The 1,153,433-nt window shown below is 39.0% G+C and overlaps 12 protein-coding genes, 1 long non-coding RNA gene, 1 other non-coding gene and 5 pseudogenes across 25 annotated transcripts; 14 read left to right on the forward strand and 5 right to left on the reverse strand.

Annotated features, from left to right (window-relative positions):
* Window positions 1-809: 809 nt before the first annotated feature.
* Window positions 810-56,450, forward strand: LOC123930511 (Golgi reassembly-stacking protein 2-like). Its single transcript, XM_045986739.1, is given in 3 exon segments — window positions 810-917; window positions 51,559-51,735; window positions 55,761-56,450. Coding segments are annotated over 3 exon segments (975 nt in total).
* A 92,864-nt stretch (window positions 56,451-149,314) lies between these two features.
* PHKB (phosphorylase kinase regulatory subunit beta) lies at window positions 149,315-399,126 on the reverse strand. 3 transcript variants are annotated; one of them, XM_045988940.1, is made up of 32 exons: window positions 399,006-399,126; window positions 396,485-396,597; window positions 359,572-359,661; window positions 357,308-357,446; window positions 339,787-339,886; window positions 333,131-333,238; window positions 329,365-329,445; window positions 289,290-289,405; window positions 275,677-275,740; window positions 268,393-268,488; window positions 266,877-267,074; window positions 263,359-263,416; window positions 262,311-262,388; window positions 252,807-252,965; window positions 239,158-239,252; window positions 200,561-200,616; window positions 199,951-200,044; window positions 193,202-193,285; window positions 192,669-192,773; window positions 191,125-191,207; window positions 190,831-190,921; window positions 183,989-184,050; window positions 183,741-183,903; window positions 182,457-182,538; window positions 180,389-180,446; window positions 177,944-178,034; window positions 174,918-175,120; window positions 163,325-163,459; window positions 155,957-156,086; window positions 152,912-153,019; window positions 150,828-150,968; window positions 149,315-150,185 (listed from the first exon to the last, which is right to left on the reverse strand). In XM_045988940.1, the coding sequence occupies exons 2-32, from the start codon at window positions 396,537-396,539 to the stop codon at window positions 150,048-150,050; spliced, it is 3,261 nt and encodes a 1,086-aa protein (XP_045844896.1). In that variant the 5' UTR covers window positions 396,540-396,597; window positions 399,006-399,126; the 3' UTR covers window positions 149,315-150,047. The 3 variants fall into 3 exon arrangements, with proteins under 3 accessions (XP_045844896.1, XP_045844897.1, XP_045844898.1); XM_045988941.1 differs by lacking the exon at window positions 396,485-396,597 and having other exon boundaries at window positions 399,006-399,085; XM_045988942.1 differs by lacking the exons at window positions 174,918-175,120; window positions 177,944-178,034.
* A 63-nt stretch (window positions 399,127-399,189) lies between these two features.
* Window positions 399,190-685,935, forward strand: ITFG1 (integrin alpha FG-GAP repeat containing 1). Its single transcript, XM_045989066.1, has 18 exons — window positions 399,190-399,600; window positions 401,287-401,359; window positions 406,457-406,602; window positions 407,788-407,845; window positions 409,290-409,364; window positions 439,317-439,411; window positions 498,679-498,740; window positions 510,260-510,341; window positions 542,399-542,493; window positions 544,899-545,071; window positions 590,991-591,141; window positions 594,029-594,137; window positions 618,201-618,244; window positions 644,444-644,522; window positions 677,639-677,763; window positions 678,404-678,486; window positions 681,887-682,004; window positions 684,536-685,935. The coding sequence occupies exons 1-18, from the start codon at window positions 399,393-399,395 to the stop codon at window positions 684,593-684,595; spliced, it is 1,836 nt and encodes a 611-aa protein (XP_045845022.1). The 5' UTR covers window positions 399,190-399,392; the 3' UTR covers window positions 684,596-685,935.
* On the forward strand, window positions 624,025-624,131 carry LOC123931931. Its single transcript, XR_006816352.1, has one exon. It is a non-coding gene; the product is annotated as a U6 spliceosomal RNA (small nuclear RNA).
* Window positions 629,998-630,130, forward strand: LOC123931980 (annotated as a pseudogene).
* Window positions 671,973-672,088, forward strand: LOC123931963 (annotated as a pseudogene).
* Window positions 685,936-696,422: 10,487 nt separating the features above from the next.
* NETO2 (neuropilin and tolloid like 2) lies at window positions 696,423-759,828 on the forward strand. Of its 4 annotated transcripts, XR_006816291.1 has the most exons (10): window positions 696,425-696,779; window positions 708,412-708,468; window positions 711,376-711,516; window positions 712,173-712,421; window positions 716,402-716,446; window positions 716,529-716,656; window positions 735,184-735,412; window positions 753,785-753,898; window positions 755,243-756,064; window positions 758,041-759,828. XR_006816291.1 is itself a non-coding variant. In XM_045989187.1 (9 exons), exons 1-9 carry the CDS (start codon window positions 696,746-696,748, stop codon window positions 755,821-755,823), a joined length of 1,557 nt encoding a protein of 518 aa, XP_045845143.1. In that variant the 5' UTR covers window positions 696,423-696,745; the 3' UTR covers window positions 755,824-759,828. The 4 variants fall into 4 exon arrangements, 3 of the variants coding, with proteins under 3 accessions (XP_045845143.1, XP_045845144.1, XP_045845142.1); XM_045989187.1 differs by having other exon boundaries at window positions 696,423-696,779; window positions 716,402-716,425; window positions 755,243-759,828; XM_045989186.1 differs by having other exon boundaries at window positions 755,243-759,828.
* On the reverse strand, window positions 752,482-799,756 carry LOC123931717. 2 transcript variants are annotated; one of them, XR_006816292.1, is made up of 3 exons: window positions 799,672-799,756; window positions 773,721-773,793; window positions 752,482-752,738 (listed from the first exon to the last, which is right to left on the reverse strand). It is a non-coding gene; the product is annotated as an uncharacterized LOC123931717 (long non-coding RNA). The 2 variants fall into 2 exon arrangements; XR_006816293.1 differs by lacking the exon at window positions 799,672-799,756 and adding an exon at window positions 775,479-775,615.
* A 21,867-nt stretch (window positions 799,757-821,623) lies between these two features.
* DNAJA2 (DnaJ heat shock protein family (Hsp40) member A2) lies at window positions 821,624-837,947 on the forward strand. The gene is made up of 9 exons (XM_045989011.1): window positions 821,624-821,816; window positions 823,265-823,324; window positions 823,632-823,855; window positions 826,983-827,063; window positions 827,310-827,443; window positions 829,738-829,934; window positions 834,914-835,058; window positions 835,257-835,384; window positions 836,150-837,947. The coding sequence occupies exons 1-9, from the start codon at window positions 821,739-821,741 to the stop codon at window positions 836,339-836,341; spliced, it is 1,239 nt and encodes a 412-aa protein (XP_045844967.1). The 5' UTR covers window positions 821,624-821,738; the 3' UTR covers window positions 836,342-837,947.
* Window positions 837,948-858,983: 21,036 nt separating this feature from the next.
* Window positions 858,984-892,356, reverse strand: GPT2 (glutamic--pyruvic transaminase 2). 3 transcript variants are annotated; one of them, XR_006816225.1, is made up of 13 exons: window positions 892,142-892,340; window positions 891,770-892,040; window positions 884,265-884,354; window positions 881,972-882,080; window positions 877,022-877,155; window positions 874,789-875,032; window positions 870,626-870,705; window positions 868,682-868,818; window positions 865,556-865,730; window positions 863,947-864,102; window positions 862,568-862,680; window positions 860,511-861,318; window positions 858,984-860,480 (listed from the first exon to the last, which is right to left on the reverse strand). XR_006816225.1 is itself a non-coding variant. In XM_045987918.1 (12 exons), exons 2-12 carry the CDS (start codon window positions 892,010-892,012, stop codon window positions 861,228-861,230), a joined length of 1,572 nt encoding a protein of 523 aa, XP_045843874.1. In that variant the 5' UTR covers window positions 892,013-892,040; window positions 892,254-892,356; the 3' UTR covers window positions 858,984-861,227. The 3 variants fall into 3 exon arrangements, 2 of the variants coding, with proteins under 2 accessions (XP_045843874.1, XP_045843873.1); XM_045987918.1 differs by having other exon boundaries at window positions 858,984-861,318; window positions 892,254-892,356; XM_045987917.1 differs by having other exon boundaries at window positions 858,984-861,318.
* A 4,333-nt stretch (window positions 892,357-896,689) lies between these two features.
* LOC123930512 lies at window positions 896,690-918,352 on the forward strand (annotated as a pseudogene).
* A 132-nt stretch (window positions 918,353-918,484) lies between these two features.
* C19H16orf87 (chromosome 19 C16orf87 homolog) lies at window positions 918,485-973,213 on the forward strand. Its single transcript, XM_045986740.1, has 6 exons — window positions 918,485-918,569; window positions 941,707-942,242; window positions 957,634-957,730; window positions 966,274-966,345; window positions 972,052-972,407; window positions 972,946-973,213. The coding sequence occupies exons 1-6, from the start codon at window positions 918,485-918,487 to the stop codon at window positions 972,967-972,969; spliced, it is 1,170 nt and encodes a 389-aa protein (XP_045842696.1). The 3' UTR covers window positions 972,970-973,213.
* On the forward strand, window positions 967,462-969,281 carry LOC123931170 (annotated as a pseudogene).
* Window positions 973,214-981,027: 7,814 nt separating the features above from the next.
* Window positions 981,028-1,013,030, forward strand: LOC123930681 (UPF0547 protein C16orf87). Of its 2 annotated transcripts, XM_045986879.1 has the most exons (4): window positions 981,028-981,393; window positions 988,206-988,302; window positions 1,005,316-1,005,498; window positions 1,012,004-1,013,030. In XM_045986879.1, the coding sequence occupies exons 1-4, from the start codon at window positions 981,328-981,330 to the stop codon at window positions 1,012,120-1,012,122; spliced, it is 465 nt and encodes a 154-aa protein (XP_045842835.1). In that variant the 5' UTR covers window positions 981,028-981,327; the 3' UTR covers window positions 1,012,123-1,013,030. The 2 variants fall into 2 exon arrangements, with proteins under 2 accessions (XP_045842835.1, XP_045842836.1); XM_045986880.1 differs by lacking the exon at window positions 1,005,316-1,005,498.
* A 9,650-nt stretch (window positions 1,013,031-1,022,680) lies between these two features.
* Window positions 1,022,681-1,024,650, reverse strand: LOC123931673 (annotated as a pseudogene).
* A 32,031-nt stretch (window positions 1,024,651-1,056,681) lies between these two features.
* MYLK3 (myosin light chain kinase 3) lies at window positions 1,056,682-1,092,114 on the forward strand. Its single transcript, XM_045988301.1, has 13 exons — window positions 1,056,682-1,057,158; window positions 1,063,572-1,063,662; window positions 1,064,476-1,064,878; window positions 1,070,087-1,070,538; window positions 1,073,508-1,073,613; window positions 1,074,104-1,074,197; window positions 1,074,616-1,074,725; window positions 1,075,633-1,075,774; window positions 1,078,966-1,079,036; window positions 1,087,708-1,087,836; window positions 1,088,771-1,088,923; window positions 1,090,075-1,090,207; window positions 1,091,132-1,092,114. Exons 1-13 carry the CDS (start codon window positions 1,056,682-1,056,684, stop codon window positions 1,091,189-1,091,191), a joined length of 2,421 nt encoding a protein of 806 aa, XP_045844257.1. The 3' UTR covers window positions 1,091,192-1,092,114.
* Window positions 1,092,115-1,098,257: 6,143 nt separating this feature from the next.
* Window positions 1,098,258-1,105,526, reverse strand: ORC6 (origin recognition complex subunit 6). 3 transcript variants are annotated; one of them, XM_045986916.1, is made up of 7 exons: window positions 1,105,341-1,105,526; window positions 1,103,465-1,103,594; window positions 1,102,095-1,102,258; window positions 1,101,789-1,101,878; window positions 1,099,977-1,100,089; window positions 1,099,414-1,099,482; window positions 1,098,258-1,098,813 (listed from the first exon to the last, which is right to left on the reverse strand). In XM_045986916.1, the coding sequence occupies exons 2-7, from the start codon at window positions 1,103,510-1,103,512 to the stop codon at window positions 1,098,686-1,098,688; spliced, it is 612 nt and encodes a 203-aa protein (XP_045842872.1). In that variant the 5' UTR covers window positions 1,103,513-1,103,594; window positions 1,105,341-1,105,526; the 3' UTR covers window positions 1,098,258-1,098,685. The 3 variants fall into 3 exon arrangements, with proteins under 3 accessions (XP_045842872.1, XP_045842870.1, XP_045842871.1); XM_045986914.1 differs by having other exon boundaries at window positions 1,105,104-1,105,526; XM_045986915.1 differs by lacking the exon at window positions 1,101,789-1,101,878 and having other exon boundaries at window positions 1,105,104-1,105,526.
* A 136-nt stretch (window positions 1,105,527-1,105,662) lies between these two features.
* VPS35 (VPS35 retromer complex component) lies at window positions 1,105,663-1,135,320 on the forward strand. The gene is made up of 17 exons (XM_045988483.1): window positions 1,105,663-1,105,737; window positions 1,111,845-1,111,943; window positions 1,113,262-1,113,358; window positions 1,114,385-1,114,508; window positions 1,115,076-1,115,258; window positions 1,117,137-1,117,350; window positions 1,118,590-1,118,673; window positions 1,119,300-1,119,409; window positions 1,123,039-1,123,135; window positions 1,123,242-1,123,390; window positions 1,125,185-1,125,392; window positions 1,126,952-1,127,107; window positions 1,128,996-1,129,118; window positions 1,131,217-1,131,396; window positions 1,131,909-1,132,148; window positions 1,132,603-1,132,746; window positions 1,133,310-1,135,320. The coding sequence occupies exons 1-17, from the start codon at window positions 1,105,735-1,105,737 to the stop codon at window positions 1,133,487-1,133,489; spliced, it is 2,391 nt and encodes a 796-aa protein (XP_045844439.1). The 5' UTR covers window positions 1,105,663-1,105,734; the 3' UTR covers window positions 1,133,490-1,135,320.
* A 7,519-nt stretch (window positions 1,135,321-1,142,839) lies between these two features.
* LOC123930514 (non-histone chromosomal protein HMG-17-like) lies at window positions 1,142,840-1,144,295 on the forward strand. Its single transcript, XM_045986741.1, has 2 exons — window positions 1,142,840-1,142,922; window positions 1,143,661-1,144,295. The coding sequence occupies exons 1-2, from the start codon at window positions 1,142,840-1,142,842 to the stop codon at window positions 1,144,031-1,144,033; spliced, it is 456 nt and encodes a 151-aa protein (XP_045842697.1). The 3' UTR covers window positions 1,144,034-1,144,295.
* Window positions 1,144,296-1,153,433: the final 9,138 nt, after the last annotated feature.

Consider the following 1,153,433-nt stretch of genomic DNA (forward strand, 5'->3'; position numbering starts at 1 on the left):
CTCCCCCCTCCCTTTTCTCTCCTCTCCCTACCTCCTTAATCTCTGTCTTCTTCTCTTTCACCTTTCTTCTGTCACTAATGTTTTATAGGATACACTCCATGTGGTTGGCATTCCCCCACCCCAGGGAATTGACGTGCAATCTTTTGTTCTTCCAAGAGACAAAATACCTACTTTGTGTCATGTTCTCTTGTGTGTGACTAATGATAACAGAACAGTTATGAGCTATATATTTGTATTCCTAGAGAGCTTCAATTAGTGCCATTTTTAATATAACAATTATATTAACATAAATTGTTTGCCTCTAAAACAAAACATTTGAAAGCAAGTTAAATGATTTGAATTATAGATGTCCATTGACTACTAAAGCATTTGAAAATAAATGCTAGTAATTCTCAATCCAAACTGTGTCACTGTTTCTGTTAACTACATGTTTATAAGATGACTTCCTATGCCTTCTAAAACCAAAAGAATATCTGGATGGGAAGAAAGAGCAGATGCTATCAAGGCAAATCATGTGCACCTGTTCTCATTTCTGGTATTTACTCTCTGTGTTGATTCTCTCTCTTGACATTTTTGATATAGCAATTAATATTAGTCATAGGCTTTTAAAACTTAAGTTCTTGCCATGATTGAACTAATTTTTAATAAACATTACTGAGTGGATGAATGAATGGATGGATGATGTTTGGGTAGATGAATGGTGGGTGGGCAGATGGATGTATGTTGAGTAGATGGCTGGCTGTCTAGGTAGTAGATGGATGGATGAGGATGGTTAGGTGGATGGATGGAGTGGATGGATGGATAGACGGATGGATGGTGGATGTAAGCTGACTCTTCTCATCAAATCAGATCGTTTGAGGAATGTTACCATTGTTCATTGTCAGTCAAATGAGTCCTTGCCTTATGCAAGACATAAGGTGGGTGGATGTTTTGAAAAAATATGTAGGAGATATGGTCTCAGCCCTCAAAAAAAGTTGCAATCTAAATCAGAAAGAAGACAATATATAAATTACAATGCACTTTTAATTAAATGCAAAATTATGTAGTACAAACTGTTCAGAGAAAACTCAAGTGGAAAAGCAAAAAAGAATTCCAAGTAGAGAATGGAGTATTCAGGGAAAGCCCTACAGAAGTGACCTAATCTGAGCAAGAGTTTATAGGACAGATTAGGTTTGGAGAAGTGGGGAAGAAGGGCCACTGCAAGGAAGGAACAAATGAAATTTGGTGACACCAAGTCATTTCTCTTTTACTGATTGTTTTCTTCTGTTCAAGGGCTTTCAGTAGGAGGCATGGTAACTTTGTTTTTTCTTTAATTATATACTCAGTCCCTAGCATAGTATCTTGCATAGTTTAGGATCTCAACTGATATGCAGTGAATGGACATTGAATGAAATTAATGAAGAGCTATACCGAAAGCCCCTATCCAGGCTCTGATCTCTTCTTGGGATTCTTGGCGTAAAGTTAAGTCCAGCTACACCCTGGCTAGTATGGATTACATTTGATTAAACTCTTCCTGTATTAAAGAGCTCTGATAGCAAGTTTATAATATGGATTGATGATAGATTGATTAAATAAAATTTGTTCTTTAGCAATAATGGAAACAAAACCTTTAATATTTTTCCAGAAGGAACTCTTTCATATGTGAAATGAATAGAAAAAGGCCAAAGGGAAAAATAGAGCCATGCTTTGACACAATCTTAATTAAATAACGTAACTCTCAGCTTTTTAGAAAAATCAAATCTAGTAATATTTTGCCCATGGATTGTTCTTCAAGAGGATAATAACAAATCATTCCACTGGCTTTAGCCTTGCAACCAGCAACGTGCAGTAATTTAATTACCTGATGTGCTGTATCAGCAATTTAGAGACTGCAATTGACTACTCAGAACTAGACAGAAAACTTAACTGAGAAGTGGTAATTGCTTTTAAAGGTCCCGGGTAGGAAGTAACATAGGGAGTTTGTTAAAGACTTTAAGTATTCTTACGTAGCTGAGCCCTAAATTCCCTAAAGTCCATCTTTTCTTGAAGTCCCTTTGGGAAACTTAAGCTCCAAGACTGGAGAGAAAAAAAAATGGAGAAAAAGGAAGGAATATTATAGCCTCCAAGAAGATCCTGCCTGACTCAGGGCCTTTGCATTGACCATTTCTTCTGTTTAGAGGGTTCTGCTCACAGAAGCCCAGCCTTCCCTCACTTCTTCACTTCCCTCAGGCCTCTGTTCAAATGTCAACAGAAAGACTTTCCCAGGTCATCCTACCTATTCTGACATTCCCCTCTCCTTCCTTTTCCCTCCTGACCTCCTTTACTCTCCATACCCCTAGACTGCCTTATTATTTTTTCATAGTGCTTATTCACATGATATCAATATTTGTTTGCTTGTTGTGAGTTACCTCACATGAGAATAGATGGGATAAAAGCCCTATCACTTGACAGTCATATTCAGTACTTAACCTTCACTCAAGGCTAGAAGGTGTCCGCCACACAGAAGGCACTAATAACTGTTAAGGGAATGAATTTATTGTATTTTTGCCTTACATAGTTAATCCCTTTAAAGAGCTAAGAAAGGAGGGTTTTAATAGGAGTTGTATAACATTTCTTGAATACCTACTGTATGTGAGGCCCTGGGTTAGTCCCCATGTATTCATTGGCCCATCCAATCTTCACAACAACTTTTTTTAAAATTTTTTATTTATTTCTTATTTTTTAATAAACATATAATGTATTTTTATCCCCAGGGGTACAGGTCTGTGAATCACCAGGTTTACACACTTCACAGCACTCACCATAGCACATACCCTCCCCAATGTCCATAACACCCCTCCTCCTATCCCAACCCCACCTACCCCCAGCAACCCCCAGTTTGTTTTGTGAGATTAAGAGTCACTTATGGTTTGTCTCCCTCCCAATCCCATCTGGTTTCGTTTATTCTTCTCCTATCCCCCTAACCCTCCATAACAACTTTTTAAAAATTTATTTATTTATTTATTATTTTTTTATAAACATATAATGTATTTTTATCCCCAGGGGTACAGGTCTGTGAATCCCAGGTTTACACACTTCACAGCACTCACTATAGCACATACCCTCCCCAATGTCCATAACCCCACTCCCTCTCTCCCAACTCCCCCTCCCCCCGCAACCCTCAGTTTGTTTTGTGAGATTAAGAGTCACTTATGGTTTGTCTCCCTCCCAATCCCATCTTCACAACAACTTTTAAGTAGATTCTATTATACCTCTATTACAGGGTAGTGAGCTGCCTGCCACACAGAAGAATTATATTTAGGATCATCCCCTTAATAACCCATGTGTATTGAAAATAAAGAAACTACTTGAACGAGTGATGATAAGCTGACACATAAAATACTCACTATGTGTGGAGCACTTTCCTGAACATACTATACTACATTGCACATCATTAATTCATTTAATCATCCCACAGCCATGTGAAGTGACTCCTGATGTCACTTCAAATCAGGAAAATGAGCCAGAGAGAAGAATTTGGTCAAGGTCACGCATTCAAGCTAAATGTCAGAGTCTGGTTCCAGGGTCATGTAGAAATGACATTAAAACAACAAAAAATAGAGCCCCAAAGAAGAGAGGTGCTTGGGACTGGAATCTGAATCAGATCCACAGATCCACAAGGACTCAGCAGCTATTATCAGGGGAGAGTTACAAAGACCCAGAGAAGAGAGCATTGTTTTTCCCCCCGAATAAGCTTATGCAATATTTACAGAAACCGCTCGTTGAAAAGAACATTAGAGGTGGAATCTCTTACCAAAGGGGATTTTTATACCTAATAATCACTAGATAAGTGAAAAAATTCATGCTCCGTGGAGCTAAAAACTCTTTCCCAAGGGGAATGGAAGAAGCAGTCCCCAAAATAAATTTTTTAAAAAGACATGTAGGATAATCGTTATGCTAAATAATGTACATGACAAAAAAAAAACAAAAAAACAAAAACAAAAAAATCACCCAGTCCCTTGCATTTAGCTGAAGAATTTTTTAATGAGGTTCTTTTACTTGCATCTAGAGATTTTTTTTTTCTGCTTGAACTACTGCAAAAAGAGCAAGTCAAAAAGAAAAGTTATTGGGAATGGAATTCAATAATATTTAGGGAGAAGTTAAATTAAATATTATTTGATGTCTCAGTTCCTGGTTGGCCTCATATAAGTTCCTGGCAGGGAGCTTACTTAGCTAAACCTCAGGAAGCATGTTCAATGGGTTGTAATTCCACACACACATACATACACACAGACCTATATACAGGACAAGGGTGGGGAAATAGAAGGGAAAAAAAGAAAAAGTCTGAATTCTCCAGTAGCACCCAGCATGCAACTCAGAGACTGTAGTTCAGACTTTGTGTCTGTATTCATGTCACTTTTTTTCAGCCAACTAGTATCTTAATAACTTGAATATTTATAATTATTTGTTGAGCACATTCAATGAGCTCAGAACTATGCTAAGTGCTTTCTGATTATTATATCATTTACATTCTCACAATCCCATGAAAGAGATGAAGAAATCAGGACCCAGAAAGGTGACTAAGATTAACTCCACCTCACAGCTGGTAACAGCTACAGCTGAAAGGTGCTCTGTGGCAGGTCCCACTCAAGATTCTGAGTTGTCAGAAACTTTTTTTTAAGATTTTATTTATTTATTTGACAGACAGAGATCACAAGTGGGCAGAGAGGCAGGCAGAGAAAGAGAGGAGGAAGCAGGCTCCTTGCTGAGCAGAGAGCCTGATGCGGGACTTGATCCCAGGACCCTGGGATCATGACCCAGGTCCTGACCCACTGAGCACCCAGGCGCCCCTCTGAGTTGTCAGAATCTCGTCAACCATGCCATAGTAGTGGTCAAGAACCCTTTGGGAGTAGCTTTAGTTCACTTCAGATCCCATTCCCAAACCTCACAGAATGAGGTCTGATGAGAAATGGCTCCTCAAAATGAATTTCTGGGCTCGTGTACCAGAATAGGCAATGCTGAGAGAAGTGACAGACCCATTCCAGTAGCTGTCATTTACACCTGTCATGGATCTGTTTAGTAGGTGATGGGCCCTGAAATGACTGAAGAACAGCCAAAGGATACCATCCAGATGGGATGACCTACTGATAGTCCTAGGCATGGGGGATCCATCTTTAAGGCACGACAACCTTAAAGACAAGCCCCAAGCTGCTCAGTGATGCCCAAGGCCACTTCTGCACTGGGAGAAATGGTTTGTCACCTGACTTTTTGAGAATCACCAGGGTTGTGATCTCAGAGGACACTGGAATAGGAAACATCAGGCAGGTCAGGATCAACTACAGGGCCCTCTTTCCATTTTTCCCTTTGGGATAAATTCAAGCATATTGTCTCAGGTGGGGATTCCCCAGAAACAAATCCTGAGGTGATTAGTTAAGTACAAGTTGCTTATTTGGGACGTGACCTCAAGAAAACCAGGAGGAAAAGGAAGAAAAGGGAGCCAACGCAGAGTGTTTACAAGTAGGTCCCATTGGGCTTCGATCCTGCTGAGGGCCTGAGGGATCACTTAGATTGTGCCTCAGATTCAGAGTATTTATCTGCCAACTCCCTTCCATCATTTCTGAAGAGCAGCTCCCAGGGGAAGCTCGCTGACATTTCTGGCCTACCCTGGGTATACTGCAAATATTCAGGTGGCCAAAGAAAGCCCCAAAGGAAAGAAGGACAGGTCAGAGCAATCCATAGCTGTCTGGCTGGGGAGTGTGGGGATGAAGGAAGTGGGCTGGGTGTCAACAATGCCTGCCACATGGACAGACTTCTAGTTCTCTACTGTGGGGAAGGCAACAGCCTGCATGTCAACAAGAAACTGTAGCAGCTACTTAGCTCCAAACAATTGTTAGCCATGCAAGATGTGGACCCAGTGTTCCAGAGAAACCACAAATCTAAGGTTTATTTGAAATCTCTTGATTTTCAAATGTGTTGCTAATTAATTCAGAAATTTAAAAACACCACACAGGCTAAACAAAGCTCATCTGCTGGTCCCAGCTTATAGTTCCTGATACAATAGGTACCTGTCACCTCACAAGGTCTTTCTCACATGCCAGGGAAAAGCCCAGCTTCAGAGAGGTTCCGGCATAGAGCACATTGCAGAGTTGTCTGATCTGTTGATATAAAGTTCTCTCAGCTTTGGCTGTCTCTTCCCCCAAGCCAACCGTTTTGTGACTCTACACATCCTGCAAATGAGTCCTCATCAGGGGTGGCAGTCTTAGATCAGGAGCTTCTGATGGATTGAAGTTTTCCTATTCACTTTTCACCTACCACACAAAGATGGGAATTCTCAAGGCCAGCGGCACATCACTTGGTACCTCATCTGGCTTGCACGCCAGGAAATCTGCTTTCATACCCTTTCGACACCATTCTAAAAAGAAGGGCCCAACAGTCACCCCAGACAGTGGTGATATTTCCCAGATACCCACACACCATTATGCACCTCTTTAAACTTCCAGAGAGGCCATGGTCAGAGAATGAGAGCCAGACTTATTTACTCATTCAACAGATGATTACCAATGCCCACTGCGTGCCAGCACTGTTCCAGGTACAAGGCTGAGCAAGATGGACAAGCTCTCTTCTCTCCCGGCACTTACATCCTATTCAGGGAAACACACTCACATTGGAGAAGTTGGGAAAGCATCCCCATTAACTACCTGTAGGATCTCCTTGACCAGAGGCGGGTAATACCACCTGGCCTGCCCACCCTCCATATCTATGTCCAGGTCCGGGGAAGCCATGGGTGTGGAAGGAGTTGGGAAACTGAGGACAGTGGAAGCATGTTCAGCACTCACCTGGTCCATCCCCCCAGGCTCTGCCAGGTTGAGAAGAGCTATACCTTCCAGTCACACAGGAAGAAGTAGTTACTAACACTTCTTTTGTTTAGGTAACATCTCTAGTGTTTACTCAGAAGTTATACCTGGATTGGACAACTGCTGTTCAATGTTTAGAATTCACAAGAAAATAGACTCACATCCATAAAGATTCACTATTTCACAGCAAATTAAGGTATTTTACCCTAAAAATTCGTTTTGGGGAATCTACACCAAGTCTGTAGCCTTGTGCTTGGATGTTTCTTATAAAAGTAGGTTTAGTGAATATAAATGGTATTCAAAGATAGGGGAGTCTGGAAGTGTCATCTTGGCCACTCTCCATTTCATAGCTTGGAAAATTGCGGTCTCGAGGGAGGACCTAACTTGTCAGAGGATGTCCAGCTGGTTAGAGCAGAGCTGAACAGGACCAGGACTTAGTCCAAAGCCTTCTCCACAATAAATCACAAAAATGGCCTTCCGTATGAATCTCTCTGACTCATTCAGTACATTCTTACTGAGCACCTTTCAAAATAGGGTCCTCGGGTAAGCACTTGGGACAAGAATTTTCTTAAAATAAGTGTCCCAGGTGCTTTTGCAGAAATTCTGATTCAGGAACTCCAAAGAGGACACCTGTATTTATAACAAGTGCCCCAAGTTATTCTGAGAGCCAGACAAGTGGCAATAGCAGCCTGACTGGCTTGGGGCATTATTCTTATCCAAGCTGAGCATGACCATCTTAGAGCACACATCCCTGGGATCTGCTCCAGGGACAATTCATAATCGTTTAATATTCTTTCAAAAGCTTTCCTGGGTAAGCCTGATGCACACCATGTGCCTGGGAACTCCTGGCATCATAGGTAAGACCACTGCTACAGACGCCACACGCAAGGATTTAAATCCTAGCTCCCTAGTCTCTGGCTGTGTCACCTGGGGTGAATACACTTCTCTGCAGCAAACCACAAGGAGAATGGCAATGGAATCTATCTCTGAGTGCTCTTATGGAGATCGAATTAGATGGTTCATGTTGAGTCCTTAGCATAGTGTCCAGCACATGGGTACACAAGGAATGTTAGCTGTTGTTTAATTTTATGTAGCCTGGCCAATCTACACTTACCCGATAGCCTAAAACTCCCTGTGAAGCTACAGTTCCATGGTGTAATGAAGATAAGTGATGTTGGAAGAGAACGTGTAACCAAACATTTTGTACTAAGAAAACAAATGCTAAGAGCTGTATACATACAGACTTTCAATACCGAACAAAGAGAATGCATTCCACACTGGAAAAACTGTCCCTCCTTTCTCCACATCTATCCGCAGCCTTCTTGTGTCCCCTTAACTTAGAGACGTTACCTAGCATAAGCATTCCAGCTTGTCCTTGGTAAGGACAGCCTTCTTATGTATTCCCCCAAATTAGGGATGTTATCTAGCACAAGCATTCCAGGAAAGGAAGCATTTGGAGTTAGCTTTACACACATACGGACATCTCAGAAAATCCTCGAATCTTTCAAGGTTACCCAAGAGCACTGTTGAACTGACAGAGATGCTCAGAATCAGGCCACTTTTTTAGCAACTTACCTGATTAGGGGTTACTGAGAGCCATCCATTTTGGTGTTCTGCAAAGAGATTATCCCATTCCAGGGAATAAGACTATTTCAAAGGAGCTAAGAAAATAAACACACTTTTCCTGTTTTAAAGCCTCTGCCTTCTTTGAACTTCTCATTTTTAGAATATCTCCACTGATAAGGACAAATGCAATTTTCACCATCAGTGAATCTGAACAGACAATTACATTAAGGCAAATAAGACAGGGTGAGGCCAATGATGTAAATCACATTGTGTGCATCTAATGTGCAAACAAACGCTCAGATAAAAATGAACCCTCAAAAAGCAGTCAACAATTATTACTCTTTTTTTTTTTCATCTAATCAGAATGTAACTTGCATAAACATTCCTCTATCTACAACCTCCACAAAATCATTTGCTGGCATTGGAAGTCTGGGGAGAAGGTAGAATTCAGCCAATTTGCAAAAGATTTTTCCTTAGGAAACCACTCAACGTCCTGGGGAAGGGCTTACAGGGGGGCTAACAGAAAGAATGTCCTCCCTATTCCAGCATTTCAGGCCCACAAGTTTCTCTCATACCCAGTTCCCATTCAGTCCTCCCCACAAACCAGTGAGCCTGACAAGAGAAATCCTCTCTTATCTTTATAATGGAGATAAACCCAAGGTTAGGAGTGGTCTCACAGTAAGTGTCAGGACCAGAATTGGAGTCTTACTTTATCCTGGACCAGGCTAGGGTTGTCTCTAAAGTCTTTGCCCAGGTGATGAGTATTAGCCCCTACAGTAGATTCTCCCAGGCCTGATGCTGCTCTGACGCCTCAGTACAGAATTGGACAATGCTATAGAGCAAAGCAAGGAAGTTGGAAAAGCGCAGTAAAAACTGCACACAGCATAGCTCAGATTTACATTTTTTTGCAAGTGGCGTTTGAGCCAGCTAAGCGGGGGAAGCAAAAGGTCAAGCTCACAGAATAAACTCGTGTTGAGCTTTTGTGTTGCTGGAGGAAGGGAAAGAAATGATATTCAGGAAAAGAGTGTCAGGGAAACCACGGGGAGGGTAAGATAGAGAAAGGCATGAATGCACAGGCAGAGAAAGGCAGCAGCCTGCTCTTTAAAAACCTCCCCAGTGCTTGGCATCTGAGAACAGAGACCAGGGCTGATATGCTTCTGAGAGGAAGCTGGCAGCTCATGGGGTATTATCTGCAGGCCTCGAAGGCATGGCAGTCCATGTTTGATGAAGACCTGCCTGAGGTGCCAGCCAATGTTGGGGTGCCAAAAGAATGTAGGCTCCCCACAGCCCACCCCACTGCTTGGCCTTCGATGTGCTTCTGCATCCCCCTGGCTGCTGACAGGACTGGTGGAGGACAGTTTTACTGCTTCTCTGTGGAAGAGGCACGCAATAGGCAAGCATGGGACGGGGGAGGAAGGGATCAGGGAAGAGGACTCCAGTCTCTGGGGAGACTTGGCTTCCCCAGAAAAACAAAGGAGAATCCATGAAAGGGTTCAGCCAGAGCAGCCTTGCTTTCCAGCTAAGGAAATGAAGGGTACGGGGATGACAAACAACTTGCAAACCACTGCCTATATACTTACTAAGGCTCTTTCCAGATCTGAGGTTCTCAATTCCAGCAAAAATGGGTCCGCTTCCTTCTTTAACCCAGTGTTTTTCTGAATTGGGAATTAATGCACTACCAGGGGTTTTGCATGGTATTTGGAAAGCATTGTTTAACAACTATGCATTTATTTTAAAGTGGTATCTCATGTTTATAGCAAATGACACTGGGCTTGCATTTATGAAAATGATACGAAATGTCCTTTTAAAGTCGATTTATTTACACTTTTAAAAAGTGAGTCACTTTCGTTGTTCAGCAACTGTTAAGTAATAGCATGTGTTTGTTGGACGTGGAGATGGCAAAAAGCATGCAGTCTGATTCCCGGCAGCTGGGGACTTGTTGTGCTGATTCTATTGGTGGAATCAGCTCAGCATGGGCAGGGAAGCTAGGGGAATGTCCATCAGGCACACAAACCCACTCAGAGTCCTAGACCGGGTCAGTGTGAAGTAGTGGCCACCCTGTGAGAATTCATAACTGGCCATTGCACACCTCCCATTGCAGGGGCAAGGACAAGCTAAAGACTCAAGTCACACAATAAGATAGGAAATTCAAAGTTCCTGCCCACAAAGGGTGAAGTAGGGGTACAGAGTAAGGAAAAGGATGGACACCGACTTTTTGTGCACTTGTGTCCAACACAAACTCTTCCCTCTAGTCAGACTAGTCCAGGACTGCTCCATAATTGTGCTATTTACTTTCATCTCCTTTTTGTTTTCCTGCCAGAAATGATCTCTGTTTTCCTCTCTGTCTTTCAGAGCTTGTGTTCTACCTTTTCCCTGAAGCCTTCTTTGATCATTCCAGTATTATAAATATTCTGTTGCCTCCCTTTACCCTTTTCCACGCACTTACCTCTATTGCTTCAACCCAACCTGCTTTCCCCCTAGTGGGAAATGCACACCATTGATGAGGTATGGGATGATTTAAGGGTAAACTGACTCACCCTTAAAAATAACATTAAATCACAGAGTGAGGAAGTCACTTTTTCTTTGCTTATGATTAAGTCAAAAAGAAAGTCTCGGTTTGGTGCTAATATGTCTTTAACAATATTTGCTAACCTCCCTGTTTAACAGAGAGGGAGTTCTGGATGAGAACCTTCATCATGCATTAATATCCACCTAGAATTTAATGACATGATTTTGTTTTTCTTATACCAGTTTTTAATTAAAGCAAAGTTATTCTGTTTTTTTGCTTGGCATTCTGATTTTTTAAATTGATGTATTTAAACAAAAATCTAATCGATTTAAAGAATATATTATGTGGTAGCACATAACAATGCACTTATACATTATGTATAATAATAAATAATAATAATAAATAAATAATAAATGCCCTCTGCCTTGTGAATATGTGCTGTGGGTTCTCCCTCCCCCTCTGACTTTGGGCTTGGCCACGTGGCTTGGTTTGGCCAATGGAGTGTGAGCAGACGTGAGGGTGTAGAGGCATTAAACGTGCTCACACTTCTTGGCTTGTCTTCTTGCACTTCTGCTGCCTACAGTGATAAAGAGCATGTCCTAGAATAAGAGGCGTGAGGAATAGAACTTGCCAACTGCAGCCTGTAGCAAAACTGCCCCAGGTAACACCTCTACTCATGAGCAAGGAAATTAAATATTATTGTGAGCTACTGAGATTTGGCAGTTTGTCACACAACCTTGTAAAAGAAAACTGGCTCTCTGTGAAATCACTGACCGAGTGGGAACAGTCCCCTTAAACCTGCTCTTACTGTGCTTCTGATCTCAGCAATAACCACCCCTGCCAGGGTTCCAGGTCAGAAGGCTTAACCTCATCTCAGATACTAACCTCTCATCCAACTCACACCCAATAGAGGATCGAGTTCTGTTAAGCATACCTCTTTACCTCCCAAATTTGCTCCTGACTTTCCATACCTCTTTCCACTGCAAATCATCATAGCATTGTTGGGCATTTTTACCGTGTTTCTAATTGTTAGAGGTTTCTGATGGCTACATTTTGTCAAATTGAGTAATTTTCTTTCTATTCCTGGCTTACTACAAGTTTTTTTTTAAGAAGACATGGGTGTTGATTTTATAATTATTTTTTCTGAATTGATTATTCTTCTTATTCTTTAATCAATTACTGAAGTAGATGTCCTGAGGCACTCATCAAACATACTTGGTCATGATATAACGTTCCTTTAACTTGAAGCTTAATTTCAAGGAAGGGTGGGTTCTACTACATTCCCACATTGATTTCTCCTAGCCAACGTCTCCAACTCAGGCTTTTTGCATCTATGGTCATGACTGATATCGACATATGTCATTCATCCTTTGTAAGATTATATAATATTACATGAAATATTTTAATAATACTATGATAATATCAGAAAATAGGTTAGAACCCTTTACATTATTTTCTATAATACTGAAAATGTATGTATAAGGATAATGATCACTATATGCATAAAAATGGATTGGAAATTATACATTCCTTAATGATTTAGTAGAATTCACTTATAAAATTAATTAGATCTAATATATTTCTAGGGTTATAACTCTCATTGCATTCCAATTTCTTGCATGACTATTGGTCTTCTCAGGCATTTTTTAAAAATCTCTACTCAATTTGATTTTATTAAAGTTTAGTTATTTTCTATCTCATTAATAGAAATTAATTTTTACCAATTTTATTTAGGCTTTTGGCTTTATTGGTTTATTTGTTATTTTTTCTAGCTTCCTATGTTAAAAATTATTTCATTAAATTTCAATACGTCTCAGCTTCCAATGTATGCTATATACATTTTCCTGTAAGTACCATACTGACCATCTCTCATTGGTTTTGATTTGTAGTCGTTTTATTGTCATTCATTAGAAATGGCTTGTAAACAATCTGGCTATCTTCTATGACAAACCATTTCTCATTGGTTTTTGGCTACTTTTGAATATGCAACAGACAAGACATTTTAAGTTTCCTGTTGTAATTTTAATTAGGATTTTATAATTGAGAATTTTAAGTTTAATTAAGAAGAATTCATATTAGATTTTCTAGGAACATGGTATGTATCTCCATTTGTCTAGATCTTCTTTTATGTCCATCAGTGAACTTTAGCATTTCTCTTATAGAAGTCTTGGGCATCTTTGGTATGTGTGTGCGTTGGGCTATCTTTGTGTATCTTTGCTAGTGTGAAGGGGATCCTTTCCCCTTTATGGTTTTTAATTGGTTACTAATGATACAAGGATAACTAATAATTTATTGTTATTAATGATACAAGGATAACTAACAATGCTTGTATTTGCCCATACTACTAAACATTTTTGAGAATTAGTAGTTATTTGGGTTATCCTCTTGCATTTTCTGCCAGAGAAAAGGCAAAGTACCTGCAAACTATTCCTCAATAAATATTTGTTGAATGAATATTTGTTGACTTTCTGAGCTTATCTTCCAGGAAGTATAGTCAATCTTACACAGTTTGGATGCCCTTTAAGAACCTTGCCCTATAGGAATCTTTCAACTTTTCTAAATACACTCTGAATTTTCTTCACAAATTCTTTGTACCTCTGTGATTTATTTTACCACATCACATAAGCTATTCTCTGGTCTTAAATAATTTAGAAGAATCAGAATGTAAAGAATTCATAGAGCAGTCTCACAAATACTAGGGCCTCAGTGATGAATGCTCTCATATTTCTGAAAGACCTTCTATATCATATCCAAGCATCAAAAGTGGGAGTATCTCTATTCTTCCTCATTGCAAAAGGATATTATGGGGAAATGTCCTGTCTCCTCTCAGAAAGCTCAGACCGACCTTTTGTCTTACATGTTCTTTCACACACAGATTCTCTCCACAGAGTAGGAGCAGAAAAAAGAAATGCTGAAACCTGTCTTTGTGGCAACACCAATCCAGGAAGACTTGAAAGAATTGAGAAATACAAACTGTCCTCCAAGAAACAAATTTGCTTTTTCTATATTTGATTTAAGAAATCCAAACTTAAAAAAAAATCAATGAGGGCTAAGGAGGAGAAAGGAGTCAGGAAAATGAGCCCTTTGAAAATTCCTCTGGAGAGCCAACTGAAGCCTATTAATATTAACACAAAGCACCTCTACCCTTGGATACATTTGGAGATTCATGGGCTGGCTCTTGGGAACCCTGCTGTGCATGGTTCTTTTTGAATGTTGGGAATAAAACCCATGCTTCTGAGTGAGGCAGAAAAATGTCCATTTTCCTTTGTGTACACACTTTCATAGGAAACTGCCTGCGGCATAGAAAAGAAGGAAAACAATGAGAATTTTTAACCACGGGTTGTTTCTTGGCAAGGAAAACCCTTATTTAAGAATCTTACAAGGTGAAGAATGAATAGGAGACAATGAAATAATGCTCAAATTCATCTCAGGAAATTATTTCTTCCTGAGATGGACTCAATTCCTGATCCTGCTTGGTGACTTACAACCATTTGTATCCAAAGCAGTGCAGTGAAAGCAGCATGGAACGTTGGGCTATAGACAGAAAATGGCTGGAGGGAAGGAAGACTCAAAAATTTGGAAGAAAGAGAAGTAAGTGCTTCGGCCATTCCTTAGATACATATGGTTGCTTGGTGGGAATCCAGACTTGACTTAGAACACAAACAGATTCTTACCACTAGGCATCCAGACGCTTGGCCACACTAGTCTATCTTTTTCTCTGTACAAGCTCACTTATGTGCCTATCTGCCATTGCCTCATCACCTACCAAGTCTTACCAATCTTTGAGGTCAGCTAATGTCACTTGCTCCAAGAATTCATCCCTAATATTCCAGATCTCATGACTACTTCTATTGTAACACCTATTACACATGGTTATAATTACCCACTTAGTCATCTCTCTTTTCCCCACAGACTCTATGTCCATGCCATTGAATATTGCTCACCTGACACAGAGCCTGGTCCATGCTAAGAGCTCAATAAATATTTTTTGAATGAATGGAAAAGGTGTAGACCAGCACAGCATTTCTGAAAGCCATAAGTCACCCTCGCACCCTAGGGCTGCATTTCTGTTAGAAATGAAAGCATTTTCAAGGTTGGATATATTCCTGGAGTCACATTTAATTGGCCAGCATCCCAAACACTAAATCATTTAGTTCCAGGAGGAAGATTTTTTTTTTCTCCCTCAGCAAACATTTCCTAAAGAAAAGCAGATGAGGTGACTGTTGGAAGAAAATGAAACATTACCATGGAGTGTGCAAAGACGTCCAAATACTGCCAAAGATGTCCCACGAGTTTGCCCACTCAGGGAATATCTATAAATATTTTCCTCAGTTAGGCTATTAAGACAAAATCATCTTGAAAACATCTTCTAAATGTTAAGTCACAATTTTTTTCTAATAGTTCATTTCCCTACTTTCCTCTCCTTTCAGCATAATTGGATGTCCTTCATTTCTGGCTACATGGGAAATCTTTGGCCTGCCTTACCATTTTTTTGTGAGAAAAGGGAAACTTAAACAGTCAAGCTTTAGAGTTTGGTCAAAATAATCTTGACCCCTTAAATGAGGAATATTATTTTGCTAGGGCTGCTGTAACAAAGGGTCACAGACTGGGTGGCTTAAACAGAATAAATATATTTCCTTACAATCGTGGATGCTAGAACTCTGAGACCAAGATGTCAGCAGGCTGGTTTCTTCTGAAGCATGGACTCATTTCTTCAAGAATGAAAAGGGAAATGGAACCTGTCCACTCAACATATGATCTCTAGTGGGAAGTCCCAAGGTGGGAAAAAGCAGTGATTTGATGCTTCCATGGTTTAAATATACCCCTCCCCATCAGAGTAGGAATAAGATAACTCAGACTTTGTTGAACTTCTATTTTGGATTCCCCTTTCCCTTCCATTTCCAAAGTACAGGAGGCTGAGGACAGAGGGTAAAGATGTCAGGGATGGGTGAGGGGTGACTCCTTCTAGTCTGTTCCACATGACAGAGGTCTTTGATATCAGTGCACTTTCCTCCAGGATTCAGGGTGAGAGTGAGGGGTTGTTTCTCTCTAAAGGAGAGAAAGCAGAATGAAAAGTGACTTTTGGAGGTTGCAAATCACATCTTCCCTGACTTTGATTAAACACACTGCTGACTGTTTTTAGGAGATAAACAGTGTTTAATAAGATAGCCTAAACATGCCATCACTCTTCACCTAGACATGGAGATTTTTCTGAGCAGATGGGAAAGCAGGCTGTCAAGAACATCACTTAGCCTCATTTGACAAAAGCAGAAGACTTGGAAAGAAATGTCAACAATGCCCAGAACATGGCCCTGCAGTGGAGGCCTCTGAGTGTTCCTTGTGCCCTGTCTCATGTCCACCTTACATGTTCAGAACACCCTGATTTTCCTTTGGGGAAAATCCCCAGTGTTCCTGCTCCTGAGAAATTGCCATAGTTCTTGTCTTTTCCAAATCTTTTTTTATAATTACCGTAGGTTCTGTGAGCCATTTACATCTCCCACCCAGACTTCTCTCTCAAACTCCATTCATATATCCAACACCTGCACACAAATAGTTAGCAGGCACCCTAAACTCCAATCTAACTCCTGATCTTCCTCCTAAATTTGCTTTAGCCACAGCCTTCCTCATTTCATTGGATAGCAACATCATTCTTCCAGTTACCCAGCCTTCCTCATCTCATTGGATAGCAACATCATTCCTCCAGTTACCCAGGCCAGCAACCTTGGAGCCATCTCGGACTCCTTCCTTTCTCTCAAGTTTCACATACAATGTAAGAGGACATCTTTTTTTTAATTATTCGTTTATTTGTTTATTTACAGCATAACAGTGTTCATTGTTTTGGCATCACACCCAGTGCTCCATGCAGTACGTGCCCTCCCTATTACCCACCACCTGGTTCCTCAACCTCCCCCCCCCCCCCGCCCCTTCAAAACCCTCTGGTTGTTTTTCAGAGTCCATAGTCTCTCATGGTTCATCTCCCTTTCCAGTTTCCCTCAACTCCCTCTCCTCTCCATCTCCCCATGTCCTCCATGTTCTTTGTTATGCTCCACAAATAAGTGAGACCATATGATACTTGACTCTCTCTGCTTGACTTATTTCGCTCAGCATAATTTCTTCCAGTCCCGTCCATGTTGCTACAAAAGTTGGGTATTCATCCTTTCTGATGGAGGCATAATACTCCATTGTGTATATGGACCACATCTTCCTTATCCATTCATCCGTTGAAGGGCATCTTGGTTCTTTCCACAGTTTGGCGACCGTAGCCATTGCTGCAATAAACATTGGGGTACAGATGCCCTTCTTTTCACTACATCTGTATCTTTGGGGTAAATACCCAGCAGTGCAATTGCAGGGTCATAGGGAAGCTCTATTCTTAATTTCTTCAGGAGTCTCCACACTGTTCTCCAAAGTGGCTGCACTAACTTACATTCCCACCAACAGTGTAAGAGGGTTCCCCTTTCTCCACATCCTCTCCAACACACGTTGTTTCCTCTCTTGCTAATTTTGGCTATTCTAACTGGTGTCAGGTGGTATCTCAATGTTGTTTTAATTTGAATCTCCCTGATGGCTAGTGATGATGAACATTTTTTCATGTGTCTGATAGCCATTTGTATGTCTTCGTTGGAGAAGTGTCTGTTCATAGTAAGAGGACATCTTGAAGTATAGTCAATGTATTTTCAGAATCCAGCTCCTCATCACCACTTGGCCACCATCATGTCTTGGAAAATTCAGTGCAACTGCCCCATAATTGCCTTCCTGCTTCTACAGTCTATTCCACCAACGTATACCTTCCAAAATGAAATTCAGAGTATGTCACTCCTTCCTGCAGACCCTCCAGGCCCACCATTTAACTCAGAGTAAAATCCAAAGTCCCTGCCACGTCCAATAAGAGCCCACATGATTGGAGGCCCCTTTTTATCTCTTTAATTTGCTCTAGTACCACTCTCCTCCAACTCGTTCTTCTAGCACATGGCCCTGTTTGCAGCTCTTGGAACACACGAGGCGTGTGTCTGCCTTTGAGATCTCTGACTGGCATGGCTGACCCCTCACCAGCTTCAAGCTCCCCCTTCTCAATGTGGCCCGCCTTAATCACCCTGTTAAGAGTGCCACCTCTGGCCTTGCTCGACTTCTATCTGTTTTATATAACTCACTGCTTCTCATATATCCTGTAACTTACTTATTCTTCTTCATTGTTTACTGTCTGTCTGCCCAGCAGCCCTTTCCCTTTCCCAACAAGAGACTAAGCTCTACAAGGTCAGGGATCTTTGTCTGTTTTTCTTCTCTTAAAAATCCCAACCCCTAGAATAATACCTGGCACATATTAGGTGCTTATAGTTTTTCAACGACTAATAATAAAGCACATATCCTTCCAATGAACCCCTGTTAGTTCAATCTAGCCCAAGTCTGTTACTGTTGCTTACAAGCAAAGTAGCACAGCGGAGAGAATGTCCTGCTCTGAGCACCATGGCCCCAAAAGAAAACCTGTTATATTTTTCTGTGTCTAAGAAAAAGGATCCAAACCAGAAAGAAACAGAAAAGATACATAGTCTTCTGCTTGTCTCTATATTGAATTCAACTCTGACCTGAGCAATTGGTCCTATCTGCCTTCCATGTTAGTAAAAAATCAGTGGAAAAGTCACTGGACTTGGAGCTAGGAAACTTAGCAGGGTGCATTGACCCTGCTGTTTATGAATGATGCAATCTTGGGCATCATTCAACCTCCTTGGACCTGTTTTGTTTTGTTTTTCCTATATGGCAGAGTTAATAATCCCTATGCCTTGGGGTTGTTGCAAAGATTAAATTAGATAATGAATGAGACTCACTCAGCCCAGGTGCTGGGACTGGGAGGAGGGGATCCCCCCCCCCGCCCCCCGCCGTCCTGCTCCTTACAGTCAGAGCATCTCAGTATTGTGAATAAGAGCGCGAGCTCTGGGCCAAAACAAAACAACAACAACAACAACAACAACAAAAAAACCAGTTCAAATCCCACCTCTACCACTTACTCCAATGAACCCTGGGCACATCACCTGGCCTCTCTGAGCCTGCATTGCCTCACCCTTAAAATGGGATGATAAAAGTAGCCTGCCTCAGAGGATAAGCACAGGAGTCACTGATTCACGGCCATCAAGTGTTGAGCACAGCCCCTGACACATGCCAAACACTCAATAAATATTTGTTGTTGTTACTGCTGGGGCTCGATAAAGGTTCATTTTCCCTCCTGTGATGAGAGCTTCAGCACATGAGCCAGACCATTCATTTCTTTTTTCTCCTTTGACGACAATGATGAGACAAAACTTGCCCTCAACAACCTGGCTCCTCTGGAATATTTTGATGGGATAACAAAAAAAAAAAAAAAAAAAAAAAAAAAAAATGTGTTTGTCATGCTTTCTACAGCTACAGACCTATGACTTCCGGCCTGGAACTGTCAAAATAACCCTAAAACGCAGGCTTTGTGCCAAGTCCTCTTTGAGAGGGAGAGAGTTAGCATTCAATCCTTCCTTTCTCGCTGCACTGCCCCCACCGCCACCCAACCCAATTCTTCTGCTGCAGCACACTGTGCCAGTCGTGCTTGAGAGGGCTGGTAAAACAAGGGTTTATTTTAGCTGGTTGGCAGAGCACAGGGTAGTGCGTGGAGAAGGCGCATGGATAGAGGCAGGAGACAATAGTTAAGAAACGCCTGTGAGATGCCATTTGGCTGCAGCAGGGCTCTGGAGCTAAAGGTTATGGGTGCTGTGCCCTTGAGGCTGACTTGGAGTCACAGCTTATGAAACTCTGCACGTTAATGCGGGATCAGAGCAGCGGAGGACAGACAAGGATCCCTGTCCACCTTGGAGTAGGTCTTCCAGGGTGATAAGAGCTGCCAGGGGCAGCACTCACTGCCAAACCTTATTGTCACATCATCATAGCTTCTTTGTCACTTCAGATTGTGACATGAGTCTTATAAAAACAGACACCCTCCTGCTACCTAAGGTTTCAGAGTCAAGAATCTACAAAACTGACTTCACCTCAAGCTCATATGAACACACCATTTCCATGGCCTCTAACCCCCCCCCCCCCCCCCGCCGTTCTGACCAGGAAAGCTAGACGATCATAGGTTCACCTTCCACATGAACAAATTGGATCTCTCTAAAAATCCACTGTATTCGATCCATAAATTATCAGATACACCAATGCAGACCTGTGGTGGACACAGAAATCTCTCATTCAAATCTCCAACAAGCACGTATGTTTAGAAATAACTCATTGTTGAAGGGTATGTGCTATGGTGAGTGCTGTGAATTGGGTAAGACTGATGAATCACAGACCTGTACCCCTGAAACAAATAATACATTATATCTTAATTTTTAAAAAAATTATTTTTTAAAAAGAGAAAGAATGCATTGTCTTCCTGACATCCCCTTTCTCACTTGCACAGGTTTATATTGGTCAGGATTCTTGGATGCTGATTACAGAAACCCAACTGAAGTTGGGTGAAGCAAGGAAGGGGACATAGTAGTCCCTGTAACTGAGAAGCTTAGTGGTATTCCAGCTTGATCAAAACGTCCCAAAACCACTCCCAGACATTGGTTTCTCTATTTTTTCCATGTTGAAAGGATGGATCCCAGAAGCTACCCTCCCAGGTTTGCATCTTATTGGTAGAGCCTCCCCAAGAGAGAGATGTTTTCTTTGCTAATATTTCCAGCAAAAGTCCCAGCAGGGGATGGCCATGGCTCTGCTCGACCCTACTTGGGTGACATAATATTCTCACACAAACTCCATTTTAATAGCTGCTATTAATTGTCTACTGTGTGTCAGGACTTGAACCACATTATCTCTTTATCAGTCTACTTTCAGATGATGGAACATAATTAAGGAGTTAAATAACTTGCCCAACATCACATTCTGAAAATTGAGAAAACAAAATTTGGCCCAGTTCTTCTGAACTCCTTAGAGCACCAATCTCTTTGCTGCTATGGAACAAGTGAACTTGTTCATTGAATATGCATCCATTCTACAAGCAATTACTAGGCACCTGGTGTGTGCCAGGCACTGAGGTAAGATACCAGTTATGACTAGAAGATCATAAGGGCATTTCAGCACTCCACATACTCCTTTAACCTTTCATGGCCCCTTTCTGGGAAGTCACCTGGTAGTGCTAGGAAGAGACAAAGCTTATCAGGTACTCCTCAGTAGTACAACTTCCCCAAAGAAGACTAAGTTGCAGTTTGCAACTACTGCTTTACCTGTTTGAGTCACCCTCAAGGAACTCACCATCTTAGGGAAGATAGAAGTGAAAAAAGGGTCAAACAAACTGTTTGGCCCCAGATATATTTTTCTCAACCTACATGGTATTATTTCTAAATTGGTTCCTTGCCAGTATTAAGACAGACATCCTATGCTCAATGCCACATTTCTAGCTTCTAAACATATTAGATGTGGCGATAATGTGCCCACACTCTCACATGGTGACATTCAGTGAGAACTGACCAGAGCACTGAGTAATGCTTTTGGGTGGGGCATGTGCTCCCAGTTTGCCTTAGTTCCCTTCACTCCCAGGCTGCTTTACTCATTTCCCTGGTAAGTGAGCAGAATGAGTACAAACAAGAGGCATGCAGAGAAAGAAGCTATGGATTCCCCTGGGTGGAGAAGTAGAAATCAAAAAGAATTTCCAGGAGGAGTCAAGTTCCATCCAGCCTTAAATGATGGTAGTATTTTAAATATAAAAATCTTCTCATACGTAAGACAGGTTGTTATCATAAGAGTGGAATGATGTGGTGGTGTGGGAGAGGGGTTAGCAGAGGTGAGTGAAGGGCATGGGAAAGGTATAAGCAGAATGCCCAACTGAGATCTGGGGAAGCCCTGTCTGCACAAACAGTATTTTAGGAGGTCAAACCATGGAGCACAAGTAAGGTGGAGACCAACTGGACTGAATTCTGCAGCATAACTACCCGGACTCTCAGGAGCATCAGTAGAGCTGTGGGAGGAGATCCCTGGGTGGCTCAGTCAGTTAAGCATTCAGCTCTTTCTTTTGGCTTAGGTCATGATCTCAAGGTTGTGAGATTGAGCCCCACATTGAGCTCTGTGCTGGACATGAAGCCTGATTAAGATTCTCTCTCTACCTCTGTCCCTCCTCCCACTTTGCCCTCCACTTCTCTATTTGCACACTCTATCTCCCTCTCTCTCTCTAAAAAAAAAAAAAAAAAAACAAGACAAAACAAAGAAAAAAAATAGTTTCTCATGAGTTCAGAGATACAACTGAGTCCAGCTGGCCAACCCACCCTGTAGACCAGAGTAGGGAGCCATGCTCCAAACTCAGCATCATCCCACTGATGTCTATAAATGTGACTGTTTCTTCAGCAGTCCTGATGAGTGTCTTGACCCTCATCTTGCTAGGATCAGGACCTCTTGCTGCTTCTCCCAACTTCTTTTCTGGCTGTTCTGGCTGCTTCTGAACCCATAAGGCTCAGACACCTCAGCCCTAGCACAGCCTCCTCTCAGAAAAGAAAGAAGTACCCCAGCTGAATATGGGCCCCCAGGGTTCTGCATTGTTGGATGGGGAACCAGGAACCCATGAGGTAGCTGAAGGGAAGGCAAGGCAACAGGTGACAAGGTGCCCAGCCAGCTGGGTGCTTTCTTCCAGTGCCTTTGGAGGATTGTTAGGATTATCCCAAGTTTACAAAGGAGGAAACTGGAGCTTGGAATGGTTAATGACTCTGACCCTAGGCAAAGCCTCCAACTTCCCATTTCATCCTCCAGATAATGAGGATAATTTGCAAATCTAGGTTTTGTGTTGTTGTTGTTTGGTGTGTGAAATTTAGAAATAGTATGTAAAGTGCTGGCCTGATGCATTCATTTGTTTCAAATAATTAGGAAATATCTTATACCCAGGCATTATGCTGGGCACAGAATTACACACTCAGTAAGATAAACACAGTTCCTGCCTATAGGGAGTTATAGTCAGTACGTGTGTGTGTGTGTGTGTGTGTGAATGTGTTGGGGTAGGGAGAGTGAATGACAACCTCCAATACAGTGCATAAATGACCACTGAGGGGAATGTTCAAAGATCATAATTTTAGGTTTGGGGAGTTCAGGGAGAACGTGCCATTTCAACATCAGGTTTACAAAACAGAGAAAATCAGTGTGACTGAGCAAAAATGTGCCTGGGAGAGAGGGAAGACCAGAGAATGTGAGGAGCATGGACCAAGGGAAGGTCAGGTGAGGCAGGACCTTAGACGTTGTGTTCAGGGAGTCGTACTTTATTCTAGGGGCCCTAGGGTGTTGTTTTAAGTGTGATGAAGGAGGAATGAGGAAATGTGAAGTTTCCATGAAACAACCTTCCAACTGCTCCTTTGGCCGACTGCAGTTCATCTCAACTCCACAGGCAAAGCAGTCCTATGAAAACGTCAGTCAGGTCATATCATGACTCTGCTTGCTACCCTTCAGTGACCCCCCATTTTCCTCTGCATAAAAGCCAAAGTCCTCACAAGGCCCCGCACGACCTGGGCTTTTACCTCCTTTCTCACTTCCCTGTAGGGTTTTCTCTCTGACTATTGCCTCCACCTGGGATGCCCTCTCTCTTCTCCTCATCACCTTCACCTCTCTCCACAAATTTCACCTCTCCAGTGAAGCTCACCATGACCACCTGTTTAATACTGAAGTTTGCCTCCAGGATCCCTCTAATATAGCCCCTTTATACCTTGCTTTGTTTTCTCTATAGCGCTTCCCTCTTGTCAGTACCTTCTGGCCAAAGACCAGGAGGTTGCTGTGGGACATGCTCCGTTTATTACTGTTGCAGTGACAGACATGCTATACCAGGAGAACCATGGGGAATCTCCTTCAGAGCAAAGAGCAATAAACTGAACGTGCTCAACTACACCTTGGTTCCCAGTGGCCTTTGTCTGGAGGATGTTGACAATACTGTAGGAATTACTTGATTGTTATATATTTTTTGTCTCCTAGTTTCACGAAGGTAAGGATGTTCTGACTGTTCTGCTAACAGATCTGTCCAAGAGTCTAGAACGGTGTGTCATGTGCAGTAGAAGCCACAATCATACTTGTTGAAGGAATTAACTAAGTAATCCAAGCACCGACAGGACTTGGTGACTGGTTGGGAAAGGAGGCAAAGAAGAGGTACAGATGGCACCAGACTACTGGCTATCGTAGTGGGGTGGGTGAAAGTGTCTTTCACCACAATGGAGAAGACTGGAAGACAGGCGGGTTTTGTGGGTGGGTGTGGAGGCGGGGAGGAACTGACAAGCTGGAGCTATTTTCAGTCACAGAATCATTAGCTCATCTTCCTGTGTCAGCCTCACCCACCTGCTGGCTGGGTTGCAATCACAGCCTCCACTCTCACCCTACGTTACTCCCAGGCGTGCCTCAGTCCTCACTGAACTTCCCCAGCAGCATGAATAATAACACCATCATAACATATGCCAGGCACTGCTCTAAACACTGGACACAGATCAATTATTTCACCTAGTCAACATCTTTATGGTGTTAACGATAAGCAAATCGAGGCACAGGGAGGGTAGGTAAATTGGGATCGGCCAAGCTGAGATTTGAACAACGTTGCTGCGACTTGAGGCTAAAACACTGTGGGACATTCAGAAACCCTGAATTCAGATGCCAGGAAACAAGATAGGGCACCAAGGAAAAGTTGACTTTGGAGTGTAGCAAAGGAGCTCATTTTCTCGTCTGTTAGGAGGGGGCAGTTTGCAACAAACACTGCTCTGTGTCCCACAGGGAACCCCAAAGGCTGCCCAGCCCCCTCACAGCTGCCAGGTTTCATTCAGGCCTATCCCGCCCAACTGACTGAGTCAGCCCTGCTGGTTATGTAACAGGAAGGGACCGGTGCCTCTGACATGACGCACCAACAGGGAAATTCATAAAAATTTTAAAAGGGGCCAAGCGTGGTCCTTCTCTCCCCACCAGAGGAGAGCAGCTGAGATCTGAAAAACAGGGTTATTAACTCCACCAGGCACCCGAGTTGCCATGGAAACCACCAGCCCAGCATGAGCTTCTGCCCCTTGGTCCTGAAACTGCTTTGTGCTTCAGCCTTGACTCATGCTGGCAGAAAGAGGATTTTTCTCCCCTCCTTCCCCAAAACTGATCCCAAAAGTGTAAGAGGGATTTGACGGCTCAGAGCCGGAAGAGCTCATTCTATTCCATCATCTTTCTAACCACCGACTTCCTTCAAACTCTGACGTGCGTGATGCTCATTGCAGTCACATTAATATGAACTTGCGTATGTGACTACAACTGCACTCTTAGACAGTATGTACCTATGTATTTCTACTGTCGTTGAGCATTAAATGTCTTGGAGGTCTGAAGAGAGGGAACGAAGAAGCAAATTAACACGGTCGAATGTCTGTGTTTGTGCCTATTACAAAGATGGTCATTGGTGAACCTGAGGCTAAATTAAAATTAGAGATATGAACACAACACAGTAAAATGAAGCCTAAATTTGTCCTGATGGTGAAGCCTCCAAGTCCCTCCAACACAGGGGCAGTGATTGATCTTTGTGTCCCCCAAGACCTCACACAAAACTACGCCTATCACTAACATTCTCAATAAACACTTATCAAATAAGCACATTTGACTGATTTTAACTTTCCCAAAATTCTTTATCTCAACGGAGCCTCACAACTACATGAAGTCAGCATGAAGCATTATTGTCCAACCCAGGCCAAAATCAGTAATATAAATGATAATCATCTAAAATGCCAGAATAGAAGTTTACTCGAAATATGCCAGTCCTAAGTGGCTGGCTGGATGGACTGAGGAATGTCAGAGAGAGATGTGAACAAGCAAATACAGCAGAATATCAATGGTAAAATGCCTGGACTGAACAAATCTCAAAGCTCCTTTTGTTTCCCCAATTCGGTTTTTATATTGATTTCCTAAGCACCCATCAGATACATAGTATAAAATGAAGATAAACTGATGTTTGCCCGATAAGATCCACTTAAGATTAAGCTTTCCAGCTACTCAGAATAGAGCCCGAGTGTATCAGTCAGGGGCTGGCTTTTGCGGTGTTAGAGAACGGCCCCGAAATCTCGGGGCTTAAAACTACAAAGGTTTATCTCTTGCTCATGCTATGTGCTCGCAGCAGGCTAGCTGGGGGCTTTGCTCCAGCATTATCATCCACATTGTCATCCTTGTTGCTTTCACTCAGGACCCAGTGGACAGAGCAGCTCTGTACTTGCCCGAGGGAAAGAATAAAGGCGAGCAAAGCAACCGTGCCTCTTAGGCTTCTTCACAGGTCATCAGCTAAAGCAAGTTGCCCAGAGCCACGTGACTGGGGAGGGGAGCTGGTCTGCCACACTGTCACACGGTCCTTTCCCTTTCGGCAGAGTGATACACATGCTTTTTGTCCCTCCTCTCCTTTTGGATTGTAAGCCCCTTGAAGTCAGTCTCCATTGGGTTTTTTCCCCTAATGATGCAAACTATGTCTAAAAAATTTCCACCTCGCTGACAGACCCAGTGCACATTTGCCATCATCTGAGACTGAATTTCTAATAGGTTTACCCCCTAAGAAAAAAGCTCTTCTTTATGTGTGATATCCTTATTTTGCCAGCTCCAGGATGAAATCCTATGGACAGTGATCAAGGTGGGTCTTAGAACCTGCGAAAAAAGGCCTTGTGTGGCTTTCTTTGCCTGGCTGAGATGAGAGACTCAGCAGCAGGACTGTCTCTCTTTCTGGAAGCTCTCAACCTCACACTCTGCTATTGTGTCAGTGCAGCAGGGAGCAGGGAAAGAGGGAATCATTTCAGGACCCCAGGGGCTCATGTGGAATTTCCACAAGACAGAAGTGATAATAAAAACTCAGTGGAGTGGGACAATTGCAAGGGAGAATACGATTAGCAGTCTGAGCGGGAGGGGGAGAAGGGATTAAAAGGAACCCCGAGGTTTGTTTCCAAGGCAAAGATCTCATCTCCCCACTTGTGCGGCTCCCTTACCCCCAGTGCCCTTTCCGTCTACTGATGTCTTTGAGTCTACTCATTGCAGTGCTGTCCAAGGCCAGGCCCCTCCCCAGAGGCTATCAAGCCAGATGATTCATGCTGTACAACCCAGTACGTTCTGACACAGGCTTCTGTGAAAGCCAGCTTGGCTCTAAAGTGGTAAAGTACAAAGCCCTTCACAGCAAAAGCCAAACAGGTACAAAAATGAATCAATACTCAATGCGCTCAGCACATTCACACATATTTACTACAGAAACATGCTGGCCCAGGCCCAGTACCTAGGCCCCTAACTGTGCTAGTCAATATCACTCGTCAATTAAAAACTAAAGGAGTTTCATCCCTCCCCCTCTGACACCCCAGACTCCTGGCTCATAAAATGGATTTCAAGTCAGTGTAAATAGCTTACTTGCCCAGCAGCTGTGTTCCTGAAAAGTTTCTTGTAAATCAAATCCTCTTTTAAAATGCATGAAACTTTCTGTTTAAAAGGAACCCTGTGATTAATCCTTTTGTAAGGCAAAAAAATCTTTCTGTAATGTAAAACACCACTACCACCTGCCCCCATCTCGCTCTTTCTCCCCCTGCCATTCTACCCCTCCTGTGGCCACCTGCCCCCATCCATTCCATTCTGTAAGGTCAGCTTTAGGCATAAATAACATTTTTAAAAGAGGACTTATGTCTTTGTGACTTGGAAGCAAACCAAAGACCCATCTTTTTAACATGTATCTTACAAGCATCCTGATAGAGAGGCCTGCAGAATATATATCACTTGTTTGCAGATACCACAATGCACAATCACCAGAAATGCTGATGAGCTTGGCTATGAAAGGAACTAGCTGATGTTCTCTGCAAGAATGCCTCATCATTCCTCACTGGGGACGAAACTGAAGACAGCATTGAGGAAGACAGGTGGAGACACGGTGAAGACACCCTTATGTCCCCATCCCCGTTCCCCTCGTACCTTCTATGAAGACTGAAAAATACAATGACTCATGCAACATGCCATGCTCTGAATTTTGTTGGGAGCATCAGTCTATAATTTTGCCTAAGTGTGAGCCTGGGGTTTCTCAATCCTTAGCTATTTAGCTAAAATACTGGATATTTTAGTTAAATGACTCACTTCTTTTTACTTGACCCCGTGGGAAGCAATGAGATTCATGAACGCACAGGTTTAAGATGGAATTATATTTTTTGGACACATTAAAAAAATGTATAACTATTTTTAAAAAGTGTCTCTCCAAGCTTCACCAAAAAGTCATCTTGTGGATCACTATTGATATATCTACCATGCTTTGCCAAGACTGGACTGGGTGGCCTCACCAAGTCTGATTGAATCATGATAGTCTCAATGCCCTTACCATGGTTCGCATACCTGTGCCCATATTCGTGCAATAGGCATTACAGAGTATCTACCGGACATGGACTCTGAGCTAGGAACAGGTGACAAGAGGAAGAGCCATGTGCCTTTGGAAGCTTACAATTAGTGGAAGGAGCAGGCTGAAAAAGGTCATAATGTAGTGTGTTGTACAAAGAACTGGAGGAGCACAAATAAAAGGAGAAATGAACTCTCCCTGAGGAGCAGGAGCCTTGAAGACAACATTTTGAGTAGGCTTGGAACAATGGATGAGACTCCCTCTGATGGGAGAAGTGAAGGAAAAATATTCTAGGAGAGAGGAGGGACGTGTGCAAAGGCATGTGACAGGATGGTATATGGTTAGGAGGGGTGAGTGTTCCAGGTGCAGGAGAGGAGCCATGTTCTAAGATCAAATAAATCATAGAGGTCTTCTGTGTAGAATATTAAATGATAATGTCCTCAAGGCTCACCCATGTGGTAGCACGTGCCAGGATTTCCTTTCTTTTTAAGGTTGCATAATATTTCCTTGCGGGTTGTTATGAATCGAATTGGGTCTCCCCCAGATTTTTATGTGGAAGCTCTAACTACCATGTGACTATATTTAGATATAGGGCTTTAAAAGTAGTTAATGTTAAATGAGATCATGAGGGTGGAGCTCTGATCCAAAGGGACTGGTGTCCTTAAAAAAGAAGAAGAGACACGAGGGAGGCATCAGCACAGAGAAAAAGTGTTGTGAGGACACAGCAAGCCTGCAGACGTCTGCAAGTCAGAGAACACTCAAGAGAAGCCAACCTTGCTGGCACCTTCATCTGTGACTTCCAGCCCCCAGAACTGTGTGTGTCTGTTGTTGAAGCCACCCTGATTTGTGGTATTTTGTTATGGCAGCCCAAGCAAATTAAAACATATGTATGTACCACACTTTGTTTATTCATTCATTCATCAGTGGACATTTGGAATGTTTCCACCTTTTGGCTATCAGAAATAATGCTACTATGAACAATGCCGTACAAATATCTCTTCAAGAGCTTGCTTTCAGTTCTATCAGATATGACCAAAAAGTGGAATTATTGAAACATTATGGTGATTCTATTTTTAATTTTTTGAGAAACCGCCATACTGTTTTCCATTGTGGCTGCACCATCTTATATTCCCACCAATAGTGTGCAAGTTTCTAATGTTCTCACCAATACTTGTTATTTTCTGTTTTGTTTTGTAGCCATACTAATGAATGTGAAGTGATCTCTCATTGTTTTTTTTTGCATTTTATTTATTTTTTCAGCGTAACAGTATTCATTGTTTTTGCACAACACCCAGTGCTCCATGCAAAACGTGCCCTCCCCATTACCCACCACCTGTTCCCCCAACCTCCCACCCCTGACCCTTCAAAACCCTCAGGTTGTTTTTCAGAGTCCATGATCTCTCACTGTTTTATGCTCCATTTCTCTAATGATCACTGGTGTTAAAAATCATGTTTTCATGTTTATTGACCATTTGTACATCAACTTTGGAGAAATGTCTATTCAAATCCTTGGCTTATTTTTAATCAGGTTACTTGTTTGTTATTGTTGAATTGTAGCAATTCTTTATTCTGGATATTAACCTCTTATCAGATATATGATTTGCAAATATTTTTCCCCATTCTGTATGTTGCCATTTCTCTGTTGATTGTGTCCTTTGATACAGATAAGTTTTTAAGTTTGATATAGTTCCATTTGTCCACTTTTCGTTTCTTTCACCTATGCTTTTGATGTCATATCAAAAAAAATCATTGCTGGGGCACCTGGGTGGCTCAGTGGGTTAAGCCTCTGCCTTCGGCTCAGGTCATGATCTCAGGGTCCTGGGATCGAGCCCCACATCGGGCTCTCTGCTCAGCAGGGAGCCTGCTTCCTCCTCTCTCTCTGCCTGCCTCTCTGCCTACTTGTGACCTCTGTCTGTCGAATGAATAAAATAAAATCTTAAAAAAAAAAAAAAATCATTGCTAAATTCAATGTTATGAAGATTTTCCTCTATGTTTTCTTCTGGGAATGTTATAGTTTGGGGTCTATAGTTAGGTCTTCAATCCATATGAATTAATTATTTTATATGGTGTAAGGTAAGAATCTAATTTCATCCCATTGTATGTGCATATCAGGTTTTTCTAACATCATTGGTCCTTTCCTTATCGAGTAGTCTTGGCACTTTTGTCAAAAATCATTTGAACTGTATACATAAAAGTGTACTTATGGGCTTTCTATTCTATTCCATTGGTCTATATGTCTGTCTTTTTTTTTTTTTTTATTTGACAGAGATCACAAGTAGGCACAGAGGAAGACAGAGAGGAGGAAGCAGGCTCCCCACAGAGCAGAGAGCACCATGTGGGGCTTGATCCCAGGACTCTGGGCTCATGACCTGAGCCGAAGGCAGAGGCTTTAACACACTGGGCCACCCAGGTGCCCCTATGTCTGTCTTTTTAAAAAGATTTTATTTATTTATTTGAGAGAGAGTATGTGTGTGTGAGAGAGAGAGCATGAGCAGGGGGAAGGACAAAAGGAGAGAGAGAAACAAACTCCCTACTGAGCAGGGAGCCTGACACAGGGCTCAATCCCAGTTCCCTGGAATAATGACCTGAACTGAAGGCAGATGCTTAACTGACTGAACCACCCCCAAGTGCCCCTGTATGTGTGTCTTTATCCTAGTACTACATTGTTTTGGTTCCTGTAGCTTTGTAGCATGCTTAGAAATCAGGAAACATGAGACTTCCAAATTTATCCTTCTTTCTCAAGACTGTCCTGGCTATTTGGGATCCCTCAATATTCCATATGAATTTTAGCATAGATTTTTCTATTTCTGTAGAAAATGCCATTGAGATTTTATAGGCATTGCATTGAATCTGTAGGTTGCTTTGGGAAGTATTAATATCTTTAAAAATATGAAATTTCCAGGCCACAAACAAAAGAAATATTTCCATTTATTTGTGGTTTTTTGCATTACTTTCAGCAATGTTTTGTAATTTTTAGTGTATAAGTCTATTATCTCCTTTGTTAAGTTCGGGCATTTTCTTCTTTTTCATGCTATTGTAAACAGAATTCATTTCTTAATTTCCTTTTCTGATTGTTCACTGTTAATGTGTAGATGCACAACTGATTTTTATGGGTTGATTTTGTATCCTCCAACTTTGCTGAATTTATTTATTAGTTCTAACAAATTTTTGTGTGAAATCTTGAGAGTTTTCTGCATATAATATCATGTCATCTTCAAACAGACAATTTTATTTCTTCTTTTCCATTTTGGAAACCATTTATTTATTTATTTATTTATTTATTTACTTATTTTTGTCAATTGCTGTAGCTAACAATTCTACTTATTTAACTTTGTTGAATAAATATAACTTTGTAGAATAAAAGTGGTGAGAGTAGGCACCCTTCTCTTATTCCTGATCTTAGAGGAAAATCTTTTCATCTTTCACCATTGAGGCTCATATTAGCTAATAGCTTTTCATATGTAGCCTTTATTACACTGGAGTTGTTTTGCTTTATTCCTAATTTGTTGAGTATTTTTATCATTAAGGGATGTCAAATTTTGCTATTTTTTTGCACCAATTGAAATGATCATATAGCTTTTTCCTCTTCATTCTGTTAATGAGGTATATTAAATGGATTGATATTTTTGTTGCTGAACCATCCTTGAATTCCAGGAATAAATCCCACTTGGTCATTTTAATATGGTGTTGATTAAAGCTTGTTAATATTTTGTTGAGGATTTTTACATCAATATTCATCAAAGATATTTTTTGTAAGCTTTTTGGGTGTTTAGGAAAGTTTTCTATTTGTTTTGTTTGCTTTTTTAAAATTTGTTTGTTTTTTCTTATAGTATCTTTGTCCAGCTTTGGCAGGAGGTTAATGCTAGCCCCACAGAATGAGTTTGGAAGATGCCCTTCTCTTCAATTTTTGTAAGAGCTTAAGGACAATTAGTGCTAGTTCTTTAAATATTTGATAGAATTCTCTAGTGAAGTCATGTGATTTTTGAATTTCTTTTTTGGGAGGTCTTTGATTACTGCTTTAATCTCACCAATTATCGTTGTGCACTGATTTTCTATTTCTTTCTGATTCAGTCTTGATAGGTTATATTTTTCCAGTAATTTATCCATTTCTCCTAGATTGCCCAATTGGTTGCATTTAATTTTTCATATTAGTCTCTTTTAATTTATTTTTGGGGTATCTCTTGTAATGTCCTTTCTGTTATTACTGATTTTATTTATTTGTGTCTTCTCTCTCTTGTATTAGTTAAACTACCTAAGGGTTTGTTGATTTGTTGATTGTCTCAAAAAAAATTCTTAGCTTCCTTGATTTTTTTTGTATTGTTTTTCTAGTCTTTATTTATCCCTGTCCTAATCTTTAATAATTTCTCTCTTCCACTAGATTTGGGTTTGGTTTGTTCTTCTTTTTTTAATTCTTTGAAGTATAAGTTTAAGTTATTGATTTGAGATCCATTCCTCATTTTTAATGTAAGCATTTATAGCTACAAACTTCCCTTTCAAAATTGCTTTCACAGAATCCATATTTTGTTATATTGTGCTTTCATTTTCATTTGTCTTGAAATTTTCTAACCTCCCCGTCATTTCTTCTTTGACTCATTCGTTGTTTAAGAGTGTGTTATTTAGTTTCCACATATTTGTGAGTTTTCCAGCTTCCCTTCTGCTACTGATTTCTAATTTCATTCCATTGTGATTGGAAAAGACACTCTGCATGGTTTCAGTTGTTTTAAAGAATTTAAGATATTACAATATTAATTAAAATGTTACAAGTTGTAGGGCACCTGGGTGGTTCAGGTTAAGTGCCTGACTCTTGATTTCAGCTCAGGTCATGAGCTCATGGTCATGAGATTGAGCCCCAGGTTGGGCTCCTCACTGGGTATGGAGCCTGCTTGGGATTCTCTCTCTCTCTGTCCCTCTCTGCCACCCCACTACCTCCCTATCCCTGCTCACATGTGTATGAACACTCTTCCCCTAAAAAAAATTTTTTTTTCAAGAGTTATTTTATGGCCTAACAGATTTTTAATCTGGAGAATGTTCCATGCCCACTTGAGAAGAATGTGTATTCTGCTCATTTGGGGGAGTGTTCTGTATATCTGTTAGGTCTAATTGGTCCATAATGTTGTTCAAGCCCTCTGTTTCTTCATTTATCTTCTGTCAGTTTGTTCTATTATTGAAAGTTTCTTATTATTATTGTAGAAATGTCTATTTCTCACTTCAGTTGTGCCAAGTTTGCTTCATACCTTTAGGAGTTCTGACGTTTGGTGCATATAGATTTATAATTGTTGTATCTTCCTGGTAAATTGACCCTTTTGCATTATTATATAACACCTTACTTGTCTCTTGTAACAGTTTTTGACTTAAAGTCTGATATTGGGAGAGCTACTCCTGCTCTCTTTTGGTTAATATTTGCAGAGAATATTTTCTATCCTTTCACATTCTGCTTCCTAGATTGCCCAATTGGTTGCATTTAACGCAACCAATTGCCCAATTGGTGGCGTTCAGTTGGAGCCTGTTTTTCTATCAATTCAGTCTATTTATGTCTTTTGATTAGGAAATTTAATCCACATATGCTTAAAGTAATCACTGATAAAGAAGGACTTCTATTGCCATTTTAATTGTTTTCTGTTTATCTCCTAGATTTCCTGTCCTTGTGTCTGCATTGGGTAGGGAAAGGGCTAAAGTGTGCAAAATATCACAAAATTTCCTAATATTTTCCGTCATTTTTTTCTTGGCTACATGTTCTACTGGGTTCCTCAGCTACCCAACTGATTTCTGGAATACTCATAATAACATTTGGGCCAATACATTGCTTTAATTTGGCGTCTCTGGTGAGGGGTGGGGAGCGTGTGAAGAATGATGGCCAGAAGCTTCTTATTCTACCATCTTGCTGATGTCATCCTCAACTACTGTTTTTTCCCAAAGGTAAAAAGACAGTTCTATTGGAGAAATAGTAGTCTTTTCATCAAATGGTTTGGGTTAATTGGATATATATATGTGACGAAATGAATCTTAACCCATTCTTCACACTGCATACATAAATTTACAAATTGAATTGTGGGCAAAATTGTAAAACTTGTAACTGTAAAATTTCTAGACAAAAGGAGAAAATCTTTGTGACCTTGGGTTAGACAAAGGTTTTTGATATGATACAAAAATCATGATCCATAAAGAAAAATCTGATAAATTGAACTTCATCAGAATTTAAAACTTCTGCTCTTCAAAAGATTCTGTTAATAAGTAAAGACATTTCAGATGGTGGGTTTTATGTAAATTAGAATGAGTAAATGAAACTGGTGTGAACTTAAGGTTTTAAATATATATAAATAAATACAGAAATAAATATAGATGTAAATGTGTAAATATAAATTCCCTAACTCATCACTCTGAAGGCCTTGGAGCAGTGACACCCCAGTATCAATAGTCACACTAGATCTGAGTTTTTAAATACCTTTCTTCTATTCATTCATTCAGGGATCCTTGAAAAAATTATTTATTTTAGGGCTGGGGTAGGATGAGAATAATATAAGTCTAGGTGTTCAAATTGATGGGGACATGCCAAAGGGACACAGAAGTCATCTTAAAGGGGCTTCTGTATTCAAATCTAAGATAATTTGTGCAACAAAATGAGTGATACTAACAGGCTATTGCTAATTTGCTAAATAAGGAATTGATTAATGCATATCAATGGACATAATAAATTGAAAGTTTGGAGAAATAAAATATCAACATAGTCTCAAAGCATCCCCCTCCCAAGAAAAACTTGTAAGTTACACAAGGAAGAAGAATAACTTTATAAATCCTAATAGATAGCACTTTAGTAAATGATCAAAGTTAACATCACCAGTAATGAGTAGTGAGACAAGTCATTGTGTGCCATCTAATAAGATACAAAAAGAAGCACATTTTATCACTTCTGTCATATTCCTGCCAAAGATGTTTAACCTGTCTAATCATGAGGAAACATCAAACAAGTCAAAATCAAGGGATGTTTTACAAAATAAGTGGTCTATAATCTTCAAAAATGTCAAAGTCCTCAAAATCAGGGAAAGACAGGCACTTTTACAATGTAGGAAGACTTAAATAGACAAAACAACTAAATACATGTAATCCTGAACTGCAACCTTTTACTGAAAAGGACATTAAAACAACTCGGAAAACTTGGAGAGTCTGAATGACATTGCAATAATGTATCAATTTTAATTTTCCAAATTTGACGGTTGTATTATGGTTTTCACAGTTACCAAAATATTCAAGGATAATGGAGCATCATATTAGCAATGTATTCTTAGATGGTTTATATTGTTTTTACAACTTCCTATAAATTTGAGTTTGTTTCAAAAATGAAGACTAACTGTAATAGTTGTTCAACTAAGCCTCAATGAAAATATGAGCATAGAGTCATCAGAGCCCTTACCAGAGAGAGGATAAGACAAGGAGGGTGAAACTGGCAAGACCCAAAGACTGATGAGATGAGGGGCAGCAATAGCAGGTGGAGACTAAGATGACTGTCATTTTGTAGGCCTGGAAGACTGAGAAGATATTGGTGCCCCATTAAAAAAAGTAAAAATGAGTAAGTCAGGCAGAAGAGTAGGGTTGAGTGAGGACAAGAATGAGTTTGCGTTTTGGATATTTTGGACATGTTTGAATTGAAGGAGTAGTTCACAGCATGCTCAGACTCCAGGTTCCTCTGAGGATATGGATAAGAGCAGATGCTAAACACAATATGTGTGTGTTGGAGCAGGGCAGATCAATGCTGGACTTGGCTTGTTCCGGGTCCACCTCCAATAACTGTCTGAATGTGCTGCATTCCTACATAAGTTATCCTCTTTCCCAGGACCCTGATTGTCCACACCTGTTAGGAATGAGCCTAAATATATAACTGATTATTCTTGGAAGTTTGCCAAGAGTAAAAGCTAAAGCCAGAAACTCTCCAAGCTGTCTCCAGAGCATAAAGTATTTTCAGCTCACACAAATCCCCTGTTGCCAAATGATCTGTCAATGGCCTGGATAGTTAAAGGGATGGAATGCATTTCAGATGCACAAATGTGTCCTTTGATAACCTTGTTATTTAGTTTCCTATATAAAGGCAATTTGTGGCCCCACTACTTTATCTTGGCATCTGAGACTCTCTCTAAATATAATTCTGTAGCCCCATTTTTTTTGTTTTTTTTTTTTTGTTTTGTTTTGTTTTGTTTGTTTGTCTTGCTTTTTCCCACTTTTGAGACTTCACTCATCTTGTGGGTTGAAACTCAACTCATCGTGTCTGTAGAAAGCATTGTGCTAGACACTCTAGAGGCACTTATTTGATTAAACCATGACCTTTGTCCTCAAGGAATTTGCAGTCACAATAGAAGTATATAAGGGAGCAGGGGATCTTTATGAAGGCCGATGTGGGAAAGGAGTGGGCATGTGGACTCAAGACTGGACAGATTCTTACTTTTACAATTATGATATGAAGACATCAAACAACCTGTCCCCCAAATCTCCCATTTACAACTGGCTGCTCCCACTACCTGGAGAGTGCATATTAGGTATACCATCTTCACCATCCCTCATTCTTCATGCCTCAAATAAAAATAAGCACTTCCCTCAGAGTGGCTTTTCCTGATCCACCCCTGCCACCAACTACAGTACAATAAATGAGAAATCTATATGCACGCTTTTCTTTTTTCATCAGGGAAAATGGCCGGGGTGTTATAAAGAATTGGAAGTAAGAGATCAGGAAGTCTCAGAACCTCAAAGCTGGAATGGAGTTTAGCCTGCCCAGCTCCTTGCGTGGCAGATGAAGAAACTGAGGTCCAGACAGGGAAAATAACTTACCAAATACCACACAGCAGTTCAGATGACTTCGACTGGAAGAAATACAAATCTCAATCCAAACTGGCCTACACAAGAAGAGAAGTTATTGGTGCATATAATTGAATATTCCCAAGGTATATATCTAACTTTAAATAAGACTTGATCTGGGATCAAGTGATGAGATGGGATGAGAGACTGGTGATGAGACTGGGATTGGGATTAAGGTCTCTTTCTCTCTCCCTCCCTCCCTTTCTCTTCTCCTCTCCCTCCATCCCTCTCTCTATGGCTTCCTATTGTGGCACCAAAACAGGCCCTAAGACACCCAGAACTACAACTACATATTTTTCCACTGGACACCATTTCCCCAATAATCCAACCGATGCTCCAGAAGTTGGTTTTGTTGGCCTTAGCTTGGCCCTCACATGGCTTGGTGTGCCTCTGAACTCATCATTGTGGTCACTGCAATAGGATATGCAGACTTGTTTGAAGCAAACAGAGCTAGCCTGAGAGCTGGAAGTCAGATCAGTTCACCTAAACCTCGTGGCTGAGAAATGTTGGATGCTATTTTGAAGAGGAGAGAAAATAGATACTGGGGATACAATCCATTATTGTCCACCACAGAAAATTACTGGCAAAGTCAGAGCTACCAGCCAAGTCTCCCAGATCTGTTTAATGGTGTCATTACATTCTGGAAAAGCCAGCTAATTTTCTGTGGCACCAAGACTTAGCCACATGGCTGGTGGCGCTTTGCATTCAAACAATTCTGTACTGACTCTGAAGTGGCAAAGCTAAATTCATCATTCCTCAGGCAAAGAGAAAGTAACCTCAGGACCTGAGTCCAGACAGAGATGAGGTACAAGAAGAAGAGAGGTGATCAAAATAAGCTACATACCTAAATCAGGAATAAGAAGTAGAGAACCTGGTAATAACTGTCCCACGTGTGCTGCCAGTGGAATTGAATCAGCATAATTGATTTGATCTACACAAAGTGAGACAGGTCTCCTGGAAAACTGCCCATGAGTAGATCAGCAAGACCCATAATAGGCATATCAAATGAAAATAAAGTGAGACTAAAGGTGGAGTTCTTCCGACCTGAAATACCCAGGGCAAACAGAGACTGGCTGGTTGGAAGAGAGCAGGGAGAAGGATGGCAGGTGTGATTTATTCCAAGGGGGCCATGGCTCAGAGCTGGCTACATTAGGAATCTTTATTTGTGTATTATATTAAAAATGAAGTACAACCAGAATACATTTTATTCACAGTAACATACAATTTAAAAAGTGTTTACTTCTTGGTTTAATCACAAAAATATTGTATCTGCTAATCCCCAAGAGGGATTTCCAGTCCCATAATGATAACTCCTTTTGGCACATAATTCTATCAACAAATAAATAGGAATGACTCAAGTCCTTTGATAATATTCGTCTCCATCATTCCTAAATGTTCTCTTAGAGAGAAGGGCTAGGGAGTTATAGGATGATGCTACCTTATGAAGACCCTTTTCTGGCATATACTCAGTAAAAAGAAAACTTCCAATTCTTTTGCAAGGCTATCCCTAGTCCTGGCCCACCTTTCAAATTCAATCTCGCAGTTCTCCTCTTTATTCTCTATTGCAACAAGCCCAAAGCAGTTTTTCTATACAATTTCTATGCTTAGCCAATGTGGTTTCATGCAGGTTATCTTTTACCTTTCCCACATCTATGAGCTAGATTCAGATGTTGGTCTCTAGTTTGTGATCTCTAGATTAAAGTCCCACCTTTTTGGTGACTTCTTCTTTGGTTCCCAACAAGAAGACATGACCCCTATCTCCTTTAGGCACCTCATCATTTTGCTTCTCTTTCTCTTAGATTACTTGTTACGTGTCTTGCTTTGCGTTATTGTGATTCATGCAGCCATCTTATCTTTCATTTTGATCTCTTGATTTCCAAGGCAGAAGTGACAAATGATTCATCCTGTATCCCATGATGCCTAGCCTGGATGGGTTTTTTGAAGATATTTTACAGGGCAGAAACTGTGTGCATTTTATTAACTATAGTACCTTGAGCAAGTACAGTCGGATACCACAGGAAGGTAGATAAATGTGTAAATAAATGGAGACCGACCCTGGGTTCATTCTCCAATGACACTCCCTAAAACCTTATTTTCATTGCCCCAGCTCTGAGCCTTTCACTGTGAAAGCTATTTGTCATCCTCAACCCAGAAGAACCTTCACTTATTAAATTACCATGACCCTGGACAGTTACTAATCTGTGAGGCAATTTCAGGCCAACATTCTTGGTGGCACTAATCATCTGGAAAAGTTATTGTGAAGTGACATCCAGCTGGTAACAGGCCTTGGAGTAGGATGTTCCAAGAAAGTTGTCCAGATTTAAAAAATAGACTCTGAAGTCACCAGTTACAGAAATAGATTCTGGTACAAGAGACCTTTTGGGGGGTTTTGTTTTGTTTTCACCTGTGCTCCTGCTGCCAACTCACCCATGGACTCCAGCTACCCAAACTGCCCTACCCGCCAAGGCGACAGTGAATCTCCCAGGAGTAAATGGCATGTGGGAAGATATGAAGACAAAAGACTCTTAGCTTCAGGCAAAACTAATCAACAACCCATATGTGTCATTAAAATTAAAGTGGAATTCAGTGTTATATTAACCACTAAAAATATGTATTCTAGAATTAAGGTTTAAGGTTTGGAACTAGCTCCCTTAGTTGAGGGACCTTGCGAAATTTATCTGACCTCTCTGAGCCTCAGTAAACTTATCTGTAAACTGATGACAGCAATAGGATCTACCACATAGAATTGTTTTAAAAATTAAGTGAGATCATGCAAGGAAAGTCATTAGCAGCGTACCTGGCACATAATGGCATCGAAAATGTTAGCTATTATTTACCTCCTTTATCATCATTATTACTAAAGTTCTTTGTGCTAAAATTCCTGGTTGATAGTTAAGAAGAGCCATAGGACAGGTTCTAACCCATCACCTTTCCTGAAACTGAAATACTTATGGGCCATCAGGACCCTTCTTTTACCTGCAAGAATGCCTGTTTTCACACGTCTTTGAAAGAACGTCCCTCATCTTTTTGTCTGGTCCCTTGGATCTTTCATTTATAGATTCTAAGGAACAGAGCTAGAAACATAAGTTGGAAAAATATGCTGGGACTAGTTTCATCTCAATAAAGGGAAGAATTTTCTTACAAATAGGACTGTCTAAATATGAGACAGATGGCCTCTGGAGGTAGTAAATTCCCCATCACAGGAACTATTCAGGCAAAAAAAGCGTGGTGAACTTACTGGAAATACTGTGAAATAATTCTGATATCATACACAGAATTGAACTAGAAGACCTATGAGAACTTGACTAATCCTAGGATTCAGTTCTCTTTTTTTCACTCTTAACACTTCCTTACAGAAAAATAATTTGATAACATTGAAAAGCATCTGAAACACATTCCAGCTAGGGACCTGCTTTGTGAAACAGAGCATTTTGCAAAGCAAAGATTCCCAAACTGTCATCTTTGGCTAATAGAAAAGAATTTCTAGTAAACACACTACCAACACCTACAAAACTCAAACTTGAGAGTCAAAGAAAATTCTGTTTACTAAAAAGCTTTTGCTGAATTGCTTAGCTATATGAACCTTAAGTTAAATTAAATCCAGGAGCAAAATATATTTTTTAGAAATGCTTTCTTTCTGTCTTTTAATATAGCATGCTTTCTGCCTTTGGAACGTGTCTTTTATCTTCTGGGGAGGATAGAATCTCTCAACCTCATCAAAGAGTACTTATTAGATGCTGTGGTATAAAAAAGAATTTGTGTGCTCTGTGTCCCAGGTTCCAGGCAGGGAGCTTCCAAAATCCTTGGAATTTCTTAAGTGACAGAAGTATCTTTGTAATGAAAATAAGGTGACTAATTGTACTTAAATAACTTTAGGGGGGAACTTAGCCATGATAAAGACCAACCAGGTGATTAAAGGGTAGTGACTCTTGGGCCAGACCAATTTCTGTGGAGAAGCTGGGGGCTAGATCTTGAATTCAATTACATGGCCAAGAATATAATCAATCATGCCTATATAATGGAACACAATAAAAACTTTGGGTATCAAAGCTCAATGGAGCTTCCTGATTTGTGAATATATTGATGTTCTAGGAGGGTGACATGGCCTAACTCCATAGGAAGAGGGCATGGAAAGTCTTATTTAAGATGCTGCCAGATCTCACCCTATACGTATCCTTTATAATAAGTTGTAAATGTAAGTAGAGCATTTCCCTGAGTTCTACGAGTCATTTTAGGGAATCATCCAAACTGAGAGGGTCAGGGAAGCCCCTAAACTTATAATCATTTGGCCCTTAAACCCTTAACCAGTTGGTTATAAGTACAGCCTGGGGACATTTGAAGTGGCTGGAACCTCAAGTTCTGCTTTCCAAATTTTGTAGTGTTATTCAGATGCATTCTGTATGTGCTACTCAGGGGTAGCTGGGGACCTGGACGGTCGTCCATCACCAAAGTTCATTTCTCAAAGTAGTCTGTATGCTGTTTAAAACCAAATCCACACATGTGCAGCTTGGAGCCTGAGATCCAGAGTTCACCCACAACAACTTCATGGGATCCCTTTGTCAAGCTTCCTCTTCTCTGCAACTTCCACACTCTCTCCCAGGACCCCTTTCTATCTGGCTAGAAATCCAGTGTTTTTGTCTCCCTAGAGGGCTGTTCATTTCTCACCATTGAGTTTGCTGCCAGGGACAAATGGTGGAGGATAGAGAGAAAGAGAGAGGGAGAAGCAATGGGAACCTCCCCTACTCCTCAGAAAATAGGATTGAGAGAAGGCTTCGTCTTCCTCAGAATTTTAGATGCCTGCCTAGCTACTGATGCCACAATGCTTTCTATCCACATTACATGAGCTATTCTAGGATTCTGGTGCCTTGAAACTAAAGGCAAGAAAATCACCAACACATCAGTCTTTTTTTTTTTTTTTTTAGCTTTGTAATATATATATTTTTATTAACATAAAATGTATTAATTGTTTCAGGGGTACAGGTCTGTGATTCATCAGTCTCACACTATTCACAGCACTCACCATAGCACATACCACCCACAGTGTCCATCACCCAGCCACCCCCTTCCTCCTACCCCTCTCCCTTCAGCAAACCTCAGTTTGTTTCTGAGATTAAGAGTCTCTTATAGTTTGTCTCCCTTTCTGGTTTCATCTTGTTTCATTTTTCCCTCCCTTCCTCTATGATCCTCTGTCTTATTTCTCAAATTCCTCATATCAGTGAGATCATATAATTGTCTTTCTCTGATTGACTTACTTCGCTTAGCATAATGCCCTCTAGTTCTATCCACGTCATTGCAAATGGCAAGATTTTGTGGGGGGCTTTGATGGCTGCGTAGTATCATATATATATATATATATGCATGTATATATGTATATATATACATACACACATACATACACATGCATACATATATATCACATCATCTTTATCCATTCATCTATGGATGGACACCTAGTTTCTTTCCACAGTTTGGCAATTGTGGACATTGTTGCTATAAACATTCAGGTGCACATGCCCCTTTGGATCACTACATTTGTATCTTTAGGGTAAATACCCAGTAACGAACACATCAATCTTACTTTAAGTTCACATTTTCTTCCTCAGTCAGCCTGATATCATTTACTCTTTGGAGTCCTCAGATAGTCATTCCATTCATATTCTGTCCAGGGCTTTTAGTTATATTCAGTGAGAGAAACAGGATGGAACATGTTTATACCATCATAACTGGAAATATTTTGTGTATTTCTAAATTTTTGTATAAATAGTCTCGGACTGTATCATTCACTTAACTTAATATTTTATTTAGTTTTATATTACCATATTATCTTATACACACATGTGTCTTACTGCTATATGTAGTTCCTTACTAATACATGTTTAGCTTGTTTCTAACTTTTTACGATGATAAACGATGTTATAATGAACATCCTTAAAACATGTTTTAGCAAGACAGGAAACAATGTGTGTTGGAGAGGATGTGGAGAAAAGGGGAACCCTCTTACACTGTTGGTGAGTCTGCCTGCCTCTCTGCCTACTTGTGATATCTTTCTGTCAAGTAAATAAATAAAATCTTTAAAAAAAAAAAGAAATTAAAAATAGAGCTTCCCTATGACCCTGCAATTGCATTACTGGGTATTTACCCCAAAGATGCAGATGTAGTGAAAATAAGGGCCATCTGTACCCCAATGTTTATAGCACCAATGACCACGGTTGCCAAACTGTGGAAAGAACCAAGATGCCCTTCAATGGATGAATGGATAAGGAAGATGTGGTCCATATACACTATGGAGTATTATGCCTCCATCAGAAAGGATGAATACCCAACTTTTATAGCAACATGGACGGGACTGGAAGAGATTATGCTGAGTGAAATAAGTCAAGCAGAGAGAGTCAATTATCATATGGTTTCACTTATTTGTGGAGCATAAGGAATAACACGGAGGACATGAGGAGATGGAGAGGAGAAGGGAGTTGAGGGAAATTGGAAGGGGAGATGAACCATGAGAGACTATGGACTCTGAAAAACAACCTGAGGGTTTTGAAGGGGCGGGGGGTGGAAGGTTGGGGAGCCAAGTGGGGGGTATTTTGGAGGGCATGCATTGCATGGAGCACTGGGTGTGGTGCATAAACAATGAATTCTGTTACACTGAAAAGAAATTAAATTAAAAAACATGTTTTCTTGTGTCTGTTGTAAGAGTTTTTCTAGAACATATGCCTAGAAGTGTCACTGCTGAGTAAAAAGATATATCCTGTGTATTATAAAATGCTCTCTACAGTGGTTGTACCAATAAAAATTCCTACTGGCAATGGATAGACATTCTCTACTCCTCCGCATACCCTTGCAAACAAATTGTGTTGTTATATTTTTAAAATATTTTCCAGCCTGATGGGTGCAAAATGGTATCTTGTGATTATTTTAGTTTGTAGCTCTCATTTGTAGCTCTCTTTTAAATCATTTTATGACTGCAAAAACGTATATATATATGCTATAAAAGTAGTATAGCTAACACAGAAATATAGAAAACTTGACAGAAAATAGAAAAGTATAAAGAACTTTTTAAAAAAATCCAATACACCAAATAATACAAGTGATTATCCCACAGAGGGAGGACAGGTAGTTAAGACTGTGCACCGTGGTCAAAGGGGATTTAGCTTTGTTTTTTTTTTTTAAATAAAAAAATATATTCATGCATGTCTTATAATCAAAAATTAATTTACTATGTGTGGTGATAGACGTTAACTAGATTTTGTATCAATCATTTAGTAATATATACAAATAACAAATCATTATGTTGTATATCCAAAATGAATATAGCATTATATGTGAACTATATCTCAATTTTTTAAATTAATTTAAAAATAAATTGTGATAATTTTGTTTGGCTATCTTTCCATTTGACATGTTATTATAGGTTTATATGTTATTACATAGATACAAATAAACTATATTTGCAACTTAAATTTGGGTTTTGGTAATCATGCCATAATAATTTATTTTTAAAAACTTTGTAAATGTTTTTAAAACTCTGCCCATAGAGGCTTTATTTTTATGTTGAGACATAGTTGACATATAATACTGTGTGAGTTTAAAGTATGCAATGTTTTGATTTGCTACATTTATATATTGCTGTATGACTGCTACCTTTGTTAGCTAAACTTCAATCACATCACATAATCATCATTTCTTTTTTGTGGTGAGAACATTTAAGTCTACTTTTAGTAGCTTTAAAGAACACAATATACTGTGGTTAACTGTAATCACAATGCTGTGCAGTAGATCTCCAGAATTTACTCATCTTCTAACCCTTCTAACATCTCCCCAATTCTTCACCTCCATTCTTTGTTTCTATGACTCCCATGTAAGTGAAATCATACAGAATTTGTCTTTCTCTGCCTGACTTACCTCACCCAGCATAATGCCCTCAAGATCCATCTACGTTGTCCCAAATGGCAGAATTTTCTCCTGTCTTTTTTTTTTTTTAAGGATTTATTTATTTTTGAGAAAGAGAGAGAGAGCACAAGTGGGGGGGGGGGTGGACAGGGGTAGAGGGAGAAGCAGGCTCCTGGCTGAGCAGGGAGTCCGATGTTGAACTCCATCCCAGGACCATCATGACCTGAGCCGAAGGCAGGTACTTAAGCAACTGAGCCACCCAGACATCTGAATTTCTCTCTTTCTCATGGTTGACTGCTATTCCCTGTGTCTGTGCCTGTGAGACATCTTCTTTATCTGCTCACCCATTGACAGACACTTAGGTTGTTTCCATATCTTGTCAAATGTGAATAACGATAAAATAACCAAGGAAGTTCAGATACCTCTTTGAAATACTGAATTCATTTCCTTTGGATACATACTCAGAAGCTAGATGACATGGCAGTTCTATTTTAAATTTTTTGAGGAATCTCCAGACTGCTTTCCTTAATGGCTGTAGCAACTTATATTCCCACCAAAAATGCACAAAGTTTCCTTGCTCTCCCATCTTCACCAACTCTTATCTCCTGCTTTTTTGGTGATAAGGATCCTAACAAGTATGAGGTGATATCTCATTGTGGTTTTGACTGACATTTTTCCTGATGATTAGTGGTGTTCAACATTTTCTCATGAATCTTTTCATATATCTGTAACTTCTTTGGAAATATGTCTATTCGTTTTCTCTGCTCATTTTTGAATTGGATTGTTTGGGGCTTTTTATTGTTGTTATTGCATTGTACACATTTTTTATATATTTTGATTTTAACCTTTTATCCAGTATATAATTTCCAAGTATTTACTACCATTCCATAGCTTGTTTTTTCATATTGTTGTTTCTTTTGCTGTATAAAATCTTTTTAGTATGATGTAGTCCCAGTTATTTATTTCTGCTTCTTTTTTTTTTTTTTTCTTGTACTTCTGGACTCATATCCAAAAAATTGTTGCCAAAACCTGATGTTTTCTTCTAGAAGTTTTATGATTTTGGATCTTATGTTCAAATCTTTAGTCCATTTTGTGTATAAGATTGGGGTCCACTTTCATTCTTCTGCGTGTTGTCATTCAGTTTTCCCAACATCATTCATTGAAGAGACTATCCTTTCCCTATTGAATATTCTTTGCTCCTTGTCAAATAATAAAAGTGTTTAATTCTGGGCTATATAGAAGTGTTTAATTCTGGGCTCTCTATTCTGTTCATTGGTCTATGTTTCTATTTCTATGCTAACACCATACTGTTTTAATTATTAAAGTTTTGAAATATAGTTTGAAATCCAAAATTATGGTACTTCTGGCTTTGTTCTTCTTTCTCAGGATTGGTATGGCTATGCAGTCTTTCAAGGTTCCATACAAATTGTAGAATTTTATTTTCTGCTTCTAGAAAAATGTCATTGGAATTTTGATAAGGATTACAATGAATTTATATTTATTTTTTTTATTTGACAGAGAGAGCGATCACAAGTAGGCAGAAAGGCAGGCAGAGAGAGAGGGAGGAAGCAGGCTTCCCGCTGAGCAGAGAGCCTGATGCAGGGCTCGATCCCAGGACCCTGAGACCATGACCTAAGCCGAAGGCAGAGGCTTAACCCACTGAGCCACCCAGGCACCCCTACAATGAATTTATACATGGCTTTAGGCAGTATAAACATTTTAACATTATTAATTCTTCTGACTCATGAAAACAGGACATTTTTCCATTTGTTTGTGTCTTCTTCAATTTCTTTCATCAGTCTTGTAGTTTTCATTGTATAGGTCTTTTGCTTCCTTGGTTAAATTTATTCCTAAGTATTTTATTGTTTTTGTAAACATCTTTAATGTTTGCACAAAGGCTCATTTGTATATGTGTATTATGATTTACTAACCATTCACCCCTGAAGGATGTTGGAGTTAGTTTCAGTTTTTCCTCCTTGGAGGAAAAAATAACAATTCAAAGGACATCTTTGCCAACATTCTGGATAATTTCCTTAAGTTAAATTCCTGGGAGAGGAATTAATGTATTGAAGTGTATAAACATTGCTAAGGCTCTTAATATATTCTGCCTTACTATTTTCAGAAAGATTGGGTCACTTCAACCAGCAGTACAGTAGAGCAGCTTGCCAGGATTCCAAAGTTTTACTTTTTAATAATTCTCTATTTTTTTTTTAGTTTCTCATAAAAGAAATCCATAAATCAGTTCTTCAATTTATCTAAGATATAGCTTCATTATAGAAAGAAGAAGGATGTGTATGAGAGAAAGAGACAGAGACAGAGACAGAGACAAGAGAAATAGCTCTTCTCCCAGCTAAAATAGAGTAACGGCAGTGGGCAAACACTGACCGAATCAGCTCCCAGGAAGGGCAAATAGAACCAAATTAACTTTCTTCTTGGTAGAAAGCTTTGTTTTTCAACTACGTATTACTTCAACTGTCATGCTACTTCTCTTAAATCTAAGACTACCCTCTAAGCCCCAGGCATAGGCGGGCAAGACAACAAACGTCATTCGTAATAGCATCTGAACAAAGTCCACTTGCTCAATCCCGCAGGAGAGTGGAAGAAACTGGAACTTCAGTCCTGTATAGAAGAACTAACCTTTACCCCAAATAACACAGAATGCTCATTTTATTTTACACCAAGACATTTTAAACTCCTTAGAAGTGCTTTTATCAAGTCGTTGAATTCAAAACATCGTTCCCTATTATATAAACAAAAAAATAGTTTTTTGCACCCAAGAAACACACTCACAGTTGGTTTTTTTGTTGTTGTTGTCGTTGTTTGCACCTTGTTTTTTTCACGTAATAATATAAGTTAGCAATTACTCTATAACAGTACAAAGAGGGAGTTCTCGTTGTCTTATTTAGAAACAAATTTTTATATTGAGGTAAAACATAACATAAAATTAACCACCTTAACCATATTAAATGTGTAGTGCAGTAGTGTTAACTATATATACATGGTTATACAATCAATCTCTAGAATTTATTTATCCTGAAAAACTGTATGCACTGAACAACTTCCCCTCTCCCATCCCCTAGCCGCTAGCAACCACCATTCTTTTTCCCTGTAGGTTCTTTTTGGAACATTTGAAATATATGAAAATCAAACTTACATAAAATGTGTCACATAAAACAATTCATAATTCTAGAAGCTAGTATAAAACACTGAACATAGACCCACTTTGCAAAGATGAAAATAATCTGTGAGTTCACTACTGAAAATCCTGTTCACAATAACACTTCCAGTTTTTCACTATGCTTATTTTTTAGTTATTGGGATAATAACATTTAGACAATTTTTATCTTTCTTTTTTACTTAACTTTTTAATGTAAGCATTTTACCTGCTATTCATCACTCACCAAAGCACTGATTTTTAATACCTGCCCTATACATTATAATACACATTATAATATACATTATAATTTGCTATTTGCCTTTAGTTATCTAGAGAGTTCCTATGAGGCAGGTTCCATGATCATCTCTATTTTACAGATAAGACTGCTGCACAGAGTTTGGTATCCTACATCAGGCATGAAAAAAAAAATCTAAATAGTGATCCTTAACTGCTAACTGTGATTTCCATAGAAACTGAGAGCCCAAATAATCACTGTTTTAAAACCTCAGTTACCTTCTTTTAGTTGAGCTGGTGTCCATTTCCATGGAAACAGAAGTGATAGCAGCAAAGGAGTGAGAACTGGCTTTGGTGAGCATCAGAAACAATTGTTGCCTGAGAGCAGGACTCTCGGTTCCTAAATTGCACCTGCCCAGCCCCCGGCATAAACCACGCAGCTGGAGATTGTAGATTATTGATTTTGGAAAGTAAAAAGAAGAGTTCTGCCATATTTGACACCCAACTCCCCAGCTGAGCCTTGCAAGTCAGTCTAAATTATTTAGACAAAATTAAATTTGTTTTTAACCCAAAGTTTGCAGAGAGACTATGTAGTTAGCATCAACATTTTTGAGATAATAATATCCTACTTCATTCATAGAAAAAAAGCTTACTTTCATCAAAATGTGATTATGATTAAGTGACCTGTGTTCTGTGCATAGCAACAGAGGGTAAGAATTTTATAACTATGGTTTCATACCTTAAGAAATTGTCATCTCTAACTTCAGGCACATATATCTTAATGTTTTACTATGGAAAATTTAAAACGTCCATTAAACTAGACAGAATAAACCATGGAAAAGCAAATTTTACCCTATAGGCCAAAGCTGGACTGCTTCCTGTTTTTGTAAAGTCTTACTGGAACACAACCGCATTCATTCATTGACACATTGTCTGTGATTGCCTCCATGCTACAACCTCACCACTGGGTAGTTGCAACCAAGAGTATATAGCCTGAAAGTCTGAAATATTTTACGATCTGACCCCTTAAAAAAAAAGTGTACAGGCCCCGATCTCATGAACCCCGTCTATCTATCACTCAGCTTCAGCCAAGTATCAGCACATGAGATGCATACGCAAGCAGGTAAGCTTCATTGTTCTAAGTCTCCTTTTGTGCCACTTAAAAACATTCAGTGATTTATACAACATCAATATCAAGAGTCAAAAATAGCTGCAACTCCAGACATGATAACTAAATCAGCAAATGTTTGGATAGCAACGTGGTCTTGCTATCATTCCTCCTGCCTTTCTTGACTGATGTCCCTCTGGACTTAGCACCGAGGAAAAGAGTGTGGGGCAGGTGGCGTGGAGAGAACCCAGGGCTGAGAAGATGTAAAGGTGCTTTAGAAGGGTGGGTGGCAGCTTGAAAGGGAAGGAAGAACCGAAAGCTGACTAGGAAGTCTTCAGAATCTTCTCCCCATCACTGCAAGCCCTAGGAGTCTGCCTGCCCAAGACACACTGTTTTCAAGATTTCCTTATACCCACATTAGTGTAGGCATGAGACTAGGGGTATGTGGATAGAACACATAGCCAGCGAGGAGGGTTCTGCTCTGATGCTAGCGTGCTGTGCCATGCTGGGCATGTCATTCATCCGTTCTGGGCAAATCAGTCCATGGGAGACTTGGTTTGCCCGAAATAAAAGGGCATCATCCCCGCTCTCAAAATTTGGAGGATCTGATGGGAAAGATATGCATAAATGTGTTTTTTAGAGACCTGTCTTTCGCCTACATGGTAGATATGACAGATGACTTGTTGAGACCATCTAAAAGATTCTCAAGAATTTGGAATGAAATAAACTAACAACAAGACAAAGGGAGAAAAGCCCTTCCTTTGTTTTCCCCCATGTCTTTGAACTTTTCTCAATGTGCTTTAGTTTTATCCATTTATTTTACCCTCAGAACCTGCCTTTAAGGCATGTAGGCAATTTATCTAAACCCACATTTTATAGATGAGAAATAGGAGGCACTGAGGAGTAAACGCCATTTCTCAAGGCCACTTGAAGGCATGATCTTGTTCACAGCACAGACGGAGGGAGCTTGCCAATCAGACCCAGATTTCTGGCTCTAACACATGCCATCTCTGTTTCCTGGAACAAATTCTTAACCCCTTATTTACCACTTTTCTCTCCTTCAAGAAATGTTGCTAACAGGTACTTAACAAAATTTTTTCCCCCAAATTGTGTATCCTGGGGACAAAACACTCAACATGATTTTTGTTTATGCGTTTGGGGCTTTTTCTAGGAGAGGTGTGTGGTGGTGCCTTGAAAGCAGAGTCCGGTCCTAACTCTGCAGGTATATAAACTTAAACCACCACTTTGAATGACAGAGAAATATTCAGACTTTTAGAGAATGCTTTTTGTTCTGTTCTTTTCAAAACAGGAGTTCTAAATGATTAGACTACTTAACCTGAGCTACGAGCCTTGATTTTAGAAACGTAATCTTCACCCAGAACTGGAGCCTGATGACTTTTGGGTTGGCTGAGTAAGGTGACAACTCCACCCAAAAGTTGCTGAGACATTAGGAATTCAAGGATATTCATGCTAACAGGTATAGAGAACGGCACCTTCCTAGACAAAACCCTCCTTTTGGGAAGCAGATATTCTACGGGTTCTATTACGAAGACACCCAAGGCAAACAGAGGCCAAGGTAGACCCATAACTGCTATACCACAAAACTAACAAGACTGCAGGCTGGCACATAAATGGCCAAGCACACACACCACCAAAATCTTTCTCATCAGTCTTCTGAGTCACATCTCTGCATTCTGTTTGCAATGGTGAGATTTTCCCCTCTTCAGCCTATTATCCTAGCATTCATCTGTCCTGTCAACACATCATAAATTGTTTATAATGCATCGCACCAGAACAGCCCTGAAGTAATGAGAATAAATAGATCCTGATAGACATATTGCTACCCACCAAAATTGAACCGTTAAACAGCTCATGAATATTTAGAAAGCTTTGACTTGCTTCTCACCTCATAAGGCATTTGGGAAATTTTGCCACGAATGGGAATCTGCTGTTAGAGAGTCACAGAAAAGCAGTGAATAGAAAGAGTTGGGAGTGGGGCATGTTCTACGCTCTGTCACTGACTGGAGCAACTGGCTTTGAGTTTATTTAGCAAGTCCCTTAAACTCTGTATTTTAATTAGTCAGAAAAGTATCCCTAAGGTTTCTTCTAGGTTTGAAATTCTGATTCTAGGGAAATAAAGGCTTCTCCTCTGGGCCTCGTGTTCCACAGTGCCTTGAGCCACTTGTTACCCTCGCCAATCAACACTGTGATGACCAGCTCAGCTGGATTCTGCCTCAGCCTCACATGGATGTAGCCACAGGCCCATCAACAGCCTCTTGTCCTGGAACTTCCCCACTGGGCACTGAGGTAAGGACACCCATGCCAAAAATCTGAGGTCATTCAAAGCCCTGTTGGTCAAACATTGGACTGATGGGAGATGGGATCTGGCAAAAATTCTCCCTTACTCAACCAGATGGATTATCTTAAGAAGGATTTTTTTTTTTTTTTTTTTTTTTTTTTGTAATTTGGCATTGTAGAAGATGGTTCCATGAGATAGAACAATGAGTTACATTTAGCAAGTGGTAGCCAGTTTATTAAAATCCCCTCATACTGCCTTTCCCTCCTTCTCTGCCTCATCCCCTTTGTTCCTCATGTCTGCCTCCTGGGATTTTACTCTCTAATAAAGAGGTAACCCAGGAGTTTGCCTCAGGCTTTGCTCATGGAAACTGAGCTAAGATACTGGATTCATGGATCAAATTAGACAATGTGACATTTATGGTCCAATAGAAACACCCAATGTTCTCTACTTGACCTGTGACTATTTTAGAAAGTAGAGTATCATTGGGCAATTTTTTTTGTTGTTTACTTACCCAGAAAAAGAGAAAAATTTCCTTTCAGAAATTTTCTTTAAGTGAAGCAAGAAAAGGTAAGACATGAACTTCACCATAACTGAGACTTCGATCTGAGTAGGGGAAAATAATCAATATTCTTTCTTTCACTGCTGCCTTGCTTGGCTTGAACCCAGTAAAACAATAACTCCTACCTCTGGCTCCCTGAGGCCTTGCCTGTTCTCACCATCACCATTCACTGCTATCATATCTAGGGTTTTGTTGTTAGCTCTGTTCTGAAAATAATTCTCCCTGAAATTCTTACGCATACCTATGTGGCCTCACTAGGGTCCAGGTCCTAAGTACAAGGTCCATTAGATAACTGAATTCTAGGGGTGCCTGGGTGGCTCGGTGGGTTAAAGCCTCTGCCTTCGGCTCAGGTCATGATCCCAGGGTCCTGGGATCGAGCCCTGCATCGGGCTCTCTGCTCGGCAGGGAGCCTGCTTCCCGCTCTCTCTCTACCTGCCTCTCTCCTAGTTGTGATTTTTCTCTGTCAAATAAATAAAATATTTAAAAAAAAAGAAAAGAAAACTGAATTCTAAGATTGTATACAAAATGACTTCACTTCATTATATTTTGGGTTATTACCTTGGACCCTGAAGATGCTCTCCTACTTTGCACAAATGCATATTTGGGTACTGTGGTGCTATTGTTGTATCTCCCTACCGTGCTTTTTTCCTGCCCAGCCCCCACGTTCTGGATATAAGCCTTGCTTCCTACACAGGGTTGGGTATATGACCCAGACTGGGCCAGTCTTAGTGCCTTAACCTACTCCTCAAGCCAGAAACTGGTCCAGGGAGAGATACTTGACCAATCTGTGTCAACCAGAGTACTTCACTCCAGTTTTTCCTTAACAGGAGTAATGTGAAAGACTCCCTTTTTCCCTGGATAAAAGTTTCAGAAATGTGATCCCAGAGTTTCCAGTAGCATGACCACTGCCAAAAGAGAAAACGTTTCTGACATGCAAAAAAAGGAAGCCAAGACAGAGAGAAAAACAGAGAGATGGATAGAGGAAGACAAAGTTTTGGTACCAAGTCCTCAGTTTCGGTCTGAGTGTCATGTATTCCTGTAGTGCGTTATTCTCTGAGGTGCTCCATATCACATTACTAAATCCCTTCTTTGCGTAAGCTGGCTGCAATTGGGTTTCTGCCACTTGCAATCAAAAGAATACTGGGTAATATAGCTGTGTACAAAAAGCGAAGCCCTTTCTCTAGTTTAATATGCCTTGCTATTCTTTTCTTCTCTGTGCAAAAAAAAAAAAAATGAATTTGATGTAGAGATAGCAGGACATTTTCAGCTACCCTGTGTATTAGTTACTTAAGTTGGATCTATGGATCATCTTCGGAATTTGATCTATCATTCCTTTTTTCAGTGCCATAGAGAAGTTTTATTTAGGTGTCTACACAAACCAGTATAGGGGACCATAACTTAAGATGACAAAGAAAAGTCAACCAAGTCAGTTCTCTCTGTTTAGCAGTCCAAAATTTTGTTCATGAGTATAGCAGATGGAGGAAAAGTCAAATGTTTTAATTTTATTTTTTCTGATTCTGACACATTGTCAGGTAGGTAGAAAGTCCAGTCTTATTCTTTGGATGGAGGCTTTTCACTATGGACTTTCATGATCATTTATTTTCATATCTTTCAGAGACAGAGAGCTGAGTAATTATGCAGCATGGAATATCTAATTGTATTCAATAATTACATGGGAAGCTACAGTGTGGAAAATAAAGAGTTACCAAAATAACACACTGTTTCTAACAAAATGAGAGGAAAGTATAGTTCTGACTCCAGCAGGAACAGCTGCCTGTCATGAGGCTGGTCTCCTTTCTGCTCATCTGGGCAGCTCTGCCACCCATGCGCAAGGATGTGAAACCACCCAAGACACGCTAAGAGCTGACTCCTGTGCTGGGAAATGTCTTTCTCTGAAACAAATTATGTGGGCTCCTTTCATACTTGAAAGTCTGTGTTTCAAAAAATTGATTCTCAGGCATCTGTCATTCTAGCTTCTGAAATGTTTTCTTCAAAGATATAAGCACTTCAGTATGGGGTCTCACAGCTACATATCCTGATGTCTTAGTTATCTAGCTCTGGTGGACCTACTAACCACGTACTTTGGATCCCTCTGTGAGCCCCTTTGCTTGATAAACAGCAGAAAATCAAAATCCTTTGCATTTGCATAACATTGTCTTCTTCTCAAACTTCTTCCATTTTAAATGTAATTTCCCTTCTTTGGTTTATAAGGCAGGGGTTATCACCACCATTTGAGGGAGAAGAAATCTGTGGACCATGAAAAGTTCCAGGATGAATTCGGATGGATCTTAGCTCATATAGAAAGTATGACCTCCCTGTTGCTACACATATATACACATACACAAACACACACACATCAGTGGGAGGTATCAATTAGTAGTAATTATCTGCTGCCTGATCATTTTCCCCTGGAGATATCAGATCCTTCCCAGCCCTTCTTTATCTTGACCATGGTTAACCCACCGCTGAATAAAAAATTTAACTGCATTAATCAAAGTATAAATCTGTGATCTCCTTCCTGTAATAACCAGCCAGTTTAGAGTTGACTATAAATTTTGTCAATCTTCATATCTTTCTAAGAAGAAAAAAATTCATAATGCTATGCTCTACCAGTCTACTGTGAGGATTTCTAGCATTTATGTGTTAATTCCACAACTTAAAATACCAACAAAAATCTTTAGAAAATTTGTCTAAGATGGTATAGAGATAAGCAAAGAAAATATAGACAAGGCAGTAGATGTTCACTGAAAAAAACCTTCTCTTCAATTATTAAAAGAATACCAGCAAACTATTACCAAAAATTTTACAAAAAATATTACTCAAAGATATTGCAAAGCCCCTTTTCACAAGATGCTTAAAGTCATTATGGTAAAGTCTACCAAGGAGAAAACAAAGACAGAGATGGCAGTGCAAGGCCAGGATCCAAAGCGAGGGAGGAAAAGACTCCTGAGAGATCTTGATATACATTTGTGGTTTGTGCAATGTGAAATGTCACAATAAAAGTACTAGAGAGGTAGTGTTCGGAGACATCCCCCCCCACCATCCTTCACCATGATGAAGCATGGTGTCCGCTAAGGGCCCGTGGTGGGTCTACCACTTAATGTCAGTGCGCTAAGGAAGATGTGACTAACCAAAACCTGAATTCATCAGACAGTGGGTCAGCAGAGAGGAGCTGTCCCTGCTGCTCAGTGTTCTATGACTTTCTAGTTGACTGGTTATTGTTCTTCTGGGTGCTTAGAGACCATTTCTGAGAGGCACTTTGTAGCTCGCTAGCTTCAGAAGAAAAGGATAAGAGGCTCTGAGTAATGCTGTTAAGAAAATGGAAAAAATAGTTTCCTGCTCAAAGAGGACAGTTTTAAAATGAGGGAACAGAGAGGGAGGGAGTGGAAAAGAGAGAAAGAAGGAGATGGAGAGAGGGAGAGAGAAGCAGTTTCTATTTTCTTTATGTTTGGTTATTGTACTGTATATATTCAGATTGTTATTGTTGGTGTCTCAAGTCAACCCACATTGAGACAGAAGAGCTGGAACCAAGCAGATACAGTCATGAATGAGTCTGAAGATCTCTTCAGCCTTATTGAAACACATGAAGCAAAACCATTGAAACTTTATGTGTATAATACAGACACTGATAACTGTCGAGAAGTGATTATTACACCGAATTCTGCATGGGGTGGAGAAGGCAGCCTAGGATGCGGCATGGGATACAGTTATTTACATCGAATACCAACACGCCCATTTGAAGAAGGGAAGAAAATTTCTCTTCCCGGACAGATGACTGGTACACCTATTACTCCTCTTAAAGATGGGTTTACAGAGGTCCAGCTGTCCTCAGTTAATCCCCCATCTTTGTCGCCACCGGGAACTACAGAAATTGAACAGGGTCTGTCTGGACTTTCTGTTAGCTCAACTCCACCAGCTGTCAGTAATGTTCTCAGTACAGGTGTCCCAACAGTACCATTATTGCCACCACAAGTAAACCAGTCCCTTACTTCTGTGCCACCAATGAACCCAGCTACTACATAACCAGGTCTGATGCCTTTACCCACAGGACTACCTAACCTGCCTGCCCTCCCCAACCTCAACCTCCCCACACCACACGTCATGCCGGGCGTCAGCTTACCGGAACTCATGAACCCGGGTATATTGCCCATCCTGCCTTCCTAGGACTCTGGCTAATAAAAAGCTTTTATCCAGGAAAAAAAAAAAAAATAGGTGGATCTGCATAGTGTGACTTAAGGGTGGGCAAGATCCAGACCTGAAATAGTTCTTCCCCAGGCTTGACAGGGCACATTGAGTAGTGATTGCTTTGGGTTCCTCTCTATTTAAATGCAAATAAGTCTGGAAAAGATAGTATGTATCATGACGGTCATTAAGCATTAGTGTGATTAGCTTATCAGATCACTTCTCCACTTGATTCCTAAGAGATCCTAGTTGAAGATTCATCCTGACTTACATATGAGTTTGTGATCTTGGATAAGTCTGCTAGCCTCAATGTGCCTTGGTTTCATCATGGTTCTAGACACCATTGTTTGCCACATCTGCCTCTCAGGACACTTGTCAGAATTGAATGAAATAAAGGCGCCTGGGTGGCTCAGTCAGTTAAGCATCTGCCTTCGGCTCAGATTATGATCCCAGGGCCCTGGGACTGAGCTCCATGTTGGGCTCTCTGCTCAGTGGGGAGCCTGCTTCTCTCTCTGCCCCTCTCCTCTGCTCATGCTCTCTCTCTTAAAAATAAATAAATAAAATCTTTTAAAAGAAAAAAGAATTGACTGAGATAATGTATAAGTAATAAATCAATATAGACACTAGTGAGTCATCACACATGGAATTGGAACAGCACAAAGGGAGAAGGGCCTAAAGGGCAAGAACCATTTTACGCCCAAAGGACAAGTGCTAGACACATATATATTTTCTTAACTATCTACCTTTAGTTCAAAGAAAGAGCATTGAATTTAGAACCAGAAGACCTAGATTTAAAAACTCTCGAGCAGGAAAGTAGGCAAAGATTATGAGAAGGAAGTTAAGGAAAGAAAGATCCAAATGGCCAAAAATATTTTTAAAATATCTAATCTCACCAGTAATAGTAGAAAGACAAATTAGAATAACAAGGTGGCAATTCCACCCATAAATTAAGAAATGTATCTTTTTAAATAGCATACTCAGGGTGTACGAGTGTTGAGGAAAATGAGGTGCCAATGGTTGTACAAATTGGACTATTGGATCAAAAGACCTTAAAGTGTGTGACCCAGAAATTTCAATTTCAGAAGTTTTCTTGATGAAACAAATAAGAATATACATAAGCATTTAGCTATAAGAGTTCTTATTATAATATTGCTTGTCATCACAAAGATTATAGAAATTATCTAAATGCATCAATTGGTTATAAATTGGTTATAGGGGCACCTGGGTGGCTCAGTGGGTTAAAGCCTCTGCCTTTCGCTCAGGTCATGATCCCAGGGTCCTGGGATCGAGCCCCATGTTGGGCGATCTGCTTGGCAGGGAGCCTGCTTCCTCCTCTCTCTCTCTCTGCCTGCCTCTCTCCCTACTTGTGATCTCTATCTGTCAAATAAATAAACAAAATCTTTAAAAAAAAATAAAAAATAAAAAATAAATTGGTTATAGGGGCGCCTGGGTGGCTCAGTGGGTTAAGCCTCTGCCTTCAGCTCAGGTCATGGTCTCAGGGTCCTGGGATCGAGCCCCGCATCGGGCTCTCTGCTTCACAGGAAGTCTGCTTCCTTCCCTCTCTCTCTGCCTGACTCCCTGCCTACTTGTGCTCTCTCTCTCTGTCAAATAAATAAGTAAAATCTTTAAAAATAAATAAATAAATAAATTGGTTATAAACTATGGTACAAACCCACAATTATATACTATTCACCTATTTGAAAAGCTTTGGAAATACATTTACTAACATAAAAAAACTATCTAATAACTCTCTAAGTGAAAAATATGGTTGCAAAATAGTATACCCAATATTAGATCATGTGTCCTTTCCCTTTATTTATATATCTTTATCAAGGAATATTTATAAAAATGTTGACAGGAGTTCTCTCCGGGTGTGGGACCATAAGTATTTTCATGTTTTTCTTTGTTTACCTTTCTGAAATTTCCACAATTAACTTTTTTCTTACATCTGTAAAAAAATATTTGTTTTAAGAGACATCTGTCAAATGGGAGAAATTCTAATAAAAGTAGAGCTCTTTTTTTTTTTTTCTAAAGTAAAGCTTTTTAGATTTGAGCCAAGGATTCCCAGTCTATAAAATGTGGAAAGAGAGAACCACCTTCCTTACAAAGTTTACAAAACTCTTAGGAAGAAAACTAAGATATGTGTGAAAAGAGTTTCAAAACTCATAAATCTCTCTGTAGCATCAGAATGGAAGATGGCAGAAACATTATTTCTTCTCAGTCGCCTGCTATAAGAAAAATTGTTTCAGAACCACAAACAGTGAAACTACTCAGTTACGTTGAAAAACTAGCCATACCAAAGCAAGTAAAGGACATTTTAAACCAGCTTTTAAATGCAGTTGTGTGTCATTTAATGCAAGTACTTATTTCATTAAAGTGGTTGCAGAGTGATTAGATTCAATCACTAAAATAACCCCTCTCTCCATAAGCAGATGCTTATAGCATAAGCAGATGCTACTCCTACCTCTAGTGTGAATAGGTAACAGCTGGCAAGAAATCCTATTATGCAGGGCCTCTTGGAAAGCCTCACAAAACGAGAGGACAGGACACTCAAAAACAATTTGTTTCCTCAACAGCAACAACAATTACACTTCCTGCTTTTTCAAACTTCACCTCTTTGACAAAATTTAGTTCATTGTTTCATATGAACACAATGGGTCTAGGGTAAAATGCTGTTGCTGGTGTTATACACCACCACCCACCAAGAAGCTCCCAAACACCTTCAGGGAATAGCCATTTATCAGCTCTCGGATTCCAGCCACAGCTCCAGGTCAGCAAGGGATCTAGCTAGCACCAGAGCTAAGAAAGGGTCTGCACTTCAATAGATGAGAGAGAGAAGCTGCCTTCAGAGATGTCCTCTGACTGCCAAATTCCTCCTCCCCTTTCCTGTTTCTACAAAGATCTGGACTTCACTTTTGAATACATTCATTCATTCATTCATTTTACAGATACATAGTGAGCACTTACTATGGCAGGCAGTGTTGTGGGCATGGGAATTACCAGCAGTAAATAGGGAAGATCAGGTCCCTGTAGAGTTTTATATCCTGGTGGGAGTGACAGGCAGCACACAAATCAACAAGATAATGATAAGTGTCATGAATAAATGAAAAGAAGATCAGGGAATAGAGAATGACTGGGAATGGGAAGCAGCTTTGGATTAGGTAAAAAGGAAGGCTTCCCAAAGGAGACCTGAAAAGTAGGAAGGAGGCAGCCCTGGAAAATATTTGAGGGAAAAACCATTCCAGGCAGAGGGAATGGTGCATGTGAGGCTCTGAGTTGTGCATAAGTCCAGTGTGTTCAGGGAATCAAAGAGTTTAGTAATCAAGAAGACAGTGAAATGAGATGGAGTCAGGGAGGCTGGCAGAGACCAGATCATGTAAACCCTTGTAGGCCATGGTGGAGAAGCAGAATTGTATTCCCTTTCCCTATTCCCATTGCAGTCCTGGAAGGGTGAAAGCACTGGATGTCTGAGGTTCTGAATTCAGGGAGGATTGTTTCAAAAGGCAAAAACACACATGCACCTGAGACCAGACAAAAGGGCCAACCTTGAAAACAGATCCTCTAGCATGGTGAGAGAGGAAGACATTGTAAACTTGGGAATCAAACAGTATTAAATTCAAAATCCAGTTCCTCAGTCCCCCTACCTGCTAACCTGGGACAAATTCCATCCTTAGAAAGTTGATTACGGAAGCACATAGAATGAGCATCACTAGGTGTTACAAACTGAATGTTTGTGTGTTCCTCTCAAAATTTATATATTGAAAATCCCACCCTCAATGAGATGGTGTAACAAGTGGGGCCTTTGGGAAGTAATCAGGATTAGATGACATCATGCGGGTGAGGCCCTCATGATGGGATTGGTGCCCTTATAAGAGTCATCAAGGAGCTTGCTTCCCCTCTCTGTTGTCTATCCCATGATGATACAGTGAGAAGTTAGCAGCCTGCAACCCAGAAGAGAGCACTCACCAGTACCTGCCTGGGCTGGCACCCTGAGCTGGGACTTTCAGCCTCCATAGTGATAAGAAATACATTTTTGTTGTTTATAAGCCAACCAGTCTATGGTATTCTGTTATAGCAGCCTAAATTGATGAACACTTGGAAAGGTACTGGAATTTATCTCGGTTATCCCTGTGAAATCCTGAATTGGCTATTGCGCTAGAGGAGCATTCTATGATTTAATTCAATATCATAACAACTGAGTGTTTACAAAATGCCCAGAACTATGCTAGGTGATGGGGTTTCAAAAATGAATGAAACAGCAATAATAGCCACATGCTTCCATGCACACTATTTTTCTCAGAAAGCGATGAAATTTTGGAAGCAGACTTTGGCAAAGAAATCTTCTTAAGCTAAAAATAGCAAGGTGGATATTCCAAGCATTTTTAAATGTCTGTGTTACTCTCTACCAGTATGAAAAGAGTACTGCTTTTGGGGATATCTTCTTGTTCTGAATTAATTAGCAAGGTAAGTTGGAATCCACATCTAATTCTTAGGGCATTTGGCAAGATGGCAGGAGTTCTGCAGTGTAAATTGTTTACAACTGATGCTAATGCCTGCTCATTTGATTTAATGCATGGTGTGCTATTCAGTTGCTCCCGGGGAGGTGGGAAGGGGGAGGATGTCTCCTAATAGTCAATCTTGTTCATAATTGCAATGTCTGCCTGCCAAATGAATTCACAAATATTAAAAAACAATCCTATGAAACAATGAATAGAGGAATTTGAAGAAAATTTGCCACAACATGAACAGAAATGTAGATGAAGAGACAGAAGCTATATGAGAAAGGACCCTGCTGGAGTTGAGGGTCAAAAGTGAGAACCAGGTCCCAGGAAGGATTAGAGACACAGGAAGTCATGTCAATTCTAAAGAAAAAATGAAGGGAAGGAAGAAGGGAAGGTCTGTCCTTCTAAAAAGAACTCTCCCACACACTCTACCTGCCTTCCAATGCCTCCCACCCCCTATTCCCACCCCTTAGCCCTCCACAACCTCAAAGCAAGGGAAATGCATTGTTGGGCTAGAACATTCAAGTGCAAACACCAAAATGGTTGGATGTCTGACTAACTCCTCCTTTGCTATTTCATACAAACAGTTCGCATCCTGGTCCACGTATTAAAAATTTCAAACATTCCATGTATTAAACATTTCAAACATAGTTTGACCCCCTTTCCCAAACCACAGCCTTATCCTCAGTGTCTTTCACTGATCTGGAGTAAACAGACTCTCATCTCTCTACTCAGCTAACTAGAACAAAAATAGGTCTGGCCATAACCATCTTTCCTTTAAAGGAATAAAGACTTTAAGTTTTCCTTTAAAAGTTAGCTAATAGGGACAAAAATGTTAATGTTCTCTGTCTGCTCCTAGGTTATCACTAAATCTACTTTAATTTCAGAATTTTACATGACAAAATAAAATATGACTCCAATACCAAAAAAAAAAAATCAATCAGGTTGTAGGTGAAGGAGTGTGACCATTTGGCAGTGGCCTTAGGCCAGTAGTGGAATTCCAAAAATGACAAAAGAAACTTCAAGAATCTGTGGAGTTGATCTTGGCAACTGTGTCCAAGAAAGTATCTTCTAAACTAGTGAAAACACTGTGATGGAAATGTTAAGCGTGGGAAGATTTGTCTTAGATCATTTCCCTGGGAAACAGACTCTGAGATGGAGATTTGCATGCTGGCAATGTATTTATTAGGTGACTTGGGAATTGATACCTGTTTGGGAGTGAAGGAAGTGGGAAAGAGTAAGAGAAGAAGCTGAATTCTGTTGTGAATACCAAAAAAGCCCTCAGCTGGCCCCATGTGGAGATCTGGTGCAGGGAGGGCCCTTTAGTATTGTCCAGTCTCAAAGTAAGTGGGCTGGACATTTATACTCCTTCATTGAACAGTCATTGGATGGGGGATGCCCTTCGGAAGGGGCATGAACTTGGAAGATGGCTTTCTTTGGCTGGGAGCAATTCCCGGAGAGTGACTCAACTGAGAGCCAATAGCTATCATACTCCCAAGAGCTGGGGGAATGAATATCTCAGTCCTAAAGTGCAAATATGGTCTGTAAGCCATGGTATTCATTATATTACTAAGGGCCAGTGGCATGTCTGATTAGTCCAGACTGGGAGCCTGTCCTCACAGATTGCCCTCAAACATTTGATTTCCACCCTGCCTTCTTTCCTTGGATGAGATTATCTTCCAACAGTAGTCTCTAATTACTGACTCTGTGTGTTATCCAAACTGCATTTCTTACAAACACTTCTGTCCTCACTTTCTCAAGTTTCCTTTGTAGGGGAAAAGTCTCATGATCCAGTGCATGTTGGCTTTCTTATCCTCATTCTTCCATTTTAACAGCACTGGAAGGGGTCCTGATGTTCTTGGCACTGCAGTCAGGGACTTACAAAGATGAAAAGGGTACCAGCCTTCTTCCTGAGGAGCCTGTGGTCTGTTAGAAGAAACAGTGAAAAAAAAGATTTCAGAACAACGTGGTAAGAGCAGTGATAAATGTCATGAAGAAAATTTTTTGAGAAGGAATGACCAACTTCTACTTAGAGAACATTTAGAGGAAGCTTTCCTCTGGAACGGATGTTGGATCTTGGCTTTGAAATCTGAGTTGATCTACCAGATGGGGAGATGGAGGTAGACAAGCAAGGCAGGGCATGTGCAGAGGTATGAGTAGGTTCTAGAGTCATTTGGGTTAGGGTTTGGGGACCTATAAAGTTCAGCATGGCTTGGGCATAGGGTGTGGAGGGCCCATTGTGTCAAGCTAATAAATCCATATTTTATTCTGTAAGCAATGGGAAATTAATGTAATGGAGGTTTTCAAGTAGAGAATGACAAAATTAGACTTTCTTATTCCTAAAATATTTAGTGGAATTGTGAAGGAAGGATATGAATGTAGGGGAACTTCCAGAAAAGAGATGAGACAAGAGACTTGAAAAAATTTTATTAAATATTCAAGATACAGAGAAAAACAGAGAATGTAATGAACATCTTGTCCATATCAGAGTCAATAAAACTTAACCTTTGGGGATATTTGTTTCGGGTCTTCTAATAAATAAGAAAAAACTCAGACACACTGTTGGAGCCTCGCTCTTATCTCTCTCCTCAATATGGCCCTTCCCTCTTACTCAACATCCCCCCAGGTGAATGGCCTATGCTAGGAGACTGATAACAATTCAGAATGAAAATATAAGGGGTGGTTTAAAGCAATGGCAACTAGAAAGAAGTTGAGAGAAATGGATTCAAACAGCTTCTATATTGTATACCTGAAACTAATAAACACTGTATGTTAACTATACTGGAATTAAAATAAAATAGAATGATAAAAAAAAGTAAAGAAGCTTCCTGCTGTATAATTGACAAAATTTGAGGTAAATAGCTTAAATGAAGGCGAGGAGAGTTGTGTTAGCCCTTTCAAGCTCCTATAACAGAATACTGCAGACTAGTGGCTTATAAATAACAGAATTTCTTTCTTACAGTTCCAGAGACTGGAAGCCCAGGATGGCTGTGTCACCAGATTTGGTGCTTGGTAAGGGCCCACTTTCTGGTTCATAAAAAAAGCCTTCTCACCGTGTCCTAACATAGTGGAGAGGGCTAGGGATCTCTGCGGGGTCTCGTTCATAAGGCCCTAATCCCATTCATGAGGCCTCCACCCTTATGGTTTAAAAACTTTCCAAAAGCCTTACCTCCTAATACCATTTGTGGGAGTTAGGATTTCAACATATGAATTTGGGGACGTGGGGGACACACATATTTAGACTGTGGCAAGGAGGAAAGGGTAATTTCCAAGTTTTTAGCTTGGATTACAATTTAGCCTGTGATACCATTAATGAAAGATGAAAACAGATGTGACAAATCAGATTTGGAGAAAACAATAAAGAGTTCAACTCGGGGTAGTTCTGGAACCCCAAAAAGAAGTATGGGCCAGATCAATGTTTTTGGGGTCCACATGGAAATGATGTTCTGAACTTTGGTCATCTGTACCCTCTGCCTTCTTGTTTCCAATTTTTTTTCTTTATTGCCAACAATATATAAATGCAGCTTCAGAGAGAATTGATTGCCAGAACTGGAATTACGGAATTAGAAGGTAAGGAAAAGGAGCATTTGGCATCCAGGATTTGAATGTACTTATGTGCAGGAATTCCTCTTATAGCTCATTCTTGCCAGAATCAGCTATTATCATTTTGACAAACATTTACTAATCTGATAGGCAAAGAACGGTTCTCTTACTGTTGTTTAAATTTGCATGTCTTTGATTATACTGGAAGTTGCACATTTTTCCATATGTTTGTTTACTGCTTTGCATTTCTTATTTTGTGAATCATCTGTTCATGTCCTTAGCCCATTTATCTAGTTCAGTTTAAGTGTTTTCATAATCAGTTTTAGGAGTTCTTTATATAACAAAGCTATTAACCCAATGTCGTATGGCTTGCATATATTTTTTCTCAGTGTGTTTGCCTTTTCATTTGAGTTGTGGGTTTCATTTTTGTTTTATATACATCTATTCTTTCATACTTATTCTTTTGTTTAAGATCTTTCTGCACTCAACTTCTGAGCATGATATGTAAGACCCTTAGGCATTTAGCTCCTTCCACTTGTCCCTTGATAATTCATCCCACAAAAATGCAAAGGTAGATGACTTCAATGACGTCTCCCTGTGTAAATGCAAAAAATCTCTCTCATACGTCTAGGAGTTAACACATATGACCAGAATACCCTTCTCATCCTTCAGAAGCTAGCTCCAACATCACCTCTAAGGCAGTGTCATGAGGGGCTTGGTGCATGGACTCTGGAATGAGAAGTCCTGTGTGGGATTCCTAGCTCTACAACCTCCTTACCTGTTAAGTGAGAATAAAAGTAGTGGTTCCTCAAAGTATTAAACATGGAGTTACTGTATGACCCAGAAATTCCACTCCTAGGCATAAATCCAAGAGAATTAAAAACACACTTTAAAAAAAAACTTGTACATGAACATTCATAGCAGCATTATTCGCAATAGCCAAAAAGTGGAAATAACACTGATGCCCATCAGCCAATAAATGGATAACCAAAATGTGGTATATCAACAAAATGGAATATTATTCATGCATAAAAAGAAATAAAGTACAGATATATGCTACAACATGGATGATCCTTAAAAACATTATGCTCAGTGAAAGAAGTCAGACATTAAAAGCCACATATTATATGACTGCACTTATATGAAATGTCAAAATATGCAATTTCATAGAGAGAGGAAGCAGAGATTACTGTTTGCCAAGGGATGGTGGTAGGTGGACAAACAGAGTTTGTTTTGGGACCATAAAAATGTTTAGAACTTGATAGTGGTGGTTGTTGTACATTAAGTTTGGAAACTTCCTTTATGTCTATCCCCCAAGACATATGTTGGCAGTCATCCCCAAAACATGTGTCCCATTAATATTCATCTAAAGGATCTCATGCCTAAGATTTTATTAGGCAGTAATAAATGACATTTTCCCAACAATAGCTAGTCCCTTGAGGTCCTAGAAACCTTGCTTCCAAATTCCTTAGAGACTTACGCTATCCCTAACCCTCTCCCAACTTGAAAATATATAATGAGACACCCCTTATGATCACAATGCGGCTCTTTCTGCCCATAGGTCCTGTCCCTGTGCTTTAATAAAAATCACCTCTTTGCACCAAAAAAAAAATGCTTAAATAGTGAATTTCATATTATACAAAATTCAATTCCATTAAAAAAAAAAAAGAGTACCTATACCATAGTGAGAACTACGCATATCTGGAGCACTGGGTATGGTTGGTCTTCTGCCAAGCTGACAAGGCACTGGCACAGGGACTGGCATGAAGTGAGGCTACCTCCGCCTCACTAAGGGGCTGTTCCCCTTGAAAGACACTTTACTTTCCTCTAACCCAGCACCTATATGTATAGCAACCCTTGCTTTACTTATGTGTGGTTCCTTATGAGAGTGGCTGGGTTAGGGTCAACTACATGTGTCTGGTGCCCAAAATAAGGTCTGGAGTATACATGTATTACTGTGTAAGCTTAGAGTACAACTGGGAGTGAAGCTGGGTCTAAACACTAGGAATATATGTGTCTAGTGAGTATGAGTCCAAAGCATCAGCTTGAATGTCAGAATTATCACTTTGTAATTTCACCTTTTATTATAGGAAGAAACCAAGACCTGAAAGGTTGTATAATATACTCACGCAGGCCACATGGGGAATGAAAAGAGAGGATGGATTCAAGCCACCTTTCTAAGGACTAACACACACTCCCCAAACACACACACACACACACACACACACAAACACTCAGCATCTATGGGACCATGACTACTACAATGGATTGAATGGTGTCTCTGCAAAATTTATAGGTTGAAGCCCTAACCCATAATGTAACTGTATTTGGAGAGAGGGCCTTTAAAGAGGTCATTAAGGTTAAATAAGGTCATAGATGGGCCTTAATCCAATATAATTCATATCTTTATAAGAAGAGGAAGAGACACCAAATGTTGCTCACAGAGAATAGGCCAAGTGAGGACACGGTGAGAAGATGGCCAACTGCAAGCCATGGAAGAGGCCTCAGGAGAAATCCACCTGCTAACACCCTGATCTTGGACTTACAGCCTCCAGGATTGTGAGAAATAAAATGTGTGATGTTTAAGCCACCCAGTCTGTAGCATTTGTTATGGCTGTCCAAGCAGGCAAATATGGTCACCCAGAAGCTGTTGGATGACTGTTCAGAAGTATGAATCATTGAACACTGCATCAGAAACTAATGAAGTGATTGGATAGGAGGGGCAAGATGGCAGAGAAGTAGGAGACCCTGTTTCAACTGGTCCCCTAAAGTGAGATAATTATCTACCAGAACACTCTGAACACCCATGAAATCAGCCTGAGATGTACGATTATACACTTCTAGATCCTTACCCACTGGAGAGGTAAAGCAGAGTAGGAATGATTGGACAGATATCAGAGGATAAACAGAACAAGGAGGGAGCCCCCAGAAGTGACCCATTGGAAAGTAATACCCCAATACCCCAAAAGTGCCCTTTTGTTGGGGATGAGCATTAACTTAGAGTCTGGTAGAAAGCACTCAAAAAGACCAAAAGATCTTAAGGGGCAACTGGTGGAGTCAGGTAGTCATGGGCACGGGCCTAAGCCCGTGGTCCTAGGATGGCCACCGCAGGTGACAACCTGTGCCAGAGAGAGTACGGTGGAGCCCCCAGGGTTGCACAGCTTTCATCACGGCTTGGCTGGGCAAACTCCTGCCCCCACATGAGGGAGTCTGGTGACGGCGCCAGCCTGTGCTCCCTAGAACTTTTATGCACTGCGCGACAGGGGTCTTACCCACTCCCTGTCCATGCCTGAGAAAACTCCATCCTGGCGCTAGCCAGTGGTCTCTAGGACTAGCGGGGGGTCTGGACTTTCCCATACCGGGCCTGAAGGAATTCACCATGATCTCTGGTCACGATCCCGCGGTGACAACCTGAGGTCTGGACCTCAGACAGCAGTCCCAGCAAAGATGGCCACCAAAAATAAGCTCCCTGGACCAATATCACTTGTGGTTTTAGTGGCACCAGGGTGCAGAGACAAGTGGGAACTTTGCGCATCCCTGAGACAGTGGCTGGGGATGTGCTCTGCCTGTGGGAGATTGCACACTCAGCAGAGTTTGCAGAGGGGGAGTCTGTGTGTTCTGGACCACCCAGAGGGGAGCAGACTGAGGCTTCTCTCTGAGATGGAGGTTTGGGTGCAGTTTGAAACAAAACCCTGAAAAAACGGTTTTGACAGAGCCCAGCCGCTTAATAGGGGACAGGAGGACTCAACCCAAGCAAGACTGCCTGAAAGACAACATAGCAGGCCCCTCCCCCAGAAGGCAAACCAAAAGAACAGGGGACAATAACCACAGGGCCCCCATAAAACTGTAAAACCCCTACATCAGGGGAAAACAATATATTAAGCTCCTGGTATTACCCTAAAACCTATATATTTCATAGATACAACTTTTTTAAATTTGTTCTCATGATTCTTATTCTTTTTATTTTTTTAACCTACTTACCATTACAATTAGAGGTTTAGTACAACATATTCCAAAATAACCTTTTAACTTGAACTTCTTTCATACATGTACCTATATTTTTTTCTTTTCTATTTTTTTAGTATACATATAGATATAAGCTTCAAGGTAATCCTCTTTCCCTAATCAACACTACCCCTGTTTATAAACCAGTTTTAATGTCCCTTTATCTCTGGAAAGTTGAGTCTGTTAACAAAGATATCAAGATACACCCAGAAAGAATCAAAATAACCTTCCTGGCCCACATCGAGGATTCATAACCACCCTCCCATCTTTCTCTTCTGTCAGTGTTTCTGTGTATTTGTTTTTGTTCTGGTATTATTTAAATCTTATCCTTGAGGTTCATGTTGGCAGGATTCTCTTCTTTTTTTTCTCTTGTCATTTACTTTTGTCGGTGTTTTTGTTTGTATACCTTATAAATCTTACTTTGGGGGCTTATTCTGACTGAGTCTTCTCTTTTCTCTCTCTCTCTCTTTTCATCTTTTTTCTTTCTTTTTGATGGTGACTTCTGATTGTTCCAAAGTGTTCCAGGGTGCACCTTGCCTGGATCGTGTTTGATATATTCAGCTATACATCCCCTCAAACACCTCTCACCAAAATGACTAGAAGGAGGAACACCCAACAGAGGAAAAGTTCAGAGACTGTGCCTTCTACAACAGAGCTATTGGATATGGACATAAAAAGTATGTTGGAAAGGGAATTCAGAGTATTAATTATCCACGCAATGGCTAGGTTGGAGAAAAACATTAGTGACAACATGGAATTGCCAAGAGCAGAAGTGAAAGCTGCCCAGGAAGGAGTTTAAAATGCTATCAATGAGATCCAATCTAATCTAAATGCCCTAACAGCTAGGGTAACTGAGGCAGAAGACAGAATTACTGATCTAGAGGACAAACTGATAGAAAAGAAGAACCAGGAGAAGGCATGGAAGAAACAGCTTAGAAGCCATGAAAACAGAATTAGGGAAATAAATGACACCATGAAACGTTCCAGCATCAGAATTATTGGAATCCCAGAGGAGGAGGAGAAAGAAAGAAGACTAGAAGATATAGTTGAACAAATTCTCCATGAAAATTTTCACAGTTGGGTGATTAGACCCAGTGTTTGTGTCATAGAGGTAGAAAGAACAAGATCAATGAGGCACTTGATTGTGAGACTGATGAATCATAATTTGAGACAAGAGCTTTTGAGGGCAACTAGGGGGAAGAGATTCCCTATGTATAGAGGAAGGTCCATCAGAATAACATCAGACCTGTTCACAGAAACCTGACAAGCCAGAAAAGTCTGGCAAGACATATTCAGGGCACTAAATGAGAAGAACACGCAGACAAGAATACTTTATCCAGCTAGGCTGACATTAAAAATGGATGGAGAAATAAAGAGCTTCCAAGACCAGCAAGGTTTAAAAGAGTATGTGACCACCAAGCCAACACTACAAGAAATATTAAGGGGGTTCTATAAAAGAAGAAAGAACCCAAGAGTGACATAGAACAGAAATTTACAGAGACAATCTGTTAAGCATCTGCCTTCAGCTCAGGTCATGATCCCTGGGTCCTGGGATTGAGCCCTGAATCGGGCTCTCTGCTCAGCAGGGAGCCTGCTTCTGCCCTCCCTCTCTCTGCCCACCTCTCTGCCCACATGTGCTCTCTCTCTCTCTCTGTCAAATAAATAATCTTTAAAAACAAAAGGGGGGGGTGCCTGGGTGTCTCAGTGGGTTAAGAAATTTACAGAGACAATCTATAGAAACGAGGACTTCACAGGCAACATGATGTCAATAAAAATGTATCTTTCAATAATCACTCTCAATATGAATGGCCCAATTGCTCCCATAGAATGGCATAGTGTTGCAGATTGGATAAAACGACAGGACCTGTCCATATGTTGTCTACAAGAGACCCATTTGGAACCTAATGATACATACAGACTGAAAGTGAAGGGATGGAGAAGCATCCTTCATGCCAATGGGCCTCAAAAGAAAGCTAGTGTAATGATTCTCATATGAGGTAAATTAGATTTTAAACTAAAGACTATAGTCAGAAATACAGAAGGACACTACATCATTCTTAAAGAGTTTACCCACCAAGAAGATCTAACAATTGTAAATATTTATGCCCCCAATATGGGAGCAGCCAACTACATAAGCCAAGTGTTAATCAAGATAAAGAGTCATATTGATATGAATACATTAATAGTAGGGGATCTTAACACAGTACTCTCAGTAATAGATCATCCAAGCAGAAAATCAATAAAGAAACAAGAACATTGAATGACATATTGGACCAGATGGACTCCATAGATATATATAGAACATTCCACCCTAAAACAACAGAATATTCTTCTCGAGCATACATGGAACTTCCTCCCGAGTAGATCACATACTGGGTCACAAATCAGGGCTCAACCGATTCCAAAAGATTGAGAATATTCCCTTCATATTCTCGGACCGCAATGCTTTGAAACTGGAACTCAACCACAAGAAAAAGTTTGGAAGGAATTCAAACCCTTGGAAGCTAAAGACTAACTGCTTAAGAATGTTTGGATCAACCAGGAAATCAAAGAACTTAAGCAATTCATGGAAACCAATTAGAATGAAGACACTTGGGCGCCTGGGTGGCTCAGTGGGTTAAGCCGCTGCCTTCGGCTCAGGTCATGATCTCAGGGTCCTGGGATCCAGTCCCGCATCCGGCTCTCTGCTCAGCAGAGAGCCTGCTTCCCTCTCTCTCTCTCTCTGCCTGCCTCTCTGTCTACTTGTGATCTCTCTCTGTCAAATAAATAAATAAAATCTTAAAAAAAAAAAAAAAAAAAGAATGAAGACACTTTGGTCCAAAACCAGAGATAGGGCAAAGGTGGTCCTAAGGGGGAAATACATAGCCATCCAAGCCTCCCTAAAACAACTGAAAAATCCAGAATACACCATCTCTCTTTACACCTTGAAGAACTGGAGAATCAACAACTAATTAAGCCAGCCCCACACACAAGAAGGGAAATAATCAAGATTAGAGCAGAGATCAATGAGATAGAAACTAGAGATACAGTAGAACACATTAATGAAACTAGAAGGTGTTTTTTTTTTGTTTTTTTGTTTTTTTGTTTTTTTTATTTGACAGAGAGAGAGATCACAAGTAGGCAGAAAGGTAGGCAGAGAGAGGAGGAAGCAGGCTCCCTGCGGAGCAGAGAGCCCAACGCGGGGCTCGATCCCAGGACTCTGAGATCATGACCTGAGCCGAAGGCAGCGGCTTAATCCACTGAGCCACCCAGGCGCCCCAGAAGGTGGTTTTTTGAAAGAATCAATAAGATTGATAAACCACTGCCCAAACTAACCAAAAAGAAAAGAAAGAGGACCCAAATTAATAAAATTATGAATGAAAGGGAAGAGATCACAACTAACACCAAGGAAATAGAAACAATCATCAGAAATTATTATCAACAGTTTTATGCCAATAAGTTAAGCAATTTAGAAGAAATGGAGGCATTTCTGGAAACCTATAAACTTCCAAAACTGAATCAGGAAGAAACTGAACAGACTAATATCTGGTAAAAGACTGAAGCAGTGATCAAAAACCTCCCAAAAAACAAGAGCCCAGGACCTGACAGATTCCCTGGGGAATTCTACCAAACATTCAAAGAAGAAATAATACCTATTCTCCTGAAGCTGTTTCAAAAAATAGAAACAGAAGGAAAACTTCCAGACTCTTTCAATGAAGCCAGCATTACCCCGATTCCCAAACCAGGCAAAGACCCCACCAATAAGAAGAATTTCAGACCAATATCCCTGATGAATATGGATGCCAAGATTCTCAACAAGATCCTAGCTAATAGGATCCAATTGAAAAGTACATTGAAAAGATTATCCACCATGACCAAGTGGGATTCATCCCTGGGATGCAAGGGTGGTTCAACATTCACAAATTAATCAGTGTGATAGAACAAATCAGTAAGAGAAGAGAGAACCACATGGTTCTCTCTATTGATGCAAAAAAAGCATTTGAAAGATACAGCATCCATTCCTATTAAAATGATTCAAAGTATAGGGATAGAGGGAACATTCCTCAACTTCATAAAATCTAGCTAAAACCTACCTATGAAAAATCCACAGCAAATTATCATTCTTAATGGGGAAAAGCTGACAGCCTTTCCTTTGAGATCAGGAACCCACCAAGGATGCCCACTCTCACCACTGCTGTTCAACATAGCATTAGAAGTCCTAGCAACAGCAATCAGATGACAAAGAGAAATAAGATATTCAAGTTGGCAATGAAGAAGTCAAACTCTCTCTCGTCACAGAAGACATGATACTTTATATGGAAAACCCAAAAGACTCCACCCCCAAACTACTAGAGCTCATACAGCAATTCAATAATGTGGAAGGATACAAAATCAGTGTACAGAAATCAGTTGCTTTCTTATATACTAACAATGAAAATACAGAAAGGGAAATTAGAGAATCGATTCCATTTACTATAGCACCAAGAACCACAAGATACCTGGGAATAAACTAACCAAAGAGGTAAAGGATCTGTACTCGAGGACCTACAGAGCACTCATGAAAGAAACTAAAGAAGACACAGAAAGATGGAAGACCATTCCATGCTCATGGATCAGAAGAATAAACATTGTTAAAGTGTCTATACTGCCTAGAGCAATCTATACTTTCAACACCATCCTGATCAAAATTCCACTGGCATTTTTCAAAGTGCTGGAACAAACAATCCTAAAATTTGTATGGAACCAGAAGAGACCCTGAATTGCTAGGGAAATGTTGAAAAAGAAAAACAAAACTGGGGGCATCACATTGCCTGATTTCAAGCTTTACTACAAACCTGTGATCACCAAGACAGCATGGTACTGGCACAAAAACAGACACATAGACCAGTGGAACAAAGTAGAGAGCCTGGATATGGACCCACAATTGTATGGTCAAATAATCTCTGACAAAGCAGGAAAAAATATACAGTGGGAAAAAAAGACAGTCTCTTTGATAAATGGTGCTAGGAAAATTAGACAGCTATGTGTAGAAGAATGAAACTCAGCCATTCTCTTTTACCATACAGAAAGATAAACTCAAAATGGACAAAAGGCCTCAATGTGAGGAAGGAATCTATCAAAATCCTAGAGGAGAACATAGGCAGTAACCTCTTCAACATTGGCCAAAGCAACTTCTTTCAAGATACGTCTCCAAAGGCAAAGGAAACAAAAGCAAAAATGAACTTTTGGGACTTCATCAAGATCAAAAGCTTTTGCACAGCAAAGGAAACAGTCAACAAAATATAGAGGCAACCCACGGAATGGGAAAAGATATTCACAAATGACAATACAGATAAAGGGCTGATATCCAGGATCTATAAAGAACTCCTCAAACTCAACATCCACAAAACAGATAATCATGCCAAAAAATGGGCAGAGGACATGAATAGACACTTTTCCAAAGAAGACATACAAATGGCTAACAAACACATGAAAAAATGTTCATCATCATTAGCCATGAGGGAGATTCAAATCAAAACCACATGAGATAGCACCCTTACCCCAATTAGAATGGTCAAAATTAACAAGCCAGTAAACAACATGTGTTGGAGAGGATGTGGAGAAAGGGGAACCCTCTTACACTGTTGGTGGGAATGCAAGTTGGTGCAGCCACTTTGGAAAACAGTGTGGAGATTCTTTAAGAAATTCAAAATAGAGCTCCTCTATGACCCTGCAATTGCACTGCTGGATATTTACCCCAAAGATACAGATGTAGTGAAAAGAAGGGCCATCTGTTCTCTAATGTTTATAGCAGCAATGGCTATGGTCGCCAAACTGTGGAAAGAACCAAGATGCCCTTCAATGGACAAATGAATAAAGATATGGTCCATATATACAATGGGGGTATTATGTCTCCATCAGAAAGGATGAATACCCAATTTTTGTGTCAACATGGATGGGACTGGAAGAGATTGTGCTGAGTGAAACAAGTCAAGCAGAGAGAGTTAACTGTCATATGGTTTCACTTACTTATAGAGCATAAGGAATAACATGGAGTACATTGGGAGATGGAGAAGAGAAGTGAGTTGGGGGAAATCGGAGGGGGAGACAAACCATGAGAGACTGTGGACTCTGAGAAACAAACTGAGGGGTTTTGAGGGGAGAGGGTTCGGGGGTTTGAGCCTGGTGGTGGGTATTATGGAGGGCATGTGTTGCATGGAGCACTGGGTGTGGTGCATAAACAATGAATTTTGGAACACTGAAAAAAATTAAATTAAATTTAAAAAAAAACTAATGATATGATATGATATGATATGATAATATAACATTAAAAAAAAAAAAAAAAGGAAGTGTCCTACTCCAAGAAGGAAGAAGCCCTAAATGATGAATCAAGGTGAAAGTGAATACAAAGGAAGTGGAATCTCCAGATGTTCCTGTTCTCTTCCTTTCCTCTCACCTCCTGTCTTTGCCCACATCTGTGGCCTCTCTAGCTGCAGGAATATTTCTCTAGCATTTCTTAACAAAAAGACAGCTGGCTCTATGAAGGGCCAGGGAGGAGTAAGATGGGACATATCTGAAGGCCACAACCAATGTTCCGGTTTGCAATTCAGAGCAGCATCCTCCTCCCATCCCTAGGGTGACCTTCTCCCTGTGAATGGTTAATTAATCCTATGAATGGTTTAAGATACAGAGCACTAAATTAAACAGATCATTTTCTATTGCGAATTCTCCTACTGTCTTAGTTACTTTTTATGCCTGAAATTAGTTTATTTTTAGTTAACACATTTTTTTAAAAACGGAATTAAATGAAAATCCTTACAGAGCTTGTCCGACTCCTGTAATGCTTAACTACATAAAATTTCAATGTATTATTTATATCCAGATATGCTGCAGCTGAATTTTACATGTAAATGTTCAGAATTCCAAGTTCCTTAACTGGGAAAAAAAAAAAAAAAAAAAAGAACGTCTTCACTGCCATTTGCTTGTCTCATCTTTTATTAAAGAGTCTGTTAACACTTTAAATGTGGCCCTTATACACACCAGAGACTCCAAACCAAGTTAACATCTTGCTTTAACTCACAAAAGAATGAAAATCTAACATCTGAAAAATGTTCAACCTGTATATAAACGTTCTAAGTGGAGAAAAATCAGCAAGAGATGTCCTGAGTCCTGAATAAGTACTCGCTTGCATTTAGGGAGACAAGAAAAGCTTGACTTCTTTAATAGCATCTATAAATTGTGAATCTGTACCCTTTAAATCAATTATTTAAGTCCTGAGCTTGTGGTGAGACTGAGAGAGAAATCAAACAGATAGACTGAGGTTCAAAATTTTGGGGTCAATTATAATCATGGAAGCAGTGATGCCAATGGGAGGAGAACCTGCCTCATAAAGAAACACCAGGATGCTGGGAATGGCACACACCATGCTGCAAGGAGAGGGCTGAGTCAGGTTTTAGCAGCCAGTGAGCAGGGCTTGGTTGTGGGAGAGGAAGTCAAGAAATATTTCCCTCTCCTATCCACCACACCCATAATCTCTTCTAGGTTCCCTCCATCATCCTGTTAATGATCCAATTGCATATTACATATGGAAGAGACTGACCCTTGCTCTCACACAAAGAAAGAGGATGAAAGCCACACTGGTTTTGGAGAATGGGGTTGCTTGGGGAGAGAACGACTCTTCTAGCAATGCTTCTGACCAAGAGAAGCAAGACCCAATTCTAGGTCCCCTTTTGGCTCCAGCCATGTGACCTCATGATAGCCACATGATCTCAACCATAATATGAGTCTGTCTTTAGTGAAGTAGGTGATTCTTTAATGCTCCTTGAAATTCTGAGTTCTAGGAGTCTATGAATTTGCATTAGAATCCTATAGCACTACAGTAGAAAGTTGCCCAGAAGCTTCCTCCCTCTCCTCCTGACAGGTGGAGTAGGCTGCATCTCTGGGAAGAATCATCACTGTGCTGTCAGCTACTCAGAGAACATTTCCTGGAGGAGGTGGGTTGTAGGAGCAAGTACCTAGAGAAATTTAAGGGTGAATGAAAAAACCAAGAAGTCACAGAGAAGTCTCTCAAGCTCCCAGGGGCTAAAGGGGTGGGACTTTCTCCACAGAAGTAGAGAGGCTAAGAGAACAGCTGTAGAGGGCAGCCCCTGCACCCAGTGCAGGGTACTCAGAGGCACATGGGTTCACACACGGAGGGTATGTGTGTGTGTTCATTTGGGTGCACAGAGATGACACTCAGTGCAAGGGTGGGAGATTATTTCCAAAGGACAGGCGAAGACTTGAATGTTTTACTACAAAAAGTGCAGGAAGAAGGGCCAAAGGGATCTTCCTGAATCATCAAAGTTCATGAGTGTGCGGGAATGAAAAGACCCTATAACTACAAACACTAATCTAATAATAATAACAATCAGACGTTCATATTGGAGCACTTATATATAAGGAAATATATTAAGCATCTTGTGTTTATTATCTCATTTGACAGCCACAAAATTCCTGAGGTATAGGTATTATTATTGTGCATTTCCAATGGGAACATGGGGGCATGGATGATTTAGTAACTTGCCCACAGCAACACAGTTGGGAAATTCCCAGACAGGGGTTTGATCCCACAGGATCAAAGAGAACTTGAGTTTTAATCCTTATAAAGATTACTTAAGCTTATTATCATTGTTACCACCTGCTGAGTTCCTCCTAATAATACAAATGTGTGGGTGTCTGTCTTAAGAAACCATAAGGTAGGAGTTAGGGAAGTACTGCCTTCTGGGGAAAGGGGCAGGAGAAATGGCTGCACTGTCTAGAAGCTGTGTTCATAGCCTCTTTTCCTCAGAATAAACCTTCAGTAAAATGGCAGTGAAACTGTTTACTACTTAACTAATTTGGGGGTTGGATCAGTCTTGGTCTTCTTTGAACTGAATGTTTATGTCCCTCCAAAATTCTTATGGTGAAACCCTAACTTACTCCACTGTATGATGGCATTAGGAGGTGTGGTCTTTGGAGATAATTAGGTTTAGATTAGATCATGAGAATGGAGCCCCCAGGATGGGGCTAGCACCCTTAGAAGAAGAGAAAGAGACAAGAGAGTTCTTTTTCTCCACATGCACATAAAGAAAAGATCATGGGAGCACACAAGTAGACAGCAATCTGCAAGCCAGGAAGAGAGCTCTCACCAAGAACTGAATCTGCCAGTGCCTTGACCTTGGACTTCCCAGCCTCCAGAACTGTGAGAAATAAATGTCTGTTGTTTAAGCCACCCTGTCTGTGGTATTTTGTTATGGCAGCCCAAGTTGACCAAGACAGGGTTCTTGGCTGTGAGCAACAAAAACAGAGGGAATCTGCTGAGGATTTCAGGACACTTGTAGAATCTGTGAAACAGTAGACTTAGGAAGGGCAGGAAACAAGAGGGTTACACAATGTTAAGAGATGGGCATCAGGAAGCACAGAATTTTCTCACATCTGAACTACCTGCGTGGGACACCAGTCATCCTTTCTGTGTGTCATCTGCTCTGAGTCTTAGGACTCCCAAGATGTCATGTTCCATTGGCCAAGCCCAGCAAACCATGGTGGGGAGAGAAAGGCTCTGTCATCTGGAACAGACCTCCCCCTAAGGCAACAAATGTTGGAGAGAAGAAACTCCTCAGAGGAATCTGGATGCTGCTGGGCAGAGAGACAAATTCTAGGCAGGCAGAAGTAAGAACATATACCTAGATGTGAAATATGAATGAACCTGAGCTAGGAAAGTCTGTGGTGAAGGCGAGCACAATCCTCCCTTGTCCATCCCACCAGGGAAGTACTGCCCTCCCACTTCCAGATCCCAGAGACTCTGAGTCCACAGGAAATCCCACCATCTAGGGACACCATTGTCTGTCGAGGGGGCAGAAGTCTGGAGGGAATGGAAATGAGGGCTAGGGAGACTAGTCTAAAGGAAGCAGCAAGTGGGAGAGAAGAAACACTAAGGAAATTTAACCAAGATGGAGTGAATAAACCTATTCCAGGGAAACAGGGAGGTAAAAACAAATCACAAAATTATCCATTAAAGCAAGTCCTTTTAGCTGAATCGGGCATTGGGCCAGGAACCCAATGGCATCAATAAAGAGAAGCAAGCAGCCCTCACCCCTCCCTCCTGAAGAGCCTCAGGAAGAGAAAATCCCATCTGCCTCTCTTTACATACCACTTTACCCTGCCGGTGTAAGCGACTGATGTTTTTCTAAAGCCTGTTACATTTGTTTTCACTTCCACTTGACCTCCCTTTGCATATTTTTTCTTTTTCTTTCTCTCCCCAAGCTATTGAATTTAGAAGGCAGGATGGGAAGTTGATACACAGAGACCAAGGATAACTGAAGTTGGATAGGGACAGAGGGCATGGATAGTGGGTATGATAAAGGAACTGCAAGTCTACAGACCTGGCCTCTCTTCCCAGCAATGCCACTGACCTATCTCCCCATCCTGGGCACGAGGCTGCATCTAGACTTACATTGCCTAAAAAACAGAAAAAGGTGCCACTTCTCCCAGGTACCTGCAGCCATGGACAGCTTGGCTCTCTGGCATAGGTTATATTTCAGCTCTATTTACCCCTCTGCTAAGTTCCTCATACAGTGAAAAACCTGCACAATTGGATGTAGCAACCCTGTTCATTCAAATCATGTAACTTCTGTACCTCTGTTTCCCTACCTGCAAAAAGGGAAGAATACCAGCTGCCCTGCTTGAATTGTAGATATGTATTCTCTTACCTGTGTGTGTGTGTGAAATGTAACATACAAACTGAAACGTGGATGAAATAAATATGCAATGCCCCAGGCTCATTTCAGGAGAAAATGAAATAATGCCAGGGAAGAGATTTGGAGAGTTAAAGGTGCTAATTTAACTGTTTATTGAGTCAGAGCCAAGGATTTTCACACCTTCAGAGGGGGAGTCTAGATTGAGTGCGTGCTTCCCATTCTTAATCAAGTTCCTTCTGAGCTCTCCTAGGGGACTCCTGTGACTACTGAGTTAGGCCTCAGTGGAGGTTCAGGGCTGATGAGATCAAGAAGGGTTGTCAAGGGGGAAGATTAGTAGTGGCAAGGGGACTGCCCCTTCCCCCTCTCAGCCTCAGTTGCTGTTTTGTGGTGCTGGGTTTCTGAGGAGATGTTGCAGGCGTTGGGTGGCATCATAGCCGCCTCTCCTCCTCCCTCCACAACCACGTATGACTCACTGTGGGATGGAGAGCCTGAGTCACTTGCCCACTCACATACCCAGCAACTCTCAGCATCACAGATAAGAACTCAGAGGACAGGGGTGCCTGGGTGACTCAGTTGGTTGAAGAATCTGCCTTCAGCTCAGGTCATGATTCCAGGGTCCTGAGATGGAGACCTGCATCAGGCTCCCTGTTCAGCCAGGAGCCTGCTTCTCCCTCTCCCTCTGCCTGCTGCTCCCCCTGCTTGTGCTTTCTCTCTCTGTCAAATAAATCAATAAAATTAAAGAAAAAAAAAAAGAACTCACAGGACAGAGTCAGACTAGCCTGACCCATCGCCACTGAGCTGTGTGGCCAAATCACCTTACCTCTCTGAGCTTCAGTGCCCATATTTATAAAGAAGGAATCATAAGACCTATCTCATAGGCTTATGACTATTTTGCATCAGATAAGCAGTAGACAGATGCCAGTCATCACTGTGATTGTAGAGAACTAGGACAACTTGCTTCTCTTCTTGACTCCATGTTGCTCATCATCCACCCTCACTGGAAGGTGGGGGCTGTTTCAGTAAAAGCTAGCTCTTCACCTTGCCCCTGGAAGGGAACCACCAAAAGAATTTCTTCCTCTGGTCACAACGGTGATTTCTAATGAAAATAATCAACAGCTTGTAGGGGTAAGCAGCCATATGCTGATTCTGGCCTCTTGGAGAACCCTCTTCCCCTTCTGACACTGAATGTGGTTGAAAAGAGGCTTGTCCCTTGGGAAATGTCTTTTTTCTTTACAAGCACAGGAAACAGTTCAATAGCAATGCCTGCGTTCGGTGTTTATCCAGGATCCCGCAGAAGTCAAGCCTTTCCTGAGTCTCTGGAAGAAGTACCAGGACCTCAATCCAGCTCCCCTTATGCTTGTTCTGCATGGGCTGTGACATCACAATAACCACCTGGGTAGTTGTCTGCGGACAACTGTGACTGAGTGTGTTGCACCCCAGAGAAGAATCTCCCAACCCCAGGCCACTAAGGGGCCTCTGAGATCATTTAAATGAAGGGGCTCATCCATGGATGGATCCAAAATGTTTCCTAAGTACCATGAAATTATATACAAAATTTTATCTATGTGAAATATGTGAGTCATGTTAGGAGAATAGTTTTCACTGATTCTCAAGAGGATCCACAGCCCTCCAAATATCAAGAATGAAGGACAAAAAAATCAAGATTCAAAAGTATATACCCATAAGGACCACAAAGACAGTATAAATGCAGAAGCAGGTCAGGTGGAGATATGAAAAGGATACAGTGGGCTGGAAAGTGTATATCTATATCTATCTATCTATCTATATATATATATAGACAGAGAGAGAGAAAGCACTTTTTAGGACAAAAAGAATTATCTTGAGCCAGATCTGCTCCATTGGTCCACTCTGCAGTCCCCACCAATCAACAAGAGAAAGGATTTATCTAAAGTCCCAGAACATCTGGGCCTACACCACACCTGGACCCACCCACACCCAGGAGGGGGTCTTTCTACAACACTGCTTCCACAGCATCACTCTCGTGTTCAAAGAAGAGGAACAACAAAAGACTGGGCTTGGATGCACGCTGTCACTAGAAAAGAGTAGGAATTAAGATACCCAAGGAAGCCTGTCATCAAAATCGAGGCTGCAGCTAGCTTTTGAAGGATGGAGAAACACTATGTTTGGCCAAGAAAATACAACTGAAACAAAAACCTGCAAGGAATTTGGCTGAAAGAGCTAAGAGCAAAGGTAAAAATTTCCATCAAAACCTTTCACTGAAACCTGTTGTTGCCTAATTAACACAGAATGTTTTTAAGGAGACAGAGGCTTTTCAGGACATTAGTGGTCTCAAGGGCATTAAATAGAAGGTTTTCAGGCACATTTGGTTTGGAAAATCATTCCACCCAATGATGCCAATGTCTGACTCACACCCTGTGCCAGACAGCATCCCAGCCAGAGTGTTAGTCCCTTTGGTCTGAGTCAGGAAAATGAAGGTAGATTTTATCAATCTTACTAGCTGCTTATATCCCACAGAGAATGAGAGGCCAGTTACATACTCTGTTAAACAGGGAAATATGACATTTCTGTGCCCCTCCAGGTGACTGGACTGGCTTGGGACAGAGGGAGGGATGACCAAGGAGCAGGTAGTAGGTAGCAAAGAAATGTCATTGAAAAGATAATATTCTACTTAACCCAACCTTCAGGCAAGGGCAGGGATAGTGCACCTGATTCATGAATGCAAGGAGTAGGTCACAGGCCACTTTAGGTTTAGGAAAGCTTCCACCGCTTTTCTGCAGAAGTGATGGGACAGGAAGATAACAGGAAGCTGCTCTATCAAACTACCAAATTGGAGGAAGGGATTGTGGGATCCATGCCATCCATGACTACTCTTTACACAGTGCCCACAAGTAACGTTCTCCTTTCCTCTCCCCAGTCTCTATGGACTAGATACTCTCCTTTGTCCCCTCAGGTCTCATCTCCACACTGTGCTCTATGCTAGAGGCTGATCTGTATACCTTGAGAACTGGACTTGCAATATTTGGGAGGAGTTAGTTGACTTTGGATGTTCTAAACCCCTAAGCCATACTGATACCCCTTTTGCAGCAGAAACAGCCATTCTAACCCACCTGAAGGTTGTGATGTCTCAGTTGAAAAGCCCATAAAGACCTCGTCTGAGGTGGTTACATTACAAGGGGATCTTAATTCTCCTCAAATCCCACACCCAGCACTTCCCATTGTATTTAGGCTGAACCCCAGACCTATCAGATCGAACTCAAAGTCAAATCCATGAGAAGGCCAAAACACTACAAATTATTGCAGGATTTGCAAATTTATCAGCAAAAACCTGGAGGAAATGTACTAAGTAGATTCTGAATGTGTTAAGCACAGAAGGCAGAACAAGTTTTAGTTCAGGCTGTATATATGGATGTTCTTACCAGACTCTGGATTCAGTGTGTTAGCTACAGCTAATTGTGGTTGTTAAGTGATGCTTACTTGTTGAGTCAAACTGCATTAAATGGTGGGGTTTTTTTTCTTTTAACACTTTAAATATCTCACCCCACTCTCTTCTTGCTTGCACAGCTTCTAAAGAGAAGTTCAATGTAATTCTTATTCCTGTGTCTCTATAGGTTAAGTATTTTTGTCTCCTAGTCTCTTTCAAGATTTTATTTTTGCCTTCATTTTTCTGTAGTTTCTATATGATACACCTGGATGTATTTTTTTGGTATTTATCCTGCCTGAGCTTCCTGGATCTGTGGTTTAACATCTGTCATTAATTTTGGAAAATTCTCAATTGGAAAATTCTTATTGTTTCAAATATTTCTTCTGTTCCTTCTTTCCGTCCCTTCTAGTATTCACAATACATATATGTTATATCATTTGTAAATGTCCCACAGTTCTTGAATAGTCTGCTCCATTTTACTTCTTTTTTTCTCTTTAATCTCAGTTTTGGAATGTCTATTAACATATCTTTATGGTTTTTTAATTTTTATTTAAATTCAATTTAGGTAACATATACTATATTATTAGTTTCAGGAGTAGAGTCTAGTGACTCATCAGTTGCATATAACACCCAGTACTCATTACATCAAGCGCTCTCCTTAATGCCCATCACATAATTACCCCATGCCAGCATCCACCTCTCCCCAGCAACCCTCAGTTTGTTTCCCACAGTTCAGAGTCTCTTATGGTTTGTCTCCCTCTCTATTTTGTTTTTTTTTAAGATTTTATTTATTTGACATACAGAGATCACAAGTAGGCAGAGGCAGTGAGAGAGAGAAGGGGAAGCAGGCTCCCTGCTGAGCAGAGGGCCTGAGGTGGGGCTTGATCCCAGGACCCTGGGATCATGACTGGAGCTGAAGGCAGGGGCTTTCACCCACTGGGCCACACAGGCGACCCCCTCTCTGTTTTCATCTTATTTTATTTTTATTTTATTTTTCCTTCCCTTCTCCTATGTTCATCTATTTTGTTTCTTAAATTCCACATATGAATGAAATCATATGGTATTTGTTATTGACATATTTTTAATTTGTCCTCCCTTCTGCCTGATTTGTGTTTATTTTTCTATTTTCTTGTCTAGGCCCTTAAAGTGGGAGCTTAGATTATTGGTTAGAGACTTTTCCTATTTTCTTTTTTTTTTTTTTTAAATATTTTATTTATTTGACAGAGAGAAATCACAACTAGTCAGAGAGGCAGGCAGAGAGAGAGGAGGAAGCAGGCTCCCTGTGGAGCAGAGAGCCGGACATGGGGCTCGATCCCAGGACCCTGGGATCATGACCTGAGCCTAAGGCAGAGGCTTTAACCCACTGAGCCACCCAGGCGCCCCCTATTTTCTAATGTATATATACACTGCTATAAATTTCCACTTCTGCAAGTGTGTTTTAGCGGTGTCATATAAATTTTGATATATTTTCATCTTCATTCAGTTCAAGGTATTTTTTGATCTGCTTAAGAGCTTCCTTCTAACAATAACCATTTGATGGCTTGGCAAATTGATTATTTAGAAGTACATTGTTTAGTTGCCAAATATCTGGAGATTTTCCTGTTTGTTTTTTTTAATTGATTTCTAATTTTATTCTTTTGTGGTTATACTCATACTTCAATTTTTTAAAAATTTGTTGGAGTTTGTTTTATGGCTCAGGTTTGATCTGTCTTGGTATATATTCCACAAGTACTTTAAAAGAATGTGAATTCTGATGTTGTGGGTAGAACCTTCTATAAATACTTATTTGTTCCTGATGGTTGATGATGCTGTTCATCTATATGCTGACATATCATCAGTCTAGTTGAGCTGTTCTAACACTTCTTGAGGAAACTGTATTAAATCTCTGACTATAACTGTGGATTTCTCCTTTCGGTTCTATTAGTTTTTGCTTCACATACTTTGAAACCCTGTTGTTTGGTTCATACATGGGATTGCTATGCTCTCTCAGTAAATTGACCCTTGTTTCACTATATAATATCCCTCTTTATCTTTGGTAATTTTCTTTGCCCTGAAATCTACTTTATCTGGTATTAATATAACTACTTCAGCTTTCTTTTGATTAATTTTTACATTACATATCTTCCTTTCTTTTAAAAGATTTTATTTATTTTTTTTGACAGACTGAGAGGCAGGCAGAAAGACAGAGGGAGGGAAGCAGGCTCCCTGCTGAGCAGAGAGCCCAATGTGGGGCTCAATCCTCAGACCCTGAGGCTTAACCCACTGAGTCACCCAGGCACCCCACATTATATATCTTTCTTTAGCTTTTTTCCTTCAACCTATCTGTATCATTTTATTAGAAGTGAGTTTCTAAAGGGAACCCACAAACACTGTGGTATTGTGGAATGTAAATTGGTGCAGCCACTGTGAAAAACAGTATGGAAGTGCCTCAGAAAGTTCTATTAAAAATAGAACTCTCATATGATCCAGCAATTGCACTTCTAGTGTATATCTGAAGGAAACAAAAACACTAACCTGCAAAGTTATCTGCACCCCCATGTTCATTGCAGCATCATTAACCAAGATATAGAAACAAACTAAGTGGCCATCGATAGACAGATTTAAAAATATGGCCTATACCCATAAATATATATAAAAGAATATATATATAAAAGAAAGGAACGTCTGGGTGGCTCAGTGGGTTGGGGCCTCTGCCTTCAGCTCGGGTCATAATCCCAGGATCCTGGGATCGTGCCCCACATCGGGCTCTCTGCTTGGCAGGGAGCCTGCTTCCTCCTCTCTCTCTGTCTGCCTCTCTGCCTGCTTATGATCTCTGTCTGTCAAATAAATAAATAAAATCTTTAAAAAAAAAAAAGGAATTCTGCCATTTGCAACAACATAGGTGGACCTTGAGGACCTTATGCTGAATGGATGAAGTCAAACAAAGACAAATGCCATAGGATTTCACTTATATGTGCCATCTTAAAGAACAAAAAACAAAAATAAATAAATAAACAAAAAAAACCTGAATCCATAGATACAGAGAAAGATTAGTGGTTAACAGAAGGGTGAGGGGTAGAGGGAATGAATTGGATGAAAGTGGTCAAAAGGTATAAACTTCCAGCTATGAAATAAATAAGTTCTGGGATGTAATGTACAGCATAGTGACTATAGTTAACATTGGTATATGCTATATTTGAAAGTTGCTGGGAGAATAAAATCTGACAGTTATCATCACAAGGAAAAAACATTTTTTGCAACTATATAAGGTCATGCATGTTAACATATTATGATGATCATTTTGCAGTGTACATACATGTCAAGTCACTGTGCTGCACCCCTTAAAATTATACAGTGTTGAATGTCAATCATATCTCAATAAAAATGGGGAAAATTTTTAAAAAGAAGTGAGTTTCTAGTAAGCGTCATATGGTTAGGTCATGTTTTTTATCTAGTCTGCCAATCTCTTTTTATTGGATTATTCAGAATATTTATATTTAATGTAATCATGGATGTGTTAGAATTTAAGGTTTTTTTTGTTTTGTTTTCTGTTCTTTACATTTTTTGTTTCTCTGGTTTCTTTTCTCTGTCATCCCATAAGTTACTTCATTTTTTTAAGAAATCTGCTTTGATTGATCTATAGTGATTTAAGCTTAAAAGTGTATTAAATTCTGAGTGTACCTTCTTTAGTGGTTGCTCTAGATATTACATTTTATATACATAATTTGTTGTAGTCTACTGACGTTATCATTTTACCAGTTTGAATGACATATGGACACCTCACCTCCTTTTACTTCCTTTAACCCTCCCTATTTGTCATATAATTGTCTTACATATTTGTCATATGTGCATGTACAGCCACACCACAGAGTGTTATAATTCTGCTTCAAAAGGTAAATATTTTGAAAACTCAGGAGGATAGGAAATTCTGTTTTTTCTACCCATATTTTTTCTTTCTGAAGTTCCTAGATTCCTGCTTTTATCATTGCCTTTATATTTAAAGAATTTCCTTTAGTTGCCTTTATATTTAAAGAATTTCCTTTAGTTGTTCTCTTAGGGTAAGTCTGTAGGCAACAAATTCTCTGAGATACTTTATCTGAGAATATATTGATTTCCCCTTCATTCTTGAAAATATTTTCGTGGACTATAGAATTCTGGATTCATATTTCTTTCAGTTCTTGGAAAATTTTGTGCCACTTTCTTCTGACCCTCATTATTTCTTTTAGAAATCTGCTGTCATTCTAATTTTTTTTTCCATTATGGTTAAGGTGTCATATTTTTCTCTGACTTTCAAGACTTTGTCTTTGTCTTTAGTTTTCAGTTAATTCTGGTGTGTCTTGGCACAGATTTCTTTGAGATTATCCCATCTGGAATTTGTTCAGCTTGTTGAATCTGTAGGTTTACATCTCTTGCCAAATTTGGGGAGTTCTAGTTGTTATTTCTTTAGGCACTTTTTCAGTCATGCTCTCTTTCTCCCTCCTTCAGAGACTCTGATGACACAAATGTTAGATCTTTTGTTACAGTCCCATAGATCCCTGAAGCTCTGTTCAATTGTTTTCATTCTATTTTTCCCCAAAATAGAGATAGATATAAATCTGTTGTTTAGATTGTGTACTCTTCACTTATTCTTTCCTTTGTTCTCTTCATTCTGCTGTTGATCTTATCCACTGATATTTCTTTCAATTATTGCATTTTTCAGTTCTAAAATGTGCATTTAGTTTTATGGGTTTTTTTTTTCTATTTTCCATTTCTTTTCTGGTGCTTTCTATTTTTTCCCTTATTACAAACATGTTCATAATTACTCATTGAAGCATTTTTATCATGACTGCTTTCAAATCTTTGTCAGTCAATTTTAATATTTCTGTCATTTTGGTGTTGACATGTACTAATGGATTCCATTTGAAATCTTTCTATTCTTCCTGGTATGATTGAGTGATTTTTTTCATTGAAAATTTGACATTTTCATATTGTGTTATGAAACAGGATATCATTTTAGATGTTTTTTGGTGGGCTTTTTTTGACATTGCTCTGGCAGGTGAAACAGATGCACTGCCTTGTTACTACCAGATGGGAGTAGAAGTCTAAGGTTCCCACACAGGCTCCATGACACCTGTACATTGAGGGCTCCTCAGTAGTACTAAATAGCAGTGGGAGTTCCAGTTTCCCAACTCCACTGACACTGTGGCAGGGACAGCATCATTACCACTGCACCAGAGTGAAAGTTCTAGCTCTCCAACTAGTTTGCTTTGACAACAATGGGTACCTTATAACTGCTGGGTGGAGTGGATATGCAGGAGGTCTACTGATACCACAGGGGTTAGGCACCACTAGCTGCCAGCAGGTATGAAGTCCCACATTCCTACTTGGTCTTCCCTGACACCAGCTCATTGGGGATGGTGGCGGGGGAGGGGTGCCTCTTTATAGATTCATGAGAGTGAAAGTCTAAGCTCCGCACCAGGCTCTCACAGGATTTGATGGGATGGGTGGGGATAAGAGCCATAATTTTTGCTATGGTATTTGGCTGGAATAGAGCCATATGCTTTCTATCTTGCTAGACTGCCCATTTCCTGGACCTTTGTTGAGACTTTTTAAGATTTGCATCCCTTATTACTTCCAAATTGCTAACTTCTTCAGCTCCAAGTCTGAGAAACCTGAGGTCACAAGAAAATTCAGGGAACTCATCATCATATTGTTCATTGGGTAATGAGGTCTGCTTTCCTCTCTCCATGTCTGAGTCTTTTGTTTGCTTTATGTATTACCATTGATTTAGTTGTACTTTGAAAGGAGATAGAGAAAAGTACATCCATTCTATCTTCTCAGAAGTGAAAGAACCACTTCTGTTTTTAAAAATTGGTTTTGCAGTTAACAAAACCAAAAGACAACTGACAGAATGGGAGAAGATATTTGCAAACAACATATCAGATAAAGGGCTAGTATCCAAGATCTATAAAGAGCTTAGCAAACTCAACACCCAAAGAACAAATAATCCAATCAAGAAATGGGCAGAGGACATGAACAGACATTTCTGCAAAGAAGACATCCAGATGGCCAACAGACACATGAAAAAGTGCTCCACTTCACTCAGCATCAGGGAAATACAAATCAAAACCACAGTGAGATACACCTCACACCAGTCAGAATGGCTAAAATTAACAAGTCAGGAAATGACAGATGCTGGTGAGGATGTGGAGAAAGGGGAACCATCCTACATTGTTGGTGGGAATGCAAGCTAGTGCAACCACTCTGGAAAACAGCATGGAGGTTCCTCAAAAAATTTGAAAATAGAGCTATGTTACAACCCAGGAATTGCACTACTGGGTATTTACCCTAAAGATACAAATGTAGTGATCCAAAGGGGCATGTGCACCCTAATGTTTATAGCAGCAACGTCCACAATAGCCAAACTATGGAAAGAACCTCGATGTCCATCAACAGATGAATGGATAAAGAAGAGGTGGTATATATACACAATGGAATACTATGCAGCCATCAAAAGAAATGAAATCTTGCTATTTGCGACAATGTGGGTGGAACTAGAGGGTATTATGCTTAGCGAAATAAGTATGAAAGACAACTATCATATGATCTCCCTGATATGATGAAGTGGAGATAAATGTGGGGGATTTGGGGGGTAGGAAAAGAATAAATGAAACAAGATGGGCTCAGGAGGGAGACAAACCATAAGAGACTCTTAATGTCACAAAGCAAACTGAGGGTGGCCGGAGGAGGGGGGTGGGGAGAAGGTGGTGGGGTTATGGACATTGGGGAGGGTATGTGCTATGGTGAGTGCTGTGAAGTATGTAAACCTGGCGATTCACAGACCTGTACCCCTGGGGCTAATAATACATTATATGTTTATAAAAATAAATAAATAAATAAATCTTTTAAAAAATCAAAATTAGTTTTGTCTTCTTATTGAATTGTAAGAGTTCCTTATATTTTCTGGATAAACACCCTCTTTTCATATTTTTTTAAAAAACTTGTTTATTTATTTGACAGACAGAGATCACAAGTAGGCAGAGAGGCAGGCAGAGAGAGAGAGAGGAAAGCAAGCTCCCTGCTGAGCAGAGACCCCCAATGCAGGGCTTGATCCCAGGACACTGAGATCATGACCTGAGCCGAAGGCAGAGGCTTGACCCACTGAGCCACCCGGGTGCCCCTCTTTTCATATTTTTTCTTGAAATTTTTTTCCTTTCAGTCTGTGACTTACCTTCTAAAGAGTTTTCTGAACAGTATCTTTTGAAAACCAATTTATGACTTAGAGTGCTTTTTGTGTCATATTTAAGAAATTTTCCCAAGTACAGAGTAACTAAGATTTTTTAATGCTTTCTTCAAGACATTTTATCATTGTAGGTTTTATATTTAGGTCTAAACTCTATTTTTTCTTATTATCTATATTTGTGTATTTATATGTGATATGAGGTAAAGGTCAAGTGTTTCCTCTGCCCTGTGAGATTATCTAATTCTTCCAGCACCATTTGTGAGAAGTTGAATGGTCATATATATGTGGGTCTATTTCTGGACTCAATTCTGTTCCACTATTCTATGTATCTGTCTTTAGATCACTACCACACCATTTTGATTCCTGAAACTTCATAGTAAATCTGGAAATCAGGTAATGAAGTCCTTTCTTTTTGTTCTTTTTCTTCAAAATAATTTTGGTTATTTCAGGTTCTTTGCATTTTACTGTAAAATTTTAGATAAGCTTGTCCATTTCTATAGACAATGCCTATAGGTTTTGATTGTGATTGAATTGAATCTAGAAATCAGTTTAGGAAAACTGATATCTTAGTAAATTGAGTCTTCCAATGTGTGAGCATGGTATATCATTCTATTAATTTCTGTCTACAGTGTTTTGTAGTTTTTGGTGCACATATCTTACATATATTTTGTCAATTTTTTCCTAAGACAGTTCATATATTTTGCTATTGTATGTGGTATCATTTTTTAAATTTCTAATTTGATTTTTATCATAAATATATAGAAATACAATTGATTTTTCTATATTGATCTTGTATCCTGCAATTTAACTAAACTTTTTTGTTCTAATAGATTCATGGGACTATTTGCATGGATTATTATGCAATCTGTCAATAAAGACAGTTTACCTTTTCTTTTTCAATCCAGATGCCTTTTATTTCTTTTTCTTGCCTTCTTGTTTTGGCTAAGACCTCCAACAAAATATTCATAAAATTGATGAGATTTTAGCAAGAAAGTATTTGGTTTTTCACCATTAAATATGACATTTATTATATGGGGGTTTTTGTAGCTGCCTTCTCTCAGGTTAAGAAAATACCCTTTTTTACAAGTTTGCTGAAAGACTTTTCTTTCTTTCTTTTTCATCATAACTAGATGATAGATTTTGTCAAATACTTTTTTATACATTAAAATTTTTTTTTGTTTTTTAGTCTGTTAATAAATCATATATTGTTTACTTTCAAATGTTCAATGAGTTTTGCATTTCTGGCACAGGAATATATTTACTTTTGAAAAGGATATAGAAGCTATCTTTTGCAGGCAGTAGACTAAGATGGGAAAGGCCACACTTCGAAGGAGACACTCTTTCCAGGAAGATGATGCTATCCGGCAGTGAGAGAACAGAGTCAGCAGCAGTTAAATGTCATTGTTAGCTGAACATGGTAACAGGCAGCAGAGCCCAAGTAGTGATCGAAATATATGAAATAGTATTTGATGGAGGACAATTTACCACTGGAGTCTCTAGGACAAAAACAGATGAAGAGCTCTATGGTCTTACTTGTCCAAGGCAAGCAAGACTTACTTGAGTCACTATGAAAAGAATTGCAGCCTATTACTTAATTCCAAGGCCCAGATCAATTTATAGATCTAAAGCACCCGGAACAAAGAGGAAACCAGGAAACACTGAATAAAAATATTGATATAGCACAGTTGTGTTCTGGAACCCTCCCTCCTTGCCATAGCCAATGAAACTAGAGATCAGGGTAACTGATCAATAAAGAAATGAAATCCTGGGATCATTCAGAATTTGCTGGACTCCAGCTGTGGGCCAGTACTACTTCTTGACGACCCAGAAGGTATTATGATTCATTGTGCAGACTTATAACATTTTCTTCCCATCTCTGTAACTTTAGACTCGGTTAAAGTTAGAGCTTTTCGAATCTAAGAGAAGAAGTCTTCTGCCTGGAGACTGCAATAATGCTTACATTAATCTGAAAGTTGAAAATTTCACATGATTATTTTGAACTCCTCGCAACACCAGAAAAACAATGTAAAAGCAGTTGTATTGGTTGGGATCATTGATCCTAACTGTCAAGAGGTAATAGTAGTGCTCTACACAATGGGAACAAGAAGGAAAATTTCTAGAACCAAGGGATCGACTCTGAGCAGTCTTGGTGGACATAAAATCCAGGTATACAAAGAGGTTCCATGAGCCTTCCTCTTGCTTCCCCAGTAGCTATCAATGGGTACACTGTACACATGATCTAAGGCTAACTTATCAAAAATTTCTATCTATCTCATTTCTTAGTGAAAAGATATTTGAATAAAAGAAGGAAGTTCCTCGAGCTCAGTTTTTCCAACTGGTGCATCCCTACAGAGGAAACCAGTAGCTGTCCATTGATATCTATATGATCACCTCCCATAGTAATGGAGTTGAATATGAGATATAGCAACCCAGCTAGGAACCAAATTTCCCAGTTCCCATGGTGCCAAGTGACTAAGTTCTCATAAATAGAATGAGAAGAACAATTCCAGCCTTATATATTGAAAAAAAGTCCCCAACCCTGAACTATTCTCTCTTCCCTCCTGAGACTGAAATGGCAGTAGGCAGAGGGACCTTACAAGCCATATGTTGAAAACAGAAGCATTATAATAAACCCGAACATTGTATAGAGCACAGAACAAAGCTTCACCAACATTGTACCACACATCTTAGACTGTTAGGGAAAAAAGAAATTTACTTGTTTTTATGGCTACTGAATTATAGGGCCTCTGTTTTAATCCTAATACATCTCTAATAGTCAATTAATAAGCCTTGATCTTGGGTCTGATGTTCAGTCCTTTTGTCAATTCTGGGATCTCTGTAATAATCTAGTAATTACCATTTTAAATATCCTCAGGAAAATAAATACCATAATCAATCTCCAACCATTGCATTAGGGAAAAAGAAATTATTTGACAGCCTCGTGAAAACAACCCTCTGTTGAAGGGAATGTAAAATCTGGCAGAAAACACTAGTAACTGCCAGTATGTGTTCTCCTCTTTTCCCCTAATAGTTCACAGACTTTTAGCTGGTCACATAGGTGTAGAACTATAGATATAACTGTAGGACTAAGTTCTTGTCAATAAAATGAAAACAGAAGTGATATGTACAGCTTTCAGATTGTGCTCTCAGGGTCCTGGGATCGAGCCCCGCATCGGGCTCTCTGCTCGGCGGGGAGCCTGCTTCCCTTTCTCTCTCTCTGCCTGCCTCTCTGCCTGCTTGTGATCTCTCTCTCTGTCGAATGAATAAATAAAATCTTTAAAAAAAAAAAAAAAAAAAAAATGTGAGGGATTTCTCTCTCCTTCTGTCTGAAATGCAGAGCTGGTGTGTAATATGCTATGCTAACAGATATAGGTCAACTAGTAGAGAGAGCAGAAAGATGACATAGAAACAGCCAGGGTCCCTGTCTCTGACACCTGGGACTGAGTCTCTAACACCTCCTTTGAGAAAGAGAAAAACTTCTATCCTGTTTAAAACTTTTATGTGAGAGGGAATCTCATGAGAGTGGCCAAAGCAATGTTGTAATTGGTGTATAAATTATGTACTCAAAGAGAAACTGAGACAGTTAAAGGGAAACTAAACTGTGTAGATTGGAAATCAGGAGAAGGGCTCTAGCTTCAACAGGTCTGATAACAAGCAAGTCAGTTCCCTTCTCTGAGCCTCAACTTCTCCATCTGAAAATGCAACCTCTGCCAAGATGAACAGCCAATGAATAAGCTGAGAACATGCTGTGCTAAGCACAATAATGAAAAAGAAATAGGCAAAATTGAGTCCTGCCAGAGGTGAACAAATCCTTGGAAAACATCAAAAGCAAAAAACAAGCCATGCATATTATAGGGGCAAATCCAGGTCCACCCCCACATTTTTTTTTTTTTTTTGCCTTGATGTTATTCTCTAAGACATTTGTGTTTTTAAATAAATCTTACAGATTCAGTGCCAAAATTCCATCTGCCTCCTCCTGCTGAGAAGTCATAATGCCATGTTTATGACACCAGGCTCTGTTTCCATGGGGATGATTGTGTCAGTGTAATTCTAGCATTATGACTTCTGGGTATGTTTGAGAAGATGGTTGAAGGCAATGAAAAATCTTCGAATATACACGTTTGTTGTTACTCTGATAACTCACAGCTACATGAATGATGATGCTGAAAATAGAGAGTAGGAACTAGTTAGATGCCCACTGAAGGCTGAGATCATTTTTCTGACTGCTGAAAAAGTCGCTTAACCCCTCACCCCTTCCTTCTTGAAATTTTTGGTCTGCTAATTTTTAATTTTTTTGTTAAGTTCTTAACACAATATAATTTGCATGAGGCAACTGTCAGGCTTTTATGTGCTCCATTTCATTGCCTGAATCTTTCAGCTGGGTGGGAACTGCATTAAGCTCAACCTGAATAATGGCTTCTATTATTTAAATCTATTATTTAAATTCAATTTTGCCAAGAAGCTATCACTCCTACTCTATCTGCAAATATGGAAACTTAAATGTAGAGGTTCCTCCTGAAATTTTCCACAGGGAAAAAAAGTCATCCTTCTAAGTGCATGCTTTGAGCACATTTTGCAAATTCTGTGAGCAAACAATTTTAAACAACCTGTTTCTTTTTCATATCAAAATTGGGATTTTAAAAATTAAAAATTTTGCTGATTATAAAAGTAATTTTGCTTACTATAAAAAAATGAAGAATCTAAAATAGCAGTGTCTACTCAAAATTGCTACCCCCCAGAGAAACACTGTTTTGTCTTTATGTTTTTTCTGTTTTTAAATATAAAGAACATCCATATTTACATATATTGAATCATATGATACTGTTGCAGACTGTATTTTCTAAAGACAGCTACAATATCCCCATCCTGTATGCTTTACTGCAAGTGTTCTTGCTGCTCTGTCATCAAGAAATGCTATTTCTCCACCCCCTGGAATCTAAGCAGGCCTTTGGACTATTGCCATCAATTGAATAAGACTACCATATGATGCCAGTTCTGTACATAGCCCTTAACTGGACTGGCAAATTCCACTTTCGACTCCTTGGAAGCTGGTTACTGTGTAAGAGTTAAGACTATCCTGAGACCACCACCCTGCAAGTCCAAGGTGGCCTGGAAGATGAGTTTCCATGTTGAGAGGTCAAGAAACCAATGTTCACTAAGGAACCAGACATGTAGATTAAGAAGCTGATTTGCGGGGTACCTGGGTGTCTCAGATGGTTAAATGTCTGCCTTGGGCTCAGGTCATGATCCCTGGATCCTGGGATGGAGCCCTGCTCAGAGGGGAGTCTGCTTCTCCCTCTCCCTCTGCCCCTCCCACCCACTTGTGCGATCTCTCTCAAATTAATAAAATCTTTAAAAAGAAAGGAAGGAAGAAAGGGAGAAAGAGAAGAGAAAGAAGGAAAAAAGAGAAAGAAAGAAAGAAAGAAAGAAACTGTCTTGAAAGTGGAAACTTCCATCCCAGAGGATATAGCTGAATACATATAGCAAACCAACCTGTTAAGCCCTTCTTGATTCCAGGTACAAAATCATAAACAGAGTAAAATCATTGTTTTAAACCTGAAGTTTCAGGTTTAAAATTAGATATTAGATAATTTTATTAGATAGATTTTATTAGATCTAATTAAAATTAGATATTAGATAATTAGATAACCAATTAGAGAACCAAAACATATTCTTTGAATATTATGTTAAAAAAATTAAATCCACCTTGTCTCTTTTAGTGGCTCTCACAGTATTTAATTATATGCATTTACCATATGTTAACACCCTAATAAATGTACTTTTAGACTGTTTTCCCTTTGGTTAATCATAAATAATGCTTCAGTGAACATTTCTTTACTGATGCACCCATCTGATTGTTTTCGAGGGTAAATTTTCGTAAGTTATATTAAAGATAATTCAAAGATTACATTTTGATATCCAGCCTGATGATATTTCAGAAATGTATAAAATTATTTTCACACCAGGAACATATGAGAACCTTTTTCCCACACTGTCATCATCACTGGGCCTTATCATTATAATCTTAACTAATCTGCTAAAATATGTGTAATTTCATTTTTGTTGACCATTTTTTATATTTTATAAATTGCTTGTTTATAAAGTTATTTCAAAGACATCTTAAAACTTAAGTTCCTTAATACTGTATAAACAATAATTTCATAAGTGTATATATAGTAGATATTTCTGCTCACTAATATTTCCAATTCTCCCCTTCCAAAGGAGCACAGGAGTACTAGATTTTCTTAGCTCCATGAATTCATGTATGGCTATGTGCCTTGGCTTGGAAAAAAAAAAAAAAAAAAAAAAGGAGGAGGAGGAGGAGAAAGAGAAGAAGAGAGGGGAAGGAGGAGGGGGAAACAACAGGCATCAAATGCAGGCAAAAACCTTTAATTACCAGTGCACAATACTCCATGTTTTTTCTTTCCCAGCTGCAGCAATAACAAAAACACAGGTTGATAGGAAGATTCCATAAAATCTAAAAGGCCTGGAGGTCTAAGCCAACCTGTTGAGAAAATTGCTCTGGAGAGTCGCCCAGACCCTCAGACTTGGTGTGAGCAAGAATTAAATGTTTTTTTTTTTTATATTAACGCACTGAACTGTTAGTCTATTTACCACTGAAGAATAACCTAACCTATTCTGGCTAATACAATACATGTCTGGTTATATAAAATGCTTTCCAAATGCAGACTTTGTTGTTTGGCTTCCTTGCTTGTTGCTTGGCCCTACATGTACCTTCATATATATCAGCACACACAGCATAGGTCACCTTAGTAGAAGGATTTAAAAATCTGGTATATGTCCTTCCATTGTTTTCCTTCATGCTCACAATACTATACAAATACACAAATATGCAAACTTGGGAATGTATGTATGTAAAGTGAGATTTTAGTCTTTGTTTTACAGAAAAAGAAAGTAGGGGCGCCTGGGTGGCTCAGTGGGTTAAAGCCTCTGTCTTCAGCTCAGGTCATGATCCCAGGGTCCTTCCCCCCAGCTCTGCCTGCCTCTCTGCCTACTCGTGATCTCTGTCAAATAAATAAATTCTTAAAAAAAAAAAAAAAAGAAAGTGGTCTGTATCTTGTATTTCTTACTCAACAAAAAGCGGTGAAATAAAGTCACCTACTATAGTTCTAATTCACTCATTTTACTGATTGTTCGATAGAATGTAGTACACATGTACCAGAATTTATTCAACCAGTCCCTTTTTGACTGGCGTCCACTTTAATCTAGTATCGTGCCGTTAGAAACAATGCTGCAATAAACACTTTAGTGCCCATGTCCCTTAATACATCTGCTTTTATTTCTATTGGCATTCTTGGGAGAAGCCTAGTAAGGTTAAATGATATATGTGTTTTTATTTTTAATAAATGCTGCTATTTGCTTCTGCCAAAGGCTATAACACTGCACATTTCCACCAGGAATATGAGAGTATTATTTTCTTTCAATCGCCAGGAGTATTAAGTGTGTAGTTCTTTCTAATGAATGTAAACTGCTATCTCGTTGCTCTTTAAATTTGCGTTCTCCTGGTTACCAGGGAATTTAAGCATCTTTTCCTATATCTGTGACCATTTACATTTGCTCTTCTATGACTTTTCCTTAGTCAATTATTTAACAGTGCTGTATTTTTCTTCTCATTTTGTATAAACGCTTTGAATAATATGGACAGTTTATACCTTGTTTGCATTTACATTACACTATTTTTTCCTGATCTATTTATTCATTGAATTTAATTGCTTCTTTAGCCCCACAAGGTTATTATCATCCCTTTTACAACATCCAAGTTTCTGCTCTTAGTTAAGATGTTCTCTCTGATCCTTACATTGCAAGATTTTCTTGTAAGAGTTCCTTTTTTTTTTTTTTTTGGCTTTTTACACTTAGATGTTAAAATCATGAGGAACCCATTTTTCCTTTTTTGATTTTTAAAAGTTAAGGTCTAATTTATATAAGATAAAATGCATTTATTTTAAGTGTATAATTTGATGAATTGTGGTTAATTGTATGAGATAAAGTAGTCACAATCAAGATAAAGGCAGTTTCATCACCATAAAAGGTTTTCTTAGGCCCCTCTATTTCCCCACCCCAGTCCCAGGCAATCACTGGTGTTTTCTGTTTTGCCTTCTTCTAAAATCATGTATAAATGGAATCATCCAGTATAGACTTCTTGTTTGACGTCTCTCACTTACCATAATGTTTCTGAGATTCAATGATGATGTTGAATACATTTTGTTCCTTTTTATTGCAGTGCAGAATTTCATAGTACAGATAAGTCACAATTTATTTATCCATGCCCCAGTTTTTGTCTAATATAGATTGTCCTGTTATAAAGTTTGAATACATGTCTCTGTGTATGTAAATTTTTCTTTCCCTTGGGTAAATATCTAGAAGTAGAACATCTGGGTCATATGATAAATGCATGTCATACAGTTAAGGATACTACCAGGCTGTTTTTCCCATCCAAGTACTAACCAGGCCCGACCCTGCTTAGCTTCCGAGATCAGACGAGATCGGGCGCGTTCAGGGTTGTATGGCCGTAGACCTACCAGGCTGTTTTTCAAAGTGACTCTGCCATTTTATTCAACCAGCAATGAGTAAGACTTGCAATTTTTCCATATCTTCACCAACATTTGCTCTTGTCTGTATTTTTCAGTTCAGCCATTCTGGTATGCATGTCATTGTGGTTTTTAATTGACATTTTTGTGATAACTAGTGATGTGGAGAATTTTTTCATATGCCTATGGCTATTCATATATCTTCACTTATAAAATCTCTGTTCACAAATTTGGTCCTTGTTTTAGAAGTACCTTTTTTTAAATTGGGATATTTGACTTCTTATGTTTGAGTTGTTAGAGTTCCTTTTGTATTCTAGATAGAAGTCCTCTTCTGATGCATGTTTTGCAAAAAGACTTTCCCAGTCTTTGGTTTGCACTTTTATTTTCCTTAACTGTGTCTCTTAGAATCCAAAAGCTTTTCATCTGAATGAAGTCCATTTTATCAAATTTTCATTTGTATTTTATGCTTTTTGTATACTGTTTAAGAAACCTTAGTGTAACCAAAGTTCACAAAGATTTCTCCTATATTTTCTTCCAGAAGTTTTATAGATTTAATTCTTACAATTAGGTCTATAATCCACTGAAAATTAATTTTTTGGTTTGTTAGGCAAGGGTATAACTTCATTTTTTCTGTACATGAATACACAATTATTCCAGTATGTTTGTTAAAAAGACTATCCTATGTCAATTGATTTGCCTTGGTACTCAAATGACCATATAATTGTGGATCTAGTTCTGGGCTTTGTTCTGTTTCGCTGGTCTATATGACTATCTCCATGCCAATCTGGATTCCTATAGATTTATAGTAAGTTTTGAAATCAGGTAGAGGTTAAGTCTTCCAAATTGATTCTTATTTTATGTCCACTGTCTTTCCATATAAAGTTTTAAAACTGCTTGTCAATTTCTTTAAAAAAACCTATTGATTTTCATCTTCTCAGATACTGGAGCATCCCAGATGTAGAGTCCAGAACTGGGAGGACGTGACTACTAAGGGGGCCCACAGTAGGTGGAGTAACAAGAAACTGATTTGCTTTTATGCCTGAAACAACTAACAAATTGGACAAAATATATGAAAGAAGTTTTCTCGAGACATTGAACATCAAGTAAAGGACACAGATCCCTGAAAGATGAGAAGCAAATGAGAGAGTTGCTACAATTGCTCTAGCTATAGCCCAGAGAGAATTTCCAGGCAGCAACACAGGAAGGGACAACTCACATGGAGCACAACTATCTTCCTAAGTTGAAAAGGAGTGGGGATCCAGAGAAGCTAAAGAAGCTAGAATTAGCAGGGCAGAGTCTTGAAGATGAGAGAGCTACAAGGAAAGAGAATTCTAGAGATCTATGAGAGTCCCAATATTCTTCATACATGCATGTGAGAAAAGTACCAAAAGGATTGGGGGTGGGAGGAGGGGGGTCCCTGAGGATTACCAAGGCCAGAATAGTTCCTGTTCAGACAATCTGGAGGGGAAAATCCTTATATTTTAGGATTGGTAGAATGAATGCTGGAGAGTTTTATCTCAGTGGTGGAGAAAATTTTACCCTAGGCTAAACATTGCTCTAGTCCTTCTTAACAAAGTTTAAAGTCAGACCGAAAAGGATCAAACTGTTTCTAAGTAACTTAACTGCATCCCAAAATGAAGCTCAAGTATATTCATAGGAATATAATAATGTACAGCATCCAACAAGGAAAATATCACAAAGTCTGGCATACATTCAAAAATTATGAAGCATGCAAAGAAGTGGAAAAAATGTAACTCATGAAGAGAAATGTCAATCAATCAAGCTGACTGGAAGTGACAAAGATGATAGATTTAAGAGACAAGGATGTTGAAATAGTCATTATAACTGCATTCTGTATGTTCAAAAAGCTAGAGAGAGATTGAACATGGTAGGTAGAGACATGAAAGGTATTTCAAAATAACAACACATCAAACTGGTTTTTCTTCTCAATCATCTTTCTGTTCCTTTCCTTGTATAATATTTATCACTTTATTTTCAAAGTCATCATTTCCCTCTGTCATATCCATTTGGATTTTAAGTCCATCCAGTAAATTTTTAACTTCAGAAATTGCATTTTTCATTTCTAGAATTTCTATTTGCTTACTTTTTACTGTTTTTTTAAAAGATTTTATTTATTTATTTATTTGACAGAGAGAGACACAGTGAGAGAGGGAACACAAGCAGAGGGAGTGGGAGAGGGAGAAACAGGCTCCCTGCTGAGCAAGGAGCCCAATGTGGGGCTCGATTCCAGGACCCTGAGATCATGACCTGAACCAAAGGTAGACACTTAACGACTGAGCCACCCAGGCACCCCTTATGGTTTCTTTTTGCTCTGCTGAGATTTCCTTTTCTGTGTTAAAATTTTCATTGTTTGAAAATGTGTTTTACTTTACTTTATTAAGGACAGTAATAATAGTCACTTAAATTACCTTGTCTGTTAGTTGCAACATCTTTTTCATCTTGAGTGTCATACTTGATTTTTTGCTCTTGAGACTATGTTCCATTTTTTAAATTATGTTAGATAATTTGGGATTATATCCTAGACTTAATGAATGTTAAATTGTAAAAACTCCGGATTCTGTTATTTTCTTCTTGTGTTTTTAGCAGACGATATTCTTGCTTAGTTCTTAAGCTTCAAACTCTGTTTCCTGAGAAGTGGCTGTATTCTTAATTCAGATCTTTTGTCTTCAACTGAGCTGCTTTGAGTCTTATGCATATATGTAGTTTGAGAGTCAGAGAGTGGGTACATCACCACTCCCAACTCTCTTCAGTTTTCCCATGATTCCAGCTTCAATCTTCTCGTTGAAAGAAAGCAAGTTTTCCCACGTGTACCCCCACAGTTGCTGTGTGCACCGTTGTGTGAAGCCACAGAGAAGACCATAGGGAGCTTCACATTTTCCCCACTCCAAGTAAGCACATACTTCCCACTAGAATCTGTCAGCTTCTCTTCATCCTCCCATACTTTCAAGTAATTACTTTTTGTATTAATTCCATATTTCTTAATTGTTTTCTGGAATGGAGTGTGGGCAGGTTACCCAGTATGGCCTTATCCCTGATAACTGGAACCCTGGCAGAGTCTATGACAAACTCATCTTTGGGTATGGTATCAGGTAAGAGTCAATTTAGCTAGATGGCTAACTTGAATAACCTCTCTTCCTGTAGAAGTTACCATTTTTGTCATATGTTAAATTCTTAAGCATCAGTATTTATTTCCCTTGGTCTGAAATACGTAAATAATATTGGAATAATCTATTCTCCAAAGGTTAAATTTACCTTGATTGGTGCCCTTACCAGTGACAGAATGTGAATAAAAGTCTAGCTTTTCCTATGGTCATTATTTTATTCAAGTTCTCCAATTTCTGAGGAAAGTTTAATGATATCTACCTTGCTAGGAATGATCTATTTTTTAGGTCTTAAATTTGAATATCATAGAGTTGCAGGCAATATTCTTCCATAACTTTTAAATGGTTATAGTCCCCTCTCTCATTCCAAAGCTTGGATATTTTTGCTCTCTGTCTCATCTTATTGAAGTTTGCAAATGTTTGTTTTTCCTTTTTTTTCCAAAGGAAACATTTTCTGTATTTATTTCTCTTTTCTTTTTTCTGTTCCATTTTTTTCGACCTTTATCCTTATAATTCCCTCTTCTTAGTTACTTAGTTTGTTTTTCATAACTTTATATGATAAGTATTTTGTTCCCTTAAAAAATTGTCTTTCTTCAACTATCATATGATCTCCCTGATATGAGGACGTGGAGATGCAACATGGGGGGTTACGGGGATAGAAGAATAAATGAAACAAGACGGGATTGGGAGGGAGACAAACCATAAGTGACTCTCAATCTCACAAAACAAACTGAGGGTTGCTGGGGGGGAGGGAGGGTTCGGAGAGGGGGAGGGGGGTTATGGACATTGGGGAGGGTATGTGCTATGGAGAGGGCTGTGAAGTGTGTAAACCTGGCGATTCACAGACCTGTACCCCTGGGGATAAAAATACATTATACGTTTATAAAAAAATAAGAAATAAATTAAAAAATTTTTAAAAATTGTCTTTCTTTTTTTTAAATTGAGACATTTAAAGCTCTAGAGAATTCCGTTATAGTGGGTCACTTTATTTTACTAGCAATTTTTAAATTTTTTTCTCTAATTCAGGTGTTTTATCGAGTCCCGCGTCGGGCTCTCTGCTCGGCGGGGAGCCTGCTTCCCTCTCACTCTCTCTGCCTGCCTCTCTGCCTACTTGTGATCTCTCTCTGTCAAATAAATAAATAAGAAATCTTAAAAAAAATTTTTAAAAATGTGTTTCTTAATTTGTAAGTAATTAAGATTTTTAAAAATCACTATTTTATTATTTATTTCCATATCTATTGTGTTATAATCAGAGAATATGAACAGAAAAATTTAAGGTTTTCTTCATGGCCAAGTCCATTTTTTAAACATATGCATGAATATAGAAAAACTCCATTTTGTATTTGAAGGATGTAAAGTTCTATCTATAGTTATCGAATCAAGTCTGGGTGTGATCAAATTCCACCTTATGATTTCTTTAAAAAATCTTTCTCAAAAAACAAAATCTTTCTCAAAGGGGGACTGGGGTCAACTGAAATTATCTACTAGCCAAAGCTAGAAGAAATTTGAACAACAAAATACATAATGAGAAATTATAACCCACGGAATAAAATAAATTTTAATGATTCATACAGATATAAATAAGTGATTGAATATATAGCAATTGGGGAAAGAATAGACAAATCTTCCATGCAGAACCCCAAATATTTATGTAACAACTCTACTCTCAAGAACATGGAGAATAGCTCCCTCTTCTTAAGTGTGGGCTATGCATGATGACTTTCTTCCACAGAGCACAATCTGGAAAGTAACCTTACCATAAAGAAACATTTATCCAGGTAACCAGTGTTGATATCTGCATGCTATTCACTCGGACAACATGTTCCCTGAACATGACCTAATAGGAAACAGCATTTTGCCTCTGATATTTCTCCAAAAAAATCATAACTCCAGTCTAATCATGAGAAAAAATCAGGCAAATCCCACTTAAAAGACAGTCTACAAAATATCTGACTGGTACTCAAAACTGTCAAGATTGAGAGATCAAAAAAAAAAAAAAAAAGCAGAATAAGGACCTACATAAAAACAATGGGGGGAAATGGCAAAAATAGTCAGAATCAACTTTCTTAAAACTCTGGAAACTAAATGAGTACTTGGTGTAAATTCGAGAGCATTTAGCCAAAAAAAGAAAAGAAAGAAAGAAAGAAACACAATCTCAGCAAGAGTAGGAAGTTTGTGACATTTTAACTTCCCATTTCCCACTCTTCAGCACTGTTAAGGCCTTGAAATATAATAACCTGTATTTCTAGTACAAGAGGGAGCAAAATGGAGCTTGAGCTCTTCCTCAAAGCCTCATGACAAAGGAGAAGTCATTATTTGATCAACCTAGCGGTTCCCTGAAAAAGTTGTCTCTATTTGATGTCACTGAAATTAGCTCAGTGTTAACAGCTTCTCCATGAAAGACATTTGTCAGACATCTTAAAATGTTGGCTTCCTGGGGCAATGAATCGTATATGAGGCAAACTATAGACTAATCAAAAAGCCTGAAAGGAAAAGCTGAGGAATAAGATGTTCATAGGGGAAGAAAGGTCATGCACATGGGTAGGGGGCTGTATGCATGTTCAGGAAACACCAGAAACTTAAGTGTGGTGTGTTCTCACCACAGATTGACTTTGAAAATATGGGTAAGCAGCAAAAGAGACAAAGTTGTAACTCACCTGGTTGAGTGTTGAAGATATTCCCAAACAGGCACACAGAACTCCTTAGCAAATATCCATAGATTATAGGTTCTAGGCATTTAAGGAATCAGGAAAACAGTGTGTCATCAAGTAGAAAATACCAATAAAAAGATAGAAATTATAGAAAGGAACCAAATAGAAAACCCGGATCAAAGAATATTAACCGAACTTAAAAATTCACTAGATGAGCACAATATAAGATGTAATGCAAATATAAGCAGGAAAAAAAATCAGCAATCATGAGCTTGGATCAATTGAGTTTATTCAGTCTGAAAAAAATTTAAATTAAGGAAAATAAACAGAATATCAAGGACCTCTAAGGGTCTTTGTTGACACCATTAGACATACCATCACAGGAATAATGAAAATCCCAGAAAGAGAGAAGAGCGATTGAGGAAAAAAGGGTGGAAAGAATGTTAAAAGAAATAATGGGTGGAAACGTACCAAATATTGGTGAAAGAAATGAATCTACACATCTAAGAGTCTCAATAAATTCCAAGTAAAATAAATTCAAAGAGATCCTCTTAATCTTAAACATCAAAATTAATGGTCAAAAGCTAAAGACAAAAAGAATATGTGAAACAACAAGTTACTGTTCATAAAAAGTGATTCTCAATAAGAATATTAATGGATTTATCATCAGAAATCCTGGAGGCCAGGGACACCTGGATGGCTCAGTTGGTAGAACGTGCAACTTTTAATCTCAGGGTTGTAACGTTGAGTCCTATGTTGTGTGTAGAGATTACTTAAAAGTAAAATATTTTTAAAAAAAAAGAAAAGAAGAGAAACCTTGAAGGCCAGAAAGCAATAGCATAACATACTAAAAGTGAAAAAAAAAAAAAAATCCTGTCAACCAAGAATCCAGCAAAATTATTCTTCAAAAACTGAAAGGGAGGGCGCCTGGGTGGCTCAGTGGTTTAAGCCGCTGCCTTCGGCTCAGGTCATGATCTCAGGGTCCTGGGATCGAGTCCCACATCGGGCTCTCTTCTCGGCAGGGAGCCAGCTTCCCTCTCACCCTCTCTGCCTGCCTCTCTGCCTACTTATGATCTCTCTCTGTCAAATAAATACATAAAAAAAAAAAAAAACTGAAAGGGAATTTTAGACATTCCCAGATAAGCAAAAATGGTAAGTTTATCACTTGCAAAATTTCTTTACAAGAAATACTGAAGAGGGTGTCTCTGGTTAGAATGAACAGACACTAGAGAGTAACTCGAGTCCATATGAAGAAATAAAGAGCACCAATAAAGTTAATGACATAGTTAAATATAAATGGTGTTACAAGTATATTTTTTGTTTGTAATTTCTTTTTTTTCTTGTATGATTTAAAAAAAAACAACTACATAAAACAAGAATTATGAATCTAGGTTGTGGGCAAATAATGTGCAAAGACGTACTTTGTGACAATAACAGCATAAAGGAGTGGGGGAACAGAACTTATAGAGAAGCCATGTTTTATATACTATTTAAATTAAGTTGATCTTGATCAAAGTTAGATCATTATAAATTAAGACTATAAATGATAATTTTCAGGTAAAATACTAAGAAAATAACTCAAAAATATATAATGGGGTGCCTGAGTGGAGGAACTCATTAGGCATCTGACTCTTGGTTTAAGCTCAGATTGTGATTTCAGGGTCATGAAATTAAGACCCAAGTTGGGCTCTGTGATGGACAGGGAGCTTTTTTGGATTCTCCCCACCCCCACCCCCTGACCTCCCAATCTCTCTTTTTCTAAAAAAGTAAATAAATAAAACTTTAAAAAAATATATAGTTAAGGAAATAAGGAAAGTTAAATGATACACTAAAAATCTATTTAACACAAAAGAAGACAATAATAAAGAAAACAAAGAACAGGGGTGCCTAGGAGGCTCAGTCAGTTAAGTGTCTGCCTTAGGCTCAGATCATTATCCCAGGGTCCTTAAATTGAGTCCCACATAAGGCTCTCTGCTCAGCCTCTGCAGGGAGTCTGGTTCTCCCTCTCCTCCCTGCTTGTATTCTCTCTCATTCTTTCTCTATTTCTCTCTCTCTCTCTCAAATAAATAAAATCGATTTAAAAAAAAAGAAAACAAAGAACAAAATAAACATGACAAAGAGAACACAAAAAGCAAAATGCTAGACATAAATTTAGTAATTACATTAAATGTAAATGAATCAAACTCTCCAATTAAAGGTAGAAAATGGCAGAATGGAATTAAAAATATGATCCAACTTTATGTTGCTTACAAGAGACTCACTTTAGAAGCAAACAGGTCAAGAGTAAAGCACAGCTAAAGAAACAAATAGGTCAAAAATAAATCGTGGCAAAAAAAAAAACAAAACCCTGGAAACAATAACAAAGAGAGTGACTATACATATATGAGATAAAATAGACTTTAGGACAAAAATTGCTACTGGGGACAAATAAGGATATTTTATAATGATAAAAAGATCAATCCACTTAGAAGATACAACAATTATAAACATGTAGTCAGAAAAATAAAGATGGTAGAGGAGTAGGAGACCTTGGTTTTGTCTGTTCCCAAGAATTCAGCCAGATAGCTATCAAATCATTCTGAACACCTGTGAACTCAAACAGAGATCTAGAAAGGAATTGTTGCAATTCTACAAATAGAAAACTGACCATTTTCTGCAAGAATGACAAGACAGAAAAACCCACCTCAAAAAAGAGAAAAAGAGGCAGCACTAACTGACAGGGACCTAATCAGTATGCATATCATTAAAGTGTCAGAAATACAGTTCAGAATAATGATTTTAAAGATACTAGCTGGGCTTGAAAAAAACATAGAAGACACTAGAGAATCGCTTTCTGGGAAAATAAAAGAGCTAAAATCTAATCAAGTCAAAATCAAAAAGGTTATTGATGAGCTGCTATAAAAATGGAGGTTCTAACTGCTAGGATAAATGAGACAGAAGAGAGAATTAGTGATACAGAAGACCAAATGATGGAGACTGAAGAAGCTGAGAAAAAGATAGATAAACAACTACTGGATCATGAAGGCAAAATTCAAGAGATTAAATGATATCATAAAGAGAAAAAAATATTAGAATAACTGAGATCCCAGAAGAAGAAAGAGAGAGAAGGGCAGAACTGATATTGGAGCAAATTATAGCTGAGAAATTCCCTAATCTGGACAGGGAAATGGGCATTCAAGTCCAAGAGGTAGAGAAAATCTCCCTCAAAAACAAAAAAATATATATCAACACTGTGACATATAATAGTGAAGCTTGCAAATTTCAGAGATAAACAGAAAGTCCTAAACGCAGCTTGGGACAAGAACTCCATGACCTACAAGGGTAGAAATATTAGATTGGCAGCATACCAATCCATAGAGACCTGGCAGGCCAGAAAGGACTGGCATGATATATTTAGGTGTTAAATGAGAAAAATATACAGCCAAGAATACTTTACCTGGAAAAGCTGTGACTCAGAATAGGAGAGAGAAAAAGATCCCAGGACAAACAGAAACTAAAAGAATTTGTGACCACTAAACCAGCTCTGCAGGAAGGAGATTCTGTAAGTAAAGAGAGAGCCTAAAGAGTAACATAGAGCAGAAAGGAACAGAGACAATATACAGAAATAGTGACTTTACAGGTAATACAACGACACTAAATTCATATCCTTCAATAGTTACTCTGAACATAAATGGGCTAAATGACACAATTGAAAGACACAGGATATCATATTGGATAAAAAAAAAAAACCCAGACCCATCAATATCCTATCTATAAGATACTCATTTTAGACACAATGACACCTCTATATTTAAACTGATGGTGTGGAAAACCACTTATAAGGCTAATGGAATTCAAAAGAAAGCTGGGGTAGCAATCCTTATATCAGACAAATTAGGTTTTAAAACAAAGACTATAATAAGTTACGAGGAAGAACACTATATCATAATTAAAGGGTCTGTCCAACAAGAAGATCTAACAATTGTAAATATTTATACCCCTAACATGGGGCAGCTAATTATGTAAACCAATTAATAACAAAATTAAAGAAACACATTGATAATAATACAGCAATAGTAGGGGACTTTAACACCCCACTCACTACAATGGATAGATCATTTACACAGAAGATCAATAAGGAAACAAAGTCTTTGAATGACACACTGGACCAAATGGACTTCACAGACATATTCAGAGCATTCCATCCTAAAGCAACAGAATACACACTCTTCTCCAGTGCACATAGAACATTCTCCAGAATAGATCACATACTAGGTCACAAATCAGGACTCAACCAAAGGATTGGGATGATTCCTTGCATATTTTCTGACCATAATGCTTTGAAACTTGAACACAATCACAAGAGGAAATTTGGAAAGAACTCAGATACGTGGAGGTTAAAGAGCTTCCTATAAAAGAATAAATGGACCAACCAGAAAATTAAAGAAGAATTTTAAAAATTCATGGACACCACTGAAAATGAAAACACAACTTTTCAAAACCTTTGGGATGCAGCAAAGTAGGCCTAAAAGAGAAGTATATAGCAATACAAGCTTTTCTCAAGAAACAAGATAGGTCTCAAGTATATAAACTAACCTTACACTTAAATGAGCTGGAGAAAGAACAGCAAATGAAGCCTAAAGCCAGCAGAAGAAGAGAAATAATAAATATCAGAGCAGAAATTAATGAAGTAGAAACCAGTAGAACAATAGAACAGTAGAACAGATCAATGAAACTAGGAGCTGGTTTTTTGAAAGAATTAATAAGTTTGATAAACCCCTGGCCAGACTTACCAAAAAGAAAAGAGAAAGGACCCAAATTAATAGAGTCATGAATGAAAGGGGAGAGATCACAATAAACACTGAAGAAATACAAACAATTATAAAAACATAATATGAGCAATTATATGCTAATAAATTAAGCAATCTGGAAGAAATGGATGCATTCTTAGAGAGTATAAAAACTGAACCTGGAAGAAATAGAAAACCTGAACAGACCCATAGACAGTAAGGAAATTGAAGTAGTAATCAAAAATCTTCCAATAAACAAGAGTCTAGAGCCTGATGGCTTCCCAGAGGAATTCTACCAACCATTTAAAAAACAATTAATACCTATTCTTCTGAAGCTGTTTCAAAAAGTAGAAATAGAGGGAAAACTTCCAAACTCATCTTATGAGGCCAACATTACCTTGATCGCAAAATCAGACAAAGACTCCACCAAAAAGGAGAATCACAGGCCAATATCCTTGATGAACATAGATGGCAGAATTCTCACCAAGATACTAGCCAATAGGATCCAACAGTACATTAAAAAGATTATTCCCCATGACCAAGTGGGATTTATTCCTGGGCTTCAAGGTTGTTTAAACATCTGCAAATCAATGTGATATACTAATTAATAAAAGAAAGGACAAGAACAATATGATACTCTCAATAGATGCTGAAAAATCATTTGACAAAATACAGCATACTTTCTTGATCAAAACTCTTCACAGTGTAGGGATAGAGAGTACATACCTCAATATCATAACAGCCATCTATGAAAAACCCACAGTGAATATCATTCTCAATGGGGAAAAACTGAGAGCTTTCCTCCAAAGGTCAGGAACATGGCAGAGGGGTCCACTCTCACCACTTTTGGTCGACATAGTACTAGGAGTCCTAACTCAGCAATCAGACAACAAAAAGAAATAAAAGTCATCAAAATCAGCAAAGAATATGTCAAATTCTCACTCTGCAAATGATAAGATATTTTAAACAGAAAACCCAAAAAACTCTACTCCAAAACTGCTAGAACTCACACAGGAATTCAGCAGTTTCAGGATATAAAATCAATGCACAGAAATCAGTTGCATTTCTACAGACCAACAACAAGACAGAAGAAAAAGAAATGAAGTCCATCCCATTTATAATTGCATCCCAAACCGTAAGATAAATCTAACCAAAGAGGCAAAGAATCTGTACTCAGAAAACTACAGAGTACTCATGAAAGAAATGGAGGAAAACTCAAAGAATTGGAAAAACGGATGCCTGGTTAGCTCAGATGGTTTAGTGCCTGCCTTCGGCTCAGGTCATGACCCAGGAATCCTGGTATCGAATCCTGCATTGGGCTTTCTGCTCAGTGGGGAGCCTGATTCTCCCTCTGTGTCTCTCTTTCTGTCTCTCATGAATAAATAAATAAAATATTTTTAAAAAGAAAGAAAGAAATGGAGAAATATTTCATGGTCATGAATTAGAAGAACAAATATTGTGAAATGTCTATGCTACCTAGAGCAATCTACACATTCAATGCAATCCCTATCAAAATACCACCAACTTTTTTCAAAGAAATGGAACAAATAACCCTAAAATTTGTATGGAACCAGAAAAGACACCAAATAGCCAGAGAAATTTTGATAAAGAAAGCCAAACCTGGAGGCATCACAATTCCAGACTTTAAGCTCTATTACAAAGCTGTCACCATCAAGACAGCATGGTACTGGCACAAAAACAGACACATAGATCAATTAAACAGAATAGAGAACCCAGAAATGGACCCTCAACTCTATGGTCAATTAATCTTCGACAAAGCAGGAAAGAATGTCCAATGGAAAAAAGACAGTCTCTTCAACCAATGGTGTTGGGAAAATTGGACAGCCACGTGCAGAAGAATGAAACTGCACCATTTCCTTACACCACACACAAAAACAGACTCAAAAATGGATGAAAGACTAAATGTAAGACAGGAATCCATTAAAACACTTGAGGGGAACACAGGCAGCAACCCCTTTGACCTCTGCTGCAGCAACTTCTTCCTAGAAAGATCGCCAAAGGCGAAGGAAGCAAGGGCAAAAATGAACTATTGGGACTTTTTCAAGATACAAAGCTCATGACTTGAGCAGAAGGCAGTTGCTTACCCAGGTGCCTAGGGGTGGTTTCTATTTTATGATGATTATGAATACTACTAATTTCCTTCAATTTCATATAGTTTCCTGTGTACAAGTCTTACATATCTTTTGTTAACTTATTTCTAAGTATCTTATTTTTTGTGCTATTGTAAATAGATTTGTTTCTTAATTTTATGTTCAGATTGTTCATTGAAAATACAGCTGGCCTTTGAATAGTATGGGAGTTAGGTATGCTAAGCTTGTCGCCCACCCAAAAATCTATGTATAAATTGGACTCCCCCAAAACTTAACTACTGATAGCTTACTGTTGACAGGAAGTGCTACCAATGACATAAAGTCAATTAGCTCAGGGTCCTGGGATGGAGTCCCATGTTGGTCTCCCTGCTCAATGGAGAGTTTGCTTCTCCCTCTCCCTGTGCCCCTTCTCCCTGCTCATGTGTGCTCTCGCTCTCTCTCTCTGAAATAAATAAACTAAAATCTTAAAAAAAAAAGATAGAAACTACCTCAACATCCATCAACTGATGACTGAATAAACAAACAGTGGTATATACATGCAATGGATTGTTATTTGGCCATAAAAAGGAATGAAGTGCTGATATATGCTACAACATAAATGAATCTTGAAAACACTTTGCTAAGTAAAAATAACTAGCAACAAAGGCCATATATTATATTCCATCTATGTGAACTGTTCAGATAAGGCAAATCCATAGAAACAGAATGTAGATTAATGGTTGCATGGGCTGAAGGGATAGAAAGTTTGGGGGGGGCAGTGAAAAAAAGAATAGAGTTTCTTTTTGGGGTGATAAATGTGATGATTGATTATAGCAGTGGTTACACAACTTTGTGGACATCTTAAAAAATACTGAGTTGTACACTTCAAATGGTATATAAATTGTATGGTATATAAATTATATATCAGTAAGTCTGTTACCAAAATAAAACAAGTAAATGAACAATGGTCTAAGTTATCAAAAACAAGGAAATTCTGAGGAATTATTACAGTTAAGAGGAGCCTGAAGATACATGATGACTAAATATAATATGGTATTCTGGATAGGATCTAGGTGTTGACTTTAAAGCAAGGTATTTGACTTTAAAGCAAAAACTAATAAAAGACAAAGAAGGCCATTACATAATGATAAAGAGATCAATCCAGCAAGAAGACATAACATTTATAAATATATAAGCACCAACAGAAGAGCAACAAAATATATAATGTAGATATTTAAAGACCTAAAGGGAGAAATTGACAGCGATACAATAATAGTAAGGGACTTTAATACCCACTCACATCAATGGATAGATTATCTAGACAGAAAGTCAATAAGGAAATATCCACCTTAAACAACACATTAGGGGGTGCCTGGGTGGCTATATCAGTTAAGCATCTGCCTTGGGCTTAGGTCATGATTCCAGGGTTTTGGGATCAAGCCCCACATCAAGCTTCCTGCTCAGCGGGGAGCCTGCTTCTCCCTCTCCCTCTGCCCTTCCCCCTGCTTGTGCACTCTCTGTCAGGTAAATAAATAAAATCTTTTTTAAAAAGACACATTAAACCAGATGGACATAATTGAACTATACTAAACATTCCAACCCAAAACAGTAAAATACACACTCTTCTCAAGCGCGTATGCAGCATTCTCCAAGATAGACCCCATGTTAGACTGTAATACAAGTCTCAATTAATTCAAGAAGACTGAAATTATACATAAAAAAATTTTGCTACAATGATATGAAACCAGATATTAATTATAAGGAACCTGGAAAAACATTAAAAAGTGGAGATTAAGGGACGTATTTCATTTTACCATTATGTAATATCCTTTTTTTTAATCGTGTTTAGTGCTTTCAGCCTAAATCTCACTTTAATTTTAACTGAGCCACTGCAGCAGCCCCATGGCACACGTGGTTTCTACATGACCACAATAAAGTGGGATCTTTGCTTTTACTTCTCACCATAATCTATTTCCTAGACATCCTTGCTTTAAGGCCTCTAGAACTTTTTACTTCACCTTTGTCTCTGTCTCCCAGCTCATAAATTTACTGAGCATTTATTAGAATACCTCGTCTACCATACCCGTACTCTTCACTCTTACCACACAACATCAATCCATCCATATCTATTTATAGATATTCTGTTGTTCACCTAATTTTCTGGTTTTCCTCTATTCTTTTTATGTGGTTAGTCATTTCCTTGTTCTTTTCTTTAGATGAAGCATAAAAAGAAATATTTTTAGATCCATTTTTGAAAGCTTTCAGTACTTCAGAAGTCACAAGGATCCTGAGTTTATGGACAATTTAAGAAATAATTATTAAAGAGAGTGATTCAAACTGTCTCTCCATCCATTGATTTCTTCGGAAGGGTGCAAAGACCTACTTCCTGCCAGGGAAAGGTGGAAATTTTCTCTTCCATGAGAGACTCTTGAAAATCACCACATGTAAAGACAGAAGCTGGAGACTGCTGGGATTTACCTACTTGGAATAGCCGGAAAGTATTTGGAGCAAATGTTAGTGTAATCAGCATAAATGAAAGGGCAGTTTGGCCTTTTGGAGAGAGAGTGTTTAAGCCAAATAGGGCAGAGTCCTATGCACTGGCTAAGGGAAGAGAGCTAGCAAAGTCAGCCCAGATAATAAGAGGTAGGTAGTTCTTTTCCTGCTTTCATTTTGGAGACCTTACCAAGCAGGATTTGGCTGTCTGAATATGCTTCCTTGTAGAAAGAAGCCATGCCTCAATGAAAATAAATTCTTGTTCTGATACCACTCAGGTTTATTTTAATGCCTTGTTATGGGGTCTAATTCTAAGTAAAGAAAGGGAAGGAAGGGGAGAAAAAAAAAAGGAGACAAGAGAAGTTTCCATGTCTGTCTCCATGTGAATCCACTAGGCCTTTGTAGGGATTAAACTTAAATTGAGATTATTTGGGAGAAGGTACCACTTTTAGTTTTCCAGAGAGAATGGCCAGTACCTATAAATTTAATACAGCCAAACACAATCAGATAGGCTTGAGGACCCCTGACAAGCTTAACTGAAGATTTTACCCTGGGACAAAAGGGATTTCATTTTTTTTCTCCCTACATATTGAAGTGCATTTTCTCAGCCTTGTAAGGCAACAGTCTGGGACCACTGGTCTGGGCCCAATGACTCATTATAATTATTAGTACAATCACACTTTTTCAGATCCCAAGAAAGAGCCTTAGGATATATTTTTACTTATATGGTAGACTCAGCACTTGGTCTTATGTATTATGAAACATCTTGATCAAAGTCAGACAGGTGAGTCTTAAGGCCAGGTGGAAGTATTCATATAGTCTTATATTAGGCACTTTATTCCTCTATCCTCAAATCTGCTCTCACCTACTATTTGAAAATACAACATCTGTGCTGTTGTTCTCAACTGCACTCTCTGGTGGGAAGCTGTACGACTTGATCTCTTACACAGTACAGGTGTTTCATTAGAATTATCAACTGAAATAAGGAAAAATGGCACACTCCAGGGTGCCACATATTAAACATTTTATCTCTTCTCTTTAAAACAATCAGAGTTAAATGTTTTTACAGATAATCCCAGATCTCATTATAGGAGAGCAAACGCACCCTCTTATGAGCCACTTTTCAGGTTCCTCAATAACCTGGCTTATTAACATTTTCCTTCTCTCTTCCCTTTTCACATTTCACCTCGTTTCCTCTCCTTCTGAAATTCAGCAGGAGCACCTCCACCCTGTGTACTTCGGACAGGGTTCCCCTGGTTTCATTTCTGGAGATGATTTCTGTGAGTTATCTACTTAATGCCACCCACGCTGTCACACTCATAACAAAAGGTGGCCGGTAGTGGGCTGTAAGGAGTTAATAACAGCCTTATGTCAGTTTCTTGCTTTGCAATATGTTCTAGGGAGGGGAGAAATCAGTGGAGCTAGCTAAGTGCTGCCCTTACTTCCCCCTTAAACATTATTGTTATCATTATAGTTGAGTCTGCAATGGGGTTTCTTTTGTAAAGGACAAGATACCTCATGAGTGAAGGAGTCCATAGACCTTCATGTCTATCCCCACGCCTCTGTCCCCCAGGACAGGTTGGGGTCACACTAGACTTCCAGAGCATTAGTTCTCCCTCTCTGCGTTGGGAGGGTTCAACTTCCTGTTCAAATGCAGTAAGTTTCCTTAGGGAAGCAGAAGACTCTCTGGTGATCCTCCATGCTGAGCCAGTCATAATCCCTTCCTTGGGAATATGGGTTGGGACTCATAGCAAGATCCCCAGCATGTCAACCCAGTTATTGCTGGTGGCCATGTCTTATACCAGATGAACCATAGAACTGATAGAATGAGAAAGTTGTGAAGAGGGGAGCCAAGATGAGGGCAAAAAGTTCTGCCTTGGTGATATCCATGTCTTTAGGTTTATTCTTTTCATATATATTTTTAAAGATTTTATTTATTTATCTGACACAGAGAGAGAGATTCCAAATAGGCAGGCAGAGAGAAAGGGGAAAGCAGGCCCCCTGCTGAGCAGAGAGCCCAATGAGAGGTTCAATCTCAGGACCCTGAGATCATGACATGAGCGGAAGGCAGAGGCTTAACCCACTGAGCCACCCGGGCGCCCCTATTCTTTTCTGAAACCCAGCTGCATCATGGATCCGTGAGCTGTCCTTATATAATAAATTACCCCCTCCCTTATTTCCAACTGTAAACAGCTCCAAGTTGGCTTCTGAGGCAACACATAGTGCCCTTACTAACAAACGTTTCTAAGTCTTAAGGAATTATTCCTTTTCTCCTCTCCTTTCACCATTTCCCATTTAATTGCTTGGTTTTGCCTTCATGGAGCATATACATGTGCACTTGTGTGTTGTAGATAGATCTGCCGATCTATACGGGAAAAGACACTTTTATCCTGTTCATAAACAAGCACAGAGAAAAGTACTTCAAAGCCTCCCTTGGAGAATCCCTTGCAGAAGGAGTTGCTCTTCAGCATTAGTCTGTGGAAACGCAGAGCTTATGTTGTAAGATCTTACACTTTTTTCATGATAAATCAGAAATAAGAATTTTTATGAGAAATCTCTCATTTGACTCAATTTGTGTTTAAATATGCAATAGATGAACCAAAAACAAAAAACTCCACAAAACTATCTGTGGGCTATTTGTGATCTTGACTTTAGATCTTCTTTGTTATTCATAGCATTGTCTGAAAACCAATGGGCATTGGCATCACCTAGTAACTCACTAAAAATGCAGAATTTCAGTCCCACCCTAGACCTGATGAATCTGAATTTGAATCTGAATCTGAATTTCCCCGTCATTTGTCCACATACCAAAGACTGAGACATCCTGGATTAATTCATTTGTTCATAAACAGGGTTACACATTGAAATTACCGGAGGAGCTTTAAAATATACTGGTATCTGTTTCCTACTCTCAGAGATTCTATTTTAATGAGTCTGGAATGTAGCCTGGGCACTTTTTTTCAAAGCTCCCCAGGTGATTTTACCATGAGGCAAATGTCAGGAACTGCTGGTCTGTCGTAGGATTCCCCCACTCACTCTTGCCTCTGAGATAACACACCCAGGATTTCACTCAGACTGTATCTGCCTTGGCCTGTGAGTTGGCAACCCCTGGCCTGCAGTCTCAAGGCATGTGATGTGGATGGACCTAGAGAGTATAATGCCGAGTGAAATAAGTCAGCCAGAGAAAGACAAATACCATATGACTTCACTCATATGTAAAATTTAAGAAACAAAACAAAGGACTGAAGGGAAAAAGAGACAGAGAGAGAGACAAACTAAGAAACAGACTCTTAACTATAGAGAACGAACAGTGGTTACCAGAGGGGAGGTGGGTATGGGGGAAATAGGTAATGGGGATTAAGAATGAGAACGGGGTGTTGTATGGAAGTGTTGAATGACTGTACTGTACACTGAAACTAATATTACACTGCATCTTTACTGGAATTTAAATTAAATTAAATCAAATCAAATCAAAAAGACTTTCATAGAAGTTGCATATTGAAGGTTCACAAATATTGCCAGATTTTTCTTTTCACCCAGAACAATGTTTCAAAAACATTTTTAATTTGTTGATACTAAATAAGAAGACAGGACCTTGTTAAATGGTGTAAAGAAATATTGAGTATAAACATCTTAGAAAAATAAACTATTATAGCCAAAAGTAATCAATTACACAGTACAAAGATTCTAAATACATATTTAAGACCTGCATCTTCAATGATCTCAGGCATCAGAAAAAACCTGGTCCTTTGAAAATGTAGTCAAATGAGAAAAGAGAGCAACAACAACAAAATAACCAAGGTCAAATCCTGAGAAAATGGACACCTAAAATTAGAGTACAGGAAAAACATCTTCTTAAATTCTGACACCTAATTTTGTACTCTGATCACTGCCCCTACATTTCAGTAGCTAAAATAAGCTTTTTTGTTTGTATCTGTGTATGTATAAAATTCTCCCAATGTGATAAACTGCAAGTGAAAGTCAAACTGACAATTCATTATCCTCCCTGTATCCATGCTCTTTACAATGTGACTTGTGGCTCCTCCTTCCAGAATTAGAGTCTAATACATCACCCTTCGAATCTGAGCTGGCCTGGTGAATCCCTTTGCCCAAATGGGATGGGCAGAAGTGATGCTGTGCCAGTCTGAACCTAAGCATCAAGAGGCCTTGTGCCCAGCTTCTCTGTCTTTGGATCCCTGTTACTGCAGTGGGAGCAAGCTGGATTATCTGAACTGGCAGACGACCCAAAGCCTTTTTAAACTAGCTGGCATCCAGCTGACTCCCAACACTTTCAAAGTCCCAGCCAGTATCTGCAGTCAACTCTCTGTCCCATAGTTGACCAAAGGAGCCAAAGGTATATGAGCAAGCCCAGACCAGACTAAAGGAACTACCCAACCAACCCACAGAATCATGAGTTACATAAATGATTAATTTGTTTGGGAGTGATTTATTGCAAAGCAATATCTACCTGACATACCTAGCCCAGGGAATTTCAGCATCGATACTAAATTTCTAAAGAAATTGAGTCTAGGGGCGCCTGGGTGGCTCAGTGGTTTAAGCCGCTGCCTTCGGCTCAGGTCATGATCTCAGGGTCCTGGGATCGAGTCCCACGTCGGGCTCTCTGCTCTGAAGGGAGCCTGCTTCCCTCTCACTGTCTCTGCCTGCCTCTCTGCCTACTTGTGATCTCTCTCTGTCAAATAAATAAAATATTAAAAAAAAAAATTTTTACAAAAAAAAAAAAAAGAAATTGAGTCTATAGAAATTAGAAAATGGTTAAGCTAAACTGGAAAGACTTTGTTCCTCCATTGGGCCATATTGGTGATGTTGAATTACTTAGCTATGTCAAGAAGCGGAGCAGAAACAGAGCCAGCTCTTTGGAGGTGGTGCATTTTCAGAGGCCGCCCCTAGTGATCAGCATCTGATACTGACTCCTATCTACTTCCTAATTGTATCACCACCACTTCTCCTTTTATATTTCCATCCCCATGTTATTGAACATATTAATTTGGAAACTAAATTTAAATGTGAACAATGGCTCATGTTCTGAATAACACTAATATACTGATTAAGACTTAGATAACTTCTGGGACGCGTGGGTGGCTCAGTTGGTTAAGCATCTGCCTTGGGCTCAAGTCATGATTCCTGGGTCCTGAGATTGAGGCTGGCATAGGGCTTCCTGCTCAACGGAGAGCCTGTTTCTCCCTCTCCCTCTGCCTGTTGTGCTATCTCTCTGTCAAATAAGTAAATAAAATCTTTAAAAAAAGATTTAGATAACTTCTATGGCTTAGTAAGAATTACCATCTGAACCATAACCCTTGGCAGTGCTGATCTATACATCATTGTTCTCAGGTATGTCCATCTTGTAAAATTAGTATGATTTCCCAAATAATAGTAGCATTACATACCTTAAGGTTTTCTGCAAGCTTCCTAAGAAAGCTGAACTGTTTTCTTTCTTTCAGAAAAAAAAAAGAAAAAGTGAATTGTTTTCTTTCTTTCAGAGAAGAACTACTTTCAATATTCTTTCAATATTCTTGCTAGTTCTGAAAATCAGTTTAAAATTGAGCTCAAATGGCAAAAGAACAGAAAGAGAGTCAGCATTTAAAAGATTAAAAGATACCACATGCACAACAGACTTGGTCCTCCCCCTCCTCTAACAAATTATGAGTGGTGTTCAATCATTTAACAGCAGACAGCTTTGTAGAAAAGAAAATTATCTGCATGTAGCTCCCTGTCATACAGGATGAAAACCAGATTTCTGCAAACTCCTCCTAGCCTTCATAGCTAACTTGAATTTGTTAGGGAATAAAACCAGCCACATAATCTCAATTTAAGGCCATCGTGGCTTTGAAGGAAGGTTGGGGGCTGCTTATAAGAAGAAGCAGCCCAAAGATGAGCAAGATTCATATGAAGAACCAGATCTACATCAGCCGTACTTAGTAAGGTAAATAGAAGACAAAGGAAGTTGCTTTCTTTTCCCTTCTAATAATGAGGCCAGCAAGCTAAATACATGACATATGTATGAATCTTTGTCCTAGGTATTATGAGAGGTTGAGAAGCCATTTCCTATGTAGTTACTGCTGTCAAGGAGCTAATAGGCTACCTAGGGAGACAAGATGGACATACTTGAGAAGAGTAGTGTGTAAATCTGAGGCTGAGAAGGCGTGGTTCAGAAGGAGAATGGTAACAGTTACCAGAGTTAGGGGACAGCAGAGCTATTGTGAACTGGGAAGGCAGGGAAGGCCATGGGAGAAATCAAGTAGACCTCAAAGGACCCTGTTTGTTTATAACAGCAGGACTGAGATATAATTAATAATAATACTGTATCTGTTTAAAATGTATAACTTGATGTTTTGATATATACTCTGAATCTTATGAAATGATCAACACAATCAAAATCAACATCTGTTACCACATAGTTACCTTTTCTTTTGTGTGTGTGGAAAGAACACTTAAGTCTTCTCTCACAGCAGATTTCAAGTATACAATGCATTATTGTTAACTATAGTCACCATGCAGTACATTAGATCTCCAGGTCTTATTCATCCTGCACCACTGAAAATCTGTACCCTGTGGTCAGCCTCTCCCCATTTCTTCCTCCCCCCAGACTCCTGGCAACCACCATTCTACTCTTAGATTCTGTGAGTCTATTTTAGACTCCAAATATAAGTGCGAGCATGAGGATTCTGTCTTTCTGGGTCTGGCTTATTTCACTTAGCATCATGTTCTCCAGGTTCATCCATCATATCATTCACTGACATGTGGAAAGTAAGAAAATAAATGAACAAAGAGAAAAAGAGACCCCAAAAAATCAAATTCTTAAATATAAAGAACAAACTTGTGGTTTCCAGAAGGGATGGGTGAAATAGGTGAAGGGGAACTGAATAACATATAGAATCATTGAATCATTATATTATACACCTGAAACTAATACAACACTGTATGTTAATCCTACTTGAATTTAAAAAAAGCAAACAAACAAAAAACAGACTCTAAGATTTATTTATATGAGAGTGAGCAAGGATGCACAAATGCACAAGCAGAGGGAGGGGCAAAGAGAGAGGAAGAAGCAGAGTCTCTGTTGAACGTGGAGCCCAATGCTCCACACTGGGTTCCATTCGGGGCTCCAGGCAGGGCTCAGTATCAGGTCCCTGAGATCATGACCTGAGCCAAAGTCAGACACTTAACTGACTGAACCACCAAGTGGCCCCCCAAAAAACAGACTCTTAACAGAAAACATCTGGTAGTTGCTGGAGGCAAGGGGGTGATGGGAGAGAGCAGGATGTACAAAATAGATTAAGGGGATTAAGAGGTATAAACTTGCTGTTATAAATAAATCACAGAGGGGTGCCTGGGTGGCTCAGTCCGTTAAGTGTTTGCCTCCCGCTCAGGTCATGATCTCAGGATCCTGGAATCAAGCCCCACATCGGGCTCCTTGCTCAGTAGGGAGTCTGCTTCTACCCTCCCCCCCCATGTACTCTCTCTCTGTGTCAAATAAATAAATAAAATCTTTTAAAAAATAAGTCACAGAAATGAAAAGTACAGCATAGGGAATATAGTCACTAATACTGTAATAACATTGTATGGTGACTATACTTATGGCGACCATTGAGGTAATCTATAGGATCATTGAATCGTTGTGTTGGTAATTCTAGGCTGTTGTTGTTGTTTCCAGAACCTCCATATTGTTTTCCACTGGACTGTACCAATATATATTCCCACTGACAATGTACAAGGGCTCTCTTTTTCTCTACATCCTCACCAACACTTGCTACCTTTTGTCTTTTTGATAAGAGGCATCCAAACATGTGTGATATTTCATTATGTTGAACATCTTTTCATGTATCTGTTGGCCACTGGTATGCAGGGCCTAGTTTATTAAATACGCCTTTAGAGGTATGTCTTCAAAACCTGTCTCTCTAGTTTCTCTCTCTCACACACACACACACACACACACAGGGACAATGCTGTATTTCTCTCAAGGAATCATCCCTGTCTCCTGAGAGATAGCTTGTAGTAGGTCACTGTTGTCATTTCTTTACATTATTCTGAGCTGACACAATCTGGGACAGGTGAGCTCCCAGAGAAAGAAATAGTCCCAAGTGTTACCAACAAGACAAGAGCAACCCAGACAAGTGAATCAGGAATACACAACAAAAGCATCCTTGATAAGTTCCCGTGAATAGCAATTCTTAGAAAGCTTTCTGTGGGATGCCATCTGGATGCATAAGTATCACAGTGATAAAATAGCACTTGCTTCCAGTCTAGCCATGCACATATCTTATAATTATCTATACTCCCAAGTTTTCTGAGTCTTTATTTTTAAGATTAAGGGAAACTTTATCTTTGCACATTTGGTTTTCAATACAATTGTAGCACATTTTCCAAAATGCCAAGTAATCTAAAAGTAATTTACATCTGAGCTAGGAATATGTTGAATTTTAAGGATACTTTCCTTCTTAACTTCCTGAATTTTGCTCTTACTAATCTAGTGGTAAAATTAGTTAAATATTCAACTAGGCACAAACTACATGATTAGAGAGGGTAGCTATGAGGGATGGAAGGAAACCAGACTGCTTTAAAATTTATCAGGAGATCATTTAATTCCATGCAATGAGCATTTCCCAACTACCAGGAAACCAGTCATCATTATTCATTAAGACATGACCCACATGGGGCTAGATTAAGGGGTGATCGTTCAGAGGTCTCACTACTTTTTACATACAAATGTAACCCCATAGTTTTAACAGCACAGACCAACCTCCAGATGGCAATTTCACCTTGCGGGCTATTAAAATAAGCCTCTCCAAGCTTTATCTAGCAGACAACCACCTAGCCTTACTGAAATCAACCTGAAATGTGCCGTACGTTGCATCTCGCTGCCTTAATTAAAGTACACCAATCATCCAATTACACTGCATGATTTCTCAAGCCTCTCTTGAAACAAGCCCTGGGAAAACCAGGAGGAAAAATAAACTGAAGAAGGAAGCCCCAGGACTTGAACAGGCTCTAACCACAAAGGGTTCAATTTGCTCCTAGGTATATGAGGGGTAAGAGTGAAACAAGACTTCTCCCACAGGGTCTTCACAAGCAGAGGATGTGGCTTGGCCCAAGAAGGTAAATATGAAGATGTTCATGAATGCCTCATTGTGAAGTTACACGTGGCCTCTCATTGTTTCTCACCCTCTAGGCTGAACAAGCTGGGTGCGCTTGCCTTGGCTACTAAAACATAAATCTTTGAGAGGAAACAGCTTACCTCTTTGGCTATATCATTCACCAGCCAGACCGTTCTTTACATTTGATAAAGTAACTTTCAAAAGAGATCTTTCACAGTATGTGTACATCCAAGTGTCTCTTTATAAATAAAAACCAATTATCCATGTAGACTCCTCTTAAGAATGTAACTAGCGTTTTCTGAATCTCTGCTCTGTGGCTGACACAATGTTGAGAAAGTGCTCAGTGCCTGTGATACCTTTACTCTTAACCATCCATATGGGGACCTGACCTTGGAGTTCAGAGTGGGCGAATCATTTGCTTATAGAAAGGCAAGAGAGAAGATGCAGAATAAGAAGATGTCATTGTACAATTTGAGAATACAAGTCTTGGGTTCAGCTCTTCCCAGAGAACTGAGACATGGTTAGGAGCATGGATTCTGGAAGCAAACCAATTTGGGCTTGAATTCTGATGTTACCACTTTATAGCTGTATGATCTTGACAAAGTTGTTGAACCCCACTGAGACTTGGTTTCTTCATCACTAAGATGGCGATACTCCCCTCTACCTTATAAAGTTGCAATGAGGATAAATTAAGTAATAATTCATGCAAAATACTTAGCACATTACTTGACATACAGCATATTCAGTCAGTGCTGGCTATTATTATTTATTACATTATCTTCCTTGGTTTAATCTCCTTTCAGTCCTTTATTGGAGAAGCTAAAGATGGGAGCTTTAGCTAAACCAACTTCCAAGAGATGGATGTGAGAAGCAACTGGAGATCATTTGCCATGATGGTGATAAAGCAGTAATTAACTGGGAATTACCACCCAAACTCAACCAGGCAGGAGGGATTGGGTAGGAAATCTGGTCTAATGGTTTCTGCCTTTTGTTGTTGCTGTTGTTGTTGTTGTTGTTTTCTCAGAGGCAGAGCTGTGCTCACAGTGAGGCTGGGGCTGGAGGCAGAGGAATGTGGAGCTGGAGGAAATGGAAGCCCTCATCACCTACGGCTTTCACTTTGATTAAGATTCCATTCTTTGTACTGTACCCTTGAACAAGATGAACCTTGAACACAGGGTGTGCTGCAAGAGACTCAGTTTGGATCCGCTGGCTCCCAGGGCCAGCCATCTGCCACATCTGATTGGGGAGCAGAGATGAAATTAAATTGCTGCGGCATTACTCCCCACTCCCCAAGAAACCCACTGAAGGATGGCAGGCTGGCCACTGAGGCCATTCATTGGGCAGAGCATTCTGTGTTAACCGAGCAGAAAGAAGCAGGACAGCAAAACTGGGAGAGATGCATTTTCTGATTTTTCACGGAGAGACCTCGAGGAAAGACAACATCCTGCAGCAAAGTGAGCAAAAGAAATCAGAATCATGTTAGGATGGTGACATCTCTATCAGTTTAAGTTTTCCCAGACCAGAGGAGCACGGAAAACTTTGAAAAGAGTTACAAGAATAGCTGGAAATAAGAAAAAGGACTTACGCGTGAGACCACCACCCAGAAGTAAAAAGCACCGCAGTTCACCCACAGTGCAGAGATGGAAGGGTCAGGGTGGGACACAGTGTCCATCCTGTAAAGCATATCTGGGCTAGGAGCAAAGGATCCTTCATTCTAGTCCTACTCAGAAGCGTGAGGGCTGACGTGCTCACAAAGTGGCACTTTCTCCATGGCTTTTTTGTCCACATTCTGTGTTCACGTAGATGAAAGACACGGGGCCTTTCTAGGTGTGAGAGCAAGACTGCAAGACGCCCAGAGAAAACAATCCAAAGGTGGGGGTGCTTGCTGCAGCTCCTCCCCCCAGGCAAGGGTGCCAGGCCAGCTCCAGGGCTGCTGCCTGCTTACCGCCGGGGCACTCCGACTGCCGCCCAACTACGAGTTGAGATACTCATCTTCAGCCACCGGCTGGGGGGGTGCGGCTGCTCCTCCTGCGCCCGCAATGTCATGAAGCAGGTTCAGTTTTACATTCCGTGAGAGAACAGTGCGCTGTTTGTCTCTGATGAGGCACAGACAAGGGGATGAAAAAACCCAGGCTTGGGAAATGGAGATTGGGGAGCATTTCAACCCCTTCCTGCATCCTTTTATAAGTGAGCCAACCACGGCATGGGAAGGCTGATTTCTGTAAGTTTACACACCGAGGTCAGAGGCGGAACTAGGGCGAGTGTGACAGCGTGTTTGAGGAAGAAACTCCTTTCTGTTAGGACGTTGAAACTGAAGCCTGCGTGGATGACTGCGAATCTTTTTCCTGAAGGCATGGAAAACGGGGCTGATTTTCTTAAGGTCTCAACAGCTCACAGAATCAAGTTTCTTCCCATGCTTAAGAGTCCACAAGCACGTTCCTGCTCAGTGCGGAGTCTGCTTCTCCTCTCGCTCTGCCCCTTCCCACCACTCATTCTCTCTCTCTTTGGGGCGCCTGCGTGGCTCAGTGGGTTCAGCCTCTGCCTTCAGCTCAGGTCATGATCTCAGGGTCCTTGGGATGGAGCCCCGCAGGGCTCTGTGCTTCCCCCAACCACCCTCCTCCCCCGTCTGCCTCTCTGCCTCTTTGCGATCTCTGTCTGTCAAATAAATAAATAAAATCTGTAAAAAGAGAGAGAGAGAGTCCACAAGCACAAAAAACAAAATGAAAAAACAATGAAGGACAGAGACAGCCAGGTGTGCAGAACAAGACAGACCCCGGGCAGCTGAGCCAATATGGCTGTACGACTGGAAGAAAGCTGGATGTGTTGCCGGAGAAGACGGATCAGGGTTGATATTTGACTGCAATTTGACCTCATGCAGAGAGCTAAGAATTTCCAATATGTGATGCACCCTTCTAGGCACTGTTGAGCTTACAGAGCTGTAAGAGGGGGTGGGGAGGGAAATAAAATGAAGTGTTGGGACCAGATACGACAGAGTTGTCACTTTCATGTTATGAGCCACTGAGCTAAGTATTGTTTTGCCTATTTCACAGACGGGAGCTTCCAACAGTGGCAGAAAACAACTCAGCGTACTGTGTTTGTGCATTCTCTCCCGACATCCCTTCAGAATTTAACTGGAAATGGGTAAACACATAGAGAAGCCCAGATGTGTTCGTGAAATTGACATTTCAACAAATCTAAAGACTGGAACATGGAAAAAGGAGATAAACATTCTCTGGCGACCGCACCCATAGCCATAGGCACAGGGATGGGTGTCGTCTTGACAACCCATTCACCCTGCTTCTGAACCAAATGGGATGCATGACTCTCCCTTTAGCAGAGAGCTAGCCAGTTGCAGAGTACAGCTTTGGGGTTTTTCCCAATACACAGTTTCAGAAGTCTTAACCCTACTCTGTAAACAGTGGGGATTCAAGAAATGTTTCTGAACAAGAGGGGAACTGGTTGGATATGATGCTTGCAGGCGAGCTGGGCCTGAAGGACAAAACTCGGGCGTGCAAAGCTGGTGGGAAAAGGTACGTGGAGGAGCGGAGAGCAGAGGTTACAAAGAGGAGATGAGAATGAAAGAGCAAATGGGTGGAAATTATCTCCCGGCCCTGCTGCCAGGCAGCCTGTGTGATGAATCCACGTTGGTGCAGGTAACTGATGTGCTCCCACGAGCCTAGAGCATGCATTTAGCAAGAATCTCCTGGAGAGGATGGCTTTCTACTAAAGGGCTACTTGAAGTGGAAAAGGAACCCAAGGGGGCAGCTGGATGAGAAAGTCCCTCTGGAAAGGGGCAGGGAAGGCTCCTAAACTAGAGCATCTCTTGCTTTCCTTAGCTGGGAAAGGCTGCCTCCAGCAAGCACCTTTTCCATCCTCATCAAGCAAAGACTCCTGGGATATGCAGAGAGAGATGTTTTTTGCTGTTCTATCATCCGACTCCTTGTCCTTTCCTCTTGTGTCCATCTTCCAATGCAGTGATGGAGTTTACCCACCCAACCCTCCTTGCTGGTTCTCTGAAATGGAAATGAAAAATAGGCAGAATCATGTCTTGCTTCTGAGGGACTATTATGAAAACAATTTGATGACTAACTTTTTTTAATGCGCGGAATAGATTTTTAAATTGTCAGACCTATTACCAGGCCCTGTCCCTGGGCTTCACTCAAAGCTAACCACGTGCCCTCTTCTCTCCATCTATCACAGACATAAAAGCTGGTTAAAGATCCATTTCCTCCTCCGACCCCCATTATTATTACCTTAGTTCTAACTGTCAGGAGACCTTGCTAAAGAAAAGAATGCTATAATTCAGTATTAGCGTACCAGAAAACACTAGTGGGAGTTGAAATCACAAGTAGGCAGAGAATAAAGTGGGACCAAAATTCATCACAAAGTCATTTTCACCTCCCACACTCCACTCTGACCCAGACACTACCCTTATTTGCGAAGAACGTAAAGATTTGTTCCTGCATATCATAGGAAAACATCATGATGGTTGGTTGCTGCTATTTTTCAAGTGTCAAGATTTTTATTCCTCCCCTGGAAAAGAGCAATATATTTTAAAATGCTCCTATCTCTTATCTACAATCAGCAAAAAAATTATAAGTTAGTTCACTTTGAGGAAATGATGTTTGAACTGGATTCCAAAAGCAGACTATGTGGCTAATTGACAATTCTCTGCCTCTAAGAATCGTGACAAATGTCACAGAAGGGCCTTGTCCTGCACTTCAACAAGAGGTCCCTCGAAGCCCTTAGGTGCCTCCTTGATAGGGAGGCACAAGGAAAAGCCGCTTTCAGAGGTGGATGGCTGGCTTCAGGCATCCAGCAATTTGGAGGCAGCAGTTTCGAAGGTAGAATGTTAACTCTGTAAATGCGGCCCAGTCATCTTAATTAAGGCCAGACCCTCTTCATTAAAAAGAAATAGCACTTGAGTTCCGGAATCCAATATAAGTTGCCACAACAAATTGGAAAGGATGGAGGGCACTGATTAAATATACAGCTAAAGGCACATTTGATTTTTAGTTGCCTTGTCTTAAAGCTAGTCTCAACTTATAGGCTAAGTGGCTAACCAGGGCCGGGGGAGGGGGGGTAGTCTCTGTCTCTTCGCTTAGGTGCTGCACAATATCAACAGAGCTTGGCCTTACTGGAGGCTATTCCTGTGTCTGATCCACCAATGAGTTCCCCAGATTCTTCTTCTTTCCTCCAAGGCGTTCGTGTCACCCCCAACATTCACTGCTTAAAACCCTCCAATGTCTTCCCACTGCACTTAGAAAACCGATCCCCTAGCCAAAGCCTGCAGGGTGTACAACATTCAGCTCCAGCCCTGCCTCAACCTCACATCTTCCTATTCCCCTTTGTTCATTCCAGTCCAGCAACCTGGACTTCTTTCTGTTCTCTGTATGCAACTAACTCTCTTCTGCCCCAGGACATTGGCATTCACAGTTCCCTCCTCCCGAATTGCTCTTTTCTCTAATCTCCACCTGGCTGAGTCCTTCCCATCATTTGGTTCAAATGCTACCTGCTCCTAGAAGACTTTCTGATATTCCCTAAAATATCCTTGCTCCCTCCAGAACTCTCTAATCACTGTCCTGGTTTTGTTTCTTTTTATCATCAATCTCTGACCCTGCTATATTTCTTGCTTATTTTTCTGTTTCCCCACACTAGAATATAAGCTCCTTGAGGACAGAGACCTCAATTTTCTTGTTTGCCACTAGACCTCTAGTGCCTATAATGTGCTCAACCAACATTTTTGGATGAATGAATGGATAAATTTGTTAGGAGACTCAAAGATCTCAGCATCCAGGCAAGTACATGTGGAAATACACCAACCTGGCAAAGCTTTAGAGAGAATTCTGCACACATCTTTCTAAGAGTCACTACTGTGGCTCCCACCACTGCTGTGCTCCTGGCTGGCATCTGATAGAAGACAGAAGTAGTTTGTAGGAAGTTGCTTTATAGTAAAAACCAGAGGTTCTAGTTTTCACCCCCCAGAACTATTATGTTCATGGGTGGGAATTTTTACCCAGAAATGCATCCTGCAGTCAACCCCATTAATATCTTACATAAACAAGCCACAAAGGGCTTCAGCTGGAAAGACTTTAAAATAGTGTCTCAAGCAGTCTGGGCAGAGACCGTAATTTCAAAGTTGGAGTGATGCAGTGCTTGGGAAGTAGCCTGTGATGAAAAGAAAAATCGCGGTTGGAATCTCCTTCTGAAGTACATTTACCTACTTACTCTTCTGACACATCTCTTTGGATGTTGTCCCAAGCTGCCACACGCACACCGGGGGAAGTCAAAAAAGGCAGGTTTCCCAGTTATGATGCAGACCGTGAGCATGCTCCCTGGAGCATTTTTTGCTTCATCTTGAGTGGGTGATCCAGATGGAAAGTAGAAAGAGATGGAACCAAATGGGGTCCAACTCACTGATTGTGTTTGGTTTCCTTTAGAGTAATTAAAAAATAAATACAGATTAATACTTCGTAGGAAGAAGGGTATACAGTCGATCTGAATTCTCTCCCATGGTTCCCTCCATGACCAACTGATTTTTATAAGTCATAGGATTTCTTCAGCGCGGACGTGAATGTGTGTGGTACCTCCGTGGAGCCGTGCCAAACAACAAAGAAACTATTCAGGAGATGTAAAACCATAATGATAATGGCAATAATAATTCAGCTGTATTTACCTGGGAATGGTAGGTAAGAACACTGTGGAGGACTGAGACCCTTGCCATCCACCCGGCTGTGACTGCAGGTGGAGAGCTGGCCTGGTGCTGCCAGAGGCAGACTTTCAGAGGAGAAACACAGAAACTCCACGTTCTGATGGGCTTCGAACTTAGAAGCTCAGGGTCACTTCTTCCCCTTGTGGCATGACAGAGGTCTGAGGGCATTTGCATAAAAAGGATTAAAACAATCAGGCTGGAATAGACCAAAGCCAACTTTTCTTTCCCAAATCCAAAGAAAGAACAAAATATTTAGCAGTCCAGCCTGACTCAGGAGAGCAGCCCTGTTATGTACTCACACTCTTCACGCCAATTCAAGGCACAATGAAAAACAAGAGAGAAGTTCCCTGCTCCCTCTAGAGCTTCTATTCTCATATAAGGCTTTTCTTTTTTAAAATAAGACACCTTTATTGAGATATAATTCATATACTGTACAGTTCTTCCATTTCAGGTGTACAATTTAATGGCTTTTCATATATTCATAGAGTTCTTTAACCATCACCATGATTTATTTTTTTTTTAAGGTAGTGTAAAGTGTTAAGGAGTTAATCCCTTCATCAATTACAGGGTTGCAATTGTGATCATTGTTTCTACCTCTTTGAAAGAATGAAGCATGAAACAACAGGAACTTTCTGGTCTTGGGGCTCCAAAAAGGCTTCCCACAAAGTGACAACTGAATTGCAGGCTGATGGATGACTAGAAGAGAGCCTGGCTAAAGGAGCGAAGTGAGAAGGCAGCCAAAGAAACAGGAGCAAAGGTTTTGTGATGAATCTGAGAAATGGAAACATGAGTTCTTAATTTTATCTTAGAACGATTTTTTTTTTATTTTTTGAAGAGTTCAAGTCTCTCTGCTCTCCCCCTCAACACCAAAGCCCCCTGTAAGATTTTCATTCCAAAAGTACTTTGCCCAGAGTGCTTAGGTGGCTCAGTCATAAAGCGTCTGCCTTCAGTTCAGGTCATGATCTCAGAGCCCTGGGATGGAGCCCCATGATGGGCTGTTTCTCCCTTTCACACCACGACTGCTTGTGTTCCTTTCTCTCTTTGTCAAATATATAAATAAAATCTTTAAAAATAAAAAAATAAGACAACAACAACAAAAACCCACAAAAGGAGAAGTAGCAGGCTGAGACTACATCAGGTAGCAGGAGATCAGCTCGTAGCTTATCTAAACATTGCAAACACCTACAAATCCAATGGGAGATTAAAGAGAAGAAGAACAGCAATTCTAGAAACAGAAAATCAACCACTTTCTGAAAGGTAGGACCGGCGGAGAAGTGAATCCAAAACGACAGGAAGATAGACCGCGGGGGAAGGGGCCGGCTCCCGGCAAGCAATGGAGCAACGGAGCACAAAATCAGGACTTTTAAAAGTCTGCTCCACGGAGGGACATTGCTCCAGAGGCTAAACCGGAGTGAAGCCCATGCGGGGTTAGCATGGCCCCAGGTCCCACAGGGTCACTGAAGGATCGGGGGTGTCAGAGTGTCGCAGAGCTTGCAGGAATTAGAACAGGGAAGCTGGCTACAGAGACAGAGCGAGACCTGAGCTCTCAGCTTGGGGTTACCTTGAACAGGTCGCAGGCTGGGTGAACTCGGAGCGCGGCTGGAGGCCAGGGATACGGGAGTGATTGGGCCCTGTTCTCTGGGGGCGCACTGAGGAGTGTGGCCCCAGGCTCTCGGCTCCTCCAGGCAGGAGACCAGGAGGCCACCATTTTCATTCCCATCCTCCGGAACTCTACGGAAAGCGTTCAGGGAACAGAAGCTCCCAAAAGCGAACCCGAGAGGATTACTTAGTCTGGCCCCCGGTAAGGGCGGTGCAATTCCCGCCTCAGGCAAAGACACTTGAGAGTCACTACAACAGGCCCCTCCCCCAGAAGATCAACAAAAAAATCCAGCCAGGACGAAGTTCATCTACCAGGAAAGCAGGTTCAATACCTAGGCCAGCAGCAGAATTCCAGAGGAGGAGAAAGCAAAGCACGGAACTCATGGCTTTCTCCCCATGATTCTTTAGTCTTGTGGTTAATTTAATTTTTTTTTCCTTTTCAAATTTTTTTCTTCCTTTTTTCTGCCTCTGCTAAATTTTTTTAAACTTCTACCCTTTTATTTTTTAACGTTTTTAAACTAGTTTATCTTATATATATTTTTTCTTTCTTTTTATATTTTTTATTTGTTTTCTTTTTTAATTTTTTTTCTTTTTTTTCTGAACCTCTCATTATCCCCTTTCTCCCCCCCACGATTTGGGGTCTCTTCTGATTTGGTTAAAGCGCATTTTTCTGGGGTCTTTTCCACCCTTTTAGTATTTTACTTGCTCCTTCATATACTCTTATGTGGACAAAATGACAAGGGGGGATAAATCACCACAAAAAAAAGAACAAGAGGCAGTACCGAAGGCTAGGGACCTAATCAATATAGACATTGGTAATATGTCAGATCTAGAGTTCAGAATGACAATTCTGAAGCATTTAGCCGGGCTTGAAAAAGGCATGGAAGATATTAGAGAAACCCTCTCTGGATAGATAAAAGCCCTTTCTGGAGAAATAAAAGAACTAAAATCTAACAAAGTTGAAATCAAAAAAGCTATTAATGAGGTGCAATCAAAAATGGAGGCTCTCACTGCTAGGATCAATGAGGCAGAAGAAAGAATTAGTGATATAGAAGACCAAATAACAGAGAATAAAGAAGCTGAGAAAAAGAGAGACAAACAGCTACTGGACCATGAGGGGGGAATTCGAGAGATAAGTGACACCATCAGATGTAACAACATTAGGGTAATTGGGATTCCAGAAGAAGAAGAAAGAGAGAGGGGAGTAGAAGGTCTTTTGGAGAGAATTATTGTAGAGAATTTCCCTAATACGGCAAAGGGAACAAGCATCAAAATCCAGGAGGTGCAGAGAACCACCCCTCAAAATCAACAAGAATAAGTCCACACCCCGTCACCTAATAGTAAAATTTTCAACTCTTAGTGACAAAGAGAAAATCCTGAAAGCAGCCCAAGAAAAGAAGTCTGTAACATACAATGGTAAAAATATTAGATTGGCAGCAGACTAATCCACAGAGACCTGGCAGGCCAGAAAGAGCTGGCATGATATATTCAGAGCACTAAATATGCAGCCAAGAATACTCTATCCAGCTAGGCTATCATTGAAAATTGAAGGAGAGATAAAAAGCTTCCAGGACAAACAAAAACTGAAAGAATTTGCAAACACCAAACCAGCTCTACAGGAAATATTGAAAGGGGTCCTCTAAGCAAAAAGAGACCCTAAAAGTAGTAGATCAGAAACGAACAGAAACAATATACAGTAACAGTCACATTACAGGCCATACAATGGCACTAAATTCATATCTCTCAATAGTTACCCTGAATGTTAATGGGCTAAATGCCCCAATCAAAAGACACAGGGTATCGGAATGGATAAAAAAATAAAACCCATCTATATGTTGCCTACCAGAAACTCATCTTAGATGCGAAGACACCTCCAGATTTAAAGTGAGGGGGTGGAAAACAATTTACCATGCTAATGGGCATCAGAAGAAAGCTGGGGTGGCAATCCTTATATCAGACCAATTAGATTTTAAGCCAAAGACTATAATAAGAGATGAGGAAGGACACTATATCCTACTCAAAGGGTCTGTCCAACAAGAAGATCTAACAATTTTAAATATCTATGCCCCTAACGTGGGAGCAGCCAACTATATCAACCAATTAATAACAAAATCAAAGAAACACATCAATAATAATACAATAATAGTAGGGGACTTTAACACTCCCCTCACTGAAATGGACAGATCATCCAAGCAAAAGATCAACAAGGAAATCAAGGCCTTAAATGACACACTGGACCAGATGGACATCACAGATATATTCAGAACATTTCATCCCAAAGCAACAGAATAAACATTCTTCTCAAGGGCACATGGAACCTTCTCCAGAATAGATCACATCCTGGGTCCCAAATCAGGTTTCAACCTGTATCAAAAGATTAGGATCATTCCCTGCATATTTTCAGACCACAATGCTCTGAAGCTAGAACTCAATCACAAGAGGAAATTTGGAAAGAACCCAAATACATGGAGAAAAAACAGCATCCTTCTAAAGAATGAATGGGTCAACCAGGAAATTAAAGAAGAATTGAAAAAATTCACGGAAACAAATGATAATGAAAACACAACAGTTCAAAATCTGTGGGACACAGCAAAGGCAGTCGTGAGAGGAAAATATATAGCAGTACAAGCCTTTCTCAAGAAACAAGAAAGGTCTCAAGTACACAGCCTAACCCTACACGTAAAGGAGCTGGAGAAAGAACAAGAAAGAAAGCCTAAACCCAGCAGGAGAAGAGAAATCGTAAAGATCAGAGCAGAAATCAATGAAATAGAAACCAAAAAAAAAAAAAAAAAAAAAAAGAAAAAATCAATGAAACTAGGAGCTGGTTCTTTGAAAGAATCAATAAGATTGATAAACCCCTGGCCAGACTCATCAAAAAGAAAAGAGAAAGGACCCAAATCAATAAAATCATGAATGAAAGAGGAGAGATCACAACTAACACCAAAGAAATACAGACAATAATAAGAACATACTATGAGCAACTCTACGCCAACAAATTGGACAATCTGGAAGAAATGGATGCATTCCTAGAGACATATAGACTACCACAACTGAACCAGGAAGAAATAGAAAACCTGAACAGGCCCATAACCAGTAAGGAGATTGAAACAGTCATCAAAAATCTCCAAACAAACAAAAGCCCAGGGCCAGACGGCTTCGCAGGGGAATTCTACCAAATATTTAAAGAACTAACTCTTATTCTCCTGAAACTGTTCCAAAAAATAGAAATGGAAGGAAAACTTACAAACTCATTTTATGAGGCCAGCATCACCTTCATTCCAAAACCAGACAAGGATCCCACCAAAAAAGAGAACTACAGACCAATATCCTTGATGAACACAGTTGCAAAAATTCTCACCAAAATACTAGCCAATAGGATTCAACAGTACATTGAAAGGATTATTCACCATGATCAAGTGGGATTTATTCCAGGGCTGCAGGGTTGGTTCAACATCTGCAAATCAATCAATGTGATACAACACATTAATAAAAGAAAGAACAAAAACCATATGATACTCTCGATAGATGCTGAAAAAGCATTTGACAAAGTACAGCATCCCTTCCTGATCAAAACTCTTCAAAGTGTAGGGATAGAGGGCACATACCTCAATATTATCAAAACCATCTATGAAAAACACATGACAAATATCATTCTCAATGGAGAAAAACTGAAAGCTTTTCCATTAAGGTCAGGAACACGGCAGGTATGTCCATTATCACCACTGCTATTCAACATAGTACTAGAAATCCTAGCCTCAGCAATCAGACAACAAAAAGAAATTAAAGGCATCCAAATCGGCAAAGAAGATGTCAAACTATCACTCTTCGCAGATGATATGATACTATATGTGGAAAACCCAAAAGACTCCACTCCAAAACTGCTAGAACTTGTACAGGAATTCAGTAAAGTGTCAGGATATAAAATCAATGCACAGAAATCAGTTGCATTTCTCTACACCAACAACAAGACAGAAGAAAGAAAAATTAAGAAGTCAATCCCATTTACAATTGCACCCAAAACTATAAGATACCTAGGAATAAACCTAACCAAAGAGGCTAAGAATCTATATGCCGAAAATTATAAAGTACTCATGAAAGAAATTGAGGAAGACACAAAGAAATGGAAAAATGTTCCATGCTCCTGGATTGGAAGAATAAATATTGTGAAAATGTCTATGCTACCTAAAGCAATCTACACATTTAATGCAATCCCTATAAAAATACCATCCATTCCTGACCCTTCAAAACCCTCAGGTTGCCCCAACCTCCCACCCCTGACCCGGGGGAACAGGTGGTGGGTAATGGGGAGGGCACGTTTTGCATGGAGCACTGGGTGTTGTGCAAAAAGAATGAATACTGTTACGCTGAAAAAATAAATAAAATGGGAAAAAAAAAAGGTTATTGTGGCCATCCCCAAAAAAAAAAAAAATACCATCCATTTTTTTTCAAAGAAATGGAACAATAGAAATTTATTTATATCCTCAAATTTATATGGAACCAGAAAAGACCTCGAATAGCGAAAGGAATATTGAAAAAGAAAGCCAAAGTTGGTGGCATCACAATTCCGGACTTCAAGCTCTATTACAAAGCTGTCATCCCCAAGACAGCATGGTACTGGCACAAAAACAGACACATAGATCAATGGAACAGAATAGAGAGCCCAGAAATAGACCCTCAACTCTATGGTCAACTAACCTTCGACAAAGTAGGAAAGAATGTCCAATGGAAAAAAGACAGCCTGTTCAATAAATGGTGCTAGGAAAATTGGACAGCCACATGCAGAAAAATGAAATTGGACCACTTCCTTACACCACACACGAAAATAGACTCCAAATGGATGAAGGACCTCAATGTGAGAAAGGAATCCATCAAAATCCTTGAGGAGAACACAGGCAGCAACCTCTTCGACCTCAGCCACAGCAACATCTTCCTAGGAACATCGGCAAAGGCAAGGGAAGCAAGGGCAAAAATGAACTATTGGGATTTCATCAAGATCAAAAGCTTTTGCACAGCAAAGGAAACAGTTAACAAAACCAAAAGACAACTGACAGAATGGGAGAAGATATTTGCAAACGACATATCAGATAAAGGGCTAGTGTCCAAAATCTGTAAGGAACTTAGCAAACTCAACACCCAAAGACCAAACAATCCAATCAAGAAATGGGCAGAGGACATGAACAGACATTTCTGCAAAGAAGTCATCTAGATGGCCAACAGACACATGAAAAAGTTCTCTACATCGCTTGGCATCAGGGAAATACAAATCAAAACCACAATGAGATATCACCTCACACCAGTCAGAATGGCTAAAATTAACAAGTCAGGAAATGACAGATGCTGGCGAGGATGCGGAGAAAGGGGAACCCTCCTCCACTGTTGGTGGGAATGCAAGCTGGTGCAACCACTCTGGAAAACAGCATGGAGTTTCCTCAAAATGTTGAAAATAGATCTACCCTACGACCCAGCAATTGCACTACTGGGTATTTATGCTAAAGACACAAACGTAGTGATCCAAAGGGGCACGTGCACCCGAATGTTTATAGCAGCAATGTCTACAATAGCCAAACTATGGAAGGAACCTAGATGTCCTTCAACAGATGAATGGATAAAGAAGAGGTGGTATATATACACAATGGAATACTATGCAGCCATCAAAAGAAATGAAATCTTGCCATTTGCAATGACGTGGATGGAACTAGAGGGTATCATGCTTAGTGAAATAAGGCAATTGGAGAATGACAACTATCATATGATCTCCCTGATATGAGGACGTGGAGATGCAACATGGGGGGTTAGGGCGATAGGAAAAGAATAAATGAAACAAGATGGGATTGGGAGGGAGATAAACCATAAGTGACTCTTAATCTCACAAAACAAATTGAGGGTTGCTGGGGGGAGGGGGGTTTGGGAGAGGGAGAGGGGGGTTATGGACATTGGGGAGGCTATGTGCTATGGAGAGTGCTGTGAAGTGTGTAAACCTAGAGATTCACAGACCTGTACCCCTGGGGATAAAAATACATTGTATGTTTATAAAAAAATAAGAAATTAAAAATTTAAAAACAAAACCTCACAAAAGTACTTTGCCTAGTAATGACTGAAGAATAGACTGGAGGTAAGCAAGACACAAATCAGGAAGACTAGTTAGGAGTCCATCTCAGAAGTTCAGCTCTGAGAGTGAGAGCCGTGAGTTAACTCAAGGTCTGTTAGGAACTGAATTGAAAGACCTTAGTAATTGACTAACTGTGGTAGTGATAAACCCCAAATATGATGCCTCCATGCCTGGGTATATGGATTATGGAAGGACAATTGGAAGAAAAACAGGATTTCAGGAGTTGGGAGAGAGATCATTATAGGTTCAATATTGGATATACTGACAATGAAGTGTCTGTCCATAGACTGTGCTGTCAACTAGGTAGTTGAATATGGGTCTGAGGTCAGAGGTTTAAAGATAGAAACACAGAAGTCCCTGTTGTATAGTAGGCAGTTGATCAATGACGTCCCTACCCAAGGAGAGAGAGTGGACTAGAGAAGGGGGTCTTGGGTGAAGCCAAGGGGGATGCCAACATTTTAGTGGTGGGTAGAAGAGGATACTCTGGGTAAAGCAGTTGAGAGCTTCCAGGGAGGAAGAGATAAACCAGGAGAATGCAGTGGCCTGGAAACCAAGGGAAGATGGTGATTTAAGGTGGGAGAGGTTGTTTAAACACTGCTAAAGAGATGAAGCCTAAAGAAAATGTCCTTTGGACTTGGTGACATGAAAATTATTGATGACCTTACTAAGAGTCATTTCTGAGACAGACAGGAAAGTGAAAAAATAGAACATGTGCAGACTGTTTTGAGAAATTTGTCTGAGGATGGGCAAAGAAGAGGAGAAAGTTGGTCTGGATGAAGGGCCATGGGGAGTGAGGGAGGAAGGTTATTTTAGGATGGGAGAGATGAAAGCATATGTTAATGCTAAAAAGAAGGATTCAGTGAACAGTGGAAGAGAGAGGAGAGGGTTGAGGGGCAAAGTGCCCGAGAAGCCCAGAGAGGGTGAGATCCCAGCACAGCTGCAGGGGTTGGTCCTAGTTGGAAGAGAAATCTGCTTCTGTCCTGAGAAGCCCGAGGCAAACCCTAGTTTCTGCCATGGCCAGGGATGGAGCCATGTCACATTGGCAGCAAGCACAAAATTCTAAAAGAGCCTATTTGGGTATCAGTTATTCTTCACCAGGCACTGGGCTTGGGATGAGAGTTTGTCTCCTTGCCTTCCTGGCCAACACACACACACACACACACACACACACACACACACACACACACACACGTATGTGCACTCATTAAACATGTGTTTTGGAAACAGGAACCTCATAGAAACCCCTACTCCTACTGCCTGCCCAAAGGCTTTCTCCTTGTACTCCTGAGACCTCAGTATATACTTCACACAACAAAACACCCTTTTACCATTCCTCCACCTCTCAGAGGTGTCCACCTTCCACCTTCTCAGGATGATAACAATTGGCAAAGTCCCACGGACAGACCCACTGAGACATAATAAACAGCAAAAGTAAGGTCAGGAGTATAATATCACTCCAGAGAGGTGGTGTTTGGGTCACTGCAAGACATCATGTTCCCAAAGGCAACAACATAGTCACTAAACGGACTGGTAGCAACAGAGGAGACCAGCTGCTACCTGACTCTCTGCCCCTCATGTCTATAAAATTCACAAAGCCTCAGGCTTGAACTATGAGAGAAACAGCTGTTCTCTTTCTCTAGTCACAGAGTTCAGGGGGATTGGCCTTTGGCGTAGCTCCAGCATGGTCGTGTCAGGGGGACGACGGGGCTGTATGTGCGCCATCTCTTTTAGAGGAGGGGAACCACCCCAGAGGGGAGGCCCAGTGACTCTGAGAGTGAAAGGGGATAATGGCTGGGAAAGGGCCTTGAAGAGGCGGCTGATGTTGTCATGAATCATTAATGCTGGAAGGATTTGGTAAAATTCATGTGGATCCCTGGCCTGCATGGGAGCTTTGGGCCAAAGGCCTGTGTGGTCACTATTCTAGTACCGAATGGGCACATTAAAGTCAATCTCCCATATGTACCACAATACAATGCCTGTACATAGTTGAGGCTTCATTTTATAAATTATGCAATAGAATATAACTACCAGGCAGACCTGTTGTTTTATACCAAGCAAACTTCAATAATGATGTGCTATATACTATAGTGTTACCTTTTGGGGGCACTTTCTTATTGATCACCCCACCTTTTCTTCACAATGACCCTCTGAGGTTTCCCTCACGCATCTGATGAAAAGTGAGGAGCCAAGAGAGACCCACGGATGAGCATGCGTTTCCTCCATTTAATGGTAAAGCAAGGTGATCCAAGGCAAGTGTTTTCTCCAGTTACTACTATGTGTTGCTGTCTTGGGTCTCTTCTTAAAGAACCTAAGGAAAAAATCACTGGCATAATGTATTTTAACCAAACCATTGCCAATAAACTCTTGTCAAGGATACGGGGCACTGGGCCAAAAGTAGAAGGAATTGTGTTGGGATCATCCTCCACTCCACAACAGAGAAAATTAATGGCACTGCCCTTGATGCATTTGAGAGAACCACTTAACTAACTGCTGACTCTGCTAGTTCTAGTTATTTACTTCCCTGCTCAATAGAAGTTGAAAAATCACTTGTATTATTAATTTGCGTAAAATCTTCCCGTTTCAGAATGTGACTCCAAAGCTATTTTTATAAAGCAAAGTTGGAATTCTCAGCTTTTTGCTTTCAGATGACTATAGCCATTCATCAGCAGTTCTCAGAAATATGGAGCTTACAGTTTTTTTACCTTTCCTTTTCCAGATGAGATAAACATGTACAGGTTAACTGAATTTCTCTCTCACTGCACAACCATATCTAAAACTACAAAAATAGTCCTTAGTCTCTATTTTCAGACAACCAGACAGTAACATTCCCCTTTGGAAAAAATCCCATCTATAATAAATTTTTATTACCCACTCTCTTTTTCTGTCACTCAACAAGCATTTACTCAGCTTCTGCTACATGTTTAGCCCTGAGGTTGGTAGTGGATGGAGGCACCCAATTTATTTAGTCTTTATTGAGTGCTAGGCCGCAGAAGGCTTATATTTCACCTAAGGAAAACACCGGCCTCATGAAGTAATAAGTGCACCCGTGGAGAGTCTATATTCCATAACTGTGTGGAGTCCGTGGCATCCTTGGGCATGCTGAGACAGAGACTACTAGGAGGAGGAGGGGTCATGAGGACAGAAGAAGTCAATAAGAGAGAAGGACGGAAATACGTTTTAGACAAGGAGACCACATTTGTGTCTGTTTTGAAGACCATAAGTAGCCTGGACTGACTCAGAAAGTCCGACAATAGGGAGTCATTGAAGGTTTATTTACAAGATGAACAAAATGTTTACATTCAGTTTTGGAACGGCTAGAAAGGAATGGTAATTAGACTTGAGACCTCAAACTGGGTGAGTGGAGGATATAGTCAATTTGGCAGTGGTGTAGTTGCAGGGAAAGAAAATTGGGTTAAATGAGACAAACCATGCAAAGAAGGCTTGATGAAAAAATGGTAGGACAGATAAGTGGAAATTTCCAGTGGGCAAATGGAGATAAAATTTATTTATTTATACACATACACGTGTGTCTATGTATATGTTTATGTATATATATGTATATGTGTACATATATGAGAGAGAGTTATGAGGATTGAGGTGATATTTGAGGCAAGAGAATAGGGTGCTCTTTGAAAAACAGCACCTAGCAACACAGGAGTGAGGCTTCCGTTTAAAGGAAGAGGGATGCATGCAGTTCCATAAATGGATGATGATTTGATAAAATGGTAGAGTTGAAGGGATTTTGCAAAAATCTAGCCCAACTCAGTCACTTTAAGGATAAAGAAACTGAGGTTCAGAGAACATCAGTGATCAGCCAAGTGGTCCACAGCGTTCAGAAAATGAAAGATCTGGGGCGCCTGGGTGGCTCAGTGGGTTAAAGCCTCTGCCTTCGGCTCAGGTCATGGTCCCGGGGTCCTGGGATCGAGCCCCGCATTGGGCTCTCTGCTTGGCGGGGAGCCTGCTTACTCCTCTCTCTCTCTCTGCCTGCCTCTCTGCCTACTTGTAATCTCTATCTGTCAAAAAAATAATAAATCTTTAAAAAAAAAAAAAAAGAAAGAAAATGAAAGATCTGTGGCTGGAGACCAAGTTCTCAGATTCCCAGTTTTTGTTCTTTCTCACAGTTGGAGACCAGGAAATGGCTGTGTGCAAGGTGAATGCTAATTAATATTGACCAACAGGATGAAATTGGCAATCGTGAGCTTCTAAATTGGGGTAAAATAAACATGAGTCAAGGAATTTTCACTACTACACCATTCTTTGTCCTCTAACATAGGTCAATAAGAACCACCAATAAAAGCAGAACCATGGGGGGGAAAAAAGCTTTAAATGAAACAATCCTTTAAATGAGGGCAGATTAATGATTTCAAAGGCTGGAAAATCATTCCTCCCCCCCCCCCCTTTATTTTTCAGTATAAGGAGGTAGTAGAAAAAATCAGATTCAAACACTCCATTTCTGATGGATTCATCCTGCTCCTTCTCAGTGCAGACTGGCACGTGAAGTGGACCAGAAGAAAAATTTGATTGCGCCGCCCAACTCCTGGGTCGTGAGCTGTGCTTCCGTAATTTGCAATATCTCCATCAAAAAACAATTGAATCTGAAGAGCTAGAAACGCGTGCTGCATGAAAGACTTCTGATTACAGCACCCACTCCCAGGCTCAGAAAACAAACACTTCTCTAAATGATCCAAACCCCTTATGAACTTATCATCTCTACTGGTGCCTCGGCCGGTATTCGAACTGAAATTGCCACTTAAACCTGCCCCCGTAGTTCACCGTACTGAGCGCACCGGATGGGAGAATTAATTACCCACTCGAGCCATATTTCTCTACCAAACACGGGAACATGGCGGGGTGGGCACTTGATGGTGAGTGACTGATAGTATTGAGTTTCTTCGTTCTCATTGTATTCCTGGCTCAAAAAGGAAGTGAAATACACACGGTGTTGGGAACTTTGTCCTTATTTAGATCCCTTCAGTGCTTTCAGCAAGATGGAACTGGGACCTGCCTTTTCTGTCAGGTGGATATGCCTCTGATGGTCTCTCTGCGAGGAAGGAGGGTCAAGCCAGATTCCAGAGTAAATGTGTTTCTCTCAAGAGCTGCAGGGCTTCCAGAAGTTCAGGGAAACTGCTTTCCTGTGTCCCCACATCACAGAGGCACCAATGCTGTTGTAAGATGGGCAGGGGCTAGGGGACAAAAATAGATGAGCTCGGTTCTTAATAAAGCATCTTTGAAGGAGTCATGTTACAAATTTGAGAATTTTCTAATGACTGTCTGTATCCTTAAAATTTTTCGAATTCCTCTGCATTTGAGAAATAATTATCTAAGTTCTAATTTTGTGATCTGGAATCTCACTATCCAGTCACCTACTATTTGTGGGACCTTGGATAAGAGGCTTAAACTCTATTCCTCAGTTTCCTCATATGTAAAATGAGGATCCTAATAGCTTCTACTCCACACTATATGTACGGCACTATGTGCCATATATACATAGAGCACTTCGATATGAAGAACTAAGCCCAATGCCTAGTATATTAAATGCTCAGTAAATGCAACCTATTATTAGCCCCTGTTCTTACTTGATTAGGCTAACTGGTGGTATAGCGATCTAATGGTTTCTTTAAAAACAAAGAAACAGGGGTGCCTGGGTGGCTCCGTGGGTTAAAGCCTCTGCTTTCAGCTCAGGTCATGATCCTAGGGTCCTGGGATCGAGCCCCACATTGAGCCCCACATCGGGCTCTCTGCTCAGCAAGGAGCCTGCTTCCTCCTCTCTCTCTCTGCCTGCCTCTCTACCTACTTGTGATCTCTATCTGTCAAATAAATAAGTAAAATCTTTAAAAAGAAATTAAAACAAACAAAAAAACCAGCTTTTTTTTTCTGTTTTGGAATAGTTTCACCTGATTATTTTCTTTCTTTTTTTTTTAAGATTTTATTTATTTATTTGATAGACAGAGATTACAAGTAGTCAGAGAGAGGGGAGGAAGCAGGCTCCCCACTGAGTGGAGAGCCTGATGTGGGGCTCGATCCCAGGACCCTGAGACCATGACCTGAGCCGAAGGCAGAGGCTTTAACTCACTGAGCCACCCAGGCGCCCCTGATTATTTTCTTTCTTGCAATGAGTATTTAATTTCCATTTGATCTTGTTTGGTACTATGTTTAGAACTATAATTTTTGTCTGAATATGGTCATAGTCATCTTTTATGTAGTAATTTGATCACAGTTTAGATATTCTGAAATTTCAGTTTTGGTTTCAATAAAGAATTTCAAAATTTATGAGAGGTTGGCTTTTTTTCTTTTCTATTTTGGTTATTAAACTGAAGCCTTTTCTGTTCTTTAACTGGACATAAGAGAATGCAGTCTTCACTTTTATTGGGCATGGAGCCCAATGTGGGGTCTGAACTCACAACCCTGAGATCAGACTCTGAGTCAAGATCAAGAGTCGGATGCTAACGGACTGAGCCACCCAGGCACCCCTCCATTATTTCTAATTTTGAAATGCATGAAATTTCTAATTTTGAAATTCTCTCTGGTACCCAAAATAAGGTCAGCTTCAAAATGTTTCAGGGGAACTAGAAGATATAATCTCTGTAGTTTGGATATAGAATTAAATATTTATGTATTAGTGATTATTCTCATGGGGTCATTATTTGTTTGCAGATTTCATTCGTCACAGGCAAGTTAGTGACTATGTTTTGTTTCTCTTTGCATTTTCAGACACTTGTTTTATGTATCTTGCTGCTGGCTAGAGGGAACTGCTCACATACACTCACTTTCAGTTTCATACTTTATATATGGTTAAATAATTCTTTACATTACATTCTTTCTGTCTAAATAACTGGGAGTTTCTGTATCCCGGCAGAATCCTAGCTCAGAGGTTAATGACAGGTGATGCAGCAAGCAGAGTGGGGCATGGAGGGGGTACAGACCGCCTGCCTCACCATTGGTCAGGGACTGACACTGAGGCAGTTCAGCCATTGTCCACAAATGGCTACCACATTCACCTTGCTCATTGTCATCTCAGCCCACAGGAGTAGGGGGAGTGCACAGGGCAGGCAAGCACGGTTTATGGACCAGGTCTACAGGTACCATTCACTCTTCTGTTCACATCCCATTGGAGAGCATTCCACTGAAGTCACAAACCCATACTCTGTGAGAGATAATAGAATGTGTGGTACATCTGATTAGCCATATATGCCCAGCTATAATTCTGTTACTATGGAAGTGGAGAATGGATTTTGATGGACATCTAGCAATTTCTGCCATCACAGTGCTTCGTTCTGTATATAGATTTAGGCCATTTGTATTCTAGTTACAGATTTAATGCTTTTTTTTTTTTACTTTTATTTTTTTATTATTTTCTTTTATTCGTTTATTTGTTTATTTACAGCATAACAGTGTTCATTGTTTTGGCATCACACCCAGTGCTCCATGCAGTACATGCCCTCCCTATTACCCACCACCTGGTTCCTCAACCTCTCAACCACCCCCCCCTTCAAAACCCTCTGGTTGTTTTTCAGAGTCCATAGTCTCTCATGGTTCATCTCCCCTTCCAGTTTCCCTCAACTCCCTCTCCTCTCCATCTCCCCATGTCCTCCATGTTCTTTGTTATGCTCCACAAATTTTTTTTTACTTTTAATTAAATGTTGTCTGACAGTAAAGTGGAGAGCTACAGTTATAAGGGATCTTGGACTGTCATTTTGTTTTCTGTCCTATGCTTTATGGTCAGTTTTCTGAACATCACCTCTCCTACCTGGCACCTTGTGGTAATTTAAAATTACTTGCATTTCAAATCGTAAACTTAAAAAAAAAAACCCTCAATTTATTGATTTATTAACTTTAAAAAATGAAGTGAATAATACTCCTTGCTGTGGAAAACAAGGAAATTAGCTCACTTGTACTTCCTTCTCAGCCACTACTGAGTTCTGTCAGCCAGCTCTAGGCTTTTTGTCCCAGCCCATAATTACATCATTTTAAATGGCTAAGTTTTTCTTTCAAGTCACCTTTACATTCTTCTCTGTGACTGTAAATTGTATTGTTGGTACTATTGATACTTTTTTTTCTTAAAGATTTTACTTATTTGACAGACAGAGATCACAAGTAGGTAGAGAGGCAGGCGGGGGGGCAGGCTCCCTGCTGAGCAAAGAAACCCATGCAGGGCTCCATCCCAGTACTTTGGGATCATGACCTGAGCCAAAGGCAGAGGCTTTAACCCACTGAGCCACCCAGGCACCCCAGTTGTTACTACTGATACTTTAATGAATTAATCATTTGTGAGTAGTTCTTACGTATTTATTATGTTCTCTCCATTACTGTACTATTCACGTTGATTCACGTTGGCTGGATTCAGTCAAGTATTATTTTCAAGAAAGATTCACGGTGTATGATTCCCGAGTTACTGTGTATTGAAGAATTCTTTGCCTTTACAACTGGCCAGGAAAAAAAGTCTTAGATCACATTTATTGAGTTGAGCCCTAGAAGATGATGGGTTTTGGGGGCTTAACTTCTCCAAGATGCTTCAGTGTTGCTCATTTTGTGTCAAAATTTTCTGGAACATGATGTGTTCTCTTTACCTGCAGATTTAGTTCTTCTTTATTTAGGGAAAACTTTATATCATTGAATTTTTTTTCTTCTGTGCCAATGTGGCCTTCTGTACTGATGGATACCAATTTTATTTATTTTGGATCAACCTTGTCCACCCCCATCTCTATCCTTTTCCATCAGCATTTACTCTGATTATCTCCCCTATGAAATACCACATCAGAGACGTCTCCATAATCACAGGAAAACTAATGATGTTTGTCACTCTTTCCCTCCCCCTCCTGTCTCATTTTTCTTCACAGCATTTATTATTCTTTGTCACTCGTGTTCCCAACACCAACTAGACCATAAACTCCATGAGAGGAAATTTGTCTTTTTTCCCCCCATTACCATGCCAGAACAGTGTCCAGCGTATAGTTGATGTTCAGCATTTGACTGAATTATCTCGTTTTCCTTGTCAGTCAGCAATTCAGTTTTCAGCTATGTATATTTTGTTCTTTGCTGTTTCTAATTTGTGAAACTTGTTGTCTCAACTCTATTTTTCTTTCTTACTGTATTGTCTTGTCTTTGCTTTCTTCTTTCAGCAATTCCTTTTCTCTTTATTTTTGAGTATAGGGCATTTGTTGTGGAGGGAGTATATTCAGAATGAGTTCTGTATCTATTCTTTTTCTCCTGTAGTATTTTTACATAGTTTACAAGCAGCTTCTTTCCATCTTTCTTGTGATTGGCACAGTAACTTTGTGGGTAACCAGATACAGTGTCAGTGGTCTTCCGAACTTCTTCCCAATCTGAACACTTTCCTTTTGTTCTCTTCTAGCTGTTTCCAGCTGAGTCCCTCTTTCTCTGGCAATATTAAGTAAGCTCCAAAGTTTGCCCTGTTTGGAGGAACAGTCTCATATTATAAGCCACTGCCCTTGGAAACAGGATGTCCTTGATTAGGAAGAGCGAATTCAGGTCTCATAGTGTTAAAAGAAGACTTCAGAGAAAAAAAGATAGTCGTCAAATCCAATCACCACTGCCCATAAGCTCCCTCTCAGGCAACAGGACAAGGTCTGCAGTACCTATTCTCAGACCATCTATTGTTGTAGATAATTGGTTCTAGGGGATTGTGGTCACCCTTGCTCCTCATCTACCCCACCCCACATGAAAAATCAAAACAGCTGCTCTCAATAGCACTCTCCTTCCTTGGAGAGCACGACTGTGGCAGTGCCCAGTTAAGGTACCCAGTTAAGAGGGCAACTGGGGGCTGAAATCCAGCTTATACTTGGCTCTCTGAGCTATGTGTCCTGCTATGGGGTTGTATGTGTTCAGCAAAAGGACATTTTTCTTAGCACAAAGGTGCCTAACCCTGTGCCCACAGGGCTGAGTGTGCCCAGAAAGGTTGCCTTTTTCTAACTCACCCAGATGTCATGTGGGCTGGCAGCAGCCCTGCTGGAGAATAGTGCCAATGGTGGAAGGAATTCTATGCTAGAAGGACACTGTCTTTTTCCCCTAAATGCTGACTCAGCACTCATCTGATTCCCTCAAAAGGCATTAGGTTTTTCATAATTTATCTACTGCCTTGTCCTCGCCCTGTACAGCTTCTGGGAGGCCAGAGTACAGGATCCAAATATGAATCCAATGAGTCTTTTGTCTTCCTGTTGCTTTATAGAGTTTTTGGTAGGGGGTTGTATTGCTTCATCTGAATACTGCTGGTTTTGTTTTGTTGATCCTTCCTCCCTCGTTTTTCATTCATGTTTTTAGTTTCTGAAATAGAGTAGTTTTATGATCTGGCTGCATACTACCATGCTACTTCCAGCCTCTCCTTGATTTAAACATGGTCTCTCTGTGCTGCTATAACTGGGTAGTCATACCGTGTTGGCTTTTCTGCTTTTATCCGCCATCTATTTAATATGCATGCTCATGAAGGGCAACAAGCACGTCTGAACCTACTCTTTATAGAGTTGTGGCAAAAAGCTAAATTTATTCCGGTGTCCTACAAACGTTATTTCATGTCCATAAGGCACCATAAGTTTATCACATATTGAAGATGACATCAAGATGATACCACACTCTGATTTTTTAAAATTGAAATATGAATTTTTCAGACTTAAATAAAATACAAGGAAATCTGGAAAACACCATGTTTCTTAAAATGATAGCTCTGGAAATGTAGTTGAATTTGATATTCAGTCAGGAGTTTCCAACAGACGTTGCTTGTACAATAAACTTACACAGTGAATCTGCCATTGTGATAGAGGAAGTTTTAAATCAGATTTAAATCTTGTCATGCCTGGATAAATGTGCTAATATTTTCAGTCAGTCCCTAGTACAGCTGTTAAAATATTTTAGCTCTGTAGGCCAAATGGGATTTTTAAAATTCATATGAGTTCTGTGTTCTAATTCTTATTATGTTCTGCTTTCCTAGTTAGAAAACAGCCATTGGCTTCTGTAGAGATGTACATCAAGGTTTACCAATCCCAACACATCTTTCAGTACAATAAATTTTGAATTTCATCAAAACACAAAGTTGGTACATATGTCACAGATCCTGAATGCCTTCAGCAGCATGGGAAAACCAGAATCCTGCATATGCAGCATTTAGGCAGCAAACTAAAACTCATGCAGGAAATATATTTGCATTTGATGTTTGATTTCAATAAAGGCAGTGACAGGTTTCTGGCAATTTTACCTAGCTTATCAGACTTTTAAAAAATTCCTAAAAATACAAAAGAGTTTACTTTTCTCTAGATTTCAGCAAATATTAAATATTCCAAAGGCCTTTTTTCTCTCTATTTCCAGTTTCTCCAGCTATGAAGCATCGGTCTTTAATTCTCCATGGGCTTCAAGTTTAAGTTTTTTTAATGCTTGTTTTGGAAACTAGGTTCATTATCATGTTTTCATAAACTCTCTTAATTCATCAAGTAATTGTCTTCTTTGTCATATCCCTCTCCTTAAGATGTTCTATAAGGTCAGATTTTTACCTCATTCTTCCCATTTTTGCCAACCAGTGCATATATGATTTCTTTTTCTTTTTTTTTTTTTTTTAAGATTTTTATTTATTTATTTGACAGACAGAGATCACAAGTAGGCAGAGAGGCAGGCAGAGAGAGAGAGAGGAAGGGAAGCAGGCTCTCTGCTGAGCAGAGAGCCCGATGCGGGGCTCGATCCCAGGACCCTGGGATCATGACCTGAGCCGAAGGCAGAGGCTTTAACCCACTGATCCACCCAGGCGCCCCCATATATGATTTCTTATGTAAGATCCAGGCAGTATACCTCAGAGTTATGAGAAATGGGCTTCACTCTGCAGATTTTTCCATGCGCTCATACAACCATGTATTTGATATCAATATGACTTGTTACTAAAGCCACTTGTCCTATGTTTCTTAGATCCTTTCAAGACTATGGAATGGGCTGCCTCCTTTATGTAACAAGTTTGACTTCTTAGGTGGAAACTCCATAATAAGTGGATATCTCCATATTATGATGATACTCTATAATAAGACTGGTCAGAAAAATGACTCTCCTTTGGTCCATGGCTCAAACTAATGGGCTGTACTGTAACACTCAGTAAGGATTCATAAAACCTAAACATTTAATCCATTTTCTATTTTTATTAAAGTCTGCTTAAGTAAATTTGGTAACAAAATATGTGTAATGGTAGATACCACAGATTTTCTTCCACTCTATCTCCAGATCAATTAAACTGAAAATATTCAGGAGTAATAGACTTAATATTGTGAACAGGAGAATAAAAAGTGTGTCCAGATATACTCATTAATTCAGGAAAAAATGTAATGATTTTTAATTTTGTTTTTATTAGTACAAACTAGGTTAACAGTCCATACTTCTGAACAATCTTACACATGCCACATTTTTAGTAAGAGCTCAAAGAGAATGTTTGATCGGGTATAGATTACACTGTATTTTAGCCCAACCCCTAAGGTCAGCACAAATACAAAACCACAGTCATGTTTACAAGGTAAAAATTGTACAACAGCTCTGTATACTAAAATATTACCAGCAACACAGTATCTGAAAATCAAAACATTAGCTGGCAGATTTGTTTTTATGATTTTAATATTTTTTTCTAGTATGATAATGCCACTAAGTTAAGTTCACCATTCTTTCTCTATCTTTTCATTTCCTGTATGCATTTCTAGCTGGCAAATTCATTTTAATGGCAGTAAGTTGGGAATTTATTCCAAAGAACAAAGATTCATTTCGATGAGTTATTTGATTATAAAACATGCAATGGTGAACTTTTAATTCATTAGCCATTTCTATCATTCAGTAAAAATTATTATAGTTGGCATAATAATCATGAGAAATTTTTTCCACCTAGTTAAAGCATTTCTTACCATTAGATTGACTAAGGCATGCAAGAGGTCCAGTAACTGCCAAGGGTATGCCAACCACCTCAGCAACAAAATCAGTCCATACATTAATGGCAGCCTGAACTAAGCTTCAACACAAAACTTAACACACTGCTAGAAAATGTGTCTCAGTTGAGCCTCTCACACCTTCCTCACTAGCTAACCAGACATGGGTCATCATTGCTTGGTTTGACCTCTCCTTCTAGCAGCAAATTCATCACAACCTTTGTCAAATAGCTGCATGTTCCTCTTTTTCCCAGTGGGGGAGTGTTATAAAAGGAAGTCATGTCATCCTACAAAGGAAAACAGTAAGCGAGTCATTTGATTTTTGTTGGTAAAAGTTGACAGGTAAAATCAGTGTCAGCCTAGGGGGAAAAATAAATTCGCAGAAAGATTTCCTCATGGAAAATAGAAACTTCCTGAGGTTTTCTTTCATTTTCCTAAGGCATCTTCTCAGCATATAAAACAAAGACAGACATTTTGAGTATTCTCCTCTTTGCTGATAATTTTTATTTACTTAGGGAACCTTTTTACAGATGAGCATAAAATATTAAACAGGGAGCCTGGAAGGGACTATATTAATAGTATACCCAGCACCAATGTAGCCTGTTACGTATTCCCATCCTCCTCAGAATTTAATTTTATAGCCTTCTGGAATCTATGGCTCCTCTCTAGTAAAACACATTTTAACTGCTAACTATATAAAGGAAATTTATTTCTTCCCAAGTTTTCTTTTTAGCCAGAGTTTCATAGCTGAACTGACTAGTAATTAACTAAAAAGCACCACTAATTTCTTGAGTAAGTCAGACTTCTCCCTGCCCCTCAAGTACTCCATTTTTGTACCCTATAAATCAGTTTTGTAAGTTAAACAGTAAAAGATTAGGGATATTTTGAAGAGTTGAGACAATAAAATAAAAAGCTTTTTCTCTACTTACTTGTTTTTCAACTTCCTTTAATCGACTCTCATCTTTTTGAAATTCATGAAATGCTTCTTTTACCAGTTTGTCTAGATCTACTTTGTCTTGAAATTCTAGCTCAGGGTTTCTTTCCAGTACAATGGATACAACCATTAGTAACTAGAAGAGACAGACGTTGAAAGCCAATTATATGAACCATAAAAGCAACACAGTCTGGACATGTTTTCATTCTTTACTCAGATTGATGGATGACCCTTGAATTCCACAGTAATCATTGTGAATGGAATCTTTCTAATCTTGCAAATTAGTAGCACAAGTTCTGTTTGGAAACTGCACATTTTTTTCATTGTGTATATCTTTGTAGCTGTGCAGAAATGTTTTTAGGTCACTTAAATGAAACAAGAAAAATGGTTTCCCAGTCCTGCCAACAGTACATTGTGCTCTATTTGCCCAAGGTGTCTAAACTTTCTGGCCTTTGGGCATTAATCCTTGTTGGCAAGACACCAAAACCAGTGTCCAGTGGAGCACAGGCTGCCCTACAAGAGGTGGCAGGCAACAAAGCTAAAGAAGGCAGGTGAGTTCAGTGGTGACTCCGGATCTAGGCTCATGATCAAATGACTTAGAACCCAGGACTCCAAAATGAGTATAATTCTGTGAAATTATAGTGTTTCTCAGGTAATGGTTATGTTTAAAAATAATACACCTAACTCTGATCTCTTTATGGTCTGAGTACTACTTGGTCTGCATATCTTAGTTTAATGCATCAACCTATTGTTTGGCTATCTCATACATTCGACCTAAGTAGTAACTTCCACTTTAGATGACAAACCGCTAGACACAAAGATTGTGTCTGAGTATATAATGCTTGGTAAAGATTTACTGACGATAATTATGACTCCTTCTTTGCACATGAAACAGGAAAAAAGACTTCATAATTCCCAGTTTGGGAATCTTCCTGACTGTACTCTCTCTAAATGCTTCCAAAACAGAACGTGAAAAAAACAAAGGAAACACTTTCAGAAAAAAATCCAGGTGTCACAACGTGGGAGACCTTGGAGATGGCTTTAGCCAGGAGAATTGAAGTTTTGCTCTAGTTCTAAAGAAAAATTTTTTCTGCAAGGGGATCCTCACTTGCTCAACAAGAAGGACCTCCATGTCCATTGTATGTCCTAAATGCTGGGCACTAGACACTGAATGGCTAACAGCTAAGAAAGGCATTCACCCTTCCAATAATCCCATCTCTTCCTGACCCCAGGCTGCCTCATTCCCACATGCTATGCAACTGGCTGATATTGTCTCTAAATCCTGGCACAGCTGAGGTACGACTGAATCTCACTCAACTCTGACTGGATTTCAGGTGCCAGATCCAGCACTTACTGAGAGCTTCTGCCTCACCCAAACATAATACCCACCCACAAGAAGCACAGTCTGATGGAGTCATCCCCAAGGAAAGAGACAAAGTGAAGACTTACTACATGTTAAATCCATTCATTATGGGGATTCTCTCCATATTTGGCATAATGTTTTAAAATGGCAAAAGAGCACATGTATACACCATGCATGTGTGTATATATTTCAGCATTTAACTTTATATAAAATGATACAGCACAAAATTACATGTCTTCTCTAGAAGTTCAGAGAGGTGTTCGGAATGAGGTCCCTCAAAATATCAACACTGATGATCTATTGCTAGTGGGTATGGAGAAATTTTTCTGCTTTCTTTTCTATAATTTTCTAAACTATTAAAACTTTCGACAACAGTCATGCGTTATTTCTATAAATAGAAAAAAATGAAATTAAAGCAAATAGGAAAAAGCCACTTCCTCTGTTTTTTAGGTTAATGCCTGTTCATGCACTTGCCATTGAGGGGTGACTGAAAAAGCTGGGCAGTCCTTCCACACTGAAGGATTTAAGATGTTTGAATTATTTATGTACCTTGGCTTGGGTCAAGGATTGCTATATTGTCTAAGACTCAACTAGAGGAGATCCAGGTTAGGTAAAGAGTGGAATCCCTGGTCTCTCTTGAGCAATGTCCTTTATGTTAGCGTTCAGAGAACAGACAGAAAGCACTTTTTAAGCAATCTGCATTTCTAGATACAAACCTCCACCACAATCTGTCTGTACTTTGGCTGGTCAATATTTCCCAACATGTCTTCAACAAGGAGAGAGAAATTCATCTCATACATGGTCATATCTGACAGGGTTGGTTGCTGAAAAAAATAACCCAATATTAACATGCTGCATTGTTATACTGTGGTTCCCACTTAATAGAGGAATTTCATTTTCTAATCAATAACCTTTTTCAGGTTTTATAAAACCTTAGGGAGCATTTTCAGCTATATGACTGGATTTTATATATGTCAAACTACTGAAGCCAACCAGCTGACTATTGTGATATATTAAACCTCCTGTTTTTAGTAGTTATCTTCACTATACAAATGTTAAGGGAAAGAGACTATATTGGAAATCCACTCAACACACAAAAGGAACAGAGAAAAATTGAGACAACAAATAGAGTACATATTGCTTTCAGAATTAACACAAGAAGTTATGCTTGCTGTCAGACTTTAGCATGTAAGTCACTTGATATTGAATTTACATCATTTCTGTGGCAGCTCCTTTCTGAGCTGGCAGCATAAAAATGCATACAAATAAGCAAAAAACAACATCGCATGTAGAAATGGCAAGAAAATGCAGGAAAAAAAGCAAAACTAAAATAATTTACTCTACCTTTTCTACTTCATTTAAGACAAGGGTACTGCATAGTCTTTTCACAAACATTTTCACAAACCAAATGAAAGCAGCAAATAAACTCAAATTCAAATGCAAATCCAAATCTGGGCATGATGGCTAGCTAACCCTCAAAGGATTGAAGAGAAGACTCTAAATCTTAGGTTTGGATGGTGGAAAGCAGATGGAGTCACCAGACTTATTACCAGAGATGCAGAAATGATGAGTCATATTTATTTGCTTCCACCTCAATGATGATTTACAGTGAACTTCATCATAGCCTTAGAACAATGTGTATCTACTTACTATTCTTAATGGGACTCAGCAGGAATGTCCCCTTGAAATCAAATGACAGCAAACTTGTTCGACCTCTATAATTTGATATGGTCCATCTATTGTATTCTATATTCAGTATAATCTAACATATTATTAATGTTTACAGGCAGTACCTAGTTTGGGGAAAGTGAGCCCAGTTGCTAAACACAGTAATTATAATTCTTTAGATGTCTAGCAATGGGATTAGTAAGGCTACAGAAAGAAAGAAAAATCCTGTCATGGTTTCAAATATATTTCCTTCTAACAGATCTTATTTGAAAAGTCAATCTGGCTATTATGCAACTATGGTAAACCTAGAGAAGGGACATCAAGCTTGTTCTACTTCCCACTCTATGGAAGAATGTGGTGGGGTAGGCAATATAGTAGAGAAGTTAAGACAAAAGGCTAAGTCAAATTACCAGGGATAGGGGAGGGGATATGTGTCACGCTCAGGGTCAACTACTTCCTAGATGTATGACCTTGGGAAAACCACTTAGCTATGCCTCAGTTTCCTCATCTGTCAAGTGGGAATAATAAAGTACCCACCTCAAAAGAACATTTTGTGAGAATTAAAGGAGCACTTAGAAAAGTGCCTGGCATGTAAAAATACTTAACATGCATCTACTGTTATTTTTGTTAGCAAAGAGAGGATACAAAATGTAAGTGGCCTGGGCAATCACACAATTAAATGAAAATCTGGTAGCTATTAGCAGGGCCTGGGGAAGAAGCTAACAAAAGGTTGCCATAGTCCACTGTGTGTAGACATGAGGTCTAGCATAAGCAGAGTAGAATAATGGAGGCCTGTTCTATGCTCACAGGAGATAGTGCTGCCTCATATGAGGGTCACAGAGCATGTGGGAGAGGGACGGAGCCCCTATATTGATAATCAAATACAACCACTCAACAGTTTGTGACTAGTATAAAGAATAATTTTAACAGTTCTTATTCATTTTTAAAAATAAGTAATAGATTTACCTAGTTCAAATTTGAACGGCTAAAATAGGTTTTCAGTGAAAAGCCCACCCTATGCCCTCAAACCACAGTTCTCTTCCCCAAGGCAAAGAAAAGAAAGCTACCAGTGTCTTGTGGGTCCTTCCAGAAATACTGTGTACATATAAACAAAATAGGTGGGGGTATTTGTACTTAAGAATACTATATTTGAATAAGTAACTTTATCAAAAGTAATTTGGTTGACATTTCAACACAAAAAACAAATACAGTATTCCATTTCCAAAAGGCCTGGTTATTCTTGTTTGTGTGTAAGCAGAATGAGTTAGATGTCAGTATTAAATAAAATAACCAAATCAAGGAAGCAAGCCAGTTTATATAACTTGGGAAGCCATCTGAAGGAGGGAGCCCTAATTCATTTGGATCAAAGCTAAGTTTATATCGAGTAAATTAAGTGATTTTCTATGATCTAAAAAGTTATTACAATTTTTACATTCACCAAAATTCAGTCATTTCCCTTTCCACAGCATTACTAAGTCACTTTGTTTTTTTAGTCTGATTCTGTTCTGTCTTATGAATGTATGTTTTATTCTTTGTGAGGTTCTCTAGCACTGGCTCACTATCACTTGGTGGTAAAGGAACACCAACATTCATAGCTATGCCAACATAAGAAAGCCTAACTTTCACTAATAAATAAACAAAAGAAGGACAGCTACTTGGCAAAAGGTTTAGACATATGGTTCTTTTAAACACAGAGCTTCCCTGAAACATATGAAATATAATAACACAAAAAAATATTTTTAAATTTTTTATTATGTTAGTCACCAGACAGTACGTCATCAGTTTTTTTATTAAATACAACTTTTAACAAAATATCCATTTTGCTTAATGGAAATGGAAAAAGCAGGGCTTTTGTATAGAGGGGCACTAAAATTAAAAAATTAAAGTAATTCAGACTAGGGGAAAAAATTTCTAGCCCAATTGATTAGGTATCTTATTTTTTAGTAGGTCTTCCCTTCAGGTATCTTGATACCCTTCCTTTAAATAATCTTAGAAAATGGAATAAGGAGAAAGATTATTGGCAATGCAGAGGGGGAAAGAATTCCCTACTCCCTTAGGTATCCTTAAATGACACAAATACAGTGGGGCTATACCTGTGGCAAATGCTTCCCAGCTACAATGATACCATTGGGCGTGCGCTCCAGGATCTGCCATACTCGGTCATAGAACCCAGCAGGAGTTCTATTCAAAGACCCATCAATCTGACGTCTGTTCAGCCAACATCTGTAGACCAAAAGAAAATGCCTCAGAGCTGAAAAGCAAGGTTGTTCTCATAGAGAGCAGAACTTTCAATACAGATTAGTTGTTTCAATAGGGTGATCAACAAAAACGAAAATCCATCAATGATGCATACCTACCATGTGTTACAGGGGTTACTAAATATTTCATAGTGAAAACAGAGCTTGCAAGAAAGGAGAAAATCCCCAAGATTTTAAAAATTTAAATAGACAAAACAATATTCTCCGGTAAGTTATAAGGTTGCTCACTATGTAATCAAAGGACTTCCTAATATGCGAAGAAGCTCCATTTAAAAACACAGAAGTAGCCAATTTCAAAATAATTTCATGTGGTCTTTACATACAATAAAATATAAACTTCATGAAAGCATGGATATTGCAAGGTTTGATCATTCCTATACACTCTTCCAGAAAGATGCTTAATAAAAATTTGGTAAGTAATGAAGGCTCAAAAAGGTATTATTTCATTACCTAATGAAATGACCTTGTTTTAAACCTTATACCTAAAACCTTCGATTTATTTTTCTATTTAAATATGGCCAAAGTACTAGTGCAGAAAAATCATCTACATGATCTTACATGTTATAATTCATACCATAGTAAGAAGTCAAAATTCTAGATCTTTTATTTTCATGGATTAAGTATTACATCTTAAAGATACAATACTCCTTCACAAACTGCTAAAGATGCAGAATTTGCATAATTTGAAAAGAATACGCAAACAGCATAGCAGTATATTCTTCCAAAAGCTATAAGTAGGAACAAATATGTATTTTTTATACTTGATATTGAAACAAGTACTGAATGAAATGTGCCATCAACCACAAGGTAAGCATGTGACCAACAATATTTCTAGGTAGGAAAATAGCTATGCAGGAGACCATATAATGAAAAAGACATTTTTGTTCCAATAAAAGAGGACCAATTAAGTTTTAAAACTGCATAAATGATTTGGATGCCGGGTTTTAATTTTTTGGGGTTTTGTTTTTTTGTTTTGTTTTTTTGGTTGTTGTTGTTGGTTTTGTTTGTTTTGGTTTTGTTGTTGTTGTTGTCGTTTTTGGTAGACCCAGTCTTGTGTGGCTGGGTTCAGTGCTACACCAAAGAGAAGATGGCCAAAGGGGTAGGGGTTTCTCAGTGATGTTTTACTTCGGATAATGAGGGTGCAAAACTGAATACCCAGTACTCTACCTTTGATTTTTTTCCTATTCCCTTTGTTTGGCAATAAGAAAAAAAAGATGTTTTCAGAGTTCTATAAAGTCATGGTTAGTATTATAAAAGGGAAAAGTTTGCTTAGAACAACAAAGAAAGTAGAAATACATGAAAGCTCACAATGGAGATGCATTATTTTTGAGGACCTATATTTTTTGGTTTTTTACTTTAAAAAATTTTAGACTTAGAAGTCAAAACAGTAATTCATGAAGCTCCTATATACTCAGCTTCTCCTACTTCTGTTATCTTACATAAAAATACTCGAAACCAGAAAATGAATGCTGACACAATATTATTAGTTATGGACCTTATTCACATTATGTCATTTTACCACTAACATCCTTGTTTTGGTTGTGGGTCCAATCCAGGACCCCACACTGCATCTGGTTCCAAGACTCCTTAGGTAGGCTCTTCCAATCTGTGACAGTTCCTCAATCTTCTTTCATCTCCCATTTCCCATTTTGGAAATGTCAGTTAATTTGCAGAATGCACCTCAGTTTGGGTTTATCTGATGTTTTCTCATGATTAGACTTGGATTATGCATTTTTGGCAAGAATACCCAGAAGTCATTGTGCTTTTTGATATATCATATTAGGGAGTACATGATACTGATGTGTCTTATTCCTGGGACGCTAACCTTGATCATTTGATTAAGGTGGAGTTTACTGGGTTCCCTCACTATAAAGTTACTGTTTTTCCTTTTGCAATTAAAAAGTACCTTGAGTGAAATACTTTGAATTAAGCAAATTTTTCATTTCTCATCATATTTCCATCCACTAAATTTAGCATCTATGATGGTTCTTGCCTGCAACAATTGTTACTACTGTATTTCTCTAATGGTGACTTTCCTTTTCAATCATTCCATCTACACTTGCTAATTGGAATTAATAGTGTCTGTTTCCCTACAGCCCCAGCAAATGTTTGTCATACTGTCTAACTTTTGCCAGTCTGTCTGATAGATGAGAAATGGTATCCCAACATGTTTTAATTTACATTTCTCTAATTATGAGTTAGTTTAAGCATCTTTTCAATCTAAGGTCTGTTTTTTCATGTTTTAAGTGAATAGATGAGTCATATTTTCCCACATTTTTCTCTTGGGTTTTTGATTCTTTGTCTCTGAGTTTTTAAGAATTCTTGGATAGTAGCCCTTTATAGTCTATGTTTTGTTCCAGTTTCTCAGCTGTCTTCTGAGACTATTTTCTGCCATGCAAAATGATGTTTTAAATTTTTATATAGTCTTATTAATCTTTTAATACCCCTAGAGTTAAGCCCTAGTTAGAAAGCCTTTGTCATACAGAGGTTAAAGTGGTATGTCTTCTTTTACTGCTGGTGTGGTTTCATTTTTTACATTTAGATAGCAATTCTATTTGTGAAGTTTATTCTTATGTACAGTATAAAGTATGGATTTGACTTTATCTTTTCCTAAATGGCTATCCAGTTGTCCCACCACTATTTATAAATAATCTTCACCCTTAACCCAGTGACATGAGATGTCACCTCTATCACACATTAACTTCCCATATGGGTTGAAGGTCTATTTCTGGACTTTCCATTCTGTTCAGCTGGCCTATTTATGTGTTCATGTGCCCGCATCACACTTTTTATCATAGAGGCTCTATAGTACATTTCACTCTCTGTTAGGGCAAGTCCTTCTTTTATGTTGTTCTGGTTATTCTTGCATGTTTGCTTCTCCATATGAAGTTTGGAATTAACTTGTCTAACTCCTAAAAAGCTTGTTGGAAATTTTTTTGGTACTGTATTACATTTAAAACTGGTATCATTTTTTAAATTAGCATATAATGTATTATTTGTTTCAGGGATACAGGTCTGTGATTCATCGGTCTTACACAATTCATGGCACTCACCATAGTACATACCCTCCCCAATGTCCATCACCCAGTCACCCCAACCCTCCCTTCCCCTCCCCTCCAGCAACCCTCAGTTTGTTTACTGAGATTAAGGGTCTTTTACAGTTTGTCTCATTCTCTGCCTTTGTCTTGTTTCATTTTTCCCTCCCTTCCCCTATGACACTCTGTCTTGCTTTTAAAATTCCTCATATCAATGAGATCATATGATAATTGTCTTTCTCTGCTGGACTTACTTCACTTAGTATAACACCTTCTAGTTCTATCCACATTGTTGCAAAGGGCAAGATTTCATTTTTTGATGGCTGTATATTATTCCAGTGTGTGTGTGCATCACATAATCTTCATCCATTCATCTGTTGATGGACATCTAGGCTTTTTCCATAGTTTGGCTATTGTAAACATTGCTGCTATAAACGTTGGGGTGCATGTGCCCCTTTGGATCACTGTATTTGTATCTTCGGGGTAAATACCCAGTAGTGCAATTGCTGAGTCATAGGGTAGCACTATTTTCAACTTTTTGAGAAACCTCCATACAGCTTTCCAGAGGGGCTGTACCAGCTTGCATTCCCACTGTGTAAGAGCGTTCCCCTTTCTCCGCATCTTGCCAACATCTGTCATATCCTGACTTGTTAATTTTAGCCATTCTGACTGGTGTGAGGTGGTATCTCATTGTGCTTTTGATTTGTATTTCCCTGATGCCAAGAAATGTTGAGCACTTTTTCATGTGTCTGTTGGCCATTTGGATGTCTTCTTTGCGGAAATGTCTGTTCATGTCTTCTGCCCATTTCGAGTCTGGATTATTTATTCTTTGGGTGTTAAACAAATTCTTTTTAGATTCTGGATACTAGCCCTTTATCTCATATGTCCTTTGCAAATATCTTTAGATATTTTTTGTCAGTTATCTTTCGGTTTTGTTGACTGTTTCCTTTGCTGTGCAAAAGCTTTTTCTTTTATCTTGATGAAGTCCCAGTAGTTCTTTTTTTGCCTTTGCTTCCCTTGCTTTCGGTGATATTTCTAGGAAGAAGTTGTTGCAACTGAGGTCAAAGAGGTTGCTGCCTGTGTTCTCCTCAAGGATGTGGACGGATTCCTGTCTCACATTGAGGTCTTTCATCCATTTTGAGTCTATTTTTGTGTGTGGTGTAAGGAAGTGGTCCAGTTCATTCTTCCGCATGTGGCTGTCCAATTTTTCCAACACCATTTGTTGAAGAGACTGTCTTTTTTCCATTGGACACTCTTTCTTGCTTTGTCGAAGATTAATTGACCATAGAGTTGAGGGTCTATTTCTGGTCTCTCTATTCTTTTCCATTGCTCTGTGTGTCTGTTTTTGTGCCATATTTGATGACTACAGCTTTGTAATAGAGCTTAAAGTCTGGAACTGTGATGCCACTAACTTTGGCTTTCTTTTTCAACACTCCTCTAGCTATTTGGGGTCTTTTCTGGTTCCAAATAAATTTTAGGATTATTTGTTCCATTTCTTTGAAAAAAACTCTTGGTATTTTGATAGAGATTGAATTAAATGTGTAGACTGCTTTAGGTAGCATAGACATTTGCGCAATATTTGTCCTTCCAATCCATGAGCATAGAACGTTTTTCCATTTCTTTGTATCTTCCTCAATTTCTTTCATGAGTACTTTATAGTTTTCTAAGTACAGATTCTTTGCCTCTTTGGTTAGGTTTATTCTGAGGTATCTTATGGTTTTGGGCACAATTGTAAATGGGATTGACTCTTTAATTACTCTTTCTTCTGTCACGCTGTTGGTGTATAGAAATGCAACTGATTTCTGTGCATTGATTTTATATCCTGACACTTTACTGAATTCTTGTATGAGTTCTAGCATTTTTGGAGTGGAGTCATTTGGGTTTTCCACGTAAAGTATCATATCATCTGCAAAGAATGAGAGCTTAACTTCTTCTTTGCCAATTCAGATGCCTTTAATTTCTGTCCTATGTTGAATAGGAGTGGTGATAGTGGACATCCCTGCTGTGTTCCTGACCTTAGGGGAAAAACTCTCTGTTTTTCCCCATTGAGAATGATATTCGCTGTGGGTTTTTCATAGATGGCTTTGATGATATTGAGGTATGTATCCTCTATCCCTCCACTTTGAAGAGTTTTGATCAAGAAAGGATGCTGTGGGGCGCCTGGGTGGCTCAGTGGATTAGGCCGCTGCCTTCAGCTCAGGTCATGATCTCAGGGTCCTGGGATCGAGTCCCACATCGGGCTCCCTGCTCAGCAGAGAGCCTGCTTCCCTTCCTCTCTCTCTGCCTGCCTCTCTTGTGATTTTTCTCTGTCAAATAAATAAATAAAATCTTAAAAAAAAAAAAAAAAAAAAAAAAAGAAAGGATGCTGTACTTTTTCAAATGCTTTTTCAGCATCTATTGAGAGTATCATATGGTTCTTGTTCTTTTACTAATGTATGTATCATATTGATTGATTTGCAGATGTTGAACCAACCTTGCAGCCCAGGAATAAATACCACTTGGTCATGGTGAATAATCCTTTTAATGTATGGTTGGGTCCTACTGGCTAGTATTTTGACAAGAATTTTTTTATCTGTGTTCATCAAGGATATTGGTCTGTAATTCTCCTTTTAGTTGGGGTCTTTGTCTAGTTTTGGGATCAAGGTAATGCTGGCCTCATAAAATGAGTTTGGATGTTTTCCTTCCATTTCTATTTTTTGGAACAGTTTCAGGAGAACAGGTAGGTATTAATTCTTCTTCAAATGCTTGGTAGAATTCCCCTGAGAAGCCATCGGGCCCTGAGCTCTTGTTTGTTGGGAGATTTTTGATGACTGCTTCAATTTCCTTACTGGTTATGGGTCTGTTCAGGTTTTCTATTTCTTCCTTGTTCAGTTTTGGTAGTTTTGCATCTCTGTAATGCATTCATTTCTTCCAGATTGTCTAATTGCTAACATATAGTTGCTCATAATGTGTTTTTATAATTGTTTGCATTTCTTTGGTGTTGGTTGTGATCTCTCCTCTTTCATTCATGACTTTATTAATTTGGGTCCTTTCTCTTTCGTTTTCAGTAAGTCTTGCCAGGGGTTTATTAATCTTACTAATTCTTTCAAAGAACCAGCTCCTAGTTGTGTTGATCTGTTTTTCTGTTCTTTTGGTTTCTATTTCATTGATTCTGCTCTGATCTTTATTATTTCTCTTCTCCTGATGGGTTTAGGATTTATTTGCTGCTCTTTTTCCAGCTCCTTTAGGTGTAGGGTTTATAACGGATATCTTTATAATGTTGTGTGTTCCTCTTTAAGAACAAAGATATCTTCCCATTTGCTCAGATCTATTTTTGTTGAAGACTTCTTTTCTAAGGATATAAATACGACCTTAGAAAATATCAGGCAGGGCGCCTGGGTGGCTCAGTGGTTTAAGCCGCTGCCTTCGGCTCAGGTCATGATCTCAAGGTCCTGGGATCGAGTCCCGCATCAGGCTCTCTGCTCGGCGGGGAGCCTGCTTCCCTCTCACTCTCTCTGCCTGCCTCTCTGCCTACTTGTGATCTCTCTCTGTCAAATAAATAAATAAAATCTTTTAAAAAAAAAAGAAAAAAAAATATCAGGTACACAAATAGTGCTAATAAATGCTTTCCTAAATAATTTTATTAAATCTCTTTCTATAATAAAATGTTCTTCAGTTTGATGTATTTGACAAGTATTTGTTTTGCTCTTATTCTAAGCTTAGCACAAGTTATGTCTATGAAATGGTTTAGCCCTGAATAAGTTTATAGTTTACTTAGGGAGACAGTCACATGTAACTTATTCAAATAACATTACCAAACTCATATCTTTATCCCAAAATGTTGGGAGGAGATGGTAACTACTACAGAGATTCAGAAAGGGAACTATCAACACAGTATGAAGTTTTGCATTCTATACAAAATAATAAAAATTAAGAAACACTGATAAACTATACCTGAAAAGAGTAAAAAATTAAAATCAACACAAAATCACAAGTGAAGATAGACATTTTGGTTAGTATCTTTGTATGCACTATCTACCTCATAGGGTGACCTCTGATACTCTGCTGCATTTTATTTATTACCGTCTTATTAATTTCATATATATATCAAAGTATAATGTTACTATAAATCGAGAGTATACTATAAATGTTACTATAAATCCTAGAGGTAACAACAAGTCTTCATTACCCTCCATTCTGTTGAGGCTGGAGAATATCCAACAGAAGTTGTTTAACTTCACTAGGTGACAGCTGATACAAGTCTCTGGCTGGCTTGTCTCCACCACGGATCTGTAATTCATACTCCATAGCATGGATGATCCACCTAAAACAAAACAGGAAAAAGCATGAATCAATAACTCTTGAAATAAAATCACCTTGTGCTTCTTACAGCAATACCCTTAACAGCACTGACCCATTGAAAGGTGAATGAAGAAAAAGCCATCTGAATTTTCTGAACCATTGATATAATTACTTCCATCAAGATTATATGACATGATCAGATTCTTTAAAAAGACCCCTGCTCTTGCACTTGCAGTTAGGTAGTAAACATGAAAACAGGTAAGGGCTTAGGTTCTTCTTAAAGGAGATTCTACCAATTTGGTACAAAAGTATACAGTATATAATAGCTACTACACTATTATTTTCATATTACTAGATATATGCAAAAAATAAGCAGGATAGAAACAATTCATTGGAATTGGAAATGGGCTGAGATATGCTATTACATAAATGTTCCTTTCCCAGGAAGGGTAAGCACTTACACCTATTTCTTTTACTTTGTAGTCATTCCCTTGTGATTGGAGGGGACAGAGGAGTATCTTCTTTTGAGATACAAGAACACAGTTAGTTATAACTCAATCATATGAGTATATTAGAGAATGTACTTTAACCAATAGATTTCAAAAGAATCTCCTTTACAGATATAATTTTTAAAGATTTTATTTATGTATGTATATATTTGAGAGAGAAAGAGAGAGAGAGTGAGCACAAGCAGAGGGAGCAGCAGGCAGAGGGAAAGGGAGAAGCAGACTCCCCGCTGAGCAGGGAGTCCAATGCAGGACTCTATCCCAGGACCCTGGGATTGTGATTCTGAGCCAAAGGCACACCCTTAACAACTAAGCCACCTAGGCATCCCTCCTTTACAGATATTTAAATGCTGTTCATGTACCTATTCTTAAAGAATCTATTCTTTATTCTAGATAAATGCTTCATAAAATAATTACTTTTATTGCAGAAGAAGCCTTAATGTCATTACTTAGGCAACTGGAGTACTACTTGTGTGTCTTGTATTTTCCAAGGTAAAATATGTAATTATTTTATACGTAAATTACTTCGCTTTTTGATTTAAGAAGTTTTCAGTAAGTATTTTTATACTTTCATCTCATTTTTTTCATTTACTGTATTCTGAGGAAAGAACTCAGATAAACCAGTTATGCAAACCAAAGAAAACCATGGAAATAATACTGTGCCTCAGGGGACCAGAACTCTACACACCATTAGGAAAAGCTAGGGAATTAGTTTTACACAGCAGATTCCCAAGCTTTATCCTTAAATCCTTCGGTGAACACTGAATAACAAACAGAGACGGTGCAGCTCAGCAACTAGAAAGAATGTGCCTTCATTCACCCATGCTACTGTGTCTCCCAAAGGGAAGCTGTGTAGCCAACCACTGGAAGGAACATCTAGTTACAGCAGTGAAGATTTAAAGTGCCTAAGTGACTGCACTCAAATATGTCATTATCTTTGTCCTGATACACTTCGAAAGACAGCCCACAAAGCTACTGCAGGTACAGAGGATGAAAAAGTTGGGTGGAAATAATCAAAAGATTAAAGTCCTTTCTGCCAAGGCTGCTTTGCAAAACAACACTGATGCATCCTCACAGGATAGCTTTAATGTCTCTCAGAGGAAAAGAATAAGAAACTGTGAAGCATTCCCAGTTGAGCTCGGGTGATATCAGCCTGGCATATGTCCCAGCCTGCTGGGCCAGCCCACAGGCCACAAGGCAAATGCCCCTATTCTTTGACTGCTCTAATCTCACTGCCATCTGCTGAGGCAACTCAGTTCTTTTTCCTATCCTCTCACGTATTCTTTGTTGTTGTCATTTCTGGAAGATAGGAATTTAACTGAGATGCATGAGAGATTTACAAGGACAGAACATAATAATCTAAAATATATATTCTTACTACTATTTCTGTTCATAGTGCATAATAAATATTTAATAGTAGCTCACTGGTAAGAACAATAAAAATGACAAAGCATTTGCAAACAAAAAAATAAAACAACAGAACATGTGACTGAATTAAGATTTACCATTTTTATTTCTCTAATAGGTTGAAAAGAAAAGCTGGACTAAAACTATGTTATCTTCATCCTCATTATTATGAATTGTATTTAGTCAAAATGTTATATCAGCTTAAAAGCCACAAGAATATAGTTACTTTGGATGCTGTGATGTTAAAGTTGCTTATGAAATTACCTGTTAAAATGACATTTCAGTTATAATAAACTGCTCCATGGACCTCTCTTTAAATAAAAAACTTCTTAATTTTACAGGTTATAATAGTCTTCTATTATTTTTTTTCTTTAATATTTCACATTTACATTTGAGGCAACTTTGTAAATGAAAGAACATCAAATTAAAAACCTTTTGGTCTCAACAAGTCAATGGCATGAAAAGAAAAGTCTGGGTTTAAGGGGTCCTATTCTAGATTAAAAGTGATTGAAGAGGCATAACAACAAATGCCATGTGTGGGCCTTGTTTGGAATCCCAATTTTTTTTTAAGTTATTTTGAGGACAACCACAAAAATGTGTATAAGAACTGGGTATTAGGTGATATTAAGGAATTATTGCTGATTTTGTTGGATGTGATAATGGTATTGTGATTATTGAGAAAATGTCCTTTTTAAGATATATATACTTATTAAATATTGAGGAGTAAAAGCAAAAATGTCTGGAATTTACTTTATAATCTACAGCAAAAAAAAAAAAAAAAGAAGCAGCAGCAGCAAGGCAAATGTAAATTGCTAACAATTGCCTATACCCACTTAAATTATGGACATGTGGGGATTTACCAAATTATTCTATTATTAAACATTTAGTCTATTTATGATGAAAAGAAAAAATAATAAAGATACGCTTACATATCAATTCTGTCACTCATCAACTGTGTCCCTCTGGCAAATTATTTTTCAAATGGGAATATTACTTGTTCAGCTCATTTTATGGAATTATTTTGAGGAATAAATAAGACAATGTATGTTAAAAAGCTTTTGAAATTATAGAGTCATGAAAAATGTTAGCAAACTCCTTTTATTTGACCTCTGATATTCAGGTTGGAGAAAGGTAATGCAATTTTTACACTGAAGTCTTGGAGTTACTTAAGCAAGGGCCATATCCACTTAAGTTCAGGACGTATCCCCTTCTAAAATAAATAACTTTAAAATTTTAAAAACACTAACTTTCTAAAGTCCTCTAAAACTTGAATTATTAAAACTGAACATTATTTATCATATTTACCTTTTCAAATCTTTAGTACCATAAAGAAAGATAGTTGGAGATCTAAAAACTTCCCCTAGGGTTTTTTCCTTCTGTTCACAAAATCTCAGCAGTTCTGTGAGCCAAATTATAGAAAACATTATACTCAACAGTCACCAAAGAAAGAAGGTGACTGTTTTTCATTCACTCTAGCACAAATTAATATAACTAATCAGCCAAATTATTAAAATACATTTATTCGTTCAAAAATATTGGCCAAACTAATCTATTTAGCTTGAAATTCTTCAAAGGACTAAACAACAGCAAAAGTCTTAAACATAAACTACTATACAACAGTCAGAGACAGAGAATGTAAATTACCAAGTGAGAAACACAGTTAAAAAATTCAAAGACATTTAATCCATTTTTAGAACTACTAATATAAAAGGGCATTAATTCCTTTGCATGAGAACATCTCACTTCTTACCCTCATTCCCGCTGACAAAGTCATCAAATCTGATTTGACATTACAATGTAGAAGCAGTTAATGCAAAATGGGGAAAGAAAAAGCAAGCAAGCAAATGTGGAAGGTCAAAAGAATGAAGGTTATCGTCGGACCACATCTGTATAGATTCAGTCTGTCTAAAGAACCAAGGACATGCTCTACTTGCCAATAAGCAAATGAGAGAGTGGCATATACACACAACTGACCAGAACAACCTTCATGTGTGCCAAGATTTGACTTGAGGACAATGAATTCTTCAGCTCTACTGGAGAAGTATGAAAAGGTATATAGTATCCCTATATAGTCCTAGGGATAACATTATCCTTCTAAAAACTCTCTTCTTGTGTTAGTAAACATATTGTGTATATATTGGTATTTTTCTTTCTAACATGTCCCAATCAAGGAGTGAAATATACTACAAAGTACATGGAAATCTGACATCACTGGTAAATGAGGACAGCTGACATTTTCTGAAAACATGCCTCTGATTCATAGCAAGACACAACTTTAAAAATAATCATTTTGAGCCAATTTGAAGATACTAAGAAATGTCTGCCAAGTTTGCTGTTAAACAAGTGAATGTATAACTCTCTGCAAGCATTTACTAAGCCATATAAGAGGAGATGGGAAAATTGCGCAGGAAGGCACTTAATTGATATTAATACAGAGAGGGTGATAATTTGATAAGGCAAACTGAGCTTACTGTCTGGTAACTGGAGAACAATGACTCATTCACTCTACCCCTGAAATCATCAGAACAGGGGTAGGAGAGTTCCATCATCTCACTTCCTCACTTCATATAAATATAAAATGTCAAAAACAGAGACCTCTGAATGAGTATCAAACCATGCTAATGAACTCAGACCTCTAATTATCTCCTCTTTCCTTTACTGCATAAGCCATGTTACAGTCTAGTAGCTATAACATCAGTGGCCTTCTCTAAGCATCAGATGTGTGATCCACAGACCCAGTTGTGGGCATCAGAAGACAAGACATGTCTGAAGCATAATTGCTTACAGAGGATGTCCTGGCAGTATGAAAAGCGGAGATGAAAAAGGCTTGATAACATATATCCTCAGGGGTTATCTCCCACTAAAGCCTGACTGACAGACCTAGAGCAGAAAGCAGTTGATTGGAGGTCTTTACAGTAATGGGCCTGTCAGGAACTTGATCTATTTCAACATGAAAGCTGGAGCACAAATCAATAATGAGACAGCAAATCAAATCATTATCAGACTAGAATACCATTCCTGTGAGCAGGTTAATTTTGTTCACAGGAGTACCTGATAGCAGTAATGTTGAGAAACTGCACTGGCAGAATTAACCTTGGAAAAAAGAGAAAAGAAACATGGTAGCATTGATTTAAAGCAATGAGGCAGTGGGTGATATAAATAAATAAATTTTAAAAACCCAAAAACCTCAGCGAGAAAGGTTAAAACAGAGAGATAAAAGTACACGTAGTGCAGAGGAATTCTGGATAAATGTACCATGACTAAAATAAATGTTCCTATTTCTTATGGGCATGCAGCCTAGTGAATGTTGGCATTTCAGACAGAAGATGGTGTTAAAAGCTGACTGAACTATCAATCTCTTTATTCATAATCAGCAAGAGAAACAATAGTAAAGTTAGATATGAATGAGTCTGAAATGCTTTAACCTTTGAGGAAGTAAAAAAAGTTGTATTTTCCATAACATTCCCCGTTTTTAAAATCATGCTGGAATCACTATAATACAGAAAGAGGTGACTTAGAAGAGCAACAAGTTTAACAGTTTATAAGAAATTTGACATTCAAGGACCCCATGAATGAATAATTTGCTCATCATGAAACAAACTAAAACCTTCTAGGGACTAACTCAAGGTAAATTGTTGTAAAGAAACATACAAGCATGTTTCTGCGGCCGGCAGTAAACTAACATGCAAAGAAGCCATTGACTTAGGGAGCTGAGGTTTGAATAAAATTGATTTAAGGATAAAGTACAATAAAAACATATTAAAAAGATACAAAACTATCTTTTTCCTTTTCAGAAGAACACTATCACAAGCCCCATAGACACGATAATAGTACTTCTCTAAAGTTGTCTGATATCCCTAGAATAGAAACAAGGTTCCAAAACTTTGTTAATGTGGCTGAAGAGCACTATGGGCACAGGTATAGGGTCTCCCAAGTATTTCATGAGGGATGATCAAGTGATGGTGGCATGAGACCAAGTCACATGGCAACAAAGTATATCCAAAAGGGATTCTGAGTTAAGGTTTTTGTAATGAAATGCTTGGGGATCACTGCATTGGGTTCTCAAGGAGAAACAACCATGGAAGAAAGGGATACCTCTATGGTGAACATATCTTATGGGAGCAGAGAATCTTTGTAAGCCTAGGACTGGAATAGAGAGAGAGAGAGGGAAAGAGCGGAGGAGAGAAAGGGAGAGAGAGAGAGAATGGGTGTTGGATGGGAGAGATTCCTCCTTGGGATTTCTGGCATGTAAAAGATATCCCTAGATATACTTGTACTCCAAAAGCCACATGATAGAGGACCTCAAATTACTGAATGTCATGGCAATACTGTTGAAGTTTTACAAAACATCTTCACGTTCCTTATCCAGAATCTGCACAATCCGATGAGGAAGCCCAAGAAAGGATAGCTTCCCTATTTTATAGACAAATAAGCTGGAATAGGGGCTGAGGAAACATGAACACTGGAGACATTCACTCTAGGTTCAAATCCTCGTTTGTGGTCTTATGACCTTGGGAGAGTTATTTTGCTAAACTTTTACAGTATTTTATACATTTCTTGCAGTGAACGAGGAGCTAATTTAGAATCAGTTCCACATCATCTCCATTGGTTTAGTCTTGTGATGAATAAAGGGGCAAAATCTCATTTCTTATGTTAACTTCTAACTATTTAGGCTTCTTGGTGTGCCCTGCACTGTATGTTTAACAGTACAGATGCCAGATTAGAGGAGTGATAAACAAAAGACAAAAACTATCTGGGGCCGATGTTTATCACAGTTGCTACATGAATACTTGAATACAAAATGGATCATAAGTTGAAATCATGTAGAAGAGACCATAAAGGTCATAAGGTTTTAGGAAAACAGCAATGTCTGTTTCCCTGAGAAAACAGCAACAGTTTATGTAAGTGAAAACATTAGTACTTAGGATCAAAGAACAAGAATTTTGTAGTTAGGCAGATCTGGGTATGAATCCCACTTTGACAAACTGGTTTGAGTAAGGTCATTTAAGCTTTCTGAATCTCAGTTTGTTGATTTTAAAATGGAGGTACTAGTGCCTACCTCAAAGTTGTTGACTCAATTAAATCAGATAATATATGTGAAGTATTTTAGCATATTGCATGGTATATAGGCAATCAATAAATAATATTTGTTATGTTGGAAGAAGAGGAGGAAATAGTTTATCATAGTGAAGTTCTGAGTACAATAACCACTTTATTCACATACATATGCCCTTAAATCCTTACTAGGAATGCTATTTAGGGAGGTACTTTGCTATTTAGGTAAGGCAACTTGAACCATACTGATGTGATTAACTATGCCACTCCATTAATAAAAGAAGGGAGAAAAGTGCTATAGCCTTCTACCTTCTACATGTGTAAGTGGATTTTCATATAAACAAGACCCTGTTTAACTTGGTAATTTCCTGAAGTACATGGCTTGTACAAATTAAGTACATTTATCAAAAGTAAAGAGTCCTTAATCATAGGAAACAAATGGAGGGTTGCTGTTGGGGGGTGGTGGTAGAATGCGGTAACCCGTTGATGGACATTAAGGAGGGCACGTGATGTAATGAGCGCTGGGTGTTATGTGCAACTGATGAAGCACTAAACTCTACCTCTGAAACTAATAATACACTATATGTTAGGTAGTTTAATTTAAATTAAAAAATAGAAAAAAAACTTAAAGGACATAATTTAAAAAGAAAGTAAGAGTGCTTTATTTCTTTATCTAATGACCACAGAAACATGCTATCTTTTGTGTTTCCTAGATTCCCCCCACTGGCTCAAGCAAGCTATCTGAACCTGCTTATAACCTATATATTATATAATCCGTCAAATTTTATTGACAGCTCTTGTGAGCTAGACCCTGACACAGACAGGAAGATAAGACGCAGTCCCTATCCTTAGCAGAAGTAAATTTTTCAAATAAATTATACCTTATTAAGAGAAAATAGACTTCTCTCCAACTGAAAATGTACCAGTATTTAGAGCTAAACCTGTGAGTCCCACGTGAGAGGGAAATACACATCAATGAATTGGGCAAGGACATTGTTAATACACACAGTGGAAATATAATGCCCTGATTAATTCCAGGATGAGTTTCAGGGCAATGAATAATTAAAGTTGCATGGCAAATCTTCATTAGGAGGTTTTCTGCTATCGTTAAATACTAAGTCACATGCTGCGGTCCTGACATTTTTATTTTGGGTGGCACAGTTTAAGGAAAAAAGAGTATATTGTTTCTCATGGAAGGCACTGAACATACAGAGTAGCAGATACAAAAACATGAAAAAAACTATTTTTAGAATAAATTAAACATATTTCATTTCTGTGAAGAGAAATTTCAGGTCAGTTTGAATTCAAAAAAGAAAATTCCAATGGGTTTTTAGAAGAACATAAATTAGCCTAAAATGCTGAATAAGCAGTAAGGGAAAAACTACTAACAGGCTGAAAAACACAATATTGGAAGCAAAATCCTGGGAAACTGTTAACTTTTACTCTTAGACTTTGCTTGAACCTCTGCAAGGATGACTACCACTTAAAGAGGCTCTCCTGTATAGAACATTTATTACAAAGAATGTGCTTTGGAAGTTATAACCTTTGCTTCTCAGTCAGATTCAGAGAAATGCCTGAGCCTGGGACAATAGAGTACTTTTAATACCTGGTGTGGATACAGAGAATCACATTTCCTTTCATTTAGAGACAACTTATATGAAAGACCCATTTCTGTATCCTTATAGGTAGTCAAGAGGTTGGAGTTAAAAATATTAGAGCAAATAGACTGAACAAATCAGGGTATGATTCCAAGTTCTTATAACTGATTTGGAATACCTCTAAATCTTTGAAAGGAACAATTTTAAGGGATAAAAATTAAGGTCAAGTTCTATGCTGAGTGAATTCATTTCTTGATCAAAAGAAAGGTGAGATAAAGATTGGGAAATTCACCTGAAATAAGCTATAATTGAAATCAGGCCAACAGTTTAAAAATAATAACCTCAAATGAAAAAACTTTGGCTCGGTGGTTTAAGCCGCTGCCTTCGGCTCAGGTCATGATCTCGGGGTCCTGGGATCGAGTCCCGCATCGGGCTCTCTGCTCGGCAGGGGGCCTGCTTCCCTCTCACTCTCTCTGCCTGCCTCTCTGCCTACTTGTATCTCTCTCTGTCAAATAAATAAATAAAATCTTAAAAAAAAAAAAAAAAAAAAAAAATAAAACTGAAAAATATAACTTAAAAGTAGAAATCTCCTAGAGAAAATAACGGACACCAATTTTATGTTTATTTTTCAGAGATTTCCCCATATATGCATTATACACATAATGTATAGTATTATTATTGCTCTTTTATTAAAAAACAGAATAATACATTTGCAACTTAGTTATTTTTTCACTTAATTTATCTTGGACATTTATAAATGTCAGTAAAGACTTTCTCTTGTTACTTGTAACGGCTGAACAGCATTTTACTCTCTGGCTATAATAATTTAAACTATTTCCTACTGATGGATATCTAGGCTGTTCCCAAGGTTTCACTATTTCAAACACTACTGAAATGAAGACTGCTATAAAATATGTCTAAATTCCTAGAATGAGAACTGTTGAAACATGAGGTATGCAGATACTGCCAAATAAGCACCTAGTTTTTTATATGTAATTTTTGAAGGAAAAACTGTGCAATCATTTTTTATAAAGTGCTTCATACTCATGTGCAAAATTAAAACTAAGAAATGAAAGGGAAATCAATCCAACACAAAGAAGTAAGGAAAAAATAAAAAGAAAGCGCAGTAAACAGAAAACAAAAATGACAGGAATTCATAAGTCAAAATAGAAAAGAAATGACACAAATATGAAATACATATTTCTATGAAAAGATGTCAGATTGAATTAAAAATAAATACAGCATAGATGATGAATAAATAGATATATCTATACTAAATGAAAAAAGAACATTAAAGGTAAAGAGAAGACAGTATATTAAGCTAATAATGACAGAAGAAGAAAGCAGGCATGGGAATAATATCAGAGAGAAAATAATTTGTTATATTTTATGCATTGTAATGGTATCATGGTTATGTTTTTAAAAAGTCCTTATCTCTTAGAGATACACACTCAAGTATTTACAGATGAGATGAAATGATGGATTTGCTTTAAACTTGGATGGGGTTTGGGTGGGGTGATAAATTGGGAGGTATGAGTGAAATAAGATTGGCCACATGATGATATTGTTGAAGCTGAGTGAAAGTATGAGCACAGAGGCTTTATTGTATTAGTCTCTATAATTTTGTAGATATTTGAAATCAAAAAAAATTTTTTAAAGAATTCAAGTAGAAAATAAATGGCACAAAGGAAGATATATTGTTAAAATTATAAAGTAATATGGACAAAAATATTTAAATATACAAAATAAAACTGAAAAAAAATGCAAGGAGGAATGAATCCATAATTAAAATGAGCAATTTTTAAGATTTTTTTTACCAAAAATTGAGAATCAAGCAGAACAGAAATAGTAAAGATACTAATAATCTAATTATATTGCCAGCAAGCTATACACTTATTCTTACTCACACATTCACAGATATTTGTGCCTGACAAACTCTAAATTCTTTTTGAACACTAGAGGAACACCCTCACCCCAAAATTGGCCACATATTAGATTACTCTACATGCTTCAGTATTGTTTGATTCTGACAATTAGGAGATAATCATGTATGTGATTTAAAAAATTAAAGAGAAGAAACATTTATACTTTATATAATATTTTAAATATTTTTTTAAAAATATTTTTAAAATATTATTTATAATAATATAAATATTTTTATTTTTTAAAATATATTTTTTAAAATATTTTCTCTCATTCCGTCTCACATAAAACAATAAGCCTGGTATGAAAGTGAGGCTGGAGAGGCTCAATCATTTATCCCAGGTCACTAAATAGGTAAGTGGCAACCAGGACTTGCACTCAGTTCTGTTGAATGCCAGAGCTTGGTCAGCCTGCCTGACCACACTGCCTCACAAAAATCTTGATTAAGAAGATTCAAGTTCACCAGACCCTTACTTTTAATTTCTCCTCCAAACAGAACACTTAAGATCTTAATAATTAAAAATCAGATTCTGGTAGAAAATGGATCAGTAGAATATTCTGAAAAGGACAAAAATTTTTACTCCAGTGTATCTTCCTGACACCCAGTTTTACTGAAAATCATTCTTCTCTTAAGTTTTAACCATTTTACTTACAGGAATTTTTATAAGTGTTACGCTTAGTGGTGGTTTTTTGTGTTTTTTTTTTGTTTTTTTGTTTGTTTGTTTTTTAAGCATGATGCAGTTGTTTAAATCCCTGGAGTTTGATTTTACCAGAGAACAGTGTTACTTCATTATGTTTAACATGGAAATAAAAAAAAATAGGAAGATTCTTTCAGGCCACAGGTATTTATTTCTTCATACCACCAGATGTTGCCTCTATTACTCGGGAAAGATGTGCTTTCCTAGAGACTGATCAGGCCTGGGGCAGGCCACGTCTGTTGGAAGACAACTTGAACAATTCTCTTTAGGCAAATGCAAAGCACTTTACTCACCCAATTCGAATTTTCAGCATGCCGCTGAATAACTCAGGGTTATTGGAGATGATCCAGCCAATATGGATGACCAGTTCTTGCTGAATGACCGCCTCCCTCTCATCATGGGTATTACACTTGTAATAGATGATGTTCTTAATCACTCTCGGAGACAAAGGATTAGAGATAACCTCTTCTTCATGCCCAAAGGCACCCAGAGTTACCTATAAGTGGCAGATTTTTATTGCAAAAATTTCCTAGCTACTAAAAGATAAAAGAAAAAAAATTCAAGGCTCAGGATGACTGGCAGGCTGAAATTACTCTACGTGAACTAGGGAATTAGGTAGAATAACTGTTCCTGCTATTTATTAAAATGGCTTTCAAAGCGTGACTCCCACTGGAGTTCATGATGGTTCACAGTCTGGTCTAAAATATAAGGGCAGGTAAGGGTCCCAGTTAGGGGAGTGAAGGTGAGCGGATAAAAGCAGGGAAGGAATATAAATAACTATTAAGAGAAAATTATTCTGAATGACTTTAGTACTAGAAACTCCCCAGAGAAACCAAAATACATTGGATAGTTTTACTTTACTGCACAGTCTACACAATTTAGCAGTTGAGAGTATATTTTTCACTTCTTTTATAGTTTCTCATGTGGAACTTTTGCACTTTAACAACACTATAACCTTTTGAAAGGCAGATGCAAGGTCATATAGTTCTAGCCCCAACTTATCTCAGCATTGTGTTAGGCACCTGGTGAGTATTAAAAAACTTGTTGATCTATCTCTCACCTGTGGAGAGGAATAAACGAGGCTGCCCACAGGCCTAGGAAATGAGAAAGCACAGAGGGAAATGACAACACAAACTCAAAGCAGAGAGTGCTGCTGAAGCTTGCAAGAGGAATACTCTGTGTCTCTCTCCTCCATCCTTGGCATCTTGCCCCCCAGAAGAGTCTGCAGCCCCTCCTTCCTCCTGATTACCCCTCTCCCTCTCTCTTCCATGGACAGTGCACAATTATGAAAGGCAGGAAAATGAAAAGCCTATCAAAGGGCGCTTGTGTTTTCTGAGATGAGGGGAGAGAGCAGAACACGGGGTCTTTTGCCCCAACTTTATGAGAAAGTGAAAACTGAGAACTGCTGGTTTATTATATCACAAGTGGTACTAACCAGTTAGTCCAAGTGTGACTACTTTTATTAAAATGTCAGTGTGTAAAGAAGAAAACAGAGAAGGCACATCACTGCCTCTGGAAGCAGTGATGGCTAAACCACTGTTTCATTCCAGAGAGCTTGAGGTGATTTGGAAGCACTTTGTAGGAACAGTGTTAACTTCAGTTCTCAGGGCAGTATTTCATAAGTGAGCGAATGCAAACTTTGAATGCTCTATCCTCATTTCTTTTTTGTAAAGTAGTAAGATGCAGTCAGTAAAGGGACTTCATGCACCTGAAATGGGGCTGTCAGGCTTCCAGGCTTACTCGGCTCTATAAATGTTTCCATGAGAGATGTGCTGGTCTGGCAGGCAGTGGTCCAGCCATAGCATCACGACAAGCCCTCTAGGATATGGGAGGCAGAGTCTCAGGATCACAGGCTACAAGTCTCTTCCATATAATGCACAGAATGGACATGACTAACCCTAACCCACCCCTCTCCAAATGTCAGATGCCGTGACCTTAAAGATCTCCAAAATCTTCTCATATACTCATATGTAGTAGAATTAACTATATTTTCAGATATACTACGGAGACCTAAAATCCAAGGAAAAATAGTTCCCAAAGCCCATTTACTTTCTCTCAGAGGTAACTCAGTCCAGGGCAGCAATATGAGACTGTGGCTGGATATAAGGACTGTGGAGAGTTAGAGCAATGGATAAGGTACTTCCTGTACCTTGGTCTATGTAGCTGATGAATGAGGACGAAAATTCAATTAATTCTACTATTAATTTGGAGAAAACAGAGAAAATAACATATGTGAGAAATGATTTAACTTTTTCTCAGGAGTTTTTAATTAGTACAATCACTTTTTCATTGTTAATAAATATTACAAGATAAAAGAATTTACTATTCTAACATTTTAAGCTGGATGTCAAGATGAAATAATTTCAGTTTTAATGAATTAAGAGCCCTGAAATATGAGCAATGGGCTGATTCTATTAAGGAGGGTTAAAGTATTTCATATTATTAAAGCTTATTATATCCCTAGGCCAACTGTCAGGAAAGCATGATAAAGCACACATATTCCCAGAGAAGAGAAAGAAAGCAAACCGGTTTCACTCCAACCAGTGATGATTCAGCCAGGTAATTAGAGCTAATGGTAAACAAAACAAAAACGAGCAGCCACATCCCACTCTGCATTCCCACATGCACAGGCTCAATTCAAGCCACATTTATCAAGCCAGACCTCATGCTGGAACAGGTCCTGGACGAGACCTGGGCCCTGACTTCCAGGTGTGCATAGCCTACCCTAGACACTTGGAAATGAATTGGGATACAGGACAGATTGTGAGAAGTGTCACAGGTCTGTCATGAGAAGCCAGTGGAGAAAGGGACCACTGCTAACTGGAGACGGCTCTGTGAGGAGGAGCTAACAAGAGCTGGCCCCTGTGGGAGGGGAGGAGCTATAGGAAGAGGTGGCCTAAAGGGGTGAAGATCTGGGGAGTCAAAGCATTTCTCAGAGTGAGAAGAATCTCATGTGGAGTAGAAGGAAAAAAGTGCCCTTGGCTATTCCCCTGTCTTTGCCCTGCCTATCCAAAACCTGTCTGGAGTACTTTAGTTGGCATTATTGCATTTTCTGGGTCAGCAGCCTCACTGATCTCAACACAGGAGTCGAAAACCACATCTCTAACATACAGCAGGAAAAAGGGGTGGTCTACTTAGTAAACGTGCATCTTTAAGACTAGGTTTTGCTTCTGCAGGAGCCTTCTGTAGAAATGCCTGAGCCATTGTTAATGTGGCTGAGAGGCCTAGGATATTGAGGCTTGCCAGATTTAAAAGCAAGAGTCTTATCCAGAAGCTTCTGGGATGTGATTGAGTGAGAGTCTGAAAATCAGATACTTACCTGTTTGCCCTGCACTAAAACATTAGTAATGGATGGGGCCAGGCTGTCCACTACTTTACTTAAAAGACTTGCTGCACAGCGCACAACCGACCTGGGGGCAAAGAAGAGAGCACGCCAGAGGTTGACAAATCTAAAAAATGGTGAATGAATGGGGGCCCTGGTGTGGGAGATTGAAAATGTGCACAATTAAGTCCTTAAATAATAATTTGGAGGAAATACTGAGCCCAAGACACTGGACCTCATACCTGAAGTCTCCCCAACTGTAGGACCATCCAGAATTAGGGAGGGAACCCCTCATCCTTATCTCTGCTACCAGCATGATTCATGCCATTATCAATTTAAAAAGAAAGAAAAGGAGCCTAACCATGCCTTTGAAGGGGAGTAGGGTTAGGAGGAGGAATTAAGTGACTATTCTGATTTTGCATTTAAAAATTCATTACTGGGCACCTGGGTGGCTCAGTGAGTTAAGCCTCTGCCTTCGGCTCAGGTCATGATCTCAGGGTTCTGGGATTGAGCCCTGCATTGGGCTCTCTGCTCAGCAGGGAGCGTGCTTCACCCCTCTCTCTCTGCCTGCTGCTCTGCCTACTTGTGATCTCTCTCTGTCAAATAAATAAATAAAATCTTTAATTAAAAAAAATTCATTATTAAGTCTGTCACTGTTAAATGTCTTCTATTCCTATAACCACTTTAAATCATGTTTCTTTTGGTGCCTAGATAACCAAATTTCTGGATTTGGGGACTTGCTAAGTAGTCAATCTCAGGAAGTGATACAATGAAATACCAGCATTTTTTTTTTCTTGATAGAGCCAGAATGTTGGAGGAAGGAACACACATTGCTATTTTTACATTTCCGAAAAAGTCTCAGATTCTAGAGAGAACAGATTTTTTTAAAGCATGGCACATGCAATACATAAGACATTTTTCCCTCAAAAGTAAAATTCATGTGGAACTTTTAGAGGAAGAAAATAAAATGAAAATGTAGGTTTCAAACATCTTCCTATATTTCAGGATATCCATGGAAGCTGACTTATAAAAAGTATCTATATTCCTTAATCCCAACATAGACAGACTAGTAGAAAATTAAGTCAATAACTGGTAAAGTTAGTGAAACAAATGCTTCTTACTTTTAGAGAAGCTTTCACCCACACATTTTAAGACCAAAAGACATACTTAACCCTCAGAATGCAAATAAGCCCACACATTTCAAGCAGCTTGAGTTTTTCCACATTCTGTGTATGTTACCTGTTTTCCATGTACCAGAAAAGTAGTAATGTGTGGGGCTATAGAGGAAGAAAATTTCTGGGTAAAGGCAGCCCCGTAGCGTACCGCCAACCTAAGTGTGTCAGTGGAAAGCCATAAAAGGGAAAATACAGTAAATAAACTTCCAGGAGTTTGTTCTTTTAAACATAAGAGTCAGCACTCTAAATATCTGCTAGTTAATGCTTTATCTAAAATCCAAGAATAATAACATAAAGTAAAAACAAGTTCACTTAGCAAAAAATTAGACTAGAGACCACATTTGAAATATACTGGCTGAAAAGCAAGATCTATTGGCTTGTATGTCTTACTGTGCTGAGAATTTACAGAGCAAATTTGAGATTTAGCCAGAGGATTATTATAGTATTTCTTTTGGGTTGGAATGGTATATTTGCTATAAATCACAGAGTTGATATACTGCTAAGAGATGGTCTTGTTAAATCCTCTTAGAGATTAGAAATCTGAGGCTCGTTGAGGTTAAGAGAATTTCTTATGACATAGCTTGAGTTTTTTTTTCAAAATGATATAATAATGGGTCATTTAAAAAATACATGTATTCTTACTTTCAAAATATTAGATTCTGCTAGTAAATGGCTAGAATTGCTTCAAAATACAGAGGGCTATGCATTTAGGGATACCTACTCCTTGTGAACTGAAACAATTTTATCTCATCTTGCCCTAGTTTTTTTTCCATTCCCTGGGAGACTACTTCTGCAGAACATATTACTTATTTTACATGAAGCAACTATAATCACTGGGATTCATTCAACTTAAGTAGTGAGAGAACTGCCTTCTATTATTTTTGCTTATGATTAAATGAACCATTGGTCTCTTTTCATGGCCTTCTATGAAATACAAAGTAGAACCTAAAGCACCTTGCTGGGACAGAGGAGACGCAATGTAGGAAAAGAGTCATTAGCATATCATTCCAGTGAATACTCTCTCCAGGTTCTGTTCCTGTGGAGGTCCTTATTCCCAGACATTATTTTTAATAACTTGAGAGAGCCACAATACAATGGAATGTAGGCAGGCCCTTAGAAAGTAGACAGAATCACAGCCGTAACCTTGGAGTTTAAAAGTAAAAATTAGAATATATAACCATCTTTAAGATTGCCCATTATCTTTATGCTCTTAAATACAACAACACACACACAAAAAAAACATAATGACAAAGACACTAATACGAACCAAAGCTTTTTGCTGCCAGCTCTTCTATAGACTCTCTCAATGTGATCAGAAATGGTACCTAGACATTGGATAATAGAGTCTTTGTTGAAAAAAAAATCCTTTTAATTAAATACATAACATTTATTCTCTTTCAAAAAAACACTCTTGAATTTCATTTTGTTCCACTAGAGTTAATCCTACATCCATTAGTCTTCTGACATATTTAAACATGTAACCCAATATATAATGTGAATGTCCCAGCCACAATTAATATTTAGTTTGAGTATATGATTTTGGTGGGTACTTTATTTCTTGAAATTTTTTACTTTCTTAATTATTATGCAATCTAAGTTTTTAACAAATAAAAATAAGTTATTTTAAGTAGTGCAGAAAATAAACAGAATACAGAAAGTTGAACAAGTACTGCAGATTCTGAATATACATGATCATTCATTTATTTGTCCCATGAAAGTTTATGGAGACTTTCTTCTGTGCATGATCATTCCAATACATACTAATCCTCAGAAGACACAGCTGGGTTTCATTCTTTGACCACAATTTACATGTGATCTGGCTTCATGACTAGCTTGTCAACAAATTAATGATGGTGACAGGACAGAGTAGCAAAAAGGAAACATGAGAGGAGAACGAGATCTTTATCATTTTACCATGAATTTATTTTTATAGCTTTATAACAACTTAGGTAAAATTATATTCAGATTCTGTAGATGCTTACAATTTTCAACATATCATTAGATTTTATGGATTTAAAAACTTAGTCTTTTAACTATCTAAGCAAAAGATGAGTATTATTCCTATTTATAAAAATATTCTTTCAGCATTTTCACTATAAACTATTTTTTATAAACTTTGTTTTATTTTAAAGCACTACTAAAATAACCATTCCACATTCTAGGTTCCTAAAAAAATGTTTGCTTTTTAAAACTCCCATTGTTTTAGTTAAAGTATAAATTTCAATGAATGTTCTCAATATAATTGGGATTCTGCTTATAGTTTCAAGACTACTTAGAAACATGAGGGATTCTGTTTGAAGTTTGCTTAAAGTTTTTCTGCCATTAATCAGTTAAGAAAATTAAGACTACTCAGTTGACGTATAAAATATTCAAGAAGTTTATCTCTTTGCTACAATAATGTAAAAACTAGCTATACCTTATATGAAGAAACAATTATATTTAGTTCACTCCTAAAACTATAAATCTTATTAATTACATTGCTGTTTAGAATCCCAACTCAATCTCTAATCCTAAACAAATCAACATGCCCCTCTAACAGAGGACTTTCAGATGAGCCAAAAACTTTGAGTATCTTGAAATGTATTCTATATTATTCTATGTAATAAAATGCTAGAAGCAGACCATGATGGAGAATTCAAGAATTCCTTAGAGTGCCTCAACATACAAGTGTGGATTTCAGGGGTAATAGGGTCACATCCTTAATGCAGAGAGGACATGATTAGAAATGATTTATTTTTGTTGGGGCGCCTGGGTTAAGCCCCTGTCTTCAGCTCAGGTCATGATCTCAGGGTCCTGGGATTGAGCCCCACATTGGGCTCTCTGTTCAGCGGGGAGCCTGCCTTCCCCTCTCTCTCTTCTTGCCTGTCTACCTACTTGTGATCTCTCTCTGTCAAATAAATAAATAAAATCTTAAAAAAAAGAGAGAAATGATTAATTTTTGTTAACAATGTTTAGAGTACAATTCTATTAAATGCCATATTCTATTGGCTGCTGAAGACCATGAGGGAGCAAATTTTTGTAGCTATAATGATTTACTACTGTTCTTAAAAACATTCAAGAAATAAAACTGGAAACAGAAACTGTCAATAAAGAACTATGAAAGAGTCATCAGAGGTTAACAGTTATAGGCAGAATCAGGCTCTACCACCATTCAGACAATCAGAGAAACAATCAAGCATCACTGCATGAAAGCAATTTAGGAGTTCATACATCAGTCTATACCACTCTAGGGGGTATGAATAAACATTTTCCATTTAAAGGTTAAAAAATGGTTTAATGGAGAATAAAATAAGGTCTCATTATTTAAAAATGTTCTCTTAAACATGTATATTTACCTTCCCTGGTGATGAAGTTGGGGCCTTCTCTTTTGAGCAGTATACCCAGCAGGATGGCTTGGCTAGCTAGACAACTGCAGTCCTAAAAATACAAATCACAGTGAGTAACTGGAATAAAATGGATACAAAAGTACCATAGGGAGTAACTAATCAGGCACCCACGTGATGCAGAGAGGAAATCTGCTATTATTAAAGAATTAACGAAAAATATTAAAGAAAAAAATTTAAAAAAATAAAGAAAAATAAAATGTTGCTGATATACTACCAAGCACTAGATGACATTAAACAACTATTTATCTTAGGTATCTTGGAGACAGAAAGTAGACAGGTTGATTTCCTGATGTAGTAGTATTTAATAATCAAATTTTCCAGAAAACAAGATAAGCAATGGATAGAAAATATATGTCTCCAAGTGTTAATATTTGATTAACACTTGATTTTGCCACTCTCTGATCTGGCCAAGTCATTCAACCTCATTCCTTTTGTTTATTCATAAATGAGAGACCATGTTGCTATCAACCTGTTATGAGATGGATAAAAGGAGGGGACATACATAGAATGCTTTTTATGTATTAGGGCACCCAGCTATGTGCTTTATGCTTAACATATCATTCTCATGTTTATGGAAATCTATAGATAATGTTAATCAATAACAAGAACAAAAGATGTCTAGTAGGACATATAGTTAACCTACATGCTCAAATTTGTGGTATAGCCCAGTAAGATGTCACAGTGTTGTAGTTCTATCATTAGAATTTCATTTCCTTGGATAAGTACTATAACCCACTCTCACCCCACCTCTTTTAAAATGCAAATACTCTTAGGGAAGGTAAAGTATTAGGTTGTTCACATAATATTCCTATGAATATGGTCATAGGATTGCTTTCCTCAATGATTGGAGAGACTTACAGCAAGCATTAAGACCTAAACACAGGGATAAGAGAGAAGATCCAAGTTGGGAAAAGGATGGGAGAGTGCCAAATGAGAAGTCTGGAGATCCCAAAGGCAACTATTCTGACATAACTTCTTTAATGGCTCATATAATACCTTCATAGCCAAGGCAACTCAAATCATCCACACTCCTTAAGCATCTTTAAGACATCGATGCTAATGTTAGACCATGAAAACAACCTCTCATTACTGCCTCTACCATAGAGAGGCCATCTACCTCCAGGCACTTGGCATCTACCTTCTTCGAGAGGATGAAAGAAATACGGCTTGGCCCTGAGAATTCCTGCTCTGGCAACCTCACTCAGAGCCAGGTGGGAATTACATCTTCCTTACATTGAGTTTTTGAAGAATTTCGTGGGTGGGCTTGTTCTTCCATTCAGTAATGGCAATATCTGGTTGTTGTTCTAGGTCAGGAGCACTAGGGGTACTGCTTTGTCGTTTGACTTTTGAATGTTTGGGAAGTTCTAGTTCCTCAAAACTCTTAAATTCTGGAAGCCTAGAAATAAAAAAAAAAGTTTCAGATTTCTTACATTTCTAATTCTAGTTTCCTGCTTTTCTAATAATAACCCAAAGGGACTTACTCTTCTGTGTCACTGATGCGTAGGAAGTCAAGTTGTTCTACTACGGCTCCAGATATTAGTGTCTGAAATGTGATTGAGAAAAAATTCACAACTCTTAAATTCATGAAGCCATACCCTTATGATCTGCGCATATACAATTCTGTAAGTATATAATACTCAAAAAAGGTTTACTTTAAAAAGTACACGCAATTCTTCTCCTATCCCCCTAACCCCCCATGTTGCTTCTCCATGTCCTCATATCAGGGAGATCATATGATAGTTGTCTTTCTCCGATTGACTTATTTCACTAAGCATGATATGCTCTAGTTCCATCCACGTTGTCGCAAATGGCAAGATTTCATTTCTTTTGATGGCTGCATAGTATTCCGTTGTGTATATATACCACATCTTCTTTATCCATTCATCTGTTGATGGACATCTAGGTTCTTTCCATAGTTTGGCTATTGTAGACATTGCTGCTATAAACATTCGGGTACACGTGCCCCTTCGGATCACTATGTTTGTATCTTTAGGGTAAATACCCAGTAGTGCAATTGCTGGGTCATAGGGTAGTTCTATTTTCAACATTTTGAGGAACCTCCATGCTGTTTTCCAGAGTGGTTGGACCAGCTTGCATTCCCACCAACAGTGGAGGAGGGTTCCCCTTTCTCCGCATCCTCTCCAGCATCTGTCATTTCCTGACTTGTTAATTTTAGCCATTCTGACTGGTGTGAGGTGATATCTCATTGTGGTTTTGATTTGTATTTCCCTGATGCCGAGTGACGTGGAGCACTTTTTCATGTGTCTGTTGGCCATCTGGATGTCTTCTTTGCAGAAATGTCTGTTCATGTCCTCTGCCCATTTCTTGATGGGACTGTTTGTTCTTTGGGTGGGATTGCGAGGGAGACAAACCATAAAGGACTCTTAATCTCACAAAACAAATTGGGGGTTGCTGGGGGGAGGTGGGATTGGGAGAGGGGGAGGGGGCTATGGACTATGGACATCGGGGAGGGTATGTGCTATCGTGAGTGCTGTGAAGTGTGTAAACCTGGCGATTCACAGACCTGTACCCCTGGGGATAAAAATACATTATATGTTTATTAAAAAAAAAAAATTTTGGAAGGGGAGGCGAACCATAAGAGACTATGGACTCTGAAAAACAACCTGAGGGTTTTGAAGGGTCAGGGGTGGGAGGTTGGGGGAACAGGTGGTGGGTAATGGGGAGGGCACGTTTTGCATGGAGCACTGGGTGTTGTGCAAAAACAATGAATACTGTTACGCTGAAAAAATAAATAAAATGGAAAAAAAAGTACACGCAATTCTTAATTTCTTAAATGAGCATTCTAAATCAGAGAGGTTTTCATATACAACAAAATCCTCTTAAAAAGAACAAATAAATCATGCTACAAGTTCATGTGTCATAGTAAACAGGAAAGTCAACATGAGTCTCTCTGTTCTGAGAATTATATGCATTTATTTTTTTATTTTATTTTTTTTAAAGATTTTATTTATTCATTTGACAGAGAGAGAGATCACAAGCCGGCAGAGAGGCAGGCAGAGAGAGAGGAGGAAGCAGGCTCCCCGCGGAGCAGAGAGCCTGATGCGGGGCTCGATCCCAGGACCCTGAGACCAAGACCCGAGCCGAAGGCAGCGGCCCAATCCACTGAGCCACCCAGGCGCCCCTATATGCATTTATTTTTAAGCTAGAGTTAAAATTCAGTATCTACTGACATGCTAAAAATAGTTTGAAATTAAAAAAACAAATACTAAAATTGTTTTGAGAAAAGATGATAGGAAATTACACTTTGGATTCTGTTACCGTATATATTTCAGGGCTATCTAATGATAGGATACCGCCAAGTCTCCATTTTTCAGCATCAGGAAGTTGCTGATTATTGAGGCCAATCCTTCTCTACATTCTGGCAACCCATATTTGGTCATTTTATTTTTCATTAGTTCCTGATTATAGGTTAGCAAACTAAATAAGGCCAAACTCAAACAGTTTTTATTTGTCAGTGGTTCATGTGAAGAGCGTAAATGAATGAAAACCCACAATGGTTTTTTAGCAATATGTGTCACTTCTAATTATCTGATGAATTGTCAGATGAAATTGAGAAATGTTCTGCATAAAAAACAAGCCATAAATTATTATTTTAAAAATAAGTCAATTCTTCAATCAAAACTGTCTTACATGTATTACTTTCTCAATTTTCTCACTGTTCTTTTCAAATATGAAGCAACATGACACAGGAAATCTTGCACTTGTTGGCTAACCACCCAGAGCTGTACTGCCTTTTCCTCTAGAGGAAACTCATAAACAAAGCAGATCATCAACAAATAACCTATTATAAATGTCAGGACATATTACTAGCAATCACACTAAAGCCTTCTTTCAGATTTTGAGTGAGGAAGGCCAGACATGGAACCAATCTGCACATTTTCATGTGGCAGCAATAATCAGGGTCTAAGAGCAGTCTGTGCCTAGATAAAGAGCAGTGTTGAGCATAATAAAAGTCCGTTGAGTGATATTTCCTAAGATTCAGGCTCAGATCTACACATCTTTCTCTCTGGTTGACTAATTTGTTAGACAAATATTTATTGAACACCTACCATATTCCAGGCACTCTGCTAGTTATTAAGGATACAGCACGAATAAAATACACAAAATCCTTGCCCTTTTGAAATTGATCTTAGCTGTGTAGGAAGAAGACAACATAAACAAAAATCTAAATATGCTATGTCAGATGATGTTAAGTACAAAGTAGAAATAAGAAAGGTAGGGGATAAGAAGTGTTGGGGTAGGGTAGTAGGAGGAGGCAGGTTTGCCATTTGATACAGGTGATCAGAAAAGACTTCCTCTCATAGAGTGACATATACGTGGAAACTGAAGGAAGTCAACAATATAGATCTTAAGGAAGAGTGTGCAGGGCTGAGTTCCTGAAGTGCAAAGTTCTTGAAGCAGAAGCATGCCTGGTGTGTTTTAGGATCAATAAGGAGAAGAATGGATATGGAGCACAGTAGACAGGACAGAGTGGTAGGAGATGAGGTCAGAAAAAAAGGTTCAGATCATGGATAGTACAAAGGCCATTGGAAGGACTTTGCTTTGTTTTCACTTTGTATGAGAAAGAAAGTCAGTAAAGCCTTATGATATGCCATATAATCTAACTGCCGTATGAGCAGGTAGAGGATAACTGTCTTACGGCCAGTAGGAATTAAGACTACTGTAAAAATCTAGGCGAGGCATGATGGTAACCTGAGCTGTGATGTTAGTGTGAGAAGTGATGGAAAGTAGTTAGATTCGGGATATAATCTGAGGGTAAAGAAAACCAGAATTGATAATGGGTTGTAATAATGTGGGATATGAATGAAGGAGAAGAGTCAAGAATTATTTGATGCTCAAATCTAATAGCTAATACTGAAAACATAAGAAAAATAATTTTGATTTAATATTTTCTGTTATTAGCCTACCCACTCTATATACTGATTAAGCCCATAAGGTAAATGTTAATAGGCAAATGCTAAATTCCACTAATAGTCTCTATAGAGCTTTTGATAAAAAAAAAAAATCAGTTGGTTAATAAATGCTCCTAAATTAGTTTTATAAAAAAAATTACACTTATAATTAATTTACTAGGCATTAATACTTTACTTCTGATGGTAATCAAATGACTTAACATTGTTATATATATATCAAATGAAATATAATATTCAAAAAGGTATCCTGCTCTGTGATACTTAATTATAACCCACCAAGGTCCTTTCCAGCTGAACATCCTACCTAAGATTGCACTGCATCCTATCATCCTGCATTGCTCCCTGGCTTTGTTTCTGGTTTGGCTCCCCCACTAGAATAAGTCCCATGAGATCAGGGACCTTGTATATTTTTTTCACCATTTTATCCCCAGTGCCTAGAGAGGGAGCTCAATCAATATATGTTGAACCAATGAACCAATATTTGTATCTTTCCTAAAAGAGAATAGTGGTGAGCAGAGCACTCTGGGAATACAGAGATGACTCAGGCTTGGCCTGAAAAAGTTTTCAATGCACAGAGAGAAGCATACACAAGAAACTAGCTACACTTAAATTAAGAGCTATAGCAAAGGTTCAAGCAAAATGCCACAAAAACACACAGGAATGTGAAATTAATTCCAACCTTGGAGACTTCACTAAAGAGGTGACATTGACCCAAATTATAAAATTAAAATGTTTAGAAGGAAAAAAAGAAAAAGGCAAGGATAGAAGAGAATAACAACATGAGTAGGAAAAAAATTCCAATTATATTAAGGTGAAAGTACCCAGTATACTTAGGAATGGAAAGCAGGGCTGGGGATGAGCTGCATGGAAAGATCCTGGGGGATGAGGCAGGGAGGGAGGTTGAGGTCCAGTGATGAGAGAGACTGTGGAACATGGGCTAACGAGATCTGAAAAGGCTTGAAATAAAAAGAGAAGCATATAGGTGTCATTTTCATTTACTATATTAAAGAGAAGACAAAGACTAGGGTGGGGGTATGAGGGGTTGTTGTTTAATAAGTACAAAGTTTCAGTTTTGCAAGATGAAAAGAAGTTTAATCTCTGGTGAAAGACTCTCTACTCAAGGGAGGGACAGGGCACAGCAGAGAACAGAAAACACAGCAGGACGCCCTGGCTCCTTCCACAGCCCTGTACTCAGGATATGAAAGCAAAATGTATGTTCTTGGGCACAAGGTTAGATGTTTATTTTGGAAACTGAAGGACCTAGGAGAAAAAAACTCCAGATATTGGCACCTGGGATTTCCCCCAACAAAAAGAGCCCTTGCTATCAGACTATCTGATAAATGACATCATTGTGACAAAAATCTTGTTCCCAAACAAAGAGCTTCCAATAAACTTATTCTTTCACTCTTAAAAATGAATGGATAGCTAAAGATTACCATACATCTCACAAATGCCTCCAACATGAAAGACTGAGCACAAAAAAACAAGGATTTTTTTTTTTTTTTAAAGAAAGAGATCAGGCAGAGATCAGGCAGAGAAGAAAATTTCAAAAGTTCTATCGTGAGTGCTGTGAAGTGTGTAAACCTGGCGATTCACAGACCTGTACCCCTGGGGATAAAAATACATTATATGTTTATTAAAAAAAAAAAAATTTGGAAGGGGAGGCGAACCATAAGAGACTATGGACTCTGAAAAACAACCTGAGGGTTTTGAAGGGTCAGGGGTGGGAGGTTGGGGGAACAGGTGGTGGGTAATGGGGAGGGCACGTTTTGCATGGAGCACTGGGTGTTGTGCAAAAACAATGAATACTGTTACGTTGAAAAAATAAATAAAATGGAAAAAAAAAAAAGAAATAGCTTTAAAATTGTAACATTCCAAAGAGATTATAAAACTTAACACTGACATAAAAAGGGATAATTTTTCCTTTCATTTCATTTTAATATTTAATATTTAACAGAATGTTTTAAGGATATGTACATTTTCCCCACAATTAAAAAATAATTCTTAATAACTAAAAAAAAAAGTTCTCTAGTAAATAATCTCAGAAAGATAAAATATAATATCCAGAAAATATGAACATGATATTATGAAAAGGGAGAATTAAAAACATGATAGCCAGAATATAAAACTTAACAAAGAAGCTGCATGATAAATACAAAAGAAATTTTTACAGAAAGCATGACAAAAAGACAATAGCAACAGGAAGTGATAGAAAATAAGGGGGAAAAAAAAAGAAAATAAGGGGAAAAAGATAAAAAATTTTGGTAAAAAGCAATAAAGATACAACACACAAGCACTAGAGGAATGAGTATGTAAACATGCCACTTGTAGGTCCCTCTATAAATTTTCCTCTTTCTTACTCAATATTGAGAACCTACTACATGAAAGACTCTTTGAGATAATCACATTTTGTGTGTGCGTGTGTGTGTGTGTGTGTGTGTGTGTAGAAAATAAGGCATTCAAGTCCAAAACAGACTACAATCTGACTAGTTCATGTTTAAGGTCATAAAAGGATCTCCAGAAGAGTACTGTTATGTCTGACGTAGGTGATTTTGCAGAACTGGTCTTCAAGTTTGGTAAGATTTTAAAGTGCAGACATCTTGAAAGAATGAAGGATATTCCACATAGAGGAAATGGCATGAGCAGAGGGGCAGAACCTCACAAAGTCAGAACAGAGTAATCAACTTGAATTGGCAGAAGCACAGAGTGTTTAGTAGACGTGGGCAGGGAGGCTGTTCTGGCTAATAGGGAATCACAAGGGGATTTTCTCATTTAGGAATTATGAAGATAATGCTGTGAGGTCCTGAATAGAACGAGGATCCTCTCCAGGCTGGACGTTACTGTGAAGCACGGAAAAGCATACTGGACCAGGGAGTTAGGTAACTTGGACTAGGGTATAAGGCTCTAGGTCACTTCACCACTCTGGATCCCAGCTTCCTCAACTGCAAAACAGATGTTGGAGATGAGCTATTAAAGTCTAAAATTCTGGTTGGGAAACCACTGCAATTGTTCAAGCACAAGACTGGACAGAGAAAATAAACAGGATGGTTACAACAGGAATAGGAAGGAAGGCACAGAATAACCTTAAGACAAAAACCTTAAACAGAACATATTAAGAAATACGGCTCTAGGGGGTGCCTGGGTGGCTCAGTGGGTTAAAGCCTCTGCCTTCGGCTCGGGTCATGATCCCGGGGTCCTGGGATCAAGCCCCGCATCGGGCTCTCTGCTCAGCAGGGAGTCTGTTTCCTCCTCTCTCTCTGCCTGCCTTTCTGCCTACTTGTGATTTCTGTCAAATAAATAAATAAAATCTTTAAAATAATAAAAGAAATATGGCTCTATCTGTGTATTAATTGTCCTGAACAGAAACACACTGAAATTTAGAAGATTACCTGTAGACGATCGACATGAACTTTGACTCCTCCAACTATTCCCTTTTTAAAGGCTGCCAACATATCTAATATGGGGTTGAATCGACTACCTCTAAAAAATATAAACAAACAAAAAGTACACTATTATTAACAGAATGAGAAATAAAAAATCTAATACTAAGTATCCTTCACATATGCAAGTCTCTCTCCCACATGCTGACAGAGACATAAAAATAGTAGGAGGGTCTGCTTCTAAAGGGTTTACAGTGTTAAAGCAGGTGAGATGGGTACACCTCACTTCTTTCGTCAACCTACCGTATGTTGTCTTCCCGGATGAGAACAAGGAAAATTGGACGTCCATGCATTTTCCAATATTGCTTAATGAACTGTAGTGCATTCTATCAAAACACAAGAATGAGGTAGCATGTAATAGCATCATATCTGAGCTGATCAGGATGTCTAACCATTTGTGGAAAATAGCCAACAAAACTCTGATATATCAAGATAATTCACAGTCAATCCCTGGATAATATAAACTACTAGGGGTAGAAATGTTCTGATACAAACATGTATACAAGTATGAATATATACAAATTTAAGTCTGAAACTTCATTGAATTTAAACTTTGTTCTTAAAAGTAATCAGATTACATATATTTTAAGACTACTTCCATTTTGGTGGCCTAACAGAATGGTCCCTGGAGGGGAAAAAAAATAAAAGAGAGAGAGAGAAAGAGAAGTCAAGAAACATTAACTATAAAAAACAAACTGATGGTTACCAGAGGAGTGGTGGGTGGGAGGATGAAATGGGGGATGGACATTAAGGAAGGCACTTGTGGTGAAGAACACAGGGTGATGTATGGAACCGCTGAATCACTATATTGTACATATGAATCTAATATAACACTGTATGTTAACTAACTGGAATTAAAACAAATACTTGAAAAAGAAGAACAAAACAGAATGGTCCCAGGGAGGAAAAGTCAATCCAGGGTTGTCATCCAGAAGATGAATCCTCATTACTTATCATTACTTATCAATACTTATCATTACTGTGCATTTATTACAGCAGATAGAAGAAACGAGACTGAATCATAAATATGGAGAGTTATTTTTTGACTCAATTTCTACTGTTGTTATCATCATTGTCATCATCATATCAAAGACTTACATAACACTTCACCATATGTCAGGCACTATTCTGAGCACTTTATATACATTAACTCATTTAATTCTCAGAATATCCCTATTATTATTCAGTTATACAGATGAGAAAAGAGAGACACAGAGAAGTCAAGTAACTAGCCCAAGATCACACAGCTGGTAAATAAACAGTAGAGCCAAGATTCTAACAAATGTAATCTGGGTCCAGACTTCATGCTCTAAAACATGACTCTAAGCTTCTCTACTCTGCAAATGGAAAAGGGATTGGAGGAGATTTTAACTGATGAGATGTTATGAGTTGGTTGAGGTTTTACTTGACGTTCTTCATAATATAAATAAAATTACTTTCCTAACTCAACTTTTGTTCAAAAAGAGATAAATTACTGCGGTCATATGAACATGGTTTCCAAATGGTTTCCCCTTTGCTTTATAAACTGTATCTTTTCATTCCATTTGTAGAATGGTCTATCAAGCAATGTCACACAACTTTATATAAGACATACTCCATCTATTATTCTAATGCTGCAAGCAATTTAACTCTTTCTCTAAAGCCATGCAAACATTGTTTTACTTTCATATTTTACAGCGTGTTAACCCAGTGTCACAGACACCCAGAAGCACTCAATTTAATAACATATGATAAAATCAGTAGAAACACAGTCATCCAATTTCAATAAAAATGGGTTTTGAAGCTACCTTTATGTCATCTATCAGCAGTAAAACATCTTGAGACATGTAGAAATCACTTAGGTCAAAGATGATAGGGTAACAAACCACAGTCTTCCCTAGAATGCGATAAATCTGTAAGAGATAATTTTAAAAAGTACAAAACAGGACCAAAGGCAAAGATACAGTAGCGTAAGTCCTAATAAAAATTAAAAGTGATTAAGAAATTTCAAAGTTTCTTGATTAGATCAGTAAGATCAGTATACTAAAGTGTAGTCCACCTCTACTGTGATAGAAAAAACCTCTCAATAAATACTGTCAAAATCAGGTAACTTACAATGTTCATAAATAATATAGCAGTGAGATGCTTATTCTTTCCTAGAAGACTTCTGTGATATCAAAAACAAAACAAACAGTAAGATTTACTTATAGAAAATAATAATTCAGACACTCAGCCCAAGTATATAATGAAATGTGAGAATGGATACATAGCAGGTCAAACATCATTTAATTCTGTGCTATTATAATCTGAACACTGCTCCACAAGGAAATTTTATGAGCACCTTTGATGTACCAAGGCAGCCAATGGGCCTATCTGGCCTTCCGGAGAGTCCCAATTTTTCATTGATACCCAGGTGAAAATAAGCCTGTAAGACATAAATTTGTAAATCAGTCAGGCAAGAAGAATCAGTGCTTTCCTTTTTGGCCCCTTTATTGCCCCTGACTAAAACCCTGCTAATTTCTGATCTTTCCAGAGGAAATGTGGCCAGGGAAACCTTACTCAACAGTCCCATAGGAAAACAATGAAGACAATGAATTGGCTAGAAAAACTAGCCAATGATGACTTAGATTTGGGGGCACTGAGAGATTTGAGAGTAAATCTTTGGAGATCTGCTTAGCAACACTGCAAAATTTGACATTGTTCTTGTGTTGTCAAATGTAAACTTGCATGCTCTTTCCAATTCATAAAAGAACACATAGAGACAAATGCTTGCTGTGTGATATTAAAAAAAACAACAACAACAAACTGGCTGAAGTTGTAAAATTCAGGATCTCACATCTCCTACTAGATTCCCACCTTCAAGTATTTCTCATCAAAATGAAAATGTTGGGAACACATCAAAATAAAAAGCCTCTGCAAAGCAATGGAATCAATCAACAAAACTAAAATGCAACCTACTGAATGGGAGGAAATATTTGTAAATTATATATTCAATAAAGGGTTAGTATTCAAAATATATAAAGAATTTATTTAAGTGAACACCAAAACTTACAAATAATCCAATTAAAAAATGAGCAGAAACGTGAACAGTCATTTATTCAAAGACATACAAATAGATTCCAACAGACGTATCAAAGGTTGTTCAATATCACTAATCATCAGAGAAATGAAAATCAAAACCACAAGGATATATCACCTCACACTTGTCAGAATGGCTAAAATCAAAGCACAATAAAAACAAGTGTTGGTGAGGATGTGGAGTAAAAGGAATGCTCTTGGACTGTTATTGAAAATGCACATGACTTTTTTAAAGATTCATTTATTTATTTTAGAGAGACAGAGAGAGCATGAGCCAAGGGAGGGGAAAAGGGAGATGGAGAGAGAAAGAAGCCACAAGCAGAAGCAGAGTGGAGCCCCATGAGAGGCTTAATCCCAGGACCTTGAGATCATGACCTGAGCCCAAACCAAGAGTTGGCTGCTTAACCGACTAAGCCATCCAGGTGCCCTAAAAGTGACTCTTAACTATAGCGGGTTACTAGAAGGTGATGGGTGGGGGATATGGCTCAAATAGATGACAGGGATTAAGAATACACTTATCTTGATGACCACTGAGTAATATATGGAATTGTTGATTAATGATATAGACTAATATAACACTATGTTAACTATAATGGAATTAAAATTTAAAAATGTAAAAAAATAGAAATGTCTTTATTGATTTTTCTGATTACATAAATTTTATGAAAAATTTAAACCATGTGCTCCAAGTGAATGGTCCTATTTATTCTCATTATCCAACTCTTGCACTTTGGTATATATCGAAGGATGTATAATTTATTGTGTAAGCCCTAAAAAAACACCTAAAGTATAGGGTTACAGATTTTTTAAAAGTATATACATAAATATATACCCATATTACATACATATATCAATATGTGCATATATTTATATAAACAAGTTCATAAACTGTATCTATATATCTATATATATCTGTATCTGTTTGGCGTCTTACTTGTTAAAACTTAGTACTGTTGTGTTCCAGTTTCAAGATGGTAAACTGAGTCTATGCATGTACTCTACATTTCTTTTTTTTGTTTTGTTTTTTTTTCCATTTTATTTATTTTTTCAGCGTAACAGTATTCATTCTTTTTGCACAACACCCAGTGCTCCATGCAAAACGTGCCCTCCCCATTACCCACCACCTGTTCCCCCAACCTCCCACCCCTGACCCTTCAAAACCCTCAGGTTGTTTTTCAGAGTCCATAGTCTCTTATGGTTCGCCTCCCCTCCCCAATGTCCATAGCCCGCTCCCCCTCTCCCAATCCCACCTCCCCCCAGCAACCCCCAGTTTGTTTTGTGAGATTAAGAGTCATTTATGGTTTGTCTCCCTCCCAATCCCATCTTGTTTCATTTATTCTTCTCCTATCCCCCTACCCCCCCATGTTGCTTCTCCATGTCCTCATATCAGGGAGATCATATGATAGTTGTCTTTCTCCGATTGACTTATTTCACTAAGCATGATACGCTCTAGTTCCATCCACGTCGTCGCAAATGGCAAGATTTCATTTCTTTTGATGGCTGCATAGTATTCCATTGTTCTACATTTCAATATTTAAATGACCAAAGAAATATAAAGATCCCTAAAAATGTCTGTAGCACTCACTATTGGAAAACATAAAAAGGTGCCACAGTGGAACAGAAACTTCTAGAATTTCTACAAAGTAAAAACAGATAGATTTGGAATGAATTAGAAGGTAACCACTGCCAAAGCTGAGCACTTAACCCAGTAAGATGCCTTCTTACCCTATTTAATACCTATCACTTGATGAAGGTCGTTCCCAACTTTTTTTTTTTTCAAAATCAATTCAATAAACATCTTTGGACAGTGTACAATTATTTCAGCAGAATAATTTCCTAGACTTGCTGGATCAAAGAGAATATGTTTTCTTTGAAACATAAAGCCAGGTTAGTCACCCTGCAGAAATAGTGGACCAAATTACTACCATTAATAGTGCCTAGGCCTTTTTAGTTACCCCCTTGAGTCAGAAAGATAGTTCATCTTAAACTACTGTATTCAAATATTTTATGGTTGAACACTTTCCCATATATTTCATGGCTACTTGTATGTTCTATAAATTTTTCCACTTGTTCCCTTTTCTATTGGGTATTTTTCATTCTTTTTGATTTGTAAGAGATCTTCGTATATTAAGAATATTACCCTTTGTATACATATTTTACCCAGTTTGCTCATCTTCAATGTTGTTACAAAATGTGAGAATGACTGCATAGTAGGTCAAACATCATTGCAGCGTGCAGTATTTCAACCTAAACATTTTCCTACTAAGAAATTTCACAAGCACCTCCAATGTGCCAGGTTGTTATCCCATCTTCAGTCCTATTTAATTAAATCTGTGAATCATTTCCTTAAAGACTTTTTTAGTGCTGGCATTATTCTAAGAATGGACTTTCACTCCAGTTGTAAACTGTTCTGTTTTTTTCTTCTAAAGATTTTGTTTATATCATTTTAAAAAATTTAAATCTTAAATCCGTCTGGAATTTATTTTTCTATTTGATGAGAGGTGGATATCTAACCTGTTTTCCTCTGAACTGCTTCAAGTATGAACCTCACTGTACCTAAAATTAATGTCATCACCAGAAGTCTCTGGTCATTAAGCTAGTGTGTACACTCCCATGTCAGAGTTAGCTCGGTGTCTCCTTCTCCTTCTGCACTGCTATGTTCCTAGAGAACAGCTTCCTTTCAGCTGGTTGGCACTGTGCCTGGCACATAGCTGGTGCTCAGGAAATACCTGATAGACGAATGAGGGAGCAACTGAATGTCCTCCTGAGCCACCCGGACTGTGAATACTGCCTCTGGAATAATGACTCTCATTTTAGACAAAATCAACTGGCCAGGAAAAGTACCCTATAAGCATTAGGCTACATAGCTGCCCTGAAACTACAGCATACTACGCTAGATGGAGCCCCCTTTCTCTCAAATATTTTCCAAGTTTTCAGAACTAAATGTATGTCTAAACTATTTTAGATTTCTTCTTTTGGACAAGTGATTAATTAACCATGTTCAAGTTAAAATGTACTGACCTAGATTTCCTTTAAATACTACTGTGTTACAGTGACAGGGTTTTCCTTAATTTTCTGAACCACGGTATAGTAGGTCTCTGACAATTGTGTAGACAGACCTGGAATGCTTCCCACATTCCAGGGTGTGAATAAAACTGTCCCCACATTGTACACATCCACACCATTTAATCCACTGAAATAGTATACTGTAATGGCTAAACAACAGAACTTCATTCTAGATCACACTATATTCATCTCCCCATGAAGTGAATCACACCACAGTCACCACATCATGAAACATTAACTACACACAGTATAAGTCCTGCTCTCAGCTGTCTGCTCTCATATCTCTTGAGTGAGCTGAAGGAGGGTACAGCTCCTCAGAACAGAAAGATTAGCCACTGGCATAAGAATATGTATATTAACTGAGACTGGAGGGCACACTTTTATTTCTAAAAGGTGGGCTTAGGGTGCCTGGGTAGTTCAGTTGGTTAAGCGACTGCCTTTGGCTCAGGTCATGATCCTGGAGTCCTGGGATTGAGTACCGCTTTGGGCTCCCAGCAACTTGGGGAGTCTGCTTCTCCTTCTGACCTTCTCCCCTCTCATGCTTTCTCTCACTCTCTCTCCTCCTCTCTCTCTCTCAAATAAATAAATAAAATCTTTAAAAAAAATAAAAGGTGGGCTTATCACTGAGTAATATATGGGACCATTGTATACCTGAAACTAATATAATATTATATGTTACTACACAGGAATTAACTTTTTTAAAGATAAGCTTATAAGAAGCAATATACTAGGCAGTTTATCTCAGAGGATGAATCCCAAAGAGCAGCTAGCTTGGATCACAAAGACTGTAGCCACAGAGAATTTTCTATCTTGACACATGATTAGGGAAGTTGGACTCTTGGCCCCAAGTCTTGTTTTACCCAAACCACATACCCATTTGTTCACACCATCTTTAAAACAACAAAACATAAAATAAGTCAGGTCCTTTTAGAACTCTTCACCTTACTCTTTCAATTTATTTATTTTTTATTTTTATTTATTTTTATTTTTTGAGAGAGAGCACATGCGTGCGCACTAGTTGAGGGAAGGGGCAGATGGACAGGGAAAGAGACAGAGAGAGAGAGATTCTTAAGCAGGCTCCACGCCCAGTGCAGAGCCTGACTCGGGGCTCAATCCATGACCCTGAGATCATGACCTGAGCTGAAACAAAGAGCTGGACACTTAACAGACTGAGCCAGCCAGGTGCCCCAAGTCTTCACCTTAGTCTAAATGGAATGCTTCCTATCACCTCCACAGCACCTTGTTAAACATCTATTATAGCACTAATCTAGGTGGATTGTAATTAACTATTTTTCCTGTTATACCAGTAGACTCAGAGTTTACTGAGAACAGGGACAGAGCACAGAGCCATTTTATCTGAGTGCCCCACACAAAATTCTGAACATAGCAGGTGTTCACTAATCAATGAATGCATAAAATGCCACATTTAAGTCATTTGAAGCTGTATTTATCTTTAAAATATTGACTGCATGCTGTCTAGTGGTGTACAGATTCATCTAAGATTTAAAAAAAAAGTTGTAATACAAATTAGGCTTGAAAAAAGTGGAGTCAAGTTTATTTGCTTTGAGTACATGTTTATCAAAGAGTAATAATCTTTGTTACTATTCTCTGGAGTTTTCAGTGAAGAACCCTAAAAAGCAAATATAGCCAGTAATAATAGAGTGTAAGAGACTTAGATTTTCCCCACTTCATGCTGCCTCCTCTCCTTGCCTTCTGGTCCCTCTCCTCTTCTACCACAAAGCCCATTTACATGTTGGCATGATTTCAAAGTGTTACCTACTCTAGGGATCCTTGAATTTTCAGCCTTATCTCTTTAATCAGAGGGGATAAGGCTCTAAATTTGTTAGAAGAAGTTTAAGAGCCCTCAAAGAGCAAGTACTCAGGGTGATATGACACCCAGGTTCTGGTTTTGTTGCCAATGGACGAAGTCCTGTCCAATCAGCAGTGATGCTCTAAGGCCCTGCCTTCTCCTATGCAAAGTACACTTCTCTTCTCTAAGCTTGAATTCCCTGTTGTAGCATTAAGGCTTTGACCACAAATGCTTATATCAACCTAACTGAGCTAATCTTGATTATTTGAGAGAGAAAATTCTAAACACTTACATCAAACACTTCAGAGTTTGTTCCTGTATTGTTTTTAATAATTACTATGTAGAAGTGGTGCCTTATAAATAACTAGTGGAATTGGGCTCCCTGCTCAGTGGGGAGTCTGCTTCTCCTTCCCTCTCTACCCCTCCCCCCTGCTCATGCACACACACTCTCTCTCTCCAGCTCTCTCTCAAATAAATAAAATCTTTGAAAATAAATAAGTAAATAAATAAATAACTGATGGAAGTCAACAATTTCCTGCCCCTAATGGGCAGGAATATTCCTAAACAGGCATTTCTGAATTCATCTGCAGAGTATTACATGCAAAAGGCTCCCAAAGTCACCCTTTAATCCAATCTAAATAGGTACATAACAACATTAAGAATGAACTCAGCTGTTACTTTGAGACTGAGCAAAAGGGTGAGAATTACTTCAGACCCCAAATAGTAAGGCAAAAGAAAAATGGAAGTAGTTATTACCAATAAATATTCCAATGAGAATTTTTCTTTAATAGCTAATGTAAGGGAAAATTACCAAATCCAGTGTAAATGTTAATTTTAAACACAAGGCACTAAAATTCAGATTAACTTGTTATTTAAATGCTCAGTCTAGTTCAGTAATAGATTTTAGAAGTAAGAATCAGTAGACCTATGAATATAAAGTATACACACACAATGCAAGGGTTTTTTAGTAACAATGTCTGATAAGGTAGGTTTCTCAATGGAATGAGAAAGACTTCTGGATTAATGACTCTATCTCAGAATCAGATTTTAACTATGCTAACTGACTGTAAACTAAGTCTAATCTTCATGCTCTAGTACCTCTACAAAGTTGACAGTAAAGAAGTAGAATCACTTACTTTCACCAGCTCCTGCTGAGCCCAAATCTGAATAGGTTCCACCTGTTGAGGAGTTTGAGTCTGAATCCCATACGTGTTGAGGAAAACTTGAAGGCTAAAGAACACAGGGAAAAAGGGAAGAGACATTTTTAGGCAATGCACGTGGAGTGTGGAGAACGGTGGAGGAGGAGGTGGGGAGGAAGGAGACTATGCTAGCTTGGAGAACATTTTAATTTATTAATGTGAGCAATAATGCCATCTGTGCTGGGATCCAGAGGCCCTCTGGTGTTCCTTACTAGGCATCAGGTGGGAGCTCTGGGGGCTGGCAGAAAGAGCAAGCACTGATTTTGGGAATTCCTGTTATCTGTGGCACTGACTCCTCCAAACTACACCCCAGGCAACACTGGCACAGGTCACACAGTCTTTAATATTCACATCAACTAAAACAAAATTATTTTAAACATGAAAGCAATGTTGTTCTGGCACTTAAAGTGACATTAATGACATCCTTGAAACCCTGTCAAGGGGTCTGTGAAATTAATCTCTACCACACACTCAATATTGTAACATAAAGCAATAAGCCCCCCCTCCTTCCTCCCAAAGGAACACACCACCCATCTGGATTTCATACCGTTGGCTTTCTGCTATGAGTGCTACATGAACTACCAAATCATTTTCCAGTGGGCCCTGTAATATAGAATAAGGGAGGGGGGAGAAAAATTTTAAAAGATCTGGCCATCATCAGCTACAATGAGAATCAAGGACAGTATTAACCATCTCTAATCAGTTCATTAAAATGATGGACACCTACTGGCTCCATGCAGTCACCTCTCTTTCCTTGCTCTCCACTGCCTACTAATCAATTTGATGGTGTAGACAGAGTAACAGAACACCAAGGAACAGAAAGCTATAAATCTCACCCTTACCAGAGGGGCTAGCCTGTCAGACCTATTTTAAATGATGCATAAGAGTAGTTTTGGGACTGAGAGTTATTTTCCATCATTTAACTCTGAAGGGAAGAGAAGGAACTAAAAATAAAAACCCAACTTATGCATTCTCTGTAAAATGACTGTGAGTTAAAATTGTTCATTTGACATCTTAACCACATATAAGGCTATTCTCTTTCTTGTTAGCCAATTTTCCTTTGGCACCATATATATCAAAATAGCTTTATTCTAATATATAGTTCCTATAGTAGAGAATGAACTATCCAGTTGATTATGTAATTAACACTGTGTTCATTAAATACAAGCTGTTGGGCTTAATAGTTCTAACCAAAGATACTGTTGGATATTTGTTACTCTTTTTGTGCATGTGTGGAAACAATTCACTATAGCATATATTACACATTGTTAAAATGAACCCAATTTTGAGCCTGTATTAATTAACAGAGGACATTAAGAAGCATCAATAAATTACAGTATTAAGAAGCTCTGAAAATACTGATCAAATGTAATTTCTTCATAGTAATGAATCCAACATTCCCAATAGTATGTTGTAAAATGTCTGATTTACCATCAGTCAGTTCCCCTCTATGGTATTCAATATGTCACTAGAATTTATGTATGATGGAAAGCAAGAAACACCAGAATACATATATCAGCAGTAAATATCATACATTCAAAAGGATGGTTCCCAGAATCATCGTGAAAATGCCATTTTGGCAAGACTTCCATGTGATTTAAATGAATATATAAGAGAAAATACGATATAACAACCCAACAAAAATAAATACACATTAAAAATGCCATAAATTCTATTTTTATTTGATAAAGACCTTAAAAGTTAATGTTACTCATGAGGAAGAGAAAAAAAATTAATTATTCACAGTCTCATCAAGATCTCTAACACCAAATGAATACATTAAGCCTATTTCTCTCAGACGAAATCTAGTATTTACTTCATCAAAAGAAGTAACCTTAGAGTGGGCAAATTACCCATAATCTTCAGGACAATTAGGGATTCTTAAATAAAAAGCAAGTGAATACATATACAAGAATGCAGATAACATTTCAATAACAATAGATAAGGAATTTTATAGATTAGGATTGGCAAATTGGTATCTTTTTTTTTAATCACAGACCTTTTAGGATAATATTGTTTCCACTGGTATGACAGAGTACTCAGATCTAAAATGCCCACTACACATGTTGAATTATAATAAATATTATAGTTAGGGGACTATTAGATGGCTGAAGAATTTTTTTCATTGTAAAAACTCAGCATTTCAGCCATAGCCCAACTGGGACACTGCACCCCACTTCTACCCCAGAAGGAATTCAGCATGGGGGGTCTCACCCATATAATCGTAACAACTGTCCTTATCTCGGAGAATTGCTGAGGATTTAGGGAGGGAACAAAGTGCTAGGCACAGTATTGACACCTAACAAAAATAAAGACACTAATACTTACTGCAGTTGTATTTACTATTTTTACACCTATCCTAGAACACCTGCTCCTCTCTTCCTTGTTGAGGTTTGCTTTAATACCTAGCTCACCCTAGGCTTCTACCATTCTAAGACATGAAGACCGTCTATTACTCCATTTTTATATGGCTAGGTCTTCCTCCAAAGAATTCCAAACGTCTTTTAAAAGAAATCCTCAGGTAAGTTACCACTTTCTAATTTTCTCTCCTTCTATTCTCAAACACAGACTATAGCTATCTTTTTACCTTTCTTGCCTCTATAATTCTGCATTCTGCCATCTAACCTACTTTGCCTTTAGAGATTGAAAACCTCATACTTAAGTCCTTGGTTTCTACTCATTGAATTTCTTTCTCTTTCTTTGTCTCTCTCACCAAACTCAATTACTCGGGGAGTTAAAATTATGACCTCTAAGCCGATCATTTCATATTTATATTTCTAGTCCTGAGCTTTCTCTTGAGTTCTAGTGCCCATATTTTTAACTTCCTGGACATTTTCTCCTGGCTATTTCCAAAGTTAAAAGTTCCAGAACTCAACACCTCACCAACCCTACCTCCATCCTAAACAGGCTCCTCTAGCTCAGAATGTCAGAATCACCTTTCACTCCTGTTTTTTATCCTCCATATCCAGTTTGTCACCAAAATCCTGTTAATCTTTCCCTCATAAAGTACGAATCTTCTTTTCTTGAATCTTCTTTTCATTTCTGTAGCAGTATTCAGGATTGGAAAGTACTAACCACAGCAACAAACACTTCACGAAATAATCAACAGTCTATGTGCAAGGCACTGTTCTAACAAACCATTATTTCCATTTTCCAGATTAAAAAAACTGAGGCAAAGAAAGCTTAAGTAACTTATCCAAGGATATGGAGCTAGCTAACAGCAAAGCTAGAATTCAGACACAGGCAACTTGATGGCAGCATCTTTGCTCATACTCACTCAGTTATTCTGCCTCTCAGAGATGGAAAAGGGGCAGATGCTAAAATGGAAAGATCCACATACAAATCCAATCTTATCACTTGATCCTGCATGATCCAGGTCATCTAATAGATGCCTTCAACTTGCCATGAACAAGACTGAACCACTGAATTCCATCCCTAAAACCACTCATCATCAAAGTATTTATTTCTTTAAGGTCTCACACTATGTGCTCATTTGATCTGGCCAAACACGTGTAAATCATTCTTGACTACTTTTTCCTTCAAACCTCCTGACAACAACAACAACAAAAAGATAAGTTATTAAGCACCATGTAACCATCATCATAACACCCATACTAGGTAGGTAACTATTATTCTTATTTACTAATGAGACAACTGAGGCATGGAGTTGTTAAAATAAATTGAGCTAACATCAACAGATAACAAGTGGCAAAGGGGGAATCCAAATCTGGGCAGTCTCATCTATCTCTTAAACATTATAGTATCTGCCTCTCTAAGGTGCTACTAATTCACCAGTCATATTGGTCCTACCTCTAAAGCATGTCTCAAACACACCACCTCTCTCCACCTTCACTGCTGCGACCACCCTACTCAAAGTTGCCATATCTTTCACTTGGTCAATAAAACAGTTGTAACTACCTCAGTCTTACCCCACCATTCACAGCAGTCCATTCTGCAAACAGCAATGAGGATTTTTTTTTCAAAAAGTGTAAATCATACCATTTCACCACCACCTCATTCCATCCTACTCCCATGCAAACATACATACATACTCTGTTATAACTCTCCAGTGGTTTCCTTTTGCCCACAGAATATGAACCAAACTGCTTACTATGGCCTACCATGGCTTGCATGATCTAGCTCTAGCCTACCTCTTCTTTCTCATTCTCCCTCCCTTCCTTTACCATGTTTTAGCCCCAATGGATTCTGTTTGTCCCTTGAACAAGCCAGCTGTGTTTCTATCACAGGGCCTTTGCACTTGCAGAACTTCTGTTTGGAATGTTTTTCCTTTCCAATTATTTTGTGAATGCCTTCTTGTTATGCAGGTCTCAACCATTATTCCTTCCTCAGAAAGGTCTTCTCTCTCTACCACAGCCAGCCTCTCTCTATCATTTTATCTTATTTTGTCTACTTCTTAGTATTTATCAGCTCCAGAAATTATATTGCATTATTTACTTAAATGTTCAATGTTATTCATTCCCATCAGAAAGTAACTCCCTGAGGACAGGAACCTTAATCTATTGTCTCCACTGCTATGTCCCCATTGCCTAAAACAGTACCTAAGCACATAGCTGGTGCCTACTATTTGATGAATGACTGCTCAAGAAAGTTTCTCAATTATGTGTTTATCTGTAAAGTGGGAATAATGATATGTAAGCTGCCTAAAATGGAGGGGAAAAATCAAACAAAAGAGGGCATGTAATACATTTACAAACTGATCTGCTAAACACATGATATCTATACTATTTATTCTGCCATTCTCTGTCAGTATTCCTTGCTAAGCCTCCCTTTCTTCACTGGTAAAATGGAATAATAAAAGTATCTATTTCATAGGATTATGAGGATAATACAGAGCACATAGAAGCATTTAACACAGTGTCTGACATATCCTCTTAAGTGTTCAAAAAACATTAGCCTTCTCATCAACCCCAGAAATAGAACCATAATTCTGACTGATTGTAATATGCTTCCTCAAATTCCTGCTTCATACCTGCATCTCCCCATCTTCTGTATTTTATAGTCAGGTTAATTTTCTTATGTCAGTGATTTACATAACAGAAGCGGTCAAAAAATACTTGTTGAATGAATGAAGACAAGGGAGGAAAGAGGGTGAGTAAACATATATTTATGTAATGTTTAGGATATCACTTCTTACTCTAAAACCAGTGTTTCCCAAATAAAGGTCCAACTTCCAAACGACCTTTACAATGTAACCACTACCTATGGTTCCCTGTTTACCTCCCATCTGTTTGCCTAAGAGCACGCCACTAAAAACAGTTCACGCCTGTCCATCTCAAGTTTCTATTGTCCTTCTATACGTCAACATTTTAACTGCTCCTTTGTTCCTGTCTATCCAGATCCTGACCCACTCTTTCAACATAGTCTCCTCCATAAACTCACCAAACATCAGGGTGTCCAGATATCTTCTGTCCCCTATCAGCAAAAGCAGGTAATGTCTGTATGAGTTACTTGACAATACTCATATTGTCTCACTGAAAGGCTTTTTGCACGCTTATACGTGGCCTGTACAGAATGAACTACAGAGTGCACCCCTTGAGGGGCCCCTCACTTTTCTTACCTCGCTTGTATACAATACCTTATATTAAAATAAAGACAGTTGGTGCTCATTTGGTGGTCTGAAAGAAAAATCTTGTTTTTAAAGTACTGTTGTTTATATTTATTAACAATATATAAACTATCCCTTGAATATACAAAACAGATGTTTGCAAATACAAACAGTATATTTTTAACAAAGGAAAATAATCATAATTTAGTGTACACATATTTATATAAACAATCAAAGGATGTACACAGGTCATCTTAATCACATGACTGAGGATCAACAACCTATGGTTAGAAATATTCTGATTTAAAACTTCCGTTTTTACAAATGAATCAAGTCAGGTTTTAAAAAAATTTTTTACTCTGGGGGCGCCTGGGTGGCTCAGTGGGTTAATGCCTCTGCCTTCGGCTCAGGTCATGATCCCAGGGTTCTGGGATCGAGCCCCACATCGGGCTCTCTGCTCGGCAGGGAGCCTGCTTCCTCCTCTCTCTCTGCCTGCCTCTCTGCCTACTTGTGATCTCTGTCTGTCAAATAAATAAATAAATCTTTTAAAAAAATTTTTTTTTACTCTGATAAAAACCACGTAACACAAAATTTAGCATCTTCACCATGTTTAAGTGTACAGTAGTAGAAGAGGAATTTTTATAGCATAAGTTGCCCATAAGATAGGCACTACCTGTATTAACACTGTAACTCATCTTGCTAAAAATTTAAAACTACGGTAATTAAAACACTGCAGGTACATCTGTCTAGATTCTAGTTTTTAAATTACCCAAATCAGGTCAAAGCAGCAAAGCTAGGAGATTTGCAGCTGGGAACTATAAATAAAACAGTGTAATACAACTTTCAAAGGTTATACAGAGAAACTTTAATGTGAATGTGCCTTGATGGTTTCCTTCCCCTTTTCTTCTTTCAATTTAATTTTTTAAATAGATAATTCATATGGTTCAAAATTTCAAAATTATTCAAGTTTTCAATGAAGTGTCTCTCCTTCCTACCTGTGGCCCCAGCATCCAGCCAATTCCCCACTGTCTACCAACAACGTAACTGCTAGGATTATTTAATGCCCCTTGCCAGAGTTTACCTAGAAAAGCAAACATTTACATTCTTATCTTCTCATACTTTTAGATGAAAAGCAGCATACTATCAGCTACTTTCCCACTCAGTAATTACAGATCGTGATGCACTTTTTATATATTAGTATATAGAACACAACCTCATTTTTTGTTATAACTCCTTGGTATTCCCTTTTATAAATGTACCTTCTTATTCATGTCATCTTTACACATCTTTTATCATTTAAGGCTAGTCAACGTTTGCAACAAATCTCTGGACAGGGTTATGGTGGATTCTACATAGTGGAATCATTAATTATCAGGTTTCAATTTTGCTTATAAGAGCAGAACAGGCACTTAACCTAAATCATTCATAGGCATTCCTATCACTGGATTATTTGGGTCACTAGAAGACACTTATCAGAAAAAATCAGTAGGATTCAATTTTGAGAGGGGTCAGTAAAAAGTTTGAATATTTTCTAGGAGAAAGCACAGAAAGATGCACAGATGTCCTTTTATAGGCATATCTCATTTTATTGCAGTTCCCTTTACTGCATTTTGCAGATGATTAAGTTTTTTACGAATTGAAGGTTTGTGGCAACCCTACATTGGGTAAGACTATTGGCATCATTTTTCCAACAGTATTTGCTTACTCATGTCTCTGTGTCACATTTTGATAATTCTCACAATATTTTAAACTTTTTCATTTTTATTATACTTGTTATGCTGATCTGTGATCAGTGATCTTTAATGTTATGATTAAAATTGTTTTAGGGTGCCATAAACCTACCCATAAAAGCTAGCTAACTTAACTGACAAATGTTGTGTGCGTTCTCATTTACACCGACTGGCCCATTCTCTCTCTCTCTCCTCAGGCTTCCCTATTTCCCAAGACACAACAACGTTGAAATTCAGCCAATTAATAACCCTATAATGGCCTCTAAGTGTGCAAGTGAAAAGAAGTCTCATGCTTCTCATTTTAAATCAAAAGCTAGAAATGATTAAGTTCTGTGAGGAAGGCATATCAAAAACCAGGACAGGCTGAGAACTAGGCTCCAGTTAGTCAAGTTGTGGAGGCAAAGGAAAAGTTCTTGAGGGCAATAAAAAGTGCTATGCCAGTGAACATACACATGATCTGAAAGTGAAACACCCTTATTGGTGATATGGAGAAAGTTTCCGTGGTTTAGATAGATTGAACCAGTCATAGCATTCCCTACGCCAAAACTTAATTCAGAGCAAGGCCCTAACTCTCATCAATTCTATGAAGGCAGAGAAAGGTGAAGAAGCTGCAGGAGACGTTTGAAGCTAGCCGAGATTGGTTTATGAGGTTTAAGGAAAGAAGCCATCTTTATTACATCAAAGTGCAAAGTGAACAGCAAGTGCTGATGTAGAAGCTGCAGTGAGTTTTCTGGAGGATCTAGCTAAGATAATTAGTAAAGATGGCTACAACAAACAACAGATTTTCAACGTAGATAAAACAGCCTTCTATTGGAGGAAAATGCCATCTAGAACTTTCAAACCTGGAGAGAAGCCATTGCTTGGCTTCAAATGACAGGCTGACTCTTGTTAGAAGCTAATGCAACTGATGACTTTAAACTGAAGCCAATGTTCATTTACCATTCTGAAAATCTTGGGGTCCTTAAGAATTATGCTAAATCTACTCTGCCTGTGCTCTATAAATGGAACAACAAAAGCTCGATGACAGCCCATCTATTTACAACATTGTTTATTGAATATTTTAAGCTCATTGTTGAGATCCACAGCACAGAAGAAAAGATTCCTTTCAAAATGTAACTGCTCATTGACTGTGTACCTGGTCATCCAAGATCTCTGATGAAGATGTACAATGAAATTAAAGTTTTCATGTCTGCTAACACAACATCCATTCTGCAGCCCATCAAAGAGTAATTTCGACCTTCAAGTCTTACTTAAGAATACATTTGTTAAGATTATAGAGGCCACAAATAGGGATTCTCTGAGGGGTCTGGGCAAAGTAGATTGAAAACCTTCTGGAAAAGATCCACCACACTAGTTGCCATCAAGAGCATTTATGATTCATGGTAAGAGGTCAAAATATCAACATCAACGGGAGTTTGGAAGAAGCTAATTCCAATTCTCAAAGATAACTTGGAGGGGTTCAAGACCTCAGTGGAGGAAGTATCAGCAGATGTGGTGGAAAGAGCAAGAGAAGTAGAATTAGAAGTGGAGCCTGGAGGTGTGACTGAATTGCTGTAATCTCAAGACAAAACTTTAATGGATGAGGAGTTGCTTCTTATGGATAAAAAAGAAAGTGGTTTTTTGAAATGAAATCTACTCCTGGTGAAGATACTATGAAGACTATTAAAATGACAACAAAGAATTTAGAATGTTACATAAACTTAATTGATAAAGCATCAGCAGGGTTTGAGAGGACTGATCCCAATTCTGAAAGAAGTTCTATTGTGGGTAAAATTCTACCAAATACATTACATAGAAATAATTTATGAAAGAGACACTCAATGTGGCAAACCTCATTATTGTCTCAGTTTAAGAAATAGCTATATCACCCCAACCTTCAGCAACTACCACTTTAATTAGGCAGCAGCCATCAAGATCAAGGCAAGACCTTCCATCAATAAGAAGATTATGACTCGCTAAAAAGTTCAAATGCTGGTCATCATTTTTTTTTAGCAATAAAGTATTTTTTTTAATTGAGCCATGTTCATTGTTTTAGACATAATGCTATTATACTATTAACAGACTATAGTATAGTATAAACGTAACTTTTATATGCACTGGGAAACCAAAACTTAATTTGACTTGCTTTATTGAGATATTTGGTTTATTGCAATAGTCTGAAGTCAAAACCATAGTATTTCCAAGGTACAACTACATAAGTAATTAATGGAAATAACACAAGAATTTATTAGTAAGATTTATATTATCATGTTATTGATTATATTTATTTTGCAGTGTAGTTTAGAATGTCAAAATTTAAAATATCTTGATAAATAAATAAAATAAATAAAATAAAATATCTTGAAATAACCTGCTGTTAAAGATGCATTATTTAGATGGCTGCATAGTATTCCATTGTGTATATATACCACATCTTCTTTATCCATTCATCTGTTGATGGACATCTAGGTTCTTTCCATAGTCTGGCTATTGTAGACAAAAGAAATGAAATCTTGCCATTTGCGACGACGTGGATGGAACTAGAGCGTATCATGCTTAGTGAAATAAGTCAATCGGAGAAAGACAACTATCATATGATCTCCCTGATATGAGGACATGGAGAAGCAACATGGGGGGGTAGGGGGATAGGAGAAGAATAAATGAAACAAGATGGGATTGGGAGGGAGACAAACCATAAATGACTCTTAATCTCACAAAACAAACTGGGGGTTGCTGGGGGGAGGTGGGATTGGGAGAGGGGGAGCGGGCTATGGACATTGGGGAGGGGAGGCAAACCATAAGAGACTATGGACTCTGAAAAACAACCTGAGGGTTTTGAAGGGTCAGGGGTGGGAGGTTGGGGGAACAGGTGGTGGGTAATGGGGAGGGCACGTTTTGCATGGAGCACTGGGTGTTGTGCAAAAAGAATGAATACTGTTACGCTGAAAAAAATAAATAAAATGGAAAAAAAAAAAAGACATTAAATTCATAATTTAAAAACTTAAAAAAAAAAAAAGATGCATTATTTAAGCTCTATGTTATATAGCGTCACAAGAATTCCCATATTGTAAGATCAGGAAACCAATAAGGAAATAGGTGAAATAATTTGTCAAAAGTCATTATGTATAGCCCGTGATAGAGCTTAAACCTGACTGCAGGTATGTCTAAGTCCAAAGTCACAAAGTCAGCATGGCACATGTCACAGCATGTAAACTGCTGTTGTGGTTTATATTAGGACTCTCCAGAGAAGGAGAACTGATAGGGTGTATATGTGTGAATTAAGGGCAGAAAAAGATTTACTATAAAGAATTGGTTCAGGCAATTACAGTGTCTGCTAAGTTCCCAGACCCACAGGTTGAATCAGCAGGTAGAAGACCAAGGAGAGTTGATGGTATAGTTCATCTGAAGGCCAGGAGGCTCAATACCCATTTCAAACCCAGAAGCAGGAAAAAAGTTGATGTCCCAGTTCAAGGCCATCAGGCAGGGAAAATCCTCTCTTACTCAGGGAAGAGTCACCTCTCTGTTCTATTCAGGCTTTCATAGATAAAGCCCACCCAGATGAGGGAAAGCAATCTGACTTGCACAGTCTACTGATTTAAATGTTAGTCTTCTCCCTAAATACCCTCACCCTCATCCAGAACATTTGATCAAATATTGGGATGCTGTGTGTCCCAATACAGTTGACACAAAAAATAAAATCATGGGGGGCAGAGTGGCAAGCAAAAACCTTGCGACCCAACAGTCCACTCTTCATCCACTTTAGATCAGGTTTTTAAAAAAACTCAACTCTAGGTTTGTCTACAAAACCCATTTTCTTATCTGCTTTTTGATAAAATATAATTCTGAAGTTCTTGGCAATTAAATTAAAAAATTATCTCTTCTAATAAATAATGTATACAAGTATATAGAATTCATAATTCTTCCTTTTGGAACATCATATTGAACCCCAGTGCAGTAGTTTTATTTTTTAAATGCCCTATGTTGCTTAAAATAATCTATTGTGGCTGGCTTGAATGCGTCTTTTACTGAAAAAAGGGCAAGGGAGAAGAGAAAGAAGAAAAGAAAAAAGCAGCCAACAAATAAATGGGTCGTACCTCATCCAAGGCTAGTCTTGCCTCAAGGGTAGTACATTTGAAACATTCCATGCCTCTGTTTTTGGGGCCTTACAGAAACTCATTTATGCTCATTAGCCTTCATCAGTAGGTCCTGCCAACAGCCAGCATTTTTTCATTACACTCATTTTTCAGCAAAACCTCATTAGCTGAAGAAACCAAGCAGATGCTTTATACATCTCAATTCCAACTGGAGACACTGCACCCGCAGTATTTTTCCTATAGGAGCCAAGTAACAGGATACAGCAGTTTGAACACAGGCACATCCTGACTGGAACACATTGGCATCTTGTTCTGACATTTCCAACCAAGCCAAAGCAGCAACATGGAGAAAATTAATAGGGAAGCAGAGAAAAGGTAAGTAGAAATACCAGAGGAATAACAATATCAAGCATGGTTAAAGAGCTAAACTCAGCTCAAGAGGAGAGCTGGCCAGGGAAGAAACGGCCCTGTAGGATCCTGTATTTATACGCCCCATTAATGATAATATAAGCTTTCTACTTAAGAGGAAAACAAATGAATTTTTAAAAAGTATTCCCAGATCTCAGACACATAGGTTCAAATGCCGGAATGAATAAATCAGGCAATGTCTTTTGACAGCAGGCCTTTCAATGACTGCAATTATCTTGGAAGAGAATACTGATCATCACTTTGTCACAATGAATTGATTTGTAAAACTGTTTTCCCTCCTTTCTAAGCACTTGCTGTAACTGGATGTTTCTATATTTTTATCTTAAAGACATGACAGTGCCAAAGATCTTGCTACTTCTTGGAAACAATGCTAAAATGCTACATGGGCCCAGATGGAGAAAGCCTGACTCATGGTGTCCACACAGCTTTAATCACAACTAGGGGGAGGAACAAATTATGGGAAACTTATAGCAACACATCAGGAATGACTGATAAAATGAAATGAGACAGGGGAGGCAAAGGCAAAAGAGGAAAAGCAGAGTTTCCAAAACTCTGGTCATTTCCCTCTCAGAGTTTTTGTCATTTCAAAGGGCTTCAGTTCCTGGATTACCACCAATGAAAGGCCTCTAAAAGGTAGATGAAAGGAAACCATCTTTTTAGAATCATGGGGGCAGGGAGGGGGTGTGGAGGAAGCAAGCAGAGCAAGCCAACTTGCTTTGGTCTTCCCTTTTAGGTGCTTGTACTGAGTAGAGTACCCTGATGTCTGAGCTGAAAAGGTCAGAGATGGAAGGGGCTGTTTTTATCACCTGGAACTTGGGGAAAAGGGTAATGAAAAAGGTGTGAGAGTGTCTATGGGAGAGACTGGGTGGCAAGACTTCACTTAAGCCAGAGCAGCGTAACTTTGTTGTATTTGTTGTTGCTGCTCTAGTTTTTTATTTTAATTCCAGGATAGTTAACATACAGCAGCAAAAGTCTGAACTATTGTATATGCTGAGATTCTGCCAAAGATTTTGTGTGAAAAATAGGTTTCCTTGATAAAAAATCAGTAATCCACTTGATGGGTAAGAAGACTCGGGCCCAGCCAGAGGAAATAGTCCAAATCCAGGACTCGGGACTGATTTGGTCCAGAGTTCTCTCTAATATGTCAGACTGCTTCATCTTACTGGTTATATAGGCAACGTGTCAGTACACTAGAGAAATGGTAAGCACGTGACTCTACTTATAAGTGGAAATGGACAGGCCACATATGCAGTCATTCCAACGTGACAGCCACCTAAGAAGGGTGGTCTTAAAGGAAGAGGAGTACAAAAACCTGTGCTACTTTCTCTTTCAGTATTTTATGCATACCCCAAGGACAAGAAGCTTGGACTAGTAAGACAGTGCAAGGGAAAAACTGTGGCAAGATTTATGGCTGCTGGCTTAGAGATCAAACAGCTACAGAGTATCCAGGAAGCTCTAGAATCCAGCAAGCCTTTAACCATATATAGCTATCTTCACTGGTTGAGGCCAAACTGTTTCTAGTGTGGATTCTCAGAAAGGACCTGACACAGGGGAGACACCAGACCATCACTCTAAGCAGAGTAAACCTAAATGCCTTCCATACCCTTGAGAGCACAATTCAACAATGTTGTATACTAGAAATGCTCCCACCTTAGACGGTTTGCTTATTCATTCATTAGTCCAGACATCATGGCAGTTACTAGGAATGGCAGAAAGACAGATGAAACATTACCCCTATTCTTCATGAACTCCGCATTTCACAGAGAAGGCAAACTATTCTTGTAGTTCAGTAGGATACTAAATACAATGCTCTTAATGGTTGCTCTGAAGACAAAAGAGGAAGCATCTAATTTAGACTCAGAAAGTTAAGGAGAACTTTATAGAAAAGGTATCTGAGCTGTTGGTTCTTAAAGGATAAAAACTTGCTATTCGTGAATTTATTTAGTAAATATTTCTCTTCAGTTATGTGTCAGACAAATAAGACAAAATCCTTCTCTCATGAAACTTACATTTCCGTCTGGGAGAGATAGACAATTAATAAATAAAATGTATAGGTAACTAAATAATGAAAAACAACAATAAATTGGATAAATGTAAAGGGTAATATAACAGAGTGACTGAAGATAGGAGCTAATTTAGATTGATGGCCAAAAAATAATTCTTTTCAGGGAGTCATTAAATTTGAGACTGAATTCAAAAACAAATGAGCATGTCAGGCAGAAGGAATACCATGTGCAAAGGCCCTGAGATTGAAACCCTTGAAGGATTTGAGGAACTGAGAGGAGAGTGTCTGGAACATAACAGGCAAGCAAAAGAATGATAAGAGATGGGGGTGGAATTAAGGCCTAGCAGTGCTTACTAAGGCAACGAGGCATTTGGTTTTCAACCAAGTGAAATGAAAGCTACTAAAAGGGTTTCAGGGGAGCCTGGTGGCTCAGTGGGTTAAAGCCTCCGCCTTCGGCTTAGGTCATGATCCCAGGATCCTGGGATCGAGCCCCACATCGGGCTCTCTGCTCAGCGGGGAGCCTGCTTCCTCCTCTCTCTCTGCCTGCCTCTCTGCCTACTTGTGATCTCTGTCTGTCAAAAAAAAAAAAAAAAAAAAAGGGTTTCAAACATGAAAAAGACAATGTAATTTACATTTCTTAGAATACATATATTCTATTTATTACATATATGTATATGTAATAAATACATATATTGAGCATACTATATAGGCCAGGCTCCGCCCAAGAATTATATTATGATGACTACTATATACACATGGGTTGCAGAGGGCAGAGTGGACACAAGGTGATGTAGGTTATAGCAGTGAGAATGAAGGAGCAAGTGGAAAGATTTCAAGAATATTTAGGAAATAGAATTGGCAGGACTGGATTTGGAAGGGGAAAAGTAGTGACACAAGAAGAGAGAAAAGAAAGATTACTTTTATACTTTAACAGAGTTTAAAAGGAAGAGGGAATGTTCAATGGTGCTGAATATCTTGGAGGCCAAACAGACTTGAATCTGAAAAGAGATCACTGGATCTATCAATTAGAAAATCATTAGAAACCTCACTTATTTGTGGAGCATAACAAATAACATGGAGGACATAGGGAGATGGAGAGGAGAAGGAAGTTGAGGGAAATTGGAAGGGGAGGCAAACCATTAGAGACTATGGACTCTGAAAAACAACCTGAGGGTTTTGAAGGGGTGGGGGGTGGGAGGTTGGGGGAACCAGGTGGTGGGTAGTAGGGAGGGCACGTATTGCATGGAGCACTGGGTGTTGTGCAAAAACAATGAATACTGTTACGCTGAAAAAATAAATAAATATTAAAAAAAATGAAAATCATTAGAAACCTTTTGCAAGTGGTTTTGGTGGAGTGATGACAGAAGCATCTAAACTGTGTAAGTAAGCAGTGACTGGAAGTTGAGGAAATGGGAGATAGTGGCAAGTACTTTTCTACAATGTCTGAAAGAGAAGGAGACAATGGAAGTTAAGATAAGTCCTTAAGAGAGACGCAGTCAAGGAAATAGTTTTTTTTAGTTTTTTTGGTCAGGAGACAAACATGTTTATAGATTCAGGAGAAAAAATAAGTAGAGAGAAAAAGGCTGAAATATAGAAGAAAGAATGGATATCAATATAGAACATGTAAAAGGTTGAGGGGAAAAGTTGAGCTTTTCCTCAGGTAGGTTACTGCCTACCATGGGGGCTTTCCTTAGACTTCTGGGATTCAGAAGAAAAGACAAGGATGAGGCAAGGATGTCAATATGTTCTAGAATCCATTAATTTAGCTTTAATCTTTATGTTTCTGGACCCTTCTGAGACCTTAAAACTCTATCTTCCAGGTTTAACAATTTTGCCCTTGTACAGCATGAAAAGGCTCACGCTCTGCTACAGAGTATTATTCATTGTTCATTACCACATTGAACTCACATATTCTTGGGCTGATTTTATTAGTTTCTTCAGTCTGTAAATAATACTATTAGAAGAGTCACAATCAATGTCCATTTATCTGACCATGACACAGTGTCCCTTAAAATTTATCTCCATCACCCAGGGGCTCCTGGGTGGCTCAGTTGGCTACGCATCTGCCTTTGGCTCAGGTCATGATCCTGCAGTTCCAGGATCAAGTCCCGCATCAGGCTCCCTGATCAGTGGGGAGTCTGCTTCTCCCTCTGCCTCTCCCCCTCTCATGTTCTCTCTCTCTCTCATTCTTTATTTCTCAAATAAATAAAATGGTTATTAAAAATAAATAATATGAAAATTATATGCATTAATGGAATATGGTCTTCTACTAGCTTCTGAAAGTAATTTTTGAAAGATATATTTCTTAGGCCTTATAGTCTGACATTTTTAATTCAATATTATTCTTTTTTTTTTAAATTTCTTTTCAGCATAACAGTGTTCATTGTTTTTGCACCACACCCAGTGCTCCATGCAACACGTGCCCTCACTAATACCCACCACCTTGTTTCCCCAACCTCTCACCCCCCACCCCTTCTAGACCCTCAGGTTGTTTTTCAGAGTCCATAGTCTCTCATAGTTCACCTCCCCTTCCAATTTCCCACACCTCCCTTCTCCTCTCCATCTCCCCATGTCCTCCATGTTCTTTGTTATGCTCCACAAATAAGTGAAACCATATGATACTTGGCTCTCTCTGCTTGACTTATTTCACTCAGCATAATCTCTTCCAGTCCCGTCCATGTTGCTACAAAAGTTGGGTATTCATCCTTTCTGATGGAGGCATAATACTCCATCGTGTATATGGACCACATCTTCCTTATCTATTCGTCCATTGAAGGGCATCTTGGTTCTTTCCACAGTTTGGCGACCATGGCCATTGCTGCTATAAACATTGGTACAGATGGCCCTTCTTTTCATTACATCTGTATCTTTGGGGTAAATACCCAGCAGTGCAATTGCAGGGTCATAGGGAAGCTCTATTTTTAATTTCTTCAGGAATCTCCACACTGTTCTCCAAAGCGGCTGCACCAACTTGCATTCCCACCAACAGGGTAAGAGGGTTCCCCTTTCTCCACATCCTCTCCAACACATGTTGTTTCCTGTCTTGCTAATTTTGGCCATTCTAACTGGTGTCAGGTGGTATCTCAATGTGGTTTTAATTTGAATCTCCCTGATGGCTAGTGATGATGAACATTTTTTCATGTGTCTGATAGCCATTTGTATGTCTTCATTGGAAAAGTATCTGTTCATATCTTCTATCCAATTTTTTGATATTTTGATATTTTGTTTTGTGTGTGTTGAGTTTGAGGAGTTCTTTATAGATTCTGGATATCAACCTTTTGTCTGTACTGTCATTTGCAAATATCTTCTCCCATTCCATGGGTTGCTTCTTTGTTTTGTTGACTGTTTCCTTTGCTGTGCAGAAGCTTTTGAAATGGTGCTGGGAAAACTGGACAGCTATATGTAGAAGAATGAAACTCGACCATTCTCTTACACCGTACACAAAGATAAATTCAATATTATTCTTAAGAAATATGGTATACAACAGGATAATGCAATCTGAATAAAGGCAATGGACAATAAAGTTGTAACTATTCCAAATTAAAGTTCAATATATGGCTAATTTTCAAAATGGAACTATATTCCAAATTTAAAAAAAGAAACTGTCTAAATTAAAACACTGGTTTGCATGTGTACAGGGACAGGCTTAATCAGAGACATACACAGAGATAAAAGGAATTTAACACATCAAATATTCAAATTAAGTTCTTCTATGCTGAATATAATTTTAAAAATACATTTAAATGGCTCCTTAATGAGGCCAATGCTTCCTTTACATCATTCCCAATTCTTCACAAATTCAAATCTTATCTTCTGCAAAGTAGTCCAACTATAATGTTTAATCAATAGAAATTATAGAAGTTTATACAAGAAGTATTTTATACAAACTCTTTGACTACTCAAAAAGCAAAAATAAATGAAAAATGTTCCAACTTAGGAGAAAGCAAAGTCATGGCAGAAACTACATAGTGGTTTCACATTCCTACTGGTAGGTAATTGGCTGATAAATGAATATTTATTTGTTGGCCTAGCTATATGCTAGTTGTTGGTGTGGGAGAGATGCAATAATGTAAGTCATGCTGCTTCCAACTAATCTAAGTCATAATTAAGTAATGATGAGAATATAAAAAATGGCATTAGTAATAAAAGCCCTATTAACAATGATTCTTTGCTTGATCAAACTTTAGTCAGGCTCCTGAAACTTCTCTTAGGCTCAGCTGTATGCTTTGTAAAATTCAGTTTTAGCAAGAATGCTGCTAATGATATCTGATTATCCTTGATTTCTCATCAGGCTCCTCATCTTCCACCATCCCTCAGCTGATGATACCTGATAACACTGGCCTATCTTCAACAAAGAACCCTGTTAGGTTGGTTTAGCCAGAATCCTCCTTCCCTGTGACATTTCCTCTTGGTAATTTTCCATCCACTGACTCCTACCCTGATCCTTAGCTATAAATTCCCTACTTGCCCAAGCTGTATTTAGAATGATCCAAGTCTCTCTTCTGTTATTGTAAAATCCTATTGCAATGGTCCCTATACCTCCTATGGTGGTCCTGAATAAAGTCTGCTTTATCATCTTTAATAAGTGTTACTGAAGTAGTTTTATTCTTTAATCTCATGCAGTAAGTGTACATTTTTCACCACACTGTACCCACCATGTATACCACCATATAACTATGTGCACCATCATGTAGCTATGGTATACATGGCTCACCTGGCCACACTTCAGTACCCCTGGGTTCCAGCTTCAGATCTGTACCTGTGCGTCCTTAGACATACCACTTCTCTTTGAAACATTTCCTGCTCTACAAAATGACGGAGTTAAAGAAAACACTCTTAACAATCTTAATATTCTCTTAATACTTCTCTCTTAATATTCTATCATGTATGTAAGGTACAGGATAAATATAAGTATACATATAATACATAAAACCATAGATTTTTAACTTTATCAGTGAAATAAGAAGAAATCAACTCCTCTCTGTTACAATTATGGGTAGTTTTATGGCTTATACAGACACATTCAATTAATAAGTAAGACTCCCAAATCTGGGCAAAGGTCTAAAACAATATGTTTGGGTCAAGTATATCTTAGGGAAGGAAAAATTGGGGGATGTGATTTTCATTTTTATGATTTTTATTTAATTGTAAACTTAAATTGTTTTATCTTATAATCCCTTGTCTTATTTTCATTAGCTAATGAACACTATGGAATATAAAATATTTCATGTAGTAACAGAAAAGCATTAACTAGAGACCTTTTAATGAAATAGCAATTTAGCCATACCAGTAGTCTTAAAAATGTTATAATGATGTATTAAATATCAAATCCCTTTTTTTAAAAAGATTTTATTTATTTATTTATTTGAGAGGAAAAAAGCAAGCACAAGTGGGGCGAGGGGGTGTGCAGGGAGGCGGTGGGCAGAAGGAAAAGGAGAAGCAGGCTCCTTGCTGAGCAGGGAACCAGAGGTGGGGTTCTATCCCAGGACCCTGAGATCATGACCTAAGTCAAAGGCAGACATTAAACCAACTGAGGGGCGCCTGGGTGGCTCAGTGGATTAAGCCGCTGCCTTCGGCTCAGGTCATGATCTCAGGGTCCTGGGATCGAGCCCCGCGTCGGGCTTTCTGCTCCGCAGGAGCCTGCTTCCTCCTCTCTCTCTGCCTGCCTCTCTGCCTACTTGTGATCTCTCTGTCAAATAAATAAAATAAAATCTTAAAAAAAAAAAAAAAAAACCAACTGAGCCACCCAGGTGCCCCTAATCCTCAAATCTTAATCATCTCTTATTAGGATAAACTTCTAGAATATAAATGATTAGGTGTTTAGTAAAGGAAATCTTGATATAGCCAAATGAAAAAATAATATATAGATATTTAAGATAATATTTTATAGAAATAGTGTGAAAAATAACTGATAGTATAAATAAGTGTTAGTGACTGCAGAAGTGAATATCCAACAAGGCTGCAAACACATAATAAGGGAGCCTATGCATAGTAATAAGCCAAAGTGTTGAAAATATAATGTTTTTCTCCAGACTTTATAGAATTTTTCCCATTCTCTTTAAAGTATATTACTTATAAAATAAACTATTTGGGATAAATATATTTTTCTTTTATTGCTATTTTTCAATAATATTTATTTAGCTCTTATGTGTCAGACATTTTTAGAGCTTTACATATGTTATCATTTTATCATATATGACCACTGTGAGTTAGAAATGATTATCACTATTTAATAGATGAGGAAAGTGAGGCTTAGAAAGATTAATTAAATTGTCCAAGGTCACACAGTTAGTCAGCAGGTGAGACTGGTTTAATAGCTGGTCCTGTATCATATAAAGCCACTATACTATATCACCTTCATAAAAATAAAAATATATCACATATATATGTGGTATTCTTTAAACTTCTGGAAAATAATTTGTGCAAAATTTTATATACCTGTATTTTCAGAAAACAAAATATGAGCCCTTTTCTTCATTAATTTGAAAAATGAGAGGCCAACAAGTGTACATGTTTGTAACTGAGATCTGTATAAACATGTACATGATTTAGGAAGTAAGCACTGACTTTCATCCTATATTTAGAACTTCTGCAGCTTAGAAAATAAGCTCTTATTATGACTAAAAAGCATTCCTTTCACATTGGCCTTTTCTCCAAAGACTGTCAAAGTAGATCAATCCATTTTAATTGGCATATTAAATGTGCTAGTCTGCTTCTCAGATTCAAAGCTTGGGTGTCACGGAAAATGATAAAAGTGAGGATGAATTTTCTCAAGGGTGCTTCAACACACATGATCTGGTCTATCATGATAATTATGACATAAATGTAAAATATTGCTTCAAGTAGCTATCAAAAATGCTCATATTTTATTCACCAGTACAATAGCAAAAATATCTGGAACTCTCTAAGGACCTCATGAGAGAACATCACTCCTTGGGGAGGTAGGGGCTCCTAAACCCCATTCCTCTGATTTAGAAGAGGGCATCTCCTTGTAAAATGGCTCATTAAATAAGAGGGGGTTAGAATAGGACTAAATGTTAAGGTTTTCTTCAAAAATCAACAGATATTTAAAACCTGTGAGTGGAGGGGCGCCTGGGTGGCTCAGTTGTTAAGTGTCTGCCTTCCGCCAGGTCATGACCCCAGGGTCCTGGGATCAAGCCGCACATCAGGCTCTCTGCTTGGCAGGAAGCCTGCTTCTCCCTCTACCACTCTCTCTGCTTGTGTTCCCTCTCTTGCTGTGTCTCTGTCAAATAAATAAAATCTTTAAAAAATAAAATAAAAAAATAAAAACTGTGAGTAGATTCAAAATTAGGAAAAAAGGGGGAAATAGGCAAGTCACAGGTGAGTTCATAAAAATATGATCTTTTTCTCAGAGCAAAATGCCAGGAATATAAGTAGGCCCAAGGGGTTGGATCAGAGCAGAGGCATAAACTGAGACCTGCAGTAGGTTCATTAAAATAATATTGGATCATAATATTCCTATACACCTTTATTTTGTACTAAAAGCCTTGCTTTTTTACTCAGATCTATTTTTCTTCTTTTATATTTCAGCCATAGCTAAAAGAAGTCTTCATCTTGTTGATGAAATATTTCATATCTCGTGTCTATTATTGGAATTTTAATTTTAATAAGTTCAGTGGGTTAATTAGAATGATAATATTAAATGTGTTCAAGTTCAGTTTTTATTTCCAATTTAACATTTTTCACAGTTCTGGATATTTTTGATTAAGGCATTAAATTTTCATTGCCTATGGTATAAATACTAGTTGATAGGAAACTCTCATTTCCCTTAAAGACTACAAACAGTATTACCTGAATAGAACCTCTGTGTAGCTATAGCATATGCAGGCTAGGCTTTCAGAAGCATTTTTGATGCCTTGACTATTTTATTCTGTTTTATTATGATAATCACAAGAACTTCTGTTGAGTATTCAAATTTATTCCCATGCTTGTAGATAAATTTGGCTTTTTAGTCCCACACAAACACTTTCTTTCCTTGCCAACCTAATGAAGTGGAGCTTTTTTAATCCTTTAAGTAGAAATTATGTCTTAAACTGACTAAACTATTTGGGAGCATTAGAATGAACTGAACCAAATAAAACTGAGCCTCATGCAAAATTTCCTTAAATCACTGAAGATTAATAAACCTTTAAAAACTGTGAACAGATTTGAAACAAGAATAGAAAAGGGAAGCAGGTATAAGTCCATATTGTTGGAGTACTATATAATGAATCTACTAAATTAGGAGAAGCTTATAACCTTTCTTGGATTGGAGCAAACTCAGCTCCTGAACAGATGGTCTTCTACCATTTAATCACTCTTTAACTCCCTACAATCTGGCTTCTGGGCACACTATTCACTAAAATCACTCAAAGATTACCAATAACCTAGGATCATGGACTCCAGCAACAGAAGTGCTAGAAGGAATTTTATGAATCAAACCCAGCCAAATAGTTTTATAGATTAGAGAATTGTAACTGTATTAGAGATACACTAGGAGACCTTCCCCAGATTTCCCCTCAGGTGAACCATGCAAGGTCTGAAGACTCATACCTGGAATTCTGCCAGTGCTGTGCTATTCCTCCAAGCCAACTAGGTAGTTTGCCTTCTTGAACCATTGTCTCAAAGTCAAAATCCTCCATACTTTCTCACTCAGTGATGCTGTTTTACCCTCTTGTTAGATGCCTTTGTTCTGTCCTTCTTTTGCACATCCCTTTATTTCAACATCTGCCCTCCCCATACCCTGGCAAAGAACTAAGCCTCAGGCCTGGCCTCCAAAAATTGTCTGCTCTCATAGTTTCAGTTTCCACCATGAACCATGTTAATAACAACACAAGCTTGTACCTTTTCTTTTGATTAACTACTGGGCACCTTGATTAACTACTACGTCTGAAGTGGAACTGTCAACATGCAAATAAAAATAACTAACATTTGGGGTACCTGGGTAGCTCAGTCATTAAGTATCTGCCTTTGGCTCAGGTCATGATTCTAGGATCCTGACATCGAGCCCCTCATTTGGCTCCCTGCTCAGTGGGAAGCCTGCTTCTCCCTTCCCCAATCCCCTGCATGTATTCCTTCTCTTGCTATCTCTGTCAAGTAAATAAATAAATAAAATATTTTTTAAAAAGAGCTAACATTTGTTGAGTACTTAACTATAAACCAGGAACTATTCTAAGCTCTTAAGCTGTATTAACTCTTTGAGAGGCGCCTGGGTGGCTCAGTGGGTTAAGGCCTCTGCCTTTGGCTCAGGTCATGATCCCAGGGTCCTGGGATTGAGCCCCACATCGGGCTCTCTGCTCAGCATGGAGCCTGCTTCCTCCTCTCTCTCTGCCTACCTCTCTACCTACTTGTGATCTCTGTCAAATAAATAAGTAAATAGATATTATAAAAAATAAATAAATAAACTGTATTAACTCTTTGAGATAATATTCTGATTTTTACATGTAAGGAACCTAAGTTACACAGAGGTTAATCAACTTGCCCAAGCTTGGACTCAAACCCATGGACTGTGTTTCCAGAAGCTGTACTCTTAATTGTTTTGCAAGGCAGAATGTCCAGTCATAAAAATCTCCTATTTGTACTCTTGAATATTAAAATAACATTTTAATATCAGAGTACTTTTTTGTCTATGACTCTTCATTTGATATTGGAATGGCTTATTTATGTAAAAATTCTATTGCATTCAACATCTATGTCATGAAACAAGTTCAATTGTTCTCAAATTGTTTTAAAAATAAAGAAAAAAAATTCCTGGCTGGTTTTATGCTATAACCTATTAAATATGTTAGTTTCAGATAGAATCTGCAAATTCTGCCATAAAGAATTAAGTGTGTTTTCCTATTTAACCAGAAATCCTCTGTGTTCTCATTAGTATAGCACACATTTTAAAATAAAGTCAATTTGCTACACAACCCCAGAAGCCCACCACCCAATTGCTATAAACAGATGTCCTCTACAGAGTTACCTTATTCCCAGTGGACAACTGTAGTGCAGAATACAATGAACCAGTGAAATATACACGGTCAGCTGCTTAGTTCTTGCAGTAATTAGACCTCTTCCAAATATGAAGGAGCAGCAAAGGCTGGAAACAAACACCACCTTCAAGCAACCATTATCTCATATTAAAATAGCAGAGGCGCTAAAGTGTGAACAATGAAAATTTCATTCACAGATAATCAGTAGGTTGCCAGCACCAGAATTAACTAGGCAACAGAAAATGATGGACCCCCAGTAGGAAACAAATTTGGGAGAAAGGAGAGGGGACTAACCACTCAAAAAAGAAGCTTGCTAACCTCTTGAAAGTACTTTCCTTTGGATAAGAAGAGGGAAATCCCTAGTTAAATTACTAATGGTTAGACTTGTGTACTTGGTCTCATCCTAATGCTAACAAGGAAGAAGAAATTAACAATTAGACCCTCTTACTATGATAAATGTTATATATCATAATGTATAACAGTCTACATTTTTTTGTACTAATGTAACATCTTTGCACTTGATTTTCAGATCATTTCCACAGGCCTCTCATCTGTTCTAAAGGCACAGATGCAACTATTTTTCTGTGATGTGATACTAAGGCAGGCTGCTGAGGAAACAAGCTACTTCCTCTGTTAACTCCTTCACACCATTATGAAAATCACTGCTTCCAAATGCTGACATCTCTTCCTTCTTTCCTTCTTCAGTTAACACCTTAATATTGGTTCTGTTACTTGACAAAAGTGTGACGTTGGAAAAATACTAAACCTCTCTGAGAGGTTTATCTGAGAGGTAAACTTAGTATAATAATATTTATTTCAGAAGACTGTTGAAATCACACACAATACTATAAAATACTTTGAACACTACCTATAAACAGGAGCACAATGAACACTGGCTATTTTCATCTCTCTCACTTTCCTTTTCTTGCCCTAGAAGACAAGAATATGATGTATTCTCTGGCTGAAGACCACTGCCCCAGAGGCAGGCTTATTAACTAACAGCAACAGTAGTGTGGCAAGTGCTGTAACATAGAGTATGAAGAAGACTATAAGAAGGCAGGCCTAATGGCGTAGTTTCCAAACCCACAAGACTTGCTTTCGGGGAGTAATCTATGGGATGATTGGATAATATGGTCTTTTGTATAATTTATCTTTTCCAAATCAAATGTGACAGCAGAAAGCAGGCAAAGTGAAGCAGACACTATTACCCTATTTATAAGAACAAAGGACAGACTAACAGTTTGGGGTAAATTATTCTCTTTTAAATGTTTCTATATCAGGCAATTTGAATAATTTTCACAATTTACTTGTTTTGCATCTACTTGTGGCCATAACAACTGCTTAATGAACACCTACTCTGCTCAAATCAACCAATATCTGACGCAGCACAGAGTGTTGATGGAGAAAAGATACTTAACAACAATGAGGTAAGACTCAAGCATAGGAAATGAGGCCTAGGCTTCTGGTTCCAGACAGCAAAGTGAGTGCATATACTCAATTCTTATCTCTCTTTAGCCTTACAGAAATGACCACAAAGATATTTAGAATAAACACAGAAGACTAAAGCCATAGCAATGAATAGAAAGAGGGCCATCAAAGAAGTACATCAGTACATTTCCAGTACAAAAGATGGTAAATGGAAGTGCATTAATGAATAAAGCACAGTACCAGAAGGTTATATAACCCAAACTATACCAACATACCAGAGTGTCACCAAAATGCTGCCACAGGTGTAGGAGGTGACCCACCAAAAAGAGGGGCTCCACAGGGGCACTTAGTTTGCAGTTAGTTACAATGGAGGGCAGATAGGAGAATTGGAGCATAACATGTAACTGATTAAAGGCCATAGGAGCCAGCTCCATGCCCCACATAGGGAACTACAGTGATCAATAAAACAGGGTTCTCTCTTAATATATTGAACAAATTGGCTGTGGTAAGTTAATGCTTCTAGTGTAGGCAATAGCTTCCTCAAGTAAAGCCCTTCACATTTTGGCATTTGGTAAAGGTGGTGAGGGTCTAGTTTGCTTCCCACCAGATCCCTGAGAGACAAAGCTTCCAATCATATCCTCCTCACCTCTTGTTGAGGTGGAGGGTGGAGGAGACTACTACTTAATATATTGAGAATAACCAGAATGTCTATCATAGTAATGCATAATTAGATAAATAAGGAATTACCAGATATATGACAAAATAACCAGAAGGGTGAAAGAGAACCACCACATTAATGAAACATAAAAATTATCTTGGACGTTATGCTTAGTGAAATAAGCAAAAACATAAAGGCAAATATTCCATGACTTCACTTATTTGAGGTACCAAGAATAGGTAAATTCATAGAGACAAAAAGTAGAATAGAGGTTATGAGGGGCTAGAGGGAGTGGAGAAGGGGAACTCATTGTTTAATGGGTAAAGAGTTTTGTTGGGGATAATGAAAAAGTTTTGAGTACAGATAGCAGTGATGGTTATACAACACTGTAAATGTATTTAATGCCAGCAAACTGTACACTTATGAATGGTAAAATGAGAAATATTAGGTAATGTATATTGCACCACAGTAATGAAAAAAGACAAAAATCACTTTGGAAACTCAACAAATGGTGCTGTGACAACTGAATAGCCACATGCAAAGAATGAAACTGAATGCCTACCTCACACCATATACAAAATTAACTCAAAACGGGTCAGAGACCTAAGTGTAAGAACTAAACCTCTAAAATTCTTAGAAGAAGAAAACAGGCATAAATCTTCATGACCCTTGATTAGGCAATGGTTTCTTAGATATGATACCAAAAACACAAGAAATGAAAGAAAAAACAAATTAGACTTCATCAAAATGAAAAACTTCTGTGCTTCAAACAACACAATCAAGAAACTAGACTGGTAGTCCACTGAATAGGAGAAAGTATTTGCAAATCATATAAGGGACTGATATCTAGGACATATATATAAAGAACACTTACAACACAATAATAAAAAGACAAGTGACCCAATTTAAAAATGACCATGGTACCTTAATAGGCATCTTTCAAAAGAACATATATATACAAATTGCCAATAAACACATGAAAAGATCCTCAACAACATTAGTAACTAGGGAAATGCAAATCAAAACTACAATGATATACTACTTCTCATCCACTAAAATGACTATAATCAAAAAGATAATAACAAATGTTGACAAGAGTATAGAGAAATTGGGAAGTTCATACATTGCTGGTAGGAGTGCAAAATAGTGCAGTCATCACTTTGAAAAACAGCCCGAGCAGTTCCTCCAAATAGTAAACACAGAGTTAGCATATGACTTAGCAATTCCATGATATCCAAGAAAAATGAAAACATGCCACATGAAAACTTGTACAAATTTCACAGTACCATTACTCAGAATAGCCAAAAAGTGGAAACAATCCAAATGTCCACCACCAGAAGAATGGATAAATAAGATGTGGTATATACATACAATGGAATGCTATTCAACCATAACAAGGAATGGCATACAAACACATGTTACAACATTGAAGGACTTTGAAAATATTATGTGAAGTGAAAAAGCCAGTCACAAAATACCACGTATTATATGAAACCTCTTATGTGATATCTCCAGAATAGAGAAAATCCATACAGAGAGAAAGTAGATTAGTAGTTGTCTAAGGCTGAGGTGAGGAGAAAGAGAAAAGTAGAGGAAAGTGGAGAGTGACTGTTAAAGGCCACAACGTTTCTCTTGGGGGTGATGAAAATGTTCTAAAATTAACTGTGATGAATATTCTAAGAACTGCTGATTTATGCACTTTAAATTAGTGAACTGGGTAGGATTAATTATATCTCAATAAAGCTTTAATTAAGGAGAAAAAGATGATTCAAGAAACAAAAGAAATCTTAACTCTAATTTCTACTCACAGAAAGACATATGATGATAAACTATCTAAAGAAAGGGAGGTGGAAACATGATGGCCTAGACTCAGTTTTCCCTACTGTTCTTAATACAATTATTCACCCTGAAAATAATTCAATGGATAATGATGACTCTGGGATCTGCAAAGAAGAAGGCAGGCTGGACCAGCTAAGAATGTCAGGACTTGACGCAATGTGGTCAGATTTCTGAGATCCACATATGGGCAGAACACCAGAGAGGCCTGTGGCCTAACACAATCAACAGGCATAAACTGAAAAAGAAAAACAATTAAAGTCTATTCTCTCTGGCTAAAGGACTAGAAAACAGGAAGCACAACAGAGACTGAGTTGGGGGATCCAACCGTAGCGCCTCCGTGAGCTCCCAACCAATTAGTTGGCCAATGTGCCTTCAGCAGAAATTTCAAAGCTGGAGTGGACCCACCAACCTCTGCTTCACACAGGCCACTAGTGGGCCAAAAGGACCATAGCATCAGTTAAGAAGCCCCAGTGAACTGTCCTGATGTCTGCTCTGTACATCGGGCTTTAGCGGGCAGTCCAATTCACATACAATAGCAGCAGCAAAGCTCTGAGGGCCATCTCGACCCCCACTCCACAACCAGTGCACCAGCAGTCAGGCTAATCTGCCTTCAGCAGAGCTTCACAGCAGTGACAAGTCTACCCAACCCCTGTTCCACACCTGGGGAACCAGTGAGTGGGCTGATCCACCCACATCAGCTGAGCTTGGTGCCTCCTAGCCTTCTACTCAGTGGAGATGCTGGCCAGACAGAAATGGCGTATTACCTATAAAACACAAATTTGAACTGACAAAGGATTTATCATCTGAAACTAGGAGGCCAGAGAAAGTAGCATAATAATTCTCAGTGCTAAAAGAAAACAACTGTCAATCAAAAAATTCTGTGACTAACAAAAGTACCTTTAGGAATGAAAGGGAAATAAAGACATTATCAGACAGAGGAAAACTAAGAATTATGTTCAGCAGACCTACTCACAAATAAAGTCTTTAAAAAAAGCATTAAACAGAAAGAAAATGATAACAGAAAAAGGCTGGGATATTCAGAAAGAAAAGAACAAGGGGATGGTAAAAGTTGAGATAAGCACAATAGACTTTTACCTCGTGAATGCCTTCAATAAAATTTTACGGTGGAAGCAAAACTTTTCACACAATCTGATGTGCTACTCAATAAATGCAGAGGAAATACTTTTAAAAATATATTTAAAAAGTAAAAAAGGAACAAAAACTAAATGGAAGTAAGGTTTCTACACTTCACTCAAAGAAAAATACTGACACCAGTGGGACTTTAGATAGTTATGTATATGGTAATTCCTGGAGGAATCACTAAGAAAATTTAAAAAATCAATATACTAAATAACATTTTAAGCAAATCAAAATAGAATTCTAAAAAAATTTAAGTAATCCACAAGATGTCCTTCAACAGATGAAAGGTTAAACAATGGTATGGTCATACTATGAAAAACTACTCAGCAATACAGAGGAACAAACTTGTTACATGCAGTAACTTGGACCTATCTCTTTGGAGTTAGGCTGAGGGAAGAAAGCCAATTCAAAAGGTTATATACCATACAGTTCCATTTATATAACATTTGTGAGATGACAAAATTATAAAATGGAAAACAGATTAGTGGTTACCTGGGGTTAAGGAGAGCAGTGAGGGAGGAGTGGCTATAAAAGGGTAACACAAGGAAGTCTTAGGATAATATGGTGATGGTACACTGTAGTATACTGACTGTGGTGGTAGTTACACAAAGTTACACATGTGATCAAAATGGACAGAACTATACACACAGAAACACAAATGAGTATATGTATAACTGATAAAATGTGAATAAGCTCTATGAATTTTATCAACATCAGTTTTCTGTTTTTCAGGTTGTACTATAGTTACATAAGATGTTAACATTGTAGAATGCTAGTGAAAAATTCAAAAGCTCTCTCTGGGTATTTCTTTGCAATTTCTTGTGGACTTAAACTTATTCAAAATTAAAAGTTAAAAAATTTGAGGGGTGCCTAGGTGGTTCAGTCATTTAAGCATCTGCCTTAGGCTCAGGTCATGATCCCAGAGTCCTGGGATCCAGCCCCACATCTGGGTCCTTGCTCTGTAGGGAACCTGCTTTTCTCTCTCCGTCTGCCACTCCCCCTGCTTGTGTTCTCTTTCTCTCCCTCTTTCGCTCTCTCTGTCAAATAAATAAATAAAATCATTTTTTAAAAGTTAAAATTTTTTTAAATTCATTTTTTTTACTATGTTATGTTAGTCACCATACTTTATTAGTTGTTGATATAGTGTTCCATGATTCATTGTTGGCATATAACATCCAATGCTCCATGCAATATGTACCCTCCTTAATACTCATCACTGGGCTAACCCATCCCCCCACCCATCTCCCCTATAAAACCCTCAATTTGTTTCCTGGAGTCCACGGTCTCCCATGGTTTGTCTCCCACTCTGATTTCCCCCACTTCATTTTTCCTTCCTTCTCTTAATGTCCCCCATGCTATTCCTTATGTTCCACAAATAAGTGAAACCATATGATAATTGACTTCCTCTACTTGACTTATTTCACTCAGCAAAATCTCCTCCTCCTTCTGTCCATGTTGATGCAAAAGTTGAGTATTCATCCTTTTTGATGGCTGAGTAATATTCTATTGTAAATATGCACCATATCGTCTATCCATTTATCCGTTGAAGGGCATCTTGGCTCTTTCCACAGTTTGGCTATGTGCACATTGCTGCTATGAGAGTTAGGGTGCATGTGGCCCTTCTTTTCACTACATCTGTATCTTTGGGGTAAATACCTAGTAGTGCAATTGCTGGGTCATAGGGCTGCTCTTAATTTTTAACTTTTTGAGGAATCTCCAGTTTTCCAAAGTGGCTGCATCAATTTGCATTCCCACCAACAGTGTAAGAGGGTTCCCCTTTCTCTACAATCTCTCCAACATTTATGGTTTTTTGCCTTGTCAATTTTTGCCATTCAAACTGGTGTTAAGGTGGTATCTCAATGTGGTTTTGATTTGAATTTCCCCAATGGCTAATGATGATGAACATTTTTTCATGTGTCTGTTAGCCATTGGTATGTCTTTTTTTTTTTTTTTAAGATTTTATTTATTTATTTGACAGAGAGAGATCACAAGTAGGCAGAGAGGCAGGCAGAGAGAGTGAGAGGGAAGCAGGCTCCCTGCCGAGCAGAAAGCCCGATGCAGGACTCGATCCCAGGACCCTGAGATCATGACCTGAGCCGAAGGCAGCGGCTTAACCCACTGAGTCACCCAGGCGCCCCTGGTATGTCTTCTTTGAAGAAGTGTCTATTCATGTCTTCTGCCCATTTCTTGACTGGATTATTTGTTCTTTGGGTGTTGAGTTTGAGTTCTTTCTAGATCTTGGATATCAGCCCTTTGTCTGTAGTGTCATTTGTGAAGATCTTTTCCTATTCCATGAGTTGCCTCTTTGTTTTGTTGACTGTTTCTTTTGCTGTACAGAAGATTTTTATCTTGTTGAAGTTCCAAAAGTTCATTTTTGCTTTTGTTTCCCTTGCCTTTGGAGATGTGTCTTGAAAGAAGTTGCTGTAGCTGATGTCAAAGAGGTTACTGCCTATGTTCTCCTCTAGGGCTTTGATGGATTCCTGTCTCACATTGAGGTCTTTCATCCTTTTAGAGTTTATCTTTGTATATGATGTAAGTGAATGGTCAAGTTTCATTCTTCTGTATATAGCTGTCCAATTTTCCCAGCACCATTTATTGAAGACACTGTCTTTATTCCATTGGATATTTTTTCCTCCTTTATCGAAGATTAGTTGACCATACAGTTCAGGGTTCATATCTGGGCTCCTTATTCTGTTCCATTGATCTATGTGTCTATTTTTGTGCCAATACCATGCTATCTTGGTGATCAACCTTTGTAATGTAACTTGAAATCAGACAACGTGACGACCCCGACTTTTTCTTTTTCAACATTTCCTTGACGATTCAGGGTCTTTTCTGGTTCCATACAAATTTTAGGATTGTTTGTTCCAGCATTTTGAAAAATGCCATTGTTATTTTGATTGGGATGGCACTGAAAGTATAGGTTGCTCTGGGCAGCATAGACATTTTAACAATGTTTATTTTTCCAACGCATGAGCATGAAATGTTTTTCCGCCTTTTTTTGTCTTCTTCATTTTCTTTCATAAGTGTTCTGTAGTTTCTAGAGTATAGATCCTTCACCTCTTTGGTTAGATTTATTCCCAGGTATCATAAGGTATTGGGTGCTATTATAAGTGGAATTGATTCCCTAATTTCTCTTTCTACAGTTACATTGTTAGTGATTAGGAAAGCAACTGATTTCTGTGCATTGATCTGTATTCTGCCACATTACTGAGTTGCTGTATGAGTTCTAGTAATTTAGGGGTGGAGTCTTTGGGTTTTCTATGTAAAGTATCATGTCATTTGCGAAGAGAGAGAGTTTGACTTCTTCTTTGCCAATCTACCTTTTTCTTTCTTTTTGTTGTCTGATTGCTGTTGCTAGGACTTGTAGTACTGTGTTGAACAACCATGGTGAGATTAAAATTTTTATTAAATTGACACCTCAAGATTTTTTGATTGTGCAAATTTGTTAACAATTGTGATAATAATTTTAAATAAAAAGTCAGGAAGCTACAAAAGGAATAATTAGAGAACAAAGATGAGCTATTAGAAATTAAAAATATAACTTTGCCATAAGAGACTATGGACTCTGAAAAACAACCTGAGGGTTTTGAAGGGTCAGGGGTGGGAGGTTGGGGGAACAGGTGGTGGGTGATGGGGAGGGCACGTTTTGCATGGAGCACTGGGTGTTGTGCAAAAAGAATGAATACTGTTACGCTGAAAAAATTAATAAAAAGGGAAAAAAATATATAACTTTGAAAAAAATTCAGCAGAAGAGCTGGAACAAAAAGTTAAGGAGGAGTCTCTGAATACAGAAAAAAAAAATCCAAAAAGCAAACCAAGCAAACAAACAAACAAACAAATAAAACAAACAAACAAAACCATCTGAAAAAAAAAGAAAAAAGGGAAGAGACTCAGGGGATCATTCCTGTAGGACTAGGATCTGACTAATAAAGGAATCCTAAAAGAAAGAATAGAAAAAGGAAAGTAATAATTTAAGAAAACTTCCCATCGCTGAAGAAAGTCACAAACTGAAAGTGCCCAAGTGCTAACCAGAGAAAAGGCAAACAAGACCCACATAAAAATAGAAATTGTAGGACACCAAAAATAAAGACAAGTTCCCAAAAGGATATGATCCCAAAAATATAGTTTCATTACAATGTATAGGTAGCAAAAGTGATAAATAGAAGAATTAAAAATTACTACTCCATATTAGGAGATTAAGATGGATGGGCGGTTGAGGTGTACCCCTTAAAAACAACAGAAACTCTACAAAAGTAAAATATCAAGCAAAAAGTGTTACATCTACATTATTCAGAAATTTGGAGACATAGGTGAAAACAGGTATGGTTTAAAAAGAAAAAAAAACCTTTCTGGAGATCAGGAAATGGTGGAATGGCCAATACTCCCAAAGTAATGTAATGCAATTGCACTGTAATCTCAGCTGCAGTATTTCACTTCTTACAGAATGCATTTATACAATCTTTATAAGTATTCAAAAAGAGAGGCAGTGTCTGGGGCTTGGATTTTAAGGATTCTGACTGAAAAGAGGCCAGGCTTTGGGATGAAGGTTGCACTGAGTGTAGAGTCCCAGGAGTGGGTGAGGGCAGTTGTTTTATTAGCTCAGCGTATCTGCTGAGACTGTAGTACAGGAGGACTGGGAGAAAATGGGAGAAACTGCAAAACAAGAAACTGAGGTGCTCTGTAGGGCCTTAAATGTCAGGATATGCAGTTTAGAATCTATCCTGAGGAGAGTAAGGAGTCAAGGAATAAGGAATAGGGCATTTTGTTTTTGTTTTTTAAGATTTATTTATTCATTTGAGAGAGAGTGCATGCAAATGGGAGAACACTCAGGGAGAGGGAGAGAGAATCTGAAGGAAAGTGCACACGCAGTCCACAGCCCAACATAGGGCTGTATCTCACAACCCTGAGATCATGACCTGAGAAGAAACCAAGAGTCGGATGCTTGCCTGATTACACAACCCAGGTGCCCCGTCATGGAAGCTTTTAAGCAGGAAATTCCACTAATGGACCAAACTTTATAAGATCATGTATTCCTAAGCACAGAGAATAAACAGAGAAGCTGGAGTCAGAGAGAGAGTATTAAAACCATGCCACTGAGTTGTAATGAAGTCTAAGTGGTACGTGGCAGTGGGGCTAAATATGGAGAGACAAATATGAATGCTACTGTGAAGGCAGAGCCAATATGAGACCCATCTGAACAAAAGAGCTACTGGCACGAGAAGGGACCACTTCTTGTCCTTATCCAAGACAAGCACTATGGGAAGAAGGGAAGATGTGAAGAAAGAAGATAACACATTTGGTATTAGAAAGGTTTTTTTGCTCATCAGGGACAGGCAAATCAAAACTACAATGAGATATCACCTCACACCTGTCAGAATGGATAAAATCAAAAACACAATAAACAACAGGTGTTAGTGATGATGTGGAGAGAAAGGAACACTCGTGCACTGTTGGTGGGAATACAAACTGGTGTAGCCACTCTGGAAAACAGTGTGGAGTTTCCTTAAAAAGTTAAAAACAGAACTACCTTATGATTCAGCAGTTGCACTGCTGGGTATTTACCCAAGGAATACAAAAACACTAATTCAAAGGGATACATGTCCTCCTACGCATATAGCACCATTATTTACAGCAGCCAAATTATGAGAGTAGCCCATGTGTCCATTGACCGATGAATGGAAAAATAGGATGTGGTATATATACACAAGGAATACTATTCAGCCATAAAAAAGAATGAAACCTTGCCGTTTGCAATGACATGGATGGAGCTGGACAATAAAATGCTAAGTGAAATAAGAGAAAGACAAATACCATATGATTTCACCCATATGTAAAATTTAAGAAATAAAACACACAAGCAAAGGAAAAAAAAAATGAGAGCAAAAAAGAGAGAGTCAAAGCAAGAAAAAAATTTTTTTTTTTTAAACAGACTTTTAATTATAGACAACAATCTGATGGTTACCAGAGTGGAGAGTGGGGGATGGGTTAAATTGGTGATGAAAATTAAGGAGGGCACCTGCTGTGATGAGCACCAGGTGATCTACAGAAATGCTGAATTACCATATTGCACAACTGAAACTAATATAACACAGTATATTAACTAATTAGAGTTAAAATAAAATTTTTTTAAAATGTGGAATTCATTAAAAAGAATATGTTTTATTTTCCAACAGCTTTATGAGATATGATTGACATTCAAAACCTGTACATATTTAATATCTACAACTAGATGAGCTGGAGATAAGTATATACTCGGAAATGTTGGATTTTATTTTTTTTTTAATTTTTTTAAAATATTTTATTTATTCGACAGAGAGAAATCACAACTAGGCAGAGAGGCAGGCAGAGAGAGAGGAGGAAGCAGGCTCTCCACGGAGCAGAGAGCCCGACGTGGGGCTCGATCCCAGGACACTGGGATCATGACCTGAGCCGAAAGCAGAGGCTTTAACCCACTGAGCCACCCAGGTGCCCCAATGTTGGATTTTAAATACTAGATCTGTGGAGAGATGATCACCAAGTAGTTGGAAATTCAAGTTTAAATATTAGGAAAGATGTTAGGATTACAGATGTAAATTTAGAGACATTTGTATGAGAAGTCCACTGATTCCCCATGACATTCCTTCCTCCCACACATACCTTCAAGTACACTCAAACATTCAAGTTAAACACTGACTACCTCATATCTAATAGGTGTTATGATACTATCACAGGTACTAAAGCTACAAAAATAAATGAAACATGTTCTCTGGTCCCTAGGAACTTACACTCAAAGATCTCCAAAAGGTGGGTTTTGGGGGTTTTTCTGGGGGTAGGGTCAAAATCTCACAATACTATAAAGTATATCTGCTATTGTTTACAATACTTTTCTTTCTACTCCTCTAAACTGACTTATGAAAGGGGATTTGTTTTATTCTTTAAGTAACATCAAAAGAAAACAGCAATTTCTGACTAGTGATAGAGTAGTGAGGAAGGTCATCCCAGATGACACCACACTTTGTCAATAGCCTTATGTATACTTGAAGGAGTGGACAATTCTACAGTTATGGCACACTCCTTGCTTTCTGGATTCTAGAAACTTCCTTCTGTCATACCTTTCTGTGGAGGAATACATTGATTCAGCATACCTGGGCTGTTCAAACTCTGAACATTCCCAAGAAAGCGATATTTGCAGGATGGGCCCTTGGCTGGCTTCTTGGAAGGATCTGTCAGATAAGAGTGTTTTTGCATGCTTAATTAAGGCCATGGACCATACAGTACCAGTTTGTCCAGAAGGTTTATTACTAACAATGTGATTTATGGTGAATATCTGTTTTAGTTTTTTTACCTCCAGGGAGCTAGAGCTTGAATAACCATCAATTACGCAGGTGCTACATGCCTACATGACTAACTGTCAATAAAAACCTTGGACACTCAAGCTTGAGCAAGTATTGGTTGGCAACACTTTGCATGTGTTTTCACACATCGTCACTGGTAATTGTGTCTCACATGACTCCACTGGGAATGGACATTAGGAAGCTTATGCCTGGTTTCCCAAGACTTGCCCTGAGTGCCTTTGCTGATTTTATTTTGCATCCTTTCCCTGTAATAAACCATAACTGTAAGTATCAGAGCTTCTAAATCCTTTGAGTTCATCTAGTGAATCACTGAGGCAAAGGATAAACAGGACCTCTGACATATGTTCCTTCAAAGTTAGGGACTTTTCTCACTTCCAGAAATTATCTGAACTTTACTACTCTTCTCTATTTTTCCCACTGTTTAGTAGGGTTTAAAGCACAGATCAATACCCACAGATAAGTTAATTGCAAAGTCTGACCTGGTTAATAATGACCAAGAGAAGGGTTTCTGGGTGGCTCAGTTGGTTAAGTGTCTGCTTTTGGCTCAGGTCAGGATCCCAGGGTTCTGGGATCAAGCCCCATGTCGGGTTCCCTACTCACCAGGGATCCTGCTTCTCCCTCTCCCCTGCTATCTCTCTCTCTCAAATAAATAAAATCTTAAATAATAATAACAGTAATAATAATAATAATGACCAAGAGGTCTCTGACATCAACATTTTAAGGAGAGGTCTATGTCTGACTTTCGTATTTCATCAGTCAATGCCACCCAGTCCCAGCAACAGACAAGGTCATGTCTGGTCTTGGCTACTGCTTAAATGGCCAAGAAAGTGGCAAAGGCACCTCACCACTTTATATATTACTACAACCAAGCTGGGTGGGGCATGATGGCTCCCAGCAGTTTTCTGCTGCCAATCCTCCCATTATCTCTTTCTCAGAAACTGTACACAACTCTGCACAGATGTAATCCTCATGAAGCTGAATGAGAGAAGCCCTTGTCCTTATCCTATAGTAAGTGTCTGATGTAGGATGTGGCGTCACCTGGGGAGCAGGGCATAGATAATTTAATAGCAGCATTAGAAAATGATTTCAATATAAAAAATAAACCTATAAAATTCACTCTCACTCACTTGTACTCTAATAAGCTTTCTTGAATGGGATAGAAAGAGTTGGAAGCATTCTGCCTGTCAAAAATTACACAGAGCCAGAGCCTTCCTTATATAACTGTTTAAATTGTTGATTTTGTTAGTTATGTGCTTTGATGCTCTCTGGCTCCTATCCCCACAACTCAAATCTGTAATCTATTACTTTATTTTCTAAGAAAAGTCTTTGTGATTTCATTACCCTACAGAAGTGGGTAACACATGTGAAATGCTATGTAAATGATACACACACTAGTCTAAAAATGGCTCAGAGTCACAGCACTGGGTAATAGAAAGTTAAATGTATTCCTTATTTTACCATTTCTTCAAGTAAAATGCGTATCTCAGATTTGTACAGAATGTATCCTTGTACTGCACTGACACTAGTAGTAACTAAGATAAAGGCCAAATCCTCACCTTATACAGGAGTCAACAGGCCAGTGAAAAATTTCTAACACATATTAACATAGGGATTTCACATTCTTGAGAAAATCTTAACCTTTATTTATAAGTCTCCCAAATAACTCCTCAATAACTTCTCATCTATAAACCACTCAGAGTAATTACAGGTTTTATTGAAGACCAGCAAAAGAAACAGAGAGAAATAGTGTGACAGAATCCAAAGGACCTAGTTGGCTCTCCTTTACTCTCATTAAAACAAGAATTTATTTGTGTGTGTGTGTATTTTATATATATGTGTGTGTGTATACATATACACACACACATATATATATATATTTTTTTTTTAATAAAAGGAGCATTTTGGGTTTTGTTTTGTTTTGTTTTTTAAGTAGGCTCCATGACCAGCATGGAGCCCACTGCAGGGCTCAAACTCACGACCATACTAAAGACTGAGCTGAGATCAAGAACTGGAAACTTAACCAAATGAACCACCCAGGCACCCCAAAAGAAGCATTTTGATTTTATATGCATATCTTCTGGAAGTGCTGTGATTCTTATTAAATCAATGTAAACTCTGAAAAACAACCTGAGGGTTTTGAAGGGTCAGGGGTGGGAGGTTGGGGCAACCTGAGGGTTTTGAAGGGTCAGGGGTGGGAGGTTGGGGGAACAGGTGGTGGGTAATGGGGAGGGCACGTTTTGCATGGAGCACTGGGTGTTGTGCAAAAAGAATGAATACTGTTACACTGAAAAAATAAATAAAATGAAAAAAAAAATCAATGTAAACTGCTTGGAATCCCAGGCACACACTCAGGTTCATTCCCTTTCTCCTCAGGCAGTTTCCAGAATCCACAACATTCTCATTTTAACAGTCCTCATTACTGGTATCATTTAATACTTGAGGGTTTGCTCAAATCAACATCAATCTTGCTGATTCTGCAAACACTTATTTTGTTGACACAACACAGTCTGAATCCATAGCTACTAAGTGTAAAAATTTTAAATTATTCCTTCACCCAACATGTCACCAAATACTAAGGACACTCTGTCAGTCCCTCAGTCCTGTCACAGAGACATAGAAATGGACAGACATTAAGCACAGGGCCTTTCATGGGACCCCACTTCCCCCACATATATCCTCTTGCCCACACATACATACTGTATCCTCCTGAAGGCATTTAACACCTTTAACTCAACCACTGTGAAGATGAAAATGTTTGCCTCGAAGACATCCTGTTGGCACATCTGACTCATACTTCTTCATTAACAAGTAATCTTTTACCACAAGTAAATCTTAACTAACCAAAAAAGAGAAAAGCCTTGCCCTCAGAAAAAGAAATAAAAACCCATTCAGAATAAAATTTCTTTTAAAATTAATCTTTAAATGTCTCTAGATGAGTCTAAATTAAGAAAAAAAAAAGCCTTACTTGATTGGAAAACCTCATGCTCACGTTACGCTGATTCTGTAGTGGGACATAGCGCTGGACAGGATCAATGTCTTTAGGGCTGACTAATTCATCAGCTGAAAAAAAAAAAAAAAGAAGGGAAATGACATTGTCAAAAATGCATCTTTGCAACACTATAAACCAACTTGACCTAACAGCAACAGAATACTTCATCCAACAAGAGCACAATATATATCCTCCTCAATGTACACAGAATATCTTCCATATACTATGCCATAGAACAATACTCAATAAATTTAAAGAGTTAAAATTATACAAAGTATGATTCTGACCACAATAGAATAAAATTAGAAATCAGTCAATAGGAAGAAATTTTAGAAATTCACAAATGGGTGGAAATTAACACACTCCTAAATAACCAATGGGTCAAAGAAGAAAACAAATGGGAAATTAGAAAAGAGTTTCTAATACATGTTCTGATGAGATGACTGAAAATGAAGACACAATATACCAAAACTTGTGGATGTAGCTAAATCAATGCTCAGAGGAAAATCTGGAGCTGTAAATGCCTATATTAAACAGAAGAAAAATTTCAAATCAGTAACTTATCTTTACATCTTAAGACAGCAGATGAAAAGAGAAAACTAAATCAAAAGCAAGCAGAAGGAAGGAAATAGTAAAGATTAGAGTGGAAATTAATGAAATAAAATAGAGAAAAGCAAGAGGAAATATAAGTGAAACTAAAAGTAGATTCTTGAAAAGGTCAGAAGTGGACAAAAAGGTTGCTGGGGGTTGGGAGGAGGGATAGGGTGGATGGGTTATGGACATTGGGGAGTGCTATAAATTGTGTTAAGACTGATAATTCACAGACCTGTACCCCTGAAGCAAATAATACATTATATGTTAATTTTAAACAGATTACTCTTTTTTTTTTAAGATTTCTTTTTTTAATTTATTTGACAGACGGAGATCACCAGTAGGCAGAGAGGCAGGCAGAGAGAGAGAGGGAAGCGGACTCTCTCGCTCAGTAGAGAGCCCAATGCAGGGCTTGATCCCAGTACCCTGGGATCATGACCTGTGCCAAAGGCAGAGGCTTTAACCCACTGAGCCACCTAGGCACCCCATATGTTAATTTTTAAAAAGTGGACAAAACTTTAGCTAGACTGAACAATAAAAAAAGAAGACTCAGATTATTAAATCAGGAATGGAAGTTATGAATATTATCACTGACCTTTAGGAGTATATGATAATTCAATGAACAAATGTATGCCAATAATTTAGATAACCTATATAAACTGATATTTATTTATTTATTTATTTTTAAAGATTTTAAGTACGTATTTGAGAGAGAGCACACAGAGGGAGAGTGAGAGGGAGAAGCAGACTCCCCACTGAGCAGAGAGACACAGGGCTCAATTCCAGGACCCTGAGATCATGACCTGAGCCAAAGGCAGATGTTTAACCAACTGAGCCACCCAGGCACCCCTATAAACAGATTTATAACAAGTGACTGAGATCCTGGAAAAACAAACAAAATATAAAAGCCCAGAACATGATGGCTTCGTTGGGGAATTCTACCAAACAGTTAAAGAAGAAGTAAAATCAATCTTTCGCACACTTTTCCAAAACAGTAGGGAAAACACTTTCAAACACATTCAAGGAGGCCAAAACTATAAAATGAAAATATAAGTAACAAAGAAGAGATGAGATAAATTGAACTTTGTCAAATTATAACCTTGTGGACCTCAAAGGACACAATGAAAAGAGTAAAATAACAACCCACAGAATGGGAGAAAATATCTACAAATCATGTATCTTGTAAAGGACTTCTGTCTTGAATATATATAAAAAATCTTGTGACTCAATAAAAAAAGACAACACAATTTAAAAATGGCCACAGTACCCGAACTGACACTTCCCCCCCAAAATACACAAATTACCAGTAAGCTCATGAAAAGATGCTCAACAACATTGTCATTTGAGAAATGCTTATCAAAATCACAATGAGATACCACTTCATATTCATTAGGATGCTTATTATCAAAAAGCAGACAAGAACAATGGTTGGAGAGGATGCAGAGAGACTGGAATCCTCATACATTGTTAGATAGAATGCATTACGGTATAGTTACTTTAGAAAACAGTCTGGAATTACTCAAAATGTTAAACACAGAGTTACCAAATGACTCAGCAATTCTACCCCTAGGTATATACCCAGGAGAAATGAAAACAAATGTCAAGCAATAACTTGTACATGAAAGTTCACAGCAGCATTATTCATAAAAGCAAAATAATGGAAACAATCCCAATGTCCATCACCAGATAAATAGAAAAATCAAATGTGGTATATACATACAATGCAATGTTTTTTGACTATAAAAGGAATTATGATACATCAGTGAACCTTGACAACAGGGTGCAAAGGCCAGGTATTATATCATTCAAGGTATATGAAATGTCCAGAATAGGCAAATCTACAGGGATAGAAAGTAGATTAATGAGTATCCAGTTTGGGGGAAAGGCTAAAGTGATTAGGGGTGGTTGGGGAGTAACTGCGCATGAGGTTTTTGAAGGGTGATGAAAATATTCTAAAATTGATTGTGGTGATGGTTATCCAACTCTGAATAAATAGAAACCACTGCATTTAAACTTTGAATATGTTAAGATATAGTATGTAAATTATGTTCAGTAAAGCTTGTCTCAAAATAGTGTATTTGCATTCTCTCAAGAAAGGAAACCAATTCATGAAGGGGAGACAAAGTGTTTCCTGATACTAAATTCTGATAGATTTCTGAGACAGGGCATTTTTCATGGGGCGCTAACCAGCATGAAAGCAATGGCTTCAACTGCTCATATACTGTTGTACTGGAATCCCCTTCCACCTCCTGGTAGCTCCTTGTGGCAACTATGGATAAAATCCAAGGGCATAATAATGAAGGTAATTTAGAGTTTGGAAGGAGAGGGTGAGGAGAAGGTATTAAGTCAGTGGTTCTCTGCTGTCTTCAGCTGTAACACCCCTCAGAGAGAGTCAGAACCTAAGCCACAACAGGGATTCTCCATGGACATGGAGAGGACTATGCTAGCACGGGGTAATGAAAAGAAAACTTCGAAGTGTAATTCTACATGACCTTGTTGGAGTGCAAGTTGGCAGTATCTATGCAAATTTACCACAGGCATACACTGTCCCAGCAACTGAACATGTATAATGTTATCTTAGTTATACTGAGACATGTAAAGGTAACTGAATAACAACATAAAAGAAAAAAAAGAATCTAACTTCTCCCAAAGTGAATCAGCACAATTTTTGCTGCACTAAGGCTATGAAAAGTCTTCATTTCATATTTGATCTTCCGTTCTTTACTGATTACATAAAAATGACACCATGCTGAATGTCATATAAATTTACCTGTGTATAATATTTAGTACAAACAAACAAACAAACAAAAAAACCCAACAACCTCATTTTCCATAGTTTTTTAGGTACTTCTTTAAGTCAGTGAATAATTCTGAAAAACAGAGCAGAAAGTCAAGCACAGAAACGCTTGTAAATTTCTTTGCAGCTGGGATAATGTTTCTCCTTACACAGGTATTTCTATTCTAGGGTTAACTTCAGGGCACGTATGCAATGTTATCCAAAAGACAGAATCACCAAAGGTGTTTTCAGTAACTCTTGAAAGATGTTTTTAATAATAGTAAAAGTGATATTAATGATAGCATGACAAGAGAAAGGAGGAACAGTGCAGCCACTGTTGCCTCTGTCACAGGAACCACAGAAACACTCACCAGGTGTTCACTCTGTTCCTAGCCTCATTTGAGCAGTTCATTTATACTAATTCATTAATCCTCACCACAATCTTGTCATTTTACGGATGACAAAATGGCACGGAGGGGCTCAGCAACTTGCACACAGAAAGTAAATGACAGAGCTTAGATTCAAACGCAGTCCCTCTCTCGAGTCTGTACTCATAGCCTAGACTAATTTTACCCTTTAAGAACACTGACACTGCAGTGGGTTAAAGCCTCTGCCTTCGGCTCAGGTCATGATCCCAGGGTCCTGGGATCGAGCCCTGCATCAGGCTCTCTGCTCAGCCGGGAGCCTGCTTCCCTTCCTCTCTCTCTGCCTGCCTCTCTACCTACTTGTGATCTCTCTGTCACACAAATAAATAAATAAAATCTTAAAAAAAAAAAAAAAGAACACTGACACTATACAACACAGATGGAAAATATACCAATAGGAGAAAACATTAAACAAATAACTTAGACCTTGATATGTTATATTTTTCCTATTCAAATCACAGAATATTCTTCTACCTCTGAGAAAAAAATACACTTTTGCAAAATTTAAACCAAATCAATGTAGGCTTAATTATGGCAAATACTGCCATATAATTTCTATTTATTAATATCAGTTGAGCTCATGATGCAGGGTTGATTAGTACAATGATATTCTAAATAGCACCAAATTATTTCCCTATCTCATTTGTCTGATCATTGGATGTGAAAAAATTTCCACTACCAACAAGCATTTTACATAATTAATGTTTCACTGTCTTTCTACAGAAAGGAAATTCCATCTTTATTATTATGTCATTTATAAATGACAGAAAAATTAGGAAATCTTATATCCTTGGAAAGCATAAATGCTAATCTAGTAAAATTGATATGGATCAGTTAACCAAGTCTCTTGAAAAAGCTTATTTCTTTGCATTTCCTTCTGATTTCTCTATTTGTACTGCACTTATATATCCAGCTTGACATCCGAACTTACACCATGTGCTCATCTATAACCCCACAGGCTGTATGCTTCTCATTCATGGCTATTCCCCACTTTCTAGAATAGCATCTGCCATATAGTAGGTGCTCAAGAGACTAATTAAACAAAATAATAAACTTCTGGGTTAACAAATTTGGAAACGTCAATTGCTGTAATCATTGCTTTAATTTTCATAATGGTAAAAGTGACTAATGCCTCAAAAAGATCATGTTATAAATGTATTTTTTTGAACTGCATTGATTTTTGACATTCAGGAGGCAAAACAGGGTTCCTCACTGTGCCAGTTCCATGGTACTGGCTTTCTGGTGAAGAGTGAAAGCCTGAAGGAACGTGTGCCCAACCAACTACAGAATATTTAAAATGAAAATAACGGAACAAGGATATAAGACCAATGGCTTTCTACATTTCATAGAATGGTACCAAACTTCACAGATAAGCGTTTCTATAAATTGGGACAGCTGTCTTTAAATCTTTAGACAACAGATTAGGTTCATTAATATGTGTATTTTTTGTGTGTAGATATTTTATGAAAAATACACCAAGTTTACTTCAATCATTGTTGAGGGTAAGAAGAAAATATCAAGAAGAATTTTCTTCTTTAATAAAATAACAATTCAAAGGAAATTTAACAGAGCAAGTAATTTTTTTTATCATGACACCAAAATTATATAGGACATACTAAAATAGGCTCAGCAGATAATTTATAGGGTAAAATTATGTGCTTCTAAGCCTAACTGATTCTCAGCTGTAGTGCCACATATTAGTAACACATTTATTAAGAAATAAGCTACAGAGAAAAAGAAAATGTAGATCCTCAACCTCAGATACCATACCAAAAAATAATTCAAATTTATAAATGCTTTTAACTCAATTGACTAACAGGGATGGATTTCTTAGAATTAAATATTAAATTCCATGGCCAGAATTAAATTGAAAAATAATGATAGATCTAATTATATAAAGATTTTAAATTTTGTTCATCAAAAAGCAATGTAAAAAAATTCATAGGCAAACAAACTAGGAAAATACCAAAGAGGTCAATACACCTAATACATATGCAGACTGATAAGAAAACCCATAAAAATCAAAGTTAAATGGGCAAAGAAAACTAGACAATTCATAGAGGACAAAAAATGACTAAGAAATAAGTTTTTTAAAAATAAGCATGTAAATGAAAACAGGATACAAATTAGTATCTTTTATTGTTAGCAAGGTTTTTATTTTATTTTTTTTCCCATTTTATTTATTTTTTTCAGCGTAACAGTATTCATTGTTTTTGCACAACACCCAGTGCTCCATGCAAAACGTGCCCTCCCCATTACCCACCACCTGTTCCCCCAACCTCCCACCCCTGACCCTTCAAAACCCTCAGGTTGTTTTCCAGAGTTCATAGTCTCTTATGGTTCGCCTCCCCTTCCAAATTTTTTTTTTTTTTAATAAACATATAATGTATTTTTATCCCCAGGGGTACAGGTCTGTGAATCGCCAGGTTTACACACTTCACAGCACTCACGATAGCACATACCCTCCCCAATGTCCATAGCCCCCTCCCCCTCTTCCAATCCCACCTCCCCCCAGCAACCGATGGGATTGGGAGGGAGACAAACCATAAATGACTCTTAATCTCACAAAACAAAAGGTTTTTATTTTTAATGAGCATATTTATTGCCAGAAAGGTTAGAGGTGATACAATCACCCTGCAGATTCCTGAATAAATCAGTAAATCAGTCACGGGCTATGTAACCTTGGATGAGTTGCTAAATTCTTCTGAGCCTCAGTTATGACATATGGCATCCATATGTCATATGAAGCTAGGAGGATTACCTAGGTTAAAACTCACAAAGGACAGAGCACAGAATCGGATACATTTTAAGGCAGGTATTATTAGTATTTCTGGGAAACAGTCTGATGTATGTGGTCTTCTCAGACTCTAGGCATCACTGCTTTTATATTCAATTTTACTAATATATTTAAGGGTGGCATCATAAATTTTTATACAAGTTTCCTAGCCTTAGTAGCAATTTAACTAAAAATTTTAGTTTTAAGAAAGCCAGAAATTTATATAATAAGCTAAAGGAAGAAAATCTTCTTAGGTGAAGCTTTTATAGTCATACTGTATTACATGTGCTCACAAGGTGTTTATAATGCCTACTGCCCAGAAATCCCACTTCAGGGCACTAGCAATCACACAGATACCATGAAAAAGATAACAAAAGTGCTTAGAAATTGATGTCTTTCTGCTTGAAGTTTCCTGAAGTGTAACAGCTGGGAAATCTCTTAGCAACCACAATGTAGAAATGTATCTGTATACTCTTATCTGTTCGTTTTATATTTAACTGATCAGTACCAAAACCTTGTGCTAAGTCAACTTAGTAAGTAAGGAGTCAACTGCTTTTGAAGTCAAGAGACAAATGAAAATCAAGACCAGGGTGCCAAGGGTGGCTCAGTCGTAAAGCAGCCGCCTTTTGCTCAGGTCATGATCCCAGGATCCTGGGATGGAGCCCTGCACTGGACTCCCTGCTCAGCTGGAAGCCTGCTTCTCCCTCTCCCACTTCCCCTGCTTGTGTTCCCTACCTTGCTGTGTCTCTCTCTGTCACATAAATAAATAAAAAATTAAAAAAAAAGAAAAGAAAAGAAAATCAAGACCAGTTTCTTTTGTCCTCGGGCACACTAGGGGGCACTTTATCACTAAATTTAACTTTACAAAGCATTAGGTTTCCAGGCTTAATCAGTAGCTTTTATATCTGACGTCAATTGGGCAAAAAATACCATGAACGAAATCAAATGCAAATGAATTTACCTTAGCTACAAATATTAGAATTAGGAAGTAGTATATATTTCCTAGGTTGTCATTTTCTTGCTGTAGAGCTATTGGATATCAGTGACTAACATACAATAGGCCTCTACAAATAGCAGCTAAATCGTGGAGAAGACAAAAGATTTTTAAGTAGCAACTAGGGAAGCATTTTATTCTTGTGATGTTTTGTGACTATGGGGGTACCTACAAGGAGGGCCCATGAGCATCCTAAGTTGTCTGGTTAATGAGAACTATGAAATACATTTTAATAAATACTATCTCTTAAATGGTGGCTGAGAGACGGAGGGCAGAAGGAAGTACAGGAAATAGAGCCATTTAAGTATATATCTGTGCCAAAGTAAATGTTTTATGTATATTTCTTCATTAGTTAAGAAAATTCCTCAAGTCATGTAAGTGATAAGTAGCAGAAACTTCACTGAAATCCTGAACTGTCCAGTTCCTTAAGTTTATGACTCTAAAACTCTTAGTCTTTCCATCACAGTCCAAGAAAAACATGAAAAGAAAAATAGGAAGAGAAACTAGCAGAGAAGGAAGTGATCAAAAAGATGATTATACCAGAGAAATAATCTATATCAAATGGTTGGTTACAAGTGTGCTGGTTGTCAATAATCTTTTAAAATACAGTTTCTACTGGAAAATAAATTGGATTCCAAATAATGACTTACCAAAGAATATTAGACACCCAAAAAATTAAGTTGGGAACTTTATATGTATATAACATTTTGCATACTTTAATATACCTCTATATTTATTTTATCACTTTAGACATCTTTTATTAACACTCCTAGGAAATTCAATAACACCTCCCTCAAAAAGAAAAAAAATCCTTTGTGAAATTCAAGAGAATTTTCTTCACCTGAATATTCTGGGAGTTTATGTGTGTTGGAGAGAAAGTTGTAGTTAATTAAAATTGCTCAATATTTTAGGGCATATGGTTGGCACAGCTGGTCTAGCATCTTAACTCTTGGTTTAGGCTTGGGTCATGATCTCATGGATCATGAGATCAAGCCCCACATTGGGCTCTTTGCTCAGTGGGGAGTCTGCTTGAAGATTCTCTCCCTCTTCCCTCCCCCCACTCATGCATTTTCTGTCTCTAAAACAAATTAAATCTTTTAAAAAATTGCTCAATATTTTCAAATTTAATCAGAGAACATCCCTCATTTTAACTCTTGATATTTATTGTTTTCAAAGTGTCCAACCTAAAAAAATTCTCTATCCACCTATCTTAAGTTATACTCTAATCTTTATATATATAATACTCTAATCTTTAATGATTTAGCATCTTATAATGGTGCCTAAATGAAGGTCATGATCATGAATATCTGATGTACAGGATATAAGGGAAGTTAACTAAAAATATATTGAAAAGAAAAGCTAAAGTCTAGAAGTCAGATTTTTTTTTTCAAAGATTTTATTTATTTGACAGACAGAGATCACAAGTAGGCAGAGAGGCAGGCAGAGAGAGAGAGGAGGAAGCAGGCTGTCCGCAGAGCAGACAGCCCGATGCAGGGCTCGATCCCAGAACCCTGGGATCATGACCTGAGCCAAAGGCAGAGGCTTTAACCCACTGAGCCACCCAGGCGCCCCTAGAAGTCAGATTTTTTTAAAGCTAAACTCAATATGCTGTTTCCTGACCTAAGACCAGGAAACATGGTCTCTTAGTTTTTCTTTTTAAAAACACTGTATAAGAAAATATATTAAAGTTAAGTAATGACTTTGGGGAAGTATTAGAGTTAGTTACCATTAACCTCATGTTACATTTCTCTTGTTTTCTTAACCTCAAAAAAAAAAAAAAAAATCCAATCCAAAGATCATGGTTTTTCAAGTGACTTTTATATGATAAATACTTTCGAAGTTATTTTTGCAAAACACTTAAAGAGGTACACCCCAAAGATACAAATGTAGTGATCTGAAGGGCATTTGTACCCCAGTGTTTACAGAAGCAATGTCTAAAACAGCCAAACTATGGAAAGAGCCCAAACCTCCATCAACAGATGAATGGATAAAGAAGATGCAGCATGTGTGTGTGTGTGTACACATGCACACACACACATATATATGGAATATTATGCAGCCATCAAAATAAATGAAATCTTGGGGCGCCTGGGTGGCTCAGTGGGTTAAGCCTCTGCCTTCGGCTCAGGTCGTGATCCCAGGGTCCTGGGATCAAACCCCGCATTGGGCTCTCTGCTCAGCAGGAGCCTGCTTCCTCCTCTCTCTCTGCCTGCCTCTCTGCCTACTTGTGATCTCTGTCTGTCAAATAAATAAATAAAATCTTTAAAAAAAAATGAAATCTTGCCACTTGCAATGATGTGGATGGAACTAGAGGGTATTATGCTAAGCGAAATAAGTCAATCACAGAAACACAATTATCATATGATCTCACTGATATGTGGAATTTAAGAAACAAAACAAAAGATCATAGAGGAAGAGAGGAAAAAATAGAACAAGACTAAACCAGAGAGGGAGACAAACTATAAGAGCCTCTTAATCACAGGAAACAAACTGAGGGTTGGAGGAAGGATATTAAGGTGATGGACATTAAGGAGGGCATGTAATACAATGAACAGTGGGTATTATATAATTATATATATTATATTCATATTATATATGAATCACGGGCCTGTACCTCTGAAACCAATAATATATGTTAATTAACTAAATTTAAAAATGTGGGGAAAAAAGATACGCTGTGTTCTAGAGGCTGATCATCTCTTCTATGGTAGGTTTCTAAACTTCCAAATTTAAATAATGATTAAAGGTATAGCGAATGATCATTTTATTCTAAGACAAGTCAAATGTTATATCTTAAAATATGTCTCATCTGGTTTAAAATAAGCATGTTTATCATGGAACACTACATCAAAAACTAACATGTAATTCAAAAAAGTTATATTAAAAAAAAGAACAAGGGATAGACAGCAAATACTAACAATCATTATGTTTTGCCCAAAGATCAGATGTAAACTTGATTTTATTTTTAATTATTTCTAATATTTTCTACAATGTAATACTGTAAGAAAATATTAGAATATAGTATTCCAGTAATAGCAATTCTATGTTAGATATAAACAAATAAATAAATAAATAAAATTAACATTTATAATTTTTGACATTTTATAGCAACTACTGATTTTCTTAAAATCTGAATTTTCTAAAGAAAAAAATACTCTAATAATTATTTTCTAAGAATATACTAGGTAGTTCAGGTCTTAGGCCAGGAAACAGCATATTGAGTCTTTTTGCTCTAACAATGGGATGAAACATAGTTTTGTTGCATAATTATTCATTAGGGTGAGATATACCATATATATATATATATGGTTTGCATATATATATATACATATATGCAAAATATTCTTACTAGATTTCACTGGATACAAACTGGCCTGAATTAGTATATCATATGATATAGAATTAGAATTCTATATCATAGAATAGTTTCAAAGATTTACTATTCTTTTATTTTCAGTTAATTCCAATTAAATGGACCCACAAAATGCTGTCAAGCAGATATCCAACCAAGCCCCTTTAATGAATAAATAAGACTTTGTTAGTAAATGTGGCATCTGGAATCTCAATAACATCCATAGAGGTTTAATGTTCTTGGGGGCAAGTATATAATAGTTAAGAGCAACTAAATGATTCAGTCTTCTGAGAGCTTATTCATCTTAACCAGTGAGCTTGTTAACCAGATGACACACAGCTAGGTCAGAATGCCAATGAATATGTAGCATCTCTTTTTTCAGCAGCAGAGAAAGTATGTGGTTTCATAGTTTGCAACACACCTTCTGTATGCTCTCAACTGCCTTTTTAGGAGCTCAGCAGGGAAAAGAGAAATTGACTCTTTCTTTGAAGTTTTTCTTCTTTTTGGTCATGAAACAGAGATGAGAAGGTCCGGCCTGGACTATTTCTGTTCACATTCATCTTTTTTTTTTTTTTTTTTAAAGATTTTACTTATTTGTTTGACAGACAGAGATCACAAGTAGGCAGGGAGGCAGGCAGAGAGAGAGTGGGGGAAGCAGGCTCCCTGCTGAGCAGAGAGCCCGATGCGGGGCTCGATCCCAGGACCCTGGGATCATGACCCGGGCCCAAGGCAGAGGCTTTAACCCACTGAGTCACCCAGGCGCCCCTCTGTTCACATTCATCTTAACATAAGGAAATGCTATCTACACTCAAAATGTCTACATTCAATACATTTATTTTAGAGTATGGAAGGTCCAATGCTTTTTTACTGATACTATTTTCAATTTCTTCATTTTTAAAAGCCCAAGTTGCTTATGTATAGTACAGTCAATTCTGCATTCCAAATTCATTAGCCTCAATTTTATCCACAGACTTTGCTCAAATAGCACTCTTCCTAGCACTTGATCACAGACTAGATGTAGAGCAAAAAGCAGGATGATAAAGGTTCAGATCTCAAACTCAGTATCCCAAGCTCTAGTTTTCAACCTCAGAATCAGAAAAATTTCATCAAGCTCAATTATAATTTCCAAGCTCCAATATATAGAAATTTAGGATTCAGATGTTACAATTCTTATCCTTAGATCAGTTAACTATTTCTTTACTACAACATGTTTTATTTAACGGTATCACCAGAAGGCTTCTTTGTATTCATGCTAGTGAGATGGAAAATAACATTCTAACCAGAGATAACCTTGCCAACTTGGCTTGATTCTAAGAAAACTACTTCAGGTATATATATATTTTTTTCTTTTGGAAAATCTAAAAGCAAACCCTGTATAAATAATATTAACTCCTTATCAAAAAGCTATCCCCTTAAAAGAAGAAAATTTTTCTACAGGTTCTTAAATTAGCATTAAGTGTATATGGAGACCCAGAAAATGCAGTTAGGAAACAAGCAAATTAAAAACAGCATTAGCCCCCTCCTGGACATTGGGGAGGGGAGGCGAACCATAAGAGACTATGGACTCTGAAAAACAACCTGAGGGTTTTGAAGGGTCAGGGGTGGGAGGTTGGGGGAACAGGTGGTGGGTGATGGGGAGGGCACGTTTTGCATGGAGCACTGGGTGTTGTGCAAAAAGAATGAATACTGTTACGCTGAAAAAAAAAAAATAAATAAACAGTTATGTTTCCTGTTAAAAAAAAAAAAAAATCTTTTAAAAATAAATAAATAAAATAAAATAAAAACAGCATTAACTTAATTTTCTATTCTTTGATTAGCTTCTGTGTGCTCTTATATGTCATTTGTGTAAAGCTTGAATTGGAAATCTGAAATATTCTTCCTTAATGGAATGTAAAAAAGAAAGAAAGAAACCAAAGATGATTATTCTTACAACACAAAAAGATTTAGCATTTATGCAGTAATACTGGGAACAGCAAAGATAATAACATACTTCACACGGTAAGCAGTTCTTTTAGTGCAGGTACATACAGTATTTACAATCAGCCTGTTTCATAATTTGTTTGCCATTAAGGAATTCTGACTCTAATTTGATAGCCTTTTTGATGGGAATGCTAATAATATTTGAAATTTAAGCAAGCAATGATGCAGAAAGATGCATAATAATGCTTTTGTGTGTGTGTTCCTTAAATTAGCCTTCATCTCAATGTGTCCAAAGAGTACTCATATTTGGCAGAAGTTTTGGGATAAGCTGAAAAATCCTCAAAAAATTATGAATAATGGTCCCGTTAAGCCTCTAAGCTGAGTATATTACCAATGCATATTTATGGGAAAGAAGAGAACTTTGAGATAACTAATTCCTTTTGACAAGTGGTTTACTAACGCTATGACCAAGCATAAAATCAGAATTTTTGTTATGTTATATAAAAGTAACTCAAAGTTTCCACAGCCTCCTGCTAGAAACCTATCCACCAAGCTGAATGGAGCCCCTAAATGATTTAATGGTACACCTATTTGACATTCTTCCCAGAAACTGTCCATCATTATTCAGTGAAACAGATATATTAATATAGCTTTACATACTAAGAAACTCGCCCAAGACCTCTTAACAGTAGGAAACACCACCCAAATCCAAGAAAGATGAGAGCAAAAATATACTTATTTCTAACAGCTTGGTATCAAGGGAAAAAAAGTTCCCAAACTTCTCCACTTACCCAGGAGTTTTGCAATGATATAAAGGGCTTGTCCCCAAAGAAAGAGTTTTCCATCACTGCCACAGTTGCTAGGAAATCGCTTTTGACTACCAGGGTTTCTTTTCTCGTATTCTACAAAATCAGCTGGCACATAATAGTACTTTGGTATGACAGGATAACCTATGGAGTTTAAAAATACACATTTAAAATACAAAAATCAGTGTGCTCCCCAAGTTTTCCCCTCAAGAAACTGAAATATTAGAAAACAGAGATAGGTTGTAAAGGAAGTAAGATATTCAATCAGCTACAGGAAATTGGATATAATGGCTTCAGAAATTGCCAGTGAAAAACATGGAAAAAGTTCCTTGATTTTAACACTAATTTGACAGCATATGCTATGTGTTAGCCAATAATATGTACATAATCTCCTTTAACAACATTTAATTTTAACACCTTTAAATGAATCAATAAAAATACAGTATGCAAACATTTAGAGCCATACAAGTTTTCTTTAATAGGATTAGTCTGTAGAAGCATTACAAATGAGATATCATGTAATCTCAAATGAAGAATTGTAACCCTGAACTATTGCTTAAAGCAAAGGAATCCTCATTTTAAACATCAAATCCAATATCTACCATTTAATATCATTGAAAAAAAAATCCATCCTCCTCTGTGAGCAACTTGTTTAAAACATTCCTTGAAGGGTACGTGTAGTAATGAGCATGGGGTGTTATATGCAAGTAATAAATTACTAAATCTTTCTCCTGAAATCAATAATACTCTATATGTTAACTGAATTGAATTTAAATAAAATCTTGGAAATATATAAATAAATACATTCCTTGATAGAAACTAAAATTTATCATTTAAAGCCTAAAATCTTTGTGGGTAACATAAAGAAAAAAACAACACTATTGTAGAATGCTAAAGAAGACTTTTTGTACTATCAACCCTTGGTAAACTTATTTTTCCTAATAAAATGGCATAGATTTCCCCAAAATTTTCTTCCTTCATACATCTATCTATTGAGATATTTGGTTTGTTTGTTTCCTTATTTATTTATTTTAAATTCAATTATTCAACATATAGTACAAAACATTGGTTTCTTTTTTTTTTTTTTTTTTTTTAAAGATTTTATTTATTTATTTGACAGAGAGAGATCACAAGTAGGCAGAGAGGCAGAGAGAGAGAGAGAGGAGGAAGCAGGCTCCCTGCTGAGCAGAGAGCCCGATGTGGGACTCGATCCCAGGACCCTGAGATCATGACCTGAGCCGAAGGCAGCAGCTTAAACCACTGAGCCACCCAGGCGCCCCCCAAAACATTGGTTTCTGATATAATGTTCAGGGATTCACTAGTTGCATACACTATCCAGTGCTCATCACCTCATGTGCCCTCCTTAATGCTCATCACCCATTGACCCCATCTAATCACCCACCTCCCCTACTGCAACTCTCAGTTGATTTCCCAGAGTCAAGAGTTTTATATGGTTTGTCTCTGTCTCTGATCTCTTCCCATTCAGTTTCCCTCCCTTCCCCTACTGCCTCTACACTATTCCTTATGTTCCACATATGAATGAAACCATATGATAATTGTCTTTCTCCAACTGACTTATTTCACTTAGCATAATCCCCTTCAGTTTCATCCATGTGAATGTAAATCCTCCTTTCTGATGGTTGAGTAATATTCCATTGTATATATGAACCACATCTTCTTTATCCATTCATCTGCTGAAGGATGTCTGGGCTCCTTCCACAGTTTGGCTATTACGGACACTGATGCTATGAACATCGGGGTGCATGTGTCCCTTTCTTTCACTACATCTGTATCTTTGTGGTAAATACCTAGTAGTGTAATTGCTGAGTTGTAATGTAGCTACATTTTTAGTGTCTTGAGGAACCTCCATACTGTTTTCCAGAGTGGCTGTACTAGCTTGCACTCCCACCAACAGTGTAAGAGGGTTCCCTTGTCTCCACATCTTCATCACCATTTGTTGTTTCAAGTCTTGTAATTTTTGCTGACCTAACTGGTGTAAGGTGGTATCTCATTGTGGTTTTGATTTGTATTCTCCTGATGGCAAGTGACATGGAACATTTTTTCATGTGTTTGTTAGCCATTGGTATGTCTTCCTTGGAGAAGTGTCTGTTCATGACTTCCGCCCTTTTCTTGATGGGATTATTTGCTTTTTGGGGAGTTCAGCTCGAGTTCTTTATAGATCCTGGATACTCGCCCTTTATCTATAATAACATGTGCAAATATCTTCTTCCATTCCATACGTTTCCTTTTAGTTTAATTGGTTGTTTCCTTTGCTGTGAAGAAGCTTTCTATCTTGATGAAGTCCCAATAGTTCATTTTTGCTTTTGTTTCCCTTTCAAGACATGTTTTGAAAGAATTTGCTGTGTCCAAGGTAGAATAGGTTGCTGTCTGTGTTCTCCTCAAAGATTTTGATGGATTCCTGTCCCACACTGTGGTCTTTCATCCATTTTGAGTTTATCTTTGTGTATGGTGTAAGAAAATGGTCCACTTTCATTCTTCTTCATGTGGCTGTCTAATTTTTCCCAACACCATTTATTGAAGAGACTGTCTTTTTTCCATCAGATATTCTTTCCTGCTTTCCCAAAGAGTAGTTAACCATTAGTTGAGGGTCCATTTCTGGACTCTCTAGTCCATTCCACTGATCTGTTTTTGTGCAGTACTGTGCTGTCTTGATGAGCATGGCTTTGTAATATAGCTTGAAGTCAGGCATTGTGATGCCCCCACTTTGGCTTTCTTTTTCAACATTCCCCTGGTGATGCAGGATCTTTTCTGGTTCCATTAAAATTTTAGGATTGTTTGTTCCAGCTCTATGAAAAATGTCAGTGGTCTTTTGATAGGGATTCCATTGAAAGTGTAGATGGTTCTGGGCAGCATAGACATTTCCACAATGCTTATCCTTCCAATCTATGAGCACAGAATGTTTTTCCATCTCTTTGTATCTTCCCCAATTTCTTTCATAAGTGTTTAGTAGTTTCTAGAGTGTAGATCCTTTAACTCTTTGGTTAGTTTTATTCCTAGGTATCTTGGCTTTTGGTGAAGTTGTAAGTGGAACTTATTTCTTAATTTCTCTTTCTTCAGTCACATTGTTAGTGTACAGAAAAGCAACTGACTTCTGTGCGTTGATTTTGTATCCTGCCACATTGCTGATTTGCTTTATGCGTTCTAGTGATTTGGAGGTGGAGTCTTTTGGGTTTCCACATAAAGTATCATGTCATCTATGAAGAGTGAGGGTTTGACTTCTTTGCCAATTTGAACGCCTTTTATTTCTTTTTGTTGTCTGATTTCTGAGGCTAGGACTTCTACTACTATGTTGAACAATAGTGGTGATAGTGCGCATCCCTGTCCTGTTCCTGACATTAAGGGAAAAGCTCTCAGTTTTTTCCCAGTGAGAATGCTATTTGCTGTGTGTTTTTCATAGATGGCTCTTATGAGATTGAGGTATGTTCCCTCTAACCCTCCACTGTGAAGAGTTTTAATCAAGAAAGGATGCTGTACTTTCTCAAATGCTTTTTCTGCATCAATTGAGAGGATCATATGGTTCTTGTCTCCTTTTTGTTGATGTGATCTATCATGTTGATTGATCTGTGAATGTTAAACCGCCCTTGCATGCCAGGAATAAATCCCACCTGGTGGTAGTGAATAATCCTTTTTTTTTTAAGATTTTAATTATATATTTGACAGATAGAGATCACAAGTAGGCAGAGAGGCAGGCAGAGAGAGTGGAGGAAGCAGGCTTCCCGCTAAGCAGTGAGCCCCATGCGGGGCTTGATCCCAGGACCCTGGGATCAGGACCTGAGCCGAAGGCAGAGGCTTTAACCCACTGAGCCACCCAGGCACCCCGTGAATAATCCTTTTAATGTACTGTTGGATCCTATTGACTAGGATCTTGGTGAGTATTTTGGCATCCATGTTCATCAGGGATTTTTGTCTGCAATTCTCCTTTTTGTTGGGGTCTTTGCCTGGTTTGGGGATCAGGGTAATGCTGGCCTCATAGAAAGAGTTTGGAAGTTTTCTTCCATTTCTATTTTTTGAAACACCTTCAGTAGAATAGGAACTATCTCTTCTTTAAATGTTTGGTAGAATTACCCTGGGAAGCCATCTGGCCCTGGACTTTTGTTTTTTTGAGGAGGTTTTTGATAACTGTTTCAATTTCCTTGCTTGTTACTGGTCTATTCCAATTGTCTATTTTTTCCTGTTTCGGTCCTGATAGATTATAAGTTTCCAGGAATGCATCCATTTCTTCCAAATTACCTAGTTTGTTGGCATATAACTGTTGATAAGAAGTGCTAATAACTGTCTCTGTTTTCTTGGTATTGGTCGTGATTTCTCCCCTTTTGTTCCTGATTTTATTGATTTGGGTCCTTTCTCTTTTCTTTTGGATAAGTCTGGCCAGAGGTTTACAGACCTTATTAATTCTTTCAAAGAACTAGCTTCTAGTTTTGTTGATCTGTTCTACTGTTTTCCTGGTTTCTATTTCATTGATTTCTGCTCTAATCTTTATTATTTCTCTTCTGCTTGGTTTAGGTTTTATTTACTGCTCTCTGTATAGCTACTTTAGCTCTAAAGTTAGCTTGTGCATTTGGTACCTTTCTGCTTTCTTGAGAGCGGTTCTGATGGCTTTGTACTTCCTTCTAAGGACCGCTTTTGCAATATCCCATAGTTTTTGAACGGATGTGTTTTCATATTCTTTGGTTTGCCTGAGTTGTTTAAGTTCTATAATTTGCTGACTGACCCATTCATTCTTTAGCAGGATGCTTTTTAACCTCCAAGTACTCGAGTTCCTTTCACTTTTTTTTTTTTTTTTTTTTTTGTCATTGAGTTCTAGTTTCAAAGCATTTTGGTCTGAAAATATTCAGGGAATAATTCCAATCTTTTGATATCAGTTGACACCTGATTTGTGACCCACTATATGATCTATTCTGGAAAAAGTTCCATGTGCACTCAGAAAGAATGAGTATTCAGTTGTTTTAGGATGGAATATTCTGTATATATCTACGAAGTCCATCTAGTCCAATGTGTCATTCATAGCTCTTGTTTCTTTGTTGATCTTTGGCTTAAATGATCTGTCCATTGCTGTGAGTGCAGTGTTGAGGTCTCCTACTATTAATATATTCTTATTTATATGGTTCTTTATTGTGTTTATTAATAGGTTTATATAATTGGCTGGTCCCATGTTGGAGGCATAGATATTTACAATTGTTAGATCTTCTTGTTGGACACACCCTTTAAGTATGATATAGTGTCCTCTACATCTCTTATGAATCTTTGTTTAAAATCTAGTTTGGCTGATATGAGGATTGCTACCCCACCTTTTTTTTGTGGTCTGTTAGAGTGGTAAATTATTCTCCATCCCCTCACTTGCAATATGGAGGTGTCTTTAGGTTCAAAATGAGTCTCCTGTAGACAGCATATGGATGGGTCCTGCTTTTTTATCCAATCTAAAACTCTGTGTCTTTTGATGGGACCATCTGCCCATTTACATTGAGTAACTATTGAAAGATATGAACTTAGTGCCATTGTATTGCCTGTGAAGCCCCAGTTTCTGTAAACTGTCTCTGTTATTTTTTGGTCTACATTACTCTTGGGGTCTCCTTTCAATGACACAATCCCCCTTAATATTTCTTGGTGGTAACATATTCTTTCCATCTGTCCTGGGAACACTTTCTCTCTCCTTCCATTCTCAATGACAGCCTTGCTGGATAAAGTGTTCTTGGCTGCATGTTCTTTGCATTTAATACCCTGAATGTATCTTGCTGGACTTTCATGCCCGCCAGGATTCTGTGGATAGGTTTCATGTTCTTCTGATGTTCTTCCTCCATAGTATGGAGTCTACTTTCCCTAGCTGCTCTCAGGATAGCTTCTTTGGCTCAAAGATTTGCAAGCTTTACTGTTACGTGTCAGGGTGTTGGTGTATTTTTATTGATTTTGTGAGGAGTCTTCTCTGCCTCTTGGACATGAATGCTTGTTTCATTCCCCAGATTAGGGAAGTTCTCAGCCATGATTTGCTCAAACATACTTTCTAGCCCTCTCTCTCTCTGTCCACCCCTTGGATCCCAATGATTCTGACATTGGTTCTTTTCAAGGCATCATTAAATTTTCTAAACCTTTCTTCATGGGCTATAATTTGTTTCTCTGTCTTTTCTTCAGCTTCCTTCCTTTCCATCCAGCCTGTCCTCTAGATCACTTAATCCCTCTTCAGAGTCACTGTCCCTAACTCTTAGAGCATCCAATTTAGACTGCATCCTATCAATAGCATTTTTAAGTTTGGTGTGATTAGATCTCATTTCCACCCTTAGAGATTTTGTATTGTCATCTATGCTTTTTTCAAGCCGAACTATTAATTTTATAATTGCTCTCCTGAATTCTATCTCTGACATCTTGCTTATATCCATATAGATTAGCTCTGTGGCAGAGAACATTGCCTCTGGTTCCTTTCTTTGTTGTGAGTTCTAGTCATTCTGCCCAAGAAGGATGGATCAGCAAATGAATAGGGTCCAAAATATCAACCATGATATTTGGTTGATATTGCACCAAAATCCACCATAGGAAAAAATCTAAAATGATCTGCAGCTACCACAGAAATGCGAACAAAGCCAAAATGAACAAAACAATAAAAATGGGGGTGGGGGGGTGTGGTGGGTTGGTGGAGAAAGACTATAATCTCTCAGGGTGGACAAGCAGGGTGATCTACTTATTCCTGACTGAATTTAGGTTCGTGTGTTAGAAGACACTACATCAAATATGCAAAGAAAACATATAAGTTCATATGTTCATATATATATATATGAACTTATATGTTTTCTTTGCATATTTGATGTAGTGTCTTCTAACACACGAACACATATTTGGATATTTGTTTTCTTTGCATATTCTTTGCATATTTGCATATATATTTATATATGTGTGTGTGTGTATATATATATATATATATGTATATATATATAAACTTAAGGCGCCTGGGTGGCTCAGTTGTTAAATGTCTGCCTTTGGCTCAGGTCATGATCCCAGGGTCCTGCGACTGAGTCCCACATTGGGCTCCCCACTCTGCAGGAAGCCCACTTTTCCCTCTCTCACTGCTCCTGCTTGTGTTCCCTCTCTTGCTGTATCTCTCTCTGTCAAATAAATAAAGTCTTTTTAAAAAATATTTTTAAATAAATAAAATAAAATTTAATAGAGTGAAAAAAGGACTAGAATGAGGCATAAATCTATAAAATGTTGATGTGAAAAAAAGATTAAAAAGCAACTTAAAACATACATTGGTAAAATAAGGATCTAGTTATAATGGGAAAAATGTAAAAAAAAAATGTAAAATTTTAGACTGAAGGAAAAACAAGTTGTGAGGAAACACCTGGAGTTCAATATATTATTTTACTATAGTGTTGGACTTCTACAGTCCCGTGACATCTATTAGCTTGTCATTCATCTGTTCTTCCAGTCTGTCTTCTGGGGGAGGTACCTCCTATTCTGCTTCTCAGGTTTCTTTGCCTGGGTGGAGTTGCACCATCCCTTGTCAGGAGGATGGCCTCAAGGTGAGCTGGTCCTCTGTGTGGTTTTTGTTCCTTGGTGGCTTTTCATGCCTCTTCAGAGGGTCAGAGCAAAAATGGCCTTGACTGGATCCTTGGCCCAGAGCCACAAGATCACAGACCCCTTCTTTAGTAAACTTTCTGAGTGAAACTGTCTTCACTTCTGTGTGCACCAAACTCTACAGAAACCCCTGGGTGACAGGGACTGCAATTCTCCTGGGAACATTCCTAGAGACCCACGAGCATTTCTGCACTTTGTGTCTTTGGGACTGTATCTGTGGGCTTGCACACGTACACCCTCCTCCATTACTCCCAGGTGCCAGCTGGGTTCTGCTTTATTGTCCTTTCCAGAGCTGCTGCCACCCTGAGAGCTGTTGCCTGGTCATGGTGCAGCCCTTTGGACCCTCCCAGGGGTTGGTAACGTGGCCCACATGTCCCAGTCTTTTTCTGGTGTGCAGGCAAAGAGTGGTCTCGCTACTGGCCTTGCTCATAGTTTATGGTGACCTGAGCTGAGAGTCCCTCTTGGGCTCGCTGACTATAACCATTTTCCCCACTCCACTGCTTGGACACCCTATTGGTTCAGGCACCCTGGTTGTTTCTGTGTCTCCTGGGATCCTGAGACCATAGTGACCGACCTAGAATTCTGCCTTTTCCATTCCTTGAGCTCCTTTCAGAAAGGCAATCAATAGTGATATTTGTATCTAAAACCAGTAAAAAGATCTTTGATATACAAAGAAGAGTTTGAACATCACTGTCTGAACATGACAAAGACTAAACTGTTGTACACTAAACTACCCCCTCAATGCATCAATGATCTACCACTGAATACTAACAGATCTGATTCAAGGGATTGGATTTCAAACATTATATTCATTACAGCATGAATTACATTATTTGTCACATTGGATAAATTACTATTTGGAGCATAAAGATATAAATAACTGGTTTCAAAAATTAATATTTATTTGGAATTCAAGGTTTATCCAATATTTTGCTACCTTAACATTACAAGTATTTTAAAGGGTGAGCACACACTGTGAAGTTTTTATTTGAAAATACTTGTGGAAAACTGTAAAAAATATCACAAACTTCTCCTGAGGGAGGAGTGAGGCCCAGTGTTGTAATTCCAAGTTTGTGGAAAGGGTCCATAGGACCACCCATTTTTTAGCCATACATCGTGATTTTTCACTTTCAGATAAAGGTTTTCAAAGTTATTTACTTAAGAGAATATGTTCTTATTTTACTAATACTAATCTCCAAAGAATCTAGAGCTCCAAAGAATCTAGAGAATCTAGAGCTTCTTCTTTGGAACTATTAGTTTTCTAGTCATCCTGAAAATCAGTTATATTCTTTTATGGGCCCTGCTGGTGTTTAACTAAAACCAATATACTACTTGTAAGAGTCTTTTAGCCACTTCTAAAGTATTAAACCCATCCTCAAAGGACGAATCATTAGCACTAGGCTGACATTCAAAATAATATGCTAAAGGTCCAAGAAGTAACTCCAAAGATGAGGCCAATCTGTTCCCAGCAGTAGTAGTACCTTTAGGCTATGGCAGAACCTCTTAAGGTAGCCCTCTGGAGGGGGCAGCATTCACCTGAACATAGCATCTCTGATGATTGGGAGAGAAAACAGCTACTCTATATTACTGTCATAATTCACAGAGTGAAGGAGTTTCATAGTAGGTAGCAGAGCAAGAAACTTTGCCCACCTGGAAAAGTATTTTGTAATTACTACACCATAATAACCTAAATTTATTCTTCAACCTTGTCTTGCCCAATGAACTCCTTTTATAAAAACACACTTATAATAATAAGAAATTAATAGATTATTCCTTACAATTCATTCAAGGCTCCATTTTTTATAATTTAATATAAATTATATTTAAAAAGGAATAACTTATACATTTCAAAGTAACATTTAGGAAATATTAGGAAGAATTTCTTGAAAAACAATCCAACTATACCTTCTGTGGTCTGATGAAGTACTGGAGTCAGAAGATCCTGATACTCCTTTACTTGTTTGGGATTGCCTCTAAAAACTCCTAAAATTTAAAATATAAAAACCAATAGCATATGAGCTCAATAAGTACCACAGAAATTTTGCCTTAGAAAACTTGATTAGTCCATGGGGCAGCTGGATAGCTAAGTTGTTTAAGCGTTCAACTCTTGATTGAGGTTCAGGTCATGATCTCAGGGTTGTGAGATCAAGCCCCATGCTGGGCTCCGTGCTGGGTATGGAGCCTAGTTAAGATCTCCCTTCTCGGGAGGCGAACCATAAGAGACTATGGACTCTGAAAAACAACCTGAGGGTTTTGAAGGGGCGGGGGTGGGAGGTTGGGGGAACCAGGTGGTGGGTAATAGGGAGGGCATGTATTGCATGGAGCACTGGGTGTTGTGCAAAAGCAATGAATACTGTTACGCTGAAAAAATAAATAAATAAATAAATAAATAAGAATAGAAACCCCCCCCCAAAAAAACTCCCTTCTCCCTCTGCCCCTCCCCCTCCACTCGCTCTCTCTAAAAAAAAAAAAAAGAAAGGAAAAAATCTACTAGCCCAGTTATAATTATTTTGTTAATTTTGCATATAAATGATAAAAATAAAATTGGAAAAAAGTAATGCAAATATGTATATTATTCCATGAAATTGTTTTTAGGTCATGTTTACATTTAGAACTGATTATTGAATTTTAATTGAAATTTCTCTACTCTTAAATGTAAATGTTATAGATATTCACAATGTCAAAGGTTACAATATCCATTATTACTATTGATAAAAATTTCTCTTTGCAAATATGAAAATATATTTGTATTTCTTAAATACTTCAAAGTATTTTTGAACTCTTTAAATGATTTAATATTCACCCAGAAAGCAGAAGAGTAGCATATAAAAATGCAGAGCAGTTAACATCACTGAAGGATAGTCTATTTCGCTAGCTGAAAGCATCATATTTCATCTGCTTTTCTTTAAACCACTTATATCCCGTAGTTTAAATTTTAGAAAAGCTCACTTACCATCAATCATCATGTAAAGGAAAAATATGGGAAATTCACATTCAATGCCATCAAATAGCTAAAACATAAAATAAAATATTAAAAATTTCACTGAAGTTAATTATATTAGTTAGAACAATTATATTAATTAGAATAAATATATTAATTATATATAGAATGATTGTTAGAACAAAGATATATAGAAGTATATAGATTATACTGTATAGTATAATCAATTATAGCATATAGGATATACATAGAAATATATAGTAATAACAAAATTAGACTGATATAAGTAGTTTAACTGCTTTTAAAAAAATTCTTAGAACTCTTGTTACTCAAAATCTCAGTCATTTAATCCATCACACAGTAATCATTCATTCAATAAATATTTACTAAGTACTTAGTAATGCCTGGCACCAATTAGACAGAGGGCTATGAAGGCAAATAAATAGAGAACCTGCCCTCAAGCGCTCCTAGCCTAGTGGGGAGTCAGGCATGTAAATAAACTACTATAGTATTATATGAAATGTTTATACATGGTACATCAGGAATACAGGAAAGGAAACACCTGAGTCTGCCCAAGGGTTGGGAAGGGATAATAGTAAAGGAGATGTTTCAATTAAGACTTGATGGATTTCTTTGGGGAACTCTGTGCAGAGAAAGCAATAGTACAAATTACAGATGCATGGAAGGACAAAGTTTGCTAAAGAAATAACCAGCAATTCAGTATTTTTGGAACAAGCAAGCAAGAAATCGAGGAAATTAATGCCCAAGAGATGGCCCGGCCCAGGCCAGCCAGATCAGGAAGGACCTGGGAATCATGCTAAAAGACTGAGACTTTGATCTGGAAGTGACAGGAAAGCACTGATGAATACTGAGCAGAATCAGATTTACTCATCAGATTTACTTACTAGTTGGAAAGCTGGCAGTACTGAAGAGAGTTTTGGGGCAAGAAAAAGGAGACCAGCTGGAAGGCTACTTGGAAGCAATCCAAAGAGAAAATATGATAGCCTAAACTGAGGTTTCTCAATTTCAGCACTACTGACATTTTGGGCCAAATAATTCTTTGTTGTAGAGGCTGTTCTATGCAGCGCAGAATCTTTACTAGCATCTTTGGCCTCTACCTTCCAGATGCCAGTAGCACCCACTAAGTTGTGACAATGAAAAGTGTCTACTGATATTGTCAAATGTCTCCTGCGGCGCAAAATCCTTTGCTTATGACTCACTAGCCTAAACCAAGGAGTTAATAGAGAGGAAGGGACAGACATTAAGATTTAAAGGAAGTTAAATCCGCTAGGCCTGGGGAGTGACAAAGAGAGCTAAATGAGACAGAAAAGCCTAGAATGACTCTCAGGTTTGGGGCTTGGGCAAAAGAGTGGGACTTGAGCCGAAGCAGACTAAAGGACATTCAAGTAAGGATGTCCAAAAGGCAGCTGGATACACACAGTACACCCAAGGGGAGAAGGAGATCTGGGGTTAAGAGTGATAGGTGAAGCTATGATTGCATGGATAGCATGAAAAAAGAATAGGACTAAGGATGAAACTTGGGAGAAGAGCAATGTTTAGGAGGTAGAAGAAGAAGAACCTGAAAAGACAATGACAGAAGAGGATTAGGAAGAATGCAATCACAGAAAATGGAGAATATTCCAAGAAAGAAGACTCAATGAAAACATACAAATGCCAAGGAGATATTCAGTGACAGAAGGTCAGAAAATCCTCCACTACCCAGTGACCTAAACTGACTGAAGCCATCAGGGCTACTGGAAAGTATTAAAGACAAAGCGGAGTATAACATGAAGCAGTGAGTAGGAGGCAAACAAGGAGACACACTGAGAACAGACTATGCTTTTCAGAAGTGTGGCTATAAGGAGAGGGAGAGGACTGGAGGAAGAGAGAAGTAAAGGTTTTGGTTTGGGTTTTAAATGAACACCACTGTGCTTATGCTGAGGGAAAAAAGCTGACTGGAGTTGGGGAGAGCAAGACAGAAGGAAGGGAGAACTGAGGAAGATGAGGAGGAAAAATAGAGATAGAGACAGACATCCTTCTATCAGAGAAGAAAGAAAACAAATGAGAGAGTAAGAAACCCAAGAAGTAAAAGAGAAGAGGATGGGGTGTACATATGGAGGGTTAGCTCAAGGATGAAGAACAGAAAGCACCTTCTGTGAGATAGAGATGGAGGCAGGAATGGATGAAGGCGAGGTGCAGTGGAGGAGGACAAATAGAAATGAAAGGCTATGCAGTAAGAAGGAAAGTCTGGGAACTTGAATACAAATAGGGAAAAAGCTGGAAAAGCTTGTAAGGGAGTTCCTGGCAGAGTCACACAGCAGTACTGACAAGCGGTGAAATCAACAGTGAGGACTGAACCAAGATGGGTGTTCTGAAGCTGGGGTGGCATCTGAGTATAGCTGTGGCTTTCCACGCTGGTGCTCACCAGCAGGTACACGGACACAGAACCTCTACTGGACTGATCCAAAGATGAAAATTTGCAGGGTGGTAGTTACAGCAGGTCCAATTCCAATGTAAGTGCTACAAATCAGCTCAGGAAATGTATTAAGTAGAGAAGAAATATCTGAAGGTGTTTAAGAAATAAATGGATCTTTTGACTCAACCTAACAGACTGCTGTAAAGTTTCAAATATGTACACAACAACATGGCTCCTAATGCTTCTAGATGATAGTCAGTTGTTAAATTAAATAAGATGATAAATAGTTTCTCTAATTATCCAGCAAAACTAAGTGTGTACTAAATAATAAAAGAGTGGTATTTAACTGCCTAACAAATTATAAGGTACAATCTTGCCTAAACATTTTATTCTATAAAATGAGAGATTCATAAGTCCCTATCTATCTTTAAAGTTATGACCATGCTAACAAAAATAATTGTCAATCTATACCACTAAAGGAAAACCTTCAGCAATGTGGATGGATGTTTACCCTTTTTTTGAATGTTACAGTTTTCTGAACAGCTTAAAAATTCCTACAATAAACCTAGGTAAAATGGTATGTATGTGCATTTGAAATAAATGTTTTAAAACTGAAAATTTAGAGGACTATATTTCAAAGGGAAATGTCTAAGTGAAATAGAAACAAAAGAGCATTTACTTAAGAGATTGAAAGTTGAATCACAAATTGGTATTTTCTATTATATAAGGCATACAGTATGGAGCAGATAGGCAAAGTACTGAAAGTTCAGTCGAAAAATTATTCATCCAATGAATCACCCCAGCCCAATATGAGCAAATGGGCCTCACTGCCAGTAAGGCTAATGCTTATCACTTACTCTGTGTCAAGAACCATTTGAAGCACTTTTAGACATATGTTAACTCATTTAATCCTCATAAGAACCTCAGTAACAGGACAAATAATAGTAGTGATTATTATTTTACCAATGAAAAATATTAAACACACAGAGGTTTATTAACTTGCCCAAGGCCAAATAGCTAGTAACTGGCAGAGCCAGAGTTCAAACCCAAGAAGTCTGTTTCCTAAATCGGTGCTTTTGACTACTCTGTTATGATATGAAATATTTTTTGATACCTTAATTTCAGCTGGTTTGTAGTAGCGTCTGTTGGGATCTTCCAATGATGTTCTATATCCGTCTCTCAAGAAACGCTTAAATCCATATTTACCTTTTAATTTTCTAACCACTTTATCAAGTGTCTGGCTAAACAAAGCTTCATCATCCAGGGCAAATGCAGGATAACTGATGCAGGGTAGTAGGGCAGCATCTGTGTTCTGGAGGCATAAGAAAAAGAAGGGAATGTAAATGCCTGCAGTGATATGATCAACATAGCCGAAGGAGAATCAGGGAGATGAAAAGTCAATAAGGTTATCTAACTGACAGTGAGATTGCTGTGCTCCAAGGGACAGACAGACATTTATATGACATGGTTTGGTGAACCAATAAAACTTTATCCATTAATAAGGGGTATTTTCAAGATTCAACACTGGATGCAAAGATATTAATTAAGGCAGTGTGTGAAAATATAACACTGATAATTACTAATTATGACTTGGTCTGTCATAACATTGGTTTATAATGGTAAAAAACAGAAAATAAACTGAATGTCCAACAATTAGCTGAGTAAATTAGCAGCCATTAAAATTTATATTGTAGAAATGTTTATAAATAGGGAAATATGTCCATTCATAGAACGAGGTTACCAAGCATTATAAATAATAGTCTTCCAGTTTTATAAAATAAGAATAATACTACATATATACATAAAAATGTATGGAAACATATAAACTCAAATGCTATCATCCTAAAACTATAATTGAGTGGTGAAATAATGAGTGGATATTATATTATTACTGGCTTATTTTTGAGTTCTGTTTGATTATAACCTCATGTTATTTCTATGAAATTGTACTTCTTATTTTTTTTTTAATTTTTAAAGATTTTATTTATTTATTTGACAAACAGAGATTACAAGTCGGCAGAGAGGCAGGCAAAGAGAGAATGGGGGAAGCAGGCTCCCTGCCAAACAGAGAGCCCGATGCAGGGCTCGATTACAGGACCCTGAGATCATGACATGAGCTGAGGGCAAAGATTTAACCCACTGAGCCCCCAAATTGTACTTTTTAAATAATTATTTTATTTGGGGTGTTTTCTAAGAATAGGGCTACAAATAGCCCCTAGAAAAATCTGTAATCAGGTATTATAGGCATACAAAAGTTTAAAGATGAATCACATGAGAGAAAAGAAACAAAGCAGGTAATTTTGATATTCAAAAGAAATATAAATCATGAAAAACATTTTTCTAATATTCTATGACCAAAAAATTCATTTTGGTATAATGTTGCTACTCTCTACACCCCCCCCCTCAAAAAATAGGTCTAGTTTTCTATAGTTCTACAGAAGAGCCACGGACGAAGTAGGTTTGCCCACAGCTTTCCCCACTTCCTGAATGAAACCTCCACAAGACAGTGGACTGAAGGGCAACATTTCTCGCTCCTCATCTCTTCTGGCAACCTATAACATTTTAAGAACTTTCTTGAGGAAGCAATCATAAATAGTAGTTCATATTCGTTTATTATAAAAATATCTCACATGAGATCTTGATTCTCTGGGTAACAGTGAACACAAAGTTTGCCTATTACGATTGTGAGCATCGAGATCCACAAATATAACCGACCAAGAGCAGCCCTGGAACGAGAGAAAAAAGACAAAACAAAACATTTCCTAAATCAAGAAAAAAGAACATGTAGAATGCTGTACATTTTGGCTGTAAGAAATCTCACAAACATATTAACATTGGTTGCATTTGAGAGTGTCATTACAGAAGATTTTAATTTTCTTTTTTATATTTTCAGTAATCCTCAAATTTCTTACAATAAACATTAATTTTATAATCATAAAATATAAATGTTATTCTTACATTTTCCCTATTTCTTCTTAGTCTTTTATAATTCAAAATGTAGTGATTACAAGACAACTAATCAATTAAGGATATTTGTTTCAATAAAGATAAAAATAGGTTAACTAGCATTTTTAGCAAGGAATAAAGGAAGAATTAATTAGGATGCACGAAATCTGAATTATAAGTCTTAAAAAGAACACTGATTGTATGATCAATCTATACAAACTTAGATACAATCTGGAATTAAAGCTACTGTAAAAACCATTTGATTAAAATATGAAGATAGGAACATCTCTAATAATAATAATTCATATGATGCTAGCTAGTATTCATGATAAGCACTGTTCTTTATGCTTCACATGGATTATCTCACTTAATCCCCAAAATGTAGATATTATTATCCCCATTTTAATGAAGAAGATGCTAACTCCTAGCTTAACCGAGCAAGGGTTTAAAAATCAGGTTTTGACAGAGTAGCTCACATCTTAACCACTGAGTTATACAATTCCCACATTAAAAAATATTTTTCATGTAAGAACCAAAAACTTAAACAAAAAAAGGTGGAACAAAAAAATGGCAATTGGTCTGATAACTAAGTTTTTAAAAGTTTACTATTTAGCCATTAGTACGTTCCATATTCAAGGGCATAGTTATAAGTAAACATGGTTTTGTTCTTTTATTGGGGAGCTAAATATTTTGAAAACATTGGAAGTGAAACTGGAATACAAAGACTACTTCCACTATAAGAGAATACTCAGAAAAATACATGGAGAAAGGAAGAAGAGAACTCATAACTTTCATGAAAATATCGTCCAAATTTACACCAGCTTCAAAGATGTATTCACCCTGAAACTAAAATACCTCAAATCAATCACCTAGACTGACACCCCAAATCTAGGACTACTGGGTCCTACATCCAAATATTAGATTTGATATATGTATATTTTTCCTGTTAACCTGTTCATACATGAATATTAGCTCATAAAATAGAATAATTTTTCATTCATGGTATCATTTCTTAAATCTCTCTTAATTCTGATAATAAATGAACAACGAATGAGTGAAGCTGACTCTCAACAATGAGATTAATGCTAAACTGTTCCTTCCTACAATTTGAAAGTCTCAACTACTCATCTCTATCCACAAAATTGAGCCCAACAAAAGCTTGATATAGTAGCTACCATTGTCAGAGTCAAGTGCTCTCTCCTTCGAGAAAAACAAACAAGATAGGACTTGATCTCTTCTCTCAAGGAACTGACCCTGGTGATACACAGTCCCTAAGCAATACAAATAACAAGCAAAAAAAAAAAAAAAAGATAGCACATGGCAATACACAACTATGTACCAAATGACTGGCTTAGATGAAATACTACTAATGATAATAAACTTCTTAAATTAATAGGAGAAAAACAATAGGGAACTTGGGGGACTTTCTGGAGAAGGTAACTAGAATGATGAATTTTGGAGGAAAGAGGAGCAAGGAGGGTGGTTAAAATAAAGGAACAGAGAAATAAATGGGTATGAGATGTTGGGAATCTGTGAGTATAGAAAATTAGATTTATGGTTTATCTTTAGGCTGGTAATAAAGTTAATTGCATGCCAAATCAGCCTGCCTTGAATTGAATTTTTAAAAGATACAATCTAAGTAGGGAAACTTATAAATAATGACGTGAAATGGCAAGTTTGGCAATTCCTGACATTATCTGATTAATACAAACCGCCAACTTCTATTTTCTGGCCAAAATCAATGGCTTATTAACCTAAATTCAAAGTATTTGTTTCAGGTCTCTTTCTCTGCCACCTTCTAAGAAATATGCACAAAAGGAAAAACAATCTCATAATTTTACCATATTTTAACACTGAGATCAAGGTTAGTTAACTGTATTGTTTGGCTAACCTCTTAAAAAATACACCATGCTTCAATGAATACTGTTACGCTGAAAAAATAAATAAATTAAAAATGTCAAAAAAAAAATACACCATGCTTTAGGTATATAACTCAGATTTACAGGAGAATAAAATTCATCCAAGGCCTTGGGTCACTATTCCTAATCAGAAGCAACTTTTTCTAAAAGCCATCAAGGAAAACCTACATATGGAATTATCACCTTCCTTAAATTATCAGACACATTAATTTTAGGACTGTAAACTTGAAAGGAAGCTACATATGTCTCCATTACTTTGAACACTTTTCATAATATGAGCAATCTCTCCAGTCATCACCTTTTAGATTCTGGCCTCAGCTCATCTGTTAGTAGCTTAATTTCGCCAGTTAAAGACACATTATATGAAAGGATGTTTTATATATATATATATGTCATTGCAAAATACCTGATTAGCTCTGGATATTTTATTTTCATCTTCCATTTCCTGAAATCATCACAATTCTACCATAATATCTCAACAACAGCAAAAGAACATATTTAATGACTGGTAGTTCAAACTTTAATCCCCAAATTGAGTTTCTGCAATTGTGTCCTAGTAAATACACTAGAATTTGTTTCAACCTGACTACCATCATGGGAACTTCAGTTTCAGTGGTGGATAAGAGCTGCACGGAACCATCTACCCCAGGCTTCATGACCACAACAAACATCTGAGATGGTACCAAGGGTGACATCTATGGCTATAAGACATACTGATCTCTTTAGTTTCAATTCAAAGTGAAATGATTTGAAGGACTGTCTGGGTCTTTCTTTCCTCATTAATCACTTCTCTGAACCTGAGCTAATGGGCTTGCTGGCTTCATCCAGCAACAAAGAATAAAAAAATGAAACTGGTTACTATATCTACTATACATTAAATCATTTCCATTCTTCTGAAAACAAAACCAACCCCACTCTGATGACACCACAGTCTTCCCTAGTTCAGTATCAGGTTATCTCTTAGCTTTGCGATAGATCCTGGGAATCTGTTTTCTTACAGAAACAATATTTGCTGATCGGCCTTACCCCTCTGTACCATGGCTATGGGTGGCCATGGGTGTATAAATAGCCAGCTTTTACATACTGACCAAACAGTAGCCTCTAGCAGCCCTTCCCACAAGCCATGCTTCTTTTCTCTACAAAAGATCCTACTCACATAAAGGAATTTTCAAACTACAGAAAGAGTTAATTCTCAGGGTTTTAGAAGAGCAGAGCTGAGACTCAGACCCAGGAATCATGAAACTGTTGCTAACAATGCCAACGACATTTGCTGAGTGTAAATTATGATTTATTTAAGTATTACATCTAATAATATTTCTGTATATTGTCATCATATTTATACAGGATATATTTTGAAATCATCATGAAATATGTAATTCTCACATTGAGGATTATGAGTTTTATTTCTAAATGCTAGAAACTAGCCTTTATTATAAACTTTTCAGTAAAGAAATTAGGCCATTTTATCATACCTTTTTCTTAGGTATTCTCTCACAAAAGAAAATAAGTTTTGAAAATAGTTTCAGAGTAAACATTTTATTTTATTTTTTAAAAAAATTTTATTTATTTATTTGTCAGAAAGAGAGAGAGAGAGAGAGCACAAGAAGGCGGAGCAGTGGGCAGAGGGAGAAGCATACTCCCTGCTTAGCAGGGAGTCCAACGTAGGACTTGACTACAGCACCTTGGGACCATGACCTGAGTCGAAGGAAGACGCTTAACCAGTTGAACTGCCCAGGTGTTCCCTCCCCCCGTTTTTTTTTTTTAAAGATTTTATTCATCGAGTATTTAAATAATGGGTTTTTCCTTGAATAATAAAGCAAGTCTAATATTTTAAAAAAGAAAGGAAGTAGAAACGCATGATAGTCATAATGAAAATGAAAAGCTTTTCCCACTCAATAATTCCCATAAAAATAAGAATTAACATTCATCTTATACACTGAAGTACATAAAGGGCAAAAGGCAAGCCTTTTACATTGTTCAATATATGGATTCCTCCTTCGAAAGTTCAATAATTAAGAAAAAAATAGTGCGGTCAAATGTACAAACTCTCAGTTATAAGATAAATCTTGGGGATGTAATGTTCAGCATGGTGATTATAGTTAATAATATGTATTTTGTATATTTGAGTGTTGCTAAGTAAATAGATCTTAAAATCTCCTATCACAAGAAAAAAAAATTCTACCTATGTATGTTGGCAGATGATAGTTGATTAATTAGAATTAATGTGGTGATTATTTTGCAACATGTACAAATATCTAGTCATTGTCACAGACCTGAAATTAATGTTATATATCAATTCTATTTTAGTAAAAATTTTAATTTCATTCAAAAAAGAAAGAAAAGCCTTAAGAGTTTTCCAAGATTTAGCATCGTTGACACCTCTAAAGGTGGGAAGCATTCAAGATCCATGATTTCCTGTACTAATAGCTGATATTCCAGATTCATTAGCAAATGGCTTTGGTTTAATTCCTGGGTTTGCCTCTGTTTCATGAACTGCGAAAAGCCATCTCAACTCTCTGACCATTCATTTTGAGAAAAGGGCCCTTCCAGCTCCAAAGATCTATGACTTGAAGAGGTTTCTTTGTTTGAACAAAAACATTTCTTTGTTATATTAGTTCTTTTTCTAGCTACTGATTTTAGAGATCACAGCTCTTTTAAGCACACGAAGCAATATTATAAGATGATGAAACACTAAAAAGATCACATAATTTTTAAATGTGGTACTGTTTAGCAGGTACCTTTCGAATTTCATTGCTATAGTGATGGGACTTTGCAAAACTAGCTCTGATTATCCAGGAAAAAAAAAAAAAAGGAAGACGAAGAGGGGTTCTACTTGCAATAGGTAACATCTGTGTGGCTACAGGAATAAAGCATTATTTGTCTAAATTTCTACCTGAAATAATCAAAGAATAGTCCAGTCAGTGAACATTTGGTGTATAACTCTGCCAGAAACACAAGCTAAACAAGGTCAAGAATGAACTCTGCTTTGGGACGCCTGGGTGGCTCAGTCAGTTAAGTGTCCGCCTTCAGCTCAGGTCCTGATCCCAGGGTTCTGGGATCAAGTCCTGCATCGGGCTCCTTGCTCTGTGAGGAGCCTGCTTCTCCCTCTGCCTGCCACTCCCCTCTGCTTGTACGCTCACGCTCGCTCTCTCTCTCGCTCTCGTTCTGACAAATAAATAAATTAAATTAAAAAAAAATAAAAAAGAATGAACTTGCTTAGAGCAGTTGTTCCCATCCTTGGCTGTGCATTAGAATTTCTGGGCAGTACAGGAAAACTTCAATACCCAGGCCTCCTCCAGACCAATTCAAATCTCTACAGCTAAAGCCCACACATCAGTATTGGTTAAGTTCCTCAGATAACTCCAATGCACAGTCAAGATTGAGAAATTATGGCTGGTTAATGATACCGGCAATATACTTATAACTCAAAATCAGAATGCATAAAAAAGCAGTTCAGTGCTTTTAGAGTTATGGCTAAGAGATCTCTGAGAGCTTTCTGGGAAAAGCAGGCTGAAGGCAGAGCCCTGAGAGATAGGGAGTTGGGAAAGGTGCAATTATGTGTGTGGGTATCTGGATAGGTGGAGGGGGTATATACAAGATACGTAAGCTACATATGCTAAGATTCCAGTATACCAAAGGAGATGGCACAGCTGCAAAAAAAGAGCTGACCACTACTTCATAACATCCAACCTAAACATACAACTATACTCAGCCACTATATGGGAGGCCATGGAGAACAGAAAAGCAAGACCTGCATCTTTTCAGACTGTTGCTGTAACACTACTGGTTTAGTCCATGAATCTTCTCCATCTCTTTGAGACACTCTCTAGAGGTTTTTCAGTCCAATCTCTTCATGTCCTTTCTTTAGAATTACCGTTAATCCATTAATAGTAACGAGAGATAACACTGAGGATTTAATCTTTGCCAAGTACTAAACTAATTTGTTTTTTAATTGTATGAAAACCTTCTACGTTAGATCTTAGTATCAAAGTTATAGAGCTCACTGGTAGGGGTACAGAGCAGACAATGATCCTATTTCCTGACTTGAAAAACAATGTCACTCCTTTTTGCCATACGCCAACTTGAACCTTTATTAAATTCAAGACCTGTAATTAAATTACAGCTGCCATAACAGAAACCATGCCACATTTTGCAGATCTGAATAAGTTCCTAAAATGTATCTCCACTGACTTAGCATTTTAATAGCTTAGGGTTAATCATAGTATCAGCGGAAACATCCTTTATCCTCCCATCTTAAAAATCCACAGAGATTGCTAAAGAAAATTAGCCTACTCCTTGATTGAGAAAAGTAACCTGTATTCCTACATATTATTGCCTTCTATTGACAAATCAGTCCACGGTCACTTGATTAGGTGTAGAAATTGGTTAAATATCTTACGAAAATTTAAGGCAACTCTCAGGATTTCCTTTTTATCCCAAAGAAAAAGAGATTTAAACATAAAATTATAGTTAACTGAGGGTTAAGCAAGGATCAAAGTTTCCAATTCTTTGGCTGCACATATTATGCAAATTCCCCTCTGTGTGAGATATACATTGATATATATCATATTGAAATCAACATGGGAACTGACACAGAAAATATATGATTTATAATATCAAGAATATTTAAAAATGTGAAAACGGGGTGCTCGGCTGGCTCAATCGGTAGAGTGTGCAACACTTGATCTTGGGGTTGTGAGTTTGAGCCCCATGATGGACATAGAGCTTACTTAAGAGAGAGAGAGAGAGAGAGAAATAAAAATGTGAAAGTGCAATAAGAGATTTGGGGGTAAAGTTACCAAACAAAGAAAATGAGAATTCTTTTTCAAAAGGCATTTTTAAATTAAGCAATGTTTTTCAGTTAGAAAAATAAGATTTAACTGGCAAATCATATTCAAAGGAAAGGTTGATCAACCATGAGCTGCTACATAGATTTCAGACATTCTTCAATCATAAGGAATGACCTGAAAAATGACCAAATTAATTAATCATGCAATTCAACAAAATAATCAGTTTGTTGTTGATATTCCTGTTTTGTTTTTATTTTACCTGATTGCCAAAGAGGTTGAATCCATTAATTGCTTCTAGAGCTGCTTTTGCTAAGCCAACAGAGCTAAAAGAGAAAAGAAAATCCTTTAGAATTCTGATATCTGGCTACAAAATAAGAACGATTATCTAATGAATATTCACAAGTAAGTTTCTTTATTAACACTTATAATAACTTCCATGAGAAAAATAATGTCTAAGAGACTCTAATCTGACATTTCACTATTTTAATTTTTCTTTTTTATGGTTAGTGATCTTCTGGGGAAAATATTTCTAAGTTCACCTTGATCTAGACAAATAGTCATACTATTGATGGGAGTAGTTTTAATCCCAGTATCATTTATATTCACTAACTCAAGGAAAAAAAAAGATGAACTTTAGAGGAAGGTGTATTATGATGACATGTACTCAATAATAACCAGGTGGGGCATCATTAGTTCAGATCAATTTAATAGAGCTTTCCTGCCATCAACACTAAGCCTTAAAAAAGATCTTGTATGTCATACACTTACCAGAGTTTAGTAAGAGCTTAATATACCCATTCAAACACTCTTAGCTTAGGGTCTAATAAAATAGGTATTATTTTATACTCAAAGAACAACTCTCATTTTTTGCCACATTCTTCTCTTTGTATAAAATGTGTACTCCTGGGGCACCTGGGTGGCTCAGTGGTTTGGACCGCTGCCTTCGGCTTGGGTCATGATCTCAGGGTCCTGGGATCGAGTCCCACATCGGGCTCTCTGCTCGGCAGGGAGCCTGCTTCCCTCTCACTCCCTCTGCCTGCTTCTCTGCCTACTTATGATCTCTCTCGGTCAAATAAATAAATAAAATCTTTAAAAAATAAAATAAAATAAAATGTGTACTAGTTGACCTCTCAAATGCCATATACAATAGTGCTGAAAAATGGAAAGATCCCAATTTCATTAAAAATGTGACACTGTTGGGATCTGGATGGCTCAGTCAGTTAAGCATCTGCCTTTGGCTCAGGTTATGATCTCACAGTCCTGGGATGGAGTCCTGCATCTGGCTCCTAGCTCAGTGGGGAGTCTGCTTCTTCCTCTGCCTGCTGCTCTCCCTGCTTGTAAGCTCTCTCTCTGACAAATAAAGTCTTTAAAATAAAACCAAAAAACCAAAAAAAGAAAAATTGAAGAAAAGGAGACACTGTCATCTTATAAATGTTAACCTTTAAATATTTTATATCAAATATCTAGTTTATTGCACTTACTGTAATTTTTTTGTTTTTACTTAAAGCAACAACATATGCCATTAATATCTTTTGAAAATAATCTTTTGAAAATAATATTTTTTGAAAATAATGGTCTATCATCATCTAAGCATTTCTTTAAAGCAGTGATTATAAAAGTATGGTCCCCAAAGCAGCAGCATTCTCCGGGAACTTACTAGAAATGTCAGTTCTCACTCCTCTCTGGGAGTCAAATCCAACAATCAGTGTTTAAAAGCCCTCTAGGTATTGGGCACCTGGGTGGCTCAGTGGGTTAAGCCTCTGCCTTCGGCTCAGGTCATGATCCCATGGTCCTGGTATTGAGGCCTGCTTCCCCCTCTCTCTGCCTGCCTCTCTGCCTGCTTGTGATCTCTGTCTCTGTCAAGTAAATAAATAAAATCCTTTAAAAAATAAAAATAAAAGACCTCTAGGTGCTTGAATGTGTTTTAAATTGAGAACCACTGTTCTAAGCTATTCATGTCACAATGATCCCCATTTTCTATGAGTTGTTTACATGAAATGTTCTCAAGTAAGCACTACTTTAATTATAGGATAGGGAAACTTATTTTGAAAGAATGGAGAAAGGTGGGAAACTTATTTTGAAATACGTGGATGGAAAGGTGGAGTAGACATAACTTTCCCTAATTCCTCTCACTAAATACAACTAAAAACCTTGGACACTTTTCGAGCAAACATAAAAAGACTCAGAAAATGGAAATAAGGCAGACTGGCTAAGAACCTGAGGATTCTAGGAACAACATTTTTTTGCCTCATATGTAACAGACTTAAAGAAGCCAACAACTAGGAATGCCAGTAGGTGCATATACAAAAAGTCCCAACAAAAGCCTGCTCTCTTTAGCCAAAGGACGAGGAAAAGAGCAGCCTAGCAAAAACTTTTAGACAATAACCATTCAGAAAAAAATTGTAGACTTAGCTCCACCCAGTCCTATAAAGGCTGAGTAGAAAACCTAGACTTTTACATTCTAAGTCTATAATGAAGAACCATACATTCACCAACCCTCCCGGCTCTGATGGTGTCACAAAAGTCCAAGGAGGAAGCCAAGACTTTTCATTCCCAACAGGTAGTAAGAAGGCTCCCCTCCTCATACCATGAAGATTACACAGAGTCTAGATTTCCACTCCTACCCATCAGTAATGAAATGAACCTCCTTGTCCTGCTGGGATGGCATCAGAGGAGGTCCACTGGAGAGTCACAACTTTCACTAATGTCCAGTTGTAAGGCGACTACACCCTTTCCTTATCATGTAAGTGGAGGCCAACTGGGAATAAGTAATGAAGCATTCCTATTCTTTCCAGCTAGGCAGGTTATCAGTGGAAGGCTATCGGGGAACTATACATCCCATCCAGACCCAGAAGTAACAAAGAATCTCCATCTTGGGTATCAACAAAAAACCTGGCAATATATTCTCACCTGGCAATAATACAGTAATGCTCCTGTCCCCTGCCACTACCAGAGTGGTATCAATAAAATACAGTTAAAGTTAAAAGTTAAAAAAAAAGATTCAGGGTCTTATAATACCCAAATGTCTATGTCTTAGTAAAAAAATCACTCATCATATCTAAAAACAGAAAGAACTCAAACTGAATAAAAAAGACAATCAATAAATCCTAAGACTGAGATGAAAAAGATGTTAGAATTATGGGACAAAATTTTAAAGCAGCCATGATAAAAAACGCTTCATTGAGCAATCATAAATATGAGTGAAACATGAAAAGATAGAAAGCCTCAGCTAAGAAACAGATAGTCTCAGCAATTTCAATTCAATATTAGAATTGAAAAATACAATAATCAAAGCAAAAAGCTCAACAGACAGGATTGATGGCAGGAAGGAAAAGACAGAAGAAAAAAATAACTGAATTAAAAGATAAAACAAAGCAAAAGAGAGAAAATAGACTGTTAAAAAAAGAAAATGAAGAGAGCCTCAGGGACCTGTGGGACATCTAACATTCCTATCATTGAACTCCCTGAAGGAGAGGGGAGAAAAGGTAGGGCTAAAAAAAGTACCTGAAATAACAGCAGAAAACTTCCCAATTAGCAAAAGACAAAAGCTACAGATTCAAGTAGCTAACTCAAACAAAATAAAATAAAAATGTCCATGCTAGGAAACACCATAAGTCTTGAAAACTAATACAAATTAAAAATATTAAAAAGGGGTGCCTGGGGTGCCTGGGTGGCTCAGTGGTTTAAGCCGCTGCCTTCGGCTCAGGTCATGATCTCAGGGTCCTGGGATCGAGTCCCGCGTCGGGCTCTCTGCTCAGCGGTGAACCTGCTTCCCTCTCTCTCTCTCTGCCTGCCTCTCTGCCTACTTGTGATCTCTCTCTCTGTCAAATAAATACATAAAAAATCTTTAAAAAAAAAAAAAAAGGGGGGTGCCTGGTTGGCTCATTGGGTGGAGTGAACAACTCTTGATCTCAGGGTTCTGAGTTTGAGTCCCAGGCTGGGTGTGGAGATTACTTAAAAATTAAAAATCTTATTAAAAAAAATCTTGACAGTAGCCAGAGAAAAACACCTAACCTATAGGAGGAAAAACAACTGAATAACAGTGACTTATCAGAAACCATGAAAGCTAAAAGGATGTGCCATGAAAGTTTTCAAGCACTGAAAGAAAAGAACTGTCAACTCAGAATCTTATATGGGTAAATACATTCATTTATCTATCAATTTATCTATCTGAGCAAGACATTCTCAGAAAGAACAAAAGTAAGAGATATGTCACCAGCAGATCTACTCGAAAAGTGTGACTAAAATAAGTTCTCAAAATAGAAAGGAAATAATAGAAAGAGGGAAAGAAAACAACCTTGGAACAATCAAAAAGGAAGAAAGAATATGGTAAGCAAAATATGGATAAATATAACAGGCTTTTCTTCTCCTCTTAGATTTTATAAATTATGTGTAATAATTACAGCAAAAGTTGTGAAACTATGGCTGTAAACATATTGGAGAGGAAATACTTAAGATATTATACTATAGATGGGCAAAAGTAATTCTCTATTTCCCTCCAACTGGTACAATGATAACATCAATAAGCTTGACTTGTTGTGTATCAATAATGTAATACCTACAGCAACCACTAAAAAGCTACACAAAAAAATACATTCAAATCCAATATACATAAATCAAAATGGAATTCTAAAAAATGTTCAAGTACAGGAAGGTAGAAGAAGAAAAACAGAAATGAAAAACAGAGAGAATAAACACAAAACAGAAATAAAATGGCAGACTTAACCCCAAACACATCAATAAGATCTAACTACACCAATTAAAAGAAAGATTGGCAGAGTTGATTTAAAAATATGATCTGGGGGGCGCCTGGGTGGCTCAGTGGGTTAAAGCCTCTGACTTCAGCTCAGGTCATGATCCCCAGAGTCAGGGAGCCTGCTTCCTCCTCTCTCTCTGCCTGCCTCTCTGCCTACTTGTGATCTCTGTCTGTCAAATAAATAGATAAATAAAATCTTTAAAAAAATATATGATCCAGAGTGCCTGGGGGGCTCAGTTGGTGAAGCATCTGCCTTCAGTTCAGGCCCCTGGGACTGAATCCCACTTTGGGCTCCCTGCTCAGCAGGAAGTCTGCTTCTCCCTCTCTGCCTGTCCCTCCCCCACCTCTGCTTGTGCTTGCTCTTGCTCGCTCTCAAATAAATAAATAACATCTTTTAAAAAACAACAAAAAACAAAAATAACCATGACCCAATGATGTATCAACCATAAGAAACTCAACTGAATTGTAACAATACAGGCAGACTGAAAGTAAAATGATAAGAAGAGAAATATCACACAAACATTAATTTAAAAAAAGCAAGAGTGACCAAAAGAAAAAAATAAAAGCAAGAGTGACTCTTTAATATCAGACAAAGTAGACAGTAGAGCAAAGAAAATTACTGGAGACAGAGAGGGATATTATATAATAATTAAATGGTCAATTCAACAAGGAGACATAGCAATCTTAAATGTGCATGCGTCAAATAAATGAGCTGCACCATACATGAAGCAAAATTGACAGAACTAAAAGGACATAGAGACAAAACCACAAATATAGTTGGGGACTCAACACTCCTCTCTCAACAATTAGTAGAACGACTAGACATAAAATCAGCAAAGAGAGAGAAGAAACTTCAGCCAGCAGAATCTAATCAATATTTTTATAACCTTATTGCTATGGACCAAATTATGTCCCCCAAATACACATACATTGAAGCCCCAACCTTCACTTTTATATATTTGAAGATGAGGCCTTTGAAGGTAATCTGGTTTAGATTAGGTCACGAGGATGTGGCCTTCATGATGGCATTAGTATCCCCATAAGAAGAGATACCAGAGATTTTCCTTTCTCTCTCCCTCTCTGCCATGAGAGGCCATAGTAAGAAGGTAACTATCTATAAACCAGGAAGATGGTCCTCACTGGAGAATCAAATTGGGTGGCACTTGGTCTTGTCCTGGACTTTCTAGCCTTCAGAACTATAAGAAACAAATTCCTGTTCTTTAATCTACTCAGTCTATGGTATTTTATGATAACCGAAGCTGACATAAAAATCTACAGAACACGAGTTGAGTACACCTTTTCTTCAAGTGCCAATCAACATATACCAAGATAGATCACATTTTGGCCATAAATAAGACCTCAAAAATATAAAAGAACTGAAATCATAACATGCTCTCTGACTACAATGGCATCACACTAGGATCAACAATAGAAAGACAATGGGAAAATCTACCAACACTTGTAACAAAACAATACATGCCCATCTACACAATTCACGTAGGTCAAAGAGGAAGTCTCAGGTAAAATTTAAAAAATATACTTAACATGAAAAGGAAAATAGAACATCAAAGGTTGTGTGGCAAAGGTAAAGCAATGTTGAGAGAGAAATTTATAACACTAAATGCATATCCTAGAAAAAAGAAGATAAAAAGCCCCATATTAATTATCTAAGCTCTAACATAAAGAACCTGGAAAAGAGCAAAATAAACCCAAAGCAAACCAAAAAATATAGAGAGATGAGAGCAGAAATCAATGACATTAAAAATAGAAAATTATAGAGAAAATTGATGAAACAACTGATTCTTTAAAAGCTGATAAATCACTAGCAGGGCTGTCAAAGAAATAAAATAATAGACAGAAATGACGAATATTAGAAATAAAAAAGGAAATAACATTACAGACAATGCAGACATCAAAAGGGTAATAAGAAAACACTGCAAATAATTCTACATACATAAATTTGACAGCTTACCAAAAAAATCAATCAATTCCCAGAAAAGCATTAACTACTATTACTTCCCAATATGAAATAAATCATTTGAATATCCTCATAACTTTTAAGGATATTTAATCCATAATTTCAAAATGGCCAAAAAAATAATAAATCTCCAAGCCTAGCTGATTTGATTACAGAATTTTACCAAACATTAAAAAAAAAAAAAGTTAAAACCAATTCTATACACTCTCTTCCAGAAAACAGGAAAGAAAGTACTTTGGGTTTTATTTTATGAAGCTAGAATTACTGAAATACTAAAACCCAACAAGGCAATACAGAAAAAACAATTATACACCATCATCCCTCATATATATGTATGTGTGCGTGTGTGTGTGTGTATTACCGAACAGAATTTAGCAACATACAGAATTTAGCAACACATAAAATGAATTACCCTGACCATAACTAACCAAGTAGAGTTGATCCCAGGGACACAAGGCAGGTTCGGCAATCAAAAATCAATCAGTGTAATCCACCATAATATTAACAGGCTAAAGAAGAAAAATCACAAGATCACATCAAGTCTGTGTAGTATTGGTGGAGGGATAAACACACAGAACCCAGAAAGAGACTGACACAAATATGCCCACTTTATTTTTAACAGGAGCACAAAGGCATTTCAATGGGGGAATGATAGTCTTTTTTTTTAATTTTATTTTATTTTTTTAAGATTTATTTATTTATTTATTTGACAGAGAGAGAGATCACAAGTAGGCAGAGAGACAGACAAAGAGAGAGGGGGAAGCAGGCTCCCCGCTGAGCAGAGAGCCCGATGTGGGGCTCAATCCCAGGACCCTGAGATCACGACCTGAGCCAAAGGCAGAGGCTTAACCTACTGACCCACCCAGGCATCCCGGAATGATAGTCTTTTTAACAAAGGCAAATGATGCTGGAACAATTGGACATTCTTAGGTAAAAAAGGAATAAGAACTTCAACCTTAGTTTCATCAAATAAGATTAACGCAAAATGGATCATAAACTTAAATATAAGACATAAAATTATACAACTTTTGGAAAACAAGTTGTTGAAGAAAATCTTTAGGATCCAGAGTCAGGCAAAAAGTTTTCTGACTTTATACCAAAGGTACAACCCATAAAAGGAAAAATTGATAAATTCAATCTCATCAAAATTAAAAGTTTTTGCTCTGTTTAGACTCTGTTAAGAGGATACAAAGACAAGCTACAGTAGGGAGAATATATTTGCAAAATATATATATAACAAAGGACTGGTATCTAGAATTAAAAACTATCAAGAAATAACAATAAAAAAACAATCCAAGTAAAAATGAGCAAAAAGCACGAAGAGACATTTCACTGAAGAGAATTTACAGATAGCAACTAAGCACATGAAGAGAGCCAACATCATTCATTATCCACTAGGAAATGCAAATTAAAATCACAATGAAATACCAGTATAAACCAATCAGAGTGCCTAAAATTAAAAAAAAAATAATGGTAACACCAAATGCTGGCAAAGATAGAGGCAAATTCTATCACTCATACGTTGCTGGTGGGAAAGTACAATGATACAGGGATCTGGCAAACGGTCTTGTAGTTTCTTTGAAATCTAAAAGGCAACTTCCTACCAACTGTACTACTGGGCATTCATCCCAGATAAATGAAAAGTTTTGTTCACACAAAAACCTGTTGAAAGAACATTTTGTTGTTGGTTGCATGTGCTTTAGGTGTTACATCTAAAGTATACTCTTGTCTAATCCAAGATCGCAATGATTTACAACTATGTTTTCTTCTAAGAGTTTTATGGTTTCAGCTCTTACATACAGGTCTTTGATCCATTTCCAATTAGTTTTTTTATTAAAATATAATGCATTATTTGATTCAGGGGTACAGGTCTGTGAAATTAGTTTTTGTATATGGTGTGAAGTAGGGTTCCAAATTCATTCTTTCACATGTAGATATCCAGTTGTCCCAGCACGATTTGTTGAAAAAAAATATCCTTTCTCCACTGAATTGTCTTTGCACCTTCATTAAAATCAACTACCATAAATGTGTGGACTTATTTCTGAATTGTCAATTCTATTCTATTGATCTCTATATCTGTTCTTAAGCCAGTATCACACTATTTAATTACTGTGGCAATTACTCTACATATAATAAGCATAGTACTGTAGTAAATTTTGAAATGGAAAGTGTGAACCAAACTTTGTTCTTTCTCAAGGCTGTTTTAGCTAGGCTGAGTCCCTTGCATTTCCATATGAATTTTAGGATCAGCTTGTCAATTTCTGCAAAAAGACACTTGAATTTTTGGTATAGATTATACTGATCACAGGATATCTTTACATTTTTGTTTGTTTTCACTAAAATCTATGCTGACCATTTTACCCTAGTTTTCAAGAGCAATTGAGTTAATAATCTGGGTTTAAGATATTGTCCTACGAACTCAAATCTACAGTCTAGCATTTCACCACCAGTAAAGGAAGTACTTGATGCTTCCACCAGTTAAACAAATTCCATAATATTTCACACGGTACTGCTGGTATACTCAAGACAAGGACAGTGGTCTCTTTTCATATCCAAAGACATTTTAGAGAAATGACAAGGCCTGGAACCTAAAGGAATTCTGTCCAAGTATATGTGGAATATACGGTGGTTTAATGCACAAGCACTTACATGCATCTAACCTTGGTAATACCAGAAACTCCTCCTTACAGTGAGGTATATGTGTTATTAAGATTGTTTGTAGTATTTTGAGAAGTGAGAAAAAATAACTTATTCAAAAGGCAAATAAAAAGGAAACTCTGTACTAAAGGAAATACATAATGTAGCCAGCCCAAGGTTCTGTCTTTAACAATGGTACATAAAAGCAGTTAAGAGATGAATTTGGAAATTGTCTGAATAAACCATTACAAAAGAAAAAAACATTGTGCCTGGAATACAGTAGATGTTGAATTCTGTCCATTTTAATGAATTTTTTAAAAATTCTGTCCATTTTAACCAATTGCTTTCCTGATGCAATTGGTTAAACAATTGGATTTAATTGGAATTCACAAATACATTAATTTACCAACCACTGGTTATTTGAATCTCTGGCAAAAGCAAGCTATTTAGAAACACAAACATATTCCTAATGCGATTTACATTTTATTGGCAAATAGAATACATTATGTTGTAAGAATTAAAAATATTTCACTGGCACAAGATACTCTCTGAAAATTATTCTATGATTAGCTAATGAATATATTAATATTAGGGGACTATTGCTAATAGAACATATATCAGTTTGTTCTTACAAGGTGTTAACTCAACATTCATTTAAAAGGGCTAAAAGCAACATTTCTTGGGATATTGTGATGCGATCTGTTATAGTAATGTGATTTGTTACATAAATCAAGCTTTACTAGAAAAAAGGATGGGTTTGGACTAAGTGATTTACAACCCACCATGGAATCCAAAAACTGAGGCTGTAATGGATGTTCATGAATTAGTTAGTATGGTAAAATTCATAAAATGAAGCACAATGGATGGATAGTTGCTTCTATCATAACTCAATGACTGGAATACCAAAAATGACTGAAAAAGACTAAGTACTTTAAATAACAAGAACTATATAGAAAAAAAATGGACACTAAATGCATCTTAAACTAAGTGGTGTTATGATAGTTACTTACCTCATATATTTTTTTTTAATTTATTTTTTTTTCAGCGTAACAGTATTCATTGTTTTTGCACAACACCCAGTGCTCCATGCAATACGTGCCCTCCCTATTACCCACAACCTGGTTCCCCCAACCTCCCACCCCCGCCCCTTCAAAACCCTCGGGTTGTTTTTCAGAGTCCATAGTCTCTTATGGTTCTCCTCCCCTTCCAAATTTTTTTTTTATAAACATATAATGTATTTTTATCCCCAGGGGTACAGGTCTGTGAATCGCCAGGTTTACACACTTCACAGCACTCATGGTAGCACATACCCTCCCCAATGTCCATAACCCCCTCCCCCTCTCCCAATCCACCTCCCCCCAGCAACCCCCAGTTTGTTTTGTGAGATTAAGAGTCATTTATGGTTTGTCTCCCTCCCAATCCCATCTTGGTTCATTTATTCTTCTCCTATCCCCCTAACCCCCCATGTTGCATCTCCATGTCCTCATATCAGGGAGATCATATGATAGTTGTCTTTCTCCGATTGACTTATTTCACTAAGCATGATACCCTCTAGTTCCATTCACGTCGTCGCAAATGACAAGATTTCATTTCTTTTGATGGCTGCATAGTATTCCATTGTGTATATATACTACATCTTCTTTATTCATTCATCTGTTGATGGACATCTAGGTTCTTTCCATAGTTTGGCTATTGTAGACATTGCTGCTATAAACATTCGGGTACACGTGCCCCTTCGGGGCACCTGGGTAGCTCAGTCAGTTAACCATCTTGACTTTTGATTTCCACTTAAGTAGTGACCTCAGAGTTGTGAGATCGAACCCTGCCCTAGGCTCCATGCTGGGCATGAAGTCTGCTTAATAATCTCTCCCTCCACTTCCTCACCTCCCACTCTCTCTCTTAAAAAAGAAAGAAAGAAAGAAAGAAAGAAAGAAACAAACAAACAAACAAACAAACATATACTCTTGGAACACCTAGCTGGGTCAGTCAGTAGAGCATGAGACTCCTAAACTCAGGGGCATAAATTCAAGCCCCATGTTGGATGTAGAGCCTACTTAAAAAAAAAAAAAATTAGAAGATATGTGAATTCTTAATCCCCTTTATTTGACCCATCCCCCAACCTTTCCTCTGGCAACCCCAAGTTTGTTCTCTGTTTTTTTTTTTTTTGGTCTCTTTTTCATTGTTTTGTTTTATAAATTCCATATATGAGTGATATCATATCTGTCTTTGGTATTTGTCTTTCTCTGACTGACTTATTTTTATACTTTCTAGGTCCATCCATACTGTTACAGATAGCAAGATCTCATTCTATTTTATGGCTGAGTAATATTCCATTATACGGATATAGTGGAATATATATAGATATCATATCCTATGTGATACAATCTTTTTTATTCATACATCTATCGACGGGACACTTGGGTTGCTTCCATATCTTGGCTGTTGTACACACTGCGGCAGTAAACATAGGAGTGTACGTATCTTTTCAAATTAGTGTTTTTGTTTTCTTTGGGTAAATACCCAATAGCAGAATTACTAGATCATATAGTAATTCTATTTTTAATTTTTTGAGGAACCTCTGTACTATTCTCTATAGTGGCTGTGCCAATTTGCATTCCCACAAACCCAGCACACAAGGGTTCCTTTTTCTCTACATCCTCATTGGCACTTATTTCTTGTGTTTATGATTTAGCCATTCTGACAGATGTAGAATGATATCTCATTGTGCTTTTAATTTGTATTTCCCTGATGACCATCTTTTCATGTTTCTGTTCGTCTCTCTAGGTCTTTTTTGGGAAAAGGTCCATTCCGGTACTCGGCCCATTTTTTAAATCACATTCTTTGTTTATTTGATGTGGAACTGCACAAATTATTTATATATTTTGGATATTAACCCCTCAACAGATATGCCATTTGCAATACCTTCTCTCATTCAGTAGGTTGCATTTTTTGTTGATGGTTTTCTTCACTGTAAAAAGCTTTTTATTTTGGTGTAGTCCCAATAATTTAATTTTGTTTTTGGTTCCCTTACCTGAGGAGAAAAATATTTCTGTGACTAATGTCAAAATAATTCCTATCTAGGTTTTCTTCTAGGAATGTCATGGTTTTAGGACTCACATTCAGGTCTTTAATCCATTTTGAGTTTACTTTTGTGTACAGTATAAGAAACTGATCCAGTTTCATTCTTTCGCATATAGCTATCCAGTTTTCCCAATACTATTTGTTGAAAAGGCTATCTTTTCCCTACTGTATAATTTTGCCTCCTTTGTTGCAGGTTAATTAAACATATAAGTACGGGTTACTTCTGGGCTCTCTATTCTGTTCCATTGATCTACGTCTATTTTTGTGCCAGTACTATACTGTTTTGATTACATAGCTTTGTAGTATATCTTGAAATATGCAATTGTGATATCACTAGCTTTGTTCATATTTCTCAAGATTGCTTTGGCTATTGAGGGTCTTTTGTGGTTCCATACAGATTTTAGGATTAATGTTCTAGTTCTATGAAAAATTTTCATTAGAATTTCGATAGGGGGGCGCCTGGGTGGCTCAGTGGGTTAAAGCCTGCCACATCAGGCTCTCTGCTCCGCAGGGAGCCTGCTTCCTCCTCTCTCTCTGCCTGCCTCTCTGCCTAGTTGTGATTTCTCTCTGTCAAATAAAAAAATATTAAAAAAAAAAAGAATTTCGATAGGGATTGCATTAAATCTGTAGATTGCCTTGGGTAGTATGAGTTGTATAATAATACTGGTTCTTCCAATCCATGAGCATGGAGTATCTTTCCATTTGTTTGGGTCATTTTCACTTTCTTTTATCAATGTTTTATAGTTTTTGGAGTATAGCTCTTTAACTTCCTGGGTTAACTTTATTCTAGATATTTTATTTTTGGTGCAATAGAGCTAAACTTTTCAGTAAAAGGTACAGTCAGTCACTAAATCTATTTCCCTAGCCTTAAGGAGTAAAGGAAATTCATACACCACTAACATCAGTCATAAGCTATTGTTATGAACCCCACTAAACCAGAATGCAAGATGCTGATCACATCTCCTACAGAAAACAATAAATGTTAAGTTTTGTATGAAGGGTTTGGGTATCTGGTTAGGCCAGCTCTACAATATGGAAGGGAATTTCATGTGCAATGAATATATATTTGGTATTTGGCAATTTTAATGTATTTGATCTTTCAAATGGTATCATTTCAAGAAGAAAAAAAGAGAAATAATTGGTTGAGCAGGAAGGCCAAGCCTTGGACTGGAAGGCCGATATGCATGTACCGAACCACGGGAAGTTGGGAAAGATATCCTGCTTTTTTTCCTTCCATCTGTTTCTGGACCCTGAGAGTAGTCTCTTGCTTTAATTTTAAGTGAATTTCATCTGCATCATATATAGGAAAAAAAGAGATGAAAGTTAACATAGAAATGATAGCTGCAATCTAATACTTTGATTTTTATTCAAATTCCACACATTTAAATTTTTTTAAAAAACTCAAAAATCACCAAATTACCTTGAATGTAGCTCTGTGCTGCCATTGTTATATTTGCTTCCTCTTTCCCAGACACCAAAGTCAGGTACACGGTAAACTCTTTCTACACAAAATACAAGGTTTTGAATAAAAGAGACCTAAAAAATAAGAAATGAAACATAAGGACACATATAGTAGCAGGAACTTTAGATACTGATAAGAGCAATTAGATTATCATTTGAAATCCAATTATACACTTAGTACCAATACTTTCTTAGTATGTTTAAATTACTGTTTTTTATATTACTATGAGTATCCTGTCATACCTGGTTTTTCTAATATGAAGCCTCAACTGAGAACTTAATATACAGTACAGAAATGAAATTTAAATCCTGTCAATGCTCCAACTTATAATTTTTCAGCAATGTATCTATTACTATTCATAGACACTGGGTATCTTGAGAATTAAGAAAAATACAAAGCATCATTTTATAATAAATATTTGTTATCTAAAATGTTCATACAAAATGTTAAATCTAAAACTTTAGAGATAAAAATGTATTTCTCAGTTCTGAAATGAGTCAATCCATTAACTGGCTCATTAAGATTAACCTGGAGTCTTGAGCCTATTAATCCTGGAATCTAATACTCTTTTGGTCTTTTCTACAACTGTTGATACCCATTCTTACAAACTCAAAGCTAATGATTAGAAATAAGCACCAACCAACAAGCCAAGAGTCACAATTCCCTTATAAAGATTTCAGATAATGAAAGTTAAACTCTTAAAAGTAACTATAGAAAGCAAAGATTATGGTCAGTTCTTATTTTAAAGAACTGTTCATTTTAAGAAAGACAATATCTTAACTGAACTACTGGTCTTAATTACAATGCTTTAAATTTAGTTACCACGTTTGGTTCAATATTGCAAATTGAGTATGTGCATTTACCTAACTAGCCTCCATCTTGAGATCCCTTCTGAAGTGGCAATATGTATCTCCCACCTCTCTCCGTACACATAATTAATATATTGTATGTACTTTTAAAAATGACACAGTGATGGATGGGAGAGGTGCACTAAATGGGTGATGGGCATTAAAGAGGGCACTTGTCAGGATGAGCACTGGTGTTGTTTATAAGTAATGAATCACTAAATTCTACTCTAGAAACCAATACTACACTATATGTTAGCTAACTTGAATTTAAGTAAAAAAAAGAAAAGAAAAAGAAAAACCTTTTTACACCATTGTAATTATTGTACTTAAAAAAATTATAGTTAATAAAGTATACACAAATTTTTAAAAATGACACAATACTAAAAAGCCAAGGCAAGATTTCACCAGTATACTAGAAACTGTGCCAAATTATAGTAGAAGAAAGCAAAGAAAAGAGTTATTTGAGAAATCAGAGCAGAGAAAACCACAGCCTCTTAAAATGATTTTTCTTTATTCTTTAGGATCTCTACAAAGTATTTAAGCCCAGAGTCAACAAAGGCATTGCTCAAGAGTTGATCAGAGAGCAGTCTACCCAGATGCTCTCACAAAACATGAATGGTTCATCTTGTGGTTCATGTTGGAATTCCTGACATTTCCACCCTGCATCCCAAAAGAGATGTTTGCCCTTAGGGTCAAAAACAGTTGACGAATTTCAGTGAAGAAAAAAGCAATAAGGGTGTTGGAGTCTCAAAGAAACAGAACAGAGCATAAGATAATTCTAGATTTCCACAAAACGCACACCTCTCCCATAACTTCCCTACGCAAGAGTGAAGCATTACATACCTACAAAAAACTTTTTCTTATTTTTTTAGTTTGAATATTATTGAGGGTCTTCCCAGCTTTCCCATTCTTGCTAACTTGCCTATACACCCTAGGAAAACCTGCCTGTAGAAAAATCTTGGTTCATTGTCACAAAACCTGGTAGCTTTAGCTCTTCTACGGTCTTTAAAATTTTTAGGTTCTATAATGCATACAGAAAATACTTCAAGTTTAAAGATTTGAAAACATCTAAGTCCTCCTTCCTTTTGTAACAAACTTCTCAAGTATATAATCTATATTCCTGTTCCTTTCTTCTCTTAGGAGGGCTTTAGGACAGGACTAGGCCCAAGTAAGCAGTTTGCTCAGAATGCCTACATGGTAAAAATGGCTGGAAAGGCATTTTTGGCTAACAAGCCCTGTGAGGAAAATTAAAATACCATTTACATTCTAGTTCCACAAGTAAAGAGTCTGGAAATTGCCATTCCACTCTCTCCTAACAAGTAAAAAGCTTAATAGACTGAAAAATTGACAACCCTACTTATATCCATAAAGTGTGGGGGCAGGGTATGGAGACAGAGCATACTGCTGCCCTAAGATTGAAGAGACCTACAAGTGAATACAGGCAGCCATGGCTTCCTGGAGTAGAGACTCATGAGCAGAAGTCACCTTGGGAACCAGGGCTGGGGTGGTAAAACCTGAACTGTAATTGAGCTGGTAGAGGCACAGTTAAAACTGAGAGTTAAAGCTCTGAGAGTAAACAGCTCCAGGAGGAAAAAGTCATAAGTAGTTCCCCACTAAATACTGAGATTTACCTGCAAAAACTCTACCAGATTCCCATAGAAAATGTCTGAGGAAAATCTCCTATGTCTTCTAGCAGGGGGAGGGGAAAAGAAACCATTCTGAAATACAACTATCTGTGTTTTCTAAATGTTCTTAAGCTAGGTCACTTTTACAAAAGACCTACATTACTACCTGTTTTCACTAACTGAAAGAAATCCAATGAGGATTTTCAATTTTACAAAAACAAACAAACAAAAAACAGCCATTACTATACTAACACAGGTCTTTCGTAAAAGCAAAGTGGTATAATACAAACTTTGGGAAAGTGGGGGATAATCTTCACTTTATAGAGTAAGGCTTACAAAAAGTTCCATAGGAACACTCTACTTTCAGACTGTGGGGGAAATCTCCACATTGAAACATTCTGTTTTTCAATAACAAGGCCTCAAATGAGTTAACCAGACCTTGACTAACCAGGCCTTGCCTATTAGGTCCTAACTGACCCGGGGAAAGAGAAATACCGGCTCCAGTCAGCTCTAGCCTTCAACATGAAGAAGAGAAATACTCAACTAGAGCCTACTATCGCTATCTTATTCTGCCCAATGTGAGAGGGAAAAAAATATGAGATACACTTGCGAAGTTCATAGTCCAGAAGCACAGGCTAACTAAAAGACTAGACCTGATTAGGATTACAGAATACTTTGCATCCTTTCCCCTCATATCTCACCACCACATTATTAAAGGCCTATTACAATAGTTCTTTTTATAGTACATCATGTCCAGCTATCAGGAAAAAGTTATAGGCATATCAAAAGGAAAAAAAAACCTCACACAATCTGGAGAGACAAAGTAGACATCAGAACTATGTATGACAAGGATATTGGAACTATCAGACTAAATTTAAAATAAATGACTAATTATGATATGGAATCTGTCGAAGGAAGTAGTAGTAAACAAGAACACATGGCAATGTAATCAGAGATGGACATTTGAAGAACAAATTCCTCAAAAATTCTAGATATAAAAAATACTATAATAGAAATTAAAATGCCTTTGATGAACTTATCAGAGATTCAGCACAACTGAAGAAAGAATCTCAGCTAGAGGCTATATAAACAGAATTCTTGAAAACTGAAAAGCAAAGAGAACAAAGACTGAAAAACACAAAACAGAATATTCAAGGAATGTGAGACAACTAAGAAAGGTGTAATATACATGTAATTGGCATATCAGGATGAGAATAAAGAAAAAAATAGAAGAAATGTTTTAAATAATAACAACTAAGAATGTCCCCATATTAAAAGTCAAATACCAAACCACATATAAAGGAAGTTCAGAGAAAATTAAGTATGATAAATGTCCCCCAAAACGACACCTCAGCACACCACTTTTAAATAACAAAAAACTCAAAGTTAAATTAAAAAAAAAAAAAAAACAGAAAAAAATCAAAGGAAACAATAATGTTACTACAGCAGAAGAAGGCTAAGAATTACATACGACTTTTTCTCTGAACCTTTCAAGCGAAATTGGAATGAAATACTAGAAGTGCTGAGGGGGGGGGGAACTCATCAACCTAGAATCCTGTACCCTGTGAAATTATCCTTCAAGAGTAAAGGAGAAATAAAAACTTTTTCAGGTAAACATAAATTGAGGAAATTTGTCGCCAGTAGGCCTGTCTAGCAAGAAATGTTAAAAGTTCTTTAGAGAGACAGAAAATAATAAACAGAAACTCAAATCTAAATAAGTGAAGGTGAGGGACACTTGGGTGGCTCAGTCATTAAGTGTCTGTCTTTGGCTCAGGTCATGATCCCAGGGTCCTGGGATCGAGCTCCACATTGTGCTCCCTGTGCAAAGGGAAGCCTGCTTCTCCCTCTCCCACTTTCCCCTGCTTGTGTTCCCTCTCTCACTTGTCTTTCTCTGCCAAATAAATAAATAAAATCTTTTAAAAAATAAAATGAATAAATGAAGGTGAAATAAAATTTTTTATTTTTATTATTCTTAATGGATTTAACAGATAACAGTTCAATCAAAATAATAAATAACAACAATGCAATTGATTATGTATTTTTATATCTACATGTACCCTTATATATAAGTAAAGTTAATGACAGCAAAGATACAAGGAAGGAATTAGGGTTATTTTGTTATTAAGAAACACCACACATGAAATGGTACAGTGTTATCTGAAAGTGGACTTGAATTAGTTGTAAATGTGTATTACAAACTCCAGGGTAACAAGTTAAAAAAGTAAAAAGTGGTATAATTGATATGCTAAGAGCAAAAGTATATATATGAAAGCTGAATTGCTTAATTATAGACTAAGTGCACTTTCGACTTCACTAGATGTTGTCAAAATGCCCTGCATGGTTTAAAAAAGAAAACTGGTGACTGATAAAGTTAGGCTGAAGTCACAGCAGGTAAGGCTTCTATGAACTGTTTTTAAAGCCCCTTCTTCTTTCCCAATTCTCACTAGTGTAGACATGGTAACTAGACGAACAGCACCTTTATTAATGATTATTTGGATAAATGTCCCATGTTAAAAACAGCAGGAGAAAAGTCAGTTTATATCTCTGATGACACTGATCAGCTAATGTTAAAGCCCATGACTTCCAACCTCCAAAAATGCTGGTGCATGAAATAAAACTTACATCTGTTGAAAGGACTCTTTATTGGGTTTTCTATTACTTGTTGGCAAATGTAACTTAAATTATATATTATCCATGACTCATTTCACATTTTCATTTCTTCACCTTTCCTCTTTCTCTGATCTTCCCCTGCCAGCTGGAGTTGGTCTGCAATTCAGGATCTGAAAACTTCCCTGCCCACTTAATCAAAAGTAGTATATTTGTCATTCTCTGTCAGGCCATGCCATTTGAATTTGCTACATTGAATCTTATCTTTTTTTTCTATTTTAGTAAGCTTCTGCCAATTTTCCCAACTAAAATGTAATTTCTACAAGGCAGGGAGGTGCCTTGTATGTCTTCATCATTCTGTATCCCTAGTGTCTAGAATAGTAATTTCTATATGACAATAACTCAATTTGTTGAAGGAATGCTTAAATGACCTAAAAAACATTTTTAAAAGAATATGATTTTTTCACATACTACCTCCGTCAACTTTTATAAAATTATAGCAACCTCATAAAACTTAATGGGAAGCTTCCCCTTCCTTTAAACTTTGGTGGGTTTCCTTACAAAACTAGCTGGAACAGTTGTTTTTCTGGAGAGGTTGAGAGGGAAGGGGAAAGATTTATTACCAATAATTTACTTTTCTCAAAAACTATAGATCATGCATTCCTCAGAGGGTAAAAATCGGTTTTCAGAAGCAAAAGGAAAAAATCTTACTTATTAGAATAGGGTGTGGCCCTGGAATACTCAACTCTACCTTGACAAAATCTTATTCCCTAATTTCTCACATTATAGAAAACTTACATAGTTTCCCCACTCTGGAAGGCAACAACAACAAAAAGGTTAAGAAACATCATAATATAAGTCTATTTTATTTTTCTATTTCTTAAGTTAGTATTAGTAACTGTATTAGTTTCCATAGCAACATATTGAGATAGGTATTTATTTTCTCATAGTTGTGGAGGCCATATACCAAGATCAGGGTGCCAGCAGATTTGGTTTCTTCTAAGGCCTCTTTGACTTACAGTTAGGCCACACTCTTGCTACTTTGTCCTCACACAGTTGTTCCTCTAATCACATAGGACCCTGGTTTCTCTTGTATGTTCCAACTCCTTCCTCTTATAAGGACACCAGTCAGACTGTATTAAGGCTTACCCTATGAGCCTGATTTAAACTTTCCTCTTTAAAGGCCTTATCTCCAAATACATTTGGAACAGCAGCCATATTTCCAAATAAGACATTTTGAGGTATGGGGCCGTTGGGTTTTAATATATAAATTTGTAGAAGCTGGAGGGGAGGGACACAAATCAACTTATAACTTATGGTTTTCCTAGAGGACATTCCATTTGGAATCATTTTGATTTGCCAAATAATTTCTTATGGTATATTCTCTCCCTTTAAATGTCTACTTATTTGTGGTTATATTCTCCTTTCATTCCTAATATTATTCATATGTCCAAGTATTTCTTTTCTCCTGGGCAAATTTTGTAAAGAGGTTGGTTTAAATTATTAACCTTTAAAAAATGCAATTCTTGGCTTTGTTGGCAATCTCTATTCTAACTTCATATTTTATATAATTATTCCTATTTTTATCTTTATTACTTTCTTCCTTGTACTTGCTTCATGTTTATTATAGTATCCTTTTTCTGAATTTAAAAATAGAATACTTAACTTGCTAGTTTTTCATTGTAACTCTTTTCTAATATGTGCATTCAAAGGTAAAAATTGCCTACTAATAACTTCACAGCTACATTCCACAAGTTTTGGTGCATAGTGTTTCACTGTCATTCCACATTATTTCTCAATTTCCGTTTTCATTACTTCTTCAAAATCATAAAACAGAAGTGTATATTTTGTTTCCAAAAACAGGATACTTAGTGGCTATCTTTTACCTATTGACTTCTAAATTTAATGTGGTCAGAGAAAATATCCATTTGTTCTTTGTTACTCATTTAGTCTTTGTCAAATTTTGTAGAGACTAATTGTGCTAGTCAAATAACATATTATAACTTTCATTTTTCTTGTCTTCTTAGTTTATCATTGTATAAGGGAAATGTGTTAAAAATCTCCCACCTATTCCATTAAATTTTTGTTTTATGTATTTTGAGGATATACTGTTAGGTTTATACAGCACTATTTCATCCTCCCAGTGAAATGTTCTTTTAATCATTAAGCAATGTCCCTTTTTACACCTTTACCTTAAATATATGGGGTTAAAAAAAAAGACTGCTGTAAAAAGAAAACCCCCAAATACAATGGCATTTTAAGCTATAATTGATTTCTTATACCATACAGTTTGTCTATGTGTAATATAGTCTTGTTTACTTATTTGTTTTAGTGCAGTCTTTTCTCAGTTTTGAAAACCTGGATGAAGACTGGTTGGAGACTCTTCCTGTGTAAGATAGAGGGTTAAGTACTGATTAAGTTTATATCTCAGCCACTTCCGTAACTGGGTTCTCACACTCCATGCATTTTGCACTCACCCTAATTACTTCAGGACTTAGATACCATAAAAATAGAGAGAGACCCTGGGGCCCACAGGAGTACTAAATTAGCCAGTACAAAGGGAGACTACAAAACCTAGTTAACTCCACCCTCCTTGCTATACATAAGCTCTCTCCTATAGTTGCATCTTGTTACCCTGTCCTCAGTTACAACCCCTAGTGTGGCCATACATAGGGGTTTTCTTATTTAGAGCTATAAACAAAAGAGTTGCACATTTCATCCATCTGAGTGTCACTATGTTGTTTTAAGCAATCAAAATAATTTTTTTAACCGAAAAAATCCATAAATCTTCTAAAACACAGATTGGCATGGCAGCTGAGTTCCACAATGTCATTTAGAGATCCAGGCTTCCTCTATCACTTGTTCTATAATTTACTAGGGGTTTTCTAGGTGGGGCAAGGAGGGCAGTGGGAGAGGAGAATGTATTTTTATTTACTCTAAGACTAATGTTTTTGTCAATTCAGATGATCAATCACCACTTCTTCAAATATTGCCTTTCTCCAATTCTCTTTACGGGTTTTTCTTATGAACCATAAGCCTCTGCCTTCGGCTCAGGTCGTGATCCCAGGGTCCTGGGATCGAGCCTCACATCGGGCTCTCTGCTCTTCAGGGAGCCTGCTTCCTCCTCTCTCTCTGCCTGCCTCTCTGCCTAGTTGTAATTTCTCTCTGTCAAATAAATAAAATATTTAAAAAAAAAAAAAAAAAGAATAACCTTCTTATGTGGTATATATATACAATGGAATATTATGCAGCCATCAAAAGAAATGAAATCTTGCCATTTGCAATGACGTGAATAGAACTAGATGGTATTATGCTTAGTGAAATAAGTCAATCAGAGAAACACAACTATCATATGATCTCCCTGATATGAGGAAGTGGAGATGAAACATTGGGGGGTTGGGGGTAGGAAAAGATTAAATGAAACAAGATGGGATAAGGAGGGAGACAAACCATAAGAGACTCTTAATGTCACAAAACAAACTGAGGGTGGCCAGGGGGAAGTGGGTAGGGAGAGGGTGGTGGAGTTATGGACGTTGGGGAAGGTATGTGCTATGGTGAGTGCTGTGAAGTGTGTAAACCTGGCAATTCACAGACCTGTACCCCTGGAGCTAATAATACATTATATGTTTATAAAAAAATAAAAATAGGGGCGCCTGGGTGGCTCAGTGGGTTAAGCCTCTGCCTTCGGCTCAGGTCATGATCTCAGGGTCCTGGGATCAAGCCCTGCATCGGGCTCTCTGCTCAGCAGGGAGCCTGCTTCCCCCTCTCTCTCTGCCTGCCTCTCTGCCTACTTGTGATCTCTCTCTCTCTCTGTCAAATAAATAAAATCTTTAAAAAAATAAAAAATAATAAAAATAAATAAAAATAAAAAATTAAATTAAATTAAAAAGCATTTAATTATTTAAAAAAAAGAACAACCTTCTTATTCTATCCTCAATTATCTTAAACCTATTTTCATATTTTCTTTTTACCTCTCTGTTCTCCCAAAACCATCTTCCAGTTCATAAATTCCTTCTTCAACAATGTCCAATCTACTCTTTACCACTAACTTTTTAGTTGTTCTGTAATCTTTATTTCTAATAATCACTTTTGGGTCCTTTTCATACATTCTCTTATATTCTTTATTTTATCTAATATTAATATTTAACAATTTAAACATTTTTATTTTAGAGTCTCTTTAAAACAGTTCTATTACCTAAAATTCTTGGCATGCAAGCTTTCCTATCTGCTGTACATGGTTGTTTTGAATAATTTCCTCATGTAATTTGTAATCATTTGTAATTATTATTTGTATTTAACTTCTTTCAGTAAAGGTTTTCATTTGTGGATATGTACCTAAGAAGCAATTTTACCTTTGTATCAGACCACATATCCACATATGGCACAGGCTTAAAAGTTTCAATTTAGGGTCCTAGACAACAGTAGCTTCCTATTCTCTAGGCCAGTGACCTGAGGTTTTTTTTTTAATTCTCCTTCTAGAGCGGACGGTTCTTTATAAGTTCATGCACAGAATTCACATGTAACATCTCATCTTGAATGAGCCCAGGTAACAACTCTTGTTTCAATGTGACGTTTTAAAAACTCAAACTCGGGGTGTCTGGGTGGCTCAGTGGGTTAAAGCCTCTGCCTTCAGCTCAGGTCATGATCCCAGGGTCCTGGGATCGAGCCCCACATCGGGCTCTCTGCTCAGCAGGGAGCCTGCTTCCTCCTCTTTCTCTGCCTGTCTCTCTGCCTACTTGTGATCTCTGTCTGTCAAATAAATAAATAAATAAATAAAATCTAAAAAAAAAACCCAAAAACTCAAACTCTTGGCCCATAAGTTCTATGACACAGGGATTGCACAACAGAATCCTCCAACCTTCTCTTCATCTGGACCCTTGAAATATGATTTTATAGTTCTTTCTAACAAAAGGTCAGACACATGATTTACTTCAGCCACCAGAATGTGACACAATAGAGAGTGTGCCAATTCTGAGCCTAGGTTTCAAAAGCCCTTACATGCATCTGCTCTCTCAGATCGTTAACTTTCCCTTAAGAATAATTCTAGCTCCGGAGGAGGAGTCAAGATGGCGGAGAAGTAGCAGCCTGAGACTACATCAGGTAGCAGGAGATCAGCTCGATAGCTTATCTAAACATTGCAAACACCTACAAATCCAACGGGAGATTAAAGAGAAGAAGACCAGCAACTCTAGAAACAGAAAATCAACCACTTTCTGAAAGGTAGGACTGGCGGAGAAGTGAATCTAAAACGACAGGAAGATAGACCGCGGGGAGAGGGGCCGGCTCCCGGCAAGCGGCGGAGGAACAGAGCACAAAATCAGGACTTTTAAAAGCCTGTTCCACTGAGGGACATTGCTCCAGAGGCTAAACCAGGGTGAAGCCCACGCGGGGTCAGCGTAGCCCCAGGTCCCGCAGGGTCACAGAAGGATCGGGGGTGTCAGAGAGTCGGAGAGCTCGCAGGTATTAGAACGGAGAAGCCGGCTGCAGAGACAGAGCCGAGGACTGAACTCTCAGCTCGGGGTTACCTTGAACTGGTCGCGGGCTGGGTGAGCTCGGAGCGCGGCTAGAGGCTGGGGATACGGGAGTGATTGGGTGCTGTCCTCTGGGGGCGCACTGAGGAGTGGGGCCCCAGGCTCTCGGCTCCTCCGGGCCGGAGACTAGGAGGCCGCCATTTTCATTCCCATCCTCCGGAACTCTACGGAAAGCGTTCAGGGAACAAAAGCTCCCAAAAGCGAACCCGAGCCGATTACTTAGTCCGGCCGCCGGTAAGGGCGGTGCAATTCCGCCTCCGGCAAAGACACTTGAGAGTTACTACAACAGGCCCCTCCCCCAGAAGATCAACAAAATATCCAGCCAGGACGAAGTTCATCTATCAAGGAAAGTAGGTTCATTTCCTAAGACAGCTGCGCAATTCCAGAGGAAGAGAAAGCAAAGCACGGAACTCATGGCTTTCTCCCCATGATTCTTTAGTCTTGCGGCTACTTCAATTTTTTTTTTTCTCTTTTTTCAATTTTTTTCTTTTTTTTTTCTTCTTCTGCTAAATTTTTAAAAACTTTTACCCTTTTCTTTTTTAACGTTTTTTGACTAGTTTATCTAAATATATATATTTTTTTCTTTTTTATATTTTTTCTTTATTTGTTTTATTTTTTAAATTTTTTTCTTTTTTTTTCTCTTTTTTTTTTTTTTCTTTTTCAGAACCTGTTTTTATCCCCTTTCTCCCCCCAACAATTAGGGGTCTCTTCTGACTTGGTTACAGCGCATTTTTCTGGGGTCTTTGCCACCCTTTTAGTAGTTTATTTGCTCCTTCACATCCTCTTATCTGGACAAAATGACAAGGCGGAAAAAATCACCACAAACAAAAGAACAAGAGACAGTACCAAAGGCTAGGGACCTAATCAACACAGACATTGGTAATATGTCAGATCAAGAGTTCAGAATGACGATTCTGAACATTCTAGCCGGGCTCGAAAAAGGAATGGAAGATATTAGAGAAACCCTCTCTGGAGATATTAAAGCCCTTTCTGGAGAAATTAAAGAACTAAAATCTAACCAAGTTGAAATCAAAAAAGCTATTAATGAGGTGCAATCAAAAATGGAGGCTCTCACTGCTAGGATAAATGAGGCAGAAGAAAGAATTAGTGATATAGAAGACCAAATGACAGAGAATAAGGAAGCCGAGCAAAAGAGGGACAAACAGCTACTGGACCATGAGGGGAGAATTCGAGAGATAAGTGACACCATAAGACGAAACAACATTAGAATAATTGGGATTCCAGAAGAAGAAGAAACAGAGAGGGGAGCAGAAGGTCTATTGGAGAGAATCATTGGAGAGAATTTCCCTAATATGGCAAAGGGAACAAGCATCAAAATCCAGGAGATGCAGAGAACCCCCCTCAAAGTCAACAAGAATAGGTCCACACCCTGTCACCTAATAGTAAAATTTACAAGTCTTAGTGACAAAGAGAAAATCCTGAAAGCAGCCCGAGAAAAGAAGTCTGTAACATACAATGGTAAAAATATTAGATTGGCGGCAGGCTTATCCACAGAGACCTGGCAGGCCAGAAAGAGCTGGCATGATATATTCAGAGCACTCAACGAGAAAAACATGCAGCCAAGAATACTCTATCCAGCTAGGCTATCATTGAAAATAGAAGGAGAGATAAAAAGCTTCCAGGACAAACAAAAACTGAAAGAATTTGCAAACACCAAACCAGCTCTACAGGAAATATTGAAAGGGGTCCTCTAAGCAAAGAGAGAGCCTAAAAGTAGTAGATCAGAAAGGTACAGAGACAATATACAGGAACAGTCACCTTACAGGCTAATAATGGCACTAAATTCATATCTCTCAATAGTTACCCTGAATGTTAATGGGCTAAATGCTCCAATCAAAAGACACAGGGTATCAGAATGGATAAAAAAACAAAACCCATCAGTATGTTGCCTGCAAGAAACCCATTTTAGACGCAAAGACACCTCCAGATTTAAAGTGAGGGGGTGGAAAACAATTTACCATGCTAATGGGCATCAGAAGAAAGCTGGGGTGGCAATCCTTATATCAGACCAATTAGATTTTAAGCCAAAGACTATAATAAGAGATGAGGAAGGACACTATATCCTACTCAAAGGGTCTGTCCAACAAGAAGATCTAACAATTTTAAATATCTATGCCCCTAACGTGGGAGCAGCCAACTATATCAACCAATTAATAACAAAATCAAAGAAACACATCAATAATAATACAATAATAGTAGGGGACTTTAACACTCCCCTCACTGAAATGGACAGATCATCCAAGCAAAAGATCAACAAGGAAATCAAGGCCTTAAATGACACACTGGACCAGATGGACATCACAGATATATTCAGAACATTTCATCCCAAAGCAACAGAATACACATTCTTCTCTAGTGCACATGGAACCTTCTCCAGAATAGATCACATCCTGGGTCCCAAATCAGGTCTCAACCAGTATCAAAAGATTAGGATCATTCCCTGCATATTTTCAGACCACAATGCTCTGAAGCTAGAACTCAATCACAAGAGGAAAGCTGGAAAGAACCCAAATACATGGAGACTAAACAGCATCCTTCTAAAGAATGAATGGGTCAACCAGGAAATTAAAGAAGAATTGAAAAAATTCATGGAAACAAATGATAATGAAAACACAACAGTTCAAAATCTGTGGGACACAGCAAAGGCAGTCCTGAGAGGAAAATATATAGCGGTACAAGTCTTTCTCAAGAAACAAGAAAGGTCTCAAGTACACAACCTAACCCTACACCTAAAGGAGCTGGAGAAAGAACAAGAAAGAAACCCTAAACCCAGCAGGAGAAGAGAAATCATAAAGATCAGAGCAGAAATCAATGAAATAGAAACCAAAAAAACAATAGAAAAAATCAATGAAACTAGGAGCTGGTTCTTTGAAAGAATCAATAAGACTGATAAACCCCTGGCCAGACTCATCAAAAAGAAAAGAGAAAGGACCCAAATAAATAAAATCATGAATGAAAGAGGAGAGATCACAACTAACACCAAAGAAATACAGACAATTATAAGAACATACTATGAGCAACTCTACGCCAACAAATTGGACAATCTGGAAGAAATGGATGCATTCCTAGAGACATATAAACTACCACAACTGAACCAGGAAGAAATAGAAAACCTGAACAGGCCCATAACCAGTAAGGAGATTGAAACAGTCATCAAAAATCTCCAAACAAACAAAAGCCCAGGGTCAGACGGCTTCCCAGGGGAATTCTACCAAACATTTAAAGAAGAACTAATTACTATTCTCCTGAAACTGTTCCAAAAAATAGAAACAGAAGGAAAACTTCCAAACTCATTTTATGAGGCCAGCATCACCTTGATCCCCAAACCAGACAAGGATCCCACCAAAAAAGAGAACTACAGACCAATATCCTTGATGAACACAGATGCAAAAATTCTCGCCAAAATACTAGCCAATAGGATTCAACAGTACATTAAAAGGATTATTCACCACGATCAAGTGGGATTTATTCCAGGGCTGCAGGGTTGGTTCAACATCCGCAAATCAATCAATGTGATACAACACATTAATAAAAGAAAGAACAAGAACCATATGATACTCTCAATAGATGCTGAAAAAGCATTTGACAAAGTACAGCATCCCTTCCTGATCAAAACTCTTCAAAGTGTAGGGATAGAGGGCACTTACCTCAATATTATCAAAGCCATCTATGAAAAACCCACCGCAAATATCATTCTCAATGGAGAGAAACTGAAAGCTTTTCCGCTAAGGTCAGGAACACGGCAGGGATGTCCATTATCACCACTGCTATTCAACATAGTACTAGAAGTCCTAGCCTCAGCAATCAGACAACAAAAAGAAATTAAAGGCATCCAAATTGGTAAAGAAGAAGTCAAACTATCACTCTTCGCAGATGATATGATACTATATGTGGAAAACCCAAAAGACTCCACTCCAAAACTGCTAGAACTTGTACAGGAATTCAGTAAAGTGTCAGGATATAAACTCAATGCACAGAAATCAGTTGCATTTCTGTACACCAACAACAAGACAGAAGAAAGAGAAATTAAGGAGTCAATCCCATTTACAATTGTACCCAAAACTATAAGATACCTAGGAATAAACCTAACCAAAGAGGCTAAGAATCTATACGCAGAAAATTATAAAGTACTCATGAAAGAAATTGAGGAAGACACAAAGAAATGGAAAAATGTTCCATGCTCCTGGATTGGAAGAATAAATATTGTGAAAATGTCCATGCTACCTAAAGCAATCTACACATTTAATGCAATCCCTATCAAAATACCATCCATTTTTTTCAAAGAAATGGAAGAAATAATCCTCAAATTTATATGGAACCAGAAAAGACCTCGAATAGCCAAAGGAATATTGAAAAAGAAAGGCAAAGTTGGTGGCATCACAATTCCGGACTTCAAGCTCTATTACAAAGCTGTCATCATCAAGACAGCATGGTACTGGCACAAAAACAGACACATAGATCAGTGGAACAGAATAGAGAGCCCAGAAATCGACCCTTAACTCTATGGTCAACTAATCTTCGACAAAGCAGGAAAGGATGTCCAATGGAAAAAAGACACTCTCTTCAATAAATGGTGCTGGGAAAATTGGACAGCCACATGCAGAAAAATGAAATTGGACCACTTCCTTACACCACACACGAAAATAGACTCCAAATGGATGAAGGACCTCAATGTGAGAAAGGAATCCATCAAAATCCTTGAGGAGAATGCAGGCAGCAACCTCTTCGACCTCAGCCGCAGCAACATCTTCCTAGGAACAACGGCAAAGGCAAGGGAAGCAAGGGCGAAAATGAACTATTGGGATTTCATCAAGATCAAAAGCTTTTGCACAGCAAAGGAAACAGTTAACAAAACCAAAAGACAACTGACAGAATGGGAGAAGATATTTGCAAACGACATATCAGATAAAGGGCTAGTATCCAAAATCTATAAGGAACTTAGCAAACTCAACACCCAAAGAACAAACAATCCAATCAAGAAATGGGCAGAGGACATGAACAGACATTTCTGCAAAGAAGACATCCAGATGGCCAACAGACACATGAAAAAGTGCTCCACGTCACTCGGCATCAGGGAAATACAAATCAAAACCACAATGAGATATCACCTCACACCAGTCAGAATGGCTAAAATTAACAAGTCAGGAAATGACAGATGCTGGCGAGGATGTGGAGAAAGGGGAACCCTCCTACACTGTTGGTGGGAATGCAAGCTGGTGCAACCACTCTGGAAAACAGCATGGAGGTTCCTCAAAATGTTGAAAATAGAACTACCGTATGACCCAGCAATTGCACTACTGGGTATTTACCCTAAAGATACAAACATAGTGATCCGAAGGGGCACGTGTACCCGAATGTTTATAGCAGCAATGTCTACAATAGCCAAACTATGGAAAGAACCTAGATGTCCATCAACAGATGAATGGATAAAGAAGATGTGGTATATATACACAATGGAATACTATGCAGCCATCAAAAGAAATGAAATCTTGCCATTTGCGACGACGTGGATGGAACTAGAGCGTATCATGCTTAGTGAAATAAGTCAATCGGAGAAAGACAACTATCATATGATCTCCCTGATATGAGGACATGGAGAAGCAACATGGGAGGGTAGGGGGATAGGAGAAGAGTAAATGAAACAAGATGGGATTGGGAGGGAGACAAACCATAAATGACTCTTAATCTCACAAAACAAACTGGGGGTTGCTGGGGGGAGGTGGATTGGGAGAGGGGGAGGGGGCTATGGACATTGGGGAGGGTATGTGCTATCGTGAGTGCTGTGAAGTGTGTAAACCTGGCGATTCACAGACCTGTACCCCTGGGGATAAAAATACATTATATGTTTATTAAAAAAAAAAAAAATTTGGAAGGGGAGGCGAACCATAAGAGACTATGAACTCTGGAAAACAACCTGAGGGTTTTGAAGGGTCAGGGGTGGGAGGTTGGGGGAACAGGTGGTGGGTAATGGGGAGGGCACGTTTTGCATGGAGCACTGGGTGTTGTGCAAAAACAATGAATACTGTTACGCTGAAAAAATAAATAAAATGGGAAAAAAAAATAAAAAAATAAAATAGTGAAAGAAGAAAGCGCAAAAAAAAAAAAAAAAAAAAGATTAATTCTAGCTCCTTTCTGGAGGTTGATAGACCACATAGAGCAGAGATGGTTTATATCAGTTAATGCCATCTTTAATCAGCTGTCAATCTATCAACTAGTCATAACATGTATCAGTAAGCTCAGGTGACCAAGCAGAATTGGCAAATCAGCAGAACTGATCAGCTCTTCTATAGACCAGTAGGGAACAAAACTTGTAAATAAGACACTAAATTTGGAAGTACTTTGTTAAGAAACTGGAATAGCTAAGTGATACAATATATCTGAATCTATTAGGTCCGTGAGCTTACCCAAATCACCAAATCAAATACTAATCTGCTAATTTCCTCATCATTTCTGGCATCAAGGAATTTCCTTTTCTTTCATTTATGCTTGGTTACTTAGGTTTTTTTTTTAATAAATTTTGTTATAGTTTACCTAATAGTACATATTTTTGGAGTTAAATCTGCTTATTCAGTTGTACTATCACATTTACAGAAACATGACAAAAATTTCTCATGACAAGTACTCAACTACCTCTCTTGGGTTGCTCCCAAAGACTTGGAAGTGAACCTTCTTCCAGTTCCTAGAGTCATCTATGTTCTTTCCCAAGTTTGGTGATTTCTACATATTATTGCTCCCTAATGTATTCTTTTTCTACTGCTTCGCCCACCTATAATTCCTACACTGCCTTCAGATATCAACGTAGATGAGGAAATTCCCTAAAAGAGAAAAACTTCACTGATTTCTTAAGTTTGGATGAGCTATCTTATTCACCATTATATCACATTACTTTCTTATACGTGGAAGATCCACAAGAAATATTTGTTGGGAAAAACAGCATATATTTACACCTCAGTCAATACCAACAGAAAAACCAATTATCCTTTCCATACGTTGGCATTGTTGAAGAAAAAGCCCTCCCTCCCCTAAAACAGTGATCATTTGTATGCATAAATTCCAGGAATATTAAAATTAAAAAATCAGTCTTTCCCAACAGAACTATACCCTGCACTCATCTCCATATATTAAAATAGTTTGTCATTGATAAGGACTTACTCTTCTAACTCTGTTATACTGTTAACTGGTGACAAGTGTAGGGGCATTCAATTCTAAAGAATCTTCATCCAGGGATTTCAGAAAACAAAATTTTTGTCATCCTAATAAAAATTCTACTGAAGAAAAACCACATATCCTTTGCCAGATTCAGGACACTGCAACCAAATAATAACCATTAAATAGCAAATAATATAATATGACCTAAAATTTCCATAAAAAGCCTTTACAAATTTTTAAGTGAGATAAGCAGAATTTTGAAATACTAAAAAGGAAAATATAAAGTCTTGAGACTTACCAGTCAGGCATATGGGATATCAAATAAAAATAAAGGAATTTCAGAACTGAAAAACAATATCCTCAAAGAGTATTGTTCACAGATCAAATATTTAAATTCTAACTTAAGCACCTCATCTTACCATCAGTGACTTCACTACCATGGCAGTTGAGAATTTGCAACTAATAGCAACAAAATCAAAATGCACTAATGTTGCAAAGGAAGAGTTAAGAAACAAAGGTCACTAAAAAGGTTTTTCCTGCCACACTATGGGATATTAACGACTTTTAATTCTTGACAAAAAAAATAGGAAGATTATATATCCTAAATGCCACCTGATTACATGGAAAGAGAATTGTTCAAAATTTTAGTAACTTACAGAAGATCTTGGCTTCCTCTCACAGTAATTTGGAATAATTCTGAAAGTTTAATTTTATGCTGTAATTCAGGAATGGTTATTCAAAATTGCTTTGTAGCTAAGCATGATATATTTTAGTTTGACCAATGCAAATGAATTCTACGTCATAAGAAGTCATTTCATTGTCAAGTAGAAATATTTGTCACAAATGATATTTAACCAGAAAACATATTTCTTCATACCATGTAACAGATTAAAACTTTTTAGACAAATAATTCAGCCATTCACTAAACTAAAATATTAGCATTTCCTGAAGAAATAGAATATGTACATTTAACTTGTATATAATCTAAAGGTTATAACTCCAAAAACATAAACATTTGAAAAATAAATGCATTACTACTAACAATTACTAGTATTATATTATTTTCCTATAATAGGTAATATAGAAAAGTGAATCCATATTAAACAATGACCATTTTATATAGTTAAGATAATTTCTATATCTTTCTGCAGTAAGAGAAGTGGCTATTCCAGTTTACTGTGGCTCATGAAATTATCAGTATTTTTTTAATCTATCAGTTTTATTTCAGTAATTAACATTTGGGAATACATCTTTTGGCGACACTAAATTTTTTATTAACATATAATGTATTATTAACCCCAGGGGTACAGGTCTATGAATCACCAGGTTTACACAATTCACAGCACTCACCATAGCACATACCTTCCCCAATGTCCATAACCCAAACACCCTCTCCCTACCCGCCTCTCCCCAGAAACCCTCAGTTTGTTTTGTGAGATTTAGAGTCTCTTACAATTTGTCTCCCTCCCAATCCCATCTTGTTTCATTTATTCCTTAATTAGGTAAAGAAATCTATACCACCATACTGTAGGCCTAATTTTTTTTTAATTCCCCAAGTTATAATATTATCCTGAAATGGGAAGCTACTGTAAAAATTAAAAATCCATTTTAATCCTATTAGAATATTATTTAAATTTCCCCATCTCTCTTAACTCCTAACAACACTACACAGACAATGAAACAAATGAAAAAAATTCAATTCATAAATTTCTAAGCATATATAGGGAACTAGGAACACATTTTTACATTTGGGAAATATTTTTATTTGGTTGACAAAAAAAGAATAAAACTGTTATTTTTAAATATTCGGAGACTGGATTGGAAAAGAGCTCAAGAAATCATCATACCAACCATATCTTTCTAGGTGTGTACAGTTCTAGCATCTATTCTAAAATATTTACAATGGGGGCGCCTGGGTGGCCCAGTGGGTTAAGCCTCTGCCTTCGGCTCAGGTCATGATCCCAGGGTCCTGGGATTGAGCCCCGCATCAGGCTCTCTGCTTAGCAGGGAGCCTGCTTCCTCCTCTCTCTCTGCCTGCCTCTCTGCCTACATGTGATCTCTACCAAATAAATAAATAAAATCTTTAAAAAAAAATAAAATATTTACAATGATGCAAGCATTACAAGGCCCTATTTTTCTAACAGGAACAAGCCTGAACTTTCTCCAATGTCTGTAAATTCCCCATAGATTATAGCACCCTAACCTAGATGCAATATTGGAAAAATGATTTGTGCAATGGATGATAATTTGTGTTTAATCCTTTCTATAACACATCATAACCAAGATACCTCTTAAATAACACTGTAATGCAGTCTGAATTATGTGTAAAGTCTCACCACAAGGGAAGGGCAAATTACCATTTAAGGTATGAGAAAAGGTTTCAGGAACATGAACATTACAAGAGACAGAACGTGGGACAAGAGAGTATGGGGACACAGAATGTTAGCAGTGATTAGACAATGACTCAGATGACTGGACTAGAGCTCAAAAGAACAAACTTTTTTTTTTGTAAAGATTTTATTTATTTATTTGACAGAGAGAGAGAGAGAGAGATCACAAGTAGGAAGAGAGGCAGGCAGAAAGAGAGAGAGAGGGAAGCAGGCTCCCTGCCGAGCAGAAAGCCTGACGCGGGACTCAATCCCAGGACCCTGAGATCATGACCTGAGCCGAAGGCAGCGGCTTAACCCACTGAGCCAGTGGTATCTCTTAGGAGATACCATAAGCAAAATTTAAAAAAATGAGATAAAGTAAGCTTTCTTTCATCAGGAAAAGCTGGGTTTTGAAATGAAGGAAAGGAGATGGGAGAATACCTAAAGGAAAATAAGTTCCTGATTCTTACACAAAATCATTTTATAACATTGTGAAAATTCAACATACTGTAAATGACAGGCAAAGATATGAAACAACCATGTACAGTAACTAAGGCAGCCATTAGCCAGTGCCTACTGAGTATTTACCATGTACCTACTCTAATTTAACTTTCAGTGCAAAATACATACCAATTTTGAAGACTTAGAAAAAAATGTAAAATATCAACATAATAATTTATATTTATTACATGTTGAAATAAAGATATTATCAGTATATTGCATTAAATAAATTATAAAAAGAAATTTCATCTGTTTTAATGTAGCCACTGTAAATTTTGTATGTGCCACTATGTAAGTGGCTCACATTACATTTCTATTGAACAAACCAGCTATAGAGGCAGGAAAAAAAAAAGAAAAAAGAACATGCTTTCCCAGCCTGCCTCCTTTGCTGGAAGTGCCTTATATTAAGGCATAAGCAGGAATTTACAGAGGACATTTGGGGACGCTTTTGAGATTTCTGATTTTTTTTAAGGCTATTTCTGAGGAAAACTAGCTAACACACCACTTTTATCAAACGGGAATTCCCCCTTCTTTTTTGCCATGATGCCAGTAGAGCAGCCATTTGAGATAAAGAGAAACCAATAGACCAAGCAGTCAAATATCTATAGGCATCATATTATATGAGAAAAAACAAGCAACTTCTCATTTAAGCTACTTTAGTAACTTCCAAAAGACACAGGACAAATTAGTCTATCCTTTCATAATGAACTATAATTTTAGAAAGTCAAGGATGAAAGATAAATTTCAATTATTCGTAAAACAAGCTTTATTAAATACAACCTTAAAATTATTCAGTAACAGTCATATATCCAACACAAATATAAAAAGCGGTTTTTTATGTTCAATTAGCCAATATACAGTACATCATTAGTTTCTGATGTAGTGTTCACTGATTCATTAGTTGCATATAATACCCAATGTGCATCACAACATGTGCCCTCCCTTAATACCCATCACCTGGTTATCCTATCCACCCACCCCATCCCTCCTATAACCCCTCAGTTTGCCAGATGATGTCCAGAGTCTCTCATGGCATGTCTACCCCTCGGATTTCTTCCCATTCAGTTTTCCCTCTCTTCCCCTATGGTCCTCCCAGCTATTCCTCCATTCCACATATGAGTGAAACCATATGAAAAGTCTTTCTCTGCTTCACGTATTTCACTTAGCTTAATTCCCTCCAGTTCCACTCATGTTGATGAAAATGTTAGGTATTCATCCTTTCTGATGGCAGAAATATTCCATGGTATAAAGGAACCACATCTTCTTTATCCATTTATCTATTGAAGGACATCTCAGCTCCTTCCACAGTATGGATAGTGTGGACATTGCTCCTATGACCATTGGGGTGCATGTGGCCCTTCTTTTCACTACATTTGTATCTGTGAGGTAAATACCCAGCAGTGCAATTGCTGGGTTAGAGAGTACCTCTTTTTTTCGCCTTTTTAAGGAACGCCAATAATGTTTTCCAAAGTGACTGTTAACATCTTGCTTTCTCACCAGCAGTGTAAGAGTTTCCCATTCTCCACATCCTTGCCAACATTTGTTGTTTCCTGCTTTGTTAATATTTGCATTCTAACTGCAACGTTGTATGGTGGTATTTCATTGTGGATTTGATTTGAATTTCTGAATGTTGAAAACTTTTTCATGTGTCTGTTAGTCATTGGTATGTCTTCTTTGGAAAAGTGTCTATTCATGTCTTCTGCCCATTTTTTGACGGGATTATTGGTTTTGGGGGTGTTGAGTTAGAGAAGGTCTTTATAGATCTTGCATACCAGCCCTGTTACCTGTAATGTCATTTGCAAATACCTTCTCCCATTCCACGGGTTGCCTCTTAGTTTTATTGACTGTTTCCTTTGCTGTACAGAAGTTTTTTTTTTTCTTGATGGAAGTCCCAAAAGCTCATTTTTGTTTTTGTTTCCCTGACCTTTGAAAATGTTCTTGAAAGAAGTTGTGTGGCCGATGTCAAAGAGGTTACCACCTATGTTCTCCTCTAGGATTTTGATGGATTCCTGTCTCACACTGAGGTCTTTCATCCATTTTGAGTTTATCTCTGTGGACGGTGTAAGAGAATGATCCAGTTTTACTCTTCTGTATGTAGCTGCCCAATTTTCTGAGCACAATTTATTGAAGAGATTGTCTTTTTTCCATTGGATACTCTTTCCTGACCATTAGTTAAGGGTTCACTTCTGGGTTCTCTAGTCCATTTCACTGTCTGTTTTTGTGCAGTACCTTGCTGTCTTGATGAGCACAGCTTTGTAACATAGCTTGAAGTCAGGCATTGTGATGCCCCCAGCATTGGCTTTCTTTTTCAACATTCCCCTGGCAATTTGGGGTCTTTTCTGGCTCCATTCAAATTTTAGGATTGTTTGTTCCAGCTCTGTGAAAAATGTCAATGGTCTTTTGATAGGGATTCCACTGAAAGTGTAGATGGTTCTGGGCAGCATAGATATTTCCAAAATGTTTATTCTTCCAATCCATGGGCATGGAATGTTTTTCCATCTCTTTGTGTCTTCCTCAATTTCTTTCGTAAGCGTTCAGTGGTTTCTAGAGTGTAGATCTTTTAACTCTTTGGCTAGTTTTATTCCTAGGTACATTGGTTTTTGGTGCAGTTGTAAGTGGAATTTATTCCTTAATTTCTTTCTTCAGTCACATTGTTAGTGTATAGAAAAGTGACTGATTTCTGTGCACTGATTTTGTATCCTGCCACATTGCTGATTTGGTTTATGAGTTCTAGTGATTTGGAGGTTGAGTCTTTTGGGTTTTCCACATAAAGTATCACGTCGTCTATGAAGAGCAAGAGTTCAACTACTTTGCCAATTTGAATGCCTTTTATTTCTTTTTGTTGTCTGCTTGTTGAGGCTAGGACTTCTACTACTACATTGAACAACAGTGGTGAGACTGGGCATTCCTGTCCTATTCCTGACATTAAGGGAAAAGCTCTCGGTTTTTGCCCAGTGAGAATGATTATCTGCTGAGTGCTTTTCATAGATGGCTTTTATGAGATTGAGGTATGTTACCACTGACCCTCCACTATGAAGAGTTTTAATCAAGAAAGGATGCTGTATTTTCTCAAATGCTTTTTCTGCATCAATTGAGAGGATCATATGGTTCTTGTCTCCTCTTTTGTTGATGTGATCTATCATGCTGATTGATCTGCGAATGTTGAATCTCCCTTGCATGCCAGGAATAAATCCCACCTGGTCGTAGTGAATAATCCTTTTAATGTACTGTTGGATCCTATTAACTACTATCTTGGTGAGCATTTTGGCATCCATCCACGTTCACCAAGGATTTTGGTCTGCAATTCTCCTTTTTGTTAGGGGTCTTTGCCTGGTTTGGGGATTAGGGTAATGCTGGCCTCATAGAAAGAGTTTGTAAGTTTTCTTCCATTTCTATTTTTTGAAATGCCCTCAATAGAATAGGTATTATCTCTTTATATGTTTGGTAGAATTCCCCTGAGAAGCCACTGGGCCCTGGACTCTTGTTTTTGGGGAGGCTTTTGATAAATTTTCAATTTCCTTGCTGGTTATTGTTCTGTTTCAATTGTCTATTTTTTCCTGTTTCAGTCCTGATAGATTATAAGTTTCCAGGAATGCATCCATTTCTTCCAACTTAACTAGTTTGTTGGCATGTAACTGCTAATAATAAGCGCTAGTAACTGTCTCTGTTTTCTCGGTATTGGTCATGATTTCTCCCCTTTCGTTCCTGATTTTATTGATTTGGGTCCTTTCCCTTTTGTTTTGGATAAGTCTGGCCAGAGGTTTACGGACCTTATTAATTCTTTCAGAGAACTAGCTTCTAGTTTTGTTGATCTGTTCTATTGTTTTTCTGGTTTCTATTTCATTGATCTCTGTTCTAATCTTTAGTAGTTCTCTTCTCCTGCTTGGTTTAGGTTTTATTTGCTGCTCTTTCTACAGTCCCTTTAGGTCTAAGGTTAGAGTGTGCATTTGGGACTTTTCTACTTTTCTGAGAGAGCCTTGGATGGCTGTGTACCTCCCCCTTAGGTCTGCCTTTGTAGTATTCCATCGGTTTGGGACGGTTGTGTTGTCATTCTCATTAGTTTCCATGAACTGTTTAACTTCTTCTTTAACTTCCTGCTCGACCCATTCATTTTGTAGCAGGATGCTCTTTAACTTCCAAGTGTTTGAATTCCTTCCAAATTATTTCTTGTGATTGAGTTCTAGTTTCAAAGCATTTTGGTCTGAAAATATGCAGGGAATAATCTCAGTCTTTTGGTATCAGTTGAGACCTGACTTGTGACCAAAGCATGTGGTCTACTCTGGAGAATGTTCCATGTGCAGTTGAAAAGAATGAGTATTCTGTTGTTTCAGGATGGACTGTTCTGTATATATCTACAAAGTCCACCTAGTCCAATGTGTCATTCAGAGCTCTTGTTTCTTTGCTGATCTTTGGTTTAGACCATCTGGCCATTGCTGAGAGTGGAGTGTTGAGATCTCCTACTATTAATATAGTATTATCAATATGACTATTTGGGTGAATAGTTGGTTTATGTAGTTGGCTGCTCCCATGTTGGGGGCATAGATATTTACAACTGTTAGATTTTCTTGTTGGATAGGCCCTTTAAGTATGGTATAGTGTGTCTCTACATCTCCTACAACAGTCTTTGGTTTAAAATCTAATTTGTCTGATATGACAGTTGCACCCCAGCTTTCTTTTGATGTCCATTAGCATATAAATGGTTCTCCACCCACTCACTTTCAATCTGGAGGTGTCTTTAGTTTCAAAACGAGTCTCTTGTAGACAGCATGTGAGTGGGTTCTGTCTTTGTATCCAGTGTGCAACCCTGTGCTGTTTCATGGAAGCATTTAGGCCCTTCACATTGAGAACTATTGAACTAACTATTGAAAGAACTAACTATTCTAACTATACTAACTATTGAAAGGTATGAATTTAGTGCCATTGTATTGCCTGTAAAGTCCCTATTTCTACAGATCGTCTCTGTAGATTTCTGGTCTATAATACTCCTGGGGTCTTTCTTCTTTTATAGAATCCCCCTTAATATTTCTTCCATGGCTGGCTTGATGTTCACATATTCTTTCAGTTTCTGCCAGTCCTGGAAGCTCTTTGTGTTGCCATCTGTTCTGAATGACAGCCTTGCTGGATAAAGTATTCTTGGCTGCATTTTCTTCTCATTTAGCACCCTTAATATGTCTTGCCAGAACTTTCTGGCTTGCCAAGTTTCTTTGGATAAGGTCTGTTGTTTTTCTGATACTCCTACCTCCATATATAAGGAATCTCCTCTCCCTAGCTACTCTCAGGATAGTTTCTTCAGCTGTTTGATTTGCAAGCTTTACTATTACATGTCAGTGTATTGATCTATTTTTTACTGATTTTAGAAGGGGCCCTCTCTGCCTCTTGGACACAAATGCTTGTTTCCTTCCCCAGATTAGGGAAGTTCTCAGCTATGATTTGCTCAAATATACTCCCCAGACTTCTCTCTCCCCCGCCCCCTCAGGGATCCCAATAATCCTGACACTGAAATGTTTCAAGGCATCATTAATCTCTCTAAGCCTTTTCTCATGGGCTACTACCTCCCTATTTCTGTTTTCCTCAACTTCCTTCTTTTCCATCAGCTTGTCTTGTAGATCACTTATTCTCTTTTCTGCCTCATTTACCCTGGCTGTTAGAGTGGTCAGCTTAGACTGCATCTCATTCATAGCATTTTTAAGTTTTGCCTGATTAGATATTATTTAGATTTCACCTAATGCTTTTTTCAAGCCTAGCTATTGACTTTATGATTGCTATCTTGAAGCCTATTTCTGACATCTTTCTTATATCCATATCAGTTAGTTGGGGGACATGGTCTCTGATTCTTTTCTTTGTTGGGAGTTTCTCTTCCTAGTCATTCTGTTGAGGGATGGTTGAGTGAATGAATAGAGTCTAAATTATCAGCCACAACTCAAGCAAAAGTCACCCCCAAAAAATCTAAAGTGGTCAGAAGCTACTACAGATATACAAACAAAGCCAAGAGGATGCCAAACAACCTTAAAAAAATGGGGGGAGGGGAAATACTATAATCTCTCTGGGTGGACAAAGCAGGGTGATCTACTTTTTTTCTTCATCAGTATAGCTAAAAGATTTATTCTTTCTTTTCTATTTTTTTTTAAACACTGTTCCCGATTCAAAGGGACTCTGATTTCTCAACTTATGTTCTTACATTGCTTTTTAATTTCTTTTTTCCACATCTATATTTTATAGATTTATGCACATAGAGTGCATTTTTAAGTCTACTCAATTTTATCTTGAAAAAAATATATATATATGGCATCCATAAAGAAACACAAATTATTAACAGGAACCAAAATTAAAATTTGAGTTGAAAAGGACAAAAATGGAAAAAAAAAGACAAAAATAAGAGTAATGGTATTCAATAATTTTACTACAATCACTCCAAATTGTTCTGCGATTATGGAATAAAATTATAAACAAGTAACAGAAGGAAAAGGAAAATTGGTACGTTCACAAATATGTGAAAATCAAATATTACACTACTAAATAATCAATGAACCAAAGAAGAAATCACAAGGGAAATTAGAAAATACACAAAGATGAACGAATACAAACCAACAACATATCACAAATAATGAGATGCAGAAGAGCAGGCTGTAAAGGGAAATTTATACCTAAAAATGCCTATATTTGAAAAGCAGAACAATCTCAAATCAATAATCTAAACTTATAGAAGAATAAGACCAAGTGAGCCCATACAAAACCAACAGAAGTCAATAATTAAAACTAGAGGAGAAATAAAAAGGGAATAGAAAAACAGTAGAGAAAAATCAATGAAACTAAAAAATGATTCTTTGAAAATGCCAATAAACCCGATAATCTTTTAGCTACACTGAGGAAGAAAAAGGAGATAGGATTCAAAATACTAAAATAAAGAATGAAAGAAGGAATATACCAAAATCAACTAAAGAAAAAACAGAAAATCTGAACAGACATATAATAAGTATAGAGATTGAAATCATAATAAAAATAATCTTCCCATAAAGAAAAGCCCAGACTTATCTAGCTTCATGGTGAATTCTGCCAAATGTTTAAAGAAGAATTAATACCTACCTTTCATAAACTCTTCTAAAAAACAAAAGAGGAAATATTTCTTAACCTATTCTATGAGGCCATTCTTTTACTAATACCAAACCCAGACAGAGATGACACAAGAAAAGAGCAAATACAAAGCAAACCACCACCACCAACAAAGGACGCACCAATATTCATTAAGAGCATTAAGAGCTTCATTAAGAGCACCAATATTCATTAAGAGCATTAAGAGCTTCATTAAGAGCATGGATGTAAAAAATAATCAATAAAATACTATCAATAATCAATAATCAATAAAAATACTAGAAAATGGAATACAACAACATATAGAAAGGATTATACACCATGAACAAGTAGTTTTTAATCCCAATTTTTGGATTGAAATGAAGTAATCAATCCCCACAATATACCACATCAATAGAATAAAACACACCATATGATCATCTTGACAGATGCACAAATGGCATTCGAAAAAATCCAACACCTTTTCATGAAGCACCTAGGAAACTAGGAAGACAAAAATTCCTCAACCTGATAAAGGGGATCTATTAAAAAAAATCCACAGGTAATACCAGATGTAATGTTGAACAACTGAAAGGTTTCCCCATAAAATCAGAAATAAAACAAGGATGTATACTCTTGCCATTTATATTCAACATTGTATTTGAGGGTCTGGCCAGAGAAATTAGGTAAGTTAAAGACTAAAGAGACATTTGTACTGGAAATTAAGAAGTAAACAATCACTATTTGCAAATGACGTGGTATTCTATACAGAAAATCCTCAGGAATTCAATACATATTCCTTTCAAGCATACATGAAACATTTTCCAGACTACATCACATATTAAGTGACAAAACAGGCCTGAACAAATACAAAAAGACTGAAATCATAGCATCCACCTTTTCTGATCACAATGCTACTAAAAACCAACCACAAGAAAAAAATCTGGAAAGACCAAAATACATGGAGGTTAAGCAACACGCTTAACTAAAACACAAATGGGTCAGCCAGGAAATCAAAGAAGAAATTTAAAAATACATGGAAAAAAATGAAAATGAAAACATAACAGTCCAAAGTCTTTGGAATACAACAAAAGCAGTTCTAAGTGGGAAGTATATTGCAATACAGGTCTATCTCAAGGAGCAAGAAAAATCTTCAAAGAACCGAACCTTATACCTAAAGGAGACAGAAAAAGAACAAATGAAGCCTAGAGCCAGCAGAAGGAAAGAAATAATAAAGATTAGAGCAGAAATAAATGATATAGAAACTAAAAGAACAGATCAATGAAACAAGGAGCTGGTTCTTTGAAAAAATTAGTAATATGATAAAACTCTTAGAATTATAAAAACTATAAAACAAACACAAGCTCAGCAAGGTTGCAGGATAAAAGATTAATATAAAAAATCAACTGTTTCTATAAAGACTAGGAATAAACAGTATGAAAATGAAATTAAGAAATTCCATTTACAATAGCATACAAAATAAAATATTCAGGACAAAATTTTAAAAAGAATGAAAACCATATATTGAAAACTACAAAACCTCATTGGGAGAAATTAAGAAAGACTTATTAAACCTTAAGCACAAACAACAAGAGGAAAACTAGATAAATTGGACTTCATCAAAATTTTTAAAAACTTTATACTTCAAAGGACATTATAAAGAAAATAAAAAGATAGCCCACAAAATAGAAGAAATGTTTGTAAATTATATATCTGATAAGGATCTAGTATCCAGAATATATTTTTAAAATGCTTATAACTCAACAATTAAGCAACTCAATTAAAAATGGGTAAATGATACAAATATGAACATCAGTAGTAATAAAGGAAATGCTAATAAAAACCACAATGAGATATCACCTCACACCAGTCAGGATGGCTAAAATTAACAAGTCAGGAAATGACAGATGCTGGCGAGGATGCGGAGAAAGGGGAACCCTCCTCCACTGTTGGTGGGAATGAAAGCTGGTGCAACCACTCTGGAAAACAGCATGGAGTTTCCTCAAAATGTTGAAAATAGATCTACCCTATGACCCAGCAATTGCACTACTGGGTATTTATGCTAAAGATACAAACGTAGTGATCCAAAGGGGCACGTGCACCCGAATGTTTATAGCAGCAATGTCTACAATAGCCAAACTATGGAAGGAACCTAGATGTCCTTCAACAGATGAATGGATAAAGAAGAGGTGGTATATATACACAATGGAATACTATGCAGCCATCAAAAGAAATGAAATCTTGCCATTTGCGACGACGTGGATGGAACTAGAGCGTATCATGCTTAGTGAAATAAGTCAATCGGAGAAAGACAACTATCATATGATCTCCCTGATATGAGGACATGGAGAAGCAACATGGGGGGTTAGGGGGATAGGAGAAGAATAAATGAAACAAGATGGGATTGGGAGGGAGACAAACCATAAATGACTCTTAATCTCACAAAACAAACTGGGGGTTGCTGGGGGGAGGTGGGATTGGGAGAGGGGGAGGGGTCTATGGACATTGGGGAGGGGAGGCGAACCATAAGAGACTATGGACTCTGAAAAACAACCTGAGGGTTTTGAAGGGTCAGGGTTGGGAGGTTGGGGGAACAGGTGGTGGGCAATAGGGAGGGCATGTTTTGCATGGAGCACTGGGTGTTGTGCAAAAACAATGAATACTGTTATGCTGAAAAAAATAAATAAAATGGGAAAAAAAAAGAAACAAAGCAAAACAAAAAAAAAAACCACAATGAGATATCACTTCACACCCAATAGAGTGGCTATAATAAAAACAAATAAACAAAAAACAGGAAGAACAAACATGGACCCTATTACATTCCTGAAGGGAATGCAAAATGATGCAATCGCTATGGAAAGCAGTTTTGCAATTCCTCATAAAATTAAATATTAGGTTCACTTAAATAAGTCAATCAGAGAAAGACAACTATCATATGATCTCCCTGATATGAGGACATGGAGAAGCAACATGGGGGGTTAGGGGGTTAGGAGAAGAATAAATGAAACAAGATGGGATTGGGAGGGAGACAAACCATAAATGACTCTTAATCTCACAAAACAAACTGGGGGTTGCTGGGGGGAGGTGGGGTTGGGAGAGGGGGAGGGGGTTATAGCCATTGGGGAGGGTATGTGCTATCGTGAGTGCTGTGAAGTGTGTAAACCTGGCGATTCACAGACCTGTACCCCTGGGGATAAAAATACATTATATGTTTATAAAAAAAAAAAAAATGGAAGGGGAGGCTAACCATAAGAGACTATGGACTCTGAAAAACAACCTGGGGGTTTTGAAGGGTCAGGGGTGGAAGGTTGGGGGAACAGGTGGTGGGTAATAGGGAGGGCACGTTTTGCATGAAGCACTGGGTGTTGTGCAAAAACAATGAATACTGTTACGCTGAAAAAATAAAGACAGAAAGAAAGAAAAAAAAATAAAACATCATTATAAATATTAGGTTCACTTATATGATCTAGCAATTCTATTTTGGGGTATATACCTGAGAGTACACAAACACTGGCACATGAATATTCAGAGCAGCATTATTAGTAATAGTCAAAAAGTAGAAATCACCCAAATTTCTAGCAACAAATGAATGGATAAACAAAATGTGGAATATACAAACAATGCAACGTATTTAGTTATTAAAATGAACAAAGTACTGATACACACTATAACAAGGATATATCTTGAAAATATGCTAAATGAAAAAGCCATCCATACACAAAAATTTAGATGGTACGTGATTACCTTAATTTCAAATGTGCAAATGAACAAATTCATAGAGAGAAAAAGATCAGTGGTTGTCAGGGGGAAGGGGGAGAGAGAAATGGGGAATGACTGATAACCTGTCATTTTTTCTTTTAAGGATGATGATGATGTTCTAAAAGTGATAGTTTCACAACTCCATGAATAGTAAAACAAGAAATTGTTAAAACAAACAATTATGAGCCATAACAGACATGCAAGAAAAAAGACAAAATTACAAAACTGATATAAGAAAATAGATCATAATAACAAAACCACAGGTAATCCATAAAGTGCAGTTATCAAACATGGAAGTTAATACAACAATAATAATTAAGTTCAAAAGAGAAATTTTAAAAATGAGAATTCCAGGAGAAGATACCAGTCTAAAAAATTCAAATGCAAATTCTAGAATTGAAAAGTATGATACCTAAAATCAAAAATTCAATTAATAAGTTTTAATAACCAATTATCTATATTAGAACATACAACAATGAATGTAAAGATAAACCAGCAAAAGAAATTCCAAATCAAATAGAAATAGTAAAAAGCATAGAGAGGATAGAAAAAAAGAGATGAAAAGATATGGGAGAAGTTGTAACACCTATGTATTTGGTGCTTCAAAAAAGGAAAATAGAAAAAAGGAATGGAACACAAACAATATCTGAGTATAAACCAGCTGAAAATTTTCCAAATCTTATGAGAGACATTAAGTTCAGATGTGAAAACTTCTACAAGTACCAAGAAGGATTATTATAAATACAAAGAACAGCACAACTAGCACATCTTAGTAAAACTAATAAAAATGAAAGACAAGGAAAAACAGTTAAAAGTTGCCCAAGAAGAAAATGTTTTACTAAAAGCAACAATAGAATTGCAGTGGATTCACACAAAAAACAATGGAAGCCAGAAGATAATGTAATGACATATTTGAAGTATTCAAAGAAAATAATTCAACCTAAAGTACACTTTAAAAATTAAATAAGACATTTTTAGAAAAACAGTAAGTCAGGAAGAGCCAATAATCCCAAACAGAACAACCTAGGAAAGAAAGATGATCATAATAACGGTACATGCGAAGGTTATATGTATATGAATGGATACACAGTTCTATATTGTTGTACACAGCAATAGTATTAATGTTTTGTGCAGTTTAAAATACATGTAGATTTGGGGCACCTGGATGGCTCAGTCGGTTAAGTGTCTGACTTTTGATTTTGGCTCGGGTCATGATCTCAGGGTCATGAGATTGAGCCCTCCCTCAAGCTGTACGCTGGGTGTGGAGTCAACTTAAGATTCTCTCTCTCTCTCTCTCTCTCCCTCTCTCTCTCTCTCTTCCTCTCTCCCTCTGCCCCTCCCTGCCCACTCGCTCTCTCTTAAAAAAAACAATTCTTAAAAACTTACATAGAATTAAAATAAATGCCAACAATAGTACGTAAAGCTAAAATGTGCTAAGGGTTTTCAATGGTCTGAAAAATGGTCAAAATACAAATATTGAGTAGATCCTAATAAGTTGAGGATACTGATTTCTACAATTACCACTAAAAGAATAATAAAATAAAGCTTAATGAGCTTATGGATGGAGGGACGCTACTATAACAAATACTTAATGAATCCAAAATGATATAAGAAAGGAGAAAAAAATACAAAGAACCAATGAAACCAACAACAAATAGAAATATGAAAGACCGAAACCAAGATAAAAATTTACATTAAAGTGTAAATGAACTAAGTACTCCAGTTAAAAAGAAAAGGGTCAGGGGTGGGAGGTTGGGGCAACCTGAGGGTTTTGAAGGGTCAGGGTGGGAGGTTGGGGGAACAGGTGGTGGGTAATGGGGAGGGCACGTTTTGCATGGAGCACTGGGTGTTGTGCAAAAAGAATGAATACTGTTACGCTGAAAAAATAAATAAAATGGAAAAAAAAAAGAAAGAAATACTTGGGGTATAACAAAGTAAAAAAAAAGAAAAGAAAAGACTGCAGATTAGATTTTAAAAACAGCAGTAACTGTATGATACTAAGGATACACTATAGAAATAGTAACCAAAAGAAACTGCTCTAGTTAGAAAAAGGTGATTTTAAGAAAGAAATTTTATGAGTTGAAATGGGACATTGTCAACTCAACAAAAAGTATAACAACTTTCATGCTGAGTAAAATAAGTCAAATAGAGAGTCAATTATCATATGGTTTCACTTACTTGTGGAGCATAAGGAATAACATGGAAGACACTGTGAGATGGAGAAGTGAGTGGTGGGAAATCAGAGGGGGAGACAAACCATGAGAGGCTATAGACGCTGAGAAACAAACTGAGGGTTTTGAAGGCGGGGGGGAGGGAGATGGGTGAGCCTGGTGGTCAGTATTATGGAGGGCATATACTGCATGGAGCACTGAGTGTGGTGCATGAATAATGAATTCTGAAACACTGAAAAAAAGTAATTTAAATTAAATTTTTAAAAAAGAGGCTATGGGTGTGTGAGTGCAAGAGTATATTGGAACTCTTTGTACTTCTTTCTCCTTTTTGCTGTGAACCTAAAACTTCTCTAAAACACAGTTTATTAATTGGGGAAAAAAAGTATATTCATGTTCTCTGCTCTTTTTATTGTCTTCTTTAAATTCTTTTTTTTTTTTTAAAGATTTTATTTATTTATTTGACAGACAGAGATCACAAGTAGGCAGAGAAGCAGGTAGAAAGAGAGGAAGGGAAGCAGGCTCGCTGCTGAGCAGGGAGCCCGATGTGGGGCTCGATCCCAGGACTCTGGGATCAGGACCTGAGCCGAAAGCAGAGGCTTTAACCCACTGAGCCACCCAGGCGCCCCTTCTTTAAATTCTTTAAATGCAAACAATTTCATTTCTTCAAAAAAAAGTATAACAACTTTAAATCATATGCATGTCATTTTACATATATACTTATGTGTGTATACATACACACATACATAATCAGAAAGTTACAGAAATGGAGAAAAAATTCAATCATAGCTGGCTACTGAATGAACATAACAGACAGAAAACTGCACAACACATAAAAAATATGAATAGCCTGATTAACACAGTGTACTTAATTAGCATAAAGAACACTGAGCCCACTAGCATTTTTGTCGTATTTCTATGAAATACTAACTAATAATGACCATATGCTGGGTCATAGGCAAATCTCAACAAATTTTTAAGGATCAGAACTGTATAGAATATGTTCTCTGACCACTGAATATTTAAACTATAAGTCATATCAAAGATAGAAAATAGCCAAATATTTAGAAATTAAGAAATACATTTTTAGATAACTCACTGGTAAAAGAAAATATCATAATGGTGATTGGAAATATTTTTATTGAATGAAAATAAAATTTAGCATAAACTTTTAGAATGAAGCTAAGCAGGGAATATTTAAAGCCCTAAATATATACATAAGGCAGAAAAAAAGCAAAAAAATCAATAATATAATCTTCCATATAAAGAAAAACCCTGAAAAGGGATAAATTAAAAAGAAAGTAGAAGAAAGGAAATGGAGATATCAGTAGAAATGAATGAAACAAAAAACATAGTAGAGAAATTCAAAAAGGCAGAAAACAGGTTCTTTAAAAAGTCTAATAAAACTGAAAAACTTTAAGCAAGACCAAGCAGAAAAGAGAGATGTCACAAATTATCATATTGAGGAATTGAAAAATAGGACATCGTTACAGAACCAACAGCTGTTAAAATGATAAAAGGATTATTATGAAAAAGTATATGCCAATACATTTGAGGGTTTAGATTGAAAGAAAATTTTCTTGTAAAATACAATTCACTGCGGGTGCCTGGGTGGCTCAGTGGGTTAAGCCACTGCCTTCGGCTCAGGTCATGATCTCAGGGTCCTGGGATCGAGTCCCGTATCACGCTCTCTGCTCAGCAGGGAGCCTGCCTCTCTCCTCTCTGCCTGCCTCTCTGCCTACTTGTGATCTCTCCCTGTCAAATAAATAAATAAAATCTTTAAAAAAAAATACAATTCACTGCAACAAAGAAACCAAAGAGTACTTAATTATACTAGGATCTTTTTATTCCTTCAAACTGTCATATGGATTAAGAACTATGATTTAATATTTATGTTTTCTTAAAACATATGCTTAATAAAGGTCAAAGAAACAAAGTAAAAAAAGTTATACTTGATGATTTTAATAATGGGTTTTTTAATTTTTTAAAATGTAAATTCAATTAATTAACATACAGAATATTATTAGTTTGAGAGGTAGAGTTCAGTGATTCATCGGTTGCCTATAACACCCAGTGTTCATGACATCAGGTGCCCTCCTTAATGCCCATTGCCCTACTACCCTTCCCACATCCTCCTCTCCTCAAGTAATCCTCAGTTTGTTTCCCATGGTTAAAAGTCTTTTGGTTCATCTCCCTCTCTGATTATGTATTTTTTTACTTTTCTCTTCCTTCCTCTATGCTTCTTTGTGTTGTTTCTTAAATTCCACATATGAGTTAAATCATATAACTGTCATTCTCTGATTGATTTATGTGTAGTTAAGTAAACTGGCATCATTAAAATTTGGTTAACAACACCTATGAAGATCATAAGATGCCAAGACACCTCACAAAAAGAGTACCTAAGAAGAAATAAAAGAACCTGGAAAACGATGCGGCATTATAGAAAAGATGACATAGTTATATTTTCTCATTTGACATTCACAACTAAAGAATTCTGGAGTACTCACAAAGCTCTAACATTTCTCATACCTAAGGGGCTATCAGGCTCAATTTTCACATATAATTTTCCTATCTGGGTTAAAATAAACAAAAATGATAATATATACTCTGATTCATTAGGAACAATTATGCTTGTTCATTTGTCTAATACAAAGAGCTCTAAATATTCTAACATCTAAAATAGTTTTTATCATTCATATGTAAGCTATAAATTCCTGTAATTAAGATGAATAATACATGATGAAATATTCTTTTGTAGATAGGCATGATGAAGGAATAATTTATTAAGCCACAGTTGTGGTTTACTGTGCCTGAACTGTTAATGCAAACAGTATTTTTTGCCTAAACACATGTTCTGCTGAACACCTGCTTTCCTGAGAGTTAGAAATTTAGTAACTGCTAGAAAGAGGGTGTATACGTGACCAGACCCCAATAAACACCCTGGGCATTAACTCCCTAATGAACATGCATGGTAGAGACAACGTTTCACACATGTCACAACTGAATGCTGGAGGAATTAAGCATGTTCTGTATGACTACATCAGGAAAGGACTACTGGCAATTTGTACCTGGTTTATATACATAGCTATAAACTTGTATCAAAATACATAACTTTAATATACATTATGCGTTTCTTTCCAGATGAAGAAGAGAAAGCAAGTAAGAGTGCCAGAAAGAACTGTGGAAGTATGCCTCTTCCACAGTTTTCATTTTTAATAAAAATCCAATATTCCAAATATGCACAGCAATACTTCCATAGACACCAATTGAGACTAGGTAACCACAGAACATGACTTATATGTGGGCAATGAAAGACATTAGAAAATGAGCATCCCCTACTGTTCCTGCCTTCAGCAAATATGTTCCCCGGCAAGGCTCATAAGCTCAAACAGTGGCACTCAATATTTTCACAGCATGTTAGAAGGGGTACCCTTAAGCCTTCTCCCCTTTAAGCCTTTGTGTGTACAAAGTTTATAAAAACAAGAGAATCAGTAAAGATATGATGATAGGCTGTTAAGGAAAATGATTTATTAAAAAATAAACCAAAATGTGGACAATATAATATGTATATTACATATATGCATGTCATGTGTGCATGAGCTCTGTATTCTTCAATCCTAAAAAGATAAGGATTTGGGCAAGTTAAAAATTTGACAGTAAAGAAAGAAATGAGTGGCATTCCCACTTCCTTCCCAGGTCCTTGGGTTGCCCTGAGATGTTACATGGTTGGGAATAACGAAAAGAGACAAGAGGACTATGCACTTGCCAGTTAGGGTGTAAGGCATGATTTGAAAAAACAAAATGGTCCCAAGTCATACCATCTTTCAAAGGATTCATTTCTCTGAAATACCTTGATAAAAGGAATTTCATTCCCTGAAAGATTCTATGCAGGCCCAATTACTGCTTCTCCATATAATTCTTGATATAGTATATTAAAAATTCAAAGAAAAAGATGGTGAGCCCCAAGAACATATTCTATTATTCTAGGATTTTAAGTGTACAAGTTAAGGGTCTATTAAAATTAGCTACATAGGGGCGCCTGGGTGGCTCAGTGGGTTAAGCTGCTGCCTTTGGCTCAGGTCATGATATCAGGGTCCTGGGATCGAGTCCCGCATCGGGCTCTCTGCTCAGTAGGGAGCCTGCTTCCCTCTCTCTCTCTCTGCCTGCCTCTCTATCTACTTGTGATCTCTCTCTGTCAAATAAATAAATAAAATCTTTAAAAAAAAATTAGCTACATAAAAATTTTATATCTTCCAAATAAAAAATGTTAAGGGTAAGAAAAAAAATCAACAAGAAAAAAAAAATAGAAAATACAGCTTTTAAGAAGAAGATATCAAACTTTCTTAAATATATTCAAATCATACACAGAAAGAATAGAAAGGTTAAAGCAGTATCACATTTTTGAAAACTGTCAGTTGACATCTGAAGCTTTAAAATGGACCGTGGTATGGGGTGCCTGGGTGGCTCAGTCAGTTAAGCATCTGTCTTCAGCTCAGGTCATGATCTCAGGGTCCTTGGATTGAGCCTCACACTGGGCTCCCTGTTCAGTGGGGAGTCTGTTTCTCCCTCTCCCTCTGCCTCTCTGTGCAGACTGTACTCATTCTCTCAAACAAATAAATAAAAATCTTTAAAAAATAAAACAAATAATAAAATGAACTAAGGTAGATATCAAGAAAGCAAGAAACAAAATGTTAAAAATTAAAAATGAAAATAAAATACCAAACAAAACAATGCTACCACTAACCAAGGCAATTTCACCACTGCCATCAGTAACATTAATGGGAAATTACTTGCAATTGTCAATGTTAGCTGTTGCTTAATATAATGGTTATCAAACGATGTTGTGCTGGATACTTCTCCCAGTGCTTTGGCGTTTCTAAGAGAAGCTAAATGGGCTGGTTCTGGGAGCTTCCCTTTCCTTAGTCAGAGTTAAGTTCTTCCATTTGTTTTGTGTTTTAGGATGCTGCTTAAATTGGTCTGAAATAGGAGTCTTCCATACCTCTCTTACCCAAAATCTTTGAATACCACTATTTCACAATATTATAAAAAAAGAGGTATTTGGATGAAATAAAAACATGTAATTCTTTGATGAATCAAACAAAGGAAACCATAAGTGGGTATTCTTTACTGTTTATCTGTACATCTAAATAGACTTTACATGGGTGCCTGAGTGGCTCAGTTGGTTAAGCATCTGCCTTCCGCTCAGGTCATGATCTGAGGGTCCTGGCATTAAGCCCCACATTGGACTCCCTGTTCAGCAGGGAGTCTGCTTCTCCCTCTCCCTCTGCTCTTCCCCCTGCTTGTACTCTCTCTAATAAATAAAATCTTAAAATAAATGAATAGACTTTACTTACTATCAAAAAAGCACAACCAGAAGGATGTCAAAGACTATAAACTACTAAAGGACAGGACTACATTTATCAATATCACAGCACCCTTATTGCAGTCCAATGATGATTTGCGTGTTAATTACATGATACATTTGTTCTCCCTACATGGATCACATGAAAGAAATAATAACAAGCATATATAGCCTACCTACTCTTTGATGGCTTCTCATTGTATGTAACATTTCAATAATAGTAACTTTTTGCTCTCACTGTGGCATATTTGGAAACGTGTCAGCATCTGTGTATGTTCAAGCATTAGTGCTAAGAAAGGAATGCTTCTGATTTGGGGGATATAAATTCTTTTCAAATTTCCTAATAACATTGTATTTATGTTTTAAAAACATCAAGAACCTTACTGTGGTTTCATATAATAAAAATATATGAGGTCCTTATAATAAAAATACCATGATAAAAGTATCTTTTTACTTTTAAAATGGGTTACAAAAAGCAACGATATGCAAAAACAACATAATAACGCTAAGAAAATCTGCAAATGCTATTTCACTTTGTTACTAAAATTTTCTGAAAGTTTTAAGTTTTTACTGCATTCATATCACCTGAAGCAGAGATTTCACAGGTGTAAAGTTTTACAACTGGTCATATATTTCATTCATTTTTAAAGTGCTTTGCTTTTTAATATAAAGACTCTTTTTTTTTTTAAAGATTTTATTTATTTATTTGAGGGAGAGAGAGATCACAAGTCAGCAGAGAGGCAGGCAGAGAGAGAGAGAGGGAAGCAGGCTCCCACTCAGCAGAGAGCCCAACGGGGCTCAATCCCAAAACCCTGGGATCACGACCTGAGCCGAAGGCAGAGGCTTTAGCCCACTGAGCCACCCAGGTGCCCCTAATATAAAGATTCTTGATCCAACATCCAAAATCCAGTATCTGATTATATGAATAAGCCATTTTCATAAAACGAAAACTAAGTTTTAAAAAGTAAAAGAAAAAATATTTTCAGAGATGAAATTTAGTACTAGAAAATTTGGGCAATTCATACCTCATCAGTGTTATAGATAATCTGGAGTCCTGAAGAAATCATTTCCACAAGGTAAAGGAGATAGAGTGACACCGTATTTATCTGAAAACAAACAACATTAACAGGTTAAAGGAAAAAACAAAAAGACCATGTTATGAAATTATATGTAAGAGCTAAAATTACAAGTCATTTTCCCTAATAGCGGCAAATAAAAAATATTGCCTTTCCTATTGTGAAATAAAGGAGCTGACTATTTAGCTCATCATAAAATTCCAGCTTTGAATATAAAACTCTAAAATCCTCAAATTTACTGTGGTGGCTAATACCTGATTAGAAAAATGGCTGTTAATAGAACTGTTTCTGTAACATTTGTTTTCTAAGATTTATTTTCAAATTCTGGGTCTAAAGTAGTCTACTTTGAAGTAGTTTTGCCTCACAGGCAGCTAAGTAATGTCAATTCATTTCAAATGTATGTAAATGAAAAAGTTATTTGGCAAGTAAGACATTAGGACTTTGCCAGTACACCATAAACAATAGGCAGTGCATCCAGAAAACAGTATTATTCTCAGAGAATGCAGAATTTATGTAAGCAACTGCAGGGACATATTAATTTTAATCAATGACATAGCATATAAAATACATTTAAGAACAAATGAGTTTTATAAGCAAATGAGTCATTTTTCCTTTTAGTTCATCTATTAAAGATAGACATTATCTATTATATGATATAAATGAAAAAAATGAAGACAATAATGTCTACTTTAACAAAAAAGATTCTCACAGAAGACTGAATGGGATGCCAAGTAAATAAGTAGTGAAAGATAAATACTGTAACACAGACAAAACTTGAATATGCTAAATGAAAAAAGACAGTCACAAAAGATCATATATTGTATGATTTTGTGTCTATGAAATTTACAGAATAGGAATACTCATAAAGATAGGAAGTAGACTGGTGATCGCCTAGGGCAGGAGGCTTTCGAGGAGATGGGGAGTGATAGCTAATGAGCCCAGATTTCTTTATGGGGTAATGAAAATGTTCTGAAATTAACTGTGATAGTGGTTGCACAACTCTCCAACTATAATAAAAACCACTGAATTGTATACTTTAAATAGGTGAATTGTAAATTTTGTGAATTGTATCTCAATAAAGTTGCTATATAATAAATAAATACACAGGAAGCAGTAAAAAATTTTTTCATTTACCTAGGAAAATGATAACTTGAGCTGATAACTTGAGCTAAAATCAATGTAGAAAGCACAATGTAATTTTATCCTGGTATGATTTTAACCCAGAAGATCATTACTCTTTAATAGCCTTGGTGGCTCATGTCTTCCCTGACTCTCTTCCGATCGTTACTAAGTAACTGACAGAAACTGGGGACAGAAAATTATTTGTGTCTGAGAGGCCCTGGACACAGCGGCCCTGTGCTACCAGGTGTGTTGGGTATTTTGCGTAATCATCTTTGCCTTAGACATCTTTGCCACAAGTACGTAACCACAAGTATTTTCAGTGGGTACATTTCTTCCACATCAACAATTGGCCATAAGGCAATTTTGCTATAAAAGAAAAAAAACAAAAACAAAAACAAAAACCTGGTAGACAGTCTGATTTGACAGTTTGGTTTCATTTCTCCACTTCTCCCACTTTTATATTATATAAATCTTGTATTTTTATAAGTATCTTTTTGTAATTCATACTTCCAATATTAAATCTTAGTCCTCATAATGGTCTATACAATGATACAGATGTTTGAAACCACATTTACCACAGAACTATGGAGTGTCTATGAACAGAGATGTGACAATATGCCAAGAACAAACAAACAACAGTGTAGACGGCATCCACAAGGCAGTGCAAAGCTCAGTTACAAATATGCATCCTAGTATTTGGAAAGTAATACCCCTCTTAATGAAGGAAGAAATTTTGGTGAAAAAAGGAAAAGCATAATGCAAATGAGGAGACAAAACAACAAGCAAGAAAGAAAAATGTATTACTCTGAACCAAAGACTTTGCAAACAAATGCTTAGGTAAAATCCAAAAAATAAAATCAGTTATTTGCACAATATTGTCATGAATTTAAACACATTTTAAATATATTTAGTGTTCTGTGTTTCAAAATAAAGTCTTTAATTTTGTCATTCATTTTTCTTGCTATATAGTATCCCTTTTAATGTCCTTTTATTTTTTGTGATTTTATATTTCAAAGTAAAATTGCCTTACAGCCAATTAGTTATGCAGTGAAAATGCATGCAGTGAAAATTCTTACAGCAAAAATGTATACTACAAAACTACCTAACACCACCACCAGGGCCTGGCAGTGCTGATGCCTCTCTCGGGAAGCAGAGCTGTCTTGGACGCCTCCTGACTTTTCAGCAAAGTCCAGGGGGTGTCAGGGTGCTGTCAAGGTCCAAGTGAGCCAGACCCAAAGATATAAATTGTGATTTTAGGTTTTTTTAGACTGACATACTTTTTTTTTTAGACTGACATACTACTTTTGAGTGACCCTTCTCAGAACATGGTAGAGAAGAGCTTCAAACCACTGCCAGGCTCACCCAAATACTTTCTTACAGCATTGACACTGGCCTGTCAGAAATGATTTCAAAGAAATGTCATTGCTATGGTTGGGCATTTATAGCTACACCTCCAAAAGCTCTCTGCTTTGACTTGCAGGATGCTTCTATGAGAAAGTACAGTAAGTGGCAAATGGTACAGAAACAGCCAAATAACAGGTTGACCAGCATTTATTTAAAAATCTACTATGAGGCAGCCACTAAGCTTAAGTTCTAGGAAACAAAAATAAATGAGCCACTATCTTCTGAAAACCCTATTTCAGACAGTAAACATATTTGTCAAAGCAAAAGATACATAAAACCTAATTATGTCACAATTATAAGGAGAAGGTTGAGCAACTACATATTCATATAATACTAATTCTCCAAGGAACTGGTTACAAATAAGTGTAAGAGTTTCTGCTGCATAGAAATGGGGACACTGTACTTTCTATGACTGGAGGAGTCATACTAAAGTAAGACATTTCAGATCTCTAGAGAGAAAGGGACTATAAAAAGGACATACTCTTATTTTAGTAAAGAATATATGAATAATAAGTATTCTGTCCTAAAGACAGCAGAATCAAATGATGAGCAGGAAAAAAACCTCTTTAAATAGCATATATAATATTTATATTCTAAAACCAAGGCAATAGGATGTACAGCTAAAAGTAATACACAGATATAAGAGAAAAAGAAGTGAAAACAAAACATAAAATCCTACAATGCATTCTTAGCCTAGGTATAAAATTTAATATAATATGTGAGACAAAAATTTATAGACTCCAGAAATGCCTCTTGGAATACATTTTAATGGTAGGCTGATAGCTTTGTTGAAGGTTCATATACCAAAACTGAACTGTCACATAACAAAAATTTCTGACTTGCTGCTATACCACTGCCAACTGTCTTTTATTCCGTAGTTCCTAAATGGTGAAATTCTTCTAAATTTGAGAGTAAGTACAAGCTTCATTGAGATAGGAATAATATTATAAGCTATCCAGTTGCTCTTTACTCCTTGCAGACCAAGACCTTAGTCTGAGTTGATGCTCAATCACAATTACTAACTCAGCCCTGGTATCTACCATTTCACTTCCTCATTTTAGGGTTGGTTTTCTACTTTTGTTTTGAATAATTTATGAAATCTGCTTTCAAAACTTGCAAATACCCCCAAACCTTCTATGATACAGAGTATGCACAGAGAAGAAGAAAACTTATAGACTTCTCCTTTTACCTGAAGATGACCATATTCCTCATAGGAGAGGACCTCATCTCCTGTGTGCACATTGAAAACAGAGTGAAGACAGGTTGCTGGGCGTGGGTCCTGCTTAAACTGCTGGACCTAGAATCAAACACAAAATTCAAATAGTGCTACTAATTCACATTATCATCCAACTTTAGAGATTATAAATTATTTTCCAGGAAACCTTTTTTTTTTTTTTTTAAAAGATTTTATTTATTTATTTGACAGAGAGAAATCACAAGAGAGGCAGGCAGAGAGAGAGGAAGGGAAGCAGGCTCACTGCTGAGCAGGGAGCCCGATGTGGGACTCGATCCCAGGACCCTGAGATCATGACCTGAGCTGAAGGCAGCGGCTTAATCCACTGAGCCACCCAGGCGCCCCCAGGAAACCTTTTAAAAAAGAAAACTATAGCCTAAAGGCAGAAATACAGAGCAAAGCAGCTGTATTACTTTTTCTAAAGAAACAACACACCAACAAAACTCATATAACTACTAACTTAATAGTTAACATGATTACTGAATGCTGATATTTCAAAAACAGCAAATCACGTGTAATAGGGAACTTGTGAATATGGTAGCAACAGCTTTTACAGTTGTTTTATATTCATTTTATTTTAGGGTCAAATAATAGTTTACTTTGTGGGACAGGATTTCAGGGATTACACCCCACTGTACTGCCATTTGGGAATGCTTCCATGAATTTAGACCTCATTCTAATTCTAATTCTAAGTAAGTGTTCAAAACTTCAAATGCTGTTTCTTTCTCTAAAGATCACAAATTTTAACCTACGTTCCTATCAACAGGTTTTCATTTCCTTTGCCACATATACGCTCCTTACTAAGTCATCAATTCCAAGAGAACATAACACACTTGTACTTATTAACTAACCATTTTAGAATACTAAGTAAATACTAAGTGATCTAACAAACTCCAAGGACAAAAAAAGAAATCCATCTACTTTTTAAGGGCCTGTTCAATTCAGTTTGGTGACTATTTAATGATACCAATCATATGTCAAGTACTATGCTAGCCCCTAGAAGTATAAGATGAATAAAAACACACAATGAATAGAATAACACCTAGCTATATATAAATGAAACAGTTTTTTTCTTCCTTTTAAAATATATAGGTGATGATAATATCTACAATGTTATGACTTTGCATTGTTTCACTTGGCTAATGAAGTACATAGAATCAAGTTCTTTTCTTCACCTTCAAATTTTCTCTCATACTTAAAATTCTACCTCCAAAAAAAACCTTCTTTTATAAAGTCCCTTCTGAAATGTTCCTTAAATTCCTTCCTCTGGACTCCACACAGGGTACTTATCCTTCAATAACTTCTTCTCTCTTCTTTTTATTAGTTGTCTGTGTCTCTATCTTACAGGCCTCTAGAAGTTACACTATCCAATATGGCAGCCACTAGCAATAAACAACTAACTAAATTACAACTAAACAAAGTTCAGAAATTCAGTACCTCAGTCACATTGACTGTATAAAACACTCAGTAGCCATATGTGACTAATAGCTTCTGCATTGTTCAGCACATTCATCACAGAAAGTTTACTGGACAGTGCCATGCTAGAGGGCTAATACACCTTTGCATCCCCTCCCCACTCCCAAGAGCCTGCAAATACCCCACAGACAAATACACAGCCCTCAACAAAATGAAAGCTAGGCAATACCAGTAGGTACTCAGGAATGAAAGGGTAAGGACAAAGGTAGAGATGTGTATCTTCTATGTGTACTACGTACAGTAGCCAAGCCATTGAGTATTAACTCAGAGAAGGTGAGAAGGCTGTGCCTTCTCAGTATCTGAAACTGCAGCCACAGTATTAGACTACACAAATAGAAATCAAATGTGGTCGTTTCACACTAGTATCTCAAGATATTGAACAATATTAGTCTGGGCTCTTAGACAAAAATATGGTTAAGTTAAAATACATTCTGCCTACTTGATAGAGATCCAAAAGGATAAGGTCTTATCTGTTTAATAAAGTTATTGCTACAGTTGACAATGCAGTATTTGTCATTTGTCTTCAAGACACACAAGTACCCAGCATGAGAATTTATATTCAATCACTGTGTCAGGGGAAAAGCAACTATTAAATGATTAAAGATACTCAAACGGAAAATTATGTAACCATGCTTTGAGTCTTGCAGCTGTTATAAGACAAACAACTTAAAATTTCAGAAAAAAATAAGACCCAAACTATACAAGCTTTGAAAATTAATGGGACATAATGTATGTGAATTATAGACAACAATTATCCTTGAAATCAGTCAAAAATAAGGTGACATTAATCATTATTTTATATGTCTGGCATTTGGCAAATAAAAATAAAGAATGATTAAAGCAAAGTTTTCTAGGCCAAAAAAAAACCCTAATGTTTTTAATCATGTTTTCGCTATTTGTATTTTACTTTGATTTTTCCTGAAAACTTAAATCATTGTGACTAAACAGTTTATCATTCAGGAAAAGGTGAGTATTTTGTCATCCATCCTTAATTTATAAAATAACATAACATTTAAGTGAGAAAAATCATCTCATAAGGGAATGCTGGAATGATAAATTTTATAAAATTTTAATGATTTTTCATTAAAAATCATTAAATCTGAACTAGAAACTACTCAACATTTTAGACAAATTTTTTTTAATTTATTTATTTTTTCAGCGTAACAGTAGTCATTGTTTTTGCACAACACCCAGTGCTCCATGCAAAATGTGCCCTCCCTATTACCCACCACCTGTTCCCCCAACCTCCCACCCCTGACCCTTCAAAACCCTCAGGTTGTTTTTCAGAGTCCATAGTCTCTTATGGTTCACCTCCCCTTCCAATTTTTTTTTATAAACATATAATGTATTTTTATCCCCAGGGGTACAGGTCTGTGAATCGCCAGGTTTTTTACGTAGACAGCTAGGGACAGCAACATTCAGAGTCCATTATAAAGGAAATCTCTGCCATCCAAAATACTAAATGCAAATTGAATTTATTTTAAAAATTTTTGAATGCTTCTCCTTAGGGAGTATTAGAAAATAGAGTAAATGAGAGAACAGGTTATGAACATTAAAAAAGAAAAACACCTAATATGAATAAGTAAGCATTTTAAGACAAGTGGCACAATAGTAATAGAAATCAGATTGCTCTACACTCTGCAAAACAAGGACAACTCTATTCACTCAAATGCATAATGAAATAAAATATCTCTTTTATACAGTATTTTTTAGAAAATATATCAAGTGTATCATGATTTTACTTCAGAAGACAAAGAAGATGAATCTTAGTGTCAAATAGCAAATGATTAATATAAATATGCTTCATTTTAGTTTTAAGAAAAAGGCAAAAGATATATATTTCATACTTTAAAATATGGTAACCTTCCCTACTACTACATAATCATGAAAGAAACTGTAAACATCAACAAGGTGAAGGTTTGGTAGGAAGCAGTGAACTGGCTGTGTGTGATTAAATCTAATCTCAGAGTCACTCCCTCACAGTCATATGTGAATCATGATAATATCCTCCATTCTAACTCTAAAAAGTTATAGGATCATGAAAGATTAGTGGGGTGCCTGGGTGGTTAAGTGTCCAATCTTGACTTCAGCTCACATCATGATCTCAGGCTTGTGAGGTCAAGCTCTATGTCAGGCTCCAAGCTAGGCAGCCTGCTTAAGATTCTCTCTCCCGGGGCGCCTGGGTGGCTCAGCGGGTTAAAGCCTCTGCCTTCGGCTTGGGTCATGATCCCAGGGTCCTGGGATCGAGCCCCGCATCGGGCTCTCTGCTTGGCTGGGAGCCTGCTCTCTCTCTCTGCCTGCCTCTCTGCCTACTTGTAATCTCTATCTGTCAAAAAAATAAATCTTAAAAAAAAAAAAAAAAGATTCTCTCTCCCTCTCCTTCCCTCTACACCATTCCCCACTCACACACATGTGCATGAGCTCTCTCTTAAAAAAAAAAAAAAAATTACAACTATAAAAACTGCTTTAAAATCTGAAAAACCTTATATTTGGTGGTAAGTATAAATACCTAATCCTAATGCGCCCCATATCTTCTTTTAAAACTCACACTCACTTTTTAAGATTTTATTTATTTGTCAGAGAGAAAGAGAGCACAAACAGGGAGAGCGGCAAAGGCAGAAGGAGAAGCAGGCTTCCTGCTAAGCAGGGAGCCTGATGTAGGGCTCAATCCCAGGACCCTCAGATCATGACCTGAGCTGAAGGCAGACACTTAATGGACTGCACCACCCAGGCTCCCCCATATTTATTTTAATTGTCTAGCATCACAACTAAATAAAGGAAAGAAACACTAATTCTTTATAATTTAAGAAATTCAAGACATCTTAAGTCCCATTTAAGCTGTATTCAAAAGAAAACATAATTGTGAAGATTGCTCAGAGAAAGACAAATTCGATCTCATTCATGCGTGGAATTGAAGAAAAAAACAGATGAGCGTATAGGAAGGGGCAAAAGAAAAAAAGGAGAGAGGGAAACAAGCTACAAGTGACTCTTCATGACAAAGAATAAACTGACGACTGATGGGGGAGGTGGGTGGGGGATGGGCTAGATGGGTGACAGGTATTAAGGATGGTATGTGTTGCGATGAGCACTGCATATTACATGTAAGTGATGAATCACTCCAGAAACCAATACTGCACTATATGTTAACTAACAAAATTTAAATTAAAAAAAAAAAAATTGTGGGGCATCTGGGTGGATCAGTGGGTTGGGGCCTCTGCCTTTGGGTCAGGTCATGATCCTGGCGTCCTGGGATCGAGCCTCGAGCCTCGCATGGGCTCTCTGCTCTGCAGGGAGCCTGCTTCCCTTCTTCTCTCTCTGCCTGCCTTTCTGCCTACTTGTGATCTCTGTCTGTCAAATAAATAAAATAAAAACCTTAAAAAAAATTTGTGAAGACTGGTTAGTAAGGTTGAGTGATATTTAGAAAGAGATATTAACAACTGGTTAAATAAGCCACAAGGAACTCTTTATTTCCTCCCTTTTGATTAACAATACTAATTTTAAGTCTGTCAGTTTGTTTAGTAAATATGAAATTCATGGCTCTCACAATGTTTCTTTAAGAGAAAGGTTAATTCATAGACATTAGGCATTCATGAAATAATAAATGTGAAATAAACAGTAAACTTCTCACATAAATTTCCCAGGAGAAAAAAAAAAAACTTTAATCACAATTACTTCAAAATATATAACACACTAGTTTAATTCAAGTACACCAATAGGATATTATTTCAACAAATGAAAAACCTTTATAATAAGGATTTATAAAATCAAATCTCAACAGACAACTACAGTTTTGTTACGTATCTCTATTATCAGCTGGTGAAAAAAATCTTTTTCTGCCAAATAACATTTTCTTTTTTTTTAAAGATTTTCCTCTTTTTTTTTTTTTTTTTTTTTTTAATTTATTTGACAGAGAGAGAGATCACAAGTAGACAGAGAGGCAGGCAGAGAGAGAGAGAGGGAAGCAGGCTTGCCGCTGAGCAGAAAGCCCGATGTGGGACTGGATCCCAGGACCCTGAGATCATGACCTGAGCCGAAGGCAGCGGCTTAACCCACTGAGCCACCCAGGCGCCCAACATTTTCTTGTTGTCACATTCTGAGGGCAAAATATAATTTTTTGTTAGCTTTGACTTCAGATACAGATCTTAGGAAGAAAATGTATGATCACAAAAAAAATCTAATAATCACAAGATAAAAACATGCAAAATATTAAGTGATCAAAATTGCCTGTGTAATTACTGATGTGCATCTTTGCTCATGAACCATCGAACCTGGGGGTAGTCTTGGGGACCTAAGATATACTCACTGATATATGGACACTTAATATATTAGGACCTGGAGACACAGGGATGTAGGTGAGTAGGAGAAATATTACATTTACATAGTACTTTGCAGTTTTTATTATGTATATTATTTTAATAATAACAATAATAATTACTGATTATGTATTCCACAATAACCTGTAAAATTTGTTATTTTCTAAGCCAACCATTTCTGTCATCTCTACATAAATTATGAAGTATTTTTAAGCTGAAGTTCAGGGATGTCTGGGCGGCTCAGCGGGTTAAGTATCTACCTGCCTTTGGCTCAGGTCATGATCCCAGGGTCCTGGGATCAAGGCCTACATCAGGCTCCCTGCTCAGAGGGGCACTGCGTCTCCCTCTGCCTGTCATTGCCACTGTGCGCATGCATTCTCTCTGTCTCTGACAAATAAATAAATAAAATCTAAAAAACAAATAAAAATAAACTGAAGTTCACTTAAGTCAGGGCAATCAGTGCAATCAGTGCAAAAGGAATTTTGATAAGGATTTTCTTAAGCAATATAATATTCGTTAGAATTATGGATATTGTAAGGTTCCTGAGAAACTGAATCTTTATCAAGCAAACACCAGATATGAAATACAAATTCCAGCCTAAATAACAATTCTCAATCACCTCTCACTTAATGTGTTTCTTCAATTTCAGTATTTCAAACCCTGGGCTGGAATGCAGAGGCTGTTTTAACCTATCTAGACAGCCCTAGGATGTGGCTTTACCTTTTGAAAGTACATTCTTCTTCAGAAGATGCTATAGCTATACTGGTTAAATTAATCCTTCAGGATGATGTGAGAATTCCAGTCCACACTACAGTGTTTTACCTTATCAGCCTGACGCATATAGCAGTAGAGAATTCCTCTCATACATTTTATAGCGGAGTGCTCCAGCTCATGGGTCCTTCCCTTGTCATCATCAATGCGCCTGGGTGAGAGAGATAACTCATGAAACAAATTGGAAATGCATTTGAAAAGGAAGCAGAGCTTTCGGTAATTAAGTATTTAACTATCTGGCTAATCCTATGTTCTGGCGACATCTACTAATTCTGTAACAGTGAAATTCCATTTTCCCAGCAAATGTAGAAATGCTGCAAAAAAAAAAAAAAAAAAAAAAATCCCAAGATGAAACTTGTGTTGATTTCTCCTTCTTTTAAGGAAGTAAGCCAATTGCTTCAGAAATAGCATACAATATTTCTACATTGACTTGGCTGAAACTTTAAAGTATATGATATATTGGAAAAATCTACCAAGAGATTTTTTGAATTTGCTGTTATAGAGTAGAGGCAATTTTTAGTATCAATCCCTTTAGGTTATGCAATGGCCACTTGGATTCAAGGCAACACAGATCAAGGTGGGCACATGCCTTCTTTGCTCTACCATGTGTTTAATAATGTCAGGGTGGGCATTTTAGTCAAGGATGTCTTCAAATAAACACATATCCAGTATGAAACATGATGTATTTGGGCAGTTTTATACTCTTGGCTCGTAGTTTAAAATCAATCAACCAATGTTTATATTGTTGCCTTTCAAAAAGGAAAAAAAAAACAGCTAAAATCTAACCATAAAGCAAAGTTAAGATGTCCTTCTGTCCTTAAGTTCCTTTTTCACCATCAATCAAAAAGTAATGAGAGTTATCCACTACTGCAAATGAAAGTAACTTATTCATTGTTTCACTAAATCTTAATGGAAATATCTGGCAATCATCCACACTTGAAAAAAGTGTCACCTGTCTCCTTAAAAAGTATACTACAATTACCTCCTTTTCCAACTGCACACCTCATATACCAGTACTAGAAGGAATAATGATCATTTTAACAGAGCACTGTCAATGTCAGGCAAAAGTAAGTTGTCATTAGAACATCATTCCTCCCTTCATATGCAAGCACTACAGTACAACTACCATGATTTTGTTCTATGCTGTATATTTCTGTCTAATGTGCTACACAAGTGTTTTACTGGAGACAAATTATGGCACAGGTAACAGTGGGCCAGGAATTGATAGATGAAGGAAACAGCACACTTTGGATAGATTGAGCGCAATGAAATCTGTTTCCAATTCCTACTTCATCTAAAAACAAAACAAAAATCAAGTTTTTCCAAATTTGTCTTTTAAAGTAATTCTCTGCCCCTAATTTGAACAACAATTTAACCAAAACAAAAATATTCCAGAGTAAATCACCCATTATAGAGTTCTTATATTTCAATGAACTTCTATTTCTCTGTTCTTCTGCAAATAAAACAGAAACCAGAAGAATATTTTTCTTCTGACCGAGAAAGTAAATGAATAGTTTCACGTGAGTAAAAACATTTAGGCAACAAGTCTACATATATTACCTTTTCAAAGATTTAAAGTGAATCTGATGACCCAAAATAATTTCCCTATTTTCTGCCAGGATCTGGCAATATTCTACTCTTTTTAACAAGCCCTGTGGAGGGGGTGAGATAGGGGATGGAGTGAGCCTGGTGGTGGGTATTATGGAGGGCACGTATTACATGAAGCACTGGGTGTGGTGCATAAAGAATGAATTTTGGAACACTGAAAATAAAATAAAATTTAAAAACAAAACCAATAAGCCCTGTGGATGTCAATTCAAATTTTAATGGGCTCTGAAGAATAACTTCTAGTTTTAAAAAATGAAAAAATTAAGGAATTTTAAACTTCATCTGTGAATTTACTGATCATAAGCTATGTGCGAGTGTTGTTCAAATATTTCTACCATATTAAGTCTTGTTATTATACCTAAACTAGAATTCTATACTTATAAATATAAACCAGTGAAAGAAACTGGATACTTGAATCCTGTCAGTGCATTATTTCCCTACAATCAAGCTTAAAGGAAAATAAAATCAATGTTGTTTGGTTGAAACAGTCACATAACCTGATTGTTTACCAAAACTAGCTAGGACCACCTATTAAACTCAACTCCTTTAACAGCTATAAATCTAACACTAGGAAGAAATGGGCTGATTTCCTGCAGGAAGTCCACCTCTCTCTCTCCCTTGACAGTGCTGCAAATATTTGCTATTCATTCTCATTCTTCTAGTATATATGCATATATATTTAGACAGTCTACACATACTCTTTCAAGTCAATACTCTTTTCAAAATATCACTTACTCTTGTCAAATATAAAGAGAAAACTTAATTCCATATTTGAACCCTAATTTAAAGTCATGATTTTCTCTAGAAATTATATTAGAAACAAAAAAATGAAAAAAAATTATATAATACTTTTTAATAAAGCATAAAGTACAGAATCAAAATTCATTTAACAGATTTTGTGTAATTGAGTAGGTTCAGAAACATTTTTAAACTGAATCATGTAAACAAAAATAACAAATATATATAATTAAATTAATTATAACTATATAATAAAATATAAAAATGTTTAATTATATTAATTACAATAAATATATAGTTATATATAATGTAATACAGCTGTAATTTTAAATACTGGTACACTATGGCCAAACTTGTCTTTAAAATAATTGCTTGAAAAAAATAAAAAATAAATTAAAAAAATAATAATAAAATAATTGCCTGGGTGGCTCAATCATTAAGTATCTGCCTTCAGCTTGGGTCATGGTCCCGGGGTCCTGCAATCAAGCCCCACATCGGGCTCCCTGCTCAGCAGGAAGTCTGCTTTTCCCTCTCCCACTTCCCCTGCTTGTGTTCCCCCTCACTATCTCTCTGTCAAATAAATAATAAAATCTTTTAAAAATATAAATAAACACTGGTACATTGGGAACGGCAACATGACATAAATATTTTATTATTTTTTTAATGTTTTAATTAATTAATTAATTTTGAGAGAGAGAGAGAAAGCATGACCAGGAGTGGCAGGGGAGAGAGAATCCCAAGCTGACTCAACACTGAGTGCAGAGCTGGATGTAGGGCTCAATCCCAGGACCCTGAGATCATGACCCAAGCTAAAACCAAGAGTCAGATGTTTAATTATCTGCATCATCCAGGCGTTCCTATAAATGACATTTTACAAAGTCAAACATGCTAGTCAATTTTTCTTTCCTCAACAAAATTATAATGTGGACCTGTAATATTATATTACATTCAAAATATTATATTATATTCCAAAAATTAAAGTGCATTTTTGCAAAGAAATCATCTCATTATCTCTAAAACCAAAATAATGACCATATCTGATTAATTAAATAATACCAATTATACTCTTACATGCATATAAAATATAAATGTGCATAAAATCTTTTTAAGCACTCACTATACACAAACACACACACACAAATCCAAACAGATATGAGGTTTCAAGAGATTGTTAATAAGACTGAAAACCAATGGAATGAGAAAAATCAAATTACTCACAATTTTTAAAAATTAATAATTTTATATTATGCGTTCATTAATAAAAAGAGGAATATATAAGTTTCTGAAAATAAAATATTGACAGCTTAATTTTTTTTTAAAGATTTTATTTATTTATTTGACAGAGAGAGAGATCACAAGTAGGCAGAGAGGCAAGCAGAGAGAGAGGAGGAAGCAGGCTCCCTGCGGAGCAGAGAGCCCAATGCGGGGCTCCATCCCAGGACCCTGAGATCATGACCTGAGCCGAAGGCAGTGGCTTAATCCACTGAGCCACCCAGGCGCCCCAACAGCTTAATTTTTTAAGAATTCTCCCTAATGTAATCTGTATGACTTCACTACCATTAACAAGTAGAATTAGAAACAAAACATCTATTAATTTTACATGGAAATTCTCTAAACGAATCTTTTCATGATTTAATATTGCAAAAGTAAAAAGGACTTAAATAATTCTGTGATAAGTACTCTTGCATTTCTCCAAAAGGGAAACAATTCCCTTGTTAGTAATAAAAAAAAAAAAATGTAATGCTTTACATACATAAGAAGATAAATTATCCAGGGAGTTAGTACATAGAGTATGCCCACAAAGAAAGGACTTGAAATTCTCTATCAAATATTTGAAGCTTTCTGGGAAAAGGCCTATATATTATATTTTTTCAAGCAAAATTCCCCAAAAATTTTATTCAGAAAAATTACAGGTCCATAGAAAAATGAAAAGGATGTTACAATGAATAAACATTTTAATCTTCACCTGCATTCCCCAGTTACTAAAATTAGCTTGCATTCTCTATAATTTATTTTCTGTACTTTTTTGAAAGTAAACTACAAAAATCACCACCCTCAGACACTTCAAAAATTTGTCTTCAAAGACATTCGCCTGTAGAACAATATTATCATTATATCCAAGGAATTTAATATTGCTACTAAATTATCTAATATACACACTATAACAAATCTATCCAATTATACTCAAAATATACCTTCTAGGATTTATATTTTTGGTTTTTTGCTTTTTTTTTAATATTTTATTTACTTATTTGATAGACAGAGATCACAAGTAGGCAGAGAGGCAGGCAGAAAGAGGGCAGGAAGCAGGCTCCCCGCTGAGCAGAGAGCCTGATGCGGGGCTAGATCCGAGGACTCTGGGATCATGACCTAAGCTGAAGGCCCGAGGACTCTGGGATCATGACCTAAGCTGAAGGCAGAGGCTTTAACCCACTGAGCCACCCAGGCGCCTCTAGGATTTATTTTTAATGCATGATCCAATCAAGGATTGGATTTGAGTTTCATGTTTATTTTTTGTTGACTAATATAACATTTTATTCTTTTCATTTTTTAAATGAAGTATAATTAACATACAGTGTTACATTAGTTTCAGATATACAATATAATGATTTAACAACAAATGTTACCCAGTGCTCATCAAGATAAGTGTACTCTATTCCACCCATCTGGCAAAAACCAATTTGTTATCTGCATTTTAAAGTGTGGTTTTTTGTTTTGTTTTTTTTTCGTTTTTTGGCTTGCCTCTTTTTTCTTAGTCCATTTGTTTTGTTTCTTAATTCCACATAAGTAAATCATATGGAACTTATCTTTTTTATTTTACTTTGCATTTATTTTACTTTGTATTATACCCTTTATATCCCTCCATGTTGTTGTAAATAGCAAAATTTCATTCTTTTTTGGGCCTGGGTAATATTCCAGTGTGAGTGTCTGTGTGTGTGTCTCTGTGTGTGTGTGTGTGTGTGTGTCTGTGTGTGTCTGTGTGTCACACACATAATACATCTTCTTTATCCATTCATCAATGAATGGACACTTGGGATGTTTCTAGGCATGGAAACAATGATATTGTATCTACGACATTGCCAATGTTACAATAAACATTGGGGTACATATCTTGTTGAACTAGTGTTGTCATTTTCTTTGGCTAAATACCAAGTAGAGGAATTGCTGAATGATATGGTAATTCTATTTAACATTTTTGAGGAACTTCCATGTTTTCCACAGAGGCTACACCAATTTGCATTTCCACCAACAGCACACAAGGGATCTTTTTAATGCACATCCTCCAACACTTATAATTACTTGTTTTTATATTAGACTTTGAGAGGTGTAAAGTGATATCCCATTGTGGTTTTAATTTGCATTTCCCTGATGATTAGTGATGATGCCCTTCTTTTCATATGCCTGTTAGCCATGGGTATGTCTTCACTGGACATACTGACCCTTTGCCCACTTTTTAATCGAACTATTTGGGTTTTTTTGTGCTGAATGGTTTAAGTTCTATATATATTTTGGATATTAACCCCTTCTCAAATATATCACTTGCAACGATGCTGTCCCACTCACTAGGTTGACTTTTTGCATTGCTGCTGGTTTCCTTTGCTGTGCAAAATGTTTTTATTCTGGTATCGTCCCAATAGTTTAATTTTGTTTTTGGTTCTCCTGAGGAGACATAACTAGAAAAATGTTGCTACAGCCATTTTTAAAAAACTTGTTGCCTACATTTTCTTCTAGAAATTTTATGGTTTCAGGTCTCACACTTAGATCTTTAATCCATTTCCAGTTTATTTTTGTGTATGGTGTAAGAAACTGGTACAATTTTCATTCTTTTGCATGCAGCTGTCCAGTTTTCCCAGCACCATTTACTGAAAAGACTGTCTTTTCCCGACTGTACACTATTGTCTCCTTTGTTGCAGATTAATTGACCATACAAATGTGGGTTTATTTCTGGTCTTTCGATTCTGTTCCACTGATCTATGTGACTACTGTCGTGTCAGTACCATACTGTTTTGATTATTCAGCTTTGTTCTCTATCTTGAACTCTGCTATAGTGATACTCTCAACTTGTTCTTCCTTCCCAAGATTACTTGACTATTTGAGGTCTTTTGTGACTCCATACAAATTTTAGGATTATTTGTTCTAGTTCTGTGATAAATGTGGTTGGTACTCTAATAGTAATTGCATCAAATCTGTAGATGCTCTGGGTAGAATGAACATTTTAACAATATCAGTTCCCCTAATCCATGAACATGGAATATTTTTCTATTTGTGTCATCTTCACTTATGTTCAGAAGTTATAGTGTTTGGAGTATAGGTCATTCATCTCCTTGGTTAGGTTTACTACTAGGAATTTTATTCTTCCTTGTGCAAATGTAATTGGGACAGTTCCCTAATTTCTCATGTGGTACTTCATTATTAAAGTATAGAAAGCCAACAGGTTTTTGTATATTAATTGTGTATTCTCAGACTTTACTGAATTCATTTAACAGTTCTAGGGGTTACTTGGTAAAGCTTTAATAGTTTCTGTTTCCTATATGTAGCTTCTCATCTACAAATAGTTAAAGTACTACTTCTTTTTTTCCAATTGGATACTTTTCATTCTTTTTCTCGACTAATTGCTGTGGCTAGGACTTCCAGTACTATATTGATTAAAGTGGTGAGAGTGGACATACATGTCTTGTTCATGATCTGAGAGAAAAAGCTCTGTTTTTCACCACTGAGTATAATGTTAACTGCAGATTTTTCATATATGGCCTTTATTATACTGAAGTATGTTCCCTCTAAAACTACTTTGTTGAGAGCTTTTATCATGAATGGATAATGTACTTCATCAAATGCTTTTTCCACATCTATTGAGATGATCATGCTGTTTTTATCCATTCTCTTGTTGATTATATAACATTAATTGATTTGCAAATATTAAACCACCCTTGCATCCCTGAAACAAAATCCCACTTGATCTTCATTAGTTTATTTTAATGTATAGTTGGATTCCATTTACTAGTATTTTCTTAAGAATCCCTGCTCTATGCTCATTAGAGATACTGACCTGTAGTTTTATTCTAGTGTTTATATGGCTTGATATTAGGGTACTGCTGACCTCATAGAATGAATTTGGAAGCTTTCCTTCATTTTCTACTTTTTTGGAATAGTTGAGAAGAATAAGTATTAACTCTTCTTTAAATGTCTGGTAGAATTCATTCTTGGAAGCTATCTGGTCCTGGACTTTTATTGTTGGGAGTTTTTTTTTATTATTATTACTGAGTCAATTTCATTGCTAGTAATAGGTCTGTTCAAATTTTCTACTTCTTCCCGCTTCAGTTTTGTTAGGTTTTATGTTTTTAAGAATTTTCCATTTCTTCCAGGTTGTCCAATTTGTTGGTATATAGTTTTTCATAATATTCTCTTATAATCCACTTTATTTCTGTGGTCTTGGTTGTTACTTCTACTTCATTTATTGAGTCCTCTCCTTCTTCTTCTTTCTTTATTTATTTTTTTAAAGTCTGGCTAAAGGCTTACCTCCTTCATTGAGATTTATAAAGAATCACCTTTTGGTTTCATTAATTTACTGCTTTTTTGGTCTCTATTTCATTTATTTCTACTCTAATGTTACTATTTCTTCTACTGGCTTTGTTCTTTATTTTCTGGCTCCTTTAGTTGTTAAGATTAGGCTGTTTATTGGAAATTTTTCTTGAGGTTTTGCCCCTGTTAGAACAGGTTTTGCTGTATCCCACAAAACACTATTGTGTTTTCATTTTTTTTTTTTTTTTAGATTTATTTATTTGAGAGAGAGAGACATCATGAACAGAGGAAGGAGAGAGAATCTCAAATTCCACACAGAGTACAGAAGACTTGACCTCACAACCCTGAGATCATGACCTAAGTCAAAACCAAGAGTTAGATGCTTCACTGACTGACCCACCCAGACACCCTGTGTTTTCATTTTCATTTGCTTGCATGTAGTTTTTTACTTCATTTGACGGATGAGCCATTCATTGTTTAGTAGACTGTTACTTCATCTTCATGTATTTGTGTCCCTTAGAGATTTTGTTTTTGTGATTACTTCCTGGTTTCATACTGTTTTGGTCATAAAAGATGCATAATATTATTTTAGTCTTTTTGAATTTACTGAGATTTCTTTGGTGATCTAACATGTGATATCTCCTGGAAACTATGCCATGTGCATTGGAAAAGAATGTGTATTCCACTTAATTTGGATGGAATGTTCTGAATATGTTAAGCCCATCTGATCCAATGTGTAATCCGAGGATACTCTTTCCTTGCTGATTTTCTGTCCAAATGATCTATATTGATGTAACTGGGGTATAAACGTCACCCACTATTATTGTATTCCTGTCAGTTTATCCATTTGCCTATATTATAGTTTATGTATTTAGGTGCTCCCATGTTGGGTACATAAATAGTTACAATTGTTATACCCCCTTGTTGGATTGTTCCCTTCATCATTATGATCTTTGTCTCTTGTTATAGTCTCTGTTTTAAAGTCTATTTTGTCTAATACAAATATTGCTAACCTAGCTTACTTTTTGCTTGCATTTGCATGATAAATGTTTTTCTATATCTACAAAATCAATTTACATGTGTCTTTAGGTCTGATGTGAGTCACTTATAGGTAGCATACAGATAATGGTCCTGCTTTTTTATCCATTCAGTCACACTATGTATTTTGATGGAAGCATTTAGTCCATTTACATTTAAAGTACTTTATGGACAGGTATATATTTATTGCCATTTTGTTACTTATATTATGCTTGTTTTTGTAGCCCTTCTCTGTTCCTTTCTTCTTCTCTTCCTCTTGAGTTTTATGCTTGGATTTCTTCCTCTTTATTTTCCGTGTATCTATTATAAGTTTTTGATTTGTGGTTACCATTAGGTTCACATATAACATCTAATGCATACAACAGTCTATATTAACTTGACAGTCACTTACGTTTGAATCCATTCGAAAAGCACTGAATTTTAACTCCCTCCTCCCCCTGTTTCATGTATATGATATCATACATAACATCCTTCTATTTTGTGAATCTCTTGACTGATTTTTATAGATACAATTGACTTTACTGCACTTTTTTTTTTTTTCATTTGACAAGAGAGATGACAACAAGGCACAGGGGCAGGCGGAGAGAGGGGGAAAGCAGGCTCCCCACTGAGCAGGGAGCCCGATGCGGGGCTGGATCCCAGGACCCTGGGACCATGACCTGAGCCGAAGGCAGAGGCTTAACCCACTGAGCCACCCAGGTGTCCCTACTGCACTTTTTCTTTAGCCTCTGTACTGGTTTAATAAGTGATTAATCTAGTTTTCTCATGTTTGCATTTGCCTGTGAATTTTTTTTCTTTTCATAATTTTCTTACCTTTGAATATGGCCTTTTCTTTCAACTCAAAGAATTCCCTTTAATGACTTCTAGAAGGCTGGTTTAGTGGGGATAAACTCCTTTAAATTTTTTTCTAGCAAACTCTTTCACTCTCCTCCTATACTGAATTATAACTTTATTAGGTAGCATAATAAACCATTCTTGGTTGCAGGTTTTTCCTTCCAATACTTTGACTATATCACACCACTCTCCTCTGGTCTACAAAATTTCTGTTGAAAAAATCACCTGATAGCCTTATGAGGTTTCCCTTATCTGTAACTGTTTTATTTTCTCTTACTGCCTTTGAAATTCTTGGTCATTACTTTTTGCCATTTTTATTATGTAGCTTGGTATGGACCTCCTCAGGTTAATTTCATTAGGGGCTTTCTGTGATTTCCAAATCTGCATGTGTTTCCTTCCCTAGATTTGGGAAGTTTTTCATTTTATTTCTTCAAATAAACTTTCTACCCCTTCTATCTTCTCCTCCTAGGATCCCTATAAGGTGACCATTGTTACATGTGATCATATTGCTGAAATCGCTTATTACCACTTTTTATTATACTTTTTTTCTTTTTGCTCTTCAGCCAAGTTGCTTTCCTTTACCCTGTCTTTCAGGTTGACCGTCACATTCTTCTGCCACCTCTATTCTTATACTGATTCCCTTCAGTGTATTTTTTATTTCAATTATTGACTTCTTCATTTCTGACTGGTTCTTTTTTACATTTTCTTTTTGTTGGAGGCCTCATTGAAAGCCTCCATTCTTTTCTCAAGGCCAGTGAGTATCTTTATGACCATTACTTTGAATTCTTTATCAGACATATTGCTTATTTCCATTTCATTTAGCTCTTTTGTTGTGGTTTTGACCTGTTCTTCCAATTGGGTTATATCTCTCTATCTCATTTTTTCTAACTGTTTGTTTCCATGTATTAGAAAAGTCAGCTACATTTCCTGCTCTTGAAAATAGTGGCCGTATGAACACAAGGTCCTATAGTGCCCTATAACATAATACTCCCTATTCACCAAAACCAGATGCATCATTTAGTGGTGTCTCCCATGCGAGTTGTATGCAACCTACTATTATGGCTGAGCTGTATTTGCCTTCAGTCCTATCAGTTGCAATGGCCTATTTTGCCTGTTGTGAATACACCAAGTAGGGTTTTGCCTCCATATTGTTAAGGGGCCATTTGCAGCTGCATTGGGGATGTATTGCAACAGTGTCATCTATCAGACCAGATGCTTGCCCTCAGCCAACCTGCTGGGGCTGGTCACACTGACCTGAGGATGGTCTCCTTTTCTTGTCCTGACAGGTTTTTGTTAGTAGTTAGTGCTGACTGTCAAACCAGATGCCTGGCCCCAATCTGTCTGCCAAGGCTGCAGTAACACTGATTGGCAAGGCACTTCTCTGAGCTGCTAGCTATAAAGTTCAGCTGCTGGAATTGTGGACTTACTAGGTTATGTGATTATCTTTTCCCACTCTCCAGGGCAGGAGTCACTGTAAAATGGTAGCAGTCTCTCCCAGGAGTACTTGCAGGGTATGTTGTGGCAGGAGGTACTCTGGAGATATCCCTGCCAAATGGAGCTGGCTGGATGGAACAGATGCCCAGGAGAACACAAGGGCAGGGCACTTGGAGCTAGCAAGATAAGTGGAGAGTGTTTTTGCTGGTTCTGCAAGTGTCCCACGTTCTAAGCTGTGTAGGGGGAAAGAAATGGCGCTTGCCAACTCTTTGATCTTGGAGAAGTCTCCTAAAGATCCCTGCACCTACAGCACTTATTCTGATATTAATAAATAAATCTCCTTTATGGATACCCCAAAACCTTTTTAAACTGTTCCTTCTTTGCTGTATCTCAACCATGTTACTTATGCTGGCTCTTTAAAGGCAGGAACTCAGTTTCCTATCACATACCAGCTATCCTACAGCAAAACGTACTAATTTTTAAAGTAAGAACGGAACCCTGCTAATTGTAAAAACTCCTGAAGTTAAGCCCCATACACTTTTCCAAGCCCAATATTATAGGGATTCATCTTGCCAGTGAGGCTCCCCTGTGCCCGGAGTGCCTGGTATGGAGTCTGATCCTCTCACTTCTCTGTGGTTATGGTGTCCTTCTCCTTTGTAGTTAGTCTCACAGGGGGTTTGAGTCCCACCCATGTCATTGCCCTTCCCACTCTTTGATGTGGCCTCCTCTCTACAATTAACTGTGTAAATTCTTCTGTCAGTCAGAGAACAAAAGCACAAAGTCCCGTTCCACTGAGCCCATCCCTCTGGCAGGGAGCAGGGTAACTCTGCCCAAGCAGGGTTGCATGAGAAACAGTGTGGCAGGCTTCTCCCCCAGAAGAAAGGCTGGAAGAGTAAGAGGACGAAAACCATAGAGTCCCAATAAAAACGTAAAATTCCTACACCAGGAGAAACTACTATATAGAGCTCCAAGCGTTGTCTCACAGTTTGTTATTTTTCAGAACCAAATCTCTTTTTCTTTTTATTCCTTCTTTTATGGTTCTTCTGAATTTTTTTGACATTATTCTCATTATAACTAGATGTTTAATATATCAACTTATATTTCATAGTAGCTTTTTAACTTGTACTTTTTCACACCTATATTTTTTTTATCACTATATGCTTCATTGCAGTCCTTTACCCCTATTCAATATTACCTTTATACATACACAAGTTTTACTTTCCCTGTAATTTTGGTAAGTAGTGTCCTCTAACAAACAAACCAAAATATACCCAGGAACACTAGAACAACCTACACTGTCCACACCGAGAGATTACAGCCCCCTTTACTTTATCTCACCCCTGCCTTTTTAAAAATTTTAAATTTTATTTTAAATTTTTTTATTTAATAATTTTTACTCTTGTGTTTCATCTTGGTTTTGTTTCTTTTGGTGGTGGCTTCCAACCACTCTAGATTTTCTGAGGGTGCATCTTGCTTGGTTCACGTTTGATATTTTGGACTCTGAACATTCCCTCAACCATCCCTCAACAGGAATGGAATCAAAACAAAAAAAAGAACCAGAGACAATGTCCTCTGTCACAGTTCTAATGGACATGGATATAAGAAAGATGTCAGGTAGAATTCAGGATAGCAATTATAAAGTCAATAGCGAGGCTTTAGAAAAGCATTAGTGACAATACAGAATCTCTAAGGGCAGAAATGAGATCTAATCAGACTGAACTTAAAAACGCTATAAATGAGACACAGTCTAAATTGAATGCTCTAACAGCCAGGGTAAATGAAACAAAAGAATGAATTACTGATCTACAAGATAAGCTGACAGAAGGGAAGAAAGCTGAGGAGGATAGGGACAGGCAGTTAGAAACCCATGAGAACAGACTTAGAGAGATCAATGACACAATGCAACGTTCCAATGTCAAAATTATTGGGATCTTGGAGGGGTAGGAGAGAGAGGGATGACTAACAGATATATTTAAGGAAATCATAGTTTAGAACATCCAAATCTAAGGAAGGAAACAAGTATTCCTGACAAGAGGCAGAGAGGACACCTCCCAATATAAATAAAAACAGACCAATATCCCAGCATATAATAATGAAACTTCCAAACCTTAGAGCCAAGGAAACTATCCTGAGGGTAGTAAGGGGGAAGAGAATTCTTAAATACAAAGGGAAGAACATCAGAATAATGTCAGACCTGTCCAGAGACCTGGTAAGCCAGAAAGATCTGGCAAGACATATTAAGAGTACTAAATGAGGGCGCCTGGGTGGCTCCGTGGGTTGAGCCGCTGCCTTCGGCTCAGGTCATGATCTCAGGGTCCTGGGATCGAGTCCCACATCGGGCTCTCTGCTCAGCGGGGAGCCTGCTTCCCTCTCTCTCTCTCTCTGCCTGCCTCTCTGCCTACTTGTGATCTCTCTGTCTCTCACTGTCAAATAAATAAATAAAAATAAAAAATCTTTAAAAAAAAAAAAGAGTACTAAATGAGAAGAAAATGCAGGCAAGAATACTTTACCAGCAAAGGCTGTCATTCAGAACAGATGGCAAAACAAAGAGCTTCCAGGACTGGCAGAACTGAAAGAACATGTGACCACCAAGCCAGCCATGAAAGAAATATTTAGGGGGATTCTATAAAAGAAGAAAGACCCCAACAGTATTATAAGACCAGAAATCTACAGAGATGATCTATAGAAATAGGGACTTTACAGGCAATACAATGGCACTAAATTCATACCTTTCAATAGTTACTCTCAACATGAAAGGCCTAAATGCTTCCATGAACAGCAAAGGGTTGCACACTGGATACAGAGAAAGAACCCACTCACATGCTGTCTACAAGAGACTCATTTTGAAACTAAAGACACCTCCAGATTGAAAGTGAGTGGGTGGAGAACCATTTATATGCTAACGGACATCAAAAGAAAACTGGGGTGCAACTGTCATATCAGACAAATTAGATTTTAAACCAAAGACTGTTGTAGGAGATGTAGAGACACACTATACCATACTTAAAGGGCCTATCCAACAAGAAAATCTAACAGTTGTAAATATCTATGCCCCCAACATGGGAGCAGCCAACTACATAAACCCACTATTCACCCAAATAGTCATATTGATAATACTATAGTAATAGTAGGAGATCTCAACACTCCACTCTCAGCAATGGCCAGATGGTCTAAACCAAAGATCAACAAAGAAACAAGAGCTCTGAATGACACATTGGGCTAGGTGGACTTTGTAGATATATACAGAACAGTCCATCCTGAAACAACAGAATACTCATTCTTCTCAAGTGCACATGGAACTTTCTCCAGAGTAGACCACATGCTGGGTCACAAGTCAGGTCAGACAACAAAAAGCGTTCAAATTGGCAAGAAAGTCAAACTCTCACTCTTCACAGATGACATGATACTTTATGTAGAAAACCCAAAAGACTCAACCTCCAAATCACTAGAACTCATAAAGCAAATCAGCAACATGGCAGGATACAAAATCAATGCACAGAAATAAATCACTTTTCTGTACACTAACAATGTGACTGAAGAAAGAGAAATTCAGGAATAAATCCCACTTACAACTGCACCAAAAACCAATATACCTAGGAATAAAACTAACCAAAGAGTTAAAGGATCTACACTCTAGAAACCACTGAACACTTACGATAGAAATTGAGGAAGACACAAAGAAATGGAAAAACATTCCGTGCTCATGGATTGGAAGAATAAACATTGTGGAAATGTCTATGCTGTCTAGAACCATCTACACTTTCAATGGAATCCCTATCAAAAGACCATTGACATTTTTTACAGAGGTGGAACAAACAATCCTAAAATTTGAATGGAGCCAGAAAAGGCCTCAAATTGCCAGGGGAAAGTTGAATAAGAAAGCCAAAGCTGAGGGCATCAAAGTGCCTGACTTTAAGCTATGTTACAAAGCTGTGCTCATCAAGACAGCAAGGTACTGCACAAAAACAGACAGGTAGATCAATGGAATGGACTAGAGAACCCAGAAGTGAACCCTTAACTAATGGTCAGGAAAGAGTATCCAATGGAAAAAAGACAATCTCTTCAATAAATTGTGCTCAGAAAATTGGGCAACTACATACAGAAGAGTAAAACTGGATCATTCTCTTATACCGTCCACAGAGATAAACTCAAAATGGATGCAAGACCTCAGTGTGAGACAGGAATCCATCAAAATCCCAGAGAACATAGGTGGTAACCTCTTTGACATCGGCCAAGCAACTTCTCTCAAGGACATCTTCAAAGGCAAGGGAAACAAAAGCAATAATGAGCTTTTGGGACTTCCATCAAGATTAAAAGCTTCTGTACACTAAAGGAAACAATTAACAAAACTAAGGCAGCCCATGGAATGGGAGAAGATATTTGCAGATGACATTACAGAGAACCGGCTGGTATCTAAGATGTATAAAGAACTTCTCAGGGCGCCTGGGTGGCTTAGTGGTTTAAGACTCTGCCTTTGGCTCAGATCATGATGTCCGGGTCCTGGGATTGAGCCCCGCATCGAGCTCTCTGCTTGGCGGGGAGCCTGCTTCTGCCTCTCTGCCTGCCTTTCTGCCTACTTGTGATCTCTATAGCTGGCAAATAAATAAATATATAAATCTTTAAAAGAAAAAAAGAAGAATTTCTCAAACTCAACACCAAGAAAACAAATAATCCCATCAAGAAATGGGCAGAAGACATGAACAGATACTTCTCCAAAGAAGACATACCAATGGCTAACAGACACATGAAAAAAATTTTAACATCGGGAAATTCAAATCAAAACCACAATGAGATACCACCATACAATAGTTAGAATGCAAAAATTAACAAGGCAGGAAACAACAAATGTTGGCAAGGATATGGAGAAAGGGGAACCCTCTTACACTGTTGGTGGGAATGCAAGATATTAAACCACTTTGGAAAACAGTATGGAGGTTCCTTAAAAAGGGAAAAAAGAGCTACTCACTGACCCAGCAATTGCACTACTCGGTATTTACCCCACAGATGTTGTGAAAACAAGGGGCACATGCACCCCAATGTTCATAGAGAGAAGTGTCCACAGTAACCAAACTGTGGAAGGAGTTGACATGCTCTTCGACAGATGAATGGATAAAGAAGATATGGTTCAGGGAGTCTGGGTGGCTCAGTTGTTAAGTGTCAGGCCCAGGATACTGGGATTGAGCCCCACACTGGGCTGACTGAACAGTGGGAAGCCTGCTTCTCTCTTTCCCACTCCTCTAGCTTGTGTTCCCTCACTCACTGTGTCTGTCAAATAAACAAATCTTTATAAAATAAAAAAATAAAAATAAAAATATATGGTTCATATATACAATGTACTATTATTCAGCTATCAGAAAGGATGAATATGTACCATTTGCAACAACATGGAAGTAACTAGAGGGTATTATGCTAAGTGAAATAAGTCAATCAGAGAAAGACAATTATCATATTATTTAACTCATATGCGGAACATAAGGAATAGTGCAGAGGGCCATAGAAGAAAGAAGGGGAAACTGAATGGGAAGAAATCAGAGAGGGAGACTAACCATGAGAGACTATGGACTCTGGGGAAAAAACTGAGGGTTTTAAAAAGGAATGGGGTGGGAGGATGGGGTAGCCAGATGATGGGTAATTAAGGAGGGGTCATGTTGCGATGAGCACTGGGTGTTGTATGCAACTAATATATTTCTGAACACTAAATCAGAAACTAATGATGTGGTATATGTTGGTTAATTGAACATAATAAAAAAAGTATATGCATATGTCTCATCTTCAGAAAATGAATATTCAGAAACCCAATCTTAATAACAGTTAAAATGTATTACTATAGACTATGAATCAGGACACACATTGGATGTTTTCCTCATATAACAAAATAAAGTAAGAATGTATTCTATATTGTGAAGGGATTTTTTTTAACTTTATAAAATAATTATTTAACAAATGATACCTCAGTGAAATTATAGGGGGTAAAATTCTAAACTGGGTTGGGGTGCAATGGGCCTCAGCCCTGCTCTATCATTAACTTTGTAACTTTGGATAAATCTGTTAACTACCTGGGCCCTAGTTTTATCATTTGCAAAATTCGATCCGCCATCATGTCCCTCTGATTGAAAGCAACCAACTCAAGGAGAATGGGGAGATCATTCTGCCAAAAACAAATGATGACTTAAATATCTAGAGATGAAAAAAATTTTAGTGACAAAGTCATAAAATGTCAGAATTAGTCTTGCATAAACTCTTAAGAAAACTTAAATGTTTAGAGGCCTAGACAGATATGAGCACTCATAGATTACACAGTGAATCAGCAGCAAAGCCCAACAATTGCCCAATTTGTTTTAGGCCAACAAAAACCTATTATCCAGACTTAAAGTTACTAGAAGCGCACACACCAGCTTACCTGTATGCAAGAGCCAAAGCCCAGGTCCCAGCAGCGCAGTACAGACTGTCATGGATTTTTGCCTTCTGATCATCACCACATGTTTTAGTGGGAAAGAGACCTGTGGTTGGACTTTGATAGAGCAGCAATGTTGACTTGACTGGAATGGAACACAAGAAAAAGAATGAATTGTACAGCCATCCATTTTCCTTGGGCTGAAGATCTTAATCTTTAGTTTCCTCATTCTACTTTTGACATTTCTGTTGTTCCTGAATTTACCTATAATATGCAACATTTTAGCATGCAGAAACTGCTTCATGTAGGTCACTCCACCTTAAGTGGGAATCTACCCTGAAGGAAGGGTATTTCTACTTTTGAGGAAAGAACTCAGCTAATTAGCAATTAAAAACCTTTTAGCAATGCCTAGCTAATGTCAATAAGTGTTGTAAAGCAACATCAGGTACAGAAAAGAAAAAAAGACCAATAAAAAAGGAGTATTTTTTCAACAACAAGTTCAATAGGGAAAACAAAGCAAATGTACAACAAAGAGTGGCATTAGTCGCTAAATCCAAATCTTGTTTTCCACTGATGACTAACTTGTGTCCTGTCTTCAGAGGACTGTATTCATTTTATTTTACATATTATATTATACAGGCTGGAGATATATTAACATGTCAAAATCAAATCCTATCCTCATATGACATGAACATAAGTAAATAAATATTTGGAGACCATTTTACTTAAAAAACTGAAATTAATGCTTTATTACCTTTTATAAAAGAGCCTTGAAATATAAACATACATCCACCAAAACTACATTTCCTAAAAGTTATTTTTTCCTAACTATAAATTTGTATTTCCGTAAAATACATTTAATTAATCTAGATTGACATATGCCACCTTCTTTTTTTTTTTTTTTAATAAACATATAATGTATTTTTATCCCCAGGGGTACAGGTCTGTGAATCGCCAGGTTTACACACTTCACAGCACTCACCATAGCACATACCCTCCCCAATGTCCATAACCCCCCTCCCCTTCTTCCAACCCCCCTCCCCCCAGCAACCCTCAGTTTGTTTTGTGAGATTAAGAGTCACTTATGGTTTGTCTTCCTCCAGATCCCATCTTGTTTCATTTATTCTTTTCCTATTCCCCAAACCCCCCTTGTTGCATCTCCACTTCCTCATATCAGGGAGATCGTATGATAGTTGTCTTTCTCTGATTGACTTACTTCGCTAAGCATAATACCCTCTAGTTCCATCCATGTCGTCGCAAATTATGCCACCTTCGTTTAGAGCAATTTTTTAAGGACCTAAAGCACTCTTCTCCTTCAAAGAGTTAAAGAATTTCTTTTTCTTTTTCTCAGACAAAACTGATGTTATCATTACCATTTTTTTCAGAATACCAGTATATTTATTATTTTTCTCTGAGTAAAGAATTAGTCCTTATAGTCTGAAGTAAACAACTGACATTTCTTTAGAAAGGTATTTAAATTTCTTTATCTAGTCATGGTTACAATGTTAATAGAAGGGCCACATAAGGATATATTCCAGAATTGTGACCAAAATAACATGAATTAAGGTTTTACATGAGCTAAACACAAACAACAAAAAAAACCCTTATCTTAGGGGAAATAAATAAATTTAATTTAATATTATTTTCCATACAAGTCCATATAAATAGCACAAGAAGCAAACCGGCAAAAATTAATAAGCTTTTCTAACTTAGAGTCTGATGAACAAAGAGGAGTCCCATGCATACATATCTCAAAGTCAATTACTCACGTTCAAAAACAGAATCTGCCAGGCTGCCTTCGGCAAAACAATAACAAATAAAATAGGGAATCATTTTTTTTTTTTTTTTAAGTAATACTAACCTGAGGTTATCTTATGTCTCTAAGTGAATTAGAAATAGATACAAAAGCCTTAGGACTACTTGGGAACCAAGTATAGGTAAACGAGGAAGGAACACTTCTACAAAATCATTATGTAAGTAGTCAAGAAGTGGCCTCTAGTACTCAAATCTGGTAATGTTTAGGAGGGCTAAAAGGACACAGAGGACATTGGTGATGGTTTTAAAAATTATTCAAGGGACAGATGACTTGATGGAATTCTTTTATAGTCCCAGTATCAATATGCAATTGGAATATATAGCTGCCTCAGCAATGACACTACACAAACATCCCAATGAAAGAATATCATCATGCATATAATATATGCAATAGAAGGCAGGGTAAATACTAATGTTAACTACCTAAGGACACATTTTCCTCAAGTTTTGCTTACCAATTCTGTAATAATGATCCAGTTTATCCCACAGAGTCTCATTATCAGGTCTCGGAAGATTAATGCTTTTAAGAGGTTCATAAACTGAGCCTAAAAGAAAAATGAAAACCCATCAAATTCAATCATTTTCACTGAGATAAACAAAGAAAACTTCTAAATAAATGAAAAAGCACTACTTAACCTAATTTTCATCTTTATATGTGAACTACCACATTGTATTACTGGTCAAATTTTTGGTAGGGCAAGAAGAGAGAAATCGCCCTTGTAACAAGTATAGAAGAGTTTTAAATGTTATGGAAACCCCACCCTCACCCCTGGCAGTTAATCTAACTGATATATGTATATACATATACTGATCCCAACAATTCAAATACCAGTAATACTTAGGTGCTAGTCATGAGTTCAATAATTTCAGTTCCCTTTGAGAAATATCTACTTAGAATGCCCTGAAATCCAAACCTTATTCTTTATGCTCACAATCAGGCAATTTTCTGTCAAATGATCATATCCCAAAAACCTCAAGGAAAAAGATAATGCTAACATGTTCTAAAGTCATCCACTCCATGAATATTCAGATAGTTTTCATACTGAAATTCTGAAGCCTCCACTTTCTCCTAGGTAGATAAAACTCATGCCTTATTATCTGGACTAAAGCAGAAACCATTTCTACTTCTCAGCCATGAAAACTACTTCAACGTATTAGCAGAGCATACTGCTCAAAAGCTACAGAATACACAATAATTATGATAATTTGCCACAAAATGGATACAGAAAATTGTTCACTTGACTAGTGCACATTCTCAACTACTGACTGAAAGGAAGACACCTGAACCTCCAGCCATCAGACTAAGTACTGTCTCTCATTCTTGTTAAAAGCACTCAGAAATTATAAACATCCCAAGGTCACAACTAATCCACCTCTGGATTCAGGTAATATACGTCATATGGTCTATCAACATAGCACAAGAGTGCCCCTAAAATTTACTTAGGGTTGGAAGGGGACTGTGTTGGCATGCATTAAGAATGTTTTACTAAAAAAAATTAAAGCATTTCTGTTCATAAAAGTGCTATGCCCAGTATGCTAGTATAAAACCTAGGTATTTGGAATCTCTTTACATTCAGGGAGATAATAAACACTATGAAGGAAGAAAGGAAAGATCTATACATTAAGGCAATAATCTCATTATCCTCTGGTGGAAAGAGAGGTGATTTATGCAACAAAACAGGTATATGAAATGACTTGAAGAGACTGTCTAAGAAAGATAATGACATCAACCAGAATGTTCCCACAGAGAAGAATGGGGAGGCCTACCAACCTAGACAGGAAAGCATAAGGAACTCCTGTACAAGAGGCAAGGATCTGGCCAAGGCTTCTACCTCCCTGCATTCAATAGCGCTGGGTATATATAAGTATACGCACAGCCTGGCAGATTGGAAAAAGGAATATGGCCACTGCTTAAAAGTTAGGTGCTAAGCTCTGGGAGTCTAAAACCTCTCTGTGAAGCTCATTCAATAATTAATAAAATAGAATCAGATACATATCATCACAGGTTTTAAATTGTGAATACACATATACAAAGATTAAAGGAGACACCTTTGCTGGGTGGAAGGACGTGAATGAATGTTATTTCTATTTTTACTTATTAGAAATTTTAATGTTTTGCTAAGAAAAAAAATCACCAGAAATTGCATATAATTTCATTACATATAGGTAAAATAATACATGTGCATATGAATAAAAATTGAAGTAGAATATAAAAAACTAAAATCCAACTTTATATCTACCATAATAATTGTAGGTGAATTTATTTTCAAAGAATTTATTTTCAAAGTTTTAATGTCATTGTATCATGGTTTTAGGGTAAAAAATATTTATTTTAAAAAGTGCTATTACATCTAAGGTGCCCCTCAACTCCCAAAAAAGATTAAAATGATTCTGTTATCTAATGTTCCGCAATGAAATCCCCAATGGAGTTTCATTAAAGCTACGATAAACAAAAGGAAAACCAGACTTTTCAGAAAAATAAATACCTATGTAGTAAGAGCTAAAAGAGAAGATGTTCGTTCAAAGCATAGCAGAAAAGTATAAAAGTAAAATCACCTAACTCACTAAGAACCAATATTTTCTGATGCTTTCTTACATCTTCAAAGCAAATCCATGGTGAATTAAGAACAGCTTGCCTAGACGAACCATAAGAGACTATGCACTCTGAAAAACAACCTGAGGGTTTTGAAGGGTCAGGGGTGGGAGGTTGGGGGAACAGGTGGTGGGTAATGGGGAGGGCACGTTTTGCATGGAGCACTGGGTGTTGTGCAAAAAGAATGAATACTGTTACGCTGAAAAAATAAATAAAATGGAAAAAAAAAAAAAGAACAGCTTGCCTAGATAAATGTTAATATTTTAGTGATCACCATTGTATTGCTTCTGAAGTAACTGCGTGAATTTAAACAAGGATGTTCCACACAATTTATGGCAAAAAGTACCACAAATCTGAGTCAAAGGAAAGTAATCAATGGTAACATTTAAAAAAAAAATTAGACACCTTGGGGCGCCTGGGTGGCTCAGTGGGTTAAAGCCTCTGCCTTTGGCTCAGGTCAGATCCCAGGGTCCTAGGATCAAGCCTCACATTGGGCTCTCTGCTCAGCAGGGAGCCTGCTTCCTCTCTCTTTCTGCCGGCCTCTCTGCCTACTTATGATCTCTGTCAAATAAATAAATAAAATCTTTTAAAAAAATTAGACACCGGAAAAGCTTCCGTACAAATAAAAATGTGGAGGAGAAAGCAATCAATAGAACATGAATTCCCAAAAACAATGAAAAAGATGCAAAATTACAGAAAACATTAATAAATGTTTAGAGTTCAAAGTGAAATGACATTTTTAAATGTGAATTTTTCCTTTTTATGTTTTTTCCCAGTTGAATTATGCCTATATTCAAACATCACAAAGTAAAATAAAATTTCCTTTTTCCAATTTGTAAAAACGAATTTAAACATGTTCATCTGATTTTTCCCTGTCAATTGTCTTGGTATTAGGAAAATCAATCAATCTACTCATTTCAGAACACATTATTGCCAAAGACATTCACTGACAAAGAACAATACAAGGAGAGGCAGAAGTTGTTTCTTGAAGATTAATATTTAGCCTTATCATGAAAGAGGAAAGGGTTATTATTTAGGGGATTAAACAATGATTTTCCTAAAAAATTTCCATGAGATGAAAACAATATTAAGAGCACAATAAAGGTACAAATTTTACGAATTTGGCTCCATGAAACACCAAGAAGCTTTCTGAGTGTTATGGGGAGGCTCTTCAGCAATCATAAAATAGTACTCGTAATTCAAATAGCAACCACTAAAAGAAGAAAAATGAGGACTCAAAAGGGAAGTCAAGGTGGAAAACAGATCAGCAAACCAAAACACTATCAATTGTCTAATATTAAGGCATACAATTTTTCAGTATATGATTGAAAGCCCTTTAATAGGGTCTACACAAAAATGCTATTAATCAAGGCTTTCATGAACCTTTAAGTACATTTATCATTTTTCCACATATGGTGATAGACAAAGATAAATAACATTATTTATTCATTCAGTTAATACATGCAGTGTATGCAAAAAACTCTGGATTACACATCTAGTAGGCTACCAGGATTCACAGATTTGTAGTAAGTTAAGCAGTAAGAATAAGAGTAACACAAATTAGAGTAGTGAGTTTCTTAAAAGAAAAAAGATAGGAAAATTCAGTCCCCCTCTGGGGCTAAGAGAACAGGAAACTCCTGCATTGCAATCTCTGAAAATAATAGCAATTTCAAATAATGAACTACCATCTAAATATGAAGATAACAACTGAAATCTAGGAGAACACGAAGTCATAAACATATATACAAACCTATAGACATATTATCATAGCTCCAAAGCTTATACACGTGTCTTATGGAACAAGATACTACATACCAAGGTTTTTTTTTTTTTTTTTTTTAAGTGATACATATGAAAAGGTTTAGGTGAAGAAAGTATATAGCTAACAGGGTAAATTTTATTGAACACAGATCCAAGTATGCCCTTTTATGAAATAGGAGATTTTATTATAAATCTAAATCCTTAGAAAGTCCTATAGGATTCTGATCTTCTCCCTCAATTAAAATAATTTTTTTTCAGATTAAAAAAAATACAACATTCCACCAGCCTAAAATAGGCATCATTAACATTTTGGTGCATTCCTTTCAAGCATTTCTTTAAGCAATATTTGTAAACATGAATAAAATTTACCGCATGTGGAGTCAGCATATAGGCTGTTTTTATCATCCTTTTTTCCCCTTATACTTCTAGCCCTCGTCAGTGCTCATTCCCAGGTAACCATACTTTTACCTTATCTATGTAATGAAACACATGCATAAATGAGGGAAGAGTCTTTCAATGCTTGTTTTATAAAAATGGAGTCATGAAATAGACCCTTCCTTGCCTCTTGTTCCTCTCATTTGACAACACACATGGAAATCAAAAAAGGCAATGATTCTTTCTTTGACTGATTCCAGGGTTTTAATCCAGTACAGCTTATTCAATGATTCCTCTATCAGTAAGTATATAATTTGTTTCTATTTTTGCCATCAAAAACAATCCTGCAGAACATCCTTATACATAGATACAACCAGTAGTTTGCTAGAATCAACTAATACTCACTGGAGAGAGTCAAGTATTAAATTTTCAGGAATTTTGGGAGCTGGCTATGAAACAAATACATGAAAATAAAATTATAAAAACTTACAACGATAATTATTAAAAACAAAGGTAATAAATACTCAAAACTCATCACTTCCTAATTTTACTGCATTTTACTGTTATATAGGCTCTTGAATTGATTTATACCTATAGATCTGTATGTTGGAAATACTATGTAACAGCATGTTACATGTCTCTTTCCAACTCTGCATTCAGTGATGTCATGTAGATTTGAGCAGTTGTGACAAAAACCAAATGGTCTGCAAAAGCCTAAAATTTTTACCATCTGGCCCTTTTTAGAAGTTTGCCTGCCTTTAATCTAAATTCCCAGTACTATTAAATTCAGTAATAAATGTACTTTTTACAAAATAATTGCAAACTGCATTTTTTCTAAAGGCTAAAACAATTCCTATTCCTACTAGATATAAGTGCTTAAAGTTTTTCCAGGGGCACCTGGGTGCCTCAGTTGGTTGAGTGTCCGACTTTTGATTTTGGCTCAGGCCATAGTCTCAGAGTCACAAGATCGAGCCCTGCATTGGGCTCTGCACTGAGCATGGAGCCTGCCTGGGATTCTCTCTCTCCCTCTCCTTCTGTCGCTCTCCTTTTCTCGAAGGAAAAAAAAAAAAGTTTTTCAAATCTGATAGTGTCTTACTTTTTTTGTTCATCATTTCTCATAGAATTCGTGAGTCTGAAAATCTTTGCTAATTAGCCATTTGGATTTGCTCCTCTGCGAATTGCCTATATCCTACTGCCATTTGCTATTGCTTTGTTAGTGTTTTTGCCATCAATTTCTGAGAGCTCTTTGTGTATTTTGTTTGCTAATTAATATTTCATTTCAAATATTTTCCCCTGAACTTTCATTAGTATACTAGCACCACAATATAAAATCTTCCAAGAGTCAAATATATCTCTTTCCTCACTTGGTTTTAGTTTTCCTTTCTTTTTTTTTTTTTAAGATTTTTATTTATTTGACAGATGGAGATCACAAGTAAGCAGAGAGGCAGGCAGAGAGAGGAAGGGAAGCAGGCTTCCCTGCTGAGCAGAGAGCTCGATGTGGGGCTTGATCCCAGGACCCAGAGATCATGACCTGAGCCGAAGGCAGAGGCTTAACCCACTGAGCCAACCAGGTGTCCTTAGACTCTTAACTATAGAGAACAAGCTGACGGTTGCCAGAGGGGAGGTGAGGGGGCATGGGTGAAATAGACGATGGAGATTAAGAAGTGCACTTGTGATGAGCATTAGGTATTGCACGGAAGTGTTGAATCACTATATTGTACACCTGAAATTAATATTATACTGTATGTTAACTAACTAGAATTTAAATAAAAATTTAAATATTAAATTAAAAGGGTTTTTGACAACTCCTAGATTACATACAGAGTCATCTCAATTTTCTGCTAAGCTTTTTATTATGTAAAAACTTCCCACTTAGGTATTTGATTCATTGGGAATCTGTTTTCTAAATTGCTTCTATTTATTTATTTGTTTGTTTGATTTTGTATTTATTTTAGAGAGACAGCACCAGCAGGGGGAGAGGCAGAGGAAGAGGGGGTGAGAGAGAAACAGACTCCTCCCTGAAAGCAGAACCCTACATAGGGGCTTGATCTCAGAACCCCAAGATCATGACCTGAGCTGAAATCAAGAGTCAGATCAGATGCTTATCCAACTGAGCCACCTGGATGACCCTAAACCACTTTTAAAATAGAGAGGTCCAGACTTTTAAAAAGATCAAATTGTTTTTTGATTTTTTTTGGTTTTTTTTTTTTAGATTACAGAATACTAAAATGCTTCAGGCAATATATACTGATTTTTTAAAGTATTTTATGTAGCACTCAATATTGAATACTGACACAAAATTAAAACATAAAGGAAAGAGCATACTTTCATTTTTCCATGGGTCTTGGGTTCTAGCAGAAAATACACAAAACTTGTGAAGGTAAAAACCTTAGCCCAAGGAAAAAAATCAATCAGTATCTTCCATCTGTGCTTTTTAATGAATATCCTACTTTGGAAACAGAGCAAGTTAAAGTTAGAATCTTCTCCTGCATTAGCTCAAGGTAAGCTGCTAACTGTATAGACAAAGGGCATGTTAAGAGCTGTGACTTTTCAGTTAGGAACAAGTCTCTGAAAGCCTAAGGAGTAGTTTTTGAAGACACCAAGGTACAGAGGCTATTAAACTAATGAGAAAGTATACACAGAGAAGCAGTAAATAACCAAAATCCCAAGAGCTAACATGCTCCACAAGATAATTAAGAACTAAGCAGAATGTGAAGACCTTGTATTGTAGAGGATCAAATACCCCATGGTTTCATGAGATTTGTATATTCATCATGCTCACATATGCATGTAGAAAAGGTGAGAAGGACAGAAAAGGCTAGAGAGCAGGTAAGCCCTGGAGAGCAGAGAGACAGCCTTATATACGAACACACAATTTTGTGTGCAAACCTTTGAGGTTTATCAGTGAATTACAATAAAAACCTGTGGTTTATCAATAAATTACTAAAACATTAATTTGGGGGTTGCTAAGATAGCAAGAGTTCTCAGAGTACAATAATCTGTTTATCCTACATATAAATCTATATTTAATACAAAGATATTTTCGAGCAACTTTAAAATTTAAGTTACATCTTTAACTTCAGAAGATAATTTCTTCATCTTAAAATTCTCTTTTATTCCTCACTGATAAAAGCAAGAAATATACTACTATAGAAGAGACAATTTATTCCAATACATTCTCACTCTATATCCCTGATGCTGGTACTAAGAGGTTCTCAGTAAATATTGAACTGAACTTGATGAATCACATGATCAGAGAGAGGCCTTCTTGAATTCCCACAGTTAATTTGTCCATCTTCTGCATTCTTATAACACTTTGTAAATACTTTAATTATAGCTCTTCCTTTGTCACAAAACATGTTATTTTCACTCTTTGATTAATGTGTTGTACTACATTAGAAGCTGATAGATGATAGGGGCCACACCTAGTAAGTGGTAGATGGCAGTAATATTTGGTAGGAAGGAAGGAAAAAGAAAAAAGCTGACAAAAACATGTTTCAGAAAACTTTTGATGAACACTTTTACAATTTTCTTCCCACAAGCTACCCTATCTCCTGTTACTGCCCCAACCACATCATCTGAATTAATGATGAAGTCCTACTTCTTAAAGTGGAAAACTTCTCTAACTTGAGCATGTACACATATTAACCTTTAGAGTTAAAAAATATGAATATACTATACATGACTCCATACTTTGAGCACCTTCAAGATCACCAATACCCCTTGCAAAACAAACAAACAAACAAACAAACAAAACCTGAAACTTAAACCATGATTTTCTTTACTGTTCACTTCCACCATGCACAAAAATTCAAAATATTAAGGAATAAACGTACCCCCAGCAGGGGAATGAATAAATTGTGACACTTCCGTTCAATGATACCTTGAAACAGTTTAAAGGAATGAGGTAGATCTCTTATATCATGAAAAACCTAAAAATTAGTGTGAAAAAGTAACTTCATAGAATAAGATTCATGGTATGATACTACCTGTTGCAAAACTATACATATGTGATGTTTACAAATGTGTATACAATACAGATAACTAAGAACTTTAAAATGCCGGAAAAGGATACACACCAAACTGTTAAAAATGTTACTACTCAGGAGGGGATGGTGATTTTTACTCTCTATATTTCCTGATTATCTAAATATTATGTAAGATGGTATTCATTTACGGTTGCCTGGTTGGCTCAGTTGGTTAAAACTGTCTGACTCTTAATTTCACCTTAGGTCATGGTCTCAGGGTCATGGGATCAAGCCCTGCATTAGGCTCTGCACTGTGTGTGGAGCCTGCTTAAGATTCTCTCTCTCCCTCTGTGGCCTGCAGCTGCTCACACTCTTTAAAGAAAAAAAAAAAAAAGATTGTACTCATTTACTAGTTATATAATTTTTTAATGATAAATGGAAATTTTGAATCCCTAATACTATGTATTGTAGAAGATACTTTACACATAATATCCCATTTCCTCATCTAACAAAGCTCTGAGGTTGGCATAGAGGCACAAAGAAGTCATTACATAACAGGCTGAATTTGAACACAGGACTCTTTAAAGACAAACTCTATGCGTGGTCTTTTCCCTATACTATAAAACCTCAAAATTATGAGGTTGCTTCAAAATAATAAATATGTATATATGCAAGAATGTATATTTTTACTGCAAATTTATTTTCTCAGTTCATCTGAACCCTCAACTTTTTAAGTCTTTCATGTTTCTTATGGCAAGGTAGGTAAGAAACATATTTTAAATGTAAAATATGAAATGGCAAATATAAAATAACACAGCTTTATAAAAATGTAGTAAAATTTGCCTGTTCAACTTATCCAAATAAGACGCGAAAAGGCCACTCCACTATTCCCATTTTATTTTTAATAAAAAGGTATTAAGTTCTTCCAGTGACCTTTATAAAAGGAGCATAGCCTATAAAATCTATTTAAGGATATTAAATCCAGTTGATGTCTCATGTGTTGACCTTATGAATTCCAATCACTCAATTAGCTATTTCATTTTCCTTTCTTATTTATAGTCTAGTAGCATACCTTGTTATAATGTACCATGAATTCGTATGATTTCTGTGAGATCAGAGCTATACTCCAACAACTCTAATCTTTTAAAAAAGTGTTTGGAACTCCTCTCTATGGGGAAAAAAAAGAAATGCATTCAGAAGTGGCACAAGTTGTTAAATTTTCTTGAGGTGGTTGTTTCATTTACTGTTATAACCCGTGCCAACAATGCTTGGTAAACAGTAAGCACTCAAAAATATTTATTCAACAAATGAAATTAATATCTTCTGATATCTAAAATTTGCCAAAATTTACTCATAATCAGCTGCAATGAATAAAATTATTCATCAGGGCAGATGAAGTAAAGTAAGACCCATTAATCAATAACCTAAGCTGTCACCATAAAGTAATTCAACTTGTTCTACTCTTCTCTTATATTCTGTTCTGTTCTTCTGTTGCTCATAAAGGAGGAGCTAAATGAAATCATAAAAAATAGGATTAAAAATTATTTGATCACTAGAATGAATGTATATAGACTTACAAGTGGGTCACTATATATAAGATAATGCTAATCTGGACATATAAGATTTCTCCAGAGAAACCCAGCATCATTATTTCATACTTACAGTACAAGTAAAAATTTTAAATTCCAAACTTCTAAGACTTAAATGATAGAGTTTTAGTTCAATAATAACTGAAGTACACCAAGGGGGGAAAAAGAACTTCACTATACACCGTGCCCAGTCATTACAAGAAATATTTAACTTTATTATATCTTCTCTTACTACAGTGATAAGAACATGTGATACTAGGCATTATGCTATGTCACAAGTTATTATATACAAGTATGAAGGAAGTACTTTCAAGCCATTCAGCACTTTGAAAAATGGAACTCACCCATTTCCCTTTATCATTTACATTTTGATGAAGCCTGGCCTGTATTTCTAGTCTTGGTAAAGTTCAGAAATGCATTTAATATGAATGTCATTACTATTAATTAAAAATTTCCTTTATAACACTTTATACAATAGGCATGAATAGAGGAGGTCTTAAATTTTAATTAAAAAATTCAAAACCAGAATAAAAACTGGAAATACTACTAAAAAACAGTTTGTGAGTTTGTATACAGTTCGTACAATAAAGTTTGTAGATGATGAAAGCTGTTCATTTTCTCACTAAAATGCAGTGAAGTTTAGATCACTAAGTAAAACAGGCCAGAGATGGCACTGCCGTTTCCAACACTATACCCTCAGACTTTGGTGATTTGTTCCAAGGCTATCCTAAGGGTCTGCGTTAATGAATTGCCTTCTGTTAAGACCCACCTGCAATAAAATCATTAACTGACCAAACTTTCTTGTATGGAATCCAAGCCGCATATTTTAAAGCCAAACTTTCACTCTTTAGAGTGAAAGTGAAACGTCAAAGTTCAATCAAGGAAAAGAAAGTTCTCTCTGCTTTCTACGGCCCCTCCTCCTCATCCCCAAAGTGTAAGGAAACTCCTGAATGGAGAATGTCTTGTTATCTAAGAGGCTGTGAGAAGAACATGGGTTTTGAAAACAGACAGGCCTTGGCTACAATCACAGCTGTTATACTTTGCACCTTTCAGGGGACTCTCTCTCTGAGATAGGTCTTCTCATCTATGAATTGGTAAGAATTACATAACCTCCCACAGTTGTTGTGAGACTTAAAGGAAATATTTTGAGTAAAGCAACTAGCACAGTGTATATTAAATACCAATTGTCTTCCCTTTCCCATCCTTAAATCTTTAAATCTCCTCCAGCACTTAGCTTAGGATTAGTCACAAAAAAAGAAATCAAGGAATGCTTGATTAACTAGCTTTGTCAGGTTAACATCTTGATTGATGCAAGAATGGATGCTCCACACAGTGATTTAAATTTACATTAGCAATAACTTTTAAGAAACAGCAACAAGATAACTGAGTGGAATGTGAGCTATAAATCTTAATATTAAAATACCCTTGGTTTACTATACATAGTTTAGTGCCACGTGCAAGTGCTATAGGAAACCAAGATTATCAACTTCTCTCTCCAGAAGAGAAAGCATGACTTTGAGTGGAAAGGGGAGAAATGCGCCACTGAAATGTGACCCTCTGCTACATAACAGTGATGCTAACAGGTCTTCGATAAAATTTTATAACCAAAATGAGTATCTCTGAAGAATGACTATTCAGAGCTAATCTTAATTTCACTAATAAATCACTACCAACCTCCAGGTCTAATCAGAGCCAATTGTCAAATACACTAGAAAAACAAGGTGTCTGTGGGGAGACAAAGCAAACTTAAGGCCCTTGGGAGAAAAAATCAAGTCTCATTAAGAAGTATAGGATTAGTGGGGTACTTGGGTGGCTCAGTAGGTTAAGCTCAGGTCATGAGATCTAGCCCCAAACTGGGCCTGGAGCTCAGAGTCTGCTTGAGAATTTCTCTTCCTCTTCTTCATCCCTCCCACTGCTTGTGCTTGCTCTCTCTCTCAAATAAATTTAAAAAAAAAAAAAGAAGAAGAAAAAGAAGTATACGATGAGTATTAGGCTGCCACACACATGCAATAATGAAGATATTAAAACGTAAATTAATCTACTTTCTAATACACATGTTTAACATTATAGAACTGAATACCAGAATAAGCATTCTTTAAGTTCTAAGTGTATTCATTAAGCAATACACTTTTCAAGCCTTCTACTTTGGCTTAAAATTTTTCACATCTATTCTAAGTATAGCTTAACTTTACCATATGTTTTATGGACTGTTAGTTTTTTATGTAATACAAAACTGAAAGAATGTAACTCTGGGTGAACACTAAGACTATTAAAATTTTGTTGTACTTTAATTTGCATTATAATTTTGTTATAAGGATTTTATTGTAGTAAAAAATTGCAATGAAAACAGGAGTCATGACAATGGATATTTAAGGTATTCAGCTTATACTATTGCAAATGAAACTAAACCACTGTAACATGAAGCTATAATGGAAATCAGCCTTGAACTTGATGGGTTTTGTAGTTAATTTGAAGACTGTGCTATTTCCTCTTCTCTTCAAACAAAATTATAGTGTATTATTTGAAGCACCTACCCTCATTTTTATGTTCATTCTATAAGACTGTTGAATATTATCTTGAAAGGATGACTAGAAAAAAAAATCTAAAGTCCGTGTTAACTGACATCATTCTGCTTTAAACGATAAGCTGCATGAGTTATGAAAAAGGCCAGATCCTCCCCACTCCCCACCCTGCCTGCGAAATGACCATTACCATCAGAGGCCTCTGCAAAGATCTTAAAACAATCAGCAAATTAGTTTCTCAAAGAAATACTTAGGGAAAATAAACTGGACTGTGGGGGAAAACAAATGAGCTTAACTTTCAGTGCTGACCAATTATGCCTCTCATTTCCATTCAATTGGCTACAAAACTCTCTAAAAATGGAGGGGGTCATTGCATCCTGAACAGAGCTGCCTATTGAAATCGAGACCACATGGTTCTTAGGACACGGAAGGGATCATGAAATATAATTATTGAAATCATGTATGGTAAAGAGACTAGAAGGAAAAGTGAGTAATACCCAGTCATTTCTAATGACATATGCTGGAAAATTTAACTTATGTTATTAATGTACAGCAATAGCCTCAAAATGGGAGCCCTGAACTGGCAATTCAAATGCCCCAGCTCAGCTAAGTAAAAAAGTTTGGTCCAGGTAAATCCAGGCAAAAGTCTGAGCCTGGAGCAGATTACAAAACTGATAGAGGCAGAGAGCCATACTAGTGAAAGGAAGCTGCAGAAGCAAGCCATGGTCACACATTCCCTAATGAGAATCAGTGATGCTGATAATGACATATTATCCAAAAAGTAAGTTCAAGATTGGGAACATAAGGATGCTTACTTCAGAGCCCAAAATCTAGAGTCTCGATGCAAGGCAGATAAGAGATGAAGATGATGTAAAAACTTAGTAGACTTTTGCTGTTCAAATGGTAATCCAACTACCAGCAGCAGGACCTCACCTGGGAGCTTGCTAGAATTACAAACTTTCAGGCCTCATCTCAGACCTGCTGAGTGAAGTCTCCATTGTTAAGGAGATCCAAGACTCTATAGAGGTAGTAACTCCATCTTGCAAAAAACAAAATAGAGGAGAAAAAGAGAGGGAAGAGGGGATTAAAATCAACTAGCAGCTTTGTTGTCTTACGAAAATCCAATTCTACAACTCCTAGAAGGTAAGACTATGAACCAATTAAAACAGCTTAATATCAAGAGTAACATCTTAAAAAAAAAAAAAAAAAAAGAGAGAGAGAGTAACATCTTGCTCACTGAAGTTTGCTTCCAGACCTTGAATCACTGTAATAGCTGATCCAAAGCTATCATGTCATCAACTCTGCTCAATCCAACCAGATCCCCCTCTCATAAGATCTGCCTTAAAATCACCCAGCCTAGGTTCTAAAACCCTATAAATATTCTCCCCTGACTACCCTGAAGTCAATGGGCAAGAGACTTAATACTTTGAAGCAGAAAGGAATGGAAGCAAGTATATGGTCTAAGTCCCTTATTTTATGAAAGAAATTCACAATTTGTTCAAGAATGAAGAACTAGTTGAGAACTAGTTAAGAGAAGAACTAACACCAGAAACAAGATCTTCTGACTCCCTCTTCAGGGGTCTCATTTTTGTCTAATTTACATTAATTATTTTTGCCTCTATGTCCTGGACAAGGACATTGCTTAATGTTAATATAATTTACCAGGATATCCAAACTCAATAGGCAATATACCAGACTGAATATAAACACATACATCCACTTTCAACACAAAGAGATCAAAAAGGTAAGGAATAATATAATCTCATTATTACCAGCATCATAACAAAAACAGTTAACATTACTAGGGCATTTGTCATGTGCAATGTACTGTGTTAAAAGCTTTATGTACATGGTTTCATTCTATCCTTGCAACCCTATTATGGAGGTAGTATTATTATTTCCATTTTACAGATGCAAAGTTACTGAGGTTAAGTGACTTTTCAAAAGCCACACTGCTAGCAAGTGGAAGAGCTAGGGCTTAAATACTGAAGTATGCTTTGGTTTTCTTGTTTGCCTGTTTGTTTGAGGTAAAAAAAAAAAAAAAAAAACAAAGATGAGTATATACTTATTATTTAAGGTCTTCTCTTGAGAATTTCATTCCTAATTACAAAAATAACATAAATTCACAGCAAAATATATAACCTGCTTCCAAGTGAAATTTAAATAAGAAATATTGCTTTAACTTTTTTTTAACCAAAGCACTAAGTTGTTTTCCAAGCAGTTCTAGTGTTTATCACTGCATTTTGTCCATCTTAGCTGTGTAAATTATCTGTTTCAGACATAATACCTGATACAACTGTCCTTTACCAAGATTTCATTTCCCTTTACTTCTGTTAGTTCAAGACATCTGCAGTGCACAGGAATAAAAAGGGCTCTCTTCTACAAGTTACATATATAATAACTGACAGACTTGATTTGAAGAGGTCCACCATGAAAAGAGAAATTTTTCTCTAGTGTATTATTAGAAATATATTTTATACCATTTTTATTCTGAAAAATTTTATACTTACTCTAGATGGCAGGTTTAGAAAGCTAATTTCTTCCCACTTCATTTAAAAGGGTACATGGGTGGCTCAGTGGGTTAAAGCCTCTGTCTTCGGCTCAGGTCATGATCCCAGGGTCCTGGGATCGAGCCCCACATCGGGCTCTCTGCTCCACAGGGAGCCTGCTTCCTCCTCTCTCTCTGCCTGCCTCTCTGCCTAGTTGTGATTTCTCTCTGTTAAATAAATAAATAAATAAATAAATTAAAAGGGTACATAAAAAAAAATAAAAGGGTATCATTTCATTGTCTTTCATTTCCATATTCTTGAAACTTAAATGCCAAGTTCAAGTTTTTTAGTATCTTAAAGACTATACTGTGATAGACAAGGCCAATTAAATAGGGTTGTCCTTCTCTATATGTGAAAAAATAAACATACTACTGATGACTGACATCTTGATAACAACATGGATGAACAACCTATACGATTTCTTACATCTTCACTTCAGGGAAAGCAAAATTCAGTACACAAAGATTGCTCAAGGTTCTTAAGCAAAGAGACAAAGGCAGTTAGAGCCAGGCAGGACTGGCTCTGCAGATGTTGTCCACAAGTGTAGAGAACAATCAAAGAGTGCCCAACTCATGAAATTACTATACTCTAAAATCACTATTTTGCTTCACTTACTGATTTCTTTTTTTTGCATTTGAACTTTGAACCTTTTTGGATTTCTCCAATAAGGAAAATCTATTTAGCATGAAACAGCTAGAAAATCAATTCACCAAAATTTATTTACCAAACATAAAGAAGAAATGATTAGACAATATAGAGTGCTGACAAGTTTATTCTGTATCAAAACTGAACTAATTCTTTCTAGAATGATTCATTCAACCTTAAGACCCCGGCACCAAGCCTAAATCAGGGGCTACTGATATAAAACTATAACCAATTCAGTCTAAACTAAAGAATTCATGACCTATAGAGGAGATGGATATATAATTATGGCAATTCAGGAACATCAGAGCTAAAAGAAGCATGTATAAGGTGCGAAAGAACAAGTAGAACAATTCAATGAAAACTAGGATGCAGAGGAAGGGGGTAGTCAGAAAATATGTAAAGATAAGAGATCATTGGAACCAAATAAAAGATTACAGGAGTACACAAAATTTTCAGAGAAAGGCCATCTAAAACAGAAGGAACCTCACTATAAAGTTGCAGAAGCAAGAAAGAAAATGCCCCATCCGGGAGATTAGTAGCACTACAGAAGAAAATGCAAGAGGGAGGGGTGATTGGAAAGGTATCTAGAAATCTAACAGTGGAGAATGCTAAACAACAGGTTCTAGGTTTGGGTTTTTATCTTTTCGATAATGGAGAGCTGTTGGGGAGGTTTAGGCAAGATCATCATATGATCAAACCTTTAAAAAGATATAGCATGGAGGACATTAGAAGGAAGGGAAAAATGAATGAGGGAGAATCAGAGGAGGAAACGAACCATGACAGACTGGACTCTGGGATATAAACTAAGGGTTTCAGAGGGGAGGGGTTTGGGGGGATGGGTTAGCCTGGTGATGGGTATTAAGGAGGGCATATATTGCGTGGAGCACTGGATGTTAATCACAAACAGTGAATCATGGAACAGTATATCAAAAATTAAAGATGTCCTGTATGGTGACTAACATAACAAACTCTGTTGGCACCGTGAAGGATTGCATAAGTGGTGAACCCTTGGCACAAGAGTCCATTGGTTAAAAGTTCATTTTAACCAAAGTTTTGGTTAAAACATTCATCCAAGACCCTTGAATTACGATAGTAACAGCAGGGAGGCAAAGGGGAGGAAAAATTCAAGAAATATTTAATAAATAGAATAAGACTGTGGAAAGGCTTAAATTTGATACAGGTGTTAAGTAAAATATTAATACTGTATAGTATAATACACAGGAGAAAGAGTCCAGTGATAATACCTAATCCCTAAATGGTTTTTATTCCTTCAAATTATGATAATTAACTTTACATTCTGCTATGATTTTTTTATCCTTGTAGTTATTGCAAAAATGATTATTATCAAAGCTATAAGTCTACTGAGAATTGGGATTAAGTGGGTATAACAAATTAATTGAGCTTCATTATGTATTTCTATGAAAACAAGATAACATAACCAAACACAAGGATCTCTGAACTGACAAAAACAATGATAAAAACTGATAGAAAAATTCCATGTGCAGGGAAGTTAGGGAGGACACTAAAATATGGCAGCATAGAAGATCCCTCCAACCATGGACACACCAATCTACAACTGCTCCTCAAAAACAAAGTATAAAAGGTACACATTGAGGTAGGTAGGTGAGACAGAGACATGGTCTCACCAAAAACCTCATCCCCAGTTTTTGAAGGGATCTTAAAAACACAGAGCTTCACTGAGTACTGAAGCATTTGTGTTCCATATCAGGACCTCAATTCTTAGGACCTGCATCAGAGACATAAGCTCTCCAAATGTTTGGCTTTGAAAAACCAACAGAGTTTATGTCTAGGAGACTCAAAGGGCTACATGGAAATGAGATTCCAGTCATACAGGGTTCCCTCAGACACATTCATCCTATGTCTCAGCATGAAACCAAGTCTGAAAATTGCCTACGCTATGTATAGAGATTCATTTGCAAATCTTAGTGTCTGGCAAAGGACTGGGGCCTGTTGGGACTCTTTTTGGGAACACAAGCGATGGTGGGAGCCCTCTCAGCACTCCCACTATACCTTGCTAGTGCCAGCACTAGCCCATTCTTAAGTTCTCCCACTATCTTGCTAGAGCTGGAGAACATGCACAGTAAAAGCACTCTCCCACTGTCCCAATTAAGTTGGCAGGCGTGCTCCTCACCCCGAAGTCCACAACTCCTTTTCTAAAATAAACAGGTGTACCATGGCCCTGTGTTCTCACAGTGCCTCGCTACAGCAGGTATGCGTTGGCCCTACATCTCCTGCTCCCTTGCTACAACTCACAGCAACACCCTGGCCCTGCACTCTCCTGTTGTCTCACTACAGTTGGAGAGTGCTTTGCAGCCATGGACTATTCTGCTACCTCGGCAAAGCCGACAAGCATACACAGTCCACATAGGGGATACCCCTAGATCACTTGGCTCTGGAGGCCAGGGAGGCTTGTGTTTCTGGGCCCCATGGGACTAAAACAATTGGAAAGATACTTCTTATCAGCCTCCACCCAAAGGGCACTGCACAGACAGGTTACTGAAACACATCCCAAGCATTTCTATGGAAAGGGCCTATTTACTGGTCTTGGAGCTTAAACATGAGGGACAGGTGTCAGGTTTCCTACACATATAGAGACTATGGAGGTGATCGTGGGAAGTGTAGACTGGGGAAAACGATCTTTGCTTACTTCCTTAGCTTCACTACAGCTCACTGACACCTACCAGTAAGGAGCTCATACATGTGTCTGGGGCCCCAATTTTTGCAACTGTTGCCCATGGACACCTCCAGAAGCCCAGAACACAATGTTAGCAGAGTTAATAACTATAGTCCTATAAGACTGTATATATTTTCCTACTTTAAAGGTTGCTGCTGAGGGTATGGCACCCATTTAGCCTGAACCTAGATGCTGACTGAGGTCCTTCGCTTTGGAATACTGACAGGTCTTGACACATCCTCAACAACTGGCACCTATCAAGAATAAACCAGACTGCTTAGACAATCACAAAGTTTGACAGACAACCAAGAGCTAGGGCAAGGTTGAACCATAAGGTTTATCTCCTATATGAGGCAACTAGTCCATGACTGGAAGAGGTAGTTACTTCGCCTAATACATAGAAACAAACACAGAGAGTCAGTAAAATGAGAAAATAAAGGAATATCTTCCAAACAAAACAAGATGAAACCTCAGAAAAAAACCTTAATGAAACAAAGATAAGCAATTTATCTGATAGAGTGCAAAGTAATGACCATAAAGCTGAACTCAAGAGAAGAATGGATATATAATACAGAGAGAACTTCAACAGATAGGAAATATTTAAAAAGTACCAAACAAAATGAAAGAAAGAAAGAAAGAAAGAAAGAAGAAAGAAAGAAACCAAAAGGAAGTCAAAACCTGAAGAATAAAATAAATGAATTTTAAAATACACTAGAGCAGGGCTCCTGGGTGGCTCAGTGGGTTGAGCCTCTGCCTTCAGCTCAGGTCATGATCTCAGGGTCCTGGAATCGAGCCCCACATCAGGCTCTCTGCTTGGTGGGAGCCTGCTTTTCCTTCTCTCTCTGCCTGCTTCTCTGCCTACTTGTGATCTCTCTCTCTCTATTTCTGTCAAATATATAATAAAAATAAAATCTTAAAAAAAAATACACTACAGGGATTCAAGCCAGACTAGACAAAGTACAAGAAAGGATCAGTGAGCTAGAAGATAGGCAGTGGAATGCATCCAAACAAATTGGGAAAAAAATTATTTTAAGAAGTACAAATAATCTAAGGGACGTATGGGACAACATAAAGTAGAATAATACCCATATTATAGGAGTCCCAGAAAGAAAAGATGGAAAGGGATCAAAAGCTTATTGAATGGAAAAAAGACAGTCTCTTCAATAAATGGTGCTGGGAAAACTGGACAGCGATATGTAGAAGAATGAAACTTGACCATTCTCTTACACCGTACACAAAGATAAACTCAAAATGGATAAAAGACCTCAACGTGAGACAGGAATCTATCAGAATCCTAGAGGAGAACATAGGCAGTAACCTCTTCGATATCAGCCACAGCAACTTCTTTCAAGATATGTCTCCAAAGGCCAAGGAAACAAAAGCAAAAATGAACTTTTGGGACATCATCAAGATCAAAAGCTTCTGCACAGCAAAGGAAACAGTCAACAAAACAAAAAGGCAACCCACGGAATGGGAGAAGATATTTGCAAATGACAGTACAGACAAAAGGTTGATATCCAGGATCTATAAAGAACTTCTCAAACTCAACACACACAAAACAGATAATCATATCAAAAAATGGGCAGAAGATATGAACAGACACTTCTCCAACGAAGACATACAAATGGCTACCAGACACATGAAAAAATGTTCATCATCACTAGCCATCAGGGAGATTCAAATGAAAAGCACATTGAGATACCGCCTGACACCAGTTAGAATGGCCAAAATTAGCAAGACAGGAAACAACGTGTGTTGGAGAGGATGTGGAGAAAGGGGAACCCTCTTACACTATTGGTGGGAATGCAAGTTAGTGCAGCCACTTTGGAGAACAGTGTGGAGATTCCTGAAGAAATTAAGAATAGAGCTTCCCTATGACCCTGCAATTGCACTGCTGGGTATTTACCCCAAGGATACAGATGTAGTGAAAAGAAGGGCCATCTGTACCACTGTTTATAGCAGCAATGGCTATGGTCGCCAAACTGTGGAAAGAACCAAGATGCCCTTCAACGGACGAATGGATAAGGAAGATGTGGTCCATATACACAATGGAGTATTATGCCTCCATCAGAAAGGATGAATACCCAACTTTTGTAGCAACATGGACGGGACTGGAAGAAATTATGCTGAGTGAAATAAGTCAAGCAGAGAGAGTCAAGTATCATATGGTCTCACTTATTTGTGGAGCATAACAAATAACATGGAGGACATGGGGAGATGGAGAGGAGAGGGAGTTGAGGGAAACTGGAAGGGGAGATGAACCATGAGAGACTATAGACTCTGAAAACAACCAGAGGGTTTTGAAGGGGCGGGTGGGGTGAGAGGTTGAGGAACCAGGTGGTGGGTAATAGGGAGGGCACGTACTGCATGGAGCACTGGGTGTGATGCCAAAACAATGAACACTGTTATGCTGTAAATAAACAAACAAACAAAAAAAGCTTATTGAAGAAATAATGGCAGAAAACTTATCTAACCTGGGGAAGTAAACAGACATCAAGATCCAGAAATCCTAAAGAGTTGCAATTAAGATGAACCCAAATACAGTCATACCAAGACACATAATTAAAATGTCTGGGTGGCTCAGTGGATTGGGCTGCTGCCTTCGGCTCAGGTCATGATCTCAGGGTCCTGGGATCGAGCCCCGCATCGGGCTCTCTGCTCCGCGGGAAGCCTGCTTCCTCCTCTCTCTCTGCCTGCGTCTCTGCCTACTTGTGATCTCTCTCTGTCAGATAAATAAATAAAATCTTTAAAAAAAAAAAAAATGTCAAAATTTAAAGATAGAGAATCTTAGGAGCCCCTGGCTGAGATCAACTCTTATCTCAGGGTTGTTAAGTCTGAGCACCACAGTGAGTGTAGAGATTACTTAAAAATAAAATCTTTAAACAAACAAATAAAGAAAAAGAAAGAGACTCTTAAAAGAAGAGTAAAATATTTTTTTACATACAACACAACCCCCTAAAACTGTCCACAGAAACGTTGTAGGCCAGAAGAGAATGGCTGGAAAGAAAAACTTGCAATGAAAAATGCTTTACCTGGCAAGCTTAACATTCAGAATTAAAGGAGAGACGAGAAGAGTTTTCCAGACAAGCAAAAGCTAAAGGAGTTCATCACTACTAAACCAACCTTACAAGATAAGAGCAGAAACCATGAGAGACTTTGGACTCTTGGACACAAACTGAGGATTTCAGAGGAGCAGGGGGCAGGGGAATGGGATAACCAGATGAGGGTATTAAAGGGGGCACATGTTGTGATGAGCACTGCTTGTCATATGCAACTAATAAATCATTAAACATTACATCAAAAACTAATGATGTACTACATGTTGGCGAACTGAACATAATAAAAAAAATTTTTTAAAAAGATTTAAGGGGCGCCTGGGTGGCTCAGTGGGTTAATCCACTGCCTTCGGCTCAGGTTATGATCTCAGGGTCCTGGGATCGAGCCCTGCATCGGGCTCTCTGCTCAGTGGGAAGCCTGCTTCTCTCTCTCTCTCTCTCTGCCTGCCTCTCTGCCTACTTGTGATCTTTCTCTGACAAATAAATAAATAAAATCTTTAAAAAATTAATTAATTAATTAATTAAAGATTTAAAAAGACAATATAAAATGTCAATGAAACTAAGAGTGGTTTCTTTGAATAAATAAACAAAATTAACAAAGCTTTAGCTAGACTCAGTGGAAACAAGAGGGCTCAAATAAATAAAGTCAGAAATGAAAGAGAAGTTACAACTGATATTAGACACCAAAGGATTGTAAGAGACTACTATGACCAAATACATGCCAACAAATTAGACAACCTAGAAGAAATGGATAAATTCCTAGAAATACAATCTTCCAAGATGGAATCTTGAAGAAACAGAAAATCTGAATACAATGATTACTAGTTTGGAGATTGAATTAGTAATCAAAAACCTCCCAACAAAAAAAAGTTCAGGGCCAGCTAGCTTCACGGGTAAATTCTACCAAACATTTAAAGAAGAGTTAATACCCCTTTCCTTAAACTATTCTGAAAAACTAAAGATGAAGGAAAGCTTTGAAATTCATTCTACAAGGTCAGCATTACTCTAATACCAAAAGGAAAGACACTACAAAAAAGGAAAACTATAGGCCAATATGAACATAGATACAAATATCCTCAACAAAATATTAACAAAGCACATTCAACTACATATTTGAAAAAGTCATTCACCACAATCAAATGGGTGCCAGAATAGTTCGATATTGACAAATCAGTGTGATACATCACATTAACAAGAGGAAGGATAAACATCGTATCAGCAATAGATGCAGGAAAAGTATTTTATAAACTCAACACCCATTTATGATAAAAACTCTTAACAAGGGACACCTGGGTGGCTCAGTTGGTCAATCCATTGCCTTCGGCTTGGGTCATGATCCCAGAGTTCTGGGATCAAGTCCCACATAGGGCTCCTTGCTCAGCCGGGAGCCTGCTTCTCCCTCTGCCTTCTCTGCCTGCCTCTCCCCTTGCATGTGTTCTCTCTCTCTCTCTCTCTCTATCTCTGACAAAAAATAAATAAAATCTTAAAAATAAAAACTCTTAACAAAATGGGCATAGAGGGAATATACCTCCATAATAAAGACCCATATGAGAAGCCCATCGCCAACATCATATTCGATTGGGAAAAGTTAAAAGCTTTTCCTGTAAGATCAGGAACAAAACAAGAATACCCAGTCTTGACATTTTAATTCAACACAGTTTTGGAAGTTTCAACCAGAGAAATTTGGAAGGAAGAGAAATAAGAGGAATCCAAACTGAAAAAGAAGTAAAACTGTCATTATTTGTGGAAGACATGATTTTATATATAGAAAACCCTAAAGACACCACCAAAAAACTATTAGAAACTAAAAAAAACAAATTCGGTAAACTTGCAAGGTACAAAATCCACATATCAAAATTGGTTGTGTTTTTATACACTAACAATGAGCTAGAAAGAAAAATTAAGAAAACAATGACATTTATAATTGCCTCCAAAAGAATGAAATGCCTACAAATAACTGAGAACGTGAAAGATCTGAACACTGAAAACTACAGACATTAATGAGAGAAACTGAAGAAGACACAGATAAATGAAAAGATATTCTATACTCATGAGAAGAGTATTTTAAAATATCCATATTACCTAAAGTAATCTACAGATTCAACATAATCCCTACCAAAATTCCAAAGAAATTTTTTACAAAAAACAACAAACAATCCTAAAATGTGTATGGAATCACAAAAAACCATAAATAGAAAAACAATCTTGAGAAAGAACAAAGCTAGAGGCATCATGATTTCTGATTTAATCTATATTACAAAGTTATACTAATCAACATAGTATTATATTGTCATAAGAATAAACACACAGATCATTGTAACAGAACAGGGAGTTCAGAAATAAACCCATACATATATAGTCAATTAATTTATGACAAGAGAGCCAAGAATAATAGGGGGAAAGGGCAGTTTCTTCAATAAAGGGTATTAGGACAACTGGACAGCCACGTGTTAAAAAAAAAAAAAAGAAAAAAGAAACAGGACAACTGTTTTACACTATGCACAAAAACTAACTCAAAATGGATTAAGGACTTGAATGTATGACCTAAAAACATGAAACTCCCTCTGACTTTGGCTCAAGTCATAATCCCAGGGTCCTGGGATCAAGCCCCACATCAGGCTCTCTGCTCAGCAGGGAGTCTGCTTCTCTTCCTCTCTCTCTGCCTGCCTCTCTGCCTACTTGTGATCTCTGTCAAATAAATAAATAAATAAATAAATAAAACCTTAAAAAAAAAAAAAAGAAACTCCTAAAAGAAAACATAGGCAAAAGCCTGACATCAGTCACGGTGATGGTATTTTGAATCTGACTCCAAAATCAAGAGCAACAAAAGCAGAAATAAGTGGAACTACAACAAACTAAAAAGCTTCTGCACAACAAAGTAAATCAGCAAAATGAAAAGAAAATCCACTGAATGAAAGAAAACATTTCCAAATCATATTCAATAAGGGGTTAATATCCAGAATACATAAAGAACTTCTTCAACTCAACACCAAAGAAACAACAAATCTAATTTTAAATGGGCAGATAATCTGTATAGATATTTTTCCAAAGAAGACATCTATAACAGACACATAAAAAGATGCTCAATATTGGGGCGCCTGGGTGGCTCAGTGGGTTAAAGCCTCTGCCTTCGGCTCGGGTCATGGTCTCAGGGTCCTGGGATCAAGCTCCACATCGGGCTCTTTGCTCAGCGGGGAGCTTGCTTCCTCCTCTCTCTCTGCCTGTCTCTCCGCCTACTTGTGATCTCTCTCTGTCAAATAAATAAATTAAAAATTAAAAAAAAAAGATGCTCAATATCACTAATCATCAGGGAAATACAAATCAAAACTACAATGAGATATAATCTTGCATTTATTAAAATAATTATTATCAAAAAGACAAGAAATAACAAGTGTTAGCAAGGATGTTGAGAAGGGGAAACACTCATGCCCTGTTGGTGGGAATTAAATTGGTTCAGGCACTATAGAAAACAGTATGGACATTGCTCAAAAATGGAAAATAGAACTACCATAAAGATCTGGCATTCCACTTCTGGATATTAATCCAAAGAAAGCCAAGACAGTAATTCAAAAAGATATATGTGCCTCTATGTACATTATAGCACTATTTATAAGAACTAAGATATAGAAACAATCTAAGTGTCCATCATGGATGAATCCATAAAGAAACTGTGGCATGCATATATATATTATATGTATATATATATAAAATACATGTACATACATATACACATACATATATACATACATACAATGGAGCTGTGTTATTCAAAGGAGTTGTATTTGTATTGAGTTGATAAAGACAGATGAAAAGGATCATCATAAAAAAGGATGAAATCTTGCCATTTACAACAACATGGATGGAACTTGAGGGTATTATGCTAAGTGAAATAAGTCAGAAATACAAATACTATATTATTTCACTTACACATGGAATCTAAAAAAACAAAACAAACAAACAAACAAACAAAAACAAAAGTCAGAGATACAGAGAACAGATCCATGGTTACCAGAGGGGAGGGGAGCTGTGGGGATGAGCAAAATGGGTGAACAGATCAAAAAGTAAAAATGTCCTATTACAAAAAAGTCATGGGGATGTATTGCACAACATGGTGACTACAGTCAATATCGTACTGTGTATTCAAGAGCTGCTAAGAGAATAAATCTTATATGGTCCCATAACCAAAAAAAAAAAAAAGTTTTTGTAACTTTCTATGGTATCAAGCAATAACTTATTGTGGGGATAATTTGGCAGTGTATGCAAATATTGAATCATTATGTTGTACACCTGAAACTAAGATAATGTTATGTATCAGTTATACACAATAAAATAAATACTAATAAAAAAAGATTCCACAAGGGCACCTGGGTGGCTCAGTGGGTTAAGCCTCTGCCTTCGCTCAGGCCATGATCTCGGAGCACTGGGATCCAGGCCAGCATAAGGTTCTCTGCTCAGTGGAGTGCCTGCTTCCCCCTCTCTTTCTGCCTGCCTCTCTGCCTACTTGTGACCTCTCTTTCTGTCAAATAAATAAATAAAATCTTTAAAAAAAAAAAAAAAAGACCCCACAAAGCAAAGATAATCACCCAGAAATATGTAAATTAAGAAAACAGGCTCTCATTATGAAGAATTTTAAATATTAAATTTTAAATTTTAAAAATATTTAACATGAAAACTCCATTGTCATCAGTAGACCACTTAAAGGTGCTTAACACAAACAAAAGCTAAAGATCTAAAATCAACTAGCATATATTAGCCATATTTGTGAGGGGCTCAGTTTGAACAGGAAAACTCCCATCTAAGCAGAAGTATATCAACTGAAATGATTAATACTCTCTACCAAAGCACAACATATGTCCAAATAAAATTATATTAAAAGAGCCTTTTAAAATAATTATTGTTAAATAAATTTTATTTTAAAAATGTATTTAGAAGTATGAAAGTTTGAAATGTCACCCAGTGGGGCATGACTTTATCTTCTATACTCCATCATGAGCAAAGCCTCATTGATGTTTACTATATTTTCTCTAGAGCTCCAAAATTGTTACTACAAATTTCCAGATAAAGTCACCTACATAAATCTTTCACCAAACTGGTGAAAACCTAAGAGTGCTGGGGCACGTGGGTGGCTCAGTTGGTTAAGCCTCTGGCTCTTGATTTCAGTTCAGGTCATGATCTCTGGGTCTTGAGAGGGAGCTCTGTGCCAGGCTTTGCGCTCAGCAGGCATTCTGCTGGAGATTCTCTCTCCCTTTCCCTCTGCTGTTCCCCCTACTCTAAACAAATAAATAAATAAGGGAACAAAAAACAAAGAATAAAAACCTAATAGTGCTATCTACTTTGAAATCACCACAGGATGTTCGGTTTTTCAAAACTTATTAAATATATTGTTTTTACTTAAGGAGAGAGGACACAGTAAGGCCACCTACATAAGGATAGCAAGGTCTATGGTCAAGTTATACACACACATACTCTCTCATTCACACACAAGAGTTACTTGGGACATGACAAAATTTCCATCATCACACTATATCATCAGTTAATGCTTATGTCAAAATATTTAAAATGACAGATGACAGTAAGTTTAGAGGTTTATTCCCTCATCCTTAGTTTCTGAAGAATTAAATCTGCACAACTTCCATTTGGTTACAGATGCAAAGCCATGAAAGAAATATATTTAGAAGACAGAAAGAAAAAAAGAAGAGACCGAAATCATTTTAAATCAGAAACTATTAAAAGTTTATATGTAAATTACATACACAAACAAATAAACAACTGCCTATAAGCTGAAAATTTCATGGAAAAAATTCACTGATTAAAGCCACAGCAAGCCAAGGTGATGTTTATGACAAACTAAATTTTTATAACTATAAGCAACCATCAAATATTTATGACCAAGCTTAAAATTAATATAACCACATAAAGAAAAAGAATTTAAACACAGAAAATTCTTCACTGGTTCAACTACGAAAGGAAGATAGAAATGTAATAGAAAGTACAAGTTAAGCACCTGATGATATGAATATGTTTTCAAAATATACCAGGAACAAAAACATATATGATAAAATGCCGTCCAAAGCTCAACTGTCCAATCTCGAACCCTGTGCCTCTCCTTGTCAGAATACCTTCACAGCTTTAGCAATAAGACTCATAACATAACATAACATAACATAACAATAAGATGTTATCCAAATAACATCATGGCTGTTCATCTTCATGACTAGGATATAAATACTTGTAAATTACCCTAAAGATACAAACGTAGTGACCCGAAGGGGCACGTGCACCCGAATATTTATAGCAGCAATGTCTACAATAGCCAAACTATGGAAAGAACCTAGATGTCCATCAACAGATGAATGGATAAAGAAGATGTGGTATATATACACAATGGAATACTATGCAGCCATCAAAAGAAATGAAATCTTGCCATTTGCGACAACGTGGATGGAACTAGAGGGTATGCTTAGTGAAATAAGGCAATCGGAGAAAGACAACTATCATATGATCTCCCTGATATGAGGACGTGGAGATGCAACATGGGGGGTTAGGGGGATAGGAGAAGAATAAATGAAGAATAAATGAAACAAGATGGGATTGGGAGGGAGACAAACCATAAGTGACTCTTAATCTCACAAAACAAGGGTTGCTGGGGGGAGAGGGTTGGGAGAGGGGGAGTGGCGTTATGGACATTGTGGAGGGTATGTGCTATGTGAGTGCTGTAAAGTGTGTAAACCTGGCGATTCACAGACCTGTACCCCTGGGGATAAAAATACATTGTATGTTTATAAGAAAATAAGAAATAAATAAAAAATCTTAAAAAAATAAAAAATAAAAAAAAATAAATAAATACTTGCAAAATTCAGTCCTGAGCTATAGGACTTGAATCTTGAATGACCAAAAAGGCAGGCCATGGAAATGGTGTGAGGTTACTGATTATTGCTTTATTAGCAAATACAACAATAGCTTTTAAAATTTTTATATAACAAGTTGAAAACTAATGATGTATATTTTGAAAGACAACCAAGAATACATGCCAAGAGTACAACCAAGAATCTACAAAAATGGCCAATTTCAATATACACTTAAGATGTGTATTTTGAAAGACAACCAAGAACACGAGACATATATCAGAACCTATAAAAATGGCCAATTTCAATTATACACTTAAGAAGACTTGCACTGTGGATTTTGTAAGTCACTGTTGATCTATAAAAAGCAACTTCCTCAAGAAATTCATAAAATATAAACTGAAAGGGAAGAAAGCTATAAAATCATGAAATTAAAAATGAGGAATAACTGTCTTTAAAGGACTAAGGTGTAGTCATATCATTTTGGTAAGGAAAAGAAGGAACAAAATAGAAAACAGGAACAAATTTTTTCATCTTTCAAAAACCACTTCTAACCAAGGCAGCCAAAGCCTAATGTGACAAAATGAGAACAAGTGTGAATTTATTAAAAACATATCACAGGGGGCAGCTGGGTGACTCAGTGGGTTAAGCCTCTGCCTTTGGCTCAGGTCACGGTCTCAGATCCTGCGATCAAGCCCCGCATCAGGCTCTCTGCTTGGCAGGGAGCCTGCTTGCCCCCTCTCCCTACCTGCCTCTCTGTTTACTTGTGATCTCGCTCTCTGTCAAATAAAAATAAAAAATCTTTAAAAAAAATCACAGAAAACTGCAATGAACCATCAAAAAGCACTTACTAATTTTTCAAGACCAAGTATATAACATGCAGTTACAATTTTCTGTCATCCGTTTTCTACTTAGGGATTTGAAAATAAACCCCCTTCAAAATCATAAAAGACATATTCTAACTGTGTGTTTACCAGTAAAAATAAAATACTTATTATCTGCCATGAATCTAAGATCTATTAACAGGTAAATCAAATCTCCATATGCATCTTCCAGCTTGAACCAAGAAAAGATACAGCAAAACTTTGCACAATTTTGCAGATTATTCTTCAGAAATAGAATGGCCAATCTGTCATTTTAAAATATGGACAAAGATTATAATGACATAAAAATAAGATATATATTTATAAGAATTTACTATATATATACACACAGGAAATCTGTTGAATTGGGCCTCCTTCTAAAAAGTCAGTCTTTTGAGTCAAAAATTACGTAATAAATGGCAAATGGATTCTAATACATAATCAAGGTGATCACATTTTCTGAATCTAGACTGATGAAAGAGTCAACTTCATAGACATTCATCACTCAACAAGGACCCATGCTTGGCATTGTGCCCTGTGTTAAGCATCAGAGACAGACATATAAAATATGGCTTCTGTCATCAGCTGCTCCCTACCTTCCCCCACTCTCCAATCTGTTTTATACTTTGTAGCCAGAAGATCTTCACAAAACATTACTCAGTCTTATCACTGTATTACTTCAAATTTTAAATGGCTTTCCTTCTCACTTACAATAAAATCCAAGAATCTTCAAGGTTTCCAGTGCCCTGTCCATCCCAGCCATCTTCTCTCTCCTATTTCTGTCATCCACAATGCTTTGTCCTTTGGCCTTCTCAGTGCTCCTCAAATGTCCAGATCTATCTATCCCCAAGAACCTAGACTAGAATCTTCATATTAACTTCTCATTTGATTTCTACTTCCTCCTTCAGCTCAAATGTCACTTCCAAAGAAGAATTCACGGAAGTCCCACACTAATGCTACAGGAGATGGAGAGCTAATGAGTAGTGTTAAGCAAGAGAGTAACAGATCGGTTCTTTATTTTAGAAAAATAATCCAGATAGGAACTTGTAGAACAGACTTGCTAGAGGTGGTATAATGGCAGATGATGGCCATAGGCAGCAAAGTTAAGTAGGAAACAACTAGAAAAGTCCAAGAGAGACAGAGATTGTATATCTACAAGAGCACTAAAGTAAGTCATCTGCATAAAGTTCCATTGGGCCATGAGCTCTCTAAAGCCAGTACTGTATACTATAAACTTCCTATTACATTAGAGAGACCCCATAAACATTAGTTAATCTGAAATGAGAGAAAAGTGATGAACATAATCAAGATACAAATAATAATCACTGCCATTCATTTATGGAACACTTAAGCACTATGCATAATGAAGAAGGCAAAGGCAGCAGTGGTTAGGAGCAGTTCTTCTGCCAAACTCTATATTCTAGCTGCATGACTTGATGTGAGTTTACTTCTCTGTGTGTGTGTCTGTGTGTGTGTGGGTTTTTTTAGGAGAAAAGTAATAGTACCTATAGCAAAAGAGTGTTGTGAGATTTAAATGAAAAGCACCTAAAAGGACACTGCTTGTCACATGTTAAATACTCAATAAATATTAGCTACTAAAATAGTCACTGCTATCACCGTCAACATTAGTCTTTATTGTTATTATTAGTACCACTACTACAACCACCAAGTACGTCACAGCATTATTTCATCTTCACAAAAGGACTTATGAAGGATATACTATTATCTCTACTATCCAATGAGGAAAAGGAGATTAAAAAAAACAATTCACACAGGTCGCCTGGGTGGCTCAGGGGGTTAAGCTGCTGCCTTTGGTTCAGGTCATGATCTCAGGGTCTTGGGATTGAGTCCCGCATCGGGCTCTCTGCTCAGCAGGGATCCTGATTCCCTCTCTCTCTCCACCTGCCTCTCTGTCTACTTGTGATCTCTCTCTGTCAAATAAATAAATAAAATCTTAAAAAAAAAAAAAACAATTCACACAGTTTATAAATATCATACTGGGATCTGAGCCTAGTAGTATGAGTCTAAAGTCTATATACTAAGCACACAATGACAATGTCTCTCAAAAGGGGCAGGAGGGACTCAGGTGTGATAAGTAATAAAATTTTCTAAGCAATATGATTTACTCATCATTTATTATGCTCCAAGACCTCTTCTAGGCTCTAGGGATGCAGGAGGACAAAACAGATGAAATCTCTTCTCTCATATGAGACAGACAAGAGAAGAGAAAAATATCAAACAGTGAGAAGTACACTAAAGAGAATTAGAATTAAGAGTGATGTGTCTGGGGGTCACTTAGATTGGATAGGCAGAAAAGGCCTTTCTAAGGAGACTTAAGATGAGAACCTAACAGACAATCGAAAAGGACAAGCACAAGCTACCAAACAGCAGGAGAGAGGGCTTTCCAGGCAGAGGAAATAGCTATTACAAAGAACCTAACTGAAACAAAACTGTCCCTTAAGCAACCAAACCAAGCCAGTATGGCTGAAAAGCAATAGGTGAGGAATACAGTGTTCCATGAGAAGATTACAGAGAGAGGCAACAGCCAGGTGCCTTGGGTCACCCAAGGGAAGGGACTGTGGATTTTATGCTTAAACGTAATAAATTATCACAGGAAAGTGACATGATCTGACTTATATGTTTAAAAGAATCTTCTCACTGCAAGGTAGAGAACAGATTGTAGTAAGGGAAAAATATGAATTCTTTCCAGGCTATCTCAGTAATTTAGACCAGAGATGAAAGTGGCTTAAACTAGGGAGGCAGGAGTACAGCTGGAGAAAAATAGACAGATTTTAGTATACATTTTTGGAGATGGAGTAGAAAGGATTTATAAATGAACTGAAAAAAAGGACAAAGAAAAAAGGAATAACCTCTGTATTTTTAGCCTGAAGAGCCAGCAAAATAGTAGTTTACTGAGATGAAGAAGATTAAGGGAGGCCCATGTTTCAGGTAGGATTAGAAATTAGAAGTAAGAATTTTATTTTGGCCAGGTTTTCATTTGAAATGCCCATCATATACTCATTTGGAAACGTTCAAGTAGGCACCTGGATCAGAATCAGGAATTCTGGAAGTTCCTCTTATCATTTCTCTCACCTCACAGAAGACTGATGATAAAGAAAACATCATGAGGAAAATAGATTTTAGGATGCACACTGTGAGTATTCTGTAACAATGTGAAACAGCGAGACAAGACACTGTACTCCTCATGAAACTATTTCACTTATAGAATCCAAAGCATCAACTCTGCTAAGGATAATGATACAGAGAGAAACTAAACTTTAAGGTCAATGAGATTCATGCCAGGAGAGTTAAGTCACATCGTAGGTCCTCTATTTCTTAAATCTTGTAAGATTACAGGGCAAGACCTACTAAGAAGCGATCAGAGCTCCCAGCAGGATCCAATTTACAAGTGTTTCAGAAAATTCCATCCTACTTGAAGGGAACCTGTTTTATATCCAATATAAGACAAAAATAAAGTCTAACTGTACATAAAATAATGACTGCTCTCCCTGCTGTCTGACAGGAATTTCCATGGAAACTGTCGTAAAAAATTTCTTTAGACTTGTGTTATTGACAAAAATGAAATGGACTTGGACTCAAATGAGAACCAGATTCTGGGTAATCTGATTCAAGCTAATTGTATTTTAGCATGACAAGTTTTCTTAATCAAATGGCTACCTAGAGGCTAGATATCAAAATGAGAGAGATAAAGAAACTTATCTGTTTTTGTAGAAGTCCTACTTTTAAATACTTATCAGTGATATTATAAAAGACCATGTTAGGAAAGATAAGAACTAAAATCTATTGGGTAGCTACTAAATAGCAAGTGTTTTGCGTATAACATCTTTTTTTTTTTTTCATTTTATTTATTTTTTCAGTGTAACAGTATTCATTCTTTTTGCACAACACCCAGTGCTCCATGCAAAACGTGCCCTCCCCATTACCCACCACCTGTTCCCCCAACCTCCCACCCCTGACCCTTCAAAACCCTCAGGTTGCCCCAACCTCCCACCCCTGACCCTTCAAAACCCTCAGGTTGTTTTTCAGAGTACATAGTCTCTTATGGTTCGCCTCCCCTCCCCAATGTCCATAGCCCGCTCCCCCTCTCCCAATCCCACCTCCCCCCAGCAACCCCCAGTTTGTTTTGTGAGATTAAGAGTCATTTATGGTTTGTCTCCCTCCCAATCCCATCTTGTTTCATTTACTCTTCTCCTATCCCCCTACCCTCCCATGTTGCTTCTCCATGTCCTCATATCAGGGAGATCATATGATAGTTGTCTTTCTCCGATTGACTTATTTCACTAAGCATGATACGCTCTAGTTCCATCCACATCGTCGCAAATGCGTATAACATCTTATTTAATCCTCACAATAATTCTTCCAGGTAGGTTTTATTACCCTTATTTTTATAGAGAAAGCAGCCAGTTCTCAAGGATGTAAAGTAACTTGCTCAAGATCAAACAACATTAAACAACAAAGGCAGGATGAGATTCAGGTTTAGCTGAACACAAAATGTGTACTCTTTCCTTAGGCTTTTCAAAGGGACTATAACCCACAGTGGTCCAGGGACCCAGGTATATGGTATCTCTAAGCCAAAAAACTTTTTGATTAATTGTCTGTTATATTAGGCTGAAATCAAGGCTATCATATAATGTCTTTAAAAAGAAAAAAAGAGAGAGTCAAGCATGTAAAATAGAGTTGAGTTATGCCCAGAATATATAATAAAACTTAACCAAGTACTGATATGCTCATCAAACCAAATTGATAAAAGGAAATTAATCAAAGAACCTAAAAAGAAATCACGAAAAAATTCAAGTCTTATGCTGATAAACTCACTTAGATGCTGGTAAATTTAGGGAGCCAAGATAGAGACAGGCTACTTCATTTTAAGGAGTAACTTTCAACATTATTATCTAAGAATAAAAGTAAAAACACTTCTTAGATCACTACAAAATGCTGTTAACAACTACTACTAATAATTCAACCACAATACCAATGTGACTGCTATTGCTGACTAGCTCTGTTAACCTAACATATTGTATGACTGTAGTAGTCACATGAAAGATGGAGGCAATCTGAGGAATGGATGCTACACTCCTTTCCTAATTTGATAATTTATTTTGCTGGTGGAATTTTCCTATAAATTCAAGGTCTAGTATATTTTACTCCAAGGTTCTTTAAAGAAAAACCTGTACCTCCAGATACCTCTTTGGATTTAAGTAGTTGAAACAAAAGAGATAATATTTAACCATAGCACACATGGACACATTAGCAGTCAGAGCACAACTAAGCATGCACACACAATAAATTCAGTAAAGAGTGGGAATGAAGACAAAATAATAGAAATAAATTCAGGGGACGCCTGGGTGGCTCAGTTGGTTAAGCGGCTGCCTTCGGCTCAGGTCATGATCCCAGCATCCTGGGATCGAGTCCCACATTGGGCTCCTTGCTCGGCGGGGAGCCTGCTTCTCCCTCTGCCTCTGCTGCCACTCTGCCTGCCTGTGCTCTCTCTCTCTCTCTCTGGCAAATAAATAAAAAATCTTCAAAAAAAATTTTTAAAAAAAAGAAAGAAATTCAGGAGAAAAAAAGAAGGTTACAATACATAAAATAATCTAGGTACACTAGAAGTTAATTTTCCAAAATCAAGGTACTAGCTTTCACTTTTGGTAACATCGGATAGTATCTAGCCAAAAACACCAGGGAAAAGCTCAGCTGTCAACCAAGGACATGTTTCAGAATAACTGTTAAATGAAATTATTCCTTTTTTTTAGATTTATTTACTTATTTATTTGACAGAGAGAGAGAAAGCAATGGATGAGCAAAGGAAGAGAGAGAAAGAATCCTCAAGCAGACTCCCTGCTGAGTGCAGAGCCTGATACAGGGCTTGATCCCAGAACCCATATATCATGACCTGAAATGAAATCGAACCAGTCGCTCAACCAACTGAGCCACCCTAGCACCCCTGAAATTATTCCTTAAAACACTCTTCTACAATGATAATGTCCAAGAAATGACAATAGGGAAAATAAATCATTTCCAAAGCAGTATTTTTCAATTAGTAAATAAATCATAAATGCAAACCACTCAGAGTGTTTAGCAGATAAAAGATTTAAGGAGATTTTGGAGTCATTATTAAGTTTTGGTTAGAGGAACCCCCCAAAAAGTGTAATTGAAAGTAATTCACAAGGAATCAGGTCTTTAACATAGCTTAAAACTGTGAAGTTTGGTATATTTCTATTTTGTTTCTTGGTGCATTCTATTTTGATTTAATGATATGGTACTGGAAATGCTTCTTGTATATGAAGCATCTGTATATCAAACATTCTATGTAATGGTAAAGCACAGTTCTTGTGTTTTGAAATTTTCAGGACTATTGATGCTTTTATGCATCAATAGTATTCTCTTTCCCTATAACTGCTGAATGACTTTGCTAATGCTGGAAACCCACCAAGCCCTTACTAGGAAAGCCAAAATGGAAAACAGAGCCTGGTGCTTAAAATACAGAAAACACAGTCCAAAGATATATGTCTTCTTGTTCTCTTAGTTCAAAGAGTAAACCAGAAATCAACTGTCAATGTTATATATTACATGCTATTTTGTTATTTAGCAGATGACAGCTGAAGACAAGGATCATTTTCATTCCTTAATATGAGCATTCTTTTCTGTGATTTTTCCTTAAGCTCCTTCCTATTTCAAGATTTTCTCCTCAATCTTGCCAAAACAGGAATTAACATCTAAATGGAAATAAAGTTTGGGCTTTATTGTCTGGGTTTGGGCTGCCTCATCTCACATTTACCTGTTAATGAGTCCTGAGGCTGATATTCTGCTTAAGGCATATTTGAGATGAAAAGCATCCTCTTGCCAAAAGTCTTCTCCTAGAGTGTTCACACAATGAACAGATTTTAAATGGCCAAGATGGGTCACTACATACAGAAAAAAAGCCCCAAAGAAGGCCTTTCCTTCTTCTGTAAAGGAAGACTAGATACAGCCAAAGACTTGAATTCCTAATGAGAATACAAACGTGGTCTCCATTGGATGCATGAACTTCCTTGCATCCCTTCCAAATCCTGGGGACTCATGAGTAGAGCAATCAGCTTTCATCCAGCTTGCAAAGGGTCTCACCAACATGTCTAAGAGCCACTGTGCCAATGTCTCCTCCAGCCCACACCAACATGCCAAGGGGTGGAAGGCAAAGCACATAGCCTTGAAACGTAATAGTCTGGGATCTGGGGAAAGTTGTTTTACCTTTGTGAGCTTCCATTTCCTGTCTACAAAATCATATTTACAAAAATACCTGCTTCACAGGAGCACCTCAGTGGCTCAGTCAATTAATCAATTAATTGATTTCAGCTGAGGTCCTGATCTCAGGGTCGTGAGATGGAGCCCCACATTGGGCTCTGTGCTGGGAATGGAGGCTTTTTAATATTCTCTCTTTCCCTCTCCCTCTGCCCCTCCATCCATCTCTCTCTTTAAAAAAAAAAAAAAGAAAAAAAAAACCCTACTTCACAGGTAGTTGATGAGGAAATAATTATAACAGTAACAAAAATATTTCTAATTTACAAAAGTTATTTCCATTATCCAAGAAGATGATAATCACTTAAGAAACTTTTTAGGTACCCATTTTAAAACTGAGGATCCCTGGCACTGAGGTTCCCAGGCCCTGGTCACATATTGCTAGAGTAAAGACAGGGGCTTCTCTCTACACTTTTCATGCCCTACACCATATCACTATAGGCCACATTCAACATATAGTACAAACTTGAGTCTAACAAAAACAGAAATGATGCCAGGCTTGGGCCCACCAAAGAGGAAATAAAACCAAGATGATATCATATGGTTGACACCAGCCTTCAGAAACAAAGGTATTTAAAATTACCAAGTGACCCGTTTGGGGTCTACACACTTACCAGACCTTAAGAAAGCTGCAGGAGAAGAGACGATGGCATCAGGTGAGCTGGCCATTTCAAATTGTTGACTCTAATCATAAGCGTCGCAGGCTAAACTACAGCAATTTTCAAAACTGTTTAGTGAAGGTTAGAAGCAATCAGCATTAGATTAATTGAAAGCGGTGTGAGCGGTTATTAACATAATGCAGTGTGCAACAAAGGCAATAATCGAGGCTCATTATAATTTTATTTTCTTTTTAATGACTTGAAAATTTGATTTTCTTTGCTTTGATAAATTACATTTGCTTATATGGATGAGGCAGGAAATATATATTATCCACTTATTAAACATTACACAAGTGTAGCATCCTCTATTGAGCAGTGAAGTGATTCGCTACTATGTAACAATGCTCAGAACTTTGCGTGGCATCTATCTCAGAGTCAGGTTATATATTTCAAACTAAGCTCAGTTTATATATTTTTCTAAAAGTAACAAACAGAATCAGGTTGATTGTTTTTAATAACATAGGAAGTCAATAATTCATGCAATAAACTTTATAGTCAACACCTTAAAGAGTTAGAACCTGAAACCTCAACTAATTTGGAGGAATGACTTTGAATACTATCTTTTACTACCATGATATAAACACACAGTAACATCCAACATTTATACTATGCACTTAACCCCTTTGCACATGAAACTGGACATAAGTGACGGCATTCAACAAAAGTTAAATCTGTTTTTTTTTTTTTTCTCACTTAAGAAAGAGAAGGTAGGGGGCGCCTGGGTGGCTCAGTGGTTTAGGCCACTGCCTTCGGCTCAGGTCATGATCTCAGGGTCCTGGGATCGAGTCCCGCATTGGGCTCTCTGCTCGGCAGGGAGCCTGCTTCCCTCTCACACTCTCTGCCTGCCTCTCTGCCTACTTGTGATCTCTCTCTGTCAAATAAATAAATAAAATCTTTAAAAAAAAAAAAAGAAAGAGAAGGTAGGTTTTCAAAGCTTACTGTGATGACATGCAATTCAGAGAAAATAAAGCCTGGAGAAGAAAATAAACGCTATACGCTTGCTAAGAGAAAAGAGAAATGCTGTAAAATAGACGTTGAGGGCAGAGCTCAGTTCCCTGGAAGAAAACTCAGGTTACTCTCTTTGGCCAGATATGTTCAATACAATTAACACTTTTTATAGCCCAGGTAGACACACTGTTAGTGGTCAATCAATATTTCAATATGACACAAAAATTTTAAAAATTGTGAAACAATACATGTGACTAATCCAAATAACTGTAATGACTCTGAAATGTACTAAGGACTACTTGTTAAAAAATTCTCTAATACTTTCCTGGTAGTTTTGCTGTAACCTAAGTAAGTAGTGCAAAACTTTTTAAGTAAAGTTTTAAAACAACGAAATTGGCAAGGAAGATTCAATGACTTTCTCCTGTATGATTTATGAAATTAGACACATTTCTTTAAATTAAAAAAAAAAAAAGGCAAACGACACAACAGACAACTAAAAAATACATCAATTGAAAAAAACCCCAAACATAATGGGGCATATTAGCTGAGAAAAAAACAAACAAATAAAGCAAAACTCTCAATATCAATGCAAATGCAGACATGTTTTCTGAGGGCCATGCCTTTCCTTGCTTAACATTAGCATCTTTCAACACTGACATATAATAACGTCAATCCTTTAAAAAGGAAGATTCTTAACTGAACCCTTGTCATTCCACACATCTTTTCTGTTTATAGGCACACTTTTAGCTCAAGATTATATCCATCCAGCCAGAAATAAGGGGAAGTTTCAATTCTATCTAGAGGAGTGATCAGCCACAAGTGCTAACTTCAAAGTCGTGACTTTGCAATTTGAACAAGTCAGTTCAGGACACTTCCAACTGTTGTAACTGCCTGCGCAGCGTCTTCTGACCTCGGTGGCTTTGGATTTGGGAGGCACCACTGGGAACTATGAGTCCTGGGGCCACTTGCCCAGGGAAGGGGCCCGCTTCCTTCTGAGCCCTAAGCATGCTCAACGTGACCCCTTTCACAGCGTAAGGCCCTGTCCCCCTTCGATTCGTGCCACATAGAAAACTCGCAGAACTTGTGAAGAACGTAAAAGGGAGATATGAAATAAGGCAACACATTTCTGCTGCCAGTTTTCTAGGACCAGATCTATCAGGACTTAGATCAGTCACATCTAAAAATGAAGCTGATTTTTGAGGGAGGACGCACTCCCCCCAGGAACTGGCAGCCACCTGATTTCTAAAGACTCGAGGCTTAGTCGACACCACCACCTACTTTCCGAGGGGGGACACATACGAAATAGCACTGGGGAAAAACACATGTGGTAAAGTTGGGGCCACCACCAACTGGTGCGGATGGGGGTAGACATGAGTAAGAAAGCCACGGACCGCCCTCTGCTTTCTAAAGGGACACACGCGGGCAGAGGTTCAACTCCAGGACCCCCACCACCCTCCCGCCCAAGGCGCTTGAGGGGGGGGCACCACCCGGGTGCTGGGGAAGGGGGTGGCGCTCCAGCCAGCCAAACCTGAGCGCTTGGCCCGGGCTCTTCGCTCCAACACCTTCCAGCTCACTTCAGCCATGAGCCCCGCCAACCCCACCACCGCTCTCCCGCAGCCGCCTTGGCCACCGCCCCCGGGACCGCCTGTCAGCTCCTCCCGGCCGGCCCCGCCCCCCCCGCGCGACACTGTCGAGAGGCGCGCCGACCGGAAGTGAGCGCAGGGGCGATTCTCAACCTAGTGCCGCGGCCTCCCAAGCGCCAGAGGTTTAGCTCTAGGGGAGAGTGAGAGGGGAACCGGCGGCGGCTCGTGCGAGCGTCTGGGCTGTGCGATTTCTCTCTCGGCCGGCGGCACGGTGCTTTCCGGCTGCCGTCAAGCGCGGCACTGGGCCGGCGGGCGGGGGCCGAGGGGCTGCCATGGCGGCGGCGGGCCGGCTGCTGAGCTCCTGGGTGCTGCTGGCGCCGCTGCTTGGGGGGCTCGCGCTGCTCGGAGTCGGGCCGGTCCCGGCGCGGGCGCTGCACAACGTCACGGCCGAGCTCTTTGGGGCCGAGGCCTGGGGCACCCTGGCGGCCTTCGGAGACCTCAACTCCGACAAGCAGACGGACCTCTTCGTGCTGCGGGAAAGTCAGTGCTTGCCCGGCCCTCCCTCTGTCCGCTGTCCCTGTGCCCCTCCCGGTGTTCCCACACCCCTAGCCCGGATGGCCAGTCCTCCTGCATTTCCCAGCCCTTCTCTCCCAACCCTGTCTCTCCCTTAATTTCCAGCATCCTTTGCAGCTTGCCCGTTTTCTCCATCTTTTCCAGCCCCGGATGCTGGCCTGGCCACCCCACAGTTTGATCTACCTACAAGAGCCCTAGAAACACCCGAGGGTTTTGTGTTGTTCCTGAGAAGCCTGAGACCTTCACCCAAGTACCCTCTGCTCCCTATGCAATCACCTGCTTTCCCAAGTTGTTCCTGATTCCCAGGAGTCTTTGTAGCTTCCCTCTGCCTTTCCTCCCAAAGCCCCTTCATTCCTTTCTGCTTTACTTCCTTCGATATTCCTTCCCCTTTGAGGAACTGGGAAAGATGCAATTTGACAGTTTCTTCTCATACCTACCTCCTCATTTGCCTTGTTCACCCGCCCCTCCCTTTTTCAGGGTCCCAGCTTTGAAGCTACTGTATCCACCACCACCGCCCCCCCCCCCCGCCCTGTGCCCTAAACACCTCACAGCTCACACAACCATTTTGAAGGGACCATTGATAAACCCAGTGTTTATCAATGTTTAACTGCGGATTCTTCTCCCTCCTGAGCTGTGTAGTCTTATGAGCATCTGACCTTTTCCTCACTTCCGTCACCACCCTAATCTTCCAAATCTCTGCTTTCCTTGTCAACTTGAGGTTCTTACGAGTTCTTTGCTTTAATCATCACTAAACAAACTTTATTGTAAATCTTGATGCTGACAATGGATATTAAAGGGTCTTAACATTTTGAGTACCCACAGAACTGGGTAGATCAAGGCCATGAAGGAAGGAGGTGAAGCAGGTTTATACAGAGCTTAACTAACAGGATCTTGGTCCAGGTTTTTTGTGGCTCTTACAAATATACCAAAGCCTCTTGTGGACTGTGGATAATTTTCCTATCTTTGTATGACTATGTATTTATTGCAGAAAGGGTGCATACTGCCAAACCTGTAGCTATTCCATCCAAAGTGAATTCAGAAAGTTGGCTGGGTTTAATTAAACAGTTTCAAAAGTGTGTTCCAGTGAGTTCTCATGAATGCATCCAGTGAGTTCCAGTGCCTCAACTTGGGTGATGGTTCCATAGAAGCCACAAGAGGAGGACCTTAGAAGATTCAACTTTTTCTTAAATATGTAATCATGTCCTTGTAACTAGTTAGATACCTACAGTAGGAGTTCTTTTTTCCTGGGGCAGTGCATCTGTGTGATAAACTCAACAGCTTTATAAGAGGTCATGTTGGTAGGTTTGGGGAGACAAGGCTTGACATATACTATAGGTAAAAGGCGTGTTCTTTATGTATTCTTTTAAGTCACCTGATCTGATTCCTGGCAGAAGCCATTGGCCTCAGTTTGTTTTGATCAACCTCATTTTCTGTGTTCATCCTTCCTGTTTCTGTGCCACTTTAACACTGAATTTGTGATATACTGTTAGGTATCCCCTTTCCATCAGACAAGTAGGACTCACCTTGAGAGGGCAGAGGAACTGGAGTAAAATAAAAGTTTTTTGTTAAGAACAGCACCCAGACAGCTTTTTGTAACCACTGATTAGAGGTATTACCTGGAAATATTTAATAATGTATATTCACTTCTTTTAGGAAATGATTTAATCGTCTTTTTGGCAGACCAGAATGCACCCTATTTTAAACCCAAAGTAAAAGTGTCCTTGAAGTAAGTACAAATGTATATTTTCCTGTAAAAACAATCATTGTTGTAATGATTGATATGCAATAGCTAGTTGAATTGTCTTTGAATCAATTTTACTCAACTGTGTTGACACAAAACCACTAGTTATGAGGTATGGGTAGCAAGTGATTTGTTAGGAAAAATAGTGAGTATACCAAAGTTTAAAAATTACTTACTTTTTAAAAAAATAAATATGTTTGAGTAAATCAGGTTTGTTCCTGCATAAACACCCTTCATTCTCTTGCAATCTATTACCCCTTCTTGAATGTGTTGGAGATTGTCCCTCATCCTGAGTGTGCACATTGCACCAGCTCATTCACAAGGTCATCGGTCAACTATGTGTTGAGGGTGGGAGGGGGCCTTTATTTGCACTGGGAAAAGGTCAGTGATCTCTGTGCTCTTTCTTTTTGCTTGGTAAGTGATGGTTTTTTTAAGGTTTATTTTGAAGGAATTTAAATCAAGCTGAATTTTATCAATGTTCAAATAATAGTTCTTATTTTTATTTTATATCACTGACATGGCCTGAAACTCAGTGATCAACATCAGTAATGAGCCAGCACTGTTTTGAAACATCAAGAAGCAAGAATTAATTGATGACTGGTTCAAGGAAGAAAAAATGAGTTAGTGCAGACTAAAGTGGAAACTTCTAGAAAGTTACAGGATTTCAGTGACCTTGAGTATAATTTAGGTGCAGGCTTTTAAGTTTGGGGACACAGCATTAACAAAAGATAGCAGTAAGCGTGTTGTGAAGTGGAGATGGAAAGATTTACTTAACTGAAATGGATGGTATACTTTGGAGAGTTATGAACTAAGAAGATGAGATCAGGGAGTACTGGAAACCTTTATAAGGTTATCACAAAGCAGGGGCACCTGGGTGGCTCAGTGGTTAAGGTTATCACAAAGCATTTGAACTGAATCCCATGAAAAGTGGGGAATCATTACAGGTTCTTGTTTAAAGGAAAGATGAAGGGGGCACCTGGGTGGCTCAGTGGGTTAAAGCCTCTGCCTTCTGCTCAGGTCATGATCTCAGGGTCCTAGGATCAAGCCCCACATCAGTCTCTCTGCTCAGCAGGGAGCCTAATTTCGCCCCCCCCCCCCCCCCCGCCTGCCTCTCTGCCTACTTATGATCTCTTTCAAACAAATAAATAAAAAATCTTAAAAAAAAAAAAAAGAAGGACCTTGAATTAGAACATTGAAAGGAAATTTTTAAATGAACAAACAGGAACTGTCCTTCTTGAGAAATTTTTCTAGTAATGAATGTCAGCATGCTTGGCGTGGACAGGGAACAGTAGGTAAATATTATATACAAGAAATGACTTGCTTGGAAGTGATTTTTCTTGGAAAGAAATGTTTGAACTACAAAGGACTAGACTTCTACCAACTTTAAAAAAAAAATCCCAGTTTGTTTCATTTTCTTTGATTAATGCAGTGTTGTCTTATATATTATTAAAATTTAGAAACTTGTTTTTATTTTATTTAGAATATTTTTCAAAGGAAAAATAACTCTCCTTTCCTCTTTTCTTTCCTCTTTGTTCTTTCCTACTCCCATGTTCTTCTCCCAGATGCAACCACTTACAAAACCTTCAGATATTTTCTCTGAGGTTTATTTCCATATTTTAAAATAAGCATTTACACTGTAATTTCTTCACTAATTATCTTCTCTTGGATTTTTGTTAGCATAGATGAGGATTTGCCATCTTTAAATTATCCCCATCATCTCAGTTTCATTATATTTTTAATTAAATTACTAAACTTCATTTACATTTTGACCATGTAGTTTCTGTGCACTTCAGTACCCACCATTTTTTATTTCATTTCTGCAGAGTTTTTCCTCCTGAAGTAATTGGTTGATTTTTGAAAAATCAATTGCATAGTTTTCTGTGTACTTATCTTTAATTTCATGGTACACGTCCATCATATTGGCTGAATACCAGTTGTACATTTTTGTTTTCCCCTTTGAGAGAACTCTACACTTCTACCCCCTCTGGATTCATTCTTTAAGCCTCCTGCAAGGTTAGTATTTGGGGATTTTCCCTTTGTCATTCTTTGTTGGATCCCTCTTTTTTGGATCCTGTGCCATTTTATTCTTAACGTCTTCATTTACTTCACTGGAGTGCATCCTTCAGGAAATTCCTAAGAAACAGTATATGCTTTGTCCTTCCAAGTCCCCAATTTTTTTATTACTTTTAATACTTTGATTGGCCTATAGTCTTCTAGTTTCATGGGGTGCTATTTTAAAATACAGTGCTTTTTTCCCCCATAATCCTTCTAATGTGACTTGTTTTATTTTTACTTTTGGAAGCTCTTAGGGTCTCTTCTTTATCCCGTTTGCTCTGATATTTCATGATGATGTGTCTTGATTTATTTTTCATTTGTTATACTGGGTATTAGGTGGGCCTCTTCAAAATGGAGGTTTCTAACCTTGGGTGCTTTCTGAAATGTTCTTATTTCTTTAGTAACTTTTTTTTTTATTCTCTTTCAGGAATTCTTATCAGTTGGTTATTGGACTATGCTTATACCTTTATTTTATCTGTGTTTTTGTCATTTCATTTTGTTTGCTTTCCAGGAGGTTTTCTCAGTTTTACTTGAAGCCTTCTATTGAATTTTTTGTTAGCTGTCTTATTTTTTATCTCCAAGAAGTTTTCTTTGTTCTCTTATTATTCTTTTCTCTTAGCATGCTGTTCCTTTTTTGTTTTATGGACATACTTCCTTATGTCTTCAATTATAGTTTTGAAGTTTCATTATTCCCCTTATTATTTCTCTTTTCTTCCATTTCCTTATTGCTATTTGTTTTGGCTCTCTTTAATATTCATAGTTTTCTTCAAAAAGCGGAGATATCATACTTAATAGTATGGCACTAATGAGCTGATTGGAAACTTTGCATTGTGTGACTTGTCTCCTGTCTTGCCCTGTGGGTATGTTCCTGGATGACTGGCATCCAAGGAATAGGATAGAGCTGGGACAAGGGTCAGATTTTTCCTTCTGTAGACTTACTATTAACATTCTGTTTTTAGCTTAGTCCCAAACCTTACCCTTTGCTGTAACTTAAATCTCTAATCCCTGTTTAGTAAACTGCTTGGTTCTTGTCTTATTGAGAGAGAGGGACAAGGGACCATCACTCACAATACAGACTTTCAGATAAACCTGTTTTCAACCTCTTGCATCACTCTTGTCTTTCATAATTTCTGATGACTGCAAATTCTGAGCTTCTCAGTTGTTCTTCTGGGCAAAAACTTTCATTCTTAAGCCATTTTCTTAAAACGTTTTAGCTTATAGTTTTCTTGTGCTCATAAGTCAGTTGGCATTCCTTCCACTCTCTATCTCCCTTTATGATCTCTTTGTTTTTGAGGGTTATATATTTTTTAAAAAATTTTATTCAGTATCATTTTAGTTGGTTCTTTGAAATAAGAAAAGAAAAACGCATATGTCGGGGCACCTGGGTGGCTCAGGTGGTTGGGCGACTGCCTACGGCTCAAGTCGTGATCCTGGAGTCCTGGGATCGAGTCCGACATCGGGCTCCCAGCTCCACGGGGAGTCTGCTTTTCCCTCTGACCTTCTCCCCACTCATGTTCTCTCTTACTTTCTCTCTCTCAAATAAATAAATAAAATCTTAAAAAAAAAGAGAGAAAAACACATATGTCAATCTCATATCTTTAAACTTTCTACTTCTTATTTTTACAGCCATAAAGAAGCTGTGCATTTATGGCAATATAACCTGATTGGGTTAAATTCCCAACTAATCCTTTGTAATACATTCCTGTCTATTCTAGAGTACTTTCTGCCCTCAAATCATGAATATATTTAGACAGGTATTAATGCCAAGTATGTTCAGTATGTGTTACTGAGTATGCTTCTGTATGCACATGCAAATGAAGAGACGTCCACAATTAGATATAGTTTGCTACATTGTGGCATGGGTGAGTGCTATATCATCATTTTTAAAAACCAGGTATTTTCATGGAAAAGTTAAAGTATTGTTGGAATTATTTGAGGAAACTAGCATTACCAAAACGATTTTATCAGAATGAAGTTTAGTTTTAGAGGCTGACACAATTTGAATTTCAGCTATTCAGTTTAATTATCAGCTAATTAGCTAGTTAGTTTTAGCTTTTAGCTTTAGCTTTTTAATCGCTCCAGACCTCAGTTTTCTAGTCAGTTCAATGAGAATGATAATTCAGGTGATAAAAATGATCAGTTAATAGCTATTAAGCATTGGTGTAATGTATGGGACATAATAGGTAGATGCATTATGATACTCTTGTTTCTCTTCACTCCTCTTAACCTTGCTTAACCTTTTCAGTATTTTTCTCATTTTCACCCTAAATAAAATCTGTTACATATATTTTTAGATTCTTGATGCTATTTCCAAAGTATCTCTAGTCTATTGGAAAACTTGCTATCTTGCTATTTGCTCTAAGTGGAATTAAATAAAGATTGAATTTAAGGCCTGTTTTTTGGTTGGGTCATTCAAATGTTATAAGAAGACATGTTTTAAGTTTTCAAGGTTAATATAAATAATTTCAGAATTATTTCATTATTAAAATATAAAATTAGGTATGTATGTTTTGATAGCATATTGCCAGGTTTGATAAAAAGAACTTACTTACCATTGTGAATCTTGAATATTTTTCAAAAATAAAATGATTAATCTTCACATCTGCATTAAAATCAGAAATTAAGTATTTTACAAATAATAAACTTTTAACTAATAAAATGACAGTGATACCCCGATTGCCTTAACAGTTGATTATGAGCCTCCATTTCTTATAAATCAGCTAAATGCATTGGTGTCCTTGACAAAAGAACAAAGTAAAAGGACTATATTAGCTAGTATAAGAATATAAAACTGTGCTTTCTTTTGAAATATTTCAGATTTGGCTCTGCAGTCATCCTGAATTATTTTGTAGATCAAAGAGGCCTAAATACATGAAGGATGATAAGAAATTAAAAAGGAGAATGAAGTGAGAATCAGTTCTGTGATTTTCAAGTTTACATTGAAAATATTTGTGTGTAGTACAAATATAAAGGTGTCCTTTTCCATTATAGTTTGACTCGATACCTTAAAATGTGTGTTTCTTTTAGGAATCACAGTGCACTGATAACGAGTGTAGTCCCTGGGGATTATGATGGAGATTCACAAATGGATGTCCTTCTGACATATCTTCCCAAAAATCATGCCAGCAGTGAATTGGGAGCTGTTATCTTCTGGGGACAAAATCAAACATTAGGTGAATTTGTTTTTTAAGAGTTTTTAATATTTATCACTGGATATTAAAGGAAGAATATGCCCATTATTCCTAGGTAAATATAACAAAATATTGTTCTGAAATCAGTTCAGTAATGAATTTCTTAAGAGTCAGTAATTGTAAAAACATTTTTAAAAGTCAAATTTCTGATTTTTCTTTTTCAGTTAGGGGCTAATCTGAAATCAATTCTAGAGAACAGATTCCACTCTTGCTATCTTAGGAAGAGAGTGATTTATTAAAGGGTTTAAGGCCTATAGAATCATTGGGATAGCTAAAGAATAGACTCTGGGTTGAACTTTCAGGAACAATCCCCAGAGCCATCAAGGAAGGCTTTTTACTATCAGAACACTGCCAGTTGCACAGCAGCTGCTAGAATGACACTGTCTGCTGTGACCCTCACCAGCCAGATGGATGCTCTGCACCCTGCCTCTTGATACTCACAAATTCAGTGATCATACACTGAAGTGGAACTACTGCCTTCCAAAATGCAGTGTATCTGATTGCCAGGGCTCACATTTTATTCAGAATCTCAGATGCAGGGATATGTGAGAAATGCTATTTTGGGTTTCTGGTCTCCCCATTACAGGAAAACACGAAAAGGTTGGAGTGGAGCTTGAGAGTCTACCCCAAAACCTTCAAGACTTACCTGAAAAGCCAATTAGTTATACCTAAATAGAGATAACTTTGTTCATGGAGCCAGATTTCTCAAGGCAGGGTGGAAGGGATACAGTTGTGTTTTCTGTAACATTTGAGAAGATAAGTAATAGTCTCAGTACTTCAAATTCATTCTCAGTAAATATCTAAAGAAACAGCACCATGGAAGAAGCATTTCATGTATATAAGCAGGGACATTTTAGAGTCAAGTAGTTTTGTGCATATTGTCAATTGCTCCAGTGCAAAATTATATTTAAAGAAGACTCACCTAAGAGATTTTGATTGAAGCCTCTAAAGAAAGTTATCGCAGTGATGGTCTTAACTAAGAATGAACCCCAGTATTTTGTCTTTACAAACTTGGTGTCCATTTAAGTTAGATTTATAGTGTCTTGTTAATAGTAGTAGTTGAAATTAATTATAGATGAATTTTGAAAAGAATAGATATTTTACCCCGAGTAGATATCAAATATAATATAAAGTACCTGCTAATTTATATATTTTCTTTCTATGCAGATCCTAATAATATGACTGTACTCAATAGGACTTTTCAAGATGAACCACTAATTATGGAGTAAGTATGTGCTTGCTTCCCTTTGAATGATTTTAAACTTAAAAACATAAAATTTCTCACATAAGAGACCACTTGGCAAAGTAGCATTGACACTAAATTTATTCCCCCTTTGAAACTGATAGACTCTTATACTCTTGACGGTATGATATTTACTTGCCATGATGGAGAAAAGAAAAAAATGAAATTCAGGGGGCGCTTGGGTGGCTCAGTGGGTTAAAGCTGCTGCCTTCAGCTCAGGTCATTTTCCCAGAGTCCTGGGATCAAGCCCATGGTTGGGTTCTTTGCTCAGCAGGGAGCCGGCTTCCCCCTACTCTCTTTCTCTGCCTGCCTCTCTGCTTACTTGTGATCTCTGTCTGTCAAATAAATAAATAAAATCTTTTTTTAAAAAAAAAAATTCAGTATTTTAGAAAGAGGAAGAAATTTGTCTTTTTGTTGCAGTAGCTTTCAATGCGTCCATTATGGATCTATGTTGACTGTAGCCATGTCATTACTCAAAGAATTAAGGTAACTGTTTCAGGGTAATACTATTAGCACTTGATTGACAAATATGAACGGTATGGGCTTTTCTCCAGAGATTTAGAAAAAAAAGTCTATATTAAGGAGACACTTACCTTTTTTTAAAGCTCTTCTTTAGTGTTATTTATTTCTCAAATACACACATGTACTAGATTAAGTGTAATCCAAATTCCTGTCAGGGCTTTTGGTAATGATACAGAGATCATTTGGGGAGCTAAAGCAGTATACAGCCACTTTCTTGTTTCCATTGCTGCCTTTCATTCAGTTATTAAAATAGTAATCATATATCAGTAGGTCAGTGGCCATTTGAAGTCTGAACTGTAAATCCATGGATTGATCATCTTAAAGGCCATCAGCTTGATTGCTTTCATAGTTGTGTATTTTTTCATTCTTGTTACAGAGCTTAATGAACAGTATGAATGTTTACACCAGCTGGGGATTACTTTTGTGGGCTTTTTCTCCTAAGCCCATCTAACTACATTGGTTGGGTCTGAAATACGTGTTGTCTTCTTACCACTCAGGGATAGGCGAGGTGCAGAAACTACAGACAGCCCTAAAATTTCACCACAAAAGTTCATTTCTTGCTTACACTGCCTGTCCAGTGTGGGTCTGTGGTAGGCTCAACTCTGTGCCATCAGTCAGGTGCCAGAGGCCCCATAATCTGTGGGGCTGGGCCATGTGAAACACATGGTCTTCTCATTGCCATTGCAAACTGAAAGCAGGCTGGATGGTCCAGTAATAAATAATAAACCTTTTTCCTGGAAATAACACATGTCTTACACTTCTGCTAATATTTTATTGACTACAGCAGAAACTGGTGAGCATTGTAATGTCGACCACACCTCCCAAAGGTTATTTTTCCTTTTAAAGCTAGAACATGAGAATTTTATGAAATAGCTGCTTAATGTTTTTAATGTTTTCTCTTCAGCTTCAATGGTGATTTAATTCCTGATGTATTTGGTATTACAAATGAATCCAGCCAGCCGCAGATACTATTGGGAGGGTGAGTAAATATGATTATAACCATGGCATTAATTGTACTTATTGCTGCTATAGGATCTGTGTGCCAATGTGAACTGATTGCATTAACCATTAGGAGAAAACTCACCTCATTGGAAATCCTTGCTCCCAAAGACTTTTAAAAGGGCATTTGGTCATCAAATAGGCTTTCTCAAACAGTTTGGGATTTGATCTGCAACTGCTCTCTAGGTAGAACTGGCTTAATCCATTTATCTTCTTGGAAATTAAAGATATAAACTTACATTTCTCCATTTGAATATTGGTTCATTAGATGTTTTTTTTAAGAAAAATTTAATTAAAAAGATGCCTGCAGTCTTGATTGAATTCTCTACCTTAGTCATGTTTGCTCCGAGACTTTTACTGATAAACCTGTTCCTTCTGCCTTTTTATTTGTTCAATGAGCAATCAATATTTGCCTGAGAATATAAACACTCCTTCTCTGCGCTCTGGAAACTTTGTGTTCTTTATCTTTGACCAATATGTATGCTAGGATTCTCTTACTACCCATGCGTGCCACTCTTTCAAAAAACTTTGGAATCTTGGAATTCAAAGATATAATTCCTCTAGACTTAAGTAGAACTGGCCTCCTAACTTTTATAGCAAGTTACTTTTCATGAGATGCCTTTAGCTTGGTTAATTTTTTCTTTGTCTGATAAAACAGAAATTTAGTTCAGAAATACGGAACATGGGGCACCGGGGTGGTTCAGTCTATTAAGTGTCCGACTCCTGATTTCAGCTTAGGTCATGATCTCATGAGTAGTGGGATAGAGACCCACATCAGGCTCCACCATCAGTGGTGAGTCTGCTGGAGGGTCTCCCTCTGCTCCTCCCCCCATTTGCACGTACATGTGTGCATCCATGCGATCTCTCTCTCTCTCTTGCTCTCTCTCAAATAATAAATCTTTGGGGGAAAAAAAGAGTACAGAATGCATTTACTTGTTTGACTTTCCAGCAAGTGCAGCGAACTACCTTTATTAATAATCTGTCTTCCCAAGGTGTTTGGAAATCTAATGAATTTCTTTCCTGTGTTTTGGAAAAGTCATATATTTTTATATTTACCTTTTGAAATGTGATTCACAGCCCATAGATGAGTAAATTGTCAAAATTTAAGGTATTATGAGAAGAAGCTGTCACATTTCCTATCACTTTTTCTGAGGGTTTTCAATAAAGAATATGGGTATTTTAGTGCTGGTGATAGTGATCTTTGAGGGACTTACTGTGAATCTTGAATGACAAACATAGTTTTTCTCCCCAGTATTTGAAAAATATCTGAAAGAGAGACCTGCATTCGAGACCAGTTGGTTGGAGATCTTGCTTTGCCCTTGTGGCCCTGTCTAGGCAGAACTGAGTATGGGTGGGGTTTAAGGAAGGCACAGGTCACTCCTGCCACTGCTAGTCCTGCTTGTTGGCCTTGGGCTGGGACTATTCAGGAAACTATCTTTTTGTTTCCTCTCTTTAATAGCATACATGGGGTGGGGGTGCCTGGCTGTCTCATTTGGAAGAGCATGCAACTCTTTTTTTTTTTTTTTTTAAAGATTTTATTTATTTATTTGACAGAGAGAGATCACAAGTAGGCAGAGAGGCAGGCAGAGAGAGAGGAAGAAGCAGGCTCCCTGCAGAGCAGAGAGCCTGATGCGGGGCTCGATCCCAGGACCCTGAGATCATGACCTGAGCCGAAGGCAGCGGCTTAATCCACTGAGCCACCCAGGCGCCCCAGCATGCAACTCTTGATCTTGGGGTCATGAGTTCAAAACCCCAGGTTAGGTGTAGAGATTACTTAAATAAATAAAAACTCGGGGCACCTGGTCCCTCAGTCGGCTGAGCCTCTGACTCTTGGTTTTGGCTCAGGTCATGATCTCAGGGTCATGGAGTCTGGCTCCGTGCTCACCAAGAATTTGGCTTGAGAGTCTCTCTCTGCCTCTCCCTCTGCCCTTCCCGCTGCCACACTCATCTGTGCGCACTCTCTCTTCCTCAAATAAATATATAAATCTTTAAAAATAAATACATAAAAACTTAAAAATAAATAAAGGCATACATGTGATTGAGAATGTGACAGTGACTTCTGGCCTGCTTTATTTCACAATAATCTCCACTTTAGTCAAAGAAATACTTGGAATACTTTTAATATGTAATTTGACCTTTAGAAATTAAAGCTACTGAAACAGCTATCATTAATTCAGAGAGTAAAATTTCTAATATCTTTATGGGTTTTCTACTTAATCTATAAGAAAACTATTGAGAGTTGTCATAGCTTATTGTTCTGAATTCTGCATTAGATTTTTTTCTCTGATGCTTACTGAAAAACAATAGCTTTAAGAACTTATGCCTAGAGACATATTCACTTTTATTTTTTAGATGCTATATTCTGGTATATTTCAGTATACTGGAGTAATATTCTGGTGTTTTATTATTCTCATTTAAACTTTCATTTACAGATTAAACAATAATAGCTAATTGTATTGTAAGTAACAAGTTTGTATACAAGATTTATTCTGATGCCAGTTTAAAGAATGAAATTACATAAACTGACAGAATTCAGTTTATGGAATTCCTGTCTATAGCATTGCTGGGATAACTATAGTCTAGCAATATCATGATTCCAGACAACAGAAAGCTTAATATATCCCTATGGGAACAAGCATTAATGTGTTACTAAAATAAGAAAAATGTATCTAGGCCATATCGCTTTTACAAGTTATAGATATATGTACTGGTACATAAGTAAAAAAGCCATCAGCATTGACATTTTGGACTACTCATGAGACCTTGACTGGCATCCTAGTCTTATTTATCAAGAAACCTAACCTACATTTTGCAACTTAAATGTTGTGCTTTATGGGTATGGCAGACCCAAGATTATCTTAAATTTAGTTAAATTTTGCCAGAACCTTAATTTTATGGGAAATTTGCAATGATCTTTAAATAGAGTACTAAATGCTCCTATAGGATTGTGCTGAAAAGCCCACAGTCATAACCTGGTCCAATGCCAACATGGAAATAGGAGATTGCCCACAAATAAAACTAGCATGACTGGTTTGGCTGGAGAAATGTACACATGGTCAGTCTAAGCCGGCAGTGGTAATAGGCAGAAGGATCCTTTTTAATTGGTACAGTGGGGGCTATCTAACAGGGAAAATAGGGTACTAAATCTACTTGGGTACCAGAGATAATTGAACTATGTTAAATGGTCAAAGGTGATGCTTCAGTTTGTGTCTCAACCTCACTTTATAATGACTTGAAATAATGTAATCGTGTGCCCCGTTACTTAAAAATAACACCTAGCCATTAAGTGTTAGAGGAGCTTTTGCAGTGATGTGAGGTTATCATTAATGAGCATTTTCTATAAAAGGGAATTTGAAACTGATGTTGCATAAGCATTCAGAATATTTAGTATTGAAGTGAAAGCATTTGTACCTGTAATTTTAATCAAAGCCAAATATAATATTGGTCTGTTCAAATTTCTGTGACTCATACTGAGTTCAGACGTATTTCTGGTTCAGACCCAAGTTGTATACTTGGGAGTATTAATGTAGGTATGTAATAGATAACTACTTTGACATATACTACATTTACTTCACAAGTGATTGTGTAAAAATTTTGAATGAATATTAATGGCACTGAAAGCATCCATTTTTAACTGTTAGTTATATGGATGGATATTATTCTCCACTGCCGAAAAAAAATATTTATCTACTATTGATTTATTTATTTTTATTTCTGCTATTGACTATAGCTATCATTACAATGGAACAGAAAATGATATTATTTCAAAATGTAGAACCAAAAGTTTTTTTTTTAAACTTTTTTAATGTTCAATTAGCCAGTGTATAGTACATCATTAGTTTTTGATAATTTTGATAGAGTGTTCAACGATTCATTAGTTGCATATGACACCCAGTGCTCATCACCACACATGCCCTCCTTAATACTCATTACCCAGTTACCCAGTTACCCCAGCTACCCACCCTGCTCCTTTCTGTAACCCTCAGTTTGGTTCCCAGAGTCCAGAGTCTCTCATGGTTTGTCTCCCTCTCTGATTTCTTCCCATTCAGTTTTCCCTCCCTCCCCTGTGGTCCTCTGCTATTCCATATGTTCCACGTATGAGTGAAACCATATGATAATTGTCTTTCTCTTCTTGACTTACTTCACTTAGTATCTTTTATTTAAATATAGTTAGCTACTCTCAATCCAAGAGGCATAAATCCCTATTTTTCCAGGTAAACTTTGCTTTTCTCACTTCATACCCAAAACTGATTTATTTAATCACCCTTCATGTATACTGCTGATTTTGTTGGTTTGCTGATGCAATACAGAAAATGTTGCAAATATGTTTCTTAATGAGATAATGATATGATATTGTGTAACTTAAATCTATTGTTTAGAAAAAATATGAAAATTATAGATTTATAACACCAAAGGGACGAAATACTCATCAAAGTAGTTTTTAACTTTGTAATCAGCATTAGTATTCATAATCTTAACAAAAAAGGTGGCTTGAGATGATTCATATTTTCCGATATGAAAATGGAATTCCCCTATTAGCCTTTTCCCCTCTCACCTTATATACCATTTATATTTGGAACATTGTTGTTTAAAGCAATCTATTAGAACTTGAGAAATTAGTTTTTTATTATCATTTCCATAGAAACAATACAAGTTTTCTAACTTTCTATATTCCTAAAGGAATTTTCCTATTGTAGATAAATGATTTTATTTTCCCATTGTTTCTCATCTAAACCTTTTTCTTTTCAGAACTAAGCCATAGAAATAGTGAAAAGCTTTAGCAGATGACTAAATTGAGTATGATGTAATTATTTCGAATGGCATGTCACTTAAGGATCTCTACTTTTATTTTTTTAAGATTTTATTTATTTATTTGACAGAGAGAGAGTGAGAGAGGGAACACAAGCAGGGGGAGTGGGGGAGGGAGAAGCAGACTTCCCGCTGATCAGGGAGCCCAGTGTGGGGCTTGATCCAAGGACCCTGGGATCATGACCTGAGCTAAAGGCAGATGTTTAATGACTGAGTCACCCTGGTGCCTCGAGGATCTCTAATTTTATTTCCTGGAGTTCCACTAGGACCTTTGAGGGGTCAAATGACCTACAATTCCCTGGTGATTATTGATTATACTACTCTTTTATAGGTATTGGTTGGCAGTATTGTATGTAAATGAATTTTTATTTATTTGTAGGTGAATAATTTAAGATGTTATTCTTAAAATTTAGTCAACTTTGCCTTTAGTTAAATCTAAAATTTTTATATATGTATTCTTTGTAGTAGCCATTTGAAAAGATACCAGCTTTTTTAAGAAACACATAGTTTTGTAGTTTCTGTGCAAAGAAATTTGATAGTAACTTTTCATCGTGAATATTGATGATATTTTAAAATGTCTTGGATTCAGCCAATTTCTGTTAGCATATGTCAAATTTTTGTTTCCTTCTTTGAGAGCAGACTTTTTTTTTTTAATTTTATTACTACTTGCAAGGGGTAGTAGTACTAGGTACTTCTACTAGTAGTAGTAGTAGTAGTGCAAGGGGTACTTTACTGGGTGGTAAAGATATGGCTGAAAGAAATCTCCACATTTTCTCCTGTGAACATAAGATGTTATTTCTGTGAGGTCCTTAAGATTTATCTGGTTCGTCCTATACCTCTGTGTTCTCATAGAGGCCCAGAGTGAGTGTATGACCCATCAGGTATCACCAGGGTAGCTTTGTTCTCCAGGTACGCTTTTTTAATTCTCTCCTAAATCCTGCTCCTCACTCAGTCTCTCCAGAAGAGGCATAGTGTGGTGTTGCGCAACTGATCTGTCTTCTGTGAGGCCTGGGATTGGATGGTGAGGGAAGAGAAGAAAGAAAACCTTAAACAAGACTGTTGGGTTTTTTAAATATCTATTGAGTGACACTTGGCTTGACATGTTACATCACTTGTCTCATATTTTTTCTCACAGCAGATAGCTTATGTGGCTAAAGAGGCTCTCTGAAGGAGGTTGCTTAGAGAGGCTAATTCAAATGTGAAGTGACCACTACAAGTGCTCAGAATTTATAAAGAAATGGTGGATCTGGGTGTGAATCCTGGTCTTTCCAATTCAAAAGCCTGTACCTTTTTTTTTTTTTTTTTTTTTGTCAGAGGGAGAGAGCACAAGCAGGGGGAGCAGCAGGCAGAGGGAGAAGCAGGCTCCCCACTGAGCAAGGAGCCTGATGTGGGACTGGATCCCAGAACCCTGGGATCATGACCTGAGCTGAAAACAGAGGCTTAACCAACTAAGCCACTCAGGCATCCCTAAAGCCTGGACTCTGGCCTTCATTTCTGTGTAGCCATTATCATTGCTATAGTCACAGAGGGCCTTTGGTGGTGCTGCTAACGTGGCTAGCTGGGACTTCTCATAGCATAGTGGCTGTTTTACAAGAAGGAGCTTCCTAAGAGGTATAGGTAGAAGCTATAGCTGTCTTCCAGACCCAATTCTAGAAGTTAAACAGCATCACTTGACTTCTGCTGCATTCTGTTGGTCAGAACAGGTCAAAGAACTAGCAAATATTCAAGGGAAATCTTGGAGGATTATAGAGTCTCCCTATGGATGTGGGCATGGCAGAATTAAAATGCAAAAGAGCATATAGGATGGGAAATAATGTGACCATCTTTGGAAACACATCACGGTAGTCTGTTTAGGTACTTTACCATGAATGAAGACTAACCAAGGAATATGCAAACAGATCATTTAGTAAATCACGTTTCATAGTATTCCTACCTAAAATTGATGTGCCTGTATGTCCAGTATTTCTGTTTCCTAATACCTATGTCTCTCAAGATGAAGGTTGGCTGCAAAAGGGAGCATTTTGATCCACAGTGAGATATTCTGATTTCAGATGTGGTAGACTAAGGTTGTGGGAGTAATGACAGCTTTTGTTTTAATGACTTCGCCTCTTCCATTCCATAACAGTTGTAAAAATTCCGTTACTGTTCAGAGAGAGCCCTGTGACAGCAGACCAAAAAGCTTCCATAATAAACACCGATTTCCTATAGCAGACCTTTAAACTTTTCCTAGTACTCTAGCACTAGAACACAACATTAACTGGAAAGAAGGTACCTTTCATCCCAATGTAGTTTTGGGTGATGACAATAATTATTATATACGTGACTAGAATGTTCACTTGGACTACCAAACCTATGGATAAAACTTTTACATAATTACCTTCATATTTGATATGTATTTTTCTATCATAGAGCCTAAAACTTTTATCAAATCATACCAAAAAAATTCCATCTAAAGTAAAGGATCTTATTATGTCTTATGGAATGTTTATTCTCTTTCTCTTATTAATAAAAAATAGGGGCATCTGGGTGGCTCAGTCAGTTAAGTGTCTGCCTTCGGCTCAGGTCATGATCCTGGAGTTCCAAAATCGAACTCCACATCAGGCTCCCTGCTTAGCAGGGAGTCTGCTTCTCCCTCTGCCCTTTCCCCTGCTCATGTTCTCTCTCTCTCTTTCTCACTCTCTCTCTCTCTCTCTCAAATAAGTAAATAAAATCTTTTTAATATATATATATAATATATATATTAGAAGTATATAATTAAAAATGTAAATAATAATAATATAATGTAATAATGTAATGTAAATAAATAATAAATTTACCTGCTGCTCCTTAGCCAGATTATTTTTTATAGTCTATACCTTTTTCACTTATTATACTCATAGAAAAATTTTCTTCTGTGTAAAGAAATAAAAAAGTGTTCTCATTTTTATACCCTTTTTTAAAAACTTTTTGTACTCGGTTTTTATTGAATTACTTCAAAAGCCAGATACCTGAGATCAATATTCATTCACATTTAATGAAGAGCTATTGTCTTTTATCATCCTTCTTGTATTATAAATTATTTTAGCTGTATTGCATTGCTGTAAGTTAACTAATAAACAGCATGTTCCTTTACTAACTTCTTTTTTATAAAAATAGATAAATTTTATAAAACCTGTTATTTTAACCTTGACTGCTTTTAGTAATCTACCCCACAATACATATTCTGTACTTTTCTCAGCAATTTTTATGATGTTCCTTGAAAGACACATTAACACATATATTTTAATTGAGAAACTGAAGTCAAACTCTGAGAGAAAATGAAATTCATTTGGAGATTGGTTTGACAGTGAGAACTGGCTTTGCTAATTGGATTATATGGCAGACATTTTTCATACATACAATGAGTTAAATTAGCAGCTCTAATATTATTTTACTTTTATTACGAAAAATTTTAAAGGTATGCAAAAGTATAGAGAATGGGATAATTAATTTCCGTATGATGTACCTATCAGCCAGCTATACTTAACTTACCAACTCTTAAGAGTCTTGTTTCTTTCATATCTTTCCCCTCATTTTTCTCCTCTGACCCACACCCAATATGTTTTTAGTCTATAAATGTTTCAATATGTATCTCTAAAATATCTCTAATGAAGATTTTAAAAATACATAATCATAATATAGTTATCATACCTTAACATCCAGGAAGATTTTAATTTAAATTAATATGAACAAGATTTCTTAGCATTTATATCTATAAAGATGAAGGCTACAAATAGACATAATGCTGAATCCTGTCTCATTCTGGCAATGTCACGTTATTATAAAAAATAATATTTTTAAAAGTCTGATCATTTCTTCAAAAAATGCATTTCTAGGGGTGCCTGGGTGGCTCAGAGGGTTGAGCCTCTGCCTTCGGCTCAGGTCATAATCTCAGGGTCCTTGGATCAAGCCCTGCATCGGGTGCTCTGCTTGGCAGGGAGCCTGCTTCCCCCTCTCCCTCTGCTTGCCTCTCTGCCTACTTGTGATCTTTCTCTCTCTGTCAAATAAATGAATACATTTTTTTTTTTAAATGCATTTCTAATAAAATTTTACATTTCAGTTAGTAAATTATCAAACTGTTTTCATCAATTGTACACTAAGACATAAAATAATTCAACTTCAAAGAGATTTTTTTAAAAGATATTATTTATTTATTTCAGAGAGAGATTGGGAGGGAAAGCATAGAGAGAGAAGCAGACTTCCCACTGAGCAGAAAGCCAGATTCTGGGTTCTATCCCAGGACTCTGACTGAGATCACGACCTGAGCCAAAGGCAGATGCTCAACCAACTGAGCCACCCAGGTGCCTGAAAAGAGATTTCTCTTAATACTTGAATATATATGGTAGTCTGGATGATCCCAGGGTCCTGGGATCAAGCCCTGCATTAGGCTTCCTGCTCAGTGGGGAGCCTGCTTCTCCATCTTCTCCCTGCTCATGCTATCTGTCACTATCTCTGTCCCTCTGTCTCTCTCAAACTTGAATATGTAAACAAAACTAACTTAAATACCAATATTAATTTATATATTAATTTAAACATGCATTTCTTTGGAAACATATGATAAAGTAACCACTACAACCAGCAAACTAATTTCAGATGTAAGAATATTGTATATCACAATAAAGTTCTATATAAAAATGTAATATATGTACAAGGTCAGTGAAAAAGGGAAAGATATATAAGTAAAAAAGACCTCATTCACGCATATCTTTCTTAAAGTCTATTGTAGTTAACATCCAGTGTTTTATTAATTTTAAGTGTACAGTATAATCATTTGATAATTCTTTTTTTTTCTTAATTCACATATAATACATTATTTGTTTCAGGGGACGGTTCTGTGATTCATCAATCTTGCATAATTCACATCACTCACCATAGCACACACCCTCCCAGTGTCCATCACCCAGCCACCCCGTCCCTCCCACCCCCATCCCCTCCAGCAATCCTCAGTTTTTTCCTGAGATTAAGAGTCTCTTATGGTTTGTTCCCTCTCTGGTTTCCCCTTGTTTCATTTTTCTCTCCCTTCCCCTATGTCCTCTGTCTTGTTTCTCAAATTCCTCATATCAGTGAGGTCATATGATACTTGTCTTTCTCTGATTGACTTATTTCACTTAGCATAATACTGTCTGGTTCCATCCACATCCTTGCAAATGGCAAGATTTCTTTTTCTTTTCTTTTTTTTTTTAAGATTTTATTTATTTATTTGATAGACAGAGATCACAAGTAGGCAGAGAGGCAGGCAGAGAGATAGAGGAAGGGAAGCAGGCTCTCCACTGAGCAGAGAGCCCAATGCGGGGCTCGATCCCAGGACGCTGGGATCATGACCTGAGCTGAAGGCAGAGGCTTTAACCCACTGAGCCACCGAGGTGCCCCAGCAAGATTTCTTTTTCTTGATGGCTACATAGTATTCCATTGTATATATACTGCATCTTCTTTATCCATCCATCTGTTGATGGACATCTAGGCTCTTTCCATAGTTTGCCTATTGTGGACATTTCTACTATAAACATTTGGGTGCCCCTTCGGATCACTACATTTGTATCTTTAAGGTAAATACCCAATAGTGCAATTGTTGGGTCGTAGGATGCTCTATTTTCAACTTTTTGGGGTTCCTCCAACTGTTTTCCAGAGTGGCTTTATCAGCTTGCATTCCCACCAACAATATAGGAGGGTTCCCCTTTCTCCACATACTTGCCAAAACCTGTTGTTTCCTGACTGGTTAATTTTTGCCATTCTGACTGGTGTGAGGTGGTATCTCACTGTGGTTTTGATTTGTATTTCCTGTTGCCCAGTGATGTTGAGCACTTTTTCATGTGTCTGTTGGCCATCTGGATGTCTTCTTTGAAATGTCTATTCATGTCTTCTGCCCATTTCTTGATTGGACTATTTGTTCTTTGGGTGCTGAGTTTGATAAGTTCTTTTTAGATTTTGGATATTAGCCCTTTATCTGATATGTCAGTTGCAAATATCTTTTTCCATTTGTTTCGTTGTCTGTTGGTTTTGTTGAATGTTTCCTTTGGTGTGCAAAAGCTTTTGATCTTGATGAAGCCCCAGTAGTTCATTTTTGCCCTTGCTTCCTTGCCTTTGATGATGTTTCTAGGAAGAAGTTGCTATGGCTGAGGTCAGAGAGGTTGCTGCCTGTGTTCTTCTCAAGGATTTTGATGGATTCCTGTCTCACATTGAGGTCTTTCATCCATTTTGAGTCTATTTTTATGTGTGGTGTAAAAAAATGGTCCAGTTTCATTCTTCTGCACATGGCTATCCAATTTTCCCAATGCCATTTGTTGAAGAGACTGTCTTTTTTCCATTGGACATTCTTTCCTGCTTTGTCAAAGATTAGTTGACCATAGAGTTGAGAGTCCATTTCTGGACTCTCTAGGCCATTCCATTGATCTGTGTGTCTGTTTTTGTGCAATACCATGCTGTCTGGATGAGCACAGCTTTGTAACATAGCTTAAAGTCAGGCATTGTGATGCCTCTAGCTTTGGTTTTCTTTCTCAACATCCCCCTGGTGATTAGGGATCTTTCCTGTTTCCATACAAATTTTAGGATTGTTTGTTCCATTTCTTTGAAAAAAAGTTGGTGGTAGTTTGATAGGGATTGCATTAAGTGCGCAGTTCCTTTATGTAGCATAGACATTTTCACAATATTTGTTCTTCCAATCCATTAGCATGGAATGTTTTTCCATTTATTTGTGTCTTCCTCAATTTCTTTCCTGACTACTTTGTAGTTTCCTGAGTACAGATTCTTTGCCTCCTTGGTTAGATGTATTTCTAGGGATCTTATGATTTTCAGTGCAACTGTAAATTGGATCGACTCCTTAATTTCTCTTTCTTCTGTCTTGTTGTTGGTATATAAAAATGCAACTGATTTCTGTGCATAGATTTTATATCCTGACACTTTACTGAATTCCTCTATGGGTTCTGGCAGTTTTGGAGTGGAGTCTCTTGGGTTTTCCATATGAAGTATCCTGTCATCTACAAAGAGTGAAAGTGGTGCTGGGTATTATTCAGAAGAATAGGTATTAATTCGTCTTTAAATGTTTGGTAGATCTTACATATTACCAACATCAGTATTGATTAGGTCCCTAGCCTTCGGTACTGCCTCTGGTTCTTTTTTTTGTGGTGACTTTTTCCACCTTGTCACTTTATCCAGGGAAGAATATATGAACGAGAGAATAAAATACTAAAAGGGTGGCAAAGACCCCAGAAAAATGTGTGTTAACCAAATCAGAAGAGACCCCAAATCGTGCAGAGAAGAAAGGGGGTAAAAAGAAGTTCAAAAAAAAATTATAAAAAAAAGAAAAATATATGTATTAGACTGAATAGAACAGAGCCACTTGATTTTGGGAGTATTTTGGTCTCTTAGAAGAAACTTCCTCCCGAAATTTTCCGATGTCCCTCAGTGGAGCAGACTTCTAAAAGTCCTGATTTTGTGCTCTGTTGCTCTGCCACTTGCCGGGAGCTGGCCCCTCCCCCGACAGTCTATCTTCCCGTCGCTTTGGATTCACATCTCTACAGGTTCTACCTTTCAGAAAGTGGTCAATTTTCTGTTTCTAGAATTGTTGCTCTTCTTCTCTTCGATCTCCTGTTTGATTTGTAGGTGTTCGGAATGGTTTGATAACTATCTAGCTGAACTCCTACTACCTGATGTCATCTCAGCCTGCAACTCCTCCACCATCTTCTGCCTTGGATTCACTTCTCTGCACATCCAACCTTCCAGAAAGTGGTTGCTTTTCTGTTCATAGAATTGCTGCTATTCTTTTTGATCTCCTTTGAGTTTGTAGGTGTTTGGAATGGTTTGATAACTATCTAGCTGAATTCCTGGCACCAGATGAAATTTAGGTCTCCTACTCCTCCACCGTCTTTGAAACTCCCTCATTTGACTATTTTATACCTTACTCGGTGCTCATCAAGACAAGTGTAATCCCCTTCACCTATTTTACCCATTCCCCTCTGGTAACCATCAGTTCTCCATACTTAAGAGACTGTTTTTTTGGTTTATCCCCTTTTCTTTCCTTTATTCTTTGATTTTTTTTCTTAAATTCCACATATGAATAAAATCATGGTATTTGTCTTTCTCTAAATGCTTATTTTGCTTAACATTATACTCTAGATTCATCCATGTTGATGCAATAGGCAAGATTTCATTCTTTCCTATGGCTTTTCTAAGGTTGAATAATATTCCTTTTTGTGTTTACATGTATTCACTGTAGCTTCTTTATCCATTCATTTATCAATGGACACTTTAGCTGCTTCCATAATTTGGCTATTGTAAATAATTCTGCAATAAATGTAGGGTTGCCTATATCTTTTCAAATTAGTGTTTTCATATTCTTTGGGCAAATACCCACTAATGCAATTACGAGTAGTTCTAATTTAATTTTTTGAGGAACCACCATACTGTTTTCCACCATGGCTTCATCTGTTTATTCTCACCAAGAGTACACGTTCTTGCCAACACTTGTTTCTTGTGTTGTTTTTGCCATTTTGACAGGTGTGAACTCATAACTTAGTGTAGTTTTGATTTGCATTTCCCTGATCATGAGTGATGTTGAACATCTTTTCATATGTCTATTGACCATCTGGATGTCTTCTTTGGAGAAGTGACTATTCATGACACCGGATTATTTTTTCTTTTTTGGTATTGAGTTGTATATGTTATTGATACTTTTACATATTAACCCTTCATTAGATATGTCATTTGCAAATATCATCTCCCATTCAGTAGGTTATCATGTAGTTTTGTTGATTGCTTCCTTTGCTTTGCAATAGCTTTTTACTTTAATGTAGTTCTAAGAGTTTATTTTTGCTTTTGTTTTCCTTGCCTCAAGAGACATATTTTGAAAAATATTCCTACAGTCAGTGCCAGAGAAAATACTGCCTGTGCTCTATTCTAGGATTTTTATGGTTTCAGGTCTCATATTTAGGTCCTTAATGCATTTGAGATTATTTTTGTGTATGATATAAGTGATACAGTTTCATTTTTATTTCATATAACTGTCTAGTTTTCCCAAAACCATTTCTTGAAAAGACTTTTTCCTTTGCATATTATTTCCTCCTATGTTGAGGATTAATTAATGATTTAATCATGGGTTTCTTTCTGGGCTTTCTATTCTGTTCTGTTGATCTGTGTATCTCTTTATGTGCCAGTATCATACTATATTATTTACTGCAGCTTTCTGGTGTAACTTGAAATCTGGACTTTTGATGCCTCCAGCCTTGTTTTTCTTTTGTTTCAAGACTACTTTGGCTCTTTGTGGTCTTTTGTGGTTCCATACAAATTTAAGATTTTTCTAGTTCTGTGAAAAATGGTGTTGGTATTTTGATAGGGATTGGATTAAATGTGTAGATTGCTTTAGGCATTATGGACATTATAATAATATCAGTCTTTCCAATCCATGAACATAGATTGTCTTCCCATTTGTTTGTGTTGTCTTTAATTTCTTTCATAAGTGTTTTATGGTTTTCAGAGTATAGGTCTTTCACCTCACTGGTTGAGTTATTCCTAGGTATTTTATTGTTTTTGGTACAGTTGTAATTTGGATTATTTTCATAATTTCTCTTTCTGCTACTTCATTATTAGTGTATAGAAATGGGAGAGAGTTCTGTGCATTGATTTTGTATCCTGCAACTTCACTGAATTGATTTGTCAGTTTTAGTAGTTTTTGCTGGAGTCCAGTTTTTTCTATATATAGTATCATGTCATCTGCAAATAGTGCAAGTTTTACTTCTTCCCTACCAATTTGGGTGCCTTTTATTCCTATGTGTTGTTTGACTGCTGTGGTGAAGACATCTACTACTATGTTGAGTAGAAGTGGTGAGAGTAGACTTCCTTGTCTTGCTCCTGACCCCGGGGGGGTGGGGGGGGGGAAGCTCTCTGTTTTTGTCTTCGTTATTTTTTGTTGCTGTTGTTGTTTGCTTGTTTGTTTTTTGTTTTTTAGCTTTGAGTGTGATGTTAGCTATGGGTTTTTCATGTATGGCCTTTTTTTTTTTTTCTTTTCAGCGTAACAGTATTCATTGTTTTTGCACCACACCCAGTGCTCCATGCAATACGTGCCTTCCCTATTACCCCCCACCTGGTTCCCCAACCTCCCACCCCCCAACCCTTCAGAACCCTCAGGTTGTTTTTCAGAGTCCATAGTCTCTCATGGTTCACCTCCCCTTCCAATTTCCCTCAACTCCCTTCTCCTTTCCATCTCCCCATGTCCTCCATGTTATTTGTTATGCTCCACAAATAAGTGAAACCATATGATACTTGACTCTCTCTGCTTGACTTATTTCACTCAGCTAATCTCTTCCAGTCCCGTCCATGTTGCTACAAAAGCTGGGTATTCATCTTTTCTGATGGAGGCATAATACTCCATCGTGTATATGGACCACATCTTCCTTATCCATTCGTCTGTTGAAGGGCATCTTGGTTCTTTCCACAGTTTGGCGACCGTGGCCATTGCTGCTATAAACATTGGGGTACAGATGGCCCTTCTTTTCACTACATCTGTATCTTTGGGGTAAATACCCAGCAGTGCAATTGCAGGGTCATAAGGAAGCTCTGTTTTTAATTTCTTGAGGAATCTCCACACTGTTCTCCAAAGTGACTGCACCAACTTGCATTCCCACCAACAGTGTAAGAGGGTTCCCCTTTCTCCACATCCTCTCCAACACACATTGTTTCCTGTCTTGCTAATTTTGGCCATTCTAACTGGTGTAAGGTGAGATCTCAGTACGCTTTTAATTTGAAACTCCTTGATGGCTAGTGATGATGTATGGCCTTTATTATGTTAAGCTATGTTCCCTCTAAACTCCTTTGTTGAGGGATTTTTATCATGAACGACTGTTGTACCTTGTCAAATGCTTTTTATTCATCTATTGAGATGATCACAGTGCTTTTATCCTTTCTCTTCTTTTTTTGTTTTAAGATTTTATTTATTTGAGACAGACTGAGAGCGTAAGCAGAGGATGAAGGGGGAGGGTGGAGAGGAGCAGAGGGAAAATGAGAGGGACAAGCAAACTCCCTGCTGAGTGCAGAGCCTAACTCAGGGCTCAATCCCAGGACCCTGAAATCATGACCTGAGCTGAAGTCAGACGCTTAACTGACTGAGCCACCCAAGAACCCCTATCCTTTCTCTTATTAATGCGATGTATCACCTTGTGAATATTGAAACACTCTTGCATCCCAGGAAAAATCACAGTTGGTCATGGTGAATGAATTTTTTTTAATATGCTCTTTGATACAGTTTGCTAATATTTTGTTGAGGAATTTTGTTTGTGTATTCATTTGTCAGAGATATTGGCCTGTAGTTCTCTTTTTTTAAGTTTTTATTTAAATTCCAGTTAGCTTACATACAGTGTAATATTAGTTTCAAGTGTGCAATATAATTATATAACACTGTGCTCATCACAGCTATACTCCTTATTCCCCATCACCTATTTAACCCATCACCTTACCCACCTGCCTTCTGGTAATCATCAGGTTGTTCTCTATACTTAAGAGTCTATTTCTTGGGCTCCTGGGTGGCTCAGTTGGTTAAGCAGCTACCTTTGGCTCCAGTTCATGATCCCAGGTCCTGGAATTGAGCCCCACATTGGGTTCCTTCCTCAACAGGGAGTCTCCTTCTTCCTCTGCCTGCCACTCCCCCTGCTTGTGCTTGCTCTCCCCGAACCATGTGTCCAATAAATAAATAACACCTTTAAAAAAAAAGAAGTCTGTTTCTTGGTTGCCTCTCTTTTTTACCCTTTGCTCATTTGTTTCTTAAATGCCACATATGAGAGAAATCATATGGAATTTATCTTTTCTCTGACTAACTTGTTTTACTTAGCGTGATACTTCCTAGCTCTATCCACGTTGTTGTACATGGCAGTATTTCATGCTTTTTTATAGATTAATCAGTCAGTAGACATTTGGGCTACTTCCATAATTTGTTATTGTAGATAATGCTGCTGTAAACATAACTTTGAATTAATATTTTTGTTTACTTTGGGTAAATACCTAGTAGTGAAATTGCTGGATCATAGAATACTTCTACTTTTAACTTACTGTTTTCCAGAATGGCTGCACCAGTTTGCATACCCACCAATACTGCAAGAGGGTTCCTCCTTCCCCACATCCTCACCAACATCTGTTTTCTTTGTGTATTGTTGATTTTCATCATTCTGACAGGTGCGAAGTGATATCTAATTGTAGCTTTGATTTGTATTTCCCTGATGATCATTGATGTGGAGTACCTTTTCATGTGTCTGTTGGTCATCTGTATGTCTTTGAAAATATGTGTGTTCATGTCTTTTGCCCATATTTTATTGGATTCTTAATTTTTGTGGTGTTGGGTTATAGAAGTTCTTTATATATCTTGGCATACTAACCCTTTATGAGCATTGTCACTTGCAAATATCTTCTCCCTTTTAGTAGGTTGTCTTTCAGTTTTGTTGATTGTTTCCTTTGCTGGTCAGAAGCTTTTTATTTTGATGTAGTCCCAAAGTTTATTATTGCTTTTGTTTCCCTTGCCTTAAGAGACATATCAAGAAAAATTTTGCTCCAGCCAATGTCAGAGAAAGACTTCCTGTGCTCTTTCTAGGATTTTTATGGTTTTAGGTTTCCTATGTAGGTCCTTAATCCAATTTTAGTTTACTTTTGTGTATGGTGTAAGAAAGTGGTCTTGTTTCATTCATTTGCATGTTGTCCAGTTTTCCCAGCATCATTCGTTGAGACTGTCTTTTCCTCATTGTATATCGTTTCCTGTTTTGTCAAAGATTAACCGACCATATAATTGTGCATTCATTTCTGTGTTTTCTATTTGTTTTATTGATCTGTGTGTCTGTTTTTGTGCCAATACCATACGGTTCTGATCACTGTAGCTTTGTCCCACCCCCCACCCCTCCAAAACCCTCAGATTGTTTTTCAGAGTCCACAGCCTCTCATGGTTCATCTCCCCCTCCAATTTTGTAATACAGCTTGAAGTCCAGGATTGTGATGCCTCCAGCTTTGCTTTCCTTTTTCAAGGTTGCTTTGGCTAATTCATGGTCCTCTGTGGTTCCATACAAATTTTAGGATTGTTTGTTCTACCTCTGTGAAAATGTTACTGGTATTTTGATAAGGATTGCATTATATATGCAGATTGCTTTGGGTAGTATAGACATTTTAACAGTATTTGTGTTTCTGATTCACAAGACTACAATGTCTTTCCATTTCTCTGTGTTACCTTCAGTTTCTTTCATGAATGTTTTATAGTTTTCAGAGTACAGATCTATCACCTCTTTGGTATATTAATTTTGTATCCTGGAACTTTACTGAATTTGTTTATCAGTTCTAGCCATTTTTCAGGTTTTATATACATATGTAGTATCATGTCATCTACAGACAGTGAAAGTTTTACTTCTTCCTTGCTGATTTGGTTGCCTTTTATTTCTTTTTGTTTGAGTGCTGAGGCTAGGATTTCCAGTACTGTGTTGAATAAAAGCAGTGAGAGTGGACATCCCTGTCTTGTTCCTGACTATAGAGGAAAACCTCTCAGTTTTTCCCTTTTTAAGACAATATTAACTTTGGATTTTTTCATATATAGCCTTTATTATGTTAAGGTATGTTCCCTGTAAACCTTTGCTGTCCAGAGTTGTCACAAATGGATGTTGTACTTCGTCAAATACTCTTTCTACATCTATTGAAATGATTATATGATTCTTTTCTTTTGTTAATGTAATATATCACATTGATTGATTTGTGGATATTGAACCACACTTGCAACCCAGGAATAAATCCCACTTGATCATGGTGAATGATTTTTTTTTAATGTCCATTTTCTTGTATTTTATTGAGAATTTTGGCATTTATTGTTGATCAAGAATATTGGCCGATAGTTATCTTTATTAGTGGCATCATTATGGGGTTTTGGTATCAGGGTAATGCTGGCCTCATAGAATGAATTTTGAAGTTTTCTTTCCTATTTATTTTTTTTAATAGTTTGAGAAGAATAGATATTACCTCTTCTCTAAGTTTTTGGTAGACTCCATCTGTGAAGCCATCTGGTCCTAGACTTCTGTTTGTTACAGTTTTCTGAGTAGTGATTCAATTTCATTGCTTGTAATCTGTCTGTTCAAACTTTTTGTTTCTTCCTCATTTAGTTTTAGGGGGTTGTAGACTTCTAGAAATGTATCCATTTCTTCTAGAATGTCTAGTTTGTTGGTATATAATTATTTTTAGTATTCTCTTACAATAGGTTGTATTTCTCTGGTATCAGTTATTATTTCTTCTCTTTTATTTCTAATTTTGTTTTGAGTCCTCTCTCTCTCTCTCTCCCTCTTTCCCTCTCTCTTCCCCCCTCCTTCTCTTTTTTCTTGATGAGTCTGGTTAAGGGTTTATCAATTTATTGATCTTTAGAAAAAACCAGCTCCTGGTTTCATTGATATGTTCTGTTGGCTTTTTTAGTTTCTATTTTATTTCTGATCTAATCTTTATTATATTCTTTCTTCTGGTTTTGGGTTTTATTTGTACTTTTTTAGCTCCTTTGGGTATAAGATTAGGTTGTATATTTGAGTTTTGGGCTTTTTTTTTTTTTTTTCTCTTGACGTAGGGCCATATTGTTGTAAACTTTACTCTTAGAAAATCTTTGCTGTGTCCTGAAGATTTTGGAGAATTGTGCTTTCATTTTCATTTGTCTCCATGTATTTTTTTAGTAAGGGAGGGGCAGAGGGGGTGGGGAGAAAGAATCTTAAGCAGGTGGAACCTGACACTGGGCTCAGTCTCATAACCCTCAGATCATGACCTGAGCTGAAACCACAAGTTGGACATTTAACTGACTGAGCCACCCAGGCACCCTGTCTCCATGTATTTGCTTTTCTCTTTTATTTTTTGGTTGACCCATTCATTGTTAGTAGCATGTTATTTAACCTTCATGTATTTGTGCTCTTCCTATATTTTTTCTTGTGGTTGATTTCTAATTTCATAGTGTTGTGGTCAGAAAAGATGCATGATATATATGACTTTGATCTGTTTCAGTTTGTTGAAACTTGTTTTGTGACCTACGTGTGATACATTCTGGAGAGTGGTCCATGTGCACTTGAAAACAATATGTATTCTGCTGTTTTAGGATGGAATATTTTGAATATGTCTAGTAAATCCATGTGGTCCAATGTACAATTAAAAGCCACTGCTTCCTTATTGATTTTCTCTTTAAATGATCTGTTCATTGATGTAAGTGGGACGTTAAAGTCCTGTCCTATTATTATATTACTATCAATTATTACCTTTATGTTTATTATTAACTTTCCTATATACCTGGGTGCCCCCAGGTTGGATGCATAGATATTTACGATTATATTACCTTGTTAGATTGTTTCCTTTATAATTGTATGGTGTCCTTCTTTGTTTCTTGTTACAGTCTTTGTTTTAAAGTCTATTTTGTTCACTATAAGTGTTGCTACCCTGGCTTTTTCACTTCCATGTGCATCATTAATGCTTCTCCATGCTTTCACTTTCAGTCTGCATGAGTCTTTAGGTCTTAAATGAGTCTCTTGTAGGCACCATAATGGTGGGTCTTATATCTATTCTGTCACCCTGTGTCTTTTTTTTTTTTAAATGTTTTTTTTTTAAAGATTTTATTTATTTATTTGACAGAGAGAGAGATCACAAGTAGATCAGAGAGTCAGAGAGGCAGGCAGAGAGAGAGGAGGAAGCAGACTCCCCGCGGAGCAGAGAGTCCGACGCGGGGCTCGATCCCAGGACCCTGAGATCATGACCCGAGCCGAAGGCAGCGGCTTAATCCACTGAGCCACCCAGGCGCCCCCACCCTGTGTCTTTTGATTGGAGCATTTAGTCCACTTATATCCAAAGTAATTATTGATAGTTATGTCCTTAGTTGCCATTTTATTACTTACTTTGTAACCCTGAGACAGTGAATGAAAGGATTACTCCCAACAGCTTAGTAGGAGAAAGGAGAGACCTGGGGGCCAGACGCTCTAGTGGTGAAAGGCCTTGAGCCAAGTTCTGTCTCTGCTTTTATTGTGAGTTTAATTAATACACCACGTGCAAGGCAAGGAGTTAGTGAGGTGCGTGACCACTACAGGTGCCTGCACTTAAGCATTTACTCCCTGGATAAAACCCTTGAGCCATAGTAAGAATCTGGCCACATTCAGCCAAGAAACTTGAGAGGAGGCCCAGCGTTCTTTTGCTTTTCAGTGGGCCTCATCCAGGGGGCCATATACAAGTCGGGTTTTATCTGTTCTGGCACTGTGAATCCCTACATTGTTTTATGGTTGTTTGTTGTTCTTCTTCTCTTGTTCTCTTTCATGGTTAGTTGGCATTCTTTAGTGGTACACTTACATTCCTTTCCCTTTATTTTTTATATATCCATTACTGGTTTTTGATTTGTGGCTACCAACTGGTTTGTCTGTAACATCTTATGCATATAGTTATCTATTTTAAGTTGATGATCGCTGAAGTTTGAACTTCAAACTTGAAGTTTGAACCATTCTTTGCTCCTGTCCCCCACCTCCTCACATTTTATGTATATAGTATCATAATTTACATGCTTCTATTTTGTGAGTCCCTTGATTGATTTTTACATTATACTTATTTTTCTGCTCTTGTGTTTCCTACTCTTCTTATTTATTATTTATGTTTTGTCCTTTTCTCATACAGAGTCTCCTTTAAGATTTCTTGTGGGACTGGTCTAATGGTCATGAATTCCTTTGACTTTAATTTGTCTGAGAAACTCTTTATCACTCCTTCTATTCTGAATGATAGACTTGCTACATAGAGTATTTTTTTTTAAGATTTTATTTATTTATTTGACAGAGAGAGAGATTACAAGTAGGCAGAGAGGCAGGCAGAGAGAGAGGGGGAAGCAGGCTTCCTGCTGAGCAGAGACCCCCCCCCCCCCCCGATGCAGGGCTCCATCCCAGGACCCTGAGATCATGACCTGAGCTTAAGGCAGAGGCTTAACCCACTGAGCCACCCAGGCGCCCCGAGAAATCTGTAACTGGCTGTGATCAATTAACGTAAACACGACTGCACTTGGACCAGCCGCTACATAAAGTATTCTTGCCTGAAGATTTTTCCATTTAGCACTTTTAATATATCATGCCCCTCCCTCTGGCCTCCAGAGTTTCTGTTGAAAACCAGCTGATAACATTATGGGGTTTCTTTTGCTTATAACTATTTTCTGTTTACACTTTTAAAATTCTCCCTCTATCACTACTTTTTGGCATTTTACTATTATGTATCTTGGTGTGGACCTCCTTGAGTTGGTTTTGTTGGGAGATCTCTGCACCTCCTGAGTCTGGATGTTTTTCCTTCCTCACATTCAGGAAATTTACTGTTATTTATTCAAATAAAATTGCCCCCTTTTCTCTCTCTTCTTCTGGGATTGCTATAATGGGAACATTAGTACATTTGATGGTGTTAGCTGAGTTTCCTAAATCTATTCTCATTTTGTGTTATTTCTCTCTCTCTCCTATTCAGCTTGATTCCTTTCCATTACTTGTTCCTCCAAGTTGCTGATCCATTCTTCTGCTTCATTTAGTCTACTATTGATTCCTTCTAATGTATATTTAATTTCAGTTACTGGTTCTTCATCTCTGATTGGTTCTTGTTTATATTTTCTGTCTCACTGTTAAAGTCCTTAACTCTTTTCTCAAACCCAGTGAGTATCTTTATGATCATTAGTTTAAATTCACTATCAGACATATTACTTATCTCTGTTTTATTTTTATCTCTTGCTGTGATTTGTCCTGTTCTTTCATTCAGGACATATTCCTCTGTCTTCTTTTTGTCTAACTCTGTGATCTGTTTCTCTGTGTTAACAGTGTTAGCTACATCTCCTGCTCTTGAAAGTTATGGCCTTATGAAGAAAAGATCATTTCGTGCCCTGCATTGCCGTGTCCCCTGTTCACCAGAACCTGACACTTCGGGAGTATCTCCTATGTGGGTTGCCTGTACCCTCCTTTTCTGGCTGAGCTGGCTTTTGCCTTCAGTCCAGTCATCTGCAATGGCTCTCTTTGCCTGTGCTGGGCAGTATTTGGTCCCTGTGTTGCTAATGGGCCAGTCTGAGGCTATCTTGGGCTTGAGTTGAGTCAGACCAGCCATTTGTCAAAGGTGTAGTAGCACCAAACTGCAGAGTACCTTCCCTGTGTCATCCCCTGAGAAGCTTCAATTGGTGAGTGGGATCTGCGGTCAGACCAACTATCTGCCCCAGTCCACAGCTGGGTCCATAATCTGACTAGCATGTGTGGTTATCCTTCTCTCTGGGGCAGGAGTTACTCTGGAGTTGTTCTGGGCTTTGTTGAGGCTGCTTGCATACTGCCAGGCTCTTGGCACTGTTTTTGAATGTGCTCTTCCCAACAGCATATTTGAAGGTGTGGATCCGCATAGTTTGTCACATCAGACCTGCAGTTTTTGCAAGGTTTGCGAACAGATCTTTTGCAGGAGGGAGGCTGCAATCGCCAGTACTAAGGCCAGCTGGTTTGGAGGGAGTGGATCCACAAAGTATGTGGCGGTGAGTGCACAGTGTTAGCAAGGTTTGCTCAGGTCCTCTGGTGGAAGGGTTCTGCCAGGGCAGGACTCGCAGTATAAGCAAGTTAGGTTGGAGTGGTGGCACTGTGCTGGTTCCCACAGATGTACATGTATTTATGCTGAGAGGCAGGGGAGAGAAATACCACCTGCCAATCTCTTTGTTCCTAGAGAAGTCTTCCATGGAAGCCTGTCCCTCTAGCACACACTCTGAGATTAGTATACACCAGTTCCCCTCCAGTACGACCATAGCACTTTTCAAACTACTGCTTCTCTGCTGTATCTCCTCAAACTGTTTATTGTGCTGTCTCTTTAAGGGCAGTGACTCCATTTTCTCTCACATTATGGTTCCCCCAGAGTGGAACCCAGTGATTTTTAAAGTTTCAAGTTTTAAGTCCTGCTGGTTGTAAGAACTCATGAAATTTGGCCCTTCTAGTTTTCAAAGCCAAATAGTTAGGGAGATTTGTCTTCCCTGTGAGGTGTACCTACTGTGAGAGTCTCTCTCCCTACAGTATCCCTCCCTCCTGTGAACAGTCCTATGGGTCTGTTTATCTCCCCACCTTTTGGCTCCCCACTTTGTCTCTGCCTTTCCTACCCTCTTAGATGTGGCCTCTTTATATTTAGTTTTGTAGTTCTACCAATCTTTGGGTCATTTGCTGGATTATTTATACTGATGTGAGTGTTATCTAGTTGTATAAGTAAGATGAAGTGAACTTAGGGTCCTCCTACTCCCCCATCTTTTCCAGCAGTCTTGTTCTTGCAGTTTTTGTGTGTGGATAATGGTGGGTAAAAATTCAGTGTGGTATTTATAGTCCACTGGATACACTTTTTTAAGAACAGTTGTTTTACAATCCTAATAATTCTAAGAGATTTTAAAATTACATATTTGATAGCAGTTTAAACTGATGAAAATATTTAGATTACTTTTTAGAAGTGATCTTAAATGTGTAAAGGGATACATAGTTTTTAAAAATTCCTTTAGGGCCTATCTGAGTGAAAATGTTTGAAGACCAGTGGACTAAAGAATTAGCTTAGAAAAGCATACTAGACCCATCTCCTCCTGGTAATTGCTTTTATCTGGATATCTAAAATAATGATAATTCATTATAGACTGATCATTGAAAAGTGGGTGGATTATCAGTCATTTCAAAGAGCAGTTACCATAGGCAACCAAAAGCTACAGTTGACATTAATTACATTTAAATTCATCCTTTGATAAATGCTATTCTTTGAGATTAAGGGTAATGGTGCTCACAAATTAGAACACCTTTCCTGTGGGGCAGGGTGGTGGGTAGCTAATAATTGGAATTTTCTATAGAGGTCAAGAAATGTCAACAAATAGACTCAACATGGCTCAGAACTGCCCATTTTTTCATCTCTGCTGTTTCTTCCTTTGTAATGGGAACAGTTTGTGACCTTGGCCTTCAAATGGATTTGAGCATGTATATGAGAAGGTTATAGTTTATATGAATACAGTTGCTTATAAAGATGGTTTCTGTTGCTTCTTATTGAAAAACTGTTGTGTACAAAGAACAACAGTAAAGGTAGAGGAAAATGAATTTTATTTTCAACTTTAAATTTTAAAAAAATAAAATTTTGATAAAAAACTGTATATACATTTAATTTTCAACTATCTTAAAATGCATCACAAAAAGAAATAATAGCTCTTCCCTTCTATCCCCTTCTACCACTATAAAGTATAAGGATCAGTTAACTGCCTTTTAAGAGACATAACTATAATTTAACAGAGTATAGGCAACAAGTATAAAACTTAAAGTACTATGAAGACCTTGAATATTGATTGGAAGAGTTCCAGAAAGGAAGATTATAATTAATATTTTGTTAGGAGTTGCAAACTCAAATGTCTAAAGGGACCCAGAAGGAAACCAAAGTGAGTGAAGCAGTTTGGAAATGTGGGGACTTCGGCTGCCGATAGGCACTATAGCTCTGTCTGAAAGGGGCCAGTTGGTTACCAGCAAGAGAAGCTGGAAAGAAGATTTTTATGTGAAATCTGATTTTTTATTTTTTACCAATGAATGCAAAATATTTAAAACAATATATGAGTCAAATAAAACACATTGTTATGCTGAATTTGGCCCCTAGTCTGCCACTTTATCACTTTTGGTTTATTGTTCTTCTAAATTCGTTATTTGAAATGTACATTTTTGTCAAGTAGTTTCTAGGAGTTAGTTGAAGTTTTCCAGAATTCTAACTATAACTTATTCAAAGCAAACTTATAAAAAGATTTTTAAGGAATGAAATCAATAATTTCTCAGGTAGTAATTAAAGGCAACCACATGATTAACCTCATTGAGCTAACTTCTGTAGAAGCTTATATTTTTTAATTCACTTTTGGCCTATAATTACAAATTTCTTGGGAACATTAGGAAACTCTTCTGAAATGACTTTGGGTTAAACTTGTTGTAGAATCTCTCTAGCTTGCCTCTCATTATTTTGTTAGTAATTAAAAATACTTTAATGCTCAGAATTTAAAGAACCTGTGAATAAATGGCCTATCTTAAAAAGAAGTGAACTGGCCTTACTAAATTGGACTTGACTGAAATTATTTTAGGCATTTCTAACCTTGTGAAGTATGAAAGAAAAACATGACATGAATGCTTGGCATTGAATTACCTTACACTGAATGCTGAATACAGTGTCTCACTTTCGTATTTTATGGTCATAACCTTATACTTTGGGATTTTCATTAAAATAATAAAATTGGGTTATGCAAACAGTGCTTAGTTTTGTTTTTACTGTCTTGTGAGGCAACAGATGAGGCCTACTCTATGTTAAAAAGTGTGTATGAGGATATTGGGAAGAAGTTACTATTTGTAGAACTGGACCTTTTGTGTAGGGAAAATTTTCTCCTGATGAATGCTTATTCTTTTTCCCAGACTCCACCTGCTAAGAGAAAATTAGTCAATTTTTTCTCTCTGCTTTTCCAACACATTAAAACCAAGTTCAAATAAATCTTGTTTGCTACCCAGTCACTTAGATGATATATTGATAATTAAGTCTGACTTATTAATTAGCCTTAAATTTCTCTTTGGAGATGACATATCTATGCTTCCATATTTCACTGGAACATTGTATTGTGGGAAAAAAAATAGCATGCTCTTACTAGAGGTAGAGAAGAATAAGAAATGCTATTTGATACTATGATGCAGTCTAGCAAGTATTTGCTAATTAGACCATGATTCATTTCAGCCACTATATGGGACCCATATCCTGGTTAGACTATGTAGATAGAAATATCTATGAATCAGGATATCAAGGGGAGCAAGCATTTTTTTTTTTTTTTTGAGAAAGAGAGAGCCTGAACATGTGGGGAGTGACACATGGAAAAGGGGGAAAGAGAATACCATGACCCCGAAATCGTGACCAGAGCCAAAATTAAGAGTCAGATGCTTAACCTATTGAGCCTCCGATGGGTCCCTCAGAGGAGCTTACATCTTAAAAAGTGCTATTAGTTGAGAAGAGTGTACTTGGATACCAGTAAGAGAAGCAAAGTAGGGCCTTGATAAATGACAATGACTTTGACAATGGAGTGTGTTCTACTGATGATGAATTGAGAAATTATTTTATTTAAATTTGCTCTTTTTTGTATAGTTCATAATAATCTACCAGTGTGACCTCCCTTGTTTTGATAATTGTACTATGGTTATATTAATGTTGACATTAAAGGAAACTGAATGAGGGATATATGAAAACTTTATATGATTGGTTTTTATAATGAAATAAAATTTACATAATGTGTAAGTAGTCATATGAAGTGTACAATTTAATGATATTTAGTATATTCACAATGTTTTGTGACTATCACCTACTTCCAGCAGCTTTTCATCATTTCTGCAGGGAACTCTGTACCCATTAAGCAATCACTTTCCCTTTCCCTCTACCCCCAGCCCTTGGCAACCGCTAATTAGCTTTCTCTCTCTATGGATTTGCCTATCATTTGGTATTTCATCTAAATGAAATCATACAGGATGTGACCTTTTATGTCTGGCTTCTTTCACATAGCATAATGTTTTAAGGTTCATCCATGTTGTACCATGTATCAGTACTTAGGGTATTTTCATTTTTGGATATAAAATATTTTTATTGTATGAATGGCATCTTGTTTATCCATTCATCCATTGGTGGACATTTGGGTTATTTCCAGGTTTTGGCTATTGTGAATAGTGCTGCTAAGAGTATTCATGTAAAAGTATTTGTTTGCATGCTTGTTTTCAACTGTTTTGGGTACATACCTAAGTATAGAAATGCGGGGTCAAGGGCGCCTGGGTGGCTCAGTGGATTAAGCAGCTGCCTTCAGCTCATGTCATGATCTCAGGGTCCTGGGATCGAGCCCCACATCTGGCTCTCTGCTCCGCAGGGAGCCTGCTTCCTCCTCTCTCTCTGCCTGCCTCTCTGCCTACTTGTGATCTCTCTCTCTGTCAAATAAATAAAATCTTTAAAAAAAAAAAAAAAGAAAAATGCGGGGTCATGTGGTAATTCTATGTTTAACTTTTTGAAGCACTGCCAGACTTTTCCACAAGCAGTGCACCATTTTATATTCCCAGCAGTAGTGTACAAAGTTTCCTGTTTATTCACTTCCTCCCCAACACTTACTCTTTTTTGGTTTTGATTATTGCCATCCTATGGTTGTGAAGTGGCTTTTCATTATGGTCTTCTTTCATAATTCCTTAATGACTAACAATGTTGAGCATCCTTTGACATGTTTAATAGCCGTTTGTGTATGTTCTTAGATGTAGTCCTTTGCCCACTTTTCAATTAGGCTGTTTTTATTGTTGAATTGTAAAGGCTTTATGTATAGATACTAGACCTTTGTCAGACATAAGATATTTGCAAGTACTTTTTCCCATTCTATGAAATTCTCATTTCACTTCCTTGAAAGTATCTAGTGATGTACAAAAGTTCTTAGTTTTGATGAATCTAATTCATCTATTTTTTCTCTTGTTGAATTCTTTTGGTATTATATCTAAAATTCCATTTCCAAATCCAAGGTCATGAAGATTTTCCTATAGGTTTTCATACAAGAGTTTTATAGTTCTAGCCCCTTGATCCATTTTGAGTTAATTTTTGATATACGGTTTAAGATTCTAAATTTATTCTTTGGCTCAATGTTGGAATTAATATTCTTAAGAGATAATCATCACTCTTCATTGTCTTAGAAAAAACATCTATGATAATATTAAATTATTTTTTCTTATACTTAAAAAAGAATTGAAGAATATAAGAGCTAAAACTATGAAGTTCTCAGGAGAAAGCATATGGGTAAATCTGTATGAACTTGGATTTTAAAATGGATTCTTAGATATCAACAACAAAATAAATGAAATAATCAACAAAAAAATAAATGAACAGGATTCATGAAAAAAACTTCTGTACTTCATAGGATGCTGTCAAGAAAGTGAAAAGCCAATGTGCAGAATGTGAGAACTTTTACAACTAAAAATAAACCATATTTAAAAATCTAACTTAAAAATAAGCCAAGGATTTGAGTGAACATTTCTCCAAAGATGTACAAGTGGCCAATATAGACTTAAAACATTTAACATCATTAGCCATCAGGAAAATACAAGTCAAAACCATGAGATACACACCATCTAGGATAACTATAATAAAACAAAGGGACAATAAATAATAAGTGTTGAGAAAGAAATAGAGATGTTGGAACCCTCTGACATTGCTAGTTAAGAACATAATATGGTGAAGCCACTTTAGAATATAGTTTGACAGTTCCTCAGAAAGCTAAATATATAGTTACCATGTCACCCAGCAATTCTTAGATATATACCCAGAAGAATTGAAAACATATTTCCACATAAAAACTTGTACATAAATATCCATAGCACCATTATTTATAATAGCCAAAAGTGGAAACAAGCCAAATCAAAAGATAAATGAATAGGGGCGCCTGGGTGGCTCAGTGGGTTAAGCCTCTGCCTTTGGCTCAGGTCATGATCTCAGGGTCCTGGGATTGAGACCCATGTTGGGCTCTGCTCAACAAGGAGCCTGCTTCCCCCTCTCTCTCTCTGCCAACTGTGATCTCTGTCTGTCAAATAAAAAAATAAATAAAATCTTTTTAAAAAAGACAAATGAATAAACAAAAAGCATAACCATATAGTGAAATACATTTCAGCCATTAAAAGGATGGAAGTACTGACGCATGCTACAACATGCATGAACCTGAAATTATATTCTAAGGGAAAAAAAACATAAAAGTCCATATATTAAAAAAAAAAGTCCATATATTATATGATTCCATTTATCTCTAATTTCCAGAGTAGGGAAATCATAGTGATACAAAGCAAATTAGTAGTTTCCAAGGGCAAGAGGGAGGAGAGAATGGGAAGTAAAAAATGGATACAGGGTTTGTTTTTGAGGTAAAGAAATTTTTCTGTTGATAGTGGTGAAGTTTGCAAACTGTGACTGACTGTACTAAAAAGCATGAAACTGTATACTCAAAGAGAATGAATTTTCTGGTATGAGAAATATCTCAACAAAAATCAATACATTTTAAAAATACCTTGCAAGCAGAGGTTTTTCTGTTTTAAAACAATGCTTATTTGATATTTGCCTTAAGAAAATTCTATTTTTTTTTTAGGAATTTATCGTGGCATCCTGCATTGACCACTAAAAGTAAAATGCGAGTTCCACATTCTCATGCATTTATTGATCTGACTGCAGATTTTACAGCAGGTAAGTTACACATAAATGTAAAATATTTGTTTTGAACTGCCAAAGAATTACAAGATTTTATTTATTATTTTCTTAGTAATCATATCCTACTGAATTGAATGTTAAAACCAAAATGTTGAAAGGTTATAAGGAAGTCAGTGATATTAGATACACTTTAAAAGTACTGGACATAGAGGTACCTGGGTGGCCTAGTTGGTTAAGGGTCTGCCTTAGGCTCAGATCATGATCCCCGGGTTCTGGGATCGAGCCCACATTGGGCTCCCTGCTCAGTGGGGAGCCTGCTTCTCCCCCTGCCCTTCCCCCTGTTCTCTCTCTCTCAAATAAATAAAATCTTAAAAAAAAAAAAAGTACTGGATATAATAAATAAACCTTTAGTTGCTTTTCTTGTTTGTTAACCACATCAAAATTTGGATTCTCCACTTACAAATTCATGATAATTTAGATACCTGTTGCCTCATGTTTCTTTCCTTTCCATTTAAAAATTATTGACTAATAAATGCTATAACTTTAACTGTAAGAAAAATATTTAGCTTATAATTTACATTTTTCAGAGGCTTTTTACAACTTTTTACTATGAGCAATTCTAAACATAGAAAAGTAGAATAATATGATACACTATTCTACTTTTATTTATCACTTAGCTTCAACAATTATCAACATATGGCCCATCTTATTTCATTGGTACAACCATCAACAAGCCCCTCCTGCCCCAGATAATTTGAAATCCCAAACATTGTATCATTTCACTTATGAATATTTTAATCTGTATCTCTAAATGATAAGGACTTTTTTATTTTTAACATCTAAAAGATCATTTTCATATCTAAAAAAAATTTAACAATAGTTTCTTAATATCATCAAAATATTTATTCACTACTGAAAATGTCCAGTTATCTCCTAAATGTTTTTAGGAGATCAAAAGCTAAACAAGGTACATAGGTATATTTAAAAAAAACATTATCTGGCAGCACCTGGGTGGCTTAGTCAGTTAAGCTTTCGCCTTCTCCTCAGGTGGTCTCGGGATCCCAGAATCAAACGTACATCTCACATCTGGCTCCCTGCTCAGCAGAGAGCCTGCTTCTCCCTCTCTCTCTGCCCTTCCCCCGCCTCTTCTCCACCCCCCACCCTGCTCTCATGCACATGCTTGCTCACTCTGTATCTCAAATAAGTAAAAATCTTTGAAAAAAATAAAAATCAAAAAACATTTTTGTGTTACAGAATGTCTCATACTCTGGATTTTGCCATTTCTATCCTCATGGTGTTAGCATGTGACTCTGTCCCCTGTATTTCTTTTAAACCAGTAGTTAAATTTGAAACCTTGATCAGAATGAGACTTCTTTTTTTTTTGGTCAAGAATACTTCCTAGATATTGCAATTTGTTTCAGCTCATTAGGAGACATGTGATTTAAATTCTCTCTTTGGTGTTGTTAAGATTGATCAGTAGTTTCAGATTTCCTCAGCATGGACCATTCATTGTAATGCTGTCCTAATGGTTTTAGCTGCTATTGATATTAATGAGCATGTCCAGTATTTCAATAGGAGTTCCAAAATTGTGGCACCCTAAATCTGTCATTCATCTGTATATATTATTATCTGGAATTTTCTATCTAATAAAAAAGAAAACTTGCATCATTATCTCTTTAGTTACCTGAAGTACAGCTCAGACAGGCAAATTAAGTGCTGGATTTTTGTTCCTCCTCCCTAATTTTTTTGCAATTATTTTTAATGTGGTCAAATACTTCTAAAATTTGCCATCTTAAATCTTGCCATTTGTGACGACGTGGATGGAACAGGTGGTATTATGCTAAGCGAAATAAGTCAGTCAGAGAAAGACAAATATCATATGAGCTCACTGATATGAGGAATTTGAGAAACAAGACAGAGGAACATAGGGGAAGGGAGGGAAAAATGAAATAAGAGGAAAACAGAGAGGGAGACAAACCATAAAAGACTCTTAATCTCAGGAAAAAACTGAGGGTTGCTGGAGAGGAGCAGGGTGGGAGGGATAGGGTGATTGGGATGTGGACATTGGGGAGAATATGTGCTATGATGAGTTCTGTGAGTTATGTAAGACTGATGAGTCACAGACCTGTACCCCTGAAACAAATAATACATTATATGTTAATAAAAAAAGAAGTGAAGAATAAATATAAAATAAATGTATATATGTATATCAAATAAGTTACCAAGTTATTATATTCAGACTTTGAACTTAGACTCATTAACTATAAAATAATATATTTTGATTTTCAAATGAAGAAAGCCATAGTAAATGAAAAAAAAAAAAAAAAAAAAAACCTTGCCATCTTAACCATTTTTAAGTGTATAATTTGGTAGTTTTAAATACACTCATAATGTTGACCTATCATGTAACTCATTTCATTTTATAAAACTAAAACTGTACACCAATTACTAACTCCTCATTCCCTTTCCCCACCCTCTAGCAACCCCTATTGTTGTTCTGGCCCTGATTTTAACTACTCTGAGTACTCCAAATAAGTGAAATCATGACAGTATTTGTTATTTTGTGACTGTCTTACTCACTTAGCATAATGTCCTCAGAGTTCATCCATGTTATAACATATATCACAGTTTCCTTCCTCTGTATCCCACATTTTGTTTATCCATTCATCTATTCAAGGACACTTAAATTACTTGCACGTTTTAGCTGTTGTGAGTAATACTGCTGTGGACATGAATGCACATCTCTTAGAAATCCTGCTTTCAGTTTTTGGAAGTGGAATTTCAGGCCGATATGGTAATTCTTTCTTTTTATGTTGAGGAGCTGCCATTATAGCAGCTACACCATTTTGCATTCCCCCCAGAAGTGCACAAGAGTTCTCCACATACTTGCCATTTGTTATATTCTATTTGTTTGGGTTTTTTTTTTAATAGTAACCCCCTTACTGGGTAAGGTGTATCTCTTATAGTTTTGATTTGCATTTCCCTAATGATAAATAATGTTCAACATCTTGGAATGCCTGGATGGCTCAGGCAGTTAAGGGTCTGACTCTTGGTTTTGCCTCAGGTTATGGTCTTAGGGTCTTGGGATTGAACCCTGCATTGGGCTTCACACTCGGTGGGGAGTCTGCTCAAGGATTCTCTTTCTCTCTCCCTTACCCTTTCTCTCAAATAAATCTTTAGGAAAAAAAAAAAAAGTTGAACATCTTTTTGTGTGTTTATTGGCTATGTGCATATCTCCTTGGTAAGAATGTTTATTCAAGCCCTTTTTTTTTTTTTAAGATTTTATTTATTTATCTGACAGAGAGAGATCACAAGTAGGCAGAGAGAGTGAGAGGGAAGCAGGCTCCCTGCGGAGCAGAGAGCCCGATGCGGGACTCGATCCCAGGACCCTGAGATCATGACCTGAGCCCAAGGCAGCGGCTTAAACCACTGAGCCACCCAGGTGCCCTCAAGCCCATTTTTTAATTGAATTTTTTTTTTGGTGGTGTTGAATTTGAATTATTCTCTATTCAGAATATTCCTCAACAGTGATATGATTTGCAAATATTCTCTCTCATTTTGAGGATGCTTTTTTACTCTGTTGATAGTGTTTCTGGATGCAGCAGTTTTTAAAAATTTTTAAGCCCATTTTTTTCTCTTGTTTCTTTGTTGCCTGTTTCTTTGGTGTCTACCCAAGAAATTATTGCCAAGTCCAGTGTCATGAAGCTTTTGCCCTGTATTTTCTCAGAAGAGTTTTATACTTACATACTTTTGTCCCTTTAGGGCTTTGATCTGTTTTGTGTTAACTTTTGTATACTGTGTTCGATAAGAGTCTAGCCTCATTCTTTTGCATGGATACCTGGTTTTTTCCGGCACCATTCATTGAAAAAACTTGTCATTTCCCCACGAAATGGTCTTGGCACCCTTGTCAAAAGTCATTTGACGATATATAGGAGGATTTATTTCTGGACTCTGTATCCTATACATTTGTCTTTAAGCCAATACCACACTGTTTTGATTATCATAACTGTTCAGTAAATTTTGAAATCAAATTGTGAATTTTTCAACTTTGTTCTTTTTCAAAATTGTTTTGGCTCTTTGGGGTCCTTTGAGATTCCTTATGAATTTTAGGATTGATTTTTCCGTTCCTACAAAAAAGGCCCTTAGGATTTTGATAAGGATTGTTCTGAATCTGTGGATCACTTTGGGTAATATTGACATCTTAATAACATTGTCTTCCAGTCAATGAACATGGAATATGTTTCCATTGCTTTATGTCTTTTAATGATTTCTTTTGGCAGTGTTTTTTAGTTTTCACTTTACATGTCTTTCACCTCCTTGGTTAATTCCATTCTATTGTTAATGAAGTTGTTTCTTAATTTCCATTTTAGATTTTTCATTGTCAGTGTGTATAAATGCAATCAATTTCTGTGTGTTAATTTTGCGTCCTGCTATTTTGCTAAATTCATTTATTCTGACACTTTTTTTGTGGAATTTTTAGGGTTTTCTACAAATAAACTCATATTGTCTATATGCAGAGATCATTTTGCCGCCTCCTTTCTAATTGTTTACCTTATATTTCTTTCTGTTCTTCATCCCATTTTTACCAGTAAAGCAAATCTCTTTGAGCAGTCTTTCTGAAGTTAACATAAAATACATGGGGAAATATTAAAAATTGTCATTATTAGTATTGTGTTTTTCAAAACATTATTTCTGCTGCTAAAATCATTTCAGCAAAGTTATTGAATACCTGCTCCATGCAAAGCCTTCTGCTCTTTGTTATGTGAAATACAAGGATGAGAAGGAAAGTTTGAAGTCCTCAAAGAGCATTTAGTTTTCTGGGAGAGTCTACCAGTCTAGCCATGTTATGTGGCAGAATATATAATTACATATTACTTTATATATATAAATGTATAAGTATATAAATATATATAAAGTAATTATATATTAATTACAAATTGCTGTATAATAACAAGAGAGATAGTAGGATGAGACAGACAGCCCCACTGTTCTTGGACTAGAGTCCTACACAGTTGAGCTAAGAATTTGGCCACTGAAAAAAATGCGTTATATGCTTCTCATTATCCATCATATGCTCCATACTCATTCTTTAGAAAATATAAAGCTTTTCTAAACAATTAGTTCTAGAAGAAATTCTTGTTATAAGTGGGACTTCCTGTGGGAAACAAGATATAATATAGTAATTGAGTTGCCCATGACAAATATTTTTTAAACGTTTTTATTAGATTTTTTTATAATTACCTAAACTGTGGCCTTTTTAAAAAAATTTTTTAAATTTTTAAATTTTTTATTTTTTTTATAAACATATAATGTATTTTTATCCCCAAGGGTACAGGTCTGTGAATCGCCAGGTTTACACACTTCACAGCACTCACCATAGCACATACCCTCCCCAATGTCCATAACCCCACCCCCCTCTCCCAACACCCCTCCCCCCAGCAACCCTCAGTTTGTTTTGTGAGATTAAGAGTCACTTATGGTTTATCTCCCTCCCAATCCCATCTTGTTTCATTTATTCTTCTCCTATCCCCCTAACCCCCCCATGTTGCATCTCCACTTCCTCATATCAGGGAGATCCTATGATAGTTGTCTTTCTCCGATTGCCTTATTTCACTAAGCATGATATCCTCTAGTTCCATCCACGTCATCGCAAATGGCAAGATTTCATTTCTTTTGATGGCTGCATAGTATTCCGTTGTGTATATATACCACATCTTCTTTATCCATTCATCTGTTGATGGACATCTAGGTTCTTTCCATAGTTTGGCTATTGTAGACATTGCTGCTATAAACATTCGGGTGCACGTGCCTCTTCAGATCACTACTAAACTGTGGCTTTTAATAACTTTTATCCATTGTATGGTTGTAACATAGCTTATGTAATCCTTTTTTGGGGGGGGCAGTAGTTTCTTGTTTTTATTTCATTTTTTATTCTAAATAGAGCTCTGGTGCCTTGTTTTGTGTACATCTCTGAAAAGTTCCTTAAGGAGAGATCCTGGAAGTAAAATAACCTGATTAAACAAGTGTGAAGATTTTTAAGGTAAAACATAGCCACATTGCCTTTCAGAAACCTGAGAGAGTGCTTCTTTCTCCCACCTTTCCCAAAACTTGCATATTACTTTTTAAGTTTATTACTATTTTGATAAGTGAAAAAAAATTTTATTATACCTTTAATATCCATTTCTCAAATGAGTATGAAATTGAATTTTTTTCATACAAGTTTCATATGTGTATGTATTGCTGACAGTTGCCTGTTATTTAAGGCTGTCTTGAAAAGTGAAAACTAAAAAATGACATGAAACTAAATGAAAATTAAAACTAAACATGAAGGGGTACCTGGGTGGCTCAATCAGTTAGGTGTCTGCCTTCAGCTCAGGTCATGATCTTAGAGCCCTGAAATAGAGCCCTGTATCAGGCTCCCTGCTTAAGAGAGAGTCGGCGTCTCCCTCTGCCTCTGGCCCTTTCCCTGCTTGTGCTCTCTCTGTATCTCTCTCAAATAAATAAATAGAATCTTAAAAAAAAAAAAACTGAAATTAAACATGAAATCTTGAGGCATCTGGGTGGCCCAGTCAGTTAAGCATCTGACTTTTGATTTCTGCTCAGGTCATGATCTCGGGGTCATGAGATCAAACCCCACATCAAGCTCTACACTTGGCATGGATCCTACTTAAGACTGTCTCTCTCCCTTTCCCCTACCCCCACTCATACTCTCTCTCCCTAAAAGAAAAAAAAAAAAAAAAAAACTAAACATAAAGACTAAAAACATAACATTAAAACCTAATTTAGTGAAAGCAGTTCTGTAGGGAAGCAAGTCAGTAGAACCCATGATCTGGCCCAGAGCAAGGACAGGTCCTTGGAATGTTAAGAGAGGTGAAATGGTCCATATGTCCCAAGTCATTCACCTGTAAATATCTTCTTTCTCAACTGACTTTTGATACAGGTTCTATTTTATAGCAAGAACCTGGATTTTGATACTTGTTTTCATTTTTGAAGGCAGGTATCTTTTCCTTAGTCACCTAAATGGGGACAAGATGGGTTTTCTTCTGTAGGAATAAAAGAATGTAGTAGTCTACTCCAAGTGATGTGTAGTCATTTCTGCTATATATGGAGGGGTGGACTAAGATTCTAAGATTATTTTCTTCAGGTTGATTATTGAAGAAAATGAGATGATCAGAATAATGTATTAAGAAATACAGAATATTAAAAAAAAAGAAAGAAATACAGAATATTGGGGTAGTAAAGAACTGAAAATCTTGAAGACTATTTAGAAAATGGAGGCGTACATGAGTCAGTTTCCACTGATTGTAGAAGTCCTTTGATAGAATAACACAGTTTTAAGGCAAAGTAGAGAATTTAGGATGATTTGATATGGGAGAATTTGAGTTTAGACAAAAGATATTTGAGACTGCGGTGGGTGGCGGGACATACATGCAAGCAAACATTGTCAATTTTACCATAGAACTTGAGAATACAGTTCAAGGTCAGAACCTTAATTTGGGTCTTCTGCATTGTTGAGACTATGGAAATGGCTGAGCTCTAAAAAGTGAGCTTTGGTTGGTAAGAACAGAGGGCTGTGAATCCAATATTTTTGTTTGATCAGTTTTTTATGTGTGTATTTATATGTTTTTAAAATTATTTAAAAGTAACGTGATTATGGTAAGAAACTCAAACAGTTCAAAGGCAACCACTATTTTCAGTCTTCTCTGCCCTTCCTGAAATGTTCTGCACAGAGACACACTTTCCCTTTTTACCCAAATGGAAGTAAATTTTGTGTGTAATTGTGAATCTATCTTAATTCAGATATATTAACATGTAAGCAATATATAGATCTACCTGGGTTTTTTTAAATGACTTATTGGGTCTTCCATTATATAGAGATACTATAATTTGATTAATATCTGTCTCTTGATGGACATTTGTATGCTTTTCCTTTTTTTTTTTTTTGCAACAGTACTCCATTAAACATTTTTGTTCATATATCTCTGTATTTGCATGCAAACATGGGAATATCACATATTCCCAGCACTTTAATTAAGGTTGTACATGTGCTTTTCTTTCCCTTAACTGCCTTTTATCAGAGAATATTTTAAATATGTGGAAGAGTATAAAGGATAAGCTAGAATGAACATAGAAAACTTTTATTATTAATTCTCATAAATATTGCAGTTTCCCTTCAGAGGCTGTACTGCAATCCCATGAAAAGTATATGAAAGTGCTCATTCTAGCCAACATTGGATATTTTCTGTCTTTTATTTTCTGAAGTGTATATGTATTAGTTAGGGATTATTTCAGGCATATAGAAAAAGTGGACATGACATTTGTTGTTTTAAATGTTCACATTTTTTGCTAGTCTAACAGATATAAAATCATACCTTCTTTTGATTTGCATTTCTTGAAATGTTATTAATGTTAAACAGCTTTTCATATAGTTATTAGCCATTTGTGATTCTTTCTCTTGGAATTGTCTGTTTATATACTTTGTCCCTTTTTCTGTTAGAGTTTTTTATTTTAAAATTTATAAAATTTCTTTTTTCTGGTATCTTTTTTAATTATTTAAATTCAGTTTAGTTAATATATACTGTATTATTATTTGCTGAGGTAGAATTTAGTGGTTCATCAGTTGCATATAACACCCAGTGCTCATTTCATCAAGTGCCCTCCGTAATGCCCACCACCCAGTTACCTCAATCCCCTCCAGCAACCCTCAGTTTTCTAGAGTTCAGCATCTCTTATGGTTTGCCTCCCTCTCTGTTTTCATCTTATTTTATTTTTCCTTCCCTTTCCCTGTATTCATCTGTTTTATTTCTTAAGTTCTACCTGTGAATGAAATCATATGGTATTTGTGTTTCTCTGACTGAGTAGTTCCATCCACATAAAAGATCTTTTACCTTGAGAAAACTATTTTTACTTTGTGATACATGCTATACATATCTCCAGCTTGTGTTTGTATAACTTTTTACTTTGTACTTAGCACTTTTGGGACATATAGAATTGTTAAATGTTTACTAATCACATTTTTCTTTCATGGTTTTTAAGTTTTCTGTCATGCTTGGAAAATGCCATTTGTGTGTAAGATTTTTTAAAACAAGTTTTTAAAATATTTTTGGTGCTTTTTAATCTTTCAGTTGCATTTTCTTGTTGATATTTTTGTTATATCTTTAGTTTTAGTTGATAGTATTTTTATATCTTTATTAATGGCCCCCGAGGATTCCTTCTTCAGCAGCACAGGCTTCCTTCTATTTCTTGCCAGTAATTCCAGTACTTAACTGTTATCTATGTCCTCCCTTATAGAGCATGTGGGTCATCTTTTCCTTCCTATAGATTTGCAAATAAAGCAACAGTCCCAATCATTGGTCATTTAAACAGAGAATTTATTATATTTGAATAAAAGATGACTCACTTTAAAAAGAGTATCATAAATAGTGCCATTGAAATTTTAACAGATTACAATATAGGTATACATGGGAAACAGCCTATTTGTTTTCTAAAATCAAGGCTCTAAAATCTATTGCCTTGGACACATGGGAGAAAGGAAATTTAAACTTCTCAATTAAAATTATCTTGGGCTCTTTAAGGTTTTAATTTTTCAGTTAAATTTTCAGTTTTTCTAGGTCTTACCCTATTTTTCCTTCTAGCATGAGTGGCAACTGGGTAAGCCTAAGTATAGGTTCATAAGTCCTCAAAGAATTGGAAGGAGAGTTCTTTGTGTCTGCTCTGAAGTCCTTATACCACCACACTGATGACCCTTATACAATAGGTACCCTGCTGGCATTTGCTGCTGAAGTAGGCACCTGGTGAACTCCTTCCTAATCTTTTCTGACTCGGTCAGAGCCTTATATTCTGCCCGCCTAACTTAATTCTGCCTTGAATCTCCCTGTTTGAATGGATTCCTCTGAAGCTCCACCCCTTCCATTCAGCCCTCTGACTTGGATTGTCCATCAAGTGTCCTGTGTCTTGTGATTCACTTGACTTATACCATACTAGCCCAAGCAAGGACCAGTGACCCTCAACTTGGCTACCTTTTGTGATCTTAAGTCTCTTCTCTACAAATGAAAGTCAAGGGAGGTTTGAGAATTCTGGGTGAGGCTTCTACACTGCCTTTTATGTCATTAAGAAAAAACCCCTGTACATAGCTGTCATTTCACAAGCCGGGCTCCTCCTTGAGTTCTAGTAGGAAGGTCTGTATTCATCTTTCCCTTCAACTTCATCACTTTCTCTGTTCTTAGTGTTTTCCTTCTCCAGGTTGAACCTTGACTGAGGCCAAGAAAGGTGATCAAGAAACTGGCCTCGAATCTCCTCTTTTTCCAATCTCTGACTCCTCCTCTTTGCCCCCAGCCTTCTTATTACCTCCCTAGTAGCTCACATTCAGGCTTGAGTTCTTTCTACCTATGATTTAAGTAAAATTTGTTCAGATCCCCAGGTTTGGCTTTTCATGTGTAAATAGAATTATGGGGATTTAGGACTCTTTTTCATTCTCAACAGAGCCTGACTTTCAGTACTTTTTTCTGGCTGGAGACTCAAAAACTGCTATTCTGGAGGTGAAAAGCTGAATAGTTGACTCTTTTATGTGGTTCTGCTGTGGTAACCCCAATCTACCCCAGACCAATAGTTTTCAAAGTGTGGTCTGGGTATCCCTGAGGATGCCAAAGACCCTTTTGGGGCAGGGGGGTTGCCGCCCATGAGGTCCAAGTAATTTTTATGAAAACCATAAGACATTATTTGCCTTTTTACCCTCATTCTCTTGCATTCTTTTCACTGTCGTTCTCTTTGCTCTCATTCTCTCATTATGACACAGTGGAGTTTCCCAGAAACTTTAAAACATATAGTGTGTTCATTACTTTGACATCTTGTGTGTGTGTGCTTATGTTTTCTTGTGTTTTTAAAATGTCTGTTTTAATGTTGTGTGACCAAATGCCAAGTTCAATAAATGCTTGTTGAATAAATCTCCAACGTAAATTTGGCAGAGTCTGCCCTGGACTCTTGACCATATAAAATATGCTCTTCACATAACATTAGTAAATTTAGTGATCATTTTTAAATGCTAATTATTATTTTTTTTAAGATTTTATTTATTTATTTGACAGAGAGATATCACAAGTAGGCAGAGAGGCAGGCAGAGAGAGAAAGAAGCAGGCTCCCTGCTGAGCAGAGAACCCAATGCGGGACTCGATCCCAGGACCCTGAGATCATGACCCGAGCCGAAGGCAGCAGCCCAACCCACTGAGCCACCCAGGCGCCCCTAAATGCTAATTATTTTAATTAAGACATTCCTATTCTAAAAAAGTGTCTACTTTAATTTTTAATTCGGTAGATTATATCTATATTATATCTATTATATGATAGACACAACTCACGTACAAAAGCTCAGTGGGGTCCTCAGTAATAGCAGAAAGAGATTCTGAGACCAAAAAAACTGCTGCCCTAGGCAAATGGGTGTCTCTGACTGACTGGGGCCATTATACAAAGTAATGAAAAAGAGTCATGTAATAATCTTGATACATACTTACATTTATCAGTCAAAGATAAGATCTTGGCTGAGGAAAGTCAAATAGTTATAACCATCTCTCTAAGCAACCCCCACCACCACCACTTTATTCCTGCCAAATAATTGCCATGATTCTGGCATCTACCCCAAAAGGCAACCAAATGAAAGGACTAGGAGGCTGGTCTATTGGTGAGTTGATATAAAATATATAACCTTTGGTCTCAGGGACTCTACCATTTTCTTTATTAGGTCATTTGTCTGTTTATTATAAAACTAGAAAGATATCCCTTTACATGGACATTAGCCATGTAGTTACTTTTAGAACTTGAAAGTTCACCCTTGGAATGCCTTCCTTGTCATTTCCCTGAGCAAAGTGGATGGGGCCTGCTAGGCATTTAAAGAGGCAAATGTTGTGTCATTGGGAAGGCAAGAGAAACATGACCTGAAAATTTCTTTTTTTCCCCTATTTTATTGAGATCTATTGATGTATAGCGCCATATCAATTTAGGGTGTAGAGTATAATAATTTGACTAACATTTATTGTGAAATGATTACCACAATAAGTTTAGTTAACAGCTATCATCTAATATAGATATAAGAAACAAGCAAATAAAAAAAAGCACACATGCAAAATACTTTTTTCCTTGTGTTGAGCTCTTAGCTCTCACAGATTTCCTATGTATCATTCAGGAGTGTTAGCTATAGTCATCATGTTGTACAATACATCCTGGTATTTATTTTTAACTGGAAGTTTTTGCCTTTTGACAATCTTACTCTAATCTACCCCCTCAACTGCCCTCCTCTGATAACCACAAATCTGATCTCTGAGTTTGGTTTACTTTCTTGTTGTTGTTGTTTTAAATCCCACATATAAATGAGATTTATCTTACTCTTTCTGACGTGTTTCACTTGGCATCATCCCCTAAAGGTCCATCCATATTGTTGCAAATAGCAGGATTTCTTCATTTTTTATGGCTAAATAATATTCCGTGTGTGTGTGTGTTTGTGTATGTATATACACCCCACCTTCTTTATCATTTCATCCATCGATGGACACTTTCATCCAATGATGGATGCTTTCCATTTATTGCTATTGTAAATAATGCTTCAGTGAGCATGGAGATACAGCTATCTCTTCAGCACAGTGTTTTCATTTCCTTCAGATGTATTGCCAGAAGTGGACTGGGTGGATCATATAGTAGCACTAGTTTTAATTTTTTGAAAACTTTCCATATACCATTTTCCATAGTGGCTGTACCAATTTACAGTACCACCAACAGTATACAAGGATTCTAATAGGCATGAGGTAATAACCCATGGTGTTGATTTGCATTTCAACATGACCTGAAAATTTCTTTGCTATCACAAATACTTTTTCCCTCATTCATCAGTTTCAGTAATCACTGGTTTTCTTCTCTGTGAGGCATTATGCTAGAAACCAAGGGTTTAAAGATGAAAAACAAGATCACTAGACTCAAATGCTATAATAGCATGAACCTCAAGGATATTATTATAGCAAGATATCCCTTTATTCATGTTGGATTCCGAAGTTTAAATTTGATTTTTAAATATGCTGATTTACATCTTAAATGTTTTAAAATGCAGCAGAATTTCAGACCCAGGTGCATGTCATTGCTGAAGAGCATTTGTTTGTTGTGCATCTGGTGGAACTACACAGGATTCTTTGTGTCTTTCTTTCTTTGCACAACCTTGGTGATCTCATGGTTTTAAGCATCATCTACATGCTAATGACTCCCAAGTTTATAAGTCACATATCCAGCTGCCTGCCAGCCATCTCCACATCTATATATCTGTTTGGTAACACATTTCAGTCAGTGTTTCCCAAACTGTATCCCTGATCTTTCCCTTCAGCCCTCCTCAACCCCAAATCTTCCATCTTACTTAACGGCAGGCCCATCTTTCCAGTTATTCTGTCAAAATGTTAGTCATCCTCATCACCTCTTTCTGTCACATCCCACAACAGATCCTTAGGAAATACTGTGCATTCTGCTTTCAGAATATGTCCACAACCTGACCGCTTCTCATCACCTTCACTGTAGCGATCCTGGTTCAAGACAACATCATTTCTCATCTGAATTACTCCAGTTACTCTTCCCCTGCTTCTGCTTCTGGCTTTGTCCCCCTATAGTCTCTTATTAACACATGAGTTGTTATGATCCTTTAAAACTATAGCTCAGGTCATGTCACTCTTCTCAAAGTCTCCCAGTTGCTTTTTCATTAGATTTAGAGGTCCAGCCAATGTCTGTAAATTGGCCAGCTGGGCCCACATAGTTTTACCCAAGGTTGTTTTCTTTTCCCTTTGATGCCTTACACCAGACACACTAACTTCCATGATTTCCTTAAACACTACAAAGCAAGGTCCAATTGCAGAGCTTGGGTTAAGTGGCTATTTTCTCTGCCTAGAATATTATTCTTCCAGATACCTATATCACCTCTTTTGGGTTATTTCTTCTAATGTACTTCATTTCCTTCACATCTTCATTCAGATGTCATCTTATTTGTCATTGAGTCCTCCTGTATTCAGAACTGCAACTCACAAGCACCCCCACCCTTGCCTTTGTTCTCTAGTTTTTCTCTAAATCTTTTCCCTTGCTAAAATATTGTATACTTATTTTTTATTACGTCTTCTCATACTACAACATAAACTCCGTGAGAGTGGGGACTATTGTTTATTATTATTGTTCTATTCACTGTCATTTCTCCGGTACCTAGAACAGTGCCTAGCACCAAATAGGGACTTAAGGACATCTGTTGAATAGTCACAAGTTTGGCAGCAAAACAGAATCTGAAGACAGCTAGCATATTTTTAAGTGCTTAAACTGTCCCTAATTGGTAGGGCTCTTTCAGCTAAAGATTTAACAGCTAACCAAGGAAGCTCTTGATGAAAATAGTATTTGTTTGCAGAAGTTCAACATGTATTATTAAATGGGTTCTCTTTTAAAACTCCACAAGGGTTTTCTCAGAACTATATACAAAGCTTAGGAGTGGCTGTGAAAACTTTATCTAAGCAGATGTAGAAAATAATGGAGACATTTTTCAAGAATTCTGTCCATTTTTAAAAAAATACAAATTAAACCATTTCAACCCTTAAGATATCATAAGGTTATCTTATAAGTCCCTTCTAAATGCATTCAGTTTGAACTGATTCAAATTCGGTTCTAAATAATAGTTGATCTTTATCAGCAAAGATGAAGAGACCTGTTTACTAAAAACTGCAGTTGTTTCTGATGTTATCATTATTGTCTCTGATAAGGATAGGACACCAGGGAGACAAAGTAATAGGAAATTTTTTTTGTAAGCATCCTGTAACTTCTATGGTACTTACACAGTTCATTCTTAAACACTTCTGAGAGAGACTTTACAGAGATATTAGTCTGTTGTAGCTCTATTACACTTGTTTATTTCATAATATTAGTACCTATTATCGGTCGGTGGGCTTAATCTACGGATGTCTATCCCTTCCTGAGTCCTTCCCCCAAAAAAGTCCATTAAGGTATTGAATCTACCATAATTTTTTTTAGCTTTTATCTGACATAGAGTCAGGAATTAATAAGAAGAAGAATCACTACCATTTAGTAAGCACTTATGTGAGCCTGGCCCATATTGTAAGCAGTTTAAGTACTCTATTTATTTAGTAAGTATTCACTTATTTGATCTTCACAACAACCTGATGGAGCAAATTCTATTATTAAATTCATTACTCGGGGGCCTGGGTGGCTCAGTGAGTTAAGCCTCTGCCTTCGGCTCAGGTCATGATCTTAGGGTCCTGTGATCGAGCCCCATGTCGGGCTCTCTGCTCCTGGGGAAGCCTGCTTCCCCTTCTCTCTCTGCCTGCCTCTCTGCCTACTTGTGATCTCTGTCTTTCAAATAAATAAATAAAATCTTTAAAAATAAATAAATAAATTCATTACTATATTGTGAAACCAACACAGAGAGGTAACTTCCCTGGGAGTCACACCATGGAACCTGAGAAAGAGACTCTCTGCCTCTAAACTTTCAGTTTATTATATACATTTATATAACTGTATAGAGCTGTATTCTTAACATTATTGTGGTCCTAAATCCCCTTGAGAATCTAGGGAAAGTTACAGAACCTCTCTGAAGAAAAATGCACATAAAAATAAAATGTTTTGTTCACAAACATCGTGAAACCTATCTGTCAACTCCCTAGAAGTTCTCCTGGTTAGGAATGAAATAATACAGCTCGTTTTGAATCCTCAAACATTACAGACATATGATGCAAAAAAATAAAAGTCCCACATACCTGAAACTGTAGATATTAACATTGTTACTGCTTTAGTCTCTGTTGACCAGATTGTTTTTCTAAGCATATTCTATGCACAAAAGAAACCTTATGTAATTTGTTTTGTGTTTTGTTTTTTTAATGATGGTAAGAACTACATTGAAACATAAAACCTCTGTTCATCAGAAAATATCATTAAAATAAAATAGAAAGACAAGCCAACCACAGATGGGGAGAAGATATTTGCAACATATGTAACCAAGCATGAATTGAGTTCCAAACTGAAGAACTCATATAAATCAAGGAAATGGGCAGCCTACTAGAAAAATAGGGAAAAAATATGGACAGGCATATCACAAAAGATCAAACAGAAAAGACCAATTAACATACATGTTCAGCATTTGGGAAATCAGAGAAATTAAGTGAAAACCAGAAAATAACATTTTACACTCATTTGTTCTGCAAAAATTATTAAGACTTCTCTGATTACACAGTGAAAAATTATTATACACATTCACGTGAATGAATCTCAGAAACAATGTTGAGTAAAAAAAAGGCTCAGAAGAGATTTTAGGTAGAGTTCAAAACTAGGCAAAACTGAATAATGCACATTGTATATGTATGGGTGTGTATAATAAAACTATAAAGAAGAGAGGGGAAATAATCAGAAAGTAACCTTGTGGATGAGGAGGAGGAAGAAAAGATACAGCAGAGACGCACTGGATTTGAGTGGCAAAAGAGTGATGTTTGTTAAGGGAGCAGAGTATACTTGAATGTTTATCACTCTTTATATCTTTGGTAACTTTTATGAGTTATTTCACAATTTTAAAAATGATTGCCAAAAATGAGGCAATATACCATTTTGATATTTCCTTATTTCACTTCATTTCTTAGAAACCTTTCTATCTCAGTGTTTTAGATCTACTTCATCTACATCATAGCTGAATAATTTTTACATAAATATGTATCTCTTTTAACATAGTAAGTCTTGCCACTAAACACAGATTGGGAAGTACCCCAGTAATAAATGCCACTTACCAGAATGCTCCATTCTCTGTGTTCAGTGGATTTTGTATATTGTCTATAAGATAGCACTACCATCAGTGGATTTACGATTTTTACTTTGTTGATTTAAAACTTAAATTTTGTGGTTTAAAGTTTATTTAAACTTTAAGTAAACACATGCTGTAATGCCAGTGTACTGTGGTAGGTAGCGCTAAGTCTGCTTTTGGCTTACTTAAAACTAGTACATTTAGCACTGACTTCTTGTTAGATGGCCAACAGACACATGAAAAAGTGCTCCACGTCACTCGGCATCAGGGAAATAGAAATCAAAACCACAATGAGATATCACCTCACACCAGTCAGAATGGCTAAAATTAACAAGTCAGGAAATGACAGATGCTGGCGAGGATGTGGAGAAAGGGGAACCCTCCTACACTGTTGGTGGGAATGCAAGCTGGTGCAACCACTCTGGAAAACAGCATGAAGGTTCCTCAAAATGTTGAAAATAGAACTACCGTATGACCCAGCAATTGCACTACTGGGTATTTACCCTAAAGATACAAACATAGTGATCCGAAGGGGCACGTGTACCCGAATGTTTATAGCAGCAATGTCTACAATAGCCAAACTATGGAAAGAAGCTAGATGTCCATCAACAGATGAATGGATAAAGAAGATGTGGTATATATACACAATGGAATACTATGCAGCCATCAAAAGAAATGAATTCTTTTCCTAGCTTTTTATTCTGAAAGTTTTCAAGCATTCACACATATTTAAAAGACTATTAGAATTAGAATACACTTAACCTACATTAGACAATTTTTAATATTTTTCTTTATTTTCATATATATATACGTATACATGCATATGTATGTGAAGAATTTTCCTAAACTATTTGAAAGTGAGTTGATTTTCTCCTTTACAACCATGATACCATTATTACATCTAAGAAAATTAGTAGTTGTTCCACAGTATTATTTAATAATCCGTTCATATTCAGATTTTACAGTCGTTCCAAAAATCCACTTCATAACTACCTTTTTTTTTCTATTTAGGTCCCAGTCAAAACTCACCTATAGCTATTTCTCTCTAATCTCTTCTAATCTAGCTGTCACCTTGCCTTTTTTTTTTAAAAAAAATATTAACTTTTTAAAGAGTCTGAGCCACTTGTATTATAGAATGCCCCACATTCTGTATTTATCTGGTTGTTTCAGTTGTTTCCACGTGGTGTTTAACTTTCGGACACCAACTTCTTATAGTGCAGTAACGGAAGGTACTCCAGTAAGCCCAGTGTTGTTGTTGACTCAGTGTGTTTTGACAAAGATGAACTTTTATTTTTTCTTTTCATTATGAAGCAGAGAAAGGACCAAATGCCATAAATAGCACAAATGTGATCTTTAAAAAAAAAAAAAAAGGAAAAAGAAGGATCAAGTATAATGAGTGCTTATTATATTAGTTGTATTTCCACAGAGACACCAGTGTGTTGGCCATAAGCAATTTATAAAGTCTCTTCCTGTTTAAAATATATATGTATATATATTTTTAAGTTACTTTTTTATTATATTAGTGCAATATGTTATTTATTGTATAGAAATAGTGACATGGAATTTCTTCCTTTGATTCAAATGGTTTTTGGTATTTATTGCATGAAGTATGATTCTTTTTCCATCTGTATTAAAAACACAACTATATTTCAGTGTGTGAGATATGTTGTACCTCTGTTCTTTGATTCTTTGCAAAGGCATTTGATACTCATGTTTTATGATTCTAAAATTGAAAACATAATCTCCTTATATACATGATCAATTTGGTCATTTAAATCACTAACCAGTAAATTTAGCCTATAAAACTGTTAAGATTAGACAACATAGTTGAAGTCAGTTGGCCATTTGGTACCAAATGGAAATATACTCCAGATATTTATAATCAAAGAAGGTTAAGTGAACACTGTTTAACACTGTGCACACTGGCTCTGGGTGGTCAGAGTCAAGATTCTATAGAGAACCATGGCTGTGGCACCCAAAAAGGTTGGTCCTTTTGTTCTTCCCCCTCAGTTTGGAGTTTGATCAAGTCTTTGGTTTTTTGAGACTGTCTCCTTATTTGTAAAAATTGGGATGGTATCACATAGCTTGATACAGTGTCTTTAGAGTGTTCTGGCTAAGAGCAGTAGTAAGAAAATATTTTACGTCATAACCTGTACATACATAGTTATACCATGTATGTTTATAGGTCTATGCCTATACATGTATAAACATTTCTATATAACATGGCTTACTCATATTGTGTGTGGTACGCTTATTTTAAAATGTTGATGAAATTGGTTTCATGACCCAATAAAAGGTAATGGCCCTTGGTTGAAAGCACTATATAAAGATTCAGTTAGTTTCAGATTCTACTACTAAAATGATTCTACTACTTCTACTACTCTGGTCATTCAATTAGCAAATGTTTATTGAGCAGCTGTCATGTACCTATGTGAACAGAAGTGGCAGTCCCTAGCCTTTTGTTGTTTGTAGCCCCTTGGGAAAGAGAGAAAATACATAGGAAAATGTGTCTTTGTGAACTATCAACTAAAGCACAAAGAAATACGTGGGCAAGTGAAAGAATACCAGAAAGAACCTGCTTTATAGTGGGCATGGGAAGCTGCAGCGTGACCATACGGCTCAAACCGGGGGGGGGGGGGGGGGGGGCAAGGAAAAAGGAAACTGGTGCAAGGATGAGGGAAAGCTGCAGTGGGGCTTTTGAAACATGTCTTGACTAGACAAGTTTGAAAATTGTGCTTTCAATCATTTCTCCTGAGGTCACTGATTTTTTTAATAAATGATTCTGTTGTAATTAACCACATAAATAATGCAATGCACAAAAGACTTTGCCAAATGATTTTAATCTTTAACTGTCTGTTTTAATAATCATCTCCCTGTATCAACACCCCCACCTCATTTCAGGCACCAGTCCCTTTGACATACCTAGTACTTATCTCCCAGAACTCCTACTATAATTCCCTGTCTTTTTGGCTCTGATTTAACCTCTAGGCAGCATCTGACAAAATTTTTCTGTCCTCATAACACTTGCTTTTTCTTTCTTTTTTGAACCCTCCATGGGCTCTCTTTATCTCTCTGACTGATAGATATGAGTAAAGCTCAGGATTTTGTCCTCTAACCTCTTCCCTTTTTTATAATAAACACTCTTCCTGGGCACTGTATTGATTTGGTGGTTCATTTCTGTGGCCCAAATCAGCTACATTATGTGTGCCACCAACTCCCAAACTTAAATCTCCTATCTAGATCTCTCTTACAGATTTTACCACTCCTGCAAATCATAGGCATTTCAAACTCCATATGCCCCAAACAGAATGTTATCTTACCCTCCAAACCTCATCCCATGCTTTGTTTTCTGTCTTGGTGGCAAAATCACCTCACCAACTGCCAAGGCATTTACAAGAGACATTCCTGTTCCCTTTCGTTCTCACTCCTCACATCTAATCAGTTACCAAATCTTCGTGATTTTGCCTCCTAACAATCTTTGGAAACCACTATTTCAACTACCCAGCTTTAGACCATATCACATCTTACTTACTGTACCTTAGCAGTCCCCTGACTGGTCTCTTGGCCACCAATGTCCTTTTCTTCAAGTCAGGTACCCAGACGACATCCTAGAGTCTAAAGTAGAGATTTGATCTTATCACACCCCTATTAAAATCTCTTAATGGCACCTCATAACCAACAGGAAGAATTTCATGCTCCTTATCACAGAAACCAGGGCCCTTGCTAGTCTATTCCCTGCCCTGTCTAATCCCCTTGTTAGCTTTCTCCAAACCCCATCTCTTTGTACTCCTCCATATGGAACTTATTTTCTATTTCTTCTGCCCAAGATACTCGAACTCTCCTACCTCCTTTCAATTGGCTGACTTTTACATATCCTTTAGCTCTCAAATGAGAGTTCTCTTTTTTTTTTCTGGGAAACTTTCTCTAAACCCAGTGTTTAGACTGTAGTAGACTGCTACTACACTGTTGTAATTGCTCATTTACTTGTCTTTTTCCACTAGGAGATTGTCAACTCTTAAGGAGAGTTGTCTGTCTGCTCTGTTCATCATTCTAGCCCCAGTTCCTGACATAGTGCTGGTGCCTAGCAACACCTATTTGAAAGATGAAGGAAAGAATGAAAGTGAGAAAAAGCCAGTTGCAAAGGAAGACAGTGTACCATTGTGCTTAAGAACATAAGCTCGAAAGTCCAGTGGGTCTGGGTTTTAATCCTGCCTCTACCACTGACCAGCTGAACAAATTATTTCACCTATGCTTCATACTCCCCATCTGTAAAAATTAGGGTGTTAATAGTTCCTACATTGCAGGGTAAGGGATAAAATTAGAGAATATAAATGGAGTATCTAGCACAGTGCCTGTACTATACAAACAAGTATACAATAAGGTTAGCTTTTCTTTCATTGCATTCTAATACATGAACAGATTGAACTAAAAAGCCATCTGATTATCACTGTAATATTTTTATTAATAAAAGCGCACATACCTAGAGGACACATGACCCCACTGACAGAGTTTGCTTAATTAATATCAAGAGACATGAGACATACTATTATATGTGGTCTTCAAGTCCTGAAAATATTATAAAAAGGTAACTGATTTCCCAGTTGGATAAAAATACAATTATGAGGGTAAAACAAAATCTTTACTTGTTATAGGGAAATGTGAGCATAATTACAGCTTATTAAAAATGTCCTTTATAACAGTATACTGCATGAAAAAGAAGGGAAACTTTATCGTATCTGACAAGAAATGGAAAGAATGTGAGGTTTCTGAATTTTTTGATGGTAACTACTCTCTGCTAAGGTATATCTCTTAAAGTGTTTTTTGCTTAAAAAAGAAAAGTACATTGTAGCTCTCTAAAATCCACTTACTAGTATTATTCCATTTACCTTTTATTTCATGTTCACTGAATTTATTATCTATTATTTGATGATACAAATTAATTTAGTTGCACCTTGGCAACGTCTTACACTCTCTGCCATCTGTCAGAGTAGCCCTAGCCTTCAAAATGTGATCTGCAGAAAGGGAAACACTTATCTGAACTGATTAAAAGTACAGGGAGAGCAAGCAGCTCTCTTCTTCCTGATATGGAAAGTTCTTTCCATTGTGGATGTTATCTAGTCTGATCCACACATGTGTTTGAAGAATTACACTTCTTTTGTCTGGTGAACAAGCTTTCCCTAAGTATGGAAAGAGCATATTGTAATTGTAATCATATTAGCTCTTTAATGTCACTAAGGCTCCATTCGGTACCCTAGAGAAGGAATAAGTGACATTTTGGCATTATGGTTATCATTCTGGAAAGAATGCCTGCCTGTGGATTAAATTCTTTATCTGTCAGGAAGGATCTGATTTATTTGGGGGCATTACTGCCTTGGTGATCTTGTTTGGTATCTAGCTTATTTTCAGGGAAAGAAATAGAGAGGACAACCTGAATCAAGGTAATATTTTCTTTTTGGAAACAGATTGCCTTGGTTATATTCAGCCTTTTATAAATTACCATCATTATAGAAAGTAACTACTAACTGAAGTGAGCAAAACAGATAATTTGCCGGACAGATAAAATATTTGCAGAACAGATAAAAAATGGTACAAATTTGGAAGCTTGAGTTAAATTATTTTTTTCTTGAAGAGGAGTTAAAATGAAGAAGTCTAGTGACCCATGTTTTAGCTTTCATGAATATTTTGAGAATTAAGCAGTACACTTTGCAGTTGATCTTTCTAAGAAGTATGTAAATACTTCTTTTTTTTTTTTTTAAGATTTTACTTATTTATTTGACAGAGAGAGAAAGAGCACTAGCAGGTAGAGGGAGAGGGAGAGGCAGGCTCCCCACTGAGCGAAGAGCCCAGCATGGGGCTTGATTGCAAGACCCTAGGATCATGACCTGAGCCAAAGGCAAACGCCCAACCTACTGAGCCACCCAGACATCCCAAGAAGTATTTACATACTAATTCAGACCTTTTTTTTTCTTTTTCTGCATCATGTTTCTTGCCATTTCTTTGTTCCTAGTACCTCTAAATAAACACTGAAAATAAAGAGAAAATAAAGGTTTTTCATGTTTTCTCTATTTTTAGTAGTTAAAGAAGGAGCAGTGTTGTTAAAAGTAGTGTAGCTTAGGGATGCCTGGGTGGCTTGGTCATTAAGGATCTGCCTTTGGCTCAGGTCAAGATCCCAGGGTGTGGAGATTGAGCCCCAGCCACTGCGGGCTCCCTGCTCAGCAGGAAGCCTGCTTCTCCCTCTCCCTCTGTTGTATTCCCTCTCCCTCTGTCTCTCTCTCTGTCAAATAAATAAAGATCTTAAAAAAAAAAAAAAGAAAGAAAGAAAGAAAAAGAAAACTGACTCTTTTTAAAAAAAAAAAGTGTAGTTAGTTTAAAGTCTGAACTTTAGGCCAAGCTACTGTGTGTGCCTGGTCAACTGTGGGACACCATGTCTCTCCTTCAAGGCCTATTGTTCTGTGAAGAAGATACTTCAGTGAAGTGTTAAAGAGGGACTAAAGGCTTGCTTAAAAGGGCTTGTAAACAAGGGCCCCTGGGTGGCTCAGCAGGTTAAGCATCTGATTCTTGATCTCAGCTCAGGTCTTGATCTCAGGGTCCTGAGTTCAAGCTCCATATTGGGCTCTATGCTGGGCATGGGGCCTACTTTAAAAAAAAAAAGTGTATGTAAACTGAAAAGAGAGATTACTGATAAGTCTCCAGTCATATGTAACCCCCACCCCATATCAGTGATGTTGTATAATTTTTTTTCTCAGAAACCTGCAGTAGTTCCTCTTTATCCTCTAAATTAGACACTGGTTCCTTAGCCTGCGTATGTGTGGCCCTGGCCTCCTATCCCGGTTTTAATTCCGGAATTCCCCTGCTGTTATCCTATACTTCAGGTGCACAAAACTAAGCATGCACTAGTTTTCCGCATTGCTATGCCTTTGTTTATGCTCTTTCCTCTACCTCATAGTTCCTCAACCGTGGCATTATTGACATATTGAGCTGAATAATTCTTTGTTGTGAGGAACTGTCATGTGCATTGTAGGAGGTGTAGGAGTATTCCTGGCCTCTATCCTCTAAATACTTCCGTGTAGCCAAAAATGTCTCCAGATGAGAAACAAATTACACTTACAGATTATTTCTGCCCTAAGTTTCTGCACATCTGGTTGTTTGAGGCTTCTGCCATCTAGCTATACCAGCCATTTTCCATTTATCATTACTCACACCTAACTAACAACATTACACCTAAGTAACAACATTACTAACAACTAACACCAGTTGGTCAGTTTCCTGGAGATATAATGCCTCCCAGATAGTTATCTAACTGCTTCTGTCATTTTAGATGATTTCATTGTCACAGAGATAACCCCAACCCAGCATCATAACCTTCCCACCTCAGCGACTTCAGTTAACTCCCTATACCTTGTAGGTACCAGAAAATATACCATCCCCAAAATCACTAATCAGATGTCCCACTCTCCTGCTACTATCTCCTGTCCTTCTAGGCTGCCTGCCTTAAGTGCCTTCCCTGCAACATTTATTGGACTTTACTGAGACCTCCAGTCCACTGACTGACCCTATTGCTTTCTGTCCACCTATCCCCACTCCCACCTTCAGTCCCTCCCTGGCCATGGTGCATCATTAAAAACAATCTCTTCCAAATACCCTTAGCTTCTCTCATTCTCCAACAGTCTGAGACTCTAATCCTAGCTAAACCCAGCTCTTTCAACAAGAAAAACGGTAAAATCATTGAGGTAGGAGTCTGTTCCTGATTTCAGACTTTTGTTCTGAAGTCAAGGCCTCATTTTCTTCTTTCATATTTCCTGAACTTTTTCTTCACTTTGTCACAATTTGAAATTGAAGTCTTTTCTCATTCTGATATATGTCACGTGATCTCCTGTTCCTATCCCCTTCCTCATCCTCTCCTCCAGCTACCCTTGGAAAATAAAGCCACGTACACATTTCAACAACCACTAACAGCTCTACCTGTTCATCTTGGCATTTAGCAATGGATTTGCTCTGAGTGGCTTCAGAGACAAATGTAGACCTCTCCCTCACCCATATTCTTAAGAAAATAAAAAGGGATAGTTGAAAGTTTTCTGACATTCTCAAGCAGACTAAAGTAACAAAATATCCTTTGGATAACTGAGTAGGTATAAGTTGGGTCATCAGATACCTAAAACATTAGGCAGTCTTTTACCAGGAGACTGATATGACATTTAGTAGCAGATTATGTTGCATGGTTTGATATTTCTTCACACCTGCTTTCTGAATATAGATGTGTTCTTAATTTGATATCCAGGATCACATACTGCTGACGATAGACACAAGGCAATAATACTGTATTTTCTACAAAAATGGAAGGAAGTTTTTGAAACTCAGCTTTTTTGACAACATTAGGAAATCGGGTATTTTTATATTAATAGAACTTTGGAAATTTTACTTTAAAGTAGTATTTGGTACTCTTTAGTACTCAGCTCTTACTGACTACACAATAAAGAAAATAAAATTACATGCTTTGCTTCTATTATATGTTTTCCATGTATTTAAGTACCCTAAACAGTGATTCTTAATCACCTGAAGATTTCTTTCAGTCTTTGTCACTAATTAACAGAATTGTGCTAACATTTTAAATCTAACTAGTTAACTTTTCATAGGTTTAGACTGTAATATAGGCTTTCAAAACAAGTTTGTTTACTTGGGCACTTCAACAGAATTAGAATGTGTAAGGTGCTATGTCTTTTTTAACCTGAATGACAGTTTATGGCATCTCCAAACCTCACATGTTATGCCAAAAAATTTAAATGATTGTGGTAGCTCATCATATTTTTAATAACCTATGTAGTAAATGTATATTAAGTAGCTTAAATTGTTTGAATTATTATCTAGTCATATTCAACATGAACTAAGTCAGTTTACGTCCATTATAGCTGGTTTACTATGAACTTAAAGACTATTAACATTAAATGTCCTGGGTAAGTGGGTGAGTGCTGTGAGTGCTGTGGTGAGTGCTGTGAAGTATGTAAACCTGGCGATTCACAAACCTGTACCCCTGGAGCTAATAATACATTATATGTTTATTAAAAAAATAAAAAAAAATTTTTAAATGTCCTGGGCCTTAAAACTGTTAAATTGGCACAGTTAAGAAGATTATAAAATTTCCAAAAAAAAAGATTATAAAATTAACATTCAGATTAAATGTTAAATTTAAATTAAATTCAGATTTAATTAATTAATTAAATTCAGATTAAATGTTAAAAAATGTTTTGACCAAGATGTATACATTTATCTTAGTAGAAATTATCTGTAATCATAACAGACTCTTCATATTGTATATTGGCATCCAAAACACAAATGCCTAAAAATAAATATTTAGATACACCATGCCTACCTTCCTTCCAAAACCAAGAGAGTCAGTTTTCCATTGACATTTTTTGGAAGGCTAGCTGAAATTATGGAGTAATAAGAAACTAATTTTTACTGACTAAAGAATCCATTGCATTCTTTTTAGCACCAAGGATCTCAGTATCAGTCATGCCAGTGGTGTGCTTTGAGAATATTTGAGAATGCTTCCAGTATCCATGTTTAGAAATACAAAGTAACTAAAATGTGTTGTAAAATGAGCTAAAAGTGTATATAGGATGACTTTGTACAATGTAAGAGGCCATCGTTTTTTTTGTTTGTTTTTTTTGTTTTGTTTTTTTTTCAGCATAACAGTATTCATTGTTTTTGCACAACACCCAGTGCTCCATGCAAAACGTGCCCTCCCTATTACCCACCACCTGTTCCCCCAACCTCCCACCCCTGACCCTTCAAAACCCTCAGGTTGTTTTTCAGAGGGGAGGGGAGGCGAACCATAAGAGACTATGGACTCTGAAAAACAACCATCGTTTTTTTTTAAAAGAACTTTCATTACAGTGCTTCTGGCAAATAATAGAACCTTAGCCCTTCCACCCTAAGAAAATACATAGTGCCTGGGACACAGCATCCTGTCAGCATCCTCAAAGTGTTATGTGTGGTCCCTCCCCCACCCCCACCATGGCCTTTACCTAAGGTGAAATAGAATTTTTATTTCTGAAATAAACTTTAGAATTAGTCTGTGTTGGTAAGTCATGACAGATTTAAAGCAAAGCTTTCAGAAATGCAGAGCAAGCTGAGATAGAGGTACTTTTGACTCCTGAGAATTGAAGCTATCAGCTGACTTAAAAGGGTATACTATTTCTTACAAATCAAAACCACAATGAGATATCACCTCACACCAGTCAGAATGGCTAAAATTAACAAGTCAGGAAATGACAGATGCTGGCGAGGATGTGGAGAAAGGGGAACCCTCCTCCACTGTTGGTGGGAATGCAAGCTGGTGCAACCACTCTGGAAAACAACATGGAGGTTCCTCAAAATGTTGAAAATAGAACTACCCTATGACCCAGCAATTGCACTACTGGGTATTTACCCTAAAGATACAAACATAGTGATCCGAAGGGGCACGTGTACCCGAATGTTTATAGCAGCAATGTCTACAATAGCCAGACTATGGAAAGAACCTAGATGTCCATCAACAGATGAATGGATCAAGAAGATGTGGTATATATACACAATGGAATACTATGCAGCCATCAAAAGAAATGAAATCATGCCATTTGCGATGACGTGGATGGAACTAGAGCGTATCATGCTTAGTGAAATAAGTCAATCGGAGAAAGACAACTATCATATGATCTCCCTGATATGAGGACATGGAGAAGCAACATGGGAGGGTAGGGGGATAGGAGAAGAGTAAATGAAACAAGATGGGATTGGGAGGGAGACAAACCATAAATGACTCTTAATCTCACAAAACAAACTGGGGGTTGCTGGGGGGAGGTGGGATTGGGAGAGGGGGAGCGGGCTATGGACATTGGGGAGGGGAGGCGAACCATAAGAGACTATGTACTCTGAAAAACAACCTGAGGGTTTTGAAGGGTCAGGGGTGGGAGGTTGGGGCAACCTGAGGGTTTTGAAGGGTCAGGGGTGGGAGGTTGGGGGAACAGGTGGTGGGTAATGGGGAGGGCACATTTTGCATGGAGCACTGGGTGTTGTGCAAAAAGAATGAATACTGTTACACTGAAAAAATAAATAAAATGAAAAAAAAAAAAAAGGGTATACTATTTCTAATCAGTTTAAAAGTGATGATCAGTATGGAACCCCTGGATGGCTCAGTCGGTTAAGTGGTCGCCTCTTGAGTTGGCTCAGGTCATGAACTTAGGGTCCTGGGATTGAGAACCCCACTGGGCTCCGTGCTCAGTGGAGAATCAGCTTGAAGATTCTCTCCTTCTCTCTCTGCCTTTCCCCCAGTTTGCATGCACATGCACTTGCTTTTTCTAAAATAAATAAATCTCTTATAAAAAATGATTAGTATGCCAAACACACTTTTTTCCTTAAAAATATATCTGAAACAGCTCAGTTAGATCTAACTTTTAAATGTTTCTGTCCTCTTAAACCAAAGTTAATTTTCATGATCATTAAAAATATAATGCAGATGAAAGAAATAATGGGTTCTTTTACAAAAACATTTAGTGTATGAACTACCACACATAAAATAATGACTTCTTAAAGCTTGCTACTAGCGAGCAAATTCTTTCCTCTTGCTCACAGAACCATTTCTAGTATGAGTACTAGAATAAATGATACTTCCAACATATATACCAAAGTATATAAAATGTTTAATATCCCAAAGGATGAATCCTAATTCACTGTGGTAATTGAGAAATCTATTTACCTAAAGAGATTTAAATTAAAAGCTATATATATTAAATGGCACTGAACTGTTAACATGTTATGGTTGCCCATAGTTTTATTAATCCCCAAAACATAAAAGAGCCAGATGTTTATTGAAGTTTGTTATAATTCCATGATGTTGTATTTAATTAAAAAAAAACCTTCTATTTATTGTGACATGAAGTCACTCTTTTTTTTAAAAGAATTTTTAGATGTTTGAATTTTATTTATACATATAAAATTTACCACCTATTTTTTAATTATACTTTTTGATAATTTATTGATAATAACATTGATAATAAATCTTCATAATCCGGAACTACCATCACTACAGTCCTCCCATAACTCTTATCATCTTGTAAAATAGAAACTCTAACCACTAACTTTCTCTCCTCTGTCCCAGCCCCTGGCAACTACATAAGGTATTCTCCTTATGTGTCTGTGATTTTGACTACTCTAAATCCCTCATATAACTGGAATCATGAAGTATTCGCCTTATTTGTGACTGGCTTATTTTATTTACCATTATATCCTCAAGATTCATCCATGTTATAGCATATGTCAAAAATCCCATTCTTTTTCAGGCTGCATAATATTCCATTGCATGTGTATACCACATTTATCTGCTGATTGATGATGCTTAGGTTGCTTCCATGTTTCAGCTACAACGAAAAATAGTATTATGAACATGGGTGTAGAACCATCTCTTGGAGACCTTGTTTTTAATTCTTTTAGGTATATACCTGGAATTGCTGGATTCTGTGGTAATCCTATTTTTAACTTTTTGAGAAACTGCCCTCTTTGCAGCTTTACCATTTTACATTCCCAACAACAGTGTAAGAGGGTTCCAGTTTCTCCACATGCTTACAGACATGTGTTATTTTGTTTTTCTCCACAGAAGCCATCCAAATGGGTGTAAAAATACTTTGTTGTAGTTGTTTCCCTAATGTTTACTGATGTTAAGCATCTTTTTACATACTTATTGGTCATTTGCATATTTTCTTTGGAGAACTGTCTATTCTAATCTTTTGCCCTTGTTTAATTGGGTTGGTTTTTTGTTGCCATCATTAAGTTTTATGAGTTTTTTACATGTTTGAACTATTTCTCCCTCATCGATACATGATTTGCCAACATTTTCTCCAATTCTGTGGGATGCCTTATACTCTATTCTTATTATTTGATGCAAAAATGTTTTTTAAATTTTTACAAAGTTCAATATGCTTGTTGCTTTGTTGTTGTTGTTGTTGTTGTTGTAATATTATTTTTTTCCAATCCTGGAATTTGACATTTGTTTCCATTTGTTTGTCTTCTTAATGATTTCTTTCAGAGTTGTTTTATAGTTTTCATTGTACAGGTCTTTTACCTCCTTGGTTAACTCCTGAGAATTATATTTTCTTGATTCAACTATAAATGAAATATTTTCTTAGTTGTGTTTTGGGATTGTTCATTGTTAGTGTATGGTAATGCAACCAGCCTCTGCATGTTAATTTTGTATCCTGCTACTTTGCTAAATTCATTTATTAGTTCTATAATTTTTGTGGAATATTTAGGGTTTTCTATAAATAAGATCATATAATCTGTGAACAGAGATCATTTTACTTCTTCCTTTCCAATTTGGATGCCTTTTATTTCTTTTTCTTATCGAGTTGTTTTGGCTAGAACTTCTAGTACTTTGTTTAACAGAAGTGGTGAAAGCGATCATTCTTACTTCTTTCTTCATCTTAGAGAAAAAGCTTTCAGTCTTTCACCATTGAATATGATGTTAACTGTGGGTTTTTCACACTAGGTTTTATTTATGTTGAAGTAGTTTCCTTCTATTTCTAGTTTAAGTGTTTTTATCATGAAATGGTATTGATTTTTGCCAAATGCTTTATCTGCATCAGCTGAGAAGACCAGGTGTCCTTTTTCTTCATTCTGTTTAAAGTGATATCATATACTGATCAGTATTCATAAGTGGTATCATCCTTGTGTTCTAGGAATAAATCCCACTTGATCATGGTATATAATCTCTTTAAAATGCTGCTGAATTTAATTTTCTGAATGTTCTTGAGGACTTTTCCATTAGTTTTTGTAAAGGATATTGACTTGCAGTTTGGGGTTTTTTTCCTTGCAATGTCTTTGTCCAGCTTTGGTATCAGGGTAATGCTGATCTCATAGAATGAGTTAGTGAATGTTCCCTCCTCTAAAGTTTTTTGGAAACATTTGAGGATTGGTATTAGTTCTTCTTTAAATACTTAATAGAGTTCACTAGTGGAGCCATCACATCTAGGGAATTTCTTTGTTGGGAGAGTTTTGATTACTGATTTTATTATTATTATTTACAGGTCTGTTCAGATTTTTCTACTTCTTCATGGTTTAGGTTCATACTGCTCTCTTATAATCCTTTACTTTCATAGGCATGGTAGTAATGTTCTCATGATCATTTCTGATTTTAGTAATATGTGCCTTCTCTCTCTCTTTTTTTTGAAGTCCATCTAGATAAAGGTTTGCCAATTTTCTCAGTCTTTTCCGTGAACCAACTTTTGGATTCATTGATTTTTTTTCTATTACTTTTGTTCCCTATTTTGTGTATCTCTACTCTGATACTCTGATCTAAATTATTTCCTTTCTTTTCTTTTTTTTTTTTTTTTATTATTTCCGTTCTTCTGCTAGCTTTGGATTTAGTTTGTTTTTCTAGTGCCGTAAGTTGTAAAGTTTAGGTTGTTGATTTAGAGAGTGTTTCTGCTTTTTGACATAAGTGTTTTACACTGTGTCCTATAAGTTTTATAATGTGCTTTGTTTTCATTTCTTCAGAAATTTTACTTGTGATTTCTTTTTTGATCCACTGTTTTTTTTAGAGTGTGTTGTTTAATTTCTACAAATATATGAATTTTCTACCTTTAATTTTACTGTTGATTTCTAATCTCATGCCCTTGTATTCAGAGAAGATACCTCTCTTTTCAAAACTTAAAAAGAATTAATTTGCAGTATAACATATAGTCTACTAAAAATGTCCCTCTTGTACATAAGAAGAATATGTTGTTTTTGGTAGCATGTCCCTCTTGTACATAAGAAGAATATGTTGTTTTTGGTAGCATGGTCTGTACATGTCTGTTAGAGCTAGTTGGTTTATTTTGTTGTTCAAGTCTTTTATTTCTTTATCTTGTCTGGTTGTCCTGTCCATTATTGATAATGAGATAATGAAGTCTCCCAACTACCATAGTAAAACTGGCTATTTCTCCCTTCAATTCTGTCAAGTGTTACTTTTTACTTTGAAATATGAAATACTTCATATTTTATTTCACATTATGCTGATCCATTATGAAGTGTGTAAATGTTACTGCTATAGCTTCTTGCTGTATTGCACATTTTAAGAATAGATAATGTCCATGTTTATCATTTGAAACCTTTTTTTTGATGTAAAGTATATTTTATCTAATGTTAGTAGAACTACTCCTCCTCAGTTTTGGTTATTATTTGCATTGAATATGTTTTTCTGTCCTTTTATTCTCAATTCTTTTGTGACTTTGGATCTAACATGGGTCTCTTGTATAGCATCTCATTGTGTCATGTTTTTATTCATTCTATGAATTTCTGTCTTTTGATTCGAATGTTAATTTATTGACATTTAAAGTAATTACTGATAAAAAGGGACTTAGTTCCACCATTTTACAATTGTTTTCTGTATGAGTTACAGCTTTTGTTTGCCTCTCATTTCCTGTATTACTCTCTTGTGTTTAGTTGATATTCTGTTGTGGAATATTTAAGTTCATTTCTTTTTGTATACCATTTGTATCTGTTCTGTTGTGGTCACCATGGTGATTACATTTAACATCCTAAAATTATACTCCTCTAATTTGAATTTATATCAGTTTAACTTTAAAAACATAGAAAAACTCTGCTTCTTTACTGCTCTCCTCTTACCCCTTTAGGTTGATGATCTCATAAAATTGCATCTTTATTTATTATGTGACCAAAAATGTAAATTAATAATTCTTGTAAATGCATTAGTCTCTTAAATTGTATAGAAAACAAAATAATGTTGTTATAAACCAAAGTTACAATGATAATAGCTCTTGGAAAGATGGCTTTTTTAACAATGTAGTATTCATAAAATGTAGTATACATTTTAACAATGTAGTATTATTTAGGAACCCCTGAATAAAATCTTTAAAAAAGATTTTTAAAAAAGAAAAAAAAAGTGGAGTTACAAACCATTGTTTGAAACACTGGCTTATAAAGGGGCTCCTGGGTGGCTCAGTCATTAATCATCTGGCTTCGGCTCAGGTCATGATCCCAGGGTTCTGGGACTGAGCCCTGCATCACACTCTCTGCTCAGCAGGAAGCCGACTTCTCCCTCTCCCACTTCTCCTGCTTATGTTCCCTGTCTTGCTGTATCTGTCAAATAAATAAAATCTTAGGGAGGAAAAAAAAAAACACTAGCTTATAAAAAATAATTTTAAAATATTAAAAAATTAAACACTATAGCTGTATTTATTTTTACTAATATTTTTATTTCAGTGTATGGCTTCAGGTCTGCTGTCTAATGCTATTTCATTACCCCCTGAAAGACTCCCTGGAGAGGCTTTTTCAGAGTAGGTCTAATGGTCATGAATTTCCTTACCTTTTATTCATCTGCATATCTTGGTTCCTCCCTCACTGTTGTACAGTTTTGCTGGATATAGGACTCTTGGTTGACAGTTGTTTTCTTCTAGCAGTTTGAATTTACTGGTGCACTGCCCTTTTGACCTCCCGTATTTCTATTTAAAATATTTTAATCTTATTGAGGATCCTCTTTATGTGATTAATTGCTAACTTAAAACGTAAAAGTTTTGATTACATTGTCTTGGTGTGGCTCTTCTTGAATTCATCTTTTTGGGAGTTCATTGAGCTTCTTGGATATTTATATTCATGTATTTCATCAAATTAAGGAAACTTTCAGTCATTAGTTCTTCATTTTCTCTATACCCCTTTCTTCTCCTTGTGAGACTCCCACAGTGTCCCACAGGCCCCTTCGGGACTGTGCCTTTTTCTTCAGTCTTTTATCTCTCTGTTCTAGACTCAGTAATTTCCAATGTCCTTTCAAGTTTACTGCTTTATTTTTTCCTCTGCCTGCTAAAATCTGTCTTTAATTTCCTCTGGTAGATGTTTCATTCATTTACTATACTTTTTCACTCCAGTATTTAATCATGGTTTCTTTTTAGGTTTTCTAAATCTTTATTGATATTTCTGTTTTGCTCAAGCATTGTTTTATTGACTTTCTGCACATCTTCCTATTGTTCTTTGATCATCTTTAAGATGATTGTTTGAAAGTCTTTGTCTACTAGATCTACCACCAGGTCTTTTTCAGGGACGGTTTCTGTTGATTTTATTTTCCTTTGAATGGGCCGTACTTTACTTTTTCTTTGTATGTACTGTGATTTCTTATTGAACACTGGACATTTGAATCTAATAATGTTTTAAATCTTGAAATTAGATTCTCTTCCTTCCCCAGAACTTACTGGTTGTTGTTGTTTATTGTAGGCTTTCTCAGTACTAAGAGACACCCTGAGTTACAAACTTAAGGTCTTCTCAGGTCTTTTCTGGACCTGTGCCTTTTCCTGAGCATGTGGGGTCACTTTCTAATTTTTCCCATATATTCAGTTGCTCTTTAATGTCCTACTTCTTAATGTCTGGTTCATAAATTGGGAAAAAGAGAAAAATGGAGCTCAGGGGACCAGCCCTTTAAATCCCTTGGAAGTTATATTTACTGGTAGTGCAGGGTGCAACAATGAGAGACGTACAACAACAATTGCTGCTGTCCTGTTTGCCTGTACCTCAGAATAGCAGTCAGTGATTAGAGAATAGATCCTCAATATTTGGAGGACAAAGCTCTCTGTGCCCACATCAGCTTGTGCACACTGCCTTCTATGGAACTGGGGATGAGGGGTGGGTTGCTGATACTAGGAGCTAGGAGCTAAGAGCTAAAGTAGACCAAAATTAAGTATAGTTTACCATCAGTGTCTTCCTCTGGAAATTGCAAAGCCTTTGATAGACTACAGAATTTCAAAATGATTACATGAGGCAGATTCTGCCAGTGCAGTTATTGTCCTTGGTGAGGAGACAGATTCTTGGTGCTTCCTACTTCACCATCTTCCCAGAATCCTTTCGTCTTTAGTCACTCTTACCTGTGAATAAACTTGAAAAGATAATCCTGTAAGCACTATGAAACTTGCCCGTTTCCTCTTTGCCTCTCATTCTTGCAGGATCTCTCCAGTCTACTAAGGACCTTCTCTCAGAATATTTCAACATCAGCACAGCTCTTTGGATAGTGTATTGTGTGTACTGCATATTATTACACTACTGATCATCTAATTACGCTGGAGGAATAAAGGCTCAGGCAATCTGAAGTGTACGATGTAGTCAGAAAAGGAGCAGATACAGTAGGTGGATATGTTCGTGGCTGCTGTTAGAGATCCAGGAAACTCTGGGGACCAGGTGACCTTCCATATTACTTCCTGAGCATCTAAGCTTGAGTTGTCCTAAAATGACAGTGCCACTACTTTTAAAGCTCTGCTTCTCTCTATGTATTGATTTGTTTCTTTTCCCTCTTCTGGTCAGCTGATGTTCCTCAGAGGCTACAGCTTTGGATGTGTGCACAGTCACCCTGGATGACAGTAGTTTTAGTGGGACTCTTTTTGTCTTTCCCTGATCACACTCAACTGTTAGGCTAACTACCAGCTCATCGCTCTATTATTTTCAACAATACCTTGGGCATAAATTGCTCCATAATCTGATATAATTAAGTTTGGACTCCTTTGCAGATTAATTTTTTAGGTCAGTGTTTTAGGTTACTTAGACCTCAGCCAGGTTCTTCTTTCCTTAGTTCTCTCAGCTAAGTTCTCATTCCTTAGTTCTTTCCAGTCTGTCATTTAGGATATTTCTTTCATGAAGCTGACGGCCTCCTCTAATTGTTTTTCTTTCATTAGTTTTGAGTTTGCCCTTAGTCTTGAACTTCCCAACTTTCTGTTTCAAATAGAGTCAGTTCCTTAGACAAAAGCTTGGGAGCTCTCTGTGTACAGCCTGCCTCTCCTCCTGGGTAAAATCCTTGATCCATGGCTCCAAACCTGGGAGCCAGGACAGTGAGGTACTTCTTTGCATGACACACCTGCTCTGGGAGAGCACTGGTTGAGGATGGTAGCTTCTGATCTTCTTGGCTTACTAACTGGCATAGAACCAACAACCTACAAATAAGCTAGGATGCTGATGATCACCACTATTTTAAAATGCACTGTGCCTAAGGAAGATCCTCCATCCTATGAGTGGGGGCTGAGTTGAAGAAGAGAGTCCCTGATATCTCAGCTCTACTCACTTGAAGTTTAGCCTCTGCAACACATTGCTGGGGGGCAAGGCTGAAAACTGCAGGCACCTGCCTCTCTGAAATACGTGCCATAACTCTTAGTTACTCTAGAAGAAAAGATTGGCATAGAGGAATAGTTTGATTGGTAGCTGGGGAGAAAGGAACTCTCTGTTTTGGCTATACCTGCCTAAAGCAGAGTTTCAGTCACACTGAGCTAGGAGAGACAGGAAGAGAGCTGGTTGTGGTTCTTACGCCACAGATTCTCACTATTCTTACTGAGTTTGGATATATATATACATATTTTTTTTTTTGAAGAGCTATTTCTTCATCTGCTATAGGCTTACAACAATGTTCAGAGAATTAAAATGGGTTTTTTTAGATGATTTTTACCAGTTGTTCTTGTTTTGCTGGGGAGCAGGTCTGTGGCACTAGCTCCTCGTGCTGCCATACAGAGATAGAACTTTCACTTTTAGTAGGCATTTGCCAACCTAAAAGGAGTCCATCCTAATGCCAAATTGTGATTTTTGTTTAAGCCTATGGGCTTGAATTTAGTTGTTTGCCTTTTCTGATAGAGCATTTTCAGGATGAAGTTTCATAATGTATGCTGTATGGGATTATTTTGGAAATGTTAGAGATTATTCTGTAAGTAAATATGACAGATTTACAAAGCATCACTTGAACTTCCCTATCTGGCTTAACAAGCCTTTTCTTTTCTTATTTTTGGCACAGTATTTTAATTAGGTTTTCAGTTTTAAATGATGAAGTTCTGATTCTCATGTAAGACCCTTTGACATTAAAAAAGAAAGGTTAAATCTCTTATTGATGTGAGCACTCTTAACGTAACCTATAAATAACATTCTCCTAACAGCAGAGAAGACAGACTTAAAAGAAGGTTAATTAGAGGTTTAATAGACACTATAAGGTTTACTACTTGCATTACAAGCTGTCCACTTTCCATATCATTAAAGATGTACTTTTGGAGTTAACATTAAGTTTTTAAAATTATTTCATGTAGCCATTTGAAAGGAAGCTTTAATACATTTAATATCCATTTAATTTTTATGCTTAATCATACTGTACTTGTTTCTGCTTCATGAGAAATACGTTTATAATGTCACATTTGAGGTTTGGGGACTACTTTAATCAGTTCCTTATTCTTAACAAAATTATTTCCTTCTACAGAATTATCATTAACTTCAGATTTTGTATAGCTAAAATGGGAATATGAGCTGTTTTTATAATTGTCAAGTGTTCTTGGTGTGTACGTTACACCAGTAAGATAAGCTTTACCTAATTCTAGTTTCTGAATGAGGGAGAGGCTATGAGTGTGTCTCATTATTTTAATCAGTTGCTATAACTTAAAGTTTCTTAATGATTTGATTGGTTTTAACTTACTCTGTATGTGTGGAGTTTTATATGCTATAAAATATGTGTTGATAGTATTAGCAAGTCACTGATAAGAGTATTATAACTTCTGGAAGTGATTACCTGTTAAGTTTCTTACCACACAGACATCACCTTCTTGTGAATACATCTGAGCAGTGTCTCCATCAGCTACTTCCCATCACACACAGTCATAATTCTAGCAGAGCCATTGCCGCATGATATTTGTCTGTTTCCATATCTGTCTCCCTCACAAAGTTACTCAAAGGAAAGGAGCATACCTCATTTGTGTTTCTCTAATATCTGAGTGCCAAGCACATAGGAGATGCTAAAAAGATGTTGAATGAGTGGGTGGATATAATATGAAAGAAATCTTAAAGATCATTTAGTTTAACTACATCATTTTATAGGCAAGGAAATGAAGCCCAGAGAGGTTAATGCTTTGCTTTACTTTTTCCAACTTACTGGAATTTATTACACTTGAAGCATTTTATCACTACATTGCACTAGATACAGCAAAAATATTCCTTTCCAGGATGTTACACTAATGTGAAGCATAGAAACCATGTAGACAGATTCTCTCATTAAGGCCACCGTTAACCCTAGTGAGTAGAAAGTTCCTATCTGGTGCTTAGAAGGAGAGTGACACCAGGTATGAAAAGAGCAGCACGCAAATCAAGAGTTCAGAAACAGGATGGGGCATAACTGCCTTCTGTTAGAAGTTTCCTTTTGAGTGACTATGAGTTTAAATCATTGTATTTTTTTTTTCAGTGTTCCAAGATTCATTGTTTATGCACCACACCCAGTGCTCCATGCAATATATGCTCTCCTTAATACCCACCACCAGGCTCACCCAACCCCCCACCCACCTCCCCTCGAAAACCCTCCATTTGTTTCTCAGTGTTCACAGTCTCTCATGGTTTCCCCCTCCGATTTCCTCCAACTCACTCTCCTTCTCCCAATGTCCTCTATGTTATTCCTTATGCTTCTCAAGTAAGTGAAAACATATGATAATTGACTCTCTCTGCTTAACTTACTTCACTTAGCATAATCTCCTCCAATCCCATCCATGTTGATACAAAAGTTGGGTATTCATCCTTCTGATGGAGGCATACATAATACCTCATTGTATATACGGACCATATGATTTTTATCCTTTTGTCTGTTAAAGGGCATCTTGGCTCTTTCCACAGTTTGGCAACTGTGGCCATTGCTGTTATGAACATTGGGGTACAGATGGCCTTTTTGTTCACTACATCTGTATCTTTGGGGTAAATACCCAGTAGTGCAATTACAGGGTCATAGGGAAGCTCTATTTTTAACTTCTTAAGGAATCTCCACACAGTTTTCCCAAAGCGGCTGCACCAACTTGCATTTCCACCAACAGTGTAAGAGGGTTCCCCTTTCTCCACATCCTCTCCAACACTTGTTGTTTCATATCTTGTTGATTTTGGCCATTCTAACTGGTGTAAGGTGGTATCTCAATGTGGGGTTGTTTTTTTTTTTCACTTTTTTTAAATTTCTTTTCAGCGTAACAGTATTCATTGTTTTTGTACCACACCAAGTGCTCCATGCAATATGTGCCCTCCCTATTACCCACCACCTGGTTCCCCAACCTCCCACCCCCCGCCCCTTCAAAATGCTCAGATTGTTTTTCAGAGTCCATAGTCTCTCATGGTTCATCTCCCCTTCCAATTCCCCTCAACTCCCTTCTCCTCTCCATCTCCCCATGTCCTCCATGTTATTTGTTATGCTCCACAAATAAGTGAAACCATATGATATTTGACTCTCTCTGCTTGACTTATTTCACTCAGCATAATCTCTTCCAGACCCGTCCATGTTGCTACAAAAGTTGGGTATTCATCCTTTCTGATGGAGGCATCATACTCCATCGTGTATATGGACCACATCTTCCTTATCCATTCGTCCGTCGAAGGGCATCTTGGTTCTTTCCACAGTTTGGCGACCATGGCCATTGCTGCTATAAACAGTGGTACAGATGGCCCTTCTTTTCACTACATCTGTATCTTTGGGGTAAATACCCAGCAGTGCAATTGCAGGGTCATAGGGAAGCTCTATTTTTAATTTCTTGAGGAATCTCCACACTGTTCTCCAAAGTGGCTGCACCAACTTGCATTCCCACCAACAGTGTAAGAGGGTTCCCCTTTCTCCACATCCTCTCCAACACACATTGTTTCCTGTCTTACTAATTTTGGCCATTCTAACTGGTGTAAGGAGATATCTCAATGTGGTTTTAATTTGAATCTCCATGATGGCTAGTGCTCAATGTGGTTTTGATTTTAATCTCCCTGATGCCTAATGATGATGACCATTTTTCATGTGTCTGTTAGCCATTTGTATGTCTTTACCGGAGAAGTGTCTGTTCATGTCTTCTGCCCATTTTTTGACATGATTATCTGTTTTGTGGCTGTTGAGTTTGAGGAGTTCTCTATAGAACCTTATATCAGCCCTTTGTCTGTAATATCATTTGCGAATATCTTTTCCCATTCCATGGGCTGCCTCTTTGTTTTGTTGACTGTTTCTTTGCTGTGCAGAAGCTTTTGATCTTCAAGAAGTCCCAAAAGTTCATTTTTGCTTTTGTTTCCTTTGCCTTTGTAGATGTGTCCCTTTTCTTGAAGACTTTTTTTTATTTGACAGAGAGAAACACAGCTAGACAGAGAACACAGCAGAGGGAGTGGGAGTGGGAGAGGGAGAAGCAGACCCCCGCGTAGCAGAGACCCCAATGCAGAGCTTGATCCCAGGACCCTGGGATCATAACCTGAGCCTAAGGTGGATGCTTAACAACTGAGCCACTCAGGCACCTCTGGAGACATGTCTTGAAAGAAGTTGCTGTAGCCAATTTCGAAAAGGTTATGGCCTATGTTCTCCTCTAGGATTTTGATACATTTCTGCCTCACATTGAGGCCTTTTATCCATTTCAAATTTATCGTTTGTATATGGTGAAAGAGAATGATCGAGTTTCACTCTTCTATACAGACGTCCGTTTCGCAGCACCACTTATTGAAGAGACTGTCTTTTTTTTCCACCATATATTTTTTCCTGCTTTGTTGAAGATTAGTTGACCATAGAGTTGTGGGTCCATATCTGGGCTCTCTACTCTGTTCCACTCTGTTCCACTGTCTGTGTGTCTGTTTTTACGCCAGTACCATCATGCTGTGTTGGTGATCAGAGCTTTGTAGTAAAGCTTGAAATCAGGCAACATGATACCCCCAGTTTTGTTTTTCTTTTTCGGCATTTCCTTAGCAATTCGGGGTCTCCTCTGGTTCCATACAAATTTTAGGGTTTTTTCTTCCAGCTCTTTGAAAAATGCCAGTGGAATTTTGATCAGGATGGCATTGAACGTATAGACGGCTCTAGGCAGCATAGACATTATGACAATGTTTATTCTTCCGATCCATGAGCATGGAATGCTTTTGCATCTTTTTGTGTCTTCTTCGATTTCTTTCTTGAGTGTTCTGTAGTTCCTCGAGTACAGATCTTTTACCTCTTTGGTTAGGGTTATTCCAAGGTATTGTATGGTTCCCTTTCTATATTTTCATTGTTAGTATATAAGAAAGCAACTGATTTCTGTGTATTTTGTATCCTGCCACATAACTGAATTGCTGTATGAATTCTAGGAGTTTGGGGGTGGAGTCTTTTAGGTTTTCCATATAAAGTATCATGTCATCTGCAAAGAGACAGAGTTTGACTTCTTCTTTGCCAATTTGAATACCTTTTATTTCTTTTTGTTGTGTGATTGCTGTTGCTAGGACTTCTAGTACTATGTTGAACAACCATGGTGAGAATGGGCATCCTTATCGTGTTCCTGATCTCAAAGGGAAGGCTGTCAGCTTTTCCCCATCGAGAATGATATTCGCTGTGGGTTTTTCGTAGGTAGATTTTATTAAGTTGAGGAATGTTCCCTCTATTCCTGTACTTTGAAGTGTTTTAATCAGAAGTGGATGCTGTATCTTGTCAAATGCTTTTTCTGCCTCAATTGAGAGGACCATGTGGTTCTTCTCTCTTCTCTTTTTGATTTGTTCTGTCACACTGATTGACTTGCAAATGTTGAACCACTCTTGCATCCCAGGGATAAATCCCACCTGGTCATGGTAGATAAACTTTTTCATGTACTGTTGGATCTTAATAGCTAGGATCTTGTTGAGAATCTTGGCATCCATATTCATCAGGGGTATTGGTCTGAAATTCTCCTTTTTGATGGGATCTTTGTCTGGTTTGGGGACCCGGGTAATGCTGGCTTCATAGAAAGAGTCTGGAAGTTTTCCTTCTGTCTCTATTTTTTGAAACAGCGTCAGGAGAATAGGTATTTTTTCTTCCTTGGATATTTGGTAGAATTCCCCAGGGAATCCGTCAGGTCCTGGGCTCTTGTTTTTTTGGGAGGTTTTTGATCACTGCTTCCGTCTTGTTACTAGATATTGGTCTATTCAGGTTGTCAGTTTCTTCCAGATTCAGTCTTGGAAGTTTATAGGTTTCCGGGAATGCATCCATTTCTTCTACGTTGCTTAACATATTGGCATATAATTGCTGATTAAACTTTCTAGTGGTTATTTCTATTTCCTTGGTGTTACTTGTGACCTCTCCCCTTTCATTCATAATTTTATTAATTTGAGTCCTGTCTCTTTTCCTTTGGATTAGTTTGGCCAGTGATTTATCAATTTTACTGATTCTTTCAAAGAACCACCTTCTAGTTTCGTTGATGTGTTCTACTATAACTCTGGTTTCTATCTCATTGATGTCTGCTCGTGATTATTTCCCTCCTTGTGCATAGGGTTGGCATAATTTGTTGTTGATTTTCCAGTTCTTTAAGGTATAAAGAGAGCTGGTGTATTCTGGATTTTTCAATTTTTTTGAGTGAGGCTTGCATGGCTATGTATTTCCCCCTTAGGGGACTACCTTTGCCGTATCCCATAGGTTTTTGGACCAATGTGTCTTTATTCTCATTGGTTTCCATGAATTGTTTAAGTTTTTCTTTGACTTCCTGGTTGATTCAAACATTCATTTTTTTTTTTTCTTAGATTTTATTTTATTTATTTGACAGATAGAGATCACAAGTAGGGAGAGAGGCAGGCAGAGAGAGAGAGAGGAGGAAGCAGGCTCCCCGCCAAGCAGAGAGCCCAATGCGGGGCTCGATCCCAGGACCCTGGGATCATGACCTGAGCGAAAGGCAGAGGCTTTAACCCACTGAGCCACCCAGGCGCCCCTGATTCAAACATTCTTAAGCAGGGTGGTCTTTAGCTTCCAAGTATTTGAATTCCTTCCAGACTTTTTTTCTTGTGGTTGAGTTCCAGTTTCAAAGCATTGTAGTCTGAGAATATGCAGGGAGTAATCTCATTCTTTTGGTATCGGTTGAGGCCTGATTTGTGACCCAGTAAGTGGTCTGTTCAGGAGAAGGTTCCATGTGCCCTCAAGAAGAATGAATATTCTGTTGTTTCAGGATGGAATGTTCTGTAAATATCTAGGAAGTCCACATGCTCCAATGTGTCATTCAGTGCTCTTGTTTCTTTGTTGCTTAGATGATCTGTCTGTTGCTGAGAGTGGTGTTAAGATCCCCTACAATTAATGTGTTCATGTCAGTATGACTCTTTGTTTTGATTAATAGGTGGCTTATGTAGTTGGCTGCTCTCATATTGGGGGCATAAATATTTACAATTGTAAGATCTTCTTTAAGAATGATGTAGTGTCCTTCTATAACTCTGACTACAGTCTTTAGTTTAAAATCTAATTTATCTAATATGAGAATCGCTACCCCAGCTTTCTTTTTTTTTTTTTAAGATTTTATTTATTTATTTGACAGAGACAGAGATCACAAGTAGACAGAGAGGCAGGCGGGGGGGGAAGCAGGGCTCCCCCCTGAGCAGAGACCCCAATGTGGGGCTCAATCCCAGGACCCTGGAACCATGACCTGAGCTGAAGGCAGAGGCTTTAACCCACTGAGCCACCCAGGCACCCCACTACCCCAGCTTCTTTTTTTTTTTTTTTAAGATTTTTTTTATTTATTTGTCAGAGAGAGAGAGAGCACAGGCAGTCAGAGTGGCAGAGGGAGAAGCAGGCTCCCCGCAGAGCAAGGAGCCCGATGTGGGAATCAATCCCAGGATGCTGGGATCATGACCTGAGCCGAAGGCAGCTGCTTAACCAACTGAGCCACCCAGGCATCCCGACCCCAGCTTTCTTTTGAGGCCCGTTGGCATGAACAATGCTTCTCCATTCCTTCACTTTCAGTCTGCGTGTATCTTTAGGTTCCAAGTGTGTCTCTTGTAGAGAGCATATGGATGGGTCCTGTTGTTTTATCCAGTTCTGCAACACTCTGCCATTTTATGGCAGCATTTAGGCTATTCACGTTGAGAGTGATTATTGAAAGATACATTTTTATTGACATCATGTTGCCTGAGAAGTCCTTGTTTCTGTAGATTGTCTCTGTAAACTTCTGTTCTCTGTCACTGTTTGGTTCTTTCTTCTTTTATAGAAACCATCCCCCGCCCCCCCACACCCCTTAACATTTCTTGCCGGCTTGGTGGTCACATACTCTTCCAAACCTTGCCAGTCTCGGAAGCTCTTTATCTCTCCATCCATTTTGAATGTCAGCCTTGCTGGATAAAGTATTCTTTTGGTTTTTTTTAAATATTTTATTTATTTATTGGACACAGAGAGATCACAAGTAGGCAGAGAGAAAGAGGAAGGGAAGCAGGCTCCCTGCTGAGCAGAGAGCCTGATGCGGGCCTCAATCCCAGGACTGTGAGATCATGACCTGAGCTGAAGGCAGAGGCTTAACCCACTGAGCCACCCAGGCGCCTCTGGATAAAGTATTCTTGACTGCATGTTCTTCTCATTTAGTGCCCTGAATATGTCTTGCCAGCCCTTTCTGGCTTGCCAGATTTCTGTGAACGGGTCTGACATTATTCTGATGGACCTTTCTCTGTATGTAAGGACTCTCATCCCCCTCACTGCCCTCAGAAGTTCTTGTCTCAAATTATGATTTGTCAGTCTCATAATCAAGTGTCTCGAGGTGTTTCTAGATTCGTTGATCTTGAAGGGATGTCCTTTCTGCCTCTAGGACACAAACCCTGGTTCCATTCCCCAGACTAGGGAAATTTTCATCCAGAATTTATTCAACTATATCTTCTAGTCTTCTCTCTTTCTCCACCCCACTCAGGGATCCCAATAATTCTGACTTTGGAACCTTTCATGGGATCATTTATTTCCCTAATTCCGTTTTCATAGTTTCTAAGCTATTTGTCCAGGCCTCCTCCTGATCCTTCTTTTCTATCAGTTTGTTTCTAGATCACTAATTCGATCTTCTGCCTTGGTTACCCCAGCTGTTAGAGTATTAAGATTGGATTGGATCTCACTAATAGCATTTTTAACTTCTGCCATGTTAGCTCTCACTTCTGTCCTTAGAGATTCTATGTTGTCACTAATGGTTTTCTCCAACCTAGCCATTGGCTGGATAATTGTTATCCTGAATTCCCTTTCCGACCTTCTGTTGATGTCCATATCCAATAGTTCTGATGGAGAGGGCCCAGTCTCTGAATTTTCCCTCTGTTGGATGTTCCTCCTAGTCATTTTAGTGAGAAGTGGTTGAAGGGATGTATAGGTGAATATATCTACCACGGTCCAGGCAAAGTGCACCCTGGAACACTTCAGAGCAATCAGAAGTCCTACCAAAAAGAAAGAAAAAAGATGAAAAGAGAGAGAGAAAAGAGAAGACCCAGTCAGAAGGAGCCCCAAAAGTAAGATTTATAAGGTATACAAACAAAAACGGACAAACAAAAAGACCGACCAAAGTAAATGACAAGAGAAAAAAAGAAAGAACCCAGCCGAAATGAACCCCAAGGATAAGATTTATATAATACCAGAACAAAAACCAATACACAGAAACATATGGGAGGGTGGTTATAAACCCTCCTTGTGGGTGAGGAAGGTTATTTTGATTCTTCCTGGGTGTATCTTGGTATCTTTGTTAAAGATCTCAACTTCCAGAGAGAAAGGAGAATAAAACTATTTTATATATAGGGGTAGTATTGATTAGGGAAAGAGGATTACCTTGAAGCTTATATCTACATGTATATCAAAAAAAAAAAAAAAGAAAAGAAAATAGAATTATATGTATGAAGAAAGTTCAAGTTAAAAGGTTTTTACGAAATATATTGTATTAAACCTGTAGTTGTAATGGTAAGTAGGTTAAAAAAATTTTAAATGAACAAGAATAGAACGAATTAAAAATAAAAATTGTATCTATGAAATATACAGGTTTTAAGGCAATACCAGGAGCTTAATATATTGTTTTCCCCTGATGTTGGGGTTTTACAGTTTTATGAGAACCCTGTGGTGGTTGTTTTTCATGCATTCTTCTTGGGTTGAGTCCTCCTTCCCCATATCAAGGGGCTGGGCTCTGTGGAAACAGGTTTTTCCAGGCTTTTGTTCTCTGGAGGTTTTTGTTCTTTGGCAGCTTTTTGCTGCTTTTTGGAGGTATAGTGGAAAGCAGAGTGCACCCAGATCTCTGCCTCAAAGAGAAAACTCAGTCAGCTCCCCTTAGGATGATCAAGAAGACACAGACTCCCCTTCTCCAAACCTCGCTGAACCGTGCAACCTCCCACAGGCAGTACATGCAACCAGCCACCATCTCAGTGGTCGCACGAAGCGCCCACTTGTTTCTGCACCCTTGTGCCACTAAAACCGGGAGTGATATTGGTCCAGATAGCCCGTTTCCGTGGCTGCCTTTGCCGGGGCTGCTGTCTGGGGTCCAGAACTCATGGTTTCTCAGGTTGCCGCCTCTGAGAGATCCTGGCTAGAGAACGTGCTGAGTTCCTTCAGGTGCAGGCTGTGAGCGTCCAGACCTTCGGCCAGTCACAGAGCCCGCCAGCTAGCGCCCACACGGAGCTCTCTCTGGCTCATGTAGAGGTATGGTTCAGAGCCGGGTAATGCAGTGCTGGCAGAGTGTAAAAGGATGTGGTTCTAGAAAGCGACCACCAGACTCCGTCATGATGGGGCGGGAGTGCGCTCATCCAGGTGGTGGTGCAAGCCCTACAACCCTGGGAGCTGAGGGACCAGGAACTCGAGGTTCTGCCACAGTCTCTCTGGCATGGGTGGTTTCTGGGTGGTGGCCATCCTCAGTCTGTGGGCTAAGGCCTGTGCCTGGGACCGCCCAGTTCCACCAGTTGCCCCTTAAGATCTTTTGCTCTTTTTGAGTGCTTTTAACCAGTCTCCGTGTTAATGCTGGTCCCCAGTCACAGGGCACTTTTGTATTGGGGTATTGCTTTCCAGTGAGTCACTTCTGGTGGCTCCCTCCCCCTTTGTTTATCCTCCAATATCAGTCCAAATTTCACTCCGCTTTACCTCTCCACTGGTGTCTTCTGCCCCGTAGAGATGCAGAAGTATATAATCCTACATCTCAGGCTGATTTCATGGGTGTTCAGAGCGTTCTGGTAGATATTTAGCTCACTTTAGGGGACCAGTTGAAACAGGGTCTCCTACTTCTCTGCCATCTTGCCCCTCCTTTGAGTTTAAATCATTTTAAATAACTCATTTTGTATACTAAACTGTCCTGCCCATGGATTTACAAAAGAAATAATCTACTAAACTTTTCTGACCATATGTATTGCGTTTGCCGTTCGATCTGATGTAGCCATTGTCAGAGATACCAACAGGTGCTAGTCATAAATTTTAGAACATTCATCACATTGATTGAGTCATGCTACTTGAGAAATAAATTACTGTCAAGTTGAATTTGATCTTAAATGTCTAGCCACTATTTTTGTGAGCAAAACTAAGGTTTCTTCTCTAACCCAAATCCCCTGAGTAGGATCCCATCATGTTGGAAAATTAAGAATTCTCTTAAAAATGAAACAACTCAGGAGACAGAAATGCATAAAAGATACAGTTAAAGCCCTTTAACAGTCCTTTAACATCAGTGGAGACTGATTTTTTTTATTTCTGCTTTTTTTTTTTTAATTTCTGCTTTACTCATAAGTCTATACATAAGGGTTGCTCTTTTTGTTTGTTTGTTTTTAAGTTTTTATTTAAATTCCACTTAGTTAATGGGATGCCTGGTGGCTCAGTTGGTTAAGCGTCTGCCTTTGGCTCAGGTCATGATTCCAGGGTCCCGGGATTGAATCCCACATCAGGCTCCTTGCTCAGCAGGGAGCCTGCTTCTGCTTCTGCCTGCCACTCCTCCTGCTTGTTCTCTCTCTCTCTCTCTGACAAATAAATAGATAAAATCTTTAATATAAATAAATAAATGAAGAAATAAGTATTCCACTTAGTTAACATACAGTATAATACTGGTTTCAGGAGTAGAATTTAATGATTGATCACTTACATACAACACCCATTGCTGTCTCAACAAGTACCTTCCTTAATACCCACCACCCATTTAACCCATGATCCACCCACTTCCTTCCAGTAACCCTCAGTTTGTTCTCTTTACTTAAGAGTTTGTTTCTTGGTTTGCCTCTTTTTTTTCCCCCGTATGGTTCATCTGTTTTGTTTCTTGAATTAAACATATGAGTGAAGTCATATGGTATTTTTCTGACTTATTTTGCTTAGTGCAATATACTATAGTTCCATCAATATCATTGCAAATGACAAGATTTCATTCTTTTTTATGACTGAGTAATATTCCATTGCATATATACAAAGTGTGTGTGTGTGTGTTCAGATATAGATAGATAGATAGATAGATAGATATCACAACTTCATTATCCATTCCTTAGTCGATGGACATCTAGGCTCTCTCCATAGTTTGGTTATTGTTGATAATGCTGCTATAAACATCAGGGTACATGTGCCACTTCAAATCAGTATGTTTGTATCCTTTGAGCAAATATCTAGTAGTGCAATTGCTGGATTGTAGAATAGTTCTATTTTTAACTTTTGAGGAACCTCCATACTGTTCTTCAGAGGCTACACCAATTTGCGTTTCCACCAACAGTGTAAGAGGGTTCCCATTTCTCCGCAATTTTGCCAACATCTGTTGTTTTCCTGGACACACAATCTTGTTATCCAAAGGAAATAAGTACTCAAAAATCCAACATGCCATGTTAGTGCTATGTAGGTAACTGTTGAACAATTGGCAAGTATAATATCTTTATAAATTTGTAAGTAAGACATAAGTGGACTTGGTAATAAAGGATCAGAATTTTGGAACAAAAGCATCTAATGGAAATAGGTAACCTTATTGTATAAACCAAATGGATGTGACCTTATTATAAACCAAATGGATGCAGACTGACTTGAATGCCCTGAGAAAAAAACATCAGGGCAAATGCAGTTCTAAAATTTGTGTTATAAAACCTTCATTCAAGTGAATTTACTTAGTGAGAGCTGATAGAAAATATTAAGATCTTAGTAGTGATTAATTCCAAGTTCCTGTTCTCCTATTCTTTACATCATGAAATATTATCATCTCTAATGAATTCTTTACCTTCTGGAACATAGAAGACTCTTCTAGAAGAGGAAGTGTCTTCTTATATTGGAATTCTGAATCATAATGCCTGTTTACACATCAAAACATTCCAAGGTTAAAAACATTAAAACTGTGGGGCGCCTGGGTGGCTCAGTGGGTTAAAGCCTCTGTCTTCAGCTCAGGTCATGATCCCAGCGTCCTGGGATCAAGTCCTGCATCAGGCTCTCTGCTTAGCAGGGAGCCTGCTTCCTCCTCTCTCTGCCTGCTTCTCTGCCTACATGGTGATCTCTGTCTGTCAAATAAATAAATAAAATCTTAAAAAAAAAAATTAAAACTGCAGATTCCCCCAGGTTCTTTAAGACTCTGACCTCTTAGGAGTAGAGGAAATATGTGACTTAAATTGAAAGATAAATAGAAAACACTAGAATTCAAAATACTGCTAAGACTTTGAAGATCATTAATTTATTTTGATGATTGATTCATTTCTCTTAAAAGTTCATACAAGTTCTGAAAATAAATTTCCTATAGTAAAAATGTAAGAAAAATAATCCATTCTTGGGGCGCCTGGGTGGCTCAGTGGGTGAAAGCCTCTGCCTTCAGCTCAGGTTGTGATCCCAGGGTCCTGGGATCGAGCCCCGCATCGGGCTCTCTGCTCGGCAGGGAGCCTGCTTCCCTCTCTCTCTGCCTGCCTCTCTGCCTACCTGTGATCTCTGTCAAATAAATAAATAAAATTAAAAAAAAAAAAGAAAAAGAATCCATTCTTCATTTGTTAATAATCCTCATCAAATGGAAATTATAATTCCCTTAAACACTCAATTTTAGGGTCATACTAGGCCCCACTTATCATTTGCTGCCAGCAGCCTATTACTTAGAGTTTATTGTTTTCACCTGAGATTCTTGTGTTCCTACAAAATCTGAGATAAATCCAATCTTTTTTACCCAGGACTGAGGGCTTTCAGTCTTAAAATGTGTGCCTGTGGGCCAGAGTATGATGTCTTAAATCTCTCTGTATCTTGTGCACAGTCTCTTACATTACAGGTAGTCAGAGATCTCTGCTAAGTATAGTGAATCTTCAGCTGGAGCCCAGTGCTTCAGGATAGGAGAAAGGAACGGGAAGTCTAGATAGAATGGTATGACTTAAAAAATGAAATCGAGGGGCACCTGGGTGGCTCAGTCTGTTGAGCGTCCAACTCTTGATTTCAGCTTAGGTCATGATCTCAGGGTCATGGGATCGAGCCCTGCATTGGGCTCCATACTCAGCACAAAGTCTTCTTGTCCCTCTCCCTTTGTTCCTCCCCCTGCTCATGTTTTCACTCTCTGTCTCTAAAATAAATAAATAAAAGTCTTTAAAAAATGAAATTGAAAAATGATTCCTAGAAATTTATACTTCTTCCTTAAACATTGTTTTGTGAATGGAGATCCATTTAAACAGGTTCCTCATATGTTATTAAATTTAATTCATTTGTACAGAATATGATTTGGGACTACTATTTGAAATAGGAATATAAGAAATAGGGTTGGTTCTCTGCCCACAGATATGTAAGCAAAGCAGTAGTCTCTCAGATGTTTCAATCTAGTACCTGTGACTAAAACTGGAGCCTCTGCAGAAATGTTTTTGGGTTTTTTTGCCCTTACTGCTTAACATATTTTGAATTAGATTTCAGTATTTTTAAAGTATAATTTTTCATATTTAAAAACCATATTTCCATAGCAGTAATTGCCTGGGGCTAATTAGTTGATGTCTTCATTAGTCAGTGATCAGATCTTGTGGCTTCATCTAGCTCTACTCCCCACCATCTCATCCATCCTGAGATTCGTGGTCAGTTTTTGTACTCTGTAACTTTTTATTGTTTGATCATCTTGATTGTACCAGGACCCATTAACTTGTTTAAATTGGAGCCTCATGCTTTTCAGCCTGTGTGTTGATGACCTCTGAACCACAGAGTGCAGTTAAACTGCTGCTGGGAAGGGGAAGAGCTCATTTGTCTTCACAATTTTAGCTGTCATGTTGACTTCAGTGTGCTTTTTTATGAACAAATGGAAGCAGGGGGACATATTTTTATTCTACATACTTGTGCTCATCTTCACTAATATAACCAGACCTAAGAAAGACTGGACAGTACTAAAGAACAGATGTAGAGCAGGTGTTCTATAGTACAGATGTAAACATGAGTTTGACATGTCCTCCGTGCTCAAGATTAAAACAGCACAAACTGTGATACTGCTTTGAACCATTCTTTGTGGAAATACCTGAAGCTTCTAAAAAATACTAAAAAAGTCTTATGAACTCTATTTTTCCAAATGGACCATAATATTTACTCCTTGAAAGTGTAGTAGCTTTCATCGTTCAAGGAGAATTTCTTCATGCAGGAACTCTAAATGACATTATGAATACTTTTTAAAAACTTCCATCAAAATATTTTTTCAAACATCAAGATGTTACACTGAAAGATACAGTGCTGGAAATTACAGTTTTTAATCTCTTCCTTCCTACATAATATATCAAAAGGGAATTAAGTGCCCATTACTATCTAACTTTAAACTTTGATCACAATCATAAAGCCTTGTTTGCATTCTTCCTAACATGGTATAGTTAGCATAGTCAAACTTCCAATTTTAGTTTTTAAGACTCCTAAGTGGGCTTCCTTTTGATGCCAACTTTAACCAGAAGATTTTTCGCTTGAAGGGAAGGCTGTGCAGCGCTTGGCAGTATTTAAAAATGCAGTAGCTTAATCCTTTCAAACTATGAATGGAGATAATTGAAGCGAAACCATTTAATGTTTTTGTATACACTTACTCAACTATGTATATTTTCTGGGGAAGAAACTGTATGTGCATTGAATAGTTTCACTTTTTTACTTGTTACAAGATTTTAATGAAAAAGGATTTAATTGAGTTTGGGGTTTATATCCTGAATTTTTCACTAACTCATTATATGATCTTTTGTTAAGGATTATTTCTTCAAGTAAATACCAGTGATCTCAGCTATCATCATACTGTGTTTCTGTTAGCATTTTAAAAAATTAGTTTTCAAGACAGGAAGAATAAACCCATATCCAGTGTGTGGTCTGCTCCTGTAAAGTGAATTGCTACCTCTTCTAGGATGTAAGGTATCCAGTGTAAAAACCTTGACCCCCACCCCAGGTATTTTTTTCTACCCCACCCTACACCTCATTCTCCCTGCCCCCATCTTGTTCAAGCAATATCAGAATATAGTCTCATGCATATTCTCCTGGCTCCTGCCACTACATGTTAGCTAGGTCCTGGGCTTAATTTAGGCTATAGTTCCTTTTTCCCTTATGTGCACATCACATTCCTGGCCAGATTATTTTGTAACTTAACCCCACTTTGTGGCCTAGTGACCAGGAGTGAATATGAGACAAACAAGCTATAGGAACTTGGAAGCATGTTTTCCAATGGGAGCAGAATCCTCTCCCTCATCTTTAAACAAGAGCGAGCACTAGCCTTTAGGGAAAACATCATGTTCAAACAGAAGTGAATACCAGCCTATAACAGTGAAAACTGGGCCACTTATGCAAGCTTTGAGTACTCAAGTGAATCTGAGGGTTAAATACTTTCAGGTTCATCACCCAGATGTTCCTAATTCATGAGTCAGGTATCATTTTTTCCAAACTAGGGCCCTGACGTTAGCATACCAGACCAGCTTAGGTTGAGAATTCAACCTTCTTTGGAGATCTTCTGTTCCTTTTTTTTTTTCAGTATTCCAAGATTCATTGTTTATGAACCACACCCTGTGTCCATGTAATACGTGCCCTCCTTAATGCCCACCACCAGGCTCACACATCCCCCCATCCCTTCCCTAGTGTTTCTAGATCACTAATTCGATCATCTGCCTTGGTTACCCTAGCTGTTACAGTATTTAGATTGGATTGGATCTCACTAATAGCATTTTTAACTTCTGCCAGGTCAGCTCTCACTTCTGTCCTTAGAGATTCTATGTTGTCACTAATGGTTTTCTTCAACCTAGCCATTGGTTGGATAATTGTTACCCTGAATTCCCTTTCTGACATACTATTGATGTCCATATCCAATAGTTCTGATGGAGAGGGCACAGTCTGAATTTTTCCTCTGTTGGGTGTTCCTCCTCCTAGTCATTTTGGTGAGAGGTAGTTGAGGGGATGTATAGCTGAACATATCAACCACAACCTAGGCAAGATCCACCTGGAAAGTTTCAGAGCAATCGGAAGTCACAACCAAAAGGAAAGAAAAGGGAGAGAGAAAAATAGAAAAAACAACAACAACAACAAAAAAAAACCCAGAAAACCCAGCTAGAATGAGCCCCGAAATTAGATCTGTAAGGTACGTAAACAAAAACAAACAAACAGAAAGACTGACAAAAGTAAAATACAAGAAAAAAAGCCAAAATGAACCCCAAGAATAAGATTTATATAGTACAAAAAACAAAACAAAAACAAATACACAGAAACACTAACAGATGAATAAGATGACATGGTTATAAACCCTCGATGTGGGTGAGGAAGGTTAATTCAGTTCTTCCTGGGTGAGTCTTTTTATCTTTGTTAAAGGACTCAACTTTCCAGAGATACCGGGAAATTAAAACCGGTTTATAGATAGGGATGGTATTGAAGAGGGGAAAGGACTACCTTGAAGCTTATATCTATACGTATAAAAAAAGAAAAAAAGAAAGAAACACAGGGATATATATGAAAAAAGTTCAAGTTAAAATGTTATGGAATATGTTGTATTAAACCTCAGTTGTAATGGTAAGTAGGTAAAAAAAATTATAAGAACAAGAATCGTGAGAATGAATTTAAAAAAAAAAAAAGGAAAGAAAGAAAGAAAAATTGTATTTGTGAAATATACAGATTTTGGGGCAATACCAGGAGAATAATATATTGTTTTCCCCTGATATTGGGGTTTTACAGTTTTATGGGGACGCTGTGGTGGTTGTCCTCTCATTTTTTTGGCTTGCCTTCTGGGGAAAGAGCCTGCCGTATTGTTTTTTGGTCAGTCTTGCTTAGGCTGCTTTGCCCTGTCCCCTATCAAGGGGTTTGGCTCTTTGGAAACCTGTTTTTCAGGCTTTTGTTCTCTGTGTTTTTGTTCTCTGGTGACTTTTTGTGGCTTTTCCGGGATTTAGTGGGAAGCTGACACCTCAGAGAGAAACCTCAGTCTGCCCTCCTCTGGGTGGTCTAGAACACACAGACTCCCCCTCTTCAAACTCCACTGAACACCGCAGCCTCCCACAGGCGATGTGCACCCCCCCAGCCACCATCTCAGTGGTCAGTGGTTGCCCGAGACCCCTAGTTGTCTCTGCATTCCTGTGCCATTAGAACTGTGAATGATATTAGTCCAGGCGAGCCTGAGCCCGGGTGGCTACCATTGCCAGACTGCTATCTGGAATCCATACCCATGCCCAGTGTGCTATACCCAGTGGAGGCGCAGGTTGCAGAAGGCTGCAGGCCAACGGACCCCAACCTGAGACTGCACCAGGTTCTCTCAGGCATGGGCTGGGTATGCTCAGACCCCAGGATAGCACAGGTCTCGGAAGGCTGCAGGCCGGAGACCACAGGCTGGCATTCACACCAGGCTCTCTCAGGCTCCAGCAGCAGTGCACCCAGCCCCAGTGATGCCAGCAGTGGAATGCTGTGGGCTCAGGGATTGCAGAGGCCTCACCCAGCTCTCTCTGGCACAGGTGATCACCAGTGGTGACTGTCCTGGGACCCTGGGCTTAGGCCTGTGTCCATGACCACCCAATTCCACCAGTTGCCCCTTAAGATCTTTTGTGCTTTTTGAGTGCTTTTAACCAGTCTCCAAGTTAATGCTGGTCCCCAATCACAGGGCACTTTCATATTGGCCTATTACTTTCCAGTGGATCACTTCTGGTGGCTCCCTCCCCTCCTCAGTTTATCTCTGATATCAGTCTCAGCATTCCCACTCCATGTTACTTCTCCACTGATGTCTTCCGCCCCCGTAGAGATCCAGAAGTGTATAATCTTACATCTCAGGCTGATTTCATGGGTGTTCAGAGTGTTCTGGTAGATATTTAGCTCACTTTAGGGGATCGGTTGAAACAGGGTCTCTTACTTCTCCGTCTTGCCCCTTCTTCGAGATCTTCTATTCTTACCATTAAATCCTGGTCTTAGTCTTCAGCTCATTTTTGCCCTCCTACTACAGGAGATGAGAACCTCTTTAGATGCTACTCAAGAGGCCCTCTTGCTTTCACACATGGCTTTTATTTTCTCGTCAGTCACGCTTAGCATTTGTGTCTCTCCTCTGTTTCTTCAGGTAAGCTTAGCAATAGCCATCCAATTCCACTGTCTTAATAGTCAGTGTTTATCTCATATTTCTCAAAAAGCCTGAAATACCACACCCACTAGTGCATTCCCTTCCACCAAAATACCATCCCAATAATACCAGTAAGATAGTATGGCCATCTGTTCACTCCTTAACCCCAGTGAAAAATCCTTATTAGCAGCCTCTTTTGAGGTGATCCAACTTCAAAATCTTAGTATTTGCTTTCTCAGGTCACTTCTGGTATCAACAGTTGTAGATTGCATTTTCTGAGAAGTAGACTTTGAAAAAGAAACTAGTGTGTAAGAAGTTTTAGGGAGTGCTCTTATAGTCAGTACTACTGGAGGAAATGGGAAGGAAGCAGAGTTGGGCTATGATTTAGTGTCAAATAAAAACCTCACCAGATCTTGGTCTTCTGAATGCCTTGTGGCCCTGCAGAGATGTCCTGAGTGATGGTGGCGGGGGTCTAGCCTTTATTTCTCTGAACTGACCAGTTATTGAATGCAGCCTAGTGTAGAAAGGGATGCAGCCTTTGGCAAAGCAATTCTTTTCACCTAGAGCTGTTCCAGAAAGGGCAACTGCATAGGGCTATCTGCCAGCCACATTTCCAATAAGCAAAAGAGTAAGTCTTTTGTGCAGAAGGGATCTGGGTGGCATGTCACAGCATCTGTTACAGTTTCATTGGGTTCATTTCCTTCCATTGTATTATGTGAATGAATTACTCTTACCCATGTAGGAGGGTGAGAACTTGGTTGCTTTATTGACTTAATTTTTTTCCTAGCTTATTTAATTTCATTTCTTTATTTCATTCTCATTTCATTCAAAGGCAGAGGCATGATTTCATCTTGAATTGTTGATTATTAATTGTCTCTATTTCTCCACATAATGAATCATTTATTTTTCCCATAACCTTTTTTGCATAATTGAATAGTGAAATGAATTTTTTTAATCTATTTTACAAGATATTTCAAATCCCTCATCCAAATTTACTGTATTTCAAAATCTTAATAAATAGCTCATGAAGCTATGAAAATGGAATCAGCAAACGTGGTGATAGTTGTTAAATTTTCAAACTATGAATGGAAGAGCAGAAAGCTCATGATTTATCACCTTTTATGCAAATGTATTGAGACTGATGATGAGATGATGAGATGATGAGATGCATCGCCATCAGAAAAAAACATTTTGTGTTGTTTTTCCAGGAAAGGTAAGAGATTGCTGGTAACCACCCACCCCTCCCTTCTAACTGTCTCTGCTTGGTCATTTGTGGTAACAAAATAGCTCTTCCAATCCTGCACAACTAACTGGCTTATCAGGCAACGAGCCTGTGAGCCCTTGTCAGAAAGATGCCCCCTCATGTCTTCTCAAATGCATTCAGAATTTCAACACTGTAAATGTTTTCAGTTTGAACAAATTCACCTGTATTGTGTAATAATAGTGTAATTATCCATCTTTACTTCTGTCAAATAGCTCAGAGCTTGCACTGAGCTATTTGCACAGAGCTTCCATGGTTGTAAGTGATTCTTAGAAATCTCTATGGCTGTTAATACCTAATCACTTTCTTATGCTGATTACCCACATTTTCCTTTTTTTTTTAACTTTTTTTTTAATTGTGTTATGTTAGTCACCATACAGTACATCATTAGCTTTTTTTTTTTTTTAAAGATTTTATTTATTTATTTGACAGACAGAGATCACAAGTAGGCAGAGAGGCAGGCAGAGAGAGAGAGGAAGGGAAGCAGGCTCTCCACTGAGCAGAGAGCCCGATGCGGGGCTCGATCCCAGGACGCTGGGATCATGACCTGAGCCGAAGGCAGAGGCCCTAACCCACTGAGCCACCCAGGTGCCCCACATCATTAGCTTTTGATACAGTGTTCCATGATTCATTGTTTGCATGTAATCCCCAGTACTCCATGCAATCCCTGCCCTCCATAATACCCATTACCAAGCTCACATTTTCAGATAAAAATTAACAGTTTTCAAAACATTCCTAAGATAGGAGTCACTATAATCAGTCATACTTATTTTGAATGAAATGCTCTGACATAAAACCCTTCTTTTCCCAAGACACTTTTTAAAGATGCAATAGAGTACCTATTTATAGACAGTTCAAGCAAATTTTCAGGAACCACTGTATGTTTTATATAACTAAATACAATATATATACATATATACCCATAAACACACTTACATATGTCTGTAGACATGTATATGTGTATATATGTGGGGGGGGTATGTATGGTATCATTTAGTTGTAGAACAGTCATTCAAACATTTCCAAGTACATAGAAACCACAGAGATATAAAAACCAATTAGGCATGACTCCTCCCCTCAAGCAGCTCAGGAAAGACAGATATGAAACTGGAATATCATAGAATCTTGTAATGACCATGCCAATTGAGATATCATAGTGGAATAACAATAGAGGGAAAGCTATGCCTAGGGAGAGGAAGGGCCTCAGGAACAGTGGGGACATCAGATAGCTGTGACATATATAAAAGGGTACTACAGAGAGTCAGTTTCTTGTGAGAGAGTAGCAGGAAATGAGCATGGAAACTTAAGTCAGTCGGCTTCTTCACATGGGAAGAAGAGATACTGGAAGAGAAGGAATGAGATCGGATTTGCACTTTTATTTTTTCATCATGCTAATGGCAGTGTGGGGGGTATATGGGAAAAGGAGAGGATGTTGGCTGTAGGTGCATCATCTCACAAATTTCAGGTATTATATGGGAATTTTCCTAGATGAGCATGGAAATACAGAGTAAAGAAATTATCTTCATAAAAGACTTCAAAAAGACAGGCAGGGGCACCTGGGTGGCTCAGTGGGTTAAACCTCTGCCTTCGGCTCAGGTCATGATCTCTGGGTCCTGGGATCGAGTCCCGCATCGGGCTCTCTGCTCAGCAGGGAGCCTGCTTCCCCCTCTCTCTCTCTGCCTGTATCTCTGCCTCCTTGTGATCTCTGTCTGTCAAATAAATAAATAAATAAAATCTTTAAAAAAAAAAAAAAAGACAGGCAAAGCATCCTTAGTGGTAAAATAAATCAAATGGTAAAAATAAATCAAAATAAATAAATATATATATTATATATAATAAAATCAAAATAAATAAATCAAAATTAAATATAAATCAAAATTTATATTTTGATTAATATATAAAATAACAAATCAAAAAATAAATCAAAATTTAAAATAAATCAAAAATAAGTGGTAAAAATAAATCAAGAGATATCTGATATATTGACAGAAAGAATAGTTTCACTTACTTGGAATCAGGAGTTTAACTACAACTAATTGTAACAGAGAAGAAATTACTTAGCTTTCTGGGATTCTATGAAAATTCTTATTATTATAATTATTACATAAATGAGCTTCATTAAACTTATATGAAATCTCTACAGAAAACACATTAAAATGTGAAGGATAGTTTTCTTAAACATATTTAATAGGACAAAAAAAATCTTTTCTTTAAAATAGTCATGGTCTGCGTATCACTCTGAATAATTCCCACTTTTTAAAGCATGAAAGAGTAATGTTATTTTACTATTCTTATGAGTCAGCTCATCATTTTGAAACTATGTATTTGCTAAGTAAAATTGCCACTATGCAAATATAGTAAATACTACTACTAGAATAGATTTCCATGTCACCTGGCCTTTGTATTAATCGGGTGTTAGATTTAACTATTATTTTTAACTATTATATTTAAACTTTTTTTAACTATTTTTAACTTATATTTAAACTTTATTTAACTATTTAACTATTAACTAAACTTATTTTAACTATTATATTTAAACTTTAAAATAATAACTATTATTATTAAACCTATTATTTTTCAACAAATTTTGTTAAAAATCTTGCGCTTCCCAATAAAATAAATTTTGTTAGTTGGACTACCTGAAGACAATTCTTCTATTCAAAATTTGAAATACAATTTATTGTTCATTTAACGTAAGTACTAAAGATTTTGGATGCTATGATACTGTGATTTAAAATATCTGTGATATATAAGGAAGCGTAGCTTTTAGGTGAGAAAGCACAATGTGATTCTAATTTGAATATTTTGTTTACAATATAGTGTGCTTTAAAATAAAAATGTATAAGATAAAAAAGGTTAACACACATAACTGCTCTTAAAAGTAAAGAATGCTTTTGAAGGAATAATACCAAATGCTGCCTTTAAATTCATTTTCCTTAGTTGTAATAGTACAGGATCATCTGCTTTGTTTTCTTTGACAGGATCAAGCTCCTTAACATATAATTTAAAATATGTTTAAGTACAACTCTATTAATAACTGTTTTTACATATTGCATTTCTTCCTGTTTTAAATGTATACATCAGTAAAAAACTTACGATTCTATTATTTTCCTTCTAGATTTATTCCTCACGACATTGTCTGCCTCTAGTACCTTCCAGTTTGAGATATGGGAAAATGTGGTAAGAAATCTTTTCTTTGAAGCATTTTTAAATGATGGCTTTCAGTAAAAAGCACACAATTTTAGAAAATAAAATGAAAGTAATCACTTGGTCGGTTGGTTTCAACAATAAATAGAACAACTTTAAGAGCCTTTGGTTGCATTGCTGCATTCAAACTGCTGAATATTGCTAAAGGAAATGATTCATTCAGCATCAATTCCTCTGCAGGTTTTTAGGCATGACTGCCAATTAAACCAATCAGTCTGCCCTAATGTGAATGTTAACAGGGCCCCTGCTAGGCTGTCAGCTGTTGAGACAGGTTACTGTCATTTAATTTGTCAGCATGATGGTTTATTGAAGAAAACCCTTTTTAAAAGACTAATTTTTCCTTCTTGCCTTAAGGCTTATATAAAGAAAATAAGAACAACGTGCACTAAACTTATTGCCAACTTGACCAGAATTAAGGAGTCTTTCCCAATATATGTATATTTTAATGGCAAGTTGAAGAGTTCCAAACTGATGTGATGATTTTATTTTATTTTGCTTTTAGCTTGGCATAGACTGTATTAAATATTAATTAGTGAAGAATAGAACATTCCAAATCTTAAAATTGAATTTCAGGCTGCATAGTAGAGGACGGGATTTGAGGACAGGCCAAATTGGCCAACTGACTGACATTGATCAAATAATGGTCAAGTTTTAAACCTCACGTTCCTCCTGTGCAAAATGGGAATAAGAGTGCTTCATATTTTTATGAAAATTAAATGAAATAATGTGTGTAAAGTGCCAAGCACACAATAGACACTTAACAAATTTTAATTTTAGATCTCTTGATTTCCCGTCTATTTAATACAAATGAAAAATAAGCAGATCTCAAAAATTTATTATGCAGTTTGTGGAAGGAAATTCATTATCAGGCATCTCTTATAGTCAGTGATGTTGGTCATGACTCAAATTTTTTTCACAGAAGGAAACTCAGTTGAGTGGAAAAGCTACGTATAGACAAGATCAGGGCTTTTAAGTGTGTCTTCTACAGGAAACAATTTTATCCTTTTTTTTTTTTAATTTGGGAAATGGGAGATAGACAATCAAACCAGAAAGATTTGTTTTTGTCTACTTTTTTAAAAGTGTAATTATATTGGTTTTACTGATAATAGAAATATGATTGTCATATACTTAATAATTACTGTAAATTAAATCTCCCCCTGCTGGGGGACCTTTGTTTTTAGGTGACCTTAGAAACAGTACCAAGAAAGTCAATCATTTTGACTAATCTCTATCTATCTGGAGGATAAAAAAACCTCATTACATATACATATAAGGTGTATATAAAATTATTAAGTACTTTTAAGTGTATGATGTCCTCTCAGCCTAGGCTGATTTTCTTTTTCCCTAGGTTAGATTATTACTTTTTATTTAAATATAATTAACATGCAGTGTTATTTTAGTTTCAGCTCTATATACTTCTAAGTACTCATCAGGATAACTGTACTTTTTATTTATTTATTTATTTATTTTATTATTATTTTTTTTTTTAGGATAACTGAACTCTTAATTCCCTTTATCTGTTTCACCCATCCCTTCACCCACCTCCCCTCTGGCACATACTATTTTCTTCTCTGTATTTAAGAGGCTGTTTTATTTGTCTGTTTCTTTGTGTGTGTTTGTTCATTTTGTTCTTAAATCCACATATGAGTAAAATCATATGAAATTTGGCTTTCTCTGATTTATTTCACTTAACCTTATACCCCCTAGAGTCATCCATGTCATTGCAAATGGCAAGATGTCATTCATTTTTATGGCTGAGTAATAGTCCATTGTGTATATATACCACATCTTCTTTATCTATCTGTGAATGGACCCTTGGTTGCTTCCATATCTTGGCTATTGTAAATAACACTGCATAAACAGGGGTGATTGTATCTTTTCAAATTAGTGTTTTTGTTTTCTTTGGGTTGATACCAAGTAATGGAATCTTTGGATCATATGGTAATTCTGTTTTTAATATTTTGAGGAACTTACATGCTGTTTTCCACAGAGGCCCCACCAATTTGCATTTCAGTCAAGGCACAGAGGGTTCCTTTTTTCCACATCCTTGCCAACACTTGTTACACTTATTTCTTATGTTTTTGATTTAAGCCATTCTGACAGATAAGGAGTGGTATCTAATAGCAGTTTTCATTTCTGTGATGATTAGTTATATTGAACATCTTTCCAAGTATCTATTGGCCATCTATGTCTTTGGAAAAATTTCTTTTCAGGCCCATTGCCCATTTTTTAATCAAATTATCTGGGTTTTTGGTGTTGAGTTATGTAAGTTATTTATATATTTTGGATATTAACCCTTTATTGGATATCATTTGCAAAGAACTTCTCCTGTTCAGAAGGTTGCCTTTTGTTTTGGTGATGGTTTCCTTTACTGTGCAGAGCTTTTTCTTTTGGTATAGTCTCAATAGTTTAATGTTGCTTTTGTCTCTCTTGTTTCTCTAGACATATCTAGAAAAATGTTGCTGCAGTCAGCGTCAAAGCAATTACCGCCTATTTTCTTTTCAGGAGTCTTATGGTTTCAGGTCTCACATTTAAGTCCTTAATCTATTTTGATTAAGATTTGGTGTAAGAAAGTGGTTCAGTTCACTTTTTTTGCATGTAGCTGCCCAGTTTATGTAGTACCATTTGTTGAGGAGGCTTTTTCCCATTGTGTATCTTTCCTCCTTTTTCATAGATTGACCATATACATATGAGTCTATTTCTGGGCTGTATTCTATTCCATTGATCAATGTGCCTATTTTTCTGTCAATATCATACTGTTTTGATTACTAGAGCTTTGTACTATATTTTGAAATCTGTGGTTATGATACCTCCAGCTTTCCTCTTCTTTCTCAAAATTGCTTTTGCTATTTGGAGTCTTGTGGTTCCATATTAATTTTAAGATAGTTTGTTCTAGTTCTGTGAAAAATGTTCTTTGTATTTTGATAGATTTCTTTGGATAGTATGGACATTATGACAATATTCGTTCTTCCAATCCATGAACATGGAGTATCTTTCCATTTGTTTATGTCATCATCATTTTCTTTCACCAGCATTTTATAGTTTTCAGAGTATGGGTCACTTACCTCCTTGGTTAAGTATATTCCTGGTATTTTATTGCTTTTTGTGCAGTTGTAAATGGGATTGTTTTCTTAACTTCTGCTGCTGCTACTTCATTATTAAAGTATAGAAATGCAAGATTTCTGTATATTAATTTTGTATCCTGTAACTTTACTGTTTTCATTTTTCAGCTCTAGTAGCTTTATGGTACACTTTTAGTGTGTGTATAAATGTATATACATTTATCAGTTCTAATAGTTTTATGGTACACTTTTAGTGTGTGTATATATCATTTATCAGTTCTAGTAGTTTTATGGTGCACTTTTAGTGTGTGTGTGCATATATATATATATATGTATATATATATATGCGTGTATTATATATATATAATCATGGCATCTGCAAATAGTGAAAGTTTTACTTCTTCCTTACCAGTGGATCCCTTTTATTTCTTTTTCTTGTCTTCCTGCTGTGGCTAAGATTTCCAGTACTATGTTGAATAAAAGTGGTGAGTGGACATTATTTTCTTGTTCCTGATCTTAGAGAAAAAGCTCAGTGTTTCACCATTGCATATGATATTAGCCAGGGTTTTTCATATATGGCCTTTATTATGTTGAGGTATGTTTCCTCTAAAACTACCGTGTTAGAGTTTTTATCATGAATAGATATTGTACATTCTCAAATGCTCTTTCTGCATTTGCTGATATGACCACATGGTTTTTATCCTTTCTCTTGTTAATGTGATATATCATATTGATTGACTTGCATGTATTGAACCACCTGTGCATCCCTGGAATAAATCCCCTTAATTAAGGTGAATGATTTTTATGTAGTATTGGATTCAGTTTGCTAATATTCTGTAGAGAATTTTTGCATCTATGTTCATCAGAGTTATTGTCCTATAATTATTATTTTTTGTACTTTCTTTCATTTTGTTATGGGTAATGCTAGCTTCATAGAATGAATTGAGTGGCTTTCTTTCATCTTCTATTTTTTCTTTTTAATTTGGGAAGAATAGGTAGTAACTCTTCTTTTAATGTTTGGTAGAATTCACCTGTGAAGCCATCTGGTCCTGGACTTTCATTTGTTGGGAGTTTTTTGAAAACTGATTTAATTTCAGTACTGGTAATCAGTCCGGTCAATTTTTTAATTTCTGATTCAAATTTGGAATGTTACAGGTTTCTAGGAATTTATCTATTTCTTCTAGGTTGTTCAATTTGTTGGCATATAATTCTTCGTAATATTTTCCTGTAACCTTTTGTATTTCTGTGCTATTCATTATTATTTCTCCTCTTTCATTTCTGATTTTGTTTATTTGAGTTCTCTATTTTCCAGGAGTGGGTTGCTTTTTGGATGAGTCTGGCTAAGGGTTTATCAATTTTTGTTGATCTTTTCAATAAACCAGCTTTTGAGTCATTGATCTTTCTGTTTTTTTGGGTTTTTTTTTTCTGTATTTAACTTATTTCTGTTCTAATCTTTATTATTTCTTTCCTCCTACTGGTTTTGGACTTTAGTTGTTCTTTTTTCCAGCTCCATGAGGTGTAAGGTTAGGTTGTTTATTTGAGATTTTTCTTGTTTCTTGAGGCTTCTGTTGTTATAAACGTCCCTCTTAGGACCACTTTTGCAATATCTCAAAGATTTTGGATCATTGTTTTTGTGTTCATTTGTCTGCATGTATTTTTTTATTTTCTCTTTGATTTCTTCCTTGACCCATTCATTGTTTAGTATCATGTTATGTAGCTTCCATATATTTGTGTTCTTTCCAAATTCTTTCTTGTGACTTATTTCTAGTTTCATACTGTTGTGGTCAGAAAAGATACATGATATGATTTCAGTCTATTTGAATTTATTGAGACTTGTTTAATGACCCAATGTGTGATCTAATCTGGAGAATGTTCCATGTGCCCTTGAAAAGAATGAGTATTCCTCATCCTTTTGGGTGAAATGTTCTGAATATATATCTGTTAAGTCCATTTGGTCCAATATATCATTCAAAGCTATTGTTTCTTTGTTGATTTTCTTCTTGGTGATCTATCCATTGATGTAAGTGGGATATTAAAGTTCCCTATTATTGTATTCCTGTTGATTTTTCCTTTATGTCTGTCAATAGCTGCTTTATGTATTTAGCTTCTACCATGTTGGGTGCATAAGTATTTACGATTATTAGCTCCTCTTGTTGGATTGTTTCCTCTGTCATTATGTAGTGCCCTTCTTTGTCTCTTGGATGGTCTTTGCCTTAATGTCTCTTCTATTAGATATAAGTATTGATTGCAACCCCAGCTTTCTTTTCACTTGCATTTACATGGTAAATGTTTTTCTGTCCCTTCTCTTTCTGTCTGCATGTGATTTTAGGTCTGAAATGATTATCCTATAGGCAACATATAGATGCATCTTGCCTTTCTACCCATTCTGTTACCCTTTGTCTTTTATTTGAAGTATTCAGTCAGACCATTTACATTCAGTATAATTATTTTATAGGCACATACTTACTGCCATTTTGTTACTTGTTTTATGGTTGTTATTGTTTTCTTCTCTATTCCTTCTTTTCTTGTCATCCTTTGTGATTTGATGGGTTTTTTAGTGATATGCTTAGATTACTTCCTCTTTATTTTTTGTGTCTCAATTACAAATTTTTGGTTATGTGATTACCATTAGGTTCATATATAACATCTTATGCATATAATAATCTGTATTAAGTTGATGGTCACTTAAGTTTGAACCCATTCTAAAAACACTACGTTTTTACTCTGCCACCCACCCCATGTTTTCTGTGTATGATATCATATATTACATCCTTTTATTTTATGAATCCCTTGACTGGTCTTTATAAATATAATAGATTTTGCTGCTTTTTTCCTTTAAGATTTGTACTGCTGTTATAAGTGATTAATCTACTGCTTTTATTATATTTGTACTTACTTATGAAATCTTTGTTCTCATAATTTTCTCACTTCTAATTATGGCCTTGTCTCTCCACTCATAGAATTCCCTTTCAGTGTTTCTTGGAAGGCTGGGTTAGTGGTGATGAACTCTTTTAACTTTTGTTTGTCTAGGAAACTTTTTATCTCTTCTTGTCTTCTGAATGATAACCTTGTTGGGTAGAATATTCTTGGTTGCATGTTTTTCCTTTCAGTACTTTGAATATATCATTCCACTCCCTTCTGACCTATAAACTTTCTGCTGAAAAATCAGCTGATAGCTTATGTGGTTTCTCTTGAATGTAACTGGTTTGGGTTTTTCGTTTTTTGTTTGTTGTTTGTTTTTTCTCTTGCTGCTTTTAAAATTTTCTCCTTATCAGTGCTTGCCATTTTAATTATGTGCCGTGGTGTGGACTTCCATGCATTGATTTTGTTTGGGGGTCTCTGTGTGTCCTGGATCTGGATGTCTGTTTTCTTCCCTGAATTAGGGATGTTATCAGCTGTTACTTCTTCAAACACATATTCTGCCCCTTTGTCTCTTCTCCTTCTGGGATCCCTGTAATGCAAATGTTATTACAGTTGATTATATCACTGAGTTCCCTAAGTCTACTCCCATTTTTTATTATTCTTTTTTTTTTCTTTGCTTTCCATTGGTTGCTTTCCATTACTCTGTCTTCCAGGTTACTAACCCATTCTTCTCCCTCTTCTAATCTTCTATTGATTCCCTCTAGTACATTTTTAATTTGTTATTGAGTTCATCCTCTTTAACTGGTTTCATTGTATATTTTCAATCTCTTGTCTCACTGAAATTCTATACTCTTATCTCAAGTCCACTAAGTAGCTTTGTGATCATTACGTTGAATTCTTTATGTGTACTGCTTATCTTCATTCATTTAGCTTTTTTGTTGTGGTTTTGTTTTGTTCTTTCATTTGAAAAATATTCCTCTGTTTTCCCATTTGTCTAACTCTGTTGTTACATATTAAGGAAGTTGGGTTTGTCTCATCTTGAAAGTAGTGGCAGCCTGCTGAATTAAACATAGTAAAGCAATGTAGTAGGAGAAAAATCATCAAGAAGAGACTAGATTTTGATTTGATCCTTTTTATTATTGTTGACTTTAAAGAAAGTTAATAAATTGGCTATTGGACAATAGAGACTAAGGGTTGTTCTTGCTGCAAAATAGGTGGATCAGTAAGGTACCCATGTTAACAATTAAAAAATCACTGGTACAAATTAAGAGAAATGTAGACTCAATTAGTTCAGATAAAGTGTAGGTTTTGTAAAATGGAGGATTATTTTCAGTTAGAGATTGGGGAAACAATTTGTAGTATTCACTATTAACCAAAAAAAACCTTGAAATCCTATTAGGTAGTAGAACTAGAGCATCAGCAAATCTTGTTAGAATGCAGTTGTCCACACAGTCCCATGAAGATACTCCAGGAGGCAGAAAAGTTAAGGGAGTTTATAGGCCAAAAGGGCTAAGATGTGAGTGTGGGCAACTCCGACTGGTTTGATGAGACATATAAACCTCATGCTACACATAGCTCAAAGACAGAATTGCTTCCATTTGGTCTACTTAGGATTATCAGGGAGGACTTCAAGAAAGATGTGGTATTTGAAATGGCCAGTATAAATGAGCAGGATATTAATGGTTGGAAGTGACAAAAAAGAAAGAGATGGGCAAGGAAGTACAGGGGAAACTCAGAACATATTCAGAGAATATAATGTGGCTGGTTTGGGCCAGAGCATGAAAAGATACTGAAAAGTTAGATTAGAAGAATTGGTTTAGGTAAGATCAGCAGAAGTCTTGACTTCTAAACTAAGTCATTTGACCTTTTAGGTATTTACTGAGAAACTTTTAAATGTTTTAGAACTGAAGGTGAGATGAAAAGAGCTTTCATTATTGCAGTTATCTTGCTACTCCATATCAGATAAGTTTGCATGGAAAATCTAGAGGCAGGGAGATAATTTAGGTAGAATTTACTATAACCTGGGAAAGAGATGAATGTTTAAAGGACTAAAGTATCGAAAATGGCCTACAAAGGATAAATATTAGAGAAAAAGACCATTAATGAAAGGTTAACTTGTGTTTTCTATTAGTGACTAGTAACAAATAAGATGAATGAAATACCTGATTTGAGGCAGGGAAAATATTATTTCAGATAAGAGACATATCAAGGAGGTGGTTAGAATTGTAAGACTAGAACTCAAAGAAGAGACTAAATAAGTGTCACAAAGGGGAACAGCTAGGACAAGAATGGCAAAGTCATTGGGCTTTACCCATCACCCTTTATGTCAGAATTCCATCTTGGCATTATTAACCATTTGAGGCCAGATAATTCTTCATTGTAGAGTTCTGTCCTATGCACTGTAGGTTGTTTGTCAGTATCTCTGACTTAGATGCTAATAGCTAGCCCCAGTTATGACAGTTATATAGATGTCTGGACATTGTCCAGTGTCCCCTGGAGAACAAAATCACCCCCAGTTGAAAATCATTGCTTTATATGAATAAAATTATAGACACAAATAGTCATCAGATATTGCTTCTTGATCATTTTTTTTCAAACACTGTACATATAAGAGTTTTAATGTTAAATATTAAAACATGTGGGCTGGGGAGACCTGTGTGGCTCAGACAGGTAAGCATACAACTCTTGATTTCAGCTCAGGTCAGAGTCTCAGGTAATGAGATTGAGCCCTGCATCAGTCTCCACACTGGAGCCTGCCTAATATTCTCTCTCCCTCTGCCCCTTCCTCCCTATCTCCCTTTCTCTCTCTCTCTCTCTTAAAAAAACAAAGAAACAAACAACAACAAAACCCGTGCAGGCCAAAGCATAGGTAGTCATCTACAAAAAGATACTTGTTACAACATTGCACTTATGGTTGGCATTAAAACAGAAAATGGCAGGTAGTTTCCTCTGTCAATGCCAGTGGGTTACCTGCTTCAAAAGTAGGTGGTAGTTTTGGTAGCAGAAATAGTGATATTACTACTAGTGTTCCTACTTGTGATAATAGTTAATATATGCATATATTCTACTAAGCACTTTATATGGATTATCTCACTAATCCTCACAAAAGCTTTGTAAAAATACATTTTCAAGATAAGTAAACAGATACTTAGATTAGAACTAACTTACTCAGATCTGAATGCTAGCAAACAGTGGAGCTAGAAGTTGAACTAGGAAATCTGTCTCTAAAATTTCTACCTTTAAATCATTCATTGTACAGTGATTTCATGTGGTGATAGGAAAAAGGAAAAAGGAAAAAGACATAACTGCAGCAGAATCCCTAGTGAATTAAGCCAACTTTGGATTGTTAGGGACACATTGAAGGCCATTAAGAACAGCATGGTAAAGAATGGAATAGAACATAGTGTATTAGTTTCAAAAAGCAGCCCATGATAAAAGCACTTGCAGCTCGTAAAAGCACAGGACTGTCATTATAAAAATACCATGTAAGTGCTTGATAAGTTCACATTTTGCGGAATACTTCTAATCTTTCATTGCACTGATCCTCTCTAGAACACTCAAGTAGACAGTACATTAATCCCCTACTAAACTGTTAAGAAACTGAGACCCAGAGCAGTAATGGCTGTCCCAAAGTGATATGACTTGCCAATGAAAACAGGACTAGAACTCCTGTTATCTAACTCCATGTCTAGTGACCTTTCTACTAGACTATACCAAGAATATATTGTCTTTCTCCAGTGGTTGGAAGGAAGTATTACTTTCCTTCTATTGAGGTTCAGGGTTCTTGTGGCATCTTAGACATGGAAGGCCATCACCTGGGAAATACCTAGTGTTTCTTGATGGAGATACATCGTAAAGTTATATCCAGAAATATTTCTAGGTATATTTAGTAAGTTTAACAGATTTTCACTGGAGTAGTTTGTTCACTTGAATCAGTACAATGGGTTGATATTCTACTTTATGTTACATGAAGCTGATGTACTTTAAAAGAGATTTTTCCATTCATTCTATAATGAATCTCTAGAACCATTATGTACACTCTGTACCTAGTGCAGTGGTCTTTCTAAAATGCAAAAACACCTGACACTTCAATCAGAACTTGGGTACCTTTGATATATCTGTAATGTAATTTCAGGTATCGGTAAGACTGGAGGGGATTCATAAGGTATAAGACACTATGTAAGTAAGATTTCTATAGAAAGATCATTCAAAAAGTATATCAGATATATTAGTAATTGTAGGGGAAACATATTTCTGCATGCAGATAATGGAGTGTTAAAATGTTTAGAAAATTGTCTGTCATAAGACAAATCGTACCCACTTATGTTCCTCAAGCATTTGGTCTTCATGTTTTTAATGCAGCAATGCCTTAATGCAGCAATCAGAAGGGATTTCTTAAGAAACTAACTTGCGGGGCGCCTGGGTGGCTCAGTGGGTTAAAGCCTCCACCTTCGGCTCCGGTCATGATCTCAGGATCCTGGGATCAAGCCCTGCATCGGGCTCTCTGCTTGTCAGCGAGCCTGCTTTCTCCTCTCTCCCTCTCTGCCTGCCTCTCTGCCTGCTTGTGATCTCTGTCTGTCAAATAAATAAATAAAATCTTAAAAAAAAAAAAAAAAGAAAGAAACTAGCTTGCATATCTGCAGTATCCTTAGAGGGAAAAAATTAATTTTTAAAATATTTTTCAACATATAGATACCTATATAAAGTATGTAGTAATCAGAGTCAGTATGTCAAATAGTAAATAAAGATGTCATAGATTAAAAAGAGTGCTTCAGATCCCAAATTCAGTGTTTGGCTGATTTTTCTGGTATTGTCACCTAAAATTATAGAAAGGAAAGAATAAAGAAATGCATATTTTTATAAGTAAGATGTGTAACTCTCCATTTTAGAAAGAGTAACTGAAACAAATGATCTCTAATGGGTTTTCTTTTCTTATTTAGCTTAGCGACCCCTTGTACCTGCCAGTGGTCTTAATCCTTTACTCCCTTTTCTCAATGATACATAAACTTGAATTGCTGAGTAATTAGCTCTGTAAGGATCAGTGGAATTCTCATTTCATTTGAATCTTAATTTTTTTCTTAATTATGCCCAATAAAAATCTTTGAAATCTGTGAAACATAGTGTCTTTGCTACTTGTACCATTTATATATATTACCTTCAGAAATTTTATTTCCCTGACATATCTTATCTCCCAACTGGACTGTAAGCTCCTTCAAGGTAGGAATGTTTTTTCATACTTCTTTGTATTACCAAATATAAAGAATATTGCTGTTTCCATGGTACTTGACAGTAGAAGACAGTCATTACATCTGAAATTATAAAGAAGATTTAATAAAGGATATACAACTGAAAGTTACAGCAGAAAAGCACTCCAGGCAATCTTTATCAACTCACAGCAGTTTTTTTTTTTTTAATGATAAAGGTATTATAGGAAAGTAGAATAATTTTTGTACAGTACAACAAAAGCCTTAAATTATTTATTTCCCTGCTTCAGTTTAAATGCTTTCTTTCACACTTGACAAATGAATGAATTATGATAGTCTAACCCAAATTTTCTGCCATTAACAGGATGGAAATTTCTCTCTCAGTACTATATTTGAAAAACCTCAAAATATGATGGTGGTCGGACAGTCCGCATTTGCAGACTTTGGTAAGATTTTTTTTCAACTTCCAAATTCCACCCCTCTCTCTAACCTAGTCATATTAATTTCCTATACCTGAATATAATTTTGTTATCTTCAGAAGTATTAAAGATTTTGAAGATGCCTTTTCTAGTATTATACATGGTAGGTGGTCAATTCCTTAATACAAGGAGCAATTTATGACATTTATATTTAAAGTGTAATTTGAACTTCAAAGACTCCTGTTTGCAGGAGTAACATGCAAAATAAGGAAGTCTATTGAGGCTTTTCTAGAGAATACCACATAGTAATTATTGTGAAGTCTTCATATATATCTAGATTATGGAACCAAAAAAAAAAAAAAATAGAGTTAACCTGACCTCTTGAAACTTGAATACTAAAAACCATTTTTATTTACATCTTAATTCCAAAGGAGAATAACATCTATTAGGAATTTGCCACATGAGAACACATGCATCTCTGTTTTCCATAAGATTCTATACCGTAGATCAAGTTTACTTCACTTAGGAACATCTAAAACACATATGGCTTTCACCATTTGCCATTTATTGAAAAGAATTTTGGTATTCAGTGGGAAAGTAGTATAGATGACCACCATCTAAGAGTTTGAAGCTCATTCCCCTCCTGCTTTTCCTTCATTCTGCCAATAAACACCTCAGCCTATTCCTCAGAATCCAGATGACATGTCATCATGTCCAGAGGCCTCAGTTTCCTCATTCATAAAATGACAGTGACAATCATATCCAGTTCACAAGACCACAGTGAATAACACAATGTGAGTAAAGCATAGTGTCCAGCACACACTAAGATCACAAGAAATTACTGTATGAGTCTTTTCATCAGACTTACCTGGTTTTATTGTTTATTGTTTATTGTTACTGCTCTTTGCTCAGTTGACTAAATCAACTCATCAGTGTCCTCGAGATAAATCCTAAGGCACCTAAAGCAAGTTTAATAGTGTTATTTGATGGAAACATGAACATGCATCTCTATGTTGTGCTGTATTTTAGTTCCATTGTGTTGAATATTACTTTGATTTTGAACAGATTTCTGGTATTTGATTTATAGTCTTTAGTAAGCTAATAGTCAAGTTATAGAATACATGAAATAATTTTTTTATATTTGCTGACTGACTTGATTAGCTGGATTAATGACAAACACTTTTACAAGTCTCTCTATAGAAAAAAAAGTATATATGTGTTATGTGATTCTCAGAGGGCACATATACCTCCCTTTAACCTCTGCCTAAGAATCCCCAAATTGGGAGAAAAAAAAGTTCGAATTGAAGTTACTTGTTTTATAATTGTGTGTTTTGTATGATAAAGTGCCTTGTTTTTAACAAAATTATTAGTAGCTTTACTTAATTTTTTTAAATTCTTCTAACCATAAACATAGACATTTACATATTGGTATTTTTTTTTTAATGTGCAGAATATAGGATGCAGTCCATTAAGAAACATAGCTATATATTCCCAATATTTTTAATGACTTTAGGTAGCATATCAGTAAACACTTTAAATATATTGGTAAGCTTTAAGTGAATATCCCACAATGTCTTTTTAAAAATCCTTTTATTTTTAGTTAGGTATTATCAAAAAACAAGACTGCTAATGAGTCCAAAAAAGCAGATGACATTGAATAAGGTTATAAGTATTAATATATACGAAATACACATTTTCTATACATTTGAATACATCTGTGAATTGCATCCTGCTCTTCGTCCTTAACTCCCCTGTGCAAGGCACGTGCATGCACACGTGCTCGCTCTCTCTCTCTCTCTCTCTCTCTCTCAGAACCAAGCCAAGAGATGAGGTTGATGTCCAGGGAATCAGCATGATTTCAGAAATTCACCATATGGGTGAATTACCCACCAAATGGGTAACAATGCATGAAAAAAAATTTTTTTAATTAAGAAAGCACATGCTTAAATAAATAATAGGCTCACGGAAAGAATCCTGTACAAGAAAGAAGGGTTTAATGGCTTCCAGCTCACTTAAGTTGTCTAGAAACAGAAGTTGTCTTACAGTTATGATGAAATTTTTAGTTGTTAACATAAAATATTTTGTTAAATATTTAAAAATGTGTACTTTAAATTTTGGCTATTCTGGTATAGCCAAAGGGAGGTAGGTAGAGTGGTTTGAAATCACACAAAGCAGGATTTGTTTTTTGCCAAAAAAAAAACACAGGATAATTATTCAAGCTAAATATAATGATATTTATTTCCTTAATAAGACAAAGACAGGGGTGCCTGGGTGGCTCAGTCGTTAAGTGTCTGCCTTCGGCTCAGGTCATGATCCCAGAGTCCTGGGATCGAGCCTCACATCGGATTCCCTGCTTGGCAGGAAGCCTGCTTCTCCCTCTCCCACTCCCCCTGCTTGTGTTGCCTCTCTCACTGTGTCTTTCTCTGTCAAATAAATAAATAAAATCTTTAAAAAAAAAAAAAAAAGACAAAGACAGTTCCAGAAATCAGCTAAATAGAACTGCATAGAATATTATACAGCCAATAAAAATGATGGTTATAAAGATTCTTTACAAGAAAAAAACACATTTAAGTGTTCGGTCATATTAACGACTAAAAAAAATAGAAATTAGAACAATATGTTACACAATGTAATCATCTTAAAAATTAGAAAAAAATATATCAAACTGGTAGTAATGGTTGTGTGAAAGCAGTTTAATAGGTTATATTATTCCATTTTTCAGATTTTCTGTTGCGTGTTTAGATTAATATATTAATTTAATAATGAAAAAGTAAATTATGGAAGAATAATAGTCAGCAATGGCAAGAAAGAAACCAGAGTATGTACCTAAAGTATCATATTTTTTTGGTATAGTACTTCTTAGTTCATATGCAATTGATCCTATCCTCTGAGTTGGATGAACTTCTTTAGAGAGCATCATGTACTTTAACAGATCTTTAATTTTAACAAGATCTTTAACACCTACAAACAAACTGCAAAAGTTAGACCTTTCAAAAAGTTAGACGTTTCAAATATTGTACTGAATGCCATGTAAGAAAGTATAGATTTTAATGTAAGGTCCTTGCCTTTAAGAAATGTATAGTCTAGTTGGGAAAACAAAAGACAAATTTGTAAAGAGCACAAGAATAAAGAAGATGTGAGATACACACACACACACACACACACACACACACACACACAATGGACTACTATGCAGCCATCAAAAGAAACAAAATCTTGCCATTTGCAGTGACATGGATGGAACCTAGAGGGTATCATGCTAAGCAAAATAAGTCAATCAGAGAAGGACAAGTATCATATCATCTCTCTGATATGAGAAATTTGAGAGACAGGGCAAGGGGGCAGGGTGTCAAGGGGGATAGAGAGGGAAAAAAATGAAAAAAGATGAGACCGGGGAGGCAGACAAACTGTAAGATACTCGTAATCTCAATAAACAAACTGAGGGTTGCTGGGGTGGGGGAAGGGAGGTATAGGGTGGCTGGGTTATGGACATTGGGGAGGGTATGTGCTATGGTGAGTGCTGTGAAGTGTGTAAGCCTGATAATTCACAGACCCTGGGGCAAATAATACATTATATGTTTAAAAAAAAAAGCACAAGACTAGAGTAACAACTGCCACAACATAAGTGAAACCAGACTATATTTCCCTGTTAAATATGGAATTAATGCCACAGATAAGATGCAAAGTGTTATGGCAAATCAAATCACTTTAGGCTGAGAAAGGGTAGGAAGACTCACAAAAAAGGTGAGATTTTGGACTGGACTTTGAAACAACTCTGAGATTTGACTAAAAATATACAGAGGTATTAAAAACAGGGTATGGTTAGTGACTGGTAAATAAACCACTTAGGCTTGAGTAGATTTTCTGTAAAAATATAAAAACTATAAAAATGGACTGAGAACACATTGAATTATCATATGATAGCAGATGAACAAATGTTAATTTTATTCTGTGAAAGCAGTGGGAAGTAGTAGAATAATTTTTAACATCTTTTTATTATTACCTTTTTTTAAAAGATTTTTTATTCCTTTATTTGACAGAGAGACATCACAAGTAGGCAGATAGGTAGGCAGAGAGGGGGAAAGCAGGCTCCCCACTGAGCAGAGATCCCAGTGCAAGGCTTGATCCCAGGACCCTGGGATCATGACCTGAGCCAAAGGCAGAGGCTTAACCCACTGAGCCACCCAGGTGCTCCTTATTATTACCTTTTTATATTAACTTCAGAAAATAAAAATCTTCTGTTCTGATGGAATATGCAGAAGGTATTGCTTCTTGGACATAGAATAGGAATTCAGGGGAAAATTATGAAAATCTCTGATATGCCTGAGATTTTTGTATCAAAAGAGAAGCAAATTTAAAGTCTTAAAATAGTGGGTTTTCTGGGGAAAGAAACTGGTCAGGAGACAGGCCAGATCTGAAGTGGTAAAAGCATGCACTAATTTTGTCAACAAATTGGAAGGACAAGTGTAAGAAACATTGCAAAGAAACAATCGGTAAATTTAGTGATTGGTTTGACACTAGAGAGTTAAAAACAAAAACAAAAGCCTCTGAGTGACTAAAGGAATTATTTTGTCTACTTCCTTCATAGACAAAGGTAATTAGAAGAGAAAGCTGCTTTAAATACTTTAGAGATACTTTAAAGTCAACATGTTAATTATACTAATAAGAGAACAAAGCTGGAACATTTAGGAAACCTAGGTTCAGGAATAAAGCAAAGTACGTTTAATAGTCCTCCAGGAGCTAGAAGTCAAGACCCAAATGAGCCCTCCAAAAAAGAGAATATAAATAGCTTTACAGAGGAATAAGAGAAAAAGAACTAAAATGTGGTCCAAAACCACTGACGTTGTTATAACAAGAAAAGGCCTTTGCATTTACAGGTTACAAGGGTACTAGTGACCCAAAAGGAATTGTTTATAAAACTCTTTGGCAGTCTCTGAGCCTTAGAATGAGCTCTTAAATAGTGCTGCTACTGGTTAGTGTCAGGTAAGGTACTTGGGAGATCTGCAGCCCATAGATGCCTCTAATAATTAAGCAGTCAACTTCTAGAAAGCTTATTTTGTGTCCTATCATTCTGTTAACCCTTTTAAACTATATGTTAGAGTTGTGTCAGAATACCATATTCTAGAATTTCTAAAAATAAGTGGTATCTCTTTATTAAATTACATAGGACCAAAAGGTCAAGAAAAATAAGGTACATTTTCTTCTATCAAATGGAATTATAACCAGACTTAGAGAAAACATTAATTTTGTAGGCCAGATGTAGTAGAAATCAATAAAAAGCTATAAAAGTAGATACAAAACTAAAGGGAGAATTGAAAGCTTAATAGAATGTTAGCATTTTTCTATAAATTGAATCACTTTAAATCTCATAATACATAAATTTGTATATCCAAATCTGAGGCTAACTCATGTATATCAGATCATCATAAGAAGATCACACTTTATTCTTCAAGTGAAGGGAGAATACCTAGAATGTTGGTGAAGCCTGGGATTTGTCAATCAGGTTATCTAAATAATTTTATAAGAAATAAAGGGGCTGATGAAAATACAAAACCTGGTCATCCTTGGACGTTATTAACATAGATGGTATCACTGATGATTGAGATTCAATCTTACCGAGTATCCCCATTGCCTAGCCCAGTAAATAATCAATGATGGTTATTAAAGTGAAGGAAAAAAAGAGGGAAACCCCAAAATCGAATTATTTCATGAAGTCTGTGTGCTGCTTGGTAAAAATTCAAATTTTCATTCCAGATTAACCATGATAGAGCTGAAATGCTTAGTTCAAAATAACATGGCATTAATACTTTCTCTTGTCTTAGAATTAGGTATATTCAATAACAATCTGTCAAATGAAAATTGTTTCTTGTTAGTACTTGATTTGTTAATAAAAGTAAGACATATGAGCCATGTACAAAAATTTAAATTTCATATTTAGCCTGAATGTGAATAGAGAATTGAATGTTTATATTCTCTTTTACAAAAGAATTTTAAAAATCAAACACTTTCAAATAGATGACAATTATATTATAAAAGAGATCATATAGAGGAAAGTTGTACATGTTATGTTTTCTGGGCTTGGTCTCATTATAAGTCATTTAAGACTGCTTTTTATTCCAAAGACTTAATAGTGGAGTTTGTTTGTTTGTTTGTTTGTTTCTTATACTTGGAAATTGGCTGCTCTTTTGTTAAGTAGCTTTGTTTTTTCATCAAAAAGTAACACTTTTTAACACTGAATTACAGCTGAATTCAGAGAAATCTTTGTGGTTTCAGATACTCTCTCTCTTAAATGTACTACCATAGCACCTTCATCACCAGTCAAAATGTATTAAGTAGATACAAATACAGAATACTTTAATATATGAAATATGGACAAATTAGATGTAATTCCTGGATTCAAGGAATTTGAAATATAATACTTGTATTCTCCATTGAATTTTGTGATAGACATATCAGTTCAATCAAATAGTGTATTTTTAAAATTGTGTAGTAATCAGTTGTTTTTCCATCCAGTTTTCTTCCTGTTTTATACTGAAAGATATACAAGATGTTAATCTATTCAAAAATATTTTCTGAGTGCCTACTATTTGGACTGCTCTATTCTACCTGCTTGGCATATACCACAAGTGAAACATATAAGAATGCTGCTCTCATAAATTAAAATTCAACTGAGAAGGAAAAGACAAGAAGAATTAAATTAGTAAGGTATTTTTAGAAATTGAAAATAAAGTACTATCTTAGGAAGTAAAAAGGGCTGTTTTCCATAGCTGATTGGAGGTCGTATTCGACCCAAGACTTCAATGAAGTCACAGGAGGTCTTGGGAGAGTATTCCATGTAGAAATAACACCTAAGTCAATGCTGAAGGAACAAAAAGAAGGCTGGCACCTGGCCAGGTCTTTGGGGCCTTGTGGACCTAGGTAAAGAGTTTAGGTTAATGTAGATGTAATTGAAAGCTTCAGGGAGACTTGGCAAAAGGTTGTGATGACTTGGACCAGGGCAGTTATTAAGAGATAAGAGAAGCTGTCATATTTAGATGCTGGAGACAAAGTTGACAGAACTTGCTGATAGATTGGATATTGGAGGGAAGAGAAGAAGGAAGGATGAGTTCTAGGTGTTGGGCTTAAATAACTGTCTGGATGGTGACACCTAAGCACATTCACTAAGGTAGAAAAGGAGTAGAAAGAGTAAATTTGGAGTTCTGTTAATTAATAGTTCTGTTTCAGACATGTTAAGTTTGAGATATCTGTCAGACACTGAAACAAGACACAAATGGGAGGTACAAACTCTAGAGAGACACAGAGCTGGGTATCAGTATATCCTTGTTTAAATGTCCTTTAGAAGATGGATGATGGATAAATGAAGGAGTAACTGCCAAAGTACCCCACCTTTCTTCCTAATAGTGTAAATATAACCATATTCCAGCCACACTGGCCTCTTTGTATTCTTCGAACAGTTTTCTCTGAGAGCTTCTGCCGTTGCTCATTCTCTGTAGAATGCTCTTCCTCCTGTTATTTCTCATGGGCCACTTCCTGATAACCTTCTAGTCTTGCTGAAATATCGCCCTATTCAGGAGACCTTCCCTGATCACTGTATGTAAATTCTGCCCCTCCCCCAACACACCTATCTCCTTTCCTTCTTTATTTTTCTTCATGGCATTTATCACTATCTGACATACTGTGCATTTTACTCATGTACTGTCAATAGAATATACTCCATATATGGTATGTTTTATTCACTGCTCATTTCAGGCCTGGAGCAGTGCCAGTCACATTGTAAATACTCAATGAACAATTTTGAATGAATAATTCAATTAAATGAAAATGTATTCTAGTTTATTTACTAATTTTATTTACTACTACCATTATTTACTAATTGGTTGTAAGAATTGAGCCCAAATTTAGGATATGTCTTAAGTATCTTTAACCAAAATCCTACTAAACCAGAATGTCTAAGTGTCATTTTTATGATGAGGACTGATCTAACATTACTTTTGCTCATTTTGATTAAAAGTTAAGTCCTTCAACTAAAAAGTGTTCTGAATCTCTAAAATAGATGGGTACCGATTTCAGGAGACCTCCTGGGTCCTTATAAATTTTTATTCTTAGTCCTCAAATTTCTGTTTTTCTAATTCCTGAATTCTGACAATGTATTATCTAAAGTATATATTATTTAACATTGAAACAAACTGAAGTATTTGCATAGCTTCTCAATATATTTTGGGTCCTTCTAATGCCATTTTATTCTGACATGATCAAAGTAAAAACAACCAATTCAAACAGTTTTCTCTCTAACCTGCTGAACCTTTGTTTCCCTCCTCTTGACCTGCCCCTATCCCACCAAAGATAATACTATTATAAATTTTTGGTAAAACTGAAATCATTTGTATATTTACACATTACCATGTAGAACATAAGGTGATTAGAGGTTCCTAGAATATTCTAAGTCCAGTTTGTTCCATTCCATGTCACTGTGGCAATTGCACTGCAGTGGTTGCCATAGCAAAAGTGATTACTCTCTGAGTTTCTACTTTCTAGCAAAGACTGAGGCATCTATCTTGGTGAGTCACGGATGCCAGATGTGATTCAGATAAAATATTTTGAATGCTTTTTGATTGGAAATGGTAATTTATATACAAATTATAAAATTGCTGCTTCAGAGTCCTGATTTTGTACATACTCAGCATTTAAAGCAGCATTAAAGCTGTATTCATTTAAGATACACAGCATGAGAAAAAACTAGGACCCGAAATCCCTAAAGCCTTTATGTATAGGTTTGTACATATATTAAATTCTTGCCTTTCTAGGTAGAGGTTTTTTTAGTAAAGCTGATGACATTCTGTATTCTCAAAACTACACTGTTCTTTTATTTTTTTTTTAATGATGCAAGGTATTAGAATGTATAATTGACCCTTTGGATACTAAATTTAAAGTACTTAAGAATTCTTTAGAATAACTATTTTTACATTATTACATTGCTATTTTGTAATTTAATGTATGATATTTTCACTACATTAATATAACCCACAACTTAATTGGGGCACTTGTCTCTCTAAGCCTGCCCAGTTAGTAGAATGAATCTGTGATAGTGGAGCAACCCACATAACTACCCTATGATGTTCACCAGGCATTTCTCTCTTCCTTACTTGATTGCCACAATACCAGGAAAGTGACTGTTGAAGGATCTTGCCTGTTCCTAGGCCTTCTAGACAGATACAGCCTAGGAAAGACAATAAAATTCATTCCTCTTTGGTATATTACACTAGAGGAGAATTCCCTGCTATCAGTCAGAGCAATAAAGAAGCATTCGAATAAATTTTGAAGGTCCTAAGTGCCACCCCTTTTTTAAATGTTCTATTCCATTTTTAAACAACTTGGGCTTTCATTTCAACCCCATTTTCTTTCATCTGCAATACTGCCTTTTCATTCTGTGTAAATGCCCCATCCATCAATATCAAAAGCAAAACGTACTTCTTAGAGGTAGGTAGGTACACAGACAGCTCTTCTATGCTTAATTAACCCTCACTGAATAGAGAGTTGACTTACGGATTGGACAGGTGGATTGGTAGTTAGGTAGATGGTGGATGGGTGTGGATGGGTGGATGAAAGTGCCATTTGCTACTTATCCTTTGTCCAGAGCAATCCATTCCCATAGCAGCTCACAAAGCAATCCCATTTTCCTATTCTGTTCCACAAGAGTAAGTCAGTTCTTTTCATTCCCTATTATACACAGAGATGAATGGACATTATCTGTACTTAACCTTTCCCTACCTATTATCATATTACCTCACAAAAATAATGTATTCTTAATTTACTCATAAGAAAGTTTCATGTTTCTTTACTCAGCAACATTTAAGGATATGAGTTCAGTATTTTCCAAATGCTTGTTTACTTCTTTTTCTTAATACTTAACATACTTACTATTTAACAGAAACTCTTTTACATTTATCTCGGTCCTCCCAAATCTCCCTGAGGTGAGCAGTATTATTATCTGTCTCATGAGACAGATGTAGTGACAGGGGTTCAAAGAAGTTAAGAAACTTAACCAAGGGCACAGAGATAGTAAGTGGCAGAGCTGGGACATGATCCTTGGCTCTGTCTCATAAGTTGTGTTCTTTTTTTAAGAGAGAGCAGGAGTGAGGGGTGTGGAAAGGACAAATGGAGAAGGAGACAGAGAAAATCTTAAGTAGGCTTCATGCCCAGCAGAGAGCCCAAAACAGGGCTCGACCTAGGGTTCCATCTCATGACCCTGAGATCATGACCTGAGCCGAAATCAGGTTAAGCCGACACTTAACCAATTGACCCACCTGGGCACCACTCACAAGCTATGTTCTTAAACACTATGTGCCACTTCTCCTGAATTACTTATTAAAATATGTCACCATACTGATGAGGCCATCAACTATGACCTCTTAGTATGTACTATTTCAGTTTTATAAAATTGTGCAGTATGTTAATGGTGAACTTTTCCTTATCTGACCAATTTCCCAAGTAATTATCCATCTCAAAAATATGATTATGTATATCAGTGATTATATAACATATAATGCTTATGGATTTCAGAAAGAATCAACACAAGGATTAGTGATTTTGATTTAAAAACTCACATATGTTAGTATCTCAAGTTAACACAGTTTTTCAAGTATGATAAATTTCTACTTACTGTTATATTAGTGTAAAGCCATTTCACCATTAATTTTCTGAGTACTAGTGGGAGGTCATTTCCTAGAAATAAGCTTCTTGCTCTCCCTTTGATTTTGATTGTTCCCTTACTACAGTTGTTTTTGGTTTTCAGCCACATATCCATATTATTTAGTCAGTGTTTCAAACTGTGACTCACTTCTAAATTGTGACTCATCCTTTGAGAACAAGATTTCTCTAAACTTATTCAAATTCATTCTTATATAAATTCTTTATGTTCTCTCCTAGTTCATATTTTTATGTCAAGAATTTTTTGCTTCATGTTACACAAATGATTTCTTTTCTCTTCTCCTTTAATTTAGTAGTATTTATTTGAAACATTTGCTTATACCTGTCATATATTAAGAATGTCCATTAAGTTTACATCTCATAAAATCTTTTCAAAATAAGCTGCCTTTTTAAAAATTTAATTCATTATTATTTATTTATTTAATTATTTTCATAGTTGCAGATCCCCATTAGAAAGAATATGCTGCTTTTGTTTTTATTGAAGCATAATTAACATACAGTGTTATATAGGTTCAGGTATACAACATAGATTCAAAAATTGTATACATTATTGAATGCTCACCATAAGTGTAGTCATCATCTGTCATTGTACATTATTATAATATCATTGAATATATTCCCTGTGCTCTACTTTTCATCTCTGATTTATTTACATTAGAACTGGGGATTTGTACCTCTTAATCCCCTGTATCCTTTTCACTGTCCTCCCACTCACCTCCCCTCTGGCAACCAATTTATTCTCCCCCCGAATACTCCATATATATATATATGTATGTATGTATATACATATATATATATATGTATGTATGTATATACATATATATATACACATATATATACACACACACACACACACACACACACATACACACACACACATATATTTGGATTTTTTTTTAGAGTCAGACACTTAACCTACAAACCACCCAGGTGCCCCTCTTCTCTATATTAGAGTCCGGGTTTTTCTTTTGGCTTGTTCATTTAGATTCCACATATAAGTGAAGTCCTAGTATTTGTCTTTCTGTCTAACATACTTCACTTAGCATAATACCCCCTAGGTCCATCTATACACAAATGGCAAGATCTCATTCTTTTTTAATAGATGAATAACATTGCTTTGTGTATGTAGGTATACCAAATCTCTTCATCTGTTCATCTGTCATGCACACCTGAGTTGCTTTCATATCTTGGCTATTATAATAATACTGTAATAAACACAAGTGTGTGTATATCTTTTTGAATTAGTGTTTTTGTTTTCTTTGGGTAAATAACCAGTAGTGGAATTAATGGATCATATAGTATTTCTATTTTTAAGTTTTTGAGGAACCCCCGTACTGTTTTCCACATGGCTACACCAATTTATATTACCACCAGTAGTACAAAGGTTCCTTTTTCTCCACATCCTAGCCAATACTTGGCTATTTCTTGTTTTTTTAATACTAGCCTTTCTGACTGGTGTAAGGTGATACCTCTTTGTTGTTTTGATTTACCTGATAGTGATGTTGAGTATCTTTTTATGTGTCTATTGGCCATCTGGATATCTTCTTTGGAAAAATGTCCATTCAGATCCTTGCCCATTTTTAATTAGATGATTTATTTATTTGGTGTTGAGTTGTGTAAGTTACTTCTATATTTTGGATATTAATCCCCTATTGGATTTATCATTTGCAAATATCTTCTCCCATTCAGTTGGTTACCCTTTGTTTTATTCATGGTTTCTGTTGTTGTACAAAGCTTTTTATTTTGGTATAGTCCCAATAGTTTATGTTTGCCTTTGTTTATCTACCTGTGGAGACATATCCATAAATATGTAGCTAAGGCCAATGTCCAAAGGATTATTGCCTGTGTTTTCTTTTAGGAGATTTATAGTTTCAAGTCTCACATCTAGGTCTTTAATCCATTTTGAGTTTATTCTTTTTGTATGTACATGTTGCAAGAAAGTGGTCCAATTTCACTTAGTTGTATGTAGCTATCAGATATTTCCAATACCATTTATTGAAAAGACTGTCTTTTTTCCATTATATACTCTTGCCTCCTTTGTCATAGATTAATTGGCATGTAGGTATGGGTTCATTTCTGGATTCTTTATTCCGTTCCATTGATTTCTATCTATTTTTGTGCCAGTACCATAGTATTTTGATTACTGTAGCTTTCTAGTATGTCCTGAAATCTGAGATTTCCGGATTTTGTTGTTCTTTCAGCTTTGTTATTCTTTCTCAAGATTGCTTTGGCTATTTGGGGGTCTTTTGTCGTTCCATACATATTTTAGGATTGTTTGTTTTCATTCTGTGAAAAATGTTATTTATATTTTGTTAGGGATGGCATTGAATTTTAAGTTGCTTTAGGTAGTGTCATTTTAATGATATAAATTTTTTCAATCCATGAGTATGGAATATCTTTCTATTTGTTTCTGCCATCTTCAGTTTCTTTCATCAGTGTCTTACACTTTTCACAGTATAGGTCGTTCCCTTCCTTGGTTAACTTTGTTACTCGGTATTTTACTCTTTTGGTGCATTTATAAATGGGATTGATTTCTTAATAATTACTTTTGCTACTTCATTATTAGTGTATAAAATGTAACATAGTTCTGTATTTTAATTTTTATTCCACAACTTTGCTGACTTGATTTATCAGTTCTGATAGGTTTTTGGTGGAATCTTTAGGGTTTTTCACACAAAGTCTAATGTCATTTGCAAATAGTGACAGTTTTCCTTCTTCCTTACCAATTTGGATGCCTTTTATATCTTGTCTGATTGTTTTAGATAGGACTTCCAGTACTATGTTGACTTAACGTGCTGAGAATGCACATCCGTGTCTTTTTCCTAATCTTAGAGAAAAAGCTTTCCATTTTTTTACCATTGAGTAATGATGTTAGCTATGGGATTTTCATGTATGGCCTTTACTTTGTTGAAGGTGTTTACCATGAATGAATTTTATATTTTGTCACATGCATTTTATGCATCTGTTGAGTTAATCATATGGTTTTTATTTTTGCTCTTGTTAATATAGTATATCACATTGAATGATTTGCGAATATTGAACTACTCTTGCATCCCTGGAATAAATACCCCTTGATTGTGGTGAATGATTTTCTTTTAATGTATTGCTGAATTCAGTTGCTAATATTTTCATGATGATTTTTGTATCTCTGTTCATCAGAGATACTGGCCTATGCTTTTTTTCCTTTCTAGTGTCTTTGTCTGATTTTGGTAATAGACTAATGATAGATTCATAATTTTCCTTCCTTTACTAATTTTTGGAGTAATTTGAGAAAAAGAGGTATAATTTTCTTTAAATGTATGGTATAATTCACCTGGACTTTTGTTTGTTGGTAGTTTTGTGGTTAGTGATTCAATTTCATTACTAGTAATTCGTCTGTTACATTTTCTATTTCTTCTTGGTTGTCCAAATTATTGGCATATAATTTTTCATAATATTCTTTTATAATTACTTGTATTTCTATAGTGTTGGGCTTTTTTTTTCCCTTCTCCTTCATTTCTTGTTTTATTTCTTTGAGTCCTCTCTTTTTTTTCTTGATGAGGCTGACTAAAGGTTTACCAATTTTTTCTCTTCAAAGAGCCATCTCTTGGTTTCATTGATCTTTTCTATTGCTTTCGTAGTCTCTATTTCATTTATTTCTGCTCTATTCTTTATTATTTCTTTCCTTCTACTACCTTTGGCTTCATTTGTTCTTCTTTTTCTAGCTCCTTAGATATAAGGTTAGATAGTTTATTTGAGATTTTTTCTTGTCTCTTGAGGTAACCCTATGTTGGCCTATATTGGCTATAAACATCCCTCTTACAACTACTTTTTCTGAGTCCAAAAGACTTTGGACCATTGTATTTTTATTTTCATTCGTCTCCAGGTATTTTTTTATTTCCTCTTTGATTTCATCTTTGACCCATTCACCGTTTAATAGCATGTTATTTAACCTCCATGTGTTTGTGTTTTTTCTACATTTTTTCTTATGATTGATTTCTAGTTTAATACCATCATGGTCAGAAAAGATGCTTCATATTATTTCATTCTTAAATTTATTGAAAGTTGTTTTGCGGTCTAATGTGATCTATCCTGGAGAATGTTCCATTTGCACTTTAAAAAATGAGTATTGTGTTGGTTTTGGATGGAGTGTTCTATTTATATACCTGTGAGATCCATCTAGCCTAATGTATCATTCAAAGCCACTGTTTCCTTGTTGATTTTCTGTCTGTCTGGATGATGTATCCATTGATGTATATGGAGTGTTAGAATCTCCTATTATTATTGCATTACTGTCATTTTCTCCCTTTAGCTCAGTTAGCTTTTGCTTTATGTCGTTAGGTGCTCCAGTTTGGGGCACATAAGCCTTGTAATGTTCTATCCTTTTGTTGGATTGTTCCCTTTATCATTATGTAGTGCCCTTTGTCTCTTGCTACTGTCTTTGTTTTAAAGTCTGTTTTGTCTGATATAATATTGTTGCCCTGGCTCTTTTTTTTTTTTTAATTCCATTTGTGTAGAATATCTTTTTCTGTCCCTTTTTCAGTTTCTGTGTGTCTAGGACTGAAGTGAGTCTAGTGTAGGCAATACAAGCTGCAAGTTTGAAAACAATGGTATATTTTATGATAAATGGCAGCAGCACAGGATAGGAATGTAGTACATTGTAAGTAAGACACTTTGAAATTAAGCTCAAACCTATTAAAAGTGATTGAAGACTTATAAAGTATAATTTGTATTTTATCTTAAATCTATTACAATCACTTATAGCAGAATTATTTTGCTATTAAAGATTTGTCTTGGGCTTCTGATTTACATAGATCTAGATTCAAATTTCAGTTCTTGGTAAGTTATTCAAACTCTTTATAACCAACTATTTACTCATTATAATATGGAATTAAAACTAAATTTGTAAGAATCATAAATAAAATGATATTTTAGTTGCTTTAGTGCATTGCACATGATTCATACTAAATGTGAGCTGCAATAATAATGATATTTTAGACTATTTACTTATAGTTTAATATCCTTTTTATTCAATATGTTCTCCAGAAGATTCAAGAGAGGAATTCTTAGTACAAAATCATTCTTTAAAGCCTTTCTCTTTTCTCCTCTGCTGCTCCTAGAATATTTACCTAAGGTTTTACTTCCTATTCACTGCCCCATATTTCTGAAACCATAGATAGTACATAGATCTTACTTCCTTCATATTTCTTTAAACTATCCTTTTAAGTAGATACATTTTATTTAACTCATCTCTCTCCTAGCTTACTGAAAGATTACTGATCTTCCAACTCTATTCTTGTGCCTCTCCGAACCATTCTCCATCCTGTAGTGCTACTTCTACAAAAAATAAATCTGAAATCCTTATGTAAATAAAATAATTTTTATTTATTTATTTGTTTGTTTGTTTATGAGAGAGAGAGAGAAAATGCACAAGCAGGGAGTGAGGGGTTAGAGGAAGAGGGAGAAAGAGAATCTCAAACAGGTTCCACACTGGGCCTGGAGCCTGACACAGGGCTTGATATCACAACCCTGAGATCATGACCTCAGCCAAAATCAAGAGTCAGATGTTTAACTGGTTGATCGTCCCAGGTGTTCCAAAATGAATAAATTTTATAAAATAGAATAAATAAAAGTAAAGTCCTTAAACAGTGCCCTTAGAGTAAGGTCCAGTGTTCACTGTAGCATACCAGGCTCTTTTAGGTCTGATTTCTCTTGACTTAACTGCAGGAAAACTTAACTAACACACTGATCTATTTACAGTTCCCCAACTATATCATACTCCTTTTCCTATTTCATTTCCAAGTCTTTGTATATGGGCTTTCCTTTGCCAGGAATCCCCTTCCTCCTCTTTTACCTTCCTAATCCCTACTCACTTTTCAGGTCCTAATAATCATTCTCAACAAACCAGTCACCGTACCTGACACCTAATAGACTCTCTAAAAGTGTTTGTTGGATTGATAAGGTGATGATGATAAGGTGATGATGATGGAGTTTCAAGTTAGAGTGACTTGCCAATTCCAGGTTGATCCTGCTGTACCTTCTCTGTTTGAGCACCTTGCAGGTATTTATTTACTTGTGTTTCCCCAACTTCCCCAGGAATATTTTTAGAGACAGAGAATAACTTTCATATTTATATTTCAGTGTCTAGAATAGTGGTTGCCACACAGTAAGCACTTAGTAAATGTTTAATGAATAATTCCTTTGAGAGGAGTCTGCTTAAATTATTTTAAATTTTTAACAATTTGTGGTTTAACCTGCATGCTGTGAAAGCCTACCATTTTAATTACAAGTGTAGAGTTCAGGGAGTTTTAGTAAAGTGTGATACAGTTGTGCAAGCATGACCACAATCCCAGTTTTGGAACTTACATTGACCCACGAGGTTTCCTCATGCCCGTAGGTAGTCTGCACTGATACCCCCAAGCCCCACACAACCGCTAATCTACTTTTGTTTTAATTGGTGGTGAAATATGACTTACAGGGGTGCCTGGGTGGCTCAGTGGGTTAAAGCCTCTGCCTTCGGCTCAGGTCATGATCCCGGGGTGCTGAGGTTGAGCCCCACATTGGGCTCTCTGCTCAGTGGGGATCCTTCCTTCTCTCTCTCTGCCTGCCTCTCTGCCTATTTGTGATCTCTGTCAAATAAATAAATAAAATCTTTAAAAAAATACATGACTTACAAATTTTTTTTTATTCTGTCTGCTGCATTTTCATTTTGGTGATGGTTTCCTTTGGTATACAGAAGCTTCTTAATTTGATGTAGTCCCACTTGCTTATTTCTGCTTTTGTTGCCTATTGTTGTTATTATTATTTATTGTTGGTGTATAGAAAACAGCCGGTTTTTCTGAGTTGATCTTGTGCCCTGCGGTTTCCTTAAATTCATTCATTGTTATATACAATAGTTTCCTTGTGGATATTTTTGAGTTTTCTCCATATAGTTTCATATCTAGAAATAGAGATAGTTTTATTTCCTCCTTTTGAATTTGAATACCATTAATTTCTTTTCTTATCTAATTGCTCTGGTTAGACGTTCCAGTACAATGTTGAATACCAGTGGTGAAAGTAGGCATCCTTGTCTTGTTCCTGAACTTAGGGGAAAAGTTTTTACCATTGAGTATGATGTTAGCTCTGGGTTTTCTTAAATGCCCTTTATCAAGTTAAGAAAGTTCCCTTCTATTCAGATTTTTGAGAAAGTTTATCAAGAGTGTTGGATTTTGTAAGACACCTTTTCTGTGTCACATGAGATGATCGTGTGGGTCTTCATTCTCTGTTTTATCACTATGATGTGTTGCCATAACTGATTTTCTTATGTTGTGTCGCTCTTTAAAATTCCTAGCATAAAAAACAATGAATACTGTTACGCTGAAAAAAATAAATTTAAAAGCAAAACAAAACAATCCATTGAGGGTGTAGGAAGAAAACATTAGAATATTTCTATTTATCTTATACCTTTTAAAATTTCATTTAAAAAAAAATTCCTAGCATAAATCCCACTTATTCATGGTGGATAATCATTTTAATACGCTTTTGGATTTTGTTTCTTGGTATTTTGTTGAGGAATTCTGCAACACTAATCATAAAAAGTATTGATCTGTAACATTCTTTTGATGTCTTTATCTGACTTTGATACCAGGGTACTTCTGGCCTCATACAGTGAACTTGAAAGTGTTCCCTCTCCTTTTATTGTTTTGAAGAGTTTTGAGAATTTGGTGTTGATTCTGTAAATATTAGTAAAATTCACCAGAGAATCTATCTGCTTTGATTTTTTTTTTTTACTTGAAAAGTTTTTGATTAATAATTCAGTCTCTACTTATTATAGGTTTGATGAGATTTTCTATTTGTCCTTGAGTCAGTTTAGGTAATTTGTGCATTTCTCAGAATTTGTTCATCTAGATTATCAGATTTTGTTCAAACTGTTTTCTTATATTGCTTCTTCTCTGAAGACAGAAGCAGTGTACTCACTTCCATATCTGATTTTATTTAAAATAAAAGGATTAATAATTAGGAAAATATGTGACTTAAACACCAGTGCTATGAGGGCTCTTTATACCTCTTATTAGGTAGATTATTTTACTTTTAATAATGCCAAGGACATATTTAGACATCACAATTACTATAGAATTCATTGTTTAGTTCACTTTGCTTATGAACTTAGCAACTTTATAAGTTTGATTTCCTATTTCTCCTTCGAAAAGGGTGAATAATAAAGATTTTAATCTCGAAAATGAGTATCTCGTGAGAGTAGGTATTATCACTGTTACCAGTGTTTATTTCATCTATGCCCATTCTTCTGACAAGAGGCTCACAGTCAACCAGTGAAACAAAACTCAGTCAGAACCAGAACAAGCCAGCACTGAGACATTCCATGTAGAAGAATCTTTTATTAATATTATAAGGTGGGAAAATGAACTTCTTTAAAGATAGGGAGCCAAGATGTGAAAGCTTGATGTCTTAATAACTTCTTCAGTATTAATAAAGATGCATATTTGGTTGTTCAATAGCTGTCCTAAATAAAATATGGTGCTCAATGGAAATTATAACTACTCCATAGTTGTGAAGGGAATTAAAGATGTTTATCTTCTGAGAAAAGTGCTAATTAGCTCATTGATTATACAACCAAATGACTAAAATCCTCTAAAATATGTTTTTCATGAAAATTTCAAAATTAACCTGACTAGAGTATATTTTCCAAAAAAGAATTTATATTAGTCCATATATTTCTGAAACTTATTCTTTACTAGTACTTCTAAACTACCCATGTCTAATTAAAATATTGCCAGTTATAAAAGAATCTCAAATATGAATCTCAAATAAGAATCCCAAAGATACATTTTTCAGTGAAATATGAGCCTAGGCAGAAGTTGCAAGTAGTTATTATCAATGTTCATTTTAGCAGGAGCCATCTTGGACCTTTTTTGGAGGTAAGACCCTCATTCATTCTCTCCAGAAGAAACAAAATAACCATAGTCCTTCCTTATTTTAGGGGGAGAGATGCCTCTTGTTTTATATAAAACAATAGTCTTTGACATTTTAGTATCAGCATTTTACACCTTTGAGTGTTCATCATATGAACAATACCTATCATTTATTAAGCTTCTGTGTGCCAAGCATTTTGCAAAGGGCAGTGGCTAAGAATAGGGGCTCCAGAGTCAGTCTGCCTGGGTTTTATGTATTCTGGTTCTGCCTCTTACTAACTCACTCTTCATGGGCAAGTTACTTACTTAATCTTGATAACTTTTGTCTTCTTCTGTTAAATGGAGGTAACAATATAGGAAAATACCACAATACGGTTTGTTATGAATATTAAAGGAAATAATATATGTGTAAAATTTATGACTCTTTTGAACATAGTAAACACTCAGTGAATGCTTACTAATGTCATGATTATCGTCATTTAATATTTACAAGGAAGTGTTGAGGTAATGTGCACTTTACAGATAAAAAAAACTAAGGCAAAAAAATGTTAAGTAACTTGCCCAAAGTTGCACTGCTACCAAGTGATACCTAAGTTTTGAACCCAGGTCCTTGTGACACCTGAGCCTATGCTATTAAACTATACTGTGGTCTTTGTGAAAGTGGACTGTGGATGACATTAGTTTTAAAAATTCTATTTATTTATTTATTTATTTGGAAGAGAGCAAGAGCACAAGCAGGGAAAGCAGCAGGCAGAAGAAGAGGGCAAAGCAGGCTTCCTGCTGAGCAGGGAGCCCTATGCAGGGTTTGATCCCAAGACCCTGGGATCATGACCTGAGCCAAAGACAGATGCTTAACTGACTGAGCTACCCAGGCACCCCTGTGCATGGCATTTTATTTCAACATTTTTTTCTGTAAAACAGTACTGTGTAGAAAGCATCTTTTTTTTTTTCTAGATGTATTTAAATTCACTTTAGTTAATATATAGCGTATTACTACTTTCAGCAGTAGAATTAAGTGATTCATCAGTTGTGTATAACATCCAGTGCTCATTACATCAAGTGTCCTCCTTAATGCCCATCACCCAATTACCCCATCCCCTAATTAGCCCCCCTCCATCAACCCTCAGTTTGTTCCCTGTGTTTAGGAGTCTCTTATGGTTTGCCTCCCTCTCTGCCTTTATCTTATTTTATTTTACCCGCTTCCCCTATGATCCTCTGTTTTGTTTCTTAAATTCCACATATGAGTGAAATCATATGGAATTTGTCTTTCTCTGACTGATTTTAGTTAGCATAATGCACTCTAGTTTCATCCACATCCTTGCAAATAGCAAATTCATTCTTTTTGATGGCTAAGTAATATTCCATTATATATATAGCTACCACACCTTCTATATTCCTTTATCAGACCGTGGATATCTGAGCTCTTTCCATATTTGGCCCTTGTGGACAATAGAATAGGTATTGGTTCTTCTTTAAAATGTTTGGTAGAATTCCCCTGAGAAGCCATCTTTCCCTGGACTCTTGTTTATTGGGAGACTTTTGATTACTGATTCAATTTCTTTGCTGGTTATGGGTCTGTTCAGGTTTTCTGTTTCTTCCTGTTTCCTTTTTGGCAGTTTATATGTTTCTAGGAATTTGTCCATTTCCTCCAGATTGCCCAATTTGTTGGCATATAATTGCTCATAATATTCTCTTATGATTGTATTTCTGTGGTGTTGATTGTGCTCTCACCTGTTTTATTAGTGATTGGTAAGTCTGGATAAAGGTTTATCAATCTTTTAAATTCTTTCAATATACCATCTCCTAGTTTCATTGGTCTGTTCTACTGGGGTTTTGTTTTGTTTTGTTTTGTTTTTCTATACCATTGATTTCTGCTCTAGTCCTTATTATTTCCCTTCTTCTACTGGTTTTAGGCTTTCTTGGCTGTTCTTTTTCCAGGTCCTCTAGGTGTAAGGTTGGGATATATATTTGAGACTTGTGTTGCTTCTTGAAGCAAGGCCTGTATTGCTATATATTTGCTTCTTAGGACTGCCTTTGTTGCATCTCAAAGGTTTTGAAATGTATTTTCATGTTCACTTGCTTCCATATTTTTTTTAATTCTTTAATTTCCTGGTTGACCCATTCAATCTTTAATAGGATGGTGTTTAAGCTCCATGTATTTGTGGTCTTTCCAAATTTTTTCTCGTTGTCTTGAAGCTTCATAACATTTTGATCTGAAAATATGCATGGTATGATCTTGATCTTTTTGTACAGGTTGAGTCCTGATTTGTGCCCCAGTATGTGATTTATTCTGGTGAATGTTCCATGTGCATTTGAAAAAAAAGTGTATTCTGCTGTTTTAGGATGGAATGCTCTGAATATATTTGTTAAATCCATCTTCTACTTACATGATCTGTCCTTTGCTGTGAGTGGGGTGTTAATGTCCCCTATTATTGTATTGTATTATTGTATTGTCATCAATGAGTTGCTTTAAGTTAGTTATTGATTGATGTATATGTTCGGCTACTCTCAAGTTAGAGGCATAAGAATTTACAAGTGTCAAAATCTTTTTATGGGTAGACCCCTTTATCATGATATAGTATCCTCCTTCATCGCTTTTTATAGTCTTTGGTTTAAAATCTGGTTTGTCTGATATAAATATGGCTATTCCACCTTTCTTTCTATGTCAATTAGCATGATAAATGCTAATTTATCCATCCCTTGCCTTTCAAACTGGAGATGTCTTTGGGTATAAAATGAGTCTCTCGTAAGGAGCATATAGATAGGTCTTGGTTTTTTATCCATTCTAATGCCCTATGTCTTTTGATTGTAGCATTGAGTCCATTTACATTCAGAGTAATATTTTTTGCAGAGCTGGTTTAGTGGTCATGAACTCCTTTAGTTTTTGCTTGTCTTGGAAACTCTTTGTTTCTCCTATTCTGAATGACAGCCTGGATAGAGTATTCGTGGCTACATATTTTTCCCATATAGTATGTTGACTATATCATTGACACTTTCTTCTAGCCTACTGAGTTTCTGTGGACAGGTCTGCTGCTAACCATATGTGTCCATCTTGTAGGTTAAGGACCTTTTGTCCCTAGCTCCTTTCAGAATTCTCTCTTTATATTTGTATTGCAAGTTTCATTATGATATGCCATGGTGTTGACCTGTTTTTGTTGATTTTTAGGGGAGTTTTCTCTGCCTCTTGGATTTTTATGTCCATATCCTTCCCCAGATTAGGGAAGCTGTCAGCTGTAATTTGTTCAGATAAACTTTCTGCCCCTTTTTCTTGCTCTTCTCCTTCTGGAACTCCTATGATATGAATATTATTTTACTTTATCAAATTGCTGAGTTCCCTGAGTCTATATTCATGATCTAATGGTTTTTCACTCCCTCTCTCTTCTTTTCACTTCATTATTTTCCAAAATTTTATTTTATTTATTTGACAGAAGAGATCACAAGTAGGCAGAGAGGCAGGCAGAGAGAGAGGAGGAAGCAGGCTCCCCGCTGAGCAGAGAGCCTGATGCGGGGCTCGATCCCAGGACCCTGGGATCATGACCCAAGCCGAAGGCAGAGTCTTCAACCCGCTGAGCCACCCAGGCGCCCCTATTTTCCAAAATTTTATCTTCTGTATCACCTGTTCTCTCCTCCACTACTTCAGTCCTCCTTGTGATTATATCCAGTTTTGCATCTCAGATATATCATTTTTATTTCAGCCTGTCTAGTTTTTAGGTCTTTTATATTTGCAGCAAGAGTCTCTCTGATGTCTTCTATGCTTTTTTCAAGTCCAGCTAGTATTCTTAAGACCGTTGTTCTAAATCTTTGTTGAGGTATGTGCTTATATCTGTTTTGTGCAAGTGCCTGGCATTGATACCCTCTGACCTTTCTTCTGGGGAGAATTCCTCTATAATTGTTATTTGGGCTAAGTTTCTGTCTCATGTGTGTTATGGAAGCTTGTTATGTTTCCTGCACCTCAGAGTACTGCTATATTTAAAAGAAGATTTACACTGTCCAGGGCCTGGACATTCAGGAAATGTTTCTGATGCTATGCTCTGTGTACTCTACTGTTGTGTTTTGTCTGCTATTTCCCACAGGTCAGTCCTCTACAGAGTTCCTCCTTGCTTGTAGTGAGGAGTGTTTGGACCTTTATGCAGGTGTTCTTTGATCTGTTTGTTAGAATAAGCCCAGGTCGGGGGAGCCTGATCCAAAACAAAGAGTAAGGAAAAAGGAATGAAAAAAATACAAAGTCAAAAAACTGTAAGCCTGATTCCAAAGGTGGCCGGGGGGCAGGGGGTGAGAGAAAAGAAAAACAGAAGCCTGATCCAAAAAAAGAGACAGAGAGGAAAGTACACAAAAAAGCACACTAACAAAAAGGAAAGCCTGATTCCAAAGGAAAAAGAAAAAAGTATAAGGAAAAAAATTAAAATATAGCCTGGTCTTATTTTCACCAGAACTGAAGAGATGTTTTAAAGCACTAATCAGTAAACTGCATGCAGCACACTGCCTTTGCTGCTCTTCTAGGGGAGAGGTCTACTGTGCTGTCTCAGAGTCACTCCTGCCCCAGTAAAAATGCACTTGCCAAGCACAGGAGGTATGGTGTTTGACTTAAGAGGTTCCCACCTCCACTGGCACTGCTCTCTGATGTCCCACTGTGTTGGTGGTAAGGTAAAATGGCGATACCCCACTCTCTCAACCCAGACAAGGACTCTCACCTCCCCCCTCCCACCCTCCCTGCTATTCAGGAAGCCCTCACAGAAAAGCAGGGCTGTCTAAAACCACAAATCTCCTGGGTTTTATCTTTGTCACAGCTGGGATTTGAAATTCCAAATCTTAAAGGAGTCAGCACAGCACTGACGCACTTGCTCCTCAGGAATAAAGTTTTGCTGCACTGTGACTAGTGATCTTTGTCCCAAAAAAACCACCCCACGCCTGCTCAGTGCATGGAATCTATGGTGTGGCACCAGGAAAAGCAGTGTCCTGGTTTTCCACCCTCTCTTGAGCACCTTTGTGCGCTGCTTATGAAAGGCCACATGTTGGCACCTACAGGGTCTTTTGTACTTGAAGAAGCAATGTACCCTTTTCCACTTGTATCCCAGGAAGGGGAACAATCCCTCACAGTGCAACCCAAGAGGTCCCTACACAAGTTTATATGCACTCTTGGACCAGAGCCCTCCTTTTCCCCAGGAGTGTGAACCAAACCTCTGGTGAAAGTCTCATACTTCCAAAACCTCAGAGATTGAACTCCACATACTCTGCAAAAATATACTCAGTTGTCCTGGCTCCCCAGTCTGTGGTCTGGAGAGGTTTTCTTCCTATGTGAACCCAATACCACACTCTCTCAACCCCTTTCTCTTTCTCTACCTTTCCCTCCCCTCTGCCACATCCAGTTTTTCTCCCCACCATTTCACTTCCATGCACCTCCCACCTAGCACACTGTCTCCCTCCAACTGTGGAGATCCTTCTTCCAATCCTCAGATCAATTTGCTGGGTGTTCCAAGTGATCTGACCTCAATGCAGCTGTGTTCAAGGGACAAGGAAAGCCCAGGGTCCGCCTACTTCTCCACCATCTTAACTCCTATGGATTGCATTTTAGAATGTCATGGAATCTAATCTTTTCATTTTACAGTTGAAAAAACTGAGTTGGCCAAGTACCTTAGTAACTAAATAATCTTAAAAGCAAAATCTTTCCGATTCTTAATCCACTGTCTTTTCTGCTACACCCAAACATGTATGCATATTCCAAGAATTCTTTGGGACAGCTTTCATCATATGCATTTTGATTCTGCTCTCTGAACAAATATAAAATACTAAATTATTACCATTTATTTAAAGTTTTTTGATTATAAATATCTTACTAAATAAACTAATTTTACTTGTACTATCATTGTTTGCTTCCTTATTCTTATCAAAACAAGAGTTTGAGTCATTTGCTGCCTTTTTTGCAAGTGTGGATTTTCATATTTAAATGTATTTTGTTCTTTTGAAGTGAAGGCCTTATTTTGGATGCAGAATTGTATTGACAGGTAAAGACTAGCAGCCACCTTTCCTTCCCCTATGCCACAGACATTAATAAATTTATAAAGCAAGAAATAGGACCTTGTTTCAGCTTCTTGTTTATTTTAGAATTCAGATTACAGGTTGACTTGGCTGATAATTTGTCTTGATAGGTTACTTTATTACTAGAATTAAAGACATGAAAGAAAATTTTAATCACTTTCATTTAAATGAGCTAACCTTAAAATGATCCCCACACACACAATTTCATATTATGTTGGGAGCACTCTGAAATAAATAGAGAAAATAATACTCTAAATATTATTCAACACAATGGAAAATAAGAGAATGTCAAAGTAAGCTAATCACTTATATAACAAATAGAATACACTTTTTTCTACTATGTTGCCAACATGGTTTTAAATAATACATGGTTTGATATTTAAAGATATATTCAAAATGCTTTAATGCATTATTAATAGGAATATTTCTTCTCATTTTAAATGATACATGAACATGATGTAAAAATTTTACTACACCCATACATAATTAAGTAAATGTACAGTGTTCATTTTTGGTAACAAAACATAAAAGAATTATAATTTCACAGCATATTTGATAATACAAAATAATAGGTACAGAGTTGTAGATTTAATCATAAGAATCTTAAAAATAATGTTGATCTTCCCTCCCTATACCCTCCTCCTAGTTTCAGATGTAAAATAAACAAGACCATTACCATGCAGAATGTTTAGGAGACATTTCCACTATTGTGTTCCCACTGGTGACTGGGCAGTAATTAGGCCTCTTTATCCTATTACATCTTTCTCACCAAAGCAGTTGGTTTTTACCTCTGTACATATAATAGAGCAAGGAAAACTCAGAAGAGAAAGTGGAATATGCTATGACTTTTATAAAATTTTTAGTAAGGAAAAAAAACTACTAAGACATAGTTGTCAGAGAACCAGTATATTCAGCAAAACAGAAAGCATCAGAAGATGAGTATCCTGGAGACATTAAAGCCTAATAGATGTTTAGGTATTGAAATGACAAAAACTATTTTATCATCAATAAAAACAAGTAATAGAGTTGACAGGAGAAATCTGTCATGAAAGTCCTATTTCATGACTATCTACTCACAAAGCCTAAACATATTAAAGCAGATGTGATTCACTTTGTTTATTTTTGGTCCTACCTCATGCTTTCCAGCATTGCCATGTCTGATAGTGACCAGCAGCATCTTAAAAAATTATAATTTTTCTGTTTTGATCATATTCATATTCTTTGACAATATATGTTTCTTATTGGTGAAATTGTTAAGGCCCTGGCACTTTGGAGGCTCATCTTTAATCACATAACTATATTAATACTGTGTTTATATGAACACAATTAAAAATCAACCTGTATGGGGCGCCTGGGTGGCTCAGTGGTTTAAGCCTCTGCCTTCGGCTCAGGTCTTGATCCCGGGGTCCTGGGATCGAGCCCCGCATCGGGCTCTCTGCTTGGCGGGGAGCCTGCTTCCTCCTCTCTCTCTCTCTCTCTCTGCCTGCCTCTCTGCCTACTTGTGATCTCGTCTCTGTCAAATAAATAAATAAAATCTTAAAAATAAAAAAAAAATCAACCTGTATGTTATTCAACATCTGAAACAAAATTAAGTAAACTGAAGTATGTATTCGTGTTCTGTCATTTTGTCATTTAAAAATGAATATTTTATTAAAAAAAAAATTTGGAAGGGGAGGCGAACCATAAGAGACTATGGACTCTGAAAAACAACCTGAGGGTTTTGAAGGGTCAGGGGTGGGAGGTTGGGGGAACAGGTGGTGGGTAATGGGGAGGGCACGTTTTGCATGGAGCACTGGGTGTTGTGCAAAAAGAATGAATACTGTTACGCTGAAAAAATAAATAAAATGGAAAAAAAAAAGAAAAAAAAATAAATAAAATGGGAAAAAAATGAATATTTTAAAGAAATTAACTTACATTTCACATGTTAATTTTATAATATGTTGTTCATTTTTCCTCATTTTTTAAAAATAATATAGCAGCGGTCTCCCATTGTCATACTCTGGTTTATGAACTTTTTTTAAAAAGCTGAAGAAATTAAATATTTTCATTCATGCCCTTTTTAAAATTTATTTCACCATTTATTTATTTTTTTTAAAGATTTTATTTATTTATTTGACAGAGAGAGAGAGATCACAAGCAGGCAGAGAGGCAGGCAGAGAGAGGAAGGGAAGTAGGCTCCCCGCCGAGCAGAGAGCCAGATGCGGGGCTTGATCCCAGGACCCTGAGATCATGTCCTGAGCCAAAGGCAGTGGCCCAACCCACTGAGCCACCCAGGCGTCCCTCACCATTTATTTTTAAAGTCTGAATTTTATTTTCTTAGAAAGCCTAATCTGGCTATTGTAATAGGTTTTGTTTAAGAATCGAATTATTTCTGTATCAATAATTTCAGTATGTTAATGATGTGTTCTGAAAAATATAGAGTGATATATTTCATATATTACAATGGAAATAAGGAAATGCATTTTCAGTAAATGGTTTTTTATTTTAGCATGTGTATTTCCAGTTTTATATGAATCACAAAAAATGTAATTTAATATGTGAATACATTATCTGTCATATGTCTCACATGCCTGTTGACAACTGTGATGGGGAAGATGTTACTTCTACTTAAATTCTGGGTCTTTTAGCAAAAAATTCAGTTTTAAAGGCCCTGTACAGAAATTTTCAGCCTTGTGTTGCCCATGTTAAAAGTTATATCCTTGAATTCTATTTAGAACTTTCTAACATTAATTAGTTGTATGACTTGTGATATTTATATCTTGCTCATGCTATAGCCATCCATGAGTAAATTTTCCACATGGTGGAAGAGTCATTTTGACTTATACCCCATTTAAGCTGTCATGACTTGCTCTACTCTGTAATTCAGAAATTACTGATTTGTTTTTGTTATTGAACTCAAGAGTTCCAGGTTATAGATCTAAATACTCTATCATTCTACTTATATTTTTTTCTCCATCTATGGAGTAACATTCATCAAATCCTAAATTGTTACTTTAATTTTCCATGACCAAATGTTTCAGTGTTTCCTACTATAAGCATTAAGTGTGTCCTGGAAGTGAGAACTCTAATGAAAAATCAGTGTGTCCTTCTAGAAGTTACTTGCCTTTTTTTAATCTGTTGCCTCCTTCTAAGCACAGTATACCACTGTCCTAAGTACACACAACATACCATAGTGATAAAGGATGTATAGAGAGATAATGTACTCCATTATGGTTATTTACTGTTTTACAGTAAATATTTTCCATATTCTTTCCCCCACATATAATCCTCTCTATGACCCTCTGCAGTAGCTAAATTATGTTCCTTTTGATCATTTTACAGATAAAGAAAAATAATACAGAGATAATGAGTTTCGTGAAAACTAGATCATTCAGTAGGTGGTATGGAATAACTGGATAAAAAAGTGCAGTAGAATCATAACTCATAGCTAAAGCCAGAATAAATTCCAAGTGAATCAAAGATCTAAAAGCAAAAATAATGTTCCCAAGTCTATGAATTTCAGAGTTCTTTTAACTTATAAGGAAAACCTAGATGCTATAAAAAAAAATTAATAAATCACAGACAAAAGAATAGTTTTCTTAATATAGAATGACTCCTGCAAATTGGCAGGAAAAAGACCAACAACATTTTAATAAGAAAAATTTAATTTTTCTTAAAAATTTTAAATTTTCTTTTAAATTTTCTTTCTTTTCTTTTAAATTTTTCTTAAAATTTTTAATTTTTAATAAAAATTAAAACCACAATGAAATATCATTTTCACTTACCAGAGTGGCAAAAATCAGAGTATTTGTTAATTCATTTATTGATACAACCTCTCTGATGAAAATGCTCAAATTATAGTCCGAAGTATAGACCTAGGGTTGGGAACTTCTGCAGTTCTTTCAGGGTGTCCATAAGGTCAAAACTATCTGTGTGATCATATTTAGATCCAGTTGGCCTTTTTCACATTGTTGACATCAGTTCCGATAAACTAAATGCAATAGTGAGTAAAGTTGCATGCCATTTAGTACAAACTAAAGCAGTAGCACCACATTTTATTAGCATGCATTGTATTCTTCACTATTATACACTCATAGTGTATCTGTCATGACTTGTCATGTCATGACTTGTTCTACTCAACTAGTATTCATTTAAGCAAACTCTCTAAGAAATAATGTGACTATGAAGAAGTCATGCTGATGGAAGGACCAGTCTCTGAACTTGGACACATTCCTTAAAGAAGACCCAGGAATTAATAACTTTATACTTAAAATTTCCTTTGGGTGTGAAGTTGGACTCTCAGAAAGCTTTTTTATTACTTCCCCTAAATACCAAAAAGTAACACTGACGCCACAAGGAAGACATTCTCTGATAAAGGTCTCCATGTCTATGACCATATCTAAAATATTGCTGATAATTTATACTAAAAGGTATGATTAGGAATTATCACAAGTTTGTTGTATGTTTATTAGATGGCTATTTGCCAGCATTAAATATCAGCCAAGTCATAGTTGAAATACTTGTAGGAAATAGGAAGCTACTTGGAAGAAAGGAAGTAGGAAAAAATAAAAGTGTAAATCAGAATCTAACCTGAGTATTTTGCCATCGGGTAAAAATGAAGGGCAGAGACTTAGTAATGGTCTTCTAATTGGTCCCCCCATTAATTTGGAATAAAATGGCTTGGCTTTTAATGAAGAGTGTGATATTCCTAGATCCTGCTTATAAATCATATTTTGCATTTAATTCATTCTTACCTGGCTAGCTATTTTTTTTATTTATCTTTAACTATGATATATGTTATGCCTTTGAAAAGCCTTTTCCTTTCCAAGTATTCCTGCCTAGAGTTTCATCTCTCTCTCTCAACTTCTTCTCAATAGTCCAAATCTATATACTGTCAAATTACAGATGTTCTCCATACTTTCATTAATTCAGCTATTTAATGTTTTACTCCTCTGTGTAGGGTTCATTATCACTAATGATATTAATTGTAAGGGTCATAAGTAACTAAACCATGAAATTAAATTTAAAAAGTTTATTTTTCACTATGCTGCACCTTTTATTTTTCCTTGCTGCGATAAACTTCCATTGACTAGATTTTCAGCCCACTCAGCCTAAAATTATTTTTTCCCTTTTGAATATATTACTGAAGATATGATAGGCTTGTTAAAATTTTATATTTCCTTAATATATAAGCCTACACATGAAAGAGTATTTCTCTATAGCTAATCTTTACTATCTCCTTCAAACTGAAGGCACTTGTCTCAGACATACATTATATGTTAAACCGTATAGCAAATGAGTGAATGAAACAACACAAAATTTAAAATCTAAATGACTATTCAACTATGCATGTCACTGTAGCGGGTTAACTCTAGGACATCAAATCTTAACCTTATCAGGTAAGGGGTAGTAGGCAGCAGAGACCATTCGAGGAATTGATTCCAGGTTCTCCAGTAACCTTTTCTGAAGGTCTTTGCAAAACATTGTGTATTTTTGTGGGTTTTTTTTTTTTTTTAGGATTTTATTTATTTATTTATTTGAGAGAAGGAGAGAGAATAGGAGTGGGGGTGGGGAGCTCAGTGGGACAAAAATCCAAGACCCAGGGATTCCTGGGTGGCTCAGTTGGTTAGGCCACTGCCTTTGGCTCAGGTCATGATCCCAGGGTCCTGGGATGGAGTTCTGCATCGGGCTCCTTGCTGGGCAGGGAGCCTGCTTCTCTCTCTGCCTCCACCTGCCGCTCTGCCTGCTTGTGTTCTCCCTCTCTCTCCCTCTCTGACAAATAAATAAATAAATAAAATCTTTAACCAAAAATAAAATAATCCAAGACCCCGAGATCATGACCTGAACCAAAATCAGACGCTTAACCAACTGAGCAACCCAAGCACCCCCATCATGCACCCTTTCAAAATCTAGTCAGCTGGAAATGACATCTGTATTTTCTTCATTTGCCTTTTTATTGGTAAAAATTTATTGATGCCTTTTAAAAGCCAGGGTGCTGAGAGCTTTAGAACTCTTGAAGTTCATACTATGTAAAAGATACTTAAGAGCATGTGTGAAGATAAATTCTATGTAAAAACACATTTAACATAAGCCATATAATAATGAGTTACTATTAATGCTTGTTTTTCTCCTGCAGCAGCAATGAATATTATGTAAATAAGTCAAAAGCCACGTTATTTAAAACTGATGATTTTAACATTAAAGCCTGAAATGGGTTTTTTTTTCCCCAACATTGGATAAATAATTTAACTACAGAAAAGTGAGCAATTTAAAACAAGACACAATCCAGGTAATAGATGGTAAGGGCCAGAGTAATTGTTTTAATTGAATCACATTTATAACAAAGTCATACTTCAATTTCTTTCATTTATCCAGATTGATGCAGACTTTGAACAAATAGGAAATGTAATCTGCCATACAAGAACACTTTATTTTGTAGCTGTTAATGGACTCTTGAAATTTTTCTTTTGGCAGATGGAGATGGACACATGGATCACTTACTGCCAGGCTGTGAAGATAAAAACTGCCAGAAAAGCATCATTTACTTAGCAAGATCTGGAACGAAACAGGTATATTAGCCTGTTTTTTTAATGTCAATACAGTTACCTTCTTAAAGAAAATCTTCAGAGATTAGAAAAAGTATCTGAATAATCAGAACACAATGAAACCCTATATAAATTATTGATTTCCTCATTTTAATTTAATAAAATGAATTTGAATATTTTTGTGTTTATTTATTGAGAGGGAAGGCACTGTTATAATCATTTCTGGTGAAGAAGACCAATCTTAGTCCTGTAATTAAATGACCCATTAGCATTTTATAGGCCAGGAATATTGTAAAATGCACTGTAACTATAACAAAAGGTTATGGAAGAACATCACATCTATTGTCAAGGCTAATCTTATCTTTATTTGTGCTAACTAGATCCATCTCATTCTCTCAAGCTAACTTTTTACCTGTAGCTTGTGGATAAACAGTTTAGAATCCAATGGTCATAGCAGATTACTGTGGCAATGATAGGTTGTAACATTGAGAATTTTTCCTTATTGTTAGTACTACCAGAGAAAGCCAGTATTATTATAGTACTGGAATTTATCAGTTTTGTTATCTATCTTAGGGTAAGAAATTATTGCCCTTACAGGAAACCACATTTTATAGTAAAACACTAAAGAAAAATCTTCATACAATTAATAGTCTAAAAACATTTAGCTTCTGTACCTATAAATTTTATTATCTTAAGTTTTTTTAAGTTTTTAATCACGGAAAACATGAGGTCAAATAACACCTAATCATGTTTCATAGGTATAAGTAAACATAGTAATTATAGCCCGGCTTCAAGCAACAGACAACTATAAGAATATTTTCAAATTGTACAGTCATCTCTTTCAAGGAAGATAAATTTCACAGTTCTTCGGTGACTGTTAAGGATGTCATATTAATAAAAATCTTTTTACTTTTTAGACCTTAATACATTTACCTTAATAAGAACACTTTATCCTCACTAATAAACTGTCAACCTTTTCAGAAGTTTGTGATAACAGCATTTTGTGAAATTTCCCATCTTCTTCCAAAACAAAACCAACTATTTTTTTCAAAGTCAAGTAAATCATTAAAACATTTTGATGATAAATAATATTTTTTTGCTCTTAAGAAAGATTGAAAATTAATCTAAGATGTAAATGAGGTTTTTTTTAAACAGCTTATTTCCTATAAATATGTATTTATTGTTAGCTGTTTTTTCTCTTTTTCCTTGGCAAGTTATGCTTTCTTTGGAAAACCTAGAATATGTTTGGGGTGCCCAATGTACTAATCCCTTTTCAAGAAACCATTTTTAATATCGTTTGACTTGAAGCCATATAGAGTCACCTGCTTAAAAGAAACCTGTTTAGCCTGCTGTCATTTCAGGCCAGCTGCGCTGGTTTGAACATCTCTAGGGTGTGTGCCAGTATCCATACTTTTAACTAATTCTAGGCATATTTGTAATTTTAATGGTATGATTTCCTCTCTTCAGATTTTTACTTTTTCTTTTACTTTATTAGCTTGAGTAGATTAGGGTACTCAAAAGAGAAATGGATTTCCAAAAGCTCTTTTTGAAATCAACTTTATTCTCTCTGTTCTCTTCATTATAATCAATATAAAAATAAAGAACTTACTAAAAGTAGATTCCAGCTGTTTTGGTGACAAAGCTCAACCCCCTGGACAGGCAGAGCTTCTTCAATGCTGGTGTTGTCAGGGAACCTCAGAACTCTTGGCTCTGAAGATGTTGACTGAAGTCATCATCATGTATAAAAGGCAAAACAGGGGAACAGGGAGATTCTGTCATCTTCTTTCTTCCTAAGCTGATCCTTCTGAAAGGACATCAGTACTAGATGATATTACAGTTTGCTCTCATTTAAAAAAAGTACTCATTTGCTGGGGCCTACATGGCTTAGTCAGATCAGCGTCCAACTCTTGGTTTCCACTAAAGTTATCACCTCAGGATCTTGAGATCAAGCCCCCTGCTGGGCTTCATTCTCAGGGGGAGTCTCATTGAGATTCTCTCTCTCCTTTTCCCTCTGTCCTTCCCCCTTATTCTTTCTCTCTCTCTCTAAAATAGGTAAATAAATCTTTAAAAAATATTCTTGAAATTACATTTCCACTCAACACAGCTTTAAAATGGGGAGATTCAACTATAGGAATCAACATCAGTTCAAACCTAAGATTCTGTGATTTTGTGAAAAATTTTCAAAGGCTCTATTGTACCAGTTCAAGGGAAAATGACTACTGATGAAATTTAAATGGGACTTTATTTTCTCTAGAGTATCAATTATCTGTTCGTCAAAGTAAATTATAATATCCTTAGATTGTAGAGATAAAGAAGTTTAAGTAAGATGATGCTTATGAAGACTTTTAATAGATTGTTTGTTTTGCAAATGGTGAATTTTTTTTTCTAAAGTAACTGTAAAATCGAATCTTTCTCCTCTTATTCCATAGTGGGTTCCAGTCCTACAGGAGTTCAGCAACAAGGGCACACTCTGGGGTTTTGTGCCATTTGTGCATGAACAACAACCAACTGAAATACCACTTCCAATTACCCTTCATATTGGAGACTACAACATGGATGGCTATCCAGATGCACTTGCCATACTGAAGAATACATCTGGAAGGTATGGAAATTAAGTCAAGTGAGAAATATTTGTAGAAATTCTTTGATTTGATACTTTGTTAACTGAATAGCACCTAAATATAGTAGAGTACCTTAAATAAGGAACATGATAAGTTTGGTTCCTAATTGTTTATGTTGAAACTAAACTTCCAGTGGCTTAGAATACCTCTTCTTTTCCACAAATGTATTTTCTGTAGAACAGAAACAAAAATTTGAAAAACGTTTTTCATTCAAAAACAGTTTATTTTTAAAAGGCCAAAATTTTTTTCCTTAAAAAGAGTACAATTTAATATTCAATTCAATAAATATTAGCTGAGCATTTTTTATGTGTAATTACACACGATCCCTATAGTCAGGAAGCTTCCATTCTGGAGATAGAGACAAGCTAGAAAGCAAATACTGAAATAACTGTATCACGTTCAATAATAGAAGCACCTACAGAGGACAGAGTGATTGTACTCTTTATTTTTTATGTGATTTTTTTCCTGGAAATAGTTGAAATTTTATTTCCTTGTTCGTTTAATTTCTGTATGTGAATATAGTTGATACACAATGTTACATTAATTTCAAGTGTACAACCTAGTGATTGGACAAGTCTATACATTATGCTATGCTCATCACAAGTGAGCATAATTGTGCAGCACAAGCACAGCATAAGTGTGCAGCTACCATCTGTCACCACACAACACTATTACAATACCATTGACCAGTATTCCTTATGCAGTCCTTTTATTCCTGTGACTTACTCTTTCCATAAAGGAAGCCTTATCTCCTACTCCCTTTCACCTGTAAGGCCAAAATTTTTAAAAACAAATGATCCAATTACACTTTCAGACTGAAAACCATCGTGCTTAAGAGCTGAACCTCAGCTTCAGTCTCAGTCCAGCCACTTATCACCCATGTGACCTTAGGCACATTACATGAACTCATCTGTAAGACAAGAGTAATAAAATTATCTATGTCTTGTAGTTGTAGTGAAGATTAAATGAAGTAAAAATAAGTGAAGCAATTAGTGAGTACCCAGCACACACAGAATTTTAGTGAATATTGCCTTACTGTTGTTTGTTTATAACTGCACAAAAATTCAAACATGATTATTGATATATTCATATACATAAAATGTATATTTACTACATTATCAGTGATTTTGAGTGCTGCAACTCCTTTTTTTCCTTAAGTACAGGTACCAGTAAATAAACCAACATAGTTAAATTCATAATTAGACTGACTCTTTGCAGATTCTGTTAATATGACTCTTCCTAAATTTTAATACCTTATTGTTTTCTTCCTATGATTAATTATATTTTCTGGCCCTTATTCGTAACTATCTCCTGCATCATTATCTACCCACAGGTTTTCCTCTATGCATTAATTCTACTCTGGAATTAATGATGATTCAGCTAAACATTTCCTACCAGGCACATGATGCAAAACAACTTCCCTAGAAAAAAAAAAGGAAAAAAAAAAAAAAAAACAGATATATTGTTGCTTTTAACACCAAACAATGTCATCTAGAAATCTGATTTTTAGAGGAACGTATATTATTAGTGAGTGTCCCTAAATATTGTAGAAAACTATGGACATTCTGTGCTTAAATTTTCGAAGGATTTGATTTGAAATTATAATTGCTCTAAGTTACATATGTGGAATTTTCAAGGGACATGATCATCATGCTTCATAACTATGTGAAGCAATTTTTTTAATTTAATTTTACTTTTTCAGTGTTCCAAGATTCATTGTTTATGCAGACATCCAGTGCTTCATGCAATATGTGCCCTCCTTAATACCCAGCATCAGGCTCTCCCAACCCCTACCTCCCTCCCCTCCAATACTCTCCCTTTGATTCTCAGAGTACACAATCTCTCATGGTTCGTCTTCCCCTCCACTTTACCCCAAATCACATCTCCTCTCCTTCACCCAGTGTCCTCCGTGTTATTCCTTGTGCTCCACAAGTAAGTGAAACCATGTGATAATTGACTCTCTCTGGTTGCCTTCTTTCACTCAGCATAATCTCCTCCTGTTCCATTATTTTGTTGATACAAAAGTTGGGTATTCATTCTTTCTGATGGAGGTGGAATATTCCATTGTATATACAGACCATATCTTCTTTATCCTTTCATCTGTTAAAGGGCATCTCGGCTCTTTCCAAAGTTTAGCAACTGTGGCCATTGCTGCTATGAACATTGGGGTACAGATGGCCCTTCTGTTCATTATATCTGTATTGTTGGGGTAAATACCCAGTAGTGCAATTACAGGGTCAGAGGGTAGCTCTATTTTTAATTTCTTAAGGAATCTCCACACTATTTTCCCAAAGTGGCTGCACCAACTTGCATTCCCAACAACAGTGTAAGAGGGTTCCCCTTTCTCCACATCCTCTCCAACACTTGTTTCCTATCTTGTTGATTCTGGCCATTCTAACTGCTGTAAGGTGGTATCTCAATGTGGTTTTGATTTGAATCTCCCCGATGCCTAATGATGATAACCATTTTTTCATGTGTCTGTTAGCCATTTGTATGTCTTCTTTGGAGAAGTGTCTGTTCATGTCTTCTGCCCTTTTTTTAACATTGTTATCTGTTTTGTGGCTGTTGAGTTGAGGAGTTCTCTATAGTTCTTGATATCAGCCCTTTGTCTGTAATGTCATTTGTGAATATCTTTTCCCATTCCGTCTTGCCTCTTTGTTTCGTTGACTGTTCACTGCTGTGCAGAAGCTTTTGATCTTGAGGAAGTCCCAAAAGTTCATTTTCACTTTTGTTTACTTTGCCTTTAATTGACATGTCTTGAAAGAAGTTGCTGTGGCCAGTGTTGAAGAGGTTACTGCCAATGTTCTCCTCTAGGATTTTGGTATATTCCTGCCTCACATTGAGGTCTTTTATCCATTTTGACTTTATCTTTGTGTATGGTGGAAGAGAATGGTCAAGTTTCATTCTTCTATACATAGCTATTCAAATCTCCCAGCACCATGTACTGAAGAGACTATCTTTTTCCCACTGTATATTTTTTCCTGCTTTGTTGAAGATTAGTTGACCAAAGAGTTGCGGGTCCATATCTAGGCGCTCTACTCTGTTCCACTTGTCCATGTGTTTGTTTTTGTGCCAGTACATGCTGTCTTGGTGATCACAGCTTTGTAGTAAAGCTTGAAATCAGGCAACATGATGCCCCCAGTTTTGTTTTTCTTTTCAACATTTCCTTAGCAATTCGGGGTCTCTTCTGGTTCCATACAAATTTTCGTATTGTTTGTTCTAGCACTTCGAAAAATGCTGGTAGAATTTTGATCGGGATGGCATTGAAAGTATAGACTGCTCTAGGCACTATCGATATTATGACAATGTTTATTCTTCTGATACATGAGCATGGAATGCTTTTGCATCTTTTTGTGTCTTCTTCAATTTCTTCCGTGAATGTTCTATAGTTCCTTGAGTACAAATCCTTTACCTCTTTGGTTAGGTTTATTCCCAGGTGTCTTACGGTTCTCAGTGCAATAGTAAGTGGAATTAGTTCTCTAATTTCCTTTTCTGTATTTTCATTGTTAGTGTATAAGAAAGCAACTGATTTCTGTGTATTGATTTTGTATCCTGCCACATTACTGAATTGCTGTATGAGTTCTGGGAGTTTGGGGGTGGAGTCTTTTGGGTTTTCCATATAAAGTATCATGTCATCTGCAAAGAGAGAGAATTTGACTTCTTCTTTGCCAATTCGAATACCTTTTATTTCTTTTTGTTGTCTGATTGCTGTTGCTATGACTTCTAGTACTGTGTTCAACAACAGTAGCAAGAATGGACATCCTCGTCTTGTTCCTGATCTCAAAGGGAAGGCTGTCAGCTTTTCCCCATTTAGAATGATATTCTCTGTGGGTTTTTCATGGCTAGATTTTATGAAGTTGATGAATGTTCCCTCTATCCCTATACTTTGAATCGTTTTAATTAGGAATGGATACTGTATCTTGTCAAATGCTTTCTCTACATCAATTGAGAGGACCATGTAGTTCTGCTCTCTTCTCTTATTGATTTGTTTTATCACATTGATTGATTTGCGAATGTTGAACCACCCTTGCAACCCAAGGATAAATCCCACCTGGCTGTGGTGGATAATCTTTTGCATGTACTGTTGGATCCTATTAGCTAGGATCTTGTTGAGAATCTTGGCATCCACATTCATTAGGGGTATTGGTCTGAAATTCTCCTTTTTGATGGGATCTTTGCCTGGTTTGGGGATCAGGGTAATGCTGGCTTCACAGAAAGAGTCCAGAAGTTTTCCTTCTGTTTCTATTTTTTGAAATAGCTTCAGGAGAATAGGTATTATTTTGTCCTTGGATGTTTGGTAGAATTTCCCCAGGAAATCTGTCAGGTTCTGGGCTCTTGTTTTTTGGGAGGTTTTTGATCCCTGCTTCAAACTCGTTAGTAGATATTGGTCTATTCAGGTTGTCACTTTCTTCCAGATTCAATCTTGGAAGTTTATAGGTTTCCAGGATTGCATCCATTTCTTCTAGGTTGGTTAATTTATTGGCATATAACTGTTGATGATACTTTCTGATGGTTATTTCTATTTCCTTGGTGTTAGTCATGATCTCTCCCCTTTTTTTTATAATTTTATTAATTTGGGTCTTCTTTCTTTTCTTCCAAACTTTTTCTTGTGGTTGAATTCCAGGTTCAAAGCATCACGGTCTAAGAATATGCAGGGAATGATCTCAATCATTTGGTAGTAGTTGAGCCCTGATTTGTGGCCCAGTATGTGGTCTGTTCTGGAGAAAGTTCCATGTGCGCTTGAGAAGGATGAATATTCTGTTGTTTTAGGGTAGAATATTCTGTATATATCTATGAGGTCCACATGCTCCAATGTGTCATTCAAAGCTCTTGTTTCTTTATTGATTTTCTGCTTCGATGATCTGTCTGTTGCTGAGAGTGGCATGTAAGATCCCCTACTATTAATGTATTCATTTCAATAAGAGTCCTTATCTTGATTAACACTGGGCTTATGTAGTTGGCTGCTCCCATATTGGGGGCATAAATATTTACAATTGTAAAATCTTCTTGGTGGATAAACCCTTTTTTAAAAAAATATTTTATTTATTTTTCTGACAGAGAGAGGTCACAAGTAGGAAGCAGGCTCTCCACGGAGCAGAGAGCCCGATGTGGGGCTCAATCCCAGGACCCTGGCATCATGACCTGAGCTGAAGACAGAGGCTTTAACCCACTGAGCCACCCAGGCGCCCTGTGGATAAACCCTTTAAGAATGATGTAGTGTCCTTCTGTATCTCTGCCTGCAGTCTTTAGTTTAAAATCTAATTTATCTGATATGAGAATCGCTACCCCAGCTTTCTTTTGAGGCCCGTTGGCATGAACAATACTTCTCCATTTCTTCACTTTCAGTCCTGATGTATCTTTAGGTTCCAAATGTGTCTCTTGTAGACAGCATATGGACAGGTCCTGTCGTTTTATCCAGTCTGCAACCCTATGCCGTTTTATGGCAGCATTTAGGCCATTCACATTGAGAGTGATTATTGAAAGATATGTTTTATTGACATCATGTTGCCTGTGAAGTCCGTGTTTCTATAGATTATCTCCGTAAATTTCTGTTCCATGACACTCTTGGATTCTTTCCTCTTTTATAGAACCCCCCTTAATATTTCTTGTAGTGCCAGCTTGGTGGTCACTTACCCTTTTTTTTTTTTTAAGATTTTATTTATTTATTTGATAGAGATCACAAGCAGGCAGAAAGGCAGGCAGAAAGAAAGGAGGAAGCAGGCTCCCTGCTGAGCAGACAGCCCGATGCGGGGCTTGATCCCAGGACCCTGGGATCATGACCTGAGCCGAAAGCAGAGGCTTTAACCCAGTGAGCCACCCAGGTGCCCCGTCACATACTCTTTTAAACCTTCTGGTCTTAGAAGCTCTTTATCTCTCCATCCATTTTGAATGTCAGCCTTGCTGGATAAAGTATTCTCAGCTGCATGTTCTTCTCATTTTAGTGCCCTGAATATGTCTTGCCAATCTTTCTGGATTGCCAGATTTCTGTGGACAGATCTGATGTTATTCTGATGGACCTTCCTCTGTACATAAGGAATCTCTTCCCCTAGCTGCCCTCAGAAGCTCTTCTCTAAAATTATGATTCATCAGTCTCACAATTAAGTGTCTCAAGGTCTTTCTAGATTCATTGATCTTGTGGGGTTTTCTTTCTGCCTCTAGGACATGAATGCTGGTTCCATTCCCCAGACTGGGGAAGTTGTCATCCAGAATTTGTTCACCTGTATCTTCTAGTCTTCTGTCTTTTTCCACCCCCTCAGGGATCCCAATAATTCTGACGTTGGAATGTTTCATGACATCATTTATTTCCCTAAATCTCTTTTCATGGCTTCTAAGCTATTTGTACCAGGCTTCCTCCTGATCTTTTTTCTCTTATCATTTTGTCCTCTAGATCACTAATTCTGTCTTCTGCCTCAGTTACCCTAGCTTTTAGAGTATTTAGATTAGAATGGATCTCACTGATAGCAAATTTAACTTCTGCCCTTAGAGATTCTATGTTGTCACTAATGGTTTTCTTCAACCTAGCCATTGCCTGGGTAGTTGTTACCCTGAATTCCCTTTCTGAAATACTGTTTATGTCCATATCCAATAGTTCTGATAGAGAGGGCACAGTCTCTGAATTTTTCCTCCATTGGGTGTTCCTCCTCCTAGTCATTTTGATGAGAGCTGGTTGAGGGGATGGGTAACTGAATATATCAACCATGATCCAGGCAAGGTGCACCCCGGAATGTTTCAGAGCAATTAGAAGTCACCACCAAAAAGAAAGAAAAAGGATAAAAAGAGAGAGAGAAAAGAGAAAACCTAGCCAGAATGAGCCCCAAAAGTAAGACTTATAAGCTATATAAATAAAAACGACAAACAAAAAGACCAACAAAAGTAAATGGTAAAGAAAAAAAAAAGAACCCAGCTAAAATGAACCACAAGGATAAGTTTTATATAATACCAAACAAAAACAAATATACAGAAACACTGACAGAAGAAGAAGAAGATGGGAGGGTGGTTATAAATCCTCGATGTGGGCGAGGAAATTTATTTTGGTTCTTCCTAGCTGTATTTTGATATCTTTGGTAAAGGACTCAACTTTCCAGATATAAAGTTTCTATGTAGTGGTAGTATTGATTATGGAAAGAGGATTACCTTGAAGCTTATATCTGTAAGTATATTTTAAAAAATAGGAAAAAAACAGCTATATGTATGAAAACAGTTCAAGTTAAAATGTTGTTATAAATATGTTGTATTAAACCTCTAGTTTTAATGATAAGTAACTTAAAAAAATTAAAAAGAGCTAGAATTGTGAGAATAAATTAAAAATAAAAGTTGCGGCTTGGGTCATGATCTCGGGGTCCTGGGATCGAGTCCCGCATCCGGCTCTCTGCTCAGCGGCGAGCCTGCTTCCCTCTCTCTCTCCTCTCTGCCTGCCTCTCTGTCTACTTGTGATCTCTCTCTGTCAAATAAATAAATAAAATCTTTTAAAAAAAAAAAAAGTTGTATCTATGAAGTATACAGGTTTTAGGGCAATACCAGGAGCTTCGTATATTATTTTCCCCTGATGCTAGGGTTTAACAGTTTTATGGGGACCATATGGTGGTTGTCCTCTCATTCTTTTGACTTGCTTTCTGGGCAGGGGCCTGCCACATTGTTTTTCAGTCAGTCTTGCTTGGGTTGAGTACTGCTGCCCCAGGGCTCTGTGGAGACTGGTTTCTCAGGCTTTTGTTCTCTGGAGGTTTTTGTTCTTTGGCAGCTTTTTTTTTTTTTTTTAAAGATTTTAATTATTTATTTGTCAGAGAGAGAAAGAGAGCACACACAAGCAGGCAGAAGTGGCAGGCAGAGGCAGAGCGAGAAGCAGGCTCCCTGCGGAGCGAGGAGCCCGATGCAGGACTCGATCCCAGGACCCTGAGATCATGGCCTGAGCCGTCTCTGGTGGCTTTTTGCAGCTTTTTGGAGGTGTAGTGGAAAGCATACTGCACCCAGACCTCTGCCTCAGAGAAGCCACAGTCTGCTTCCTTCTGGGTGGTCCAGAACACACAGACTCTCCCTTTCTGCAAACTTCCTGAACAGCACAACCTCCCACAGGTGTTGTACACCCCCAGCCACTACCTCAGTGGTCACCTGAGGCGCTCGTTTGTCTCTGCACCCCCGTGTCGCTGAAACCACAAGCAGTATTGGTCCATGGAGCCCGCTTCCGGTGATTGCCTTTGCCAGGACTGCTGTCTGGGTTTCATGTTCACGCAGGGAACACTCAGTGCCCACAGTTGTGCAGATCGCAGATGGCTGCCGCCAAGGAATCCCGACCACAAGTCGTGCCGGGTTCTCCCAGGCGAGGGCTGGGAGCATCCAGACCCTTGGCTCGTGGCAGGAGACTGAGGTCTTAAAGAGCACCAGCTGGCACCCACACCAAGCTGTCTCAGGTGCAGGCGGGAGTGTGCTCACAGTCCGCGGTTGTGCAGGGTGTGCAGATTGCAGGAGACCGTGTGCCTAGAGAGCACCAGCTGACACCCACTCTAGAAGGTCTCACGTGTGGGCAGGACTGTGCCCACCTGAGCAGTGGTGCAAGCAGTGGACTGGAGGCTGTGCTGCACTCTCTCTGGCACAGTTGGTCACTGGCAGTGGCCTTCCTGGGTCTGTGGGCTTAGTCCCATGACCACCCGGTTCCACCAGTAACCCCTTCAGATCTTTTGCTCATTTTGAATGCCTTCCACCAGACTCCCAGCTCATGCTGGTCCCCAACCACAGGCACTTTCGTATTGGGGTATTACTTTTCCAGCGGGTCACTTCGGGTGTCTCCCTCCCACTTCTGCTTATCCTCCGATACCCGTCTGAGCATTCCCACTCCATGTTACCTCTCCGCTGTTGTCTTCTGCCACCATAGAGATCCAGAGTGTATAATCTTACATCTCAGGCTGATTTCGTGAGTGTTCTGGTAAATATTTAGCTCACTTTAGGGGACCAGTTGAAACAGGGTCTCCTACATCACCATCTTGCCCCTCCCACTGTGTGAAGCAATTTTAATGTAAAATGAAACCTCTGAACTGAATGTATTATTCCTTTTAAAGGTGTAGTGGCATGAAAACAAGGAAATGTAAGATTATTTTATTCTGGACATTAATTCTATTCAGTAGAACAAGGAATTGCATCTGAAATTCATTTTAAGTCTATGATTAGTCATCCTTAGAAGAATATCCAAACAATTAATGTTTTGGTCATAAGGGTCTTTTTTTTTTTTAAACTTAGTGAGTTATTTTGTTGTTGTTGTTGTTGTTGTTACATTTTATGTCCCAGTATAGTTGACATACTGTGTTCTATTAGTTTTAGGTGTATGATACAGTGATTCAGTAACTCCATTCATCAGCTGGTGCTCATCACAAGTGCCCTCCTTAATCCACATTACCTATTTCTCCTTCCTCCCCTCCCCTTCCCTCTGGTAATCATCGGTTTGTTCTCCATAATTAAGAGTTTGTTTCCTGGATTCTCTTCTCTCTCTCTTTCATTTTCTTTGCTCATTTGTTTCTTAAATGCCACATCTGAGTAAAATCATATGGTATTTGTCTTTCTCTGACTGACTTACATTACTTACCATTATGCACTCTAGTCCATCCATGCCATTGCAGATGGCAAGATTTCATTCTACTGAGTAGCATTCCATTCATGTATACTGAGTAACAATCCATTCCATGTATACTCAATATTGTATATATCAATATTTTCTTCTTTTTAAGATTTTATTTATTTATTTGACATAGAAAGAGAGAAAAATCACTAGTAGGCAAAGAGGCAGACAGAGAGAAAGGGGGTAAGCAGGCTCCCTGCTGAGCAGAGAGCTCGATGGTGGGCTCAATCCCCGGACCCCGAGACCATGACCCAAGCCAAAGGCAGAGGCTTAACCCATTGAACCACCCAGGTGCCCCAGGAGGATCATTTTTTATAAGCATTTTGTATGTAGAGGGCAGCACACTTCATTAATTACAGAGAGTAGTGAATGATACATGAATGTGTATGCTTGTCTTTCCAGACAGACTATATGATAAATTTCATTACTTACATGGTTTTGCTACCAAGATAAATTCCAATAAGCCTTTCCTATATGATCAATGAGTACATTGCAATTTTTGCATTAAACTATACATTATTGAGTAAAGTAAGCTTTTTAGTTGTTGAATCATTAACATATATAGTTAACTTTTATAAATGGTGGAGGAGTACTGGGAATAATGTAAGTATATTACATTTATAAAAATCCATTTTATTTCATTTAAATTAGCTTCCTTACTAGAATAGTAGCCGCAGTTTCATGATCTCTAAAGAACAGTAACAGTGCTACTTCATAAAGCAGAAACGTGAAAGATTTTGAACTCCTATTTTTGTAATTCTTACCAGCTATATGAATTAGACTAATGGTGGTAGACTGGCACTATGGAATCCATTTCTCAGGATGACAGAATGGAAAATGACTCTCCTATTTGTCCATGAACAAGGCAGGACTTAGATTCAGACCTCTCTTAGGTATGTACTTGTGTTCAGATATATTAATGAAAGAAGAAATAAAATATACACTTCTTTCACTACATTATATATCCCATAAGTTTAAAAGAAAAGCTTATTTCTAAATGCAGCTTAGAAGAGAAAGACAAAACCATGGACTTTGGATTCCAGTTTAAATGCTAGTGTGCCACTTAGGAGTCATTTCCTTCAACAAGTTATGTATCCTATCTATGTATCTCCGAATCTATAAGATAAGTATAGTTATGCCTCGCCTTCAGATTTCTTGTGAGATTTTCATGAAATACCATTCCTTCCCCACTTGCCTCTCAAGCTAATCTTATTAAGAAGCCTGTATTTAAACTAGGCTGTCAACAATATGAATGTTGACTTTATTTCCAAAAGACCTGTTAGCAGCTAGGTAGCTTCTGACCATGTTATTGTCAGGGAAAGAACTGATGGCTAACTTTGAACCACAACTCCTAAGCCCAATATGTTTATGTGTAAGAAATTTAAAATATGTAAGTTAAAACCTATCAATCTAAGCATATAATGTAAATTTTTTTTCAAATCTAAATGGTTTAGTCAGATTGGACTCTTTCTCAAAAGACAACATATTGGGGCGTCTGGGTGGCTCAGTGGGTTAAGCCTCTGCCTTCTGCTCAGGTCCTGATCTCAGGGTCCTGGGATCGAGCCCCACATCAGGCTCTCTGCTCAGCAGGGAGCCTGCTTCCCTTCCTCTCTCTGCCTATTTGTGATCTCTGTCAAATAAATAAATAAAACAAACAAAAAAAAAAGACAACATATTTACTAAGAAAACAATAGTCTCAAAATTCTCTCTGAGAGTTTGAATACTCTACCTAAGGGTAGAATGGTTTGCCAGTTTCCAAAGGAAAATGAGGGAGAATTAAAAAGTATTAGCAAAAAATTTTCTTCTATTGACTTCAAGAAGTAACTTGAAATTTTTTCCGAGTCTTGCAGATCCTCTATATGCAACTTTTTTTTCTTAAGGCTGATAGATTAAATGCCACAATGGGTCACTGTTTTCAGTGTTGTTACAGATGAATTAAAGAAACAAAAAAAAAAAAAATTAAAAATCTGTGGAAGCAAGATCTATCTTTTTGTGTAAATCTATCACCTTTTCTCACTTTCTTCATTAGCAAAGGGAAAGGTACAGTCATAAAGAATAGATAATGAAAATATATATTAGCATTGTTACCCATTGTCTTTGTATTTTTGTCATTAAATCTCAATAGAATTTTTAAGAGCTAGGGATGTTTTGTTTTGCGGTTGGTTTTTTTGTTTGTTTTGTTTTGTTTTGTTTTTTACAGAGGAGAGGCTTGATTCAGACCAAGTGTGTTCTTCATCCCCAATATCCACTGTATGCAAACATATCAAATGTAGACGCAGCAAAGGAGCAGGGCACATGGGATAAGAATTAGATTTGATGAAAAGATTTATTTTAGAATCCTGACTTTGGATCATCATTTCCTCATCTGTGAAATGAAGCAAATACTTAAGCTATGTTACAGAGAAGTTGTCAAAACAAGATAATATATATGTAAGAGGAAACTACAAAATGTTTTATTTAAGCTAAGCCTTTATTTTAATCTTTATTTGTTGGTAACAATTTTTTATTACTTAAAGCAAGTATTTGCAGTGTTTAAATTTATAACATTTAAAAATTGCAATATTGAGATTTGGGATAGAGTATAATCTTCTTTCATTATACATTATATTAGACATTAACATTGCTAAAAATAATAATACCAAAAAATATAGATCATAACTAAAGAAGAGGTCTATTCCTTGGTAATACTTCTGTTAACTGAAATATTTGGGAAATGGTATGACTTTTTAAAAGACAAAATTCAGATTTCTCTTATAAATTTCACTAAAGCATTTGTAGGTTTGCCTTTATTGTTATACTGTAATATATTAACATTTTTATCAATTGTCTTTCAGTGAAATCTATACCGAGAATCACCTTTGACTATTGTTGATATAGGGAGGAGGATTGTCTAAGGAGCATTGTTTTCTTTTGTTATGTGTTTTGTTCCCTTTGTCTTTTAGGAATTCTCTCTAGTCATGAGTTTTATTTACCTTTATAAAGGCATATAAAGTACTGGTTTCCTATAGTTTTCAAAAATTTAGACTCAAGGCCTTTTACGGTTGAAAGGAAATTTAAAATCATGTCATCCATTTCCCTCATTTATGAATTGATTAGAGCTCAGAGCAGTTATGTGACTTAGCTAAAATCACTCAGTGAGTAGTGGAAATGAATAGATTAATTAATTAATTCTGGATTCAGTGTACTTAACTTTCCATTTGACTGTGCTGAGTATCAACAATTTTCCTTCACTTGGAAGGGAGTACTTACGCTAGAATCTGATGATTCAGAACTTAGTAAGACATATACATATCCTTATGGTGTTTCAATCTGACTAACTGCATAAATCTTTTAAAAAGTTAAGTGCTGTGATTGAATAGTGCAAGAAATTATGAAAATGTACAGCAAGACTGTTTCTTCTATTCTAGAGGGATTCAAATGAGAAGACTTTCCTAAGGAAGTGATGTCAATAGTTGAAGGTGTTATATATGTATCATACTGTATAAGACAGGAAAGAAGTTAAGTTGAGACATTAACCCTATCCATGAGTTCTAATAGAAGTTATTGTTTACTTTTCATCTTAACAACAAGCTGTGAATCTTATACAAATGACCAAAAACACTTAATAAGATGCCCAACATCATTTGTCATTAGTGAAATAGAAAGCAAAGCCATAATGAAATACCACTTCATCCCCACTAACACAGCTAAAATCCAAACTCAAGTAACAAATGTGGCAAGGATGTGGATAAATTGGGACTCTCATACACTACTGGCAGAAATGTAAAATGATACAGCTGGTTTGGAAAACCAGCAGTTCCTCAAAAATTGAACATACAATTACCATGGAATCCTGCAATCCTATTCCTGGATATATATGCAACAGAGTTGAAAACATGTATAAGCAAAATGTACATATGGAAGCATTATTCATAAGAACTAAAAGTAGAAGCAACCCAAATGTCCATCATCAGATGAATTGATAAATATACAGTGAAATATTACTTATGTAAAAACAGGAAAGAAATACTGAATCATGTGGATGAATCTTGAAAACATTATAGTAATTTAATGAAGCCAAACACAAAGGCTACATATGTGTTTCAATTTATTTAAAATTTCCAGAATAGACAAATCTGTGATACAGAAAAAAGATTAGTGGTTATCAGCAGATGAGGGCAGAGAGGAATTGGGGTTGACTGCTAATAGGGATGGGGTTTCTTTCTGGGGTGATGGATATATTCTAGAATTAGGTGGTGGTGATTATTGCACACCAGAGTAAATATACTTAAAACCACTTAATTATACACTTTAAAATGGTGAATTTTATAATATGTGAGTTATATCAGTGGATTATGCCATGTACATAATTTTTTTCAAAGTTGTGTATCAGAGAATGTACATTTATTTCTCTTGTGGTTCTCTAAGGAACACAGAGAATAATTCTAATTAGAGTGGCGATGGGGAAAGTGGGCATAGTTTATCTGCCTCCTTATGAAATGATCTGACAGGTGGTTGAAGAATATAATGAAATAGGTATTCAGATTTTATTTGTTTGAAGAAAAAGTTATGAAAACATTTATCATCTGTTTAAATGATGACGACATTGTACATTGCACCTGAAAAAGATATCAGAGAAATTAAAATTTAGTTTCTTCTGTCAGCATTGAAACATTTTTTTGTTTGTTTTTAAAGATTTTTATTTATTTATTTGACAGAGAGAGATCACAAGTAGGCAGAGAGGCAGGCAGAGAGAGAGGAAGGGAAGCAGGCTCCCTGCTGAGCGTAGAGCCCGCTGCAGGGCTCGATGCGGGGCTTGATCCCAGGACCCTGGGATCATGACTTGAGCTGAAGGCAGAGGCTTAACCCACTGAGCCACCCAGGCGCCCCGCATTGAAATATTTGTATGAGGAAAGAATACTGTCTTCTAAAGCTACTTTGTAATGGTCACAGTGTCTGCTTAAGTAAGTTGCATATATCTGTGACTAGAGAGATGTGGTATATCTTATAGGTACTCTGTTTTTGCTAGGATTTAAGGATACTTCTATACTGCTTCATCATTTTTTAAAGATTTTATTTATTTATTTGACATAAAGAGACAGAACAAGAGAGGGAACACAAGCAGGGGGAGTGGGAGAGGGAGAATAAGGCTTCCCACTGAGCAGAGAGCCCAATGTGGGGCTCCCACCCAGGACCCTAGGATCCTGACCTGAGCTGAAGGCAGACACTTAATGACTGAGCCACACAGGCGCCCCTTCATCATTTTTTTTTTTACAAATGTGTAATTGTTTCCTACCATTACTAATACACATACCATAAAATTCACCTTTTAAAGTATTCAGTTTAATGGTTTTTGATAAACATAGAATTGTGTATCCATCACCACAGTCAACTTTAGAATGTTTTATTTCCCCACAGAGAAACCGCAATACCTCTAAGCCATTACCACTCCCCACGCCAACCCAAGGGAACAATAGACAACCACTAAACTACTTTCTGTCTCTATAGATTTGCCTATTCTGGGCATTTGACATAAATGAATTCATGCAATCTATGGGGTTGGTTTTTTTTTGGCATCTTTCACTTACTATAGTGTTTCTTTTTATTGCCAAATAATCTTCCACAGTATAGAGATAGACCATGTTTTATTTATCCAAGCTTCAGGTGGTGGCTGACACAATATTGTAGAAGGATACCAAGATGACATTTTATTGTGTATTAGTGTTTCACCACAAACATAGTGTCTTATAAAAAACACATTTAATCTGTTACAATTCTGGAGGTCAGAAATCTAAAATCAGTTTCACTGGGCTAACATCAGAGTGTTCTCAGTGCTGTTTCTCTCTGCAGGCTGTAAGGATGAATCTGTTCCTTGCCTTCTCCAGATTCTCAAGGTTGCCAACATTCCTTGGTTCGTGGCCTATTATTCCTCCATTGTCAGAGCCAACAGAGTATCTTTGTGTTAGGGTCCTCCAGACAAATGGAACCAATGAGATATGTATAGATAAGTAGATGGTGAGAAAGAGATTAATTATAAGTAATTGGCTCATGTGGTAATGGAAGCTAACAAGTACTGTGATTGGCAGTTTGCAAGCTCAAGACCCAGAGAGCCTTATGTCATTTCAGGCCTAGTTTGAAGGCCTGAGTACTAGGAAACTCAGTGTAAGTTCCAGTTTTGGCATACCCAACTTGATCTCAGGGTTGCAATTCAAGCCCCACATTGGGTATAGGGATTACTTAAAATTAAAATATGTCTTTAAAAAATTCTGCATGCTCAAGACCCAAGAAGAGCCAATATTTTAATCCAAATCCAAAGGCCAGAAAAAAACCAATGTTTTAGTTCAGGAGGGGTTCCCACTTACTTGGTCATTTTTATTCAGGTCTTCAATTGATGGGATGAGGCCCACGTACATTAGAGAGGGCAATCTACTTTATGTATTTTACCAATGTGAATGTTAATTCCCCCTGGGTGCAGAGCCAAACGTGGGGCTCATTCTCATGACCTGAGATCATGACCTGAGCTGAAGTCAAGAATTGGACACTTAACAGATTGAGCCACCCAGGCACCCCACCATCAGTCTTTAACATCCATATTTTTACAAACAGCAGTCTGTTCAAGGTAATGGAGGCTTTTTGAAAATCATGTCCTAGCCTCTACCAGTTACCCAATTTTAAAGCCACTTTCACATTTTTAGATATTTGTTATAGCACCACCCTACCTCTGGTATCAAAATATGTATTAGTTTCTTACTAATAAATTAGCTTCTGATTCCCTGACAGATTCCCAAATTTAGTAGCCTAAAGCAACACAAATTTATTCTGCAACAATTCTGAAGGTTAGAATTTCTATATGAGTCCTTTAAAGCTAAAACCAAGTGTTACAAGGTCTGGTTTCTTCTGGAGTCTCAAGTCAAGAATATATTCTTTGACACACTTCATCTTCTAGAAACTGTTCTCATTCTACCAAGGCCCACATCAGCAGTTCTGATGATACCATATCACATCACCTTCTTCCTCTCTGCTTCTGACCTCACATGTCCTTCTAGCTCTAACTCTGATCTCCTTCCTCTCTCTCATGAGAACCCTTGTAATTACATTGGGCCTACATAGATAACACATGTCAAGATCCTTAACTTGATCTCTTCTGGAAGTTCTTTTTGCCTTACAAGCTAACGTATTCAGAAGTCCTGGGGATTATAGTGTGGGCATTTTTGGGTGACCAATATTCTTTCTGCCACAAGTTGTATATTGGTACATTTTTCTCATGATAATTGTTAATTTTAATTGTTAAATTAAATTTAACATTTCATTAAATTAAATTAAATTTAAATTAAATTTAATTTAATTAAAATTAATTTAATTAATAAATTAATAAATTTTATTATTATTATTGAAAAGTAAAATAAAAAATTAATTAAATAAATAATTAATAACATTTAATTAAAATTAAATTTAAAGTTGATAAAGTTAATTGTTAATTTTACCAAGCACTGATGATGTGTCCTAAGTGCTTTGATAAGATATTTATATATATTTCATTTAATCCTCGCTACTATCCCAGTAAGCTAATTGTTGTTACCCCACGTTATAGATGAGCAAACTGAGGTTGCCATAAAATGAGCTGAATACAGATGACAGCATATATGAAATGGTAGATGGTATTTAAGATACTAAATTTTGGGGACACCTGGTGGCGCAGTTATCAGCCAACTGATAGTCATTTGGCTATCAGACTCTTGGTTTTGGCTCAGGTCATGATCTCAGGGTCGTGAGATCGAGATCTTGCCTTGGGCTCCTCAGTGCACAGTTTTCTTATGATTCCTTCTGTCCCTCCCCCACCATGCTCTCACTCACTCTTTAAAATAAAATAAATCTTTTAAAAATAAAATAAAATACTAAATTTTCAAAACCAAGTGGGATAGCAAAACGATCTTGAAAAATAAGAACAAAGTTGTAGGTCTCAGACTTCCTGATTTCAAAACTTATAAACCATAATAATCAGAACAATATGTTACTGGCATAATGACAGACAAAAGGATAGAATAGAAAGTCTAGAAATAAACCTTCACATATATGGTCAAACCATTTTTAACAAAGATGATAAGACCACTCAAAGGAAAGGATAGTTAAATAGTGTTGGGAAAACAATATCCACACGTGAAAGAAAGAGAGAAAGAAAGAAAGAAAGAAAGAAATTGGCCCCTTACCTTATACTGTATTCAAAAATTAACTCAAAATTAATCAGAACCTAAAGATAAGTGCTAAAACTATAAAACACTATGCAAACATAAGTCAATTTGGCAATGAATTCTTGGATATGACACCAAAAGCACAAGCAACAAAAGCAGAAACAGACTAATGAACTGCATCAGAATTACAAATTTTTGTGTGTTAAAGGACACTGATCAACAGAGTGAAAAGGCTACCTATAGAATGTGAGAAAACATTTATAACTCATAAATAAGAGGTTAGTATTTGTAATATATAAGAACTCGCAACAAACATCAACACAACAATGAAAACATAAGACAGACAAAGGACTTGCATAAACATTTCTCCAAAGAAAATATACAGATGGCCAATAAGCACATGAAAAGATGCCTGACATCATGAAACACTAGGGAAATGCAAATCAAAACCATAATAAGATATCACTTTACACAAGTTAGGGTGACTGTTATAAGAAAAGAACAAATTTTGGTGAGGAAGTAGAGAAATTGGAACACTTTTACATTTCTGGTGAGAACGTAAATTGCTGCAGCTGCTATGGAAAACAGTATGGTGGTTCCTCAGAAAATTAAAAATAGAATTACCACATGATCTAGTGATTCTTCTGGGTACGTATCCAAAAGAATTGGACTCCAGTAAATATTTGTATGCAATGTTCACAGCAGCACTATGCACAATAGCCACAATGCAAGAAACCCATGTGACCATCAACAGATGAATGGATAACAAAATGTGCTGGATAATGAAATATTAAAAAGGAAGGAAATTCTGACACATGTTACAATATGTATGAACCCTGAAGACATGCTAAGTGAAACACCAGTCACAAAAGGACAAATATTAGAGTAGTCAGATTCGTAGAGACAGCTCAATGGTCATTACAAGGAGCTGAAGGGAAAGGGGAGTGAGGAAACAGTGTTTAATGCATATAGAGTTTCAGTTTTTGAAGATGAAAAAGGTTCTGGAGATGGATAGTGGTGATGATTATACAACAGTATGCATGTGCATAATACAACTGAACTGTATACCTTAAAATTGTTAAAATGATAAATTGTGTTTTCCTCAGCATATAGGAGAATATTAAGAGAGTGCATCTGCATCTGCAAAAATGGAGGCATTATAATATATGTTACCTAGGAGAAGGAAAAAAAAAAACACCTCAGTCTTTCCTTACCATAGTAACCTCAAAAACACCTAAAATATTCTTTTAGTGAACTAAACTGATATATATGTTTTCTTTTTCTTCTATTTAAATCTTTGTATTATTTTAGTTTATGAAGGTATCTTTTCTTTTATGTAGGTTATACTTGTTCATGTTTTCATTCACCTAGAACATAAATAGTGCTCGGCATATTTTTTTTTCAGGTGTTAGAGCAGGAAGAAGAAAAGACAAAGCCCTTGTTTCCCATTGAGTTTTACATTCTGGTGGTTGTGGCTGAGGCCAAGATGTCTACTTTAACTCGTATTTGTCAAATAAGGAATTGCCAAAATAATAACGTTTCAGATTAAGCTAAAATTATAAAGAGATAATCATATGAGAACTATTGCATCATAAAACTTGATCAATAATTTACACATTACACAAATTTTATTGAGGGTGTACCATGTTCCTGGCCTTATCCTATACTTGGAAAATAACAGCATGAAATGAATAGAGTCCTTAATTTCCTACAATTGGCATTATAATGGAAAGAACAGATTGCAAACAAATATATGTAAATATAAAATGTAAAAAATGCCAAGGATAACAAAATTAAGCAAGGTAATATGTGACAGAGTAGAAGTAGACAATGAAGAGATGGTAGGTAATTTTGGACATAGAAATCAGGTGAGGTCTTTTTGTGACAGTGACTTTTGAGCAGAAACCTGAATTCAATGAGCAAAAAGCCATGGGACTTCTACTTAAAGAACATTCTAAGCCAGAGGGAAAAGGTCTTGAAATATCACGTTAGAAATTCCAGGAAAATGAGTATGACTGGAGTGAGTGATCCAGAAAATAGTAGGATATGAGGTTAAAGAAGTAGCAAGGAGCCAGATGATTTACAGCTTTATGGACTACAGTCACTTTGGATTTTACTTGAAGTATCGTAGAAACACTTAAGAGATTTGAATAGATACAGGATTTAAATTTTAAAAGAATAATTTCTCATTATTCTTGCTGCTGTTTGGAGGATGGCTTTGGGGTGAGACTGAGCAAGAGTTGAATAAGGGAGGCCAATTAGGAAGCTGCTGCACAACTGTAGGCAAGAGACAATGGTGACTTTAGTTGATAGCAGTGAAGGTGTGGGGAAGTGACAAGTTTTGCTAATATATTTGGAGATAGACCAACACTTTTCTTATGAATTAGATGCAAAGTCTAAGAATGAGAGGAGTCAAAGATGACTCCATGGTTTTTGCCCTGGCTAGCTGCATGGATGGCAGTACCATATTCTGAGATTGGGAACACTAAAGGAGAAACAGTTTGGGCACTGGAGAAAGGATTATGTAGATCTGTTTTAGATATATTTTGGTTGGGATGTTCAGTAGCCTCCCCAGAAGAGGAGTTGTATAGATAGCTATATACGTAAACATGAAGCACAGGAGAGATAAAATAAGGCTGAAGTAAAGAAAAAGGGGAGGGGGGAATCAGCCTACATATAATATTAAAACTTTAAGATTGAATGAGATAATTTAGATAATTGGTATAGGCAGAGAAGCAGTCTCATAACAACTATAGGGCACTTTAACATTTACAAGTTAGGAACAAGAAGAACTAGCAAATGAAAATGAGGAGGTGTGGCCAGTGAGGAAAACCATCATAATATGGCTTCCAGAAGAGTTTCAAGGAGTAAGAAGTAATCAGCTATGTTAAATGTTGCTGAGTCTGGATAAACTGAAAGTCTGAGAATTCACCATTACATTTAGCAATGAAAAGCTCTTGGTAACTTGGATGAGATTATTTTCAAAGGATTGAAGTCTAGTTGGAGTAGATTTAAAAGTAAATGGGAGCTTCCAATTTCAGAGAAGATAGAATAATCAAAATTCACTTTATCCCTTCTGATTATAACTAAAAATATATAAAACAATTATAATAAGACTCTCAAAGGTGGAGAAAAGAAAGTGGACTGGCTAGGAACCTCAGAACTTAGAGGGACAACCCTGTTATGAGTCCCCTAGTTTTTGTTTTGTTTTGTTTTGTTTTGTATTTTTGTCCTAGTTAGTTGGGGGTTTTGTTTGTTGCTTCTCATATATCCTGACCTAGTTGATAAAGTAGCTTGCAGCTCAGAAATGCCAGTGGGCAAAGACAAAACAAAAAGACTCTCGAGCCAAAGGAGTGGGAAAATGGAGAACTATTTTACAATGGAAACCCTTTTGGCCAAACCTACTGTTACTTTTCACAGTTTTGGAGACTAGAAGTCGAAGACAAGTGTGCCATCAAAGTTGACTTCTCTTCATTTCTATAGACAGTCATCTTCTCACTATATTCTCACATGGCCTTTCCTCTATCTCTGGTATCTCTTCCTCTTCTTATGAGGAAACCAATCTCCTATTAGATTAGGGCCCCACTCTTGACCTCATTTAACCCTAGTTATCCCAACGGCTCTGTCCTTAAATACAGTCACATTGAAAGTTAGGAGTTCAACCTGTTAATTTTGGGGAGACATGATTAAGTCCATGGCACCTACTGTACTTCAAACGAATACCAGATAGACTCTACTACCTCTTCATGGGGTGCCAAGAAAACTGAGTAGAGCTTTGTGAAATGTGCCAACTATGCGTTAACAGGCAGAAGGGAAATTCTTCCCGTTCTCACCTAGTGAAAAGACTGAAGCAAAGCCCTATTGGCCATTGACCATACTGAAGTGGTATCCCATGCTGTCTCTCATTGTGGTTTACAGACTGTGGGAGAATGAAATGCTGTTTACCATCCCACCTACTGTAACAAAATGTTAGCAAAGAGCCCATTCCCTGCCACCTACTAACAAAACTGTGCAGAGAAAATTAAGGAGAGAAGGGAGCTGGAGAAGGAGATTATTAAATCTGTTTGAAGTCCTAGGTATGCCCCTAAGTGGCCTATGCCACTTGTGGACTTCAGTTCCACAAAAGTGAGTTGGTAATTGCATTCTCTAATTTCATATTATTACAGTAATAAAAGATCTAACATTCGTGTTTTTGGAGACTCAACAAAATAAAAGTTGCAGGGCTGAAAAACATTTGAAGAAATAATGGGAGAAAATATTCCAAATTTAGTATAAGACATAAACCTACAGATTGAAGAATGAGCAAACTTCAAACGGATTCAGAAGAAATCCAGGGGTGCCTGGGTGGCTAAGTCGGTTAAGCGTCCAGCTAAATCTCAGCTCAGGTCTTGATCTCAGGATTGTGAGATTGAGCCCCACGTCCAGTGCAGAGCCTGCTTAAGATTCTCTCTCTTCCTCTCCTGCTGCCCCTGCCCTCCCTTTCTCTCTCCCCCTCTAAAAAAGGAGAAGGACAAGGACAAGAAGAAGAAGAAATCCACGTCATAAGCAAATCTATGAAAACAAAGACGAAGAAAAAATCATAAAAGTGATCAAAGAAAAAGGAAACATTGCCTTTAAGAGAACAGTAATCCAAGTGACTACATATTTCTATCAGGGACCATGGAGACAAGGAGAATTAACACATTTTTCAAGGGCTGAAAGAGAAGAATTATAAGCCCTGAATTCTGTGCCTTGCAAAAATATCAGGGATAAAAGTTAAATAAATATATCCTCAATAGAAGATATATTCTCAATGGAAGAAAGCCTGAAAATTTGTAGTCAGCAAACCTGCTGTAAAATTATTAAAAGAAATTCTTCACAGAAAGAAAATAATATAAGAAATAATATAAGAAGGAAACTTGGAATATCAATAATGAGGAAAGAAAGGCTAAATATCTGGGTAAACAAAATAGGTTATTATTTTCCTCTTGAATTATTTAAACTATCTTTGATGGGTGAAGGCAAATTATTGTAACATTTTCTGAAAGGGATATGTATAAAGAGATAACATTCAAGAAAATCATGTTATTAAGGGTTAATACACTAACTGGAAAGTTTTCCGGATTTCAGTTGAAGTGATAAAATGATTCTAGTGCATGGTGATGCATGTTGTATATTAATGTAATCACTACAGCAGCCAGTAAAGGAAGAAAAAAAAAAAAAACTAGGTACAGATACTCAAAAACAGTAAATAAAATGTAATATTTTTTAAATATTCAAATTATCAACTGGGAGGCAAAAAAGAGAATAAGAAGGAAAAACAGTGGTGACAACAGAGGGATTAGCCAAGTTAAGACATAACAAAGTTAAAACCGTTATTTATGTTACTACTTACTCACGTTACTTACATTAAATGTAAATGGTTAAAACATACTAATTAAAAGACAGAAACTGACAGAATGGATTAAAAAATCATGACCAAATGATATGCTATCTAAAAGAAATGCATTTCAAATATAAGGATATAATTAGGGCAAAATGAATAGGAAAAGATTGCCATGCCAACAATAATTAAATGAGAACTAGAGTAACTATTTTAGTATCAGTAAAGTAGACTTCAGAGCAAAAAAATTACCAGGGACAGAGAGTGATATTACAAAAACATAGGAGTATTAAATTCACCAAGAAGAAACTGAAATCTTGAATGTGTATACTTCAAGCAACAGAGCTCCAGATACGTGAATCAAAAACTAATAAGATTAAGAAGAGAAATAAACAAATCCACAGATATAGTGGGGGACATCAGTACTGCTCTCTTAATCATTAGAACCATTGAACACAAAGTCAGCAAGATATGAAAGAACTGAATAATGCTATTAACTAAGATCTAATTCCCACTTACCAAACAAGGACTCCGTGCAAAATCGGAAAAAGGCACATTCTTTTCATGCAAACACATGGAACATTTGCCAAGATAGAACAAACCTAAACAAATATACCTGTATTTGTATGACCATGAAGAAATTAAACTAACAGTCAATTAAAGATAACAGGAAAGCTTGTAAACACTTGGAAATTAAACAGCACACTTATAAATAGTATGTTGGTCACAGAGGAAGTCTGAAGGAAATTTTTAAAATATATTGAGCTAAATGAAAATGAAAGTACAAAATATCAAAATCTGTGGGATACAAATAAAGCAGTTCTTATGTGAAAATTTATAGCACTAAATCACATTAGGAAAGAATAGCTGTGTTAAGTCAATAATCTTGAAAAAGAAACAAAAATGATCTCAAAGCAGTCAGAAAGAAGGAAATAATACATATAAAAGAAAAATTCAAGAAAATTTAAAACAGAAAAACAGTAGACATAGCGAAATCAAAAGGTGGTTCTTTCAAAAGATCAGTAACCCCAAGCAAAACTGATTTTTAAAAAAAGAAAAGAGGATGTACCAATAACAAATGAATATGAGGCTATCACTACAGACCTCACAGACTTTAAAGTATAATGAGGGACTACTGTGAACAACTCTACATGCACAAATTGACCTTGAGCATAATGGATCAATTCTTTGAGAACTGCGTACTACTAAAACTTACCCACAGTGAAACAGATGTTATAAGCCATTGTGTAACTATTTTTAAAATCCTTTCTTTGGGGGAGAAGCCCTCTGAAAAGGAAATTTCCAGATCCAAGTGGTTTCACTGACAGAGTCAACTCATTTTAAGAGACCTACATTACCTTGATACCAAATCACAGAATCCAGAAATAAAAAACTACAGACTAATATCCTTCATGAATAGAAATACAAAATTGCCAAGCAGTGTGTTAGCAAATTAAATCTCTTTGATTCTCCAGTAGCAATCGAGTGTCCCCAACAATTCAATCCTATTCTGATACTAACTGCCAGGGGTTAGTTTCAGACTCCACAGGCTGAAGTGTTCAGTCTCACAGGAATGCCCTCACTTCAGATACCAACTTGTAAGTCCCAGTCTCTAAGCACTTAGGTCTGACTTGGCTACAAATCTGGGGATTCCGACAACAGCCATGACTTTCAGGATTAATAATTTGTTAGAATAATCACAGAACTCATGAAAATGTTAAACTTACTGTTAGTTTATTACACATATAAACAAATAGCCAGATGAAGAGGTATGTAAACCAAAGTTGAAAAGAGGCTTAAGCACAGGAAACTGTCCCCGTGGAGTTGAGGTGAGTTACCCTAATGATACATGGTTGGGTCCACCAACTTGGAAGTCCCCTGAACCCTCCTGTTTAGGGGTTTTTTGGAGGTTTCCTTGTTTAGGCATAATTGATTAAATCACTGGCCATTGAATGCAATTGATTCTAGTTTCTGTTCCTCCCATCCCAGGAGGTTCCAAGTTTTGTTCTTTCTGGCATGCAGCTCCCATCCTGAAGCCATTGAAGAACGCACCAAAAGTCACTTCGACTCCTATGGTTAAAAGGGGTTTGTTTTGAATATCAAAAGATGCTCCTATCACACAGGAAATTCCAAGGGTTTTAGGACCTCTATGTGCCAAGGACAAGACAAAGATCAAATATATTTTTTCTGTTACACCACACAATCCCAGCAGTATATCAAAAGAATAGCATCACAATCAAGTGGAGTTTATTCTATGAAAGCAAAGTTAGTTTCCTGTTAAAAAATTGTTATATTCTTCCATTTAATACTCTAAAATTAGGAAAAAATCATATCAGTTAACAGAAAAGTCATTTGGCAAAACTCAGCAACCATTCATGATATAATCCCACAGAACTATGGGAACACAGGGAATTTTGTCAACATGATGAAGAACTACAAAAAAAATCTACAGCTAACCCTATTCTTAATGGTGAAAGGCAGACTAATGCTTTCTTCTTAAATCGGAAGCAAGGCAAGTATGTATACTCTCAACAGTCAGTGTCACTAAACGTAGTGCTGGAAGTCTTACACTGTGCAGTAAGACAAGAAAAGGAGATACAAGGAAATAAAGGAAGAAATTGTTATTCCTCTATTGTAGTTGACATGGTTGTATAGAAGATTTCAAAGAATATAGGAAAAAACCCCATGGAAGGTTGAAGGATATGGGATTGATGTATTAAAAAAATATATAAGCTGGCAGCTAACAGTTGGAAATAGCAATGAACAACACAATGCAATTTAAAGTACAGAAATGAGATACTTAAGTGTGAAAAGTCTTAAAGTCCATATGCCAGTAACTCCAAAATACTCATGAAAGAAATCAAAGAAGACTGAATTAAGAGACATGACCCTGTTGAATTTGGAAAACAACACAGCAAAGATGCTGTGATTCCCCATCTCTCTGTAGATTTAATGTCATTCCTATCAAAATTCAATAGGATTTTTTTAGACAAACTGATTCTATAATTTATGAGGAAAGACAAAAAACTAGAAGAACTAAATCGGTTTTGAAAAAGAATAAAATTGTTGGAATCACACTACCTAAGTAGAAGATTTTACTATATAGTAACAGTAGTATTGGCAAAGCAGTATATAGATCATAGATCACATAGATCAACAACACAGATAATGAAGTCAGACAAGTACAACTAACTGATTTTTTTTTAATATTTTATTTATTTATTTGAGAGAGAGAGAACGAGAAAGTGAGCATGCGAAGGGAGAGGTCAGAGGGAGAAGCAGACTCCCTGCCGAGCAGGAAGACTGATGCGGGACTTGATCCCGGGACTCCAGGATCACCACCTGAGCCGAAGGTAGTTGCTTAACCAACTGAGCCACCCAGGTGCCCCCAACTAACTGATTTTTTACAAAAGTTGCAGTAGCATTTCAGGAATGAAATGACAGTCTTTTCAACAAATGGTATTAGAACAATTGAACATTCCTTGGGAAAAATTAAAAGTCTTCTTGACCTAAAACTTCACACATTACACAAAAATTAAATCAAAGAGACTCTAAATTTAAGTGTAAAATATAAAAGGACAAAACTTTTAGGAGAAAATTCTTGTGGCCAAGGGTTAAATGAAGAGCTCTTAGACATGAAATAATAATAAAATAATAAAAGAACAAAACTGATAAGTTGATCTTTATCAAATTTCAAAACTTCTGCTTCTACAAAAGATCTTGTTAAGGAAAATTTTTTAAGGCACAGACCAGGAGAAAATGTTTGCATAGCATACTCAAAAAGGACTTCTGTCCATAATATATAAAGAGCTCTAAACTCAACAGTAAGAAAACAGCAAGAGGGGCGCCTGGGTGGCTCAGTGGGTTAAAGCCTCTGCCTTCGGCTCAGGTCATGATCTCAGGGTCCTGGGATTAAGCCTCGCATCGGGCTCTCTGCTCAGCAGGGAGCCTGCTTCCCTTCCTCTCTCTCTGCCTACCTGTGATCTCTCTGTCAAATAAATAAATAAAATCTTTAAAAAAAAAAAAAGAAACAAAACAGCAAGATTCAGAATGTATGTAACCTGGTTCCTAAGATTTTGCAATAGTTTAACCTTGAATAAAATTTCAGGGCTTTCATAGGTACTCACCATTCCTTAAGTTACCCTCTTATCATAGACTACATGGCTATGCTGTCAGTATTCGGTGTGATGTTGATTTCTGTTAGCTGATAATCACTGTTTCTACTCTAGCTGTTTTCCCCTCACATATTGTAACTGTCCCTTTCTCCCCATTGCGACTGCCAGCTTTTTTCCTGCAGTAGCAGCATCAGGGTTTCTAAAATGTCAAGTTTTACAATTGTTTCCTATGCAGAAATTCTCTTTATCTAAGCCTGAGTGTAACAAGTCTGTGACAAAATAGCAGCCAAATTTCTGTTCAGGCAGGGATGGAAAGAAGTCTGCTTAACTCTTTTCCCTTCTCTTAGTCTCTCATCCATTCCACCTGGGCTCTGGGCGCTTGTGTATAATACTCTTCCATTTGAAATACCAAATGAGGCAGCACTACTTTCTGGTCCGTTTGTAAATCAGACTGACTACATCAGTCCTTATGTCTGGTAAGAAACATTTGTAAATGACTCCTTCCATCTTGCAAATCTCTGATACTCTAGGAAATCCTAACTTTTTGTCACATGTGCTTCACATCATTCAAATACACTTGAGACCTCTGTGAATCCTGTATTATGCACTGACACTTTTATATACAGAATCTCCATTTGTAATCTCTCTAAATATTGTTTGCTTTAAACAAACCTAGAAATAATACTCAGGACCCAGAAATGAATAGATACAAACTTCAGCTCTCTTTAGACAGTGGGAGTATCAGGAAGTAAGAAGAAGTTATTTAAATAAAATGTGGGGGCATCTGGGCAGCTCAGTCGTTAACCATCTGCCTTTGGCTCAGGTCATGATCCCAGAGTACTGGGATCAAGCCCTGCATCGGGCTCTTTCCTCTGTGGGAAGCCTGCATCTCCCTCTCCCTCTTCCCCTGCTTGTGTTCCCTCTCTCACTGTCTCTCTCTCTCTCTGTCAAATAAATAAAATCTTTATAAAAAAAAAGAAAAGAATAAATATGTGATAATAAAGTTGAAACAAATTTCTTCTGCCTTAGTTATTATGTATGATTTTGTGATGAACTTTAAAGGTGACCCTTTTGCCTAAGATACTCTTATTGATTATAGGTAGTTCTAAGCTCTCTCCCAAGTCCAAGAACTAAAATTCACACACAGTCATCTCCTTACAGAATAAGAAACGTAAATAACATATCTTTAAAACACAGCTTTGTTTTGTAGTGTTTGTTTTATGAGTGTGTACTAATTCTTCCAAATCCAGTGTGTATTTTACATTATAGAATTTAGTCTGGGGTGCCTGGGTAGCTCAGTCAGTTCGGCATCTGCCTTTGGCTCGGGTCATTGTCCCAGGGTCCTGGGATCAAGCTTGGCATCAGGCTCTCCACTCAGCGGGGAGCCCATGTCTCCTTCTCCCTCTTCCCCTCCACCCCACTCATGCTGGCTCTCTTGCTGACTCTCTCTGTCTCAAATAAATAAATCCTAAAAAAAAATTTTTTTAGTCTAGCCACAATTCAGTTGCTCAGTAGCCATTTGTAGCCTACAGGCTGCCATATGAGATAGCAATTTTGTACTAAGTCTTCAAATTCTGAAATTCAAATTTGTAGTTACAACTCCAGTTTCATTTGTTATTACCATTTAAAATTACAGATTAAAATGACCATATCTAATTTCCTTTTTTAAGTTTACAAGTATTGTGCTCATTGTAAATATATTGATATACGAGAAGGCTGTTGATTTTGGCATATGGATTTTATTATTCACCAATCTTTCTTTATTCCTTTATTCTAATAGTTTATATATTATTTTGGGTTTCCCATGTATATAGACATTTCATTTGAAAATAAGGGTAGTTAGTGGTCTTGCTACAGAATTGTTATAACTCTTACTTCTTTCTGTTCTTACTGCATTGGCCAGGAATTTCATTACAGTGTTAAGTAGTCGTGGTATTTTCTGGCATCATTTATTTGTTCATAATCATACATTAGGTTTTAATTAAAAAGAGTAGTTTATTTTTCAATATGTAACAAACTGGCATGATTTCTGTTACATATTAAAAAAAATGTAAATGCAGCCTAGCATTTTTTATTTTATATGTTCTTCAAATTATAGAAATGTAGTAAGTACAAATAAAAAAATAAAACCATCCATAATCACATTGTCCACAGATGATCACTATTTTCATTTTGGCATATGGCAAAATCATAATTTAGGCATTGAAATCAGTCTAAAATTGGCAAAATTACTCTTAAAAATTCATTGAGCCACCTATAAATATTTATGTATTTGTGTATTTATATATGGATTTGTGTAATCATCCCTACACCTATACTGTAAAATGAGATAGAAAATACATATGAAAATACACTTTTCTAGCCTTTTTACTATATTTCTGGAACTATTGAACAACAGATTATATTTTATTCCCTCGGTCTGTCAAGCATTATAAATACAGTAGAATTCAGGACATTAAATGTATATGGATCAACTCCAATATGTACATGATTTTTCACTTTACTGATTTGAGCACCTATACTTATGTAAGTTTACGACTCCAGCATATAAAATTTACCATATTTTATAAATATCTATTATAGTATATTTACTTGCTAGCATTTTGGTTTAGGCTCATGATTGGCATTTCAAAAATGGTGCCCTTTGTAATACAAAAAAGCTAATAAGTTGAAGAAATTTTTCCCCCTTTCAATGTCACATAAAAAGTCCGTGCTATTTAATTATTCCAAACATAGGTTAAAGAAAACAGCCATTAGCCCCTTTGTTAAAACAGCAAAAGAGAGGCCTGGGGTTCTCACGTTCCAAAAAAATACACTTTTCCGTCTTCGTCCTTCCAGGAAGTGGACAACTATTGTCAACTAAAAAGAGAATAACATACTGATAGATGCACAGGTACATGTAGGAAATTCATCAAAAGATTTTAGGAACATGAATCCAAGTAAGGGAAACTACTAAAATAATAGAAATCTGGTATATAAAATCCATGTTAACCAAGCTTTTAAAATGCTTTTTAAAATGTTCAGAGGTTGGAGCACCTGGGTGGCTCAGTCATCAAGCATCTGCCTTCGGCTCAGGTCATGATGCAGGGGTCCTGGGATTGAGCCCCACATCAGGCTCCCTGCTTGGCAGAAGTCTGCTTCTCCCTCTCCCACTCCCCCTGCTTGTGTTCCCTCTCTTGCTGTGTCTCTCTCTGTCAAATAAATAAATAAAATCTTTAAAAAATAATAATAATAAGTGTTCAGAGGTCTTAGAAACTCCTTCCCTCCCTTCTGATAAGTGAACATCAGAAACCAAGTAGATCACCAAAGTGACAAGAGTAGATATTGTCATTTTTCTTATCCTGTAGAGTTTGAAATAGAGTTCTGAAGAGCAAAGGAGAAATCATGGAATGATGGGATGTGTTAGCACTCCTAACATGGGAGTCATAGTTTATTTAGTGATATTTTCTACAAATTTTCATTATCATAGGTATGCCATTAGTTGGCATTTTGAAGCCATCATTATCCCAAGAACAGAGAATTTTATCTTACCTTTGAGTAATGGTAAAAAGTAATTTAGGATGATGAGCTTAAATCTTGTCACTTAGGGTCATTCAAGGCTAAGAAAGACCTGACTAGGAAAAAGTTTTCAGTTTTATAGAAGCACTAATTGTGTTACATTTCCTTTTTCTTTCAAAGTTTTAGTTAATTATCTAAATGTTTTGTCCTCTGCTTAGTAAAGGGTTTAATAGGTGATTATGTATACATTCCTGGTTTAATCTTATTTTAATGCATTCTCATTGATGGTACAATGCCCTTTTTTAAAGATACATAATTATCTTAACTCAGCATGTTATCAAGCTTTCCCAAGAAGATAAATTGAACTTAAATGTGGTTAGTTCTTTTGCTCACAGGTAATTAAGTACATTGAATTTCTTACTTTTCGTGAACTAATGGTATTTCATAGAAGTTGGTTTTATAACATGGTGTAAAATGAAAATATGAAAAAAAAATGAAAATATGGCTGGTGATAGAACAGTTTGTTTTCCTTGATTGAATTTCATTGGTATCCCCAAATATAAATGTATATGACTGGTATTTGTCTAAAAATAATAGAACCAGATGAATCAGTTTTCCAGAGAAGTCACCTTGGTAGAATAGACATTTCTTGAATAATGTTTAAAACACTTCAGAAATTCATCTGTAAGAATTGTCTGTATGGGGAGTGACGGCTCATGCATATGGGATTTCATATGAGGGTGATGAAAATAATCTGGAATTTGATAGTGGCAATGGTTGTGTAACCTTGTGAACATACCAAAAACTGCTAAATTGAACACTTTAAAATGGTGAACTTTATGGTGTATAAATTATAGTTCAATAAAAATAATTCCATTAAAGAGTCAGGTTTACATAAGTCTCACTGCTTCATATGTACTTTGATTTTGTACACATATATTATACTAATCAACCTATTTACTGACCTGAACTATAACACTTAAGTTCACATTTACTGCTCACATTGAAGATTTACCATCACTGGGGACGACAGAAGACTCAGTAGTTCCTGAAAGCATCCACAAAGAGGAATCACAAAAGCCCTGTAAGCAATGACACTGAAATAAGTATAAAGCATCACAAGGAGCTTACCTGGAGGATTCAAGACTTGTGTGTATTCTGAGGTTATTCTTTTATAAAAAGGAGTCCTATCAACTTGTCACATTGTCTTTTCTCATATAACAGTCCAGTCTACTCTAGGCCTTGTGAGGTATCTCACTAGGTTTGTCCTCAGATTCGAAGTGTTACTGGGGGTAAAGTCGTTATCAAGCAGACTATATCTCCACCACTTTCCTTTGCTTCTAACGTATTTGGTCACTTCCAAAATAGAGGAACTTAGGAGAAACAGCATTTAACAATAAGTTAATCTTTTAGTGTTTATTTTTATTACAAAAGTGTTACTTACTAACATTTACGTAAATATTTATTGAGTGCCTATTGTATTGAAGCAATCTTTGGATGCTAACGGATATAGTGTGAATAAGAGTGAGAAATTTAGGAAAGATAGGCAATAAACAAGCAAATCAAAAATAGGAAAAAACATTGTTCTGAGACTATACAATGAGTTAAAATAGGTGATGTGAGAGAGTGACTGGTTACTATAGGAAAGCATTGTTTTCTGCTTAATACAAAAATATAGATTCATATCAAAAGAAATAAAGTAAAACATACCTAAAACCCTGCCTACCCAGAGACAAGTTCCATTATTCTTGCATATACATCCTTCCAAACCTGCTTTAAGCTTCTGTGTGCTCATGAGTATGTGTAAGAGTATGTACATGACATTTTGTTTGTATTACAAAACAAGATCATATCATTAATATTGTCTTGTGACATGCTTTTCTACTTTACATATTACAAACAATTTTATGTCAATAATTATTTTATTATTTTAATAATTGTAAAACATTCCATTAGGTTAATTTAACCAACCTTCAGTTGTTGAACGCTTGCACTGTCTTGTACCATAACTCAAAAAAAAAGTCACATGAGATGTCATATGTAGCTTAAGTTCACATATTCAAAAAAATCTTTTCTGATATTGAATGACAGGTTTCTCTCCATCACTGAGTTGTTGGTTTGGTTTTTTGTCTTACTCTTTTATCTGTCCCCAAGGACATTCCACAAGGTAGAATCTTCAACTGTTGATACTTCCTACCTTTCTCTCCTGGGCTATTTCACTCAGACTTATAGGACAAGTCATCTTAACTTCTAGGTGAATAACTCCCAGATCCATATCTCACACCTTGTCTTCTCTGTCATATAAATATCCAAACGTAATCATACCACCCCTTCTCTTTATATCCAACCCTTTCTCCTAATTTCCTGTTTACTGCAAAGCTATTATCATGGCCCCAATCATTTTAGGCTAAAACAGTTAAATTACCTTTGTCCTTTACCAAGCAGGTACAGAGTCCTGTTACACAAAGTGATTGCTCGTTTCCTTTCTTTTCATCATCACTGCAACCTCCCTAGGTCGTCATTTTCTCCTTACCCTGAATTACTGTAACAGTTTCCTCATTGATTTTTCTGTCCCTGTGTGATACCTCCATTTCAAATCCACCTGTATCTTCTGGTGCACAAGTATCCCCTCTCCTTTGCCTTCCAAATCTTCTTATTCCACTCTCTTTTCACCCCTTTCTTTATTTAAATAGGTATAAGTCTTTCCAAACTCAGAAGAAAAAAAAAAAAATTTGCCCTTAACCGTCATTCTAGCCCACTCCACTCCTCTACACCTTTCATTTAGCCCCAGTGACTTCTTCTTTTTCTTTTTTTTTTAGATTTTTTCATTTATTTATTTGACAGACAGAGATCACAGGTAGGCAGAGAGGCAGCCAGAGAGAGAGGAAGAGAAGCAGGCTCCCTGCTGAGCAGAGAGCCTGATGCGGGGCTCCATCCCAGGACCCTGGGATCATGACCTGAGCGGAAGGCAGAGGCTTTAACCCACTGAACCACCCAGGTGCCCCGCCCCAGTGACTTCTAATTGACAAATCCAGTGGACACTTCACAGTCTTTATGTTACCAGATTCTTGCCTAATTTGGTTGTTGATGATTGAGAAGTCTCTTCTGCAAGTTCTCTTCTGAGAGTTTGGTGTTTCTTAGGGTTCCATTCTCAGCCCTTCATTCTCTTCTGCATGTTTGTTGTCTACTTTGACTATTTCAATTTGCCACTTATATGCTTAGGACTTTTAAATCCCTTTATCTCAACCTTAAACTTGTGTATATTTGTGCCTGATGGATCTTCCCCTTCTAGGCAACAAGGAGTAACTTACCAGCCACCGGCTTGGGTGTTTTAGGCCTCCTCATATCAGCTGAGTTCCACAGCAATTCTGACTTTAGCCTTCTTACACATGTGCAATTTGAGGTCCAGAGAGATTTAATAATTTATGCAATATCACACAGCAGAAGGGGCAGGGGTAATTTTTGAAACAGGCTCCTGGCTTTAGAGCTGGCTGTTGCAAGTCTAGCTTAACACAGGTTTCTTTCTTCTGAGCATCCAGTTAATGGTTGCCTAGCAGTGTTGACATTGAATTGAATCCTCACACACCAGAGAGGGAGGGGAAATCATTAAGTTTTGGGATGCGGAAAATGATTTCCAGGAAGCAGAGCAACTTGCCCACGATCATAGCCTCTGTGTGGGGCAGAACTGGGATCAGAGCCTTGACCACGGATTCACAGTGCGGGGCTCTTTGTAGACACGTGGTGGTGCACAGTTCGAATGTTCTTTTCTTTTTTGATGGTGGGGGTTTGGGAAGGATGGGCATTGCAGGGGGAAAAAAAAGAAAGGCTTTCCTCAAATGAAACCTTTCTCCAAAGTCCAAAATCTAGAATATAATTAGACAAATAAATGTTTGGGAATAGCAATGAAGATTTACTACCTGAATGCTCTACCTTTGGCACCCAAACCTCAAATTATCTTCTCTCCCCTAAACCTGTTCTTAGTGTACTGTATATCTCAGATGATGGCTCACTTGGTTACTCAAATCAGAAATGTGGAGGTCATCATTCATTTCCCTATCTCTTTCCTCATTTTCCCTTTCCCTTTCCCCTTATCCAGCTCATCTGCATCCTACAGTATTAACAACTAAACCAGAACTGGTAAAATTTCCCAACCAATTTTTGTTCCTTTGGCATGTGTACTTTATAAGTTATGGTATGTCCATGAATTTCTTTCTCACTCTTGAATTCCAAATATCTAACAAATAAAATGACCATTATATTTCTTTTCATAATAAAAAACACAATTATCATAATACCTAGAAAGGAGATGTAGTGGCTACCAAATTGGCCAATATATAAGACATCTTTGAATAAAGTTGTATTAAAACATGACAAAATCCTTTCTAACTATTTATTTAACAGGAACTTTTAGCAGTCAGTCTTAATCCTGTTAAGTTTTGCCTTTAACTTGGCTTAGCTCTACAAAACATGCTTGCTGCTCCTTGGATTCAAGAAACATTTACTATTTACCCACTGAAACTTGTATCCTAGATGCTGTTGGCGAATAAATATACTGCTTTTACCCAGAATTCAAGTGAACTTTATTCTAGATATCAAATTTATCACCTTTTTTGAACATCTCCAGTTGTCAGTCTATACTGAAACCTCAATAATTTTTAGTATTTCAAAGTGAAAGTTTTACGTATTGACTTAGCTGAGGATTCTGCATTTACCAATAGCTGGCAGCATGGTTTCAGAGCCGCAATTTAAAAATTAAAAATTTGTTTTATTTTTAGAGGATTCCTAATAGATGTATTTGGTTTTCTTCTTAATTTTTTCTTCTGTGTGTAGAGCTGTCTTTATTAAGGTTTATGCAGAAAGATAGACATATCCTCAAATTGAAGCTCTTTTCATTCCATATGAGTCTAGGCTGATAATGAAATTGGGGAATTAAGAGAAAGAAAGTTAAGGACAATCTAGAAGAGCAGAACTCACTGGAGATAGAAATGACTAAACTGGACACACAAGCTCTAAGATCAGCCAGGGAGAAAATCAAACTTCAGTTAAATGATCCATCAGCTACCTTTCCTAATGAGAAATAAGACAGACACACACAGCATATTAACAACCTAGAATAAACCTTGCTTTCTCAAGTGGTAATGTACCAAAAAACAACACCAGTTTTATAGACTTGAAAGAGAAATTAAAACCAGCCTCAAAAGGCTGCATGCTGGATGTGTAAATACCAGTCTATTCAGAGAAGAAGTATTTGACATGTGAATTTTACATGTTGTGTCTTTTAAACAATCCCCATGGGTTTTTTAATGGGTTAAAATTTTCTATAATTCTATTTTTTATCAACAGCTTTACTGAGAACTCACACACCATACAATTCACCCATTCACTGTCTACTATTCAGTGGCTTTTAGTATATTCACAGAGTTGTGCATCCTTCACAGCAATCAATATTAGAACATTTTTCATTATCCTGAAAAGAAATCCCACTTACCTTAGTCATCAGTCGCCAATCTCACCAGCCCTAGGAAACCACTAGTCTGAATCTCTAGTTTTGCCTATTCTGGACATTCTTGTAAATGCAGTCAAACAATATATAATATTCTATGATTGGCTTGTTCGACTTAGCATAATGTTATCAGGGTTCATCCATTTGATAGCATGTGCCAGTACCTCATTTCTTTCTGTCTTTGAATAAATTCCATTGTATGGATATACCACATTTTTATTTTTTTATTCATTTTTTTATTTTATTTTATTGTTTTTTATTTTTATTACAATTTTATTATTTTATTTATTTATTCATTTATTCATTTTTTATTCATTCATCGTATGAATGAACATGATATGTGCATTGTTTCTACCTTGGGGCTATTATGAATACTACTACTATAAACATTATATGCAAGTTTTTGTGGGGATGTGTTTTCATTTCTCTGAGGCATACCTAGGAGTTGAACATACTTAGGAATGGAGTGCTACGTGTAACCCTCTGAGGAACTACCTGTTTTCCAAAGTACTATTTTTACTTTCCCACCAGCTGTGTGTGAGTGTTCCAATCTTCCCACATCCTTACCAGCATTTGTCCTTTTTATTGTAGTCATCCTAATGAATATGAAATTGTGTTTTGCAGTTTGAGCTTCTTTTCATGTGCTTATTGGCCATTGTATGTGTATCTTCAATAACTGTTCATTTAGATCCTTTGCCCACATTTGAAATTGAGTTATTTGCTTTTGTATTATTGAGGACAAGAATTATTTATATATTCTACAGACAAGTCCCTTGTCAGATAAATGATTTGCAAGTTTTCTGTCATGCTGAGTCATCTTTTTACTTTCCTGATGGTGTTATTTGAAGCACAAATGTTTTTCATTTTGATGATATCAAGTTTAGTTTTTCTTTTGTTGCTTGCATTTTGGTTTTTCTCATGAAGGAGTACCATCTATTTTAAAAAGCTTTATTGAGGTTTAATTGAGACAAACTAAAGTGCACATCTTTGAAGTGTGTACATTGATATGTTTTAACATATACCACCTATGCAAATAACACTACAATCAAGATAAAGAGCATATACAGAACTCAAAAAAGTTACTTTTTATCCTTGGCAATCTACCCTTCCAGTCCTTCCACCCTTCTACCCTTCCCTCATCCCGCAGGCAACCACCAGTTTTCCTTTTGTCACTGTAGGTTAGATTGCATTTTCTATTTTATATCAATGACATCGTAGGTTATATGCTCTTTATGTCTGGGCTCCTTCACTCAGCATTTAGTATTGAGATTCATCCATACTGTTACATGTTCATTGCTGCTCATGGCTGAGGAGTATTCACTGTACAGATATATCATAATTTGCTTGTTATATCCATTTACATGTTGCTAGACATTAAGTTTTTGTCAGATCTGGTTATTACAAATAATCTGGTATGATCATTCTTGTAAAAGCCATTGTGTAGACAGGAGCTTTTATTTGTCTTGGGTAAATACCAAGAAATGGAATATCTGGTCTTTGGGAAGGTGTGTGTTTAACTTGTTAAGAAAATGCCAAGCAGTTCCAGTTGTTTCGTGTTTTCAACATTGGTATGGTGAGTCTGCTTAATTTCAGTTATTTTATTTGTAGTGTAGCCCTTTGTAGTGTTAATTTCAATTCCTCTAATAGCTGATGATTTTGTGACACCTTTTCATGTAATTATTTGCTTTTCATACATCTTTAATGAAATGTCTGTTCAAATCTTTTGCCCATATTTTATTTGGAATATTTGTTTTCTTAATTGAGTTTTAAAAGTTCTTTATATACAAATCCTTTACCATTATTATTTGCAAATATTTTTTTCATCTCTGGCTTATCTCTGTGTACTCTGGACAGTGTGCTTAATTTTTTAAAGTCTATCAGTTTTTCTTTTATGGATTATGATTTGTAGTGTCATATCTAAGAAATCTTTACCTAACTACAGCCACAATGAGTTATGCCCTCCCTTAGAAATTTTCTTAGAAGTCCTACATTTTACATTTAGGTTTATGATCCATTTTGAGTTATATTTCTATATAGTACAAGATACAGATCCAAGTTTATGTTTTTGTAAACTGTTCCAGAACCATTTATGGAAAAGAATTCCTTAAAAAAAAAAAGAAGAAAAGGAAGGAAATAATTCATTTTCTACTCAATTGCTATTAAACTTTGATGAAAATCAATTGGCCATGTGTCAGTGGGTATATTTCTTCACTCTCTTCTATTCCAATAATCTATTGTTCATCTTTGCAGCAATACTAGAATGGTTTGACTGTTGTTTATGTATAATGAGTAGTAAATTTAGATAGTGTAAGTCCTCCAACTTTATTCTTTTTCAAAGTTATTTTGGGTATTTTAGATCTTTTATATTATTTTCTATGAATTTTAAGCTATTTTCAAATCTTGCCCCCAAAAAATTTTGTTTAAAGTCTGCAAAGATTTGGATTGATATTGCAGTATCCCTCCCCTTTATCCATGGGGGACTGTGTGCCAAGACCCCTGATGGATAACTGAAACTGGTGATGGTATTGAACCATATACACTGTTTTCCCTGTACATGCATAACTATGATGTTTAATTTCTAAATTAAGCACAGTAGATTAATAGTAACAATAATAAAATATAATTACAATAAAGTATAATAAAGGTTATATGAATGTGGTCTCTGCCTCTCAAAATATTTTATTGTACTATATTCACCCTTCTTGTGATAATGTAAGATGACAAAATCCCTATGTGATAAGTTGAAGTGAAGTGAATGATGTAGACGTTGTGATGTACTGTTAGGCTACAGTTGAGCTTTTAATATATGTGAGAAGTAGGTTCATCTCCTCCTGGACCACAGTTGACTGGGAGTAACCAAACCACTAAAAGTGAAACCGTGGATAAGGGACAACTTCTGTACATTGACTTTGTAAATCAGTATAGGGATAGTTGACATCCTAACAATATTGAGTCTTTGGACCCATGAACTCTGTGTCTGTGTGTTTGTGTATATGTGTTTCTATTTATGTTTTCACCAGTGGTAAAATCACTCCTACTTTTTAGTTTCAATTGTAGATTATTGTTTGCTAATATATAAAAATACAGTTGATTTTGTATATTAAACTTGAGTTCTGCTACCTAGCTCAACTTACTAGTTCTGTAGTAGGTTTTTTTCTAGATATAATAGGGTTTTCTAAATAGGTGGTCATATAATTTATGAATAAAGATAATTTCAATTCTCTCTAATTTGGATGCCTTTTATTGTTTTTCTTGTCATTCACAATGGCTAGAACCTACAGTACAATGTTGAATGGAAATGGTGAAAGCAGACATCCTTGCCTTGTAGAAACAAGGATCTTAGAAGAACAGCATTCAGTCTTTCATCATTAGTATGATATTGCAGGTTTTCTGTAGATGCCCTATATCATGTTGAGAAGGTTCCTTCCATTCCTAGTTTGCTGAGAGTTTAGATCCGAAATGGGTAGTGGATTTTGTCAAATAATTTTTCTATCTTTATTGAGATGGTTATATGGTTTTCCTATTTTTATTAATCTGTTGATTCACACTGATTTATTTTATTATATTAAAGCAATTTTGCATTCTTGCAATAAACCCTAGTTGCTCATAATTTTATCTTTTTTATGTACCCACACAGTCTTCACGTTGCAAGGTACATTGGTCTCTGAAACACGTCCATATCAGAACCATGTCCTCTCTTTGCATGGTTGTCTGGCAAATCATGAAACAGAGACATGGTTCCAAAATGCACAAGTTTCAGTGGACACTGTACCATGCAAAGCAAAATCCAAATGTACTATTAGATTCTATTTACTAGAATTTTGTTAAAATACTCCTGTCTGTGTTCATGAGGAATATTAGTCTGTACTTTTCTTGTGATGTCTGTCTAATATTCCTGTATAATGCAGTGTCAGCGAATGAGTTAGGAAGCATGTCTCCCTCATATATTTTCTGAGACGTTTGTGTAGAATTGGTATTATTTCTTCTCTAAATATTCAGTAGAATTCATAACTGAAGTCATCTGGGCCTGGATTTTTTTTCAGATTTTATTAGAAGATACAAAACTACAATTTCAATTTCTTTTTTTATCCCATTTCATATTCAGTGTGCTTTGGTAACTTGAGAGTTCCAAGAAATTTGTTCATTTTGTCTAACTTGTCAGTTATATTGGTACAAAGTTTTTTTTTTTTACATCCCTTTATTATCTTTAATACCAGTAAACACTGTAGTAGTGTTACCGCTCTCTTCACCATAGCTGTACTTTGTGTCTTCCCCCATTTCAATTGAAGATTTTTGAGTTTTAAAATTGTCTTCACAAAGAACTATCTTCTGGTTTCATTGATTTTTCTGTTTTTGTTTTCTACTTCATTTCTTTCCTCTGTGTTATTATTTCCTTTCTTCTGCTTATTTCACATTTCATTTGCTCCTCTATTTCCAGTTTCTTAGGAAAGACTCTGAGGTCATTGTTTTGAGGCTTTTCTTCTTTTCAATAAAGTACTTAGTGCTATAAATTTGCCTCAGAAGTATATTTTAGTGACCTACTGCAAATGCGTGATATGTTGTGTCTTCATTTTCATCAAGTTCAAAGTACTTTGTAATTTCCATTTTGATTCCTACTTTTACTTACTCATAGATATTTAGTAGTAGTATTTCATTTACTATCCAATTATTTGGAGATTTTTTTAATGTTGTTATTAATTTCTTTTTTCAGCCTTATGAAATAGAACTTACATATAACATTGTGTAAATTTAAGGTGTATAGTGTGATGATAAACATATCATCATGCATGTATATTGCAAAATGTTTACTGCATTAAGGTTAGTTAACATCATCTGACGTAATTACCATTTTCTTCTTCATGTTGTTATAGTGAGAACATTAAAGCTTTATTCTCATAACAACAACTTTCAGTATGCAGTACAGTATGATTAACTGTAGTTAACCATGCTGTACATTAGATCCCCTGAATTTAATCATCTTATAACTGAAAATGCCACCCCTGGCAACCCCCATGCTACTCTCTAGGTTCAGTGTTTTAATATTCTACCTATAAGATCATATAGTATTTGTCTTTTTATATCTGCCTTATTTCACTTATCATATTGTCCTCCAGGTTCCTCCATGTTGTTTCAAATGTCCCTTTTTGAAGCTGAATAATATTCCAGAGTACAGACACACATATATATATACACATGTGCACACCACATTGTCTCTACCCATTCATCAATTGATGGACATTTAGATTATTACTTATTTTGGCTGTTGTAGCTATTACTGCATTGAACTTGGAATTTCAGATATCTCTTTGAGATTATGATTTTAGTTCCTTTTAATATATACCCAAAAAGTGGGTTTGCTGTATCTTATAATTCTGCATTTAATTCTTCTCAAGAGCCTCCATATTGCTTGCAACAGTGGCTGTACCAATTTATACTCCCACCAGCAGTGTTGTGTTTTCCCCCTCATGCCTTTATTTGAATTAGGTGAGCATTTTTTAAGATTACACTTTGTCTTTTTGTTAAATTATTAGCTATAAATCTTGTCATTTTACTGGTTGAGTCTTTAACTCATCCCAGTCCATCTTCAAACAATATTGTGCCATTCACTTACAGTTGAAGAACCATATAACAGCACATTTTCATTTCTCCCCTCCCGGCCTTGGTGCTGCCATTTCACACATTTTATATCTCCTCATATCTTTCACATTGCACTGTGTTTAATTATCAGTTATCTTTAAAGAGACTTCAGTAATAAAAACTATATACTTTTTACTTTCCCACATATTTAACATTTTCACTGCTCTTCATTCCTTTGTGTAAATGTAGTATTCATCTGGTTTCATTTCCCATCTGATGATGGATTTACTTTAACATTTCTTACAGTGCCATGAAGAAAAATATTGACATAAATGACTATGTCATATTATAAACTTGTCAGTGAAGAACACCATAAATTTTTTTAAGAACCCATAAATTCTTAAAACAAAATAAAAGGCTGGGACAAAATATTTGCAATCTATCAGTAATGACATCACATATAATAATAAAATATCAACAAAAGCAGATACTGAATGTATGCTGTGCTATGTTTTGGGCACTTTACTGAACTCTTTATCATGTACTTTCTCATTTAATCCTTACAACAGCCATTTAAATTAATATACTATTTTTGTCCTTATGTTGCAAATAATGATATAAGAATAATAGGTAAAATGTTAATACCATTAACAATCAGAGATGTCCTAAAAATCAGTAACTGAAAAAATATACTCAAGTGCCAATTCCCAGAAGAAGTACAAATAGCTGATAAATATAAAAATAATACTGAGGGATGCCTGGGTGGCTCAGTCAGTTAAGCGTCTCACTCTTGGTTTCCACTCAGGTTGTAATCTCCTGGTCCGGAGATCAAACTCCACATCACAGCTCTGAGCTCAGCTTGGGAGTCTGATTGGGATTCTTTCCCTCCTCTTCTTTTCACCCAGCTCCCACGCCTCCGCCCACTCACACACACTCTTTCTTTCTCTCTAATAAATAAATAAAATATTTTTTAAAAAAAATTTTTTTTAGGATTTTATTTATTTTAAGAGAGAGTGAGAGAGAGAGCATGAGAGGGGAGAAGGTCAGAGGGAGAAGCAGACTCGCCGTGGAGCTGGAGCCTGATGTGGGACTCAGTCCCAAGACTCCAGGATCATGACCCGAGCCGAAGGCAGTTGCCCAACCAACTGAGCCACCCAAGTGCCCCTTAAAAAAATTTTTTTTAAGTTATAGCTGTTCTTATAATCAGGAGAATGAGATTTCTAAGCTACCCAGCTGGCAAATATAAGAAGCAGTGATATTAATATTGACAAGATATGGAGGATATACTCATACATTACCAGAAGTACAAACTGGTACATTTTTTAAAGGACCATTTAGCTTTACCTATGGACATTTAAAATATGCATATTCTTTGACCAATGACTATCATTTGGAAACCTTTGTACAAATTCCCAAGGGCAAATAGTATATGTGTGTGAATGTGTGTTACACTGTAATGGATAATGATTGAACGCTATCTATCAAAAGCAGGGTTTTAAAACTAGTGATGGCTTAATTATATTGTGGAGTATCCATTGAAAAGAACACACATGTGGAGAACCAGGTAATTTGATGGGCTGCTGCTGGGATTTATAAACTAGTACCACTTCTCTGAGGGGACTTTACAAAATGAATATCAGAAGTTCTCATTCAGATGATACCCCTTTACCCTGTTATGCTGTATTATTGAATGTAAAGGAGTAAGTTGCAGAAAAATCTGTGTAGTAGAACCCAAATGGGTTTCTTTAAGGCTGTATATACTTACATATTTATATAGTCCCAGAAGAAGGTTGGGAAAGATAAATAACAAATAACAATGGTTATCCCTGGAAAGGAAGAATTTTATTTTTTAAACGCTCCATTACTTGAATTTCACAATAACTTCATAAGTTTTGGAAAAAAAAACAGTTTTTAAAAAGATAAACTGATTGTAATTGCCAATAACACATCAAGAGACAGGCTCAAAAGAAGCAAGATCATTTCTCCTCATGGGTTTCCAACCCAAATGGATCAAGATTCTTCCTTCCCGTGGTTAAGTGGAATTTTATTTATAAAAGGGAGATATTGGACTTTGCATGTAGGGTTCAATAACACTTAGCTGAAATTTTACAGACCCCAAGTTCCATATACCAAAACCAAGATAGTGCAAAACCAAGATAGTGAGCAATGAGACAAGAACCATGGTGCATGGCATTTATAATCTTTACAAACTTATATCAGAAATTAAAATGACATTTTAAATTGTACAACTACAATTAGTTTCTGTTGTCGGTTGTGTTCTGTATTTAAAGTTGCAGCCATAGTTCTAATAATGAAATCCATGCACTTTGAAAAGGAAAGTTAATGGGGCACAGTGACTCAAAAGGTTGGCCAGTATAATACATTAGTTACAAAAGATTGTAGAAAAACTGCCTTTATCACATGTTCTCATGTTTTAATATAATCTCCTGATAACCATATAGAATAGTCTTCATTTCTGTGAAATATCTAGTAGAATTCTTCAGCTAAAAAAGTAGGATGGTTAAATTACCTGGAAATTATGTTAGGTCTTGAGCAAAGTCCCTTCAACATTTTTCAGGTAATTATTATAATCTGGGAGGCCTTTTTTCTCCTTTGTTAATGATTTGTTCTTAGGAACTAGTTGTGCTGGAATTTTTATCTAGAAAGGTAATTTAAAGTCAATCATATATTTGGTACATTATGCAAATTGAAAGTTTTATATATAGGTTCCCTTACTGTATTATAAACACTAGGAAATTTTCCTTATAATAGAGCTTTTTTCTTTTATAAATTGTCCAGACCCAAAGTAATATTTACATATAAAATATGAAAACATCTCAAATGAAATATCTTTTTAGTTTTATTTAAAATAATTATTAGAGGGGCACCTGGGTGGCTCAATCATTTAAGCGTCTGACTCTTAATTTCAGGTCATGATCTCATGATCCTGAGATGGAGCTCCACATCAGGCTTTGTGGTAGATGCGGAGCTTCTTTAAGCCTCTTAAGATTCTCTCTCTAACTCTGCCCCTCCCCTCCCCCACTCATCCTCTCTCAAAATTAATAATTGTTATTAGATAAAATTGAGCAGTAGTAAAATTTAAGACCTTTAATCTATTAGTTTTTTGTATAAGTAGAGGGAAGTAAAGGACTGTGTACACTGGGAAATGCCTATAATAGGAACATTACATAAAATCACACTACAGAAGTTACTCCTATTTCTAGAGGAAATATTTTTGCATGGCATGGTGTTGCACTATAGAAATAAGAATGATGATAATACAAACACTTTTACTGAGATAACTGGATGACAGGAATTATTCTAAGTACTTCACATTCAATATTTCATTTTTTTCCATATTTCATTTTTACAACAATCCTGTAAGTTTATTATTACTCAGTTTACAAACAAGGAGATGAGTCTCCAGCAAATTAATTTACTCAAGGTCATATAGCTGCTAAAGGACAGTCAGGATTTGATTCCAGGTACTCCGCCTCCAGAATCTAAGCTTATAACCACTTTTCCTATGGAGTAGCATATAAGAGGGAGGACTACATAACTATGAAATTTACAGTGCTTTTGTCTGAGAGCAGCTCAGCAATATCCACCCTACTGCCTGTCTGGAAGTTGAAATTGTATTATTATGGATTCGCTACTTTGGGTTTCCAAGATTTGGGGATATCAGGTGGTTCCATGTAAAATGCATATACTCATCTGAAGAGCTATACACATTGGAAGGTATAATGACAGTGTCCAGGAACTCAATAATGAAACCACAGGGTCAGTGACTGAATTAGCAAGGGAGGAAGAAAGGATAGACCTGGAACCTCCATGTAAAAGGAGAGAGGCCAGCAACTAGGTAGCCTTAGAGAATTTTTGCCAAAGCTCACATAAGATAGCCAATAATTTAATTTTTGCATGACACAGTACAATTATCAATAAAATGTAGGTTTTTTTCATATCATTTCCACTATATACTATTTATTATCTCTGATTCTAGGAAATACAGCACAGCTGATACTAGACAGAACTGATGTGTTCTATTAACTAAATGCCTTTCCTTTATCTTACAGCAATCAGCAGGCCTTTTTACTGGAGAATGTTCCTTGTAATAATGCAAGCTGTGAGGGGGCACATCGTATGTTTAAAGTCTACTGGGAGCTGATGGACCTAAATCAAATCAGAGATGCCATGGTTGCCACCTTCTTTGACATTTATGAAGATGTGAGTTCAGAGCTCTCCTCTGTGTTTGGAGTCTAATTGCCATCCACTTCATCTCACTTTCACTTCACCTTGTTTGACCAGAAAATGTAGATGAGATAATGAAAGCAAATGAGTTAATTAAAGAAAGCCCCTTTTAATGTTAAATGGCATAGAGAACTAATTTATTGACACTACTAGCTGATCAGTACAGTGAAATATGAAAATGCCTTTATCTCATTTTGTGCTATTTAGATTAAACCACTAGAGAATCATGCTCTGAGGCTGGCAAATGTGCATCTGCACCAGTAGACAAAAGCATAGCCAACAGAGAACCTGTACAAGATCACAGAAGAGTGAATGCAGTACCCCCTTTTAACTTTGTGAACTAGAAGTAGCCTCTCTTTCCACAGATGCCTGTGACTCCATCTTCTGTTGCCAGGTGATAATGAAAGGCCCTCAGGGCCCTGGTTTCCTCCATTCTAATGTGAAAAGCCAATTTACCACTCAGAAAAATAACAAATTCTGATAAAAATGTGTTGAATTCTAGGGTTAATATATCACAGTACATCCTTATAAAATAATTCTTTTTAAAAATTCACTGTCCATGAGGACATTTATATCTCCTCCTAACATAATTTTTGGTTTTGGTTTGGTTTGGTTGTCACATTTTCAGTTTTGTCTTGTTGTGTTGCAACAGACTGATTCTCAATTATATGAATTGTCCATGTTCCTGTTTTCCTCTTTCTGCTACCAAATCTCATGTTATTTCCTTTTTATTAACAGCTGACAAATATGAAAATAATTGACAAAAATACCATAAGGGGAAAAATCAAGAAATTTGACTACAAATAATTTTTTGCAGGGGAGGGGGAGAGCAAAGGGAGAAGAAAGAATCCTAAGCAAGGCTCCCTGCCCAGCACAGAGCCGGGACAGGTCTTGATCTCACAACCCAAAGATCATGACCTGAGCCCAAATCAAGAGTCAGACACTTACCTGCCTGAGTCACCCAGGCACCCCTACAAAGAGGTTTTTAATTTCTGTACATTAAATGAAATTTTACATTGTTTTTAAATCTAGGAAATAAATTTACTATGAAAGAGTCAACTAGTATCTTTAATATAAAAAGTGCTTATACATGGGGGAAGTGGGATTGGGAGGGGGGAGGGGGGCTATGGACATTGGGGAGGGTATGTGCTATGGTGAGTGCTGTGAAGTGTGTAGTAAACCTGGCGATTCACAGACCTTTATCCCTGGGGATAAAAATACATTATATGTTTATAAAAAAGAAAGAAAAAAAGAAAGAAAGAAAGAAAAGGTGGACTATGGTTTGGAAAAAAAAAAAAAAGTGTTTATACAAACTGATGCAAGTCCCCAAAAAACTCCCACTGAAGAAACACAACATAGTCAATTTACGGAAAAAACATGTGTGGGTAATTCACAAAAAAATATGATAAATGATCAGTATCATTAAGAATCAGTATAATGGGGGTGCCTGGGTGGCTCAGTGGGTTAAAGCCTCTGCCTTCAGCTCGGGTCATGATCCCAGGGTCCTGGGATCAAGCCCCACATCAGGCTCTCTGCTCAGCAGGGAGCCTGCTTCCTCCTCTCTCTCTGCCGGTCTCTCTGCCTACTTGTAATCTCTGTCAAGTAAGTAAATAAAATCTTTAAAAAAAAAAAAAAAGAATCAGTGTAATGGACTGCATTTGTGGTGAACATAGCATAATGTATACAGTTGAGTTACTATGTTGTACCCATGAAACTAATGTAATACTATATGTCAGGTATACACAAAACAATTTTAATATGTAAATCAGTAAAGTAGAAATTTAAATTTAAATATGAGCATAGCTTTTCCCTCCCCAATAAAATGAGCAAAATGTCCTTCTTTTTTAGGAAGAAATAATGTTAATATGTCACGGTCACCAGGGCAAATAAAAAAGTGCTCTCTTCCTCTGATGGTTGAAAACAATTTAGCAGTCCATTTCATAGTTCTTTAAAAATTCATGCAGGAGCACCTGGGTGGCTCAGTCAGTTAAGCATCCAACTCTTGAATTCTGCTCAGTTCATGCATCTCAGGTCATGCATGGCAATCCATGCTCAGCAGGGAGTCTGCTTGAGTTTCTTCCTTTCCCTCTGTCCCTCCCTCTACTTGCACACTCTTTCTCTAAAATAAATAAGTAAATCTTTTTAAAAAAATAAAAATACATGCAACTGTTACTGGAAGGAAATATACAAAAATGATAATACTTATCTCCAGAGATTAAAATTACAGATTTTTTTTTCATTTTGTTTATAGTTTACTATTTTAAGGTTTGGGGTTGTTTTGGGGTTTTTTTGTTTGTTTTTCTCTTTTTTTTTTTTTATTTGACAGAGAGAGAGATCACAGACAGAGAGGCAGGCAGAAGGAGAGGGGGGAAGCAGGCTCCCCGCTGAGCAGAGAGCCCAATGCAGGGCTCCATCCGAGGGCCCTGAGATCATGACCTGAGCCAAAGGCAGAGGGTTAACCCACTGAGCCACCCAGGTGCCCCGGGTTTTTCTTTTTTTAAGTTTATATGTAAATTCCAGTTAACATTTAGTGTAGTAATAAATTCAGGTATACAATATAGTAATTCAGTAATTCCTTACAACATGCAGTACTCATGACAAGTGTACTCCTTAATCCCCATCATCTATATCCCCTACCCCCACCCACATCCTCTCTGTTAACCATCAGTTTGTTCTCTGGAGAAAAGAGTCTGTTTCTTGGTTTGCCTCTCTCTCTTTCTTAAGGTTTTATATTTTTAATAGTATTTTTATTTTAAACATCAAGTTGAATAAGGTTTATATTTACATGATGACCATGCATGTATTTTCATTATTTTTTCAGTTGCTGGTTTATTCTTACAATTTTTGTGTATGTGTTTTCCAGGGAATCTTGGACATTGTAGTACTAAGTAAAGGATATACAAAGAATGATTTTGCCATCCATACACTAAAAAATAATTTTGAAGCAGATGCTTATTTTGTTAAAGTGATTGGTGAGTATTAATTTTATATGTTTTATTATTAATTTGTTAACATTTAATTTTGTATTCTCTCTGTCAATGCAAATTCTCCAAAGAATAAGAACAGCTCCTACATACCTGCATACAACTCTCTGAATCAGGAAATCAACTTTGTTACACTACCATCATATATACAGATCCTGTTCAAAGTCTTCAAATGTCCCAACAATGATTTCTTTCTGTTCCAGGATTTTATCCAGGAATTCCTATTGCATTTCATTGTCACATCTTTGCAGACTTCTTCAGTCTGGAACAATTCCATTTCAGGTCCTTACCAATTTTAAAGAATACAGGTTTCATTCTGTAGCATAACCCTGTTTTCTCTTTCCCCACTCAGGTCATACATTCTTTGCAGAAATTCCATTGCATGGAATTGCTGTGTACTTTTTGTGCATTTTATCAGGAAATAATATGTGATGTTGACCTGTCACACCACCATAATGTTAATCTTGATCTTCTGGTCATCTTATTGACCACTAGGTCTCTCCACCTTAAGTTCACTATTTCTGTCTTTGTGATTGCTTTCTCTGAGATAGTTGACAATGATTCTGTATTTCCAACATTCCTTCTACATTTATTAGTTGGCATTCTACTATATCTTTCTCTTCCATGTATTTATGTATTCATTTATCATATATATGTATTTCATTATTATATTTATTATATGTATATACTCATATTATGTTCAGTACATAAAATCATTTAATGTTCAAAGTGTTCCCAATAGAAGCAGTAGAAGCTTCTTCACACTGGCTCCTGTATCTTTTTGACATGTTTTCTGGGATAGAAAGATACTCCAGATTCATCTTATATCTCCCTTTCCCTAAGTCTAGAATTTGACGTCTCTCCAAGGAGCCCTGTTTCCTTTTGTAGTGGATAGTATTTAAAAACCAAATTCTAGATTCTCAGTATGCCGATTGTTACTGAGTGTCATTTCTTCTAGCTTTTCCCAATGGACAGAGCTAGGAAATACAGATACGGCTTCACATACACAACACAGAAATATACCCATCTATAACTGTATGTATGTATATATGTATACATACACTTACTATAAAACCATGAATTTATGCCTTTATTTCCATTTCTAATCTAACAGCATTTCAAGGGTTCTTTCTAATCATTTCTGTCTATAGGTCTCTTTTCTAGCAGTGAGAAACTCAGCTTCCACTTTCCTTAGTATATTTACTTCAATTTCTTCATTGTTTCCTATTTCCAACCTGACACCCATGTTACCGTAGAGATCCTGTACATTTTCTGTTAAGTGTATAATTAAATATTTTATTTTCTTTGAAGTGATTACAAATACTGTGTTTTTAAGTTTGATTTCCGCATGTTTTGTTTTTTTTTTTAAAGATTTTATTTATTTATTTGACAGAGAGAGATCACAAGTAGGCAGAGAGGCAGGCAGAGAGAGAGAGAGAGGGAAGCAGGCTCCCTTCTGAGCAGAGAGCCCGATGTGGGACTCGATCCCAGGACCCTGAGATCATGACCTGAGCCGAAGGCAGCGGCTTAACCCACTGAGCCACCCAGGCGCCCCGCATGTTTGTTTTTAATAAATAGAAATAGTTGATCTTTGTGTGTTCCTCTTATATACTGTAACCTTGCTCACTTATTGATTCTAGGAGGCTTTTTTAAGATTCAATAGGATTTTCGGGGCGCCTGGGTGGCTCAGTAGGTTAAGCCTCTGCCTTCAGCTCAGGTCATGATCCCAGGGTCCTGGGATCGAGCCCCACATCTGGCTCTCTGCTCAGCAGGGAGCCTGCTTCCTCCTCTCTCTGCCTGCCTCTCTGCCTACTTGTGACCTCTCTCTCTGTGTCAAGTAAATAAATAAAATCTTTAAAAAAAAAAAAAAAGATTCGATAGGATTTTCTACTTAGACAATTATGTTATCTGCATGGAAACCTCTGATTTCTTCTTTCCAATCTATGCCCTTTTTTTCCTTCTTCTGGCTAAAGTTTCCATTACTGTGTTAAATAAGATCGGTGCCAGTGGACATCCTTGCCTTGTTTCTGATCTGGGGGAAAGCATTCCATCTTTCATCATTAAGTATGATATTATCAGTAGGTTTTTGTATTTCTGCATTGTGTTAAGTAAGTTTACCCTGTTTCTGCTTTCCTGAGAGTTTTATCATGAATTGCTATTGGAAGGTAACTCTGTTTGTGTTGCTATTATTATAGTTGACACCAAGACAGCTATCAAGACAGTCATTTATTGTTAATGAAGTGACACATGTTTGTATAAATAACAGAAAATGTAATTTTCCTTTCTAATCAGCGTATTCATTCTAATTTGAGTAAACTAAGAGTAACTGCCATCTTCATTACTACCATAATCTCAGAATACTGATATTTACCCATTTCTACACTTTTTACCTATATGATTGTAGGCACTCCTTTGCCATTCTGAAGGAGGTATTAATTGGCTATTTTAGAGCTAAAAAAAATCAAACTTTGCTGTATATTTGGCTTGCTATTAATGTATCTACTTTAAAGTGTATTTTTTTCCTCAGCAGTTTTCCTTCAACTTTAATCCTCTTCTCATCTGAAAGATAAGGAATCCTTAAAATTTTTGCTAACCCTAAATGTATGTGTAATTAGAATAACCTGATTCAATTCATTGAATTGAAACAAGCACTGTTGAAATAAGTACAGTTTGGAATTTGATCTTCTTCAGATAAATAACTAAGTCTAGTATAGCCATTGACTAATGCAAACTCTAGTTGCCTTGGGAAGATTCAGCTGAAGCATACATCTCAATATATCTGTTCTGTGCCCTTGGATCATTAGAATCAGCCTTTGTAAATGACAGCACACTCCTAGTTCCCATTTACTTTAATATAATGCATAATCTCTTCTCTACCCCCAACTCCATCCATTCCAGGATATTTGAGAAGCACTCTGAAATCCAGACTTATTTACTATGGTCACCTACTTAGCATCTTTCTCTCATAGGGTATTAATAGTATTCTAAACAACTTGAGATTAGTGTCCATGTCTTATTTGTCTTTGATTACCCAGTACCAAACACAGAGCCTGGCATATAGGAGGCCTTCAGGAAATTCATGTTAAATGTATGGTCAGGTACTTTTCAAGGCATGGATTGGCTATCTTATTTTAATTTAAAAGAATTACCTCTAGTACCCAGGCAACACTTGATGCCTCAGACCCCATGTTCTGTCTCTAGGAAACATTCTACCAAACTATGAAACTCAAATTCAAGGATATATTCCCATCTTTACCTGTTTTGTGATGCTAGAGCTATAGGTAGTTAGTAGTTCATTTCCAGAAAAGAGAAGATTGAACCTTAGTGAGTTACCTACCCTAGCTTAAATTCTCAGGTCTACCTATCTTCAAGATCCTCTGTGACTAGAAAGTAACTTACTTACTTGGGTGGCTCAGTCAGTTAAGCGTCTACCTTCAGCTCAGATCATGATTGCTGGTCCTGTGATCAAGCCACATATCAGACTCAGGGAACCTGCTTCTTCCTCTTGCCCTCCCTGCCTGCTTGTGTGTGCACACTCTCTCTCTCTTTCTTTCTCACTCTCATTCAAATAAAAAAACAAAATCTTGAAAAAAAAATAACTTATTCTAAGAAACAAACTGAGGGTTTTGGAGGGGAGAGGGGTGGGGGATTGGGTAAGCCTGGTGGTAGGTATTAAGGAGGGCACGTATTGCGTGGAGCACTGGGTGTGGTGCATAAACAATGCATCTTGAAACACTGGGAAAAAAATTAAATTAATTTTAAAAGAATCCAAAATTTATCCATGATAAAATAAATAAATAAATAAATAAATAATAACATCTTAAAAAATAATAATAACTTACTTAATTTCCCATAACTTACTTAATTTCCCAGGATTATAAACCAAAAATGTACAGAAAAAATATCATGCAGTAAGAGAGGGGCTCTTATGACCTTAATGGGATCCTGTGAAAATAACCTTTTTGTTCCAACCTAGAAACTCAGTAATTCTCTTTCAAAGTATTTTTTTCTGTTTAATGAGATAGCTAGGATTTGTGTCCTTGATTTGAGTTTTGCCAATGTACTTCAAAGAAACTATTTTCTCACGTTTAAAGATTAAAAAAAAAAAAAAATCTATTGCTTGGTTCATCTAAATTTGAAATATTTATGTGTATGGCTATACAGATTGAAAAGTAATGCTTCCTAGAATAGATGTTACTTATTGAGTAGTAAGGAATTCTAGTGAAATAGATACTAATTTGTATATGATTAGGACAAATCAAATTCACCCTGCACTCAACAGGTTCTTTTATTCCAGCCTTAAAACTGCTTTCATATTTAAAATTATTTGTTTTGTAAAGCTTGAAAAAATATGCTTGTATTTTTATACTATACTCACAAATTTGTTAGTTAGCATAAGGGCATATAATGCTGTTACTTCTGTGTGTACCTTTAGACTCTCCTAGAGCACAGGTCATCAGTCATGTGAAATAGAAGTAAATTGGAGCATAAAAAATTTCCCACAATGGGAGTCAGATCCCCAGTTGTAATCATAATCATAATAATGCTGAAGAGAGAAAGCTGTTTCTCAGTATGAAGTAAAAGCTGGTCTCACACTTTGTTTATATTGATCACCTGAAAATTGTCCATGTGAAAAATGCATACATATAATTTAGGATATTCAGTCCTTCCTTGATATTTATTCTTTTATGCTTTTAAAAATTACAGAAAGTTCAGGGAATCCTAGAGATGGGAAAGGCCTCAGAAGGCCTTGCCCAAGTGCACCCTAATGCAACATCGCACTCAGCTTCTGCTTGAACGCCTAGCAGCAAAAACTCACCTCCTCACAAAACAACACACACTTCTTTTATAAGTCAGTTGAGTTGTTGGAGTATTTATTTTTGTATGAAGTCAAAATATGCATATTCAGTTACTTCTATCCATTGATACTAATATCTGTTATATAGTGGACCTTGATAAATAACTGTTGAATAATAAAATAATTAGTCCTACTAAAGTTATTGCAGTTTTGTCCTTACAGTAGACCATAAATTATAACTATAGTAACAGAATAAATAAATACATAATGGTCCTGCTCAGGAAAAAAGTAAACTTATTTAAAGAATTAAATAATCAGACAAGAGACTACATGAAAATGAAATGACATGTTTAAGATGTCTCTTTAAAGTAACCCAGGGAACCTCAACTCTATAGTCAACTAATCTTCGACAAAGCAGGAAAGAATGTACAATGGAAAAAAGACTGTCCCTTCAAACAAATAGTGTTGGTTCCCATATGGTATTTGATTATGACATTTGCCTTATACTCACATGTCTTAAACAAAAACAAAAAAAATCAGAGAATGAATATGAGGAGTCACATATAATCCAGGCAAGGATTTTTCATTTTACTTTTTCTTCTTCCAAGATTTTATTTAAATTCAAGTTAGTTATCATATAATGTACTATTGGTTTCAGGAGTAGAATTTAGTGATTCATCATTTATGTACAACACCCATGGCTCATCACAACTATACTCCTTAATGCCCATCACCCAGTTTAACCCATCCCTCACCCACCTCCCTCCACTGACCCTCAGTTTCTTCTCTAGAGTTGAGTCTCTTACGATTTCCTCCCTCTCTTTCTTATTTTATTTTTTCTTCCCTTCCCCATGTTCATCTGTTTCTTAAATTCCACATATGAGTAAAATCATATGGTATTTGTCTTTCTCTGATTTAGTTTGCTTAGCATAATATAATCTAGCTCCATCCACATCCTTGCAAATGGAGAGATTTCATTCTTTTTGATGACTGAGTAATATCCCATTGTATACATGTACCACATCTTCTTTATCCATTCATCAGTCAATGTACATTTGGGCTCTTTCCATAATTTGGCTATTGTTGGTAGTGCTACTATAAACATTGGGGTGCATTCACCCCTTCAAATAACTATGTTTGTATCCTTGGGAAAAGTTGCACCTAGTAGTGCAACTGCTGGGTCATAGGGTAGCTCTATTTTGAACTTTTTGAGGAACCTCCATACTGTGTTTCACAGTGGCTGCACCAGTTTGCATTCCTACCAACGGGTAAGATGGTTCCCCTTTCTCCACATTCTCGCCAACATCTTTTGTTTCCTGAATTGTTAATTTTAGCCATTCTGACAGGTATGAGATGGTATCTCATTGTGATTTTCATTTGTATTTCCCTGATAATGAGTGATGTTGAGCACTTTTTCATGTGTCTATTACCCATGTGTATGTCTTCTTTCAAAAAATGTCTGTTCATGTCTTCTGCCCTTTCTTAACTGATTATTATTTTTTGGATGTTGAGTTTAATAAATTCTTTATAGATTTTGGATACTAGCCCTTTGTCTGGTATGTCATTTGCATTTATCTTCTCCCATTCCATACATTGCCTTTCAGTTTTGTTGATTCTATCCTTTGTTGTGCAGAAGCTTTTTATCTTGATTAAAGTCCCAGTAGTTCACTATTGTTTTTGTTTCCCTTTACCCCCGAGACATGTCTAGTAAGAAGTTGCTGTGGCCGAGGTCAAAGAGTTTGCTGCCTGTGTTCTCCTCTAGCATTTTGATGGATTCCTGTCTCATATTTAGGTCGTTCATCCATTTTGAATTTATTTTTGTGTATGGTGTAAGAAAATGGTCCAGTTTCGTTCTTCTTCATAATACTGTCCAGTTTTCCCAACATTTGTTGTTAAAGAAACAGTCTTTTTTCCATTGGGTATTCTTTCCTGTTTTGTCAAAGAGTAGTTGACCATAGAGTTGGAGGTCCATTTCTGGGGTCTCTATTCATTTCCACTGATCTCTGTGTCTGTTTTTATCCTAGTACCATACAGTCTTGGTAATTACAGCTTTGTAATTCATCTTGAAACCTAGAATTGTGATACCTCCAAGTCTGGTTTTCTTTGCCAATATTGCTTTGGCTATTCAGGGTCTTTTCTATTCCGTATACATTTTAGAGTTGTTTGTTCTATCTCTGCAAAAAAATGCTGCTGTTATCTTGATGGGGGTTGCATTGAATGTGTAGATTGCTTTGGGTAGCTTAGACATTTTAGCAATATTTGCTCTTCCAATCCATGAACATGGAATGGATTTCCATTTCTTTGGGTCTTCTTCATTTCTTTTATAAGTGTTCTGTAGTTTTCAGATCTTCTACCCGTTTGGTTAGGTTTATTCCTAGGTATCTTACTGATTTTAGTGCAGTTGTAAATGGGATCGATTCCTTGATTTCTCTTTCTGCTGCTTTATTATTGGTGTATAGAAATGTAACAGACTTATATATGTTGATTTTATATCCTAAGACTTTGCTGAATTCATGTATCAGTTCTAGAAATCGTTTGGTGGAGTCTTCAGGTTATGTATATTGAGTATCGTGTCACCCGCAAAGAATGAAATTTTGACTTCTTCCTTGCCAATTTCAAGGCCTTTTACTTCTTTATGTTGTCTGATTACTGAGGCTGGAACTTCCAGCACTATACTGAACTATAGTGTTGAGAGTGGACATAGCGATCATGTTCCTGACCTTACGGGCAAAGCTCTCAGTTTTCCCCCATTGAGGATGTTATTACCTGTGGGTCTTTCATACATAGCCTTTATGATGTTTTCATAAGTTGCCTCTATCTGTATACTGTATGGGGTTTTTATCAAGAAAGGATGCTGTATTTTGTCAGATGCTTTTTCTGCATCTATTGAGATGATCATATGATTCTTATTCTTTCTCTTATTAATGTGGTATATCACATGATTGATTTATGGATATTGAACCATCCCTCCAGCCCAGGAATAAATCTCACTTGGTGGTAGTGAATAGCCTTTTAATATACCATTGAGCTGATTAGCTTGTATTTTTGTTGAGAATTTTTGCATCATGTTCATCAGGGATATTGGTCTATAATTCTTTTTGGTGGGATCTTTCGTTTGGGGATCAAGGTAATGCTGGCCTCATAGAATGAGTTTGGCAGTTTTCATTCCATTTCTATTTTTTTGGAACCATTTCAGAATAATAGGTATTAATTCTTCTTTAAATGTTTGGTAGAATTCTCCTGAGAAGCCATCTTGCCCTGGCCTCTTCTCTATTGGGAGATTTTTGATTACTGATTACAGCAATTTCTTTGCTGGTTATGGGTCTGTTCAGGTTTTCTCTTTCTTCCTGTTTCTGTTTTGGTAGTTTTTATGTTTCTAGGAATTTATTATCCATTTCCTCCAGATGCCCAATTTTTGGCATATAATTGCACATTATATTCTCTTATAATTGTATTTCTGTGGTGTTTGTGATCTCACCTGTTTTATTAGTGATTGATAAATCTGGCTAGAGGTTTATCAGTCTTTTTAATTTTTTCAATATACCAGCTCCTAGTTTCATTGATCTCTTCTCCTAGGTTTGGTTTGGTTTGGTTTTTTTTTTTTTCCTATGCCATCAATTTCTGCTCTAATCTTTATTATTTCCCTTCTTATTCTGGTTTTAGGCTTTCTTGACTGTTCTTTTTCTAGATCCTTTAGGTATAAGGTTAGGTTGCATATTTGAGACTTGTCTTGTTTCTTAAGGAAGACCTGTATTGCAGTATACTCTTGGGACCACCTTTGCAGCATCCCAAAGGTTTTTTGGACTTTTTGTGTTTTCACTTTCATTTGCTTCCATGTATTTTTTTCATTTCTTAATTTTCTGGTTGACACATTCAATCTTAATAGGATGTTATTTGATTTCTATGTATTTGTGGTCTTTCAAAATTTTTTCCTTGTGGCTGACTTCAAGTTTCATAGCATTGTGGCCTGAAAATATGCATGGTATGATCTTAATCTTTTTGTACTGCTTGAGGCCTGATTTGTGACCTGGTAGGTGATCTATTCTGAAGAGTGTTCTATGTGCGGTCAAAAAGAATGTGTATTCTGCTGCTTTATGATGAAATGCTCTGAATAGATCTATTAAGTCCATCTAGTCCAGTGTGTCATTCAAAGACATTGTTTTCTTACTGATTTTCTGCTTACATAATATGTCCATTGCTTTGAGTGGACTAATGAAGTCCCCTGCTATTATTGTGATGTTTTCAATGAGTTTCTTTAAGTTTGTTATTAATTGATTTGTATATTAAAATCTAGTTTGTCTGACATAAGGATATCTACTCCAGATTTCTTTTGATATCTATTAGCATGGTTCTCCACCTCTCACTTTCAATCTGAAGATGTCTTTTGGTCTAAAATGAGTCTCTTGTAAGCATCGTATCAATGGGTCCTATTTTTTTGTTTTGTTTTGTTTTGTTTTATCCACTTTGATACCCTATGTATTTTGATTGGACCATTGAGTCCATTTGCATTCAGAGTGATTATTGATAGATATAAACTTTGTGCCATTATATTACCTGTAGAGTCTCTGTTCCTGTAAATTGTCTCTTTTTCTTTCTAGTCTTTGTTGCTTTTGGTCTCTTTCCCATTCAAAGTGTACACATTATTATTTCTTGCAGAGCTGCTTTAGTGTTCATGAACTCCTTTAGTTTTTGTTTGTCTTGGAAACACTTTATTTCTCTTTCTATTCTCAGTGGCAGCCTTGACTGCATATTTTTTCCATTTAACACATTGAATGTAGCATGCCACTTTCTTCTGGCCTGCCAAATTGCTATGGGTAATTCTGCTAAACTTATGTATCTACCCTTGTTGGTTAAAGACCTTTTGTCCCTAGCTGCTTTCAGAATTCTCCCTTTTGTTAGTATTTTGCAGGTTTCCCTGTGATGTCTTGGTGTAGGCCTGCTTTTATTCATTTAGAGGGGAATTCTCTGTGCCTCTTGGATTTGAATGCCCATTTTCTTTCCCCAAATTAGGGAAGTACTCAGCTACAATTTGTTCAAATAATCCTCTGCCCCTTTTTCTTGCTCTTCTTCTTGTGGGATTCCTATGATACAGAAATTACTTATGGAATCACTGAGTTCCCTCAGTCTGTATTCATGATCTAATAATTTCCCTTCCCTCCTCTTTTCTGGTTCACTATTTACCATAATTTCATCTTCATGTCACCTATTCTTTCCTCTGCTTCTTCCCACCTGTTGTGATTGTATCCTGTTGGTTTTGCATCTCACTTACAGCATTTTTTATTTCAGCCTGACTAGTTTCTAGGTCTCTTATCTCTGAAGCAAGGTTTTCTCTGGTGTTCTGCGCTGTTTTCAAAGCCACTAGTAATCTTATGACTGTTGTTCTAAATTCTTACTCAAATATATTGCTTATATCTGTTTTGAGCAAGTCTGTGTCTCTGATTTCTTCTTAATCTTTCTTTTGGGGAAAATTCCTCTATCTTGTCATTTTGGCTAAGTTTCCGTCTTTTGAATATTATGAAAGCTTGTTGTGTTTCCTGCTTCTGAGTGTAATGCTAAAAAAGCTTCTGAGCATAATGCTAAAAAAGCTTGTTGTGTTTCCTGCTTCTGAACGTAATGCTAAAAGAGGTCATACACTGTCCAAGGCCTGGCCCTTCAAGAAGTATTTCTGCTGCTATATGCTCTCTGTGCACTCTGCTGTTGTGTTTTGGCTACTCTTACCCACAGGTCAGTCTTCAGGATTCCTCCTTGCTTGCAGTGGGGAGTGTCTGGGCATTTAACTAGGTGTGCTTTGATTTGTTTGTTAAGATAAGCCTGATTACAAAACAAACAAACCTGACCCAAGAAAAAGAAAAAAGGAATAGGAACGAAAAAGGCAAACAGAATATAAGCTTGATTCCAAAGAAAAGAGAAAGAAATAAAACAAAAAGAAGGCTGATCTAAAATATTAGAAACTATAATCATGATTCTAAAGAAAAAAGAAAGGAAAAAAAGGCAGGGAGGTGGGGATGGCAGAGCCTGGTCCTGTTTCCACCAAAACTGAAGCCAACTCTTGGGAGTACTCTGTGGTCAGTGGACTTGGTACATGTAGGGGGCCTGGGTTGGTCCTCTCGGGGAGAGGCTCACTACACTGGCTCACAGTTGGACTTGCCCTAATAATGATGCTCCTGCAGGGCACTGGGGGCTGGGTTTGGTGTGAGTGGCTCCAGCTCCTGGGGCAAATAATACATTATATGTTAATAAAAATAATTAATAAAAATTTTTAAAATAATACACAAGCTATAACATATAATGTGTTTTAACATGAAATCTCAAGGGGTGCCTGGGTGGCTCAGTTGGTTAAGTATCTGTCTTCAGCTCAGGTCATGATCCCAGGGTCCTGGGATCAAGGCCCTCACTGAGCTCCTTGCTCCATGAGGAGCCTGCTTCTCCCACTCCTACTCCCCCTGCTTGTGCACTCTTTTTCTCTCTCTTTCTCTCTCTCTGTTAAATAAAATCTTTTTTTTTTTTTTTTTTAATGGAATCTTAAGATCCTAAGTATTGTCAGGGGACCTGGCTAGCTTAGTCCATAGAGCATGCAACTCTCAGTCTCAGGGCTGTGAGTTCAAGCCCCACCTTGGGTACAGAGATTACTTAAAGATAAAAATAAAAATCTCAGGACAGCTGGATGGCTCAGTCCGTTAAGCAACTGCCTTCAGCTCAAGTCATGATCCCAGGGTCCTGGGGTTGAGCCCCATATCGGTCTCCCCTTACTCTGTGGGGAGCTTACTTCTTCTCCCTCTGCCTACCACTCCCCCTGCTTGTGCTCTCTCCCTGTCAAATAAATAAGATCTTTTTTAAAAAAATAAAATAAAAAAATAAAAATAAAAATCTTAAAGAAAAAATCCTATATATTGTCACTTTAAGGAAAACTTAGGAGTTGTACATTCCATTAGTCATTAGTTTTAAACCAATTTAATCTGCTAGTAACCAGTACTTCAAATAGCTCATTAAGTATTTTATTTACAGATTTTCATTTAATTCTGTGAATGGACTATCTTCTAAATTCCAGTAATCTTTTTTATAACAGCTATAGTTTTTAAAGTCTAAGGGTCTTAGGAATTACTCTTTAAAACAGTCTATTTAAAAGGGTAATATAGGGGCGCCTGGGTGGCTCAGTGGGCTAAGCCTCTGCCTTCAGCTCAGGTCATGATCTCAGGGTCCTGGGATCGATCCCCGCATCGGGCTCTCTGCTGAGCAGGGAGCCTGTTTCCCCCTCTTTCTCTGCCTGCCTCTCTGCCTACTTGTGATCTCTGTCTGTCGAGTAAATAAATAAAATCTTAAATAAATAAATGGGTATTATAAAAAATAAAAAAATAAAAGTGTATTATAAAATGTTATAATAAATCTGTATAGGATTTTGTAATATGTCACAAATACATACTCATAATTTACAAAAGTTTATGAAATGGATAAAATTCTTAACTTTTTTTTTTTAATATTTTATTTATTTCTTTGACACAGAGAGAGAGAGAGATCACAAGTAGAGCAGCAGGCAGAGAGAGAGGGGGAAGCAGGCTCCCTGCAGAGCAGAGAGCCCGATGTGGGGTTCGATCCCAGGGCCCTGAGACCATGATCTGAGCCGAAGGCAGCGGCTTAACCCACTGAGCCACCCAGGCACCCCAAATTCTTAACTTTCTAAATGTTAGACTGTGGTTCAGCCAAGTTAGTAGGAAACCATTCATTGACACTTGAAATGAGAAAGAGATATTTTAAGAAGCTCACGGTGGTGAAAAACACAAACAGTGGAATGCTGGAATTATATACTAGTATCTACCGTGTGAAATTCCATTTTTCCATTTGGGCTTTTTATTTTGGCCACCTTCCCAGTTGTTGTTGCAGTTGCTTAAGAAAATTGTTTTACTTAAAACCATATAGTTTTAGGGGCGCCTAGGTGACTCAGTGGGTTAAAGCCTCTGCCTTCGGCTCAGGTCATGATCCCAGGGTCCTGGGATCGAGCCCCGAATCAGGTTCTCTGCTAAGTGGGGAGCCTGCTTCCCTTCCTCTCTCTCTGCCTGCCTCTGCCTACTTGTGATCTCTGTCTGTCAAATAAAATAAAAATCTTTTAAAAAATAAAAAATATATAGTTTTATATAAAAATATATATATAGATACATATAACTGTCACTTCTAGGATGTGAGCTTTCTGCCTTGGAGCCTTTACGGGTGGGTTTTTGGTTTGTTTGTTGTTTTTGTTTGTCTATTTTCCTGACTAAAACACAAGGGATGGAATTTTTATTCTGATGTCACTGGAGAAATTACCGTCTTCCACTGAATTAATAGACTACTGGTACTTTTTACTTGTTCTTAAACTTGGCATTATGGAGTCTTAAAATTGTAATTTCAGGATGACATTTGTAAAATCACCATCAGAGTCCAGCCTTTTACTTTTTTGATTATGCAAGAGAATTTCAAAGCATTATTCCTTTTTTTTAATGGTAAAGTTTTGGTTTAACACTTGTTTTTTTACTACAAAATAAGGCAGCCAATTATAAAACATTTGGAAAATCTTTAAAAAGCTATGCCCTTTGCCACATATTAATCTATAGTTAACGGGAGCACTGAGCATTCTCTACTAGTTTCTGGTAGTTCCCAGTTTCAGGCACACCAAAAGAATCTGTGGCAGTAAAAACTGATACTTATAAATACTAGAATCCAGAATTGTAGAATCCACAATTCATTTGAAAACAAAGAGGGGCGACTGGGTGGCTCAGTGGATTAAAGCCTCTGCCTTCGGCTCAGGTCATGATCTCAGGGTCCCTGGATCAAGCCCCTGCATCAGGCTCTCTGCTCAGCAGGGAGCCTGCTTCCTCCTCTCTCTCTCTCTGCCTGCCTCTCTGCCTACTTGAGATCTCTGTCTGTCAAATAAATAAATAAAATCTTTAAAAACAAACAAACAAATAGCAATTGCCAGTATATGCTTTTTATCACATGCCAGGCCCTCTGCCAAGTGTTTTACATGGATTGTCTCATATAACAGTACCTATATATGCTCACTTTTAGTGAAACACATTAGAATTTATAACTTTTTAAAATAGTAGGATCTTGCATATCAGGGAAAGAGAAAACAGAAAATTATCTTACAAAATAAGTTATACTCCTGGTTCTGCTATGCATTTCTGACATACGTGAGCAAACATAAACAAAGCACTCTAAAACCAAACCATCTGTGCTGGGACAGAATGTTAAGCACCTGAAACTATCTACTAGCAAGATAGAAACCAGTTTGGAATTTTAGGATATAGGAATTTTTATAAACCTTGAAAATTATTTTATCCAACCATAGTATTATAAAGATTTTTCTAAAAATGTAAAACAGAGAAGTGAAGTGATTCGCCCATGCCCACACTTTGCACTGGCTTACGCACTTGTTGAAATTTCCTGTACTATATGAATAGGATGCCTGAAAGAAGCAGATCTTATGGATTTTAGCCAGTGTTGGTATTAAATAGTCATTTGGGGATTTATTCTTTTTTCTTTTAAGATTTTATTTATTTATTTGTCAGAGAGAGAGAGAGAGCGAGCACAGACAGGCAGAGTGGCGGGTGAGGCACAGGGAGTGGCAGGTGAGGCACAGGGAGAGGCAGGCTCCCTGCCGAGCAAGGAGCTTGATGTGGGACCTGAACCCAAGACGCTGGGATCATGACCTGAACTGAAGGGAGCCGCCCAACCAACTGAGCCATCCAGGCGTCCCTTGGGATTTATTCTTGATGAACATTCATGACCTGTAAACTTGGTATAATTTAATATGAACAGAAACTAACAAAAAAACCCTTATTAATAACAAGATGAACTACAAATACAAATATTAAATGTATGCTTGTGTTTCTCAGCATTTAATTTAGTTCTTCCTCTCTTTTTGAAGTTGTATGTAATTTTAGTAAGTTATGATTTAAACTGTACTGATGAGCATGTCACATTAATATACAGAATAATATAGTAGGGAAATAAAAATAAAAATTTTCCTGATATAGCCTGTACATTTAAAGAAACCTAATGTTTTTCAGACTTTTTTTTTATTTTATTAATTCAAGAGAGGAAGAAGATAGAAGTGTATATATGAGTAGGTGTGTCCCTTTTTTGCGATTGTAAACTTAAAGGGAAAACAGAGGGATTTGTGATACCAAAGCTAAAAGTGAAATTCCATTCTTCTATAGTATTCTTGAGAAAACAATATAATCACTGAAAGTAGCTAAATACATTTTTTTCTGCCTCATGTCAAATATGTAGAGCTAGTAGAGCCCAGAAACCATACAGTCTTAAGTCTGCCCTACCTGCTGCAGTTACTAAGTATATGTCACTGGAAAGAAGTCGGGTTGTTCTGTAGATGAAATAATTTCAGGCTAAGAACAGATTAACCTTCATAATAGTATTTAGGAGTTCTGAATTCCTAATTAAACAATATTATCAACCAGAATATTAAATTAAAGGTTCAAAGATTATTACAATTCCTTCTTGCAACTAGGCTTGCAGAAAACAAGGAGATGCATATTCTATTTGTATTATGTAGATATCTCCTCTTATAAGACATATGTATGTATAATATGTATAACATGTGTATGATATGTATATAGTTAGGATATATTTAAATCTTATCTTGATCCTATTACCATAATATGAAAATTCAAATTTGACAAAGGAAATCTTGTAGAAAACAAAAATAGATACAAGAACCAAATTTTTAGCTTGCTATATACAAAATGAAACAGACTATAATATAATTTTGAGTAAATACTCTCAAACTATGCTAAATAAGACACAGACAATTTATCTTGTACAGAAAACAAAATAATCCACTGCTTCATCGATTTTTCCATCTCCCATTGAAGTAGGATAATGTGTTTTTTAAATGAGTTAGTGTCTAGTGGCCACGTGTTCTTTCATAAGAGCTCCATTTGTTTTGTGACCTTGAGTGACGTACTGGCCCAAGCTTCAGTGTCCTTTTCTGTAAAAAAAAAAAGAAGAATAAGAAGAAGATTGTGGGGGTCAACTAAACGTATCTCCCAATCTTTCTGTGAGGATTAAGGAAGCGCATATATGAAAGCAAATTCCTGTTCAGAGTTGGGCACTTACCAGGTCAATGAATGTTTACTAAAAAGACACCTGATAACCTTTCTGAAGGATAATTTCAGTATATACACCAAAAGCTTTAAGATTATACCCAGAAACAATTCTAATTCTATGGTTATCCCAAGAAAATTATCAGGGATGTGCCAAAGATTTGTGTATAATATACTATATCTGTAAGGATGATCTCCCCAGTGGTGTTTTTAAAAGAAGACAAAGTTAGATTACAGAATGGAGGAGAACTTAAATGTCCTAATAAGAATGGGCATGTATTTTATATATCTATTTATTTATGATCTCACACGTGCACACACGAAAGAGAAGAAGAGAGGTGGAGGGGCAGAGGGAGAAACACTTCCCTCCGAGCAGGGAGCTCAGTCCCTGGATCCTGGTATCATGACCTGAGCCAAAGGCAGATGCTTAACTGACTGAGCCACCCAGGTGCCCCAAGAATGGGTGTTTATTTTTATCCATATATCTATCCATACATACAGTAGAATACCATTAGTTAAGGGATAGAAGCATATTTAATAATGTAGAAAAAGATTGGATTATGTCAACCAAAAAGATTACAAAATTATGAGTAGCATGTCTTCATATATGTAAATTTTTTAAGTATGTGTATTAGTCTACTCAGGCTGCCATAACAAAGTACCATATATGGGCTGGGCAGCTTAAACAAGAGAAATTTGGTTCTCATAGTCTGGAGACTGGGAATTCCAAGATTGAGGTGCCAGCAAAGTAGGTTTCATTCTGAGGCCTCTTCTCTTGGTTTATAGGTGGCCTCCATCTCTTTGGGTGCTCACATGACCTCCACTTTGTGTGCACAGTGAGTGAGAGAGAGGGAGCAAGAGAGCAACTCTCTCATGTCTCATCTTAATAGGTCACTAATCCCATCAGATTAATGCTCCACCCTTAAAAACTCATTTAACCTTAATTTTTCCTTAGAGGCCCCATCTCCAAATATGGCAGCACAAAGGTTAGAACTTCAATCTATGAACTTTGGAGGGGCACATTCAGTCTATGACAGTGTGATATCTTAAAACAAATTGGTAAGAATATCTGGATGGTTGAATCACAAGTGATTTTTACTTTCTTTTCTACATTTTTGAATTTTTTCTCTAATATCCTCAAAATATTCAGAGAAGTAAGTAGACAGAGTAGATGATTATAGCGGTTGATTTGGGCTGAGGGTGGGAATAGGAGGACTAGGGCCTAATAGCTAAAGGGTACAGGGTTCCTTTTTAGAAGTGATGAAAAGTGATTATGGTTATGGTTGCACAACTCTGGAAGTACACTAAAAACTACTGAATAGGACACTGTAAATGGGTGAATGCTATCTCAAAATGTGGATTATATCTGAAAGCTGTTACAAAATGTGTGCACATGCACATGTGTGTGTGTACATACACGTGTGTGTGTGTGAAGATGGTTTTGGAAACCACCACTTACACAACAAGCATTTATTGCTAAAAGAAATCTGTCTACTTGAAAGAGGAAGATGTTTGCATGTAATATAGCTAAAGAAGAGTGAAAAGTGCTTTGTACTTGAATTATATGTGCTATAAGATTATTAAGATCATAGAAGGCTTCTGTGAAAATGGTAAGTGAGAACCTAGTTTCAGAAAGATGAAACGACCAAAATGGCTGATGGCACAACATTACAGGTGAAGGCCATGATCACAGAATAGAGAATGAGCAGACAGTAAGAAGGAGAAATTAATTCTGCTTCAGGGAAAATGTTGATGGTATCCACTGATGAATGGGCATCTGTGGCAAAGGGATGATCTAATAATTGCAGAAACTTAAACTGTATAAGTTGGCGTTCTCCAGAGAAACAGAACCAATTTTATATATGTATCTTTCTCTCTCTCTCTCTCTCTCTCACACACACACACGTACATACAGAGGTATCAGGGAGGGAGGGAGGGAGGGAGGGAGTTTGTCAGGCAGGAAAACCTGATGTTTTAGTGTATAGGCCATCTGGTCAGCGAATTGTTAACTTGGGAAAGGGTCAGACTTTTGTTCTATTCAGGCCTTCAGCTGATTGGATGGCACCCATCCACATTATGAAGAGCAATCTCTTTTACTCATTTTACCAATTAAATATTAATCTCATCCAAAACTGCTCACACAGAAATACTTAGAATAATTTTTGGCCAATTATCTGGGCACCTCATGGTCTAGTCAAGTTGACACATAAAAGGATCACACTTAGTCCTTAACATTTTTCATCACATTGATCGTTTGTTCACATAACTGTGTGAATGAAGGAGATAAATTTTATAGCAGTGTTCAGAAGGAAGAAAATGGATGTACATAATGAAAAGGTCAGATCCAGGGTGACCACTTTGGCATATAGGTGCGAGGTGATAAGAACAGTTACAGTGATGGGTTTACAGAGGAAGAGAGCTTGGTGAAATTTTACACAGGTGAAATTCACAGCCTGGTGAAATTTTATATAGATAGACCCCCTGCTAGCCACACCTAGATCAAGATGAAATATTTGCAGTACCCCCAGAAGGTCCCCCAACCCAGTCAATACTCCCTGCAAAAGTATATCCATTGTTATGATCTCGGTCACCACAGATTCATTTTCCCTATTTTGAATGTCATATAAAAGTAAGCATACAGTGTTACAACCTATGCCTCTGCATTCTTTATCTCAGCATTATGTCTGTGAGATTCATCCAACACATGTATTTGTAAATAGAATCTTACTAAACATATTTGCCTGCATCTTGTTTTTTTATCTCACCAAGAAAGCATAAATGCTCTTTCAAGTCATTACTTACAGGTCTCTTTCATCTTTTTGGGGGTTGTCAGGGGAGTGAAGGAGGGACTTATTTTATTTAGTTCCAGAGGTAGAATTTAATGATTCATCAGTTGCATATAACACCCAGTGCTCATTACACCAAGTGCCCTCCTTAATGCCAATCACCCAGTTACCCCATCCCACCACCCCTCCAGCAGTTTGTTTCCTAGAGTTAAGTTTCTGCTTGTCTCCCTCTCTGATTTTGTCTTTTTTTATTTTTCCTTCCCTTCCCCTATGTTCATGTTTTGTTTCTTAAAATCCACATATGAGTGAAATCATATGGTATTTGTCTTTCTCTGACTAAATTATTTCCCATAGCATAATAACCTCAAGTTCCACCCGTGTCATTGCAAATGGCAAGATCTCATTTTTTTATTATCCAAAGGATACAGACATAGTGATTTGAAGGAGCACAGGCACACTGATCTTCATAGCAGCAATGTCCACAATAGTCAGAGTACAGAAAGAGCCCAGATGTCCTTCATTCTTTCAATAGCTCCGTGTCATTGCATAATACTATACATATTCCACAGTTTATCTAGTATTTTCTCTAGAAGATATGTAGATATGTAGCTGGTTTCCAATATTTCACAGACATGAAATTAAGGGAGTTGAGGGGCTGGGTTTTTAATATTAATAAATAATACCAAATCACCATTCCCAAAAGCATTGGTATTTACATTCCCGCCAGCATATGACACTGTCCAGTTTAGTACCTATTGATCTGAGAGCTCTAAATTTTTATTTCATTAATAAATTTGGTTTTTAAGTAATACATGCAAATTATAAAAAAAATACAAGAGTAAGTGGTGAAAAGTCAGTCTCCCTTTCCCCATCTCCTTGGTCTAATTCCTTTTCCCAAGACAACTTCTTTGTGTCGCTTCAAGATACTTTATGTATATACAAACATATATGTGTATATACTTTTACTTTACATAAATGGTTGTTCTAGGCTCTGCTTTCTTCACTTAACAACATATCTTGGAGAGTATACCACAGCAATATAATCTAGAGCTGCCTCATTATTTTAACTATGGATACAACATAATGAGTTCTTTTAAATAGATATCAAGGCTATTTCAATCCCTCGTTATTGTCATTATAAATAATGCCACAGAGAATATCCTGTTGGATAATTTTCTAAAAATAGAATTAGTAAAAAATAACGTGAATGTTTTAAATAAAAAATTACTGAAGTATACATATAGAAAAGCCACCTAAGTACACAGGCCTAATTTCACAAAATACAATGTACCTTGTAATTATTGCCAGATCAAGAAACACATATAACCAACAACTAGAAGCTTCCTCATGCTCCCGTTAGTTACTAACCCACTTCACCTAAAAATAACCAGTTTTCATTTCCAGCACCACAGATTAATTCTGCCTAGTTTTAAACTTTATAGCACATTTTTTACTTTAACAGATGTCCCTTCATAGAAATTATATCGATTTATATTTTCATCTATAGTACATAAAAATGTATATTTCCGGGGCGCCTAGGTGGCTCAGTGGGTTAAGCCTCTGCCTTCGGCTCAGGTCATGATCCCAGGATCCTGGGATCGAGCCCCGCATCAGGCTCTCTGCTCAGCAGGGGTCCTGCTTCCTCCTCTCTCTCTGCCTGCCTCTCTGCCTACCTGTTATCTCTGTCTGTCAAATAAATAAATAAAATCTTAAAAAAAAAATTTATATTTCCTAATAGCTTCACCAACCAATGGGTTGTTAAACTTTTTGATTTTTGCCAATCACATAAGTGAAAGGTATTGTCTTTTATTTTGCATTTTTCTTATACCACGTAAAGTTCAGCATCTTTTCATATGTCTGAGAGTCATTTGTATTTTTATTTCTACAAACAGTCCTTATCTTTTTTCACTGTCTTATTTACAAATGTACTATAATATATATTAACAAAGTTAATCTTTTGTTATATGTGTTGCAAATATTCTTCCTAGTTTGTCATTTATCTTTGATTTTATTGTTTTTTTTTTCCTACAGACATTTTTCTTGGCCTTTTATTTCTTGCCTGCTAGGTATAAAATTGATTTTTTTCCCCTGACGGGTAAGGTTGAGTGTTTTTGTTTATGGTTTTGATTATTTGCATTTTCTTTTCTGGGATATTGCTTCTTGATATCCTTCATTTTCTACTGGATTATCATCTTTGAATGCATACCTAGAAGCTCTTTGTATGTGAGCAATAGTATGGTTTTGTAATGTATATTTATAAGGAAGTTTACCCCCCCTCATTAGTTTTTTTAAATGTTTATGTCTTTTTTGTAGTGTAACAGCTTTGAGATTTAAGTCACATACCATACTATTCACCCACTTCAGTGGCTTTGAGTGTATTCACAGAATTTTGCAACCATCTCCACGATCCATTTTAGAAATGCTTATTACCACAGAAGAAACCCCATGCCCTTTAGTAATCACTTTCAATCCCCTATTGCTGCTCCAACCCACCGCAACCCTAAGCCCACTATTCTCTTTGTCCATAGATTTGCCTATCCCAGACATTTCATAAAAATGTAATCCTATAAAGTATGGTCTTTTGTGACTGACTTCTTTCACATACCATAATGTTTTCAAGATCATCCATGTAACATTATCAATACTTTATTCCTTTTAATTATCAAATAATATTCCATTATATGAATATACCACATCTTTTTTATCCATTTATCAGTTGATGAATTTTGGCTATTACAAATAATACTGTTGTGAACAGTAATATACAAGCTTTCATGTGGACATATATTTTAATTTTTCTATTTAATATCTCTTGAGATATACCTAGGAATGGAATTGCTGGATTAAGTGGGGACTCTAGTTTATCCTTTAAGGAATTGCCAGATTGTTTTCCAAAGCAGCTGGACCATTTTACATCCCCACCAGAATTCTGTAAGGTATCCCATTTCTCTACCTCCTCACCAACATTGGTTATTATCTGACTTTTTTATTATACCCATCCTAATAGGTGTGAATGGTATCTTGGGAGTTTATTTCATTTTGTTGTTTTTTTTTTAACTGACAACCATTTTTTTATTGTGGTTAAAAAAAACACATAATGTAAAACTTACCATCTTAATCATTTTTAAATGTGCAGTCAGTAATGTTAAGTATATTCACGTTGTTGTGAAACAGATCTCCAGAACTTTTTTATCTTGCAAATCTGAAACAGTATACCCATTTAACAACCGTCCCTCTTTTCCTCACGCTTAACCTGTGGGAACCACTACGCTACTTTTTGTTTTCTATGAATGTGACTTTAGTTACCTTATATAAATGGAATCATACAGTATTTGTCTTTTTGTGACTGGCTTGTTTCACTTAGCATAATGTCCTCAAGTTTCATCCATGTTGTAACATGTGACAGGATTTCTTTTTAAAGCCAAATAATGTTTATATATATATATATATAAAATCACATTTTATGTATTTCTACTCATCCTTCAGACATTTATTCAGTTTACTTCCCCATCTTGGATATTCCAAATGTGCATTGCACTGTGGTTTTCATTTGCATTTCTCTGATTGCTAATGATGCTGAACATCTTTTCATGAGCTTTGTATATCTCTATATCTTCTTTGGAGAAATGCCTATTCAGATCCTTTGCCCATTTTTTAATTAGGTTATCTTTCTGTTGAGTTGTTTATATTATTTGTGTCCTTGCCAAATGTAATATTTCTGTTGAGTTGAAGTCTAACTTTATTTTCCTCCAAGTAGCCAATTATCCAGTACCATTTATTGAATAATCCATCTTTTTCTCCTTCAACAAGTACTTATTGAGCAAATACATTGGGTTAGGCCCTGAGAAAATAAGGATAAAATGAGGCAGAACTTACATACTAGTACAAAGACAGACTTGTGAGAAAATAATTACTGTTCATCAAGATACTGGTTTAGGGGTACCAGGGTGGCTCAGTGGGTTAAAGCCTCTGCCTTCGGCTCAGGTCATGATCTCAGGGTCCCAGGATCAAGCCCCGCATACAGCTCTTTGCTCAGCAGGGAGCCTGCTTTCCCCTCTCTCTCTCTCTGCCTGCCTCTCTGCCTACTTGTAATCTCTCTGTCAAATAAATAAAATCTTTTTTTAAAAAAAGATACTGATTTAAATGAAGTTTATGAAAATCATTTTGTGACAAGAAAAAAAAAAGTACCAGTATCTACCTGGAGTTTAGGGAAGAGAAACAAAAGAGAAGGAGAAATTAGGTCATAGAAAGTTGGGAGAATAAAGGAGTGAGAACCAGGTAGTGTTCTGGGATAAGAAACTTAAACACTGAAAACTGTTTTGCAAATGTAAAACATTTATTTCAGTGTTTCCTCAGATTGTAGTTCCTGTAAATGTACTATAGCAAATGAACAGGTATCTTCCTTTGTGATAAAGTATGTCATGCTCATTTTTGTGTCTTTGTATACACTTTATATATACTTCATAACTTTGTCTATACTTTATATGCCCAGCCTAAGTATTTCTGTTAGGATTGTCATTTCATATTCATAGAATATAAATAAATGTAAGATGCCTTTTTCCTATGGATATGTTTGAGTTAACAAAAATTTATAATTATTATTGAGATAATTCATGCTTACTGAGCACAAATGTCAGTCATCTCTTCAATGCATAACATATAGAATACTTAATAGTATATAATATCAACTTCCTTCAAAGGTGGCACTTCACATGAAGGGATGGTAAAAAAACTATGTTTCAAAACTCATGTTACTTACACAAATAATATTCAGACATTCTAACCTTTTCCTTTTTTTTTTTTTTTGGTAATTATAGAATAAACATGTCACTAAATTACTTCTGTGTATTTGTCATAAGCCCATCAATTCTTTCATAGTTGTGATCTCCATAATAGTTAATTAGCAAGGGTACCCAAAATCTTTGACCCAGAAACTTGGACTAGATAAGTGGGAAAAGTCTAATTTGAGATATAAAATGCTAAATGTGTTTTTCTCAGTATACATTTTAATTGGTTTGCATTTGGCACTTCTCTGTCAGAATCTAAGTTATCCTTAGAATTTAGCTAACCACTTGGAAAATAGAACCAACAGTAGGTATGGCATGATATAACTATAATTAATTATCTCACCTATATATTTCACAAAGCAGCAGCATCTTAACTCCATAATAAAGGTTTTTAAAATATCAGTGTAAAGTGAACAACAGAAACTTGATTTACCCAGATCTAAAGGAATCGAATTGGTTTTTGCCTGTGATTATGATTCAGTAGAGCACATTAATAGATTATGGGGGAGGGGGGAATTAGAGTTCACTTTAAATATAAGCTTAGGTTGTAACAGTAATAATCGCCTTTTCTTATTTTTCCACAGTTCTCAGTGGTCTCTGTTCTAATGACTGTCCTCGTAAGATAACAGTAAGTAAACTTAATTCTCAATTGTAAAATTTTCTGTGAAAAATCTCTGTATAATAGGTATACACAAAGTAGTTGTTATAGGTTACACTCAAGTTATTATTATTTAGGAATGATTAAAATGTCCTTCAATGCTCAAAAAAACTTCACTGAGAATAAAATAACTTGCCTAAAAAATTCTTACCTCAAAGTTCACCTCCCTTATGAAGCCTTTTCTGATAGCTTGGAAAAATAAGGTCCCCTCCCATTGTTTATGGGCACACTATTGCCATTTTGGCATATATAATACTTGAACTCAGTTCTATTTATATTAAATGCCTCTCTACACTAGACTGGAATCCCTTGACATCAAGAAAGCTCTCATCTTTGTATGCGTGGTACGTAGCACAGTCAAGCATATAGTAGACAATTAATGAATTTTTTTGGTATAGTCTTAATACTGACTATCTAATGGAATGTTTTGGTGAAATAAAACGTAAAAATAAATTAGACTTAGTTTTTGAAATTGCCAGTTCATGTAAATAATAATAAGAATATTACATTATATTTTGAGTGTGTGTGTGTGTGTGTGTGTGTGTGTGTGTGTGTATGCATATGTTGATATATCCCTGCTTGGGTCCTCATAGTAACCCTTGTTTCATAAGGAATTACCCCCCATGTAAAGATGAGGAAACTGAGGATCAGAGAAATTAAATTGCCCAAAGTCATAGAGCTATTAAGTAGTGGAACTAGAACACATAGCTAGATGTTCTGGTAATTGTCTCATACTTTTACTACCGCAGTTAAGCACTACATAACCGATATTGTGCATATGGTTGGGAAATTACATATTTAAGATATATGGAAACAGACCCCGACCCAGAGATTTGTATGCAGAGATTTAATTTAGACTCAACTCAGGAGCAACAACTGTGAAGTAGTAAGGAAAGAATTGGCAGGAGAAGTTGGTCTGTGATGCATGGGGTGCTGTGAAGGTAGGATGGCCCTTCAGAGATGGCCCAAATAGAGGCAGAGGAGTCTGGCTTTTGTATTCCCATATCAATCAGACACTGCATGCATGTAGTCCTCAGGGAAGGCTTATAATAGGTAAGAAACAGCGTAGGAACCCAGCTGTGACTCAGTGTAGCTCAGGGAATAAGTACCTCAGTACTGAAAAGAACATCTAGACAATGCATCACCACATCCATTATGAAAGAATGTGAGTGCCTAGTCAAATCCATCTGCTTCCATATTATAAAAATGTGGTTGTATAGTGGGGGAGGCTATGGGGAGGGGAATGCAGAAGATGTAGGGGAACTTGCCACTTAATTTTGTTGTGAATCTAAAACTGCTCTAAAAAATTTGTGTGTTTTTTAAAAATTTTTAAAGTGTAGATGTAATTAATCAGAGGCTAAAATTAATTCAGTTATTCAGGTATTGTCTATCCATTCCATGAAATGTTCAGATACTTTGTTCCTCCTCCAGGTCAGGGTCTGTTTCCTCTTCCTCCTTTCTCTCATTGACCATATTCATTACATGGTCAAGCAAAGAACTTTAAAACATTGAAATGGAACCCACTCATTTTACCCGCAAGTTCTGGGAGAAAAGGTAATAGGAAAGGTGGCATGATTAAGGCAGGTTATACTTCTAAGATCAATAATGCTCCCATTTTCTTTATCTTAAAATAAAAGCAATTTTAATTACAGGGAGAACACAATCATTTAGAAAGCCATGTACCTAAAATTCAGCATGCAGAGCTATTCTTACAATGATTATGCTAACAGTCCAGCACCTTTGGGCTTTTTTGCAGGTAACACATCTGCCTTCCATTCATCCATTTATTACTTTCTTTTGAAGTTCAGATCCTGTTGAACTGCCTTCACATAGATCATTTTCCTTCCCCGCTGATATTATAGATCACAATTTTATGACAACCTAAAAGAAACAAATGCATACCATACTTCCACAGTTTTCCATATGTCAAATGTGTGCCCACTTGTAAAATTATTTATTATTTCATGAAAAAGTGGGCCTTCTTCATATTGCTTTGACATTAGATCCACTTGATCATAACAGAAAGTGTTATATTAAGTATGACCCTGTGTGAGACTAAGAGGGAAAATGCACCTATGTGATATTCTTTACCACTTGAGTTATTTATGAGTTGAAGAGCTCTTCTGCTGCCAGTATACTCCCACCTAATAAAAATACAGGCAGTCTATTTGATTCGTGGAGAGAGGAAAGAACTATTCAAGTCAGAAACCAAACCCACCCAAATTCCTTCCATCTCTATTCTGAAAACCCCAGGCCATACTCTGGACCTTACCTACTAAAACTATTTACAGTTTTGAAATTATAATGCCATCCATTCAGCAATCTGACCACAACCTGTTTTCCCAGCCCTCTCCCCTTACTGTACCTGTTCATCTTTAAGACCATGAGTCTCTTGACTTTTTGCCTTTATCTTCCTCTTTTAGCTGCCGTAAAGAGCCTCACTCCTGCCATTGCTTTTAACTCTCATAATGCACTCTTCTTTCATTGTGCATGCCTGGCAGAATTACAGCCCTGGGTTAGTCCAGCTATCTACCCTGTTCAGTATTAGACCTAGGCTTCTGGGCATTTCTGAAAGGAAAAAATAAACTGCTTTGCAAATTGGTACTACAACTGGTTCATAGTCTTCAGCCTGAAATAAGCATTCTTAACTGTATCGGTCTTTATGTGGATTCCTAGTCATCTTTTCTCCCATTCTTTTTTTATTTTTTTAAGATTTTTTATTTATTTATTTGACAGAGAGAGAGGGGGCACAAGCAGGGGGAGTGGGAGAGGGAGAAACAGGCTTCCCGCCAAGCAGGGAGCCTGATATGAACCTCCATCTCAGGACCCCGGGATCATGACCCAAGCCCAAGGCAGATGCTTACTGACTGAGCCACCCAGGCCCCCTCCCATTCGTTTTCTCTGATAACTTTCAGGATTTTCTCTTTGTCTTTGGTTTTCTGCTGATTGAATATGATATGCATAGATACAGATTTTTAGATATTTTTCTTGTTTTCATTACCTTTTCTCTGTGTGTTTCAGTTTTGGAAGTTTCCGTTGATCTTCAAGCTCACTGATTCTTTGCTCAGCTATGTCCAGGCATTCTTCATTTCTATTATTTTATTTCTATCATTTCTGTTTGATTCTCAAGAGTTTCCATCTCTCTGCTTTTATTCATGTATTTGTATGTTGTCTACTTTTTCCAGGAGAGCTCTTAACATATTTATCATAGTTATAGTTACTTTAAATTTCTGGTCTGATCATTCCAACATTGCTGCCACATCTGAGTCTGGTACCAATTCTTGCTTTCTCTATTTAAACCTTTTCTGCCTTTTAGCATGCCTTGAAATATTTTGTTGAAAGCCAGAAATGAGGCAGATAGGCCTTTAATATGAGGTTTTATGTCTATTTAGCTAGGATAATTCTAATAACTGTATTTTCTGTTTGTGGTAGCTGTATTCTCAGAGGCAGCATTTTTCTAAATTATCTTTTTTGTTTCCATGTAGTCTTTGTGTTTCCCTACAGACTTATCCTTAAGCAGGATCTGAGGCTTGCAGCGCTTTTAACTGTAATCCTGTTATTAGACAGGAGCCCATTGATGTGGCAATAAGGAACTATAGTCCTGTGATTAGGTCCTGGACTTTTAGTGAGCCTGTGTCCCTGGGATGTGAAGAGTGTAAGTGCTTCTTAGCTTCCACTCCCCCTTAGGCAAGGCAGGAAGGTGAGAGGGCACCAAATAAAGTTAAGCACTTCCTTTCCCCCAGGATGGAAAAGTTTCAGTAGAACCCAAGTAACTTAAGCTCTGGTGAAATAGTTTTCCCTTTGAGGGCAAGGTGTGAAGAACAAAGAGATCTGGGCATATTTCAGAATGGTTACTTCCCCTTCCTGTGCTAGAAGCCTGAGAGTTCTTTTTGTTTTCTAGTCTTCCCCCAGTAATCTGGCTGGATTCTGTAGGTAAAACTTATGCAGGCCTCCTCTGAGGCTGCTTCCCTCCCTCCCCCAGAGTTTTGGATTCTCAAACTACTTCATATTGAGCTTCCAGTAATTTGTCAGTTACATTTTTTTTTAAAGATTTTATTTATTTATTTGACAGAGAGAGATCACAAGTAGACAGACAGGCAGGCAGAGAGAGAGAGAGGGAAGCAGGCTCGCTGCTGAGCAAAGAGCCCGATGTGGGACTCGATCCCAGGACCCTGAGATCATGACCTGAGCCGAAGGCAGCGGCTTAACCCACTGAGCCACCCAGGCGCCCGGTCAGTTACATTTTAAGTGTCCTACCATACTGGCTCTGGTTTCAGTCTCCTGCTTCTAGGCCTCTGCTCTTAGTAAACTGTGATAGATTCTCTGTATCCACCCCATCTCTCCAGTTTTCAGGGTAGTGGTTTGCCCTGTGACAGTTCTCTGAATCTAAGGAGAGTTGCTTTTTACTTTCTTCAGTTTTGTTTTGTTTTGTTTTGTTTTTTGCTTTTGTGAGGACAAGAGTCACAACTTAAAGTTCATTACATGTCAGACCAGAAAGTCTCCTTGCATTTTTATCAGTATCACTTTATTTTTATTTCTTATAGCTTTATTGCAGTATAATTGACATGCAGTAAACTCTGCATAATGAATGTATTCAGTTTGATGTTATTATGTATATATATTATGTGTGCGTGTATATATACACACTATGTATATTTAAATGGATATATATAAAAATACCAACATAATGAAATACATATCATATTAAAATGATATGTATATATGATGTATAAAAATTATAAAAAAAAAAATTTGTGCCCATTGGCTATCCATCATTCTCACCTTCCCTGACCCTTCTTCCCTATCCCACTTTTTCTGAGTCACCACCGATAGGTTCTCTGTTGCTTTATTTTAAAAGTTATTCCTGTCCATGATACTTCATGGCTTTTATCAACATATTTCCCTCTGTCATTTATGGCTTGTAACCTTGACATTTTTTTGCTTTTTTAAAATTTTAAATATCTATAAAAGTATAGATTAATAGAATAAAACTCCTTGTGTCCATATTACCACCCAGTTTCAACACTATCATATATCTCCACCTAATAATTCCATTCACAGCCCGCCCCCTTAGGTTATTTTAAGGCAAATCCATCGTATCCTATATTCTGTAAATACTTTCCTGTGTATCTCTAAGATAAGGACTTTACATATTAGACCAGAAACTCCCATTTTTTCTAAAAACTATTTCGTATCCTTTCCAATCTCCTCTTACATCCATCCCCAACTTTCAGTTCTCAATAATTGACCTTGCTTCCTACTTCAAAGGGAAAATAAGAATATAAAATGAGAATCTCTTCAACTATCTTAAGTAACTTTGCAAAAGTTATTTAACTCTTGTTAAGCCTCATTCTCCACATCTGTATAATGGGGAAACCAATTATACCCATTTATGTTAGCTTCCTATTGCTGCTGTAACAAATGATCATAAACTTAATGGATTAAAACAACACAAATATATTCTTTTACAGTTCTGGAGGTCAGAAGCCCAAATACACTTCACTGAGCAGGACTCCTTTTGGAGGCTTTAAGGGGAATCCATTCCCTTGCCTTTCACTTCTCAAGACCACCTACATTCCTTGTCTCCTGGCCTTTCTATCCATCTCCAAATCCTGCCATATAGTATCTTCAGATCACTGACCCTAACCCATCCTGCTTTCCATACTCATTTATAAGGACCCTAAGTGATTACATTGGGCCTACCTGGATAATCAAAGATAATCTCTCCATCTTAAGATCCTTGATCACGTGTGCTAACTTCAACATCATATATACTAAAGTTAGAATGATACAGAGAAAATTAGCATGACTCCAGAGCCAGGGTGACATGCAAATTCGTGAAGCCTTCCACATTCTTTTTTGTTTGTTTGTTTAAGATTTTATTTATTTGACAGAGACATAGCAAGAGAGGGAACACAAGCAGAGGGAGTGGGAGAGAGAGAAAAAGGCTTCCCGCTGAGCAGAGAACCCAGTGCTGGGCTCGATCCTAGGACCCTGGGATCATGACCCAAGCCGAAGGCAGCTGCTTAATGACTGAGCCACCCAGGCACCACCGACATTCTTTTTTTTTTTTTTTTTTTTTTTTAAGATTTTATTTATTTATTTGACAGAGAGAGATCACAAGTAGATAGAGAGGCAGGCAGAGAGAGAGAGAGGGAAGCAGGCTCCCTGCTAAGCAGAGAGCCCGATGCGGCACTCGATCCCAGGATCCTGAGATCATGACCTGAGCCGAAGGCAGCGGCTTAACCCACTGAGCCACCCAGGCGCCCCCACCACCAACATTCTTAAGAGAAAAAAAAATCCTTAATCACATCTGCAAATTCCCTTTTGCAATATAAGGTTATCAGTAGGTTTTGGGAATTAGGATGTGAAGATCTTCAGAGGACCATTATTTTGCCTGCCACAACTCCCTCCTAACATTTTGGTTCTGTTTGTTTGTTTGTTTGTTTTTAAGAATGATTGATTGATTGTTTTGACAGAGAGAGAGCAAGAGAGGAAACACAAGCAGGGGGAATAGGAGATGGAGAAACAGGATTCCCGCTGAGCAGGGAGCCCTACGTGGGGCTCCATCCCAGTACCCTGGGATCATGACCTGAGCCAAAGGCAGATGCTTAATGACGGAGCAGCCCAGGTGCCCCCCAACTAAGATTTTTATTAAGAGATTAATGTAGGCAAATCATAATAGATACCTAATATACAATAAGTACTCAAAAAGTGTATCTGCTATTATTTGTCAATGGTAGATGGTTATTTCTCTGCCTCTATAATGTCCCTATATTAGTAAGGATAGTGAGTTCCAAATATTTGAGAGATACTGGTATTCTGTTTGCCTTCAAGACTAGTGGTCTACTTCACTTTTTGACTTTCTCTTATAATGTAAGTATAAATCACAAGTTTATGAAATATGGGTGTGAAAGATACCAATATTTTTAGTGAAATCTACCATAAGCATCTGCAAATCAAAAGAATATTTATATTACTATTTCCTAATTTATCTCTTTAAATACCAAACTAAGGGGCGCCTGGGTGGCTCAGTGGTTTAAGCCGCTGCCTTTGGCTCAGGTCATGATCTCAGGGTCCTGGGATCGAGTCCCGCATCGGGCTCTCTGCTTAGCAGGGAGCCTGCTTCCCTCTCACTCTCTCTGCCTGCCTCTCTGCCTACTTGTGATCTCTCTGCCTACTTGTGATCTCTCTCTGTCAAATAAATAAATAAAATCTTTAAAAAAAAAAAAAAAGATAAATACCAAACTAACTTTTTTTTTTTTCTCATTTTATTTATTTTTTCAGCGTAACAGTATTCATTCTTTTTGCACAACACCCAGTGCTCCATGCAAAACGTGCCCTCTCCATTACCCACCACCTGTTCCCCCAACCTCCCACCCCTGACCCTTCAAAACCCTCAGGTTGCCCCAACCTCCCACCCCTGACCCTTCAAAACCCTCAGGTTGTTTTTCAGAGTCCATAGTCTCTTATGGTTCGCTTCCCCTCCCCAATGTCCATAGCCCGCTCCCCCTCCCCCAATCCCACCTCCCCGCAGCAACCCCCAGTTTGTTTTGTGAGATTAAGAGTCATTTATGGTTTGTCTCCCTCCCAATCCCATCTTGTTTCATTTATTCTTCTCCTATCTCCTACCCCCCCATGTTGCTTCTCCATGTCCTCACATCAGGGAGATCATATGATAGTTGTCTTTCTCCGATTGACTTATTTCACTAAGCATGATACGCTCTAGTTCCATCCACGTCGTCGCAAATGGCAAGATTTCATTTCTTTTGATGGCTGCATAGTATTCCATTGTGTATATATACCACATCTTCTTGATCCATTCATCTGTTGATGGACATCTAGGTTCTTTCCATAGTCTGGCTATTGTAGACATTGCTGCTATAAACATTCGGGTACACGTGCCCCTTCGGATCACTATGTTTGTATCTTTAGGGTAAATACCCAGTAGTGCAATTGCTGGGTCATAGGGTAGTTCTATTTTCAACATTTTGAGGAACCTCCATGCTGTTTTCCAGAGTGGTTGCACCAGCTTGCATTCCCACCAACAGTGGAGGAGGGTTCCCCTTTCTCCACATCCTCTCCAGCATCTGTCATTTCCTGACTTGTTCATTTTAGCCATTCTGACTGGTGTGAGGTGATATCTCATTGTGGTTTTGATTTGTATTTCCCTGATGGCGAGTGACGTGGAACTTAGCAAACTCAACACCCAAAGAACAAACAATCCAACCAAACTAACTTTTTGAGTCTTTTATCCTCAGTATAACATATCGTCTGTTAGTGGAGATTACGTAGCTTCTTTCTCTTGTCACCTGCTGATTTTTTTACCCAAAGCCTGGTGGTGACTATTCCACTTTAAAGATTATGAGTCTATAAACAGGCATATGAATACTCTTCCATTGAACAAAAGGTTTGGAAATACTCCTTTAATCCTCTCTATATAAAAAGAATCTATGCATATTCCTTTTCAGTAGCTCCATGAGGGCAGAGGGAGGATCTGTTTTGCCTGCTACTGTGTCCTAGAACATTAGCACAGGGCCTTGTACTTAACAATGTCAGTTGTCTTCTATAGCACTAAATGTAATCCCTTTATCCACACACTTCCCTTTTGCTATTTCTCTTTAGTTATCAATGTACCATTTATGCTGTGGGTCCCCCATCCTTCTCAGGGACCTCATTCCATTGTTTATTCTACCTGGCCTGTGTATTCAACCTCTGCCTCTCTGTTGTTGCCTTCCCTTCAGCACTTAAGGAGCGCAAATCTCTTTTATCCATTATAGCATATATGCATACCTTCTAAAACCCCACATCCTCTCCAGCTACTACCCAACCTGTTTTTCTCTTCCCAGCCAAACTGAAGGCATCCACCATTGGATCTCTCCAGTTACTTATTTCCATATCCTTAACCCACTGTTGTAATCTAGCATTTGACCTGCATTTGATTCTCCTGACATTCCACTTTTCTTGGCTTCCTTTACATTCATCCTTCCTAGCTCCCCTTCCACCTCTCTCACCATTCTCCCAGTTCCTTTATGGATATTTCCTCTGCCCACCTTTTTTTTTTTTCCTTATGTCTCATTTAATACCCTGACAATCATAATATTTCCCAATGTTATACATGAAGTAACCAAGGCACAGAGATAATACATATATTGTCCAAGATCACACAATTCTGACAGTTGTCATGGCTAAAGCCACCACATCTGCATTCAAGCAAGTAAGAAGGAAGAAGGAAACAAAGGCATGATTTTCAGGAAATTTCTTAAATTTTACACATGAAATTCCACCTTTATCTCATTGTCCGCCCACCTTTTAAATATTGATGCTTCTCAGGCTTTCATCCTAAGTTTTCTTCTCACTCTACATTTTACTCTTTAAGTTTTCTCAACCTCTCCCCTGTTTGGTGTTTTTTGTTTTGTTTTGGCGGGTTTGTTGTTGTTGTTGTTGTTGTTGTTTTGCCATTTGGATACTGATTACTTCTAGCCATCTGTCCTGAGCTTCAGACCTTTATGTATAAGTGTCTTACAGAAACTCAGTCCACTTTCCATGTTCCCTGTCTTGGTTACTTTTTCCTTTCCCTTACCCTCCAGATCGACTAGATTATTATTCTCAACGCTTAACCATCCCATCTGTCTATCTCACCATCATTATTCCAGGCCACCATCCTTTCTTACCTGACAGTTGGAGTTATCTGAGCCATCCTTCAAAAAGATACCACAGCGGTCTTTCTAAAATAAAAACCTTCAGTAGCTTCTCTTTGTCCTTGCGAAATGGTCCATACCTAGTTTGTTGAGACAGAGCTTTTGTTTACCTCTTCAGGCTTACCCCTTGCCATTCCTTCTCACACCCACTCCCAACTCTGTCAGCCACACAGAACTACTATGTTCTGCCATGCTGTCTCATCTCCAGCCTCTTTCATGTTATTTCTCTACCCCGAATCCTCCTCTTCTCCACCTTCTCCTAGATTCCTTCCTGTGACCGTCAGGTCAGCTTTCAGACAGTATTTCCTCTGATTCCCCAGCTCCCCAGTGATACAGGATTGGACACACCTGTTGTTTCGTAGCATAGTCCTGCTACTTACCACTTCTACTCTGTAAGTTGGTGAATTATCTGTGTTGAGTTCTTGAAGAAGGGAGACTGGGCCTTGTTTATATTCTGTCCTTACTCCCCAACACATTGGCCTGACACATATAGCACAATAAAATATTTATGTATGAATAAATGAGCTTTTCCTAAAATTTGGATTCCTTTTTTTAATAAGCCTTCATTGATAAATTTACTATACCACCTCTTAACCACAATCACATATTCATTGTTAAATTTGAACATTTGGAGAATAAATTACAAGCTATTCACAAGAGAAATACGTTCTGCAAAAGCCTGATATAAAGGGAAAACGTCCCTTATTTATGTTCTCAGAGATACCTCATTATGAGACACAGATGTTCCAATTGTTACTACAAACAGATTGATGATATATGTAGCAGAACAAGATGTTTTTAACATTTCTTTCATCTTTTCAATCAGAAATATTCTCAGGCTTTTATTTGTTCTATGCAGGACTAGTCTGAAAAAGTATAAGCCAAGTATGTTTCTCTTTTACCTTTTTTTTTTTCCATTTTATTTATTTTTTCAGCATAACAGTATTCATTCTTTTTGCACAACACCCAGTGCTCCATGCAAAACGTGCCCTCCCCATTACCCACCACCTGTTCCCCCAACCTCCCACCCCTGACCCTTCAAAACCCTCAGGTTGTTTTTCAGAGTCCATAGTCTCTTATGGTTCACCTCCCCTTCCAAATTTTTTTTTTTTTTAATAAACATATAATGTATTTTTATCCCCAGGGGTACAGGTCTGTGAATCGCCAGGTTTACACACTTCACAGCACTCACGATAGCACTTACCCTCCCCAATGTCCATAGCCCCCTCCCCCTCTCCCAATCCCACCTCCCCCCAGCAACCCCTAGTTTGTTTTGTGAGATTAAGAGTCATTTATGGTTTGTCTCCCTCCCAATCCCGTCTTGTTTCATTTATTCTTCTCCTATCCCCCTACCCCCCCATGTTGCTTCGCCATGTCCTCATATCAGGGAGATCATATGATAGTTGTCTTTCTCCGATTGACTTATTTCACTAAGCATGATACGCTCTAGTGCCATCCACGTCGTCACAAATGGCATTTGCACTACTGGGTATTTACCCTAAAGATACAAACATAGTGATCCGAAGGGGCACGTGTACCCGAATGTTTATAGCAGCAATGTCTACAATAGCCAAACTATGGAAACAACCTAGATGTCCATCAACAGATGAATGGATAAAGAAGATGTGGTATATATACACAATGGAATACTATGCAGCCATCAAAAGAAATGAAATCATGTCTTTTACCTTTATTTTGACTAAGCAAGTTATCTGAATTGGTACTGTTTCACCTCCTCACCTTTAAAAGACACCAGCCTTTGCTACAACAAATATTTAGTGATCCCAACAGATTTATTTGATATTTTTTAAAAATATCATTCTACCTTTAATTCTGAGTATTTGCCTTTTTCTTATTACACCTGACAGCGCTAATATCATGTTTCCTGTACCAAAGATTAAAAAAAAAAATGACAAACATTTTCTGCATTTGATGTCTTTTCATAGTTTATGGTCCTTTACAAAGGAAAACACCTTGCAGCTTTAACAGGAAGATAACCAAATTTTAAGAAAATAATTTATGAGCTTTGTGCAGTGGCAGTATCATAGCCAATGAGGTTTATCCAAGGCGTGATTATTGCTAATAGAAAATAATTTATGGAATTTAATGTCTTGAAGAAATGAGTAAGAAACAATACAAAAAATTCAATATCGAACTACATTGGGCAATACAGTTAACACTAATGAAGATATCCATGTTTATAAATATCCATGTTTATGACAATATCTGGCTATAAATATCTATGTTTATAAAAAACACAAGATAAACAAAAAATTGCCTTTGAAAAAAAGACCATAGTCAGCTATCTTTCTAATATTTTAGAATCATAAATTTTAGTGCATAATTAAGCCTAATAATGATTTCATCTAACATAATATGTCTTAAAAGTTCTTCCAGTTTTACCGTCCAGAGTCAATGATGTAAAATATACTTGGTCTCTACTGTAGGAACCAAGACCTTGACACAAATCCTTAGATAATCGGGTACTTGACACTGACATAAAAACCTAAGATTTAGGGGCACCTGGGTGGCTCAGTGGGTTCAAGCCTCTGCCTTCAGCTCAGGTCACCATCCCAGTGTCCTGGGATTGAGCCCCGCATCGGGCTCTCTGCTCAGCAGGGGTCTGCTTCCCTTCCTCTCTCTCTCTCTGCCTGCCTCTCTGCCTACTTGTGATCTCTGTCAAATAAATAAATAAAATCTTAAAAAAAAAAAGAAAGAAGAAGAAAAACCTAAGATTTGTCTAGGCTACTGAAAAAGATACTCTATGAAGAAAAAAGATATATTCCAACCCTGGTTTTATATAAGTCAACAGGCATACAGAGGACAGTTAGTTTAAAAGAATCTATATAATACAACACCCAAACTGCATTGCATCAATATGACACATTCTAGAACAAGAAAAATGACCCAAATATAGTCCTTGATTACTTGGTGTGTGGAAAAATTTAAGGGTCACTAATATTTCTTAATTTAATTTCTCTGAATTTTTTCAAACCAATATCAGACATGATATTAAAGGGAAAGAAAGAAGAAAAGGAAAGAAAAATAAATAGAAATAAAAGGAAAGAAAGGACAAATGAGAGATTTGTTCTAAGATTTTCACACAGAAAGTGAACTTACTAAATGGAGTACAGAGCTCAACATTCCCAATAGCTAATGTCTTAATTTTTTCTTATCAAAATTTATTAAATCAATTTATGAAATGTTTTCCACAAAAAAGTTTCTGCCTTAAAAATAAAAATAAAAATTGAGACTGATGTAAAAGTGAATGTAAGAAAATAAATTCTCCTATATGAACTGAGACCCCAAAATACACAGAACATAAAATCACAGATCTCACATATCTCTGCTGAAAATATAAGGTTTGGTCACCCAAGCTTATGACACAGTCCCTCACTTCCCACAACTCTTCAGAACATGGGACACCACCCTTTCATATAAGTGAAGCCATCAATGCCTCGTGGTGTACCTTATGTTTAGAGCTGGACTGGAATCCTCTGAGTATAACTGTCCTCCATTAGGGCTTATTCATGCTTCCTATCCAAGTTTCCAGAGCCTTCACTTTCAAAACAGTACTCAGAAGCCATGGTTTGTGGCAGAACTGCATGTACCTCACCCTGAGGTGAAACTTCCAGGTCACATTAAAACATGCACAATTTCCAGATTTTTTTTTTTTGAGAGGAAGTGGGGAGAAGGGCAGAAGGAAAGGAAGAGAGAAAATCTTAAGCAGGCTCCTTACCTAGCACAGAGCCCGATGCAGGGCTCAATCTCAAAACCTGAGATCATGAGATCATGACCTGAGCAAAATCAAGAGTCAGATGCTTAACTGACTGAGCCACCCAGACACCCCAGTTTTCAGAAATTTCTATGGAGAGTCAATTTGCCTGTGTGTGTGGATGTGGCATAATGCCTTCAATCTTATAATTACAGACTTTCAAAAACCCTCCCATTCCAGTATAAAAAAGAAGTTTCAGAATCGTTGGGAACTGGGTCATAATCATGAGGTACTTACAAACATCATTCCACACAAAAAAGTTGTCAAGCTGGAAGGAAGGACAAGGTGTAAGACATAGAGGACAAATGATTCTGTATGACTGAGGAAGTCATTCATGTATTCAATAAATATTTATTCACTTTTTGTTATGTTCTAGATGTTAGATGAGACAAAAATCAGGGCCCTCATGGAGATCACAGTCTATATCCAGCAAACCATATTAGTAGAAGGAAACATTTGAGCTGGGGGGGGGGGGCACTTCACAGTGCACAATTCCAGAGGCTGCCATTCACATCACAGTCTATGTCAATGACAACACCTGGAGTGGTAAAATGGGCGACCTGTAGAATCTTCCATGGTGACCATGACTTGAGTCTTAAAGGACTAGGATTTTAGTAGGTATAGAAGCAGAAGGAGAGCAGTCCAGGTAGAGAAAAATAATATGTGCAAGGGTATCAACCATCATTTATTTAGTGTCTACTGTTGACATGAAATCTAGGCCCTGGGGCTACTACGAGGTAAGTTCTTGTGACCTTACCTATAATGTGACATAAAACCACATCACTCCTACATGATCCAGGTTCTGCTATAAAACATGGGCATGGGGACGCCTGGGTGGCACAGTGGGTTACGCCGCTGCCTTCGGCTCAGGTCATGCTCTCAGGGTCCTGGGATCAAGCCCCGCATCAGGCTCTCTGCTCAGCAGGAAGCCTGCTTCCTCCTCTGTCTCTCTCTGCCTGCCTCTCTGCCTACTTGTGATCTCTCTCTGTGTGTCAAATAAATAAATAAATAAACTCTTAAAAAAAAAAATGGGCATGTAGTAGTGAACAAATCAAAAATTGTGCCCAACTTCATGGAATTCACAATCCCAGGACATATGAAGAATTACAAGAATGATGAGCACTTGAGAAACAAAGTACCCAGTGTAGGGAGCCCTTGTAACTAGGAAAACATACCTAGTTTAGGTAATTAAAAACTGGGGAATAGGAGAGGAATGGATGTGGTGAAAGTATGAGAGAGGGCAATGGATTTGGATTATTTAGGAAATTAAATGTCCATAGCAAAAACAAATCAGGAGTGTCTTTGAAGATAATAGACACCTAGGAAAAAAAGACATTTAATACATGGTATTCTTGCTAATCCTGCATATTAGGTCTCCATGGGAATGTGTAGTAGGGAATGTTAACCTCAGTATGCATTCAGTAGGGGGGAAAATTGAAAGAGAAAACAGTTCATTTTATAGAAACTCTAATATGGATTCATTTCATTAAGCAAGAACTCTTTGCACTTAAACAACTAAGATTATTGTGCCACTTACCATAGGTTACATCCTCAAAAATGTATCTGGAAAATTCAGATGAAACTAAAGGCCTGCAAAGCATCACCAGATCCATTCCTGGACCTTGACTCAGCCTGCTTCCACCACTTACAAACCAGTGGGGGGGGGGGGGGGGTACTAAAACCTACACGTTTTTCAGTTCAACTCAGGAACTTAGATGTCTCGAAGAAACTCTCATGAAATGGTGAAGAAGTCCATAATTATTCTCAATATAGGAAGTTAAAAGAGATTGCTTACTTTATATATTATTAAAAGTATTCCCATGTATAGTAAGTACCTTTTCCTTATCCCATATATCTGGAAAACACTCAAAACATTAGAATTTAACAAAAATTATGTTCAACGTAATTGAAAAGTTTGCAGACTCCTGGGCTAGAATAATAACAATAGAAAGTAAAAGATACTTCCATCTTTATCTGATTAGCTAAGTGTTCTGACCAGTTCACATATTCTTTTTAAGCTGGCCCCCTAAATATCCATTTAATCAAATATTTGCCTTTTCGGAGATGTTCCCTCCAAATAATTTTAAACTGTCTTTTGTAACACAGCATAAACTACAGGATTCTTTCATCTGAAATACTCTCTTTTTTTTGCTCAAAGTAAAAGTGCTCCCCTCTTCATGATTATTCTCTTTCTCTGAATTTAAATCACTTGGAAAATAAAATTTACTTGAAAATTTAATAAAAGTTATTTAATGCTGAAATAATCCATATTTGCTGATATATTCCACTTGCTTCCTTGTTTGTCAGGGGAATTCTACTCCCACACATATTCCAACATGATACTATACTTCACTTACATACCTATCTGATAAAGAGCCTTAAGTTTGCCCTTAAGAGGAAAAGGTCATGCTATTTTATTTTGTGGATACAGATGAAAAATGAGTATGCTATTGTTATAATAGTGTAAGCCATGTGAAAGCACTTACACAATAAATACTTCCAGATCATACTTTTTGGAGCTAAATAATTTAAAATAAATATAAGCATTGCAGATTATATCACACAGTTCAGAAACCTTAACGATTCCCAACTTGAGTCTCCAACTGCCTTTCAAGTCTGTGAAATTTCAGTTCTGTGAACCCTCATTTTACTAATTTGCAAAGTTTATATTGGTTAAGAAAGATGCAGTGCTACTAAAAAATGAAATAAAATAAAATAACAAAAAAATAAAATTCTGCACCACATTCTGAAAGGAGTGTTTCTAACATAGGTTTTTTTATGCATCCAACTGAATCAATGGTTTTATTCTCTTATAGTCAATCAAATACAATCATAAAATAAAAGTTTAGATTACACTAAATATCCTCACAAGCTGCCAATTTTTATAAGGTATAAAAAGTATAGTCCCAGCAGATCAGGGGTTCTTAATGAGGGGCCCCAAACTTCTGGTATCAACATATCTGAGAATTTTAAGAAATGCACATTCCCAGCATTCCCAGGCCTCACCCAGACATATGAGATAAGAACATCTGGGGTGCAGCCAGTGAATCTATATTTTAATAGTCCCTGTAGGTGATTCCAATGCTTTCTAAAGCTTGAAAGCCATAGCACTGGACTTTTAGAAAAGGGATTTCCTGTAGGCCAACTTTGTCTTACACAGTAATTATGTACACTCAGAAGTAGAATTTCATTTCAAACATACCTTCTTGCAAATAAATTATTCATGTAGTTTTAGGTCCTATAATACAGTAAAGAAAACTAGAAGGCAAGCTTGATCAATATTTTTGGTTTTAAACAAAATAATTTTGCTCACCAGTCTGGTCAGGTTCTGGTGAAATCTCTCTTCCTGGCTTGCCTTGGTCTCATATGGCCTTTCCTAGGTTCAAGCACATCGAGACAATGTGAGATCAAGCTCTTCGGTGTCTTGAGGGTTCCACTTTCATGACCTGTCTCACCCTAAGTACCTTCCAAATATCATCACTTTAGGAGTTAAAGCTTCAACATACAAATTTTGGGTGGAGACAAACATCCAGTCCATAGCACAATAACAATCTATTTCAGAGGAAGTGTGAGAAATAAATTAATATGAAACTCACAGATGTGTTAACATCATTGCTGATTAATATTCCCATAGTTTGGACTCCTTGCAGATTAGCTTTTCAGGTTTTTCATAAAGATTTTAAGATATATGCATAAATTCTTTTGTGAACTAGAGGGATTATTTCAGAAATTCTTAATCCTTTCAATTGAACATGAGCATTTTTAGTACATTTTTTACTAAACATTCATACAAATGCTAAATGGCAGTATCTTGGGAAAAAGAAAAAAAACTCCAAAACATGTATAACACTATGACATGGAGTAAGACACCAAAAAGACTTATACACAGAGATATCAGTCATATCATTTCAATTGAGGAAAGCAAAGTCGGGTTTAAATTATTCATTATTTACATAGTATAAAGCAGTGGTTCTCAAACTTCTTGGTCTGGGTTTTTCGGAGTTCTACTTTGAGTTATGTCTACCAATATTACTCTATTTGAAATTAAAACAAAAACTTAATATTTCTAATTAATTCATTTTTTAAAGATTTTATTTATTTATTTGACAGATCAAAAGTAGGCAGAGAGAGAGGAGGAAGCAGGCTCCCTGCTGAGCAGAGAGCCCATTGCGGGGCTTGATCCCAGGACCCTGGGATCATGACCTGAGTCGAAGGCAGAGGCTTTAACCCACTGAGCCACCCAGGTGCCCCTAATTAATTCATTTTAAAATACAAATAAACCCATTATAAGTTAACATAACTTGTATTTTATGAAAAAATAACTATTTTCCAAAATAAGAAATTAGTTAAGAGTGGTATTGCTTTAAATTTTTTTTCAAATCTCTAATATCTGGCATAATAGGAGACAGAAGAGTCTTCTCTTTTTGCATTGTTTTTTATTGTTTTGGTTGAAATATATGGAAAAAATTTAACCTCTCACAGATGTGTAGTAAAAAACAGGACTATTTCATTTCCTATTCAGATAATTAATACTATACCAAGACTGAACAAGTGGCAGTTACTTAAAGGTTACATGTAATGTGGAATTTGAAACCATTATCAGTGAATTTTCCCTACTGTTACATTACCCACTGGTTATTTAGTAATCTATTGTTTAACTTCCACACATTTGTGAACTTACACTTATTGAGGCTTGTTTTATGGTCTACTATATGGATCCCCCCTGGAGAGCATTCATGGTGTGCTTGATAAGAATATGCATTCTGCTGGAGGTGGGTGCGGTGTTCTATATAAGATTAAGTCATCTGTTTCCTTGTTGATCTTCTGCCTCATTGTTCTATACATACGTTAATGAAACTGGTATACTAATAATTATAATCATATCCAACCATTATTGTTGAATTATTTCTTTGTCCCATCAATTCTTTATGTATTTTGGAATTCTCTTGTTAGGTGCATTTGTAATTCTTTTTTTTTTTTTTAAGATTTTATTTATTTGACAGAGAGACAGAGACCACAAGCAGACAGAGAGGCAGGCAGAGAGAGAGAGAGAGGGGAAAGCAGGCTCCTTGCTGAGCAGAGAGCTCGATGTAGGGCTCAATCCCAGGACCCTGAGACCATGACTCTGAGCCAAAGGCAGAGGCTTAACCCCACTGAGCTACCCAGGCACCCCAGCATTTGTAATTCTTATGTCTTCTTGATTGATTGACCCTTTTATCATTACAAAATTTCCATTTTGTCTCTAGTAACAATTTTTATCTTAAAATGTATGTAACAATTTTTGTCTGATATTAGTATGGCTATGCCAGCTCTCTTTTGGTTACTATTTTAATAGTATATCTTTTCCATGCTTTTACTTTCAACCTATTTGTTGTCTTTGAATTTAAAGCATATCTTTTGTAGACAGCATATAGTTAAATCATATTGTTCTATCCATTCTGCTAATTTCTGCCTTGTGACAGCACTGTTTTAATCCATTTACATTTAGTGCAATTGTTGATAAGGGAGGTTTCTGTCTGCTATTTTTTTTCTCTATGTCTTATGTCTTTTTTATTTCCTCTGTTCCACCATTACTGCTTTCTTTTGTGTTACATGTTTTCTAGGATATGATCTTAATTCCCTGCTTTCTTATACTCTGTTTTTTAAAAGTTACTTTCTTAGTGGTTTCTTGGAGAATTAGTTTCTATCTTAGAAACAGTCTAGTTCATATTAACAGCAACTTAATGTCAGTAGCATAAAATAACTTATTCCAGTATACCTGTTTACACCCCCCTCTTTTGCACTTCTGTTGTCATACAAATTCTATCCTCATGTATTAAGTTCCTGATAACATATTTTTTAAAATTATTGTTTTATGCATGTTTTAGATTAGATAGGGGGGAAAGCTACCAAAAAAATATATTTATGCCATCAGGTATATTTACTTATAGTTACCTTTCTAGTACTTTTTTGTGTGTGGATTTGAGTTACTGTCTAGTGGACTTTCAGTTCAGCCAGAAGAACTCCCTTTAATATTTCCTGCTAGGTGTGTTAATAACCAATTCTTTCAGTTTTTACTTCACAGGTTGTTGATTTCCCTTTCATTCTTGAAGGATATTTTTGGCTGATTTTAGACTTCTCGGCTGACAGTGTTTTTCTTTCGCATTTTAAATATATACCATCCTACGCCTTCTGGCCTCCTTGGTTTCTGATGAGAAATCAACTGTTACCTTATCAAGAATCCCTTGTACATAATGGGTTATCTCTTGCTGCATTTAAAATCCTTTGACTTTCAACTGTTTGACTATGCTGTGTTCAGTGAAGTTTGACTATGATGTATTCTGTCTCTCTGCCTACTTGTGATCTCTGCCTGTCAAATAAATAAATAAAATCTTAAAAAAAAGATTTATTTACTTATTTATGTGACAGACAGAGATCACAAGTAGGCAAAGAAGCAGGCAGATAGAGAGAGGAGGAAGCAGGCTTCCTGCTGAGCAGAAAACCCAATGTGGGGGCTCGATCCCAGGACCCTGGGATCATGACCTGAGCCGAAAGCAGAGGCTTTAACCCACTGAGCCACCCAAGCGCCCCATCTTGGGGGCAATTTCTATTGACACCTTTTTTTCCCTATGTAAGAACCAAACTTTCCTGTTTGTGTCATAATAATATAACATAATAATATAATAACATAATAATAAAATGTCAAAAGACATTTTATAATAATAATGTGTTAATCCTAGAAATTTCTCCCCTGGATTTGTTGTTGTTGCTGCTGTTTGTTGTTGCTGCTATTTTTCCAGTGATTTTCCTGGACTGATACTTTAAAATCTCTGTTCTCTATTGTGTGTAGCCATTGGAGTCCCTACTCAAGTTAGCCTAATGGTCAGATGTGACTGGACAGATGTTTCCTTAATGAGACATGAGATGAGAAGTTAGGGCCTTTTCAGGTCTTTTGTCTGGAAACAGTGTTGTACAAGTGTGTGGCCTTCCAGATCCCCAGGAACATGTCAATGTTTCAAAGCCCTTTGAATGTCTCGTTCACATTTTTCCTTTTAAGATTTGTTCAACCTCTCATTAGCCCAAACTAATATCAAATAAACAATTGCTAGTGATTGTTTTTAACAAATGTTCTAGCTTGGTAAGGCTGTCCACACAGAACAAGCTCTCAGTCTTGCCAAATAAAGGTAAATACTAAGAACAGAGTTTGTCAGTAAGCTGCCAGACACATCAAATAGTGGCAATGCTCTGGGGATGAGGCTTTGATGAGCTAACCTGTTCTGCTAGACCATCCATTAGCTGCTAGGCTTTTCATTTTCACAGCTAATGTAGTTGCAGAGCTATTGGTTTTCAAGGCTACTTTGGAGCTAAGGAAAAGGTTATAGGAATAGCGCAAATTAAAATGCAGCAAAGTGTACTATTTTTACTGATTCAGCTCTCTTCTTGAAGAGATACTCCTCATATTCTTGAAAACCTTCTGGTGATTTCCAGAGTTCTGGAAAAAAGTTTATTTTGATAGTTTTTTTTTTTTTTTGCCAGTGTTCTCATTGCTTTTGTAAAGAATATTTTTTGAAGTCCTTACTGTACCATTCTAGAAAAGATTCTTCCCTACTCTATTTCATTAAAAGTCATTGGTCTGTCTTGTATTCTGAATGTTCTTTTACCTGTGCATGCTTTAGTAACATCATGCATTGAATTATTTGGGAAATATTGGTTTACTGAGTTGTGCAGATCTTCCCAATATTAACATGTTTCATTATGTAATTTTTTAAAATCACACTTGTTAATATCACTGCTGATCTCATCAGAAAAGTTTTTAATATGTCAGGCTCACAGTGTGGGATACAGGTTTTCTAAAATTCCAATTTTCATTTAGAAGCTCAAATTTTATCATTACCCACAAATACTATCAGTAATTTTCCTAAAAGTAACAGACTCACTTTGTTATTTTCAAGAAAATGTTGGCTAAATTGAAATACCCAAATCTGAATAACAATAGTTTAGTGCCACTGCTGATTATCTGCACTTTTCACATGGAGTTTTGAGGGTCCTTGCACCACACACTGAGAACTGCTGTGTGAAGGAATCGAATCTGGATTTCTAGATCTTGTCTTTAAGTATCAAAGTGGCCGGCCAATGGTGAGAAATGAACTGCAGCTTTAAGACTCATAATAGAGACATGCTGATAACTGATTTTTTTAAATGAATATAAGATGAGAGAGAAAACTCGCATAAGTAAATCTGGATAATACTATGAAATTCTTCAAGTGTAAAATACAAAAAATAGTCAGGAATACATTTGGGAAAGTTCACTAAAAATACTGCTTATAGATCAAGATTCCAATCTTCCAGTACATAGACTAGACTATGGGTAATAAAGTAAATTTGAGGTTGTAACACAGTGATAAATATGGCTTCATAAATATTATTTCAAGCCTCACTAGAATGAGACAAGTTTAAATTCTGAAAGGGCATACTCTTGTCCAAAGAAACAAACCTAGGAGAGATGAAATTATTTCTATTAAGAAGTGTATACCCCATTAGCAATGTTTTTTGCTAAGCATGTGAAGCAACATTCAGTTGGTAGATATAAACTGGTATTACCACTTTAGATTTTTTAAAAAAAAATGGTACTACTTATGATGAGCACCTGGTGTTGTATGGAAATGTTGAATCACTACATTGAACACCTGAAACTAATATTATACACTGTATGTTAGCAAACTGGAATTTAAGTTAAAATTTTTAAAAAAAATAATGACATAGCTACCTACCAACATGGAAGATAAAAAGAAAAAAAAAACAAAAACAGAAGGAACAATTGAATATCTTTTAAAAGAGTATTAGAGTCTCTAATTCCCTGCTTGCCTCAGCTCAGTGAATGACTTCCATGTCTTTTCTCACCCCAACAGAAGTCTGGGGTCTCATTCCCTGGGAAGGTCGCTGAACTGCAGAATGCCAGAGACAACCTAACCCAAATCTTAAGCCTACCTCTAACTCTAACCCCTAAACCTAACCCTGTGCGAATGTCTCTGAACTGCAAGATACCAGGCACATGCCCTAACCCTGGCTCTAATTCTAACCCAATTTGGGGGGGGGGGGCCTTGGTGTGTGTGTGTGTGTGTGTGTGTGTGTACACGCGTGTGCAATGGAATATTACTCAGCCATAAAAAATGAAATTGCCATTTGCAATGACATGGAGCTAAAGAGTATTACGGTAAGCGAAATAAGTCAGTCAGAAAAAGACAAATACCATATGATTTCACTCGTATGTGGAACTTAAGAAACAAAACAAAGGAGCAAAGTGTGGGGAAAGGGAATGGGAAAGGCAAACCAAGAATCCACACTCTTACCTGCAGAGAACAAGCAGATGGTTGCCAAAGCGGAGGTAGGTGGGGGGATGGATGAAACAGGTATTGGGGATTAAGGAGTATACTTCTCATGATGAGCACTGGGTGATGTATGGAAGTGTTCAATCACTATATTGTATGCCGAAAACTAATATTACACTGTTAACTCACTGGAATTTGAATAGAAACTTTAAAAAATTAACACTACCTAGTACACTTGAACATACATACATATATATCCTTTAACTTTACAATTCTACTTCTGGGTACATAACTCCTGACAAACATTAGCACTTGTGCATCAGGTGACATACATGAGAATGCCATGTTTATCATGGCAAAAGAAAAATGGAAACAAGTGTCAGTCAACAATAGAATGAAAAATATTTATGCTATAATCATACAATGGCATACTCCGTAGCAATGAGAATGAACTATACAGCTACATGCTTACTCATGGATGTGTCTCAAAAAATCTATTTTAAAAAACAAGTCACAGAGTGTGTAAACCTGGCGATTCACAGACCTGTACCCCTGGGGATAAAAATACATTATATGTTTATAAAAAAAAAAAATTGGAAGGGGAGGCAAACCATAAGAGACTATGGACTCTGAAAAACAACCTGAGGGTTCTGAAGGGTCGGGGGTGGGAGGTTGGGGGAACAGGTGGTGGGTAATAGGGAGGGCACGTATTGCATGGAGCACTGGGTGTTGTGCAAAAACAATGAATACTGTTACGCTGAAAAAAAATAAATAAATTAAAAAAAAACAAGTCACAGAAAGATACATACAGTATGGTTCCATTTACATAAAAATTAAAATAGGCATAATCAAATATATTTTAACATTTTGCTTAAATGATAAAACTGTAAGGAAAAGGAATAATTGTATGAAGAAGATAGTGTAACTTCTATGCAACTATCTGTAGTTGCCTTAAAACTGTTCATATCTAGGGGCACCTGGGAGGCTCAGTGGGTTAAAGCCTCTGCCTTCGGCTCAGGTCATGATCCCAGGGTCCTGGATCAAGCCTCCCATCGGGCTCCCTGCTCAGCAGGGAGCCTGCTTCCTCCTCTCTCTCTCTCTGCCTACTTGTGATCTCTGCCTGTCAAATAAATAAAATCTTTAAAAAATAAAAATAAAAAAAATCAAACTTTAAAAAAAAAAAACTTCATATCTAAAGAACAATGCTCTCTCTTGCCCATCTGCAAATCAGGGATATAGATAAGGAATCTTGGTAATTCTCTCACTGAAGAAGTATGTTATATAAAGTATAATATTCTTTGTTCACTGATAAGGTTTTTTTTATTATAAATTTATGTGATACTCTTCATGAATCTTTATTCAGTTATATCTTGAGTAATTCCATTCTTAAAACAACCTGTTTTCTCATGGTCACTAAAAGCCCATGGACTTACAATGTTCTTAAAATATCAATCAGGTAATTGTCACAGCAATGAAATTAATTTAATTATCATTTCTAGCACATCATTAGACTATCTACATGTCTTTGTTAACGTTTCCCTACTTTATTTGGAAGAACAGTAGATTTTTTTAAATTTTAAATTTATTTATTTCTTTTCAGCGTAACAGTACTCATTGTTTTTGCACCACACCCAGTGCTCCATGCAATACGTGCCCTCTCTGTTACCCTCCACCTGGTTTCCCAACCTCCCACCCCCCGCCCCTTCAAAACCCTCTGGTTGTTTTTCAGAGTCCATAGTCTCTCATGGTTCACCTCCCCTTCCAATTTCCCACACCTCCCTTCTCCTCTCCATCTCCCCATGTCCTCCGTGTTCTTTGTTATGCTCCACAAATAAGTGAAACCATATGATACTTGACTCTCTCTGCTTGACTTATTTCGCTCAGCATAATCTCTTCCAGTCCTGTCCATGTTGCTACAAAAGTTGGGTATTCATCCTTTCTGATGGAGGTCGTGTATATGGACCACATCTTCCTTATCCATTCGTCCGTTGAAGGGTGTCTTGGTTCTTTCCACAGTTTGGCTACTGTGGCCATTGCTGCTATAAACATTGGGGTACAGATGGCTCTTCTTTTCACTACATCTGTATCTTTGGGGTAAATACCCAGCAATGCAATTGCAGGGTCATAGGGAAGCTCTATTTTTAGAATCTAAGTCTGTGAAGTATTCAAACAATTTCTTGATCATTTTGTCATCTATTCTTGGGATGCCCACTGAAGACATTAGTTTCTTTATAACCCTATTTAATTAGCCTTGATATCTAAAGAGAATAAATCATTGTATCAATGTGTGAGGGATGTTCCAGAAATAAGGAACAATATACAAATTGGAGAAAAACTTCACCATTGTAACTAGGCTCTGCCAATTATGTTTTCCTTAACTGTAAAATAAATAAGTCTAGTGCAAAAGAGTAAATGTGGTGGGGTGACTTATTGATATTTTTCTTTCCATTATAATTATTATGGTTGGATTTTTTTCACTTTGATATTTATTGGGAAAATGTAAACTATGTCCAATCCGTCCCAGAAGGGAAGAGCAATGCTAGATTCTACAGAAATGTTGTAATAAAATTCTTGTAGCTCTATTCTGGGTCTACCAAAAGTATACCAAAAGTAGTAAAGAAAATCTTGCTTAAAATACTCACATTTAGGGTCACCTGGGTGGCTCAGTCATTAAGCAGCTGCCTTCAGCTCAGGTCACAGTCTCAGGGTCCTAGGATCAAGCCCCCCGTCAGGCTCCTGAGCCTTGAGGTGGGAAGTCTGCTTCTCCCTTTCCCCCTCCTCCTGCTTGTATTCCTTCTCTCTTCCTATCTGTCTCTCTCTGTCAAATATATAAATAAAAAATCTTCTAAAATTTTTTAAAATTACTGGGACACCTGGGTGGCTCAGTAGGTTAAACCCTCTGCCTTCAGCTCAGGTCATGATCCCAGCGTCCTGGGATCGAGCTCCGCATCGGGCTCTCCGCTTAGCAGGGAGCCTGCTTCCACCTCTCTCTCTATCTGCCTGCCTCTCTGCCTACTTGTGATCTCTGTCTGTCAAATAAATAAATAAAATCTTTTAAAACAAATTTTTTTAAATATTCACATTTATGTTATAAAGAAGAGATAATAGTGAATATTTTAGAAATATATAATAAAATTAATGAACTTTGTAAATGCAATTAACAAATCATTTAAAGCTAATTGTATACCTTTAAAGTGTTTCTACTAACAGAAGTTTTCTTTTTATTAGTTAACAGGTTATCTATTTATGGAAATGTTCTCTAAGTACTGCCAATTATTAATAATTATATATACAAGAATGTTTTACTTTATCTGTAATAGATTTTCCTGGAACTTCAAATGATTTGCTTACTTTCCTAGGCTTTACTATTCCTTTTTTATTGCAGCCCTTTGGAGTAAATCAGCCTGGACCTTATATCATGTATACAACTGTAGATGCAAATGGATATCTGAAAAATGGTTCAGGTAAGACCAGATACAATACACAAAAACACCTTTAATCAATATATTGGCAAGGTAAGCTGAATGACAAAAATTATCATCATGTTTCACATGCTTTGTAAAATCTTCACTTTTTCTATTATAGTCCCTGCACATCAGTAGATTACAAAAAGGTCCTCATGACAAATATATTAACATTCATTCCTCATATATCATTATTGTGATGGAGCCAAATCTTTATCCTTATTTTTCAGTTGAAGTAACGGAGAGATTTGGAGAAATTACCGAGTTATCTTGTGCAAAGTATAAAGTGGTAAATTAATTAACAAAGCTATTTTTAGAAGTAAAAATTAGGAATCCAGTCTACGACTTAGACTAATTTTAGCTTTTTCATATGTGGAATAGAAGCTAGAATGTTACATAGAGGCTTTTTAATAAGTGGCTATAAAAAGAAACTTCTAGTTATATACCTGAATAAATAATAAAGGGAAATGCATCAAAACAAAAAAGAAATAAGACTAAACAAAGGATGTCTGCTTTTGACAAATAGCCGGCTGACTGAGATGAGGTCCAAATCACAGTAGATAGAACTGTTCTAATTTCAACTCTCTAAGTAAGAAAAGGAACCCTAACATATCAGTAGGCTTCTTTGAGATTCCTTAGAGTCCTAATCATGAAGAAATATAAACAGAGTTACTGTTGCTTCTCCACTTTTATGCACTAAGAAAACAAAAAACAGAAAGAATTTATTATATGGCCATTCTCATTTTATATAATGGCCTAACATAAATATACCAGAGTGAATTTCCTTTTTAGCTACTTGTACACATTTAAGACTCTCAATCATAATACTGCTTCAGCACAGAAACTCTCCATAAAACAAAAGCTGTTGGGGCACCTGGGTGGCTCAATGGGTTAAGCCTCTGCCTTCAGCTCAGGTCATGATCCCAGGGTCCTGGGATCGAGCCCCACATCGGGCTCTCTGTTCAGTGGGGAGCCTGCCTCCTCCTCTCTCTCTCTCTCTCTCTCTCTCTCTCTGCCTGCCTCTCTGCCTACTTGTGATCTCTCTCTGGCAAATAAGTAAATAAAAGTATAAAAAAAAAAAAGCTGTTTAATTAAATTCAAGAAGAAATTGACAGACACAGCTAAAACCAAACACTTTAATACACCATTGTTAGTCAAGGAAACTTAAATAAGGAAAAGAGAATTTGAACAAATTACTTATTTATGTTTTTTTTTCTTTTTTTACTTATGTCTGTTTTAATTCTGGTGCATATCAAACTACAAAAAAGTTTATGGGACTGGCTGGTTTTATCTTTTATCGGTTAACTTTTTTTTAAGATTTTATTTATTTATTTGACAGACAGAGATCACAAGTAGGCAGAGAGGCAGGCAGAGAGAGAGGGGGAAGCAGGCTCCCTGCTGAGCAGAGAACCCGATGCGGGGCTCAATCCCAGGACCCTGGGATCATGACCTGAGCGGAAGGCAGAGTCTTTAACCCACTGAGCCACCCAGGCGCCCCTATCGGTTAATTATTTTTGAGTTTTAGATGTAGATAATTTCACTGCCAAGTAAGGTGTTCCAGAACACAAGAAAAAAATCTGAAGTTACTTATTTAACAAAATAGGCATAACTTTGGCAAGGCCAGCATACCTAAAACTAAAAATTTTACTGGTCAATTATTAATGAAAAATGCTAACTAAAATACTAACAATTTTAATTCATCTATTTTTTGAAAGAATTGCTTATTTAACATCATCGAGTTGGTAGTTATCTCCAAATGCACTAATGGTTTAAAATGGGGGAAAACTCTTCATTATCCTAACAGTTGATCAAAAAAATTTAAAGACCCATCTTCCTCTTTTTTTTTTCATGCAATGATATATAAATTTTTCCATGTCTGTTTACATAGGCAATTTATTTGGGGATCATTTTGTATATTGATACAGTAACTACTCTGGACATGCCACTGTTATTTTTCTTTTCTTCAATATAATGTTATAATATAACAGTAAAATCTTTGTACATATATTTTTGTGCAATTAAATTATAATTCTCACTCTGTAGAAAAAAAGCTAGAAGGATATTCATCAAATTGTTAACATTTATCTTGGGGATACAAGATATTAATAGATTCACTACCTACTAGATACATCAAATACTTACTACTTTTAATCCTTTTAAATTTAATTTTTAAAAAAATAAATTTTACAACAAATGAAATTATTTTATATTTTATTCTTAAATTAGATGTGGAAAATGTTTTTTAACTCTGTGAATGTTGATTAATTCAAAAATATATATTTAATGAATCTCTACTACAAACGGGCACTGATACCTGGTAGAATATCTTACTATGTCCTAAAAAGTCATTCAGGAGGGCGTCTGGATGGCTCAGTTAGTTAAGCAACCGCCTTTGGCTAAGGTCATGATCCTGGAGTACTGGGATCGAGTCCCGCATCGGGCTCCCAGCTCCTTGGGGAGTCTACTTCTCCCGCTAACCTTTTCCTCTCTCATGCTCTCTCTCACTGTCTCTCTCTCTCAAATAAATAAATAAAATCTTTTTTTTTTTTTTTTTTTTTAATTTGACAGACAGAAATCACAAGCAGGCAGAGAGGCAGGCAGAGAGAGAGGAGGAAGCAGGCTCCCTGCGGAGCAGAGAGCCCGATGCGGGGCTCGATCCCAGGACCCTGAGATCATGACCTGAGCCAAAGGCAGAGGCTTTAACCCACTGAGCCACCCAGGTGCCCCAATAAATAAAAGCTTTAAAAAATAAATAAATAAATAAAATAAAAACGTATTCAGTAATATTCAGTACCCATTGCTATTTTTAAGTGAATGTATATTTCCTTAGCATGATTTCTTTTAGTCTATCCCAAAATAGTAATGGAACATTGGGTCTGTTCTTACTAAATTAAATATTTAAGAGTCATTAATTTTTTCCTTGAATTGGGGAAGGAATTTATGGGCATAAAAGAAAGAAGAAAATATCTACAGAAAAGATAAATGCAGTTGAATGCATAAATCAAATGAGTGCATAAATTTTCATGGCAAAAAATCATAAAACTAGAAGGCATTAGCAATCTTGGAAACTCTAAATGTCTAGTAGAGAAATAATTAATAAATTATTCCATTTTATAATAATAATTTCCAGCCTATGACATATTTTAAAATCATTTTTGATTCATCAAACATATTTATGATATAATATTTGGCAGGGAGGCACATCCACATGTATAATCCAAATTACATGTGTCTTTTCATAAGCGTGCCTATGTGTAGGAAAATAGAAAAACAGATATGACACACAGAAATGTTACCATGATTATCTCTTGGTTGTGGGATTTTCCTCTCTGTATTTTTTCCTCTTTCCATTTTACTACACTGATCATATATTGCCTTTAAGAAATTAAGTAATAAGGGCACCTGGGTGGCTCAGTGAGTTAAGCCTCTGCCTTAGGCTCAGGTCATGATCTCAGGGTCCTGGGATCGAGCCCCGCATCGGGCTCTCTGCTCAGTGGGGAGCCTGTTTCTCCCTCTCTCTCTGCCTGCCTCTCTGCCTACTTGTGACCTCTCTCTCTGTCAAATAAATAAATAAAATATTTTTTAAAAATAAAAATAAAAATAAATAAACAGGGAAGTAGCACTTAATTCAATTGATTCAGGAAGTACTTTTATGAAACCCCCCCTCCAAATCTGAAAGGGTGAAAATTCCTTGTTTAAATGCTAAGCATGTTGAAGTCTACAGAAATATTGCTTGTTTAAACCATACATACCTTCCAACCCATCTAGTCCCACTAGAGAACTTTATGCTTTAGAAAGAGAATGACCACATATGTGTACTTGAGAAGCTGCAACCCTGGTTTTAGTACAAAGTAACTAAGGTCAGTACTTATTAGTGGGATAAAACTAATTTGGTGTGGCTTATGACAAGGACTTTTTATTTAATAGAATGAAAGAGAACAATAGAAAATACCAGAGTATTTTCTCTGACCACATGGTAATGTTAAGTGTTTATTGTTGGTGTAAAAAGTATGAAAGCCACAGCCAGAGACAATAATGTGCAGACTTACTGCATGTGATCTCATTGAAGTTCACAGTACCTTTGCATTGGCAGCCCTCATTCTATATGTGGATACTGAAGCTCTGAGAGCTAAAGTAATTTAGCTGTGTCAGTCAGCTGTTAACTGTAGACCTGGACTTAAGCTCAATACTCTATAACTACAAAACCTACACATTTTTTTTAAGTTTATTAATTTATCTCCATACCCAACATGGGGGTCAAACTCAAAATCCTGAGATTGAGAGCCATGTACTGTTCCACCAGCCAGGTGCCCCAAAACGTGTACATTCTTAATACTACTGCAGTATTTTGCAATGTCATCTTGAAAAGCTTGGCATGTCCTAAGCTTTTAAGAGTTTCATTTCTATTTAAACCATGGTAATTGTGTAAAGTGAAATGATGACTAAATTTAACAAACATGAACTGTTGTTTTATGATTTTTCTGTTAATTTTTTATTACTTTAAGACTTTTATGCTTCATTATTTTTTTTGGTAATGATTTCAGAAACAGCATTTAAATAATGAGTATATCCCTTGACTTTCTGGGAAGTTGCTCATCCTACTTTCTTTTGTAATTGAGTGACAGGAAAAGAGTCCACTGACCCAGTGATTCTAACACACTGCTTGATGTTTGTTCCTGAGGGACATCATCATTATCTTTTATGTCCTTAGAATTTGAGGATACTCCTAAATAAAAATAATAGCCAACAGTTATTAGTACTTATTCTGACCAGGCACTGTGCAGAGTATTGTACAGAGTATTGTAACATTAGGTGTAAAATTTCCTGTCAGCTGTATATATTTCATCAAGTTTTTGAAACTTAAATACATGAGATTTAAAAAGCACTCTAGTATCATAATAGTACATATATTGATACATAAGGAAGAATAGAAAATTTCTCAATGAAAACAAGGAAAACTTATGACCCTGGCATTCTGCTCTTGCATTTCTTTCTTCCTTGATTTAGTGAACATAGATTTCCATTTTCCTAGTACATTCTGAAGAAGATAATAGATAAACCTTGAAACTGTTAGACTTTCTAACATTCTTCATTTAAGACCAAAGAAATTACATTTTCAACAATTAAGACTGCATTTAAATTCAGGCATTTTAATTAAAGAATTAAAATGATTAAATTAAAATGTATGAACAGATTGTTTTATTAAATGTATCATTTTGACTATATTGCTCTTGGTATCCTTAAAGCTTGTCCATGTAAGCAGAAGTACTTTTTAAAGTATTTCAGTAATACATAGAATGGCCAGTTTTACTGTACAAAACAGAAGTAACAGTTTAGTTATATTTAAAGTTTAGAAACAAAATACTCACTCATTGGCTGAACACTAAGAACCAAATAGTATGCCCTGCCAAATGTTTTCATGTGGTTATTGTTATTCCTTTATGTTAAAGTAGGTAATAGGAAGTACTTATTCTTTAATCAATAAATATTTTAGAATTTCTTTTAGTGGTATCTGAATAATTTAATAGATTAGATAGAATGGGTGTTCATTATTAAAGGCTAACTTATCTTTTTCACCTAAGAGGGTATCACTTACTACACTCAAGTACTTTAAGGAAGGCGATAGTGGTCTGAAGGGCTTCTTTGAATTGAAAACAGAAAGAAAACAAATCCATAACATTGGCAGACTTAGGCTTAGTTCTCAGATTCAATAACTAAATATTAAGAACAAAAAGGATACAGATTCAAACCTTGTAATGATTTTTTTATATGTCTGCTATTGCTTCACAAGCTAATTGATATTCTTTAATGTTCTTCTAGCATTAATTCTTCTCATACTCTACCCTGTGAATGAGTAGTTATTTCAAAGGCTGCATGCAGTTGTAACTATTAAATGAAATACAATAGAAAGCACTTAGATACAGGTATTGCCTCGAGCAGAAATCTTAAATCATGTGACAGTGCTCAACAACAGAAACAAAAATAGTTCAAAATGGACTAAAACTTGGATAGATAATTCTCCAAAAAATATATACTAGTGATTAATAATACATGCAAAGGGGGGCACCTGGCTAGCTCAGTCAGGCAGGAAGGGCATTGATGTGGTTGGGAGCTGAAAGAATGTGGAGGACTGTGGGGGAGGAAGGAAGGGACATAGCAGATTCAAAGAAGGGAAAGAAACAGATCCTCACACCAAGCACTCCAGGCATGGGGAACCCACATGAGGAATACTAATCCCCATAACATATGGCTTTGAAAACCAGAGGAGCATAACTTCCTAAATTCTTGTAGTCACCAGGGCTTAACATCTAGAAATTTAAAAATCAGCCAGTTCAGCTCTGGCAGAGCCAGAAGGGCAATGATTTGTCAGTCCTGTGTATATTTTTAATTATGTCCCTTCCCCAGAAGGGAAAGGTCAGCCTGAGTGATTTTGATCCAGAAGAAGGAATGGGAGAAACTTACTGGCCTGTAAGTTTTACACTTATAAGTTTGACTGTACCAGTTCCTGTTGCCACCATTGAGGTTTAGTTTCTCAAGTAAGGAATGGCAGTGATAGAGGAGGTGGGAGCGGGGTAGGGGGTGTACAGTAGCCTCAAACTCGTGTGTCTTAATCTTACTTTGATGACACAACAGACTTGGTTTCTACACTTTTTGGTTTTTTCACTTTTTAAGCTTCTGAAATAAAAGTAAATAGTCATCTGTCAAGTAAAACTTAATTTATGTAATGCTATCAAGCAATTTGTTTATTGATTCTTTTATCTCATTCATGTATTTGAGAGGCAGAACATGGTAATATATAAGAGTAATGTATCATGGAGCCAAAAATGAAGGAATTTCTGATTAATGAGCTATAGTACGCCGATGTTACAGTGTTTGATTAGTTTCATCTGAAATCCACCAATTGTGTAGAGGACTGTTTGGGATTACAATTAATTAGTCTTGTTTTATTATGCACAGTACTGAAAAATGCATCTGGTTTATTTTTTAGGATGTACTTTCAAAGCAGAATGTTTTAACATCATCATCCTTACATAATTAACTCAGTAAGGTAGAAAAGATTAATATGAGCATAGTACAATTTCTAGGTAATTATCTAGGATGAAAAACAAATATCTTTATGTGTGTGTGTCTACCTCTCTCCACTAATACTTAAGACAATATAGTGTATTATTAACAACTGAAATTATTTTAGCAGTTAAAATGGACAAATGCAATGTCTATGTGGAAAATACCTAGGAAAAGATACTGTTAAGCATGTGTCAGGCATAACAGTATTTTCTTACTCTATTCACATTAACTAGAGTTTTCTCATTAGTTACATTATTTTAAGTTGAAATAAAATGGCTTTGACTATAAGGCAGGTTACCAATATATAAATTGCACCTCTGTTTCTGTTGGTTTTTAGCATAGTAATTGCAACTCTGCTGTAGTTTACACAGTAGATCAAAACTATACCACAAAATCCATCAATCTTATCTGTAACAGAAAAAATACAACATTCAGCAGTGCCCAATAAGAAAAGTGTCAGCACCAACAAGCTGTACACATTAAAAGGATTGTTTTAAGAAATCTGAAATAGGGGCACCTGGGTGGCTTAGTGGGTTAAAGCCTCTGCCATTGGCTCGGGTCATGGTCCCAGGGTCCTGGGCCTGAGCCCCACATCAGGCTCTCTGCTCAACAGGGAGCCTGCTTCCTCCTCTCCCTCTCTCTCTCTGCCTTCCTCTCTGCCTACTTGTGATGTCTGCCTGTCAAATAAATGAATAAAATCTTTTAAAAAAAAATCTGAAATAATTTTACTTCATCCTCTGTATTTTTTGAATCTACACTTAGATATGATTATGTTGCCACAAGACTAAAAAATTTAAAAAGCAGGCTCATCACATGTATTTGACCTTATTAGAAAAGAAATGAGCAGCAAAATAGATTTTGAATTCATCTAGAAAAAATTTTAAGCATACCTTTTATGAAATACATACATTAATTGATTTGTTAATAAAATGTCCATCTTTAAGACAAGGCAATGAAAGAAAAGTACTCAGTTCAGAATTAGAATAGGAAATTTTTCTTTTGGCAAACTGAAACCAGTGATTCTCTCTAGTAGGATAGTAGTATGTACCTCATTGTAATCGTAAACCAAAAACTAGTTTCTTAAATGCTAGAAGTCAATTAGAATGTTCTTTGAATTCTGTGAATGTTGGGGCATAAATATTTATAATTGTTATATCTTTTTGTTGGATTGTCACTTTAGGATTATATAGTGCCCTTCTCTGTCTCTTTTTAACTCTTTTGAATTAAAGTCTAGTTTGTCTAATATAAGTATTGCTACTCTGGATTTCTTCTGACATCCATTTGCATGACAAATGTTTCTCCATCCTCTCACTTTCAATCTTCAGGGGTCTTTAGGTAAAAAATGAGTCTCTTATAGATAGCACATATAGCTGGGTCTTGCTTTTTTTTTTTTTTTTAAGATTTTTATTTATTTGGGGCGCCTGGGTGGCTCAGTGGTTTAAGCCGCTGCCTTCAGCTCAGGTCATGATCTCAGGGTCCTGGGATCGAGTCCCACCATCGGGCTCTCTGCTTGGCAGGGAGCCTGCTTCCTCCTCTCTCTCTCTCTCTGCCTGCCTCTCTCCCTACTTGTGATCTCTATCTGTCAAATAAATAAATAAAATCTTTAAAAAAAAAAAAAAAAAAAAAAAAAAGATTTTTATTTATTTATTTGACAGAGAAAGATCACAAGCAGGCAGAGAGGCAGGCAGAGAGAGAGGAGGAAGCAGGCTCCCTGCCAAGCAGAGAGCCCGATGCGGGACTCGATCCCAGGACCCTGAGATCATGACCTGAGCCGAAGGCAGCGGCTTAACCCACTGAGCCACCCAGGCGCCCCTGGGCCTTGCTCTTTTATCCATTCTGACACCCTTTGTCTTTTGACTAGAGCATTTAGTCCATTTACATTTGAAGTAATTATTGATAGATTAATATTTGTTGCCATTTTATTATTTGTTATTTCTGGAGATATTCTCTGATCATTTTTATCTGTCACTTTTGGTCCCTCCTTTGCATTAAAAGAGTACCTTTTAATATTTCTTTACAGGGGTGGTTTAGTGGTCATGAACTCCTTTAGTTTTTCTTTGTCTATGAAACTATCATTCTATTCTGAATGATAGCCTTGCTGCATAGGATTATTATTGACTGAAGATTTTTCCCATTCTGGCTTGCCAGATTTCTGTTGAGTAATCTCCAGCTTACTTATGGTTTTCCCTTGGAAGTTAGGATTTCTTTTGTCTTGCTGCTTTTAAGATTTTTTTCTTTATCACTATATTTTGCGAATTGACTTACAATATGTCTTGGCATTGACCTGCTTTTGTTGATTTTGATAGGAGTTCTCTGCACCTCCTGGATCTGGATATCTGTTTCTTTCCCCAAATTAGAAAAGTTTTCTGCTATTATTTCTTGAAATAAATTTTCTTCCCCCTTTTCTCTTCTTCTTCTTCTGGTATGCCTATAAAATTGATATTATTATGTTTGATGGAGTCAGTGAGTTTCCTAAATCTACTCTCATGTTGCATAGTTCTTTTCTCTTTTGTTCAGCATAATTATTTTCCATTCTTTTGTCTTTTAGGTCACTTATTCATTCCTCTGCTTCTTCCAGCCTGCTGTTTATTGCATCAAGCCTGTTTCCAATCTCATTTATTGCATTCTTCAGCTCTGATTCTTTTTTAACTCTTTTAGCTCTATGGTAAGGGTCTCACTGATGTCTACTTTTCTCAAACCCAGTGAGTATCCTTAATGATTGTTGCTTTTAATTCTCCATCGAAGATGTTACTTAAATCTGTTTCACTTAGATCTCTGGCTACAAGTTTACCTTTTCCTTTCACTTGGGATGAATTCCTGTCTTGGCATTTTGTCAGTCTCTAATTCTCTGTGTTAGAAAAGCCAGTTATGTCTCCTGCTCCTGAAGGTAATGGCCTTATGAAGAAGAGGTCATTCAGTGTCCAGAGCCTGACACTTGAAGCAGTATCTCTGGTTTGTGCTTCATGAGTTCTGCTGTTGTGTTTTGGTGCTCTGTCCTTCAGGCGAGTTGTCTTCAGAGGTTTTCCTTGCCTGCTCTGGGCTGTGTTTGATCCCTGGCCTGAATGTGGCGAGTTTTAACTAGATGCACTCTGGTTTGCTTGTGAAAGAGACCTGACACCAACTCCACCAGAACTGGGCTCTACAGAACTCTCTGATTAGGACATGTGGTGTCTACAGGGATTTGTGCTGGTCTTCTGGGGAAAGGGGCCCACTGCACTGGGACTGAGGCAAGTTTGACTGAGAAGGGCAGTCTTGCCAGAGCACAGGTGGGACTTGGTCTAAGCAAGTTAGGCAGCCACTGTCAGTGCAAGTGGCTCTGTATATATGCTGACAGTGGGGTAGGGAAATGGTAGCAGCCAGTTCCCTTGTTCCTGGAGAGGCATCTCTACAAAAGGTTCCTCTCAGGGACACACTCAGAAGAGCAGTAAGTCTCCCCTGTGTGTACCAGGCATCCCCCATCACCGTTTCCATGCTTTCTGCCCCCAGCTATTTGCCTGCCCTCTCTCCAGGAGCAGCACACTGCCCTCTGGGCTCTATCCCAGCCAAGCCCACTGACATTTTTTTTTTTTAAAGATTTTATTTATTAATTTTGACAGAGAGAGATCACAAGTAGGCAGAGAGGCAGGCAGAGAGAGTGAGAGGGAAGCAGGCTCCCTTCAGTGCAGAGAGCCCGACGTGGGACTCGATCCCAGGACCCTGAGATCATGACCTGAGCCGAAGGCAGCGGCTTAAACCACTGAGCCACCCAGGTGCCCCCACTGACATTTTTTAAACCTCCAAACATTAAGCCCCACTGATTGCAAGAACTTGTTAAATTCAGCCCCTTTCATTTTCCAAGCCAGTGGTTTTGGGAAAAGGCTCTCCTTGTGCATTCCCCTGTGTTCTCCTCTCCTCTTTCCCTTCTCCGGGATCACAACTCCCTCCCCTCCACAGCATCCATGATCCATTCCTCCCTTAAACTGTGTCTCCATACTTTTTACCTTCTTTGATGTAGCCTCTTTTATTCCTTTAGCTGTGGCGTTTCTTCTGTCACTCTTCAGGTTGATTTGTCAGTCCTGTGTATATTTTTAATTACTAACATTGCAGTCAAAGCGTTGTGCCAAACCCCTTGATGAGGATACAAATATAACAACAGAAGGATTAGTGACCATTATCAGAAAAGATAATAACATGATCGGTTTTAAGACAAATCAAAATATATTGAGTACCCCTAGGACACCTGACTGGCTCACTTGGTGGAGCATGCAACTATTGATCTTGGGATTGTGGATTTGAGCCCCACTTTGGGTGTAGACATTACTTAAAAATAAAAAATATATTGAGCACCCCTGTGAAACAAATTTAGAGGGTTTTTTTTTTTTTTTTTCTGTCTTATAGCTTCACTGATAAATATTTCACTGGTCCTCAACTTATTCTACCATGCTAGGTTTGGCTCTGGATTCATGTTGTTACTATCAATAAACTGTGAGACTACGGACTTGATACAAAGATAAATTCAGTAAGAATATTCCTAGCTTTTAAGTGGAGATGCAACATGGCGGATTAGGGGGATAGGAGAAGAATAAATGAAACAAGATGGGATTGGGAGGGAGACAAACCATAAGTGACTCTTAATCTCACAAAACAAACTGAGGGTTGCTGGGGAGAGGGGTGGTTGGGAGAGGGGGAGTGGGGTTATGGACATTGGGGAGGGTATGTGCTATGGTGAGTGCTGTGAAGTATGTAAACCTGGCGATTCACAGACCTGTACCCCTGGAGCTAATAATACATTATATGTTTATTAAAAAATAAGAAATAAAAATTTTTTAAAAAAGAATATTCCTAGCTTTTAAGTAGTATGCAAAATGGAAATTTAGTCCTAAATGTAAATTATTTTCCTTCTCATAAAATTTTATTAATTTTTTTAAATGATATTTATTTTTAAAATAAGTCTTTGGGTCCCACTATCCAGTATCTTGTACAGATGTCATTAAAAATAGAAAAAATAATCTCCCTATTGCAGTGGTTCCCAAACTTCTTTTCTTTTAAAAATCTCAGTATCCAGGTTCCTGGGTGGCTCAGTCGTTAAATGTCTGCCATCCACTCAGGTCATGACCCCTGGGTCCTGGGATCGAGTCCCACATCAGGCTCCCTACTCTGTGGGAAGCCTGCTTCTCCCTCTCCCATTCCCCCTGCTTGTGTTCCCTCTCTCACTGTCTCTCTGTCAAATAAATAAATAAAATCTTTAAAAAAAAAAGAACCTCAGTGTCCATCACTACTATCTCATAGGGCTTTTAAAAGTAGTATATGGGAAATAGAGCAAGGAATTTAATAAACTCGTGACAAATTCAATAGATCTGTTTTATTTTTAATCTATATATTGCATTTTTCTAATATGTACTTGGTTTTGATTAGAGCAGTGGCTCTTAAGCTGTACCATACATCAAATTACCTAGAAAAATAATTAAGGGGTGCCTGGATGGTTCAGCATGTTAAGCATCCAACTCTTGAACATGATCTCATGGAGCCTGCTTAAGATTCTCTCTCTCCTCCCTTTGCCCCACCCCCTCCACTCATACACAGTCACATGTTCTCTAAAAAATAAATAAGCAGGGGCACCTGGGTGGCTCACTGGGTTAAAGCCTCTGCCTTCGGCTCAGATCATGATCCCAGGGTCCTGGGATCGAGCCCCGCATTGGGCTCTCTGCTTGGCGGGGAGCCTGCTTCCTCCTCTCTCTCTGCCTGCCTCTCTGCCTACTTGTGATCTCTCTCCCTGTCAAATAAATAAATAAAATCTTTTAAAAATAAATAAATAAATAAGCAAATAAAGAAGTGAATCACAAATTGCTGAGCTCCACCACCACTGAGTTTCAACTCAGTATGTCTAATATAAGACCAGAGAATTTGTATGTCTAATAGGTTACTAAGAAGTGATTCAGTATCCAAGGACTGCATCTTGAGAATGATCAATAAGATATTTTATAACTAAGAATATACCCAAAGATTTAAGTGTAGGTGTTGTATTTTCTCTTTTTCTCTGGTATGATGTTTAATAGGTATTTAGGGACCTAAATGACCTATAACCCCTCATTCAGCTTCTTCATATCCCCCCAACTGGAAGTTTTTATATCAAGTGTAATGACATTTAAGAAGACAACATAGGAAATAAATTTATGTTGTTGTTACTAGCAGTTGTTATCAACACTCTTGTATCTATTCAAGGCATTATTTTCCTAGAGATAAAACATCTTAGATTACTTGTTTCTAATTTGTAATCTCTATTGTGTAGAAATATACAAGTGAATAATTAACATGGTCCCTCTGAGATTGATATACCACTTAAATTTTTTGTGTAGAAAATGTGAAACTTTTTTTTAAAATATTTTTATTTATTTGACAGAGAGAAATCACAACTAGGCAGAGAGGCAGGCAGAGAGAGAGGAGGAAGCATGTTCCCTGTGGAGCAGAGAGCCTGATGCGGGGCTCGGATCCCAGGACCCTGAGATCATGACCTGAGCCAAAGGCAGAGGCTTTAACCCACTGAGCCACCCAGGTGCCCCGAAAATGTGAAACTTTTAAGTAATTCAATGTGGCATTCTAATATACTGATAAATTTGAAAACTAATATTTTAGTTCAGAGTTACTCATACTATAACTATTTCAAGTAAATGTATAGAGAACATGAGACAGTTTCATAGTTAATGGTTGAATTATTTTGCTATTTTCTTTATAAGACTTGATTCATGTTACAGAACCAATATTTTGATTTCTTAAAGTTAAATCAGTAACAACAGTCTGATTCTGTTACCTACCAAAATGTAATCTCAGAGCCTTCCAAGAAAAAAATTACACAACAGAGTTTATCACCTCTACCTCTACCTCAAAACAGAAAGTCAGTGGAGCAAATACACTGCAGTAAAACCAGAGAAAATAATTTTGTCAAGTATTTATTAAAACTGGTCCCACATCTTCATGGGTTTCCAGGAATTCCAATAGGTTCTCATGATGAAGAGCCAAAAATGACCCCTTATGCCAAGAACATTCTCCATAACAAAAGCCTACTCTCCAAGAAAAAAGACTTCATGAAGGAATGGCATTTACCTGACACCCTCCAACCTTCCTGTATCACACTAAAGACCTCAGGTTCTTTTCTTTTCTTTTCTTTTTTTTAAGATTTTATTTATTTATTTGACACAAAGAAATCACAAGTAGGCAGAGAGGCAGGCGGCGGAGGGGGGTGGGGGGGAAGTAGGTGCCCCACTGAGCAGAGACACCAATGCGGGGCTCCAGCCCAGGATCCTGAGATCATGACCTGAGCTGAAAGCAGAGGCTTAACCCACTGAGCCACCCAGGCGCCCCTAAAAACCTCAGGTTCTGCAACATCCCTTATCATATATATCATATCTAGCACCTACTGAAAAATTAACTGGCAAGAAAATTCAGTCCAGAGGCGCCTGGATGGCTCAGTTGGCTAAGCATCTGGCTTTAGCTCAGGTCATGATCTCAGGGTCCTGGGATCAAGCCCCACATTTGGGCTCCCTGAGCAGTGAGCCTGCTTTCCCTCCCCCTCTACTCTTCCCCCCTGCTCATCTTGCTCACTCTCTCTCCCGTGGTCTCTCTCAAATCTATAAAATCCCTTAAGGAAAAAAAAAGAAGAGAAAATACAGTCTGAGTAAACAAAAACATCAGAAACAGGCCCAGATATGTCACAGATTTTGATGGGCTTATCAGAGTAGACATGGACAAGGAAAGACTCAGTGAGCCTAAAGACAAGTCAGTAGTAATTCCCCAAACTGAAATGCAAATACAAATAATAATAGTAATACTAATAAAGGAGTAAGTGTGAAATATATGTACAATTGGAAAGTCAGAAGAACAGAACAGAAGAGATATTATAATGGCCAAGAATTTTCCAAAATTAATGACATTCACCCAAACACAGATCCAGAAAGCTCAGAGAACACATGAAAGATAAATACCAAATCTGTGCCTAGGCATATCATAATCAAACTGCAGAAATCCAAAGACAAAGAGAATATCTTGAAATAAGCTCAAGGGAAAAAAGTACCTTACCTTCCCTATAGCAGAAAAAGGATAAGAATTGTAGCTAACAGTGTTATTTACAATAGCCAAGATATGGAAGCAACCTAAGTGTCCACTGACAGGTGAATGGGTAAAGAAAATGTGGTATATGGGCACCTGGGTGGCTCAGTTGTTAAGCGTCTGCCTTCAGCTCGGGTCATGATCCCAAGGTCCTGGAATTGAGTTCCGCATTGGGCTCCTTGCTCAGCGGAGAGCCTGCTTCTCCCTCTACCTTTCCTCCTTGTGTGTGATAGCTCTCTCGCTCTCTCGCTCTCAAATAAATAAAAATATATCTTTAAAAAAAAAGAATTGTAGCCAACTTTTTTCAGAAAGCAATGCAAGCAAGAAGAGAGTAAAATATTTAAAGCATTGAAAGAAAAAACTACCAACCTAGAATTCTATATCCAGCAAAACTATCTTTTAACCATGAAGGAGAAATAAACACTTTATCAGACAAACAAAACCTGAGGGAATTCATCACCAACAGATCTGTCCCACAAGATATGTTAAAAATAATTCTTCAAGAAGAAGGAATATGATAGGTCATAAACTCATATCTACATGAGAAAAGAATAAGATCAGAGATAGAATAAATGAAGATAAGACCTATTTTTCATCGTTGATCCAAAAATAACTGTTTAAAGTAATAATAAAGGAGCACCTGGGTGAGTCAGTCAGTTGAGCATCTGCCTTTGGCTCAGGTCAGGATCCCAGAGTCCCAGGATTGACCCCCACATCAGGCTCCCTGCTCAGCAGGGAGTCTGTTTCTCCCTCTGCCCCTCACCCTGCCTCATGCTCTTTCTGTCTCTGTCTCACTTCTCTTTCTCAAATAAATAAATAAAATCTTAAAAAATAATAATAAGCTAATAATAGTAACCGTGTACTGGGTGATTATAAATAACTGATATCAATGACAACAATACCCTAAGAGATGGGTGGGGGTAATTGGGAGTGTTCTGTTATTTAAATTGGCCCTTTCTTGGAAATGAAAATCAGGAGCCCATCCTTATCACTGACTTCGTATGATAACCTCTTTCAGGGAAACAACAGTAGGCTATAAAATTTATACTGTATCTTTAAAGATCAGTGACTTTGTAACACCCTATCCCAAATTTATAGAGTTCAAGAAGACAGGATAAGGAACAGTAGGAATAAATCAGAAAGACATTTAGAAACACAAAACTAAAAAATAAATATGAGCAAGGAAAAAAAAAGACAAGAGAAAATAAAATTAAGAGAATGATTGAAAACTGACAAGTAACAAGTTCAAGAACTGACAGTGATCTCTAATGAGTGTTGTCTCAGGGTTGGGATTCTGCATGTAAACAGTAAACTCCACAGTGAAGGTGATTTGCTCTGTGAGATTTATTTTATTATCATACAAAAAAATGTTTATTGAACATCTAAGTACTAGCTATAACCCCAGGCACTTTAAGAAGTATGAAATAGGGGCACCTGGCTGGTTCAGTCAGTAGAGCATGTGACTCTTGATCTCAGGGTTGTAAGTTCAAGCCCCACATTGGGTGTAGAGATTACCTTAAAAAAATAATAATAATAATAATTTAAAATAATGTATGAAATATATTCATTATCCTCAAAAAATCTACAGTTTATTTAGAGAGATAAAAAGAAAAAGAACATGATTTTTTTTAGTTTTTTGTTAAATTCCACTTAGTTGACATCCAGTATAATATTAGTTTCAGGTGTACAATTTAGTGATTCATCACTTAAATACAACATCCAGTGCTCATCACAAGTGCTGTACTTAATCTCCATCACCCATTCAACCCATCCCCCATCTACTGTTCCTCTCCTGACCATCAATTTGTTCTCTATTGTTAAGAGTCTGTTTCTTGGTTTGCCTCTGTTTCCCCTACGATCATTTGTTCTGTTTCTTAAATTTCACATATGAGTGAAATCATATGGTGTTTCACTTTCTCTGACTTATGTATTTTGCTTAGCATAATATTCCCTTAGCTCCATCCCTGTCATTGCAAATGGCAAGAGATTTCATTCTTTTTTATGGCTGAGCAGCATACCACATCTTTATCCATTCATCAGTCAATGGACATCCATAACTTGGCTATTGTTGATAATGCTGCTCTAACATGATAAGCCTCTAATAAAGGATTTATCAGAAGAAGAATAACTTTCTGGAAGATGATGATATCACTATCCACTGGCCCCTTCTTTTATAAGATTTAGGTATCTAGAGTGGAGTCCTAAGAAAGACTAGGATTCCTTATCATCACTTGTAAGACTTTGATGCCCTTACCTCGATAACTTAGCAGGACAGTTTGCCAAATGCTATGAATGCACAAAAATATTAAGATGCAGATACTGCCATGAGGAACTTTATATAAAATATCAAGGTAGACATTTTTTTTAAATATTTTATTTATTTATTTGACAGAGAGAGAGATCACAAGTAGGCAGAGAGGCAGGCAGAGAGAGAGGAGGAAGCAGTCTCCCTGCAGAGCAGAGAGCCTGATGCGGGGCTCGATCCCAGGACCCTGAGATCATGACCTGAGCCGAAGGCAGCGGCTTAATCCATTGAGCCACCCAGGCGCCCCGACATTTATATTTTTAAATATCTTCATAAACAGTAATCGCAAAGCAGTAAGTGTCAATTAGTGGCAACAGTAAGTGCTATAGGAATTCAAAGAAAGAAGAGACTCTTGTGGACAGATTGACAGGTAACACCTTGTGAAGGTAGTCTTCATTTGAAGGATTGGCACAATATGTATCCCAAAAAAATGAACAAGAAGAAAGGCAGATGTTGCATTATCAAAATCAAAATATGAGAAATGTGACTTAATTAGGAGTAGCACAAAAAGGAAATAATATGACAATAAAATCTTGTTCTGGTTTTTGAAATCTATACTATACACCAAAGCTATAATATCTTTGAATATTTTCTTTTTACTTTCCTAAGTGCTTTTAGGAAAGTCTCTAGTATCCCAGACAGATGTTCCAGTTGATTTCATTTAGTTGCTCTACTATCTCTGCACACTTAGTAAATGACCTAGAATTTAGGATAGTTATTGTTCTTTACACAAAATATTTGTTATTTCTAAGTTTAATTTAGAGAGTTTACTAACCATTATAATACATTACTTAATTATGCAGTCACAATAAGTAGCAATTGAGAATATGAGTTATACTTATGTCAGCATTTTGTAATTTTTAAAAATCAATAAACAATCTTAAAATAGACCTGATTTCCCAGTTCTTGAAGTAAATTTTAAAATGCAATGGAGAAGGAGAGAATGAAAGGATGATGAACAAATGAGTGAAAAATCTCTCTAACAAGTTCAGTTTCCAGTTCAACAGGTAAAAGACTTGTAATTCATACTCCTATCTTCACCCCGTAAAAAAGGTGAACAAAAAGAAAATCAGTAATTCCTTTTGACCCATCAAAGAATTGAGGACACAAAGCAAACCACTGCAAAGGAGGGAAATACATAGAAACACCGCTTAACAGAGCAGAAGTCACAGTGGGACCGGCAAGAACATTTTAAGGGTAATTGTCTAATTGCTGGAGACTGAGCTTGAGACTAGTTTAAGAGATTTAAAAACTCCCAGAGGTCTAGGCATAAGGGATCCCTCACTTTCACGAGTTTCTCATCTAGGAACCACACCAGGTCCTCAAAGTCAAGATCTGAAAAAAAATCCTCTTGTGCTTCGTTGGAGGAGGGGAAAATTAAACATTTTTGAAGACTTCCAGAGCTACTGTTCACCTTAACAAAAACCTGATCTCAAGGGAAATTATTTTACAAAAGCCTAACCAACTTGGATTTTTTAGAACTTAACTGATTTGAGGGAAGTAAACTACCCAACTCTGGCCCCATCTAGTCTTCCTGTCTCACCATCAGGAATGGATGAAGATGAGGAAAGGAACCTGAAAAGCACCTATTAAGGTCCCAATCCAGGGTCATAGCCAAAGTGAGACCTAACTGTAGAACTATAGAACACTTAACCCTTCCCTGAACATCTTACCACTACATTAATCAGTCTCCTGTATAACAACAGAAGATTACAGGTGAGCAAGGACTCCCTTTTAAAAAGGAGTCTGTACGGAGATAGATAAAAGACAAAAACAAGGACACTAGAGGAACTTTCAGCTTCTGACCCGCAGCTACAGCAACCAATAAATGCAGTCTGACTCATAGCCAGATAAACCTAAAGCCTCATACTATACGTGACCAGCTTTCAACAAAAAATTACAAGGCATGCTAAAAGACAAAAAAAAGGGCGGGGTGGGGGGAAGCAGGGAGGGAGGCTATTTGAATAGACAAAGCATGCATCAGAATCAGGACAGAGAATTTGGAATTGTAAGACTAGGAATTTTAAATAACCACGATTAATATCCTAAAGGCTCAAACAGAAAAAAGGAAATTCTAGAAACCAAAAGCACCATACTAGAAATGAAGAATGCCTTTGATGAGCCCAGGCTGAGGAAGGAATCAGTAAGCTTGAAGGTGTCAACAGAAAATTCCCAAGCTAAACATCAAAGAGAAAAAGAAAAAATATAGTTTAGCTTAATGACCATTAAGATGTAAACTGCTACACCATGGCCCCCAATAGCTGATAATGTAGTCCCTTCCGCTATTGACTCTGCTTAAGCAAGAGGACATCAGCAAACACGACACAAGTAGAACCTTAATAAGATCTTATACTTGATACTTGCTCTCTTGGATTGCTCTCCTGAGACTGCATGTAAAGAAGCCCAGTCCAGTCTCCTTGAGAATGAAAGTCTAAAAGGAGAGAGGTCTACTCAGCCATCCCAGCTGACCTTCCAGCTGAAGGTAGCCACAAGAGTGTCAAAACCAACAGAAATTGTCCAGCCAACCTACACAATCCATGAGAAATAAAATAGTTATAGCTGTAAGCGACTAAACTTTCGGTTGGTTCATTAAAGAACAATAAATAATTGCTAAAAGAAGTGTATTCTGCTTTGTTGAGAGCCCAATGTGAAAGAGTTTACAGAGATGGACCTTTAAGGAAAAGTGTGTTTGGGAAGTGCAGACTTAACAGACAGGAAAGGGAAAGCAGTACACTGAAGCAGAAGGTGAAAGATTTAAGAGTAGAAGAGAATACGCTTCCTGACAGTCACAACTTTAATTATGTTCTCCAGGAAGAAGGTGCATAGGAAAAGAAATGACTTTGGTAAAGGAAAAATTATAAGGTATTTTTGTGTTTGATATGTATTATAGCCAAGAAACTGACTCCAAGTCTCTCCAGTTGACTAACATGTGATAACTACGTAGTCTAATGAACATTTTTAAATCACATATTTTAGTGAAAAACCTAACTTGCAATTTGGGACTTAAAAATAACCTCTCACCTTTGGTTTAAGTAGCTATGTATCTTTTATCCCTATTTTAGAACTAAGCAGTTTTACTCCCATTTGCTTTTTGTCACTATAAAGCACAGTTTTGACTAAAATGCTATGGCTAAGTGGTTTGCCTCTGAGAGAGAGAGAGGTCTCCAACATGAAAAATAAAGTGCACTAAAGCATAAACCAAGCTTTCCCATTTAGCTCATTTATACCACATTGTCCACTTCAGAAACCAGAGTTTATCTTTCTAATCCAGAGAATGACGGCTGAAACATAATTGTACACAACCTCAGAAAAGTTTACCTCCTTAATGTAAAGGAGCACTGACCATTAAATTAGACATTCACAGTCACGCCCAGTGCAATTTGGTTTTATGAGAGTTGTGGATTTGTTTTATTGTTTACCATCAGATTATTTTTTATATGCACTGGCAGTGGTTTTTATCTTACCTTCATTAGATGCTTTGACCATTAAGCTGTAGAAAAACAGTTATCAAAGTGCACCTGGGTAGCTCATTCGGTTAAGCATCTGACTCTTGATTTCAGCGCAGGTTATGATCTCACAGTCGTGAGATCAAGCCCCCTGTCAGTCTCCACACTCAGCATGGAGTCTGCTTGAGATTCTTTCTCTCCTTCTCCCTCTACTCCTCCCACCACTCGTGCTTGCTCACTTTCCCTCTCAAAATAAATAAAATCTTTTTTTTGTTTTTTTAAGAAAAGCAGTTATCAGGGGCACCTGAGTGGCTCAGTGGGTTAAAGCCTCTGCCTTCAGCTCAGGTCATGATCTCAGGGTCCTAGGATCAAGCCCCATGTCAGGCTCTCCTCAACAGGGAGCCTGCTTCCCTTCCTCTCTCTCTGCCTGCCTCTCTGCCTACTTGTGATCTCTGTCAAATGAATAAATAAAATCTTTAAAAAAAAAAAGAAAGGAGTTATCAAAATCAAACTACTCAGTTCCAAAAATAGTTAAACATAGTTACCATATGAATCATTAATTCCACTCCTAGAGATAATATTCCCAAGGGAATTGAAAATTGTATATGAATATTCATAGCAGAGTTATTCACAATAGCTAAGAAATATAAATGAACCAAATGCCCATTAACTAATAAATGGGTAAACAATGTGACATATCAATATAATGAAACATTACCTAGCCATAAAAACACAAAACATTGTAGAACATGGATGAACCTTATAAAATATTCTAAGTAAAAAACATCAGTCACAAAAGACTGCATATTATACAATTCCATTTATATAAAATGTCTAGAATAGACAAATCCATCGAAATAGAAAGGGACTAAGGCTTACCGGAGACTGGGGGGAGGAAGAAATGGGAAATGACAGCTAATAGTTACAGGGTTCCTTTTGGGGGCTGATGAAAATGTTCTGGAATTAGTGGTGACACTTAAACTTGTGACTATATTGAAAACCACCAAATTGTACACTTTAAAGTGGTAGGCATTGTGGTGTGTGAATTATATATTGATTTAACAAAAAAGAAATTTAAAACTTTATTCTAAATTTGTAACTGGGAAGCAGGTTGACAGATGAAGTTTGAACCAGAGTTCCAAAACGTCCTGATTTACTACAAAAGAGAAATTAGAAAAACTTCCATGAAAAATGGGTGTTACACTATTTTTCAAGAATGTGAAGTTGAAGTTCAACCTAAGGGGGGGAAAAAAAAAACAGAAAATATGAGGAATGGTTATATAATAATCAAAATAACAACTAACATTTATATAGTGCCTTGCAGTTTTCAAAGCACTTTCATTAACCATTAAAAATTAAGTACTGGTGTTGTAATTGCCTCACCAAATCCATGCAATAAGTGATTCTGTACTTCTGTTTTTAAGGATGAGGAAACATTCAAGTTCTATTTTTCTGTTATATCTTTAAGCATTTCCAGGTCAAGGTTTGTATCTTTTCCATTTCTGTGTAAAAGGCATACATAATATGCACTCAGTGTATGTTTAGGAATTAAAGTTTAGGAAATTAAAGTTTAGGAAAGTCAAGGGACTTAAAAAAACAAATAAAGCAGTGTTAAAATACTGTCTTTGGCATTCAAATCTTGTGTGCTTTCCATAACACCACATCACAAGTCTCCTGTGTCAGGGAATTTTTTTGTTCAAGTTCTAGTCTAAGTTGATGTCAGATTATTATTAAAATGGATGCCTTCCACAGTAATTGTTGATATGGCGTATTATATAAGACCTCAGGAAATACTTAAGTTAAATGATTATACAAATTAGACTTTGTTATTTACTACCAAATCATCTGGTTAGTACAGTGAATATTTACTAAGTGCCCATTACGTGTCAGCTACAATTCTAAACCCTAGAAATAGGGCATAGAAAGGAATATATCATTAGACTGGAAGCAGCTCTGTACCTCTTTCCATCATGCTATTTTTCAGTCAAGTAGGAGGTTCTCCCACATATTTCATCACTTTATCCTTGTCAGTTTTCTAGAAGCTGAGTTCAGATATGATTCCAAATACTCCAAAGAAATAAGTCAAATGTTAGTGGATTCCTTCACTCTCCATTATAAGTCACCCATCAACTACCAGGAAAAGAGGCCAATAATTGTTTTAAGAAGCTTTCCATAGGGGCACCTAGATGACTCAGTTGTTAGGCATCTGTATTCAGCTCAGGTCATGATCTCAGGGTCCTGGGATCGAGCCCCACATGATCCCTGCTGAGCAGGGAGCCTACTTCCCCCTTTTTCTCTCTCCCTGCCCCTCTGCCTGCTTGTGATCTCTGTCTGTCAAATAAATAAATAAAATATTTTTTAAAATACACCATAAACACCAGTTTAACTTCTAGATTTTCCATCTAGGCTATCTGATTTGGCAAATATTTACAATGAAACTTATCATATGAGATAACACAAATTATTACCTCAGGTTGGCATTTAGGTATAAAAGAGACTATAATAATTGGTCTTGGAAGATTTTATTAGCTATATCAGAAACTTATTCTGTTAGCAATTAAAACACACCAGCAGCAAGGGAAAGCAAGTGACAATGTATTTTTAAATTTTTAATTTTATCATGTATCAAGACCTTTTTAATCCATTGATTTTTATAGAATCCTAATCATTCTTGACAGCTTTGTTATGAGAAAAAAAATACACCTGTACCTGGAACAGTCTTTCTCCATGCCTTTGCCCTGCCAGGAAGAGGGATGGTGTACCAGTTACCTAATGAAAAGAGAACACATTGATTAAAGGAACATCTCTCACTTACAATGGAAAGACTAAAGGCAGACATGACAATATACCAGAAGCATGATTTTCTTAGGCAGCTAGAAAATTAAAAACAGGCCATTAAAGAGTACAGGCCAATGAGTAAGAGGAAACATTGCTGGTCAAATCATTTAAATCAGAGTCCCTATGTAATGAAATACAGTTAATATTAAATCTATTTAGGAACATATTTTTCTTTCAAAATCTTAACATCATTTTTCTTAACCTCTAGCATTCATGTTATTATCCACCTTGCCATTCTGAAAATCACAAGTTTTGCCCACCAAGAAACACTGTTCCCTACCTGATGGTCTCATATTGTTTCCTTATAGTAAAATAGAATTTAACATGCACACCACATGAAAAAAAAAATGATGGTGTTTCTTTTAGCATCCCCCTACAGGCAGTGAAAATAGTCCTCTAAAAATTTCACGCCATCCTTTTAACTATCTTGAATGAGCCAGAGAACCTGAGCTTATTCTAGTATAGACCAAGGGCTAGTCCATATCCACAGTACAATCTTTTTCATAATCGAATCCTGCATGGATATAATTGGATTAAGCTCTTCCTCAGCAAGTTGATGCTTGTTGTAGAAGATCAGCAAAATACACCAGCCCCATCTTCCAGAACCGCTTAAATAGCCCAGGCTTTAGTTATAGAAGGGAACATCACAAAGCCCAATGCCACAGCCTAGATTTACAAAAGTTAAGAAAGGCCATGTTAACTGGAAGAACTACATAAAAAATGTTATGGATTCCCAGATCATATCCTAGGACACCACCAATACTATACAGATCCAAGTAGTAAAAATCATGGGTGCCTAGGTGGCTCAGTCAATAAAGCATCTGCCAAGGAAGGGTCCTGGGATCCAGCCCTGTCTTGGGCTCCCTGCTCAGAAGGGAGCCTGCTTCTCCCTCTCCCTCTGCCCCTCCCCCTGCTCAGGCTTGCTTTTTCTCTCCCTCTATCTCACTCGCTCTCTCAAATAAATAAAATTTTTTTAGACCATAAAAGATAAAATGTCATTGGATGGGGTTATTCAATGTTCTTAGAAGTCCTTTTTATAGAACAGTAAGACAAACATCACACTTCTTTTTCAACTGAAAATAAGATCACAGGTGATGATGAGAGGTGTGGGCTTTGGAATTAGGCTGCCAAAATTAAAACCCGAGCTCCACCATTTAGTAACTATATGTTTTTAGTCAAATCATTTAACCTCTTGATTTCCCCATAATCAAGTGGAGATAATAGTACCTACCTACATGCAATTATTGTTAACAACTGCAATAAGATGCAAAAAACACTTGCTGTAGTTTTTGGCATATCATCTGCATTTAATAGCTGTTAATTCTTATTGCTTCCAGAGGGTATTTTCTTCAGTTTTTATACTTTGTCCTCTCTCACTGTTCTTCATCTCCATTTTAATTGATGTCAATGTACTCTTAGTTCAGAGCTGTTCATTTTAGAATAATGAATACTTCTCAGAACAATTTTCTCTCCCAAGAAGAGGCATGTTTTTCTCTAAAGTTGCATAAAATATTGGTTGTTTGAATGTGTGCTTTTATCTCATTCTTATAGAGATGGTATTTTTCCTCAAGCCACGGCAGTGCCAGAAGAGTTACAGACATTACTGTTAGATGCAAATTCCCAGTGGCTTAATCCCTTGCAGGGAGATAGAAATTAGTGTCCTTTTGACTCAGAATAACACACATACTCACACATTCACATACTCACACACCAAGAAGATGAAATTTTAGTTTTATTCCCCCTTTGGCTAGTGATTTTTCCCTTTGCTCTTCTGCCTCTTATGTCAGCATATATACAGTATTTAAGTTTTATTTTTGACAAATTGACATCAGAGCCACAGTTATGATAAAGTTCATATCTGGTATTCTTTTTTTTTTTTTAAAGATTTTATTTATTTATTTGACAGACAGAGATCACAATTAGGCAGAGAAGCAGGCAGAGAGAGAGGAGGAAGCAGGCTCCCCGCTGAGCAGAGAGCCCGACGCAGGGCTGAATCCCAAAACCCTGGGATCATGATCTGAGCTAAAGCCAGAGGCTTTAACCCACTGAGCCACCCAGGTGCCCCATATCTGGTATTCTTGAACAATGAAGTTGGCTTTAGTATCTTACTTAAAACAGACTGCATGGAAATTATTAAAGTGGGATTTCTCTCCTGTCCTGCCTTCTTAATTAATTTAGACTCTTAAATTACAGCATAATCTATTTTACAGTAACATTAAGCAGTCAGGGTTATATGTCAGTGTAACATTCTCCTGGAGAATAAGAATGAATCAATTTTAAAAACTGTTACTTTTTTAATTACATAAATGTGTATTTGAACTGTTTTGGAAAGTCAGATTATGATGCAGTCATAAAAGAACATATAGGCATTTGAATCTGGTGACTAGGATATCACGAATGCCTTTTATGTATTTATCGTTAGATAGACAGTCTTTCTGTACTAGGATCTATGTGGTATAAACTGATACAGTATTTTTAAATTGAGAATATGTTATAAGACTCAGGTTTAGTGTATTTGGTGGGTAAAATTCTTTATTCATTCTTTGGTGAAAAAATACGTACTGAGTGCCTAATACATGCCAGGACTGTTCTAGAATCTTATGATATAGAAGTAAACAAAAGAGACCTAAATCTTAGCCCTCATAGAGATTACAGTCTAGTAGGGGGAAAGAGGCAATAAACATATTAAGTACATTATGTAATACTATTTAGTTATCAGGAAGTGATAAGAACTGTGGGGCAGGGGAGGATAAAGCCAGGTAAAAAGGATAGTCATCAATTTTCTGTAGAGTGTTCAAAGCAGGCCTCTCTGAGAAAGTACTATTTGAACAAAGATTTGAAGGTGGTAAGAGAGTTAGACACATAGTTATCTTTTGAAAAATATTCTTGGTAGAGGAGAAAACCAGTGTCAAGGCTGGAAGGTATAAGCATCCGTGCAATTGTCAAGGAACAGTGAAGAACCCATATCTTAGAGCAGAAGGAAGAGAGATTAAGGAGTAAAAGATGAAACTGAGAGCAGATTAGAGGTGACCAGGGAATCAGGAGTTATTGCTTAATGAGTAGGTATATTTATGGGGTGATGAAGTGTTTGGAAACTAGAGAATGCTGGTGGTTGCACAACATTCTGAATACACTAAAGGCCACCTAATTTTTATATTTTAAATAATGGGTAATTGTACATTATGTGAATTTCACCCCTAAAAAACAATAAAGAAATGGAATGTAATAGGTGCTTTCATTTAAAAGTAGAAGAAATGTATAGTACACCTCTTCTTACAAAATCAAGTTTCCTTTTCTATATCATTCTTCAGATGTCTTAGCATAATTTGTTAAAGAGACTATTCTCTTTTGTTTTCTTTTTATTTAAATTCAATTAATTAACATATAATGTATTATTGGTTTCCGAGGTAGAGGTCAGTGATTCATCAGTCTTATATAATACTCAGTGCTCATTACATCACTGCCCTCCTTAAATTAATGCCCATCATCCAGTTATCCTTTCTCCCAACCCTCCTCAAATTGCAACCCTGTTTGTTTTCTGTGATTAAGAGTCTCTTATGGTTTGGAAGAGACTATTCTTTTATCCAATGAGTGTCCTACTTTATGACCCAGTATTCCATATCTAGGAATGGAAAAAACTAATCCTGATACAGACAAACATTGATGTGCAGGGATGTTCACTAAAACATTATTTATAATGGTGAAAGATTAATCACTTCTTGGCCTTTTGGCTAAGATCAAGTTTAGTGTCTGCTCTTATCAGTTTGATAATAGTTTGATAAAAGTGATATCAGTTTGATAATAGTGAAAAATAAGGAGAAATCCATCATCTCCATCATCTCCAACAATAGATTTTTTTCAATGATGATATAAGAGGATTAATGTAGGCAAGAAAATTGTTTTTGGTAATGTCTAGATTTTAGAAAAATAATTTTTAAAGGCATATATAATAATAAGTGTCTTTTAACTTTTAGTTTGGTTTTCTCAGTGGGATTTCAGTGTTGGAATAATCTTTCTCTCTGCTTACCCATTTTTACTTTTTTTTTTAATATTTTATTTATTTATTTATTTGACAGACAGAGATCACAAGTAGGCAGACAAGCAGGCAGAGACGAGGAAGCAGGCTCCCTGCTGAGCAGAGAACCCGATGCGGGGCTTGATACCAGGACCCTGGGATCATGACCTGAGCTGAAGGCAGAGGCTTTAACCCACTGAGCCACCCAAGTGTCCCTGCTTACCCATTTTTAAAGAATTTAATAATATGAGAAAATACTCATAAAATAATACTGAGTGAAAAGCAATGAAACTAAACTGTGCTAATGTGTTTGTGCATGCACATGCCTAGGGGGAAAAAATTACATGAGTAAAAGATTGCTAAAATGGGGCATCTGGGTGGCTCAGTCCTTAAGCATCTGCCTTTGGCTCAGGTCATGATCCCAGGGTCCTGGGATTGAGTCCCACATCGGGCTCCCTGCTCTGCGGGGAGCCTGCTTCTCCCTCTCCCACTCCCCCTGCTTGTGTTCCCTCTCTCACTGTCTCGCTCTCTGTCAAATAAATAAAATCTTGAAGAAAATCTCTTCATTTTGAGATTTTGAATACTTTTATTTTCATTATTCTTTTAATAGTTTTTCAGTTTTCTTATTAAATATACTTTTTAGTTTCAAATTTATGTTCTCTGGTCTTCTTAATAGAGTATTAATAATAAATGTTCTTATTTTGGTTCTTTACAGTCAGGTAATTATAGGAAAATAATTTATATGTCTAGTTTTGTCTCTTAAGCTAGTCTTTGCTGATAGTGTAATGAAATCAGTATATATTTGATTTTTACTTCGACTATGTAATAATAAATTTTATGATAACATATAGCTAATATGTATTATTTATTGTGCAGGACAGGGTACTCGAGTTTAATCATTATCATTCGATTCTACTAATTTGCAATTTATTGCTTTACAATTGTTTATACATTATTTAACTTTTTTTAAATGCCTTTCCCTAAGTTCAATGTTTCTTTCCAGTATACATATCCATTTCTAACATAAGAACTATATTAAAAAAATCATGTATACTTTCAAATGATTTCATATTTCTGGGTAATGTGTAGTGATGTTAGCAGAGTCCCACTGATTATTAAAATATATAGGTATTAATTAGTCTTATCCTTTAAATGTTCAGTTTAATTATGTAGGAAATACCTAGCAAATATATACGCACATAGGGAGAGACTGACTTTTGGAATGCCAGTGTGAGGAATACATGGCCCTGTTCTCCCCAAAAAGGAAAAAAAGGTACTGACCACACAGCTAATATCAACCATTTCAGAACTCTAGAAACTAACCAAAGCCACAGAATGAAGTATGTTGTCTATCCAAGAGGAACTACTAATCCTCAATAAAACTACAGGGTCTGTCACACTTTAATTTGGGGCTATTCCCACCCACGCTCCCTTCTCTACTGAGTGGTACAGCAATGCAGCTGCCATGAAAAGCCTGTAGCTCACAGTCAGTAAACAGGACTGACTGAATTAAAATTCCCATCCCCAAAACAGTCAGTATTTTATCTAAACTAGCAACTCCCTGGAAAATCCCCATTCTTAGGATGTTGGGGCAATTTTTTTTTTTTTTTTGACTTAGAGTTCAGCCCAGCAGTAAAACATAAAATTAAAAACAAAACAAAACAAAAAAAACTATCCCCCAAGGGCATTACAAAAAACAACAATCATCTGCTGGCAGAATCTAAGCCACCTAAGCCTAAGATTTCAGGTGTAGTGAAACAAGAGCCTGGCCAACTATAAAAGGAAGTCCTCAATGACATGGTAATCATAGGTAAGTTTCCAAAACTCCAGTATATTGGGGATCTAGAAGGCTGTCAACACGTCCAGAAAGGAAACTACTTCATTCAGATATTTAGCTTGCATATACTACCTTGAGGCCCTGCTCAAGCAAGAAATGAAAGCTAGAGCTGTTCTATAAACTCCTTGAAGTTTGAGGGCATCCTTCCACACACAAATCCTCCAGACAAAATGTAGAAGACATACAGACAACATTTTCTAAGGAAATATTGTGTACCAGCCATTGGTTATACTGATGCAAGTATGTCCCCTAGGAAGTCAGGGTGAAGACAAAAACTTTAAAAATAAGAAAAGAAAAGAACTTTGTGGCAGGGAATACAAAACCTATAGAATACATCCAGGAAAGTCACTAAACAAATGAACACCACCAACAACAACAAAGAAAACCAACAAATCCTTAAAGGGAGATGGCTGATACTATAGTTGTTATAAGAAGTCCATTTTCAACACAAATTATAAGATATGCAAAGAAACAGAAAAGTATGCCACAAACACATTAAACATTAAACAAACACATTAAAAAAATAATAAAAAACAAACAACAGAAAATGTGCCCAAAGATATTGGACTTCATTGACAAAAACAATAAATCAGCTATTATAAATATGTTCACAGAACTAAAAGAAACCAAAAATGAAGAATTAGGAGCAAGTATGATAACTATGTCTCACTAAATAGAAAATGGAAATAAGGAGATAAAGATCATTTTCAAAAATCAAATAGAAGGGGCACCTGGGTGGCTCAGCAGGTTAAGCCTCTGCCTTCGACTAAGGTCGTGAACTCAGGGTCCTGGGATCGAGCCCCACATCGGGCTCTCTGCTCAGCGGGGAGCCTGCTTCTCCCTCTCTCTCTGCCTGCCTATTTGTAATCTCTCTCTCTGTCAAATAAATAAATTAAATATTTTAAAAAATGAAATGGAAATTCTGGAAGTGGAAATATAATAACTGAAGTGAAAAACTCAGTAGAAGGCTTAATAACAGATTTGAGTTAACAAAAGCATAAGCACACTTGAATACAGACCAAACCTGAATACAAATCTCAGCATATAGAGTATACAGCCTGGGTTTCAGGAAAAAATTCAGAGGGGTGCCTGGATGGCTCAGATGATTGCGTGTCTGACTCTTGGTGTCAGCTCCATATCATGATATCAGGTTGTAAGACTGAGCCCTGCACTGGGCTCTGTACCCAGCAGGGAGTGTTCTTAAGATTCTCTTTTTCCCTCTCTCTCTGACCTACCCTCCCCACTCTATCTCTCTCAAATAATAAATAAATCTTTTCTTTTAGTGATCAGAATTCTTTTTTCTTTTTATTTATTTATTTATTTATTTTTATTGACATATAAAGTGTTATTAGCCCCATAAATAAATCTTTAAATAAAAACAACAACTCAGGGCACCTGGGTGGCTCAGTGGGTTAAGCCATTGCCTTCGGCTCAGGTCATGATCTCAGGGTCCTGGGATCGAGTCCCGCATCGGGCTCTCTGCTCAGCAGGGAGCCTGCTTTCCCCCTCTCTCTCTCTCTGCCTGCCTCTCTGTCTGCTTGTGATCTCTCTCTGTCAAATAAATAAATAAAATCTTTTAAAAAAATAAAAATAAATAAAAATAAAAACAACAACTCAGAGACCTGTAGACCCTCCATCAAGCATACCAACATACGTATAGGGGATTCTTAGAAGAAAAAGAGAAAAAGAGGCAAAATAAATATCTGAAGCAATAATGACTGAAGCCACCCAAATTTGATGAAAAATATTTATCTGCTCATCTAAGAAGCACAACCAATTCCAGGGAGAATAATTTAAAGAGATCCACACATAGTCAAACTGCCAAAAAAACAAACAAACAAAAAGTCTATTGATAGCAGCAAGAGAGATGCTACTTTCCACATCCAACAGAGCCTCAATAAGTCTAATAGCTGACTTCTCACCAAAAAACCATAAAAGCCAGAGAGGGATGACATATTCAAAGTGCTAAAAGAGGAGGTGGAATCTGTCAATCAGGAATTCTATATGTGGTAAACCTATCCTTCAAAAATGAAGAAATTTAGACGTTCCTAAATAAACAAAACAGTTCATCTTTAGTAGACTAACCCTAGAAGAAATGCTGAACTGCAAGGACAACTGGACAGTAATTCAAATCCACACAATTAAGTAAAAAACACTAGCAAGATTATAGATAAACATAAAATATGGTAATGCCTCATTTCCTACATGATTTAAAAGACAACTGTATAAAGTGATCATTATGAACCTGTGTTGATGGGTAGACAATGCATAAAAATATAATTTATATATTTAGAGCACAAAGGAAGGGGGACACCAATAGCTATATTGGAGCAAAGTTGTTATTTGCACTAGGAATTAAGTTCTTTATTTTAGTTAATATGCTAACTATAATCCCCATGGCAACCATGAAGATAATAATTCAAAAAATAGAAAAAAAAATAACTGGGGAATTAAAATGGTACACTAGAAAATATTGAACAAAGAAACAATAGAGGAATAGAATTAAAAAGACCTAAGACCTGTACAAAATCAGTAGTAAATGGGAGACGTAACTCCTACCTTATCAGTAATTACATTAAATGTAATTGGAACAAACACTCCTATCAAAAGGCAGAGATCGGTAGAATGGATAATCGTATATGAAACAATTATGTGCCATCTACAAGAGACACTTTAAGTACAAAGATACAGAAAAGTTGAGGGGCACCTCAACTGACCTTTAACTCGACTAAAAGACTCAAATTATTAAAATCCAAAGTGAGAGAGGATACTACTTACCACCCTTCACAGAAATAAAAAGGTAGCTGCACATATATACAGCCAGTAGCGACTCAATGTCATTAGTCATTAGGGAAATGCAAAAAAAGCCACAATGTGGTATCACTGGATCACTGGTATCACAATGTGGTATCATAGCCACTGGAATGGCTATGATCAAAAAGACAGATAAAGTGTTAGCAAAGATGTGGAACACTTGGAACTTTCATACAATTGGTGGGAATATAGAATGGTGCAAATATTTTAGAAAACATAAGTTGACACAGACATTAGTATGTGAATGCGCACAGCAGCATTATTCATAAAAAGATCACGCATGTATGATTGTATCTCTATGGATCTCAAGAAGAGGCAAATCTATAGAGAAAGTAGATTAGTGGTTACCCATAGCTGAAAGAGTAAGGGTTAGAAATAGGATTAACTGCTAATGGGAATGGGGTTTCTTTGTTGGGTGATGAAAATATTCAAAATTTGTGGTTATGGCTCAACAACTTTTTTAACATACTCAAAACCACCACTTATACATTTTAAATGGGTGATGTTTATGGTGTGTGAATTATATCTCAAAAAGCTGCTTTCTTTGAAAAGTGAACCATTAATGGTAATGAACCAGACATTCCATTTCACATTTTTATCCTTAAAGAATTAAGTTTTGACACCTAAATTGTTAACATTTTATCATTTAACATTTGATGAGAGCAATGTTTACAAAGATCCTTTTTTTTTTTTTTTTTTTTTTAAATTTAGCTGGACAACTCAGCCAATCCGCACATTTAGCCCTCCAACTACCATACAATGTACTTGGTTTAGGTCGAAGTGCAAATTTTCTTGATCATCTGTATGTTGGCATTCCCCGTCCATCTGGAGAGAAGGTGAGTAAAAATTTATTGTGTTTACAATTAATCTGTCTTACTAAATACTATTCAAATATCTAAATTCAACTATTTGAATTCAGTTGAATTTGAATCCAAATAATTAAATCTTTTTTAATCTCTTCAAGGAGAATATAGAAAAAGAGAAATAGGTAGTGACCTATCTAAGCTTATCTTACACAGAACACAGCATAATTTAAAGATACAGTTTACCACCACCTTTCATAAACCTCATGACCTCCTGTCCCTCTTTCCTGCTTTTTCTCTTCATCTTCACTATCTAACATAAAATACATTTTATTGTATTTCTTGTCATACCTCACCTCCACTTGAATTTTAGCTTCAAGTAGTACTTGTACATTAGCACTGTGAACAGTGCCTGCTACACTTTCAATAAATATTTACTAAATTAATGAATCTATGAGACAAATATAATCCTTCCCTGAAAAGATCAAAAAAAATTTTGCCAGCAGGGCCCAGGAGCCCTGTTAGGGGCTTAATATATATATAAATTTAGCTTAATCCATACCTAGGATTTCAATTAACTAAAGAGCACTTAAGCTTTTTTCTATTTATTTAGAATAATAATTCTGTTTTTAAAGTATACTAGATGTTAATTGTTCTTAAATTCTTTTTCCAGTCTATACGAAAACAAGAGTGGACTGCAATCATTCCAAATTCCCAGCTAATTGTCATTCCATATCCTCACAATGTTCCTCGAAGGTAATGTCCTTGCTTGAACTGATCTTGGTAAAAATACTGTCAACTGAGAATCATTGGTACAGTTACATGTTTTTAAAACTCTCTCTGCTCCTGCTGTGTTCCCATGAGTCCCATCACTTTAAATGACTAAACATTCCTACACAAAAGGTCCTTGACTTTTTTTATGAAGAACAAATTAAAGCTTACTAGAAAAACAGCAAGTTAACTAATAGGGATTTATACATATTCTGCTTCAATGAACTGATCTTTAGTTTACTAGCTATAAATTCTAAAATTTCAGAATGCTGAATTTTTTAAGAAGCATTGATCTTTTAAATAAATGCTTGGGAAGTGTATAAGTCCCACAGTGGTTAGGCATAAGTTTTAGAGTCAAACAGACCTTGGCTAGAAACTAAGATCTACTGCTGAGGGTCAGTCTCTGCACCTGTAAAGTGGGAGATAGATAGGTAGGTACCTTAAAAGGATGTAGATGAAATACACTTAAGACAGTGCTCAGCACTGAGTAAGTTTTTACTGAAAAGTGAAAACTTTTTTTTTCCTTATTAGCAGAATATATTCCTTTTATAGGAATAGCGTTTAAATCTAACTCCTTATCTTTGTTCAGTTTTCTTTAATTACTAGAGTGATTCCACTATTTTTAAAAAGTAGGTGATAAAGGTATTGACTAACACTCAAATTTCACTGGGAAGTCTATAAGTTGTTCTTAAGACTAGTCTGATATCAATATGAAAAAATAACCAAAGAGAAAGGGTGTAATGTATCTATGAATATGTAACCAGTGAGGTCCTGCTTTGTGACATTTCTTCTCAAAATGGAGGCTGTATTGTTACTTATTAAATTTTTAGATGAATTGAATACAATGATTTGCTAGAACCAGTTCATACCACCTCATGAGCTGATTGTATACATCTTTTTCCCTCTCTGTTCAGTGAGGTCACACTAAAATCAGCTATGATGGGAGTATTTACAACATGAAAATTGGCAACTGCCAATCAGGTCTTTTTCCCCACCCCAGAGAGCCAGTTTACCAGCATACACCACAGGATATCTCTTATGGTGGATTTAAGGGCTTTAGAACCAAACTGCTTAAGAAAACAATTTATTACAACATTTGCTTGAAATAAGATAACGTCAGTAGAGGGGCACCTGGGTGGCTCAGTCAATGGAGCATATGACTCTTGATTTTGGGGTTGTGGGTTCCGGTCCCATATGGTGTGTAGAGATTATTTAAAAATAAAATATTAAAAAAAAAAAAAGACAGTATCACTAGAAACAATAATAGTCTGAGTTCAGATATTTTTTAATGAATCTGTATTATGTGTTTGTTATTTTTATATACATGAAATTTATAGCAAAACTAGAAAATCTGTATCATGGGTAGGAAAATGTATAAATTATGGTACTTCTGGATGTTGTAATATCATGACATAGAACAATCTCTTAAAATAGAGTGATAAACGAAAGACAATAGGAAAATGCATTTTAGAGTATGTGTAGTAAGAAACCATTTGTGATTTGAAAAAGATATATGTGCATATATATCTATATATGTATAAAACGTCTCTATTGATGTTGATATTGAATTGATAAGAATGACTGTTTCTGAGTAAGAAATTAAGGACTGGCCTTTCATACAATTTTTTTCCTACCAAGATTCCTATTTTCATGGTTTTTTAAAGCCTATTTAAGAAGAACTACCAAAAAATCTCATGAAAGAACTTTTTTTTTTAAGTATGAGGTAAGGTACTGAGAATAGTTAACCTCAACTAACAGTATTTGTTTTCCTAGTTTTCTTACTTTTGAATTTCTAGAAAACTCTATTATAGTTTTCTTTTATAATCTCAACATTTTTCATGTTTCTCTTGCTCTTTCTGAAGAAATGTTCTTTTCAAATTTATGTACATAATAAAAACTGAATTGATTTTAGTTTGAGGTATATTTTGAGATTTATTGACTAGAGGCTAACTTACAGATCAATAAATTTTAATTATCCCAAAATAAGTCAATCGCTACTTGCTATTCATCAGAATGATCTTACTTTTATTAAACTTTTAAAATGAAAATAGGCTGAATGGATTAAAAAACAACACCCATCTATATTCTGCCTACAAGAGACTCACCTCTTGTGATGTAAAGACATGCAGAAACTGAAAGTGAAAAGAAGGGGCAAATGTTTCATGCAAATGGAAACCAAAAGAAGCTGGGTAATTGTACTTACTTAGACTAAAATAGAATTTAAAACAAAGACTGTGATAAAAGACAAAGGAGGGCATTATATAATAATACAGGAGTCAGTCCAACAAGAGGATATAACAATTGTAAATATTTATGCACCCAGCACAGGAGCACCTTAATATATAAAGCAACCATTAACAGACCTAAAGGGAGAAATTGACAGTAATGCAATAATAATAGGTGACCTTAAAATGAAAATATATCTATTACCTATTTTCAGAGAGAACAGAATTCTTCGTATATAACCACCTACAGTGTTGATGATATTAGACCCCAATTTTAAGCTTTTCAAGGTATCCAAGTGCTGTATTTTATGGACTGTTTTAAAAGAAAGAGCTAGTTCTATTTATACTAAAGTCTGTCTATTGCCATTAACACTGAGGTACTAAAAGTGATTTTTTTTTAAAAGATTTTAATTTATTTGACAGAGATCACAAGTAGGCAGAGAGGCAGGCAGGGGTCGGGGGCTGGGGTCAGGCTCCCTGCTGAGCAGAGAGCCCGATGTGGGGCTTGATCCCAGGATCCTGAGATCAGGATCTGAACCAAAGGCAGAGGCTTAACCCACTGAGCCACCCAGGTGTCCCTAAAAGTGATTTTGTAAGAAGTCTCAACATCATTGTAGTAATGTAAACCCTCCAACATGAAACAGAAATGATACAAGTGTTTCTACACAAGCCATCTCACTACACCCACTGAGATATATGGCTGTTTTAGTTGGCCATAGTACCTGCGTAAACAGGGGTCAAAAAATAAGGTGATAGGAGACCTTATCAAAATCATGTAACTGTGTAGCCTTAGAGTCAAGGTTTCAAATTCAGCAAGTAAATTAAGATGTAAAAACAATTTCTAAGATTGTCCTAAGTGTCCTTAATAAGTTTACTTAAGAATAATTCTCATAGGATCAAAGAAAAATAATGAAGCATGTCATCAAAAATTCTATCTAGTTCTCTGAGTAAAATCTGAACTCTGCAGGATCATCAATATTCTTAGCCCTATCTAAATTTAATTGCTGTTGTTTGTTTATAGTGAATGGATAGATGGGAAAATGAATTAATGGAGAATCAACTGATTCATTAATTAATAGCTATTTGCTTTTCAGTCTCAGTAGAATTTTATTATTTTTCAGTTAAAATGTGTAATTTTAATGATTCTTTTTTATCTGCAGCTGGAGTGCCAAACTGTATCTTACACCAAGTAACATTGTTCTACTTACTGCTATAGCTCTCATCGGTGTCTGTGTTTTCATCTTGGCAATAATTGGCATTTTACATTGGCAGGAAAAGGTTTGTTCGTTTAAATTAAACATTAACTTTTGTTCATTTGTATTAGTAATATATTGCTCTTTAAAAACACTATATTTTAAGCTTTCTTCAAATGATTAAGATTTTGTGATTTTTCACATTCTATCCATAATGTCCTCTTATTGATTATAATTTCACCTCTTTAAGTTATTAATGTCTCTTAGCAATTCATACAAATCACAAGAAATTATTTTAAAACTTCAGTGCTGTATAATACTAATAAAATGATCACCCAGAAATTATCGGGTATATTGAAAAACTTAGAAATAATTTCATGAAGGCCTGAAAAATGATAATTTTTTTTTAACAAGCCTGTGTTTATTATCTATGGATAAAACCATGAACACATTTTTCCAGGAATAACATCTATGGCTATATAAAGAATTAGAGCACAGAGAGGTTAAATGATTTTCTCAAGGTTTGGTGGAAGGTAACAACTAAAGTAATAAACATCTTTTCCATCTATAAAGTATGCTTTGTACAAAACTAAACATTTTTTTCTTTAGTATCAACTCTAAATAATAATTAAAAACAACACTCCAAGTGTAGATTTTTTTTATACAGTGTTTATGAGGAAGAAAAAAGAAGCTATCACATAAATTTACTAGCAGTTTAGATATAAATTGAAAAAGCTAATTTCTGTGAAAATGTGAATATGAATTAAGTACATGAATTAATATGAATATATATTAAAGCATATAACTAGCAGTTTCCAACAGTGTTCCCGAAAAAGGGCTGCTTCGTCCCATAGAAGTGTTTTCTTTTGGATTGTCTTTGGATTGTTATGTCCATCATCATAATTTTTTGGTAACTAAATTTACTGTGTATTTTAAATACTGTGTATTTAACTTAGGAAAAAGAGCTCTTAATTGTGATAAATGTTCATAGGTTTGTCTCTTCCTAAAAAATTACTCCTTTATACATCAAAAATGACAACAGAAACTTACAAAGTCAGTTAATTTTAAGATTGCAACTTAAGACATAAAATAAAGGATGATCCTACATACTTTTGTCCAGAAGTGTCAGAACATAGTCTGAAGTACTACATAGCTCTAGACCTATAAAGGAAAGGAAATTAATTTCATTAATTTCTCAGATCATCTGATTATAGTGTAAACATTGTGGACTTAAAATAATAATGATGCAGTGGCTAAAAATCGAAGTTTAAATACAGATACAGATTTGACCATGTATACTCTCCTGTGATACTATGTTTCATCTCCTACCTCTTTGACCACTTCTCTTTCACCTAGCTGGGTGCTCCCTTCTACCATTTCCTAACCACAGTGTCTGCCCTAAGCCGTCTTCTTTCTACACTTTTCCTGCCAGTTTTATCCAAAACCACAGTTTCAAGCTATTACCTCAAATATCCCTAACACTCATCTGTCCCCATTTCCAGCTGTCTCCATGACATCTCTACCTAGATCACTTACAAGCACCTTAAAACAAATATTTTAAAGCTTTCTCTCTCTGCTTTCCTACTTACCTATAAAATTTGGTCAGTTGCCCTCTGATTCTGCTTCCATGACGATCCATGCAGCTGACTCCATTTCTGCATTTCTACTCCCAGGGCTTTAGGTTCAGCTCCTTGTCCTGTCCAGTCCTGCCTTACCTCCCTGAATCCATTCTCTCTCTTTTTGTTCCATTGATCACATTGCTGCCATCTAACTCATCATCAGATTTAGCCTTAGTCATGTCACTCCTCTGCTCAAAAATCCCTGCCTAAAATATGTCAACTCCTTAGCCTAGCCTTCACAGAACTTCCATGTGACTCCACCATATATCTTTCCAACCTTGCTTCTTACCAGCTGCTTTCATGTATTCCCTCCTCCTGCCCAGCTTTCCATGATTGCACTTGTTCTACCCCCACTTGGAAGGAGTGCCTCTCCCCCTCCATTTCCATAAACACCATCTTTTCAAAGCTTTCCCTTTCCTCACTCCAACCTAGAAGTAATGTCTCTCCAAGAATATTAGTGACAGTTTTCACTTTTTTCCCTGAAATACAGTTATTCAATATGTTTTCGTTTTTTAAGTTTTTTGAGAACACGATACAAAACTGAGGATTTTTTTAATCCCTCAAAATACCAAGCACAGTACTTTGCTGGAAGTGGAGGGTCAATGAATGTATGCTAAATCAATAGGTTAAGGCCAAAATAACTAATGTACCTTACCTAGATTCATTTATTAATATTAGTGCTTATAATGGGAAAAATATAGTTCCATCCTTGTAGAATCTAATGTTTACTGCTACTTTCAAATAAATAATAAATGATAACAAGCTAAGTATTTAAGGAACATTTCTTAATGGTTTTTAAAATTAATTAGTGGGTTATTAATTATAAAATAGCTACTGTAAACTATAAAAATTTCATAAGATTATTATATAATAAAATCACATCTTTTATCTACTATTTGCTTAGAGATTTGTTTTTTTAATTACTTTATATTTCAGAAATGAGTGTTTTCTTGACATTTTCCTGTTATTTATAAACTAATCTAAAATTCTTTTTCAGAAAGCAGATGATAGAGAAAAACGACAAGAAGCGCATCGGTTTCATTTTGATGCTATGTGACTTGCCTTTAATATTACATAATGGCACGGCTATTCACTTGATTAATTGAAACACTAAATTTGGCTAATAGAAGAAAATAAGAGATTTTGAGTATTATTTATAAATGATGTATCCTTTGGTAATTATTGAAAAGTATTCAGATAAATATGGCCTGAATGTGTCACAAGGTCTTTTTTTAAAGCACTTTGTATACAATAATTTGGGTTATTTAAATGTGCTGTACATTTTTGTTACTTTGTGGAATGTGTTGCATGTACTCAGGTGTTTCTGTATTTATAATCTTACTAGAATAATGATGGTGGGAAAAGACATGTATAAATAAAAATAAATGAGCAGGGATTTTTGTGTTCCACTTGAATTGGTCTTGCTTCTTTTTCTAACAGTACAAATTACGCCTTTGTGAATGTATCACAGATAACGTTATTTCACCTTAGTCACAGCAGGTGACGACACACGGGCTTGAGCTTAGATACTCTGGCTTTGGAATTGCAGTCCAGCGGGCTTGCCTTAAATTCCTGGTTCCACCACTTCCAAGCTGTTTGAATTTGGTTGTTAACCTCTATGAGCCTAAGTTTTCTTGTTTACAAATGGGGCTAGTAATACTACTCAGCTTGGATTTGTAAACATCAGATGGGATGATGGATGTGGGATGCTTAGCTTAGCGCCTAGCACAGAGTTAGTTAACTGCTTAATAAGTGGTACTTGTCATGATTACTATTATTAGTTGTTGTTTTTTTTTTACAAACTTCTAAAACTAATTATCAAAATATATAGACTCAATAGAATGTAATTTTCAAGCATGAGGATATCATATTCTTTGGGAAACCTAAATTCTTAGTGGTTGGCATCTTATATGACAATTTATTACTTGCTCATATTAACTAAAAATTATAGTACCCTCCAAGAATTAATATGCACTAAAATTTTTCATTTTAACACTGATCGTTATCATGTGACAATGAAGAACATTTGATTTCTTGAAAGGAAACTGCTCTAGATAGCATCTAAGAATGCAAATCTTCAACCACATTTTTATGCTCAAAAGCACAGAGTCTCTAATTTACATTCAGACTTCAGTGCAAATTTTTGTGAACTTCATCTCACCAAAAGGTTACTTTAAGACTTAAATCTAAGACTGGGAAAAGTTTATATATCAATGTTAATTTTCTAATATGCAATGGACATGTGATGGCTATAAAAAACAAAAACTTACCTAATTTTGTTCTTCGTGTTATTTTTTTTCTTTACAGTTCATTGAGAATGGCATGTGTAAATGGTTTACTTTGTGTATCTGAGCATGTTAATATGTCTCCTTAATAAATACTGTGTATTGAAACAAAGTATTTTGGTGAGTTTGTAAATATTTTTTAAGTATAAAGTCTGAATCACTTATCTGCACCATGAGACAAAGGTAAAGTGACTCACCCATTGCCTCCTTGTGAGTTCACGCAAGATAGGAATCCCCTGAGGACAGTATTCCCTTACTTTACAAAACAGTTATCAACAGCAACACTGCCAGGCACACACTGACCTAAAGACTGTTAGGCTGAGTATCTCTCAAATAATACAGCATGAGTTTTAAAACTCACTTGGAGTCAGGGTCTATGAGGAGTATGTTATAAGCCAATAAAATGTTAAAGAGAAAAAAAGAAGAAGAATGAATACTTCACAACTCCTTTAATAAGGTTAATATTTCCCTAATACCAAAACCCAGTACATTACAAGAAAACTACAAACCAATATTCCTCATAACATAGCTGTAAAAATCCTCAACAAAACATTAGCAAATTGTATCCAGAAATATATAAACAGATAATATGTAATGACCAACTGGGTTTCATCCAGAATACAAAACTAATTTCACTATTTGAAGGGGAAAAAGCAGTATAACTCACCATATTAATAAATCAGAAAAACCACCTTTTATCTTCTCAATAGACACAAAGAAAACTTAAGAAATGTAACATCCATTCCTGATTTTTTTTTTTAAAAAGTCTAGACAAACTATGACTAGAATTTCACTAACTGTAAAAGGCATTTTTTTTTAAGAATCTGCAGCTAAGGGGCGCCTGAGTGGCTTAGTGGGTTAAAGCCTCTGAGCTCAGAGCTTTAAAGCTTTAAAGCTCAGAGGTTAAAGCCTCTGCCTTCAGCTCAGGTCATGATCCCAGGGTTCTGGGATCGAGCCCCGCATCAGGCTCTCTGCTCAGCAGGGAGCCTGCTTCCTCCTCTCTCTCTGCCTGCCTCTGTCCCTACTTGTGATCTCTCTCTGTCAAATAAATAAACAAAATCTTAAAAAAAAAAAAAAAGAAGAAGAAGAATCTGCAGCTAACAACATACTTAATGGTGAGAGACTGAATGCTTTCTCCCAATGATTAGGTACAAGACAAGGATGTCCTCTCCCATGGTTACTTTCCCACATAGTACTAGAAATCTTAACTAAAGTAATAATCCAAGGAAAGAAAATAAAAGGCATACAGATTGGAAAAGAAGAAATAAAACTATCCCTATTAGTAGATGACATGAATGTCTAGAAAATTCACAGGAATCTATAGACACACACACACACACACAAAATACATCCTAGAACTAAGTGAATTTAACAAGTTTAGCAGGACACAAGGTCAACACAATCATTTAATATATAAACATAATGAGCAATTGGAAATAGAAAAATTTTAAATACTATTTAAAAGGGATATAATAATGAATTTTTTTAAAGATTTATTTAAGAAAGGGAAAGAGAGAGAGAGAAAGAGCATGCAAGCAAGGGGAGGTGCAGAGGAAGAGAGAGCCCAATGCTAGGTTCGATCCCAGGACCCTGAGATCATGACCAGAGCCAAAATCAAGAGTTGGCCGATTAACTGACTGAGCCTCCCAGGCGTCCCTAAAATTCTAATGTCGAACTATAATGAAGCATGCATGGGATTTGTATGCAGAAAATTACAAACTGCCAATGAAAAATCAAGGAAGACTTGAATGTAAAGACACTGTGTTCATGGATTGGAAGATTCAACCTAGTAAAAATGTCAACATTCCACAAAGGGATCTAAAGATTTAATACCATCCCTATCAAAATCCCAGCAGTACTTTTTGTAGCTATAGACAAGATGATTGTAAAAATTTATATAAAAGAGTGAAGGAGGTAGGACAGCTTAAAATTATTTTGAAAAAGAAGGCGAAGCTGGAGGAATCAAACTGATTTTAAAACTTCCAGTGAGTATAATAAAGTTATAGTAACCAAGATAGCATGGTATTGACAAAAAGATAGACACATAGAGCAATGACAATAGAACAGAATAGAGGATCGAGGAAAAAACCTACACAAATAAAGCTATTTGATCTTTTATACTTTTGTAAAAGTGATTCAGTATAAGGCAGTCTTTTCAAAAGATAAAACAATTGGCCAAATATAGGCAAAGAAAAAAAGGAGCTTAATCTAAATCTCACACCCTCTATGACAAATTAACAAAAATGGATCATAAACTGGGGCACCTGGGTGGCTCATTTGGTTAAGCGTCCAACTCTTGGTTTCAGCTCAGGTCATAATCTCAGGGTCGTGAAAGCACAGAGTCTGTAAGATTCTCTCCCTCTCCCTCTGCCCTTTTCCCCCATGCTCTCTTTCTCTCTCTCAATAAGTAAATTTTTTAAAAAACAGATCATAAATGTAAATGTAAAACATAAAACTATAAGACTTTTAGAAGAAAACATAGAAGAATATCTTCATGAACTTCAGGAATATTGTCATGAGTTAGGCAAAAAGTTCTTAGAAATAACATCAAAAGTATGATCCATAAAAGAAAATATTGATAAATTTGACTTCTAAATTAAAGACATTTTCTTTGCCAAAATGAATAGAGAAGCTGCATATGGGAAGAAAATATTTGCAAATCACATCTCCATCAATGGGCTTATATCCAGAATGTATAAAGAATTCTTAAAAGTCAGCAGTACAGGGGCGCCTGGGTGACTCAGTGGGTTAAGCCTCTGCCTTTGGCTCAGGTCATGATCCCAGGGACCTGGGTTCGAGCCCCACATTGGACCCTCTGCTCAGCGGGGAGCCTGCTTCCTCCTCTTTCTCTCTGCCTGCCTCTCTGCCTACTTGTGATCTCTGTCTGTCAAATAAATAAATAATTAAATCTTAAAAAAAAAAAAGTCAGCAGTACATAACAACCCAGTTTTAAAGTGTGCAAGTACTGGGACATGTCACTAAAAAAGATATACAAATGGAAACTGATGAAAAGATACTACACACCATTAGCTGTTAGGTGAGAGAATATTAAAATCATGAAGAAATACCATTACGCACCTACTATAACAGCTAAAACAAAAAATATTGACAATTCTAAGTGTTGACATGGATGAGGAATGGAAGCAACTGTAATTCTCATACTTCTGATAGGAAGGCAGAAGTGGTAAGACCACTCCGGAGAACAATTTGGTGGTATCTCAAGTCAACTGCATTTTTATATATAAACAAATTGGATACAAAATGGATTTTAAAACAGGTAATATTTATAAACTCATCAAAGTCAGCTACCCATGAACAACACAAGATATATCACATCTCTGCAGGGTCAATTATAAAACTTTCTTCAGAAAATTAAGAAGTCTTTAATAAATATACATTTATACCATGTTTTGGACAGGATGACAAAGTATTGTAAAGATGTCAAATCATTCCCAACTCTATTCAATATCCCAACAGAGTTTTGTTGTAGTAGCTGCTGAACTTGATAAGCTGTTTCTAAAATGTATACAGAAATACTAAAGGCCAAGAATAGCCAAGACTATCTTGAGAAAGAACAAGACCTTGCTCTGTCAGATATCAAAACTTAATTTAAAGTTATAATGATCAATACAGTATAGTATTAGTGAAGAGACAAATGGATTCCAAACCTAAATGTGAAATGCAAATTTATAAGCTTTTAGTATTTAATATACATAAAAACCTTCATGATCCTGGGGTAAGGATGGGTTTCTTTTTTTTTTTTAAACATATTTCTTTTTAAGATTTTATTTATTTATTTGACAGACAGAGATCACAAGTAGGCAGAGAGGCAGGCAGAGAGAGAGGAGGAAGCCGGCTTCCCACTGAGCAGAGAGCCCAGTGCGAGGCTCGATGCGGGGCTCCATCCTAGGACCCTGGAATCATGACCTGAGCTGAAGGCAGAGGCTTTAATCCACTGAGCCACCCAGGCACCCCAAGGATGGGTTTCTTTTTTCTTTTTTTTTTTTTCAGCGTAACAGTACTCATTGTTTTTGCACCACACCCAGGGCTCCATGCAATATGTGCCCTCCCTATTACCCACCACCTGGTTCCCCAACCTCCCACCCCCCGCCCCTTCAAAACCCTCAGGTTGTTTTTCAGAGTCCATAGTCTCTCATGGTTCACCTCCCCTTCCAATTTCCCACACCTTCCTTCTCTCCATCTCCCCATGTCCTCCATGTTCTTTGTTATGCTCCACAAATAAGTGAAACCATATGATACTTGACTCTCACTGCTTGACTTATTTCGCTCAGCATAATCTCTTCCAGTCCCGTCCATGTTGCTACAAAAGCTAGGTATTCATCTTTTCTGATGGAGGCATAATACTCCATCGTGTATATGGACCACATCTTCCTTATCCATTTGTCCGTCGAAGGGCATCTTGGTTCTTTCCACAGTTTGGCGACTGTGGCCATTGCTGCTATAAACATTGGGGTACAGATGGCTCTCCTTTTCACTACATCTGTATCTTTGGGGTAAATACCCAGCAGTGCAATTGCAGGGTCATAGGGAAGCTCTATTTTTAATTTCTTGAGGAATCTCCACACTGTTCTCCAAAGTGGCTGCACCAACTTGCATCCAAGGATGGGTTTCTTATTCAGGTCACTAAAAACACTAAAGCGAAAATTCTTTCTGTACAGGAGCATATTAAAATTAATAACTTCTTCTGTTCATCACAGACACTATTGAAAGGATGAAAACAAGTCATAAAATGAAATATTTCAACACACATAACTGATTAGTTATACAAAATAGAGAAATTCTATAAAATTATTTTAAAAGATAGCCCAGCAAAAAATGGGTGAAAGTTTTGAATAGGTCATTCACTAAAAAAGGAAATCCAAGGAGCCAATAAACATATAAAAAGATGTTCAAATGTGGGAAATGCAAATTAAGCAAACAAATAATCAGAAATAGATTCATAAATACAAAGAACAAATTAGTGGTTGCCAGATGGGACAGGCAAATAGGTAAAGGGGATTAAGAGATAAAAAAAAATTCCAGTTTCACAATAAATATGTCACAAGATGAAAAGTACAGCAGAGGGGATATAATAAGATGGTAATAACTTCATGTGGTAACAGATGATAACTACATTTATTGTGCTAAACATTATATAATGTGTACAAATATCAAACCACTATGTTGTACACCGTAAACTAATATAATATTGTATGTAAACTGTACTTCATTTTTAAAAAGAGAAAAGAAGTTATGTTCTATGAGGAAAAAAAAAGAAAACGAAAGGAAGGAAATGATAAAAGAATAGTGATAAACTCTAGAGAATTGGGAGAAGATTATAATCAGACACAGGCACATGAGAAGCTTCAGGGTATATGTCAAATTTTATTTCTTGATCTGGGTGATGTTTACATGGCGCTTAGCTTTATAATTAACTGTACATACATACTTGTTTTAGACACTTTTTCGAGTATTATATTTCACAATTTTTAAAAAAGTCTTACAAAAGTTTTCCAAAATCCTTTTGTAAATCTCATACCAAGAAATACGTTTCGTTACAAATCTTATATATTTTACAGGATAAAAACTAGTTTGAGATTTGTTGCTAATAATTGTAATAATTTAGATACAACTTCCTTACAAAAATGAAAATTGAATAACACCAAAATATAGTTGAATATATATACATTCTAATCACACTAGCATTAAGAGCATAGGATATCAAGCAGCACAAATATTCAGTCCATCAAGCCTTTAAGTTGAACATTTAAGTTCTTTTATCTAGCATACAGTATCAAATAACTATATGAAGAATGTTGTAGTTCAATATTATGGTTTCATGCTGTAGGAATAAAACAGCATTCATTTCAGCTTGCAGTAAACAGGCTTAAGCATAAAGATATTTCATAAGGGGCACCTGGGTGGCTCAGTGGGTTAAAGCCTCTGCCTTCGGCTCAGGTCATGATCCCAGGGTCCTGGGATGGAGCCCCCGCACTGGGCTTTCTGCTCAGCAGGGAGCCTACTTCCTCCTCTCTCTCTCTGCCTGCCTCTCTGCCTACTTGTAATCTCTGTCTGTCAAATAAATAAATAAAATATTTTTAAAAAAAGATATTTCATAAGCTTAAGCATAAAGATATTTCAAAATGGGGTTTTGGCTTTTAAGAAAATGATACCAGGGATGCCTGGGTGGCTCAGTCCTTTAAGTGCTAACTCTTGGATTTGGGTTCAGGCAGGTCATGATTTCAGAGTCATGAGATCAAGCTCTGAATGGAGAGTGATTAAGACTTTCTTCCTCTCCCTCTATCCCTCTTCCCCTAAAGAAAGAAAGAAAGCGAAAGAGAGGGAAGGAGGGAGGAACGAAGGAAGGAAGGAAAGGAAAATGATACTGTGTTTGTTAGCAGTGTTATTCTAAGAAGTATCATTAGGACCTTATTTTTTCACAATCAAATGAAAGCACCTGGATGATCAGAAATTCTCCTGATAAAGCTGAAATACTTTAGTATACTTTGGAATTCCACTAAGCAGAAAAATGGAAATAAGTATCGGTGACAGTGTTACTAAAAGAACTGGTTTCAACTAACTGGAAGCAGATCTTCAAAATCATTAACAATGATTTTTTTAATGAATAATTTTGATTCAGGAGTGTGTGCGTATAGGGACTGAATTGTGTCCGCTACCCCTACATTCATATACTGAAGCGCTAACCCTCAGTGTGAGGGTATGTGGAGACTGGGCTTTTGAGTATGTAATTAAGGTCAAAAATGTCATAAGGGTGGGATCTTAATGCAATCTGAGTGGTGTCCTTCTAAGAGGAACAGACATGAAGTTTGCAGGGCACAGAGGAAGGGCCAGGTGAAGACATAGCAAGAAGTCTGCAGTCTACAGGCCAGGAAGCGAAGTCTCACCAGAAACCAAGCCTATGTGCACCTTGATCTTGGACTTCCAGCCTCCAAAACTATGAGAAAATACATTCCTATTGTTTAAGACCCCCAGTCTGTGGTATTTTGTTACGGCAGCCCAAGCAGACAAATAGGAGTTAATTTTTTTTTTTTTTTAGTTTCTTCCTTGCTTTCCCTAAAAAACGCTACAGTTGCATAATAACAAATCTATACGATATCGCTCTTCATTAAATGTTGCCATCATTGTTGCCATAGCCACACACTGTAAGGAAAGCAACATGAGACCCCTGTGTTACTTCAGTACAAAATAGATTTTCTGTTCATCAGCGTGGTTATGTGTAAATTCCTCTGTCTTCCTTAATCATAGTTCTGTATGGGTCCACTCAGACTTCCATTACAAAATGCCATAGACTGGGGGACTTAAGCAACACGTATTTTCTCACAGCTCTGGAGACTGGAAGTCCCATATCAAGGCTCCAGCCAATCAGATTTCTGGTGAGAACTCTTCTGGGCTTAATGAACACTACCTTCTCACACTGTCCACACAGGGCATTTCCTCTGTGCTGGAGTGTCAAAGAGAGGGGGCGCTTTGTCCGGTATCTCTTCTTATAAAGACACTAATCCCATCAGATCAGGACCCCACCCTCATTTAACCTTAGAGGTCCCATCTCCAAACACAGTCCTGGAGGTTAGGACTTCAACATAAGAATTCTAAGCGAAACAAACATTCAGTCCATAAAAACCTCTAAACATAACCACCTGCCTTCCTAGGCTATCATTTAATAAAATGTCAGAGCTCCCTACCTCTAGTGGAAAAGAGAGACAGCAAAAAGCTATTCAGTATACAAACACTGAGATAAAATGCTGCATTTTTAAAATGATTCATTTTCATAGTATGTCAATGGTACATACCATTCAAGTGCTACAGGGGATGTGGTCGGAGAAAAGCAAATTTCTTTACTTTTTTCAGATTTTTATTGATTTATTTGACAGAGATCACAAGTAGGCAGAGAGGCAGGCAGAGAGAGAGAGGAGGAAGCAGGCTCCCTGCTAACCAGAGAGCCCGATGTGGGGCTCGATCCCAGGACCCTGAGATCATGACCTGAGCCAAAGGCAGAAGCTTAACCCACTGAGCCACCCAGGCACCCCGAGAAAAGCAAATTTAAACTAATAGGAATGATTCTCTGAAGACCTGGGATAGGCTAAAACTATGCCTTGAAAGATCAGGTGGGATGCAACGAAAACAAAGTCCCCAATTACCTGGGAACTGGCAGGTAACCTGGGAACAGACTTGAGTGTTACTGGGTGGTCTTGCAGGGAAATAATCATTCAAATACAAAACTCTCCAACAGAGAGATATCCAAAGTGCTTTCCTTTTGATTTAGTTAACATATGGCCACACAGTAGTCCCAGCTATGATCTGTGCTTTATCACATTCCTTGAAAAATCTACTATAGACAATTACACTAACACAGCCAAAAGATAGGTGTCTTAAAAGAGAGCCAAAATTGAGCATTCCCAATCTATTCCCTGGGAGTCTATATCCCAGCCAATATCCTAGAAGATTAAAAACGTTTTTAGGTTTCATCAAAATGGTTCTACCAGTAAGAGCTACTGAAAGGACAGTCCTGTGTATATACTTTTTAAATTGCTCTAGTCCCCTCCCTCCTTTCACTATATCCTCAACTGAACTGACAGATTAGTTTTTCCAGAGCTCCATAACTCCACTATTAAAAATTATGCCTCTGGCCACCTGATTCAAACACAAACTCCTCTGCCTATCATTTAAGTAAGAATCTCCATAATCAAAGCCCACCATATTCTATTCTAGCTTACTGCCAGACTCAAAACTTGCCCCAAATGCAATGCTAACCCTTGCTCCTTGCCTGACTTGAAAGCTCTTCTGCCTTCTCCTCCATTTGTCATCCATAGCCTTTCCATTCTTGGTGGGTCACCTCCTCCATGAAGCACTCTCTGATGACATCACAGACACCAATTCTTCCTTCGGTCAACAACTATGGATTAAGAACCTATTCTGTTCAGAAGTTGAGAGGGCTCTTTCCTCCTAATTCTTTTTGTCCACATTGTCTGTGACTTACATTTAATACTCTTACTACTGTCCAAATCTTCCAATATGTCACTTTATATTTGTGGAAAAGGACCTCAAATGTTTCATTTACTAGTTGGTTCTTCTGTGCAATCTCACAAGTGACTTGGGATTTGTAGGTGATTTGTCTTGGGAACCAACACATACACATCTTTTATACTGCCCATAGCACATGATAAAGGGCTAAATATCTTGCTATTAATTGGTGTTAAATATGTTTTCACTTGCAAACCTTGTGAATACTTACTTTTGGGCCTTTCTTAGAGGAACAGAAGAGGAAAGAGAGGAGAGGCTGACATCCCTGGAAGAATTTTTTCAGTTGCCTACCATGGTCCTCAACTGTAATTTGTTAACGAGTATTTCTGGAGTTCCTACTATGTGTCAGATACAGGCACAAATATTCTATTATGGTAGAACCTTAATCACAGCCTTAATTCACTAGGCACCTAGTATTGTTTTCTGCACATAGTTAACACTCAACAAGTGTTGAGTGACTATATGAATGTAGCCTCCTCCTCTCAAGCAGCTCATATTTTAGCAGTATAGAGGTAAATAGGCTATAGGTGATGAATAAATAAGTAGATGAGGTAGGTGATTTCAGAGCGTGATAATTACTATGGAGAAAATAAAAAGGGATAATTAATATTATGCAGTTTGCCAGTTTGGTTTTTTTGTTGTTTTTTGTTTTGTTTTAATCAGCAGAGTCAAGCTACCCATCAGCATGACTTAGTGGACAATACTGCAGCCTCTGGCGTCAGAATTCCTGGGTTCACAACCCTGCGCTCTTCCCCCGCTGTGTGGCTCTGGACAAATTACTTAACCTTTCCGGCCTCGTTATCCCCATCCTCTAACAGTACCTATTCCATAAGATGGGTTTGAGGATTTAAAACAAAGTTGATAAGCAAAGTACTTGGTACTGTGCCTGGCAACCTAGGAAGCCTTTTAGAAATGTTAGCGATCACCACCGCCGGCCGTCAGGTTAACTCACCTGACGCCAAGCGGAGGTGAGAACCTCAGGCGCCCTCTGTCCCTGAGCCCCCGCCCAGATCCTCGCCTCCTGCTTCAGGCAGGTTATCAAGCTGAGGCTAGCGGGGCTGAGTTTTGACCTTGAACTGAGGTCCTAAGAGGCCGAGGGGTCAGTGCCCCGTCTATCTGCGAAGACAGACGGAGATGGACAAGGGCTGCGGGGCTCCCGGTGGGCGGCGGGCTCCCCAGCTCCTCCCTCGGGCAGGAGGCCTCGAGGGCTCACACCAGCTCACCCCGGACGCCCTACAGCGGCAGGGGATGGGCCGGCCTCTCGGAACCGCGGTTCGCAGCCAAAGGGGTCGGGACCGCCGGGCCCAGCACCTCGTCGCCCCGCCTCAGCCCAACGGTCGCCGGCGCGCAGCCCTCCCGGGGTGCGAGGCCGCGGGCGGGCCAGGCGATTGGCCGGGAGAGTGCGAGGGGCACGCGGGCGGGGGCGGGGGCGGGGACGGGGATGGGGGGCGGGGGGCGGGCACAAGCGCGCAGGCGGCGCGGCCGGCACGCGGCGCTCGCGCTCCCTGCTTAAATGAGCCTGGGCTCCCCGCGCCCGCCACTTTGGAGGGGCTCGCGCTGCGGCCGCCGGAGGAGCGGCCCGTGCGGGTGCCGTCCCTCGCGCCAGCGCCCCTCGGCTCCGGGGCAGTCGATGGGACAGAGCGCCGCGGAGCAAGAGGCGGCGCCCGTCGGGGGGCTCGGGCAGCGCGGGAGCCCGCCGGGGGACTCGAGCATGGCGGGCTGCCGGACCTGAGCCCTGCCCCGCGGGGAGAGGCATCCTGGTGGCGGGCGATGGGGGCCGAGCGGGACTGCCGCCGCGCCGGGCCGTGAGCGCCGCGCCGCCGCCGCCTCCTCGCCGCCGCCGCCTCGGCCCCTCGCGAAGCGCCGGGCCGCTGGAGAACATGGCCCTGGAGCAGCTCTGCGCGGTCCTCAAAGGTAAGCGCCGGGGGCCGCGGACGGCGCCCCCTGCGGGCCGAGGCCGGCGTCTTCGCGTCCCTCCCGGGCGCCCGACGCGCCGCTTTGTCTGGTCCGCGCGGACCTCGGAGCTCTCGCGCCCAGCCGGATCGACTTGCTCGCGGAGCGCCTCTCCCCAGCCCTCTGCGTGTGGGCAGGCTCCGCGGGGCGCTGGTGGGAACGCGCGGTAGAACGGGAAGCAGCGGCCCGGCGGGGCCCTCCGAGCTGTGTCCTCGCGCCTCTTCGTTTCAGTTCCGCGCATCGCTTCGCAAAGTTGTGGGGTCCGTGTAACCCGGGCTAAGGCCGGTCTTTTTCAGCGTTCAGTGACAAAGTCATTCCACGCAAACAATAAAAGCCCCGGCCGAGGCGTCGCTGAGCCGCTCTCGACAAGCCCCGCGCTGACGGGTGGCCGGTGGCGGAACGGCCTGTGAACCGGGCCGGGTCCCACCTGCTGCGGCCGCGGAGGCTGCGGCACCACTGCGGGCGCCGAGACCCGGCTCGGCCCGGCCCAGAGCTCGCGGCCGCGCCCCGGCGCTTCCCGGGACTTCGGAATACCGTGCCGCCGGTGTCTGGTTCTTTTTGATTTGTGGCACCGGGAATTAAAACCGTGGGCTTGCCAAGCGTTCAAAGCTCCCAAACACTCTAGAGCTGCTTTGCATTTTCCTGGAGGTGTTAATTTACATTGAAATTTTTATGCACGGATAATTAAGGTTGTGATGCAAAGTTGCTTCCGAAACTCGGACTGAATAATTCCTTTTTTCAGTCGTCAGAGGAACAGCACCACCACCAAAAAACGGCTTCCCTTTTCCCCCACTGATGTAAATTGAAAACTGAATAGCTGTATGTTGATAATGCTATGAAATATCCTCTTTTTTATATTGGGTAAGGAGTTAAGATATTGCATTAGCAGTCACATATAGATTATAGTATCCTGATATTTGTACGGTGACAAATGTTGGGTGGTTTTTTCCCATTCCAAATTAACACTTTTTTCAAATTTGTTTATTAGAAAATTCAGTATAATTTTGCTTTTAAATTTAACCGGACAATTGCCTGCTTTCCAGATTCTCCTAAATCCATAACTGAGACTTCAGCAGTTTAATTTCAAATGTTTCCCCAACTGTATACTTACAGACTTATACCAGGACTTTCTACCTAGTGAATATTTCATATCACTCCATGAATTCTTGGTGATTCCTTTACTAAATTAAAATTTTAAATTCTGGGGGCAACTGGGTGGCTCAGTAGTTAAGCGTCTGCCCTCAGTTTAGGTCATGCATGATCCCAGGGTCCTGGAATCGAGCCCCACATCGGGCTCCTTGCTCGGCGGGGAGCCTGCTTCTCCCTCTCCCACTCCCCTTGCTTGTGTTCCTTCATTCGCTATGTCACTATCAAATAAATAAAATCTTAAAAAAAAAATTTAAAACTCTGATAATTTAATATAGTTTTCCTATCTGTAAATCCTAATTTGTGTAGCCATCCCTTGGAAATTAGATTGTCTTATTCTTCCAAAATAAATTCTATATGCATAGTAGGTTTTCGGTTAGTGTTCATTATCCAAATTTGTTTCGTTGTCTTGATTGCTTTATGGTTATCGACATCATGACACTCCATCTGGGCAGCCCCCTAAGGAGAAATAAGTTAGCCCTGTAACACAGCCCTACCTGCGGAACTTTATGGGAACTGAGCCGGATAGGACAGAATTGCTGGTCCTCCTGAATCCTGAAGGTATTTGCAGCTTTTCTGCCTCTGCTCTTGTCGTTGGTACATACTGCCCTCTCTGGTCACTGTGGTGAAGCATTTAGTTGTTGCGCCTTTCAGGAAAGAATGCTGTGGCGGTGGCAGAGCTGACGGTGAAAACAATGTAGTATTTGGCTTTGCTTTTTCGTGTGCACTAAAACCTACCATTGTTTTACATGCTGAAGCATTTTTAAAGCTCAAACTAAGTTGCTGTAGGCTTGCTAGAGATAAAACAAGCTATTTTTAAGTCTTCTAAAGTGTGTGTGTGTGTGCTTGTAAATATGGGGAATTGGTCTAGAAAGATTCAAGAAATGAATGAAAGTTGATTGTGAGAAGCAAATCTGGGAGATAGAGACCAGAGTGAAGGGAAGACTTCTCTTTCACTGCACCCCCGTTTGTAACCCTTGATTTTTTTTTAACCAAATGCTGTGTGTTACCTATACAAAAATTGTTATTTTGGGGCACCTGGGTGGCTCAGTGGGTTAAGCCGCTGCCTTCGGCTCAGGTCATGATCTCAGGGTCCTGGGATCCAGCCCCGCATCAGCAGGGAGCCTGCTTCCTCCTCTCTCTGCCTGCCTCTCTGCCTACTTGTGATCTCTCTCTGTCAAATAAATAAATAAAATCTTTAAAAAAAATTGTTATTTTTAATTTTAAAAAATTATATTTTTAGAAAAATACTAGATTTTCCTAGTGCTCCCATTCATTGTGTGCATTAAGGCATGAAAAAGCAGCCCTTAAGCATTCTGTGAGGTGAATTGCTTCAATGCTGAAGAGGCTCTTATCACAAGCAGTTATTTAATATTTGCATAATTATAGCTGTTACCTACCCAAAGCCTTGTTTGCAGTATTGTGGTCAGTTTTAACTAAAACAAATCATCCATAATGAACGTGTGAGATCTTAAGTAGAAGGTAATTTTCTTTAAGATGCCATTGATTCTTTTTGTTTTACTCTCAGCAGTAAGAACAAAAGGATAACTCTACTAGGCTTTTCAAACATTTCATATGTTGTTAAAACTGAATAATTCACTTTTAACTGTTTATGATCCCTCCGGGTCTTATATAATTTGATTTAACTTTCTGTCAAAGTTAAGTAAGCCTCATAGTCACATGAAAATATTGCATTAGTATTGTAGGCCCATTTTTTACTATTTTGTTCACTTTTCACACTTTAGAAGAATCCTATTAGATTCAGTTATATTTAAACTCTATAAACTACTATAAAATTTATCGTGTAATAGCATAAATATCCCTTGGCACTATATTTTTAAAATCTTACCTGAGACTGACAAAAATTAATTCCTGTCAATTGTTCACATGCCTCATCCAGAAACTAGTAAACTATACAAAAATAAGTGCGGTACTGGAAAGCTATCCCTTTAATCGTGAAGTTTTAAACACAGTCTTATTAAAAATTAACTTGTTGACTTTTCTCCCTTGACACAAGGGAAATGTTTTAAGGCTGAAAATTGAAGTTTGACTAAACACTGATTTTATTATAGTAAATCCTCAAACTAGAATCTGTTTTATCTATGTTTTGAAACCAGATTCACGTGTTGGAAAAAAAACAAGCTGTCCTCTAATATACATGTGCATTACAAAACAAGTTCATATCCAAAGTTTTAAAATAATCTCACGTTATGTTTTTGGTTATTACCCATTCAGCAGACTCCTATAGTTTTTTTTTTTCAGTTTCATTTTTTCATTTTATGCTCCTTGCAGAGTAATTCTTGATTTAAAAACGTGTCCCTCAATCACTATGCAATCCCAGTTATTATGGTCTTTGATTTGAAAAGGGGAACCCTAAGATGTTATTGGGTCCATTAGTTTCCAGACTTTCCGTAGAGGCGAGAACTTCCTCAAAAGGAACCCTTCTGAGGGGGTACTATAAAACAAACTCTACAGGGGTGCCTGGGTGGCTCAGTGGGTTAAGCCCCTGCCTTCCGCTCAGGTCATGGTCTCAGGGTTCTGGGCTCGAACCCCACATCAGGCTCTCTGCTCAGCGGGAAGCCTGCTTCCCCCTCTCTCTCTGCCTGCCTCTCTGCCTACTTGTGATCTCTCTGTCAAATAAATAAAGTCTTCTTAAAAAAAAAAAAAAAACTACACAAGGATAATAGATAAGAGCCAGGTTGCTGTAATTGGTGAGGGACCTCACCCTCTCAAAGGGTCATCGGAATGGCCTCCCAGAACTAATACTTTTTAACATGTTTATTATTATCACTCAAAATTGCAGTGTACTAATCTGAAACATCAGTTCTTCCTGAGCAAAATGGCATTAAAATATGTTGGTTTAAACATGTTTAAACATGCCTGGGCTAGTATGTTGGAAATTACAGCACTAGTGGGTAAGGAGATACCACTCTTTAAAATGTGACCTGGTCAACTTAAAATTTGTTGCTGTGAATGTCTAAAGAAGACTCCTATAAAAAGAGAGCATACAAAACTGCCCTCTTAGGAGCACTTGGCCAGCAAGGAGGTTGCCACATTCTGCAGGAAAGAAAGCATTTCTGCTATAGTTAGTCTTTCTTAAAGTGGTTGGCAGTTGATTAGCGTATGTAGGTTGGAGATCTCAAAGTTTGCCAAGTCCATCCTCTTTCTTAACTAATAAGTAAAATTGAGTTTGATTAAATTTGGGTACTCTGTTTTGAGGAACATAGTTTTATCAAAAACAAGTTACTACTAACTCAAGTAGTATGTGGACTCTCATCAAACTCCATTCTGCTTTCATAATAGAAAATAGTAAAGAGCTGGGGTGCCTGGGTGGCTCAGTCAGTTAGGCATCTCCCTTTGGCTCAAGTCACGATCCTAGGGTCCTGGTATGGAGTCCTGCATCGGGCTCCCTGCTTGGCGAGAATCCTGCTTCTCCCTCTCCTGTTCCCCCTGCTTGTGTGTTCTCTCTCTCTCTCTCTCTCTCTCTGTCAAATAAATAAATTAATTTAATTTAATTAAAAAAACAGTAAAGAGCAAGGAGACCTTATGGCTGTTGTTACATCTGGCATCTCGTGATAGATTCTACAGACCTTACATTTTCCACTTTGGTGCTTAAAACAGGAAGGCTTATTGGAAAGAGGCACATTTAAATACTAACAGGTAAATTGAGCCAGCCTGAGAAAAGTAAGCTTAGTGACTGGATATCTGAAAAGAAAAAAAAAGTCAGTTCTTTTTCTGTCTCTTGACTTATGCTTAGTAAAAGAAGCTGGGTCATCTGTGTGACAACCATTAACCAAGATGTGTGCTTCTTAATTTATTAATGCAGGACTCCGCACTGCGTGTTGTAGTTACCAAAAGGATGTAATCAGGATCATGCTTAGTCATTTCAGGTATTCATCTAATTTTTATTGAACGTGGGCCAAGCAATCTCCTAGTCACTAGAGATGCATCAGTGAATCAGACAAGGCTCCTCTTTCTAGTAGGAATTTAAGCAAAATATCAAGTGATGTAAATAATAATTAAAATATTGATATAATAAAACAGAATGAAGGAGAAAGTGAAGAGCTTCTTCAGAAGTCAGAATGTCCTTACAAGACCTGAATGACAGGAAGGAACCAGCCATGCAGAGAGATTCTAGGCAAAAGGAATAAGCTAGTTCCTAAGGCAAGAAATTAGCTTGGTATATTGAAGTAGTGGGAAGAAGGCCTCTGTAGCAATCAGGAGGTCAGAGAAATGGTTAGATGCTAAATCACGTAGGACATCTGGAGTCAGTGTAGGGGGTATGGATTTACTCTAAATGTAATGGGACTGTATTAGAAGATTTTATGTAAGTTTTATCTGATTTATGTCTTAAAGGGGTCACTGGCTGCTGAGTACAGAATAGACTGTAGGGGACATGGCAGAAATAACCAGTTGTCTCCCAACATCCATCTTACACTTCAGTAATTCTCTGAATTTTAATTAAGCCTGTGACCACCCAACAGAAACATTAGATTTTCTAGTTTTCCTTAGGGTTGGGTGTGGCCATGTGACTCAGTGAGTGGTCAACTTGATGTGTGTGCAACTTGGAGAAAGTGGTGGGTTTTTTTTTGTTCAGTTAAAATTTTTATTTTGAGGTCATTGTAGATTCTAGGCAAATGTGTTTAAAGGAAGGAGGAATGTCCTGTGTTATTTTTTCATTCTTTCCGGCTCTTAACATAGGCATGGAAGCTGTAATGAAGATACAATGGCTGGCACTTCAGCATCCACGTGGGACCATAAGATGAACTTGGAAGGGAAAGTCATATACAACTGAACGATAAGATAGAAGGAGCTTAGGTCCCTAGTAGTGATAGCCTTCACTCTAGCCCTTAACTACTTATCACAACAGTTTGTATACTTGCCAGAAATATATTCTGTCTTGCGTAAACTTGTGTAAAAGTAAAAGAAACAGAACCAGACAGAGATAGAAAACTGCTAATAGGCATAGAAGTGAAAAATCTGAATGCTATCAAATAAAATTAATTTAGAAAGTTCCTAGAAAAAGCAGGTTTTAAACACTCTAAAGGTAATTTGGTGGAAGCAAAGGGCGATCCATGGCAAGTGCAGAGGTTTAGAAACAAGAAATATTTGTAGCAATATGATGAGAATAGGTACCAAGCATTCAACATTTCCGAAACGAGGTCATTGACTCCTTTTTGCCTGCCCTCTGCCCTGCTTCATCCCTCTTGACCCAGCCTTGCCCCTGCCATCACCAGTGGAGAAAATGGGCATCCTCTTTCCATTTCTTGCAGTACACTATCATTCTCTTATTGCGGTGGCTGAGCTGCAAAGCATGGTCCCAGGGCCAGCAGCTTTAGCATCGCCAGGGAATTTGTTAAGATGTAAGTTCTCAAGCCCAACCCCAGACCTGCTAAGTCAGAACTCTGGAAGTAAAGCCTGCCCCCCAGAATCTGTGTTTTAATCAGTTCTCCAGGTGATTGTGGTGCACAGTACTGTCCCAGTGATTGAGTCCATTCTCCCACCTAGAAGTAGACTTGCTGGGTGGGATTTGTGCATTTTTAAACCCCGATATGTATTACCAGATCAACCGCCAAAAAGTTAGCCAGTTTGCAGTCCAGTGACAGTGTATGTCCGTTTCCTATATCCTGAGCAACAGTAGAATCTACATAACCTTTTAATATTAGACTAAATTTTTGTATTGTTTTGGTTTTTGGCACATTTTTCTGGTGACAATCTTTTTTTCTCAGTTATTTGTAGTTTTTATTTGTCTTTAGTAAGTGAAGGTGTTCTCCACTCAAAAGGATACATACATAATTCACCTTGTTTGTTTTTTCAATCTGGTATTTATTTTTCTATTTAGCATGAAGGCAGGGATCTGCTTTTTTTTTCCAAATAATTATCAAGTTACCCCAGAATCATTTATTAAACCTATCCTTTCACTGAGAGTTTCAAATACCGTACATAAATTCTGGAATATATATATGTATTTCTTGAGCTTTTTCTTTTCTTCCATCTTCTTATCTTTAAGCTCCTTGAGAATAAGGACCAAGACTGCTTGGTTCATTGCCGTAGCCTCAAGGATTGACCCTGTAGTACAGTGGGGGCTGGATATGTTTCTTGACAGATCATCTATTTCTTTTTATACCATTGCTACATTTTTAATTACTGTAGCTTTACAATAAGTGTTTTTATGTATTTTATGTCTTTTTATTTTTTAATTTTCCTGAGCTAGTATAAAAAAGGCTTCAAGATGAGCATCAGCAATATTTTTAGTCCCCCAGAAAACTAAGATTTTGATTAAAATATAATTAAATATATGACTTATTGGGAAGAATTGTTACCTTTATGTTGTTTTATTATCCAAAACATATTGTTTCTCCATCGTATTAAATTTATTTACTTGCTTGTTTATTTATTTTAGTCTTACTCTCTTCTCTTTATGGGTGTAATAATTTTCCAAGTAATTATCTTGGGATTTCTAGGTTTTAAGTAACATCTATAAATAATAATTTTATCTCCTTTCCAGTATTTATTGCATTGGCCAGGTTTCCACTATTAACAGTAAAAAGAATAAAGTTGATCTTGATTTTTACAGTGGAAGGTAAGGCTTTAAACTAGAAGGCCTGGGCAGAAGACTCTTTCGTAGAGCTAATAGGACAGTGATTCAAGGCAAACGGGGTATCCTTGATCCTTGAACAGCATCTGTCTTTATCATGTAAATCTCCGTTTAAAAAAAAATTTTTTTAAGAGAGGGGAAAGGGGTGCAGGGAGGGACAGAGGGAGTGGGAGAGAGAGACACTCTAGCGTGGAGCCCACTGCAGGGCTTTAGACAGGGCTCATGTCCAGGCTCAATCTCACAGCGCTCGTAGCCAGGCTCAGTCCCTGAGATCATGACCTGAGCCTAAATCAAGAGTCAGTGCTTAACCAACTGAGCCACCCAGGCTGCACACACATCATTACAGGGCCAAACTAAACTCCAGAACCAGATACATGGGGATAAATGGTGGGCACTCCTGTTTTAAGCATCAAATCACAAGCAGTTCTCTATATAACTAAACAGTATGGTTAAGGAGTTTAGAATTTTTGTTTTGGCATGGATTTCTACCTTAAAGAATAAGCGCCTTCTTGGGCACTTGATCTTTGAATTCAATATGTGTGGTATTTCTGAATTTGAGAAATTACTGATCCTTTGGGTAAGAGGAAGAAGGGAATAGTGGTACGTGGTTGGAACGAAAGACAGAACAAAGCACCACAGCCCTGCTTCCTGTACTAAATAAGTCCTGTGTTTGCCATTAATGGAGTTTATTTGAATATCCAAGCCTGGTTATAACAAGCAATCTGCAAAGATCCTATTATACAACTAGCAGGAAACTTTATTATGATATAGAATTTAGAATGATTAACAGTCACAACTGTATCACTAAATGCTTCTGTCCCTGATTGTTGTGCAGATTCACCCTGTTCTTTGTATAAAATTTTTTTATTCAGTAGCACAGCTCGTTTGGTTGATTGAGTTATGGATAGTTTTTTTTAAATATTTGGGGGAAAAGAAAATTGTGAGCAACCCTTTAAATAAAGAAGAATAATAGGTTTATTTGGGCTTATAATTTTATTTTTAAAATGATCTACCATAGTGTACAATCTGTAAATTTCATAAGTCAGATATTTTACGTAGACACATTTTATTGATCATTATATAATTTTACTGGCACTGTTCATCCTTTTACCATAGTTTTACTGTTGCTTTCCTGGTTTCAGTTCGGTGATTTGTTACTTGCCCTGTCTGACTGGCTTTGTGTTACTTATATACTGTGAATTATGAATGCGAAAACTAGTAAATTGTTATGCCTATGATTCAGGAGAAGAGGTATACTGAGCACAAAATTTTGATCAGTTGTGTATCATCTGAATGATAAGCCTTGGGACATAGTGTCCTCTAACAAGATAAATTGATACAAATGGATGTGTTATTTGCTGAATTGTCAGATACCTAATATTACTCTAGGTTTTTCTTTTTGATCATAAAAAAAAAGCAAAACATGTTTCAGTTCTCCATTCCTCAAACTTGATCCAGTGCAGTTGTGAAGAGTTCGAAGGGAGAATTTTTCCTATATAACATGAGGGCTTCAACACTACTGGCAACCAAAGAAAGGAAAGGGGAAGTGAAAGTTGTTGAGAGAAGACAGAGGAGACAAAGGTCAGCAAGGATACAGGAAGCTAAAGATGAAGATGTTGGTGATTATATACAAAATGTAAACTACTGAATGGCAAGAATTACCTTTTTACATTGGTGACATGGATAGTGGATGCTCAGTTCATGCTACTGCATGAACAATGATGTGACCATCTACCAGTCACTTAACTAGCAACTTCACTTCAACGCCCGCATTTCTTCACCACTTTCATCCTGTAAGTCCCCATTTGTGGTTAACTCTACATCTGAATCATGTTACAAATCTCTCCTCCTTTCCATTTCCAGTACCACTGCTCTGCTTTAAGACCTTATCATTTTTGCTTCCCGAATGGCTTTCTCTCTTCTCTTTGGAAGTTTAGACTACACGAAACCATCAGGATTATTGGTCTAGAACACAGATGGGATAATATCATTCTCTAGTTTAAAAACCCAAAATGAGGGGTTCCTGGAGGACATCCAGGCATCCAACTCTTGCTATCAGCTCAGGCCATGATCTCAGGGTTGTCAAAGTGTGGAGCCTACTTAAGAGTCATTGTCTCCCTCTGCCCCTCCCCCCACCTTAAAATAATAATTAATTTTTTTTAAGATTGTATTTATTTATCTGTCAGAGAGATCACAAGCAGGCGGGGGTGGGAGGGAAGCAGGCTCCCCGTTGAGCAAAGAGCCCGACGCGGGACTCGATCCCAAGACCCCGAGATCATGACCTGAGCTGAAGACAGAGGCTCAATCCACTGAGCCACCCAGGCACCCCTAATTAATTAATTTTAAAAAATAATAATAAAAACCTCACATGACTTCTCATTATAGTAAAAAATCCAAACTCTTTAGCATAACAGTCAAGCCTTTTTACAGTCAGACCTCATCCTGTTTCTTACCTGGTATACCACCATCCCCCTCCTTGTGCTGGTGCTACTACGATAGTCAGAGTTCACCAACCTCCATAGATCGTGCTCCTCCATGCTTTTGTCTAAGCTGTTTCTTTCTCTGTATCCTAGATTGAAGTCCTGTAACATCCAAATAGAATATACCTTCTATTTCTGGAATTTTCCTCACTCTGTTGGTCTTAACCCCCAGCAGAATGAATGGTTCCTGTCTCTGCTTCCGTTATACTTTCTGTATAACTCCTATTAAATGTCTGTTCACCTTGTATTGTAAATTCTTTTTTGACAGTAGATTGACTCCTTAAGAATGGTAGTTTCCTATCATTTACTTAGCGGAGTGCCTGGCGTATAACAAGTAGTACTATGTGTGTCATCATCTCATTTCATCTTCTCAAACAGCCTTATGAGGTTTGGTGCTCCTGGAGCAACATCCTCATTTCACAGTTAAGTAAACTGAGCTAAAAAGGCCTCACGACTGGTACACAGTAAAACTGGAATCCCAGCCTGGGTCCACCTAACTAATAAAGTCCAAACTCTTAACTATTTTGCTGTATTTCACCCCCCAACATCTGTGTATCCTTGGTGCCTGCTACCCTTTGGTACAGTAGGTGCTCTGTCAGTGCTCGTTGACTGAATGAGTTATAAAAACTCCAGTTCACACAGGACTTGGAGGCACTGTGATTTCCATTGAAAGGGAGAGTGAAAGATATCAGTGCACCATTCATAAAAATAAAATGTTTAAAAGAATTTTAATGTATTTGAACCAAAATACATACATATACGAAAGAACTCAATGTGTTATCGATTGGGTCTTGGAAATGTTCAACTTGGGAAAAAAGCTTCATTTTCTAAATATGCTGGCTTTTGTAACGCAGGACACCGCATAGTACTACACAGTTATAAAATGTCTTGAATTGATTTCTGGGAGACTGCTGCCCCCTTACTTCTGTCTTTGTAATAAATTTCTCACAGGTCAGGTAATCTAATTGAACTTTTACGGGCATAATACATTGTAGAGCTAGCCATATAATGCATGTAAACTCTTTTTGAGATGAAGTACAGTAAATGTAGTATAATTGGGGTCAACAGAGTTTTTTGCAAAAAACTATGTTTTAAATCTATCATAAACTGAAAAATGCTTTAAATGCCATATACTGTTAGTGCTTGTATAAATGACTATAGTATCAATTGTGGTTTTTCTTGGGTTGTCTTAAGTGTCAAATACTAAATCAAAACATAACATTTAACCCTTAAAAATCTTGAGACTGACTGTCAGTAAGAAATAGGAGCCTTAATTAATCTTTTCCTTACCATCTGATTTTCCTTATAGATTTAGTAAAATGTAATATAGATTCAGTTTTTTAACTTTTCTTTTCTATTATTTCTCTAGTGTTGTTAATAACAATACTTGTAGTCGAAGGGATTGCTGTGGCCCAAAAGACCCAAGGTAAAGTACTTTCAGTGATAACTTACCTCATATTCAGGACAGTGAGTGGGATGGCTTATTGGAAAGGACTGCAACTTTTGAATACTATTTCCATAATCCCTCTGGGGTGTTCCAGTGACCTAAGGCTTTCTGTCAACCTAGCAGCTTCAATTTTATTGGGTTCAGCTGCAGTTAACTAGAGTAAATTGTCGACATAAAGTCTTGCTGATAAATTTTTTTAATGGGTATTACTAGTAGCTCCTAGCACACTGTGGATTATGTCCAAAAATTAAATGAGATTCATGCATTATCACTCAGCAAAAATAAAAATCCTTTTTTCAATGTAGACAAATGAAATATTTCCATCAGTATCTTGTTAAAAGCCCTGTGGACCTGTTCTGATTATCCTTGCTTATGAAAGAAGAGAAGCTAATGTGCTTTTCAAACCAGATTTTCATGTCAGAGGTTAGAACATTTACTGGTTTGCTTTTTACTTTCATCTAAGTTATACATACACATGACAAAAATCAAAGTATTCTGAATAGCTAATTATGAAAAAATAGTTTTCTGTCCTCTGCTACTCTACTTCCTTCTCCATGGAGATAACCAGAATTTTAGCTGAATCTTGGTATTTCCCTGCATATTTCTAAATAATATGTTATACTATTACTTCTTAATTATTTCAGTTTTACATATTTAGACAATATTTTCCCACCACAGAAGATGAAAATTTAGCTCTTTCATGCACCTACTTATTCTACCCCTGACTATATACCAGTGTTCTATTACTTTCCTTCTATACCACCGGTTTTGGTGTAGTTCTGTCATAATTCTGGTCACACCTATATTGAGAATTTAAGTCACTCATGGAGCTTTTTCCATATGAAAATTTTGTTTTTCAGTTTAGGAAATTTTTATTTCTTTTCTCCTTGTTTAAGTTTTGAAATTCCTTTTTTTCTTTCTTTTGTTGTTGTTGTTGTTGTTTTATTCTTAAGAAACTTCTGTTTGGGTGTGGAATATTCTTGTGGTTGTTTTTCTATTTTCCATCTGTCTTTCTACTCTTGTTTTCTTCTCAGTCTGTATTGAGACTTCCCCAGCTTTACCCTCTAAACCAGGAATTGGGAAACTTTTTCTGTAAAGGGACAGACAGTAAATATTTAAGATTTTACAGGCCTTACAGTCTCAGGAGCAACTTACTCACTTTTGCTGTTGTAGTATGAAAACAACTATGCACCATATAGACACATGAATGGAATGGATATGTTTCTTTGTAAACTTGCCTTATGGTAACAGGCCACAAGTTGTATTTTTTTTTTTTTTAAGATTTTATTTATTTATTTGACAGACAGAGATCACAGGCAAAGAGGCAGGCAGAGAGAGAGGAGGAAGCAGGCTCCCTGCTGAGCAGAGAGCCCGATGCGATGCGGGGATGCGATGCGGGGATGCGATGCGGGGCTCGATCCCAGGACGCTGGGATCATGACCTGAGCCAAAGGCAGAGGCTTAACCCACTGAGCCACCCAGGCGCCCCAACAGGCCACAAGTTGTATTTGGCCCAGAGCTACACTTTGCGGTCCTCTGCTTTAAAATTTCTACTGATTTTTCCTTCTTTTTTCTTTTTCTTCTTCTTTTATTTTTAGAAAATTTTTGTTTTCTGAATATTTTTAAAGTATCCTTATTCTTGTTTTATAGATATCCTCTTTTTAATCCAAGGGGATTAAATGACAGTTTTGTTTAGTTTTTAGTTTGGTTTTCTATATAATCTTTGTTTCCTCAGATTTGCTTTCTTTTTTTATTCATTGTTCGTGTTAGAGGCTTTCCTCAAATATCTGGTGATTATTTATGAGAGGCTCACTAAAATCTGATGACTAGCCGTCTTTAGGTGTAGAAGGACTTGTTTGCTGTGGCCCTTGTTGGTGAGTGACCCAGCCCTGGGGAATTCCGAGTCCGAATTGCTGCCACTTTTCCTTTGGACTCTTGAGAATCCCCAGAGAGGAAGCTTTCCATTTCCAGCTCAGACGTTCTGCATCTCACCTAGAGGCTTTGAAGGAGTTGAATGGGGGAAGAGGCCAGGAATGCCATTCGCGGTGTTAACATTCCTAGTCTCCTTGTTTGCAGGCTTGTGTGGTCACCCCCAGCTGTGCCGGGTGTCTCCTGGTCTCCAGTAACGTTGCTTTATCCTCTGCAAAGGAATCATCTCATTTTCTGATGTGGTGACAGCAACAGCTTCCTAGATTCGTAGAGTAGGGGAGGATGTTAGAAATCAGACTGATTCTGAATAGACTTTTTGCCAGGCCTCTTGTTTTTAGAAAGAACAGTTTTACCACCACCTGTCATGCCCTCTCCTGCTCACCAACACTGCCAGTTGTTGTGTTTGCACCTATTTGTGCCTCTTCAGGGGGTTATTTTTGCCCTTAAAAAATCCAGTACTATTAACGGAGTTTAAGGAGAGAGAACTAAATGCATGTGTTCAATCTACAATCTTTAACTAAAATGCCTTTGTAATCTTTGGATTCTTTCTGGCTTTTGTGTTAAACTAAATATAGAGGTACCATACCGGAGATAAACCCCTGGGATCCTTTTATTTTTATGCTAGAACTGAATTTTATAGAGTTGCACTGATTTATCAGATTCTCCCACACAGCTTTGCCCTTGTAAAATCTAAGCATTTTATTTCCCTGCTCTCCTACAGGGCAAACTTGTCCTGTAGCAGCAAGTTCTTCCCACCAGCACAGCATACAATTTTACCTTTCTCACACTTCCGCTGTATTCAGTTTGTTGCGCTAAACTTGGCAGTGGTTCTTGCAAAATTATATACACTATCTGTGTAACATAGAGTGGGCAATTGTATGGCTGAATTGTGGGGGAAGGAGAAGAATGCTGTTGTCTTTTGCTGTAATTCATATTTTAAATGCCATTTTTCCCTAAGATGGACAAAATATTGGAATCAAGCATATTCCTGCAACCCAGTGTGGCATTTGGGTTCGAACCAGCAATGGAGGTCATTTTGCTTCACCAAATTATCCTGACTCTTATCCACCAAACAAGGAGTGTATCTACATTTTGGAAGGTATTAACCAATTTCTGCCTTTTAACATGAATTTTAACTTTATTGTAAAACTGAGTACATTGGAAAGATGCCCAGTTTAAGCCAGTTTGAACAAAATTTATACATGTGTTTGAATTAAACTCTAGTAATTATAAATATGTCTGGATATTGAAACACATTAACAAAATAATAGTTGAAATTTTATAGGAATTTTGAATCTCCTAAAATATAATTCAACCAGCTGCATCAGTGTAAATGAGAAACTTCTCTAGTAAGGAAGGGAGGGAGGGAGGGAGGGACTCAAACTTACTGGCATCTCTTATGCCTTAATGCAAATTTACGTCCATAGTTACATTAGGTTGTGTCATTTCTTCGGTTTTTCTATTCATTGTATCTCATGAACTAAGCAGTAGCTTTTCTAGCCTAATTTTAATCAATTAATTACACTTAACTAATTTAATAAACAGCATATTCCACAGGGAAACATCGCTGTAGTTCTGCTGAGCAGCATTGTTACTATTGATATAAAGTGTAACATTAATTATGAATTTCATATATAACAGTTCTCATGATTTTTATCTGTGGAACAGTAACAGAGCAGTTACTTTGCTTTTTCCACTTGTGTCAGGACATTTATACTTTGTGTTGCCCTGATTTGCTTGCTTCTTGTTTTCTAGCTGCTCCACGTCAAAGAATAGAGTTGACCTTTGATGAACATTATTATATAGAACCATCATTTGAATGTCGGTTTGACCACTTGGAAGTTCGAGATGGGCCATTTGGTTTCTCTCCACTTATAGATCGTTACTGTGGTGTGAAAAGCCCTCCACTAATTAGATCAACAGGGAGATTCATGTGGATTAAGTTTAGTTCTGATGAAGAACTTGAAGGACTGGGATTTCGAGCAAAATATTCATTTATTCCAGGTAATGAAGTTGTCTTTTTTTTTAGTGGGTTTACTCTGGTTTTAGAATCTTATGTCTGGAAAAGAGAGAATTTAGTCAAGTTAATCAAATCAGGGTTTTAAAGAAATTAGCAAGGCCAAAGGGAAATCACTTCATGAAATGAAAAATTGGAAATAGAACTGTTATCACTTGAATTTTGAAGCATTTCATAGAGGTATCACAGTTTTCTTAGATTTCTTTATGTTTTATAATGTATATCAAGGCTAAAAACATTAAGATAAATGTATTTTAAAAGATAATTCAGCAAATTGTCTTATTTTCATAATCCTTACCAAAAATTATTTTGGCAGATTTTTTCCATTGGAATGCTTGAATTAACCACTCATTTGAATAATCTCTAGAAAATATTGAGCAATAGAAACTGCTCTGCACTTGGAAGCAAAAGACCTGTGTTTGAATCCGTTCTCTGTTACCTGACAGCTATAAGACTATTCAACACGGTTGCACCTGAGGGTTGTGCTCTTGGTAAAATGGGAATACCTGATGTATTACTTTCCTGAGACTGCCTTAACCAACTATAAATTCAGCAGCTGAAAATAATAGAAATTTATTCTCTCAGAATTCTGGAGGGCAGGAAACCCAGCAGCTCCACGTTTCTTCTGGGAACTCTAGGGGAGAATCCATTGCTCACCTCTTCTAGCTCCTGGGGGCTTCCCCAGCATTCCTGGATTTGTGGCCACATCACTCCAGTCCCTGCCTCCGTCGTCACATTGCCCTCTCAGAATCCTTAACTTAATCCCATCTTCTGTTTTGTAATGTAATATTCACTCTTTTTTTTTTTTTTTTTTTTTTTTTTTTTTTACCACATAAAGTAATACAGGTTCTGAGGATTTGGATTAGGGTCTCCGTTCAACCCACTCTGCCTATCTTACCCTGCCCTGTAGTATGTGCAGACACTTTGAGACCTGCAAAGCCTCTCTGGTGTAAAACTGTGCATATCCCTAATGCAGAAACACAAAGATCTACAAGTTATTGCTCCTGTCTTCAAACAGCTTATAGACCAGCAAGATGAAAAAGTAACAATGTACCAGTTCTGTCATCTCTTTGCTTTGTTTTATGTAAGAAATTTGTTACTTTAAAAAAATATATATCCAGATGAAAAGAAAAATCCATAATCTTACCATCCTATATATTAAAAAAACACTTTAACAATTTGGTGTGTATCCCTTCAGATGTTTTTCTGTATCACTTTATTTTGTTTTACATAAGTGACAACAATTGTATTACCTGCTTTTTCGCCTAAACAGCATAATCAACTTTTTTTCTTGTCAGTAAACATGGGAATTTTTAAGTGTTGTTTCAATGTTTAATGTTCTCAATGCTGAAAAGATAACATATTTTACTATAATAAAAATAAATTTTTAAAAATTACAGTTACCAAAAAAACTTAATTTGAAAGTTTAAATAGGAATTATATACACCAAATTGCCAGAACGAAAAAGTTGCTAGATGAAAATATCTTAGGATCTTTAAATAGCCTGCAAAACCTATTTCAGTGTACAGTTTATTGTATTTAACTGGATGTTCAATTCTTGTTAAAAATTGTCCTTAGTTCCAGTTACTTTCTTCATAGTTATCATATTTTAAAAAGTAGGGGTGAAATTTTTAACTTAATTGAGAATACATCTCAGAGACTTTCCTCTTTTAACTTAATAAACTAAACCCAGCCTTGCTGAAAGGGGACAACAACATTTTCAGCTCTTCTGTAGAGAAATGTCAAAGACAAATTTAATTAAACTGCAGTGAAGTAAAAAGTCATAGGAGCTACCTGCCAAAGGAATCAGAATTTCTTCATGTGTAGACAATTATTCTAGGATGTTGTCATTATTGCATTAAAATTTTCAGAATTATCCCAGTTATTTCCAGGTATTAACAATTCATTAAAAGTTCTCTATCCTCAGTAGATAACACCAGTAACCAATAGATAATCAGTAACCAGTAACCAGAGAATTTCATTTAAAATATACTAATTTCTTGGGGTGCTAGGTGGCCCAGTCAGTCAGATGTCATGATCTCAACTGTGAGATCAAGCCCCACAATGGGGGTCCACGCACAGCATGGAGTCTGCTTGAGATTCTTTGTTTCCCCTGCCTCGTGTGTACACTCTGTCTCTCTAAAACAAACAAATAAATGAAATCTTTACAATATACCAACTTATCATTATTAGTAGTAGTAGTCTTCTAGATTTACTGATCCCTAAACAAAATTTATTTTATAAGTATGACTTGAAATAACTAGACATAGCCATAATTAGCCAGTTATGCATTACCCATTTATTTTGACTTGGGGGAGGGGGTTAAGATTGATTTATTTATTTGACAGAGAGACACAGAGAGAGAGTGAACACAAGCAGTGGGAGTGGGAGAGGGGAGAAGAAAAGCAGGCTTCCTGCTGAGCCAGGAGCCTGATGTGGGGCTCGACCCCTGGACCCTGGGATCATGACCTGAGCTGAAGGCAGACGCTTAATGACTGAATCACCCAGGTGCCCCTACCCATTTATTTTGATATTTTTTTCTTTTAGTGGTTAAACTGTGGACTCGTCCCTCACATTATAAAGGCAGTATGATAGGGTAAGAAAAATTGTCTGGAGAATTGTAAGCTGGTCCTGGCTTTGCCATTATAAATATGGTCTAAGAAAATCATAATCTCTCTCATTCAGTTTCCTCATCTTCAAGGTGGAATATTACATAGTTTTCCTGAGCATGATACTAAGCATAATATATGTAGAAACTATGTAGTAATATAAAACGCAAATGTAAGGTAATAGAGTCTAGAAATCCTTAGTGTTTTATTATAATTTGTCTGTATTTTGATCATAATCCATATGAAGTTGCTCTTCTGATACATAAACTAATAGAAAAAGAGCTACTTTTCTTCAAGTAAGAATCTTTATATATTAAAAAGCCTGATTTTTAATATTTAAAAACAGTATTCAATTAAGAGCATTGTTTTTGATGTCTGTTTTTTTTTTTCAGGAAGTCTAAACTAGTTAACAAAGATCTGATTCATATATAAGATTTTTTAATATCTTTTTGACACTAAAGTCTCATTATTTCAGTTAATTGATTTGGTTTATAAAAATCAAATACCTGACCAATTTGCTGAAATCAGTTATTTTGATATGAACTATTGGTTCTTGGTCTTCTATGAACTACTTCACCGGACAGAATATGTTATATATCATGGAGTCATTTTTTCCCTGCCACTTTGAAAACACTGCTCACTAGCTCCTACTGTGTGTGTGTGTGTGTGTGTGTGTGTCGAATTACAAATAACATAAAATTCACCATTTTAATCCTTTTTAAGTGTATGAGTACATTTACAATGCTGTGTAATCATCACCACCATCCATTTCCAGAACTTTTTTGTTAACACAAGCCAAAACCTTGTGTCTATTAAATATGAACTGCCCATTCCCCCTTTCCTCCAGCTTCTGGTACTGTCTATATGAATTTGACTAATGTAGGGATCTCAATAAGTGGAATCATTTATTTCCATATTAATATTAATATTTGTCTTTTAGTGTCTGGCTGATTTCACTTAGTATAACATTTCAGGGTTTATCCGTGTTATAGTATATATCAGAATCTTATTTCTCTGTTAGGCTGAAAAATATTCCTTTCTGGATACTGCATTATGTTGATTCATGCATCCATTAATGGTCTAGCTATTGTTCTTGACAGAGGGTTGCAAGTTTTCAGGTGGCATAAGTAAGTTATTCATGATGGAATCAAAAGTATAAACATTACCATTTTTAAAAAACTTTTCCTATAAATAAGCACCTAAACATGCCCAGGTTTAAAACAGTGCTCTGTATTCTATACCTATGAAAGCTGTCTCTTGCTTTGTTATTAAATGAAGGATTAGACATAAGACATGAAACCTTAATGTAACTCTAAACTATCTCAATGCCAATCACTTTCTTCTTTTTTCTATTACAGATCCAGACTTTACTTACCTAGGAGGTATTTTAAATCCCATCCCAGGTTTAGTATATCACCTCTTTTTCCTCATGGCATTTTGATCAGTCATATTTTCCTTTGAGCATCGTTCCTCTATTCTTTCTAGATTGCCAGTTTGAGCTCTCGGGAGCTGATGGAATAGTGCGTTCTAGTCAGGTAGAACAAGAAGAGAAAACAAAACCTGGTCAAGCCGTTGATTGCATATGGACAATTAAAGCTACTCCAAAAGCCAAGGTATTATTATGCATTGAGTCACTTTAGAGAAAAACATAATAAGACATTGATTAGCATAATGTATTGTTTTGATTCACGGAGATACTTACTATTATAGAAACTGATACTGCAACTTTTATTTCAATCAGATTGGCCTCCTAAGATCTAAGTAAACTGCCATATAGTTTCAGGAAGATGACACAAACATTGAGAGTCTTAAAATCTTTGTATTCCTAGATCAGGGCTGTGAGTTTTGTTCCATATGATTACTGATTCATAAGGAACTTTATGAGGAGGAAAAACAGACCACAAGAGGATGAAGCATCTTGTCAGAGTTCTCAGAGTTGGTCATGGCAGTGTCTAAACCAAAGCACAAATGTAGCGAGTCTTGGCTTCTGTGTTCTTTCCATGCCGTCCTCTGCTAACGATGTGGAGCTGTTATTGGAAAGTACTGCAGTAAAGGATGTTTTTAAATAACTCTGACAGATTGGGATTGGTTGCTGACTACTTTTGCTTTTTGCTCTTAATTTATACTTCTAGGAATATTCACAGTGAAAATTATATTTAATGTGGATATATGTGAAAAGAGTAAGTGAGGATAAGAGAACAAACCATTAAAGAATTACAAAAATTAGGGCAGCTGGGTGGCTCAGTGGGTTAAGGCTCTGCCTTCGGCTCAGGTAATGGTCTCAGGGTCCTGGGATCGAGCCCCACATCAAGCTCCCTGCTCAGCAGGAAGCCTGCTTCCTCTCTCTCTCTCTGCCTGCCTCTCTGCCTACTTGTGATCTCTCTCTCTGTCAAATAAATAAAATATTTTTTAAAAAAGAATTACAAAAATAAAATTTAGAATTATGGTAATAGCATAGATTAGATAACGTGAAAACCTGACCGTTACAAAACATCTGGATTCATTGGGTAAAATATAACAGATACACTTTTAAAAGCATAGGTAAGATCCCCCCCCACCCCAAAAAAAGATAATTCTTATGGACTAAAAATGAAGAGAGAGTAATAGAAACCAGACCAATAAATTGAAAACTGAAACTAATGGTACAAATACCTCTTGGTGATTTCAGTACCCTCCAGCTACTCACCAGTAGACCTGCCGGGAGCTTGGTGTTACTAACCACAGTGAGAAAAGGCCTGTGGTTTGTGTGACCTTTATGAGATCCCTCACATAAAACTGGAACCCTTAAAAGGAAATATAATTTCTATGAAGTGGTAGATTAGAAACCTCTTCCACTAATAGGTTAACAGTGAAGAAGCTTACCTTTTTGGGCTCAGTCCCAGAATAAGGCTGGGGTCTCCCCTAAAGCTTTTACCTAGAAACCTGTTCTTGCTGGAATTTGGGACATATGTGATTTACATTCCAGGCCCAATCCAGGAACCACTTAGTCTAAAAATTAACAAAATGGCCCTGGCCTTAAAAATCTTTTTAGACACCTGGCAAAAATAAATACAGAATAACCACAGAGGGACACCTGGGTGGTTCAGTTAGTTAAGTGTCTGCCTTCAGCTCAGGTCATGGCCCTAGGGTCCTGGGATCAAGTCTCGCATCAGGCCCCCTGCTCGTTGGGGAGTCTGCTTCTCCCTCTGCTGCTTCCTCTGCTTGTGCTCTCTCTCATACACAGACACAATAAATAAATCTTCAAAATAACCACAGAGGCTGTAGGATTGCCATCAGTAAAATACTGCTGAAGCTAAGCTCACAGCCCAAAATTAGAAAACGTAAAGAAACAACCCATCATTGGGGCACCTGGGTGGCTCAGTGGGTTAAAGCCTCTGCCTTCAGCTCGGGTCATGATCCCGGGGTCCTGGGATCGAGCCCCGCATCGGGCTCTCTGCTCAGCGGGCAGCCTGCTTCCTCCTCTCTCTCTGCCTGCCTCTCCGCCTACTTGTGATCTCTGTCTGTCAAATAAATAAATAAAAATCTTTTAAAAAAAAAAAGAAAGAAAGAAACGACCCATCATGAGTGAATGAGCAGACCTAACAGCAAGAAGTTTCTTTGATGCCTAAGAAGTCAGGTGTTTTAAGTATCTTACGAGAAGGAATCAAAAAAACGAGAAAGAAAAATGACCAGGTATACTTTAAAAATCACCAAGTACAATTTCCTCAAGTAAAAGGTACAGTTATTAAAGGATAGACTGAGAAAATTACCCAGAATGTAGCTCAGGGGGTCAGGGAGGGGTAGTGGGATTTTAGCAAGAAAATGTTCAAGCTGACAAAAAGCATTGACACAAGTGACTCCCAAAGCAAGAAAAAAGTTTATATTGACCCACAACAGACAATGAGAAAATCTTTAAAACAACTAGACAAAAAAGAGAGCTGTGAGAATCATTAATAGCAAAATAGGAGCCGGAAGACAATAGAGTAATGTCTTGAAAGTGCTGAGAAAAAAAATAAGTAACTGCCAGTCTAAAATTCATTTTAGAATGTGAGCAAATTAAGATATTTCTGGGCAAAAATAATAAATGGACTAAATGCTACAATTAAAATCCAAGTATATTCTGCTTTAGGATAACTATGGGAAATTTTGAAAATAAGGAAACAGGAAAGAAATAATAGACAAATACCAAAAGAGATCTGATATAGCTATTAAAATAGAAATCAAGAAGGCCACCAATTTACAAGGAAGATATAATTCTTTTTTTTTTTTTAAGATTTTATTTATTTATTTGACAGACAGAGATCACAAGTAGGCAGAGAGGCAGGCAGAGAGAGGTGAAGGAAAAGCAGGCTCCCTGCTGAGCAGAGAGACCGATGCGGGGCTCGATCCCAGGATTCTGGGATCATGACCTGAGCCCAAGGCGGAGGGTTTAACCCACTGAGCCACCCAGGCACCCCAGAAGATACAATTTTCAATTTTATGTATTAATATGGCCTCAAAATTTACAGAATTGAATTGACGTTTGCTGAGGAAAATTGACAGAGCCACAATTATAGTGGGTAACTAATTTCACCTCTCAGTAATTAATCAAGCATACAGAAAAAGTGGTAAGGCTCAGATTTAAACAAGACAGTATGCCTAATGAGACATGTCCTACTCCCAACATCGAGCATATGCATCCTCTGCGAGCAGGCATGAAACATTTATAAACTCTGATCCATACACTAGACTACAAACAGAAGTCTGAAATACCAGTGCTTCGTATTATGCAGAGCACCCTCTGACAAAAATACAATTAAATCAGGAACCAGCAACCAAAAGATAACTTTAAAATCTATATGTTTGGCAATTTAATAATATACCAGTTAGTAATTAACAGGTCACAGATGAAATCAGGGTGGCAATTTAAACACACTTAAAACAATAAAATTGAGAATATCAAAATGTGTGGGATGTAGCCAAAAGTGCTATAAGGAAGTTTTCATAAATGTTTCTTTTAGAAGAAGAAAAGTTTAAATTTAATGAGCAAGTTTCAACTCAAGTTAAAAGAATAACCAAAGAAATCCAAAGCAAAGGTAATTAATGAAAGCAGAAATAAATGATATTTTAAAAAGAATCAACAAAGCCAAAAGCTGGCCCTTTGTAAAAAAAATAACTATAGGTACACCTCTGCCAAGATTGATTTAGTCAAGAAAGACCTAAATAATATTTAGAATATTATATTTATATATAATATTCTAAATAATATTTAGAAAAGGTCATAGAGGTGCCTGGGTGACTCAGTCAGTTAAGTGACTGCCTTTGGCTCAGGTCATGATCTCAGGGTCATAGGGTCCTGGGATTGAGCCCCACGTGTGGTCCTGGTCCAACTCCCTGCTCAGCAGAGAGTCTGTTTCTGCCTCTCCCCTTGCTTGTGCTCCCTTTTTCTGTCTCTCCCTCAAATACATAAGTAAAATCTTAAAAGAAGAAAAATGGAAAAGGTCATGAGTCTACTATAGCAGATATTTAAAAATTCTTAATATGACAAATTGTGAAGAAAACCTGCTGAACAAAAGAGGAAAAGCCCTGTATTTTCTTCAATAAATAAATGACAAAGGGGAAAAAAAAAAGGCAGTGAACCATAGATTAAAAGAAATGTAAAGTCAAATGAACTTGTGGATTCAAAGTATCAAAGTAGGAAACACTACAAGGCAGAAGTCTGAACACTGGTGTTTGATTCGAAGAAATTATTTATGTGGTTTGATAATAGAACTGATCATATGTTAAGTGGTCTTTAGCAGTACACATAGAACTGTTGACATGTGAACTCTCTCTGGGATTTGTTTCTGTATGTGAGAGGCAGATGTGAGAGGGTTACAGTTCAAGCAAGACTGGCTGAGTTAACTGGTAAAGCTAGGGGATGAGGACAAGGTTATGATACTATTTTGTCTGCTTTTGCACATTTGAAATTTTCCATAATCACACTGTTTTAGACTATAAGAATACTAAGTAATTTTATTTGCTGATAAATTTGTAAGTAGTCTAAATGGACAATTTCCTGAAATATATAATGTGTATGTATATATATATTTATATATATATATATATACACACACACATATTTATATACAGTTATATAAAATTTACAGAAACTAAATCAGAAATAGAAAACCTGAAAAATCTTACCAAATTAACAAAATTGATTTTGTACTTAAAATATATAAACAAAACAATTGGTCAAATTGGATTTTATCAGGTACTCAAGGAACATGTTATATAAATAGTTTCAGAAAAATGAAGAAAAAAAAGAACATTCCCGAGCCTTTTCTATTAAAACTAAACAACATGGAGAGTTATAAACCAGGATTATTTGTCAAATGGAGTGGGGGAGACTCTAAAAATAAGCAATAACAAACTAAACCTAGTAAAGTTTTTGTTAGAAATCATGACCTAGAAATTCTTAGACAGTTTAATATTAGAAAATCGAATGATGTAGTTTCCCATATTAACAGATTAAAGGAGAAAATCCAGGTATGTCAGTAGATGGCAGAAAAATACTCCATGAAACTTAAAACCTATTGATAAAAATCTCACAGTAATTGCAACATAGGAGAATGCATTTTAATCATGATGAAGAATATCTACAAAAACCCTAATACAAACATATAATTAATGGTAAAACCTTAAAAGCACTTCCCTTAAGCACAGAACAAGTCAAGGATGCCTGTTGTCAAGGTTTTGTTTGGTGTTCTGAAATCCTGATCAGTGCACAAAATCAGAGAAAGAAAAAAAGTTCATCCGTTGTAAAGATGAGTTGCTTTTCTTTATACTACAGCCAAAAGCAGTTAGAAAATAAAACTTTGTAAAGCACTATTTACAATAAGAACAAATCAGAAGGTATCAGGAAGCAAATTTAAAATTATGTTGAAATGCACAAAAGAAGGCCTACAGAAATCGAGATCATTTTCATGGATGGGAAGATTCAATATCATAAAAATGTTCATTGTTCTCTAATTTATGAATTTTAAAGTAATTCCAGTCCAAATCCCAGTAGGGCTTTCTAGGGAAGATGGCAAGCTAATTCCAGAATTCACATAGAAGAGAAAGTGTTCACAAGAACCATAACAGTTTTGAGTAAAAACATGTGGGGCTGCTTACCCTTCAAGATAAAGTTGTGGTAGTTGGATGGAATGAAATTGTCTGAGATATACAAACTAATAAAATTGGATAAAATTAGAAGGTAAAACTTTACATGTATGGTGGTCGCTCGGGGGAGGTGGGTAAGGGAATAGGTGAAGTAGATAAGGGGAATTAAAAGGTATGGACTTCGAGTTATAAATAAGGCACAGACACAAAAAGGACAACATACAGAGTATAGTCAATAATACTGTGATAATGTTGTTTGGTGATTACACTTACCGTGGGGGAGCACTGAGGAGTGTATGGAATTGTTGAATCTCTGTGGTACTCCAGAAACTAATGGAACACTATATGTGAACTGTATTTCAGGTTTTTTTTTTTTTTTAAGTAAAAAAAAAACTACACATTATGGAAGCTTGGTATATAACAAATGTGCAGGTACACCTTGGAAATACTACCAGTTCTGTTCCAGACCACAATAAAGCAAATATTGCAATAAAGTGAGTCAAAGAATGTTCTGGTTTCCCAGTAAATACAGAAGTTATGTTTACACTGTACTGTAGTCTGTTAAGTGTGCAGTAGTATTATGTCTAAAACAACAACGTACATCCCTTAATTCGAAAACGCTTTATTGCTCAAAATTGCTAACCAGCATCTAAGCTTTCAGCAAGGCCTGTATCTTTTTGCTGTCTCGATGTGGACGGCTGCTGACTGATCAGGGTGGTGGCTGCTGAAGGTTGGGGTCACTGTGACAGTTTCTTAAAATAAGTAGTCAAGTTTGCTGCGTCCATTGACTCTTCTTTCGCAGACTACTTCTGCAGCATGCGATGCTGTGTGGTAGCATTTTACCCAGAGAACTTCGTTTAAAATGGAGTCAATCCTCTTAAACCTGCTGCTGCTTTATCAACTAAGTCCATGTAATATTCTGAATCCTCTGTTGTCATTTCAGCAGTCCTCACAGCATCTTCACCAGGAGTAGATTCTATCTGAAGAAACCACTTTCCTTGCTCATCCATGAGAAACTCCTCACCCATTAACGCTGTATCATGAGATTGTTGCAATTCACATATAATAATTTCCAAGTTTGAAATACTGTGGGAATTACCAGATGTGACCCAGAGACACAAAATGAGTAAATGCTTTTGGAAAAATGGCACTGATAGGCTTGCTTGACACAGGATTGCCACAGACTTTCAATGTGTAAAAAATGCAGTGTCTGAGAAGCACAGTATGCTTGTATTTTTATGGAAAGGCTGCCGAGAACAATGGACTTAAACACCAGTGACTTCTTTTGTATATTTATAAGTGGATTTTTCTGAAACATCATCCATTAACTAGTTTATCCCATTTTTGACTATTCAACTCTCAGGGTAGTCTTTAACATTTTTTCCTTTAAATTTCTAAAATTTATTTACCCATCTAGTTTAACAGTACTTTTAAAAATTTGATCCAGTTCCCATGTCAACTATGTATAATATTTTGAACTTTTCAGATTTAAAAATTTAGTTATTAAAAGTTACATTCTCGGGGCACCTGGGTGGTTCAGTCGGCTAAGCGTCTGCCTTCGGCTCAAGTCAGGATCCCAGGGTCCTGGGATGGAACCCTGTGTCGGGTCCCTGCTCAATGGGGAGTCTGCTTTTCCTTCTCCCTCTGCAGCTCCCCCAGCTTTTGCATGTGCTTGCTCTCTTCTCTCTCTCTCTGTCAAATAAAATCTTGTACAAAAAAAAAAAAAAAGTTATATTCTCCAATATTCAGTGTTTGAAATAAAATGTTACCCACCTCCTCTTGGCAAAGAGAGCAAGATCTTTTGCCCATCTCATTACCCACCTCTCCCTGGCAAAGAAGAATCAAGATCTGAGAAATATTATTTAATTTCTTAAACGCTTAGAAAATTAAATACTATCAAATGAGAAAGTAAAAGCTATATAATATTACAGGTATAGAGGAAATCTATGTTCCCATGATCTTTCTTACATACCCTATTATGAGTTTTGAGTTTTATAATTCCTATATACAGTTCTATATCTTCATATTTATGTACTATGAAAATGTACATTATTCTTATACTTTAAAATTTTGTATCAATCAATTTTGTATCCATTCTCCTTTTAGACATTTAGTTTTACTTTTTTAAGATTTGCTTATGGGTGGCCGTGCAGAGGGAGATAACTTCAAGCAGACTCCCCGCTGAGTCAACCCTGAGAGCATGACCTGAGCCAAAATCAAGAGCCGGTTACTCAACCGACTGAGCCACCCAGGCACCCCTACTTTCACATTTTAATAATATGTTAAATAATGCTATAACCATTTTTATATTTTCATTATGCCCATTTATGATGATTTTGTATGATTATATATCCAGAAGTGCAGTTCTTTTAGAGTGTGACCATTTTCAGCTTTACCAGAGCATATCAAAAGGTTTTCCAAAGTGTTTTTGGCAGTTTATCCTTTTAAAGCAAGTTAAGAGCATTTCCTTTACTCAATCCTTGCTGACACTTGGTTGTGTCAGGACACTCAGTCATGTCAACCTACAGGAAAATTTTTTGACAGCCACCAGATTCAAGAACAGTTCCATCACCCCAAGGAAATTATCTCATGCTCTTCCTTTGCAGTCAAAACCTACCTTCAATCTTTACTTGTTTTTTTAGAATTTTATTTATCGTCAGAGAGAGAGAGAGAGGGAGAGAACACAGAAGCAGAGGGAGAAGCCGTCTCCCCACTGGGCAAGGAGCCTGTTATGGGACTCAATCCCAGGACCTGGGGATCATGATCTGAGCCAAAGGCAGAGGTTTGCCTGACTGAGCCACTTCAGTCTTGATCCCTGGCAACTACTGATCTTTTGTTCTATAGTTTTACATTTCCAAACTTCATATAAGGAGAATCACACAGTTCGTGTGAGGCTGAATTCTTTCATGTAATATGACGCATTTGAGATTCCTGTTACTGCATGGACCAATTAGCTTATCCCTCTTACTGCTGAGCAGATTTTATTATATGGATATACTGTAGTTTACTCTTACCATCTGAGCATTTGGACTATTTCCAGTTTTTGGTTATTATTGATAAAACTGCTATAAACATTTCTGTACAGGTTTTGTGTAAACATGTTTTGTTTTTTTGGTTTTTTTTTTCGTTTTTCTGGATATCCAACCCTGAGACTGCTGATTCACATGGTAGCTTTGTAAGAAAACACCAAGCTGTTCTCCCAAGTGGTTATTTTGTTTTGCATTTCCACAAGAAGTGCTATCAGATTTTCAGTTGCTCTACATAGTTCTCAGCACTTGGTTATCATCAGGTTTTAACTTGAAGTTTTGTAATGTCTAAGTCTTTGGTAAAGTGTCTCTTATGCCCATTTTAAGATTGGGTAGTTTTCTTACTGTTCAGTTTTGAGTTCTGGATTAAAGAAGTGTTCTGGCAAGTGATTTGCAAACATTTTCTACCAGTCAGTGGCTTTTCTTCTCACTCAACAGTATCTCTCACAGAGAAAAAATTTAATTTTAATGAAGTCAAATTGTAAATTTTTTAAACGAATTTTCTTTTGGTGTATCCCAAGAGCTCTCTGCCTGACCCAAAGTCATAAGGATTTGTTCCCTATATTTCCTTCTGAAACTTCTATAATTTTATATTTATGACCCATTTTGAATTAATTTTTGTATAAGGTACTAGGTATAGCTCAAGGTTCCGCCTTTCGTTCATTCCTTCCTTCCTTCCTTGCTTGCTTCTTAGGGATGACTGATTTTTCCAGCACCATTTGTTGAAGACTCTCCTTTCCATTGAATTGCCTTTGTATCTCTGTTAATAATAGCTTGGGGCACCTGGGTGGCTCAGTGGGTTAAAGCCTCTGCCTTCGGCTCAGGTCGTGATCCCAGGGTCCTGGGATCGGCCCGCATTGGGCTCTCTGCTGAGCAGGGAGCCTGCTTCCCTTCTTCTCTGCCTGCCTCTCTTGTCTACTTGTGGTCTCTGTCAAATAAATAAATAAAATCTTTAAAAAATTATAATAATAATGGCTTTATTTGTAAGAATCTCTTTCTGGGCTGTATTCTGTTTCTTGTATGTATGGGTCTCCTTCTGTCGGTACCACACTGTCTTGATTATTGGAGCTTTCAAGTCTACACTTCTGCACCCTAGCTTCCAGTATGGTGGTGATTAGGACTTACCTTGTTACGGAGTTTGAGGGGGAAAGCATTCGGATTTTCACCATGAGGTATGGTGTCAGCTCTGGGTTTTTGTAGCTGCCCTTTACCAGGTTACAGAAGTTCTCTGTTTTTCTGAGATTTTGATCGTATAACTTTTCTTTTTTAGTCTATTTATAATGGTGACTTACATTGATTATTCAAAATTTAAACCAGCCTTGTATTCTAGGATAAACTATATTTGGTTATGATTATATGAAAGTATTATACTTTTTATATGTTGCTGCTTTTCTGGCTGATGATTCTGATACCACTTCCAACTTGTGGGGTTTTTCCCTACACCACCAAGCAGTTCTCAGACACCAGCTGGGTGTCCTTCAATTCAGCGCAGGTCTGACCCTATCGACCTGGAGATGGCACCAGATTCTAAGAATTGGGGGCTCCGTCCCACGCGTCTGGCCTCTACTTCAGATGCCAGTTTCACGTCCAAGTTGTCATTGTCACCTGTGCTTCTGACCAACTGGCTGGAAATCAGATTTCTAGGAGCCCCTCCTTGCGTTTGATTAATTTGCTAGAGAGACTTAGAGAACTCAGGAAAACAGTGTTCTTGCTTAAATTACCAGTTAATTACAGAGCATATTAAAGGGTAAGATTCAACAGCCATATGAAAAGACACAGGTGAGGTCGTGAACAAAGGAGCTTCTCTCCCCACGGAGTCGGGGGCCTGGCACGATGGCATATGGAAGCATTCTGATCACCAACTTGGAAGCTTTTTCAGACCTTATCCTTCTGAGTTTTTATGGGGGCTGCTACATAACCGTGGTGGATTAAATCACTGACTGGTGCTTGATTTAACCTCCATCCCCGCCCCTCTCCCCTCCAGGGAAATCGCCATGGAACTGAAAGTTTAACCCTCAACTCATGGTTATTTCCCCTAGTAACTGGTCCCCATCCTTAAGGGATTTCCAGAAGATAGCCTCATTAATAGAAAGTCAATTGTCATTGAAAGGGACTTGTTATGATTAACAGGATACCCATTTCAACTCAATGGCTGGAATATTTTCAGGAACTGAGGACAAGAGACCAAATAGAACATGTTCCCGCTGCTCTTATTGCTCAGGAAATTCCAAGGGTTTGGGGAGGTCTGAACCAGAAACAGAGACAAAGTTCAAATATATATATATTTTTATTATAAAGCACAGGAATATTGATGAGTAGTTTCCTTCTGTCTTTGGTGGTGTCACAGTAATGCTGGTCTTGTGAGTTTAGAAGTGCACCATCTTCCTGGAAGAGGTTGTGAAGAATTGGCATAATTTTTTCCTTACATGTTTGGTATAATTTGTTCATGAATTCGTTTAGGCCTGGAGACTTTTTTGTAAGGTTTTAAATTATGAATTCATTATTTTTTATAAACATATGGCCATTCAGGTTACATATTTCTTGTTAGAAGTGTCTGGGCAGTTTGTTCCTTTTAAGGAATTTGTCCGTTTTCATCTGACTTATCTGATTTGGGGTCATAGAGCTGTTCACTGGTGTGTTTGTTTATTTTATTCTTGTTTACACCCTACATGGGGCTCAAACTTAGAACCACAAGATCAAGAGTTGTATGCGTCATTGACTGAGCCAGCCCAGCGCCATTTTTTTTCCTTAATGTTGTTAAGGTTTATAGTGATAGCCTCTTTTTTTGTCCTTGATGGTTTATATTTATCCAGATATTTACCGTTTCTTTTTTTTTTTTTAAGGTTTTATTTATTTATTTGACAGACAGAGATCACAAGTAGGCAGAGAAGCAGGCAGAGAGAGAGGAGGAAGCAGGCTCCCTGCTAAGCAGAGAGTCCGATGCGGGGCTCGATCCCAGGATCCTGGGATCGTGACCTGAGCCGAAAGCAGAGGCTTTAACCCACTGTGCCACCCAGACGCCCCGATATTTACCATTTCTGTTTCCTTTCATTTGTGAAGTTCCAAGATTCATTATAGTATCCTTTCTCTTTTATCTAAAGAACTTTCTTTGGCATTCCTTTTATTGCAGGTCTGTATACAACAAATTCTCTAAGTCTCTTAAGCCTTCACCAGGGTGTGTACTTATTTTGCCCCCATTCCTGAAAGAATATGTTTGCTGGTTACAAAATTCTGGTGTTCATAAGTTCTTTTTTTCAGCACTTAAAAATTTTGTTGCACTGTCCTAGGCTTTGATGATTTCTAAAGAGCAATCCACAGTCACTCAAATTGTTTGCTTCTACAAAATCCATTTTTCTGTCAGATCTCAAGACTTTAAATCTCTGATTTTAAGTAGTTTGATTTTCATGTCTGTAGGCCATTTTTTTGTATGTGCTTTTATCCTGTTTGGTGTTTGCTGAGCTTTTTGAATCTGTAAATTTTTGTCTTTCACCAGACTTGGGGGCATTCTTAGCAGTTACTCCTTCAAATATTTTTTTCTGTAGCAACCTCTCCTCCCTCTGAGACTTAAGTGACACTTTTGAAATAGTCCCACAGGTCCTTGAGACTGTATTCATTTGTCCTCAATCCTTTTTCTCAGTATCTCATATTAGATAGTTTCTCCTGAGTCATTTTCCCATTTACTGACTTACCTCTGTCATCCCCATTCTCGTCTTCAGCCCATAGAGTGAATTTTTTTTAATTTCAGATATTTTGTATTTTCAGTTTTAAAGTTTTCATATGGTTCTTTTTCATAATTTCTATTTCTCCATTGTGGTCTTTCTACTCCCTTAGTGTTTGCCTTTACCTCACAGAGCATATTTATATAATTGCTTTAGAGTGTTTGGCAGTTCTGAGATGCCTCTCTGACTCAGTCAGTTAAGCATCCAGCTCTTGATTTCAGCTCAGGTCATGATCTCAGGGTCATTAGAGCGAGCCCAGCATCTGACTTTGCACTGGGCATGGAGCCTGCTTAAAAGTCTCTCTTTCTCTCTCTCGGAGAAAAAAAAAAAATCTTTCAGTCTTTGGCAATTTCCAATATCTGAGTCCTCTTAGGGCTGGGATCTCCTGACTCTTCTTTCATATCAGAACTAATCACATTTCCTTGTTCTTTATATGTGAGTCATTTTTTTTTTTTATCATGTCCTGGACTGTTTGACTATAACACTGTGAGACTCTGGGTCCTGTTAAAAATACCTGGAAAATGTTGATTTTTGTTATTCATTTTATTTTTGTCAGACAATCTACTCAATTAGATTCAGATTGCACGTACCTTGTCACTTTATGTGGGTGCTGGTTCCAGTGTTTGTCATCTTCATGGTCTTTGCTGTGCTGTGTCGACTTGCCCAGGCCATGCCCCACTTAGGGACTTGGACAGTGGCTTGTACTTGAATCTCATTCTCAACACCTTTGTCATGTTTCTTTAGTTCTGTTTCATGAACACACAGCTTAGGGGTAAGCCAGAAAGTGCTTTTTCTTTAACTCCCTCTTCTCCAAGAGTTCATTCACATTCTCCGGATAACATGGTTTCCTTTTCCCATTTCCTCTGGTGGCCAGAAAGATACGTTTTCTTCAGTTTCTGCCTCCTAACTGTTGTGAGTTTTGAGTGACTAAGAGAAGAGAAAAAAAAATAATGGTGACTCCTTCCGTAATCTCCCAACATCCTATCCTTTCTCAGTTCTGCTGATTAAAGAGATGGGGTTTCTCTTGGGTTTTAGTTGATCCATGACTGGTGCTGACCTTGAGCAGAGCTGGTAGAGGGGGAAAAACAAACCAGAAATCTCTGCCTCACTCCACTCTCCAGCTGGGAAGGGTCCCTTTCTCAGTCTTATGGCTGCAGTGCTTTCTCTGAGTTCCCTGAATTCCATGAATATCAGCCCAGGAGACCAGGGAAAAACTGAGTGTCACCGTTTACTTTCCAGAATCCTCATGTAGTTGCTTTTCATATTTTATCCTCAGTTTGTAGTTGCAGTAAGAGAATAAGCCATGCTGTGTTTCATCTTGGCTGGTTCTCAAAGTCAAATCTATTTTATATAATAAAATTGATAATCTTTATGGTTTATACTTTGTGTCTTCTGTGTTTGCTTTTAATAAACTTTCCTAAACAAAGGTCATAGAACTATACTTCTATATTTTTAATCTGTGTGTGTTAGTTTTTACATTTAAGAATTGATTTTGTGTCCACCATAAGACAGGGATCTAATGTCAGGGCGTCTGTTGCATTGCCAGTTATCTGGTGTCTCCTTTTGATCTGGAGTGCTGTGCAGGCATACCTCCTTCTATTGTGCTTCACAAATACTGTATGTTTTACAAATTAAAGATTCAAGACCTCAGTGGAGGAAGTATCTGCAGATGTGGCAACAGCCAGAGAACTAGATTTAGAAGTGGAGCCTGGACATGTGCCTGAATTGTTGCAATCTCATGATCAAACTTGAGCTGATGAGGAGTTGCTCTTTTTTTTTTAATTTGGATTTAGGATGAATTTTTTTTATTTAAATTCAATTAATTAATTAATAGGGGTGCCTGGGTGGCTCAGTGGGTTAAAGCCTCTGCCTTTGGCTTGGGTCATGATCCCAGCATCCTGGGATCGAGCCCCGCATCGACCTCTCTGCTCAGCCGGTAGCCTGCTTCCCTTCCTCTCTCTGCCTACTTCTGATCTCTGTCTGTCAAATAAAATCTTTTTTAAAAAAATAAATAAATTCAATTAATTAACAAATAATGTATTAGTAGTTTCAGAGTTAGAGGTCAGTGATTCATCAGTCTTCTATAATGCCCACTGCTCATTATATCATGTGAGAGTTGCTGCTTTTGATGAGCAAAGAAAATGGTTTCTTCAGATGGAATCTATTCCTGGTGAAGAAACTCCTGTGAAGACTGTTGAAATAACAACAGAGGATTCAGAATATTATATAAACTTCTTTGATAAAGGAGCAGCAGCAGGTTTAAGAAGATTGACTCCATTTTAAAAGGAGTTCTGCTGTGGTATATGTACGTACACAAAAACACACGCACACACAAGAATATTATGCAGTCATCAAAAATGAAATCTTGCCATTTCCAACTGGTTGGAACTAGACAGTATTATGCTAAGTGAAATAAGTCAGAGAAAGAGAATTATCATATGGTCTCACTGATATGTGGAATTTAAGAAACAAGACAGAAGATCAGAGGGGAAGGGAGGGAAAAATGAAACAAGCCAAAACCATAGAAGGAGACAAACCATAAGGGACTCTTAATCTCAGGAAACCACCTAAGGGTTGCTGGGGGTTGGAGGGGTGATGGACATTGGTGAGGGTTTGCGTTGTAATGAGCACTGGGTATTATATAAGACTGATGAATCACAGACCTGTACCCCTGAAACAAATAACATGTTAATTAATTGAATTTAAAGATAAAGATAAAAGAAGTTCTGTGGGCAAAATGCTACCAATATCATCACATGCTTCAGAGAAAATATTTGTGATAGAAGATTCCATTGATGCAACAAACTTTATTATCTTATTTGAAGAAATTGTCACAGCGACCCCAGGGTTTGGCAGCCACCACATCGAGGCAAGGCCCTCCAAGACTTTCCTTTGAATTAAGGCATTTACTTTTTTATTTTTTAGACAATGCTATTGCATGCCTAACCGGCTACAGTACAAGCTAACTTATATGCACTGGGAAACCAAAAGATTCATTTGACACACTTTATTGCAGTGTTCACTTTATTATGGTCTGGAACCAAACATGTAGTAACTCCAAGGTTATGTCCATAGTTGCTCTCTGAGGATCTCATTGCATTGGGTGGGGGCAGGTGGGGGGGTGTTCCAATAGACGGCATCTTTTTCCCCTCTACATGGAGAATGTGGAGATTCCAAATAGCTCTTTTATTACAACAGGTCTAGAGGAACCAGCTTGATAAGAGAGTTGTATCAGACTTGCTAATTCCCTAGCCACCACCGTTCGACTTCCCACCTATAAGTCTAGCCTGGACGAGTCCAGCCCAAGGAAAGTTTGCATATGCAGAGAAAACCCACTTATTGAGGTAACTGCTACCTACTCTCCAGTCCAGGAAAGAAGGAAGGAAAAAGAGATCAGAATCTCTCCCCATCTTTAAGGTAACTCACTCCACCTCCCTGAGGAGGCTGTAGGAGTGATAAGAGACCAGGAGCGTTTAGCAGATCTGTTGTCATGCAGTTTGGCTGAGGGAAGAGTAGTGTGTGTCTCCTCCCTGTTTCAATTTGTCAGTTTTGTTTGTTAGAAAAAAATTTTTAAGATTATTTATTTGGGAGAGAGCTCAAGCAGGGGGAGGGCAGAAGGCAGGTGAGAAGTAGACTCTGCACTGAGCAGGGAGCTGGACTTGGAGATGCAGGGCTAGATTCTAGGACCCTGAGATCATGACCTGAGCCAAAGTCAGATGCTTAACCAACTGAGCCACCCAGGTGCCCCTTGTTAGAAATAATCTCTGAAAATTAGTTGAACTGAACTGTTTCAATATTGAGCTGCATTCACAATAGAAAAGAATGTCATTGTCCTATGACTTAAACCTTTTGCGTTCAATACCTTTAAAGAGCATTTACTATGGCCTTGAATAGAACCATGTTTCTTTGGATTAAAAAAACAGAGAAGATATACTTCAGGCTTCTTGTTTTTCTTGTATTTAGATCTACCAAGCTCATAGTTTTATAAACCTGGTCATATATTCATTACTTGCTATGAGCAAGAATTACACTAGATAGAATTAGGACATGATTCTCTCATTGGAAGGCCTCACAGTATAATAGAGAAGACAGTCACAGTATTGGTGATACTTGCCCATTACCACAAAACCGTGGGCAGAATGCTATAATTATGTAAAAAATAGAGAAATTAATGAGTACTAATGATACATGTAAGGAAATTATTGTTTCTATGTAATACATGCATGAAGATTTTGTGTGAAGTTTTGAAATGGTAATCTGATTTAATTACCTATTTTCTACAGTTCTCATGGAAGTAAGTAACAAGTTGATCATTTCAAAAGCCAAAGTTACTTGGTCAAAAGTTATCCCTTTGAGGTATATTTTTTAGTTGTTTGCTCTTAGTTTTATGCCATCAAGGTATTTTAGTGGGAAGAGATACCAGATATTACATTTTTATTATATGAAGTCTTTTATTTTTAATTTTTTTAAAGATTTTTATTTATTTATCTGACAGAGGTAGCAAGAGAGGGTACACAAGCAGGGGGAGTGGAAAGGAAGAGGCAGCCTTCCTGCTTAGCAGGGAGCCCAATCCAGGGTTCCATCCCAGCACCCTGGGATCACGACCTGAGCCAGAAGGCAGACACTTAACGATAGCCACCCAGGCTCCCCATGAAGTCTTTTAAATTAAAAGCCAGGGGCTGGGGTGCCTGGCTGGCTCTGTTAGTAAAACTATGTGACTCTTGATATTGGGGTTGTGTGTTCAAGCCCATGTTGGGTATAAAGATTACTTAAAAATAAAATCTTTTTTTTTTTTTAAGATTTTATTTATTTATTTGACAGATCACAAGTAGGCAGAGAGGCATGCAGAGAGGGGGAGGCAGGGTTCCCGCCGAGCAGAGAGCCTGATGCGGAGCTCAAGCCCAGGACCCTGGGATCATGACCCGAGCCGAAGGCAGAGGCTTTAACCCACTGAGCCACCCAGGTGCCCCCAAAATAAAATCTTTAAAATGAGAGATGGAGGTGGCATCACATTGCTACCTCGGAAATAGAAACTAGAATGAATACTCATGTCTTTAACAACAAAGGAAATTTTTATTCTCTATTCACTAAAATTTCAATTGTAGAGTCACAGAGGAGCAACTAGAGCAAAAAGGGAACTGTCTGTGCATGCGTGCAGAAAAGGCACCCCAGAGGGTGGAAAGAACACGAATGGTAGAGTCGGGCCAACCCGGGTCAGATCCTCACCTTGAGTAACCTTGGGCAAATTCTTAACAAACTGAGCCTTCATTTTCTCCCTGCCTGTAAGGAATAATGGCCATTTCATTCAGTTCTCCTAGAGATATGTACAATGTTGTTTCTAAGTCTACAACCTGAACAGTAATGCTCACAGTATTTCTTTTTTTTTTTTAAGATTTTATTTATTTATTTGACAGAGAGATCACAAGTAGGCAGAGAGGCAGGCAGAGAGAGAGGAGGGGAAGCAGGCTCCCCGCTGAGCAGAGAGCCCATGGGGCTCGATCCCAGGACCCTGGGATCATGACCTGAGCCGAAGGCAGAGGCTTAACCCACTGAGCCACCCAGGCACCCTGCTCACAGTATTTCTAAGCCTACAGTCTAAAGGAAATCTTCAAACAAAAGTGGACCAAGCATATTTTAAGAACTTAGTACCAGGTAGCAAGCTGCCTATAAAATTTCAAGAAAGAAGATGCTAAATAAAATAGATACTTATAGTGCTTATTTTGATACTGCAGTTGATATCTTCCTGACTGAAAACATAGAAATTGTTATTTATGGGGTGAAGTCTTAAAACCACTTAAATATCCAGCATAGAATAGGACAAGACATCATGGAAACGTCTGTGGTATTGAGGAGTATAGGTAAGATAAAAATGGTTTCAATGCGTTACAGGATGTATGATCTTACAATTAAACTTGGGTTTTTAAAATGTGAAGAAAACCAAAAAAAAAATCACAACAATTGCAAGAGTGATTCTTTCATTTTCCCAATTTGTCAGTTCCAGGAGGTTGCTTTCATAATAAGAAAACTATGTAAGAAACCCAATGAGCCTCAAGGAGCAAAAAGTTTCTTTATAGACAAAACACAAACTTAGGTTCCTTAATGCTTGGTTCCATTAAGAAGGAAACCATCAGTGTTGGTTCTTTTGACTCCTTAGGCACCAGCCTTTAGCTCTTGTGCTCCTGTCAGCTGTCGTATTTGTATATTTCTACCATGTTGACTGGATAGTCGGAAATACAACACTCAATTTTAATCTTTTCAAAAGCATTGTTTTTCTCTGTTTTAATGTTACAGATTTATTTGAGGTTCCTAGATTATCAAATGGAGCACTCAAATGAATGCAAGAGAAACTTCGTTGCAGTTTATGATGGAAGCAGTTCTATTGAAAATCTGAAGGCTAAGTTTTGCAGCACTGTGGCCAATGATGTGATGCTGAAAACAGGAGTTGGAGTGATCCGAATGTGGGCAGATGAAGGTAGTCGGCTAAGCAGATTCAGAATGCTCTTTACTTCCTTTGTGGAGCGTAAGTAAATCCTAGAGCATTGAGATCTTTTACATAATTTTCGTTCATTCAGAATTTAATTATTGAGCATTTCCTTTTGTCAAAGACTGCAAGTCAAAGAGAATGCAGAAATAACTAAGTCTGAGTCCCTATTCTCAAGGAATTAACTGTCCTGGATGAAAAACCATGCTAAAACATAAATTGCAACACTGCCTTATTATAGAGGTGTAAACATAATAGGGAACGCAGTAAGTGGAAACTCCTTTCAAGATTTTCAGAATTAAAAATAATTACCAGTGGTTTAATTCAGTTTGGTATATAATTATGAATCTACCAAACCATGCACATCAAAATTCAGAAAGGCTGTGTTTTCTTTGTTTCTAACTTTTTATTTTTAAATAATTTTAAGCTTACTTAAAGTTATAAAAATAGTACAGAGGGTTTTTTTTTAAGTTTTTTTTTAAATTAACATATAATATATTATTTGCTTCAGGGATACAGGTCTGTGATTCATCAGTCGTACACAATTCACAGCATTCACCATAGCACATACCCTCCCCAGTGTCCATCACCCCATCCCTTCTCCACCCCTCCCCTCCAGCAGCCCTCAGTTTGTTTTCTGAGATAAAGTTTGTTTCCCTCTCTGGTTTTATTGTTTCATTTTTCCCTCCCTTCCCCTATGATCCTCTGTCTTGTTTCTCAAATTCCTCATATCAGTGAGATCATATGATAATTGTCTTTCTCTGATTGACTTATTTCGCTCAGCATAATACCCTCTAATTCCGTCCACATCATTTCAAATGGCAAGACTTCGGACTTTTTTGGTGGCTGCATAGTATTCCATGGTGTATATCTACCACGTCTTCTTTAACCATTCATCTGTTGGTGGACATCTAGGCTCTTTCCATAGTTTGACTATTGTGGACATTGCTTCTATAAACATTCAGGTGCCCCTTCGGATCACTTCATTTGTATCTTTAAGGTAAATACCCAGTAGTGCAATTGCTGGGTCATAGGGTACCTCTATTTTCAACTTTTTGAAGAACCTCCATACTGTTTACCAGAGTGGCTACATCAGCTTGCATTACCACCAACAATGTAGGATGGTTCCCATTTCTCCACATCCTCGCCAGCACCTATTGTTCCCTGACTGGTTAATTTTAGCCATTCTGACTGGTGTAAGGTGGTATCTCACTGTGGTTTTGATTTGTATTTCCCTGATGCAAGTGGTGTTGAGCACTTTTTCATGTGTCTTTTGGCGATTTAGATGTCTTCTTTGCTGAAATGTCTGTTCATGTCTTTTGCCCATTTCTTTTTTTTTTTTTTAAGATTTTATTTACTTGACAGAGAGAGATCACAAGTAGGCAGAGAGACAGGCAGAGAGAGAGGAGGAAGCAGGCTCCCCGCTGAGCAGAGAGCCCGACGTGGGACTCGATCCCAGCACCCTGGGATCATGACCTGAGCTGAAGGCAGAGGCTTTAACCCACTGAGCCACCCAGGCGCACTTCTGCCCATTTCTTGATTGGATTATTTGTTCTTTGGGTGTTGAGTTTGATAAGTTGTTTATAGAATTTGGATACTAGCCCTTTATCTGATATGTCAGTTGCAAATATCTCCTCCCATTCTGTCAGTTGTCTTTTGGTTTTGTTGACTGTTTCCTTTGCTGGGCAAAAGCTTTTGATCTTGATGAAGTCCCAATAGTTCATTTTTGCCCTTGCTTCCCTTGCCTTTGGCGATGTTTCTAGGAAGAAGTAGCTGTGGCTGAGGTCGAAGAGGTGGCAGCCTGTGTTCTGCTCTAGAATTTTGATGGATTCCTATCTCACACTGAGGTCTTTCATACATTTTGAATATGTTTTTGTGTGTAGTGTAAGGAAATGGTCCAGTTTCATTCTTCTGCATATGGCTGTCCAGTTTTCCCAGCACTATTTGTTGAAGAGGCTGTCTTTTCTTCATTGGACATTCTTTCCTGCTTTGTCAAAGATTAGCGGACCATAGAGTTGAGATGGTCCATTTCTGGGCTCTCTATTCTGTTCCATTGATCTATGTGTCTATTTTTCTGCCAGTACCATACTATCTTGATGATTATAGCTTTGTAATAAGCTTGAAGTCTGGGATTGTGATGCCAACAACTTTGGCTTTCTTTTTCAACATTTCTTTGGCTATTCTCGCCTTGTTTTGTATAAATTTAAAGATTATTTGTTACATTTCTTTGAAAAAACTTCGTGGTATTTTGATAGGCATTTCATTAACTGTGTAGATTGCTCTAGGTAGCATAGACATTTTCACATAATTTTTTTTCCAATCTATGAGCATGGGATGTTTTTTCATTTATTTGTGTCTTCCTCAATTTCTTTCTTGAGTACTCTATAAGTTTTCTGAGTACAGATTCTTTGCCTCTTTGGTTAGATTTATTTCCAGGTATCTTATGCTTTTGAGTGCAATTGGAAATGGGATCAACTCCTTAATTTTTCTTTCTTTTATCTTGTTGTCGATATATAGAAATACAACTGATTTCCGTGCATTGATTTTATATCCTGACACTTTACTGAATTCCTGTATGAGTTCTAGCAGTTGGAGTGGAATCTTTAGGGTTTTCCACATAAAGTATCATATCATCTGCAAAGAGTGAGAGTTTGACTTCTTCTTTGCTGATTCAGATACCTTTTATTTCTTTTTGTTGTCTGATCGCTGAGGCTAGGACTTCTAGACTATATTGAATAGCAGTGGTGATGGTGTTCATGACCCGAGGGGAAAAGCTCTGTTTTCCGCATTCATAATGATATTCGCTGTGGGTTTTTTTATAGATGGCTTTTATGATATTGAGGTATGAACCCTCTCTCCCTCCACTGTGACAGTTTTGATTAGAAAGGATGCTGTACTTTCTCAAATGCTTTTTTGGGCATCTACTGAGATGGTTCTTGTTCTTTCTTTTATTAATGTATTGTATCACACTGACTGATTTGCAGTTGTTGAACCAATCTTGCAGCCCAGAAATAAATCCTGCTTGGTTGTGGTGAATAATCCTTTTAATGTACTGTTGGATCCTATTGGCTAGTATTTTGTTGAGAATTTTTGCATCCGTGTTTATCAGGGATATTGGCCTATAATTCTCCTTTTTTTTTAAGGTTTTATTTATTTATTTGACAGAGATCACAAGTAGGCAGAGAGGCAGAGAGAGGGTGAGAGAGAGGGAAGCAGGATCCCTGCTGAGTAGAGAGCCTGATGCGGGACTCCATCCCCGGTCTCTGAGATCATGACCTGAGCCGAAGGCAGCAGCCTAACCCTCTGAGCCACCCAGGTGCCCTAATTCTCCTTTTTGATGGGTTCTTTGCCCGGTTTTGGGGTCAAGGTAATGCTGGCCTCATAAAATGAGCTTGGAAGTTTCCCTTCCATTTCTATTTTTAGCAACAGTTGCAGGAGTATAGCTATTAATTCTTCTTTAAATGTTTGGTAGAATTCCCCTGGGAAGCCGTCTCGTCCTGGGCTCTTGTTTTTTGGGAGATTTTTTGATGACTGCTTCAATCTCCTTACTGATTATGGGTCTGTTCAGGTTTTCTATTTCTTCCTGGTTCAGTTGTGGTAGTTTATACATCTCTAGGAATGCACCAATTTCTTCCAGATTGTCAAATTTGCTGGTGTATAGTTGCTCATAATATGTCCTTATAATTGTTTGTATTTCTTTGGTGTTGGTTGTAATCTCTCCTCCTTCATTCATGAATTTATTTAGGTCCTTTCTCTTTTCTTTTTGATAAGTCTGGCCAGGGGTTTATCAATCTAATTAATTCTTTCAAAGAACCAGCTCCTAGTTTCGTTGATATGTTCTACTGTTGTTTTGGTTTCTATTTCATTGATTTCTGCTCTGATCTTTATTATTTCTCTTCTCCTGCTTGGTTTAGGCTTTCTTTGCTGTTTTTTTCTCCAGCTCCTTTAGGTGCAGGGTTAGATTGTGTACCTGAGACCTTTCTTGTTTCTTGAGAAAGGCTTGTATTGCTATATACTTTCCTCTCAGGACTCTCTTTGCTGCATCCCAAAGATTTTGAACAGTTGCGTTTTCATTTTCAGTTGTTTCCATGAATTTTTAAAATTCTTCTTTAATTTCCTAGTTGACCAATCCTTCTTTAGTAGGATGCTCTTTATCCTCCATGTATCTGAGTTCTTTCTAACTTTCCTCTTGTGGTTGAGTTCTGGTTTCAAAGCATTGTGGTCTGAAAACATGCACTTGTTTTCAAGTGCATTTCATTGGGAATGATCCCAATCTTTTGGTACCAGTTGAAACCTGATTTGTGACCCAAGATGTGATCTATTCTGGAGAATGTTCCTTGTGCACTAGAGAAGAATGTGTATTTAGTGAATGTATTTAGTTGTATGTATGTATGTATGTGAATGTATTTAGTTGCTTTGGGATGGAATGTTCTGAATATATCTGTGATGTCCATCTGGTCCAGTTTGTCATTTAAAGCCTTTATTGTTGATCTTTTGCTTAGATGATCTGTCCATTTCAGTGAGGGAGATGTTAAAGTCCCCTACTATTATTGTATTTTTGTTGATGTGTTTCTTTGATTTTCTTATTAATGGGTTTATATAATTGGTTGCTCCCATGTTCGGGGCATAGAAATTTAAAATTGTTAGATCTTATTGTTGGACAGACCCTTTAAGTATGATATAGTGTCCTCTCTCGTCTCTCATTATAGTCTATGGCTTAAAATCTAATTTGTCTGATATAAGGATTGCCACCCTGGCTTTCTTTTGATGACCATTAGCATGGTAAATTGTTTTCCACCCCCTCACTTTAAATCTGGAGGTGTCTTTGGGTCTAAAATGAGTTTCTTCTAGACAGCATATTGGGGTTTTGGTTTTTTATCCATTCTGATGCCCTGTGTCTTTTAATTGGAGCATTTAGCCCATTTATATTCAGGGTAACTATTGAAAGATATGAATTTAGTGCCATTGTATTTCCTGTAAGGTGACTGTTACTGTATATCGTCTGTGTTCCTTTCTGGTCTGTTACTTTTAGGTTCCCTCTTTGCTTAGAGGACCGCTTTCAGTATTTCCTGTGGGATTGGTTTGGTGTTTGCAAATTCTTTTAGTTTTTATTTGTCCTGGAAGCTTTTTATTTCTCCTTCTATTTTCAGTGACATCCTAGCTGGATATAGTATTCTTGGCTTCATATTTTTCTCATTTAGTGCTCTGAATATATCATGCCAGTCCTTTCTGGCCGGCCAGGTCTCTGTGAATAGATCTGCTGCCAATCTAATTTATCTACCATTGTAGGTTACAGACCTCTTGCCCCGAGTTGCTTTCAGGATTTTCTCTTTGTCTCTGAGACTTGTAAGTTTTACTATTAGAGAACTGGGTGTTGACCTATTTTTATTGATTTTCAGGGGGGTTCTCTGTGCTGCCTGGATTTTGATGCTTGTTTCCGTCCCTAAATTAGGAACATTCTCTGCTATAATTTGTTCCAATATACCTTCTGCTCCTTTCTCTCTTCTTTCTTCTAGGATCCCAGGTATTCTAATATTGTTTGCTTTATGGTATCACTTATCTCTCAAATCCTCCCCTCATGATCCAGTAGTTGTTTATCTCTCTTTTTTTAAATCTCAGCTTCTTTATTCTCCATCATTTGGTCTTCTATATCACTAATATAGTGATAGTCTTCTGCCTCATTTATCCTAGCATTAAGAGCCTCCATTTTTTATTGTACCTCATTAATAGCTTTTTTGCTTTCAACTTGGTTAGATTTTAGTTCTTTTATTTCTCCAGAAAGGGACTTTATTTCTCTACTATCTTTTGTGCTTTTTTCCAAGCTCAGTTAGCATCTTTTTAATAGTCACTCTGAACTCTAGTTCTGACATCTTACTAATGTCCATATTGATTAGGTCCCTAGCCATCATTACTGCCTCTTCTTTTTTTTTGAGGTGAGTTTTTCTGCCTTGTCATTTTGTGCAGAGAAGAATAGATGAATGACAGAACAAAGTGCTGGAAGGCTAACAACAACTCCAGAAAAATACACATTAACCAAGTCAGAAGATACCTTCTAAAAAGTATCTATTTATTTGATCTATTCAAATATATATTAAAAATATTTGATCTATTCAAATTTTCTTTTCTGTTCAAAGAAAAGTTTGTAGATGTTCAGAATGGTTTGATAACTCTCTAGATGAATTCCTGGGGCCAGACGAAATTTAGGTCTCCTACTTCTATGTCATCTTGCTCCTCCCTCTCTTCTATAGTGTTTTCATATGTCCTTCACTCAGATTCCCCTAATAATGTGGTAAAACTGAAAATTAACACTGATATAGTATTATCGATCAAAATATATAAACCTTATCCACATGTCACTAGTTTTTCATTAATGTCCTTTTCTGACGCAGGATCCCACACTGCATTTACTTGATATCTGTCCTTGAGTCTCCTCAATCTGTGACAGTTTCTCAGTCTGTAATTACCTTAATATATTTGAAGAGCACTGGCCATTTATTTAGTAGAATGTCAATTTGAGTTTGTCTGATGTTTTCTCTATTCTTTTGAGGGTATGTATTTCTGTCAATATTACAGGAATGATACTACACCTTTCTTAGCTCATCACACCAGTGAGGTAGGGGGGTACATGTGGATTTGTCTCATGCTAACTTTGGTCACTTCCTTAAGGTGCTGTCTGTCAGATTTCTGCACCATAAAGTTACTGATATTTTCATTTCTAGGTAGTAATTGTCTTTGAGACTATGCAAATATCCCTTTGCTCACTAATTTTAGCATCTCTTAATGATTTCTGCCTGTGATAGAAATTATTGTAATGTTTACCTAATGGTAGTTTTCTGCTTCCATTATGCCTTCTCTATTTATTAGTTATAATTCTACTGTGAGGAAGAGTTATTTTTCCCCTCATTTATCTATTCAGTGATTTATGTCAGTATGAGTTTATGGATATTTATTTTATGCCATTATTGTATATATAATTATATATAATATGTAATTATTATAATACTAACAATAATTTATTATTCAAAGTCCCAGCTTTGGCCTTTGGGAGCTCCTTCAAGTTGTCACTTTCAACTTTTGATGTGCCCTAATTTTTTTTTTTTTCTTCTTAAATCACTTTCTTACTTTCTGTCACCACAAAATGACCCAGGCTCAAATGTGTTTTCCTTAGCCCAGCCCTGAGACCAAGAGGGTTAGAAGCCCTTTTCTTCTCTTATAGAAGGCACTGCTAAAAACACCGTTGGGGTTTTTTTTTAATAAAAATCATAATGAATCTGTGGATTCCTTTTGAGTAGTTTAGTAGTGTCATCTTAATAAATGTTAAGTCTTCTAGCTCATGAACCCAGGATGTCTTTCCATTTATTTGTTGTCTTTAATTTTTTTCAAGAGTGTTTTGTACCGCTTAGTATGCAAGTCTACAAGTCTGCATTGTTAGTATGTAGAAAATCACCTGATCGTTCTGTGTTGTGTTTGTATCCTGCAACTTGCTGGGTTAGTTTATTAGCTGTGTGTGTGTGTGTGTGTGTGTATGTGTGCATGTGCACATAATCTTGTTAAAATTTTCTTCATATAAGATCATGTTGTCTGCAAACAGGTAATTTTCCAATATGGGGTACTATTTTATTTTTTTATTTCCTTTTCTTGCCCAATTGCTCTTGCTAGGACTTCTAGTACTATATTGAATAGAAGCTAAAGGAGACACCTTTGTCTTCCTTCTGATCTTAAGAGCAAAGCTTTTAGCCTTTTACCGTTAAGTAGGTGTTAGCTGTGGGGTTTTCATATATAGTCTTTATCATGTTGAGTAAGTTTTTTTCTGGTCCTAGTACATTGAGTGTTTTTATCATGCAAGGATGTTGAATTCTCTCAAAAGCTTTTTCTGATTCAGTTGAGATGGTTATGTCATTTTTTCCCTCTTTATTCTGTTAATGTGTTGTATTACATTGATCGATTTTGTATATAAAACCATTTTTATGTTCCAGGAATAAGTCCCACTTGGTCGTGGTATATGATCCTTTTAAAATGTTGCTGAATTCACTGCTAATATTTTGTTAAGGATTTTTACATCAATATGCATAAGGGATATTGTTCTGTAGTTTTATTTTCTTATAGTATATTTGTCTGGCTTTGATATCAGGGTTATGCTGGTGCGTAGAATCAAAAAGAAATGACCCTTTCTCTCCAGCTTTTTGGAAGAGTTTGAGAATTGATGTTCTGTAAACATTTGGTAGAATTCCCAGTGAAGCCATCCAGTCCAGGGCTTTTCATTGTTGGGAGATAGTTTTTTGTTTGTTTTGTTTTTTTAATATTTTATTTATTTGACAGAGAGAAATCACAAGTAGGCAGAGAGGCAGGCAGAGAGAGAGGAGGAAGCAGGCTCCCCGCCGAGCAGAGAGCCTGATGTGGGGCTCGATCCCAGGACCCCGGGACCATGATCCAAGCCTTAGGCAGAGGCTTAACCCACTGAGCTACCCAGGCACCCCTGGGAGATAGTTTGATTACTGTTTCAAACTCCTAGTTAGAAATCTATTCAAATTTTCTATTTAGTTTCGTTCAGTTTGGGTAGAATGTATGTTTCTAGGAATTTGTCTATTTCATCTAGATTAGCAGTTTGTTGGTGTAGAATTGTTTTTAAGATTCTTGTTTAATCCCTTTTATAGCGTAACATCTACAATAATGCCTCCACTTGAGTTTCTGATTTTAGTAATTTGAATCTTTTCATCTGTTTCTCTTTTTACCTTAGTCATTGTAACTAAAGTTTTGCCAGTTTTGTTCTCTTCAAAGAACCTTTTTTTTTCCTTTTCTTTAATTTTTCCATTCTCTATTTGTCTTCTCTATAATTTTAGCATTTCTGACAAAGGCATAGAACTCCAAGTTTAGTTTTTCCTTTTTTTCTCATTCTTTAAGGTTAAGTTACTGATTTGTGATCTTTCTTCTTTTTTATTGTAGCATTTATAGGTATAAATTTCCTTCTTTGCACTGTTTTCACTGCTTCTCATAAAGTTTTGCTGTGTTGTGTTTTCATTTTCATTTTATCTCAAGGTATTCTCTAATTTCCCCTCTGATTTCTTCTTTGATCAGTTAGTGGGTTAAGAGTGTGTAATTTAATTTCCACATATTTATGAATTTTCCAGTTTTCATTCTGTTATTGATTTCTAGTTTTATTTTAGTGTGATTGGAAAAGATACTTTGTATGATGTCAGCCTTTTAAGATTTTTGTGTGTATGTGGTGTAACATATGGTCCATCCTGGAGAAAGGTCCATATATGCTTGAAAAAAACTGTGTATTTTGCTGTTGTTGGGTGGAACTTTCTGTATATATCTATTAGTTTGGTTTATAGTGTTATTCTTTAATTGCTTGTTAATCTGTGTAGTTGTTCTACTCATTATTGAAAGTGGGATAGTGAACTCTCCAACAATTATTGTAGAATATCTAATTGTGCCTTGAATTCTGATAGTGTTTGCATCTTGTATTTTTGGAGTCTGATTTTTGCTTTATATTTTTTTATAATTGTTGTATCTTCTTAATGACCCCTTTTACCAATATACAGTGTCCCTCTTTGTCACTTGTAACAGTTTTGATTGAAAGTCTATTTTTTGTTATTATTCGTATGGCCACTCCAGCTATCTTTTGCATGGAATATCTGTCTCCATTTTTTTCACTGTCAGTCAGTTTATATCTTGAGATCTAAAGTGAGCCTTTTGTAGAACAGTATATAGTGGGATCCTTTGGGGTTTTTTAAATTATCTATTCTGCCAATCTCTGCTTTTTGAATGGAGAGTTTAACTCATTTACCTTTATAGTAATTACTGAGAAGGAAGGACTTCTTCCCTTTTGCTGTTAGTTTTCTAAATGTCTTAAAGCTTTTTGTCCCTCATTTTCTTCATCACAACCTTCTTTTGCGGTTAGATTTTTTTGTGGCAACACATTTGAATTTCCTTTTGTGTATATTCTTTAGATTTTGTGTGTGTGTGTGTGTGGTTATGTGTTTGTCTTTCTATGAGTTAGTTATGTCTTTAAAAGTCATTTTTACTATTTTGTGAATATGTGAGAACCTTTTTATATTAAAGAATGGGGTAACTCATGTATAAATACTGACCCAGCTTAAAAGTGGAAAATGTCTGAGGACAGATTTTAGGATTCTTTCCTTTAACTCCTGATAATTCACATGAACAAATCCGAGGAAAAGTTGGTTCTCTTGCCTTTCTTTCTATCTCCTATAAAAGTCCAAGTGACTTGCCTGTACTTCCTAATAATTATTTTGTTGATTTTGCTTATTATAAATACAAATCATATTAATTAGCTTTGATTTTTTTTTGAAAAACTCCTTTCAAAAATATCATCATGTTTTTGGCTTGGTTTAACTTTAATCTATATTTGGATAGTGCTGATTAATCCCTCTGACTAGTCCCTTTCCTCACGGTCACCTCTGTATGAAGAAAATTACCATTTAAAGACTTCCACACTGCCCCAATATAGGTGACTCTGTATGTTCATACCACGTGTATTTTAAGAATAAGTGTATATCTTCTGTATTGTCCTCATAAGAGAAGGAGATATAATTTTAAGATATTATATTATTATTATTCCATGGATTCTTTGTTAAGATCATGATCGTATGTGACCTACATAAGCTTTATTATAGCTGAACTCTTCCATCTATAATTTTAAAAGACTTGATGAATTGCCGAATGGCTAGTTGGGTTATGAAGCCAATTTAGCCAATTAGTCTTCGTACTTGCCTTCCATTCATTTACTTAACATTTATCATATGAGATAACTGTGTTCGCTATGAAGATACAAACATGACTGAAACAGTCCCTGCTCTAAAGGATGGTCTTTCAAGTGAGGTAACACATATGCAAATGGGGCAGTTGCAGGAACAACGACAGAGACTATTTGAGACAGGAAACGAAGTGCTTCTTTTTTTTTTTTTTTTTTTTTTTTTAAGATTTATTTATTTGACAGAGAGAAATCACAAGAGAGGCAGGCAGAGAGAGAGGAAGGGAAGCAGGCTCTCCGTGGAGCAGAGAGCCCGATGTGGGACTCGATCCCAGGACCCCGAGATCATGACCCGAGCCGAAGGCAGCGGCTTAACCCACTGAGCCACCCAGGCACCCCACGAAGTGCTTCTTGATTAAATATCTAGGTTATTTCTAGTAGACAGCATCGATTATGGAATGAGTAGTCCTTAAAGGGAGGGCCTTTGAGTTTATTTATCCTTGAGGGCAGGTAGATTTTAGAAGGTAGAAATGTTGAATAACTGAGGTTGTTATTCTAAACAGACTATGGAATGAACAAAACACATACAGCCCAGGCTTATTTGATCAGAAGAAGTAGTAGAAGAAAGAAGAGAGGAAAAATATGTTAAGAGAGGTAGACTAAAACCAAAGTTAGATGGCCTTTAAATTAAAGGCTAAAATTAGAGTTCCTATCACAGGCACTGGGGAATTTTAAAGGATTTCATACTATAAAATGGCATAATCAGAACCTTGTTTCAGTTGGAGTGTGGCAGCTATCAAGGAGGGAGGCTAACTTCCATAGTCAGGGGGCTAGACGAAGATGGTCTGAACTAGAGCAGAGACAGAGGGAGAGTTGTGGAAGTAGAAGCAACTAAATCTTGTTGATTTAGTGACTGACCAGACTGAAAAGTAACAGAATGAGTCAAAGATGCCTACAGTTTCGGTCTGACTGACTTGGAAATAAAAATTGGAGAGATAAGAAGAATAAGTATTGAGTTATTTTGGATTTAGTGAGTTTCTCAAGTAGCTGGAAATGTCAAGAGCGCAGCAGTGATATTTACCAGGAGCAAACTGTGTTGCTGCCTCTTGTTGCCCTATGGATGCATATAAGCTGTTTCCAAAAAAACTTTTATCACTTCTCACACTTGAAAAAAACCGCTGTGTAAAGGCTGCTTCACTTCTTCAAATAACTACAAAGCAGTGCTTGATACAAAGATATAGTTTCAGTTAGCAAGAAAGCCTTTCAGCCGTTGCCCTTTCTCCTCAGTTTATTTATTCCCAGCGTCTTGTACCTGTGCTTTCCAGTGGTGTCCAGCAGCCCCATGTGGCTGTTGAACACTCACAATGTGGCCCATCTGAGTCGAAATGTGCTGTAATTATAAAGGTAAATCTTGGATTTCAAAGACTTGGTAGGAAAAAATGTAAAATACCTCATGAATATTTTATATGTGTTAAATGAGAATGTTTTAGGGATTGTTTCAGGGCCCCCCAACACCACCCACATAATAGGTGATTTGCTAAGACTCACAGGACTCCGCATGTATTTGATAGTTACAGCTGAGATTTCTGACAGTAAAGGATATGTGACCAACAAATGGGAATTACTGTCTGAGTCCTCTCAGAGAAATCCTCACAGCGTTCCTCAACGCTCGCTCCCTTGTATGAAGGGCACACTGAGCATGTGTTTCTCCAGCAACAAAAAATGCAGTAACATAGACAATGTTTCTGTCCAGAGGAGCCCATTCGAGCTCAGTGCCCAAGGTTTTTACTAGGAACTGGTCTCATAGGCACTTTCTGCGTTGCCTGTACCAAAATTGTGGACTCACAGAAGGAAAGAAGGTATTTGGCATAAATGACATTGTTCACAAAAACTCTAGGCACCATGAACCTTATCGGTCAGAACTAAGGGCCAGCCTTGCACACAGACCCTTCTAAAGGTAGTGGCCTCAGTCTCGCTGTAGTAATTCTTTTCTGCACAGATATATTGGGTTAAATAAGCTATTAGTAAAATTCATTCCACCTGTTTCTTTTTAATCTTTATAATGTAGCTACTTGGTCACATTTTGGCTTGCATTATATTTATTTTGGGCATTACTGATACAAATCTTACAAGCAAAATTCTTCTCTAATGTGTTTTAGTTAAGGTATTTCTCTATATACACTAATGATTTCTCCATCAGTACAGATCTGATAAATAAATATGTGGAAAGTCTCCCTCACGTTATATCTTCACAATAATCACTAAATATAAGACTTAGCTCCATATCCTAAATTTAGCTTTATTATCCATGAAGAACAGGAAAACTATCCCTCCAAAAAAAAAAAAAAAAGTCATGTATATGATCAAATAAAGAACTTTGTAAGTTTTTATAAAACAAAAGTCCCAGTTTGGAAATCTCCTTTTAATAAGCACATTAGAGAGCTCCAAATAGTACATTTTTATATGCTCATCATTGCTTCAAAGTGTTAAACTCTTTTGTTTTTTTCTAAGCTATTAATGATGTGTAATTGTTATGAATCCATTCATGAAAACAATCAATGTTTTAAAAAAGGTTTATATGGATGGACTAATTCTACCCATTATAGATTACAGATATGACTAAAATAATATAACTTGGCTAAAATATGATACAGAACAGTACTTCCCAAGCACTGAATACTAATATATATCTCACTCTTCAAGACAGGTTATGGTTTTAGGAAAATAATTTCTAGGACTACAACTGTGAAAGCAGCAGAAGTTATTTTTGTTAGAATAAATCCATAATGGGATTCTCAGTGACATACTGCCTGTGGCAGTCCTGCAGGCCTCGTTGAGGGACAGACTATCTCTCAGCATCATTGCCCCATCTCATGAGAAAGGGAGGAGAACTTCTTTCTCACGCCATGACCCAGTAGAAAGTCCTCAGGCTCTAAGTTGAAAAGAGTTTATAACTGGCACTACTTTTGCAATTCTCTTTAACCCTTACTTATAAATTCCAATAATTCAACCATTTTTTATAGTTCTTAGTAGAAGTATGTCATTAGCATCCCATGTCAGTAACTGATACTTCAGTTCTCTTTTTAAACAGCTCTGCTTGTCCACTGAAAATCCACAGAGCTTAATGCATCTATAATTATGAGTATAATACATTTCCACAAAACAGTATCTGACGATGTCAGCGCTGCTTTCTAATTGCTTTAAATAATGTGAGAAGCAGTTGTAAAGAATTCTTTAATAAAAACTGGGGGTGTTTTCTACTCACTGTTCAATCAATGAGAAACACTGACCAGAAAACCTTTCTTTTTTCCCCTTTTGAGGATTATAAAGAGACATCAAAATATTCTGTGTCACACAATGTTCTGTGGATAAACTTTAAGACCTAATGATAGTTTGATTCAAAATCAGAATACCTAGAAGCCACAGTGCTGCTTATAACCTCACTCAGCCCATCTTGAAAATAGCTTCTGTTCCCTGTCTCTTCGTTTGTGAACTGGAGAAGACTAGTAAAATTAGAGAGGTCAGTAGGTAATATGATATGAAAAAGAGTTGTGGTATGACATATAAACAAAACAGAAAACCCCAGTTTTTAGAAGTATCCAAAACTACTGTGTGTTCTCTAGGCCATTTGTTATGTTAAAGTGCACACCTGAGTGTAATATAATTTTACAATCGATGGGACACAGCTGAGGTAGGTACACTAGCTGATTTTGTACTGAAATAAAATACCAACATAGCTTTTCATTGGCTTTTCTGTGTCTCAGCCTAATGGCTTATTTAGGTAACTGGTATCTTTTGTCCTTAACGATAAGCTTTGAAACCATCAAGCATTTCTTAAAGAATCATGAAATACTTAATGGTTAAATGATACCATGTGGTGGATTCAGTCTCTGAGTAGATTACTGGTTATATACATAATTCTTTTGAGAATAGAAGTATCAACATGATTGAAACCACTAATTTCAGTCTCACTGATTTTATTTTTGTTTTTAAGATTTTATTATTTAATAATCTCACAAAACAAACAGGGTTGCAGGGGGGTGGGGGGGGTAGGAGAGTGTGGTGGGGTTATGGACATTGGGAAAGTATGTGCTATGAAGTGTGTAAACCTGGCAATTCACAGACCTGTACCCCTGGGGCTAATAATACATTATATGTTAATTTTTAAAAACCTAAAAATTAAATGAATAAAAAAATCAAATCAAATAAATATGTATTATGAACTAAAAAAAAAAAAAAGATTTTATTATTTGAGGGGCACCTGAGTGGCTCAGTGGGTTGGGCCTCTACCTTAGGCTCAGGTCACAATATCAGGGTCCTGGGATCAAGCCCAGCATCAGGCTCTCTGCTCAGCGGGGAGCCTGCTTCCCTTCCTCTCTCTGCCTGCCGTTCTGCCTACTTGTGATTGCTCTCTGTCAAAAAAAGGTCTTTTTTAAAAATATATTTTATTATTTGAGAGACAGAGAACACGAATGGTGGGGAGAGGCAAAGGGAAAGGGTGAAGTAGACCCCCTACTGAACAGGGACCCTCCCCCGCAACATAGGACTTGATCCCAGGACACTGGGATCAAGACCTGAGCTGAAGGCAGACACTTAACTGACTGAGCCATCCACGTGCCCCAGTCTCACTGATTTGAGAACCAGAAGTCTGAAATACCTGGTAGTCCATCCTACTCATTTAAAAAGAGGAAGCAGAGACCCAGGGAGTCAGTTAAAATTTTAAGTTAGGTTAACTAATAACAGAAAAATTTTTATTAATTACTAGTCCATCGTTATCTCTTCTCTCTGTTTCATAGCACTATTTCCCAAACTCACAGTTCTTAGCTATTTTATTTTAAATTCTTGAGTCATTGGAGCCACCTAGGGGTTATTATACTTGAACGGGAGTGGGTAAGTACCCAACAAATAAGCAAGTCTTAAAGTTTTTTACAGAGAATATTTAATTGTATATGGATAAAACTCATGCTGAAACTCAATTCAGTTTGTAATGGGGAAGGAGAAGGGTTTCACAAATCCTGGCTCATAGTAATTAACCGTAGATGATTAGCCTACTGAACTAGAATTTGGGTGGCTTTTACCTTTGGGGATTCTGCCTTAAAGAGAGATTACATATTTGCCCTCTAACCGCAAAGCAATTTTGGATGTTATTTTTTGTTTTAATTGAAGAATAACTGACATTCATTCAATATGGTATTAGTTTCAGTGATTTGATATTTACATACATTACAAAATGACCACCACAATAAGTCTAGGTTTGATCTGTCACTATGCAAAGTTGTTACAATATTATCAACTATATTCCCTGTGCTGTACATTACGTCCCTGTGACTTATTTATTTTATAACTGAAAGACTGTTCCTCTTAGTCTCCTTCCCCTACTTTTTCCTGTCTCCCCATCCCCTTCCCTCTGGCAACCATTAGTTCTCTATATCTGTGAGTCCTTCTGTTTTGTTTGTGCATTTGTTTTGTTACTGGTGATGCAATTGGACAATGTGTTTAAGTATTCCAAAACTTCCTGTGTTTGTAACCTAAAGAGAGAGCCCTCTCTTTAGAGGGGAAAGAAATACTAAATTCACTGTTTTGATAAGGTTCATTGTATATTTGGGGGTGTGTTTTTTTTGGTTTTTTTGTTTGTTTAAGATTTTATTTATTTATTTGACAGACAGAGATCACAAGTAGGCAGAGAGGCAGGCAAAGAGAGAGAGGAGGGGAAGAAGGCTCCCTCCTGATCAGAGAGCCCGATGTTGGGCTTGATCCCGGGACCCTGGGATCATGACCCGAGCTGAAGGCAGAGGCTTTAACCCACTGAGCCACCCAGGTGCGCCTGTATATTTGTTTTTTAAAAAGATAATATTTAGGGGAGGAAATCCAGTTATTATTAGTCCTATAAAATTTTATGTATTTCTTTTCATCTTGAAAATAAACTTTAAAAATATATAAAAATATTTGAGGTCTATCAGTATAATAATTATATTCAGTTTTCTTTCTTTGATGAGATACCTATCTTAAATGTAGAATTTTTTAGACAGGAAATACATTTTGCTTTATTATATTTCTGGAAGTCACAATGATTAGTTGATTTTTACGGGCTTCTGTAAATGTGAGCGAAAAGCCATCATGCTTCCTGGCTTTCAGATTCTTGTGTGAATGTCTTTATACTGAAAAACACACTATTACTATGTTGGTACTTTTGCCTCCAATCCAGGACTTTATTTCTTTTTTTTTTTTAAAGATTTTATTTATTTATTTGACAGAGAGAGATATAAGTAGGCAGAGAGGCAGGCAGAGAGAGTGAGAGGGAAGCAGGCTCCCTGCCGAGCAGAGAGCCCGATGCGGGACTCGATCCCAGGACCCTGAGATCATGACCTGAGCCGAAGGCAGCGGCTTAAACCACTGAGCCACCCAGGCGCCCCCAGGACTTTATTTCTTAACAGAAGTAAGCACACCGAGTCATAATGTAGTGTAACAAATGTGTACATGTACAGGTTAAGTATTAAATAGAAGCACATCTTACAGTATGACAGGAACACAGGAGTCACACTAGGTTCCTAGGAGAATTGAGGGAATCTTCACAGAGAGGGCTGCATTTTCAGTGATCTTCAAAGGTGAGCAGGTAGTCACCAGGAAGGAAGGAGGAGACATTTCAGGCTGAAGAACAGTTTACACAAAACATGAAGTTACATGGTATATAGTCCATATATCTTTATCATTTAAAAAATTTTTAATTTGCAAATTCCAAGGAGTGATTTTTTTTCCTGATAAAATCTACATAACATAAAATTTGCCGTTTTAACCATTTTTAAGTGCATAGTTGAGTGGCATTTAGGTACATTCATATCTTTGTGCACCCATCAGCACTATCCATTTCCAGAAATTTTTGATCATCCCCAGCTGAAACTGTCCCATTAAACACCCCATTCCTCTCTCCTACTGGGTCCTGGTAGCTGATGTTCTCTTTTCCTCTCAATGAACTGACTGCGCTGGGTACCTCATATACCTGGACTCATACATAATTTGTTCTTTTGTGTCTGGCTTCTTTCAAGCATGTTGTCTCCAAGATTCATCCATGTTGTAGCATTTGTCAGAATTTTCTTCTGAATCTTAGCCTTGAATAATAGTCCATTACTTATGTGTGTACCTCATTGCGGTTATCCATTCACCCATCAACAGACATTTATTTAGGTTGTTTCCACCTTTTGGTGGAATAATGCTGCTGTGTGCTTTGTGACTAATGCTGCCATGATCACTGGTGTACTGTGTTCGAGCCCCTGCTTTCAGGTGTTTGGGGTACGCACCTGGGCGTGGAATTGCTGGAGCAGATGGTAATCGGTGGGAATTTGGGGGAAACCCCATCCTGTTTACCACAGCAGCTGTACCGTTTTACATTTCCCCCAGCAGTGCACCAAGGGTTCCAGAGTCTCCACATCCTCACCAACATTTTCTTTTAACATTTTGAAAAAATTTCCCAGGCTGTATGCTAGTTCCGTAAGCACCATGGCAAATGTATTCATACTCTCATTACACTAAAAATGACATTTGGCACCCAGCTGGAGTAAAAAGTGTTTACCTTAGACCATCTCAGAGAGTACTGGCCCTTGTCTTACTGCATCTCTAGTACAGAGGGTACTCATGGAGGGAGGAAGGGTCAGTAAACCAGGACGAGTTCTTAGCAACAAACTTCTTCTTTCCTGCAGCTCCCTGCACAGGTAGCACTTTCTTCTGCCACAGCAACATGTGCATCAATAATTCTTTAGTCTGTAACGGTGTTCAGAACTGTGCATACCCTTGGGATGAAAATCACTGTAAAGGTGAGTGCGCTGGCAAAGGCCAACCTTTTTGAGAGAAAAGTGGCCATTGCCCTTCAGTAAGAAACACTTAAAATGTCCTTTATAACTGTGCTTCGCATAGCTGCTTTGGCCAGAATGGAAACATAGAATATAACTGTTCCTTTAAATAGATCATGCATCTCTGGTATGTGGTAAAAGCAAAGAAAAAATATTTATTCTCAATGAAAGTATTCTTTTTTTTATGAACTATATTTTTTATCTGACGTTGTTCAAAAATCTGCCATAATATTTCGTGCGTTATTTTAGTCATTCGTATTGTAAAGATACCTTATTCTCAGAATAATTTAGAAAGTGACCTAGAATACTAGTATTTTTTAAATTATATAGAAATACTATTTAATAAATACTGATGGATTCAGTCTTAAAAAGCAGTAAAAGCAGGCTAGTAAGAACTGCTTTTTCATTTTATAAAATTTTCTATGCTATACTTCTAGTGTATATCTAAGGTAAACATGACTTGTGGTAATAACTGAGTATCTACAGGCATTATCAAATCACTGTCTCAGTCTTAAAGTTTACCTGCCTTCTATCCTCCAAGAGTTCAGTGAATATCTTACTATGAGAATTTAGTGTGATCTGATATGGCTTCTTAAGTACTTGACTTGAAGTATTTTCAGGTAATCATTCAAAGGTTGGATCTTGATGATATACCTCAGTGGGTTAGCCTGATCGCTTTAGTCCTGTCTTGCTGATGGCTCTCAGTAGAAATACGGTGGGGAAAAAAAAAAAGAAAGGAATACTGTGGATATACTTCAGCATGGCAGTTGGCCAACCACCACCGAGCAGAAAGCTGACCCGATAGAGCAAGAGTACTTCTTTGGGCATTTTCTCTGTATTCATGTTTTTATTTCTCTATTTTATTTTTTTAAGATTTTATTTATGTAGTTGAGAGAGACAGAGCACAAGTGAGGGGAGGGACAGAGGGAGAGGGAGAAACAGATTCAGGGCTCGATCCCAGGACTGGAGATCATGACCTGAGCTGAAGTCAGACGCTTTACCAACTGAGCCACCCAGGAGCCCCTAGAGTCATGTTTTTAATTTGATTTGCAAATTGTATGCCTTCGTGTACCTTCTGAGTAAAGAACCAAGTCCTTTTTCTTTTATGTAATCTGTCTGACTATATTGTCGTTGGTTCATTTAACCAGAAATCTTAATGGGATTGTTTTATTTGTTTAAAAACCTAATTTTAAATGGCATCATCTGTAGTATATTTGATCCACGTGTTCTGCTTTACCTAAAAATATTTTACCAACTTGTGACAGAACTCAATGAATTTTGAAAGTCTTATTGTTTCTCTTTCTACAGAAAAGAAAAAAGCAGGACTGTTTGAACAAGTCACTAAAACCCATGGAACAATTATTGGCATCACATCAGGGATTGTCTTGGTCCTTCTCATTATTTCTATTTTAGTACAAGTGAAACAGCCTCGAAAAAAGGTCATGGCTTGCAAAACTGCATTTAATAAAACTGGATTTCAGGAAGTGTTTGATCCTCCTCATTATGAACTGTTCTCCTTGAGGGACAAAGAGATTTCTGCAGACTTAGCCGACCTGTCAGAAGAACTGGACAACTACCAGAAGATGCGGCGCTCCTCCACCGCCTCCCGCTGCATTCATGACCATCACTGTGGGTCACAAGCATCCAGTGTCAAACAGAGCAGGACCAACCTGAGTTCCATGGAGCTGCCTTTCCGAAATGATTTTGCACAACCACAGCCCATGAAGACATTTAACAGCACCTTCAAAAAGAGTAGCTACACTTTCAAACAGGCGCATGAGTGCCCTGAACAGGCCCTAGAAGACAGAGTAATGGAGGAGATTCCTTGTGAGATTTATGTCAGGGGGCGAGAAGATTCTGCACAAGCGTCCATATCCATTGATTTTTAATCTTCTACTAAGGGGACATTAGTTATTAAGTGTGTACGTATGCAGTCTACCAAGCACCCATACTCTTCAGCCGCCAACCCTTTTCTCCTATCAAAACTAGGAAGACCTTCATTCCCACTAACCTACTGTAATGGTGAAGCTTTTATTGTCTCAGGCAGCCTATGTGTTAAACCAATCAAGAGACCTACTCCAGTCCATGAACAAAGTAACAGTCACTATTGCTTGGTGTCACACACACAAGGTATGAGCAAAATAGCATCTGAAGAGGGGAATGGTGGTGCTGAGCCTGGCTCAGGCTGCCTGTTAGGCTTAGCAACAAGAAACTGCTCTGGTTGATACAGCTTGTCAACGTTTTGATCCCACAATAAGTTTAAAAATAAGATTCGTCTCTACATTCCTTTTGTTTTTCTTTTCTTTAAATTTGTCTTTTAAGTCCATGATTTTACCATTTTGGTTTCTTAAATATAAATGGTTACTGTACCACACATATTTCAATACAGGCATTTGTTCTAGAATTTGTCAAAATATAACTTGTTACTGTGCTAAGTGCCAATGAAGACCCAGAGTTCTGTCGCACCCATCTGTTTCTTCTTGACTAATTTCTATACTGTTGCCTTTTAATTACTGGATCCTCAGTCCTTATCTTTTGTGAATAGTAGATGATAAGATTTATCACCTTTAAGTCATATTTTGTCTTACAGTAGAAGATTTCATAATCCTGGGATATATGCACCCTTGCCAGTCATGACAAAAAACTTGAAAAAGATTAAAACTTCTAGAAATCCTTTGAACTTTCCCAAATTTGGTCACATGCAGTGGTGGCCTATTCATTCCTGTGCGCAATGTCGTTTCTTTCATTTTGGGGGAGGCCTGTAATTATGTTTCTTTACAGCATTTCTCATCGCCAGATGTGTGTTTCCTGATATTTTTATAAGAAGATGATTTTGCTCCCTTTGTACTGGTTTATGTTATGGCATACAGTAGCCAAGGTTGTATGAGAGTTAAAGGAAAATTCCTAAGAAACTCTGAGAGCCCTCAGATTGCTTCTTACTTGGGACAATACATTTTTCTAGTTCTTACCAAGAATAACAACTTCACTTTTTTTTAAACTGCACTTTTGACCTTATGTTTTTTTTATGGTATATAAACAATAATTTATAAACATGATATAAAAACTCATTGTGTTTTTTTAGACTTTTGATATTATTTGATACTGTACAAACTTTATTAAATCAAGATTAAAGACCTACACGAGAGATTTCTTCCAGTGTTCACATTAGTGGCTTTGTATACACATATGCTGTGATGGAACTACACATATTAACTTATTGTAAAGACCTTGGTAATGTGTACATAAGCTTTTGTTTCCTTTTGTTATTGCATTTAGTTTCTGATAAATTTTTCACTGTGTGTTATTTATTCTACATCACTACGCAAATCTTATATTAAAATATACATTGTTACATGATTCTTCAATCATGTTATTGCACTGAGATTTTGAATCTTAAATATGGAAAGAAATCTTTATCAAATTATAACTAATACAGACATGCCATTTAAAAGAGGTCAGTTCTCATTTTGATATTTTTTTGTAGTAAATTCTCAATGAACTGAGAGATTGAAGTTTCACTGAATTTCATTGATTTTTTTAAGATACCACATCTGTGGGTTTTCTCAGATTAGTGAAAACTGGGACCTTTAAATATGATACATATAAAATACCCCTTCAAAATGTTTCTTATATCACATTTTTCGTTTTTTAAAGTACATAATATCCAGGAGATAAGAAAACCTACAAATACTATATATTCATGATTTAACATTTTTTAAAATCAGCATAATTTCCTGTTTTATAAATACAATTTTGGAAGGTAGAAAGACTAAATGAATGTAGTATTCATTGAACTAATGAGCCAGAGCCAGATTAGATAGAAATTCTTTCAGTAGCTATGTTGAATAGGCATTCTAGTAGTTAGTAGCCAGCCAACATTTGAACAGCATAGTAAATATTTAATATAACTGTGATCTCAGTCTTCATGCTCATGAAGGAAAACGAGCATATTTTCTATGTAAAATTATATCCATTACAAAAACAGCTGTTAAGTCCATCTTTAACACATGCATTGTAATAGAAACTAATACAGTATGTTTAACTACATTAACTATAGTCACTTGTAACTATATTTTTGAAATGTGTATCCTATTTTCTTTTAAAAGGGCATGAAGAGGCCTACAAAATAGAGCCTTTAAAGAAGACATTCAACATTAAAACAGCATAGAACTACGTAGCTTCAGGCAACTCCACTTAGCAAGTAAAGCTTGGACAACGATTTTGGTTCTGAAGTTTCTGGCTGCTAAAAGAAATGAAATAGTCTTTGTTTTTCACAGTAGAGGACCCAAACTTATCTGCAGAGACTAGTTTTCTCTTCAACTAAAGAAAGAGGATCTTTATATAGAACAACATTTCCTCAGAATTTAAAATAAGATGCAAAATGCAGAGAGAAGTCAGAATGGTAAATCTTTATCTAGTGAAGGCGCATTTTAATACAGTCTAGGCTCATCGGGTTTTGATCATTGTGTCTTACAGGGGTTAGAACTGAAGAGCCAGGTGATCAGCATTAGCTGAGCCAGCCTTAAACTGCCACATACTGTATGCCTTCATCGAAGTATAGATGGGTATGAGGCCTTGCTTAAACGTTTTTTAGCCAAACATTTACTTGGCGGTACACTACAGGAAGAGAAGAGAATGAAACTTTTCTTAGGCATTATTACCAGCATCATGCTAATCACTGTATTATATAGTCTTTCATCTTTGAGGTCAGTAAGAAAACTTTACAAATTGTTTACTAAAGTAAAAGCCATAAATTTTAGTAATGGAAATGAACTTTAGCCATCTTGTGGAAGTTATTACACCCTTCACAGAAAATATAGAAGCCAGTTGTTAACCATACAGTGGAAAAATGCGAATCTGGAGGGGGGAATATCTTCAGTTCAGGAGCGGCCCTAAGAACATCTCTAATCCTGTGTTTCCTTTCACCTACGACCCTGAGTTTAGCACAAGATCTCAACACTCAAGTGCCCACAAATTGCAGGAAACTATGAACCCAACATTTAAAGTATGTACAAATAAAGGCAACTTTTGTGGAGGGAAGTCTTCAACGTAAAGGTTTAACAAAAAGCAAAAGATTTTCCACCTTTCACAACACAAAAGAGATTAAAAAGGCTCCTTTCACTTTGACTCGTTAACAGCTTTTGTGTCTGTCGTTGTCATGTTTCATGTAATTATTAGGCATTAAAAGAACCTCCTAAATGTCTGCTTCTGAACATTTTTATAGTTCTCTGTAGTCTGATGAACAGGATAAGTTGGGTTTCAGGAGTGTGTGGAGTGATGAAACAGGACAGGAGAAAAGCCTAGTTGTGATTCCAGGAGTGATTCTCAAAGGGGATTATGCCCTCTTACAAAATGGTGTCTGCTATGCTGTTCATGATTAGAAAGGGACCTTGAGTTTGGGGGCTTTTAAGATCTAAGAAAGATGATCTGTTCCAACTTCACGAAGGAGAATTCTGAGGCCCAGAGAAGAGCAGTGAGTACCCACATCTCAGAACCAGTCCCATGCTCTTGCCTTGCCTTTGATGTTTTTCCCCTGCTTTAGCTGGCTGGAAGTTTTAAAGGTCAAGCAGTTCTAAACAGCAGCCCAGATGTTCCATGTAAGCTTGTCGGTCATTCTGATTTAAAATGTAATTTATTCTATAATAATTTTTTTTCAAAGCATTTTACTTTTTTTATTTTAAATCTATGTAACACTATTCTATAATTCTGTTGCCATGACTTCTTGGCATCTGCAAACTGCAAGACAATTACTGTGAATTCTTAATAAACAATGTTAACAATTTATAGGTTTGGCACTAGATTTTAAAAAAAGCTTCAGTGTTTTGCTTTTGTCATCCTTATTAAATCTAAAGGAAACAATGTATACTCTAGAAATTAAAGATTTGTGTGCTGTATCTCTTGAGTTTGGCGAATGATTTGAGTTCTGAGCCACGGTGACAAGTTGACCTCAGATATCCTTTTTAGGTCCCTGCAAAATCAATTTTCCATGTTTTATATACCTCAACAAATTAAAAATTCTGAATTTGCTTTTTTTAGTCACTTTTCATATATTTCTGTGTTTTGTTTAATGACTACAAAAGCCCAAAAAGCTAATGACTGGGGTGCATGTTTAGTATATACTGTCTTGAGTAAATTCTTTTTGAGATTCTGTTTATTTCAGAGAGAGAGAGGAGGGGCTGAGTGAAATGGACAGGGAGAATCTCAAGCAAACTCTGTGCTGAGTGTGGGGCCCAACACAGGGCTTGATCTCACAACCCTGAGATCATGACCTGAGCCGAAACGTAGAGTTGGACGCTTAACTGACTGAGCACCCAGGTGTCCCTTGGTTTTTTAAAGCAGTGAATTTTGGGTGCCTGGATGGCTCGGACGGTTAAGCGTCTGCCTTTGGCTAGGGTCATGATCCCAGGATCCTGGGATCAAGTCCTGCATTGAGCTCCCTGCTGAGCAGGGAGCCTGCTTCTGCCTCTGCCCCTCTCTCTCTCTCTCTCTCTCTTTCTCTCGCTCTCTCATGAATAAATAAATAAAATAAAAAATAAATAAAGCAGTGACTTTATAATGAATAACCAGACCATGTAAGAATTCTTCTATGTCTAATCCTGGGTTGGATGCTTCACAGTAAAGAATATGACCCTTGAACTGGAAATAGACCTTATTTTTTTATTTCCTTGCTTGTCTCATTTTCCAGAGTCTCTAGAATTGGCAAAGAATCCTTATTTCCTTGTAGAGAGAAGTTGGCATTTCCTACCCAACAGCTTCCAAAGTAAAATAATCTTAGTTACAATAAAAAGCAAAAGCATCCTCAGGCCCTTACACCATTTAAGTTTTCAAATTAATCTTCCAGTGAAGTTAAAATTTTTTTAAGGTGAATTTAGTGTTAGGTTGCCTACCGATGCAGTGTGCTACACCCAGTCACCAACGTGGCAGAGGACTTTCTGAGCTGGTTGTTAGAACCCAGTGTCCTATTGAGGTGCAGAGTGCATCAGTCATGGCCACAGCTTCGCAAAGATGGATGAGTAGATTTCACAAAAGGTGTACACTGAAGAGAAAGCAAAGGAAGGCAAAAACCCCGAGCTTTGCAATCATATAGACACAGATCAAGGAGCAAAGGAAGACGAAAGAAAAAGGTAGTTACCGCTGGCCTGTCTCTGCAAATAGCTACAGAGCAATTTTACTTTCTGTGTTATTTAGGATCAAGAAACAGCTTTTATTTGAAAGTGCTTTCACCTGCCCAGCTTTGTCATGCTCTGTAACATCTGGTGCCAGCAGGCCACTGAGCCGGTACATACTTTATTGAAACATTATGAGTAACTGCTGATTGCTAGAAGGAATTTTCATCAGAAATTTAGGTATTGAACCATGCTTTTCAAATGTTCTATTCTTCAACTGATGACTTTGTCCTATTGTATTAAGCAGTGTTTCAGAGAAATATTCACAAGTTTTGAACCAAAAGATTGTCACATGAGTTGTAGGGAAGTTCTTTCCAGACTCTTAGAAGACAGTTAAGCTCTGAAAGTGTTCATAGCTAACAATAGTGAACTTGACACAACTTCCTCTGGTTTTTACATTCATAGTCTAAAGGCAATCTTATTTCCTCTGTCATGTATTTTTAATATAAAAAAATGAATAAAACTTGTGGTAGGTGTCTAGGATGGCTCCTATGATCCCTGCCTCCTAGTGTTCACAAGATTGTATCATTCCCTGACCTTGAGTGTGAGCTGGATCTGGGAGCTGCTTCCAATGAATGTGCCAAAAGTGCCATGTCACTTCTGAAACTAGGTGACAGGCTAGCTTCTATCTTGCTCTCCCACTAGTAGTTTTGTGATTTCCTGCTCAGATGGAAGCCAATTGCCATGTGCTGAGCTGCTCTATGGAGAGGCCCATGTGACAAGAGATGGGGATTTCAAGCCAACAGTTAGTTAACATGGCACAGAGGTCCTCAATCCATCCACCTTCAAAGAAATGAATCTTGCCAGCAACATGCCTGGAAGAAAATCCTCTGCACACTGGAGCCTTGAGATGACCACAGACAACACCTTGATTGTATCTTGTGAAAGACCTTGAATACCAAGAGAGATCACTGATCAAAATCCAAGATATGTACTATTTCCAGCTGCTGAATCTTGGGGTAATTTGTTACACAGCCATCGATAACCAATACAAAGCTAGAAAAGAACAATGGCTATTCCAACTTGACCCCTGGGGAAAAGTAGTTGATGAAATTTAACATGATGTTTTAAGTTGGAAAAAAAAAAAAAAAAGTCCTCAAAGCAATGGACTTAGCATCTTGAATCTGGCAACATGGAATAAGGAGAGTTGGTCTTCCTCCAGCATGAACCTGTCAGCTACCTTGCCTCCCTAGCCACAGATAAAAACTATTACCTAGATCTGTTCTCCCAAATATGGCAAAATACTGGAATTTGATTCTACATTTGAATTGTAAATTATATTAAATCCTAACTCTTAAATAGTGCCCCTTTTAAGTGACTCGTCAAGTCTCCTTTGAGTAAAATGAAATTATCTAAAAATGAGTAAAGGATAAAATTCTATTCAGATTCTATATGGTATTCCCATAATTCAGTCAACATCTTGCTCATTCCCAATCACATTAACAGTTTATAGACTGCAGGGCTGGTTACAACTCTATCATTACATGAAAAGGTGATTTTTTTTTTTAAAGATTTTATTTATTCGACAGATCACAAGTATGCAGAGAGGCAGGTAGAGGGACATGGGGGAAGTAGGCTCCCCGCTGTGCAGAGAGTCCATGGGGCTCCATCCCAGGACCCTGGGATCATGACCTGAGCCAAAGGCAGAGGCTTTAACCCACTGAGCCACCCAGACACCCCAAAAAGGTGATTCTTAGGACAACTAATTTAGAAAGCAATGGAAAACACCCTGCAAAAAAAAAAAAAAAAAAGGTGGAGCGGACTGTCACTAGCCTTTCATGTCCAGATCCTCCCTACCTCCCAAATGAGAAATGTGGCCAAAACATTTCCATACAGAGATCTTCCTGGTATGATAGAAAAGAGGTTTCTTGGAAGAATGATTTTTTTTTTTTTTTTTTTTTGCTTTGTTTTGCTTTACTTTGGCTTTCTTTGCTTTATTTTGGCCAAAGTGATTGAAAGACCAACCCTGGAGAGTTTTTCTTTCTGAAATTGTTTTCAATAGCTGGCTGACAGCCACAGCTACCTGCTATAAAGATAAAATTGTATCTTTAATTGTATCTGTGTGTAAATTTTTCCTTTGAATTTGAAGCCAGCTATTACTGACATTGTTCTGCCCTGTGGGTATAATTGTGTCCTAAATCTTTTTCTAATATGAATCCATGAAATCTTAGCCTCTAGAAATAGGATGGTACCTGTTCCTTGTACTCTGATCTCTGCAAAAGAGGCATCAAATGAATCTTGGTATTCCCCATCCTGCCATTCTTAATGCTAGGTGGTAGTCAGAGACTATAGTATGCTGCTTGAAGCTTTTCATTTTCTGTGGGATTAGAAGTTGCCTGCCTTTCTACTAGGGGCCTCATGGCTCTTGTTGCCCACAAATACTCACAGATTTTTTAAGGAAATACTGAAACACCAAGCCAGTTCTTTAAAGAAACTCCCAAGTCAGTGAAAAGGAAGGAACTTCCCTGAACTGTATGGGTAGTAGTAGGCTAAGATGTATACAGAGAAACTGCCTTTATCAAAAGCCATGTCTTCAAGGATGTGTTAGAGAGTGCTTCTATTTCAAGCTGGCATTCTCACCTCTTCGCCCTGGAAAACAACTTGCTCCTCTTCCCCTCATCAGGTAGGCAAAGAAGTGATTGCACACTGTTTTTAATTGCAGGTTTACATAAAGCCACAATCGAAAAGCATTGATTTGTTGGACGGTAATCTACACTATAACACACTGAGCTGCATTTTGGCAGCGTGCCAGCTGTGTAAACTCAGAATTTAATGACGTTTCAGTAGCAGCCCCAGAATTTAGTACAGTACCACTGTCGAATACTAATGTGCCACTAACAAGAAAACAAAAGAACAAACAACCTCTTTCTCAGTTACCTTTTTTGTCCTTTACTTGATGGAGAAAATGAAAGCAATGAACTATTTCGTAGAAACCTCATCTCATAATTTCCAGTCGAAAGCAACCTATAGTAGTTGGTGGTTTGCTCATGGCACTTTATCAATCAACCAAAGGTAAATTAATTTTTAACACTGCTTATTTATACAAAGTTCATGTTTTTCCTGAAGACGTTATCAAACACTTACTTTCTGAAAGTAATTATGTACATGAAATTATTGTGAATGAAGTCACCATCTGATATCATTTCTGCTTCTCATGATTTTCAAAATGGAGTTTCATTCCCTGTGAAATGGAAGGGAGACTGGTGCCTGGGTGGCTCAATTGGTTTAGCGTCTGCCTTCAGCTCACGTCATGATCCCGGGGTCCTGGGATCAAGCCCTGGGTCAGGCTCCCTGCTCAGCAGGAGGCCTGTTTCTCCCTCTCCCACTCCCTCTGCTTGTGTTCCCTTTCTTGCTGTCTATGTCTCTCTGTCAAATGAATAAAATCTTTAAAAATAAAATAGAAGGGGGAAGAAAATTTCTTATCCTAAAAGAGTGGTATTTCTCAAAGTTGGCACCATTACATTTGGGGCCCAATAGTTCTTTGTTATGGCGGGGAATGTTCTGTGAACTGTGGAATGTCGACCAGCAGTCTTGGCCTCTACCCACTAGGTCCCAGTAGCACTGCCCCCCACTTGACAAAAATATCTCCAGATATGGCCACAGGTGCCATGGGGGAGGGAGGTCAAATCAACCTTGGTTGAGAACCACTGCTGTAGAGAGATTAAAGGGTTTAACAAATAATAACCAGAAGCTGTTGGATTTATTTATTTATTTGACAGAGAGAGAGAGATCACAAGTAGGCAGAGAGGGAGGCAGAGAGAGGGGGGGAAGCAGGCTTCCTGTTGAGTAGAGAGCCCGATGCGGGACTGGATCCCAGGACCCTGAGATCATGACCTGAGTTGAAGGCAGAGGCTTAACCCACTGAGCCACTCAGGTGCCCCAAGCTGTTGAATTTAAATTTAAAGAAATACTTCAGACTTCTGGAAAGTTATAAAGAATAGTGAGTACCCACATATCAGACTCCTAGTTAACATCGCTCAGTTTCATCTCCCTCCTTCTGGCCCCATCCCTCAGAGGTCCCAAATTTGGTTATTATTCCCATGTCTACATTGGTTAGAAGTTATAGGGGTGCCTGTGTGGCCCAGTCAGTGAAGCATATGCCTTCAGCTCAAGTCATGATGCCAGGGGTCTGGCATCAAGCCCCGCATTGGGCTCTCTGCTCAGTGGGAGCCTGCTTCGCCCTCTCTCTGCTGTTCCCCCTGCTTGTACTCTCTCTGTGGGTCAAATGAATGAAGAAAATCTTTTTTTTTAAAGATTTTATTTATTTATTTGAGAGACAGAGATCACAAGTAGGCAGAGAGGCAGGCAGAGAGAGAGGGGAAGGAAGCAGGCTCCCTACTAAGCAGAAAGCCCAATGCGGGGCTCGATCCCAGGACCCTGGGATCATGACCTGAGCCAAAGGTAGAAGCTTTAAACCACTGAGCCACCCAGGCACCCCGAATGAATAGAATCTTTAAAAAAGAAGAAGAAGGAGAAAGAAGAAAGAAGAAGAAGAAGAAGAAAGAAGAAGAATGAGAAGAAGAAGGAGGAGGAGAAGGAGAAGAAGGAGAAGGAGGAGGAGGAGAAGTAGTAGTTATGTATCTACCTCTTACTTTGGTGACTGACCTTCATGTTTTCTCATGTATGCATCAAGTCTAAAATTAATCTACCTACTTTCTTCCTCATAAAACAAGAATCATATAATATCTTATCTTCAGTCACCCCTTCCATCTTACATGTTATTTTAGTTCTAACTTGTTTATATATCCACCAAATCACCAATATTTTTGTTTCTATAGTGAATATATAGACCTTTCTTTATGTTTTTCAGTTCATTTGCTCTTCATATGTTCTTGCATCCCAGACTTTACATCTGGCTCGCTTTCCTTCTGCCGCCTTTGGAAGTTATTTATGGACACTCTACCTACTGATTTGTCCAATTCTTGCTTTTCTGAAACTTTATTTCTTCCTCATTGTTGCATGATAGGTTATCTGGGTATAAAAGTCACATTGCCAGTTATTTTCCCCCAGTGTTTATCACAGGATGATCTGGCTTCTTTTATAAATCTAAATTCCTTTATTTATAACCTCTTTTCCCTTTTAATGATTATACAACATTCTTTACTATTGTGCCTTTTCTTTTCTTTTTTTTAAGATTTTACTTACTTATTTGAGTGAGAGAGAGTATAAGAGGTGAGAAGGTCAGAGGGAGAAGCAGACTCCCCACTGGCAGAGGGCCCCATGCGGGACTTGATCCCAGGACTCTGGGATCATGACCTGAGCCGAAGGCAGTGGCTTAACCAATTGAGCCACCCAGGTGCCACTGCCTTTTCTTTTCTTTTCTTTCTTTTGTTTTTGTTTTTTTTTTTTTTTTTTTGCGCCCCTGCCTTTTCAATATAATATGTCTACATATGGATTTATTTTATATTATTCTTGCGTTTCCATATGCTTCTGTTGTAGAAAATTCTTTCATGTCTCTTAATCTCTCAGTAGTATTTCTATCTCCTTATATTTTCCATTTACTACATATTCTCTTTAGCTCATGGTATCTAACTTCTAACTGCTATTTAACTCATGGTAGTTGATTTTCTTGGATCCCAATGAATACTTATCTTGAATGATTATATTGGCTATTTCAAGAAATTTAGTTCTTTTCCAAATCTATCTGTTCTTCTTTCTATGGCAACTTTTTCTTTTCTTGTGTTTTTATTCTCTTTTCTCTTTTAAACAATTTTATACATATTTTATATTCTGTATTCCATAATTTCATTACCAAAATTCCTTGAAAGTTGTAGTTACTTCTTCTTTCTGTTGACTTACACACATGGTAGTTGTTTTTTGTGGGTGGCTTATCTGCTAATTTTCTTTTATTGTGAATGCATCTGTGAAAAAGCTTTATATCTCTGGGAATCCCCCAAGGGATTTGTATTTGCTTCTGTGAGATGCCTCCAGGGTACTTTCAACCCAGGATAACTTTAGACTAATTCTCATATTGGGATTTTCAAAAACCACAGATATTATTAAATTCTTTATTAACTCTGTTGAAGTGTAATTGACATTTAATAAAATGCATGTAATTTAAGTTGTATGAGTTTTGATAATTGTATGCACCTATCTAGGCACCATATTAATCAAGATATAAAGCCTTTTTATCACCCCAAAACATTCCCTTTAGCACCTAAACCCTTAACCCCTAGCATCACTGATTTGCTTTCTTTCACCATAGTACAGATTCATACTATATAAGTGGAATTGTATCTTATGTACTCTTTTGTGTCTGGCTTTCTCATTGAAGATAGTGTTCCCATTAATCTATATTATTGTGTGTATCAAGAGTACATAACTTTTGATTGCTGAATAGTATTCCATAGTTGGGTATACCCAAGTTATTTATTCTTTTGTTGAATATGGATTGTTTTCAATTTTTGGTTATTATGAAGAATGTTTCTGTGTACATTCACCTATAATTCTTCCTGTGGACATATATATGTATATATCTCACATCAATATCAAAGAGTAGGATTAATAGATCATGCATAAGTACATGTTGAACATTTTAAGAAATTCCCAAATTGTTTTCCCAAAGTTGTTGTGCCATTTTACAACCTCACTAGCAATGTATGAGAATTCCAACTGCTCTACGGCACATGGACATTTGGTATGATTAGTCTTTTTAATTTTAACCATGCTAATGAGTATGACACCACATTGTTTTAATTTGTATTTCCCCAATGACTAGTGATGTTGTGCTTCTTTACCTCCCTTGGTCAGGCTTTTATACAAATATTTTGCCAATATATTTTTTTTTAGATTGGGTTGTCTTCTTTTTAAGTGCAATAATACTTATATATATATATACTGAATACAACTCCTATATCAGATATATGCATGTGAAATTTTCCTGATTTTTATTCTCTTTTTTCCTTTAAACATTTAAATATAATCATATTCTGTGTCCAATGATTCATTATCTAAATTTCCAATTGCTTGTTGCTGATAAATAGAAATGAAGTTGATTTTTATATACTGCCTTGATATACAAGCTTGCTAAACTTACTTATTCTAGTAGTATTTTATAGATTCCTTTAGATTTTCTACATATGCAAACATAATATCTGTGAGTAAAAGCAGTTTTACATTATGCATGCATTTTCTCTTTTTCTTGCCTTTTACATTAGCTAATTAGACTTTCAGTAAGATTTTGAATAGAAATAGTGAGAGTGGATATCCTTTTATTGTTCTTGATCTGGGAGGAAAGACATTCAGTCTTTCACCATTTAGTATTATTTAGATATACATTTTTCATGATGCTTTTAATCAGGTTAAGGGAGGTCCTTTCTATTCCTAGTTTACTAAGAGATTTTATTACACAGAGGTGTGGAATTCTAACCAGTGCTCTCTTGGCATCTATTGAAATGATCATGTGGTTTTCCTCTTTCTTATATGAAAATTACATTGATTGATTTTTCAAATGTTAAACCAAACTTGCATTCTTGGGATAAATTCACTTTTCATAGTGTATTATACTTCACATACATTGCTAGATTTAATTTCTAATATTTTATTAAGGGTTTTTTTGTATCTATGTTGATGAATATTGAATTATAATATTTCTTGTGATGTCTTTGATTTTGGTGTAAGGGCAATACTAGCCTCATGAAATGAGTTGGGAAATAATTTACTTCTACCTGCATTTTCTGATTTTGAATAGAATTGGTATTATTTCATCCTTAAGTGTTTGATAAAATTCACCAGTGAAGCCATGACTAAACCTGTTTAAAGACTTTTAATGGAAAATTCATTTTAAAAATTGATACAGGGCCATTTCATTTTTCTGTTTCTTCTTGGTTTGTTCTGGAATTCAAAGAATGTGAGCATTTCACTTAAATCAGTCATAATCTCTTTTTTTTATCCTTTAGATTTCTGTAGATCTCTTGTGAGGTCTCCTTTTTTGTTTTTAGTGTAATGTGCTGCCAAAGCAAGCACTCCTTTTTTTTTTTTTTTTTTTTAATATCAGTATGGTTAACATATAGTGTTATATGTTTCAGGTGTACGATATAGTGATTTAACAATTCTGCATATCACCTAGTGCTCATGACAAGGGCTCTCCTTAATCTCCATCCCCTATTTCACCCATCCCCCCACCCATCTCCCCGCTGGTAACCATCAGTTTGTTCTCTAGAGTTAAGAGTCTGTCTCTTGGTTTCCCTCTCTCTATTTTCCTTTGTTCATTTGTTTTGTTTCTCAAATGCCATATATGACTCAAATCAAATAATGCTTTGCATTATACTCTTTTGCTCCATTCATGTCCTTGTAAATGGCAGGATTCCATTATTTTTAATGGCTGAATAATATTGTGTTGTGTATATATACCACATCTTCTTTATCCATTCATCTATCAATGAGCACTGGGTTGCTTCCATAACTTGGCTATTGTAAATGTTGCTGCTATAAATATAGAGGTGCATGTATCTCTTTGAATTAGTGTTTTTGTATTTTGGGGTAGGTACACACTAGTGCAATTATTAGATCATAGGGTAGTTCTGTTTTTAATTTTTTTAGGAAACTCCATACTGTTTTCCATAGTGGCTGCACCAGTTTCTATTCCCACCATAGTGTTAAGAGGGTTCCTTTTTCTCCACATCCTTGTCAACACCTGTTATTTCTTCTGTTTTTTATTTTAGCCATTTAACTGAAGAGGTATGAGGTGATATCTCATTGTAGTTTTGATTTGCATTTCCCTGATGATGAGTGATATTGAGCATCTTTTCATGTGTCTGTTGACTATCTGGATGTCTTCCTTGGAGAAATTTCTGTTCATGCCTTCTGCCCACTTCTTGATTAGATTATTTGTTTTTTGAGTGGTGAGTTGTATCAGTTCTTTATATATTTTGGATACTAACCCTTTATCAGGCATGTCATTTGCAAATATCTTCTCCTATTCAGTATGTTGCCTTTTAGTTTTGTTGATTCCTCCTTTGTTCTTGATATTAACAATTTATATCTTCTCTCCTTTTTTATCAGTCCAGCTAGATTGCAACTTTATTGATTTTTACCAAGGTCCAGTCTTTGATTTAATTGATTTTCTCTATTGTTTGTCTATTTTCTATTTATTGATTTCTACTCCTATAAATTTGCTTTCTTCTTTCTTCTTGATTTCAGTTTAATTTGTTATTGTTCTAGTTTCTTAAGATGGAAGCTTTGATCATTGGCTTTGGACTTTTGTTATTAGCAAAGTTTCCATTACTGATTTCTAGTTTAATTCTTGCGTGGTTAACACCTTGTATGATCTCTGTTATTATAACTTGTTAAAATTCATTTTATGGCCCACCATATGGTCTATCTTGGTAAACATTTCATTTGAAATTTAAAAGAATGTGTGCTGTATGTTATTGGGTGTAGTGATCTATAAATATCATTTGGCTCAGTTGATAGATAGTCTTCATTCCATTATTTAAGACTTCTATATATCTACTGCTTTTTAAAAAAGATTTATTTATCAGAGAGAGTGAGAGAGAGAGAGAGGCAGTGGGGGGGGGGGTGCAGAGGAAGAGAGAGAGAACCTGGAGCAAACTCTCTGCTGAGCATGGACCCCAGTGCTGGACTTGATCTCATGACCCTGAGATCATGAGCTGAACTGAAATCAAGAGTCAGTTGCTTAACTGACTATGCCATCCAGGTGCCCCTATATCTGTTGCTTTTTAATGAATTATTAAGGGAACTGTTTTGAAATCTTAAACTATACTTGTACATTTGCCTGTTTTTTCTTTCACTTCTGTCAGTTTCTATTTCATATATTTTGAAGTTCTGTTATATGCATAACTCATATAAGATTATCTTCTTGTTGAATCGATCCCTTTATTGTTATGAAATTATCCACTTTATCCTTGACAATGTAATGATTATAGACCTACACATTGGAACCCAGACAATGCAGACCATTTACATTTAATGTAATTATTGATATAGTTAGGTTTTATTGTACCATCTTGCTATTCATTTTCTGTGTGTCCTATCTGTCCCATCTGCTCTTTATTCTTTTTCTGTTTCCTGCCTTCTTTTGTATTAGACTGTTTTTTTTTTCATTTTTCCATTTTATTTTTACTTAAAGGCTTATTAGCTGTTACAGTTTTGCTTCTTTTTTAAGTGGTTGCTCTACAGTTTTCAATACATATTTTTAACTCATACAGTCTACCTTCAAATAATTTTATTTCCTTTTGTGTGTAATATATGAACCTTATACCAGTAGCATTCTTTTTCTCCCTTCTATCCTTTCCATTATCAGTTGTTATACATATTACTTCTATTTATGCTAAAAACCCACAATACATTGTTACTACTTTTGTTTTAAGTAGTCAACTATTTTTTTAAAAAATGTTAATGAAAGGAGATCTCTTACATTTACCCACATATTTACTATTTTCTTCACTCTTTCTTTGTGAAGATTCAAGTATCTATTTGGTATCATTTTCTTTCTGCCTGAAGAACTTCGTGTACAATTTGTAGTATAGGTCTCATGATTTTTTTCTGAAAAAGTATTTTTGGAAAATATGTTTGCTGGTTATATAATTCTAAGGTGACAGATTTTTCTTGTCTTTCAGCATTTTAAAGATGGATTATTATTGTCTTCTGGCTTGCATCATTTCTGGCAGGAAGTCTGTGGCCATTTGTTGTTTCTATATATAATGAGCCTCTTTTTCTGACTGCTTTTAAGATTTTCTCTTTATCACTTTATCACTGGTGGGGTCCACAACTTCCGCTGACCCCTTAGGGCTCTAGAGAGATCCGCTAGGACATTGATTGGAAGTCTTGATCCTTTTTTGTTCGGATATCACTGGTTGACCAGTTTGCAATGAAGTTATCACAGTAGCGTTTATATTTGCAAATGCCAACAAATCAAGCCAAAAAGTCACTTGCACATTTATATGTATCTTTGTGAATATTCAAAAAATTCCTCTTCCCAATGTTAAGGAAAAACAAAGCCTGCCAAAACAAATTTTACTCATGAACTGTTGCAAACAAAAAAAAAGAGACTTCAGTATTGAACTGGGTTCAATTCCAGATACAACATGGACAAGTGAATATTTATCACCAAGGAGCAGGGTGGGGTCAGTGGATAGAAAATTACTAAAAGGAAACATCCAACATAAGGAGAGATTCTAGTGAACAGACATGAACAGGAAGGCAAGCCAAAGTGACCAGACGTCACCTGGGAGTAATGTAGGGAGATGAGGAAGTTGATCAGAGATTGAGGGTGATCAGATGTCAAGTGTGAGGGGATTCTTTCTCTCTAAGCTAATCACAAGATTATTGCTACAACTGGGTGAGGCAGCCCCAAAGAGGACAATCACTAAGCTTAAGGCCTCGCCACCTTAGAGGAACCCGATTACAGGGTAGTTGAGGAGGGAGATTTTATCAGCAAGAGCAGCGGAACATACCTCTTCTCAAGTACAATGAAGCATTCCCTAGGATAGGCCACATGTTAGCCATAAAGCAATTCTATTTTTTTTTTTTTTTTGCCGTAAAGCAATTCTTAACAGCTTTAAGAAGACTGAAATCATGCAATCTTTTTCAACTACAATAGACTGAAACTAAAATGAACAGCAGCAGGAAACCTGGAAAATCCACAGAAATGTGGAAATTAACACACGAACAACTATGGGTCAAAGAACTCATAAAGGAAATTACAAAGTAAATTGAGACAAATGAAAATGAAAACACAACCCACCAAAACTTATGGAATGCCATGAAAGCAGTGCAAAGAGAAAAGTTTATAGCCATAAATGCTTACACTAAGAAAGATCTCAGATCAAGTACTTAACTTCACATCTCAAGGAACTAGAAAAAGAACAAACCAAACCCAAAGTTAGTAGAAGAAAGGAAATAATAAAGATTAGAGCACAGATAAATGAAATAAAGAGTAGGAAAAACATCCCTTTTATTTCTTCTTATGAATTTTATGAAACTGAAAACCCTAAATTGGTCATAGTTCTCTCAGCATTTCTTTTCTTTTTTTTAATATTTTGTTTATTTGACAGAGAGATCACAACTAGGCAGAGAGGCAGGCAGAGAGAGAGGAGGAAGCAGGCTCCCTGCGGAGCAGAGAGCCCAATGTGGGGCTCCATCCCAGGACCCTGAGACCATTACCTGAGCCAAAGGCAGAAGGTTTAACCCACTGAGCCACCCAGGTGCCCCTCTCTCAGCATTTCTATCCTAGAAAGTACAACACCACAAAGCATATTCCTTCGAGTCCTATATCCTCACCTCCATAATGGAACTTAGACATACCCTAGAACCCATTAAACTGGCCTTGAGCCCTATCCCTGGCTTTTTCTATGGTGTTCTTAAAGGAAATCTAAGGATACACTGTTCTTGTCCCCCAAGTAATATATCAGTGGCTCAAAGAAATTAAAAAAGCATATGTAAGAAAAAACAAATGCTGGATTTACCGGCACTGAAAGGAATCAAGCCAGAAGGCTTTCAGAAGAGTTTTGAGCAGTTTCCTAAAGGAGAGAGGGACAACCTGATGAGAAGGTGGGTGGAATTCCCAGACAATGGGAAGACAGTCTCAGACTGCAGAGGAATCCTCAAACTGGCAATAAGGTGTCAGCTTGTTGTGTCCCTGACTACATGCGACCAACCTTGTTCCTGCGCTGCCACCAGACAGAGAGGACTACACAAGCCTCCCCGGGATGTCCCGTTCATCCAGGCATGCTTTAAAAAAAAAAAAAAAAGACTGTGATGATAAAGCAAGTAGGATATGGATGCCACATTATTAATTCTGATTGCTCAGGATATGCCAATATACTTTCATACACATCCAGACTCCAGGATCTCACACGATTACACCTTTTCATAGTGCTGAGCCTGAGATGAAAGGGAATAGAATAAGCTCCAAGGAAACTGGAAGAGATGAAAGGATCACAGTTTCTTCAAATAACTCCAAAGACTTGAGAGACTCAAACTCTGCTCGATGAAGTGAACGCTGCAGAGTACATCAGCAATCAATAAGACAGAGTGCAACTCCCGAGAGCCTTGAATAAGTAATCAGCAACCTCTAGTCCCAAAAGACTGGGGTTCTCTTGATCTTGGTCAGTGTGCTGGGAGTGCTACCCACCTGGGGAGAATGTTCCTTCTCTTCAGAGACAGAGTGGACAAAATTACAAATGATTACACACTGCTTTCCCACCTTCACAAACAAAACATTTGTATGCATCAGGACGCTTTGACTTAGAAATAACAACAGCCTAATACAATTCAGTTAAGGGGGGAGGGAGGAGAAAAAGGAAACGTACGTGGCTCACCTGGCTGGGAAGAATCCTGATTCACATAATTCGGAAGTTCTGCAAGAACCAGGGATTCAGGGACTGGAACCCAGGACTTGACTCTTGCAGGTTCATCTGTGTGTGTGTGTCTACTCTCTTTGTACCAATCTCATTCTCTCTCCCTGCAAGCAGGTTTCCTCCGCATGGCAAGTACATGTTTACATCCTTCCAGCACCTTGGTTCCAAAGACAAAGTCCAAGGAAGAATCTAATGGGCCCAGCTGAGATCACTTGCCAATTACTGAACCACATTCTGAGGCAGAGGCTTAGAATACTCTGACTAGACCTGGATTGATTGCCTACTCTGTGGATTAGGAGATGTGGCCCTACCCCCTTCAAAGCACTTAGCGTGGGAGAAGACTTTTCCGAAGGAAAAGGGTCTAAGAAGGGGAGAGCAGTCATCTCTGAGCTGCTGTGGGCCAACGTGACGCTCAGCGGGCTCTTCCATGCACTCTGCCTTTATCCTCCCCACGCTTGTCCCCAGATCGCTCCATATCATCTCCTGGATGTTAGATTTGCTCTTAAGGCATGGAGAGACTTAAAAAAAAAAATTACTCCCCAAGACAAAGGATGGTACCCCTAGGCCAGGATTGAGATGAGAAGTTGTCTAAGGAATTCAGGGAAATAATTGGGCCAGACAGCATGGCAGCATGGACAGGGCATAAAATGTTAATATAATTAAAGTTTTGTTGAGCATTTACCAAGATTGTTTAAGTACTTACTATATAACAAATGTCAATCTGCCTTTTCTCCAGAATAGGTGAAGTTTAGGGAGGCTAATCGACCTTGAAAGGTCACATGGCTCCTACCTGGTTGTGCTCCTCCTACCACCTCCCGAGCCCATTCTCTCCACAAGTTTGCTGCGTTGCCTCCTCAGCTAAACTAGATGTCAAAAGACTTGGGTCTAAAATATAAATGGGTGGGTGTGTTGGGGTGGGTACTTTTCACTTTCACATACTTTTTAGATTTTCTTTCATGAACATATGTTACTTCTATAATTAAAAACAAAAATGTATTGTCCAGGAAACAGAGAAGCCTAAGGCTATTCCTGTGAATCTACATTTAAGTCACTCACCAACACTGACAACGTGTCTTTCCCCCGCTGGGCCTCTGACTTCCAGGTCACAATTATGGTTGCTGACACCTCAGATTTCCTGGGAATTTGTCTGGCCAAGGAGGGGATCAGTTTCTGGAACTAAGGGTTGGAAGGCTAGACCCATGAATGCAAATGTAAAAAAAAGGGGGAATCAGGTCAGGGTAGTTCAGGAAGCCAAAAAGTTTCAGGTATATAGTCCATCGCCTGGGGAGAGGACAGCAACCCAATGGGAAGGACAAGTTGACAATAGATCAAGCAAGACAACCCAGTCAGTGCCGGGAAAGACTCCCATTGAGTCAGCACAGAAGCTGAGAGTGTGAACAGCTACACCCCTTTCATTTGGGGACACCCCCCCTTCCCACTGCAGGCAGACTGTCAAGGAGGCTGTCTCTCCTGGGCCTCGTGTTAGAAGGACTAAGGACAGAGGAAGCAAATTCTTCCTTACCAGGACACCTCACTGTTTCTGATATCACATTCCCAGAGCTGTGCTCATTCCCATCAGTCCCAAAGAGCACTCCTTCCACTTCTCCAGTTGTATGTAATTTAGCCAAAGTGAGTTTCTCTTGCTTGTGACCAGAGAACCCTAATAGATACAGCTGTCTCTCTTTATGCGGATAATATAACTTCGCTCTGTCCATTTTAGGTCAATAATTATTTCCTGAGTCCCACTAAATGCCAAGATCTGGGCTGAGCACTGCCACGCATACCAAGAGAGAAAATCCATAGGTGCAGGATCAGCCCCCTGGGACCCAGTGTTTAGTAACTCCTGAGTATCCAGTAGAGTGGCTGACAACAGGGGGACTGATACCCGATCCAGCTGGAGTCCCTGACAAGCTGGCCAGCTCACCACGAGATTTTTTGCCACTATGGTCAGGTCCTAGCATCCAGCCTGGACCACAGTTTTCTGGCCCCACCTCCCATCCCACAGCTGACTGTGGCTCCCTCTCCCTCATGTTCTCTCCAGCTTCCATGCCATACCTGTGCTTGAGGCTGCTGCTCTCCCTGGACGGGCTTCCGACTTCCCTCTCCAACTGTGACTTGAATTTTCATTCTGCCGTTCATTCAACAAATATTAAGTTACCAACAGCCAGGCATAAAGGACCCCATTGTGAATTAGACAGACATGGTCCCTGTCCTCATGAACATAGAAGCTCTTAGAGGAGGCTTGTGTTAAACAAGCAGTTTTTCCAAAAGTGATGAGTGGTGCAGAAGAATTAGAAGGACCAGCAGGAGCACAGGGCAAGGTCCTAAAGTCTAGAGCTTGGGAAAGACCTCCACGAACAGAAGTGAGTTTGAACACATGATGACCTCAAAGCAGAACATTTTGGGTCCACAGATCCTAGGAGACCCCAGGTGACTGTCGTGCACTTTGGGTTGTGTAGGCTTCTCCCACCCAGACTCAACACCGTGCCAGGATCCCAGCAACACAGACCTGAGGGCCCCGTCCTCAGTCAGTTCACCTTGAATGTGAAACAGGCACATACAAGTTTGTCATCCAGGACGTCAGGCCAGCTGAAGAGACGAGAGTGGCCTTGGCAGAACACAAGTTTCTCAAAGGTCAATAACGGCCTGCTATCCTTGGTGGCGCCTCACGGGGCACAGTATCAGAGAAAGGTCAGCTTGGTTGTCCAAGAAGACTTCATCAGCACCTTACAGCTAAGAAATGAGTGGTAAATATTTGTTGATTGTTTGATGACTGTTCCAAGGGCTGGGCCACAAAATCAGGCAGTGTCTTAACCGAGGCAGGCGTTACACATAGCACTGGGCCACAGAACGGGGTGAGAGGCCTGGAGTGCAGGCAGAAATGGAGGGGAAACCCTGGCGTGGGAAATCTGCCTGAACGTTCACCAGCCTCCGTCTCTTCCCCCGCCTGGTTTCCCTTATGCAGCCAATCTGCTCCCTGTTCTCTGCCCCCCCCCCCCTCAGGGCACAGCCTTTTCTCCTCTTCTGACAATGCTGACTTCCGTCCTCTTGTCTCCCCTCTCCTCTGTTCACAGCTCACTGTCCCCCTCTAGCTGTTTAATAGAAGGGAATGTGTCCAGGGTGCCTGGGTGGCTCAGTCAGTTACACGTCTGACTCTTGATTTTGGCTCAGGTCATGATCTCAGGGTGATGAGACTGAGTCCCACAAATGTTGGGTTCCATGGTGTGTGTGGAGCCTGCTTAAGATTCTTCCTCTCCCTCTCCTTCTGGCCCGCCCTCCAAAAAAGAAAGGAATGTGTCCATTCAAACCCAGCAGGGGCATCAGACATGGGAAAGAAGGGCAGAGGATAGTGAGGAAAGGCGCTGGACGCAGATCTGTGCTCTTATCCTGACTCCATCCTCGATTTTCTTTAAGACTTTAGGTAAGCCCCTTGACCGCTCCTCTCTACTGAAAACACAAATACAGTGTTCCCTGCCCTGCCTAGACTGTTGGCAGAGACAGGTTCTCATGGAGTATAGACACTGGGACACATAAGGTGTGAGGGATTCTTCATACCAGGAGGGCAGGACAGGGACCAGATAATCCCCAGGAGCCGATCACTGGAGCTGGGTCCGTCACCAGTCACAGGGCATCACTGACCGGCAACAGCCAAGCCGGAGGGAATATAAGCCACACACACACCCTGGTACCTAACCTTTATGAGTCTTACTGTCCGAAGCAGACCGGCACCTTAGTCAGTCCACCCCTGGCATATAGGAAGCCAAGTCTCAGACAAGGTCATAAATCAGCCCGGTCTGCCACACCTGCCCAGCTCAACTGCCCTTCAGGAAGAGGTGTGAGCTCAGAAGGCAGAATAAAGAGGTCTCACATCCCCAAGGACCGAGCTCCAGAAACCGAACTGCTAACTGCAGTTGGAGTGGCAGAGTGGCCTGGATTTGCAGTCAGGCCAGGCTATCTTAGGATAGAAACTCCCCACCCCCGCCCAAGGGTTGGCTACACGTGCTCAGGCTCCCACACAGTCTGGAAGCAACTACCACCCAGCTGCTCTGCCCCCGGCAAGGAGGCCCAGAAAGCAGCCCAGCCAGAGCCCAGGAGGACAGTGACTCTTTACAGACCGGATGTAAAATGCAGCTCAGGCCTTTGGGTCTGGGGGAAAGTTCATTCTTCCCTCTACCCAGAGTTTTAGGGGATGGAAAATATTGAAATGGGGAGTGGCTTGTGTCTCATAACTAGGCCTTCTGGTGGTTAAATATTGTGATTATTATTCCTGCCTGGAATAGTCCTTTGAGAGACTGTAAATGAGCAGCCCCCTGATTTGTTTGTTGTTTTAATATTTTTTTCTTATTCGCCCCACTCCCCTTCACCCCTATGGGCCCATTCCTTCTGGGGGCCATCTGTTTGTTCTCTGCGTTGGGGTCTGTTTCTGCTCTTCTTTGTGCTGTCAAACCTGTTTCATTGGCCAGTGAAGGACTGCTGCTTTCCTGTGAACTCGAGTGCCCTTCGGCTTTCTCCGGTGCCATCAGCCCACCACCTGCATAGTCCGGTCCGTGCTCAGCTTCACTACCTGCCCGGCCCCCGAGGACCCGAGACTGCAACCCCAGAGGCAGGAGCTGTCCGTTTGCACTCTTACCCTCCAGGCCAGCAGGAGCGATGGCGCGAGTGTGAGAAGTGAGACCCGGGTGCCCACCAGCAGGCTCAGCCGGAGCGCCCTCCCACTGTCCTGTTGTCTCCTGGGATCCCCCTGCCGGAGATTCACCCTTGAGGGCAAATGCAAACTCTCTCAGGGAAGGAGGAGGTAGGTATATTCCTCACTAACGGCCTGGTACAAATTGATTAATCAAATATCGGAAGAGAGGAAGGAAGGAAATTGGCATCTACGAAGAGTTCACTCTATGCTAAGCACTGGCTATACCATCCCAGCTGGCTTTCCCAACACCCCGTAAGATAGAGATTATCCCCACTCTGCAGACTAGAAAATCAAAATAAATTAGTGTCCCCTGAACTGGGTAGAAAATAAAGCACAAGCTGGTTTTTAAACCCAGATCTGAATGCAAAGCTGCATTCTTTCTGGTACCCACACCCTGAGTGCTCACTCTGCGCTGAGCAGACGACTTGAGCCAGCCTCTGCCCTCTCCCAGCAGGCAGGCGAGCAAAAAGGTATTTTAGCAGATGCATGCGGCGTGAACTGTTGCCTCTCTTCCCTCATCTGGAACTCAGGCAGGGGTTTTTCAAAGAGTGACAGCTACCATGGGCAGGACATGGGAAAGTTTTAGGTGAAATGCAACATGAACTATTTTGTTGCAATAGTTATATATTTAATATAAAAATCCAGCTAGTTCATCAAATGCATGGTTTCACAGACATTGTTTGAGATGAGACCACAATAGTTGGCTACATGAGGGTTGAGGAAATGTCAGCAGACTAGAGAGGAAATTGCTCTACAGAACCCAGATGCACCCCTGTGGCCTTTCCAGGCATGAGCCCAGAGATAGAGCATCGCACTCAGTCTTCTCTGGGCACCTGTTGAAAACAAGGCCTCTTGTTCAAGTCCACCTCTGGCTCATTCCTGGCCACACCAGGTGACCCAGGCCTATTTCCCAGCCCATGTCTTAGGTCAGCTGATGTGACTCAAGGAGAGTGGCCAGGTCTCTCAGGCACCACATCAGACACAACACAGAGGCCAAGAGAGACCGAGAGGGGGCAGGAAGGACCCATTTCTACCCTGTACACTGTCCAGAAGGTGTCCACAGAGGCCCCCCACTCCTGGGTCCAGAACCCCCTCCAGCAAAGACACACACACACACACACACACACACACACACAGCCCATCATTACCTCCTCGGTGACCCCAGCGCAATTAGGGAAGCATTCCAGGAATTAGATACTCACTGGAAAGGAAAATAGCCAAAAATGATTAAGAGTAATTTTCTTGACAAGAGTGCATCAGGAGGCAAAGAGCATAGTTAATTAAAAGATGAAAGTGGGGCATTCTCTGGGCTGGGGCATTATCACCCAAATCAACTCCAGTGACCCATAAGGTGAGACTCCCAAGCCCTCCGTGGGCACCTCCCTTCTGGAGTGCCACACTTCCTGAGAAATGGGCCGGGGTGAAGGAGGGGGACTAATGAGCTAGAGGACAGCCAGAGGGACAGAAAAGCAAAGAGGGATGCCCCTTACCCAGTCAACTCAGCGAGGCCACACCCTCAGAACAAAAAGCTGGTGTTTCTTGAGTCCTTGCCTCACAAGGCCACAGGCCGACTTCTCAGCCATTACACGGATCTCCTTACTTAACTCCCACAAGACCCTGTGGGGAAGGTTCTGGTGTTTCCATTCCCCTTTACAGACAAAGGAACCAAGGCTCAGATGGGATAAATGGTCTGCCCAGGTCCCACCAGTGAGAGAAGTTCTACATCCTGTTGAGATTTTGGAAGCTCTAAGAAGGCCTAAGCATGAAATTGCACTATTAGGAACTCAATTCCTTCATTTTGAGACCAAACTCATGAAAAACAGTCTCCTAAAATGCACATAGTAGCCCCATTTTCCATCCCTAAGACCTCCAGGCTGAGTACAGATGGAGTCAGGACACAAAAGCAACTGGGGCCTGCGTTACCAGATACCATGTGACCCTAGGACTTCATGTCACCTGGGGAGGGCAGCCTGAGAGCGGGGATAACAGGGAAGTTGTGGAAGGTGAGCCAAAGACCCTGCACACTGGATGCCAGAGCAGTGGCCCCACTAATCTCCCAGGATTTGCAGGAGGCTTCCCCAACCTGGGCCAGTCACGGCTTCCACTGGCCACCTGCCTCCTTGCAAGCAGACAGTATGCCCTCAGTGCATAGGGAGTTGGGGTAGGGGCTGGTGTGTGTGTGTGTGTGTGTGTTCACTGCAGAGGGTTCTGGAACCGGGAGTGGGGAGCCTCTGTGGATGCCCTCTGGGCAGTGTACAGGGTAGAAGTGGGTCATTCCTGTCCCCTTTGGCCCCCCTGGCCTCTGTACCAGGAAGAGACTCCCAGAAATGTAGTTCATTAGTCATAAGCATGCCCTGTGTTCTCTCCAACTGTAAGGAAGGCAGGGACCGTGTGCTATTCGTCTCTATATTCCTCATGCCAAATGGGGATGTGATTTGGGTGAAGTAGGGTGCACCCAAAGACTTGAAAACAAAGAGGAAGTTCACTCTCTGAGAGTTAAACTATGAAATTTTCTCAGAGCAAAGCAGAATCAATGCATTGTCTGTCCATCGAGAGATGGACCCTCAGTCAGCAAGACCCATCAGAAACTGATTACAAGTGCTAATAACATGTCTAAAGACAGAAAGTCTCTGTCACAGGGGGGTGGCTGGCTCTGAAAGCAACCAAGACAGACATGCCCTCCTGAGCAGTGTCCAGTGGAATGGGGGCCCAATTTCAGTTAATTAAAAGAAGAAATGCCTGACCTGAGGGGGTCTGGAGGTTGGGGCCACACTGGGAATGGGGGCTGCCTCAGCCAACCGTCTCCCAATGCACAAGCCATTGGCATTGCTGTGTGCCCACAACCCCTTCTGATAACCAGACCTGCCACATCACACCAGCCACAGGGAAGAAAGGCGGGGGCCAGGCCACACAGACCTCTGTCTGCCGGTTAGAATTCGCACTGATGTCTAATCAGTGAATGTATGATTCTACCACAGTGTCCTAGGACTCTAGGGTGTGGGTTACCTTCCCTGAGTCCTGTGTGCTCAGAAGGGCTAACCAGGTACAGACTTTCAGCGCAGGGAACCAGGGTCGGACTAGGGACTAGTGAATCCACCAAGGGAAGAACCACCCCTCAGTGCATGCAGTGACTAGAAACTTCTTCCTGAAACAGAGACTTTGACCCATCTGAGGAGGTGCTCCCCCGAGGCTGTGGCCACACCCGACCTCCAGGCAGGCCAGAGCCAAGGCCAGCTCCTCTCCCGGGACCTGGCAGGGCCTCTGGAACCCTTCCATCCTTTTATTTCTCCTTCGACTCTACTCGGGTTATTGTTAAAGTTATTTTTATCAATTGATTATTTTTTTAATTATTGTAAAAAGAATCAAAAGAACTGGTTAAAAAAAATTCAAGCAGCTTTCTGAGGTAGAAGACAAAAAGGAGAGGTCTCCCTTCCCCAAGCCGCTCAGCCTCACCCTCCCGCAAGTCAGCTCCTGGCTTGGCTGCCCCACCCTGTCCCACTCACAGACATCAGCTTGCACACACACCACTGAGTGACAGGCAACCCCCTCAGCACGGGACAATGGACCCCATTGGTCCCCCACCAGCTGGGCATCTAGGGCCTTTACCTGTGTCTTTCTACCTGGAGATGGAGATAGGGCCTCCTGGCTGCTGTGTCTCGGAGGGAGGCAGCTGACTGGGTTTGATGGCTTTCTCTAAAGGTCAGTAAATCACAAATTTCTGCCTGATTCACCAGGATAGATTCGGTCACCTCATGAACTCCAGTCCGAAGAAACATAGCCCCCACCCAGCCTCAGGCTCTTCCCATGGCAGTTGCCAAATATAAAACCCCAGTGGGAGGCATCTGACTGAGGAGGTGGGCGTGGTCAGTGGGGGCGAGGACAGTGTTCTCTGGAGCTTTCTAGGAGCTAACTCGCTGGTGGTGGGGGCTGGCTTCTGGTCCCAGCCCTGTTCTGACTCTGACCCAAGTGTGACCTTGGAGGAATCACTTTCCCTCTTTTTACCTCAATTTCCCCATCTTTGCTAACAACATTGGCTGAACTCACTGGGGTTAGCGCTTGACTTGTAATAGGACTTTGAGTCCTAACACTCATTCTATAAGACAGATACTTACGTTAATTGTCCCTTTTTTCCTTATGGATTTAGAAACCAGAAGCATGGAGGGGTTAAAGAATGTCCCTGCAGATCACATGAGGAGCAATGGCAGAGCCACGGTCTGAGCCTTGGCAGCCTAACGGCAGCCCCTGTGTGCCAACCCCCTGCGGTACATGCCTCAGGCTGCCCCCTCAGGAGGCCAGGCTGGGGGCACTCTGTGGTCCAGTAGGAGCCTGGGGCCAACTTTTTACAAAGGACTTAGGAAATGGGGAGGAGAGAGATCCCAGAGAGCACCTGCTAGATTCCTAACATTTAGGGAGGCCCGGGAGTAGGGGAAGAAGGCAGGGAGTCTCTTCATGCTGACTTACGGAGTGGGAGCCCCCAGAGTCATGGTCACAGGTTGGGATCTAGAGCAAAGGCCAGGCCCTTCCCTCCAATCCCAAGATGACCATGGCCTCCTCTTTCTCAAAAATTCAAAGCCCCAAATGACCAGTTCTGCCAGTCCTGCCCAGAGCACAGGGGCAGCATGATCGAGCCCCATGCCACACAAGTGTATTGCTTGGGGGGTCAGCTAAAGACACAGCTTCCACTGATTTTCCCTTCCCTATGGTTCCCCTGCAGGGCGTGGGACCTACAGACCCCCACTGCCAGGGGACCATCGAAACTAGAGGCCTGCCCTGCTATCTCCCATCCTCCCAGACATGGCTAGAAAGGGAAGCCCCAGGAGCCCCTGGATGCCATGGTGAGGAAGGGTCTTGCAGTCTCTCTCACACCACAGACTTCCTGGGGGACCCCAGGCAAGGTCCTAGCTTAGGCCTCGTGGTTTCAAAAGACAGAAACCCAAATCTAGCCGGCTCAAAGAAGAAGAGTTCTACTGCGAGGAGTTTCTTACCAGCCATGTGCCTCAGGGACAGTTAGAAGGAAGGATTCAAACACCACAGGGTGCTGCCCACTCCTCCTCGCCCCATCATGCTTCTGCCTTCCTGACTTCTTCCACGTGGGAAGAACGGTGCTGCCCTGGTGCCAGCCATCAGCAGAGGGGGGCTTTTCCCCTGCCTTTGTTCCGACCTGGCAAATCCCAGAGAGGGGCTTTGATTGGCCAAGCTCAGGCCAGCTGCCCATTCCTGGCCCAATCAGTCTGCCAAGGGCCACGTGACAAAGGCAGACCCACTGGCCCCGTGTGTCCGATCATTCCCAGAGAAAGAGATTCACTAGGGACCAGGAAGCCACTCCAGCTGGTGTCTGCTGCACCTCTCAGACAATTTCCTCACCAGCGGATGAGGCTGATGCCACTGCCTAGTGGGCGGCGGTGAGTTATTGTTGAGATAGTATGTATGTAAAGTGTTTGGTGCCTGGAAGTAACTCAACAAATGTTAGCTTTATGATTGTTGCTGTTGCTGTTAATAGGATTTGTTCTGGCCTGGGGAGAACGGAGGTTCCCACTGAGAAGGTCCTGCCTGAGCCTGGTTCTCCTGAGACCACGCCCTGGTCATGACTTCCTGCACACAGCCACCCCTGAGGCAGGCAGGGAGGCCCTCCCCAGCTGCACACACCTCCCAGACCTCAGTTTCACTGTCCATCAAATCGGACAATAATCCGGACTTGCTTTCCTCTGCTACAGTTGGTGAGGAACAAGCAGGGTGACATGAGTAGAAGGGAAAATTGCGAAGTCTTATTAGCGGTTTATTATTGCTGTTATTAATTATCATCTCTAGAAAACTGCTGGGATTATGAGCCTGTGTTTTCTTCACGTTTTCTCTAATGACCGTTACAATGGGGAAAGCCAAGCAGACTTAATTTGCTAATGCCAACTACTAAATTATGCAAAACCAGATCTGCTAATGAATTTCTCCCCTCTGGCTGCTGATGCTGATTAGTTTTTTCCGGTGCCTTGTTGGAAGGAGAAGGAGGGAAGGAGCCCCGGTGTTCATTGTCCCTCCTCCACATCGTCAGCCATTTGCCTGCATATGCCCCTTGACAAGGGCCTCATAAGATGTGACTCCCCATCCTAAGAGGCATCAAGGGGAAATAGACGTTTTGGTGACATAAGGTACTTTCTGTCTTTTTTAGTTTGGAGAGAACCAAATAGCTCGTCTCATCAGGAAGAAAAAGGCCACTCTGAATTAATGAAAGCCCACAAATGACTTCTCTCTCTGCTCTATTTCTGACGACTATTTATAGATCCAAATTCCATCATTGCAAATGAGGGACACTTTCTTCCTCCCCCTGCTCCACTGCTCCTGCCCCAGCTCCTGGAGGATGACGGTCACTGGGGAAGCTTGGAGGAGGCTTTGGGTGTTATAACTCACATGCCCACACCCTCTCATCAGCTCCCTCCTGCCTGTGAGCTCCTCCAGGGCCGGGCTGGGTCTGCCTGCCCAGGACAGACCTCATAGCCATATGTTAGCTGTAGTATTTCGCGGCAAGCTAAGAAACACTTTTGCATTTCTCAGGCCAAAGAATGTAAATTACCGGAAGATCCAGGCAGCTTACTGATGAGAAGAAAGGGCTAAAGGAACTTTTCCAGCTTTGGAACAGCCTGGGGACCCAGGTGAGAGAAACTGTATTTTTAGGGCACAAATCTTCCCCAGGGGTGTTTTAGGCCACGGAGTTCAAATTCCACGGCACTCACTGTGTGACCTTGCACAAGTTTCCTAACCTCTCTGGGTCAATTTATTCTGCGAAATGCGTATCACGGAGGCTTCCTATAACCCAGATGCCAGTTGAAGCCATCCTGTTCTTTGAAATTTAAATTAAGTTTGTGGGGGACTCAGATCTCTTGTCAATGAGAAATCTGATATTTGCCCCCCCAACTGACTCCTTGGGGATGGTTGCACTCAGGCCCTACTCCTGCCACTTCTGGCATCTGAAGTTTGAGTGAGACTCCTGCCTCGCTCCCCAGTCTGTTCTTGCGTCTCTGCTGAGAGCTGACCCCAACATGCAACTCAGCCCCTCCCTAAACACTCCCACCAGACGATCTTTACTGAAGCGGAGGTAGGGGGAAAGGAGGTATACACTGTCCATCACAAATAACCATTTATGGATTAAATGATTTTGTAAGGTGTGTGTGTGTGCACAGTGAAAGTATTTAGGACGGTGACCAGTACAGAGTAAGTGTGTGTAAGGGTTGCTGATTATTACTAAGAAATCAGCTTCCTGGGGCCCCTGGGTGGTTCAGTGGGTTAAGCCTCTGCCTTCAGCTCAGGTCATGATCTCAGGGTCCTGGGATAGAGTCCCGCATCGGGCTCTCTGCTCAGCGGGGAGCCTGCTTCCCCCCTCTCTCTGCCTACTTGTGATCTCTCTCTCTGTCAAATAAATAAATAAAATCTTAAAAAAAAAAAAAAAGACTTCAGCTTCCTGCCATTCTGTCCCATAGAGCCCACTGCGCACTACTCTTCTTTCCTCTTCTCTGCACTATCTACCCCCACCCCAAATCCTCTGCCATTTCTTATACAGAGCAATGGATGATTTCTTTGTTTCGTTGTCACCTTCCAAAACAGGATATTAACTTTCACTTCCAAGTTGTTTTAAAAAAAAATCTTCTTTTATTCAACACATATTCTGTCCCTTGATTTCTTAGGGGGAAGAGAGAGAGTTACAATGACCCTGACAACAGCGCATTTTTGTACACGCTTCACAGTTTACAAAGCACTGGACCATGATCACATCTATTTTTCTCACTTGGCCAGTGAAATTCACACTGAGCTGGGCCGTCGTGTGTTTCTTTGTACAGTCTAATACTCAGCTTCTGAGAGATCTCTTTTGGCCCAAGCCCTGCACTCAGACCCTCCCAGAGATCCCTTCTCTGGTCTACCTGAAATTCATTCATCTAATTCTTCAGAAATGGTCCGAGCACCCACCCTGAAGAAAGTCCCATGCCAGACAGTTTGGGGGTGAGATGAGCTGGCAGGGTCAGCCCTGGAGAACCTCCTGTTCGGTGGGAGGAAAGGGACAAATCCATTTGCAACACCGTAACAAGGTGGGAAGTACATCCATTATACAGACGTGGACACGGAGGCCCAAGAAAAGTTACATGGTCTCTCCAAAGTCACACAGCACCATTCTCCATCACTTCCACCATCCTGCTTTCTTCCTTCTCTTTCCCCCCACTTCTCCCCAGGTTTCACGTCAATACCCTGAGTGTATGAAAGGAAACCGTCAATACCCTGAGTGTATGAAAGGAAATGATGCTAGGTGCTTCCCTTCATAGGGGCCACTCATTCTCTTTTTCAAACAGTATTTCATCAAGAGTCTTTTGCGTGTCAAGCCCTGGGCTAGATACACTTAAATCACCTGCAGGTGTGTCCCTGGCCCAGCAAGGAAGCCTTCCCCCTCCCTCCTTCCTTTTCTACCTCCCTCCCTTCCTTCCTCCCGCCCTTCCTTCCACTTTCTCTCCCTCCTTCCTTTCTTCCTCCCTCAGTCTATTCCTACCTCCTTCCTTTCCTTTCTTCTTCCCTCCTTTGTTGTCTTCCTCCCTCTTTCCTCTTCCCTTTCTTGTCACATTTCCTGAGCACCCTTGGGGAGTCAGGCCTTGCACTAGGTGCTGGGGATTCTCCTCTGACCCGAGAAGGTGCTGTCCTTGCTCCTGTGGGGCTTTCAGGAAGACCTTCTACTGTCAAGGAGGAGGGAAAAGCAAGGGCACGTGCCCTTGCTTTTCCCTCCTCTTTAACATGGTTTCAGAGCAAAGAAAAAGGAAAACTCTGTCCATGAAGCTCAGTTGGTTTTCTTCCCCTGGGTGGAGGAAAGTCATTTCATAAGCCAGCCCGCCCTCTGGTGGCCGGCGTTGGGGACCAGTTGGGTTTCTTTCTACTCAAAAGCTTCCAGGGAGAGACGGTGCCCTGGAATGTGCTCTGGGGGACCCAGGCCTCATTCTCCCCACCTCCAGGTGGAGCCCCTCCTGCAATGTCCCCTCCAAGACCACGTCGGCCCAGAATCGCCCACTCAGCTTAGTACTTCCCACCTTGTCACGGTGTTGCAAATGGACGTGTGACCTCTCTCTCACCGAACAGGAGGTTCTCCAGGGCTGACCCTGCCAGCTCATCTTACCCCCTAACTGTCTGGCATGGGACTCTCTTCAGGGTGGGTGCTCGGGCCATTTCTGAAGAACTCATGAATGAATTTCAGGCAGACCAGGAGGGTCTGGGTTCAAGGCCGCCCGCCTGAGGGTGCTGAGTGTGACCTCCCAGAGGCTGGATATTAGGTTGCCAGATGAAAACACCGGACAGCCCAGTTCAATTTGAATGTCAGATAAACAACAAATGAAAATGTCTTTTAGTATAAGTATGTCCCAAATAATGTACGGGACCTAATAAAAACTAAAAATTTGTTTGCTATTTATCTGAAATTTGAATGTAACTGATTCCTGTATTTTTATTTGCTAAGTCTGACGACCCTCCTGATCCTCCAGCAAAGGCTCTAAGGAGCCCGTCTGGGCAAGGCAGAGAAGCTGGGACAGGCAGAGGGGCTGGTTGAAATCCAGTTTGCAGCCAGAGAGAGAAGAGTGATGCAAACTTCACATTTTTACCTGGAATTTCCATTCACATCACGGGGATAGGAGGGGTTGAAAACAAGGAGAATCTTACCAGTTCTCAAGGCTCTGGTCAAATATCCCCAGTCCCCAGTCTTCCCTAGGGCACCTCCAATCGCAAGGGGCCCTCCCTCCATTGTCTTCAAACGTGTGTCTGCCAGACACAGTGGCAGACTCTTAGGGGCAAAAGCTGGATCTCCTGTGTTTCCCCCAAGGCACCTAGAAGGTGTCAACAACTGTGTGAAATGGATTAAAGAAAGTTGTGACCCAGTGGTGCCTACTAATGCCTTATACTTCCTCACTGGTAAAACGGGAATAAAAACCACGCCTACCTTAAAAGGTAGTTAACTGATGTAAAGTCCCTAGAATGAAGCCTGTCAACAAAGCCAGTGCTCGAGGAATGGTAGCTCTTAGCTTTATGGTTACCGCTGCAACACTGCCTACTGGGAGCTTACCACCCCTGACTTTCCTCCCGGAATGGTACTGCATTCCAGTTCTTTCCCACATTCGATGGCACCTGGAACAACCACAAAACATTTCGGAGAGATTTCCTTCACTTCCTGAGCAAGGGCTCAGGCTGGTCCCACGAACCCAGTGTGATGTCACATTCCCTCAACGAAACAATCTCTTGGCCCCATTTCTCCGTGACCATGGCTGTGCGTCTATGTTTCTAGCAATATTAGATCCCATTTATAATGGTTTATGGTAATTAGACCAGACAAGAGTTTGATGGCTATTAGGCCTCTCTATTTGGCTGAAAAATCTTTGAAGCGTGACGCCGCAGGAGACGATCAGCGCCAGTGCCATTACTCAACATCCTTGTATTTGGAACCAATTTAGAATGTCATTTCCGATATCACAGATTATCCATCTTCAGATTCCAAGTCCTTGGTATCTGTGTTCTCCTACTCTGGTATCAGGAGGACAGAGAGAGGCAGGCAGACAGAACCAGCCCCCAGGAATTGAGTTTCCAGGGGATGCCACGGTAACCTAATGCTCTCCCCCAGCATCACGTCACCTGTGGTTTACAGCAAGCTAGCAGGACAAATGCAAATGCCGCCTGAAGCCCTGCCTCGATGTCCCCTCTTCCTCCCTTCACTTCCAGAGTGAACAGGACAGCAGCATTGCTATTGGGCTAACACACACCAGCACCATTCCTGGCTATTTGGGGCTGGTGTTCCTGCAGCATCTGAGGCTCAAGATTTGAATATCACTCCTGAGTAACACAGGCATGAGATGATAATAAATGATAATACATAAATTCTCTTGGGCTGTGTTTTTAAGCCAAAATAGCTAGAGTAAAAAGCAAAAAATTAATGAACAGGTGAGATGTTTAATTTTCCACAATAACAAATAGAATATGTTCATCTGCCTTTTTGCCACTTTCCATCGAAATGTTCTAACATAGATGCGCGCTCTGGCTCTTTTTCAGATCACTTCAGCTGGCCCACACTAAACCCTGAGAGGTGGTTTCACGTGTGCACAGTCTTTGAAGCACGAGAAAAGTAAAAAGACTCTGCCCAGGAAGACCAGAGGAGCAGGCAAGATTGAGGCCCCGGCCTCTTCCCAAACTCACTCCCCACCCACAGTTGCAGGGGGGCGGGGGGGGGGGGGCACTCCTGGGTACCTCACCCCTCCCCGGGTCCCCTGGGGAGATTTCTTTCCCTAGAAGGGAGAACACTGTATGCCATGTGATTTGACCTTTGTTTTAATGAGAAAGAACAATAAGGAAGCAATTACTGGGCGTGGGAGCCCAGGGACTGGGCCTGGCAGGTCCAACTCATTTATCCTCCTCTTTATTTAGAAACTCAGATTGACTTCAATGGTGAGAAATAAAGTGGCTTCCAGGAGCCTCTCTCTCTCTCTCTCTCTCTCTCTTTTTTTTTTTTTAAGATTTTATTTATTTATTAGATCACAAGTAGGCAGAGAGGCAGGCAGAGAAAGAGTAGGAAGCCGACTCCCTGCCGAGCAGAGAGCCGGATGCAGGGCTCCATCCCAGGACCCTGGGATCATGACCTGAGTGAAAGGCAGAGGCTTTAACCCACTGAGCCACCCAGGTGCCCCTCTTTTTTTTTTTTTTTTAATTTATTTATTTGACAGACAGAGATCACAAGTAGGCAGAGAGGCAGGCAGAAAGAGAGAGAGAGTAGGAAGCAGGCTCCCTGCTGAGCAGAGAGCCCGATATGGGGCTCGATTCCAGGACCCTGGGATCATGACCTGCACCGAAGGCAGAGGCTTTAACCCACTGAGCCACCCAGGCGCCCCCCCCAGGAGCCTCTCTTGATACAAATGGAGCCTGGGCACCTTTCTTTAAATAGACACTGAAATACGCAAGAATACCTCTGTCATCGGGACAACCACGCACTAAGTTTTGAATACGTTAACTGCGCCTGGTAATTAGATTCGGTGAGACTCCAGCCATTGCCATGTCACAAGCCATGGAGAAAAATTCATTGTTCTAATATCCACGGGTAAACTTAGGGTTTTATTTGCACAGAGAGAACCCAGGAAACAGATACTGGAGATAAGGATGGAGAACGACTTCAGGGTTTGTACCGGTGATTTTAGAACTTCCTTCTCCCCCTCAGGGAGCCCCTGGCCTGGCTTGGGGAGTGTGCATGGGGGGAGTGGCAAGAGGTCAGCCTGACATTGATGTTTTTCAAGGATCTGCTCTCTGCTTCTACCATGGCTGGAACAAGAAGCCACTTACAGGAGCCTGGGGAGGGCGATGGCCCCAGCTGCCCCCTGGAGAGGTGGCACAGGAACGGGGACTGAGGGAGCAGATTTTGGTTTTAGTGCCCCCAGTGCCTGTGGCCTGACCTCAGCCTGCGGACGAGGCATCTCCATAACCCCCTGCACACCTTCCCCAGGCACTTTTGTCCACGCCCAGAGCCAGCAGAGCCCCCGAGCCTAACAGCCAAAACTCCAACTGCCTTCTCAACAGCTCCATGTGAAGGAGGCAAGCTCACCACATTCAAACCACATTCAGTTGTTTCCCTGACCTGCTCCACCTGCTCCCCTTCTAGTGCTCCCTGTCTCCGTGACGGACCCTCTGATCTTCCAGTGGATAAGCTGGAGATCTAGAGTCGTTTCATGTCTCTTTGGACACACCCCCTCCACCTCAGCACCCCGCCCCCACCCCCGTGCGCCGGGAGATGCATCCAGCTGGTGTCCCTCAGGAGGGACCACCTCTGGTCAGTGACAATGACACTCATCTTCTAACTGCCAGGATCTACAGGAAGAAGCCAGGGAAAGCCATCTTTCCTAGGCAAGGCAGGCTGGAAGTGCCAGGAGGATAGACCTCTCCAGAAGCACCCTTCAAGCAATGACCCCTCATCATTCTGAGGTGTATGTTTTATAGCATTTCACCAGTTTCCTGCAGGATTAAGCCCAAAGGCAGGATGGGTTTCATGAGCATGCAACATGTGTGGCTGCCTAGGGCACCGGTGCTAAAAGGCCCTGTGCTTAGCTGAATACCCCACCGCCATTGTTTTTAAATTCTTAATAATTTATGAGCAATAGGTCTTACATATTCATATACATGAATACATATTCATGTTGTGCTGGGTCCTGCAATCCTCATCTCTCTTCCCCACTTTTCTGTCAGTATTTCCTGAACGCCAAGTCTTCTACTTGAATTCAAATCCTTGCATCAGAGTTTGCTTCTGGGAGGCCCACCCCTGAGCCCCTCATTGCCATTTCTCCTTATCTGTCTGCTGCCCTGTGTTTACCCTCACCGGGCCACAACACTCCCCGTGGCGTGGACCAGCACAGTGGCCTCCCAACCATCTTCTCCATGAACAATCTGCTCCCTCCGATTCCTTCTCCACAGTAGCCAGAGCCGGGGTGGGTAGGTTGGTTGGTTGGTTGGCTGGTTGGTTGGTTGGTTTGAACATAAAGCTAGCGAATCATGTCACTTTCCTGCTTGAAACATGTAAATGGCTAATTGTTGAAGCTCAGTGATGCACTAGGGGTTTCTTATTTTCTTTTGCTTCTGTGTATATATACTTTAAAATTTCCATAATAAAAATTAATTTTTTAATTTAAAATTAAATTAAAATTAATGTAATGTGGTATATAAACAATGAATTTCAGAACACTGGAAAAAATAAAATTTAATAAAATTTTTTAAAAAGTTAAAAATGAAATCTCAATTGCTTCCTGCTACTTTTGTAACAGACAAAATCACTGTTATCCATGAGGGCCTGTGTAATCTGGTGACTCTTGTTTTCTTGTTCTCGGGATATCAGCTATTCTGGCCTTTCTTTTCCTCAGATGCACTGTTTCTTTTTGCCCCAGGGCCTTTGCACAATCTGGGCTAGGAATGCCCTTTCTTTTCAATATTCCTCACTCCCCTTCAATACTTCTTTGTCTGGGGACACCTGGGTGGCTCAGTCAGTTAAGCATCTGCCTTCAGCTCAGATCCTGATCCAGGGTCTTGGGATCAAGCTCCACTGCAGGCTCCCTGCTCAACAGACAACCTGTTTCTTCCTCTGCCTGCCACTCCCCATGCTTGTTTAACAAATAAATAAAACCTTTTAAAAAAAAGACTTGTTTGTCTGGTTATTTAACCTGTTTCTCAGTTTTTCCTCATTTTTTTTTTTGAAGATTTTGTTTATTTATTTGAGAGAGAGAGCACAAACAGGGGAAAATAGCAGAGGGAGAGGAAGAAGCAAGCCTCGGCTGAGCATGGGGCCTGATGCAGGACTCAATCCCAGGACCCTGGGATCATGACCTGAGCAGAAGGCAGAGGCTTAACCAACTGAGCCACCCAGGCACCCCTTTCCTCATCTTTAAAACAAGAATGATAACAGTACCTACCTTACAGGGTTTCCTCATAAGATTGTTATTAGAATAAAAGTCCTGGCACAAAGTAAACACTCAATAAATACCAGCTGTTATTAGTGTAAAAATAGTGCTGCTTCTCCAGGATTTGAATAATCCAGGAAGCCAGGAAGTCATGTTTATTCTGTGGCTCCACATACCCCTGACTTCCCTCAGTTTCTGCACTCTGAAGATGATCTTAGGCCAGCAAGGTGCTGTCCAGGGTTGGTAGCTGCAGGCCACCCACCACCCAATTATGGTGAGAAGCAAGTGAACCTTGAAAATATTGAGGGCCTATAAGCACGAAGCGTGATTTTCCGATGCTTGGAGGATCCACGGCAACAGCTGTCCCTCAGTGAATCAGAAGCCACAAGGCGTATGCCAGCTTGCTCAGCTGGTTGGGCGGCCACATTTTTAAGCAGGTTCACCCTGAGCTTATCGTAACTCACCAGGATGTCACACACTTCCTCTTTGTGATTCAGACAGCTTCTTGACCTGCTATATTGTCATCTAATTATGCTTTAATTGAGTATCATCAAGTCCACGGACATCCCAAAGGCCATCGTGTGCTGAAGTTAAGAAGGGGAGGGCAGCCCACAGTTACTGCGATGGATTAAATGTTCGTGTCCCCACAAAATTCATATATTGAGATCCTAAGACCCAAAGTGATGGTAGTAGGAAAGGGGGCCTTTGGGAGGTGATTAGGTTATGAGGGTGGAGCCCTCATGAATGGGATTCTTGTCCTCATAAAAGAGGCTACCGAGACCTTCCTCGCCCCTTTGGCCAATGTGAGGTTGCAGCCAGAAGACTGCCATCTATGAACCAGGAAGAGGGCTGCCGTCAGAAACCGAATCTCTCAGCACTTGACCTTGGACTTGACCATCTTGACCTTGGACTTCCCAGCCCCTGGAACTGTGAGAAGCAAATGTTTCTTGTTTAAGTCTATGGTATTTTTGTTATAGCAGCCCAAATGGACTAAGACAGTTACCAAATACCCAATAAAGTCCAGCCTCCGCGCCAACCCTCTGAGATCTTTGGGATATCATTGATTTACCCTGAAGTTGTTCTTCTTAGAGGATCTGAGGCTTTAGAAGACTCAAAATGTGCTCAAGGTCACACAGGCAAGATTCAAAATCAGATCTGCCTTGTCCTAAGCTTGAACATTTTCTCTAAGGTCCCGTGTGTCCCAAACTCAAAATTCCTGGGTCCCACCCTCCCACACTTAATTCAGTACATCAAGAGATAGGCCTAAGAATTTGTATTTTAAAAGCTTCCTGGGTGGCTGAAGATCAGCTAGGTTTGAGAACCATTTACAAAGAGCCACTGTATTCCCCCAAATCCAAACAAAATGGCCCCCCAAAGCCTCAGTTTGTGACCTTGGTCCAATTTCACCACTTGCTTTTAAATAAACTGAGTTAGGGGCACCTGGGTGGCTCAGAGGGTTAAAGCCTCTGCCTTCGGCTCAGGTCATGATCACAAGGTCCTGGGATCCAGCCCTGCATCAGGCTCTCTCCTTGGTGGGGAGCCTGTTTCCTCCTCTCTCTCTCTCTCTGCCTGCCTCTCTGCCTACTTGTGATCTCTGTTGAATAAATAAATAAAATCCTTACATAAATAAATAAACTGAGTTAACCAATTTATTTTAGATCATGCCTTATTTCAAATCAAGCCTTTTGCCATCCCAATAGAGAAAGTCCTTTGTTTATTGACTAATCTCTGCCCCCAAGATAGCCTTTATTCTGTGACTACATGTACTGTAGACCCCCTGCCCTGTTCCCCCTCTCATACCATAACCTCCTGGTAGCATCTATCATCTCATCTGCACAGAGAGACCCTGGACACATGCCCCAGCCCAGCACACGTGGCTCGAGAGGAAAAGACTGCCTTGTCCTCCTGCAGTTTTACAGCAACAATTGGGGCTCCTGGAGATTTGTAGGCTCCTTTCTGGCAGGAAGATTGGACCAAGAGCTGCACTAAGATACAGTTCTGTGCTTTCCAAGGCATTAATAGACTGGAATCGTGTTGGCACTTTCTAGAGCAGAACCGTCTCTGCACTAAGAGCTGTGAGTCTGAACCAACTCAGGAGAGAAGTTGCTGCTTATGAAAAGGAGAGTCGCTGAGCTTATAAATGGATTTTTCATGAATTTCTTGCCCTGCTTCTGATTTCAGTACTGGAGCATGCCAGATTGTGCTTCTAACAAATGCGTTTCCCAATTCAAAACTTGGGCTTATGATAAGAACCACTTTTAATAAGTCAAGAAATCTATTTAAGCAGTGATTTATTTCATACAGACTGTATTTATCTCTATTCAAAGAGTATATCCCTCTAGGGTTCTACCAACATCCACAGAAAGCCTTTAAGAACAATAACAGCTAAAATAAATGCTTAAATCCTTTGTTAAAAATAATAATAATATAGCTGTACATAAACATTAAAAATAGATTGCTGGCTCTCCTGATTTGCCTCTTTTCCTCAGAACTGGCCAGCAAATATATTTTTAAAAGTCCCGCAAAACCAATTTTTTTTTTTTTTAAACTGTTGGGAGGGGCACCTGGGTGGCTCAGTGGGTTAAAGCCTCTGCCTTGGACTCAGGTCATGATCCCAGGTTCTTGGGATCGAGCCCTACATCGGGCTCTCTGCTCAGCCGGGAGCCTGCTTCCTCCTCTCTCTCTGCCTACCTCTCTGCCTACTTGTGATCTCTGTCTGTCAAATAAATAAGTAAAATCTTAAAAAAAAAAAAAAAAACTGCTGGGAAAGGCAGATAAAATGATTACGGCCATGTAAATAATGCCAAAACATGTTAATGAAGAACAGAACTTAGTCAATTAACTATTGTCTATACCGTGTTAAGACACTTGTTGAATTGTGATTTTTTTTCTTTTTTTTAAGAGCTTTTTTTTTTGACAGAAAGATAGAGCATAAGCAGGGGGAGTGGCAAGCAGAGGGAAAAGAGAGAAGTAGGTTTCCTGCTCAGGTCAGTGTGGGGCTTGATCCCAGGACTGAGCCAAAGGCAGTTGCTTTAGTGACTGAGCGACCCAGGTGCCCCTGAATTGTGGTTTTTCTTTTTTCTTTTTTTTAAGATTATTTATTTATTGGACAGAGAGAGAGATACAACGAGAGAGGGAACACAAGCAGGAAGAGAGGGAGAGGGAGAAGCAGGCTTCCCGCAGAGCAGGGAGCCTGACGCAGGGCTAGATCCCAGGACCCTGGGATCATGACCCGAGCCGAAGACAGATGCTTAACGACTGAACCACCCAGGCGCCCCTGCGGTTTTTCTTAATGAACTGATTCAGTTTGCCTGACTGGCATCGACTGTATGTGTATCAACCTCTATTAGTGCAACTGACTTAACCCCTGCCTGTATGGCACCAAGTGAAGAATGGGTGCGGTGTGGGAGCCTTGTTTGTCTGGAGATCCCATCATTTGGCCCCATGGTCCAAAGTCATGCCAGGTCACTGGGCCTTTTTGTTAGGGTTACTAGACAGACACTCTACGGACATGAACCAAAGGTACACGGAGGAAGGGGCACAACCGAACCTGGGATGGGGGCAGGAAGAGAGGTTTCTCCAGGAGGGGACTTTGCAGCTATGTCTTGAAGTATGAGTAAGAAAACAAGTGGCAGATCATATTGTCTCGGGGACCAAATTAACCAGCTCAGTGAGGCACAGTCACATTATATCCAGCAGAGACCGTTTAGTGCTGTGTCTTCTCTCTTACAAACACTTGGGGAAAGTGTTGCAGGCAAACATCCTCAACCTCCTGTCCTCAGTTTCTGAGACTGCCTTTGCTGCTAAACCCATGGCTCCATGTAGCGCAGGACTAAGCGGGCAGCTCTCTGGTCAGCTCAGCTACGTCACTGCACCCAGCACTCATTTTCAGTTCTTTTCGTCTTTCCTCCTGTGTCAACCCATAACCACTTAATCCAGTGTCCTGTGCAGACATTCAGCGGTGTGCCAAGCGCTGAGGGACAGAGTGCTATGGAGGATTCTTTCAGGTAATAGGGGCTTCTGTAGTCTGAATCTTTCTTTGTCTAGGCATCTAGAAAGGGGAGGCTTCTTTTGTCAGGGCTGCCCAAAGGCATTCCCCACCTTCCAGACGGCACTCTATGTCTGCTGGGCTCTACTTTAAGAACACTCAATTTAGGGGCACCTTGGGTGGCTCAGTGGGTTAAAGCCTCTACCTTTGGCTCAGGTCATGATCCCAGGGTCCTGGGATCAAGCCCCGCATCGGGCTCTCTGCTCAGCGGGGAGCCTGCTTCCCTTCCTCTCTCTCTGCCTGCCCCTCTGCCTACTTGTGATCTCTGTCTGTCAAATAAAATCTTAAAAAAAAAAAAAAGAACACTCAATTTATGAAAACTGGGCTGATAAAGCAAACACCTCAAGGGTGCATCACGTCTGTTCATCCTGCTCAGCAACCAGGTCCTGCTTCAACGTGAAGACTTATGTATTTCGTCAAGTCTTTATTTTTATTCAGGGTCATTTCTCACATTCCTTAATTATCTCAAGTTCTCAGGGGCACTCATTCTTTTGATGCTGTGTCTGCTGATATTCTCCAAAGCTGTATCAATTCCCCATGTGAGCTCATCTTCTCCGGGTGTGTGTGTTTGTGTGTGTGCATGTGTGTGTGCAAACAGGCATATGTCCTGTGAGCTCTGACATATGAAAATGACCCCCCTCCAGAGCAGGTCTGAGTTTGCTTCTGTGAATACTAAAACATTTAAACTCTCTGTGATTAGTTTTCATGTCACTATATCACTCTGTTTTCTACAACAAACAGGAGGAGTAAAATTGGGTTCCATGTGTTGAAATTTGGGGGTTGAACTTCTCAAGTTGGTCATTTTTCTTTCACTCAATGCCCTGACAAGATAAGCTCCAATGCCTGGGTAGGTGGGCAATGTTTTTGGTCCCCTAATCACAAGGTGCAACCATTCCAGACCCCAGGTTCATCCAGGGATCAAGTTCAACACCCCCACCACTTGTGACCGGAGGCCTTGTCTCCTATCCCACTGTGGCCAATAAAACGTTTGGGCTGATATCCTGATCCACTGTCTCCTGGGCCATCACGGCCCTGACTTCCCTGAGCACCGCTCTGATGTGAGTTTTCCTTCATTTCTGGCACTTGGGGAAATTCTTTGAGGGTGGCCTTGGATTTGAACTTTTTTTTTTTTAAAAGATTTTATTTATTTATTTGACAGACAGAGATCACAAGTAGGCAGAGAGGCAGGCAGAGACAGGAAGGGAAGCAGGCTCCCTGCTGAGCAGAGGATTCTGGTGCCCCCGGTTCTGAACTTAAAAAAAAAACTTAATCTACTGTTTACAGCAAGAGGGAGGCCCACATTCACTCATTATGTCATATTCTGAGACCCAAGTTAGAGTTAATATTTTAAAAAGTGGGTTAAATTATGACCAAGAAAATGTTTGAGTTGGCCATAAAGACCTGTGCAATTGCTGTGATGAGCTTTCTAACAGGCAAAAGGAAATGGGAGATATATAAGGTTCTTATAAAAAAAAATAAGTAGGGGCGCCTGGGTGGCTCAGTAGATTAGGCCGCTGCCTTCGGCTCAGGTCATGATCTCAGGGTCCTGGGATCGAGCCCCGCATCAGGCTCTCTGCTCCACGGGGAGCCTGCTTCCTCCTCTCTCTCTGCCTGCCTCTCTGCCTACTTGTGATCTCTCTCTCTGTCAAATAAATAAATAAAATCTTAAAAAAAAATAAGTAAATGTATCAAGTATAAGAAAAACTTACCTTTTACCTTATTAAAATTAAACCCTGATCTTCCAGTCTTAGACATGGAAGGAGACTCTCCGGTGAAGCGGCACAGCCTGCTATTGTTATTTTACATATGTGTATGATGCTTACGGCTTTTACTTAAGATAAAATTACTAAATATTCATTGTAGAAAGTGTGGCAACTCAAGATAACCACAAAGAAACAAAACTCTTGGTTACTTGGTGTTCAGTCAATCATAACCCTGCTTGTGGCATACCCGTGCATCTGCAGAACACTTAGGACTGAGGAACAGAATCATGACTCTCCACTGTCTCCTGAACCCTCAAAAAAGGACTAAAGCTTGCTAAGGAGGCATAGCGTAGCAGACTCCGATGGCTGCTCGGCCACTCACCATGTAGCAAGTGGCAAACTCACCACTCTGCACTTCAGTTTCTTCATCTGCAGAACTGGGATAGTAACAGTAACTACTTGAAGAGTTGTGAAGACAAAATGAGTAATAAGTGTAAAGTGCCAAGCACACAGTAAGTGCAATATGAAAATTTGTTATTATCTTAGAAATCATTTTAATGTTTTAGCCCAATTCTTAGAAGATCAAAAATACATGTAAGTCTCATTTGTTAACCCTCACTTATCTAGGAGCGTTGATTAACCAGGGCACTGCCTTCCTTGACCATGTCAGATAACAGAAAATTTATTATACTTGGTGTTGTAGACGCATGCATTAGAAAGGACAGTTAGCATAAATATGAACTCATGGGTAGCTTAATATAGTCACAGATGGGTAGACAGAGATATAATTATAGATTTGTGTACATGCCCGGGTTGGTACACATCTATAGTTTTCCTAGCTCTGCCCATTCAAAGAGCCTCTGTAGCAATGAGCACATCCTATGTTGAGATCTTGTTTTCTAAACACCATTCTCCAATAAAAGAAACCAGGCTCTTTGGAGAACTGGCTGATTCTAGGTCTGGAGCTGGGAAACTACAAGATAAGTCTGGAGCATCTTGTAATACCAGAACGTACTAAAAAAATGGGGAACTTGTTAAAGGGACACAGGCGCCAACCCAGAAGAGCTCCCAGTGACCAATGCTAGAACAATTTGAACAACAAAAAAGAATAGTATTGAATTTTAACCCAAAATATACAATAAATATATATGAATCCATAATGATACAAACAATTGAAAAAAATAAATAAGTAGAAGAGAAGAGACAAATTGTCTCTGAATTTAGGGGTGCCTGGGTGGCTCAGTAGGTTAAACTTCTGCCTTCGGCTCAGGTTATGATCTCAGGGTCCTGGGATCAAGCCCCACATCAGGCTCTCTGCTCAGCAGGGAGCCTGCTTCCCTCTCTCTCTGCCTCTCTGCCTACTTGTGATATCTCTCTCTGTCTTGATTTTAGTATATGTGCTGCCGAAGCGAGCACTCTCTGTCTTGAAAAAAAAATTTTTTTTCTCTGAATTTATACTGATAACCATCACTCTTAGGAAGTGGAGGGTAACATCCACCCCACCCCCAGAATGTGCTGCATTTAGTGATTTTCTTCCAAAGAAGAGAGTATGGGGGCACAGAAGAGTAATCTTCCAGTGAAGAAACCTGACCAACCCTATCTGAACCACGTAATTAAGTTTAACATCATCAATGATAAGTGATATTGATAGCATATATATTGATAGAATGTGATGAAAAGGGTACTTCACCTCTGTGATGTTCTTCCTAAAAACACATAATTCTATATTTAAGGAAAACATCAGACAAATCCAAATTAAGGGATAATCTATAAAACACATAATCAGTAATTCTCAAAACTGTCAGTCAGGAAAAACAAGAAAGATCGAGAAACTCTCATAGACCAGGGGAGAGTAAGGAAACAGAACAACTAAATGTAATCTGATATGCTGAGTGTTACTTTGGGACAGAAAAAGAACAGTAGTAGAAAAAACAAGTGAAATCAGAATAAAATCTGGAGTTTAGTTAATAGTAATGTAACAAGTTGGTTTCTTAACCATGACAGATGTACCACGGCAATGTAAGATCTTAGGGGAAACTGGGGGAAGGGTTTATGGGAACCCTTTGTGCTATCTTTGCAAATCTTCTCTAAATCTAAAACTATTCTAGAACAAACTGTTTCTTAACCCCCTCCCTCCAAAAAAAGGTGGCCAAATATTTATTTCTTTCAGGGTCTCTGCTCAGTTAGAGATTCAGCGTGGTCTGTTCCTTATTCGAGCATTTGGGTTTTTAATACACACTATGGGAGGGTTGATGAGTACTGAGTGCTCCCATTACTTGCCATTTATCAGTGTCCTTCCATTTATGCTCTTTGAGCCACTTTTCAATGTGAGTGCTTTTATCCAAGTTTTATTAAAATAATTCATAAAATAACTTTGAAACATCTATCATGTGCTTAGGTACAAAATACCTTTTTCCTTCATAAATATATTTTATAATTGTAACAGAAAGAACTATATCATTGTTCTTAAGTGGTTTGAGGCCATATAATCCTAATATTTGCTATTCATGATCCCATTGTCTTCTAGACTTTGACACTTGATTTATTATTTAATTTGAAAAAAGAGAAAGTGGAATCCATAATCCCTCATTTATCAGTTCTTGAAGAATGATAGAAACGCAACGCAACGATAAGTTTGAAATCTGATGGAAAGACTAATAATAAATCAATACTACATTTGCTAACTTGCCAAGATTTGGAGTGGAATTTTTTAGTTAAATGGGAATTAAAGAAACAATTTTTAAATCCCATTAGTATCCTCAAATGCATTTCCTCTGTACTTTGTGGTTAGAATGCATTCAGATTTTCCAAGGGTACCTTAAGTAGCTTTTGTCATGTCCTTTTCTAAAAGATGTGCACATTTTTTCAGTGAAAATTTTCCTCTATTCTTATTCTCTGAAGAAAGGTGTCAATATTGCCACCGTTTGGAAGTTTTGTTTTTGCTTTTTTTTTAACATTACTTGTTTGAGAGAGAGAACACAAACAGGGAAGGGAGGGGCAAAGGGAGAAGAAGACTCCCCACTGAGCTAAGCAGGGAGCCAAGGGGCTCACTCCCAAGGACCCTGAGATCAGGACCTGAACTGAAGGCAGACACTTAACCGACTGAGCCACTCAGGTACCGTTGGAAGGAGTTTTAATTTCCCACTCTCCTTCCTGGATTAAAAATAATTCCTCTGTTTGTATTTATTTGATATACGCTACTGAAGCTTGCTCATAGAGTCTCATGCTTTTGTTTTGTTTTGTTTTTAAAAGATTTTATTTATTTATCTGACAGAGACATAGCAAGAGAGGGAACACAAGCAGAGGGAGTGGGAGAGGGAGAAGCAGGCTTCCCGCAGAGCAAGGAGCCAGACACGGGGCTCGATCCCAGGACACTGGGATCATGACCTGAGCCAAAGGCAGACGCCTAATGACTGAGCCACCCAGACGCCCCTCCTGGTTTTGTTTTTGTAACAAAAGGAATATAAACCAGATAGTCTAAAACAGAAGTTGCAGTCTGGTGACCCGTAGGCCAAATATCCACACAAATTTGTTTTGGTACATCCCATATAACTTAAAATTTTTTTTCACATAAAAATCTAGACTTCCATATTCTTCTAAAAGAGCAGTCTGACAACATGGGACCACATTTCCATCTGGCTACAATTATCTGGGCCTGAAAAGGGGCTTCCTCATCCAGTTGACATGCAGGTCCTCCAGAATGCCACAATCCAAATGGTAAAACACTCAGATTACCCCATTCATGTCTCTCTGCAGCTAACTGAATTTCCAGGTCCTGATCTAGAGTATCAATTACTCCTGATCTAGAGTATCAATTACTCTCTTGGTCTAAATGATTTTCTCTGAAGTATCATAAAGAGAAAGAGAAAATTAAATAACCGTGAAGCAAAGTGAACCGCTTAAAGTCATCACTCTACACATGTTTAGAATAAGTAATAAAGAAATTAACACCATTTCATTAAAAGTGTGCACCTTTGGAAAAATACCCTTGAAGCTGCCAGCCCAAATCTGGGTCTTGGTACTCATGGCAAGAAGTAAAGCCACATCCTAACCAGTGCAGTTGCCTTTGCAGTTGCCATGGGATGCTATGTGGTCCTAGTGACTTCAGACTACATGCTTAGACTTCCTAAATTGGAAGGGTCATTGTGACTGGAGAACATCTGTTCTCAAATGGGGTAGTGGGATCAAAGGCATTGAAGGAGGAAAAGAGAAGAGTGCCTTTTCTGCATCCTTTACCGCAGTGACAGCACAGTTAGAAATATGAGACTTTGCTACTTTGAAGACAGAGCCCACCCAGGGCAGAGCAACACCAGTACAACAGAGATGCATATTCTCATCCCGACTTCTTAGACTTATGTTGGACATTGACTTTTTTCCTTTTTCAGAGAGGAAGGGGGGGGGGGTAGGAGCAGAGGGAGAAAGATCTCACAACCCTGAGATAATGACCTAAACCAGAATTAAGAGTCGGACACTTAACCAACTGAGCCACCCAGGCACCCCTGGATATTGACTTTTTAATGTCTATGCCATGGTGAACGAAACTGTACATAGTGTCACATTTTCCTGAAAGCTCAATCTATGGTAAGGCTAGACTACAACAAAAAAGGAACGGATTATTTTTGGCCTGATAGGATGTATATCCTGCTTTTTCTCTACTTATTATAATAAAATTCATTTTCTCTAAGGATTTCTAAAATTATCTGTCACACTTTAGAGCCCTGAATCAAGATGATGTTTTATATCCCTCTGTCTAAAGTCAACAGGAGTGGGTGCAGATATATCTGGGAAGTTGGTTTGAAGGCAGGAAATCACAAAGGCCAATTGTCCAGAAAGTAAAGAGGACCAGTATGACCTGGGGAAACATGGGTGGACGCCACCCATACCCCCCCACACCACCCCAGCTCCAAATTGTTCGTTTCCTGGTATCAAAGCCTTGATCCAGGACACTTTCTGGGCCTGGCAGCTCAGCCTCCTGCCTGGGCCTTCTCAACTGTTCTTCTTAGAGTTTCTGTTCTCCTTTGAGTAGACAAAGAACAGATTCTACTGCCCTCTGGTTCAGGCCTACACAGTGCCCTGCCCCAGCCTTTTTAAAAGATTTTATTTATTATTTGACAAAGAGAGAAAGAGAGAGAGAGAGAGAGCCCAAGCAGGGGAGTGGTAGAGGGAGAAAGAGAAGCAGGCTCCCTGCGGAGCAGGGGAAGCCCAATATGGGACTCCATCCCAGGACCCTGAGATCATGACCTGAGCTGAAGGCAGTGGCTTAACCAATTGAGCCACCCAGGTGCCCAGTGCCCTTCCCTTTTTAACCCTCTGAAGTGATATAGAAAAAAGAATGCCAAACTCTATTAAGTCAAGTCCTCTGGAGAATAATTCAGACCAAGTGGAGGATTTTTAAAAAAAATTTTTTAAAGATTTTATTTATTTTTTGACAGAAATCACAAGTAGGCAGAGAGGCAGGCAGAGAGAGAGGAGGAAGCAGGCTCCCCGCTGAGCAGAGAGCCGGCTGCGGGTCTCGGATCCCAGGACCCTGGGATCATGACCCGAGCCGAAGGCAGAGGCTTTAACCCACTGAGCCACCCAGGCACCCTTTTTTAAAATATTTTTTTAAGATTTTATTTACAAGTAGAGCATTTCTAATGGATTTTTCTTTACATGCTGTAACAGGAGGGGGCTGATGTGCTGTGGTCAGCTGGGGTCAGATGTAGGTGGAACGGAAGGCCAGTGGGGCAGGGACAGAAACCTAAAAGCAATGCTAACAGAGCAGTAACAGCAGCAAACTAATGACTTTGCTCTTCACCCCTCCCTATCTCCATCTATCCTGGGCTAAGCTGATAGACTGGGTGAGGCATGGAGGTAACAGAGATACAGGGAAGGTGATGAAGGTTTAGACATGAGTGGAATCTGGATAAAGGGGGCCCAATGCTGTCCAGCAGAAAGTGCAAAAAGAAACACACTAACTCCCAAGAATCTAAGAGCACATAGGTTTGTGACCCACTTTGTGGGAAAGTTGTAAAACTGAAGGAAATGGCCGCATAGGAGTCTGATAGGATGCAGCTGTGGAGAAAGGTTAAGTCTTAAACCCAGGCATACAATGGAAACAGAAGCAGAATGGCCCTGATAGTGTGGACCACACTATGCCACCAAATGACCAGGCAGATGGGGGGAAAGATGGCTCATGGACACTGGTGGGCAACACACTTCAATTCCTGGTATGACAAAAGCCCCTAAGAACCTAGACACAACCACAGGAAAGGGAGGAACTGCGTATTTCCATAATGTCAGTCAAATAGGGGTCTTGGTAGAAATTGAGTTATAGAATAACAGAAAAGTTTGTTTTAAGATTTATTTATTTACTTGAGAAGAAGAGAGAGTACACAAACTGTAGGAGGGGCAGAGGGAAAGAATCTCAAGCAGACTCTCCACTGAGCATGAAGCCAGACTTGGGGCTTAATCTCACAACTCTGAGATCATGACCTGCGTTGAAACCAAGAGTGGGATGCTTAACCAACTGAGCCACAGAGGCACCCCGAAAAAGTTATTTTTCTTGCACAAAATGTAAATAGATCTGGTTTTTGCCAGAGCCTATATGTGAAGCTGAAATCATAAAACATTCCTGGCCACACACAGCTGTGGTCAAGTTGTCTGAAATGAATAATACATGATGTGTTGCTTACTGAAAATGAGTTACTTATTTTATGACCTAAAATTTAAACCCTTCAATATGTGATCTTGGGGCGGGGGAGGGGAAGGGGTGTTGGTCACCAGATTTGGAAATGTAAGAAGCAAATGAGAAGAATGAGTAAGAATACAGAAAAAATAGAAACTGTTTCACTGAATTTTTTCTAACATGAACTTTGCTTTAGCCAAACAAGGTAAATTAGTAAACCAATCTGTTTCTGGGTACAATTTTTATTAAAATTTAGTGAAAATGGGAAACTGCATTCTATGCCCTTATTTGTATATAAAATGGGGACATATGTGCTTATCTGTACATAGGAAATGTCTGCAATGAGCATAAGAGATGGTTATTAACAGAAATTGCCTCCTGGGTGAGAAGGCTAAGGGTCTGGAGAAAGAATTCCTTACTCATGAATGTATTACTTTAATTTTTTAAGATAATTATCTTATATAGAGAAAGCATGCACAAGTGGGGAGAGGGGCAGATGGAGAGGGAGAGAGGGAATCTCAAGCAGACTCCACGCTGAACAGTCTAAATGGGACTTGATCTCACAATCCTAAGATCGTGACCCAAGCTGAAATCAAGAGTTTCATGGCCAACCGACTGGACCACCCAGGTGCCCCAAATGTATTACTTTACTTTTAAAAGCAATTTTAGCAATTAGCCAAAACAAAAAGCCAAAGCTATTGGTAAGTCACAGCTATTTATTAGAGAATAGGTAAAGGAAGATAGTGAGCAAGGAGAGTAGGGCAGAGCAGGACACTAGAAATGGGGGCATACAGCTCCCATAGCTGTATAGTTTCTGGTCCCAGGTTCCTGGTGGTGGCTCCTGGTCTGGGATGCCAGGGGTCAAACCTTTTAAGTCCTTATAATTAAACCTTGAGAAAGCTCAAGGGGATCTTTGCCCCCCAAAGAACCCTAACTGAAATCACCAATCCCTTGGGAAGAAAAGCTGATTTGAAAACAAAATATCTAAATCATGTACTCCCAGCTCATCTACTTCCCACTAACAATGGGAAAGAGTCTAACTCACGTTTTTTACCCTGTATTTCACCCTTTATGGCTAGGCAACAGAGTTGCCTCTTGACTGCCATATTTTGGTCATATTTCTAACAGATGGGACTGAATTCTGTATCATAGGCTAATAGGCTCTATTCTATCTTTATAACTATTAATATGATGATGTGTTTTATTTACTAATGTATTTCCATTGAAAATGGACTTTGTGATCTTGGCGGTCCATTTAAACCTTTCTAAAGTGAAAAGAAAGTAGAATGTATATGGTAACTAAATGGGAAGGACCTGCTGAAATAGCAAATATTTTCTTTCAGTGTGATTATCAGAAGAGGTTGCTTTCTTGAAGAAAAAAAAACAAAACAAACAAACAAAAAACAACTAACTAATCAACCAAGGTCAGTAATACATTCCAGCATTCAGGGCCTTTGCACCTGCTGTTCCATTTACCTTGAAGATTCTTCCCTCAAACAGCAGCATGGTGAGTTCCCTCACCTTCCTTCTGGTCTCTGCTCAGTTGTCTTCTTTATAGTAAGGTCTTCCCTGGTTACCCTATTTAAGAGAGCTTCTCCTGCTCCCAGTCCCATGCCTTCCCAGCCCTCTTTAGCCCCACTCTCTATTTTTAACCTTAGCTTTCTATTTATTTTATTTATTTATCTGTGAGAGAGCACAAGCATGGTGGAAGAGCAGAGGCAGAGGGAGAAGCAGACTCCCTGCTGAACAGGGAGCCCAATGTGGCGCTGTTCGGGGATCATGACCTGAGCCGAAGGCAGAAGCTTAACCAACGGAGCCACCCAGGCACACCTTTTCCTTAGCTTTTGACACTTTAGGTATTCTTTGTTTTTGTATTTTTCCCCAGCTCCCGACTGAAATACAAGTTCTGAGAGCAAGGAATTTGCCATTTTACTCATGAAAACACAAAACGTATCTCTAATCTCCAGCAGTATCTAACACAGACTAAGTGCTCAACAAAAATTTGTGGGAAGACTGAATGAAATCACAATGACTGGATTTTGAAAAGAGGACACACAAATGGGTTGTACAAAATTGCTAGAAAATCTCCATATACGCTCCCTGCTATGCATGAGATAAATCCTTGTGCTATATAGATGATACAAAGGAAAATCAAGTGGCTGTACATTAGGAAAGATAATATGCTCGGTAGGCGTAGATTTTATCCTTATATACACCATGTCTACAGGTCTGAGATGTTAATTCCCCAAGAACTCTGGTCTTAGACCAAATTTGAATCTTCTACATGTTGACTGGGGGCACATGTTTAATTTACCCTTTTGAAATAAAGGCGGTTGATATTCGCTACAGCATGGCTGATGTTCTAAAGATTAATATAAAATTTTATATGTCTTCCCAGAGTGATATGTTTTTTAAATACTCCACATACTTCCTGAGGCGACAAATAGTTCAAAAGATTTAGGAATATTTAGGAAGAAAAATGTCTTCTAGGCAGGGTTCAGTACTTTCCATAGAAGAGTCTGAATAGTAATTGCTGGGACAGACAGTGAGGGAAAGGTTTCCATTGCCTTTCAATTATCAGCTATTGTAGGGGAGGTGGGAAATGAAAGAGATCCAGAAAAATTTAATTTTACTTTCTTTCAAAATTGTTATCTCTGATAAGTCACCAAGTTAGATTTGACGAGTGGGTTCAAAACCACTTCGTTGGCTGGTTTTAAGAGTTAGGCACTAAATAAAATGAGTGGATGGAAATGGAAAATTGAGATCAGGGTGAAACAAGAGTTTGTGATGGGAGCAACTGGAAGGAGGAGGGCATTCTAGGTATAAGGGGGAAGTGCTGAGGCAATGGGGAGGTGGAGATCTGAGTGTGTTCAGGGCCATTTTTGTGCTTTATAAACTTAGAACATGAAAGCTCTGAGTCAAGAGAAATCAAACTTATGACAAAGTAAATCCTCAAATGCACAACTTGTGACTTATAGGGAACATATTAATAATAAAAGGTCAATAGGAATCTAAAGAAATTTTTATTGAATTATAATTTATACACAGAAAAAGCACAAGAGCAGATGCTTCTGAGCAGAACCCCATTCTCATTTGTAATGTGTCCATTTCTTTAATACAAAAAACTTTGTGTTTAGGGGCGCCTGGGTGGGCCAGTGGTTGAGCATCTGCCTTTGGCTCAGGTCATGGTGCTAGAGTCCTGGGATCGAGCCCCACGTTGGGCTCCCCACTCAGTGGGAAGCCTGCTTTTTCCTCTCCCACTCCCCATGCTTGTGTTCCCTCTCTCACTGTCTCTGTCAAATAAATAAAAATCTTAAAAAAAAAAAAGTGTTGTGTTTTATAATCAAAAAGATTTTAAAATACTTTTATGGGGGCACTTGGGTGGCTCAGTCGGTTAAACGTCCAACTCCTGGTTTCAGCTCAGGTCAAGATCTCAGGGTTGTGAGACCACTCCCCTCCACCCTATCCTGTGTGTGTGCTTGCACACTTTCTCTCAAAGCAAAGCAAAGCAAAACAAAACAAAAACTCTTATGGAAAAGGCTTGGGAACATAATACATTTGAAAAAATACATTCACTCTGTAAACATGTATTCAGTGTCTAGGCCAGGTGCTTTGTTAGGAAACAGAAAGACAAAAGCCACAAACTCTACTCATTAAGAGCCTAAGGCTTACTGGTTAGACATTCAAGTTGCACATAATCAGTGTGGTAAATGCTAGCATGCACATACGCTAAAGCTAAGAAATTGATAGGTGCATGCATTACCTTTCTTCGGGGGGTTTTATATTTTTGCTTTATACACATGTGAACAGTATTTTAGTGCAAACTCCATCTCCCCTGGGCTCTTTTTCAATGAGGACTGACTTTTTTACTTCTGTCATCTCTGCTTTATCCAATTTAAACAAGAATCTTGATAAATCAGTTAATCAGAATCCCCCATCCTCCATATCTGATTACCCTCAGTATGTAATCAGGTTCCTCATCCTCCACTATACCCCAGATGATGTCTGACCATTCTGGCCTGCCTTCTGCAAGAATCCTGTTAGGTCAGTTCAGTCAGAAGCTTCCCTCACCTCAGATGGGTCCTCTTAGTGATTTTCATTCTACTAACCCCAACCTGCTCCTTGGCTATAAATTCCCACTTATCCATGCTGTATTCAGGGTTGAGCCCAATCTCTCTCTCACACTATAAAATTCTGTCCCAGTGGTCCCCATACCTATCACACACGATACAGTCCCCCATCCCCACCTTGATTAAAGTCTTCCTTAATATGCTTTTCTTTTCTTTTCTTTTTTTTTTAAGATTTTATTTATTTGACCAGAGAGAAATCACAAGAGAGGCAGGCAGAGAGAGAGGAAGGGAAGCAGGCTCTCCGCTGAGCAGAGAGCCCAAAGCGGGGCTCGATCCCAGGACCCTGAGATCATGACCTGAGCCGAAGGCAGCGGCTCAACCCACTGAGCCACCCAGGCGCCCCCTTAATATGCTTTGACAAGTAAGAGAGATAAAGTTCTTGCTCCCATGAAACTTACAGAAAAATGGGAAGGAAACTTTAAATTACTTTCACACTCAGAATAATGAAGGATAGTTGGAAGAAAGGCAGACAGGGACAACAGGCCCTGCCCTAAAGGGAAACCACTCTTTTTTTTTTTTTTTAAGATTTTATTTATTTATTTGGCAGAGAGAGAGAGAGAATACAAGCAAGGGAAACGGGAGAGGGAGAAGCAGGCTTCCATCTGAGTGGGGAGCCCAATGTGGGGCTTGATCCCAGAATGCTGGAATCATGACCTGAGCCAAAGGTAGAAGCTTAACGACTGAGCCACCCAGGCGCCCCAAGAGGAAATCATTCTTTAAAAAGGAGTCCTCCACCATTTCCTGATAGGCAGATGAACAAAACCTGAATGGATGACAGGCTCATGCAAGGCTGATCAGATTAAAACGGCCACCAACAAGCCCATAAAAACTCCTACACTCAGAAACTGGTGGCAACCCTCTCAGATTCCCTCCCTCTTCAGGAGCTTTGTACTATTGTTCAATAAACTTTGCTTTGCTGCCCACTGCTCTCTGTCGTGTCTGCCTGTTCATTCTTCGAAGTGCCATGACCAAGAATCACAGGCACTAAAGGAAAAGAAATCTTTTACAAGAACACTATTGCACAGCATAAGAACCATGGTCTTTGGTCTGCACATATCTGCAGATGGCATTTCCCTTATCCTTATAGAGCATCCTGGAACCTAACAATTATTCCTTATCTCCCATCTTCAAAGAGCAATGGAATCCTTCATATCAATGGTAAACCACACTCACTTCTCAATGTCCTTCCAATTCAGGAATTCCAACTTGTGGAAAACTGGCAGTGTGGAAGCTTCATGGGGCATGACCTCTGAGAAAAGAGGTCATGTCCATTAGATAGTACCTAGCAAGAGTGATTATTCAATAAATGTTAGTTGTTGTTACTGATGACTACCTCAGCAAAAGAGAGCAGCCATAACTTGTAGGGATTCCCAGAGCAACTTTTAGGGGCGTTGTCACAGCTAACATTTAGACCTTCATTAATCCTGCTAAGAAGAGAAAAAAGAACTCTTAAATTTCTTGCAGGAGTTAGGTTGTGGCACTTCACTCCAGGCCACCACTGAAATGATGGCTTTCTAGATCAGGCGGGTTATTCATTCATGGCCCTTCTTAGTCTGCTAGTCCATTAATCTGGCAGGTAAGAAGCATTTAAATGGCTTATCTTTGGTTTGCTGAAATAACATTTCAGAATGCATTCTTCTTTCTAAGGAGACACAGTATTTTAGCTTTTTTTTTTTTTTTTTTTTTTTTTTTTTTTTAGAGGAAAAGAGGACTTCCATTCCTGAGACCAAAATTCCTCTGGACTGCTGTGTATTTTGCTAGTTTGACCTGAGCAGCTTGTTTCTTTAATAGGGAAAATCCACTAGTCAAGTCCACAGCTAAACCACAGCTCAAGTAGTCTCCATTACTTTGACCTAGAAACTGTAATTCAAAGCTAGTGTTCTTTCAATTTCAAGGTATCTTTCCCTGAATCATAGGAGAAAGCTAATGACTTTGAGCTCAAATGGCAAATGCTGATGCTGATAGCTTTATATAGTCCCCTGGGAACTCTTTAATTCTGCAATATTTGAAATTAATGCCTTCTGTCCTAAAGAAAATTTGAAAATTTCTTTTGGTTAAAGCACTTCCTTTAAAAATTAAACTACCAAAAATAAATTCAAAACTTGATTCAGCCTTATAGAATGCCCCTGATGAATTGGATCTTATTTTCTAAAGGATGGGAAATAAAGAATAACTTCTACGGCACTCTCATCTCTGGCACATACACATATCTTAATTACCAGATAACAAGTCAAGTATCTGTTAATAAATAATTAAATGAATCATGGTACAGCCTTCACAACGTATGTTCCTATAAAAAATGAGGAAAAAATTGAATAAATCTCTATGTACTGATGTAGAAGAATTTTCAGGATTCATTAGGTGATCAAAGCCAATGCAGAGCAGTGCATGTGGTATTCTACTTTTCATATTAACAAAAAGTAAAGATAGAATATAAATTTGTATTTGTTTGACTTGTATCAAGAGAAACAAGAAGGATAAGTTAAGAATTATAGGCAGTGCAGGGTGAGGGAAATGGGATGGAAAGGACAGGAGTGGAACCAAGAGCTCTCTTTGTATAATTTTTATATAGTTTAGACTTTGAATTTACACAAATGTATTAATAAGAAAATTTTTAAATCTTAATTTTCTTGTTAGCAAGACATCTACATTCATGGACTAAGAAAGTCTAAGAAACATTCAAATATATATAGATAAAACTGAAAAAATAGTTGATTCTGAAAGTCATTTAATGAAATTTTTCTATGGTAGATTAAATCAAGTTCTTTTTTCCCTTTTTCATTTAAGAAACTGGTTAATCCCTCAGATCCATAAATTTATTTGTTTGTTTGATCCAGAAATTTAGAAAGAAAGTATTAGGACACTTGATCAGGCTAGAATTGGAAACTTTTAATATAATTAAAGTTCTGTAATAAATCATCCTAGGGTTTATGAATGTATCACACCAGATCTGAAGTGGATTCAAAGCAATATTGACTGGTACTTTAAGTTTAAATTCCTGTGGATTGGGTCCAAAATTACCATAAAATTGAAATTCTTCCCCTGGAATTCACTATCCATCAAAATTCCCATATGTTCATCCCCTTCTCTGAATTTACTTTTGCCTTCCTATTCAAATAAAAACTTACAGGCCACTCAAACCGTGGCTATTTCTCCTCCTTCCTCCTGTGTCTCCTTACCCCCTAGTCCCTAGACTTTGAATGCCATCATAGGGTAACTGCTCCAAAAGTATCCCAGCTCTGACCTCTTTCCTGAGTTCCAAGTGATTCAGTCTCATTCTTTAGCCTATAGCTCTAGTTAAATATTAGAATTTCAAATTTAACTCTCCCCAAATAGAATACTTGATTCATATAACTACCAAATCTGCTTCTCCCTTTAGTCTTTTTCATCTCTGTAAATGACTCTACCACCATTTAGTGTCAAGCCAAAAATCTAGAGGTCACCTTGTTGTTTCTTTTCTTTTTAATAGCCACATCAAAACCATCAGCAAGTTTTATAGGGCCAGGATCAAAAATCCATTCATTGGGGCGCCTGGGTGGCTCGGGTGGGTTAAATCCTCTGCCTTCAGCTTGGGTCATGATCCCAGGGTCCTTGGATCGAGCCCCGCATCCGGCTCTCTGCTCAGCAAGGAGCCTGCTTCCCCGTCTCTCTCTGCCTGCCTCTCTGCCTATTTGTGATCTCTGTCAAGTAAATAAATCTTAAAAAAAAAAAAAAAATCCATTCATTGATGAGTACCACATCCTCGCTCAACTCTCACTGTCAAAATTTATCATCACTCCCCTGCATACTCTCAAAGTCCTTGTTCCTTTCTCACTAATGGTCTCCACTTTGCTAAATCCAATGCTGGTGTGGTTGAAAGATTGTTGGAGTCAGAGTATCAGAAGGAATGGAAAGATAGTGAATAAGATTAAGGATAGTTTGGCAATGACAAAGTTATAAAACTACGGGAATGAGCAGTTCCAAGGGAGTGGAGGACAAGATCATTGGATGTGAGTTCAATTAACTGAGAGGTCAGGGTGTTGGAAGGATTATTTGCAGGTATATTTCAAGTCAAGAATTAAGACAGTAGTGGAGTTGGAGAGAGTGAGCCAAGAGCTAAAATTTTTGAGATAAGGGGAAGTGACTCTGGTGGGTGAATAAATTGACAATGCAATATGGGGTAGTAGAGGATACAGTCTAATGACTAGATAGTGAAAGCTTTATGTTTTTAAGAATTTTAAGAATTCAGGACAGAGAAGAAACAGCTATGAGGATCACCCATCTTACCTCCAGGATCGATTGATCCATCGATCTAACTATATCAGTATTCCTCCCCATTTTTACTATTACCATCCTACCCTACATTGTCTATGTTGTCTGTCTTTCTCTCTCTCTCTCCTGGGTCCCTGCAATTAAGTTTCCTAATTGGTTTCCTTAATCCTTATTTACCAACATTTTATTTTCTGTATCTTTGATATTGTGATTTTTTTACCTTGATGAAATTCACTGAGAAAGAAGGTGCCTGATAAGGAAAACTGAATCCAAGATTGTAAACTCCTTGATGACTAAATCAAAATTGAATGTGCTTTCTGTATTCTACTCATTTTTTGCTTTTTTTAAATTATGATTTTTTTTCTGATTAAGCAATGTTGAAATCTCTTAGCACTGTGTCTAGGAGAAAGATTTGGCACTTAAATGTCACTACAGATTTTGGATATTTTTCCTAATCTGTATTATCAATTGTTTAATAACAATTGTTCTAATGTTTAAGGCATGGAAATTTTATTAAGCAAATTCATAACTCCGGAGTATTTTAAGAACTGTGCTCCAGAACAAAATTACATGTTCTGGGGCGCCTGGGTGGCTCAGTGGTTAAGCCGCTGCCTTCGGCTCAGGTCATGATCTCGGGGTCCTGGGATAGAGCCCCGCATCGGGCTCTCTGCTCCACAGGGAGCCTGCTTCCTCCTCTCTCTCTGCCTGCCTCTCTGCCTACTTGTGATCTCTCTGTCAAATAAATAAATAAAATCTTTAAAAAAAAATTACATGTTCTTCATGCGTGAAACTGACAAAATAATATTCGAGAAATGTGTCCCACTGGAGCAACTAAAATTATACACAAAAATTAGACTTATAAGGCTATTCCTAGAAACACTGTTCACAATTTTTTTAAAAAAGTGTAAACAAAGTGTTCAAAAAACAGAATCATCTTAGACTGTTTTAAAAAATACAGTGCCCTTGGGGCAGCTGGGTGGTGCAGTTGGTTAAGCTTCTGACTCTTGATTTGGCTCAAGATTTCCCTGACTCTTGACTTGGGCTTGGGTCATGATCACAGGGTGGTGAGATCAAGCCCTGCTTTGGGCTCATGGGGACATACAGCCTACTTAAGATTCTCTCTCTCCCTTTTCCTCTACACCCTCCACTCTCTAAAAACAAACAAACAAACTTTAATGCCCTGTCCTACTTCTTCAATTCAGTCAGGACTTTTGGGAGGAGAGGCTCAGACACTGCCATTTTACAAAGCTCCTCCAGGGGCTCTAACATGCAATTATCAAGAGAACTAGTCAAGGTGAATTTACCAGTTTTCTCTCTATATACATCAATATGTTGAAAGGGTTCCAAATACATCTTTAGCCTGGATCACTGCCCATTCTAACTCCATTCTTATCAACCTAACTGCTTGTTTAACACTGCCCCTTGAATGTCTAACAAGCATCTGTAATTTTTTTTTAAAGATTTTATTTATTTATTTATTTATTTGAGAGAGAGACAGTGAGAGAGAGCATGAGCGAGGAGAAGGTCAGAGGGAGAAGCAGACTCCCCGTGGAGCTGGGAGCCCGATGCGGGATTCGATCCTGGGACTCCAGGATCATGACCTAAGCCGAAGGCAGTCATCCAACCAACTGGGCCACCCAGGCGTCCCACAAGCATCTGTAACTTAATGTGAACTTTTCTTTTTACCACACTTCCATTCCACTCAACATTTAATTTTATTATCTCCAAGTTCAAAATATTTCCAGAATCCAACCAATACTACCCCACCTCTTCTCCCAAGTCATCTCTCAGCGTAGGTTTTACTGCAATAGCTTTTCAACACAGCTATCCCAGTGATACATTTAAAATGCAACTTAGCTTAGGTCTTACTTCTGCTCACAATCTTTTTTTTTTTTTTTTTTTTTTAAGATTTTATTTATTTATTTGACAGAGAGATCACAAGTAGGCAGAGAGGCAGGCAGAGAGAGAGGAGGAAGCAGGCTCCCTGTGGAGCAGAGAGCCTGATGCGGGGCTCGATCCCAGGACCCTGAGATCATGACCTGAGCCGAAGGCAGCGGCTTAATCCACTGAGCCACCCAGGCGCCCCTGCTCACAATCTTTTAATGGCTCTTCATTACATAACAAAAGCCAAAGTCTTTGTAATGGACCTGATTGGGTCTCCCATAACTTCTGTGATTTCATCACCTCTCCTTCCACTGTCTCTCTAACTTGCTGTGCCCAGCCATTACTGGTCTTTCTTCTCTAGTAGCCAGGCCTGTTCTGCCTTAGGGACTTTGGAGGCCCACTGCCTGGAAAGTTTTCTCAAATATTCTCCTTTCTCTTGGATTGAAATTCAAATGTCAGGATGCCTGGGTGGCTCAGTCAGTTAAGCATCTGACTTTGGCTCAGAACATGATCACAGGGTGCTGGGATGGAGTCTCACATCAGGCGCCTTTGCTCAGCAGTGAGCCTGCTTCTCCCTCTCCCTCTGCCTACTGCTCTCCCTCTTATACTGTCTGATAAATAAGTCTTAAAAACTTTTTTAATTAAAAAAAAAAAGAAATTCAAATGTCATCTTATCAATTAAGTCTTCCCCAAATACCCTAAATAAAAACAGCATCTAACCTGGGGCGCCTGTGTGGCTCAGTGGGTTAGGCCTCTGCCTTCGGCTAGGGTCATGATCTCAGGGTCCTGGGATCGAGTCCCACATCAGGCTCTCTGCTCCACTGGGGGCCTGCTTGCCCCCGTCCCTTCTCTCTCTCTGCCTGCCTCTCAGCCTACTTGTGATCTCTCTCTGTCAAATAAATAAATAAAATCTTTAAAAAAAATTGTATCTAACCCAATGTTCTTTATATTCTTTATCCCTTTTCCTTTTCTCCAGAGTATGTGTTACTATCTGAAATACTATATACTTGTTTATTGTTATTGTCCATCTTCCCCACTAGATGTAAGTTCTGTGAGAGCAGGGATTTTGTTTTATTTATGACTGTATCCCAAACCCTGAATAGTGTCTGATACACACTGGGTTTGTATGTATCAGACACTTGATGGTGAACAGTGGGGAGGAGCAGAGAGAGAAGGAGAGAGGAATCTTTTTTTTTTTTTTAAGATTTTATTTATTTCTTTGACAGAGAGAGAGAGAGAGAGATCACAAGTAGGCAGAGAGGCAGGCAGAGAGAGAAGGGGAAGGCTCCCTGCTGAGCAGAGAGTCCCATCTGAGGCTCAATCCCAGAACCCTGAGATCATGACCTGAGCTGAAGGCAGAGGCTTATTAACCCACTGAGCCACCCAGGCACCCCAGGAGAAAGAAATCTTAAGCAGCACCATACCCAGTGTGCAGTGGGGCTCGATCTCCCAACCCTGAGATCATGACAAAATCAAGAGTCACTTAACTGACTGAGCCACCCAGGTGCCCCTAAACATCCATTCTTAATTCACAAGCAAATTGGACCTTTACAGTGTGCTAATTGACATCAAAAGGTCTGACATGACAGGGTTTGATAGGTTAGCAGTGGGGCTATTCACCATATACAATTATATACACGTGTGTGTGTGTGTGTGTATATATATATATATATATATATATGTACATATGTGTATACACCATATACAACCAGTTGCCCCATCACTGAACAATCTAGTTTAGGAACCACAAAGAATTTCGTGATCTAAACCCCACAACTTTTTCTGCCCAGAGTAGTACCATCATCAGGCCTGTAGTCCTAACATCATCATGACAAGAGCCATGAGCACCTTCTTTCACATCGCCTGAAAAATATTTTAACTGGCATCACCTGCCCTATACATTCAAAACTAATTAGATAAAAGGCTGAAAGGGGCACCTGGGTGGCTCAATCAGTTAAGCATCCAACTCTTGGATTCAGCTCAGGTCATGATCTCAGGGTCCTGAGATCTAGCCCTGCCACCGACTTCCTGATCAGCACGTGCTTGAAAATCTTTCCCTCTCCTCGCCTTCTGCTCCCTGCCCCACCAAATGCATGTGTGCAGGCACTCACACATGCTCCCACCCTCCCTCTCTCTCTCAAATAAATAAATAAATTTTCTTAAAAAAAAAAAAAAAAAAAAGGCTATGGGGTGCCTGGGTGGCTCAGTGTGTTAAAGCCTCTGCCTTCGGCTCAGGTCATGATCCCAGAGTCCTGGGATGGAGCCCTGCATCCGGCTCTCTGCTCAGTGGGGAGCCTGCTTCCTCCTCTCTCTCTGTCTGCTGAATAAATAAATAAAATCTTTAATAAATAAATAAATAATAAAAAAATAAAAGGCTAAAACCAAAACTGACCTGACTGAATCATACATACAAGAGCTGTCTCTTAAGTAATGGATTGATTACATGGTTCGTATTGTGTTAGTTGTAAACAATATAAAGAGCCTTAAAGCTATTACAGTTCATATACTTTTTCCCTAGTCCTTAAACACCTCCTTCCCACCTCAACCCCGTACATAAATACACCAAATTTTAAAAATTTCTAAAAAGGAATTGAACAGGAGCACCTGGCTCAGTGGGTTAAAGCCTCTGCCTTCAGCTCGGGTCATGATCTCAGGGTCCTGGGATCGAGCCCTGCATCGGGTTCTCTGCTCAGCGGGGAGCCTGCTTCCCTTCCTCTCTCTCTGCCTGCCCCTCTGCCTACTTGTGATCTCTGCCTGTCAAATAAATAAACTAATTAATTAAAAAAAAAAAAAAGGAATTGAACAACAATATAAGCCTGGCAGAAATCTGAAATCACTCCAGCCTCAAACTTTAAATCATTTGCCCAGAAAGAACAGCCCTCAGATGACTATGACTCAGCATTTTATGGTGCCTGAGACATGAAGTGAGATAAAGGTCTTGTTCCCTTCATGGCATTAGCTAAATATGGAGCTAAAATGAAAGAGCTACCTTAAAAACACAAAGTCAGTAGCTGAAATGTTAGTGCTCACATGTGATAACAGGAAGGAGAGTATAAGCCAGTTGAAACACACAGAACTGTTCTGAAATAACTTGTTGACTTATAAAATTAGCAAATAACAATACTGATCACAATTAGCACTCAGAAATGAAGTAACTATTATAAATAAATGAAAACAAAATTAAAATGTGAACTGTGTTGCTGGTTTAGAAACAGGTAAAAAAATAACTTAGAGCTAAGGAGAGAATTTACCCAGCTATTCTTCACTAAAATATCTAAAATTGAACCAAGTGAGGACTTTTTTCCACTTGTTAAAAAAATAAAAAAAAGAAAGAAAAAGTTGAGTAAAACTGAAACAAACAGAAAAGTCCAGTTCTTTTTGACTATTTATGAGCAGAAAGAAAGGTAAAATAAGGCAAACTACATAAAGGTTGCAATAAAGACAGTTTTCAGTTCATATTCTCATGTGGAGCAACAACTAATGAATGAAGAAGAAAGTATGATAACTGGCAAGCAGGGAGGTCTGGAGAGGTGAGATCATGAAAAAGGACTGAGGGGCATTCCACACAAGCAATGGAGGAAGCTGGGGAATTCCGCTCAGGAAACGCAGGTATTTAAATGAAAAACAATGAATAGACATATGGAAACAGCCTACAGGCAAATGGGCAAAAACCAATTGCTAAAATTTGGCTTTAGCTCCTGTTCCAAGTATGTTATTAACTCTTTTAATCCTCAAAACAAGCCAATGACATAAATACTATTAAACCTAACTTTACATGTGAGGAAATAGACTCCAAAAAATTAAGTAACTTGCTCAAGGTCACATTGTTAGTAAGTGGCAGATCCAGGCTACCAACCCACATGACCTGACTCCACCACCACTTTATACTGCTTTTCATGAATGTCTCAAATGTGAAAAGGAAGTGAGGAAACTGAAATTACAGAGGTCTACTGCATTCAAAACCAGACCTTGTGGGGGTACAGAAGAATGAATTTCCCCTAAGTAATCTACAGCCTATTAATGGAGTTCAGACTCACACAAAAATACTGTTCAAATTTCACATCTGACACGACTAGGAGAGGCACAACAAGGGTAATGGAAACTCCTATGAGAAAAGTGGTGTTCACCAGGCTGTGGAATCAAGTAAAACTTCACTGAAAGAACAGCATTTTGGATAGGATTTGAAGAAAAGGGAAGAGTTAGGTGGAATGAATACCATGTCTTCCCACCCATTACTCCCCAGAGTTTTCAGGATAAATTGCAAACTCCTTGGCAGCGTACTCAAGGCCCTCCACAACTATGGCTGGAGGAATGCCATGGAAGAGAGATTATTCTGAGATGATTAGGCTGAAGTCTTTACGACGAGTTTGTTGTTCCAAAGGATAAGAACATCTTATTTTTGGGTCTCCATAAACCATTAGGGAGTTGAAGGCCGGCACTGTGGCCTATTCGCTTGTAACCCTCCCCTCCCCCAGTCCAGGTGACTGTACATAACAGCACATGGTGGGTGCACTGCAAACATTTTCTGAAACGAACGTAAATCGATGGGCATCAATGACCAGGTAACTGTCCAGCCAGGCTGCCTTATACCATCTAGAGCTCTGGCGTTGGCTCATTTTAAAGCTATCAAGTTAGAGACTTAAACATGTGATCCAGACGCAACGGGTCGGCCCTAATTTGGACCCGGATGCCACAAACCAATTGTGAAAGGTCGTTAAGGCAACTGTGAAAATCCAAACATGGACAAGGAATTGGATGAAAGACTTAATTTCATTAAATGTGGCTATGCCTAAAAAGTCATGTCGGGTATATACACTAATGAATAAAATGGTTTCCCTTAAAACACTGGAGACTAGGGAGTATGGGCGGGAGGAGACAAATGAAACAAAATTGGTAAAATGTAGTTAACTGTTGTACTCCGCGATGCAATATACTACTTGCTGTGATGGTTAAAAACTTAATACAAAACACACGACAGACAGACAGGCAGACACACACACACTCAGGTGCTGTTTTTCAATCTTAAACCCCGAGGGAACCAGACGCAGAGGGTCCACCTGCGGCATCTGGGATTCGGCGGACGACCTCTGCTGGGCCTCCCGCGGGGGCCCGGCCTGGTTTTCCTGCCCGCGCACCTGACCGAGGGGGTTGCCTCTTCATCCCCCTCAGCACTCTCCATAAGCGCCTTTCGCAGAGAGCTGAAATTCTTGGAAAACGCGGGTCACAGTTCTTTCAGTTTCTACGCCGGACCCCGCCCGCGTGACCGGACCCCGACGAAAAGCCAGCCTACCGCTGAGTCCTCCTCCACCATGACCCCCAACGGCCAGGGCCGAGGGCTTGGGGGCGGACTCCGCGCAGCGACGTCACGGCGCGCCGTGCGCCAGGTCAAAGTTCAGCCCCGCCCCTCTTTCCCTCGCTGTCTTCCTCGGCCTGCGCTGCCGCCGACGCCGCTGTGGGCCTGGCTGCGCTCCGACTGCTCCGTCGCCTTCTTCCCTAAGCGCTGCCCGGCCGGCCGCCATGGCAAACGTGGCCGACACCAAGCTGTACGACATCCTGGGCGTCCCGCCCGGCGCCAGCGAGAACGAGCTAAAGAAGGTAGTGGGGAGCGGGACGGCCGGGCAAGGTGTGAGGGGCGCGGGCCTGCTCGGCTGAGGCGGCCAGGCCGCGCTACGGGGCTGCCCACGAGCCGGCGCCGGACGCTGCGGGCTCAGGCTGGGGGGCGGCAGCGGCAGCGAGACCGGCCTCGGCTGACCTTGGGCCGTCGGCCCCGCCCGCCCGCAAATGCAGCAAATAAAACCCACCCCTGCGCACACCCGACGGGAACGCTTCCTTCCTCCCTCCCCCGGCAGGCGCCGGAGGCCGGGCGCTCCCGGGAGGCTGCAGCCTGCGCAGCCCTCCCCGCGCGGAGGTCATCACCCTGGAAAAACAGGTTGGAGAGAGGCGCACGGCGCATCTCGGCCTCGGGGGAGAAGTTGTCTACGCCGCGGTCGTCGGCTTCGGAGCCGAGTCCGGCCTGGGTCTAGGGCCTGGCGGGCGGGTTGAGGCCGCCCCCGCCGGTGCCTCCGGGCAGTTGGGGATGTTTCCTGGGTGCCGCAGCCGCAGGAGCTCCTCCCTCTCTTCCTCCTTCGCCCACTGACCCGCGCGTCTGTGTATTGTTCTGTAGCCTAGATGTTCTGTACCCGCTTCAGGAGTAGCCCGTGGGTCCCAGCCAAACACCTGAGTGTACACTAAAAATAAATGTAAGGCCTTACTGCGCTCTGCAGTGCTGCGAATCTTTGATCTCGAGATTTCAAAGCACTTGCGGCATGTGACTGAGCCGTATACAGTCTTCACCGATCTTCAAGTATCCAGATTTGTAAGCTGAGAAAAAATGAGACTGCTCCTTAGGCCTTGGGACGATAGAGTTGAGAGTAAAATGGACTTCCTGTTACCTTACCGGAAATGCTAGTCTGTATTATATAATTCATGTGTCTGTGAATAAAGACTTAACTGCTGTGTATCCTAGCCACCTAAATGTATGCAACTTCACGAAGACTGAAGTCACTCCAATTAACCAATACCCTAATTAATCCTGCACATGAAAAAATAAAAGGAGCTTCTTCTGGCCTTTTCCTGATGTTTCAGCTAGAGCGAAGGTAGGAGCCATCCTGAGCAGAGGCTCTAACCTTAGCTTAATTTTTAGTTAAAATGTTTCGCAGTTTTAACAAACTTAAGGACCTTTCCTTTAGCGTTCATTGGAGTCTTCTTGGTATGGTTACTGGCCATCAGAGACATTTGACAGTAACGAAAATACCGATTTCTCCGATATTTTGTTTTTGGTTACTGAGTAAACAGTATTGAGGTGGATAAATTAGTAAACAATATTGAGATTTTTCTCGGCTTATGAATCCAGATTGTCAAACATCTCAATGAATAAAAGATGTTTTTGGAAGGTTGTGGTTTTTAACCCATTGCTTCTCAGAAAAATTAGTATTTCGTATTCGTAAATCGTTAAATCAGATTTTGTATGTAACCTTTTTTTAAAATTTTCTTTTGTATTGAAGGCGTACAGAAAGTTAGCCAAGGAATACCATCCTGATAAGAATCCAAATGCTGGTGACAAAGTAAGTTACTTGAGACTTTTCCTTAGAGGTTTCAGTTTTAAATTGCCCTGCTTGAAAAAAGGAATCTTGTAAAGAAAAGTCCCATCTGTTCACATTAAGCCAAACTTTTACATGAAGAGTATTTTGGTTTTGTATTGGGAATGCTAACATTCCAGGCAGTCGTAGGTGGGAGATAAGACCAGAATCAAACCAAAGGTAATTTATAGCTTTTGTTAGAATAATTGGGTTCCAGGTTCCAGTAGCCTTTCCCCCACTCCTCTGCTTGAAAATCTAATTGTTTTCCTTGTTGCCTTTTTTTTTATAATAGTTCAAAGAAATCAGTTTTGCATATGAAGTACTGTCAAATCCTGAGAAGCGTGAATTATATGACAGATATGGAGAACAAGGTCTTCGGGAAGGTAGCGGTGGAGGTGGTGGCATGGATGATATTTTCTCTCACATTTTTGGTGGGGGATTGTTCGGCTTCATGGGCAATCAGAGTAGAAGTCGAAATGGCAGAAGAAGAGGAGAAGACATGATGCATCCACTTAAGTGAATATTTTTTTTTTATTTTTAAAAAAATATTGAGTACTATTTTTTCAAGTAGTAATGCTTAGTAAAGCTAAAGGTATCAAAAATGTTCTGTCTTTTGTCAGAAAAAAATCTTCCATTTCCTTACTGTCCTCATTGGATGACTAAATTGAATTTGATAACCTGGGTGTTTGCATTTTGCTACAGATCTTAAAGGATGGTTGATGTTTCTACTGAGGAGGCAGATGGTTTTATTATATTGGTCTGAAGCCACTTGTTACTATATAATTTAAAATTACAATAATGAAGATTATTTTCTTTTAAGCATTTAAATTTTCCAAGTTACTTTTTACTTAAAAACTTACAAAGTGAGGGATTGTGATTAGTTTGTTTACATGTTACAGTCACTCATTACTTGATCCTCAGTGTGAACTCTCCGAAATTGGTTTCCATGGAGCTTGTTGGCTTCTAGCCTGACATTAACCTGCCAACATATGAATGGTGTCTGACCTTGGTCTTAGACTGTGAAACCCATGAGCCCTCTACAGTATGAAAATAGCTATTTTACTTTGCAAAGTTTGTGAGGTCTTTTATCCTCTTTGTGAACCAGTAATGGTTTTACTAGCAAATACCAGAGACTTTCAAGTGTTTATTTAAAATATTTCATTATTACCTGATTTATATATTTGAGTAGATAAGAGGAAGTATAAACTTCTACATTGTTTGAATCTCATTCTTAAATTTGTTTGTATTTTTAAAGAATTTATCCTTAGAAATAAATTATCAGTTGGATATTCTTCCAAGTATGGTGTGGTTAGTTGATACAGAAGTGATTTAGGAAGTAAATAAAATCAGGATAGTATGTGCCTTAATAAATTCTTAATATTTACCTTAAAATTTTCTCAATGTATACAGTAGATGCTGTTTTCTTTTAACAGTATTAAAATTTACCTGTTGTTACAGGATTTCATTTTGGGTGGCTTTATAATATTCCACTCCATGATTTATTTAAGCATTCACCTTTTCTAGAGGATGTTGCCTTTTTTTTTCTGTAATAAATAGCTGCTTTGACTATCTTTATATACAGCATTGTCTTTTCTTGGCAGAGATTTCCAGGCAAGCTTCAGTGTTTTGGGGCTGATAACTACAACTAAATTGCCTTATAAAGGATTGTGCCAGTTTAGTGTCATTGGTGGAGAGTGCCAGCTTGGCCAGACCATTACCCACACTTTTCCTTCATAAGCCATGTTTGTTGAAGTGTCTGTATTTTTCTGGCCTCTTAGGTAGTGGTTTTGCATACTATGTGTAATTTAATATGTAAGGAGGAAAAGAGCTACCTATTTGTTTTCTGTAGATGATTTGGTTAAAGATTGTTATGGGCATAAAAGACAGATGCGGCCAGTTGCTTTTGTCTGATTAAGTTGTAGCTATCTCATTGGGAAGTGTTGGTAGTGTTTTATTCTTGCACTGCCTAGAACATACAAATTTTAGCTTGAGATAATGATTTTGGGAAAGTTTGAATACCACAAAATAAATAGTATAGGTGCTTTCTTTGCTGCTAAAGGAGATTTTAAAACACAATGAGAAGAGTAAAACCACATTAAAAGCATTGCTATCAATGCTTTCAATGTTATCAATACCCTAAAGAATAGTATTTTTGAGACTTGATATACATAGATTCTTTTGAGGTTAGTTTGGAAATGAACAGTCCTGTAATTTAAATTTGCTGTATAAAGGTGAATTGGGTTTTATCAGTTTTGTATTTTTTTTTAAAGATTTTATTTATTTATTTGACAGAGGGAGATCACAAGCAGACAGAGAGGCAGGCAGAGAGAGAGAGAGGGAGGGAAGCAGGCTCCCTGCTGAGCAGAGAGCCCGATGCGGGACTCGATCCCAGGACCCTGAGATCATGACCTGAGCCGAAAGCAGCGGCTTAACCCACCGAGCCACCCAGGTGCCCCTGTATTTTTTTTTTTTTTTTTTTTAAGATTTTATTTACTTATCTGAGAGAGAAACAATGAGAGAGAGCAGGAGAGAGGAGGTCAGGGAGAAGCAGACTCCCTATGGAGCTGGGAGCCCAATGCGGGACTCGATCTGGGTACTACAGGATCATGACAGGAGCTGAAGGAAGCTGCCCAACCACCTGACCCACCCAAGCGCCCTCAGTTTTGTTTTGTTTTGTTTTTTAAAGATTTCATTTATTTATTTATTTGACACAGAGAGAGAGATCACAAGTAGGCAGAGAAACAGGCAGAGAGAGGGGGAAGCGGGCTCCCCACTGAGCAGAGAGCCTGAAGCGGGGTTTGATCCCAGGACTCTGGGATCATGACCCGAGCCAAAGGCAGAGGCTTTAACCCACTGAGCCACCCAGGTGCCCCTCAGTTTTGTATTTTTAGTATGCTTTTAAACTGTCCTTTTTTTAAAAAGTCTTAGACCCCTTTGGAAATTTGTTAAAAGTTGTTCAAAGGTTTAATTTTGTTTATAAGTCAGTGGGTCCTTGAGACCTCTTAAACTTCTAGGCTCTGTTGAAAACCTGTTCTTTTCCTCCTCTTTGTCCCACTGTTGATAAGGTCACTTTTGTTTTTTGTTTTGTTTTGTTTTGTTCTTGAGACATATGCAAGCTAAGTTGCATACAACTCCTATAAGTTGTAATATAACTTTGTCACCTTTCTAAAAATTGTTCTTGTGGGGAGCAGAGCCTTTAGTAGAGCATGGACTCTGGAGCTATGCTGCCTTTGTGACCAAGTAAGGCAAGTTAACCTCTGCTCAGTTTTGTCTTGTAAAATGAGGATAATAATTGTATCTCATTCAGAGGGTTGTATTAGATGGAGGCTCCTGCCTGAAGCCAGAAGAAGGTTGTGATGCTTGAGTTTGTTCGGTTATCAGCTCTATCAGAAAACACAGCATAGCAAATTGTTGGCCTGATCCTATAGGTTGTGGCTTTGAACACCATATATACTGTCCATAATCATAAAATTCTGCTGCTAATTTGAGCCACAAAATAAAACTTCCATCAGTTGACTTAATGTAAGATGATTTTGAATTCTTTAAAAGGTTATAGTAGAATTTGCTGCATGAGCTGTCATTTATATCTTGTATCTAGAAGAATTTGGCAAAATTTGATGGGACCTAATTCTTTTCTTCCCAGAGTGTCTTTAGAAGATCTGTATAATGGCAAGACAACCAAACTACAACTTAGCAAGAATGTACTCTGTAGTGCATGCAGTGGGTAAGTGTGTGTTCAGGTTTATGAAATAAATTAATTTCTGTTCTTTCAGTGGCACATTTAGTCTATACCAGGTAAAAATTGTTCGTGATTTAAATTACCCAAATAGAACATTTTCTGATACATTTGAAAGTTTAAATACTAGTCATTGGAGGTTGAAGATGAAGGTGAAAGGCACGTTTCCTGTTTGTCATGGCCAATGGAATGGTCTGTGGGCAAAAATCTAACTTACATTTTTCCTTGCTTTAGCCAAGGCGGAAAGTCTGGAGCTGTTCAGAAGTGTAGTGCTTGTCGGGGTCGAGGTGTACGCATCATGATCAGACAGCTGGCTCCAGGAATGGTACAACAGATGCAGTCTGTGTGTTCTGATTGTAATGGAGAAGGTATGCATGCCAATACTTCTCTGCTTTTATGTTGAAATGGATTGGAAATGCAGGAATTGGAGAGGCTTACAGTTTTTCTTTTTTAACATGTTTGTATTCATTTTATTAAAGATACAGAGTTCTAAAAGACGAATATGAAAGTAATTATTCTATTATGCATAGGCCAAATGAACACAACAGTTAATTTGTTTAGTGAAATGTTAGTCGTCTTTAATTTTGAAAGAATGGGCAAAGTTTTTTTTGTCCCTTTATATTTTTAAAGGTTATATTTGATAAAGAGGGAGACAGCACATTGTTCAGTTATCATTCTGGTAAGTGGAGGGTTTTACTTTAAGCTTTAGCTAGCTAGCTTTTAAGCGTAATGGGGATTGAAGCTCTTCTCACAGAAGTAAATACTTCAGGGTTTTTGTGTTTTTGGTTTTGTTTTTTTTACTATTTCACGTTTTGAATGGCTTTGAAATACTTAGGCTCAGAGTGATTCTTTCTTTCTTTCTTTTTTTTTTTAAAGACTTTATTTGAGAGAGAGAGAGAGAGAGCATGAGAGGGGAGAAGGTCAGAGGGAGAAGCAGACTCCCTGCAGAGCAGGGAGCCCAGTGTGGGACTCCATCCCAGGACTGCGGAATCATGACCCGAGCTGAATGCAGTGGCTCAACCAACCGAGCCACCCAGGCGCCCCCTCAGAGTGATTTCTGAAACTACTACTCACCTCTTTCCTTGTAGTGGTTTTATAGCCATAGACAATATATAACCAAATGGACATGACCAACTTCCAGTTAAACATTCCTTAGAAAAACAGGCATACCCAGTTTGGCCTGTGGGTTTTAGTTTGCCAGACCCTGTTCTAGAGCAGTGCCATCTAATAAATTTTTTCTACAATGATGTATAATGATATACAAAAAATCTATAAAATTTTTCTAATAAAATTTTTATACAAATTTTTCTGTATATGCAATGTCAGGTATCGTCACCACTAGCCACCTGAGACTGTTCAGTATGTGAAATGTAGCTAGTGTGACTGAGCAACTCAATTTTAAATTTTAATTAATTTAAATAGCCACAGATGGCTGATGGCTACCATGGGCAGCACAGTTCTAGAGCATCCTTTTCCAGATTGGTTCAAGAAGTGGTGAAATAATGGAGAAACTGTATATTATATTCCCCTCCTGGAAAGTCTCAGTGCACTTTACCTTATTAAAAGCTCTAACAGTTCCCGCTATCAAGGAACCAAAGTTTACTGAAATCTTTACCTATGTACCGTTACGAGGAACTGGTGTTTTACAGAACATAATTTTTGAGAGTAGTGTTCTAGAAATAGTCCCTGAAGTCATTAATTATACATGTTACCTAAGCATTAAAGTGTGCCAGTAATCAGCAAGTAGAAATCAATGCTACTTTTTCACAGTGTACTGTGTAGAGCTTCAGTTTTACTTTATTATACCACTAATTAAATGTTTCAGAAGAATGCTTAGAAAAGAAGCTGTGTTGTCCTAAACTTGGTATGGGGATACTCAATGTCAGCTAAAATTTAGCCATCTCTTTATTGGTTTTGGAAATATCTCAATGATAGTGTACCTAAATAAAAGGAAGATCTGTAATAGGATGTCTGGGCAGGGGTTAGTCTAGGAAATAAATAAAATCCCATACCCAGTATACAAGGTAACAATGAACCATAAAAGATTTTTTTAAGTTTTTATTTGGGTTGTCTCTGTCAGTAGAGTTAAACTTACATGACACTAAGACTGAGGACAAAAAATGAAGTAGCACTTTTAGAAGCTTCAGCATCTGACTACCCATTTTGTTTCCTTGATCCTTAGGCTTTGTTTTAACTTTAGGAAGTGTAGTCAGGAGTCAGGAAAGTATTGTTTAAGATATATTACATTTCTCATAATGTTTCTTCTTGAAAATGGAACCAGGTAGCTGGGTCCTTCAGGTAACTTGTAGTAAGATGTGAGTTCCCGTTATTAAGAATGATAATTTAAGGGCGCCTGAGTGGCTCAGTGGGTTAAAGCCTCTGCTTTCGGCTCAGGTCATGATCCCAGGGTCCTGGGATCAAGCCCCGCATCAGGCTCTCTGCTCAGCGGGAAGCCTGCTTCCTCCTTTCTCTGCCTGCTTCTGCCTACTTGTGATCTCTCTGTCAAATAAATAAAAATAAATAAATCTTTTTTTAAAAAATGATAATTTAAACAAAACTTTTTACATAGCAGTTAAATCCAAAACATGTATTTAATTAATAAAAATATGTAAGAGTACAATGTAATACTCTTGCTGGGAGTTTGAATGTTCTCTCTTTCCAGGAGAGGTAATTAATGAAAAGGACCGCTGTAAAAAATGTGAAGGGAAGAAGGTGATTAAAGAAGTCAAGATTCTTGAAGTCCACGTAGACAAAGGCATGAAACATGGACAGAGAATTACATTCACTGGGGAAGCAGATCAGGCCCCAGGAGTGGAACCAGGAGACATTGTACTTTTGCTACAAGAGAAGGAACATGAGGTAATTTTCTTTTTGTTTGTTTGTTTAATTTTTGTTTTATTCAGAAATGGGTTCATGGTTAAGATACAGGTTAGATCTTTTTTGGGTTCTCTGGAACAACACTGAACATAGAAGTTAAGTGGTTGGGCTAAGTTTATAAGAACTGACCGTTTAGTCGACCAACAAAGCAGGTGCAGTCAGAAGCACTGAAAAGGAGTTAGTTTTAGTTCCAGCTCAGCCATTGGTTAGCACTATAATCTTAAGTAATCCTGTTGTCTCTATACCCCAGTTTCCTTGTTTATGAAAATAAGGGCATTGGACCAGATGATCTAAGGCAGCTCATTTTTCATTGTGAAACTCCTTTGATGGGTGGTGGGTGGTGAGTGGTGGATAGGACTTCAGTCTTCAGTGCTGCTCTCTTGATTTGTTTTACATTCTGGGTTTACCGTGTGACCTTTTCTTAAAAGGTTCTGCAGTTTTAAAAAAATTTATTTTGGGGGTGCCTGGGTGGTTCAGTTGGTTAAGCATCTGCCTTTGGCTCAGGTCATGATCTTGGGGTCCTGGCATCAAGCCCACATTAGACTTCCTGCTCAGATGGGAGAGAGTCTGCTTCTCCTTGTGCCCCTCCACCCCTGCTCCTGCTTGTGCCCTCACATGTGTGCTCTCTTTCAAATAAATAAAATGCTAAAACAGTAAGAATAAGGGGCGCCTAGGTGGCTCAGTGGGTTAGGGCCTCTGCCTTCGGCTCAGGTCTTGATCCCAGGGTCCTGGGATCAAGCCCCACTTCGGGCTCAAGGGGGAGCTTGCTTCCTCCTCTCTCTCTCTGCCTGCCTTTCTGCCTACTTGTGATTTCTGTCTGTCAAATAAATAAATAAAGTCTTTTATTTAAAAAAGTAAAAGTTCTTTTATTAAAAAAAAAAGTAAAAATAATTATTTTGGATACATACCGTATGCTATATGCAAGGTTTAATTAACTGGTCCAACGATGTGGTCTAGTATTATTGTTTTGATTATACCATTGCACTTTTTTTTTTTTTTTTTTAAGATTTTATCTATTTAGGGGCGCCTGGGTGGCTCAGTGGTTTAAGCCTCTGCCTGCAGCTCGGGTCATGATCTCAGGGTCATGGGATTGAGCCCCACATTGGGCTCTCTGCTAAGCAGGGAGCCTTCTTCCCCCCACCTCCTCTTTCTGCCTCTCTGCCTGCTTGTGATCTCTGTCTGTCAAATAAATAGATAAAATCTTTAAAAAAAAAAAAAGTCTCATAAAAAAAAAAAGATTTTATCTATTTATTTGACAGAACTTGAGAGCACAAGCAAGGGGAACAGCAAAGGGAGAGGGAGAAGCAGGTTCCTGGCCAAGCAGGGAGTCCAGTGCATATACTGGGGGCCTTTATTCTTGAAGACAGTATTCGGAACTATTCAGGAAACCTCTTTAGTAATCACCCATGTTGTTGACTATAGAAGCTTTTCACAGGGTTCTGGCATCATACTTGATCACATTGACTTGAGTTCCTCTAAAGGTTCTTATATCACAAGTCAACCACATTTTTAGGGTTTTTTTGTTTTTGTTGTTTTTTAAGATTTTGTTTATTATTTTTTATTTATTTATTTGACGGAGATCACAAGTAGGCAGAAAGGCAGGCAGAGAGAGGGAAGCAGGCTCCTTGCCGAGCAGAGAGCCCTATGCGGGACTCGATCCCAGGACCCTGAGATCATGACCTGAGCTGAAGGCAGAGGCTTTAAGCCACTGAGCCACCCAGGCACCACTCCCACACTTTTTTTTTTTTTTTTTTTTTTTTTTTAAGATTTTATTTATTTATTTGACAGAGATCACAAGTAAGCAGAGAGGCAGGCAGAGAGGGCACCTTTTTAGTTTGTACTAAAAATTTTTCCTCATTTGGTGGTGATTTCTACAAATAAAGTAAATTTTAAAAATCACTTAAAGAATTTAATAGAGAGTAAAGCTGTATTGAAATGTAGATTCTGGGAATTTGATTGGTTGGATTAATTCCCTAACTAGATTGTAGCTTGCTCTCTCCTGTGTTAGCCTTTCTCAGGATAAATTTTTTACCTCAGCAAAGCTATAAATTACTATATATATTTAGGCCCTTTCTGGATATTGCCAAACCTACAGATAGCAAGTGCTTCTTGCTTAGTAAAAAATAGTAATTCCTAGAATTCTGCCTTAGGATCTTATAGGTTGAAATATTTGTAACTCCTTTCCTCCCAGCTCCCCCACCCCACCCCAAGACTTATTTATTTATTTATTTGAGAAGGACAGAGAGGTGGGGGAGGAGCAGAGGGAGAGAGAGAATCTCAGGAAAACTCCATGGTCAGTACAGAGTCCAATATGGGGCTCAGTCTCACAGCCCTGAGATTAGGACCTGAGCCTAAAGAAAGCAAGAGTCTGGGGCGCCTGGGTGGCTCAGTGGGTTAAAGCCTCTGCCTTTGGCTCGGGTCATGGTCCCAGGTTCTGGGGTCGGGCTCCACATCGGGCTCTCTGCTTGGCGGAGAGTCTGCTTCCTCCTCTCTCTCTGCCTGCCTCTCTGCCTATTTGTGATCTTTGTCTGTAGAATAAATAAATAAAATCTTTAAAAAAAAAAAAATGAAAGAAAGCAAGAGTCTGATGCTCAACTGACTGAGCCATCTAGGTGCCCTGAAAATGTTAACCTTCTGAGAAAATTTGGCTAGTCTCAAGTAGTTAATGAAAAAGCTTATAGTTACTTTGGGGCTTTTTTTTTTTTACTCCCAACAGTTGTGATAAAGGAGTTGTCAGGCCATGAGATTAGGGTGAGTGCTATAGCCGAAATATATAAATCTTCCAGTCAGAAAACATTTCAGTTTTGAGACTGCTTTATATCATGTGTATTCGTCTTTCAGTATAGGTGTATGTCTGTTTTGGTGATAATGGCTACAGTTGTGCATTTGCACAGCAAGGAACCACAGTATCTGGTGATGTTATTCCCTTCTTTATACTTTGTTTTCCAGAAATTATCATCACTTTAAGTCTTTTACTGTCTGGTTCTTGGTAGTTCCTCCTCATTAACCTGGTTTTTCAAAAATTCCCTGAATTCCTATTTGTTTTCTGTTCAGATTTTATATCAAATTTTCTAGCCTACTCACCCCTCCACCAGAGTTCCCTGCCTACCGAAACAACCCTGATATCATCTTCAATTAGAATCATTTTAAGTTGAGCTCCCTTCTAAGAACATGGTGCCTCTTGTTCCCTACTTCTGATGTAGCTTTAACCGAAGGGTATTTGGTTATAGATGGTTCTTGGAACAATAATGGGTTTTTTTTTTTTTTTTTAAGATTTTATTTATTTGACAGACAGAGATCACAAGTAGGCGGAGAGGCAGGCAGAGAGAGAGGGGGAAGCAGGCTCTCCGCCAAGCAGAGAGCCCGATGCAGTACTCGATCCCAGGACCCTGAGATCATGACCTGAGCCGAAGGCAGAGGCTTAACCCACTGAGCCACCCAGGCGCCCTTGGAACAATGTTATAAGATGTTCAGAAACACTAGCATTTTGCAGTTATAAAAACATTAAAACATCCTGTTTGGGGTGCTTGGGCGGCTCAGTTAAGCATCTGCTTTTGGCTCATCAGGGTCCTGGGATCGAGCCCCACATTGGGCTCCCTGCTCGGCAGGGAATCTGCTTCTCTGCCTCCCTCTCCCGCTGCTTGTGTTCTCTCTCTCACTGTTCTTTCTCTGTCAAATAAATAAAATCTTTTTAAAAAATTTATTTAATTTGAATTTAGTTAGCATATACTGTATTATTAGTTTCAAGGGTAGAATTCATTGATTCATCAGTTGCATATAACATCAAGTACCCTCCTTAATGCCCATCACCCAATTATCCCATCTCCCCTCCAGGAATCCTCAGTTTATTTCTGTTGCTGAGTCTCTTATGATTTGCCTCCCTCTCTGTTCTGTCTTATTTTCCCTTCCCTTTCCCTATGTTCATCTGCTTTATTCTTTGGAGGAGAGACTATTTTGTATTGAAAAAAATCTAGGTAAGACCTTCCATTGCAATTTTGCTTCATCTTAAATTTCAAGCGCTAAGTACAGATAGTTGTAAATTTTAATAAGCAAAAATTACGTTAGGTATGTGTGAAATTGGATGTATTTTTGCTACACACTGAAAGCTCAGAAACATACTTGATGTTTATTAAATTATCTTTGCATTACTTAGGCCGTAGGCTAATAGTATAATTAGTCACTGTTAGCACTGCTGTTTGATTTACATTCATCTAAGCAAATTTTTCACATTTACAAAGTTTAAGTGTAAAACTTATACATGTGTAAAGCATGATATTGAGTCCATTTAGTGGCCGAGCATTACTGGTTAAGCTTTTTATGTTGAACATAGGCTCTCCCCTTCCCCTGTTATGATCATGTCGGGGGAGCACTCCCAAGGTCAGTCTGTTCTACAGAATCCCCCTGGACTGTCTACACCATTTGCTCAGAGGCAAGGTCAGAAAATAAGCCACAATTGTAGAATATCCCTGGTTATGGTTTTTGGAGCCTCAGCTATGCTTTACCAGCCAGTTTTCCCAATTCCAGTGCTTTTCTTTTCTTTCTTTTTTTTTTTTTTTTTTTTTTAAGATTCTATTTATTTATTTGAGAGAGAAGGCAGGAGCCTAGTGGAGGGTGAGGGAAGGTATGGGCAGAGGAGGAGAAACGGGCTCTTTTGCCAAGCAGGGAGCCCAACTTGGGGTTCGATCCCAGGACTCTGGGATCAGGACTCAAGCCAAAGACAGTTGCTTAACCGACTGAGCCACCCAGGTGTCACTCCGATGCTTTTCTGATAGGTGTTTCTAGCATATCACATGAGAATAGCTAGGTTTCCTTATATAAATTTATGGAATTAGGGATGACAGTTTGGCTTTTACAATGAATGGTAGAATGAAGGTTTTGAAATCGTTTTCAAGGAATACAGCACAAAAGGGTATGGCTCCATAATTTTTTTTTTTAATGTGTGTTGTTTGCTTTATTTATAGGTGTTCCAGAGAGATGGGAATGATTTGCACATGACATATAAGATAGGACTTGTTGAAGCTCTATGTGGATTTCAGTTCACATTTAAGCACCTTGATGGACGTCAGATTGTGGTGAAATACCCCCCTGGAAAAGTAATTGAACCAGGTAAGTCTTGATTTTTGTCTGATCCAGGATTCCATGTGGAGGGGTTTTGGTTTTTTTTTGTTTTTTTCCGTTTTGTTTGTTTTGTTTTGTTTTTGCCGTTAGTAAATTTTTATAGTAGGTGACTTTCAAAAAAATACTGAGCAGCTTTCTTCTTGGGTAAAATTCTAATAGTTTTCTTTTTACTTACTCAAATAATAGGTTGTGTCCGTGTAGTTCGAGGGGAAGGAATGCCACAGTATCGTAATCCCTTTGAAAAAGGTGATCTTTACATAAAGTTTGATGTGCAGTTTCCTGAAAACAACTGGATCAACCCAGACAAGCTTTCTGTAAGTATTCTCTCTTTATATAAGCAACAAACTACTTAAAAGTTTAATAATGAGGTGGTCCTTTTTCACCTTTGATGTTTTTGGTGCTAAGATTAGAACATGTAATTTATAAAATTTTGCTATTTTAACATTTGAGTGATTGTTGGGCTGACCTGTGATTATTAAAGACAAGGCTTGGGGCACCTGTGTGGCTCAGTTAAGCATCCAGCTCTGTTTCAGCCCAGGTCATGATCTCTGGATTGTGAGATCAAGCCCCATGTCAGGATTCTCGATGGATATGGAACCTGCTTAAGATTCTCTCTCTCCCTCTCCACACACTCTCTCTCTCTCTCTCAAAAAAAAAAAAAAGTGCTGGTGTAAACGTTGATGGTGCCAAGCAGGGAATAGTAAAGAATTAAAGCAGACTGGATGTAAGTTTGTGGGAGGATTGAGACACCCTGGACACCAGATCCCTTACCTGAAGAGGCAGCCTCCATGTTAGCATTAGTTATTCCATGCAGGAAGGCGGGTCTTAGGTAAAATTTTCCAGTGTTTAATTTTTGGCAACTAATTCTGTTTTTTTGTATCCTAAGCAATATTGGGATGCACAAAAGATGTCTGCACGTTTGACCTGTGGGTCATCAGTTGGTCATCTCTGGCTTTAAAGTACACTAGATTTATTTATTTTAACTCTCAAAGAAGCATATATTTTGGATTGTATCCAGAGGGAAGGCCAAGAGATAGCTCACAAACTAACGTTTTTGTTTCGTTTTGATTTTCGTGAAGGAACTAGAAGATCTTCTGCCATCTAGACCAGAAGTTCCAAACATTATTGGAGACACAGAGGAGGTAGAGCTTCAAGAATTTGATAGCACTCGGGGCTCGGGAGGTGGTCAGAGGCGTGAAGCCTATAATGATAGCTCTGATGAAGAAAGCAGCAGCCATCATGGACCAGGAGTGCAATGTGCCCATCAGTAAACTCTGCAAACAAATTGCACAGGTGGATTTTCTTTCCACATTTGCCCGGTTTGCTTTCAGCGATCCAGCTGGAGTGTCTGGTCAGTCCAGATGAACTGATGGACATCTGTTGGTCTATGTGTAACTTTTAAAATTGGTATAGTATCTACAGAGTGTATAATTTAAACTAACCACAAAGCTTTACATCTTCATTTTGACTGTTCTGTAGCAGAATAAAGCACTTGAAAGGAAATAAGACTCCCTTTCACACATGGGTTATAAGTTTCAGTCCTGGTATCCGTGCTTGATTTTTATCAGTTTTGTGTAGATTTTATGTTTCATATTTTAAATCCAAATCCCACATTGTAAAGTTTGTGTACAATTTGTCCTGAAGCTTTGTGTTTGGCTGCACCTGCGTAAGCTGCTACAAATAGAATAAAGAATTTCATAGCCTGTATCTATCATTTAGATGCATGGAAAAATGGGCTTTGCACACAATGGGTTTGGAGCTGACTGGGAACAATGGAAAAAAATAACATTAGCTGTGGTTGTAAAGTGCCCCCCCCCCCTTTTTTTTACCATCTTGTGAAAGGTTTCTGAAACTCGATAATAAAAAGCAGTTGGTATAAATTATTCTTTGTGTCACATTTTTAGAAGGAAGAACATACTTTGAACTGTAAAATGTATCCTTAAACTGGAGAATGTATCCTTCATTCTGGTTCTTAAGCAGCCCTTAAAAACCCATTGGCCTGAAGCTTATGCCTCAGGTATGTGCCCATTTTATAGTATTAAAAGGCAAAAAGAAAGTTCGGTTATGTTGGTAGAAACAGGCTTTATTGGCTTCAATTGATGCTTTGTACAGTCAAGGACATCTGAGTTATGTAACTCATAAGTTATGATCCTGAGCGTCGGGGCCAGGTTAACCTAGCCTCTGTATCTCCCCACCACCACCCCCTTTAAAAATAAGGTAACAGCAAATCAATATTAGAACCATGTCTGCATAGAACCTGTTAAAATGCTGTTTTCATTAAATGTTAAGTTAAAGATTCTCTGTCTCCATTAAGTTGAATATTTGAGATTGGGGGAAGCATTGATTACTAATGTTTTATAGAAAAGTAAGACTCTTAGGCTGGTATGAGAAAAATCAGGTAAAACTGCTGTGAAGAGGATGTTGTGTTGCTCTTTCCATCTTCTATTACCTTCTTTTCATTCCCAGAGTAGATATTTTTAGAACACACTTTTAGGGAAAAGAAACATTAGTTGTACATTTTACATTTGTAAAAGAACAAAGAGGGAAAAGTGAAAAACTAAAATTTAAAAATGTATTATGCCATCCCTGAGCCTCAACACAGTACTTGTAGTTTATTTCTAGGTCTACCATAACCTGAATGGGGGCGCGTGGTGGGGGTGGGAAGGGTCCTGGCATTAATCAAGGCCTGTGAGGTTTAAATTATTGCCCTATCCTCTCTACCTCCATTGTACAAAAAATATTTTACAACCAGCCTGGGCAAGATTCAGCAGCATAGTAGTTTTGTATCCAAGGTTACTTCCCCACAACCACTTTAAGGGTAAGAAATGCAGTGGCAATATAAAGTTTGTAGCCTTTCCAATAAAGGTTTATAAAACATTAGAGTTGTTCAGTGTAGTCTTTTTTAATTCTTCTACCCAGGTTTTTTTGGCCATAGTGAAAACCACATGGAAAGAGAATCCAACCTTGTTAAAATCTGTTATGCACTCGGCCGTGCTCTGCTCTGTCGAGCACCTGTATACAGAATAAGCATGTATAGTACTGACATTACAAAGAGTCTTTTTAACAACTTTATTGAAATAACTCCTGTGCCATTAAATCTTTTTAAAAATGGTGAACAACTCCGTGGTTTCCAGTATATTTAGAGTTTGCAACCATCACCACCATCTAATTCCAGAACATTTTCATCACCCCAGAATAAAAAACCCAACTCCATTAGTATTTACTCATTCTGTTCCCCAGCCCCTAGTACAATCACTAACCTAGTTTCGTTTTGTATAAAATGGGCTCATAACAACATGTGGCCTTTTGTAAGCTGTTTAGTATGTTTCCAAGGTTTTTCCCTGTCATAGTATGGATCCGTTCTTTGGAGTAATCTGTTGTGTAGCTAGCAATACCATGCGTTTGATGACCCATCCATCAGTTGATGGGCATTTGGGGCTTTTTCCATTGGAATAATGCTACTATGAACATCCATGTATAAATTTTTGTGTGGATGTATTTACAATTTTAGATATGTTCCAAGTTTGGAATTGCTGGGTCACGTGGTAAGTGTTTAATCTTGCAAAACTGCCAAACTTTTTCAGACAGTCTGTACCATTTTAAGTCCTACCAGCAATGTATGAGATTTCAATTTTTCCACTTTAATTGCCAACATTTGTTAGTACCTGTCATCCTAGTGGGTAATGAAGAGGTTTTTATTTTCATTTGCCCAGTGTCTCATATTAGCCATCTTTCATGTGCTTACTATTTGTGTATCTTAGGAGAAATGTATTCAAATCCTACACCACTCCATACTTTATTCAGATCTTCCTAGTTTTTATCTTTTTCTGTTCCAGGATATCCCATTATAGTCATACCTGCAAAGGCTCTTCTGCTGTGACAGTCCTCAGACTTGTTTTGTTTTTGAAGACCTACATGGTCTTGAGGAATACTGGTCAGCTATTTTGCAGAATGTCCCTTGATTATATGTGTAAAATTTCTCACAGCACTAGTTGCGGGAATGAATCAGTGTAATGTTGAAAAACCTGTTTCCTCTGCTCATAACGCTTCTGACACTACCTGGAGTTAGGGCAGACCCCGCAGGTTAAGGACTCAGTCCCTCTAGACTGCCTGGCTTAAGGTGTCAGTCACAAGTCCCAAGTTGTTACCTACACTTCTGACCAACTGCTCATTCAGCGGTACCCACCACCCCGTCTTCGGGTTGCTAGAATGGCTTACAGAACTCAGGAAAACACTACTTATGAGATTGCCAGTTTATCATAAAGGATACAACACAGGAACACCCAAAGGGAGGGATGCCACGCCTCTGAGCACATCCTGCTCCCAGCACCTTGATGTGTTCGCCAACCTGAAGCTCTCTGGCCCCTGTCCTTCAAGGTTTCTGTGGAGGTTTCATTCATAGGCACAACTGATTAAATTCATTGGCCATTTATGGGGTTTTTGTTTTGTTTGTTCTAATGGAGGGTCTTAAAATTCAGTGACAGATTTTGGCCAAGTTGTTCCCATTAAAAAGTACTGATTTTAAAAAACTAATAACCTAAAACTGCCACACACATGCACACACACAAAATGGTTCACAAAACATTGTCCTGGTTTTACAATGCATCATCATTAACCAGTCTTTTACCATTAAATGGTGTCATCAAAGCTGTGGACAAGAAGGCAGCTGGAGCTGGCAAGGTCGCCAACTATGCCCAGAAAGCTCAGAAGGCTAAATGAATATTTCCCCCAATACCTGCCGCTCCAGTCTTAACCAGTGGTGGAAGAATGGTCTTAGAACTGTTTGTGTTCTTGACCGTTTGTGATTGAAATTCACCTCAGCCTTTCTCACCTCCTGGAGGTCTGGAGGGTGAGGCTGAAAGTTCCAACCTTCTAATCACACAGTTGTTTCCTCTGGTAACCAGCTTCCATCCTTCAAGACTCATCTCATTAGCATAAAATCAGGTATGGGTGAAAAGATCTTGTTATGTATAAAAAAGATACTAAGAGCTCTGTGCTGGAACCAGGAATAAAGACCAAATGTGTATTTCTTATTCTCTTACCATTTCACTGTGTTATCTCAGTGAAACACTGCAGAACATTAAAACTCTCAAGGCACATGCATTAGAACTTGTTTCTAACTGGCCAACTTGCACGAATCAGTCTGGTGTTATTTTAGTGAAACATTGAGAAAGCTTGCTCCCACCATTTGCCTACTACCATTTGCTTAGTTGTTGAATTCCACGATGATACGTGGATGGTGATAGCAGAATTGTAAACCCATGTCCATCTGGGAAACAAGTTTTGAACTAGTGTACAGTGCTAAGAATAGTTTCTTTCAATTTTACAGATTTCATTTCCAAAGTGACTTAGGTTAGTAACCTCACCCGCTTCAGGGAGATTGTTAATATGTTGTAATATAGTTAGATTGTGTTGCATATTCTGCATTTCATCCTAGGAACCAACCCGCACCACCTCTATATGATGTTTTTAAATCTGCATACATTGAGGGTCACTGCTATAAAGTTCACTGTGTTTCGATAGATGCATAGTGTCATGTATGTACGATTACGGTGTCATACGAAATAGTTTCACCACCCTAAAAAAGCCTTGTGCTTCACCAGTTCAACCCCCCCACTCTTCCTGAACCCATGGTGACCTCTTCTGTTTCTCACTCTTCCAGAATTTCATATAATTAGAGTGATATAGTTAGCATGTAGTCTTTTCAGGCTGGCTTTCACTTAACAATATGCATTGAAGATTCATCTGTATCTTTTCGTGGCTTGATAACTCATTTCTTGTCATTGCTGAGTAAGATTCTATTTCTCGGGTATACCACAGTTTATTTATTTATTTTTAAGATCTTACTTATTTGAGAGAGAGAACAAGCGGAGGGGAGTGGTAGAATGAGAGGGAGAAGCCGGTTTCCCGCCGAGCAGGCAACCCGACACGGGGCTCGATCCCAGGACCCTGAAATGACCTGAGCCAAAGGCAGGCGCTTAACCAACTGAGCCTCCCAGGCACCCCTAGTTTATCTTCTATCAGGTTTTTCGATTTGCAAAATTTTTTTGCCATTTCGTGGATTGTCCTTGCTTTTTTTTTTTTTTTTTTTGAAGATTTTATTTATTTCACAGAAAGAGGTCAATGTAGGCAGAGCAGCAGGCAGAGAGAGGGGGAAGCAGGCTCCCCAGTGAGCAGAGAGCCTGATGCAGGACTTGATCCCAAGACCATGAGATCATGACCTGAACTGAAGGCAGAGGCTTAACCCACTGAGCCACCCAGGTGCCCCTTGTCTTCCCTTTCTTGATAGTATCCTTTGAAGCACAAAGATTCTTAATTTTTAAGTCCAATTTATCTATTTTTTTCTTTTGTTACTTGTGCTTTTGGGATTTTAACTAAAATGTATAACACTGGGGATGGAACCTTCAGTGTTTATTTTGGTACAGTGGCTGTTTTTTTGCATACAATAATCATCTAGTCCTGGGGAGTAGGAAGGACATTGTGGATCCTACCTGGTAACTGATATTTTACTTGGGAAGCCCACACGAAGTTACTATTAACAATTGTGTCAATTAGGTCCTGTGTATTTTGCTGGAAGTACTAATTATACTGACTCACTTTCTTGTCTCTCCTTGCCAACCCATTTACTTAATGCCACACAGAGTAAGTTAGATCCATAAACCCAGACTTCCTTTTTTGGCTTGCTACTTTGCAAGTCTTGTGTTCTTTCGGTTTCAAGTAAGCACGTTTTATATTAGTATCAATAGCTGGAGTTTGATTACAAAGAAATACATGTAATCTAATAATTACTCCAAAAGTCTTGTGATTAATTCATCTCCAGTTGCAAGGGATTTGATAGAACTCTGAAGCCCATATAGTCTGGTGCAGACTTCTAGAGAATGTTAGTATAATTGCCGTTTGTTTTAAATTTCTGCGAGTTCAGTTAAATCTCTGGTCAAAGTGAACCAATTGCCAGTACCACCGTAAGTCAGGCTAAAGAAAAGGACCTGAAGAAGCTCTTTAACAGTGGTAAGTTGAGGACTTTCCTTAGTGATTATTTTACCCATCTGAGTGTAAACAGCCAATCCCCTCTTGTGATCTACAAATTAGTTTCTGTTAAGCAGCACATGATCATTAAAAAATGAGATTTGAGGGGCACCTGGGTGGCTCAGAGGGTTAAGCCTCTGCCTTCAGCTCAGGTCATGGTCTCATGGTCCTGGGCTCTCTGCTTGGCAGGGAGCCTGCTTCCATCTCTCTCTCTGCCTGCCTCTCTGCCTACTTGTGATCTCTCTCTCTGTGTCAAATAATAAAATAATTTTTTTTATAAAATGAGATTTGAAAAGTGACTAATCCCCTTCTCAAATCCCATACTAATGAGACTATCCATGCAAACAGATTGATCTTCATTCTTTAAGATTTTTTTAATGTATATAGAAGCAAACCTCCCATCTTTAGTCCTCTTCCCAGATGTACTTTTACCATTTTCTCATGACTGTGTATGTGAAAATGCGATACAATTTTTTTTTCTTTTTTTCTTTTTTTTATTTTTATTTGTTTATTTACAGTATAACTGTGTTCATTGTTTTGGCATCACACCCAGTGCTCCATGCAGTACGTGCCCTCCCTATTACCCACCACCTGGTTCCTCAACCTCCCACCCCCCCACCCCCCCCGCCACCCCTTCATAACCCTCTGGTTGTTTTTCAGAGTCCATAGTCTCTCATGGTTCATCTCCCCTTCCAGTTTCCCTCAACTCCCTCTCCTCTCCATCTCCCCATGTCCTCCATGTTATTTGTTATAATGCGATACAATTTATTTAACAACTTTCCTTTGGTCTTTTTATTCATTTGCCATATTTGCGTACTGATACACAATGATCTATGTTGTCTTTTCAATGACCTCACAGTCCTGATGTTTGGATGGACCATAATCTAATCTTCTATTGGCAATGTTGACCTTAAAAATCAAATAGCCAGCCATTTTACCAACAAATCAAGTTCATTTGGGAAATAGCAGAAGGCTTACAATTCGTGACATACAAACAGTGGCAAACCATAGGCAAGTCTGGACAATAAAGGAGAGAAATATTACTTTATAGAGAAAAATGAAGGCGCTAAGAGGGGTTGCTGTCAAAGTCTATTGGAGGAAAGCAAGAGTTCAGGTTGGTGATGATTTCTCATTGGCTGAATTGTGACAGTTTCTCACTAGCTGGGTGTTGGTGGGCAAGGAGATAATTTTCCATCCTCTTGCTGAGGAAGTAAGGTGAACTTGCTCAGGAATGTAAAGTGAACTGTAACAGAAGTTTATGAGAGCTCCCCCTTCAATTTTTCCCAACTCCATTTTTTTTAAGTCTATCTATCTATCTATTTATTTAGTAAAGATTTTATTTATTTATTTGACAGAGAGAGACACAGTGAGAGAGGAAACAGAAGCAGGGGGAGTGAGAGAGGGAGAAGCAGGCTTCCCACCGAGCAGGGAGCCTGATGTGGGGTTCGGTCCCTGGACCCTGGGTTCATGACCTGAGCCGAAGGCAGACGCTTAACAACTGAACCACCCAGGCACCCCAAGTTTATTTATTTTTAAGTAATCTCCATATCCAATGCGGGGCTTGAGCTCATAACTGCGAGATCAAGGGTTGCTTACTCTCTTGACCAGCCAGGCATCCTTCCCAGACTCCATTCTAAATGAGGTTTTTCCCTTCATTAATTTTCACAATAGATACTTAGGCTGCCTCCAATTATTTCTTATTACAAACAATCGTATGGATAATAACTTCAAAAATATGTCTTTGTGCATTTGTACACAAAGCACAGATTACAAAGTTAAGCTTCTAAGGCATAAAACACTGGCACATAGTAGAACCTAAATAAATATTTATTGAATAAAAGGAGTTGCCTCTTGACCTTTGAACCTAATCTAAAATCTGGAAGATATGAAATAACGACCCAAATCTGAAAAAGGACTCTAGAAAAATAATAGATCCCTGTTAGAATTGGAGGATAGAGCCAAAATGAGTTTCTCAGCTTCTTCAGTACCAAAGATCTCATGCTGAAATATTTTCCTCGCCGATTAAGTTATGATTACTTACTTTTTTACTTTATTAAGGCATAATTTTCAGTACTGAAATCTATGATGTAGTTCCCTGTAGAACCAAAATCCATAAAACAGGGATGTATATTTAAAGGGGGATCTAGGGGCGCCTGAGTGGCTCAGTGGGTTAAAGCCTCTGCCTTCGGCTCAGGTCATGATCCCAGAGTCCTGGGATCGAGCCCCGCATCGGGCTCTCTGCTCAGCAGGGAGCCTTCTTCCTCCTCTCTCTCTGCCTGCCTCTCTGCCTACTTGTGATCTCTGTCTGTCAAATAAATAAATAAAATCTTTAAAAAAAAATAAAGGGGGGATCTATATTTAACATATATTTAACTTTAGAAGACACAAGAGTCAGTCAGGAGAATGCCTGGAAATGCCACTTCCTGAGACAGTATAGGTACTGTTCCAGGGAAACACCTGCCCATCAAGCCTTATGTACTAATCCTGATGCCGGTGGGAATTGGGCTTCCCTCGTGGACAACTGATTAAAGCTAGACTCAAGGGGGCTCCAGAGTGGCTCAGTGGGTTAAAGCCTCTGCCTTCGGCTCAGGTCATGACCCCAGGGCCCTGGGATGGAGCCCCGTATGGGGCTCTTTGCTCTGCGGGGAGCCTGCTTCCTCCTCTCTCTCTGCCTGCCTCCCTGCCTCCTTGTGATCTCTCTCTGTCAAATAAAAAATTACATCTTTAAAAAAAAAAATAAAGCTAGACTCAAGTCTCCAAGGTTTTGGCCTTGCTTAGGCTTCTAAAGGCAGATTGAGAGCTCTTTCTCTGAAGGCGTAGTTGAGACCTTGCCCCAGCGCTCTCAGTGACCAAGCTCTGTCACATGCGTCGCAGTGGCGTGACAGATACGGTGACACTTCCTCCCCTTCTCTTTCTCATCACACTGCTCCAAGGATGTCTCTCTTATAAACTATTTTTAAGAATTTATTGATTTCAGAGAGAGCATAAGCAGGGGAGCAATAGAAGGAGAGGAAGAAAGAGTCCCTGCTGAGCAGGGTGCCTGATGCAGGGCTCGCTCCCAGGACTCTGAGATTATGAGCTGAGCTGGAGGCAGACGGTTAACTGACGGAGCCACCCAGGCATCCTGGTCCAAGGATGTCTTGTAGCTAAAGCTCTAGATTCTAGGTCCTCCGTGGCTTGATCCTACACAGTTGGTAGCTGGGTACCCAGAAAGACAGACAGTGTTGGATCCTCCCTGAGTATCCCAACAATCTAGAGATGTCCACTATAGTGGCCTCATTACAGGAATTTATGCTTTGGATGTTTCCTTTCTTGCTGTCAAAGAGAAGAGATTCAACCATAGGTTAGGCTCTTGTCACAGCTTATGTTTCAGACATGAGAAAGATCCAAGACTTCAAGGATGGAGAAGCAGTGCTCCACTAACCGGCTCTGCCATCTCCTTTGGAAACCTTCTGACTCCTTATTATTAGAATAGCTTTGGTCTCAAAGAGTTTGTCCACCGAGTTTCCTTGTCCTTCCGCATATTTACTCACAGAGGACCAATGACTACGCTTGTTCAACACAAGATTCCTTTAACTATTTAATACATGGTCCACATAAAATCCTTAGAATGCCTTTGCCAATGGTGTACATGTTTATGTCACCACAACATTTCAAAACGAGTGTACAATGGCTGATTAACGTCTTGCTAACACTGATGAGTACACTTACATCTAAAACATTTTGTGATTGCAATTAACAAAGACACACCAGGCGTAAGAAGCAGTGAGACCCCTCTGGAGGGGGAGGAGGCCATAATAATCCTATCACTGGAAGTCCAAGAGTCTTGATCCATGGACAATCATGGTTCCAGCGGTCTGCCTAAGAAATTAGAACTGGCACAAAAGAAATCAGCTTATTGGGGTGCCTGGGTGGCTCAGTGGGTTAAAGCCTCTGCCTTCAGCTCAGGTCATGATCCCAGGGTCCTGGGATTGAGCCCTGCTTGGGGCTCTCTGCTCAGCAGGGAGCCTGCTTCCCTTCCTCTCTCTCTGCCTGCCTCTCTGCCCACTTGTGATCTCTGTCTGTCAAATAAATAAATAAAATCTTAAAAAAAAAAAAAAGGAAGAATCAGCTTATTAAGAAGTAAAACCTCAGCACATAGGCTCCCCAGCTTGCAGTCTACCCTTCTTTCAGGTCCTGAGTTTGAACTCCTGATATAGTAGACTCAAGAGAGAAAGAATCTCTCATTGTTCTTTCCATGTAGACTAATCTCTAGCCCAGCTAATCAACATCGTTTTCCTGTGTTAGCTTGAAGAGGACAGAAAATGAAGGCTATGTCAGGAGCATTAAAGGCTTATAATGGACATTTTCTATATTTTGGCTACTTTCTTTCTATCTCCTCTGGGTACTTATACTCTGGTTTTCCCCTAAAACCAGCGGTCAGCAAACTACAGCCAATGGGTCATATCTAACCTACCACCTGTTTTTGTGAATTAAGTTTTACTGGAATGCAGCCATACTTATTCTTTTACATATTTTATATGGTGATTTTCTGCCACAATAGCAGGGTTGAGCAGTCACAACAGAGACCATATAGTCTATAAAGCCTAAAATATTTACTACCTGACCCTATGCAGGAAAAGTTAGCCTACTTCTGGTCCAATAAACCACTGCCTTCCTCATTCTCAGTTCTTGTGATTAGAGCCAATTTGGGTTGGGTTTTCTCTCACTTTGCAACCAGTTGAGTCCTACCTGACATAAAGGCTCCTGACAGGGCCTAAAACACATGACCAGAACAGCAATGGTCCTTTTGTATTGTAGATGGATGGGAACTATGCTCCTGTGGCCAGAAGCTGCCACTTGCTTTCCAACAACAGGATCAAATATTTGAAACTGGTTTCCTCTAAAATCCCAGGTGTATTGTCACCATCTGGTGATGCCTCATCGACATATATATGTATGTCGATGTACGTATATGTATGTGTGTGTGTGTGTGTATACACACAGTATAAAAGGATACATATAAACACATATATATTTGGTGAGAGAGCAATAGTGCTGTGGAGGAACAGGTTTAACAAGATGGAAGCTTGCTGCCTCTACATCCCAGGGTGTGGATGGTGTCATAACAGCCAACCAACATCATGGAATGATTGGTACCTGCCAGTGTTTTCATATGTTACATCATACGAACCCCATACCAACCTTGGAAGGTAGAAATTACTGTTGCCCCAGTTTATAGATAAGGAAACCGAATCTCAGAGATATTAAGGAATTTCATAAAGGTTACATAGCCAATAAGTGACGAAGATGGGATTCTCATTCAAGTCCAAACTCCAAGGACTTGGCCTTCAACCTGATGCTATACAACCAAGTCAGCAACCCCATCAAAGCAGCAACTCTTTCTCCACACTGCCAGCAAAAGTCCGTTGTGGGGCACTTAATGTCCTATGTCGGTCATACGCCATCCTTGAGCCCATCTCTGGGGGCAGGGTTGCTGGGCCTGGGTTCCATGCCCAACCATGAGCCTGAGATGGGGCCGTGCTCCCCTAAATTACATGACCCAGACAATGCCAGTGCCAGAATTTCCATATAGAAAGGAATGGAAGGTGACAGACAGCATTTTATTTGATGGGTTTGAGAAACATCAATTGTCCACATTTGCTGGGGGTGGGTAGGGAGTCGGTGTTGTCTCTGCTCCTGGCCTTAGTCCTTTTGTCCTTTTCCACTCTCATCTTTGGCCAGCTGAGATGTTGAGACGTCATCCTTAGAGCACCTTTTCTGACAGAGAACTGTGTATCCATCAGGGATGGGACTTGAAGGCAGCACCTGGGCCTGAGGCACCCTGAATTAGGATCTCAACAATCTCTGAGCAAAGTCAGCTGTTAAACATCTGTTCCTTTTTTTAAAAGATTTTATTTTTAAAAAATATTTTATTTATTTATAAATATTTATTTAATATTTGATAATATTTATTAACTTGATATTTTTATTAATATTTATATTAATATTTATTAATTTAATAAATAATATTTATTAATAATAAAGATAAATGTTTATTTATTTATTTTTAATTTATTTGACAGAAATCACAACTAGACAGAGAGGCAGTCAGAGAGAGAGGAGGAAGCAGGTTCCCTGCAGAGCAGAGAGCCCGATGCGGGGCTCGATCCCAGGACCCTGGGATCATATGACCTGAGCCGAAGGCAGAGGCTTTAACCCACTGAGCCACCCAGGTGCCCCAAGATTTTATTTTTAAGCAATCTCTACATCCAATGTGGGACTCAAACCCGCAAGCCCAAAATCAAGAGTCATATGCTCCAGCAACTAAGCCAGTAAGGCGTCTCTCAGTTTCCTTCTGATTGAGTCTGATTCAGTCCTCAAAACCAGTAAAAATATCAAAATAACCACAAGGCTTATGAGAATGTACAGGAATGTACCAGAAAGAATCATCCATAGGCTAAAATCAATTAAGTAATAAGGAAGGAAACAAGTTCAAGTTCACCTCTCACTAGATTCTGGTATTCATGTCCACCCCACCCACCACCCATTTCACCCTCTCAATACACAGGATCTCCAAATCGATATAGTTATATAATTGGTATATGCCCAGGACCTCTGTTAAGAGTTACTGGGTACCAGGCATCGTTCAAGTGCCTTGACACTTCTTTTTTTTAATGATTTTATTTGTTTGACAGAGAGAGAGAGAGAGAGCACAAGCAGGGGGAGCTGCAGACAGAGGGAGAGGGAGAGGCAGACTCCCTACTGAGTGGAGAGCCCACTGTTTGCGTGGATCCCAGGACTATGGGATCATGACCTGAGCTGAATGTTTAGCTTAATCAGCTGAGCCACCCAGGCACCACTTAACATTTTTTTTTTAAGATTTTATGTATTTATATGATAGAGATAGCAAGAGAGGGAACACAAGCAGGGGGAGCGGGAGAGGGAGAAGCGGGGAGCTGAGCAGGGAGCCCAATGTGGGACTTGGTCCCAGGGCCCTGGTTGGCCCATGACCTGGGCCGAAGGCAGATGCTTAACGACTGAGCCACCCAGGCAACATCCGCACCCACCTTCACACTTTCATCACACAAAGCTGAAATAGGAAGTTTCAGATAGGCTCAGCTGCTTAATTTGAGGGTGAAGGTTTGCTTTCAAAAAACAAAAACGGGTGCCTGGGTGGCTCAGTGGGTTAAGCATCAGCCTTCAGCTCAGGTCATGATCCCAGGACCATGGATAGAGCGCCGCATCGGGCTCTCTGCTCAGCAGGGAGCCTGCTTCCCTCTCTCTGCCTGCCTCTCTGCCTGCTTGTGATCTCTGTCTGTCAAATAAATAAAAAAAAAATATTTTAAAAACAAACAAACAAAACAAACAAGAAAAAAAACACTGGCTGTGAGGATCCTGTAGATGACCAGCTCCCCCTGGTGCTTAAACATTTTCTCCAGCTGGAAATCTCTGTTGATGACTGTGCAACAAGATTCAATACAAGAATGTTCCCTGAAAGATCATTCATGATTGTGAGAGACTGGAAATTACACGAAAATGCCCCATTAAATTTTGTTACATCCATTCAGTGCATCATATGTAGTTGTTAAAACACAATGTTTTAAAGAATGTTTTATGACATGATGTTAATTATGTAATAGAAAATGCCTTCAGTATGGTACTGTTTTAGAAAATCATGCCTGCGTAAGTGTTCAGATAGGAAGTACACAAAGTTGAAAATGATGGTTTTCTTTGTGTTTCACATTTATGTATGTTTAAAAACGTTTTTATTACGAAAAACACACCCAAATAGAATTTATAATGAACCGCTCTGCATGCATTGTCCCAGGTCATTCATTACCAACATTTGGCTGACCTTGCTTCAACTATACTTTTTTTAAAAACTGACCTCTCTCCTGAAGTATTTTAAAAGCAAGTATCAGATATCTTTGGATTTTATCCCTACATACTTCCACATGCATCTTTAAAAAGGACATTTCGGGGCGCCTGGGTGGCTCAGTGGATTAAGCCGCTGCCTTCGGCTCAGGTCGTGATCTCAGGGTCCTGGGATCGAGTCCCACGTCGGGCTCTCTGCTCCGCAGGGAGCCTGCTTCCTCCTCTCTCTCTGCCTCTCTCTCTGCCTGCCTCTCTGCCTACTTGTGATCTCTCTGTCAAGTGAATAAATAAAATCTTAAAAAAAAAATAATAATAATAATAATAAAAAGGACATTTCGGGGGCGCCTGGGTGGCTCAGTGGGTTAAAGCCTCTGCCTTCGGCTCGGGTCATGATCTCAGGGTCCTGGGATCGAGCCCCGCATCGGGCTCTCTGCTCCGCGGGGAGCCTGCTTCCTCCTCTCACTCTGCCTGCTAGTTGTGATTTCTCTCTGTCAAATAAATAAAATATTAAAAAAAAAAAAAGGACATTTCGGGGCGCCTGGGTGGCTCAGTTGGTTAAACGTCTGACTTTGGCTCAGGTCATGATCCTGACTTTGGCTCAGGTCCTGCAATGGAGCCCCAGGTTGAACCTGCATCAGGCTCCCTACTCAGCCCAAAGTCTGCTTATCCCTCTCCCTCTGCCTCTCCCCCCACTCTCTTCCAAATAAATAAGATCTTTAAAAAAATAAAATAAATTTAAAAATATAAGAAGGACATTTCTTAGGCGTTTACCATACCATTATCACGTCTAACAAAATGAACACCAAACTCCTTGCATTCTGAACTACCCAGATTATATTCACATTTTCATGAGTGATTTTCTCTTCTTTTTTCTAATCTATGCCTTCTAATTTTTTATGATAAACATAACATCTATTATTTAAAAATAGCAATTTTAAAAATTGAAAAATTCTTTGATTTATACATTCCTCCCCCCCCCCCCCCTGCCCCAGGAACACATTAATTACATTAAGCAATTAAATACTAAGTCTGGCAGATACACAATTTCCTGATGACAAATAAGAGCTTGCAATTTTTTAGCAATTTAACAATTCTTCAGAATTCCTCAGAATTCTTCTCAAGGATTTGCCACCTTAAGTATTCAGGATAGAACAACATTACGGGGGGGAAATCCCTTGTCTTTAAGAGAGATGCAGAGACTGGGCGCCTGAATGGCTCAGTTGGTTACGCCACGGCCTGCGGCTCAGGTTGTGATGGAGGAGTTGGAGGATCCAGTCCCGCATCCGGCTCCCAGCCCTGCGGATCTGCTTCTCCCTCGGACCTTCTCCTCTCTCATCTCCCTCTCTCTCAAATAAATAAATAAAATCTTTAAAAAAGAGAGAGAGAGAGATGCAGAGACTGAGAGACAGAGACCGAGAGAGAAAGTGAGAGAGACTGGTTTCTGTAACAGACACGATGGAGGTACCGTGCTATCTCAAGGTTCCCCCTCAGGTTCCTGCTCCCTGCTCAAAACACAATGCAGTAATTCCACTTCTGGGTGTTTCTCCGATGAAAACAGAACACTAATTTGGAAAGATATCTGCACCCCTATATTTACTGCAGCATTATTTACAATAGCCAAGACATGGAAGCAAACTAAGCATCCATCCGTAGACGAATGGATAAAGAAGATGTGAGATATATACAATGGAATATCTCTCAGCCATGGTAAAGGACGAGGTCCTGCCGTTTAAACCAACATGGATGGACCTAGAGGGTATTGTACTAAGTGAAATAAGTCAGACAGAGAAAGACAAATACCATAGGATTTCACTTATATGTGGAATCTCAAAAACAGATGAACGAACAAACAAGAAACAGAAACAGACTCAAATACGGAGAACAAACTGGTATTGCCAGAGGGGAGAGGATAAGGGAATATATGAAATAGAAGGGATTAAGAAGAACAAACTTCCAGCTATAAAATAAATAAATCACAAGGATGGAAAGTATAACGCTGGGAATATAGTCAATAATATTGTAATAACTTTATATGTTACAGGTGGTAAATGGTAAGTACACTGACTGGGGTAAGCATTGAGTAATGAACAGAATTGTCGACTCACTGTTGTACACCTGAAACTGATACAATGTGGCACATCAACTATACTTCAATAATTGTAATTTTAAAAGTCCACATGACCGGGGCACCTGGGTGGCTCAGTGGGTTAAAGCCTCTGCCTTCGGCTTGGGTCGTGGTCCCAGGGTCCTGGGATCTAGCCCTGCATCGGGCTCTCTGCTCAGCGGGGAGCCTGCTTCCTCCCTCTCTCTCTCTGCCTGCCTCTCTGCCTTCTTGTGATCTCTGTCTGTCAAATAAATAAATAAATAAAATATTAAAAAAAAAATTCCACATGACCTACCTTTAAACAGCTGAAGCTCCAGCTTCAGTTCCGGCTCTGACAAAACTGGCTACAGCTGTGGACAGCTGTGGTCATACCCTTTCCTCCTGCCGGTTCTCTTTGCTAAAAAACAAGCTGAGCAGTTTAAGCATCTACAATCCAGATCTAGGTAACTCCTTTCTCCCCTGTGTATATACGAAGATGTGGTTTGCCTGCAAGCAATAAAAACTGAACTCCAGCTAACGTGGGCAAATGGGAGGATTTACTGGCCCTCAAAATACAAGAAATCAGGAGTGCAGAGTTAGAGATGAGTCTTTGGGCCATGGACTCTCATCTCGGATCCTCTATGAACGTCGGTTCTGATGAGACCACTCTTCCTCCATGAAACAAGATTCATGTGGTCTTTGGGGCTCAAGTTCCATGGTTTTGTTTTAATAATTACAGTTTTTGGAGAATTAGACTCTGTTTCATGTTACAGAATGGACTTCCTGACCCATCCAAGATCAGAGGTTTACAGACGTAAGAGTAAGGCAGCTCCCTTACTTGGGGGAGGGATGAATATTCCCAGGGAAGAATATAGACAAGGTGAGTCTGATCAGATAATACTGTCCATCACCATACTATGTAAGGCCATTGCAACTCGTACTTCCAGTTAGTAGTGTATCCTGAATGACTTCTCATGTCAGTAGACGTAGATATACTCATCTGGATGAACAGTTACATGGTATTCCTATATTCCTTTGAAGAGACACATCCATTCCTTATTAATGGATACTTAGGTCTTCCCACCCCCTTTTCTATGGCCAACAATGCGGCATAGAACATCCCTATACATATATCTTTCACTTGTGAGAAAATGTTCTAGAATAAATTACTGAAGGTAGAATTTTTATTTTTTTATTTTTATTTTTTTAAAGATTTTACTTATTTATTTGACAGATAGAGATCGCAAGTAGGCAGAGAGGCAGAGAGAGAGAGAGAGAGAGAGGAGGAAGCAGGCTCCCTGCTGAGCAGAGAGCCCGATGTGGGAATCGATCCCAGGACCTGGAGATCATGACCTGAGCCGAAGGCAGAGGCTTTAACCCACTGAGCCACCCAGGCGCCCCTGAAGGTAGAATTTTTAGATCAAGGGACATACATATTCCCACTACCCCCATTAGTCTATTGAGTTATAATTTACATACAGTGAAATACACACAAGTCATAAGTGGACAGTTCAGTATGTTTTAGACACATGAGTATACCAGTGTAACCCATGGCCCTATGAAGACATGAAATAGAACTTTGTTCCAGGCCATGATGGAGTAGCAGGGACTGGATTTACCCGACTACCTTAAACAACTAAAAGAGCTGGGGAAAAAAACCCACATCAAATAATAGTTTGCAGACATTAAACAATAGGTAGCACAAGATAGCGTTTCCTGAGAGATGGGAAACAAATCAAGTGGGCTATAGGGTGCCCCAGCTTTCTGCCTAGCAAGAGGTTTTTAGGTCACAGTGCAGGGAGGGGAATCCCAAACAAAGCCTTCTTACACAAGGCTTTCATGGACAAGTGTTTTTGTTTCTCTTGGGTAAATTCCTAGCTAGGAGTGGAATTGCTGGGTCATAGAGTAGATGTGTTTAACCCTGGAGGAAGCTACTGGTTTTCCAAAGTGATGGGACTCTTTTTCATTCCCACGATCAAGATTGTGGTTGTTCCTCTTCCTCGGCAGTTGGTAGTGTCAATACTCTTCATTTTAGTCACTTGAATGGTATTTTAGTAGTTTTAATTTGCATTCCTTTCAAGTACCAATGATGTTGAGCATTTTCCATGTGCTCATTGGCCATTTGTGTATCTCCTTTTGTGAAGTGTCTGTTCAAGTCTTTCCTCTGTTTTTTAATTGCGTTGTTTGTCTTGTTGCTGACATTTTGAAGTTCTTTGTATATTCTTGATACAAGTCCTTTATGAGATTTATGTTCTGAGAATGTCTTCTCTCTGTGGCTTGTCTTTTCATTTCTTAATGGTGTTCTTTTAAAAGCAGAAGTTCTTAATTTTGATGTGGTTCAATTTATCAATTTTTTCTTTTTATGATCTGTGCCTTTTTGTGCTAAGAAATATTTACCTACCTCAAAGTGTCAAAGATATTCTCCTATATTTTCTTCTAGAAGATTTATAGTTTTAGCTCACATCTTGATCCATCTCAAATTTTGCTGTGACACCATCTGTTGAAGAGACTTTTCTTTCCACTTGATACTTTGTACTGAGAAGTATGTTGTCCATACAAGTGTATCAAAGATATATATGTACGTGTGTGTGTGTGTGTGTGTGGTCTTTTTTAAGCTACAGTGATAAGTACGAGTCTATTTCTGGATTTCATCTGTCCTTTCAGTAATGCCATACTGTCTTGGTTCCTGTAATTTTGAAGTCGGCATGTACATAGTCAATGTTGAACAGTGTCAAATTGTCCTTCCAAAAGGTTGTACAAATTCATACCCCTACCGACAGTGTATCCCCACTCTTACCAGCCTGGGTCAGTTAACCTTATAAATCATGGGTCTATGTCTTATTCCCTACTGTGTCTCCATCACTGAACACTGTACCCAGCATGAATGATGAGAAGCTTTAAGCTACCTATGAATGTTGCCAACACTTACTAAGCTCATTTAGTAAGTACTGTGATGATGAGACAATCAAGCCATCCAGGCAAACGTTTCTAAAAGCCCAAAAGATCGTGTCCTCAGGTTAGGGTGGAGTAAAACAATAGCAACAATGAGAGCTAAATCTCACGCAGACATGTTGTCCTTGTTGTCATGGCTTAGATGCCCCCCATTACAGCTACATTCCAAGAAGCTACAGGAGAGGACAAGGAAGTAAAGGGACAAAAGTGAAGTAGCCTTCTTCAAGGGAAGTTTCCAGCAGCTACCACGTGACACTATGTCCTATTAAATTTATGGCCACTTTTTATGGCATTTATGCCCACAAATAGGAGCGAGGGAGGCTGAGAAATGCAGGTTTGATTTACCCCATTCTTAACAGGTTTGTTCTCCTGTCATGTAGAGCCCAAGGAATCCTAACTTACATACTCTATTTCCTTGAGTGGGGTTTTGGTACCCAATGTGTATCCCATGATGCTGACCCAAAAGACTGAGGGCATCCTGTTTTAAAGTTTAAAGTCAGCAGTGGCAAATAGCAGCTTACCTTAACCATAAAGAGATAGAGGCCCACAGAAGTCTGTGGGGGAGGGCATAGTCCCATCTAAATACTGAGGAGTCCAGTAACCCCAGTTCCTAACTGGTGCCAGTCAGTCAAGATGGACCCACACCGAAAACAAGTTACTCTAGAGTTGTCAAAGGTGATTTTTAAATTGGACCTATCTCATAAAGATTCTTGTGTAACTGGACTCAAGGCATTTCTATGTCAGAAACTGACCAAAACCAAAAACCAAAAACCAAAAACCAAAAACCAAAAACCAAAAACTTACCACTGACAAAAAAAATAACTAACCAGTGTACTCTGCTTAGCAGAATGTTCCGAAGTTTTGGCAAACGGTCCTCACTTCTTCTAAATGTCATTTTCATATTGCATCTGGCATATCGAGGGCATATTTTCCCATTCAACTTCAACATTATCAAACATGTATTCTATCAGCACTGCTCCAAAATGGAGATAATCACGGAAAGCGCTGCTTGCCAAGAACTATTCTAAATCACTCTCACACACACTTTCTCACACACACTCACACACAATTTTCCCCCCACTTAATGCTCATAATTTATCCTATTGCTCCATAAGTGGGTTTTATTACCTCCATTTTATAGATGGTAACAGGAGCTCAGTGATCCCATAACCGGTAAGGTATACTCCATGGTCTCTCCCATTCTGGGCTCTGCCTGGGGGTGAGGCCCTTGAAACTTATGGCAAACACCCAGTCCTAAGAATGTCCCCCAATAAGCCTAAATACAAGGGTGAGGGAGGTGTGATACCCTCTTAAGATAAGGATGCTGATTATGCAGCATCATTTTTAAAAACCAAGAATTATGTGCAACCTTAATGGTTAAGAGTGCAGCTAACTAAATGATGGGGTCATCTGTAGAGCAGAGGAGGTAGCCATGGAAACTGCTCATTAGGCAGTTTTCTTAACATGTTGTGATGCTGAAGGGGGACAAAGTTAGGATCCAAACCACACACACATACACATCTCAACCACGTTAAAAATATTCTCAGGAGAAGGACAGTAAGGAAATCTCCCAGAATGCTAGGCTTGATTAACTCTGCTTAAGGGGATTTCAAATTTTCTGAACTTTTCTTCATTTTCTAGCTTTTCCACATGAACATCTTTACTTTGATAATCAGAATATTTTTGAGTTTTACACTTTTATGTAGTGGATACTTTTGTGGTCTGAACTTGTCAGTTGCCATTAGGATTCTGGATGCTTAAGAATCTTCAAAATCTTTGGGGCACCTGGGTGGCTCAGTGGGTTAAAGCTCACGATCAGGTCATGATCCCAGGGTTCTGGGATCTGCTCAGCAGGGAGCCTGCTTCCCCCTCTCTCTGCTTGCCTCTCTGCCTACTTGTGATCTCTGTCAAATAAATGAATAAAATCTTAAAAAAAAAAAAATAAAGACTTAACCTCACAAAACAAACTGAGGGTTGCTGGAGGCAGGGGGTTTGGGAGAGGGGGAGGGGGTTTATGGACATTGGGGAGGGTATGTGCTATGGTGAGTGCTGTGAAGTGTGTAAACCTGGCGATTCACAGACCTGTACCCCTGGGGATAAAAATACATTATATGTTTATAAAAAATTTTTTTTAAATAGTAAAAAAAAAAAGAATCTTCAAAATCTTTAAGATCGTCAAAATTTAGTATCTTTAAAGGGACTTCAAAGGGATGGTCACAGTATTTGCATTCAGAGCAAAGGCAGATGAAATTGGAGAGGAGACCAAAAAATGTTAAGTTCTTTTGTTTCTGTCCCCCCTCTTCCCCCGCCCCCACAAGAGAAAGGAATCTCAATAGGAAACTCCAGCTGACTGGAGCCTCTTAAGAGAGCTGGGTGGGTACCTGGCTGTAAGTTCCATCTTCCTTTTTCTTGGGGAGAAGGGTATCTCCTGGCTTGGGGGTAGGATGAAGGCAACAGATACCTGGCATTCCTCAAAGGCATTGAGAGGTGGGCAAATGCATGTTCCTTAAATCAGTAGACACCACATCACCCCCTTCTCCTGTGCCTGACCCACATGCTGCTTTCAAGCCCAGCACACTGGGTGGATAGAATTTGAGTACTGAACTGTCTGGTGGCCATTCTGTCTATGGCTTTTCAAGGACAGTGATCACATCTTACTAACTTTTGACATTCCATTCCCTAGGAGTCTGTAGCTCATGGGTTCTTATCAAACATTTGCTAAAGGCTTTCTAGGTGTGTTACAGCAAATCAATACCAGAAATAATACAGAGTAGTCTAATCCCCATCTATTTAATAAACTATGTAATACACTACACCAAACTTAATCTCCTGACAAGATGTATACATTCCCAAAGTGTACGAATGATGAGGGAAGATAGTCCCCCTGGTTATCAACTAGTAATGGCCCTTAACCAACCTAACCAACACACACCATTCCCTCCCCCAGTCCCTCTCTAAAGAGCCACCTGTAGTAAATGAGGCACCCCTGTCCTACAGAGAGCAGCTTCTATTCCAATGGTTTTTATGGGGCTGGCAATTCTTAGCCCCTTATCTACGTCCATGAGCAAGCACAGGGCCAGCCGAAGCCCTCAGGGCCATAGAGACTGATTCAGGGAAGGGCACATGGACCAAGGTAGCCAAGGTCCTTTCCTGGAATTTTTCAACACACAACTAGACGAGACAGTCTTTGCATTTAACAGACTGAAGAAGAAAACCTAAGCCAGCTTCCCTCCACGACTTGAATAAATTTCTTCTTTCCTACTTCAGGGTTCCATTTCTTTTCTTTTCAAGATTTTATTTATTTGACAGAGAGAAAGAGAGATTACAAGTATGCAGAGAGGCAGGCAGAGAGAGAGGAAAGCAGTCTCCCTGCTGAGCGGAGAGCTGGATGTGGGGCTCGATCCCAGGACCCTGAGATCATGACCCCAGTTGAAGGCAAAGGCTTAACCCACTGAGCCACCCAGGCGCCCCAAGGGTTCCATTTCTTCCAGCTGAAAGAATCCTACTTTTTCTTCTCCATCTCCCAATCCTTCTTTAATAAAGACATATAAATTTTACTTTAGTTTAGTGAAAAATAAAGTTTTGAATTTCAAAACCACACATCAAAACTGATGCAGATCTGGGAGAGGCTGAGGAAAAGGAACGAAATCCCCTGTATAGATGACTCCTCCTTTCCCCCACTGGCCTCACGGCTCATCGTTCTTTCACTGGACAGCCAAGGCTGCATTCATTTTAACACCATCCCATTTAAAGAATCCACGTTTTCCCACCTCAGACAAGATAAAGCCCTAAGCAGGCTGGGCAGGGGAGGGGGGCTGACACCTAGAAGGAAATGGAGATTGAGAAGTCATGACTGAAGTCTGTAGAACTGGGGGAAAATGTTCATTCGAGTGCTAGAAACGTAAATTACAGAGTGAAGACGTACAGTTGCGTCTGCTTGCATTTAGACTGGGCTCTGCTGGGTAGACATAAACTACAAGGAAAAATGAACACAGTCACCATTTTGGACATGTATTTTATTGTATAGAAATTTCCAGCAGAGCTGGCATTAAGTACCTTTGTCAGGAGATGCCTATGGGAATCTAAGTCAGAGAACGGGGACAGGCAGGCCTGTCAGCTCTTCCTGCAAAACCACACAACACTGGGACGACCACCAGCAGGGCCTCAAGGTACGAGGTGACGGGCCACCCAAGGTACAGTCCCGCATCCCCCATGTGTGGATCTAGGTGAACAACGAAACTCTGCAGGTACAGGTTTAAAGTGCGACCCCAAATGACAAATGACTTTCTTTGGCGTTCCTCCCCTGGATGAAGTTAACCTCCTAAGCCAGCTGACCTTCTTACGTTTTTATTTATTTGTTTTAAAAGCAAACCAAGTGCATACAGCGTCTTTTAAAAAGTCTTGTAAACGTTGCAAAGTGTTTAGGTGTTATTTATCATCTGAAGAGATTCATAAAAAAACTACTGGACTTGTTAAGACTACAAATACCAGCCCCCTTGTCCCCCCATGAAAAAAGCAGTTGTTACAAAAATATAAAAAATAGACTAGCTTCTACTGTTCCGAAACATTCCCTTTGTTACTAGGGACTGTGGCTACTTTCTTCACAGGGACTATAATGCTAGCAAGTGGGGACAGTTTGCAGTTTCCTATTGCCTTCCCCTGCATGGGCCCAGCACAGGAATTTCAGCGTAGGAGGCTGCCTTCAAAGCTCACGCCTCTTCATATTCGTGTCTCTAGTTCCTTTGATTCCAGTTTGGGACTTTGTGGGTCCCCAGGCTCCTGAGCTGGCTTTGGCTTCCCTCACCGCCTACTAGGGAAGGCCACTGGTAGGAGGCGGCTCTAAGGGAAGGGGCTCTCAGAGAAGCCTGCTGTTCCCAAAGCCCCGACATTTGGGGAGTGCGGGTCAGGGCCCCACCCAGCTCTGCTAATGCCACGGAAGTGGCAGGCTTGGTGGAGGATACTCCCCTGGCTGGAGAAAGGACTGATGCCCCAGGAGAGTATGGAGAGTCTGGGAGGGGAGCCAGCAGCAAATGTGGAGGCAAAATACTTGGCATTACGTTAAAATAGTTTGATAAACTTCCAATCCAAGGACATGTACTTTTCCGCAGCAGCCAAGCTACCAGGCACTTTGGCCAAGTGTGAGCTAGGAAATGGGCTGACTTCAGTTTACAACAGACACTACAGGAGGGGACTGGTGGCGAGGGCTTGACTGCGTGGGCAAGCCCTTGAGGATGCCCCTCCCTCATCTGGTCAGTTTTAGTGTTTCCTTGTCCCCACTGTCACCAACAGGGGGCGATGTGTGTAAAGGCTCAATGGAGCCCTTGGTAGAGACGGGCTGCGGGCTAACAGCAGGGAGCATCCACACAACAGCAGGCAGATCTGTCACAGGACCGGGATATTGCTGGGCTGTACCCTGCATCCCCGAAGTCCAGGGAGAACTGTCAGACGGGGGTCCCAGCCTAAGCCTGCTTCACCCCCAAAGCCCTCACTACCTGCTGCTCTCTGTGCAGAGTCCTCACTACCTGCTGTGTGCTCCCAGCGGGAGACCTGGCTCAACTGGGAGCCTGGCTCTCACCCACTCCTCCCCTGCAGGACCCGTCAACCTTGGCCGTAGCGCCCAGTACCTGTCACAACCTAGCCTGGTACCCAGTGTAACCAGCCTGCTCCTACTTTCACCATTCTTGTCTGAGAGACAGGCCACCGGCCTGCAGGCCAGAACGGTGGGCCCTTTCTGAGCCTCCAGTGGACTTCCAGCCTCTCATGTTTGAAGAACTTGATTTTCACACCACTAAGGGTTTTCTGTCACAGATCACGGAGGTGAGTTTAGGATTTCCAGTCCTCGCCACGATTGTCATACATTCCCCACACCTTGTTTCTTCAGATCCGAAACATCTCTCGCCCAACATACCCTGGTTGTTTTAAACTCCAATGACCTTTCCAAAAGAACAACAACGGATTCAGAGAACACCGACCACATGTGCTGAGCACGTCCCCTCTACTTTGGTTGCTTCAAAAAAAACAGGACTTGAGAGATATCCCCAATCACACTCAGAAGAGAAGTGCTCCCAGCATCAAGGCACAAAGAAAGAAGTCTCTTGGGGCAGAATGACAACGAAAGCGACCAGTGACCTTTGTGAGGCTTGAGGCAGAGTCGCCAGGGAAGGCAAGTTCAGTCTGGCGTGGGTGGGCATCAGGGGGAAGGCCTGACTAGCGGGTCTCCCTTTGGGCCCAAGCAGTCCTCATGCATACGTCTCTAGGAACTTTATGTGGAAGTCCTTCACCTTCTGTAGAACCGTCTTCAGCTTCTCCACCGGAGGGAGGATGGTCATTCTGTCAGGAAGGAGGATAGCAGTTAGCCTGGACACAAGCTGCTCTGGAAAAGGGGAGAGGAAGGAACCCAGCAGCTCTTTCCTTCACCTGAGTTGTAGAGAGGAGGTGTGGGCAAGCAATGGGAGGGGGATGCTGGTCTTCGCTGTGAAAGCACCAGCCCCAGGACAGAACTTGGAACTTGCTGAACCACCCCCCATCCCAAATCGTACGTTTTTTTTACCCAAGTAACACATAGGACCAAAAGCAGTAAGATGGTGTCAGAGGCTCCCTGACATGTCCCCCTGTGATGGCGACCAGGATGACATTCTGACCGGTCCACACAACTTCTCTAGAGAATGACTTCATTTTCCTGCAGATACAGAATGAGCTGTTCCTCCTGCTAGGCAGGGCCTTTTAAAATCTTAGAGGGAGAACGAACCTCCGAACCTCCGTCACAAGTCTCCCTCCAAAGGAACTCCCAAGTTGCCATGGTAACTAATTCCTTCCTCTAATACTGCCCGTATGCTCCCCATCCCCAAAAGGCAGCCCTCTCCAGTTAACTGTTTCTTAAATGAGCCACAACTTGCCAAGGTGAACCTAACTAGGGGGGAAAGGCCAACCACATATGTCTCATCTGGGACACACAGCCTACGGCCTGAGTCAGGTCTTGGCTCCAAGGTGCTAACTAAGCTCATGACATTTCTTTTTTTAGCATCTGCTGCAGGAGACATCCGAGAGCACTCTGAGTGGAGAAGGTGCTGTTCCGAACAGAACAGGCCTTGGTGGGGAAATCCCTGCTCCCCAGGCCGCCATCCCCGCAGGGTCGCCACACACTGTATAGTGCATCTCAGTAAGCAAAACTCATCCCGCTGTTTCAGATGGAACATCTCGGTAGACTTCTAGATTTGCTCCTGAGCACCTGGACACTGTATGCTACTGTGTGCAACTGAGAAAGGACAGGGAGATAAAACAAAACACCCTACCAGGAATATTTCAGATGGTACAATACAGATGAAGATGGGGCGGGGTGGGGGGAGACAAGAGTGGTCAAGCAGATGACCTTGGATCGGCCCACAGTGTTCCTGAATCCCTAGACGCAGGTCTCAGCATGGCTCTGCAGCAGGGCAGAATGCGGGTGGGCAGGGGTCTGCAGCAGGGGCATGAACTGCACACACTGCCCTCTCTGGAGCCAGCCCGTGCTCTGCCATAAGATGCCGAAGTTTTCCAAGACCAACCTCGGACCAGCCCCATGGTGCAGAGACAGAGGTACCTGAAGTGGTAGGTGCCTTCCCGCTGCCCGAAGCCGCTGCCAGGTACGACACAGATGCCGGTCTCCTCCAGGAGCTTCATACAGTAGAACATGTCGGGGGCCATTTTATGGGCCTGTGGGAGCAGGGCAGAACTCAAGGCTTGTGTATGGCTTTGTAACACCCACCACTGAGCACCCAAAGGCAAGTAACCACTGGAGCGCAGGCTCTCTCCCACAGTGGGGCCCTTCTCCCCTCCACAAGGACCGAGGCAGGACAGTGGACGTGGCTGGAAGCAGGTGCAAGGAACAAGGAAGCTGAAGGCTACTTCAGGATGGCCACAGGCTATGGTACTTCCGCTCCTCACCCAGGACTGACAGTTTCTTTCCTTTGGGCCCCACACCCAGGCAGCAGGCTTTGGGGGCGGCTCCTATATGCCGAGCACATAAGCCTCTGATGATGAGGCCCGGAGCGCTGCGCCCAGGGTGGCTTTCAGAGATCAGCTCCACAGGGGGGCTTTGTTCACAGAGCTTCTCCCCCTCTGGTCTGGACAACCTGTGGTACCTGCTGAATGGGTTCCTGGACTCCAGCACCCGGGATTCTGACTCAGTGGGGCTGAGTGGGGGAGGGCCCAGATTCTGCATGTTTAGTGGGTACTGAGAAGGTTTGGGGGGCATGAGGACAACACTTTCAGAAATACTGCTCTGCAAACCACGGGAGACTGTGGAATCTGAGAAACAAACTGAGGGTTTGGGAGGGGAGAAAGGTGGGGGGATGGATGAGCCTGGTGGTGGGCATTAAGGAGGGCACGTATTGCGTGGAGCAGTGGGTGTGGTGCATAAACAATGAATCTTGGAACACTGAAAAAATAAAATAAAGTTAAAAAAATATATATTGCTCTGTCCCTTGATCCTCAAAGTATGGTCTGTGGCATGGCCTGAAAATGCTGCACACACAGAATCCTGGGCCCTCCGCAGACTTCCTGTGCCAGCACTGGTACTGTAACGAGCCCCCCAGGTGATTTCATGTTCACATTCCAGTTTGGACGGGTGCTGCCCTAGGGCAGTCGCTGCACAAAGCAGATGCTGTCACGGTTTTCTTCATTGTTAAATGCATCATGTCACACGTGGGGCACCTGCCTTCTTAACACTGGAGTTCACAGAGCCCAGATCCGCTGGCTCCGCCTGCCCGGGGCTGACCTCACCTCTGCCCCTCACCACAGCACGCTGCGGGGCTGGGCTTCTGAGAGCCTGCCGTCTTTATGCTGTATGCACCAGCTGGCAGAACGGTCTGCAATATTCCAAGCCCCCAGAGCCAGCACTTTTGCTCCCTGAGACAAGAAGAGCCCCCAACCCAGCAATTCCAAGCAAACTCAAGTGTGCCCCTGCCCAGCACCCCAGACCTGAGCAGCCTCCACGGCTTTGCTGGGGATGAAGATCCGAGGAAAGGCGTACATAGCTCCCTGCAAGGGGTTGCAATGAATTCCCGGGACTTGGTTAAACAGGTCTTCCGTCAGCTTAGCCTTTTTGGCCAGATTACCCAGGACAGACTCTTTCTCCTGAGGAGACACAGAAAACACAGGAGTCAGCATATCTCTGGGCATCACGGAACGGCTCCAGCCACTAGAAATGGTCCCTTCAATGCGGGGCAACGGAGCAGCAGGGTGAAAAGTGAGCTCGTGTGTGCATGAACACAGCAAACCAGGGAGGTCGGTGAAATACATCCCTCTCCAGGAACTTCTTCCCTGGGTTCTCAGCCCCGAAGGCTGCCCACAGCCCCAGGGCACACAAGGCACCCAAGTACAGAGGATTCTGGGCAATAGGTAGGTCCTGCATAGGTTGTGTCACGGCTTCTGTTCTTGTAGAGGAGTCCTTCCTGAAAACGAGAAAACCCCATCCCAGCTCAGAGGTGTGAATGGACTTGGCCCTGGATGGAATGCTCTAGAACATGCTTCTAGGAGATGGCCCGAACTCTTCATTTTGGGGGCCATTCTCAATCTGTGTGGTGTGCATAGGGCATGTGACGCAGGCAAAGCACATCAGTGACTGGCTCAGAGGTGAACCATTTCCAGGACTGCTGCTGCACCGGGGCACGAAGCTGTGGCCTGCGCGTGAATGAAACGTGGTCCACGCACACAAGGGAGTATCATTCAGCCTTTAAAGGGAAGCAAATTCTCACATGCTACGACACAGATGTACCTTGAGGGCATTATGCTGAGTGACATAAACTAGTCACAAAAAGACAAATATTGTATGGGTCCACTGAGTCGAAGTACCTAGAAAAGTCCCAGTCATAGAGTCAGAAAGCAGAACTGAGGTTAGCAGGGGCTGGGGGAGACAGGGAAATGGGGAGTTGGTGCTCAATGGAGACAGTTTCAGTTTGGGATGAGGAAAAGGTTCTGGAGATCAACAGTGGTGACGGCTGTACAGCGGTGTCAATGGATTTTATGTACTAAACTGTTCAGCTAAAAATAGTTAAAATGGTAAATTTTACATTCTGTGTATTTTACCCCATTTTAAAATAATGCGAGCCTGGAACAGCTGGGAACTGACTTTTGGTTACGTGACCCACACATTTTGTTTAAACTAGCTGGCTGGGTTTTTGTCCCCTGCAGTTGAAAGGGTCTGAATGGATCCCTTCGAGCTGCAAGGACAGCGGTTAGGCCAAAGGCAGGCCTATGGCCTGGAAGCTATACCATGCCCATCCTTTTCTTCTTTACGGTTTAGTAACAGCAGCCCCCGCCCAGGTTTCTCAGGACGCGAGGCCTTTCCCTCGGGGTGTCCGCCCGCCCGTGTCCACGTGCAGGTGACAAAGAAGTGGTCCTCCACTTCAGAGCATCTTTACACGTTTTAATTAACCTCATGCAATGGTTCAGGTGCAAGAGGAGCCATGAGCGCCCCCGGGAGGCCATCTGGAGAAAGGCTGGCCATGGTGACGCAGAGTCCAACGCGAATGCTCAGGACCCTGGCTGTGGCAGTGACAGAGAGGGGCGACAGGACATGGCAACTCACCCTTTGGAACTGCTCGAAGGATTCTTCTCCAGGCACTGGGGGGTTCACGACGATGTCCATGGCCGCCTGCCCGGACACTGGCGGGCACAGCCGCACGGAGAGCAGCTTCACCAGCTGGCCTTTGATCTCAGGATGTAGGTTGATCACCTCCATGTAGCCTCCCCTGTAGCCACACCTGCAGGGTTGAAGAAGGGAGAAGGACCCACCAGTCACAGAGAGGCCTCAACTACGGGCAGTCAGTCAGCCAGAAGGTTCTGTAAGCATCCCCACGCCTGAGTGGCCAGGTGGGGCCGAGTTCTTCGCAATGGAAGGTGAACGGCAGTAACATGGGCAAAGTCCGTGTCATTTCCTTATAAGGAAAAAGCATGCTCTCCCCTCTTTTTTCTTGCCTTTTTCCCACTTCCTGAGACGTGGAGACGCTGGAGGAGCAGCCTCAGTCTGGAGATGCCGCATGTCGACAAGGCAGAGGCCTCCTCTGTGAATGACCTCAAGGTCAGCCTGTCCTGACCTCCCCTGCCTTTGGGGCTATTACGTCACAGACAGATACCCTTTCACCTTGTTTTAGCCCCTGTACTTAGGTGCCTCTTTGTTAAAGCAGCTTCTCCTGAGGCCTAGCTAATACAACGGCCTGTGATTCGGGCCCACACAGGCTCCAGGGGCGGGTCCTGCCTGAAAACAAAGTTAACCCACAGGACAGCAGAGCTGAGAAAGACAATGAGACCAAGCAAGAGATCAGAGATCAGGCCATTCGGCAGATTCAAGACTCATGGACTTCTTGCCAACATTATGAAAAAAGAAAAAAGCCTCTTTGTTATAGGTTAGTTCAAGTCGACTTTCCATTAGTTATCACCACAAGGATCCTGACTGACACAGAGTCAAGTCACATGAACGGGAACGGATATATGCACTGAGTTAAAAAAAACAAAAAACCTTTCAGAACTGACTCAGGTACAGCAGTCACATTTTCCGGAGCCATGCCCCCTCCTCTGGGCTGTAATAGGTTAAGTTCCCACAAATGATCACAGAAACGCAGACTCCCTGAGGCAGGAATCTAGTCTCACCCTCCTCTGTACACCCCACACCCTCCACCTCGGAGCCCCTGACCCAACTAGACGCTCAGTCAAATGACACTAGAATCAGCCTGCAGAACTGACCCGGCAAAGGCAAGTTTCCGTCTCAGCTCTCAGCTGCGCCTTCGGAAGCAAGAAGATAAATTCTGGAATCTCTGAGAGGTTTCCCCGAACAGAGGCTAAAAGAGGCTTTCCTGCCTAATCCTCTGCTGATGAGCAGACAATCCACTTGAGGAGCAGTCTAATCTCAGGTGAGCAGATCCGAGGACCTCAGGGCCTAACTCAGGACGCCAACGTCCAGGAGACTGTTAAAAGGGTAATCAATAACACAGACGGACAGATGGCTAGTTATGGGATAAAAACAGTTGAGTGTGAAAAATGAGTTCGCAGAGAACAGACTTATTTAGGAAAAGAGCTACACAGCACATGAGTCTAGCAAAGGTAAAGCACTAGGACGTGGACCAGAGCAGCACGAATTAACCCCTGCCCACATCAAATAAAGCCAGCTGGGCGGTCATCCCAAAGGCACAGCTCCCGCCATCTGGCCAAAATATTTCTCCCAGCTTCACAGTTCCACTGGCTTCCAGCTTAACAAGGGAGGCCCCTCCCCCATCCTTACACCTGGTGCATGAAAGAACCCTCCCCCGCCAGTGTCTGGGGGCATGAATGCCCTAGTCTTCCCTTCTCAGCCTCTTCTGCAGTTTCCCCCTTTCTCCCCACCTTCTGAGCAGTGGGGCCTAGACCAGTCCGTAGACCTCCTGTCTATCTACACTCCCTCTCTGTGGGACGTCCAGGCTCAGAGATCTAACAACGCACTCACCGCATCTCCCAAACTTAAATCCGCAGGCTATCGGCCCTGAGCTGGGGACTCACACATCCATCTCTATCTAGACATCCAATGGGCATTTGAAAATTTAACAGGTCAAAAAGACAACTCCCAATCCTTTCCCCAAATCTGCTTCAGCCACAGCCTTCCTCAGCCACTGATGGCAACTCCTTCTTCCCTGCTGTTTGAATAATAAACAACTTGGGAATGAAACCTGCCTTCTCTCTCACAATCGTCTTTCTACTCCACCTTCAAACACATCAGGACCCAGGGTCTCCCCTGCCTCTCCGTCCTGGCCCACAGTACCTCACCTGGCTGCAAGTCTCTGCTCCTGCCCCTACTACACAGCAACCAGACAGCGTTTAGTAAAACGTTCAGTCAGGTGAGTTCACACCCTGCTCTCATCCTCCATCGGCTCCCATCCTGCCCAGTGATCTGGACTCCCAGGACTTCTTTGGTCTCAACATCTTCCACTTTCCCCCTCATGCACTCTTTTTCAGCCCCATTTCCTGGAACATTCCAGGTATGTCTCAGGGTTAAAGCATGCGCTACTCCCTCTCTTCAAACACTCCTCCCTCAAATACCTGCACAGCTCCCTCCTTCCTCCTCAGCGACCCTGCCCCTACCACCTAGCACTCCCATTTCTTCTGTTTTTGTCCACCTGACACAGATTTTACTTGTCTACTGCCTCTCTCTCTTCGCTAGGCCCTAGGTGTTTGGGGCAGGGACTGCCACCGTTTGCTGGCTGCTGTCCCCTCAGGGCCGAGATCAGTATAGGACTCACAGCAGGTCATCCGTAGGCATTAGCTGGATGAACCACGACAGGAGTGAAGCAGACTCTGCCCCCAGTGCTAGGGTGGGGGGCACAGACAGCTCGCTCCCCTGGCCTCATGGCGTTCACGCACTTAACCTGCCTTCCCAGGCCACTCAGATTTCAGTGTTGTAGTCGCAGCCGCAGCCGCAGGGCTGGCAGAAAACACTAGCACTGGAAGCCATTGTAGGCCCTGCTTTCATCTGCATCATTTACTGCACTCAAGTTTCTTTCAAGCAGGACCTTATTTTTTAAGAACCTCTCTGCACAAGGGCTGTCCTCACACTACAGGGCTCTCCCGGGGGGAGCTGTGGCCTGAGTCCTTCCTGCTTCTTGGATCAGCAGAGGCTGTAGTAAGGGCATACACTGGCTGTGGGGCAGGCCCAGAGGCAGTGGGAGGGAGGTGGAAGCCAACGTACTCGCCCATGTAGCCCTTGGAGGTAGAGTGGAAGGATGCAAGCTCCACGTTGCTGGAGTACTCGGGCCCCATCTCGTAAAGCACCTTCTTAAAGGAGTGGAATCTGCAGTCTGGAGAGTACACGTTGTCCTGGTACACCTGGGGGAGAGGACAGGACAAGGACAGTCACCCAATTTCCCCAAGAGGGCTGAGCCCATGCAGGCTGCCAGCCAGGGAGGGCACAGGTGCTCAGGCTCAGCCTAGTATGCTATGAAGCCCAAACTCTGATGCTATTTCCAAAACGAGCCATATCAAAGGAACCTTCCAGAACATGTCAGGAGGAAAGGCTTTGGGCTGTATGTCCATTTGATTTCTCCCATTCACCCACACTCAACTCCACCCAACCTCCAGACCTTTCTCGCTCATCTGACCTATGATGGCGTCAGGGACTCCTATCCGCCCAAGCAAGTTTTCCCCGTCAATGTTTACCTCTTTCCATAAGACTAATAATGAAAGCAGTTTATGTAGCGGTCTCTGACCCTGTCCCCACTTGAAGAGCTGAATGTGTTGCTCTCTTGCCCATTATGCCCCCATCCTCATTTGGAACAATTCTGTTTTTTCTGTCCGTCTCTCCGCCAGCCTTAAAGACTGTACACATGAGCGGCGCCCACACATACTTCCTTCCTGTCCATACAGTCTACCTTCAGCAGGCAAGCACCCTGCTCTGCCCTTGGAGATGAGCTTCCACACTCATGTTGGAGCTCAGGGAACTGAGGCTCTCGGGGACACTGTGGGCCCACGGGGAGTCAGCCCAGCTCCACCATCAACAAGCTAGGCACAGCCCTTCACCCACCCCCTCCCACCCCCACCTCTCCTCTTCCCACACTGGAAGGGGAGGAGGTCTGCGCACCAAGGTCACTCTGCTGCCCCTTCTCTCCTTCAGAAATGAAGATTTTTAACACCCGATACTAATATAATCCTGTATGTTAACTATACTAGAATGCAAAACAAAACTTTAGACCCATCTGCTAATCGTGGTAACCATTCGGTGGGTAAGCTGTGAGTGTGTGAGTATGAGTGTGTGTATGCACGTGGGGGTTGGAGAGTGTTGGGGGTGCTAGTGAGGAAAGAAATGAAACCAATGTGGTAGAAGCTACCAGAGGCCAGAAATCATGCATAAATGAAGAAACGAAAATTGTATTTGACAAGCCTGAATTTCTTCCTCACAAAGCAGGAAAAGAATGGGCAGCCCCGGCTCCACAACTGGGGTTTCAAGGAGCAGCAATCATGAAATTAAGATTCCCCTCTCCCCCACAGGCTGCTATAAATGGGATGGTAAACACAGAAGCCCACAGAGGTACAGGAATGCAGCAGTATCCCCACCCAGCATCCACTCTCCTCTCCAGAGAGAGAGTCCCTCGACTTGCCTTTAGGGAAGACACCCCCCCACCCCTACCACCCTCCCCACTCCGGGGCAGAGACCTCACCCCTTGCCTGGGGCCTGGTCAGTTTGCATATTGCAACCACTGGCCAAAGTGACTGGTTCAGCGATGGGTGTGTGACCCAAGCTGCACCAATGAGGCTCGATTCTGAGACTTTTGCAGGAATCACCAGGAGGAAATGCTCTTTCTAGGCTGGGAAGAAAGCAGGGCTATGTGTGAAGCCAACGTGGAAGGCGAGAGAATCTGAAATAGGGTTTGAGCCCCTGGACTTAACCCACACCTGTTATCTCTACCATCCTTTTTAAGTTTAAAGTGGTTTGGGTGAACTTTCTGAAGTTTGTAACCAAAGACCCAAACCAATATAGGGATGATTTAGGTCAGTCTCATAGGCTGGAACATCCTCACCCTTGGTGAGAGTCACTCCTCCAATACCTAGAAAGTTCTCTCTGGCTACACAAAAGTCAAGTCTGGCTCCCTCCCCTTAGAAGAGAAAGCTCAGCCTCACTCCGCTGAGCAACTCTTACCTCATCAGCCAGGAGAAAGAGCTTCTCTTCCCAGGCAAAGTGAATCACATCTTCTATGCACTTTCTGCTTTGTACCTGACCTAAAAAAAATCCCCAACAAAACCAGAATGCAGCTTGTAATGCTGTTTAAATTGTCCCTTGGAATGAACCCCACCAAGAATCACTCAGGTGTTCTGTGTTCCCACATGACCTTTTGGGATCGCCCTTCCTAGTTACTGCTCCTCACAGGGTGTAGTCAACCTCTAGGGCCCCCCGAGTGTTGGCCCCACCTGTCTGACTCACTTAAGCCAGGCACATGGAGGGAGATGTGTTTCCCACTCAACTCGGGAGGGGTATGTGTGTGTGTATGCGGGGAAATGTCTATCTGGGCTAGAGCCCAGAGCAGGAAACAAGCCTGAAGGGTTCAGTGAATCAGCTCTGCGGCCCCCACACCTTACCACACACCAATAGCAGCCAATGGAAAGATCACACTGGATGATGGGAGAGTTCCCACAACATCTCAAAGAGGCGCACACAAGCTCTGTGAGTCAGGACAAGGTCTGTGCGGCTCGTCGGCTTCCTTAAAGCCAATACTCAGCAGGTGCTCAGGAAGTATTTGCAGTGTGTGCTGAATGAACAAGCCTGAGCACCAGCTCTGGGGTCTCCTGTCAGGGGCCACGTGGGAGCTACGCATCGCTGATTGAGGACGGGGAGCGCGTGGCAGTCGTCCCTTTTGAGGTCTCCCCTGGAGGACTTGACTCAACATGAACAGTGGAAACTACCCCCCCCCCCCCAATGTTACAGAAATGAGTACAAAAAGCAAAACGGTTGTCTCCCAGTTCACAGGAAATGCCACGGGTTGAGGTGGGGAAGGAACAAATGCTGTAAGGTGGTTTGAAACTTTCTCCTGTGTCCTGACACCTACTATCGGTGTGGCACTGGGAGTGTGAGAGGGGCTCCCACACCCTGCAGGGAGCAACACTACAGTCAGGCTTGCTGACTACTTACCAAAGAAGGCTGCTTCCTTACTGTGCATGTATGTGAGTCTATGGCTATTACCTGTAACTATGTGCATATGTATTGTGTCTAATATGCACATTATTTATATACGTGTATGTACCTTGATGCAGAGCAATACATAGATTATGTTACATTTTTGTTAAAAATAAAAACACTGGGGTGCCTGGGTGGCTCAGTGGGTTACACCTCTGCCTTCGGCTCGGGTCATGATCTCAGAGTGCTGGGATGGAGCCCTGCATCTGGCTCCCTGCTCAGCAGGGAACCTGCTTCCACCCCCCCCACCCCCCCACCTGCTTCTACGCCTACTTGTGATCTCTTTCAAATAAATAAATAAAATCTTTAAAAAATAAAAATAAAAATACCTACATTGTTCCCTGTATGAGAATATTAAGAACACGTCTGGAAAAAAGTTGTATCTTACGAAAGTATGATATGATTCAACTAGATCTCAACTCTGAACTATCTAAACAATGAAATCAACTCCTTTACCAAAAGTTCAACTCTCCTCTTGCCAAGGAAATGCCAAACCGGGCTTCCTATGAAGCTCAGCATTCTAGGATTCCGGAAAGACAGCAGCCCTGGATTGTACAAGGAACCGGCCACTGTTCCCACAGACTGACAGGTGGTGGCTACCTGGGGGGCTGGACCTGCCTGCAAACCCTGCGGGGCTTGCCTCTGATCTCACAAACTATCCTGTTAGAAAGCAAGCAAAGATCTGAGCAGCAAGAATATCAAAACCACGGGCACATAGTGCCAAGGAGTGTGCAGAGAGGAACTAAGTAAGGACCAGGGCCTCAGAAAGCCTGCTGCTCAGTAGAGGGAGTGGACCACTATATGCAAGTAATTCCACTGAGGTGTGCAGTGCAGACCTGAGGCCAAGGACAGAGCTTGTTTCTCTCCCGTGCCTGGGAGTCCCTCAGAACATGCCTCAGAGCCAGTGGATGGATAGACACATGCGGTGGTGTCTAAGGGACCAGGACACAGCTGTGGCCAGCAGGGGGAGACATGAGGCCACCTTACAGAAGGGATGGCTTGGACACAAAAGGCTGGAGAGGGGTCTTCCAGGTGCCTCTCACTAGAGGCTGAGCCAAACCAAAGTCAGTTTCCCAAACCTAATGAGAAAATCTGTTGTTTGAGCCTGCCCAGGGTCTTTCCCTTCTTTGAGTAACAGAGCTCAGCTGTTCTACAGGGAACTGCCTCTCTCTGCACCCCAGCAGGGGCATGGAACACATACATGGCCAGAATCTTGGTGGTTTAAGTGGTTCAGGGATGGGCAGGTGACCCAACTTGGGCCAAAGAGAACCTGGCCTGGAATTTTTGTTTTAAAACTTTGGGCAAGGCTCTCCGGGGAGGTCGCTCAGCAGGCAGACCAGGGCTGGAGCTACTGAAGGTCACTCCAAGGAGGAGGACTTCCTGGGAAGGACTCCAACCCAGACCTGGCAAAGGGATCGAGGTTCCTAGGCGAGGATGCTGGTTCAGGTGGGCTGCTTTACCCCTGGTCTTTACAGGTCTAGGACCCAAACCCTTCAGCCTTGAGCTACATTTCTGTCTTATTATCCCACTCCACCTTGACACCTTTAAGCTCAAGTGGTCACAGCGTGTGGTCCAGACAAGATACCTGGCTATCTCAGGTAGGTTTCTATTTTCCATCCCCCATCGCCCAAGAGCTGACTGGTATTTCACACATTCAGACCCCAGAGAGCAAAACCAGCCTCTGCCCACTCATGAGTTACTCTTTAAAAATTACTCATATTAGGGGTGTCTGGGTGGCTCAGTGGGTTAAAGCCTCTGCCTTCAGCTCAGGTCATGATCCCAGGGTCCTGGGATTGAGCCCCGCAGGGAGCCTGCTTCCTCCTCTCTCTCTCTGCCTGCCTCTCTGCCTAGGTGTGATTTCTCTCTGTCAAATAAATAAAAAATATATATACATATTAAAAAAAGCCCATCACCTGGGATGGCCTAATTTAAAAATTACTCATATTAATATACATTCACATGATCGCTTTACCTAAAATAATAAAAAGTCTTTAATGCGAATATTTCTTCCCAGACAGCCAGCTGATATAGTAAATGCCTGGCTACGAAGTTACCAACCCTCTAACAGAAACTAGGCATACAGAGCATTTCCCAAAATATAGGACCTGCTAACCCAAGTTTGGACCAGTAGCATCAGCATCACCTGGGAGCTCGTTAGAAAAACAAATTCTCAAGCCGCAGCCCTGCCTGATAACATCAGAGTACCTTGGAGCAGGGTCCAGCAGTTTGTTTTTCAACAAGCTACAGTCTGAGAACCACTGTCCCAGGGTAGTGGTTCTCATGCAAGGCACAGGGAATACTGACTGATGGGGGAGCGGGGCCATCCCCAGAGACTCTGGCAGGCAGCCCTGCCTTTGGCATTTTAAAAAAGCTCCCTTTGTGATTCTAATGTGCAACCTCAATAGAGAGCCCAGCTGTAGTCATTTTCCTTCCCCCCGCATCCTGGTTAGACTGCGCCTCTACCCCCAGGGAGCTGCGGTGCATAAATGAGTGTCCCAGCCAGCCGCACCCATTTTCTGCACTCTGGAATTCAAGTATTGCTTTCAGCTGATTGAAGCATCATTTGATGTTCCAAAGAAGCAGACTCCACAATCAACTCCAACGCGATTTGGCCCTGACCCAATTTATCTCAACAAAGGAGGAGAGAGGAGCCCTTGTTCTCGGCATCCAAATAGCAGTGGGGGCAAATGAAGCCAGTGGCCCAGAAAGATCAAAACAGGGAGGGCTGCGCGTTTGGTGGGGGTTTTCGTTTTTGTTTTTAAATATGTAAAAATAGGAGTGCTTTTCGACTTCTGGAAGCAGGGTGTTTCAGTTTGTTTGCTGTTGTTAACAAGGCATTTCCTCCTCAGGTCTCAAAGTACACAAGCAACGCTGTGTCAAAGATAAACAAAAATGCACACACCAGCATTCTGACGACTGGTTCAGCAAAACAACTAGGAGTAAAGGTAAAGTGAGGCCTGTGATTAATAAGGACAGGCTGTGCATAAATAACCTCAAGGAGAGTCTTGGCAAATGCCAGAAAACTGGGAGCAGAGAGAACATCACATTAACTCTTTAGTGACCAGACATGTAGGACACCAGCTGCCCTGCCCCTACCGCCCAAGAAACTGGCGAAGAAGTGGGGCACAGACCTGTGGGGTTCCCGGGGTTGATGATACACAGCACCTTGGGGTCACAGTGGTCTTTGGCCTCCTGCACGGCCCGCCGGAGCTCGTTCACATTTAGGGCCCAGCAGTTCTCCTCATCCAGGTAATAGTTCACCTGGATGGCATCGAGCTCAGAGATGACGGCCGAGTAGAGAGGGTACTGTGGGATGGGGATCATCACACCGGTCCGCGACTTGCCACCCCCAGACACCAGGATCTTCAGGATTGTCTGCAACAGAGAAATCACGGCTTCCAGGAACACTGCCCATCTCCACCCTTTGGGGGCTGCCAGGAAGACTTCCCCAGGAGCCCCAACCCCAGCCTTTTACCAGCCACCCCGCTGCCTGCCTTCAGTGCAGCCCCATGTGAGCTGCTTGACTTCCCTGAGTCTCGTTGCCTCCCATCTTTAAAACGAGGTCTGCTGTCTGGAGTCAGCAAAATGAAATGCTTTCAAGTTCTTAACACGGTAGTTAAAAGACTCAGTGCCTGTATTTTTTGAAGAGGCCTTTTGAAACAGTAGTCCACAAACTGGCCCCGTCTTTGCCCTTAAGTTCAATCTGTATGTCCTGGCGGGGAGGAGGCACAGGAATCTGTCTTGTTAGTAATTACCGGTGCCCACAGCTGGGCAGACCCTGAACAAGGAAGGGATTGTCGAATCAGGATAAAATACCCATCTACTACCACCAGGTGGCGCTTCAACTTGGTTGTTTCCCGGGCCGTGTGGCTCAAGGTGTGCAGGACTCGTGAGAAACCAGGCCACCCCAACCCCATGGGGATACGGGTGCAGGTGGCAATAACTGACTGCAAACCCTGTTCTGGAAGAGTTCTCACTTTACACACAGGCCAGTTCCTCGCTGCCAGAATGCCACTGGACTCAGAAGCTCAACAACTTGATTCTTTTCACAAAATCCTGAGGACACCTCCTTCGGCTGCTCTAGGACCTCTGCCTGTATGTGGGCTTCTCTGGGAACTGAGAGGCGGAAGATGTGACGGCTGGAGACCTGAACCCCAACACTGGAACCCCAACTGTCACAGGAGGCTGACTTCAAGACGGCAGAGCATTTAATGTTGCTGGGCCTGTTTCCAGTAAGAGCCCAATGCATCTGAAAGGATTAAAGCACTCAACAAACAGGAGAACTAGAGCCTTGGAGGTCAAAAGACCAAGATGACCCCATCGAAGGAAGGGTCCGCACACACTCCCTGAGGAGAGAAAATAAAGGAACTGAAGGCACCAGCACTGATGGGGCTTAGGAAGGCGCAGGCTCCACAGGAGCGCAAGACCACAGCTCCCTCAGACCCAGGACTTCAGAGCCCTTCTGCTAAGCACACTTGGACAACAGCCCCTCTTCACCCCGCCCACAGCTGACCCCCAGCCCAAGTCACGTCCTCCCTCATCTCCTAAACACTCCCTCACATTCTTCATCCCCTTCCCAGCCGAGTTAAAACAACATAAATCTAATTATCCCCTATCCATCTGCCGCTCCCCCCACCTTCAAATGCTTCAATGGACATTGTTCTTAGGACAATGACCTAAATCCTCAGCATGGCCACTAAGGCCCTGTAGGACTCAGGCCCCAGTTGCCTCTCTAGCCCACTTCTGGAAACTCTGGCCCTTGCTACATGTGCTCATTCACTCTGACTCTCCTCCTGCAAATGCGAAGCCTCTTTCCAGCTCACAGCCTCTGCACATGTTGACCTTCTGTTCAGAACACACTCTGTCCCCTGCCTCCCCGTTCATGCCTACATATCCCCCAGATCCCTGCTCAGTCATCCTTTGAGAAGAAACCTTTCTGCTCCCCACAACCACCCCCAGCCCCTGCTGCTCCTCCTGGGGCACTCTGTCCTCTTCACCCAGGAAGAGAAACTGAAAGCTTGTGATATGACATTTATTTATGGGATATCAATGCTGGTCTGATCGGGCACTAGGGTGTGAGCAGAGGCCAAGTGTGTTCGGTTTCCACAGTCTCCTGAGCACCTGGTACAGCACCTGGCAGAGGAGGAACAGCAGTAGGAACTAAGCGAGAGAAAGGCCAATGCCACCAGAAAGACAGGCACCCTCGCGTGCCCATGGCTCCCCTCCAGCTGGACCTGCAGAGAGCCAACCCCTCCTCCCAGGCCTGTTTCTCCCTATTGGCACAGGCTCACATCCTTGTCCCTGACGAGGAAGGCTGTTCTTCACGGGGGTAAACACTGGCGAGCGAGCCACCCTCACACGTACAGAAATGCCATCACTGGCTCCTGTGGTCAGGTAAATGTTGTCCGGGTCTGCAGGTACACCGCCATCTCTCCTGGTGATGTAGGCAGCCACGTCTTCACGGATGCAATTGACGCCCTGGCTAGCACTGTAAGACCCTGTAAGACAGCAAGCCAGACAGTCACTAGAGGCATGATGACTGGCTCTATGGAGTTAGCGACATCCATGTAATTACCTGGGGTGGGGACAGGGGGATGGGGGGGGTTTAGGCCCCAGCTCCCCCTATTCTAGGCTGCGGAATCATGGCACGCTGCTTAACCACCTATCCACCCACCCACCCACTCCTCTGCTATCTATGCATCCGTCTACCTGCCCATCCACCTGTCTACCCACCTACCCATCCACACACTCAGTATTCACAGAGAAGCTGTTAGACGTCAAGCATTACTCCAGGTCCTGGCTTCCAATCCATCCAATGTGCCCATACCTGTTTTATCCACCCTCCTGGGGTTTATACATTCTGTTAACAGGTAAATCGCTACTGCTAGACTTGCCGTGTCTTTATCATGGCTGCCTGCACACGGTCCCATGGAGCCTGGAAGAACGGCAAGAGCCTTCTGCAGCACTGCACGTGTTGTCATGATCTGGTGTGGGTTACACAGGTGTGTACACGTGCAAAACTCTCCGAGCTGTACACTAATAGTGGTTCGTTGTACTATAGGTTTGTTAATACCTCTATAAAGAGTGCTTTTTTTTTTTTTTTAATGTCACGCCACTATTTTTAGGAAGAATTTGAGTACATATACTTGTGCAGGCACACCTGGTAGGAGTCCCAAAGTGGTGAGGGTGAGCTCTCTGGGGAAGTGAAGGGGAGGCCGGCTTTTCATTCTATATCCTTTGACACTGTTTGAATTTTATGCCACATTTAAAGAGACCCAGCCTATTCCTTCTAAGACTACTGCAAACCCACCACCAGGAGGCTTAGGGCTTCAGTGAGTCTCCGTCCAGGCCCTGTACCCTGGAAGCCCTTGTTTGCCTCAACGTCTGTGCATCACTGGGCTCAGCCTTCCCTTCTGACCAGCTGCTAAGATGGAGAGGGAAGGGAGGGGCGCCTAGGCCAATGCTCTAAGGTCCCACCGGCAAACATGAACATGAATCAAGTCTGGGTGGTGGGTTCAAGGTCTTCTGTTACATTATTCGGAGTATTCTAATGCATCTGAAATACTCTGCACATTAAAACAGGGGAGAGGTACAAATGCTGGAATTGGAGAATCCCTCCTCCACGGAGTGACTGACTTGATTATTTCTGAGCTCCCATACTCAGAAACCTTTCCCTCTGCCTTCTCTCAATGCCCTCGCTTGTAGTCCATGGGGCCTGTCTATTCCCACACCAGCCAAGCCTCCCCTTTTTCCCGCCTCTAGCTCATCCTCCTGAGTTCCCAAGCCTTCACCCTTGGCAAGCTCCCGGCCCCTGCAGGCCATGACCTTCCACCCTTTCCTTCAGCCTTTCTGTTATGATCCAAACCACACTGGTCCATCAAAGCTCAAATCTAGTCTCTCTCTTGGGGGCCTGTCATAAAGATACCGCCCCATACTAAGCCTCTCTCCTGACCTGCATTTTCTCCAGTTGTTTACTGTGGACGCATGAAGCCTGCCTCCCCATGCTGACTGTCCGTTCCTTGAGGACAGGGGCCATTACCTACTTCTTCTGTGCATCTCTGCTAGAACACCTGTCCCCCTGCCTGGCCCACCCCACTACACTCCTGCTTAGGACCCACTGCCCTCAGACAGATGGCAACCTTCCTCCCATGGCCTACAACCCGCCATCATCACCACTGCCAAACTTCCCAGCCCCATTGCACACCGCCCCATCCAGACCTCCTCACTTGATCACACTCAGTTCTCAAACCTCAGGACCTTGGCACACATCATTTCTTCTGTCTGGCTTGCATTTGCAGGTGCTCTATTACTCACCATCCCCATGAATTTGAATCGTATTTGCTGCTTAAACCCTCCCTCTACATTAGAACCCCTGGTTATAGCCCCATAGCATAGCTCTTCTGCTTTTTCTCCAAGAACTCATGAAAACTAGAGATTATTTTTTGTATGAATTCTTTTTTTTTTTTTTTAGATTTATTTATTTATTTGACAGAGATTACAAGTAGGCAGAGAGGCAGGCAGAGAGAGAGAGGAAGCAGGCTCCCTGCTAAGCAGAGAGCCTGATGCAAGGCTCGATGCCAGGACCCTGGGATCATGACCTGAGCTGAAGGCAGAGGCTTGAACCCACTGAGCCACCCAGGCGCCCCTGTATGAATTCTTTTTAATGTTTGTTTCTCCCAAATCTGATCATGAACTTTTGTGAGCATAGAAATTCCATCCACCTGGTTCACCAGCGTCTCTCAGTGCCTAGAGCAGTGCTCCCGGAAGGCTAGATAAGGACCTGCACCTCCCTGGATGTCTAGATTCCACCTTAATCCTATTAAGATCCAAGATACAACCTGAGAACTGAACTACTCCTCAAACAGAAAATGAGGAACTCTAGGAAGAATTTTAGGGGCGGCTGGGTGGGTCAGCTGGTTGAGCATCTGACTCCTGATTTTGGCTCAGGTCCTAATCTCAGGGTTGTGAGACTGAGGGCCAAGTCCAGCTCTGTGCACAACTAATACCCAGTCTGCATGAGATTATCTCTCCCTTTTCCTTTGCCCCTCCCCCTACTCATGCATGCTCTTTCTCATATAAATAAAATCAATCTTAAATTTTAAAAAAGTTGCTTTATTTTTTTAAGGATTTTATTTATTTATTTGACAGAGCGAGAAATCACAAGTAGGCAGAGAGGCAGACAGAGAGGGGAAAGCAGGCCCCCTGCTGAGCAGAGAGCCCCATGTGGGCTCTGAGATCCTGAACTGAGCCGAAGGAAAAGGCTTAACCCACTGAGCCACCCAGGCGCCCAAAAATAGTCATTTTAAAGGGCACGATTAAAACACATCCAGATGAACTCTAAGACCTTGTGTATGTACTTAATAATCCTAACCTGGGTCAGGGCTGTCCTGGGCACCCTGACATTTTCCATTTCCCTTACTTTTGTGGGCTGGAAGGCTTAGTAGACAGAACACCTCCCCCAGGATGACACTGCCCTGCCTCCTGCAATGGGCAGAGACTGCTGGTGACCCTCAAGGACAGGGCCTCTCCACACCTGACAAGGGGCTTTAGCACATACATCAACCTTCTTCAAAAGCCCAGGAGCGGAGTAGAGTACTTCCTAGCTCAAGGAGGAGGAGAGAGGCTCAGGGTGTACCCACCTCACCGATCCTCATAGGGTCCTCAGAACTCAGTGCAAGTCCCCAAAACCCCACACGCAGGCCAACTTTCCTCTTGCTGTAACACCTCAAGTGGGGACTCACATGCACGTGGCCTCCCCAACTCCATTCCATAGCCCTGGCTGACAAAGTTGCAAAAACTCGAAGCTTTCCGCAGGGAACAGAGAACCCCCCTCCCCGCTGCATCAGACGGATTCCCATCAGGCATGCAGACGACAAACACTCCCTCCCCCTGCCTCTCCTCGCAGCTTCCAGGAATCTTAGGCCCATGGCCACAGGGTCTTGGCGCCTTTGTCCTGTGGACTGGGCAGAGGGCACAGGAGGAGAGGAGCCTGCAGGCTAAGCCTTGGGCTACCGGGTTGTTCTCTGACAGCTTGCGGGTTTCGGCCTTGCCATACAAGATGCTAGCCCACACCCTCCCCAGTCTGGCCGGCAGGAAAGCAAGGGGAGTTGGTCCCTTCCTGAGAGGGACACCCTGAAGGACAGTGACCAGACTCAGACAGAGCATGGTGGGGTAATCACAGCAAGGAAGGTAAGCACAGGGCTCTCATTAAAGGGAAAGAGCAGAAAAAGGGAGGGGAGGGACAGGGCAATGGCAGAGAAGTGGAAGGTAGCTGACCTTCTGCTGAGCGAACTACAAGAATCCCTCTCCCACGTTCCAGAACATTCAGGCACGTGTCCTAAAAAAACTCTCAGAACTATTTTTCCTGGGGTGAGGAAAGTTGGATCCCCTCTGTAGGCATGGGGCAAAGGAATGGGGCAAAAGCAAACAGAACAAAGAATAGGAGATGAGAACAAAGAGCCAGAGACTGGAAATCCATCTCAACAGCAGAGGGAGGGAGAGTATCATTTTCACATCTGCGGGGGGCCAAATTCCAAGGCCTCCCTCCATGGAGTGCTCCCTCCTTAAGGAGGCAGATGGCTGGGCGTGGGCTTCCAGCAAAGGGGACCAAAGGCCAGGGAGGTGGGAACACAAGGAATGGGAGGGTGGACAGCACTGTCAGAAGGAAGGAAGCCATCACACAGGATTCACAGGCATCTCACAGCACTCCCCTTCCCCAGTGACTGGCCACCTCCTGCCATGGCGGTGACAGACAAGAAGACTGGACAAAGCCACGCACCGCACTTCACCCAGCCCGTCACTGAGGCCCATCGCTGGGTTAAACCCTCCACTCTGAGGAGCGTCTGGGTGACTCAGGTTACCCTGATTCTTGACTTTGGCCAAGATCATGATCTCGGGGTCCCAGGGAGTCAGCTTGAAGATTCTCTCCCCTTCCCCCTGCTCATGCCCTCTAAAAAAAACAAAACTTTAAAACAAACACACCAACGCTCGGCTGACAGAAGGGTCAGTTACTCAAGCTGGCTCCCACGTGTGAAACCAAACTCCAGGCCAGTGGAGGCTCCTGCAGCTCAAGTGCCCTGATCCTCCAAAAGATGGCATTTACCTCAACGCTCAGCTAACAGGAGGTTAACAGAGCAGACACGAAGAAGAGGAAGACTGTTTTTCATTTACTCTGCGTGTTACCATCCCGTACACATTCACACACTCACATGGGTAACTCTCCATTCGGGGCCAGGGCCCAAGCCCGTGCTCAGAACACATGTTCATCTCATGCCCTCCGGGACCTGACTATGGGGGGCAGGGGGAGGGGCTCACCCAGGCTGTTCCCGCCACAAGCCTGTAGGATCCGCCGGGCTCGCTTCTTAGCATCTTCTGGGAAGCTGGGGCTGTCCAACAGGTTTGGGTAGGTGCAGAGTGCCATCACCTGGGGGAAGAGAGGCGCGGGCTGGGCTCCCAGCACCCCCAAACCCCAGAGCCCCAGGAGGGCCGTGAGAACGCTGAGCATGGACACTGTGACGACCACAACTCCGGGACATGTCTCTCCACGAGGGCTCCAGCCTGGGGGGAGCTTGGGATGCTGGGGAGGAGCACGCTGGGCTCTTTGAAGCAGGAGATGCTGAAAGGTGGGGTACATCACGACCTGGGCTTGGGACCCAAAGGGAGAGCCGCCAGAAGCGGAGCCAGGGAACAGAAGCCTGCCCCTCAGTCCCTGCCCTAACTCTTCCAAAGAGGACAGCAGTTCACACACCCAAGGCCACAAGATCCAGGGGGCTCCTGAGCAGGGCCCAGGGCTGAGCAGGCAGGTGAACCCCAACTGAAAGGAGCACAGACCCTTTCCTGACTCACAGACTGAGTATCCTCCCCCACACTCTCAACCCCTGCCCCTTTCTCACCATCATCCCCTTTCCTGGCCAGAACTGAAAGCCGGGTCAGTTTCCCCATCTCTGTAACAGAAAATATCACCCTAACCTCACAAATTAAGAGGATTAAGCAAGAAAATGTTTGCAAAAGTGCAGGTAAACCCCAGCTCACCGGGCAAGTCTAAGCTGGCAGCGCAAGAGCTGTGCCAAGAGCCCTGAGGGGACGCCAGGGCTCGGGGCTCTGACACCAGCTGGGTGACTTCAGGTGGGAGTTGGCTTCCTCGTGCCTCACTTCTTCATTTGTACAATGGGCAGTGACCCGGCCTGCCCTCCTCCCACGGGCACTTGTGAAGAGGAGAGACGTGTGAAGGCTGCAGGACGCCAGCACCAGGTAGGAGAGGCTGGGTTTGCCATAGCCAGAGGCAGAACCGGATTTGGGAACAAGTCAGCCAGCCAGAGAAGGCTGAGTCAACACGAGCCTCTTCAGGCCCAGAGCCCCAGGCACGTGTTGGAACAGCTTTTGCTCTCTCCTCCAGAGCTGTGTGACTCTAGGACACTCAGGCCCTTCTAGCCTTCTCCTGCCTCCACTTCCCCGGCAGAGCTGCTCTGTTTGGTCTGATCCGTTTCCCCAGCTTCGGGCCCAGTTTGGGGCCCATCTGTTCACAAGCTGCTGGTATGCTCCTGAGCGCACCAGCAGTGGCCACAGGAGGGGAGCCCCAGTGACGTTCCTCGGCTCAATGCCAGCCTCGGTTCTCTTCCCCAGACCCTGTGTGAACTCCCCAAGCTAAGTCAGGTCCCTGCACCCTCCACCAGAGAGTAGGGCAGGGTCACCCCCGCCACGCCAGCCCCTGCCGCAGGCGAAAAGGGCAGGGGCCTCCGGGGCTCAGCTGCTCTGCTTGCCCAAGCCTGCAAACCTTAACCACGTAAGGATCACATTTTGCTCCACAGGGAGCAGCGTTCGCCACCGCTGGTCTCTCCCTCTGTTCAGGAGGCCCTTGGCATTTTCCCACCGTTTTTCTCCCGCCAGCCCATCAATCCCACAATTTCGGCCCAGGCAGCATCCTTGCAGTTGGTGCCCAAACGGAAACACCAAACCCCACCTCCTGGAGACCTCAGGAGCAAGATGGGGCACATCAGCAAGGCGAGCAGGAGAGCAGCAGCTGACAGTGGTCACCAACCCCACACTCTCCTGTGGGCCAGGGGTCAGCACTTCATACTCAATGTCACACCGAGGCCCCCAGCTGTCCTCCAAGGCAATGCTCTGGAGACTTGCCCTTACTCAAAGCCACCCAGCTGGTAAGTGGCAGAGTCAATGCTCAAACTCGGGGTGTCTCACTTGGGATGAAAGTGTCTGGACCCCCACATATCACCTCCCAGCCCACTGGGCCTCCACCTCTCCAAGCTGCTTCTCTGACGCGCTTATCAACCAAGCTCTGCTCTCAGTGTCCGAGACCACAGACCATGGAAGGGTATCCCTGGGAGCCTCAAACGCAAGAGTAACCCCGAGGTGAGTCTAGACATTCTAGACAACTTTGGAAGGGGAGGAGACTGAGGGAGAAGCCCACGGCACATCAGAGACCGGAGGGGGCTGCGACTTCCATGGCACCTCCCTGTGGGATTCTGGCGCCTGCTGTGTCCCAAGGGGGCCGGACAGGGTTGAAGAAGCCGGAATGAGAGGAGCTGGCTGGCCCGCCCAGGCTCCAGCTCCCTGCTCTCCCAGCAGTCTCTGCTCCCGAGCACCAGCTTACCTGTCGGAGGAAGGTTATTGGCTGCTGGCCCATGGCCTGGGCATCCCCGATGTTGGCACGGATGACTTCAGTGAATGGTTTTTTGATACCCTGAGCAGAGAGAAGGCAACAGGTGGTTACTTGGAGACTCAGAGATCCTGGATTCGCCAAGCAATGCCCCCACAGGATATTAATAAACACTCCTATTTTGAGCCTTACCAGGTGTCAGGCATAGTGCCAAGCCCTTGATACGGCTCGCCCCATTTAACCTGAACCACCACCCCATGAAGAACTAGTATTAATCTCATTTTACAAATGAGGAAAATGAGGCTTCAAAAGGCTAAGCAACTTGTCCGAGATCACGTAATTGATAAATACAAGTAGTGGGATTTGAAGCCAGACTCCAAGATCACTCTTCTCAACCATTACGCTCACCACCACCCACTTTCTAAGAAGGCTGCAGGAGTTCTCCTGGGCTACCAAGCATCCCAAGGCAGCTGCAGGTCCAGGGCCTGCCAGCCAACTTGGCCTGGGAGGGATGCCTAAAAAGAGGACCTTGGGGCAAAAGTGGTGGGAGGCAGGGGTCAGTAGCAGAGGCCCTGAAACGTCAGGGAAAGGCCCCCACAACTTGCCCCCAAGCACGGCTCCATCTCAACAGCCTAAATAAATGGCCAGGGCGCCAGAGCCACCCTCCCCTCCAGAAGACCCCCCAATCAGCAGGGACCTCTAGGCTTGTTCCCTTGCAACCTGGTTTTGCAGAATAAAGAATGTGGGCTGGTTTTCACTAAAAAAAAAAAAAAAAGCACCAACGATGCAAAGAATGGCTGCAGAACTCACTCAGTCACCACCCAAACAATGTGTTCAACACAGGAAGGAGGTCCCCGAGAGGAGGGACTCAGAGACCTGCCAACCCCAACGTCATGGGGGGCAGGGGTGGGGTGACTAAACAACTCCCGGCTGCTGAGAATGAGAAAATGCACTCCGGACGGAGGGTTTGGGGATCTGGAAATATGGGGATTCCACAGAGCTCCCAAGTCCAGAATTTGCCACTAGAAGCGTAAGAATCAGCAGCAAGTTCAATGACCTCCCAAGGGTGGCTGCAGGATTATCTGAGACAAACAGTACGAAAGCACTTGGCAGAGTACAAACATCATCATCTTACAAAGCCGGACCAAGGACGAGGTTGGGAGGGTCGTGGCAGAGGAAGGCAGCTGTGGGGCAAGGAGGGGGCAGGACCAAGGGGTGGCCTGGATGGAAAGCCTGGCCACCTTCCCATCTCCAGCTGCCCTTTCCTCAAGGACATGTTAAATTCAAATTTTAAAAATACAAATTCTATGTGTTTTTATTTAAATTCAATTTTGCTGGGGCACCTGGGTGGCTCAGTAGCTTGAGCCTCTGTCTTCGGCTCAGGTCATGATCTCAGGGTCTTGGGATCGAGTCCAGCATCAGGCTCTCTGCTCAGCAGGGAGCCTGCTATCCCTCCTCTCCCTGCATGCCTCTCTGTCTATTTGTGATCTATCAAATAAATAAAATCTTTTTAAAAAATTAATTTAGGGTGCCTGGGCGGCTCAGTGGGTTAAAGTCTCTGCCTTCAGCTCAGGTCATGATCCCAGGGTCCTGGGACCGAGCCCCACATCGGGCTCTCTGCTCGGCAGGGAACCTGCTTCCCTCCTCTCTCTCTCTCTCTCTGCCTGCCTCTCCACCTACTTGTGATCTCTGTCTGTCAAATAAGTAAAATCTTAAAAATAAATAAATAATAAATTCAATTTTGCTGACATATAGTGTATTATAGTTTCAGGGGTAGAATTTAGTGATTCATCAGTTGCATATAACACCCAGTGCTCATGCCATCAAATGCTCTCCTTCATGCCCATCTCCCAGTTACCTTATCCCCCTCCAGCAACCCTCAGTTTGTTTCCTAGAGTTAAGTGTCTCTTAGGGTTTGCCTCCCTGTTTTCTAAGGTTCTGACCCTTGTCTTTTCTCCAGCTCCCACACTGTCTGAATTAAATCACCTTTAGAAAACTTTGCTTTTTCAAAATCAGTAATATACACCTTAAGTAAAAAACAGTGACCTTAAGGGACGAAAGTAGCTGGCAAACAAGTTTTCCTGACCCTCATCTGCCACCCCTAAGACCCTTCCATTTATCTGGCTGTTCTGGAGCAAGAAGGCATGGGGTGGGGGACAGAGCCCGCTGGGGAGGGTGTCTCAGAACTGGCCATGGACCTTCATAAACAGGGCTCGGTAAGTCTCTAAAAGTCTATGGGGGGAAGAGGCCTTTTAAATCCCTGTGTCCCTTCTGCACAGCTCTTCAGGGCTGGTCAGTATGAGAAGAGGTCCCAGCTTAAGTGTCCTGAGGGCCAAGGCCTGTGGGTGGCATGACCCTCTGCTCCAGGGCTAGGACAGGGGTGAGAGCAGGACCCTGGAGACAGACGGAGAGGCATGTGGCCTCAGGGCTCACCCCACAGGCAGGAGGCAGGAGGCTGGGGGGTGGAGGAGGGGCCAGGCCACGGTGTACAAAGGGGTAGGACTGACTCACCCCCACTGGCACTGGCCTGAGCTCCTGGCACAGGTCCCTCTGTCAGCCGGTGAATTGCCACAGCCCCCTAGGCCTGGCCAGCTGAGCGCAGGTAATTTCTATGGTATGGGCACAGCTCATTCTTTGGTAGGGATAAAATCCATCACAGTTGACGGCCAGGAACCAACGCACAGCTGTGGGCCCTCAGCCAGCCCCATGCAGGGAGAGAATATGCCTGGAACAGAGCCCTGGATGTTCCTTTCCCATGCCCGCCCCCTGCACTGCTCAACCAATTCAGGGCCTGCTGACAAGAAGCCTGGGAACACTGCGCATCTCTTTTCTTGGGTGTAGGTGCCCACAGACCCCAGACATTTTGCCGTGATGGATGAGCTGGGGTGGGGGTGGGGATGAGCTGGCTCCCTTGAACGGGCAGCAGATCAGCCTGCCCAGCCAAGGGCCCCCGTATAAAGGAGACTGTTCTGGGGCAGATTCTTACTTATAAGCACTGAAGGTCCACACGGGATGGGAAATAACAAGGAGCCAGGGACTGACTCCTGCCCACGGTGATTCATCCAGGCCTGGTCGGCACACTCAATAGTGACCTTGCCTCAGCCCAGCCCCCAGGAGCCCATCAGGTCAGCAGATAGCATCCCGGTTCCCTCTCACAGTATCCAGGAGCACATCTAGATAATCCACTTGCTTAAAGCCCACCCAGCGCTGCCTCCCTGGGCTTGGGGGGGTGGGGGGGTGGTGGCAGTTGAGATAATGTCCTACCCAAAGGAATTCCTTCCCCTCCGTTCAGCTTAAGTAGGGATATGGGAATAGGCCCTCAGGCTCAAGGGATGACCTATTTCAGACGGTGTTAGCAAGAAGAAAAAAGACTATCAATGGCCTTCCCAGTTCACAGGCCCAACATCATTATGAAGTTTAATGGGACGAAAGTGGATTCCAACAGGCACAAGGCAGTTTTCTTAAGCAAGGGATGGCTCCTGTCATTTCATATGACACGTAGGACACAGTTATTCCCTGGAACAGAGCCCTTGATGTTCCTTTCCCATGCCTGCCCCTTGCACTGCTCAACAAATTCAGGGCCCACTGACAAGAAGTCTGGGAACACTGAGCATTTCTTTTCTTGGGCATTTCTTTTCTTGTGTACTCAAGGTCCACATGGGATGGGAAACCCTGAACTCTGGGGGTCTGTGGGAGGGTCACCAAGAGAAACAGAGACTCACAGGGAAGAAGCAGGAATGATAGCTGAGGAGCTCCAAATAGAATAATTCATGACAGCAAGGTTAAGGCCCAGGCAAGACAGAGCACATACTACAGAACGCACTCCCAGACCCAGACAGGCTCAGCATGAAGGCAAGGAAAGGGCATTCCTTGGTGTTTCTCCTCAAGCAATCCTCATTAGTTTGAGGAAAAGGCTCTTAAGAGGTTTTTTTTGTTTGTTTTTTTTAGATTTTATTTATTTATTTGACAGACAGAGATCCCAAGTAGGCAGAGAGGCAGGCAGAGAGAGAGGAGGAAACAGGCTCCCTGCTGAGCAGAGAGCCCGATGCAGGGCTGGATCCCAGGACCCTGAGATCATGACCTGAGCCGAAGGCAGAGGCTTTAACCCACTGAGCCACCCAGGCACCCCAGCTCTTAAGAGTTCTAACTGACTTCTAGCTGATCTCATCTCAAACTAGCCTTTAGAGGAAATAAATTGGCCCATTTTGCAGAGGCAGAAACTGAGTCCAAGATGCTCTGAAAGACTTCTCTGAAGCCCACGGCATGTAAAGCAAAGCCCAGGATGTAGGTCCACGGTGCCCTGGACAGGGTAGGTGGGGGAGGGTCTGTTCTATCAGAAGCCAGCACTACCGATTTGTTTTAAAGGAGCATCTGAATGTTGAAGAAAATGACCGTGAGATTTCACCACCTGTGCTTGGCACAACCAGGGTTTCTTAGCTCTCAGCTAACTCTAACCATGTGCTATACTGCACCTTCCATTTTTCCCAGTGTAGATGCAGCACACACTGATTTTAACAGTCACAATCAGTTGTCCCCTCTATGTATGAATGTTTCGCCCCAACTGTGTACTTTACAAACAGAAGTAGAGCCATTCCTGTCTCTACTTGTGCCAACTTCCTCCCCTCCTGCAGTAAAGGAAAAAAGTAGTAGGTTGAGGAAGAACTGACAGATCTTTTCAAAACTCCTACTAATTGCAGCTTATTTTTAAGTGCTGCTCCCAGTGAACACCAGGATCTGAAAAGCTAACAGTTGCTCCCCATTTGGAGCTTGGAGCTGCTGTCAGGGAGGAACAGGGCCTCTCTGAGAGCACACAGACAGGACTGGAGTTGAATGGCCCCTTTCACATCCACTTAACCAACTTCCCCTCCCTCCCTCAGGCTTTCCTGAGCATTCTCCACTCCTATCACAGACGGAAGGAGGATGGGGCTTGCCGGGCAAGCCACCTCAACGTCAAACACCAGAACCACGTGTCCAGCCAAACAGTGAGTACTGTCTGCAGAGCACCTGTTGAAATAATTCCAAAAGGTAGCATAAAGGCCAGGACCCCTTCATATGGACAAGAGATACAAAAGTCAGGGCAGGGAATTAGGGGGGTGGGAATCTCTGGGCCCACCAAGCCACCTCTCTCCTTTTATAGACTAGGGAAACCATCCCAAGTCACCCTACAAATCCTTACCCGTCCCATCGCTACCCAATCAAACTCTTTATAACATCAGTCCCGTTTTGATCACTGCGTTTCGAAACAGAGGTAGAAAAAAAAAAATGAAGTTGTGCAGAGCCAAGCCAAAAAACGAAAAAAAAAATGACTGGGAAAAATATGGCTCTCTCAGAAGGGGCACTGTGTAAGCTAGCAAAGTAGATACAGGGATCTCCCCAAATGAAAGGTTTAAGGGAGGCTATGCTGGCTTGGCTGAGCTATGTCTCTAGCAGCTAGACTAGGACAAAGTGAGAATAAAACAAGGCGGCGTTAAGTTTGAATGAAAGCACCAGAAAGAAGGTGGACAGAAAACTCAACTTACTTAGGAGTAGGCTATGAGAACGTGCATCATCCCTCTCAGAAATCACAGGGTGTTTCCAGCTTAAATGATCAAGAAATGTGTTCACCTCAATCATGGAACCATGCCCTACTGGAACCCCTTCATGGTTCCCCACTTCACACCAAAACCCCCACTTTGCACCAGAAAGTCCTGAGCCCAGCACCTAAGACTCCAGCCCACCTTTTCTGTCTCATTCATCTCCTGTAACCCCCTGCCATTGCGCCGCTCTTCAAACAGCACCAACCCCTGACCCAAATGCCAGAACGTCCCAACCTTCCAACTTTGCTCACAGCTCCCACCTGGAATGCTCTCACATTCTTCTCTGACTGCTAAAAAATCCCCCCAGTCCTTTAAAAAAAGTGGTGGGGGAGAGGCTCAGGTCCACAGAACAGGTGGGCAGCCAGCCTCCTGAAGACAAAGACCGGACACCTTTCTGTCCTAATCATCCTTGTACTTCATGGAGCCCACACCCAAGTTGCTATTTAGCAAAAGGTGGAGAGAATCCCTGGAGCCTTTACCAGCTCTGAAACCAGAGGAATTAGCTTAAGTGATAAACCCGAACAATTTAATCTCAGCTTTGTTTTAACAGGGAAAACTGCTGTCTCAAGGACAGGCAACTCCAGTCGGCCAGTCACAAAGAGCAGAGTGGCAAAACTCGTGTTTTCTGTCCCTGGCCCACCTCACACCTCGGGCCCGGAAAGCACAGAAGCTGAGCCAGCCTTCTGTGGGCCAAACCTTAAACTTAGCTGTGAAAGGAGTCAGAGGGAGACACTGGACTCTGACGACTAGTTCAGCTCACTATTTTCAGTCAGGAGAACTGGGCGTCCCACCACTGCTTCCTCCCATACATTCATGGGACACTAAGTGCTCAACTCACCCCAGAGTCACCCAGTTCTAGAGCCTCTGAGAGCGCAAGATCAAGGAACCCTCCCCCACCCGCATTCTGGGTTAGAACTATCTTAAGCAAGCAGCTGTTTCATCAGATCTTAGAAATCTTAGCAGTGTTTGCTTTTTTTTTTTTTTTTTTTTTTTACACTGCCTCTCTTGACTCGGCCTCCTGAATTCCACTCAGGTTAGAACTGGTATCTTACAAAGGTATCTCTTACATAAACCCAGTCGCCCTGGTTGTAGGAAGAGAAATCACTCCTGGGGATGCGGTCACTTTTACATGCAACTACAAACGAAAGCCAAGATCACAGCCAGCCAGCCACCAAGACAAAGAAAGTCCAGGGCCATCCTACCAAGGCTCCAAAGGCTCAAGACTTTGACTACCCACTGGGGAGAAGTGTATCCCCAGAGACCAAAATGTGGGGCCAATCAAGGTTTCAGTGAGGCAGGAATCCTTCAGGACCCTCCTCCACACCTCCACTCTTGTCATGAAATCCTTACTGGCAGAAACGACCAAAAAGGTCTCAGAAAGAAAAAAAGCTTTGAGAACAAACCTAAGTCTTAGAGCCTTCCTCCCTCTCCTCCTACCTAACATGCCATCCTTCCCAACACTCCCATCCAGCACCCCCTTACACCATTCCTCCATTTTATTTTCTTCAAAGCACTTATTCACTATCTTGAAATTCTCTTGTCTTTCTTTACTGGTTGTTGTTAACCTCCCCCCACGGACCTTGGTTCCGCCGCGGTAGGGCAGCCACATAACGTGCAGTGCCTGGCACTACCGGTCGCTCAATTATAACTGATGAATTCAATTCAACAAGTGAACCGTATCTGAGGGCCTTACTTTGTGCCAGGTGCCGGACACCAGTGGGTGAAGGGATAGGAGGAGGGCATTCTTGTTTTAGCCAACCTTGGCTGAACGAAGGAGCTGGCCACTGGGGTAAGAGGAAGCCCCAGCTGGTGGACCCCGGCCTCGAACAACTACTGTTCTCCCTCTCCCCAACCCCTGACAGTTTCGGCGACCCTAGCCTCCCTGGGCCCTCCCGCCCCGCGGGCCCAGGCGCCCGCGCTCACCCGCTGCAGCTCGAGCTCGATCTCGCCGGCCTTGAGCACGATGGGTCCCCGCACCGCATACTCCACAGCCTTCACCTGCGGGTTCATGGACTCAAGCGTAAGGATGCGCTCGCGCCGGCTCCGCTCGGGCCGCACCTTGAGCACTGCCGAGGCCTCGGCGGCCGCGCTGCTCTGACTACGGCTCCACGGGCCCCGGGTCCGGGGGCAGTAGCCCCACCGGACCAGTGCCGCTGCCCGCTGCATCGCGCGCCCGCCCAGGAGAACCTTGACACTAAAAGAAAAAGAACAAACATGTCGCGCACAGTCCAAGGCGGGCACCAGTGTCCCCACCCCCAAGCCCAGCCAAAGGGCCCTTTCAGCGAGCGGAGCCACCTTGGCTCTGGGGCCGGGTGCCCATCCCCCGGCGACTCGAACCCTTCACCGCGCTACCGCAGAGCCAAAGCAGTTTTGCAAAAGCTGTGCCCAATGCACGAATGCAACGTGCCTGCTGCCGCCGCTTGGCCACCCCAGCTGCGCCCAGCTACCGCGCGCGCCAGAAACTGGCCCGGGGCTTCGGCGCCCGCAGCCGCATTTCAGCACCCAGAGCCCGCACCGCCCGGCCCCCTGCGCTCGCACACCCACAGCCGGCGGGTCCGCCCCGGGCTTGCCCACTGGCTCCTGGGCCTTGTAGTTCCCCAGTCCGCTTCCAGAGCTGATGTGGAAAGTGGTTGAACTACAAGTCCCATAGTGCTCCGCGCTGGCCAGATAGGGGGCCGGGCCGGAGGCGGGAACGGTCTTCAGACTCTGCCGGGGGCTGGGCGGGCTCTTTGTCCCCCGCTCTGGGGCTGGGGAGCTGGACGGGGGCTGGGCCAGGGGCTGTTCTTTCAGCCTCCTACGAATTTGAGCTTTTTCCAGTGTGTCTGGAAGCGCATCTCTCCCTCCACGACCCCCCCCCTCCACCCACTACTGAGCACCTGCGAGGAGACGGCTGAGAGATGGTGCAGTCCTCGCCCGGGGTTTCATCATCCAGGGCCCGAAGGTGGCAGTGGCCGCTCAACGGGAGCTGGTAGGAAGTGGAGCTTAGGAGTTTGGGACCTGACTGCCACTCTCTACCCCTCTGAACGTCAGCTTCCTTGTCAGCAAAGCGGAGATCTGACCCTTGCCTCTAAGGGTGGTTGTGAGAATTAAAGGTTATCAGCACCAGGCAGGTACCAGGTGGTCAGCCTTTTCCTGACACCATCTGTAGCACTTCACTACCTTCATTACCTCTTTATTTCCTTGCAAGCATCTGAAATTATCTTATTTAGATACCTCTTACCGGCTTATGGTCCACCTCCTGCATTCACCACGTTAGCTCCAGAAGGGTTGTGTTTCCTCTTCATCCGATTCATAGCACCTTTAAGGGTTCCCAGCAGATAGGTAAGCACTAGTAAATATTTGTCGAAGAAATTTTTTTGGCAAAGGTATTACCAGGCAAAGGCACCTTGGCTCCCCCAGAGTGAGTGCAGGGCAAGAGCTGGAATGGAAAAACAGCAGTCTGAGACACCAAAATCCAGAGAGCCAGCAGGAGAAATCACTTTCCCTCTCTGGGCCTCAGATGTCTATCTGCAAAGTAAATTGGGTTAAATGCCCCTAAGGTCTCTTCCCCTCTTGGAAATTCTGTGTCTAGGTGTTTTCCTGCAGAAAAGCAGCCCAAAGCTCCCTCACCCCAACAAACACACGCACTCAACATTAGATTTGTGAAAGTAGGGGAAAGGAGACACTTTAAAAACACAGCAGTGGGGGCGCCTGGGTGGTTCAGTGGGTTAAGTCTCTGCCTTCGGCTCAGGTCATGATCCCAGGGTCCTGGAATAGAGCCCCGCATGGCATAGGGCTGTCTGCTCAGCAGGGAGCCTGCTTCCCCCTGTTTCTGTGCCTACCTCCCTTCCTATTTGTGATCTCTCTCTCTCTGTCAAATAAATAAATAAAAATAAATAAATAACCTTAAAAACACACACATACACACACACAGCAGTGTAGGGGAAAAGGTACTAGAAAATCTGGGTTTGAATGTAGATACATATAATCACTTACCTCTTGGCTGACTTTGAACATGTTACTTAGCATTTGTAAGCCTAGTTTCCCCATCTGTAAAATGGGGTAACACACTTAACCTCTTGGGATGTGAGGATAGTTCAGTGAGGTAACTCTGAAAAAGCCAAGAGTTTGGAACCTAGTGCTATGGATCTCTCTTACTCATCCTCGTCAAGAGATTGCCATATACTTGGATTAGATAAATTGATTACCAATAAAGGGGAAAAGAGGATTGAGGGAGGAGCAGACATGAAAATCTCTGAATATTCCTATGTTAATTACCTGGCTTGCCCACCAAAGACAGTTATTTGGGCTTCTTATCAATGGTTCCACCCCCAGCACTTCTGTTGATACTGCCTGCTTCCCCGCCTGTGTCCCAGTGGCTAGGTATCCAGTCTCCAGGCAAAGATACCCTCTGGGAGCTTGACTTCTCTAAGGACACCACTGCCTTCAACGTCATGTTCTCACCTGCTCTGCCCAGTTGTGGAGAAACACACCCACACACCTCTATCTCTAAAACACATTTAACCTTGACCCAAATAAAATGTAAACACAGTCCCTCACTGTTCACCCACAGGTTGGTGCACTTCCTGTAGTCTCCACCCCAGATCAGAAGGGGCAGGGGAGCTGGAAGGATGGGTGGGCATAGAGAGGTGAGGACAAATCCATTTGCAAAACTGGGGAAAACAATGTGTAGCACACAGTCCATCTACGTGGACTCACACGTCATCATTGTAGAAAACAAGTTAATGTCCCAATTGTGTCCTTAGCCAACCCGTGATGACTGCATGAGAAGAAAACTCCCTTTCTTTCCTGTGAACCACACTACTACAATTTACAAAGCACTTTCATACTGCATTTGAACCTGATAGACATCAATGAAGTGAAAAAGGCAGGCATTATCGCCATCTTGCAGATGAAGCTCAGAGAGATTAAGTGACTTACTCAGGTGGCACAGTCCAGTGCAGAGACTGAACTGTGATTTCTTTTTTTTTTTTTTTAAGATTTTATTTATTTATTTGACAGACAGAGATCACAAGTAGGCAGAGGCAGGCAGAAAGGAGGAAGCAGACTCTCCGCCAAGCAGAAAGCCCGATGCGGGGCTCAATTCCAGGACCCTGGGATCATGACCGGAGCCGAAGGCGGAGGCTTTAACCCACTGAGCCACCCAGGTGCCCCTGAACTGTGATTTCTAACCCAGTGCTTCAGTCCAAACATGCAGGGACCAGGCTTGTGTAGCTCTATGGGTTTGGAAATTTGCACTGCCACTGTAATGCACTGAGCCCTAAAAAAGCTTTTGGGTGGTAGTTGTGATGATGATGGTGGTAATAGAGTGAACTGTGGCTTAATTTTGCCCTCTACAGGGGTGCTCTGTCAGTTAAGCAGCTGCCTTCAACTTGGGTCATGATCCTAGAGTCTTGGGATCAAGCCCCACATCGGGCTCCCTGCTGGGTGGGAAGCCTGCTTCCCCCTCTCCCACTCCCTCTGCTTGTGTTCCCTCTCTCGCTGTGTCTCTCTCTGTCCAATAAATAAAATCTTAAAAAAAAAAATCGCCCTCTACACCAGATTGGCATGGAGCAGGAGCAGCTTCTAAATATTAAAGAGAAAACCTCATTAAAACAGTCATGAATGTTCTCTCTGTGAGCGGGACACGAGCTCCAAATACACAGCAAATCCCTGACGATCCACAGTTGGAAGAGTCGTTTGTTTGCAAGACATGGTACCGCTCGCCATTCCTTAACAAGTTTTTACTGAGCACCTCCCGTGTGCTAGGTGCTGACCTGAGCTCTGGGACTATTGTGAGTCACACAGATGGTCCTTGCCTACACAGACATACAATTTCTTAGGAAAGGCGGACATCCATTAGATAAGCACACACACAAGCATGTGATTGCAAACTGTGATAATGGGTCGGGAGAGAAAGGACAGTTTTATGAGTAGTTACAGTCCACAAGTCTGAGCGAAGGTTTCCCAGAGTAAGTAGCCTATGGCCTGCCCAGAGAAGGCTGGCAGGATGATAAGGGGTAGAGTACTGGTGGGTGTGGTAGACACGGGGATGTGCCCTCACCCATCAAGGGAAAACTTGTCTGGAAAAAAACGGAGAGAATTTACCTTCAACTAAGGGGTGTGGCCTGTAGCCTGCCTCCACCTGCCAGTGCCATCAGGGTCTGCCTCACTTGCACAGAACTGCCTGGCCTGCGGTTGCCATCGCACCCTGACAGGAGAAGCCTAGGTTCAGTGACTGAGCGAGACTCGGCAAGTGCTGGAGCGGAATTTGCTGCAAGGCTTCCCAGCAGGTTGGCTGAGGCTTTGGCAGGCCTGCTTCACGGTTTTTTCTTTCTCTGCCCAATCCTGCTGCCTCCCACTTCCTCTTACGGAAGTAGATCCCTAATATCCATCTCGCACCTCACACTCCATCTCAGTGTCAGTGATGAGGCACAAATGTCCCAGGCCAGGGATTGCCGAGAAGCTCTGAGAAGGCTACGGTGACTGCAGGGCAAACTATGAGGGAGAGGAGCAGGGCTGGGAGAAAAGGGTCAGAGGTGAGCGGTTTGGGACAGGCAGCCTAAGGTCCTAAATGTAAGAATTTCAGTTTTCATCCTAAGAATCATTAAAAGCCTTTGGAAGGCTTAAAGTAAGGGAGTCACATGATCATATTCCTGTTTGAAATTCTGCTGCATGAGGACGGGTTGGAGAGGAGCAGTTGAGGGGGCAGGAGGATGGATTATGGCACCAACAATGTCCAGTGTTGGCCTGGACTAGGAAATGGTGAGAAACAGACAGGCTCTCTGGCATCCCCAGAATCTAGTATATTACCTGTCACACAAAAGTTCCCAGTAAATTTTTGCTGAATGAATGAATGAATGAATGAATGAAATAGACTCTGTAGGGTCTGTGCTCTCAAGCTGGCTGCAGTCCGGAGAAGGGTGGTGCATAGTGAGTGTGATAAGGGCAGCCTCCAAGAGTGCAGAGCAGCCAGTCCTCCGAGTCAGCGAGGGCTGTTCCACTCAGTGCAACAAAAAGTGAGAGGGTCTTCCCAGAAGAACAGATGGGCCTTATGGGGCTACAAGGAGGGATGGATGACCTTCCAGAATGTCAAATCATGCTCAGGCTGGGTGCTTGGATGACTTAAAGGTAGTTCTTAATCTCTTGCTCCCAAGGACACTTGGGGAGCTGGGTGGAAGTTGTGGAAGTTGCCAATAAACAAAATCTTGGCCTACAACAATGATTCTATTGTCCCAGGAGCCCCTGAGTGTTTGCCTGAAATGCAGATTCCAGACTTTTTGGTTTTGGAACTCTGGGGTGGGTTTGCCCAGGAATTTTCCTATAGTTGGGATTTTTTTTTTTTTAATTTTTTTTTTTTTTAAAGATTTTATTTATTTATTTGACAGAGAGAGATCACAAGTAGGCAGAAAGGCAGGCAGAGAGAGAGGAGGAAGCAGGCTCCCTGCGGAGCAGAGAGCCCGATGTGAGGCTCGATCCCAGGACCCTGAGATCATGACCTGAGCCGAAGGCAGCGGCTTAATCCACTGAGCCACCCAGGCGCCCCTATAGTTGGGATTTTTAATTTAAAAAATTATTATTATTATTTTTTTTTTTTCTGGAGAGAGAGAGCATGAGCAGGGGGAGGGGCAGAAGGAGAGAGAGAATCTTAGTCAGGCTCCACACAGCCCAGAGCCAGTCATGGGGTTCCATCTCATGACCCTGAGATCGTAACCTGAGCCAAAATCAAGAGTCCAGCACTTAACTGACTAAGCCAGCCAGGCACCCCTCCTATAATCAGGATTTTGATGCACCAAAGTTTGAGAACCACAGGTACGATGCAAGAGGGAAGAACATAGATCAGAGTTCTGAATTCTGGTTCCAAACCTGTCACTAATCTGTTGTGTGACCTTGAGCCAACGCTGTCCTCTTCTCTGGCCTTAGCCTCCTCATCTGCAGAACTACCTGCATTTCTACCTGATTTCTGGGTTACTGGCTCTAGCTTGAAGACCTTCTGGCCTCCCCTTCCAGCCCAACTGATTCCCTCAGTCACAGATGCAAACCTCTGCTCACTGAGCCTCGGTTTCCTTACCTGTCAGTGAGATGATGAGTGTCTTCCTCAGAGGGTTGCTGAGAGAATTAAAAGTATATACTTACATATTTTAGTTATAAATATGTATTTATATATTTAACAGTTTTAAAACAAGCTCTGGCCTGTTTTATTAAAGAAAAATTTTGCACGGTTTACTTTTTATCAGTCTGTTCCGACATGCTTCTAACGATATTAGAATCACCGGAGGGCGCCTGGGTGGTTCAGAGGGTTAAGCCTTTGCCTTTGGCTTGGGTCATGGTCTCAGGGTCCTGGGATCAAGCCCTGCATCAGGCTCTCTGCTCAGGAGGGAGCCTGCTTCCCTCCTGCCTCTCTCTGCCTGCTTCCCTGTCTACTTGTGCTCTCTCTCTGTCAAATAAATAAATAAATAAATCTTTAAAAAAAACAAAAAAGAATTACCTGGATCAATGATAGGCAGAGCGCATACTCTGTAGTATTTCCCACATGCTGTGCCCAATTCAATATTATTGCCACTGTAGTGATGGACACCAGTTTTGGCCAACATGGTACAGTATGCTATTTCAGTTCCTCAAGACCAGAGAGTTGTTGGCGAGGAGGACCAGTTTTGCTTTACCATGTCTGATCATCACAGTCTGCTTGTACCCCAGCATGTACTTTTCACTTTTCTTAATGAGTTGGAGCCTCCATCAACTTTTTCATCTTCTTTGTGGCCACCACCTTCCTGCCATAGGTGTTGGATGGCCCCAACTGATAGCAGCTCAAGATGGCCTGAGGCTAGAAGGACTAAAATGATCCCTCTTTCTTCCTTCTTCCCTCCCCTCCTCTCCTCCTTCCTCTCTCCCTCCCTTCTGTCCCTCTATCTCCTTCCTTCTTTCCTTCCTTCCTCTCTCCCATCCTTCCTTCCTCCTTCCTTCTTTCCTTCCTCTCTTCTTTCTTTCTATCTTTCTTTCTCTTTCCTTCTTCTCTATCCCCAACATGGGACTTGAATTCACGACCCCAAGATCAAGAATTGCATGCTCTACAGACTGAGCCAGCCAGGTGCCCCTAAAATGATATTTTTAAAGTTTCTTTTCCTTTTGGATATTAGGGTAGATTAGAAAGTCTGGAAAAATAAACACTATTGTTAATATGGTTATCTTTGGGCTTATTGGTGACTAATCTTTCCTTTTGCTTAATGTATTATCAATGTTTTAAAAAATAGTGATAAAGGGGGCGCCTGGGTGGCTCAGTGGTTTAAGCTGCTGCCTTCGGCTCAGGTCATGATCTCAGGGTCCTGGGATCGAGTCCCACATCGGGCTCTCTGCTCAGCGGTGAGCCTGCTTCCCTCTTACTCTCTCTGTCTGCCTCTCTGCCTACTTATGATCTCTCTCTGTCAAATAAATAAATAAAATCTTTAAAAAAAAAAAAATAGTGATAAAAATAAAAATAAGTTTAAATGAAAAACAAACAGAATTACCACATTCTGGGTAAACTGTATACACAAAGGACTTGAAGGCAGGGACTTGAACAGATAGTGTATGCCTGTGTTCATAGAAGCATTATTCACAGTTGTCAAAAGGTGGAAACAACCCAACTGTCCCTTGACAGATGAACGGGTAAACAAAATATAATGGAATGTTATTCAATCTTTAAAAGGAAGGTAATTCTGGGGTGCCTGGGTGGCTCAGTGGGTTAAGCCTCTGCCTTCAGCTCTGGTCGTGATCTCAGGGTCCTGGGATTGAGCCCCGCATTAGGCTCTCTGCTTGGCAGGGAGCCTGCTTTCTCTACCCACCCCTGCCTCTCTGCCTGCTTGTGATCTCTGTCTGTCAAATAAATAAATAAAATCTTTTAAAAATAGGGGCGCCTGGGTGGTTCAGTCATTAAGCATCTGCCTTTGGCTCAGGTCATGATCCCAGGGTCCTGGGATGGAGCCCCGCATTGGGCTCTCTGCTTAGCAAGGGAGCCTGCTTCCTCCTCTCTCTCTGCCCGCCTCTCTGCCTACTCGTGATCTCTGTCTGCCAAATAAATAAATAAAATCTTTTTTTTTTTTTAAAGATTTTATTTATTTATTTGACAGAGAGAGATCACGAGTAGGCAGAGAGGCGGGCAGAGAGGGGAAGGGGAGCAGGCTCCCCACCGAGCAGAGAGCCCGACGCGGGGCTCGATCCCAGGACCCTGAGACCATGACCCGAGCCGAAGGCAGAGGCTTCAACCCGCTGAGCCACCCAGGCGCCCCAATAAATAAAATCTTTAAAAAAAAAATGACCTGCAAAGTGGGTTAAAGATAAACTCTTAAAGATACAAAGCCAAGCTAGACAAGGCAACTAGCGTGTTCAAATAAGTGTAATTTACAGAGCTCAGGAGAGAATAAAGACACTTCACAAAAGCAATACTTAGAGTTCAGCATTGCATTGATACCATTTCAAAGCAGAGGCAGCATGTTGTGGTCTTAGAAACCGACTCAAAGAAATCCAGGAGGTATGGGAGCTTGAGGAGAGGAAAGGGTAGAGGACAGAAGGAGAAGGAGCCATTGTGTAAGCTTCAGGAGCAAACCCAGCCTCTTTCATTCACAGTGTGTTTGTTGTTCCACATTCCTTGATTGCTTGCTTCCTGATCCTGCAGGGATGTGAACTCTTGGACTTGACTTCTTCAGTCATGGGGAAAGATTTCAGAAACAGTCCAAGCGACCAACATAAAGAATTCTTAGCAGCAAATTCAGTGACTTTTTAGCCATTCAGGGCCTTAAAGCACAGACAAAATCTTAAGCAATGGCTCAAATCAATATTTCTAGCTGGTTCCCTCTCCAACTTTACCCAGACATTTTTCATGACGCCACAGAATCTTTCACCTAGAGAGGCTTGCAAAATAGTCTCAGGACCTAGGAACTTAAGAGAAAAAATGATTTATGCAAGGCCTTGTGGTGAGGGAACAGAAGGCAAGTTGAGGACAAAGCAGAAGCTGACACCCTCCTCCACCCCCCAACCCCCACCCCCACCCCATGGAATATATGTGACATTCCTCAGGCACTCTTGGCTGCCCTAAAGGAAAAACAAATAGCTAACTTGTAAAGATCACAATCCTGAAAGACCTGAGTCTGCCTCAGTTTACAAACGTCCTAGTGAGGGCACCTGGGTAGCTCAGTGGGTTAAAGCCTCTGCCTTCAGCTCGGGTCATGATCCCAAGGTCCTGGAATAGAGCCCCACATTGGGCTCTCAGCTCAGCAGGGAGCCTGCTCCCCCCACCCCCCGCCCCGCCTGTCTCTTTGCCTACTTGTGATCTCTGTCCGTCAAATAAATAAACAGTGGGTTAAGCCGCTGCTTACGGCCCAGGTCATAATCTCAGGGTCCTGGGATCGAGTCCCGCATCGGGCTCTCTGCTCGGCAGGGAGCCTGCTTTCCCCTCTCTCTCTGCCTGCCTCTCTGTCTACTTGTGATCTCTCTGTCAAATAAATAAATAAAATCTTTAAAAAAAAAAAAATCTTTAAAAAAATAAAAAATAAAAAAAATAAAGCTCATTGACAAGGACGTGTGATAGCAGGAATGTAACATTCCTCCAGGAAGCTCCCAACTATCTTACTGTTAATGCCTTACTAAAAGGAAAAACAGGGGCACCTGGGTGGCTCAGTGGGTTAAAGCCTCTGCCTTCAGCTCAGGTCATGATCTCAGGGTCCTGGGATCGAGCCCCGCATCGGGCTCTCTGCTTGTCAGGGAGCCTGCTTCCTCCTCCTCTCTCTCTGCCTGTCTCTCTGCCTGTCTCTCTGCCTACTTGTGATCTTTGTCTGTCAAATGAATAAATAAAATCTTTAAAAAAAAAAATTTTAAAGGAAAAACAACCTTAACTTGATAAATAGCAAAGCTTCTGGGATCCTGTGCATCTTTTTTAAAACATGAAAGTTTTTTCAAAACCTCTGTTTTGGGGCACCTGGGTGGCTCAGTGGGTTAAGCCTCTGCCTTTGGCTCGGGTTGTGATCTCAGGGTTCTGGGATGGAGCCCTGCATTGGGCTCTCTGCTCAGCAGGGAGCCTACTTCCCCCTCTCTCTGCCTGCCTCTCTGCCTACTTGTGATCTCTGTGTCAAATAAATAAATAAAATCTTTAAAAAAAAACAAAAACAAAAACCTGTTTTTCTTTACCTCCCCTAACCCCATAGTATATAATCAGCCACCCCTCAAAACCCCAGAACATCAGCTCTTTCTGCCCACGGGTCCTATCCCTGTGCTTTAATAAAGCACCATTTTGCACCAAAGACATCTCAAGAATTCTTTCTCGGTGGTCGGTTCTGGACTGAACCCCACTGAACCTCACCTATATTCCAAAACTACATCACTTATTCTTTGTAGTTCTCATTTATTCTTTTAGCTTTTAAATTCTAGTTCTTGTTCATTCTTCAGACCCCTCTGTGTTTTAAGAAAGGAAATGAGTTTCTTATTTTATGCCTGGGGTGACAGGCAGAGATACTTACCTACAACATTATTTGTGATTTTGGTTTAGCACCAGGGTGTCCTGGTACAAAACCTTCTTTATTAATAGAAATATTTTAAAAATTATAATAGATATTTACTAAGCATTTTTAATGTGTCAGGCACTGTGCTAAGCACTTTACTGTATCATCTCGTAGGGATGACATGTCACTGTGCTCATTACATGGATAGGAATGCTGATGTTCAGAGAGATTGGGCTACTCGTGAAGATCACACAGCTAATAAGTGGCAGAGCTGAATTTGAACTTGGGACCTAAAAGGTTAGAAGCGCAGTCCCACAAAAGTGCCCCCCACTTTGACACTAGTCACAGATAGAGTCCCCAAGCTACCTGCACTTCTGCTGAGACAACTACAAACTCAAGGGTCCCATGACACCTCACTCAGGATCAGTAATTCTCTAGAATGACTCACAGAACTCAGGAAAGCACTATTCTTACGATTACAATTTCATTATAAAGAATACAACTCAGGGGCGCCTGGGGGGCTCAGTCCTTTAAGTGTCTGCCTTTGGCTCCGGTCATGATCCCAGGGTCCTATATCGGGCTCCCTGCTCAGCGGAGAGTCTGCTTGTGTTCCCTCTCTATCAAATAAAATCCTAAAGAGAAAAAAAAAAGAAAGAATACAACTAAGGAGCAGCTAAATGGATAAATGGAAGAGATGCACTTGGCAAGCTGTGGGGGATGGGAGGCCGTGGGCCAAAGTTTCCACGCCTTCTCTGGACAAGCCCTCTTCCCAGCAAATCAGTATTGTCCCCCACCCATAAGCTCTCCAAGCCTACTTGTTTTTATCAAGGCTTCTTTGCATAGGCTTGATGCCTGTGTCATTGACCATTGAACTCAATCTCTGTACTCATTCAGTTCCCTGGAGTTGGCCAGATGGGGCTGAAAGTTCCAACCCTCTAGGCAACTCCGTGGCGGGCTCTTCTCTTGAAACCATCAAGGGCTCACTTTGAGCCACCTTGTTAGCATGAATTTAGATAAGGTTAAAAGGGTTTCATTATGAATAACTAAAGACACTCCCAACATTTAAGATATTCCCAAGGTTTTGAAGCTCTGTGCAGGGAACTTTGAGAGCAGAGACCAAATATATTTCATTTTATTCTTTTATTTTACTTTTTTTCATCATGGTAGGTTTCCCTTTAATCCTCATAACCTATTTCACCCACACTCCCTCCCCTTTGGTAACCATCAGTTTGTTCTCTATAGTTGCTTCTTGGTTTATCTCTCTTTTTTTTTTCTTTGCTCATTTGTTTTGTCTCTAAATTCCACACATAAGTGAAATCATGTGGTATTTGTCTTTCTCTGACTGGTATTTAGCATTATACTTTCTAGCTCCATCCATGTCATTGCAAATGACAAGATTCCATTTTTTATGGCTGAATAATATTCCATTAGAGAGATACACCGCATCTTCTTTATCCATTCATCTATCAATGGACACTTGGGCTGCTTCCATAGCTTGGCTATTGTAAATAATGTTGCAATAAACATAGGGGCGCATGCATCCCTTTGAATCAGTATTTTGTATTTTGGGGGTAAATACGTGGAAGTTCTTTTGTTGGGAGTATAAGGTAGTTTGTTTTTGTTTTTGTTTTTAAGATTTTATTTATTTATGACAGAGAGAGCTAGTGAGAGAGGGAACATAGCATGGGGGAGCTGGAGAGGGAGAAGCAGTCTCCCTGGTGAGCAGGGAGCCCGATATAGGGCTCCATCCCAGGACACTGGGATCATGACCTGAGCCAAAGGCAGATGCTTAAAACGACTGAGCCACCCAGGTGCCCCTTTTAGAGGGTAGTTCTATTTTTAACTTTTTGAGGAGCTTTTATACCAATTTCCAGTCGCTGCACTACTTTACATTGCTACCAACAAAAGGGTTCCTTTCCTTCTCCACGTTGTCACCAACAAACACATTGTTTCTTGTGTTTTTTATTTTAGCCATTCTGACAGATGTGACGTGACATGTCGTTGTAGTTCTGGTTTGCACTTCACTGATGATGCATGATGTTGAGCATCTTTGCATGTGTCTATTCCCTATCTATATGTCCTCTTTGGAGAAATGTCTGTTTATGTCTTTTGCCCATTTTTAAATTGGAATTTTTTGGAGGGGATATTAAGTTGTATCAGTTCTTTATAAATTTTGGGTTAACCCTTTATCAGGTATATATATATATTTTAAAGATTTTATTTATTTCATAGAGAGAGATCACAAGTAGGCAGGTAGCGAGAGAGGAGGAAGCAGACTCCCTGCTGAGCAGAGAGCCTCATGCGGGGCTTGATTCCAGGACCCTGAGATCATGACCTGAGCTGAAGGCAGAGGCTTAATCCACTGAGCCACCCAGGCACCCCAAGCAGGTATATTATTTGCAGATATGTTCTCCCATTTTGTATATTGCCTTTTGATTTTGTTGATTGCTGCCTTTGCTGTGCAGAAACTTTTTATTTTGATGTAGTCCCACTGGTTTATTTTTGCTTTTATTTCCCTTGCCTCAGGAGACGTATCTAGAAAAACGTTGCTATGACCGATATCAGAAAAATTACTGCCTGTACTCTCTCCTAGGATTTTTACGGTTTTAGGTCTCAAATTTAGGCCTTTAATGTATTTTGAGTTTATTTTTGTGTATAGTGAGAAAAAGTGGTCCCATTTCATTCTTTTGCATATGGCTGTCCAGTTTTCTCAACACCTGGGTTTTCTGTTCTGTTCCATTGATCTATGTGTCTATTTTTGTGCCAGTACCATACTGTTTTTAATTACTACCAGTTTGTAACATAACTTGAAATCTGGAATTATGATACCTCCAGTTTTGTTTTTCTTTTTCAAGATTGCTTTGACTATTTGACCTCTTACGTACATGTACATATACATATACATATACATATTTTAGGAGTGTTTATTCTAGTTCTGTGAAAAATGTTATTGGTATTTTGATGGGGATTGCATCAAATGTGTAGATTGGTTTGGATAGTATGGACATTTTAACAATATTTGTTCTTCCAACCCATGAGCATGGAATATCTTTCCATTTCTGGGCATCACCTTGAATTTCTTTCATCAGTGTTTCATAATTTTCAGAGTACAAGTCTTTCACTCTTTGGTTAAGATTATTCCTATGTACTTTATTGGTTTTGGTGCAATTGTAAGTGGGATTGCTTTCTTAATTTCACTTTCTGCTGCTTCATTAGCAGTACAGATTTCTGTACATTAATTTTTGTAGCCTTCAACTCTACTGAATTCATTTATTAGTGCTAATAGCTTTTTGGTGGAGTCTTTTGGATTTTCTATATAGAGTATCATGTCATCTGTAAATAGTGAAGATTCTACTTATCCCTCACCAATTTGAATGTCCTTTTTTTTCCTTTGTGTTTCCTAATTGCTGTGGCTAGGAGTTCTAGTATTATATTTGAATAAAAGTGGTGAGAGTGGACATCTTTGTCTTGTTTCTGACCTGAGGGGAAAAGCTCTCAAGTTTTTCACCATTGAGTAGAATGCTGGCTGTGGGTTTTTCACAATAAGGTCTTTATTGTGTTGAGGTATGTTCCGTCTAGACCTATTTTGTAGAGGGCTTTTGTCATGAATGGATGTTGCACCAAGTATGTTAATTACATCAAAACAGGATAGAGTTGAATCCTGTTTTTTTTTTAAAGCCATTCTGCCAATCTATATGTTTTTTTTAAATTCAAGTATAACTAACATACAGTGTTATATTAGTTTCACATCAGTCTATGACTTTTGATTAAGAATTTAGCCCATTTACAACAATAGTAGTTACTGATAAGAAAGAACTTACTATTGGCATTTTGTTATTTGTTTTCTATTTGTCTTTTAGATTATATTTGTCCCTCACTTCCACTATTACTGCCTTCCCTTATGTCAACATCAGTTTTTGTAGTGACATGGTTTGATTGCCTTCTTATTTACTTTTTTTTTTTAAGATTTTATTTATTTATTTGACAGACAGAGACCACAAGTAGGCAGAGAGGCAGAAAGAGAGGGGAAGCAGGCTCCCTGCTGAGCAGATAGCCTGATGCGGGGTTCCATCCCATGACCTTGAGATCATGACCTGAGCCGAAGGCAGAGGCTTAACCCACTGAGCCACCGAGGCGCCCCGCCTTCTTATTTACTTCTACGCATGTTCTAGAGATAGTTTCTTTGTGGTCTCATGGAGATTACATATAACAACCTGATATTACATATAACATTTAACCATGTTAAAACAGTCTATTTTAAATAATCTCTACACCCACTGTGGGGCTTGAACTCACAACCTTGAGATCAAGACTAAGACACTAATGACTGAGCCACCCAGGCACTGCATAACAGTCTACTTTAAATCAATACCAATTAGGGGTGCCTGGGTGGCTCAGTGGGTTAAAGCCTCTGCCTTCAGCTCAGGTCATGGTCCCAGGGTGCTGGGATTGAGCCCCGCATTGGGCTCTCTGCTCAGCAGGGAGCTTGCTTCATCCTCTCTCTCTGCCTGCTTCTCTGCCTACTTGTGATCTCTGTCTGTTAAATAAAAATAAATAAATAAATAAATCAATACCAATTAAACTTCAATCACATACAAAAACTCTACTTCTTTATAGCTCCATCTCCCCACACTTTGCTTTTTAATGTCAAAGTTACATCCTTATATATTCTGTCCCCATTAACATGGATTTATAATTATTTACATGGAAGAACTGGAAGTATATACTTAGAGAACTAGCATCTTGGACTTCCAGCTGCAAGGTGCTGGTTCTGGGCCCCAGCTTTTCCTTCTTGCCTTACACTCAGGCACTCAGCTTGCTGGATTTGATACTTGATTAGACACTTTGATCACAAGTGCAGAGTTCCTCATTCTCACTCATCAGGGCATGGGGAAGGAACTCTAAGCTTTTGAAAAGTTTGGGGAAATAGAGTATAGAAAAATAATATATCTGAGAAAAAGGGAACTCCTACAAAGAGTTGATGATCTTGTACTAGTCTAGAGGACCCCAGTCTCTAATATAGTTAGGGTTTCACAGAGGTCCAGAAAGGCTCCTACCAATTCCATTATTTAATGGTCACTTGAATCAAGGAGAAGAAAAGACCAAAACGGGGTGCAATAATTGTGGCATCCTTTGATTTATTTATGTATTTAGTAAAATTATATATATATAGTAAAGATTTTTATTTATTTATTTGACATACAGAGATTACAAGTAGGCAGAGAGGCAGGCAGAGAGGGAGGGGGAAGCAGGCTCCCTGCTGAGCAGAGAGCCCAATACGGGCTCAATCCCAGGATCCTGGGATCCTGACCTGAGACAAAGGCCGAGACTTTAACCCACTGAGCCACCCAGGTGCCCCAAATTTTTTATATTTTTATATAAAAGTGTTCAAACTCATAGAAAAGTAAGACATCCATATACCTACCAACTAAATTTAATAACTATTAAATTTTTGCCATATTTACTTCATTTATATAAATACTTCATTAAATCAAAGATGCCATTGATTGTAAGACACTTCATTATTTTATTTAACAATAAAAAAGAGAAACACTGTCATTAATTGTTTAAACACCAATTTCTTTCTTTTTTTTTTTTCAAGATTTTATTTATTTTACTTGAGAGAGAGAGCACAAGCAGGGGGAGCAGCAGAGAGAGAGGGAGAAGCAGGCTGGCCACTGAGCAGGAAGCCCAATGAGGAGCTTGATCCCAGGACCCCAGGATCATGACCTGAGCTAAAGTCAGTTGCTTAACTAACTGAGCCACCCAGGCATCCCGAACACCACCAATTTCTTTTTTTTTTTTTTTTTAAAGATTTTATTTATTTATTTGGCAGAGAGAGATCACAAGTAGACAGAGAGGCAGGCAGAGAGAGAGAGAGGGAAGCAGGCTTGCTGCTGAGCAGAGAGCCCGATGCGGGACTCGATCCCAGGACCCTGAGATCATGACCTGAGCCGAAGGCAGCGGCTTAACCCACTGAGCCACCCAGGCGCCCCGAACACCACCAATTTCTTAAGATGCTTTCCAATTTCAGGGATATTAAGATTTTTTAAAGTGTGTCTAAAGATTATGTGTTACATAACTCTATTATGTTAAGTAAAATTAATCTGTGATGAAGAGATCATCAGAACAGTGATTCCCTCAGTGAGGAACCAGAGAGGAGATTGATTTTCTGGGGAAAATATTCTGTATTTTGATAGAATAGTGGCATTTGTCAAAACTCATCTCACCATAAGACTTAACATCTGGGGGCACCTGGGTGGCTCAGTGGGTTAAAGCCTCTGCCTTTGGCTCAGGTCATGATCCCAGGGTCCTGGGATTGAGCCCCACATCAGTCTCTGCTCCGCAGGGAGCCTGCTTCCTCCTCTCTCTCTGCCTGCCTCTCTGCCTACTTGTGATCTTTGTCGAATAAATAAATAAAATCTTTAAAAAGAAAAAAAGACTTAACATCTGCATATAACACATAATATTGTACACATTATACATCAATTAGAAATTAATGGGGCACTAGGTGGCTCAGTCAGTTAAGCATCTGCCTCTTGATTTCACTCAGGTCATGATCTCAGCATTGTAAGATTAAGCCCTGTGTTGGGCTCTGATCTGCACGTGGAGCCTGCTGAAGATTCTCTCCCCTGCTCTCCCTCTGCCCCTCCCCACCCCACCTTCTAAAAAATAAAATAAAATAAAAAGAATTAAAATAACAAAATGTGACTTGAAATTTGATTTTTTTGATAGAACATTTTTTTAAAGATTTTATTTGTTTATTTGACAGACAGAGACCACAAGTAGGCAGAGAGGCAGAGAGAGGGGGGAAGCAGGCACCCCACTGAGCAGAGAGCCTGATGCAGGGCTCCATCCCAGGACCTTGGGATCATGACCTGAGCTGAAGGCAGAGGCTTTAACCCATTGAGCCACCCAGGCACCCCTTGATAGAGCATTTTTTTTTAAGATTTTATTTATTTATTTGACAGACAGAGATCACAAGTAGGCAGAGAGGCAGACAGAGAGAGAGAGGAGGAAGCAGGCTCCCCGCTGAGCAGAGAGCCTGATGTGGGGCTGGATCCCAGGACCCTGAGACCCTGACCTGAGCCGAAGGCAGAGGCTTTAACCCACTGAGCCACCCAGGCGCCCCATTGATAGAGCAATTTAAAAGTAAATTACAGTAAATTCATCGTGCATCTCCAAAAAATAAGAATATTCTGCTATATAACTCCAGTGCCCTTATATTGTACCTAAACATTTAATAATAGTTTCATCTTTGGCTCATATTCAAATTTATTAAGTGTAATTGTCTAATATTTTGTTTGCTGTTTTTAAACTTTTTATTAGAAAATAAAACACATATACAGAAAACTATTCCAAACGTACATAACCACCACTTATGACAAGAGATAGAACTTTACTGGCTACCTCAGAAGCACTCCATATGTTTCATCTCAATCACATCCAACCCTTTTTCAAGATGACCACAATTTTTTTTTTTTTAAGAATTTATTTATTTATTTGACAGAGATTACAAGTAGGCAGAGAGGCAGGCAGAGAGAGAGGAAGAAGCAGGTTCCCTGCTGAGCAGAGAGCCTGATGCAGGTCTCAATCTCAGGACTCTGGGATCATGACCTGAGCTGAAGGCAGAGGTTTAACCCACTGAGCCACCCAGGCACCCACAATTCTGAGGAAGATTCCTTGAGTTTCATCAGGTCAAGAACAGGTTGGTTATTTCTGTGCCCTTTATATTAAGCTGGATACAAGATCTTTGGCTCACATTTTCTTTCCTAGATATCTTAAATCTGTAACTCTATTTTCTTCCAGCATAAAGAATTGCTGTTGAAAGTCTAATGAAAATCTAATTTTCTTTCCATTATAATTCACTTGGATTTTTGGCCTAGTTACAAAAAGGGCCAATTTTAATCTTTTTCTTTAAAGTTTAGAATATATCTTAGTATTTGTCTTTCTGGGTCAATATTTTCAGTTTTAAGGTGTGCCTTTTCAAAATGTAGTTTCAAATATTTATTTTTTATGTTTTTAGGGGGTTGAAGGGACAGAGGGAGAGAGAGAATCTTAGACAGCACGCCCAGCGTGGAGCCAGAGATGGGCTGCATCTCATGACCCTGAGATCATAACCTGAGCAGAGATCAAGACTTGGATGGACACTTAACCAACTGAATCACCCAGGTGCCTTGTTTCAAATCTTTATTTTGGAAAGTTTTCTTGAATTATAATTTTTAGTGTTTGTCATGTTCCACTGGTTTTGTTTTCATTTGCAATTACTCCTAATATAACATGTTATATCTTATTTACATGGCTTCAATATGCATCACTTTTTTTTTTAAGGCTTTATTTATTTGACACAGAGATAGAGAATACAAATAGGCAGAGCAGCAGGCAGAGGGAGAGGGAGAAGCAGGCACTCCACTATCAGGGAGCCCGATGTAGGGCTCGATCCCAGGAGCCTGGGATCATGACCCGAGCCAAAGGCAGCCACTTAACTGACTGAGCCATCCAGGCCCCCCAATATGTATCAATTTCTTTCAAATTATTTTTCTTTCTTTATTCTAAATTTAAAAGCCTTTCTTTTTTCAACTTCCATTTCTCAAAAGGCAATATCTGTAGTATGTATTCATTCTTGTTTTTTTTCTATTAGCTTTATTTCTGAAATAAATTATTTACTCTTAATTTTCCCTAAGTTTTGTCACTTAATTGCAATATTTTTCCAGTTCTAATTCATGTTAATCTTTGATATCTTGTATCTTTCGAGATATCTTTTAGCTAGTTTTAAAATACTAGTTTATACTTTTCATCAGTTTTGTGGAAGGCAACTTGGTCACTTAGCTTTATGAATCCACGTTGCTCTAACTGCTCCAGTCTCTTCAGATCTTATCAGAGACCCCTTGTACTCATCTAATATTGGAGCAGGCAAACCATTTGTCTATCACTTCAACTGCTTTGCTCCAATCAGTCCAGTCTTGCCTTCCATGAGTACAATTTTGCTTGCCCACCAGTTGCCTTGTTTCTTCCCTCTGCTTTTTCCTGTATAAATGTGAATATAATGCAGATCTCATAGTGCTGGTTGTGCTCACTGTGCTGGTTGTGCTCACTCTCTCGTATTTTTGAATTTTGTGGGGACACCCTATCATCTGACCTTGTTGTTGATGTTGTCCATAGTTGTTTTTGGTTTTACCATCTAGTTATTCTGTCTGCCTTTTTTTTTTTTTTAGATGGGGAGAAGATTCAGGGAGATTAAAAAACTATGCGACTGCTGTCTCTTTCCAGAATTGTCATGGGGCAAAAAAGAGCCAGGAGAGCTCTGGAATCAATTTTCATCAAGACAATGCGTCTGAACCAAAGTTGAGCGTGAATAGGCGAAGGTGGTTCCCAGGAAGCAAGCTATCATGTTTTTGAATTCTATACCAAAGAAGGGAAGCACAACAGATGTTCTCTACAGTGTTTTATAAAACATTCCATGTGAGGGGCTCCACTACTTAAAAAAAAATATGATAGCTCTTTCTTGGTACTGCCTGCGGACGTGGCCGCCATCTCCTACTTGGCATCAGTGGCCATCCTCAGACCTCTGGTGAAGCCCAAGATCATTCAAAAGAGGACCAAGAAATTCATCCAGCACCAGACAGACCCATATGTCAAAGTTAAGCATAACTGGCAGAAACCCAGAGCATTGACAATATGGGGCACAGAAGACTCAAGGGCCAGATCCTGATGCCCAACACTGATTACGAGAGCAACAAGAAAACAAAGCATATGCCACCCAGTGGCTTCTGGAAGTTCCCAGTACACGTCAAGGAGATTGAAGTGCAGCAAATCTCACTGCATAGAGATTGCTCACAATGTCTCCTCCAAGAACCGCAAACCCACTACGGAAAGAGCAGCCCACCTGGCCGTAAGAGTCACCAAGACCAATGCCAGCCTGCACAGTGAGGGAAGTGAATACACAGAGAGCATATGGGTGCATCATATTTGTATTAATAAAACCGTAACACTACCCCAAAAAAGTATGATAATGCAGTTACATGACTTGTCCTTTAACCCTATTTTAAAGTTAACTTTCAATTATATGAATGATTTACAAATGCATTCCTTTATAAGAGATTAACACATACATAAGGCTAAAGTCCTCTTTGACCACCTCACCAACCCAAATCCCCTGGGTTTTTTTTGATGCCTGGCTGACTTTGCCCTATCTTCAAGAGAGGTCCGGTCCACAACTTTCTGCTTTGCTGGGAGCATTTAAAGTCATTGTAACATTAACTAAAGTTAAATGTAATTACGAAAGTGAATCTCTTAGTGGCCAGTTGGGGAGGATTATCTGTGCTGTTGTCCATTTGTACAAAAATGTAAATCGGAGAATGGTTGAGAATTTAAGAAATTTGGCTCTTTCTCTCTTCTTTAGCATGGTGAGGGCATTAAGTCATGGTTCCATCTTTATCAGTAATCTTATTTTCCACCGCGGTAACTAGTGGGCTTTTTGGCTTTGCTATCACATACCTTTTTTTGGTTTGTTTTTGTTTTTTGTTGTGTTTTTTACAAGGTTTGTTGAAATCATTTTGATTATAGGGCATTATGATACAAGTTGCAAAAAAACCCTACTCATATTGGCTTCTAAAAAAGGATACTGGGGGGCACCTGGGTGGCTCAGTCATTAATCATCTGCCTTTTGGCTCAGGTCATGATCCCAGGGTCCTGGGTTCGAGCTCCACATCAGGCTCCCTGCTCTGCAGGAAGCCTGTTCCTCCCTCTCTCACTTCCCTTGCTTGTATTCCCTCTCTTGCTGTCTTTGTCAAATAAATAAAATCTTTAAGAAAAAAAAAAGTATTTCTTAAAAAAAAAAGGGGGGGGGATATACTGGTTCATGGAACCCAACAGTGTGGAGGTGTTTGGCACTTCAAGAGTTGCTGGATTCAGGGATCCAATTAGGGCATGGCAATATGCCTTCCCTAACTTCAGGGGCCCTCATTATATTGCATGGCATGAGCCCAACACTATGTACTCTTGGCAATGCCCTGGTAGTCTTGTGCTGCACGGTTCTTCTCTTTGTTCTGTATTCTGTGGTTGTTGACTCTTTCTTGGGGGCCTCCTTTCATAGCAGTGAAAGTGCTGTAGTAGTCTTCTCCCCACATCCTCCCCTCACCAGTACCTGGAGAGAACAGAGGACCACCTTCTCCTAGAAGCCCCAGTAAAAGTCCCATCATGATTCACTGGCTCCGGCTGAGTCACAGGCCCAGCTCTGAGACAGTAACTAAGATCAGGGAACACTGATGTTCTGATTGGCTCATGCCTGGTCAAGGTTGGCAGGTTCTTCAGAACTTTGTGAGTGGTGGTGGGGGGTACCTGTGACCAGTCATGGTTAACAGAGTGGGGCTATGACAAGGGTAAGCTCTGTCTAGCTTAGATGGCACCCTCTGTTTCATGGCAGCATAACACAGTAGTTGAGAGTGTCAACTATGGAGCCTAAGGACCTTGGTTTCAATATTGGCATAACCATTTAAGGGCCAGGTAACTTTAGGCAAGTTACCAAACCTCTGTGAGCCAAAGTTTCCCCATCTGAAAGGTGGGGGATGATAGCAAGATTCCCCCCTAAGATTGTTGTGACATAGATTTGATTATCTGTGCATAAAACACTTAGAACAGAGACAGGCATGAGATAAGATCTAAAGTCTTTGCCATTATTGAGAGAGATTTAATGATCCTGGGGACAAAGTAGAGGAAATGTTCTGCACAGCAAGTATGGAGTAAAGGGTAGGGTTCCTTTGACCAAAGGCTATGAGAAAAGGTGATGGGAAGTGACCCCTTTCATTAGCTCATCCATCTTAGTATGGAAAGAAGAGCTTCCAGGTTCCATGCATGTGAGTGACGGGGTGTGGTTGGCACAGAGGAAATCTGGGATGAGGGCATAGCTATAGAATGCCATTAAGGACAACCCATTGTGAGATTTGATTCACAAACATTGTTCTAGAACTTTAGACTCTGATTCATGATTTTGCTGCCAGCCTTGGGAGCAGCAACTGCTTTGGTTTGTGATGCAACACGCTGATTTATAAACCATTTATAGCTCTCCTCCACGCTTAACGAGGCCATTCCACAAATGACTCAGGTTGCAACCAGAGGGGAAACTGGGGACTATGGCTGAGCTGTCTCTATAATGGAGTGTAAATTGTCCTTTTGATTAGAGCTTGTTTCTTAAATCTCAGGTCTCAAACGTGGTAATTAAGAGAAGCCAGAAAAACAAAAGAGCCTTGTGTTCCAGGCCCTCTTTTCAAACCCCAAATGTTGAATTTTCTGTGGCTGTGTCTTGGCCTGGTGTCTGATTTCCCCCCAACAGCCTCCTCCCACCCTTTTCTTAGTAACAATCTCAGATCCTGGCAGCAAATGGCATGTGAAGCTGGGCACATTTTTATTCTACACACACAGCATTATATAAATCTTCCTGCTTTAAAGTATTTCTTTTGCCCTTTATCTCTTTTGTGTGTCTTTAGGAATCTGCTAGGATTCTGAATGGGCCATATCCTTGGCTGGCTTTGCTCTTGCTTTTAAGGAAAACATATTGATTCCAGTAACTTTCATCCAGTCATTCACACATTTATTGAGGGCCTACTATGTGGCAGTTGCCTTGCCAGTTGCTGATGTAATCAGAGAGCTTCTACCTATCCTTTTAAGCTAGTTTTTAAGTCCAAAAAATTTAACTTTATTTTGTTAACAAAAAAATTCTACTTTAGACACTGCCCCCCTTACTTTTCTTTTACTTATTTATTAGAGAGAGAGAGAGAGAGAGAGAATGAGAAAGAGTGAGGATAAGAGGGGGAAAGTTACAAGCAGACCCCCTGCCAAGCAGGGAGCCCAATGGGGGACTCAAACCCAGACTCCAGGATCCTGACCTGAGCTGAAGGCAGTCAGTCTCTCAAGCAACTGAACCACCCAGGTGCCCTCCCTTTACTTTTCTTTCATTCTCTTTTTTTTTTTTTTTCTTAAAGGCATAGTTATAGCTAAAGGCCTAATTCTTATATAGTTATCCCTAGTCTAGACAGTTAATGAAATGACACCGAGGCCATCAATTCTCCCAGGAAATTTTCAGGCTAGGTGACATTTCCGTGTTTCCTAACATGATTCTGAGGTTATCCTTCTCCTCTCATTCATCTTGCTTATTTTTCTGTTTTCTAAAGTTAGGTCAACATCATGACTCTTCAGGAAAACTTTCCTGGATCCTTCTGATTTATATGTTCCTCCCCTTGGCTCCTTTGAGTCCACCATTCTTGGAGAAAGTGTTGCAGTTGGATAGTGAGCACTGATTTACTCCTCTGTCTCCCTCACTTGGGTAGAAACCAGGCAGAGACCATGTCTGATTGGACTTACTATCCCCAGTGTCTTACAGATAAGTATCAAGTGAATGAATGAACACATACTTACTGAGTACTCCTGCACCAGTCACTGTACTGTACTAGGCTTTTGGGACACCAAAGTCTTGTTTCTTTAAAGAGTATAATGTAGTGGAAAGATACACACTAGGTTAATAATTGCATGTCACTATACAATCTTGATCTGATCAGTGCTTTGAAGGAAAACAACAGGATATTAGGAGACTGTGTAGTAGGAGGACACAGAGGTTGGATAAACAGGACTTTTGCCTGGGTAGGAGTATAGAGGGAAAGGCGGAAGGGCTTTCTGGCAGGAGACTTTGAGGTGTACTGAATGAGTTGGTAGATATGTAAGTGATTGTGGTAGAGGGAAAAGGGAACTAGCCTGCTTGATCATCATGGGCATCTGCTGATGTGGCTTGTCCTGTGTCCTTCTCCAGGTAATAGCACCCTGAATTTTCTTCATGGGAATCCAAGCCTTCCTCATTTCCATCCTGACCTATGCCTTCTTCTAGTAATGGGCATTTGACTAGTGATCTTGTGATTAGTCTAGGGATGAATTTGGATCTAAGTTAAGTCTGGGAGTCTCAGCAAAACTATGAAGAAAGACAAGCGTTTCTTTCACCGCTTAGGAGTTTGTGTTCAAAAGAAAAGGGAAAAGATAGATGGAGACAAATAGATTCCTGATGATCTTTTTTCAGCACCTGTATCCAACCATGCCTAAAATCCATGTGGGTATAGTTGTGTCTAAATTCACATATGTATAGGGGTACCTGGGTGGCTCAGTCAGTTGAATGCCCGACCCTTGATTTCGCTCAGGTCATGATCTCAGGGTCATGAGATCAAACCTTTTGTTAAGCAGGCATTCTGCTTGAGATTCTCTCTCCCTCTGCCTCTCCCCCTTCATGCTCTCTCTCTCACTCAAACAAATAAATCTTATGAATTCACACATGTATGCCTCTCAAAGTTACTGGCTAAACAATTCTCCCATTTTTTAAATAAAAAGGCTTATAGCTAAATGGGCTTAAGCTCATTTTCACAGGGCTTTGGTTACTTGTAACTAAAAGTGTCTTTATTAATACAATGATTTTAACTGATATCACTTATTTGCTAAAGCCAAAGGAAGGGGGAACCTGGGTGGCTCAGTTGGTTGAGCATCTGATTCTCAGTTTCAGCTCAGGTCATGATCTCAGGGTTGTTGGATCGAGCTCTGCATCAGGCTCTGTGCTCAGTGTGGAGTCTGGTTGAGATTCTCTTCCTCTCCCCCTCCCCCTCACCCCCCAGAATGTGTTCTTGCACTCTCTTGCTTTAAAATAAATAAACATGGGAATGCAAGTTGGCGCAGCCACTTTGGAGAACAGTGTGGAGATTCTTTAAGAAATTAAAAATAGAGCTTCCTTATGACCCTGCAATTGCACTACTGGGTATTTACCCCAAAGATACAAATGTAGTGAAAAGAAGGGCCATCTGTACCCCAATGTTCATAGCAGCAATGGCCACAGTTGCCAAACTGTGGAAAGAACCAAGATGCCCTTCAACGGATGAATGGATAAGGAAGATGTGGTCCATATACACAATGGAGTATTATGCCTCCATCAGAAAGGATGAATACCCAACTTTTGTAGCAACATGGATGGGACTGGAAGAGATTATGCTGAGTGAAATAAGTCAAGCAGAGAGAGTCCATTATCATATGGTTTCACTTATTTGGAGAATAAGAAATAAAACGGAGGACATGGGGAGATGGAGAGGAGAAGGGAGTTGAGGGAAATTGGAGGGGGAGATGAACCATGAGAGACTATGGACTCTAGAAAACAATCTGAGAGTTTTGAAGGGGCGGGGCGGGGGGAAGTTGGGCCAGCCTGGTGGTGGGTATTGTGGAGAGCACGTATTGCATGGAGCACTGGGTGTGGTGCATAAACAATGAATTCTAGTACACTGAAAAGTAATTTAAAAAATAAAAAAATTAATTAAAAAAAGAAAAAATAAATCTTTTTTTTTTTTTTTTTTACAGAAGAGGCTCTGTGCCCTGCTGCCAGCGCCAGCTCATGGTGACCATGTGGAAATGCTGATTGCATGTTGCCGTAGCTTTAGGTTTTTGTTTTTTTTTTTTTTAAGATTTATTTATTTGACAGATAGAGATTACAAGTAGGCAGAGAGAGAGAGAGAGGAGGAAGCAGGCTCCCCGCTAAGCGGAGAGCCGGATGCGGGGCTCGATCCCAGGACTCTAGGATCATGACCTGAGCTGAAGGCAGAGGCTTTAACCCCCTGAGCCACCCAGGCGCCCCAATTTTTTTTTTTTTAAGATTTTATTTATTTATTTGACAGAGAGATCACAAGTAGGCAGAGAGGCAGGCAGAGAGAGGGGGGGAAGCAGGCTCCCTGCTGAGCAGAGAGCCTGATGCGGGGGGCTTGATCCCAGGACCCTGAGATCATGACCTGAGCTGAAGGCAGAGGCTTAACCCACTGAGCCACCCAGGTGCCCCAATAAATAAACAAATCTTAAAAAAATAATAAAGCCAAAGTGGGTGGGAGAGGTCAGCTGAAGCATTTGTGGAGGTCAGTTAGCCAAGAGAGGCAGCCTGAATACACTCGTATTTCCTGTACTGAGAGGGATTTCCCCAAGCCTTTTATCGTCCTCAGAGATCCATCTCTTCCTCAGAGATCCAGACCCTTGGGTCTGCATCGGGGTTTGAGCGTCTAGTAACAGATGCACTGAGGGAGGGCTGGTATAGGGAGATCCAAACAGAAACTTTGCCCAGGTACCCGAGGTGCCTGAAAATCACAGACTGCCTCTGTGTTGGAGGAATAACAACCCTGATTGAAGAATGGAGTGCCAGCAGGCAAAACTGGTTTTTGCTGAACCTGCAGAGCCGGACACGCTCGGCCGGTCCACGGCCTCAGTGAGCACTGGTGGGTCACGGCTGCCATCTAGCGCTCGAGGTCACCTTTTGCAAGTTGTTTACTGGTTATTTCCAGGGGGAAGGCTTTTGAGGGCCAATTGGAAGGAGGACGTCATTACCTGTCTTCACGTCAGGAAGAACTTCAAAAAAAGATTTTTGATCTTATCTCTAATTTAGCTTATTAGAGATACAGTCCCAGAGCCTAAGTGTTTGGCTAGGGGAAAAGGGCAATCATTCCACAATGTTAAACTTCTGTCTCATTTCAAACCTCTAGGGTACTATGAATTTTATAGATAGACTAGACAGATATTAAAAAAATAAATCCTGTAATGGTCGTATCATAGATTCAGTGTTCTGTCAAGAAACAGGGAGCATACTCCAAAGCAGTAACTGTGGAGAGTTTAATGAAAGGGCAACTTACAAAGGACTGGGAAGGAACCCAGGCAAACAATCAAAGCCCGGGGGAAGCATGCTAAAGTTAGCGGCAGTAGGAAGCAGCTACAACCCCTAGGCCTGATGGAGCAAAAATAGGAAGAGGACCCAGTAGGAGCCGTTCTGTGGAAGAGGCCACGTGACAGGTGCTGTGGTCCCGGAGGCTGGTTCTTGGTTGGATTCTTGAGAAGCACACTAAAAGAGGATTCATGTGTGGGTAATTTTTTTTTTAAGATTTTATTTATTTATTTGACAGAGAGAGAGATCACAAGTAGGCAGAGGGGCAGGGGGAGGCAGGCTCCCCGCTGAGCAGAGATCCTGATGTGGGGCTCGATCCCAGGACCCTGAGATCATGACCCGAGCCGAAGGCAGTGGCTTAACCCACTGAGCCACCCAGGTGCCCCCATGTGTGGGTAATTTATTAAGGAAGTACTCTCAGGGCAGATGGGAAGTGAAGTGGGAGAAGCAGGGTAGTGTAGGTAAGAAAGTCAGGCAAGGTGTGATCCCAGACAAGGTCTTATATAGGGTAGTAGCTTCGACCTGCGGCTGCAGAGGAGCCCTGGAGGGTAGGTTATGTTCAGGAGGTTTGTCTAGGCTGCCTGGGTGGCTCAGTCTGTGAGGCATCTGCCTTCAGCCCAGATCACCATCCCGGAGTCTCACATTGCATTTCCCACTCAGCTGGGAGTCTGCTTATCCCTCTGATCCTCCCCCCTCTCATGCTCTCACTCTCTCTCTCAAATAAATCTTAGAAAGAAAAAAGAAAAAAGGAAGGTATGCCTAGAAGCAGAGAGCCTTAGCTTTGAAACTCTCAATCTGCCAGTTATCAGTCAGGAGAGGAAGCATGGGAGTAACCTAGGCCCCGGACCTTCTGAATGTTCAGGTAGGGTGAGGGGCTAACTGAGGCTCTGAGAACACTGCCTGAGCCCAGCTGTAGGTGATGGGTGTTAGAAGAACACATTGAAAGTTCAAAGGGATCCAAGGGGATCTTGGTGAACCAAGGACATCGGCCTCATGTGGGGTTGGGAGTCAGAGAGATGAGAGATGTTAGTTGACTCCGGAAGGAGGAAGGTGCTGAGGCGGTTTTGAAGTACAACAGCTTTGTTTAGGGCAGTAAGTAATGCAAGTGAAAGATAAAGGGGGAGCCTTCAGGCACAATCAGACCTGACATTCTCAGCCAATCCAAAGGGAGCTTTGGAGCAAACATTGACCATGAGAGGAGTTGAGTCCTGTGCTGGGCAGAAGTGACCAGGCGCTAGGACTCACGCCATACCCAGCCATGGGCTAGTAGTTGACAAGGAAGGGCTTGGATCCTGAAGGTGGTACAACTGGAGCTCCTTGCAGCTGGATGGCAACTGCTTTTATTTTATTTTATTTTTGTTTTTTTTTAAGATTTTATTTATTTACTTGACCGACAGAGATCACAAATAGGCAGAGAGGCAGTCAGAGAGAGAGGAGGAAGCAGGCTCCCCACTGAGCAGAGAGCCTGATGCGGGGCTCGATCCCAGGACCCTGGGATCATGACCTGAGCTGAAGGCAGAGGCTTAACCCACTGAGCCACCCAGGCGCCCCTGGATGGCAACTTCTTTTAGAAGGACAATCCAAATAGCGCACCTCCGTAGCTGCCACACTTAATGAAATGTAGCATATTTGGTTGCTTGAGCCATCTCTATAACACCAAGAAGGAAGAGCCTGCTTGCAGAGAGTACAGGGACAAGGGTCAGGGAGAGAAATGTGGCCCTGGTGGTTCACAGGAGCACATAGATCCAGATGCCTGACGCCCATCATATGCTTAGCTTTTTTTTGGTTACGTGAACTAATAAATACTCTTTGCTTAAGCCATTTTGAGTTTGAGCTTTCTGTTTCAGCAAAAGATTCCTGATTAATATACCCCCTGAGCTTCACTTTACTTAACTGTAAAATGAGGTTCATGATACCACGTTGCAGGTTTGAGAAAGAAGAGGGACAGTTAATGTAAAGCAGAGACACAGAGTAGGTGCCCGATAAATCGAATCTAATATTATGAGAGGATAAAGCAAAGGAGGCAAAGCGAGGGATGGATCTCTCTGGAGGCCCCTCTGTGTCCAGGACAGGCCAGTGGGCTGAGTTCAGCGCTCAGCAAAGACTGGTGTGTGGCTTGGACTGTCCAGAGGTATCCACCTGTAAGGGAGGGCGGGCTTCTTGAGTCACTGTGAGCCTGAGGCTTTTTCTGCAATGAGTGTTCCCTGACCCAGGCATTATTGTCTGTGTAGGAGGGGAAAAAAGTCTTATTTCTGGCCAAAGATGAGGATTTTCATCCTCTTTTTCTTTGCCTGGACAGTTCTTTGAATTTATATTTGTTATTGTTTGCAAACTATTCCTTTGTAGAAGTATGCAAAGTTTATAGCAAAATAAAAAGCATAAAATTGACCACATTGGCAGCCTTGCGATCATTCCAAGGCTTTTTTTGGGAGAGAAAAAAAAAAAGACAAAGCAAAACAAGAAAGAACAAAGACTTCTAATTTATAACTCAAGAGCTATTTTCAGTTTTCTGAGAGAAATGGGAAATTTTGTATTTTAAAAATCTGCTGAGCTTCCCACTGCTTTTCTTCTGTTCTTCCCCCCAAAATGTAAACGCTGTAAAAGACACGTTGGTAGAGACTCCGTGTTCTGGATGTTAAAACAGTGACAGGAAGAAAGGTGAGGCTGCTGCATCTCAATTCTCCGCATCTCCCTGAGGAAGCTCACGTCCTAATTATTCCAGAGAACAAAAAGTGGCTTTGAATAGCCATTTTGGTTCATCAGGTACTTAATAGCTGTTATTAAAGAAGCTCCTGCCTGGTCTAATTGCTTCTTGTGAGACTAGAGCACCTAGAGCCACTTTAGTAGCATGCATAAAAGATCTCGAGCAAAACTGGAGATAGAATCAAAAGCCAGTGGAAAGTGGACTCCTCTAACATCTGTCTTTCTGTCTTTAAGTCAGGGACAGACTAGATGATCTCTCCTGATTTCTCCCATTTTTCTTAGGGGTAGTGGGACCCCAAAAGCCCATCTTTTGTCACTTCCCTTGTGACATAAAGAGAAAGGCCTGGCAGAATCAATTATTGCTTACCCTGCATGCCCTGGCAGAATTAATTATTGCTTTTTTGGGTACCTGTGGTAGCCAGCATCTAGGATGGCCTCCAATAATCCTTGCTTCCTGGGATACGTGCTCTTGTTTAGTACCATCCTATACTGAAAAAGGCTGACCTGTGTAACCAATAGGATATTGCAGAAATGACAGAGTATAATTTCTGAAATTGGGCCATAAAAGACATTGTGGATTCCTTCATGTTCTCTCTTGGATCACCTGCTCTGTGGAAGTCCAGCTGCCATGTCAAACGGACATTCAAGCAGTCCTACGTAGAGGCCCTCATGGTGGGGAATGGGGCCCCCTGCCATCAGCCAGTGTGATAGTTTTATCTTTTGTTTTTCTCTAACGATTTCATTTATTTATTTGACAAAGATCACAAGTAGGCAGAGAGGCAGGCAGAGAGAGAGAGGGGAAGCAGGCTCCTTGCTGAGCAGAGTTCCCGATGCAGGGCCCGAACCCAGGACCCCAAGAGCATGACCCGAGTTGAAGGCAGAGGCCCAACCCACTAAGCCACCCAGGCGCCCCAGTCAGTATGATAGTTTTAAAAGAAGTTCACAGATTCTTTGATACACCTCCCTTCAAGAAATGGAGCTTAATTCCTTTCTTTGAGTGAGGACTGGACTTGATTCACTTCTTCTTCTTCTTCTCCCCACCGCACCCTTTTAAAAAACAGATTATTTATTTATTTATGTGTTAGAGAGAGAGAGAGCACAAGCAGGGGGAGCAGCAGGCAGAGGGAGACGCAGGCTCCCCACTGAGCAAGGAGCCTGGGACTCGATCCCAGGACCCTGGGATCATGACCTGAGCCGAAGGCAGACACTTAAGTGACTGAGCCACCCAGGCATCCCTGTTGACTCACTTCTAATGAACAGAATACAGCAGACATGATGGTTTGTGATTTCTGAGGCTTAGTTAGGAAGGAAACAAAACTTTACCCTTGCTGTCTCTCTTAGATCACTTGATCTGGAGGGAATCCCCTGACATGTTATGAGGACACTCAGACATCCCTGTGAATAGATCCATGGGGCAGGGGACTAGGACTTCCTGTCAACAGCTATGTGTATGAGTCATCCCAGAAGCCTATCCTCTAGCTCTAGTCAAGGCTTCAGATGGCTGAGATCTAGCTCATAGCTTGATTGCAACCTCCTCATGAGAATTTCTGTGCCAGAACTACCCAGGTAAGCTGATCCTAACTTGGTAAACATTTAAGTTAATTAAGTTTTAAACAATATATGCAGTTTAATATCATGGGCTAAGTTAGAAAAGGAAAATTTATTATTTTTCACCCTAGTATGACAAAAGAAACTTTACTGTTTTTGGTTTTGTTTTGTCAAGAAAAGCCAAAATTAACAATCAAGAGCTAGGACTGTAGTGTATTATTTGTGGAGGTAAACTGACTAATGAAACAATAAAACTGTTAAAACATAAATGACAGGGCGCCTGGGTGGCTCAGTGGTTAAGCCGCTGCCTTCGGCTCAGGTCATGATCTTGGGGTCCTGGGATCGAGTCCCACATTGGGCTCTCTGCTCGGTGGGGAGTCTGCTTCCCTCTCTCTTTCTGTCTGCCTCTCTGCCTACTTGTGATCTCTGTCTGTCAAGTAAATAAATAAAAATCTTTAAAAAAATTAAAAAAAAACACACATAAATGACATTTAAACACAGAACACAAAGAAGGGGCACCTGGCTGGCTCAGTCAGTAAAGCATGCGACTCTTGATCTTGGGGTCGTGAGTTCTAGCCCCACACAGGGGGTAGAGATTACTAAAATAAAGAAAGAAACAAACAAACATTAGAACAACCTACAAAGAAATAAATTCAAAATCAAAATAATCTTTTAAAAAATCAACAAGTCATAATTAACATATAACATTGTATTAGTTTCGGGTTTAGTGTACAACATAATGATTTGTATATGTATATATTGCTAAATGATCATCACAATAAGTCTACTTAACATCTGTCACCATATAGTTGTAAAATTTTTTTTATTTTCAAAACAATATATATTTTTAAAGATTTTATTTATTTATTTGACTGACAGAGATCACAAGCAGGCAGAGAGGCAGACAGAAAGAGTGGGGGAAGCAGCCTCCCTGCGGAGCAGGGAGCCCGATGCGGGGCTCGATCTCAGGACCCTGAGATCATGACCTGAGCTGAAGGCAGAGGCTTTAACCCACTGAGCCACCCAGGTGCCCCTCAAAACCATATTTTTAAAGAAAGACTGTTAGATTAAAGAGACAACAGAAAAATAGTACAACTACTTTGAAAAGCAGTTTGACAATTCCTTAAAATGTTAAACATAAGGAGAGATTTTAAGACAGTAGCTAGCAAGATCTTGACCTAAATTCCTCCCATGGGTACCACAAATCCACACCTGCATTCAGAATAACTGTCTCTATGGAGAACCTAGAACCTGGATGAACAGAATGAAGAGGATGGCACTGAGATGCAGAGAAGAGACAGAGATGTGGTCATACTAAGGAAAAAAACTACATTCCAGGTGCAGTGCTCCACTGTCAGAAGGGAACTCAAATGTATAGAATTTTCCCCTGAGGAGCGAGAGATTCAAGCTCCAAATCAGGCACCCCAGCAAATCCTACACAGTAGAGATGAGCTGGTGAAAACCTGCCTTTGAAAACTAACAGGGAATACTTCAAGGAAAACTACAGAACTTAGGGAAAGCTACTCTTTTTTTTTTTTTTTGAAAAAAATTTTTTTTTAAAGATTCTATTTATTTACTTGAGAGAGAGAGAGTAAGAAAGAGCATAAAAGGGGAGAAGGTCAGAGGAGCAAGCAGACTCCCTGTGGAGCTGGGAGCCCGGTGTGGGACTTGATCCCGGGACTCCAGGATCATGACCTGAGCCAAAGGCAGTTGCTTAACCAACTGAGCCATCCAGGTACCCAGAAAATCCCCTCTTGGAGGGCTTGTGATCTAGAAATTAGCACAAAAACATCCGATGGGAAAGTGCATAGATCATAGGTGAAGGAATCCCATTTATGAATCAGAGAACCTGCTGGAAAGGCAGGAGGCAGCTGGGCCTCTCTCCAGGGACTGAAACTGGCAGCACCCTTTTTTGCAGCTCATTCTGCTATGCTGATCCCAGCAGTGGTGGGTGCCATTTTGGAATTTTCCTCTGGATTGCTATTGCCCAGGGGCATGAACTGCTGAAAGCCTCACAGTACCCTGCTAGGGTTGGCTGGCCCTCACAGCTGACAGAATGATAACTCTGCCTACCAGTGGACCTGCAGCAGTCAAAGTTGGTCTTCATAGCTAGCTGAGACCGGGGCCACCCCCCCTCCCAACTAGTGTGGCCACAACAACTGTGGCTCTGCCATATGAAGAGGGTACATGCAGCCCACAAAGGGGACATAGTAGGAGCACCGGGCTTTGTGGCCAGGGATGGCACTTCTGAATGCTCAGAAGTGATGGCTCCTGATGGCTCCACAGAACATCTCTAATATAAGACCAGTCCCTCAAGACCGGGATACGTATCTCTACTATCTAATACACAGAAACAAACACACAAGGTTAGGCAAAATGAGGAAAGAGAGGAAAATATTCTAAATGAGAGACCAAGACAAAACCTCAGGAAAAAAAACTAAATGAAATGAAGATAAGCAATCTACCTGAATTTAAGGTAATTGTCATAAAAATGTTTACCAAACTCAGAAGAAGAATGAACACAGTGAAAACGTCAATAAAGATAGAAAATATAAGAAAGTACCAATCAGAGCTGAAGACTATAACAATAGAAATGAAAATTACACTAGAGGGATGACAGCAGATTAAATGAGGCAGAAGAAGGGTGCCTGGGTAGGTCAGTTGTTAAGTGGCTGCCTTTGGCACAGGCCATGATCCCAGGGTCCTGGGATTGAGCCCTGCATCAGGCTCCCTGCTTGGCGGGAAGTCTGCTTCTCCCTCTCCCTCTGCTTGTGCTTGCTTTCTCGCTCTCTCTGTCAAATAAATTAAAAAAAAAAAAACAAACCGAAAGTCTGTAATAAGAGACAAGGAATGGCATTATATAATGATAAAGGGATCAAACCAATATGTATGCACCCAAAATAGGAGCACCTAAACATATAAAGCATATATAAATTAACAGACATAGAGAAATTGACAGTAATACAGTAACAGTAGGGAATTTTAAAACCCCACTTACGTCAATGGATGGATCATTCAGAGAGAAGATTAAGGAAGAAACACTAAACTTGAACAACATATTAGGACAGATAGACTTAATATCTATATATCTATATCTACCTATTTATATATACAGAAATAGACACAGAGAGAGAAAGAGACAGAGAGAGAATATTCCATCTAGGAACAGTATAATACACATTCTTCCCAAGTGCACATGGGACATTCTCCAAGATAAATTGCATATTAGGTTACAAAACAAGTGTCAATAAATTTAAGAAGATTAAAGTCATATCAAGCATCCTTTTCAACCACAACGTATGAAACTAGCAATCAACTACAAGAAGAAGAGTGGAAAAAACACAAATGTGGAGACTAAAGAACATGCTTCCAGACAACCAATTAGTCAATGAAGAAATCAACAAGGAAATAAAAAATACTTTGAAGTAAATGAGAATGAGAAAACGACACTCTAAAATCTATGGGATACAGTAAAAACAGTTGCAAGAAGGAATTATGTAGCAATAAAGGCCCTACCTCAAGAAATAAGAAAAATCTCAAAGAAACAATCTAATCTTACATCTAAAGGAGATGGAAAAAGAAGAAAAAATAAAGCCCAAAGTTAGTAGAGGGAAGGAAATAAATATCAGTACAGAAATAAATAAAATGGGATCCTCAAAAAATAATAGAAAAGGTTAATGAAACTAAGAGCTGATTCTTTGAAAAGATAAAGTTGATACACCTTTCACAACACTCATCAAAAAGAAAAGAGAAGGGGTGCCTGGGAGGCTCAGTTGGTTGAGCATCTGACTCTTGATCTCAGCTCAGGTCATGATCTCAGGGTCCTGGGATTGAGCCTTGTGTCAGTCTCTGCACTCAGTTTGGAGTCTGTTTGAGGATTCTTTCCCTCCTTCTCCCTCTGTCCCTCTCCCCACTCACCCTCTCTCTCTCTCTAAAATAAATAAATCTCTCCCTCCTCCCTCTAAAATAGATAAATCTTTAAAAAGTAAGAATAGAAAGAGCAAAATAAATAAAATTAGAATGAAAAAGAAGTTACAACAAATACCAAAAAATACAAAGGACCATAAAAGACCACTATAAATAATTATATGCCAACAAATTGGACAACCTAGAAGAAATGGATATATTCCTAGAAATGTACAATTTACCAAGACTGAATCAGGAAGATAGAAAATTCAGGGATACCTGGGTGGCTCAGTGGGTTGGGCATCTGCCTTTGGCTCAGGTCATGATCCCAGAGTCTTGGGATTGAGTCCTGTATCAAGATCCTTGCTCAGTGGGGAGCCTGATTCTTCCTCTGCTTGCAGCTCCCCCTGCTTGTGCTCTCTCTCTCTGACAAATACATAAAGCATTTTTAAAAAGAAAATTCAGACATAATGATAACTAATAATGACAATGAATCAGTAATCAAGAAACTCCCCAAAACAAGCATCCAGGACCAGACTGCTTCACAAGGGAATTTTAGCAAACATTTAAAGAATAATTTATACCTTTCTTCTCAAATTATTCCAAAAAATTGAAGAGGAATGAATGCTTCCCATCTCATTCTATGAGGCCAGCATTACCCTGACACCTAAACCAGACAAAGACACCAATCAATCAATCAATAAAATTACAGGCCAATATTCCTGACGAACATAGATGCAAAAATTCTCAACAAAATACTAGCAAATAAAATGCAACAATACATTAAAAGGATCACATACCACGATCAAGTAGGTTTTGTTGTAGGAATGCAAGGATGGTTCAATATCCAAAATTCAATCAAGGAGATACACAACAAAACAAAGGATAAAAGTCATATGATCATCTCAACAGGTGCAGTAAAAGCATTTGGCAAAATTCAACATCTATTTATGATAAAAACTCTCAACAAAGTGAGTATAGAAGAAATGTACCTCAACATAATAAAGTCCATGTGTGGCAAACCCACAGCTGACATCACACTCAAAAGTGAAAAGTTGAAAACTTTTCCTCTATAATCAGGAACAAGATTAGGATGCTCGTTCTTGCCACTTTTATTCAATGTAGTATTGGAAGTCCTAGCTATAACAATTAGTATATGTGCTGCCGAAGCGAGCACTAGCTATAACAATTAGATAAGAAAAAGAATAAAAGGCATCTGGAAGACCAGCAGGAAACCCTGCCTGCATGCAGCATGACGCCTGACCAGAGAGTTCTTCAGAGCCTCAGTTCTAGTGGAAGTAGTATGCAGTCTCATTTAACAGACCAGAGCACACCTAGTTAAAACTTGCCACATTCTAGCCAGGGGCAAAATGCTGCCCACTGCAGGCAAGGAGAGCCTCTGCAGACAACTGGCCTGAAGGACAGAGCAGCCAAAGTACAACAGCAGAATACATGTAGCACACACCAGAGACACTCCCTGAAGCACCAGGCCCTGGACACTGTAGGACCTCTTCTTCATAAAGCCATTACTTCAGGGGGTGCCTGGGTGGCTCAGTGGTTAAAGCCTCTGCCTTCAGCTCAGGTCATGATCTCAGGGTCCTGAGATCGAGCCCCGTATCGTGCTCTCTGCTTGGCACGGAGCCTGCTTCCCCCTTTCTCTCTGCCTGCCTCTCTGCCTACTTGTGATCTTTATCTGTCAAATAAATAAATAAAATCTTAAAAAAAAAAGCCATTACTTCAGAAGCAGGTAATACAACAGGCTTTCTAACATAGAGAAGAAGGCAAAGACTTAGATAAAATGCCACGACAGAGGAATTCATCTCAAATGGAAGAACAAGATAAGGCCATGGCCTGATATCTAAATGAAACAGATGTAAGTAACATGCTTGGTGGAGAATTTAAAGCAACAATCATAAAGATACGTACTGGGCTTAAAAAAAGAATGGAAGACATAAGGGAGACCCTTATCACGGAGATAAAAGAGTTAAAAAAGAATCATCCAGAAATGAAGAAGGCAATAACTGAGATTGGAAACAGGCTTGATGCAATGAACAAAAGGCTGGAAGAAGCAGAGGAATAAATAAATGATATAGATGACAAAATAATGGGAAACAGTGAAGCTGAACAAATGAGAAAAAGAATTATGGAACACAAGAATAGACTTAGGGAACTCAGTGACTCCATCAAATGTTATAACATTCATGATACAGAAGAAGAAGAGAGAGAAAAAGCAGCAGAAAATTTATTTGAACTAATAGCTGAAAACTTCCCCAATTTGGGGAAGGAAACAGACACCCAGAACAAGGAAAAACAGAGAACTTCCATCAGAATCAATAAAAACAAACCAACACCAAGACATATTATAATTAAATTTGCAAAATACAGTGATAAAGAAGAAAATCTCAAAAGCAGCAAGACAAGAGAAGCCCTTACCTTACAAGAGAAAACTGATAAGGCTAGCTGGAAATTTCTCAACAGAAACTTGGCAAGCCATAAGGGAGTGGCATGATATGAATGAGAAAACTCTGTAGCCAAGAATACTCTCACCAGCAAGGCTATTATTCAGAATAGAAGGAGAGATAAAAGAGTTCCTCAGACAAACACTAATGGAGTTTGTGACCACTAAATCAGGCCCACAAGAACTATTAAAGGGGACTCTTTGAGGGGAAAGAAGAGACCAAAAGTGATAAAAATAAGAAAGGATCAGAGAAAATTTCCAGAAACAATGACAAAACAAGTAATAAAATGGCACTAAATACATATTTATCAGTAATTACTTTGAATGTAAATGGAGTAAACTCTCCATTCAAAAGACATATGATATTCAGAAGGAATTAAAAAAAAAACCCCAAAACAAGACCCGTCTATAAACTGTCTAAAAAAGACTCATTTTAGACCCAAAGACACCTGCAGATTGAAAGTGAGGGAATGGAGAAACATCAATCATGCAAATGGATGTCAAAAGAGAGCCAGAGTAGAAATACTTTTATTGGACAAATTAGACTTTAAAACAAAGATTGTAACAAGAGATGATAATAAAGGGGACAATCCAACAAGAAGATCTAACTGTAAATATTCATGCACCCAACATGGGAGCATGCAAATATATAAAACAATTATAACAAACATAAAGGAACTGATTGATAATAATTCAATAATAGTACGGGACTTTAACACCACAGTTATATCAATGGGTAGATCATCAAGACAGAAAACTAATAAGAAAACAGTGGCTTTGAATGACACACTGGACCAGATGGACGTAACAAATACATTCAGAACATTTCATTCTAAAACAGGAAAATATATATTCTTTTCAAGTGCTTATGGAACATTCTCCAGAATCAGTTACATATTAGGTCACAAATCAGGCCTCAACAAATAAGAAAAGATTGAGATCATACCATGCCTCTTTTCTGACCACAACACTATGAAACTGGAAGTCAGCTGCAAGAAAAAATTCAGAAAGAGGGGCGCCTGGGTGGCTCAGTGGGTTAAAGCCTCTGCCTTTGGCTCAGGTCATGATCCCAGGGACCTGGGATCGAGCCCCGCATCAGGATCTCTGATAAATTAAATAAATAAATAAATAAATAAATAAATAAAATCAATCTTATAAACAAAAAAAAAAAAGAAAGAAAAAAGAAAAAATTTAGAAAGACCACAAAGACTACATGGGGTTAAACAACATGCTACTAAACAATGAATGGGTCAACCAGGAAATCAAGGGATAAATGAAAAGCAACAACAAGCAAACAGGGAAACAAATGAAAATGAAAACACAATGGTCCAAACCTCTGGGATGTAACAAGGGCAATATGTAGCAATACAGGCTTACCTTAAGAAGCAAGAAAAATCTCAAATAAACAACCTAACCTTACACCTACAGAAGCTAGAAAAAGAACAACAAATGAAGCCTAAAGCCACATCATATGTTATTAGGGAAATGCAATGAAAACAAACAATGGAATTCCACTACACATCTATTTGAATAGCTAACTTTCATAACACTGACAACACCTAATGTTGATGAGAATATAGAGCAACAGGAACTCTTATTCATTGCTGGTGGGAATGCAAAATGGTACAACCACTTTGGAAAGCAATTTACGCAGTTTCTTTTCTTTTTTTTTTTTTTTTAAGATTTTATTTATTCATTTGACAGAAATAGCAAGTAGGCAGAGAGCCAGGCAGAGAGAGAATGGGGGAAGCAGGTTCCCCACTAAGCAGAGAGCCTGATGTGGGGCTCGATCCCAGGATCCTGAGATCATGACCCAAGATGACGGCAGAGGCTTTAACCCCCTGAACCACCCAGGTGCCCCTCTTTTTCTTTTCTTTCAATGAGATTGTATTGATTTGTTTGGGAAAGAGGGAGAGAGAGAGAGAGCAAGCACAAAAGCAGGGGGTGGGGCAGAGAGAGAAGCAGACTCCTCATTGAGCAATGAGCCTGATCAGATCATGATCTGAGCCAAAGGTAGGTGTTTATCTGACTGAGCCACCCAGGTGCCCCAGTTTGGCAGTTTCTTACAGAGTTAAACACATTCTGGGTAATACTCCTTCATCTGGATGCTCCACCATTTATTTACCATTCACCCATCGAAGGACATCTTACCTGCTTCCAAGTTTTGACAATTATTAATTAAGCTGATATAGACATCCATATGCAGGTTTTTGTATAGACATAAGTTTTTAAGTCACTTGTATAAATGCTAATAGCATGATTACTGGATGATGGAGTATTATCTAGCACTAAAAAGAAATGAGCTATTGGGGTGCCTGGGTGGCTCAGTGGGTTAAAGCCTCTGCCTTTGTCTCGGGTCATGATTCTAGGGTCTTGGGATCGAGCCCCACATCAGACTCTCTGCTCAGCAGGGAGCCTGCTTCCACCTCTCTCTCTGCCTGCCTCTCTGCCTACTTGTGATCTCTGTCTGTCAAATAAATAAATAAAATCTTAAAAAAAAAAAAAAAAGAAATGAGCTATCAAGCCCTGAGAAGACATAAAGCAAACTTTAATGCACATTACTCAGTGAAAGAAGCTAATCTTAGAAATCTATATACTGCATGATTCCAATGACATGGCCTTCTGGAAAAGGCAAAACTAAGGAGACCATAAAAACATCAGTGGGTGCTGAGGATTCAGGGGGAGGAGGGAAGAATGGAACATGAATGATTTTTAGGGCAGTGTAACTATTCTGTGTGATACTGTAATGGTGGATATAAATCATCACATGTTATTCAAATCCATAGAATGTACAATACCAAGAAGGAACAATAATGTAAGCTAGTACCTTTGGGTGACCATGATGTGGCAATGTGGTTTCATTGATTATAATAAACATATTATTCTGTTGCCAGATTTTGACAGTGGGGAAGGCTCTGTGTATGCGGAGGCAGAGTATGTGGGAAATCTGTGTACCTTCTGCTTAATTTTTCTGTGAATTCAAATTGCTCTAAAATTGCTCAATTTAAAAATAGAAATTTTACTCTATATATCCTGTAACTAAAAAATCATGTTAGCTGTAACAGAAAATAACTCTTTCTTTCTTTCCATTCTTCTTACCTTCCCTTCTTCCTTCTATCCTTCAATTCTTTCCGCCTTCCCTTTGTCCTTTCTTTCTTTCTTCCTGAACAGTTCAGTCCAAAACCAGTAGGTGAGTCCAAGCGAGTTAAGTCCATGTGGGTTGAGAAACAGCCTGATAAGAGGTTGCACAAGTAAGGGTAGGAAGAAATCTTTGCAGCATGGGGTGGAATGTTAGAGTCTGCAAATGGGGGTGGGAACAGTTGTGCTGAAGGCCCAGAGCAAGATGTTGGTTCTAAGAATAAAGAATGTATCCACACATGGGGTTGGAGCAATAATAGGAAGGTCCATGTGCTGTTGGGTGTCAAGTGGGATGAAGAGGGCAACTATGGTAACCCGATGTGGAATGTTGGAGATCCAGCTGGGTAAAGTAAGGCATCCATAAAGTGGAGTGGCAGCAGTCAGCACAGGGTTCAGGTTTAAGAAGGGTGAGGAGAGCAACTGTGTGTGTTGGGGCGATAGCAGCAGCCGTCATAGCTGGTATGGAGTGCTGGAGCCTGAGCTGTGTGAGAAGTACACATGCAATGGAGATGGAGGTAGTATGAGTCAGGGTGAGATGTCAAAGCCCACATAGGGTGAGAGGGTCATATGGACAGAGGAAAACATACTGTATGACCTCACCTATATGTGCAATCTTAAACAAAAAACCAAATAAACAAACTTATAAAAACAGAGAATTAACTGGTGATTACCAATGGTGGGGGGTAGGGGAGGAGAGAAATGAGTGAAGGAGATCGAAAGATAGAAACTTTAAGTTGTAAGATAAAAAAGTTCTGGAGAGGTGATGTATAGCATGTTGACTCTGGTTAATAACTGTATCGTATATTTGAAAGTTGCTAAGAGAGTAGATTTAAAAATTTTCATCACAAGAAAAAAATGTAAGTATGTGGGGTGATATTAATTAAACTTATTCTGGTAATCATTTCACAATGTGTATACATGGCAAATCATTATGTTATATACCTTAAACTTATACAGTGTTATATGTCAAGTACATTTCAATAAGACTGTGAAAACCACAAAAAATTTCCCTCTTCCCTCCCCTCAGACACTGGTAACTACTTTTTTGCTTTCTGTGTCTATAAATTTGACTAATTTTGGTATCTCATATAAATGGAATTACACAATATTTATTCTTTTTTGTCTGTCTTATTCCACTAAGCATGTGTTCAAGATCTATCCTGCTGTAGCATATATCAAAATTTCATTCCTTTTTATGGCTGAATAAAATTCTATTATATGTATATATCACATTTTGCTTATCCACTCACAAATGTACATTTGGATTATTTCTACCTTTTGACTATTGTGATGAATGGTGCTCTGGAAATTGGTATAAAAATATCTGTTTGACAGTATGGAATTTCCTCAGAAAGTTAAAAATAGAACTACCCTATGATCCAGCAATTACACTACTAGGTATTTACCCAAAGGATAAAAATAAACAGATTTAAAGGGGTACATGCATCCCGATGTTCATAGCAGCATTATCAACAATACCAAAGTATGGAAAGAGCCAAGATTTCTGTGAAATGGATAAAGAAGATGTGGTATATATACACAATGGAATATTACTCAGCCATCAAAAGGAATGAAGTCTTGGGGCACCTGGGTGGCTCAGTGGGTTAAAGCCTCTGCCTTCAGCTCGGGTCATGATCCCAGGGTCCTGGGATTGAGCCCTGCATCGGGCTCTCTGCTCGGCGGGGAGCCTGTTTCCTCCTCTCTCTCTCTGCCTGCTTCTCTGCCTACTTGTGATCTCTGTCTGTCAAATAAAATCTTAAAAAAAAAAAAGAATGAAGTCTTGCCATTTACAATGATGTACATAGAGCTAGAGTGTATTATGCTAAGCAAAATAAGTCAGCCAGGGAAAGACAAATATCATATGATTTCACTCATATGTGGAATTTAAGAAACAATACAGATGAACATATGGGAAGGGGGAAAACGAGAGAGGGGGAAAACAAATCATAAAAGACTCTTAAAGATAGAGAACAAACTGAGGGTTGATGGAGGGAGGTGGCTGGGGGGGTTGGCTAGATGGGTGATGGGTATTAAGGAAGGCACTTGTCATGTTAGGCACTGGGTGTTTTATGCAAGTGATGAATCACTGAATTCTACTCCTGAGACAAATATTGCAAGGTATGTTAACCAACCAGAATTTAAATAAAAATGTGAAGAAAAAAAAAAATAAAGTCACTTAATATGAAAAGTTGGAAGAATAAAAATCCCTGTATATGAAAAAAAAAAACCCGTTTGAATGTGTTCTTCAAATTCCTTTGTGTCCATACCCAGATATGAAACTGTTGCATCGGATGGTAATGTTATGTTGAAGTTTTTAAGGAAGCTCCATACTGCTTTCCACAGGAGCTGCACCATTTTACCTTTCCAGAGGCAAAGCACAAGAGTCCAATTTCTCCCATCCACAGCAACACTTGGTGTTTTCTGTTGAGTGTTTTTATCATGAAAGGGTGTTGATTTTTGTCAACGTGCTTTTTCTGCCTCAGTCAAAATTGTCATGTGGTTTCCCCCTTCTTTTTATTAATCTAGTATGTTCCATTTTCCCAGCTTTATTAAGATATAATTGACAACTCAAATTGTATATATTCACCATATATAATGTGGTACTTTGATATACATATACTTTGTGAAATGATTACCACCCAGATTAATTAACATATCCATCATGTTGCATATTTTTTTAAAGCTTTTTTTTTTAAGATTTTTTTTTTTTTTTTGACAGACAGAGATCACAAGTAGGCAGAGAGACAGGCAGAGAGAGAGAGAGGAGGAAGCAGGCTCCCTGCTGAGCAGAGAGCCCGATGCGGGGGCTCAATCCCAGGACCTTGGGTTCATGACCTGAGCCGAAGGCAGAGGCTTTAAGCCACTGAGCCATCCAGGCGCCCCCATCATCATGTTGCATATTTATGTTACCTTTTGTTTTAGAGATGAGAATGCTTAAGGTTTACTCTCTTAGCAAATTTCAAGTATAAAAGGCGGTATTATTAACTATAATCATCATGATCATATACATCAGATCCACAAAACTTATTCATCCTTCAGTGGCAAGCTTGTACCCTTTGACCAGCATCTTTCCACTTTCCCTATTCCCCAGACCCTCATAACTGCCATTTTACTGTTTCTATGAGTTAGACCTTTTTATGGTTCTGTTTTGTTTTTTAGGTTCCACATATAAGTGAGATCATACAGTATTTGTGTTTACCTGTTTGGCTTATTTCACCAAGCATTATGTTTTCTAGGCTCATGCACATCATTGCACATAGCAGGATTTCCTTTCTTCTCACAACTGAATAATATTCAAATGAGGCTTACATAAAACATCTTATAGTTGGGGCGCCTGGGTGGCTCAGTGAGTTAAAGCCTCTGCCTTCGGCTCAGGTCATGATCCCAGGGTCCTGGGTTCGAGCCCCATGTCCGGCTCTCTGCTCCGCAGGGAGCCTGCTTCCTCCTCTCTCTCTGCCTGCCTCTCTGCCTAGTTGTGATTTCTCTCTGTCAAATAAATAAAAATAAAAAAAAAAACATCTTATAGTTATAACAGCGTATTCTAACTTCAATTGCATACAGAAACTACCCTTTTCTCCCTCTATTTTGTTTTTGATGTCACAACATCTATCTTTTTACATTGTGTATCCATTGACAAGCTATTGTAGCAATCATTATCTAATGCTTTGTCCTTAAACCTTTGCATTAAAGTTAAGTGATTTTTTTTAAAAAGGTTTTATTTATTCATTTGACAGAGGGAGAGGCAGGCAGAGAGAGAGGGAGAAGCAGGCTCCGTGCTGAGCGGAGAGCCCGATGCAGGGCTCAATCTCAGGACCCTGAGATCGAGCCCGATGCAGGGCTCAATCTCAGGACCCTGAGATTGTGACCTGAGCCGAAGGCAGAGGCCTAACCCACTGAGCCACCTGGCACCCCTAAAGTTAAGTGATTTCTAAAACATCAAATTATAGGATGAGTATTCTGTAATTTACTATATCCTTACCTTTACCAATATGTTTTTTTTTTCATGTTTTCATGTCAGTAGTTAGTATCCTTTCATTTCAGTTTGAGGAACTCCTTTAAGGCAGATCTAGTGATGATAATGATCAGCCTTAAATAGCTAGGGAAATTCTTTATCTCTCCTTCGTTTCTGAATGACAGCTTTGCCGGGTAGAATATTCTTGGTTTTCTTCTTTCAGCACTTTGATATTTCACCCTACTCTGTCTATAAGGTTTGTGCTGAGATTGACACTGATAGCTTTATGGAGTTTACTTTGTATGTGAGGAGATTTTTTTTTTTTTTGCTTTTATATTTTCTCTTTGAGATTGTTTTATTATAATGTATTTGTAGAAAGTATCTTTGGGTCGAATCTGTCTGGGGACCTATGAGCTTCATAAACTTCGCTGCCTATATCTCTTTCCAGATATGGGAAGTTCCCAGTCTTCCTTCCTTTCTCCCTCCCTTTTTTCCTTCCTTTCTCCCTTCATTCCTTTCTTTGCTAAGATATTTATTCATTTGTCAGAGAGAGAGAGAGAAAGCACAAGCAGGGGGAGTGCCAGGCAGAGGCAGAAGCAAGCTTTCTGCTGAGCAAGTAGCCCCATGCAGGACTGGACCCTAGGACCCTGGGATCATGACCTGAGCTGAAGGCAGATGCTTAAGCTACTGAGCCTCCCAGGTGTCCCCTCAGTCATTATTTCTTTAAATAAGTTTTCTGCCCCTTTTTCCCTCTCTTTCCTTCTGGTATCCCAAAATTTAGAAGTTGTTTCAATTGATGGTATTTTATAATCCATGTAGTCTTTCTTCACTCCTTTTTATTCTTTTAGTTGTTGTTGATCTCTGAATAGATAATTTTAAGTGACTTGTTTTAAAGTGGAGATTCTTTCTTTCTTTTTTTTTTTTTTTAAAGATTTTATTTATTTATTTGACAGACAGAGATCACAAGCAGACAGAGAGGCAGGAGGAAGCAGACTCCTTGCTGAGCAGAGAGCCCGTGCAGGGCTCAATCCCAGGACCCTGAGATCATGACCTGAGCCGAACGCACAGGCTTTAACCCACTGAGCCACCCAGGCACCCACAATTCTTTCTTTTTATCAAGTCAGTTGTTGATGTTGCAATTTTCATTTCATTCATTGTGTTCTTTAGCTCCAGAATTTCCATTTAGTTCTTTGTTTGCAATTTCTGTCTCTCTGTTAAACTTCTCATTTTGTTCCCGTGTTGTTTTTCTGATTTTATTGAATTGTTTTTCTTTGTTTCTTTGTAAGTTACTGAGATTCTTAAAGCAACTATTTTGAATTCCATCTTATTCAAATCATAGATCTCCATTTCTTTTGGGTTGGTTACTGAAAATTTATTGTTTTCCTTTGGTAGTTTCATATTTCCTTGGTTTTTCATGTTCCTTGCAGTGTTGGATTACTATCTTGGCATTTGAAAAAGTGATTACCTCCTCCAGTCTTTACTGTCTGGCTTTGGGAGAGAAATAATTTCTGCCAGCCTGTCTAGGGATTCTGGGATTTCCTCAAACATTTTCTATGTGTATGCCTGCTCTACACTTCTTGTCCCCCGCCCCTCTCCCTCTCTCTTCTGTATGTGTGTGTGTGTATGTGACATTCTTAAGATTATATGCCTTCTTTTTGCAAAGCTGGACCTACTGATGACAGTTTTAGCTTTACTTTCCCTAAGATAATGGTGAATGCTCTAGTCTGTCTTGCAGAGTTGGGACAGTTTTCCATGTTCATGAGCCCTCTGCCAATGCTTTCACTTGCTGCTCTCACGGGCACATACAGGGAACTGACCACAAGGTGCGTGTGTTTGGGGGGCGGGGGCAGGTTACGTGGGTGAGGTGTGGAGAGCATTCGGGATGCCTGTGGGCCAGTAGGGGAATCTGCAGCCAAGACCTCACTAGTGGTTTGTGGTGGCCCTTGTAATGGAGTCCACAAAACAGTTAAGCATATTCCATGTCCCTGTGATGCACTCTAAGCCCTGCCTGCTATGTTCCTATTCTCTCCTCATGTTCAGGTGTACAGCTTACCTCAGTATTCCAGATGGGGCAAGAAAAAGGTGGACCTCTTTGGCAGTGTCTCACCTATCTGGGGAGGATGGGCACTCACTCACATGTTCTCACTTTCTGCGATGGGAGAAACTGCAGGCCAAGGTGTTCCTCTTGGTACTAAGCTGTGCCACTCTGTGGGAATGGAGACACAGATAAAGTAAAACTAATTCTTACTTTCTTCTGTGCAATGGGTTTCTTCAGATCCAATTTTGGATTTTTTTTTCTTTCTCTGAGGATGTGCTAGAACTTCTCCGCTGGACTGTTGGACTTCCAAAACGGATACTCTTACTCACCAGTGTTTTCAAAATCAAGGTTCTTTGAGGGAAAGATGTTAGAAAACTACTACTCCTATAGTTTATTACACTGAATGGTTTTTGTATGTAGGACCATCCCTGTACTCTGGGAATAAATCCCACTTGGTCATGATGTAAAAACTTCTTCTTCTTCTTCTTTTTTCTTTTTGAAACATGTTATCGTATTAGAACAGCGTGTTTTTTTCCAGATCTATAAATCTTTTAATATGTGCTGAATTTAGTTTGCTAGTATTTTGTGGGTGATATTTGGATCTTACTATTTTAATGGAAGGAAGGAAGGCAACAAATGGCAGTTAAGATTGAAGAACAAAAATATAACTTAAAAGAACTGGAGGAACAGATTTTATATATTGTTATTTTCATATTTTAAAAATGTTATCGGGGCGCCTGGGTGGCTCATGGGTTAAAGCCTCCGCCTTTGGCTTGGGCCATGATTCCAGGGTCCTGGGATCGAGCCCCACATCTGGCTCTCTGCTCAGCAGGGAGCCTGCTTCCTCCTCCTCTCTCTCTCTCTCTCTGCCTGCCTCGCTGCCTACTTGTGATCTGTATCTGTCAAATAAATAAATAAATAAAATCTTTAAAAAAATACAAAAAACATTATCAATAAGACTTGACATTGCACACCTGTGAAAATACATAATTAAATATTTTACAAATATGACAGAACAGTTCGAATTGTACTTTCCCTTAAAAGAAGATTGCTAGGGGCACCTGGGTGGCCCAGTGGGTTAGGCCTGTGCCTTCAGGTCATGATCTCGGGGTCCTGGGGTTGAGCCCAGCTCTCTGCTCAGCGGGGAGCCTGCTTCCCCCTCTCTCTCTGCCTGCCTCTCGGTCTACTTGTGATCTCTCTGTCAAATAACTAAATAAAAATTTTTATTAAAAAAAAGAAGATTGGGGCACCTGGGTGGCTCAGTGGATTAAGCCGCTGCGTTCGGCTCAGGTCATGATCTCAGGGTCCTGGGATCGAGCCCCGCATCAGGCTCTCTGCTCCGCGGGGAGCCTGCTTCCTCCTCTCTCTCTGCCTGCCTCTCTGCCTGCTTGTGATCTCTCTCTCTGTCAAATAAATAAATAAAATCTTTAAAAAAAAAAAAAAGAAGATTGCTGCAAAGCAAAATCATAGATCTGAAACACATTTCTTTTATTAAAAGATATTTAAAATTTTAATTATTACTGTATGGGATAAACTGTTGGACCTAGCCACTTGTGAGGACTGAATATGAATTTTGAAAATACATCATCGGTTCATTTTTGGTAAAGGTTAAGAATGAACCATGATGGAAAAAAAAATTAAAAAAAAAAGAATGAACCATGAATTTATTGAAAGTGCTTTAAAATCTATTCTTCCATTTCCATTAACATACCTCCATGAGATTGTTTTTTTTTTTTTGCGATGAGAACTTAGAACTAGTTTAGACATAAATTTTCCTCTGTAAGTAAGGCTTTTATCAATCCAACCTAGTTTAGATAAATGACCAAACCAGAAATAGTATCATTTGTCACACTGAAATCTTTAAATATTTTATACTCAATGTATTCATTTGAAGTGTGCTTACAGGCATTTAATAAGGAGATAGAATTTCACTCATATCTGCTTTAGTTACAATTGTACAACAAAAACTTAGGGTAATAGCCGTTCACTGTAACAAATGCTAATTGACAAATTTTCTCTAAACAAAGTATACAGTTTCTTAAATTATTTCCTCTCTGTTCTGATTGTTGAAATGTAATTTTATGTCTGTTGAATTTCACATTTAAAAAAATGAAATTGCGTTTTGTATAGTTTTCTCCAATCTATGAGTAATTTATTTTTTAAATTTATTTATTTGACAGAGGGAGAGAAAGAGAAAGCACAAGCAGGGGAAGAGCAGGAGAGGGAGAAGCAGGCTCTCCGCTGAGCAGGGCTCTGTCCCAGGACCCTGGGATCACGACCTGAGCAGAAGGTAGACGCTTAACCAACGAGTCACCCAGGCACCTCTATGTGTAACTTATTTTTTTTTAATTAAAAAAATTTTTTTTATAAACATATAATGTATTTTTATCCCCAGGGGTGTGTAACTTATTTTTAATCTTAATTTAGTTAACTATCAGTGACCGATGGATTTTTAAAAAGTGGTCTTTCATCGTGGACAGTTAAGTACTGGTTCTAAATACCTAGAGTGTGCTCTTCCAGAGCAGACTGCATTTAATTCAAATTTGCCTGACAGTAAGTCTTAACTAAATGAATGAATTTTTTTTAAAAGATTTTATTTATTTGACAGAGATCACAATTTTATTTGACAGACATAGATCACAAGTAGGCGGAGAGGCAGAGAGAGGGAGAGGCAGAGAGAGAGGAGGAAGCAGGCTCCCTACTGAGCAGAGAGCCCGATGCGGGGCCTCGATCTCAGGACCCTGGGATCAGGACCTGAGGTGAAGGCAGAGGCTTTAACCCACTGAGCCACCTAGGCGCCCTAAATGAATGAATTTTCAATACCTGACCCTAGGTCCACACCGTTAACCAGATGTCTGTTACAGTCTCTCAATGATTAGAGTTGCTGGCATTTTTTAAGTGTATTAAATGCTAGGACCTGTGTGAGCACTTTCCCTTCCACCTCTTTCACTCAGGTTCTCCTTCCTCCCGGGGAGAGGGCGTGCCCAGTACAGGCCCGCCCTTCTGCGCATTCGTTGGTCAAACCCGACGCCCGTTACAGCCGAGTCCCGCCCCCACACAGTCCGCTGGTGAGAAGGCGTGGCTATTGTGCCGCCGGAAGGTTCAGGAGGTCTCCTGTCTTGAGAATCCGGACGCTCTCGAGGACCTGAGCGGTGCCGGTGAGAGCGCGCTTCGCGGCCCCGCGGAGCAGGCGCGAGAGGCCCGTGGCCGCGACGGACGCACGCCTTGCCCCGCCCTCGTTGCTCTCAGGCTCCCCCCGGGCTCGCGCACACACGCGTGCTCCCGTTCAAGCTTCGGTCTGGCAGGCGGGGACCGGGCGGGTGGAGGCTGGGCCGCTGAGGTACGAGGGGAGGAGCCGGAGGAGCCGGAGCTGCCGCCGCCACAGCCACTGCCACAGCCGCCGCCGCCGCCGCCGGAGAAGAGCATGTCTGCAACTAGAGCCAAGAAAGTGAAGATGGCCACCAAATCGTGCCCCGAGTGCGACCAACAGGTGGGCGCCCAGGGCCGGCCCGGGGGCCGGCGGGGCGGGTGCGCGGGCGGGCGGCCGTTGTCGGCGGCGGTTGGCTGTGGAGAGGCCGCCTCGCCGGGTGGTCTGGCCCTTGGGCTCGGTGTCCATGGTGGGAGGCCGGGCTGAGCCGAGGGGATGCCAGGGGGACTCCCGGGGTTGCAGTGGCTGGTCCCCACCTGGAGGCGTTAGCCGAGCAACTGTGTGTGTCCTGCGGCCCGTGGCGCGGGAGGGAGGCGTGGGTTTGTCTGGAGCGGACCGGGCGCCCTGGCCGGCTCTGGGTGACAGCGGCGGGAGTGTGGGGGCCATGTCTTAAGTGGACGTGCACTGTCCCTTCAGTCCCCTTCTGCCGCGACGAGAATGCCCAGTGTTCCCGACTCCCGAGTCCAGGCTCCAGGCTTCTGACTCCGAAAGCCCCTTCTGCCATGCAGGGTTGCTTTGTTCTCATTAGATGCGTGCGGTGACAAAAAGAGCCGCAGCAGGGACCCCTGGGTGGCTCAGTGGGTTAAGCTTCTGCCTCCGCCTTAGGTCATGATCCCTGAGTTCTGGGATGGAGCCCCGTTTGGGGCTCTCTGCTCCGCGGGAGCCTGCCCCCCGCCCCCCCCCCCCCGCCTGCCTCTCTGCCTACTTGTGATCTCTCTGTCAAATAAATAAATAAAATCTTAAAAAAGGGGGGGGGGGGCGCAGCGATAATGACATTTTCCTTTCAGATGTCAGTAAATGGTGATCTTAATAATCATTACTTTGTTCCAAATTTTTAATAGAACACCGCTGAATACTAAGTCCCTGTTAAAGCCCGACTTTTCTAGGCACTCCCCTTTTAAAATGGTATGTATTTAACTTTTTAAAAAGATGAATTTGCCATTCCTACCTGTGTGTGGCTTCTTGAATATATTTTTTTAAAGATTTTATTTATTTGACGGAGAGAGAGAGAGAGAGAGAGATCACAAATAGGCAGAGAGGCAGGCGGGGGCGTGGGGAAGCAGGCTTCCCCGCCCCCCCCAGCAGGAAGCCCCATGCAGGACTTGATGCGGGGCTCCATCGGAGGACCCTGGGATCATGACCTGAGCTGAAGGCAGAGGCTTAACCCACTGAGCCACCCAGGCGCCCCCGCTTCTTGAATTTTTAGTATCTGTTTTATAAACTCATTTCATAAGGTCATGCAATGGCTTTATGACCACCAGGGTCTAGGGTTCAGCTAGCCATTCAGGCCTGCCCCGGACCCAGATGGAAACACTGCATGTAATCAGAACAGCATCAGAATTGTCGTCAGTGGGGCGCCTGGGTGGCTCAGTGGGTTAAGCCGCTGCCTTCCGCTCGGGTCATGATCTCAGGGTCCTGGGATCGAGCCCCACATCGGGCTTTCTGCTCAGCGGCAAGCCTGCTTCCCTCTCTCTCTCTCTGCCTGCCTCTCTGTCTACTTGTGATCTCTCTCTGTCAAATAAATAAATAAAAAATCTTAAAAAAAAAAAAAAAAAAGAATTGTCGTCAGTAAGGATCCTCACAGCATACCAGGGGCTTTCTCTGCCTTCCCAAATGACAGTTCAGGTGTGAAAACAAAATGGTCGGAGTGGTTGCAAGACTTACCATAGCTTAGAAATTTCATGTTTCTTAGCCCACGAGTAAGGCCTTTGCTTCCAAGGTTTTGCCGGGAATGGCATGATTATATTTATTGTACTTCGGGAAGCCTGAAACTTCATGCCTTCCAGTCCAGATGCCGATTACGTGTCATTTTTACCATAAGCAATATTGTCTAATAGTATTATTTGATTAGGCTGCCAGGGTTGGGGTGCTAGACTTAAGCAAAAGCCTTTTTTCTCAGTGAAGACTTTCGTTAACCCTTTACTAACATGTCATAATCCCATGAAATTTTTTTTTTTTAAGATTTTATTTATTTATTTGACAGAGACATAGTGAAAGAGGGACTACTACAGGGAGAGTAGGAGAGGGAGAAGCAGCCTTCCCGCTGAGCAGGGAGCTCCATGCAGGGCTCGATCCCAGGACCTTGGGATCATGACCTGAGCCAAAGGCAGACGCTTAACGACTGAACCACCCAGGTGCCCCCCATGAATTTTTTTTTCTTTTTAAGATTTATTTATTTATTTGACAGAGATCACAAGTACGCAGAGAGGCAGGCAGAGAGAGAGGAAGGGAAGCAGGCTCCCTGCTGAGCAGAGAGCCCAGTGTGGGCTCCATCCCAGAACCCTGGGATCATGACCTGAGCTGAAGGCAGAGGCTTTAACTCTCTGAGCCACCCACACGCCCCCCACCCCCACCATGAAATTTTTTTAACAGTTTCCTTGGTCTATAAAGTTTGGTTATTCTTAACTAGGAAAAGTAGAGTTCATTTAAAACTTCTTCAATTAAAACCATCTGTAAGACATCTTTGATGTCATAATGCAGTGTCTATCTTTTCAAAATAATTGCCTCTTTTTACATTCCCTCCTTTGGTAAGTGAAATTTACTGCCTCCTCTGAATATTTCACTCAGCAGTATGTGTAGTTTTCATTGTACAGATTTTGAACATATTTTGTAAATTTTTCCCTATTGAGTTCAATTTTTTGGATGCTTTTGTGAGTGGAATTGTTTTAAAATTTTCGTTTTATCAATTTCATTATGTACAGAAATACAATTGATTTTTTCATTGTGGTAAAAAAGATAAAATTCACCATTTGAACCATGTTAAAGGGTCTACTTCAGTGGCATTAATATATTTATAGTGTTGTACAACCATTACCACTATCGAATTCCAAAACATTTTTATCACTCTGAGGTGAGACCTTGTTTCCATAAAACAGTCATTCTCAAAACTACCTAGCCCCTAGCTACTAGCAACCACTAATTTGCTTTCTGTCTCAGCCTTCATAGACTTGAATGAAGTTCAGGCCTTGCTCTAAATTAGGTTTTGGCTTAAGGGAATATTGTGACTGGTTTGATTTTTTTTTTTTTTCCAAACAAACAAAATTTTCTGCATATCGACTATAAGGCTGTTTCACTTTCTTATCATTCGTGTGTTCACTGGAGTAGCACCATTTCCTTCAAGAAATTTTCCTTTTCATTTATAATTTGGCTGTTTGGCGTAAGAGGCCTGACTTTCGGCCTTACTTGGCTTTTGACATGCCTTTTGTACTAAGCTTAATCATTTCTAGCTTTGGATTTAAAATGAGAAATGTGTGGGGCGCCTGGGAGGCTCAGTGGGTTAAGCCACGCCTTCGGCTCAGGTCATGATCTCAGGGTCCTGGGATCGAGTCCCGCATTGGGCTCTCTGCTCAGTGGCGAGCCTGCTTCCCTCTCTCTCTCTCTGCCTGCCTCTCTGTCTGCTTGTGACCTCTCTCTGTCAAAAGAATAAATCTTTAAAAAAAAAAATAAAATGAGAAATGTGTGCCTTTTCCTTTAACTTGAATACTTAAAAGCCATCGTAGGGTTATTAACTGGCCTAATTTCAATATTGCTGCTTCTTAGTACAGGGAGGCCTGAGGAGAAGGAGGTAAACGGAATGGCCAATTGGTAGAGTATTCAGAACACACACATTTATTGATTAAGTTTGCTGTCTCGTATAGATGTGTTTCATGACACTCCAAAATAATTAAAATAGTAACATCAAAGATCACTGATCACAGATCACTATAACCAAGATCATGATGAAAAAGTTTGAAATATTTCAAAAATTACCACGACATGACAAAGATACAAAGTGAGCAGATGTGGTGGAAAAATAGTGATAGACCTTCTCCATGAAATGTTGCCATAAACCTTCAATATGTAAAACCCAGAGTATCTGTGAAGCACAATGAAGCAAAGTGCAAAAAAATAAGGTATATCTGTAATAAAGTCTTCCCTCTTTTTTCGTCTCTAGCAAAAGGCTTGTCATTTTTGTTTATCTTTTCAAAGAAACCAACTTTCGTTTTATTGATTTTCTTTACTATTTCTCTATTTTCTATTTTTTTTTATCTCTAATACTAATATTTCCCTCTTTATGTTGGCTTGGGTTTAGTTTGCTCTTCTTTTTCAAGTTCTTTTTTTTTTTTTAATTTTATTTATTTATTTGACAGACAGAGATCACAAGTAGGCAGAGAGGCAGGAGGAGAGAGAGGGAGAGGCAGGCTCCCCGCTGAGCAGAGAGCCCGATGTGGGGCTCGATCCCAGGACCCTGGGATCATGACCCGAGCCGAAGGCAGAGGCTTCAACCCACTGAGCCACCCAGGCGCCCCTCTTTTTCAAGTTCTTTAAGTTGTAAAGTTAGATTGTTGATTTGAGATCATCTTTCTTTTTTATATTTTTAAGATTTTATTTATTTATTTAACAGAGATCACAAGTAGGCAGAGAGACAGGCAGAGAGAGAGAGGGAGGCAGGCTCCCCACTGAGCAGAGAGCCCGATGTGGGGCTTGATGTGGGGCTCAATCCCAGGACCCTGGGATCATGACCCAGGCCGAAGGTAGAGGCTTTAACCCACTGAGCCACCCAGGAACCCCGAGATCTTCTTTCTTAGTGTAAGCTTTTACAGCTGTATAACTTTCCTGCTTAACATTGCTTTCACTGTGTCCTACGAGTTTTGGTAGGTTATATTTTTGTTTTCAGTCATCTCTATGTATTTTCTATTTTTCCTTATGATTTACTTAAAAAAAAATTATTTATTTATTTATTTATTTGACAGAGAGACATCACAAGTAGACAGAGAGGCAGGCAGAGAGAGAGAGAGGGAAGCAGGCTCGCTGCTGAGCAGAGAGCCGGATGCGGGACTCGATCCCAGGACCCTGAGATCATGACCTGAGCCGAAGGCAGCGGCTTAACCCACTGAGCCACCCAGGCGCCCCTGATTTATTTTTTTAATCCATTGGTTATTTCAGAGTATGTTGCTTAATTTCTAAAATTTTTTGAATTTTCTAGTTTTCCTTTCTGTTTGTTTCTAACTTTGTCATGTTGTGTTTGGAGAAGTTACTTTGATACCTATCTTAAAAAATGAACTTGGGGCACGTGGGTGGCATAGTCGGTTAAGCATCCAACTCTTGGTTTCGGCTGAGGTCGTGATCTCAGTGGTAATGCCTCAAGTGAGATTGAGCCCCATGTCAGGCTCTGCTCAGTGTCAGGCTCTGTACTCAGTGCAATCTGCTTAGGTTTCTCTCTCCTTCTCCCTCTTCCTCTGCCCTTTCCCCTGTTCTCTCTCTCTCCAAGTAAATAATTCTTAAAAAAAAAAAAAAAAAAAAAGAACTTGAATTCTTTTTTTTTTTTTTAATATTTTATTTATTTGACAGAGAGAAATCACAACTATGCAGAGAGGCAGGTAGAGAGAGGAGGGAGCAGGCTCCCTGCAGAGCAGAGAGCCCGACGCGGGGCTTGATGCCAGGATCCTGGGATCATGACCCGAGCCGAAGGCAGAGGCTTTAACCCACTGAGCCACCCAGGCGCCCCAAGAACTTGAATTCTTATGTGTGCCGTATACAAATAATATTTCAAGATGGATTTGTAGACCTACATGAAAAAATTTAAACTTCCAGAAAATACTAAAAAAATCTTTGTGAACTTAAGTTAGGCAATTGTTTGGTGTTGCAACACCAAAAGCATGACCTATAAAAGAAAAAAATGATAAATTGGACTTAATCAGAATGAAAACTTCTGTTCTTCGAAAATCACTGTTTAGAAAAAGAAAAGAAGACATGAACAAATAAGAACCTTGCAAAGCATGTATATGTACTAGAGGACTTGTATCCAGAATACATAAAGGGCTTTCAAAGGTTAATAATAAGAAAATATTAAAAAATAGGCATAAATTTGAATAGATTACTTCACCAGAGTAGACTTACAGGCAGCATATAAGCTTATAGAAAAATGCACAACATCGTTAGTCATTAGGGATATGTGTATTACCACAGTGAGACCCTACTGGAATAACTAAAAAAGAATATACCAAATATTGATGAGGATGTGGAGGAACTGGACATCTCACACACTGCTGGTGGAAATATAAAATGGTACAACCTCTTTGGGAAATAGTTGATCAGTTTTCTTTCTTTCTTTCTTTCTTTTTTTTTTTTAAGAAATTTTACTTATTTGACAGAGAGCACAAGCAGAGGGAGAGGGAAAAGCAGGCTCCCTGCTGAGCAGAGAGCCCCATCGTGTGAGGCTTGATCCCAGAGTCCTGGGATCATGACCAGAGTCCTAGGATCATGATCTGAGCTGGAGGCAGATGCTTAACCGCTGAGCCACCCAGGTACCCAAGTTTGGCAGTTTTCTTAAAAAGTTAGACCTATCATATGATCCAACCATTTCCACTTTTAGCTATTTATTCAAGAGAAAAGAATGTGTGTGTGTATGTGTGTGTACACATGTGTGTGTAATATATATACATATACACAAAGACTTTTGCATGGAAGTTCATAGTAGCTTTATTTGTAATAGCTAAAAACTGAAAACAGTCAACATGTACAGATAAACTGTGGTATATCTTCATATGGAATAGTATTCAGCAATAAAAGCAAAGAACTTGTTATATGCAAAAACATGGACACATCTCAAAATAATTATGCTAAGTGAAGCTAAACAAAGAAAGAGCATGTACTTAAGATTCCATTTACATAAAACTTTAGAAAATTCAAGCTGATCTATAGTGCTAGCTGATCAGTAGTTGCTTGGGGATATTGAGGGAGATGCTAAGGAGAGGTAGATTACAAAGGCATATGAGGAGACTTAGGGATGATGTATATATTGACTATCTTGATGGTGATGGTTTCATGGGCATATACAATTGTCAAAACATGTAAAATTGTACGTTTTAAATATGTATAGTTTATTGTATGTTTGTTATAACAATAAAGCTGTCAAATGATAATCATTTTTTTCACTTAAAACTATGTGAAGATCACAGACTACTTCAGGTAGTAAAGACCTTAGCAAAGAAAACAGAAACCTGCAGGGCTTATGAGATTTGTTCAGGGTCTTTCCTCTACAGGAGACTAGGAGAACCTATGTCTGGCACCTATTTTATAGTTTTCCATGTTCCTTTCCCTCAAACTGGCTATTGTAAATAAGCCCTTTCTAGGAATTAGTACTGGGTCTCTTCTTCTCTCATGTTCTTTCTTTCTCTTTCTTTCTTTCTTTCTTTTTTTTTTTTTTGGTATTTTGCTATTTTCTAGAAGTTTTATAGTTTAAAATATTTCATGTAGGTCTGTAGTCCATATTTGTATATGGCATAAGGTGAGAATCAAAGTTAATTTTTTTTTTTAATTTATTTATTTGACAGAGAGAGACACAGCGAGAGAGGGAACACAGACAGGGGGAGTGGGAGAGGGAGAAACAGGCTTCCCACCTAGCAGGGAGCCTGATGCAGGACTTGATCCCAGGACGCTGGCATCACAACTTGAGCTGACGCCCAATGACCGAGCCACCAGGCACCCCCAAAGTTAATTTTTTAAGACTGATACCATTTAAAGTATCTTCTCCAACCACAGCAGAATAAAGTGAGAAATCAACAACAAAGGAAAACTAGAAAATTCAAAAATTTTGTAGAAATTAAACAACATACTCTGAAAAACTGGTGGATGAGAAAAGAAATCACATGTTTTCAATTCTATTTTATCATTAGTAATCAATTTGTGTCTACTTCTTGTTTCTTCCTCCCTTTAAAATATCTGTCAAGGGATGCCTGGGTGGCTCAGTTGGTTAAGCAGCTGCCTTCACAGGTCATGATCCCAGCATCCTGGGATCGTGTCCCACATCAGGCTCCTTGCTCAGCAGGGAGTCTGCTTCTCCCTCTGCCTCTGCCTGCCACTCTGTCTGCCTGACAAATAAATAAATAAAATCTGTAAAAAAAAAAAAATAAAATGTCTGTCAAATATACTCTTTGTGGTTTTTGTTTTTTTGTTTTTTTGAAATACATTCCCCTGCCAGCATTGCAAACAAGCCAATGGCCTCTCATTCTAGAATTAATGTAATAATTTCCTAGTCACTTTTTCCTACTCTAATCCATGTTATAACTATTCTGAGACTGACATTTTAGCAAATAGGTATTTCTTTAATTACCTTTTAAAAAATTAACATACAGTGTATTATTAGCCCCAGGGGTACAGCTCTGTGAATTGTCAGGTTTATACACTTCCCAGTACTCACCATAGCACATACTGTCCCCAGTGTCCATAACCCAACCACCCTCTCCCTACTGCCCTCCCCCGGGCATCCCTGAGTTTGTTTTGTGAGATTAAGAGTCTCTTGTAGATCGTCTCCCTCCTGATCCCATCTTGTTTCATTTATTCTTTTCTAACCCCCAAGTCCCCCACTTTGCCTCTCAAAATCCTCATATCAGAGAGATCATATGATAATTGTCTTTCTCTGATTGACTTATTTCACTCAGCATAATACCCTCTAGTTCCATCCACGTTGTCACAAATGGCAAGATTTCATTTCTTTTGATGGCTGTATAGTATTCCATTGTGTATATATATATATATACACATATACATATATATATATATATATATACACATATACATATATATATATATATATATATATATATATGGATATATATATATATATATGGATAAAGAAGAGGTGGTATACCACCTCTTCTTTATCCATTCATCTGTTGATGGACATCTAGGTTCTTTCCATAGTTTGGCTATTGTGGACATTGCTGCTATAAACATTCGGGTACACGTGCCCCTTCGGATCACTACATTCGTATCTTTAGGGTAAATACCCAGTAGCATGATTGCTGGGTCATAGGGTAGCTCTATTTTCAACTTTTCGAGGCACCTCCATGCTGTTTTCCAGAGTGGCTGTACCAGCTTGCATTCCCACCAACAGTGTAGGAGGGTTCCCCTTTCTCCGCATCCTCACCAGCATTTGTCATTTCCTGACTTGTTAATTTTAGCCATTCCGACTGATGTGAGATGGTATCTCATATGCCGAGTGATGTGGAGCACTTTTTCATGTGTCTGTTGGCCATCTGGATGTCTTCTTTGCAGAAATGTCTGTTCATGTCTTCTGCCCATTTCTTGATTGGATTGTTTGTTCTTTGGTTGTTGAGTTTGATAAGTACTTTCTAGATTTTGGATACTAGCCCTTTATCTGATAGGTTGTTTGAAATATCTTCTCCCATTCTGTCAGTTATCTTTTGGTTTTGTTGACTGTTTCCTTTGCTGTGCAAAAGCTTTTGATCTTGATGAAGTCTCAATAGTTCATTTTTGTCCTTGCTTCCCTTGCCTTTGGCAACGTTTCTAGGAAGAAGTTGCTGAGGCTGAGATCGAAGAGGCTGCTGCCCGTGTTCTCCTCAAGGATTTTGATGGATTCCTTTCTCACATTGAGGTCTTTCATCCATTTGGAGTCTATTTTTGTGTGTGGTGTAAGGAAATGGTCCAGTTTCATTTTTCTGCACATGGCTGTCCAATTTTCCCATTGTTGAAGAGACTGTTTTTTTTCCATTGGCATTCTTTTCTGCTTTGTCAAAGATTAGTTGACCATAGGGTTGAGGGTCTATTTCTGGGCTCTCTATTCTGTTCCATTGATCTATGTGTCTGTTTTTGTGCCAGTACTATACTGTCTTGATGATGACAGCTTTGTAATAGAGCCTGAAGTCTGGAATTGTAATGCCACCAACTTTGGCTTTCTTTTTCAACATTCCTCTGGCTATTCGAGGTCTTTTCTGGTTCCATATAAATTTTAGGATTATTTGTTCCATTTCTTTGAAAAAAAATGGATAGTATTTTGATAGGGATTATAGTAAACGTGTAGATTGCTTTAGGTAGCATAGACATTTTCACAACATTTGTTCTTCCAATCCATGAGCATGGAACATTTTTCCATTTCTTAGTATCTTCCTCAATTTCTTTCATGAGTACCTTATAGTTTTCTGAGTACAGATTCTTTGCCTCTTTGGTTAGATTTATTCCTAGGTATCTTATGGTTTTGGGTGCAGTTGTAAATGGGATTGACTCCTTAATTTCTCTTTCTTCTGTCTTTCTTGTGCAGCTGAAATGCAACTGATTTCTGTGCATTGATTTTATATCCTGACACTTTACTGAATTTCTGTACAAGTTCTAGCAGTTTTGGAGTGGAGTCTTTTGGGTTTTCCACATAAAGTATCATATCATCTGCGAAGAGTGATAGTTTGACCTTTTCTTTGCTGATTTGGATACCTTTAGTTTCTTTTTGTTGTCTGATTGCTGAGGCGAGGACTTCTAGTACTATGTTGAATAGCAGTGGTGATAATGGACATCCCTCCCGTGTTCCTGACCTTAGTGGAAAAGCTCTCAGTTTTTCTCCATTGAGAATGATATTTGCAGTGGGTTTTTCATAGATGGCTTTGATACTGAGGTATGTATCCTCTGTTCCTACACTTTGAAGAGTTTTGATCAAGAAAGGATGCTATACTTTGTCAAATGCTTTTTCAGAACAAGCATCCTTGTTCTTTCTTTTGTTAATGTATTGTATCACATTGATTGATTTTCAGATGTTGAACCAACCTTGCAGCCCTGGAATAAATCCAGTTGGTTGTGGTGAATAATCCCTTTATGGACTGTTGGATCCTACTGGCTAGTATTTTGGTGAGAATTTTTTATATCTGTGTTCATCAAGGATATTGGTTTGTAATTCTCTTTTTTGATGAGGTCTGTCTGGTTTTGGGATCAACGTGATGCTGGTCTCATAAAATGAGTTTGGAAGTTTTCCTTCCATTTCTATTTTTGGAACAGTTTCAGGAGAATAGGAATTAATTCTTCTTTAACTGTTTGGTATATTTCCCCTGGGAAGCCATCTGGCCCTGGGCTCTTGTTTTTTGGGAGATTTTTTGATGACTGCTTCAATCTCCTTATTAGTTATGGTTCTGTTCAGGTTTTCTATTTCTTCCTGGTTCAGTTGTGGTAATTTATATGTCTCTAAGAATGTATGCATTTCTTCCAGATTGTCAAATTTGCTGGTGTATAGTTGCTCATAATATGTTCTTATAATTGTTTGTATTTCTTTGGTGTTGGTTGTGATCTCTCCTCTTTCATTCATGATTTTATTTATTTGGGTCTTTTTTCTTTTTGATAAGTCTGGTCGAGGGTTTATTAATCTTATTAATTCTTTCAAAGAACCAGCTCCTAGTTTCTTGGTATGTTCGACTGGTTTTTTTTTGTTTGTTTTGTTTTTGTTTCTATTTCATTGATTTCTGCTGTCATCTTTATTATTTCTCTTCTCCTACTGGGTTTAGGCTTTCTTTGCTGTTCTTTCTCCAGCTCCTTTAGGTGTAGGGTTAGGGTGTATATTTGAGACCCTTCTTGTTTCTTGAGAAAGGCTTGTATCGCTATATATTTTCCTCTCAGGACTGCTTTTGCTGTGTCCCACAGATTTTGAACAGTTGTGTTTCTATTATCATTTGTTTCCATGAATTTTTCCAATTCTTCTTTAATTTCCTGGTTGACCCATTTGGTTCTTAGTAAGATGCTCTTTAGCCTCCATGTATCTGGGTTCTTTCCAACTTTCTTCTTGTGATTGAGTTCTAGCTTGAGAGCATTGTGGTCTGAAAATATGCAGGGAATGATCCCAATCTTTTGGTACCGGTTGAGACCTGATTTGTGACCCAGGATGTGATCTATTCTGGAGAATGTTCCATGTGCACTAGAGAAGAATGTGTATTCCATTGTTTTGGGATGGAATGTTCTGAGTATATCTGTGATGTCCATCTGGTCAGAGTGTCATTTAAAGCCTTTATTTTCTTGTTGATCTTTTGCTTGGGTGATCTGTCCATTTCAGTGAGGGGGCTGTTAAAGTCCCCTACTATTATTGTATTATTGCTGATGTGTTTTTTTGATTTTGTTATCAATTGTTTTATATACTTGGCTGCTCCCATGTTAGGGGCATAGATATTTAAAATTGTTAGATCTTCTTGTTAGAAAGACCGTTGAAGTATGATATAGTGTCCTTCCTTATGTCTTATTATAGTCTTTGGCTTAAAATCGTATTTGTCTGATATAAGGATTGCCACCCCAGCTTTCTTTTGATGTCCATTAGCATGATAAGTTACTTTCCACCACTTCACTTTAAATCTGGAGGTGTCTTTGGGTCTAAAATGAGTTTCTTGTAGAGAGCATATTGATGGGTTTTGGTTTTTTATCTATTCTGATACCCTGTGTCTTTTGATTGGGGCATTTAGCCCATTGACATTCTTGGTAACTATTGAAAGATATGAATTTAGTGCCATTGTATTTCCTGTAAGGTGACGGTTACTGTATATTGTCTCTGTTCCTTTCTGGCCTACTACTTTTAGACTCTCTTTCCTTAGAGGACCCCTTTCAATATTTCCTGTAGAACTGGTTTGGTGTTTACAAATTCTTTTAGTTTTTGTTTGTCCTGGAAGCTTTTTATCTCTCCTTCTATTTTCAGTGATAGCCTAGCTGGGTATACTATTCTTGGCTGCATGTTTTTCTCGTTTAGTGCTCTGAATATATCATGCCAATTCTTTCTGGCCTGCCAGGTCTCTGTGGATAAGTCTGCTGCCAATCTAATATTTTTTACTATTGTGTGTTACAGACTTCTTGTCCCGGCTGCTTTCAGGATTTTATTTGTCATTAAGACTTATAAGTTTTACTCTTAGATAAACGGGATGTGGACCTATTATAGATTTTGATGGGGGCTCTCTGTGCCTCCTGGATTTTGATGCTTGTTTCCTTTGCCATGTTAGGGAAATTCTCTAGAATAATTATCTCCAATATATCTTCTGCCCCCCTGTCTCTCTCTTCTTCTGGAATCCCAATTATTCTAATACTGTTTCATCTTATGGTATCACTTATCTTCTGAATTCTCCCCTCATGGTCCAGTAGTTGTTTGTCTCTATTTTGCTCAGCTTCTTTATTCTCCTTCATTTGGTCTTCTATATCACTAATTCTCTCTTCTGCCTCATTTATCCTAGCAGTAAGAGCCTCCGTTTTTAAAAAAATATTTTATTTATTTATTTGACACACAGAGTGAGATCACAAGTAGGCAGAGAGGCAGGCAGAGAGAGGGAGGAAGCAGGCTCCCTGCTGAGCAGAGAGCCTGATGCAGGACCCAATCCCAGGACCCTGAGATCATGACCTGAGCCGAAGGCAGAAGCTTAACCCACTGAGCTACCCGAGGTGCCCAAGAGTCTCCATTTTTTATTGCACCTCATTAATAGCTTTTTCGATTTCAGCTTGGTTAGATTTTAGTTCCTTTATTTCTCCAGAAAGGGCTTTTATTTCTCCAGACAGCGTTTCTCTAATATCTTCCATGCCTTTTTCGAGCCCAGCTAGCACCTTGAGAATTGTCATTCTGAACTCTAGATCTGACGTATTACCAATGTCCATATTGATTAGATCCCAGCCTTTGGTACTGCCTCTTGTTCTTTTTTTTTTTTTTTTTTTTTTTTTTTGGTAAGTTTTTCCACCTTGTCATTTTATGCAAAAAAGAATATATGAATGAGAGAATAAAATACTAAAAGGGTGTCAAAGACCCCAGAAAAAATGTATGCTAACTAAATCAGAAGAGACCCCAATCAGAGGGAGAAGAAAGGGCATAAAAAGAAGTTTAAGAAAAATTAAAAAAAAAAATATTAGACTGGTGAATAGAACAGAGCCACCCACTTGATTTTAGGTGTATTTTGGTCTCTTAGAAGAAACTACCTCCCAAAATTTTAAAGAAAGAAAAACTTAAATATATATAAAAATAAGGATAAACATGATGAAGGGATGGAATATGACTGTAAAGATGAAAATTAAAAAAAATTCTAGTAAAAGTATTGTTGGTTAGAAAAGAAAGTAGAGAGAATTTTCTCAGGCTGGAGATGAGAACAAAGTCCTGTGCTAGATTTAGGGTACATTTTGATCTATTAGAAGAGTTTGTATCCCAAAACTTTTTTAGAAGAAAAAGCCCTATATGTATACAAAAAATTAAGTTAGATACAATGAAGGATAAAATGACTATCATAATGAAGGCTTAAAAAGTTTTTTTTAAGAAAGCTATTATTACAGTAAACTAGATAAATGTTAAAAGAGGAAAGAGGAAAAGTTTAAAAAATTAGAATAAGAAAAAAATAAAATTAAAAAAATTTAACTTTGCAAGACTAAAGAATCATGGGTACAAAGTTACAAATTCCATGCTTTGCTTCCCCCTCCTCTGGAATTCCGCTCTTCTCCTTGATCAGTGAGCTTGGTCTTAGCTGGATGTTCTTGCTGATCTTCTGGGCTGGGCCTATTGTAGTGATTCTCAAATGTCTTTACCTGAGGCGGAATTGTGCTGCCCTTACCAGGGGCCAGGCTAAGGGCTAAGTAATCTGCTCGGGTTCGCTCTGGGGAGCTTTTGTTCCCTGAACACTTTCTGTAGACCTCTGGAGCACAGGAATGAAAATAGTGGCCTCCCAACCTCTGGCCTGGAGGAACTGAGAGCTCGGGGCCCCACTCCTCAGTGTGCCCTTGGAGAAAAGCGTTCAGTCACTCCCATCTTCCTGGTCTCCGGCAGACTCTGAGCTCACCTGCCTGCGATCGAGCGCCTCCGTCTCTGGCACACAGGTCCATTTGGAGTCTCCAAACACAGCAGATTCCTGCCTTCAGAGAAGGAAAGCGGGTCTCACCAGATCTGCCACTTGTGGCGTCCCTACTTGAAGACTAGTGGCCCGATTGTGCCACGGATCACAGTTTAAGGTAACCCCAAGCTGAGAGCTCAATCTTTGGCTCCGTCTCTGTAGCCAGCTTCCCTGCTCTGATACCTGTGAGCTCTGCTACACTCAGACACCCTGAACCTTCTGTGACCCCGTGGGACCTGAGACTACACTGTCCCCGTATGGGCTCCACCCCCGCTTGGCCTCTGGAGCAATGTCCTTCAGTGGAGCAGACTTCTAAAAGGTTGGATTTTGTGCTTTTTTGCCCTGCTGCTTGCTGGGAGCTGGCCCCTCCCTTCACGGTCTTTCTATAGCTTCAGATTCATTTCTCTTCATGTCCTACCTTTCAGAAAGTGGTCGATTTTCTGTTTCTAGAATTGCTGCTCTTCTTTTTTTTGATCTGCTGTTGGGTTTGTGGATGTTTGGAATGGTTTGATAACCGTGTAGCTGAACTCCTGCTACCTGATGCATCTTGGTCTGCTACTCCTCTGCCATCTTGACTCCTACCCCAGCCAGCAAATAGTTTTTTTTATTTTACATTCTTCCTGTGGCCACTCACGTTAGTTGTTATTAAACATTTACCATATGCTTGGAACTATAAAGGATTAGGAGAATGGGATGGGTATGATTTCCTATCTTGAATAATTTTTATGAAGAGGTGGAGTTTTAATAAAAGTGTTATCTCTACCTTCAAGTAAGTTTGTGCTTAGTTGAAAAGACACATAAATACTTCAGAAGTTTAATAAATAGTAAAGTAGTAATTTTTTCCCCTTTTTTTTCCTCTCCAGGTTCCTGTTGCATGTAAATCTTGTCCCTGTGGTTGTATATTTATTAATAGGAAACTTCTGAAAGTAAAACACTCAGAGAAATCATCACCTTTTACAGGTAATTGAGAGAGTTTACCACCTTTCCTTTTTTTATGGTTTCCATTACATAAATTAAAATTAATTTTTGTGAGTTAATTTTTTTTTTTTTTTTGCTGGTGGAATTATAATACTAAAATCTATTGAAGAATACTTTTTTTTTTAAAGATTTTATTCATTTATTAGAGAGAGAGAGAGAGAGCAAGCACAGGCAGAGGCAGAGGGCGAAGCAGGGTCCCTGCCGAACAAGGAGCCCGATGTGGGACTCGATCCCAGGACACTGGGATCATGACCTGAGCCGAAGGCAGCCGCCCAACCAACTAAGCAACCCAGGCGTCCCTATTGAAGAATACTTTTTTAAAAATTATTTTTATTAACATACAATGTATTATTTGCCCCAGGGGTATAGATTTGTGAATCATCAAGCTTATACACTCAGTATCTTTGGTTTTTATTGGATACAATAAGTCATTTACATTGATTTATTCTTTATCCAATTTAAATGTTAACTCCTTTACTGATAAATTTTATAACAAATTTTAATGAGAAATTTTAATTAGAAAATGTTAATTGGAAGAAAGGAAACCTTGATTTTAGTATCATAATTTTTTAATTAGCAGCGTTTTTTTGATTCGCTGATTTAGACTATCTAAAAAATTGCCTGCTTCAATTTTGTTTGAGTTTCTAGCTTTCTCTTTAATGTTGGGAAGTCTAGACTTATGCCCTAAGTGTATTCAAAGGTGAGTTTTGTTACTGCTTTTTTATTCCTATGATAAAATCACATGTTGTATCAGTAGTGAGCCCATAATGATAGTAGATTTATTGCAAACAACTGTTGAGCGCCCAACATATGCCAGGTACTATATATCTTGGGCATACAGCAATAAATCTACTTCTAAGACAGGTTTATTACTGTTGTAGCAGTTGAAGATATTTGCATAGGAATATACATATGGGATATACAGGGAGAATATCAGCTAGTAATAAGTGCTGGGTAGGAAATTAAAATAGGGTACTGTCCTATAGGTTAGCTAGAAGGCTACTTTTGATTGAGTGGTCCAGGGAATGCATCTCTGAGGAGGAGATATTTTATAAGGTCTGAATAGATGAAGGGGCTAGACATATGAAAACCAGAGAAAGTAGATTCTAGGCAGAGGAAAAAACAAAGGCAGAAGTTCTAAGGCAGGATTTATTCCAGGAATGCAGGATTGGTGCAATATAAGGAAACCTATTAGTATTATATACCATGTTAATAAATATAAAGAAAAAACATAAGATTATCTCTGTAGATTCTAAGAAAACCTTTGGCAAAATTAAGTACCCATTCATGATAGAGACACTTAAGAGAATAGGATTTGAAGAGTACTTACTTAACTTGATGAAGTGTATATTTTAGCATTAAAGGTAGTATCTTATTTAAATGGAGAAACTCTACAGGCATTCCATTTCAGTTTCAGGAACAAGGCAGACATTGTCACTATCTTCACTACTTTTCTGCATTATGTTAGAGGTAAAGTAGCCAAGACAATTAGATAAGAGAAATCAAGAAGAAGCATAGAAGTGGTAAAGAACAAGTAGAACAATATCTATTTGCAGATCATAGTATAGCTGGACTCCAGGAAATCAATAATAAAAGTAACTCAATACAGTAAAAGAATCAAGTGAAGGATCAGGATTTAAAATTAACATAAAAAAACAGCTTTCATATATAGAAATAGCTTATACTGAACATAATGTTAGAGAAAAGCGCATTTACAATAGCAACATGGAGAGTTAAATCTTTAGGAATAAATTTAGTAAGAATGACCTAAAACTTATACAAGGAAAATTTTAAACACTCCTAAAAGATACTGAAGCAGATTTAAGCAAATGGTAAAACATCCCTTGTTCTTGAATAGGATGATTCGACATCATAAAGATGTTAATCCTTCTAAGTTAATTTATAAAATCAATGCAAGTTTTTTCTTTAAAATTTATTTATTTATTTTTAAAGATTTTATTTATTTTTTTGACAGAGACAGGGACTGTGAGAGAGGGAATACAAGCAAGGGGAGTGGGAGAGGGAGAAGCAGGCTTCTGGCTGAGCAGGGAGCCCATTGTGGGGCTTGATGCAGGGCTAGATCCCAGGACCCTGGAATCACGACCTGAGCCGAAGGCAGATGCTTAACAACTGAGCCACCCAGGCGCCCCAATACAATTTTAATAAAAATCCAAACAAGTTGTTTTATTGAGTTAGACAAGCTGATTTTAAGGTTCATTTGGAGAAATAAACATGCAAAAATAGCCATAAAAATTATCAATTGACTTTTAGTAAAGGTCTAAGGAAATAAAATGGGAAGAATAGTTTTTTCAACAAATGGTATTGAGATACCATGCTGGATTTGCAAAAGAATGAAGTTGGCACCCTATCTCATGCCATACATAAAAATTAATTCAAAATATGGGATGCCTGGGTGGCGCAGTTGGTTGAGCATCCAACTCTTGATTTTAGGTCAGGTCATGATCTCTAGGTTGTGGGATCAAGCCCTGCACTAGACTCAACATGGAGTCTGCATCTCCCTCTCACTCTGCTGTGTACTCTCTCTCACTTTGTATCTCTAAAATAAAATTTTAAAAAAACTTAAAAAAATTAATCAAAATATATTACAAACCTAAATGTAAGAGCTAACAAAACTATAAAACTCCTAGAGGAAAGCATAACAGTAAATCTTAGTGACTTTGAGTTAGGCAGTGTTTCTTAAATATGACATATAAAGCTCGAATGACATGAATAAGTAAATAAATAGGGCTATATCAACATTTAAAACTTTTTTTTTTGCTGCAGATGATATCAAGACAACTTGTAGAATGGGAAAAAACTATTTTTAAATCACATATCTGATAAGGGATTTGTATCCCTAATATATACTCTTTTCTTTTTTTAAAGATTTTATTTATTTGATACAGAGAGATCACAAGTAGGCAGAGAGGGAGAGGGAAGCAAGCTCCCTGCCGAGCAGAGAACCCAATGCAGGACTCAATCCCAGGACTCTGAGGCCATGACCTGAGCAGAAGGCAGAGGCTTAACCCTCTGAGCCACACAGGCACCCCCCCCTAATATATACTCTTACTCTTCAATAATAAAAAGAGAAATAACCTAATTTAAAAAAAGGGCAGAGGATTTGAAGGAATTTGTCCAAAGAAGATATACAAATGACCAATAAGTACATCAAAAGATGTTCAACATTATTAGTCATTAGGGAAGTGCAAATCAAAATCACGAGATACTACTTCACATCACTAAGATGCAATAATAAGAGAAAAATAATAAGTATTGATGAAGAAGTAGAGAAGTTGAAACCCTCATATGCTGCTTTTAGGAATGCAAAATGGTGCAGATACTTTGAAAACAATCTGCCTGTTCCTCAAATGATTAAATACAGAGTTATGATCCACAATTCCACTCTTACGTTTAAACTCAAGAGAGTTGAAAACAGAAGTGGATGCAAGAACTTATACATGAATGTTAATAGCAGTATTATTCATAATAGCTAAAAGGTAGAAACAGTCCTGATATCCATCAACTGATGAAAAACAAATGTATATCCATACGATGGAATAATATCTGACAGTAAAAAGAGTCACAAAAGATCATATACTTTTATGATTCCAATTATAGAAAATGTCCACGTAGGCAAATTTATAGATAGTAAATAGATTAATGGTTTAGGGCTGGGAAAGAGATGGGGGAGAATGGGAAACAATCGTTAATTGGTACAGAGTTTCTTTTGGAGGTGGAAAAATGTCCTAAAATTGGATTTACAATCCTGTGAGTATACTAAAAACCACTAAATTGTGGGGCGCTTGGGTGGGTCAGTGGGTTAAAGCCTCTGCCTTCGGCTCAGGTCACAATCCCAGGGTCCTGGGATCGAGCCCAGCATCGGGTTCTCTGCTCGGCAGGGAGCCTGTTTCCCTTCCTCTCTCTGCCTGCCTCTCTGCCTGCTTATGATCTCTCTCTGTCAAATAAATAAATAAAATCTTAAAAAAAAAACCACAACCACTAAAAACAAACAAACAAACAAACAAAAAAAACTCACCACTGAATTGTACATTTTAAATGGGTAAATTTTATGGGATGTGAATTATATCTCAATAAAACTGATTATATTTTATTTATTATATATTTTATTTATTTATTTTTTAAAGATTTATTTACTTTAGAGAGAGAGAAAGAGCATGAGAAGGAGGGGCAAAGGGAGAGGGAGAGACAATCTCAAGCACACTCCACGCTGAGCACAGAGCCCAACTTGGGGCTTAATCTCAGGACCCTGAGATTATGACCTGAGCAAAAATCAAGAGTTGGTTGCTTAACCGACTGTGTCACCTGGGCGTCCCAATAAAACTGATTTTAGAAATAACTAGGAAAATACTGAAAAAGAGAAACTATCAGGGTTGGATAGCTGTATTGTCATTAAAATATATTATAAAGCCTTGGGGTACCTGGCTGGTTCAGTTGGTAGAGCATGCAACTCTTGATTTCAGCACTGTGAGTTCAAGGCCCACATGGTATGTGGAGCCTACTTAATTAAAATAATTAACAAATATATATATATATATATTGTAGAGCCTCTGTAATTAAAACATTGTCATGGGATTGGCAGGGACAAATAGACCAGTGGAGAAGAATAAAAAGTGCAGAATTAGACCCAAATTCATATGAAAAGTTAGTATATGACAAAGGCGGTATTTCAGACCACTAGGGTAAAGTTGAACTTCTTTTTTTTTATTGTGGTAAAATATATATAACATATTTATCATTTTAACCATTTATAAGTGTACAATTCAGTGGCATTAAAAACATTCACAATACTGTGTCTCTATCACTGCTGTTTCACTTCAAACTTTATCATCCCCAACATAAACCCATACCCATTAAACAATCTCTTCCTCCACACCTCTGCCCCACCCCCACACACCTCCCTCCAATCCCTGGCAATCTCTCCTTCGTATCTCTGTAAATGTGCCTATTCCAGGCACTGTATGTATATATATATATATATATTTGTCCTTCTATGTCTGGCTTATTTTGTTAATTATAATGTTTTCAAGGTCTACCCATATTGTAGCATATATATATATATATTTTAAAATATTTTATTTATTTATTTGTCAGAGCGAGAGAGACAGAGAGAGAGATCACAAGTAGGCAGAGAGGCAGGCAGAGGCAGAGGGAGAAGCAGGCTCCCTGCTGAGCAAGGAGCCCGATATGGGACTCGCTCCCAGGACGCTGGGATCATGACCTGAGCCGAAGGCAGCCGCTTAACCAACTGAGCCACCCAGGCATCCCTGTAGCATATATTTAATTTTCATTATTTTTTATGTCTGAGTAATTACCATTTATGTATATACCACATTTTTTAATCCATCTGCTGATGGGCAACAACTAGGGTTGTTGTAATGAACATTGATGTAGCGATACCTGTTCAAACCCGTGGTTTCAGTTCTTTTGGATATATACCTAGGAATAGAATTTCTGGGTCATATGGTAGTTCTGAGTTTAACCTTTTGAGGAAATGCCAAACTGTTTTCCATAGTGGTTGTGCTGTTTTACATTCCCACAAGTAATGCCCAGAGGTTCCAATTTCTCTTATTCTTACCAAATTTGTTAGATTTTCCATTTTTTTTTTCTTTTTTTAAGAGAGAAAGAGTGTGTAAGTGGAGGTGGGAGGAGGTGGGGGAGGGGCAGAGAAAATCTTAAGCAGGCTCCATGCCCAGCGAGGAGCCTGACTCCAGGCTTCATCTCATGACCCTGAGATATGACCTGAGCTGAAATCGAGAGTCTAATGCTTAACTGACTGAACCACCCAGGTGCCCCTCATATGTTTTTCTGTTTGTTTGTTTTTTGTTTTTTTTTAAATTATTGCCACCTTAGTAGGTATAACTGTTAATCTTACTGGTTTTTGTTGTTGTTTTGTTTTTAAAGATTTATTTTATTTTGTTTTATTTATTTGTCAGAGAGACCACAAGCAGAGTGAGCGGCAGGCAGAAGGAGAAACAGGCTCCCAAGGAGCCGGTTGCGGGTCTTGATCCTGGGAGCCTGGGATCATGACCTGAGCTGAAGGCGGACACTTAACTGACTGAACCATCCAGGTGTCACCTTACTGGGTTTTGTTATTCATTTCCCTAAAGACTAACAGTGTTAAGCATCATTTCATGGGCTTATTGGCCATTTGTATATCTTCTTTGGAGAAATGTCTATTCAGTTCATTTGCCCATTTTTAATTGGGTTGTTTTGGTTGTTTTTTAAGCTATAGAAGCTCTTAATGTATTTTCTGTATCAAGCCCTTGTCAGAAGTATGATTTGCAAGTATTTTTTTGACACTTGTCTTTTCACTTTCTTTTTTTTTAAAGATTTTATTTATTTATTTGACAAAGAGAGATCACAAGCAGGCAGAGAGGCAGGCAGAGAGAAAGGGGGAAGCAGGCTTCCTGCTGTACAGAGAGCCCAATGCCGAGCTCGATTCCAGGACCCTGAGATCATGACCTGAGGCTTAATCCATGAGCCACCCAGGCGCCCCTCTTTTCACTTTCTTGATAGTGTCCTTTGATGAACAAAATTCTTAATTTTTTTTTAAGATTTTTATTTATTTATTTGACAGAGAGAGAGATCACAAGTAGGCAGAGAGGCAGACAGAGAGAGAGGAAGGGAAGCAGGCTCCCTGCTGAGCAGATAGCCCGATGCGGGGCTCAATCCCAGGACCCTGGGATCATGACCTGAGCCGAAGGCAGAGGCCTAACCCACTGAGCCACCCAGGCACCCCCAAAATTCTCAATTTTGATGAGATCCAACTTATCTAATTTTTCTTTGATTTTTATTGTTAATTGTGCTAACATACAAAATATGAAATTTGCCATCTATGTTTTCTTTTTTTTTTTTAAGATTTTATTTATTTATTTATTTGACAGAGAGAGAGAGGGATCACAAGTAGGCAGAGAGACAGGCAGAGAGAAGGGGAAGCAGGCTCCCCGCTGAGCAGAGAGCCTGATGCGGGGCTCGATCCCAGGACCCTGGGATCATGACCTGAGCCAAAGGCAGAGGCTTTAACCCACTGAGCCACCCAGGCGCCCCTGCCATCTACATTTTCAAGTATGTAGTTCATTACTGTTAAGTAGTTTCACATCTTTGTGCTATCAATCTCCAGAACATTTTTATCTCCCCAAACTGAATACTCTATAACCTTAAACAACTCCCATTCCTTCCTGCCCCCACCCCCCTGGTCCCCTGCTAAGGTCTATTCTTTTCTGTCTCTAAGAATAGGACTATTCTAGGTATGTCATAAGTAGAATCATACAGTATTTGTCTTTCTGTAGCCAGGTTATTTTACTTAGCATCATGTCTTCACAGTTCATGTGTGTTGTAACATGTGTCAGAATTTCCTTTCTTTTCAAGGCTGAATAATATTCTGTTATATGCAATTATTATGTTTTGTTTATACATTTATTGATTGATGGACATTTGGGTTGTTTCTGCCTTTTGGCTGTTATGAATAATGATGCTCTGAATGTGGGTGTATAAATACCTCTTTGAGACTCTGTTTTCAGATCTTTTCCATATATTCCCAGAAGTAGAATTATTGGATCATATGGTAATTCTATTTTTAATTTTTTGAGAAGCCAACATGATTGTTTTCCATAGAGGCTTGCACCATTTTCCATTCCCAACAATTGTGCTCAAGCATTCCAATTTCTCTTTATCTTTGCCGATACTTGTTATTTTCTTTGGTTAGTAGCTATCCTAATGGGTATGAGTTGATAATTGTGGTTTTGTCTTGCCTTTCCTTAATGATTAATGATGCTGAGCATCTTTTCAAATCCTTGTCCATGTGTATATTTTTATTGGAGAAACATTTATGTAAGTCCTTTGCTCATTTAAAATTTAGACTATTAAAAAAATAAATAAAAATCAAACTATTTGTATTTTGTTGTTGAGTTGTAGGAGCTCTTTATATGTTCTGGATATTTACCCCTTATCAGATATGTGGTTTGCAAATACTCCATTCTGTAGTTTGCCTTTTCACTATTGATTGTATCTTTGGCACAGAAGTTTTAGATTTAGATGTAGTCCCGTTTACCCGTTTGTTTTTTTTTGTTTGTTTGTTTTGCTTTCGTTGTCATATTCATTAAATTGTTGCCAAATCCCAATGCCATGAACATTTTCCTCAATGTTCTTTTTAAGACTTTTGTAATTTTAGTTTTTACATTTAGGTCTCTGATCCATTTTTGAATTAATTTTTGTATGTGGTATGGTTTATGGTCCAGATTCACACTGCATGTAGATATACAGTTTTCTCAGTACCATGTTGAGAAACCATCCTTTCCCACTAAATGGTCTTCCCACCCTTGTTGAAAATCAGTTGACCATATGTGTGAGGGTTTATTTCTGGGCTTTCTGTTCCATTGGTCTTTATGTTTGTTCTTATGCCCATATCATATTGCTTTAATTATTGTGTATTTGTAGTAAGTTTCAAAGTTAGAAGTGTGAGTTCATCAATTTTACTCTTTTTCAAGATTATTTTGGTTATTCAGGGTTCCTTGCAATTTTGTATGAAAACAAGGATCTGCTTTTCCATTTCTGCCAAAAACGCTGTTGGATTTTTGGTAGGGATTATGTTGAATCTTTAGATTGCTTTGGATAATATTGACATCTTAATGATATTAAGTCTTCCTGCCTATGAATATGATTGTCTTTTCATTTATTTAGATCTTGTTTAATTTCTTTCAACAGTGTTTTCAGCATAAAAGTCTTACCTTCTGGGGCACCTGGGTGGCTTACTTGGTTGTGTCTGCCTTCAGCTCAGGTCATGATCCCAGGGTTGTGGGATCAAGCCCTGTGTCTGCTTCTTGGTCTGCGGGGAGTCTGCTTCTCCCTCTGCCTCCCTCTCCCTGCTTGTGTTCTTTTTCTTTCTCTCTGTCAAATAAATAAATAAAATCTTAAAAAAAAGTCTTACCTCCTTAGATTTATTCCTAAGTATTTTATTATTTTGATGCTAGTATAAATGGAATTGCTTTCTCAGTTTTTTATTCAGATTATTCATCACTGGTGTATAAAACAGAACTGATTTTTTGCTCTTGTACCGTACAACTTTGCTAAACTTTGGAAAGTTTTTGGGAACTTTTTTGAAAGATGATCTACTTTCTTTTTCATGGAACAATGAGTGACCCACTTTTAGCATTTTCCAAATCTGCCCACTTGTCCCTGCACTATTATTAAAAGGGCTATCTTTGGGGTGCCTGGGTGGCTCAGTGGGTTAAGCCTCTGCCTTTGGCTCAGGTCATGATCTTAGGGTCCTGGGATCGAGCCCCGCATCAGGCTCTCTGCTCAGCGGGGAGTCTGCTTCCCCCTCTCTCTCTGCCTGCTGCTCTGCCTGCTTGTGATCTCTCTCTGTCAAATAAATAAAATCTTTTTAAAAAAATGTCTATCCTCCACTATTAGTTAATTCCTCTATAATCTTGGTGTAGAAAAAGGCTTTCTGTTACTTAAAATACAGAAGCAGTAAAAGAAAAGACTGATAAATTTCACTACATTAAATTCTTAGATAATAAAAAATCCTATAAATAAAAGTTTGTCAAAAAGAAACTGGGTGAAAATACTCAATATAACCACATAAAAAGGACAATATTTTTTATATTTAAACAGCTCTTAAAATTTGAGGGACAAAAGGTTTTCTGGTTGTGGCACCGTGTGGTGAGGAGCTCTTGTCTGCATTGGTAGCCATGCAGTCCAAGGGCCTTCTGCAGTCTCTGCAGGTCCTTGGACAAAAGCAGATGGCCACAGCTCTGGTTGCAGATGGGGCAGCAGCCTATCCAGGTGAATGGGCAGCCCCTGGAGATGATCCAGCAGTGCACACAGCAGTACAAGCTACTGGAATCTGTTCTGCTTCTGGGCAGGGAATGATTTCTTGGGGTGGGCATCTGAGTCTGTGTGAAGGGTGGTGGTCACATGACCCAGATTTGCACAATCTGCTAGCATAACTCCAAAGCCCTGGGATCCTTATTATCAGAAATACATTGATGAGACTTCCAAGAAGGAGCTCAAAGCCATTTTCATTCAGTATGACCAAACTCTGCTGGGGGGTAGCTGATCCCTGTCTCAGTAACTTCAAAAGGTTTGGGGGCGGGGCGCCTGGGTGGCTCAGTGGGTTGAAGCCTCTGCCTTCGGCTCAGGTCATGGTCTCCGGGTCGTGGGATTGAGCCCCGCATCGGGCTGTCTGCTTGGCGGGGAACCTGCTTCCTCCTCTTTGCCTGCCTCTCTGCCTACTTGTAATCTCTGTCTATCAAATAAATAAATTAAATCTTAAAAAAAAAAAAAAGTTTGGGGCAGCTGGGTGGCTCAGTGGGTTAAGCCGCTGCCTTCAGCTCAGGTCATGATCTCAGGTCCTGGGATCGAGTCCCACATCGGGCTCTCTGCTCAGCGGAGAGCCTGCTTCCCTTCCTCTCTCTCTGCCTGCCTCTCTTGTGATTTCTCTCTGTCAAATAAATAAATAAAATCTTTAAAAAAAAAAAAGTTTGGGGGCCCTGGTGCTCATACTTGCTACCAGAAATTCTATTGATATAAAGTCTGTTGTGAAGCCTAGAGTTCACCTTGATAATAAACAGTGGTTTTGAGATTTTCAAAACAAAAAATTTGAGGACAAAGTTACAAAAGTCTGATATAATGGGAATCAGATATGAAGAGACAACTCACAAAAAAATAAGACATAGTAATGGCCTAAAATATATGGAAAAAATGTTCAAATTTACTCATAATTAAAGAAATGCAAATGAAAATAATACCTATCAATGGCAAAAGCTTTAAAATATGACAATATACTTGTTGGTGAAGCTGTGGAGAAATGGCACTCTCATACATTGCTGGTGAAAATGTGAATTGTTATAGCCTTCCAAAGGGAAATGTGGCAATACTTAAAAATATTGTATATGGGGGCACCTGGGTGGCTCAGTGGGTTAATCCTCTGCCTTCAGCTCAGGTCATGGTTTCAGGGTCCTGGGATTGAGCCTCGCATTGGGCTCTCTGCTCAGCAGGGAGCCTGCTTCCCCCAACCTCTCTGCCTGTTTCTCTGCCTACTTGTGATCTCTCTCTCTCTCTCAAATAAAGAAAATCTTTTAAAAAAATGCTATATATATATTTATTTACTTTTTGACCCAGCAAAACCATTTCTGGGACTCTGCCATTTAGATACACTCTAACAGTATAAAAATACATACACACAGATATTCACTGCGGCAGTGTAATGCAATGTAATTGCGAAATATTAGAAACTGTTTAAATGTCCATACATAGAAAAGTGATTAAAATATGATATATCCATTCAGTAGAGTAATGGAGCTGTGTTGAAAAAGAAAGAATGAGAATGGTCTGTATCAACAAATATGGAATGTTTCTGAGATAATATACTGTTAAATGACAAAAGTAAAGCACAAGAGTATAGTATATGGTCTTCTGTGTAAGATAGAAAGAGATAAGAGACAGTACACGTGTATCTGCTTGTTTTTGTAGAATCAATATTGGGAGGATAAACTGGAAGCCAAAGTGATTATTGGTAATCTACAGGGGGTAGGTGGGAAAGGAGTGCAAGAAAGTGAGGATATGGGAACTAGTGAGGAAGGAGTGACATTAGAGGGGTTGGGGAAGAAAAGAACTGTATTCCAAGTTGTTTCGGAAAATAATATCTTGATTGGATACTGTAATGGTAAAGATTAAAAGAATTGCACATTAATGCTGTAATATAGTCAGTAAATATATTTGTCACAAGGGCATAGATTAACAATTCTGTGTATACTCTAACTGAACAAATAGGCAAATATGTTTTAGACAATAAAAACTGGGTTTTTCACAAATAGAGAAAGAAGAAGGCTAAAATGAACTCTGGTGGGTTGGTTTGGAATCTGAGATATCATTATATATATATGTTTCTTAGCTGTTTCCACTGAGAGTGACTAATGAACAAACCTAGGATCCAGTTTTTTTACTTCTGATTCTCCATTTCTTGGAGAAGTGGTTGGTAAAGGTGCCTGGAACATCTTGATGTATGCCAGGTAACAAAATGCTTAAAGAAAAAAAATGGGGGGATAGTGTGAAAGAACTTGAGAACCATACTGAAAGAGTTCTAATGGCCAGATATGGAGCAATTTTAGCAAAAGAAATAATGAAATCATTGGATTATAATCCATGGAATAATAAATATCTATGAGTCCATACTGATATAGATATAAATGGGGAAATGAACAGTTTTCACTTATAGTAAATTCCAGTTAATAACCTTGGAAGGCTGGATGGTTTGAGGGAAGTAGAAAATAAGCATTAGCTAAACATTGTAATAATCGATTCAATAACCAATCGATTCTAAAATTTGTGAGTGAAAATTTGAGGAAAAGTATAGATTCAAAGTATGTTCTCCAAGATCTTCATTAATCACAAAGGCAAAGATAGTAATTTTAATGGGATAAAGCCTGCCAAAATTTATCTTAGTCAGTGATCAAGGTGAACATCACAATAACAAAACATACATCTTGAAATCCATGATAAAGGATGCATCATTTCTTTGTATTCTTGCCAAAAATGTATAACCTTAGTCCAATCATTAGAAAACATTAGCCAAATCCAAATGAAATGTATTTGACAAGGTAAAGCAATCAGTACTCTTCAAGAGTCAAGGTCATGAAAATTAGAGAATACCAAGGCATTGTCAGAGATTGGAGGAAACTAAGGAAATGTGACAACTAAATAAAATGTGGAAATTTTTTTCCTTTACAATGGCCTGTACTTGCTTAGTGAAATCTGTTTCTTTGTTTTCTCTTTGAACATTAAAGGCATGCTTTAAAATGTCATACTTTTTTCTTAAAATGTCTCTGTTTCAGATTGTTCCATTATTTGTATGTAGTTCTGAGATATGAATTCTGTTAACGTGCCCCTTCACCACTGTGGTTTTTTGTTAGTGTTTCCTACTTTTTTGCACTTGGGAAATTCTCTTTTGCTTTTGGATTTAGCTCTGTATTAAAACAAGTTTTGTTTTTTGGTTATATCTCAAGTAGTGTGTTGGAAGTGGAAGAGGTGGCTTCTTGCATTAATTAAACCTACTAATATAATAGTATATAATGGGAGACCTCTCTCCCTATTCCTGTTCCCTTTATGAATAATAGGGTAATTGCTTTCAGTGACTTAGGGGCTAAAATAAAGCTGCTCACCTTCCTAATATTTATCTTACAATTGCAATATATATATATATATATATATATATATATTTTTTTTTGTAACAATATATTATGGTTGAGGTCAGAATTTTTTTTTTCTGCTTTTGTAAAGAAGATTATCAACTTATTTGAAATAGTTTAGAACTCAAGTGATGGTAGAAAGAAATAGAATTATTTTCCACTTTATTGTCTTGGAAGCATAGGGGAGGAAAAAGGCAGAAAAGTTACTATTGGAGTAATATATACTTATAAGGGGCTGGAATTAAAGCTGCTGAAAAGAAAAACTTCCCCTTCCTACCCCAAGATTGCTCCCAAACATTGTCCAGATTGGAACTTTGCTGAATTAATCCCTCTCTCTATCTCTCTCCCTCTCCTTTTTAACCTTTGGTAGGTTTAGGGCACATGTTTGTTATGGTTGTATTTTTTAAAAAGTCCACTGGGCAGTGGACCCTAGGGCCATTAGAATACGTGAATGCCAGGAGAAAATGGAAAACAGTTCTTTCACATACCTGAAATATTATTTTCATTCATTTCCACCAAAATTAACTATGAAGCCCAAAAATAGGCAAAAGAAGAAAAATTCCATAGTAAATAAGGATTTAGAAAATATAAAGAACTTGTGAAGTAGCAGTCATTCAGATCATATGAAATGGGGGAAAGGAAAACCTATGAATACTTCTGTCAGAAAACATCAGAAGCAGGTATTTATCAACCCATTATGGGAGAAATTTTTTCCAAGGATTAATTTGATCTGAGATCTTAATTTGATAGTACTGAAAAAATTGTGTGGCAGGCCTAAGTTCCTAGATTTAAAAGCAGAACTCATATTTTAGTTCAGAAGTATTTCTTTTATGATGATGCTTATAAAACCACTGGAAATCGTATTCCTACTATAAATCATCTGCCTGATATAAACTGATGGCAGCAGAACACAGTGATGAAAACATGTATCCTTCAGATGAAATTGCTGATATTTGACTAGTTGAGACTTGACCATGATTGATAAAGTTGATGTCAGGTCTATTTTCAGTTGTGTTGTTTAGTATTCATAATGATATTATGGTCTTCAGTTTTCTTCAATGGCTGAATTTTTATTATTTATTTCCTCCGCAGAAGTGAACAATACCATATCTTTGAAAGATTTGCGAATACTATTTTTATATGAATTTAAACTAGGACACAGTGCAGCCACAGCAAGTAGAAACATCAATTCTGTCTTTGGAAAAGGCTCTGTTAGTGAAAGGACTACCCGTTGGTGGTTCGAAAAATTTCGTTCTGGGGATCTGAGTCTGAAAAATGAGCCTCGAGGGAGACCCAAATCTGTTTTAAATGAAGATCAATTGAGAGCCATGGTGGAAGCTAACCCCAAAACAGCAATTCGAGGCCTCGCAGCAGACTTAGGAGTTTCTGCTACAACAATTTCTCGACACCTGGCTGCAATAGGAAAGGTGAAAAAGTTGGACAAATGGGTAGGTAACACCAACTGATGGATGATCACAAACTGAAATGATTAGAGATGTGCTCATACCTTAAGATTTGAAAGAGCAGAGACCTATTTTGGAGAATATCATAAACTTTGACAAAAAATGAAAGTGGTCTGGATGATGGTTGGATGTTGGAGAAGTTACCAAGTGTGTTAAAACCATCATTGCAACCAAAAAGAAGGTTCTGGTAACTGTATGGTGGTCTGCAAAGAGAGTATTCCATTACTTTTAACTCAGGCAAAACTAACAGTAGCATCTTATTGTAAAGAAGTTGAAATTATGTATCATTTGTCATCATTTGAAACTCCAAGAAAGAGCATTCTCTAATAGAGAACAGTAATGGAAGGATTTGAATAAATTTTAACAATGCTGAATTTTAAATATATTTCGAGAAATTTATCATTGGGGGAAAGCAGTTAATGCTAATGTATTTTGGTTGAATAAAACTTTTCTTTTTCTGAAAAAAACATTTTCATTTTTATATAAAGGTAGTTTCATATGGCTTAACTTAATACCTTCCCAGACCCTGGAAGAACATGAAGACTGAAAGATACCTAATATACTGGAAAACTACAAGCTGCCTCTGAGTTTTGAGCTTCTTCATTGGAGGAATGTGGAACAACCCAGAGTATATGTGTGTGTGTGTGAAAGATGCTTAGGACTCAGCCATGCAAAAATCGGGGTAAAGAGGGTTTTAGGGGGATAAGCAAAAGCTCTTAGGCTTTCAGAAGATATTTTTTTTTTTAAGATTTTATTTATTTATTTGACAGACAGAGATCACAAGCAGGCAGAGAGAGAGGAGACAGCAGGTTCCCCTTGGAGCAGAGAGCCCGATGTGGGGCTCGATCCCAGGACCCTGGGATCATGACCTGAGCCGAAGGCAGAGGCTTTAACCCACTGAGCCACCCAGGCACCCCCGGAAGATATTTTTTGAATAAAGAATTGACAGCATGTTTCTGATACAAGAGCCGTGCACACAGTAGACATGGCATACTGGTGCTTTTGAGTGATAATACTTATTCTGTCACACAAAGCCAGTCCTTCATCCATGATTCTTTATTAAAAAAAAAAAAAAAAAAGGTAAGTAGCCTATCAGAGACCATAATTAATGGCCTCTTTATGATTATGTAGCTAGATTGCAGTTACTTCTGGCATTCATGGATTAAGTTGGGTTAAAGATATTGGGATGATTCTCTTCCTGCTTCTCTCCCTTCTGATGATCTACTATGTCTAATCTGTGAAGGATAGCTAAGGAATCCTAAAAGCTAAGAGGTGAGAAAATCATCTGGAATGGATTTTACTTGAGAGGCATAGAGGGAAGGAGGGAGGGCAAGGAATGGAGGGAAAGATGGAGGGAATGGAATGGAAATCCCCTAAAGTAGAATTTGACTGTGAGCCAAAGAATTAAAGACCACGGAATGCATTATTGCAAATTAAAAAAAAAAAAAATCTCCCTTCCTTTGGGTAGAAGCAGACCAAGTACTATGACACAAGGCTTTGTGAGCAGAGTGTTTCTGTCTTTCAGCTCTAATTTACTCCCCTGGCTGGGTGCCCTGGTCTGGAGTCACCTGCTGATTTTACTGCTCCATTCTTGGGTTGTCAAGGAATCTAGTCAATGTTTTTGTGAATTCCTTCTCAAGAACGAAGAATGAATCAAGAATGAAGCCTGAGACTTAGCTCAGACTGATAGGGTAACAAGGCTTAAACCAGAGGTGTGGGAAGGACTTTCTATGAAAGTCAGCAAGCAGAAGGGTCATGTCAAATGGTCACAGAAGGTTGGCCAATGTGGAAGAAAGTGGTGTTGTATAGTTACTTTGTCTGGGTAGTAGTTGCTTTGTGGCCATCCATCCTTTCCTCACTTCTCAGACCTCTCGTTAGACTTCCAGAGCTAGATGATGGACTTTGGTCTAAAATAGTCAGCAGTAGGGCGCCTGGGTGGCTCAGTGGGTTAAAGCCTCTGCCTTCAGCTCGGGTCATGATCCCAGCATCCTGGGATCGAGCCCCACATCAGGCTCTCTGCTCAGCAGGGAGCCTGCTTCCTCCTTTCTCTCTGCCTGCTTCTCTGCCTACTTGTGATCTCTGTCTGTCAAATAAATAAAATCTTAAAAAAAAAAAAAAGTCAGCAGATATCCCTGTTCACTCCAAATGAGTAGTTTCTTCCAAGAAGAACCAGTGAAATGTGATGAGAGGGAAAGGAGCAGTTATAGGATGTTGAATTATCCTATCAATTATCCTTACCCCCTCCAACAAGGGGTGTAGACTTGAGAGGCAGAAATGAACCCTTTTTCATTGTGAGCAAACACACAGAATGAGTTGTGCCTGAACTACTATTAGTGTATTTTGGTTGTGAGATAGTAAATACCCTTTTAGCACTCCAAAAACAAAGCTTTCAAAAGCTCCTTGGTTGAGTATTGAAAGAAAGGAGTGGAGGTGGAGATTGCTACATCTCATCTTCCCACCATGTCCCTGAGGTAGCTTGGGTCCTGACTGCAAAAGGTGTAAGAAGTGGCAGGGCACCTGGGTGACTCAGTGAGTTAAGTCTCTGCTTTTGGCTCAGGTCATGATCCTAGGGTCCTGGGATGGAGCCTCAAGTCAGGCTCTCTGCTCCGCGGGGAGCCCTGCGTCCCTCTCTGCCCTTCTGTCTCTCTGCCTACTTGTGATCTCTGTCTGTCAAATAAATTAACGACAACCAAAATAAGGAGTAAGTAGTGGCTTTCAGGGGCACCTGGCTGGTCAGTCAGTAAAGCATGCAACTCTTGATCTTGTTGTAATAAGTTAGAGCCCCATAATGGGGTAGAGTTTACTTAAAAACAAAAAAACAACAAAAAAAGTGACTTTGAATTTTGGTTTATTATATACATAATAGCTGTTATTAAAGAACTTCCTGCCTTGGTCTAATTGCTTAAGTCCACTTTAATGGTATGCGTGAAAGATCTTGGGCACAGAGATAGCGTCCAAAGCCAGTGGAAAGTGGACTCTTCTAGGACCTGTCAGTGCGTTGGACTCTTCCTCTTTCTGTTGGTGCTTTTGCCACAGTAGCCCCCTTTCACTTCTTTGACCTCAGTTAATTTGTTCATGCTGCTTTCTGGTCTTCATGTCATTAACTCTGCCTGTCACACACATTTCCTCCAGGACATCTTACCTGATTACTCCACCCCACTGTAGGTCAGGTACCCTTGCCATGGCCTTAGGACTCCAGGATGGTTCCTTCATAACTGTAATCACAGTAGTTATATGTTTATTTGTGTGATAGTATGTGTTTGTCATCTTCTGTGCTAGATTATAAAATTCACAACAGCAGGGACTTTTTTGCTCACAAGATCATACCCCTATCAAGAGCACAAGGTCCAGCACATGGTAAGTACCTAATAAATGTTTGTTAAATGAATGAATAAGTGTTAGGGCCAGTCTCATCCACTTTGTAGAAAACCCTTGTTTTGGTATCAGTTTAAGTAAGGAATATGTTTATAGCAGATCATTGAAAACCTAACGAACAGTGGCTTAAATAAGTAGGTTTTGTTTACTGTAACTTACAAAAATTTTCAAACATACAAAATACCCAAATTTTACAGGGAACACCTGTATGCCAATCACCTAGATTGTACCATTTGACATTTTACTCTGCTTTATCACTTATCTACTCATGTAGCTATCCTTTTTAAAAATGCATTGTAATGTAAAGTAGTAGGCATTAGCACATTTCACCCTAAATACTTCAGCATACCTATCATTACCTAGAGTTCAGTATTGCCTTAAGGCTCTTGTTCTTGTAAATTTAAATTCGATAAAATGTCCAAATGTTAATTGTACTGTTTAGTATGTTTTGATAAATGCAAATATTTGTGTAACACAAACCCCCTATAAGATATAGACTATTATTGTCAGCCCAGAAAGTTCTTTCATACCTTTTCATTTTATCCCCACTCTTACCCCTAAAGGCAAACACTGCTCTGATTTTTTTCTACCATGAAATAGTTTTGGCTGTTCTAGAACCATACGTAAATGGAATTGTATAGTATGTGCTCTTTTGTGTAAGGCTTCTTTTACTAAGCATCATGTTTTTTAAATTAATCCATTTTGTTGTATGTACCAATATTTCATTCCTTTTAAAAGCTGACTAGTATTCCATGAAATGAATATAACAATTTTTCTATTAACCTGTTTGATACATTTGTGGAATTTTTTTTCACAGTTTGAGCTTATTATAAATAAAGTTGTTGTGAATATTCTTGCACAAGTCTTTTTGTGGATATTTGTTTTCATTTCTCTTGGATAAATACCTAAGACTGTCAACACCGGGTCATAGGCTATGTGTATATTTTAGTTTTCTAGACCTTTCTCTAAAGAGATTACACCATTTTATACCTGCTCCCCCCAGCATTTGATGTTATTCTTCTTATCTATTCTGGTGGGGGTAGAACTGTGTCTTATTTTGAACTATTTTCCCTCTTTCACATTATAAGGAATCTAGGCAAACAGGCTGTAACTGGGGTAGGTACTTAACAATGCAGTCAGGGACTCAGGCACTTCCTAGCTTTTTGTTCATCCTTAGTGGATTGATCATAGTTCCCACGCATGGCATCTGGGGTAGATAGCCCTGCCTCTTGGTATTGCCCTTGTGTAATCTCCTCTGAGTGTGGGCTGGGTTTAGTGACTAGCTTTTTTTTTTTTTTTTTTAAAGATTTATTTGAGGGCACCTGGGTGGCTCACTGGTTTAAGCCTCTTCCTTTGGCTCAGGTCATGATCTTGGGGTCCTGGGATTGAGCCCTGCTTCAGGTTCTCTGCTCAGCAGGGAACCTGCTTCCCCCTCCCTTTCTGCCTACTTGTGATGTCTCTGTCTCTCTTTGTCAGATAAGCACATAAAATCTTTTAAAAAAACAAAACAAGATTTATTAGAGAGCGTGCAAGCATATGCACGCAAGGGGGTGTGTCGAGGCAGAGGGAAGGAAATCCTCAAGCAGACTTCCTGCAGAGCACGGAGACTGACTCCCGTGGGGGGTGGGGGGATCAAAGACCTAAGCCAAAATCAAAAGTTGGACACTTAACTGCCTGAGCCCCTCAGGCACCTCTAGCTTCTAATGGAATATAGCAGAAGTAAGGGAATGCCACTTCTAAGACTAAGTTATAAAAAGAGTGTGGCTTCTTTCATGCACATTCTTTCTCATTATTATTATTATTATTTTTTTTTTTTTTAAAGATTTATTTATTTGACAGATAGAGATTACAAGTAGGCAGAGAGGCAGGCAGAGAGAGAGAGAGGAGGAAGCAGGCTCCCCGCCAAGCAGAGAGCCCGATGCGGGGCTCGATCCCAGGACCCTGGGATCATGACCTGAGCCGAAGGCAGAGGCTTTAACCCGCTGAGCCACCCAGGCGCCCCTCATTATTATTATTTTTTAAAAGATTTTATTTATTTATTTGACAGAGTTCACAAGTAGACAGAGAGACAGGCAGAGAGAGAGAGGGGGAAGCAGGCTTCCTGCTGAGCAGAGAGCTGGATGTGGGGCTCCATCCCAGGACCCTGAGATCATGACCTGAGCCAAAGGCAGAGAGGCTTAACCCACTGAGCCACCCAGGTGTTCCTTTCTCATTCTTTTTTCTAGGGAAGCCAAATTGTCATATTGTGAGATAGCTTACAATTGCCATGTTGTGAAGAGACTATGTGGATGTGATGAGGGACAGTGGGGCGTGCCAACAATCAAAAGAGTAAGCTTAGAAGTGGATCTCCCCCTAGCTGAGCATTCAGATGAGCCTGCAGAACCACACATGGATTTCTGACCCACAGAAAGTGGGATAATAAGTGTTTGCTGTTTTAAGCCACCAAGCTTTGGTGTAATTTGTTACATAACAGTAGATAACTAGCACAACACCTAATTGTCTCATGTCATAAGATGGCTTCTGTACCTTTAGGGTCTCATGTTCATTACTCCACAGCTAGTAAGAAAAAGTGTGAAAGGCAAAGCACAAAAAGTGCAAAAGGCAAAAGACAAAGTTTTTTGACATGAATCTGTTCATTTTTATCAAGAACTCAGAACCTTTCCAAAAAAATCCCATTCAGCAGACAGGTTTATATCTAATAGGCCAGAGATAACACCACATATATGATCATGGCCATGATCTTCTAGACTTTGCTAGAAGGCGGCTAGAAAGAAAGGGGTACCTAGATGGAGTTTACATCAACCAACTCTCAGTCTCTGGCACATGAACCATTTCAGAAACCCCATAAAGTTAAAGACCTCTTCCTTAACACCTACCCCAGCCAAGTGGCCTTTCGAGGAAATTTCCAGAAAATGGACCTATTCAAGTGAAACTTTCAGAAAACTCCTCAGGGTCTGGATTGCAGGGCTTAGATTTCTGATATGACCCACACCATTCTCGGAAACCTGCAGCACTATCTTTCACTGTTACTTCTATTCCTCCAGTCCTTTGCCATAGAAACTTCAGAGTCATCCTGGAAATATCTCTGATCACTCCCCGCCCCAGCAAAATGACTCCTCAAGCTCTAATACTATGAGCTTCATTCTTTTTTTAATCCCTCCTCTCTCCTCCTTTACTGACTTTTTCTTTTTTTAAGATTTCATTATATATATATATTCCATTATATTTATTTCATTTATTTGAGAGAGAGAGAGGGAGAGTGTGTGCATGCACAGCATGGGGGAGGGGCAAAGAGGGAGAGGGAGAAGCAGACTCCCTGCTGATCAGTGGGATGTGGGGCACCACCCCAGGACTCTGGGATCATGACCCAAGCTGAAAGCAGCCGCTTAACTGACTGAGATATCCTGGTGCCCCTGACCTTTCTTTCCTCAGGTCTGATACTTGAGGTATTTTGCAGGACCAAGCATTCTCAAATTCAAATAGAATCCTATTACTCCCTAACTTAAAACCCTTATTGCCCCATTGCCCTCAGGATGAGGCTTGAACTTCTTCCCATGGTAGCAAAAACCTGCATAACTAGATATGGCCCACTTCGCCAGCCTTAACTCTTTGCTCTGGTTTTGGTGTTACACAACACCAAATTGCTGACCTCTCTGCCTTTGCTCACATTGTCCCATCTGCCCAGTACGGCTTCACTTTTGTTTAAGAACACCACTTGACATCCTTAGGGATTCAGCTTTTGTGACAACTTTTCTAGAAAGCTTTCTAGGACTACTAACTCCTTCAACCGTGGGTCTGCTGGCTTCCTCAGTACCTCAGTAGTTGTGTTCAAATCCTTTTCCCTTTATGGGGGAAAAGGACAGACTAGGTTTACCTAGTAGAAAAATCAAATAAAACAATAGGATATGGAATGAAAAATAAGTCTCCCTCCTACGCCTGTCCCCCAGTTCCTTTTCTCCAGTTTCTTAATGCATATGCAAATATAAATATATTTTTGCACAATCTTAAGGTGTTTTATGCCTTGTTTTTCCAATTAACAGTATTTTGGAAATCACTGTATCAGTTCACATAGATCTATTTCATTCTTTAAAGAGCTGCAGCAATATTCTGTTGTATGCATATCTTACTTGCTCAAGAAATTTGTTGTTGAACATCTGGGGTGTTTCTCATTTTGCTCTGACAAGCAGTGCCACAAAGCACATCATCTTTGCACAAATGGATTTGAGTACAGGTGGAAAATATCTTTTGCACAGATTCTTAAGGGCGGAATTGCTAGATTATAAGGCTAGGTCAAAGACAAAGAGGATTAGGGGCGCCTGGGTGGCTCAGTGGTTTAAGCCGCTGCCTTCGGCTCGGGTCATGATCTCAGGGTCCTCGGATCAAGTCCCACATCGGGCTCTCTGCTCGGTAGGGAGCCTGCTTCCCTCTCACTCTCTCTGCCTGCCTCTCTGCCTACTTGTGATCTCTCTCTGTCATAAATAAATAAAATCTTAAAAAAAAAAAGACAAAGAGGATTATAATTTTTTTTTTCTTAAGATTTTATTTATTTGACACAGAGAGAGAGAGTGAGTGAGCGCATAAGCAGGGGGATTGGCAGGCAGGGAAGCAGAGGGAGAGGGAGAAGCAGGTTCCTGCCCAGCAAGGAGTCCGATGTGGGGCTTGATGCCATGGGATCATGACCTGAGCCAAAGGCAGCTTGTAAATTTTTATATACAGCTCTAAATAGTCAACCGATTTAATCCTCCCATCAACAATCCAGTTCTGCTGTATTCTAGGTAGGCCATGTACCACAGTAGTCTGGATATTTTTTGAGGGCGGGCATTTCCTAGTATTTACATTTGTCTGGCAGTATTGGCCTTTCTTCAATAAATATTTGACTTAACGTTGAATTTTATGTCTTAATGTCGAGTCTAGGGCTTGGTATATAGCAGACTCAGCAGGTGTCTATTACAATTCCTCAGGGATTAGAGTTGCTAACATTTACTTAAGTGTATTAAATGCCAGGACCTGGGTAAGCACTTTCCTTTCCACCTCTTTCACTCACGTTCTCCTTCCTCCCCGGGAGAGGGCGTGCCCAGTACCAGGCCCGCCCTTCTGTGCATTCGTTGGTCAAACCTGACGCCCGTTACGGCCGAGTCCCGCCCCAACCACGCCCCCACGCCGTCCGCGGGGCCGTGAGAAGGCGTGGCTATAACCGTGCTGCTGGACAATTCAGGAGGTCTCTCTTGAGAATCCGGACGCTCTCGAGGACTTGAGCGGCGCCGGTGGGAGCGCGCTTCGAGGTCCCGCGGAGCAGGCGCAAGAGGTCCGTGGCCGCGGCGGACGCACGCCTTGCCCCGCCCCCGCTGCTCTCAGGCTCCGCCCGGGCTCGCGCACACACGCGCGCTCCCGTTCAAGCCTCGGTCTGGCCCGCGGGGACCGGGCGGGTGGAGGCTGGGCCGCTGAGGTACGAGGGGAGGAGCCGGAGGAGCCGGAGCTGCCGCCGCCACAGCCACTGCCACAGCCGCCGCCGCCGCCGCCGGAGAAGAGCATGTCTGCAACTAGAGCCAAGAAAGTGAAGATGGCCACCAAATCGTGCCCCGAGTGCGACCAACAGGTGGGCGCCCGGGGCCGGCCCGGGGGCCGGCGGGGCGGGTGCGCGGGCGGGCGGCCGTTGTCGGCGGCGGTTGGCTGTGGAGAGGCCGCCTCGCCGGGTGGTCTGGCCCTTGGGCTCGGTGTCCATGGTGGGAGGCCGGGCTGAGCCGAGGGGATGTAAGGGGGACTCCTGGGGTCGCAGTGGTTGGTCCCCACCTGGAGGCGTTAGCCGGGCAACTGTGTGTGTCCTGCGGCCCGTGGCGCGGGAGGGAGGCGTGGGTTTGTCTGGAGCGAACCGGGCGCCCTGTCCGGAGCCTCCCAGAGTCGCTTGGCCGGCTCTGGGTGACAGCGGCGGGAGTGTGGGGGCCATGGCCTAAGTGGACGAACACGGCCCCTTCAGTCCCCTTCTGCCGCGACGAGAATGCCCAGTGTTCCCGACTCCCGAGTCCAGGCTCCAGCTCCTGGCTCCGAAAGCCCCTCCTGCCACGCAGGGTTGCTTTGTTCCCATCAGATGTATACTGTGAACCCAAAACTGTTCCACCGCGACCTGGGCGGACGCTTAAATGTGACAAAAGGGACCGCTATCAATGATTTGAAGTTTAGGTGAATTTGGACATTTTCCCTCCTAAATATATTTCTTATATTTTTGACGGAAATAATCGTGGATCTTTACATTGTTTTTGTGGAACATTATTGAATAACGCCCCCATTGAAGCCCTTTCCTTCTCGACTCTCCTCACTTCCCGCACCCGCCACCGTATCCGCTGTTAAAAATTTGGCGTTTCTGCTCCATGATCTTTTTAAAAATTTATATGTAGTTTCATGAAATTTAAATGACTTCTTTCTACACAAAATTAATAATGTCATAGTTGTAATTTAAAAATCTCATTTTACAGTTTCTTAGTTTTATGCATGCCTCATTCTTTACTGGAATAGTGGACGTTCCTTACAACCTATTGAGTTAAAACTCTCAAAACCATCCGAAGGCCCTTATTTCATGCCAGTGTGCAGCTCTGGGTGTGATTTTTTTCTTTTCCACTGAGAGAATTTTTTCAAAATGAATACTTCTCTCCTCCCCCTTAATTTTTTTTTTTCTTTAAATCAGGAGTAATTTGAAATGGCTGGAGACTTTTTTAAAAATAGCGTGCTGATGTCGGAACAGTCTTTAAGAGCAATCTTGTACCTTGATCAAATCTTGTAAATGAAAATGTTACATGTTTTATTCAGTATCTTTTATGGGTATGGTAGAAATTCAAGGAAGGAAGATTGTGCAAGGAGAATTAGAGTTTATTGATGTTATGAGTTTATTGAATATGCAGTAAAAAACAATTTAGTTATGTTTTCTGAAGTAGAGTTAAACTTCCATTCTTACCATTTGACTAAGTTTACCACATAAACTAAATTTGTTAAATTCTAAGAAAAATGGACTTTGTGATTTAGGTCTCTTTGCAGGACATTGTATCAATATTTAAATCATTTCCATTTGTTCCAATTAACTGTGCTGAAGTATAAGGTTGACATGTTATGCTTTATGTATTCCAGTGTCTGTAGGGCATAAGTTACTGCAAATCTTGACCTTGTTTTACTTGGCATAAAGTAATCTTTTGGGAAAAGTAACCTGTTTTTAATATCCTGGTTAAAGAAAAAGGAAAGGACAATAAACTTGTTAGGAGTCCCTGTAACTGTACAACAAATTGTGATCAGCAGTTTATTTATAAACATACATTAATTTTGTTATACACACACAATATGTTCTCCCTTTCCCTCAGCTGCCATAACAAAATACCATAGGTTAACTGGCTCAAACAATAGCAACTTATTTTCTCACAGTTCTGGAGGCTGGAAGTCCCAGATCTGGCAAAGAGAGAGCTTTCTGGTTCCCTTCTTATAAGGCCACTAATCCTGTCATAGGGGTCCCACCACCATGACTTTAAATCTGATTATCTAACCTCCAAATACCTTGAGATTGGGGGTTAAGACTTAAACATAGGAATTTTTTGGGAGGGGGGGAACATTCAGTCCATAGCAAGCTACTACATAATTTTGAATGTTGGTTTTGTTCTTTATTGTAAATATTCAAGAGAATATAGGACTAATTAAAACTTTTGGCAATTCTTTTTTTTTTTTAAAGATTTTATTTATTTATTTGACAGATCACAAGTAGGCAGAGAGACAGGCAGAGAGAGAGGAGGAAGCAGGCTACCCACTGAGCAGAGAGCCTGATGTGGGGCTTGATCCCAGGACCCTGGGATCATGACCTGAGCTGAAGGCAGAGGCTTAACCCACTAAGCCACCCAGGCGCCCCTCTTTTTTTTTTTTTTTTTAAGATTTTTATTTATTTATGTATTTGTCAGAGAGAGCACAAGCAGGCAGAGTGGCAGGCAGAAGCAGAGAGAGAAGCGGTCTCCCTGCTGAGCAAGGAGTGCAATGGGACTCGATCCCAGGACCCTGGGATTATGACCTGAGCTAAAGGCAGTGGCTGAACCAACTGAGCCACCTAGGCATCCCTAAAACTTTTGGTGATTCTTAAAATTGATATATCTTTTACTAAAAGTGACTGGTTTGAAGGAAATAAAAGATTAATTTTAATTTTCTAATTATTGGAGAGTACAAGCTTCTTTGTAGTTATAAATAAGAAAAAAAAATTATAGGGGCACCTGGGTGGCTCAGTCATTAAGCATCTGCCTTCGGCTCTGGTCATGATTCCAGGGTCCTGGGATGGAGCCCCACATCGGACTCCCTACTCAGCTGGAAGCCTGCTTCTCCCTCTCCCACTCCCCCTGCTTGTGTTTCCTCTCTCGCTGTCTCTCTCTGTGTCAATTAAATAAATAAATAAAATCTTAAAAAAAATTATAATGCAGAAGTCATTTTTTAAAACATCATTAGATTACTGTTATTCTAAGTTGTTTGATGAATATTAAAATAGAATTTAGGAATAGTTTATAAACATAAAAGGGTATGTAAAATCTTTAAATTTTGAGGAGATTGCACCACTTAAATAGACTTAGATATGTTCTGTGTCTGTGTGTGTAGGTTTAAAAACAGGTACAGAGATCAGCAAACAAGAAAGAACTAGATTTTCAGTTGTTTTATAACATCTCCTTTACATGTCTCTGTTGAAAATACCATTCTGAAACATCTAAACCACAATACTTTTCATTTTCGAGAGGTTTCACATGCAGTAGCTCAAATTACTGAACCATTTTGTATGTAGTAATATTCAAGGTTCTTGTTAGTTTTCCTGTATCTTTCGTGTGTGTTTCTGTTTTTGCCTTAATTTTTTAAAAATAGAGCAGCTTTTTTTTTCCATTTATAGGAAATTTTATGTGTTATGTAGCAAATATGTCTGCTGTAGGTCACTTTGATTGTCTTAGCAGCAAGAATGTAAATGAGTTCTCTATAATGTGGTTATTTTAAACTTTTTTAAGAATCAGTGAAACAATGTAAGACCAGGATCTGGTTTCTTGCACTTTTTCCTTAACCCTTTTTTTTTAACCTTTTACTTGTTTTTAGCTGTTTTACTTGTAAACATAAAAACAACCTGAATGTACTTTTCAAGGAATAAATTGATGAACTATTAATAAGTCATCAATAAACAAAACCTTGGGTTTTTCCCCCCCTGTTTCAAAACCCTAAGAGTATAGCATTAGAACTTTTGTTAGTGTCATTGTTGGCATTACAACTGAAATTTGAAGGAAATATAGGGTTTTTTTTTGTTTGAAACCAAATTATACTGTGAAGAGATTAATATTACTGAAGTCCACCCTATTTAATAATTCTTTTTCTAGGATTTGGGTTGTGATGTGGTTGGTTGTATTTTTTTCAGAGTTGGGATTTAGAGAAGGAGCTTTCCATTTTAAAATTTTATTTGGGTGACTCAGCTCAGGCACATATATGTTTCTTGATCATAAAACACTTTCTAAGGAGTGAAAATCAGCTTATCAATTAGTGTTTGTGCATTCTTTCATCCCAAAGCCATATGTACATGTCTCAGATACTTAAGTGCAGCCCTCTGTTAATTTAGGATATGTGTTGATATATTTTTCTTGTGTATAAGACAGAGACCTAAATTTAAATTTGTTCATTTTTAGTAGCTGGAAGAAAATGCTTGCAAAGTAGCAAAGGATCTTTTGAATAAGAACATCATGACTCTGTGTTTTTTGGGTAACAGTAATTTAAAACAATTTATATTACAGTGAATGTCCTTAATAATGTGTGTAAGTATAAAGGAAATGAGTCAGTACCTTCGAGTTTAGTTTCTATGAAGATGTGAAATTTTGAAAATGACAAACATCTATTTTGGGTACATTTTACAGTATTAAAAAATGTAACATTTCATTTTCTGTCCTGGCATGAAAGAATCTCATCACATTTTTAATAAAGCATGCTATTGACCTATCTGGAGTTTTATTATTTTTATAGGAGTCATTGTTATTTTTCTTAAATGCAAAATAGAGATCCTTTGTTCAGTGTTTTTATGAAAAGAAAAAGAATTCTGCCAAAATATTAATTTAGCTTAATTAGATCAAGTATTTATATTTCAGATTGTGAAGCATTCTTTACATACATGGATAAAAAGCTTTATTATTATTACTATTATTTATTTATTTATTTTAGTTAGTTTAGAGAGAGAGCGTGCACTGAGGTCGGGGGAGAGGGAGGGAGAATCCTTCAGCAGACTCCCCACGGATTATGGAGCTCTACACAGGGCTCAATGCCAGGACCCCAAGATCATGACCAGAGCCAATATCAGGAGTCAGCCACTTAACAGACTGAGCCACACAGGCGACCCTGGATAAAAAGCTTTATAATTGTAATTAAACTTTTACACAAGCAGAACAGTGGGCAAATGAAATTTATCTTAAAAGATGAATTGCAATTTTCTGACCATAAAGTATTCTGTGAGTATTTTTTGTTGAGATTAATTTCTGGATTTTCGTGAACATGTCTTGATTTTAAGGATCATTAAAGTTAATATGAGTGAAATGATTGTGGAGAAATCAAAACATTTTAAAAATGATTTTTAGTGACATTTGGCTTTTGAAAAATCATAGACTTGAAATAGAAAAAGGAGCTACTTGTAATGTACACATTTAGAAACGTAAGTTTGAAAAGCTTAAGTTTTATCCAATGTTCTTCCTGGAGCTGAGACTAAAAGATCCTTGATCTTGACTCCTCCTACATTCTCTTCTGTTTGTGCTATACTTTTGTCCCACAAAGTAGTTGTTGTAAACTACTCTTTTTTTGTTAGTGGTAATTATCCTCTCCTATTAGAACCAGAGTAGTTTTCAGTATCTTCCATTAAAAAAAAATTTTTTTTTAAAGATTTTATTTATTTATTTGACAGAGAGATATCACAAGTAGATAGGCAGGCAGAGAGAGAGAGGGAAGCAGGCTCCCCGCTGAGCAGAGAGCCCAATGTGGGACTCGATCCCAGGACCCTGAGATCATGACCTGAGCCGAAGGCAGCGGCTTAACCCACTGAGCCACCCAGGCGCCCTAAAAAAAATTTTTAAGGAAAGTATAGTTGGCATACATTAGTTCCAAGTGTACAACATAGTGTTTTGACAATCCTATAGGTAGGTTATGCTATGCTCATGATAAATGTAGCTACCATCTGTCTCCATATAAGGCTATTCCAGTACCATTGACTGTATTTTCTGTGCTATACCTTTCAACCCAGTGACTTACTTATTCTATAATTAGGAACCTATACCTCCCACTCCCTTCACCCATTTTGCCTGTTCCCCTAACCCACCCCCTCCGCAAGGGGCCATCAGTTTGTTCTCTGTATTTATGGGTCTGTTTTCTGCTTTTGTTTGTTTGTTCATTAGTTTTGTTTTTTAGATTTCATATATATAAGTTTTTTAGATTTCATAATTTCATATTTGTCGTTTTCTGACATACTTCACTTAGCATAATATTTTCTAGATCTGTCCATGTTGTTGCAACTGGCAAAAGCTCATTCTTTTTTTATGTCTGAGTAATATTCCCTGAGTAATATTCCCGTGTGTGTGTGTGTGTGTGTGTGTGTTTCACATCTTCATCCATTTATGTATGGATGGACACTTGGGTTGCTTCCATATCATGGCTGTTATAAATAATGCTGCAATAAACCTAAAGGTGCATATATCTTTTCAAATTAATGCTTTTGTTCTTTTTGGGAAAATAGTGGAAGTATTTTCCCCTTTTGAAATGTCTGGTCCATCTACCTTTTCTCTATTTCCATTCTCACTCTTCCAGTTGGGTCCTCATTTTTATTCTGGAATTACTTTAATTACTTCCCAGCCATGCTCCCTTTTCCAGTTGGTGCTAATAAACTGCCGTCAAACAGATATTTTAGGAAATACTACTTTTTTCCCACATATTTTTCCTTGTTCTGATTCTGTTATTATTTTCCCATCAGCACATGTTTATCAAGCATTTTCTTTTTTTTTTTTAAGATTTTATTTATTTATTTGACAGAGATCACAGGTAGGCAGAGAGGCAGGCAGAGAGAGAGAGGGAAGCAGGCTCCCCGCTGAGCAGAGAGCCTGATGTGGGACTGGATTCCAGGACCCTGAGATCATGACCTGAGCCAAAGGCAGAGGCTTAACCCATGAGCCACCCAGGTGCCGCTATCATGCATTTTCTATATATATGGTATTATAAAGCATTAGGAGAATGTGAAGATGTACAGGACACAATACCAGTCTCAATTTGAGTAAGGAAGTGGTGTTTAAATCAGTCTATGATTCCTGCTTTGGTAATTTATCATTCAATTCAGAAGACTACATAAACACTGAAAAGTTTAATAGAAAAAAAAATAATACACTTTTTCTTATTTTTATGCAGGTTCCTGTTGCATGTAAATCGTGTCCCTGTGGTTATATATTTATTAGCAGAAAACTTTTAAATGCAAAACACCCAGAGAAATCACCACCTTCTACAGGTAATTGTGAGAGTTTACCACATATTTAGCTTTTTGATTTAGAAGTGTAAAATGAATTTTTGTGAATATATTATTTACATCTTTTTTGAATTAAAAAATTGAAACCTATTGAAATATGCCTTTGGTTTTTATTAGCTGTTGGTAACCAGCTTATGACATTAGTTTGCTCTTCATTCCATTTAAATGTTAACTCCCTTATAATGATAAATCTTACAGCAAATTTTCTGTTTTTTATTATTGGAAGATGGAAAGTCATTGAAGGGTTTTAAGCGAGGGAGTGATCTGATCTGATTTCTAAAAATAAAAAATTTTTAATTGAGGTATAATTGACATTCAGTATATTGCACATATTTAAAGTATGCAGTTTGATATGTTTTGTCATATGATTTCACCAGTCACCACAATCAAGATAGTGAACAATGTTTATCATTCCCCAGAGTTTTCTAGTTCCCCTTTGTTATTCTCTCCTGGATACCCCCACCCCCAGATAACCACTGAGGTGCTTTCTGTCATTATTTCTAGAACTTTATATATAAATAGAATCATATAGTTTGTACTCTTTTTTTTTTTTTTTGCCTGGCTTCTTTCATTGAGCATAATTTAAGATTCAGCCATATCTTTGTGTATATCAGTAAGAATTAATTCCTTTTTACTGCTTAGTAGTGTTCTTTATATGGATATACCACAATTTGTTTAGCCATTCACTGGTTGATGGACATTTGGTTTTATCCTCCTCTGTGCTAGTAAACTTTATAATGACTTAAAATATTTTTTTGAACTAATGACTGGAAAAATATAACTTGATTTATGTGAATATAATTTTTAGACATATTGGTTTTTTAAAAATAATTATCTGATTTAGAATATCTAAAAAATTTTTTTTAAATTTTGCTTTCCCGTTAATGTAGACAAATTGGATTTATTTGATGGATTAAATTTTGAAATTTAAAAACATGAAATTTTGTTATTTATCCTTAGATAAAATCAGAACAGTAATGATCTCCAAATTTGATTACAAATAAATTTTGAGTATCTGCTGCATGCTAGGCACTGTTCAAGCCTTGAGCATAAAGGAATGAATGAATCTACTGTCAAGGCAGGTTCACTACTGTTATGGAGCTTACAGTCTGTGGGCATGAGATAGGCAATAAACAAATAAACAGGGAGAATACCAGCTTTTGATAAACGCCTTGTAGGAAATTAAAATAGATTGTTGTCCTAGCCTGTGACTGGAAGGCTACTTTTGATTGAGTGGTTGGAAAAGGCCTGTCTGAGAAGGGACATTTAAACTGAGGCTGAATTGAAACAAGGGGCTACCCATGATAAGATCAAGGAGAAGAACATCCTTGACAGATGAAATAGCAAATGCAAAAATGTTAGGGCTGGAAAAAGTTTGGTGTATTTTAGGAACTAAAATGCCTGTGTGGTTGCAGTGTAGACAGTAAGAGCAGGGGAATGTGGGAGATGAGGCCAGAGGGAAAGGCAGAGGCCAGGTTGTGTAGGGCTTTATAAACCAGAGTAAGAAGTTTTGGGTTTTCTTCTTAAAATATGAGTATAAACCATTCCTAGAATGTGGAATGGGGTGAGGAGAAAGTAGCATGCTCTGATTTGCCTTTTAGAAATTCTGTTTTGGCTGCTGTCTAGAGAATAGTTTATTGTGTGTACAAGATAGAAGTGAGCTATTATAGTATGTTAACTAAGTGAGAATGCTGAGTTAGTGCTTAGGTTATAGTAGCAGATGATTCAAAAATTATGTCTGTGAGAGGTCTCTTTATCCTTGGTCTGTATAGAAGTGGCAAGAAAGTTATTTAATTCCATTTCTCTCTTTGAGTTTGTTCCCTTTCATCATGAGAATAAAGACTTGGCTGGATTAACTATATAGGAATCAGAGAGCTTGTTAAAAATGGATTTCTGGGTCTTATTCCCTAAGTGTTTGATTTAGGTATGAGAAGCCTGAATGATCGATCATTCAGTAGATATCTGGGTGGCTCAGTTCTGGGTCTCCAAAATGAGTAAGACACGGTTCTTGTCCTTAGCAGGACAAATATGTTTATTTTTTTATTCAGTAAATATTTTCAAGCTCCTTCTATATACCAATGATTCAGGTAAGAAACGAGGTAAAGAAGAAACCCAACAAGGACAGAGAGAAGGGACAGATGCTGCAAATATTAAGGAATCAGATTCACTTGAACCAGAGGGAAGAATTTTACAATTATTCCCAATGACTTGGATTACTGGTTAGAAAGGAAATATAAAAAGGAAGAGGGAAAGATGAAGAATTAAGTTTTGGGTGTGGTTAGGAAATACCATCCATGTGGATCGCCCCCCCCCCCCACCCCAGTTAGGCATATAGTCTGAAGCTTAGAGAATAGCTTCAACTGAAGATAAATCTTTTGAGTTGTCAGTGAATAGTTGGTAGTTGATCTCATAGAAATGGATGAGCTTGTGCCCAGAGGGTTGGTAGGGTGGGAAGTTCAGCAACTAAACTCTGGCAAACTCCAGTCTTAAAGGGTGGAGGTTGATAGGGAGTTTAGGTCAACTGAGAAGATGTACATGTACATGTCAGCTGTAGGAGAACAGCCAATGAACAGTGGTGTTACATAAGTCATGGTGATGAGTAAGAAGCAGTTCATTGTCATTTTATATTTAGAATTTCCTCAGGTTCTGTTGTTTATTGAGAGTGGTCTTGAGACCTTAAAGATGAGACGTTAAAGCCTAAAAATTCCCTGGAAGAGGAACCAGGAAAGAAACAGAAAAAATAATTTAAAAGAATGGAGGAACATCAGGAGTAGACTGTGCCATAGAAACTAGAGGAGGAAAGGGTTTTAAGAAGGGTTAAGAGTATTCAAAGCCTAGAGAACAGTTTGGGATAGTACAGACATGGGGGTTGGAAACCTTGGGTACAGATTCAGATTCCAGTTTTGTTACTCTCTAACAAGTTAATTAACCTCTGTGAGCAGCTGCTATTTACTTGAGTATAAGATAGGTTTATAATTTAAGCCTTAGAGGATTGAAGTCCAGATGATATGCAGATGAATATCGCTAATGTAAACAAAGTTTAGTATGTTACAGGTACTCAAATACTCATTTCTAGGGAGCTTGGGTGGCTCAGTGGGTTAAGCCTCTGCCTTTGGTCCAGGTCATGATCTCAGGGTCCTGGGATCAAGCCCCGCATTGGGCTTTCTGCTCAGCAGGGCGCCTGCTTCCCCCTCTCTCTCTGTTTGCCTCTCTGCCTACTTATGATCTCTCTCTCTGTGTCAAATAAATTAATAAAAATCTTTAAAAAAATTCATTTCTACAGTTAAATTTCTTAAAAGTAGGATTTGCCTTGGATAGTTTGTAGTATGTGAGAGATTGAGTACATAATTTTTAATATCTCTGGTTATATTAAGTACTTGAACATTGTCAGTGGGATCCAGAACTAACGTTTTAATTAGAGAACTTATAAAGAAAAATGAAAATGGATAATATATATTTGGAAAGATAATGAGCTTCCCTAATAGGGAAATGCAGTTTAATTAAAATACCATTCTTTTTACCCATATTCTGACAAAAATGTAAAGGATTTCCAAGTGCTTTTGTGAGTATGGCAGAATCCGAAGTCTCATCCTAGTGGTGAGGTTGTAAATCAGCATAACTTTTTTGCAGAACACTCTGACCGTAGTTGTTAAAAGTTTGAAATGCACAACACCTAGAATCTAGACATTTTGCCAACAAGTATGTATCCTCAAGATACAACTGTTTTTAATACACATGAAATATTTATTAGGATTTATAAACAACACTGTTTATAATAGAAAGTTAAACCAAATATCATCAGTAGGGGGATGATTAAATAGGGTACATCTTTTAGGGAACAACAGTATGTGCTAATTATAATGATGCAGATTTTTACGTACTGACATGGAAAAATCTCTAAAACAGTTAATTTAAGGAAGAACATAAAACAGTACTTGCATGAATTCATTTTTGTTTTACAAAATTTTTTTTCTTGTAATGAGAACTTTTAAAATTTACTCTTAGCAACTTTCAAATATGCAGTACAGTATTAGTAACTATAGTCACCATGCTGTTTTACACAATCATGACTTATTAATATTATAATTAGAATTTTGTACTTTTGGACCCCCTTCACCCATTTCACCACCTCCTCCCCCTCCAACCCTCACCTCTGGCAACCTCCAATCTGTTCTCTGTTATTTATGAGCTAGTTTGTTCTTAAGATTCCACATATAAATGAAATCATATGGTATTTAATCTTTCTTTGTCTGACATATCACTTAACGTAATGCCCTCACGGTCCATCCATGTTTTCAGAAATGGCAAGGTTTCAGTTTTATGGAATAAAACTCCACATTACCTTTATCCATTCATCCATCAGCAGACATTTAAGTTGTTTCCATATCTTGGCTATTGTAAATAATGCTGCAATGAACATAGGATACGTATATCTTTTTGAGTTAGTGTTTTCATTTTCTTTGGATAAATATCCAAATTAGAATTGCTGTTTCGTATGTTCATTCTATTTTCCATTTGCTTTTAAGACCCCACAAAATTATTTGTACATGTAATGCATAAATGGATAGATAGATCACTTAATAACAAAGGAGGAATCAAGGAAGACTTCTACTTACATAATTAAACATTTAAAACAAGAAAGAGAGCCATCTGTAAAGTTCAGATTGCACTTATTTTAAAAGTGAAATCAAAGCTATAAAAGATAATTTTAAATTTCAGTGGGTTGAAATTTCTTTTGTAACTTTGTGACATGTAGGAGGAAAATAAGCTGTCAAGTCAAATTTACCTAAGCTTGAATTGCTCAAAACTCACATTTTTCAAATATGTTCTGTGTATCTTCATAATGCAGTAGAAATAGGGAGTTAGCACACTAGACCTGTATAAACTTTATCTAGCTGAAAATAAATTGAAATAAAATTTATTATGGAAATTAAAGGATTTTTAAAAGTTTTTTAATTTTGATGAGCAGAAGAGATGAGTATTACAAATAAATCTGTATTAAGAAATGCTCAGTGTTTTGTAGGAGCCCTAGAACTTCAAGGCAATTATTAATTCTTTGACAGCTTGCCAAATGAGCTAGGTATGTGCTGTTTCTTTTACTCTCTTTGGGAGGCCAGTATTAAATGGAGATAAATTTTTAAAAATTGACTGTCTTGTTCATGAGGGATTTCATTTCTAAATTGAGTGTTTGCCTAAGTTTTTAAAAAATAGTCTTGAGATTAAGTTCTAAACTGTCAATTTGAAGCAATTTCTTTCTTTTTTTTTAAGATTTTATTTATTTATTTGACAGAGATCACAAGTAGGCAGAGAGGCAGGCAGAGAGAGAGAGGGAAGCAGGCTCCCCGCTGAGCAGAGAGCCTGATGTGGGACTCGATTCCAGGACCCTGAGATCATGACCTGAGCCTAAGGCAGTGGCTTAACCCATTGAGCCACCCAGGCACCCTGAAGCAATTTCTTTAAAAAGAGATTGAAGGGGCGCCTGGGTGGCTCAGTGGGTTAAGCTGCTGCCTTCGGCTCAGGTCATGATCTCAGGGGTCCTGGGATGGAGTCCCACATCGGGCTCTCTGCTCGGCAGGGAGCCTGCTTCCCTCTCTCTCTCTCTCTCTGCTTGCTTCTCTGCCTACTTGTGATCTCTCTCTCTCTCTCTCTCGCTGTCAAATAAATAAATAAAATCTTTAAAAAATAAAAATAAAAAATAAAAAGAGATTGAAGAAGGGGCTCCTGGCTGGCTCATTCAGTGGAGCACATGACTTTTGTTCTTGGGGTTGTAAGTTTGAGTCCCACTTTGGTTGTAGAGATTACTTGAAAATAAAATCTTTAAAAAGATAAAATATAAAATTAAAAAGGGATTAAAGGAAATACTGTATTTCCTAAAATTGAGAGTATCCATACTATAGACCAAACCTGAGCACTGTTCAAATATTTGATCAGTCACCAAATTCTGACAGAAACAGTTTTTTTTTTTAAAGATTTTATTTATTTATTTGACAGAGAGAGATCACAAGTAGACAGAGAGGCAGGCAGAGAAAGAGGGAAGCAGGCTCGCCGCTGATCAGAGAGCCCGATAGGGGACTCGATCCCAGGACCCTGAGATCATGACCTGAGCCGAAGGCAGCGGCTTAACCCACTGAGCCACCCAGGCGCCCCCAGAAACAGTTTTTGATGAGAACAAACTCTGCTTTGTTCCAACTGTTTAAATTTGGCTTTTCTTTTTCTTTCCATTTTTAAAAAGATTTTATTTATTTATTTATTTATTTATTTATTTATTTATTTGAGAGAGAGCCGGGGGAAGAGCAAAGGGAGAGGGACAAGCAGACTCCCTGCTGAGCACGCAGTTTGCCTCCTCTGCTGGTGGGTTCATTCTCACCAGCCTGAGATCACAACCTAAGCCAAAATCAGGAGTTGGACACAACCAACTCAGCCACCCAGGCATCCCTAAATTTGTCTTTTTCTGATGGCTATTCCAGGTGTTTTGTGATATCAAAGATGCCATTTTGCATTTAATAATTATGGGTATACATTTTTCCTTCTAAAATTTTAATTTTAAAAACTATAAAGAAAAAGTAAGCTGAAATTCTAAATGACATACTAGTTCATAAAAGAGTTCCTCTAGGGGCGCCTGGGTGGCTCAGTGGGTTAAGCCGCTGCCTTCGGCTCAGGTCATGATCTCAGAGTCCTGGAATCGAGTCCCGCATCGGGCTCTCTGCTCAGCAGCAAGCCTGCTTCCCTCTCTCTCTCTCTGCCTGCCTCTCTGTCTACTTGTGCTCTCTCTCTGTCAAATAAATAAATAAAAACTTAAAAAAAAAACTTCTTCTAAAGGTAAGAAAAAAAGATTTAAAACAGTAAGAAATTCAATAGCTTATTAATATTTAACTGTATGTTTCTCAATGGATATGAGTTTTAGATTAAGTTTAGTCAGATAAATAACCACCTCATTTTTTTTTTTTTTTAAGATTTTATTTATTTATTTGACAGACGGAGATAACAAGTAGGCAGAGAGGCAGGCAGAGAGAGAGGAGGAAGCAGGCTCCCCGCTGAGCAGAGAGCCCAATGTGGGGCTCGATCCCAGGACCCTAGGATCATGACCCGAGCCGAAGGCAGAGGTCTTAACCCACTGAGCCACGCAGGCACCCCAAACCTCCTCATCTTTAATTGGAGGAAGGAAAAAAATTTAAAAAAATGAACCTAAACTTACTTTTCAAATTATTGTCTAAGATAAGTTAACAAGCAAAGACTGATAAATAAGCCAAGAAGTCTATAAATGACATACTCACTTTTAGTTAAGAGAAAAAAGTGAAATGATTATTGCCAGTTGTCAGTAGTATTTTAAACCCAGTGATTAAACTTAAATTCTGAATTACTTGGCAATAAAGGTTTGGTTTTACTATTTCAGAAAACACTAATCACTTAAAATTGCTATACATTCATATGTGGGACATGGCTTTAGGGTTTTTTTTTTTTTTTTTTTTTTGGCCTTTGGTGGAAGAATGCATACCTTTGTTTACCTCTGTGCCTGTACTTTTACGTTTTTGATCATGTAGTTTATATAATGATGAGTATATTCATTTTTAAGACTTTTTTGTGGAATCTTCTGACTTCTGATTAAGACTGACTGATTTGGGGGCGCCTGGGTGGCTCAGTGGGTTAAGCCACTGCCTTCGGCTCAGGTCATGATCTCAGGGTCCTGGGATCAAGTCCCGCACAGGGCTCTCTGCTCAGCAGGGAGCCTGCTTCCCTCTCTCTCTCTGCCTCCCTCTCTGCCTAGTTGTGATTTCTCTCTGTCAAATAAATAAATAAAATCTTAAAAAAAAAAAAAAAAGACTGACTGATTTGAGGTCTGGTGTGTAGCTGTTATACTCTGATTTTCTTCCTTTATACTCTTAGGATAATCCCATTTTTCTTCAGTACCATTTTTTTTTCCTAACTCATGTGTTTTTATTTCTGAAATAAATTTTCCAGAAAGTTTCTTCAGACCTGGGAAAATTTTTTTTCATAGAAAGTATGTGGTGATACATTTCCTGTTTTCCATTGTGTGGAAGGCCTTTACTCTGTACTCACATTTATTTGTTTGTTTGTTTACTTATCTTAAGAGAATGTGTGTGCACACATGCAAGTTGCGGGGGGAGGCAGGGGTGAAGGGAGAGAAACAATCCCAAGCAGACTCCTCCATGAGCATGGGTACTGTTGTGGGGCTAGATCTCACAACCCTGAGATCATGACCTGAGCCAAAACTGAGTTGGACGCTTAACCAACTGAGCCACCTGGGAGCCCAAGTACTCACATACATTCATTACTCACTACTCACATACATACATACATTAATTAATTAATTATTTAAAGATTTTATTTATTAGAGAGATGGAGAGAGAACATAAGTAGGCAGAGCAGCAGACAGAGGGAGAGGGAGAAGCAGGCTGTCCGCTGAGCAGGGAGCCGGATGCGGGGCTCAGTCCCAGGACCCTGAGATCATGACTCCAGCCAAAGGCAGCCACCTACCCAACTGAGCCACCCAGGCGCCCCCCCTATACTCACATTTAAATGTCATTCTCATTCTTCCTTTCCATCTGAGGGCTCAAATCTTTAGTTTAGAGCAATTTTTACCTATTATTTCTTTCTTCCCCATTCTCTTTTTCTCTTCCTCCTGGCATGCTGATTGCATACTTGTTTGATGATATCATCAGGATTACCATCCACAGAGACTGACACTGGACTGGACAGATAGTTTGTGGGGTTTTTTCACTATTTATTGAAGAAAGATGAAGTTGGCACTACAAGACTAGTGATTTCGGTAGTATCATCAAGGACCTAGGTTCCCTTTCTTCCTTCTGTCCTGAGATTTGGCTTTCATCCTTAGTGTTATCAGGTAGCTCTTGTATCTCTAGGCATTCCTTACGCATTCCAACAGGAAGAAGAGGGAAGGGCAAAGGGACAAAGGGACATTCTAGCTTTAAAAAAATTGTGTTGGAAATCTTACCCAATTCCGCTTACTTGTCATTGGCCAGAACAAAATTCCATGGCCACTTCATCTGCAAGGAGGTCTTTGAATGTATGTATTTTAGCTGGACCCATCGCCCCTGTGATCAGAACATTCTGTTCTTAATGAAGAGGGGGGAATGAATATTGGGTAGATAATAATTATGTCATGGATGAATATTAGATTTTTTGGATCTTTCCTTCAATTAGTGTCACCTATTCTCTTTTTGTTGTTGTTGTTTTTGGGGCTCCAGGAAATTTCATTGATTTCCTTTTCTAGAGCTATAATTCTGTCTTTCAGAGGTGTCCATTATTTAGCTTAGTCCATTATTTAACTGTAATTTTGAGCAGTTCATCTTGTTTTCTGATTTCTTCTTTTTTCATTGAATCTTATTTTTTTTATATTTTTTGTGGTAAATTAACATAAAATCAGTATTTTAAAAATTTTAAAGATTTTATTTATTCATTTGAGAGAGCAGGGGGTAGGGGCAGAGGGAGAGGGAGAAGCAGACGACCTGCTGAGCAGGGAGCCCAACATTGGACTTGATCCCAGTATCCTGGGATCATGACCTGAGCTGAATTAACTGACTGAGCCACCCAGGCACCCTCTATTTTAATCATCTTAAATGTACACTTCAGTGGCATTAAGTACATTCATATTGTGTACCTAACCATTACCACTATTAATCTCCAGGACTATGTTCATCTTCCCAAACTGAAACCCTATACCCATTAAACGATAATCTCTTCATTCCCCTTCCCCACTGCTCCAAGGCAACCACTATTCTTTCTGTACCGAATTTGACTAGTGTAGTTACTTCCTATTTGGAATCATACTACATTTATTTTTTTGTGTCTGACTTGTTTCCTTTAGCATAATGTCTTTAGACTTTATCCATGTTGTAGCTTGTGTTAGAATTTCCTTTCTGACTAATATTTCATTGTACGTATATATCACATTTTGTTTATTCATACATTGATGGACACTTGAGTTGCTTTCACCTTTTGGCTATTGTGAATAATGCAGCTATGAACATGGTTGTTCAAATATCTATTCAGTTTCCTGCTTTCATTTCTTTAGTATATATGCCCAGAAGTGGAATTGCTGGATGTTATGGTATTTCTATGTATATGATAATGCCATATCATTTTCCGCAGCAGCTGTACCATTTTAAGTTATCAGTAGTAGTGCCCAGAGTTTCCAGTTTTTCCACATCTTCATCAACACTTACTTTATATGCTTTTGATAAGCCATTCTAATCAGTATGAAGTGATAACTTGTAGTTTTGATTTGCATTTCTCTAATGATTAGTGATATTGAACATCTTTTTATTTGCCTGTCATCTTTGGATAAATGTCTATTCAAATTCTTTGCTCATTTTTGAATTGGATTGTTACTGAGTTGTAGAAGTTCTTTTTATTCTGGATATTAATCCCTTATTTGATAAATGTTTACAAATATTTTTCCCTTCCATGAATTGCCTTTTTTTATTCTGTTGATACTGTCTTTTGATGCACAAAAGTTTTCAATTTTGTTGAAATCCAAGTTGTCTCTTTTTTCTCTTGTTGCCTGTATTTTCAGTGTCATATCCAGGAAATCATTGCTAAGTCCAGTGTTATGAAGCTTTTCCCTTCTTTTTGTTCTAAACAATTTATAGTTTTAGCTGTAATATTTGGGTATTCAATTTATTTTGAATTAATTTTTGCATGTGGTATAAAATAAGGGTCCAGTTATACTTTTTTTTGTATGTGCATATCCAGTTTTCCCAATACAACTTATTGAAAATATTATCTTTTTCTCCTTGAATCATCTTGGTGCTGTTTTTGAAAATCATTTGACCAAATATTCAAGGATTTATTTATTTCTGGGCTATTTTAGTCTCTTGGTCTATGTATCTGTCAGATGGCAGTACCACACTTTTTTGATTACTGTAGCTGTGTCGTAAGTTTTGAAATCAGGAAGTGTGAGACTTCTGACATTGTTTTTCAAGATTCTTTTGGTTATTTCGGATCACTTGAGAGTCCATATGAATTTTAGGATTGAGTTTTCTGTTTTTGCAAGAGAATCTTATTCTTAATGATATAAAGTCTAATCAGATCTCTCTGAAGGTATGCATTAGAATGTTTTAAGATTATCTTTTCTTGTTTTTTTTTTTTTTTAAAGATTTATGTATTTATTTGAGAAAGAGAGAGAGGATAGGGGAGGAACAGAGGGACTGAAACAAGCAGACTCCACACTGAGCACCGAGCCCTACGTGGGGCTGGATCCCACAACCCTGACATCATGACCTGAGCTGAAACCAAGTGTTGGACAGGACACTCAGCCAACTAAGCCACTCAGGCGCTCCTATTTTTTTCGTGTTTCTTGAACTATGTTTGTTCTTCCTGTTTTAACTTGTTCCTTCTCTATTACACTTTCTATTTTCCTTAAATTGCTGGTAATCCTTAATTGCCTATTGCTATTTATAAATGAAGGATTTATCAGTGTAGATAACTTGCACGACTATCCTACACTGTTTTAAAAGTCTATTTTGACCATAGATCTCTTCAGTGTATAGTTGGGAGGAGCTTATTGGCAGACTTTTGAGTATAAATTACATGAGCTGGGAGACACTATTGAATTCCATGATGACCAAAATAAGGGAAGCTTCATCCTGGGATAGAATGTGACATTCCTTATATTATTTCATTTTTATGAGAATCTGTCATTTGTTTGTGTCTTCTGTCTATGTTTTGGAGGTTCACAGTTCCTTCGAACATTGCTTGGTTCCTGAGAGCTTTACTTCCTTGTATCATTTTCTGTGCAGTAGTCTTGTAGGTATTCTGATGATCACTCTGTGGCCTGCTCTCCCTTATTGTACTTTTTGTTCTGTCCTGGGAGTATTTTGGGGAAGAACAGCTCTCCCTTCTATAGGAGCCATCTTTTGTTTCTATTTTGGATCGTAGTGTCTTCTCTTCTGGTTTCTTCCATTCTTCTTTTTTAAGATTTATTTATTTATTTTAGAGAGAGCTCAGGGAGCGGCAGAGGGAGAGAGAGAGAATCTCAAGCAAACTCCCCACTGAGTACAGAGCCTGATACCAGGCTCAGTCCCACAAGCCTGAGACCATGACTTTAGCCAAAAGCAAGAATCGGAGGCTTCACTGACTGAGCCATCCAGGTGCCCCCTGTTCTGGTTTCTTTTCTTTTTTAAAAAAATTATTTATTTGACAGAGCTCATAAGTAGGCAGAGAAGCAGGCAGAGTGAGAGAGAGGAGGAAGCAAGCTCCCTGCTAAGCAGAGAGCCCAAAGTGGTGCTTGACCTCAGGACCCTGGTATCATGTCCTGAGCTGAAGGCAGAGGCTTTAACTCACTGAGCCACCCCAGGTGCCCCACTGTTCTGGTTTCTTTCTTTCTTTTTTTTTTTTTTTTAAAGATTTTATTTATCTATTTGACAGAGAGAGAGATCACAAGTAGGCAGAGAGGCAAGCAGAGAGAGAGGAGGAAGCAGGCTTCCCGCGGAGCAGAGTCCGATGCGGGACTTGATCCCAGGACCCTGGGATCATGACCTGAGCTGAAGGCAGAGGCTTTAACCCACTGAGCCACCCAGGCGCCCCCTACTGTTCTGGTTTCTTAATCAGAATCTGTGAACTTGCTCAATTGCTGAATGAAATTCTGTAATTTCAGGTGCATGATAGTATCCTTGTTTCCATCAGTACAGATCTATTTTCCTTTTTCTCTTTACATTTTACCCATGTTTATTCTCTTTTCAGTGGGATTTTCTAGAAAGGGGGAGGTAGATGCATGTGCTCTGTCTGATTTTATTTATTCAGCACTACTTAATATGTATAGATAATGTCCTAGATTCTGAGAATGAGACAGACAGGGGCATCTCAGCTTTCATGGAATTTATATTCTAATGAGGGATTGAACATATAAGTTAATAACAGATTATAATATTAGATTATAAAAAGTAATTTGGGCTGTAAGACTCACGGGAGGGTAACCTATAAATCAACATTTGAAGTAAATAAGTAGTCTCATTAAAAGTTTTGGGATCAGAACTCTAGGCAGAAGGATTAGTAAATGCAGATACCTAAGGGAGGAAGGAACTTGTTTTATTAAAAGGAAGGCATGTCTGGAATATAGTGAACAAAATGTTGCAGTATGAGAGAAGACTGGAGAGAGAGGAAAATGTCAGATCTTATAGACACTTGTAGTCTTTGGTAAGGAAATTTGACTTTATTTTTAAATACAATGAAAGGTAATGAAAGATTTTAGAAGGGGAGCTATACAGTTTGAATTTTTTCTTTATTTAAAAATTTTTAATTTTATCTATTTGACAGAGAGAGATCACAAGGAGGCAGAGCAGCAGGCAGAGAGAGAGGGGGAAGCAGGCTCCCCGCTGAGCAGAGAGCCCGATACGGGGCTCGATCCCAGGACCCCAGGATCATGACCTGAGCTGAAAGCAGAGGCTCAACCCACTGAGCCACCCTTCAAACCTACAGTTTGAATTTTTTAAAGATAGCTTTGGCAGCTATGTAGGAAACATATTTGGTTTGGACGTTGTCCATGGAGGTAGAAAGATGAAGAAATTATGGATATATTTTGCAAGGAGTACCTGTGGACATTTGTGAGGATACAAGAAATAGTAGGTTGAGTCACAGATAATCACAAATTATTTGGCTTTTGCAACTGGGTGGTGCTACTTACTAATATAACGAAGCTTTGGAGAAGGGAAAAACAAGAGTGATTTTTTGATATATTTGAAATACTTGGAAGATATTAGAGTAAAGCTGTCAAGTAGGCAGTCTGGAACTTTGGGAAGAGGCCAGAGTTGAAAGTATAAATTTTGGAACCATCATAAATAATAGAGTGTAATGTTTGGATCTATGGATTATCTTGACAGAATGTAAGTGAGAGAAGAGGGCTCAGGTCAGAGGTCTAGGGCTGTAATATTAAAGATGAGAAAGAACCTGGGGGAGAAGACAACAAAAGGAGATAAAGAGGAAATGACTGGTGAGCTGGGAAACCTGGAAACCTGAAAAGCAAGTGAAGAATAATTTACAGACAAGAATAGTCATCTTTGTTGAATTTTTGAGAGATGACATTAAGATGGTTAAAGAGAGGTACTATTAGATTTGATAACAGATTTTTTGTTGTTCTTGATGATCAGTTTCATTGAGTGGGCTTCTATATTGCAGTGGATTGATTAGTGAATGGGAGGTGAGAAACTGAAGGCAGAAAGTAGAGATAGTTAACTCTTCTTTGAGAATTTTGCAGAGATGGGTGGGTAGCCAGAGGAACAAACCTAAATTCATTGTTGAACTTTAAAAGGCATACTATAAAAAGCTTTACCTATCACTATTTTTTTTTTTTTTGAGAAATTCTAAGCATACATAAGAGCAGGAAGAAAATGGCCAACCTGGCCCCATTCATACCCATGTTTACTCCTTCCCTTGCATATTATTTTTAAGCAAATCTCATGTAATTTGTTATAGATGTTTTATTATATATTTCTTATATTTCTAAAAGATAGACCTTTAAGAATGTAACCACAATTAAAATTAACAATAATTCCTTATTTTTTTTTAAGATTTATTTATTTATTTTCACAAGTAGGCAGAGAGGCAGGCAGAGAGAGAGGGGGAAGCGGGCTCCCCGCTGAGCACAGAGTCCGATGTGGGGCTTGATCCCAGGACCCTGAGATCATGACCTGAACTGAAGGCAGAGGCTTAATCCACTGAGCCACCCAGGCGCCCCTATAATTCCTTAATATTAAATACCCAACCTGTGCTGACGTTTTCAGGTTTCTCATAAAAACTTTTTTAAAGTTAAAAAAAAAAACAGATTATGTAAGGTCCGTACATTATGTATGGGCGATGTCTTTTTTTAGTTCTCTTTCATCTATTGTTTTCTTTCTTGTTTTTCCTTGCAAATTGTGTGTTAAAGAAGCTATCACATGTACATCTGGATGTGCTATTTGGGTCTTCATGGTGTAGGAATGTAGGATAACACATTCCTCCAGTGACTTTTATTTTTCCTGTATATTGTAATTTGGATTCAAAGGCTTAATGGGATTTGATTTTCTTGACAAGACTACCTAATAGGTATTCTGTCAGGTGATGCATAAAGTCCGCTTGTCTCTGTTTTTGTAATTTTAGCAGCTTTTTATGTTTAACACTTACATCCTTTAGTTCATTTCTGGTTGAAAATGGTGATACTTGGGGTGCCTGGGTGGCTCAGTCAGTTAAGCATCTGCCTTCGGCTCAGGTCATGGTCCTGGGGTTCCTGGACTCAGCCCCAGGTCGGGCTCCCTGCTCGGTGGGGAGCCTGCTTCTCCCTCTCCCTCTGCCTGTTTCTCCTATGTACTTGCTCCCTTGCTCACTCGCTCTCTCAAATATATAAATAAATAAAATCTTTATCTTATTGTCGTTCTTCGTTTTTTAGCCACAGTACTTCTTAAATTAGAAACTTCTCTTTTTCTGTCCTCTTGTTACCCAGTGAGTGGTACAGTTTGAATAGAAAAAGCAGGATAAAATCTTTTATTCTTTCTATTCTATTTAAGTTTTCAAAATAGGGAGTTGGTTCTTTAACATCTTCTTATGGTGGCCAAGTAGTTTTTGCTTGTATTTTTTTAATTTATGTCTGTTTGGTGTTTTTTTTTTTTTTTTAAGATTTTATTTATTTATTTGAGAGAGAGAGCAAGTAAGAGAGAGCATGAGAGGGGAGAAGGTCAGAGGGAGAAGCAGACTCCCCGAGGAACTGGGAGCCTGATGCGGGACTTGATCCTGAGACTCTGGGATCATGACCTGAGCCGAAGGCAGTTGCTTAAGCAACTGAGCCACCCAGGCGCCCCTGTCATGTGGTTTTAAGTATATCTGATGTTCCAATTTATTATCACAGTTACTGTTTGTACTGATGCTCAAATTGTCCTAAAGTTGTCAGTGGGAGCCTTTTCAAGTTATTGTTGGGTCCTTTAACAAGACCCTAGTTGTCTTTGACAACTACCTTGCAATCTGAAATAATTAAGTGTTCTTGCATCATCTGGTATATGTCTGAGATTAGAATTAACTAATTCTCTAAGGGTACAGTATTTGGAAATAACCATTACCATTTTACTTAAAAAGTCTTTTTTTTTTTTTTTTCATTTATACTACTAATAGCTTATTAAGAGCCTATACTTATATTACAGTCTTTTAAGTTGCTCCCTTCTTGGAATATGAATTTTATCTATTTTGGCCCTTTACCATGTGGTTTTAGGTTTTGGGGGATTCTCTTTGTTGCTTTTGAGTTCAGGTATGTATTAAAGCAAGTTTTTTGTTTTTTTGTTTTTTAATTTGTTGTTTGTCTTATCCAACATTTTGAGTTGTTTGGAGTGAAAAGGATGTCTTCTTGGCATTAATTAAATCACCATATTGAGTAAAGTTCCTCTTTTGCTATTCCATTTAGGGATCTGCATGCCCTGAGAATGTCAGAAATGATCTCATCTGTGGCTAAAGTGAAAACTACTTATTACTTCCCTAGTGTTTATATATTTTCTGTGGATGTTTTCTGTTTGCTTTTTATTGGTAACCTTAATGTATTATGGCTAAGGTCAGTTTTGCTTCTGTATATTTGACATATTTCAGTCTATAATTTGAGTAGGGGACAAAAAGGAATGGAATTTTTTTTTTCTTTTCTTTTTTTTTTTGCTCTTCTAATACTTTGCCATTTTTAGCTTGGAAGCAGAGAGAAGGAAAAGACAGAAAGATCACTGTGAAATTGTGTGAACATGTAGGGGTTGAAATTAAAGGTGCCAAATAAAGAAACTGGTCTTCTGTTACACTTCCTCCTACCTCATGAGTTAATGTGGATCTGAATTCTGTTGAATTTCTTTTTTTCCTGTGTGGGCGTGAGGAACATAGATGTTATGGTTATAGTTTTATAAAATATGCCAGGCAGCAAACTCTAGTGCTATTTAGAAAGAAAAAGAAGACAAAGAGAACTGGGGCAAACAGTTCTTGCTAAGCCCTAAAATATATCGTTTTTATTCATCCATACAGAAAACAAGCATGAGGCCAAGAGGAGGCGAACAGAGAGAGTTAGGCGAGAGAAGATAAATTCTACAGTAAATAAGGATTTAGAAAACAGAAAGAGGTCTCGAAGTAACAGCCATTCAGATCATATCAGACGAGGAAGAGGAAGACCTAAAACTGCATCTGCCAAAAAACATGAGGAAGAAAGAGGTATGAATAAATCCAAGCAGTTTTGTTTTTCAAGTATTAAACTTTTCTAGATCTTAATTAGATAATAGTAAAGAAAGTGTTTGGTAGGCAATAAGCTCCTGGACTTAAAATTACAACTCATATTTTAGTTTGAAAACATTTCCTCCAGGGTAGATGCTTGTTTTTTTGTTTCTGTTTTTGTTTTAAATCACAGAATTTAATTCTTATTGAAAAACTAAAGTCTCAAATTAGGAAAAAAATCACCCTGCAATAAACTAATGTTTATTCAGAGATAATAATTTGTATATGACAACCTAGAGAAGCCTGTTAAAATGGTTGTTTTTTTGTTTGTTTTTAAAGATAAATCTGAGTTCTGTTAGACTTATTTCAAACTGTTACACTATGAGTTTTAAAACTACTATTGAAATATTCTTCAGTATGAATTTTTAAAATTGCTCATTGTGTCCTCTCTACTTTGAGGCAGAATTTGGGTAGTTAGGTAAATTCTTCTTGGTCCAAAATATATTCAGATTACTCCTTACAGGTTTTCTCCTTTCTTCTGATAAGTAATATGTCTGCCAATAACTTGTTTTTAAACATTAACTAAAACTTCAGCTTCTTTTTTTGTACATCTTCTAAAAAACCTTTTATCATGGAAAATTTCAAAGATGACACAAGAGTAGAGAGATTAGACTAGGATAATGAAACCCTGTATGGCCTTGAATGAGTATCTTTTGCAATTGAGACTTTCAAGCCTATAATTAATGGAAAAAAGGGATGGATACTCTTTATAATTACTTAAGACCCTCCATCAAAATAATTTCATCTTCAATGAAATGCATTTATAATTTCTTACCTTGTTGGTGAGTTAATGCTTTGCTTTTTCAGACACTCAGTTTTAGATATTCAAGCATAAGTGTAAATTTATCTAATTTTAGACATTGAAAAAATTTTAAAAACCTGTTTACCATTTCTTTCTGCTTTGTATGCCTTTATTTCAATAAAGTTATGACTGTTAGGGAAAATAACTTCACTGGTATAGCTGTCCTTAGCTTTTTCAGAGTTAATGGCTTCTTACTATTGTGTGTCTAAAGAATAAAGCTTTTATCATATTTGACAGTATTCTGTGAAGAATAGTTAGATACTCCTTAATTCCTTGGGAAATTTTACTCCATTTCTTTTTTCCTTCTCTTATGCTGCTCTTCCAGAGAGTTTGAATTATTTTTTAAATTTGAATGTGTTTTTTAACATGGGATGATCAGAAAATCTATGCTAAAAACTGCTTCAGAAGGGAAACTAGACCCAAAAAAAAAAAAAAAAAAAAAATCAACAGGGAAAAAAAAACCGAAAAGCAAAACAGAGAAATACTGCTTGGCCCAGAAAACAGAACATTCTTTCGGGTTGAAGTAAAGGGAATATAACCCAAAGAATGGAAAAGGAATGCTTCTGGTGGTGAGTGAGAGGAGATGAGAAAACAGATAATGACAGTCTTTTAGTTGGGGAAATGAAATCTAGATAGTTGTGTTAGAAATTTTTATGTGCTGGTCTAAATTTTTATTCATATTAACTTGAGAAAAGAATTTAGTTAGCTATTTTTTTCAGATATTTTGAGCTTATTAATAGAAAACTTCTAAGCTATATCTAGAGTAAGATACACTTTTGATTTTATTTTTAATACAAACAGGAAGGCACTCAAAACAATTTTTGTAGAACAAATGAATCTTTTCAGGTAGGCTTTGGGGTCGGGGTGGGGAAGAGGTCAGCAAACTTTTTCTGTAAAGAGCCAGATAATACATATTTTAGGCTTTGTGGACCATACAGCCTTCTGTTGCTGCTACTCTGCCCTGTCATTGTAGCTGGAGAGCAGCCATAGACAATATGTAAATGAAAGGGCATGGCTGTGTTCCAGTAAGACTTTATAAAAACAGGTGGCAGGCCAGATTTGACCTTGGGCTGCATTTTACCAACTCTTGAGGCAGACCATGTTCTCTAAATATAATACGGATAAGAAATATGAACTTCTGAAATCTCTATTCTTAGTATTCTTAGTATTAAGTAACTATTTACTGTAATTCAGTTTTTATTGATTTCTTGCTCATAGGTACTTGAAAACTTTGAAGCAAGCCCTACCTTTAGTAAGGACAGTTTGTGCATAAAAATCACATTTTTAATTGACTTTGTTTTCTATATTTTGAAAAAGAATAGGAAGAAGAAAGAATGGAAAAGGAAAGCTTGTTAGACATCTAGATAGCAAAATATTTTTATACAATCATAAAAACAAATCATTAAACTTAAAATTTTTGTTGGTTTTAAGATAAGTTTCCATTTTATATGAGGGGAATATGATTATTTTGGATATTAGTAAGGTAGGAGTGACATTAAGATTAAAATATAATGGGCAATTCTGAATATCTTATTAATGAACATACAAAATTTATGTAGAGTTCAAGTTTAAGTTGGTAGATTGAATAACCACACCAAGCTCTCCATCATCCTCAAATCCTAACTATTAGTAAAGGGATTTTTTTTTTAAAGGACCAAATTCCATAAGGACAAGGAATAGGAAAAGCAACAAAATTCTAGAAAGTGAAAACTGCTTTAGTAGACCCATGAAACCTAAATTGTTTGCCCCTTTAGGAAAAACTAATAAAAAACCCCTGATTTTTATTACACAACTGCCCCTAAGGTCAGGATTTGGTGCATTAGTTATGTCTGGAAGTGTAGAGGTAAAGGTGCGGCTAAAAATGAGATTGTTTGGAAGTCTGTTTTTTAATGGCCTGCTAGGGCTGTTTACCTCATTTTCCCCTCCTTCCAGATTTATCCTTTTAAAAAGATTAGACAAAACAGAGTCTCTGATTTAGTAACACCAGGTGTCACTGAGGGCAGGGATACTATATTGAGATCAGGAAGATTACTTGAAAATTGGAGAGGGTAAATACTGAGATCTGTGGTCAGGCATGAATCTTTGAGTTAGGAGATTAGCAGTACCTTCTCTAGGAAATGTGAAAAACCCAAGAGAAAGGACCTAAAATAAGAATACATTCATTAGGGGTTTCACAAATGGCCCAGTCAGATCATCCTAAATTGGTGATCACAGTCAGGCTCCACATATATTTGAGCTCATCAGCTTTTCAGATCCCATTCTTAAATATGCACATATTATCAAGAATTACTCAGATATACAGAAGAATGCATCTATATGAAAGGCTAAGACCAAACAATAAAACAATAACTAAAATAACTAACTAAAATAAAATAAAAACAATAACTTGGATAAAAGAGGTTTTTGCGGGAAAGAGAAAAAATTAAAACTTGTTGATTTTTTTAAAAAAGATTTTATTTATTTATAAGCCAGAGAGAGAGCATGAATGCAAGAGAGTGAGCACAAGCAGGGAGAGGCAGGCTTCCCGCTGAGCAAAGAGCCCAATGTGGGACTCCATCCCAGGAGCCTGGGGTCATGACCCGAATCAGAGGCAGATGCTTAACTGACTGAGCCACCCGGGTGTCCCTATTTTTAATGTTTTTAGCAAGAGAAGATACTGTAGTCATAAAAGAAGAAAAAGATATTTAAATGGAATAGCAGTGTCAAAAAAGTACTAGAAAATGAACTTTAAAATACAAATCTAGGGGTGCCTGGGTGGCTCAGTTTAGTTAAGTGTCTGCCTTCGGCTCAGGTCATGATCCCAGGGTTCTCTGCTCAGCAGGAAGCCTGATTCTCCCTCTCCCACTCCCCCTGCTTGTATTCTCCCTCTTGCTGTCTCTCTCTCTGTCAAATAAATAAATAAATACAAATCTAAAAAAAAATGTGTGTGTATTAAGATTGTGGAAATGAAAAACTTTAACAGGTTTATTGACAGAATTAAAGAATTGTACCAGAATGTAAAGAAATAGAAAAAGAGATGAAAGGGGTACCTGGATGGCTTAGTCGGTTAAGTGTCCATCTTGATTTCAACTCAGGTCACGATCTCAGGGTTGTGAGATCGAGTCCCATGTCAGGCTCTGTGCTGTGTGGGAAGCCTGCTTAGGATTCTCTCGCTCCCTCTCTCTCCCTAAAAAGAAAGAGAGAGAGAGAGAGAGGGAGGGAGGACAGGCGGGTGGAAAGAAGGAAGGAAGGAAGGGAGGGAGATGAGAAAATAGAATGGGAAAGATAAGAAATTTAGATGACCAGTTTGAGGTCAACATTTATAAATAACTGATGTTCCAAAAAAGAACATAGAAGATGGAGGAGAAGGAAGTCATCGCTGAAATAATTCAAGATATTTTTCCAAACCCGAAGGACATTGATTTTCCACATTGAATTGACCCACCAAATTCCCAGATGAGTGGGTGATTAAAAGTAGAGATTATACTGAAGCATATCGTCAGAAATCTTATCTCTGGTTAAAGGGAAACTCCTTCAAGTGCTCAGGGAAAAAAGAACAAGAGAAGGAAGTGGTATTTGGAATTAATACAGTGGAGTACTACCCAGCAAGGGACAGACTCTCATATATGAACAAACAGCATTCATGAATTTTAAAAACATGTTGAATGAAAGAAGCTAGACACAAAATAGTTCATGCTGGATGATGCCATTTATACGAAGTCCAAGAACAGGCAAATGAATCTGTAGTGATAGAATCAGAACAGTAGTTGCTGGTGAGGTGGGGAGGAAGTGACTGGAAAGGAGCATGAGGAATTTCTAGTATCTTGATTGTGGTGTGGGTTATGTAGATATATATTTTGTCAGAACTCATCCAATTGTACATTAAGATCTGTGTATTTCACTGTGTGTAAGTTTAGCAATAATGTTTTAAATAGCTGTTAAAAAAAGGTACTGGCTCTTTCTAACAGTGGCACATTAATTGGAAGACAATTTTTTGCCTTCTTACTGCTCAGGAGATCTATCAGTCTTCAGTGAACCACACTGTGAATTAGCACGAAGGTAGACTAATGACACTTTCTAACATTCACAGTCTCAAAAAATTTGCTACCTATACTCCCTTTCTCAGGAAGCTACTACAGGATACCTGGCATCAAAAGGAAGAAGGAAACCAAGAAAGTGTCCTGGGATCCAGGACACAGGGTCCAGCTCAGGAGAAAGGCATTTATATCCAGCATGATGTTGAAGAGACATCTTGATGATAATTAATTGTGTAGCAGGTCTAGAAATCAAACATTTCAGATTGGAGCAGAAGACTTGGAGAGACTTACTCAAGAAGATAAAATTGACATAACACCTAGTATGTGTAAACATTCTGAAAGATCTGTACAACTCATTACTAATGAAAACTAAGCAGTTGGAAAAAGAATCTCTTCAGGAAACAAACAATGTGCCGTAAAAGTCAAATCATTTACATAGAAGAATAATGTAAACATTGAATATTGATCTCGCCAAAATTGTGATGTAACTGTAATGGGAAGATGGGATAGGAAGAGTATAGGGGCTTAAAATATGGAAAACAATAAGATCCTGACTTTTCATGGTGAAAGGTCAGTTAATAATGTCTAAAACCAAGAAGTAGCATCATATAAAAACTTTGCTTAGAGAGGTAAAAACAAAAAGAAACAACTGGAAAAAAGTAGTTGAGTAGTTGCACTTAGAGTGTGGGAAATGTGCATGCAGGAAGGAAAACTTATATTTTGTAGCAAGTTGAATAAAAACAATTTGACTCTATATATTTAACTTTGATTAAAAAGTCAAAACAAAACAAAAAAACAGACCAAAGTACAATCATAAAAGAGCCTGAAAAAAGAAATTGGCAGAATGTACGCAAAGATGTTTATTGTGTGTGTGTGTGTGTGTGTGTGTGTTTAAAGATTTTATTTATTTATTTGACAAAGAGAGATCACAGGTAGGCAGAGAGGCAGGCAGAGAGAGAAGGGAAGCAGGCTCCCTGCAGAGCAGGGCCTTGATCCCAGGACCCTGAGATAATGACCTGAGCCGAAGGCAGAGGTTTTAACCCACTGAGCTACCCAGGCACCCCATGTTTATTGTGTTTTTAACTGGCTCTGAGATGGTGTAGGTGGTTTTTATTTTCTTTTTTGTTTTTTTGTACTTTCCAATTTTCTACCATGAACTTGAATTGCATTTGTAATCAGGAGGGGGAAAATGGAATTAAATGTTGGTTATCTTATTTTTTATAGCAGGGCTAAAGTAAAGAAGTTAATATATTCATAAAGGCACTATTGGATTTTCAGAAAGGACCATCTTTAGGGTGAGAAAATTCATTTTGATTGGAACAGTGAGCTTATCCTACTGAAGAGAAAGAAATATTTGAGATTTTTACAGAAATGATGTAGATATTATAGACAGTGCGTGTACACACACACATACACACACAGAGTTTCCATTTAGTTCATGGCATTTCAATAACTCCTTTATGTAATTTTTTAAAAATTTCAGTTTAATAGCATGGTACGGTATAACATTTAATATATGTTGTTACTATTATGTATATTTATTGTCATCTAAAGAAATACTTGAAAGCCTCAAGTATTTTTTAATTACCATATTTACATTAAGCTTTCTCTTTTTTTTCTTTAACAGAGAAACAGGAAAAGGAAATTGACATCTATGCTAACCTCTCTGATGAGAAGGCTTTTGTGTTTTCGGTCGCCTTGGCAGAAATAAATAGAAAAATTATCAATCAAAGACTTATTCTCTGATATTTGTCTGCAAAATATGTTGAAACTGTCTTCAGGATTACATCAGCAAATTCTCACACAGTTGTGGACTCTCAGGAGCATTCTGACTGCATCAATAAGGGCCATTGATTGTTTTTTTTCCCTGTCATTTAGCCTGTGCCACACTTTGGGAGCAAAGCTGTAGGCTTGGACTGTTCTGGGATTTCCTTGTTTACCAAGGAGTATTGTCAGTGTTTTGTGTTTGAGATATAAGTAAGTATATTTACCAAAAACAAAAAAAATAAGAAACAGTGGATGGCTGTTAAAGGATACAGGGGTAGAGGAGGGAGTGGAAGAATGAAAACTAGGGAAGTAAAATGCTTGATAGTTTTCAGGTTTGCCACCAGAGATGCAATATTTTAAGTACTTTGAGAAAGAGTGACTTTTAAAAATATTATATTTCAGATTTTCAGCACTAACAGATTGCATATATACAGTTCATTTACTTTTAATAAATTGGCAATTGATATTTTATTGAATGGGGAATTAAGAATATAAACTGTACATTTTGTCTTAAATTGATTTTTTCTTGGCCTTTATTTTTATGACTTAAGGTATGAGTTATATTTTGGGAGATACTTTCTAGACATTTGGGATGTTTGGGTGCTATATGAAGAAAAACATTTAAGGATATATCATACTTCAGATATAAACATCTTGTTTTCTTGAATGTAATTTATTTATTGGTTAAAAATACCTTTTCTGCTCTCAAGATGGTGCCTGTTAACCTAAACATAAAATATATTTATTACATACAAAATATTTCTTAGATAGCCACTTTTAAATCAGTAATGTTTTATCTGAGTGGATGTTCATTTATACATCCTGATGATTATTTAAATTGTTACTTAATCTCACTCTGGAAAAAAATAAACCTTAATATTGAAACTGATAGATTAAGAGTGTTTTTGTTCTATGAAGTTTGTGAAATATATTTAAATTTTTAATTTTTCTAGTAATGATAACTAATTACTTATAGTTAATCTACACTAAATGCTTTTGCATTTTTGCATATCAATTTAATATTCAAACTTGACAGTAATTTCCCATATTTCAGGTACCCCCCCACACCCACCCCAGTGGCTGAATCTGTTTGGCAGTCTAGAAGCCTTATTAGGGAGGGAATTTATCAGTCAGATTTAGCTCTAAGAGAAGTTTCCCTTTGAGTTCCAATAGTTGCATTGTCAGCTTCATCCTGCCTCTCTCATCACCTCTCAAAAGAAAGAAGATTGACATTTTTTTTCCCTACTTTATTTAAATAGTAGCCAGCAGAGGGAGCTTAAGAGGTACTCTAGGTAGGAAGTAGAATTTTTTCTAAGAATTCTTTTCCCACAGTCCTTTAGTCCTTTTATTTACCTGTAGGCACTACTATCATTACCTTGTATGCATTTAAAAAAAAAATTTTTTTTTAAGACAAACTTTTTTTTCAAAGATTTTTATTTATTTGATAGAGCACAAGTAGGCAGAGAGGCAGGCTGAGAAAGAGGGGGAAGCAGGCTCTCCACTAAGCAGAGAGCACAATGCGGGGCTCGATCCCAGGACCCCGAGACCATGACCCAAGCAAAGGTAGAGGCTTAACCCACTGAGCCACCCAGGTGCCCTTTTGTATGCATTTTAAAGCCCTAGTGATAAAGTTTATTCTCAAGCATGCTAATGTGATTTTTATCTTTGAACTATAAGAAAATGATTTTCATTTTGACAAAAAATTGTAAAAGTAATTAATATCTAAAAATGCTTTTGAGTATGTCCTCAGAAAAAGGAAGAACAGCTTATGGAATAGGCCTCTCTGTAAAGAATTACTGATGTCAGAGTCCGTCTCTTTAAAGCTGAAGACCCTTAGAGGAAAGTCATGTTAGAATAGTCATGGATACAATAAGAAAGGAGACTGATGACTAGGATGGAATTTACCATGTAAAGAAGTAATTTATTTCAGGTGCTTATGATGTTAATTGTTATTTAAAAAGTTCTTTGGCAGAGGGGCAAATTAGGCTTTCCCTGTTTGTGATGTAACCTATTCAGGAAAGTTCTCTAAAATTGTGTTCTCTGATATTTTTATAAGTTATCTCAGTATAAAGCTGAATTTGTCTTAAGAATGTTGTAATGGTCTTGGAACATATTGCTTGTCATTCATTGCTGTTGAAACCTCTCTTGGCAGATGTCCTAAGGATATAATTATAATAAGTTAATTACATAATCTAAAATTTATTCTGCTTTAATACCTATAAATGATATGATTATTCAGAATGCCCTAAAATGGTTCCATAATTAGATTAGATCTGTTGAAGGTATGTTCATTCTTAAACGTGAACAAGATTAAATAAAAGGTATTTGGGAGTTAGGCTAAACTATACAAATTTGTATGTTTACCTCCCCACCCACCCCACTCTATTAAAAATGTTTTGTTTTGTATTTTAAATTTCTTTATTTGACAGAGAGAAAGATCACAAGTAGGCAGAGAGGCAGGCAGCAGGGGGTGGTGGGAGGGAAGCAGGCTCCCCGCTGAGCAGAGAGCCTGATGAAGGGCTCCATCCCAGGACCCTGAGATCATGACCCGAGCTGAAGGCAGAGAGAAGCTTTAACCTACTGAGCCACCCAGGTGCCCCTCTATTAAAAATGTTTTGGGGAAGGCACTTAAGTTTTTGAGATTTGATTTTGTTTTTTAAACATGAACATTTCTTAAGTTTTTATGGGCAGAGAAGGCTTAGGTTATGTTCAATGTACGGTATTTAAAAATAAGGAAATACTGCAAATTATTTCTTCTCTAGCAATCAGTGGAAATGATCAAACATCTTGAGACAATTTATATTATGATGAAATAAAATTTAAAATTACAAATGACTTAAAAGTTTAGCCAGACTAGGGCACCTGGGTGGCTCAGTGGGTTAAGCCTCTGCCTTCGGCTCAGGTCATGATCTCAGGGTCCTGGGATCAAGCCCTGCATCAGGCTCTCTGCTCAGTGGGGAGTCTGCTTCCCCCCCCCCCCCCGTCTGACGTGGGGCTCTATCCCAGGACCCTGGGATCATGACCTGAGCGGAAGGCTTAACCAACTGAGCCACCTAGGTGCCCCATAAATGAATAAATAAGATCTTAAAAAAAGAATTAATCAAATTTGTTTGCTTCTCATACAAAAATATGCTCTATAGGGGTGCCTGGGTGGCTCAGTGGGTTAGGCCTCTGCCTTTGGCTCAGGTCATGATCTCAGGGTCCTGGGATCGAGTCCTGCATCAGGCTCTCTGCTCAGTGGGGAGCCTGCTTTCCCTCTCTTCTCTGCCTGCTGCTCTACCTACTTGTGATCTCTCTCTCTGTCAAATAAATAAGTAAAATCTTTAAAAAATTTTTGAAAAAAGGGGCGCCTGAGTGGCTCAGTGGGTTAAAGCCTCTGCCTTTGGCTCAGGTCATGATCCCGGGGTCCTGGGATCGAGCCCCATGTCAGGCTCTCTGCTCCACGGGGAGCCTGCTTCCTCCTCTCTCTCTCTGCCTGCCTCTCTGCCTAGTTGTGATTTCTCTCTGTCAAATAAATAAAAAAAATAAATAAATAAAAAATTTTTGAAAAAAATGTGCTCTATGTAGAAGTTTTAATTTTTTGTGTTCAGTTTTTTTTGTTTTCATCTTTGAGTATTATTATAAGGCTTGTTTTTACATTTGGTGATCTATATCCTCTTGTTAAGTGTGTCTCTCCCCTCCTCCTAATGTTTTATTAGTGTGCTTTTTATTTCTTTCCCTTATTACACTGGCACGGACCTTAGCACAATGTTGAAAAAGTGTAAGAGGAAGATCCCGGCCCTGATTCCAGTCATGGGAGAAACATACTCAATCTTACAGCGTTAAGTATGTTTTTGTGTTGTAGAATACTCCTTATTAAATTGAGGAAAATCCCTTCTCATTTGCTGAAAGTTTTTATTGTGAACATTTGTTAAATTTTGTCAGATGTATTTCTCATGTAAGTTGAAAAGTTTTTTTTCCCCTTAGAATGTTAGTATGGGGGGCGCCCGGGTGGCTCAGTGGGTTAAAGCCTCTGCCTTCGGCTCAGGTCATGATCCCAGGGTCCTGGGATCGAGCCCCGCATCGGGCTCTCTGCTCCGCGGGGAGCCTGCTCCCTCCTCTCTCTCTGCCTGCCTCTCTGCCTAGCTGTGATTTCTCTCTGTCAAATAAATAAAATATTAAAAAAAAAAAGAATGTTAGTATGGTAGATCACATTGATTTTGTTTTTTAAGATTTTATTTATTTGACAGAGAGAGAGATCATAAGTCGGCAGAGAGAGAAGGGGAAGCAGGCATCCCACTGAGCAGAGAGCCTGATGCGTGGCAGGTGAGCCTGGTGGTGGATATTAAGGAGGGCACGTACTAAATGGAGCACTGGGTGTGGTGCATAAACAATGAATCTTGGAACACTGAAAAAATAAAATAAAAAATATATAAAGTTTAAATAAAAATAAAAATGCATAACAAAATTGCCATTTTAACCATTTTTTAAAAAAGATTTTATTTATTTATTTGACACACAGAGAGAGATCACAAGTAGGCAGAGAGGCAGGCAGAGAAAGAGGGGGAAGCAGCCTCCCCGCCGAGCAGAGAGCCTTATGCGGGGCTCGATCCCAGGACCCCGAGACCATGACCCGAGCTGAAGGCATAGGCCCAACCCACTGAGCTACCCAGGCCCCTTAACCATTTTTTTAAAAGATCTATTTATTTATTTGAAGAGATCACAAGTAGGCAGAGAGGTAGGCAGAGAGAGAGTAGGACCAGGCTCCCTGCTGAGCAGAGAGCCCCACTCGGGGCCCGATCCCAGGACCCCGAGATCACCACCCGAGCTGAAGGCAGAGGCCCCAACTCACTGAACCACCCAGGCGTCCCCATTTTAACCATTTTTAAATGTACAATTATATATATGTAATTATGTACTACCATATTTCATGTATCCTTTTTTAAAAAAGATTTATTTATTTATTAGTTAGTTAATTTGACAGACAGAGATTACAAGTAGGCAGAGAGGCCGGCAGAGAGAGAGAGAGGAGGAAGCAGGCTCCCTGCTGAGCAGAGAGCCTGATGCGGGACTCAATCCCAGAACCCTGGGATCATGACCTGAGCCAAAGGCAGAGGCTTTAACCCACTGAGCCAACAAGGCGCCCCGTATCTATTCATTTTTTGATTGATCCTTGTGTTCTATCTTTTGGCCACTGTGAAAATGCCATTACAGAACATGAACATACAAATTCATTTTGGAGTCCCTCTTTTGGTTATAAACCTAGGAGTGGAATTGGTGGATCATATGATTATTTTATATTTGCTTTTTGAGGAACTGCCAAACTATTTTTCATAGTGGTAACTGACTACCCCAGATTGATTCCCACCAGCAATGTACATGATTCAACAATTTCCCTTCATCCTGGCCAGTGCTTTTTTGTTTGTTTTAGTATTATAGCTATCCTAGTAGTGGTGTCACATTACAGTTTTGATGTACATTTGCCTAATGACTGATGAGGTTGAACATCTTCATGTGCGTATTGACCATTTTTATATAACTGGAGATGTGTCTGTTCAACTCCTTTGCCTATTTCAAATTGGGTCGTCTTTTGTTATAGGAATTCTTTATATCTTCTGCATATCAGGTGATTAACAAATATTTCCTCCCATTCTGTACATTGTGTTTTTACTTTTTGTTGTTGTTTCACTTTCTTGATAATGTCCTTGATGCACAGGTTTAAATTTTTTTCTTAAAATATAACAAAGATACAATGTCATGTTAGTTTCAGATGTGCAACATATTGATTTGACAGTTCTGTTTTAAAGATTGATTGATTGATTTGACAGGACATGAGGGTGAACAGCAGAGGGAAGAGGGAGAAGCAGGCCCCCCACTGAGCAGGGAGCCTGATGCAGGGTTCAATCCCAGAACCCTAGGATCGTGACCTGAGCTGCAGGCAGACGCTTAACCAAGTGAGCCACACAGGCGCCCCTGATTTGACAGTTCTATACATTATTCAGTGCTCACCACAATAAGTGTAGCCACCATCTGTCACGGTATGTTATTACAATATTATTGACTGTTCCCTATTTCTTACTGTTTCAGTTTTGGTAGTTTCTAAGTTTCTAGGAATTTATCCATTTCTTCCAGATTGTTTAATCTGTTGGCATATAATCGCTCATAATATGTTCTTTTTTTAAATAAGATTTTATTTATTTGTTTGAGAGATGGAGTGCATGAGCACACAAGCAGTGGGGAGGAGCAGCGGGAAAGGAAGAAGCAGGGTCACCACTGAGCAGGGAGCCTGACACAGAGCTCCATCCCAGGACCCTGAGATCTTGACCTAAGCCAAGCACAGATGCTTAACCAACTGAGACACTCAGGCTCATAATATATTCTTTTTTTTTTTTTTTAAAGATTTTATTTATTTATTTGACAGAGAGAGAGAGATCACAAGTAGGCAGAGAGGCAGGCAGAGAGGCAGGCAGAGAGGAAGCAGGCTCCCTGCAGAGCAGAGAGCCCGATGCGGGGCTCGATCCCAGAACCCTGAGATCACGACCTGAGCTGAAGGCAGCGGCTTAATCCACTGAGCCACCCAGGCGCCCCTCATAATATATTCTTAAAATAACAATTTGTATTTCCTTGGTGTTAGTTGTGATCTCTTCTCTTTCATCCATGATTTAATTAATTTGGGTCTTTCTCTTTTGTTTTTGATGAGTCTGAGTAGGGGTTTATCAATCTTATTGATTCTTTCAAAGAACCATCTTCTAGTTTTATTGATCTCTTCTACTATTCTTTTTGGTTACTATTTCATTGATTTCTGCTCTAATCCTTATTATTTCTTGTCTCCTGCTTGGTTTTGGCTTTATTTACTGTTCTTTCTCCAGCTCCTTCAGGTGTAAGACTAGCTTGTGTATTTGAGAATTTTCTAGTTTCTTGAGAAAAGTTTGTATTACTATGTACTTCCCTCTTAGACTGCCTTTGCTGCATCCCAAAGGTTTTGAACAGTTGTGTTTTCATTTTTGTTTCCATGATATTTAGAATTCTTTAATTTCCTGGTTGATCCATTCATTCTTTAGTAAGATGCCCTTTAACATCCAAGTATTTGAATTCCTTCCAAATTTCCTTTTGTGATTGAGTTCAAGTTTTAAAGCATTGTGGTCTGAAAATAAGCTAGGAATAATCCCAGTCTTTTGGTACCAGTTGAGACCTGCTTTGTGGCCCAATATGTGATCTGTTCTGGAGAATGTTCCATGTGCACTCAAGATGAATGTATATTGTGGGGTGCCTGCGTGGCTCAGTCATTAAGCATCTGACTTCGGCTCAGGTCATGATCCCAGGGTCCTGGGATCAAGGCCCACATTGGGCTCCCTGCTCAGCGGGAAGCCTGCTTCTCCTTCTCTCACTGCCCCTGCTTGTGCTCCCTCCCTCTCTCTGTCTCTCTCTCTGTCAAATAAATAAATAAATAAATAATCTTAGTTAAAAAAAAATACAAATTGAATATCCCTTTAAAAAAAAAAGAAGAATGTATATTCTGTTGCTTTAGGATGGAATGCTCTGTATATATCTGTGAAGTCCATCTAGTCCAGTGTGTCATTCAAAGCCCTTGTTTTCTTGTTGATTTTCTGCTTAGATGATCTCTCCATTGCTGTGAGTGGGGTGTTAAAGTTCCCTGCAATTATTGTATTTTTATCAATGTGTTTAATTTTGTTATTCATTGGTTTATATAATTGGCTGTTCCCAAGTTAGACACATAAATATTTATAATTGTTAGATCTCCTTGTTGGATAGACCCTTTAGGTGTGATATAGTGTCCCTCTTCATCCCTTACTACAGTCTTTGGTTTAAAATCTAATTTGTCTGATACAAGGATTGCTACCCCAGCTTTCTTTTGATGTCCATTAGCATGATAAATGGTTCTAGACCCCTCACTTTCAATCTGGAGCTGTCTTTGGGTCTAAAATCAATCTCTTCTTGATAGCACATTGATGGGTCTTTCGTTTTTATCCAGTCTGATACCCTGTGTCGTTTGATTGAAGCATTTAGCCCATTTACATTCAGAGCAACTGTTGAAATATGTGAACTTAGTGCCATTGTATTGCCTATAAAAATCACTGTTTCTGTGTATTGTCTCTGTCCCTTTCTGGTCTATGTTACTTTAGGGCTCTTTCTCCACTTAGAGGATCCCACTTAATATTAATGATTAAGTGATCACAAATTCTTTTAGTTTCTGTTTGTCCTGGAAGCTCTTTATCTCTCCTTCCATTTTGAATAACAGCCTTGCTGGATAAAGTATTCTTGACTGCATGTTTTTCTCATTTAGTGCCCTGAATATATTATGCCAGCCTTTTCTGGCCTGCCAGGTCTCTGTGGATAGGTCTGATATTAGTCTGATGTTCCCTCCTCTGTAGGTAAGAAGCCTCTTGTCTTGAGCTGCTTCCAAGATTTTCTCTTTTTTCATCTAAAATTTGAAAAGTTCTTTTTTTTAACCTTTTAAAAATTATTTATTTCTTTATTTGATAGAGATCACAATTAGGCAGAGAGACAGTCAGAGAGAGGGAAGCAGGCTCCCTGCTGAGCAGAGAGCCCGATGTGAGGCTCGATCCCAGGACCCTGAGATCATGACCTGAGCCAAAGGCAGAGGCTTAACCCACTGAGTCACCCAGGCACCCCTAAAATGCAAGGTTCTTATGCGTCTGGGTGTTGATCTGTTTTTATTGATTTTGAGAGGGTTTCTCTATGTCTCCTGGCCTTGAATGCCTATTTCCTTCCCTAGATTAGGGAAGTTCTCATCTATGATTTGCTAAAATCATAGATTTTCTATCCCTCTCTCTCTTTCTTCTTCCTTTGGGACCCCAATTATTCTACTATTGTTTCAGTTATGGCATGGCTGATTTCTCAAAGCCTCCCCTCTTGATTCATTAGTTGTTTTTCTCTCTTCTCCACAGCTTCCTTACTTTCCATCATCTTGTCTTCTATGCCACTGACTATCTCTTCTGCCTCATTTTACCCTAGCCATTAGAGTGTCCATTTTAGACTGCATCTCAGTTAAAGCATTTTAAATTTTGGCCCAATTAGATTTTAGTTATTTTGTTTCTGCACTATGGGATTCTCTAGCATCTTTTATGCTTTTTATCAAGCCCATCTAATATCCTTATAATCGTTATTCTAAATTCTAGGTTTGACATTTTACTTATATCCATATTGATTAAATCTGTGGCAGAGAGTATTGCCTCTGGTTCTTTCTTTTGTTGCAGATTTCACCTTCTAGTTATTTTGTTCAGAGAAGAATAGATGAATGAGAGAACAAAATAAAAAATATCAAACCATGACCCCACAGGAATATATACTAGACAAATCCAAAGAGATCAGAAACCAAAAAAGAAAAAAGGGGAAAAAGAGAGAATATAATCTAACAGAAACTACATCCCATAATTGTAAAGAAAGAAAAACATATATATACAAAAATAAAATTGAATACAGTGAAAGGAACACAAAAATGAAGACTATATCTATAAAATGTAAAAATGAAAATTTTAAAAGACATAAAAAAGAGTTGATAAAATAAGCTAGTTGAAAAGGAAAAAATAAAATTTTAAACTGAAAGAGTAAGGACTCGAAAAAACCTTGAATTCTTCTTCTTTTTTTTCATTTAAAAACATCACTTCTTTATTTCAAAGGAAAAATAAAAGGCCCTCCAACCCTTTCCAAAAAAACCCCAATAATAATAATGACAATAATAAAAAATCCTATTAGAAACCATAAACAATCACTGAGAGTTTGAGTATTACATTCTTCAAATATGCTGTTTGGATTTTTTGTTTTTTTAAGTTGGTGACTATACACATATTTTTAAAAGCCTTAAAAGTACGGCCAAGGGATTTTGCTTCAAATTAACTATTTAGAGGACTACTTCAAAATACTTCAAAATACTGTAGTAGGGTTTTGCAGTGATCCTTTGGGGCATGATGCTCTCACTTTTGTATCCTAGCAAAGGTTAAGGGACGAGGTTCAAAAGTGATCATACTTCCAGGGTTAGCATGAATGGCCAACTTGGATGAGAAAGCCAGGGAGAGATCCATGTGTTCTTCCACAGACAAGGACAATCCACCCTGAATACAAAAATTCAGACATAGAATGTAGCAGAATTTCACAGTAAAGTTAGTCTGGGATGGGGGAGAGCCCAGATGAGGCAAGGTTTTAGGTTTAACTGGTTTTCCCTAATCAGATTTTTGCATCTTTTTAGTGGGTTTTAGTGCAGTCCTTCAAGCCACAATTTAGAATGCCCTTCAGTGTGCTACAGATTGTTGGTTCATATTAAAGGACTGTTTAATAAGATTTGCATCCCAAGGAATATCATGCTACATAAAAATGATTCAAGATTTTTGCCCAAAAAACTTGGATAAAGTCTAAAAAATACTATTGCAATTACGTTTCTTGAAGAAAAAAAAAATTCTAAGTACAAACAGATTCACTCTTTTGTTGTAGAAAACTTCAGAGTAGGTAAGTTGTTGTCTAAATCTTTGCTGCATGCACTCGCCAGAGGATAGGGGAGCACTGCCTTCTCATTCCAGCATCATCTGGGGCAGGAGAAGAACCATTCCACATAGCTGAAGAGGGCATCCCAGTGCTTCCAGAGAAAGACAATGAAAACCCCAAGGACGGGACACCTGGGTGGCTCAGTTGAAAACCACAAGGAATAAAGTGGTGAATGCCCTGTTGCCAATCTTCATGAGAGGAACCATGCAGTTGGCTGTCGTGGGGACAGAGACCAAAAGGACCGCCATGACTGCCAGAAGGATGTTGATGAGTTTGCCTAGAAGGTTCCGGGCAGTGGCATTCTCCAGCCCTTCCAGCTGTACCACCACCCGCTGCTGCTGCTGCTGCTGCAGCTCCATCTTGGAGTGTCGACACTCCAGGGCCTCCTGGGTGTCCCAGGCCCGTTCATAGGACCGAAGTACAACTTTCTCTTCCATGCTGGCCAATTCCTGCTTCAACTGTAGGATTTCATTCTGATGGAGTTCCGTCCTTTAGCTGTTCTTCTAATCGTTCACATCTATATCGCTCACCTTGTAAGGCCTGCACTATTACTGAATAGTCTCTCTGATAATGTTCTTCGAGGGTCTCAAAGGATTCCTCTAGCCTGGTCTGTGTTTCCTGGATCTCCTGGATCTCATGTAGTAGTGCATCTAACCCTGAGCTCTGCATGTCCAGGGTGTCTGTTTGGGAGCTGGACGCTCCTACAGCAGTGCCTCCAGTGGTGCGGTTGGCTCCCACTGAGCCTGAAGGGGCACTGGGACAATCTTCTTCACTACCATATTTTGGGCTTGATTGAAAGCTTGAAATCCACCCCCCCCAACCTTTCCACCCCATCATCCACTTGCCCTTCCTCTAAAGAGTCCTTCAGGTTAGGGATATTGTCGGCACTGCCAAATTTATTCCAAATTAGTGAGGCAATCTCTCTGGGTTTTGAGACTACAGCCCCTGCTGCTGAATGGGTCGCCTGGGAGAAGCTAGAAAGTCCACCTTTGACACTGTCCACCACACCTTCACTGAAGCCAGTCACCTTTGCTCCCACATCCTTTAGACCCTGGTGCATGTCCCTGAAGACATCTTTCGGCTGCCTGGAACTCCCATTCTGCTCCACCTCTTGGAGCTTTCTGTGGTAGTGCTCAAGCTTCTTTTGCAGATGGAGGATGGTTTGGGCAGATTTCCGGTTCTTCTCAAAGACCTGCTTGATGCGGGCAGCCTGCTGCTTGTCTGCACTGTTGGCAGACAAGTACTCAGCAACACTGTCGTCCTGGGCTGTTTGTGCAATCTTGATCTGTTCTGTGAGCTTCAGGATTTTCTGCGCAGGTGAGCAAGAGCAGCCTTTGTGTGTTGAGGGTGTGGTGTTCCATCCACAGAGTCTGTGTGGACGCTGCCGTCGATGCTCTGGCCTCAGTGGAGGCCACTGCTCTGGAAGTTTGGGCGAGGCTGCTCACTTCCATGCGCTGATCTGTTCTGCAGTTGCCTCATCCCCTGGCAGCAGCACGAGCTATTTCCATCATAGCAGAGCTGGTTGGAGTTTCAGTTGTGGATGAAGACCTGGCTCTGCCCGACAGTGTAACAGCTGCCATATCCTGGCCAGATTTCCTGTTGATTTGGGGACTTCCCTTTAGGGTCTTTGCGCCACGTATTATGTAAGCTCGTCCCCCTCTTCATCTTGGGTGGCACTCGGATCTGCTGCAGGACACGATTCAGAGCTGTGGGGTGGGTGGGAACACCATCAATCTCAGCACATGCGTTCTGGTTTTCCAGATCCATTTCAGGTTCTGGATCTACCTGAAATTGTTGCACATTGTGTGGAGACACTGATGACCTCCTGTGCTGGTGCTGGAAGAGATACTTCAAACCTTGGTCAATCACATTCATGTTCTCCAGAGCATTGTGGGTCATTTCATACAACTTTTGTTTTGATTCTGTTTGCTTTCTGGCCTCCGCATCTTAGGATTTGCCTCCAGCAGCAGGGTCCTCATGTAACTGTTCACTGCCTGAAAGCTCCATCAATAAATTTAATATGCTTATTTGCAAACTCAAAAACTTTTAAACACACCAAGCCTGTCAAATTAGGTATGCATTGGGGCGCCTGGGTGGCTCAGTGGGTTAAGCCTCTGCCTTCAGCTCCGGTCATGATCCCAGAGTCCAGGGATGGAGCCTGGCATCGGGCTCTCTGCTCAGTGGGGAGCCTGCTTCCCCCTCCCTCTCTCTGTCTGCCTCTCGGCCTACTTGTGCTCTCTCTCTGTCAAATAAATAAAATCTTAAAAAAAAATTAGGTAGGCATTTGCTTCAACAGTAACTACACATGCAGCTGTGAGGCAGAGGCTTCATGCCTATCTTTATCACTCTTCCTCAAGCACTTCTAAGGTGTACAGGAATCCTCTTAGGACAAGCCTCGGGGAGGGGAAGAGCACCCGGCATCTCTGCCAGTGCAGTGGCTTGAGCTCAGGTGCCAGTTCCTTCTGCTGTGGCATCCCCACCAGGTCCATCTCCCCCCAACCACCCCCTGCCCGGCCCTCACCGCTGTGCCTCCACAGCCACCACTGCCTCCTGAGCCCCGGCCTTGAATTCTATATATTGTATAATTTTCTGCTAGTGCACGAGTGTTTCAGTTCTGTGTGCTCTATAAACTTGGTATTAGTCTGATGTTCCAGCTGGTCTTCTAGGGGAGGGCCCTGCTGCACTGATTCTCAGATTCGGGGAGCTGCAACACCCTTTGCCAGGCGGCCAGGCTCAGCATAAACTGTTTCCTGTTGCTCTACATGGCTTTTGTTCCCTGAAGGTTTTCTAAGTCACTTCAGAGGATGAAAAGAAAAATGGCGGTGCCCCAATCTCCAGCCCCAGAGTTGAAAGATCCCAGCCCCTTCTCTTCAGTAAACCCTTAGGGAAAAGCAGTCAATCGCGTGTGTGCACCAAATTGGCAGGCTCCCGTGGTGTGCACCCCGTCAGTCCTCCTCGGGGAAGGACCAGGGTCTCCCGTTGGTTCTGCCACTTGTTTGGCCTCTGCTTGGAGTGCAGTCACTGGAATGTGCTGCGGTTGATGGTTTATGGCAACACTGAGCTAAGACCCCACTCTGGGGCTCTCTGATTGAAGCTGGCTTCCCTGTTCTGTTGCTTGGGAACTCTGCTGACTCAGGCACCCCCATTTCTTTCTGTGACCCCGGATCCAGAGACCACACTGTTCCATTAAGGATTCTGCCCTGTGTTGCCACCTGAGCACCTTTCAGGCAGGGAAGTCCCTCACCGAGCAGACTTCTGAAAGTTCCAATTTTCTGCTTCACTGCTGTGTCAACTTTCCTTATGGAAAACCAGCTTATGCAGGCTCCCTCCCCTCGCTGTTTGTCTTCCAATATATCCCCTCAGATTCATGTCTCCACAGCTTCTACCTTGCAAAAAGTGGTTCCTTGTGTGTTTGTAGAATTGCAGCAGTTCTTTTCTTAGCTCTCTGGTTGAATTCACAAGTGTTCAGAATGATTTGATAGCTATCTAGCTGAATTCAAGGAACCAGATGAAATGAGCATCCCCTACTCTTCCAGCATCTTCCTTTCTCTGATTTTTATATTTTGAACCACCTTTGAGTTCTCGAGATAAATCCCACTCGATCAGGATATTTAATCTTCTTAATGTATTGTTGAATTTGGTTTACTATTTTTTTTTTCATTTATTTATTTGACAGAGAGATCACAAGTAGGCAGAGAGGCAGGTAGAGAGAGAGGAGGAAGCAGGCTCCCTTGATCATGACCTGAGCCAATGGCAGAGGCTTTAATCCACTGAGCCACCCAGGCGCCCCGGTTTGCTAATGTTTTGTTGAGTATTTTTGCCTCTGTGTTCATTTGGGATATTGGCCAGTAATTTTCTTGTAGTGTCCTCTTATTTTGGTAATGCTGGCCTTGTAAAATGACTTTGGAAGTGTCCCCTCTTCATCTTTTTGGAAGAGTTTGGGAAGGATTGGTATTAGTTCTTTAGATTTTTCGTAGAATTCAGCAGTGAAACCACCTGGTCCTGAAAATTTCTTTGTTGGGAGGTTTGCTATTTGCTTCATGAACTTGTTTGACCAAATCTCTCTCCATGTTTGGAATGTTCTCAGCCATTATTTATTGAAATAAGTTTTTACTCCTTCCAACTTCTCTTCTCCTTATGGGACTCCAATAGTATACATAGTATTTCTTTTGATGATTCTTTGTTGAATTTTTGTATTTTTTTCTTATATCATTTTTCTGGTGTTAATTTTTTTTTTTAAAAAAACCTATATTCTCTTGTAGCTCTCTGAGTATTTGTAGAACCATTACTTTAAATTCTTTGTCTGATCTGTTAGATCTCATCAATAAATTCAGTAAAATTTCAGGATATAAAATCAACAGACAAAAATCAGTACCATTCTATACATTAATGAACAGAATAATGAATTTTCTTTAAAAAAAAAAAAGACTTTATTTATTTATTTATTTGAAAGAGAGAGTGAGAGCATGAAGAGGGGGAGGGGCAGGGGGCCAGGAGGAGCCTGATGTGTGGCTTGATCCCAGGACCTCGAGATCATAACCTGAGCTGAAGTCAGATGCTTACCTGAATGAACCGCCAGGCACCCCCATTTTTTTTTTTTGAGTTTTTATTTCAATTCCAGTTAGTTAGCATACAGTGGAATATTAGTTTCAGGTGTATAATATGGTGATGCGACACTTCTACACAACATGCAGTGCTCAGCACAGCAGCTGCAGTCCTTAATCCATCATCACGTACTTTACCTATGCCCCCACCAGACTCCCTCTGGTAACCATCAGTTTGTTCTCAATAGTGAAGAGTCCGGTTCTTGGTTTGTCTCTCTCTCTCTTTCCCCCCTTTGTTGGTTTGTTTTGCTTCTTAAATCCCAATTATGAGTGAAATCATGGTATTTATCTTTCTCTGACTGACTTATTTTGCTTAGCATACTCTCTAGCTCCATCTATGTCATTGCAAATGCCAAGAGTCCATTCTTTTTTATGGCTGAGTAATATTCCAGCGTATGTGTATGCCACAGCTTTATCCATTCATCTGTTGATGGACACTTGGTCTGTTTCCATATCTCGGCTATTGTAGATAATGCTGCTATCAACATTGGGGTACATGCATTCTTTTGAATTAGTGTTTTTGTATCCTCTTGGTAAATACTTAGGAGTGCAATTGTTGGATTGTAGGGTAGTTCTATTTTTAACTTTTTGAGGAAACTCCGCACTGTTCTCCAGAGTAACTGCACCAGTTTGCATTCCCACCAACAGCACAAGATGCTTCCCCTTTCTCCACATCCTTGCCAGCACTTGTTTCTTCTGTTGTTGATTTTCACCATTCTGACAGGTGTGAGGTGATATCTCATTATAGTTTTGATTTATATTTCCCTGATGATGAGTGATCTTGAGCATCTTTTCATGTGTCTGTTGGCCATCTGGATGTCTTCTTTAGAAAAATGTCTATTCATATCTTCTGCCTATTTTTAAAAAAAGATGATTTATTTATTTGACAGAGAGTGAGAGAGACAGCGACAGAGGAAACACAAGCAGGGGAGTAGGAGAGCAAGGAACAGGCTTCCCACTGAGCAGGGAGCCCGATGTGGGGCTCAATCCTAGGATCCTGGGGTCATAAGCTGAGCTGAAGGCAGTTGCTTAACCAACTGAGCCACCCAGGTGACCCTCTTCTGCCTATTTCTTAATTGGATTATTTTTGGGAGTAAACTTGATAAGTTTTATAAGTTCTTTGTATATTTTGAACACTAACACATTATCAGATATGTCATTTGCAATATCTTCTCCCATTCTGTATGTTGCCTTTTAGTTTTCTTGTTTCCTTTGCTGTGCAGAAACTTTTAATTTTTAATTTTCTTAAATTTTGAAGATTTTATTTATTTATTTTAGAAAGAGAGAGTGCACGAGAGAACATGAGCAGGGGTGGGGACAGAGGGAGAAGCAGACTCCCCGCTGAGTAGAGAGTCTGATGTGGGACTTGATCTCAGGACCCTGGGATCATGACCTGAGCCAAAGGCAGACACTCAACCAACTGAGCCACCCAGGTGCCCTGGAACTTTTTATTTTGATGAAGTCCCAATAGTTTATTTTTGTTTTTGCTCCTCTTGCCTCAGGAGACATATCTAGGAAGAAGTTGCTATGGCTGATGTCAAATAGGTTACTTCCTATGTTCTGCTCTAGGATTTTGATGGTTTCAAGTCTCACATTTAGGTCTTTAATCCATTTTGAATTTATTTTTGTGTATAGTGTAAAAAAAGTGGTCCAGTTTCATTCTTTTGTATGTTGCTGTCCAGTTTTCTCAGCACCATTTGTTGAAAAGACTGTCTTTTTCCTATTGTATATTCTTTCCTGCTTTGTCAGAGATTAATTGACCATATAGTCATGGGGAATTACTTTTCTGAAAAAGAAATACAGCAATTCCACTTATAATAGCATAAAAACAATGAAATACTTGAAGTAAGTTTAAGCAAGAAGATGAAATATCTCTACTCTGAAAACTACAAGGCATTGATGAAAGAAATCAAAGAAGACACAAAAAAATGGAAAGATACCCCATGCAGAATAAGAATACTGTTAAAATATCAATATTACCAAGAGCCATCTATAGATTCAAAGCAATCCCTGTCAAGATTACAATGGCATTTTTTTACAGAAGTAGGAAAAAACTCCTAAAATGTTTATGCAACCACAAAATTCCAATAATCAGCCAAAGAAATCCTGAGGAAGAACAAAGCATCATACTTCCTGATTTCAAGCTAACTCTATAAAGCTGTAATAATCAAAATTTGTATTGGCATACAAACAGACCTCCATAGATCCCAGGGAACCCATAGTTAGCCCTAGTGCTTTCTACCCATCCTGACCCCCATTATTATGCGTGTGTCTGTAAGTGACTTCTGCAACTGCATAGGCTCCTATAGCTGGCTTCTATAGTCAAGTGTGTGCACACCACTGGCTCTGATCACCGACACTACCTGCAGTGGTTTCTACCAGTCTTGGAGGTGCCACTTAAGAGCCCAACAGCCCTTGAAGCCACTGTGGACCTCCTTCAATTCTTGCCAAAAACTACATGGTTGTCTGGTTGTCAATACTGTGCACTCTGGTGGCCTGAGCCAAAGAGACATCTTACACACGATGACCTGGTGCCACCAAATTCCCCTGTGTTGGTGTCCTGCAGGGTCATGAGTTCAAACTCGCATTGGGTGTAGAGATTACTAAAAAAATTAACTTTAACACAATTATCGATAGGTAGGGACTTACCATTGTCATTTTGTTCATTGTTTTCTGGTTGTTTTGTAGATTCATTTTTCTTTTTTCTTATCCTGCTCTCTTCTGTATTTTGATCCTTTAATTATCAGTATGCTTTGACTTATTTGTCATATTATTTTGTGTACTTGCTATAGTTTTTCCCTCGTGGTTACCATGAGGTACAGAAAACATCCTAAAATTATAACACCCTATTTTAAGCTGATAATAGAATTTCTAAACACTTTTACTTCTCTCTCACTTTTTTGGTTATTGCTGTTAAAATTTACATATTTTTATATCACATACCTATCAACAGATGGTACTTATGGTTGTTTTCACTATATTTGTTTTTAAAAGATTTTTAAACTAGAATTATAAGTAAATTATGCAACGCCATTAACAAATTAGAGTCAAACATTGACAATATATTTACCATTACCAGTTAGTTTTATGCTACCTTTTAATGTTTTTGTGATGTTAATTAGCATCCTTTTACTTCCACTCAAAGAACCCTCTATTGCTTTTGTAAGGTAGGTCTAGTGGTAATGAACTCCCTCAGCTTTTGTTAGTTCAGAGAAGTTTTTATCCCTCCTTTGTTTTTGAAGGATAGCTTTTGATGGATGGACCATTCTTTTATTTTGAATATGTCATCCCATTCTCTCCAGGTCTGAAGTATTTCTGTTGATAAATCTGCTCATAGTCTTATAGGGGTTCCCTTGTTTGTAACTCTTTCTCTTTTCTATTGCTGTTTTTCATTTTTTTTTCTGTTGTAATTTTTTACAATTCAATTATGTGTCTAAGTGTAGCCCTATTTGAGTTCAACCTATATGGAGTTTTTTGAGCCTCACAGATCTGGATGCCTGTTTTTCCTCTCCTTCAGGAATTTTTCAGCCATTTTTGCTTTAAATATATTTTCTGTTTCTTTCTTTTCTCCTTCTGGAATTCCCATAATGTGAATGTTGTTTTGTTTCATTGTGTCTCATAAGTCTCATAGACTTTACTTTTTTTCCATTCTTTTTTCTTTTTGCTCCTTTGACTGGATAATTTCTAATGCCCTATCCTCCTCTTCACGGATTCCTTTTTCGGCATGCTTAAGTCTGTCTTTGAAACTATTGAATTCTTCTGTTCAATTATTGTAATTTTCAACTCTAGGATTTCTGATTTTTTTAAATGATTTCTATAGCTTTGTTGAACTTCTTGTTTGTTCATGCATTGTTTCTCTGAGCCCTGTAGGTCATTAAATTTATTTAAGAGGATATTTTGAATTCTTGTCTGAATTCCTTATAGGTCTCCATTTTTTAAAAAAAGATCAGTTATTGGGTTCTTTTATTGGTGTCATATTTACCTTTTATATTTGTTTGTTTCATTTTGTTTTGTTTTTTTGGTGATCCTTGATTCCTTATATTGGTGTCTGTACATTTGAGTAATCAGGTTCCTTAAGAGATTTGCTTTGGCAGTGATAATTCTTCATCAGCCAGCTCAGTTTGGGTTTCTGAGAGTATCTACTGATAAGGTTGTTAGGCAGGTGGTCTATTTTTTGTTCCCTTTCTGGGGTTGATGGATTGAGGGGGGGGTGGGTGCCACTAGAAGAGAGCAGTTAGCTAAATTGGTTTGGTTCCCTACCTAAGTGAGCCTGGAGGATGGACTCTGTGGTTGCCTGGTTCTCTGGCCAGGCTTACCAGATTGTTGTCACTGAATGCTATATTTGGCAGTATATTGGGCCATGAATCAGCTTCCCTACCCTGGCAGGGCAGCAGGACATGACCCAGAACATGTATGGTACATTGTTTGGGGACCCAAATCATGCAAGAATGAACACAGAATTCTATGGTCAGGTGAGGTCACTGGTTATACTCAGCAGATGAGGAGAACCATGGGCTGTGTTCTCTGTTCAAGTATCACTGTATGCAGGGATGTTGGATAAGCTACTTATGTGTTCTGGTTGGTTTATCTGGTCAGGCAGGCTGGGTACTGTATTCAACACCAAGCAGTGCTATGAATTAGTTTCTCTGCCTGGATGCAGTGGGAGAAGTAGCTCTAAAGCTGGTTGAGCTCTTTGTTGTCTTAACTCACACTAAGCTGTGCTCCAAGATTCCTAGCCAAACAGGTCCACTGGCTTTGCTCTGAGTGTCACTGGGTCACAGAGCTTCCAGGTGTTCTCACCAGCATTTCTGAACCAATGGGGCAGGAGAGTTAAGAGGTCTTTCATGTGTATTAATCAGGTTAAGAGTTGGGCTATGTTTATTGTTCACTGTAGATGTGGGTACCAGAGGCTTCAAACTCCTCTATTGTCTGTGTTGTTACCCCTACCATTAATTTCTGGAGAAGGTCTCCTTAAATAGAGCCTATGCCCTGTAGTTCTTCCAGCTGGAATCCAGTGGTGCTATACTGGTGGTAAGGTGTGGGGGGTGGAAAACATTCCTTAGTCTTTTGATAATATTTCAGTCTTTTAGTGGTAGAACTGTATTCCTGGGCTGGCTGTTACCATCCCAAGTGTTTCTTGGCTTTTATTCACCATATATCCCCCTTAAGTGAGATAGGAAGGCTGGAGAGGGAGGAATTAGATAAATGTCCTTCCTTCCAAGTAGATAAGGCTCTGGAAACGGCTTTTCCTATGGAGAGTAGGTCTTTGTTATGGAGGATGATCTACATCTATTTCAAGATGGTTATTTTTGGGGGCACCTGGGTGACTCAGTGGGTTAAAGCCTCTGCCTTCGGCTCAGGTCATGGTCCCAGGGTCCTGGGATCGAGCCCTGTGTCGGGCTGTCTGCTCAGCAGGGAGCTTGCTTCCCCTTCTCTCTCTGCCTGCCTCTCTGCCTACTTGTGATCTCTGTCAAATAAATAAATAAAATCTTAAAAAAATATATGGTTATTTTTCCTCTCATCTTGCCAGAGCTATTATTTTTTTTCTTGGTTCTTAACCTTGAGAACTTGCTACAATTCTTTGGAATACCCATGAAAATGTGTCCCTTTCTCTCCCCACCAAGACTTCAGAGTCCCAGGAGTTTCTCACTTTCACACTAGTCCATACAGCTTCCAGCATCTGTCGAAATTACCATGTAAGTGTTCTGTTTATGCCATCAGAGTTTCTGCTCAAGGTAAACAGGTCATTACATGATTTTCTGTATTTGCATATCTCCTCAGATTTTAGGGCGGCAATTTGTCCCAAAGTCTCAATTCTCCAACCAGCCCAAGAAAAGTCATTGATTTTTCAGTCTCTTCAGATCTTTTAAGGATGGGAGTGATGATCTCTGAACTCTTATATGTCAGAACTCTTACATGTCAGAAACCAGAAGTCTGATTATGGACTTCAACCATATCTATGAAACACCTTCTTAGTAATACCTAGATTCATGTCTGAATAACTAGGGACTGTAGCTTAGCCAAGTGAACACATGGAGCATGGTCTACCCTTGCCAGCTTGCTACCCTTATACATCTCAAGCTATACTTAATCTCAAATAAAGGTAATAACAAAGTTATACTTCTGCCTAATGATACTGATGTGGGGTCTTCCAGTGCAATGGTCAAGAAAGAATTCTTGAGATGTTTACAGGGCAACGTAGTAAGTTCATTTAAGTAGCATGGGGACAGGACTTATGGACAGAAAGAGCTGCACTTTTTGCTGTGGGAAGCTGGTGGTTACATACTTAGCAATCAAAGGGAAGGGGGGCATGCAGGGCGTTTCAGATTATAAACATTTCTTTGAATTATTACTTGGAAAACTACCTCTGCAAAATTCATCTGGTACGTATTGGAGAGGCCACTTTTAGGCAGACTTGAGCAATGGAATATAGAGAGGGCCCGTCGTGACCAACTGGCTGAATACAGACGGGTGACCCACCTCAAAATATCCATAGGCCCTACCTGACCAATGGCCTACTTACAACCAGGCAGAGTTACCAAAAAGAGAGAATTCTATACATTGTCATACCTCCTCACCTCCCCCCTTTAAAAACAGTCCCCATCCGTTGCCTCTTTGCAGACAGCCTCTCTCCTCTCCTATTCTGCCCACGGCTCCCTTGCAGTGCATTCAACAAACTTCTATCTCCTTTGTTCTGCCTCAGATGAATTCTTTTGCCACCTGTACCACTGGCTTCACCCAATCATCACCCCACATTTGGGGGCCCCCATCCAATCCGAACAGATATCTCATTTAGACACCACCCATTTCATTCAGTTTTAGTAACTATTTGTGAGATTATAAGCAGTCATGATACACTTTTTTCCCCATGATACTTTTAAAGAATGTAGCAACCACGGGGCGCCTGGGTGGCTCAGTGGGTTGAAGCCACTGCCTTCTGCTAGGGTCATGATCCCAGGACCTGGGATGGAGCCTTGCCTCTGGCTTTCTGCTCAGCAGGGATCCTGCTTCCTCCTCTCTCTGTGCCTGCCTCTCTGCCTACTTGTGATCTCTGTCTGTCAAATAAATAAATAAAATCTTTAAAAAAAAAAAAAAGAATGTAGCAACCAGGCATGTATTTGATCCTTATTGAAACTATGCAGACTTTAAGTCGGCCTTCCAGGCTAAAGGTAAACATTTTCCTGCTTCTGTCTCTCATCAGTACAATTGCCTTTTATACAATCAAAAACATGCTAGCTCTTATTCCAGAAGAGTTTTCTCCTTTGATCCTGTAACTTAAATTCTGTGATATAAACGTAACTATTATTAATACATCCTATGTTAGAGATGATAAGGGAATAAGAGAGGGAAGAAAACAATATCTCTTAGCTTTTGGATACTTTCATTTCTAGTATATCAAGGCAGTTCTTTATAATATACTAAGACAAGTTTCAGCTTCATTTGGTGTAGTTGAAACCTTTAGATCCATGGTTCATCCAACCAGCCATACTATTAGATCCTTTTCTAAGCCCCTTAAGTTAAAACATTGAATTCAGAATCTCTGCTTAGGGGCCACCTGGGTGGCTCAGTTGGTTAAGTGTCTGCCTTCAGCTCAGGTCATGATCCCAGGGTCCTGGAATCAAGTCCTGCCTCAGGCTCCCTGCTCAGCAAGGAGTCTGCTTCTCCCTCTGCCTCTGCTGCTCCTTCTGCTTGTGCTCTCTCACTCTCTCTGTCAAATAAATAAATAAAATCTTAAAAAAAAAAAAAAAGAATCTCTGCTTAGGAGACTCATATCAATATAGTCAGCCTGATCCAACTTTATGTTCTTTCTACTGTGATCCCACACCTTTAAAATCCATTCCCACACATATGACCCGTATTTTGCTTCTCTATTAATTGAAAAAAGTCACGCAGGTCTTTTAGTGTGTTAGTGCAGCTTTCAGGGTGCAGGTCATACTTTGTAACTCACCCTTTGGTACCTGCTGGGACTTATACCGAGTTACTAGTCTTGAAGTAAGGAGAGAGGCAGGTCCTGAAGAGAGTCAACTGTGCCTTTTAAGACAACTTCTTCAGGAAACGAAGGCTAACAAAGGTCAAAAAGCTGATTCTGCTGGCAAAGAGGATCTCAGAGAATTGAGAGATTCGATGTACTTGGCTTCATCTCCCCACTGCAATTTTCAAGATCCCATTCCTTCCCAATCAGTGCCTCACTTGAAGGGAAAACACCCTTTTGGTCAAGAGTTCAATCTGCACCGGAGTTCAACCACTTGCAAGAAAAGCCACTATAGGCTCCAGGAGACAAGTGTCCCTCCAAGGGCAGATTTACCTTTCAGGTCAACGTGACACTGAAGCTGGGACTCAGAGGCCCTGAGCTCATCCTTCTTAACTTTCCCCACCGCAGTTAGGACAATCACCAATCTCATGACACTCCTTATTCCACTAATATATTCTAATGTAACAAATACATTGCGTATTCCTTGTCGCATCATGTCGTGGACTGCTAGGGTCCTCTTTAGTGCTAGAAATAGAGTCAGTAGTGTCTTTAATGAGATTAGAGAACCAATTCCAGGAAACCCAGAACCAATTCAGAAAATCCATCTTTAAGATTCTGTTCCTCTAGAACCACTTCTGGTACCAAAGTCTGTATCAGTCAAGATTCAACCAGGGAACGAGAACCAGAAGTAGATAATATATATGTTGAGAAATGTATGCAAAGGAATTGGCTTCCGTGATTGAGGGGCCTTACCAGGCAAATCCAAAATCAATATGACAGGCCATCGTCAAGGGCAGGCTCGAACTTGGGCATGGGGTGATAGAGCTGTCCGTAAGTGAACTTATTTGGAGAAGCGAAGTTTGTGTTCAAGAAATAACATCTATAATTATTATGTAAAAGAAAGAGGAGCAAAAACAGACTTTTAGAGTCATGAAGTTAATCTTTTTACCAGTCTACCTGCGTTGTATCTGGCATGGATGTATTCCTTTTTAAGTAGGGATACAAGGGAATGCTCCTAATGTAGAAAGCTCATGGTCTCTGTTCTTATTTTGGAGATCAAGGAAAGCTTGGGTTATAACTAGGTTGTATTCAGCTAGATCTTTGGCTTGGATCCCAGCTGTCCCTTGCTGGGTTCCTTGACAGCTTAATAATGTTCAGAATGTTAGAGCCTCCCAAAATCAGGTACTCAATCCTTTTGTTTCCTTTTTTTTTCCTTTTGTTTATTTGTTTGTTTTTAAGTTCTTCTTTTATGAGCGCCTGGGTGGCTCAGTGGGTAGAGCCTCTGCCTTTGGCTAGGGTCATGATCCCAGGACCTGGGACCTAGCCTTGCATCTGGCTTTCTGCTCAGCAGGGAGCCTGCTTCCTCCTCTCTCTCTGCCTGCCTCTCTGCCTACTTGTGATCTCTATCTGTCAAATAAATAAATAAAATATTTTTAAAAAAGTTTTTATTTTAATTCCAGTTAACATACAGTGTTACATTAGTTTCAGGTGTACAATACAGTGATTCAGCAATTCCCTATATTACCTGATGCTCATCACAAGTGCCCTCCTTAATCCCCTTCACTTCTGTCCCCCATTCCCCCAACTGTCTCCCCTCTGGCAACCATCAGTTTGCTCTCTGTAGTTAAGTGTCTATTTCTTTGTCTCTGTCTCTCCTTTTCTCACCTTTGCTCATTTGTTCTGTTTCTTAAATTCTATGTATGAGTGAAATCATATGGTACTTGTCTTTCTCTGACTGACTTATTTCACTAAGCATTTTACTTTCTAGCTCCATCCATGTCACTGCAAATAGCAAGATTTCATTATTTTCTCTGGCTGAATAATATTCCATATATGTGTGTGTGTGTGTATGTGTGTGTACACATGACTCTGAGATCAAGACCTGAGCTGAGATCAAGACTTGGACACTCAACCAACTGAGTCACTCAGGCACCCTGAGAGAGAGAATTTAAGCAGATTTAATCCTATGTAGAGCCTGATGCAGAGCTTGATCTCACAACCCTGAGATCATGACCTGAGCCAAAATCAAGAGTTGGATGCTTAACCAACAGAGCCACCCAGGTACCCCAGATTTATGTGATTTTTAAAATTACTAAATAAAAATGGTTAAAATTTACGTAACAAAATATACCATTTTAACCATTTTTAAGTGTACAATTTGGTGACCAAATAGTCTTGTGTAATAATCACAACTATTTCCAGAACTTTTTTTTATCCCAAATAGACTATCCATTAAATAATACTTCCCCATGTCCTCCTCCTCCCAGCTCCTAGTAACCTCTATTCTACTTTCTGTCTACCTGAATTTGCCTACTCCAGGTACTTCATTTAAGTGAACTCATACAACATTTGTCCTTTATTATCTGGCATATTTCACTTAGCATAATTCTTCCACGTTTCATCCATATTGTAGCATGTATCAGAATTTCATTCCTTATTAAGGTTGAGCCATTTTGCATTTTATATATATAATGCATTTTGTTTATTCGTTCCTCTATTGATGGACACTTGGGTTGTTTCTACCTTGTGGCTATTGTGCAATACTGCTGTGAACATGGCACACAAGTATTTGTCTGAATTCCTGCTTTCAGTTCTTTTGTGTATGTACCTAGGAGTGAAATTGTTGGATTATATGATACTTTTATGTTTGACTTTTCAAGAAATTGCCAGACTGTTTTACATGGTGGCTGCACCATTTTACATTCCCACCAGCAACGCACACAAGTTTCAGTTTCTCCACATTGTCACCAACACTTGTGATTATCTGGTTTGTGTGTGTGTGTGTGTGTGTGCTTTTCTCTCTCTTTTTTTCTTTCTGTAACGTCTATCCTAATGGGTGTGAAGTGGTATTCTGTAGTTTGATTTACATTCCCTTAATGACTAGTGATGTTGAGCATTTTTTCATGTGCTCCCTCGCTGTTTATATCTCTTCTTTGAAGAAATGTCTATTCGAAAACTTTGCCCATTTTTGAATTGGGTTGTTTGTTTTGGGGAGTGAGTTACTTTTTTTTTTTTTTTTTTTTTTGTGAGTTACGTTTTAATGTCCACATCTACCTGCTCTCCAAGCGATCTTCTGGAATTTTTGATATTTATTTTAATATTTTATAACTGGCATTTCTAGAAAATGCTCCACAGGAAAACATTTCATGCTTCTATGATAACTGTGTGACATAGTGAAAGATCTTTCTTTGTAATAGACGAAACAGACAGTAATTCCGAGTTGCTTCCCATGTATGTGGGCTGTTTTCAGAGACTGCTCCTGCTCTTTCTACGTGGCAACTTTCAGAAAAGGGGGATTGACTGGAATAATGGGACAAGATTTTGGGGTGAGGCTCCCCAGGGCTCCAGTGATACACTGTTATCCTTCATTTTTCTTTGGGTTGGAAAATTTTCTCTCTCAATGAAATGTAAAACATAAAACAAACAAAACACCTTCACTCTCTGGTATATGGTTGCGAATTAGACCCGCAAATGAAAATTTTACTTTGTAAATTTCATATGTCATCATTAAGCGAATCTGTGTTAACTCCAGTGGTAGGAGCTCTGACACAAATTTGCTGTGCGCCTCTTCTGGGTTGAGAGGTACATATATATTTGGTGTTAGAGATAAAGGGATAAAGGTAGCTTCTGCCCTTCATTAAGAAGTTCAGGGTTAGAAGTTTTAAGTGTGGTTTTGAGGTTATAAAAATATAAAACACATAAAAAATGTCAACTCATGTTTGTAACAAAAATATCAGTCGAACACATCTGAGTACAATTATTTATGTCTTCATGGTAGTGCAACATGTGAATGTGATTAAAAAGAATAATCGTGAAAACAACAGAAAAGAGCTACCATTTATGGAGTAGTTATTATGTCCTAGGCACGATGCCACATACTTTCCATGTATGCTTGTGTTTAATAATTGTAAATTGGGAAAATGAAGCTCAGAGAATTAGTTAAGAAAGTTGCTCAGGGTCAGTACTTGGTACATGGCAGAGTCTGGATACAAAGCTAAGCCAGTATGACCCCACTTCCCTAAGAAAAGTACAACTTACAAGGAGGAGGAAAACAGGGTAATATATTTCAAATAGCTTAGTATTACTGTGAGTGGCCAGGAAAGCAACATGGATATCATCTGGAAAATAGGAGATTTAAATAAGTAGGTGGAAAGGCCTTTTTTTTTTTTTGAAGATTTTTTATTTATTTATTTGACAGAGAGAGATCACAAGTAGGCAGAGAGGCAGGCAGAGAGAAAGAGGAGGAAGCAGGCTCCCTGCCGAGCAGAGAGTCCGATGCGGGACTCCATCCCAGGACCCTGAGATCATGACCCGAGCCAAAGGCAGAGGTTTAAACCACTGAGCCACCCAGGCACCCCGAAGGCAGAGGCTTTAACCCACTGAGCCACCCAGGCTCCCCTAGAAAGGCCTTTTAAAAAAAACTGTTTTGGAATATTACATAAAAGTGCAGAAAGCAAAGTGCTCATCCCACCTCCCTGATCAATGCAGGTGTCCTCTCCAAGCGTGTTGTAGGGTTTCTTTCATATGCAATTTTTAAAAGATTTTATTTTTAAGTACTTTCTACACCCAATGTGGGGCTTGAGCCTACAATCTCAACATCAAGAGTTGCATGCTCTACTGACTGAGCCGGCCAGGTGCCCCTCAGATGCAAATTTTGGATTAAAATATTTTGTTCATATTTTGGCTGGCTTTTATCTCGATTACTATGGTCTCTTCATTGGCCTTACCACCTTTCCCTGAACAAGATGCCATCTCAAAAGTCTCTTTCCCTAAGAGTTCTTACCATGCACTCATCTTTCAACTCTATGTCTTGACTGCTTCCTAAAACCTGTCTTTAATGGATTCCACTTCTTCAGCTGAGGTCTGAAAGTCTCCAGTGAATCTACCTTTGCCTATATCATAGTTCTTGATTCTCAACAAATAAAAATACTTTTGTGCCTTTTGTCCTATACTTCCTCATTTGTGCCTTTTTTGTTTTTGTCTTCTTTTTACCCTTTCTTTGTCAGTATATAGGATTTTATGGTCCTGTTTTGTAGGTTGAAGCCTAAAGACTGTCTCTAGAATCTCTCTCTTACCAGACCAATTTTTAGCTTTCTAGGATGGAAAATCCTATTGCTCTGAATCGATCAGAAATCTGCTCTTGGGTTAATCAGTCATGACTAGTTGGGTGGGCACCAGACTCTCATAGTACAGACATGACTACAGGCGTTTATTAATGTAGACTATGTTAGGGACATTCCTAGAAAAGTCAGAATGCTTTCTAACCAGGCATTCACCTAAGAGGTGCCTGTTAAACTGTAGAACAAAGTGTTGGAAAGAGTCATGATATCTTTATAAACAAGATGCAGAAACGAGCTGAGGGGTTCGAATGACATTATAAGCAATTGAACAATCAGCTCCGAAGAAGGTGGACTGATGTTTGCCTGGAGGAATGTCATTAGTGATGATAATTTCATGGTTCTGCTCACCCTTTCCTGATTTTAGCATTTCTTTCAATGAGTCAAGTGAGTTATCCTTAGAGTCCAAATGCCCACATGAACAAAGGTCATGTCCTGGCTTCCTTGGTGCTGTTGGGCTACATTAAGAAGGTAGTAGACATAATCTCAGGAACCTGAGAGTTGCTGGAGGGGAGGGAGGTGGGAGGGTAGGTTTGTAAAAGCTACAGAATGGAGCAAATAAGAGTTTAAGTAGGCCGTATAGTAATTGGAATTGGTTTTTCTTTAGTAGGCAAAGTTTTACTTTTTTTCATGTTTGTAAATCTTAAGTCCCTAATACAGGGAATAAGGAGCAATGTTTTTTAATTACCTTTAAAAACTCCAACAGTTTGCCCTCGCTGACTTTTGCTCCTCCCGCCTTAGGAGCCTTCTCAACAAACATCCCTAAGGGCGATATTCGCCTTAGGAGCCTTCTCAACAAACATCCCTAAGGGCGATATTCGTTTGTGCTCTCCAGATGACCCACACCCTGCGGTAAGTACCCACAACACACCAGCGGGGAAAGAGGGACCGCCGTGCAAAACTCACGTTGGGGCTGGTCTCTCAAGTCCCTGTTCGGCCTCCTTGTCACCCCCTGATCCCATTCTCTTGCATCTGACTTGTTTGTGCCTCATTCTTCTCCCGTGCGCCGTCAGGAGGCGGCAAGAAGGTCCATGCAGCTGGGCTCCATCGTCTTCCCAGTGAGAAATCTGACGGCGTGTTCTGCTCTGAGTGTGAGGTTGGGGAGGGCAGTGGCAACTCATTTTGAGACTGAGAGCACCTGATTGCCAGAGTGAGAACTTTACTGTGGGACATGAAGTTGAGGACTAAAAACCTTAGACTCCAGTCTTGCCTGAGAGTAGATGCCAGCCGCCTGTACTTGCTGGGTGTTGTGCAGGGGACCGGGGGAATATAAGGGGTGGCGGAGAAAAAAGCAGGTGGGTACGGTTGATCCACTGTCGGAGCCTGCCCAGGTCCCCTCAGGCGGACTGACTGCCCTCCTCTGCAGCCCTCATTCGTCCCCTCTCTGTGGTGTCCCTTACCTATTAGTCCTCTCCCGTTGACTTCCTGGCTTCCAGATATGTGCCCACTCTCATCCCATATGACATTCTCTTACCCTGTTCTCCCTCATGTACGGGTTTATTCCTTTTGTACTTCTGTTCCTTCAATACAGGGTCAAGGCAGAGGGAGCATGTCTGGTTCATTAGTAAAGGTAAAAAAAATACACATTTACTGTTTGTTATTCCACAAGTAATATTTCCAGCACAATCCCTGTATATTAATGATATATTTCTATTAAAATAAATAACTTATCTTTTACAGCTTAAAAAAGTAAGCAAGTTGGGGCGCCAGGGTGACTCAGTGGGTTAAGCCTCTGCCTTTGGCTTGGGTCATGATCTCAGGGTCCTGGGATCAAGTCCCACATCGGGCTCTCTGTACACGCTTCCCCCCTCTCTCTGGCTGCCTCTCTACATGCTTCTGATCTGTAAAGAAAAATCTTTATAAAAAAAAAAGTGAACAAGTAAAGTACAAAAACATGTTCCTTATAAAAATGCAAATATGAAAGCTTGTAGACTGTAAAGGGAAATTGGCTTTTCCCCTAACTCAATTCTAGAATTGCCCAGGAACTAATGGCTATTAATAATTGGGTGTATATCCTCACTATTGCTAATGGATTTACATATCTCTGTCCATCTGCCTGGTTGTCAGGTTATTTATCTTTTAATTTAGATAGGATCCAGTTTTATGTGTTGTTCAGTGAATTTTAACCTGGTCATATGTCTTTTCATGGCAGTGGGTGTAAAGCTATCATTCTTTCCCCTACTGGTTGACATTTAAGTAATTTAGGGTTTTTCTTTTTCTAAAAAGACAAAATCTATTAATGTTCCTGTTTCACATGTTTTACCCAAATTGAGAAACCTTGCCATATTGCAAAGAATCCCAGTATTTTTTTTTAAGATTTTATTTATTTATTTGACAGAGATCACAAGTAGGCAGAGAGGCAGGCAGAGAGAGAGGAGGAAGCAGGCTCCCCCGCTAAGCAGAGAGCCTGATGCGGGGCTCGATCCCAGAACCCTGGGATCATGACCTGAGCCAAAGGCAGAGGCTTTAACCCACTGAGCCGCCCAGGTGCCCCAGAATCCCAGTATATTAAACTAAAACACCTGATTGGATGAAATATAGCGAGTTGAACATATAATATATGACCACATTTGGAGGTGCAGTACTAAAACTTCTTTGCTGAACTTCATGTCACCCTATCCCAGCTACATAATGGAACAGAACCAAATCACATTTATTTTGTTCAGAGTCAAGGAGGCAAGGCAGCTTGCATGATATCTCTCAAACATCCTAACAAACACCCAGATTCAAATGTTTTTGTTCCCCTCTACTGTTCTTTCCCTACTATTTCCTGCCTATTTTTCTTCTTTTCCTCACCGTGCTCTAAACTCTTGATTTACTGGTCATTCTTTTTATTATAGGTCTTGAAATTGGAATCAGTTTAATCTCAAGAGGACCACCAGAGTGTGACTTTCCAGATGACTCCTATTTATAACAATGTGTAAGAGTATCTATTGACAAAAATACACATTTTGGCAGCCCAGAGCCCTACTTTGGAGAAAGGTCACATTCTCCACTTTTGAAGAGCAGAAATCCTTTGCATGGCTAGTTCTGGTAGATCTTTATAGTGTACCATGCCAAATGGTTTTGAAAATTCTACTGTGTTTGGTTAGCATTGACTTTCCTTGGCTCTGTGGCAGAATTAACTTTTCTCCTCATTTTCATATTTCTTCATCTGTAGAAGCCTGGTGTTCACTGACCTCCATCTGCAAGGTTGGGTCCGAACTCCAGCTTAGCCCCTGCTCTTAACAAAAAGGACAGCAGTTGCAATTCACTGAGCTCTAAACTACACCAAGGCACCATTGTATGCATTTCACATTCATTATCTCATTTAATCCTCAGAACAATCTTATGCCTTAGACTGAGAGAGGGTAAGTTGCTTGCTCAAGTCACACAGTAAGTGGTGGAATTGGATCAAAGCCAGGTCTGCCTCATGCACCAAAGCCCACACTCCTACTCTGGAGGCTCCAACCCCTACTTCACTGATGAATCTTCATGAGTCCATTTTTTTTTAAAGATTTTATTTATTTATTTGACAGACAGAGATCACAAGTAGGCAGAGAGGCAGGTGGAGAGAGAGGGGGAAATAGGCTCCCCGCTGAGCAGAGAACCTGATGCAGGCTTGATCCCAGGATCCTGAGATCATGACCTGGGCTGAAGGCAGAGGCTTTAACCCACTGAAACACCCAGGTGCCCTTCACGAGCCCATGTTAAGGGAAACTTGAAGACACTACCTACTAGATAAGTGACTCATAGGCTAGATCATGGCCCCCCCAAAAACATTCACATTCACACCCAGGAACCTATGAATGTTGCATTTGATAGCCAAAAAAAAAAAAAAAAGAACTTTGCAGATATGATTAAGTGAAGGACCTTATCCAGATGGGCCCAAAATGTAATCACATGTATCATCACAAAAGGGAGGCAGAAGGAGATCTGACACACACAGGAGCAGATTAAGACAGGGAGATCATGGAGGCTAAGTATTATAGCTAAGTATTATAGCCACAAATCAAGAAATGCCAGCAGCTAACTAGAAGCCAGAGCCTACAGAGGAAGGACAGCCTTACTGATACCTTGGTGATACTGGTTTTGGACTTCTGACCGCCAGATCTATGAGAGAATAAATTTCTGTTGTTTTAAGTCACTAAATTTGTGGTAATTTGTTATGGCGGCCATGGGAAACTAACACAGTGATTTGTGACCTCTCTAAGCCAGTTTCCTTATCGGCAAAATGAGGATATTACTGGTAATACTTAGAACTGAAAAAACTAATGCATTTAAACTGTCTGGCAGGATGCCTAGTACAAGGTAAATGCTCAGCGGAGATTAGGTGTTATTATTAGCAATGGGCTCTGATAGGAACACCTGTGAGGTGCTTTGGAAGCATAAGAGAAGAAAGGCAACTAATCCAGCCTCTAGTTCATATGATGCACATACCATCCTGTAAGGTTAACAAGACACTTGAGAGGCAAAGAAGTTAAAATTAACTTAAAGTTAAAATATATGGCATTTACTGACCATAAAAAAATTTTCCACCCCAATTTCTTTTTTTTTTTTTAAGATTTTATTTATTTATTTGACAAGTAGAGATCACAAGCAGGCAGAGAGAGAGGGAGGAATCAGGCTCGCCACTGAGCAGAGAGCCCGATGAGGGGCTCGATCCCAGAACTCTGAGATCATGACCTGAACTGAAGGCAGAGGCTTAACCCACTGAGCTACCCAGGCGCCCCTTCCATCCCCAGTTTCTAAGAGTGACTGCAGCCATCAGAGATGTGCTTTTCAGGTGGTCACTCTTGTCCCCTGGCAGGTGCCCCAACAACTTTCCTATTTTTCTGGATCTGATTCTGAATGGTCATTCCAGGCCACATTAATTAATGAATGAAACATAAGAATAAGCAGTGCAACTGGGAATTGGAAGTGTAAATTCAGTTGCCTATCGAGGAATGTAATTGACAGCCATCACACTTTGCTGTGTTGTCCATAGAAAGGAGCACAGCTTGGGCCGTAATGGTCTAAGGACCTGGCTGCCAGAGAGCTATGGATCATTTCTCCCCGAGGGCTGCGCTGGAGCAGGGCCGGAGCCTTTGCCTTTGAGCTGTCTCCATTTGTTCACCCTGCTCTGAGAGACGTCATTGCCTGCAATGTGGGTTGCTCTGGGCTAATGATGGAGGAGTTAGCAGCATGGCCTGGAGTGGCTCGCGGTGGGCTGGAGCCAGCTGACACACGCCACTTAGGTTTCCAAGGAGCCAGGCTGTCCCCACTCACGCACGGCTGATGTACTTGTGGCTAAATGTGTTGTAGCTGGGGGCCCGGTGCCAAATTCAGGGCAGGAAATAGAACGCCACCTCCATCACCAGGGAAACAATGGCCTGCGTGCATGATTTAAGCCAGGGCCAACGAGAAAGCTCAAACGGACAGTCGGCAGAGGAACGGAGACCAGAGGGCGGCTTGCAAGGATTTTGTCTTGGGTTATAACCGTTGACAAGCCACTTAACTGCCCACATATTTAAGTTTATCTGAGTATGAGATGGCGGCAACAATATTGACACATCTCACTGGGGACTTAGGAAAACAATATTTCTGACAGACCACTTGGGATCCATGGATGGAAGGTGGTATGTAAGTGCAGACGATAAACTTCCTGTGTGTTTGTGCTTTTAGCAGGTGTATTAGGGGCATGTAGACCCTCTGGAAAACACCTGTAGAGTCTGATCGAAACCAACAAGTGGCAATAAAAGCTCATAGTTTTAGATGCATGGATTTGTCTTTGGACGTGTGCAGGTTTGGGAAGCTGCATGTATAGTTCAGACTTCAGAACCGCGTCCGAACTTACTGTTGTGATGAGTGCTTACAGGTCCTTCGATCCTTTTGAGAATGCTGTAGTTGGGGATTGTTCTCGAATGTTTGCCAACTTTTCTCAAAAAAAAAAAAAAAAAAAAAAAGACCCAAATGACTTTCCCTGTGTAGTTTCTGAGTTGCACGTGGAGTCTGGAACTTTTGTTTCCAAGTTGCCACGGGCCAAAAATCTGCTTCAAAAACAAAGTGGGAAGAGGGCTTGTTGCTCTTCCCACCTGGGGTTTGCCGTTTCTGAGGAGTCCTTCCGAACCTGTTACACCTCCTGTGTTCTGTTCATTTAAGGCTAAGCAATTGATCTCAGACCTCCCTGGAAGGTTATTGAATGTTGTTTTCTGTCCGCGAAGGACCCGAGGGAGTCTCTGACTCTGTTCTTGGTTAATTAAACCCCTCTCTGGTGCATATTGTCTCTCTAGTAATTCCTGTGGGTCCACGTAAATGGTGACTATTATAGAAAAACAAACTTGTTTAATAACACAAATAATACACATTAAAAAATTTGGAATAATTACGTAAAAGCAATATGGAAAATAAAGATATTAAAATCATCTACAATTCTCTCGTGCAGAATTCACAATGCTGGCACATAGGTAGATTTCAAACAAGCGTGGGATTCTAATGTATGTACCTGCTGTTTTACGACCTGTTTTTGGGGTGAAGTCTTCACCTAGTGGATCTGGGGAGAGCATCATAAGTCCTTTGAGTCTCTGCAGCGGGGAGGGGTCCTGCTTCTCTTGCAGGCTGTGCAGGGAATGAGGACCTTAGGGCTTTGGGCAGCCCTTGCTTTCAAAGACTTTCAGTGACTTGTTCTCGCAGATGTCACTCCACTTCCTTAGCAGTCCCGTGCTTTGGCAACAGCATACACCCCAGAACTAGTAAACACTTGCTGATTTTAGCTTCTGTGCGGATGATGATCCTATGCCCTTCCAATCCATTTGCGCCCTGCTGTCGGGTGCATGAGTCTCCCCTCCCCCCTTATTTTCATGCTAGCGACCTTGATTAAGGCATAACTTACATACAGTACAAAACACAAATCTTATAGTCTATGGAATACGGCAGACAGGTATGCACACATGCACACTCCGGTGACTGACTTCCACTCAGGATATAAAACATCTCCCAAATCCCCAAAGTGGCTTTGTGTCCTCCTCTGAGTCGGTTCCCCATGCCTCAGTAATTATTCCATACACTTCTAATGTATGGAATATTACTTAATTTAACTAATTAATTAATTTAAACTAATTTAATCGTGTTATTTCGTACCTAAAAACATTCCATAGGATTGTTGTTCCTATATTTTGCTGCCTTGGATCTGAATGTCTCTGCCTGATTTTCTGTGTCCACTCTCCCTGGGGTCGTGCCTGTGGAATCATCCGGGCCTCCGCTGACACCTCCTGACCTGAGGCTAACGTATGCACTGTCCCCCCCCACCTCCCAGGCTCCATCTGGAGCTCTGTCTCACTCTGAGTCCTCACAAGAACTGCCCTTTCTTTGGCCTCCCCAAATCTCACCCATTCACCATGGCTCTCAACTCAAGTCCCATTTCCTCCACGAAATCTTTCCTCTTTGCCAAATTTTTCCCCAACGTTTTTGCCTCCCTCTTACACCTGGATTAGTTAACACCATGTGACGGAGTTTCCACAGAGAGCTGGGGCCACGGGAGCCTTGCCACTATGCTGTTCCTACTTGTGGTCCCTGGTGAGCATTTCTGTCCCGCAGCAGACGGTTTCCCAAACCCTCCCTTCTGTTCACTCCCGTTCTCTTGCATCTTGGGACTGTCCCCAGTCTCCACTCTGCAACGCCAAACGCTGCTCTCTGCCTGCTATCTGTCTCTCCCCTTCTTTCTTTTTTTGCTCTTGGTGCTTTGCTCCCCAGCTCAGCTAAATCCAGCCTTCCAGACCTCAGGTCGCATCTTACCACTCATTTGACACCGAAATGATTTGGTGTCAGATTTGACACCGAAAATCCCGAAACCAGTCTTTCCTCAGAGGGTAGGGCTAGAGTGAGAGGGGAGAATTTGAGCAGATGAAGAAGGAATTCTTTTTATCAGATACAGGAAGGCTGAAAATACTGACAGAGCTTCCGAGTTTGCCCCATTACACCCTACATCGTTCGAGTCAAGGAATTAGTGACTTTCTCACTTTCTCTGTTGTTCTGAAGTGTTAACTTTGCTCCTGCACAGATTTGCTGAGTTCCCACAACACAACCAGAGCTCTGAGCTCACAAGCGTTGGCACAATCAAGGGGTTTAAATAAGATATTGCAGCTAATTGCTTAGCACAGGGTCTGCTTTTGGTAAGGCTTAGAAAAGTGAGCTATTATCAAAGGCCTGCAGCCCCTTCTCTGATTCCTCCCACTCAACCCAGGTGAGTCAGGGCCCCAGACGATGTATGTGTGTGTGTGTGTATGTGTGTGTCATGGTGGGGAGGGGTCCAGAAACCCTGCCCTGCTGTGGACCCAGGCCCTAGAGCTGTAGAGCCAAGCCCAAGGTCCAAAGTGGCATAGACTCACAGTGAGAGCCTCAGTCTCTCCATGGGGAAGAAGAGGGCTATAGTCCATCCACCTCACATGAGTGTAAATGGGAGCACATGTCAAAGTATTTTGCAGGTGGTGACATCTTGCTGTGTGAGCTGGTAGGAGGACCAGCAATGCAACGTCTTGGTATGAAACTGGTTGGCCTGATTCCAACTTGCACATACAATTACGTTTCTGAATTGGTACTTGGCAAAGGCAGTACCCCAGAGACAGAGCTGGGTTCTAGACAGAAGATGTTTTAGTTAGACTCCTTGCAGTTGAAAGCTGACTCTGAGGCTGGCTGCCTGCGTTTATATACAGGGTCTTACGCTGACTTTGGAAAGTGGCTCAAACCTCAGTTTACTTGTCTGTGAAATGGGGATAATAGTCCCTTCCTCTTATAATGTTGAGCGGCAAAATGTGATTTATATAAAGTTGTAGCACAGTGCCTGACACAAAGATGTGCTCAATAAATATTAGTGCTTTTATTATTTCCCAATAAGTGTTGCCCAGTCAGTGCTGAATGAATGAAGGAACAAATGAATGGGTACGGATCTGGATTTGGCTCCTGAGGGTGCTTTTTTATTCTTCTCTAGTGTTTTCAGGCTGGTCCCTTATTTAGTCGGGGAACAATGTTGACTAGGCATGGGGGAAAGGAATTGACCAAATAGAAGGGTTTCAAGCCAGGATAGGAATGTCGGCCACAGAAGATAGGGACGTTTTGGGGACAAACCTACTGGCCACCTGAGAGCTTGCAGGGGACCCCTCAAGCCCAGGCCATGCTCCACGTAGCTGTCATTTTCCTCTCTGCTTCTTCAGAGAGGCCAGCTTGACTTTGGTTTTGTTCCTAAGCGCAGTTCCTGGATTCATCTGATGGCTGTTGTCTTAGTATCTCTCTAGATGGCCAGGTGAGACAAGTTGTAGATATGAAAGAATAAGCATCCAATATGGTAGCTGGGAGCCCGGGCCCCTTCACCCCCTCCTCATTTCCACTATGGGACAGAAGCTAATGTGACTACACACACGCATGACACACACACTCACATGTACACACACATGCATGAACACACACACGCATACACACACCCCTCATAAACCCACAGAGTGGGGCAGGAGTTCCACAGTCACTCTGACGGAGACAGTTTTTGCTATCCTGTCCTGTCTTTGCCGCTGACTTACTGTGTGACATTCAGAAAGTCCCTTCCCCTCTCTGCACTTCAAATTCTCTGTCTTCAAACTGAGGGATTTGACCCTTGTGGTCTCTGAGACTCCTCCCATCTCCAAAAGTGGCAGGATTGTGTGAGTTATATAACCACAGGGTTGGAATTCTGGCTCCATTGCTTGCTGGGTGGCCTTGGGTGAACCACTTAATTTCTAGATTAATCCCTTCTGTAAAACGGGAACGACAAATAGTAATCTACCCTATAGGGATGTAGTGAAGTTTAAGTAAGATATTGCAGCTAAAAATGCTCAGCACAGGGTGCATGGCTGGCTCAGTGGGTTAAACCTCTGCCTTTGGCTCAGGTCGTGATCTCAGGGTCCTGGGATCGAGCCCCGCATCGGGCTCTCTGCTCAGCAGGGAGCCTGCTTCCCTCTCTCTCTGCCTGCCTCTCTGCCTACTTGTGATCTCTCTCTGTGTGTCAAATAAAGAAATAAAATCTTTAAAAAAGTGCTCAGCACAGGGTCTATCTGTGGTTACGCTCAGAAGAGGAAGCTAATAGTAAAAGCATTGTGTGACATTTGTCTGATTCCTGTGTGTGTGGGCAGGTAAGTGAGGGTCCCGAAGTGATGGGTATGTGTAAGCATCTGTGTAAGCACACACACAGATGCGTGTGTGTGCGCCAGGGTGTATGGAGGGCTCAGCCTCCCACGTGGCGCTCTGGGAAGATCTGAACAGGGAGCCCCCCGGTTGGAGAGAGCCGAGCTGGAGCCCACACCTCATCTGGCAGGAGCTGTAGGTCTTGTCTTCTCCCTCACTGCAACATGCTGCAGACTTGGGGCACAGTGTATCTTTGTTGCTTCCTGAATAGTTCTACTTGCAGAGGCAACGGCTGGAGCCTCCCAGCCTGGAGATGACCGACAAGGTTCCCAGCCGTGCAAGCAGCCCCAGTGAAGAAAAGGAGCGCCGCCAGCCCATTCAGGCTGGTGGGGGCTTTCCTCTATCCCAGAGGGCTGCTTGAAGGCTGTGATTCCCAGCTCATCTCCTGGGCTCTGATACCAGGATTCTGGGTTTTGAAAGCAGGTCAGTTCTTCCCTAGGCCCCCTCCCTTCTTTCCTCCCTCCTTGGACCACACGGTGTTTGTTTCACAACTGGACACTTCACTGAGTGATGCAGGAAGTAGGCCCCCGGGAAGCAGATACCGCCTCGCAAACCAGATAACTGAGTGAAGCCTCTGGATGCCTCTGGGGCCTGGGGCAGGGTCAGAGATAAGCGGAAATGCCAGGCTTATCGCTGCTGCCTGCGTTCTGGAGAAATCTCCCTGGCCGGCCAGCCCACCTCATTCCCAGCACTCCGGGCTGCTGGGCATCTCCAGGCAGAGTAAACACTGAGTTGGCACCGTGGCCGCAGCCCCAGGATGGGGACTCTGTGCCCCACTCCGGTACTTCACAGTCCCAGCGCCAGAGGCCAGCAGCGGGCGTCAGATTACATCCAGATATTTGCGGTAAGCGTGGCTCCAGGCGGGTCTGCTTTGAAGTAGGAGCCCTCAGGGACAATTGTTAGGGTCATGGGACTAAGGGAGCCTTGGTGACAATTATCCCCCAGACGTAGGTCCTCTTGGACCTAGAACCGCAGTCCGCAGGAAGCTTTGGTTGATGGGTACAGCCTGGGGACGGTCCGTGTGGGCCTCCCCCAGATAACGCAGGGTGTAGTGGGCACACAAGGTGCGGCGGCTGCTAACCCCCAAGTTGTCTGCGTTGAACCCAGCGAGGCTCTCTGGGATTTCATCTCTGATTTCCTTTTCTGAATAAGCTCGGCTTCGTGGAGGACAGGGTGGCACTTTGTGAGGGCACATCGGCAGATGGTGCCCGCAAGGGAGGTGGCCTGGGTGGGCCGGGCACCTGGGGCTGATTTAGGACTGGGGAGATGCCTCCTTCCCCCGCTGCCCCCACCCCACAGCGAGGTGGCTCTACACACTGCTGTCCTGTTAGCTGATTAGCTGACCATCTGGAGCGGGGGATGGGTGCGGGCTAGTGACTTCGATTGTCTCCTGTTTTCATGGACTTACCATGTGCCAGGTCCCGTGCTAGGTGTTTCCCTTACATGGGGACCCAAACAGCCCTGTGGTTACTGCACCGTCATGTGCCCCCTTTCGAGATGAGGGAAGCTGCATTCAGAGAGGTTAAGGAAGTTCCGTGTATGCAGCTGGCCCCTACAGCCCTTTCACGGGAAGGAGAGAAGCATCCTTTTCTCAAGATACGCCACCGGCCTCCGTCTCTCAGAAAATGGTCATATCTGATTCTGTTAGAACAAGACCCTCATTGTGGCATGCTGCAACCTTGTTATAAATATTCACATCCCCTCGCATGCGGTCCCCGGACCTCTGCAAAACCTGCTTCCCATCCTGCGTCCCAGCGGCAAACACCGGCCGCCTTTCAGCTCTTTCTCCTGGCATTTGCCTCCGTGTTCCTCCTCATCGGTTTTGTACCAGATCTGTGTGCACTTCCTATGAAGAGAAACGATTCAGCTTTGTCACTCTCCCCCGCTCCCTCCCCATCCTTACAACATCACTGTTTTAACTCCGTGAAGCGTTGACCCCATTACGGCATCATAGTGTGAACAATATTCTGTGAATGCTATTTATTGAAAAATAAATCACTTTAGTGTCTCTTTCAAAGACTGCTTACATTTTTTACATCTTTGCAAGTCTTAAAATGCTTCCTTCTGTTCTCTGACAAAGATGCGGTGTCTTCAAATCTCTAACCTAGAGTTCTGCGTCCTGCCTGTATTTCCGAGGCCAATTGTTTTTAGGATGAGAAGTCTGATGTCTTCCTGAGTCTAGCTCCTTGGTATGTGATTTTTTTTTTCGTTCAGGTTTTGGGGAGCTTTGTAATCTTTTCTTTATCCCTGTGTTCTAAAATTGCATAATGACTGTACTATTTCTTTGATAAATTCCCTCCCTCTTTCATTTCCCCTCCTGAAACTCCAGTGAACTAAATGTGGGGTTGGGTCCCTTGTCTATCATCTCTTCTCTCCCTGGGTAGGCATCACCGTCTTTTAATTCTCCTTTCTGGGATATTATCTTAACTTTATTTTCCCATCTCCGTATTGGATTTAAAATTTTTAACCCACATACTTTTTTTTTTTTCCCTTTTTATTTATTTTTTCAGCGTAACAGTATTCATTCTTTTTGCACAACACCCAGTGCTCCATGCAAAACGTGCCCTCCCCATCACCCACCACCTGTTCCCCCAACCTCCCACCCCTGACCCTTCAAAACCCTCAGGTTGTTTTTCAGAGTCCATAGTCTCTTATGGTTCGCCTCCCCTCCCCAATGTCCATAGCCCGCTCCCCCTCTCCCAATCCCACCTCCCCCCAGCAACCCCCAGTTTGTTTTGTGAGATTAAGAGTCATTTATGTTAACCCACATACTTTTAATTTTCAAGACCTCTCTTTTATTCTATGCCTGTTCTTTCCCCATAACACCTTCTTTTTTAATGGGTGGAATAGCCTTTTGCACTTTCCCGTGGCAACGAACGACAGGCTTTTTGAAACTTTCTGCTGTTTCCTCTGTTTCTTGTTTTTCTGGGTTTTCTCCAGAGTTACGTTTCTGTTTGGGGGGACTCTCCTTTTCATCATGGGGGCTTTGTTTGACTACCTGGTGATCATTTCTTATCTGTGCATATTTCAGAATGAGGCACAAAAAACTGGGTGAGAGGCTGAAGCTTGTTGCCTGGCTGGCCTGTTGAGCATGATCAGATGAGGGGATCCCAGGGATCGCCAATGCCAGCATATAGAACTGTTGAATTATGGACCATCGAATTTCTCCAGAAACAGACCTCTCTTCTCCAGGGAGAGTGGGGCCTCTCTTGGCTGTGCCTGTTCTGTGCAGAGGTGGAGAAGGAGGAGAGTCACTGCTTTGGAATGGACTGCTTAGCCTTGCATTTGTGCTCCCCTCTTAGTCCACCTGGGGCCTCAGGGTCCACAGTGCCTCTGGGGTTGTACAGGGAAAGCCGGCTGTCACCAGAAAGGCCAGGGCAGAGTCTTGGGTTCGGTGCAGGCTGATCCCAGCCTATGGCAAACCGAGGTCAGTCCGTGTTTTTCTGGGAGTGCATCAGCGGTCCTGTCTTCACTCAAGGAAGATGAAGTGTCATTGGATTTGCTACTCTGTACCCATCCAGCAGGACTGCCTCTTCTCTGGTCTGTGTTCACTTGGCTCGAGGGGTGGGATGCCTCTCCTCTCCTCTGGGCAGGCACCATTGCCCCCAAAAGAATTGCCCATGGTTCTTGCTGTGTCCTGTACATCAGGGAGAGTTGGAGAGAAGCCATGCCTCAGGCCTCACAGAACTCATTTCTCCTCTAGGCAGAGAAATGTAAGGGATTCAAAGCTGGTCCTCCTGGCTGCTCCTTTTCGTCAAAGAAGCCTCAAGGATTTCACTTGTTGGCATATTTCGAACTTTTCCTCAGAAGGTCCTAGAGCTTACTTCTGGGAATTGTCAAGGTGTTCTGCCCTGTACTTTTTTGTTCTGGGAAACCCTAGCTGCAGTCTTCCCATTCCACACGTCTCCCGAAACTCAGTCCAGCCTTCTGCTCAGCCGGGGCCTCCCTTAGCTCATTCCTTCCGTAGGGTTGTATTGAATACCCCGCACTTTCCAGGCATGTTGGTGCACTGGGGGGCTGGGGCAAGCCCAATGACTGTTCTGGGCTCAGGAAACTTCAAGGGGGTTCCAGAACAGTGGCGAATACAGCAGGCACTTTTCTACACCACCAGCTGACTTGCAACCCCTAGTTGCTTCAGGGAGACCTGGGACAAATCCTTTTGTAATTTAAATAATTAGCTTTCAATATAGATGTGTGTCTGGGGTATTTGGTTTTCTTTGGATTCAGCTGGACTTTCAAGATCTGTGTCCAGGCTTTATTAAGCCCAAGCTTGACTGGATGTAGGCTGCTCAGAAGGTCCCTACAGCAGCTGCCTGGGGTTCACGCTGGTGGAAACTCCCTTCTGGAAGCTGGTCTGTCTCTTTCAATTACCCCTACCTGCTGTAGGGCAGACACTGAGCTGGTGTTAGACCCAGAGATTTCTCTAGGCCGCCGCTTCCCAAAGAGTGATCCAGGGACCCCTTGTCCCACAGAGCCGTATGAGGAGCTAGGTGCGGGGGAAGGAGGGATTCCCTGGTCAGGTGCTGGTTTCTTTCTTTGGCAGATGAGGTCCATGGAGGGGCATTGTGAATCTCTGAGAGGAGCTGGAGTACAGCGTTCCCCAAATTTCTTTTTCCAAGGAGAGTTTATTTGTGTGTTTGTTTTAAATCACACTGCTCTAAGAGACCAGGGTTCTTTTGAGCGTGCTCCAGGCCATTCTGCCACCGACACCCAGGACTGTGCCCCAGAAATGGGTCTGGATTTCTACATGGATGGCTGAGGGCAGCTATCCCGGCAGCGCGACGGGTAGTGAGGGGTGGGTGGTCAAACTGCACTTGTAGCTTAAAATAGCAAAATGACCTAAGGGTGTTTTCAGATGTCAGATTTCCAGGTCAAAGTTTATTCTCATGGTTGCTTTTATTCAGAAGGAGGAAACTCAGCAGGTCACTAAAGACACCTCCCTGCCCCCACACCACAGGGCCAGCATTGACAAAGCCGTGTTAGCCTCAGGAGACCTTGTGCTGGGGTGACCTTGGACGAATTCCCTCTCCCTTAACTTTCTCTGTAGGAGGACCTGGAAGAAAACGGTGTCAGTCAATTGCTCCCCAGCAGCCTAGGGACTGTGTGGTGCCTCCTGGCGCCCCACCTCGGTGTCAGCCTGAGCACCTCTGTTGTCTGCTTTATTTATCGATGCTTCTGTAACAGTTCCATTTGAACCAAGGGTTTTGAAGCTAAAATGTTTGGAAACTACAGGAAACACAGGCCCCCTTGCCCTCTAGGCTGCTACTATGTCTGTTTAAGCGGAGAGAGATTGGGTGCCCCACATCTGCGTGTGTGGTCAGTGCTAGAGGAGCAGCGTGGGGGGTGGGGTGGGGTGGAGGGTAGCAGGAGACCCCTGGCAGCTATGCTCCAGAGGGATCTGTGAGGAACATGACCTGAGGGATAGCACCTGGCGAGTAGCCTAAGCCATTTTCCCTCACTTCTATTTTTAGGTACAAGCAGCTAGTGACTGAGGGCCCATTGTGGGGAGGGACCTGAAGATACACCCTCACAGGCAGCCCAAACACTTATTTGGGGCACCTGCAAAGTTGGGGCATCAGAAACTTGTTTTTAATTTGCAGGAGCATCAAAACTTTTATCATGGCAAAAATCAGAATGGCCTCACATTTATTTTTGGTCTTTTCTTTGTGAATTCAGTGTTTGGGGCAGGCGGGATACCGCATGCGCCACAGAGCTTTGGGCTGCTAAAGGTCTTACTCTGCCCTGGGATCCCTGAGGCCCCTTGTAAAGTCCAGCATTCTGGTTCATTACCTAACGGACCCCCTTTCTTCTAACCTTTCAACTATCCAAACCCCTGCCTGCCTTGAGCAGATTCTTAAAATATTTGCCCATCAGCACCCTCTCAGAGAGGAATGTCAAATGCTGCCATGATGTCAAAAGGGCCCCAAGGAGAAGCGTCTTGCCAAACCCAGCCTGTCACTCATGGCCACGGCAGAGCGGGAGATAAGCAAAGGCGAAGGCTCAGAGAGAGCCTGGTTCCCTGGGCTCCCTAAACCATCCAGAGGATCTGTGTGGGCTGGCGCTGCAGGGCGAGACTGTTAGCTGTCAAGAACAATGAACTGCCAGGTACCACTGCCCAAGTAAAAGCCAGGAGTCTGAGGCTCTTCTGATTCCTCGCCCTTATCAAGCCTGCATCAGGATGTCTGGAGCCTCCAAGGAGGGCCTGGAGACCCGAGGGCTGCCGGTATCAGGCAAGGCCTGCTTAACCACCATGGACAAAAAGCTTAATGTGCTAAATGAGAAGGTTGACAAACTCTTGCATTTCCAAGAAGATGTCACGGAGAAACTGCAGTGTGTGTACCAAGGAATGGGCCACCTGGAGCAAGGCCTACATCGGCTGGAGACCTCTCAGATTCTGGGCCCTGGTGGGCCTGACCACACTCCTCCAGCTGACTCACAGGCTGGGTGGCCGGAGGTCCTGGAGCTGGTGAGGGCTGTGCGGCAGGAGGCTGCCCAGCATGGCGCCAGGCTTGAAGCCCTGTTCAGGATGGTAGTGGCCGTGGACAAGGCCATAGCTTTGGTGGGGGCCGTGTTCCAGAACTCGAAGGTGGTGGATTTCATCATGCAAGGGAGTGTCCCCTGGAGGAAAGGAAGCCTGGCTGATGGCCCTTTGGAGGTTGGTTCCTGCTTCCTAACCCCTGTACCCTTCTGTCTAAAAGGGAGACCCAGTGGTCCTGGTGGGGACGCTAGCCAGACGGTTGGGCTTAGAAGCACTAAGAACTGTTGTGCCTTTCCTGTGCCGTCTGCATGACCTGTTGATGGGGAAGAGGAGAGACTGAACCTTAATGGTCACAGGTAGATTTCCAGACAGGTCACTGACAGGCTGCCCTTCCTAGGGAAAGGAAGAAGCGGTGCCTCAGTGAGGTCTGCGGGGCCTTGGGCAGCTTCAGAGCACCTAGAAGTGGGGGTAAATGGGTCATTAGGGAGAGGAGGACAATGAAACTTATTGGATATACTAGTGACTTTTTTTTTTGCTCCTTTCTGTTTTGTCACACCTAGAGTGAGAAACAGGTGGGAGCCAGTTTGCCCCAACAGAACCCCCCTTTTAGAACCCTCCCCTTCCTGTCCCCAACCTGTGCTGGGTCCCAGAGTGGGCGGAGTGCGCAGCTGCTTGTTGGAAGATGAGTGTTGACAGTGACCCCTGGGGGACACAGGCCATGAAGGAGCCGGAGCCTGGGGGTGGAGTGTGGCATTTCTGGGAGCGGCTGTTCCCTAGGATTGCATAATCAAACCTGCTGGCTAATGGAAGTTTGGCTGGGGGTGTGTGTGTGGGGGGGGTGGTTTATGTGTGTGGTGTATGGAAGCAATACTGTTTGGGAGGGAACAGCTAAGAGTCAGCCACTTAGCAACCCTCAGAGGGCCTGGAGCCACCATTTCAGATCACTGTAGTTATCCACCAACCTCTGGCAAGAGATAAGATGGGGTCTCCAGGAGGCTGTGCTTGACTCTGTGTCAGCTCCGAGGCTTTCACAGGAGCAAGGCTGCAGGAGTGTGCCCTTTTTCCTCATCCCCAGCCAGGCCAGAGCTCACCCTGCTGACCCCTTCCCCCACCCCTGCCCTACAGCCTTGGCCAAGGTATGCCCCTCCCCCACCCAGCTCCCCGCTTTCTGCACCTCTCCTATCAGTCTTGTCTGCAGGGGAGATGTGACCTTCTGCTTTTTCACTGATAAGCAACCTGGACTTTATATTTATTTATTTGTTTTTTAAAGGGGGAGAAGGTGAGGTGGGGGGAGCAGAGGCAGAGAGAGAATTTTTTTTTAAAGATTTCATTTATTTATTTGACAGACAGAGATCACAAGTAGGCAGAGAGGCAGGCAGAGAGAGAGGAAGGAAGCAGGCTCCCTGCTGAGCAGAGAGCCCGATGCGGGGCTCCATCCCAGGACCCTGGGACCATGACCCAAGCCAAAGGCAGAGGCTTTAACCCACTGAGCCACCCAGGCACCCTGAGAATTTTTTTTTAAGATTTTATTTATTTATTTGACACAGAGAGAGAGGTCACAAGTAGGCAGAGAGGCAGACAGAGAGAGAGGAGGAAGCAGGCTCCCTGCTGAGCAGACAGCCCGATGCAGGGGCTTGATTTCAGGACCCTGGGATCTTGACCTGGGCCGAAGACAGAGGCTTAACCCAATGAGCTACTGAGGCGCCCCAAGTGAGAGAGAGAGAGAGAGAGAGAGAATTTTAAGCAGGCTTCACACCCAGCTTGAACTCACAACCCTGAAATCACGACCTGGGCCAAAATCAAGAGTCAGACGCTTAACTGACTGAACCACCTAGGCGTCCCATCAACCTCAGCTTTAAAGAAAATTACTGTGGTATGATATATGCGTGTGGTAAAAGACGTTCATGGGGAGCGCCTGCGGGGCTCAAATGGCTAAGCAGTTAAGCGTCTGCCTCATGTGGTAAAAAGAGCATGTGTTCCTCCCACTCCAGCCCCCAGGCCCCAGGACCACCCTCCTCCCCATGCAGTTATAGGTGCCTGTTTCCCGCGGAACCTCCCAGCCAGAGTCTGTTTATCTATAAACACCACCTCTTGACCTTAACTCAAATATTAATCACCTTATTCTGGCCTTGATTTTTTTTCTTAACTTAATGTATTTTGGGCACTGTTTCATATGTACACATAGAAAGCTTCCTCGTTCTTGAATTTGTAGTGTGCCCCAGTTGGGGGATGTGTCTTAATTTGTTAACCAGCCCCACATCATTGTTTGGTTATATTATTTGTCATTTTTAGCTCTCATAAATAACGGTGCAGTGAGTATCCACAGAAGTGTGAGCTTATCTGTACCATACCCTCCTAGAAGTGGCAGGGTGAAGCCAAAGGGTAAAGCCAAACTGACCTTCAAAGGAGTTATTTCAGTTTAGTCTCCTGTCGGTAGCATATGGGAGTGCTTGTTGCCTCCCCTTTTGCCAACAAAACATATTATCCAACTTGTTAATTCTTTGCCTGTGTGGTGATTGAAAACTGAGATCTTACCGAGCATGTTTTTTTTTTTAACACTTTGAAAATTTTTGCAAAATACAAATTTCTTTATATGAAAGTTTTCAAACATTTATAAAAATAGAGATTAGTATCATGAACCCTATAAACCCGTAACAGGAGGCCAATGTTATTGCATCTCTTCCCCACTGACTTCTGTCTCTCTAGGTTATTTTGAAGCCAATCTGAGACATTGGATCCACAAACATTAGCATTTATATCTAGAAGATAAGGCATCTTTTAAAAAAATGTAATTACAATACCATTATCATGACTAAAAAGTAAACAGTAATTTAATGTTACCACTGTTCGAATTTTCCTAATTGTCTTATGCTTTATTTTCCTTATAGTTTGTTTATTTGAATCAAGATTCAAATAAGACAACTGATTATATGCCTCCTAGTGCTAATTCTTTTTCTTTAATTCATAAAAAATTTAAAACTCTTCATTATGGAAAATACCAAACATAACAAGTAATAGATAGAATGATATACCTTGTAGTTTTTTTTTAAGATTTTATTTCTTTATTTGACACAGAGAGAGAGGTTACAAGCAGGCAGAGAGGCAAGCTGAGAGAGAGGAGGAAGCATGCTCCCTGCTGAGCAGAGAGCCCAATTCGGGGCTCCATCCCAGGACCCCTACATCATGACCTGAGCCGAAGGCAGAGGCTTTAACCCACTGAGCCACCCAGGCGCCCCTATCTCATTATAGTTTGAATTTGCATTTCTTTTACTAGAAGTTACAGCATCTTTTTTTTTAATGTTTTGACTTTTTAAATGTATCTTTTTTTTTTAATTTATTTTAAAATTTCTTTTCAGTGTTCCAGAATTCGTTGTTTATGGAAGTTTCAGCATCTTTCACAGATTTAAAACCTTTTGTATTTTTCTGTAGCACTGAGTGATATGTGGAAGTGTTGAATCACTATATTGTTTTGTTTTATTTTTTAAAAGATTTTATTTATTTATTTGAGAGAGAGACAGAGAGAGGGAGCATGAGTAGAGGAGAGAGGCAGGGAGAGGGAGAAGCAGACTCCTCACTGAGCAGGGAACCCCGATGTGGGGCTCTGTCCCAGGACCCTGGGATCATGACCCATAAGACAGATGCTTAACCAACTGAGCCACCCACGCACCTCTTGAATCATTATATTGTATACCTGAAACTAACATAACACTGTATATATATATATATATATATATATATATATATGTATATATATTTAAAAGGTTTTATTTATTTATTTGACAGAAATCACAAGTAGGCCGAGAAGCAGGCAGAGAAATAGGGGGAAGTAGGCTCCCCGCCAAGCAGAGAGTTGGATGTGGGGCTCAATCCCAGGACCCTGGGATCATGACTTCAGCCAAAGGCAGAGGCTTTAGCACACTGAGCCACCCAGGCGCCCCTATTTTTAAGATTTTATTCATTTATTTGACATAGAGAGAGATCACAAGTATGCAGAGAGGCAAGCAGGGAGAGAGGGGGAAGCAGGCTCCCCATTGAGCAGAGAGCCCGATGCGGGGCTCGATCCCAGGACCCTGAGATCATGACCTGGGCTGAAGGCAGAGGCTTAACCCACTGAGCCACCCAGGTGTCCCATAACACTGTATAATAACTCTACCGGAATTAAAAAAAATTTTTTTTAAAGATTTTATTTATTTATTTGCCAGAGAGAGAGAGAGAGAGAGAGAGCGAGCGAGCGCACAGGCAGACAGAGTGGCAGCAGAGGCAGAGGGAGAAGCAAGCTCCCCTCCGAGCAAGGAGCCCAATGTGGGACTCAATCCTAGGATGCTGGGATCATGACCTGAGCCGAAGGCAGCTGCTTAACCAACTGAGCCACCCAGGCGTCCCTGGAATTAAAAAATTTTTATGAAGTCAAAAAAAAAAAAAAAAAGGAAAAGAAAAAAGAAAAGAAAAGAAAATGGTGCCCAGAGTTTGTGAAGGCCCTCCTTGGGTTTTCTGAAGTTTGTGAAGGTCCTCCTTGGGTTCATTTTGGTTGTAACAATGAATTAGATTATTACTAAAAGCTAGGTGCTTTCTTCTGAAGGACAGGGTCAGGCTCAGCCAGGCCTGGGCCCAAATCATAAGCAAGCTGTTCAGAAGACACCAGTCCTCTAGAATGGTGTCGAGGGTCTCTTCTCCTTCCTCTGAATGAGCCCTGAAGACACCACGCAGCTGTCTGCGTGTGTGTTTGCCTGTGTGCGTGTGTGTGTGTGTGCCTACCTACACCAAGAGCAGAGGGAGGGAGAGGACATGCTGAGCCCAACAAGGTCTGCCAAAGGACAGTTTGTTCGAGTCCCTCTCTACCGGGGTGAAACAGGAGGCATCCCGTGATAATGCTTCCAGTTCCCCCAGCTCCGGGGGTGGCAGGACAGAGTCTGCAGAAAGAGGTCCAGGGAGCGGTCTCTGCTGAGTAAGGGGATCCGGGTCACATTGATGGTGCTGTGTTAATCACGATGACAACAGCTGGTGTTTATTTATTAAGTGCCTAGCACATGCCAGGTGCAAGGCTAGGTGTTCCCATGTGCTGTTACCCTCAAAAGGACAGAACTTGGTGTGCTGGAATCCCAAAGGGATGAGCAGGTAGTAGGATTGAGAGAAATGGGTAGAGCATAGGAAAAACAGTGGAACCAACGCTTCTCAGTGCCGGGGAGGCATTCCAAAGTTGTGAGGACTGGTGCCCCAATTAGCGGGAACTGCTCCAGCCGATTTTTGCCATGAGCTTAAAGTTGTCAGATCTTCAGATTTTTTTCAGGAGAATTTTGGAGAACTTAGAATTGTTTCTAATCAGTTTTATTAAGGCATAATTTACATACAATAAACGGCACACACCACACCAAGTGCGTGTGAGTACACAGTTCAACAAGTATATACACCACAATCAGAACAGAGAACAATCCTAAGCTCCAAAAGGGAATTTAGAATTTTAATGTAAAAGTCTCCTAGAGTTAAAGTGTTGATAACAAATTTAAAAATTGAAAATGCTGTGTGGGCCAAACAAAATGTGTCTCAAGCTCATTTTGGCTCCCAGTTGGGGCATCTGTGGCTGAGGCCAGGGAAAGGGCCTTCAGGGGTGAGTGCTTTGACCAGACCTGCTGCTGTGATAAGGACCAGGAGGAGTCTTAGGGGCTGTACCCAAGTCTTAAAACCTTTAGAAGCACCAGAGGGACCCAGCAAGGAGTCAGGTCCTATAGAAATATTTATACTTAGAAATACTGAATGTTCCTACCATTTCAGGAGTAAGAGCACTGGCCTGGTGCAGAGCAGAGTTAAAGGAAGAGCTGCCGAGAGCTTCTCTGGGCCTTACACAGTTGATCCGTCCTCAGTCGGTTGGCTCTTTGAAGACAGAGCGCTCCCCATCTCAGGCAGGACAAAATCCCTAGAGCTACTGAGCACTTACCACGCGCTGGGCACATTAGTCAGGACATTCCACAGATCTACTCCCTCAAACCTCTTACTCACTCTACGAAGCAGATGATATTATTCTCCCCATTTCACAGATGAGGAAAGGGAGGCTGAGGGGTGAAGATGGGGTTTAAGCCCAGCAGGGTCTGGCTCCAGAGTCAAGAGAGGCTGTGCTTCCGGCCACGCTACTATATAGCGAAGGGGTGACAGTAGGAGGCACCCAGCTCCCTGGCAGGCATTATTAATTGATGGGGGCACTCTTCCAACCCTCCTCCTTGCCCCTAGTCCCCTAAACAGGCATGGGTCAATCTGACTTTAGAATCCAAGCCAAGCCAGCACTGTAATAGCCATGACTGAATGATCTGAATTGACACTTTAAATTTATCTTCCATCCCTGGTCTAAGTACTTTGAGGTCCAATCCATTCAGAAGCCGCGTCAGGTCTTCCCCTTTCGGGCAATGTGACAACACATTAGAAAGAATTTGTGACTTTGTGTCTTTATCTCTAGAATGGCAGTAGCAATATCTCTCCTCTAGTATTACCGTGAGACCAGGTGAAGTAACCTAAATACTTCTACCTTAAGCACATGGTAGGTGTTCAGCCAATGTCTGTGGCCTGAACAATGATGTTGATGATGGTGATTGTTCTTTCAGAACAAAGATCGAGTGGAAGAGAAAGGAGCAAAGCCAAAGCATGCGCTGAGCACCAGAGCTGTGCAAGCTGAGATCCGGGGGCCTTGGGAAGGTGAGTGGGGCCCTATTTGCTGTGTTCCATGTTGCACACATAGTGGTTTCAGAATAAAAATATATTTTTTATTTTTTTCCTTTATTTATTTATTTAATTAATTTATTTCATTTCCTTTTTTTTTTCATTTTTCTTTTATCCTTTATATATATTCCACTATATATTGCTGTTTTAAGTCACTTGGACTAGCTCTTTTCTGCGTCTATTATTTCAGGTCTATTTCACTTTGCTTTACATCTTTGTGGATTGCTTTTATTCAAGTTTCATTTTCCTTTACAATTTTGGGTAATATTGACATGGTTCTAAAGTCAAATTGACAAAACAAGGAGTATTAAGAGAAGTCTGGCTTTTCCATCTTTTTTCCTCCCTTGCATATGGAACCATTCACAAAATTTTTTGTCTTTCTTTGTGTGTCCTTAGGCCATGTTATCAGTGGTTATACACATGCAATTGCATGTGCGCGTTCGTGTGCACGTGCGCGTGCACACACACATACACCCTCCCTTCCTAGAGAAACAGAAGCACCCCAGACACACTTGTCTCCACCTGGCTCTTTTCCACTTACAGTATATCTTGAGATCCGTCCACGGCCACATCTGGAGATATTCGTGTTTATTTTCTATGGCTGTGCAGTGTCTGGGTGTTGGGCTGTGGTTTAGTCAACCAGCCTCCTACTCTTGGTCACTTGGGTTGTTTCCAGTCTGCCTATTATAAACATGTTTCCCTGCATGGCCTTTGCATATCCTTTGCAGTATCTTTAGGCTGGAGTCATCCGTATAGAAATGCATTTTTATGCTGCTGATTTTCCTGTAGAGAGCCAGAAGGTGAACCTGCCACAGGGGACAGAGGAGAGGCTGACCCCAGTCAATGCTTCCGAGATAGGATCTGACCTCCCCATCCAAGCTGAGGCCCCACCGGGGCAGGAAGGAGTTCCTGGCCCAGCCCAAGTGTCCCCTGGCCTCCTGCCGCTGCACACAGAGTCAGAAGCCAAAGTTCCTGGAGCATTCGCCGAGAACCCTGGGACTGGCCTGGAATTCTCTGCAGCATCCAAAAGGGTCAGTGAAGCCCCCACCAGTCAGGAAGCTTTACCCAGTACAGACCAAGGATCGTCATTCAGCAGGCCTGACCTGCAGCCCTCAGAGGAAGGCACGAGGCTCACTCCAGGGCTGCCAGTCCAAGCCAAGGCAGCTCATGGTGGTGGAGAAACGCCTGCCAGGTAAGCATTGCTCCTCCATGCTGGGCAGGGAGGGAATTAATGGCAGCCCCTCAGCAGGAGCACGACCAAGGGGCTAGCTGCTGGGATAGAGTGCCCACTGTCGGCCACGCTGGCTAACTTCATGAGGGCAAGACAGGAGATGGTGTAGGCACTGCTTTTGGGAATTTAGAGCACTCTTTCTCACCTGGTGCCCATTAGAATTGCCTGAAAGCAATTTTTAAAATACCAATGCCCAGAGAGTCTGATTTATTCAGTCTGGAGTGCAGCTCCCCTATCCTTCTTCCTTCCCTCCCTTCCTCCCTCTCTCTGTCTTTTTTTTTTTTTTTTAACAAGCTCCTTGGGTGATTCCAATATAGAGCCGGGCTGAGAACCTCCAGCTCTCAGAGCAGTTATAATAGCTACAAGCTGGGGCTCACGGCACAATCCTAGGAGCTGGCATTGGCCACACGTTTCACAGACATCGTCTTGCTGTATTCTCACAACATCCCAAGAGGCAAGTGTGGAAATGAGGAAGTGGGCTGAGAGTGCCCGGGGCAATACAGCTAGGGATTCACAAAGTTGAAATCTGAATCCAGGTTTCTGGACTCCAGAATCTGCTCCCAACCACTGTACCACCCTGCCTCCTCAGGTCAGCATTTAATTAGGTCCCAAATACTAAGTTGGGGAGAGAAGGATGGGGATTCACAGGGAGGCTGGTATAGGCTGAGTCCATCCAGTAGGGCTTTCAAGACGATTATACCTGGGGTCCCGAAGGTGGGATTGTGCCCTCGGAACACAGCCTCCGGACCAGCGCTCGGCCCTCAACAGACACAGGGCAGGATAATGAAGAGCCAGAGGCTGCTGACTGCCAAGCTCTCTCTAGTTCTATGTTCCCCAGCCCTGTGGAACAGTGCATTGGGGCCCCAGGGCGGCCAACGGAAGTATATTGTGTTTTCCTGTCTTAAGGGGGTCTGGTGCCCTCCTGCACCTGCCCTGGGTCGTCCTTATCTGTAACACAGCCCCATCCCTTCTCTAGGCCTGCTGTAGGGAGGGGAGCTGGTGTCTGTGTGCTAGGGGGACTGGCAGAAAAGCTCAGATCATTGTCTGCCTTTGTTCTGGAAGGAAATGAGAGCCTCTGGGAGAGCTTAACCAGCTAAAAGGAGGGATTCCTGGTAGGCTTCCCTGGATCCTGGTCAGGGCTGTAAACATGGAATCTAGGGATGGGGTGGATTTTCCATGAACTTGTTAGGGGTCCCTAAAAGATTCTGCCTGAGGGGAAAATTCTCTATATCCGTTTTAACCGTGCGCTGAATTTCTGGTTCACTAGACCTGCCACGGGGCTCAGAAGTGGAGAGATCACTACCGGCCTGTCCTCAGCTAGCACATGAGTATATTTTGAGAAGATAAGTTTAAAGTCAAGCATCCACTCTGATGGGCTGTGGCTGCCCGTGTCGAGGCTGCTAAGGCCCTAGCAGCAGGTGGAGGAGCACAGTGCTGGAAGGGGTCAGCCCCGCCTGCCTCAGGTGCACCATGCAGCAGCAGGACAAAAAGCCTTGGGTGCTCGACAGCATGGGAACGCGTGGCCGTGCGTTGGGGTCATCCCACGCCCTGCTCGGTGTGAAGACCAAGTGGGACAGCAGTGACTCTTGGCTTTATCAGCGGGTCACCTGACCACCTGGATACTCTTCCAGCAACTGGCTTCCTGCCTTCCCATGGCTCTCAGCAGAGACGAGGCCTGAGCCAGGCTTGGATGCCACCCTTCGCACCTACCCTGTCATCACCAACCCACACTCACTCCTCCCAAGGGGCGCAGGGCTGGGGGTTGTGTGGCTTCGGCTGCCTCCTGCCCAAGGCTGGCTGTGGACAGGCTTGCACCGAGTCACGTGCATCCAGGAATAGGTGCTGCTTTCAGAGGACTGGCTGCAGCTCAGGGAAGGGGCCCGACCTTCAACGGCTGGAGAAAAGTCTCACTTCTTTTTTTTTTTTTTTTTGGTCATCATGGTGAAAAAACACATAACGTAACATTTACCAACTGAACCGTTTGTAAGCGTACAGTGCAGGAGGGTTAAATATCTTTCATCTTGCAAATCTGAAACTCTGTAACCATCAAACAACTCCCATCTTGCCCGTGCTCCAGATCTGGCCACCACCACAGCACTTTCTGCCTCTGAATTTGACTACTGTAGGTACCGCATATAAGTGGAATTGTACAAATGGACTCGGGATTTTTCTTTCTTTTCTTCTTCTTTTTCTTCTTCCTTTTTTTTTTTTTTTTTTTTTTTTGTGACTGGCTTATTTCACTTAGCATAATGTCCTTGAGGTTCACCCAGGTGGTAGCATGTAACAGGATTTCCTTCTTCTTTAAGGCTGAATAATGTTCCATTGTATGGATATTATACATTTTGCTTATCCATTCATCCCTCGACGGACATGTAGGCCGCTTCCACATTTGGTTGTTGAGAACAATGCTGCTATGAACACACATGTACAAGTTATCTCTTTGACACTCTGTTATAAATTCTTCTGGATACTTTTTTTAAGAAGTGAAATTGCTGGGTCATAAGGTAGTCCTATTTTTAAATTTTTGAGGAACCACCAGCGGGTTTTCCACAGCAGCTGCACCTCAGCACTCCTGTGAGGTATCAACGTCTCTGTTTGTCATAAGAGGGAGCTGATGCTGGCCTTGTCCAAAGTTGTCCAGCAACATGGTCCAGAGCTAAGACCAGAGAGGAGGCTGCTGGGCTCCCTCTTGAGACTCAGTCCATGCCAGACACCACCTGCTCACCCCCACCCCAATACACAGAGACCCCAGCAGTGGGGTTGTAAAGAGCAGTCACAGCAGGGGCAACTCTGAGAGGGAGTATTAAATCCTTGGAGGTAATGGCTCCCAGGGTCAGGTCTTTCCTCTGAATGTCATCAGGGCTCAGAAGACCTTCCTGACCTCTAGCTGGGGTCCCAAACCCAATGTCGCAACGTCTGGGTAATGAAAATGGTTGTGAAGTGGGCCCAGTGGCATTGCCAGGGTATGGCAGGGTCTGTCAGGAAGGGGAGCTGCTTCTCAGCTATGCAGACATGTCCAACACAGCCAGACCTATTTGTTCAAGAGAAACGAGAAGTCTAGTCTCTACAACTAGTTACTGATTTTTTAAGACCACTTTTTTTAAAAAAATATTTTATTTATTTGACAGAGAGAAATCACAACTAGGCAGAGAAGCAGGCAGAGAGAGAGGAGGAAGTAGGCTCCCTGCGGAGCAGAGAGCCCGACGTGGGGCTCGATCCCAGGACCCTGGGATCATGACCTGAGCCGAAGGCAGAGGCTTTAACCCACTGAGCCACCCAGGCACCCCTAGTTACTGATTTTTTTAAAAAAGATTTTATTTATTTATTTATCTGGGAGGGAGAGGGAGAGAGTGGGGGAAGGGGCAGAGGAAAAGGCAGAGTGTTTTTTTTTAAATTTTTAAATTAACATATAATGTATTATGAGTCCCAGGGCTACAGGTCTGTGAATTGCCAGGTTTACACACTTCATAGCACATACCTTTACCCAATGTCCATAACCCAACCCCCCTCTCCGTATCCTCCTCCCCCGCCCGGCAACCCTCAGTTTGTTTTGTGACATTAAGAGTCTCTTATGGTTTGTCTCCCTTCTGATCCCATCTTGTTTCATTTATTTTCCTATCCCCCAAACCTCCTACGTTGCATCTCCACTTCCTCATATCAGGAAGATCATATGATAATTGTCTTTCTCCGACTGACTTATTTCACTAAGCATAATATCCTCTAGTTCCATCCATGTCATCACAAATGGCAAGATTTCATTTCTTTTAATGGCTGCATAGTATTCCATTGTGTATATATACCACATCTTCTTTTTCCATTCATCTGTTGATGGACATCTAGGTTCTTTCCATAGTTTGGCTACTGTAGACATCGCTGCTATAAACATTCGGGTGCACGTGCCCCTTCGGATCACTACGTTTGTATCTTTAGGGTAAATACCCAGTAGTGTAATTTCTGGGTCATAGGGTAGCTCTATTTTCAACTTTTTGAGGCACCTCCATGCTGTTTTCCAGAGTGGTTGCACCAGCTTACATTCCCACCAACAGTGTAGGAGGGTTCCCCTTTCTCCGCATCCTCGCCAGCATCTGTCATTTCCTGACTTGTTAATTTTAGCCATTCTGACTGGTGTAAGGTGATATCTCATTGTGGTTTTGATTTGTATTTCCCTGATGCCGAGTGATGTGGAGCACTTTGTTATGTGTCTGTTGGCCATCTGAATGTCTTCTTTGCAGAAATGTCTGTTCATGTCCTCTGCCCATTTCTTGATTGGATTATTTGTTCTTTGGGTGTTGCGTTTGCTAAGTTCCTTATAGATTTTGGATACTAGCCCTTTATCTGATATGTCGTTTGCAAATATCTTCTCCCACTCTGTCAGTTGTCTTTTGGTTTTGTTGACTGTCTCCTTTGCTGTCCAAAAGCTTTTGATCTTGATGAAGTCCGAATAGTTCATTTTTGCCCTTGTTTCCCTTGCCTTTGGCGATGTTCCTAGGAAGATGTTGCTGCGGCTGAGGTCGAAGAGGTGAGGCAGAGTGTTGTAAGCCGGCTCCCCACTGACTGGGGAAACCTCACACAGGCCTTGATCCCACAACCCTGAGATAATGACCTGAGCTAAAGTCAAGAGTTGGATGTTTAACAACTGAGCCACCCGGGGCCCCCCCTACTCTTGCCTGATTTTAATAAAATATGTCTGACCTGGGGTTTCCAGTGGGATAGTTGACTTGGTTCACCCTTTCTTCACTTAACTGAAAGGGAGACTAAAGCCTAGAGAGGGGATCCCAGGTATCCTGCCTCCAGGCCACAGTCCTTCTGGGGCCGAAGCAGGTTTGTAAGGCCTTCATAGACATCTGGTGCCCACCAGTGTCCATCACAGGTTACTTCAGCCTTCCTTGGCCGCTTATCCCCTGGAATCCTGAGAGCAGAGAGTACCATCTCACTGAATCCAGCTTCTCTTTGTTGTCCTATCTGGGCAGAGGTAGTCAGGTATTGGAGTCTGCTGGTTCTAAACACAACCTACCTTACTATTATAATAAATGCAAGGACCCTTTTTCCGGATGAGAAACTGAGGCCAATAAGCCATGATCATTGAGTGGCAGCAGCAGGCATCTGAACCCAGGTCAGGGGTGACTCGAAAGTCCTTGCTTTTAAGGCTGTATTTTCTCTCTGCCCCAGGATCTCCATCCATGTACAGGAGACAGATAACCCTGGGGAGATGCTTGTGACACGAGGGGACAGCCTCAGACCCACGCCCCCCGTGGAGGCTCCTGCAGCTGCCCATCCAGGTGAGCAGGACCCATCTGGGCCCACGCCCCAGACCCCTGCAACCAAGTCAGAAGAACAGAACCCGAAAGGAACCAGCAAGATTTCCCCACTGCGGAAACGGAGCAGCCATGAGGGAGTAAAGACAGAGGAGAAGCAGGGGCCTGGGGCTGAGTCCACCACGGGACCAAGCGGGGCCAGGAGGGACAAAGGAGGTGATGCTGGTGCCACAGGCTGGCAGCAGGACAAAGGCATGGGAGCAGGAAATCCTGAGCCCGGGAAGGACTGCGCAGCCGGGGGCGCAGGCAGAGCTGAAGCAGGAAGGAGGACGCCCCTTGGAGCTGAAGCTGGCAGTGTGGTTCTGGGTAAGTGAACCCATTGCTGGGTGCCCCAAGGTGAGTGAGTTTGGGGGCCTACTCCTAGGGGGCCTTCCTGCAGCATCCAGGGAGGTCTGGGAGAGTCTAAGACTTGGAACAGCCTACCAGTGCCTGCTGGGGGTGGAGAACAAGGCCTGGAGAGGCAGTGGGCTGAGTTTGGGGTGACTATAGCAGTAGGGGAGGAAGGAACCCATGCGGTTCAACTTGGGGGATTTCTCAAAGCCACCAGCCTGCCTGAACTCTCCACCATGGGTGGCATTCTGGATGAGCCAGAGAAGGCTCCTGCCAAAAAGAACCTCTATTAACTGATGTCAACATTTGCCACCGCACCCAGTGAGTGAGTCCTCGTCCTGGGGTACAGAAGGGTGTGCTGGGGCTGCTGACCTGCTTTCTGTCCCAGGGGTGGTGGGAGGCATCCTTGTGCTCTGGTGACCCAAGTGTCCTCAATTCCTCCAGCCCTTAGGGCCACACTCTCCTTGGTCTGAGCCCTCATCCCGTGTGGTGGCAGGAAGGCTGATTTCCTGCCCTGGGATTTTGGGAAGTCCCCAAGGAAGGGCTGTGTGTTCTGCAGGTCATCCTGGGGCCCCTTGCCACTTCTGGACTCTGCAGTTGCCCTGTCATAGTGACATCTTCAGCTGCTTCCTTTCCACCTGTATGACTCGGTCCAAGTGTGGACAAAGGACTCCTTTCATTCCTAAAACACCGCTGAAACCAGGCGGAGACTCCAGAGTCCTTTTTGGGGCTTGGGGTGGTGATAAAGCCAACGTGAACTTAGGGCTCTCTGTGTACCACGCCACGTGCCTTGGTGCTGGTGTTTCCCCTCATGGGCTGGTGGAGGGGGGATAAATGGAAACACAGGGGGGGGGGTCAAGGAACACGCTCAGGGCCACGGAGACAGTGCTGCCCTGTCTGGCTCCAGAACCTATGTGCAAACCTTGTGGATCTACGGCCCCACAGAACAGAAGGCCCGTAGTGCGCAGCAAAGGAAACTTCAAGCCAAATTCTAGATTTGGAATCTTTGTGACACACACTCAGCATCCAGGCTCTCTCAGCCTTTCTAGGTCCCAGGAAAACAGTAGCAGCAGGAGCAACAGCCCATACTTGTTACCTCTGTGATCCGGGGCTCAGGGCTTGCCTTTCCAGATACAAAAAGGAAGGAGCAATATTCTTTCGAGGCAAATTCAAGCTTCTACTTTGGGGAGCAAAAAGCTGCTCTTATTAAGATGAACTAAGAGAAAATAGCCATGTTTTAACGGCAGCGGGTATATGGTTTCAGAGGCAGGAGAGTTGTAGGTGGAACACTCTGAGTGAACCATGACAAGCCCAGAGAAACCCAATGCAAGCTGCTGACTGCCCGCCATGGAGTCGCCCAATCCTTGATATGCAAACCAGCTCAAGTCATTGTGTTTGGTGTTCTGGTTTAGTCCTTTACTCTATTTCAGGCAACATTTCTAGGTTCATACTACCTCTGAGGTGCAAGATTTTTCCCAAAAACTTAGACTATTTTTATTTTTCCAAATGCTGGTGTCCTCGGTTTCCCCTCCAGGCCCACTATCCATTTCCAGCCTGTTCGGTCCATGGTCAAAGGAACGAGACTGATACAAAGCGAAGGTCAAGCAAAGCTTTATTTCGCACCAAGCATCGAGAATCAAACTGACCTGACAGGGCCGTCTCTTACAAAGAGACGACCCTTCCCCACTTCACAGACTAACTTTTATAGAGCAAAGGCCATGTGGTTGAGCCTGGCTACACGCAGGTGGCCAATGACATTACAATTTACCCTAGCCTATCACCTTGGTCAGAATTGGCGCCCAAAGGGCGGGGCCACTCTCCCTGGTAGCTAGGGAGACAGTATGTGCGCTCCACTGATTGGATGTCTCCACCGGGCCTGACCTGCGCTTGTATCTGGGCTTTGCAAGTAAGTTCCTCTGGGAGGGGCAGGGTCAATCTAAGTTTACTCCATAAACAACAAAATGGCTCCCTCTGGCTAAGTAGGCCCTTACATTCTCCCCTTTTCTTTGGAGATTAGTCAAATCTTTGACTTTTCAGCCAGTTCTATGTTCTCCTGTTGTAAGGGGTTATATTGAGCATGTAAGAGTAACATTTACAAATGACATTAGGGCGTTTATAATGCAGGGGCCAAAAAGTAACATTAGTGCACTGTCGGCTGATGAGTTAGCTATTCACTGCTTTGTGTAACCTTTTCCATTTTTCCTAGTTCCGTTCATCTAATTTCCCACCTATACTTTACATAAACAGGTAACATAGGAGCAACAATACACAAACAGGTAACAATAGGAGCAACAATAAACTCATAGTCTTTTGAGTCTTAGCTTTAGTCCACAGTCAGTGGGGTCCATCGGCTGTGGCTTCCATCTCTGGGGGGCATCCTCGTCCTTGGCTCTTTTGACTTACACAGCCCACCCCGCTGAAGCTGACCCGCTGTGGGCTACCTCGCGGGCTGTTCGCCCTGTGAAGAGATCAGAGGGTGCTGGCAGAGGGAGGGAGGGGGCGTGTTTGTTTCTCCAGCTGCCTCCCTGTCACACCACCCTGGCGAGGGTCTGCAGCCTGTGTGTGCCTTCAAATATAGTTCCATCATAAAATTCTGCTTGATCACCCTGTTCAAGGGTGCCTTCCATTTCCTGCTGGCTGCACTGATCCACCCTGGATCCCCTCTCAACGTCAGTGAACAGGCTGGGTAGAACTTCTCCACCTTGCAAAGAGTACCACTGTAGATGGTGGGAGATTTGGGTTTGACTCCCGTGTGTCACCGACTCACTGTGTGCTGTGGGGCCAGTCACCTCACCTCTCTGAAATTCAGCTAGCTCTTCTGCCATACGGGTGACTCCAATGAGGTGATCCTTGAGAAGGGTGAGGGGCTTGTCACTTGACCCAAGCCGGTGGCTGAGTGGGGCAGGCTGCACTTAGAGGCTCACATCCTATTGTCTCCCAAACAGATGACAGCCCAGCCCCACCAGCCCCCTTTGAACACCGGGTGGTGAGTGTCAAGGAGACCTCGACCTCGGCAGGTTACACAGTGTGTCAGCATGATGTCTTGGGAGGGTAGGTGGGCTTCTGCCTTGATGAGGGGCAGGAGCAGGAGGGGTGGGGGCAGAGACACTTGGACACCTGAGCTGGCATGCTGCTGGAGGCTTCTCAGGAGGGGGTTGATCGAGAGCCAAGGCCCGGGTTGGGATAGAGCGCAGAGCATGCTAGTGACTGGCTAGCCTACAGAGAGTGGGTGAGTGCAGGGGAGCCCACATGGTATATGGGCATGGGTGGGAGCCATATGCTGGAGGTGTTAGGGCGGTCTGGGTGGTGTGGAGTGAGGGCAGTATTCCCTGGGGTATGGCATAGACCACTTACGATAGGGTAAAGAAGATCTTCTCTAGGTTTGAGGATAACTCATATGGTGTAGGGGTGATGATTATAGTGCCTCCGGGGTGCAGGGTAATTCCCATGGTGTTTATGAACAAAGGGCAGGACCAGAAAGCCAGGGGTACAGGATGGCTCACTTGGGCTCTCAACCTGCCGTACCATCATATCTCTGCAGGGGCCGGTTTGGCCAGGTCCACAGGTGCACAGAGAAGTCCACAGGGCTCTCGCTGGCAGCCAAGATCATCAAAGTGAAGAGTGCCAAGGACCGGGTGAGGCATCTGCCCTGGGCCAGCCAGTACTTTAGGCCACATTCAGGGCTCCTATACTTCCTTCTTGGCTCCCTGGCCCCATGCTTCCCCAGACCCCTGAATGCTGATCAGGAACCCTGTCAACTTCCCTGTCTCTTTTCTATGATTCCCACACTCTGCTCAGCACATCACCTCATACCCTGGGCAGCAGGGTCCCTCTGACCTTCCAAGCTTCCTTCCTGGGTCTCAGGTTCCCTATCTGTGGAATGGGGGATTGAAGTAAACTCCCTTCTGTTCTAAGAACTGGTGTGGGTCATGAGTTGGAGACGATGTGAGAGCAGAAAAGGAGGAGGTGGGCATGCATGTGTCCCGGGAGGCACAGCTGGCTCATCTTTCTGACCCATTTCTTGGAAACTCCTCTCCTGTCTGACTCTGCAAGGAGGATGTGAAGAATGAGGTCAACATCATGAACCAGCTCAGCCATGTGAACTTGATCCAGCTCTATGATGCCTTTGAGAGCAAGAACAGCTGTACACTTGTCATGGAGTAGTGAGTATCTTGGGAGGTGGAGCAGTGACTTCTCTGTGGGCCAGGACTCAGGACTGGGGCTTGGAGCCATAGTTCTAGGCAAAACTCTCCCTTCCCCTTCTCCTCTCTGGGTTATCTAGGGAATATCACCACCTCCAATATGGAGCATGGAGGACAAAGCCAGAAGTAAACCTGACTCACTCACTCACTCAGATATATGTCAGTTTGGCTTACACAGTTTTCAGCAATTTTGATTTAGGTGTTAGCAATTGGAAATTGGGAAATTTCACATTGAAACCCAGATATCTTGTTTTTTCTTGCAAAGGTGAAAATTCTAGTAATGCTACACCTGTGTTTCCAGCTAGAAATGGTGTGCTAGAGCTCCTAATGGCTGACCTTTGTAGACAGGGCAACCAGTGTCTCATTTGCCACAGTCTCCACCATTCCCAGCTACCCCTGAAGCTGAGACCAGGGGCTCCGAGGCCATTTATTTTTGTGCTTGTGTTGCTATTTTCCTTCTGGTAAGGTTTGTCATGTCATGTCTCTACCATGAGTGAAAAAACAAAGATAGACTAAGGGGCTATATTTTCTGAAAACTTTTGACTCAGATCTGGTCTTTTTTGCTCATTTTGGGTTCTTGCCATGTAAGTACTAATTGGCTCCTTTTGGCAAATGAGTTTATCCAGAGTGAGCCTGGATTATCAACACTGAAGACAACTCCCAGTCTTCCTTTTGGCCCATCAATTCCTTTTTACTTCCTGCCCTCTGAGCTGGGAATAGGCCAGAACAAAGATCTCCATGAAACCCAAGATGGCAGTGGCCTCAGGCTTATCTGGGTTGGCCTCTTCTGACTCTTGGTGATAAGAGTGGACAAGTCCTCTGAGAGCCTGCCTTAGGCCAGTGCTTGCTTCTCTCTTTGTCCTGGCAGTGTGGATGGGGGTGAGCTCTTTGACAGGATCACAGAGGAGAAGTACCAGCTGACCGAACTGGATGTGATCTTGTTCACCAAGCAGATCTGCGAGGGGGTGCATTATCTCCATCAACACTACATCCTGCACCTGGACCTCAAGGTCAGGCTCTACCTGGGCTTGTGGTGGGGGGTGGGGGGGTGGAGACAGGGTTCCTGCTCTTCTGTGGCAGAACAGCAAAAAACAAGCTTGAGAAAGAAGAGCAAAGTTGAAGGATGCACATTTCCCAATTTCAAAATTTACAGCTAAGCTACAGCAACAAAAACAATGAGTTATGTGTATGAGGATGAACAGATAGCTCAATGGCATACAACTGAGAGTCCAGAACCAAAACTTTTTTTTTTGTGGCCAATTGATTTTTTGATAACGGTGTCATGATGATTCAATGAGGAAAGGATAATCTTTTCAATGGACACCATGCTTGTACCCACATGCAAAATAACACACTCATACTATACACAAAAAATGGATTGTGACTTAAATGTAAGACCTAAAATTATAAAATCATTAGAAGAAAACATAGGAGTAAATCTTTGTGACCTTGTATTATTAGGCAGTGATTTCTTAGAAATGACTCAAAGCAAAAGCCAGAAAAGAAAAATGGATAGACTTTATTAAAATTAAAAACCTTTGTGCTTCAAAGGATATCATCATGAAAGTGAAATGACAGCCCACAGGATGGGAGAAATATTTCCAAACAATATCTCTGATAAGGGACTTGTACCTATAATATATAAAGAAATCTTACAACTCAGTAATTGAAAGACAAATTTGAGAATGGGCAAAGGATTTAAATAGACATTTATCCAATAAAGATATACAAATGGACAATAAGTACATGAAAAAATTCACAACATTGTTAGTCATTAGAGAAATACAAATCAAAACTACAGTGAGATACTGTTTCACACCCATTAGACTAAGCTAAAATAAAAAAATAAAGCTGATAGACAATAAGAATTGTTGGCTATGATGTGGAGAAATTGGAACTCTCATACTTTTTTTTTTTTTAAGATTTTATTTATTTGAGAGAGAGAGAGAATGAGAGAGAAAGAGCATGAGAGGTGAGAGGTCAGAGGGGAAAGCAGACTCCCTGCCAAGGTGGGAGCCCAATGTGGGACTTGATCCCAGGACTCCAGGATCATGACCTGAGCCAAAGGCAGTTGCTTAACCAACTGAGCCACTGACGCGCCCTGGAACTCTCGTACATCGTTGATGAGATTGTAAAATTGTGCATCCACTTTAGAAAACAGTTTGGCAGTTCCTAAAATGTTAAATGCAGAGTGACCACATGACCCGGTAATTTTACCTCCAGGTATGTGCTCAAGAATATCGAAAACATAAGTCGACACCAAAACTTGTACATGAATGTTCTTAGCAGCATTATGCATAATAGTCCCAAAGTGAAAACAAGCTGAATATTCTCTAACAGATGAACAGATAAACAAATATGGTATATCCATACAATGGAATATTATTCAGCTCTGAAAAGGAATGAGGGAGGTACTGATATATGCTACAATATGGATGAACCTGAAGGACACTGTAATAAATGAGAGAAGCCAGGTGCAAAAAGGTCGGCGTTTGTATGATTCCTTTATATGAAATGTCCAGAACGGGCAAATCCAAAGAGACGGAAAATAGGTTAGTAGTTATAAGATTTAGGGGTGGGAGAGAATGGAGAGTGACTGCAGATGGGTATGAGTTGTGTTCTTTTGGAAGAGATAAAAATGTTCTAAAATTAGATAGTGATAATCATTACATAACTCTCTGAATACACTAAAACCCATGGAATCACGCACTTTAAAATGATGAATTTTATGGTATCATCATTATTGTTTATATTATTATTTATATTTCAATAATGCTGTTATAAAATTAAGTCCACTTATTTCTTTTTACCTTTTTAATGTGGCTACTAGAAAATTTTGTAAATTATATATGTAGTTCACATTATAGTTCTATCAGACAGTGTTGTTCTAGACTTTATAAAGAAGACACGAAGACTTTAAAGTACCGTTCTCCTGCTCCTATCTGAGAACTTGCATGACTCCATTGTAACATAAATAACAATAAAACCTTCTGTTGGGCGAAATAGTACCTGGCATTTGCTTTGAAAGATGTATGGTGTTTTCATCCATGTTATGTGATTTGATCCTCATACCTTCCCAGGAGGAAGGCAGGAAGTGGTTATCATTCCCATTTTATAGACGGAGACACTGAGGTTTCAGGAATGAGAAGGGACTCACCTAGGGATACAGACCTAGATAATAGACCCCTAGACCTCATGCACTAGGCCTTGGGTTTCCAGGGCTGTTCTACCATAAACTCTCCACGTGCACCCACCCCCACCCCATCCAAATTTGTTTTGCACAAGCAGCAAGCATCATTCCACACTCCCTCTGGGCCTCAGAGCTGATCTGAAGAACTTGACAGAGGCTTGTCAAGACCACCACCTCCATCCCATGGGTCACAGCTATCGCCACAATGTGGGAGATTGATGTTGAGGAGCTCTGAACTCCTTGAACAGACTACTGAAGCTTTGGTCCCCATCCCTGAGATTCTGTGATGTAATTAGTCAGGGTTGGAGCCTAGACCTTGGGACTTTTGAGAGCTCGCCTGATCATTCTAATGGGCAGCCAGGGTTTGGAACCATGACCCCAAGCCAACAGTCTCAAAAAAGCAGCTTATGGGTCAAGCCTGAATCACAAAAGTATTCTACTTAACTCTTGCACATGGACGTATGTTTAAACTTGAGTTGTCAATATTTAAATTTTTTTTAAAGATTTTATTTATTTATTTGACATAGAGAGATCACAAGTAGGCAGGCAGAGAGAGAGGAGGAAGCAGGCTCCCTGTTGAGCAGAGAGCCCGACGTGGGGCTCGATCCCAGAACCCTGGGATCACGACCTGAGCTGAAGGCAGAAGCTTTAACCCACTGAGCCACCCAGGCACCCCAGAGTTGTCAATATTTAAAAGCATGGAATTTTCACATAAAGATATATACTCTGGCTTCTCTTGAGCAACTGGGCCTGCATTCCTGCATGGTGACCAGTGGCTGGAGCTGCTTTACATAGGGCAGAAGTCCTGCAGTTCCCTACAATCCATACCACTCCTTATTGTCTCACACCAGTCCACTTTGTTTTTGTGATCTACATATTCCTGTAGGAGCACTGTCCTGATCCATTCATTCTCTTGGGGGCTGGGAATCTGAGGCCTCTTGATGTAATTGTGGGAGTTGCGTACCTTCTTGGCTGCTGATTGAACTAAGCAGAACTCTCTCTCTTTCCCAGCCGGAGAACATACTGTGTGTCAATCAGACAGGACATCAAATTAAGATCATTGACTTTGGGCTGGCCAGAAGGTAAGACAGTTATATTTTGGCACTTCGACAAAACTCCTGGGGGACTGCTTGTGGCTCTTTTGGACGTGGTTACCCACAGTTCAGCCTTTTTTTTTTTTTTTTTTAGTGTGCTGGCATTATTTTTATTTTTTTCATTTTTAAAAATTTTATTTCTTTTCAGTGTTCCAAGTTTCATTGTTTATGCACCACACCCAGTGTTCCATGCAATACATGCCCCCCTTAATACCCACCACTAGCCTCTCCCATCCCCCCACCCCTCTCCCCTCCAAAACCCTCCGTTTGTTTCTCAGAGTCCACAGTCTCTCATGGTTTGTCTCCCCCTCTGATGTCCCCCAACTCATTTCTCCTCTCCTTCTCCTCATGTCCTCTGTGTTATTCCTTATACGCCACAAGTAAGTGAAACCATATGATAATTGACTCTCTCTGCTTGACTTATTTCACTCAGCATAATCTCTTCCAGTCCCGCCCATGTTGATATAAAAGTTGGATCTTCATCCTCTCTGATTTTTGAGTTTTGGAACTGACACAGAAAGCTCTGTCACTGACAGGCTGGTAGCCTTTGATTGTGCAGATAGGCCTTGTTACTACCCTAGGGGGTGGGAGGTGGCTTCATGCTTCAGACTCTGCTTCTCCTTGAGAGGCTGTGGGATTCATTGTATTTCAATCCCCCTGTCTGAGCAGAGAGTGTGTGACAGGTTAAAGGAGGACCACTGGGGGCGCCTGGGTGGCTCAGTGGGTTAAAGCCTCTGCCTTCAGCTCAGGTCATGATCCCAGGGTCCTGGGATCGAGCCTCACATCAGGCTCTCTGCTCAGCAGGGAGCCTGCTTCCTCCTCTCTCTCCCTGCCTGCCTCTCTGACTAGTTGCAATCTCTGTCTATCCAATAAATAAATAAAATATTAAAAAAAAAATAAAGGAGGACCACTGCATGGGTGTGGTTGTGGGGGTGTCAGATCCGTTCTATTCATCCCCCAGACCTGGAGCTAGGATGTGCTGAGCTCTGTGAGGTATCCAGAACCATCCCTGCCCTCTGGGAAGCGAGTAGTTTAAATAAGAGGATGCATGTAGGGTGGTGTCCAGCTAAGTGGTTCTGGGCCTCTCAAGACTGAGTTAAATCTTGGTAAAATGATGATAAAATGAAATGCCTGCTGACATGGGGCAGTTTTGAAGGTTAAATGGAATAATAAGTCGACAGTGCAGACCCAGCCTAGGACGGTGGCTAGGTTCTCCAGTTTGACTACACAAAGTAAATATGTAACTTAAAAAATATCTTAAAATCCCTTAAAATATCTAAAGCCTAGTGAAGGATGGTTTATCCATAGGTACTTTTACGATCCTGTCCAGTCATATGTGTGATGAACACTCTGGCCCCTGGCACGCACAGCTGGGTATGCGGGTTCTTAGCAATGGCATTGGGTAGGGCTGTCCCCCAAACCTTCAAGCACCCACAGTCTACTTCCTCCAGAATGCTATTTCCACCAGGAATCACATTTCTCTGGGAATCATATTTTCTAGGTAGGTCTCCACAGTACAGTAGAATTTTCAACTCTTCAAATTTTCTCTCACCCTGCTGGACATTTGCACAAAGAAGTTTTTTTTGTTCCTTTTTTAAAAAAATATTTTATTTATTTATTTGACAGAGAGATCACAAGTAGGCAGAGAGGCCAGCAGAGACAGAGGGGGAAGCAGGCTCCCTGCTGATCAGAGAGCCCAACGTGGGGCTCAATCCCAGGACCCTGAGATCATGACCTGAGCCGAAGGGAGAGGCTTAACCCACTGAGCCACCCAGGTGCCCCTGTTTTTGTCCCTTTATAAGCTTAACAGTGTCCTCCGCTCCATCCACAGGGGAAGAAAGTAAAGCCTTGTCCCCGCGGAGACAGAGCCATTTGCCTGAGCTCAGCCTCTGGTGTCCAGACCTGCCTCCCAGAAGTAGTAGTCAAAACCACAGTGGCATCTTCCTATGTCCCTCCCCATTGGTGAAGTGATAATTTCGCTTCTTTTGTAGGCACAAAAGATGCATTTTCAATGCCAGCATGATGGATGAGGCCAAGGGTGATGTTGTGAGAGTAACAGCAGAAAGTTCATATATTCCTACTGTACCTTTAGGATCCCTATTACACAGTGTACTGTTTTTCATGAACGATATGCCAAAGCCCCCAACCCAAATGCTTCAAAATCACATTCAATCCATGATGTAAAAAATTACTTAAGAGCGCCTGGGTGGTTCAGTGGGTTAAAGCCTCTGCCTTCGGCTCAGGTCATGATCCCAGGGTCCTGGGATCGAGCCCCACATCGGGCTCTCTGCTCCGCGGGGAGCCTGCTTCCTCCTCTCTCTCTGCCTGCCTCTCTGCCTAGTTGTGATTTCTGTCAAATAAATAAAATATTTTTAAAAAATTACTTAATATTTTCCTAAATACTGTATTATAAAATTGGGATACATCTTATATGCTTGCATGTCTTATATGCTATAGCAATGTCTCTGAATCTATTTTTTTAATTATCATTGCCTGCCTTCCAAAGAGTCTTTTTAGACATTTCTTTCCTAAGCATCAGGCCCCCTCCTTGTGAAAGTAACTGCTGCAGTTGTCCTTTGTATCTGTTTATATATCATAGCCCTTTGGAGAGCCACAAAACATTGCCCTTCCAGGAACCAACGCTCACGTAAGTGGGGGCAAACTGAGAATGCACAGCCTCCCACCGTGTGTATGTGGTACCCTCCCAACTGCCAGATGTCCGATTGCCAAATGAGTATTTACAGTGACAAATATTTACCAGCTGAGGCTCCTGGATTCTGGGAAGTCTTCTCTGAGCAGCTGGAAGGGAGGGATGGACAGGGTGTTGTTATCTGCAGACACTAGTATGCTAGCAAATGTTTATCAGCTCTGTGGGGCTGGATGGAGATGGGGTTCGACTTGTAGCCTTTGCTAATTTCAGCTGAGTTCAACCTACCAACACAGCGTCACTGAATGCAGTTTGGGAGGAGATGTGCACAACTGATTCTCCTGTACTCTTTTAAATTTTGTTTTAGTTACTTATTTGACAGACAGAGATCACAGGTAGGCAGAGAGGCAGGCAGAGAGAGAGGAAGGGAAGCAGGCTCCCTGCTGAGCAGAAAGCCCGATGCAGGGCTCGATCCCAGGACCCTGGGATCGCAACATGAGCCGAAGGCAGAGGCTTTAACCCACTGAGCCACCCAGGTGCCCCTCCTGTACTCTTGAGAACCAGCTCCAGCACACAGGGGTGGGGGTGGGAGTGGTGTGGGTGTGTGGATGACGGGGGCTGGTAGAGGATGTACACCAGGCATGCACAGGAAGGCAGGAGCTGGGGTGGGACTGGGGGAGGCAGATACAGTGAAGATGAGGGTGTTACTAGGGAGTCCTGAATGTCCTGCTAAGAAATTGGAACATTATCCTATCAGGCATCGAGTTACCTGGTGGGGAGGTGAAAAAGGCTGTAGGACAGCTTACCAGACGTGTTAGTCAAAATCTATCCCCAAACTCTCAGGCAGTCCATCTCAAACTGTCGGATAAATTCATTAACCTGGTCAAAGGCATCGATGACAATAATTTTGCTGATGGCCCAGAGGCGGAGGGCAAGTTCAAGACAAGAAACACGGGGAACCACATTGAAGAGAAGGCCACCCACGTGAAACTGCTGGGCACGGGGGAAGTGCAGGTGTCTGAAACACGTGACACTCAGGAAACCGCACTCAGCAGAGCTGGGCTGACGGAGGCACCGGCTCCAGCTGGGAGGTAAAAGGAAGACATCGGAAACATCTTCAGCAGTCTGGCAAGCTGGCCGTTGGGCAAAAGGATTATTTGGCAAGTTGGATTTTGCCAGATTGGCCTGCTTCCTGCGAAGCATGTCCTTCTAAGAGGAGGAATCTGTGGGGGGAATGTGCAGGTTGAGAGAGCATATTTTATATGCCAGAAGAAGCAATGTTTGTAGAGAAGGAGGAAAAGCCAGTTTCACCCTGAAATACAAACTGTAGGAAGTAGAGTGGTATTTCTGGGTGGAGCTATTAGAAGATGCTGAGGTGTTCAGTGGGGGGATGGCCTCCATCATGTAGGCGGGGGTGGGGGGTATGGGGGGTTGGCACACACAGATCTTCAGAGGCCAAGACATCCAGCCAGAGGGACCAGCATTATACCAGTGGGCAGTGAGACCCATCAGTGGGGCTACGTAGGGGCCTATGGGTCAAGAATGGGGGCGGGATGGGAAGTATCTTGTTTAAGTTTGGTCTCCAGAATGTTGGGTGCAGGGTTAGGCTTCCTGACTACTAGTCCGGTGCTCCGATTAGAATACAAACCTATTTCATCAGATCCTTTGGCAGGGCAAGGAAGTGCCCACCCCAGCCTCCGTGAGGCTGCAACTTCATATGTGATCCTATGGTCACAGAGTACCTTAGGAATTTGGAGAGGACGTCTTGGTGGATATATTGAAACAGCTTTGGTGTTAGTTACTGCCACAGTACTGCTGTGTGACAACCTCCCCTCCCCAAACTGCAGAGGCTTGAAGCTGTCATTTATTCTCATCTACTCATTTGCGAGTCATCTGGGGGTGTGGTATGCTGGACCCACTCATAGCAGCTCATGATAAGGAACCTTGTAAACAGTTGTTAAAACATACCATGGGGATGCCTGAGTGGCTCAGTGGGTTAAGCCGTTGCCTTCGGCTCAGGTCATGATCCTAGGGTCTGGGATCGAGTCCCGCTTCTGGCTCCTTGCTTGGCGGGGAGCCTGCTTCTCTCTTTGCCTCTGCCTGCCTCTCTGCCTGCTTGTGTTCTCTCTCTCTCTCTCTCTGACAAATAAATAAATAAAATCTTAAAAAAAAAAGTACCATTAATTAACGATTAAATTGAATGAACCTACAGTTAAAGAACTCATATTTTCAAACGTTATCACTTCCTAATTATTTTACTGCTCCTGCAATTATTGGTGCTCGTTGAAAGACCATGGGATGGCGCACTACAGCACGTCGCTTCCCACTTCTGCATCCAGGGTCATCATGTTTGAAATCAGCCGACGTTAAATCAGTATTTATACCACTGAAAATGGCAAATGCTGCAAATCAGGACTTTTTTTTTTTTCTTAATCAGATAGCTGGTTGTTAAACATTTATCCATGGGCCAATGGTTGAGAATCACTGATTATCCTGATCACCGAGCTGACTCGGGCTTGGTTCCAAGACGCAGGTCAGTGAGGGCAGATCTGCTCTATGTGTCTCCCGTTCTCTCCTCATCGTGGTGGCCGAGGAACCAGGAGGCAAGCTATTACGGTCTAGCTTGGATGGGCCCGCTGTCACTCCACCTGCATCTCACGAGCCCGAGCTTGTGTCAGTGGGGTGGGGCGGGTGTGCGACAAAGTCACAGGACACAGGATGTGGCTGGGGGCGAGATGAAGCAGTGAGAACAACAATGCAGCCTCTGGGAAAGTGGCTTCTAGGGGCTGAGAGCCTGGGTCTTCTCTCCTCTCTCTTTTCTTCTTCTCTCCTATTATGCGGAGGAGGGAGGGAGGTTTCAGATCTTTTATTGTGAAACACCAAACGTGCATTTTAAAAGCGAAAGTACACTTGAAAAAGTATATTTGTATCACAAAGCACTGACCACAATGTAGTTGCAAATACATTTGTTAGAAGGTGTGTATCTACACTAGTACGCAAGACAAACCGATTTTCATTTCTACACAAATATTACTATTAGTAATGATAGGTATTTTGTACATTTTCAAAAGAAAACAACACACTGTTTTACAACAAAACCACAATTAAGATCTTCATCAAGGCTTCTGGATCCATTTTCTTAACAGAAGATTTTTTCCCTACACAATGAATCAAATACTGTATTGTCCTCTTCTTATTACCAGTCCTGAGATGCTGGAGGGCACTGTGGCATTCCCTGGGGACTTGTCTGAGCAGAGTAGCTGCTTGTTGTCCGGGGGGGGGGGGGGGGGGGGTGGGGGGGGTGGGGGGGGGTGGGAGCTGTCCCTTTCAGCTCGGCTCCTTGGCCCTGAGTCAGTTGCCAGGGTTTGCCAGAGGAGGGATCCTGCTCTCTTCTTGCTTCGCGCTCAGTGAGGCTACCAAGATGATCCTTGTAGCTCCTTCAAGGGATGAGTGTAGGCTGTGTTGGCACAGGCCTGCGGTTATCTGGCTCTCAGTAAATTTGGAAGAGAAAGCTCTTCGACAAGTCATTCCCTGGTTTAAGGGAAGCAGGACACATTGGCAGAATTTTCATTTTATTCTCAAATGCCTTATCTGTAGGATGAGGACAGTAATCTTAGAGACTTCATGGGGCTATGGTAAGAATGAGAAGAGATTATATACATGTAAAACTTTCAGCCTGGCAAATAGGATGTGCCCATTATATTTTATAAATTAATACTTTATTTTCTTTTTTTTTAGGAACAATCTTAGGTTCACGGTAAAATTGAAGGGAAGGTGCAGAGATTTCCCATATACCCCTTACCCCTAGCCAAGCCCCCCCACCCCGACCAGGGTAGTACAGGGCAGTACATTTGTTACCAATGATGAACCTACACTGACATATTATCACTCAAAGTCCATACTTTACATTACCATTCACTCTTGGTGTTGGACATGGTATGGGTTTGGACAAATGTATAATGACATGTATCCATCATTTTGGCATCATGTGGAGTATGTCTAAGCCCTACAAATCCATTGTTCTCTTACCTATTTATCTTTCCCTTCCTCTCCCCACCCCAGCCCCTGGCAACCACTGATCTTTTTATGTCTCCATAGTTTTGCTTTTTCCGGAATGACATATAGTTAGAATCATACAGTATGTAGCCCATTCAGACTGGCTTCTTTCTCTTAGTACTGTGGGCTTGTTTCCTCTATGTCTTTTCATGGCTTGATAATTCATTTCTTTTTAGCTTTGAATACGACTTCATTGTCTGGATGTACCACAGTTTATTTATCCACTCACCTACTAAAGGACATCTTTGTTGTTGCTCATTACATTTTAGCTAGAGACTTTCTACAAGTCCACAAATTCTAAAAACCACCTTTGGCCACCCCCTTTCCCACTCATCCATCACCTCTCTTTCTAACCTTTATTAATCTTCCTCTTCAGAACCATTTTTCTCTTTTCTTTTTTTAAAGATTTTATTTACTGGGGTGCCTGGGCGGCTCAGTCGTTGGGCATCTGCCTTCAGCCCAGGTCATGTTCCCAACATCTTGGGATCGGGCCCCGAGTCAGCCTGCTTCTCCCTCTGCCCTTCCCCCTCCCCCTGCTTGTGCTCTCTCTCATTCCACATGTGCTGTCTCTCTCTCAAATAAATCGATATAATCTTGAGGTTTTATTGATTTATTTGAGAGAGGGAGTGAGCAGGAGGTAGGGGCAGAGGGAGAGGGAGAAGCAGACTCCTCGCTGAGCTGGGAGCCCGTTTGAGGCTCAGTTCCAGGCCCCTGGGATCATGACCTGAGCCAAAGGCATCTGCTTAACTGACTGAGTCACCCAGGCACCCCAGAACCTTTTTTCTCATTCTTATTCTTCTTGTAATTGTGTAAAATACACATGAAACTTATCATCTTAACTGTTTTTAAATTAATTCATTAGTGTTAAGTATTACTCATGGTTGTGCAACTTATCTCTAGAACCCTTTTCATCTTGCAAAACTTAAATTCTGTACCTGTTAAACAGTAACTGGTCACTTTCCCCCTACCTCCAGCCCCTGGAAACCACCATTCTACCCACTGTCTCTGACTGTGACTAGTCTAGGTTCCTTTTCAAGGTGGAACCATACAGCATTTGTCTTTTTGTGATGACTTCTTTCATTTAGCATAATGTCCTGGAGGTTCACCCATATAGTAAGTAGCATGTGTCAGAATTGCCTTATATCGTAAGGCCGAAGAATATTCCACTGCATGTGTCTACCACATTTTACTTATGCAGTCATTCATCAGCAGACACTTTATTTCCTTCATTTGGCTATTATGAATAATGCTGCTATGAATATGGATGTATGAATATTTCCTCAAGTTTCTGCTTTCAGTTCTTTTGGATATATATGCAGGAGTGGGATTGCTGGATCAGATGGTAGTTCTATTTTTATTATTTTTTTTTTAGGAACTGCCATACTGTTTCCATAGCAACTGCACCATTTTACATTCCCACCAGCAAGGGTTCCAGTTTCTCTATATTCTAGCCAACTCTTGCTATTTTCTGGTCTTTTGTTTGTTTGCTTGTTTTATAGTAGTCATGATGTGCGGTGATAGCTCCTTGTGGTTTTGAGTTGTATTTTCCTGATGATTAGTGATGTTGAGCATGTTTGCTTTTTCTAATTCTTACCAGTCATCTCACCTACCAAACTGCTCACGTCACAAGAGCAGGCCTCCACAGACAGCTGCCATCCAATTTGTTTGTGCTTGTTCGTGTGGCTGCATGACGAATAAGATAAATTGATCTTCTCTCCTTTTCGCGTTGCAATTGCCTGGAGGACGAGTGCCGTGGTTTTCTGATTCTCCCTAGTGACTTAGAAAAGTCTGAAGTTGGGGCAGAGCTATGATGATTATGTGGTGGGAGGTGAGGTCTAGACAACATGACAGACAGGAAGGGTTGGGAATGTCTAGCTCCCACCTGGAATTAGGCCCAGCCTCCACACCTTCTCTCTGGGCTCACACCCATGGTCCTCTGCACCCTCTCTTGCCCAGGTACAAGCCTCGGGAGAAGCTGAAGGTGAACTTCGGCACTCCAGAGTTCCTGGCCCCGGAAGTCGTCAACTATGAATTTGTGTCCTTCCCTACGGACATGTGGAGTGTGGGAGTCATTACCTACATGTTGTGAGTGCCCAGGAGCCTGGCTCCCATCGTGCAACAGCCCTTCACAATTACTCTATCTGAGGGGGGAGGGACTTAGGGTATTTATACACCAACTCTTATCAGTCATTGCTTGTGAGCTGATGCCGAGGACCTTGGTTCCCTGAAACTTCTGGGCAGCTAAAGCAGCTTCCACTGGAAAGAAAGCTCTCCAGCAAGGAAATGCAGGTGCTGCAGTACAACAGAGCACTAAAAAGAGGAGATGCACAGGGCAGGACACGGGCTGCTGCATCATCTAACCTTGTCCTTCCTGCCCTGTTCTGTTTTCTCTGGACTGAGGAAAGCAGAGTTAGGATGGACTGAGATGAGATATGTGCACTAAGCATTCTCGTCTCTGTGACCTCCCTTGGCTTTTTCCTCGGAGACCCAGTCAAGTCATGCTTTGCTCCCAGACTTAGCATTGCAGTGCAGTTGCTACTGAGCATCCCCACAATTTGTATCGGTGTAGTGCATCAGGTGGGGGAAGTTTGAGGCCCAAGGCCAGCCAGTTAGAGTGTCCTGTCCCTTACTCTAGAGGGGCAGAATGAAGCCAGTTTTCCTTCGGCCCCCAAGGTCTGGGGTAGTGTCTAAGCTCACCAGGCTGTGTCGGAGACATGCTAAGGTATTTTAAAATTAAGTCACTATGTACCTGATAAATGGACACACTGGACTGGGTCTCAGTTTATTCTTCACTTCAGGCTAAAAGGAAAATAGGTGAGCATGACTGGGGATTTATTCAAACCCTCTTCATGCCTCTAAATTTTCAGTCCTGCCGCTTGTTCCCCTAAAAGAACACACTGGAAATGAGGGAGCCTCTTGGTTCTGGTTCATGTTCTTGAACCTTGTAAGACCTCTGCCTCTTGTTGCCTGTTAGCATATATGGCTTCTACACACTGATAGTCCTTTCTCTCCTCTGTAGACTCAGTGGTTTGTCCCCATTTCTAGGGGAAACAGATGCAGAGACCATGAATTTCATTGTGAACTGTAGCTGGGATTTTGACGCTGACACCTTTGAAGGGCTGTCGGAGGAGGCCAAGGACTTTGTTTCCCGTCTGCTCATCAAAGAGAAGAGGTACCCTTCATTGCTCATCATTCTCAAGCCATTCTGACCATGACCACCCATCTGGGTGCTGTGAAGGTCAGGCTGATGCTGTTTCCTCTGGACCAATTCTGTCCAAGATTTCTTAGTCTGCTACTTCATTGGAGCTAAAAAAGTAGCAGGGGAAGAGATGAAGGAAATCATTAAAAAAATAAACAATTAGGAGCATAAAATCTAGGCAGAGTTTTAGAAAGGACCACACATATAAATTAGTCCTACTACTAAGTTATCACTTCTAATAGGTTAATGTTGAAAGAAAGTTGAGACATGCAGATGTTATTCCCCAGAATAAAGGCCAGAAAACCTTTTGTTGCTAATGAAGGCCGATTTAGTTTTCAGCAACCCTATCCAAGTCATGGGTGGAACCATGGAGTTTTCTGATAATCAGACATTAAGAAATAATTGCAAACAACCCAGGGCGAGGTCCAAGAATCTGAGCTCTGAAGACAGCCCATAGTTCCCTGGCCTTTACTATTTTATTCTTTCCGAGTGTGAAAAGTTATGAGAGGAAAAATACTTTTAATTCAGATAAACAAAACTGACATTTTTCTCTGGAAGGAGAGACAAGCTTCTTTCAAGGCTCATGTTCTTAAGAGCAACTTCTTTTTTTTTTTTTTAAAGATTTTATTTATTTGACAGACAGAGATCACAAGCAGACAGAGAGGCAGGCAGAGAGAGAGAGAGGGAAGCAGGCTCCCCGCTGAGCAGAGAGCCTGATGCGGGACTCGATCCCAGGACCCCGAGATCATGACCTGAGCTGAAGGCAGTGGCTTAACCCATTGAGCCACCCAGGCGCCCCTTAAGAGCAACTTCTTAAGAGCAATTAAAGGCCTAACTGGCCTTTCTACTCCCTGCCTTGATTCCCCAGCTCCCTCTGAAAGAGGTGATTAATCACTGGGCTACTTTCCTACTATAGAGGGCAGGGGCATTTTGCTGATGACTTTCTCATACTTCTAAGGAGGGAAATTTTAGGCATGAGGAGTTCCTTTTTAGTACGTGGTGCAAATCTGCCCAAATGATTAATCTGTTCCACTGACTCAGGCTTCTTAGCCAGCGAACTATCTTCTGGACAACCAGAAAAGGGAACCCTAACTAAAAGTTTCAATTTCTCTTTGATTTCACAGCTGCAGAATGAGTGCCACACAGTGCCTGAAACATGAGTGGTTGAATAATTTGCCTGCCAAAGCTTCAAAATCCAAAGTTCGTCTCAAATCCCAGTTATTACTGCAAAAATACATGGCTCAGAGAAAATGGAAGGTATCTGTTTTTTCTTAGAAGGCAGAATGTGTCTTTAATGTGTCCTTTGAAAGAAGTGTAGCTAAGTTTTTACTTACATTTTCATTCGAAATAGATTTAGGAGAAAAAAAGTATCTTATGTCAAAACCTGTTTTCTTGATTAAAAATGCCACCTACCCAAACCACCTGGTATAAAAGTAGCATTAAGTTCATACTTAGGTGGACACTTGTAATGACAAAATGAAGTTTGAGCATATGTTTCCAACGACAGTAGTAGTGAAGTGCTTGGAACTTACTGCCTGCAGCTTGAGATCTGGTTCTTGGGGAAACCCTATTAGGTTTTAAAAGCTTCATAATTTTGTTTACAAACCAAACTCTTTGGTTCTATGGACATAAAATCTGTCTCAAAAACATTTGTCCTCCAGGAAAGTGGCTTTCCTGCATCTTGATATCAACGCAGATCCTCACTAAAGAACAAAAACAAAAGCCTTTACCTAGAAAGCCAGCCACTATACAAATACACATATACATACATACGCTATGAAACAAAAATACCCCAACATTGGCTAAACAGAGTGTGATGCACTCAAATATTTTCTATTCTGTGGTATTTGTTTTCATTCAAAAAAGCGCGGGTCATAACCCACCAATTTGACTTCATGACCCAGTGGTAGGTTGTGAATCACAACTTGTAAAACAGTATTCCAATGGACTCCATTTTACACGTGAAAAGGGCAGGAAAACCTATTTTCTCACTTCATACTTGCTCCAGAATGCCCCAAAGTCATGTGGCTTCTACTAGAATTTTGCCACAAATCTGTTTTCTCCATTAAGTTCTCAGTTTTGAACAAGCCCAAGTGGCTAAACTTGTTTAAGTCCTTTTATTGTTCTTAAAGCAATTGGTTCTAAAAAATTCTTTTCTTCTTTTCTCTCCTTAACGTCAAGAAACATTTCTACGTGGTGACAGCTGCCAACAGGCTAAGGAAATTTCCAACTTGTCCCTAATTCTCCACACTGCTGCTCCCATGGGCCCAGAAATTATTGAGACTGGTGATGAAGTGATGACTCAAGCTTTTTAATAATTCAGTCTTGTACTAATATTGATTCCTCTTATTTCGTAAAGGAAAGTTATGGCTGTTGCCTTCCTTCTGGATGAAAATTGGCTGTAAGGAAAGTAACCTACAAACTTTTTTTCTGCCTTATAAGATCATACTGTGTTGAAATGCTGTGTTTACTTTTCAAGTATAACTACTTTGGGTGATAAGTGTAGGCATGCTTTAGGTAGGTAGGAAAGCTTCTCGTTTGTATATGTCAAATTTAAAGTCTAAACTTACTCTGATTAAAGAACTAAATAGACTATTACACGGGGCATGTTATTCAGTGTTATTCCCTCCAGTACAAAGAATTCTTAGAATTTTGATTTGCTCGAGAGTGAGCTGACATTTTACTGTACTACCCTGCTCTTGTGGAAAGCAATGTGGATTTAGGGCAATGATCCTCAAACTTGTTTTAACTTGTGCTCTCTTTTGAGAATCAAATCATGCATCCTTTAATATTCTTTGAAACTTCAAAATATACCACCTATCCTGGCTAAATCAGAGCTATGATTATTTTGAATGTGCTTTTAAAATCTGTACACACTTCCACCCTCTCCTAATTGGCCCTGTCCTGGCATTGGTAGTCTCACTCCTGAACTCCCTTTTTCAGTTATGAACTTAGGGTCTAGTAAATCTGGAACTGACATGCAATATGTAAAAGAGGGGTAAGAGTGTAATGATGTTCAGCTTTCTGAGAGAAACACAAATGGTATATCATGAGACCATAAACTGCTCTGCTACAGCTTTATTAAGGATATACCACTTTCAGGGGTGCCTGGGTGGCTCAGTGGGTTAAGCCTCTGCCTTCAGCCTCTGCCTTCAGCTCAGGTCATGATCTCAGGGTCCTGGGATCAAGCCCCCCCCATTGCATAGGGCTCTCTGCTCAGCAGGAGCCGGCTCCACTCCCCCCTCCCCTGCCCCCAGCCTACTTGTGATCTCTGTCAAATAAATAAATAAAATCCTTTAAAAAAAAAAAAGGATATGCTACTTTCAGTGTTGTCATTTAACTTATAAAATTAGTAACAAGAAGTACTTTATTATTTGAAAGTAACAAATGCTTTTAATTTTCCTTGCTTCTAACCTGATTTTTGTGCTATCCTCATGAACTTCTCAGGTCAGCAGTTTTAATTACCTTTAGCTTAGTTTTCTTTCTTTCTTTTTTCTTTTTTTTTTTTTTTTTTTTTTACTTTTAGTTTTTAATTAGCCATGCAACAGTTTCACAGCCTTTCAGGATTTTTGTTCAAATAAAGACCCTGCTTTTTTTGGCAGAGGGCGTGGGTGTGGGGAGGGAGGCAGAAGGAGGCGAGGGGAGTCCTACTGCTGTTTTGTTCTCAAGTTGTAACTTTTCTCCAGAAGGCTAACTCTTGTAGAGAACTAAGATTTTTCAGTACCAGCGTATCCAGGCCTGTTCCAAGCTGGCCAGCTAGTGGATGAACATCAGAACAGAGAGCTGCTGAAAATCTCCCTTTCATGGGAGAGTGAGTACCCGATTTAAGATAATGCCTTATTTTAAAACAAGCTATTTCTCTGAAAAGGTTTTATTTTTATTTATTTTTTATTTTTATGAAGGCAGTCTCCAGAAGGAGCCAGAGTTACCTTATAATTCTGTCAGGTACTGTGATTCTTACATCCCTTGGGATTTCTGACTCTTGGGAATGCTATGAATCTTCTCCCCAGAAAAACGTAGTTAGCTACCTTGCTTGATCTAGAGCACCACTGACAGAAATATTATATGAACCATATACATCATTTTAAAAATTTCTAATAGCTCCCCTAAAAAAAACTGGTAAAATTAATAATTTAACACAGTAAGATAAAAAACACTTCAATTTACAATCAACATAGAAACTATTAATGAGATATTTTATATTTTTCTTCACACAAATCTCCAAAATCTGGTATGTATTTTACTCTTAAAATACATTTCAATTCAGATACGAGGTTTTCATCAGACATGCTTAGTTTGTATTTAGATTTCATGAAATTTACTGTGGAAAAATATACTCACATACTCAAGTTGTTTGAAACACCTCAAAGGTTTTCTAATAATGAGGCTATCCATTTTCACATTTAACTTAAATAAAAACAGGAATTCGGTCCTAGAGTTGAATTAGTCATAAATTAGCCACATGTGGTTAGTCGCTTCTACATTCGACAGGGCAGATATAGAGAGAATCCTTTACCTACCAGATTCCCCGCCCCACTCCCCATGCTGTTATTCTTTACCTAGAATCCCCTCAGGAGGGCTTTGTTTAGGTCAAGCCCACACAAGTGAGAAGTAATGTGATTTTAGCCTCTCATCTGAAATTCAAGGGAACTTTCAAAGCTCTAAATTTTTCGGATATTTTCAGTTCTCTACTTTGCTGGTATTTTTAGATTGCAACTGTGCTGGTATCAACTATTTCTAATGGATTTTCCATTTGAATAGTCATTGGAAACTGCTGGCAGAGAAACTCTAAAAGATAGGACCCACTTTTTTGACCTGTTAGATTGGTGTGCTTGTGGGGGTGGGGTGGGGAAATGGAATTCTTCCACTTTCGTTGGGTATGTGTCCAAATAAAAGTCATATCCACACTTTCACCCAGCAATTTTATTTCTAGAAATTTATCCCTCAGCAATACTTGAACAAGTGTACAGAGATTTATGCAAAATGTTTACAGTAGCACTGCTTGCTAATGGCTGAATGAAAACAACCTCATATGCTTATCAGTATGAATTTAGTTAAATAAATTTTGCCACATCAAATAGGGAAATATTTTGTAGCTGTTAAACATAGACCGAGATGTACTGACCACCACCTTTTATTACAGGAAAATTATAGAACATATATATATAGTATCTCATTTGTGGAGAGACATGGGCTTATACCTGCATTAAAATTTTCCAGGATATGCAAGAAACTTAGCAGTGGGGTGTGGAGTATGGGTGATGGGGAAAGGGGCAATTCCACTTTTCACTTTATAACTTTCTGAATAATTTGAAAAAAAATTTTTTTTACAATGAGCATGTATTGCTTTTATAATAAAAAATTAGCAATGCAATGTCAAATGTGGACCTTGCTCTGACCTTGATTTGAGCAAACAATAAAAGGATATTTTAGAGGCATCCAGGAAAATAAAATGCTAAATTGCATATTCAATAATACATAGAATTTCAGGCGCGCCTGGGTGGCACAGTCAGTTAAATGTCTAAGTCTTGGTTTCAGATCAGGTCATGATCTCAGGGTTCTGGGATTGACACACAGAATCTGCTTGAGATTTTCTCTGCCTCTCCCTCTCCTGCTCATGCTACTTCTCTCTCTCTCTAAAGTAAATAAACCTTGAAAATTAATACATAGAATTTCTATTAATTTTGAGAGTTATGATTATGGCAATGCACTAATAATGTTGGTTAAATGACTAGGAAAAATGGATACAGTTATGCAAATGTGGCAAAATCTTTGTTAACTATTGGGTCTGAATGATCAATACAGGGTTTCATTATATTTTCATTTGAAAATTTTCATGATAAAAAGTTTTTTAAATCAGTTAAATGAATACCATGAGGCGGTGTTAAGGAAGTGAGCTTCCGGGGCGCCTGGATGGCTCAGTGGGTTAAGCCTCTGCCTTCGGCTCAGGTCATGATCTCAGGGTCCTGAGATCAGCCCCGCATTGGGCTCTCTGCTCAGCAGGGAGCCTGCTTCCCCCTCTCTCTCTGCCTCTCTGCCTACTAGTCTCTGTCAAATAAATGAAAAAAAAAAAAGAAAAAAGAAGTGAGCTTCCACAAAGTCTTTACACAGTAGCACTGAAATGTACTCACTAGGTAGTAAGCATCCATCACTGGAAATATAAGTGTGCTGGAAAATTGTTGTTTTGAAAGAATTGCTTTAAGGCAATGCCCACTCCCAGGCCCCAATTAACTTAAGAAATAACCATATAAGAAATAACTATGTTCCAGATAATCAAAATAATTACCATCACCTGCTTTTAAGGATAAAGGAGGAAAAAGTCACAAACATAACTTATATTTACTGTCATGGAATCAACAGTGAAAAGGCAATCTAAGAAGTGGGAGAAAATTTTACAAGTATGTAAAAAATTTTACAAGTATGTATCTGCTAAGAGGTTATTATCTAGACTATATAAAGAGGCACCTGGGTGGCTCAGTGGGTTAAAGCCTCTGCCTTCAGCTCAGGTCATGATCCCAGAGTCCTGGGATCGAGCCCCACATTGGGCTCTATGCTCAGCAGGGAGCCCGCTTTCCCCTCACTCTCTGCCTGCCTCTCTGCCTACTTGTGATCTGTCAAATAAATAAATAAAATCTTAAAAAAAAAAAAAGAATTCCTACATTCTCAACCACAAAATAAACAACCTGATTCAAAAACGGGCAAAAGACTTAGGTAGGCACTTTTCTATAGATGATAAACAAATGGCCAGCAGCACATGAAAAAATGCTCATTAATCGTTATAGAAATGCAAATAAGACCACAATGAGAGACCACCTCACGCCCATTTGAATTAAAAAAAAACAACAGAAAATAAAAAGTGTTCAGAAAGTAAGTGTTGGCAAAGATGCGGAGAAATTGAACTCTTGTGTACTATTGGTGGGAATATAAGATAGTGTAGACACTATGGAAAACAGTATGATAGTCTCTCAAAAATTTAAAAATAGCATTAGCACATGATCAAGCAATCCCACTTCTGAGTATACATCCATCCAAAAGAATTGAAAGCAGGGTCTCAAAGAGATATTGTACATCCATGTTCATAGCAGCATTATTCAGAATAGCCCAAAAGTGGAAGCAAACCAAGTGTCCATTTACAGACGAATGAATAAAATGTGGTCTATGTATACAATGGACTACTATTCAGCCTTAAAAAGGAAGGAAATTCTGACACATGCTACAAGAATGAACCTCAAGGAATAATGCTAAGTGAAATAAGCATAAGTGTAAGTGATCTATGATTCCATTCATATGAGGTACCAATCTAGAATAGACCAATTCAGACATAAAACGGTATGGTGATTGCCAAGGATTAGGGGAGGGAGGTAGAGTTGTTTAATGGCTGCAGTCAGCTATGCAAGATGAAAGAGCTCCAGAGACTGGTTGTATAAGAATATGAATGTACTTAACACTACTGAACTGTACACTTAAATATGGTAAAATAGTAGGGACACCTGGGTGGTTCAGTCATTAAGCTCAGGTCATGATCCCAGGGTCCTGGCATCAAGTCCTGCATCAGGCTCCTGGCTTGGTGGGAAGCGTGCGTCTCTCTCTCCCTCTGCCTGCCACTCTGCCTGCTTGTGTCCCCTCTCTCTGTCAAATAAATAAAATCTTTAAAAAAAAATGGTAAGATGGTAAATTTTGTTAGGTGCATTTTACAGTAATAAAAGTGAATGTGCCTAATTTTACTTGGTAATGAATAGACTGCTTTTGACCCAAAGCCAGAAATCTGAATACTGGCACCAAAGAAAAAAATTATATACTTTCTTAAAGTGAGGAAAGGGGCTCCTGGCTCAGTTGGTTAAGCATCTGACTCTTGATTTGGGCTCAGGTCATGATCTCTGAGTTGTGGGATTGAACCCTGTGCCATGCAGGGCTCCGCAGAGTCTGCTCCCCTCTCCTTCAGCTCCTCTCCCTGCCATCCTCTCAACCCCCAACCCTTGCACTCTTTCTCAAATAAATAAAATCTTAATAAATTAATGAAGAAAAACCTCACTTACCCATTCAGATCAAAGTAATAACAAGACCTACTGGTTAGTGAACACCTTCTAAGTGCCACTTACTTTAGAAATATTACCTTTAATCCTTACAAGGTAGAAAGTATCTCTACTTTATAAATGAGGAAACTGAGGCTCTTCAAGGTTTTGAAATTTCCCTACGGTGGAAGTGGCAGAGTCAGAATTTAAATGCATTGTAATTGCTTTCAGGTTCATTCCCCTCTACCATAGGGCTTGCTAGACATTAAGCCTGTGTTGGCATCATTTGATTGTGGCATGTCTTTGACCTTAGCTGCTAAATATCTAGAATTTTAAAAGGCAGAGGAGAAGAGAAATTACTCATTTAGCACTCCAGGTCTATGCAGCAGGTATTATGCCTTGCTTTGAGCAGATAAAATGCAACCTAAGTTGCACCAGTACTACTGATACCATTCTAAATAGGTTTTTAAAATTTGGATGTAGTCTCTTTATTACATTCTCTACAGAAGTATTTTTTTTTTTTTTTACAGATTTATTTATTTGACAGCAAGAGAGAGATCACAAGTAGGCAGAGAGGCGCAGAGAGAGAGAGGGGAAAGCAGGCTCCCCGCCGAGCAGAGAGCCCAATGCAGGGCTCGATCTTAGGACCCCGGGATCATGGCCCGAGCTGAAGGCAGAGGCCTTAACACACTGAGCCACCCAGGCACCCCTCTTTACGGTACGGAAATATTTAATTAGACCATGTATTCTTAATTTCAGTTAAAATCATGCCTGGCATGCCTCAGATTCCCTAGCAACATATCTTCCACAAAGGCCCTTTCCTCTAGTTTTAAAATAAGGAGTATTTAATAAGGTTACATTCTTCAGGATGTGGATGTCAAAGAAAATAACCCTCAGTCCATCTGACTTTTTAATATGCTGCTAATGTGTAATTCATTACATGAGGCATTTATATGTGAATTTTTCTCTCTCTAGTCTAGCATTTATTAAATACTTATACCAGGTGCTGTGCTAAATGTCTTACATGTCTCAGCTCCGATGAACCTTCAAATTATTCTATGAAGTAGACACCATTTTTGGTCCTACTTATAGAAGAGGCATAAAGAAGTTAATTAATTTTCTCAAGGTTTGACAGGTAGTAAGTCATTGAGTGGGGTCTTAAACCCAGGAAGTCTGATTTCAGAGTTTGTGGTCTGGTGAGCAGCATGGTTCAGCATATCGCTTTTTTCTACTAGAGTAGACGTAGCTTTTGGCATAGCAATGACCCCACAAATTGATGACAAGGGCAACCTGAATGTATTTAAAAATAACATTTATTAACTTAGGTTGTACCATATACTGATTTAGTCAAACCAAGAAACTTACACAAAACCCAAGTAAAATCCTCAAGACTCCATTCAGCCTGTATCTGATATTCTGGATAGGACAGGAAACTGTCTTTTGCTTAAAACAAAAGAGCAAAATTGCTCCAATTCCATTTTGCAGGAATGCAGATCTGTGGGGAGCCAAGGCCGTGCCAACCAGGCTCTGTGCCTGACCTAATAAATTTGTTGCCCATGTCACTAGCCAGTCTGAGCTCAGCCCCAGTGCTGGCTTCTTTGTTATTAAGGCAACAGTCTTAGGATTCTTGTTATAAAAGTTTAAACAAAATTCTAAAGCTCTCATATCTTCATTGAGGTGGCAGATGTACGGTTTACAATCCAAGGTAGTCTAGAAGCTGAAATCATTCTGCTGTAGCCTTTTGTGCTTTGGCAGCATTTTCCAAAATTTTCCTTTTCCATTCTTCATAATCCTGTGTCAGATCTTCATCTTTTTGCAGTTTATGGGAGCTTTCTACTACATTCTCTGTTTCTATGAGAGAAAATTTTCAGTGTTTCAAAATTCTTATACTGACAAGTAAACTTATTTGAAGTATCTAATTAATTAAAAATGGGTACTATCATGCTAAAATGAAAAGTGGAAACAGCAGCTAACACATCAGTTTTTTGCTCTTAAGACTCCAAGCTCTCCACAACATTCTGTAGTTAGCATTCATCAAGCACTTATTTTGTGCTTCAAGATGCTGTACCAATCAATCACTACAATGGCATCATCTCATTCAACTCTCACCACAATTCTACGAAGTGGGTGCTAATATTAATTACAACTTTAGAGATTAGGAAATTGAGGCTTATAGAAATTAAGTGACTTTCCTAAAGTTATGGAACCAGTGGGTGGTAAGGCAGGAGTTGAACCTAAGCAGTTTGGCTTTAGATGTTTTCTTACAAAGTAGTTCTATTAACTTCTGTAATGACTGCTTGGAAAACTGGTCTTATCAAATGATTTTTCAGATTTATTTAAAACCTAACTCTTGTCAGACAAGTAGCACAGGACTAGTTACTGCATTAAACCCACTGTACACTAATCCCATTGCACTAATTTCAAACTTTGTCCAGTGTTAGTATGCCTTACCCTTTGCTAGAGGTTCAGCCATTGTTTTCTTTTTCTTCTGTGGTGGAGTAGCTGAATCTCCAGCCTCTCCTTTAAAAAAAAAAACACACACACACACAAAAACCACAAAAGTGTCATCAGGGCTAAATTTTTGCCTATTCTCAATTTTAGTAGTTGGGCTTATTTTGGATCACACACACACAAAAATAAGACACCTTGACTGACCAAATATAAGGATAAGGAGAAGGCAAATGATTTTGCCCTTCCCTTCCTTGGTTTCTCTTCTCAGACTGAAGAATCTTTTCTATTCGAGTTTATGTATATGGAGGCTGGCATTTAACACTGGAGCATGTTAACAGAGAAACTATTTTTCAGGCATGGAGTCATACAGTCACAGCTGTTTTAAAGGTTATTAAGCTACTTTATTTGAAAAACAAAAAAATTTCTCACTAAAAACTTACCTAGTCCACATTACATACAGAATTTAGAGAGCAGCCATTTTGCAAGTTTGAAAATATTAGACTTTTACCAGCTGGTTTACATTTTCAAATAACACATTCTTGAAATACGGTATGAATACTCACTATCAGCCTGCTGTCCAATCTTCTCTAACTGTTTACATAGTCGATCAAATATGGCTTTTTTTACACCAGATGTGGCTACCATTTTATTTTTATCCACCTTTAGCTTTAGAATCCTACAAAAGAATTTGACAAATTACTGTTTTTAAGACCAATATAGTTGTCTTCTCTGGCCAACCAGATTGTTAACTTATTTCCTTTCTGCCCATGCTTTATGAAGAGCTCCCAACTGTTTAGTTTTCCCTTTATTCCACACATATATTATTAGCTATAACTATGTAAATCTGCCTTTTGAATTTATTTATTTAGCTGTTTGTGGGACTGAGTCAAAAATATACATGAGATCTGTTACGTAATAAAAGGGATGCATAGAAGACATTTGCTCTGGTATTTCATGCCTCAAAGCATTCCTAGTAAATCTCAGATGTTACTGATTTGCTGAATGACAATCATAGCATTTTTAAATATTCAGCTCACTTTAATCCATGAAGCTTACATCTGTATTACAGGGATGTAAACTACTTTCCCCTCCCCAAAAGCCCTAATTACCACTCCACAACAACTACTAATGAAATATACAAAACAGACTTCTTGTCTGTTATTTAGGATAATAGATCTAGTCAAACCTTTATTTGCTCAGCATAATTCAGTTTCAAAAGTGGAGTTGTCAATATCGTTTTTTCCAACAGCAACCACACTCCTCTCTATATACATATCTTTGTTGAATCAAAAGGACATTTTCTATGAATGCCAATTAATTGCTCCTAGGTATGTGGCTAAGAGAGCTAAAAAATCAAAATAGGCTGGGTAGTAAGAAACCCATTCTTTAAGGGCCAACTACATTTTATTTTATTTTTTTAAAGGTTTTATTTATTTATTTGACAGAGAGCAAGCAGGGAGCCAGATGTGGGGCTTGACCCCAGGACCCTGGAATTGTGACCTGAGCTGAAGGCAGATGTTGAACTGTCTGAGTTGAGCCTCTCTGGCACCCAGCAAGATAAAACAAGACAACTTTAGACAAAAATAATAATTATTAATATTTCCGAGGTAACATTTTGGTATGTACAAAGATAGCACCAAATTTTAAGATCCAGATGTAAAAATTTATCATTGGTGTTTTGTAAACTATTTGAAAAATAGTTGCAATTAGTACTTAAGAAAACATATAACTGGAAAAATCACAAACTACAGTTTCAATGACAGATTTCATCATTTATAAAAGGTGGAGCCTGGGGGTGCCTGGCTGGCTCAGACTAAGAGCATGTGACTCTTCATCTCAGGGTTGTGAGTTCGAGCCTTACGAGCCTTACATTGGGTATACAGATGACTAATGAAAATAAAACGTTAAAAAAAGGTGGACCCTGAAAACAGAATACCCCGCTTATATATACAAATGCCATTTGTTGGAAAGCAGACTTCTGGCAATAGGGGTTACAAATTGTCAGCTATATTGTGGGATAAACAAAATCTGGTCATTGGCTACTGTTTCTAATATTATTATTATTTTTTAAAAGATTTTATTTGGCAGAGAGAGAGAGATCACAAGTAGACAGAGAGGTAGGCAGAGAGAGAGGAGGAAGCAGGCTCCCTGCTGAGCAGAAAGCCCAATGTGGTGCTCAATCCCAGGACCCTGAAGATCATGACCTGAGGTGAAGGCAGAGGCTTAACTCAATGAACCACCCAGGCGCCCCTCTAATATTCTTTATATGGGAAAATACACTTCGAGTCGAAATAAACTAAGTAGAAGTCCTCTTTGGGAATGAGAAATCTATTTTTAAATTGTGGACTTTTCTCAATGTTAAAAGGCACACTTACTTGCATGCTGAAAGTAATGCAGCAGTGGTGAAAAGTGGCCTGGATAAGTCGAGATCCAACTGCTGTGTTTGTGGAAGACTGGATTCATAGCTAAGGGAAAGCAGTGTTTGCGGAATTGTGAAAAAATATTATTTCAAAGAGACTGAAAATGTAAATCAGAATTTATAAGCTACTTAAAATGTATGAAATAATGCATTATGTCACCTTACCATATTAGTTATTTTTTAAGACTGAATATAAAACATCAGATAATTCTGCTTTGTGTGTCAGTTTAAATTTTCAATTAAGGTTCTTTATGTTTCATACCTTTGCAATATCTTTGAAGCCATGTTCACTGCTTCTGTACAGCTAAACTGTACAGCTAGGTCTCTTATTCCAATATTTGATTTCAGGCCCAGTAAACACTCAAAAGATTGAAGACAGCTCTGATACATCTTCTTGTTCAAACCAGAAAGTTTAATTAAATAAGCCTTTGAAAGAAAAAAATGCACCAATCATAAAAATCATAATCACAATCATTCTATATATTGGTGCCCTTAAACACTTGTTTAGTAAGTCAACTTTTCAAAATTAATTAATTCTGTGGCAAGTGGCTCTATCTAAACATTTAGCTTCATTTAGTCAAGTCAGTTATCACATCAAGCAGAGCTAAGTATTGCTCTCAAGGGGCTCATACTAGACAGTCATGCATAAGTACAGATAATTTAAAAAACAAGTGTTACTACAGCCAAGCTGTGAATAAAAACACAGGAGACACATACATGGTCATCTGTTTTTCACTGAAAATGTCAATGTGCAATTCACTGGGAAAAGGAAGGAGGGAAGTAGTGGAGTAGAGGTGGGAAGGATGAATGTGTGCAGGGAAAGGGAGAGAGGGAAACTGGGAAACAGAAGGATCAACAACTGAGGGAAAGCAACACTGCCTGGGAGAGTCAAGGAAATCTTCAGAAAGGATGTAACAGCAAGGCAGGGTCACGTAAGACAAATAGGAGCTTATCAGAAAAGAAATGCAGGTAAAGAAAAAAGTTGTTGCATTTACAAAGCTATAAGTCATTAAAGTTCATGGTCTGTTAAGTAAATAGTGTAGCTTGAGGTTAGTGTTCAAGAAAAGCTGGAGAAGCTGATAGCAATGGGGAGTCAACCCATTGGGAGCTAATGGTGTTTTTAATGCCATCATTTAATGGGATATGCACTGTTAAGTGTGTTACATACAGTAACATACAGTGGTTTAATCCTCACAATTAGTGAAATGGATATTCTTATCCCCACTTTATGAATGAGGAATCCAAGCTCACAGAGCTAGTAACTAGTGGTATTAAAATCTGGTCTTAACATCTAACTCTTCTTGACTCCTAACTTATGCTCTCAACCACTGTTATACTAGAAGAAAAACACACATTAGTTTTAAAGCATGCACTTTAGGAAGATGCTAGCAGCAGCATGAAAGATGGTCTTGAGTAAACAAAGAGGTGGCCAAAGAAACTAGACAGTAAAGGTAATTTTCTGCAACTCGACAAAAATGATTTTAAAATTCATCTAGAATAATTATATATGACAATAGCCAGGAAAATTCTAAAACACAAGAGTTTTGAGTCTAGTCCAACCAGAAATTAAAATGTATAATTAAGTTTCAAAGTTGCAGAGGATTATTTAGACATTCAATGGGACCTACTTACTCTGTCCAAGGGGCACTTCATACAGGAAGCTGCGAGGTCCAGACACATGACTGCATTGCTGGTTTCTGTGGTATGTGCAGACAGGCCATTACAGTTCACCTGGGACAGCCGCAAGTACTCCTCAGCTTTCCTGGTTATAAGGGCAACATGCTCACTAAAACTTTTCCCGATATTTGCCTAACATTTTGGTCAACGATGAATACAGCAGGGTAGATTTCATTCTGGGCCTAACTCCTAGGCAAGTTTATGTGGGGACCCGAACGAGAAGCACATCCTTTGGGCATGTGGAACAATGTTTTGTAATACAAAACCAGCCCTGACCTCAGATTCCACTGTGCCCAAGTGCATTTAAGGAAAAAGTAAGTTATTCAATTTCTTTTCTTTTTTCTTTTTTTAAAGATCTTATTTATTTGACAGAGTGAGAGAGGGAACACAAGCATGGGGGGTGGGAGAGGAAGAAGCAGGATTCCCCCTGAGCAGGGAACAGGATGCGGGACTCAGGACTCGATCCCAGAACCCTGGGATCATGACCTCAGCCAAAGGCAGACACTTAACAACTGAGCCACCCAGGTGCCCCAGTTCTTCAATTTCTTAAAACAAAAAAACACCTGCTTTCATCCTTCCATTACTGGGACAAACATAAACTATCAGATGCTGGCAGTTTTACCAGGGTTCCTTCTTCCTTTCTTTACCCGTTCCTCTAAATCAGTGGTACTCAAACTTTGATGTACAAGATAATCACCTTGGGGCTTGTATAACGAGATTGCTGAGTCCTATTCTCAGAGTTTCTGATCAGTAGGCGTGAAGCAGGACCCAAGAATTTGCATTTTTAACGAGTGCCAAGATGATAGTGATGCTGCGGATCCAGGAACCATCCACACTTTGAGAACCGCTGTTATGATTGCGGCGTTCAGGAGGTCTTACTTCAACTCTTTTAAGAAGTACCTTTCCTTCCCTTCCCTCATTTAACTGAGCAGCAAGGCATGGGTCTAGTTTGTTCACACTTCAGCCACAATAGCTTTATTCCTAACCCTGGATTATGCAAAGGGCTTATGCACAAGCTATCGCTCTTCCCACATCTTCCCATGGCTGGCACCTTCTATCAATCGGGTTTGAGCACAAGCGGCAGCCCCCTCCTTAGCCTTTCTAAGATTTTTTTTTTCAAATTTTTATTTAAATTCTAATTAGTTAACATACATCTAGGAGGTGGTTGTTTTTAAAGAAAAGCGGCCGCCAGAACGCGCTCTGTGCTCCTCCCTCCCTCGACTCAGCACACCACCTAGTTTCGTTTCCCTCCTAGTTCTTGGCCTATATTTACTGCATAGTGACCTCCAAGAAGGTCTGTACCCCGTGTCTGGTCACCACTGTAAACAGACCTTCAGGAAGTATTTGCGAAACGACCGGAATTTCGACTTTCCTCATCCCACCACAGTGCATCCCACAGAGCCAGTTGTCCCCAGGGACGTCTACAATCGCCCCTTCTTGCCGGTTCAGATATGCCCACTGCCGGGACGTTCTTCCTGAAATAGGGCCTGATCCCACCGGGCTCCAGCATCCCCCCTCACTCGGCGCAGCCGCCCGTCACGCGGGCCTCGCCTGAGGAGTCCAAGGCCGCTGAGGCCTGCGCCGCCAGACCCACCTCAACACATCTGGCTCCGCGATACCCAAGCGTGCCGCTAAACGCCGGATCAGTCCCGACTCCATGGCGCGGAGAACCACTCCAGCGAACCGCTGCAGCGCGACGAAACCCGCGGGCAAATGCCGCGCCCGCCAGTGAGGGCCAGGCCCCACCCCTCTGCTGCATCTGGATTGGCTGGGACGAGAAGCCGTGACCGCTCCGCAAATCAAGCCCAGTCTTCTTTTTGCTCATGCGTACCACAACTGCACGCTCCTGGGCAGGGGAACTCGGACTAGCGGCTCCCTCTTCTTCCATTTCTCCCGTCTTGACAGAGTCCTCAAACGATGTCTTTACTTCCTGTTGGCTCCATCCTGCCGCCGAGAGATACCCTGCTACTCTGCACCTTACCGCCCTCTCTCACTCACTGGGGAGAGACTGGCTGGCACCCAGGTTCGTCAGTCCACGGATAAGTGGCAAGAGCCAATAAACACGCGAGACTTGAGTTCCTAGAAGCAGGCCAATCGAAGAGCTCCCCGCGGGTTCCGGGGGCGGGGCTAAGGAGGGCGGGGTTTGAGGAGGCCGCAGAGTCACCTGACCGCGGGAGGCTCCGCGCGGGGTGGGTGCTTCTTGCTGCAGGCTTAGGGGAGTCGCCATGGTGAGTGTTGAGGTGCTGCGGGGTCTTGGGCCGACCCTTCTCCCAACCCTTGCGCTCTGCCACCGTCCTGGAGCCTTGCGGGTGGAGTTGGTGCCCCGCAGCCCAATCGGGACTAAGACCAGCCGGGCTTGGCCTGCGGGATGAGGACAGGCCGGGGAAGGCCGCAGGCGGGCTGATCCGAGATCCGGGGTGGGCGGCGGCTCCTGATCGCGGCGGTTGCCCAGGAATGGGATGGCCTTTCTGAGGGGTGTCTCGACCTGTAGGCTTTGAAGTCGGTGGAGGCCTGCCGCCGCCTTTGAGTGGAGTCGGCCACCGCCGCGCCTTGAGGGGACGGGTCTGAGAGTCAGGCTGGGTCGGGGGCGTGCGGAGGGCCTGAGACTGTGGGTGGCGTCGGGACCCGCCCACGGGTTGCTCTCTAATCAGCGTGCGTTTCCACCTTTGTGCCTGATAGTGCTCTATTGGCCCCACGCCCTTTTCTTGTGCAAGAAATACCTGCTCGAGGGTCCAAATGGTGCCCTGGTCTTTTTCGGCCTCATAGTCCCCTTCCACACCGGTGTTTGTCAGCGAATTCTAAGGACTCGCTAACGTGAATTTCCTGGAAGTACTTAGGCTGTCTCATATCCCTGAATTCTGACAGAGAGAAAGGAGACTTTGTTTCCTTTAATATCTGTTCATTGGACACCCTGGTTCTCTTATTTGTCCCTCTATTGATGAAATCCAGGTTTTTTATTTGCTTGAAGTAGGCATTCGTTCTTGTTAGTGCCTCTTCGTGATGGCAGCAGATCGTGGTGTGGCTGTTGTCCTGTAAACTTGAACTTCCTCAAAATGTGAATCCATATGCCGAGTTTCCACAAAGGCAGTTGTCACTTGCATTTCATTGGCTTTTGACATAGTCTGCAGTGTGTAAATAATGTTTTTGAGTGTTGGTGTACTGTATGGCAATTTTGATTATCTCATTATTCACTTCGTGTAGACAGGTTTCTATAAATCTGTAAGTCTGGAAACAGGCTTCGCTTTAGATGTGTTAATGCCAGAAAGTAGAATTAAATATTTGACATGTATTACTTCATGTACTATATTGCCATACAAGATGATTTTACTTCTCAGAATTTTTACGATTGGGAAGTGATACAAGGACAGTGTAAAAATTTAGGTTTTGTCTGTTTCTCTACATTTACGAATTGATATTTGCAGTATTTTATAATGGAAAGCACTTAACTGATCTGCTATACACCTGTTCTGTGCTGGATGAACTAATTTGGAGCAATGAGCAGTCCTGTCTTCATGAACATTTTTGAGGAAGGAAACTTGATTTTCAGTCTTGTCACAGTCACTGTTGCTGTGACTTGGGCAGGTCATTCAGTCTTCTTTGAGTCTCACTTTTGCATCTGAAAACAACTGTTGGCTTCTTTAGCCCTTCCCAGCCCTAATATTCTGGGATCCAATTCATCAAACATCTTATATGCCTTCTAATATCATGGACTGTGCTGGGCACTGGAAACAAACATAGTTCTTGCTGTCAAATAGCTTAAGAGTCTATGGAGGGAGATATGCTTGTGGAACTTAATGTAATACAGTCTGAGGATTGCTGAGGATTGCTTTATTATCAGTGTTTTGGAGTCATGGAGGGAGAGAGTTCTGCACAGAGGGCTTGAAAAAGACTGCAAAAAGTAACATGTGAACTGACAACAGTGAGGAAGGTAAGCACAAATTCTTCAGGTGGAGGGGTGCCTGGCTGGCTCAGTCAGGTAAGCATCTGCCTTTGGCCCACCTCATGATCCAGGGGTCCTGGGATTGAGCCCTGAGTTGGGCTCCCTGCTCAATGGGGAGTCTACTTGTCCCTCTTCTCCTACCCTTGCTTATGTGTGCATTCTCTCTTTCTCAAATAAATAAATAAAATTTTATGAGACTGATGCTCTGCCTACTGCGCTAAGGAGGCACCTGTCAATAAATACAATTTTAAAAAGAAAAAAATTCTCCAGGTGGAGAAGAAAAAGTGTTACCCATAGATGAAGCTGGGAGAAGTAAATATTCATGGTGTGTACCATAGAATTCCTGGGGAAATGTATTGGTAAATGAAGTTGGAGCCAGTTTTGTGTTCAGATTGTATTTTGAAGTTCCCAAGCCCTCATCATCCTTAATGCTCCCTACTTCAATTGTAATGTTGTGCCTTATAATTTTAAAAATAGTACTTTCATTAAATGTGATGAAATTCTGTATCTTTGTGAGATTGGTTATTTTTGTTTTGTAGTTGATATAATTGTGTTACTAGATTACATCTGCAGCGTATCAGTGAAGAGATGGATCAACAACTAAGTTGCTAGGATGGGTGGAGGTAATTGCTTGTATCTAAGGGTGTATATAATAATAATGGTAACACTTACAAAGTGCATATTACTAAGCATGTCCTGAGCTCTGGGTCATTTTATTTATTCCTCATAATAGTAATGTAAGTACTCTTATTGCCCTGTTTAATAGAAGAGGAAATGAATGCACGTTGTTTGAATAAGTGGTTTTATAAACGATCTGTATGATGGATTACTTTCTCTGAACTTTACAATTATATGAACCTAGGGGGGCTCTTTGACCTGGGTTTCAGGCTAACGTTAGCCTAATTACAAACGTTAATTTGATCTTGGTTCTTTAGTGTTTCCATTTTTCTCTTATCCATGTAACTGATAAATACAAAGTCATTTGTAAATGGAGAACTACTTCCGTAAGTTAGGAGACAGTGATTACCTGGCTTGTGTTTAATGAGAGCATGCTCATAACAGTTCTTACTGTTCTTATTCTATGTGACACTTCCCAGGAAAGGCATCAAGACACTCCTTAGAATAGCCACATAATGGCTACATTTATATAATAACTGCATTGTCTTGGGAGTAATATCTAAAAATACATTTCTTTATTGCAGCTTTAGTTCTTCATTTGTAGCTTACCTTGTAATAAGTCTGTAATTTTCTATATTTTGTATTTGTTTCTATTTTAAACCCAGGTGATACAAAATAGAATTTTGCTACAGTTTTGTTTAGAGTTCAGAGAATCTATTGGATTCTATACAAATATTTTTAGAATTGTTTGTAGTCTCTTTGTTTTGTTTTTGTTTTTTAGATTTTATTTATTTATTTGCCAGAGAGGGGGAGAGAGAGAGCACAAGCAGAGGTAGCAGCAGGCAGAGGGGGAGAAGTAGGCTCCCTACTGAGCAAGGAGCCGGATGTTGGACTCGGTCCCAGGGTCTTGGGATCATGACCTGTGCTGAAGGCAGATGCTTAAGTGACTGAGCCTCCCAGGCATCTCTTTAATATCTTTGTAACCACAGTTTTATTTGCTATATTAATGTTATTAGATGCAATAGCCAGAAAGTGGAAGCAACCCAAGTTTCCCATCAGTAGTAGAATAGATAAACAAAATATGGTATATAGATATGGTAGACTATTATTCAGCCCTAAAAAAGAAAGGGAATTCTGACAAATGGTACAACATGGATGAACCTTGAAGACATACTAAGTTGAAATGGCCAGACACAAAAGCTTGTGATTCTACTTACATGAGGTACGTAGAGAAGTCAGATTTCTAAAGAAAGTAAAATGGTGGTTGCCTGGGGTAGCAGTAGAGAATGGCAGGTTATTGTTTTATGGGTACAGCGTTTCCTTTGAGAACGATGAAAGATACTAGAGATGAGTGGTGGTGATGACCATACAACTATGTGAATATACCTAATGCCACTGAACTGCACATTTAAAAATGGTTAAAATGGCAAATTATGTTATTTTACCACAATGACAAAGTGTAAAAATTTCCTGATGTATCAATATTTATCTCTAAGTTGGTCATCTGAACTTAATGAAATCCATTGATTCTAATAATTGTAAATCTTTTGCATCTAGAGACAAAGAGCTGAGGAAATCCAGACCATAGCTTGGTGTCACTGAAGTTCTCAGAGGACTAGCCCAGGATGGCTAGTGAATTTCATTAAGTCAGAATCCTCAGATGCTGGTGTTGTCTTTGCCTCTAAGACTAACATTTTACACCAATAGTTCTGCTATATAAATTAAGATTCCCTTTAAGATTAGTTTAAGTGACATAACTTTTTCTTTGAAGTTTGTATATGCTTGGAAGGGTGGTCACAAGGAAGCACAGGTTATTAGATTTGCTGTAGGAAAAAAAAATAAAGATACTTGGTATTTCATATTACTAATGTTTTTTCTTTTTCCAAATTAGATGAAGAAAAAGTTTTTCATTTTTATAAGTGATTCTAATTAAAAAATGGGTTTTGTGTGTTTTTTGTTAATCTCAAATTCATTGCTGTTTTGATTGTCTTAGATAATAGAACAGATTTAACTTTTATGTTTATATGTAACTATTTGCCTTCTTCCTTTCCATCTCATTGTGTAAGAGGCATTTTACCTTTAGTCATTTAAGATTTATTTACTTATTTTAGAGGGGGTGGAGAACTAGTGGGGGGAGGGGCAGAGCAAGAGAGACTCCTCAAGCAGACTTCCTGCTGAGCATGGAGCTCTCAACTCAGGTCTCTATCCCAGGACTCTGATACCATGACCTGAACTGATATCAAGAGCTGGCTACTCAACCAACCAAGCCAGCCAGGTACCCCAAGATTTACCATTTAAAAGTGAGCAATTCAGTGGCATTTAGTACTTTTGCAGTGTTATACAACCACCATTTCTGTCCAATTCCAAAACATTTTTATCACTTCCAGAGGAAAACCTGTACTCATTAAGTAGTTATTACCCCACTCTCTCTTCTGGGGACCAAAGTCTGTTTTCTGTTTCTGTGGATGATTTGCATATTCTGGATATTTCATATGGACTCATACAATACATGGTCTTTTGTGTCTGGCTTCTTTCAGTTAGCATAATGTTTTTTAGTTTCATTCATGTCACATATATCACTACTTTGTCCCTTTTTTATGATTGAATAATATTTCAGTATATGTATTTATATATATTTGTATACCACAACTTAACCATTCATCTGTTGATTCTTTTTTTTTTAAAGATTTTTTTGTATTGAGAGAGAGAGAGAGAGATAGAGAATGAGTGGGGGAGGGGCAGAGAGAAGTAGACTCCCTGCTGAGCAGGGAACCTGATGTGGGGCTCGATCCCAGGACCCTGAGATCATGACCTGAGGCAAAGGTAGATACTTAACTGATTGAGCCACCCAGACATTCTTATCTGTTAATTCTTTAGGCATTTTTAAAATTAAATATATGACCTAAACATTCTAAAACCAGCTCATTTGTTCATACAGTGAATGTTTATGAAGCATCTGTTATGTGTCAGGCAATGTGTTGGGTCCCAAGGATATGGAAATGGCTATCATTTATAATTACAATATAATGCATGCTGCTGTAGAGGTGTTAACAGTGTTTATACATGTAAAGGGTCAAGTGGTTAATTCTGTTTTACCAGTAGATCTAATTAATTTTGCAAGCAGGGTTTTGCTGATAACAAAGAGAAGAATATCAAGATATCTTTTGTCCATTATAGCTGTAGATTTCTCAGTTTGAAGTGATAAGGTAGGTACTTGAGGAGAGTATGCCTTAATGGTTTTCTACTATCAATCACTATTAATAATTTCAACTATTTTATTTCTAAGTTCTTTAAGTGTCTTGTTACATAGTGCCTTAGAACGTTGTGTTTCATAAACTGGTTTCTGATCTAAGACTAGACTAAAATGCAGATGAAAAGCAGTATAGAGAAAAAAAGAGGCATTTAGAGATTTGGATAAGACTATCATAAGGATAGTTGTTGGATTCACACTAACACCACATGTTTGTTTTTTTTTTAACACCACATGTTTTTTGGGGCCAACCTGCTACAAGAATGTTGATCAGTTTCTGAGAGAGAAGAGGTTCTCTACGTGTTACTGTTCCCTTCAGCATTACTATGCTATTAACTTGGGTGACTGGGTATAGCTCTTGTTCAATAATTGTCAAAAATAAATAAACGGGTTTGAGATCTAGAACTGGAATGTGCCTTTTATGAAAGCCTTGGAGAAGGACTATGTATAGAAGTACAGAAATAACAGATTATTTTAGAAGAGAGTGCTAGTGAGACATTAATTGGAAGTATTTTTTTATTTTTCAGCCTACAACACAGCAGTCACCGCAGGATGAGCAGGAAAAGCTCTTGGATGAAGCCATACAGGCTGTGAAGGTCCAGTCATTCCAGATGAAGAGATGCCTGGTAAGAATGTCAGTATGGGAGGCAAAATACAATCTGTATGTTTTGTAAGGTTGTATAGCACCACTGCTTCTACTAAATGTAATCTTCAGTGTCTTCTGGCATACATCTTGCATCTCACCTCCTTTAAGCACTGCATGGAATAGTTCCTGTATACTTGGATTTGCATTTATGATTTGGGAATGTCTGTCTTCTCTACCAGAATGGAAGCTCCCCGAGGACAAGAGACCCTGCCTTCTATCACCATACCAATATCTGATTCAGTTAATAGTGTCATTGCTTCTCTACCTCAAACCTGAGGAGTACTTGACATATAATGGGTACCTAATATTTGTTGAATGAATGTATTTAAATGCTTTCATTTTGGATTTTTTGGCTTTTTTCTATCTTGAAGTCTGTTTCCATCCTGAATATATATATATATATATGTGTGTGTGTATATATATATATATGTATGTATATATATATGTATGTGTATATATATATGTGTGTATATATATATATAAAATTTTGCAGCAACTGGCTTGAAAATTATACTTACACCAATTTCTGTGTTGTCATATTCTAAAAGACAGGGTAGGAAGTAATCTGTGTAGAAACTATAGAATCTCTGCATTAAAATTTAAGAAATGGAACCAAATAGGCTGGTACTTCAAATTATACATTGCTCTGATGATGATATCTTACCTTTGTAAAATTCTCACAATTTCTAAAGCTTCGTAATATGCTGTTTTAACCAATTATATGTATTGTATTTTTTTCCTTGCAAAAAAATGTCTTGGAATGGAGAAAATGAGTGGGTATGGAACTTGGTTATTGCTTGTTTCTGTCTCTTTCTGAGTATGAATATTGTTTCCTGTATTTAAAGGCATTTTCTTCATATATGTGTTCAGTGGGACACGTGGGCATTGTGAGGAGGAAAGCATACTTAGAGACAGGGATGGTCAATTAGACATCTCTGAGGAGTCTTTACCTATGACAAAGCTATTGTCAGGGTAGTAGCTTGCTTTAAAAGAATTAATATGCCAGCTCCCTTGATTGCAGGTAAGTGTGAATTAATGGAGTTACTTTTATAGTCACTTTAGAGATTTGAAAGAGTTATGCCAGGAAGTTTATAGTCCTAGTTACATAAGATTTGCTAAGCTTTGCAGTCTGGATGAGGAACCATGAATCTTTTTCTTTCAATGGAGAAGGCAAGGTGAAACTAAACCTGATTGTTATGTGATTAAAATAATTTAAGTGCTATATACTACGTAGCAAATCCAAGTTAAATGCTTACTTAAATTAAACATTCCCATCAATTCTCTTGGTATTTCTGTAGGACAAAAACAAGCTTATGGATGCTCTGAAACATGCTTCTAATATGCTTGGTGAGCTCCGGACTTCTATGTTGTCACCAAAGAGCTACTATGAACTTTGTATCTTTTGAATGTTGAAGACCATTTTGATCATACTTTTTTCTTGATGAGGCCATATTTTATTTCTTCTTGTGTTTTTCTGCCATTACATTATTTTTCGTTGTCTTAACCAAATAGTACTCCTCCATGTAAATTTTATGAGAAAAAGAAAAACTCAATATCAGAAACTGTTTTTCTATGCTTAAGCTTCTTTGTTGCTATGTTTTAATTTTTATTCCCTTCATGAAGGATATTGAAACTTTTAGGCAGTTGGTTCTTTAATGCTTAGATATTTGTCATGCAGGACTCCAAAATGGAAATGAATTCAAACCTTCTTGTCGGGGCACCTGGGTGGCTCAGTCCCTAAGTGTTTCTTTTTGCCTCAGGTCATGATCCTAGGGTCCTGTGATCAAGCTCTGCACCTAGCTCCCTGCTCAGCAGGAAGCCTGCTTCTCCCTCTCCCACTCCTTCTGCCTGTCTTGCTGTCTCTCTCTGTGTCAAATACATAAATAAAATCTTAAAAAAAAACCAACAACCCTCTAGTAGTCTGATGGGTTCCTTATTTTTACTGCTTTGCTTTACCGGACATCTCTAAAAACCCTTATTTAGTTTTTTTAGCATTTTATTTTATTTCATTTATTTGTTTTTTAAGTTCATTTATTTGTTTATTAAGTTCTTTGAGTCACCTGGGCTCATCACAAGTGCCCTCCTTATTCCCCATCACCACCTGTTTCATCCATCCCCCACTGACCTCCCCTCTGGTAACCATCAGTTTGTTCTCTATAGTTAAGAGTTTCTTTCTTGGTTTGTCTTTTTTTTTTCCTCTTTGCTCATTTGTTTTGTTTCTTAAATTCTACATGTAAGTGAATAAAAACACTTATTTTAAAATAAGGAAAGCCTAAATGAAATTCTGTTTTTCATTTAAACATGTTCTCTTAAAGGACTAATATTTAAGATACCTGCCCAATAGTGTAATGACTCCAAAAAGTTCCAGAGTATTGCTTAGGTTGGCTTAGCTTTATTTGAGTCCTTAATTGTAACTAAAAGATATGGCTATTTCTGATGAATTACACTACTTGGAAGTCTACCTGACAGATGAATTTGCTAAAGGAAGAAAAGTGGCAGATCTCTATGAACTTGTACAGTATGCTGGAAACATTATCCCAAGGCTGTAAGTAATTGAGAATCTGCATTTTCTACTTTGATTTTTAAAAACCAATTTTAAGATTCTTTAATTTCTTAACAAATTGAGATTAACATTTTGGTAGATATTCTGAGCTTTCTTTAAAGGTTTTAAGGTATAATTAATTTTACTTTTTATATGGATAATTGAGGAATTTTAGAAATAGAAAAAGTAGACATACTATTTAATGCCTTGACTACTAGAAAAATTAATATGACATTCTCTTAGTAGTATGTTTAAAGGTGATAATGATACTTATGTATGTGTATATGTATTTGTGTACATATTTATATACTTTTATGTACACATATTTGTATATGTATATAAATATATATGTATGTAACTTGCATGTAAATACATACATAGATGGGGGAGGGTCAGTGAGTGGGAGTGGTTATATTTTAAATTAGGTATTTTTTCATTGTGCAGAAGAAAAACCTGGTCCCTGTCTTGCTTAATATGTTTGGATTTATTATGTTTAGACATAATCAAATTCTTGACTTGAGTATGTGTTTATTAATATTTTAATCAGCTGTTCCCTTATAATTCCCCTAGTTATCTGTTGATCACAGTTGGAGTTGTATATGTCAAGTCATTTCCTCAGTCCAGGAAAGATATTTTGAAAGATTTGGTAGAAATGTGTCGGGGTGTGCAGCATCCTTTGAGAGGTTTATTTCTTCGGAACTATCTTCTTCAGTGTACCAGAAACATCTTGCCTGATGAAGGAGAGCCAACAGAGTAAGTGATTTTCTGTTTTGATTTAGTTGTTATACTTCTTGTTGTAGAATATATAAGAAGAATAGAAAAGTGTATAGAGAAAAAAAATATCAATATTTCTCACACCCACAGCCGGTACTTATAGCATTTCATATAGAGATTTTCTTCAGCATATGGGGTATGATCAAAATGCGTTCTTTTAAAAATTGTCCGTAGATTATTAGAACCTGCTTTTTTCATTAAACGTAATTTTATGAGAGCATTTTCCATTACATTAAGTATCTTTGAAGATTTGATTTTTTAGAATGGGTTATATTTTGAAATTATATTTGTGATGAAATATTGACATAATCCTTAACTTACTCTGTGAACTAGCTAATTTTCATGTTGTTTCTTGAATGTCTCTTATTAGTTTTTGTCATTTATGGACTGCTAGATAACCCTGGATATAAGTGGTTTAAATTATCTCTATACATAAACTACATATTAACTCCAAAACAGAAAAAACAAAAGCCTTTCAAAATGAGAGCCCTGTCTCTGGTGTGACCAGTGTTCCAGTATCCACGTCCATTGTACTTGTATTTCACATAGGGGTAGATGGTCAGCAACCAGCTAGGTTAACTATTTATGTGCAGAGTTCCTAGATTGAGGAACTTAATTCCTTTTGTTTAAGTTTATTTATTTTTTAAAAAAATGTTTTTTTAAGTAATCTCTACATCCATCTTGGGACTCGAACCCAGGACCCTGGGATCAAGAGTCCCATGCATGTCCTAGTGACTGAGCTAGTCAGGTACTCCTTCTTTAAGTTTGTTTATTCATTTATTTCTAAGGTGTACAGTTCAGTAGTTTGTAGTATTTCTGTATCAGTTCCTTTTTTTTTTTAAAGATTTTTATTTATTTATTTGACAGAGAGATCACAACTAGGCAGAGAGAGAGGAGGAAGCAGGCTCCCTGCCAAGCAGAGAGCTGGATGCGGGGCTCAATCCCAGGACCCTGGGATCATGACCTGAGCCGAAGGCAGAGGCTCAACCCACTGAGCCACCCAGGCGCCCCTGTATCAGTTCCTTTTTAAGAGAAAAAAATATAAAAATTTACCATGCGTGTGATAAAGTTAAATGGTATAGAAAAGGTAAAAATTTAACAATGTGAGAAGATGGTAAGGTTCTTTGTTTTATTACGATTTGACTGCAAATTTTAAGCATTTTATTAGGCAATCATTAAAAATTTTTGAAAACTATGTTCCCTATCCTAGGAGATGAAAAATAAGTAGGAACTACATGGTTTCTTCCCTCACAAAGCTTATATTCCAATTGAAAACATGAAATGTTCAACAATAAAATGATGTAGTTAGGGCACATGAGTGGCTCAGAAGTTAAGTGTTTGCCTTCTCCTCAGGTCATGATCCCAGGGTCCTGGTATTGAGTCCCACATCCGGCTCTGTGCTCACCATGGAGTCCGCTTGTCCCTTTGCATCAGCCCCTCCTCCCTACCACTTGTGCACAGGCGAGTGCGCATGCTCATGCTCTCTCTCTCTCGTCAAATAAATAAATAAATTTTTTTTTAAATGATGTAGTTAGCAGCACATTTTAAGTATCATTTTTTTAAAGGCTTTTCAAATTAATGGAATTGCTGTGAGAACAAGTTGACTTAGGACAGGGAATGGGGTAAAGTTTTTTGTTCTTTTACACTTGTTCTGTGTCCTTTCCCTGGTATCTTTTTTCTCTTGAGTCTGTTTCCCTTGAAATTGAACACTACGCCAGTGAATTTGAAAGTTTCTTCTATGAAGTATCGGTGTATTAAAGAGACAAGAATGAAATGCACAAAGGTGAACAATAACAGTAAGATGGTCGTCTAGTGTAAATAGTGTATGTAAAGACTGTTTCAACTCTCTCTTTGCAGTGAAGAAACCACTGGCGACATAAGTGATTCCATGGATTTTGTACTACTTAACTTTGCAGAGATGAACAAGCTCTGGGTGCGAATGCAACATCAGGGACATAGCCGAGATAGAGAGAAAAGAGAACGAGAAAGACAAGAACTGAGAATTTTGGTGGGAACAAATTTGGTGCGCCTCAGTCAGTTGGAAGGTGTGAATGTGGAACGTTACAAACAGGTGTATATCCTTTTACTTGTCACCTTTTCTTATGAGATATAAATTGAAGGCTGATTTTTTAAAATTAAAATATTTTTATTAAATATTACATTGAAAACCACTTTAAAATTAAAGACAAGTAAATTGAAAGATATATTTTCAGTTTGTATTTGTGGATTGGAAGACTCAATATTATTAAGATACCAGTTTTTCTTAAATTGAGATTGACTGTATTTTACTCCAGGTTTACTCTAAAGCTTCATTAAGAATGTGATATTGGGGGGCACGTGGGTGGTTCAGTTGGTTAAAGCCTCTGCCTTCGGCTCAGGTCATGATCCCAGAGTTGGGGGAGTTAAGCAGAAATTGACAAACTCTTTCTATAAAGGACCAAAGAGTAAATGTTTGATTTTGTCTGCAACTACTAAACTCTGCAGCTGTAGTGAAAAGCAGTAACAGACAATATGGGAGTCCGTTACAAAAGCCGACATTGAACTAGATTTGTCAGCCCTGGAAAAGATAGTCCAGAATAGGCTCACATATATCTAGTAGGTCACTTTTGATAAAAGTGTAATCTTAGCCTTCTCAGCAAATGTTTCTGGAAAAAATAGACATCTGTGTGCAAACAAGACCCTTGAACTATGACCCATTCTCATACCATACAGAAAAACTCAAAAAATGGATCACAGACCTAAATATAAAACCTAAAACTATAAACTTTTAGAAAAAAAATACAAAGTATATCTTTATAATGTTAGATTAGGCAGAGATTTCTTAGGACACAAAAGGTACAAATCATAAAGGAAAAAAAATTCCTAAACTTCATCCTAAATGACTTATTAAGTAGAATTCCAGAATTTATTTAAATTTTTTAAAAAAATTCTTCTGTTCAAAAAAATAAAATAATGCTTCTGTAAAATGTTGAAATTTAATTTAAATAGTAAGTATGAGTTGGAAAAATCTAAAATAAGATTCTCAAATTAATAGCTTAAATATTTTATTAGAGGAGTGTCTTAGGACTTAAAAATAATGTTTTGGGGCGCCTGGGTGTCTCAGTGGATTAAGCCGCTGCCTTCGGCTCAGGTCATGATCTCAGGGTCCTGGGATCGAGCCCCACATCGGGCTCTCTGCTCCGCAGGGAGCCTGCTTCCTCCTCTCTCTCTGCCTGCCTCTCTGCCTACTTGTGATCTCTCTTTCTGTCAAAGAAATAAATAAAATCTTTAAAAAAAAAATAATGTTTTAACTCTTACGTTTTTCTTTTAGATTGTTTTGACTGGCATATTGGAGCAAGTTGTGAATTGTAGGGATGCATTGGCTCAAGAATATCTCATGGAGTGTATTATTCAGGTAAGTGAGGACATTAATTTTATAAATAACTCATTTTGTCCTTCATTAATTTTCATTGTTTTAAAAAAAAAGTCTTGATAGAATAGAAAAGAAGTTATCCTGAGGTGCCTCGATGGGTCAGTGGGTTGAGCATCTGACTCTTGATTTCGGATCTGGGAGTCCCGGGATCAAGCCCTGTGTGGGGCTCCTGGTTCAGTGGGGAGTCTGTTGCTGGTCTCCCTCTCCATCTGCCCCTCCCGCCATGTGTATGCTCACCCACACTCACTCACTCTTCCTAAAATAAATAAATATTTTTAAAAAAAGGAAAAAAACCAAGCTGTCCTAATTAAAAAGAATTATTTTCTCTTATTGATAATTTGGTCTTTGTTTTCTTCCCCCAAAATGTAGGAAAGAGTAGCCTCCAAGTTCTCTAGTTCTCATTAGTTTTAGTTTAATTGTAGATGTACTTTGTCTAGTGGATTATTTCTACTTGGGCTTAATGTTTAAAGAGACTCAAAAGTAATGTGTTTGAATTTAGTTGTGTAAGATTAAAACGATTGTTTCCACAAATATGAACTTTATCATAAGTCCATATTATAAAGTGAAATACTTTTACTTGTGTCAGTTAATTATTATTTGGTTTTCAGGTTTTCCCTGATGAATTCCACCTTCAAACTTTGAATCCTTTTCTCCGGGCCTGTGCTGAGTTACACCAAAATGTAAATGTGAAGAACATAATCATTGCTTTAATTGATAGGTAAGTGCTTCCGACACTGGAGGGTAGTTCTGACCAGGGACTAATGAATTTAAAACATTTTTGTGAATTTCTTCTGTTACATCTTTATTATATTAATGATTTTAAGGCAATTACACTATGAACAGTTTAGTTCTGTAAGTTTGAGTATCTACCGGGTGCTTGCCTAGCTTAGGCATGAAGGAGGTTTAGCAGGAGGCATGGAGATAATGAATTTTTTTTTTTAAGATTTTATTTATTTATTTAACCTACAGAGATCACAAGTAGGCAGAGAGGCAGGCAGAGAGAGAGAGAAGGGGAAGCAGGCTCCCTGATGTGGGGTTCGATCCACGACCCTGAGATCATGACCTGAGCTGAAGGCAGAGGCTTAAGGCACTGAGCCACCGAGGTGCCCCTAAACATTTTTTTTTTTTTTTTAAGATTTTATTTGAGAGAGAGAAAGAGAGAGAGAGCATAAGAGAGGAGAGGGTCAGAGAGAGAAGCAGACTCCCTGCTGAGCAGGGAGCCTGATGTGGGACTCGATCCTGGAGCTGTGGGACTTGACCCTGGGACGGTGGGATCATGACCTCAGCTGAAGGCAGTCACGCAACCAACTGAGCCACCGAGGCACCTGATAATGAATATTTTTAATCTAGACATTTAGTTGGCAATGTCATACAGATCCATTATTTAACTCTTACATATTCAAAGAACAAAATTTGTTTTTTATGGTAACGAAAGTTACTTTTTATTGGGTACTGATTTGATTTGGAGTCTCTTTTATCAAGTAGCCATTAGATATAGATGATTAAGAATGTTCAGGTAAAGGGGACGCCTGGGTGACTAGCTGGTTATATGACTGCCTTTGGCTTGGGTCATGATCCTGGTCCCAGGATTGAACCCCTCCTTGCTGGGCTCCCTGCTCAGCAAGGAGTCTGCTTCTCTCTTTCCCTCTGCCCCTACCACTGCTCATGTTCTCTCACTTGCTCACTATCTCAAATAAAATCTAAAAAAAATTTTAAAAAGAATGTTGAGGTAAGGGTACCTGGGTTGCCTCAGTTGGCTAAGGGTCTGCCTTCAGCTCAGGTCGTGATCCCAGGGTCCTAGAATTGAGTCCCACATCCGGCGCTCTGCTCAGCAGGGGGTCTACTCTTCCCTCTCCCTCTGCCCCTCCCCTGGCTTGTGCTCTCTCTTGCTCACTCTTTCTTTTTCAAATAAATAAGTAAATAATTTTAAAAATTTTAACAAAAAGAATGTCTGCGTAATTATTCTGTCATTTTTTTTTAAAAAAAGAGTTTTGAAGTATTAAATATGTTTAGTATATGCCCTTAGGTTTAAATTTTACTTCTTTTGGCATTGGTCTTGGTTAAAAATATTAAACTTGGCTTTTGATAATGACTCTAATGAGTGTCTGTTTGGCAGCTGTGCTGAGTGCTAGTATATAACATGAGTCCTACTCATTAGCTTACGCATCATTGACCTTATGAAACCAGGAACCCGAGTGAATACCTTTATGTTTATATATATATATATATATATTTTTTTTTTTTAAAGATTTTATTTATTTATTTGACAGACACAGTGAGAAAGGGAATGCAAGCAGAGGGAGTGGGAGAGGGAGAAGCAGACTCCCTGCCAGGCAGGGAGCCCGATGTAGGGCTCGATCCCAGGACCCTGGGATCATGACCTGAAATGAAGGCAGACACTTAATAATTGAGTCACCCAGGTGCTCCTTTTTTTTAGATTTTAAATACCTAAGTTATTAAAGTCTAAAATATAGCAGATTGTCCAAATCACTAGTTTAAATCTGGACAGCAAGAATTATATTTGAATTGGGCATACTCTTTTTTTTTTTTTTTTAAGATTTTATTTATTTGAGAGAGAGCAAAGTGATCAAAGAGGGAGCAGGATCTCAGAGGGGGAGGGAGAAGCAGACTCGCCGCTGAGAGGAGAGCCCAATGTGGGACTCAGTCACAGCACCCTGAGATCATGACTTGAGCTGAAGGCAGATGCTTCACTGACTGAACCACCCAAGTGCCCCTGAATTGGGCATACTCTTAATGGAAGCTATAATGGGATTTATCTTTTAAAGATTGCTCTTCAAAATCATGACTGTCAAATATACTTGTCACTTTAATGCATTTTTATCTACTTGATTAAGTTTCAAAGACTATGGCAAAATCAGGCTATTAAAAATCTTATGTATGGTATAAAATATGGCATATAGTAAGAATTCAGTGAAATACGACATCATTGACAAAACTGTTCAGTTAAAAATGAATTGACCACTTATACCATACCAAAAATAAACTCAAAATGGATTAAAGACCTCAGTGTGAGATCTGAAACCATAAAAATCCTCGAAGAGAGCACAGGCAGTAATTTCTCTGACATTGGCCATAGCAACATTTTCTTAGATATGTCTCCTGAGGCAAGGGAAATAAAAGCAAAAATAAACTTGGGGCTACATCAAAATAAAAAGTTTCTGCACAGTGAAGGAAGCAATCAACAAAACTAAGAGGCAACCTACTGAATGAGAGAAGATATTTGCAGATGACGTATCTGATAAATGGTTAGTATCCAAAATATATAAAAAACTGATAAAACTCAATACCACAAAACCAAATAACCTGACTTAAAAATGGTCAGAAAACATGAATAGACATTTCTCCAAAGAAGACATCCAGATGGCCTACAGACACATGAAAAGATGCTCAACATCACTTAACATCAGGAGAGATGCAAATCAAAACTAAAATAGTTATATCTCTTCACACCTGTCAGAATAGCTAAAATGAAAAACACAAAAAACAAGTGTTGCCGAGGATGTGGAGAAAAAGGAACCCTCTTTCACTGTTGGTGAGAATGCAGACTGGTATAGCCATTGTGTAGAGGTTCCTCAGAAACTTAAAAGTGGAACTGCCCTATGATCCAGCAATCACACTACTTGATATCTACCCAGAAAACACAAAAACACTAATTCAAAGGAATACATGCAACCCTGTGTTAATAGCAGCATTCCCTACAAAAGCCAAATTATGGAAGAAGCCCAAGTGTCTGTGGATAGATGAATGGATAAAGAAGACATGGTGTATAAGTAATGGGATGTTATTCAGCCATAAAAAGAATGAAATCTTGCTAGTGACATGGATGGAGCTAGAGAGTATTATGCTGAGCTAAGTAAGGCAGAGAAAGACAAATACCATATGATTTCACTCGTGTGGAATTTAAGAAACAAATGAACAAAGGGGAGAGAAAGGAGAGACAAACCAAGAAACAGACTCTTATCTCTAGTGAACAAACTGATGGTTACCAGAGGGAAAGTCTGGGGGGGAAGGGGGAAATAGGTGATGGGGATTAAGTAGTGCACTTGTCATGATGAGCAATGGGTGATGTGTGGAAGTGTTGAATCACTGTATTGTACACCTGAAACTAACATAACACTGTTAATTCTAATGGAATTAAAAACTTATTAAAAACATGAATTGAGGGAATGACCAGCTCCATTCCGTGTCCTTTTTTAAAATCTTTTTTAATGTTGTAGGAGAAATACCTTGTAGAAAATATAGAAAAGTATAAAGAATAAATGTCATCCATAATCCCACTACCTAAATCCCTGTATTTGTTGAAGTAAAGATTATTTTCTTTTTCAGATTAGCGTTGTTTGCCCACCGTGAAGATGGACCTGGAATCCCAGCAGATATTAAACTTTTTGACATATTTTCACAGCAGGTGGCTACAGTAATACAGGTTTGTATGGCTTTTCTCCTGCATTCTCAGAACTTTGAAACTTCTCAGCTGGTAGATCCTTTTGTGATTGTTTAAGATGAATTCTGTGGTTTTCTCAACATTTCAGTCTAGACAAGACATGCCTTCAGAGGATGTTGTATCTTTACAAGTTTCTCTCATTAATCTTGCTATGAAGTGTTACCCTGATCGTGTGGACTATGTTGATAAAGTTCTAGAAACTACAGTGGAAATATTTAATAAGCTCAACCTTGAACAGTAAGTCAAAATTACATTTTTATAAAAACCCTTATCAAGCACTTTTCAATCCTAGACTTGTTTTTCTTAATTGCATTTTGAAATGTTAGCATTTGTCTTAAGCATTTGTTAGATTGGTATGCTTGGTGTTAATCAGTGCAGAAAGTAGCAATCAATTTCTTGGTTGTATACATTGATCAAGTAGTGGCACTCAAGGACTATAAGTAGTCTTTATGGACCAGAGTCTCTCCATTTCAAACTCCTTTGATATGTGAATGAGTTAGTTTTCAAAATTGTAAGGAAGTTAATAGTTGACCTTAGAACAATGTTGGGATTAGGGGCACTGACCTTCTGTGCAATTGAAAAACTGCTTATAACTTTTAACTACCTAAAACTTAACTACTGATAGCCTACTGTTGACCAGAAGCCTTACCAGTAACAAATAGTCAATTAACACATATATTGTACATTCTACATAGTATATACTGTATTCTTAGAATTAAGTAATAAACTAGAGAAAAGAAAATGTTATTTAAAAAACTACAGGAAGAGAAAATACATTTTATTGTACTGTATTTGTAGAAAAACGTCCATGTGTAAGTCAGCCTGCACTACTCAAATCCATATTCATGGGTCAACTGTGTTTATGTTAAGCAGTTTCTATAGGAAGTGATTTCCTAGAGATGAATATGTTTTAAAAAATTAGAAGCATATGTATATTTAAGGTGTGGAAATTAAATTGGCTTAAAATACTTTTCTATTTGACCTTTGATTTTGATACCATCTAGGGAAAAAAGTCTTATTTTGTTGCTAGTTGAGAGCCTCAAGGTGCTGTCCTAGTCTGTGGCATCCTCTAGTGGCCAGTGTGCGTAATTCTGATCCCTTTATCTTTTCCTCAGCAGTCCCCTTGTTGTCTATCTTGTATTGAATCTGGACATGGAGTCAAGCCAATCCCTTTCCCCTTATACTTATTATTCATAATTTTGCCCCATATAATCTTTTTCTTTTTCATTTCCCTTCTTGTGGTTGAGCCACATTAGGAAGATTTCTTATTTTCCCATAACTCTTTTTATTTACCATCCCCCTTTCTTTTGGTTACTTCCATTTTTTGTGAACTGAAAAACATTCCAGATCTTGAATGTTAAATGTGAGAGAAAATTAAATCATGTGTCCGTATCTTCTCCCACCAAGTAAGTTTTAAAGTAAAATTAGACAAAGAATTAGAAATCCCTACCTCTAAAGATCTTATAAATGCCCAGGTATGCCTCATCTCCACAGAATGCTCCTGTGAGCTGCTACTTTAAATTCAGCCTGCTTTTCCTTGAGTGCCAGCATCTGATGCAAAAGAAGCAGTTTTTTTTTCTGTTTTGTGGAGTTGCTAGTTTTGCATGTATTTTTCTCCCTACTTATTCTCATCATGAATATAGTGTTTATTGGCTGCCTGGCAACCAGTTAAAATGACTGTCTAGGATTTGACATTTTTAGGAAAGCATTTCCTAATGGCAGTTATGCCACTTAAAATGCTTTCCTAAAAATGTCAAATCCTAGACATTTTAACTCCAGCTGTACAACCGGTTCGATGTTACATCTTATTTTGTTTTAATAGAACATTAAGAGGTGAGTACATGTTTCTTTTTAGATAGGCATCTTTATCTTCTCAGAAGGTCGTTGGAGTATTTTGAGATGGTGTAATCCACTTGCCCTCTTTGTTTTAATGTATAAATGAAAACTTTCAAATTTTTATGCAATTAATATATTTGTATATAGAGAAAGTTAATTTTACTCATTAAAGAGCTGTTGTTTTTCTTTTTGTAGTATTGCTACCAGTAGTGCAGTTTCAAAGGAGCTCACCAGACTTTTGAAGATACCTGTTGACACTTACAACAATATTTTAACAGTCTTGAAATTAAAACATTTTCACCCACTTTTTGAGTACTTTGACTATGAGTCCAGAAAGAGCATGAGTTGTTATGTGCTTAGTAATGTTCTGGATTATAACACAGAAATTGTCTCTCAAGACCAGGTAAGAGAATACCAATGTGCTATATACTAGGAAAACTGAGACTAACGTAGTAATGATTTTAGATCCTGAGACTCACACATTAAATGGAAGAAGAGTGTAATTTAATACTAAAAAAAAAAAAGATTATGGGGTGCCTGGGTGGCTCAGTCAGTTAAGCATCTGCATTTAGCTCAGGGCATGATCCCAGAGTCCTGGGATCAAGCCCCATGTTGGGCTCCCTGCTTGGTGGGGAGCCTGCCTCTCCCTCTGCCTGCTGTTCACCTTGCATGCGCGTGCGCTCTCTGTCAAATAAAATCTTAAAAAAATAATAATAAAAATTTAAAAAGGTTATGATGAGCTTACTCATTATAGAAATTAGAAATTAGAAGTGTATAGAGACATACCGTAAGAGACTATTTATCTCAGAAAGCAAATTGAGGATTGCTAGAGTGGAGGGGGGTGGTAGGATGGGGTGGCTGGGTGATGGACATTGAGGAGGGTATGTGCTATGGTAAGCACTGTGAATTGTGTAAGCCTGATGGATCACGGACCTGTACCCCAAAACAAATAATGCATTATATGTTAATAAAAAATAGGGGCTCCTGGGTGGCTCAGTGGGTTAAAGCCTCTGCCTTCGGCTCAGGTCATGGTCCCAGGGTTCTGGGATTGGGCCCTGTGTCGGGCTCTCTGCTCCGTGGGGAGCCTGCTTCCTCCTCTCTCTCCGCCTGCCTCTCTGCCTGCTTGTGATCTCTGTCAGGTAAATAAATAAAACTTTAAAAAAAAAAGTAAATAAAGTAAAAAATAAGTGTGGGCTACAGAAAAGTAAATTAGAGGCCTATAAAGAGGAAATTATAAAACTATAATCCCACCAGAAAGAGAATAACTACTATTAATATTTGGTGTATCTCTTTCTAGACTCTTGTCTGTATGTGTATTAGCATACATAAACCTTCTTAAAATAAGAGGAATTATGTTGTTAATACTGGTTTGTTAACTTTACATAACTAGAAACACTTTTTTAAATTAATTTTTAAATTTTTAAATTAATATATAATGTATTATTAGCCCCAGGGGTACAGATCTGTGAATCGCCAGGTTTACACATTTCACAGCACTCACCATAGCACATACTTTCCCCAGTGTCCATAACCCCACCCCCCTCTCCCTATCCCCCTCCCCGACCCGGCAACCCTCTGTTTGTTTTGTGAGATTAAGAGTCTCTTATGATTTGTCTCCCTCCCAATCCCATCTTGTTTCATTTATTCTTTTCCTACCCCCCAAACTCCCAGATTGCATCTCCACTTCCTCATATCAGGGAGATCATATGATAAGTTGTCTTTCTCCGATTGACTTATTTCACTAAGCATAATACCCTCTAATTCCATCCATGTCGTTGCAAATGGGAAGATTTCATTTCTTTTGATGGATCCATAGTATTCCATTGTATATATATACCACATCTTCTTTATCCATTCATCTGTTGATGGACATCTAGGTTCTTTAACTGGAAACACTTTTAATAGTGACTTTATATGCTGGTGATCTCACCTCAGTGGGTTTCTGCCTTTCTCATGTTACAGGTGGATTCCATAATGAATTTGGTATCCACGTTGATTCAGGACCAGCCAGATCAGCCCATAGAAGACCCTGATCCTGAAGACTTTGCTGATGAGCAGAGCCTTGTGGGCAGATTCATTCATCTTCTGCGGTCTGAGGACCCCGACCAGCAGTACTTGGTATGAGTTAGCTCAGTTGTCATATACCTTCATAGCTTTAGTGAAACCATGTAGATGTGCCTCAAATGGTTTGATGCCCCTATGGTCTTAGAAGGTTTTGAAGAAATTGCAACTGAATAAGAGATAAGTGATATTCATGGAGTTTCACTTTATATAGTAATGCATAATTGTGAGCTTATGGGAAACAAGTTGGTTGCTCTAGTTTCTTTCAAGACTTCTTGAGAATTGCAGAAAACCGATTTTCCTTTAGTTAGATGTTCAGTACTCATTCCATGTTCATTTTCTTTTTGAACTATGCTGCCTTTAGAATTGTCCAGTTGCTTATCATAATAAAATGTAAAGTATAAGCAACAGTCCTTATATTCAATTGTATTTATGTTTCCAAGGTTTGAAAATAAAAGTTGTATGTGTTTCCCACATTGAAAATATATGAAAAGACTTTAATCAAATGGTCTTTTTCTTAACCTTTTTTTCATGGTAAAGAACAACCAGTTGAGATTTTCCCTTTCTTTATCATTAGTCTCAGTAAATATTTGTGAAATGAATAACATGTTGCCTGGGTAGGAATGTTGGTGACTGATCTGGATGATTTATTTTAATGAAAGGTAGCACAGATGGCAGTCTAATTACTGTTTGGGCAAAGTGTAGTTTAACTTGTTGGATTTATAGGCTGATATAATGAGGAACATTTTTATTTGAGGTTGAGTCTGACTTTCTCCTGTTGACTTTGTTATGGGACACTCTTGTCCTCTTTCATAAGCAGGATGAAAAAAGCTGACTTCTTTTGGCAGTGATAGTCTTTGACTTGCCTGATAAACATGCTGGGCACTCCAGTGTCCCACTCGGTGCACACTGTGTGTGATCTGTACGCAGTGACTGGCTGAGTGTTCAGATATTTTAACTGATTCTCTTATGTTTCTGTGCCTACGTGTGTTTTCTTTTTTTTGTTGCTTTCCAAATGCGTTAGTAGGAAGTATGCCTTCCTCATGTAGCCAATTTATTGTACCTGTGCAGTGAACAACCTTTAAGGGAGGATCATTAGCTCTGATTTCCCCAAGGGGGAATGCGTTCTCTTATCTATTATGTTAGAGAAATTCACAAAACCTGAATATGTCATACATCGTGTCACACATATTAAAAAGTATTTCATGAATTCTTGTGGTTTTTCTGAAACAATGTGACGTTTATTTCACAATGGCTCTTTTAAAGTATATTGCCATTTCGTTTTACTTTAATGGTCATTTTTTTTTTTTTTTTTTTCTGAATCAGGAGGTAAGACATACCAGCAATACACACATTGCCATTTTGCATCCTAGTAATAACCAACATTTTCTGAGCCCTTGCACCCTTTCCTTGTGTCAGGTATTATAACTCTTCACTTGCCTTACTTGATCTTCCCAGCAACAATAACAACCACCACTGCGCTTTTCAAATGAAACTTTTATTGCTAAGCGCAGGTAAATAATTTGCTCAGGGTCACTCAGGCAGTAGGTGTTAGAATCTACTTTTAAATAGAAATCTGTCTTCAGAGTCTGTAATCTCTGTCAGCATAACAGACTTTGTACATGTGTGTATGACAATATGTTACTATCTGTCTCTGCCCCTGACTAGTTGTGTAACCCTGGACACATTATGCAGCCTCTTTGAACCTCAGCCTTCTTTATTTGTGAAATGGGGTTACTGTCTGTCTCGGTTGTGATGTCAATTACATTGACTCCATGAGATAAAAAATACAAAGCATCTACTGTAAAGCCTGCTACATCAGATGTAGTAAAAAATGTTAGGAATAACAGTGTTTAGAGCCCTCATTTGATTTTATAAATGATTAATCATAGTGCAGGAAAGATTAATGTTTAGGGTTTTTTGTTTGTTTGTTTGTTTTTGTCAGATTTTAAACACAGCACGAAAACATTTTGGAGCTGGTGGAAATCAGCGGATTCGCTTCACACTGCCACCTTTGGTTTTTGCAGCTTATCAGCTGGCCTTTCGCTACAAAGAGAATTCTAAAGTGGTGGGTTTACTTTTAAGTATGTCACTACTTTTTTTTCTTTTTTCTTCTTCTGTGTGTATATTATTTATTATAGAAAATTTCAAACATACTAAAAAATCGACAGTGGTATAATAAAATTCCAGTTTCAATAAATCGTTCATTATACATCTTGTATTAAGTTTTCCTGATGGTGTTGGTAGATTGCATATACTAGCTGGGGGGGCACATAAAAACACTTAGAAATGAAAGATTAAAATAGTTCAGATTTCTGCCCAAAGTTTTCCTGTAATTTAAAGATTACTTGAGGGGTCCCTGGGTTGCTCAGGTGGTTGAGTGTCTGCCTTCAGCTCAGGCCATGATCTTGGGTCCTGGGATTGAGCCCTACATGGGGGTGGGGGTGGTGAGAGGGGTTGTCCTGGCTCAGCGGGGAGTCTGCCTCTCCCTCTGCCTCTCCCTCTGCCTCTCCCTCTGGCTCTGCCTCTCTTCCCTGCTCATGTGCATGCATGCACTCTTCCTTTCTGTCTCAAATGAATAAATTCTTAAAAATCTTAAAAAATAAAGATTTGTGAGACATTGTTAAGTTTATGACCGAATTGGCTCAGACTGCTTCAGTTTAAGAATGATTTTACTTTCTTAGAGTCTTTACCAATTCTAAAGTGATAAGTTAATTTCATGCAGAGGTTGCAGGTACATAACAGGTGAGATCTAATTCAAGGTAGTTTTGACTCGTGAAAGTGCCTAGCGTTGCATTATAACCTCTCTCCAAAACCCTGAAATTGAATAATTTTATGAATTGTATATATTTTTATGCACTACTCCTTAAGCAGAATCATGGCTTAAGTCTTTAATAGTTTTATAGAAAATACTTTAATCCGATGTACCTGAAAGTTGGACAGTCAGGATAGTGTTAACGAATAAACCTCAGTAAACTTACTTTTCCAATAATAGAGAACCATATACCTGCCAGCTTGACACAGCAGCTTTTGGCCAATTTATATTATGCCACCTGCTCATTTGGTCCCTTTTCCAGCATTCTGTGTATAGATTTTGGTAACAATGGAAATAGCATCTAGCATTCACTGTGTGCCGTATACTGTGCCAAAGACTATCTGCATACTTGGATTACTGCATTTAATCCTTGTAGCAAGTCTGTAATGATTACCCTCTTTTAAAAATGAAAAGAGCTGATTGCTTTAATGAGAAATTTGGATGGTCAAAGATGGATAAACTTTAACCTCACTAGTAAAGACAACAATTTTAGAAATCTGTTTTAGAAATCATAGTGGTAAAGAGAAAAGAAAAAGAAGGTTTGCAGTGGCAGTGGTGTAACGGGAATTCATTCTCAACTAGTAATGGTGGGCATGTGAAATACTACAGTTTTTCTAAAAAACTGGCAATATGTAAGTAGAGCCTTAAAAGAACTAGTAATTCCACTTCTAAGAATTTATACTAAGACATAATTAGGGATTCAGTAAACTGCATGTGTATAGAGCATTAGTATTCCTTGGTATTACAGATTATGTCCAAAGGAAATAGTTAAGTAAATTATGCTATATTCAGTATGTGAAGTATTTTCTAGTCATTAAAGTGATTTCCAGTAACTTGGGAAAATTGTTAAGACAAAATAAGTGAAGAAAAAGAAATTTGATGCAGATATATGCAGCATGAACCCAATTTAACGCTTCTGGTGAGTTACTATAAAGTAGAAAACAAATCCAGAATAGACATCTCAGTGACATTGCATTTGCATAGGAAAAAGGTGTTAACATCAGAATGTTATTAGTGATTATTGCTGGGTAGTAGATTTAGGGATGATTACAATTTTTAAAATTTATTTATTTTCCTAATTCTGTGCAGTTGGGATATGTGTTGATTTTCTGATGAGAAAAAACCAAAATGACAAATATACAAAAATTACAAAGCCAGTGAGCACAAGTGGATATGTGCTTGATTCACTTGGGTGCTTCATAAAGAAATGGAGAAGGAGGAGGATGAGAGAACCTTGAGCTCAGCTTTCTTGCTTTTCCTGTTTGTTCCATAGAAGTTTCATATAAAATGAATATTCTTGAGCAAGTTAATCTTGAAATTAAGGTAATTGAAACTATTTTTTCTCTTTTAGGATGACAAATGGGAAAAGAAATGCCAGAAGATTTTTTCATTTGCTCATCAGACTATTAGTGCTTTGATCAAAGCAGAGCTGGCAGAATTACCCTTAAGACTTTTTCTTCAAGGGGCTCTAGCTGCTGGAGAAATTGGTTTTGAGAATCATGAAACAGTGGCATATGAATTTATGTCCCAGGTGATGGTCTTTTTCTCCTTTCTGTGTTGTTTAATCAGTTTTGCTATGTTCAGTCACCTGTTGTACTTAACAGTGGTAGGGGACATGGATTTTCTCTTCACTGAATTTGTAACTACTCCTTTCCCACTATCTTGGAACTCCTTAATACTATAATACTTAATACTATATTGATTGGTTTGGAGCAGCAAAATAGATCAGTTACTAGGTGCTGTAATGAGATTTAAGATTCCCAGGTGGGTCTTGGTATAAGTGTTTCATGGAGTGAAGAGTTCCTTTATTAATTTCAGTTTGAGAACTCTGGGTTAAATAAAAGATAAAACAAGTTTCCTTGTTGCAAGTTGTCAATTTCTTTCCTGTATCAGCTGTCTTTTTCCTCTCCATGGGAGGGGTCAGCATGTTGTGATGTGACGGGACTGCAGAGGATCTCACAAGATGGGGGTTTTGGTAGGAAGTACTTTAGAAGGTGCTCTAATAGATGGTAGTAAAGGTCTCTTCTCCTTCTTATTCACCAGGCATTTTCTCTGTATGAAGATGAAATCAGTGATTCCAAAGCACAGTTGGCTGCCATCACCTTGATCATTGGTACCTTTGAGAGGATGAAGTGCTTCAGTGAAGAGAATCATGAACCTTTGAGGACTCAGTGTGCGCTTGCTGCATCCAAACTTCTGAAGAAACCTGACCAGGGCCGAGCTGTGAGCACCTGTGCACATCTCTTCTGGTCTGGCAGAAACACAGACAAAAATGGAGAGGAGGTAAGGAGGGAGGTCATTCCTGACCATGTTATAGGAAAGGGGACTGTTAAGGGGGAATAGCTGCCATGGCCCTTGTGTGCTAGAGGTGAAACATTTGGACAAAGGAAATGCTTTGTTAATTAAAAGAAATGAAATGGACAGTAATGTATAATGTATAGAGAGTTACGTCCTGTGGTGAAGCCCCACTTCGAGTACATTGTAATATAGCAAGTTTATACCACTGCCTTTAAAAAGTGTATTTAATAAACATAAAACATTTAACATATAAATATGTAAAAACAAATTATAATTGTAAAGTATAGCTGTGTGCTTTAAAAAAAAATGAAGAGGATTTAAATTTGTTGTATGCCTGAAGAGCCACTGTAGGGTTATGTTTGTATCTTCGTATGTCTTCGTTAATCTCTTTAATCGACCCTCCCACCCCACCCTCAACCCCCTCACTCTTTTATTCTAGCTTCATGGAGGCAAGAGGGTAATGGAATGCCTTAAAAAAGCTTTGAAAATAGCAAATCAGTGCATGGACCCCTCTTTACAAGTGCAACTTTTTATAGAAATTCTGAACAGATATATCTATTTTTATGAAAAGGAAAATGATGCGGTAAGTAAACTATAGTAAAATATTGTTAGTGAGATAATATTTTCCCATCCTGCTCTTCAGAGATTTGATATATAGAAAAGTTTATCATCTTGGTAATTTCATTCTCTAGTATTCTTTTCTGTCTATAGATGTATCTCTCTAAGAGAACTCATTGTGTGTAAGAAAATTCTCATCTCTTTTGTTCATGAATATTTTATAAAAAATAGTCACTGTCTGTTTGAAAAGCACACAATAGGCTGATTGGTTATCTACAAATTTAGAATAATTCCTAAATGGAATATCCTTTTAGCAATATTACAGTGTTGGTCAAGATTTGTTGGTTAAATAAAATACTGCTTTTCTTGGTTCATGATGCTCTGTTTTTTATTGTTTTTGTTTTTGTTTTCGGGTTTTTTTGGTCAATTGCCAATAGTTGCTCAAACCAGGCATGATGTTTTCATCTCTCTTTTTATAATTACTTTGGTGACTATTGAGAGTAACACAAGAGTCCAAAACATTTTTATTGAATTATATTTTTTATATGATACATGCTTGATTATGTAACTGTACATATTCTCTTGTAGGTCACAATTCAGGTTTTGAACCAGCTTATCCAAAAGATTCGAGAAGATCTTCCAAATCTTGAGTCCAGTGAAGAAACAGAGCAAATTAACAAACATTTTCATAACACACTGGAGCATTTGCGTTTGAGGCGGGAATCACCAGAATCTGAGGGGCCAATTTATGAAGGTCTCATCCTTTAAAAAGGAAACAGTCTCACCATATTCTTTTCCATGTACATCCAGTGAGGGTTTTATTATACTAGGTTTCCCTTCCATAGATTGTGCCTTTCAGAAATGCTGAGGTAGGTTTCCTGTTCTTACCTGTGATGTCTTTTACCCAGCACCTCCAGACACTCACCTTCAGGACCTTAATAAAGTTATTCACTTCATAAGTGTTCAATCTGTCTGATCACCCCAGGTAGCATGATTGATTTGCTATTTAAAACTCATGTGGTCTATTAAAAAAAAAAAGGCAGAAACAAACCACCATTTATCTCAGCTACTAATGAAGCTCTTCTTCCTTTAATTCTGTTTTGTTGGTTGTGTAATTTCCTTCATTATTTGGGAGTACTAACTCAAAAGTGTCTGTCTCTCTGTTCTCTAGTCCAATTTGAGATTAATTTAGAGGAAAGGGATACTGTATGTGAAATTCAGCTTGGGCTTTTCCCTAATTGCAAGATAAGGCCATGTGTAATATTTTCCCTAAAACTAGAATATATTAGTGCATGTTTGAGAATTTTAAAACACCATGGTCAACACCAAAAGCTCTATTTTGCATATTTGGATTCAGTCATCCATTAAGAACCTATGTTGTCCTCTGGGCATATTTATCAAAATAATTTTGTTCTAAATAGTATAAAATAGGAAATTTGTGATTGATATAATTTATGTATAACCGTCATTATTGTAAATTTAAGGGGAAATGCATCATACAATTATGATTTTTTTTTTTTTTGCACCAGTGGAACAATAAAGTTGCTATTAACAATTTTGGACTTTCACCCTTTCATGCTAGATGTGTAGAAGGAGCTAGTAGAATGCTCGTGGAGTTTAATAGACAATCTTACATTACAGTATTTGCTTGTTCAATTCTCAGCTTAAGTTCTTCTTGAGCAAGGCACCATCTACTCTTTGGTTTATAGCCACTTGCTTTCCTTGGCCTTACCCTGTTCTCCTAGGCATGATGACTCCACTTAAACTCTCAGAAGGCTAATTTAGTGTCTTGAAACGACAAACATTTAATTCACCGTTTTCTGGCTTAGGAGTTTAGGAGCAGCTTAGCTGGTGGTTCTGGCTTAGGGTGTCTCAAGATTTTGGCTGGAGCTGCAGCCATCTGAAGGTGTGGTTGGGTCTGGCTTCCAAACTCATCCACATGACCATTATCTGGAGGCCTCTGTTCCTCTCCTTGTGGGCCTTTACAAGGGCAGCTTGAGTGTCCTCATGACACAGCAGCTGCCTTCCCCAGAGTGACCCATGAGAGAGGGCAAAGAGGCAGCCACATGCCTTTTTATGACCTGACCTTGGAACATACTGTTGTTTTTGCCTTACTCTGTTTGTTAGAAGGGAGATACTAAGTCTAGTTCAGTGGTAAGAGGAATTAAGCTCTACCACTTGAAGTGAGAAGTTGCAAATTTATGGGCATTTTCAAATGACCACCTCACTTAACATCTCACCATCTGTCCATCCCCCTGCCATTGATAGATGTCTAGCACTTGTTAGATACTGTGGTCTGAATGTTTGTGTCCTCCCTCCACCCCCCCCCCCAAATTAATGTTGAAAACCTGAGCCCCCAAAGATGTTGAGTGGTGGGGCCTTTGGAAGGTGCTTTGGTCATGAGGGTAGAATCTCATGAATGGCATTATGCCTTTATTAAAAGAGGCCCCAGAGAGCTTGCTTGCCCCTTTCCACTTTGTGAGGACACAGAGGTTGGCAGTAAGGAACTTGGAGAAGGGCCCTCACTCAGCCATGCTAGTGTCTTGATCTTGGACTTAATAGCTTCCAGAACTGTGAGAAATAAACTGTTTATAAGCTACTCAGTCTATGGTATTTTGTTACAGCAGTCTGAACAGACATCAGGTTTTATAGGAATAAGTGTCTATAAAGTTGTAGTATTGGTGCCATTAAAATCTATCAAGTATGCTTAGCTTTTCTGTAGAACCTGTTATTCTAGCAAACCCTTTCTGTACGTTGCAAATGTCACTTTACTCTAAACCTGATTGTGGAATGAAGTTGACATGTTCATTTTATTCACGTTCCATGAAATACAGCTGAAGGGAAAGATTTGCCTTGAGAATACTTGAATTTGAACTCAGAAAGGTTCAGCAGTAAAATGTTAGTATAGGGTATAAAGTATTTCATATTTTTTTTGTGAGGTGAAGAGACCAGATTTAAGAAACCAAAGGTCTTCTACTATTTTTTTTTAAACCAGAGTTTGGCTAATCTTAATTTGCAGATGTCTTTTCATTGAACAAAAGTTGAGCACCAGCTGCTATGTGCCATACATAGGCGCTGGGTATAAAGGTGAACAAGATATGGTCCCTAGCTTTGAGAATTTTCTTCTGGTATGAAGACAGACTGGCAATAATAAAATACATTTCTAGGAGCGCGCAGAAGGACTTTCGGGTGTTAGGGGTGTTGGAGTACAGCCTAGAGGGTTTTTTGAGTCTTCATGTGACTTTAAGTCACAGGGCGTCAGCCTTTTTTTTTTTTTTTTTTTTTCAGTCTTGTGACGCTAATGCTTAACTTGTAGTCCCATATTTTATAGCTAGAGCCAGGCTGTCCAGCAGTGTTCCATGGACTGAAGCAAGTTAAACTCCTAACCTGTCTGTAATGAGAGAAATGCAAAGAAAATGTGGACTAAGAATTAACACACCAATTTGGCAATTTTATGTCTAGAATCTAATGAATTAGGGCTTGTGTTTTGTAGGTCTGCTCCCTTGGTCCTTTTTCTTCATTTTTGGGTTTTGAAAGAGAGAGAGAATCTTAAGCAGGCTCCACTGACCATGGAGCCCAACCCTGGGACTCAGTTACCACCTTGAGATCATGCATGATCTGAGCTGAAATCAAGAGTCAGATGTTCAACCGACTTGAGCCACCAGGTGCCCCCAAAATACTGGTTCTTTTTTTTTTTTTTAATTTTATTTATTTATTTGATAGAGGTCACAAGTAGGCAGAGAGGCAAGCAGAGAGAGAGGGAGAAACAGGCCCCCCACCGAGCAGAGAGCCCGACGCGGGGCCCGACCCCAGGACCCCGAGACCATGACCCGAGCCGAGGGCAGAGGCCCAAACCACCGAGCCACCCAGGTGCCCCCAAAATACTGGTTCTTAATAGACTGGGGAGAGCAACCCTTATAGGTGGAGAGAAGCACTGAGCCTAGGTTAGGCCTGATGTTGAATGGGGAATTCCAAGACTAGGGAACGGTCAGTACACATCTAGGAAGGTGATTTAAGTGGAACACCTCCCAGAACATGTATATGTTATATACAATTCAGTATCCATAAGTAGAATAGCACTGGGTTGCACTGCATCTTCCAGCTTTAAGTTCATCTTGTACTTAAGTGCTCACTCAGTATTTTTAAAATTTATTTATGGAGAAGGGGGGGAGGGGCAGAGGAGAAGGAGAAAGAATCTTCAGCAGGCTCCATGCATAATGCAGAGCCCAATATAGGGCTTGCTCTCACAACACTGAGATTATGACCTGAACTGAAATCAAGAGTCAGACCCCTAACCAATTGAACCACCCAGGTGCCCCAGTATTTTTATTTTGACTAAGCCAGTCCCCCCTACTGTTCCTGTAGGTGGCACTATGTTGCTGTGGCAAAGACCAGTGGCTCTGTCTGGAGTGAGGTAGCTTGGATTCAAAAGTCCACTTGGCTAGCTCTTTGTTCTAGGCCACTTACTTAACCTCTGTGGGCCTCAGTTTCTTCATGTGTAAAATGGGACACAACCTGGACCACAGGGTTGTCATGACCCTTTCTATATCGGTTCTTGGATATAATCCATATAAACTTTGAACAGTATCTGACTTAAAATAAGCCCTCAAAGGTTAACTATCAATTCTTACTGGATATTAAAAATATCTGTAAAGGCGGAAGCACAAAATAAATGTTCTTGACTCCCCTCCCCCATATCTTTGGTGTGCAGAAAAAGTTCTGAGATAGAACAGGAAATTTAAGGGTGTTTGAACTGAAAGACACTTCACACCAACTGGGCTGCCATACTGAAGATCCTTTGGAAATGTATGTCACTGAAGTCGAAGACCCAGCTGTCCACATGGTCCTGTGCTGCTAATACTGCTAATTAAGTGGTTTTACTGTGTATGCCTGCAATGTACACAAAGCTTTTAATTCATAGCAAAGGAAACCTAATCGCCAATGGAGTGCCTGAGAGCTGGCCCCAGAGTAATGGTTACACTGAGCTCCTGGAAATTTAGAAAATGGCACTTTAAAATGGTACTTGGGAAATGATTTTGGTCAAATACAGTGAAAATGTAAGAAACAGGGGCGCCTGGGTGGCTCAGTGGTTTAAGCCTCTGCCTTCGGCTCAGGTCATGATCCCAGGGTCCTGGGATCAAGTCCCGCATTGGGCTCTCTGCTTGGCGGGGAGCCTGCTTCCTCCTCTCTCTCTCTCTCTCTCTCTCTCTCTGCCTGCCTCTCTGCCTACTTGTGCTCTTTCTCTGTCAAATAAATAAAATCTTTAAAAAAAATGTAAGAAACAGTAACAGATGGGAGACAGGATGAGCTGGCTAGAATAGTGGGGAAAGCAACGGGTCTTGTCCTCAGCTATTTCTTATAATACCTTATAATCACCCAAAGACATTTCTAAAGATGCCAAGCTTGGGCCCCCCTCCAAGCCCATTAAATCTGAAAAGGTATTTTTTTGAAAAGTGCTCCCCAAATGGTTTGAGAACTCCAGCTGAAAGTGAGGCAAATTGCATGAATGCCACAGAGTGGGCTTAGCCTACCTGCCAAAGCTAATGATTTTTCTATAGTGAACATAGATTACTTGGACAAAAGAGATAAAGAGTTTTTTGTTTCTGTTTTTGTTTTTAAAGCTCAAAGGAAAGTTCTTTTTACTGCTGTTTTTTCCCCCTCTGTCTCACTTAAGATTCATTTCTGCTGCTGCTGATTAGTTTCTTTGGGTCTTATCTAGATGTGCAAAACAGGGATAAAAAACTAGTTTCTGCTTATAGGAGGTAAGGACCAAAAGAATTAGCCATCATAGAGGTTAGAACCAAAGGGCTTTTAACCCCTCACTTTCCTACAGGAAAACAGGTGCACAGAGGTGCTGAGATATGTCAAGATCAATGTGTTAAGTGTCTTAAATCAAGAGTGGACCCTCAGTCTCCAGACTCCTGGACCAGCCTAAAGAGCACCATTGTGAACGCACCATACTTGTGGTTGCTCATGCAAACCCTTCCCTTTGCTGTCTGCCCTGGAAATGCCAGGGCATTTTCCCTTCCCACCCAGCACTGTTCTTGGGGAGGCAGCCATGAACACTTACCAGGGAGGACAAAAATCCACCTGGCACCCGTATCACCTTTCCACTGGGCCTTGAATGTGGACATGCGATCACATCTCCAGATGAGATTATGCTTACATTAAATCAGCACATACATCTAGTACAGGTCCAGGCATTGGGAAAATATCAGGAAACAAGACAACATCCTGCCCCCTTAGAACTTGGTAGAGTCTAGTGAAGAAGACAGACCTCAAGAAGTCAGACAGACAGTGTCAGGCCGTGACACGCATGAGTATAGCACTGGAGAACTAGAGTGTGAGGGCTGCTATTTGACATGGGTGACTGAGGAAGGCTGGGGGGGGGGGGCAGCTGAACTCAGGGTGAGAACAATGGGTGGAAAGACAAAGGTGCCTTAATAGGACTTGCTTCCTTTCTTTTTGAGATGTTATTCATTTATTTGAGATGGGGGAGAGAGAGAGAGGGACGCAGAGGAGGAGGGAGAAGAAGCAGGCTCTCCACTGAGAAGGGAGCCTGACACAGGCTCCATCCCAGGACCCCAGGATCATGACCTGAGCCCAAGGCAGATGCTTAATTAACTTACTGAGCCACCCAGGCGCCCTCCCCCCTTTTTAAAAGATTTTGTTTTTTAAATTAATCTCCACACTCAATCTGGGACTCAAACCTACAACCCTGAGATGGAGAGTTGCATGCTCCATCAACTGAGGCAGCCAGGAGCCCCCAGGTTTGGATCCTTCCTGACCATACTCATGACTGTAACACCTAGGGTACACTTTATAATGATAAAAATAAATCATGTGAAAGCACAATTTATATTGCATTTTAACTTTTAAATTTATTAAATATAAGTATTTAAAACAGGCAGTATTTGTAACCTAGTTTTGGCATCTCCTTTTCTTTTCCCTTTGAATATGCGGGGTCCTAAAATATCTGGAAGCCGAGCGGTGTTTTCCCTCCGCCCCTAGCCCAGCAACTCAGAACCCACCTGTGTCCCTGGCTGTCCCCCACACCAGCGGATTTGTGTCGAGCCTCTACTCTTCTCACTGCCGTGGTGACAGAGGGGGAACTTGTCATCGCTGAGGACAATATTGAAGACCGAGGCGGTGCACACCAGCCACAATTGACAGTTTCCTCCTGAACTTCCACTCCCTTGTCAGGACATAGGGGATGTACAGTAGGATGCAGAAGCCGCCAGTGGTGGCTGCCGCCACTGGTGGCTGCCGCCGGGTTGCTCCTTCCATCCTGGCCTGAGGTGCTCCAAGGTGCCCCAACTCTCGAGGGAGACTTGCAAGCCCCGGGTTCCCCACTCCGGGACTGCCCGGGTGCCGCCGGCCCCCAGGCCCCGGGGCCGCACTGACCCACGCGCAGGTCGCGACCCGCCAACTTGAGGAATTTGCAGCTGGAGCACAGGCTGTGGTCCACGGTGAGGGCCACCACGATCAGCGCGTGGCCCAGCACCGGCAGCGCCAGGAGCGCCGCCAGCAGGGCGGCCACCCGCGCGGAGAAGTGGCAGGCGTGCGGCCTGGGGTGCAGCCCTGGCCGGGGCCTCAGCCCCCGGGCACACGCGTTGCCCGCTGCATTGGCCTCCCTGCGGTCGGTGGCAGAGATGACGCGGGGCTGGCTAGGAGCGGGCGCTGGCCCAAGAGGTGCGCGGGGACACAGAGAGAAGAAACGCTTTGGTGCGGGGACCTCCTGCAGCCGGAGCGGGGCCGAGATTAGGCCCGGGCGCTGGAGCTGCGATCCCGGGTGTGTAGGATAGGGACGGTCCGTGGGGCGGGGCAGGAACCTGGGGGCGGGGCGCCCTGGCTGGGGCCTGCGGGCTGGCGGTGAGAGGCGTGCTGGGAGCTGGGCTTTGCTCTGGCAGTGGGCTGGGAGGAGGCGGGGGGACGGCTGGAGGTCGGGGTGGCGGGGAGGGGCCCCGGCGAGCGACTCTCGCTACGGGCTCCCATCTGCGAAGGCAGGGAGAACTGAGTCTTCCCAATAGCTTGTAACTACACTTCCCCACCCCCCGCCCGAAAAGGAATAATTTTGTTTCATTATGTTTTATGTTTTATCGTAAGAGTAACATGTACACGTGTAAAACAAACAATATAGAGGGCATCAGGTGGAAGTAAAACTTCTACCAGATCTCCTCCTTCCACTTTTAACATTTTGGCTTAAGTCTTTCCAGGCTTCAGACCCTTTTTAAAAATTAGCTTCCTGCCCCCGCCCCCTACCCCCTACAACTCTTTCCTCCCCCACAGAACTAGACAGACAAAACAAAAAACACACGGAGAGACAGAACACCGCACAGATTTGCAAAAACAAAAATGGGATTTGGCTGTTCCAACGTATAAGTTGCTTTTTCTCCCCCACAAAATAATAAATCTGGACATTTTCCACATCCATATGGAATACAGATCGCCATTATTTTCTTTAATGATATCGTTTTCCCATCGTATGATTGAGCATGTATTTGCCCAGTCTGTTTCTAAGAAACTGTGTTTCTGAGTTTTGTTTGGTTTTGCTTGTGTATCTTTTCTCACCTGTCCCACAGTTTCCTCAGGAGAAACTAATGCAAGCAGAATTGCTGGGACAAAAGGAATGCAGTTACTGTTTCATAGCAGGTTGCCAGGTCGCCCCTAAAAAGTTGTTCTAATTTATCGTTGAACCAGCCACTTACACATTTTAACAGTGGTATGAAACTGAGGAAACCTCATTTAAAATAGAGGCAGGGTACCAGAAGGGGAGCTTTCACCCCCTACCAACTCTAGGGCAATTGCAGATCCCAACTCATACCTTGCATTTTCCAATAGGAAGCAGGAAGAAGATTTTTTTTCCTTGCCCAACGACAGCCCAGCCAATGAGAAACTGTCATCACTCTTCTCACTTTCCTCCAAAGGACTTTTGTTCAAAGCCTGGGCCCCCAACTTCCCTCCCCCCCCAATAATGTTCCTCTCCTTTGTTCTCTGGACCAGCCAGTGGTTTTGCCATAACTTTCATGTCCAAATTGCAATTCCTCTGCCATTTCTTAATAAATCCATTTTGCTGGTAAAGTAACTGGCTGCTTCATTTTCAAGGTTGACAGTAAGTAGTAATAGTGTGGGGTCTTATTTTGGTGTCCTAAAGCTCCCTACTTCTCACCCGGGCCCCTTTGTTTCTCCAGCATAGAAAATCCTACCTTGTGGGGAACTGGCTCAGAGCAGACTACCTGTTGGGAATACAGGATTGTCATGGGGGAGAAGCAGTCTTTCCCTAGAGAGAGTGATAATCCCATAGGGAGAGGGAGGTGGTTGGGAGACTACGAGTTAATGCTTTTATCTCCTGGGTTGGGCTGAATTAGGTAGCTCCTCCCGGAGGTTTGGGGTGTGTGTGTGTGTGTGTGTGTGTGTGTGTGTGTTTCTGAAAGGCTGTGTGTGAAGAAGGGGTGTGTATAAATTATGGAGATGATACCTGCTTTGTCTGTCCGGTTATTTGCCTCTTGCAGACCAGTTTGTTCTGGTGGTGGGAAAAGCAACCCAGTGTCATGGATATAAATTCTTGGACCACAGAGCAGGGATGGGCCCTTGGGGGTCACTCTGAGGTGACTCTCAGCTTTTTTTTTTTTTTTTAAGATTTTTAATTTTTTCTTAGAGAAAGAGTGCATGGGGGATAGAGGCAGAGGGAGAGAGTCTGAAGCACACTCCATACTGAGCACAGAGCCCAAAGTGGGGCTCGATCTCACAGCACTGAAATCATGATCTGAGAGTCAGATTCTTAACTGACCCAGCCACCCCTCAAGTTTTTTGAATCACAACTCACATAGAAAATACTGTTTACATTCTAACCAGTGTACATACACACACACACTGAACACTTGTGCATGTACACACATATTGGTGAGGAAAACGTTTAACAAAAATAGTAACTGCCCTTAGTATGATGAATTCTGATACTTTTGGTTCTACTGTATATTTTTAGTTTTTAAATGCTGGTCTTGACCCACTACTTCTATTTCATGATTCTCAACTGGCTATCAACCTGCATTTGAAACACAGTAATCTAGTTAATCTAGTTGAACCCACTCATTTTACATGTGGGGAAACAGGCCAGAATGGGAAGAGACTCAGTCAAGGACATGCAGGGAGCTATGGTTGAACAGACCTGGTTCCAGACTGATGCTGACAGACGTGGCCAGTAGGGAGATGACTGTCCCTCTCAAAGATGTATGGGAATCAATAGCTCTGTTATACGCTAGCAATAACCAATTAGAAGTTTGTTGCAGGGGCGCCTGGGTGGCTCAGTGGGTTAAGCCGCTGCCTTCGGCTCAGGTCATGATCTCAGGGTCCTGAGATTGAGCCCCACATCGGGCTCTCTGCTCAGCAGCGAGCCTGCTTCCCTCTCTCTCTCTCTGCCTGCCTCTCTGTCTACTTGTGATCTCTCTCTGTCAAATAAATAAAATCTTAAAAAAAAAAAAAGAAGTTTGTTGCAAAAAAATCCCATTAACAATGGCAACACAGGCCACAAGTATTTATGAATAAACCCAACAAGAAATGTGTAAGAAAAGTGTGAAGAAAAATGTTAACTTTATTGACTTAGGAGAACCACTAAATACATGTAGAGACAAATGTTTCCTCATATTTAAGACCCAATAGTATAATATCTAAATATCCTTCAGTTAGGAGAGCCTGGGTGAATCAGTCCCTTACGTGCCTAACTAGATCTCAGCTCAGGTCTTGATCTCAGGCTTGAGAGTTCAAGCACTGCATTGGGTTCCACACTTGGAATGGAGCCTACTTAAAAAAAAAAAAAAAAAAAAAAATTCTTCAGTTAATCTGTAAACTCAATTAAATGTCAACTAAATCCCAAGTTTGTTGAGCAAAATTCACATGGGAAGGAAAATGCACAAAAATAGGCAAAACATTTTTGGAGCAGTGTGAAGAAGAAGAGGCGAGAACGACCCCCGGACCCGCCAAAGCCTGCGCGCCGCTGCATCCCCGCGTCCAGCGCTTACGTCCCGCCGCCGTCGCCACCATGCCCGAGAGAAAGGCTGAGGGGGGATGCTAAAGGAGATAAAGCCAAGGTGAAGGACGAGACACAGAGAAGATCTGCAAGGTTATCTGCTAAACCCGCTCCTCCAAAGCCAGAGCCCCAGCCTAAAAAGGACCCAGCAAAGAAGGGAGAGAAGGTACCCAAGGGGAAAAAGGGGAAAGCTGATGCCAGCAAGGATGGGAATAACCCTGCAGAAAACGGAGATGCCAAAACAGACCAGGCACAGAAAGCTGAAGGTGCTGGAGATGCCAAGTGAAGGGTGTGCATTTTTGATAACTGTGTACTTCTGGTGACTGTACAGCTTGAAATACTATTTTTTATCAAGTTTTATAAAAATGCAGAATTTTCTTTTCCTTTTTTTTCCTTTTTTTTTTTTTTAAAGCTATGTTGTTAGCACACAGAACACTTCATTGTTGTTTTGGGGGAAGGGCATATGTCACTAATAGACTATCTCTGAAGCTAGATTGACACAAAGGGAAAAACACCTTTCCCTCCTAGTTTTGAGAAACTTCCTCTTGGCTCCCAGGAGGAGGGGTTCCTAGACGTTGACACACGCGAGCCGCCTGGGCACAAATCCCTTGGTGGTGTGGAAAAAACTAAAATTCAGTTTTTATGTCCTCTTCTCCCTTTCTGCCTTCAACATAGACTTGACTCCCTTAAACCCAGAGACCTGTTGGAACCTGACCCCCAAGACATGGTTCCCAGTATGTCAGGCAATCTGGACTTGACAAAGTGTCACCACTGAGATGGCGTCCCTCAAAAGAGTTCCTTTTTTAGCTCGTGGATCTTCAGATGGATAATCCTGCCATTTTCATTCCATTTCCTGAAAGTTCCTGCTTGTGAAAAGTTGTTAAACAACATGCTAAATGTGAACTCTCCGCCCTCACTCTAAACTTCCCTGCTCCGAGCATCACATGAAGACTGCATTGGGTTTTATAGTGGCTTTCTGATTTTGGTAGTCCATTGAAGAAGGGAGTTTGAAAGTTGTTGTATACTGTTAACGATTGTCTGCCCACGTCCTGCCTGAAATACCATGATTGTTTATGAAAAGTATCTTTAATAAAGCTGGATACAGTTTGAAAAAAAAATGGGCAAAACATTTTTGAGAAAAATGGGAGAAACTTGTCCTATTGTGTATCAAAATATCATAATATAGAGTGTCAAGGTGGTTCAGGAATCCAAAAATATAATAAGCAAAATGGAGAATTCTGGAGCATGTGTATATGGAATGTAGTTTATGAGACCCACACATGACTTGTAAACATACAAAATAATGTCAACATCACTAGCAGTCAAATTAAATGCAAATGTAAACAACAATGAGATAGCTTTTATAGCCCATAAGGATTGGAATCATTTAAAGTGATTGATAAGAGCTGTGACTGAAAAAGATGCAGGAAAATGGGCTCTCACTAATGGATGGCAGTATACATCGGTGTCAAAAGGCAAAAATTCCCATAGTTTTTAACCCCACAATTTCAGTGCTGGAATCTATCAAAATTAATTACAAGTGTATAAAGATATATTTAAAATGTTTGTTGCAACCTTTCTTATAATGATGAAGTGCTGGAAGCAACCTAAATGTCCATCGATATTGAAGTGAATAAATAGGGCGCCTGGGTGGCTCAATCGGTTAAGCCGCTGCCTTCTGCTCAGGTCATGATTCCAGAGTCCTGGGATCAAGTCCCACACCGGGCTCTCTGCTCAGTGGGGAGCCTGCTTCTCCCTATCTCTCTCTCTCTCTCCCTCTGCCTGCCTATCTGCCTACTTGTGATCTCTGTCTGTCAAATAAATAAATAAAATCTTAAAAAAAAAAAAAGAAGTGAATAAATAAAACATGATCCATCCTGTGGCAAATTGTAAATTTGGTCCCAAATCCTTCCCTTCCCTGCATCTGTGTTCTTGTGGTGTTGCCAGTGGCCCTGACCAAAGTTGGAGTCTGCGTCTCCACCTTTTGAATCTAGTTTGGCATCGTGACTTCCCTTGGCCAATGGCACACAACGCACTCAGATGCTTGGAAAGCGCTTGTGCCCTGGGGCCTGTTCTCTTGGAATCCTGATGCTGCTGTGCTAGTGAACCCAAGCCAGCCTGCTGGAGGATGGATGAGAGGCCATGTGGAGAACCGGGGCACACTGGCTGCCTTTGGAATATGGATGAGACCACCCTAGACCATCCAGCCTCTAAAGGACCTGCCTGCTGACCACAGATGCATGAGAAAGCTCGTCAGATATCAAACTGGATCAAACCAGAAGAACTGTGCCACTGATCTTGGAAACCACAGAGTTTTGTAGCCATAGATACTGATATGCAGCCATATGATGAAATACCAGGAAGCAATTTGAAAGACTGAGATGAATATAGGTATAGTAGTAAAACTCCTTGAAACTAATTAATAAGAAAAAAACCAAAGACCTTGTAATTCTACAAGCTATCTTATAGTCCTCCAATACGTTCTCTTTTCTTCCTCTTAAGCTCGCTATTGTGGTTTCTGTTGTTTGTAACCAAATAATTTATTCCTAGATGTCCCTGGTAAAATAAGTTTGGAAAACCCCATGTAAAATAGTTCTCTTCAGGGTGCGTTTTTGGCTCAGTCGGTTAAGCGTCTGACTTTGGCTTGGGTCATGATCTGGGGTCCTGGGATTGGGCCCTGCGTTGGGCTCCCTGCTCAGCGGGGACTCTGATTCTCCCTCTCCCCCGGTTCATGCTCTCTCTCACCCACTCTCTCTCTTTCAACTAAATGAATAAAGTCTTTAAAAAAAGAAGAAAAAAGATCTATATGATCAATCATTATTTAAAAAAATAAAATAGTTCTCTTTACTGCAGGATTTATCAGTGAATCCTTTCAAAAGGGGTAGTATGGGCAGCTGTCCATTGCCCTAATGTCCAGAGAGATTAATGGTCTGTATAAACAAAACTCTGGGAAACGCTGTCTCATTTGTATTTGTGACAAATGAGTATGGCTGTAAGGATTCTGCCATTTCTACCTGCCATTTTTCTGGAAGCCTTTCTCATTTGTGTGTTGTGCTGAGTCAGCTGTCCCACTTTCTACAAATTTATTGCCAGGAACCCATTATAATTAAAGTACATAGAAAATGGTCTTTGCTTTAAAAAAAAATCCACTCCCCGAATTTTCCACATTAATATTATTCCTCATGTAGGTGCATAATCATCCCTTTATCAAATGTGCCACATATCAGGGCAAAGGCGATCTGTTTCAGAAAATAGAACCAATTCACATACCACCCTACACAGAACTTGGTGGAAAATTCGAATTGGGAAGTAAGTCACTTCTTGGCTTGCATGGCGCTGACAGAGAAGTTATTAGCAGAGAGATAAAAGGACTCGGAGCACCGGGCTCAGAGATATACCATCAACTGGACTAGGCTGAGCCTCACGCTGTTTAGTTTGCACATAAAACGAGGGGTGGTAATAGTGTCCCTATCACAGGGACGTTCTGATGCTCAGATAAGTTAATGGGGATGAAAGTGCATTGTGAAGGACAAAGCACGGTATCTGTAAGGTATCTGCCTAGGCCCTCTCACTCTAAGAAGCAGAAACCCACACTGACCTAGCTAAAACAAAATAGGAATCTGTGTATTTGCGTAAGTGAAATATCCATAAATATCCATGAGGATTTTAGCTTTAGGGAGAGTTGGATCCAAAGAGTTCCAACAAGTCTACTTCTCTCCATTTTCTGTACATTTACTGTTTTTTTTTATTTGTTTATTTTCAGCGTAACAGTATTCATTGTTTTTTGCACCACACCCAGTGCTCCATGAAATACGTGCCCTCCCCAATACCCACCACCTGGTTCCCCTAACCTCCCACCCCCACCCCCACCCCTTCAAAACCCTCCGGTTGTTTTTCAGTGTTTATAGTCTCTCATGTTTCCCCTCCCCTTCCAATTTCCCTCAACTTCCTGTTTTGACTCTTACCAGAAGAGGGGATATGAATGAATAAATATGCCCATGAAAATGAGGGAGAGTTCCACGGTCCTCACCAGTTACATCAGGCCTTTGCTGACTGATGATACTTTCCAGGGACTTAGGCCTGTGAGTTTGGGACCCATAATTACATTCAGCATCAGGAAGAAAGGAGCTGTCAGTCCAACCTCTGCCTCGGTCCCTGAACGTTGGTTTCTAGCCAATTCCTTTACTTCTCCTATCAGGAAGTGAGGGTGCTGGGCATATGAAAGACAACCTTTTATTTGGGGAGGTGGATAGGAAACACATATTAGGCCATACTTAGTAAATATGGATGGAACTGAATTGGATGTCCTCATCTAACCACTGGCTCATGTTGTTAGGGTTCATGAAGCCTGTAAAGGAAGGACTTTTGGCTTTCCACTTGAGGGAAAAGACAATTCTACAGATGGAGAAAGGAAGGGTGGAAGGGAGAAAGGGAAGGAGGGAGGGAGGGGATCAAGAGGCAAGGGCAGGGGAGTCTTCAGGGGCTAAGGGTACCTGCAGAGCCCTAGGCAGGGCAGGCTGGAGGAAAGACAGGATTTCCCTGAACAATTTCCTTTTCTTCATGCCTTCGCTGCTCCTCCAGGTTTCTCTGGGTCCCAGTTTCCAGTTTTTAACCTTATTTTTATGACTATAAAAATTAAATACGCTCATTGCAGATAAGAGAAAGCACAGAAACTATAAAGAAGCTGAAAAGCACACCATGATACCACTGACTGTGACCCAAAGTTTGAAGCCCAGGCCTAGAGACCCAGGGTGACCCTGGACCTGCCTACCTCTGACCTCCTCTTTCTACTCCCTGGGCTGACTGCACTCTAGTCACATTGCCCTTTGTCCTGCCCAGGCCTGCCTTTCTGCACAGCCCTTGTCCCACTGCCCGAGTAGTGTCTGCTGTGCCCCATCAGTTCCTGGCTGGTTCTTTCAAATCTTCTAGGTCTTCAGTCAAATGTCGAAGGCCCAATTCTTTCCTGGCCACCAAGTCACTTTCTAACATCAGAGAACTTATTTTTTATAGTCTTTATAACTACCCAGATGTACGTTCTTTTCCCTATTTTTGGATTTTTAGTAATATATTTCTTAAATTTTAACTGCAGTATAGTTAACATACAGGGTTATAGTAGTTTCAGTCGTACAATATAGTGAATTAGCAGTTCCATACGTCGCCTGGTGCTCATCACAAGTGCTCTCCTTAATGTCCATCCCCCATTTCACCCATTCCCCACCCACCACCTGTCTGCTAACCATCAGTTTGTTCTCTATAGTTAAGAGTCTCTTTCTTGGGGGGCCTGGTGGCTCAGTGGGTTAAAGTCTCTGCCTTTGGCTCAGGTCGTGATCCCAGGGTCCTTGGATAGAGCCCCGCATCGGGCTCTCTGCTCAGCGGAGAGCCTGTTTCCTCCTCTCTCTCTCTTCTGCCTGCCTCTCTGCCTACTTGTGATCTCTGTCTGTCAAATAAATAAATAAAATCTTAAAAAAAAAAGAGTCTCTTTCTTGATTTGTCTTTTTTCCCCTCTGCTTTTTTGTTTTGTTCCTTAGATTTCTTAGATTCCTTTAATGGGTGAAATCATATGGTATTTGTCTTTCTCTGATTTATTTCACTTAGCATAATATACTCTAGTTCCATTCACATCATTGCAAATAACAAGATTTCATTCTTTTTTAAGGCTGAATAATTTTCCACTTACAGAAATTTCCACTATATCTCTATATATAGTACATATATAATAAATAATAAATAATTTTCCACTATATATATACATATATGTACATATAATCTCCCATCTTCTGTATTTATTTATCAGTGGACACTTGGGGTGCTTCCATAATTTGGCTGTTATAGATAATGCATCAGGATTCATGTATGCCTTTGGATTGGTGTTTTGCAGTCTTTAGGTAAACACCCAGTAGTACATTTACTGGATCATAGGCTAGTTCTATTTTATATTTTTTGAGGAACCTCCATACTGTTTTCCAGAGTGGCTGCACCAGTTTGCATTCCCACCAATAACGCAAGAGGGCTATTTTCTCTACATCCTCACCAATATTTATTGTTTCTGTGTCTTTGATTTTAGCCATTCTGACATGGGTGAGGTGATATCTCATTGTTTTGATCTGCATTTCCCTGATGACGAGTGATGTTAAGCATCTTTTCATGTGTCTGTTGGCCATCTGGATGTCTTCTTTAGAGAAATGTCTGTTCATATCTTCTGCCCATTTTTAAGTGGATTATTTGTTTTTTGGGTGTTGAGATGTGTAAGTTCTTTATGGTTTTGGATATTAACCATTTCTTGGACATTTCACTTATGAATATCTTCCCAGAGCCCTAGAATATTTGCAGATGTACATTCTTTATTGGTTCACTTATTTAACTGTGATTTTCCCCAACTGAAATGGAAGTTCCATGAGAACAAGGACATCCATCACTGTGTTGTATCTCGTGCATAATTGGTACTTACTTAACATTTGTTGAATGACTGATCAATACTTCTTGCTTCACAAAGCTTTTCCATATACCTGAAGTTGTATAATCTCAGTTCAATAAGGGAATGGATTATGGAAATCATTTTCTAAGTGGAGGAATGAAGACTCAGAGAGGAGGAGGAATCTGCTTGAGGTTACAGAGCCTGAAACTCAAGTGTCATCACGTCCGATCCTCCATGGTCATTGTGCCTCCTGATACTATGCTTTAAGGTGAAGATGAAGGTTTTTCTATTTGCTTCTTTTGCTTTTTTGGCCTATCTTCCCCATACCAAAGGAGAAACTCATGATGGGGTGGTTAGTCCTTTTCACAAGGAGGCTTAGTCATCTTTCTGCACAGTCTTGGACAGAGGGCCTTTAATGAACTTGATGTAAACAGCCCCATGAGAGGTGGAGGAGGAGGAAAATCTTGAACAGATATCTGGTTGCTCATGGGATGAGTCAACCCACAAGGTCAAGCCTATCTTAGATTCACTGATCTTTGTGAAAGTCCTTGTCAGGAGATAATCAGTTCTTTCTAGCAAATTTCTGGATCTTGGCATGACGTGGCCATGGGTTTGTTCTTGACTTGTCCCATAGTGCAGAACCTGTCTGTTGATTATCAAAACAGCCCACTCTCATTTCCTTTTTACTCACCAGAGCTCACTTCCACTTATACAGGTGGAAACATCCAGGGACTTCTTTGTAGGGGTCCTCTGCAACATGGGTATGTAATGTAATGTGACCTAGCCGACCACATCCTAAGGAAAGTTTCTTGGGGAGAATGGGAGCTCCTCGAAGATAATTTAATCTAATCCAAGATAATAGAGGTGTGAGGAGGAGAAATTCTCTGCGTGGTGATGTGATTCCTTGGATATACTTTGGCTGTCTTGCAACCATGAGGGGAACATCATCATCTTGGTGAGGACAGCAGGATGAAAAGATGGAGAGAGCCTGGACCTTAATGACCTTATTGAGCCACTGAACCAACCCTTAAAAATTTCCTCCAGATTTCTTGGAAAAATGGGAGAATAAAGGTCTTTTTTGTTTCTAGTATTTTTGGTTGGATGTTCCCTGCCAAACTTGAAACAAATAAAAGAAAACATGCTCAAGATCATGCATCTTCAGGGAAATACAAATCAAAACCACAATGAGATGCCAGATGCCAGAATGGCTAAAATCACCAATACAAGAAACATCAGGTGCTGGTGAGGATGTGAAGAAAGGGAAACCCTTTTACACTATTGGTGAAAATGCGAACAGTTTGGAGGTTCCTCAAAATGTTAAAAATAGAACTATCCTACAAACCAGCATTTGCACTACTTGATATTTTCCCAAAGGATACAAAAATACAAATCAAAGAGGTACATACACCCTGATGTTGATAGCAGCATTATCAACAATAGCCAAACTACGGAGAGCCCAAATGTCCATTGACTGTTGAACAGATAAAGAAGGTGTGGAATGTATATATATAGATATATATATATAGATATATATATCTATATATCTATATATATATATAGATATATATATATATTTGAGTATTGCTTGGCCATCAAAAAGAATGAACTCTTACCATTTGCAATATCCTAGATGGAGCTAGAGTGTATTATGCTAAGCAAAATAAGTCAGTCACAGAAAGACAAATATCATATGATTTCACTCATATATGAATTTAAGAAACAAAACAAAACCAAAAAATATGGGAAGGGAAAAAAAAGATTGAGGGAAACAAACCATAAGAGACGTTTTTTTAAAAGATTTTATTATTTATATATTTGTCAGAGAGAGAGAATACAAGCAGGGGGAGTGTCAGGCAGAGGGAGAAATAGGTTCCCTGCTGAGCAGGGAGCCTGATGCCGGGCCCTGGGATCATGACCCGAGCCAAAGGCAGACACTTAACAGACTGAGCCACCCAGGCACCCAAACCATAAGAGACTCTGAAGGATAAAGAACAAACAGAGGGTTACTGGAGGGAGGTGGGTGGAGGATGGGTTAGATGCGTGATGGGTATTAAGGAGGACAATTGTTATGATGAGCACTGGGTATTGTATGTAAGTGATGAGTCACTGAATTCTACTCTTGAAAGCAATATTGCACATTTGTTAACTAATTAAAATTTAAATAAAAATTAAAACAAACATTTTCCTGGGTGTGTCTGTGCAGGTGTATCTGGAGATTAACAGTTGAATTGGTAGACTGCTTAAAGCAGATTGCCCTCCCCTGTGTGGGTGGGCCTCTTCCAATCTGTGGGAGGCCCAAACAGAACAAAATGCCAAAGAAGGGAGATTTCTCTCTCCCTGGGTAACTCTTTGATCTGGCATGTGGGTCTTTTCCGACCTTGAGACTTGGACTTGCCCTATATCTCACACCATCGGCTCTCCTGGTTCTCAGGCCTCCTGCTTGTTGAGTAAAGATTTTGGGACTTCTCAGCCTCCATAACAATGCAAGCCAGTTCCTGAAAATAAACAAACATAAATAAATGTCCTATTGATTCTGTTTCTCTGGAGAACCCTAATACAATGTCACAGTCAAAATGCCAAAATGAATGCCGAGGCCTCCTCTATCTCCCGAATTTCCGATCCTACCCTGTGGAAGCTCTGAGAGTTCCACTTGTTGGCTAATGTGTGGGTTTAGAAGGTGTAGCTCTAGAACAGCTATCAGCTGTGGGCTCTTCGTCACGTTGAGTCTTAGTCTGGTCATCTCTAAGGAAGGATAGTACTAGAGCAATGCTTCCCATATGTGGCTGCTCAGTGCATCATCTAGGGGTCTTAAAAAAAATACTGACCCTGATTTTCATCCCCAGACATTCTGATTGAATTTGTATGAGCTATGGCTGGACACTGGGAGTTCGTAAAGTTCCCCAGGAGGTTCTGGCATGAAGCAAATTTGGGAACTAGTGTAATAGAGTTTGGCTGTGGGGATTATATTCAGCAACGCATGCAAAGCTGCCCATGTGTCACGGCAGCACCAGCAAACGCAGCTGTTAGGAATAAAGAGATGAAGTCATGTTTGACCTCAAGACTCCCAAAGGGAGTGACCAACTCTGTCCCACGTCCTGACTTTTGCCCTGCTCCATACTGCTTTTCTTCTGCATCCTCAATCAGGCCACTGGCCTGAGCATTTCCAAGGAAGAAGGTGGAGCCATCTTTTTAGAGAGGACTTGGGGAGGGTGGACAGACTTCTGTCTTGTCATTCACAAATATGTTTTCCAGATTTATTTCTAAATGAACG

The sequence above is a fragment of the Meles meles genome, chromosome 19 (genome assembly GCF_922984935.1).
Source record: "Meles meles chromosome 19, mMelMel3.1 paternal haplotype, whole genome shotgun sequence".
Taxonomy (NCBI): Eukaryota; Metazoa; Chordata; class Mammalia; order Carnivora; family Mustelidae; genus Meles; species Meles meles.

Coding starts and splice junctions, on each gene's coding strand:
- DNAJA2 (XM_045989011.1), top strand. CDS start 821,739: ATGGCAAACGTGGCCGACACCAAGCTGTACGACATCCTGGGCGTCCCG. Junction 829,935..834,913: donor TACAAGAGAAGGAACATGAG/GTAATTTTCTTT, acceptor CTTTATTTATAG/GTGTTCCAGAGAGATGGGAA. Junction 835,385..836,149: donor TCAACCCAGACAAGCTTTCT/GTAAGTATTCTC, acceptor ATTTTCGTGAAG/GAACTAGAAGATCTTCTGCC.
- ORC6 (XM_045986914.1), bottom strand. CDS start 1,105,168: ATGGAGTCGGGACTGATCCGGCGTTTAGCGGCACGCTTGGGTATCGCG. Junction 1,100,090..1,101,788: donor GCATTACTTTCAGCATGCAA/GTAAGTGTGCCT, acceptor ATTCTTTTGTAG/GATTCTAAAGCTAAAGGTGG. Junction 1,099,483..1,099,976: donor GATTGGACAGCAGGCTGATA/GTGAGTATTCAT, acceptor TTTTTTTTAAAG/GAGAGGCTGGAGATTCAGCT.
- GPT2 (XM_045987918.1), bottom strand. CDS start 892,012: ATGCAGCGGGCAGCGGCACTGGTCCGGTGGGGCTACTGCCCCCGGACC. Junction 868,819..870,625: donor TCTTTCTCCTGGCTGATGAG/GTAAGAGTTGCT, acceptor CCTCTCCCCCAG/GTGTACCAGGACAACGTGTA. Junction 865,731..868,681: donor TCCAAGGGCTACATGGGCGA/GTACGTTGGCTT, acceptor TCAACCCTGCAG/GTGTGGCTACAGGGGAGGCT.
- C19H16orf87 (XM_045986740.1), top strand. CDS start 918,485: ATGGAGTGCCAGCAGGCAAAACTGGTTTTTGCTGAACCTGCAGAGCCG. Junction 942,243..957,633: donor GCCCCGAGTGCGACCAACAG/GTGGGCGCCCAG, acceptor TTTCCTCTCCAG/GTTCCTGTTGCATGTAAATC. Junction 966,346..972,051: donor AAAACGCTGTTGGATTTTTG/GTAGGGATTATG, acceptor TTTCCTCCGCAG/AAGTGAACAATACCATATCT.
- PHKB (XM_045988940.1), bottom strand. CDS start 396,539: ATGGCCAGCTCACCTGATGCCATCGTCTCTTCTCCTGCAGCTTTCTTA. Junction 263,417..266,876: donor ACAAACCAGCTGAAATTAAG/GTATCAAAAAAT, acceptor TTTATGTTTTAG/CTATTTGATGGCATTGAATG. Junction 252,966..262,310: donor ACTTCATCAGACCACAGAAG/GTATAGTTGGAT, acceptor TAAACTCCATAG/GTTATCCTGTCATACCAAAG.
- NETO2 (XM_045989186.1), top strand. CDS start 696,746: ATGGCCCTGGAGCAGCTCTGCGCGGTCCTCAAAG. Junction 708,469..711,375: donor TGTGGCCCAAAAGACCCAAG/GTAAAGTACTTT, acceptor TTTTTCCCTAAG/ATGGACAAAATATTGGAATC. Junction 712,422..716,401: donor AAAATATTCATTTATTCCAG/GTAATGAAGTTG, acceptor TTTCTATTACAG/ATCCAGACTTTACTTACCTA.
- VPS35 (XM_045988483.1), top strand. Junction 1,123,136..1,123,241: donor AGGTGGCTACAGTAATACAG/GTTTGTATGGCT, acceptor TCAACATTTCAG/TCTAGACAAGACATGCCTTC. Junction 1,127,108..1,128,995: donor ACCCCGACCAGCAGTACTTG/GTATGAGTTAGC, acceptor TGTTTTTGTCAG/ATTTTAAACACAGCACGAAA.
- ITFG1 (XM_045989066.1), top strand. CDS start 399,393: ATGGCGGCGGCGGGCCGGCTGCTGAGCTCCTGGGTGCTGCTGGCGCCG. Junction 542,494..544,898: donor CAAGATCTGGAACGAAACAG/GTATATTAGCCT, acceptor CTTATTCCATAG/TGGGTTCCAGTCCTACAGGA. Junction 618,245..644,443: donor ACTGTCCTCGTAAGATAACA/GTAAGTAAACTT, acceptor TTTTTATTGCAG/CCCTTTGGAGTAAATCAGCC.
- MYLK3 (XM_045988301.1), top strand. CDS start 1,056,682: ATGTCTGGAGCCTCCAAGGAGGGCCTGGAGACCCGAGGGCTGCCGGTA. Junction 1,063,663..1,064,475: donor GATCCGGGGGCCTTGGGAAG/GTGAGTGGGGCC, acceptor ATTTTCCTGTAG/AGAGCCAGAAGGTGAACCTG. Junction 1,088,924..1,090,074: donor CTGCTCATCAAAGAGAAGAG/GTACCCTTCATT, acceptor TTGATTTCACAG/CTGCAGAATGAGTGCCACAC.
- LOC123930681 (XM_045986879.1), top strand. CDS start 981,328: ATGTCTGCAACTAGAGCCAAGAAAGTGAAGATGGCCACCAAATCGTGC. Junction 981,394..988,205: donor GCCCCGAGTGCGACCAACAG/GTGGGCGCCCGG, acceptor ATTTTTATGCAG/GTTCCTGTTGCATGTAAATC. Junction 1,005,499..1,012,003: donor AAAACATGAGGAAGAAAGAG/GTATGAATAAAT, acceptor TTTCTTTAACAG/AGAAACAGGAAAAGGAAATT.
- LOC123930514 (XM_045986741.1), top strand. CDS start 1,142,840: ATGGGAAGAGACTCAGTCAAGGACATGCAGGGAGCTATGGTTGAACAG. Junction 1,142,923..1,143,660: donor GATGCTGACAGACGTGGCCA/GTAGGGAGATGA, acceptor TTTTTGGAGCAG/TGTGAAGAAGAAGAGGCGAG.